At 47.7% G+C, this 936,605-nt stretch overlaps 327 protein-coding genes and 5 non-coding genes across 332 annotated transcripts; 150 read left to right on the top strand and 182 right to left on the bottom strand.

The window, feature by feature from the left end:
• Positions 1-207: 207 nt before the first annotated feature.
• Positions 208-2,589, top strand: F5147DRAFT_769129 (replication factor RFC1 C terminal domain-containing protein; the record flags this gene model as incomplete). Its single annotated transcript, XM_041441020.1, has 15 exons — positions 208-320; positions 361-530; positions 598-655; positions 704-824; positions 874-959; positions 1,011-1,058; positions 1,108-1,245; positions 1,296-1,464; positions 1,502-1,638; positions 1,693-1,736; positions 1,768-1,807; positions 1,859-2,021; positions 2,077-2,216; positions 2,268-2,376; positions 2,425-2,589. The coding sequence occupies 15 exons, from the start codon at positions 208-210 to the stop codon at positions 2,587-2,589; spliced, it is 1,701 nt and encodes a 566-aa protein (XP_041297870.1).
• A 410-nt stretch (positions 2,590-2,999) lies between these two features.
• On the top strand, positions 3,000-6,629 carry F5147DRAFT_674344 (P-loop containing nucleoside triphosphate hydrolase protein). The gene is made up of 11 exons (XM_041435837.1): positions 3,000-3,145; positions 3,197-3,389; positions 3,440-4,156; positions 4,210-4,374; positions 4,423-4,622; positions 4,680-5,110; positions 5,167-5,278; positions 5,330-5,522; positions 5,579-5,648; positions 5,783-5,799; positions 6,240-6,629. The coding sequence occupies exons 1-11, from the start codon at positions 3,068-3,070 to the stop codon at positions 6,353-6,355; spliced, it is 2,292 nt and encodes a 763-aa protein (XP_041297869.1). The 5' UTR covers positions 3,000-3,067; the 3' UTR covers positions 6,356-6,629.
• A 509-nt stretch (positions 6,630-7,138) lies between these two features.
• On the top strand, positions 7,139-10,248 carry F5147DRAFT_355099 (Pkinase-domain-containing protein). Its single transcript, XM_041429362.1, has 4 exons — positions 7,139-7,381; positions 7,430-8,170; positions 8,220-8,687; positions 8,894-10,248. Exons 1-4 carry the CDS (start codon positions 7,223-7,225, stop codon positions 10,049-10,051), a joined length of 2,526 nt encoding a protein of 841 aa, XP_041297868.1. The 5' UTR covers positions 7,139-7,222; the 3' UTR covers positions 10,052-10,248.
• A 2,720-nt stretch (positions 10,249-12,968) lies between these two features.
• F5147DRAFT_769126 (uncharacterized protein) lies at positions 12,969-14,706 on the bottom strand (the record flags this gene model as incomplete). Its single annotated transcript, XM_041441019.1, has 6 exons — positions 12,969-13,646; positions 13,701-13,892; positions 13,939-13,967; positions 14,016-14,106; positions 14,161-14,351; positions 14,409-14,706. 6 exons carry the CDS (start codon positions 14,704-14,706, stop codon positions 12,969-12,971), a joined length of 1,479 nt encoding a protein of 492 aa, XP_041297867.1.
• An 823-nt stretch (positions 14,707-15,529) lies between these two features.
• On the top strand, positions 15,530-16,058 carry F5147DRAFT_769125 (uncharacterized protein; the record flags this gene model as incomplete). Its single annotated transcript, XM_041441018.1, has 3 exons — positions 15,530-15,614; positions 15,694-15,839; positions 15,888-16,058. The coding sequence occupies 3 exons, from the start codon at positions 15,530-15,532 to the stop codon at positions 16,056-16,058; spliced, it is 402 nt and encodes a 133-aa protein (XP_041297866.1).
• Positions 16,059-16,561: 503 nt separating this feature from the next.
• Positions 16,562-18,365, bottom strand: F5147DRAFT_743320 (uncharacterized protein; the record flags this gene model as incomplete). Its single annotated transcript, XM_041439595.1, has 7 exons — positions 16,562-16,901; positions 16,959-17,239; positions 17,305-17,484; positions 17,539-17,695; positions 17,762-17,997; positions 18,076-18,278; positions 18,329-18,365. 7 exons carry the CDS (start codon positions 18,363-18,365, stop codon positions 16,562-16,564), a joined length of 1,434 nt encoding a protein of 477 aa, XP_041297865.1.
• A 219-nt stretch (positions 18,366-18,584) lies between these two features.
• Positions 18,585-20,810, top strand: F5147DRAFT_354948 (pyridoxal phosphate-dependent transferase). Its single transcript, XM_041429361.1, has 7 exons — positions 18,585-18,703; positions 18,757-18,856; positions 18,944-19,032; positions 19,099-19,232; positions 19,284-19,505; positions 19,656-19,828; positions 19,892-20,810. Exons 1-7 carry the CDS (start codon positions 18,604-18,606, stop codon positions 20,463-20,465), a joined length of 1,392 nt encoding a protein of 463 aa, XP_041297864.1. The 5' UTR covers positions 18,585-18,603; the 3' UTR covers positions 20,466-20,810.
• On the bottom strand, positions 20,468-21,350 carry F5147DRAFT_568241 (Alpha/Beta hydrolase protein; the record flags this gene model as incomplete). The annotated part of the gene is made up of 2 exons (XM_041430894.1): positions 20,468-21,155; positions 21,208-21,350. The coding sequence occupies 2 exons, from the start codon at positions 21,348-21,350 to the stop codon at positions 20,468-20,470; spliced, it is 831 nt and encodes a 276-aa protein (XP_041297863.1).
• Positions 21,351-21,470: 120 nt separating this feature from the next.
• On the top strand, positions 21,471-22,135 carry F5147DRAFT_674316 (plasma membrane proteolipid 3). Its single transcript, XM_041435836.1, has 5 exons — positions 21,471-21,607; positions 21,695-21,755; positions 21,807-21,834; positions 22,033-22,044; positions 22,102-22,135. The coding sequence occupies exons 1-5, from the start codon at positions 21,552-21,554 to the stop codon at positions 22,125-22,127; spliced, it is 183 nt and encodes a 60-aa protein (XP_041297862.1). The 5' UTR covers positions 21,471-21,551; the 3' UTR covers positions 22,128-22,135.
• Positions 22,136-22,406: 271 nt separating this feature from the next.
• On the bottom strand, positions 22,407-25,545 carry F5147DRAFT_674313 (nucleotide-diphospho-sugar transferase). Its single transcript, XM_041435835.1, has 10 exons — positions 25,373-25,545; positions 25,198-25,322; positions 24,880-25,143; positions 24,646-24,832; positions 24,423-24,586; positions 24,245-24,370; positions 23,752-24,191; positions 23,569-23,700; positions 23,042-23,511; positions 22,407-22,990 (listed from the first exon to the last, which is right to left on the bottom strand). Exons 1-10 carry the CDS (start codon positions 25,502-25,504, stop codon positions 22,592-22,594), a joined length of 2,439 nt encoding a protein of 812 aa, XP_041297861.1. The 5' UTR covers positions 25,505-25,545; the 3' UTR covers positions 22,407-22,591.
• On the bottom strand, positions 25,546-27,242 carry F5147DRAFT_674307 (uncharacterized protein). Its single transcript, XM_041435834.1, has 7 exons — positions 27,146-27,242; positions 26,939-27,085; positions 26,854-26,883; positions 26,727-26,801; positions 26,529-26,678; positions 26,352-26,479; positions 25,546-26,305 (listed from the first exon to the last, which is right to left on the bottom strand). Exons 2-7 carry the CDS (start codon positions 27,059-27,061, stop codon positions 25,960-25,962), a joined length of 852 nt encoding a protein of 283 aa, XP_041297860.1. The 5' UTR covers positions 27,062-27,085; positions 27,146-27,242; the 3' UTR covers positions 25,546-25,959.
• Positions 27,243-29,163: 1,921 nt separating this feature from the next.
• Positions 29,164-31,761, bottom strand: F5147DRAFT_354601 (NOL1/NOP2/sun family RNA met). The gene is made up of 7 exons (XM_041429360.1): positions 31,145-31,761; positions 30,635-31,093; positions 30,472-30,577; positions 30,236-30,413; positions 29,813-30,183; positions 29,319-29,760; positions 29,164-29,266 (listed from the first exon to the last, which is right to left on the bottom strand). Exons 1-7 carry the CDS (start codon positions 31,498-31,500, stop codon positions 29,172-29,174), a joined length of 2,007 nt encoding a protein of 668 aa, XP_041297859.1. The 5' UTR covers positions 31,501-31,761; the 3' UTR covers positions 29,164-29,171.
• F5147DRAFT_815559 (FUN14 family-domain-containing protein) lies at positions 31,623-32,455 on the bottom strand (the record flags this gene model as incomplete). Its single annotated transcript, XM_041443537.1, has 3 exons — positions 32,113-32,455; positions 31,883-32,055; positions 31,623-31,832 (listed from the first exon to the last, which is right to left on the bottom strand). The coding sequence occupies exons 1-3, from the start codon at positions 32,393-32,395 to the stop codon at positions 31,623-31,625; spliced, it is 666 nt and encodes a 221-aa protein (XP_041297858.1). The 5' UTR covers positions 32,396-32,455.
• Positions 32,456-32,457: 2 nt separating this feature from the next.
• F5147DRAFT_674291 (uncharacterized protein) lies at positions 32,458-34,853 on the bottom strand. Its single transcript, XM_041435833.1, has 8 exons — positions 34,359-34,853; positions 34,223-34,309; positions 34,106-34,166; positions 33,989-34,056; positions 33,880-33,933; positions 33,764-33,832; positions 32,919-33,710; positions 32,458-32,843 (listed from the first exon to the last, which is right to left on the bottom strand). The coding sequence occupies exons 1-8, from the start codon at positions 34,411-34,413 to the stop codon at positions 32,620-32,622; spliced, it is 1,410 nt and encodes a 469-aa protein (XP_041297857.1). The 5' UTR covers positions 34,414-34,853; the 3' UTR covers positions 32,458-32,619.
• Positions 34,854-35,374: 521 nt separating this feature from the next.
• F5147DRAFT_674285 (uncharacterized protein) lies at positions 35,375-36,375 on the top strand. The gene is made up of 3 exons (XM_041435832.1): positions 35,375-35,612; positions 35,669-36,011; positions 36,066-36,375. The coding sequence occupies exons 1-3, from the start codon at positions 35,457-35,459 to the stop codon at positions 36,239-36,241; spliced, it is 675 nt and encodes a 224-aa protein (XP_041297856.1). The 5' UTR covers positions 35,375-35,456; the 3' UTR covers positions 36,242-36,375.
• On the bottom strand, positions 36,376-38,052 carry F5147DRAFT_674284 (uncharacterized protein). Its single transcript, XM_041435831.1, has 7 exons — positions 37,812-38,052; positions 37,677-37,757; positions 37,568-37,628; positions 37,423-37,517; positions 37,299-37,352; positions 37,178-37,243; positions 36,376-37,119 (listed from the first exon to the last, which is right to left on the bottom strand). Exons 1-7 carry the CDS (start codon positions 37,849-37,851, stop codon positions 36,479-36,481), a joined length of 1,038 nt encoding a protein of 345 aa, XP_041297855.1. The 5' UTR covers positions 37,852-38,052; the 3' UTR covers positions 36,376-36,478.
• Positions 38,053-38,759, bottom strand: F5147DRAFT_674281 (DASH complex subunit Dad4). The gene is made up of 4 exons (XM_041435830.1): positions 38,661-38,759; positions 38,562-38,606; positions 38,380-38,510; positions 38,053-38,325 (listed from the first exon to the last, which is right to left on the bottom strand). The coding sequence occupies exons 1-3, from the start codon at positions 38,718-38,720 to the stop codon at positions 38,397-38,399; spliced, it is 219 nt and encodes a 72-aa protein (XP_041297854.1). The 5' UTR covers positions 38,721-38,759; the 3' UTR covers positions 38,053-38,325; positions 38,380-38,396.
• Positions 38,757-40,780, bottom strand: F5147DRAFT_674277 (uncharacterized protein). Its single transcript, XM_041435829.1, has 7 exons — positions 40,627-40,780; positions 40,488-40,571; positions 40,372-40,432; positions 40,233-40,324; positions 40,131-40,184; positions 40,007-40,081; positions 38,757-39,953 (listed from the first exon to the last, which is right to left on the bottom strand). Exons 1-7 carry the CDS (start codon positions 40,664-40,666, stop codon positions 38,911-38,913), a joined length of 1,449 nt encoding a protein of 482 aa, XP_041297853.1. The 5' UTR covers positions 40,667-40,780; the 3' UTR covers positions 38,757-38,910.
• Positions 40,781-40,882: 102 nt separating this feature from the next.
• On the bottom strand, positions 40,883-45,035 carry F5147DRAFT_674258 (armadillo-type protein). The gene is made up of 11 exons (XM_041435828.1): positions 44,587-45,035; positions 44,022-44,526; positions 43,860-43,963; positions 43,747-43,808; positions 42,892-43,687; positions 42,688-42,836; positions 42,306-42,636; positions 41,713-42,242; positions 41,549-41,652; positions 41,351-41,502; positions 40,883-41,301 (listed from the first exon to the last, which is right to left on the bottom strand). Coding segments are annotated over exons 1-11 (2,934 nt in total). The 5' UTR covers positions 44,588-45,035; the 3' UTR covers positions 40,883-41,101.
• Positions 45,036-46,766: 1,731 nt separating this feature from the next.
• Positions 46,767-47,652, bottom strand: F5147DRAFT_674243 (uncharacterized protein). The gene is made up of 3 exons (XM_041435827.1): positions 47,550-47,652; positions 47,366-47,496; positions 46,767-47,311 (listed from the first exon to the last, which is right to left on the bottom strand). The coding sequence occupies exons 2-3, from the start codon at positions 47,471-47,473 to the stop codon at positions 47,189-47,191; spliced, it is 231 nt and encodes a 76-aa protein (XP_041297851.1). The 5' UTR covers positions 47,474-47,496; positions 47,550-47,652; the 3' UTR covers positions 46,767-47,188.
• A 1,195-nt stretch (positions 47,653-48,847) lies between these two features.
• On the bottom strand, positions 48,848-48,919 carry F5147DRAFT_t30. The gene has a single exon. It is a non-coding gene; the product is annotated as a tRNA-Glu (tRNA).
• Positions 48,892-51,064, top strand: F5147DRAFT_674236 (putative argininosuccinate lyase). Its single transcript, XM_041435826.1, has 8 exons — positions 48,892-49,149; positions 49,199-49,373; positions 49,435-49,686; positions 49,733-50,079; positions 50,133-50,217; positions 50,275-50,418; positions 50,474-50,554; positions 50,604-51,064. Exons 1-8 carry the CDS (start codon positions 49,085-49,087, stop codon positions 50,847-50,849), a joined length of 1,395 nt encoding a protein of 464 aa, XP_041297850.1. The 5' UTR covers positions 48,892-49,084; the 3' UTR covers positions 50,850-51,064.
• Positions 51,065-51,089: 25 nt separating this feature from the next.
• On the top strand, positions 51,090-52,799 carry F5147DRAFT_674235 (syntaxin). Its single transcript, XM_041435825.1, has 9 exons — positions 51,090-51,284; positions 51,342-51,358; positions 51,416-51,545; positions 51,598-51,831; positions 51,880-51,988; positions 52,041-52,117; positions 52,167-52,286; positions 52,340-52,425; positions 52,475-52,799. Exons 1-9 carry the CDS (start codon positions 51,261-51,263, stop codon positions 52,614-52,616), a joined length of 939 nt encoding a protein of 312 aa, XP_041297849.1. The 5' UTR covers positions 51,090-51,260; the 3' UTR covers positions 52,617-52,799.
• A 128-nt stretch (positions 52,800-52,927) lies between these two features.
• On the bottom strand, positions 52,928-55,042 carry F5147DRAFT_674231 (MFS general substrate transporter). Its single transcript, XM_041435824.1, has 7 exons — positions 54,835-55,042; positions 54,681-54,779; positions 54,406-54,630; positions 53,911-54,358; positions 53,532-53,857; positions 53,441-53,482; positions 52,928-53,378 (listed from the first exon to the last, which is right to left on the bottom strand). The coding sequence occupies exons 1-7, from the start codon at positions 54,921-54,923 to the stop codon at positions 53,123-53,125; spliced, it is 1,485 nt and encodes a 494-aa protein (XP_041297848.1). The 5' UTR covers positions 54,924-55,042; the 3' UTR covers positions 52,928-53,122.
• A 791-nt stretch (positions 55,043-55,833) lies between these two features.
• Positions 55,834-57,261, top strand: F5147DRAFT_674228 (uncharacterized protein). The gene is made up of 7 exons (XM_041435823.1): positions 55,834-56,113; positions 56,169-56,255; positions 56,319-56,379; positions 56,442-56,509; positions 56,561-56,614; positions 56,669-56,743; positions 56,795-57,261. The coding sequence occupies exons 1-7, from the start codon at positions 56,068-56,070 to the stop codon at positions 57,196-57,198; spliced, it is 795 nt and encodes a 264-aa protein (XP_041297847.1). The 5' UTR covers positions 55,834-56,067; the 3' UTR covers positions 57,199-57,261.
• Positions 57,262-57,389: 128 nt separating this feature from the next.
• F5147DRAFT_354230 (regulator of Vps4 activity in the MVB pathway-domain-containing protein) lies at positions 57,390-61,977 on the top strand. The gene is made up of 12 exons (XM_041429359.1): positions 57,390-57,494; positions 57,551-57,780; positions 57,841-57,914; positions 57,970-58,061; positions 58,109-58,224; positions 58,273-58,355; positions 58,405-58,447; positions 58,500-58,575; positions 58,622-59,311; positions 59,365-59,405; positions 59,456-59,626; positions 59,675-61,977. The coding sequence occupies exons 1-12, from the start codon at positions 57,465-57,467 to the stop codon at positions 61,857-61,859; spliced, it is 3,831 nt and encodes a 1,276-aa protein (XP_041297846.1). The 5' UTR covers positions 57,390-57,464; the 3' UTR covers positions 61,860-61,977.
• A 34-nt stretch (positions 61,978-62,011) lies between these two features.
• Positions 62,012-62,771, bottom strand: F5147DRAFT_605618 (uncharacterized protein; the record flags this gene model as incomplete). The annotated part of the gene is made up of 4 exons (XM_041432328.1): positions 62,547-62,771; positions 62,397-62,481; positions 62,132-62,349; positions 62,012-62,074 (listed from the first exon to the last, which is right to left on the bottom strand). Coding segments are annotated over exons 1-4 (558 nt in total), but the record flags the coding sequence as incomplete, so codon positions are not given.
• Positions 62,772-62,835: 64 nt separating this feature from the next.
• Positions 62,836-62,918, bottom strand: F5147DRAFT_t29. The gene has a single exon. It is a non-coding gene; the product is annotated as a tRNA-Asn (tRNA).
• Positions 62,919-63,010: 92 nt separating this feature from the next.
• On the top strand, positions 63,011-64,232 carry F5147DRAFT_674218 (uncharacterized protein). Its single transcript, XM_041435822.1, has 5 exons — positions 63,011-63,155; positions 63,210-63,315; positions 63,379-63,668; positions 63,722-63,804; positions 63,861-64,232. The coding sequence occupies exons 1-5, from the start codon at positions 63,018-63,020 to the stop codon at positions 63,946-63,948; spliced, it is 705 nt and encodes a 234-aa protein (XP_041297844.1). The 5' UTR covers positions 63,011-63,017; the 3' UTR covers positions 63,949-64,232.
• On the bottom strand, positions 64,156-65,931 carry F5147DRAFT_751210 (DEAD-domain-containing protein). Its single transcript, XM_041440184.1, has 5 exons — positions 65,345-65,931; positions 65,119-65,297; positions 64,928-65,068; positions 64,724-64,864; positions 64,156-64,664 (listed from the first exon to the last, which is right to left on the bottom strand). The coding sequence occupies exons 1-5, from the start codon at positions 65,828-65,830 to the stop codon at positions 64,265-64,267; spliced, it is 1,347 nt and encodes a 448-aa protein (XP_041297843.1). The 5' UTR covers positions 65,831-65,931; the 3' UTR covers positions 64,156-64,264.
• A 64-nt stretch (positions 65,932-65,995) lies between these two features.
• On the top strand, positions 65,996-70,491 carry F5147DRAFT_743305 (uncharacterized protein; the record flags this gene model as incomplete). The annotated part of the gene is made up of 20 exons (XM_041439594.1): positions 65,996-66,265; positions 66,313-66,512; positions 66,562-66,751; positions 66,811-67,158; positions 67,212-67,373; positions 67,423-67,691; positions 67,739-68,025; positions 68,084-68,199; positions 68,250-68,369; positions 68,422-68,599; positions 68,651-68,785; positions 68,832-68,944; positions 68,993-69,123; positions 69,170-69,299; positions 69,350-69,410; positions 69,558-69,775; positions 69,831-69,914; positions 69,974-70,029; positions 70,130-70,214; positions 70,264-70,491. 20 exons carry the CDS (start codon positions 65,996-65,998, stop codon positions 70,489-70,491), a joined length of 3,381 nt encoding a protein of 1,126 aa, XP_041297842.1.
• On the bottom strand, positions 70,369-72,065 carry F5147DRAFT_815541 (mannosyltransferase; the record flags this gene model as incomplete). Its single annotated transcript, XM_041443536.1, has 6 exons — positions 70,369-70,702; positions 70,755-70,890; positions 70,942-71,354; positions 71,407-71,709; positions 71,758-71,857; positions 71,909-72,065. 6 exons carry the CDS (start codon positions 72,063-72,065, stop codon positions 70,504-70,506), a joined length of 1,308 nt encoding a protein of 435 aa, XP_041297841.1. The 3' UTR covers positions 70,369-70,503.
• A 68-nt stretch (positions 72,066-72,133) lies between these two features.
• On the bottom strand, positions 72,134-72,218 carry F5147DRAFT_t28. The gene has a single exon. It is a non-coding gene; the product is annotated as a tRNA-Asn (tRNA).
• A 527-nt stretch (positions 72,219-72,745) lies between these two features.
• Positions 72,746-72,835, bottom strand: F5147DRAFT_t27. The gene has a single exon. It is a non-coding gene; the product is annotated as a tRNA-Ser (tRNA).
• Positions 72,836-74,195: 1,360 nt separating this feature from the next.
• F5147DRAFT_743303 (Dbl domain-containing protein) lies at positions 74,196-77,679 on the top strand (the record flags this gene model as incomplete). Its single annotated transcript, XM_041439593.1, has 5 exons — positions 74,196-75,229; positions 75,293-76,064; positions 76,113-76,922; positions 76,969-77,030; positions 77,079-77,679. 5 exons carry the CDS (start codon positions 74,196-74,198, stop codon positions 77,677-77,679), a joined length of 3,279 nt encoding a protein of 1,092 aa, XP_041297840.1.
• A 466-nt stretch (positions 77,680-78,145) lies between these two features.
• F5147DRAFT_568271 (asparagine synthase-domain-containing protein) lies at positions 78,146-80,461 on the bottom strand (the record flags this gene model as incomplete). The annotated part of the gene is made up of 11 exons (XM_041430896.1): positions 78,146-78,233; positions 78,288-78,327; positions 78,375-78,493; positions 78,555-78,631; positions 78,685-78,726; positions 78,786-78,936; positions 78,990-79,092; positions 79,143-79,433; positions 79,484-80,045; positions 80,094-80,242; positions 80,296-80,461. The coding sequence occupies 11 exons, from the start codon at positions 80,459-80,461 to the stop codon at positions 78,146-78,148; spliced, it is 1,788 nt and encodes a 595-aa protein (XP_041297839.1).
• An 893-nt stretch (positions 80,462-81,354) lies between these two features.
• Positions 81,355-81,913, top strand: F5147DRAFT_674185 (uncharacterized protein). The gene has a single exon (XM_041435821.1). It carries the CDS (start codon positions 81,533-81,535, stop codon positions 81,797-81,799), a length of 267 nt encoding a protein of 88 aa, XP_041297838.1. The 5' UTR covers positions 81,355-81,532; the 3' UTR covers positions 81,800-81,913.
• F5147DRAFT_605609 (uncharacterized protein) lies at positions 81,901-84,286 on the bottom strand. The gene is made up of 5 exons (XM_041432327.1): positions 84,133-84,286; positions 83,924-84,080; positions 83,687-83,865; positions 82,972-83,638; positions 81,901-82,918 (listed from the first exon to the last, which is right to left on the bottom strand). The coding sequence occupies exons 2-5, from the start codon at positions 83,991-83,993 to the stop codon at positions 82,023-82,025; spliced, it is 1,812 nt and encodes a 603-aa protein (XP_041297837.1). The 5' UTR covers positions 83,994-84,080; positions 84,133-84,286; the 3' UTR covers positions 81,901-82,022.
• Positions 84,287-85,009: 723 nt separating this feature from the next.
• F5147DRAFT_674177 (FAR-17a/AIG1-like protein) lies at positions 85,010-86,212 on the bottom strand. Its single transcript, XM_041435820.1, has 5 exons — positions 85,911-86,212; positions 85,789-85,853; positions 85,691-85,734; positions 85,328-85,637; positions 85,010-85,272 (listed from the first exon to the last, which is right to left on the bottom strand). Exons 1-5 carry the CDS (start codon positions 86,051-86,053, stop codon positions 85,160-85,162), a joined length of 675 nt encoding a protein of 224 aa, XP_041297836.1. The 5' UTR covers positions 86,054-86,212; the 3' UTR covers positions 85,010-85,159.
• Positions 86,213-86,828: 616 nt separating this feature from the next.
• On the bottom strand, positions 86,829-88,785 carry F5147DRAFT_674166 (NADP-dependent oxidoreductase domain-containing protein). Its single transcript, XM_041435819.1, has 12 exons — positions 88,476-88,785; positions 88,404-88,423; positions 88,244-88,341; positions 88,091-88,194; positions 87,998-88,038; positions 87,734-87,941; positions 87,615-87,681; positions 87,515-87,560; positions 87,406-87,461; positions 87,317-87,357; positions 87,134-87,267; positions 86,829-87,082 (listed from the first exon to the last, which is right to left on the bottom strand). The coding sequence occupies exons 1-12, from the start codon at positions 88,539-88,541 to the stop codon at positions 86,938-86,940; spliced, it is 1,026 nt and encodes a 341-aa protein (XP_041297835.1). The 5' UTR covers positions 88,542-88,785; the 3' UTR covers positions 86,829-86,937.
• Positions 88,786-90,774: 1,989 nt separating this feature from the next.
• Positions 90,775-92,046, bottom strand: F5147DRAFT_674159 (CDP-alcohol phosphatidyltransferase-domain-containing protein). Its single transcript, XM_041435818.1, has 5 exons — positions 91,815-92,046; positions 91,580-91,754; positions 91,411-91,524; positions 91,274-91,355; positions 90,775-91,214 (listed from the first exon to the last, which is right to left on the bottom strand). The coding sequence occupies exons 1-5, from the start codon at positions 91,957-91,959 to the stop codon at positions 90,942-90,944; spliced, it is 789 nt and encodes a 262-aa protein (XP_041297834.1). The 5' UTR covers positions 91,960-92,046; the 3' UTR covers positions 90,775-90,941.
• On the bottom strand, positions 92,045-93,762 carry F5147DRAFT_674156 (t-SNARE). The gene is made up of 8 exons (XM_041435817.1): positions 93,544-93,762; positions 93,361-93,489; positions 93,073-93,306; positions 92,908-93,016; positions 92,776-92,858; positions 92,606-92,725; positions 92,463-92,548; positions 92,045-92,411 (listed from the first exon to the last, which is right to left on the bottom strand). The coding sequence occupies exons 1-8, from the start codon at positions 93,571-93,573 to the stop codon at positions 92,252-92,254; spliced, it is 951 nt and encodes a 316-aa protein (XP_041297833.1). The 5' UTR covers positions 93,574-93,762; the 3' UTR covers positions 92,045-92,251.
• A 61-nt stretch (positions 93,763-93,823) lies between these two features.
• F5147DRAFT_353853 (uncharacterized protein) lies at positions 93,824-97,369 on the top strand. The gene is made up of 6 exons (XM_041429357.1): positions 93,824-94,484; positions 94,539-95,984; positions 96,038-96,285; positions 96,336-96,651; positions 96,705-96,806; positions 96,859-97,369. Exons 1-6 carry the CDS (start codon positions 93,842-93,844, stop codon positions 97,344-97,346), a joined length of 3,243 nt encoding a protein of 1,080 aa, XP_041297832.1. The 5' UTR covers positions 93,824-93,841; the 3' UTR covers positions 97,347-97,369.
• On the bottom strand, positions 97,246-98,722 carry F5147DRAFT_353846 (Nse1 non-SMC component of SMC5-6 complex-domain-containing protein). The gene is made up of 6 exons (XM_041429356.1): positions 98,557-98,722; positions 98,357-98,505; positions 98,229-98,306; positions 98,022-98,176; positions 97,869-97,971; positions 97,246-97,815 (listed from the first exon to the last, which is right to left on the bottom strand). Exons 1-6 carry the CDS (start codon positions 98,669-98,671, stop codon positions 97,393-97,395), a joined length of 1,023 nt encoding a protein of 340 aa, XP_041297831.1. The 5' UTR covers positions 98,672-98,722; the 3' UTR covers positions 97,246-97,392.
• Positions 98,723-98,745: 23 nt separating this feature from the next.
• On the bottom strand, positions 98,746-99,764 carry F5147DRAFT_605591 (uncharacterized protein). The gene is made up of 3 exons (XM_041432326.1): positions 99,620-99,764; positions 99,338-99,563; positions 98,746-99,283 (listed from the first exon to the last, which is right to left on the bottom strand). Exons 1-3 carry the CDS (start codon positions 99,715-99,717, stop codon positions 98,897-98,899), a joined length of 711 nt encoding a protein of 236 aa, XP_041297830.1. The 5' UTR covers positions 99,718-99,764; the 3' UTR covers positions 98,746-98,896.
• An 11-nt stretch (positions 99,765-99,775) lies between these two features.
• On the bottom strand, positions 99,776-101,751 carry F5147DRAFT_674151 (DNA primase, large subunit). The gene is made up of 8 exons (XM_041435816.1): positions 101,591-101,751; positions 101,282-101,539; positions 101,112-101,232; positions 100,967-101,065; positions 100,775-100,912; positions 100,468-100,725; positions 100,266-100,414; positions 99,776-100,212 (listed from the first exon to the last, which is right to left on the bottom strand). Exons 1-8 carry the CDS (start codon positions 101,683-101,685, stop codon positions 99,873-99,875), a joined length of 1,458 nt encoding a protein of 485 aa, XP_041297829.1. The 5' UTR covers positions 101,686-101,751; the 3' UTR covers positions 99,776-99,872.
• A 7,883-nt stretch (positions 101,752-109,634) lies between these two features.
• On the top strand, positions 109,635-114,210 carry F5147DRAFT_674141 (uncharacterized protein). The gene is made up of 21 exons (XM_041435815.1): positions 109,635-109,766; positions 109,823-109,910; positions 109,967-110,108; positions 110,159-110,328; positions 110,380-110,566; positions 110,617-110,725; positions 110,772-110,874; positions 110,928-111,040; positions 111,088-111,196; positions 111,249-111,463; positions 111,513-111,909; positions 111,959-112,041; positions 112,092-112,341; positions 112,390-112,472; positions 112,522-112,698; positions 112,753-112,862; positions 112,913-113,075; positions 113,129-113,587; positions 113,643-113,759; positions 113,811-113,940; positions 113,993-114,210. The coding sequence occupies exons 2-21, from the start codon at positions 109,832-109,834 to the stop codon at positions 114,106-114,108; spliced, it is 3,312 nt and encodes a 1,103-aa protein (XP_041297828.1). The 5' UTR covers positions 109,635-109,766; positions 109,823-109,831; the 3' UTR covers positions 114,109-114,210.
• F5147DRAFT_674137 (Pre protein translocase subunit Sec66-domain-containing protein) lies at positions 114,211-115,240 on the bottom strand. Its single transcript, XM_041435814.1, has 4 exons — positions 115,119-115,240; positions 114,671-115,063; positions 114,358-114,620; positions 114,211-114,304 (listed from the first exon to the last, which is right to left on the bottom strand). The coding sequence occupies exons 1-4, from the start codon at positions 115,207-115,209 to the stop codon at positions 114,275-114,277; spliced, it is 777 nt and encodes a 258-aa protein (XP_041297827.1). The 5' UTR covers positions 115,210-115,240; the 3' UTR covers positions 114,211-114,274.
• A 120-nt stretch (positions 115,241-115,360) lies between these two features.
• F5147DRAFT_674127 (citrate synthase-like protein) lies at positions 115,361-117,775 on the top strand. The gene is made up of 16 exons (XM_041435813.1): positions 115,361-115,543; positions 115,600-115,659; positions 115,715-115,753; positions 115,802-115,876; positions 115,929-116,131; positions 116,179-116,420; positions 116,472-116,588; positions 116,641-116,719; positions 116,772-116,897; positions 116,950-117,061; positions 117,115-117,156; positions 117,208-117,244; positions 117,298-117,366; positions 117,418-117,453; positions 117,509-117,538; positions 117,595-117,775. The coding sequence occupies exons 1-16, from the start codon at positions 115,460-115,462 to the stop codon at positions 117,633-117,635; spliced, it is 1,392 nt and encodes a 463-aa protein (XP_041297826.1). The 5' UTR covers positions 115,361-115,459; the 3' UTR covers positions 117,636-117,775.
• On the bottom strand, positions 117,776-119,433 carry F5147DRAFT_674125 (uncharacterized protein). Its single transcript, XM_041435812.1, has 5 exons — positions 119,361-119,433; positions 119,233-119,310; positions 119,139-119,182; positions 118,582-119,084; positions 117,776-118,529 (listed from the first exon to the last, which is right to left on the bottom strand). The coding sequence occupies exons 1-5, from the start codon at positions 119,365-119,367 to the stop codon at positions 117,974-117,976; spliced, it is 1,188 nt and encodes a 395-aa protein (XP_041297825.1). The 5' UTR covers positions 119,368-119,433; the 3' UTR covers positions 117,776-117,973.
• Positions 119,434-119,498: 65 nt separating this feature from the next.
• Positions 119,499-122,432, top strand: F5147DRAFT_674120 (phosphatase 2A regulatory B subunit-domain-containing protein). The gene is made up of 8 exons (XM_041435811.1): positions 119,499-119,562; positions 119,612-120,146; positions 120,204-120,400; positions 120,451-121,307; positions 121,355-121,456; positions 121,507-121,765; positions 121,824-121,902; positions 121,958-122,432. The coding sequence occupies exons 1-8, from the start codon at positions 119,539-119,541 to the stop codon at positions 122,044-122,046; spliced, it is 2,142 nt and encodes a 713-aa protein (XP_041297824.1). The 5' UTR covers positions 119,499-119,538; the 3' UTR covers positions 122,047-122,432.
• Positions 122,433-122,645: 213 nt separating this feature from the next.
• F5147DRAFT_815490 (heat shock protein HSS1) lies at positions 122,646-125,032 on the top strand (the record flags this gene model as incomplete). The annotated part of the gene is made up of 5 exons (XM_041443535.1): positions 122,646-122,692; positions 122,742-122,891; positions 122,944-123,500; positions 123,548-124,372; positions 124,431-125,032. 5 exons carry the CDS (start codon positions 122,646-122,648, stop codon positions 124,790-124,792), a joined length of 1,941 nt encoding a protein of 646 aa, XP_041297823.1. The 3' UTR covers positions 124,793-125,032.
• A 12-nt stretch (positions 125,033-125,044) lies between these two features.
• On the top strand, positions 125,045-128,031 carry F5147DRAFT_674091 (rab-GTPase-TBC domain-containing protein). Its single transcript, XM_041435810.1, has 9 exons — positions 125,045-125,150; positions 125,203-125,332; positions 125,387-125,623; positions 125,679-125,746; positions 125,800-125,942; positions 126,057-126,375; positions 126,435-126,580; positions 126,632-127,035; positions 127,088-128,031. Exons 1-9 carry the CDS (start codon positions 125,104-125,106, stop codon positions 127,886-127,888), a joined length of 2,295 nt encoding a protein of 764 aa, XP_041297822.1. The 5' UTR covers positions 125,045-125,103; the 3' UTR covers positions 127,889-128,031.
• Positions 128,032-128,083: 52 nt separating this feature from the next.
• On the top strand, positions 128,084-130,807 carry F5147DRAFT_674073 (minor succinate dehydrogenase isozyme, Sdh1p). Its single transcript, XM_041435809.1, has 13 exons — positions 128,084-128,297; positions 128,351-128,406; positions 128,464-128,575; positions 128,629-128,652; positions 128,705-128,746; positions 128,806-128,883; positions 128,933-129,404; positions 129,456-129,755; positions 129,807-129,856; positions 129,909-130,213; positions 130,267-130,365; positions 130,419-130,536; positions 130,588-130,807. The coding sequence occupies exons 1-13, from the start codon at positions 128,169-128,171 to the stop codon at positions 130,735-130,737; spliced, it is 1,935 nt and encodes a 644-aa protein (XP_041297821.1). The 5' UTR covers positions 128,084-128,168; the 3' UTR covers positions 130,738-130,807.
• A 397-nt stretch (positions 130,808-131,204) lies between these two features.
• On the bottom strand, positions 131,205-133,617 carry F5147DRAFT_674061 (uncharacterized protein). The gene is made up of 6 exons (XM_041435808.1): positions 133,353-133,617; positions 132,897-133,267; positions 132,629-132,845; positions 131,969-132,578; positions 131,586-131,920; positions 131,205-131,537 (listed from the first exon to the last, which is right to left on the bottom strand). The coding sequence occupies exons 1-6, from the start codon at positions 133,606-133,608 to the stop codon at positions 131,302-131,304; spliced, it is 2,025 nt and encodes a 674-aa protein (XP_041297820.1). The 5' UTR covers positions 133,609-133,617; the 3' UTR covers positions 131,205-131,301.
• On the bottom strand, positions 133,618-134,777 carry F5147DRAFT_674057 (uncharacterized protein). The gene is made up of 4 exons (XM_041435807.1): positions 134,344-134,777; positions 134,228-134,290; positions 133,828-134,175; positions 133,618-133,769 (listed from the first exon to the last, which is right to left on the bottom strand). The coding sequence occupies exons 1-3, from the start codon at positions 134,758-134,760 to the stop codon at positions 134,020-134,022; spliced, it is 636 nt and encodes a 211-aa protein (XP_041297819.1). The 5' UTR covers positions 134,761-134,777; the 3' UTR covers positions 133,618-133,769; positions 133,828-134,019.
• A 1,150-nt stretch (positions 134,778-135,927) lies between these two features.
• On the bottom strand, positions 135,928-137,243 carry F5147DRAFT_769081 (uncharacterized protein; the record flags this gene model as incomplete). Its single annotated transcript, XM_041441017.1, has 7 exons — positions 135,928-136,054; positions 136,106-136,401; positions 136,449-136,556; positions 136,613-136,744; positions 136,812-136,895; positions 136,954-137,061; positions 137,115-137,243. 7 exons carry the CDS (start codon positions 137,241-137,243, stop codon positions 135,928-135,930), a joined length of 984 nt encoding a protein of 327 aa, XP_041297818.1.
• A 1,821-nt stretch (positions 137,244-139,064) lies between these two features.
• F5147DRAFT_815487 (uncharacterized protein) lies at positions 139,065-139,673 on the bottom strand (the record flags this gene model as incomplete). Its single annotated transcript, XM_041443534.1, has 1 exon — positions 139,065-139,673. One exon carries the CDS (start codon positions 139,671-139,673, stop codon positions 139,065-139,067), a length of 609 nt encoding a protein of 202 aa, XP_041297817.1.
• Positions 139,674-143,210, bottom strand: F5147DRAFT_649155 (uncharacterized protein; the record flags this gene model as incomplete). Its single annotated transcript, XM_041433324.1, has 15 exons — positions 139,674-139,889; positions 139,945-140,097; positions 140,229-140,404; positions 140,463-140,814; positions 140,910-141,344; positions 141,432-141,460; positions 141,486-141,573; positions 141,751-141,774; positions 141,826-141,902; positions 141,992-142,186; positions 142,239-142,347; positions 142,400-142,681; positions 142,732-142,965; positions 143,017-143,093; positions 143,138-143,210. The coding sequence occupies 15 exons, from the start codon at positions 143,208-143,210 to the stop codon at positions 139,674-139,676; spliced, it is 2,520 nt and encodes an 839-aa protein (XP_041297816.1).
• A 1,267-nt stretch (positions 143,211-144,477) lies between these two features.
• F5147DRAFT_542195 (uncharacterized protein) lies at positions 144,478-144,882 on the bottom strand (the record flags this gene model as incomplete). The annotated part of the gene is made up of 1 exon (XM_041430261.1): positions 144,478-144,882. A coding segment is annotated over one exon (405 nt), but the record flags the coding sequence as incomplete, so codon positions are not given.
• Positions 144,883-145,017: 135 nt separating this feature from the next.
• Positions 145,018-145,907, bottom strand: F5147DRAFT_649154 (uncharacterized protein; the record flags this gene model as incomplete). The annotated part of the gene is made up of 2 exons (XM_041433323.1): positions 145,018-145,763; positions 145,814-145,907. The coding sequence occupies 2 exons, from the start codon at positions 145,905-145,907 to the stop codon at positions 145,018-145,020; spliced, it is 840 nt and encodes a 279-aa protein (XP_041297814.1).
• A 2,515-nt stretch (positions 145,908-148,422) lies between these two features.
• F5147DRAFT_649153 (uncharacterized protein) lies at positions 148,423-150,850 on the top strand (the record flags this gene model as incomplete). The annotated part of the gene is made up of 7 exons (XM_041433322.1): positions 148,423-148,518; positions 148,660-148,680; positions 148,736-149,009; positions 149,222-149,461; positions 149,911-150,116; positions 150,172-150,440; positions 150,577-150,850. 7 exons carry the CDS (start codon positions 148,423-148,425, stop codon positions 150,848-150,850), a joined length of 1,380 nt encoding a protein of 459 aa, XP_041297813.1.
• A 1,976-nt stretch (positions 150,851-152,826) lies between these two features.
• Positions 152,827-153,626, top strand: F5147DRAFT_769074 (uncharacterized protein; the record flags this gene model as incomplete). Its single annotated transcript, XM_041441016.1, has 4 exons — positions 152,827-152,916; positions 152,973-153,096; positions 153,154-153,246; positions 153,376-153,626. The coding sequence occupies 4 exons, from the start codon at positions 152,827-152,829 to the stop codon at positions 153,624-153,626; spliced, it is 558 nt and encodes a 185-aa protein (XP_041297812.1).
• A 1,457-nt stretch (positions 153,627-155,083) lies between these two features.
• F5147DRAFT_568276 (uncharacterized protein) lies at positions 155,084-155,440 on the top strand (the record flags this gene model as incomplete). Its single annotated transcript, XM_041430897.1, has 1 exon — positions 155,084-155,440. A coding segment is annotated over one exon (357 nt), but the record flags the coding sequence as incomplete, so codon positions are not given.
• A 647-nt stretch (positions 155,441-156,087) lies between these two features.
• On the bottom strand, positions 156,088-157,557 carry F5147DRAFT_568212 (ribonuclease H-like protein; the record flags this gene model as incomplete). Its single annotated transcript, XM_041430891.1, has 1 exon — positions 156,088-157,557. One exon carries the CDS (start codon positions 157,555-157,557, stop codon positions 156,088-156,090), a length of 1,470 nt encoding a protein of 489 aa, XP_041297810.1.
• A 2,056-nt stretch (positions 157,558-159,613) lies between these two features.
• Positions 159,614-160,951, bottom strand: F5147DRAFT_568203 (Endonuclease/exonuclease/phosphatase; the record flags this gene model as incomplete). The annotated part of the gene is made up of 1 exon (XM_041430890.1): positions 159,614-160,951. The coding sequence occupies one exon, from the start codon at positions 160,949-160,951 to the stop codon at positions 159,614-159,616; it is 1,338 nt and encodes a 445-aa protein (XP_041297809.1).
• An 821-nt stretch (positions 160,952-161,772) lies between these two features.
• F5147DRAFT_649150 (uncharacterized protein) lies at positions 161,773-163,081 on the bottom strand (the record flags this gene model as incomplete). The annotated part of the gene is made up of 2 exons (XM_041433321.1): positions 161,773-162,788; positions 162,841-163,081. 2 exons carry the CDS (start codon positions 163,079-163,081, stop codon positions 161,773-161,775), a joined length of 1,257 nt encoding a protein of 418 aa, XP_041297808.1.
• A 1,108-nt stretch (positions 163,082-164,189) lies between these two features.
• On the top strand, positions 164,190-164,900 carry F5147DRAFT_353451 (uncharacterized protein). The gene is made up of 3 exons (XM_041429355.1): positions 164,190-164,213; positions 164,272-164,445; positions 164,498-164,900. The coding sequence occupies exons 2-3, from the start codon at positions 164,314-164,316 to the stop codon at positions 164,852-164,854; spliced, it is 489 nt and encodes a 162-aa protein (XP_041297807.1). The 5' UTR covers positions 164,190-164,213; positions 164,272-164,313; the 3' UTR covers positions 164,855-164,900.
• A 143-nt stretch (positions 164,901-165,043) lies between these two features.
• F5147DRAFT_743279 (uncharacterized protein) lies at positions 165,044-166,294 on the top strand (the record flags this gene model as incomplete). The annotated part of the gene is made up of 4 exons (XM_041439592.1): positions 165,044-165,206; positions 165,273-165,534; positions 165,672-166,103; positions 166,195-166,294. 4 exons carry the CDS (start codon positions 165,044-165,046, stop codon positions 166,292-166,294), a joined length of 957 nt encoding a protein of 318 aa, XP_041297806.1.
• Positions 166,295-166,927: 633 nt separating this feature from the next.
• Positions 166,928-169,357, top strand: F5147DRAFT_674043 (LETM1-like protein-domain-containing protein). The gene is made up of 7 exons (XM_041435806.1): positions 166,928-167,451; positions 167,509-167,652; positions 167,704-168,318; positions 168,371-168,565; positions 168,618-168,776; positions 168,826-169,114; positions 169,164-169,357. The coding sequence occupies exons 1-7, from the start codon at positions 167,011-167,013 to the stop codon at positions 169,256-169,258; spliced, it is 1,938 nt and encodes a 645-aa protein (XP_041297805.1). The 5' UTR covers positions 166,928-167,010; the 3' UTR covers positions 169,259-169,357.
• F5147DRAFT_674041 (Shr3 amino acid permease chaperone) lies at positions 169,358-170,584 on the bottom strand. Its single transcript, XM_041435805.1, has 4 exons — positions 170,381-170,584; positions 170,093-170,317; positions 169,989-170,036; positions 169,358-169,936 (listed from the first exon to the last, which is right to left on the bottom strand). The coding sequence occupies exons 1-4, from the start codon at positions 170,427-170,429 to the stop codon at positions 169,671-169,673; spliced, it is 588 nt and encodes a 195-aa protein (XP_041297804.1). The 5' UTR covers positions 170,430-170,584; the 3' UTR covers positions 169,358-169,670.
• A 1,783-nt stretch (positions 170,585-172,367) lies between these two features.
• On the top strand, positions 172,368-173,857 carry F5147DRAFT_674036 (uncharacterized protein). The gene is made up of 3 exons (XM_041435804.1): positions 172,368-172,652; positions 172,711-172,805; positions 172,867-173,857. The coding sequence occupies exons 1-3, from the start codon at positions 172,629-172,631 to the stop codon at positions 173,627-173,629; spliced, it is 882 nt and encodes a 293-aa protein (XP_041297803.1). The 5' UTR covers positions 172,368-172,628; the 3' UTR covers positions 173,630-173,857.
• A 46-nt stretch (positions 173,858-173,903) lies between these two features.
• F5147DRAFT_833853 (uncharacterized protein) lies at positions 173,904-175,571 on the top strand. The gene is made up of 6 exons (XM_041443887.1): positions 173,904-174,235; positions 174,285-174,839; positions 174,891-174,928; positions 174,979-175,043; positions 175,104-175,228; positions 175,282-175,571. The coding sequence occupies exons 1-6, from the start codon at positions 173,923-173,925 to the stop codon at positions 175,455-175,457; spliced, it is 1,272 nt and encodes a 423-aa protein (XP_041297802.1). The 5' UTR covers positions 173,904-173,922; the 3' UTR covers positions 175,458-175,571.
• A 205-nt stretch (positions 175,572-175,776) lies between these two features.
• Positions 175,777-178,077, bottom strand: F5147DRAFT_353313 (uncharacterized protein). Its single transcript, XM_041429354.1, has 2 exons — positions 177,574-178,077; positions 175,777-177,513 (listed from the first exon to the last, which is right to left on the bottom strand). Exons 1-2 carry the CDS (start codon positions 177,826-177,828, stop codon positions 175,909-175,911), a joined length of 1,860 nt encoding a protein of 619 aa, XP_041297801.1. The 5' UTR covers positions 177,829-178,077; the 3' UTR covers positions 175,777-175,908.
• Positions 177,988-180,923, top strand: F5147DRAFT_353263 (glycosyltransferase family 4 protein). The gene is made up of 10 exons (XM_041429353.1): positions 177,988-178,077; positions 178,134-178,315; positions 178,375-178,620; positions 178,672-179,170; positions 179,238-179,251; positions 179,302-179,354; positions 179,431-179,630; positions 179,685-179,937; positions 179,990-180,369; positions 180,423-180,923. Exons 2-10 carry the CDS (start codon positions 178,202-178,204, stop codon positions 180,872-180,874), a joined length of 2,211 nt encoding a protein of 736 aa, XP_041297800.1. The 5' UTR covers positions 177,988-178,077; positions 178,134-178,201; the 3' UTR covers positions 180,875-180,923.
• A 183-nt stretch (positions 180,924-181,106) lies between these two features.
• F5147DRAFT_674029 (uncharacterized protein) lies at positions 181,107-182,322 on the top strand. The gene is made up of 3 exons (XM_041435803.1): positions 181,107-181,346; positions 181,408-181,611; positions 181,686-182,322. Exons 1-3 carry the CDS (start codon positions 181,239-181,241, stop codon positions 182,148-182,150), a joined length of 777 nt encoding a protein of 258 aa, XP_041297799.1. The 5' UTR covers positions 181,107-181,238; the 3' UTR covers positions 182,151-182,322.
• Positions 182,323-182,398: 76 nt separating this feature from the next.
• Positions 182,399-186,488, top strand: F5147DRAFT_758264 (DNA polymerase phi-domain-containing protein; the record flags this gene model as incomplete). The annotated part of the gene is made up of 13 exons (XM_041440397.1): positions 182,399-182,698; positions 182,748-183,287; positions 183,345-183,507; positions 183,558-183,742; positions 183,795-183,997; positions 184,044-184,218; positions 184,271-184,379; positions 184,431-184,603; positions 184,654-185,061; positions 185,120-185,435; positions 185,489-186,072; positions 186,133-186,370; positions 186,394-186,488. Exons 1-13 carry the CDS (start codon positions 182,411-182,413, stop codon positions 186,486-186,488), a joined length of 3,477 nt encoding a protein of 1,158 aa, XP_041297798.1. The 5' UTR covers positions 182,399-182,410.
• Positions 186,326-190,685, bottom strand: F5147DRAFT_353211 (muts domain V-domain-containing protein). Its single transcript, XM_041429352.1, has 18 exons — positions 190,109-190,685; positions 189,964-190,050; positions 189,813-189,907; positions 189,637-189,762; positions 189,419-189,585; positions 189,342-189,367; positions 189,202-189,293; positions 189,011-189,138; positions 188,783-188,957; positions 188,599-188,727; positions 188,414-188,546; positions 188,125-188,367; positions 188,027-188,072; positions 187,921-187,976; positions 187,808-187,872; positions 187,263-187,762; positions 187,073-187,209; positions 186,326-187,019 (listed from the first exon to the last, which is right to left on the bottom strand). Exons 1-18 carry the CDS (start codon positions 190,646-190,648, stop codon positions 186,540-186,542), a joined length of 3,225 nt encoding a protein of 1,074 aa, XP_041297797.1. The 5' UTR covers positions 190,649-190,685; the 3' UTR covers positions 186,326-186,539.
• A 292-nt stretch (positions 190,686-190,977) lies between these two features.
• F5147DRAFT_674011 (uncharacterized protein) lies at positions 190,978-192,305 on the top strand. The gene is made up of 6 exons (XM_041435802.1): positions 190,978-191,162; positions 191,213-191,421; positions 191,469-191,569; positions 191,619-191,812; positions 191,867-192,010; positions 192,108-192,305. Exons 1-6 carry the CDS (start codon positions 191,030-191,032, stop codon positions 192,179-192,181), a joined length of 855 nt encoding a protein of 284 aa, XP_041297796.1. The 5' UTR covers positions 190,978-191,029; the 3' UTR covers positions 192,182-192,305.
• A 1,099-nt stretch (positions 192,306-193,404) lies between these two features.
• Positions 193,405-194,298, top strand: F5147DRAFT_815454 (N-terminal glutamine amidase-domain-containing protein; the record flags this gene model as incomplete). The annotated part of the gene is made up of 5 exons (XM_041443533.1): positions 193,405-193,570; positions 193,623-193,812; positions 193,870-193,924; positions 193,977-194,040; positions 194,104-194,298. Exons 1-5 carry the CDS (start codon positions 193,424-193,426, stop codon positions 194,296-194,298), a joined length of 651 nt encoding a protein of 216 aa, XP_041297795.1. The 5' UTR covers positions 193,405-193,423.
• Positions 194,299-194,353: 55 nt separating this feature from the next.
• F5147DRAFT_353150 (uncharacterized protein) lies at positions 194,354-196,136 on the top strand. The gene is made up of 7 exons (XM_041429351.1): positions 194,354-194,464; positions 194,536-194,752; positions 194,803-194,823; positions 194,880-195,026; positions 195,217-195,229; positions 195,293-195,733; positions 195,791-196,136. The coding sequence occupies exons 2-7, from the start codon at positions 194,699-194,701 to the stop codon at positions 195,973-195,975; spliced, it is 861 nt and encodes a 286-aa protein (XP_041297794.1). The 5' UTR covers positions 194,354-194,464; positions 194,536-194,698; the 3' UTR covers positions 195,976-196,136.
• Positions 196,137-196,788: 652 nt separating this feature from the next.
• F5147DRAFT_751178 (uncharacterized protein) lies at positions 196,789-197,978 on the top strand. Its single transcript, XM_041440183.1, has 4 exons — positions 196,789-196,964; positions 197,023-197,144; positions 197,200-197,275; positions 197,331-197,978. Exons 1-4 carry the CDS (start codon positions 196,827-196,829, stop codon positions 197,496-197,498), a joined length of 504 nt encoding a protein of 167 aa, XP_041297793.1. The 5' UTR covers positions 196,789-196,826; the 3' UTR covers positions 197,499-197,978.
• F5147DRAFT_628833 (uncharacterized protein) lies at positions 197,437-203,238 on the bottom strand. The gene is made up of 9 exons (XM_041432743.1): positions 202,931-203,238; positions 202,680-202,808; positions 201,761-202,622; positions 200,299-201,711; positions 198,409-200,246; positions 198,223-198,360; positions 197,958-198,165; positions 197,897-197,907; positions 197,437-197,842 (listed from the first exon to the last, which is right to left on the bottom strand). Exons 1-9 carry the CDS (start codon positions 202,942-202,944, stop codon positions 197,659-197,661), a joined length of 4,797 nt encoding a protein of 1,598 aa, XP_041297792.1. The 5' UTR covers positions 202,945-203,238; the 3' UTR covers positions 197,437-197,658.
• A 139-nt stretch (positions 203,239-203,377) lies between these two features.
• On the bottom strand, positions 203,378-204,876 carry F5147DRAFT_673992 (ubiquitin-conjugating enzyme/RWD-like protein). Its single transcript, XM_041435801.1, has 10 exons — positions 204,771-204,876; positions 204,709-204,721; positions 204,611-204,643; positions 204,495-204,557; positions 204,357-204,434; positions 204,115-204,192; positions 204,024-204,051; positions 203,887-203,957; positions 203,774-203,829; positions 203,378-203,702 (listed from the first exon to the last, which is right to left on the bottom strand). The coding sequence occupies exons 1-10, from the start codon at positions 204,785-204,787 to the stop codon at positions 203,690-203,692; spliced, it is 450 nt and encodes a 149-aa protein (XP_041297791.1). The 5' UTR covers positions 204,788-204,876; the 3' UTR covers positions 203,378-203,689.
• Positions 204,877-204,932: 56 nt separating this feature from the next.
• Positions 204,933-206,949, top strand: F5147DRAFT_673988 (uncharacterized protein). Its single transcript, XM_041435800.1, has one exon. The coding sequence runs from the start codon at positions 204,951-204,953 to the stop codon at positions 206,877-206,879; it is 1,929 nt and encodes a 642-aa protein (XP_041297790.1). The 5' UTR covers positions 204,933-204,950; the 3' UTR covers positions 206,880-206,949.
• A 118-nt stretch (positions 206,950-207,067) lies between these two features.
• F5147DRAFT_352916 (uncharacterized protein) lies at positions 207,068-209,102 on the bottom strand. Its single transcript, XM_041429350.1, has 5 exons — positions 207,893-209,102; positions 207,657-207,837; positions 207,512-207,606; positions 207,170-207,453; positions 207,068-207,114 (listed from the first exon to the last, which is right to left on the bottom strand). The coding sequence occupies exons 1-4, from the start codon at positions 208,948-208,950 to the stop codon at positions 207,312-207,314; spliced, it is 1,476 nt and encodes a 491-aa protein (XP_041297789.1). The 5' UTR covers positions 208,951-209,102; the 3' UTR covers positions 207,068-207,114; positions 207,170-207,311.
• Positions 209,103-209,523: 421 nt separating this feature from the next.
• On the bottom strand, positions 209,524-213,178 carry F5147DRAFT_673972 (uncharacterized protein). The gene is made up of 21 exons (XM_041435799.1): positions 213,041-213,178; positions 212,593-212,983; positions 212,247-212,532; positions 212,044-212,185; positions 211,840-211,994; positions 211,624-211,788; positions 211,539-211,558; positions 211,477-211,485; positions 211,421-211,425; positions 211,347-211,365; positions 211,254-211,290; positions 211,151-211,203; positions 210,952-211,099; positions 210,784-210,890; positions 210,579-210,730; positions 210,495-210,524; positions 210,240-210,441; positions 210,171-210,189; positions 210,029-210,116; positions 209,812-209,972; positions 209,524-209,749 (listed from the first exon to the last, which is right to left on the bottom strand). The coding sequence occupies exons 1-21, from the start codon at positions 213,080-213,082 to the stop codon at positions 209,704-209,706; spliced, it is 2,277 nt and encodes a 758-aa protein (XP_041297788.1). The 5' UTR covers positions 213,083-213,178; the 3' UTR covers positions 209,524-209,703.
• Positions 213,179-213,264: 86 nt separating this feature from the next.
• Positions 213,265-215,498, bottom strand: F5147DRAFT_673968 (adenylate cyclase associated N terminal-domain-containing protein). The gene is made up of 9 exons (XM_041435798.1): positions 215,228-215,498; positions 214,900-215,167; positions 214,621-214,845; positions 214,486-214,571; positions 214,332-214,437; positions 214,018-214,279; positions 213,876-213,967; positions 213,704-213,827; positions 213,265-213,649 (listed from the first exon to the last, which is right to left on the bottom strand). The coding sequence occupies exons 1-9, from the start codon at positions 215,275-215,277 to the stop codon at positions 213,330-213,332; spliced, it is 1,533 nt and encodes a 510-aa protein (XP_041297787.1). The 5' UTR covers positions 215,278-215,498; the 3' UTR covers positions 213,265-213,329.
• A 630-nt stretch (positions 215,499-216,128) lies between these two features.
• On the bottom strand, positions 216,129-217,486 carry F5147DRAFT_673964 (RF-1 domain-containing protein; the record flags this gene model as incomplete). The annotated part of the gene is made up of 6 exons (XM_041435797.1): positions 216,129-216,466; positions 216,565-216,710; positions 216,777-217,061; positions 217,109-217,279; positions 217,331-217,351; positions 217,402-217,486. The coding sequence occupies 6 exons, from the start codon at positions 217,481-217,483 to the stop codon at positions 216,317-216,319; spliced, it is 855 nt and encodes a 284-aa protein (XP_041297786.1). The 3' UTR covers positions 216,129-216,316.
• Positions 217,487-218,009: 523 nt separating this feature from the next.
• On the top strand, positions 218,010-219,682 carry F5147DRAFT_673954 (uncharacterized protein). Its single transcript, XM_041435796.1, has 6 exons — positions 218,010-218,229; positions 218,492-218,553; positions 218,603-218,709; positions 218,766-218,833; positions 218,890-219,210; positions 219,267-219,682. The coding sequence occupies exons 1-6, from the start codon at positions 218,143-218,145 to the stop codon at positions 219,387-219,389; spliced, it is 768 nt and encodes a 255-aa protein (XP_041297785.1). The 5' UTR covers positions 218,010-218,142; the 3' UTR covers positions 219,390-219,682.
• Positions 219,683-219,859: 177 nt separating this feature from the next.
• On the top strand, positions 219,860-221,457 carry F5147DRAFT_673949 (etoposide-induced protein 2.4-domain-containing protein). The gene is made up of 6 exons (XM_041435795.1): positions 219,860-220,086; positions 220,155-220,347; positions 220,427-220,650; positions 220,702-220,716; positions 220,771-220,930; positions 220,996-221,457. Exons 1-6 carry the CDS (start codon positions 219,905-219,907, stop codon positions 221,365-221,367), a joined length of 1,146 nt encoding a protein of 381 aa, XP_041297784.1. The 5' UTR covers positions 219,860-219,904; the 3' UTR covers positions 221,368-221,457.
• Positions 221,458-222,811, bottom strand: F5147DRAFT_673947 (tRNA-intron endonuclease catalytic domain-like protein). Its single transcript, XM_041435794.1, has 4 exons — positions 222,677-222,811; positions 222,488-222,625; positions 221,881-222,432; positions 221,458-221,776 (listed from the first exon to the last, which is right to left on the bottom strand). Exons 1-4 carry the CDS (start codon positions 222,735-222,737, stop codon positions 221,583-221,585), a joined length of 945 nt encoding a protein of 314 aa, XP_041297783.1. The 5' UTR covers positions 222,738-222,811; the 3' UTR covers positions 221,458-221,582.
• Positions 222,812-222,827: 16 nt separating this feature from the next.
• F5147DRAFT_673939 (SGNH hydrolase-type esterase domain-containing protein) lies at positions 222,828-224,437 on the top strand. The gene is made up of 6 exons (XM_041435793.1): positions 222,828-222,955; positions 223,015-223,130; positions 223,186-223,268; positions 223,318-223,743; positions 223,799-223,896; positions 223,952-224,437. The coding sequence occupies exons 2-6, from the start codon at positions 223,037-223,039 to the stop codon at positions 224,013-224,015; spliced, it is 765 nt and encodes a 254-aa protein (XP_041297782.1). The 5' UTR covers positions 222,828-222,955; positions 223,015-223,036; the 3' UTR covers positions 224,016-224,437.
• A 1,018-nt stretch (positions 224,438-225,455) lies between these two features.
• F5147DRAFT_568374 (uncharacterized protein) lies at positions 225,456-227,711 on the top strand (the record flags this gene model as incomplete). The annotated part of the gene is made up of 4 exons (XM_041430898.1): positions 225,456-225,950; positions 226,010-226,813; positions 226,870-227,114; positions 227,171-227,711. 4 exons carry the CDS (start codon positions 225,456-225,458, stop codon positions 227,709-227,711), a joined length of 2,085 nt encoding a protein of 694 aa, XP_041297781.1.
• A 1,027-nt stretch (positions 227,712-228,738) lies between these two features.
• Positions 228,739-230,878, top strand: F5147DRAFT_673932 (chaperonin Cpn60/TCP-1 family). The gene is made up of 8 exons (XM_041435792.1): positions 228,739-228,839; positions 228,892-228,977; positions 229,028-229,365; positions 229,417-229,598; positions 229,649-229,775; positions 229,830-230,322; positions 230,377-230,701; positions 230,751-230,878. The coding sequence occupies exons 1-8, from the start codon at positions 228,761-228,763 to the stop codon at positions 230,783-230,785; spliced, it is 1,665 nt and encodes a 554-aa protein (XP_041297780.1). The 5' UTR covers positions 228,739-228,760; the 3' UTR covers positions 230,786-230,878.
• A 97-nt stretch (positions 230,879-230,975) lies between these two features.
• Positions 230,976-234,205, top strand: F5147DRAFT_673926 (uncharacterized protein). Its single transcript, XM_041435791.1, has 8 exons — positions 230,976-231,688; positions 231,749-231,971; positions 232,036-232,456; positions 232,533-232,931; positions 232,995-233,353; positions 233,409-233,526; positions 233,595-233,723; positions 233,805-234,205. The coding sequence occupies exons 1-8, from the start codon at positions 231,106-231,108 to the stop codon at positions 234,027-234,029; spliced, it is 2,457 nt and encodes an 818-aa protein (XP_041297779.1). The 5' UTR covers positions 230,976-231,105; the 3' UTR covers positions 234,030-234,205.
• An 8-nt stretch (positions 234,206-234,213) lies between these two features.
• On the top strand, positions 234,214-235,859 carry F5147DRAFT_833833 (uncharacterized protein). Its single transcript, XM_041443886.1, has 2 exons — positions 234,214-234,522; positions 234,588-235,859. Exon 2 carries the CDS (start codon positions 234,629-234,631, stop codon positions 235,481-235,483), a length of 855 nt encoding a protein of 284 aa, XP_041297778.1. The 5' UTR covers positions 234,214-234,522; positions 234,588-234,628; the 3' UTR covers positions 235,484-235,859.
• An 83-nt stretch (positions 235,860-235,942) lies between these two features.
• F5147DRAFT_567776 (SRR1-domain-containing protein) lies at positions 235,943-236,686 on the bottom strand (the record flags this gene model as incomplete). Its single annotated transcript, XM_041430874.1, has 4 exons — positions 235,943-236,133; positions 236,154-236,268; positions 236,336-236,478; positions 236,527-236,686. The coding sequence occupies 4 exons, from the start codon at positions 236,684-236,686 to the stop codon at positions 235,943-235,945; spliced, it is 609 nt and encodes a 202-aa protein (XP_041297777.1).
• Positions 236,687-236,885: 199 nt separating this feature from the next.
• F5147DRAFT_673915 (uncharacterized protein) lies at positions 236,886-237,816 on the bottom strand. The gene is made up of 4 exons (XM_041435790.1): positions 237,744-237,816; positions 237,536-237,688; positions 237,371-237,468; positions 236,886-237,312 (listed from the first exon to the last, which is right to left on the bottom strand). Exons 1-4 carry the CDS (start codon positions 237,752-237,754, stop codon positions 237,020-237,022), a joined length of 555 nt encoding a protein of 184 aa, XP_041297776.1. The 5' UTR covers positions 237,755-237,816; the 3' UTR covers positions 236,886-237,019.
• Positions 237,817-238,789: 973 nt separating this feature from the next.
• On the bottom strand, positions 238,790-243,209 carry F5147DRAFT_673907 (CRM1 C terminal-domain-containing protein). The gene is given in 18 exon segments (XM_041435789.1): positions 238,790-239,270; positions 239,322-239,625; positions 239,678-239,779; positions 239,831-239,975; positions 239,988-239,990; positions 240,037-240,266; positions 240,325-240,538; positions 240,592-240,696; positions 240,745-240,896; positions 240,958-241,167; positions 241,225-241,462; positions 241,511-242,065; positions 242,113-242,463; positions 242,518-242,624; positions 242,671-242,743; positions 242,796-242,897; positions 242,953-243,036; positions 243,089-243,209. 18 exon segments carry the CDS (start codon positions 243,092-243,094, stop codon positions 239,021-239,023), a joined length of 3,231 nt encoding a protein of 1,076 aa, XP_041297775.1. The 5' UTR covers positions 243,095-243,209; the 3' UTR covers positions 238,790-239,020.
• Positions 243,210-243,288: 79 nt separating this feature from the next.
• Positions 243,289-244,986, bottom strand: F5147DRAFT_673905 (NAD(P)-binding protein). The gene is made up of 6 exons (XM_041435788.1): positions 244,737-244,986; positions 244,539-244,681; positions 244,180-244,487; positions 243,859-244,133; positions 243,744-243,805; positions 243,289-243,690 (listed from the first exon to the last, which is right to left on the bottom strand). The coding sequence occupies exons 1-6, from the start codon at positions 244,901-244,903 to the stop codon at positions 243,569-243,571; spliced, it is 1,077 nt and encodes a 358-aa protein (XP_041297774.1). The 5' UTR covers positions 244,904-244,986; the 3' UTR covers positions 243,289-243,568.
• Positions 244,987-245,484: 498 nt separating this feature from the next.
• On the top strand, positions 245,485-246,136 carry F5147DRAFT_673901 (uncharacterized protein). Its single transcript, XM_041435787.1, has 3 exons — positions 245,485-245,507; positions 245,562-245,622; positions 245,672-246,136. Exons 1-3 carry the CDS (start codon positions 245,492-245,494, stop codon positions 245,988-245,990), a joined length of 396 nt encoding a protein of 131 aa, XP_041297773.1. The 5' UTR covers positions 245,485-245,491; the 3' UTR covers positions 245,991-246,136.
• On the bottom strand, positions 246,095-247,524 carry F5147DRAFT_673900 (plant expansin). The gene is made up of 4 exons (XM_041435786.1): positions 247,192-247,524; positions 247,097-247,133; positions 246,924-247,037; positions 246,095-246,870 (listed from the first exon to the last, which is right to left on the bottom strand). Exons 1-4 carry the CDS (start codon positions 247,368-247,370, stop codon positions 246,352-246,354), a joined length of 849 nt encoding a protein of 282 aa, XP_041297772.1. The 5' UTR covers positions 247,371-247,524; the 3' UTR covers positions 246,095-246,351.
• Positions 247,525-247,753: 229 nt separating this feature from the next.
• F5147DRAFT_673898 (uncharacterized protein) lies at positions 247,754-249,202 on the bottom strand. Its single transcript, XM_041435785.1, has 5 exons — positions 249,164-249,202; positions 248,735-249,108; positions 248,664-248,684; positions 248,532-248,609; positions 247,754-248,477 (listed from the first exon to the last, which is right to left on the bottom strand). The coding sequence occupies exons 2-5, from the start codon at positions 248,975-248,977 to the stop codon at positions 248,001-248,003; spliced, it is 819 nt and encodes a 272-aa protein (XP_041297771.1). The 5' UTR covers positions 248,978-249,108; positions 249,164-249,202; the 3' UTR covers positions 247,754-248,000.
• Positions 249,203-249,249: 47 nt separating this feature from the next.
• Positions 249,250-253,144, bottom strand: F5147DRAFT_673897 (uncharacterized protein). Its single transcript, XM_041435784.1, has 12 exons — positions 252,922-253,144; positions 252,631-252,869; positions 252,303-252,575; positions 251,790-252,251; positions 251,551-251,733; positions 250,693-251,496; positions 250,448-250,640; positions 250,372-250,399; positions 250,031-250,319; positions 249,728-249,979; positions 249,568-249,669; positions 249,250-249,512 (listed from the first exon to the last, which is right to left on the bottom strand). The coding sequence occupies exons 1-12, from the start codon at positions 253,037-253,039 to the stop codon at positions 249,471-249,473; spliced, it is 2,985 nt and encodes a 994-aa protein (XP_041297770.1). The 5' UTR covers positions 253,040-253,144; the 3' UTR covers positions 249,250-249,470.
• Positions 253,145-253,340: 196 nt separating this feature from the next.
• Positions 253,341-255,707, top strand: F5147DRAFT_673889 (uncharacterized protein). The gene is made up of 5 exons (XM_041435783.1): positions 253,341-254,047; positions 254,100-254,300; positions 254,373-254,487; positions 254,540-254,823; positions 254,872-255,707. The coding sequence occupies exons 1-5, from the start codon at positions 253,658-253,660 to the stop codon at positions 255,529-255,531; spliced, it is 1,650 nt and encodes a 549-aa protein (XP_041297769.1). The 5' UTR covers positions 253,341-253,657; the 3' UTR covers positions 255,532-255,707.
• Positions 255,708-255,744: 37 nt separating this feature from the next.
• F5147DRAFT_673880 (uncharacterized protein) lies at positions 255,745-256,746 on the bottom strand. The gene is made up of 5 exons (XM_041435782.1): positions 256,644-256,746; positions 256,511-256,540; positions 256,351-256,382; positions 256,131-256,223; positions 255,745-256,077 (listed from the first exon to the last, which is right to left on the bottom strand). Exons 1-5 carry the CDS (start codon positions 256,684-256,686, stop codon positions 256,024-256,026), a joined length of 252 nt encoding a protein of 83 aa, XP_041297768.1. The 5' UTR covers positions 256,687-256,746; the 3' UTR covers positions 255,745-256,023.
• A 90-nt stretch (positions 256,747-256,836) lies between these two features.
• Positions 256,837-259,305, bottom strand: F5147DRAFT_605478 (uncharacterized protein). The gene is made up of 4 exons (XM_041432325.1): positions 259,056-259,305; positions 258,721-259,002; positions 257,917-258,674; positions 256,837-257,868 (listed from the first exon to the last, which is right to left on the bottom strand). Exons 1-4 carry the CDS (start codon positions 259,153-259,155, stop codon positions 257,083-257,085), a joined length of 1,926 nt encoding a protein of 641 aa, XP_041297767.1. The 5' UTR covers positions 259,156-259,305; the 3' UTR covers positions 256,837-257,082.
• A 173-nt stretch (positions 259,306-259,478) lies between these two features.
• On the top strand, positions 259,479-261,304 carry F5147DRAFT_567964 (uncharacterized protein; the record flags this gene model as incomplete). The annotated part of the gene is made up of 11 exons (XM_041430877.1): positions 259,479-259,529; positions 259,577-259,609; positions 259,661-259,751; positions 259,807-259,821; positions 259,874-260,058; positions 260,110-260,231; positions 260,284-260,423; positions 260,473-260,503; positions 260,556-260,966; positions 261,024-261,033; positions 261,086-261,304. 11 exons carry the CDS (start codon positions 259,479-259,481, stop codon positions 261,302-261,304), a joined length of 1,308 nt encoding a protein of 435 aa, XP_041297766.1.
• A 764-nt stretch (positions 261,305-262,068) lies between these two features.
• F5147DRAFT_673872 (SHQ1 protein-domain-containing protein) lies at positions 262,069-264,170 on the bottom strand. Its single transcript, XM_041435781.1, has 7 exons — positions 263,902-264,170; positions 263,500-263,845; positions 263,212-263,449; positions 263,030-263,157; positions 262,518-262,977; positions 262,271-262,451; positions 262,069-262,219 (listed from the first exon to the last, which is right to left on the bottom strand). The coding sequence occupies exons 1-6, from the start codon at positions 263,974-263,976 to the stop codon at positions 262,307-262,309; spliced, it is 1,392 nt and encodes a 463-aa protein (XP_041297765.1). The 5' UTR covers positions 263,977-264,170; the 3' UTR covers positions 262,069-262,219; positions 262,271-262,306.
• A 91-nt stretch (positions 264,171-264,261) lies between these two features.
• F5147DRAFT_743241 (ADC synthase) lies at positions 264,262-265,960 on the top strand (the record flags this gene model as incomplete). The annotated part of the gene is made up of 6 exons (XM_041439591.1): positions 264,262-264,273; positions 264,329-264,542; positions 264,596-264,882; positions 264,942-265,304; positions 265,381-265,586; positions 265,636-265,960. The coding sequence occupies 6 exons, from the start codon at positions 264,262-264,264 to the stop codon at positions 265,958-265,960; spliced, it is 1,407 nt and encodes a 468-aa protein (XP_041297764.1).
• A 93-nt stretch (positions 265,961-266,053) lies between these two features.
• On the bottom strand, positions 266,054-267,039 carry F5147DRAFT_567748 (ribosomal protein S2, flavodoxin-like domain-containing protein; the record flags this gene model as incomplete). The annotated part of the gene is made up of 2 exons (XM_041430873.1): positions 266,054-266,805; positions 266,859-267,039. The coding sequence occupies 2 exons, from the start codon at positions 267,037-267,039 to the stop codon at positions 266,054-266,056; spliced, it is 933 nt and encodes a 310-aa protein (XP_041297763.1).
• Positions 267,040-267,138: 99 nt separating this feature from the next.
• Positions 267,139-269,591, top strand: F5147DRAFT_605467 (heat shock protein 70 family). The gene is made up of 9 exons (XM_041432324.1): positions 267,139-267,248; positions 267,298-267,347; positions 267,403-267,541; positions 267,596-267,614; positions 267,666-267,844; positions 267,898-268,330; positions 268,389-268,846; positions 268,902-269,080; positions 269,129-269,591. Exons 1-9 carry the CDS (start codon positions 267,196-267,198, stop codon positions 269,455-269,457), a joined length of 1,839 nt encoding a protein of 612 aa, XP_041297762.1. The 5' UTR covers positions 267,139-267,195; the 3' UTR covers positions 269,458-269,591.
• Positions 269,592-270,429: 838 nt separating this feature from the next.
• Positions 270,430-273,155, bottom strand: F5147DRAFT_769029 (MFS general substrate transporter; the record flags this gene model as incomplete). Its single annotated transcript, XM_041441015.1, has 19 exons — positions 270,430-270,447; positions 270,505-270,692; positions 270,743-270,785; positions 270,841-270,875; positions 270,926-271,065; positions 271,116-271,222; positions 271,260-271,454; positions 271,511-271,697; positions 271,753-271,830; positions 271,885-271,935; positions 271,989-272,092; positions 272,161-272,216; positions 272,269-272,329; positions 272,382-272,452; positions 272,503-272,522; positions 272,572-272,644; positions 272,708-272,786; positions 272,844-272,955; positions 273,016-273,155. 19 exons carry the CDS (start codon positions 273,153-273,155, stop codon positions 270,430-270,432), a joined length of 1,758 nt encoding a protein of 585 aa, XP_041297761.1.
• Positions 273,156-274,298: 1,143 nt separating this feature from the next.
• Positions 274,299-276,107, bottom strand: F5147DRAFT_605465 (WD40-repeat-containing domain protein). Its single transcript, XM_041432323.1, has 6 exons — positions 275,613-276,107; positions 275,314-275,562; positions 275,177-275,256; positions 274,929-275,119; positions 274,507-274,879; positions 274,299-274,427 (listed from the first exon to the last, which is right to left on the bottom strand). The coding sequence occupies exons 1-5, from the start codon at positions 276,031-276,033 to the stop codon at positions 274,519-274,521; spliced, it is 1,302 nt and encodes a 433-aa protein (XP_041297760.1). The 5' UTR covers positions 276,034-276,107; the 3' UTR covers positions 274,299-274,427; positions 274,507-274,518.
• Positions 276,108-276,534: 427 nt separating this feature from the next.
• On the top strand, positions 276,535-278,503 carry F5147DRAFT_673835 (Gtr1/RagA G protein conserved region-domain-containing protein). Its single transcript, XM_041435780.1, has 8 exons — positions 276,535-276,658; positions 276,705-276,806; positions 276,862-276,970; positions 277,022-277,148; positions 277,198-277,391; positions 277,444-277,586; positions 277,636-278,031; positions 278,102-278,503. The coding sequence occupies exons 1-7, from the start codon at positions 276,576-276,578 to the stop codon at positions 278,015-278,017; spliced, it is 1,140 nt and encodes a 379-aa protein (XP_041297759.1). The 5' UTR covers positions 276,535-276,575; the 3' UTR covers positions 278,018-278,031; positions 278,102-278,503.
• F5147DRAFT_673823 (P-loop containing nucleoside triphosphate hydrolase protein) lies at positions 278,464-280,027 on the bottom strand. Its single transcript, XM_041435779.1, has 6 exons — positions 279,890-280,027; positions 279,766-279,844; positions 279,636-279,715; positions 279,313-279,588; positions 278,832-279,267; positions 278,464-278,785 (listed from the first exon to the last, which is right to left on the bottom strand). Exons 1-6 carry the CDS (start codon positions 279,970-279,972, stop codon positions 278,621-278,623), a joined length of 1,119 nt encoding a protein of 372 aa, XP_041297758.1. The 5' UTR covers positions 279,973-280,027; the 3' UTR covers positions 278,464-278,620.
• A 72-nt stretch (positions 280,028-280,099) lies between these two features.
• Positions 280,100-283,316, top strand: F5147DRAFT_351793 (uncharacterized protein). The gene is made up of 10 exons (XM_041429349.1): positions 280,100-280,207; positions 280,257-280,283; positions 280,348-280,440; positions 280,493-280,604; positions 280,658-280,952; positions 281,001-281,219; positions 281,273-281,335; positions 281,387-281,780; positions 281,829-282,506; positions 282,556-283,316. Exons 1-10 carry the CDS (start codon positions 280,186-280,188, stop codon positions 282,960-282,962), a joined length of 2,310 nt encoding a protein of 769 aa, XP_041297757.1. The 5' UTR covers positions 280,100-280,185; the 3' UTR covers positions 282,963-283,316.
• On the bottom strand, positions 283,114-284,078 carry F5147DRAFT_673819 (uncharacterized protein). Its single transcript, XM_041435778.1, has 5 exons — positions 284,016-284,078; positions 283,812-283,948; positions 283,506-283,755; positions 283,373-283,452; positions 283,114-283,316 (listed from the first exon to the last, which is right to left on the bottom strand). The coding sequence occupies exons 1-5, from the start codon at positions 284,060-284,062 to the stop codon at positions 283,222-283,224; spliced, it is 609 nt and encodes a 202-aa protein (XP_041297756.1). The 5' UTR covers positions 284,063-284,078; the 3' UTR covers positions 283,114-283,221.
• A 48-nt stretch (positions 284,079-284,126) lies between these two features.
• Positions 284,127-286,326, bottom strand: F5147DRAFT_673818 (regulator of chromosome condensation 1/beta-lactamase-inhibitor protein II). Its single transcript, XM_041435777.1, has 7 exons — positions 286,006-286,326; positions 285,733-285,958; positions 285,451-285,677; positions 284,972-285,403; positions 284,810-284,925; positions 284,590-284,757; positions 284,127-284,539 (listed from the first exon to the last, which is right to left on the bottom strand). The coding sequence occupies exons 1-7, from the start codon at positions 286,296-286,298 to the stop codon at positions 284,187-284,189; spliced, it is 1,815 nt and encodes a 604-aa protein (XP_041297755.1). The 5' UTR covers positions 286,299-286,326; the 3' UTR covers positions 284,127-284,186.
• Positions 286,327-286,528: 202 nt separating this feature from the next.
• F5147DRAFT_769023 (uncharacterized protein) lies at positions 286,529-287,350 on the top strand (the record flags this gene model as incomplete). Its single annotated transcript, XM_041441014.1, has 4 exons — positions 286,529-286,538; positions 286,593-286,706; positions 286,757-286,963; positions 287,010-287,350. 4 exons carry the CDS (start codon positions 286,529-286,531, stop codon positions 287,348-287,350), a joined length of 672 nt encoding a protein of 223 aa, XP_041297754.1.
• A 137-nt stretch (positions 287,351-287,487) lies between these two features.
• On the bottom strand, positions 287,488-288,551 carry F5147DRAFT_628750 (uncharacterized protein). The gene is made up of 5 exons (XM_041432741.1): positions 288,480-288,551; positions 288,196-288,430; positions 287,989-288,144; positions 287,722-287,938; positions 287,488-287,667 (listed from the first exon to the last, which is right to left on the bottom strand). Exons 1-5 carry the CDS (start codon positions 288,517-288,519, stop codon positions 287,602-287,604), a joined length of 714 nt encoding a protein of 237 aa, XP_041297753.1. The 5' UTR covers positions 288,520-288,551; the 3' UTR covers positions 287,488-287,601.
• F5147DRAFT_673809 (ribosomal L27 protein-domain-containing protein) lies at positions 288,552-289,423 on the bottom strand. The gene is made up of 5 exons (XM_041435776.1): positions 289,275-289,423; positions 289,126-289,218; positions 289,004-289,071; positions 288,851-288,949; positions 288,552-288,807 (listed from the first exon to the last, which is right to left on the bottom strand). Exons 1-5 carry the CDS (start codon positions 289,333-289,335, stop codon positions 288,727-288,729), a joined length of 402 nt encoding a protein of 133 aa, XP_041297752.1. The 5' UTR covers positions 289,336-289,423; the 3' UTR covers positions 288,552-288,726.
• Positions 289,424-293,170, bottom strand: F5147DRAFT_673807 (uncharacterized protein). Its single transcript, XM_041435775.1, has 6 exons — positions 293,008-293,170; positions 291,690-292,957; positions 290,658-291,472; positions 290,333-290,614; positions 290,175-290,279; positions 289,424-290,121 (listed from the first exon to the last, which is right to left on the bottom strand). The coding sequence occupies exons 2-6, from the start codon at positions 292,906-292,908 to the stop codon at positions 289,723-289,725; spliced, it is 2,820 nt and encodes a 939-aa protein (XP_041297751.1). The 5' UTR covers positions 292,909-292,957; positions 293,008-293,170; the 3' UTR covers positions 289,424-289,722.
• A 356-nt stretch (positions 293,171-293,526) lies between these two features.
• Positions 293,527-297,567, bottom strand: F5147DRAFT_673799 (fungal-specific transcription factor domain-containing protein). Its single transcript, XM_041435774.1, has 13 exons — positions 297,517-297,567; positions 297,114-297,451; positions 296,474-297,056; positions 296,192-296,409; positions 295,604-296,139; positions 295,459-295,553; positions 295,261-295,410; positions 295,077-295,201; positions 294,793-295,019; positions 294,626-294,745; positions 294,324-294,567; positions 294,014-294,265; positions 293,527-293,959 (listed from the first exon to the last, which is right to left on the bottom strand). Exons 2-13 carry the CDS (start codon positions 297,340-297,342, stop codon positions 293,844-293,846), a joined length of 2,895 nt encoding a protein of 964 aa, XP_041297750.1. The 5' UTR covers positions 297,343-297,451; positions 297,517-297,567; the 3' UTR covers positions 293,527-293,843.
• A 294-nt stretch (positions 297,568-297,861) lies between these two features.
• F5147DRAFT_673792 (DHHC palmitoyltransferase-domain-containing protein) lies at positions 297,862-300,493 on the bottom strand. The gene is made up of 7 exons (XM_041435773.1): positions 299,102-300,493; positions 298,925-299,049; positions 298,807-298,873; positions 298,655-298,756; positions 298,427-298,603; positions 298,334-298,366; positions 297,862-298,282 (listed from the first exon to the last, which is right to left on the bottom strand). The coding sequence occupies exons 1-7, from the start codon at positions 300,311-300,313 to the stop codon at positions 298,049-298,051; spliced, it is 1,950 nt and encodes a 649-aa protein (XP_041297749.1). The 5' UTR covers positions 300,314-300,493; the 3' UTR covers positions 297,862-298,048.
• Positions 300,494-300,585: 92 nt separating this feature from the next.
• Positions 300,586-302,008, top strand: F5147DRAFT_673790 (uncharacterized protein). The gene is made up of 4 exons (XM_041435772.1): positions 300,586-300,981; positions 301,035-301,280; positions 301,333-301,542; positions 301,593-302,008. Exons 1-4 carry the CDS (start codon positions 300,639-300,641, stop codon positions 301,757-301,759), a joined length of 966 nt encoding a protein of 321 aa, XP_041297748.1. The 5' UTR covers positions 300,586-300,638; the 3' UTR covers positions 301,760-302,008.
• A 393-nt stretch (positions 302,009-302,401) lies between these two features.
• Positions 302,402-303,124, top strand: F5147DRAFT_351581 (uncharacterized protein). Its single transcript, XM_041429348.1, has 4 exons — positions 302,402-302,612; positions 302,663-302,726; positions 302,780-302,988; positions 303,076-303,124. Exons 1-3 carry the CDS (start codon positions 302,549-302,551, stop codon positions 302,985-302,987), a joined length of 336 nt encoding a protein of 111 aa, XP_041297747.1. The 5' UTR covers positions 302,402-302,548; the 3' UTR covers position 302,988; positions 303,076-303,124.
• F5147DRAFT_673783 (uncharacterized protein) lies at positions 303,114-303,694 on the top strand (the record flags this gene model as incomplete). The annotated part of the gene is made up of 2 exons (XM_041435771.1): positions 303,114-303,163; positions 303,214-303,694. Coding segments are annotated over 2 exons (291 nt in total), but the record flags the coding sequence as incomplete, so codon positions are not given.
• Positions 303,695-304,274: 580 nt separating this feature from the next.
• On the bottom strand, positions 304,275-308,982 carry F5147DRAFT_649104 (uncharacterized protein; the record flags this gene model as incomplete). The annotated part of the gene is made up of 9 exons (XM_041433320.1): positions 304,275-304,702; positions 304,723-304,850; positions 304,975-305,077; positions 305,136-306,920; positions 307,109-307,239; positions 307,288-307,672; positions 307,790-308,057; positions 308,106-308,466; positions 308,522-308,982. 9 exons carry the CDS (start codon positions 308,980-308,982, stop codon positions 304,275-304,277), a joined length of 4,050 nt encoding a protein of 1,349 aa, XP_041297745.1.
• An 858-nt stretch (positions 308,983-309,840) lies between these two features.
• Positions 309,841-311,061, top strand: F5147DRAFT_769016 (uncharacterized protein; the record flags this gene model as incomplete). Its single annotated transcript, XM_041441013.1, has 6 exons — positions 309,841-310,005; positions 310,056-310,250; positions 310,302-310,479; positions 310,528-310,672; positions 310,733-310,928; positions 310,981-311,061. The coding sequence occupies 6 exons, from the start codon at positions 309,841-309,843 to the stop codon at positions 311,059-311,061; spliced, it is 960 nt and encodes a 319-aa protein (XP_041297744.1).
• Positions 311,062-314,411: 3,350 nt separating this feature from the next.
• On the top strand, positions 314,412-315,255 carry F5147DRAFT_649102 (uncharacterized protein; the record flags this gene model as incomplete). The annotated part of the gene is made up of 5 exons (XM_041433319.1): positions 314,412-314,547; positions 314,658-314,709; positions 314,801-314,820; positions 314,875-315,042; positions 315,230-315,255. The coding sequence occupies 5 exons, from the start codon at positions 314,412-314,414 to the stop codon at positions 315,253-315,255; spliced, it is 402 nt and encodes a 133-aa protein (XP_041297743.1).
• Positions 315,256-315,417: 162 nt separating this feature from the next.
• F5147DRAFT_568026 (uncharacterized protein) lies at positions 315,418-316,062 on the bottom strand (the record flags this gene model as incomplete). Its single annotated transcript, XM_041430879.1, has 4 exons — positions 315,418-315,493; positions 315,547-315,692; positions 315,747-315,875; positions 315,931-316,062. Coding segments are annotated over 4 exons (483 nt in total), but the record flags the coding sequence as incomplete, so codon positions are not given.
• Positions 316,063-325,750: 9,688 nt separating this feature from the next.
• F5147DRAFT_758226 (uncharacterized protein) lies at positions 325,751-327,799 on the bottom strand (the record flags this gene model as incomplete). Its single annotated transcript, XM_041440396.1, has 7 exons — positions 327,573-327,799; positions 327,404-327,499; positions 327,201-327,334; positions 326,591-327,152; positions 326,300-326,461; positions 326,167-326,251; positions 325,751-325,812 (listed from the first exon to the last, which is right to left on the bottom strand). Exons 2-7 carry the CDS (start codon positions 327,422-327,424, stop codon positions 325,751-325,753), a joined length of 1,026 nt encoding a protein of 341 aa, XP_041297741.1. The 5' UTR covers positions 327,425-327,499; positions 327,573-327,799.
• Positions 327,800-328,161: 362 nt separating this feature from the next.
• On the top strand, positions 328,162-329,892 carry F5147DRAFT_649100 (uncharacterized protein; the record flags this gene model as incomplete). The annotated part of the gene is made up of 9 exons (XM_041433318.1): positions 328,162-328,192; positions 328,299-328,330; positions 328,464-328,542; positions 328,756-328,972; positions 329,058-329,079; positions 329,128-329,247; positions 329,296-329,339; positions 329,552-329,716; positions 329,742-329,892. The coding sequence occupies 9 exons, from the start codon at positions 328,162-328,164 to the stop codon at positions 329,890-329,892; spliced, it is 861 nt and encodes a 286-aa protein (XP_041297740.1).
• Positions 329,893-330,887: 995 nt separating this feature from the next.
• Positions 330,888-332,506, top strand: F5147DRAFT_751138 (alpha beta-hydrolase). The gene is made up of 4 exons (XM_041440182.1): positions 330,888-331,428; positions 331,479-331,778; positions 331,834-332,322; positions 332,386-332,506. The coding sequence occupies exons 1-4, from the start codon at positions 330,994-330,996 to the stop codon at positions 332,434-332,436; spliced, it is 1,275 nt and encodes a 424-aa protein (XP_041297739.1). The 5' UTR covers positions 330,888-330,993; the 3' UTR covers positions 332,437-332,506.
• On the bottom strand, positions 332,507-334,866 carry F5147DRAFT_673762 (uncharacterized protein). Its single transcript, XM_041435770.1, has 7 exons — positions 334,234-334,866; positions 334,147-334,175; positions 333,968-334,094; positions 333,827-333,919; positions 333,562-333,726; positions 333,242-333,520; positions 332,507-333,184 (listed from the first exon to the last, which is right to left on the bottom strand). Exons 1-7 carry the CDS (start codon positions 334,471-334,473, stop codon positions 332,612-332,614), a joined length of 1,506 nt encoding a protein of 501 aa, XP_041297738.1. The 5' UTR covers positions 334,474-334,866; the 3' UTR covers positions 332,507-332,611.
• Positions 334,867-335,114: 248 nt separating this feature from the next.
• Positions 335,115-336,238, top strand: F5147DRAFT_351374 (uncharacterized protein). The gene is made up of 2 exons (XM_041429347.1): positions 335,115-335,654; positions 335,716-336,238. The coding sequence occupies exons 1-2, from the start codon at positions 335,298-335,300 to the stop codon at positions 336,064-336,066; spliced, it is 708 nt and encodes a 235-aa protein (XP_041297737.1). The 5' UTR covers positions 335,115-335,297; the 3' UTR covers positions 336,067-336,238.
• Positions 336,239-336,592: 354 nt separating this feature from the next.
• On the bottom strand, positions 336,593-338,720 carry F5147DRAFT_673757 (mRNA capping enzyme). Its single transcript, XM_041435769.1, has 10 exons — positions 338,568-338,720; positions 338,450-338,512; positions 338,298-338,385; positions 338,121-338,252; positions 337,979-338,062; positions 337,846-337,925; positions 337,657-337,797; positions 337,407-337,607; positions 337,185-337,356; positions 336,593-337,134 (listed from the first exon to the last, which is right to left on the bottom strand). The coding sequence occupies exons 1-10, from the start codon at positions 338,672-338,674 to the stop codon at positions 336,913-336,915; spliced, it is 1,290 nt and encodes a 429-aa protein (XP_041297736.1). The 5' UTR covers positions 338,675-338,720; the 3' UTR covers positions 336,593-336,912.
• F5147DRAFT_673753 (Skp1 family, dimerization domain-containing protein) lies at positions 338,720-339,750 on the bottom strand. The gene is made up of 6 exons (XM_041435768.1): positions 339,585-339,750; positions 339,470-339,531; positions 339,197-339,384; positions 339,045-339,147; positions 338,971-338,991; positions 338,720-338,921 (listed from the first exon to the last, which is right to left on the bottom strand). The coding sequence occupies exons 1-6, from the start codon at positions 339,673-339,675 to the stop codon at positions 338,901-338,903; spliced, it is 486 nt and encodes a 161-aa protein (XP_041297735.1). The 5' UTR covers positions 339,676-339,750; the 3' UTR covers positions 338,720-338,900.
• A 132-nt stretch (positions 339,751-339,882) lies between these two features.
• On the bottom strand, positions 339,883-344,383 carry F5147DRAFT_673741 (phosphoinositide polyphosphatase). The gene is made up of 20 exons (XM_041435767.1): positions 343,832-344,383; positions 343,725-343,769; positions 343,050-343,676; positions 342,771-342,997; positions 342,488-342,715; positions 342,392-342,440; positions 342,208-342,341; positions 342,064-342,158; positions 341,972-342,013; positions 341,870-341,926; positions 341,719-341,815; positions 341,568-341,670; positions 341,481-341,517; positions 341,403-341,424; positions 341,331-341,344; positions 340,942-341,281; positions 340,871-340,894; positions 340,750-340,825; positions 340,218-340,701; positions 339,883-340,164 (listed from the first exon to the last, which is right to left on the bottom strand). Exons 1-20 carry the CDS (start codon positions 344,208-344,210, stop codon positions 340,077-340,079), a joined length of 3,168 nt encoding a protein of 1,055 aa, XP_041297734.1. The 5' UTR covers positions 344,211-344,383; the 3' UTR covers positions 339,883-340,076.
• Position 344,384: 1 nt separating this feature from the next.
• On the bottom strand, positions 344,385-345,839 carry F5147DRAFT_673739 (20S proteasome subunit). The gene is made up of 7 exons (XM_041435766.1): positions 345,600-345,839; positions 345,394-345,544; positions 345,277-345,345; positions 345,085-345,227; positions 345,005-345,034; positions 344,713-344,953; positions 344,385-344,659 (listed from the first exon to the last, which is right to left on the bottom strand). The coding sequence occupies exons 1-7, from the start codon at positions 345,759-345,761 to the stop codon at positions 344,523-344,525; spliced, it is 933 nt and encodes a 310-aa protein (XP_041297733.1). The 5' UTR covers positions 345,762-345,839; the 3' UTR covers positions 344,385-344,522.
• A 24-nt stretch (positions 345,840-345,863) lies between these two features.
• Positions 345,864-347,845, bottom strand: F5147DRAFT_350972 (cystathionine gamma-synthase). The gene is made up of 11 exons (XM_041429345.1): positions 347,619-347,845; positions 347,444-347,571; positions 347,339-347,386; positions 347,081-347,265; positions 347,001-347,025; positions 346,845-346,944; positions 346,708-346,784; positions 346,370-346,660; positions 346,268-346,321; positions 346,103-346,213; positions 345,864-346,044 (listed from the first exon to the last, which is right to left on the bottom strand). Exons 1-11 carry the CDS (start codon positions 347,719-347,721, stop codon positions 345,991-345,993), a joined length of 1,176 nt encoding a protein of 391 aa, XP_041297732.1. The 5' UTR covers positions 347,722-347,845; the 3' UTR covers positions 345,864-345,990.
• A 1-nt stretch (position 347,846) lies between these two features.
• Positions 347,847-350,003, bottom strand: F5147DRAFT_351166 (FAD/NAD(P)-binding domain-containing protein). Its single transcript, XM_041429346.1, has 3 exons — positions 349,582-350,003; positions 349,352-349,526; positions 347,847-349,296 (listed from the first exon to the last, which is right to left on the bottom strand). The coding sequence occupies exons 1-3, from the start codon at positions 349,595-349,597 to the stop codon at positions 348,009-348,011; spliced, it is 1,479 nt and encodes a 492-aa protein (XP_041297731.1). The 5' UTR covers positions 349,598-350,003; the 3' UTR covers positions 347,847-348,008.
• A 1,489-nt stretch (positions 350,004-351,492) lies between these two features.
• Positions 351,493-352,529, bottom strand: F5147DRAFT_673726 (ubiquitin-conjugating enzyme/RWD-like protein). Its single transcript, XM_041435765.1, has 8 exons — positions 352,382-352,529; positions 352,196-352,279; positions 352,096-352,144; positions 352,016-352,039; positions 351,854-351,963; positions 351,723-351,802; positions 351,641-351,661; positions 351,493-351,592 (listed from the first exon to the last, which is right to left on the bottom strand). The coding sequence occupies exons 1-8, from the start codon at positions 352,445-352,447 to the stop codon at positions 351,550-351,552; spliced, it is 477 nt and encodes a 158-aa protein (XP_041297730.1). The 5' UTR covers positions 352,448-352,529; the 3' UTR covers positions 351,493-351,549.
• Positions 352,530-354,364: 1,835 nt separating this feature from the next.
• On the top strand, positions 354,365-356,380 carry F5147DRAFT_568034 (uncharacterized protein; the record flags this gene model as incomplete). The annotated part of the gene is made up of 6 exons (XM_041430880.1): positions 354,365-354,505; positions 354,562-354,756; positions 354,804-354,897; positions 355,088-355,355; positions 355,406-355,518; positions 355,572-356,380. The coding sequence occupies 6 exons, from the start codon at positions 354,365-354,367 to the stop codon at positions 356,378-356,380; spliced, it is 1,620 nt and encodes a 539-aa protein (XP_041297729.1).
• Positions 356,381-356,685: 305 nt separating this feature from the next.
• Positions 356,686-358,075, bottom strand: F5147DRAFT_673720 (uncharacterized protein). The gene is made up of 4 exons (XM_041435764.1): positions 357,834-358,075; positions 357,648-357,779; positions 357,258-357,593; positions 356,686-357,202 (listed from the first exon to the last, which is right to left on the bottom strand). The coding sequence occupies exons 1-4, from the start codon at positions 357,898-357,900 to the stop codon at positions 356,766-356,768; spliced, it is 972 nt and encodes a 323-aa protein (XP_041297728.1). The 5' UTR covers positions 357,901-358,075; the 3' UTR covers positions 356,686-356,765.
• Positions 358,076-358,194: 119 nt separating this feature from the next.
• Positions 358,195-359,387, top strand: F5147DRAFT_350884 (uncharacterized protein). The gene is made up of 3 exons (XM_041429344.1): positions 358,195-359,139; positions 359,199-359,217; positions 359,272-359,387. The coding sequence occupies exons 1-3, from the start codon at positions 358,364-358,366 to the stop codon at positions 359,302-359,304; spliced, it is 828 nt and encodes a 275-aa protein (XP_041297727.1). The 5' UTR covers positions 358,195-358,363; the 3' UTR covers positions 359,305-359,387.
• Positions 359,124-361,463, bottom strand: F5147DRAFT_673717 (glycosyltransferase family 22 protein). The gene is given in 8 exon segments (XM_041435763.1): positions 359,124-359,405; positions 359,425-359,840; positions 359,895-360,157; positions 360,189-360,576; positions 360,632-360,796; positions 360,853-360,989; positions 361,042-361,146; positions 361,197-361,463. 7 exon segments carry the CDS (start codon positions 361,437-361,439, stop codon positions 359,471-359,473), a joined length of 1,671 nt encoding a protein of 556 aa, XP_041297726.1. The 5' UTR covers positions 361,440-361,463; the 3' UTR covers positions 359,124-359,405; positions 359,425-359,470.
• Positions 361,464-363,808: 2,345 nt separating this feature from the next.
• Positions 363,809-364,839, bottom strand: F5147DRAFT_649088 (uncharacterized protein; the record flags this gene model as incomplete). The annotated part of the gene is made up of 3 exons (XM_041433317.1): positions 363,809-364,029; positions 364,091-364,362; positions 364,418-364,839. 3 exons carry the CDS (start codon positions 364,837-364,839, stop codon positions 363,809-363,811), a joined length of 915 nt encoding a protein of 304 aa, XP_041297725.1.
• A 226-nt stretch (positions 364,840-365,065) lies between these two features.
• F5147DRAFT_649087 (uncharacterized protein) lies at positions 365,066-366,218 on the top strand (the record flags this gene model as incomplete). The annotated part of the gene is given in 6 exon segments (XM_041433316.1): positions 365,066-365,153; positions 365,173-365,314; positions 365,381-365,628; positions 365,684-365,770; positions 365,889-365,927; positions 366,001-366,218. The coding sequence occupies 6 exon segments, from the start codon at positions 365,066-365,068 to the stop codon at positions 366,216-366,218; spliced, it is 822 nt and encodes a 273-aa protein (XP_041297724.1).
• Positions 366,219-368,272: 2,054 nt separating this feature from the next.
• On the bottom strand, positions 368,273-369,013 carry F5147DRAFT_833797 (uncharacterized protein; the record flags this gene model as incomplete). The annotated part of the gene is made up of 3 exons (XM_041443885.1): positions 368,273-368,527; positions 368,584-368,700; positions 368,753-369,013. The coding sequence occupies 3 exons, from the start codon at positions 369,011-369,013 to the stop codon at positions 368,273-368,275; spliced, it is 633 nt and encodes a 210-aa protein (XP_041297723.1).
• A 232-nt stretch (positions 369,014-369,245) lies between these two features.
• F5147DRAFT_350819 (uncharacterized protein) lies at positions 369,246-370,039 on the bottom strand. Its single transcript, XM_041429343.1, has 3 exons — positions 369,976-370,039; positions 369,651-369,785; positions 369,246-369,599 (listed from the first exon to the last, which is right to left on the bottom strand). Exons 2-3 carry the CDS (start codon positions 369,767-369,769, stop codon positions 369,389-369,391), a joined length of 330 nt encoding a protein of 109 aa, XP_041297722.1. The 5' UTR covers positions 369,770-369,785; positions 369,976-370,039; the 3' UTR covers positions 369,246-369,388.
• Positions 370,040-370,892: 853 nt separating this feature from the next.
• Positions 370,893-373,963, bottom strand: F5147DRAFT_350760 (nuclear pore protein 84/107). Its single transcript, XM_041429342.1, has 12 exons — positions 373,717-373,963; positions 373,564-373,668; positions 373,191-373,515; positions 372,990-373,137; positions 372,828-372,940; positions 372,468-372,778; positions 372,295-372,417; positions 372,132-372,249; positions 371,873-372,082; positions 371,654-371,819; positions 371,209-371,602; positions 370,893-371,157 (listed from the first exon to the last, which is right to left on the bottom strand). The coding sequence occupies exons 1-12, from the start codon at positions 373,845-373,847 to the stop codon at positions 370,977-370,979; spliced, it is 2,325 nt and encodes a 774-aa protein (XP_041297721.1). The 5' UTR covers positions 373,848-373,963; the 3' UTR covers positions 370,893-370,976.
• A 579-nt stretch (positions 373,964-374,542) lies between these two features.
• On the bottom strand, positions 374,543-376,150 carry F5147DRAFT_568070 (uncharacterized protein; the record flags this gene model as incomplete). Its single annotated transcript, XM_041430883.1, has 4 exons — positions 374,543-374,932; positions 374,967-375,839; positions 375,897-376,057; positions 376,108-376,150. The coding sequence occupies 4 exons, from the start codon at positions 376,148-376,150 to the stop codon at positions 374,543-374,545; spliced, it is 1,467 nt and encodes a 488-aa protein (XP_041297720.1).
• Positions 376,151-376,212: 62 nt separating this feature from the next.
• Positions 376,213-377,482, top strand: F5147DRAFT_673702 (uncharacterized protein). The gene is made up of 5 exons (XM_041435762.1): positions 376,213-376,747; positions 376,802-376,885; positions 376,938-377,037; positions 377,088-377,166; positions 377,223-377,482. Exons 1-5 carry the CDS (start codon positions 376,337-376,339, stop codon positions 377,362-377,364), a joined length of 816 nt encoding a protein of 271 aa, XP_041297719.1. The 5' UTR covers positions 376,213-376,336; the 3' UTR covers positions 377,365-377,482.
• F5147DRAFT_628694 (putative copper radical oxidase) lies at positions 377,483-380,036 on the bottom strand. Its single transcript, XM_041432740.1, has 3 exons — positions 378,008-380,036; positions 377,710-377,953; positions 377,483-377,656 (listed from the first exon to the last, which is right to left on the bottom strand). The coding sequence occupies exons 1-3, from the start codon at positions 379,986-379,988 to the stop codon at positions 377,572-377,574; spliced, it is 2,310 nt and encodes a 769-aa protein (XP_041297718.1). The 5' UTR covers positions 379,989-380,036; the 3' UTR covers positions 377,483-377,571.
• A 165-nt stretch (positions 380,037-380,201) lies between these two features.
• F5147DRAFT_350705 (WD40 repeat-like protein) lies at positions 380,202-383,106 on the bottom strand. The gene is made up of 12 exons (XM_041429341.1): positions 383,058-383,106; positions 382,548-382,992; positions 382,345-382,495; positions 382,148-382,290; positions 381,997-382,094; positions 381,631-381,917; positions 381,432-381,578; positions 381,266-381,382; positions 380,956-381,215; positions 380,821-380,902; positions 380,635-380,764; positions 380,202-380,583 (listed from the first exon to the last, which is right to left on the bottom strand). Exons 2-12 carry the CDS (start codon positions 382,868-382,870, stop codon positions 380,306-380,308), a joined length of 2,016 nt encoding a protein of 671 aa, XP_041297717.1. The 5' UTR covers positions 382,871-382,992; positions 383,058-383,106; the 3' UTR covers positions 380,202-380,305.
• Positions 383,107-383,854: 748 nt separating this feature from the next.
• F5147DRAFT_673698 (uncharacterized protein) lies at positions 383,855-385,788 on the bottom strand. The gene is made up of 2 exons (XM_041435761.1): positions 385,528-385,788; positions 383,855-385,473 (listed from the first exon to the last, which is right to left on the bottom strand). Exons 1-2 carry the CDS (start codon positions 385,575-385,577, stop codon positions 384,309-384,311), a joined length of 1,215 nt encoding a protein of 404 aa, XP_041297716.1. The 5' UTR covers positions 385,578-385,788; the 3' UTR covers positions 383,855-384,308.
• A 903-nt stretch (positions 385,789-386,691) lies between these two features.
• Positions 386,692-391,139, bottom strand: F5147DRAFT_673688 (Vps54-like protein-domain-containing protein). The gene is made up of 11 exons (XM_041435760.1): positions 390,704-391,139; positions 389,440-390,656; positions 389,333-389,391; positions 389,136-389,276; positions 388,821-389,064; positions 388,281-388,767; positions 388,104-388,225; positions 387,957-388,043; positions 387,766-387,888; positions 387,611-387,702; positions 386,692-387,561 (listed from the first exon to the last, which is right to left on the bottom strand). Exons 1-11 carry the CDS (start codon positions 390,966-390,968, stop codon positions 386,952-386,954), a joined length of 3,447 nt encoding a protein of 1,148 aa, XP_041297715.1. The 5' UTR covers positions 390,969-391,139; the 3' UTR covers positions 386,692-386,951.
• Positions 391,140-391,253: 114 nt separating this feature from the next.
• F5147DRAFT_673687 (uncharacterized protein) lies at positions 391,254-392,355 on the top strand. Its single transcript, XM_041435759.1, has 3 exons — positions 391,254-391,772; positions 391,824-392,059; positions 392,115-392,355. The coding sequence occupies exons 1-3, from the start codon at positions 391,299-391,301 to the stop codon at positions 392,269-392,271; spliced, it is 867 nt and encodes a 288-aa protein (XP_041297714.1). The 5' UTR covers positions 391,254-391,298; the 3' UTR covers positions 392,272-392,355.
• On the bottom strand, positions 392,356-393,827 carry F5147DRAFT_673685 (DUF887-domain-containing protein). Its single transcript, XM_041435758.1, has 9 exons — positions 393,391-393,827; positions 393,198-393,338; positions 393,083-393,147; positions 392,998-393,032; positions 392,900-392,946; positions 392,821-392,847; positions 392,663-392,768; positions 392,503-392,612; positions 392,356-392,447 (listed from the first exon to the last, which is right to left on the bottom strand). Exons 1-9 carry the CDS (start codon positions 393,597-393,599, stop codon positions 392,360-392,362), a joined length of 828 nt encoding a protein of 275 aa, XP_041297713.1. The 5' UTR covers positions 393,600-393,827; the 3' UTR covers positions 392,356-392,359.
• Positions 393,828-394,384: 557 nt separating this feature from the next.
• Positions 394,385-394,794, bottom strand: F5147DRAFT_743203 (G-protein gamma-like domain-containing protein; the record flags this gene model as incomplete). The annotated part of the gene is made up of 3 exons (XM_041439590.1): positions 394,385-394,468; positions 394,565-394,601; positions 394,670-394,794. 3 exons carry the CDS (start codon positions 394,792-394,794, stop codon positions 394,385-394,387), a joined length of 246 nt encoding a protein of 81 aa, XP_041297712.1.
• Positions 394,795-395,051: 257 nt separating this feature from the next.
• F5147DRAFT_673672 (uncharacterized protein) lies at positions 395,052-396,366 on the top strand. Its single transcript, XM_041435757.1, has 5 exons — positions 395,052-395,156; positions 395,214-395,478; positions 395,535-395,805; positions 395,862-395,955; positions 396,016-396,366. The coding sequence occupies exons 1-5, from the start codon at positions 395,072-395,074 to the stop codon at positions 396,162-396,164; spliced, it is 864 nt and encodes a 287-aa protein (XP_041297711.1). The 5' UTR covers positions 395,052-395,071; the 3' UTR covers positions 396,165-396,366.
• Positions 396,367-396,667: 301 nt separating this feature from the next.
• F5147DRAFT_673670 (G-protein gamma subunit) lies at positions 396,668-397,496 on the top strand. Its single transcript, XM_041435756.1, has 4 exons — positions 396,668-396,788; positions 396,837-397,005; positions 397,056-397,092; positions 397,154-397,496. Exons 2-4 carry the CDS (start codon positions 396,881-396,883, stop codon positions 397,238-397,240), a joined length of 249 nt encoding a protein of 82 aa, XP_041297710.1. The 5' UTR covers positions 396,668-396,788; positions 396,837-396,880; the 3' UTR covers positions 397,241-397,496.
• Positions 397,497-398,371, bottom strand: F5147DRAFT_673669 (thioredoxin-like protein). The gene is made up of 4 exons (XM_041435755.1): positions 398,027-398,371; positions 397,882-397,946; positions 397,683-397,824; positions 397,497-397,627 (listed from the first exon to the last, which is right to left on the bottom strand). Exons 1-4 carry the CDS (start codon positions 398,168-398,170, stop codon positions 397,520-397,522), a joined length of 459 nt encoding a protein of 152 aa, XP_041297709.1. The 5' UTR covers positions 398,171-398,371; the 3' UTR covers positions 397,497-397,519.
• Positions 398,372-398,471: 100 nt separating this feature from the next.
• F5147DRAFT_673664 (CBF/Mak21 family-domain-containing protein) lies at positions 398,472-400,768 on the top strand. Its single transcript, XM_041435754.1, has 8 exons — positions 398,472-398,853; positions 398,903-399,165; positions 399,214-399,722; positions 399,776-399,836; positions 399,894-400,004; positions 400,054-400,220; positions 400,268-400,452; positions 400,507-400,768. The coding sequence occupies exons 1-8, from the start codon at positions 398,506-398,508 to the stop codon at positions 400,657-400,659; spliced, it is 1,797 nt and encodes a 598-aa protein (XP_041297708.1). The 5' UTR covers positions 398,472-398,505; the 3' UTR covers positions 400,660-400,768.
• On the top strand, positions 400,760-403,996 carry F5147DRAFT_673662 (phosphatases II). The gene is made up of 7 exons (XM_041435753.1): positions 400,760-400,851; positions 400,903-401,013; positions 401,068-401,233; positions 401,286-401,446; positions 401,497-401,625; positions 401,679-403,825; positions 403,883-403,996. Exons 1-6 carry the CDS (start codon positions 400,828-400,830, stop codon positions 403,779-403,781), a joined length of 2,694 nt encoding a protein of 897 aa, XP_041297707.1. The 5' UTR covers positions 400,760-400,827; the 3' UTR covers positions 403,782-403,825; positions 403,883-403,996.
• F5147DRAFT_605361 (S-adenosylmethionine synthetase) lies at positions 403,997-406,008 on the top strand. Its single transcript, XM_041432322.1, has 7 exons — positions 403,997-404,200; positions 404,250-404,281; positions 404,340-404,942; positions 404,995-405,169; positions 405,220-405,396; positions 405,444-405,503; positions 405,554-406,008. Exons 1-7 carry the CDS (start codon positions 404,116-404,118, stop codon positions 405,598-405,600), a joined length of 1,179 nt encoding a protein of 392 aa, XP_041297706.1. The 5' UTR covers positions 403,997-404,115; the 3' UTR covers positions 405,601-406,008.
• A 368-nt stretch (positions 406,009-406,376) lies between these two features.
• F5147DRAFT_673658 (phosphoribosyltransferase-like protein) lies at positions 406,377-408,759 on the top strand. Its single transcript, XM_041435752.1, has 9 exons — positions 406,377-406,549; positions 406,607-406,831; positions 406,890-406,975; positions 407,029-407,404; positions 407,459-407,682; positions 407,729-407,853; positions 407,906-407,979; positions 408,036-408,135; positions 408,186-408,759. Coding segments are annotated over exons 1-9 (1,623 nt in total). The 5' UTR covers positions 406,377-406,548; the 3' UTR covers positions 408,598-408,759.
• Positions 408,760-409,298: 539 nt separating this feature from the next.
• On the bottom strand, positions 409,299-410,221 carry F5147DRAFT_751115 (mRNA splicing factor). The gene is made up of 4 exons (XM_041440181.1): positions 410,120-410,221; positions 409,912-410,071; positions 409,739-409,850; positions 409,299-409,682 (listed from the first exon to the last, which is right to left on the bottom strand). The coding sequence occupies exons 1-4, from the start codon at positions 410,206-410,208 to the stop codon at positions 409,573-409,575; spliced, it is 471 nt and encodes a 156-aa protein (XP_041297704.1). The 5' UTR covers positions 410,209-410,221; the 3' UTR covers positions 409,299-409,572.
• Positions 410,222-410,777: 556 nt separating this feature from the next.
• On the top strand, positions 410,778-413,339 carry F5147DRAFT_350258 (GTP-binding protein lepa C-terminus-domain-containing protein). The gene is made up of 15 exons (XM_041429340.1): positions 410,778-410,897; positions 410,945-410,999; positions 411,056-411,214; positions 411,262-411,461; positions 411,515-411,576; positions 411,628-411,771; positions 411,822-411,898; positions 411,948-412,013; positions 412,061-412,232; positions 412,284-412,409; positions 412,460-412,652; positions 412,700-412,739; positions 412,788-412,887; positions 412,941-413,060; positions 413,118-413,339. The coding sequence occupies exons 2-15, from the start codon at positions 410,946-410,948 to the stop codon at positions 413,243-413,245; spliced, it is 1,641 nt and encodes a 546-aa protein (XP_041297703.1). The 5' UTR covers positions 410,778-410,897; position 410,945; the 3' UTR covers positions 413,246-413,339.
• On the bottom strand, positions 413,316-414,699 carry F5147DRAFT_568239 (uncharacterized protein; the record flags this gene model as incomplete). Its single annotated transcript, XM_041430893.1, has 6 exons — positions 413,316-413,388; positions 413,437-413,832; positions 413,884-413,988; positions 414,040-414,376; positions 414,436-414,581; positions 414,629-414,699. 6 exons carry the CDS (start codon positions 414,697-414,699, stop codon positions 413,316-413,318), a joined length of 1,128 nt encoding a protein of 375 aa, XP_041297702.1.
• Positions 414,700-414,793: 94 nt separating this feature from the next.
• F5147DRAFT_673642 (tryptophan synthase beta subunit-like PLP-dependent enzyme) lies at positions 414,794-417,558 on the bottom strand. The gene is made up of 10 exons (XM_041435751.1): positions 417,483-417,558; positions 417,269-417,433; positions 417,128-417,221; positions 416,934-417,072; positions 416,786-416,882; positions 416,164-416,735; positions 416,074-416,116; positions 415,844-416,026; positions 415,141-415,794; positions 414,794-415,087 (listed from the first exon to the last, which is right to left on the bottom strand). Exons 1-10 carry the CDS (start codon positions 417,522-417,524, stop codon positions 414,998-415,000), a joined length of 2,079 nt encoding a protein of 692 aa, XP_041297701.1. The 5' UTR covers positions 417,525-417,558; the 3' UTR covers positions 414,794-414,997.
• A 513-nt stretch (positions 417,559-418,071) lies between these two features.
• F5147DRAFT_350196 (RNase P subunit p30-domain-containing protein) lies at positions 418,072-419,430 on the top strand. The gene is made up of 6 exons (XM_041429339.1): positions 418,072-418,281; positions 418,329-418,501; positions 418,554-418,969; positions 419,029-419,108; positions 419,177-419,216; positions 419,270-419,430. The coding sequence occupies exons 1-6, from the start codon at positions 418,128-418,130 to the stop codon at positions 419,271-419,273; spliced, it is 867 nt and encodes a 288-aa protein (XP_041297700.1). The 5' UTR covers positions 418,072-418,127; the 3' UTR covers positions 419,274-419,430.
• A 156-nt stretch (positions 419,431-419,586) lies between these two features.
• On the bottom strand, positions 419,587-420,588 carry F5147DRAFT_568200 (uncharacterized protein; the record flags this gene model as incomplete). Its single annotated transcript, XM_041430889.1, has 4 exons — positions 419,587-420,016; positions 420,072-420,222; positions 420,277-420,479; positions 420,530-420,588. The coding sequence occupies 4 exons, from the start codon at positions 420,586-420,588 to the stop codon at positions 419,587-419,589; spliced, it is 843 nt and encodes a 280-aa protein (XP_041297699.1).
• A 540-nt stretch (positions 420,589-421,128) lies between these two features.
• Positions 421,129-423,535, bottom strand: F5147DRAFT_673635 (uncharacterized protein). Its single transcript, XM_041435750.1, has 11 exons — positions 423,279-423,535; positions 423,180-423,226; positions 422,759-423,112; positions 422,665-422,703; positions 422,499-422,608; positions 422,317-422,449; positions 422,171-422,270; positions 421,800-422,107; positions 421,609-421,734; positions 421,487-421,552; positions 421,129-421,427 (listed from the first exon to the last, which is right to left on the bottom strand). The coding sequence occupies exons 1-11, from the start codon at positions 423,520-423,522 to the stop codon at positions 421,317-421,319; spliced, it is 1,638 nt and encodes a 545-aa protein (XP_041297698.1). The 5' UTR covers positions 423,523-423,535; the 3' UTR covers positions 421,129-421,316.
• A 111-nt stretch (positions 423,536-423,646) lies between these two features.
• On the top strand, positions 423,647-425,685 carry F5147DRAFT_673631 (uncharacterized protein). The gene is made up of 6 exons (XM_041435749.1): positions 423,647-423,714; positions 423,772-424,265; positions 424,320-424,437; positions 424,515-424,796; positions 424,865-425,140; positions 425,206-425,685. Exons 1-6 carry the CDS (start codon positions 423,693-423,695, stop codon positions 425,493-425,495), a joined length of 1,482 nt encoding a protein of 493 aa, XP_041297697.1. The 5' UTR covers positions 423,647-423,692; the 3' UTR covers positions 425,496-425,685.
• A 387-nt stretch (positions 425,686-426,072) lies between these two features.
• F5147DRAFT_815244 (uncharacterized protein) lies at positions 426,073-428,018 on the bottom strand (the record flags this gene model as incomplete). Its single annotated transcript, XM_041443532.1, is given in 7 exon segments — positions 426,073-426,314; positions 426,365-426,630; positions 426,651-427,118; positions 427,138-427,256; positions 427,376-427,601; positions 427,661-427,720; positions 427,790-428,018. 7 exon segments carry the CDS (start codon positions 428,016-428,018, stop codon positions 426,150-426,152), a joined length of 1,533 nt encoding a protein of 510 aa, XP_041297696.1. The 3' UTR covers positions 426,073-426,149.
• A 357-nt stretch (positions 428,019-428,375) lies between these two features.
• On the top strand, positions 428,376-429,792 carry F5147DRAFT_673623 (uncharacterized protein). The gene is made up of 3 exons (XM_041435748.1): positions 428,376-429,159; positions 429,213-429,379; positions 429,432-429,792. Exons 1-3 carry the CDS (start codon positions 428,429-428,431, stop codon positions 429,491-429,493), a joined length of 960 nt encoding a protein of 319 aa, XP_041297695.1. The 5' UTR covers positions 428,376-428,428; the 3' UTR covers positions 429,494-429,792.
• A 787-nt stretch (positions 429,793-430,579) lies between these two features.
• Positions 430,580-433,510, top strand: F5147DRAFT_673615 (Metallo-dependent hydrolase). The gene is made up of 15 exons (XM_041435747.1): positions 430,580-430,800; positions 430,848-431,211; positions 431,261-431,310; positions 431,372-431,728; positions 431,788-431,826; positions 431,882-431,991; positions 432,041-432,173; positions 432,227-432,326; positions 432,386-432,584; positions 432,634-432,711; positions 432,764-432,776; positions 432,830-432,955; positions 433,011-433,076; positions 433,130-433,251; positions 433,305-433,510. The coding sequence occupies exons 2-14, from the start codon at positions 430,890-430,892 to the stop codon at positions 433,226-433,228; spliced, it is 1,692 nt and encodes a 563-aa protein (XP_041297694.1). The 5' UTR covers positions 430,580-430,800; positions 430,848-430,889; the 3' UTR covers positions 433,229-433,251; positions 433,305-433,510.
• Positions 433,511-433,866: 356 nt separating this feature from the next.
• Positions 433,867-434,772, top strand: F5147DRAFT_350020 (thioredoxin-like protein). The gene is made up of 4 exons (XM_041429338.1): positions 433,867-433,965; positions 434,021-434,289; positions 434,344-434,414; positions 434,466-434,772. The coding sequence occupies exons 1-4, from the start codon at positions 433,933-433,935 to the stop codon at positions 434,540-434,542; spliced, it is 450 nt and encodes a 149-aa protein (XP_041297693.1). The 5' UTR covers positions 433,867-433,932; the 3' UTR covers positions 434,543-434,772.
• Positions 434,773-435,356: 584 nt separating this feature from the next.
• Positions 435,357-436,224, bottom strand: F5147DRAFT_673604 (50S ribosomal protein L30e-like protein). Its single transcript, XM_041435746.1, has 4 exons — positions 436,095-436,224; positions 435,982-436,042; positions 435,823-435,926; positions 435,357-435,767 (listed from the first exon to the last, which is right to left on the bottom strand). The coding sequence occupies exons 1-4, from the start codon at positions 436,149-436,151 to the stop codon at positions 435,609-435,611; spliced, it is 381 nt and encodes a 126-aa protein (XP_041297692.1). The 5' UTR covers positions 436,152-436,224; the 3' UTR covers positions 435,357-435,608.
• Positions 436,225-436,322: 98 nt separating this feature from the next.
• F5147DRAFT_673602 (uncharacterized protein) lies at positions 436,323-438,378 on the top strand. The gene is made up of 5 exons (XM_041435745.1): positions 436,323-436,404; positions 436,485-437,113; positions 437,169-437,378; positions 437,434-437,898; positions 437,953-438,378. The coding sequence occupies exons 2-5, from the start codon at positions 436,586-436,588 to the stop codon at positions 438,004-438,006; spliced, it is 1,257 nt and encodes a 418-aa protein (XP_041297691.1). The 5' UTR covers positions 436,323-436,404; positions 436,485-436,585; the 3' UTR covers positions 438,007-438,378.
• Positions 438,379-439,343: 965 nt separating this feature from the next.
• On the top strand, positions 439,344-440,932 carry F5147DRAFT_673599 (Brix domain-containing protein). The gene is made up of 5 exons (XM_041435744.1): positions 439,344-439,585; positions 439,641-439,930; positions 439,993-440,094; positions 440,150-440,285; positions 440,340-440,932. The coding sequence occupies exons 1-5, from the start codon at positions 439,369-439,371 to the stop codon at positions 440,492-440,494; spliced, it is 900 nt and encodes a 299-aa protein (XP_041297690.1). The 5' UTR covers positions 439,344-439,368; the 3' UTR covers positions 440,495-440,932.
• On the top strand, positions 440,888-442,967 carry F5147DRAFT_349945 (uncharacterized protein). Its single transcript, XM_041429336.1, has 4 exons — positions 440,888-440,985; positions 441,039-441,188; positions 441,244-442,011; positions 442,068-442,967. Exons 2-4 carry the CDS (start codon positions 441,121-441,123, stop codon positions 442,789-442,791), a joined length of 1,560 nt encoding a protein of 519 aa, XP_041297689.1. The 5' UTR covers positions 440,888-440,985; positions 441,039-441,120; the 3' UTR covers positions 442,792-442,967.
• On the bottom strand, positions 442,940-443,941 carry F5147DRAFT_349970 (2',3'-cyclic-nucleotide 3'-phosphodiesterase). The gene is made up of 3 exons (XM_041429337.1): positions 443,818-443,941; positions 443,085-443,766; positions 442,940-443,029 (listed from the first exon to the last, which is right to left on the bottom strand). The coding sequence occupies exons 1-2, from the start codon at positions 443,819-443,821 to the stop codon at positions 443,144-443,146; spliced, it is 627 nt and encodes a 208-aa protein (XP_041297688.1). The 5' UTR covers positions 443,822-443,941; the 3' UTR covers positions 442,940-443,029; positions 443,085-443,143.
• A 191-nt stretch (positions 443,942-444,132) lies between these two features.
• F5147DRAFT_349904 (uncharacterized protein) lies at positions 444,133-446,238 on the bottom strand. The gene is made up of 4 exons (XM_041429335.1): positions 445,667-446,238; positions 445,451-445,611; positions 444,634-445,396; positions 444,133-444,572 (listed from the first exon to the last, which is right to left on the bottom strand). The coding sequence occupies exons 1-4, from the start codon at positions 446,082-446,084 to the stop codon at positions 444,163-444,165; spliced, it is 1,752 nt and encodes a 583-aa protein (XP_041297687.1). The 5' UTR covers positions 446,085-446,238; the 3' UTR covers positions 444,133-444,162.
• F5147DRAFT_349898 (uncharacterized protein) lies at positions 446,203-447,763 on the bottom strand. Its single transcript, XM_041429334.1, has 5 exons — positions 447,276-447,763; positions 447,182-447,209; positions 446,947-447,115; positions 446,502-446,894; positions 446,203-446,450 (listed from the first exon to the last, which is right to left on the bottom strand). The coding sequence occupies exons 1-5, from the start codon at positions 447,456-447,458 to the stop codon at positions 446,321-446,323; spliced, it is 903 nt and encodes a 300-aa protein (XP_041297686.1). The 5' UTR covers positions 447,459-447,763; the 3' UTR covers positions 446,203-446,320.
• A 48-nt stretch (positions 447,764-447,811) lies between these two features.
• Positions 447,812-449,132, top strand: F5147DRAFT_673586 (uncharacterized protein). Its single transcript, XM_041435743.1, has 5 exons — positions 447,812-448,003; positions 448,031-448,307; positions 448,331-448,424; positions 448,480-448,757; positions 448,811-449,132. Exons 2-5 carry the CDS (start codon positions 448,031-448,033, stop codon positions 448,966-448,968), a joined length of 807 nt encoding a protein of 268 aa, XP_041297685.1. The 5' UTR covers positions 447,812-448,003; the 3' UTR covers positions 448,969-449,132.
• A 546-nt stretch (positions 449,133-449,678) lies between these two features.
• F5147DRAFT_649059 (uncharacterized protein) lies at positions 449,679-450,687 on the top strand (the record flags this gene model as incomplete). The annotated part of the gene is made up of 5 exons (XM_041433315.1): positions 449,679-449,879; positions 449,973-450,064; positions 450,135-450,197; positions 450,436-450,491; positions 450,545-450,687. The coding sequence occupies 5 exons, from the start codon at positions 449,679-449,681 to the stop codon at positions 450,685-450,687; spliced, it is 555 nt and encodes a 184-aa protein (XP_041297684.1).
• A 149-nt stretch (positions 450,688-450,836) lies between these two features.
• Positions 450,837-450,918, bottom strand: F5147DRAFT_t26. The gene has a single exon. It is a non-coding gene; the product is annotated as a tRNA-Ser (tRNA).
• A 1,345-nt stretch (positions 450,919-452,263) lies between these two features.
• F5147DRAFT_349705 (uncharacterized protein) lies at positions 452,264-455,660 on the top strand. The gene is made up of 14 exons (XM_041429332.1): positions 452,264-452,650; positions 452,699-452,799; positions 452,850-453,102; positions 453,162-453,259; positions 453,307-453,439; positions 453,489-453,851; positions 453,902-454,130; positions 454,179-454,402; positions 454,450-454,617; positions 454,670-454,800; positions 454,855-454,945; positions 454,996-455,075; positions 455,125-455,278; positions 455,329-455,660. The coding sequence occupies exons 1-14, from the start codon at positions 452,315-452,317 to the stop codon at positions 455,488-455,490; spliced, it is 2,523 nt and encodes an 840-aa protein (XP_041297683.1). The 5' UTR covers positions 452,264-452,314; the 3' UTR covers positions 455,491-455,660.
• F5147DRAFT_815218 (major facilitator superfamily domain-containing protein) lies at positions 455,322-458,117 on the bottom strand (the record flags this gene model as incomplete). The annotated part of the gene is made up of 15 exons (XM_041443531.1): positions 455,322-455,968; positions 456,035-456,122; positions 456,179-456,247; positions 456,323-456,487; positions 456,542-456,632; positions 456,687-456,702; positions 456,759-456,818; positions 456,872-456,994; positions 457,054-457,104; positions 457,159-457,246; positions 457,293-457,474; positions 457,529-457,654; positions 457,711-457,764; positions 457,872-457,913; positions 457,972-458,117. 15 exons carry the CDS (start codon positions 458,115-458,117, stop codon positions 455,740-455,742), a joined length of 1,530 nt encoding a protein of 509 aa, XP_041297682.1. The 3' UTR covers positions 455,322-455,739.
• A 323-nt stretch (positions 458,118-458,440) lies between these two features.
• On the top strand, positions 458,441-460,920 carry F5147DRAFT_673536 (Pre-mRNA cleavage complex II protein Clp1-domain-containing protein). The gene is made up of 9 exons (XM_041435742.1): positions 458,441-458,789; positions 458,860-458,973; positions 459,036-459,320; positions 459,372-459,618; positions 459,678-459,788; positions 459,835-459,935; positions 459,988-460,186; positions 460,246-460,447; positions 460,537-460,920. The coding sequence occupies exons 1-9, from the start codon at positions 458,676-458,678 to the stop codon at positions 460,640-460,642; spliced, it is 1,479 nt and encodes a 492-aa protein (XP_041297681.1). The 5' UTR covers positions 458,441-458,675; the 3' UTR covers positions 460,643-460,920.
• A 295-nt stretch (positions 460,921-461,215) lies between these two features.
• Positions 461,216-464,251, bottom strand: F5147DRAFT_349555 (nucleotide-binding domain-containing protein). The gene is made up of 14 exons (XM_041429330.1): positions 463,641-464,251; positions 463,491-463,584; positions 463,261-463,435; positions 463,081-463,202; positions 462,925-463,031; positions 462,831-462,869; positions 462,710-462,778; positions 462,627-462,656; positions 462,280-462,570; positions 462,128-462,224; positions 462,031-462,080; positions 461,865-461,975; positions 461,510-461,808; positions 461,216-461,458 (listed from the first exon to the last, which is right to left on the bottom strand). The coding sequence occupies exons 1-14, from the start codon at positions 464,106-464,108 to the stop codon at positions 461,425-461,427; spliced, it is 1,986 nt and encodes a 661-aa protein (XP_041297680.1). The 5' UTR covers positions 464,109-464,251; the 3' UTR covers positions 461,216-461,424.
• A 44-nt stretch (positions 464,252-464,295) lies between these two features.
• On the top strand, positions 464,296-465,537 carry F5147DRAFT_349566 (uncharacterized protein). Its single transcript, XM_041429331.1, has 5 exons — positions 464,296-464,660; positions 464,721-464,792; positions 464,852-465,075; positions 465,135-465,381; positions 465,449-465,537. Exons 1-4 carry the CDS (start codon positions 464,483-464,485, stop codon positions 465,276-465,278), a joined length of 618 nt encoding a protein of 205 aa, XP_041297679.1. The 5' UTR covers positions 464,296-464,482; the 3' UTR covers positions 465,279-465,381; positions 465,449-465,537.
• A 1,131-nt stretch (positions 465,538-466,668) lies between these two features.
• F5147DRAFT_673515 (uncharacterized protein) lies at positions 466,669-470,674 on the bottom strand. The gene is made up of 10 exons (XM_041435741.1): positions 470,642-470,674; positions 469,873-470,590; positions 469,385-469,817; positions 468,449-469,335; positions 467,889-468,398; positions 467,777-467,835; positions 467,601-467,723; positions 467,227-467,547; positions 467,130-467,179; positions 466,669-467,077 (listed from the first exon to the last, which is right to left on the bottom strand). The coding sequence occupies exons 2-10, from the start codon at positions 470,381-470,383 to the stop codon at positions 466,942-466,944; spliced, it is 3,030 nt and encodes a 1,009-aa protein (XP_041297678.1). The 5' UTR covers positions 470,384-470,590; positions 470,642-470,674; the 3' UTR covers positions 466,669-466,941.
• Positions 470,675-470,847: 173 nt separating this feature from the next.
• F5147DRAFT_673512 (uncharacterized protein) lies at positions 470,848-472,237 on the top strand. The gene is made up of 4 exons (XM_041435740.1): positions 470,848-471,306; positions 471,358-471,430; positions 471,478-471,631; positions 471,686-472,237. Exons 1-4 carry the CDS (start codon positions 471,017-471,019, stop codon positions 471,817-471,819), a joined length of 651 nt encoding a protein of 216 aa, XP_041297677.1. The 5' UTR covers positions 470,848-471,016; the 3' UTR covers positions 471,820-472,237.
• A 929-nt stretch (positions 472,238-473,166) lies between these two features.
• On the bottom strand, positions 473,167-476,206 carry F5147DRAFT_673503 (tRNA synthetases class I, catalytic domain-containing protein). Its single transcript, XM_041435739.1, has 10 exons — positions 475,892-476,206; positions 475,677-475,839; positions 475,286-475,626; positions 475,073-475,231; positions 474,809-475,017; positions 474,591-474,758; positions 474,434-474,540; positions 474,218-474,383; positions 474,007-474,163; positions 473,167-473,953 (listed from the first exon to the last, which is right to left on the bottom strand). The coding sequence occupies exons 1-10, from the start codon at positions 476,093-476,095 to the stop codon at positions 473,354-473,356; spliced, it is 2,274 nt and encodes a 757-aa protein (XP_041297676.1). The 5' UTR covers positions 476,096-476,206; the 3' UTR covers positions 473,167-473,353.
• A 234-nt stretch (positions 476,207-476,440) lies between these two features.
• Positions 476,441-479,302, top strand: F5147DRAFT_605295 (2-isopropylmalate synthase). The gene is made up of 5 exons (XM_041432321.1): positions 476,441-476,628; positions 476,681-476,975; positions 477,027-477,416; positions 477,466-477,538; positions 477,588-479,302. The coding sequence occupies exons 1-5, from the start codon at positions 476,615-476,617 to the stop codon at positions 479,201-479,203; spliced, it is 2,388 nt and encodes a 795-aa protein (XP_041297675.1). The 5' UTR covers positions 476,441-476,614; the 3' UTR covers positions 479,204-479,302.
• Positions 479,303-479,386: 84 nt separating this feature from the next.
• On the top strand, positions 479,387-482,862 carry F5147DRAFT_628595 (putative transmembrane protein). Its single transcript, XM_041432739.1, has 10 exons — positions 479,387-480,225; positions 480,278-480,397; positions 480,456-480,591; positions 480,647-481,041; positions 481,094-481,193; positions 481,241-481,419; positions 481,469-481,733; positions 481,783-482,001; positions 482,052-482,132; positions 482,190-482,862. Exons 1-10 carry the CDS (start codon positions 479,483-479,485, stop codon positions 482,763-482,765), a joined length of 2,814 nt encoding a protein of 937 aa, XP_041297674.1. The 5' UTR covers positions 479,387-479,482; the 3' UTR covers positions 482,766-482,862.
• A 62-nt stretch (positions 482,863-482,924) lies between these two features.
• F5147DRAFT_673494 (uncharacterized protein) lies at positions 482,925-483,668 on the bottom strand. The gene is made up of 5 exons (XM_041435738.1): positions 483,635-483,668; positions 483,546-483,583; positions 483,422-483,495; positions 483,312-483,331; positions 482,925-483,258 (listed from the first exon to the last, which is right to left on the bottom strand). Exons 1-5 carry the CDS (start codon positions 483,660-483,662, stop codon positions 483,062-483,064), a joined length of 357 nt encoding a protein of 118 aa, XP_041297673.1. The 5' UTR covers positions 483,663-483,668; the 3' UTR covers positions 482,925-483,061.
• Positions 483,669-483,800: 132 nt separating this feature from the next.
• On the top strand, positions 483,801-485,596 carry F5147DRAFT_768951 (uncharacterized protein; the record flags this gene model as incomplete). The annotated part of the gene is made up of 2 exons (XM_041441012.1): positions 483,801-485,353; positions 485,407-485,596. 2 exons carry the CDS (start codon positions 483,801-483,803, stop codon positions 485,594-485,596), a joined length of 1,743 nt encoding a protein of 580 aa, XP_041297672.1.
• Positions 485,597-486,162: 566 nt separating this feature from the next.
• On the bottom strand, positions 486,163-487,912 carry F5147DRAFT_673490 (uncharacterized protein). Its single transcript, XM_041435737.1, has 2 exons — positions 487,674-487,912; positions 486,163-487,639 (listed from the first exon to the last, which is right to left on the bottom strand). Exons 1-2 carry the CDS (start codon positions 487,707-487,709, stop codon positions 486,521-486,523), a joined length of 1,155 nt encoding a protein of 384 aa, XP_041297671.1. The 5' UTR covers positions 487,710-487,912; the 3' UTR covers positions 486,163-486,520.
• A 2-nt stretch (positions 487,913-487,914) lies between these two features.
• F5147DRAFT_673488 (SKIP/SNW domain-containing protein) lies at positions 487,915-490,088 on the bottom strand. Its single transcript, XM_041435736.1, has 6 exons — positions 490,059-490,088; positions 489,858-490,009; positions 489,741-489,805; positions 489,090-489,689; positions 488,176-489,026; positions 487,915-488,110 (listed from the first exon to the last, which is right to left on the bottom strand). Exons 1-6 carry the CDS (start codon positions 490,073-490,075, stop codon positions 488,062-488,064), a joined length of 1,734 nt encoding a protein of 577 aa, XP_041297670.1. The 5' UTR covers positions 490,076-490,088; the 3' UTR covers positions 487,915-488,061.
• Positions 490,089-490,227: 139 nt separating this feature from the next.
• F5147DRAFT_568261 (inner membrane protein import complex subunit Tim54-domain-containing protein) lies at positions 490,228-491,718 on the top strand (the record flags this gene model as incomplete). The annotated part of the gene is made up of 2 exons (XM_041430895.1): positions 490,228-490,584; positions 490,636-491,718. 2 exons carry the CDS (start codon positions 490,228-490,230, stop codon positions 491,716-491,718), a joined length of 1,440 nt encoding a protein of 479 aa, XP_041297669.1.
• A 126-nt stretch (positions 491,719-491,844) lies between these two features.
• Positions 491,845-498,409, bottom strand: F5147DRAFT_833751 (Sec63 Brl domain-containing protein; the record flags this gene model as incomplete). The annotated part of the gene is made up of 39 exons (XM_041443884.1): positions 491,845-492,333; positions 492,381-493,116; positions 493,177-493,221; positions 493,273-493,544; positions 493,589-493,684; positions 493,737-493,824; positions 493,874-494,139; positions 494,189-494,257; positions 494,312-494,318; positions 494,371-494,448; positions 494,499-494,559; positions 494,611-494,719; positions 494,769-494,858; positions 494,908-494,944; positions 494,995-495,020; positions 495,072-495,119; positions 495,166-495,186; positions 495,238-495,614; positions 495,670-495,685; positions 495,741-495,838; positions 495,889-495,913; positions 495,970-496,082; positions 496,133-496,167; positions 496,215-496,302; positions 496,354-496,525; positions 496,574-496,753; positions 496,806-496,857; positions 496,904-496,996; positions 497,054-497,126; positions 497,175-497,235; positions 497,290-497,402; positions 497,453-497,462; positions 497,508-497,531; positions 497,583-497,650; positions 497,707-497,865; positions 497,924-498,133; positions 498,184-498,233; positions 498,289-498,311; positions 498,371-498,409. 39 exons carry the CDS (start codon positions 498,407-498,409, stop codon positions 491,845-491,847), a joined length of 4,617 nt encoding a protein of 1,538 aa, XP_041297668.1.
• Positions 498,410-498,559: 150 nt separating this feature from the next.
• On the top strand, positions 498,560-499,022 carry F5147DRAFT_743165 (cyclin-dependent kinase regulatory subunit; the record flags this gene model as incomplete). The annotated part of the gene is made up of 3 exons (XM_041439589.1): positions 498,560-498,606; positions 498,665-498,858; positions 498,916-499,022. 3 exons carry the CDS (start codon positions 498,560-498,562, stop codon positions 499,020-499,022), a joined length of 348 nt encoding a protein of 115 aa, XP_041297667.1.
• A 2,402-nt stretch (positions 499,023-501,424) lies between these two features.
• Positions 501,425-503,723, top strand: F5147DRAFT_815194 (uncharacterized protein; the record flags this gene model as incomplete). Its single annotated transcript, XM_041443530.1, has 10 exons — positions 501,425-501,675; positions 501,733-501,919; positions 501,977-502,021; positions 502,073-502,260; positions 502,312-502,364; positions 502,416-502,530; positions 502,583-502,744; positions 502,792-502,900; positions 502,954-503,077; positions 503,129-503,723. The coding sequence occupies 10 exons, from the start codon at positions 501,425-501,427 to the stop codon at positions 503,518-503,520; spliced, it is 1,626 nt and encodes a 541-aa protein (XP_041297666.1). The 3' UTR covers positions 503,521-503,723.
• Positions 503,724-504,085: 362 nt separating this feature from the next.
• Positions 504,086-508,488, bottom strand: F5147DRAFT_673467 (Metalloenzyme, LuxS/M16 peptidase-like protein). Its single transcript, XM_041435735.1, has 15 exons — positions 508,213-508,488; positions 508,030-508,077; positions 507,935-507,973; positions 507,294-507,882; positions 507,128-507,243; positions 506,404-507,075; positions 506,253-506,348; positions 506,084-506,193; positions 505,987-506,028; positions 505,722-505,935; positions 505,545-505,665; positions 505,392-505,483; positions 505,239-505,335; positions 504,731-505,186; positions 504,086-504,678 (listed from the first exon to the last, which is right to left on the bottom strand). Exons 1-15 carry the CDS (start codon positions 508,423-508,425, stop codon positions 504,194-504,196), a joined length of 3,390 nt encoding a protein of 1,129 aa, XP_041297665.1. The 5' UTR covers positions 508,426-508,488; the 3' UTR covers positions 504,086-504,193.
• A 3,207-nt stretch (positions 508,489-511,695) lies between these two features.
• Positions 511,696-514,130, top strand: F5147DRAFT_605268 (uncharacterized protein; the record flags this gene model as incomplete). The annotated part of the gene is made up of 11 exons (XM_041432320.1): positions 511,696-511,940; positions 511,998-512,184; positions 512,242-512,286; positions 512,338-512,525; positions 512,577-512,629; positions 512,681-512,795; positions 512,848-513,009; positions 513,058-513,166; positions 513,216-513,339; positions 513,391-513,644; positions 513,701-514,130. The coding sequence occupies 11 exons, from the start codon at positions 511,696-511,698 to the stop codon at positions 513,701-513,703; spliced, it is 1,485 nt and encodes a 494-aa protein (XP_041297664.1). The 3' UTR covers positions 513,704-514,130.
• Positions 514,131-516,707: 2,577 nt separating this feature from the next.
• F5147DRAFT_673453 (Chloroperoxidase) lies at positions 516,708-518,129 on the top strand. Its single transcript, XM_041435734.1, has 4 exons — positions 516,708-516,977; positions 517,035-517,238; positions 517,289-517,502; positions 517,554-518,129. The coding sequence occupies exons 1-4, from the start codon at positions 516,755-516,757 to the stop codon at positions 517,780-517,782; spliced, it is 870 nt and encodes a 289-aa protein (XP_041297663.1). The 5' UTR covers positions 516,708-516,754; the 3' UTR covers positions 517,783-518,129.
• Positions 518,130-518,739: 610 nt separating this feature from the next.
• Positions 518,740-522,571, top strand: F5147DRAFT_673452 (uncharacterized protein). Its single transcript, XM_041435733.1, has 5 exons — positions 518,740-519,144; positions 519,197-519,251; positions 519,305-519,768; positions 519,826-521,764; positions 521,817-522,571. The coding sequence occupies exons 1-5, from the start codon at positions 518,959-518,961 to the stop codon at positions 522,536-522,538; spliced, it is 3,366 nt and encodes a 1,121-aa protein (XP_041297662.1). The 5' UTR covers positions 518,740-518,958; the 3' UTR covers positions 522,539-522,571.
• Positions 522,572-522,675: 104 nt separating this feature from the next.
• F5147DRAFT_673450 (uncharacterized protein) lies at positions 522,676-525,062 on the bottom strand. Its single transcript, XM_041435732.1, has 9 exons — positions 524,720-525,062; positions 524,138-524,669; positions 524,000-524,087; positions 523,877-523,944; positions 523,684-523,825; positions 523,259-523,637; positions 523,093-523,207; positions 522,949-523,041; positions 522,676-522,900 (listed from the first exon to the last, which is right to left on the bottom strand). Exons 1-9 carry the CDS (start codon positions 525,010-525,012, stop codon positions 522,796-522,798), a joined length of 1,815 nt encoding a protein of 604 aa, XP_041297661.1. The 5' UTR covers positions 525,013-525,062; the 3' UTR covers positions 522,676-522,795.
• Positions 525,063-526,761: 1,699 nt separating this feature from the next.
• Positions 526,762-528,470, bottom strand: F5147DRAFT_349065 (Indoleamine 2,3-dioxygenase). The gene is made up of 2 exons (XM_041429329.1): positions 528,024-528,470; positions 526,762-527,972 (listed from the first exon to the last, which is right to left on the bottom strand). Exons 1-2 carry the CDS (start codon positions 528,333-528,335, stop codon positions 526,869-526,871), a joined length of 1,416 nt encoding a protein of 471 aa, XP_041297660.1. The 5' UTR covers positions 528,336-528,470; the 3' UTR covers positions 526,762-526,868.
• A 1,037-nt stretch (positions 528,471-529,507) lies between these two features.
• F5147DRAFT_673447 (ClpP/crotonase-like domain-containing protein) lies at positions 529,508-531,637 on the bottom strand. Its single transcript, XM_041435731.1, has 8 exons — positions 531,363-531,637; positions 531,193-531,303; positions 531,050-531,131; positions 530,934-530,997; positions 530,817-530,884; positions 530,578-530,770; positions 530,115-530,523; positions 529,508-530,062 (listed from the first exon to the last, which is right to left on the bottom strand). The coding sequence occupies exons 1-8, from the start codon at positions 531,477-531,479 to the stop codon at positions 529,643-529,645; spliced, it is 1,464 nt and encodes a 487-aa protein (XP_041297659.1). The 5' UTR covers positions 531,480-531,637; the 3' UTR covers positions 529,508-529,642.
• Positions 531,638-531,649: 12 nt separating this feature from the next.
• F5147DRAFT_349037 (uncharacterized protein) lies at positions 531,650-533,770 on the top strand. The gene is made up of 8 exons (XM_041429328.1): positions 531,650-531,871; positions 531,920-532,200; positions 532,250-532,349; positions 532,396-532,677; positions 532,727-532,923; positions 532,977-533,053; positions 533,109-533,355; positions 533,407-533,770. The coding sequence occupies exons 1-8, from the start codon at positions 531,690-531,692 to the stop codon at positions 533,712-533,714; spliced, it is 1,674 nt and encodes a 557-aa protein (XP_041297658.1). The 5' UTR covers positions 531,650-531,689; the 3' UTR covers positions 533,715-533,770.
• Positions 533,771-534,137: 367 nt separating this feature from the next.
• On the bottom strand, positions 534,138-535,774 carry F5147DRAFT_348814 (uncharacterized protein). Its single transcript, XM_041429327.1, has 8 exons — positions 535,725-535,774; positions 535,490-535,659; positions 535,390-535,442; positions 535,262-535,330; positions 535,124-535,196; positions 534,868-534,941; positions 534,717-534,819; positions 534,138-534,665 (listed from the first exon to the last, which is right to left on the bottom strand). Exons 1-8 carry the CDS (start codon positions 535,747-535,749, stop codon positions 534,267-534,269), a joined length of 966 nt encoding a protein of 321 aa, XP_041297657.1. The 5' UTR covers positions 535,750-535,774; the 3' UTR covers positions 534,138-534,266.
• Positions 535,775-535,824: 50 nt separating this feature from the next.
• On the bottom strand, positions 535,825-537,979 carry F5147DRAFT_673425 (pyridoxal phosphate-dependent transferase). Its single transcript, XM_041435730.1, has 8 exons — positions 537,657-537,979; positions 537,478-537,609; positions 537,289-537,426; positions 536,752-537,240; positions 536,394-536,555; positions 536,267-536,339; positions 536,094-536,217; positions 535,825-536,040 (listed from the first exon to the last, which is right to left on the bottom strand). Exons 1-8 carry the CDS (start codon positions 537,864-537,866, stop codon positions 535,977-535,979), a joined length of 1,392 nt encoding a protein of 463 aa, XP_041297656.1. The 5' UTR covers positions 537,867-537,979; the 3' UTR covers positions 535,825-535,976.
• A 1,114-nt stretch (positions 537,980-539,093) lies between these two features.
• Positions 539,094-540,173, bottom strand: F5147DRAFT_673420 (uncharacterized protein). Its single transcript, XM_041435729.1, has 6 exons — positions 540,019-540,173; positions 539,822-539,965; positions 539,762-539,767; positions 539,561-539,710; positions 539,487-539,511; positions 539,094-539,429 (listed from the first exon to the last, which is right to left on the bottom strand). Exons 1-6 carry the CDS (start codon positions 540,074-540,076, stop codon positions 539,183-539,185), a joined length of 630 nt encoding a protein of 209 aa, XP_041297655.1. The 5' UTR covers positions 540,077-540,173; the 3' UTR covers positions 539,094-539,182.
• A 96-nt stretch (positions 540,174-540,269) lies between these two features.
• On the top strand, positions 540,270-541,354 carry F5147DRAFT_567665 (uncharacterized protein; the record flags this gene model as incomplete). Its single annotated transcript, XM_041430870.1, has 6 exons — positions 540,270-540,527; positions 540,590-540,666; positions 540,717-540,931; positions 540,980-541,087; positions 541,145-541,237; positions 541,287-541,354. The coding sequence occupies 6 exons, from the start codon at positions 540,270-540,272 to the stop codon at positions 541,352-541,354; spliced, it is 819 nt and encodes a 272-aa protein (XP_041297654.1).
• F5147DRAFT_348748 (uncharacterized protein) lies at positions 541,280-542,872 on the bottom strand. The gene is made up of 5 exons (XM_041429326.1): positions 542,814-542,872; positions 542,141-542,749; positions 541,856-542,087; positions 541,549-541,798; positions 541,280-541,497 (listed from the first exon to the last, which is right to left on the bottom strand). The coding sequence occupies exons 2-4, from the start codon at positions 542,726-542,728 to the stop codon at positions 541,614-541,616; spliced, it is 1,005 nt and encodes a 334-aa protein (XP_041297653.1). The 5' UTR covers positions 542,729-542,749; positions 542,814-542,872; the 3' UTR covers positions 541,280-541,497; positions 541,549-541,613.
• A 6-nt stretch (positions 542,873-542,878) lies between these two features.
• F5147DRAFT_673406 (HAD subfamily IIID h) lies at positions 542,879-544,770 on the bottom strand. The gene is made up of 11 exons (XM_041435728.1): positions 544,657-544,770; positions 544,513-544,598; positions 544,347-544,454; positions 544,217-544,293; positions 543,974-544,165; positions 543,806-543,920; positions 543,675-543,759; positions 543,463-543,569; positions 543,377-543,410; positions 543,170-543,328; positions 542,879-543,109 (listed from the first exon to the last, which is right to left on the bottom strand). Exons 1-11 carry the CDS (start codon positions 544,672-544,674, stop codon positions 543,071-543,073), a joined length of 1,020 nt encoding a protein of 339 aa, XP_041297652.1. The 5' UTR covers positions 544,675-544,770; the 3' UTR covers positions 542,879-543,070.
• A 334-nt stretch (positions 544,771-545,104) lies between these two features.
• F5147DRAFT_743151 (NUDIX domain-containing protein) lies at positions 545,105-546,165 on the top strand (the record flags this gene model as incomplete). Its single annotated transcript, XM_041439588.1, has 4 exons — positions 545,105-545,239; positions 545,293-545,558; positions 545,611-546,007; positions 546,085-546,165. The coding sequence occupies 4 exons, from the start codon at positions 545,105-545,107 to the stop codon at positions 546,163-546,165; spliced, it is 879 nt and encodes a 292-aa protein (XP_041297651.1).
• A 300-nt stretch (positions 546,166-546,465) lies between these two features.
• F5147DRAFT_568039 (Alpha/Beta hydrolase protein) lies at positions 546,466-548,439 on the bottom strand (the record flags this gene model as incomplete). Its single annotated transcript, XM_041430881.1, has 6 exons — positions 546,466-546,717; positions 546,770-547,411; positions 547,464-547,682; positions 547,741-547,855; positions 547,909-548,055; positions 548,117-548,439. 6 exons carry the CDS (start codon positions 548,437-548,439, stop codon positions 546,466-546,468), a joined length of 1,698 nt encoding a protein of 565 aa, XP_041297650.1.
• Positions 548,440-549,679: 1,240 nt separating this feature from the next.
• On the top strand, positions 549,680-552,488 carry F5147DRAFT_743149 (CwfJ C-terminus 1-domain-containing protein-like protein; the record flags this gene model as incomplete). Its single annotated transcript, XM_041439587.1, is given in 14 exon segments — positions 549,680-549,729; positions 549,789-549,807; positions 549,846-549,864; positions 549,893-549,979; positions 550,031-550,138; positions 550,201-550,298; positions 550,353-550,734; positions 550,754-550,776; positions 550,832-551,021; positions 551,119-551,445; positions 551,493-551,532; positions 551,585-551,797; positions 551,860-552,171; positions 552,356-552,488. The coding sequence occupies 14 exon segments, from the start codon at positions 549,680-549,682 to the stop codon at positions 552,486-552,488; spliced, it is 2,001 nt and encodes a 666-aa protein (XP_041297649.1).
• Positions 552,489-552,911: 423 nt separating this feature from the next.
• Positions 552,912-555,653, bottom strand: F5147DRAFT_348309 (pyridoxal phosphate-dependent transferase). Its single transcript, XM_041429324.1, has 15 exons — positions 555,305-555,653; positions 555,186-555,251; positions 554,912-555,137; positions 554,711-554,856; positions 554,580-554,656; positions 554,507-554,519; positions 554,417-554,449; positions 554,290-554,363; positions 554,169-554,232; positions 553,992-554,111; positions 553,821-553,927; positions 553,712-553,766; positions 553,514-553,663; positions 553,273-553,426; positions 552,912-553,133 (listed from the first exon to the last, which is right to left on the bottom strand). The coding sequence occupies exons 1-15, from the start codon at positions 555,413-555,415 to the stop codon at positions 553,024-553,026; spliced, it is 1,506 nt and encodes a 501-aa protein (XP_041297648.1). The 5' UTR covers positions 555,416-555,653; the 3' UTR covers positions 552,912-553,023.
• A 738-nt stretch (positions 555,654-556,391) lies between these two features.
• On the top strand, positions 556,392-558,281 carry F5147DRAFT_567805 (Ureohydrolase; the record flags this gene model as incomplete). The annotated part of the gene is made up of 8 exons (XM_041430876.1): positions 556,392-556,442; positions 556,497-556,516; positions 556,580-556,589; positions 556,645-556,982; positions 557,034-557,315; positions 557,372-557,498; positions 557,864-557,950; positions 558,015-558,281. 8 exons carry the CDS (start codon positions 556,392-556,394, stop codon positions 558,279-558,281), a joined length of 1,182 nt encoding a protein of 393 aa, XP_041297647.1.
• Positions 558,282-559,075: 794 nt separating this feature from the next.
• On the top strand, positions 559,076-561,329 carry F5147DRAFT_833733 (uncharacterized protein). Its single transcript, XM_041443883.1, has 4 exons — positions 559,076-559,816; positions 559,873-560,039; positions 560,096-560,525; positions 560,583-561,329. The coding sequence occupies exons 1-4, from the start codon at positions 559,112-559,114 to the stop codon at positions 561,036-561,038; spliced, it is 1,758 nt and encodes a 585-aa protein (XP_041297646.1). The 5' UTR covers positions 559,076-559,111; the 3' UTR covers positions 561,039-561,329.
• A 222-nt stretch (positions 561,330-561,551) lies between these two features.
• On the bottom strand, positions 561,552-563,665 carry F5147DRAFT_673356 (acyl-CoA dehydrogenase NM domain-like protein). Its single transcript, XM_041435727.1, has 10 exons — positions 563,380-563,665; positions 563,245-563,328; positions 562,915-563,189; positions 562,789-562,863; positions 562,544-562,740; positions 562,398-562,488; positions 562,251-562,342; positions 562,104-562,198; positions 561,957-562,050; positions 561,552-561,906 (listed from the first exon to the last, which is right to left on the bottom strand). Exons 1-10 carry the CDS (start codon positions 563,524-563,526, stop codon positions 561,788-561,790), a joined length of 1,269 nt encoding a protein of 422 aa, XP_041297645.1. The 5' UTR covers positions 563,527-563,665; the 3' UTR covers positions 561,552-561,787.
• A 10-nt stretch (positions 563,666-563,675) lies between these two features.
• On the top strand, positions 563,676-566,501 carry F5147DRAFT_673353 (heterokaryon incompatibility protein-domain-containing protein). Its single transcript, XM_041435726.1, has 3 exons — positions 563,676-563,881; positions 563,938-564,165; positions 564,221-566,501. Exons 2-3 carry the CDS (start codon positions 563,944-563,946, stop codon positions 566,363-566,365), a joined length of 2,367 nt encoding a protein of 788 aa, XP_041297644.1. The 5' UTR covers positions 563,676-563,881; positions 563,938-563,943; the 3' UTR covers positions 566,366-566,501.
• Positions 566,502-569,363: 2,862 nt separating this feature from the next.
• Positions 569,364-570,675, bottom strand: F5147DRAFT_628526 (uncharacterized protein). The gene is made up of 3 exons (XM_041432738.1): positions 570,379-570,675; positions 570,177-570,331; positions 569,364-570,129 (listed from the first exon to the last, which is right to left on the bottom strand). Exons 1-3 carry the CDS (start codon positions 570,533-570,535, stop codon positions 569,515-569,517), a joined length of 927 nt encoding a protein of 308 aa, XP_041297643.1. The 5' UTR covers positions 570,536-570,675; the 3' UTR covers positions 569,364-569,514.
• Positions 570,676-571,550: 875 nt separating this feature from the next.
• Positions 571,551-571,993, top strand: F5147DRAFT_751064 (DASH complex subunit Dad3-domain-containing protein; the record flags this gene model as incomplete). The annotated part of the gene is made up of 3 exons (XM_041440180.1): positions 571,551-571,667; positions 571,715-571,813; positions 571,867-571,993. The coding sequence occupies 3 exons, from the start codon at positions 571,551-571,553 to the stop codon at positions 571,960-571,962; spliced, it is 312 nt and encodes a 103-aa protein (XP_041297642.1). The 3' UTR covers positions 571,963-571,993.
• A 41-nt stretch (positions 571,994-572,034) lies between these two features.
• Positions 572,035-573,489, bottom strand: F5147DRAFT_649020 (WD40-repeat-containing domain protein; the record flags this gene model as incomplete). The annotated part of the gene is made up of 6 exons (XM_041433314.1): positions 572,035-572,534; positions 572,586-572,713; positions 572,764-572,946; positions 572,998-573,218; positions 573,271-573,356; positions 573,417-573,489. 6 exons carry the CDS (start codon positions 573,487-573,489, stop codon positions 572,035-572,037), a joined length of 1,191 nt encoding a protein of 396 aa, XP_041297641.1.
• Positions 573,490-574,835: 1,346 nt separating this feature from the next.
• On the bottom strand, positions 574,836-576,574 carry F5147DRAFT_673338 (white collar 2 type of transcription factor). Its single transcript, XM_041435725.1, has 5 exons — positions 576,255-576,574; positions 575,969-576,188; positions 575,494-575,887; positions 575,371-575,445; positions 574,836-575,323 (listed from the first exon to the last, which is right to left on the bottom strand). Exons 1-5 carry the CDS (start codon positions 576,547-576,549, stop codon positions 575,216-575,218), a joined length of 1,092 nt encoding a protein of 363 aa, XP_041297640.1. The 5' UTR covers positions 576,550-576,574; the 3' UTR covers positions 574,836-575,215.
• Positions 576,575-576,899: 325 nt separating this feature from the next.
• F5147DRAFT_673335 (uncharacterized protein) lies at positions 576,900-578,703 on the bottom strand. Its single transcript, XM_041435724.1, has 12 exons — positions 578,399-578,703; positions 578,280-578,344; positions 578,136-578,218; positions 577,952-578,089; positions 577,862-577,889; positions 577,671-577,806; positions 577,592-577,609; positions 577,498-577,528; positions 577,367-577,436; positions 577,255-577,315; positions 577,171-577,203; positions 576,900-577,118 (listed from the first exon to the last, which is right to left on the bottom strand). The coding sequence occupies exons 1-12, from the start codon at positions 578,552-578,554 to the stop codon at positions 577,008-577,010; spliced, it is 930 nt and encodes a 309-aa protein (XP_041297639.1). The 5' UTR covers positions 578,555-578,703; the 3' UTR covers positions 576,900-577,007.
• A 60-nt stretch (positions 578,704-578,763) lies between these two features.
• Positions 578,764-579,681, bottom strand: F5147DRAFT_673325 (uncharacterized protein). Its single transcript, XM_041435723.1, has 3 exons — positions 579,659-579,681; positions 579,589-579,606; positions 578,764-579,532 (listed from the first exon to the last, which is right to left on the bottom strand). Exon 3 carries the CDS (start codon positions 579,478-579,480, stop codon positions 579,238-579,240), a length of 243 nt encoding a protein of 80 aa, XP_041297638.1. The 5' UTR covers positions 579,481-579,532; positions 579,589-579,606; positions 579,659-579,681; the 3' UTR covers positions 578,764-579,237.
• Positions 579,682-587,600: 7,919 nt separating this feature from the next.
• Positions 587,601-589,638, bottom strand: F5147DRAFT_347804 (WD40-repeat-containing domain protein). The gene is made up of 9 exons (XM_041429322.1): positions 589,480-589,638; positions 589,259-589,418; positions 588,898-589,198; positions 588,657-588,834; positions 588,506-588,602; positions 588,322-588,453; positions 588,165-588,266; positions 587,744-588,119; positions 587,601-587,686 (listed from the first exon to the last, which is right to left on the bottom strand). The coding sequence occupies exons 1-8, from the start codon at positions 589,512-589,514 to the stop codon at positions 587,832-587,834; spliced, it is 1,293 nt and encodes a 430-aa protein (XP_041297637.1). The 5' UTR covers positions 589,515-589,638; the 3' UTR covers positions 587,601-587,686; positions 587,744-587,831.
• Positions 589,639-591,397: 1,759 nt separating this feature from the next.
• Positions 591,398-593,439, top strand: F5147DRAFT_673309 (ATP2, beta subunit of the F1 sector of mitochondrial F1F0 ATP synthase). Its single transcript, XM_041435722.1, has 6 exons — positions 591,398-591,673; positions 591,772-592,335; positions 592,393-592,711; positions 592,762-593,095; positions 593,144-593,311; positions 593,363-593,439. The coding sequence occupies exons 1-6, from the start codon at positions 591,502-591,504 to the stop codon at positions 593,426-593,428; spliced, it is 1,623 nt and encodes a 540-aa protein (XP_041297636.1). The 5' UTR covers positions 591,398-591,501; the 3' UTR covers positions 593,429-593,439.
• A 1,127-nt stretch (positions 593,440-594,566) lies between these two features.
• On the bottom strand, positions 594,567-595,599 carry F5147DRAFT_743135 (TIM-barrel-protein domain-containing protein; the record flags this gene model as incomplete). Its single annotated transcript, XM_041439586.1, has 3 exons — positions 594,567-594,625; positions 594,721-595,357; positions 595,405-595,599. 3 exons carry the CDS (start codon positions 595,597-595,599, stop codon positions 594,567-594,569), a joined length of 891 nt encoding a protein of 296 aa, XP_041297635.1.
• Positions 595,395-597,188, top strand: F5147DRAFT_347676 (uncharacterized protein). Its single transcript, XM_041429321.1, has one exon. It carries the CDS (start codon positions 595,763-595,765, stop codon positions 596,984-596,986), a length of 1,224 nt encoding a protein of 407 aa, XP_041297634.1. The 5' UTR covers positions 595,395-595,762; the 3' UTR covers positions 596,987-597,188.
• F5147DRAFT_815096 (YT521-B-like domain-containing protein) lies at positions 597,075-600,196 on the bottom strand (the record flags this gene model as incomplete). Its single annotated transcript, XM_041443529.1, has 8 exons — positions 597,075-597,727; positions 597,777-597,915; positions 597,965-598,083; positions 598,139-598,175; positions 598,226-598,389; positions 598,440-599,588; positions 599,730-599,869; positions 599,926-600,196. 8 exons carry the CDS (start codon positions 600,194-600,196, stop codon positions 597,392-597,394), a joined length of 2,355 nt encoding a protein of 784 aa, XP_041297633.1. The 3' UTR covers positions 597,075-597,391.
• A 2,396-nt stretch (positions 600,197-602,592) lies between these two features.
• F5147DRAFT_347561 (Alpha/Beta hydrolase protein) lies at positions 602,593-604,043 on the top strand. Its single transcript, XM_041429319.1, has 6 exons — positions 602,593-602,985; positions 603,047-603,065; positions 603,121-603,248; positions 603,304-603,586; positions 603,646-603,662; positions 603,713-604,043. Exons 1-6 carry the CDS (start codon positions 602,817-602,819, stop codon positions 604,009-604,011), a joined length of 915 nt encoding a protein of 304 aa, XP_041297632.1. The 5' UTR covers positions 602,593-602,816; the 3' UTR covers positions 604,012-604,043.
• F5147DRAFT_347584 (PP-loop family-domain-containing protein) lies at positions 604,043-606,096 on the bottom strand. Its single transcript, XM_041429320.1, has 5 exons — positions 605,872-606,096; positions 605,273-605,817; positions 605,087-605,218; positions 604,872-605,037; positions 604,043-604,817 (listed from the first exon to the last, which is right to left on the bottom strand). The coding sequence occupies exons 1-5, from the start codon at positions 605,969-605,971 to the stop codon at positions 604,075-604,077; spliced, it is 1,686 nt and encodes a 561-aa protein (XP_041297631.1). The 5' UTR covers positions 605,972-606,096; the 3' UTR covers positions 604,043-604,074.
• A 128-nt stretch (positions 606,097-606,224) lies between these two features.
• On the bottom strand, positions 606,225-607,880 carry F5147DRAFT_673279 (SRP40, C-terminal domain-containing protein). Its single transcript, XM_041435721.1, has 7 exons — positions 607,844-607,880; positions 607,776-607,789; positions 607,665-607,723; positions 607,372-607,613; positions 606,703-607,322; positions 606,527-606,649; positions 606,225-606,471 (listed from the first exon to the last, which is right to left on the bottom strand). The coding sequence occupies exons 4-7, from the start codon at positions 607,508-607,510 to the stop codon at positions 606,439-606,441; spliced, it is 915 nt and encodes a 304-aa protein (XP_041297630.1). The 5' UTR covers positions 607,511-607,613; positions 607,665-607,723; positions 607,776-607,789; positions 607,844-607,880; the 3' UTR covers positions 606,225-606,438.
• On the bottom strand, positions 607,633-608,194 carry F5147DRAFT_347538 (uncharacterized protein). Its single transcript, XM_041429318.1, has 3 exons — positions 608,073-608,194; positions 607,844-608,018; positions 607,633-607,789 (listed from the first exon to the last, which is right to left on the bottom strand). Exons 1-3 carry the CDS (start codon positions 608,092-608,094, stop codon positions 607,756-607,758), a joined length of 231 nt encoding a protein of 76 aa, XP_041297629.1. The 5' UTR covers positions 608,095-608,194; the 3' UTR covers positions 607,633-607,755.
• A 69-nt stretch (positions 608,195-608,263) lies between these two features.
• On the top strand, positions 608,264-609,157 carry F5147DRAFT_751052 (6,7-dimethyl-8-ribityllumazine synthase). The gene is made up of 2 exons (XM_041440179.1): positions 608,264-608,473; positions 608,522-609,157. The coding sequence occupies exons 1-2, from the start codon at positions 608,268-608,270 to the stop codon at positions 608,946-608,948; spliced, it is 633 nt and encodes a 210-aa protein (XP_041297628.1). The 5' UTR covers positions 608,264-608,267; the 3' UTR covers positions 608,949-609,157.
• Positions 609,158-611,626: 2,469 nt separating this feature from the next.
• On the top strand, positions 611,627-613,603 carry F5147DRAFT_673260 (Gtr1/RagA G protein conserved region-domain-containing protein). Its single transcript, XM_041435720.1, has 8 exons — positions 611,627-612,008; positions 612,061-612,116; positions 612,165-612,594; positions 612,649-613,018; positions 613,075-613,176; positions 613,235-613,394; positions 613,442-613,508; positions 613,563-613,603. Exons 1-5 carry the CDS (start codon positions 611,997-611,999, stop codon positions 613,158-613,160), a joined length of 954 nt encoding a protein of 317 aa, XP_041297627.1. The 5' UTR covers positions 611,627-611,996; the 3' UTR covers positions 613,161-613,176; positions 613,235-613,394; positions 613,442-613,508; positions 613,563-613,603.
• On the bottom strand, positions 613,355-615,506 carry F5147DRAFT_605175 (Sodium/calcium exchanger protein-domain-containing protein). The gene is made up of 17 exons (XM_041432319.1): positions 615,174-615,506; positions 614,999-615,119; positions 614,926-614,951; positions 614,818-614,875; positions 614,723-614,771; positions 614,656-614,665; positions 614,587-614,608; positions 614,383-614,540; positions 614,225-614,328; positions 614,128-614,171; positions 613,993-614,072; positions 613,854-613,943; positions 613,758-613,804; positions 613,668-613,707; positions 613,564-613,610; positions 613,442-613,509; positions 613,355-613,394 (listed from the first exon to the last, which is right to left on the bottom strand). Exons 1-17 carry the CDS (start codon positions 615,435-615,437, stop codon positions 613,381-613,383), a joined length of 1,242 nt encoding a protein of 413 aa, XP_041297626.1. The 5' UTR covers positions 615,438-615,506; the 3' UTR covers positions 613,355-613,380.
• Positions 615,507-617,795: 2,289 nt separating this feature from the next.
• F5147DRAFT_673247 (uncharacterized protein) lies at positions 617,796-619,233 on the bottom strand. The gene is made up of 6 exons (XM_041435719.1): positions 618,987-619,233; positions 618,876-618,938; positions 618,662-618,820; positions 618,285-618,608; positions 618,155-618,235; positions 617,796-618,098 (listed from the first exon to the last, which is right to left on the bottom strand). The coding sequence occupies exons 1-6, from the start codon at positions 619,146-619,148 to the stop codon at positions 618,087-618,089; spliced, it is 801 nt and encodes a 266-aa protein (XP_041297625.1). The 5' UTR covers positions 619,149-619,233; the 3' UTR covers positions 617,796-618,086.
• A 535-nt stretch (positions 619,234-619,768) lies between these two features.
• F5147DRAFT_347348 (uncharacterized protein) lies at positions 619,769-621,321 on the bottom strand. The gene is made up of 6 exons (XM_041429317.1): positions 621,086-621,321; positions 620,934-620,996; positions 620,772-620,877; positions 620,657-620,718; positions 620,328-620,588; positions 619,769-620,265 (listed from the first exon to the last, which is right to left on the bottom strand). Exons 1-6 carry the CDS (start codon positions 621,215-621,217, stop codon positions 620,152-620,154), a joined length of 738 nt encoding a protein of 245 aa, XP_041297624.1. The 5' UTR covers positions 621,218-621,321; the 3' UTR covers positions 619,769-620,151.
• A 508-nt stretch (positions 621,322-621,829) lies between these two features.
• Positions 621,830-624,198, top strand: F5147DRAFT_673234 (uncharacterized protein). Its single transcript, XM_041435718.1, has 7 exons — positions 621,830-622,132; positions 622,183-622,272; positions 622,337-622,442; positions 622,501-622,782; positions 622,830-623,093; positions 623,146-623,436; positions 623,486-624,198. The coding sequence occupies exons 1-7, from the start codon at positions 621,926-621,928 to the stop codon at positions 623,869-623,871; spliced, it is 1,626 nt and encodes a 541-aa protein (XP_041297623.1). The 5' UTR covers positions 621,830-621,925; the 3' UTR covers positions 623,872-624,198.
• Positions 624,199-624,337: 139 nt separating this feature from the next.
• Positions 624,338-625,080, top strand: F5147DRAFT_673228 (uncharacterized protein). Its single transcript, XM_041435717.1, has 4 exons — positions 624,338-624,558; positions 624,616-624,708; positions 624,763-624,997; positions 625,057-625,080. Exons 1-3 carry the CDS (start codon positions 624,556-624,558, stop codon positions 624,883-624,885), a joined length of 219 nt encoding a protein of 72 aa, XP_041297622.1. The 5' UTR covers positions 624,338-624,555; the 3' UTR covers positions 624,886-624,997; positions 625,057-625,080.
• Positions 625,081-625,505: 425 nt separating this feature from the next.
• Positions 625,506-626,364, top strand: F5147DRAFT_673226 (uncharacterized protein). Its single transcript, XM_041435716.1, has 3 exons — positions 625,506-625,678; positions 625,740-625,834; positions 625,898-626,364. Exons 1-3 carry the CDS (start codon positions 625,537-625,539, stop codon positions 626,204-626,206), a joined length of 546 nt encoding a protein of 181 aa, XP_041297621.1. The 5' UTR covers positions 625,506-625,536; the 3' UTR covers positions 626,207-626,364.
• F5147DRAFT_673223 (CTLH/CRA C-terminal to lish motif domain-containing protein) lies at positions 626,258-627,871 on the bottom strand. The gene is made up of 7 exons (XM_041435715.1): positions 627,568-627,871; positions 627,381-627,512; positions 627,233-627,333; positions 626,739-627,177; positions 626,533-626,687; positions 626,342-626,479; positions 626,258-626,280 (listed from the first exon to the last, which is right to left on the bottom strand). Exons 1-6 carry the CDS (start codon positions 627,826-627,828, stop codon positions 626,413-626,415), a joined length of 1,155 nt encoding a protein of 384 aa, XP_041297620.1. The 5' UTR covers positions 627,829-627,871; the 3' UTR covers positions 626,258-626,280; positions 626,342-626,412.
• A 79-nt stretch (positions 627,872-627,950) lies between these two features.
• On the top strand, positions 627,951-629,605 carry F5147DRAFT_605160 (uncharacterized protein; the record flags this gene model as incomplete). The annotated part of the gene is made up of 5 exons (XM_041432318.1): positions 627,951-628,121; positions 628,174-628,310; positions 628,361-628,879; positions 628,936-629,015; positions 629,083-629,605. 5 exons carry the CDS (start codon positions 627,951-627,953, stop codon positions 629,367-629,369), a joined length of 1,194 nt encoding a protein of 397 aa, XP_041297619.1. The 3' UTR covers positions 629,370-629,605.
• Positions 629,606-638,246: 8,641 nt separating this feature from the next.
• Positions 638,247-638,984, top strand: F5147DRAFT_768897 (uncharacterized protein; the record flags this gene model as incomplete). The annotated part of the gene is made up of 2 exons (XM_041441011.1): positions 638,247-638,457; positions 638,515-638,984. The coding sequence occupies 2 exons, from the start codon at positions 638,247-638,249 to the stop codon at positions 638,982-638,984; spliced, it is 681 nt and encodes a 226-aa protein (XP_041297618.1).
• A 418-nt stretch (positions 638,985-639,402) lies between these two features.
• On the top strand, positions 639,403-643,186 carry F5147DRAFT_628459 (telomere length regulation protein-domain-containing protein). The gene is made up of 7 exons (XM_041432737.1): positions 639,403-640,171; positions 640,219-640,677; positions 640,730-640,813; positions 640,871-641,560; positions 641,609-641,738; positions 641,794-643,027; positions 643,081-643,186. Exons 1-6 carry the CDS (start codon positions 639,526-639,528, stop codon positions 642,833-642,835), a joined length of 3,051 nt encoding a protein of 1,016 aa, XP_041297617.1. The 5' UTR covers positions 639,403-639,525; the 3' UTR covers positions 642,836-643,027; positions 643,081-643,186.
• On the bottom strand, positions 642,895-644,792 carry F5147DRAFT_347211 (Aldo/keto reductase). The gene is made up of 13 exons (XM_041429316.1): positions 644,563-644,792; positions 644,409-644,513; positions 644,250-644,357; positions 644,149-644,199; positions 644,042-644,088; positions 643,867-643,992; positions 643,722-643,811; positions 643,602-643,669; positions 643,456-643,547; positions 643,386-643,399; positions 643,164-643,338; positions 643,081-643,111; positions 642,895-643,027 (listed from the first exon to the last, which is right to left on the bottom strand). Exons 1-13 carry the CDS (start codon positions 644,605-644,607, stop codon positions 642,954-642,956), a joined length of 1,026 nt encoding a protein of 341 aa, XP_041297616.1. The 5' UTR covers positions 644,608-644,792; the 3' UTR covers positions 642,895-642,953.
• A 94-nt stretch (positions 644,793-644,886) lies between these two features.
• Positions 644,887-646,005, top strand: F5147DRAFT_605150 (NdufV2, NADH dehydrogenase 24 kd subunit). The gene is made up of 6 exons (XM_041432317.1): positions 644,887-645,047; positions 645,096-645,125; positions 645,181-645,404; positions 645,465-645,675; positions 645,725-645,856; positions 645,908-646,005. The coding sequence occupies exons 1-6, from the start codon at positions 644,943-644,945 to the stop codon at positions 645,947-645,949; spliced, it is 744 nt and encodes a 247-aa protein (XP_041297615.1). The 5' UTR covers positions 644,887-644,942; the 3' UTR covers positions 645,950-646,005.
• F5147DRAFT_673203 (Bestrophin, RFP-TM, chloride channel-domain-containing protein) lies at positions 646,006-648,172 on the bottom strand. Its single transcript, XM_041435714.1, has 15 exons — positions 647,988-648,172; positions 647,905-647,937; positions 647,817-647,855; positions 647,639-647,764; positions 647,559-647,581; positions 647,502-647,507; positions 647,396-647,453; positions 646,854-647,347; positions 646,730-646,803; positions 646,651-646,672; positions 646,535-646,602; positions 646,326-646,484; positions 646,250-646,276; positions 646,166-646,199; positions 646,006-646,116 (listed from the first exon to the last, which is right to left on the bottom strand). Exons 1-15 carry the CDS (start codon positions 648,030-648,032, stop codon positions 646,044-646,046), a joined length of 1,281 nt encoding a protein of 426 aa, XP_041297614.1. The 5' UTR covers positions 648,033-648,172; the 3' UTR covers positions 646,006-646,043.
• Positions 648,173-649,386: 1,214 nt separating this feature from the next.
• Positions 649,387-649,903, bottom strand: F5147DRAFT_673200 (uncharacterized protein). The gene has a single exon (XM_041435713.1). The coding sequence runs from the start codon at positions 649,874-649,876 to the stop codon at positions 649,592-649,594; it is 285 nt and encodes a 94-aa protein (XP_041297613.1). The 5' UTR covers positions 649,877-649,903; the 3' UTR covers positions 649,387-649,591.
• Positions 649,904-650,454: 551 nt separating this feature from the next.
• F5147DRAFT_833702 (uncharacterized protein) lies at positions 650,455-655,908 on the top strand (the record flags this gene model as incomplete). The annotated part of the gene is made up of 18 exons (XM_041443882.1): positions 650,455-650,568; positions 650,617-650,841; positions 650,896-650,920; positions 650,981-651,084; positions 651,169-651,248; positions 651,301-651,335; positions 651,386-651,620; positions 651,674-651,791; positions 651,842-652,075; positions 652,127-652,252; positions 652,308-653,894; positions 653,943-654,002; positions 654,058-654,309; positions 654,356-655,136; positions 655,192-655,292; positions 655,344-655,364; positions 655,418-655,533; positions 655,595-655,908. The coding sequence occupies 18 exons, from the start codon at positions 650,455-650,457 to the stop codon at positions 655,803-655,805; spliced, it is 4,425 nt and encodes a 1,474-aa protein (XP_041297612.1). The 3' UTR covers positions 655,806-655,908.
• A 1,067-nt stretch (positions 655,909-656,975) lies between these two features.
• F5147DRAFT_673191 (uncharacterized protein) lies at positions 656,976-661,016 on the top strand. The gene is made up of 22 exons (XM_041435712.1): positions 656,976-657,334; positions 657,385-657,679; positions 657,730-657,978; positions 658,029-658,131; positions 658,185-658,303; positions 658,358-658,393; positions 658,441-658,550; positions 658,602-658,654; positions 658,703-658,716; positions 658,772-658,793; positions 658,896-659,026; positions 659,085-659,121; positions 659,177-659,346; positions 659,397-659,646; positions 659,696-659,881; positions 659,946-660,043; positions 660,100-660,218; positions 660,268-660,364; positions 660,415-660,506; positions 660,561-660,726; positions 660,783-660,830; positions 660,884-661,016. The coding sequence occupies exons 1-22, from the start codon at positions 657,039-657,041 to the stop codon at positions 660,989-660,991; spliced, it is 2,799 nt and encodes a 932-aa protein (XP_041297611.1). The 5' UTR covers positions 656,976-657,038; the 3' UTR covers positions 660,992-661,016.
• An 878-nt stretch (positions 661,017-661,894) lies between these two features.
• Positions 661,895-663,296, top strand: F5147DRAFT_567658 (guanine-N(7)-methyltransferase; the record flags this gene model as incomplete). The annotated part of the gene is made up of 6 exons (XM_041430869.1): positions 661,895-662,120; positions 662,169-662,396; positions 662,449-662,734; positions 662,798-662,977; positions 663,036-663,199; positions 663,262-663,296. 6 exons carry the CDS (start codon positions 661,895-661,897, stop codon positions 663,294-663,296), a joined length of 1,119 nt encoding a protein of 372 aa, XP_041297610.1.
• A 101-nt stretch (positions 663,297-663,397) lies between these two features.
• Positions 663,398-666,733, bottom strand: F5147DRAFT_673181 (uncharacterized protein). Its single transcript, XM_041435711.1, has 9 exons — positions 666,600-666,733; positions 666,521-666,543; positions 666,318-666,462; positions 666,124-666,257; positions 664,748-666,059; positions 664,402-664,695; positions 664,062-664,352; positions 663,696-664,010; positions 663,398-663,644 (listed from the first exon to the last, which is right to left on the bottom strand). The coding sequence occupies exons 1-9, from the start codon at positions 666,620-666,622 to the stop codon at positions 663,617-663,619; spliced, it is 2,565 nt and encodes an 854-aa protein (XP_041297609.1). The 5' UTR covers positions 666,623-666,733; the 3' UTR covers positions 663,398-663,616.
• A 321-nt stretch (positions 666,734-667,054) lies between these two features.
• Positions 667,055-668,593, bottom strand: F5147DRAFT_346884 (uncharacterized protein). Its single transcript, XM_041429315.1, has 6 exons — positions 668,290-668,593; positions 668,165-668,233; positions 668,090-668,108; positions 667,984-668,036; positions 667,576-667,920; positions 667,055-667,531 (listed from the first exon to the last, which is right to left on the bottom strand). Exons 1-6 carry the CDS (start codon positions 668,347-668,349, stop codon positions 667,397-667,399), a joined length of 681 nt encoding a protein of 226 aa, XP_041297608.1. The 5' UTR covers positions 668,350-668,593; the 3' UTR covers positions 667,055-667,396.
• Positions 668,594-669,373: 780 nt separating this feature from the next.
• F5147DRAFT_628439 (uncharacterized protein) lies at positions 669,374-671,321 on the top strand. Its single transcript, XM_041432736.1, has 8 exons — positions 669,374-669,530; positions 669,582-669,707; positions 669,775-670,071; positions 670,123-670,351; positions 670,408-670,458; positions 670,511-670,710; positions 670,774-670,986; positions 671,040-671,321. The coding sequence occupies exons 1-8, from the start codon at positions 669,513-669,515 to the stop codon at positions 671,211-671,213; spliced, it is 1,308 nt and encodes a 435-aa protein (XP_041297607.1). The 5' UTR covers positions 669,374-669,512; the 3' UTR covers positions 671,214-671,321.
• Positions 671,322-671,635: 314 nt separating this feature from the next.
• Positions 671,636-672,520, bottom strand: F5147DRAFT_628436 (uncharacterized protein). Its single transcript, XM_041432735.1, has 3 exons — positions 672,401-672,520; positions 672,228-672,344; positions 671,636-672,163 (listed from the first exon to the last, which is right to left on the bottom strand). Exons 1-3 carry the CDS (start codon positions 672,481-672,483, stop codon positions 671,821-671,823), a joined length of 543 nt encoding a protein of 180 aa, XP_041297606.1. The 5' UTR covers positions 672,484-672,520; the 3' UTR covers positions 671,636-671,820.
• Positions 672,521-672,595: 75 nt separating this feature from the next.
• F5147DRAFT_673172 (HEC/Ndc80p family-domain-containing protein) lies at positions 672,596-675,117 on the top strand. The gene is made up of 7 exons (XM_041435710.1): positions 672,596-672,926; positions 672,983-673,394; positions 673,445-673,729; positions 673,839-673,987; positions 674,065-674,590; positions 674,650-674,780; positions 674,835-675,117. Exons 1-7 carry the CDS (start codon positions 672,658-672,660, stop codon positions 674,980-674,982), a joined length of 1,920 nt encoding a protein of 639 aa, XP_041297605.1. The 5' UTR covers positions 672,596-672,657; the 3' UTR covers positions 674,983-675,117.
• A 1,258-nt stretch (positions 675,118-676,375) lies between these two features.
• Positions 676,376-678,359, top strand: F5147DRAFT_567667 (uncharacterized protein; the record flags this gene model as incomplete). Its single annotated transcript, XM_041430871.1, has 10 exons — positions 676,376-676,626; positions 676,684-676,870; positions 676,922-676,966; positions 677,021-677,208; positions 677,260-677,312; positions 677,365-677,479; positions 677,532-677,693; positions 677,741-677,849; positions 677,902-678,025; positions 678,076-678,359. 10 exons carry the CDS (start codon positions 676,376-676,378, stop codon positions 678,357-678,359), a joined length of 1,518 nt encoding a protein of 505 aa, XP_041297604.1.
• A 28-nt stretch (positions 678,360-678,387) lies between these two features.
• F5147DRAFT_346815 (ribonuclease H-like domain-containing protein) lies at positions 678,388-680,270 on the bottom strand. Its single transcript, XM_041429314.1, has 6 exons — positions 679,759-680,270; positions 679,539-679,691; positions 679,308-679,484; positions 679,134-679,232; positions 678,979-679,077; positions 678,388-678,907 (listed from the first exon to the last, which is right to left on the bottom strand). The coding sequence occupies exons 1-6, from the start codon at positions 680,188-680,190 to the stop codon at positions 678,761-678,763; spliced, it is 1,107 nt and encodes a 368-aa protein (XP_041297603.1). The 5' UTR covers positions 680,191-680,270; the 3' UTR covers positions 678,388-678,760.
• A 158-nt stretch (positions 680,271-680,428) lies between these two features.
• Positions 680,429-681,530, top strand: F5147DRAFT_568126 (U3-containing 90S pre-ribosomal complex subunit-domain containing protein; the record flags this gene model as incomplete). Its single annotated transcript, XM_041430885.1, has 4 exons — positions 680,429-680,644; positions 680,701-680,851; positions 680,907-680,981; positions 681,031-681,530. 4 exons carry the CDS (start codon positions 680,429-680,431, stop codon positions 681,528-681,530), a joined length of 942 nt encoding a protein of 313 aa, XP_041297602.1.
• Positions 681,496-682,096, bottom strand: F5147DRAFT_673162 (mitochondrial 54S ribosomal protein YmL31). Its single transcript, XM_041435709.1, has 4 exons — positions 682,017-682,096; positions 681,850-681,964; positions 681,675-681,794; positions 681,496-681,621 (listed from the first exon to the last, which is right to left on the bottom strand). Exons 1-4 carry the CDS (start codon positions 682,064-682,066, stop codon positions 681,589-681,591), a joined length of 318 nt encoding a protein of 105 aa, XP_041297601.1. The 5' UTR covers positions 682,067-682,096; the 3' UTR covers positions 681,496-681,588.
• A 66-nt stretch (positions 682,097-682,162) lies between these two features.
• F5147DRAFT_673160 (Pre-mRNA splicing factor PRP21 like protein-domain-containing protein) lies at positions 682,163-684,835 on the top strand. The gene is made up of 5 exons (XM_041435708.1): positions 682,163-682,348; positions 682,404-682,710; positions 682,762-683,081; positions 683,131-683,556; positions 683,611-684,835. The coding sequence occupies exons 1-5, from the start codon at positions 682,213-682,215 to the stop codon at positions 684,753-684,755; spliced, it is 2,334 nt and encodes a 777-aa protein (XP_041297600.1). The 5' UTR covers positions 682,163-682,212; the 3' UTR covers positions 684,756-684,835.
• Positions 684,836-685,634, bottom strand: F5147DRAFT_673159 (uncharacterized protein). Its single transcript, XM_041435707.1, has one exon. The coding sequence runs from the start codon at positions 685,499-685,501 to the stop codon at positions 685,055-685,057; it is 447 nt and encodes a 148-aa protein (XP_041297599.1). The 5' UTR covers positions 685,502-685,634; the 3' UTR covers positions 684,836-685,054.
• Positions 685,635-685,653: 19 nt separating this feature from the next.
• On the bottom strand, positions 685,654-687,212 carry F5147DRAFT_673156 (UBC-like protein). Its single transcript, XM_041435706.1, has 8 exons — positions 687,024-687,212; positions 686,891-686,967; positions 686,808-686,819; positions 686,607-686,756; positions 686,535-686,556; positions 686,437-686,478; positions 686,282-686,384; positions 685,654-686,223 (listed from the first exon to the last, which is right to left on the bottom strand). The coding sequence occupies exons 1-8, from the start codon at positions 687,049-687,051 to the stop codon at positions 685,905-685,907; spliced, it is 753 nt and encodes a 250-aa protein (XP_041297598.1). The 5' UTR covers positions 687,052-687,212; the 3' UTR covers positions 685,654-685,904.
• Positions 687,213-687,289: 77 nt separating this feature from the next.
• Positions 687,290-688,165, top strand: F5147DRAFT_673153 (uncharacterized protein). Its single transcript, XM_041435705.1, has 3 exons — positions 687,290-687,425; positions 687,488-687,618; positions 687,674-688,165. Exons 1-3 carry the CDS (start codon positions 687,383-687,385, stop codon positions 687,743-687,745), a joined length of 246 nt encoding a protein of 81 aa, XP_041297597.1. The 5' UTR covers positions 687,290-687,382; the 3' UTR covers positions 687,746-688,165.
• A 399-nt stretch (positions 688,166-688,564) lies between these two features.
• F5147DRAFT_568168 (uncharacterized protein) lies at positions 688,565-689,943 on the bottom strand (the record flags this gene model as incomplete). Its single annotated transcript, XM_041430887.1, has 5 exons — positions 688,565-688,700; positions 688,751-689,016; positions 689,065-689,617; positions 689,666-689,807; positions 689,865-689,943. Coding segments are annotated over 5 exons (1,176 nt in total), but the record flags the coding sequence as incomplete, so codon positions are not given.
• Positions 689,944-692,004: 2,061 nt separating this feature from the next.
• F5147DRAFT_743106 (uncharacterized protein) lies at positions 692,005-692,849 on the bottom strand (the record flags this gene model as incomplete). Its single annotated transcript, XM_041439585.1, has 2 exons — positions 692,005-692,036; positions 692,066-692,849. 2 exons carry the CDS (start codon positions 692,847-692,849, stop codon positions 692,005-692,007), a joined length of 816 nt encoding a protein of 271 aa, XP_041297595.1.
• Positions 692,850-694,171: 1,322 nt separating this feature from the next.
• On the top strand, positions 694,172-696,699 carry F5147DRAFT_673149 (uncharacterized protein). The gene is made up of 2 exons (XM_041435704.1): positions 694,172-694,469; positions 694,521-696,699. The coding sequence occupies exons 1-2, from the start codon at positions 694,349-694,351 to the stop codon at positions 696,587-696,589; spliced, it is 2,190 nt and encodes a 729-aa protein (XP_041297594.1). The 5' UTR covers positions 694,172-694,348; the 3' UTR covers positions 696,590-696,699.
• A 1,104-nt stretch (positions 696,700-697,803) lies between these two features.
• On the top strand, positions 697,804-699,243 carry F5147DRAFT_648981 (uncharacterized protein; the record flags this gene model as incomplete). Its single annotated transcript, XM_041433313.1, has 6 exons — positions 697,804-697,871; positions 697,921-698,004; positions 698,055-698,240; positions 698,473-698,809; positions 698,873-699,025; positions 699,193-699,243. The coding sequence occupies 6 exons, from the start codon at positions 697,804-697,806 to the stop codon at positions 699,241-699,243; spliced, it is 879 nt and encodes a 292-aa protein (XP_041297593.1).
• Positions 699,244-699,367: 124 nt separating this feature from the next.
• On the top strand, positions 699,368-700,990 carry F5147DRAFT_673141 (S-adenosyl-L-methionine-dependent methyltransferase). The gene is given in 8 exon segments (XM_041435703.1): positions 699,368-699,507; positions 699,521-699,565; positions 699,586-699,598; positions 699,766-699,843; positions 699,903-699,986; positions 700,037-700,250; positions 700,304-700,404; positions 700,455-700,990. The coding sequence occupies 5 exon segments, from the start codon at positions 699,776-699,778 to the stop codon at positions 700,813-700,815; spliced, it is 828 nt and encodes a 275-aa protein (XP_041297592.1). The 5' UTR covers positions 699,368-699,507; positions 699,521-699,565; positions 699,586-699,598; positions 699,766-699,775; the 3' UTR covers positions 700,816-700,990.
• A 1,236-nt stretch (positions 700,991-702,226) lies between these two features.
• On the top strand, positions 702,227-702,924 carry F5147DRAFT_567777 (NYN domain-containing protein; the record flags this gene model as incomplete). Its single annotated transcript, XM_041430875.1, has 3 exons — positions 702,227-702,266; positions 702,322-702,546; positions 702,614-702,924. Coding segments are annotated over 3 exons (576 nt in total), but the record flags the coding sequence as incomplete, so codon positions are not given.
• A 1,722-nt stretch (positions 702,925-704,646) lies between these two features.
• F5147DRAFT_673132 (YebC-like protein) lies at positions 704,647-706,098 on the bottom strand. Its single transcript, XM_041435702.1, has 8 exons — positions 705,848-706,098; positions 705,716-705,787; positions 705,636-705,657; positions 705,477-705,583; positions 705,347-705,423; positions 705,232-705,297; positions 705,013-705,178; positions 704,647-704,964 (listed from the first exon to the last, which is right to left on the bottom strand). Exons 1-8 carry the CDS (start codon positions 705,938-705,940, stop codon positions 704,725-704,727), a joined length of 843 nt encoding a protein of 280 aa, XP_041297590.1. The 5' UTR covers positions 705,941-706,098; the 3' UTR covers positions 704,647-704,724.
• Positions 706,099-706,149: 51 nt separating this feature from the next.
• On the bottom strand, positions 706,150-709,213 carry F5147DRAFT_833684 (sulfate transporter family-domain-containing protein). The gene is made up of 10 exons (XM_041443881.1): positions 708,939-709,213; positions 708,824-708,878; positions 708,686-708,768; positions 708,573-708,635; positions 708,232-708,524; positions 708,028-708,179; positions 707,716-707,970; positions 706,865-707,666; positions 706,724-706,805; positions 706,150-706,666 (listed from the first exon to the last, which is right to left on the bottom strand). The coding sequence occupies exons 1-10, from the start codon at positions 709,053-709,055 to the stop codon at positions 706,325-706,327; spliced, it is 2,244 nt and encodes a 747-aa protein (XP_041297589.1). The 5' UTR covers positions 709,056-709,213; the 3' UTR covers positions 706,150-706,324.
• Positions 709,214-710,223: 1,010 nt separating this feature from the next.
• F5147DRAFT_751027 (sulfate transporter family-domain-containing protein) lies at positions 710,224-713,590 on the bottom strand. Its single transcript, XM_041440178.1, has 10 exons — positions 713,126-713,590; positions 713,011-713,065; positions 712,873-712,955; positions 712,754-712,816; positions 712,413-712,705; positions 712,209-712,360; positions 711,898-712,152; positions 711,047-711,848; positions 710,910-710,991; positions 710,224-710,852 (listed from the first exon to the last, which is right to left on the bottom strand). Exons 1-10 carry the CDS (start codon positions 713,246-713,248, stop codon positions 710,511-710,513), a joined length of 2,250 nt encoding a protein of 749 aa, XP_041297588.1. The 5' UTR covers positions 713,249-713,590; the 3' UTR covers positions 710,224-710,510.
• A 789-nt stretch (positions 713,591-714,379) lies between these two features.
• F5147DRAFT_673118 (WD40-repeat-containing domain protein) lies at positions 714,380-716,237 on the top strand. Its single transcript, XM_041435701.1, has 6 exons — positions 714,380-714,410; positions 714,461-714,863; positions 714,926-715,192; positions 715,247-715,605; positions 715,670-715,675; positions 715,732-716,237. Exons 2-6 carry the CDS (start codon positions 714,610-714,612, stop codon positions 715,803-715,805), a joined length of 960 nt encoding a protein of 319 aa, XP_041297587.1. The 5' UTR covers positions 714,380-714,410; positions 714,461-714,609; the 3' UTR covers positions 715,806-716,237.
• A 1,310-nt stretch (positions 716,238-717,547) lies between these two features.
• On the bottom strand, positions 717,548-719,430 carry F5147DRAFT_833681 (uncharacterized protein; the record flags this gene model as incomplete). The annotated part of the gene is made up of 9 exons (XM_041443880.1): positions 717,548-717,671; positions 717,775-718,253; positions 718,300-718,407; positions 718,461-718,592; positions 718,642-718,725; positions 718,779-718,898; positions 718,948-718,968; positions 719,022-719,032; positions 719,085-719,430. The coding sequence occupies 9 exons, from the start codon at positions 719,428-719,430 to the stop codon at positions 717,548-717,550; spliced, it is 1,425 nt and encodes a 474-aa protein (XP_041297586.1).
• Positions 719,431-720,284: 854 nt separating this feature from the next.
• F5147DRAFT_541262 (uncharacterized protein) lies at positions 720,285-720,491 on the bottom strand (the record flags this gene model as incomplete). The annotated part of the gene is made up of 1 exon (XM_041430238.1): positions 720,285-720,491. A coding segment is annotated over one exon (207 nt), but the record flags the coding sequence as incomplete, so codon positions are not given.
• A 1,780-nt stretch (positions 720,492-722,271) lies between these two features.
• F5147DRAFT_648975 (uncharacterized protein) lies at positions 722,272-725,870 on the bottom strand (the record flags this gene model as incomplete). The annotated part of the gene is made up of 16 exons (XM_041433312.1): positions 722,272-722,280; positions 722,310-722,503; positions 722,566-722,694; positions 722,908-723,324; positions 723,384-723,687; positions 723,739-723,805; positions 723,830-723,955; positions 724,007-724,146; positions 724,210-724,274; positions 724,326-724,425; positions 724,479-724,613; positions 724,707-724,778; positions 724,826-725,059; positions 725,117-725,187; positions 725,238-725,795; positions 725,843-725,870. 16 exons carry the CDS (start codon positions 725,868-725,870, stop codon positions 722,272-722,274), a joined length of 2,649 nt encoding a protein of 882 aa, XP_041297584.1.
• A 400-nt stretch (positions 725,871-726,270) lies between these two features.
• Positions 726,271-727,211, top strand: F5147DRAFT_743100 (uncharacterized protein; the record flags this gene model as incomplete). The annotated part of the gene is made up of 4 exons (XM_041439584.1): positions 726,271-726,435; positions 726,517-726,624; positions 726,680-726,991; positions 727,164-727,211. The coding sequence occupies 4 exons, from the start codon at positions 726,271-726,273 to the stop codon at positions 727,209-727,211; spliced, it is 633 nt and encodes a 210-aa protein (XP_041297583.1).
• A 27,194-nt stretch (positions 727,212-754,405) lies between these two features.
• F5147DRAFT_768854 (uncharacterized protein) lies at positions 754,406-755,717 on the bottom strand (the record flags this gene model as incomplete). The annotated part of the gene is made up of 5 exons (XM_041441010.1): positions 754,406-754,854; positions 754,920-755,067; positions 755,126-755,208; positions 755,337-755,367; positions 755,430-755,717. 5 exons carry the CDS (start codon positions 755,715-755,717, stop codon positions 754,406-754,408), a joined length of 999 nt encoding a protein of 332 aa, XP_041297582.1.
• Positions 755,718-758,103: 2,386 nt separating this feature from the next.
• Positions 758,104-758,259, bottom strand: F5147DRAFT_526341 (uncharacterized protein; the record flags this gene model as incomplete). Its single annotated transcript, XM_041429999.1, has 1 exon — positions 758,104-758,259. A coding segment is annotated over one exon (156 nt), but the record flags the coding sequence as incomplete, so codon positions are not given.
• Positions 758,260-759,443: 1,184 nt separating this feature from the next.
• Positions 759,444-759,779, bottom strand: F5147DRAFT_648972 (uncharacterized protein; the record flags this gene model as incomplete). Its single annotated transcript, XM_041433311.1, has 1 exon — positions 759,444-759,779. The coding sequence occupies one exon, from the start codon at positions 759,777-759,779 to the stop codon at positions 759,444-759,446; it is 336 nt and encodes a 111-aa protein (XP_041297580.1).
• Positions 759,780-779,961: 20,182 nt separating this feature from the next.
• On the top strand, positions 779,962-780,423 carry F5147DRAFT_559345 (uncharacterized protein; the record flags this gene model as incomplete). The annotated part of the gene is made up of 3 exons (XM_041430562.1): positions 779,962-780,141; positions 780,200-780,328; positions 780,385-780,423. Coding segments are annotated over 3 exons (348 nt in total), but the record flags the coding sequence as incomplete, so codon positions are not given.
• Positions 780,424-786,956: 6,533 nt separating this feature from the next.
• F5147DRAFT_768849 (uncharacterized protein) lies at positions 786,957-787,573 on the bottom strand (the record flags this gene model as incomplete). Its single annotated transcript, XM_041441009.1, has 2 exons — positions 786,957-787,325; positions 787,382-787,573. The coding sequence occupies 2 exons, from the start codon at positions 787,571-787,573 to the stop codon at positions 786,957-786,959; spliced, it is 561 nt and encodes a 186-aa protein (XP_041297578.1).
• Positions 787,574-793,219: 5,646 nt separating this feature from the next.
• Positions 793,220-794,506, bottom strand: F5147DRAFT_768845 (uncharacterized protein; the record flags this gene model as incomplete). Its single annotated transcript, XM_041441008.1, has 4 exons — positions 793,220-793,632; positions 793,686-793,833; positions 793,891-794,172; positions 794,225-794,506. The coding sequence occupies 4 exons, from the start codon at positions 794,504-794,506 to the stop codon at positions 793,220-793,222; spliced, it is 1,125 nt and encodes a 374-aa protein (XP_041297577.1).
• A 12,355-nt stretch (positions 794,507-806,861) lies between these two features.
• Positions 806,862-809,308, top strand: F5147DRAFT_768843 (putative copper radical oxidase; the record flags this gene model as incomplete). The annotated part of the gene is made up of 4 exons (XM_041441007.1): positions 806,862-806,978; positions 807,030-807,124; positions 807,179-807,735; positions 807,786-809,308. The coding sequence occupies 4 exons, from the start codon at positions 806,862-806,864 to the stop codon at positions 809,306-809,308; spliced, it is 2,292 nt and encodes a 763-aa protein (XP_041297576.1).
• Positions 809,309-811,780: 2,472 nt separating this feature from the next.
• F5147DRAFT_346209 (UbiA prenyltransferase family) lies at positions 811,781-812,907 on the top strand. Its single transcript, XM_041429313.1, has 3 exons — positions 811,781-811,946; positions 811,996-812,380; positions 812,440-812,907. The coding sequence occupies exons 1-3, from the start codon at positions 811,881-811,883 to the stop codon at positions 812,784-812,786; spliced, it is 798 nt and encodes a 265-aa protein (XP_041297575.1). The 5' UTR covers positions 811,781-811,880; the 3' UTR covers positions 812,787-812,907.
• A 1,416-nt stretch (positions 812,908-814,323) lies between these two features.
• F5147DRAFT_673100 (uncharacterized protein) lies at positions 814,324-815,480 on the top strand. The gene has a single exon (XM_041435700.1). The coding sequence runs from the start codon at positions 814,663-814,665 to the stop codon at positions 815,341-815,343; it is 681 nt and encodes a 226-aa protein (XP_041297574.1). The 5' UTR covers positions 814,324-814,662; the 3' UTR covers positions 815,344-815,480.
• Positions 815,481-816,148: 668 nt separating this feature from the next.
• On the bottom strand, positions 816,149-817,088 carry F5147DRAFT_568068 (kinase-like domain-containing protein; the record flags this gene model as incomplete). The annotated part of the gene is made up of 5 exons (XM_041430882.1): positions 816,149-816,421; positions 816,473-816,697; positions 816,746-816,783; positions 816,835-816,865; positions 816,921-817,088. Coding segments are annotated over 5 exons (735 nt in total), but the record flags the coding sequence as incomplete, so codon positions are not given.
• Positions 817,089-819,274: 2,186 nt separating this feature from the next.
• Positions 819,275-819,506, top strand: F5147DRAFT_553463 (uncharacterized protein; the record flags this gene model as incomplete). Its single annotated transcript, XM_041430446.1, has 2 exons — positions 819,275-819,325; positions 819,381-819,506. Coding segments are annotated over 2 exons (177 nt in total), but the record flags the coding sequence as incomplete, so codon positions are not given.
• Positions 819,507-822,782: 3,276 nt separating this feature from the next.
• On the bottom strand, positions 822,783-825,514 carry F5147DRAFT_768838 (uncharacterized protein; the record flags this gene model as incomplete). The annotated part of the gene is made up of 6 exons (XM_041441006.1): positions 822,783-823,801; positions 823,852-824,087; positions 824,135-824,541; positions 824,600-824,824; positions 824,875-824,906; positions 825,235-825,514. 6 exons carry the CDS (start codon positions 825,512-825,514, stop codon positions 822,783-822,785), a joined length of 2,199 nt encoding a protein of 732 aa, XP_041297571.1.
• A 1,385-nt stretch (positions 825,515-826,899) lies between these two features.
• Positions 826,900-827,609, bottom strand: F5147DRAFT_768837 (uncharacterized protein; the record flags this gene model as incomplete). The annotated part of the gene is made up of 3 exons (XM_041441005.1): positions 826,900-827,026; positions 827,078-827,396; positions 827,456-827,609. 3 exons carry the CDS (start codon positions 827,607-827,609, stop codon positions 826,900-826,902), a joined length of 600 nt encoding a protein of 199 aa, XP_041297570.1.
• Positions 827,610-828,205: 596 nt separating this feature from the next.
• F5147DRAFT_743099 (uncharacterized protein) lies at positions 828,206-831,699 on the top strand (the record flags this gene model as incomplete). Its single annotated transcript, XM_041439583.1, has 12 exons — positions 828,206-828,458; positions 828,558-828,748; positions 828,797-829,168; positions 829,219-829,412; positions 829,476-829,641; positions 829,687-829,835; positions 829,891-830,285; positions 830,334-830,510; positions 830,557-830,695; positions 830,752-830,926; positions 830,951-831,407; positions 831,458-831,699. 12 exons carry the CDS (start codon positions 828,206-828,208, stop codon positions 831,697-831,699), a joined length of 2,910 nt encoding a protein of 969 aa, XP_041297569.1.
• A 1,456-nt stretch (positions 831,700-833,155) lies between these two features.
• F5147DRAFT_673077 (uncharacterized protein) lies at positions 833,156-834,308 on the top strand (the record flags this gene model as incomplete). Its single annotated transcript, XM_041435699.1, has 1 exon — positions 833,156-834,308. A coding segment is annotated over exon 1 (677 nt), but the record flags the coding sequence as incomplete, so codon positions are not given.
• Positions 834,309-840,074: 5,766 nt separating this feature from the next.
• On the bottom strand, positions 840,075-841,494 carry F5147DRAFT_346059 (kinase-like domain-containing protein). The gene is made up of 8 exons (XM_041429312.1): positions 841,465-841,494; positions 841,279-841,358; positions 841,153-841,209; positions 840,903-841,097; positions 840,817-840,847; positions 840,724-840,761; positions 840,454-840,675; positions 840,075-840,403 (listed from the first exon to the last, which is right to left on the bottom strand). The coding sequence occupies exons 2-8, from the start codon at positions 841,354-841,356 to the stop codon at positions 840,113-840,115; spliced, it is 912 nt and encodes a 303-aa protein (XP_041297567.1). The 5' UTR covers positions 841,357-841,358; positions 841,465-841,494; the 3' UTR covers positions 840,075-840,112.
• Positions 841,495-842,909: 1,415 nt separating this feature from the next.
• Positions 842,910-843,646, top strand: F5147DRAFT_673067 (uncharacterized protein; the record flags this gene model as incomplete). The annotated part of the gene is made up of 2 exons (XM_041435698.1): positions 842,910-843,230; positions 843,255-843,646. Coding segments are annotated over 2 exons (576 nt in total), but the record flags the coding sequence as incomplete, so codon positions are not given.
• Positions 843,647-843,699: 53 nt separating this feature from the next.
• On the bottom strand, positions 843,700-846,351 carry F5147DRAFT_345930 (kinase-like domain-containing protein). The gene is made up of 12 exons (XM_041429311.1): positions 846,164-846,351; positions 845,996-846,114; positions 845,798-845,921; positions 845,672-845,728; positions 845,419-845,613; positions 845,333-845,363; positions 845,237-845,274; positions 844,964-845,188; positions 844,696-844,912; positions 844,466-844,640; positions 844,098-844,413; positions 843,700-844,044 (listed from the first exon to the last, which is right to left on the bottom strand). The coding sequence occupies exons 2-12, from the start codon at positions 846,013-846,015 to the stop codon at positions 843,742-843,744; spliced, it is 1,701 nt and encodes a 566-aa protein (XP_041297565.1). The 5' UTR covers positions 846,016-846,114; positions 846,164-846,351; the 3' UTR covers positions 843,700-843,741.
• A 1,938-nt stretch (positions 846,352-848,289) lies between these two features.
• F5147DRAFT_768830 (uncharacterized protein) lies at positions 848,290-849,340 on the top strand (the record flags this gene model as incomplete). The annotated part of the gene is made up of 5 exons (XM_041441004.1): positions 848,290-848,457; positions 848,510-848,666; positions 848,725-848,909; positions 848,962-849,115; positions 849,174-849,340. 5 exons carry the CDS (start codon positions 848,290-848,292, stop codon positions 849,338-849,340), a joined length of 831 nt encoding a protein of 276 aa, XP_041297564.1.
• F5147DRAFT_568096 (uncharacterized protein) lies at positions 849,341-850,637 on the top strand (the record flags this gene model as incomplete). Its single annotated transcript, XM_041430884.1, has 2 exons — positions 849,341-849,761; positions 849,814-850,637. Coding segments are annotated over 2 exons (1,245 nt in total), but the record flags the coding sequence as incomplete, so codon positions are not given.
• Positions 850,638-851,976: 1,339 nt separating this feature from the next.
• F5147DRAFT_751023 (MFS general substrate transporter) lies at positions 851,977-855,215 on the top strand. The gene is made up of 22 exons (XM_041440177.1): positions 851,977-852,141; positions 852,188-852,381; positions 852,433-852,506; positions 852,558-852,619; positions 852,683-852,723; positions 852,776-852,909; positions 852,962-853,009; positions 853,067-853,091; positions 853,145-853,173; positions 853,228-853,245; positions 853,315-853,484; positions 853,538-853,653; positions 853,707-853,767; positions 853,829-853,835; positions 853,888-853,910; positions 853,963-853,996; positions 854,049-854,204; positions 854,258-854,315; positions 854,367-854,443; positions 854,492-854,639; positions 854,691-855,058; positions 855,105-855,215. The coding sequence occupies exons 2-21, from the start codon at positions 852,271-852,273 to the stop codon at positions 855,018-855,020; spliced, it is 1,722 nt and encodes a 573-aa protein (XP_041297562.1). The 5' UTR covers positions 851,977-852,141; positions 852,188-852,270; the 3' UTR covers positions 855,021-855,058; positions 855,105-855,215.
• A 35-nt stretch (positions 855,216-855,250) lies between these two features.
• Positions 855,251-856,424, bottom strand: F5147DRAFT_345825 (uncharacterized protein). Its single transcript, XM_041429310.1, has 5 exons — positions 856,343-856,424; positions 856,182-856,292; positions 855,945-855,960; positions 855,749-855,894; positions 855,251-855,690 (listed from the first exon to the last, which is right to left on the bottom strand). The coding sequence occupies exons 2-5, from the start codon at positions 856,192-856,194 to the stop codon at positions 855,320-855,322; spliced, it is 546 nt and encodes a 181-aa protein (XP_041297561.1). The 5' UTR covers positions 856,195-856,292; positions 856,343-856,424; the 3' UTR covers positions 855,251-855,319.
• Positions 856,425-856,545: 121 nt separating this feature from the next.
• F5147DRAFT_758107 (uncharacterized protein) lies at positions 856,546-857,518 on the top strand (the record flags this gene model as incomplete). The annotated part of the gene is made up of 6 exons (XM_041440395.1): positions 856,546-856,759; positions 856,841-856,853; positions 856,946-856,977; positions 857,036-857,104; positions 857,179-857,268; positions 857,315-857,518. Exons 1-6 carry the CDS (start codon positions 856,739-856,741, stop codon positions 857,516-857,518), a joined length of 429 nt encoding a protein of 142 aa, XP_041297560.1. The 5' UTR covers positions 856,546-856,738.
• A 613-nt stretch (positions 857,519-858,131) lies between these two features.
• F5147DRAFT_345689 (MFS general substrate transporter) lies at positions 858,132-861,297 on the top strand. Its single transcript, XM_041429309.1, has 20 exons — positions 858,132-858,446; positions 858,498-858,571; positions 858,623-858,684; positions 858,748-858,788; positions 858,841-858,974; positions 859,026-859,073; positions 859,131-859,155; positions 859,209-859,237; positions 859,292-859,309; positions 859,379-859,548; positions 859,602-859,717; positions 859,771-859,831; positions 859,888-859,894; positions 859,947-859,969; positions 860,022-860,055; positions 860,108-860,263; positions 860,318-860,375; positions 860,448-860,503; positions 860,554-860,701; positions 860,753-861,297. The coding sequence occupies exons 1-20, from the start codon at positions 858,288-858,290 to the stop codon at positions 861,080-861,082; spliced, it is 1,749 nt and encodes a 582-aa protein (XP_041297559.1). The 5' UTR covers positions 858,132-858,287; the 3' UTR covers positions 861,083-861,297.
• A 1,399-nt stretch (positions 861,298-862,696) lies between these two features.
• Positions 862,697-864,647, top strand: F5147DRAFT_673008 (uncharacterized protein). The gene is made up of 10 exons (XM_041435697.1): positions 862,697-863,043; positions 863,097-863,239; positions 863,290-863,415; positions 863,476-863,524; positions 863,575-863,686; positions 863,743-863,822; positions 863,874-863,889; positions 863,945-864,006; positions 864,055-864,158; positions 864,214-864,647. Exons 1-10 carry the CDS (start codon positions 862,980-862,982, stop codon positions 864,556-864,558), a joined length of 1,101 nt encoding a protein of 366 aa, XP_041297558.1. The 5' UTR covers positions 862,697-862,979; the 3' UTR covers positions 864,559-864,647.
• On the bottom strand, positions 864,603-867,807 carry F5147DRAFT_758104 (atromentin synthetase; the record flags this gene model as incomplete). Its single annotated transcript, XM_041440394.1, has 6 exons — positions 864,603-864,950; positions 865,003-865,754; positions 865,810-866,643; positions 866,694-866,932; positions 866,990-867,126; positions 867,174-867,807. 6 exons carry the CDS (start codon positions 867,805-867,807, stop codon positions 864,742-864,744), a joined length of 2,805 nt encoding a protein of 934 aa, XP_041297557.1. The 3' UTR covers positions 864,603-864,741.
• A 1,413-nt stretch (positions 867,808-869,220) lies between these two features.
• F5147DRAFT_751019 (uncharacterized protein) lies at positions 869,221-870,503 on the top strand. Its single transcript, XM_041440176.1, has 5 exons — positions 869,221-869,493; positions 869,546-869,758; positions 869,809-869,981; positions 870,043-870,405; positions 870,471-870,503. Exons 2-4 carry the CDS (start codon positions 869,717-869,719, stop codon positions 870,374-870,376), a joined length of 549 nt encoding a protein of 182 aa, XP_041297556.1. The 5' UTR covers positions 869,221-869,493; positions 869,546-869,716; the 3' UTR covers positions 870,377-870,405; positions 870,471-870,503.
• Positions 870,504-872,010: 1,507 nt separating this feature from the next.
• Positions 872,011-872,673, top strand: F5147DRAFT_547984 (uncharacterized protein; the record flags this gene model as incomplete). Its single annotated transcript, XM_041430355.1, has 3 exons — positions 872,011-872,127; positions 872,358-872,408; positions 872,581-872,673. Coding segments are annotated over 3 exons (261 nt in total), but the record flags the coding sequence as incomplete, so codon positions are not given.
• Positions 872,674-877,137: 4,464 nt separating this feature from the next.
• On the top strand, positions 877,138-878,290 carry F5147DRAFT_567999 (RabGAP TBC; the record flags this gene model as incomplete). The annotated part of the gene is made up of 4 exons (XM_041430878.1): positions 877,138-877,537; positions 877,591-877,822; positions 877,874-877,947; positions 877,995-878,290. The coding sequence occupies 4 exons, from the start codon at positions 877,138-877,140 to the stop codon at positions 878,288-878,290; spliced, it is 1,002 nt and encodes a 333-aa protein (XP_041297554.1).
• Positions 878,291-890,201: 11,911 nt separating this feature from the next.
• Positions 890,202-893,983, bottom strand: F5147DRAFT_743089 (uncharacterized protein; the record flags this gene model as incomplete). Its single annotated transcript, XM_041439582.1, has 9 exons — positions 890,202-890,545; positions 890,631-890,729; positions 890,763-891,203; positions 891,261-891,897; positions 891,994-892,330; positions 893,022-893,101; positions 893,153-893,440; positions 893,500-893,878; positions 893,925-893,983. The coding sequence occupies 9 exons, from the start codon at positions 893,981-893,983 to the stop codon at positions 890,202-890,204; spliced, it is 2,664 nt and encodes an 887-aa protein (XP_041297553.1).
• Positions 893,984-894,089: 106 nt separating this feature from the next.
• On the top strand, positions 894,090-897,149 carry F5147DRAFT_648951 (uncharacterized protein; the record flags this gene model as incomplete). Its single annotated transcript, XM_041433310.1, has 8 exons — positions 894,090-894,467; positions 894,520-895,000; positions 895,294-895,331; positions 895,384-895,923; positions 895,974-896,292; positions 896,344-896,507; positions 896,603-896,902; positions 897,063-897,149. The coding sequence occupies 8 exons, from the start codon at positions 894,090-894,092 to the stop codon at positions 897,147-897,149; spliced, it is 2,307 nt and encodes a 768-aa protein (XP_041297552.1).
• Positions 897,150-913,985: 16,836 nt separating this feature from the next.
• Positions 913,986-915,427, bottom strand: F5147DRAFT_672911 (uncharacterized protein). The gene has a single exon (XM_041435696.1). It carries the CDS (start codon positions 915,346-915,348, stop codon positions 914,344-914,346), a length of 1,005 nt encoding a protein of 334 aa, XP_041297551.1. The 5' UTR covers positions 915,349-915,427; the 3' UTR covers positions 913,986-914,343.
• F5147DRAFT_548886 (uncharacterized protein) lies at positions 915,376-915,777 on the bottom strand (the record flags this gene model as incomplete). Its single annotated transcript, XM_041430372.1, has 3 exons — positions 915,376-915,432; positions 915,487-915,555; positions 915,607-915,777. Coding segments are annotated over 3 exons (297 nt in total), but the record flags the coding sequence as incomplete, so codon positions are not given.
• A 4,709-nt stretch (positions 915,778-920,486) lies between these two features.
• Positions 920,487-921,754, bottom strand: F5147DRAFT_672894 (uncharacterized protein). The gene is made up of 4 exons (XM_041435695.1): positions 921,243-921,754; positions 921,056-921,186; positions 920,797-921,004; positions 920,487-920,743 (listed from the first exon to the last, which is right to left on the bottom strand). The coding sequence occupies exons 1-4, from the start codon at positions 921,353-921,355 to the stop codon at positions 920,668-920,670; spliced, it is 528 nt and encodes a 175-aa protein (XP_041297549.1). The 5' UTR covers positions 921,356-921,754; the 3' UTR covers positions 920,487-920,667.
• A 450-nt stretch (positions 921,755-922,204) lies between these two features.
• Positions 922,205-924,583, bottom strand: F5147DRAFT_672893 (uncharacterized protein). The gene is made up of 5 exons (XM_041435694.1): positions 924,445-924,583; positions 924,035-924,370; positions 922,920-924,000; positions 922,471-922,843; positions 922,205-922,411 (listed from the first exon to the last, which is right to left on the bottom strand). Exons 2-4 carry the CDS (start codon positions 924,253-924,255, stop codon positions 922,517-922,519), a joined length of 1,629 nt encoding a protein of 542 aa, XP_041297548.1. The 5' UTR covers positions 924,256-924,370; positions 924,445-924,583; the 3' UTR covers positions 922,205-922,411; positions 922,471-922,516.
• A 73-nt stretch (positions 924,584-924,656) lies between these two features.
• F5147DRAFT_605052 (ubiquitin-conjugating enzyme/RWD-like protein) lies at positions 924,657-925,764 on the bottom strand. The gene is made up of 7 exons (XM_041432316.1): positions 925,708-925,764; positions 925,634-925,645; positions 925,431-925,545; positions 925,279-925,374; positions 925,186-925,221; positions 924,904-925,129; positions 924,657-924,851 (listed from the first exon to the last, which is right to left on the bottom strand). The coding sequence occupies exons 1-6, from the start codon at positions 925,720-925,722 to the stop codon at positions 924,954-924,956; spliced, it is 450 nt and encodes a 149-aa protein (XP_041297547.1). The 5' UTR covers positions 925,723-925,764; the 3' UTR covers positions 924,657-924,851; positions 924,904-924,953.
• Positions 925,765-925,902: 138 nt separating this feature from the next.
• On the top strand, positions 925,903-926,504 carry F5147DRAFT_768805 (BTB/POZ protein; the record flags this gene model as incomplete). The annotated part of the gene is made up of 5 exons (XM_041441003.1): positions 925,903-925,926; positions 925,987-926,110; positions 926,170-926,215; positions 926,272-926,400; positions 926,456-926,504. 5 exons carry the CDS (start codon positions 925,903-925,905, stop codon positions 926,502-926,504), a joined length of 372 nt encoding a protein of 123 aa, XP_041297546.1.
• A 211-nt stretch (positions 926,505-926,715) lies between these two features.
• Positions 926,716-929,140, bottom strand: F5147DRAFT_768804 (Metallo-dependent phosphatase-like protein; the record flags this gene model as incomplete). Its single annotated transcript, XM_041441002.1, has 12 exons — positions 926,716-926,989; positions 927,050-927,187; positions 927,243-927,447; positions 927,500-927,720; positions 927,777-927,854; positions 927,904-928,073; positions 928,130-928,275; positions 928,329-928,440; positions 928,490-928,588; positions 928,649-928,674; positions 928,723-928,936; positions 929,006-929,140. The coding sequence occupies 12 exons, from the start codon at positions 929,138-929,140 to the stop codon at positions 926,716-926,718; spliced, it is 1,818 nt and encodes a 605-aa protein (XP_041297545.1).
• Positions 929,141-929,492: 352 nt separating this feature from the next.
• On the bottom strand, positions 929,493-932,494 carry F5147DRAFT_568220 (uncharacterized protein; the record flags this gene model as incomplete). The annotated part of the gene is made up of 7 exons (XM_041430892.1): positions 929,493-929,543; positions 929,596-929,643; positions 929,696-930,264; positions 930,349-931,504; positions 931,560-931,951; positions 931,998-932,283; positions 932,339-932,494. The coding sequence occupies 7 exons, from the start codon at positions 932,492-932,494 to the stop codon at positions 929,493-929,495; spliced, it is 2,658 nt and encodes an 885-aa protein (XP_041297544.1).
• Between the last annotated feature and the right edge of the window lie 4,111 nt (positions 932,495-936,605).

The following is a 936,605-nucleotide window of genomic DNA, read 5'->3' as shown; positions in this document are numbered from 1 at the left end:
CATCGACTTCAAAAGCTACCGCACCGAAGGTAGTCACATCAACATCTACCTCGAAAGCAACTACATCGACAAGCAAGACCAAGACGGACGGAAAGGCACCTGTCAAATCGAAGAAATCAAAGGATGATGAGTTTGTGGTAGATTTTTCCGAGGAGGAATCAACAGAGGAGAGTGAAGACAACTATGAGGACGAGGAAGACATCAAACATGAGAAGAAGGGCAATGGGCCTGTGGACAACAAGATACGCTCCTCAATCATTAAAGGAGATCTGCGGCAACAAAGGACAGGTCGATAAACTACAGCAATGGCTTCACGACTGGTAGGTCTACAGGTTAACGTCTCTCAAAATATTCTCGCAGGTCAGATAGTTCGAAGTGTGGTTTCAAAAAGCCGGGGAGAGACGCTATGAATGTCTGCCGCGCAGTAATGATCACTGGCCCGCCTGGTATAGGCAAGACTACTAGTGCACATCTTTGCGCCAAGCTCGAAGGCTTCGCGCCCATCGAGCTTGATGCAAGTGACGCATGCAGTAAAAAGTTAGTTGAGGTAAATTGGGAGTGCACCCTTACCCTTTCACTGTACTCACAAATGTGCAGAGTGGGATGAACATCAGCAACCTGTCGTCAGATGGATGGATGGATGGGTGGAAACGATGTTTGTTGTTTCCATGCTCTTCGTCACGTCGATCTAATATGTCACTAGGCGACAAACGCAGCAGGAGTCAGAATCACCGATAAGACGTGTCTCATCATGGACGAAGTCGACGGCATGTCCGCTGGTGACAGGTGGCGTTGGCGCTCTCAACGCCTTTATCAAGACAAAAGTATGTTTTGATCCGTCCACTCGAGTAAACATCTTACCTCGTTATTCAGATCCCTGTTATCTGTATTGCTAACGATAGAGGCGCCCAGAAGCTGAAGCCACTCATCGCGAATACTTTTGGCATGACATTTAGACGGTATGTGTTGAACTCGACTTTGGCCGTAACAGGAGCTCACTACGGCAACAGGCCCGAGGCTCAAGCTGTCCGATCACGCATAATGACGATCGCGTACAAGTAAGTTGTCCTTCAATTACATTGACATCATGGTGATGTCGTTGACTAGGGAGAAGATGAAAATTCCTGCCAACGTCGTTGATCAGCTTATCAGTGGTTCTCAGTCAGAGATTCGACAAGTTTTGAATATGTTGTCGACGTGGCGATTATCTAGTAGTAGCATGGACTTTCACGAGGCAAAGAATCTGTATGTGTGCTCTTCGTCGTTTGCCATCCACTAATTATACTATAACACAGTGCAAAGATCAACGAAAAGTACACTATCTTGACGCCGTTCGACGTGACGTACAAAATTCTTGGTCCGTACGCGTTTGGGCCAAACGTTCGAGAGACACTGGGCGACAAGATGGAATTGTACTTCCACGATCATTCTTTCGTCCCGTTTCTCATCCAGATAAAACACACTGTTTCCGAATGCACGAAAGCGCTCACCCCCTCGTCAGGAAAATTACTTAAAGACTCAACCTGTCAAGGTTCGGAACCTCGAAGGGCTTCCGAAGATGTTGAAGCAACTTGAGTTGATGGATCAAGCTGCATCTTCTATATCTGATGCCGATCTCGTCGATGCTCTGATTCATGGGTGAGCAGACCGTATAGCTCTTTCCATCGGATCTTATAATGTCCTTCAAGCCAGAACAACACTGGTCATTGATGCCATTGCATGCGGTGTGTTCGATGGTGCGACCTGCTTCATTCTTGTTTGGTCCAGGCGGCGGATACGGCGGCCAAAACCCAATGACGTTCCCTCGGTACGCTTCCCCCGGATCACTACACACGTCATTCATATGATACTTGCACAGGTGGCTAGGACAAAATTCGAAACAGAACAAGCTTAGTCGACAACTGGGAGACGTGCAGGTCCGAATGCGACTCAAAGTCTCTGGGGACAAGCACGAGATCCGACAGTCGTACATCCATGCACTGTTCCCTCACATCGTTAAGCCATTGATAGATCGAGGCGCTGTGAGTCTTGTCGCTTGCTCTTCCTCCTCGTTGCTTATCATCATGTCCTTCATAGGCCGCTGTCGACGACGTCATTGAACGGATGGATGGATATTATCTTTCCCGTGAAGATTGGGACACTGTCGTTGAGCTTGGCGTGGACACGCAGAAAGACGATGTCGTTAACAAGCTCATCAAACCTACGACAAAGACATCGTTTAGGTTCACCAATTAACCGCGTCTGATTGCCGCTAATGGCAAGTCCAGGTACAACAGCACGGATCATCCAATACCCTTCCACAAAGCAAGAGACCTTAGGAAAGTACCTAAAAAACTCTTAGGAGGTCCCGCGCCTGATCTAGAGGACGTTTTCGATGTGGGTACCCTAAGCATGATCGTCACTGTACACTAACATCTCTTCCAGTTGGACGATGAAGTCGTCGATGTGTCTGATGACGAAAAGAAGAAAGTTAAGGATGAGGATGAGGTCGCTGCTGATAAGCTGTTCCAAACTAGTAAGCCCAAAACTCAGAGTCGGAAGGGTAAGACGACTACAGTCAAAGGCAAGAAGGCTCAGAACTTTATGTGATTTAAGTATCGTGGACTTATCTTTTCACGGAGTGCTGGCTCGTTTTTATTGCAAGCCTGAGGACGACGCAGTGGGGAAGACTCAATTCAGCATGCTTGCTCAAAGGCCAACTCCCGTGACACCGCCCGCTACATTGGAGTCGACCACCTTTCACTCATCCCTTTTTCCAGCTTTCTGTCGTGTTTACTCAGTTGGAACGCCCTTAGTTCTACACAATCTGTCTGCAACTGACCCAGTACTCATACATGCAACTTATATATAACTTGATGGTTTCCTTGGCCTTGAACTTTCGATCAGATCAGAAATAATATGAGTTGATGGTCTAATCCAAGACAAAAGCAGTAGTCAGAAATATTGGTTTTCAAAAAACTTAACAATTGCTAAAGGAGCCCTATCGCCCAATTCGGAACCCTAACGCTTCTTTTCAAGTACAGTGACGAACGCACTGGTCGTCGAGTTCATCTAGGAGCACTTTGTGATGGCAGCACGAGTAGAACCACTTTCGATAGAGTCCTTGCTGCAGAGACAGAAGCAGGAACGTGAGGCTGCTGCAAAGGTGATTCTGGCCATCTTACGAAAATGGAATGCTGATTTAATTCATGTACAGCCTAAATTCCTCTCAAAAGAAGAGCGTGCAAAGATAGCTATTGCAAAGCGTACTGCAGAGCTCAGAGAACAACGGGAACGCGATGAGAAGTCACGAACGGACCGTGAAGCTCTAGAACGTGAAGCTGAGGAATTGAGGCAGCGGGAGCAGGAAAGGGAGCGTACTGCTAGGTACAGCAGTGCTCCTGCTCGACGTATGATTTCTTCTCATTTCGCGCAGCTGGTATTGATTACTCGCTAACAGATGATGATAGAGAGTCAAGATATGGACATCCCGAAAAGGATACCCGACATGGGCACGGACATGGACATGGACATGGACATGGACACGGGCGGAGAGGTCGAGGAGGTGGACCCCCTCCAGACGACCGTCGTGCACAACCCCCACCACCAAAACACATACCAAATGCTCCAACAGGTCCAAGGGCCGACCGTCTCAAAAACTCAAACACGCCTTCTGGTCCTGTTTCCTCCAGCGCATCCCCTGCACCCATTAGCAATGCTAATAGCACCAGCAATGTGAATGGGAGCGATCCTCTTTCGGGACCCAGTACATCCTATGTACCTCCTATGACCGAGAGCGACCTCAATGCCGTACGTGATCGCTATCTTGGTGTGAACACCAAGAAACGCAAGGTCCGCAAAATGAATGACCGGAAATTCGTCTTTGATTGGAACGTGGAGGAAGACACATTCTCGAGCGATTCCCCTGTTGCTGTTGGTGTGAACCGTCAAGGTGCGCAGGTGATGTTTGGTCGTGGCCACGTTGGTGGATTCGACGACGGCGGTGGCGAGAGGGTTGGTCGAGGCGCTGCAACTGCCAATTTGGCTGACGCAATGGAAAGAAGGATGGCAGCGAAAAGCGGTCTTGATGAGAGGCATTGGTCGGAGAAGCCGTTGGAAGAGATGAGGGAGCGTGACTGGCGGATATTTAGGGAGGACTTCAGCATTGCTGCTCGAGGTATGTCTGCTTATTCATACGTGTTGGTCGCGGGCTCTGACGATAATCTCAAGGTGGTTCGATACCCCACCCCCTGCGTTCATGGACAGAGTCACAGATCCCACAAAAGATATTAAGTGTCATCGACCAGATTGGTTACAAAGAGCCATCTGCTATCCAACGACAAGCAATTCCCATCGGACTGCAGAACCGCGATATCATAGGTATTGCAGAGACAGGTGCATTGTTTCCTCTTCTACTCTCTTCATGCACTAACATTGCAACAGGTTCCGGAAAAACAGCAGCCTTCGTCATCCCTATGCTCACTTTTATCTCCAACATGCCACTTTTCACAGACGAGAACCGCCACCTCGGTCCCTATGCACTCATCCTCGCCCCTACGCGTGAGCTTGCCCAGCAAATTGAGGCTGAGGCACGCAAGTTTGCATCGCCACTGGGCTTCACTTGTGTATCTATAGTCGGTGGTGTACGTCATCACACTCTTCTCAAGTATCGGAATTTATACTCATTATCATGTGTCTAGCGTGCAGTTGAAGAACAACAATTCAACCTCCGTGAAGGAGCTGAAATCATCATTGCTACGCCTGGACGTCTGAAAGATGTTCTAGAGCGGCATGTGCTCGTACTCTCTCAATGTCGTTACATCGTCATGGACGAAGCAGACCGCATGGTGCACCTCGGGTTTGAAACTGACTTGTTGTTCATCCTTGACAAGCTCCCGAGCGAGACGATGGCAGGCGAGGATACTGGAGCGATGGACGTCGACGGCGAGGAAGTAAGGAAGGGTCGTACTCGGGTAACGACCCTATTCAGTGCGACCATGCCGCCTGCTGTCGAACGGCTTGCGAGGAAATATCTCAAGAGACCTGCTACCATCACTATCGGTGAAGCTGGTCGTGCTGTCGATACTGTCGAACAGAGAGTTGAATTTGTCAATGGAGACGAGAAGAAGAAGTTTGTCTCTTTTGTGCATGTCTTCGCGGCGCCAAGCTAATCACGCACGTTTGCAGGCAAGTGATGCTGGAGATTCTGAACAGTGGCCAGTATCCATCACCGATAATTGTGTTCGTCAACCAGAAGAAGACGGCAGACATGGTTGCAAAGGATCTCTCACGTGCTGGGGTATGTTGCTGTCATTTTGAAAGTTGGTCGCTGACGTTGGGTTTGAATTAGTGGTCCGCGGCAACGCTACACTCTGGAAAGACACAAGAGCAACGGGAGGCATCCCTACAGTCATTACGTTCCGGGGACTCCGACATCCTCGTTGCCACGGACCTTGCTGGGCGTGGTATTGATGTGCAGGATGTGAGTCTTGTCATCAACTACCAGATGGCAGGTACGATCGAAGCATACGTGCATCGTATCGGTAGGGTATCTCCCTTATCTAGGTTTTTAAGTGATTTAACGATATTAATGGTCCAGGTCGTACTGGTCGTGCGGGCAAACAGGGTACGGCGATCACCTTCTTGACAAATGATGACGACGAAGTGATGTACGTATCTATCACTTTTTTTTTGGTGGTGTTCTTGTTGGATCTTCCTTCGGGGAGTAAACCGATGGCCGCCTGAGCCAGGATTTCTTTTACTTGACTGAGCTCGGAACACGGCTGATTATTTCCTTCTGTAGGTACGATCTTAGACAAGGTACGAGCATTTTCCCATTCTCATATGTATTTGGTTCCGCTGGCACGACGCCGCATTTTTATTTTGGTTCTATCGTTATCAATCCACGATCATTTTTCTTCTCTATTTCTCTTTTTATCATGCTTGATATGTTTATCGATGTCCCCACTTGGTCGATCAGTGAGTGGGTATCCGGGATCCCGTCCTGTCCCACCACTCGCCCAAGCCCGTCGCTCTCCCTTCCGATGCTCTTTGACACTGGTTTCCCTTGTTTTTGTATCAATTTCGTCTATCTGGGTTTCTTTCCTGTGATTTTGCTGCTTATCTTGTGTCATCTGTCGAGTGGCGTCATGTGTCGGTGGTTTTTGCGCTGTCTTGCTCGGTCAACGCTAGTTTCGTTTATATTTACATTCCTATTTTGACTTGGAACGTTTGTGTTTACTAACTATCCTCTCACACAGAAATATCCAAGAGCCCCGTGTCCAAAGTTTCGGCAGAACTCGCCAAGCACGAATCAGCGCAGCACAAGGTTTCAAGAGAGATGAAGAGGAAGCGTGATGCTGATGATATTGGTTGAGACTAGGACCAAGCGATGTTTGATCCGAAGCGAGACTAAGTGTATACCGGTATGTAATATGGCGTGCTGCTGCGTGCGCTAGTGGTACTATGTATTGCGGTACATTGAGCTAACGGATAATTTTCGGGAAAATGGTTGTCCGCTCCGTACCTGTTACGGTTGCTACAGGGATAGGATCTGCCGTACTCCACGCGTTCAAATAAGGGTAAGGATCACTGATTGGTCAACTGCGACTGCGGTGGAGGGAGCAGCATAATATTAAATCCAGGTATCGGAATGTTCAGGGTGGTCCCCACATGATGCCAAGTGTCACAAGTCCTCGGACGTGAGAAAAGCACGGGTGACTACATCCACCGATCATTAGTAGTGAAATTACTTGTTTGGGATTGCCGCCTCCATGCCGCCTTCAGGAGCCTTGTCGATCCCATTGGGTGACGCGAAGAGGATACGGTAAGCAAGCGGAGAGAGCGGGTTGGCTTCGGCCATGACCGAGCATAGTACGAAACTGTACTAGTAGTGAGACTTTGATCTACCTCGAACCGGATCATCAGACGTCTTCGGGGGCCAAGGTCATGACTAGAAGGCTAGCCAAGGCTGAGTTGAAACTCTTTCTTACGTAGAGCGGAAAGCGCTGTCATTGGTAGTGTTCAAACTCGAAGCCTTGGCGCACAGGGAAGGCTACTAATCGCTTTGATTGGTAAGCGCTTGCCGATTGGATGCCGATCGGACCGAGATCTATGGAATTGTGGGTTTTCTGACGCGATATAGTTTTAGTCTTCCAAACCTTTCAATCACTTACACACTCAGCTCCAACCATCACCATCATCGCCCTCTTCCTCGTCGTCCTTCTCGTCGTCGAAGCTAGTGATGCTCTCTGCAATTCCAATGCAGCAACTTTCTATTTCTAGTAATGACCCTTCTCCACCTAGTAGTCCAGACTCTGACAGCGACCGTCATCCTAATTCTCTCCTCACCGTCCCAGACATCGACCGCAATGGTCGTCTTGCCACTTCAAATCCCATTAATGTCAGTTCAATTCCTACTCCATTCAACTCTACTAACTCCATTTTTCAGTCTTCAGACACCGCAACCCAGGCTCGTTTTCGTTTTCCCCGAAAATCATCTTCATCCGCTCTCAAGCAGCAGTCTCTAGGCACAACCTCACCCGCTAAACATGGCCCTCTTCATGACCTCAAACGTTTTCTCAATCACCATATACCTCATTCTCACACTCCTTCTGCATCTTCCAGCGCCTCACCATCCTCCAACGCTTCGTCTTCCCATACTCCTCCAGAGCCACAAATTCAACCTGCAGATCAGCGAAGGGGTAACGATTTCGACACGAATGCCGTAATACAAGCAGTTCCCATAATAACCACTCACAAGTCCTCCCCCTTCAGCTTCATACACAAGGCCCGCAACCGCGAAAAGGACAAATCCTTCCCTCAAAAATCTTCTCCTCCATCTACCGCTCTATCGTCTAAACGTCCATCACAAAGTCCCCCAGGAACCCCTGCTGCTGTTCCGATTCTTTCCCTCTCCGAAGCCACTCACGCCCATCTATCCAAAAAGTATGGCAAGTGGGGCCGTGTACTCGGTACCGGTGCGGGTGGCACAGTTCGCCTCATTCGTGCACGAACTAAAGCAGGAGGTGCTGTATATGCTGTCAAACAATTTCGCCCAAGACGTTCCGGCGAATCAGAGCGTGAGTATGAGAACAAAGTCAGAGCTGAGTTCTGTGTCGGCGCCTGTTTAAAGCACGTCAACGTCATCGAAACAGTCGATATCGTCTGCGATCATGGCCACTACTATGAGGTTAGATTATCGCTCATTCACAACAACTTCCTCCCCTCATCCCCAACAGGTCATGGAGTACGCTCCCTACGACCTCTTCAGCGTCGTCATGTCTGGCCGCATGCTACGTCCAGAAATTTTCTGCGTCTTCCGTCAGATCTGCAACGGTGTCGCATACCTTCACTCTCTAGGCCTAGCACACAGAGATCTCAAGCTCGACAACTGCGTCATGACACAGGGCGACGTCGTTAAACTAATCGATTTCGGAACCGCTGTCGTCTTTGCCTATCCTGGAACCGGCACATCCAACGGCTCGCTACCGGCTGTAGTCACAGGATATGTCAGTGGCGCCCTCAATGCCCCTTGCCCTCTACAACCCCCACATCCCAATGATCCACCATCCGGTCCGCACTCCCATGCAAGATTGATACCTGCCACAGGTATAGTTGGCAGCGATCCGTACCTCGCGCCCGAAGTCCTGGAAGGTGGCTCGTATGATCCTCGAAAAACCGATGTGTGGGGCGTTGGCGTTATTTTTGTGAGTAGCGTTCCTCTTGCTTGCTTTTATGGTTGAGGGCGTTATGCCTCTGGATGGATGAATGACCCACGGTCATGTTCCGGACCAATCCTGAAAACAGTCGCTCGGGCATTGCCATGGGCCCTATCTAGGCCGCTCTATCCATCCGGAACGACAGTTTCGCCACATGAAATGATCTATCGCAGAAGCTAACAAAGTTTCGACAGGTCTGCATGGTCCTTCGGCGCTTCCCATGGGCAGTCCCTGACCGCGAGCGCGACAACTCATTCAAAGCATTTATCGAGGCCGAACCTTCTTGCCAACTGCCGCGCCCTAAATCCAAACGTAAACACAAGCGTCCAAATGGCGCAAAACCTGTGTCCTCAGATCCCCTTCCGTCAAGCCCCACCATAAGCGCCCCAGAGAGTCCTGACTCTGTTCGAAACTCCCGAAGCACGTCCCTGGATGTCCCGAGTACTCATGTCGATGGGATCAACGACAACAAGTCGGTGCTGTCGAATGGGTCGGTGTGTACCGCCACGGCGAGCACCCTCACGTTATCGTCACCAGCTGGCAGTGATTCAGGGAGCGAGAGCTCACCGCGCCGGCGTGCGATTGAGCTGGGATTACCTAGTCCTGGTGCAAGGACAGCGACGCTGCCGGCGATGTCTAGTTCGCAGTGTGCACACCTGACGGAGGGCGGGGAAACAGATAAGAGCGTGTTGGTGTTTGCGCGCCCTGGAGTTTCGACGGAGAGTTTACCTGCGCTGAGGGCTGACAACCCGGAGATCAAGGATACCATCAATGGGCAGGGAAAAGCCCCTAAGGAGCGGGATTTCGCGCGGGAGTCTCTGACGCGCAAGGCCCTGGAGACCAAGGTCAATGGTGTACAAGCCAACGGTATAACAGCGCCGTCAATACCTGAGGAGGCTACTGCTTCGTCGTCATCATCTCCACCGACTGCTCAACCGTCGCCACCAGAGCGCACGCTAACTTCGCCCGGAAGACGACCTCGTGCATCGTCAACAACGTCACCAAACTCAATATTTCGGTTACTACCACGCGAAACGCGGCCTGCACTACGGCGGATGCTGTGTGTAGACCCTAAGCTGCGCACGACCATGGGTGAGCTACTGTGGGGCCGACGAGAAGCAGGTGGGATTATTGCGCTAGCGGAGGGGGAAGTATGTGGTTGCGAAGATGGGGAATGCGAATCTGACACGGAAGAGCAAGATGATAATGTGGATGAAGATGGTGTGGAGGATGATGAGGACGGGGACGAGTGGGTGCGGAGTATTGAGACGTGCACGGAGAGCGGTGCGGCCAAGCATGTGCATGTGAAGATCCAGAACGAAGAGAAGAGCTTCAAGAAAAGGTTTTTCTGAGTTGGGAGGCGGGCTGGCATTACCCTCGAGTGTGTCATACTGGTCTGGCTGTGCGTACGTATGGAGTTGTTGTGCGACGGCTGTGTTTACCTCGGATCGACGCCCTGATGCCATCCATGTGTCATTACCCTCTTTCATCTTGACGGCATCCACCATCACCCTGATCATCCTCTGCCTTCACATTGATCATCATCCACCTTCGCTTCGCTCGTTATGTACCATATCTGCAGCCTCACAATCCTCATGTCTTGGTTCTAGTGGCACTCTTGCATCCATTTCACGCCCCAGAACCGTGGCGTGAGCCACTATCATTCCATTTTATTCCGACTCGCTTACCATGTAATATTTCATCTGATTACCCTCGATCACTCATTCACTTCGACCACCCTCAATCATGGCCCACCCAACCATCCTCAAAGATCTTCCCATCCATCTCGATCCATATGCACTTCATCTTCCCTCGCATGTATATACAACACAACACCTAGCACGCATACGCACGGTTCGGTACATACAGCGGACACTAAAAACATCATTCACAACGTTCATTCCCATTCTATTTCATCCTCTCGTTCCTTTTTATAGTGTCCGTCGCGGCAACATGATACGACCTTACGCCTATCATTTATCTTATTCTCGTCCACCTAGCCTAGTCCATCCGCTATCTTTTTATCTTCGTTGTTTTCATTTCTGATGCGTTCTCGCCTCTTGATTAAATATCATTTCATTTCATTTCTTTACTTCGTTGCTCTACGCCTACACACAAAAGCATGCTACCTTTCTTGATTGAACGGAAGGGCAATAATACAACGACGATTATGGATTATATCGTGTGGGAAGATTTGGATTCGAAGAGCCAGGCCAGGTAGAGGCGTTAAAATTCCCCCTGAATTATAATAAATTTGTTCTGAATCTGTGGTCGGGAGAGTACCCTTGAACTTTATAGGACGAGGTCAAGAAGGTGAATCGGGACGAGTACGCCGAGGGTGTGGTAATGTCACCGTGTATAGAAACTCGGGGTTGGCCCGTCTAGGGTCTGCGCCAGGGAGGGTTGGGTATGTGGGCGCCATTTGTTATCTATCCGGGTGCTGGGTAATATTGTTCCAGACAGCGATCGGGTGACTGTCGTTGTACTGCGCATCCACGAGGTCCTGCGATGGGAAAAAATACAAGGATATTCACGAGTGGCATGGCATGGCACGGTCGGAATTTGACCCTCGAGGGCCCTGTGGCGATAAATAGAAACAAGACACAATGCGCAAATATATCTCGCCGAGGACGAGCACCGACGGGTGCAGAAACATAGCATTGCCGTCGACAGTCAAGACTATTTTGAGCGCGAGTCGCACCCATCCGCATCGCTGCGAGTATTTTTTTTTCCCTTGTCGCTGGCAAAAAGCCTCTGCCGGCGGGAAGTGCGGCAAGAGTTTGCGATAAGCTATCTCGTGCGTTTTCCGTGATCCTGCCGGTTTGGATTAGTAGGCGTATGAAAAGTTGTCGCTACTATCCTGAAGGTGAGAAGTGGAGGATCACACGACCGAGACCGTGCTCTGATGGAGTGCAATCTGATCTAGGCATATTCAGAGGATGATCAGGTGGTTACGAAGATACATCAGATCAGACAATTACCTTCAAGTTCCCTCAGTTGGCGATGGGCTCGTGCTGAAGGGTCGAACAATATCCTGGCCTGGCGGAAATGGAAAGCATCACGAAAACGCATGCTGATGCTCGCGATGCATATGGCACAACCATCAAACAATCACGAACGTTTCAGCGGAAAATAATAATGAAGAGGTCACGACGGAGAGAGATTGGAAATTGGGCGCACCACCGTCAAAAAAGCACATGCTCTTGAACATTGATGGATTGAATGAACTCAAAAGCAGCCGCCACCTGCCAATAATTAGACCCAATAAATAAACGCCGCTGAATTTCGAAGGAGCATGAGTAACAGATAATCAAGGGGAAATTGCATAAGATCGCACCTGAGGCCTGATGAAGCTACGATTAAATTCTTTCGAATCTCCAGTCTCTACAGAGGGCGCAAACTCAAGTTGTAGGAGTTATTCAAGGTTATGCAGAGAACGCGCGATCCGACTTTTTGAGACAGCGGCGATAAGCGCCTCGATTATCGATCAAATAGAAGGAAGCTTCGATACCACGCCTGTTTGCCGCGAAGATTCAGGCTTGGTAACAGCAGAAAGGCAGAGGACGACGAAGGTGGCGTAGACGACCCAAGCATTTGATTGGTGCGATTCGACGTGAGTTTTCGCTAAGATTTTGGGGTTGGGAAATAATGCGACGGTATGCCAGAGATCCGTGGAAGCTACGTTGAAATTCTTATTCGCTGTATCATTTAGCACTCTCTATATTCCGAATTATTCTTAAGATGCCAGGGCAGCAACTTGCAATTGGCCCCGGAAAATCCGGCAATGGTCGTAGTAGATCTATCCGGATGAGTATCGACAAACACTCAGCTGTCCCTGATGACGTTGTGTAGTCAGCAGAACAACAGGACTTGTGACCGAGAAGATAGAGTTCAGAGATTGGGGAGATTGGATCGGCTTCACATACGACATACATTAAACTGCGAATAAGGTCCGAGGCGACTTCAAATAAAACATACCTAGCAGTGTTTGAAATCCCATTACTGACTGAATCACTAATGAGTCTCTAGCATGTTGCATCAGGACATGAGGCTCAGGGGATCTCATGCCAGCTAGTCATAAAATGCAAATTAGAGTTGGGTAAGACGCAAGTCAAATGATAATAATTGGAACGTCAACCAATATAAGCACTCTGCTATAGTCCACGGATTCTCTAAGTAGAGACAGTGTCGAAACGATCAGATCTCGAGCCCTAGTGCAGAAACGAGATTAACAAGCTGTTCAAACCAACAGCAAGATGTCTGCCTACCTTAGAGCTCGTCTTTCCTTTCGCGAAATTTTTCTGATTCTTCCCCTTGACTGTCCCTGACCTCGTCATCCTCCTGTTCCTTCTCGTCCTTTGGTTTATTCAACTGGTGACCGGCCTTTTGAAGGAATTCTGCTATATGAGCGTAGTTATCCGCATCCCTTTCCTGTAAATCAGACTCTCCGAGGTCATCAAATGGAATCTCTTCCAGAATCTCGATTACAATCTCGCCGTTTTGGCCGCGCGCAAACACGACCTGAGCGTTTTCGCCCGACAAGGACTGAAGCTCCGGATCATTCATCAACGCCTCTAGCATGCGTTTCAATATCCCATCCGACGGGTCATCGCTTTGACCTGCGCTGGGACCCAGGGAACTCTTAGCTGCGGGGGATGGTACAGCGAAACGCGTTTCACGGTTCAGATAGGAAGGTAGGTCGGAATCTTGTGGTATTCGATGGCCGTCAGGTGTTCGCTGTTCGAGATGGGTAATTTGGGGAGTAGAGTCCAGCGAAGGGTTGATGATTTGCCGACAGCGGATAAAGGTTTGCTCTGGCAATTCCATTCGCGATTTGAATCCAGGTTCTCCGCAGAGACGTGGAGTTTGTACGATCAGCACGTAGGAACATGTTTTTGCTTCTCGTACAAGAAGAATAGAATCCGCCATCGTCATCGAGCAATGGAACTGTACTAATAATTTGAGCGCGTTGCGGGAAAAAAAAAATTGAAATAACGTTACCTGAACTTCAACTTCACGAGATTTTCCCGTCTTATCACAGAATGTACCATCACCCCATCGTTGAACGAGATAACGAGAGCCTGGACCATGAGCAACTTCAAAGTGTCCGACCTGAGCATGCCGATCCGTGACGGCTACGTCCGCTCCTGAATCTTGTGCGGAGGGGGCGCGTCCTAAAGTAAACGCTTCCCACTAGACAATCACTTACAAAGTATTAATCAAATAATACAACACATACTTCTGGGTCCTCAGTGGGTTCGGAAGCTCCTGTACACGTGTGAGTGAATCATACGCTGCCAAGTGGGAAGACCATACCTGGTGAGCGAGGTTGCGTGTGAGTGAGTTCCTTGAACTGTCTTATTTCTTGATTGTGACAGTATGAATAAGTGAACCACGATTGCCGGTACTATAAGAAATAATTGAGCGATATGCCAGAACGATAGCAAGTGAAATATCGCACATAAAGACATTTTCCGGATAAAGGTTCCAGCAGTGACCAGCCGTTGCGGAGGACTGTATCTTGGTCGATATTCTCCTGTACTTGTATTGGAACATCACGGGCTGGGGGAATCAGGCAAATAAAGTCGTTATCTGGTCCCATTTTCATATGATTTAATATATATCCAGAATTATCTGGTATCGGAGACTGTGCTAGATCCGAAAACGACTGTGAATAAATCAAGTATAATTGAACACGAGGGGACATACAGATTTGCGAAGCGTCATTTGACATTTCCAGCTCAGAGCCACCTATCTCCTTGTATACTGGATTGGAAAACCAGGAAGGCTCATCCCGCCGGTCATCTAAAAATTCGCTTTCACCGCCCCGTAGTCCCTCGTTAAGCCACCGTTGAACTGTTTCATTCTGTACTGGAAGATTATTCAGAAAGGTTACACGATGCTTTGGAAAGGCGTAAAGGTCTTCTGGACCGGAGTAAAGTAGCTTCGCCTGAACTGAGGAGAGAGTAATAAACAAAGTGAAAGCTATAGCTCGAGGAGGTAGCATGCTAATCGTGACGTACTACGGTAGAGCGAAATTGACTCTTCCTCACTGAACATACCATGTACCGTGAGAAATATCTAATTATATCGGCGACCGAACTGACTCCGCGGCCCGTCCATTCATGCTGGGAACCGCGCTGAAATGCCAGAATATTGTTTACACTCGTCAATATTTCTTTTTTTTCTCCGTTCTGATGCCATGGATTCGACCCCTGAGTGGCGCTTTAAACCGCGAATCGCCGATCGGCGGCCTGAATGGTTAGATTCCGTCAAAAGTATTCTGTATCCTTAAAACTGAGAGATGAATATCTAACATATCTTTCACAAGTATTAAATATGTACATATGTCTTTATGTCAGGCATATGTACATATTCAACATGATATTCACGGTAAATCGATATTAATTTGTTGCTAGTACTGGAATAAACCACGTTGTGTCAACAACGATCAACAGCGGCATGTCGAGCGACAACCGCATCGCTGTCAGGCGGTGGCAATCTCCCTGAGAGTGTCTTCATTCCTCTCTGTAATAATGAATTTTCTCTAATCCTCAGTCGTCCATTTACGTACGTATATGTCCCCGAATATCAGGGGCAAATGCACAGAAGATGCTGATCGATATAATAAATATAACCCACTTTTGGTCCAGATTCCACGCGAGGGAACAATACATGCTCACTATATTCGGTAGGGGGAATATTCGATAAAACAAGGGCACACACCCTTTCCCCGTCTTTCCTTCTTTCACCTCGACGCGGACGTTCTTTCCTGTATAATACAGTCGCTCCCTGCTCTGATCTATCTACCCGGTGTCAAGGCATTCAATATGTCTACTTCACCCCAGCAAGAGGAAGTACGCGATAAATCTCAGGAGGATTTCGAAGAGGAACAGCAAGTCGAAGAGACTGAGGGTGAGTTCCCCGTTACTTTATCGTTGCCAGTTAGAAGCAGCTTAACTTGTCAAATGCGTCTCATTTCCGCCATGTCCAGGCGCGGCAGACGCTAGCGATGCTCCTCCTCCCAAAAGGGGACGTGGCCGTCCTAAAGGAAGCAAGAACAAGAAGTCGGGGGGAACGTCTGCCACCGCAGCAACAGCAGAGGCTGGTGCTAAGAGGAAACGCGGCAGACCTCCGAAGGTGCATATCTCGTTCCTACCATTTCTGCATACGCTTACATGGTACTAGGAGAAGAAAGAGGAAGCTGCTGATGGCGAACCGGCTACCAAACGCAGGCGCGGTCGCCCGCCTAAGGCAAAATCGGAAGCAGTACCTGACACAGTCTCAGAGCCTGCACCTGATACTGCTGGAGAATCAGGTACAAAGAAAAAGCGGGGCCGGCCACCGAAGAAGACCTGAGACACCAACTTTCTCAGTTTCTGTCTCCCTGCTTTCTGTAAATTTCTCCGCTCTCGTTCGTATCTGCACGTGCCAGATCTATCGCTTTCCCGCGCTCTCTACGACTTGACATGATTAGTACCAATTTCTTGCTTTTATGATTTTACTAGGGCCCACAACATCTAGACTATATAATGTCACTTTAACCGGAGGTCATGTAATCTCTGCCACAGATCACTGTACACGCGTCCCTACTTATTTTTGTCTGCATGTGAACGCAGAGGATTTCGGGTCGACTCAAGAGCTGGCATTCTCCTTTGGACGAATCGGGTCAGACGAGCACGCGCTCCCAGCAATCTTTTCTGCGAATTAATTCCATGGTCGGAATGCCCAAATTAATCACCGCTCAAATGTTCTGCGCTCGAGACCACGGAAAATTATAGATTTTAAATAAGAGCTTCGGCCCAATATTTGCATTTCACCCATGGTAGCACGAGGTTCGATTATTCACAACAGTGAGGACATTATCTTTGACTTCGCAGCCAACGTAAGACTCTCCACGTAAGGTAGAAGCTCGTGGCACACATGCCAACGGTTCCAAGTCTTGCCATGGTGGTGAGAATGATGGCCTGTCGAGCTGCTTTCCTCCTGGCGGTAGCATAGCTGATATCGGGACGGAATGTAACCATGGTGTAGAGAGGCAACCAGCCGCGAGGATTGGCAGTCGGGAAGGCGATGCGGGACAATGAGTCACCCAGAGACGAAAGAACCGTGGGTCCACGAGCGGTCAATGAGAACAAAAGGTGGTCGAGCGCTTTTTTAATGATGTAGACAGGCGTTGTTACGGAGTGGCGCATTTCAATGCTGATGCACGGCGAAATCAATGACAACCAGCAACGTATCACAAGTGACTTCACTTACTAATTGTCCATTGCAAGTTCGCATATGGCAACGACATCTTCGTGCCTACTTGCAGAATAACGAGCCAATGCTTTGGCTAGCCTCTGGTCTATGAAGTCAGATTCAGGGTCTCCCGAATTAGGCATAGCTCTAGTAGGGACAACCCATTCTTCTTGCAGCAGCGTGAGCAACACCCGAACGTCTTCGAGACCACAGTTAAGCCCTTGTCCGAAAAAGGGTACCATCGAGTGGGCAGCGTCACCGAGAATTACACACCGATCTTTGTAATGATAAGGCGTTAACTACTCCCCACCAATGGCGACAATTAGCTCTGTAATGGTGCTCGTGTGAAACGAAAGGGAGGTACCTTCGTAGTAATCAGGGGGCTACGGGGGTTTTTCTCAAAATCTTTCAACAATTTGTCCTCGCCAAGTAGCGACAGTGCATCGGGAAAATGATTCTGGAACCACAACAGGATGTCTTCGCGAGTGATCAAGCGATCAAACTCGACAGTAGGCGCGAAGAGGGTGCAAGTGAATGTCTTATCCTGAAATTGAATCTCGTTAGGTGGGAAGCACATAGAAGCTGCGTGCGTGATTACTTTGTTTGGCAGAGCGATGAGCATGAAGGAGTGGCGAGGCCATATGTGGAGATGATTCGGATCAAGGAGGAAGGCAGGATTGCCGTGCTCGTCGTGTCCTGCCGGCATTTTAAGTTCAATATACTCATGAGGAATATATTCTTGCTGAAAATTCATTCTACGCAGAAGCAACGATATCAACACACTGGAATCATATCTCGAGAGCGGAAACTTGTCTACCAACCTCACAACCCTCATCAATTGTCTCCTTATGATGGAATAACTCCCGTCTGCAGCGATACACAGGTCGAATTTGACTCGGACATCTGTTCCCGAATTGCCGTCCCGAAGGAACAGCACTCTTTGGTCGAAATCAGCTGAAAGGACTTTGTGCTCGAAGTTCAAACGGATGTTGGGCGTTGCCGAGGCCTCCTCCAGTAGCCCTTCGTTTAGAAGAGAGCGATCTATGGAATTGATGCACTAAGAAAGTGAGCAAACATGGAACAATGTTAATTTACTTGGCACATAGCCGTGGTAAAATACAGGAACCAAACATACCTGACCATCCTTGTCGTATGGTTGGCTTTGTAGATTTCCATGTCTGTCGTGAATCATCCGCCCACGCATAGGGATGACCGTTTGCAGAAACCTCTCAGCTGCAGAGGCATCGACGGCTCGTAGAGCGGCGATGCCACGCGATGAAATAGCCAGGTTAATAGATCGTTGTTGAGCAGCCGCTTTCGAAGATGATAGCCGTAAATCTTGAAAAAAAGAATCAAGATAATGGATGACGAGAACATTGTCGCTTTACCTGGTCTCGCTTCATAGACCTCGACCTGCCATTTCATTTTGGCAAAGGCAATTGCCGCCAGACATCCTACTGGACCTGCACCGACGATAACCACTTTACGGGCATTATCGAGGGGAGGAGTGTTATTGTTCATCAAGGGTGACTATCAGGACGAGTCGTGAGGGCCACATGCACGGCGGTTGGGTACATTAATCCTAGTGGTACCGAAAAGGAAATAATGAAATTTATGTAAGATCTTAGATCAACTCTTGAGTCTGAATCTTTACCCGACCCTGATGATGCCTCCGCACTGGAGTGACCTTAACGTCGTACTCTCAAGGGAGTTTATTATCCCAACCAATAGGGATATTGGAGCTAAAATACAACAAGAAAATGGTGAAGAACCTCTTTACGTAACTTCTCAGATTATTCAAGGGCTGGATCATCAGCTCATCAGAGATGCACTTATCTTTGCGGAAACTCTCTTGGTCCATTAACCAAACGGTCCAAGGCTCTCCTACAAGAGGAGTTAGATGTTTGGGGTACACGGTACGTGCTGCGCATCCCTGAGGCCACGAACCGTTCCTTATCTTGATGGCCCTTTGTTTTCTTGTATACGAAAAAAAAAATTATTAGAGCCGTCCAAGGGCATTTTGCGCACCCTTATGACCGCGAATGGATGAACATTGCCGATACAGTCACCCCTCTACTTGCTGAATTGGTGGGTGAGTAACTATTAACTGTCACGTTTTGCAGAGAATCGAGAAGTTCTGATGCGGTACCTGATGTAGGTGCCTCAGAGAAGGAGGTGGCATGCATGGGCACTCTGACTGCGAACCTCCATTTGATGATGGCCGCATTTTACAAACCTACTCCTCAACGTTTTAAGATTCTATGTGAAGGCGGTGCATTTCCCTCGGATCAGGTGAGTGGTTGGCATCTTACATCCTTCCTCTGTTTCTTACATGCGGCATAGTACGCATTCGCTTCCCAGGCTCGTCTGCACGGGTATGACCCGAACGAAGCAATAATCGAAATGTGTCCTCGTGAAGGAGAGTTTACACTACGAGAGTCCGACATCGTGGACTTGATTGCCAAAGAAGGACCCTCGATTTCTATGGTGATTTTCAGCGGCGTGCAGTATTACACTGGTCAATTATTTCCCATGAAGGCTATCACCACTGCAGCCAAGGCACAGGTAAATTTTGTTCAACCATCTTCTGATTATTACGTACCTCTTTCATCACCCCCTCATGACGTGAAAAGACAGGCGAAGATCCGCTACATTCAATTACCCCACACGTCACCCTGCTAAACATGTGTTGACTTCTTCGTTCGTCGTTCAAAGGGATGTGTCTGCGGCTGGGACCTCGCTCATGCTATTGGAAATGTTCCCATGGCACTTCACGATTGGGATGTCGATTTCGCTGTATGGTGCTCATACAAATATCTTAATTCAGGCCCCGGCGGAATTGGCGGGCTTTTCGTGCACAATAAATGGGAGAACAGCTTGCTACCACAGTGCGTAATTGAGCTTGCTGACTGACCACTTCTTTTGGGGTTTCTAATCGGCATTACTACCAGGTATGCAGGGTGGTGGGGACACGATCCAGCCACCAGATTTGCCATGCCTCCTCGGTTTTCAGCTATCCCTGGCGCGCAAGGATATCAGCAATCCAATCCCTCGGTCCTTGCAACCGTATGCCTTCTGGGTTCTTTGCAGATCTTCAAGGAAGTCGGCATGATGGGGCCCTTACGCGATCGATCGCTTCGGTTGACTTCCGAACTGGAGATGAGACTCATGAAGTCAAGATTTTATGTGTCCATCAATGAGGCTTCGGCACAATGCCTATTACGGGGTGTTGTGGACAGCAGGGATCACACTGCCCAACGAGGCCAACCCGGATTCACCATCATCACACCTCGTGATCCCGAGTCTCGGGGTTCACAGTTATCGCTTCTATTCCTGCCACCTAATTCAGACGTGATGGATAGGGTTTTTAATGCATTGACTGCCATGGGCGTTGTAGGGGATGAGAGAAGACCCGACGTGATTCGCTTAACACCTGCAGCCCTGTACAACACACTAAGTGATTGCGAGAGAGCTGCCTCGTGTCTTGAAAAGGCATTCGAGGGTTTGACGAAAGCAAGATTGTAATATTATGTACATGGAGGTACATTATCTATGATGTATTGTCCGACAAGTTTGACAAATTCGACGCTTTTTAGTATGTCATTGTGCTCTTCTATGAGTTGTTCAAAGTTTCTCGTAACATGGGAGGCATTGCGAAGTAAATGCTGATACATTGCTTCGCTCTGAGCTTCATCGATCAAGGTGTCCCCTTTGGAATGCACGATCAACCACCGCAAGTGATTGTACTCCATCCTCGGATTCATCGTCATGACTGAAACTTCGCGGTAAGTACTCCGCGGGCCAAATGCGGCCTCGATGAACCAATCCCTATAAGTGGGGAAACTCGAGAGAAGGAGATCGATGTCATATATTCCCTCCGACATGATGATGGCTTTTGTGCTGTTGAGAAGCTCGGGTGAGGGGCGCAAAGGGTCCTCGGTGGCCTCGAGGAAGATCGATGACAATATATGAGCACCACAGCTATGTCCCATCAAACATAAGTTGTTCGAATTATAGACACTGGTGCCGTACGGGCCTTGCCATGTGATGATGAATTCAAGAAAGCGTAGGATATCTTTCGCGTGATCGGGATGGCGGATTGCATTGTGTTCTGTCATTTCACGAGGAGACAGGCGGTAATTGGGGACTGCCACTGCGTATCCAGTGAAAGTGGCGAGTCTACGAGCCAATGCAGCGTGATCAAGTTTATCTTCGCTAAAGGGGAGACAGGGTAAGGAATGAGACTCTTTGCGGAGGAGAAACCCACCTTCTCCATGCACCTCCATGGATAAAACAGATTAGACCCGATGTATTACGTGGCCTGGAAGGTTTCGGGATGTAGATGTTGAAGGTCTGGAAGTCATCGGGTGGATGAGAGGGGATATAGGGAATGTTAGTGTATTCGTCCATCAGGACTAGGAAAATTAATGAGTATGGTAATGACTTTGTACTTTGCGACGTACTAATGACAAGTTGAACACAGCCACTGGCCTGGCCTTACAAATGATTCCGGGTGACGTCAGCGCCACAAATTCAATTGACGTCACTGGGAGTAGTGCCAGTCTATATAACGGCAGGACGCAGTGACTGCATGCTGGGTTCACTTGCAACATGGCATTCACAGCTTCCGATATTTGCAAGGTACTTTACTTTCCTTATTCTAGCAAGTCAGTATAACCTGATGGGTTTGCATGCATTTAGATAATGTATGTCGCCAACCGCTAGTCCTATTAAGAAGCTCACCGACCTGCTAGTTGTGCTATCGTTTTTCCTCCTTTAGGTGTATTCTTGGAACGGGGGTGTACAGCCGACCTGGTCAGTTAGGTTCTTCATGGGAATTCGCCTCGCTCACTAGCTCTGTGATAGCTCATTAATTGCCTGCTAACTCTTCTTGGTAAGCCCGTCGCATAATACTCTAATTTAGTCTGCCTATAACCGCCTGCTCTCCCTCCTTCTCAGGATGTGAGTCCCTTTTCTTTGATTTATTGCGTTGGCTTACCACTTTTAATTTGCGTTAGATATGTGAGATACCCTTCGTCTACTTTGTCCGCCGCCTTGACTGACCATTCTTCGGTTACCGTTCTCAGTCCAGGAATCATTCACGGTATGTCACACAATGTTCTTCACTGGTTTGTCACCCTTCTCATCATGTCGCCTGTAGCACTCTACATTATTCTGAAGTATTGAGGGCGTTTACAGCCTCAGGCAAGTTACCTGTGCACTACCCATCTTTCCGTCTTACATCCTACTCCAATTTAGAGTTGAGCCTTTCATGGTCCGTCGATGAACTTAATCATTTGGTGGTATATCCAGGAGGGGATTACACGTTTTCCTGACATTGATGCATCCATGACCAAATATGTAAAATGCACATTATGCACTACACTTTATACATACCTTCCGACTATAGTATACTAGTATAGTGATATTTCCGTCTCAAATCTTTATTCAATGTTCAACCTTTATGTCACTGATTGAATGCCCAACAAATAATTAATCACCTGTCACGGGACAAATAAATCAGAGTAGGGTCGCGGGAAGGAGGGCACAATCGACACTATCAGTAGTTACGATGAACTGAGAAAGTTAGTCAACCTCGCCGATCACATTTTGACCCCTTCTACCATTGCACAGGACTAAAGTGATCTATCTTATTCACTGTCATCCTCGTCAGTGTCACCCTCGTCCTCGTCCTCTTCCTCCGAACTTTCCTCGGATGAACCCTCTTCCGAAGAATTTGCGCCTGCCGAAGGCAGTTCCTTTGTAACTGGATTTTTGACAGCAGGTTCCCTCGTTTCGCTGCCATCCTCCGATTCTTCCTCTGATTCTTCATCGCTATCCTGCTCATCAAACTGTTTTATCATATGAGCTCCAGTGACCCAGCATTTGTTATAACAGTCTTGCAAAGACGCAGGCTTAACGCCCTGGCCTTGAGACTTGGACTTTCCATGCCATGCGCGGATGTCATCTTCGTCGACTATGTCGTCCTGGTAGAGCGCGGCAAGAATCTGGCCAAACAAGGGCAAGCGATCCGATGAAGCGCAATATTCCTGTAGTACACGATTCAAAACTGCCTCAAGTCATCCTCACGAGACACTTACTTGAAGGATCTCGACAGTTTCCACAGGATCTACCCCTCCAATCTTGTCAATCAGCCCTCCCCATCGGGCAATCATACTAGCAATCTCCTGTCGTTGCGGAATGCCTCCGCCCGCTATAATTTTGATCCGGCTTACCATGGCTGCGATCACGGCCTCCCGCACTAGGCGGAGAGATACATTGCTAGCCATACGTAGCGTCTTCAGTTCCACGGCGGCGTTATCGACCGAATGACCTTCGGCAAACGCACGATCGAGCGACTGCTTGACTTCCTGCTGGAACTCTGATATCACTGCCGAGTCTGCTTGTGCAACCAGATTCGAAGGTGTGCTGAGCGGAAGTGAAGTGGTTGAGGAAGCGGGGTTGGAATCGTAAAAGTGCTCGTCATCATCGTCATCGTCAGAATCTGACTCCGACTCTGATGAAGTGACAGAGCCAGGATCGGAGAGAACGAGATCTGATGCGTTGTCGCCTGTAAAATACCGTATAGTTAAGCAGATGATGTGAATTGATGATGAACAAGACCTACCTATTCGCATTAAGCGTTGGTTATCAGGATGTTCCAGGTCATCAATGGCCTCGTCCTCGTCAACAACCGGCAGTGGCCAAATGATCGCATTAGTGTCAGAACCAAGTTTCGCAAGAGCTTCAGGATCTTGGTCTTGGGAGCAACAATGAGTCAGGGTTTCGACTAGACGTTAACTTTACCCACTTGCTTCTACGTCCTCTAGCTCTGAGTCGACCTCATCTTCGTCGTCACCATCTTCACCTTCGTCGTCGCCATCTTCTTCTTCTTCGAACTGTTCTTCTGCATCTTCGAATTCTTCATCTTCCTCATCGCTGTCCTGCCGCCGCTTAGACAATCTTGAAAACGGCGCAAGTTTCGCCTGCGGACCGACGACGACGCCATCAGCAATCAAACATCCGCGTTCAACATGCGTGCGCTCCTTGATGTGTACCCCCGACCCAATTATACTGTGCTCGACGACACAATTCGGTCCGATGACCGCTCCATCAAAGAGATAAGAGTTGCGGACTATACTGCCCGCGCCAACAATGCATCGCTGGCCAAGAACAGATGCCGTGACCTGAGCATTATCAGCTATCTGCGATTTTGAACCGATCAGCGTGTTGTTTCCGATCTTGCACGTCCTAAATTCTCGACGAATGGGCACATGACCGACAGGATTTGGAAACGTTCTTACCGGGAGAGTATCACTGAATTATCCTTGGCAATGTATTTGTTTCCTCGTAGATGCTCGTACGAGTGGCCACCAGGATGGTTATCATCTGGCACCAAAGGGAATGTCCATCTTGCAAGAATGTCTTTGCTGATTTCTGTTAAATGCGATGAAATCGTCAAAAAAAGGTTGGGACACTAACCTGATGGAATCATAACTCCGGGTATCCCTTACACGAGCAGCATACCCCTCTTTGGCTATATAGCAATAGATACTTTTCATGAGCAGGTCAGACGTAAGGACGCCGTGGACGAAATCCCTCCGTACATCCCCGTAGTCAAAGTTGTCCTGGAACAGCGACGGCACCTGTGCAAGAAGAGATCAAACCAATTAACGTGAATAAGGCAAAACTATGTCAAACGCACCTCTACAGAGCATATATCTATCGAACAATCAATCAAGTCATTTCGGATCTCCACTTCAGGGTGTTCATTCAGAATTTCGCGTGGTATGCTTGCGTATTTCTTTGGCGGGTACCCAGTCACTGCCTCATAATGCAGGCACTTTGATGTCTCTGGATCTATCACAAACACCGCGGAATCGCCTTTCGAACTAGGGGGACATGAGTAGAGTGATGACTTGGTCGAGGACTGACGTACCGCGTCCGATGGTTTACGCCACTTTGTTTGACTACCATCGTCATTATAGCGTCCTTGTCCGTTTTTCTCCGCTCTTTGTGCTCGCGAACAACATCGCCTATGTGTATGTTGCTCACGAGGTCACCGGTGACGAGCACGAAATCTGAAGTGATGATGCCATGGGTGTAGATGTCGCGCATGGCATCGCCAGGCGTGAACGTCTCTTTCGCAGTCACGATTGGGACGATCTTGAGGCCCGCGCCGGGCTTAGACCACTTCGAATTCCTGGATCGCACAATCAACCACCATAAACGAAAGAATGGCGGTTCAGACACTCACTTGATCGCAGTCTTGACCAGTTCCGCATGTGATCTACATATTACGAAGATCTCTTGTACGCCAGCTAGAGCAAGGCTTTCGAACGTCCAGTCCAGCAATGGAGCATTGCATATCGGCAGCAGGCACTGATTGAGAATGATATTGGTATGATTTCGTGATGCAGGAAGTGACTTACTCGAGGTTTATGGGTGGTTAGCGGCTTGAATCGTTTGTTAAAACTGTCTGCTAGAATAACAGCTTGCAGAACCTCTTCTTCATCTGCGATCAATTTATCCTTGCCGGTAGAGGAAGTTGTGTTCGGAGACATTGCAAGCAAAGGTAACTAAGAGGTGCCCGGTTTGTTGATGACATGAATCAAGTCGAGTCACACTTCAACTCGCCAAAAGGGTGCGTGAGCTGTTGATGTTCATACAACCCTCCAACATCATTACAGGATAGAACTTTAATGACATGGTTAACTGATCCGACCATAGCAAAGTAAGGGTATCAATGATCAAGATCGACATTAGGTAGTGAAAACACGGATCGGAATGTAGTCATGATGAGTAGGGTCGTGAAAAGAAAGCAAAGACCAAATCCAACAAGTATGGTAGCAGAAGAGGGTAAAAGACATGAATGAGGAGAGCTAATGAAGGGATCCTGATAATGACCAAAACCAAGTGCAGTGAGAAAGACTGCTCAACATACCCATGGAATAAAGAGGAGCAGATGAATATGCGCTCGTGTCGTTCATGATATTACCAACAACCTCGGAATAAGCGCTTATGCGACAGCCGAGATCACAGGGGTGGCAGCGAGTGCGGGCTCAGCAGGGACGGGCTCCTCGACGGCAGGTGCAGCAGCCTCTGCGGGAGCAGGCTCCGAACTAGCAGGGTTCTCAAGGGGAGCAACCGGAGCTGGTTCATCAATCACGGGGGGATGCTCGTCCACCTTGGCAGGAGTGGAGCTCTCCGTCTTTGGCTTGGATCTGAAGAAAAGGTCGCCCACACGCGCAGACAGACGGCGCCCAACTTTGGCAGCCTTGTTCTCCTTGGGGGCCTCAACTACAGCCTCCGGGGCGGTCTCAGGTGCGGGCTCTGCAGCGGGGGCTTCAGCGGCAGCGGTCTCACTAAAGTGGGTTAGTCAATGGAGTCATCCAACGAGAAAAGACGAACGTTTCTTTGACAGGCTCAGCTGCAGGCTCCGGAGCTGCGGAAGGCTCGGCGACAGCAGGGGTCTCCTCAACCTTTGCCTCAGCGGGAGGTGCCTCCTCTTTGGCAGGCTCCTCAGCAGGGGGAGCAGCCTAAATACCTATGAATTACAACGTTGTTGGGCTGGAATTGAACACTGACCTCCTCCTTCAATTCTTCCTTCTTCTTATCCTTCTTGGGACTCTTGGGAGCCTTCACCTTCTTCTCTACCTTGGTCTTGCCTTCCTTGAAGGGGGCAAGGAGCTTGGCAAGGAGACCGGGACTCTTGGGGCGTTCCTCCTTCTTGGCCTCCTACGAGAAGGTCAGGTGTGCTGGAGGAATTACAAATTGGACACATACAGTCTTGGCTTCCTCCTTGGCAGACTCTGCAGGGGCCTCAGGAGCGGCCTCGGGTGCGGGTGCGGGTGCGGCCTCCTGAAAAAACGCGTCAACTTACAAAAGCAAGGGAACAATGTGAGGAGCTCACTTCAGCCTTGGCTTCCTCCTTTGGAGCTTCCTGTGTATAAGGTTAGAATCGGCCGGAACAACAAAGGGAAATTGAAAAAAATTACAGTAACGGGAGCAGGCTCTTCAGCAGCGGAAGCCTCAGGGGCGGGTTCGGCGGCAGGGGTCTCAGCGACCTTGACTTCCTCAGCGGGGACGGGAACAGCAGCGGTGACCTCAGGAGCAGACATTATAGCAAAAAATGCGAATGTGAGCTGTCAACAAGAGCAAGTGAGTGAGAGGGACGACAGAAAACAGGACTAGATGATACGAACATGAAAAGATAATAAATTGACAAGGGAGAGAAGGGCGTGCTACGCAACGCTGGGCCCAAAGGCTAGAAGAGGAGGAGTAAGAGAGAGGAAGAGATATGGTTGTTGTCAAATTCGGGCTCTACTTATCCGTATTTGGCTCCGCTTTACGCGCCAAACAAAGCAGCTAACCTAATTTCTAACGTTCTTCCTATTTGTTTGATTACCTTTTCTGGTTATGTTATCTCTCACGGCGTCTGATTGCGCGTAAAAAAATATTGAGAGAATGTAGCAGGAATTTTTAGCAAGAGAAGTGAGTATGGGTAGTTTGAGGAGAGCGTGTAAACTATGGCCCGTGCGGTTGGGCGTAGGGTAGTCAGAATAAGACAAACCCAAGAAGGATGTTCTCAGTTGTACAAAGGAAGGTTCGGATCACGTCAAAACTAGCGAGATCACGAGACTAGGATACCGATCACATCCGCTCGCCACCGAGCGCGGTTTCGACTCCTGTTTAAGGTTAGTTGAAAAAAAGACAAACATATACGCAGCACTGTACGAGTGAGTAGAATTATTACTTCTCAGGCTTGTCATGGTCTGATGTGGTCATGACGACATGTGCACTATCGTCATCATCGTGGCGGTCCGTGAAGGTCTCCCTATTCTCACATCGCCGCATCGCTGCTTGATCCCCTTTCATGACATTTATTTGTTCTTGGCCCAATCACCTTGGCGTCCTGATCGAACTAATACAAATGTGTCATTTTCATAAGAGTGACACTTATTACACCTATCTACTATCCTGCTGCACAGGCAACGCTGTAGTAGACTTCTTTCTATTCATGTATCGAAAAGTAAGGACGTTAACGTCAAGGCACACTTTGTCTGCCAGGCCTTCAGGGATAGTACTGGGGCTCAAACATACAGCGGTAGTCCATGTTCTAGGTTTGCCATCTATAAATAATGGTGAGCGTATAATCACTTGACTTACATCACGAGAAACTTGTACGGTCTGACTTGACCGTCATTTTCTCATCAGCAGCCTTACTTCCCGGACATATATCACGTCCATATACATGATTCAAGTCGAGTCAGCATGAATCATATCTTGATCTGCATTCTATTTTCGTACACGCCAGCGTCTCAGCCACAGCGGAAAGCCTGCCACCATACCAGTGTCATGCCACAAATGTCCGACAGAGGTCGTTCATGTGCCACGACGACCTAAAGATCTCACCAGACCATCGACACCCTGGCAAGTAAAAGTCTGCATTCGTTTCCTTCATTAGCAGACCCGCGCTCAGACTCCACAGATGGCACTATATTTGCCATTTGGAAACTCCAATCCCAGTCGAGCTCTCAACTCGCGCACAAAGAAATCTGTATTCCTGCCTCGTGTCTCAGGACTCGCACGTAAGTTCATTTATCGCAGATGATGGTCACTGCCCCTCAAAGACCCTCACCAGATGAGCCTCACGCACGTTCTGGATCACTGCTATATCTGCGCCCAAACACCACGAGGTCCACTTGCGATTTCATTTCGAAAACTAGGAGTCTGCACCGATTAATTGGTTTGATGGGTGTTCATCCACGGCTCAGACCCAGTCATGGTTGCATCTAGACATCGTCACAGCAGTAGTGCCTTGCGGGTTTTGTATCAAAGAACAGCTGACCTCTGATCCGCGTCCAGATCTCCACGTTGATGCTTCGTTTTGTTGCCTGTTACTTGCGCTATCTCAGAGCTGCTATTGTGCCCACCTTCGCGTACCTGGGATCACCTAGCAACCTCCCGCGCCCTCTCGCAGCTGCCTGCACCTCTGCACACGGCGGCAAAAGCGGTGGACCGGCTCCGCCGAGATGCACTTTCATCAGCTGTGGTCAGTATTTTGCTCGGGTTCCATTGCAAAGTATTTTGATCGTCCGCCACCGAAAAACTTCTTCGAATGTCTTATCGTGCACAAAATGGATACGTTATGTGTTCTGCCACAATGACAGACCATGTGTCTTTTGGGTCAAGTGTGACATATGTGCAACATAACAGCGCTGACGTATATCACGCGGCTGCTTTCACCACCCTGCCCGCTATATCTGATTGTCGTCTGTGAGGTACCCGCAGACCCTTGGCTTTCATCTGAATACGTTTTCCCTCTGTGGAGATACATGAACAAGCGATATAAAATAATAAAATCGATGGACAGACCTTCAATGAACGCTCTGTCCTCATCAGAATCAAATCCAACATCTTGCTGCTCATCTGCATCGACTGTATTAGTCGACCCGGCTTCCTGCGTACCAGCTTTTATCTTAGTCCGTTTTTCCACCTTGAATTTTGCGACATAGAACCCATCCATGTTGTGCACATGGGGGTAAAACCTCTTTGTCAGCTTCACGCTTGGGTGGAAGGTCTTTCCACGATACTTTGTAAAACCATCCCTGCCAAAGCCAAGACCGGTGTCCACCAGTTTCACGTTCGGGCGCTTTCGCAACGCATAATCGACGACAGCCTCGTTTTCATCGACAGTGACGGAACACGTGGAGTAGACCAGAAATCCTCCCGTTTTGGAGTCAGGAGAGACGCTGTCAATGGCGCAGAGGATAAGTTGCTTCTGGAGATGCGAGAGGAGGTGGAAATCACGCTCAGACTTTATGACTATGTGAGTAAATGTATCTTTGACCACAAGCCGGAAACCTCACCTTGTTGACCTTCACACTCGAGTCTTTGCTGATAACACCAGTACCGCTACATGGTGCATCCAAAAGGACCCTGTCAAACCCACCCATTACCTTGGGAAACTCCCGACCGTCGTATGAACAGATGACGACGTTTTTGCACCCTAGACGATGCACGTTTGCCGTCAGACTCTTTGTCCGTGCCTTGTTCGCATCATTGGCAAAAACAATGCCAGTATTTTGTAGGAGTGCAGCAATGTGCGTCGTCTTGCCTCCAGGAGCAGATGCCATGTCAAGCACACGTTCGTTCGGTTGAGGGCTTAATGCGATGACGGGAAGGAATGATGAAGCTGCCTGAAGCATATAGTGGCCAGAGAGATACTCGGGTGTCGCACCTGTCATGGAATTTAGTTCCGCATGGCTTGGAGTTAAAGGATCCATACAAACCTATGGGTACGCTGCTTTCGAAAACCTGGAGACCAACATTGGTCCATTTGCCTATCGGCTCGAGGTTGACACCACGGTTGATGAGGGCTTGCGCAAGGTCTCGTCTTCGTGTTTTGAGTGTATTTGTTCGGATAGTCACTGGTCTTGATACCTCATTTGCTTCGAAGAACTCGATGGCCTGCGGAAGAGGCAAAACGGAATAAGCATGGGACTATAGAGAGAGACAGAGCACACACCTCAGAAACTGGAAATAGCTGGAATAGCTTCTCGGCAAGAAAATCATTATATCCATAGTAACTAGCGATGTCGGAGACAAGCTGCTCGACATATTCCGACCGTAGCCTGCACATGTCATTGAAAATACAGACACGATTGAAAACGGCTGATTGAAAGACGTACCGATCTTTTGCACCCAGTTTCCTGAAATTACCCAAGATACGGACACATTCTCGCATCCTCCGCTGAACGACATGGACATCAGCAACATGATTTTTCTCCTCTGCTCTCTCTTCAGCCGTAGGTAAATGAAATGCCTCTGCGTCTTCTCCCTCCCCTTCCATGTCAATTTCGTCGTCACTGGCATCCAAGGCAGCATTCTGCATCTCCTCGAGATCAAGCTCCGCCTCACGAGCAGCCTCCTCATCGAGGGCACGAGAGCGGAACTCAATGTTCTTGGCAGTAATTGGCCCGTCCTCGTTGTCAGACTCATCATCGGAGTCTTCATCTGAGGCTGTTGGAATAATTTTGGTTGGACGTTCAGCCTGCTTAGATTTCCGGCCCTTTTGTGGGAACAGTGCGACTTCCTCATCGTCTGAGCCAAGATCCAATTCTTCCGGAACCCCTCGTAAAAGGTCATCGCTGCAGAGAAAAAAAACTTTAGCCAGGAACATAGTGGAAGGAAGAACTCACTCCTCATCGATATCCAAGTCATCCAGACCGTCTACCGCGAGACCATCGACATCTTCCAAATCACTAGCGGCTTCCCACCCATCGCTTTCGCCTTCTTCCGAGAGTGGTATGCTTTTTTCTTTGGTAGGTGTAGGCTTAACCTTTGATATCTTCTCTGGATCCTTCGTCCGCTTCTTTGAGGCCGAAGGTTTATCTGCCTTAGCTTTTTTTGTGGGACGGCTGTTGGTACTTGGTTCAGGCTCATGATCTACATTTGCCTTTCGCTTCCCGAGCCTTTTTGTTGAAGGGCGAGTTTCATTTGGATTGCGAAGTGGAGCTGGAGGCTCTTGCTTGTACTTTGTTCGTCGCCCTCCCATAGCAAACCAGCTGATAATGTAGACCGCGCGGAGAGATAGAAGACACTACAGACTGAGAACAAATTACGAGCTATTTTTTCTCTTGCCCGATTTGGATAACGTCCTTTCAACACCGCGTCGCTTCAACCAATGCGCAACCCTAACGCGAGTCCAGCAATGAAAGACGCCCTTGGCTGGAAGTCTGCTGTTAAAAAGTCCACCGTCCATCTCCACAGTGATGGAATAGTTGGTGGCCTCTTGTTACCTAACGCATCTTTGGTATACAACAAGTTCTCGAATCGAGCAGCCATGCGAGCCCAATCAACACGGACGAGTGACATCGACCCAAGGTACTTTTAAATCGGTAAGTGCACGTCGTCGACCAAAAATACATGTTACATACTTGAAGGAGGACGAATACACCACCCAAGAAGAATGCGACTATTTTTGCACCTTTCTTGATGAACACCCCTGCGCACATGCCAGCTACTGTACCAAATGTCAATTCATACAGATTGACCGAGGACTCTGGGGGTGGGGGGGCCTGAGAAGGTGGAGTGGGTGTGGTACCTGGCCCTGGGTGCCTCGAGATCAACCCGTGTTCAGCTACATAACAAAAACAATTCGGAGTACCTTTACTGTCACAATGAATGATTGGTGCGATGCACGTTGCTAGGCCAAGTGCAATCCCTGCTGTCCCTGCAGCTGTCAGCAAGCTGGGCAGGAGGAGCTGCCCTTTGCGTACAGCGCCTCGTCGATTCAATACCCACGTCCGAGGCACATGCGCACGTGCGGAAAGTAAACGTTGTTGACAAATGACAGAGCCTAAGAGTGAGCGAGACTGAATTGTGCTCAAACTCGAACGAGCAGTGATTGGGCTGAACCCAAGTAATGGCCAGACAAGCGAGAGCGACATATGCAACACTAGAAATGGTTTGGTGTGCTGAAGCTGAAGTGTTATGTACGAGTTCAAGGAGATCGACAGGCATAAGTAGTAAACTATTGACAAGTCGACGTACGTCATCCTCATAAGGCAACTACGGGTACTAAGTACATGGGCCTCGAGCACAAGTCCAGGTCATATTGGCAGGCCATTAAATGCCAATGTAGATTACTATAAGTGAAAGTCCAAATCTAATATCATTGTTCTCGCCCAGCAGCGCTAAGGACGAGTCTCCTCCACCCGTCCAGATCGATATTAGAGTTTGTGGAATCATTGCGAAGATGTTGCAAGCTGGGCCGCACTAGTGGGGGATGTTGAACAGGATCTTGCACTACGTCCCGAGGAAAATCCAATGACTCGTCCTGAGAATCTCTTCTGGGGACATCGGAAAGGTGAAGTTCAAACGTGGGTTCGTTTGGTCCTGTAGAAAGTTGTGGTGTGGGAAGAGCAGTCAGCGGGGGAGCCAAAAAGCCATCGCTGGGAGTGTCGTAATCACCTCTTGCAGCCTGATACTCCACATGATCGTGGACGCTAGCCATCATGGAATGTACAGACAGGTGAACAGGGGAGCGCGACATCGACGGCGATGCAATCAGACGAGTAGTTGGACTTGCGGGGGATGTAGTTCTGGCACGGGCAAACATAGTTCCTTGGGAATACATTGAGGCCGAACTTCCTGTGATCACACTCAGGTTTCGATGAGGTGCTTCAGCGAGTGGTACGGGGACTGTGGGAAATTCATAAGTGGATCCATATAGGCTGCTGGCCACTGAATCACGATTGACATCCAAAGTCTCGCCGACGAAGCGGTTCGGCAAACCGGATGACTGAAGATGATCCAAGTGAGGTGAGTATTGTCGTGGAGAGGATGAGCCAGATGAATTCGGGCTTCTGTCGGCAATGTCTGGAGCACGGATAGTTCTCACAGTGCTATATTGAGGAGATGCGTCAGAATAGACTGAAGCAGTATTTAGCATCTCCAATTCGATGTGATCATCACGCGTTTCTTGTGGTGGCATGTGCAACGACGACGGTGACACAGCATTGCTGGGAAGCTGGTAGTCAGCAGGGATGTGTTGGGGAAACGGAAGCTCCGATGCAGGGTCCTCAGGAGACATCTCTTGCTTTTTGAAGAGCCACGCTTGAGACGCAGACGACGCATGAGACATGTGCAGATCTTCCGAGACCTCCAAAACATCAGGTTGATTCTCCAAATTGTCAGTTTGAGTTGGGCTGGGTGGACGAGGGATAGAAAACACGAAAGGCAGGCAGATGGCATACAGAAGCACTGTCATCGCTATTATTTGTGTGCAAAAAAGGACGGTGTAAACAAGCACCTACTCAGTGCGGAAATAACCCAAGATCCTATGAGGACCGTCATTGTCATAATATGACATTTTGCAGTAGAGCCTTGTTCAGTCAGCCCACGAATCGCTCACGCAGTCAAGAAAACTAACCAAAAGCGCTACACGGAAATTTTGGGCTAAGAATCATGAAGACTACGGTACCGGCTAGAAAAGGCGACGTGAGTTCCATTGGCGCACGCACAGCACGGTCAACACGAACCGACGTCAAGACACAAAAGTACTGCCGTTCGCGCGGCGTCTGGCCAAAAATGATATTGCACGACGATCCTGCGCACCGTGAGCATACTACAGATAGGAGTGGAGTGATAATGCTCACATGAGATACAACAAAATCGAAGCAACGAAGTCAAGAACAAGGAGACCGAACAGAAATCCGCCTGCAATTCGGACGGTTTCGGTACAGGTCATTGCGAAAGGTGTTGATGCTACTTACGCTCGCCGGAATTGTAGCCTGACCAATTGTTGGCAATGTACACGGCTATGATGATGGACCATGTCAAGGAAATAATCGAAGCCAAAGCTTTGAAGGGGTCAATCAGAATCAGCCATATCACACATGTCAAACTCACCGAGAACAATGCGACGAAATTTCCGAAACGTGTTCCAGGAGGTATTTGGAGCCATTAAAAGGGGGGGGACTGACGTAGTCAGCGAAATCGAAAGATGGAGAAGTTGAATGTAATATAGGAAAGAAGAAAGGAAATAGCAAAACGTGGTCACGATGAAACGAAATTAGTTCGGCGCAGTCACAGACTGTGTCAGTACCAGACGGACACCCTGAGGGATGGGATAAACCCTGCCTGTGCGCAGCTGCATTTTTAGTCAAGGACTGTGTCACGGTGTGTTAGTTAATACCGCAGCAACTAGTGTGTTCCTGGGAAGTAACATGATAAATTTAGTCGCCTAGGTGGTATGCAGTGCCAGCCTCGAGTTTTCAGCGCATCCTGCCAGTGACGGTCGGTCCTAAAGACACTGCCTCGTGATCAGCGGTCGCTGAAGTAGTGAATTCGAAGAGGGTGTGGTGCCTTTTTGAGTAAGAGGGTGCCGTAGTGGGGCACAAGTACTGTGTATTATTAATAATTTACTGTAAGCGCTACCGCTATAATACACACAACAGCGGTGTTTGATTTTCAATGTCCGATAAAATATGTAGAATTATTAGGTAAACTCTATTGGACATATCTTATCTTATTGATACTACATAATAGCATATCCTCACCCAAGCTTCTTGTACTGCGACAACACCCCAAAAGGTTCAGCATGGTCAACGTATACGAACTCTATGAATACAGATCAAATGACTACCGTCTTTCAACGTTAACTTTTGCATCAGGGTTGTCGAGCAGGGTCGATCTGCACAACCCGGACCTTGCCAGTCTCCCGATACGTCTTCCCAGTGTATCGCATTGGAATATTGACCGTTCACTGATCCCCAGTGTAACGACGGATCATTCGATCCTTGATATCTAACAAGCTCAAGCCACTGTAGACTTTGAAACGTTGATGGATTAATAATTGATTGGCCGTCGGAAGTTGAATTCTTGCCGATGTTTATATTCTTTTCGGCTTAGCGTTCTGCAAACAGCTGTAATAATAGGGACGAACTTCCGTAACAGGCAAAGTAGAAAACGCTTAGCGGTGCGAGGCACAATTGACTCCAAACCATCATGTCCGGTCCAGGAGAACAACAGCCTCTCCTCTCATTCCCGTATGGCGAGGATGGTGCGCCCACAGAGCCGCCCAAAGGGACTTTAGACGTCTGGCGCGAGAACATTTCGTGCGTTTTAGAGTCCCGGCGCTTCCATACATTCATTATTACCTTGGTGAGCAGCCGCTGTCACATATTGTCGCTTCTTGTTGACGTGCAGCACTGCTGTAGATTGTGATTGATGCTACTTGTGTCCTCGCTGATCTCGGATTCACCGTCTTGTCCGATTCATGCGCCCCGCTAGATGAGGGCCCTGCATGGCTCGAAGTTCTGGCCACTATATCCCTTGCCATAACCACGCTCTTTCTTATTGAAATACCAGTTGCCCTCTGGACCTTTGGAGTCCGCTTCTACAGCCCATTCTCAGATGTTCCGCATTCGACTTTGCATCTGTTTGATGCCGCAATTATCATCACGACTTTCATACTCGAATTTGTCCTCAAGGGACGCCAACGCGAATTGGCTGGTCTGCTGATCATTCTTCGTCTGTGGCGTTTAGTGAAGCTTGTTGGAGGTAATTTTAGGTTAGGCCCATTTCTCTTGTCTCGTCTCACGACCTTTCCAACAGGCATTGCCGTAGGAGCTGCGGAACTAGGGGAAGAAACTGCAGAGGAACTCGAAGAGACCAAAAGGCAGCTTGAGGGCACCACAATCGCACTTGCAAAGGCTCGCGAGGAGAATCGCAAGTTGCGGGGCCGGGTAGCCTGGTTGGAGACGGGCGGATCCGAAGGAGCCGAGTTTTGAGCCGAAGCTGATCTCATAACACATGCTTTCTGTCACCTATCCTTGGAAAGTCACTAGTCCAGACTGAGGTATTCAAAATTTTACAACTGCATTACGATGGTGGATATATTTAATACAGCATTGGTGGTGATACCCAAAGTCCGAATGAAAGCTAAATATGGTAAGGGATACAATTGGATATGTTGATTGGGACAAGAAAGTGATTTAAGAGCAAGGATGGTGACCAAAAAGGGGTCATCAGAGTTCGGCATGAAAATTGGCCACGCTCGCGGGTATCCACTCAGACAATCGTGGTCGTGGGATGGGCAGATCAGGATCTGCAATCCTCTTCGGAAAAATGGTGGGTGTCGGTAGCGTCAAAGTTGAGCAGGATGTATTTTTACCCAGCTGCAAATCCACAAAAGTCTCAGAATACTTCAAGCCATTCGAACCGGACGCCTGTCTGGCACAAGCTTTTGGAGGTGGCAGGGGTGCCTTTGGAGAGCTGCTGGACGGCGATAAGCGTTGTGTCAAAAAAGGTTGGTCCACACCACGCCGAGTCTGAAGTTCAAGTTGCTTCGCCCACGCCGGTCGAGTAGAATCGATGGATGGACAATTGCGGGAAAACAGGATAGGCTTCGAGGGTTCGATGACACGTCCTTCGACTCTATGAAGCCTTTCCCAAGTGTCCACAATGTATTTGGAGATACTGCAAGAACTGCCGCTTTCAGCCCAAGTGGACGATGATATTTCCGATAATGGGCGTGAGGGAAGAGAGACAGGTAGCGAATCAGCGAGGTTGAACCAAGGAACCGCGTTCACAGGCATTTTCCAAAGGGCAGGCAAGAAATGAACATGAGTTGCTGCCATGACGCATAACGTAACACAATACACAAGCACTATTGTCACATCATCAGTACTAATGCTAGCCATGAGTTATGATTGATGATGACATACTGGTGGACGTGGCTAACCAGCTGATCGGCGTAAGTAGTGCTGCAGAGGCGCAGATAGTCCACGTGGCTGAAAGAACAAAGGAGGTCAGTTACGCAACAAACCACTGAGCAACCATATTTACATTGCGATTGACAAAACGCTGGGGAACGAGCGGTTGTGACATAAATGCTGGCAGCTTCAAATTCCAATGATAGTGTGGTCAGAGGAGACATAGATCTCAGATGTTATCGCCAGCGATAGCTTACCTAGCTGAAGCACGCCCATCAGTACAGTCCAGCCACACTCAAATCTAACATGGGAAGGCCTCGCTTTCGGGCATATAACCTCCGCCGAATATGCTCTAATGAGAAAAATCAGGGGGTTATGTAAGGTCAACAACACGATACATACAGGATTGTAAGAGCGAATATGAGGGCAGCGTTTATGACAAGGAATGCCGCTGCACCAGGCGCTACAAACATGTCAGTCGAGATCATCACCGCCATACTAAACAACACACCTGGCATCCCAGAAGAAGTAGAGGACATGATATTCCACCCTGCAAATATAGTTGCTAGTAAATTGAAATAAAGGATGAGGGCTGCGGCCTCGATGTTATCTGGCTGAATCGCATTTACTGATATCGTATACTTACTGAAAAATATGGCTCGGATGATGATGAAGGAATTCTGCATTTCGTTGGCTCTAATGGTGCTGTTGGTCGTGAAAGAAAGAGTGACGGTAGGGAAAGTCGTGCACTGTTGCACAACTGTGAAAGGTGAAAAACGAAGCCAAGCGGGAATTAACAGAACTATGAGTGACACCTCTCTAGGAGCAAATACGGTTCGGTCCACCAAAGACAAAGGGATCGGTCCACGAAGGATCCCATTAAATATCGACCATTGTCAACGTGGCAAGCGACAAGCTTCACATTGTAAAAACAATAAGAACGCACACAACAATAAGATAAATGTGCATTGTCCAAATAAGGAAATCACAGTAACAGGGACGCATCTCTACCAGGCAGTAAGTAGGCTTAGCCTACCAGTACTAACTCCGGGTAGTTGCGCAGTTGAGTGATTGGTATATAAGGAATTTGAGTGAGTACAAACTATCTTGAAGCTCGGGTGGGCAACACGATCACCGACTCGATATCGTACTCTTGGACACTGTTTAATGGGAATCGAAAATGTTTTCTAACCCGGCGATGAGTGTAAACGGACCTCCACAACTTTGATGGTTATGGAGCCTCTGAGTGCAAAGTTGTCGCTGCTAGATTATACTGGACATTTTTGCGGTATTTCGTCGCCAAATCTGCTGCAATCTTTACAGAAGCATTGGCCCGAAGTATTTCCTGCAATTGACTCTTGATGACACTGGGCATTTGAGTCGCAACAAAACACACCTCCACACAGTGATTCAGCTCGAGGATCATCTCCGTGCACGCTGACTGTTAGTAGTGATATGAGCATGGTCGATTAATATCGGATATAGATAGACTCACAGCGTTCTTGAGAATACGCTCTAGTAAAACTGCTTGTCGTTCGGCGTGAGGATTCTCCATGATCTACTGGTGTGTTGTAAACTTGCGATGATGACAGACGCGACAAACAATATTCAATTTCCTCTCTGGGTCAACCCTTTACAGCTCACAAAACTCAAGTGTTCTATCGTGTTCTAGCAAGTATCATATAGATATACTCGACTTCCTAACTCAACTTCAAAGTTCGCTGTCAGCTCCCATCGTATATATATCAATACGCGGGGCGAGCCAAATGAGGATTAGGGTGCTGTGTCTCGTCAGCTGATGGTGGCCGTACGCGAGGACCAGAAGGCCGTCTAGTGCGGGGATGTGTCAATGAATCAGGAGGAGCATCAGAAAAGAGCTCCGACGGAGCCTGAGCGCTTCGTTTCGGAAACTCGAAAGCGCTGGGTGGCGGCTTTCTCTTTGTCTTAATTGGTTGCTCCATCACATTCGCTCGTGGCCAATCAAATGGTGATGAGGATGGGGGCGATGGAGAGGGCGATGTTCGCGCCTCCTGCGAGGTGCTGGGTGGTGGTTTCCTCTTTGTCCTGAAAGGTTGTTCCATAGCATTTGCTCGCGGCCGGTCAAACGGTGACGAAAATGGATGTGATGGAGATGGGGACGATGCTCGCGCCTCATGCGCCGATATTGATGACTGGACCGAGTGCGAGGTGCTAGGTGGCGGTTTCCTCTTTGTCCTGAAAGGTTGTTCCGTAGAGTTTGCTCGCGGCCAGTCAAACGGCAACGAATATGGATGTGATGGGGATGGGGACGATGCTCGCGCCTCATGCGCCGATATTGATGATTGGACCGACTTTGAATAGGTGATGGCCGTATGAAGTCGAGAAGGTAACGGTGGAAGATCCATCTCTGGAGGAATCAAACCACGAATTCTTTGCGAGTAAACACGAGCAGGGGAAGGATATGATACAGAGTGGGCAGGCATCGTTTCACGCAATGACAAGGCGGAATCCACGGGATTATGTTGTGTCTCATGTGGGCGATAATGTTCAATCTCGTACTCAGGACCAAGTCCAGCACGATATCCATAGACCGGATTCGGAGCAACTGGGCGAAGCGAGCGAGGTTTATGGGCTTCCGATGTTCCACGCCCTTTGACGAAACGAGGAGTTATCGGTGAGTTCTGGGCACTAGGCAGGCATTGCCGAGTGGACACCATGCGGAGATAACGAACATTGTGATGCCATACGCCTGGATCGGTCCATTGCGTCGTAACCGCGGTCACGAATAGAAGAGACAGATAAAGAAGCACTAGTACAGTGAGCTAATTAGCAAGGTTAGATGAGAAAATCTGGGACACATACATATGATAGTACAGATCCAAGTAAAAGCTACAAGAACATTGGTCGAAAAACAGGAATTGTTATTCACTTCGGTAGCTGGATGCGTAATTAGCACATTGCTCAGTAGAAAGATGATGGATTCAACCTTGGGCGGAGCATTGAATATGCGGCGCAATTGCGGTCACAGCGGCCGCACCAGCTGAAGTAAAAGTGAGACATATATCCCGATAAGCACGAAGGAGCGCACCTAATTGCATGAGCCAGATGATCGTCACCCATGCGCACTCGAACCACACTCGCGCAGAGAGTGGATCGGTACATAGTAAGTCGGCAAAAATACTAGGGAAGATGTCAGTATCTGGGAAAGACAGACACAAGATACTTGCATTGGAAAGATAAAAGTAAGGCTAAAAGCGCCCAAGAATATGAGATAGACATCGACTTGCACTGGGGACGGACGGAGCTTAGAGTGATGTGATGACCCATATGAATGACTACGTACCAGTCTGGCCTCCTGTAGCTTGGACGAGGCTGTGATTCCATACAGCAACGCTGCATATGATGGCATTACAGACGACGAAAAGACCTATCAAGCGAAGGATATGTGATAACCGCCCAAAGGTGAGAGAACCAAGGCATACCGAACAGAACATAACGAGCGAAAAGCATAGTAGACTTCATTTTTGATATCAATAGGATTTTAGGAGGGCATATGCGAGATCAAACCGCACGGCGGAAGATGAAACGAGCAAGGGAAACTGATTCACAAAGATCCAGCTTTGTGTAAGAATGCCGTCTTGCGTTAACTCATGATCAGCTCCCATGCCCGATTTACAAAGCCCGCGGCACCGCTGTTCAAACATTCACAAATACGCTTCCCCACAATACTTACTATCATGATCTAGGAAAATGCGTTTGACTTTTATAACAGATGAACTTTAGAATACAAATGGGTGATTGAGTAATAACAAGGTAAATGAAGTCAGACAGATGGAAGTCCAGAACAAAGTTATTATACACCGATGGCGACTTCGAGGAAAGGTGTCAAGAGCGACAGAGATCCAGCCGAACATTCGACCAGCGGCCATTGGGAAGACGGGCTTCTTGATTTTGCTTCTATGAGGACAATGGGGGTGGGCGGGAAAAGGTCAAGAAACTATCCGAGTGGGTGGGGAATATTGTCCGGCCTTGCTGAAGGTCTGCCATACTAGTGCTAGGAACATAAGATCGGACTTCTGCAGAAGAGTCCTGCTGCAGATGATCTATCATGTCAAAGATTCGCCGGGGCACTACGGGTGTGACGCGCAAAGCGTTTTCTAGTGCAGAGTGAGAAATGCGGTGCAAGGTGTAAAATCAAAAACATACCAAGTATCGACGCAGATAAACGAGCAACGCCAATGCGAACGCCCACTATGCTATCATTGCTTAACCGCTCGAGAGTGTGCCATCTTGCATCATCCACTAAGATTGATAGCCCACCTGCTGAGGATACTAAAGCCTGCTGACATGCAACAAACCTGTAGAACAATGTAAAAGGCTGAATGAAGTAGAGGATACACCTACGTCATTCGTCTTCGAAAAATTGGAGAGTTAGCTAGCGAAAGTATATCTTCGTTGACCAAATTGAGCGTAGCTCTCCAGACGTCGTGCAGCGCTATTCGACAGATCTTCATAGAATGACGAAGTCCTTGTTAATCAGAACCACTGTTTGTCAAGTCTCCACGCACCACAGAGATAGCAGTCTCCCTCACTGCACCAAAGTCGTCTTCAAGGGCTTTTTTTAACAGTGCACGTATGTTATCAGGTCGTTCAGGTCCGCCAGCGAGGTCAGCGATAATCTTGATGACGCCTTCACGTGCTCTCCAATTGCTCAACCGGCCTTCCTCCCATACATTGAGCAAACCAGCAATCACCTCATTCCTCGCCCTTCCTTCGCCCAAAGCCTCGACGAAGAGAGGGACAGCCTCAATTGCTTTGAATTTAATCTCATAATCGTCATCAGATCGCATTGCATCCCACCACAGGCTCATCATATCTCGTTGAGCATTGTCTGGTCCGATGATCTTGGCTAATTCACCCAGACTAGCAGCTAATGTCCGCCGGACTTTAGGTGAGCGGTCCTGCGCGAGTGTGCGGTATAGTCCCCGTAGCTCTCCCCATCGCGCTTTGCCAAGGGTAACTGCTACTGCAGGAAAGTTAAATGCACACGCAAGCGGACGACCCGGGTCGTCATCAATTATCAACACCGGAGCATTCGCTGCACGAACAAGAAAAGTATTGGTAAATCATCACACATGATCGACGAATCATCAATACGCACCAGACAGTACCTGTAATGGCGATCGTCGAGTAGGGTGAGCATAACGTTCTCGTTGTGAGGAGTTATTGTCGATGCCAAGGAACAGTCGTAGAAGATCATCGGGTGGTCCGCGGTCATCGTCATAGAAGGTGTATACGACTTCCCCTAGAGCCTCCAGGACCCCAGTGCGGACTGGAGCAGATTCGTCTCGCGACAGAGGAATGATGGTAGAGACAGCAACTAATCGGCGCAAGCCTGATGGCAAACGTGACAAAAGTGCAGGCAAAGCAAAAAGGGAGGAGTGCCTCACGTGCCATGCGGGATCGGCACGTAGAGATTCAAACAACGGAAGCTACGGGAACCGGTAGTAAGAACATAGTAAGTTTGAGTGCAACGTACTCACGATCGAGCCAATGATAAGCTCATCGGGAACGACTTTTGCAAGAGCACCCAACGCAAATGACGCCTCTCTTCTGACCCAGTGAATAGGATCTCTTCCGACTCGTTCAACTTCTCTCACGAAAGCACGTTGAGTATCGACCCTCGGCGTGCCTGCATGAAAAGAATTGTCGACAGAGTTATATGATGAAGTTTATATAATACGTACCCCCAGCAACTACGGCAGCAATGAGACTCATGCTTGATAGTCGACCAACAGCAGCTTGCTCGCCAAGATCCATGTCTTGTCCGCCTTCATGCCCGTCCAACCCAGGATCTGAATGTGCAGATCCAGTGTGGGTCGTAGCGGGCATCGAGTCGCGCTCCCAGGATCCCTCAGTGGGCTGCATCGGACTGTGTTGACCAGTATCCTCTAGCTGAAGAGATATTATAGTCATAGGTGATGTGTCCACTCTAATGACTTCGGCTTCAGGATAGGGCGGGGGTACACCAACCGGTGGACTAGGAAGGTTAGAAAGAGTCGATGCCGTCGCTGAGCTGTGCGTCGCTGAAGACAAGGGTGTGTGCGTGCTTGGAAAATACGGATTGACAGAATTGTTGCTTTGTAAAGAAGGATCTGGTTGAAGAACCTCTACCGCGGGTGTATACCACACTTCGTCCACATCTGTTTCGTCTTCACTTGGTTCAAGGCGTCCCATGCCTATCACAAGTTGCTGAATGACCTCTTCTTCGAACAGGGTCCTTTCGTATCTCCCGAATAATCCGTAAGATAGGTCATCAGCGTGCTGGTCTCCGAGATCATCAGCCCTATGTATTCTTGCCAACAATTCAACAACGGCAGATCTCGCAGAGCCACTAACAACCCCATTTGAGCTCAGGAGGAGCGTTGCTAGAATAGGAGTGAACGCCTGGACTGAGATTAACGTGACCTGATCGTCAGATTGAGACTGAGGAGAATAATCGGCATTAGACGGGCCACCCGGCTCTTCGACCAAGTGACAATGCTACATGTGCAATGAAATTGAATGTCACAGGGTCAAGATTGATAATGAGGTAAACCGACCGTTAAAAACCACCACATGATGGAAACAAGTTCCGCTGACAGAGCCTCCTTCACTGCCTCATCTAGAAATATCATTCAAGCCGGAGAACCCCGGAACTATACGGCGAACACACCTTCATCGACAGACAAACTCGGAAGCAGCGGTAGGACATACTCGACAGCCTCTATAGGCGATACCTGCGCTAGGAATGCTGGTAGAGCATGTGAAATAAATACCCTGTGCACAATACTTTGTTCTCAGCAGTGTATAAGCACTACTACTACCCAAAGCCTACCTGTGATGCGCTGATCTACTACGAGAAAAAAGGTATATCTTTTCAAGGGTACTTAAACCCTCATCATCGAGGGTGAAATCTAGTGCAAAGTCAGGCGATGAAAGAGCCTCGGGTGGTGGTATTGTTTCGATTTCAACAGACGCGATTGATGGAATATTGATGAGTGGTGGTGATGGCGGTCTGGAGTTACCAAAGATAGGAACAGGCGGAGGATCTGGTGGTGGATCTTCACCTTGCGGAGAGGTAACAGGTGTGGAAGGAGCGGTATGGAAGGAAAGCGTGGGCGATAGTGGAGGCGAATCAGGAGAATTCTCACCCGGAGAAGGGGAAATAATGAGTGGTAACGCAAAGGCGCCAAGCACCTGTAGATAAGTCAGATGTATATGAAAAAGAGGAATGGTTGTCCTTGCAGGAGCCGAAGGACGTTGATAAGCCTCCAAAACAGGTTCTACTGGTACAGGTTCCTCTGAGGCAGGGTTGCTGTGTTGAATATCGACAAGAGACACTACATTACCCATGTTGGCTTAAGATACATTGAGGAAATAGAAAAATGATGGGGACGGACTTTGGAATAGGCCTTTCTATAAGACCCCTTGAGGAAGGACCGCGGGGAATGAAGTGAGGGGGACACGAGGACAACGGGCTGCCCAGTAAAAGAGCGAATTAAGAAATGACGCAAGGCCACAATGCAGCAAGTCAATCTTGGTTAGTTTAGCACACAAGTTCATTACAAAATAATACAAACGCATTACTGAAGAACTGCTTGCAGATGAGAGTTTGCACCGTGGTGAAAGGTAAATTCACGGTGAATTTTCTATTAAGCAGCAGCAGCAGTAGCCCGGAGGATTGAGGTGTCAGCCAAAAGTCAGGGTAGGTACCGGAAGAGAACGCGAAGGATTACAAGAAAGGACAAGAAAGATGGAGAGAAGCCGAAAAGAACAAGAAGAGACCGGGACGGAAGAGAGCTCGAGGAAGACGCGAGATTGCACAAGTCGAATTGACACCGCGGAAAATGGGATCAAGTTTAGGCAAGTCCGGAGAATCGGAACAACAAACCTGTAAATTTCCTTGTGATGTCATCGTCCATATTAGTTAATAAGGCACGTATTGACGTCACTTCCATGCGTGTTCCCCCGTATTCGATTACTTTCCTTCCTCACGATATCCGAATACCGATACATATACAAAATTGTTGATCCACATGCATACACATCCCCCATTTCATTCAATATACTAGCCTACTACTCATCAAAATCCTTATTTTGTTCTCTCAGTTCACTAGCCCGGTCCTCGCCTCGTCCACGCGTCCAACGCATGTTCTTCGCGTCATACGTAACGTGCAAATTTAGTCGATAATGTGTCTGACTGCCAGATCAAAACTGCAGACTCACCTCAACATGCCAATGATATATGTCATACGCCCCGATGTAAATAGCGCAAACCATGTGCCTTGACTTGCCAGGGTTGTCACGCCAAAACCGACGAGGTCCCAGGACAGTGCACTCGCGTACTCTTGGCGAAGGTCCAACATTACTCAATTTGTTGTGCTGTAGTGCTTTAATGACCCACTGACCTGATACACGAACATGGGCATAGGAGTCCTTCTCTCCACGATGTACCACCCACGCGTCGTCGTCGAGGTCGCCGCTTGCATGAGTCACGATTGAGGTCAACTATGGGCACAAGCGTGTGGGAACGACACACAGCGCAGCGCTGCCTTAGTAGGGCATCAAATTGCACGGCCATAGTGCCCGGGTAATAGTAGTAAAGGGTGATCCAGAAGTCGGGTCCAACACCCTTAAAAATGGTCTGCAGTGAAACTTTCACTTTCATTAAACATACTTGAAGGCCATTCCACTGCCCAGGAACAAACGTCATATGTGATTTGCACCAGGTCCGGAGATGGTCTGTAAGCCAACGGTACGCCCCTTTGCAATAGTATCAGCGTCATTTGATATCATTCATGAATGAGCTACGCCATGCCTTGCCCCGGCGGTCAAGTCCCCGGTAAACCCGCGATGACCGATCGAGGTTAGGGTAAGATCATTTGCGATTCTGAACGGCATAGGCGCGGTGATTGAGTTCAGAGTATGGCAGGTAAAGAGGACGCATCTTGGGTGACAGGGAAGGTTTGTTGTCACACCGTGACACATCCATATTATACGCTACACTCAGTCCGACAATCGGTCGGTGAACAGGATAAACTTGTCACAGCTGATACGTTCCTGTCGGATGGAGCAAGGGATTATCCTGTAATGATTCTGGAGCACAAAAGGGTTTGAATGCCGTGCGCAATGACGCAATCGTGACGGTTGCCACTTGCCTGCCATCTGAACTTGAGAAAGACTATTATAGACTTGCCCTCCTGTGTACCATGTTGGTTAGCCGAGGTAAGCGATGCCGCATTCTGCGGCAGGAGTAACAGATGCTGCGACTTGCCCTCACCACAGTGGGTAGGGCAACATCGTGCACGAATATCACAGACTCCTAAATCAGGTTGTGGTAACCAAAAAATTGTCTTAGATCTAGATCATACCTTGACATGTCGCTTGATTCGTGATGCGGATGGGCCAAAGCCTAAATGGCTGATAAGCTGAGGGTTTTGAGCTCTACTTTTCGAATGCAGTCAGACAAGTGCCAGCGGAAGGCCACTGAACTTATCGTTATCAATGCCGTTTCAGGGCAGCTACTCTCCGAGGGCACCGTGACGAACTACCACTTTAATTCCTTTGAATCGGCCAATCGGACATGTGAAAAAGACGGATAATGATTCAACGGCGCGTCATGACGATGATCAGAAACCGGACAAATACATATGTGAAGATAAATCCAAAGATACCTAGGCAAAGAAGTCCAACAAAACCCCGCCCAGCTGAGTGATGTAGCATACATATCTCGTTGTCAAAGTATACGTGTATGTGAGAATTCTATTACAGACCAAGTTACAAACAGTACAACCCACAACAGATCGAGCGTCCTATAGCTGGCGGAGAGGTGACCGAGGTATCACAAGTGTCACGGTGTGGGAAGGGATGGATAGATGGAACGCAATAGATAGAAGGCCAAGTATTATAAAGTAGCGGGATGTGGGACATGCTGATAATGCAGAGGCCAGTAAAAGAGAAATGTTAATGTGGAGCGACATATTGTCGGCACGCAGAGGGGCATCATGCAGTAGCCATCTTGGAAGCTACAGTGCGTTCGCTCTCTAGCTTCGCCTTGTTGCGCTCGAAAGCTTGCTGTCGGCAATCCTCTAGGTTGTTGCAATTATGATGTTCAGGTAAGCGATGCTGAAAAGGTTGCGATGGGTGAATTGCACACGACCTAATGGGCAATCTACTCACTGCGCCACAAAAATCTGCCCTGCAATGTGGGCACTGGCCAACTATGCGAAGAGCTGCAGAATTGCAAGGAGTCTCAGACTGGAATTGACAACGCTTCTTGGCAGGCATGGTGATGGCAAGTGAGTGAGAACCTGTAAATGATTCACTATGAGCGCGGGATCAGATCAACACAGGGGAAACATACTGTGAAGAGTGGGGGGCGGGATACTCGAATACGCAACGATGGTGGTGGCAGGAGGGGAAGGTGAGGTGGAAGGTGTGTGTCGATCTTATAAGGCGCACAGCTTCGACGACGCGTCAGCCATGTAACTGCTAAGCCTCCCAAAATAGCCGCCAGCACGTGGCACGGAGGGGCAAAAGGCACACTGCGGGAGTCCGAATCGGCGACCTTTACTCTAGCGATCCGGGTCTACATAATAAAAGGACAAAAGGAGCTTGCTGAGAGCCATCGGTGGTAGCAAGAGAGTGAAGGAACCCAAGTATTCTAGTATCGGATCGGCCACATCAGACAAGCCAACTGAAACACACGGATATCACGGGCAGTTAGAGCTAGTTTAGCAACCGAAATTATGCTATTCCCCAAGTACTTGTACAGTATGCTGAGGTCACAGACATGGCTCTGGTACTCCTTTGGTGTCTAGTCTAAGGACATTGACCACTGTGTAGGATGGCACTGGTGTGAACGGTATGACTCTGGACCGGTGCTGCAGTGCATGATGTATGGCATAATGATGGGAATCACGGCACCATTGCCTGTAGGCTGTGCCACTGAAATTTGAGTGACGTGGCAGCACTGCGATAGGGCCATGTCACTGTTGAATGGCGTAAGTATGTTACTCAGGCTGGAGTCAGGCAGCCGCAGAAGCTGCAGCCTGCCGGCTCCCGGTCGGATGCTCGCAGCGAACATGGGGCCCATCCCAACCCCCGCTCATAGTCGAATGTCATGTAGATTCCTCAGATCTGCATTGTTACAAAGTATTAATGAAGATGCTAAAATGCGAGAGATAAGTGCACATGGAATATTGTATTTGAGTTCGAAATGAGGCTGGGACTCGTGAGACACGTGGCCCTGAAGACACGCTGTGCTTGATGGCATGGTGCTCAGAAGAGAATGGTACATCAGGACTTCTGAGAGTCTTGGGGGTGCTGGCTTGGTGTCCATCAAGGAACCATGGGGTGTGCTTGAGGGTTGATCAACACGGTAAGTACAACACAGGCAATAGAGAAAATCTGGTGCAGTTGGAACACGGAAGATATGATAGCAAACCCATTGAAGACATAGACAATTCGGATATGCATGTCCAAATAGTAGACCTAAGGAGTGTGGCTGATGGTAGGCTAGCTAGCGCTTGAGGAAGCAAGTACTCACGAGAGACCCGGACAAACTTTATTTGTAAATCCCTAGAATGTAGCATCCTTCGTTGACGATGGCCAATAGCCCGTAGGGGATACATCTGTCGACGAGCAGGTTACAAAAAGTATTTCGGATACCGGGAGTCGAACCCGGGGCCGCTGTGTGAAAGACAGCAATGTTAACCGTTACACCATATCCGATGTGTCATGAGTGCTCGACATTGCACATATGAGCTGGCATCTTAACGGAAGTTCTCAGTAGTTGCCATCTGTGAGAGGAACAACTTTCGTCTAACTGGCTTCAATATAAAAGGTCTGTCTAGGAGAGACTTTGCCGTGGGTTGCCCTTTTCTCTATCAACACACGATGACCGATCAACCCACAAAACAAAAACTATGGGGCGGGAGGTTTACAGGCAAAACGGATCCTCTGTACGCATCTGACTCACGATGAATCACTGATATTCTGATGGTCTCGAAGGATGCATGCGTTTAATCAGTCCCTCAAGTATGACCAGAGGATGCATGCTGCCGATATTCGTGGATCAATTGCGTATGCAAAAGCTCTCCGACGCGTTGGTCTTCTTACCGAGGAAGAAGAAGTCAAAATGACCCAAGGTTTAGATGCTGTCGGTCGAGAATGGGCAACTGGTCAAGTACATACCTCATTTATAAGGCACTCGATCCTATGTTTCATTAGATAACCTTGCGTCACAGTTCCGGCCTGCCCCTGATGATGAGGACATCCACACTGCAAACGAACGCAGACTAAGCGAGCTGATCGGCCCACTCGGCGGAAAACTTCATACTGGACGGTCTCGCAATGATCAAGTGGCGACCGACATGCGCCTTTGGCTTCTCGGTGAAGTGGATGACATACAATCCAGTCTCAAAGGTCTCGTGCGCATCATGGTAGAGCGTGCAGACAAGGAGAGAGATATTCTGCTCCCTGGATATACCCATCTCCAAGTAAGTGCATGCTTCTCATACAAGAGGGCCACTCACGATGAGGCAGCGAGGACAACCTATTCGGTGGTCACACTTCCTGTTGTCGCACGCCTTTTCGTTCCGCAACGATCTTGAGCGACTTCATCAACTCATCCCGCGTATTTCCGTTCTACCTTTGGGAAGCGGTGCCCTAGCTGGCAATCCATTCTCAATCGATCGCGAATTTCTTGCCAAAGAACTGGGGTTCGCTTCACTTGCCGAAAATAGTATGTGGGGGGTCGGCGATCGCGATTTCATTGTCGAATTTTTGATGTGGTCAAGCCTCACTATGATTCACATGAGCCGTCTGGCTGAGGATTTGATCATATATTCCACTGCCGAGTTTGGCTTCGTCACTCTCAGCGATGCATACAGGTATGGTTTTATACGGACGGCAGTCTGAAGACGTCATTTTACCTTGCGCTTAGCACTGGCTCGAGCATGATGCCCCAGAAGAAGAACCCAGACTCTCTTGAATTATTGCGAGGAAAATCTGGGCGCATCTTTGGAGATGTACGTCATGTGGTATTGTGATGCAATTCATCTTCACGAGCACAACCACTTTCTTAGATGGCAGGATTCATGATGACGCTGAAGGGTTTACCGTCGACATACAATAAGGATCTTCAGGAAGACAAAGAACCACTATTTGACACTGTCGACAACATTTCTGCATCGCTCAAGATCACGGAGGGTGTCATAGCGACTATGGAGGTCTGTCTGATCTCACTGTATTTCTATGGCACTCAATGACATGATGGTCAAACAGGTCCATGGCGAAAAGATGGAACAAGCACTGACTATGGATGTCCTCGCTACCGATCTTGCTGATTATCTCGTCCGGAAAGGGGTTTGTATTCCGTTGGGCTTACAGTTATTACTTATTGACGACCAAATAGGTACCCTTCCGTGAGACCCATCACGTTTCTGGCCGTGCTGTTGCTTTGGCCGAGGCTAGGAAATGCCAGTTAAATGAATTGTCTGTCGAGGACTACAAGGGTCTACATGAAAGGTTCTCTGACGATGTGGTCGAAATCTTCAACTTCGAAGCCAGCGTTGAGAGAAGGTCATCTATTGGTGGACCAAGCCGCAAGACGCTGGACAGGCAGATCGCGGTCTTGCGAGCAGTACTTGGCCAAAAATAGTTCCGAAGTCTGTACATTTGGTCACTTTGATGCCAATCGCTGTGACTTCAATAATCAAATAAGAGCCTTGTAACTGGACCCTGAGACTCGTACAACCGCTGAACCTGTGTCTGCCAGTGGGAGAGCGCCAAGCTGATCCACTAGCACAACTTTAGAGTACTACATTTGTGGCCTTTTTTGTTTAATGCAACTACATCCGGCATGTGCTTGCTGTGACTTGTGGCTGTACTCGCTTCTACGCGGTTTGTTTCACCACTCATCTTACTTCAGCGAGCACTCATCCAACATCGGGAGACCGCAGTTTAACGTGTTCATCTACGCAATTATATATTATAAGCAACTCTAAATTCACCTCATCCTGATTTTTCCAAAACACGCCTACCTCCTTTCAACACACCTTGACGACATAACATGGATAGGTTGGCAGCAATGAGAGTACGTTTCTCCTTTTTTCACATCAGGAGTGCGTAGTTGACGTATTCTGCACCACAGGCCCAGCAACAGGGCGGGTGAGTTTGCTTGTTATCCAAATTCATGCCAGTTCTTCTGACTTTACGGGATTACAGTAGTCCTGGCTACCAAAGACAAAACCCATATGTTAGACAAGACGACCATGCGTACGAAATGGCTGACGTGCGGGATAGCACAACAAACCTGACTTCGGGAGGCGACAGCATGTCAGATTTTTATGCCGAGGTAAGCGTTTTTCGTCGTGGCTGCGGTTAGCCAACTAATGTGTTGTAATTAGATTTCATCCATTCAAGACACTATCAAGACTTTCAACGCCAACGTTTCTCGCATTGACGAGTTGCACTCTCGTTCACTGAACAACACAGATGATGCTGCTGCGCAACGCAATGCCTCTCAGCTACAAGAGCTCGTGGAGGATACCAGTGCTCTGAGTGCAACACTCAAGCGCCGTGTAAAGGACTTGGAGAGGCAGGGGGGCAGCGGGCGTGATGGCCAGATCCGCAAACAACAAGTATGCCGCTTTTTACAGTAGCGAAGGAGTGACTAAATTGTCTCCTAGACGGCTCTCGTCAAGTCGAAGTTCGTTGATGCCATCCAATCCTATCAGACTGTTGAGCAACAGTATCGCCAAAAGTACAAGCAGCGAATGGAGAGACAGTTCAAGATTGGTGGGATGAATGCATTGTTCTTTGTCCGTCACTCATAGTCAACAACCTTTAGTTAAGCCAGACGCTACGCCTGAAGAAGTTCGGGCCGTTGTGAACGACGAGAATGGGGGGCAAATATTCAGCCAAGCTGTGAGTGGCCTTGTTTATTCTTTCCAACATAATCTCATTTGTGTACTAGTTGATGAACTCCAGCCGATATGGCGAATCAAGGGCAGCATACCGGGAGGTGCAAGAGCGACACCAGGATATCAAGCGCATTGAGCAGACCATTGCAGAACTTGCTCAGCTTTTCAACGATGTGCGTCCTGATATTATTAGTCAAGTTGGCTGTTAATCTCTCGAAATCTTCAGATGAGTATGTTGGTAGAACAACAAGACGAAACTATCAACACGATTCAGGCAGCAGCAGAAATCGTTGAGAAAGACACGGAAGCCGGGTAAATGTTTCACTTGGAATAGTTGTACAGTTTCTAAACGTTTCTGCAGCCTTCAACACACGGGAAAAGCTGTCAACTCTGCTCGCTCAGCCCGTAAAAAGCGATGGATCTGCTTCTTCCTGTTACTTCTCATCATCGCAATCATTGCCATTATCGTCGTCGTCGTTATCAAGCAAAATGGTGGCAAGTAAAACCTCTGTTTATGACTTGTGTGCGCTTGCCATCTCATGCTTATTCCACCACCTTATTTAATAACCTATCATTTCACTGGTTGTTCACGCTCTTTACTACATCTATTTTCTCTACTATCAGTCTACTGGACATTGGATTTCTATTGTTACAGTTTCCACAATGACATTGGTATTAAGACATTTTGAAAGACGGACCATGAAATCTAGACCTAAGCGCAGGATTATACTGCGCATGCGACACGCAAAGTTTACATTTCGACGGGGGTCTTTTCAGGGTTACCGGTCACCGGTCACCCACAAAGCTGTGATATGCTATGGCACCGAAACAACAAATTTGGGACAAGGCTGCATGTGAAGGGTTGTACAAACAACAATTCGACTCTACTTTACACAAATTTACACGTACAATCCATGTTACCAGAGTATTTTGACTATCTGCGCTGGACAGCTGAGACACTAGACAAATCTGAAATATCGCATAATACACATTGCCGCACTAATGCGGACTACACTTGGTCTCTCCAACTGCGCCAGAGGTATCCAGTGACACCGCACGCAACGATAGCAACCGCAGTATACCATGAAAAGGTCGTACTCCAGCACTCAATGCCTTTACAGACAGCGCCATCACTCGAGTGACTTGCGGCATTGAAGGCATAGAAGTATGAGAACGCAGGAGCACCGAGAAAAGGAGCGTAGGTTAGAATGCCGAAGTTGCGTCCGAGGTCGTCTATACCCCACGCAGACGACACCAGACTCGGTCTATAGAACAAGCCAGAGAGCGTCAACAGGAACATACTGAAGAAGGAATCAATGGAACATACAAGATTGTGAAAGCTGAACCGTAAGCGACCCCAGCGCCGATACTAATAATCTGATGAGAGTGCTGATTAGGTTCAAGGTGTTGTCACTGACCTAAGAGCCCACAAGTCCACTTGTGACTTTACGCCGAGTACCATCCACAGATAGGTAGATGCAAGTACCAGTACCGAGAAGAAGAGAAATGCCACACGGCTGACATGGCGCTTGCGGGATATACTTTGGGTACCAGATGCAGTGGCTGTAGGAGACACAAAGTCCGCCAAAGGTCCGACAACCAGCCGAGAGAGTGTGTTGGCAATAGAAAGAAACCGGACTTGCGTTGCAGTTGCCATATCAGTAGATGGAGCTCCGATTGTGCTTGAAGTTTGTGATGCAAGAGAAAGTACTATTGTGCCAATGTTGGATATCACCATTTCGCTCTTACCGAGCCAGAAGATCAGATCAATCCAGTGATATGAGAGAGCCAACTCACAGAACCTAATATCACAAACAAGACAAATGCCAGGGCCCAGAAATAACGGTCTTTGACAAGGTCAACTACCGGACTACCCTTGATGGGGGAAGCAACGACAACAGTCTCGACTTCAGCAGTACGACCGCGCTTTCCATGGAGAAGAGCTGTTTGCTCGTCAATGTGGACTGACCCTTCTGGATCCTCCAAGACAACGCTTGGAGGATCTTCAGGGGGAGGTATAATATGGAGAGTAAAGGCACCGAATAAATGAACGGCACCGCAAAAAAGGGCCAGGAACTGTAAGAAGTGCGTGATATCAAGACCTTCGTCGGGATGGGAAAAGAACCTCGAAGCCAGTATTGATATAAACATCGGCGATAAGCCGAACAAGGTGATGCTCGTTCCAGATGCTATGCCGATGAAATCCGGGAAGTTCTTACAGGCAGCAAATATGGAAGAGAAATATCTAGACAATGATGAATATCAAAACCTCCGATAAAGTGAGCAACTAACGAGAAGGCAGTTCCAAGTCCCGCGATAAAGAAGTAGAGGGTAAGATGATGGAATGTGGATGATGAAGGTCCAGTGATATCATCTGGTGTGTTAGCAATTTCCTTTGCGAATAATCCAAAGCCTGCGAAGAACAAGCAACTAGCGATGATGGAACAGGCCCAAGGACCGTATTTGTCGACAACCTTGCCTATCATGGCTGCGAAGGGATATTGGCCCATCATCCCGCTGGGAAGCCGATTAGCTATTATTCAAGTTATGAGCTGAAAGATACTTACGCTAAGGCTATGGTCGTCAGTTGAGGTTGAGTCAACTTCAAGTGATCGACCAAAGCAGGTGACATGAGGGAAAATGTAAAAACACTTCCACCACAAAGTCTACAATGACATAAATCAGCTCTGAGGCTGGACACGCGAGGGCAGTATGACAGACGCATTGGCAGCAATGGACACGCAAGCGAGGGCGAGCCGAACTCGACGCAAATGAGTACGTTGAGTCTGCGACTGTACAGGAAGAGGCATGTTATAGAATGTACTGGATGATATTCCGTTGCATGAAATGGGCTGTTTGAATGAGAGGACCAACAATGAATGAGTGTCACGGTCAATGTGCTGCAGCTTGAAGTGCTTGATAGTTTAGGCTGCAATCAAAAGCGGGCCGCCCTCCGATCGGGAAATTCCATGCTGTTCTTTTAACGGGTGGATATCAGCTTAACTTATTCCAAGACTTGTGTTATGTCTTCAAGTAATTAGTAAGTACACCAACAGCTCTCGGATGTGCTTCAAATTTCCGTGCATTTTATGTTTCTATCGACTCATTCATTCCATACCCACAGGCGCACATCTCCACGCAATCAGCCTAATCGACTGCACTGGCAGTTGTGTATAAACGATCACATCCAGGGTTGCAACGTTGCGATTACATATTGTCCCGATTAATTTTCTCTGGGAGAATATGATTTCGGTGTCCTGCATTCGGTTGCATGATCATTGATGTCGAAACCCGAAGTGGAAGGTCCCAGCACTGGCGGCTTATATTCTCAAAGCAACAAAGGACACAACATTAATATTGCTCACATTGAAGGATGACAAGAATGCTGATGCTGATGTGCTGGCGCAGTTGGACGATGACCTTGCATATTCATATTTAATTAGCTCTCTAGGTGCAGCCCATCCAATGTCCAAATACTTTCTTTAACCAAGTGATTGTTTCTTATCATACTCTACTCTAATACGTGAGCTCGAACTTACTTCCATTAGTTTATCTCTTCCCTTTGACTCATCGCAGTTTTGTAATCATCCATAGCATGATCATCAGCCTAGTTGTCTTCGGGTAATTAAGTCTGTGTAACTGGGGAAATTTACGACATGTACTTTGTTACTGTACTAACGATACACCTTGTACAAATAGGGAACAACGAACAAAAGAGGTGTTAACACGAACGTCCACAAGCGAGTTCTTCTTCGGAAGCCACAGCTTTTTGTTCACAGTCTTTCTTATATTCTGCGATGCATGTAGATATTCATCTGTTCCCGTGCTTTCCAACGTCTCTCCCTTGAGCCACCTCTGGAGGTGTTCTCGTCTATACTTGACATTTTCTAATATCTTGCACTGTTTCATCGAACGCACGGACGGCTACGACAACAGTCATTGTATACATTTATCATGGAATTTTTTCCTGTATTTTTCAAGGTTCGGGCTGTAGCTTTCAGTTCGTGTCGCTTCATTCGTTCACTCCGTAAATGTCTGATCACCAGTCTGATCAGCCTGTATCATTCTCATTAGCCTTCTGTGGACTGTACTTCTTTCAGTCCAAGCTTACGCCCGCTGGGACATATCTGACAGCTGCAGTCGTAAGCAATTCAATCACAATCATCGTGCTGAATGTGTGCTGAAATGAGACCCTTATTGATCAGGGTCGTTAACCGCTATATTCCTCTTGACCAACGCAACAACGATCTTAATTTTACCTTTCCTGTGGGTAATTTTCACATTTGCCACATTAGCGTACCTGACAAGTACTGCATAATGCATTGCAGATTACTACTGGAGTTTCGAGTGTGGTTAGATGCCGCTCGCCTATTATTCGTTGCAATAGGACAGATAGGTGAGGTACCTGTAAGCGGTTCTGTGACACCCCTTCATGATTTGTTTCCAGGTTCTGCTGTCGCTTTCACTTACTGGAATCCTCAAATACAATGCCTGGATCAGAGTACGTCTGATACAGATACCTCAAATTCTACGTACCGTTCTAATGTAACCTCAGCACCCGACCAGCAAGGTGTCTGCAAGTTGATCAACATCTACATGCTCGTGGGCTGTTGGATAATTCCTGTCATACGTCAGTTGCAAGCTAACTTTTCATGGACACACTTGCTTACAGCCTGCGTAGTTGTTTTATATGCTAGCTACTTTGCAGCCATGGTTTACCGCCAGTCGAGGATACCCGTGGTGGTTGATTCGCGCGAAAAAGTCTATACGGATACAGGGTCTCCTCTCGTGGTAGACCCAGAAATAGCGATTGCTTCTCCCCATCTTTCTGTTCTCGACATTCGGGCTTCGATATCACCCCTTCGCACCTTGTCATATGACTCCTTCTCACGTCCGGAGGCGAATATTCCATCTCCGCTCACGGTCACTGCCATGCCACGTCGTGATTCACATCCGCAACCAGGAGTACAGTCTCCTCAGCGACACGTATCTCTTGTGCCATCATTCGCTGATTCTGTACAGATTCAAAATAATGCTCGCAAGTCAGGACGATTGTCAAAACCCTTACCACCCTGGTGCATGTAATGTAATTGTCATTATAGTAGATTTAACGTACTAGTAATCGATCAATCTATTTGATACCGTAAACTTCGCTATCACCCTAAGTAAACTAACAAGGTCTATTTAAAGATCCAACTGCACTGGCAGTGCAAATATTGTCGCTAACGTTTAAAACGGAGAGAGCGGTACCACTGGGCGCAACAAGCTAGGCTAACGTCCCACTCAAACCTTCATGAATACCGACCTATAGCTTCACTCAATTATACGCTTTCGGGTGACTGACGACGAACATGACGAACTGGGACCCAGTTGCGACTAAAGTATGTGTCGTCTTTGTCCTTGCCACACATCCATAATAAGTTCATGCTCCTTGCAGGTCTTATTACGATCAACATCGCAGCGTCTTGGTCAAATTCAAGAGAGGATAGACTCTCAAGGGCAAATCACACGACGTGACATTGCAACGCTATTGCAACAGAATAATACTGCTCTTGCACGCGCCAAGGCACAGAATCTCATACAAGATGATGCAAAAGGCGACTTATTGGAGATGGTGGAAATGCACGTCAGCATGATCATCGAGTATCTTGGCGAGTTGGACGAAGGGTGTGTTTCCAAACCTTTTATAAAATTGTGCTACAGCTGATTGCAGCGACCATTCATTAGGCGTTCACCGAGCCCCATCCTTACAGAGGCTGCAGCCTCCATCATAGCTGCAGCTCCCAATGTTAATATTAAAGGTGAGAGTAAACGAAGGTTGTCTCAGTGATCGATTGTGCTCACGGAATCAAACAGAACTCAATGTTGTTAGGGATATGTTAATTCAACGCATGCACCATCATTTTTTTAGTTCACCCAATAGCCTTGAAAACCACGTACCTTTACGTGCAAGTATTTCTTTAGTTTCCGTATTCATTTACTAACACCTTATTAGGTCATGCAATTACTACACCCATCAACCCCTTCTGCATCCCAGATAAATAACTGTCTGACAAATGTATCAAAGGTGTATCATGTAAACTGGGCTGCAGACCCTCCCCGGCAGGATATGTGCGTGTTTTCCAGTTCTTTGTGAGACGAGCTGAACGTCCGAGTTAGCTTGAATTTGATCTCAGAAATTTTGGATCCGCAAGGTTCACCCATTGTTGACCTACCTCGTCTGCGGAGGCTGTGTTCGCAAGGTAAGAAACTACAAATCGTCATGAAGTAATATCTAATGCGAATTGCCAGGGTTACCCGATGAACCTCCATGGCTTAGGCCTAGGATATGGAAGTACGTGAAAGCCAGCGTGTCTGACCTCTGACTGACCTAACTTGCAATGTAGGCTTTTACTGGGCACTGTTCCGGTCTTGAAGTCAACATGGCAAAAAGAAAATCGGAAACAACGCGACAGCTACTATGTATGTGTTGCTCATGTCTCGGAACGCAAGCTGATACATCGACTAGGATCTCGTTCGCCGTTTGTTATCACCATTTTATGACATGCCAGCACCCACGAAGCCGCTGAGCAACACGGATACGACGTTAATGAAAATATCTGAGTCTCTATTTCGTCTTCCCCCCGAACTCTTCGACACGCTTGATATAAGCACAAATTGCCCAACTCTGTCTCCGTTAGATGAAAATGCTGATGAGACAGAAAGGATTGGGTGTGCTCATCTTCTTGACGCGCGACTGCAGGTCCTCCACGGACAAATTTCCGCATCGAACCCCACAGGTATTCCCGAAATTCGCCTCGAGCCTGACATTGGCACACTCGAACTGTCACAATTGCCGAGCATGGATTCCTCTGGACCAGGGGTATCCACCACATTATTACATGCTGGACCGTTCGGTGGTTCCAGCGCACATCCACAGCACATCTCAGCCCTCCTCCGTCTGCTGTATCTGCATTCATGTATAAATCCAGCAAACCAATCTCCAGACATTCCTTCCTTACTTGTACCGTTGTACGCTGTTCTTATCAGGGAGGTGGAACCGGAAGATTTAGCCCACGCTGAAGCAGATACATTCTGGTTATTCGAAGCTCTCGTTGGGGAGTTTTCTGAACTGGCAGATCAGGAAGGTGGTAAAGTCTGGATGAAGAAATTCAGCGATCGATTAGCACAAGCTGACGGAGAACTTGCTGCGAGCCTGGTATGTGTTCCTCTTAGCGAATTATGGACTCCCCTCAACTCTAGATGTAACAGCACACCAAAGGCTTGGATCCTATGCTTCCACATTACTCCTAGTATGATGCGCTCTCTTATCTGACATTTCATGGCTTACACAAGCTCGCAGTCGTTGGCTTGCACCTCTCTTGTCGCAAACGCTTCCTCTTACCTCCCTCCTGCCTGTATGGGACGTGCTTTTTTCCTACCCAATGAGAACTCGAGATGAGAACCATAAACTCGATGCACTCGTTGATATCTGCACAAGTCTTCTGATCCGTGCGCGCGCGCCGCTTTTTAGGTCAGTCAATCATTCATACAAATTGATGATTATATTGAATCCTTCTAGACTTGCAAAGCCTGGAGGTAAGTCTCCGGGACTGTGGGCTGAAGAGCATGCTACTATTCGTCCTTCTTCTCCGCTTCGACCATGGGAGCTCAGCGACGCTTTCCTCGAGGGCATTTCTCTTTTGCAATCCTATCCAATTGATGCAGCTGGTGGTATCGACCGAGTCTTGCAAACCGCACACGATTTGGCTCAAAGGCGCATCGAAGAAAACAGACTTTTGAAGTCAGATAATGTCACCCTCGGTGCTCGGATTAAAGCCACGATGTGGAAGGGGTTTACAAACCAAGTTGCTGATGCTGATGGGGAGGAGGAGGAAGAAGAGGAAGAAGAAGACTCGAGTTCGGATGAAGAGAGCTCCCACGAAGACGGCAATGAGACAGAGACTCCGGCTGCTCCAACCCTGACTTCGCGTCTCGCCAATACGGTTTGGAGAGGGATCACCAATCAAAGCTCTATGGAAGATCCACCATCTCCACCATCTCCAACTTCCCCGCTACAACCACAATCACCACTGCTCCCTCATTCCCCTCAGAGTCCCCCAGAGCAAATCACTTCAAACCCATCTCTAAGCCCACCGCCTGCAAGTATCTGGGGTTATGCTGGAAAACTCAAAGACTCTGATACCGTTGCGGCTTTTACGAAAGTAAGCACAAATTGGCGTGCCCGAGCGATGGATGCATGGAACAATCGACGCAATAGCGTGACATCGAACGGAGATGCATCGTCACCGGTGATCGCGAAATCTGAGTTACCACCCTCAGTTCCGGACAAGTGGTCACCACTGAGAGATGGTATTAGTCATTCTGGAGATAGGAGTAGAGGGGGCTCGCTTTCTGGTAGCAGTCGAGGGGCTACTTTTGAAGAACCCCCTCGCCCAACATTCTTTCGATCGCCACGAGACAGCTTTTTGCCACTGCCGCGCAGAGGAGGAACTTACACTGCCCCACCGAGCCCGGAAGTCCAGCCTCAGCAGGAAGATAACTTCATACACAAGGCGCAGGCCTCTCTGGCATCCTTGGCTGCTTTGAACTCCCTGACCGCAACCTCACGTACATCAGCCCCGCAACAACCTCCCAGGGGTCCACCACGTCCTCTTCTTCTCAATTCAAGCTCTTTGATTACCGCCAAACCTCCGTTGGCCGCGCACTCGGATGACGGGATGCCAATCAAACGGCGTGGCGAGTGGATGGATGTTGCGCGCAGTAAAGGACACGGACTGCGCACTGACTCGGTGTCTTCGATTTCATCGCAGTCGCCTTCTGATGCCCTCAGCGGACTGCACTCGAGACCAAGCGTCGGCTCCAGATCTGACATCGAATCCGAGGGCAGAAGTCGGAAGGTGGCACTAAACCGCAAGTCAATATCGCCAATGGCGCCCGCGTCTCGTGCGCTACGAACTCCTTGGACAACTTCTCCTTTAAGCGCGTCTGATGCAACGACGTGTGATCCATCCACTCGAACCTATACTAGGTCCGCCGCTGAAGATAGCTCGTCGGACAGGGGCTGGTGTGCATATGCTGCTGCCGATTCACCCACAACGGTGTCATCTCCGCCCATTCCTCCGACGCCTATCACCGCAATTCATGTCGAAGCAGGGAAGGTACGGGTGAATGATGAAAGTCGGGAGAGCTCCTTTAGCGAAGATAGTGTACCTCTGAGGCCACCTACACCAAGCAAGATTTCACTACGAAAAAAGACACCACCACCTCTACGACAAGATATGGACAATTCTGATTCGCAGGACTGGACACCCTCTAGGAATCCCCATATGCGCTCGAAGCGTCACCTTCCAAAACTACCCAGCCTGCGAACTCGTGACACCAACCTTCGGCCTAGTCCTTCTGTGGCTGAGCACAAGAACGTGAGCCCAAACTCGCTCGCCCCTCCAGAGTGGCCCGATGAGCAAGAGATAGCCATGACACCTCGTGCTCCTGAATTTGGTTCCAAGGACCCCACATCAACATCCCCAAACTGTTCGTCGCATTCTCCACGTCCTAGGCGGAAGACATCCGGAGATACAGTGGGGCGTTCACGGAAAATTTCGGGAGAATCGGTTGTTCGGCTTAGTAGATCTTCCTTCTACGAGGCGCGGGAAGCTAGAGATAGCGCTGCAGAAGAAGGGGACGACGAAGGCTACGATGACATTCTGAGCGCATATGAGAGCGAGGAAGGGAGTAGGGAGTAGATGTTCTCATGACTGTTCCTGCTGGTGGTACCAGCTAATGCGATAAACTATGAAAAACAGACCCAGAACACTGCGTGAGTGAAAATTTTGGTTTTACTCGAGAAATAGATGGTATATTATATGCAGGTATGCCTATTGTCCATATAGTTGTAGAACATGAGCTCTTGCACTCCTTGGTATACTTCAAGGAGTACAGGAAAGTATGGCAAAATATTCTGAATCAAGGTAAAATTAGACTAGAGAAGGAAAAGATGGTATAGCAAATCGCTGACCTCAAATGCGACATCTAGAGTAATCTTGTCCGTGCTGGATCCGCGCACAGCAGCCAGATAATAGCGAATGTTCCATCTTCTTAAACCTTCATTTATGATGAAGTCTTCTAAAAGGGATGCGTGAATAAATCGCCTAGACACGAAGAGCGGCTTTAGCAGAGGATATCCCCGATGCGTCTCGAGCTGTATACCGTAGGCTGGAAACACTAGCACAGATTCTGTTTCAAAAATGAGGAATGCACAAACACCACTTGTTTGAATATACCATGAAGAACTTGCGTACAACGGCAGTAGATGGAAAACCCAACTACCAGGACTGCGAATGCACATGACACGGTGTTGTCACGAAACTACAAAATTTAGAGACTGTTAGCTTTCGGCTTTTAGGCTGGGAGACTTCGAGTAGGATACTAACTCTTGGCCATATGAATGAGATGACCAAAGGTAGACAAAGGTCGATCCATCCCCATGATGTCGCACCACGAACAATATTCCCGCTTCCATCCCGAGCAAGTCGCCAGTTCTCGACACGATACTCCCGAAAACTAGGCCATTCTAAGACAGATAACTCAGGATGACAGTCGGGTAAAGGTCTAGTCCGTTTCATTCATCGAGTTTGTTGAAGAGCGTAAGAAGATTCAAAAATATATGAAGTGCATGTGACAAATCCGAACAAATAAAAACTTAGAAGATAGGCAAAAGTACTGCCCCAGTGAGGCTCGAACTCACGACCTTCCGATGCCGGTAAATAACAGTCGGACGCTGTAACCAACTCAGCCATGGGGCATGTGTTATTGATGCCACCTTGACCAATTAAGCCAGTGCCGTTACCATGTCTCCCTTCCTGCGATTTAATGTTCAGAGTTCTGGGCGCCTGAGGCCTGACATGCCGAAGCAATCGAAAGCATCAAAGCAAACACCACGCAAGTCTGCAGTGTCACCAGCTCTTACGTTTCCAGACATCTTGCAGAAAGAAACTCTCGAATGTCGCGTGCTGCTGGAAGACCAGATTATCGTTATAGATGTTCGTTTCGTTTATGTATCGCAATGATTGCACATTCTAAATGACAGGTGACAGGAGTTTCTCTCTGTTGAAGAATGTAAACGTTTTGTGAAGTTTATCGACAACACTCCGTTGGAGTTAACACCTCCCAAGAAGAAAGGGGAAGCTGAGAGGGTCAATTGTAAGTATTTTGATCAGTAGTCTACCCGCAGGAGTCGGTGCTCACCCGTAGTCCTAACTCTAGTTCGTTTTTCCGTGACCTCTACTTCATTTGCTCAGAAGTTACATTCCCTTCTGTTACCACATCTCCCATCTTTCCCTCCTCCGGCTTCAGTCAGGCGGCGTCCTCCGCATGGCGAAAAGCGCTCGCCTCACTCATGCAACTCAAATATTCGCATGTATAAATACACACCGTCGCAGTACTTTGGACCTCACTATGATGATTCTGTCCGTGACCCAGAGACGGAAGCAAAATCTGAATGGACAGTACTTGTTTACCTGACTGGGATCGAGGATGGAGTTGAGGGTGGTGAGGTACTAATCCGTGACTATGATTGTAAATTTCAAGACTGATTAGCGTGTACAAGACACTGTTCTACAAGGATGAGCGGGGGAAAGCACGCGAAACCATTGTAGCACCTCTAACGCGTGGAACTGTTCTTCTCCATCGGTTAGTGATCCAGGGCCTTGTTTCTTGACCGCAGACTAACACCAGTGACTGACTAGCCACGGAAATGAATGCCTACTTCACGAGGGTTCGCTGGTCCGCAATGGCACCAAGTATATCCTCCGCTCAGATCTCATGTTCATGTGACGACAATTAAGTACGATCGCCATATCCCTCACTCTCTTGTACTCGCGATCTCTGGTAGTCAGGCCTAGGGCTTGGTTGGACTTCTAGGTCAATTGTCAACTTTCGATCAAGCTTTAAATCATGCATACTTGTCACTACCTTGGTTGTCGGACGATGTCTCTCTATACTTATTCTCGAATGTATCTTGATGCTTGTACTCAAAACTTGTCCCAGGAAATTGCTGTGCCGACAGACGAAGGCCAAAGTTCAGTGTAATCCTCACTAATCGAGTTGTTTTAACGAGATGGTTTCCCGCAAGTATCAAATACGGAAAAACCTATCGCCCCTTTTTTGAATGTCTCTTTTTCGGGACACCTGCCTCCACGACATCATCATCACGATCTCTCTCATCCCTTCCAACGCCATCCTCACGTTTGCGTTTCTTTCCGTCTGCTTTAGCTTCTTCTTTGAGCTCATTGATGGCCAAGCGGGCAGCCTCATCCACACGTTCTTTCAGCAACATTACTTCTTCCTTGTCTGTTGGCCAAAGTTCCATTTTTTTGTCTATGACCTTTTCTATTCGTTGGACGAGTTCCACGTCGTACTGCGTCACCATTGTGATCGACTTTCCAGATCGACCTGCTCGCGCAGTACGTCCAACACGGTGAATATAGTCCTTGGAATGGGTTGGAATATCGAAGTTGATGACAATATCAACAGAAGGCAGATCAAGACCACTGTAAGCAGAGCGACTTGAATCAATACACAGGGATAGAAACAGAAATAAGGAACAAACCGGCTAGCCACGTCAGTTGCCACGAGCAACTTGCGGTCTCCGCTCTTGAACTTCCCCAGAGCGCCTAAGCGTTGGCTTTGGCTCAGCTGACCGTGCAATGGAACTGCAGGAAAGCCAAGCGATCGTAACATGATTGACAGTCTGGAATAGAGAAATGGGAAAAATAAGCCGAGGATGATAAAATGATTGCAATTCACCACCTACCGTTGAGCATCATGCACTGTCCGGGTGAATATCATGATGGAGTTCGATGCAAGATGGTTGGCGAGATATATGAGATGCACATCTTTATGAACCAAGGGGACGAGTAGATAATATTGCAGCAAGGTGGACACGGTCTGGTATCTACATTGATTATCTCAGTACAGCTCAGGATGCCGATAATTTGCCCGTACTTTGAAGAGACTTCAATCCGGATAGGGTTTACTAGACTGGCTCGCTGTAGCTTCGCAACTTTGGTGGTCATGGTAGCGGAGAACAGATACGTTGTGCGCTCCTTGGGTATGACTTTGAGAATCTGGTCTATTTCAGGACCGAAATCCATGTCGAGAAGACGGTCTGCTTCATCCATAACCTGTGCAACTGTAAGGACTTGGTGTGCAAGGGCCGGGGAAAACGCACCAAGAATTTCAAGCTTCTTAGGCTGAACCCCTTCGTGTTCTGAAGATGATCGTTCAAACGACCGGGGGTTGCCACTATGATATGAGGCCGCTTAGCAAGACCAACAGCCTGTTGCATCCTATCCATTCCCCCGACAAGAACCAAGGACCGCACCCCCATGGCGGAACCCAGACTCTCAAACTGCTGCGCTATCTGATATGCAAGTTCACGGGTCGGTGCAAGAATGCACGCAAACAATCCTTTTGGCTCGTCCCAAAGTTTTTGTAAGATGGGAAGAGCGAACGCTGCAGTTTTTCCTGATCCAGTTTCCGCCACACCGATGATATCTCGACCTTCTAATGCAGGAGGAAGTGCGTGTTGCTGAATCTCTGTAGGTTTTGTGAAGTTGATCTTATCTAGGGCTTCCAGTAAAGGATCTATGAGTCCCAGTTCTTTGAAGGTTTCTGGTAGTGTGGTCGACGTGCTTGCTTCTTCTGGCGAAGGCATACTGTCCGGCCGTGGTCGTCGATAGTGAAGTGATCCAGAGCAAAGGTTTTAAAATGTTTTTCTCACGTTCAAGTAATCTTCAATAGCTGTCAGCCTTGTATTACCAACTGTAGTGCTACTTTCTTCGCTGCGTCCAACAGTATACCACCCGTCTAGCATCTTCGAATGTCTAATCAGAATGTCCTAGTGACATACTCTGCACCAGTGTCGTTTCTGGCCTCAGAGAACTGGAAGCAAGTGCTAGCTGCCTTGCAATCTCAGCTACCGCTTCGGAGCATTCACTGGAAGTCAGCCTCCCGGCCGAATCTTAAAACCATTCAGGAACTTGAACTTACTCTCGTTCCTTTGGATTCTCTCCGCGATGAACACACATCACAAGTACCACTCACTCTGTTAGAAAAGCCTCTACTCAACCTTTACGTTGTAACGTGCGAGGTAAACATGATGAACAAGCGGTAGCGGTAACCTGACGAGGTATTCAGGATAACGACTTGTACAAGGCAACTGTGAAGAAACAGATCAAAGACTGGCATTTTTCCGTATCTCAGCGGAAGAATCAAGAATGGATCATCGTGCACGTTGTTCGTTCTGATGTCAAGACCACAGACCGCAAGTTCTTCAACATGAAGAGCTCCGTCCTTGATAAGATAAAGGCAGATTTTAATATTGACAAGCGAGACCGGTGCGACTAACCCGCCTATCGCGTCTCTCCTCACGCTTACATTTATCAGATGCGTACAGTTGTCATGGACAGCGGGAGATCACAGTCCTGTCATATGGGCTGATCTTGTGAACAAGATCAAGGACGGTTTGCTGTCTGCTCTAGATTCATCTGTTTCTCAACGTGAAGAAGAGGTCAGACGCTCTGAGAGTCAGAGGCAAATGCCCGGTTGGAATTTCTGCACATTTTTCATATTGAAGGCATGTCTCATACATGGCTTTTTTTTAATGCATTTTAGCTGAGATTTTTTGACTCTCAGGAAAGCCTTGCAAGCTCCTTTGAAGGAGTGAAACTTTTCGAAGATGCCCTGCACCAGTACAACGAGCTGGAAGCATCTTTTATCCAAGTTCTGAGAGAGAAGAACATGTCCTGGTTTGGTAGTCTCATTCAGCCTGTGGACAAGGACGACTCGGTGCCTCTACTCTCAATTACGAAGAAACATTATCGCGACCTTATCCTCGCCAACTCCATCTCAGTGTTCGATTTCCGGATATACTTGCTTTCTCGTCAGTGTGCCCTGCTAAATAAGATGCGTCGCCCGTCCGAGATTTGCCAGAAGGTCACCACCTTTTTGGGCACATTTGGTAGACGATTGCGAGAGGTAGAGGTCAGGGATCGCATCATACCATTCTGTATCGTAGAAACTCATGCTCTCTATAGGCCAAGTTACCGGAATACTTTATTGAGTCATGGATATTTTCTTCTGCTCTCAGTGTTGTCGATCAATGTGATACGTGGGCTACTACGATAGAACTGGATAGCATTCAGCTCGCGCGATTCAGTGCGAGCAAGGGTGAACTTCTTGAATTAGCCAAGACTCAGGTCAGATATCATTGCTGAGACTCTCGCCATACCCTGATTTTTTTTACAGCTCGACATCATTGGCGTAAAAGTAGGTCATCTGCCCAAAAAGCTGCCCTTTGCAAGTATAGAAGAGACTGCCTTGCATCCAGAACAAATCGGTAAACGCTCATCGACGCGGCGGATAAGCAATCAGGAGATCATACTAGCTATCAGGGACAAGGAGGCTTTTTATGACTTGTATTGCGCAACTTCAAATCGTGCCATCGACATGTACGTAAAGGCTGGCCGTCGCAAAATTGCGCTAAAGCTGCATGGCTTCCTCGCCGCCCTGGACATGTAAGCATACTGTTTGACATATGATCCACCTTCTTATCACAGAACAGCCATCGAGGACGCCTGGCAAGTGCTCTGGCCATTTTTACATCCTTACCCGCACATTATGCACCTCATATGTGGATATCGCTAGAGTCCTTCGTACTCTCTCGTGCACTCGACATACATGCGGAGTTGAAAAATCCTCAAGACCGAGAGTGGATACATATCTTACTTGCATATCTCAGGACATGCACAAACGACATGAGCAAAGAACTGACATCGGAGGTGGATCAAGAGAAGTCTGTTACCCAGCTTATTAAAGCACTCCACACTGCTGCGGCAAGTTCAGACTCAGGTGTGTGCTTGCCAAACGCACTGACAATCTGGAATAACTAAGAATTGGCAAATCATAGATCTGGTTCACACAGACCATCCTATTATGGCAGTTCAAGTATCTGGTGATGCTACCTGTAGTGACGATGAAGACTTAGTCTGGATAGATGCCACCGTTTCAAATCATCTACCATGCGTGCGTGTTCGTATGTCTTGACATTGTTTCCAGAGCTGATTTTGTTCAAGGATGTCTTTGTTGATGAGATTAACATAACATTGCGCGGTCGAGATTCTGAACGTTTGAAGTTCATCGCGAAGGTGGATAAACTTCCTCCTGGCCAATTGACCGTAACCCTATCTTGCCCGGTGCGTCTGACCATCTCAACGGTCTCCCGTGAAACTGAACTGCACATCATAGTCATCTTCGTGGGGTCTATATACTCTTGAGAGCAGTGAAATAGTGATGTCGCGTGTCCACTTTCAATGGCAACATACGGGTACTACGACCACTGCTCCCAAGAGGAATCAGATTTCATTGGTGCGCGTGCCACACAGTTTGCGCGCATTGGATGTACAGATGCGTCAACCTCAGCAAAGTAAGTAGCATAGTCTTCTTGACTGTAATAATTTTAACTTATGGATTCAAGCTGAGCTTGGAACGACATCACACCTCTTGCTTGTAATTTCCACTGGCCGAAATGACATCTCGAGGGCAACTATTAAGCTAACTCCGCCTTCTGGAGTGCGATTCAACTATTCCGCGGCACGCTTAGAGGCCGAAGGTCAGTGTTTTCAATACATTTTGATATGTTCTTGAATCAGTACAAGGTACGGAGACTCTTGAGGCCTCTGATAACGCTATCGTCCTTCTGGATGCTCCCGTCGACGCGGACATCATAATTTCGCTGCCACACTCCGATGCTTCGAGATATCATACAATGGTAAGCATCTTTTTTCTAGCAAAGACGACTCTTATTCCTGCACTGAAGAAAATCTGGTTAAATGTGACATATAACACGCAATCCTCAATGGGTGTGATCCGCACCTTGCAAACCTCAAGAGTTGTCACGGTCTCACTACCCATAGCAGTTAATGTAGAAGACTTTTTCCGCGGCAAAAGGTTCCATCATTATATCACCTTGCACTTTGTTCTGAAGTCCTTTTAGACTATTTTCCAAGTTTACTATCTCGGCAACTTCCCACCAGCATGTTCGAATATCCTCGACAGAGCTGCAGGGTGCACGAAGCCTCGATGGGGTAAAGATCTCAGGCTGTCGTCCGAGCCGTCCTGTTGTGGTAGGATTCTATATTTTCGCTGTTTACTGAAGATAATAAACCTCACATAGACCGTTATGCCAGAACATCCCGTGAACTTCTTGTTCTCCATAGAGTCTTCGAATGGACCTGGTGCGTTGTTAGCCAGTTTGCTTGTCGAATGCTGAGAGAAACCCAGTTCTTGATCCATTGAACCTTGTTATTAAATACCGCATACTACGTGACGGTGAGTATTCTCTCTATCCAGTATTACCTTGACTGCAGCTATGTGTTATCTAGAGGTGGAGGCAATAGTTCGACAAACCGTGGAAACTGTGTTGTCAAGCATGCCAGTCGAGAAGCCCCAATACGGCTCTCTACGACGTATGCTCATCGACAAACTGGTCGCACAACTGGAGAGTAACGCTGAATGGGTAGAAGCATACAGAGCTACTGGTGAAATTATCTTACCTCGTTCGTTTGAAGATGACGGGGATTTCCAGGGACCTATTTTGGAGGTTCGTTTGTCGATTTCTGGTTCTGTTGCTCTTGCTCATCATGCGTGACCTTTAGGCATTGGCGCAATGTCGCCCAGAGACTGCATCACCCTGCCCTTGGAGAGAGATCAAGATACCAGTTGACGTGCCAAGGATGAATGTTGGTATTTCCCAGTTGTCCCTAACGACACCCGCATTAACCTAGCCTGTCTGTAACAGATTGTGACTGCAGCACGAATCACTATTCAACCCTCTTCACTTCCCAGTGACATTCAGTCAGCTCAACTACCGCCGATCTACGCAGGCCAACCAATCAACGCAACCCTCATCTTCAAGACCTCTTTTCATTGGGCTGAGAAAGAGGGCAAACAGCAGTTGCTACACGATGCGATACGATGTCGAAGAGCGTGTCAAGGATTGGCTTTTGTGTGGACGAAAACGTGGAGATTTCGTTGCAACTGTAAGTCCCACTGGTATTAGTTCATTCCCACAATCTAAACGATGTCTAGGACGGTGGTTCATTCGCTGTTCCGTTGACATTGATAGCTCTGCATCACGGCGAAATTACCTTACCCAAGGTCGACGTTCGACCACTACCAATATTAACGCAAGCCTCGATGGGATCTACAGTGCCAAGCGCTGATGCTTATCAAGTTCATGGAGCTGAAAAGGTTTTGATTCTGCCCAGAGGTGGCAGAAGTACATATATCGTAGGTATGGGCGGCGAATACGAATGAATGTATCAACGACTATTCCTTTTGAAAGACTTTTTTTTGGGAGACTTGACTGCGATTGCTGTTTGAACGCCTTGAAAACATCTTTCCTTCTGGGTATCCGAACCATACCCCAAGTAGCGTCACAAGATTTGCTGCGAGGAGAAGGCCAGACGAAAATGGCGTAGATGGATAAACATTCCAGGCATATTCGATTGCACCTATGAGTGCCATTCTTTGTACATATTAGAACGCAAAGATACACCTTCCTGTACGAAGAGACTCACTGCATGATAAAAGGAAATCTTGTTCTTTGAGTAAGAAGAGGCAACTGCTGCGAATACCACGAGTAGAATTGGTAGTGCAATGATCGTGCAAAGATGATGCCGATGAGGTTGGACGTCACAAGCACAGTAGCAACGTCTGGTGCACAAGTCAGCAAACAAAAATTGACGAACTCCTAGAATGACTCACAATCGGGATCGACAGGCGCCAAACCAGCAGGTAGACCGGGTCGCCGGAACCCTCTCTGCAGAACCCTAGCTACGCCACCGTCGCTGCGACACCATCGGAATAATCCAAAGGCAATCAATACCGTTACGTGACCCAGAAGTAAGCCTTTCGCCCATGCGGGACTCAAAAATGTACGTTCATCAACAAAACGCCAATTGACGGTCCACTTGTACAGGAAAACACGTGATAAATCGAATGCATTCTGCAGGTAGGACTTTGCATTTGAAATGAGGAAAGAGCGTGCAAGTAGAGTTTGAGTGCATGCCAAGACGAGCATGTGTCGGATGGTCGCGAAGAGGCCGTGTCGTTTGAAGAGAATGACTAGTAGACCTGGCAGATATAGTATTGCAGACATTTTGACAGAAAGAGCGAGGCTTGTACAAAGTTATGGATGTTCAACATCAGTGAAGAAAGTATAGGCCTCACCTGAATAACAAGATACCCACGTCATCCCAAGCGCTCTGGAAAGCGAGAATCGCTGCTTGCACGAAAATTAATGACCAGCAGTCATTGAATAGGCGGAGAACGAAGATAGAATGCAGCCTTTTACTGAGCGGTAGTAGCAGAAGCGTCCAATTTGGAACCTTTGCTTTCTTGTATATCGCGCATACGAGAGTGATGGATAGTACGTATAGACCACCGTAAATCTGTTGGGCTCGCGCAACATTGCGACCAGCGTCTGTGATTAGATGAAGAAGGCGGTGAATATGAACATGTCCAGCTGGATAGCTAGTTTCGTCAAGGTAAGCGCAGTGTATGTTCGTCAGGTTGACTTACACTAAAGGACCTGTGGGACCTGTGATATTGACATAGTCGCGCTCTCCCTTCAGGTAAAGGTCAATGTGGACCATGTACGTTTCCCAGTCGATTTCGGTATCTGGCTGATGTGTCGGTCATGGTGTTATGCGAGCTAGTGAGACGCGCTAACAGGGAACGAACCGCGTTATGAGTTGAGTAAGGATAGCATCTCCGAGAACGACAAGAGATGCAGTAATCCAGAAATATTGCTGGTCGAATAAAAACAACCAGACGTACTTGAAGACAGAACTCTGCATAAACATGGAAGATGAGACCTTGAGGCCCATGGGAGTCCGAATCAATGTTAACGTTCAAACGTTCACTGTTCCACGTACGGCAAAAATGCAAAAGATAACTGCCCCAGTGAGGCTCGAACTCACGACCTTCCGATGAAACGATTCGTAACAGTCGGACGCTGTAACCAACTCAGCCATGGGGCACATGTTTGTGATGCGTTTTCGGAGTATCGTAACCAATTTGGTCGCCTATCAGTTAGAATAATTTTTGTGATACCACAACAAACAACAGAAACTGTTAAGACGCGGTACTCTACGTGTCCTATGGAGTAGTGTACGAGATAAGGAAAACAAGTATGGTACTAATTGCCGATAATCTGTGTTAAAGTGTTGATTTTTCTTATGAATAGCTTGCGTTTGTGTCGGGAGAACTGAGAGAAGTTCAGTTCATACTAGAATTGCAATAAACCATACCGAAAGAGGAATGAAATCTGTTTGGAAAAGACTGGCCGACGCAGGACATACCGGTACTACACAGCAACTCAACAACTACAGTGTTTTTTAAAGAATCTACGCTCACTGCCACTGCGACCGACATATTGTCCACTCAAGCCGTTGCGTTTGACTGGCTCCCTCAGGAGGTGATGGAGAACATTGCTGAAATTCTTCGCCGCAAGTGAAAAGTGGCTAAATCCCTACAAAAAGTTTATCCCAAATTGGTCGAAAAAATGCGTCACCTGAGCGATTCGAACACTCGCGGGCAAAGCCCAACCGCTTCGCTGTATAGCAGGCGATCCCGTTAACCACTCCGGCAAAGTGACTTGTTTGCAGATTGAAATCAGGCACAATATATACTCAATGGCATAAGGGAGGTTGGCTTGAGTAGCAACCCATGAAAAGTACTTGAACTTCTCCCATCGTTCTAGTATCATTTGGTCCTGTAAATAGTACATGAAACAAATTGATGTTTACGTGTTCCTTGTGAACTCGCTAGCTAGCAAGTGAAAGTTTGGCATGTCAAGAACTGCAGTCCCGAGGTATGCAGTAGGGCTACTATGGCACCATGCACATCACAGTAGTCTCGAGGGCGAACGTGTATGGGTACCGCTCCTTTCTGCAGTTGACATCTTATGGGATATTATATCTGCACAGTGTAGCACTCACGCCAATGATTCCGATTGCATACGATGATATTAAATAGTAACATCGAAATTCAGTGTCAAGTTACGGTGATGCCAGTGGATGATATCCAGGAAACCATTGTGGAATGAAATGAAAAAAGCATATCCCGAGTTCGACCACCTGGAGCTGTGGAACATGTGAGTACAAAGAAAACATCTTGATCAGACACGAACGGGTATCATATGAGTATGGTATGGGGCCATCTACTTGGTGCGTTATCGAGGATGCATTTCGTCATTTGCTTGACAGGAAAGAATGCCCCGAACTCTTGCAGGATGTACACCTCACGTCATTGCTTGGAAGTTTTGTCACTCGGACGTGCGTAGGGGAAATCGAACTTCCGAAGAATTTGGAGGTGCAAGTTGGATGCAAGCACAATCAGGTGAGTTGCTGATTCGGAGGCGGCGTCACGACCTATTCCGAGTTGATTCCAATAGTGAGTTTCGGCATAGGTCGCTCACGACCGTATCTAGGAATTTGAAAGTATGATGAATTCAGTATTCTTGCTGTCATCTACAGTGAGGCGGGACACGGGCCATCAGCAAAACTGCCGACTACGAGAAGTTACGGTGTTCCGAGGGCGAACGATATGAATGATTCCGGGTGAAAGGAGATATATATACCTTGATGATAGTTACAGCGAGTTCTACCACGTCATAACGAGGAGACCATTGATTGTTAGAAGCGATTTGCCATCCGAAAAAGACAGGAGCAAGCTCCGAGAGACTTGACGATGAACACGAGGCTAAGTGTGTCCGCGTGAGTTTGAATTTTCGCATGTATGTAAAGGGTTGGCCATGAAAGGATATTATTAAGTACCATGAGTCTGACATGAGGGACTACTGTAACGGTCGTGATCCTAGCTACCGACGACATCTTAGTACAGCATTAACAGCGTCAGTCTTACTGTCTGGTCACTGCTTGTAATCACCTTTCACTTTCACTGCTCCACAACTTGTTCTGCTCTAGTCACCTTTCTTTCATTCTGGCCACACGGCCATGAAAGCATTTCTGAACAGGTTCAACAGAGGCCTGTCATCAAAGGACAGGGACAGGGACAGGGACAAGGACAAGGAAAAAGAGAAAGAAAAGGATCGTGACAATGTCTCTATTTTGACCAAGGACCGCAGTGACAACTCCTCTACCAACTCCCACTCACCCCCCAGCCGAGAAAAGCGTGAGCTAGTCCAGCTTCCACCACTCCCAAACTGGCCTCCTACCAATGAGAGGCTCTCTATCGAGCCTGTCAGTAGACCAGCAACCGACACCAGTAGTAGACATGTCACTTCTCCCAGCTTGATTCAAATCCAACGCTCCACTAGTGCAGGTACAGTCAATACCAGTGCAGGAACTCCTACTTCAATTTCATCGCATAAACCACTTCCCGACATCTGTGCTCGCCCTTTACCTCCAATCGAGGAGCCCCTTGACGACGACAGTGGCGTCGGCCTTACCATTTCCCCGCCTACACACGACCCGGACCCTGCAAATCGTCGCAAGGCAAATGGTAGTACCACATCAAACGACGTACAGAAAAAGGTGGCCTTCCTTTCACCCCCTCCGACACCCTCGCCTCTTAATACCCAACTTCCGGATACATCGGTGCTCAGCCCCTCTCAAATTGTTCAGACGCCCTCGGGCGCCCCGCTCAAAACCACCGTGTCGCGTTTTCAGGCAACACATGGTAAAGACACGCGTGGCTCCATCTCCACAGCCGCCTCAACATCACGCACTGACCTCGCTGCAAAGTCTACTACCACTACCGCCATTTCTTCTCCATCCACGTCTACCACTGTAGCCCCTGCTTCATCAACCAATACTGCAAAAGCCACGAGTACACGCACAGCAGTCTCCCCTTACCCAGGTTCAATGCGCTCCAACACGCCCTATTCTCAAATGTCCAATACCAGCAGCCGCATTCTCGCAGTCACCTCATGGAGTGAGGCTGCAGAAGAAGACCTCGTCAGCAACCTTGGTCCCCGTGAGCGCACTCGTCAAGAAGTTCTCTGGGAAATCGTGGCTTCTGAAGAGCGGTGCGCTGCCCCTCCCCACACACTGATCCATTGATCCTGATGCGATCGTTGTATTCGCTACAGATACGTAAATGACCTAACAAAAATGAAAGAATCCTTTATCGAGCCCCTTCTCCACCCTTATGCCACGCCTCCTCCTGTCAGCCCTACACCGACACCATTCAACGAGTACGATGACTATGGTAGGGTTGAGTCACCGCAGGAATCGATCGATGTCCTGCCCATTGCTGCACGCTTCATGAGCCCTCTTGGCTTCCATGCTGATGGAGCCTCCAAGCCTGCAGATGCAGCTCCAAAGCCTGTAGATGGTCGCAGCCTCGCTACCACGACACCTCAAATTGATGATGAAAGTGATGAGGATGCTGAGGATAGGTTAGGCGAGGGGCTACAAACCAATCGCGCCAATCCAAGCCATTCTCGCTCTCCATATCATGGGGGAGGCAGTGGTGGCAGAGCAACCAAAATACATGATATCGTCCCCTTCCCTTCACGTTCGCACGCATCCCTTCCTGCACCCCAGCGTAAGCTCGCTACCACTTCCTCTCAATCACTGGGAGACAAGGATAAGGAGCGGGAGCGTAAAGACAGTGTTAAGACCACTCCTCCACAAGGCACTCGGGTATTGCGCAAGTTTAAGCGCTCGACCTCGCAGGCTAGTAGTCCTCTCCAGACTGCAGTCCCTCCGCACTTACTGCCTGAGGATCTACGCATATGCCTCGAAGTTATTGAAAGCGGTGTGCTTGATGGACATGTTAAGCTCAGCGAAGGCCTGTTGAAGCGGTACGAGGAGCAATACCCTCTTGTCCGGTCCCTCGCAGATGTATTTGTCTCAAGTGTGAGTATCAGAGTTCTTATTTGACACAATATACTCATGCTACTTTAGTCTCATATCTTCCAAGGCTACGCAACATATGTCTTACATCTTGAGCGTGCGCTCGAGCAGGTGGATAACGCTTTGAGCACCGCAAGCGCTGCCAAGAAGCCCAAGAACCAAGATGCTGCTGAATGGCTCAAGGTTTGCAAGTCTCTACAGCGGCTGGAAGAGCTGGCGGCCGATAAAGGTGAAACCGGGCTTGCTATCACCCTCTCGAAGCCCTTCCAGCGCCTCCTCAAATACCCTCTACTCTTCCAAAACCTACTCTTCCACACAGATCCGAGCACGTTTGAGTATGAGAGTACTCTGCAGATGGTCGCAGAAGTCGAGACGATTGTGCGCAGCATCGAGGACGAGAAGATACAGAAAGAGGACCGGGACAAGACGCGTGATGTGTTTGCCCGCATCGAGGGACTTGACAAGGTGAAGCAGCTTGCGATCCCGAAGCCGTCAAGGTTGCTGCTGGAGGAACGGCAGATTTTTGGATCTCTACATGACTCAGGTCCGTCAAAAGGCCCAGGGTCGAGCCCGCCACCAGTCGTTAACGCCAAGGGCGTAAAGGGCAAGACGTCATTCCGCCGGCTGAGTGATGTGCTGGGCACGGGCTCAGGCATGGGAGGCAAGAAGGACCTGTGGCTTGTGGTATTTAATGATGTTGTCCTACGGTGCCAGCGCACGGGGACGACATCATTACCATTGGTTTCAGGGTCGAACTCGAGGGCGACTTCGTTGCCAGAGATGCAGGGGAAGTCAAAGTATGCCACAACAGGGCGGAGAAATTCGCATACGAAGCCGAGGAATCTATACAAATTTCTCAAGGTAAAGCACCGGTGACACTGTTTGACTTGTTCTCACTCTGGCATAGATCGAGACTTGGGCGATTGGAGATGTCGTCCAGCCCAGGGAAGGGGTCGTCTCTATGGAAGAGTATGTATCTTATGCTCGTATCACTGATATCTGCTGAGCGATTTGTAGCGTTGTACGCTCCAAAGCAGAAGCACGGTCTGCTGCGCAGCCTAAGATCGTCCCTCTCCCTGACGACGAGGAAGATGGCGAGGGAGAGTCGGATGACTCAGACAAGAAGAGTAAAATGAGTTTCTCATACTGGGGTGCAGACAGGATCACCCTCCAGAAACCAGTCCTCAAGCCCAAGCAACACGGCGTCGTTGGTTCAACACGTCGTGTATCTCCAGGCGGCACGTCCTCATATAGCAGGGAGTCCTCTGCGAACGCTAAGTTTGGGACTCGTCTAGCTTCAGTCGACCATCCCTCTCATTCTACGCGCCCCATGAGCAGGCGAACGCAAACAACACCCAGCACGCGCACACGTGTGAATGCTTCAGAAGACAGTCATTCTATGAAGGCTACCGTCACGCGACCTGCTTGGGACATGAGCACTCGCGGTAATCCGCATGCCCCCGGCATGAAGCGGTCACGCCAGACCTCGCAAACGAGTGGAGCCGCCCGCGCAACCTCCACTACTACCAAACCGCAAGTCTCGCCTGTTGGATCTGAAGACTCGGGGGTGGGCTTGTACCGTCAAATAGTGGCCCAGGATCCATCATTGGTCACATAGTCTGACCTCTTGCTCTCATCGATCAGGCCTAGATTTCCGCTAGCTTTTCTCGTCGGTCCATCTTCACTACAATCATTGCATATTGCACTCTCTTACTTTATTACCTCCTTACCCTCATCGCACAGCCGACACACACTCATTCATTGTTCACCTCGCTCTCACGTCTCTTATCTCTTCCCCCTGCTATGTCAGAGTCGGTACCCAATTATTTGATGATACCATATCACTCTCGTTCTTCCTCAGGCTCCTTCAATCTTTATCACACTCTCTATTTGGAACACAAACATCGAACAATTGACAATCATCCAATCATTCCTGATCTCATCTAAAGTACTTGAGATGTGCTCCCCTATGCTCTCAGGGTCTAGAGCTACTACGATGCAGTCACCACCCTATATACAGTTTTAATCCCGCACACTTTCGTGCTTCTTCGCTATCTATTGTACGACGCTATTTTTTGATCGATTTAGTCTTTTTCGTACGCCGCGTTGTGAATGCTGACGCTACGCCCGCTTGGGTCCGAGGAACAACCCCAGTCGCCTCGTGGTATCCAGCTGGATCAATAGAACTCAAAAAAAACTAAAAAAAGTGAGTTGACCCAAACTTACCGTACTGCAGTCTTCGCTGCGGCTTCAGAGGGGAAAAGACCTGACGAATATGAGAACGTGTGCTTCGAATTGGTTTACATCGCTTACCGTCGAATATTTCTCGAATGTAATAAGCTTCTTTTGTATCTGGGGTATCGACTGGCCAGCGCTCCGCACGCTTAGAGAAATCTTTATCAGAAACAAAGGCGGCTGCGTTATCCTTGATGCTGTGATCGAAGTCCATCAGCCCGCGTATCTCGCTACCGATAGGAAAACGTGTAGACCAACCCGTCTATCCAAGAATATCCAACACCGTCTGAGAATTGCTCCTTTTGGCGCCATAGGATAGACTTTGGGAGATAAGGCTAAAGTTGGAGGATGAGCAGAGCAAGTGTGGAGATTATCGGGATCGACAGACCGTCCCCTCTGGCCTACAGTCAAATGCTTTCCGAAGAATGTACTGTATGAAAACGATGAGGCATGAATGTGCAGAAATACTCAGCGGGTGGGAAAGCTGACCTTCTCCATCTTCGGACGACCATCTTCATCGATCGCTTGGTTTGAGTCTTTTTTAAACATCTTTTCCTTCGCGTCGATGTTCATAGCGACTTCCAAAAAAGCCTTGTCGAGGAAAGGTACCCGAGCTTCCAAGCCCCAGGCCATCGTCGACCTATGCGCGGATCCGTCAGTGATCCGAGGGAAAGTGGGATTCTCAAAACTAACTTGTTGGCGCGCAGGCAATCGGCAGTGTGAAGATTCTTGACGCGCCGAACACATTCCTGATGGAAAGAGTCACTGTCTGGAGCAGCATGGAAATACAGATAGCCTGTACAGCGCGTTAATTGAGCTCGCTGCGACAAATTCAAGGCATCTTACCGCCAAGAATTTCATCGCTACCCTCTCCGCTGAGAACCATCTTAACACCCATCGCCTTGATTTTCCGGCTGAGAAGGTACATTGGCGTACTTGCACGAACGGTTGTAACATCATAGGTCTCAAGGTGGTAAATAACATCTGGTATGGCGTCCAGGCCCTCCTGGACTGTGAAAACATATTCGTGGTGCACGGTGCCCAGGAAGTGTGCTGCTTTCCTGGCAGCAAGCAAGTCGGGCGAGTTCTCCAGTCCGATCGAGAATGAATGCAATTGTGGCCACGAAGCCAGCATAGCTATGGCGATTTTCAGCGTGGAAATAAGGAGCGATATTCAGTGCGCCTACCCTGCTGTGTCAGATCGTCCATCCTTGGCGTTGGAGGGCCACTGGTGGACTCAGCAAGCTTGCGCTGCCGAGCTTCGTACTGAGCTCGAGCAACCTTTTCTGTTTCCCTTGCAGCTATGGAAGCAATCAAGCTACTGTCCAGTCCACCACTAAGGAGAACACCATAAGGCACCTCAGACATAAGCCGCTTGCGCACTGCAGCTTCCAGGGTTTCCCGGAGAAGGGTATAATCTACGGGTGTGGTCGCGAGCACAGGGTTTGTTTCTGCATCTCCATCCCACCAAGTTGGCTGGAAGTAACGTGTCGTTGACTGGTCACGGCTGTCGTAGACATGACCAGGGGGGAATGAAATAATCGTGTCGCATTCATCGACGAGAGCTTTTAACTCTGAGGAAAAATACGTTGCACCTGGGTGCTTCGAGCTCCATCCTTGGTATAATGTTGTAATCCCAATGGGGTCGCGGGAGGCGATTACTCTAGTAGGAGTCACAGACTCATCCAGAAGTACGAATGAAAACATGCCGTCGAGCATGCTACAAAGATCCTTGTCATGTTTTTTGTACTGCAGATCGTCAGTAATTGGCACAGACGGATGTATAGCACAACAAACCAGAGGAATGATGACCTCGCAATCCGAGTGTGTCTTGAAAGTGACAGTTGAGCCGAGGGTCGCACGAAGTGCTAGATGGTTATAGATTTCACCGTTGACAGCGAGTATGACTTGACCATCCTCGCTGACGAGGGGTTGGGCACCGGTGTCTTAAGCCACAACGGGTCAGGATCAATAATATAATGAATGATAAGTCACACACCAACACCAACAATGGCAAGGCGTTCGTGAAGAAGTATGCCTTCCTTTCCGACAAAACACCCGGACCAGTCAGGTCCACGATGACGAAGACGTTTTGAGAGGGCCAAAAATCGAGTGCGCTCAGCCGGCGGATTTTCTATGCCATGAACTGCAAGTATACCACACATTTTGGAGAGGATAACGATAAAACACCTCGATCCTTGTTTGACTCACATACATTTTGGCAGCTCTAGTGACTCGACCAGATAAGATAAAAAATTGATGCTTAGGTAATGATAGATCTTCTTCTTCCCATCATGCTCAAGCAGTTCAACAAAACATACAAACCAGCTCATTATAATCTTTCCCCGACTCCCACGTTAGTGGGGGGAGACTCAAACGTACATTTTCTCTGTACTCGCTCTTGCAACCTTAACTTTATTCTCTTCACTATACAGTCTGTCTCGGCAAATCCCTCACATTGATCAGAGTGTCCGATTATCCGTGTTGGTGGTACGACAAGCCTCTCAAATCAACTTGCAATTGATGTCGTTTGCAAAATTTTTCATACCAGATGCATTTCCATATCCCTCCTCTCTACCCACAGTTGACCACTTCTGCCTCAGGCGGAGGCAGCTCTGGTTCTACTTGCGCCTGCCTCAGGCGGGTGCTTGTATGTCCATTTTTTTTATCCTGGTCATATTCTGGACACGTCAGATGCTTGCAATTCATACAGAGAACAAGAACGAGTTCGTGGACTGCGATGACGAGCACATCCCACGGGACAAAGCAGCGAGCACTTTGTTGCATGGCACATTCAACAACCATCTTTTTGTTCACGTTTGTTTCCTATTTGCCCTTCTTTCATTCACTACTATGGCGAACGTCCGCTTCGTTTCACGGAGTTGTTGGTCTTTAAAATGGAACTCGGTATCAGATTGACAGAAAGAACTTTGGCGATACGACGGATTCATTGCTACTGCAGACCATAACTTGGAGACATTCGTGTCAATGTGTTCTCTCTTTCATTCCTGTTTCCTTTTCCCCATATTTTCACAGGTCTGAGCTTCTCTTGCCAAACACTCGCGCAGATCATGAGTTGCCACGTCGGCCTGAAATCGTGAGCATCCCTAATTCACATCAATCATGAATGATACAACTGACAAGAATCCGCAGATTCTTATTTTAGTTCGGACAGCTTCAAGGAAGCAGAGCGCGTTCGATTCAACAAACCAGAGAACACGAGCGATTATCTCGCGATGTTGACTCACCCTGGAGTACCTCTTCATCACCTAGATCTGAAACAAAATTGTATTTGCGCCATTCAACGAAACATCTCGGTAGAAAAAGGACTGGTCAGAAATGCTCTCGTGCATGTCACCACACTCCACCGTCGATTCGTCGAAATCCAACTTCTCAATACACACGAAAGCCACTGCATCCCACGCATCAACGTCTCATTCCATCCACACCGTTCTTCGTGGACAGTAAGCAGAAGGACTGACGCTGGCACACACAGTACTTGACCTGCGGACGGATACATTTGCTCACGGCTAATTATATGCGGCGTTGTCCAGAGTGAGGGCACGAAGAGATATGCTGTGTTTATTCGCAGAGACGAACGAAGAACAGGACTGTGCAAATATCATATTTTCTCACTTGCTACTGTAAATATAATTTGTCGTCGAAAATAAGACCGAAGGCGTGTCCTTGTATGTAAGAAATTAGACGTTTGGTGATACAACGATGCTATGAATGAATAAAATGGCCATTGAAATATATACAACGGCGCTTTGCAGCCGGCTCCTGACCATCTTGCTCAGAATGAAATAGATAATTTAGCATATCCAAGTCATGCTCCGCCACAATCTTCTTCCCATCCCGCGCACCATCAGGACGCCGAATATCTATCCGATTAACAAGCATAGGATAACGGGTCTTCTGTATCGGTCCAGCCCAATCGAAATCGAGCAGCATGAAGTGTTTTTTGTCTCTCACAACGAAATTGGTATCCCGAAGGTCGCCATGGACGTAGCCACCATTGTAATTGTGTAACTCCCGGATGAGAGAGGTGATGGCCTCCTTCAGCGGCTGGCGGTCCAAAACAGCTATCTCACTGAGCAGTCGATATGAGCCAGGCCGTTGCGAGAAGTAATCCTTATCAATATCAATGACATCCATAATCACCATATTCCAGCCGCCGGGTAAAGGATTGTAGGCGATAAGTTTGGGAGCGTGCCCCTTGCTGGCACAGAATTCGTGGGCTTCAGGGGAATAGTGCCTGACGAACTTGATACATATCTTGCTCCCAGCCGCATCGCCGACGGTTTCCCCGAAGAAGATAAGTTTATCCCTGAGGACTTGAGTCTCATCATACGAGAATTCTTGAATGTGACCGGTTGACTTGGTATAACTCCGAGGATAAGGACATCCTAGAGGTGGATCTTTGGGTTCGAGGGATGGAATTGGATGAGAGTACAGATTTGTGAGTTTCTCGATGGCGATTTTGAGAGCCCCGAAAGTACGAGCTGCCATCACTTGCATATTGAGGTCTGTTGAATGCCAAAACAGAGGAATGATAGGGACCAGGACATCAGACTGGACCTTTTCTGTGAAAACAGAGCCTGCAAAGCCAATGCATGCCCCTAGTTGCGGTCAATAAAGGGCTTTAGCAATGAATCTGATGAAATGAACTAACCGAAGACAATGATATGGATGCATGGAATGACAGACCGGAGCTTCACTATCTCAATCTTCGAGTCTTCCATAAACTTGCGGTAGTACAACATTGCCTCCGTGAATGGTTCGGTAGCGCCGCTTCCGATCTCGTTCCTCACCTCCAATATCACCTGCACAAACTGTCCGCTGGTGGACAAAAGATGTCCGTCTGTCGTAAATTTTGTCGAGCCAACGAAGTCGCAGAGCACTTGCCGGAATACAAGCATCCGCGTGAGCTCATCGGAATGAAAGGAAGACGTAATTTGCGAAAGTTGCCAAACAAAGTCATTATCGCAGACAGTTGGTTGATGATTTTGACAATCATCCACAAACTTGGCGAAGATAGGTTCGAGAAGAGTAACTGGAACAGGGTCTGCAGCTCTGCGAGGACGATTGCAAAGGTACTCTTGCTCGTCCTGCTTTATAGAGAATGCGGACGGTATTGCGCCAACTGCCGGAGTACCTGCGCTCTTCTTGAGATAAGCGAGTCGTCGACCTACAGCTGGAATGTGTTGTATGACGACGTGAACACATCCGCGCTCTAGTCCATCCGTGAATACTTCGGACAGTTTGGTTAACGGTTTCAACTCCACGCCTTGGTCTCCGATCGTGTCGAGTAAGTGTAGGTCGTTCCAATCGATCTTGACCTTCCAAATGATCAGGTCATCATCATTAGACTGGTATCTATCACTCACTTTCCATAGCTTGAGAGCCTTAGCATCGACACCATCCAATTTATGCTTTTTCTGTTCTTTGATAACCTTTTGGAGGGTGCTGACACTCTCTGTCGGTGCAATCTTGATCTCAAATGCATGGCGAGGATCATCGCCCCAGACAATACAGTTAAGTCTGAGGTGGATAGGTCCAAAAGACACTAAGTCAGACAACTATCAGTAAGCAGGAAAGGGTGGCAATATTGAAAGACAACTCACTGGCAGGTAAGACCCGTATAACAATATGCAGATGCTTATACTGAGGAGCATTTTCAAAAATATCGAGCATTTCATCCACAGGTGATAGGGATTCCTTTGTGTCAAGTGTAAGATTGTTAAGATTGTGCTCGATCGTCTCGTCGACAGGCAGGTCGACCTTCTTAAATATCAGATTATCAACATCCAATCGTAGGCATTAGATCACTCACCCGCCATAGCTCGAGATGGTCAGCATCAATATGGTCAAATTCTGGCTTCTTCTTGTCTTTGATAACGTCTCTGAGGTCACCAACAGTCTGCGTCTGCGCAACGTTGGCTGAGAAAATACGGTAAGGATCATCGCCCAAGACAATACAGTTGAGTTTGTACATCTGACGTTGAGCTTAAGAGTAATAGTGTCTCGAGCGGTGACCGCAGTGAGTGCTGCAGTTACAATGCACTTGCCAAGCCAAGCAGCCTGTGACGGCGGTGAGGAGCAATGAGCTTTCAGAGATATGCTGCAGTACGATAGGAGAGCTCGTGGTTATTTCTGATTCTTTCTTGTTTCAGATAATGGACGTGGTACCCGGGGGTTCTGTCACAATTCTGTCAGATCCAAACGTCCAGGCACCTGTATTTTCATGTGCGCGTGAAAACATTGCCATTTTCATCATAAATGGGCCGTAGCCCAGACTCTCATCATATGTCTCAGAGTCACGTTGCCTATTGTCCTGCCACGTACTGGTCAAATAATATTTTGCACCTCAAAAACTGCCCGTCCTGCGTTCATCTTGAGGTGTTACGCATGTCTGACCCATATGTCATCCAGAAATGCGTGGTGCAGTCCATCTCAACTTGTTTTTCGTACGGCAACGAAGTAATTGACGGCCTGACAATAGACAAGTATGGCCTGGTGTTTGGCGCCGTTTGAATGTCCCACATCACTAGTCACTCCTCTCAATATTCGATCGTCAAATTCGGTAAAGAACGAGATTCCCGTTGTCGCATCGTGGTGAGAGCGAACATCTTGCATTGTAATACCTCTGCACTACCCAATGCCATGTTATACTTCCGAAATATATGGGGAAGATAAGTTAACTTCCCATTGGGTCTATCAATGATAATTTATACTACTTGTAACAATCTGTGCACCATCATCACATTTCGAATGTCATCAACAATCTACTAAACTGGGCCACACCAGTTGCGCTGAACCTTGATTGTTTGTTGTTAGCTCTACTAAGATGGTAAAACTCTCTAAGGATGGAGTGCATTCATGAGGCGGAAACAGCTCCAAGCAAGCAAGGACACGAATGCATAGATGCCAACGCGGATGTTGAATGGGTTTTCCGTCAAGAAAGGGTATGGGACTAGACATCGAGCTATTTTAGTAACGTGTAACCAAAGGAAGATACAAATACCCACATCTATGGTTATAACTAGCGCAATATTCTACCCACCAGGAATACCATGTCCCACAGGCGAGGACAACGAGTGGTGAGCCAATTTGAGCTTGCTTTTTCGTATATTTCTTCTCGAAGAAAATAAAGTCCACAAGGAGAGTGATGACGGGAGCGAGATGGAGAGAGAAATCCATGTTGAAAGGAATCCGTGCCAGTGAAGGGAGGGTCGACGAAGAAGAGGGCTCAGATAGACCCGGAAGCTGGCGCGGTAGAATCAATGATGGAAAAAACAACAGGAGTGGCCAGTACACTGCGGATATTACAAATGTGAGCTGGGATGGATTCATCAATGAACGAACAGCGTCAGAGAGGCGGAATGAGTTACAGGGAGAGCTATCATAAGGGAAGCACGCTTGGCTGTGCGAAGGGCTGGAGAAGGTGTCATAATCCAAGTAGAAAGGGCTGATTGACTGTTGCTCTTACTAGCAAATGAAGGCAGCAAATCACAGCCAAGGCTTAGGACCATAGTCACCCAAGCAGCAGCCAGCCTTGCCATAAACTTGAATCAGTTTCTCTCGGAGAAGTCCAGGGTAGGGAACACTCGCCCTTGTATAGTCAGAAACTGGAAGTGCCCTCCTTTCTGTGCTCGGATCCAGCCATCTATGGGTAGCGTTCTGAGGCCAATGAAGCCATATGTCATCACGCCCACGGCGACGCCATGTAAAAAGAACGCTTCGGGGCGAGGCATGAACTAGTGACGCTGATGAGAGGTTAACTTAGGATTTGGAGTCTGTGCAAGTCTAGAGAAGAGCAGATTAGTCGCCCGTGGAGTTCGAATTGTTCTAACTGTGTAATGTATGCATGGCCGAGGAGTCCAGTGATCGCCGCGGTTGTCACTAAGACTAAGACTAAGACTAAGACTATTACAGCTAACTCCATATACGTTAGGCCAGAATCCATTTTTGTTCATCCTCTGTTTAGTTGTGGAGCTGGCCAAATAAAGGATCCCGCCTATTACGATACTTCGTCGGGCGAGATACCTTTCTCATTCGACACTGCCTTCGGACACCATTCTCACTATGGTTGGAAACCGCCGTCACATTCCAGCAGCCATGAAGCAACAACGGGTCACTATGTCTGCCCAAATGTCATCCAAGGCCATAGTACAAGTCACTAACACAAGCCGCCGAACTATCAACCGAGTTCTTCGGCTCCGTTGTCAGAATACAGCTACGACAATTGCCATTACTTGACATCTACTGTACAGCTAGTGTTAGACATTGGTATTGATACTCATTGATGCTCCTCTGCTCCCTTGCTTTGCCTTTCTCACCCGACGAAGTATCGTAATAGGCCGGCCAGCTCCACAACTAAACAAAAGCGGTGAATGAACAAAAATGGATTCTGGCCTATCGATATGAAGTTAGCTGTAAGTGACAAGTCTTCATAAGCTTCCGAGTCGTGTGTACACATCAAGTCACAAATTTTATACACAAGGTTTCCTTCAAAGCATATGGCGGACCTTAGGTAAATCACTTTCAATTTATTTCACATAAAGCGGCCCAAAGTCAAATAAAATACAGTTTGAATGGTCCGATTCGCCGACTAGAGCCTAAAGCCAACTGAAACCATCTAACCCCAGAGGAACTTTGCCTGATGGCCATACCTGCCACCCTTGACGTCGGCAGCACTGATAACACCGTTAATTTCTGCGATGTCTTCCGTAGACAACTCGATATCTCCTGCAGCACAATTCTCTCGAGTGCGCTTGGCATGCCTGAAACAATGTCAAGGCCCATGACAATCGTATGTCTGGACGGGGACTCACGAGGAACCGGGCAAAGGGATGACATGCTTGGCCAACGATGCAACCCAAGCGATGCTAAGTTGAGCAGAGGTAACGTTCTTGCTCCTCGCAATCGCAGTCAGCGCATCAACAATAGCGAAGTTGTGTTTAAAGTTCTGTACAGCTATGATGAGCTGACGATCAAGCGCATATCGGGAAACTTACATCTTCCTGGAAACGAGGCAGTAAGCGGCGGAAATCTCCCTCTGGGAATGGCGGTGAGCATCATAAATATCGTTAAGCGATAATCTTACCCGGAATGTCCTCAGGCCTCTTGATTTGACCGGTCAAAAACCCACGACCAAGCGGACTAAACATGATTATTGTCAGGTCAGAACAGGCGTGTAATAACGTGACACGTACGAGTATGCGATAACAGCAATACCTAGCTCTTCGGCAGTCGCAATGACTGACAGATTTGAAGATGAGTTACTCCAACAGAACTTTAAGTCTAATGACGTACCTTTCTTGGCCTCCTCTCCGTATTCCCATGGGCTGACCTCAATCTCGACAGCAGCAATGGGGTGTACCTGGAACATACTGAGCAGATGTCTTGCCAAGACAGTCATACTATCCACATACAGCATTACCACGCCGCAGAGTGTCAGCGCTGCATTCCGACATACCAATATGGTCTAGTTTACCCTCATTCTTGAGTTCAACAAGGGTCCTGATCGATTCTTCCAAAGAGACATTGGGGTCTACACGAGCGCTCTGGAACAAATCAAGGCGCTTGGTGCCGCGAAGTTTCTCATTGATGAGCTCGACACTTCGTCTCAAGTTGGCGGGTCTGATGGTCAAGGTAGCATCTCATTATAACGATCATGGTGTACAATTGGGACTTACGAGCCGTCAGGCAGTGCCTCTACGCCAGGCTTTAGTCCTCCCTGAAAAACAAAGAGTTAATTACAATGAGGCGGAAGCGGGGATAGACCGTACCTTGATGGACAAGAAGGTCTTGTCTACGTAGTCGGGGTACTTTTCGAAGAACCGGGCGATCATCTCGAGGTTTGCGGTTGATAAATTGTGCCCATAGAATTCCCCTGTGACCGGATTTAGCACATATGTCTTATGTGGGGAACTTTTGCCTACCTCCGTTGAGGAACATCTTTGTGCCAGGAGGGAGGGCATCCACGCCAGCCTTGATAGCCTCAAAACACTGTTCGTCTGGGACTGGCTCGGGTGTCCATCTACATGATGGACCATCGATGTGAACTCGATCCAACGATTGTCAGAAGAAAAGAAAACGCACGTCATCATCATCAATCCATGCTGGGAGGGGAAATGTAAGAAAAAACTTTGAGATGAAGAGCAGCATACATACAGCTACTTTACCAATGGTGACATTAGATGCAGTACCGCCGAGAGAGGTAGTGGCTCGAATAGACATTGTGAATGAAAGGTTGATTCTGGATCGCAAGAAGTGGAAGTGGTCTTTATAACTGCCTAGGAAGTACGCGGCTTGAAATATTAACTGGCCGAGATGTTACGCAGAGTCTGCGGCAGATTAATGCTTTGTGAAAAAGGGGGAACGTGGTGAGAACTAGTACATTTGTCAGAACGATGACATGATCACTACCAATCTTGCTTGACCTAAATTTAAATGTTATGTAAGTTGGTGTCTTGAAATGAGAATTCCTGCATGATGCAGTGGGCCCCATGATGTTTACACTTAATCTACTTTACATCACGTGATCATATTCAGTAGGATGAGTCAGTACTTCGCTGCAAGTCAGCTTAGTATGCTAGGCTGACAGGCTGATTGACAATATTTTGGGCATTATTCTCAAAATCGTTGCCGTCGATACCGTATGCATCATCAACGTGACTATTAAACCACACAAAGTTCCGACTCATCCACAACCTAACGTTGCAACCCCCGATTCAGCATCGGAGATGCTAAATTCTCGGTCGGTCCGGTCGATTACCCTTGGTGACGGTGATATGCTAAAGACCACCGAATCCGGGATCTGAAGCTTCCTATCTCACTACTGGCACTAGCCGTTTGCAGCAGGCTGGTCATCGAACACAGTTGCATAGGTGCCCTGTCACCCTACCGAAGTACTTTGGCTCCCAAAAACTTTCGAGAACGCGGCATCTCTTGTGTTACTTCACTTACATCAGAAGTCAAAACCTCCAGGTATTTTCTGCTCGTGTATAAGGTTAAGCTGTAAATTGCCTTCGCGCCCATCGCGCTCCTGCCCATCCTGCCCGACCCGTAGTCTTCCGAACGTCGCCTACCACACCTAACCTCCAACCTGCGCCCTCTCGCATCACATAATAGGCCAACTACAACCCCATGACCTAGCCTCGAAACCTATGCTGACTCCGACCCCCGTGCCGGAGCGTGACCTCCCGAGGCCCTCCCGCCACTTCCTGCTTTCATCCAGTCATACCAGGAAAATGACGGGGTGTATTTAGTCTTGGTCTATTTCTAACATATATGAAGACGAAATGGTTGATGATCCCGCAGAAGTAATTCATGTGACTCCCATGTGCGTACTCCACCTGAGCTTCACATGCACTCCACTGCTTGCTGTCAGTGTGCGCTTGGCGGTCCTCTGTTTCTCTGTGCATTGCTTACCTCTGTGTCTGCACTTCACTCTGTCCGATGTGTGTCTTCACCCTTCGATATTTTTTCTCATATTCGCGTGAATGTCATGCAGTGCATCCTTCACCTGAGCTCCACACGCAGTCCACAGCTCAAGTACTGTCAGTATGTGTTGCCCCCTAAGTATTCTGTTCTTCCAGTTGGAAGGTACTTCCGATCCACAGGAATGATCTTCTTACAGCTCAGCAGGGTCGTTTTTAACCTTTTGCATTTGGAAGATCATCGGGACGTACATGACGAGCTCAAGGTCAGACTCCAACCACATCCTCTCTCGCACATTATCTTATGGCAATATCGTTAGGTTATGCAGATCATATTCGATATTAGTCTCCCGCCGAGGAAAGTATACGCGGGCTTTAACGCCCTGACTACCTACCCATCTTCTTATCATCTTAGTCTCACCCTACCTATCACATACTTGGAACATGAGTTCCAATCTCAAATCACTGAATCAAAAAAGTCCGCCAGTACCAGTGTCATCTTAAGTGGTACGAGACTGCGATTTATCGGTGTTCAATTACAAGATCATACAACAGGGAGGCAATCCAACCCCTTGTCTCATTCCGCAGTAGGTTACTGCACTAGGGAATGACGTTGTTACAGCGAAGAAACATTCACCTTTGATTTCCATGGATGGTACTGGTAGAGATATCCTGGCAGTTCTGACAATCTTGTCATGACCCACGTGTGTTAGGCCTTACTCATCTCCTGTGGCCCGTCATAGTAGGTCTCTTGCAGCCAGTAAATATACATCCCATAATCTGCAAACAATAAACTCATGGAGGTCAGTTCACTTCGGCCAGGGTGGTTGTCAAATTGCTAAAAGTGACGAGTATATCAAAGATAGCATATTACTTAGTTCAATGGGCTTGGTGCGTAATGGCTCTGCTGCATGTCATTGGATACTCTGCAGACCACAACCCAATATTTACCATCCAGGAAGAAACTCCGGCCCACGTAGGCCATTCACCTGCAGCGTAAATTCACTCCGACCATCTCAGGAGCCTGCCGCTTAAAATGATAAGCACACCCACATCCACATCATTCTTTAGTTCGCGTTTGTGCCGTAGATATTTACATATATAAAAAACAACGAGTGCGATTACACCGTCCCATTGGCATTAATGCACAAAGCAGCATATGTAGTATGTATGATATTTGTCCGTCCACGAACCCATTTCACTCTTTCTTAGCCTGTACCTCACGCGCATGTGCACGCTCTGCAAGGTCCACCCCTACGAGGATCTTCGACGCCTTCCAGAGCTGTACGAGATTGATAATATTCTTGCCTACACAGACGAATGCGCTGGGGATTGCGACAAGTTCGGGCCAGGTGAGATCTTTGAGCCATGGGAAGTAGACGCCGAGTCCGATAGGTGTTTGCACCCAATTCATGAGGTAGAGAGAGACGAAGAAGAGCTCGTTGCCTGCGCACATAAAGAACAGAGTACGCTGTTTCACGCACAGGATCAATTTGGGCTGCGGTAGCATGCGAACGGTGGGAAACGCACTGAATCATTATAGTAGTACCATAGAATACGGCTGACTTCGCTCGTCACGAGCTTATGGCTCCGCGAACCAGTGACGAGTGAGCTGAATGATATTCCGTGAGGGGCTGGACAGGCAAGGACGGGGACTCAAAACGCACCTGTACATGTGCATGTAATGGCTGGCGAAATCAAGGGCGATAAGGAACTGGAACACCAAGGCAAAATTCGGGTATGTAGACGATAGATAGCAGAGCAAGCATGACGTCGTACACCTGGAAGTGTGCATTATGAGATAAATTGGAGGAATAACATGAAGAGATGACATACCGATCTGTGACCATGTCCAACACTGCACCAAATTTCGATGTCTGTCCTAGGGCTCGTGCGACCTGACCATCCACAGCGTCCAACAAACATGATATCACATATGCAAGAGTGCAGTATTTGGGGTGATAGCTCATAAAGTGGAGCGAAAGCCCAGCAAGGATGACGCGCGTGTACCCTATGCAGCCCAAGTGTCTAAATCAGCACATAGTAAATCAACACAGCAGAACTATCGCACCAATGAGATTAGGTACGAAAAGAAAGACATTTTCAGAATATGTCTGAGCTGTGGCGAGGTCAACTGCAACCTTTGCATCGACGACGTCTATTGAGCCACGCCGGCGCATCTTTCGGGATGGATTTGCTGAACCGTTTTTCGTCATTGCAGGCGTACGCTGCGGTGGGTAATGTTGAAGGAGTCAATGAAGGAGGACGTTCGTGAAACGCAGGTTCTGCCAAATTTACACGGTCCTGAACTAACGCCAAATGGACGTGACGTAATATTACCATCGTCATTCTGCCGCATCGGTAAAACCAAAGTACCAAGTATTAAACAACCTAGTTAACTAATATCACTAGAGCAAGTGTGGAGGCAGCGTGGACTATTGCAAAAGAAAGTAAGGGGTATACGACTCAGTCATGTCCGTATTAATTAATCACCATCATCCCGCTCCTTCAACCAGAAGAACTCGACTTTATTGGATGCTGGCTGAAGTACACACCCACACCGATACCAACAGCTGCGAGGATGATAATGATGGTGAGCCAGAAGCAGATCCATCGTTTTCGTCGGGCAGAGCGGGCATGTTTTACTGCGACCTCGGTATGCCTTTGTCTGCAAGGAAGTTAGTGGTAGTGCCCATAGGTAATTATAACAGCTGCATACCCTCCCTCGGTGTCATGTGCGACACCTGCAGCTGCCGTCTCGATAGCGTCGATTTTCTCTTCTTGCTCGCCTAGAAGGGTGCCCATCTGTAATAAGAAGAGTATCCTTAGTAAATGCATCATGCATGCAAGTGTTGCACCTACGTCATTGAATAATTGAGCCAGCTCTCCGAGGGTCTGCTCAATCCGGCGAATGTCTTGGTGTCGTTCCTGGACTTCTCGATATGCAGCCCGCGAGTCCCCGTATCGAGTTGATGAAGTGAGCTGCGCAGAGATGAACGACAAACTCCTCTCCTAAGCGAACAAAGGCTTACTGCTTGTGCAAAGATTTGGCTTCCTCCGCCTTGGTCATCATTCACCACAGCAGCAACTTCGTCAGGCGTAGCATCAGGTTTCACTGAATATTTAAATTAAAATGTGAGTGAGAGATTAGGAAATGAATATACCTATTTTGAACTGTCGCTCCACACGCTGGCGGTACTGCTGGCGGTACTGGCGCTCAACCTCCTGGTACCGCTGCAAGGTGGCCATAAATTTTGTCTGAACGACATTAATCTGACAACCACAACCACGTCAACGGCTGTCTTGCACAAAAGGGAAGGGTGACACACTCTGTTTTTGCGAATTTGAGCATCCGGGCCTGCACCAGCGGGTTTCTCAAGGGCACGGATACGGTTGGCGAGACTGTTGCTGAGCTGCCTGGTCTCATCTGTAAGGCGCTCGAGCTGAGCTGCGTTTGCTTGTGTTGCTGCATCGTCAAGGGCGTTTAGGGAGCGGGAGTGGAATTCAGCGACACGAGTGACATTCTCATCAAAGTCTTGAATGGAGTCTTGGATAGCGGTGGCCTAGATTGAAATGCAGGTTCGTACCAAGAGAAATATGAGAAAGAATAGACGCACTTCCGCATAAAACGCGGACGAAGGGTCTGTCCCTGTACTATTGCCAGTGCCGTTTGCAGAAGGTGAAGGATGTGGTTGCATCTCATAGACCCCCTGTCCAGGATCTGGTGTAGCATTCGGCCGTTGCGCCTAAGAAATGTGTCCGTCAGTATATTTTAGCACGAATACTAGAAAAGTGAATACTCTGAGAGCAGCCAGTCTGTCGCGACCCATATTTCGTGATTAAGTCCCAGATGGTTGATGTGAAAACGTGCACGGCCGCAGTGAGGTGGTTCCTGGACCCGGTACGTGAGAAACGAACTCAAGTTAGTTGGTACTATGTAGTACACGTTGTAAGGTCGTTGTGGACGACGGCGGCCACGATGACAAGAAGAGCAGTAATCAAAGACAATTAATGTAATAGAATGAAATCTATGTGACAGCCGCAAGCGACCAAGAAGGGAAGTTGTTTGTTGTCTGAACAGCTTAACATCGGACCAGCATGCGAACACCTAGTGCTTTCATTCAAAGGTCGCACTCACTGTTCAAAGCAACATCGACGCGCAAGAGTATCCATCCTGCTATCCGGCTGGAACGTGTTTCACGAAAAGACGGAACACCGCCAACACAACGTGTGTACAAGCGTCTTGCTTCATCTACTCTACCAGCCAGCACAAATTCAGATACACCTGATCCGTCTGCTGCTGGTTCTGTACCTCCAGAGGAACCTGATCCAAAGCCAACAAAACGGACGCGGATATCTCCAACTGCTTCGAGTTCTCCGTCTACTCCACCAGAGGATGGCATACAGCTTCCTCACGACTTGAACATCCTCTGGCTTCCAGACGATGGTCCAGCAGAAACTGATTCCTTGAACAATAATAATCTACCTGCTCCTGAGCTTTTTGATGAAGCATTGACTAATTTACATATTACATTTCATCCGCAGACTCAGCATAGAGCAGCCTATTCATCTTCTTCAGGTCCTCCATTAGAGCCCACCCTTGCCCTTTATTGTCCAATAGAGGGTGGTGAATATATAATCGATGCCACTGTAAAAGAGCTTGCTAACAGGACTGGTGCTGAAGTCCTCGTTATCGATGCGGTCCAGCTTGCCGCTGGTGAATGCGGTCATTTTGGCAAAGGTGCATATCTATCCTATAATGAACACCCGTGTTTCTAACGCTGCACTTCATTAGCTGCAAATGCTCTCCAACTCCCCCGCAATCCCCTCCATTTCCAGCCACCACCTGCCTCGAATTCCCAATCCTCCCCCCTTCGCGTATCACTAGAAGAAGACGACGACATGGACATGATGTCTCCAATTGCTATTCCTTCTCAAATGACCCTTCACCTTCTCGCACCCACTTCAACACGTGGACGCACCTCCGTACTTACCGCCTCTCGCAGCAGTCCCGCCCCAAATCGTGTTAAAACGTTCTTCGATGAACTCATTAATCTGCCTTCTCCAAACGATACTAGCACGACTGGTACAAACGCCAGCCGTCGCCCACGTATCGTCTATGTTCGCGACTTTCCTGTCCTTGCGTCCGCTTCTGCGACTTGGTACCCCCACCTACTTTCAGCCGTCCGCCAGCGCCGCATCGGCCCTCTTTCCCGCCCGTCGTCCCCGGTGCATAACCCAATGACCATAATCTTTGGCATCACCCCACCCATCGCGCCCACACACACGTCTGCGTCCATATCTGCGTCCTCCGCTAACTCAAGCCAGTTTGGCCTCGTGAACGTAGTAGGTCGCCGGAGGTCGCCACACGCTGCAGCTTCTACGCCTCCCCGATCAGGTATCGCTGACTGGGGCGAAGACGACGCTGCCGAGCGTGCTCGCGAGAAACGCCTGAAGGACCGGTTACGGCGTTGGGAGAAAGATGGGGACATCGCTCTGCTCCAGGACCTCCCTACGCTCTCCACCCGGCCTGAAGAGCCCGAGGGAGAGCATGGGCCTCGAGGTGTTGTCGTCATTGGAGGATCGTCCATGCCGCCGATGCTTGAGTCTATGATCGCACAGCGCGGTATGGCGAATGGGAGTAGCGCACCAGAGAGCGAGGTGACGACGCCTTTCTTCCGCGCGTCGGTGCTCGTGCCTGGCATTCGTCTGCAAGCGGAGGAACGCCTATGCCGCATGAGCCGTCGACGGGAAATCAATGAACTCGCGATGCGCATGGGTGTTGGCGCAGTCGGAGGTGTCCTCGAACGTGCGGAGGCAGTAGAAGTAAAATTTGAGGGCGAACGCCAGGAAGGAAGCAAGGATGACATGTGGGAGGACTGGAGCAATCAGTTTGAGCCCTGGACGAGCGTGCGGCAGATCGCAGATCGGGCAGTAGGGAGCGTTGTGTCTTCTGGACTTCCCCAGCAAAAGAAGCTGGGGCTCGAGCCGACGCCTGTGCCGTGGGCTACTGTGCACCATGCCTGGGCGGCTCAGCGCTCAGCGCATAGTCAGCGCAAGTCGTTCATGCGCGATTCTGCGGTTAAGATATTGAAACAGAAGGACGCGGAAGAAGAGCACGAGGACGCGGAGGACGAGGAAACAGAAGGGGAAAAAGTGGATGAGGTTGTGGAGCGTGTCAGGCAGGACCCATACCTAGAACAGCATGAACGGAGGCTGTTATCTTGCATCGTGGACCCTGGTGAGTGGCTTCAGTATTCACATCTATGCTGTTTATTCACCATGATGATCCAGCTTCGTTATCAACAACTTTCAGCCAAGTCCACCTTCCAGAACATACCGTCGACGCTGTCCGCACGATCGTCTCCCTGCCTCTACTTCACCCAGCGGCGTTCCAGCAAGGTATTCTGAAGGAACATGGTATGACCGGATGTCTTCTTTTTGGGCCCCCAGGGACAGGCAAAACGCTGGTCGTTCGTGCACTTGCAAAAGAAGCTGGCTGTCGGATGCTGATCATATCGCCCTCAGATGTCATGGACATGGTACGTTCTCCTCGTTCTATCTCTCACAATTCACTAACTCCTTGCCCCAGTACGTCGGCGAAGGCGAAAAGCTCGTCAAAGCCGTTTTCTCGCTCGCACGCCGTCTCTCGCCCTGCGTTGTCTTCCTCGACGAAATGGACGCACTCTTTGGTGCGCGCATGTCTGGGCGCGAGAGCGGTGGAGCATTCGCACATCGTGGGGTCATCACTGAGTTCATGCAGGAGATGGATGGACTGAAGTCTTCGAGAGAGGATAGGGTGATCGTAATTGGTGCGACGAATAGGCCGTTTGATTTAGATGATGCGGTGTTGAGGAGGGTACCAAGGCGGTTGTTGGTCGATCTGCCTGGGGAGAAGGAGCGCGAAGGTAAGTTTCGATCTTTCGATCTGATGTGATCTGTTTCATCTGATTCGATTTAGAGATACTCAAGATTTTACTTCGGGACGAGACGTTGGCGCCTGAAATCGATCTTAAGGCGCTGGCAACGAAGACGGAGAGCTTCTCTGGATCAGACCTTAAACGTGAGATCAGTTGTGACGGGTTTTGTGTCTCGATCTGACGCCCTTCTCTAAGATCTTTGTGTCTCTGCTGCCCTGGATGCCGTCAAGGAGAATGTTAAAGTTCCGTGGAAGCCTGATGCCCTCAAAACCTCACCAGCTAGTGAGCTCATCACCCCTCCTGGGGTGGCTTCGCTGGACACGGCTTCTGCCCCGCAAACGTTTGAAATAGTGACTCGGACAGACATTGAGGCAGACGCCCAGGATCCATTACTTGAAGAACCGGTGGTCGAACCACCACCCCATGTTCGCGTCATCCATGCTCGTCATTTCACCAAAGCACTCAAGGAAATCACGCCTTCCTCATCCGAGTCTCTTGGTAGCTTAGCAGACCTTCGGAAATGGAACGAGGAGTTCGGCGAGGGCCGAAAAGACAAGAAGCGATACCAAGTTTGGGGGAAGGGCAGGTTCGGTTTCATCAACAAGACCACACCAACACAAGAGGAAGGGCGGGTGACGGCCAACTGCACACCACATCCAAGCCAATCATCAATAGAGCAATAGTGCAGATCTAGGCTAGTGTAGAGTGCAATAAACAATACTCGTGAAATCACCGAGTGCGTGTCGTGCGACGGCGCCCGTTTCTTTGTGTCTGCTGTGGGGCTTCTTCGTCTTCTTCGTCTTCATCCTCGTCCACATCCATATCTGTAGGTGGTTTTCCTTTGCCGTTGCCCTTACCTTTTCGCTGTGACTGAGTTTGAGTCTGTGACGGTTGCGAAGGTTCTACTTCCATCTCTTCTTCGTCTTCCTCATCACTTCCATCCTCAGGACTTTTCCTCCGCACACGGCGTCCTTCGTCTTGACCATCCTTGATGGCTTCCTCACCGACAGGGGTCATGTTTTTGAGGTCCTGTGGCCAATCTTGCGAACAAGCTGGGCACTTGGCATTCCGACTGCGATACTTCTTACAACAGTGGTAGTGCAAACGTGCCTTGCAATTCGGCGTGCTGCAGGCGACACCACGGGTAACGATCTGATGTACTTGAGTCAGAAGCTGAGGAGAAATCAGGTGGTTTAAAGGCCCACCTCGTAGCATATGATGCATTCAAGACAATCCTCGGGATATGAGCTTTTGAGGTATGGAAGAAGTTCCAGCAATGTGCGCGTTGAGAGGGAATAGCGGCCTCGTCTATGGAGCGGTTAGTCTTTTTGCATGCCAGATATTTGCAGGTATCTCGCCTGCTCTTTAGCAACCACCCCTTGGCGACAAAACTGCCGAGCACGATTTCGGCTTGCGCTTTCGTCATGGTTGTCTTGAGAGAGTTAACTTCGCGTAGGGCGAGCAATGATGATACAGAGTACGCCTCATGCGGGGCGAGCATGATTTGCTCTACCTGTGAAGGGACACTATAGGTAACATGACACAAGGAATTTCGTATAACTCACGACTGCCTTGAAGTAAGCGATTTCAACTGGCGTGTAATCTGTAGCCATCTGTGCGATTTCATCATCCTTCCTGTTCACCTGTCATATTGTGAGGACATTCAGGATCACTAGTGTGCAAAATGACTAACCATAGCATACATCTCTCGGCCAGTCTGTTCATCTGTTAGATGCCGAAATTCAAGGTCCAGGCAATTGAGAGAATTATTGATACTGATAACAAAGGAATTCCAGTCCTCTCTTTTGTCAGAAAAACGAATGTCCAATGTCGGGTTTGCAGCTGAAGAAGTCAAATGGCTACGACAGGAGGTGAGAGCTGTGTAGTACGTACCTTTGACAGTATCGATACATTTCTCCCAGAGAACCTGAGCGTGTTTGAAGGAAAGTATGCTGCGTGAAAATACACCTTGGAGAAAGAGACGCTGAACGTCATTTGCAGACACCATCGTGGTCAAAGTATAAGACGCGTCAATTAACTCGCGTCGCGTCGGTGGCTTCCGCAAACTCGTCTCGTCATATATACGGCATGAAAAAATCGTTTGCAAGTCAATTGCAAGTCGTGTACTATCAGAGTCCTTAAGTAAGTAGTCATCGCTACATGTATATAGGCGTAGTGTCCGTGCCCTATCATAATGTACTCCAGCAGGAGTAGTAAAAATTACTACCCTACATTACAACTTTGGAACTCGAAGGGTTTTACTGACCATTGCGGCTGCCCATAAACCGAAAACAACACTGACAGGGTGAATATCCCCACGGCCACCTGGTGTTCCCCACAACGTAATGAGACCTCCTGGTATCCCCTGTTTGCCCTCAACCCAACCTCGTCGAACCCAGTATGACAGAATCGCGACAAGTCCCAGAGACGAAGGGATTGGGAGGCCTTCGAAGTACCTGGACTTGCCTGCTGCGTCCTTAGGGATCAACGCAACAGTCGCGTTGAAGCGGGCGAGACGAGCGAGACCACAACATATGAAACCAGTCAAACATACAGTGTCAAGGTATGTCCGAAGGCCCACAGCAAAAGCAACCACAGCAGGTGCAACACCAAATGATACCTACCGTACAATAAAATTAGGCGAACGAGCAACGCGTATCGAGAGATTGCATACCAAATCTGCAAGACTGTCAAGTTCTTGGCCCAGCATACTGGATGATTTTCTCCACCTCGCGACTTTACCGTCCATGAAGTCAAACATCAATCCGGCCAGTGGGAGACCAAGTGCCCACAACAAGTAATCATCATCGTTCGTTAATAGGTACTGTGCAGATGAAAATATCGAGAAAGAGCCGCAGACACCGTTCATAATGGTAACAAGATCAGCTAGACGGAAGTTTCTGAAAGTAAACTTCTTAGCAAGTCAAGAAGTTACGGAGAACATGAGGATCTGTACCTGACTAGTGAGAAATGGCCATCAGTATCATTGTATTGTTGGAGAGAACTGTCGTGTTTGTGGTTGCCATTCACTGGACTGACTTTGCTTCGGGCCATGCTGGCTTTAAGGTGTGGATGGGCAGATGACCAGCAAGGGAGCCCTGGACGATCATACTAGCTGCGGGGTCCTTCTATTATGGCTCAAGGACACCAAACACCGCATAAACCCATGACTACAACAATGATATATCAATCTGTCGGTAAACGTTAATCTACTCTACAACCATTGCGTCCTTTTGCTGCGCTTTCTCAATTTCTATGCTCTTTGCAGCATACTGGTTAGGATGTGTGACACTTTCTCCTTCTCCGATCCCATCACCTTTCTTGACTCCTGCTGCTGCATGAGTGATCTCAAAAACTCGGGTACACGCGACATGATAGTGTCCTTCTTTCACAGTACGCATGACCTCCGCTAGATCCGTCGATGTCAGTCCTTGTGATGAATAAGTTGCTAATAAACTCGTTTGCAAGTTGTCTGGGGCAAAGTGGCGATATGGACATCCATGGCAATCAGAAGGTCCAGGTTTGTCTGTTAAGAGAATCTGCTGACAACTGTATAGAATTGACCATCAAAACACCTAAGCTGTGATGTTACATGTTCATACCTCTTCGCTGGATAGTTGGCACGCTTCCCTTCCAGTCCAAATGAATGTCTAATGTTGTACTTGTATTCTTTGTTGAACTTGTCGTCCGTGAGATTGCTGAAAGATTTCCTCCAAAATGCAATTGCTTCGTCTATTGACAAACCAAGGACCTGATGAGTTATGGTCAACGAAGCTTCCAGTCAGTGAGCAATAAATGTCCGACTTTGAGAAACAGGCCGTATTGCAGCCGACCAAAATGTTTCAAGTGACGGTCTCGCATGAGGCATTCGTGTAGATTCCGCATGCACAAGGGAAAGTGTCGTTTGGCGAGGTCATCCACCATATCTGCTCTGATCTCGTCGCCTGTGGCTGGACCAGAGTACTCTGAAGCTACCCCTGCGACAAATCCTCGAGACATGTGATTGAGTATTTCGGTTAGGCGTGTATCACCATCCATACGCATTATTGACCGAGCGGTTGACTGTCAGAAAATCAGAAAAGTTCTGAGGGATGTTAAAATGCTGACTGACATCGAGCGCATTTTCAAGGTTTGCTTCAAATGCTCGCAGAACAATGCTGAGCTGTTCCTTGCTAGGAACATACGCCCAGCCGTCTTTGAGAAGGACGCGTCGCTTATTGACAAGATCCGGCACTTGAGTCCATCTCACCTGTAGAGAAATTAGAATGAATACAGAGCAGGGAGGGTAGACTGTTTGACGCGCCTTGTAAAGCCTCTCCGTTGTAGGAACTCCTTCCTCCGGCTGCTGTATTCCCAGCCCCTTCAATTCACTGGCATACTGTAGCTTCTCCTCTGAGTTGACCTAGCAGTACCGTTAGCGCAAGGAATGAGTGCTATCATGCACTTACCTCAGTCCATTTAAAGTCCCGGGATTGTAGAAAGAGCTCTCGCTCCTTTGTATCATCACTCTCATATCTCACTCGAAAGAGAGCGGTTTCTGCTTTCACGAACCTCCTCCTCAAGTCCTCCCTAAAAATCAGTAACCGGATGAGAGGTCGATGATGAGAATGTAACGCACGATCGACAGAAAGCAAGTCTGAGTACGAAGTGACCTAAGTGGTCATTCCTCCTTTCAGTCTGCGTATCCACAGTTAAGGCACTGCTGCTGTTGAGAGGAAGGTGATCCTTGCACTGCCGCGTGGTCACACTCTTCAACTCCTCCCAAGATCTGTTACGCGCAAAAGAGGACTCGATTTCTGCAAGAACGCGAAGGCGATCCAAGGCGTATCTCTCAAAATCCTCTAAAGAGACTTCATACCATGGGGACCTGTCGTAACTTAAAATGGATTGAGGTCACCTCCTGAAAGTAGGCAATAAAGATACATACAAGTTGAGACGGAAAGGCCACTCAAATGAATTTGCTGATTTCGACGAGTCAAATTTCGCTGGGTCAAATTTCCTCCTTTCAGAATTGTTGTACATTGCGTGAAAACGATAAGTGGGTAGTCCAATAGACACTGGCAATAAGTAAATATTGTAGAGAACGCGAGGTGTCACAAACGCGTAAATATTTGTCACACTACAATTTACATAAATGTCACAATAGACTCGTGACCCCCAGTGAGAATTAGGGCTGTATCAATACAATATTAGACTCCTCACTATAATCCATGTCTAGCTACTTCTCTCAGGCATACTTCTGAATAGCTGTTATAGGACCATAAACTATATAACATAATACAAAGACAATACTAAGATACTTCAAACATAGATTGACAGTCATATATCATGCATCAGCGAGGTCCGGGAGTCACAGAACGGCCAGTTTTGCGCCGAACCAGCCGCGCGCCTTTCTGCTTGCCTGTAGCCCCAGGATAAGGGTCAGGTGGGTCTTCCTCAACGTCAAAGGTCACTCCTGGCCGAGGTCGATTTTTTCTCCGCCTCTTCTGCTCCGCTTCTTCTCTATCCCTCCACTGGCTAGTTGCTACCATAGGATCCCGCGAAGGTGGGGGCACCATAGGCGGAAGAGGCTGAACTTGACTGACGGTAGAATGAGCCGGAGACCCGATCACGGTGTTCGTCTGTGTGAATCATGAGACTCATCGGACCACACGAAAAATCATACATACTGCAGTGTTTCCATCACATACGTCAAGAGATGCTCCAGACATGGTGCGGTTTCTTTTGCTAGTCAGGAAACTGAACGGAGAGAACACATTGGACGAAGGGTGCTTGCGGTCACGAGGAGGATGCGCAGATGAAATGGTAATCTCAGGGTGCCTCCTGGCTCTGTCCTTTGATGCCTTTGATTGAGTCAACGCTGATGGGGGTGGAAGAGTCGTAGTCTGCATCGTGTGGGCAGGAAGTGCAGAAGCCACAACCTTATCTTTTGATTCCTTAGGGGAATAAGACGACTTAGAGTGCTGGATGGGTGGTGATACAATGGGCGGAGACTTATGCTGCTCCATAGATAGCTTTGGAGATCGAGCAACGGGACTCTCGAGAGGTTTAGAAGAGCCAGACCCTGACATGGTCCTGAACAACCCTCCAAGGAAACCACCCGGCTTCTTCTTCGACTCCTTAGATTCTGTTGACACCTGCCTCTGCCTCATCAGGGGCGCAGTTACTTGGTGTGGAGAGGTGAAGCTCGTCTGCGGTGTTTGCGGTGTCTTAGGCATTGAGGGTGCAATAGAGGAAGGCGTCATCAGCATCTCGGACTCGTGGGAAAATGTACGATTCATAGCTGATGGCAGATGAGCTCGAGACGGAGCAGGTGTAGATGGATGCCCTGAGACTGCAACACGGGCAGCCCACGAAGGTTCGGCTGTCTTGGAGGGGCGAGACGAAACGTTTCCTTGCGAAGAACTGGGGAAAGGCTGTGTTGACGTAGCACTGGAGTTGACCAAAGGCTGAGAGATTTTACGAGGAGAAGGAGGACGTGGGTTGACATTAGATGTGGAAACAGGCTGCGGAGTGGGTAATGATACAGTTCGATGATGGGGTATAGGATGTGTCGAGTGCGAGGGTTTGAGTTGCTGGCTGGCGCTCGCTGGAGTAGCGTGACGATGAGATGCAGGGTATAATGGGTTCATAGCTGATGCATAACGAGAAGCAGAAGAAAGCAAACCACGATAACGAGTAGAATCGCTGGTATTAGGAGGGTCCTGCACTTGGGTTTTCGCAGACGGCGTGCTGGCAGCTGCACGGACGCTGGGACCTTGAGGAATGGTCACGGGAGGTACAACAGGACGAGAGGAATAAGGTTTTGCGTGGGCCTCTGCATTATGAGGGTGAGATGCGACAGCAGACGCAGCGACCGCAGCATATTGTCTGCTACCTTTGAATGCAGCATCAACAGGAACACTCTGAGTAGAATTCAGCGGCGGAGCAACTGGTCGAGTGGTTTGCGCTGCGGTAGCTGATGCGCTGGTAAGAGGTCGAGATGAATGAGATTTCGCGTGGGTCTCTGCAGTGGGCAAATTCTGAAGGTGAGGGGCGGTCACGGTCGTAGTAGGGGTCGCAGCGTATGATCTCCCTCTGGATGTATTATCTATAGAAACACTCTGAGTAACATTTGGTAGTTGAGAAACTTGTCGAGCACCTTGCGCTGCAATAGCTGATGCGCTTATATGTGTAGGCGGTGCTTTCGCACTTGGCTGCGCATCAGTCGACCGTTGGTACCCTCGAGGCTGTCCACCAGACGATGTCGTCCGATGAACAGGATCTTGGTGCAACGGAGTAAAAGTAGTCTGCGTTGGCGGAGCGGAGAACGGGGCACGAGAAGATGCAGAAGTGTATGGTTGAGTTGATGGTGCAGGAGGAGCATGGGATGAAGTTGACGCTACGGCGGTGGGGGTAGGTTGCATACTGGGACTAGGCTTCACAGTGGGGGTAGGTTGCACGCTTGGAGTAACCTGCACACTGCTAGGCTTCACATTGGAGGTAGGCTGCATGCTTGGAGGAGGCTGAACGCTGGGGCTAACCTTCACAGCGGGGCTAGGCTGCACAACCGCAGTAGCCTGCACACTGCTAGGTCCAGGCTTCACAGTGGGGGTAGTTTGCACATTCGGAATAGGCTGCACACTGGGACTAGGCTTCACAGTGAAGGTAGGCTGCACACTGGGGCTAGGCTTCATAGTGGGGGTTGATTGCACGCTTGAAGTAGGCTGCACACTAGAAACAACAATATCCTTGGGCTTCACTGGCAGTGGTGCCTTCCCATGAGCATGCAAGTCTGAAGACTTGGCAGTAGGAACGCTCGAGGAAGGGGCGGGAGCCTCAGAATCCTGCGCCGGAACCTGCATCTGTGTCTGCGGATACGTTTGTGAAGGACTCGCAGTCCACTTATTCCCGAATTGTGGAGACTCAGGAACTTCCTCGATGGTGACTTTTGGCCGTGTCAACCGAGGAGCCAGATTTGTCGGTGGATATACGCTCGCAGGCATTCCTTGGCTCGGCAGGGGGTGCTGTGAACCTGATATACCCTGATGAACTCCACTAGCAGGACCCATACCCGTAGATGGTGATGCCGGAGCAGCTAGGGAAGCCTCGCGAGAGATAGCAGGTGCAGAAGCAGCAGGTTTCTGGTACGCGGAACTTGCGGTCGCAGGCTCAGCACCCATTCCCTCACCTGTCACAGGCTTGCTCTTGTAGGAATCGGCATGTCCATTGGGCGATGAAGGCTGAGCAGAAGAAACAGAGGCTGCCATAGCCAAGGGATGAGCGGCGACTGGAGCTGGAGCGGGCTGCGATGGAACGATAGAGCTGGTGGGCGCGGGGTTGATTCCAGCGGGACTACTGGGTGCCAGCCTAACAGGAAAAATGTCCTCTGGGATGTCAATCCCCGGTACTCTTGGTGGTGGAACAGGTAGAGGTGGGGGAGAAAACTGTCCAGCAGAAGCAAGTTGACCGTATGATGAGGGAGACGGAATCTGCGATATCGCAGACTGGGATGGAAACCCAGGAGTCTGCTGGTGCGACCCTGTAGAACCAACAGGATGGACCGTTCGTGCCTGTGCATCCGGTGGGTGGTCACGGGTGCTGGACATTGTCCTCAAGATCTGCGAAGGCGCTGGGTACGATGGTGTAGGAAGATTACCGTATGTGGACGCTGGAGCCTGCGGTGCTACAGATTGAGACCCAGGAGTCTGCTGGTGTGCAGCTGTAGAGCCCTGCCCGTGCGGTGGATGGTCACGGCTGCCAGACGTTGTCCTCGAGACCTGCGAAGGTAACACCACAGATTGAAAGATAGACCCAGGAGTCTGCTGCTGCGATGCTGTAGAACCAACACTATGAACCGTCTGCTGCGAGGGATGCTCACGGCTGCTAGACGTTGTCCTTGAGACTTGCGAAGGTAATACCACAGGCTTGGATGGATGCTCAGGAGCCTGTTGTTGTGATGCAGTAGAAACAATGGGATGGGTGTGAACCGTCTGCGGCTGCGTGTTCGGTGGATAGTCACGGCTACCGGACGCTGTCCTCGAGATTTGCGAAGGCGCTGGGTACGATGGTGCAGGAAGACTGCCGTATGGGGACGCTGGAGTCTGCGGCGTCACAGGCTGCAATGGAAGCGTAGGAGTCTGCTTGTGCGACGCGACAGAACCAACAGTATGAGTATGAACCGTTGGCGTCTGTGGATGATCACGGGACGTCGTCCTCAAAACCCTTGAAGGCGCCGGGAAAGATGGTGCTGGAAGACTGCCATACGATGAAGACGGAGCTTGCTGCACCACAAGTTGTGGTCCCGAAGTCTGCTGGAATGACGCAGTGGAACCAACAGCATGATTGTGAGCTATCTGTGGCTGCACCTGCACTGGTGTAGGATGGTCGCGACTCCCAGACGTAGTCCTCGACACTCGCGAAGGGGCTGAGTAAGACGGCGCAAGGAAACCGGAGTTGTGCGGGGGCTTGTGAGGTAATTCCTGGTTTTCAGACAATGGTGTAGCTCCTATTACAGCAATCTGCGGAGGTGCAGGAAAGAGATAGTGTTTGGACTGCTCCGGCGTGTCTGCCTGTTCTATGCATGAGTTAAACTAGCGAAGATATATTCAATCTACGTACCTCTTTGACCTTAGGTGAACTCTCTGGAGAGCGCCGAGGTGTCCTGGCAGCATACACGTCCTTTGGCGTGCCATAAGGCGACGACCGCAGCGATGAATTTGGAGTTGGAGCTGAACGGGGCGTTGTATAGTGGCTGTCTTGAGAAAGGACTTCCCGCAGCTGTGGATGAGATACTGCGGGCGGATCGACTTGATGATGTGAGCTGTTAGGACCTGAATGGTTCTCCTCCCTAGCTGCGTAACCATCCTTGAGCGGTTGGGCAGTCTGCACGACCCAGGATGATTTGACCGTACTCCCATTAGAAATCTGAGCGGTCGTCATGCGAGGAGCGACGACGTGGGGTTCTGGACGATCGAGTGAAGTTCGTGGTGCACGAGAGGGTTGTGATGCCATCATCATCGTCTGTGAGGTGTTCATCGATGTTGAATGGACAGGAGGTGTGGATGGTGATCGTTGAATTACTGCCGTGTTATTGCCCTGGGTTCCAGATGCGAGGGGAGTTTGTGAGCTCATAGGGGTTGGGCATGCAGAAGGGAGGGATCCATAACCTGACCCAATCTTAGGTGGGCTCGAGTTCGTCTTGTGAGCAGGTGATGAGGTTACATGCGGCTGGCTGGAAGCTACCGGACCCGATGAAGGCGTCGGTCTAGTCGGCTCATTCTGATGGTCTGCGACCGAAGAGGAACGTTGAGGTCTTGGGCCAGATACAGCAGGAGTATTGGAGAACGATGTCTTGTGTGAACGCGGTTGAGAGGGCTGGTTTTCCGCTGGTATACTGATCTGAGGGTGTCGGAGTGGTGTGAGGTCTTCTGGTCGATGATGACGGCCATGCAAGACATCAATTGCTACGGGATCTGTGCGAGATCGCTCCAGTTGGGGTTGCTCCGGCCGGCTACGGGGGACTTCAGAAGATTGTGATCTGCCATGAGATGGCCTCACCGCGGAAGCGAGGGATGATGCATGAGGATGTCCTCCACCATGCAGTTCATCTTGTTGTAAAGGCGATTGTGACTTGGAAAGTACATCGTGAGCCTGGCGGTCGGCAGGGCCCTCCCCTGCGACAAGAACAGGTATGGTACCCACATGTCCTCGTGATTCGTGTGGTAAAGGTGACGAGTTGAAGCCTGGAGTAATAAGGGGTATATCCACTGTGTGAATTGACGCAGGCTTTAGGGGCTGCCGCGAGTCATAATATGTACCCTGGGTCGAGGTATACTTGGCGGTGATTATCACAATCAGCTCCATCATTCAGTCGTCAAGGCTGCTGAACACACCTCTGATTTGGACTTGGCGTCCTCACGCGGACCCAGGGGGGCGTCTTGGCCCTGTCTCTCCCTTACGGCATTAGTTTGATACCCATCACCTCTCTGCACGGGACCTCCCGAGTGGTTTCTCTCGATGCGGTGCTGGAAAAAAAGGGTCAGGGGAGTCAAACAAGGTTGTTTGGGTGTCTTACTTTCAGAGAAGCTCGTTCAGTGTCACTGCCTGATTGAGCTCCTTGCATAGCCAATGACGTATGTCGCTCATGATGTGGTTTGGAGGGTTTATGAGGAAGGTAGACAGGCATTACGCGAGGCGCGGGCGGTGGATTGCTCCCTGCGCCTGTTGTATTACTCTGAGCTACAACCTCTTGCTGGGGACCTGTAGACTGCGTGTGCACAGCAGAAGTTTGGTTATGGGAAGAGTCAGCATGAGGTCGGCGAGCCTTTGGTGCAGTATCAATATCATGCGCCCATTTAAAACCAGTTGAACATACCGATGAGACTCCGTCTTCCGTACGATGTCGCCTGTGACCGGTGATAGACTCGCGAATGGAGGGCTGATAGGCTTCCCTGCCAGAGATGGAAGCTTTGTCTGAATACACGAGGCCTTCAGAGTCTGACTCGATCTTTTTTTCGCGTCTGTGCCTAGATTGTTCCCTCTTCCTGTCAGCCTTTTCCTTCTCTCGATGCTGTTCAGATCTATGTCTTTCACGATGCTTTTCGAGCTCAGCACTAGCCCTTTCTCTGTCACGTTCTTTCTCCATTTCTCGATGTCTTTCACGTTCCTGGTCACGATCTTTCGATCGCTTAGAGTAGATATCTTGAGCAGATGAAAGCCAATTAGTGGAAGGTGTGGTTGAATTCGCGGTAGTCTGGGGTTGGATAGGACGAGAAGAATAGGTTTGCCTGGAGGATCTTGCGACGTCTTCAGCGCCGGAGACTTGTTCATATGATGATTTTGGGGTTGGAGCATGTCGTCGATGAGATCTGGAGTCAATGGGTTCTGGTTGGGGGCGGCGTGAAGATGCTGTTGGAGGATAACCCTTGGTGTTAGATGGCTGGAGGGGTGCAGGAGTCTGGTAAGGTGTTGCGGAATGATAACCTGTAGATGGGTACTGGGCAGAAGAAGAACGTGTTTTACTGGTTGATGATGGGGCTGACTGATATGAGGGAGAAGGTGCAGCGGAAGAGTACTGGGGATGAGCACGAGACCTACTAGATTCACGATGACGGCGTTGGTCGTAGTCGCGGTCAGTAGGCTTCTCTGTAGCCCAGAGTTTGTGACGATCGTCATGAAGACGGTCTTCTCGCCTTCGAGTGGCCATTCAGTAAAAAGCCAGGATCCAGTTCTTGGAAATGGAACGAGTAGAAGAATAAGAAAGAGAGAACTGACAGGTGCCGACCCGTCGACATGAGGCATCCGGTAGTATGAAACTTCCTTTTAATATTTGCTTAGTAGTTTTAGTTACTTACTTACGTTCTTGAGGATGCTTGAGCGCTTGTAACGACGATTGGTGGGAACCAAACTGTTACCATAGTCAGTTCATTCTGACTTGATGCTCATCAAAATGCGGCGTCGAGCATGCATGGTAAGTACTCTTCGATTCCGCGGGTATGATAAGCATAGCCTTGCATGGGTCAAGGGCTAGGCCGATAAGATTTCATTCTAGTAAATAAATATTATAATAATATACAATGCATGGTGATGTCCGCCATTGACCAAGAGCGACGATGATGAACACCGTCGATACATAATGATCCTGGCATCGTCAGAGAGTTTCGGATGATAGCTCCCAGTCACAAAACGAGACTGGCAACAGTCCAAAAGTCCGTCCGACCTGCTTTTACACGATTTTGACTCATTACCGACAGTGAAACAGCGGAAAGGCTGGTGGTGACACTGAGGTCAACCCTGTCGAGACAATTTAAGGATCGTGTGAGATCACTCAGAATGATTAATCGAGAGAGAGTCGTTGCAAATGTTGTAGTACGCCGACATCGTTGATGAAAAAAAAGGAACAAGTTTGAACTTGGAGGGGTCGAATTTTTATATCCGGGGGTTGCTTACGAGAGCGATTCTCTATGACCGATTCCCACCGACCTTCGTCACTTCACTCGCTAGTGTCACTTTGGAGTATCATTGTCACGGATTATCCTCTCTTCGCGGTAACATCAGCTTATATTTCAATACGATTCAGTCATCTCATCCTCTGAACTGCTGCTCATTTGCAGACTTGCATCGTATGTCTCATCATACCTAACCTACAAACCCCAGACTCACATTTCAGCCAAACAAGAGTGATACCATGGATCTTATTGAGGAATTAAAAGTAAACGGTGGTCCTTCCATGGAGATCATTGATGAAGTCATCTCCGTTCGCGATCGTAAGCTCTCTTTTCTCTATATCAACTCACCTCTTCATATCTCATCAACATTATAGACCAAGCTTTTGCATCAAAACACATGCCAGACCTAGGGCATGATGTCAAAGATTTTCAGGTTTACACTTGGCGGATAAACAACTGGAAGAAATTAGAAAAGAGGCTCACAAGTCCTGACTTTGAATGCGGCGGTCACAAATGGTCAGTTCATTAGAGGGCTCTCTTCCCCTCACCCTCACATTTCTTAACAGGCGCATACTATTATTTCCCTTCGGAAATTCTAATGCACCCCCTAATGACACCGTTTCCGTCTATCTTGATTACGCTGATCCAAAGAAGTCCCCAGAGGGTTGGCATGCATGTGCCCAGTTCGCACTCGTCATTTCCAATCCCCACGACCCTACCATATTCACAGTCAGCCGTGAGTTCTATCATTTCATTTCACCTGCTCAAAAATATAACTATTCCATAGATGCCCACCATCGCTTTATCGCCGAGGAATGCGACTGGGGTTTCACCCGCTTCAGTGAGCTGCGCAAACTCTTCAATATTCAAGAAGGCCATTCCCGTCCAACTATCGAGGATGAGTCGGCCGATGTTACTGTCTATGTTCGTGTACTCGAGGATCCTACGGGCGTCTTGTGGCACAATTTTGTCAAGTGCGTATTCATCCTGCCGATCCTCAGCCCTTCTTATTTATTCCGTTCAGCTATGACTCCAAGAAGGAGACTGGCTACGTTGGCTTGAAGAACCAAGGCGCGACGTGTTACATGAATTCCCTTCTCCAATCTCTTTTCTGCACGCGTTACTTCCGAAAGGTGAGTGTGGCGTTGACATCTATTATTCAGCTAACGTGGCTTTTAGGCTGTGTACCAAATACCAACAGAAGACGAACACCCTACCGAAAGCGTACCCCTCGCCTTGCAACGGGTGTTTTACCATCTTCAGACATCAGATCAACCTGTTGGTACGTATCAAGTTAATTTAACCCATGATCCTTTCCAAAACGTAATTCCTCAGGAACCACGGAATTGACGAAATCGTTTGGGTGGAAGTCGTTTGACTCTGATCAACAACATGACGTCCAAGAATTTAACCGCGTACTCCAAGACAAGTTAGAGACCAAGATGAAGGTATCAGAATTCGGATCATATGCTCTGCAGTGTCTCATCCCGTCTAGGGTACGAAAGCCGAAGGTGCAATCTCCAAGCTCTTCGTCGGAAAGATGAAGAGTTACATCAAATGTGTGAACGTCGAATTTGAATCATCTGTATTTGAGGACTTCAATGGTAATCTCGATTTTCTCCTATCTGGCACTATCTAACGCATTATCTGATCCAGACATCTCTCTCAACGTCAAGGGAATGAAGAACCTGTACGAGTCATTCAAGGATTACGTCGCTGTTGAGATGATGGAGGGTGAGAATAAGTATCAAGCTGAAGGGTTTGGTCTCCAAGACGCGAAGAAGGGAATTCTCTTCCAATCATTCCCTCCTGTGCTCCATCTGCAACTGAAGCGTTTCGAATATGATATCCAGCGTGACGCGATGGCAAAGGTTCGTGGCACAAGTAAAACTGTGGTTATCATTGATTAATCTCCTGTAGATCAACGATCGCCATGAATTCCCATTTGAAATCGACCTCGCGGAATTCCTGGATGAGGATGCCGATCGTTCACAGTCATGGAACTATAAGTTGCATGGCGTGTTGGTACATTCAGGGGATCGATATGGCGGACATTACTTTGCACTCATCAAACCCGATCGGGAGACGAGATGGCTGAAATTTGATGATGATAAGGTCACCCCAGTCACTGATCGCGAGGTATTAGAGGAAAACTACGGTGGTGAACCTCTGAATGGCATCACTCCTCCACTCCAACGCAATCAAGTACGAGCCATGAAGAGGTTCACCAATGCGTATATGTTGGTCTACATCCGCGAATCAGCCACTGAGGAAATCCTTTCGACTTGGAAGGACGAGGACACCCCGGCACATCTCAGTGAGTCACTTTGTAACGTAATAACACGTGTTGCTGACTATAATTAAAGAGCGTCGACTTGAGGACGAGAGACTACAGATCGAAGCTAAGAAGCGTGAACGCGAGGAGCAGCATCTTTTCCTCACGGCCAAGGTTTGTGATGGTCTCGTCGTTTACTTGTCCTCCTGCTCACGTCAGTTAAGGTCATCACTGATGATACATTCGCTCATCACGAAGGTTTTGATCTTGCTACCTTTGATGAAAAGAACTGGCCGCCTTCGGAGCTACCGAGCTTCCGTGTTTTGAAGCAAGAAACCTACAGTACCTTCAAGTCACGTGTAGCGAGCCACTTCAACCTCCCGGAGAACAAAATACGCCTCTGGGTTCTGGTCAACCGTCAAAACAAGACTGTTCGCCCTGATACTCATATTCCTGAGAATGAACCGACGCTGAGTAGGTTCTTGTCCTTTCACAGTTATTGATCTCTAATGCTCGCTGTAGCTGTCGAGGTGATTCGCAATAATATGGCAGCAAGGCAGAATGATCTCCGCTTGTATCTTGATATAATACCCGATCCAAGCAAGGTATGTCGCTGTTCTGTGCTGCAAGAAGTTCATTGACAGGTTGTCGCAGCCCGAGCCACCAGCGGGGTCCATCATGATTTTCCTCAAGCACTTCGACATGGCGAAGCAGAGTCTGTTCGGTATTGGTAAGGTGTATATGTCGAGGAATAGTAAAGTCCAGGATCTGCACCCTTTGATCAATGAGCGGATGCGGTGGGCACCTGGCACTCCTCTAAGGTTGTTTGAGGTGCGCTCACAGAATTGCCGTTCGGGCTTGGATCTTACTCTTGACTGGTTGTAGGAAATAAAGCCTGGCATGATCGAGCTGATGAAGCAGAAGCTTACATTTGCTCAGAGTGAGATCCAGGATGGAGATGTCATTTGTTTCCAGGTCGACCACTCCGAGAAAGAGTGAGTATTCAATCCTTACTCTCAACAATCTATGTTCAAGTCTTGTTTAGGATCCACGACCTCGATGCCCAGGGTATGTACTCCAACCCGATACAATTTTACGACTTCCTCCAGAACCGTGTCATGATCATCTTCCGACCGAAATTCGAGGACCCAGACCACGATCACCCAGAGTTCAGTTTAATCCTCAGCAAGAAGCACAACTACGACATGGTTGGTCTTTTTCCCTACGTGTTAGTGGCTTGAGTAGCTGACGACTTGCCCAGATGTCGACGAAGGCTGGCGAGTTCTTGAGACATGATCCGATCAAGCTTCGATTCACAACGACTCACGCAACGAACGGATCACCTAAATCAGTCCTTAAGCGATCTCTCAACCAGAGCATACAGGAAATCATGGTACCGAGTTATATCAATCCAACGACGACTGTCATTCTCTATGAGAAGCTGGATGTAAGCATTGTGGAGCTGGAGACAAAGCGAAGCCTCAAGATTATGTGGACGGGGATCCATAATAGAGAAGAGGCTTCATACCCGTTCCTGTTGCCGAAGACGAGCTCGGTTCATGATCTTGCTGATCACCTAGCGAAGCAAGTGACGCTGAGCCCTGGAGGGACTGGTAAGATTCGTGTCTTCGAGGTGTCGAAAGATGGGAAGTTCCAGAAGGAGTTTACGGGCTCTGAAATGATTGGAAACATCCCTGAACCTGTTGAACTTTATGCGGAGGTATGCATGCTACTGTTGGTTGTGTCTTTCTATCAGCGATTTCAACGTGAAACAGGAAATACCTCGAGACGAACTTGAAGCGGACGAAACTAGCAAGACCATCAGTGTCTTCCACTTCAATAGGGAAGTTGCACGAACGCATGGCGTACCTTTCCGATTTGTCGTAAAATCTGTGAGTATCTTTGTCGTTTGACCATGGCTTTATTTTGACGAGTGGTTCAAGGGTGAAAAATTTGCGGACACAAAGAAGCGTCTGCAGGCACGAATAGGTGCATCGGACAAGGACTTTGCCAAGTACCGGTTTGCCCTAATCCAAGTGGCTACCTTCAAGCAGCCGTCATATATCGAGGATGGTAAGCGCTTAACTTTATCGTGAAAGATTGCTATTTTCTGACAACGGCACAGAGGACACCATATACGAACACAAATTCGCTCCCGAAGATGTCCTTGGACTGGATCACATAGACAAGTCGGGCAAGGCAAGAACAGCAGGCGAGAAGGCTATCGTCATCAGAGGCTGATGTGAAGTGATGTATACGGTTTGGACTCGGATTGTGTTCCGCGCGTCGTCTTTTATCTTAAGCACATTGTACTTTTGTCTCAATTTATGCAGTATCAACAATCGCGTTTGAGCAAGACACGTGTGAATTGCATGAAATGGACAAGGTATGTACGAACATCTGGGGTTTACTTCCGTTTCTTGCCCCTCTTCTTGGACTGTGGGTAACGTGGCTTGAGTTGGTCGAGAGTGATTTGGAAGTGGTACTTACAGATTTTGAAGTAGATGGGGTATCGTGGCTCTCGCCATCGCTTGACGCCACACTCTCCGCCTTTGTACTACTGGCGCGGGGTGGGATAAGACTATTCGGAGGCTTAACAGGAGTTCCAGGAGCGGAACCTGGAGCACCCCCTGCTGCAGCAGCTGCAAGCGCAGCAGCATGAGCAGGGTGGCCAGGTGGCGGTGGTCCGGGCATGAGGACTGGCTGAGGTAGAGGGAGGTCGATCTTGGCTCCTACTTTTCCATATTTTTGTTCTGAAGGGAAGTTCAGAAAATTCTCGGATATCACTCGTGAAGTAAAACACCTTTGATCCCTCTAGATGCTGGAGTCTCTTCATAGAGCGTGCGCATTTTCTCATTCGCGATCATCTCACCAGCTGACTGGAATATTATGCTTCCCCATCCCTCGACGAAGGTATTAGCTTCTGCGACGACCTCCATGATTTCTGCTTCCAGCTCTTTCTCTGCTTGCAGAAGACTGTTCCAGAGGTCATCGCCGATTGACCCTTTCTGCAGAAGATTTTGTAGAGCAGGCTTGTCTTCGCGGAGTCTAACAACACGAGAGACGTCTGTCATTGCACGGCGAACAAGAGCGGCTTTGAGAAGGGCTTCATGAGCTGGAGGGTCGGTCTTCTGTAGCAAGGAAATGTAGACATCGCGTTCTGGATGCGAAGAAAAGTAGGGTTCGTACAGTTTGCCTGTTACACGTCACACGTCAGTATGCACGATCATGAAACTGCTCGCGGTTCTTACCTGCACTGCGTTTTCTGTAGAAATGGCTGAAGAGTAGTAAACTTGAAATGACTATTCCGACGTATAGGACGGGAACCAGGACTGAAGCCATGATGGCAGCTGGAGACGTGGACTTGCAGATTGAAATTAAGCTGCTGTTGCCAACTCACTCACGGAAGCTTTGGCCATATTTGTATCAATTTGCCGGCGGAGCTTCTAAATCTGGCAAACTTGTTCTCGGGTTTCTTGAATACCGAACTTCACATGCATGGGAGCCGGAGTCTTATGTACTTGCGCTTGGTCCGAGTACTTATAAGACACATCCTCCGCTTTTTACTTCCAGCCAACTCACTACTTTCACTATGATTGGTCGTTCTTCTTTTTTTGCAAAGTCCGTCGCGAGAAATATCTCTACCAATGGTTTTAGGCGTCTGGCTTCCACCAAGGTACTTAATATCACCGCCTTATTTCGGTGGTATCTTTGCTCAGAAAAGCTTTCAAGTCTCTCAAAGAAACACTTCAAGAAGTGATCCCGGCGAAGCAAGAGCAACTCAAGAAACTGGTCAGTCACGTTTCTTTCAAACATTAGTTCGACATTAGTGCCCATCCTGTAATAGAAAGCCGAACACAGTCAAGCTGTAGTGGGGGAAGTCAAGGTCAGTATTTCATTCCACAGCCGTGGAGCTGATTGAAGTGTCGCATAGGTAGAGAACATCCTGGGTGGAATGCGTGGTCTCAAAGCCATGCTCTGGGAAGCTTCAGTCCTGGACCCGAACGAGGTTCGTGACAATTGCCGAACTGCAGGTGGCCCGACGCTAAAGCATTATCTAGGGCATCCGTTTTCACGGATTGACTATCCCAGATTGTCAAAAGGTTCTCCCACCAGCACCCGGCGGCAAGGAGATGACAGCTGAGAGCATGCTCTGGCTTCTTCTGACCGGAAAAGTTCCTACTCCGGAGCAAAGCCGTCAACTGTCCGCCGAGCTTGCAGTGAAGGGAGAACTTCCGCATTTCGTCACGCAGCTTATAGACTCGTATGTCCCTACTACTGTGTCTACCGTCTGTTTATTCAATTTATTAGCCTACCAAAGACCCTACACCCCATGACTCAGTTGGGCATGGGTGTTGCAGCTTTGAACCATGACTCTGAGTTTCAGGCAGCCTATGAGCGTGGAATCAAGAAGCCGGAGTATTGGACATATACTCTTGAAGACTGTTTGAATCTCATTGCGAAACTCCCTGCTCTGGCGGCCCGTATTTATCGCAATGTTTACCACCCTGAGAGATCTTTAGAATCTGTCGATAAGAGCCTGGATCTTGTTGGTTAGTATCTGGCTGGTATCATTTGCAAAGACATGTTTAGCGTGCGTACAGGTAACTACTCCAACATGCTCGGGTTTGGTCAAAACGAGCACTTGACGGAATATCTCCGTTTGTACATCGCGTTGCACGGTGACCATGAAGGTGGTAATGCTTCAGCTCACACTGCTCGTGAGTACTCCTCAACGTCAATACTGTATCCGTTCTTGATGACAACGATCAGACCTCGTCGGATCAACACTCTCTGACCCGTATATCTCCTACTCCGCCGCTCTCTTTGCACTTGCTGGACCTCTTCATGGGTACGCTTCCAGTCATTGCACGTGTAGTTTAAACGTCATCATACACCTTCAGTCTAGCGAACCAGGAAGTACTGAGATGGCAGATGGCCATGCAGAAAGAGATTGGTGACAACATAACTCATGAGAACATCAAGGACTACCTCTGGAAGACGTTGAAGAGTGGTCAAGTCGTTCCCGGGTGTGTCTCTTGTGTGCTATGTCTGACGGGCATACCCTGACCTGATGTCTAGATACGGGCACGGAGTCCTGCGTAACCCTGATCCTCGATTCATTGCTCTTCAAGAATTCTGCAAGACTCGCCCAGAGTTGCAAGCAAGTCCCATAATTCAGCTCGTGCAACAGGTCAGAATTGCTATTTCTGTCATGTTTCACATAACACTTATCTATCCGCGTAGACGGCCGAGATTGCCCCTGACGTTCTCAAAGAGCATGGAAAGGTGTGTGCGCTCGTTTGCAAATGGTGTAATTCTGCTGACATTATTCTGAAGACGAAAAATCCTTACCCGAATGTTGATGCAACTTCAGGCAAGTCCTTCCACGCATGACATAATCCTGGGTCCTGAGGATCGTTATGAAAGGCTGCGTGTTGTACCATTATGGTCTGACTGAGTTCAAGTACTATACCGTTATCTTCGGTGTTTCCAGAGGTAAGCAACCGCCCGCTAACTTTCTCATTTTGCTCATGTGCCACAATCTAGCTTTGGGAGCTCTGACCCAATTGGTGTGGGCACGAGGTCAGTATTGATGGTTTCTTATAATATGAGGGTTCTGATGATGTGATGAATATAGCACTAGGACTTCCTCTCGAGCGGCCTAAATGTTCGTATCTGATGAAAATAGCACATGTGATAAGGCTGACCGGTGTTTTTACTCAGCATATTCGATGGACGCCCTTCAGAAGCTCATCAAGAATTAGATAGACATCACAGAGACGCTGGGATTTCTGATTTCGCGTAGGAACGAGGGCATCTGGCATTATTTTATTGGAACCACATTTATATCCCGCAAAATATGGAAAGACAATAAAAACGCCATACATGGTATCTTACACCTAAACTGGAGAGATTCGAAGGAGAATGACAATATTGCCAAGAAGGTCAGACTAGATCGATCACTAAAAGACGAAAGAAAGAAAAATCCAGAGTCAGTGAATTCATAACACCTATGGAGGCATCGGGTACCAAAAAAGACAAGGAGAGGGTAAGGGGGTAAAGAAGACTGTCTCATGATGAACTGTCCAGGTATATACGAGTATCAGAAACGTCTTGGCATTGGCTGCTGTTGTTGAGCAGGGGGTATTTGTTGTGGGTATGGTTGTTGTGGGGGCGGAGCACGGCCAGGGAGCATAGCGGGTGGAGGGCCACTAGGGGGACCCGGCATGCGGTGCTGCTGAGGTTGGGGGTGACGTCCAGGAGGGAATCCTTGATAACCGCCTTGAGCAGGACCAGGGGGGATGGACCCTGGAGGCGGCATGGACCCCGGAGGTGGTATGGACCCAGGAGGGGGCATGAATCCTGGAGGGGGTCCTTGTCCAGGTGGAAATCCTCTTGGAGGGGGGAACCCTTGTGGGGGACGACCACCCGGGGTAGGTCCTGGCCCTCCCTGGGAATGAGGAGGTGGTGGACCACGGGGTGGATGCTGCTGGGATGGACCAGGGCGTGGTTGATTTTGAGGAGGTGCGGACGATGGAGCTGGGTCGTGAAGCGCAACAGGCGCCGGTCGACCGGCAGGGCCAGGCGGACTGTTTGGCATGGGACCAGGTGTGGCAGGCGGAGGTGGATTCTTCTCGGCGGCCTTGATGATTTCATCGCTGTTTCAGGTAAGCGTGGGATAGATACATGATAAGATGGTGAATGACATACTCGAGAAGGTTCAATACTGCGCAGAGAACGACCCATTCGACACAGTCCTCATTCCCCTCTCCCAAGGTCTGCCAGACTGCTTTTTCTTCGGGTGATTTTCCAGTGATGCTAATTCTAGTTCCGCCACCGTTTGGACCTGGGGGGTTCTTCTGTATCTTTCCGAATTCGATGCGCTTTGGGGGAATATTATGACCTGCATAAGCGAAGTAGAACATGCTCCAGAAAGCAGCATTAGGATTTGGTTTTGATATTTGAAAGAGGGGTAAATCGGGAGAGTCTGGGGACGGCAAGGAGAGCTTGTAGATGGGTGATATGACACCTGTGTTGGTAATCGTCCACTTTAGATTACGGGAAGCTTCGCATCTGACGTAGCGGGCAGCGGAAGAGTTTGAATGACCAGGGTCGGATGCAGTAGATTTACCAGGATTCTGGCGTGGGGGAAAAAGCTTTGCGACACAGAGGTCACCTTGGGGAGAGGGTGTCAAAAGGTAGTTCTCGGAATTCTAATGACGAGATATTAAAGAAGGCATTCAAGATAAGCACGTTATATGACTTACAAAGTTTGTGTGAAGGTAAGAGTAGAGAATGTTAGACGGTTGACCTGTTGTTTATTAATTAATGACCCATTGGATGAAACTGATTGAAACTCGCCATGAGGAGTTACTATGAGAGTAGGAAGATGATTTGGTATGGGCGGGTGAGTAGGAGAGGTATATACGGCGTAAATGGCTAAACACCGAGAATCAGCTTGTATCAATGAAAGGGCAATCGAAACGTACCAGCCATGGAGGAAGAAGACAAGTTGTGGTTACTTCCAGAAAAGGAACACCACCTCAGTACTGTTGTTTCAGAGTCTGTGGACTGGACGACAAGTTGTGACTTGTGACCGAAATGTGATGTTGAGTCACACCCTTCATCGATCCCAACAGCAACAGCAACCAACAAGTAGCGACTGCTATGAAGGGGCTCAAGAAATCTTTCGTTAGTTCATCCATTCATCACTGTCCAATATATCTAATATCATCCACAGCTTAACAGGAAGAATTCTCAAGATTCTTCCTCATCAAAGTCTAAAGATCAAAAATCTACATCTACTTCACAAGTAGCTCCTCCACCTCCACCACCAAACACAGCAAAGCCACTTCCTCAACCTGTTTCAAGTGGTTTGCCAGGCGCATCAGTTAACAACTCTAGTAATCACTCTCTCACTTCACAAGGTTCCTCTTCCTCAGGCCGTCCAGCTTCTGCTACTTCAATCACTCCTTCTCCACCAGATCGCAGGTACCCTTCTACAGGGAACCCATCCCCCATTCCTCCAATTGTTGTCGTTAGCTCAGACCCATCATCTGAACTAGCACCCCGCTCAGGTCCATATAGTTCTCCAGAACGTAGCACAATTGGTCTAGATGGCACTTCCACTCCTCCGCGCGCAAACACACTCAACCGTCTACGTTCTGGTCCGCGCGATACAATCCCTATCGTCGGAAAACCTCCACGCAAACAGCGTAGCAGTCGCTTCGTTGTCACTGAAAAGGTTGACATCGAAAAATTGCCCCCTTTCTCAGGTATTTACTAGTTCCGTTAAGACCCGTGTCGCGTCACTAATTATCCACTTTATCCAGATATTCCCATTAACGAGCGTTCTCTCTTATTTATCAAGAAGCTCAATCAGTGCCGTGTCTTATTTGACTTCAATGACGCGAGTGCAGAGCTTAAAGGTAAACAAATCAAGGCACAGACCTTACACGAAATGCTCGAGTATATCACAACTCAAAGGAATGTTATCACTGAAAATATATACCCCGAGGTCGTCAACATGGTTAGTCTCAAATTACCCAACATTCATATTCCACTCACTTCTCAAATTAGTTTGCTGTCAACCTCTTCCGATCAATACCCCCGCCTGTCAACCCAACCGGTGATGCTTTTGACCCCGAAGAAGATGAGCCTGTCTTGGAACTCGCCTGGCCTCATCTCCAGATTGTGTACGAATTTTTTCTTCGCTTCGTCGAGAGCCCAGATTTCAACACCAATCTTGCCAAACGATACATTGACCAGCCTTTCGTGCTAAATCTCCTCGAACTCTTTGACTCTGAAGACCCTCGCGAACGCGACTTTCTCAAGACTACCCTACACCGCATTTACGGTAAATTCCTCAACCTTCGGGCCTTTATCCGTCGGTCGATAAACAACGTCTTTTATCATTTCATTTACGAATCGGAGAGACATAATGGGATCGCAGAGCTCCTTGAAATATTGGGCTCAATCATCAACGGCTTTGCCCTACCTCTAAAGGACGAGCACAAGACATTCTTAACCCGCGTGCTCCTTCCCCTACATAAAGTCAAGAGTCTTTCGCTTTATCACCCCCAACTTGCATACTGTGTCGTGCAGTTCTTAGAGAAGGATCCAGCCCTGGCGGAGGAGGTTATGCTCGGACTGCTCAAATACTGGCCCAAGGTCAACTCCCCAAAAGAGGTCATGTTTCTGAATGAAGTCGAAGAAGTACTTGATGTCACCGATCCCTTGGAGTTCCAGAAGATCCAGGTTCCGCTATTCCAGCAACTTGCCCGATGTATCAACAGCCAACACTTCCAGGTCGCTGAGCGAGCCTTGCTATACTGGAACAACGAATACGTAGTCAATCTCATGAGCGATAATCTAGCTGTTCTCCTCCCAATCGTCTTTCCCGCGTTGTATACAAATTCCAAGAGCCACTGGAACCGGTGCGTCAACTGTTTCTATCAATGGACGGCTACTCACCTCTCGTTAGGACTATTCATGGGATGGTGTATAATGCACTAAAGTTGTTTATGGAGATCAACCCAGAGTTGTTTGACGACACGATGCAACACTACAGGCAACGGAAGATTGAGTAAGTTCACTGATATTCTACCTCGTTTTAATATGAACCCAAGACGACAGGGAACAACAACATGCTGTTGAACGATATGAGCAATGGCAGAAAGTCCGCGAGAAGGCAATACAGAATGCTGGCGGGAAGTTGCCTCCAGGATTTCAAGAGGTCGAACGTTTACCCCCACCGCCTCCATCTCCTAATGATGATTCGGACATTCTGGACTTATCGATGGAGCTGAATGCAGTGTCGCTTGATGGTGATATTCCGGGTGACTTGGACGAATCGGGTATCGAACGAGTGCCCATGGCTGACCCTGGGTTGGATGTGAGTGGCGTCTCGACCATCAACAATCTTGGTGCACCTGTTTACCACATGGTTTCAGCGTGAGTTTCCCCAAGTCGGAGGTGATCATTCACCTGTTTCTCAGAGTCCTCATGTACGACGAAAGAGCGTTCTTCCCGGTGCGTGCCTTTTCATATTATCAATCCGCAGTTTAAGCTTATACCTCGTGTTCAGTGGATCCGACTGTAATTCGCGACCTACAAGCTCATCGGAGCTTGGATGATACTCTTGGAATCGGGGGGCATCATACAAATGGGGCATAACCGCACGACCGGTATTCTTTTTCGTATAATCATGACTGCGAATTGACAAGATACTATATGAGCTTCAGACCCACATGACTGACGACATTTCCAATTCAATTCTGCGCTACCTCATTTCTGCCTGTGTTATACTTCTCGACCGACTCATCAGGGCTATTCTACTTGGTACACAGCGTGTCATTTTATGTTCTGATGAGCAAGCCTGGAGCGTTTACAGCATTTCGTTATATGCTTCTGAAATTTCTTTTTACCACTACCGTACGATACATATCCTCTAGAGAAGTATTTTGGACATTATCGTGACCAACAACATAGCCAATGTCATTGTTCTCAAGGGTTAACGGTTAGGGCAGTGACCCTGGTTAAGGGAGTATGTCATATTGTGGTTATGTAATCGATCTACGTCAGGAAAGAACCCTCTAGAATGATGAAGGAACGTCCTGGAATGACGAAGAATATCTTTCGTATAAAAGATGTCAATTCGCGTTCGATCTTTCTTCACTGTTATCTTTTTCCTCAGTCCTATATAGGTGAGCTCGGAGAGCATAAACTTCCTTTAAACACGTCCTTAATCCCCACAAGAATCCTAATCTCTTAAAATGTCGCCATCCAAAGCTATTGGTATCGACTTGGGCACAACCTACTCGTAAGTTTGGTCTAGGGCTTCCATCGTCAATGCTCATGAAATTGTCTAGTTGTGTCGGTGTTTGGCAAAATGATCGTGTTGAGATCATCGCCAACGACCAGGGTAACCGTACTACCCCCTCTTATGTCTCCTTTTCGGACAGCGAACGGTTGATTGGTGATGCTGCCAAGAACCAGGTCGCTATGAACCCCCACAATACGTAAGTTTCGACCCTTGGTCTTTTGCTTTCTCGTGCTAACCCGTCTGCGTAGCGTTTTCGACGCCAAGCGTCTTATCGGTCGTAAATTCGACGATGCTGAGGTCCAGTCCGACATCAAGCACTTCCCCTTCGCTGTTTTCAGCAAGGGTGGTAAGCCTTACATCCGAGTGGAGTACAAGGGAGAGCAGAAGGAGTTTTCTCCCGAGGAAATCTCGTCGATGGTTCTTCTTAAGATGAAGGAGACCGCTGAGTCCTACTTGGGCTATAATATCAACGACGCTGTCGTCACCGTCCCTGCCTACTTTAACGACTCCCAGAGACAGGCTACAAAAGATGCTGGTACTATCTCTGGAATGAACGTTCTTCGTATCATCAACGAGCCCACTGCTGCTGCCATCGCATACGGTCTCGACAAAAAGGTCATCGGTGAGCGCAACGTCCTCATCTTCGATCTTGGAGGAGGAACCTTTGATGTGTCGCTCTTGACCATCGAGGAGGGTATATTCGAGGTGAAGGCCACTGCTGGTGACACTCACTTGGGTGGTGAGGATTTTGACAACCGACTCGTCAACCACTTCGCACAAGAGTTCAAGCGCAAGCACAAGAAGGGTGAGTCAATTTTATATCTGTTATTTTCTAGGCTAACAACGTAATAGATCTCTCTTCCAACCCTCGTGCGCTCCGTCGTCTACGGACTTCCTGTGAGCGTGCCAAGCGGACTCTGTCATCGGCCACTCAGACTTCCATTGAAATTGATTCCCTCTTTGAGGGTATCGACTTCTATACTTCCCTTACTCGTGCCCGTTTCGAGGAGTTGTGCGCGGACCTGTTCCGCAGCACGCTCGAGCCTGTCGAGAAGGTCCTCCGGGACTCTAAGATCGACAAGGCGAACGTCCATGAAATCGTCCTTGTTGGCGGTTCCACGCGTATTCCCCGTATCGTTAAGCTCGTGTCTGACTTCTTCAATGGCAAGGAGCCCAACAAGAGCATCAACCCTGATGAGGCCGTTGCTTACGGTGCTGCCGTCCAGGCTGCCATTCTTTCCGGCGACACCTCTGAGAAGACTCAGGACCTCCTGCTTCTCGATGTCGCTCCTCTATCGCTCGGTATTGAGACTGCCGGTGGTGTCATGACTGCCCTTATCAAGCGCAACACCACCGTCCCCACCAAGAAGTCTGAGACATTCTCGACATACTCGGACAACCAACCTGGTGTCTTGATCCAGGTGTACGAGGGTGAGCGTGCGCGGACGAAGGACAACAACTTGCTTGGCAAGTTCGAGCTATCTGGCATTCCCCCGGCACCTCGTGGTGTTCCTCAGGTCGAGGTCACCTTCGACATTGACGCCAATGGTATCCTGAACGTCTCCGCATCTGACAAAACTACCGGCAAGTCAAATCGCATCACAATTACCAACGACAAGGGTCGCTTGTCTGCAGAGGAGATCGAGCGCATGGTCAACGAAGCTGAGAAATACAAAGGTAAGTTTCTGCTCTTCTACGTTACTTGCATCCATAAATTGACTTTGCTATCTTACAGCTGAAGATGAGGCCGCGGCTGCTCGCATTCAGGCCAAGAACGGCCTAGAATCATATGCATACAACCTGCGCAATTCCATCACTGACGAGAAGCTTGCTGACAAGTTCGACCCCGCCGACAAGTCGAAGCTCGAGAGCTCTGTGAACGAGACCATCTCGTGGCTAGATGCATCACAGGAAGCATCAAAGGAGGAGTATGAGGGCAAGCAAAAGGAGCTGGAGAGCATCGCCAACCCTATCATGCAGAAGCTCTACGGCGCTGCAGGTGGTGCTCCTGGTGGTTTCCCCGGTGCTCCTGGCGGTGCACCAGGTGGTTTCCCTGGCGCGGGCGAGGACGGTCCTTCTGTGGAGGAGGTCGACTAAAGCAGCCGCTTGTTGTCTTGTTTGCCTAGTGTTTTTGTTGCGCATTTTACGTCATATTTTCATCGCATAGCACGGTACGAGTGTGTCATGAACCAATAATGTCCTTACTACAATCGAGTGTATGTTACATTATCGCATTTCCTAGAATGAATTTCTCTTCCATCTCTTCATTTGTAATGCAAACGTTGTCCTTGAGCTGATCAGATAAGTACTAGTATAGATGAAGTATTAATGTGTGCTATCTCAGTATGTCATCTTTACTCTTGCGTGCGTAAAACAGGCTTCTGCATCTGGAACAGCGAGCGTCGACTATGGCACAAATGCCCTCAAGGACAAGGCCCCCTCAACACATGACAAGGTTTGTTATATCGAAAGTTATCAGGAAAAATCAGCACAAAACTAGTCTCCAGGAATGTCTACGACCAGCTCTTTCATCACGGGTCGAGTCTCTCCAAGCTAAGAGATGCGATCGCAGCAGGCCGCCTTCTCCAGTCTTCAGATGGCGGTATCGGTGTACCAGGGAGAAGTCTAGCATGGAAGGCAAGGGGAACACAGTGAATCAGACTACGTGCTCACACCTACTCCCATTACTAGCTGTTTCTCTTGAAAAACGTGCCACTGGAACCTCCACCTCACGAAATAGCAGTACCACCGCTGGAGGCTTTACGCGCCTACAGAAAGCAGTACTCCGAGCTACTGCTGGAGAAGATGCGTGCTCCAGATGGATCTTATGATGAGACTTTTGTCGTGCCAGGCCTTACCATTCCAAGGAGGAACGTCAAGTCGCCGACGGACTTGGAGATGAACAACCCTCTTAGCTTACATGATGAGGTACGCAAACGCTTGTGCATGTACTCAATCATTGTCTTAATGGTGTGCATTGAAGAACCCTTGGAGGGAATGGTTTGCAGCTGTAGACCTCCGGAAGACTATCCAGCAAGATGTTGAGCGGACGTGAGTTCCGTTCTCAAAGATTTACAGTTTGTGGTACATCTTCTTTTCTGCAGTTTCCCTGATATAGGCTACTTTCGCGACGGTGATGTACAGCAGCAACTCACTAATATTTTGTTCCTATACGCTGTCATGCATCCCGATATTGAATACCGGCAAGGCATGCATGAGCTACTTGCACCCGTGTACTATGTTGTAGGTATGTGATCCAACCGCTCTCGTATCTTCCATGTGTCCGCAGTCTATGTCTCGTCTGCTTGGTCCGCTCATATGACTGTTTTCAAAGCTGAAGAATAAATATCTTTGGCTGTAGATTATGACTCCACTGCCGATGACGATACATCATCGTCGGACGAATCTGTCTTTCGGGAGGTCTGCTCGCGGACATGGATTGCGGCTGATTCATGGGCACTTTTTTGCGCGATCATGAACGATATCTCCAAGTGGTACGAGTGGCGCGAACCGTCATCTGTTGAAACGTCCTCTGCCCGTGGTCAAGTCAACTTCAAGCCGTATATGTCACCTATTAACCTGGCCTGCAACCACATTCAAAATAATCTTTTGAAATCCGTCGATCCCATTCTTCACGGCGTGTTGCAGAGCTCGGGCATCGAGCCACAAATCTATGGCTTGTGTGTGCTTTCATGTCTCCTGGACCCTCTCAGGCTAATCTGATCGATCACATTGTCAGACGATGGCTTCGCCTGTTGTTCACTCGTGAACTTTCTATGGATGATGCGATGATATTATGGGACGGGCTGTTCGCGAACCCAATCCCAATTTCTGAGCTCGCTCAGTGGATATGCGTGGCTATGCTTATACGGATACGAACCAAATGTGAGTTCTCAATATCCTCTTGAGTTGTATTTAGACAGTAATGGTCTGTAGTGATCGCATCGGACTATAGCATGCAACTAACATACCTGTTGCGATACCCTCCTTCTCAGGCGGAAGATGGAGCCCCGCATCACGCAATCCTACTACTTCGTCAAGCATCGTCGCTGGAAATGTCCCGTACACCCTCCGCGGGCGCGGTTGTGATGACTGAAAACCGCAACCTTCTAAATATTCCCCTGGAAGTACCTGATCCACCCGTCCAAACGAGGCGGAGGGCACGTCCTCCGATTTCCTCATCAGATTTTCATGGAACTTCCTCTGCGCAAGGAGAGCATATGCGTCAATCGCCTTCGTTCCAGATAGGGCTCCCAGAATTGATTGCTCGGGGTCTCATGGATCGCGGGGAGAGCCTTGGGATCAACAAGACTGTAATGAATGCGGTGTCTGAACTAAGGGTAAGCCTAAACAATATTGAGAGTGTCCTCCTCCTGATTTGTGGCATGATAGCGCAACCTCCCCGAATTGGCCGCATCTTTGGTTCGCACGCCATCTACAGTATCGGCGCCGTATGCGGCATATCCCTTGCTCGACGAGCAGGTGACAGATGAAAGGCATGTTTCGGAGAACGACAGCCGCGTGGATACGGAACGAGAACTGAGAGCGCAGAATAAACGCCTTGGTGAATCGATTACTTGGATACTGAGCGTTTTACAGTCCAAGGAATCATCGGAAGCCAAGGATGAGGGTGCTGCGAGAGTTTCGGTGCAGCATAAGGAAGCTCTCGAGTCACTGGCTTATGTGAGGGACATCTTAGGTGGGGAGGTCAAGGAGATTGATGAACGCCGTCTGTGGGGGGTGGTAGAATACAATAAGCGTTTGGAAGGTCAGAGCAAGCAGGAGTCTAGGGAAGCGTCTGTCTCCCAACCAAGAAGACAACGTTCAACCACGAGCCCTACAAACGAGCACCCACTGCCACCGTTGCAGCGGGAAGTTCGAAATTTTCCCAACACGTCCGGGACTTCTGTGTTTCTTCGGTCAACGACATCTGCTCCATTACACTCTTCTTCGATGGCCTCAAAGGCGATTCCTATGGCATCCTCGACTCATAATCGCGTTCAGTCATCGACTGGAGTGTTCCCCGTTAAGCCGATTACGATGCAGCGGACACCCCTTCGCCTATCATCTAATAATCCCTTCCAACGCACGCCTGATGCGGGTGGGATGCCGCCTGCGGCTGTCACAAGCGATCAAAGTCCGAAGATCCGAAGTGAAGTGCAGCAACACGATCCGCTGGGAGTTCTCAAGTAGATTGTTTGCCTGTGGCGGTTATGAGAGATGGCGATCGCGCCAATAGATATCTGTACATTTGGGACACGGATTAATGCAATTAGATTATGGTATATGGTACTAGTAGGCGGAGGTTGTACGGAATTTGATTGACCAATTGTGGGAAGGCCATTGGCCGACTCGGCGCGTGATTTCCCATTGCAAGGCCTCCGGTGTCAACAACTTTCCCGACGTAGCTCATCGGGTTTTTCGCAAGTCTTTTGTTTGTTTTTCTTCCTCACCGTCGACGACGACAACATCCATGTTCAGGAAGTCGGTGTCTAAGGCGGTGCCCTCTCGGGCTCTGCTTCATCATCAGCGCGCTTTTTCCACTTCACTCCCCGTCAGGAGAGTCGTAGCGTCTAATCCAGTCAAGGCAGAGGAGGTCAAGGTATATCTCCCAGCTCCCATGTCGTTTTTTCTACTATTCTGATGGTTTTTAAGTCCTGGTCTTCAGGCAAATACCCTCTTATTGAGCACGAGTACGATGCTATTGTCGTGTGAGTAACGCTCCGAACCCATAAATAATTATCAGAGCTGAGTATGCGACCCTTTAGTGGTGCTGGCGGTGCAGGTCTTCGCGCTGCCTTCGGTCTTGCGGAAGCTGGCTTCAACACGGCATGTATCACTAAGTTATTCCCAACCCGGAGTCACACTGTTGCGGCACAGGTATGTTGCGCCATGTTCAGCAGTATCTGACACACTCATATCACATTTTCAAGGGTGGTATCAATGCTGCTCTTGGTGTAAGCGTAACTTGAGAAGTTTATACTCTTTTCACTGATGAGTTGCATGTAGAACATGACAGAAGACGACTGGCGGTGGCACATGTACGACACGGTTCGTGTCCTTTGATACATCACGCTCTCAAGTCGTTTAGTCGAGCTGAATTTTCACAGGTTAAAGGCTCCGACTGGCTTGGTGACCAAGATGCCATCCATTATATGTGTCGTGAGGCTCCCAGATCCGTCTACGAGGTTAGCTTAGATATTACGTACTTGTTTCTTTGGCTGATTACTTTTCTAGCTTGAACATTATGGTGTCCCATTTTCCCGTACCAAGGATGGAAAGATTTACCAACGTGCCTTTGGTGGTCAGTCTTTGAAGTATGGCAAAGGTGGTCAAGCATATCGTTGTGCTGCGGCTGCCGATCGTACCGGTCACGCTCTCCTCCACACCCTTTACGGCCAGTCGCTGCGACACAACACGAATTTCTTCATAGAATACTTTGCTCTGGACCTGATCATGCAGGATGGCGAATGTGTTGGGGTCATTGCGCTCAATATGGAGGACGGTACGCTTCACCGCTTCAGGGCACATAAGACAGTCCTCGCAACCGGCGGTTACGGTCGTGCCTATTTCAGCTGCACGAGTGCGCACACCTGTTCAGGTGATGGTAATGCAATGATTGCTCGTGCTGGCCTTCCTCTGCAGGATCTGGAGTTCGTTCAGTTCCACCCAACCGGCATCTATGGCGCCGGCTGCCTTATCACTGAGGGTGACTGTCTTTCTGTCAGATATCTGCCTTGTGGCTGACTGTGTGCGTTAGGTTCCCGTGGTGAAGGAGGTTACCTCCTGAACTCTGAGGGCGAGCGTTTCATGGAGCGTTATGCACCCACGGCCAAGGATCTTGCTTCCCGTGATGTCGTATCTCGTTCGATGACAATTGAAATCCGTGAAGGCCGTGGTGTTGGGCCTGAGAAGGACCACCTATACCTTCAGCTCAGCCATTTACCTCCCGAAGTCCTCCACGAGAGGCTTCCCGGTATCTCCGAGACCGCTGCTATTTTCTCTGGAGTCGATGTCACCAAGGAGCCTATCCCAGTGCTGCCTACTGTCCATTACAACAGTCAGTATCCCTACTATACTGTCTTCTGTACTGTAGCTGACCTTTCGATAGTGGGTGGTATTCCCACCAGGTACACTGGTGAGGTGCTGACTGTTGACGAGGTGAGCTTGGGCTAGTTGCACTGGTCGCATCCTGCTCATAGGCTGTGGTCAGAATGGCAAGGACAAGATTGTTCCTGGTCTGTATGCAGCTGGTGAGGCCGCGTGCGTGTCCGTTCACGGCGCGAACCGTCTTGGTGCAAACTCCCTCCTGGATCTCGTCGTCTTTGGTCGCGCATGTGCTCATCATATTGCGGAGACCTTGACTCCCGGAAAAGCTCACAAAGCTATTCCTGAAGAGTCTGGCCTTAAGAGCGTGGAGTTCTTGGACCAGATCAGAAATGCAAATGGTCCCAAGCCTACTGCCGAAATTAGGCTAGAGATGCAAAAAGCGATGCAAAGCGATGCCGCTGTCTTCCGGTGCGTTCCACCAACTACGTCTGAATGAAAAGGGATACTGACGATCATCGCAGCACACAACAGACTCTCGACGAAGGTGTTCAGAAGATACATCAAATATACAAATCGTTTGATAATGTTGGCATCAAGGATAGGAGCATGATCTGGAACTCGTAGGGCTTTATGTTTATGTGATGCTGATTTCTTGCTCATGCGTTCATCTTAGTGATCTCGTTGAGACTCTTGAACTACGCAACCTCCTTCAGTGTGCAGTTCAAACTATCACGGCCGCTGCTGCTCGTAAGGAGTCCCGAGGTGCTCATGCTCGTGAGGACTTCCCTGAGGTTAGTGTTTGTATCACACGTCGTGAATCTATTTGTTAAACCTATCTGTAGCGTGACGACGACCACTGGATGAAGCACACCCTCACAATACAGCCCGATATCAACTTGCCCGACGTCACTCTCAAGTACCGCAGTGTCATTGGCGAGACCCTCGATGAAAATGAATGCAAGGCAGTCCCGCCATTCAAGCGGACATATTGAACGGATTGTTGAATACTAGGATGTAGTAGCTAATAGTACTATAAAAAAGTGTTTCTAAGATGCTCGAAAACACGATGATGTCGATGAGCATGAGACACCTCACTTTGCAAGGAGTTTATAAGTATCTTGAAATCTCTCCTAGGTACTGTGGGATGAGCTATGTGTGGTTGATTGTGTCCGATTGTGTTCTTGGTTTGAGTGATCGCCTCACGTACATCTCGGTGGATGGTTGCATAAGCGGACTGCGCAGCCCGAGTAATGTTAGTGGCTTCGTTGAAGGTCGGTTTGTACCTTGCATTTCTTTGATTGTGGTTTCCAACACTTGCACACGCTTCTGCAGCAGCTGGATGTCGTCCCGAGTAAATATTGATACCAATTATGTAAGGCTTACCTTGAAACTCTTCTCACGAGATGCTTGGACAGGGAGTCCCATCGTGCGCTATGTCGGAACGGCTGCAACTAGCCACTTTTTAAACATAGATAGGGGACCCTGACTAATACATCTCTAATGCATCGGGGCGCCGTGAATTTGTCCATAAATTTTATATCGACTAATCCTAATAGCTAAGCGATTGTAACATCCAAGTCATGTAGAGAGAAAGCAGTTTCCGAAAAGTATCTTGCCCGCACAGCCCTCCCTCCAAAATACCTGCCATCCAACTCCCTCACGGTCTTCCACGCACCAGAGGGACCTGCAAACAACACAAATATGCGGACAGATTCCTCTGGGTCCGCCGGCCGAGGTTGAGTCAGATGTACAATAACTCGCTCGACGGTTCCATTCTTCGAACACTCTTCGCCTGGAGGAATTTAGTCAAAATCTGACAAATGAAATGTCTGAGACTGACCGATTTCATCTCTAAGATCGCCATCGTCTACATCTTCCGGTCCAACCATATTGGTTAACACTACCACGCGACTGGCCTCCCCAAACCTTAAACGATCTTCACGACCCTTCGCGTCCTCGTTGTCATTGATGATCCGACCCATCTTTGAACCCATAGCTGGTTTGACTTTGACTTGGCCCTGCGCTTGATTTTGACCCTTCTTGCCTTTGCCTTGGGCAGCGACTTGCTCGACTGTGAGAGCGTTTACAATACCGCTCCCATCGGCACCCAGACCTTGACCTTCCTTGTGCCCCCACTTAGCCATCATACGAGCTGCAAAACCCTGTGGATCAGGGCTAACATAATTGTCAGACACATTCGACAGTAAATGTACTCGGGCATACCGTGTTTGAGCATCTTCTTGCGGTAGTGCGCCAGGTAGACTTGATCCTGGCCCCGGCCCACCTGCAGCCGCAGCAAGCGCACTAAGACGTGCTGCAATACTTGCGGCAGCCTTGACCTTGTCTTCAAGTGCAACTGGTATTTGAGATGATGGTGGAGGTGGCGGCGGCGGAATATTTGCCGGCGGTGCAAAGGGGTTGTATGCCAATGGAGGGGGAGAACGCGTTGGAGGCACAGGCACCATCAACTGTGCCGGCTGCATTACGGGAGCAGGTGGCTGGCTTAATGGCTCGTCATCGCTGCCGCCCGGCGATGGTTGACGGAGAGGGGAAGCGGATGCAGAGAACACCCGCGGGCGGTTACCTCCCGAGGCCATGGCAAGGCGGCGCTGATAGGCTTCCTCACCCGATAAGTTATGATCAACAGGTACAGGAGTCGGTGACGGTACTCGAGCGGCGGCACCAGCAGACATTGCAAGTCGCCGCTGAAAGGCCTCCTCCCCTGACATATTGCGATCCACATGAACTGCCGGAGTGTTGGAGGCACCAAGCCCACGCGGACGTTCGTCATCTGCGCGAGACCACTTATCGAAAGACCCGTGGTCAAATCTCCCTGAAACCAGAAGTTAAACCTTGCTACATATCCAGGGTTGGTTTGCACACCACTCTTTTTTGGGCGTTGGCCTTCACTGTCGCTGCCTGTGTGATCACTTCCTCTGTCGAGAGCCTCGCGAGCACGTTTCCTTTCAGCCGCACGTTCGGATGCCCGCTCGACGCGGTCACGTTGCTTCCATAACTTATATTCGTTGTAGTCATTCGGCTTGAGAGTGTCGTAAGGCTCCAACGGATCCCATACTGCCGCAACTGGGGCATTCTTATTCTGCATATCAAGAATCAACGAAGATACCAAACTGGGCCAAGAAATACATACCTTCCTCCCCTTCCTTCCACCGCCCCCTCCGCCAGCCCTGCGTTTATGCTGAGCCTTGAAGCCATTGATATCTTCATCAAGTATCATGGATGGAGGTTTGACTTTCTTGCCCCAGCCTTCCTTTTTGCGCCACGTGGAGTCCTTCTGAACGGTATCATCCTTAACTTCTTCTTGTTGATCCGTAGTTACCAGTTCTGGCGGAGCGAAGACGACGGCTGTTGCGGAAAGGCCCGAAGCTGGCGTGGCAGCGGAAATTGTAGCTGTTGCAGGATTGGGTAGGGCCTTGGCACCCATGGGAAGGCGAGTTAAAGCGGGCTTGGGTTTTGCTGGTGCACGACGGACGGGGGCGAACGCAAGCGCAGCGGACCATCCTGTGCGAGTTCGGAGGAGTAGCATGATGATTGCAACGGTCAATATTTTGCTTCTAGACTCGATGTGCAGAGGAGGGGGAGATACCGGCTGAAAGCTTTCCTACAGACCCAGATTCTGTTCCTCCAATACTTCCATCCTCTGTCTTGGTTCCATCATTGCTTGTATTACTTGGTGCTGGTGCTGAAATAGCCTCTAGAGCTGCGGGAGTTTCGACTTTGTCTACTCTGGTTGCAGGTGTTGGCGTTGCAGGCGAAGCAGATGTAGATGATGAGGAAAGGCTAAAGGTTGCGCCAGTAGAGAATTGGATGCCGCCGTACAGGCCACCTGCTCTGCTCGACATGGTGGTCAAATAACAACCATGGGAACTTCATGGGAACTTTGATATATACTTTATCTCGAATATTTGCCATTTTTGTCAAAATACATAGAATTATTTTTCATGCACATAGTGGACAGTAATTTTGACCCATTACAAGATGTAGTCAACGCCATCAAAACGTCCTTATCCGAGAGCGAGTCAAATCTCAAGAACGGAAGATACATCACCCAAAACACTCACTCCAGCATGAAATAGAGACAGTACACGTTGCCGAACATGATTAGCGAGTGCATTACACGTTTTTCGATGAGAGAGCCTGTTGGAGAGCGTGCGATAGCGTGGCGCAAATCGGTGAATACATGTCTCGACGTCAGTGCAGTCTTCCCACTAAAGTGGGGATGTATCATAATTTGTCGTAGTGGTTGCCACAAACTACCACTCAGCAGCTGATCTTTCGAAATATTTCCGCCGCGCATCGCAGCTCAGTATATGTACGGCAAATTTGCCTGCATCAATCATGGCCCACCCATTGAGCATTCTCCGCTTAGAATTGGGTGCAAGGGGCAGCGGTGGGTCCACAGACAATAGCTAGACGACAATTTTCAGTTACTGCGAAAGAAAAAGAGCTGAGCAGACACACAGTCTTTCGCACTTGACGTACGACAGCTTCTATCGATCCTCGGTTTTCAGTGCCTTCTTTTACCTTGCGAAACAGTGGTTAGCAAGAAAGACAGAAGGCGCCAGTAGGGTACACACTTGAGCAGTGACTACCCAGTCCCATATACCTCCAGGCTCTTCCACAAGACCTTCTCCAGAGTATGTGCGCCCGCGTTTCCGGCGGCCCTTGGGTAATGTTCGAGGTAATGGAGGACCAGGAAGAGCGGCGACAGGTCGTTGGACACTCAAAGTCGATGGCTCTAGCAAAGGAGATTTACTGAGCTGCACAAATAGTTGCCTTATCCCGGCAGAGAGGTTTTCTGGAAGCTCATGGGTTTTTGGAGCGAGGTGAGGAGGAGTATGCCTAGTGATTGATTGAACTGGACCTTCAGTATCGATGAACCATGGCGTGGAAGGAGGTGTTGGCCCAGTGATACTCCTGGAAGTGAATCCAAGACGTGACGGACCTGGGCCCGCAACCGTAACCGCACGGCGGATGCATCGAAGAGTTTGCATACTCGCGATATTGTACTATGGTGGATTTTTGGTTACAGTTCGATTTGCCGCTATGCCGGAATGATTTTCAATGTCCGATCGTTGTTTCGAGTCTTGCACTTCATTTTATTCTATTCGATTTATACCTGGTTTTATTCTACCACTGCATATCGAAGCCTGCATTCGCATTGGATACCAGCAAGGACGACCTGATATTCGCAGGTAGTATAATAAAGGCAATATTCCTTTACAGTCGAGAGGAGTTGCAAGTGGTGCCACGTTGTAAGCTTCAGTGCAATGGGTCTCTTGTGCTCCTGTACTACCGTTTAACAAACCTACACGCCCAGAGCTTGTCGGCGTCAATCTGACCCCCAAAACTGGTTGTCTCCGGTTGACCTCCAAAACGGGTCTTTCCGGAGGTTTTTCGTCAATGTAGTTTCAACCTTTGAGAGTGATGTTGATAATGCCTAAATACCAGAGACCATACAAACATCACAAATGTTATTGATTCGATATAATAAGTTATATGGGTGGCACCTTTGATATTGCGCATATGATAGATGTTTATTCAGATCCAACAATGGCTGCAATCAAATGATCAGTTGAGGCCAAAAGCTGTACAGTTGTGATGTTAAAAGTTTTAGTGAACTGAAGTCTGGTTGATGACAAAGTAGCATAAGTGCTGATGGTAGTTAAGCCCTTGTAGTGGGTCAGGCTAAGGTCACAAGCTGACCAGCTGTGATGTTAAAATTTGCAGTGAGCTGATGAACACTTACCAATGGCAAAGTGATATGAGTGCCGACGTTGGTAACACCATTAATTAAGTGTATAGTATACACTGACTCAGACCTGACAGTGGCCTGTACTGAGGGGTCAGGCTGAGGTCAAAAGCTGTGCGGCTACAATGATGAAATTTGCAGTATGCTGATGTTGAGTTTGTGGAAAAGCATCACAAGACCGAACATCGATGCCATGACATGAAAACGACTACCTGAGCAATGTCGGCGGCTGTAACAAACTCAAACTTACATCGCTGGAAGTCAGACCCACCGCTCCTCCCAGACAGGTAAGAAAAATATAACTCGTTATTAGCTGCATATCCATTAAGCATACACTTGGGTGCGGTAAAGTAGCTATAGTAAGTTTAAAAGGAGAGTAAAGTGTCAAGAATGTGGGGATGAAGCACGATCACCAAACCAGTTCGTTGTGAATGGCTCGCTGCCAGTTAACTGTTACTTTCTCAAATGCCGGTTTAAGTCCCTCACAGCCAGCTGAGTATTGTTTGAGGTCTGCCTCAAGACAGTTCTTGAAAAAACTAAAAAATATAGATGAACAGTGATTGATACTCGACAAGTTAAAAACTCACTCTTTCAAGTAGCCCTCGCTTGTGATTGGTGATGTCACAGGGCTCACCTTGGCAGCTTTCCGAGACTCCGTTCGGAGATCAGCTAAGAGTAGGTCAATGTATTCCCAATATTCAGAAATCACCCAGATACGAGGGGTGTTATCTGCAACTCCAAACCCCTCACCTAACAATTCCTCCTCATCTACGTTCAACAGTGCTGGGTCCACGACAGCTGCAGATGCCTCTCTGCTCTTTTGTGCCACAGAGATCCTTGCAGATTCGTCAACAATCTGTATGAAGTTGACCAATGACGAGCGCTGAGATAGGCGTCAATTTTAGTACATCGATCCTAAGCAGCCCTCACCAAAAAAGAAAACCGAGCCCAGTGTGCTACAGTTATTTCATGACCACTTGACAATAACAACTTTGCAAGAACAGAAATGTTCGTTTTATTTGTGATGCTTGTCATGAGCTTGTGAGAAGTTGTCAGTCATGGTGAGGAACTCAAGGAATATCGAGCACCATTACCTTTACTTTGATGAGTCCTCGTTGTGAAGTCAGAATTTCCCTAGTCTGCACATGTGTTTGGTCTGTCATTTCAGGGTCCTGAAACACAGCATTGGGAATCTTGAATGTGGCTGGGTCCTTTTTCACATATCTCTATTTGAAATATATGTAGTTAAAGTGCTGCAGTAGGGATAGTGATGACTCCGCCACTGTTACTCACAATGACCTGTTCTGCAAAGCATGACACATACGATGGCAAGTTGGGCGACAACAAACAAACATGTAACCTGTCTTTCAAAATGCGCTTTGAATTTGTATAGCGTTAGTAGATATGAAGCACAATATATTATACACCAGATTACCTCGAAGTCCTTGGAATCAATAAACTCCTGCGCTGCATTACACTTGGTTGTACGACACAAGGACATGAGCACACCCCTGATTTCATTCAACTTCTCTTTGGCATTGAGCTTTAAGAGGATTTCAGTAGACTGTTAATATGCAGCAAATTGTAGGAACGCACTGATGCAAAGTCTTCTAAAGTGTCATCTGGTAAGTTCAAACTCTTGCAGACAGTGACAGCATGGTGCTTAAGACATTTTTTACGTTGTTCCTCCACTATAGATTCCGAACGTGCCCTTCGCATAGACATCTGAAAGGGAGATGGTGCCCGAGGACTCAAGCTTGCTGTACGACATGTGGGTGTTTGCACACTTGGTGTTGGAGTAGATAAGGCTTGGTGCAGCTTGAACTGAGCTAACAGACTCATGTGGCTTGATGGTGGTGGTGCAAGATGAGAGTGCAGCTGCCAACAACATTGGAACTCTGATCATGTGACAAAACTACGTGGAAAATCACCATAAAAACATCACGGATGAATTAGCTGCTCGAGATAAAAAGCAATGATATCAATGCGGTCATGTAGAATAGATAGTCAGATTTGAACGCCAGTAGGTACCAACTGCTCAATCGGATGCGATGGGACAAGAGTCACATCCCATGTGTCTATAGAAACGAGGCAGGTTGATGCAGTGAAGCGGTATAAAACACATAATACACACACCTCTGTGTGCAAAGCAAAAATTCTCAATATTCCCCGGTGCACAGCTTTTTAAAATTTAACTACTTACGAGTCTTTCCTTCCAGCAGTGGTGCTTGAGAGCTTGCTCCGTTCATTCTATGAAAATACTGCCATGTAAGTCATTGTACCAATATTAACATCAGCCTGCCCCCCAAACCAATCATTCTCATGAGAGATCCTGAGTGAAATGGATCCCGTGCATCAGATCACCGATGGACCACCAAAAATTTGGATATGTGACTCACAGAATAAGATCAATCTTGGCTCGCTACACAATGTTGATAGCGTGCATAGGATTTTCGACCTCCTTGCCAATGGACATGGTAGCTTGACATCTTGTTCCTTGATCTTGACGAGGTACCTGTTGAAGGTTCAACGATACAGCGAGGCACGAACAATGCTCCTGACTGTATCTATAATTGTTGTAAGGTCGCGCGTTGCCTAGTCTGCTATACTTGAGACGACAAGTGCGTTCGACCCTAAAGGGGAAGCGAGTGCAGCAAGGATCTAGAGGTATGCGCTGAAAGCGCTACTGGTTGGCCAATGCGAAGCGCGGGAAAGCGCAGGTGCGCGCGAGGCGCGAGAATGCGCATGTGTATGGCGCGAAGCGCGGGAAAGCGTGCGCGTGTATACAGATACGAGAGAGAGTAAGAGTGAGTTTGCTTAAGTGATGATATGATGTAAGACAAGAGAAGAGAGATGTGAGGTGTAAACAAATAGATTTCTACTATGTTCTGCTAGGTAAATAGTGGGTAGTAACCAGTAAGTCCTCTGTCGTTCTGGTGGGAGAGTAAGTGAGTCAGTCATAGTATGTACTGCTGGCGCTTAAGTATGGCGCCTAAGCGCTGTCATGCGGAGCCGAAGCGCTACCGAGTAAGGTATGTAAAGATATATGTAAGTAAGGGTCCATGATAAAAATAAAGATGGAACGATAAGCAAATGTGAGAAATGGAAATATACGCACTAGGGAACTTGGTGGACAGTGGATGGATGCTTCCGGATGGCTGGCGCTATAGGGTGCTCAAGCGCGGGAAAGCGCGCGCGCATATACATCGTGAAGCGCGGGAAAGGTACGCGCGCATGGCGCGCGTTGCGCGGGAAAGCTGCGCCTCATATAGAGATAGCTGCAGGTAGCACACAGAGTGATGCTACAAGTTCATGCCATGTACTCCCCAGTGAAAACTGCCATATTGCACAATGAGAGGCATGAGTCTCTACACCGTTCTTGCTTAATTTGGTCTTATTGAAGTGAGACACGGGTAGCCATAGTTTTGCAAGGCGGATGAGCTCCTTGTGGGTCGGCAAGAATGCCACTGCCATGAAGACACGTGTTGTGTTGAAGACGGAGGGCCATATCAGTGGGGTAATCCATCCATGACAGGACCATTATCATCAACTCTCCATGCAGTGGACGGTGTGAAGCTTGGAGCTGGTATGAGGGAGGGTTGTTGGTGAGACGGTCCTGCATGGGCAAAAGGGTGCACATCTGTGCGCATGTGGAGAGTGGGGTGATAGGGCAGAAAAGTTGTTGCGTGCAGGATGGGGTAATAAGGTGGAAAAGCCGTCGGGTACATGTGCAAGGGGTGACTGCCATGCACATTTGCATGGTATATGGGCAGCAGGCCATGGAGGCGGAAGAGTGTGTGGTGGCAGGCTATTGTTAAATGGAGGTTGAGTGTCCTGCGGGGTAATCCGTGGGTACAGGTATGGCTGTGGCATTGTTGGCATGGCACCGCTAGGTGTTGCAGTGCTTTGAATTGTAGCAGGGCCCTTCTTCTTCCCCTTTGCTACCGTCTTACCTTTTCCTTTCCTCCCAGTAGATTTGGTTGTGCGATCGAAGGCTGGGACAGTGACTGGGCCAATACTGCCCTCACGAGCGATATCTATGGAAATGGGTGCTGCAGTGGCATTCTCGTTATCTTCTGCCTTCTTTGTTTGGCGAACATGTTTGGCTCCATTCAGTCGTATCTCTTCGTGGTTTGGGATTTGTGGGGATGCCATTTAAACATGAATTTCAGGCGGAATGACAGCTGAAATGAGCAAATAATTGTGGAGAGAATGAGTGTTGAGAACATAAGCATTATTTGCTGTATGCTGAGTGACACATTTGGTCTTCGTTGTCTCAGTGCGCTCCTGTTTCTCACGGATGTACTGAATATTGCAGTTGGAATCCAATGCAATGCAATCATGTTGTACATTGACCGCACACAGGATGTTCTACAAGGACATTTTAGCATAAATGGAGGAGTTTGATGTAGACGAGAACTGTTACCTTGGGTGCCACAACAACTTCATCTTCAGGAACAAGTTCCAGACATGGGACACTGAGCTGAGGGTGGAGATCTGGCGAGAATGCCAAGCAGGTGACGACTACGTGATCCGCAATGAGACAGGTCTTTCCTTGCTGAATGAGAATTTCTATGACCTTTCCAATAAAGAGTTGATCCTCGAAGTAAAAGTCAGGGAATGATTGACACAGGTAGTAAGCGCTGGCAGACTGACCTGATCTCAATTTTCTTTCCTACTTCTGAAGATGACATGGGCCTCTAGAGATACTTTATCTTGATTGACTGCTGTGAACGGATCAGCTCTGTAGAACTTGCTTGGTGCGACTCGAAGAAGATTGTTGTCATGGGATAGGGCTGCCGCTAAGTGTGTCGAATGCCAGTCCACTGGTGGGATTGCCTCGGACTTTCCTCGAGCGTTCTGCTGTGTTGGCAAATGAGAAGATCCTAGATACAGAGCAGATGATATAAAAATAAATAACCTAGGCAGTATCAATCTTTTTACCTGCAGGCTTTAGTCGTGTCGTATGAAACCCCAACAAGTGTCGTTGATGTGGATGATTATCCATGTAATCTATAATATCCTTCCCAGCACTCACCCATCTTTTTGTTGTCGGATCTACCCAAAATCCTCCTGTAATGATGTGCTTGACAATGTCCTGCATGGCAAATGTGTTGCACGTGTCACAACTTGGAGCCTGGCGGTTACTGTAGATTGCTGCTAATCGGAATACATGATTGAAGGATTTGAAATGTTCTGTAGAAAAGAGGAGAGCAGGACCAAAACATCGTATGTATGCTGGAATGTGGACCAGGAAGTGAAATTTTGCCTTTGTGATGAGGATGCTGGGAGTGCACTGTACACTGATACTAAGAAAATCATCAATCATTCGCGAAAGATTTGCCTGAGCTGATGTCAATCAAGTAGAGTACATAGTGAAAATAGTCTTACAAGATAAAGCTCTGTGTTTTCAATCGATGTGTGCCAAAGAAGTACTACCAGTTTGCCAATCACCGTCCAGCCGTTCAGAACCGTTTGTGGAACAAGATCATAAATAAGATATGGCATTACTTGGGCAAGACTTTTGAAGTGCTTGCCGATAAGACTGCCCTTGAAATGGCAAATGTAATTTGCACCAAGCATTGGGGAGTTCAGGCCATCCTTGTTGATCGATTCTAATTGCACTTCAAAAGTGTTGAGAAGATGACCCTTGTCGAGTATCCAAGCAGTCTGACCCCAGAAATATTTGACGACGCCAAGAAGAATGGTGTGAAGAATCTCGGTGGGTGTGTCTTGGTGGATGTTGACACCAGGCATACCAAGTAGCGGATTGATGTGATCTTCAAGGGGTGATCCATGAGGCATGTCTTCGAACTCCTGTTCAAGCTGCCTTCAGACATCTTCTTCTGACATGATGGGTTTTCCAGCCTCACATTTTCGCAGCTGCTTGCCAAGTTCGAGCAAATGACTGACTATGTGCATTGTTGCAGCTTCACGAGTGCCTGTCGAGCTGACAGCATTTTTGACCTTCTCCTGTACCACCAGAGAGTTTTGAAAGCTCGATTTGCTTCAAAATATCCATCTTCGTGCCTTCAGATGTTCGAAGTTCACCATACTATAAGGTAAGAGTCATCAGTAGTCACAACTAAATCCTGTAAGACTGTCCTAAAGAAAGCTGCACCTTGAAAATTTCGAGGTAACCTATTGTCAGACTTTTTCTCCTGCAGTCATACCTGCCAACTTTACATGTTCTGCAGAAGTAGTTATATTTAAGGCCACCATGGCTGCATACCTCCTCCTGCATTGGGTTGTTCGCCTGCATCGAAAAGGCCATAGGGAATAAGCATCACCTCGTCATTGTACTTACAATCCCAAGTGATGATTCCATCGCTCGCTGCGGCACTGTTTTTGTGTTCTTATGGTTAGCATCCTGTTGCTCTAGAGCTGAGTGAAAATGAACGCAGTAGATTCCTTGAAGCCGCACATGAGCTCCATTGGAGTGGCATGAGGTGAGGATGAGACAAAGCACACACAAAACTCCTTCTCCAGCATCTCACGAGGTAAAGCAGTGTTCAACATGTATACAACATGATGCTTGTTCCACTGTTTGGATATGTTCCCTGAGACATCGTCCATGAAGACGATGAGTGGCACTGTTAGCACCATCCGACCACCCGATTTTGCACGAAGGGGATTCGGCATAAGGCAGGCATGAGTTGCAGATGATTCTATCACAGAAATCAGCCCTTGAAGACAGAGATACCAACGAGTGAATGAAACCTGTGAAACCGCACTCGAACTCATTTGGATGGCCTTTAATATCTTCAAATGTCCATACAAATGACAAGACTGGAGTGAGTACGCACTCGAGATCCACAGAAAATCCCACCTTAACACCAATAAGTCAGATAAAATTTGTCGTAGTCATAACAGTAACTCACGTCAGTCCGCACAACAATGTGACCTAAGGCCAATATCTGAGTGTTGTTGTCGGGAGTTATCTTTACCTCAAAAAACTTCTTTGGAATAAAATATTCCATGGACGACAGTTGAAGGAGCTCGTCAGCAAAGAAAATGTTGATTCCTACATGGACTGTAGGTGGGGAAAGGTCATCAGGGAGGTCGTGCATCATCTTGTAGCCATGATGAACTTGCGACATCCTTCCATCTCCTTCTTCTGGGTAATTATGCATGGCGAACCATGTAAGAGGATTGCCATAATTCTGGAGATAATGTCAGTGATGAACCGTATGAGTATTTGTGAAAGTCACACCTTTGCGATTGCTTTTGCAACAGAATTGAGGTAAAACATGGTGCCCGACTTTGCGCAAACCTTTTCAGTCGGATTTCCAACTAATTCATGGATACAGTCTTGGGTTTTCTTGATACTGTACAGTGTCAGAATGTCTTTGGCACCGAGTGCAGTAGCCCAGTCCAGAATGGCCCTCTTTTGAGCCTCCGAAAACCGAGTGCGAGGCGAGCTGAATAGGAGTTGTGTGATACATTCCTACTTGACAGGTGAGCACCTGGATGTGAGTGCATGACTCCAAAATCATACCGGTATTGACGTCCATGGATAAGTTGAGGAACCTGGGTTGATTTCATTTGTGCGAGAGCAGTCGTCGTCTACTTGGACTGGTATCAATGCAAGAAAGAGAAATATATGCGATATAACTTACCAAGAATATTGAACACTGTGTCATCTACCTTGATAGTGAGATCATTGTCAAGTTCTACTCCAATCTCCTCCATGGGAGGTTCCAATGGACATGAGAATAACGATTCTCCTCACTGGAGTGCTGCCAGTATTTCTTCATAGTAGTCACTGCCAATTGTGTGTTCAGTAACTGTGCTATCCCACAGGTCACCAATAGGGACTTCAAGACGATCATCTTCAGTGGCTCCTGTGATGTTCTCTGGTGAAAAAGTGGAGTTTTCAGAGGGAGCAGTGCTATCTGAGTCTAGCAGGGAAAATAGTGTTGGTGGGTCAAGCATGTCAACATCAGTTTCCAGGGCAGAGGGCTTAGGCGCATGAGGACTTGATGCTTCTATGTGCTCCAAAGCATGGGTAACTGCCCGCTGATGTTTTTTGCTTCGGTCATGACCACTAACATGGCATATTTCTCATAGTAAGAAGGTTCTCGTTCTGCTTTGTACACACTTTGCAGGCAACTTCATTTCTGCCTTTGATTTGCACGTAAACTGCAAGATAAAACAATTGAATATTGAAGAAAGGCAGCTGGAGTAATCTGTTACCTTCGGGATCTAGTTGAGATATTGACGAACCTGAAGACCTAGGCATTGCTTCAGCTCTGAGTAGGAGAGTAAAGAAAAAAGTCAACCAGCGCCAGGCATGTGTGGGTGCCGAACCAATGTGTCAGCCTGCACTCATAATGACGACTCCACGCATTAACCATGCGGCAGTCTTCTATGCTGCATTCCTGTTGGCTGATTTCGTATTTCCAGGGCGGAACTCATAATCACAATTACACAGATTAAATTAATCGCCATGGTCGCCTGATATGCTCACAACACCAGCATAAGTTTCAGAGGGAGAAACAGCTCACAAGTTGAACAACGTAAATGCTCAACCACACACAGATATGCAGGAGGTCCGGCTATGGGTGAATTCCACGGGAGCTTCCCAGACCCACAATACAAGAGAGAGATTGTGTCATGGGAAGACGAGGATGAACCTTGGTGTGGAGAGCTATGACACATAAAAACATTGTAACATCAAATCTCCAAAGAATTGATGGAAGTGCCTGCAGCTGCCAGTAATAGTTGATCAGTGAATTGAGAAGTCCTTGGGTTCATGAACAAATTGTGAAATTGCATAATTGCAGCCAGTGAGGGACGAACTGTTTCTTGTCAATATTCATTTTTGAACTCCTTTGTGAACGAAGTGACAAAATTCTACAGCCAACATTCAAGATTTGCATGGCTATCAACTAAAATACCATATGTTGTACACCATCGTAGCTCGTAATTGTACCTATTAGTGAACTGTGCCAATCATAACAAATTTAACCATCGCTAAAAGACCTGGACGCTCCTCAGTGACATTGTGGCGTGAAATGCTTTGTATGAATGCTTCTTGACAAATGGCTCTGGGCTTCAGGTGGGCCACGAGGTCACCTGTTTCTCGAATTGCAGATGACTTTTGGATGGCGAGATCCATCCCTTTCGCATCAGCCATGAATTGAACAGTAGCGCTGTCCAGCTGGGTGTCCGTTCTGTTTAGAAGTCTCTGCGCTATTTGCAAGTGTTCTGCATATACATGGGTAGTTCCAAGTGCATCTCGCCACAAAATTGATTGTGTAGCACGGTTGGTGCCTGGAGGTGCAGTCAATCGTGCAAGTTTGGCTTGAGTAAGGTCGAGGAGATGCCGGAGTAGGATGCAATCGATTAGTTTAGTGTCCTGATTGAATCTTAATTCATTGTTGTTGTTATGATTGAGTGATTGAAAATGTACCGCGCCACAAACCCAACCAACGGTTGCAATGGTCATATCCTCAACCTCTTCGATCCGAGCAACCATTGACAACTTCTCCACCTCCTATGCCTTCTTCTCTACCTCCCACAGCCTCTTCCCTGCCTCGTGCTTCGCCTCCACATCCCTGCATTTTGCTTCTATGTCCTTCAACTTCACCTCTGCCTCCTCGCGTATCACCACCATCTGTACCTCACACTGTTTCTTTGAGTTTTCGATCAAATTCTCCAACTGCTTGACCCGTGTCCCTTCCACAGCGAGGGAATTTTCCAGTGTTCTGATACGGATACCATCCTCCCATCGTCCGTCCTCCAATGTTTTGATCCGTTGGTCGCTGTAGATCCGAACTCGCTCATTGTGGGCATGAGCTTCCTGAAGGTGGCTTAAATGCTCCTGGTTGTCCTTCAAGTTTTGCTGCATCATCTTCTGCTGACGGATGTCATCTGCACGGTCGTGGTTCCATACCCTCATATCTTCAGATACTTGTTGCTGGTGTTGAACAATAGCATCCATTGATGCCTTCAATGTGGTGAGTTCATCGTCCCGTGCTGATTGTGCTCGCTTATCCTCCTCTCGTGCTCGCCTCACTTCTGTCAAATTCTGGTCGAGTGTACATATTAGCAATAGCAGCTCCTGAGTCCTGTCATAGTCAGGACTGCTCATGCTATCAGGCATCAATGCCACATGCTGTGAGGGAGTATTGGAACTGTTAAGCTGCTGTGAAGGAACGATCGCATGTATGCGGTCCATTGATCCACATAGATCGCCAAGGATTGTAGCATTGTTTTCTAGTAAGGTGGAGCCATGTGTGTCTGGTAATAATGTAAATCAACAACCACGTCAACTGAATAACAGAGCTTACTTGAAGATAAAATAATTGACACAGGATCAGAGTGGACTTGGTCTTCATACCATTTGCGCTGAAATTTCTGTTTGATACGTTGCTGGATGTTCATGTGCAGGGCCCCCAGGGAAATTGTATTGGGGACTTTATAAAAATCAGAAGAATACCTCTTGACATAGAATGAGTTTACAGAAATTTGAGAGACCATAATTGAATCGATTGGTGAAGTTGCGGAGGGCCAGAGAGGCAGCAACTGTTGAATGCTTGGTCACATGAGCAGTGAGCATTGAGCACTTTTAATAATACTTTGCACAAGTAATGCTGCGACCAACATCAACTATTGTATTTTGGCACAAATACCGCCTTGAATCAGTTCATTCACATGCATGTGTATGTTCTACTGCCAAAGACACATTACTTCCAATACAGAGGTAAGCTTCTGGTCTTCGTATGGACACAACATCCAAAGAAATGTGAAAATATTTAACTTTCACCAAGGCTATGTTCGTGTCGCACACACCTGTGCTACTGCCCTCGTGCATCTACTTGATGCCATTCCTAGACACCTTCATCATGAATATCTTCACTGTCGCTCTCTTCCACCGGTGTCATTGACATGGCTACATTGCTGCATGTACAAACAATGGGATCCTTTCGAGCTCCTCAAATACCTCACCCGAGGACTTCGACTGTGCTCATTTTTACATCTAGCTGTCTCCTTGTTAGCTTCATTTCTTTGCTCCCGCGATCAGTCGCAATGATTGAGCATTGTCGTGTCATGTGACTTGCAGCGTGCTGATCAAAACATCTCACTCAATTTTCATAGCTTCCATCCAGCGCGTGCATGTTGATCTTCTTGTTTTCTGGAGACTTCAGCACCTGTCTTTTGGCTCTCGGCTAAAGCTGAACATCAACCGAAGCCCCTCCCCTCCTGGCGAAACTCGTATCACGCTGCTCAAAATGATAATTCTAGTTTTATTCACTGACATCATTTTGACAAAAGGCCAAAGCTTGCCATAGCAGTCACCGTATTGTGGCGGTGACGGACAAAGCTCAGAGGTGATCGTCACAATCACAATGTCACAACAAATAAGTGTCGCATAGCTGTAAGTTACTGACCAACATCTTACCATTACCCACAAAATTATCTGATAGTAACCGCTATGATGATGCATTGAGTATGTACTTTTGTATCTACTCCAATATAAGACTGAAGGGGCACAGATTACTGCTTCGTTGGACCTGATGGACGTTGACCACGATGAACATGAAGGGGAGGGGACTCACCTAGTTAATATAATGCATACTTTAGTTCATTTGTTTAATGTTTGTTCATTGTAGGAACCAATGGACATTTTTGACGAAGGTGAAGTCAATGTCGCGAGGAACAACGCTCAACCGGTATGTAAATATCTATCTATATATCTGTTTTTTACATTTTTCATCGCAGGAATACTACTACATGATCGTTGATGATGACGAGGCCAACGGGGAGGACACGATGGAGGTATGCAATAGTGCAACGGGGAACAGCGCTCAACTGGTATGTATCTTTCATTTTGTGCCCTCAATCTCTCAGCAGCTCCGTCGCAGGAATATATGGACATTGATCAAGATGATGGAGATGTAGAGATGTGTGCTCACTCGGTTTGTGTATCTCTCAATGCGACTATTCGTTTCTGACGTCCGTTCATCACAGGATGACATGGATATCGACATGTAATATATAGTATGCGATGTTCAATAGGTATGTACTCGTTACCCGTTGCAGCGTCCTTGGCTTCCTTGTCTGCTAATCTGTTTCCCACCACGTTCACATGTTCTAGGATCCATCATATTGTCAGTTTGAAGTTGCCTTGTGTCTCCCTATGCTTTACCTTGTCCACTAATTCGTTTCGCACCACATTCACATCCATCGTAATGTCAGTTTGAAGTCGCCTCGTGTCTCCCTACGCACTGCCTCATCTTCTCGAATTGGTCTGCGATATAGCCACTATTGTCGTATAAATAATATACGTCATTTATCGTAGATATGGCTAGGAATCTAGGACCAGTTTTTCACTGGGCACGCTGAACCATTAAGTTATTTAGTTGCAAAATATTAAAAAGCATCACGAGTTGGAATCATGCTTGACAAGGTTGATACAAATAACCAACTGTTACCAATACCTGAGGACAAACAGACAAGCACTCCGTTCACATTCGGATGTTTCAAGATTTTTGGATCAAAAAAATAGTGCTTTTCGAGAGGGAAACAAAATAAGGTCAAGGGGAAGTCTTAGTGTATTGCGCACTGCACTACCACCACCTGTCCAGGGTGGCCATAGTGCTTAACCTGACCTCAATCTGACCTCAGAAAATTTGGTCCCATAAATATAGTAAATCAATCACCATTGAGCATTTTTTCCTAATCTTAATAAATGGTCGTCGTGACCTTGCTTTTACGACCTCTGAAGAGGTTAATCATAGGTGTGTCCGTGTTGACAGGACGTGGATTAGGCAGCTCTGGCTGCTCCTCAGCTGGAACGTCTAAGAGATCCTCATCATCCTTGACGAAGTCTGTCGTCGTAGCCCTATGATCAGCTCGGGCCTCGTTACGTTTGACCCGTGCCTCATTTTTGGCAAGGATGTCATTACGAGAAGGTAATGGTACACGTCTACTAGTCGAGCCGACTGCTCCCACGATTCTGTTTGGGTCTGGCCCTACAGCCAGTGTTCTACCAGTCAGTGAACCAAGGTCATGGTCATTGACTGTGATTCGTGGGAAAGTCGGTGAAGTTTACTGTCGTTCACCTGAATATGACTTTGAGCGGTTCTGTGGTCCTACCTTATTAGACTATACCATATCAATGGTTATCGATTAGATATCTTCACGCAGTCTGATTGTAAGCATGTGGTTTAGGCCTGTTCAGCTGGGGGGCACACTTCAAGAACCTGCAGGCCACAGCCACTACTCTCAACGTTGGACACACCGAAACTGACTCAATGGCGAAGACCGGCAAGAAATCAAACCGAGGATGGTGGTGGGACCACTTCGTCGAACATCCAGGTTATGCTACCAAAGAAAGTGCTTCAATGGTCAGCGGAAAGGCAAAAGTGATATGTGCGAGGCTCTATGAGCAGCGCATGGCTAACGAGCATGCATTGGATGAACAGCAAATCCACACAGGTCAGCGAGATGCACTGAGAGATGAAGCTGCAATTGCAGGCACTTGTATGTGAACTCTTGTGTGCTAGTAGCTGTTTCCTGCTAACTTTGACTCGGAAATATAGTATGGGCCACTGCCCAGAATGATTCCCAGTGTCTCTGGTTGATCAGTCGGCCAACAACACTGTTATGTCACCTGCATGAATGCCAATTGCACTCAGAAGACATTCGTTCACAAGCGTGGATGAAATACCATGAACAATATTCACCGTGAAAAGGTGTTCGGGCCCATAATGGCAGTACCACTACACCACAGATTGTTCTTGCTGCACCGGCTTTCAATACATCATCTGTTCTAGAGTCCGCACACCCGAGTTTGCCCACCCTGCTAATTCCTGAGACTGTGGCTTCAGATTCCTCTAGTCTCCTTACCCGTGACTCGTTTTCGGTCAGTCCAGCTCTTTCAGTGGTCTCGTTACCATCCCAGCTGGGGAAATGCCAACATCTAAACCAGTCTGGTCTGTACTGCTCTGTTTCTGGCTCGCTTCCGCCTATTTCCCCTGCATCACTGGGACAATCCCTTTATGGTTTTGGTGACCAACCTTGGACAACTTGAGACCAAGCTGATTGGGAGATCGGTCTTGCGAGACTCACCGCAAGCACTGGTTTGCCACTGCGATGGGTTGAGAATCATGAGTGGAAAGTTTTGTGTGACCGCTTTCTTCCAAGAGCACAAATACCTTCCGCAAAAGTCCTTACACGACGTGTCATGCCACACACCCTCAACACACTCAAAACTGTCGCTAAAGAGGAATGCTGAGGTGCCAATGCAACCTTGCAATGTGATGGTTGGATGGGTGAAAACCATCACCATCTTCTGGGCTTTATGATGACAGCACGGTGAAAGGTAACTCGACGGCTGATGGTGTCAATCGTATTAACTAATTGTCAATTCAGTTACATACAGTCAAAGTCCATGATGCATCGAGGGATCCTCAGACAGCCGAAGAACTTCTTCGCCAGATATTAGAGGCAATCAACAGGATTGAGTCCAAATGGGGGGCCACTGTGATTGCATGCACCACAGATGCATCAGGTGAATCACGAAAGGCCCGTCGTCTGTTACGAGAGAAGTTTCCACACCTTGTCATTCCTGATTGTTTGGCTCATCAGGTATGGTGGTGTGCATCATAATGAATCGGTAATGCTATTTACAAATAATTCAAAGTGGAACCTCATTGTCGGAGACCTTTTCAAGGTCAAAGACGACTATGGGGTATATGGAGACATGGCACAAGAGTTAATTACATGGTTACGCAGCAAGACACATGTGCTTGCCATCCTCCGTGAGATACAGATGGCAACAATTGGTAAAACACTTGCAGTTCTCAGAGCAGTGCTGACACGCTGGTTATCACACTATCTTGCATATTGCCATCTTCTCGAGCTTCGAACTGCCCTCGAACTGCTTGTAACAAAGCATGAACATAATCTAATGTCAAGTGGAGATGCACGATCATGCAGAAAGACTCAAACTGCTATCGACACGATCAAAAATGCAACATTCTGGCATGCAATGACATGGTAAAGCAAGGAAAATAAGTTTACAAATGAAAACTGATCTTCTTTGTAGATGGAAAACCCTGCTTGAACCAATCTCCCTCATGACGAATATTCATCAAGCAGCCCAGGCAAGACCCGAAAATATTGTGATTTCATTCGGTTTCCTGCACTTTCGTTATTCCAAGATCGAAAATAGCGCTGATCTCACGGCTCGTACAGCTGTTCTTGCAAGCGCTGAACGCCGCTGGGGACAGTGCGACCAAGAAGTTTTTATCGCTGCTGTCATTGTCAATCCCTTCTACAAGGTTTTGCTATTCCAGAAGATTCCTCTCACGACACGCTGACCTGCACCAAACTGGTTCGGTGCATGGACCAGTAATACTTTCCTATGAGTCTTATACCCCAGAAATCACTATGAACATTTTCTCTTGATCTGAAGTCGCACTGAGGCTCAGGGAATATTTTTCGCATTTTTTTTCATTATATGAGTTTGTACACGAGTGGACTGAATATTTTTGTACATTTAATTCTGCGATGAGTTTTGCTTAGTCAGCCAGGAAGATGACTCAGAAAGATTCTCACACATATCAGGTGACCGTGAAAAATATGTTTGCATAAGGTTACCCTGTGGGAAAGCTTACAAATCACTAAATACACACCCTATGTCATTACGCTACTAAATAATTTATCAGCCACAGATGTCAAACATTTACCCACACATTATGTAAACATTTCTCACTCTTTTTCTAGCTGAGTCATCAAGGGATCACCTGACCCATGGGCCAAGCACAGCTCTTGCTGACCCACCATTATACCAACTAGAGTTATGAATATTTACTTTTTGACTCACAGATACTGTGTAACTTGGTACTAGCAAACTAAAGTTACAACTTTAAGTGTGAGAAACTAGTAGTATAGCCACCTAATTTGTCTATATAAGGAGCTGCTTTTTTCCCAATAAAAAAAAGCAATTCCCTTGCTTTTTATACTCTCAGAATAAAATTGTGAGTGAAGTGTGAATCAGCATTCAGCAAGTGTAGCAAAAGGTTGGAGCTCACTGTGCTCAACAACCAGCACCACTCATCTGAGCTCACTGTGCTGAACATCTAGCACATACCTTGAGCTCACTGTGTCTGACGACGAGCAAGATTAACCTTTCTTTTTCTGTTTTCTCTTGATTGTCTGTCTGAATTTCTTTGTTTCTTTTTGTGTCTTTGTCTGTGTCTTTGTCTGTGATTTTCTCTGTGTCTGTGTGTTTGTTTTTCTCTCTGTCTCTCTGAGATTGTGTCTGAGATTCGTGACTGAAACTCGTGTTTCTGTTTCTTTCTCTCTTTCTCTCTCTCTGTCTCAAGTGTATGTGTGTGGTGTGTCGGTGACTAACTGTACTGACCGTCTCTGTGATCATTGTCTCTGTGTGTTGTGATTGTTGTTGCTAACTGTCTTCGAGATCGTGTTAGTATTTCTGTTGTAGCGGTCTTGTTTTGTTGATTGTCTTGACCTATCAACTTTCTCTCAAGTACCAAAGTTTCAGTCTCATTCTTACCCAGAAAGTTTGCTGTTGTCTCTTTTTGTCCACTGAAGACTTAGGATAGTCTTGTGGGGAGACTTTAGGTGTTGACGGTGACACCTGACCTCATACATCTGTGTGTCATACTGGTTGAGGGTAGTCATTGCAAGTTAGACTTTAGCTATTGAAAGGGGACTTGGTATTGAAGTCCAAGATCGCCTATTCCTGAGTCTGTTTGAATACTCATTGTGAGTTCCTTGACAGCAGGTTCAATATTAGGCTAAGAGTGCTACAGAGGCTTGACTAGGTCTGACAGTAGTTTCACCTGTTTTTGTAACTGAGGGGGACTCTCATCGTAACTCCACACAACTTGCTGCACTAAGTTTGTGTACGAATCATTGTTGCTGTGTGAAGTGTTAGGAAGAGTATCTGTGTTTTTGTTGTCATCTCTATATTGTTAGAGTGACTGTGTTTCCTGTTGTTTTGTTGTTTTTTGTCAATCACTGACTGACTGTGTTCTGTGTCTCTGATCGCTGTGTTTCATATCCATATTGTTGGATCGACTGTTGATTGCTGACTCTTGTGCTGAACTTACTGTGCTGACTGTACTTTAGGAGCATAAGAAAGCCACCCACGAACGACCATGTTATCAGTCATTGGTATTTGTCTGAATTGCTGACCGTGGAGATATTTGGTTTTATAGGTGTTTATCTATAGATCATCTATCTAAGAAGACAATGCACAGGACTTGCATCACTGTTTGGACGTCTTTGGAGGCATTTTTACGGCTCGGATGTACCACTTGATCTTTACATGGACTTGGAGGACTACCTGAGTGGTTCCCGTGACTTCGCACATATAGATATCTACAAGGTTGCACTATTGTCTCGCGCCAAGAGGGAGGTATGTATTCAACCGGAAAATGATACTTCAAGAAAATTTGCTAAAATAGTCATCAGGGCACTGCAGTTGATCCAATTGACATTTGGGCAGGACTATCACATCCCGGTTCACCACTCAGACCACTTCATTCCATTGCCCAGTGCCTTCTCTCTATCTGCCCAAATTCTGCCTCTTGCGAGCGTCTTTTTAGCATGTTTGGCGCAATTCTCACAAAATGGCAAAATTGACTCTCAACAGAAACCCTCACGCTCATCGCAGAACTCAAGATGTACATTCACGAAGAGCACGCACGAAACAATGTCGTCAAGAAGCAGCTTAAGCGCCGGTACTGTGATGAGAAAGCAGAGTCCACTGAAACAGTGGATGACTTGGATGTTCCATTGGCAGGAAGCGGCGAATGAGAGCAGCACAGCTTCGAGAGGCAAGGGATAAGCGAGCTCACATGAGACCTCATCCAAGCTGTTGATGAAGAGGAAGTTTTTTCTGCCACAGAAATGATGCACTCAGTGCCCACTACTGATTCATTCACTCCCATTGCCATCAGCGAATTGCTTGATTATTCTCGCGCTGAGGAATGGCTGGGATCTTTCTACAAAACGGCCATTAGAGGTTTAGATGCCGAGCTCGAGTTGTACGAGCTTCTCGACTTAGATGCAGAAGGAATCGAAGATCCGGAGTTTCCTCAAGTTGATGATGTCCTTGCTGAATAGATTTATTATGGATTTCGTGTACCATACAATGTACATTGTGTACTGTACCGAGAATACCAATCGCAAATATGTCATAGCAGATGATATGTAGAAGGGAATATGTTACAATGTCTTTTGATGTTCGTTCACTCTTTCTTCAAGTCCATCGTCCAATCATAAGTGATTATATAATATCCAGACCAGACTTCTGGCACTGAACGGGTTCAGTTCACTTGCATCCATGGGAAAGTATTGCTGAATGTACGCTAACTCTGATAAACATTCATTGACCGGCAGAACACTGCCTACAGCCCTAAATGCTGTCAAGCCCGATGTATCTTTACCCCTGACTCCTAAAGGGAGTCCAGAAGTCTGAGCGTTAGTCATTTGAGGATGATATATAACTAATCTAAAGACTATATGCGCAGAGTTCTTGAATAAGCAAAATGCTGCAAGCAAATGCGAAAGGAATAAGACAAGAACAACGCATGTCGACGACACGCATACGTACATGTTTGCTCGCTTAGTAAGCACTAGTTTGATCTATTTGCTCGCAAGCTCGCATAGGGATCAAACTGCATGGGTACCACATCCATTATCTGAAACAAGAAAGAATCAGAAATAACCACGAGCTCTCCTATCGTACTGCAGCATATCTCTGAAAGCTCATTGCTCCTCACTGCCGTCACAGGCTGCTTGGCTTGGTTGGTGCATTGTAACTGCAGCACTCACTGTGGTCACTGCTCGAGACACTATTACTCTTAAGCTCAACGTCAGATGTACAAACTCAACTGTATTGTCTTGGGCGATGATCCTTACCGTATTTTCTCAGCCAACGTTGCGCAGACGCAGACTGTTGGTGACCTTAGAGATGTTATCAAAGACGAGAAAAAGCCAGAATTTGACCATATTGATGCTGACCATCTCGAGCTATGGCGGATGAGTGATCTAATGCCTATGATTGGATGTTGATAATCTGATATTTAAGAAGGTCGACCTGCCTGTCGACGAGACGATCGAGCACAATCTTAACAATCTTACACTTGACACAAAGGAATCCCTATCACCTGTGGATGAAATGCTCAATATTTTTGAAAATGCTCCTCAGTGTAAGCATCTGCATATTGTTATCTGGGTCTTACCTGCCAGTGAGTTGTCTTTCAATATTGCCACCCTTTCCTGCTTACTGATCGTTGTCTGACTTAGTGTCTTTTGGACCTATCCACCTCAGACTTAACTGTATTGTCTGGGGTGATGATCCTCGCCATGCATTTGAGATCAAGATTGCACCGACAGAGAGTGTCAGCACCCTCCAAAAGGTTATCAAAGAACAGAAAAAGCATAAATTGGATGGTGTCGATGCTAAGGCTCTCAAGCTATGGAAAGTGAGTGATAGATACCGGTCTAATGATGATGACCTGATCATTTGGAAGGTCAAGATCGATTGGAACGACCTACACTTACTCGACACGATCGGAGACCAAGGCGTGGAGTTGAAACCGTTAACCAAACTGTCCGAAGTATTCACGGATGGACTAGAGCGCGGATGTGTTCACGTCATCATACAACACATTCCAGCTGTTGATCGACAACTCACTTATCTCAAGAAGAGCGCAGGTACTCCGGCAGCTGGCACAATACCATCCGCATTCTCTATAAAGCAGGACAAGCAAGAGTACCTTTGCAATCGTCCTCGCAGAGCTGCGGACCCTGTTCCAATTACTCTTCTCAAACCTATCTTCGCCAAGTTTGTGGATGATTGTCAAAATCATCAACCAACTGTCTGTGATAACGACTTTGTTTGGCAACTTTCGCAAATTACATGCACGCAGTAGGTGTCATAGTGCAACATCTCCCAAGAGGAAAGACTTGATCAGTTGTTGGGACTGTCAGACCAGCAGAACGTAGTGTGTCATGCGCAGTGATCCAGAGTGAGGGCAAGCTGTGTTGGCAGCGTGAAAAGCTGCGATCCACAGATGGCCCGTCAAAGGGATAGACGCAGTGATTGAGACTACACATCCAATCTGCTAGGGTGATTGCGGCCATGGTCCGAAATGCCAGGATATGGTGATTAAGGTCGTGCAACATTCTCTGCAGAGCAAGTATACTGTTTAGTCTTGGAATAGAGGGGAAACCAAATCCAAATGATTCCATGGGCAAGGACAAAAGTACTGAGTTAAAGTGAAAGGGAACGTGATAGTATTCCAAGCAAGAAGATGATCGAGTTCAATCACCTGAGTCCTAGTTATCGGTTGAAAGGCCAACAATGAACATGAGATATGAGGTATTGCGAAATGATGCGACGTTGTACCGTTGGAAGTAGTTGGCAAGGGAGGTGTGGAAGCACGAATGATATAATGATATCACGTTTTTTTTTTTTGGTAGAACGATGTTGCCAAGTAGCAGCTGACCAGGTCAGCTCCATGAGGCACGTTTGTTATACGGGGATTGCACCCATAAGATGAGGGAGGTAGTATATAAGTTAGTTACCCAGAGGAAATGCTTTATGCACGCCATGCTTGGCAGTGTGGGACTCCTTACCTCGCAAGTAGCCGAAACTACCCATTACGCTCCGAGAAGCGCTGATACCCACTAAAACCCCTGCTGTCCGGATCCAGTTATCCGGTAAATCGTCTTCATCCAGTAGGACCCCACTCCAGGTGCGGAGTACCAAGGATTCCCTCAGCGCCTTTTCTCCGTATCTCGAGGCATTGGTCAGTAATTTGTTATATTTGAGTCTTCTATTAATTATGGAGATCCATCTATTACAGATTTTGTTTTTGGAGTGGAACTTGTCCTCTTCATTGTTGAACTTAATAACTCGTTCGCACCTTAGTTTCCAGATCAGATGGGCTGATTCGTAAGTCAGGATTGAGAATAATCTAGATTTTCCTTCTAATCTTTTCTTTTTGGTGTCCGTGAAGTGTGCTAGATTGCAGCCTAGGATCGTTCCAAATCTTATGTTGGGCCATGCATCCTCGCGCCGACACCAGAGTTTTTCTGCTAGCTCCCAGATCAGCTTCCTCGCAGGTGAGTCTTCACATTCTACTAGGATATGTTCCATTGATTCGATGCCTCCACAGAGTCTACATGTCCCTCTGTGCTCGTAGTTTGGTATGTTCTGCCAGAACTCGCCTAAGCGGTATGCTCCGTGGAGGTTCTTCCATAGGAATCCGCGAATGCCTCTGGGTATGTCCTTATTCCTTATTGATTTCCAGATTTGTGCTTCCGAGGGGGTTTCCAGGCTTATTTCTCTTACAGTGTGATGTGTCATAGCTAGGGCCATCCTGGTAAGACGTCTCTTGTGATATCCATGATTGATTCTGCCGATTCCTTTGTAGAATAGGCGCTGTGTGCCTCGTGACATTAGCAGTCCGGAGGTGTTGAATTCGTCTTTCACCTTGGTGTGTATGTTATATGTTTTAGGGTTTTCCGTATTATTGCTTATTAGATGTTCAGTTTCATCTATATTGCGTTTAGGTGTGTTCGTTCCCCATGCTTGTAAGGTTGTGGTGGCGCTTCTTTCATGAAGTTCTGCCATGATCGCTTTGATGAGTTTGGCATTAGGGGCTTGGATCCAGCCCAATTGTTCTAGTCTCGGTGCGTCTTTGGTTAGAAGTTTGATTATCTTCAAGGTTTTAATGGATAATTCCATTCTCGCGTTTTTTGGGGCAGTCCTGGCTGTTTCTAGGATTGCTGCTAGTTCGCCGGCTTCGGGTGTTGCTAGGTCATTGGGTAGTTGGAAGGCTATATTCCTGTCGTCGTCTGGTCCATACCACGCCGCACCGGTTGCTACTGGTTCTCCGTTGTTGTTGATTTGGTAGGTTCCACCAATGGTTACTAATGTTTTTTCGGTATCTGCCTCATTGTTTTGCGCTCGTGATTGATGTGCAGGCACTGTGGAGTGTATTGGGCTTGTGAAGGCCCGGAACCCGTCTTCAATTGTGGTCATTGTGGGCAGTGCCGGGTCGAAGAGTACATTTCCTTTCTCTTTAAGTGCTTTCTCGTTGGCTTCATGTTGTTCTGGGGTCAGGTCTAGTACTTTTTTGAAGATTTCGGTATTTGTGGACCATTTGGGGAGGATGCATGTCAGGATTTTGGTGGCCGTCTTGTGGCACCTGAAGGGTTTGGTGCATTTATACTTTGTGCGGTCAGAGGAGCATGCTGAGCATTCACATTCTTTTCGGTTCTTGTGATCCTGTGGTGTTTGCTGAGTCGCTTTTTCCAGGTCTTCCACTGTGACTATTTTATGTTTGTCTCTCAGGCAGTTCGCGTAGTAGTAGTTGTTCAGTTTGTTGAGTTCTGGGCTTGCACCAAGGTGGAACCAGATGGGTAGTTGACATGCTATGTTGGGAGGAATCAGACATGAATCCCACTTCACATGGTAGGTCTTCGCGGCTTTGAGCATTCGTTGTATTGATGGTGGAAGTTTCCTGGTTAGTGGTTTCCATGTTTGGAGGAAGATACTGACTTTTGCATTGTTGCAGACAGATGGAGTTGGTTTCGCGTTTTTTCCTATCAGAGCATTGGCGAAGAAGGCCCAAGGTGGGCATTCGTGGGCTGGTTTGAGAAGGCCTTTGAGCCACATCAGTTTGATAGCGTCGTTTCGGTGAGTTAGGTTAAGCATGTTTTTACCGCCTTCCTCTATTGGTCTGCACAAGATTTTGGTACTAATTGGGGTCTTCCCTTTATTGTCCCAGGCAAAGTCTCTCGCTTTTGCTGAGAGCGATTTTTCAACCTCCTTAGGCATTCCTTGGGCAACAGTTAAGTACTGGGTCATGCTGCCTATAGTACGTTGAATTATAGTCTTTCATCCTTCGACGGTTGGGTGACTCTTATCCCACCTTTTTAGGCATGCATCGATTTTCTCTAATGTTGGCAACCATATTGTATGTTCATTGGTGTCATTTCCCATCCATGCTCCGAGAATTCTCACTGCTGAACCATCTTTAGCGATGTTGATATTGATAGGGATAGGAGCACCCTCTTTGTTGAGTAACCTCGTTGTTTGGAAGTTTTGGTGGAATGTCTTGGTGCCTATAGGTATGATTTCAGTTTTTGATTTGTTGAATTTTGCGCCTGATGCGTTGCACCAGCATGTTAGGATGTTATTTAATAGTGCGAAGTCGCCTTCTTCTGTTAGGTATATGGTGGTGTCATCCGCGAACATTGTTACGATTATTCTGTAAGTCATGCCGGGTGCTTGGTAGCCCTTAAGGTCTGATTGTCGGAGCATTTCTGCTAATGGTTCTATTGCTAGGTCGAATAGGAGGCATGAAAGTGGGTCTCCTTGTCGGACCCCCCTGGTAACTTTGAACTTATCACTCAGTTCGCCGTTGATCATAACAGCCGTTTCTGCTTCTTCACATAGGGATTTGACTGTATTGATAAATTGGTCTGGGAAGTTGAAGCGCTCTAGTACTTTCCAGAGGTATGGGTGTGTTATTTTGTCATATGCTTTTTCTTGGTCTAATGCCACGATAGCTCCTTCCTTCTCTTCCGCTTCGGCAAAGTTAATTATCAGTTGAGTCAATCGTATTTGGTCTGTTATACTCCTTCCTGGTACAAACCCAGCTTGATTTTCGTGTATGACTGATGGTGCAGTACGTGCTAATTTTAGGGCTAATGTTTTGGTAAATATTTTATAGTCACTGTTTAGGAGCGTTATAGGGCAGTAGTTCGCTATTTCCCACCTATCGTTCTTTTTGTAGAGGGGGCACATCCATCCCTCGGAGAAGTTGGACTCTTTGCGACTCCAAAGGTCTCAATGTCATTGTAGACATTGGTCATGCATTGTAATAGGTCAAAGGGTTCGTTTTCCTCATCTTTCTCTTTAGGGAGTGATCTGGAGGTCTCATCTAGCCATTTCCAGAATTCATATGGGAGGCCATCTATTCCTGCAGCTTTACCGTTTGGTAGCAACTTTAGTACTTCCTCGATGTTTTCTTTTGTCAAGGGGTTTTTGAGTATATTTCTTTCTTCTTCAGATAGCTGTCTATTGATTGTGCTCATAACTGTTTCCGTGGCGGCACGTCTTCTTCTGGTGCTAGGTCTTCGTTTTGTAGGTTATTGTGATGGTTTCTTGCAATTTGAGCCATCTTATCTGACCGTGATTCGTAGATGGGGGCTTCTGCCGGTGAGTCTATTGTTTTCAACTCGACAATCGTGTCTCTGGGCTTAATGTCTTTCCCAGATCTTGACCACAGTTTGCTTACAGGTGATTCACACTTGATTCTCATTTTTACTGCTAAGTTGTCCCTTATGTTTTCGTGGTGTTTCCTTTCTAGGTTACTGATTTTCTCTTGCAGTTCTATTCCAACAAATTGTTGTTTGTCTTCGGGGAGATTATGGTCGTTTAGGCATGTTTTGAGTTGGGTTTTCAAGGTATTGATACGGTTTTGAATTATCGGGATAGATTTCCTCGCTGTATCTCTGCATAGGTGAATTACTTTGTCTTTGAACATTTTGAATATTATTTGGGGGTTGTTAAACTCTGATCGGTTAGACTGAGAGCTTATTATGTCTTTTTGCAGGGCTCGTCCCATCTTAACTATTTCATTCTGTACTCTTTTGTCTTTGAGGATGAATAGTGGCAGTGTCCACCTGCCTTTGCCTACAAATGGCATACGTATGTCTGATATTCTCGCTGATATTAATTGGTGATCAGTTGCAATTCCAGATGGTTCTATACGCCATTCTTTGCTGAAGGGCATGAAGTCCTCGCTGATGTATATCCTGTCTATTCTTGATTGTCTTCCTCCTTGCCGGTGAGATTGTGCAAACGTGAATGCAAGTGAGTTGGGATTTTCTGCACGCCATCTGTCTCTTAAGTCTAGGCTTAGTTTTAGATTTACTAATGATTCAGTAGCATACTCATTGTCTTGTTTACATGGTAGTCTGTCCAGGGCATCTTCAACTATGTTAAAGTCACCGAGCATCACATCTGGTTTGGGCTTTCCTTCTAGTTTGGTGCGTAATTCATCCCAAAACAGTTGATTTTTTGATGGTTCATTCAGCGCATATATTGCTAGGATTGTTAATATCGTGTTTTTGGTCCATGGTATGTGTATCATTAATGCTCTTCCTGGGACAATTTCGAGTGAGGTTACTTCCTTACTCCTTGTCATTTGTACGTTCAGTACAATTGCTATACCTTTGGCATTGGTGTTTTCAGGGTCGATGGATGATACAATTTTTAGCCAACATCCGAAGGTTTCATTTAGCTTGGATTCTTCCTCCTTCGACAGGTGTGTTTCTTGGATGGCCATAATCCCAATCTTTTTATCTCTTATGACTTGGTTGATGTGGTTCCATTTGTCTATTCCATTGTGCCATCTTCCTCTCATATTCAGAGATGCAACTTTGATGTTTGCTCTTATCGTTTTCTTACTTTCTTTGTTGGTGCTGACTCTTAGGCTGGATTGAGGTGGATTGTGTCTTGCTTGGGTCTGTCGGCTTGGCATTGTGGATCCCTCTCGGTCAGGCCTCATTTGGGAGGCACCTTGTGCTACAAGGTTAGGAGTACCGTGTACTTCGGCTGGTATTGCCTCGACATTTAGTGTGTCTTTTGTGCGAGCGGGGTGCTCAATAGGCTGGTGGCCATCTGCTGTGAGAAAGTCAGTATCCCGGTGCCCGTCACCATAACCCACAGACCCTTCATCGGGGACACGGCTGACGGGCAAAGCACGGTCTCCTCGGGGATCATGGGACCTGTAACCATTGCCATTTATTTCTACCATGTTGTGGGGGGGTAATATTGTGTAGTTAGTGGTTGAGTATACTGCCTGGAGCCTCAACCATGCTTCCAGACAGCACAGACTATCCACGTCTGTGAGGGGGGAACTATGTCATAGGGGGCGCATGACTTCGATGAGGGCGATAGCCACTGCTGTCCATGACTTCAGCCTCTCGGCACGGCACGTCCCAGACCTAAATAGGTCGCCGTTTGTTTAATCAGTGTCCGGAGCTTTCCTATCGCAAGCATAGTAAATTTGGGCTCCAATGGACATTGCCTTTTATTGTGACCTTGATTCTTGTCTCAGTTATCAAGTGCTCATCGTCCTCACCCGAAGAGTTGTCATAGGCATGATACATTGATCATTTAACAGTTTGTTGTACATTGTGCGCGCATCAGCGGTATTTACATTGCAGTAGGTCAGGGAGGTCACTAGTTGAGTCCTCTTCCTCTCTTTCTGCGGCCTCTTCCTCTGTTAACCATTCCTCTCCCGCCTCTGGCGTAGTTCCCTCTGGGGTTGTGCGCGTTGTGTGTCCTGTTGTCCAGGGAGGCATTGGACATGTCATTGTTAGTGCTGGATGAGGGGCCGAACCACCCTATGATTTTTGGGAATGGGCAAAGGCCTGTTGGGTGGTCATAGGACTTGCATCCTGTGCAGAGGAATTGCTTTTCCTCTGAGCGGACTAGACCGGTTCCGTAGTCTTCCAAGGCAAATTGCAAGTTGCGGATTCGATTGGTCCATTCGAAGTAGTCCTTAAGCGACAGGTTGGGGAGGGATCCGACATAAACGTTCCATACTGTGTGTGAGATAGTGCATGAGACCGCAACGTTGAGGCTAGAGACTCGAATAGAGTCGATGGTTCTAATGGCAGCCTCAGCATCAGGCGAGGGGATGTGATTGTGGATGAAGTGTGATATGTCAGGGTGCATGCGAATGGTTTGTTTGACCAGTGCCGCAATTTCAGTGTTACTTTCCTCACAGTCTGGATAAGTGAATCGTTCAAGTGTGCATATGTAGTTTGGGAGGGGTTGGGTGTAGGGTATGAAGAAGCAGGTGATGTCCGGTGAGGAGCATACACTTAGCCCCGTCAGCCTTGTGATGGCAGTTTGTGGGATGCCAGAGATCAGGAAGTGGTATGGAGGAGGGAGTCGTTCATATAGTTCCTCTTCCGCATAGGGAGTGCTGATTAGGAGGGATGAGGCAGCCGCTTCTCCGACAACTTGCGCAATGAGGTTACGCATTTTGATGTTGGTCATCTGCGCATTGTCTTCATATTGGGCTCTGAAGGTTCGCGCCCAGGCTTTGGGTCCTTCTTTCTGGGGCCATTTGTCCCATAAGGAGAGGGTCACGTTGCACCAGACAGACTGTCCCAGTTGCGGGGATGGGAAGCTGCCGGTTGGGGGCGCAGTTATCTTGAGTCCATTGTTAAGAGTAAGTACTCCGTTAACTGTTGTTAGTGGTGTTAGGATGGTGGCAGGTTCGTTGTTATTGGCACTAACCAATATTGCTGTTCGCACTCATGGCTCCGGTTTGAAGGTAGTGCCATGGATTGACTTGGGGAGTAGGCTGGGGGGTAGGTTGGGGAGCGCTATTCTTCTCCATGGTAGGCTTCTTATTAGAGCTTGGGGCTTCTTCCTCTGATTGGGACATGTCTGAGTGTTGGGATGGTTGTCTGGTGCGTTTGTTGTCGCGTGAGTCAGTGTTCATGTGATGGACTGGAGCAGTAGTGGCTTTCGTCATAGTGTGCGGAGGGTGGGATGTGGTCCTGGTGATGTGGTATCTGCGAGGGATGGTGGATTCATGGTTGGGGTTGGGGGCTTTAATAGAGGGCCAGTGCTTTGTCCCTTTGTTGGTTCGCTGTTAGGCGCAGAATTCAAGGTATTGGTAGTATGACGTACCAGTCTTTGATAGATAAAGGCGCCTTTGATCCAGGTGTGTTTTCCACCTTCTCCTTTGTCCGAGATCCGGGCGGGTGGCGTGCCTCGAGTTTTTGAGGGCAGGCATTTGGGATGGAGTGCGTGGTGAGTGTCGCCAGGCTTGGTTCCCTGGGTTTATTAGATGGGTGTGTCCTCGTAGCATGTTGGCGATTCTCTACCGCAAGTAGACTTAGGGCTATAGATTGAGACGCGGGGTGCGGCGGATATCGGTACTGCTACGTAGTTTGGGAGCTATTGAGACCGTCCAAGCCAATCTGGCCGTCTTAGTCAACTTTGAGGGGGCTTTCAGTGTTGACGATGCTTGGAGATCACGTATAATGTGAGAGCACAATGTTATGTAGGACGTGCAGCGCCGGGGAGCACCAGATTTTGGTGCCACCCTACCCGAACGTGAGAGTTCAGGTCCAAGAAGCCCCCACCGATACAATGATATCACGTTAAATGATAAACGCGTCTCCCCGCTGTCGGACTCTTATGTAATCTTATGTTTGTTTGTACCTCAGCAGTTCTCTCCTGAATTCTGAACTTGTCCTTTTAGCTTCGTTTACAATACAGATGTCTGAACCGCTCAGACTTAACTGCATTGCCTTGGGTGATGACTCAAACTGTATTTTCCCAGTCGACATTGCACAGACACAGACTGTTGGTCACCTCAAAGAGGTCATCAAAAACAAGAAGAAACATTATTTCAATCATGTTGATGCTGACCGTCTCAAATTATGGAAGGTGAGTGATCTGATGCCTACGATTGGATGCTGATAATCTAATATTTTGGAAGGTCGACCTGCCTGTCGACGAGACAATCGAGTACAATCTCAACAATCTTACACTTGAACCAATGGAATCCCTATCACCCGTGAAGAAATTGCAAAAAGTTTTCTCTGAAATACCTGAGGATGAAAACCTGCATATTGTTATCCGGGCCCCACCTGCCAGTGATTTGTCTTTCGATATTGCCACCCTTTCCTCCTTACTGATTGCAGTCTGACCTAGTGTCTTCTGGACCACTCCACCTCAAATGCCTTGTGTTGGGCGATGATCCTCACCATGTATTTGAGATTGAGATTGCACCTGACAGAAAGTGTCAGCGCTCTCCAAAAGGCTATCAAGGACGCGAAGATGCGACGTCTTGACCGTGTTAACGCGGACGATCTCGAACTATGGAAGGTAAGTGATCTGACACCTACAATTGGATGTTGACAATCTGATCATTTGGAAGGTCAAGATAAATTTGGAAGACCTACACTTACTCCGCACGATCGGAGGCAACTCCATGGAGTTGAAGCCGTCAACCAAACTGTCCACAATGTTCACGGATGGAGTAGAGGACGGATGTGTTCATGTCGTCGTACAGCGTCCTGCCGTTGCACAACTCTTTCCAATTGTTGAAAAATGTCTCGCGTATCTCAAGAAGGATGCAGGTGCTCCGTCAACTGGTGCAAGACCGTCCGCATTCTCTCCAAAGCAGGAAAACCAAGAGTACCTTTGCAATCGTCCTCGCAGAGCCTCGGACCCAGTTCTGGTCACTCTTCTCGAGCGTATCTTCGCCGAGTTCATGGATGATTGTCAAAATTGACAACCAACTAACGACAATAACGACATTGTTTGGCAACTTTCAGAAACGATGTGCTCCTTCTATAAGGATGAGCTCGCGCGGATGAATGCATTTCAATGTGTGCTCCGCCAGTACGGTATCATACTCAATCCTTCTATGGTTGGCGCGACACAATGTATAACAGACGGACATCTTATGTCCTCCGACGGAATGTTTGTGCAGGTAATACTGGAGGGGAAGAACGAGATTGGAAGCGGCACTGCCGAACCATTCCTGGAGGCAATGTTGTACCACCGCAAGTTTATGAAAGAGTCGAAAAGTGAGATAGCCAACCTCTGGTCTGTCTTTCCATGCATCCATATCATTGTCTTCGGTTAGTTCATTTCATCAGATTTATTGCTAAAACCCTTTATTGACCACAACTAGGGGCATGCATTAGGCTTTGCAGGCTCTGTTTTAACACACAAGCTCCAGTCTGATATCCTGGTCCCTATCATTCCTCTGTTTGGGCATTCGACAGACCTCCATTTGCAACTGATGGCGGCTCGTGCTTTGGGGGCTCTCAAAATCGCCATCGAGAAACTCACAGATCTGTACTCCTGTCATATTCCGACTGTCGAATCCAAAAATCAATCTCCAGGATATCCTTATCCTCGGAGTTATATCAATTCAACCTCAACCAATGGCATCCAAGAATTCTCGTATGATGAGACTCAGATCCTCAGGGATCGACTTATCTTCTTCGGGGAAACTGTCGGCTGATGCGGCTGGGAGCAAGATATGTATCAAGTTTGTCCAGCACTATTCCCCTGGGGCCCACGCATTCTGTGTCGGCAAGGGGCGCACTCCCAAACTTATCGCCTATAATCACTTTACCCGGCGGCTGGAATATGGTGGTTATGGATGCCCTTGATATTGATCATGACAACTTCCCACAACAGCCTGGCTCATATCGACAGCTCAGTGAGATGGCTGTTGTGGACCGCCAGCCGCTGAAGGATGACATCACCTCTCTCATCCAGGACTTACACGCAGCCGGCTACGTTCATGGCGACCTTCAGGATGCCAATTTTATTGTAAAAAACCCAAAAGACTTCATGCTGCTCGACTTCGATTGGGCTGGACTGGAGCACAATACCCACTATCCAATACGTGTTAATTGGAAGGATATTCGACGTCCTAATGATGCGCGGGATGGGAACAAGATTACGACGGAGCATGACTTGGAGATGCTAAAGTTGATATTTGATCCTGATCATGATGATCGGAAGTCGTCTCCAAAGCGCCGCCATGTAGAATTGTCGATAACGAGTCATAATTCATTATATCACCAAAAGTCCAATTTGCTTACATAATACCAGTCTGTTTAGTGCACCGGGTGACTGCGAGAAATTCAAGACAACTCTCTCAATGACAATTGGGACTGAGCCAATGAATCAAGATTCACAAAGTGATTTGTAGCGTCAGTGGGACATGGAAGCTATTGACCCGGCAGTAATGCTACTGCTCTGTATTCCCCTATGGTGGTATAAAGTAGAAATTGCCCGGAAGGGGGTACAGAATCAAAGAAGACAATTGCCGAAAAAGCCATTATATATGTCGAAATAAGAAGGTTTGCCTTTGAGATTATGCTCTACGAGCATTGTGGCGGTCCCAATGCCATGTTCTTCATCATGACATAATGTATCATGCTCAAAGCACACTGGTGGCTGTGACCCCATCGTGGAAATCAAATTTGTCCTGGCGCGGATTGCCCATTGAAGTCGGGGATTGGCGCTTCGCAGTACCGCTACCGTGTAGTGCTGCCGTGGACCGAACTAGCTGGGAAGTGCTTGTATAACCAGATAACTTTGTATACGAATGTCTTTTTGACACCAAGTAAATAGCAGATGTTTCGGACTGAGCGTCCATGTTGGTGTAAGATCGGGATGCGAGCTTTCAGATCTGTTGAAACAGTGCGCAGCGGTATGGTGTACTCGAAGTCTATGTACAATGACTTAGCGCTAAGACTCAAACACTTTCGGGGTCCTAGCCCGGGCATATCCGAGACGCAGTTACAAACGATTTGCGATTCCGCATAATTTTGAAAACAGCTGTAATTTGGTGCTATTCCGCGAATTTTATGGTTGACCAGTAATCTAGTCAGCTAGAACTCTTCAATTTTTCTCTTAACGTCCATGTCAGTATGGCTACCGCGCACCCAGCAAGCTGCCTTTGTGCGGTGTTATAGCCGTCAACTCATCGAAGCACGAACCACTCGTTACTTTTCTCTGGGTCCACGTACTCGCATTGTCTCACCGCACTCCGTAACTTATGCTCTTATTTTGCACCGCTCCCAGAGCACATCAACTTCTTCGTCTGCTCCTGCAAGCCGTGATGCTACGACTAAAATTGTCACCGACGATTCATCCACTCTTGAACCAAAGGCCGCATCCCCTGCACCTAAGGATCCTGCCTCTGACGCACCGTTCATGACTCGGGCTTGGAAAAAAGTGAAACACGAAGCGGCGCACTATTGGCATGGCTCGAAGCTACTTGTTTCGGAAGTCAGGATCTCCGCCAGACTGCAGTGGAAGATTCTTCATGGAGAAAGCTTGACCCGAAGAGAACGGCGACAGGCGAGCATATTATCTCTGACACCGCTGACGGCTAAGTTTATGGTAATTGGTATCTAGCTAAAGCGTACGACCCAGGACTTGCTTCGACTCGTACCCTTCGCTGTTTTCATCATTGTGCCATTCATGGAGCTCCTACTTCCTGTTGCTTTGAAACTATTCCCCAATATGCTTCCCTCGACTTTTGAAGACAAATTTGCTGCTGTAAGGCATTATGACGTATTTTCTCCTTTCGCTTGGCTAATACACAAGTAGGAAGAGAAACAACGAAAGCTCCTCCGAGTGAGACTTGAAATGGCAAAGTTCCTCCAGGAAACGTTGCGAGAGTCTGGCTTAAAGGCAAATGCCCACATAGTAGGCTCGGACGCCTTCGAAGAGTTTTTCAGGAGGGTCCGTTCCACTGGAGAGTCACCCTCTGCAACGGATATTATCAATGTTGCTAAGCTCTTTGACGATGACCTTACTCTTGATAACTTGTCTCGGCCGCAACTCGTTTCAATGTGTCGATACATGGGCGTCAATGCATTCGGCACAGACAATTTCCTTCGGGGTGCCATTCGTTCCCGTCTCATGAATCTTCGCCGAGACGATCAAGTCATTTACTCAGAAGGTGTCGATGAGTTGTCGACTTCGGAGTTGCAAGCTGCATGCCAGTCGCGTGGTATTCGTACCACTGGTGTTTCTCCTGCACGACTCCGGGACGAGTTGACTACGTGGATTCACCTGCATCTTCATAATCGTGTTTCTGGTGTACTGTTGATTCTTGGGCGAGCATTTCATTTCGACCGCAAGCCTGGTGAAGATGAAGATGGAAAAACAACTGTCATTAAGAGCCTTGAAAGTGTCCTGAGCGGATTGCCAGATAACTTGGTTCGTACTCCCTTTTACTCTCCTCTTCATCATTGACGCTGTCCGCTCTCAGCTAAATGAGGCTGAACTAGAGGTTGACTCGGACAGCGCTAGCTACAAACAGAAGCTCGAAGTTCTACAACAGCAAGAGGAGCTCATTGAAGATGAAGAGGAGCAGGAACAAAAGGAAGAAGATGCGCGCCGCGCCAAGCGTGAGGCCGATGAGTCAGAAGCACGCACCGCACAATCTCTTCTGCCTGACACTGAGGTGAGTTTGACCCTCAAACCCTAGCTTCTATGTTTTAATTTACATGGTGCAGCTTCATCCGGAACGGTTCGAAGAGGAGAATGCTCGTATGACCACCGAGCAACTGAAGGAGCTTGGCGAAGCGTTGTCGATTTTGTCAGCACAGTCTAGCGTCCTGAAAGAACGTGATGAGCTTCGCGCCCTCATGGAGGAGAACCTTCAGGCGGAAGAGGTAGTATTTTGAATTTTGTTGCAATTTCCATACTAATTATCTCACTCAGGATCCCAAGTCACCTTCAGGGGCGCTAACAAAACGTATCCGGACAATGCTCACAAAAATCGACACTCAATTGCAAGAATACGATTCACGTGTTGGTAATTCCTTGCAAATGTTCTCTGCAGATCCACAAGGACGCATACCTGTAAAGGACTTGGAAAAGGCACTCGCTGTGATCAAGCACAAGCCTGACGACGTAGTTGGACAAGCAGTGATCCAAAAGCTAGATGTCGACAAAGATGGGTTTGTGGAGCTGGAGCACGTACTTGGTCTTGTAAAGGAAGAGGGCCTTGGTGAGCAACCTGGTCATATATTGGGGACATGATCTAATCGTGAGGCTAGGTATCGAGATCGATGATGAAGCCCAAACGTTAATAGGTCAAGGCAAAGAAATCAAGGACTCGAGACCGAGGAAGGAGGACATCGTCCAGGAGTAAAGGCTCGTTCAAACATTTTACACATAGACTAGAGCACAACTCTATTATCCATACGTACCATAAGAACTTAGTACTGAGGCTTCGGCCAGCAAAAGCGGGTGGATCGTGTGGATCGTTCTGGAATCTCCAAAATATCGTCATTATTCAAGTCTTTGCGGTCATCGTGTTTATATGATATATCATTAACGACTTGTAAATAGTACTCGTCCAGTGCGCAATGGAAGCATTGTTGCCGCACGAAGATGTGACGACCTGGGAACCAAGATATGCCATGTGCGATGATCGTGAAGGGTATTAGATGGGGCCAGACTCTCCAACAGTGGATTGAAATTTGAGCACGCACGAGTGCTAGAGGTGTGGATAACTGGGAAGCAGTCTTGCATGAAGATAATGTGCGGAAAGGTGGCTTTCATCATGCGGTTGTTACGAGGGGAGTTATTGACTTTGGCTCCTCAACAGCGTTACTGTCTTCAACTTTTTCAGAGAGATAGTCTTCGTCGTCATCACCGTCGGATAGTTCAGCCCACCACCGACCAGCCTGAAGTATCAGGACACCTGTCAACGCTACGCTGCAAACGAGGTGGTTTGACGCGAGGTCAAGAGTAGGTGTTCTTAGCAAACGTGGAAACGCGTCCTTCATATGGTAGGGCGGGATTGCTGTGAACTTATCCATGAGATCTGGGATGAATATCTTTAGTATCGCAACTCATAGTTTTATGATTCGACTGACTGGGAATGACGGAGTACGCATACATGATGACAGCAACGCCGTAGAGGACTAAGAAATAGAATAAGTGACAAACGTTCTATGGAGAACTTGAGCAGAACACATACATATGCTCCCTCCGTCAAACATCAAGTTGCCCGCTTCCAAATCATTGAAACTCCAAAAGATGGTTGTTCCGCCAAGTATAATGATGCCAAAGAGAACGTAGAGGATTTGCACGGGACCTTTGGTCAGTATCGAGTAGTAAAGAGCCGCGGTCCACAAATGCTCGTCAGTTACTGGTGACTTCCACAGAGTCAGAGAGTCTGCAATCCAATGAGTAAAGAGTGAACCTGAAAGGTAGGTGTTAACACGACACGTCGATGCCGAGGAAGTCGTAAAAAAAATAAACTGACCGAGTAAGAAGGAGGTTATGGAAACGACAACACCAGCTCGTACACCCATCCTGCGAGTTTGTCCAGCGATGCTTGGAAGCAACTGGTCGTAATGAACTTTGTTGAATGACCGTCGCTGTGGAGTCACTTTGAATATTTGGTAAGTAACCCGATCTCGAGGGCCGACTGCGTCGGAAGCAATTGAGCGTCATCCGATCTGCGATGTCTAGACTTGGTTTTCTCCGGATCAGTAGTATCGACTTTCAAGCCTATGACGCTCACTGCTCGCTGGGTTGGGGTGATGCTCTCCTCATGCAGACGTACTATCTGGAATAGTTATGAAAATGTGTAGCCTTCTGTGTTGACTTTTGAATGTGAGTAATAGTCTCACCGCGCCGAGTCTCGCAACGGCGCAACCCGCCCGCGCCTTTTCAAACGGTTCCGTAGAAAATGTAATGTAAACCCATCATGTTTACTCTCAAGCTTTACGCGGTCTCCTTCACAGATGTGACGAACGAGAAGACCTTGATTTCCAGATGTCATAGTCCTGTTGATATGATTGCTGCGACAGCCAATCTCAACTTTCAATCTTTTGGTAAGTTATATTTTCTACTCTACCGTGACTACCCCTCCTGGGCCACAGCGTCAACTTATCTTATCACTCTATTTTGAATCGTCTCTAGTCGAGTAACCGACTTGCCGTCACTAACTTCCAGTCCAACCTCTCTACAAGAGCTTCTGCTATCAACCCTTCTCCTAGAACCTCTCTTGATAAGACGTGGTGCCAATATACTAAGCAGGGCGTACCGGTAGAAGATTCTTGGACCCACATTCACCAGTAGCTGGTGAATTGGTATCCCCTATCATAGCTGCTTGGTCGCTCTGCTGATACTTATTATGTATTAGTATACAATGATGATACAAACTCATCCTCGCGGAGGTGCAGGCTGTGAGCTTAGCCAGCAAGAGGATTATTTCTGGAGTAGATTGGATCGGCTGTGGGAGATAGTGGAGTGTTGATTGGAGGCGTTTATCAGGCCATCATTCCCCTCAGATGTTCTCAAAATTATCATCCTACGGGCCGCGCGGCTCCTTCGCCTTGTACTGTTGTGGTCATATTGAAAGCACCTGTCCTACCATCAGGCAAACTTCTGCCACTATCACCAACATTTGGACGTTTTCATAAGGGAGGTGGTCCTTCGCAAATTATAACATGGTCGGGTCGGACCAAGTCACGCTCTACTGCCCCCACCGCCCCACAAAAATCACGAGGTTATTCGGGAACTTGATACAAATGGTTTCAATCAGAACTTGTATGCAGAACAAGGGAGATATCGGACCAGTAGAGGCCTACAAAAGCAAGCTTATTATTCCATTCTTTTGAGGTCCCCGGCCTCTTCATTGATGCAATCAAGTGACACCGTGTACTAGCACGTCACTATGCCTCTTCTTGAGAGTATTCAAAGTCTGCCACATCTTTCATCATTAGTTGCCATCTCGGAGCCCCTTGATAGGCAGACTTGGTACAAATGGACCAGTATAGGTCCCGACGGTTGTTAACGTTGTTCGAAGACTCCGCCTGGTGATAATCATAGTAGTGCTTGTTTAGTACAAATAGCCCCTATCGCCGTGGTTCGCTCTTGCTGACGTAAGCGGTGTTAATAACCGTTCAGGTTTCACCAACTTGGTCTTGTTGTTCTTCATCGCCCTCCTTCGAGTCTTCTAATGTTTCATTGCCAGTGACTGCAAATGCTGTCCCTGAGATTCGTACTAGGAAATGAAACTCGATACCATCCTCAATGCCTTTGACGGCGCCTCGAGGTAAAGCTCTCTTCGGCCGAAGGGTGACGGTCTATGGGTCCCTACAGCATACTTCCCCATTCATGAGGCCTTCAGGTCCGAACACCGAGCCACTCATCTCCACATCGAGAAGGTAATCAGAAATTACCTTACAAGGCAAAAAATGAAAAGTGTTAGGACGCAATCGAACCCTCTTCCAACTCTTTTACCTTCCCCGCTAACCGAGTGGCTCGTCCCTTATGCCTGGACCATCGCACACGATTGCTTCGCGCTTTTTGCCTTTAAAGGCAGAAATGCGCGCCGCAGAAAAGCAATCGTACTCGATGTCCATAGCGCCTGGTGCTTTAAAAGAAGCGCGCAAGATGTGTAGATTTCACACAACGCACCCGCTATTCATTCACTTCAAGGATTTAATTCCACTCCTCAGATCATTCACAACCCCTTCTATCCTATTAAACATCATCACAATATGCCTGCTGCAGGACGTAACACGGTACGCTTCTAGCCTTCCTCACATCCCACGCCTTGTACTTATGACATTTTATCTACAGACACCTGTCAACTGCCCTGTCTGCCACAAGGCTATAAGCCGCAAGGCAGATCTTCCCAGACACATGCGTACGCACGATGAACACAAGGAGGCTCTGTACGTGCTCGTACTTTATCACCATCCCAAATGGTTCCTGACCTATTTACTACCTGATCAGTATGCACGCATGCCCATTCCCTAACTGCGATTACAAGACCCTTCAGAAGTCAAATCTGCAGACGCACATCAGGACACACACTCGTGAACGTTCGAACACGTGCCCTCACTCTGGGTGTGCATTTTCCACCACCGATCCGGGTAGCTTGACGCGTCACCGCAAACAACTACATGGCTACGAGCCCAAAGCGCGTCGCAGCCCCGGTGGAAAAGCTGCCCGACGGACCGCCGCCGCGCCTTACCCCTCTACTCGGTTTATGAAGCCAGAAATAGAGATTCCTGCATCGCTGGATCTCAACCACCTAACATTCCCCGAGCTCGCAGGGCTGGTTCCCTGTGATGCGCTCTCACCCGCTGAGTCCAGCGACTCCGGCATCCTCCAATCCTCGGGCGAGCTCACTGAACTTCCCTGGGAGCGACTCTTCCCCGATCTCCCTGCCGAGAGCTTCGCCTCCATCTACGAACAGCCCATCCCCACCTTCAACTACTTCCGGCCCTCAACTGTCCCCGTCGATCTCTCCACTCTCCATATGCCGCAGTTCGACCCAGAGCTATTTTCTGATGTCAACTATCAGCAGCCCGTTCCTAACGTCAACTTTCAGTCCCAGCCCGGCTCAGGAAAACATCTGAACAACCCCCTACCAGTTGAACTGGACGAGTTTTTGCAGAAATATGGCTCCGGGTACTTTGAAGACCCCTACGCGTACTCAGACAATACGATGTATTCGATGGCCCAGCCCTCGTTTACGAACGAATACTTGTGAAAACTTTCATCTCACCTTCATATTACATATGGATCATTATCATCATTGACATCACGATGTTATACTCAGCATTATCATTATTGTTCGCTTATATCACACTGCCACTACTTACATCATATCTTCATCCACACTCTTAGACCTTCAACTTGTACATTGTATTAGTAAACGAATTTCATGCCAACTATAAATTGATCACCTCGGCCAGCGGACACGCTCGACGTGCGCCAGTTCAGCCTCGATTCGCAAAGCATTCTTTGTTCTTGTTTGTAGTAGGAATCTACTAAATCTTGATCATGGACATCTATGACCTCTCAAGTGCAGCTTATAAGAAAGCCAGGCGACAGTACTTGAAGACGACAAAGAATAGAAATGAAGACTTAGATGCAGAATGGACCCCATTCCGAGCAGCGGAGAAAAAATACAAAGCACGTTTTCCCCCTCCTGATCTTAGCCACGTCTTGGATTTAACATCAGTCACCTATGATGCTGAGACACTAGCCAGTGGTCGAATTTTTTATTGCAACGGGGTTGAGATCAAACTTCTTGAGACGAATGAATCGACGTCTTCTGGCGTCGGTAAAGCATTCACAGTTCCCCGCGTCCCAGGTATGCAAGAGGAGATACCATGCAGGTGAAATCAATAACCCTTTACCAGGTCTTGTTATACTTCCATCATTTGTTTCCCCGCAGGATCAACGTCGACTAGTGCGATGGGCTCTTCGTGACCATGCACGGCATCCCAACGAGACAAACCTCGATGCTCATTATATTCTGCCCGAGGAAGGATTATGGAATGCACATCTCAGTTCAGATGCACCTTTGGTCAGAACACGAGCATGTAATCCAGAGTTGTCAAACACAAAATCCGGAAACTCTGGACCAAGGCAATTGGTCTCTAATACACCGGCTGATCCCGCCAATTTTCAATCGATGCTGCATTCACCAAAGCCTCTGCCCGCGCCGTCCCCGACTGTTTCACCAGCCTCACCCACTACACTTATTTCAAAGTTGCGCTGGGCAAATATCGGATGGTCATATCATTGGGGTAGTAAGCAGTATGACTTCACCAAGGGCAAGGGTCATGTTGACAGTGAAATCGGAGCCATATGCAAGCGGGCTGTCTCCAGTGTTAACTGGAAAGAAGTATTTGGTCAATCGGACGAGGAAGGATGGAGTGATGAACATTGGAGAAGTTGGCATGAGACATATGGTATGAATTCTCAAGTTCTTGATCTCGCCTGACTAACCGCGAGAATCGTAGAACCTGATGCTGGCATCGTTAATTATTATCAAATCAAGGTATGGTTCATTCCCAAAACAAACAAGAAGTGTCTTTATGGTTCCTGCAGGACACTCTCATGGCTCACGTAGATCGCTCAGAAGTCTGTGCTACATCACCTTTAGTTTCGATATCGTTAGTTATCAAAGCTTATCTTCAGTGATCAATAATCTTGATGTGGCGATTTCGCGACAGGCTGGGCAACGCCGCTATCTTCCTCATCGGTGGTCTCACCAGAGATGTGGAGCCAACGGCAATTCTTCTTCGCTCGGGTGATGTTGTGATAATGTCAGGACCTGCTTGTAGACGGGCCTATCACGGTTTGTCCGAGCCTGTCGTGTGCTTAGCATCAGATCTGATCCAAATCTGCCAGGCGTCCCGCGTATCTTGGAGGACACTCTACCCGAGCACTTCTCCCTAAAATTGGATGGCGAAGGACTCTCTAGTTGGACATCATATGAATTATACATGCGGACAACTCGGATTAATATCAATGTCCGACAGGTCTTTCCAAAGGGGTTCGATCCTGGCCTACAAGTGGAAAATTAATATTTTTAGCGTTCTTAAACCACTGCATAACTCAACTTGTTTAGTGTTCGTTAATTACCTAACGCTGATTATGATAAGAATAGAGAAGGCCTTTCACTTTGACAGGCCACGAGGACGATGTACTCAGAAATTACTTTTAGGTTATGGTTAAGCCGATTACAATTAGCTCTTAAATCGATCCTTGGATCTCTGTACTACCTCCAACATCTGACTATCGGGCCCAGCTATCCAGATCGCAACACCAGGAAGGCGTGATATTCGCCACATCACGCAGGCTAGATACGAACCAAATGAAAAATTACCTTGTGCTCCAGCTTTCAAAAAAAAGGCAAGTTCAATAACCATTCTAAGCGCGAGATATTCACATGGATACTTACATGACAGTAGAAGTGCTGTAGCATGAAAAGTAAGAATATCTGCATCGACTGTGGGGGTGCCTCGGGTCCGACCATCAGTACTCCTCTTCGTACCTATCCATACTGGTGCAATCCCTCGTAAAAGCATTTCCGGGCGAAAGGGGCCGCCAAGCGCTTACCTCCTCGGCAACATCTGATTGAATGTGTTTTGGCGTCGCCGGCCCCGATGATCCGCTTTCGACCTCACCCTCCTCGTCATCAACAACTTCTTCCCCACCTAGAATATGTGCCAGAGCTGCCATGTCGATGCGTCCCGAACCCCGACTCACCTCCATTCTGGCGGTTTGTGGTCCACGATCTGCGTGGTGTGCGACTGTGTCATCCTCTTCTTGCCATTGGAGTTTGAATAGTGGCTTCAAGGCCTCTTGTTCCTCGCTATTTCGAAGAAGCTCTTCTAATTCATTCTCTACAAATAACTCATCGTCACGGACGTGCTCCGCAGACCCCCCACCTCGGCTGAGAGCCAGGAGCTGGAGACGAGAAAGAGAATGCTTCGAATCGTAAGACGAAGTACTGAGGAGATGCGTCGTAAATGGAATAGTTGGCGGTGTTAAGATAGATGAGGAAGTATCAGAATGCGTTGTCGAAGCGGCCGAGTCCTCGGATACGATAGGATTCGACAGAGTATGAGATTTTGCGGACAAAGGATTGAGCAGGAAATGGTATACATCCTCGATGCTATGATCATTTGTTTTTCGTTTCTTACGGGCCTGTTGATGACGAAGCTCAGGAAGCTCACTGATTGAAGACGTCTCCGAGAAAAATGCCTCCTCGTCCTTCTTGCCGTCTTCGTCTGCCGGATCCGCCTCAATTATGATACTGGGCCTTCCAAGAGCGGATATTTTCTTCGTCCATATCTCTTCTTGAAATTGAATGACATCTATGATCCCCTTCGCAACAATAGAGCGCTTCGGAACTTTCGACCGGGCAGAAGCACCGCGACCCTTTCCCTTATATATGAATTGATCGAGCCAAGGGACTTCCCGGATCCATTCCTCGATTAAATCATAGGATGCTTTGTAACGCGATGTAACTACACCACGCGCAAAGCCAAAGCGCGACGCGAGCGCATTAGCCAGTTCACTTAGGTGTGGCAGGGGGCTGCGTGTTTCCGCTTCAAGTGCGAGAATGAGCATCGCACAAGCGACAGGAGGGGTGGGAGACTGTAGTACGGGTATAGCGCAAGCCTCTCGGCTAATGATACCCGATAGGGACGTAGCAATACGCAATACCGCATGAGACGACAATGGTGTGAGGATGGAAACGAGATCTGAAGGTAGATGAGAAGTGGCAGACTCAGGATGCAATAAGGACTGAAGGTGAGACAGGAGGATAGGAAGATGGGCAACTGGGTCTGATGAACTTAGATCAAAATTCAGGAGAGATACCACGGCCACGAATGCGCGCGACAGAGACAACGGCGAGACATCAAGGAAAAAGGCAATGTCGCGGAGGGAATCCGACTTGTGTGCCTCACGTAGGGCAATAGCCATGGATGCACCGGCAGTTAGCTTTGCCTTGCGTCCCCACCTGTATTTGCCTTTTGTCATAGCTTGTGTGAAGATAGCTTCCGCACGTGGGGATAGACCGGGATTTTGCAACTTGGTCAGGACGGAAGTGATGAAAATGCTCATGGCGATCTGACATGGCGTGTGGTGAGTAAATGATTTCCAAGAAAAGAAAAGAAGAAATAAACTTACAGCGTTCCCTCTGTCACGCGCTTCCTTGTGCTGCCCAGCGAGATTCCATCCTTGCTTGTGAATATTTTTGAGGGGAGCCGCCGAGGAGGAAAGCCACGAGCTAGGTTGAAACTGGCGCCCGGAAGAGTCGTGGGATTCTGTATGAGAGGCAAGGACATACTGAGCAGAATTAGATAGTGTACCACAGTTTATGCAGATGGATGAGCAGACGTCGTCGTCCCAGACAAAAGTTCCCCCACAATCCGGGCAGGTCATGCATGTAAAAGTGTGATCTTGTGGGTCAAGACCCCGAAAACCCAGTGCTTATTTCAGGGATGATTAGATCAACTCCTTCAACTCCACTAGATGAAACGACATGTTCGTAAGGTTCAACGTTCAACCGCTCAAGACCCTCATAAACTCCTATTTCCTCTTTCAAACAGATCCAGTTTAGGTCGCGTTGTTCTTGCTTGGCACTCGGATGTGATCAGGGTCCTCTGCCTGACTTACTAGGCTACATACAGTGTGAGTTTCTTATGCTTGTGGGGCACAAAATCCTCAACCAAGATTAGTTCCACCAGCGCCAATCTGATTCTCGTTTCGCTTAAATAGTGCGCTACCCTTTCTACTAGCTTCAACCTCGTTTACCATGTCTCCTCCTTCTACTGACTTCGAATCCAAAGGCTCTAGTCATGCCAAGCGCAGGCTTTCTAGCGTTGACGCTGCAGGCAAACCTGCTTTCCATGCCTACTCCTCCCTCACTGTATGTTTGATCGATCATTCCCTTAGTGCATCATGCTGATGCTGATGGCGTGTTATAAGCCTATGTGGGCAGGTATCGCTGGCGCTCTTGTGAATGGTGGACAAGGCTTTGAGATCGCGATTTCTATACATGACTCCGTCTACAACACCGATTTCGCATCGGCCATCGTGCCTTACACCTCCAACGATCCCACTAAGTCCGCGTCTGACATTGCGAATCACGTTCTTCAGACCATCAAAAAGTTCTCTCAGGAGCACTTGTGCAAGTTCCTTGGCGCAGGTGTTACCCTTGGTCTCTTGAAAGAGGCGAGTATTCACTCTATCTCGTTTGTTATCGATGCTTACATATTCGTCCAGTGTCCCAATCTTTGCACTCATTTATGGCTTGAGGCTGATATTGTCCCGATCGTCTTCAATATCAAGCCATTCCACACTGATTCACTGACGCGCCCAAACATCAAGCATCGCATCTCCTCAACCACCGGTTCATATGTTCCCTCCGGTGCTGAGACCCCCACAGTCTATGTTGATCCTTCCCCACTTTTGGATCAGACCGGCAACCTCCAGTCAGGTGTCGCTACGAAACTTCCGATCCCGCGTACTCTTGATGAGCAAGCTGATTCTGCTGCCCGAAAATGTCTAATGTATTACGGCCCCAACAATAACCCTCGCCTCACCATCGGTCCCCGTAATCAAGTTACTGTCGATGCGGCCGGCAAGATCCATCTGATAGATGATCTTGACGTCTACAGGAAATCTGTTGGACCAGGTACTTGGAATGCTGTCAACAAACTCGCAGACGAATTGCGAGAGAAAAAAGTCAAGATCGGTTTCTTCTCTTCCACACCTCAAGGGGGTGAGTAACTTATCGTCAATTGACTTATATCGGATCATAATTTTGTGGCTTTTCCTGGCGCTTGTAGGTGGAGTAGCTTTGGTGCGTACTTTTCACGGGTCCCAGTATAGTTCTACTCACGCCCATGACAGATGCGACATGCTCTCATCAGGTTCCTTACTGCCCTGGATGTTGACGCTGCATGGTACGTAACATTCCCCGCATCCCCATGATTCTATTTCTCTTGTACCTGGATACTGACGCTTGGCGACGACTGCTAGGTATGTGCCGAACCCATCGCCGAGCGTATTCCGTACTACGAAAAACAACCACAACATCTTGCAAGGTGTTGCTGCCCCAGACCTTCGCCTCACCCAGGAGGCGAAAGATCAATTTGATGCATGGATTCTTAAAAACGGACTTAGATGGACTGCGGAGGGCGGGCCCCTGGCCCCTGGCGGCGTTGACATTGCTTTTATTGGTGAGCTCTTGGTCCTCTTCTCAGGTATCCACTGCTCATCGTTGTACATTGCAGATGACCCCCAGATGCCTGGTCTTATTCCGCTCATAAAAAAAGTCAGACCTGAGCTACCCATCATCTATCGATCGCACATTGAGATCCGCAGCGATCTCGTGCATGTGAAAGGATCTCCTCAGGAAGAAGTCTGGAAATACCTCTGGAACAACATTCAACTAGCAGATCTCTTCATCAGTCATCCAGTCAGCAAGTTCGTCCCTAGCGATGTTCCTATCGAGAAGCTCGCATTACTGGGTGCCGCTACTGACTGGTAAGCCAAGTTCAAGTTCATTACTTCATCCGTTGACGTGTTTGTTTGCCAGGCTCGATGGGTTGAACAAGCACCTCCACCCATGGGATAGCCAGTTCTACATGGGTGAATTCCGGAACCTCTGTGTGAAGGAGAAGATGAACGAGCTCCAATGGCCTCAGCGGGACTATGTCGTCCAAATTGCCCGCTTCGACCCAGCAAAGGGTATTCCGAATGTCATCGACTCGTATGCTCGCCTCCGCGTCATGCTCAAAGAGTCTGGAAGGGTTACCGAAGCGGAGGTGCCCCAGCTATTGATTTGTGGCCACGGTGCCGTCGATGACCCTGATGCCAGCATCATCTACGACCAAGTCATGAACCTCATCAACTCGCCTGACTACAAGGTGTATCAGTCGGACATCATTGTGATGAGGTTGCCCCCGAGTGACCAACGTGTGTAATCGTCGGTTCGAAGCTGCCCAGGGATTAATTTTCATTTTGCACAGTTCTCGACGCTCTGATGGCTAACGCCAAGATTGCCCTTCAGCTTTCTCTTCGTGAGGGCTTTGAGGTCAAAGTTTCCGAAGCCTTGCATGCTGGTATACCTATCGTGGCTTCCCGCACTGGTGGTATTCCTCTTCAAATTGTGCATGGCAAGTCGGGCTACCTCACAGAAGCTGGCGATAACAATGAGGTTGCCAAATACCTCTTTAACTTGTACACTGACGAGAAGTTGTACTCGGAGATGAGTGAGTACGCGCGTACACACGTCTCCGATGAAGTTGGCACTGTCGGAAACGCCGCCGCTTGGTTGTACCTCGCTGTCATGTACAATCGCGGTGTGAAGATCCAGCCTCATGGCGCTTGGCTCAACGACATGCTAAGAGAGGAGACTGGGGAGCCTTACGTTGAGGGCGAACCTAGACTGCCTCGTGGTGGGCTGAACATCCAAGGTTAAGGACACTGGAATAAATTTGGATTACTCGCTTGCTTTTACGAAATTGTGAATCATCTTGTACTTGTTTCTAGATGCTAGCTATTGTAGCTAGTAGATACTATGTATATCTCACAAACTGTAACATACCCTGTGTGTAGTTACTGCCGCAATTTGTTGAACTCTTATCGGTTGAACAATGTACAGAAAAGTACCAAGACGCTCGGTATTTGTAGTAGTAACTCCGAGTTGCCGACTCTGCTTAGCTCTGCTTTGTCTCTTGACCGATGCTGATTCTATAAATTTGGCGGATCTCGTTATTGTCTTTCTTTCTTATTCACGAACATTTTGTTGGCCGCGGCCCTTTGATTATTTGAATAGCTCCAAGATGATGGAAGTCGACACTCACTCGCCATCCACAAGGATGACACGTTCCTTCAGCTATTCACTGAAGAGGCCCCGCTCTCCTGGGTCCCCAAGCCAAGAACGCCAGCCGGTGGGTAACATCAACTGCTCACGAGATAGACCAGCTTACAAGTGGTTTGCTATATGAACAGAAACGTTCATCACTTGCTTTACAGGATACGTATCTGAGTCGACGAGCATCCTCCATTGTTTTTTCTGCCAATCAAAACTCGAGCAATCATCATCAACCAAGCCCAGATGATTGGGTGAGGCAAGCTAGCGACCTCTCTATTGGACGCCCAAGTAGTGTCGATTCTGTTCCTTCGCCAAGTGGCGATATACAGGATGAGAACATGGTAAGTGTCGTTTGAACTTCGTATTGCTCGTGAATGTGTTTCTTCAGTTATCCGATTGCTAAACTACATCCTAGGCACTCGACCCAGACGAACCTCCTAAGTCTTACTCATCGGTGCTTGTCTTTTCGCCACCACGGCTACTACAGCCATCTCGAGCACATCCTACAACCACGCAATTAAATGCATCACAATCGTGCATTAGCACTCCCCAGCACATATCTCAAATCATCGTGGGACATGCAGGCGGACAGCCATTAACACCAAGCATAACCATGGCATACCAACAACAGTCTTCCTCGGTATATGTGGAGCCCGGTATATCATCAGACGAATCGTCAAACCAGCAGGGACCGACTCAAAGCCACAACTTTTTTCAGACTACATTATCTGAAATGCCAATTCCACCACCACCTCCGATAAGCCAATCTCCAGGACCCAAGTTGACTTCAGGGAGAAAGCAGCGCTTTACGATGGGGCCACGTGCAGACTGCCTGAAGTGCAGAATGGGCGAAAAGGGGCACTGGATGCATTTCGACTAGACATTGGAGTAGTAACCTTGCTTAATTGTAGAACTATAATACTTTACAGGTGACGACTAACTTGTGCAGCCCACACTACCATTCAGGTTGTCTTGGTCCAGAATTTAGGTACTTACAGGACCCGGACGAGGGAGTTGCTCAAGAATAATAATGTTTTGCTTTGTTTGCCGAAGCCGTTGGAATTAAATATGTCACAACAACCTAATCTGTCACTTCAGTTTTTGGTTTTGGAAATTTTGGAATGGAATCCCTGTACGACGATGGCCACTACTCTTTCCCTATTCTGGAATTTATCATCAGCATCAAAAAAAGAACGTATCAGTGCAACAGTCAGGCTTGTTAATTCCCTTGAGAAGTTTCAGGAACAACACACTCCCAAGCCTGAGGTTTCGCCAGGCTCCGAGGATGATGAGGAAAACGTTGGTTCAACGGATGGCCTGGATGTCTTGAATGCGCATGATGTCGCGTACTCTATACGGCGGCTTATACGAGGGCTTGCAAGTCCTCGGGAAAGTAGTCGGCTCGGCTTCAGCGTTGCGCTCACCGAGGTATGAGTCTTCACTTTCGAGAGCTATATTGCGACTTCACATCTATTAGTTACTCTCTCGGCTGGACACTGTCACGTCTGCTCAAGTCATCTCAATCATCGTTGATGGATCGAAGATTCAGGGGTCTATGACTGGTCAAGAAGAACGCGATGTCCTATTTGCTCGCCTCTTCGGACTTGCTACTATCATTCACTCTGGGCTCCTTGTACGGCAGACCCCGCTGTCGACATCTCCTTCGTCTGCCACAAATTCGTCCAGTCTTGAAAGTTACAAGGAGCTTGTCAATCATCTTCTCGTTCTCGCTGAGAAGAAGTCCTGGCTACGAGAATGTACTTGGTGGACCATCGGGCAGGCTATCGATGCTGTTATAAAGTCTTCCGTTTCTTGGAAAGAGGAAGCTCTAGCTTCTACGCTCGAAGTTGTGTATGAGCGTGAAAAGAACATCTGGACACCAGAAACGGTCGCCATAACGTTAAAATTACAACCTGCGATGCCCAAGCATGACTGGAAAAAAACTCTAGCACCGACATTCAAAGATTCGGCCATTTTGGCTTCCGCTAACTTTTCGTCGCTTGGGCGCATATTGAAGGTTTGAAGTTACATGTTTAACGCAAGATGAAAATATTGACATTTCCCGTCTGCTCAGGAAACTCCTGGCGATGATGAGTGGCAACAGAGTAACACGGGGACATGGAAAGCTCAATTACATTATGTATGGAATATCATTTTCGACGGCTTTCTCCCTGAGAGCGAGCCAGAACGTCGCCGGAATGCATTGTTTCAAGAGTTCTTCCGAGTAGTTGTCGACGGTATGTTTTCCATCACAGTTTCGTGGATTTCAAATTGATACCCTATGCAGAGACATTGTTCGGGGCGTCATCTTCTCCTGAACGAAAGTTCTGGGGGTTCCTTGTCTTCAAAAAAGCTTTACGCCGTGTGGACGGTACCGATATCCCTATGCTTTTCACCAAAAATTTCATGCGGTCTTGGATCAATCATCTTTCTAACAAAGACCGCCACCTTCACAAAATTTCCCTGGATGTGGTGCGCCAGTCTTCGGTTTTCACTCATTCACTCATGGCTGATTCTTCATTAGGTCAAAGATATCCAAGACTTTGTCCAGCAGAATCCCCAGCTTGGTTACACATTGATTCTGCAGTTAACTGGGATTCATGGGAGTCAACAGTTTGATAAACTGACCAAAACGAAGACCGTAGAATCAATATTATCGAGGATGGACGGCGATGGTATTATGCAGTACATTCAAAGTCTACTCGAACAGATGGATGAATCTGACAAGTATGTGCAATCTAGTAGTCTCAGGCTTCTCATAACAAAACTATAGCGGCGCTGTTGCAGAAGAAGCTAAGAAAATTTGGATTGTAGACCAGTTCACGGCGCTCGTTCGCAACGGTGCCATCCCAAAACGTGAAGACTGGATTCAGCTCATTCTCAATTGGTTCGCTGTGCAAGGGTTATACTTGGTCAAGAGAAAGTCTGCCAAGGGGCTTCTTGCTGCGGTATGTATCGACTTTCCGACCTAAGAGACGATCAGAGTTGACACTGTTGCAGCTCCGTGTCACCCCCTCTAGTGTTCTTTCTGAGGATTTCCGGCGGATTTGTCGCGGTAAACTCCTTGGTTGCCTCGCTGATTTGACACCATCCACCGCATCGCAGAAAGGTCTGAGATGAGATTGGCAGTCACTTGATGATTCTGACTCAGTGTGGTTAGGTGACATGCCAAAGGAGGGAACAGTTGACGACGAATTTTGGATATCGAAGGTTTTCACTGTAGTCAATCATCTAGACAAGGACAGCAAGCACGTCACGTCTTTATCGGAACCAAGTCAGGAGGAGCAACTGCTACTTCAACAAGCTTATAAGACAATAGAACATCTTAGGCAGGTTCGTTGCTCCCAACTTATGTTTTATTATATTTATTTGCTTCAAATCAGGTTGATGGTAAGATGAGAGAGGCAGCTAGAGGAGTGGAGCTTCTCCTGTCAGCCTCTCTACTTCAACGTCGCTGCGCCAACTTAGATGATGACGAGCTTGATGCAGGGATACTCGAGGCGAGTGTTTCTTTCACAGTGTACAGAATTAATCTGATAGTTGTCATGATTCAGACTTGCATTGCTGCTGCCGCAACTATGTTTTCTACTGACAACAAGTCCAAAAATCGCAGGAAATCGCACACCATTTCACAACCAGACTCCGACTCTCCCAAACCGATAGACATGCTGGTTGATGTGCTCATTGGTTTTCTCGAGAAGTCCACGTCTTACCTCCGTGCGATGGCCAACAAGTCCTTCTCATGTATCGCTAGCGCAGCCACAGAAACTACAATAGATCTTATCGTTGCCGTCAGTGATAATTGTTTACTTATCGGTTCCACATCATTTGACTTTGTTTTGTGTGCAGCAATTGGAGCGCCGTAACCCAGCCGATCTGGTTGCTGATGAAGAAGACGAGACAGAGAGCGCAACAAGTGAAGAGGAAGATGATGATGATGCTGAAAGTTCCGACGAAGATAACGAGTCTGATCTCGATGACAACGAGGCTGCTCTCGAACTGCGGATGAAAATTGAGGACGCACTCAAAGCAAACGGCGCCGAGGCTGCCATCGGGGATACCGATGAGGAGTCTGAGGAAGAACCAGTAGACGACGAACAAATGATGGCCATTGATGAACACCTCGCAGAAGTCTTCCGCTCTAGATCTGGTGACAGCAAACAAAGTAAAAGTATGGTCAATCATCATCGACGATCGCATAAGCTTAGACTCCCACAGATGTCAATGCACAGCGAGAAGCTACTCATTTCAAGAATAGAGTCTTGGACTTGGTCGACATTTTTACGAGGAGGATGCCTCAGAGTCCTCATAACCTGCGTCTAGTGTTGCCGTTGATCGAACTTGCTACTAAGAGCGGCAATGACGAGCGCCAGCTATCTGACAAAGCTCGTGGCATCCTCAACAACAGGCTCGCAAAGCTCAAAGACCCACTCCAGGAAGTGGATCAAGATTACGCAGAGACTATACTGGATGAGCTGCATATCAGAGCTCGTAAGGCGCACTCATCGGATGCGCTCGCGACTCTCAGTCACTGCAGTCTTTTCATTTGCAGAGTATTAACGAACGTTGGCTGTGAGAAAACTGTTCTTCGGCTGTACAAGGAGTCGCTGGCAGATTTCATGACCCGCAAGGCTTCCTCGTTGAACATTACATTTTTCAAAGATTTCGTCACTCGTTATCCGGCATTAGGGTGGCGCCTCCGTGATGACGTACTGGACACGTCTCCAAAAGCCATCAATGCCTATAGGAAATGCCAGGCTTTCCAGCTGCTCAACACAATTCTTACTCTGTCGACCTCGGCGGTGAGAGCCTTCTCCATTGTCACATTTGGAATAGCCTGATGAACCTACTACGATTATTAGGGTGACTCACAAGATGTTTTATCTTTCATTCTGAAACTCCACACAAGTGTTCTTCACTTTATCGATTCAGCATGCGACGATCAAGTCTCTCTCTCCGCCGCACAAATCAAAGACCTTTTCAAATTAGTGATGCTTGGCGTTCGTCAGGCAAGCAAGCTCGATAACAGTAATCAAAACGTGTGGGACTCAGAGGCTTGGCGCACCCTGCATGGACGACTTGTCGCTTCGAAGCGGTTCGGTTCGTCGATAGCTATTCTCAAGCTGTGCTCTCAAGTGGAATCGGCCCTACAAGCCCAACACAACAAACAACACAATTCGATAGCATCAAAAAGGAAGGCAGAGGAAGTAGAAGGTGAAGGTGTTCCATCCGATGCTAAGCGGAAGAAAAAGAAAAGTGTCCCCACTAGTCAATCGTAAACTGCCGTACTGTAGTTCGGAGTTCTTCCAGTCTCATTGCATCTTGCGTTGAAAGCGCACGAGCAATGGCACCCATAAGTTTGCGTGTCCTGTAAAAGTGTCAAGCTGAAAGGAGGCGGATGACAAGCATATACCGACCTGGAGCGTCGTGTGCGCTGTTCAGTGACGGTCTTGCAAAGTTCAGACCGTTCTGATGCAATACGAAGGATATCGTCCGGAAGGCCTGCAAGGCGACCACACTCGACTCCAAACGACTCCAAAGCAATGCCAGGGGTAAGTTCATACAAAAATGTCACATCCCGAGTTCCATTTACTCGGATGTCCGTTGTATAGTTCATGTGCAAATTTTGCACTTCCTCGGGGAATTTTCTTTCCAAGTCTGTGGCTACTAGCGGATAATGCGTGATGAACAATGTCTTGCATTTCACGCGTTCCACTAGATGATGAAGAACAGCATCCGCAATGGCCATCTGCATGAATGCTGTCATACGAAAATCTGGTGAAATCAAAATTGTGAACCCACCCCATCAGCAGTGGATGTACCCCTTCCTAACTCGTCAAGAATTACTAGACTTTTGTGAGTCGCCCTTTGTAGGATGTCACTCGTCTGTGCCATCTCTACCATGAAAGTTGACCGTCCGCGAGCGAGTTCATCGGACGCTTCACGAGCATCGAAGTCAGCGACGGTGAAAACCAGAAAACAATCGACGCACCTCCCATCCTGCTAAAAACCCCATCCAACAGGCCGAGCCTAACGGCTTTCGCAGGTACGTAGGATCCAATTTGGGCCATAACTGCGATGAGAGCGACCATGCGCACAGCAGAACTTTTTCCACCCATGTTGGGTCCCGTAATGACGCTGCTCCTGGGATAATCACCTCCGATGCATAACGTGTTCGGAACGAAGGGATCCGTTCGTAATGCCTCAATCATTGGATGTCGTCCCTCCACTATTTCCAGGGAATCCTCTTCGATGAACTCTGGTCGAACGTACCCTTGTTGGTGGGCCACATGTGCCAGACTCAGTAGGCAATCCGCTATACTCAACTTATTAACCACATCTCGCATTATTGAGTAGTGGTCTGAAGCAATGGAACTGAGAAATGATGCAAAAGCCTTGTTAGCTTCCGCATTGAGAGCTTCTTTATACCGAGATAATTCATCGATGAGCCTCTTGGCCTCAGGGGTGTGATAACGTCTCAGATACTTGGTTCTGTTGGTCATAAGTGTAGAACGTCTCGCCCATCAAGATACTTACGCAGACATCACTACCCAATTGGTGGGCACTGTTCGATCTTCCGACTTCTTGATTTCAACCAAGTACTGTGTTGAACACTCAGCACAATGTGTATTGCAGACATATTAACGCACCTCAATGCCTGCGACAGTCGTCCACGCGAGGGATGGTTTTCGGAGAAGTTTACGGACTGAACATGCAAGTCAGTCAACGTCCTCACTTGTGGATGAAACTTGTTACTAGACTTCAACTCCTCATCAAGTTCCGACTTGACAGTTTCGATTAGCTTCAAATCTAGATATCAGCACCATGAAAGAGAGGGTCAGGAACATACAGACCAACTTGTATTCATCCAAGGCAGGAAATTGCTCCGGATCTGTCCACAACTCATCTTTCCTGCCACTGTTGGCCTTCTTGATGTCAATTGCAGCCAATAAAGCTTTTATCGGTGCTTTCAATTTCGGGAAGGAAGAAAAAATATCATTCAAGAGCTTTGAATGAAACTCCTCTGAGTGTTCTGGGAATGCATTGGCAACGGTTTCGAAAGCTGAAAGAAACGATGCAAGTTCTTGACATGTACACTGAAGCACGATTACAATAAATATGTCTGAAACATGAAACTCCTACCTTCCCATACTGGATGCGGCACAGGCCCTTAGCAAGGTCGGGGAGTCTTTTCAAGATACGGCAAAGCTCCACTAGTTGTGGTAACTTGCTGGACTTGATTTCCTCCACAGCATCTATTCTCTGGTTCAGGATCCTGGTCAAATAACGGTAAACGTTGCAATTGCAATGTCCCGGGAAGTACGTACAGCTTGTTTGTCAACGGCTTGCCAATCCAATTCTTTAAGAGCCGCGCCCCAAATTTCGTGGATGTGTGATCCAAAATCGACATCAATGTACCATGCGTAGTGAAATCAGTCTGGTTCTGGTATATTTCACTACGGTTGTACACATCAGGGACGTTGTTATGGAATAATACTGATGAATACTGACAGGTTAGTCATGGTATTGCCGTTGAGAAGCATATGACACCTCTCGGTGAATTTTGTGAAGAACTTCACGCTTAAAAGCGCGTCTGCGATGCTGAATGTTGAGAGATACTTAATGGAGTGGGCTAAAGATATGGCAACTAATTGCGGAAGACCAGCAACAAGAGCCAGAAGTTTGTCTGCAACAACCTCATGAACGTCCACAGGACATAACTGTAACATTACATCTGACCTGGGTTAAGTTCTTCGGTGCTGGTAGTAGCTTTGGTTGTGTAAAAGTTTGTGATAAAATCGAAAGCTTCCGAGCCGCTTAGTGCAGAATTGAAATACTCCGTCCTCATTCGTTGGTCATGAGAAGCACTGCAGACCGTAACAAATGTCGTCAGCACAAATTCTCCATCCGAGAAATAAGACACCGCTCACTTTGCAAAATGTGCCAAAACCTTTTGAGTCATTTTGGTAAGACCTTCTGCGGGAACTAGCAATTCTGCAGGCCTCGTGTGGACAAGTCTTGTCTAAATAGCGATGTGACAACGTTTCAATTATAGTTATGTTAGACCTACCTCGAGCTCGGCGCGCATGATGGTGTCTGGGTGTTTTGTTTGTGAGTAATTCCGGGGAGTTAATCGATTGTGCATACCATGAAATTCATCCCAAATAACGTCACCGGTACTTGGCGTGATCGCAATCATACCAATAGTGATGTCTCCTTCAGCAGAATCGAGTTTATGACTCTCTACAAGACACAAGAGGGGTGGTGCAGAGTATTTATCGAGGTCATCGACAGAACCGACCTCATCAACATAACTACATCAAAGTAAGTTGATCGATTCAGTATGCAATAAGGTCTATTCTTACGTTGCTGCTGTATACAACTGAGTAAGTTTGCGCTCGAAAAGTGTGTTCTTGTTCTCGCTCGCTTTTTTGAGGGCGGCTGTTTCTGTTTGCTCGATGATACCAACCTTGTGACCTTTGGAGAGGAGCCTGACTCAGAATCAAACAAGTTTCAGGTGATAACTAAGGTTAAGGCTTACTTCTTCATATGTACCTCTTTCCTATGAACGGGAATGGAGGCAGTGAGAAGGTTCCGCTTCGTATAAGCAACAATTCCGAGCTCTCCGCTGGCAATCTATGGTAGCTGCGTTTCGTAACACGCGAAGATTCCACTCCACTAAGTTCACGTACTTTCGCGCTTTCCTCGTGGAAATAAAACTTGTAGCCCTTCTCAATCATTAGGATCGTCCCAGGATGTTCTTTGATGAATGATAAGGCCTAAATCGATGGAATAATTAAATCAGTAAGAAAGTTAATGTCATTCTTCACGGCATACCTGAGTTTCGTAGGGGGTATAAGTCTCACCACTAGGCCCGACCTCTGCGGCCGCTTTCGTCTTCCTAACCACAGGCTTCTCGCGCGATTTCCTGCCGCCTTTGGTAGGTAAGGAGAACATTGCTCGGAGTTGGGTGAACGCAGGATCTGAATCATTTCCATCCTGAGAACTATCACCGTCCACGCTCGAGTTCTCTCTGTCTTCAGGGTGTCCTGACCGTGGGCATGTTCCAAGTAGAATACGTTCCAAGTCTACTCGTGAGCGCGATTTATGATCTTGTACGCTCGTGGTATGAGAATGCTCCCTTCTAGAGGAGGCATCAAAACGCCATTGACTTGTAGGGGACTCGGGATGTTTCGACTTCAGTTTCTTTATAGGGGGCTGCTTTTCGACCCCCGAGTCACTGTCAGAATCATCTATAGTCAAGTCTATGGGAGAGTGCGAGGAAACGAGTGCACGCTTCTTCGTCGCGGAGCTCTGGACAAAAAATGAAGAAATCTGTGGTTGGTTTCGTCTACTGGCAGGCTGCCCTTGCGGCATCCTGATCGCGTTAAAGAATGCAGACTTGCTGAGTACGGTCGCTCCACAGCGGAGTGTATTATGTCACGTGTTTGTGATTTAACTTCTTCTTTTGTCACAATCATATAGGTATGACGGGTCACAGAGAGTACAAACGGCGTGTTCTTGTGATCGATGCTGGGCCCGGATCACCTTGAAATCTACACACAAGTACTGCTAGTTACTCTTACTTATTTCCTAACAGTTTACAATCGTTTGCTTTGATTGCTTCAGTGTACGCACTGAAGCGAGGTACTTAGTCACTGAGCTTACATGAGCGTACAGGGCCAAATATATTATTTGACTTGAACAGAGCAGTTTAACGTTTCAAGTTCAATTCGTAATTTTCTCGTCGGTCATCCCATGTACTGCAGGCTACTTTCACGGTCAACAGCTCGTGCAAGGTTCTCGTGTAACTCGAGCGTACACTCTTTCTCCAGGTCATTCGCTACTGCTTCGTTACCCCCCGATGGCACGGTGGTGTCGGAGACAAATCGTGAGCATTGCAAGACTGGCTGTTGTGATCATCTGTTTATGCACTTTTAGGTGCTGAGGCTACCCTGAAACGTTTTTGGGAGACAGTAGGAATCTCAAAGAGAGATGACGGACTCACTGTGACGCTTGACACGCGAGCGTTGAAAACACCGTCTGGCAATACCCTGCTGTTACCCAGAACCAAGCGTTTAGTTGCAACGCTCATTGCAAACGAATGGGAAAACCAGGAAACTTTGCTGAAACCTCATGCTCTTCCCATGGTATGAGTGCTCGATGATGATAAAATCCCTGTCATTGACTAGCACAGACTTCCATAGCCTCACGGGCCATCGATGCCTTCCAGGATGAAAAAACATGCTCAGAAGTGCGAGAATCTCTTCTTAATTACTTGGATACTGATACAATCTGGTATGTGTTCATTTTCACAAGACCGACCAATCTAATCATGACTCCATAGTTTTCATCACGATGACCCACCTCCGTTGGTGGAACTCCAGCACAAGCACTGGGATCCATTGATCGAATGGGCGACATCTACATTCAACATCGATATACAAGTCTTCACCTCAATTTTGTTCCATTCACAATCGGCGGAAACGCGAGCTAAGCTTGACACCATCTTGACTGAGATGGATCCCTGGGAGTTGGCTGGTGAGTGCCATGAAACTATCATTGAAGCCAAGGGGACCCCATTGACCATTCTAGCCATGGAACGCGTGACATATACGACGAAATCTTTTTTGATTGCGCTTGCCCTCGTGAAGAGGCATATCACTGTTGAAGAAGCAGCTGTGGCTGCACAAGTTGAAGTCTCTAGTCAGATTCAAAGATGGGGAGAGGTCGAAGACTGTGAGTTTAGCATTGCTATGCTGAGGAGGCGTTCCGAATTCTGCAATTGCCTCCCCATCATGCACTTGAGCGGTACTGATTATAGATCGTTTTACAGCTCACGATGTCGATTTCCATGATATACGCAGACACTTGGGGAGTGCTGCTTGTTTGCTTACGAATAGTTCCTAGATAAAGGAAATAAATATCCATCTCCTATCTAATTGATCATCGTTTCAGGTATATCCATATATCCAAACGTTCGTGCTTTTCGTACGGAAAGCTATGCTGTCCAATTTAATGCTCCTCCCCCCTCGCACTTTGGCTGGCTCCGTGACAACCTCATGACGTGTCCAGACGCCTGTCTTGAGCTCACCTTGTACTTTCTCAAGATATCGATCTCATCGCCGCGAGAACGTGATTTTTTTTGCCGAGCTGTGCCGCCTCTGTAGGCAGTTCACTTACGCGGTTTGAGCGCTAAATGTTCTCACTGTCCTACGAGAGACCTCCGGACAGATGATAATGAATTCCTGTGTTGTGTGAAATTTAGATACTTATCCGTTGATACCGCTTACAATTTACAGAGTCATTCTACTGCGTGAGCACTGAGCACTAAATTTATTGACCGTCGGCCTTGAAGACACGACTTTTTAGATGACTATTATTCGTTCGCAAGGTTCCTGGACCCTTGCTCGGTGGACCACGCCAACAGCAACCTGATAAACAAGAGCGGGGTGAGGTATTTTCTTAGCAAGCTTTTCTACTAACATATCGAAGGCCTACATACTAACCCCCCTTCAAACTATGTAGGTCACAATTGGCAATTTCTTGATTGGACGTTGGGAGAATCTTAATCTACAGTGAGACTAAGGCACCCCGGACCTCCCCGGACTCACTATCAAGAAAATCGATCAAAAGCTTATTGATCGATCATGATCTGATCGGGACGAGATCAATACTCCCGACCTAAAGCACCGTTCAGCACGCAAAGGTTGTGTGATATGTGGCACTTTTTCCTTGTGACCGTGCTCGTGATTAAGCCTTGTGCCTTGAGTGGTGGGATACCGCTTCGATTTTGTAAGTCGAAAGTTTTAGTTGCCTCACATGAATGCTTACATGACACGCTGACAACGATAACGCAGGTCTTGGATCCGTGCTGTCCCCCAACAATAATATCCTTGCATTGCCTTCTCGGCATTTCCCATATCTTATCAAACACAGGCTCGGCGAGTTCAAACTGAAAACAAATTTTATAATATCATGTGCCCTAAAGTATGATGATGACAAATGACATCAAGGGTCAGCTCGGACGGGACTCCCTGGTCCAGTCCGGTGGAGCGTTCCAACTAGCGCGAGGATACGGGACCGAGAGCCAACCGGGAACTCTAGTATGTAGTAGGGCGACGATTGTACTTGTCGGAGTTCCAACTAGCAATGCTTCCTAAACCTCTCGACAGTCCATATACCTCGTGCTATTGCGAGGAAAACGTGTATTTCCTTGTCCATCGATTTATGGAACAAGCACAGGTAAAAGCTACATGGGACATTTTTACTGTCATCATATCGAATGTGACCAAGACGGTAAACTTTGTACAGCCGAATAGTACGTGAACTTATGTCACAGAAAGTCCAGGTTGCCCTTTGGAGTCAGCTCAAGGCGCCTGCTGCAAATACAGCAGTAATTTGGGATTATCATGCCGTCTTGGTTCTGCGCAGCCGGTCAGAATCTCATCGTGGGTCGCTCAACACGACGCTAAGCATCGAAGAGGAAACTTGGATCTACGATTTCGATTCTATCTTGGAGATGCCTAGTCGTTGGGAAGGTATGCAGATATATAATGCACGGGCGTCATGACAATTTAATCCCGGATCTTGTCAAGAGTATGTTGAGAAGACCTTCCCACCAGATTCAGACATACCACCACAGTATCGTAGGTATGTCTGCCCCCGTTTCGCTCGGCATCGAATTTCTAACATCATTTATTAGTCTTTTCAGGGTTATATCTGGAGAAGAATACCTGCGTTATTTTGCATCGGACCGATCTCATATGGTGGGTAAAAAGAACCTTTACTTTGCGTGCGACCTGTAATGATTATGGACTTCTGAATCTCAGTTATCTCCCGCGGCCGACTCATCGAATGAGTATATTTCTCCGCCACCCATTTACCCTATTATTTGTGGACCCCTAGCTGCTGCGCACGGTTTCACCAACAACCTCATGACTCATTTTGTTTCGATGGAGTCATCTAAAGGATACGGGACAGTGATGGATCGAGAGACGTTCGTTAGCTGGTGTTCACAAGCATAATAGTCATAGACTCATAGTGTATTACCGTGACATGTGACGTGCAGCGTGACTTGGTTCTTCACTGGTACCGACTTGCACAGTGCACACGCAAGTAGTAACCTTTACTCACTTATTGTTCTCTTTCGTTTTCTTCATTGCGATGAATGCAACACCATCGACGTCCATAGTAACTAATGACCTTTCGAGTAACGGGGTCACACCTCCTACCGGACAGTCAGAATGCTCATTCAATGATAGTCACCGTGAGCCGGCGAATTTTACTGGGGCTCAGAATGGTTTCTCGCAGTGAGTCGGCTGATTTGATGTCTGTTCCTTGCGTGCGACTTTCTGACATTTGGGTTTGCCGCTCGAACGCGTGGCAATTGTGAAATTACTCAACCTACGCAGTCCTCCGTACCAAATGCACAACGAGGAGATTGTACATCATCTCTATCATGCGGGATTTCAGACTGGCGTATGTACACGATTTTTCTAGGAGACGAAACCTAATCTTCACCTTTCCAGAATTATGCCGATACCATACTCGTAGGCGAATTTTCATCACATCATATTATTGTACCTAATACATATTTTTTATTTAGCATGTGCATCAAAATACCTACCGCCTTCACGCTATCGTTCTTTCAAAATCGCCATTGCTAGCGCATCTTATGTCAACCTCACCTCAGTCCGGAGCTCAGCGTGTGATATATGTACAGCTTGAACATGAGCCAGAGGTTACCCAAGAAGTACGTGTGCCATTTTACTTATTACTCCGTTCATTTCCGGCCACCGAACGCGGGGGAGAGATACGAAGGTCATATTTGACTCAAATATTATTTTCTTATCGTGTACAACCACCGTCCTCGGAGCCCGTGCTGGGCGGAATTTGTCATCTAGAAACTACAGGAGCTGACAGAATTATTATTACCCCTGCAGGGCTTTGCCATAGGTATGCACAATCGTGTCCTTGATCGTGTCTTTACTTGGTGTTCATTTCCGGGGGCATTTCTAGCGCTAGGATATCTATATTCATCGGTTTCGCTAAGTCTCATTCGGCCCGACAATGCACGAGGAGTACTCGCAGCTGGTTGTCTTCTTGGAGGCATGGATGAGTTGTGCGGTTATGCCTATGATGCATGCAGACAATCGATCAACGTGGAGACAATCAATGAATGGCTCGAGTTCATCGACACGATCCCTTCATCACCAGATGGATCTCTCACCCCTGAACTATCGCTTACGTCTGTCTTTGGTCACTTTGCCCAAAGATTGAGAGATGATGTTTTTCACTTCCTCGTGGTGACACTCCCAAATGCCCTGGAAATTAATTCATCCGAGTCCGACCCATCACAGGGCCACACTCAGGCTAGTCGTGACACACTGTTGCGTGTATTTTCCCTTGTGCCCTTCGACATGTTTAAATCGGCGGTCGAATCACGCGCGTTTGAAATTGGTAAATGCTGCTATCGGTCATTAACATTGTACCGAACATTTATCTTTATATTCACAGGATCTGATCAAACCCGTTTTAAGTTTGCGAAGGATGTAATAGAGATGAGGAAGAAAGGGATCGCACGAGGGCACGGAGCAGAAGAAACGGTTGTTTTAGCATTCGGCGGAGGGCATCCTGGTGGAAGCGCCGTTCACGTCACTCGAAAAATACGAAAGCGGCCCCTATGGAAGGTCAACTCATGAAGCCGAATCTTGTTGGAAAGTCGTATTACGTGACTTTTACTCCTGCAATCCCAGTTGACCTATTTTTTGCTCGTTGACTATCGCCAGATTACTACTTGCGCAGCAATGCTCAGCGTTACTTTCCAGTGAAAACCTACAAATAGCCAGGTTCAATATACGATGTCGATCGTGTATACCTGATAGGCAATTTGCTTGGCAGTGTGGTTAATATTAGCCTTTTAGCTGCGCAGAACGCTCCGGAACTTGTGAATGATTACTTACCTTTTACAGGTTACAACACTTTTTTCGATGAGCCTATCGATTGAATGAACATGAACTGGTTCAATGACCCAGATCTTCAGTAATGAGTCGGTCTTCGAATTCGTTGTCTTTAGTCACGTAATCAACCCGGTGACACAGAAACACCACCCCGAAACCCGCCTCCACCTCCCCCCACAAACCCTTTAATCCAAGTACACGAATTATCCCGCGTTCTGCACGAATACCACGCATAGCGCGTCAGATGCCGGCTAGTCGCCCAATATAGTAGAAAACAGGTTCCGAGAGGTAGCAGAACGCTGTTTGACATGCCGGATGAAGGACTCCTCGAATTGTCCACCTCAATCCCAAAAGTGATGCCGCTGAATCGATGCCGGAACTTTTCGCGGCTTTTAGTTGAACAATGCATCGCCTTGCATCGCTCTATCTATGCGTGTCTTCTTCAGGCTCCTCGAAGTACACCATGATCGAAATAATATCCAATTTCCGTGACTGAGTATCACGAGTTGCGTTAACCTGGGGCTTGCTCGTCATCCCCCGGGGATATAAAGCCTGCGATCTAGCATTATGAAAAACAACCAATCTACATTCCAATGGCCCACTTCTTCGAGATTTACTTCACTGGAAGGGATGATCCTCGCAATGGCTGCATCGTCATCGGCGAGGACACCAAACCAGTGTTTTTTGAATTCGAGACACAGTACTTGCCACCTTCCTCAGCACGTACCACTGTCAGTGCCGTCTTCAGACTTTGGCAGGCGACGCCTAACTTGCGAACTTTCATTACAGATATCTAGCAATCGCAGTCCCGTTGCAGTGTTGGATTGGCCAGACGGTGGCCTCGGTGTCGCAACTATCGGTGATCGTGAAATTCCAATGACACACCTGGTCCAACAGGGATCCAGTACATCGTAAGTCGGTATTAATACTATGACAATGATGCCTTAATATTAAGTCAATTTTCAGCGCTCGTAGGTTCCCTTCTGCTGATGGTCGCCAATATGAATGGCGAAAGTGTCACGCTGACCCCAGGTCGTACGAGGCAAGTCCACCACAATATTTCAAATATCATCTGCTACATGCTGAGTTATCAAAAGCTGTTCTCCGGACCCAATACAAGAATCGCTAAGTTCCAGAAGCTCTCCCAAGCCACGCCAATTGGTCCTTCGCATGGAACACTGCAATATAGCTTTAGTCATGACCTTCTATTGCTGGAAGCCTTGATCACTTTGAATCTCAATAGGTGGCTAGATTGGAGCGGGTGAGATGTTGGTTGGAATGACAAGGAATATGTATGCATGTATTACGGCCTCTGTACGAATATCAATATCACAACGCCCAATGTAAACACAAATTCTCCATGTAAGTAAGACCAAGCTGACGAGAAAAGATCAATATGGCATAAACGATTATTAACTCCAGCAATCAAGGATTTCTCATCGATCCCAGCATGTGTTCCAGTTTCTCTTCAACCGTCCAATGCATATCGGCGTCAGAGTGGAATGATAATGGGGTAGTGCGGTCAGGGGGTAGGTTACCAAAATTGAATGAACCGGCGTCCATCCCCTGGGAAAGTGACTCGATCAAACGACCAATATGAGTGGACGAACTTGGAGTTAGTCAATTAGTACCGAACTTCTGCGTACCAAGCGCAAGAACTGACCTATAAAAAACCTGCTCCGGCGTTAGCAAAAAGTGACGTTTGATGATGCAAGACCATTCACCTTGGTTTCAGGTCGATTCTTGCTCTGTGATGGCTTTTTACGGGAAAGGAACGACGAACCACTACCCTTTGACGTCGATCTGCCGTGTTCCTTTACGAACACTTGCAGGGCTTCAGTGTTATCGCGCAAAGAATATTCGGATGCAAGACTGGTTCTGCTGGCATAAACTGATTCAAGGTCGTCGTCACGCAAGCCGTTCACTATTGACCTAAACACAGTCAGTTATCCAGTGGATGGGCTTAATAACCCAGAGAACAGTACACACCAGATGGTTTCGCCATTTGCCATCTCAATCAGTTCAAGGGCAGCACCGTCGGGATGACCTTCATGAGAGCTCCCAATGTCCACCGCATCGTCAGCGGGTGTATTTGAATTTTTGCTCTCACCAGCGTACATGTCGTATCTGATGTTAGGTATTAGATACGGAACAACGGACAAAATAATTACCCACAGAGAATCATACGCAGAGTTCGGCTTCTCGACAGGTGCACCTAACGTTGAAGGATTTAAAAGAACCTCAGCTTGGGCGGTCATTGATGTGGGTAAAGGAGGTGACCGATCGGTTGAGAATCGCTTTCCTCCGTTCGACTTCGGTGGCGGTGGGGTAGGTGCGCGGTCATGTACTGAACGACCAGACTGTGCAGACGTGGCGCTGCCCGGCCGACGATGACGCTTACCCGAAGGCTTACGCGCCATCTGGCTCAAGTCCGTTTTAGATGCACGAAAGTCCGAGGGAAAGATAAGCGTTCTCCTGACAATAGCGGGATTCTCAGGAATGCCTTGATGATTGTGACTGGATTCCCCCGCTCTGCGAATGGAGAGTTTTCTCACAGTCCTATCATCTCCTCCGCTGCTGATGCCGCCATCATCGCTAAATTGTGGTTCTGGGAGAGGTGATCGAGATCGCATGGCTGAGAGGTCACCTCGTGCTATGGATGAACCTGCCGCATTGTTTGATGTACTCCTTGACAGAGACCAGCCCGCTGTGCGTGATGAAACTGAGGCAGACCGTGCTAACAGGTCATTTAATGCGGCTTGATCAAGACCAAGATTGGTAGCTGCCTCAAACAACTGTTTGACGGCAGCAGAATCATTGCCCATCGCTGGCGCTCCGTCGATGCTTGGCCGAACGCTACCTACTATAGGCACAGAAGGAGAAGCCAGGACAGGTGCCGAAGTGGGTGAAACGGTATTAACGGGAGAACCAAGTAGGCCTTGACCATGATGTGACAAAGTCGTCGGAGAAGGAGTGGTTGGAGAAGCTCGCGAAAGCCCATTACTATTTTCAGCTTGAGTATCTGCTGCACGCTTTCGGAAGCGGGACATAAAGCCTCTCAGGCCAGGGGTAGCTGAGGCCGGGGGACTGGATATTGATGTCGGTGACTTAGCCTTGCCCAAATCTGTCGAGCTTCCGTAGGCATAACCCTTGGTAAGAGGTAATGTTGGCCTGCGGTTCAGAGAAGCCGAGGGGGACGGTGCAGTTCTGGGCTGGAGGTCCAGAGGGAAGGGCGTAACTTCTTCACCACTCGGAACTGGCTGTTTGACTCTCAGAGTATTACGGAGACGCCTCATCCTCTGGGTGATATTCAGAGAGGGCTGATGGGCGAGAGTAGAATGAGGAGTCTTTGGCTGTTGTGGAAGAGGGATGGTTTCTACACTGGTAGGTGCTGACACTAAATGGGGTGCAGATATCTGGCTGGGGGTGATTTTCTTCCGTGTCACAGATACACTTGAGGCATTGACGTCAGTAAATCTTTGGCCAGAAGAGGTCTTCATCAACGCAGCAGTAGCAGCTTCTGCTTTCCGCCGAACTTCGTTTACAAGTTCGGCCTGATCCATCAATGGTCCAGGACTTCGTATCGAAGCCGAATGTAATGGGAGTGAATTGGACGATGACTGAATATCATCCTGAACAAGCGACGCGACCGGCTGGGGAGTTGTTGTCGGTGGTACCTGAGTCTGCGGTGGATCACTGGACTGTGGTACATCTTCTACAGGTGGACTTTTGTCCTGCGGTGATTCTATAGTTCCTTGCTCGTCTCCAAAGCCAAGGGCGCGAGCTAAATCCCTATTGCGACGCGTGGTAGTAGGGGACGCCTTGATCTCTGAGGGATCCTCCAATTCTACCTTGTTATCGGTCACAACGCCAATCGCAGGTGCGCGGGGGATGCTCCCCACGACGGAGTCAAGTAATGCATGAGCCTTGGCAGCTTGATCAGGCGCTGGGGAGCGCCGTCCGGTAGCGGACGCCTGGGAAGCAGCCGGTTGGTTCGGCGGCGGGCTCGCAACCTGTGACCGGTCGTCAGTCATAAGTAAAATGGAGTAAGAGAAGAGGACAAACCCGGTTATCACGACCGTTCTGAGAATAGTTCGACTGTGAGGTCGATGGCCTCCGTCTCCGAAGCGAGTTGGTCCGCTCTCGAGGCTCTGTATTATTTTCCTTTGCGCGCGCGGCGCTCACCAGCTTGTCTTGAATGACCACAAAATCGGATTTAGTCAGACCTGCATACCGCCGTATAATGTCCTCAAAGTCGTCATCCTGCAAGCTACCTGGAGTGACGGAGCTAGATTTGTCCAGATCATGCCACCTGGACTGTTGTTCGACATCACTGAAGAGGTCGACAGTTACATCTTTCTTCTGCTCAGCAGACCATGAGTGATAACTGGATCCAGTGGATTCCAGTGAAGACTGAGATGAGTTGGTCAATGCCGAAAAGGCAACAGGCTGAGAGAGTCCAAGAGAGAAATGCGATGATGACTTGTGATGATGTTTTGATGAACGGACGGTGGCATGGTTGGAGAAGCTCGGGGAGTCGTTTGATGAGAATGCAGGAGAGGCGGTAGTGGACCGAGACTGGGTGGGAGTGGGAGACCGCATACTGCGGGTCGAAAATGAACGTGAGGACCCATAGTTGACGACACCTGAAAGGCTAGAGGGGGAACGATGGTCCACAGGAGCAGGACTAGTCGAACGATTCCACGCTCCAGCATTGGGCGCCTGAGGGTAAACGGGACTCTCAGGAGGCACAGGTACTCGAATTGGCCGGTTTGGAGATTTAGATTTATCTGCATTAGACTGAAGATCAGTGTCCGTGCTCAAACTACCGTTTCTACTGTGACTGTGACTAGAAGAACTACCCCGCCTGCTGTGAGTGCGGTTGGAGTTAGAAGGTGTACTAGAGGGTGAGTTGACATTCCAAGTTATGTTCGATGGAGTACCCGGTCGAGAAGATACAACCATGGGTCGCAAGGCGGAGCCCGTCAATGGAGATACAGGTTTCCTCCTGAAGGCGGATGACACAGAGACTTCCTGGTCAGTACCACTCGCGCTCTCGCGTTGACTGTCCGACGAGTATTGACCACCAGCACTACGTGACAAAAATGAGCTTGCAGGTGGGGCCACGGACGGTGAGATAGGTCGTGGGGTGCTACGAGATGCATCTGAACCTCGCCGGAGTAAACTTGAAGTGAAGGTGGTGGTGATGAGCGATGCTCCATTCACGTTTGGGAGCGTAGGTGACATCGCACGTGGAGTTGCGGAATGCGCACGAGCATCATCAGAGTCAAATGAGGGATCACGAGGCGTCATGGGACGAGGCATTCCGGGAATGTAACCTGGAAGACGAGGGGTGGGGGAGATGGTACCCGCACGACCCAATGGGGTTGGGGAAAAGCGTTGCCTCTCGTTGTCAATGTTCATCTGCTTATCTGATGATATTGCGGTTCCACCTTCGTAGTCATTGGGTGATTGGGTCTGACATCATGGTTCAGTATAAAGTTCTTGAAGAAATCAAATTCCCCACCGAAGCTCCTGACGTCGAATCACTAGCTGGAGATGAGGCACTCGACTGTTCTACGTCACTCGACCGTGGGGCAGGATGTGCTGTTCTAGGCATGAGTATCTCATCCTCAGCCTCCTCTTCAAAATCCCGTATAACACACTCCAGAGCAAGTTCAACGCGCTGAACGCTGACGGAACTGTTACTTGATGGATGTGTGCCACTTTTGTTGTTGTCCGCGAGCGCCTGCGAAGGAAAATCTTCGATAGAGGATATTAATGACGTGGAACGAGCCAAGGGAGTCTTGTCGTTGGGGCTGGAAGGTACTGAAGATACAGGACCGCTGCCTTCGGGGGTTGCAGGTCTCAAACTCTCGGAGTAATTTGACGAGGGTTTTTCTCTGAGACTATGATCGGAGTCTGATGGCGTTGTAGAGGCTGCGCCACGGCTGCTGCCACTTCTTTGCGACACAGAGCGTAAATAGCTGTACTCGCGAAACCGCCCAGATGCAAAAAGATTGTTGCTGTACCTCTTTGTTGAACGCGAACTCGGCGACGGCGACGAAGTAACAGATGAAGCTGGGTATGTGGTCGAAGAGGTCGTGGTGGATATATGAGAGATACGCTCATGGGTGTAGTCGGATTCCATTCCCAGGTCAGTCGCATTAGCGCCAGAGCCGCCCTCAAGTTTGCTGCTCAAAGTGGTACTGGGCGCAGCATTTTTGGTACGCATCCGCCCCAGCGTCTCAAGGATCATGTCCTCTTCCTCCTCTGATATCTGGTTTGGCACACCACGGGCTCTCTGTTCCGCAAACTTAGACCTGAGATCGTCAAGTGTAAGAGGATCGCCGGAGGAGGAGCGAAGAAGCGTGAAACGACGAGTAAGACTAGGTACCTGTATTGTGAGAGTGTTGTAAGGTTGACAAGACAGGTCTGTGACGCACTCTGGCAATATGAGTGACGTCCGAAAGTCACTAGCAGGCGGGAGTGCTAGTAATTGCTTGTGCTCAGATGTCGGTGTGAACCAGTCTTCGTCAAACGGGTGACTTGTGGTAATAGGGTCGGACCTTTTGCTAAGGCACGTCAACAATAAAAGGTAAAGCGAAGAAGCCGTTTAATCGCAGCAGTGAGGTGACGAGATATATGATACGCGAATGAGGCTCGTAATTGAAAAGGTAGAGAGCAGCAGGCTCACCGGAAACGATGCATGGTTTTTGCTGGCAGGAACCCTCGTTTAGTACACGAGGCAGGGCGCTTGGATTATTGGATCTCGAGACTTTCTGGGAAATGAGCCTGATGTGCAACGTGGTGGACACGAGTTGGTGTCTTTACGGAAAATATCCTTCTTTCAGACTGCTTTGAATAGGACCGTCAAAAGATCCTGATGGACCTGAAGTCTACACGTAAAGCAAGATAACGGTGAGCGGAATAAAGAAGGAGGGTGTGATTTATGTGCTTTCGGTCATCCGAGCCTTTGGCAGCGAGCTAAGCTTGGAGACTCATGCACAGGAAATTGCCACAAAAATTTAAGCGGTGTACGCTCAAGTAATTATCTTACTAACAAGTTCATCCTGTTAGCTTGCTCCCTCCTTCAAAGTTTGTCCAGCTTTCAACAGAATGGTTGAATGTCCTCCACGTTAATGCCAATGAAAGCCGCAACACCCTGCATGCCAAGCCCTATCAGTTTCAAGATTCTAGATCCTTGACCAATATCTGCTGCGGTGTCTTCGTTCCAGGCCTCGTGAACACAGATCTAACTCCCTTCGCCCAGCTCACATGAAGTGAAGCAGACTGGCTTTAAGTATGTAAATAATACACACGCGGGCATCATGTCAGTGACGCCCGCAGGATACCGAAATTCATTTATGACAACCCCTTTATCTTCTACTGAGTCCCCATACTACATCAGGATAACTCAGAGCTGTCGCGGGAAGCGGTTTGCTACCGTCCGAGCCTACATTGCGTACCTGACGCCAGTAAGTATACCTCATATTACACGAAAGAAGCCCTTTATGAAAAAGGGTAAGACGCCACTTACTTCTTCGTGTATTCCTTTGCTGTAGCTAAGAACTTTGCTTTGTCGTTCTTTAACAACTGAAAATCATAACGGTTAGGGGTCTACATCAACTACAGCCAAGACCAAAATCTCACTGCAGCGATTTCAGGCTCGAACGGATCGTCCGGGCTTGGATTATTCACTTTCTCTTGAATTACCGCCAGCACTACAAATAAAGCATGGATCTATCAGCCCGAAAGAATCACAGGGAATATTTCCGAGGTAAGTTTACCTGTTGATAGTGTTACTGATGGCTTCCACTTGACAGGTCGAATAGAGCTTAATTATACTATCCCTGTGGGTGAAGAAAACGTTGGCCTCACCTCATCACGAAGAATGGGAACGCAAATGTGGCCCTCTTCGTTGATGCCGGGATGGTAAATCTTAGTTAAGAATGTGACCTAGTGATGCCGTGGATGAACCCCCACGTAAATGACACGAAAACGAAGTAAGAGCTATGAAGGTTAGAAACTCGATCGAACTGATGAGCATAGTGGAACGTTTCGGGGTTCGACTCGGATGGATGGATATGCAACGGCATAGAAGATAAAGGTTGATAACTCACATTCGGCGCCTTGAATGGAAAATTCGTCGGGAGCTCGATCTTGAAGTGGAATGTCCCAGTTTTATATGGGCTATCTGGCTTGATATGTAGAGATGTGAATGGAAGAGAGGGAAATTAAATGCTACTAATGATACTTACAGAGCCCTTCACTGAACACTTCCAAACGAGTAAGTTATCTGCTTCTGGTTCGACTGTTATTCCCTAAACATCGCTAGTTAGATAAAGCTACATCTGCTGTGCCACGGGTTACGCACATCGAGCGGTCTGTTTGTGATATCTTGGAGCTCCTAGACATCATCCAGGGGCGCGAAGGTCAAGTTCATGGCATCCTCACGAAAGAGAGGAAGGGCACCTTTTGAATTCGCCTGTAAACGATTGAGATCCTGAATCAATAAGTGGCTCAGCAATTCATACCTGAGGGCAGTCATCATGGGTCTTCTATTAAGTTGTGGACCAACAGTGGTACTAGGACTCAGAGTCACGGGTAGAATGACAGTGACTTGACCAAAACGGAAATAATGACAAACTCGACCAAATCCGGACAGACACTTTGTTGTTGCAACTTAACTTGCTTTCAGCCGGTCATCGCGAGCAATGGTAGCTGCAGACTCGAGCTCGAGCATAGTAGACGGACCAAGTGGTTCAAGGCCATCCACTCCTCTATTGGTTCCTTCAAAGAAACGCAAGGTCGCTTCTCATCCTGAAGCATCTCCTGCACCCAATGATCCAAACAACCCAAGCATAGCAGCCAATGTTGCTCTACCCACCCGAAATGACTTTTTCTCTCGTCCTCGTCTTACAATATCGCGGTTCCCTACATTCATGGATACTTCTGTAGTGTATCATACCACAGAACAGCTTGCTATGAACCGTATGGCCTTCAGATACGTCCCAGCAGGTGTTTCACCCCCTGGATCCGCCCTCCCATGCCGAACAATCGAAAGTCTGCCCACAAGCTACAGAGTTAGCTGGGAGGATCGCAGCTCCTTCGTCAAGGTCACTCCTGATGGCCTGGGGTTAATCGGTGAAAGAGGTTTCAGGAGTGCGCGATGTAATGCACCCGTCCGTGAGGGCAAGTGGTATATGGAGGTTCGCGTCGAGGATGGTGGAGGAGATCGCTCTACTCACGCCCCAGATATTAACATGCGTCAGGGAAGTCATGTCCGACTTGGCTGGGCGCGACGAGAAGCACCTTTGAATGGTCCAGTTGGTTTAGATGCATATTCGTATGGTTATCGTGACAACAATGGTGATAAGGTCTATCTATCGCGTCCTCGCCCTTATGGCTGTTCCTTCCGTAGCGGGGATGTTATTGGCATGTACATATCCCTTCCATCTCGACGCAAACCCGATCCCGGTGACAATCACGACCCCGCACATATTCGACGTGAACGCATCCCTATCGAGTTCAAGGGCCAGGAGTATTTCGAAAGTCTCGAGTATCCTCAGAGCAAAGAGATGACCGCTCTTATGGACTTCTCCAATAAATCAAGCAATACGGCATCACTCCCATCCGCCTCTTCAAACAAGAAAGCTGCATCAACAAAAAACCTCCCAGAGCGAGGCGTACGTCCTGGACGGGTATTAGAAGCCCCTATTCTCCGCCCTCTACCAACCTTGCCAGACTCTTACATTGCGTTCTTCGTCAATGGTGAATGCCAAGGCATTGCGTTCGAAGACCTATTCGATTACCTGCCTTTGCGCACGACGCCTGCGTCGAGGAAGAAGGAAAAAGACAAGAAACGAGCGCGTGAAGGGGCCCCTCGAGAACATAAAGAAAATCCTTTTGATGACGGAACACTGGGGTATTACCCATTCATTTCCTTGTTCAACTATGCCCGCGTGCGCTTGAATCCAGGCCCAAATTTCGACTTTCCGCCTCCCCCTGACATAGATAGTGTGCTCAAGGACACTGATCATAATGCAAATCAAACTCAGACTTGGCGTCCTATTTGCGAGCGGTACCCGGAATTCATGAAGGAGCAGTGGGATCTGGACGATCAAGAAGAAGAAGAGGCTGCATTGGATGCGGCTAAAAGAACAGAGGTCGAGAAAACCGAGGCACAGAAGAAAGCGCAGAGGGAAAAAAGTAGACAGCAAACTGAAGCTCGGAAGAGAGCAAAGAAAAACGCAGAGCTGCGAGGATCTTCGGTTGTGAGTGCCCACGGCTCCACAACGGAACCCGCAGCTCCCGATGACCGTCTCGGAGCGTCTGTCTTGATCGCGTCTACACCGCAAGCGACAGAGCGTGGAATGGATCAGATACACTCCCCTGCACCAACAGCTGCGTCAAGTGGTGATTTCAATCACGTCCCAGAGGCGGAGAGTGGGTACAACTCTGAGGTCATCGAGGGAGATGAAGAAGAGCAACACGATGGATTCGCGGCAGACGTCGATCATCACGATGACGATGACGACGATGACGACGAAGTTTTTAGGGATGCCGCAAGCCCTTACCGCAAATCACGGACGCAAAATAATAGTTCTTCCGTCATGGACATTGACCTAGAAGATCTACTGTAATATATATTGATGTACATAACTTCACATGTGTAATCAGATAGCAGGTGAAGGACGAGAGGAAACGTAAAACATGCAGAGGCAGTGACCTTCTTGACTCGCGAGAGTGCAATATATTTTGAATTGGACGTTAGAGGGTGTGGAACCTTGGCGGGTTGTCGCATATATAATTTTTCAAGACAATCCAACTGTTCACGTTGCGATTAGGATGAAACCAAGCGGGATATGGGAGCAGTGGCTGGCAAAGTAGTTCACAAATTAGATTTCAACGAACCAGCGGCAATGCTACGAACTCGCAGATTTCAAACCAACCCTTTTTCCACAAATAGATTGTGTTGCATGGCGCAAATGCAATCCGCTCTGATGTCCAGAGTGGGAAAGTACTCCCAGAGCTGCAAGCATTACGAGGTAGTTTAGGTGACGTTGACGACACAATCATGTAGGTGGCCATGTCTCTGCATTAGGTCGTTCAGCCCACCTCTCCCAAGTACGTCCACCGATGCGAGGGGTCAAGCCTGGATATAGAGGATCATAATAGGTGGCACAAAAGAGATGGCCAGCTTGAATGTGTGCAAACCTATGCAGACATTCCTCAGATCAGTGAGGAAACTTCCATATGAAATGGAGAAACCCACCACCACATGGCAAGGACGAATACGATCTGTAACAGAACTCCCACCCAAACCAGATCACGGCGATGGAAAGAACTATTTTCACCAGTGATAGTCGGCTAGTTGCGAGAATGATAAGATGGGATCATATCAAATGTCTTTGTCTTACCAAAAGCCCGCTTCGGTCTTCGGCTCCCTTGGTATATTTGTGCATCAAGTCACGCTCACACTCTTTTACCGATTCGATACGAAGGGTCCGAGCCAATTGATTCCGAGAACGCCGCGCTGCCCTTGAACGTTCTTCGAGTTCTTTTGAGTAGCTCGGCCTCAATGCGAGATTATCAGGAGGTCTACAGTTCCTATCAATCAGCCTTTGTTTGCGAAGCCTCACGCTTACAATATCACCTATCTTCATCACTCAGCCCACTAGCCCATTCTTGGAGCGTTTGCCGTATTTGAGCTAGGGCCGTAGTGCGACAAATAGGTGGATCACGATGTAGGACTGATGAGCGTTCAGGGACATCTTTCTGAACTTTTTCCCCCGTTGCATCGATAATGCAAATTTTATTTTTGCTTGAGACACGAGGAGTACGAGTTTTAGCTGATGGCAATGCACGGATTACGTCTTCCGCGTCTGCACGCCCGTTCGCAATCGGTATAGGAAGTTCGTCAATCCTTTCTCGACCGAATGCATCCACAAGTTTCACGCTGAAGGCTCTTCTATGTGGACGTGACGATGGTGCGTTGGTACGAGAAGCGGGTATCATGTGGCGTCCAGGAGTTACAAACCTAGCTAACACCGAATCGTCTACGGAATCACCTTGAGAAGAACGGTCAATTCTTGTTTGGAGGATGTTCCACGACCGTGATGCATGACCATTGGGTAGAGAGTCGGGCGCAGGTATGCGCATGTCGGTTACAGGTGGTACTTGCTGTTCAACTTCAACAGTTGACGCCTCTGAATCCGTTACATCAAAGCGCACTTTGAGAATTTTCTTTTTTGTTCTGATAGAACCAGACTTGGATTGCCCGTTAGACCAAATCTGAGTTGTGGTCGCGCCTTGGGGTGCTGGGGTGCGCACATGAAGAGTTTCAGTACGCGGCGCAGGATGTACTGGCGTGAAGAGGCCATTACCTGCCGGGGCCTCAAGCTTTGAGCGTCGCTCGAGTCCAGAGTTAGCTCGAGACAGAGACGTCCATAATGTTGATGATGGGGTCAAAATCAATCCAGAGGAGACTGGAGGTGGCGATGTCACCCTCAGATCGTGTTTGAGTAGGACAGGCGTAGCAGTCCACGCTCCGGGAGGTCTTGGAATCTTCATCGCGGTGTAGTTCAGATGAGTGAAACTATCCTCATCCACTCGCACGGGAGTAACATCTGCTTCGCGTGTCTCTACCTCATGACCATCCTGAGAGGCGGAACTGGTCAGCGGTGGTGTTTCATGACTGGAAGAGGGCGGCATTGTCTGCTCTTCACCCTCAGACCCAAATGATTTTAATGGATAGTCTGGGACAGAATAGAACGAGGCAGCTGAAGTTGAGACAAGAGGTCTGATTTGAATAGGTGAGTTGCCTTCTCGTGATAGCGAGAATGGTGGTGATACTTTGATATGTATTATAATGAGACGCTAAAAACCAACATGGGGTGGTAAAGGAATTTGACACACTGCGTTTATCGTCCTCATCCTCATCGTCACCGAGATTTTTCTTTTTGCCCTTATGCCGTTCCCTTGCACGGTCGAGAACAAGGTTAACGTCCGTCTCGCTCATGCTTGAATTGTTTCTACCCAGTCTTGTTAGAGGATATCTTTCACTGGGTGAACTTGATGGATGTGCCACGAGTTGGAGGCGCAGAGGCGTGCTACTGAAGCGTCGCAGAAGATGGACCCGCGGCTGGCGTAAAGTTGATATATGTTGCTTTCCTGAGCACGACTCGGACCTGGCGTGACAAGGAGCGCGGCATCATGCACCATCTGCGGCGGCGCGTCGGCCAATCCGTGTTTCAGTGGCTTTGTATGGATAAATTAGGAATTGCAGCTAGTCTTGATATGTCACCGGCAGGAGGAGTAGTAAGTACATCCGATGCAGTGTTTGTCATTCCCCGCCAATTTCCACTCCATTACATAAAAATAAAACAGATCGAGGAAATTATAAATTAATGATACAGTCCAGGTAAGAAACAATCAGTACAAGACGGGGTCATAAAAACACAAGTGTCACGTTCCAGGAAACCACTTGGGGGGAGGACTTCGGACTGGATATCTAGGGTATTGCCATGGTGAATATTTCCAATACACACCAGAACAGATTGTACGAAGCCTTACCCAAAGCTGACGCCGACCCCTTTCTCCATCTCGACACGGATGTCGAACTCCAACTCCTGTGTCTCAGGATCGCACGAGACCGCACACCAATTCCGTCGTCCCATTATATACTTGTTTTGGAGGCGATGGTTGCCATTTGGCTCCTTCGTAAAAATAGGAAGCTACAGGAATTATCCCGTGAAATTGCTGCAAATCGTTTCTAGGATTCGAGACACACCATGGCTTCATCAGTTTCCGCATGATGCAGCGTTCTGTGAGTCTTAGTCGCCAAAGTAGATACCATAGCGATCACTCCATTTGGAGGCCTTCAATTGGCTCAACACGCTTCATCACATACAATAGATGGCAGCATCACTTACGGTGTGTTGACGATTGCACCTGAAACAGGATTGAATCTCGGAGTTTAAGAGGGAGCAGACAGAACATACTTGTCACCACGTTGATCATGTATCTATAATCGGTTTCAGGCGGAACATCTATCGTCCGGCTGTTCTTTCCTCCGTTACTGCGGACCAACGTCTTAAGAACCCCTACAGCTGCGCAGTGTACGTCGCCAGAAAGAAACGAAATACGCAAACTTTTCATCCTTGCTATTCCTTGCATCTGCTGAATGAACCAGTTGCGCTCTTTCTGGAAGGCATATCTTTGTTAAGTTGGAGCTACACATGACATTGTTTTCGAACCTTGTGACACTTCGCGGTCCAGTGGTCATTCTGCCCAGACTATCAGCTACATCAATATCACCACGTCGTGAGAAAATGGCATACCAAATCATCCAGCAACTCAGCGTCCGCGTTGAATTTATTCACAAAACTACTGAATGCTGCGGTTCCGCTGCGTCCAAGGGCAATCAAAGGATTCAACTTGGAGTCTAGTGCAGCTTCCAGGAAAACCATTCGCGGATACGCAATAGGGATGCCTGTGGATCAATATGAAACAAAAGTGATGCTGTGATCTCATTGAAGGCCGCACCAAGTTGCACAACGAGATGTTTTACGTCCGAAGGTAGATACCTGATTCGTTCGAAAGCCTTTTGGTACTCGAACTCGCTGCAGACCTGGCTCCTTTTTCTCTCCGCGCTTGTGGCGGTCATGCATTAGCATATATGCCTCCAGACAGTGTGATGTAGTAATCACTTACCGGCAGTCCAGCATCAGAATGTGTACATCGGGCCCCAGGTAAGACAAAAATGAATGTGATGGTAAACCAACATAGGGACCTTGAGCCCCCAAAATAAGTGACTTGAACATGTGCTTCCCTGCTCTATCATCCAAGTTATCATGCAGAGCTACGACGATGAGGTCAGTCTATGAGAGATCTATTCCGATCCGCGACGCACGATTGATAAAGCATTGAAAAAGCAAATAGAAAAAGTAGCCTCGCACTCCGATACTAAAGATGACATGAACGAGTGATTCTTCCGATATAGGAAAGTTACTCACTGCTTGAACACGGGAGAGTGTTGAAGCTCTTCAGGATCTGTAGGACAACAGGGTCATGATCAAGGATCGATTAACAGGCTTTAAGTCACGTACAACTCCCGAACCCGTCGATCTTGAAACGCGCGAGATTGATCAGTGACAAGGAAATAGAGCGTAATAGTACGCACCAAATCTATAATGTGCATTGGTCAAAAAGTGACCGTTGCATACATCACTGGCTTACCATGGTCATCTGCAGATGCCACATGAGTATGTTATCATTGATATCAAATTCGCATATCTTACCACACATATTCAACATTGGACTTCAAGGACAGGAGGAATTGATAGTGAGTAACAGGAGATATATATGATTATCTGGCTTACGCACATCGAGCTGTTCGCCCTCGCAAACGCCCCCATCCTGAAGGAGCTGCAGTAGTGATTGAAGAAAAAACGATCAACGCATGAGACAATTTCACCAGTCAAAGGGAAATTTTTCTTCGTGGAAGGCTTTGCTAAAATCCACTCTTGTATTTCGGGCTCTCGAGTCAACCTAGCAGAGAAGTGTGACTATTTAGGATGGCAGAAGTGCATAGACGCATACGAATCGCAGTATAGCTGATCGCCTCCTCCCACGAGGACGTGAAATGGTCGTTCGACATGCTTCCGCAAGAGATCAGTCCACATAGGGTCATAACCACTCTTGAACCCTGGTCCTCTGAAGTCGTCCGGATTCACACCGGCGCTGAAACCATTACACTAAGAAGACATAAGAAAATATGCAGCGAACAGGTTGTGTTAACACTACCGAGTGGGCTGCCCACCGCATGTTTTGATGACGGGCAGGCACGAAGAAGGCCAATTGCATGCCACCATTGATGCGATACTTGATGCAGATTTCATTGAGACCCAGTTGTATCTGGATTGGGAAACGCCAAAACGTAAAGGTGCTGATATATATATGTCTGGGTTCAAAGATCCCTTACTACTGTATTGGTCGGTTGCACTCACCCGCCATTCCCTGAATAGACGTAAATCTCCTGACCGGTCACATGCTGAGTCTGATCATCCCTCGTGTTTCCTTTTCCCTTGTAGTCACCGAAGTATGCCTCGTTTATGTCAGGTAACTGAGCTGTTGGACCAGCCATTGCAGTAGCGTGAGGATCCGCGGGGTGTGGGCCAAGGTCATGACCCGGATAAGAACCCTGCATGCTCGGAGAAGGTCGGGCAATCTCCTCAGGGTCCCACTGATACGTTAAGACTGGAAATGGTTCATAGAATGATCCTGAATCTGCGGCTAAAAATGATGTAGTTAAAATGCTTGATTGACCTGTCACAGGCGCAAGTGAAAACTTACTGACGACAAGAGCTGCACCTCGCCAAAGACCATTTTCGTCAACTGTGTCGTATCGCAAAAGGGGCCCGACCATCAACTGAAGGTGGGGTTCCATTCTGGGAAGCCTCTGTGCTCTAGAGCGTTCTACTGCAGGCATGTGGGCCAAGGAGACGCCAGAGCTACCAGACGCCAACTGCTCAATAGAATGACTAGCAGAAGCATTTTGGACAGGCTTGTCGGTGAAATATTTGGGGGGGACAGGCAGTGCACCAGGAGTCGGGGATGACGAGCGTGGTATGCCAAAGCTACCAGCCTGAGCACGCCCGCTCCCATCAGGAAGTGGATCAATCTCTTCTACAGGTAGATATCTCCCGTCTGGCCCTCTCTGAATCTCAGAAAAATGATGCGCTTGCTGTGTAGCGCCAAATTTTTATGTAAATCGCTTCTAGGGCATGAACTATTTACTCACCTTACGGGCTCTGCGCTGAGCATGCCAGCCAACGGTGTCCATGCTACGCGAGGGTCAGGTCGTTTGGTGGCGGGTGATTGTATCAATCCTGGACGTATGGATTTGAACACACCGTGACATGGCAGTGCCAGGCTAACGTCATGGCAGTACTACTGGATACCTAGTACTTACTCTACTAGTCTCTTTAGTGTCAACTTCTGTGAACCCGTATATTAAATAGTCTCGGAAACTTGTCAAAAATTAATTGCAATTGCACACAACTAACTAGTAGGTAGAGATATGATGTATGTTAGCCGGCGTGTTCCACAATCGTTGTGACCAATTTGCCATTCTGTACCACTGTTTTCAACATCTCGGGCACGGCCTGCTCTTCAAAAACACCATCTTCCTCTCCTTCGACTGGTAAGCTGACATTGACTGCACTGCATTTCGCTGTAGTAATCTCTACACCAAGACACTGCTTCGAGAGGTAAATCTGCCCCGAGTCTGTCGAGTCAATCTGGATAGTAGGTGCCACCCCTGTAATTTGCAGGGCAAACGATGGAGACTTCGTGATAGAGACAGAAGAAACCACAGATTCGACTAGTACGGAGGTCTTCGTGCAATTAACTGTCATAGACTTTTGAGTAAAAATACTGTTGGACCAAACCAGCAGACACTGACCTAAGGTGACGGCGTTGACCTTCCCCTTGATAATGACAGTCGTGTTCTTGCAAGCAAAGAGGTTGATCACTTGGGTAATATCTGCATTGGCGACCTCCAAAGCGGATTCATTTTCTTGATATTCCTGCATAACCCATCAGATGAGTTACCTCATTTGAAACGAGATGCTTACAATGATCCATTTATTGCCCTCCAATGCGAATTTGGCAGGCTTCTTTCCCATCAAAGCCTGGGGTTTGGTTGGTTTAACGGGTTTCTTAGCACCTATTCGCACAATAAGAAAAAATTGATGTAAGAAGCGCAAGATAACTCGCCCGCCCCGCTACTTGCAGGGACGACGTTTCCAGCCCGCAGGGCAGGATTCTTGTGTGTCATCTCGCTTTTGTCGACTTTACGTAGCCCCTTTGTTACGTCCGCGCCGCGATTCAAGTCCGCAAATACAGCAGCAACCCCACCAGCAGATGCTGTCGGGGGGGATGTTGATCCTGCGTGAGGTGGAAGTGGAAGTGGCGGCGGCGGCGGCGGACCACTGACTGGCTGTGAACGGGACGATTTGTACTCTGAAACCGGGATACCCTGCAGGAAGTGGTCTATGATGTTTGTAATTCAATAACAAATAGATACTCACGCTGGCGTTCCAAACAAGACCAGTGGTGTGAAATTCGACAACATAGCGCTTCATTCCATCAAGGACCCCATTGAATGCGCGAACCCACTCCGCGTGCCTTGGGTCCCTAGAATGGACGTCAACTCAGACCATTCCAATGAGATGTCGGTCGTACTTCTCTTTGAAATCCTTGAGTATCCTGTTCGCATAGTACATGGTACTTTCCTTGATCTCATTCACATATGGTCCCGGTTTGGGTTCCTGCAGGCCGTTGTCATTCAAAAGGTATGTTGACCCGTCAAGATCATACCACAGTGACCCATCCGACAAAAGCAGTTCCATCTGCGATGACAGTGAAGTGATTGAACCAGTCCCGCTCCTTTCTAGCAGCCTCTTTAGCACGAGTCACGGCTTCAATGCTTGCTTGGAGTGGCGAAAGGATTTCGGCTAATGCCTTCTGGTCGGGCTTTCTGCATGTTGCCGCCTGGTGAAGTACAGACCGCAGGGTAGCAAGTACTTTGGCAAATAGAACAACCTGAGAGATCATATCTTTAGTGTGAAGTGTAACAAAAATCGCGGAAGTATTGACCTGCTCATTTAGTGGAGGAGGCGCGATGGCTTGATTGATCTCCAGAAAGGGTTTGAGCTTCCCCTCTACAACAATCTCATCGTATGCGGTGACTGCCCGTGGCACTGCTACTGGCGCCTCAATCGCAGGTGGTGGCGGCGGGGATGCCGAAGCCGATAGAGTTTCAGCAACCGCTGCGCTAGTAACAGTGCTGGTACTCTGTCGTTTGAGATGTCCTGCACTCCTGGAATCTTCTACGTCCTCGAGACGCGACGTGATTGCTTCGAGCCTAATCACCCATTGATGTCAGCGCCCGTAGAACTGGCTTCTACATATTAATGATGCACACCGTTTGATGAGAGTGGCCAGTGAGTAAAGCCCTTGAGCAGAAGATGACATATCGACAAAGATTAAATTCCCTCGACACTAGTAAGTTCCAGATACAAGAAAGTCTTCGGGAGGCCAACTATAGCCTTGCAGATAGGTAATATGCGTAATATGGTGAGAGGTATACTGAGAGCTCAGGTTGCTGAGAGGACTGTTCACACCTCCCCTCACCGGACTATTCCGCAGCGCCGCCGCATTTAGTGACTTGCGCACCAAAACTGCACACGCTGGTTGGAACCTCTCAGTTCTTCAAGTGCTCCAAACGAGCCATGGAGTCGACAGCAGATTCAGCAGCATACGAGAGTACATCGATTCCTTGTTCATATTTACATTCACACTTATATCACCAAAATTCACACAAGTAGCACCTGCAGTAGTTCTGCTGCAAAGTCAGGTCTCCTATGTTTCGTTCGACTGTGGCACTTCCTTGTCGCTAAACAGTCTTCCATGTTGAATTGTATAGTCTGATTTCTCCCCATACAATGTTTTTTTCATTTTTTTTTTCAAACGAGTGTGCAGTCGCGGGCAACATCTCAAGACGGTCAGTGCCACATTTTTTCGCTTTCTGGGCCGAGGCCTGAGGTCCTGACGAGTGATTATCGGCGGATAATTTCGAGGATGAAGGGAACACTGAATGACATTAATAGTGACGCGGGTCCCGGGACGACACAAATCACTCAAGCCATCGATAACAAAAGATCAGCTTGAGATGGTGACATCGAAAAGGTACCAACATCTCAAGTTGACTGACATATGTGCATCGTATCTATCGTGGTCATTGTGAGCTTATCATATTGCGACATTGTGCCCGCGACGACCGCGACAAGGTGCTGCGACATACTTAGTAGTTGTAACATCTAAAACGTCGCAGCAAATAGTACCGTGACCGATGATCAGTCGCAACAGTGGTGCAGTATTTTCTTGGTGTCCTGTTAGCTGGTGGTTGTGACAACACTCTATGTAACTGCTAAAACTCCAGGTCCTAGTACTAGGGAGTGCTTGGACAGATCTAACAGTAGTCACCTCATCATATGTATGGCGCACCCTAGCCCTAGGGTTCATCACTTTCCAGGCAATCCTTTTCTTGCACTCGTGCGCTCGCCTTCTTCTTCGACTTCTTCCGTCGTTGGCGTTCTCTTTCCTGTTGCTTCGCGCGTTGTAGTTCACCCTTTGATAGACCAGGGTTGTATAGTTTATCTAGCTAAATGAGTTTAATTGGAGGTGCCGGTGTTTGATAGGAATAATTTGAGTTAGTTAGCCTATCTATGTAGGCGTAACAAGATGTTTAGAGACACACGCCTTTTGCAGGAGCCACCGTCTGGCGAGCATGCGATTTGTTTGGAGTGATCGAGTTTCCTGACATGCTACACGAAAACCAGTGGGTTTATGAAGAAGTTGAACATTATTCTGAGTCTTATTGATAGACTGTCCGCCAGGACCACTGCCTTGATCATAGATCAGTAAATACCCCCAATTAACCCAAAACAGTTCGCGGTTGATTTCACACCCACCTCTAACGAATGATTCCTCGATATCCTCTTCACGCAACTCCGGAATCTCCCGATCTTTGTGAGCCCTCCTGAGAGCGGAAAAATTGCGCGGCAAATTGGGGCTAGGCTGAGCAACAGGTTCTACACTATAAGTTAGCTTAGTGACCCACTGCATACTTTTTGATGATAAGATAAACCTTTGCCCGCCCTTCTCTAATCTCCGTGCTTGTCTGTTGGAAGGCATGGGAGGTGGATTCTTAATACTCTCGTTTTCACCAAGTTCAGTGTCCTTCGTGAACCGAAGGTCTAAAACACGATTTAGTGACTCAAGATGGGTCCAATCGATTACATACTCCAAGCATCATCTCCATCTTGGGTTTGTGTTCTGCGAGCTTGCACAACATTTCTGCGTAGCATGGTCGCAAGCTCACAGGCAAGTTGTATTTTCTCTTCGACCAGTTTCACGTCATATTGTGCGGAGCTGTCCAAATACAATGCTTCTGTTCGCATGTTGTGTCGGAATGCTGAATTGAATTCCTAAGTTGGGGAGTCATTGCCATTGAGTGTGTACAAACCTCTTTGTACGGGCTCGTCTCCTACAAATCAAGGTAAGATAGTTCGTAGAGGGAGGTACAGAATTACTTACCATAAAAAGTAGAAGCTGAAGCTCGTAGTAGGTCACGGTATGCCGAGCGCGCAGCTGCTCTGAGGGCTGGCGTAACAGACATTTGGTTGGATGCTAGTATCGCAAGCCTACCCGATACTTTTAACCTACCGGCAAGTTCCGACGTCGATCAACACACATTCCAAAAGGGGACCGAGCAGCGATTAGGGCGTAAGACGCGCACCTTTTTTGGACGCGTCGCGTTCTGGCTCATACGAAGAAACATGTCTTCTTCCTCCCTACCCCATAAATCGTCCAACCGCCCAATAAATGAAAAATTGAGGTCCTGCAGAAAGCAGCAGTTGAATGCGCGTGCTCCAGCGCGTACGAAGTGAATATATGTGCAGTCTCTTGAGTATAACTGCCATTTTCAAGGATCAATATGTACTGAACGCTTGTGTGTTGTATTTTCTGCTTTTTTCAAAGACAGATCCCCTACCGTACCCAAATTCACTCACCAGGCAAAATGGCGACCTAGCAGGACCCTCCATGCAGAGTAAATAGGGTCGATAAACCTATCTCAAATATTGACTCACGTGACTCGCGCGAATTGAGTTTGTTGACTGCTCAACGCGCCCTCGGAGTTTCAACACATCCCTCTCTCAAACCACTACCATCTCCAATCCATTTGTTTCCGCCGGTTACTCTGGTCCCTTCTGAGCATTGCAATTAGCACAAACAGCAAGAATAACACTTACAGCACTTACTGCAATCGCTCGCAATATGTCTGCAAGGAAATCCACTACGAAATCGGCTGCTAAGAAGAGCAGGGCCTCTCCCACCCACCCATCTTGGGTAGATATGATCAAGGTCAGTCAGTCAATATTCTAGCGTGTTTGATTCCTTCCTATACCTCTCCTTCGTCCGATGTCGAGCACCACAGAAAGGGTGAGGCATCTGCACCCAGGGGGTACTATAAAAGGCAGGTCCCAGGGGGAGGATATGCAACTGCGGGTGACATACATCTTTTCTCTCCTGATCACTTCAGGGACCTTGAGTCATACATTTTTACATCGTGTAGGATGCTAGAAGGCATAGAACAACTTTTCTAACATGATACATTACTAAATAGGAGTGCATTACTGCCAATCCTGATGACGCTCGCGCTGGCGTCTCCCGTCCCCAGATCAAGAAGTGTGTTTGGCTATTCCTACTAGACCGAGGGATGCTTATAATCTCATAGATTTGTTGAGGAAAAATACAACCTCACCATGGACAACGCTCAACTGAATCATTTGAGCAAGGCCATCGCCACTGGCGCCGACAAGGGCACTTTTGTCCTCCCCAAGGGTAAGAAAATTATTACGTAGGTCTTTCATAGTCCCGTGCTGATGACTACTGCATAGGACCTTCTGGTCGGGTGAAATTGCCTCCAAAGACCTCAAGGGCCACTGATACTTCAGCATCCAAGGAGGTCCGTGCACCTACTGACTCGAACACGTGATATGGTGATTGATGTAGTGAGAGTAGAACAAGCCCGCGAAGGCTGCACCCAAGGCGGTTACTAAGGCAGCCCCTAAGGCACGTCCCGCCAAGACTGCCACTACGAAGGCTACCACCGCAAAGTCTAGTACGGCCAAGAAGCCAGCTGTGAAAGCGAAGGCCGCACCAACTGTCAAGGCCGCCGCCGCTAAGAAACCCGCCACTCAAACTGCTACCAAGTCTTCAGCGACGAAATCAGCAACTTCCACCAAGGCAAAGGCAGTTCCTGCAAAAAAGACGATGGCAGGCAAGAAACCTACCCCTGTCAAGAAGGTTACCTCAGCATCTAAGCGTGGCACCGTGAAGAAGGTCGGATCACTAGTATTTTGCGCATTTCGTGAGCCGCTCACTTTCAATGTTTCTAGGCTGTGACCGGAACGAGCGCGCCTGCTAAAGCAAAGACTGCAGCCACTAAGAAGACCAATGTAAGGAAACCCGCAGTCAAAGCAACGGCCTCGACAACGAGCAAGAAGAAGGTATGCACCTAACTCAAATGTGCTGTGATTGTCGTGGCTTGACTTACTTATTATCCAGACCGCCAAGAAATAGGTGACTCCCCATCCGCCATCGATGATATACTTGTTCTCCTGATCTCACGGTACACTAAGGTGTAGAACCTAGTCTATGGCTACGCTACCTACTCCATGCACTTTTCCTCGCGCCTCTGATTGCACATTTCTTATTTCTCGTATTTGATTTGTATTGTAATTTATTGGGTCCTACTACCTGCCCGCCTCTCGATTACCAAATCATCAATTTTCGTGTGGGCCTGTTGTCGTGATTATCTTTTGATTTGAACCTATTGCAACGTTCCACAGTAAGCTACTCAGATTCGAAAAATTAGGGTCGTGGTACAGATCTAGGGGTGCGACGTGGAAGAGAGCATCCGCATTAATGTGATGTATGTATACATGACCGAACCAGTAAAGACTCCGACTCTTGTTACCAAATTGGTTGATTCACGCTTGCCACAAGCAGTCACAGCGCGACTTCGAGGAGGGACATGTCCAGACAGTCAAGTAGCATGCAATCGCCGTATTCTTACTCGCACCAGCATCAGCTATCACGCTCAGCTTATCCTACATTTCTCTCTTTACAGGAAACGATCAAGCTGCAATTGACATGGGCATCCAGGGGTATCCTTGAAGCCTTTCGGTGGGATGTTGTTGTGAAGACTGCTACAAGGTACCTTCCATTCACTTATTGTCTCTGTATTTTGCCATCCTACACACAATTCCTTGGAAACCTCACAGCGATCGTGAAATTCGTTCAAATATTCTCAAGTCCTTACTACTCAATTCGTTGTCCTTGACCTCTATCTACGCGTTCGACTTGCTTCTACAACCTCTCGTGCATAACCACCCAAGCTGGCTTCACCGCAATGTTGGATGGTTTTATCGCGTCCTTTGGCTGTTCCCAGTTGTCGGAGTATCTTACTATCTTAATGTAAGTCCATAACCTGATCTTAGGCACTTACTTCAGCCAGAAATGAACCACAATCATTTTACCAACTTCTTCCATTCAGAGTTCCTGGTGCAATCTTATCGCGAAACGGTCCTTTGTTCTTCAGCACGGAAACCGTGCAGCACATCAGCAGCCAGTTACTTATCACGGTATGCTGACCATGCTCGCGACGTCTGCATACCGTGCTGTAATGATTCTTACTTCTGTCATCGTGTCGTTGGCTTTGGGATCAATACCATTTGTTGGATCGTGGATTAGTTTTGCATTCATGTGCTGGGTTAATGCGTCAGTGTATCAGCTGCTGGATGATAAGAGGCACTTCTAACTTTCCTTTAGATATTATTGCTTTGAGTAAGTTGCCATGGCACAAAGGTGGCCGCTCTCACTGAAATACGAGCACCTCAGGTTTGTCTGGGTGGCGCGTAATTCGTCCTTGGCCCAAAGAGTGCGTTATCTAGAAGAACGATGGGCATACTACTTCGCATTTGGTTTTCCATCCGCTGTGATCTGCACGTGCGGAAGTGGACTGGCGAATGCTGCATTTTTCGCACTCATGTTCCCTGCCGTATGTCTCATAATATGGATTCCTTTCTTCCTATAGTTCTGTTACTGATTTTTATCGATATTCAGTTCATCATCATGGCCATGCATGCACGGCCCGTTCCGCAGGATCCTTACAATCCTGCACCCTCTACGGAGTCTACAAACACCGTGCGGTTTCCCTCGCCCCTTGTTCCCATTAGGATGCCGGTCTTTACAATCGTCATTTGGCTGAATGATCTCATCGTCAGAGTGCTGAGTGTGGGTGGCAGCGCCGGTGTTCGACACCGGAGAACGACAAGTGACACTACCGAACAGGCAGAAGAAGGGACAGGTATCGAATTAAGGAACATCAGTCGTACAGTGAGAGGGCCTCCCCCCGCTGTTCAAGCAAGGAGCCTCGGAGACAGACTACCGAGTAATGGAAAGGCGCCTATCTCTGGGAGGCGAAAGAAGGATTGACGGATTTTATGGCGCCATGGTCATGATCTTACAGGCAACTTCGACTCATATGTCAATAGCTCATATCGTACGCAACTTTCACGATCCTATATTTCAATAGAATCTATACCCATTTGACAATAATGATGAAATCAGTGGACAATGGCTGGGATGAAAGGAACATGATTCTGAAGTTTTGAGATGAGGCACAGTTGCTTCTATATGCCATTCAGTTTTCAGCCAAATCCTGCCCATTCGACAGAAAAATATGATACAACTCGTGTTTCATCATTCCATTCACACAACAAATGCGCCTTCTTTGTCCCGGTGCCAAGACGGCCATGAGCAACAATTTCCATTGGGCGCAGGGGGGCATCCGGAGCCTCGATGACCGATGCGACAAAATGAGAATGATAACGGAGGGGGTCACCTGATAAGACAAATCGCGCAGGTCAGCACGTATTTCAGATATACACGCTCGAGGACAGGCGTGGGTGGCGGAGCGGGAAGATCTTCAAATAGAAAGGAACATACCAGGGTAAACCAGGTACTCGCCACCAAATTTAATCCCCCCTCCCATGTAGTACCCTTTCTCCCACAAGTCGCGAAAGACGCCGCAGCGTGCGCGCTCTTGTAGGGTCGAGGGATAGAGCCATATGCCGGCTTCGCGTGCGATAGTTAAGGACACGTTGGAGTGTGGCGCGTACCATTCCAACTTGGATGATGATGCAGGAATGTTGACGGTGTAAGATCCTGAGGGCATCACGATAGTGCTATCCAGGGGTTCTCCGATGGCAGCCTGTGATGGATTTTCAGATGTGGGATGAGGAGATGGACTATCTTCCACAGGAACGCTGGGAGCGGCATTGATCTTCGCACGTGCGCGACGCTCTTCTCGTTCTTTGCGCTTGCGCTTGGCATTTTCAGACATGGCACGGTCAGGGTTAGAAGCTTCGATGGACCCTTTCTCTTCCGTCAGAGCTATTTGTTGCCTTGCATCGTTGAGGCGCGCTTCTTTCCATAGTTTCAGAGTTGACGGAGACGGGGCGTAATGGGCGCTGGGATCGTCCACTAACACGGCAATTCCTGGACACACGATTGTCGCGAGTGAATAGGGTGCATAAATTTAAAGATGACTGACCATTTTCGACGAGGAGAACAGCCTCCTCCGGCATCAGTTGAAGAGGTAATCCCAAAAATATATTCTGCGAGGACAGGTGTGGAAGAGTCCCGGTGAGGATACCACATATACGATGATGTGATCGTAGGATGTTAATATCTGCTCGTGCGAGATTATAAGTGTGAATGTCAGATTACGATAATGACCTGCCGTCAACATCCCACACGTAGGCTTTAAAATTTGAGACACGAAGCAATATAGGCTGGGTCATAAGACCTACAGTTGAACTGGCTATGGGGTGATTTGAGAATTGAAGCTGATCCTGGTTTTCATACTAAGTTTGGCATAAACGGTTTAAACCACATGACTCCCAATGCGGAATGCCGTAGCATACATGATAAGCCAAAGGTGTTTATAAGATCATCATGATACAGTCTGATACCCCTTCATTTCAAACCATTGAATAGAGCGATTGGGTGGGCGACACAGGTAAATGTCTACTGTCTTTGGATATCTATCAAATACTGATCGGTCGGTGACCTCGAAAGGCGAAGATAGATCTAGATAGATATGGCCGCCAATATACAAGATGTTGTCATGCTCGTCGGTGACTCCCTTACTCAACAGGGATGGGACAAAGGAGGCTTCGCACAGTTACTTGCAGGTATGCATATAACAAACATTTGGTATGGACTTGAATCTGAGGCTGCGACCTATAGAAATGTACGTTCGGAAGCTCGATGTTATCAATCGTGGCCTCGGGGGTTATCAAACGGACTGGGCAATTCCAATTTGCGAGCAGGTGAAATCCAATGTTATCATTTTATAAATCGTGCTGAATGTATTTGTAGATCTTTGCCAAACAGCATGAGCAACATCACGTTCCGCAGGTCAAGCTACTCACAATTTGGTATGGCGCCAATGACGCTGCACCTGCTCCCAGCCCACAGCACGTCCCGATAGACAGATACAAAACAAATTTAAGCCATATCATTCAAATGGTGAAATCGCCAACTTCAGCATACTATTCCCCTGAGACCCGTATAATCTTGATCACCCCACCGCCAGTAAATACGAAGCAATGGGACAGACCTGACAGTCCACGTGTATTCGAGACTACGAGGTCGTACGCGGAAGCTGTCAAGGAAGTAGGTGAGAAAGAGAATGTGCCCGTCGCAGACGTCTGGACAAAGATATTCGATGCCGCTGGTAAAAGTGAAGAGGCATGCGAAAAATACCTGAGCGATGGGCTACATCTAACCAGTGATGGCTACAACGTACGTGCAAACTTGAATTCCGACCTGTCAGGCTTGCTGACTTCTAAGATTAAAGATCGTCTTCCAAGCTGTCATGGACATTGTGGAGCGCGTGTATCCCGAACTGGACCCTACTTGGGAAGCACATGCAAAAATGCAAACTGTGTTTGTACCGTGCGTCTTCTTTGGACTTATTTTTGCTGCGTGACGCTGATGCATTTATATGCAGCTGGGACCAAGTGAATGTACAGAATCCAAGATCATCTCTGATGAAACGGAAAGCGCAATTTTAGTCCTGAATATCAAATGACTACGTGAACGTATCGTTAACTTCTCTTTGATTTGTGACATATTAGATTGTATTCGTGCATGTGGCGAGATGAGCGGGAGGATTAGGAACCCGGGGCTGTGGGTGTGACCTAAGGACGCAGCCGACTTTCATATCGGCCATATCATGATTGTGACAGTCCCGACCACATGACTATCATAAGTCAGGGTATCGTCGATATCGTAGAGCGGGTGTATCCTGAACTGGATGCTACTGAATCAGCATATGGTGTGGAGATGCAACATGTGTTCATACCATAGTGGCTGTGCGTCCTTTCTGAAATTATTTGTAATCTGTAATACAGTCGAAGGCTAGAGCGCTAGCGCTCAGTGCTGATGCATTTATGTGCAGCCGGGACCAAGTAAATTTACAGAAATCAGGACCGTCTCTATTAGTGAAACAGAAAGGAACATCTAGTCTTTGAAATTTGAATATTGGTGAGTAGACGCCTTTACAATTAATTAATATATTTCAAGTTTCAGAGCTAGCCTGATCAAGAAACAAAAGACAAAACGCACGTGACGAATATCAACATACGCCAAAGAGAGGGCAAACAATTGTCCTTTTGCCGAGTCCTCTCATCAGCGCACACCACTAGAGCGAAATAGTGCGCAGGACCGAATCAGCTACGGTGGCAGGACACCTCATACCCCCAGCACGCGATATTCTTGCTTCTTGCCTAGTTATACTGCTTAATTGAGCGCGTCGCTGACCGTTTTAGGACAGGATCCAAATTTGTTGGACCTACGATTGTTCGCATCAAAGTTTGCTTACGTTTTCTGTTCTGTTCAAGTCCATTGCATTGCGAGCAATATTCTGGCTGAAGCCAAGCTGTTGGTATAGTCATTGAGCAACGATAACTCGCTCTTATTCTGTACGCACTACCTAGGCGCGGCCTCCTCCGTTAACACTATCCTTACGTTCAAGGTGAGCCATGATTCATTTATGCGAAACTCAGTTCTATGGCCGAGTGGATGCTGCTCGTTTTGTATTGATGTTTTTCTTTGTTCATCTCTTTTCGTACTCTAAGCCACATTAGATCGCTGACTTTGTCGTTGACAGCCACTACTTTCCGTAAATCTACTGGCCACGATCCGTTTGTTTGGGCCACGTCTTACTTCAGTATGTCTTTCTTCTTACAATCAATATTTATGGACTGTGGATGTCGTTCATTTTCCTCTCTTCTTGGACACTACTCGTCCCCTGTAATATCTTGTGCCCTCTAACTTCGTACGATCACCGTCTGGCGTTCAAACGCTGTTTATTGGCTTGATTATTTGACTTGTCTCACACTCACCTCTGATCAACCATGTCTGATTCATTCTTGAAACGACTCACAGATTATCATTCGAACAAACTTCCAAAAAGAGTTCAATTCCAACCTTCTACTACTGTCTCTCGCGACATGACCTTCTTCTCCGCCCTTTCTTCAGCTGCAGCTTCGGCTTCGACGCAATACCTACACGCGCCACTTGCTTCCTCTCGCAAACGCGGCCAGGTGCTCAATGCTAAACATGATGATATTGATGATTTCTTGTCTTCTGACCTTGAGCTGTCGTTCGCTTCTACTATGTCTCTCAACTCTCCTCCACGTAACACAACGACGCTTGCGCAAGATCGCGATGTCCCAATGGATATCTCGCCTGCGTACCGCCCCGTTCAGAAGGAGAATGAGAAGACGAACAGGCCTACCACGCGCCCCCGTGCATCCACCAGTGCCGCTCGTATTTTCGGTCAGGACATGAGCAACAGCAATTTCTCCAACGACTCCGTCAACACAAAAACTGGCTCCCAAGCGAACTCCAAACGGATCCAGCGCAGCGCGCTTCCTATGGAGTGGATGGCCCCCTCTAAGCCTTTAAGAACCTCTCAGACGATGGACGGAAACATATTTGCTCCGGTAAGTGATTCTTTTAGTTTAGACCAGCAGGCTTGTTGCTTATATGACTGCACGGGTAGCCGCTGGATGTATCTATTTCTTTAGGGTCTGATGACGCCATGGACGTGGATCCTGCTCCTGAGGTTTCTGAGCAGGACCTGCTGCCTTCTCCGCCTCTTTCTGCAGCACCTGCTGTGACCGAGTTTAACAATCTGTTTTATGGGGTTATGACCCAATCCTACTTAGACACCCCTGGAGGGCCGCAGCCAAAAAAGCGTCGTTCTTTATCTCCGGAGACTATTTCGCGTGTTGATAATGAAGCTTCGTCGTCGCCTGCTCCTTCATCACCTTCGCAGCACAAGTTGGATCGCATGGCCACCTTCGCTAAACCTGCGCTCCAGGGCCTTGGAGTCCCCCCTAACGCAAGCAAACGAGCCCGACGTATTGTCTTCTCAGCTTTGGTACAATCCGGTGTTCCTTCGCCACAATCCGCATACCCCGCTCTTGACTTAGATGCTTCGCCAGAGGGGCGGTCGACACTCGAATTGCCTCCTTCACGACGCGCATTTTCTATGGTACCATCCACTGTCCTCGAACACTTCTCTGACGAGGGTTCTTCTTTCGACGACCCTGACATGTCCTCTCCTGCCCAGGCATACGCCAAGCGACAGCAGGTCAAGGCTATCCGTAGACGCGACGGAACGGAGGATTTCAGACCTCTGACTGGCGCGACTGCTATGGTCCAGCGTGATATGTTTGAGAGTCCCTCTGCGAAATTCATGGCTGCAGGATTGCCAGGATTTGGGGACAACGAGACACTGGGCAAAATCTTGCCATGTCACCGCGTGCGCGAGGATGGCTTGATGAGGATTGTACCGAAAACTGTAATTGCCTTCATCTGTGACCTTGATGACAACACTTGACATTCCATTTTCATTAGTTAGATGATCTTCTCGACGGTGCCTACAATTCTCGCATCGCGAGTTTCCACGTGATCGACTGCCGCTTCGACTATGAATACAACGGTGGACATGTTCCTGGCGCCGTCAACATCAACACCACTGCTGGCGTGGAAGAATTCTTACTTGGCGTGCAGAAGCCTAAACCATCTGTTAGTGGCGACTCTCATAAAAAGACTATTCTGGTTTTCCATTGTGAATTCAGTGCAAAAAGAGCTCCAACATTGTAAGCCGAAGCCTCACCATTTTCCTTCCTGACGTTAATTTTGCGATGCCCTTCAGCGCCAAACACCTCCGTGCCAAAGACCGCGCGATGAATAACCACGTGTACCCAAGGATTCACTATCCGGAGGTTTACATTTTGGAAGGCGGGTACTGCGAATATTATAAACAGTGTGCTACTCGCTGTCGTCCTCGGGGCTATGTCACGATGGACGACCCCAACTTTGCACTGTCCCGCAAAGAAGACTTAGACCAGTTTCGCAAGGGCAAATTTGGACGCACGAAGTCGTACGCTTATGGTGACCTAGCTTCGAAAGTCGCTGGTATGACCCAACAGCCATCCAAGAGGAATACAGCGCCTGCTGGTGCTCCTCAATTATTTGCTGCCGCAAACGCTGCTCGTACACGCCGTAATGGTCTTTCGACTGTGACCGAGGTCGGTAACATCACCCAGACAGACGACGAGGAGACCGACATCGGCGACAGCCCCTGCCCCCCTCCCAATAAAGGTACCATGCTACTGTCAAAGGCGAAAAGATTGGGTCGCGTCGGTATGACCCGCTCTGAAACTTTTGACGCGACTCGTATGGCTGCCTATTAATCTCAACCCGACCTCTCCATTACTGCTCTATTTTCCTGCACGTTCAAAGCGCGTCTGCTTTTTGCATGTCCAGCAATTCCGCGATCAACTTGATCTCTTCCTAATCAGGATGAATCTTTCTCCACCCTCACGCCTGTCACACGTTTGGAACCCCATTGCGCTTCCTCGTTTCGTTCAAATCTTCTCTCTCCAATGGCCCAACCAGAAACAACCATTTGTGGCACCATATTACCGCACACTGATCTCAACGCTCGTCATGCTCTGTGCTGCTCAGAATTTTCGCTGCATCTCTTATATATGTTCAACATCTCTTTCTTCTCAGTTTGATTCTTTATTTGTCTCGCATCTAAGACTGTCGATAGCTATTTATGTCTTTTGTGGTCTGGTCCGTTTCCTTTTACCTCCTCAGTATTTATCCGCTAGGATTCACCCCTTGGCATTATTCAATCGTCAAATGTTAAACATTTATTCATCCTTACCTCCCAACCTGTCAAGTACAACGTGAGTTTTGATTCTGTTTTTGTTGGACATGATTATTGATGGACAGTTAGCTTGTGATAGCATGTGGATATATAACCACAATTTTCTGTTCACTTTTTGTTCGATATCTTCCATTCGTATTTGTTGACACTATTTCTCGTTATGGACATGTTATCGCATGGCTTCACACCAGCAGATGAAGTTATTGCAGAAGTTATTAGGCCTGGAGTAAACGTGTTTGACTGGTTGCTGGTAAGAGTGTGACCAAGGTTCTCTATCCAACACGCACCAGTGTCGGGGTAGTTATTCCCCAGCAAAATCATGTCACCAGAAACACATCTGACTCAAAGGTGCTGATGAGCGTTCGAACTGCAGGGGAGGCTCGTCTGTGATACTTTTCAAATGCTAAAACGTAATTCAAGTTAACACTCGCAAGTGGGTCGAATCACTTCCACTTGGAGCTGTGCGAAATCCGAACCTCGTGAACCATAGGAGGCAATCTTGCGTAAGCAGGCTGCAGCGACACAAATGTCAGCGACTGTCCTTGAGTTAGATCATCTATACGCAAGATGTTCCAACGTGATCCTCGAGCTGGCGCGTTTCTCGGTGGTGACCGCGTGTCAGGGCAAGATATACGGGATCAGAATGGTACGTGGCTCGGTGGTCGTTAGTCTTCGGCTCAAATGATGCATCGGATCAGTGACCGCGGCCTTGGCCATCGCAAACATCGTCAAAAGCTCTTTGGGTCCACTTGGGCTCGATAAAATGCTCGTTGACAACATCGGAGTGCGCATCTTTTGCTACATGTTCAAGCCTTTCTTTCTTACTTTCATTAGGAAGTGACTATCTCAAATGATGGTGCAACTATCCTGTCTCTTCTGTCTGTGGAACACCCAGCTGGAAAGATTTTCGTCGATCTCGCGCAAAAGCAGGACAAGGAAGTCGGAGATGGTACAACATCTGTGGTCATCATTGCATCTGAGCTCCTTCGACGCGCGAACGAGCTCGTAAAAGCGAAAATACACCCGACCACGATCATCACAGGCTACCGACTTGCTTGCAAAGAGGCTGTCAAGTTCATGCAGGATCAACTTAGCATAAAAATTGATTCTCTCGGTCGTGATGCACTTGTGAATGCTGCCAAGACTAGCATGTCTAGCAAGATCATCGGAAAGTACGTTGTTTAGAAACTTTTGGCAATCCGTCCCCTTAAATCCCTTTGAAGTGACGATGATCTGTTTGCCCCTATGGCTGTGGATGCTATGCTTGCTGTCAAGACCATTAACTTGCGCGGTGACATCAAATATCCGGTCAAGGCTGTCAACGTGCTCAAGGCTCACGGTAAAAGTGCTAGAGAATCCCTGTATGTCCAAGGCTATGCACTGAACTGCACGGTTGCTAGTCAAGGTCCACACACTTTTTCTCGCGTGAATTATTCACTGAACTAGGATCTCTAGCGATGAAAAAACGCGTAACAAATGCAAAAATTGCGTGTCTAGACATAAATCTTCAAAAAGCCCGCATGCAGCTGGGTGTGCAGATACTGGTCGAAGATCCAAATCAGCTAGAGGAGATCAGGAAGCGGTTAGTTTTCAAAGTAATTGTTCATTTGATTTTCGTTTGAATGCGCTTTTGCAGTGAAGCAGAAATTACGCTGGAACGAATTCGCAAAATTTTGGCATCAGGAGCCAACGTTGTTCTGACCACAAAGGGCATTGACGACTTGTGTCTAAAAGAGTTTGTCGAAGCTGGCGCGATGGCAGTTAGAAGGTGCAGAAAGGAGGACCTTCGACGCATCGCAAAGGCAACAGGTGGCACGCTCATCTCAAGTCTCGCGAACTTGGAAGGTGAGGAGACATATGAGGCCAGTTACCTTGGTTCAGCGGACGAAGTTGTCCAGGAGCGCATCTCCGATGACGAATTGATTCTCATCAAGGGCACCAAGGTGGTCAACTCTGCGTCTATTGTTCTGCGTGGGGCGAATGATTACATGCTTGATGAGATGGAGAGAGCGTTGCATGACACGCTTTCCATCATTAAGCGTACTTTAGAGAGCGGAGCTGTTGTTCCTGGAGGTGGTGCGGTTGAATCTGCCCTCAGCATCTACTTGGAAAACTTTGCGACAACTTTAGTGAGTTTCATACCTATCGGCATTCCTCTCGATGATCTTATGATTACACACTAGGGATCGCGAGAACAGCTGGCGATCGCCGAATTCGCTGCAGCTTTGCTTTCAATCCCAAAGCAGCTTGCTGTCAACGCTGCGAAGGATTCCACCGATCTTGTCGCCAAACTGCGTGCTTACCATCACGCCGCGCAGAATGCGCCTGCGGGTGATCCGAAAAAAGTACTACTTCGGTATGGCCTAGATCTTATGAGCGGAGATGTCCGTGACAATGTTGCGGCTGGTGTGCTGGAGCCAACGATGAGTAAAGTCCGGAGTTTGAAGTCAGCGTATGAGGCTGCCATTTCACTTTTGCGGATCGATGACGCTATCCAGTGCGTACCGGGTAAGCGATTGCCACTCCACCCAGAAGTCTGTCTCACTGATCTTAACAGAACCGAAGCCGGAAGCAGATTCACATGGCCATTAAACAGAGACAGCCTTGTGTTGACAGTCTTACGTGTAATTCATACGCCCATAATGTTTACTTACATCGAATGTGTGCAATTGTCTTTGAGAATGATCAGAGATATACATGTAAACATCTACGCGATTGTCACGTGATTGTTCCACGCGCAGTTTGTTTATGGGGAACTCGCGTTGCACTGCTTAACCTTCTCATCACCGCGCTGCATCAAGCCGTCTCAAATTTCAAGCACTGCCTCCTTGGACAGACACGCTAGTCTGCGGGGGACTGGATTTAATCATATTTTTCCCTGACTTATATTCTCATGCTCTAGGCCTGTGCTAATGCCACTTGAAGATTCGAAAGCCGTTACAAGGCCTGCATTTCTCCCGCAAATCAGACAGCGTTTCCAAACCCTCGTATGGACTTGTCTCGATTTCGACCTCGTCAGATCTGCAGCTTTCTATGCGGAACTTTACCTTGTCATGGACGAGAACAACCACGATGCGCGTCATCTTTATGCCACAGCACTTCTTCGATCCGGTCAGCCACATTCAGGGCTACAATTAGTCACTGGTGTTCAACAGTCGACATGTAGTGGATGCTTAGAGATCAAGGGAAAGTGTTGTGCTGCTCTCGGTCGGCACAGGCTAGCACACGAAGCTTTTGACGCTAGTTTACAGGATCCCGCCTATACCCCGACGGGTGCGCATTCCATTTCATATTGCCGTACACTCACTGACCTTCTCTGCAGCTTCTATGGGCTCTCGAACCTCGCGCGCATTCCGGAGGAAGCTGCAACGCGATGTCGATCTGGAACGATGGCAATGAAAGGCAATCTTCCTGAGCAGGCTACTCGTAGTTTCCGACAAGCTCTCGCACTCAACCCCATGTTGTGGGAAGCATTTGAGGGCTTGTGCTCTCTCGGTGACCAACTTGGGCTTATTGTCACATCCTACAACTAACTTAGTTGACTTTCACTTTTAGGTACGGCTCCTGATGTAGACGAGATCTTTCCGGTGCGTCCCGCCCCAGTAAAACAGGGTCCGCCAGAAGAGCCCCCACCAGCTAAGGCCCTCTCTGGCCCGATTGCTACTGGAGTTGGATTTTTTACGCCTGACATCACTGCCAATACCACTCTATTTCGTGGCCGCAAGAACGTCCCTCAAGCTTTCCGAATGGATCCTCCACTAGATCCACGCGACTCCATGTAAAGCGGCCACGACCCTCTCATGATGCAATATGTCTGACATGGTCTTGTGCATCATTTCTAGCGCTACTAACGAACCATTCTTTCATACGGAGAACTCATTTCTTCACCCTCCACCCCGCAATTCTAAATTTGAGCCAGTAGGGCCCGGCCCGTCTCAGCCCGCCGCTCGACCACTATCTTCGGCGGATGAGACTGGTCCCGCGCAGAAGAGGCTTCGATCAACGATTCGACAAAAGAGCACTGAGACTGTCGCATGCAAGCCGTCCAAGCTGACTGTGGACGAAACCTCGAAAAAGGCACGCGCACGCCCGGCCCTAAAATTTGCTAATATCTTCTCATCACCGGGTCGTCGTTCTCAGCCCGTCATATCATCCAGGCCAGTTGCTAGTGGTGGAATTACCAAGAACGAGAGAGGGAGTGCTGCTATTGCGCCGCGGCGAAGCACGCGGCTCTTGAGTGGCACTACTAGCAAGCCCCTCAAGGTGAGTGGGTGAATTTCGAGCCTGTTTACCTGGTTGTGTTTTGGTCTGATATCAATTACTGACTTATTTCTTGAAGCATCCACCTCCACGAGATCGCCGCCGACAGTTGACTACCTCGCGATCGCGATCAATAGACTCGGATGGTGAGGATGATGCCAATTTGCATGGAGAGGTCGCGTCCTCGACCTCGCCAACTTCGAATGCTCAGTCACCTCCCTCTGAGACATCGCCCGCGCCAAGCAATTGGACTGCGGCGCATGAACTTGCTGCTCAAGAAGCGTACGACTCAGAGATGGCAGACCAATATATCTACGATCTGCTCCGGCGATTTGCACGTGCTACTCGAGCTTTGTCCAAATATGATTGTTACTCCTGTCTCATGGAACTCGACCAGATACCGCTTGCACACCAGCAATCATCGTGGGTATTGGCTATGGTGGGCCGAGCCCACTATGAACGACTCGAGTACGCGTCAGTACGTAATTATCATTGGCACCGCTATGTACTTCTTTCCGTTTACGTTATTTCTCTATTATAGGCAGAGCGAGCGTTCAGGGCAGCTAGAGCTCTGGAGCCTTATCGGTTGGGCGATATGGAGGTTTACTCGACTCTTCTATGGCACCTTCAGCAGAACGTGCAGCTTTCATATCTTGCACAAGAACTTATGAACGTAAACCCACGCTCTTCGCAGGCGTGGATCGCAGTTGGCAATCTCTTTTCCTTACAGAAAGAGCGGTCTCAGGCACTTACGTGTTTTCGACGAGCTGCTGAAATGGATCCGTCCTGTGCTTACGCGTACACTCTTAGCGGACATGAGTCTATTGATGAAGACCTGGACAAAGCTATCGGATTTTTCCAGACTGCCCTCCGCGCAGATCCGCGACATTACAATGCTTGGTTAGGTTTATGTGACACGTCAAGTGGCTTCTCATGCTGATTGACTTCGCCATAGGTATGGTCTTGGTACCTGCTATTTGCGGATGAGCAAAATACGCCTTGCTGAGTATCACTATCGCAAGGCAGTTGAAATTCATCCAAATAATGCAGTTTTGCTAGGTTGTGTGGGCATGGTGTGTCGCTTGTTTGATACAACTTTCCTGACTCTAATCGACCCTTGTTGTGGCCTTGGACCTCTCAGGCTGTCGAACGTCGGGGTGACAAGGTGGCTGCGCACTCATTATTTGATCAGGCAGTTCGCGTAGCGCCAGATAATGCGCTCGTTCGTTATCGTCGAGCGAAAATCCTTATCTCTATGAAAAGATACGCTGTAAGTGAACACCTGGTTACCAGCCATGATCGGGACGTTGACCTCCATTTTTTTTACATAACTTTTCTCCCACACTCACAGGAAGCGCTGGAAGATCTACTTCAGCTTCGTGACTCATCTCCCGAGGAGTCAAATGTAGTGTTCCAGATTGCGAAAGTATATCGATTAATGGGTGATGAGGTAAAATCGGCGCACTGGCTCGCCATAGCACGCGATACATCACCAAAGAGTGTCAACAAACTGAAGAAACTTATTGATACCGTCAAGGACGAAGAAGGCAGGGATGACCAGATGGATGAAGGTTGAGGGGGCCGCATCTATCGGAACGGCGTTCATGTCGTGTAGATAGCTGAAACCTCGCGGTGCATATAACATTTTTTTTTATCATTGGCGTGGTGGCGTTATCGCAAAGGAGGTTGTTTGGATATATTTGTGATATCGCCCGGCGGTGACCCGGGTAAATGCTTCTTTCCGAAGTGCATCATTTTGAGTCATTGTCACGGTTTCTCTATTTCAAAATTCCTATATAAGACCGTCTTCGCCCCCTGCCGTCCACACTTTTTCCTCCCCGTCCATCATCATGTTTGCACAATAAGCTCTCCGTCTTTAAACAGAGCCCCTCTCCAATTCGTCATTGCCGCGTCCCTTTAAAGAGCGTAGGCCCACCATTCTCCTGAAGTATGGTTAACAAACTTGCCCGTAAATCCAACAACGGCACCATCTTGTTCGAACCATTCATCGTCTATCGTATACACCGGTCAAACCAGTTTCAACCCTGGTAGAACAATTTTTGACTCGGGTACGTTATATATGAGTTTGGCCAGGAAGGAATCATATACTAACATTCTGTCTTGGACGTGTCAGACGCCACTCCATCATACGCCTTGAAATTCACCGCCCCTCACATGTCAGCACAACCCGTAGATCTTTCCACCATGGCCCGTTCCAAGCTACATTCAGCTATGGGAGGCAGCCTACACCGCTGGGTGCTTCTCAAAAACTCTATATTTCGACCACCTAGCGCCCCCTATGAGCCCAGTGCGGCGACCAGTGTTTCTTATTCAAAACATGTTTACATTTCAAGCGATGTTGACGAAGACGACGATCAGGAAGAGGAGTTGGATTCGTTCATGTTCCCCGACGCTTCCAAGCTTGTGGGGGTCGGAGCCAGTACATCCGAAGCTGAGTGGCTCGACTCACTTCTAGAATCCCTAGTCGAAGGTGGAGATGACGCATCGGATGCCGACGTTCGCATATCCGTCCTAGCAGTTGAAGATGATGAAGATTCCCCACTTAGCCCCTTGATGTCACCAATGTCTTCGTCGGACGACCTACTCAGCCATCAAGCATACGTTGTGCCATATCCTGTGCCATATCCGCCTTTCCATCCACCACTTGTTCGTCCATATGATCTTGGTCCCATTATTGAGTCTCCTATTTCACCATTTCCAGCGTATGACGCTCTACCCTACTATGATGCCGACGAGTTAGACGATCTATCTGTCCCAGAAGCCATAGAGGACACTTCAGATGACGAGTCCGATGCCCTTTCCACGCCTTCCCTAGGACGCTCGTCAGAACTTGACTTTGTGGATTCGACGTCCCTGCCTCTTCCAGGGCAACGGAGGAGGCGACGGTCACAGCCTCACGTGTACATCCGGCATCCGGACTCTTATTTTGATCGTTATGCGCTCGATCCCCTTCCATTTCCCGATGAAGATCACTCCACTTCGTATAATGCTGTCTATCATGAATGTTAGTTTCGCCTTTTTTAACCTAGAATATGGTTTTCTGCCCTATAGTAAGTAGTGTACATAACCGTCACTTTGTTCATGTATGTTAGTTTCCATTTTGGGAATATGGTTCTCGCTTCCGCCTCTTCAGGAGTGACCATCACGGGGAACAACTTGAACCCTCCTTCTCACGACATTACGCTACCGCTGTGGGAGGAACGGCGTTTTAGGACTACCTTATTGCGAACACTACTGACTGCGGAATGGGGTGCTTCACGTGTTGGACTGAAATGTTATTGAACGCCGAAGAGAAGCTTTCCAATGCGGGAAGAGAGTGGGACTCGAGGTGGGGAACTGTATATCAACCGTGAGATTAGCCTGCATTCGTTGTTATTATGATCAATCCCACCTAAACGCATCAAGTACGGAGATTCGACTTCTAACTTTGACTGGGGGTGGCTGCGGAGAGGGTCCATAAACATCCTCTCAAGTGATAGTGTACACGTACTTGTCGGTGTAATCGCTGAACCGGTTCGCAACGAAGATGATGCGCGCCAGTTGCTCTTCTGACCAATTAGCACCGATAATGTTTTCGTACAGCTTCAGGTCACAATGCGGCATAAACAGGATTGTTGGACGTTCTACCGCATGCTTTCCGTCCTGGAATAAAACAGGCACTTATCGGACACTGTCGTACAATGACAGAACAAAAGACTTGCTGTGTCTGGCAAACATCGCATCCCGAAGCTCTGGAATAATGCCTTATCTGCATCCGTAAACACTGGATCGTATACGGACACATTTGATGGACCCTTACAACACAAAGAACCAGCGTCAGAAGAAGTACTAGTAGTAGCGCCGTGACATGGTGTAACTCACTATTTCTAAGATGGTGCATGAACTGATGAGGAAAGCCAGTTGCGCTCGGGCCTCACGGGACGATGAGGGACTCCCCAGACCAAGACACAGCACATCGGGACATGATGATACATTAGTCCTCCGCAGGGCGTCTTGTAAGAGACCTGATACAAATCAACAAGACGCTCAAACAATGAAAGCATGCTGCCAACCTAGACAAGTCGTTATCCAGCCATTGGATTCAATATCCGCTTTGCAACGATCTATGAGGTCTATCAGCAAGGGCGGTTCGCGTCTGCCGTTACCTCTCCGATTCTTTCGAGCACGGGCACGAGTCGTGGCTTGTGAATACGCGAAGGAGGTATCTTCCATTGCCGAACAAGGTTCCTGAGGTTAGTACGTGACAGGCGGTGTGAAAGATAGAACAAACGAATGTGTGATGTGACTTGGACGAGCTACCCCACCGGCTCGCACAGTGGCGACAGTCCGGGGCTCGCTAGCATTGATCCTGTCAATTGTTGCGCCAGGAACTGGAACATTGTAAAAAAGACTCTCATCGTCGCCGTACCGGCTTGTACGGAACCCGGAAATCGCTAGTATCGACTACAAGTGTGCTAGTAACTGTTAAGATACCACATAGTCACTTATAGATAAGGTTGCATATTGATCTGTTACAATGGAAGCACCCAAAAAGGCACGTGGAAACTACAGAGTTTGCAAGGCCCATAAGTCATCTCCCAGATGTGTGACAATCTCGACAGCTACATCTTTGTTCAGTTTTCGCATATCCTCCGTCCCAAGCGCGGTGATTCCGATTCCAACAGCATGCTCTTTTCCCTCAGCATGTACAGCAACAGCGGTACCTTTTGGTAATGCTTCCTCAGACGGAGGAAGGTAACCTCCAGCTGAAGTTAATCCGGGACACATCATGGGAGCACCTGCCAGCAGAAAGCGAATTGCTCCCCTGTCAACGCCAACTTTAGGTAGAATGAACGGATCTGCAAATGGTGCATTTCATATGTGTTTTGACAACATCAGACCCGAGGAGTGGCTTACACTGGTGAAGTAATCGAAGGGTGGGGTAGAACGGCCCATCAAAATGCTGGAAAAAGAGGGGTACATTTTGGACGGAGTATATTGAGATGTGTTCTCTGCTTCTTGTCATGCAGACCGAGTATGTCAGATAGTCTGACAGACTCATCAGAACCCAGAAAGACGTACCATTTTACGTGGATTAATGTCTCCTTCTTGGGCCAGATCTCTTCGAGTGTTTCTAGTCCGATCTTCCACTGCTGAAGCACAGCAGCCCTTATCGATCGTTGTACAGAAGACTTGGGTGGCGTTTGGCCTGCGATATCTGTGGATGGCGTAAACCTAGGATGTAATCGTGAGCGACGAGCCGCTGTGCGAATACAATGCTAGTATATACTTTTTGAACATCGTGATGGTGATGAATAAAGGTTGGAACTTCCTCCACCGGGTTCAGCACACGGCGCACACTACCAAACAGTAATGTACCATTGCAGTCTTGGTAACAAACTATACTCTGTCTACACTGTTCCTCATTTTCAACAACATCACTCTACTTCAATGTTCTGCAGGTAGGTTCTTTCCCTTCATATCGTGGTTTTCAAATAGAGTGTGATCTTTTTTCTTCAGTAAATTCGGATTTCACAACCCTTCCTCGATCGATGATATACCAGTGGACATTGAACGACGGAAAGATGTTCTACTATCAATTCGCAGAAAACGCGATTCGTCGACTACTTTCAGCGTGTAGACGTCTTGAGGGATATATGACTGGTCAGATCGAAGACGAAGAAAACAAGGATGACTCAAGTAAGCCTTATCTCCGGTGTTATGCCTCATGTGTCTCTTCACTGATCAATTCTAGGTTCCCATATGGCGCTACAGAAGTTCTCTGCAGTGAAATACAGCTGATGGTTGAAACCTGCGTGAGTTCATCGAACCAGCTGCTGTCACCGTCGGTCCTTGACGGATCGAGGTGAAGACAGAGATGGTCATGGCTTCTTAGATTAATGCTGTCTTTCTCACCAAGAAACCGGCAGAGGTGCCTATCCTTTCGCCGCCATCCTCTGAAGAACCCAGAGTTGTGCTCAAATGATCGCTGTTATCCCACCCCAACCATCGGTCGTGGGGTGCCTCTTGCGACACGTCGAGACTCGAGACTCGAGACGCCATCCATAGGCCACTTCACCTTCTTGTCCTCATTGTTCAGCTGGATGAAGTTCCAGGTAATGCAGGCGTCATCACCAACTTGAATGTTATTACGTTACCGATCCGTCCCAGTAAGCAGTTTCATTTTCCGTATCGCAGAGTGGAGCTCAGACATGGATAAGCGCGAAGCCAGCAGACTGCGAACGACAGGAGAGGTGGAGTGCAGGTGGAGCTCAAGGCACGCATATGAGAGTCACGCGATTTACTTCCGTGGGTTTCGTCCCTAACATATGTTAGATAAGTTAGATATACTACTTTCTTGTATTGCCTGGCCTACACACTAATACATTAGATACCGAGAACACAAGAAATCTTCGATAGCAGAATGAGTTGCTATGATAAAAGGTGATAAAATGAGATTCGTCCACTTTCTGAGGAAAGGCAAGTGAGACATAGAGTGCATGCAAGGTGAGATGGGGCGCGACTTGTGCGAGAAACTACGGTACATGACAGAAGGACTGGGACCTTTCATGAAATATCCTCGTCTTTGTCCTCGAGCTGCGAAGGTTTGAGCATCCCAGGGATACGCATGGCCATCTCTCGTTCTGCTTGGGCCTTCATCTGTGCTTCTGCTTCCTTTTCTTCTAAAAACAGCTCGGCATTATCGCCAGAGGAGAACTCCTTAAGCTGGATGAGGAAGTCACGTAGAGCGAGCTTAAAGCGGTTGATATCGCCGTGGAACTCGCCAAGACCCGAGACGAAGACTTGAACTTGCGAGCTACAGAAATCATTCAGAGATGCCAGTAGGAAAGTGAAAAAGGGGACGCACTTCTGCACATGAGGGAATGCTGTCTTCAATAGATTGGCACAATATTCTTTAAGGAACACGGAATTTGAAACGGTAGGATCTGCCATCTGTGCAGGATCAAATAGGGGTGCTTGGATCTGGTTCGTCTCAACTAGCTGGAACATGCGAGCGAGTAGAAGACTTTGAAGTTTGAAACCACTCTTGTGGTCTGTATCTGTGAGTACAAAGAATATATCTTGCACAATACTCAGGAAGTACTGTTGGAAAAACGCATTGCTGACGGCAGTTTCTGCGCCAGCAAAATTGTTGACCACCTCAAGGCACACTAAAAGAGAACGTAAGTGAGCCCTTTCCATGTACGTGAAGTATGTGCTCACAGTTGAGTCCGGTGTCAGCAATATCACGCATCGTGTGCTTAATTGCCCAGATGATACTGTCCATGAACAGCTTGAACTGTTGCGGTGGGATGCCAAGCAAAGCTGTAAAGTTATTAGTGCGAGGAGATGATTCTAAAATCAAGAAGCACATACCAGGGAAACAATTAAGGTTGATTGCTCGGAGGAGCTTGAAGAACCCAACGCGATGTTCTGGGAACTCAGAAAAGTCTTGGTTGATCATGGTCAATGTAGGCTCGAAGACTGCATCAAGAATGGCAGGAACTTGAGGAGTTAACAAGGCTGTGATTGTAGGATGGGGTGAGCGAACAAGCACGGTATTGGCCATGCTATGCACTTACCCCGAGACGACTTGTGATGGTAGCCATCACGTTCAGCACCTCAGCATCTCGTGCAGTCGGTACATTGCGGTTGTAGTCACCAAGAATTGCATCCAGTAGTGGGGGCATGAAGTTCGTATTCACAGCTTCGAGGTCCTCAGCCTTCTTGATATACGTCTCCATCAGTTTTAAGATCTCCTTCTTAACGGTGCGCAACTGCCGTATCTTTGGCGTCTTAGTGGCAATGGTGCCTAATGATCGGGGATTAGCTACGGTACAGGAAGGAATTGGGAAGGCTGAACCACGAACCTTCCCGAGCTACCGTCTCGCTGATAATGCCACTGACTGCCTTGTACAGACCCAACATGTCCAAAAAGACCCGCCCCACCTGAGGCAGGTAGAAGCTGCCAATAGATGTACAAGCAGACACGTTCGTCTTGAGGACATTAGATAAAATTTTGATATTATCAAGGTTGCTTAGGACATCCATATTCTGCGCCGCTTGAGCCATCAATGAATCCCACTTAATGAAATTGTGAGCAAGGGACTTCTCTCGCTGATGAAAAAGGTACACACAGCGTTATTCGGTAGTTCCATCAGTTTAGCAATGAGCTTCTCCTGCTGAGGTTTGTTGGGCTGCGCAGAAATCATGTAACCGACGGCCTCATAGAAGGTATGTACCTATTGGAAAAATAAGAAGGCATACCCGAATAAGATCACGCAACATACCTGTTGAGGCGACAGGTCGACAGTGATGCGATGAAGTAGCCGCAATATTTCGTCTACGAATGGCTCCTGTTCTCCCGATTGTTGCATGACAAAATGTCTCCTACACTTCTGAGCAATCTTGATGAACGTGTCGCATGCCATGTCTTGCACACCTGGAGGTGTCATACAGACATGGTCAGAGTGACAAGAGTATTTCAGCAATAGGCTCCTTACCTTCATGGGTCTCGTGCATGAACTCGAACAACTTATTGACGACTGTCTTCAGGAATTTCCAATGTGCCTTCAAAAAGCGCGGATACTGGCCGACGATGTACATGATATCTGAGGCGACGACAGCTTTGTTGTCTTTGCCTCGTTTGATTTCGCACAATCCTAATAGATCCTTGATGACGGTGACAAGGAAGCGTTTTTCGGTTTCCTCATCTGAGGATTGCAAGAGGGGTTTAGAGCAGATCAGACGGCTACGAAAATAGCACTTACTCATGGCTCCTGATATGCTTCCAATGGCCCAGCAAAGCGTGTTCAAGTTCTGCCAACTCCATTCCGAACCATCGACTTGCTTTGCGAGTTTTTCGGTCAGTATATTTTCGGTGTCCACAACATCAAGATGCGTGAGATAGACCAGCAACTCCCGCATCTGCTTATAGAGGACAATCGTATCCGACTCCTTCATGAATTCACGAACGATTTCACCCTCGTCATTTTCGACAATTAGTACCTGAAACCATCGTTATATCGAAGACAAGAAAGGAAAACTGAACCGTACCTCCTCTGGCTTCACCATTCGCTCGATGACAACAAGTCTCAAGTTACTCAATACGTCGCTGTAGATGTTCTTTCTCAAAGACATGCCGTTGAGCATGTTTCCGCTGCTGCTCCCGAGGCTCAAGCCCATGAGTAATCCGCTCTCACCAATAGGAAGAGCTTGGATCTCATCGTAGAGTTCTGCCACGAGTTTCGACCAGTACTCAAGAGTGATCTTGAAAATCTCGCGCTCGTCAACTTGGGAGATCTTGACCATGTAAAGATGTGCATTTAACAGAACATCACGGTTCGCCTCGGTCTCGACAGCGCGTAGATGGGTGGACAAGAAGTTGGAAAGGAAGAGGGCGAGGTTAAGAACGAGCTCCTGACCGGCGTCTGATGCCGAAGAATATGCCGCAGCAATGTTGGTAGAAGGAGGAATCATGCGGTTGACGGAGGTCATGACCATGGCAAACAATATGACAAATTTTGGATCATATTCTGGGCCCACGTTCAATCCAGCAATCTCTGCTAGACATTTGAGCGTCACATTCCTAAAGTCAGGGGCTTCTAGGAACTGCAGAACAGTTAACTTAGTTTGAGGCGAAGTGATGACAATCTTACGCGATTTAAAAGTGTGTCGATTATCATGGTCTCGAAAATATATCCCAGAGGTATCCAATTCAAGAAACGCAGTAATGTTTCGAGAGTTGCCTTGATTAAACTTGTCTTCTGGGCCTCCTCCAAAACTTCGGAACAGAGTTTGAAGATCTCGCTGAATTCGCCGCACATCTGATTCTTAAGATTCTTGATCTTGGTTTGCGTCATCTGCTCAGCAGAGAAATCGAAGACTTCTTCTGAAAGCAACCGCAATATGACCATATTGTTCTCGCACAAGGAAAGGTTGGTTTTCGAGGACTCCACGAGTTCAGTGATGAAAGTTGGCCAGTTATGTGGCCACTCCTGTTTCAGAATCTGAAAGGTTTAATCCATAAGATCATCCTACACTCGTGTATGCGTATCACTCACTTGAACGAGGGCGAGGTTCAGTTTGTTGATGTACGTCTTCTCTTTCCGCATGGTGGTCTCGTCAGATGCCACCTTGACGGTGACTCCAACAACGAAATTACGGATTCCTACACGCGACGTTAGCCAGGTCAGTTATATGAATGAACAACCTGCCTAATCTCTGTCCATCTGGTAGTGTTTTCCATCGCGTCACAATGAGCTTTTCTAGAATCTGCAAGCCGATGTACTGCGAATACGGAATCAGCCATTATGAACACGTCTTTCGTAGGGGACAGTACCTTTGACTGCGGAAATGAGGATCTCTCCAAAACGTCAGGAACCCTTGTCCATGCGTCAGGATGTTCTTCAAACTGCGTCAACACGTGTTGAGCCATTTGTTGCTGGTCAATGAATGTCAGTTCATCGCAAATGACGAACGGTAGCTCCGGCACTCACTTCCTGGCCAGAGCCGGTGTAAAATGCCATGACGACTTTATCCAGCAGGGAAACATCGAACTCCCTCGAGAAATCGAGCAAGCCCTAGATGCTAACTTGAACAAGAATAAACGATGATGAAGCGCGAAGAGCTTACCTCCATGGTTGCAAGAATGCACTGCACCTAAGCTGCTGCGATATTACGGTCGATGATTCCAGGTTCCGCCTCCGTTGAAGCGAAGATGAAGGAAGATTACGAACAGCAAGGAAGGGATGTTGGGCAATGGGCACAGGGTCCTCCCCTCACATCTAATCTGCTGACATAATATCGCTTCATAATCAGCTCTGTGGCTAGCATCATAATTAATGTAAACATTTATTAGTATGGACGCGTGTTGGACGCGTTTACAGACCTGCAAAGGCTGCAGAGATGGCTGCAGAGATGGCTAATGTTGCAAGTCGATATACATTTCAATTATAATATCATGGCGAGTTCGTCAGAACCAGATGCCATCACTTTCTGTCTGGTGATTAACTTCTTCGGTGCCTCTCGACGATCCCGATTCGATATCAGGTAGAATCATTTGCACGAGGTAACGAAATGTATCTACGGCAGACCAGTACTTGAATAACGTTGTCACAGGCTGCCATCTATTTTGACTACAACTTTGCCAGTAGCTCGTGATGTCATGATGCGCTCGTACGCACTGAGAACGTCCTCGAATCCATACACGGAGTCTACTGTCAGTTTGAGTTTGCCTTGAAATGAGGTGAACCCGAGTACCAAACACACGAGAGATCCAGTACGGTACCTTCCGCCATTAAATCGCGCAGCTTTGCAAGATCCTGTGGTTTGTGAGTCACGCTTACGATGCTGTAAACCGTATGTCAGCGGCGCGCAATGGTTTGGTAGCAGAATGTACTGACGTCCACTTTGCATTAACACCACCGAGGAACGATGGCCTCAAAATTTGGGAGGTCAAAGAAAGAAACTTTGAGACGCCAGCAGATCCGCCCCACGATTTTAGGTCTGGCCAAGGTCCAGTTGAGATGAATATACCTCTTGGTTTCATGTAGGCATTCGAGTGCTCGTAAAGAGCGGGGTCAACTAAAGCAACGGCATCAAAGATGATGTCAAATTTGGGTGAGGGCGGATTTTCCACCAAGTGCTCATGAAGAGGTTTGTTCGTATAATCGAGAAACTGGCGGGGTGTTAGGAAAGAAATGACTACAGGAGAAAGCTCATACTTCATCTGCCCCCGCGTTACGACAAAATTCCTCGTTTCTCGACGAGGCACTAGTGACAACCTTTGCACCAAGAGCCTTCGCAATATAAATGGCATTCATGCCAACCGCTGAACTACCGCCATTGACGAACACACACTGGCCAGCTTGAAGCTTTCCAATGCCGATTAGGGCCTGAAAGGCGGTCTCCCCAGCTAGAGGAAGACCACAAGCCTCGATCGCAGAGACATTGGACGGTTTCAGGATTAAATAAGTAGCAGGAAGCTTTGCATACTCTGTCAGCGCACCCTGCCCCGTCTTCAATTGCAGTGCTATCCAACAACCTGGGTCAATGTGATGTGCACGAAAATACTCATACTCACGAACAGGAATAAACCCGATAACCTCGTCCCCTGCGGAGAACTCAGTGCCGTTTGCATCCACAACCACACCGGCGAAATCATGTTCTGGTGTTATTGGTCTCCTGGCAAGGATGTCGGGCACAACCGACATGAGCTTCCATCCTCTAATGAAATTCAAAGATATAATGAGTTCAATAAATGTCCTGTAAGGCCACCTACACCGGATTAAGTGCTGCCGCCTGGACCTTCACAAGCACTTCCCCAAGTGAAAGGGGAGGAACAGGCACGTCCGTCTGGAAAACAAGAGATTCGTAAGGTTTGCCTCGCTTCACAGATCTCCAAGCCCGCTGTGTCTCTGGCAGATTTGGAACTGGATCAGTGCTCATTGCGTGGCAAACCCGAACTTGAAGAATGTATGGCCAACCAGGCTTGAGATTTTCGTAGCGGCCGTAGTAATGACGTCGACAACTAATAATTGGATTACAAACTCCGCGACAGTCTAGATAGATCTTAACATCGTTTCGCTCCAGATTCGCTCGCTCGTCCGTTCGTCCTTCTGTGACTTCCACCTACTAAAATCAATAGCAAGAGCTCTATTGAATCATTTGACCCAGAATCATTCCAGGTAAGTAAAAAATGCTGAGGCACGTAAGATGCGTTGATTGCGCACTAGTAGACGCTAGGCATCGAAGCCCCTATTCAATCGCACCAGACTGAAAATGACCGACTCTCATAGCGATTCCTCCGTCGAAATCATAAGCAGCATTTCTTGTTGTGCTACAGAAGCTTCTGAAGATGTAGTTGTCTGGGGCGTCAGCGATGAATACTCATCGGAGAGTAGCGTTACCGACAGCGACACGGACTATGTCCTGTTACCCCGTACCTCAGCGGAGGGCTCTCCCAACAGTGATTCCGGCGACAGCATATCAGAGGATGTGCTGTCCATTCCATTCAATCTATTATCAGTCAACAAAATGGAGTATGAATCGGGTACGAACCAAGTCCACAAATCAAACCAAAATGTGGAGCAAATCTTGAATCCAGAAACGCATGAGGCAAGAACCACCAATAGTTCATATGAAGACGCTGCAGCGTACATCACGCAGTGCGTATTTGCTCATACTTTTGAAATAATTTATCTTCATTGCGGGCAGGTACCTGGATGCCCCTGTGAAGAAGAAGAATCCTGGTGCGAAGCTCCTGCTTCTGCAGGCTCTTGTTGTCGAATTCGGTATTTCCAAACAGCCGCCCGCCAGCATATCATCAGCAACAAAACTTCTGAAGGCCTCGGTACATGTGAATGTCAACGATTATGTAGCGAAGCGGGGAAAAGATCAAAGCGAATTGCAACAGATCATGCAACCCAGCAAGAAAGCCCTACGTAAGGATCTTCGGCGAAGTAGCCGTAGGAGCTCCCTGAAGTGGGTGAAGGAACATGGACTAAACGCCCTCCTAATCGGCTTCTCTCACTAATTCGCGGAGAAGTACCCCTTCTTTCATTCATGCATGGTATCGCATAAACCCATAGTCTACAACGGTAAATGCCATCGTTCACTTGTTCCCACTGTACTCCATGATTTGAGTTCAACTCAAAGAAAAACAACATGAATTTTACAATATCTATGACCACGAGAACACATGACTAGCAAGTTCGGAGTCAGCATATTTATGTAACGGAATGTTCAGGGGAAAGGGTATAAACAGCACTGCAACAAATCTACGAGCTCAACGTGCAGAAGAGCTGTGTGAAATGTGAAGAAGTAACCGAGTAAAATATTGTAATAAAGATAGACACTGCGTCCTGTGTCCAAATGAAATGTTCCAGTGCACGACCTTAAATACCGCTCTCTTCGGCTGCTAGCATGATCGCGATATCAATCACGGCTTGGTTCAAGGCCAGAAGAATTTGGGGGTTGGCGCTGTCTGGCGCAGCCACAGCAGGCCCAGTGGGGATGGCAATCCCACTGCCCACACCTGAGCTGTAATTGACCGAAGCAGACGAAGCGGGAGCGGTGGTGGGGGTTGAGGGGGTGGGAGTGGGAGTGGTGGCGGGTGTAGGAGTGGCAGGAGTCGGAGTAGGAGTAGGAGTGGTAGGAGTCGGAGTGCTGGAAGTATATGAAGATGTAGTAGGCGTCCATGTCGGCGTTGGAGTGGGAGTGGTAGGATCAGGAGTCCATGTCGTCTTTGGAGTCGAAGTGGTAGGCTCAGGAGTCCAGACTGAGCTGCTAGTTGACGTAGTAGTAGTTCCGTCATTGAACCACCATGACCCGTAGATCACACCTTCCGACGCATCCGCGAAGTAGTCGAAAAGACCGGTAGAGAAGTCAAGTCCTCCATAAGGGCAGCCCATACACTAGCCGTCTGTGGGTAAGGTCACAGTATGGAATAGGGTAGTGGAGTACAGACCTCATCCATGATAACAGCCTGGGCTGTTTTTCCACCATAAGAAATCGTGATTGACATGAAGCACATTGGACCAGGATATCCACTGCCGTATTGATCGACATTTAGCGCCACGATCTGAAAATGACACATAACATGAGAAGAAGACGTCATCCAGATATCTTATCAATACTGACAAAGTCAGAGGGAGCACTAGTGTCTCCGCAAGCACCCCTTTGAAAAAAGAAGTGATGAGCAATATTCAAATAAGGCACCCGTCGATGAAACTCACAAGCCGACATCATAGAAGGTGAACCGAGAGTTATCGAAGGAACGCTTAAGGACATCCACATCACCACGGGCACGGATAGCAACTTCTTGGTGACGTCTGCCCCAGTGGTTACCATGAGTGTGGGCGAAACTGAAAGGAATGATTGTAGAGAGAAAACCGAGAATGGTAGTGACCCGCATTGTGCGATTTGTAAGGCAGGAATGGCACAAGTTTCCGGTGCAGGTGGTCTGTATCAAATTTGAAGTTGAAGGAGCGTATACACAAGAGAATGACTAGCTCGTAAGATTACAGCTTTGTTACTTGGAAGCTTAGAGAAGGGAGTGGTCTATGTTACGATGAAAAATAGTGAAATCTCTTCATACCAACCACTATCAGACTAGGACCCCGGGAACATCCGTAGTTACTACCAAACCGTGTCGCAACTGATGTTATTGTTGAAACGAATTTGCAAGGAATCTTGCTATTTTTCGATAATATAACCACATGCCGTACCATTACAACCACATTTCTATGGCGATTTGACTCTAAACCTTTGGATCAGCCATTTCACCCTTAAACCTTGAAATGCCCGACAAGGTATTGAAAAATTTCCGACATTGTAATGACAGTATCATCGACAAGTAAAACCACCCCCGAAAAATTTGGACAGGCAATGGGATGTACGATATTATGTGGGTATAGCAGCTACTGGCTGAAGAATAAGTCCTTTGAATCTAAACGAACTAGAGAAACGTCCACAAAGTAGATATAGCAATGCCATACTTTTGTCAAGTAATCCGCAGCAGAATGCGAAATTGAAACAGCTAATATTACGTCTGAGCGCCATTAAGAAGTCCGCCAAGGTACACCATTGCCAGGTTGAGGTTCATGAGAGCGGAAGAGTCTCCGACAGACGCAGGAACAGACCCAGCGGTCTCCACTACAGAATCGGCACTTGTTGTGCTCGAGGCACTGCTCGACGCCGAAGGCGACGACGAAATAAAAGTGTTTGAAGTTGAGGAGCTTATTGAACTTGAAGTTATCGAAGATGAGGATGGTGTAGGGCTGGGACTCGAGGTTGCCGAAGTCGAAGGTGGAGGAGGTGGGGTTGGTGTTGGTGTTGCTTTGGGCTGCGAGCTAGTGGTTGGGGCTGGGGGTGGTTGATAGGCGGATGTACTAGGTGACGGTGCTGGAGCAGAGGCACTATTGAAGGACCATGTACCACTGATCACACCGGCACTAAGTGGACTGAAACCCTCGAAAAGGCCGACCGAAAAATCAAGGCCACCGTAGGGGCATCCCATACACTATTTTGGGTGTCAGACTAATCCAAATAGTATCACGATGCTTGTTGTCTTTACCTCGTCAACAACCTGAGCCTGCAATGTCACTCCGTTGCAAGTAATCGTGATCATTTGAAAGCAGGATCCACTGAATTGCTAGAAAATCTCATTGAATTGCATTACAAAAACACTGAAATTTGAAATTGTTACCTGTGTATTCATTGCAACTACCTAAATAATCGAAGTTAGCCCCAGGTAATTAATTTGAATTGATCGCATACCATGTCGCTGGCTTGGTTTACTTGACCGCAAGCACCCAGACCGACCGCATAAAATGTGAAACGGGAATTGGGGAAATCGCGTTTGTACATATCAACATCTCCTGGCTCCCGAACGGCGAGGGCTGAATTCAGACGCTTTCCATCATGATGGCGTCGGTGGAGTTGGTGGGCACTGCTGGCCGACACCGAGCACCACGATAGCACGAACGACAGTAACACTGACAAGTGAGCAAAGAAGCGCATGCAGTCAGCCTAGAAAACAAGTAGAGAGCGTGAGGGTCGACGGGAAGGAAATCCGAAAAAAGAGTGACTGGTCGTTGTTGTGAAAAATTTGAACACAGAAGTGATGGTCAGAAAGTGAACGTGAGCCGACGCTTGAGATACAACATATTATATGGAGACTCTTGTGACTATCACAATATCACTTACGGCTTCTAGACGCCCAGGCTTATACCCGATTGGCCCTTAAATTAGAAGGAGGGTGCTGCAGTGCCTGATGCTGCCAATTGTTCGAGTTGCAACTTGCAACCAAGCCGCTGACAGTCCTGGCATACGTGTATTTTATCATGATATTCATGGGTGACATGTCAATTGCCTGACTATGTTGCAATTCGGGACTCAGTACTCAGTACTTGTCAGCACTGGTAGACCATCTCAAGATACTAACAACTTCTAGAGTTCTAGCCGATTCCGTTATTACAACGCTGATACATTCGAAATCCAAAATATGATCCCATCATTTCAGCTCCACTTGGGTGGGAGGGTCAATAAACATCGTCTATGAACAAATGAGCTTGGCACAGGAAAGAATATGGCAGACTGTTAATACTCACTGTCACAAATTTTAGGACCTCGTCGATGGCAAGGACAGGCAAGCTGAGATACAAAACCATTTGCCATTCAGCCCAGTTCAACGGTGTTATTTGAAAGAGCGCCTAAGAACAAACGTTTTCAACTTTCCAAATTTAGTAAAATTGATGCGGGAAGACTGACCGTGAAGAATGGAATATACAAAATAGCAAAATGAAGTGCCATGCTAAGAGTTATTGCTCCCACAAGGAACGGGTTCTTCCACACGGGTAAACGTAGCAGACTCTCATTTTCAGATAACGAGTTCATTGCGTTGAACATCTCTACCGTTACCAGAATCGACAGACTCATGGTTGTCGCCCGATGCGCCATAACGTTCGTGAACATCTCGCAGCCAATTTCTGGAAAGAGTGTAGAGCATTGATGGAAATGCGTCTGCCGCACTCATCAATATGGAACGGATGGTTGAGTTAGAGGAATACACACGAGTTGATGGAATGTGATCTGCGGCCCTTCTGAGTAGAAGATGAACCACCACGCATATCCGAACACGGTAGCACATCCGACATAAGTGCCAACGACCATGTAACGGAAGAACAGCCATTTTCCAACAAGAGGCTCTCGACTGTTTCTTGGAGGGACCCGCATGATAGAATGATCAGGTGGGTTGAACCCAAGAGCGGTGGCAGGCAAACTGTCCGTAACAAGGTTGACCCACAAGAGTTGTACTGGGATAAGGGCTTCTGGCATGCCGAGCAGAACAGTCAAAAATATGCTATGGTCAACTGTCAGGATCCACTCGGAATGATAACAGTATACAGTCCTACCTAACGACTTCGCCAATATTTGACGAGACTAGGAAGGGTCAGCAAGAACGACTAAGATAAAGTGAATTGCGCGTACTCAGGTATCGGATAAATTGCTTAGTGTTGTTGTATATGAGTCTACCTTCTTCTACCGCAAGCTCTATAGTTGCAAAGTTGGAGTCTGCGAGCACCATATCGGCAGCTAGTTTGGCAACATCAGTACCACTTCCCATGGCGACTCCGATATCTGCCTTTTTCAGTGCTGGAGCGTCATTTACACCATCGCCAGTCTAAAAAGAGAGGTGTTAGTTAGCGGCAGAGATGGCAAGTACGCCGACGGACCATCGCTACAACAAGCCCGAGACCTTGCAGGATATCAACAAGTTGGCTCTTGTGCGCTGGTTCTGTTCGAGTAAAGAGACTAGCACGTTGTACAGCCTTGATCTTCTCCTCATCACTGAGATTATCTAGTTCCCGGCCAGTATAGCTCTTCCCTGTCAAGTCTTCATTCTCCCCGAAGATCCCAATCTGCCTGCAAATCGTTTCTGCAGTACCCTTATTATCGCCAGTGATGCAGATGACACGAATACCAGCGGCTTTACAGTTCGCAACAGCGAGACGGACCTCCGGTCTTGGAGGATCGAGCATTCCAACAAGAGAAACGAACACCAGATTCTGTTCAAAGCGAGTATAATCGCTAGTGTTTTGACTTTGATAGTGAGCGGGATCAACGTCTTGAACGTCTACGTAGGCGAAGGCCAGAGTGCGAAGACCAATGGACCCGTAAGAAACCGTTTGGGCGAGGAGTATTTTACGTAGCTCTGCAGTTAATGGAATGACCTTGCCATGCACCATAACTGAAGTACACCGCTCCAAAACAGACTCGGGGGCTCCTTTGACAAAGAGGGCACCCTTTCCATTCAGCCGTACAAGGACAGACATCATCTTGCGGTCACGTGAAAATTCCATGGTGAGTAGCTTCGGGATAGAGCGCTCATAGTACTCATTCACTACACTCGCCCGCACAGACGGCGAAAGTGTGGGAAGGGACTGTGATACTTCTTTGCTCGGACAACCAATCTTCTCTACGAGAACTTTCAAGGCAGCTTCAGTCGGCTCCCCCACGTTACTGTACGAGGCCTTGTCCTAGGAACACCAATGAGGATGAAGAACACCGCATGGTAGTGTGGTAGAGCTCACAGAATTGTAGACGATCTTCGCATCATTACAGATGGCGCTAATCTCCGCGAGACGTCTGAGAGGATCAGACTGCAGATCCGCGCTCTTTCCTTTGGTAGAGGTGATCGAGCCGTGTGGGGAATACGTTGTACCTTCAACATGATAGTCTTCTGGCAGGCCGCTTTGTGCATTGATGATGAGGAACTTGAGGGGCAAGATTGGGTGAGATGCATCTCATACGGTAGTGAATTATATGTCACCTTTGAAACACTCATCTGGTTAGTAGTGAGAGTGCCCGTTTTGTCCGAGCAAATGACGTTGGTACATCCGAGGGTCTCCACGCTTGGTAAATTCCTGACAATCGCGTTCTTCTGCGCCATCTTCTTTGTTCCTAGAGCCAGGCATGCTGTAATGACGGCAGCAAGGCCTTCTGGGATCGCAGCCACCGCAAGAGCCACGGCAATTTTGAAGTAATAGATAGCACCCTTCATTACGCCATGGTGTGCAGGGTCCCAGAAGTGCCGGAAATTGACCAACCATACCAGGATACATATTACGGAGATCACTTTGGCCAGCATATCACCAAAATCGTCGAGTTTGCGTTTGAGCGGAGTCTTTTCAGTGATTTGCTGCGAGATTGAATGATGGATGTGGCCGATAGCGGTCTTCTGACCAATGAAAGTGACGATGGCTCGCGCACTCCCATTGACTACTGTGGTACCCTAGATAATTATGAACACCTTGTCGAACGTCAAGAAGGTGAGAGCGCTTACAGAGAACAGCATGTTTGTCATGTCCTGTTGCACGGCGCCCGTGTCAGAGACAACGTCGACCGACTTGTTCACGCTAACGCTCTCGCCAGTGAGGATGGCCTGGTCTGCCCTGAAGCTACTAGAGGATATGGACAAGATTCTGCAATCCGCTGGAATTTTGTCGCCGACTGAGACTGAAACGATGTCACCTGGAACGAGTTCAGAAGCGTGAATATGGGCTAATTGGCCGGACCTGAGGACTTTGGCCTCATCTGGGGAATATTCCTTCAAGGCCTGCACGAACACAGTTGAACATTAGTGCACCACGAAGCTATACAATAACACTCACGTCTATGGCTTGCTCTGCGTTTGTTTCTTGTACCACTCCAACAGTTGCATTCGCGATAAGAATGAGCAATATGACGATGGGTTCGACAAATGCTCCAAATAAAGTGGTATCCTCAGAGTCATCTAGCAATGCCAAAACGAAGGATATAACTGCTGACGCAAGCAGGATCATCACCAGCTGATCCTTGAACTGTTCTAGGATAAGCTCCCATAGTGGAGTCGGAGGTTCTTCTGGAAGCTCTGCCCAGAATGTTAACTGCCAAAACAAAATACAAGAACAACGCCGACGGACCGTTTTTTCCATACACTTCAGCATGCTTTGCGGCGTGAGCTGCAGTGAGTCCGCGAGAACCATCGACGCCAAAGTGCTCTAGGACTTGTTCCGGGGTATTAGCCCAAGGATGGTCCATGATCGTAATGAAGAGAAAAGATACAGACGAGGCTCGACTCGGCACCTCTCAGTAGCACTGGTATTTGCATTACTATGTCGCTTGTGAAATTTGCTGACGTGTCCGATTTGTTTGTGCAAGTTGTCGTCCACGAGGGCAGCCCGTCTGAAAATCTGACGGTTAAACTCATGATCATGGCCAGACGTTGCGCGCTGGAAACCAAAAAGTGTAACGCGGGCGGTATCATAGAAAACAACTATGAAAGTTAGACTATGCAGTATAAGATGCAACACGTCAAATCACGCGGTATATATGTAATACGTACAGACAAGCACGCCATCAGGCGCAAAACTCCAAATTAATTTTACTTGTACATCAGCTTCTAACCTTGGTCTTATGCTTATCTATTATCCTAGCATGAAAAGCCCAATAGCCTGCAAGTACAACCTGGCAAGATAACGATTTCTTTCAAATTCGGGCCTTCAACTTGCCACCAAACACAAACACATGTAAATACACTATGGTGACCTAATTGTCCAGTGAACAGCAAAGGAAGCCGCGCATACGACGGTCTCGCCGCCCCAATTTCGTTGGTTACTCTGAACTTACCAACACGTTATCGTCTTTGCAATTGAAGCCATGGGCAACACCAGCTCATCGTCCTCACGCGGCCATCACGACGACACCGTTGACTACGGTTATCTCGCTCCTCAGGGCGTCTACACTGGTCCCAAAGATTGGAATCATGGGATTGTTACCCAGCTCATCATAGATCGCAGGCTTGCACCTTTCTATCGACCTCTAGAGGATTATAATGAAAACTGGGACGATGAGCAGATCATGTCAGCTAGGAGAGTCATTCCAGATACTGACAGTACCAACTCCGACACCCCTCCTACAAGGGTTGACTCCCGAGATTCCACAAAGCCAACTCATCAGTCTAAACGGCCTGGTGCATTGAAGGAGTCTTGCCGTTATCCAGAAGCTGCCATTTACAGAGGTGCTGTAGAATGCCCAATATGTTTCCTTGTGCGTTATCTCTCACGTGCGTCATGCGCCCACTGAGTAACTTGTGCCTCAGTATTATCCCCCTAATATGAACCATTCAAGGTGTTGCGATCAAGCGATATGTACGGAATGCTTTGTTCAGATAAAGAGGACCGAACCCACGGCTACCCATCTCGTATGTGAGCCAGCAGCATGCCCATATTGTGTGCAGGAGAATTTTGGTGTAGTATATACACCTCCATCATGGCGTACTGGAATTGGGAGCGATGGAACGGTTTGTTTTCCTCAGACATATTCCTTATTATAACTGACGAGGTAACTTCGTTCTTTACTCATTGTTATTCAGTCATTGCCAGTATGGTCGGATGCTCCCAAAGGCTCGCAGCAGAATATACCCAGTGCGGCTCACAAACGACGTCGCAAGAGCTTTGGTCATGATAGTCCGGAAGTGGTCACTACAGGTAAATGACTCATGTTCAAATGTCGCATATCATCATGTTTTGCTGTGCATAGATTCTATAAGGCCAGACTGGGAAGCTAAACTTGCCGCCGTTCGAGCTGCGGTCACGCGCCGTGCAAACAGGCGAATAATCATGCGTCAAGTAGGAGACAGACTCATCCCAGTTGGTGTGACCAGTGGCCGCGTTCATCCCCTACCGACTGGTGAGGCTCAGGATGGCGGTGAAGTAGACAACGGTACCAGTCGAAGAAGTCGGCGACATAGAAATAATGGTGGTCAGCCTGACATCAGTCAGTTGTTGGGTCAGATGGGGCTTGGCGGTCAAGATCTGGAAGAGGTATTAGCTGTGTGCTCGGACGTATTTCAACTAATATCCCTTTTTCAGTTAATGGTGATGGAAGCCATGCGCCTGTCACTTTTAGAGCATGAGGAGCAGCAGAAAAAAGAAGAAGAGAAACGGAAGAAAGAAGCTACTGCTACTGCTTCAGTAGAGGGAGATACTGCTGGTCGGTCGAGTGAGGATCGGACGACGACAGACACAGTAGGGAACGACGCTTCCAATATCCCTTCGGGCGCCCGGAGCTTGGAGTCAGGAGAGGCAATAGCCGAAGCGAATCACGGTGGTAGTCGGGCAATGACACCTGTAGCAGGTCAACCAACCTCTTCATCTCACTCGCAGACACCCGTTGATGCCAACGCCACCCGCAGTGATGGGACAATCTCGATTTCAGGCTACCCACAATGCCTGACACCGGGCACTTCATCTCCGATGATTAATGATGGAACTGTTGATTCCACAGCATCGGCCGTGCCCGATGGAGTAGCCAAGCTCTCAAGTCAGAATGCTTCCATGTATATTGACAGCATGCAGCCATCCGCAGGGACGCCTGGTGCGACCTCCATATCGACCTCTATTTCCAGCCTCAATACTCTAGGACAGCCATCTTATGATGCACTTCCATCTTCACCAGAATCGTCAATGGAGCAGCCGTTATTGAAGACGGACTCGGTAGGCCGGGCTGCCGTAAAGGCCGCTAATTCATGATCGTCAGTTGCGTGGTACTGGGGTGGTGGTGGTGGAGGTGGTGTTAGTTATCGTGTCATTCATCGTTTATAGATCCTGGAGGAGCATCTTTCGTAATTCTTAATGTTTGCATACTTGTTAAACAGCCTGTTGAATACATCACCACGACATGAATTTGAATTTGTTCGCCACTCTCATGTTATGGCGTAATTGCCGTTAACGATCAGACTTCGTGGAAGATGAGTGTCATGTGGCCCAAACTCGGTGATGGCGTATATCTCGCTTCATTTGTGTATCCGCGGAGGAATGACAATGGTGAGATGTTTCTCACTATTGCGTTCATGGACGGGTGCAATTACACACCGACTGGTCACAATTCTGATCTGCATCTTCTCCTGTGTGCTACCGTCTCACGGCGGGGGAACCCGTCGAGCGGCACCGCCATTACAAATCGCGCAGTAAACACATACTGTCCAGTAAGAAAAAGAGAGCGCTAAGCAGAGATACCGATCACTATCGACGATTTTGTTGGTCGGCCCAAATAGGTTTTCCTGCATCTGGATCGTTCTGGTCGTATAAAAAATTAGATACCATCACACGGAACGTGAAAAGATGCTGACCTGAGCATCTATCTGACGCTTTATGGTTTGTTCTTGGAGGAGTCTGGCTGCGCGGTTTGCATCGACCTTTCGCCGCAGATCAGGTGACATCGCCTGGCAGTGCGTTTATGGTGAGACATGGTTCTACTGAAGATGATGATTGCAAAGCATGCACATGCCATGGCATAGCCTCGGAATGGTACAGCATGACCAATGGCGAAAGATGGGGCAAAGAACTCACGGCATATGTCTGTTCAGGTGTAGGTACGGTCGCTACAAATCAAGAACAAGGTGGTGATGGCGTTCAATCACATCAGGAGGAACAGAACAAGAGTCGTCCAAACAATAGTAGGCGAATCAGATGGTGAAGGTCCCCGGGTTGATAGTAGTAGAAGACGAACCGCTCATCAAAAGGTAACCCAGGCCCATCACTGACGCAGAAAAAGTGCCGTGCATCATGTGCGTCGAGTGAATTTCAACCCAGTCCCAGCTACCATCAGCTTCTGTGTTTGCTAGGTCGAGATAAGAACTCACAGCCGCCTCCTAGTAATGTCATTCTGAACCACGGAAAACTCATTGTGTGTGATATTGGTAAGTTATCAAGTTAAGGCCCGGAGGTAAGTTAATGGTGGCAAGCACAGTATTTACTTATTTGTATCTCAGCATCATTGGCGTATCATACCTGGAAGTTAACTCCGGAACCTGGACCACCGCAATACTCATCAACTTTGTATGTAGTATGTACCACCTTGGGTGGTATATCTCATTAAACCGGTATCCGAGGACATGTGCCAACGAAATTAATAAATATGCAATGATAGTAGAATTGGACATTCTACAGTGAGTCGTGCTGGTATGAAGTATTGATTGTTGGAAAAGGACTATGCGGAGAGAACCTATGCTAGATATAAGGAAAACATGACAGCGGAAAACAGTGGCGATAAATAGTGTAGAATGCAGGGAATCCGTGTACTCAGCCTTCCGCTTGCAGAAATGTCCGTATGACTTGTTGGCCATTCAGCTTCCTGCGCTGGGACACAAAATCCATCATATCCGCAGTACTTCTGCGGCTCACCAATTCTATTCTCGCTAGTTCCTCCTCCCACGCGCGCATCTCTACTTGTCCGACTTTCTCGAACAACAAGCTACCTTCTGCGCCAGTAGCACCTTCAGGTATTGTAGAGTGGGCTCCTTCCGAGCTCGCGCCTGAACTAGAATGGCCAAGCCGTGGGGCTTCCACCCACTTCTGGTTGAAAGCACCACGAGTACTGCGTCCATTAGTGGCAGGTCCACTATATGCGGTTTCGGGGCGCAGAGGGACAGGATGTCGATTATTATGGTTGTGGAGATGGTTATATCCCTGTGAATCGTACCCATGCGGCGTGTCCCGGGGCCCCGCAGAAGTGTGGGGTCTGCGTATGGACTTCAGTTTGTATTTGCTTCCGGGCTGTGGTGATGGTACAGAAGAAAACTTGTGGGTATGCCCATTTGATATTTCATGCTCGGCTTTAGCTACAGTGGGCGCCTTTTCTGGTACTTGGATGACTACAGGAGGGCTACGAGGCGGTGACGGTAGTTGAGTATTTGTATTTGGACGTTCTCGCTTTGATCGTTTTGGAGACCTAGACTTGGATTGGCTTGCGGCGGAATAGCGTGAAAGAGCCAATTGACGCTGAGCCTCATTGGTTGAGACTACAATAATTTCTTGGTCATCAAGCTCGACCGTTTCAGCACTCGAGGTAGGGGAGGAGATGATCAACTGAAACACATGATTAGGCAAACAACAGGGGGAAAATATGCAATATACCTTTACGCGAATAAAAAACCTGATAGAAGCCGTGCCGGTCTGAAGTGTTTCTCCAACTGTCCACCGGCTACTGGGACTAGTATCGGGCCAAGAAAAGGTGAGAGTCTGACGCCAGGTTCCGGTAGAATCGCGAGTGAAGCGATGGGAAGATTCAAGATGAGCAAAAATATGTGTCGTTGTTCGTTCGCTTGTGTGAGTCACTTGTGAGGTACTAGGCACTGATGATTGTTGTTGTGGCAGAAGAGGGCGGGTGTCAGATATCGAGGAAGAAGTCGAGGAAGGGCAGTGGAGATCGTTGGAAGAGGAGGCAGCGGATGCGAGGTGGTAGGAGTTCGCTGCGACAGAGTGATGATCATGAGAGTTTGTTTCTTGATTTGACGCGAGGTATGAGTGTGATGATAATGTAGGGGCTGATGGTGTGGAAGTACCAGAAGGGGATGTTGGGAGTTCTGAGAATTGTATTCTTCTTTCGACCACGGCAGTCGCACTGCGGATAGATACTGCTGAATCGAGTGGTTGAACAGTGACTTGTAAAGAAACGATGTCGAGAGGACCAACGGGTTTAGTGGGCAGTATAATTTGATAACGGAGTGAAGGGCCTCTAGACTTTGTGCTCATGGAAGATAGATGAGATGTTGGGGGCGGTGTTACTGGAGAGGGTGGAGACAAATTTCCTGGTAAGTCATGGCGGATCAAATAGAGATCACAATGTTTAAGCAAGCGAGAACCGATGCCCGGAACGGGAGCGTGATTGACAACTAAATGACATAAGACACGAGTTATTGAATGCTTGAAAGGACATACCGGCCTCGATTCGCCAACATATTCGATACTCTTGAAAGTAAAGAGCTGAGCTGGGACCAGCATTATGAACTGGGATGGTAAGTCGGAATGGGTGTTCTACATTTCCTATCTCTGCCCAATCTTGGCCATCTGGTTTCCTCCATAAGGTGACGGAGTGCTCTACCAAAATCTTGGATTGTGCTGTCCCCAACCGGCCATACCGAAATTCATAACACCGAACAAAGACTGTTATATCTTTGGCAGAGATATGTTTTCCATCCTGCTCGATTTCAGTGCGAACGGCTGAGTGAGGGGATATGAGAGGACGATAATAAATGAGAGAAAAATATACGGACCTCCTTCGAACTTGAGGGGTGTCAAGCCGAGGTAGCCACTGTGAGGAAAGAAACGGACGCCATGGTTGCCTTTGGGGGAGAGCAGTGTAAGCTTGACCATGAAGGGCGAGGGTAAGATTGGGGTTGAGGTTGAGTGGGACGAGGAGTAAAAGAGTGAAGGAAAAGAGAGTGATGGAGGAAGGATGTAAAGACGCCCAGAAGCAATTGGGATAAATAAGTGGTCAATAATTGGTACCAAGAATATTCATGACAGCGAGCGAGAAGCAAGAGCATCGCGACACGATCTCCCGATCTGTGATCCAGATCTACGGAGCACCGGCGTTGAATATAGCATTGTCACGCCGACAACTTGTCACACGGCTACTCCCGTTCGTTCAACTCTTGGAGTCTCGCTTCGACCACCACGCCATCAACCAGCCAAGGATGCCTTCGTCGTTCTATGTTCCGATTCTCCTTGCGGGTATGATAATTACGGTACGTTATCTTGTTGTTGCAAGTGTGTACCATCTGATGGGTTGTAGGGGTCGAGTAACTCATTGTGGAGCAAATGGCAGGTGCAGTGTTCAGCCTCACGTTCAGAGACACGGCATTGACGAGTGGAATAGGACATGCAATGCGTGGAGAATTGTAGCGATCCCAACCCTGCACACCACGTTCTTTACGAGCAACCCGTATGGCAAACTCTGCAGATGTTCCGTCCGTAGTCTTTGTGTTTATTGGTACCACGTTCTACGCTAACTATCCGTGCTAGTCGGCGAAATGCTTTGTCAGTCTCAGTTTCTACCTAATATTGGTATATTCATAGATATCGCATCTAGGCTTTCTCCCTGTCATTTATACGTGGCTCCGTGCACGTCAGCGTACTGCACCCGTATTTCTTCCGTCAGATTTAGAAGACGATGTTCATGAGTCCGGTAAAGTAGACCAAACTTGTGAAGAGCTACGAGGTTGGAAAATTCTTCTTTTATGGTTCCCCGCTGCTTGCGATCTTACCGGAACAACGGTCCGTCCATATTCCATATTTCCTGAATCCCTCTGCTCACAATTCAAACAGCTTATGAATGTCGGTCTCCTTTATACACCCGTTTCAATCTATCAGATGACACGTGGAGCCCTCGTTCTCTTCGTGGGCATCCTTAGCGTTATCTTCTTACACCGTCGTTTATGGCTCTATCAGTACGTCCTCTCTTCTTCTCCCATTCCATACTCAACGGTTGTTTCTACACAGATGGGTCTCTCTTTTGACTGTCATGGCCGGTGTCTCGCTCGTAGGATACAGCGGTTCCCTTATCAAGGACGCTGTACACTCCACCTTGCATCTCTTAGGGTCCGACCAGTCAGAACCTGAAGTCACCAAAGTCCTCGTTGGTTAGCCATCTCATTACTTTCTATGGAAGTTTATACTGATCATATGTAGGCATCTTCTTCGTTCTCTTCGCCCAGGTGTTGTAAGTATTTCATAATCCCTTACTTCAGAGACTAAGAATAGCTCCCACCCAGTACGGCAACACAGTTCGTTGTAGAAGAGAAGATCATGGCCCGTTACTCCGTGGCACCTTTGGTTGCTGTGGGCTACGAGGGCTTATTCGGCGCCCTCACCATCATCATGTGCATGCCCATTCTCGCTATGCCGTCAATTGCTTCCAGCTCGCCTTTCTTTGACCTTCCTAGGGGTTGGTACCAATTCGTTAACACCCCCAGTGTCCTTTGGTCGGGTATCGTCATCGCCATCAGTATCTCATTGTTTAATTACTTTGGCTTGAGTGTCACAAGGCATGTAAGCGCCACCGCAAGGAGCCTGACAGACACCTGCAGAACGCTCTCGATCTGGCTAGTCAGCCTTGGACTAGGCTGGGAGAAACTTCTTTTCCCCATTTCACTCCTCCAAATACTGGGATTCTCCTTCTTGGTGTAAGAAAGTTCTTTATACAGTTCTTACGTGGTGCTCACATGTCTTTTATATTCTAGGTATGGCACGGTACGTCTTACTCGCGTTCTCATGGTACTTATTGTTTAACGTGGTCTTCTAGTTCCTTTTCAATGGTTTGGTCAACCCTCCCTCTTTCATCCACCCCCCCTTGGCCCTAGAGGAGACGGTGGGTGGCGAAGCGGAAGAAGGGGAGGCCTTGCTCGCTTCACAGCATCTGGACGATACTGCTGCTCTACCTGTTGACCTTGGTCAAGGTGGCTACGATGTTTTGCCCAAAGATGTCAGAGTACATGCGCAAGGTGTCTCGTCAGAAGATTGAGGCAGGATCCACCTATATGATACTTACACCTATTATTCACATTGATCCGTGGACATATGCTGATGCGGACGCCACACACAATTGATGCGCACTGCCGTTTATTAATTTTGATGCCGTTCACGGACCCGCATGTGACCAACAACTCTAGCACCATATGGTCTTCGACACACGATGCATTTTTCGGATATACGGATAACAATTGAACAAGGTCAAGCAAGCCTCCTGCCTTTCAAGTCTCGCAGTTCCCCGAACGAGCAACATTTCATCATCTAAAGTGGTGGCGAGCTCTTGTGCTGAGAACCAAGCGGCGAATTTCGGCAATTTGCACGTCTACTCTTCCTGTCTTCTCTCATATCAGTAAAAGGCTGGACGCTGTACACCGGATACAGGCTGGCTTCGACAAGTTCTTCCACTGACACGAGGCAGAACGCTAACCTATAAGTACAGCGGAGTCGAGGCTTCTCGAAGGTACTACGGGCGCGAACAGAAAGTGCATATTTCCACTACATACCTTGGCAAACTTTATTACTCATTCAAAAGAGGCTCTAACCACTTATCAACGCTGCGTGCATGCGGTGAAAGGTGGCGCGTGCTCAAAATCGCCCAACTGGAAATGGCGCTAACTACTGGCAGCGACTGAGTATATATATATATACTTCCCTAGGAGGTTTACTCGGATTTATGCTTAATTCGTGACTGCGGGTTATAGAATCACCTTAATAGACTTGGCCGTTGTTTGCTGCGATAAGTATCTACGAACCGAGTTCTCTGTCACCAAAAAGTTATTTGTATTGTGCAAGGTTGTACACTCCAATAAAACGTGTTTTAAATTGGCGATCACCGTAGGTCCGAAAGTCGCACGAATTTGGTTCATGTTTCAACCGCCAGCGAAACATGTTTACGCTGTGCCAGTTGCTAAAGTCTTTTGAGAAGATGAACCCAATGGAGGATGTTAAGCATGCTTACGGATAGTGTGTCACAGCTTGAACACTCCATATTAGGTCATTCGGAGGACTCGTTGTCGCTGTCGCTGCTAGTGGTATCCACAAGGGCCGCATCTTCTAAATTCTCAATGTTCCAGCCAATCATCGATTTCGTAATGGCCAAAACTTTCAATTGCTGTGCGATGTCTAATATAATCTCATCGCTGCGGAAGTAAAGATGTTTATATTAATACTGGCCATTCCATCGGAAGATTAAAGTGACTCCGCACCTCGCAGACGCTTGGATCCAAACGCAGAAATCATCGACCCAGATTTTGTTATACACGTAATACACTTCATGATGGTCCAAAACGTGTTTCATCTCTAATAAGTAGCGCGTGATCATTCTTCTGCCTTTTGCCAAAATAGCTGCTACATCATTCCGACAAGCATCGGCCATTGCGAAAGAGCGATAGAGAGGGAACGCAAGGGAACGCCGATAAGACGGCATCAAAGCTGAAGCGAGATCATGATCGGTGAACCCCGGCGTGGGGATAGACAGAGGAACGTTTTCTGAAGATAGGTATGGAGGGGGATCCAGCGCTGAGAACGCAGGGATGAGTGAGCAAATTGTCCAAGCGCTTTCAGGGGTAGGGTCATGCTGTGTCGTGCGCCTGTCATAGGCATATGCAAATAACAAGGTCAACAGTGTCAGATACAGGTTTCGCTGCTGTAATGCTGTCGGCAAGTCTGTTATAATGTTCTCAGCGTGGATACATAATCAAGCGTGGATACCGCTTACATTCTTTGCGCGGTAAATTGAGCATCGTCATGTTCTCGCTCTCGGTGAATATACATTCGGCATCTCTGAGCCCGGGATCTTCCCAGGCAAGAAGTTCTTGGATGTATTCATCATCCATATAGTCCGCCCTGCAGGAGGAGGCGAATGAGCGTCCAAACTGATGCCTTGTTCAGGGATCCTACATGTAATGCTCTTCATCCCATTTTTTCTCTTCGTGTTGCAATCTTTTCGCTCGTCGTTCTTCTGGTAAGTAACTCTCAGCCTCACTCCCAAGTTCATTGACATCATTTTCTGTGTGAGCGACGTGGGTGAAGTACCCTGTGTACATATCCAAGAACCCATAGTATCTCTTTGTGGATAGCTGTAATGGGGAAGAGGATCCTGCGATAGTCTGGGGAAACTGCCAGTCATTGTCAGCAGCTGGAAATGATTTGAGGATATTTGTTGAAGCATGAAGTCATCGCACGCACCTTCCAATATTTCCCGTTGTTCGAGCGAGATTGCATCAGTTAAATCCACAAGTTCTTCCAGCTCGCTTTGTGATGAAGCCTCAGACCCGATGACTTCTATGGCCGGTTGTTTTGGAACTTCGACATGACGGGGAGCCAGTAGCTTTGCTAGTAAGTCCAAGTCAGGGAATTCTTGTCCCTTGACCTCTTTAGTCAGTGTAACTGTTAAATATCCACTGCTTGGATCATAGGTTGCAGAGGATTGGTCGTCTTCGAGAACCGAATGAGGAAAGTTTATACGAAGAAAGTAAGGGTTGATATGAACGGTCAACAAAGTTTCATCGACGTTGATCTCCACATCAGAGGCCTACTTTGAGGATATCATTGATCAGGCTTGGGAACACAAGTGCTGCACAGACGTACTCTTACTGATGGGCAATAGATTGATACTACCACTGCTTCAAGAGTTTGGGTACAGTGAAATCGCGGAGTTATCATGTTGCGACGACCTCCGAGTCAACTTGAAACACCGAGAAAGCGACGGCTATTCAAGTTTTGTGAAAGACCCGGTGAATATATCTGATCCTAGGATCTGATCTAGACGGTTTTCTCGACTAGTAGCCACGATTTGTTGCTCGGAGTTTGGATGGTGAAATCAAAACAAGTTTCAGAGTCATGTGTGATGACTCGTGCGGCCCACCTGCAGGTCAAACTTTAAGTAGTACTACTTATACCTTAGGCTAATCAGTGGATGTTTGAATCACTTTATCCCTCGAGACAAACATGGACCCTCAGGTATGTGAAACGTTGCATAGCAGGTTTAGACGCTGATGAAGTTATTTGCTTGTAGAAATTTACGGCGTATCCATCTCTCGCCGCTGTAGAACAACTCATCATTCGCGAGAAGCGAGGCAACTGCGTCCCAATATTTATCCAGCTTCCTGCAGATCTCATCACGCCATGCATGGCATATCTTCGAGTAGCCAAAGACTCCAAGTACAGCTTCCTACTGGAGTCGGTTATTGCGGGGGAGAACATCGCCAGGTACAGCTTCGTCGGCGCAGGTAGGGTGCCCGCTCCGATGTTACGGCTTTCAACGTTAATTGACGCGCATTAGACCCACTGAAGGTCATCAAAACTGGACCGAACGAGGAGTTTCAGGGAGATCCACTTTCTGCTCTACAACGCGAGCTCGCCGTTCACCAATATGTGAAAATTCCTGAAATTCCAACTTTCACCGGAGGCGCGATCGGATACGTGTCCTATGACTGTATACAGTACTTCGAGCCCAAGACTGCTCGAGAACTCAGTGATCCTTTGTCTATCCCGGAATCTTTGTTTATGATTTGCGACACCCTCCTCATTTACGATCACCTATTCCAGTCAATCAAGATCGTCTCTCATGTCTTCTATCCAAAGATGCCGGCACCACGAACCTTCCTTTTGTATATCAAACTGCTCAGTCAAAAATCCGTCGGCTAGCAAAAGTACTTCTGAGTCACACAACTCCCGAAGTACTGCAGCCTCCAATTACGTTAGGAAACCAAGCCGTATCCAACATAGGCAAGGAAGGCTACGAGTCATTTGTAACCAAGCTCAAGGAGCACATTGTTGCCGGTGATATCATCCAAGCAGTTCCATCTCAACGCCTTGCTCGTCCAACAGATTTACACCCTTTTAATGCATACAGACATCTTCGCCAAGTCAACCCTAGCCCTTATATGTATTATTTGGATTGCGGAGAGCTCCAGATAGTCGGCGCCAGCCCAGAGACTCTTTGTAAAGTGGAAGCAAACAAGGTCTACAACCATGCCATTGCTGGGACCGTCAAGAGAGGAAAGACTCCAGCAGGCTAGTCTTAATGTCTTCACGAGGCAAGCTATGTTGACTCCTTTTGCAGAGGACAACGAGCTTGCCAAACAGCTCCTTTCATCTGAAAAGGACCGAGCGGAACACATCATGCTTGTTGATCTTGCCAGAAACGATGTCAATCGGGTTTGCAAACCGGAGACCGTGAAAGTTGATCATCTTATGGCGGTACAAAAATTCAGTCACGTCATTCATTTAACGTCCCAAGTTTCGGGAATGCTGAGGGAAGGGCTCTCGAGGTATTTCACTGATAATCGTGTTTCCTGTAATTGCCAACAGTTTCAACAGGTTCGATGCTTTCCGCTCCATATTTCCCGCGGGAACTGTATCGGGAGCTCCTAAGATCAAAGCAATCGAACTGGTTGCCGAACTAGAGCGCGAACGGAGGGGAGTTTATGCCGGTGGCGTCGGACGTTTCGACTTCGCTGATGACGAAATGGACACATGTATTGCTATTCGTACAATGACATTCAAGGACGGGGTTGCCTACTTACAGGCAGGAGGAGGCATCGTTTTTGACAGCATGGAAGACGAGGAGTATGTAGAGACCCTCAACAAACTGGGAGGCAATCTACGAGCACTGATTGATGCAGAGAGTAAGTCTTGTTACTAAATTATGAAGTTGCGTGTACTGAAGGAGGATACAGAATACTGGAGTGAGGTTCAAGCGTCACATTCATTACAACGTTGATCCCACGTAGTAAAACTAATCTCTGTCAGCTACATATCGTGTAGTACCTCGTTCTTGAGCACGCATGTATCGAGATTGTCTTAGCTCTTTAATCTGCTCTTCTCTGTCTCGCAAAACTCTCCCTTCTCTGCCAGCTATGCTGAGAACACCTGCAATTAACTCTGCTGCTCGAGGGCTCTCGTCATTTGCAGGAATGGCATACATGACCACGCGAGGATCGACGTTCGAGTCGACAATGCCGATAGTAGGAATATGCTGTATTGCGCATTCGCGGATGGCATGGATATTAGCCAGAGGATTTAGGAAGATGACTAGGTCGGGTGTAACACGTTGCCCTCTTGCGACGTCAGACCCAAACAATTGCAGTTTGTTCGTAAGTGTGCCAGGCAGCCATCTTTCGCCAACATGGAAAGCCTGTGGTCCAATCCTCTCTGCGGCTTTGCGTACAACAGCACGCAGATCTGGACGAGTGCCCACGAAGACAACTGTGCCATCCCTTGCAACGACAGCACGGGTGAGGTTCGCAGCCCTCCGCAACAGTGGAAGGGTCGAGTCAAGGTCAATTATGGTGATACCAGCGCGAACACCGTACGCGTAGGGCATAAAATTTGGATTGAGCAAAGATTTAGCGTGTCCAAAATGTGCACCAGCAGCTATTAGTGCGGATAACGTTGCTTCAGACGGAGCGAGAGGCCGGTGCAACTGGTGGTGGGGTTGAAAGGTGTTATCTCGCGTCACATTAGAGCCATGCTCGCTGAATAGATCGGCTACACAATATAATAAGCAAATGCTAGTCTCCTACACGAAGAAAGACACTGACCGAGCATTTTGAAACGTATCCGGCGGTCTTGCAACGACTGCCAATCATCTGGTGACTGCAGAGGAAATGGTTGGTCACTGGAAGTGAATACATTTCGTCTATGTTGTAGGACCGAAAGCTGGCTTCTACGCATACATCTTGTGGCAGAAAGCCATGGTCTTAGACCTGCCTTGGTAGACATGTCGAAGAATGGGTCGTGCTGGTGGCAGTGCAAAATTTGATACCACTGGTCAGGATGCTTACTTCAGCTGGGTGATCGATTTTTTTCGATTGCTCTTCTGCCCATCACCACCACCCGGCTTCATCTCTCTTTACTTTTTGTTTGTCTCTTTAAAAAATGGAAGACGCATTTGACGGCGCTGTTGGCATTGATCTCGGTACTACCTACTCGTGAGCATCCACAATTTGCTGTCATCATCATATTGACATCGTCTCTTAGCTGTGTGGGTGTATGGCAAAATGATCGAGTTGAGATCATCGCCAACGATCGTAAGTTTCTGTGCCGTACGACGAGTTTACACATTCATCTGTGTGTGTTCTGCAGAGGGTAACCGGACAACTCCTTCATATGTCGCATTCTCTGCGGAGGAGCGTCTAATCGGTGATGCTGCAAAAAATCAGGCTGCTATGAACCCCCGCAACACAGTCTTTGATGCCAAGCGTCTCATCGGCCGTCGTTATGAGTGAGTATCTCATGAAGTATCCTTCGATAGCCTTGATGACATGCGAAAAATTAGTGACCCCGACGTCAAGAAGGTTAGTATGAGGATCCATAACTGAAACGCGATGCTAAATATATCACTCCAGGACATGACTCACTGGCCTTTCGAGGTCGTAGAGAAGGAGGGTTCACCTTTGATCAAGGTCAACTACCTTGGCGAGGAGAAAGTTTTCAGCCCTCAGGAGATCTCGTCAATGGTTCTCACTAAAATGAAAGAGATTTCGGAGGCAAAACTTGGCAAGACTGTCACCAAGGCTGTCGTCACGTGAGTCGCTCTTTTCGTATCATGTGTGAATTTGTTCTGACGCGAATGAACAGCGTCCCTGCCTACTTTAACGACTCGCAACGTTTGGCAACCAAAGATGCTGGTACCATCGCTGGCCTTGATGTTCTCCGTATCATTAACGAGCCCACTGCCGCTGCCATCGCGTATGGTTTGGATCGTCAATCAAAAGCGGAGAAAAACGTTTTGATCTTCGATCTTGGTGGAGGAACTTTCGATGTCTCGTTGCTCAACATCAGCGGTGGTGTCTTCGCAGTTAAGGCCACCGCAGGTGACACTCACTTGGGTGGTGAGGATTTCGACAACACCCTCTTGGATCACTTCAAGAATGAGTTCAAGAGGAAGACGAAGCACGATATCTCTGAGGACCCCCGTGCACTCAGGCGACTCAGAAGTGCTTGCGAGCGTGCCAAGCGCACCCTCTCGAGTGTCACCCAGACCACCGTTGAGGTTGATTCGTTGTACCAGGTTAGCATGTCACGTGTGCACCCGAAAGTTGGATTTTATCTCATACATCCATAACTAGGGTGAAGACTTCTCGGCCAACATTACTCGTGCCCGTTTCGAGGAGATCAATGCCGCTATGTTCAAGTCGACCATCGAGCCCGTCGAGAAAGTGCTCAAGGATGCTAAGATGCCTCGTGAGAAGGTCGATGATATCGTTCTCGTTGGTGGATCCACTCGTATTCCCAAGATTCAATCTCTCGTATCGGAGTACTTCGGTGGACGCCAGCTGAACAAGTCGATCAACCCCGATGAGGCTGTTGCCTACGGTGCCGCTGTGCAGGCTGCTGTTCTCACTGGCCAGACCTCAGAAAAGACTGCGGACCTTCTCCTTCTTGACGTGGCTCCTCTCTCGCTTGGTGTTGCTATGCAGGGCGATGTCTTTGGTGTCGTTGTCCCCCGTAACACACCCATTCCCACCAACAAGTCGCGGACATTCACGACTGTTGAGGACAACCAGACGACTGTCACCTTCCCTGTGTAAGGCGCATGCTCGCCTATCTCCCAAACGTTATGCTGACGTCTTGACCTCCAGGTATGAGGGCGAACGCACTCAATGCCGTGATAACCGTCTGCTTGGTGAATTCGAGCTGACTGGTATTCCTCCTATGCCCCGTGGACAGGCTGAGCTTGTTACCACCTTCGAGGTTGATGCCAACGGTCTCCTCAAGGTCTCCGCACAAGACCGAGCTTCTGGCCGCAAGGCATCTATCAGTCAGTGGCGGTCTTCAGATTTGTTCTGCAACTGACATTTTTGTTCAGGCATCACCAACTCCGTTGGTCGTCTATCGTCGGCCGAGATCGACCAGATGATCAAGGACGCTGAGCAATTCAAGCAAGCTGACAAGGAGTTCTCTTCACGTCATGAGGCGAAGTCCGACCTCGAGGCTTACATCCACCAGGTGGAAGGCACTATCACCTCGCCTGAGATCGGCATGAAGCTTAAGCGTGGCGCTAAGTCTCAGGTTGAGACTGAGCTTGCCCGTGCACTTGAAAAGCTCGAGATCGAGGACTCGTCAGCAGATGAGTTGAGGAAGTCGCAGCTTGCCATCAAGCGGGCACTTCAAAAGGCAACTGCTGGCATCCGGTAAACGATAATGATTTTTGATGTGTAGTATGCAAAATAGAGCAGCGTAGTATTTCCATGATGTTGTGTATGTTGTTCTCCCTGTTTTGCATACCAAAATTTGGCGTTGTATTCGCAATGACATTTCTTTTTGCTTTCGCACTGCATTATGTCTGGCAATGTTCAGACCTAGACCAAGGAGACCACCTCCACAACTCATTAGAAGTAACACCCAACAGCACCAGTCCCTGACACTATTTGATCTTTTATAATTGCACTAATACAACGGCCCGCTGGGCATCCTGGCAGGACCCTCTCACTTCCATGTCACTCGTCTCCTGCTCCAAAACAGAAACCTTTCTTATTTACACTGTGAAGTAGCTACGTGTCTTTCTTTATCTTGTTATGCTGATACCAACATATAGGCAATTGTCTCGTTCTTGTCTCCCTAAATTCGTGTCCTCCGAGGCACCAAACCATGATCGGTATATCTTGGCATGTAATCATTGTCTCTCCCAGCATCTGAATGGGGCTTAAGTCCCATACGAGAACGTTGTTGTCGACCGTGCTACGCATATGGTGTGGACAATACCCGATTTTCTTTCTGCTCCGGTGGGTACAGGCACACTATCGAGCGCGCTGTAACATAGTTCATCACTGCTGTGGAGTGAAACTGCAAGATTGGCGCGAGCACACACATACCCAAGCATACCCTTGGGCCGTGGGTGCGGGTAAGTGGTGGGTATGGGTACGGGTAAGCTTGTGGATACCCACAGGTTACCCATGCCATTGCCTACTCATAGAGATTGACAACTGCTAGTTTTACATTGCAACTGATCTCGCGAAAGGGTATGTTGGAATTTACTGGATACACCAAAACATAACATTGTAGACGCCCGCAGGTACATACTTGAATGTACAACAAAGTAACCAGGAAGCATACATATCTAACTCTAAATCTCTTCTGGTTCTGAAATCGAGAAGCTGTCGATGCCAATTATAAGGCATAACGTGCCTAATATTTGATGTACAGATTCAGTGCTGTAACACAAATCAAAAGAACCGCACTTACTCGGAAGTAGCTTCCCTTCAGTTGTGTCATAGGAACGGCGATGAAAAACATGGCAATCACAAGCCTATAAAAATCGTCAGACTCTTCGAGTGTGTCAAGCGATATCACTTGCGCTGCTTCAACACCAAACACCATTAATCCTCCAGATTTTGTAGCCCATGGGACTTGGAAATATGCGACTGCGAAACCTAGGCCACAATCGTGAATATTGGACAAATTATGCGTCGTTGTAACTCACCGCCCAATGATCTTGCAAGGTTTAACAGGGCACTGACTTCGCCCTAGAAGGGGAGGTCAAATCGCTGAAATGCAAATAAGTATATATGTGTTACTCACTGCCCTACGAGGGAAGCAGTCATTACAATATGCATCTAATAATGATTTATCCCACGACACTTGAAATATTGGATCCGAGACTTACACACTGCAACAGTATTGAGGGTGATTGCAACGATCGCAATGCCCCAGCCCATGATGAGAGCGGCTTCACTGAGATTTTGTATCCCAGCGCCCAGCGTCAAAAATCCACAGATATAAAGCGGCATGGCTAAGTAACAGGTCCTACACAAGTTCTCAGCTCTAACCTTAGACCATCAGTTGAGTTTGCATACCACAAGCGGCTCTCGGCCTCAAAGAAACCACCGTTTTTGCGAATATGCAGATCCATAATGAATTCATTGATGTAACGTCCAATGAACTCGCCAAGAAGGACGGCGACCTAAAAATTCCATGCTGAGAACAGTAATCGTGCATACTTCATAGATGGAAAAAACTTGCAATTGGAGTCGCATACGCTCCAGCCACGGCATATTGGTTGAAGCCAAATCCGACGGGAGGAGGAGATCCCATGAAGACAACATTTGTCGTCTACAAAAGTCGATAAGTTTATTACTGCAGGTCGAAACAGAAACGCTCACGTTCACACCGATCGAGAACCCGAAAACCAATGCCTTTTGAAAAGGTCAGCAAATGTACTAAGTATGGTCAGCAATGCAATTCATCTCACCTCAAAGAGAACTACGAAGAAAAACTGAGGACGCCAAACAACATCCAAAGATGCCAATAGAACTTCCGGCCATCGTGGTCTGTATTTTGCCATCTTGTACCCAGTGATGCCTATCAAAGTTTCAAATCGATATTGCAGTCCCGTAGAAATTTCCAGTGGCTTCGATGCAAGGTGACGATCATACATACTGATTCAGCAAAAGTCAACGCCACTGCCCTAAGAAACAATATAACACAGCGTACGTCTCTTCCATGAAAAACACAATGAGAAATAAGACGATGGCGCTGTAAAAAGATCCTATAGCATAGGCCCATCTCCAGCTATCCAACAATTGATGAATATTCTGAATCAAGGACAGCATATGTAAGACGTACCTCACACGCGCTACAAGAAAGCCAAATACAAATGGTGATAGATAAGGGGATCTATAAGATAGTAGTGAGAAATGTTTCTCCCAATAAAGGAATTCATTTCTGACAGAACGAAACCCGAAGTCCAGATGTTCAGCTTCCGTGCTTGAAGATGGAAGGGGAAGATATCCGTCACGACATAAAGACCCTTGGAGGTTGGTAAATGTTGAAGCTACCATGAGAATTGCCACTAATCGTACTGTCACCTGGGGACACGTTCTGAAACCGCAGTCAGTTTACCGCAGGCATGGATAACATGACGACCTGCCCAAAGAATGCGGTTAGGCAACGCATCCCTTCATCAAAAGTTAACATTGTCCAATAAATACCAAATTATTGTGTAAATACCTGCAAAGGTGGCTAGATTCGGCGCCAACGTGGTACCAATCAAGAATGCAAACGCAAAAAGCTGCGCTCAAGGTTTCAGGGTTCATATCGGCTAAATCATTGGAAATATATACCTGACTCCAGAAAAGTACTGGCAGCCGACCATACCGTCTCATGAGCATGACCCAGAAGATGCCTCCCCAACCTGGACTACAGATGAGAAGAGGCTATTCTCATATAATGGTGTGATCTCACCCAGAAGGAAGATGCTCCAGCTTCAGGGAATTGTCATTGAATGTGAGTAACGATCGATGCATCACGCACTTTGATGTCAGATCGTTGATGACACCCGAGGTCGTGTCATAAGTTTGAGCGAGGCCAAATATCGACGCAATTCCTGCCAATAAAAGTATTCCATGATGACACTACTATGGATATTGAGCGAGGGCGAGATACATACCAATTCCAGAGTCGAAGTCAGGTACCACTGCAGACATTGTAATGATGATCAGGTGCACAGTCTTGCGAAAATCGGTCCACTACAAATGAATAGCTTAGTGTTAGTGAAAGGAGCACGATAATGAGAAATGACGAACGTTTTGTGGGTCGTTCGGGTCGTCAGCGGGTTGAGGCCAGAGAACCTTCGACCCATCAGGGCTAAGCTTGAGCCTAGAGGCCATTACCTCTCCAAACTCGACCTTCGCCTGTCTAGTGAGTCACGAATGAGTCACGATAGACTTAGGATATATGGGAGCAACAGCCACATACTCGGGGTCCACTACTAAACGGCCAGAGGCCCGCTCGTAGTAAGCAACAAAATCTACGTCGTCGGTAACATCGACTTTGATTGAGTCATCTGCCTTCGTTTCTGAGTGCAGCCGCTGGGAGCTAACATGCTCTAGAGCCATTGGTAGTGGGGGTGAGAGTTGGGAAGTAAATTGTAAGGTATCGTCACTCGGTAGTACCCATCATCAATTTAAAGCGCAGTACTTACGATGACGGTGTATTATAAGAAAAGCTTTTAATCTCGGGGGCAGATTGTGAGGAATGGACAGCCTGTTAAGGTGTGTTCGAGCGAAAGGTACCCTGATATTACTCGGATCTTTGCTCGGTTTCTGCGATCCGAGCAAACAAGGTATAGACAACAGACCCTAACAGACCTCAAAAACAATATTGAGTTAGGCTCCCTTTTTTCCTTCGCGATACACCGCAGGATCACCCATTTTGAGGACTATGACCCATGGCACATCGGTGAACCGCTCGACATATTCTCAGGACATCTCCATCCAAAGCTACAACAAAACACTTCAACCTGGTTACTAGATAGCCTTGTACTTTCATCCAGAACTGTTTTAAATTGGCACATTAATGGCAATTATTGCACGAATACATTATCCAAGGATTAACTGCCACGGAGTCAGCAACGGGCGTAGTGATGAAAACAGGCACTGACGAAAGAAAGACAAATAACTGAGCAAGACGCGGATTAACAGTGAAGCAAGAGACGGGGGAAGAAAGACGAAACGTGAATAATCATGCGAGCGGTTGGTCTTATTGGTGTGAATGATGTGAGAACGTTGATACTGGTAGTTTGTTTGCTCAGGGATCCGGGATGAACCGAGGATGACAACTTGAAGGTACCAGATGCGGCAAACCGAGGAGTGATCAGGGGCTTAACGTTAACGCTCAGCGCTCAGTGGAAGAGAATCGACCACATACTAGTAGGCGCCAGGTACAAGGATCCAATTAAAAGCTATGACATATGATACCTAGTTAGACTCGTAACCAGTCTGGACTACGTCTTTGAGATGTTAAATACGTATTTGCAGCTGCGACGTCGTGTGTTTTACCTGCCTCGGATCCATCAGTGCAATGGTTCCACCGTGACCAAGCACTCTGACAACTCTGTATTGCCCCTCTTGTCTGCTTCATTAGCCGCATCAACAAATGCCTGTCATACGCCCTCTCGCTTTGCAGGCCATTTGTTGGCCTGTAACTCAGTTTACGCCCGACATCCTGGGCGGACTAGGTCGCACAGTATGAAGGATTTGTGGGTGAATTGTCTTGATGATCATATCATACTCGATTTTCGATGCACGCGAATACAATAGGCACTATGCTACTCCGAATGAGTGATGACACAAGGTTAAAGCTTATGCTAGTAAGAACACCATAACGAACTGAAAAAACGCAAACAAGACGAGCATAGATGAGTTTATGAGTTCATAGCAGCCAAGTATACGATAACAGTAAACTTACCAAAACTCTGCCTCACCCACTGTCATCGTGCTCTGCTTCTTGTTCAGGAGCTCCCCATCCTTCATCCTCATCTTCCTGCTCGCTGTCTTCATCTCCCCGCTTCCGCTTCCCATTCACACTTTTAGCATGCTTGAGAGCCTCACCATCCGCAATGGTCACACACGTCAGCCGCGTGCCTTTTGTGTCGTACTCAGCCACAGGTGGTATCTGCAGCGTTTCACTTCCAGCTTTTTGGTCGGCGGGCAGTGAAGCCAGGTCGTAAACATGGATTTTACCGTCAGATGAGACGGTGCACAGGATGATCGTCGAGAGGGATGCATTTGCCTTGGTTGATCTGGGTAGTGCGAGAGGAAGAATCTCGACCGCTTTTACACTACAAAAACATGATAAAAACAAAGTCGGAACGAATGCATTGTACGTACCGATTAGAGTGTCCAATCATTTCTGCGATGACAGTGGGCATTTTTTCTGGGTCATCTGGAATGTCGTAGATCGACAATTTCTTGTCTTCTGCGCCAACGAGTAATAATTCTCCAGAGCCATTCACTCGTTTACTAAACCGAATTGTATGTATTCGGGAGGGATGCGTGATTGTGTGACGAAGAACCATGTCCTAAGTGCGATCAGATTGAATTTACAGATAGACAGAAAAGTTATGATATGCACTCACGACTGTGAATAAATCGATCGTATTTTGAGATTGCACGACGAATAACGAGCCTGTCGCTGACCACCGCACGGTTTCCCCCTCTAAACCATCAAATGAGGTGAGAAATGAATCCGGGGCCGAGGGAAACAAACACTTACCTTTCCCCAGCTTTGTGCTAGCAGATCCTTTTCCGCGCATGAGATCCCACATGCGCAGCGTATTGTCTTTTCCTACGCTTAGCGCGACTTTATTAGACGGATGCACCGCCGTAGAATTGACTCGTCCCTTGTGACCTTTGAGGGTGCGAAGCACGACCCAGTCGCGTGCATGAAAAAGACATAATGTACCGTCTTCAGACGCTGAGAGAAGATGCGAGCGTGAGGGGAATTGAAGCTGTGTGATGGATCCTGTCGCAACAATTTGTTAAAAGGCAGATGTATAGAGCACTGTAACTCACCTTCGTGGTGCATGAGCCCGCCGATCTCTTTTTTTCTACGCAAATCCCAGACCTTTATAACCTCATCTGCACTCCCAGTAGCAAGCCACTTTCCTCCGTTCGGAGACGCGGCGACGGCCTTGATGCACGATACATGTGCGGGGAATATAAAGATGGGTTTCAACTCGAACTTGTAGCCATCGTTGATCTCATCGAGCGAGACAGATCCATCAAGGCCGTATAGCAGTTTTTCGTAGGAGCCAGCGATTACCTTGAAGAAGGTTGGGAGAGTACTGACCGGTTTCGTAGATTGTTTTGCTTTTTGCTTGCCCTTAGTGGAGGGCACGAGATGGTGGTCGCTTTGGGCAACCGGTTTTACTTTCTTGTTTTCTTTTGGCGAGCTCGCAAGTCTCGCTCTTTTGGAGCTTGTTACTGTGGCCATCTCGGTGTACTTAATATTTTTCTCCAGTTCCAGGACCCTGTAAAGGGTACCGGTTTGGGTGGTACATCCCGGACGTTTTATATTGTTTGTTGATGTTTGATTGTTGTTACGCCTTCTGCTTCCGACTGATCATAGACATCATGGCCTGCGCGTCGCATTCTCGTCTAGACTTTCTTGCTCGTCCTGTGGCGTTGGTAATGTCTGATCAAGAGCTTCCCAATGATGGTCATTTAGTTGTATCGTCGTGCGTTTGACGCAAGTAATATTTTGGGTATCATGGGGTATCTCAAGAATGTCTGCCTGTACTATGTGGCTCGAGCGAGCCTGCTGATTGCAAGACTCGACGTGGTCAATGCTTCATCACATTGAAGGGTGAACTCAAATGAAGGTTATATATGAATCACTTCTACCGAATTAATTTGAGACAAATCTTGAACTGTATACTACATAATCTACGCTTGACTCGGAGGTGTTTGTGCTTGTTGAATTTCAAAGCTTCCGCACTGCTAACGTTCCCTACTTTCATTTCATTAGTACATATTATGTGTGCGATGAGCTCTTCCTCAAGCACAGCCATTTCCACTGGAACCAGCAGGACAAAAATACTCTTTCTAGGTATGAGAAGGTGAATCTTCACGTTTTCTCCTTTTGCCAGTTCTTACTTATCACAGGAGTGGAAAGACCTCCATACTCCAAGTCCTCTTCGATGATCTTCCAGTCAAACAGACTTTTTACCTCGAGCCTACCATGCGCGTCGCAAAGCATTTCATCGAGTATGTCCTTGTCCATGACTTCTGCTCGTACCTTTTACTGAACATCGTTTCTCAGCACCGTCATCCCGTTAGAGATATGGGACTGTCCAGGAAACGTCACCGTCGACACACTCGGCGCATCTCTCGCCGATTTCTCAACTATAGTTTTTGTAATAGATATCCGAGTACGTATGCTGAATTCATCCACTGACTACCATTCTCATCCAGATCCACAGGATCTCTACCAACATCCCGTCTCAAAGCTCGTAGAGTTTATTGTCGCTGCATGTCAAATCAACCCAGATATAAATTTGGAAGTGTTTGTGCACAAAGCGGAAAGACTTCAGGAGGACGACAAGATCGGTACGCCAGCCCCGCATACATCTTTACTCTTGCATGAAACAGCACGTAGAAAACTTCCGCCAGATACACGAACGCGTTATGGACCGCCTCGTAGACGAATCTCCCGAATTTGAGCAATTCCCTCTCAATTTCCATCTCACCTCCATATACGACCATTCTCTTCGAGAGGCGTTCTCTCGTGTGCTTCATAAACTGATTGATTCCCTACCATATCTCGAAGAACTATTAAATGTCTTTTGCTCTGTATGTGCCTTCGTTGCCACTTATCTCCACGGGCACATCTCATTGCTTGCAGAACACAGCGTCCCCAAAAGCTTTCCTATTCGACACATCCAGTAAAATCCACGTTGCAACAGATACCTCACCCGTTGACCAAGCCACGCACAATCTCTGCTGCGACTACCTATCCATGCTCAACTCTTTCGGACCTCTCTACAAGTACGTACGTATCATAAATTTCCCTCCCGCTCTCAAACCATTCCACCAGGTCCAACGCTAATGACCCACGGACGAGTCGGTTTTCCCCAACACCAGCACCAACGCCCCCACCTACAGCCACGACAGCAACTCCCACCTCCGGCACCAGTCCTGTCGGAACGCCGCCACTCACCAGCTCATCGACATCCCCCGTTCCACCCTCAAAGCCTCACTTCTACCCCTCAGCAGCGACGTCGCTCTCACCTTCACGCCCAGGAACTACGCTCACGTACCACCTCGTCACGCCGCACCTCGCATTGCTGGCACTCCTTCCGACGACGGTGTATGATATGCGCAGGGGTTTGGTGGAGTGGAATGTCGTGTGGTTCAGGGAGGGCGTTAGGGAAATATGGGTATCTGGGCTGCGCGGGGGTTTGGAGGATACTGGATAATTCACTTAGCCGTTGTGCGTGTTTACTGTCCGGCAACTAGTTCCTTCCTTTTTCTGATAGCAGGATGGTTGACGGACATTGTAGGTTCGACTTGGGAAGGGGTAGACACATCAGCAAGAGTTTCATGCATCATATGATTCAGGAACTGGGAGAAAGACGGTCTTGAACTTTGGGTGCCAAAAAGTAGGACGTGTGTCGCCAGAGCCAGAGCCATCGGCTGGTGTATGCAGGGTGCCGATTGCTTTGGAAGATAGGTAAATGCCATGCCGTGTCCATGCACTTGTACTTCTCACTCAAGAGAGCAGATTTCATCTGTTCTGGTGCCAGTTGGCTATGACTACTTAAGATAGACCCATCCACGATTGAATGTTCAAGACATGGTAAAAGGCAAATGATGAGCAGGTTTTGAACCCACAACATTTTTATCTTGTCACACTTACTACTAGTTTAGAAGTCAAAGAATATCATGCATTGACAGTAGAATCACATGAGATTAAACAGTTGTTTGCCAACACAAAAGGAGAATAAAGACTAGTTTGCATTTAATTCGATGAACACAAAACATGCCAGGAATAAGCGAGTCAGGGACTGGCGCCGGCGCTGTTATGATGTGGTAACTGCTTTGTGAATGCGAAGCCCAACCTCTAGCACCCATAGTTCTTCGTCAGCGCCGTCACACAGTGCCTTATCGGCTTCTGCAAAAGCGAGAGCGCACTTCGCTTTTTGTCGTGCAGGCAGCGTCGGATGCAGTATGATAGTGTCATGAAGCTATAACGATGTCAGACAAGTTCAGCTGCTTTGATGAATCACTGACCTGTGAGAGTGTCTGTGATGCTGAGTATCCTTCTCGCATGATGCCCTTGACCTTTTTCTGGACGGCATTAAAACCCTTCAGTTTCCAGTTTGTCGGCAAGTCATCGACATCCATGTCTTCGACGACGGACACGCCGAGAGTCTTCGCAAAATCGTTTATAACAGCAGTCGGAACAACACCTGCTATCTCCTGGATGTCGTGAGGCGTGATTGGCACCGGAGGGTTGGTGGAGGAAGATAATCGAGACGCAGATTGCAAATATGTTATGGAGCGACGAAGGTCACCACCAGAGGTCTCGATCAGGGTAGAAATGACCTCAGGACTAACGTCAATATGTTCTGCGCTTGCAATGTGAGAGAGTCGGGATGAGGTTGATGTCGAATCAAGAGGCGTGAAACGAAACTTTGAACATCGAGACGCGAGAGGTTCGATTATTCTTGTAGTAGTCAGTGACTGCAAGGAGAAAAAGAAGTGCTCTCACCTTGTCACATAATTGCAAACAAGACAAAAACGAGTTATCCGGGCGTAGGTCTCCATTATCCGCCGTAATGCACCTTGCGCATCTTGTGTCATGGAATCTGCTTCGTCGAGAATGATGATTTTATATGGCGGACAGGGATAAACAGTTCCATCTGATGCCACTGCCTGTGCTCGAGGTGTTTGACGGGCGAACGATTTGATCTTCTCTCTGACTATGCTGATGCCTCTCTCGTCTGATGCATTGAGCTCTAGGACTCGGTTTCGAAAGTTATCGGGTCTAGCAGAGTAGTGAGTTTGGGCAAATCAAAATGAAATCAGCCGCACCCAAAGAGTTGCCTTGCAAGTGCAAGAATGGTGGATGTTTTACCAGTTCCGGGGGGTCCATAGAACAACATGTGAGGGAGCTACTTTGCATGAGGAAGAACCACGGCATAAGTAAGAAAGGCTTTCATACATTCGTCGAGACCAGTGTTTTCCGCAGCACTGCGATTGTATGCTCTTGTGCCGAGACATCATCTATGGTCTTTGGTCGACTGCATGTGATGAGAAGATTCATAGAGCAAAACGAACATACTGACTATTTTTCTACCCATGGTTGATGTGCTGGGTCTACAAAATGTTTCGACGCTGCTGATGTTGACTTTGCTTGAAAAAATGCCATCCTCGAACAACCCTTGGATGTTCTTTAGATATTATCTCCTTCACGCCGCATAAGTTGAATCGCGTCGGAAACGCGTGACTGTCACGTCACGAACACGACTCGGCAAAAGGTTTCCCACATAACAATAGTCACAATCCATCCACGACGCGACTGGGCTAAAGCACGCGTTTTTTTCGTTCCCGACTACGTCGTGATTCTAATCATTCTGCACAAATGGCAGATACAGAGAAAAGGGGTATGCCTTGGGCAAAAATGTTATGTTTTATAGCTGAAATCCCTGTCAGATTCTTCCAGCGCATCAACATCTACTGGTGAGCAGTCGACCAGCCTTCTATCCCGGATGAACTCACGCGGACGCGTCATTTTGCTATATAGTAGCAAAGAAACCTCTTGCTGAGTTGAAAAATGGAAAAGTTATCTTCAAGCAGAAGCCCATATCGTTTGAGAAGTCATCGGAAGCCATGCAGGGTCTGTCCTCCTCCCATTTCGAGAGCGTTCAATCTAAATTTCTATTCAATAGAAATCGTCAAGTTCCGGGAGATGATCGAGCAGCGAATTGAGAGGCAGGACCCCCCACTTACTTCTATTCCAGACGAACACAAGCCACTGATAGTGAAGCTTGCGCAAGAGAGGTGAGCTTGGGACATGGCGACCCACGTAAGTTGTTACTGACTTCTACATCTAGTGAGAAGGGTGTCACTCCGCTTGCGAAGCATATTCGTGCCGAACTTCTGCCATCCTTCGATGAGGACGATGACTCTTCACGCGAAAGTATATCAGTTGCTTTGCCTCTTCTCGTGGTGGAGCATGCCATTCAGTCGCTCATGGTCAGGACGAATTATGGCCTGGATGGGCCATCGGGATATAAACTCCCCCCTATTGTGTGCGTTTGGCGATGGGAGGTCGGAGACGACTATAGGGATTGGCTACCCAAGTCTGCCAGGGAGAAAGCCGAGACAAGAATAGCTGAACGCGTCCAGGTATGTATTGTCTCGAGTTTAATTGTCTTCCTTGACGTATCTTTTTAGGCCAAGACAGACCTTCGCGCAATCTTCGAAAGTCTACCGCAAGATGAACGGGATGCAATCCTCAACCCGAAAGGTACTAACAAGCTCCCCGCTAAAGACATCAATAAGCCCAATCCACCGAGCTATGCAACCGACGAACAGGCTGATGCAACTGAACTCAAGGCCTCGACATCCCAGCGTGATCCGAGTGTGAGTGCCAATGAACCCGAAAACATCGATGTATGTTCTCCTTTCCTTTTCCCATGTCACCGACTCACTACAAACTTGGGTAGTCTGGGAGTGGAACTCCAAAAGCTCGACAACGAAAAGCTACAGATGCAGAGAAGGCCGCCAAAGTATGCTGGTCTTTGCGTAGCAAATTTATTCAGTTAATGTTGTTATTTCAGGCTAAAGAGAAGGAAGAGAGGAAGGCAGCCAAGGCCGAAAAAGAAAAGAAGCAAAAGGCGACTCAAGACAAATCCCGGTCTCTTATGGCTAATTTCTTCGGCAAGGCGAAGGCTCCTCCCCGCGAATCACCTTCAAAACCCGTTTGTGGGACTTCCACTAGTGAATCAGAATTTCAGAAGACGTTTAAGCCTTTTGTCTTGAAGAAAGACGCAGAAATGGCGCCAGTGAACTGGTTCTTAGAGCCTAGCAAGTCAATTTGGAAGAAGCAGACCTCGGGTTTCAGCCATGCAGACGCTATCATGGTCGATGATGCCCAAGCCTCGGAGATGAATGACATTGATGTGTTCGTGTATCGCACACCAGCATCCAATTATGTCGGAGCTAATGCGCAAGGTGCGTGCATCAAAGCACGCCAGTTCATATCGTTGATATTGTATACAGAGCGTTTCCAGGATATTATACGGTCGTTGCGACCACTTCGGCTCACGCAGCCTTGGGACCGATCGAAATCCTCCTTCAAATCTTTCAGCCCATGTAACACGAAAGATATATATTCCCAGCTCAATGATGCTGAAATAGCTGGGGATACATCTCAAGTTCGCTACTTATCAAACATTCTTAGGGACAGGAACATGCTTCCAGCGAAGGTCTTGATTTTCCATGAGGATGCGCGTCCTGGCTACTATGGTTCCTGGACGAAGAACTCGCGCATCGTTGGTCCTAGATCACCTTTCGCTCGTGATCTGCTCGCCCGAGATTACGGGTACGATTCTGGAGAGGAGTGGGAAGATGAAGGTGCAGCAGACGCGGACAACGTTGACGACGACGACGATGAGGAGGGTGACGGCGAGGAGAATGATTCTGATCTGGAAAGCTGGTTAGTGGATGATGATGAGATCGAAGAAGTTGTTCCGGATGACAGGGACCTATCACCTTCACTTCTGGACATACCCCTTCCCCCTCCAAAGAGGAAAGCAGAGCTTCTTAGCAAACAGCCTGAAAAGAAGCGGAAGATCGTCGTCCCTCTCGTCCCCTATATCAAAGGTCCTCTGTGGGAGTCGGTCATAGGTCAATGTGAATATGATGCTTTCAAGCCATACCGTATACAGCTATTTAATGGTACGTGCTTCACGGAGTTTGCTGAACCGTCTTTGATCGCCTGTTACAGATACGCAATACCCAATTGACCCCTTCACTTTCGTCGCAAAGACTGCCGAAGAAATTCAGCAACTAAACGATGAGTCCAAGTTCGCAGTTCCCTCCCTACCCAATCGGCTATCAGGAAACAACAGCGTTACAGAGTCATCAGCTGCTGCTACTCAGGCCCCATCGAACAAGCGTGCTACCCTAGCGTCCACGCCGAAGACCACATTCCCCGATGCACACGTCCCTCTACTCATCAGCAAGATCACGACTTTAGCGACAGCAAACCTTACATTTATCGTGGAAAGCGTTCACCAGGAGCTTCGCGCGCATAAGGTGAAGAAGAATGCTATCGAGGCGAAGATACGGGAGGTAGCAAAGAAATCCAAGGATAAGAAAATATGGGTTATCAGCGAAGGGCAACAACTATGATCGTTGATTCCCTCTTAACACAATACCTGAACCAGCATTTTAAGTGCTCGTGGTTTGATCACGGATGTAACCTTATATCTCATGCAGCGTCAACTGCGTTCTATAATAGATGTGTCCTGTACATCGAATTGGTTCGTCCTGTGAGTGTCCATCAATATCAAAGCCTAACATCAGAGGAGGGACCAAAAGAAAATAGATATCGGCTTTAGTATCACAGGGTGTATAGTAACAGATAAAATCATCCTTAAAATTGACATCATCATGAGCTTGCCAGCCTCCAAAGCTGAGCGGCATCATCAAAATCTGATTTACTTCCATCGGACGGGAAGGAGTGGATGTCACTAGATTCGCTGCCTAAACAATATGTTAGAGCACACTTCCAAGGGACAACTCAAATGTAATACACTCACGCACAAGCATCTTGGTCACTCGCCCGTCCTTGTCAAGAACGGGTTCGAACCCTAACCCTCTGTAGATCTTCAAGCGCAATCTAGAGAAGCAGCATGGTCAATTGCCTCTCATGTTATACAGCATGGTACTCACGCAGAACCATCTAGCTGAGCCTGGTGATCCTTGGCAGGATCTGATTCCTCTAATGAACGTGCTTGCTCTTTCAGGGCTGCCAGTTCAGCTTCTTTACTGGCTAGAGAACCCTCTGCGTCGCGGATAGCCTTGGCTAGGGACAGCCTAGATCCGTCAAGTTCATTGAGATGGGATGCGTGCTTTTCTAAAGAGGGCACGTTTGGCGGTCGCATCGAAGATTTCTTGGCAGCCTCTAAGACGCGAGACAAGGCTTGGAAATAGGATGAAGATGATCACTAACAAGTCGTGAGGTAGAGATGTCCATACCTTTCAAATCCGCATACGCCTCTTCGTTCTCTTTCTTCCCTCTGGCATAATTGATCTTCATTTGCTCTTCAGCTGCGGTTATTGTGAGGTAGTCATCCGCGGGATCAATGATGCTTGTCATCTCCCGAATTAATTTACTGCATTGAATAGTTCGAGATTAGGACGTCGATGTACGTGAGACATGAGATGTTATCGTTCGCGCACATGCATTCTTGTAGCTGAGGATCTTTTGATTGAAGGTCCCTCGCCATCGCGTGATGGTAGTTAACAGAGTTAGTTATATCGTGCCACAACCGCGTCACGGTCATGTGAAAATCACGTGCAACAAGAACCTTGATTGGTCGCTGGTGGCTAGTATCTCCTGCACTCGACTATCTACTTGATCTTCCAATATATAATGCTGTTACCGTACCCTGCGACTGCACATTGCTCGACTTCGACTCTCTTTTTCCATACGTTACCAGCAAGGTCCCTCACCAGAGCTTTCCGTTGACCCAGGATAAATCGGCCGCCTTCAGGACGCTCCAAGGTGGTAGGTACAGGAAGACTGCTTCTCTTACCGGTACCAAGCTGATAGTCGTGATTTGTTCCCCAAGCGACCAGATCCCGGCCCAAGCCACCCGGCCCTCCATGGGCTTGTGTATCCAAAGTCAGCAGGACATGACCAGTGGGAGACACCGAGATAGCATGAGGAAAGATGGGAGACATGGTCCGGCTAGCTTCGTTATCTACAAGGGGCTTATGAGTGCATGTAAGGCTATAATGATGAGGTACTGACATTCTCGGAGACCGCTGATGTTCTTTGCGCGGACAGGGTTCCCTTGGGCATTCGAGTAGAGGTTGTTCCCTAGTCCTCCCCATTGTCCGTTACCACAAGTCAGAATGTCTACATATTCGAGGGATTCGCCATCCGTGCGTTCGGCGACGAAACATGTCAGATCACCACCTGCACAATGAATTTAGTTATAGATAACAAAAGACCCGGTATTCTCACTTGCCTGCGGAAATGTCAATGCATCTAGTGCGGACAGAACCGGGTACGTTTCTCGACAGAACCACCTCTGTCGGCAGGATAATTGTGTCAAGAGTCATGTTTCCACCCAGTCCGATCTGGCTGGAATAAGTGTTAGCGGATTTTACGTGTTAATAGGTATATTTACCCGAACTCATTCGCTCCCCAGCCAAGCACCCTACCTGAATCTGACATTACAAAGCTGGTGCGACCTCCAGCTGCAATTTGAGAGACCTTGATGCCCTGAAGAGAGGGAATCTCAAAGAGAGCATCTGAAAATCTAATATGCTGGTCATCTATTCCATCAATGTTGGTGGATATGGAAGGCGGCACAGATGACGACGCCGAACGCGAGAAAGGAGAAGCTGTAGCGAACGGGTCTGCCACTGCCCTTGGAACTAGCTCGACAGGAATGCGAGGCGGAGAAACGGTGTCAGTAGAACTTGGATTAGGAATGTCAAACTTCCGTAGACCAAGTTGTCCATGTGCGTTTGCGTGTTTGTTCACGGGATGAACCATTGTCCGACCAGAAGATGTCAATGCCAAGAGGTGGTTCCTGCCTGCTGAAATAGATACGAACCTAGGTTGGTATGAGCTCATAGTCTCGGATGACAGATTGGTACATACTGTTCACCCCAACCGAGTTTCTGCCTAGGTACAATCTCCGCGAAGTCAATGACATTTCCTTGCGCTCCCCATATCCAGCCGGGTGTCCACCAGGACATAGTACTAGCAGAAAGTGGCTTCGAAGGGGGCTTTTGTTGTTGTTCTGCATTAGCCGCGATGACATATATTTTTCCGGAAGCTGATAGAGCATATAATCGAGATTCGGTGAGCTGAAGTTGAATGATGTCCTAACCAAATCATAAACTGAGTAACAATGCCTTCTCACAGGGCAAAACGTCTTACATGACCACGTAATGTCAATTTCGGTCCCTGTGGCTCTGATTTTGATGTGGAACTTGAGCCAAAGAATCCGTCGCCCCACTGGTATACATCTCCCCTTGCATCTACACAAGCAGCATGTCGCTCGTGAAGTGCTAAGTCACGCAGCGCGACGTCTTTTAGCCAACTAGAATTTACGGGGCACTGTACCCGTTGGACTCCGGGTTCGTTTGGGTTGATTACGGTGTACCTGAATATGAGCATACCATCTAGTAAACATATAATTGTGCAGCTCACTGGTTGGAACCCCACACGACTGCACATATGCTTCCATCGTCCTCTGTGACTCCAGTACTAGATGCAGAAGCTTTCTGGACGGACTTGGATATATCTTCTGGCTTCGGTGTTATGATGGCGTCGTTGTGGATAGTAGTACTAAACGAATACCAGAGTAGGCCTGCGGTAGCAGCTGCAGAAGAAGCTATGACTACAAACCGAGCAGGTCGTGCTCTAGCTGCCTGTGCCGTACATGAAATATGAGAGTGCAGGCGGCGAGATCGCAACGCTTGAGCAGCCGTACGTTTGAACATTATGCAAGTACCACAAGGAACATGTCCGAAGTCTAAGCTTGGTCTAAGCTTGGTTTAACCGGCACAAACTCACCCCCATTTAGGGGGTCACAGATACATCCAGTTGCTCTTGCTCGGCGGAGTCAGAGTCTTGCTCTTGCTCTTTGCTTGCTTTGTAACTGGCCTGTTGCACACAGCGTGAAGATGGATCATTCAGCCCCACAGACGGTAGCCAAAGGCGTACTCATAACATGCGAGTCCGTCTTCCACCACGGCCATTCTCAAATTAATAAAGCTGACAATTGTCTTCCTTAGCTACTGTCTGCGGTTTGACTGCAGGGTTTTATGGCGTCGTCAAATCGCAACCACCAGGACCTCTATTCTTGTTTTCGGCTTTGAATAGCGGCATTGCGTCTGCAACATTCTTCAGTATGATGCACATTTCGTCAGATATCCAACAGAATTGACTGGGCATACAGGTATACGAGAGTACCTAGTTGGCCCTGTACTCGTTTTGTCAATGCCAGGAAAACAGTACGAACTACGCAGACAGAGACTCAAGGAAATTGTAGAAGGGGCTCCTACTGATGTATCCCGGTTAACGTGGGGTGACATTCGCTCTCGTAAAGTACTTGACTCCAGCATTAGCGGAGCCTTGGCTGGTGGCATCCTCAACACCTGGAAACGTGAGTCGCTCTCTTGTGCTTCTCACCAATTCTCATTCCATTATAGGTGGAAGATCGGGAACTGTTCCTGGACTAGCGACAGGCGCGGTGATGTGTGGGCTCTTCCAATGGGCATTCAATGAGTTCGACATTCTGAGGATAACTCACTTATCCCGAGGGGTACATGCACAGCCTGTACCTGCTATACCTGCAGCACCTGTTACAACATACTCCCTACCCGTCGCCGCCCCGGAACCACCCAGATCACTCACAGATCGAATATTCGCTATGTTTGGTCGTAAAATATCCGACGAGGAGTATCTCAATAGGGTAAAAGCTCAAAGGGATAATCATCTCCGTAGGATCGAGCAGCTTGAACGCGAACGTGACGAAAAGCGCGAGACTTGATGTTTCATCGTCGCTCCACGGTACTTGTACTGTTATATCATGTTATATTGACTCTTAACCCTTTCTCCTACCTCTATTGCACCTCACCTCTCACTCGTAATCAAGCTCTATTTCCAACGACATTTGATATCAAAATCACGGTGTAGATTGCGTTAAGTTGCATGCAGAACGTTCAACCATATCTCTCGCCTTTGAACAAGCGCATGTATTTGCTCATCTATTGTCCGATCTACTGTCCGGTCTAATTTCAACTATCGAGTTACGCAGGTTCCTTGATTGCGAACGGTATGAAACCACTTTAAGAAGTGCGGAACATCCTGTAAGGTAACATCAGTTTTGATTCACAGTACATGAGACGATATAATATTCACCGCAGATATTTGGCCTGGCATACTGCCCTCCGTGATGAAAGTCGGAATACTTCCTCCAGGTGTACTGGACGTCGCCATTCGCCACTCTACTGTGCCATCGTCCAACTCGACCAAGCGTTCGACGGAGACATATCGTCCCTTTGTGCCTTTCTCTTCAAGCTTGACAAGATCTTCGTCACCTGGCCCAGACAAATCCACTGGAATTGAAACCACCAAACTAGATGCTCTATATCAGAGGGACGCTCAACAGGTTTCGAGTAGTCATACCCAGTTCTTGGAGCTGACTCGCGAAAGTGTATTGTTTGCAACACAGTGAAGACACGCGGAGAAACGGGGGGAGGGAAAGTGTAGTACATCGTCCAGATGGACTGAGTCTCTGAGATTCGCTTGACTAGCGTCACTTTCTTGATCGCAGAGATGAACCTTGATAGCATGAACGTTCAGGCTATTGTTGGATGACGACGGGAAACTTACTCCTTCTCGTTCTCAGCTTTGTTAGTGCCAATTTTGCTCCAAAACTCATCGAACGTCGCATCCTCCTTGGTGTGATTGGAAACTCTGCAATGCCAAGGGGCTCCGTCTCCTGGTCCCTTTGCACGAGAAAGTGTTTGGACAGTGCCTTTTGAAAAGGTCTTGCCTACTTTCCAAGAAGCGGTGGACTCTAATACTTGACGACCAAGCTCAATGATAGTTTCCTCAACAGGGAATTCTAGGGTTCCATGTGTGCAGTGGCTAACAACCAATAGAGCGACACGTACCTGCAGGTCTAACGGGGTCAATGGAGAGTTGAAATGACATGATGGTCGGAAAGAAACCTCAGATGATGGGATAGACGCAGCAATAGCAATGCATATGAGATTTATCATCTATATATAAAAGATGCGCTAAAAATATTATGGCAAAAAAGTGCGCACTGCCCAGTACTATGCTGAGTGCAACGGGCCTAGAAATGCGACGACAGTTGTGTAGCCAACACCCTGAAACCGTGGGCGAATCAAAACCCACTCATGCACTAGTTTGTGATGATGGGCCGCTCTTAGCGAAAGCATTCAAGTCGACGAGGCCAAAGAATCGACTGCGACCTAGCTGAGGTTTCATCCCTTGGAAGCTTCTCGCCTCGATGCAGAACTACACCAATAAACTTCCGGTCTCCTCGTAGCCACTTTTGTTTGTAGAATCGTACGAAGCCAGGGTGTGGTGGCATATATAGTATGGTCGCGACCCTATTCTGACCTGAGGAACATATGAATATCGCCGTTCAATGGGTTGGAAGGCTGCGTACATTCTGCCCTGGGTGGAATTGCGTTCCCCGTTGTCGTACTATGATGTTGCCGGGAATGACATGCTGGTCTGCATAGGTCTCTAGCATTGGCGAGGCGAATGTGCGAAGACAGAAGAACGCACCAGAAAACTTCTTGAGACCCAGACGCTTACCCGGCGATCCTCCATGGTTTCGAACTGTTCCTCCAGCACGTTTGGTGGCAGTCCGCACGGAACCTTTCGTACAACTGTGGTTAAAAAAACAGGATGTTGACAATAAAGCATTTACGAACCAAGTAAAGAGAATGGACTTCTTGCTGTTTCACAGCACCGAGCAAGAAAAGAAAAGGACATAACGTCTGAGCCTCGGTCGAAAGTACTAGTGAAGCCCGATGGATGATGTTGGTTAAGCTTGAGGGATAACTTAAGATCACGCGCCGATCTGCAGTGCAAGTACAATTGTGCAGCTACTAGATGTATGACTAAGGAGGAAACATTAACTCTGTCCTAATCCTGGACGACGAACGAGATAGAGAAGATGCAAAAAGCCTCGTCTATGGCTCATAAAGTCCCGTAATGATATCAAGAAAAAGAAATATGCGGTATATCGATTGCAAGGGAGTGTAAGGGTATTATAACCTGTGGAAGATGTGAGAGTACACTTGCTAATGGTCCGGGAAAAAGGATGAGAAAAAAAATGAAGAATAAGGTTAATTAATGCATATGTCAAGTCCATCATGTTCACCGGATGTCAACGTCCTCCTCTTCTACAGCCCCGAGGTCGATGAACCGCGTCATACGCCTCCTCGCGCGCCCCTCGTCACGTATACGTTGCGGGTCAGGACTATCGCCTCTCGAGGAGGCACAGCTGCTGCCCCCAGCTAATGCAGCGTGCTTCTCACATAACATTTGCCCATCTACCTCCCAATACTCTGCCAATCGCTCTCCGCAACCATTCTCAAACTCACAAAGAAGATGGTCTGGATGATAGCGCCTTCCTGCATGAGTGACAGCGCAAGGGCCCTCTATTGGCTGGCCACATGAGGCTGCAGCGCAGAGAGAGTCGTTCGCCTCGTGGTAGTGGTATGCGCATAGTGGTTTACCATCAAACACGTAGAATTCCTTATCTGGAAACGGTTTCTGCAAGGTGACAGTCAAAAACCAGCCACGGTCGTAAAGACCACACAACTCACCTGGCAGACGTGACAATTGAAACAATTCTTGTGATATTTGCCTTTCAGTTGACCGTCGGAAGACGACACGGCTTGCTTCTCAATGGGAAGATTACACCGGCGGCACTATAATGAAACCTCTTAGATGAAAACAGCAAACAGCCACATGATAAACATACCTTGGGAAGATACATATTCTTCCAGCATCGCTCACACAGGATATTCCCGCCGTCCATCTGAATCCACCTCCCATCGTCGACCTTCGTATCGCAGCTCGCACAAATGCGGTCTTTCTTTGTATTGGACCGTTCCCGTACTCGCGCGACTTGACCTGTTATACCTACGGGTTCGGAATGAATATGCGGATGGTGCGGGCTCGTATAGGACCGCGCTGGTAGCTTCGGTGGTCTACTTTCCGGTGATACAGGGCCCGGTACTGTATTCGACCGAATAGGGCTTTCCTGAAGCGCGACTCCCGGAGGGCCCAGCCATTGAGGCGAGCACTGAACCTGAAGCGAGGACCGAGACAGATGCTCCTTCCTCAATCAGCGTCTCCATTGCACGTTCTAACGCTCCAGCAGATCGTGTTGTCGTGTGGGTGGCAGCCGAGGCGCTGCGCGTGCGGCTGGCTCCGGTATCAATGGTTCGCGAGGTGGATGCAGTAGGAGCAGACGAAGCTGAAGCTTTCCGCGATGGCGGCTTCTGAACCGTGAAAGACTGATGCCTATCTTCGATACTTGGAAATTGGACCTTGTTGATCCCAGATACTGCATTTGACTTGCGTATATCGAGTGGCATCACTACAGGCGTGTCGTTGTCAGAATCATCAGCATAGGCTAGCCCCACGTCTGAATCAGTCGACGGGGACATGGGTTCTGTACCGCCTCTATGACCCCTGCCTGGTTCGGCCGTATGCGTCGTGTACACACTTTCATCGTCAGAATCATCGCAACTGTGCTTTACAGGACCTTTATCAAATGCGTCAAGAAATGGTAGGCGAACAGGAACAGCTGCAAACGGTGATTGATTCACAGTTTCCCCGCTGAGATGTCGGGAGAAAGGATTCGAAATAGGCGAGGGCGATCGTGATGGAGTGACAATATGGATATCAGCAGGCGAGGTCGAAAGAGGAGGGGCTTTCTGATTTGGGGATGATGAGAGAAACTGTATCCCAGCCTTGTCATGAGGTGTGAGTGGTGTCTTTGGAAACTGTCCGGTGGTCGGTGTTGCGTTGTGAAGCGACAACGGCGACACGGGGTGAGGAGAGACAGGTGAATGAGAGTATCCCGAGTTTGGAGAGAGCGGGGGTGTCATTGCGGCTGCAAATACAGAATCAGTGAGTATATATTGAATGAACAAATTGGAGACAAATCAACAGTAATGCAAAATAATTTATTTTTAAAAGGTAGAAATTTATCGTACAGTCCATTGCCGTAAAATTATATGGAGTAGGTTAATCCATATAATTACATATGGGGCGAAGGAATATAAACACGAAAGATGTATGATATAAAGGTGTTGAAGGAAAGCGCTCACCTCGCATGACATGGTTCATGGCGGTGTTGAGGTCCAGATACTTGGGAGCATTTGCTCGACGACTGTCCAGCTGAGAATGAGATGCAGCAACCATCGCAGCTCGTGCCACAGCTGCAAACCCTCTCCGTCCAACGCCAGCCATACCAGCCTCACCTCCGCATTTTGTGTCAATATTACGTTCACTATCTGGCACTGGCGAGCGGGTTGCGGGTGGTGGTTGTGGTGTAGGGGCAGACATCGGAAAGGGTACACCCCCTGGTGGAGGGAGTGTCGAAGTACTGTGGGGTGGACGCGGGACTGACACAGGCTGCGGTCGTACATCGGCAGGATGATGAGATCGAGATATGTCAAAGGAAGGACGTTGTGTATCAAAGGAAGGTCTAGGAGTGTCAAAAGAGGGGCGAGGCTTGTCCAGTGATGGCCTAGGCGTAAGAGTAGAAGATGTACGTGAGCGATCATACGACGGACGCGGAGCGAGACTCGGTGGAATGATAGAAGTGTGGGAAGGGGCGTTTGATGGCGTTCTTGTCCTGGATGATGGGGGCGGCGCCTGCGGTGTAACGGGTGGATTTTCTCTTCGAGCAGTTCCCGAGCGGCCAACTACAGGTTCAGATGCACCCGACTGACGTGGGTCATCTTCAAAAGGATTGGGGAAAGATGACACACTAAGGGGTGATCTGGAACTAGGACTTCCCGTATTTGAAGGAGTGTGGGTCCTGGTGGGTACAGGAGGAGTTGCTATTCGAATGGGAGCAGATTGGGTTGGAAAATGAACATGGGGTTTATTAGTTGATGTTCCTCCGTTGACAAGAATAGATTGTGGTATCGGAGGACTAGCCGAGCTGTTGGTGCGAGTAGCACCTTGATTATAATGCACAGTTGGGGGTATTCGCTGAAAAGGATCATGTTGAGAAGACCTGGGTGGATGAGCATGAGGGGGCGGGGTGCGGGAAGTAACGGGTTGCTGCTGTTGTAGCGCCCCGGCCCTATTAGAAATAAGAATATTCTGCAACCTCTGTGGTAGAAGCGAGTTTGTTGATTTTGGGGACATGGGCGGTTTCTGAAGGGACGGTAAGGTAGGAGGAGGTTGTGGTGAACATACGTGGTCACCGAGGTCAGCGAGCGGGACTGGCTGCAAGCAGCTTGAGCATTTTACAGTAGGAAGAAGCTGTGAGATTCTCGGTGGTTGCTTTGGAGAATTGCTGGCAATTTGTTCCATAAGAAAGCACCACTAGTGATGTAAACGACCAGCGATTATTATGAAAAGTCTAGTATGCACTGTTAACGATTGTCATGAAAGTTTTGGAAGAAAACATACGGTCGGTTGATATTTGGTGCTCCGACCAAGATAGGTTTCATTCCAACTGTCTGGCGGCCTATTAGTTATTTTTTTAGACCCTCCTGGGATCTGCAAGAGGAAAGTGAAAGAGAGGTTTGTCCATCGAGTACTATAGTAGGTTGCGGGAGTTCTCAAACGTGAGTGATCCGCCGGAAACGGTCTTGCTTCTATTCTTCTGTACCAAAATGGTCTGAGCCCTTCAGGGTCGAATCTTGCCTTGAAACTTTTCTCTCTTCCCCACTCCACCTCGTCCATTCCCACCTCTGGATCAGACTGGACATACAAGTATGTGTTGTGTTTTGTGTCGAAAGACAAGTACTAGTGTGGACCATTTGCATTGACAACGAACTTGGCGACGCTGTGACTCACGATCGCCGATCGTACCCTTGATGTTTCGATTGAGATTTACATCATGCAAGCCCCGAGTCATACCTTTTAAGTCCGAGTTGTCGCTCGTCGCAACCTAGGACCAGAGTTTGATGCTTGGTACGAGAACAGATTAATTAGATATCCACCGTCATGTGATCATTTCACTCCTTCAGTACTAGCGGGCCAACGTTCACACATGGTGGAGAATTCAAAGTTGGCACCGACTGCCGTTACGATCCACATAATAGATACAGTGTGGCGTATGTATGTCATTCCAAAGTTCGCAGGTTTTTTAGATTATAAAAACACACACTAGTTTAACTAGCGAAAGAAACAACAGTTAGAAGACAGAATACAATCAAAATAAAATAGAAAGTTCCTCCATACTTCGGAACCATAATGATCGTTGGCATGAGGCATAATGCGGAATGCCGTGTCCATGCTAACTATAGAGTCTGTGTCGACTGCACCATCGACGGTGAGTTTACCTCTGTTTGTCGTTGTCCCCCTGCATTTTCAGTGACAGATGGATTGAACCGAGAGAAGAACGAGTCCCATTGACCTAATACGCAATTAAAACACCACCACGCATTTTAGAGCTCAATGAAGAACATACCCCAGTCAAACATACCTCCAGGAATTCCCTCAAGGAGGCCAACATCGGCCATCGCAAATTGCTCCAGCGTATTTGATGCTTGCGGAACGTCAAGCACGTTAAGAACTTGCACGCTACTAGGCGTGTCCCTCTTGACACTGTTTAAAACAGGGTTCATATTAGGGAAGCTAGCCCCATCACCACGCGTAGATGGAAGTGGGGTTATAGTGACCATCGATGACCCGCAGCGCTGCGAGTTCTCGGTAACCCCCGCTAACAATCAACCAGCTTAGTCGCGTCTATGGATTCTAGTCGCTGCATTAAGACGAACCTTCTGCTTCATCATCAGATGACGTCACAATCGTGCCCCGAGGTACACCCTCGTAATCACCACTGCGAGCCTCACCATGCGCAACGAAGAATCCTCCACCAGGACGCGAAGGATCTTTCTTATACTCCAGACCGATCAATGCCCGTTTACCCTTTACGCCGCCTGTGGGATTCAACACAGGTGCTTGACCAAGAGGGGGGGGTCCCTGAGTGGCCTCATACAGAAGAGCAATAATTTCGGCTGTCTAAAACACGAATCAATCAAATGATGCCGAGAGATAGCATGGGAAAGTCGGGGGCTACCTTTCGTCGGGCAGACATGTGGTCGGGAGAAATGGAACCTTCCCATCTCCGAACGCAATCCCGAAGCTTTCTAAGCTTAGTAGCCGCTTCAGCATCTTGTCGCCTTGCCCATGTATGGTACTAAAACACAATTAACACAAGACTATACGAACCACATAAGCACAAACCTGGACAAGTGCGCAGGACGTTGCCGCGTAAGGGACTAGAAGCCAAACGTCATACATTCGTTCGTGAGTATCGAGCCAATCGATCGATTCACTGGTCAATTGAACTAGAGAAGTCCATGTCTCGACGGTTAAGCCGAATTTCAGATGTGCGGGGCAAGCATAGTGTATACGCATGAAGACCCGCCAAAAGATCATGCACACCGAGCAGTACAGGAGGTGCAAGAGCCCTAGAAAATTAAGATTAGACTTTCATCAAGAAGCATCAAGAGTAGGCGACCACGTACCGGCATCTTGAGGTGTGTCAGAACCACGATACTGTAAGTTCTCTGGAAGATTTTTCTTCCATGACTCGAGGTCGGACAGTAGGCTGTACAGCATATCATCCGTAGTGAACATGAGGCCAGACGGGCTACAGACAATCACGCAAGTGAACCCCACAATGATACCAGGGAAAAAATATTTACGGACCTGTAGATGGTCTTAAGAACCCTTCCCAGTATCACGCTCAACCTGACGAGTTCATCCATGTATAAATCATTGGGATCGCCGGATGAGGGAAGCCTAGCATCGCAGTCTTGTACATCAATCATGTACGGGTGACCATACGTCAGACTTGTCCTTCCAAAACAGTCAGCATTTGATAAACTCGTTCCAATATACCCATACCATCTGTCACAAATGACACATGCACCCCACAAACGTCTTCGCAGCTCGACACTCTGTTTGACTGACTCCGCTCGGTGAAGCCCCAAGTCTTGAGCCTGACATGCTCAATCAAAACCCAAAGCAATTCGACAGCACAGAAACCTACCATTCGTATCGCCGTACCCAACCGAATCCAGAGCGCCGAAAGAGCATTCGGAACGAATTGAGAATGGCTATCACCCACCATACTAAGAATAAGTAAGGCTTGCACGTTCGCGATAGAGGCTGTAGATAAAACATCTTCAGCCTTGATCACACTATTGACCGCATATCGAATGGAGTCAAAGACACTCTGCGGTACCTCCCTCCTTGCCGCAGCAACCAGGCACATCGAATACAAGAGAATGGGAGAAGGGGAAGGATTCGCCAGGAATTCTGTTTGTGATACAACAGGTAAGAGAGGAGCAATCTCTTTGAAATAAGCATTAAGAAGGTTTTGAAGGACTTCGGGTTCGAGTCGCAAATCGATGGGCTTTGGATGAGAAACTTGTTTCTCGTCCCCTGGAACATTTTGGACGGAGATTACACCGTCACCGTTTTTCGATACTTCCCAAGTGTGGTGATAACGTTGGTCATAAGACTCGTACATCCGGGAAGAAATTATAGGTTGTGAATGCAGAAGATGTACAGCAGCCGTCGGTCCTGAAACAAAATTAGATCAAAGAAAAAAAACTACGAGGTACATAAGACCAACCAAAGACTCTTAGATCCCCAGATTCAGCTTGAGGAGACAACGTATTTCGTCGAGTGTCCGTGGACTTCTCCTTGTCTTTTTCTTTTTCTGCGGCCTCTTCTTCCATTTTCTTCTTCTTGAAACGCGTTTCTGTTATGGGCAGGAAGAATGTGCACTCAAACCCATATTGTTTGCAGTGTTGACACAGCGGAGGTTCCGAATCCGTAAGAACGTCGCATCTGACAGTAATAAAAAAGACGACTGGGTGAGTCAGGGAAAACCAAGGGAAAAACTCAACCGCACCTTATTTTGCGACTTCTGCAGCTATCACATGCCCTTTGTGTTTTTGTACGCTTCTTTGAATCAGACGTAGTTGGCGTAGTAGCAGGGGGAGTGCTTCGTTTTGCCGGAACATCACTTCCCGACGGACCTTCTTGATCCGAATCCTTCTCCACGGTCACTTTACTACGCGAGGGCTCCAACTTTCTTTTCCGCTTACCGATCACCGCAGGAGCGGAGGCAGGTACGGGCGATGATACGCTAGATGGCTGCGCCTGTTCTGGCACTGACGTACTCGAACGGGGTGCACCGTACATCATCATTTGTTGAGGATAATACGGTGCATAGCCATGCGGAGCGGGAGGATATGTCGGGTGCATAGGATAGTACTGAGTGGAGTGACTGGACATACCAGGGCCAGTCGCGCCATTAACGGAGCCGGTTGGGGCATAGCCCCCAGAAGGGTGTTGTTGGGTGAAAGGGGATGGATTCATGGGGTGGTAATTGTGATTCATCATGTAATGGAGAGGAGCTGGATAGGAAGGGAGCGGTATGCCTCGAAAACGCGCAGCGTCTTGTTGATGTTGATCAGTCGCAGGCCGAGCGGCTTAACGGAGCAGTGTGAATAATCACGATCGAAGAATGTTGAAAGAAAATTCCGTACCAGCGCTCGTTGTTTGAGGATTCTCGACTGTGGTAGCGTTATTGTTGCTCCGTCGGCCTGATGGTCGGCGGGAGTTAGAGGAGTTCGGCGCGGGGCGCGAAGATTCCGAAGAATTTGTTTGTTTCTTCTGCCGTGTCTTTCTCGAGGACGGCTTTGCAGATTGCGGGTTCGGCTGCTGCGGCACTGACTGCGATTCGTTTGCTGTGTCTCGTACAGTAGCAGGTTCCATTCGTCAACCGGTTATAACAATTGCTACTGTAACCAGCCTGAATTGCTCCGAAATGGCATACAACCGAAGGTTATACGTACAGTGAATTACAGAGCCGGTGACTAAATGTCTGAACAACCGAATGACTTTGTTAGTGAAACGTATCGTCCGCCTACAATTTTGTTGGTTTCGCACCTTGACTGCGTTTCTGTACACCCGCGTGAGGGGTTGACGACTTGAGATGCGAGTATGAGGGTGATGGCATGGAGTGCCGTATCATCATGTTCAATCTCCGATACAATTTCAGTCTCCGGCCAGCATGGCATCGCTGGTCGATCGAGTGCTCATCGCCCCTTTAGCTATTCTTGTACCTTAGGTACTAATTTTGCACAAGGTCCATGTGCGCGGGGGCTACAACCGTACACACGCTACGTTCTGTCCTCATGAACTTCTGATGCGGCGGCTTCGCTGACTCAATTCTGGCACTGCCCCTCTATAGAGTTGTACGTACATGCTGACAGCGACCACGTTCTCAAGCTGTTAAAAGTTCACATGAATCCACGTTCAACCAACTTTTCATAATGACCTCCGCGGTCAAAAATCCTCCTTTCGCACCATTCATAGTTTGCTCACACTCAAGGTGTATCATGTCACCCCGGTTTTCCAACATTTGGAAGCGCAGCGCAAGTCAAAAATCGAATTGCAAGGGATCCAAGTAATTCCAATTTCAAATCGCTTCCCCAGCTCTTCTAGTGTCTGTCTCTTCCCACCTCGGGCAAGCATCCTCAAGACCAGGGTTTATCCGCCGCTTATCTTCAGTAACAGGAGCATGAGCATCGAGCCATGAAAATCCTGCTGGTCGGCACAACACTTCCATGAGGTTGTGTCGCCATGAGCCATATGAAAATGGGTTGGGAGGTGCGGGACCTGGTACAAGAGATTTGTGCGCTTGGTTTCTGATCTGTGTTATACCATCAGTAAAATTCAGGGACCGTTGATGTCTGCGACCCACTTGTTCAATAGTAGTAATGTTTAGCAATAATAGCTGCGTCATATGTTTCAGTGAGCGAACCATTACGTATGGAAGGATGAGTTTGCAGCTCACCCTCATGTGATAGACGAGGAGGGCCATGACTGGCCATACAACAGTGATAGCCAACGAGAATGCCACAGCACTGCCTGCGCCTTCCCTCAACGCACTACTGAATTTGATACCATCTCGGCGAGTAAGAAGATAGAGGTGTAGGGCGGATGTGCAGATTACGAGGCATAGGGTCAACACCTGGGAAAATATTACTCTTACGCTGGCCGGGAGAAGGTTCACAATACTTACAGCAGACACCAGGAACGCAAAGAAAAAGGTGTAATTGCGCCGTCCAACACAGTTGTTCACCCACTGACAATGGTGATCACACCCATCGACACAGTTATCGCACTGCCAGAAGTTGTGTAACAGCTCATTATGAAGATAACAAAACCACGCACCATTTTGCAATGGCTAGAGCGAGGTGGGCGATACGTTTTGCACGTCAAGCAGTACTTGGTATGCACACTAAACATGTGTTCAACACACACATCGGCTTACTAGATACCAATTACTCACCTCTCATCACGTACTTTGAGATCCCGAGGCAAAGGTTGCCTGACAGCATCATCTGAAGGTGACGTAGGAGGAAAAGGCGGATCTGGGTCTAAATTGCGAGGTAAGATGCCAGGATCACGACAGGCCTTCAAATTCATTGAGTGGGCGGTAGCATCACGAACGATTTTAATTACGCACCGTGGTCAGCATGCAGGATACAGTCAACAAGGTCATGTATGCTCCCACTGCCGCGATAGCGGGACTTGCATTATGCCAATACCATACACATGTTGTTCCAAACCAGACGCCAGATAGACCAAGCACGAGTGTGAGAGACGCAATGAAAGCCCAAGGAGAATCACCACCTGTAAGCAGCCGGCCGCTGCAAAAGAATCGATTATTTGAAGGATGTCGCTGGTATACGCGTTGCATAGGAACACTGGGCATCGCAGAGAGTGGCACATGATTATCAGGAGGGACTGATATAAAGACGTGGTTTGGAGTTGGAGAGAATGATCGAGAGTTGCTAGAAGCAATGCGAATGAGTGGCGGAGAAGGAGAAGATTTTACACGGTGTGGAGGGGGTGATAAGTTATCGACAGGTGGCTGCTCTTCTGCATAAGATAAGCGAGGACTCATAGTATGGCCGAGGCTACTACTAGATCTCCGTATGCTATCGAAGCTGAGACCGCGGAACATGCGTTCGAAACTGGTTCGCATTCGATTTGTACTAGTTATCTTGTAAGAAGGATCTAAGTGCATGGAAGTGCGAACGGGAGCGCTAGCACTTGCAACGACGTGCTTGTTGTTAAGGGGAAGTAGAGGTTCACGACTTTGCTTTAGCCGCTTAGATAGTTGACCATTTGTGTCTCTTATGGAAGCAGGATCGCCATAGCTCCTCAGGTCAGATTCGTGAGAGATACGGGTAGTCAAGCTAGATAAAGGGTGTTGATCGAGGGGAGCCGAATGGAAATTAGGAAGGATATCATTAGAGGTCAAGGATATGGATGATGAAGGGCGAGAATGGACTGGTCTAGAAGGGTGAAAGAATGAGGAGGAGGGTAGGATGCCACCTGCATGAGTTGTACTTGGAATTGGGATTTGAGGTAGCTGAAAAGTGGTAACAGTCGGAGGAGATGACAAGGGATAGTCTCGGGGACCACGAGGCAAAAAAGCTGGTTTGAGAGTAGCAGCATTAGATATGGAACGATTGTGTAGACTTGCTGATTTTGAACCCAAGCTTGCAGACCTTTGAAGAGCCTGCACGCTGTCCTGAAGGCGCTGTACGGGGGCAGCGCTGAAGTTTGATGACGGCAGTGGTAAGTGAGCAGGACTCTGCTTCTTTGGAGCATTGGCAGAGCTCGAGGAAGATAGGGAGAAAGAAAGTGAGAACTGTGGCGATGAAGCCATGGAAGTATTATTTAACAGAAGCTGGTCGCCCGCTGTTACTAATTGGTGACTCTATAGAGTGCAACTTGGAACAATTCTGGTCAGATGTCTCAACTAGTGAGAACGGCGAGTGCGGTAGAGAAAGGAAGGTGTAAGACTCGAGTAGAACGTTGAGAGCGTCGACGTCCACACGATGTGCACGTTGTGTGCGGTTGGAAAAAGAAATTGATTCTCACGTTTAAAGCAGTGACCACGATCGTGTCATTCAAGTTCGCCATCATTAGCCAATGGATAAGAAACAACAAAGGCATTGCTTTGAGAGCATCCTGCGAGTGCATTTTCTAGCATGAGCAGTATTAAACGCACTGTCCTATTTGCCCATCTACATGACATCGCCGCTCCTCATCATCTAGGCTCAGCGATCGCCTCTGTCACCGCGGCTACCACAGAGGCCTTGGTCATCGTCTTGGTTTCTCAGCTATTCCGTACAGCAGAATCGCCATCCAACCGCGTAAAACAGTGGGATAATGTCCAAAGGCTTTTGACATACGTCTATGTCAAAGCAACCAAGGCAGCCCAAGACTTGGGAAAGGTTTTACTAGACATTAGCATCATGCTTAAGGACCCTTCAGAGAGTTTCCCAAGTAACTTCGGGAATAGTATGGATATGTGCTTTAGAATCCAGGGCGGTGAGTTCTTCTCATTTCCTCATTCCGTACATACTCATGGCGGAATTATCAAGACCCCCCTATACTCCATCTCCCTGACTCTATTGAGACCCTTCCCCAAGTGTTTGTCGTTCCAGATAAAGTCATTGAAGCTCACCGGCAGCATTCCGTATGTGTCACTCCTAGCTGTGATACCTCCCCGTCATCATACCCCGTCGTCGCACTTGGTGGCACTTTCGATCACTTGCATGCAGGACACAAAATCCTGCTCAGCATGGGAGCCTGGATAGCCAGTAGTAAGGTCATTGTCGGAATCACAGGTATGATAATGCCTTGCAACCTGTCGCTCCTGCGACTGAACTTATCCTCGAGACGATGAGCTGTTGAAGAATAAATCGAATAAGCATGTCTTGGAGTCAATGGCCGTACGCATTGAAAAAACACGCTCTTTCCTGCAACTCTTCCGTCCTGACCTTGAGTATGAACTTGTTGCAATACGGGATGTGTATGGACCTACCGGTTGGGATCCTAATATCCAGGCGCTGGTAGTCAGCGTGGAGACTCTACCGGGCGCGGAGTCAAGTGGGTACCTTGACGGTTCTCTGGAAATATCTACTGACACTCTCATACAGTCGACAAAAAACGTTCCGCCGAATCATTGCCTCCCCTTCGTACATTCGTCATCGATGTTATTTCTTCAGAAAGCGAAAAGCTGGACCATGAGGACATGGAGATGTTGAAGCAGACAAAGTTGAGCAGTACATTTATTAGGGACTGGATCGTGAAGAACACTGTATAACTTTGGTGTCATTCGTCGTAGATGTAGATTAAGCCTTTACCCGGTCCACATGGTTTAAACAGCTTCCCATATATGTCCGATGTTGTGTACAACATTCACTGCCCATAAGCACCTTTACCAGGCTTACCAGCACTCCCGATGATTTATCATAATATTCCTGCTATCAGGTAGTAACATGTACTCTGTGTTTCATATCACATCTACTCTTTCATTCAGAATCCATTGATGGCTATTGCTTCCGTCGCTTTAAACCGGACGAACTTTGAATTCAACTTTTCTTTCGCAGGCGATCAACTCCACCATGTATCTCCTTGCTACATATACACCGTCATCTGAACTCCCTATAATATCTCTCAAGCCCCGATCGATGGCTATCTACCACCTGAAATCCCTCGATTTTATCACGTGGAGACTGAGCCCATCGAATGGGAGAAGGCCGCAGTAGTTTCAGGACCAGGCAGATAACTTAGGCATACCCATTGATTGTCCGAACTTGTGGTAAACGATACCTAGTACTCGATGAACATCGACGAATGCAAATATTGTGATCACGGTGTGGTATGTGCATGTCGCTGCCTAGTATCCTTCTTATGCCATACTGTGAGTAGTGATGTGCACGGCCCGGCTTCAGGCCGTGGGCCGGCCCAGGCCGAGCCTGATTAGGCCGAGCCGAGCCGGGCCCAAGTCAGGGCCTGACCACAGCCCAGGGCCCGGCTTGAGCTGTTGGAAAGCCGAAGCCGGCGGCTCAAGCCGTGGCTTTATGTCCCTGCTCATCCATCATCGATATCAATGCATCCTTACTTTAGGGAGTCGAATCGTCTGTTACAGACTTCTGTGGACATCCGGACATCAGGTACGAGTTTATTTACTATATCTAAATCTGTCTAACCATTGCTACTCTAGTCTCTTCCGCAAATCCAACATGCACAGGTCCGATTTATCCACGCACGCCGCAGGTGTTCAATCCGTGTTTGTAACTCTTTCTTCTTAAGATAGTGGCATTGACTTTTTCTGAACCAGTATGTATGATCGTGCGCACCTTGCATTGAAGCCACTGCAAATTTCTACGGGACTGCGATATCGATTTGAAACTTTGATAGGCGTCACTGGGTACAAGATGGCAAAATACAGACCACGATGGTCGGAAGTTCTAATGATGGCCGGAAGTTCTAATGGCATCTTTGGATGTCGCTTGGCGTCCTCAGTTTTTCTTCGTAGTTCTCTTTGAGGTGAGATGAATTGCGTTGCTGACTAGTACATTTGCTGACCTTTTCGAGCCGGGCCCGCACATCACTAAAACTTATCGACTTTTGTAGACAACAAATGTTGTCTTCATGGGATCTCCTCCTCCCGTCTGCATATTCGCAAAAACGGTGGTTTCTTCGAGGCTGAGAGCCGCTTGTGGTATGCAAACTCAAGTGATGGTCCAAAGTTAGAGCTGAGAATTTGTGTAGGACCTGTTACTTAGCCATGCCGCTTTATATCTGTGGCTTTTTGATGCTGGGCGCTGGGATACAAAATCTCAACAAAGCCGCTCTCATCATAGGCTGGGGCATTGCAACGCGTATTGTAATGACTGCTTCCCTCGTCCTGCCGCGAAGATTGACACGCTTGCTCATTTTGTTTTTGAAAGCCGTCGTTGAGCCCAAGCCGAGCCGCGGCTTTGGCCTGGCTTTGGCCCACGGCTCGGCCTGAGGTTTTGCAAAGCCCAAGCCCCCAAAAGCCAAGCCCAAGCCGGGGCTTTCAGGCCGAGCCGGGCCCGCACATCACTAACTGTGAGTCATCCTCCCCCATAGTTTCATCAGTGAATTCATGAGTCCGTGACATGGTAGTCATGAGACCTATAGACTGATATAATTACGCTTTTGCCAAATATATCTATATATTCTAGAAGAAATTTGTGTTGTTCATAAATGACCATTGATTCGTGCAAAATCTAGACTTAGAAGATGCGTCAATGACAAGGTTGAAGTATAGCGACATCATAGCAAGTAAGATACAATAGTCCAACACCCTCACCCTGCAAGTCCATTCTCAGTTTGTCTCGTATATGCTTCAGAAGTGTGCAGGTCGTCATCATCTGACGTCATAGGTAAGTTGCGTCATGTAAGCGTCATGCTTACAACTGAGACGAGTTTCGGTCCTACTAAGGCTGAAGCGCTGATATCTCATAAGCCATCAAATGTAACCTTTGCATGGTTTGCATTCTGTTGAATTCTCTCTGGTGCTTACTTTTCCACAACATCAACTGATGGAGGTCCTGGGATGCCCGGAGGGTTGTGGCGAATTTAACATAGACCAAGAGGTGGGGGAAATAAGAGTTCATGACATACACCTGGCGTAACTTTGGACGGCCCCCCCCCCACGGTGACAGCGTTACAGTCACCATAATTTAGCCATATATAGTAGCTGTCTCGATCACAAATCAGAGCAACTTATGCATACAGAGTTGGTATGGAGCATGCAACAAACGGATCAAGCAACGGAACTACGAAGGGTGTGAAAAATAAGCAAACTAATGTGAAGTACTATGCTGGAGGGATGTACGAGCTCGTTTGGAGAGAAGAGATCCAGCGGACTCGATGGCAGGACGTTTAGTACGAGAACCCGACGCTACAGGTACATTTTCCTTCTCCCGCTCCGACGAACCACTGTACGAGGGCTGCCAGCGATCCTTTGGGATGCGTGAAGCGCCCTGCTCGAGATCTGTAAGCTTCATCGTCCTCCAAATGCTTACCGGCAATGGAACTCCTGCCTCTCTATGTCCAGGGACAGTGTACTCCTCGTGCTGGTCCAGGATGTGTGCTATCATGTTGTAGCGCCACACAGATTCAACGGGGAGAATGGGTACTTTTCGCATGGTCTTGCTGGGTTGAGGAGGGAGAACAGGGTGGCAAAGTTCGCATTTGAGGGGCAAGTTGTGACAGGGCTTCTTTTTTGATCCTGAATCGACGGATCCATACCTGAATGTGTGCTTGTATATGCACTTCGTTTCCCAGGTAGGTGCTCCGCTGCTAGGTACTGTGATTGTGATAGCGCACTCGGGTGCTCCAGCACAACCACAAAAACCACAGGGACTTGGAAGACCGACCTATATAGAGCCAATCAGTAATGTAAAGTAACATGATTTTAAAAAACTAACCAGTTCCTTCAAAGGCAGCTCCTCGGGCGTGAGTGTCAATGCGCATAATATGTGACGGCCTAAGTGATCACACATGTCGATGACCTTGGTGTCGCAAAGCGGACACGTTGTGATGCGCTCTCCTTTGGACGCTGTGAGTTGGTTGCTGGCCTCGACAGAAATGACTGCCGGAGTGCCTAACAATATAAAATTATGATTAGAAACAAAGTGTGAAACTAAAAACATGAAATGTACCATCTGGGAGTCGGTAAGGGAACATGTTTGGATCTGATGGAATGATGACTGCAATAGACTTCAGGGTGACCTTCAACTCGTTGGCTTTGGCCCAAAGGAGTTCACAAGCTGCTTGCATTATGTCCTGAGAGATCTTCCAGGTGCTTTGGCTGCCGTGTACTTGAGTAAACTTGTCAGTGTTGACATCGTCCCTTAAGCGAATGAAAGTGGCCTCGGGATTGACTGGTTCGACGAGGGAACCAGGAACAGTGACCATAACGACATGTTCTGTATGCTCCAATGTTCCTTGAATAATGGAATGAGCCTTGATGTATCCCCCGTCCCATAAAAACGACTGAGAGCTGTCAGGAGAAGGGTCAGTTGCCACGAGACTGAGTAGTTGACCGGTTATCTTAGCCGTGTTTCGCAATGCCTTCATTATTGTCACATTAATTGATGCACGAGAGATATTGTTGAGGCTGACAGCAGTGGAACGAAGTACACCAATCGAAAGAGTGCGACCAGAGTGAAGGACAGTGAGAAAAATGTCCCCGACAAGAAAGAGATTGGGATCTGTGATACGACCTGCAGATACATCAACACGTTTGTTGACTTTAGTATAACCTCCACAGACGTGCTCAAGGCAATTAAGGGACTTGGAGATAAAATCCTTGTTGATCACGAGACGACATATCGTCTGTTTGTGGATCCACCTTCCTTTGTATAGGAGGTAATCGTCGGGGTGTATTCCAGGCCCCTGTGGCAAAGCAGGAGTCGACGGGTCTCGAGGGATGTGCTGAGAAGATGAGGAGGGAGCAGGGGTGTCAGTGGATGACTCGTCAATCAATGCCTCCTGGAAAGTAAGCATTATTTCTTTGTCATCATCACCTCCCACTGAGACCTCAGGGTCAGGAACTGAGTGGTCGTGATCATGTGCCAAGACTGTCTCTAGACACTGAGAGAGAGGGGTGATTGCAACTGGAGGAGGCATAGAGGGAACTTCACTGGTGTCCTCGAGGTCGTTGTCTGTAGTGATCCCGAGGTACCTGTTTTGTCCAAATGGACGTAGCATATCAATGCCAGGCACACTGAAAAGCTCTGCAAATGAATAATGAGTTGGCTCGAGTTGGGATGTGGCAAGGATGGAAAGAGCAGTATCACAACCACTGTGCCATGCCATGGGCAGATCACATCGGCCGGAAATGATATTGCCCTTCCAGATCTCGCGATTGATGTGATCAACACCTTCCTGACACGTTAATTTGAGGCGCCGGTGGCCTGAATCCAGCTCTGGATGATGCCTGAAGACACCGTCGATATCCTTCGCAGCTCCTAAACGATCAAGAGCCTGAGCATACGAAGACGTGGAGTTATGGCCCCCAATCATGCACATGCGCCCGAAAAGGATCTCGAGGGGATCGTCCCCAACATCCCCAAGGAAAAAAGGAGCGTAGGGGTCTAGCGTTTGTTGCTTAGCGAGGCAGAATACCAAGTTCTTTACCATTGTTTGTGTGTCATAATACAATTGATAAGACATGAATGAGCGTCGATGTGCATGAAAGAAGGCGAACGTAAGATGAGAGTATTGACTGAGCAGTACAAATTGTTCGGACAGGGAGAGAGAGACATCAGTGAAAGGCAGGAGGATGGACTCCAAGAGAGCACTAAGAAGAGCAATTGATTGGAGATCCGCACGAGTGTCAATGTCAGTCGAAAACGAGTCGTTCATGATGGAATGTTGAGAATTGGAGAACTCAATGACGGCAAGCACAAGCTCAACAGCACGAGGGACATCTTGAGGATCGCCTGGGTAGAGAAGTTTGGTGACGGCCGCTTCATTGAAGGCAGGTAGCCATACGAGGTACCGTGCGAGCATCATTGAATTGATGATGCGACCATTGTTGAGTACAACACCGGCAGGAGATCAAAGGAGAGTGCATATGCCTGGATTAAACTAATCATTAAGCATTTGATATAAGAAAGAAAACACTCACGCTTGAATATGTGTTTGAAGTCAAAGTCGAGCGTTACCTCGTTGTTACCAGTGAACAGATTCAATCCCGGCATGTTGATAAGTGTACCATACAAATCTGAGCCCTCAGAGAGTGGACTCTTGACAAACAGCCTATGGCCAGCGGTGCATTGAGTAGCATCACCATCAGTTGCAACTGACCAGACTGGTCCGATCTGCACCGCCGCACCAGTTGAGTTCCACCGAGAAATGGCTTTAGCAAGGATCTGCTCCATGTCATTGGTGTTCTCGGTCTTGCAAGTAGGAGCAGCTAATATAGGGAATATTTCATCCCGGCCAAAACACAAGGCTCCCATAACAGTCAGTTCCTTGCCCAGATGGACATGACCATCGTGGATCTTCTGCGCAATGTAGACTGCAGATTCGTAGGTCCGGAGGACAGGATCGATAGTGTGTGAGTGCTTCCAGCACAAACCACCGACCTTGTTGTACTTGCTGAAATGGACAGCCATTTCCTCGAGTGCGATCTCGTCAATCATAAGACTGACACCGCATAAGACTGAATCCGTGCAACCACTAAGAACAACTGCTTGAATATTGTTGTCAAAGTGCTCATCACGAATTGTTCCGATTGTGGGAGCGATGATGGTGAAGGCAGATCAAGTACGGAGGGTGCGAAGGGAAGGGATGGCGAGTTTCTGACTTAGTGCGAAGAGAAGTTGATGTCCACCGAGCCTATACACAAGTGTAGCGATATCTAGGTCATTCGCATCATAGCCTCGAGGGTGGTACGCCCCCTCAAGGGCATCCTCAAGCTTGTTGACCACCTGGCGAATGCTGGCACCATTGCGTAAAGCAACATTAATGATTTGTTGGAGGCGAGGGATGTCTTGCTCAGATACAGCCATGAGGAGTCGATTGTAGTCGTCGAGCTGTGTGAGCACACTCATGTACTTGCGTGAATCATTTAGCTGCTAATTAGAGTTAGTATATACACAAAAAAAATGAAGCAGACTCACCTGTAGCTTCAACTGCTTGATTTGTTCTGCATAAGTCCTTGCAATGTCCTGCATATGTGCAAGACCTAAGAACTTGTAGTTAGTGTGCGCTTTTGGAATGGGTGCAATATCTGCCAGATGTTCAACATGAAGAGGGATTTCGGCGCACTCGTCACAGGGAGTACCATGTGACAAGCAGCGCTTAGATCGGAGGCGAAGAGCGCTGGGATTTCGAGTGCCTACAAGGAAAGGTAGGGCGTCTGGGCCATCATGATAGCGCTCCCAAGGAAAGAGCATGATGAAGGGACGGAGGTCTTCTGGCCAGACAACGGGAACTCCAGTGCAGACACTATTAAGAACAGGTGAGAGAACACGACAAGGTCTGCAGGCATATGATGTAAATACGTCTAATGAATTAGAGCCGAAATGAAACATACCTATGTTCGGATGTAAGGCTCAGGGAACGAGACAAAGGCGCATCAGACACGGTCCGAACAAACATAGGTTTTGTTTTATCGGTCGATGCCTTGATGCACTTACGGCTGCCTCGATGGTTGCTCAACGAGCTGAACTGCCCAGGATGCCAGAGAGGTAGTTGAGATGATACGCTAGTCTGGACCCATTCTTTGCAGTCAGGGCATAGCATCCTCCACCGTTGTTGGGTACCGATGGTTACCGCTAGCACCTTAGCCATGTACACGTTGTAAAGTGAGTCCAGCATGTTTAGTAATAATTGTTCCTCGATATCAATCTCGGAATCAGGAACCGAAGAAGAACATTGTGAGTCTGAATCTGATCGGCCCCAGTACGAGCTAGGACCTTGAGAAGGAGGCGATAAGTTAGGGAAGTTTTCTTGGTATGCTGTAACTTTGCGTGGTATCATCCGATAATTGTACATTGAAGTCTATGTCTGGGCTATTAGAGTGTCCAGATACTGATGAATATGTGTTGGGATCTGATCCGACGAAGTCCGTCGCTTCAAGCAACGTGGCTATATGCGCCTCGTTTCTGATAGGAGCCGAGTTTTCATAACTTGCTGGGAAATCTGTGCATGCAATTGTGTTGTAGAATACATAATTTGAATGAGAGTATGCAAAAATGAATGAGTCTTGATGGTGGTGTGAGGCAACGGAGAGACGAGGCGCGTCAATACATGTGTGAGCGCGTCATATCAATATTCACACGTCTCGCGTTATATTGGTCACATGTTCTCAGTTTTTACAACCGGACAGATTGATTTGGCTAGTAGTGTCATTCCATGCTCTTATCTCATTGATCTGACTATCTAGATGTATTATTAAGTAGTACAAATGGGGGCCTTCCAGTGCTCAGTTAAAATTTTTATCAAGATCTTGCGCCGCTGTCGAATAACTCAGAACGCTGCTCTCAAAACTTCAAGTGGCGGTACATTAGAGCTTTCTAGCTTATATAACGACGAGCACCATGTTGGGAATTAAGGTTTTCCCCACCTCTTGACATAGACTACTGCAATCAGCACATTTCATCACAGTACATATATGGTAAGTAACATCTCAATGCTCATCCGTCATAACCAGTTTTCACTGAGGTTGAATTGTTATTGTCGTCATCGTATCATCGCATCATAGTTTTCTACATTATCACGTGCATTCACATATATAATACGTCTCGTTTCACTTCAGGTGTCGTCTCCCAACACAGGTGGTCTCTCGTTGTCCCGCCATCTCTTATTATATTCTCACTAGCGTGTCCTGAGTGTTAGCTTCTAACAACTGCCATGTCCCCTAAAAAAGACAAGCACTTTGCTCAGGGACTACAAGAGGCTCTCAAATCTTTCTCTCAACTCGAAAGTAGGATCAACGAGAATGATACTCCGGAACAATTCAAGAACATGTTGCGCCATATAATCACCCAGTTGAAATTGCAGGCGGAAGTTCCCCAGGTGCGCCTTATTTGTTATTAAATAATTTCCCAGTGACTCACTTTTTACAGTCTTCTTCATTCTCCAGTATGATCATGTCTGATCTGTCCAGGTTGAACATCATGCCTGGTGGTTTTTTCGCAATGAAAGACGGCTATGAGGATCGTGCCAGAGACCTTGCCGTCCTTGAAGAAGAAGGAGAACTGTGGTCATCGAGCAATTTATATTGCCACCTATCATTCTTGGAAAATCATGTTGCCAGGGATGTGCATAAGCTTATAATTTTTCAACCCTCTCGCAACTCATGCTGGCATTAGAATGAGGCAGGTGCAAGGACCTGGATTGACGCATTTCTGTTTTGGGCAGCTGCAATGCTACCCCGCCACAAGCATTTCCTTCTCAACATGGAGTATTGTGTTCCAGAGATGACTATCGCTCCAGGGAGCGCGGAAACCCTTTCAGGGTTCTTAGATTGTGCCAGGGTAGTGTCCGATCGTAGGTTTGCCTTAACTTACCCTCCTCTACACTCATTTTTTCCTCTAGGTTACCTAAAATCTGCGAGCCTTCAGGAACTCAAAGTGATGGGACTATTCGGATTTTTCGTCACAGAAGCCAAGTACAACAAACTTGGTGAGAACTATATCACTCAGGCAGTATGCGAGATGTATACCTGTGCTAAGAATCTGCAGTAAGTAAATCTTTGCGAGCTTTTGGGTTTATATGTTTAATTTGTTACTTTATATTTCAGACGCAAATTCATCCACGGTGCTCTGTCCAATGGGCAGGCATGGATCTTCCTCTTCCTGACGCTAAACGATGGATTCAATGGAGCCACATATAAGCAGTCTGATGAGATCGTCGTGAATTTAAGTTGGGCCAGTGAGGGTCGGACGAGTGTATGTGCACCACAGCCTGATATAATTGCTGCTGTTTTGGCACATTGGGTGAGTTGACTCTAACATGCGTGATTGGATCGCCCATTGATTGGGATGCTAGATTGAAAATAGCCTTGCAGACCTGGAAAATGACGAATGGTTCTACGACCCTGGCGCCAGCGAACAGACAGGCACGCGTTGAAGGTTCAACGATACAGCGAGGCACGAACAATGCTCCTGGTTGTATCTATAAATGTTGTAAGGTCGCGCGTTGCCTAGTCTGCTATACTTGAGACGACAAGTGCGTTCGACCCTAAAGGGGAAGCGAGTGCAGCAAGGATCTAGAGGTATGCGCTGAAAGCGCTACTGGTTGGCCAATGCGAAGCGCGAGAAAGTGCAGGTGCGCGCAAGGCGCGGGAATGCGCGCGTGTATGGCGCGAAGCGCGGGAAAGCATGCGCGTGTATACAGATATGAGAGAGAGTAAGAGTGAGTTTGCTTAAGTGATGATATGATGTAAGACAAGAGAAGAGAGATGCGAGGTGTAAACAAATAGATTTCTACTATGTTCTGCTAGGTGAATAGTGGGTAGTAACCAGTAAGTCCTCTGTCGTTCTGGTGGGAGAGTAAGTGAGTAAGTAAGTATGTACTGCTGGCGCTTAAGTATGGCGCCTAAGCGCTCTCATGCGGAGCCGAAGCGCTACCGAGTAAGGTATGTAAAGATATATGTAAGTAAGGGTCCATGATAAAAATAAAGATGGAACGATATGCAAATGTGAGAAATGGAAATATACGCACTAGGGAACTTGGTGGACAGTGGATGGATGCTTCTGGATGGCTGGCGCTATAGGGCGCTCAAGCGCGGGAAAGCGCACGCGCATATACATCGTGAAGCGCGGGAAAGGTACGCGCGCATGGCGCGCGTTGTGCGGGAAAGCTGCGCCTCATATAGAGATAGCTGCGGGTAGCACACAGAGTGATGCTACAAGTTCGTGCCATGTACTCCCCAGTGAAAACTGCCATATTGCACAATGAGAGGCATGAGTCTCTACAGCGTGTTGCGTAGTAACTCGAACATCCATATGCAGGAGCTCGCCAGCTTTCTATCATCAAACAAATCATATACCACAGCCCTCCGGGCAACCCAGGACCCTTCACAGTTTTTGTTTTTTTATTATTACAAGCGTTCCGATCACCTTCAGATGTCATGTGTCTGTTTATTACAATATCTTCTCTCCCTGAATTACAGTAATGGCTATCTGTATACTATGTTCGCCGTCGTCTTCTCCTCAGCTTCTGTAGGAAATAGCGCCTGAATGTCTCGCCGACATCACACTCTTGACAGCGCAGTGTAAAGCTGACCGTGCGCAAATGAATCTGTATGGAGGTCCAGTACCGCTTTCTCGAGCATGAGTCCTTGACATCCATTGAATGTGGTGGCATAAGCAGGCCGCAGGGGAAATTGCTTTCGATTGACGGTCCAACTTGACCTCGCAGGATTGAAAGAGAACGTAATGCGAGGGAGGCAATGTCTCTCTCCTGTGTGAGGCATCGGTGGTGCGTTTGGATGAGTCAACATGGCGAGGTAGTCGGGCGTTTGCTCAGGTGCATCTGCAGGTGCTTCAGCATGTCCATCATTATGTCCATTCATCAGGCGACCCTGTCATATTGATGCAAGAAATCATTGTAGTTGTAAGGTATCAAGTGATGCAACAATGCTACAGTCTACACGCAGGCAAATACATTGCATCATGATGCATTCGGCTTGTGCATTATGATGCATGATATATTGATAGGTTATACATAATGCATCAGCCCTTTAAAATTGTGATGCACCGTGATGCATTGTTTCCTTCCTCTCACTGCTGCCTTTGCCATTCCCTTTGCGTGCGTGTACCTTCTTTGATGCGGCGTTGCTGTCCATTTATAGTAACCAGCACTTGGCCTCCCGCATACTAATATGATGCACCATGATGCATTGTTTCCTTCCTCCCGCCATTGCCTGTGCTGTCCCCTTTGCATGCGTGTACCTTCTTTGATGTGCCATCGCTGTCCATTTATAGCAACCAGCGCTGGCCTCCTGCATACCAATACCTACCTGCATTCCTCTTAATACGCAGCCTCAGCGCAAACACACAGCAAAACCCATTCTCTCGCGTGTGTGGTTGTTCTGCCTGCCTATATTTGTCGTCGAACTTCTTTGTAGTACTAGTAATATGATGCTGTAGTATACCCATATCTATTGTTGAAGTCCTGCATGTACAGGAACACCCACTAAGTATGTAGCATCACGCATGGACCCATGATGCATCACAACATCTGACCGTACTTAATTTTACGAAGTCTGTAGCGCCCGTTCAGTGATGCATCATGTACTGCCTAAAATTTTACTAAGTGTACTTGCAATGCACTACAACGAACAGGACAAAAGACAAGTTGTTATTTAAGGTCACAACCATGGTACAAGATATTATCAAGATTGTAAGGACAACTATCAAGAGACCAAGACTATACGACAGTAACATCAGGTAACCGACCCGATGAAGGTTCAACGATACAGCGAGGCATGAACAATGCTCCAGACTGTATCTATAATTGTTGTAAGGTCATGCGTTGCCTAGTCTGCTATACTTGAGACGACAAGTGCGTTTGACCCTAAAGGGGAAGCGAGTGCAGCAAGGATCTAGAGGTATGCGCTGAAAGCGCTACTGGTTGGCCAATGCGAAGCGCGAGAAAGCGCAGGTGCGCGCAAGGCGCGGGAATGCGCGCGTGTATGGCGCGAAGCGTGGGAAAGCGTGCGCGTGTATACAGATACGAGAGAGAGTAAGAGTGAGTTTGCTTAAGTGATGATATGATGTAAGACAAGAGAAGGGAGATGCAAGGTGTAAACAAATAGATTTCTACTATGTTCTGCTAGGTGAATAGTGGGTAGTAACCAGTAAGTCCTCTGTCGTTCTGGTGGGAGAGTAAGTTAGTCAGTAAGTATGTACTGCTGGCGCTTAAGTATGGCGCCTAAGCGCTCTCATGCGGAGCCGAAGCGCTACCGAGTAAGGTATGTAAAGATATATGTAAGTAAGGGTCCATGATAAAAATAAAGATGGAACGATATGCAAATGTGAGAAATGGAAATATACGCACTAGGGAACTTGGTGGACAGTGGATGGATGCTTCTGGATGGCTGGCGCTATAGGGCGCTCAAGCGCGGGAAAGCGCGCGCGCATATACATCGTGAAGCGCGGGAAAGGTACGCGCGCATGGCGCGCGTTGTGCGGGAAAGCTGCGCCTCATATAGAGATAGCTGCGGGTAGCACACAGAGTGATGCTACAAGTTCGTGCCATGTACTCCCCAGTGAAAACTGCCATATTGCACAATGAGAGGCATGAGTCTCTACACCGAAAAAAATAAATCCTTAGAAAGCTTTATCTAGCATAAAATTCGCATAAAAACTATCAGAATTGTACCCCACATGAGAAACTTTTGAATACCCGGACTTACTTTGATGGAATCTGCCAAATGCGTAATTGTGACAGTCTAATTGCAACTTATCGCCGAGATGCTGGATAAGCCAACAGGCTGCCTACTTGAAGATCACTGGCAATACACTACAATTCCGCCCCCCGCTGGTCGTGGCATGCAACCGTCGGCTATTTTTACTTCATTTGCAATCACTGAACAAATGTTAGCCTTAGGTAAATATATATATGGCCGGACTGCGTTGGACCAACGCTGCCTACGGGCCAAGGGTACCAAGTGCCCACAGCGCAATACCAAGCTGTGCCTGTATGCCTGCGTTATGTAGGAAGAGCTTGTAATTTCACCATCGACAACCACTCCCTCAATGCTGACAACAGGTATGTAGTTGTGATACTAGTATGTTAAGCTCGGTTCTGCCACATACACGATTTAGGCGACATGCGACAGTTCACTATCATTTTGCCCTAGCCTTGGTGAGATTTATAATGGTATGCACAATTGGTTTATCATTTTATACTCCCCGATCACTGAACAAATGCTAGCCTCAAGTAAATATTTATATGGCTGGACTGCATTGGACCAACGCTACCTACACCTCAAAGGTGTCAAGTGCCCGCAGCGCACTACCGAGCTGCGCCTGCATGCTCGGGTTATACAAACAGAGCTATTCATTGCACCATCAACAACAACTCACCCGGTGCTGACATTAGGTATGTAGTTGTAATGCTAGTCTGCGATGCCCGAGCCTGCTAAGCGCACACTTCAGGCTATGAACGACAGTGAATTGACACCTAACCCCCAAATGACGTAGTCACATAGAATATTACAATGCTTGCTTATCATTTTCATTCACAAGCATGATGTTGGCTCCTGATCTCATCTTACATAACATGGCAGGGTGGATGGATGCGACAACGAGCTAAAATGAACAGACTATAGCACATTTTTTTCCTGCAATTTTGTCTGTGGTGTGATAAAATTCAAAGTAGGGTATCATTCTATTAAGTATGGATAGATATGTTAAAGTGTCAAAATAACTATGAGGAGACAATGTGAGTATTTGTAGCTTGTTTGAGGGCAATGCATCATTGTCGGATCTTGGATAGGGCGCTGTTAGCACTGATAGGTCTCTTGGCAGCAGAGGAGGCAGGAAAAACTTGGCTGCATAAGTAGCAATGAGCCTTAGCGACATGGTGAAGGATGATTAAAAATACCGGTTCCACCAAATCAGTAGCTCATCAACCTCCTGACATTCCTCGGGGTCTTCCAAGAGATCGAGTAGGCTATGATAAAATGTTTCCGAGTCTGTGGATGTGTCGGTCCGCGAGAACACTGAGGACGAGCTTAGAGCAAATCGCACCTTCAGCCTTACATCAAAATCATCCTGCCACAGAAGTGTGATTGCTTGACAAACCTGAGTTGCAATATAAGCAAGGGAAGCTATTGTGACTGAATTCATGCCATGGAGGCGAGCATTTCCAGAACGCGTAGCTTTCAGCTCCCTGTCGACCGAACTTGGAGACGTGAAAACATGTTTGTAGGCCTGATGAATTACTGTGTAGTGAACAGAATATATGAAAATATGAGTGCACACTCACATATATTAGCAAGCAGCTCCTAAGAAGACCGCACCATGGATCTTCAGGGTCATAAACGTGGTTGGCATACAAAAAGATAGGCCATTGGTCTCCGCACACCAGCATTTCGCCACTTCGCAGGTTCTCTTTCGTCCTGTTACAAACAAACGTGACAAATATTCAGGACTGCTGTTAAGAATGTGCTCAAGGGTCGGATCCGAAGGGCTTGGCTTCAGCTCGTGCACTGCGCCCCTTACCCGAGTATGTGCCCCTAACTTCCGAGGGCTGTTGGACAATGTCCGAAGGTTGTCGGACGAGTCCGGAGTCCGATGTCCGATGTGCGGGAATTCCGGCGGACATTTGGGAACAAGGGATAAGACTAATCCAGACAATGTCCGAACTAGAAAGGAAACAGCAGAGGACTACCAGAGGTAGAGGCGGAGATGAGAAGTCTATAGGAATCGATCCTAAGACTAGCGGAGGACGACAAGAGGAGAAACTCAAGTCGGACGGAGAAGGGAATGAGCAGAGTCTAAGATAATATTTGAACTGAGGAAGTACAAAGATTCTACAGGGTTTATATACTACTGAGGACTTAACAGAGAATCAGTCTGCGCAGTCCGAAGCTATGTGAGGCTGTGGATGGAGCGTATAGAAAAGTCAAACACTAGTCTATCGGAAAATAGTAAATGAAGACGGAGATGAAGACATAGGAAAATAAAGGCGGAAATGAAATGAGGTACGGAAAATGAGTATAGTCTAACTGGAGAAGGAATGTACAAAGGGATAAGGCACAGAAGTTAGACGTGGGTCGGATCTGGACGATGGATAGAAGTCGGCCGGATCTGGAAGTCCAGAAATGATGTGTGAGATTGGTCCGGGTCCGGAACACAGGATATGACAGTATCCCCCCCTTAGGGCCGAGCCCACGAGGCTTCTGATCTGGAAGTCCGGACCGGACTTCTATGAATGCAGGATGATGGGCGGAGCTCGTAAAAATAGAACTGGACATATAAGTAGGCCGGGGCGCCCATGAGACGTCTAAAACTTTCCCCCTAACTCCAATTACTGTTTAACATGTCTAACTCCACTTCCGGCAACTCAAAGTCCGCCCGGCAACTCCTTCAAGAGAGGCAGGCCGAAATCGCGGCCGAAATCGCGCGACTCGAGGCAGACACTTGGAGAGAGGCAGAGGAAGAGGAACGCAAGCGCAAGGAGGCGGAAGAGGAATGGAAACGGATGGAGGAACAGAAGCGGAAGGATATCGAGGAGACTCGGAAAAGGTTGGCTGAGCGTGAGCAGGAGCGTTTGGCAAAGGCTAGGATGGGCAATGCGCCGGAGGTGAGTCGGATGGGGTTTTTTGTGTTCTTCCGGAGTTTAACAACATGTTAGTCCTCTGGTCCGGGGGATCCAGAGGTCACGTGTGAGATGTGCGTCCTTAGGCGCAAGATTTGCACCTGGGCAGTAGTGTCCAAGACACCTAGGGTGAGTCTTCTGTTTTGTCCGGATCCGGATGATTACTAATGATTTCCAAAAGATCCGGACTTGCGACCAGTGCCGCGCGTCCAAGGAGAAGTGCGTTGGCGGAAATCCGCCTGTCAAGGCGCCAGCCGGCAAAGGCAAAGGCAAGAAACGCGCGCGTCCGGAGGGATCTCCGAGCCCCAAGGGCAAAGGAAAAAGACGTCAGCGCAGTCCGGAGGACATCGACGACGACATGGAAATAGTCTCCAATCCCCGGATGGTCATTGGAGAGGATCAAGACTGGGTGGAGTATGATGACCAGGCCTGGGTCACAGCCGCCAACAACATTGTGGCGGAACTGGCCCGGACCAATGGGCTGATGGGGAGGAGTGTTGCAGCGGCGGAAGGAAGTAGGGCTGCGATGGACCGGGTGAGTGAAAACATGCTCCGGTTCATGGAGGAGCAGAGGGCGTTTCAGGCTCTCTTCATGGAGAGTCTGAGGAATGGTTTCCGGATGCATGTAGAGGATGCTCCAGAGGAGGAAAATGGGGAGGAGGCGGAAAAAGAGGCCGGCAGATCCGGCGGAGACATGGAGATGGATTCTTAGGTTGTCGGATCTGAAGTCCGGATGTCGGACGCCTAAATAATGTAAATATATGCATGTCTTTTTTACTTTTTGTTAGAAGTTGGTCCCGGCTTATCTGGATATGCCGAGTGGAAATCCGATAGAAGTTCCGGCGCATTTCCGAGTTCAGTTGCGAGTATCCAGGAAGTTTCTTCGTCTGTTCCCTCATATCCGGCCCAACGTACTAAGTATAGTAGTTGGCAGTGACGTCTCCGGCGGTCGATCTTGGAGTCCAGAATTTCGGAGATTTTGTATTCCGGTTCTCCGTCGACTAATACCGGAGGTGGAGGAGGTTGGATGCGATTTGGAATGATGTTTGGAGTTGCGGGTTCTAACTGAGAGACATGGAATACGGGGTGCACGGATCGCATAGCGTCCGGAAGACGGATGGTGAAGGAATGAGTGCCGGGACGAGCAATGATGTCGAATGGACCAAGATTCTTTTCCAAGAGCTTCTTTGATGGTCGGGTCGAGCGGAAATATTTTGCTTTAATGAAGACCTGATCTCCGACTTTGAAGTCTGGAGCGGGTTTCTGTCTAGCGTCCGCGGGTCCTTGATATCATGCTTGGGCATGGGACATTTCTTCTCGTAGGAATTGGTGAAGCTCATCTAAATCTATAGCATAATCCCGGGCACGGGCGGAGGAAAGATCACGTTCCGGATGTATGGAAATGTTCGGGTGATAACCCTTATTGGCAAAGAATGGTGAAACTCCGGTGGTAGCACTCGGAGCATTGTTGTACGCAAACTCGGCCAAGGGTAACAGTTCCGACCAATTATCCTGCTGATAGTTGCAGTAGATCCGGAGGTATTGTTCTAGGGTTTGGTTAGCTCGCTCGGTTTGTCCGTCACCTTCTGGATGATATCCGGAAGTGAAGTAAAGGATCATGTCAAGTGCTTTTCCAAGCGACCAGAAGAAGTGGGAAACGAATTCCATACTGCGATCGGAAGTAACATGGGACGGAACACCATGCTTGGAAAACACATGGAGGAGGAATAACCGGGCGAGGTCCAGAGAGGTGATGGTGTCATAGGTCGGAATGAATATGGATTGCTTGGATAGTCGATCTATGACTACCAGGATGGCGGTGAAGCCGGACGAGTTGGGGAGTTGTTCAATGAAGTCCATGGATATAGAATTCCACAGCTTCTCGGGAATGGGGAGTTGCTTCAACAATCCATATGGTTTATGCCTCGGAACTTTGGCTCAGGCGCAGGTCATGCAAGACTTAACATAGTCCTTGACATATGCGCGGATTCCGGGCCAGGTATATTCCTGACGGATAACTTCCAGGGTCCAGTTCTGACCGAAGTGTCCCGATAGCGGGTGGTCATGTGTATTCCGGAGTACTTGGAGATGGAGGCACTTTCGTCCACTGTCCATCTCGGGTCCGGCGGATCCAGAAGATGACTGGAAGCGATAGGGTCATGGGGAAGGGCGGACAGAATGTCCTCATGAAGTTGCTCGACATCCATTAGTACAGCTGCCCGGAGCACCGGAATTGCTAGGTGTGATGCCCGGAGGGACGAAGCGAGCTGTTCTGTGGTAAATATCGGCTGGAGGTTGTGTGGATTAACTTGAGTGTAGTCCTTATCCCCCTCTTTGGGGTAGATGTCCCAACGTCTAGTTAGGCAGTCGGGCTTAGCTCCGAGTTTTCCGGGTTGGAAACGGATAATGAGGTTGAACTGATGGAGGTATTCCGACCAGCGGGCCTGGCGGCGGGTGAGGAGTTTTGTGGTAGCGAAGTACTCAAGGTTCTTGTGGTCTGTGACGACGTCTATAGGCTCAGCAGAGCCTTCAAGGTAGTGTTGCCAGGACCGGAAAGCTTCATAGATAGCTAGGAGTTCTTTATCATGAGTGTCATAGTTGAGTTCCGGAGCTGAAAGGGTTTGGGAGTAAAAGGCAACCGGGCGGAGCTCCTGGTCCGGACATACTATAGAAAGTATTCCGGCAATAGCATAGTCAGAAGTGTCCGTCTCAACGACGATAGGAACATCCGGCATCCAGTGTGTGAGCACCGGAGCGGTAGTGAAGGCTTTCTTGAGAGTTTCAAAGGATTTCCGGCAATCCTCGGAGAAATTCCAGGGAGCATCCTTGTGAGTGAGCCGCGTAAGTGGAACTACAATATCCGAGTAGTTAAAAATGAAGCGACAATAGAAATTGGCGAACCCGAGGAACGATTGAATATCCTTAACTTTCCGGGGTTCCGGCCAGTCACAGATAGTCTGGACTTTGTCCGAAGACATGGTAAGTCCGGCCGGAGATAGGAGGTAGCCGAGGTATTCTACGGAGTCGGAATGGAATTCGCACTTTTCTGGTTTAGCATATAGCCGATGCTTCCGGAGGCATTGGAGAACTTCAAGGACGTGTTGTTTATGGGATGCAAGGTCTGCGGAATAAATGAGGATGTCGTCGAGGTACACAATAACACATATGTCAAGCATATCGGCGAAGATGGTATTGACAAAGCATTGGAAAGCCACCGGAGCATTAGTGAGACCCTCGAGCATAACCAACCATTCATAGGAGCCATAGCGCATCCGGAAAGCAGTTTTCCACTCGTCTCCTTCCGCCATCCGGACTAGATGGTAAGCGGACCGGAGGTCAATTTTAGTGTAAACTTTAGCGCGGCTCAGAGAATCGAGAAGGTCGGAAATGAGGGGAAGAGGGTAGCGGTCTTTCTTTGTGATTTTATTGAGTCCTCGGAAATCTACGCAGAGGCGTAGGGAGCCGTCCTTCTTTTTGACAAACAGGACAGGGGCTCCGTGCGGAGAGGACGAGGAATGAAGAAGTCTGGTCGCAATATTCTCATCAAGGAATTTGCGAAGAGCTACAAGCTCAACCGGAGAAAGGGAATAGATGGTGCCAAGGGGCGGAGCCACTCCTTCCTCCAAATCGATCTTAAGATCATAGGGACGATGGGGAGGGAGCTGTCCAGCTTTGCTTTTATCAAAGACATCCGTGTACTCGTGATATTCTGAAGGGATTCCGGATAGGTTCGGAGGTTCGGAGGAGAGTGTAGTGGAGCAGAGATTGACACCAGACGGACGAATGAAAATACTGAACTGGACCGATCCCTCTAATTTACAGGCCCGGCAAAAGGCAACTGCATTGATTAGGGGAATATTGGGAATGGTGTTATCAGCGGAGGGACTCGGCGAGGTTATGGAAGGGATTTCCACCGGAGCCAGCAGAAGTGAGGTCGGAGGGGTCGGAGGCACTCCATGAGGAATCGGACGGAAAACGATGCTGCCCTTTACCCAGTCAATCAACAGATTGTGTCGGGTGAGCCAGCTATATCCTAGAACGATGGAACAGGATGAGTCCAAAGGAGTAACATAAAATGTTTCGGAGGTAACCATGCTGGTCAGAAACCGGATCGGTAAATCTACTGCCTCGGTAATCATGGCATTAGAAGTACCATCAAACAGATGGAGCGGAAGCGGAGAGATTGCATAGGTCGGAATGTTATTTTCTCGGATTAGTTTGCTTTCTATAAAACAATGGGAGGAACCACAATCTACTAGAGCCAGGAACGGAGAGATATCGGGAAAAGTAGAAATAGAGATATTTGGCATAAGCGAGTTTGGATCGGAAAGAGAAACAGCATTGAGACGTAGCTCCATTGCACGGGTTGAGTCAACGCAACCCTCGTCCCGCGCGGAGTCAAGAGGGTTGCGGACTAATTTTTTGTCTCTTCCGAGACCTCCGGTTTTCCGGAATTACTGTGCTAGCACGACCTTTGGCCGCATGGGAAGTGGACTTTAGGCAGTCCTGGGCAGTATGACCGGGTCTGCTGCAGAAAAAGCAGAGCTTCTTTTCCATGCGCCTCTGGCATTCCTCGGAGGTGAGTTTACCGTCTTTTCTGAGCTTGGACGTCAAGTCCGGAAGTTTGGCGGAGGAGGAAGCCAAGGCATTTCCGGACCGTCCGCCGGAATACTCTTTCCAGTTGGAGGTCGGAGCTGATTGTTTAGCAGGAGGGGCGGATGCAGAGGGTTTGGTTTCACGGGAGACTTCTCCCTTGCGTTCCCAGTATCGAGCGTCGATAGTCTGGGTGAGAGTCTTGTATTGGGACAGAGTGGTGGGTTTTCCTTGACGACTGATTGTCTTTGATGCGAGCCGGAAGTCCATTGTAGAACTGACGGCGCAAAGCTCCGTCGCCCCAACCGCGGACTTGGGAAGTGAGCTGTTGGAACTCTACAACATACTTGTTGATACGCTGTCCGTCGCGCATATAGAGCTGTTCCAGCTGCATTTCCGCATCTCCGACCGGGTCATGAGGTCCGAAGTTAGTTTGGAGTTCTAACATGAACTCGGAGTAGTCATCCATCCATTCCAGACGATCCGTGAGATCATCCGAAAGGAGGTCCGGCTCAAACCATTCAAGGGCCATGCCTTTGAGGTATGATTGCGCAAAGTTGACCTTAGCGTGGCCGGTGCGGAAAGACTTCGGCTTAGCTTGGAAGTTAAGCTCACATTGGACAAAGAACGCCCGGAGCTTCCGGGGCTCAGTGCCATCAAAGGTGTCCAGTTCTCGGACTTTGATTTTAGAGTCGTCAGGGATGGCGGATCGGCAGTTGTTACGCGCCAGGTTATTGATTGCCTGAGAAAGGCGGAGGAAGACCAGGTCTTGTGGACCGAGACCTTCGTTTTCATCATCAGTCGGGTCTTCCGGAGGTTCATCGTCCGGGTCACCTCCCCCGTCATCCGGCAGATCTCCGCCCGGAGTATCTTCGTTTTCCGGAAGGAATCCGGTCGGTGTGCGAGTTGGGGTTTCTGGGTGTGGATGATTCATGAGTTGAGAGATGCTGGATGCAGCACCCTGCACACTAGCGCGACGCTGTGAGAAGCTAGTGAATGCATCGACTATGGGAGTAGAGTCACGTCGGGCAGTTACTAAGCCCGCCGTGCGGAGGTTTGTCTGAGTGGTTGTAGGTGCCATAGATGTAAGTATACTCGGTAAGGTGTGAGTTCGAATATACTGTTAAGAACGTGCTCAAGGGTCGAATCCGAAGGGCTTGGCTTCAGCTCGTGCGCTGCGCCCCTTACCCGAGTATGTGCCCCTAACTTCCGAGGGCTGTTGGACAATGTCCGAAGGTTGTCGGATGAGTCCGGAGTCCGATGTCCGATGTGCGGGAATTCCGGCGGACATTCAGGAACAAGGGATAAGACTAATCCGGACAATGTCCGAACTAGAAAGGAGACAGCAGAGGACTACCAGAGGTAGAGGCGGAGATGAGAAGTCTATAGGAATCGATCCTAAGACTAGCGGAGGACGACAAGAGGAGAAACTCAAGTCGGACGGAGAAGGGAATGAGCAGAGTCTAAGATAATATTTGAACTAAGGAAGTACAAAGATTCTACAGGGTTTATATACTGCTGAGGACTTAACGGAGAATCAGTCTGCGCAGCCCGAAGCTGTGCGAGGCTGTGGACGGAGCATATAGAAAAGTCAAACACTAGTCTATCGGAAAATAGTAAATGAAGACAGAGATGAAGACATAGGAAAATAAAGGTGGAAATGAAACGAGGTACAGAAAATGAGTATAGTCTAACTGGAGAAGGAACATATAAAGGGATAAGGCATGGAAGTTAGATGCGGGTCGGATTCAGACGATGGATAGAAGTTGGCCAGATCCGGAAGGCCAAAAATGATGTGTGAGATTGGTCCAGGTCCGGAACGCGCGATATGACAGAGATATAAAATACATGTCCCCATGCAAAGAGGCAAAAATGCGCTTGAAAAAGGATTGAATTTGAGCTGTATAAGCGAGCTCGTCGTCGTAGACGACGAGTTCGCATGTTGGTAGGTTGTGGGAGATGGTGCGGAGAATCAACAGGAATTACCGGTTTATGCCACCCAGCTATACACCGGATATAGCCACCCGGCTATACACCGGGTACAGCTGGGTAATAGCCGGTAAGAAAATACCTTACAAGTCACTGCTAATAGTGCTGCCGAAGTCCAGTTCAGTCAGGTTCATGGCCCTATATCTATGAACCCCAAACTTGACCATTGGTCAGGTTCAGGTATGGTGGCCGAACCTTGGACCGATGTTCCAAATGCCAAAAAAAATGTAAATTACTAGCAAAATGACAATGAAATGTAAAGTATCAATAGCTACTAGAACTCCTCATTCACAACGACGCGGGGAGCAGCAAAATCAGCCTGGACTGTTGCAGAGATGTGGCCTTGACGGTATGCACTCTTGAGCAACTGAAGAGCCTCGAATGTTGCTGGCTGTAAACAGCTGTGACGTGCAGTCCCAGTGATGCTGCCGCTTGACAATGCACACTCAGATGCAACAGCCGATCCCTGAATCGCAAGGTAGTCCTTTGCAATGCGGGAGATAGTCGGGTACTGGATAGAATGGTGCTTGAAAAGTAGTATTAGTACACATGTAACATGAAAAAAAAAGAGACGTACCCCCCACCAGGCCACTACATTGTCAATGTCTTCAAGCGGTGCATCCAGATAGTCCTCAAGTTCTTGATGAGGCCTTTGTGTGGCTGCGTCATTTGTGACATGCGATTTGATAGAGCTGCGCATCCAGCTATGGCCATATGAGCCTTGGCGTGCAAGCGAAGGTGGTACAGCCATAGATGGCTCTGTAGGAGCCTGTGACGAAGTACTGGTTTGATGATATAGATCAAACTATATAAGATTAGTTAGTATACGAACCACAAGAGGCGAGTGACAACAAGTGTCGTACAACTCTCTCAAGGCATTGCATCCCTGTTTTGAAAAAACAAGGGGCCCATTTATCTTTGGTGTATGTGATCTTGTAGTTGGGATCAAGCGCTGCAACAAAAAGGTCAGTGTCATTCAAAGACATCAAGATACATAAATTACATACCAAGGCAAATGAAATATATGTCTGTGTCGTCTGTCTTACCATACCACTTGCATAGATTAATGATACCAGCCTCGATAGCTGTTGAGAAGCGGTTGAATTTTGATGTGTTTGCCATGTTTTGAAGTGTCTCTTGAAGACATTCGAGAACCGGAATCATTCGCCATACTGTTGGCTCGCGAGTCGCCGAAAAACTCTGTTGAGCATCTGCAGGTTCCTGGGTGTGCAGAACATAAGCATACACAATGAGCTATGAAAGATGAGGAGAAAAGACAAACCTGGAGGACTTCACGCATCAAGTCCAACTCTGTCCATTCTTGTGCCGAAAGCCTGAAATTCGTATATAACTTGCCCTTTAAATTCGGGACCTCGTCGCTGTCATCAGCGAGCTGGATGGATCTGTTCACGCCCTGAACAATGACAAATCAAGTAGTCAGCGATGTGATCATGTAGTATTAGTAAACGACTAACTTTGCGCAATTGAAAAATGCGCTCTAACATATTGAAAAGAGACGCCCACCGTGTGCGAACCCATCCCAAAAGCTCCAATGGGGGCTTGTTCACCTCCTTGCAACACTTCTGAAGGAAAACTCGAGCTTGAGGAGACTTCTGTACCTTGAAAAAAAGTGTTGTGTCAGTATACAATAGCAGATAGAATAATTTAGAACTCACCTGTGCAATGAATGCGAGCGCTTTGCCAATGGTGTTGCTGACTTCGAATTCAACACTTTCCTCATGATCGTCCTCATCTTCAGCCTGCTGAGCTGCCTTCTTGTGCAAGACACTTGCTGGTGTGGGCGCAACCTCTTCGACGAAATGTTTTGCTGCTAAGTGGAGTGCGTGCTCCATACAACTGAATACTCATCAGCAATCTTAACTAAAGTATTTAGTGGACAAACTTACTGTACTCGACGCTCAATCGGATTCCACTTGTCACCAGAAGGGTCAATAGAGCGAGCAACTGTCTCAATGGCAGTATCGTTGTTAGTAGTGTTGTCAGCTGTAAACCACCCAAGCTTTGTGCGGATACTGTATTTGTCAATATTCTCAATCAAAATCTTCCCGATATTCGCGCCACTGTGATTGCCATGGATGGGTGCAAACGCGAGCTGCTCTGTCTTGAGTTCCCACTCTTGAGGCTTTTCGGCCAGGGAATCTATGTAATGCGCTGTGATGGATAGGAAAGGATGACCAGGTAAAGATGTCCACGAGTCAAACATCATAGAAATTTTGCTGTCAACAAGCTTGAGTTTCTCTTTCACACGCTCGACTGCCATGTTTGCGCATTCAAGTATTTCATCCCGAGTTTTCGTACAGTGGGGAATATCTCGGTCTGAAAGTGATGGCCGAAGATACTGAAGAAGGCGGCGGAAGGGTCCCTTGTCTACAAGTTGAAACGCCTACATGTATAAGTATCTTAAAATATGTCAAAAATGAAAGTCGCTCACCTCATCCTCGGCCACAATGAGTTCGACAATGTAATCCATGAGTCCAGACTTCGTGAATGCAGGAACCTTGGGAGGAAGAGAGGCGTCCAAGGTTGCCTGACTGCATGCCATATCTGCCGTCTTACAGCCCTGAGGTATTGCACGATCGTGCATGACAAAACCCTGTTGTACGCAGCAGTCCCGATAAACTGGGAAATGGCACTTTGGATGGTGTGCAATGTGAGTGCATCGAGTTGAGATACCACCCTTAAAAAAGCACTGATGTAGTGGCACATTGTTGGCCTTGCATACCTCACACCACCACCCATCTTCACTCTCCTGGGTGTGGGGGTTGATACGACCTTTCTCCAAAGTAAATACCGTAGTTAAGTCAGCGCTGCGTTCATCCTTCTTGAGAGATTTACGGTCTTCGCGATCCTGGTCACCAAGCTTCTTTGTCTTCTGGTAAGCCTCGTCATGCTCGTGCTCATTCTCGTCTTCATCGTCTGTAAAATCCTCGAGCAGCGGAGCTTCTTCTTCAGCATCCTCGTCCTCTTTGCTGCTGGTACGAGAAAATGCTCGCTTGGGGGCAGGGGCACGCTGAGGTGGAGGTCCCAGAGCTGACCGTTTAGCTGGCACATTGTTGGCAGTCTCACGAATCTTCTCCATAGGTTTGATGGCTCGACCCAAACAACGTATGAAAGAGTTGAGATTGCCATTGTGTGTAGGAGCAGGGGTAGGAGCGGGAGCAAGAGGAAGCATTGGGGAGTCATCGTCGATGTCGTTGTACCACTCCATCTCACTTGCATCTTTCAGCGAGCCATCAGGGTGACATGCAGACGACATAGTTGTAGCAGGTAGAGCAGGTAGAAAACTATGCAACAATAAGTATATTTAAACTAAAATATAAATGGTTGCACACCATAAAACATCAAAACACAAGGATTCCGCACCATGAAATGCCAAAGTGCCAACGAATGGCAGAAACACCAACTCAGAGAGGCCAAAACATGGCAGAGCCGCGGTGTAGTGATTCATAATTGTAGGTAGTATGTCCTGAAACAAGCGACATTAGAAGTCAGCTAGTAGCCAGTTGTGACAGACAGTGAACTTGTTGTAACTTACTGGCGCCTTGATGAGTTGCATGGCTGAAGATGCCAAGATAGGAATGTGGGAGAACTCAGGTTGGATGATGAGGACGGATGAAAAGAAATATAATTACTTCAAGTAGGATAGAAGGGGGAGAAGACTTTAAATTGACGGGCAAGAATGATACTTAAACAGAAAGCCTCACCAGGAACATGAAGCTTCGATGCTTCGTTGCAACTGGGTTCGAACCGGTCCGGACGCATCCGGACCGGTTCACATGCACCAGGAAAATACCGAACCCAGGACCTATCAGGGGGTTCGGTCCGGGAAAAATACCGGACCTGTGACCGAACCACTGGTCCAGTCCGCAAAGGTCCGGGTTCGAACCTAGGTTCTGGACCGAACTGCGGCAGCACTAACTGCTAATCGCTGAAGAAATCGCTGAAGTCTTGTGTGGTAGACTTTTCCCTCTAATTAGTAACGTTGTAGCACATCTACTGATATTACTAAGTAGTAACATAAGCGGTGACGGTCAGGTGGGGTGGGCCCGGCTAGCAGTTAAGTACGGTACATATAAGGACGTAACTTCCCAGGACGCGACCCAAACGAAACGACTTGAGAACATACTACGACAGAAACCCTACATACGGTAGAGGCAAACTCACTGGAGTCTAGCATTTTCCCCTAATCCATGTCATTTTTCTTATAGTTCTACAACATTGGCGGCCTACTTCTCTCGTACTCCGCATCTTGTAGAGGACCAGCTTACATTGGTGGCAGTTGCCTATTGTGCGATGTGCGATGGAGTCAAAATACACAGCGTTAGTGTGTTTGACGTTTACCGTAACGTTTGTGCATAGATTTTATCCCATCCTCATTGTATGAACCCTTGCATATGGTGTGGTTGGCCTCTCTAACTGACGGCATACAGGGAACCTTCCATCAGTCTCGCAGACAGATGTAGTGAGTGTTCTGCGCTGATCTCTGTTATTACTGTCCTAAACGTACAAGGAGTGAGCGACATTCTCGACCGGATTGTTGCAAAATAGTGACTGTAACAGGTGTAAGTTCCTTTCGAGTGTCTGGTTCTACGAAGCATCGAACGGGCGTTTCAGGCAATATTACCAACTTCACACTAAATTCTGCAAATGTGATCGTGACTCCCATTCTGGGTGGTGAGTGACTCAGCTGCAATACCTCAGTGATATTGACTGACGTATCGCTAGCCATCATGATTGTTCGGTTATATGCCCTGTATCAAGGATCGAGAAATCTTTCTCATCGCAATCTTCCTGACTGTCAACATCACTTCTGCAATAGGTTTCAGCAATACTTCAGGAGGCAAGTTCTAGTTATATATCAAATAATCAGGCTGACCCGACGAATAGAGGAGCTCATTCTCTCCGGTACCTATCAGTGCACTCACAGCTCCAAGGGTGACCCAAATTTGGTATTGGTGATCTATATACTCAACACTGCATGTGAGGTCTTCGCACTGTGTCTTGCCGTCTGGATTGCTGTAAAAAAATTCCGTGACAATTCGGCACATCTACCTTTGTGGATTGTCTCAGAGTTGATAAAATCACACGTGCTTTACTTTGGAAGGTAAACTCATAATTTGACTTGGTTATCTTTGCCGCTGAAGCTCCGCACGAACTAGCTTTTTTGTTGCATCTTGCTTGAACTTCAGTTTTTTTGCTTCAGCAATCGCGGTATGCGGATCGTTCGCTGCATGTGACTGCTATTCATAATTTTTATAGGACTCAAATTCCATGGGAGTTGTCATATATTCTGGCAGTTCTGTCATTATCGCTGTGGTGCAGATGTTTGTACTGGGTCCACGCCTCATTCTTGACGTTCGAGAATTCTACGCTAAACTTGTAGGTGACTCTGATACAAGAACGGACATGATTTCGATTGTTTTGCAGGAGCATGTGCACATATGGCAGCTGCGTGTAGCACGGGAATCCTTGTATAGTATGGAATGTTAAATTCCGGCAAGGACGTAGTTTCGCTGCACAATGCATAACTTAATTTTCAAACGTCGCGCGAGCGCGTCGCGTCTCACTTGTCCATCCATCTCAAGGACGCCACCGCAACGCTGACTGCTTCACACTCCTTATCTTTGCTAAATCATAAACCCTTTGTTATGATTGCTGCACTATCTTTGTTCCTTTGCTTTAGACATTCGCCTGGGGTAAGGAGTCCGGGAATGGTCAGACTCCTTCAGGGACAGATTCACACCAGGTTTATTCCAACCCTATTACGTCCCGCCAGGAGTAACAGCTACGATTCATCATCTCCGCTCATCCATTTCACTGGTTCTCGGTTCAACTCCTTTGACAATATGTACGTTACGATGACCCTGCGTCAGACCGATGAGAAAGGAGCTGCTACACCGCCGGATGACGTTCGTGGGCACTGGTATCGAGTGGTTTGGTGATCTGGACAGGAGTCACGGAATCGTTGCGGTATTCATCGACGGGAAAAAGTTCAGAAGATCTGTACCTGCAGCAACATCATGATGCCGCGCAAACAGCAACGGATCTTCTGGGCTTTTAACCTGATGTACGGGACACACCATAAAGATTAGAAACCTCGGGAAAGGACAAGTTGACAACCCTGTTATCAACATAGATGCATTTGTTGCCACAGAAGGTCATCCGACCCTTCCTCTGACCCTTGACTTGTCAAACCCAGCAACCTGAGCAGCACAAATTCAGTCCTTCGCTTCGGGAACTCGATGGACATTGGAACACAGTGGCATAACCGGCGTATCTGTCATGCAGCTTACCGTGATCTTCGATACTCGCGCTCTTATCATCCATAAGGTTGAACGTAATCATGTGTCGATTGGGGCACCCAGCATGGGCTGCCTTGTTCAACCTCCGGATACATGCCGTTAGTAGGCCCCTCAAGGTCGAATCCAGCTCATCTTGTGCCAGCAGGACTTTTCTGAGCAACAGAACTCTAATAAACAGTGGGGGCAGTAACCCTATGGTTGGCAGGTACATCGTACACGTCCACAGCAGGTTTTGGAGACCTCGATGGCTTGCAAGCAGTTTGCTTCTTCGAGCCTTATCCATCTACTACCTCCGCCGCTCATTCCAACATCGTAGTATGAGAATTACCCCCGCATTCACATGGTTGGCCTCCGCTGGTATAACACAGTTATTCGATCTCGGACGGAAGCACTATGATCGTGGTCGTGGGCGGATCAAAGAAGGGCGGGTGGACAAATAGCCCTAGTACTATCAAATACTGGCCCAAAAAGTATCATCGACAGCGTCTTTGACGGGCGGATCAAAGAAGGACGGGTGGATAAATAATTCTACTATCCCAAAAGTATCAACGAAATGTAGTGACATCGTCTTTGACTAATTGACTAAACACGACGTTAATACCACTGGCAATGCCCAGCGGCTAGTTCTAGCGAGATGATCAGATAAAGCCATTAGCGGTCCACGTGGTTGCTTGAACAGCCTCTGAGCCATTTATGTCGTGTACCTTAAGGTCTCTGACTACATTGACACAGTACTTCGGCAGAGCAAAGCAGGAGTAGGAGTCACTGTCTTAAGTACCCACCGACACCCTCTCGATGATTTATCACAATATTTGGTGGTAACATGTATTCTGATCTGTTGCATATCACAACTCTCCTTCACATCCTTCAAGTTGTTATCGCCTCCGACGCAACTGTCGTCCCAAACCGGATCAACTTCGATCTCGACAATCAATTCGTTCTTCCTGTTGCAGAAGGTCAACTCCCTCTCACTGCTGCATATCCTACACCGCCGTCTGAGCCACCCGCAATCTCTCTAAAGACCCGACCAATAACTGTCTACCGCCCGAAATCTCTCGATGCTCACAAGCACGCTCGGTTACGGTCACTTCTTCATGCCGAGACTGAGCCCATTGAATGGGAACAGAAGGTAGTCTCAGGACCAGACATAGAAGACAGGCATACCCTCTCACAATTGGCACGCATGACTGCCAATGCGTACCAACTTCCAGGCCACAAGAACTGGTACGACCTCGATTCATCCTGGGACGTCAATACTGTGAGTGCGTCTTCCTACTACTTATGCTCACTTTTTAACAACCCTTCCAGAGCTTTCCATTCGGGTGGGATAACGACGAAGACGGATTCCGTGGCCATGTTTTCACTTCTAGAGACAGGTCTACAGTCGTACTCTCAATCAAAGGAACCACGCTTCAGGGACCTACATCAAAGAAAGATAAACTCAACGATAATCTACTCTTCTCGTGCTGTTGCGCCCGCGTTGATTTTTCATGGACATTCTCTACAGTCTGCGACTGCTATTCCTGGTCAGCCCTACATCAACGATGCGACGACACATGTTTGTCCAAAGCTCTCATACAGGACAGCCTCTTTTATTCCACGGGCGTCGTAAGTCGATCACCCGCATGGACCACCACAATGATTAACATCCTCGCATCCCCAGAAACTCGTGAAAGATGTGATATTTCTATACCCTTTCGCTGACATATGGCTTGTGGGTCATAGTCTCGGAGGAAGTCTTGCTTCTCTCCTTGGTTCCACTTTTGGATTACCAGCTGTCGCATTCGAGGCCCCTGGTGAAAGGATGGCAGCGAATCGTCTTCACCTCCCACTTCCGCCCCCCATCGGAGGTTCTTCTCGACCTCCGGTGCCTATCACACATGTATACCATAATGCCGATCCGATACCTCAGGGAGCGTGTACTGGTATTGCTTCGCCATGCGCTCAGGGTGGGTATGCTCTTGAAACGAGATGTCATTTGGGAAAGAGTATCGTGTATGATACTGTTCAGAAACTGGGGTGGCATGTTGACTTGCGTAAGCATGTCATTAAGGAAGTCATTCTAGAAGTTCTGGACCTACAGGACGGTTGGCCGGATGAGGACGGGAATGAATGGGATGTACCTGTCGCCCGCGAAGAAGAGGACTGCGTGGTTAGTGTTCTGGGAGTACTTTCGTTATGTTTCATTCAACTGACACCTTGTTCATGTTCATAGGACTGTTTTAAATGGGAATTTGGAGATTACAAGAAGGATAAGGATGGATAATATATATATCACCAGCCGCTGTATCTATCATGCTTTGTATTCTTACGTATCAAGGATCATCGATCACCACTGGCGAGAGCACAAGAGAGTCTCCAAGGGACTGTTGTATATTACTGCTATAGCCATGTAGGTATACCATCCAAGTTATGCATCCGAGCTCGCTTCTAATGAGTATTTACCGTAACGGATGGTAATCCCGTCCACCAATCGTCCTTCCTTGTACGATCACCTTCTTGATGTTCCTGTCATCCCCACAGAACAAGAAACGTTCCAACCATTCTATCAAGCTGTTGTCCGCGCTCTGCGCGGTGACACCATGGGTCAAGTCGCGGTCAGGATTGTAGCCCCATACCGCAGGGTTTCCCGTATCGTCTTCTCGGACGCTCACAAGGAGAGCATCGAACGCCTTTCCCTGCTCAAACGAGCCGATGCGGTCCTGTAGACAACAGACTTCCGCCCCACCGAGAGTAGCGAGGTACAAAAGGGTAGCAATAGATAGTTTTTGATTGGTGAACCGTCCAGGCTGCTTCTCATCACCTTGATATTCGTGGTGCTTGTGACCATGACGACCGCGCGAATGGGTGTCTTCCGAGCCTGATGACGATGACTTCGAGTGGCCTCCGTTGCACTTGCATTTCTTGTTATCGACAGCTTGTATAGCGAGCATCTTGGATGCGATGCTGGCGTGCTGGATCTCAGCTAGTATCGACGGGGAGTAGCCGCCAGAGACATCTGTGCCCAATCCAACCTGATCGAATAGAAACGTCAGTTATAGCAATCAGTTATTGGGAAACGGAAAACCTACCTTTACACCATGATCCAGGAGCATGCCGACTCTGGCCATGCCACTGCTTAAATAGAAGTTGCTTGTCGGGCAATGTGCTACCCCCGAGCCACGTTTAGCGATAAGCACCATTTCATCCTCGGTGAGTTGGACGCCGTGTGCCAAAACGGTGTTCTTGCGAAGTAAATGGAACTTGTCATACGTCTCTGCGTAACTGTTAGTCTTGAACAGGCTTTTAACCAGTTCAACCTCGGATTTGTTCTCAGAGATGTGAGTCTGGATGGCAAGCTCTGGGTTGCTCTGCGCGACTTCGCCGAGACGCGTCAAGAGTTCCTCGGTACATGAACAGCGAAACGCGGGGTAAGGATGGGATGTAGCAATGTCTCGCCGCTAACAGATTTCGGTAGCTCTTCGATGTAGCTGATTAAAGCCAAGGTGGTGTCGACAGACTCTTTGACAGACGGTTCGATGTAATTAGGTGGACAATTCCGATTCATATTGCATTTCTGAAAGCAATTAGAATTTGGTTGTAGTTTTCTAGAAGGATACGTACTCCGACAAACGCTCTTTGACCTGTTCCATCGTCTCAGCTAGTAGTTCGGATACGACAAGAGTAAACTCACCCGCAGTGTGGACGAGACTGGCTAGAACCTTGGTTGCTTCTAGATGCAAACTACCGTAATAACAGCATGTCGTTGTCTAATTCAGCGTCAACGTGATGATTAAGCGCATGAACCGATCGCTTACACCCGAGTTGACTATGCGTCGTACGACATGAGGATAAGTGCGTTCGGCATATTCGACGTTCTTGAACCTAGCTTCCGTCGGAAACGTGTAATTGTCGAGCCATTGCAGGAGTTCTAACTCCCCACCACTGAATGATGCGCATAAGGAGAGGACGGACATAATAGAATCAGAATGCTTACACGCCGAGGTTAGGGACTTGACAAGCATGCTACAGATACAAACGAATGGGTCAAGATATGAACGCTCTGGTAAGGTGCTGGACGGACCGCATGGGTATCAACCAAGCCAGGCATGAGGAATTCCCCATCATCCAAACAAATGAGAGTGATATCAGAAGGGGCATAATCATGCTGCGAGAGGACATCATTGAGCTTTGTGCTGTCTACATCCTCAACTAGCCATTCGATGTTACCCTGTGGAGATACGCAGATTAAACACTGAGGAAGAGCAAGGTAGTCAGTGAGTGATTGCGGGTTAATGACCGGACCATAGTAGACGGTGCACATCGTTAGCAGTATGGGTGGGTAGATGACTGTGGGGATGTGCAGCACGAGCCGCTAGGGTATAAGTACCGAAGACACGCTTGAGATCCGACTATTGCGACTTAGCCGGCGGTTCAATACAATGCCTCTTGCCTATGCGCTCCGACGTACGGAAACAGCAAGCAAGGGACGGGAATTAAGTGCATGAAGCCGGTCCTGTGACGAATACGCTACGAAGAGGGGGCCGAAAAAGACGTGCACGAGCTCTGCACGAGTATTCGATTGCCGGGAATGAGTGATTCACTTGGCGCCCGGTACTAGACGAGGTTTGGCAGGTCTCTCGAATCGTTATCAAAGGGTACGTGAGCAGGCTGTGTGAGAACTGACAGTTGCGCGCCTAAATGATCGTATCAAACATTCGTCGTGAAGATGATTCTGCCTATGCCCTTCTTGGGCCTGTTCACTAAGTAAAGATTGAAAACGTGCACACTGCGCAGTCCACACATATAGGTAGGTAACTATAGTCACTAGCTAGAGTCAGTATAGTACCGTTAGTAGTATGTAAATAGTTGTCATAAGTGCCTTGATGACGGCTGCCAGCGAGCGTCTTCTTGTGAACCACTTCAGACATTCACAAAAGTTCATGACGCTCACTCTTCACATCAGTCCCCTGGTCACATTTAAATGATTTATCCGAAATTATAAAACCCTGAATATTTAGTTTCCCACAATCTTTGTCTTCCTCATCCTCGCTATCGTCCAGTGGGCTCTGCGGCAGGCAGCTCCTGGTCCTAAAATCTCTGGTCGGAAGGTCCTTCAACTCGTAGTCACATCACTGCACCCATTCAATGCCTTCCCTTCGTCGTTCTTTTTCATCTCTGTCAGTTCGCTCGAACCCATACCCAACTTCACTATCAAATGGTAGTGTAAATAACGCTCGTACGCGTGTTGCAGGTCATGGTTCTCGTCGTTCCTCTGACTCGGAAGCGACTGAACGTAGGGTCCTCGCGGACATTGAGTGGTGGCGGGTTTCTGATGGACAACGTGACCTTGATGCGACCCAGGACCAGGTTGAACCAGATCAGGAAGTACAAGACAGCATGTATGTCTCCGCGGGCGGCGCCATTACCCTGTCGGGCTCTTCAAATAGTCCACAGACGCCCCCGCTCATGTTGCACGACCTTCCCCCCATAGACTTCGCCCAGGTAAGACCTTGATACTATCTATCGATAATGATGGTGTCTGACCGTCGATATCACTATCTAGTCTATTACTATGAGTCAATTTGCTGCACTCTCCATAGCCCCTCACTCTCCCACCGGCAGGAGACACGGCCGTGACTCCTCGGTTTCGTCCCTCGAGTCCACTCCCGAGATGCCCGAAGCTCCTTTGGAGAGCATTCGCTTCAGTATGATTGATGCAGATGTTACTTCCCATAATCTCGAACTTCCTTCCGAATTTGCGCTACCTGCTATAGGCGTCATCTCCCGGACTTCATTCGCGCTCTTCGGACTGCGCTCCTACACTTTCGCAGAGTGTCGTGACTTCGGAGATGATGTTCATCACTTTTCCGACGGAGCCTCTTCCTTCTCACTCGACCAGAACATCTTCCAATGAGTTCTCATCAATTTCTCGCTCTTAAATCCCATCCGTTCTGGATCTACATCCTCGCCGCCGCCGCCGCCGGCAGACGCCACCCCATAACTCTCCGTTCCAGATTTCATCCATTTCAACCTCATTTTTATCGCATCTTTTGCATACCATCCACAGTTTGTAATTTCACGCGTATATCTCCGAGGCTTTTCAGACTGGGCACATGAGGCTTGTTTTTACCTCTCCAGTGGAAAGCTGTTTTTTGCCTGCTGTTCCAGAGCTTTACGATTTACGCCTAAGCAACGCCTTTTACGCTCCCACATATTCTCTCCGTTCTCGCGCTCATAATGGCGTCAAAATCAAAAGCGCTACGTACTTGTTGCTTCCCTATCTCCGTCACCATCTGTAACGACTAGACATGCGTCCGTGCCTGCTTTCCACCGATCTTGTTCCCAAAATGCTTTCCATCCGAATCCATATTGGCTGTGATTTAACGACCCGTCACGACGTTTCAACTTACGACTTAGTGTACTTGCAGTCACCCCAGACTTTGTACATTTCATGTTTTTGATATCGAAACAAGACCCTGTACGAATGTATCAAGTGAAACAGATTGATAGTGCCAGATCGAAAGGCGTTCCATTCTTTGGGTATCAAGCGAGGTCAGCTATTGTGTAGAGCCGATTCCTCCACATGTCCATATCCGGCGAGATGCATCCCCGGAACAACAACCGAGATGTCACTCAGTTGTTTCACGGGCGATCTGATGGAGGGTGGGTGCGACAGGCGATAACAACCCGATGGACGTACAAATGGTTTGTAATTCCGGTTGCTTATCATGATAGAGTGCGATCCGATGCGTGAGTTGGGTCAACGTTGCATGCCAGCAAATATTGGGGGCCCGGACACCCTGCTCCAACGCGAAGTGGCGAGAGGGCCATATTTTAATGGAACATTTGGCGGTGGGGCATGCCCTACTGAGGGCCCGTTTGATGGCATTCGTGTGGCAGTGTCCGGCCCTCTCTGAGAGGGCTGCTGCGGCCGAGCGCGCGCTTTCCAGGCATGTCTTATTACCGCAGAGCGCTCGAGGAGCTGAATTGAAATTAAGCACATGATTCCCGAGCAGCGCATAAACGGCATACCACATCCTTCTCAACTCCATCAGCAATGCTTTGGATGATACTCTCAACTACCGTCCGATAGTTGCCATTGGGTTTATCGTCCCTGAAGCGCATCTTGCGCCAATGAGAAGTAACAGGATCCCAGTGAACTTCGACAATCCTGTCATCAATTTGTTCGCCTGATGACTTCATCCTGGCAGATTCATCCGTCAGCTGCAACAAGTATTGGGCGAAAGTCCTTACATCTCCCACTCATCATCGTCAACAAAGAGTTCATCGTAAGGTTCGTATTTCGGTCGTCCTTGTTCATCGCCACAGTACACATGAAGTGCGAAGAATGGTTTCGCGTGATAGTCTGGCTTCGATAGATTACTTTTTGATGCTGGGAACCGTAACACGAGCTTGAAATCAATGGAGTTCTCGGAAGGAGGTTTCCACTTCAGTCTTGGAATTGAAATTAGTATCGTCCCATAACCATGGCTAACAGACTCACATGTTTGGATCAGTACCTGACGCGTATGGCGTCTCCACGCAGGTATAAATGAGACCGTCATTGCCATGGTGTAGTGCTGGAATGACTACCTGGAACACTTCCTCAACGCCATAGGAGAAGCTGATATTCTTGACCTTGATGCTAATAAACGTATTAGAAACAGTCATACTTCCAAGTCAGATCACGCACTCAAAAGCCTGGCTAGCAGCCATGTGAGGGAATTCTTGCATCATCATTGAGAAGGGTTTGAAAAACCATTCTTTGAGACGCTACAAACTCAATTAACACCTAGATCTATGGGCTGAGGATATGAAGTACATACACCATATCGTTTGTCCAATGTTCGCGACATGACATTCTGCGCATCAACCACAAGGCAGTCAAACGCGAGAAACCGCAATGTCTCCTGAGGAAAATGTGACATTTTAACAGAAGCGTCGAACGGTGTTGCAATTCTGGCTTACTTTTTTGGTGCGAGGGTCTACATCAATGACGAGCTCTCCATCGACAATGGTATCTCTCAAAGGCTCCTTCCGTCGTTCGTGATGAGGAAACCAGAATCCTGGAACCTCGTAATAATCATTATGTCTGTCGATCTAGGTAACGTCAAGGGGTGTATAGAGGCCAAGAAGGACGCGCACAAGGTAAACTGCTTGAGTGCCTGATGTAAGGTCTGTTTGGAGGAAGAAAAGGACGCGAACACCATCAGACTTCTCGCACACCCAGTAACTGGCCAGAACAAATGAGAGGTGTCGGCAGACTGATTTTCATACTGACAAAGTCTGCTACTCACTCGCGATGTTCCAGCTGTTGCAAATGCTCCAATGCAAAACTAACTGGTTGACTACCAGGAAATCTAAGGACAAACAAGGTTATGAACTTCTCGACCATATGTCAGTTGGGCACTGTACCGCTCATGATCCAGGTGGCAAAGTCTCGCTACATGACCCTTCAACCACCGGTCTTGTTCAGAGCGTGGCGAAATGACAGCTCCTGGTATAGTTGGGATCCGTGGCATAAACGAGACAGAAAGGAGGACAAAATTCACTCAAGTACGTTTGACTTGTGAAAGTAGTTGTGACTTTATGTAAGCACATGCCAGCCTTTGTGGCACGCTGCGTAAAATTATTGTTCCATAGGAACTTGAAAACTACGAGGACAAATCGAACTGTAATACGATGGAAACTGGTAATGACACGACGATAGAAATATAGCTGGTACAGTAAACTCTACGAACTGATCTCTCATCGGTCTTCTGCCCATTCCTGAAGAAGACTTGAGATGATTTATAAGAATTAGATAGTTGGGACTTACGTTCTCTTTTTTGATTTGCGCCTTTGATCAAAATTTAGCTGGTGGTAGTAGTGGAAGAGACAAACAAAACATACCTCCTCCTCCGGAGTGAAGTCATTGACGATGTTAAAGAGACGACGAATTTCGTCAGGGGTCTTTCCCTTGATCATGTTAGCAACCGTTTTGCATCCGACATCGCTTGAAGGCGGTAAGAGCGAGCATTATGACTATCATCTTTGTGACTCACAGCAGCGACTTGATATCGAGATAATTTGCAGCGAGGATGATCTCGAACAACATCTCTTGGTCAACAGTTATGAACTTCTGGTCCCATTCACTGATGTCGGTTGTCCGCTTGCGGGTCTCATCCTGATTCTGGTCGGCGTCTGCGCTAGGCAAGGGTTCACCCCTGTGGTGTTCGCAGTACTCTATGACCTGTGCAATAGTGGAGTGTGAGCACGTGGCTGTCTAGCTATAGAGCAAAGAAAACGTTTGATCAGTAAATATCTTAAATGCTTACCTTCCTCAGTACGGCCGAGGAAACGTTAGCCAAGGGTATAGATTGATCGGTCTCTCCAACATCTGAGAAAGATCAAAATTACTCCTATGGACGGCAAAGATAAAAAGAAGAGTACCTTCAAGCATGTTCTTAATGAGAACACTGCGCTCGACGACCTCCTTGTCGACTACGAACTCCACATTATCGGAAGTGACGAGATGAACCATGTTGATATAGATGCAGTGAAGTGGTGACTGTGGTAACAAAGAAGCTTGTAGGACTTGTGACAATATTGGGGGGACTTGCAAGTCGTCCGTAACGCTTATATAAGTTGCCCGTCATTATTTTATGGAGAGAAATTATATAAATTATTAAATAACTACGTCTATTATGATTCTGTCCTGACTGCAGAGTGGATCGGTCTCAGTCCGTTTGTTGTCATTGTGTTGCTATTGGATTGAAGGTCTTATTGTAGGTAGTGTCCACCACATGGCTTGGACCCATTGGACAAGAACCAAGTGGTTTGCTTTGTAGTGACGGCAGACCGGTCTCAGGGCTGTTGCCATTGTGTTAATAGGCGAAGAGCCCACGAAGTAAATCATTACATAAAACTAAAAACCTCGCCTTACTACACCAAACCTCCCAACCAAATTAACCGTTTGACGCCATATTCCATTTTAGCATAGATACTGGTCATCTTTTGAGCTTCAGTGAGACTGCTCTTGAAATGAGTATTATATCATAGAAGCATTCTTGGCGCGTTACCCACCTGACTACATCGCGATCCATGATAACAGGAGAATTTCCTGCATCCTCACAAGCTCGCTTAATGCTGTCTACCATCATGTCAACGACTTGCTTGCAAGTAGTCGCTCCCGCGAGATCATCTGCAGGCTCTGCATATCCAGTGCTAGATCCACTTCTAACTCGAGCAGGGTCTACTGGGAGGGCTTTGAAAGCTGCAGAACAGACGTTGGTCGCACCAGCCGCGTTCTCCGAAACTTTAGACATTATCCCTGATAGGTTGGCGGTCTTCGTTGGCTCGCGACGTGGTAGCGTCGGCTTGTACTGAGTGGAACTATTGACCGATACCGCTGGCGGTGACCTCGTCAGGGCGTCTTCCGGACAGTTTCTGATTGAATAACTCGTCATGCGCATGCTGATTTTATTGCTGGCATGCCAGTAAATCGAAAAGCCAGCGTTCTGCACTGGATCCCTGCTCGCCTCTTCCAGAGGAGATATGATATAAGCGCCTATCTGACAATTGAGCTACCTGACCTGTCAACAAAAACCAACGTGACCTTTCTCGAGTCGTGCGATCGCATCCAAAGGGACGCAGATATACATCTTGGTCTTCTCCAAGCTGTAGTCATAGCTCTTTGGGACAGTCAGATATTTCTAACGTGTTATTGGACGACGTACGACAATGTACAGAGCGCGGGCACTCTAGCTCATGGTCAGAACAATGCTGAAAAATCATGACTGATGCTCACTAAGAGTAACACTTTCTCCTCAAATCGATCGTCGAATTTGACATTCAATTGCTCCGGGCTGAAGATCGTCCACCCAGATATCAAAGTTTCGCCTTCAGATAATACGCGAGCGACAGAAGTTGCTATAGCTTCTGCTCTGATCCTTGACAAACGAATGAGTTCTCTAGGATCAGTCGACTGTAACTTGATGAGAAATTCTTCGAAAACAGAGAGAGTCCTGTAGCCAAGCATAAAGTCGATGATAGCTTGACAAAACCAGTCGCTGAAGGTCGCGCTGTACATTCTAGCAAGGGAGTTTACACCATCGTTGAGCATACCCCCCAAGTCTCGCTTCCCAGTCCTGACTTATCCAGTTAATAGTAAAAAGATACAGGGAAGGATTAGCTGACCTGGTAAAATCACCCTACCGATAGACAGTCAGCTCATTCGAGTTAGGTTTTAGAAGTGAATCAAACACTTACCTTCAAGGCAGATGTACCAGCACTTCAGGAGAGGACTAAGGTAAGAGCAAGCTTTCCGACAAATCGTTTTACACCTACTATGCGCGACTGATCGCATCACCATTGTTGGCCCAGACTATGCAACTCTCTGTTATTCCGTTATCAAAAAGAACGACAGCCACTAACCATCATTAAAAATAACCTCCACTCCCGACTTTCCACTTTGGGGAGGACTCAGAAGTCCTACAGCCTCAAGCTGCATGCTCATCACATGCCTTGCAAAGGCAGACTGTGGCTGATGTTAGAAAGGGGAACAGGGGCGGGACCTACGGCTCACTTGGACAACGTTAGTGCGGTCTAAACAATCAATACAATTAACCCTGAATACACCCTTCTGTTTTGATAGGAGCATGTTGTTCGAAACCCAGAAGAACCTATTTTATTGAGCTCGTAATGTCGAAGAAAGTCGGATGACAGAATATTCGTACCCTTGTTTTTCAAACACACGTTCGAGTTGATTGATGAGCTTGGAAATGTTTTCGTACCTGCTAATATCAGGAACGCGTTATCCGTAAGCAAATGATACTAACTTCAGTCCCCTCGTTTCGCGGTGGAAATCGAATTCGCAGTATCTGTAACAACATTCGAGTTCTGTCATCAGAATTTGTCGTTGTGAACTTACCGAACATCCTTCACATCCAATTTAGTTGCATATTCACGATACGCATTTGTAATCATTCCCTCCTTCCCATGTTGTTCTGCAAGATTAACAATGGTCTAAGGAAAGGTGAATGACGTGATATTAGATATCGATTGCGAACCCTACATGTGGACCATACACAGGGACAGCACGACGGAAATGGCGTTTGATGGCGTCCAAATTCTGCGCAGGGCTTCTTTCGGGTGCAAGGACAGGAGGTGGCTTCATACTGTAACCTGATTGCGTCCAAAATAGCGGAACTTGGAACGGGTCATGCAATGCATTGCGTTTTCAACAAACAACTGCTTACTTGAGCCTCGAATTTGCACATGGCTAAAAACGTTGCTTATTCCGTTCCTCTGAGGAGCCTCAAACTCAGCGGAATAGTAGAAACTGAGCTGCTCACCTGAACTCTCATGATTACTTCCGTTTCCACAAAATTAGCTACATTAGCCTCGTCGTCCACACCCCTGCGTTGATATCGCAAACCGGCCCTATCTCTGGAGCGTCGCGAGATAACTATGTAATCAACGGGCTCCGCTGAATCATCTTGCATGGCGGAGGTATCTTTGGGTTGATCAAACGAGGAGATCTGAATATATCCCTGCATTATCGGTGTCACATAAGAGTGAAGCTGAGATTGGATCGATCAGTCAATGCTAAACGAATGTTTGATGCAAGGCATTTACACCAGCGTCCATAAATGGCTTGGATAACCATTCATTCCACCAAAAATGACGGTCGACCCGTCTCCACAATGGTAATATAACAGATGGCTCGAAAAGAGCGTCCACTTTGTCGTCTAGTGGGTTAACATTCGTATCTTTCGGAAGAGCATCCAGTTCCGAAAGTAGCTTGTTTTGAGTATGCATCTTGGTGAATTGCTCATGTTTGTGTTGCAAAGATCTTGTGATGTCTGAAGAAAGTGATGACTTGCATGTCTGGCGGGCGATGATGCGTGCACTCACCAAAATGTAGAGCGAAGTACATGTCGCCTTTCGTGAATTCTCTGAGACATCCGCGTATAATGCGTGCCTCGAGCTCAGAGTTACGCTCCTCTGAGCTATCCGGTGGTGGTGCAGTTGCAGCTATGATGGAACTGATCACCTTGTCAGGTACTCCCTCAGCATCGTGTATTATGGAATCAAACAACTCTCGCTCATCGAGGAGAGACTCCCCTACGTCTGCTCCTTCGGATGTGCTCGATGCGCGCTTCGATAGACGGCCCCAGAACGACATGCGATTTGCAATCGTCGATACAGGAGAATGGGTCATCGACACATCGGAAGCAGGAGTTGAAGCACCGGATGATACAGGTGAGGCAGGTCGACCGGTGTTATTAACGGAGAATTCCACTTGATCGCGTGGAGTCAGGATCTTCACTTCCTCCTCGTCTGCAAATTTCACGCGAGGCTCCCCCGAGGTCCCTTCATCAGGGACCTGGAGATCGTCTGCATTGCTCACAAGAAGGGAGGATCTGTTTACAGACGTGTTACGAGATGCCATGCGCGAAAGGATTGATTTGGCACGGTCCTTCACGAGGGGTATGGATACAACACTTTTCACCCCATAAATCAGGTGTGAGGCATCAAACACTGAGTTTCATGTGAGTTTTACTATGTTCGAAGATAGAAGTCGCTCACATTGCCCGACGTCAGATCGAGACGTTATGACCAAGAGGTATGAGGCTAGCCGGAGAGTATTCAGTTTTGATTTAATCACGATTGAACAGATAACGAAGTCTTGTTACCATTGAACAAGGTCATTAAGCCCACAATCCCATAGATGACCACACCCTCTTTCCAATCAACAGAAGGCCTTCCACGATCGCTGGGCAGTTCTGCTATGTGTGTTGTCTTGCCCCATGACACGCGAACATATGACACGGGGTAAGGCAGTCCTGCGCAGTGCGGACGCATGAGCAGACCATCCTCCGATGCAAGCAACGTAATGTGCTCGTGAGGATTGGGGTGTGGAACTGGAGGAACGACATAGTTCGGTTGCAGACCAACAGTGGTAGCCGCGGGGAGTGCTGTCGCCGTACGACCAGCCATTGGCGGCTCAGGAGCAGAATATTTGGCAGAACTCGGAGTCGCATTCTTGGATGACTTGGGGAACAGACGTTTCATGATTGTACAAGTCTTCTGTCGTGCACGCCGTAGTTATACTTAAGGACTCCGTCAGGTCCACCCGACTCCACCGTGGCTACTATATCGACCCACCCTTCTAAATTTAAGTCGTTACGTCGTAAAGGTGAGAGCTGCAGCCCAGCCTTGAGCCAATTTAGAAGTCACAACAAAAAGTTGAACAGGTACATATTGTCAGATTGAGAGTTGATTTCAAGCCCCGAGAAAAGCAACCCAAAGGTACGCTATGAAGCTTGGCAGGTGGAAACACTGCGTTCGACTTTTACTACGGATACACATATATACAGTAAAGTATCACGCCTGTGCTTGTGCTTCGGGAGGATTGGCCGAACTGTGTCCTTCCACACGTAGGTCATAGCCGTACCCGTGACCAGGTGAGCCGGCAACATTTCCTGGTCCTTCATAGTGCAGCTTTGTGATATCATAGTTTCCTGAACATGGAAGTCAGTCACAGTGAACATAAAGAAATGACTTGCTAACGTACCGATGAACTTCCAGCCATCCTCCTTCACGTGGTAGAGGTTGCAAGTGTTACCTGAGAACGCATCTCGGTGTCCGGCGGCATAGATACTTCGCCGTCCTAATTCTTGTGCTTCCTCGTCCGTAAGATCCCACCGATATCCCTGATCCAAGACACCATAGGCAAATGTGCTTCCCGATCCCACTGAGAACAGATCGCCTTTCAACCGCGTGCCATCAGAGTCAACGTAGAATACTGCTGGACCCTTCAACATGAATCAGTTGTGGGTTGTCCATATATTTACACTGGTACTCACGGTCTTGTCCCAGCCGCAGATCATCGTACCCTAAAAACTGTTAACGGACTTGATGGGAAACATGGCATATGAAGACTGACCATGCTCAGACCCATTCCCTTATAACTATACACAAGGTTGCTCAAGTACTTGCTAGCAGCTGATACTGATATCCGTTCTCGGTTTCTGAGTTCATGCAATCGACAATGCATGCCGAGGTATGTTTCCCAGAACTGACAATCAGCTGGAGAGGATACGTCAAAGCTAATAAATACAATGAGTCGATTTCATACCAGCACCGCCAGCCATCGTACCCAACAAGTAAGGGTTGATCTCAATGACCTTCTTGACTGTTCCAGATGCTAAAGACCGTGTTAGAAGAGCGACAATGCAGCCTGATATATACATACCGACGTAGCTTCCAGCGGTAGCACGCGAGTCGACTGCCACAATTACCCCGCCTTGGAATCTAAATGCAAGCGTGGTTGTTCCATGCTGGATCTTGATTCTGCATGACGGGTCTGCATGATCATCAGTGTGTAGCCTCAAGAATGCGGCAGGCTGCGAGATTGCACGGAGTTTTTAATTGCACTGAGGACAATAATGGTAGACCCACGTCTGGAACAGATGGGACAACGAAGCCTGGCACTCCCTTTGCCAAGGTACCGAAGCCAGCCTCAGAACCCCACATTGCATCTGAGAAATCATTGTCCTCATCTATCGTTGATTTAGAAAGTCCTGCATTTGGCCCCGAATAACGCTGTAAGATGGAGTTCATGGTAGTTGAATACAAGATGTAATAACGTAGCTGACGCGGCTTACGATCACTGTGACGCGTCCAAATGATGAGTTGTGTGTACTGCTGTTTGGCAAAGCCTTCTGAAAATAATACAGCTAAACTGATTTCCGACTCAAAGTTTGTACCTCCAGCCAAATTTCAGCTTTCAGACTTGTCACCTGGGGTAGCTATGTTTCACAAGTTGTATGACATCCATGCACTATTCGCTCTAAATTCCTTTTGATATCTCCACAAGTGCCCTTCGCAAGTCGTCCTTCAGGTCCTAACATAGATACGAATGCTCAACGAAAAGAAAACCAGTAAGCCACGCTGAGACTCACTGTCACTTCTTCTACACCAATGCTTAGGCGTATAAGAAGAGGATTTTCGTTCGGATCTGACTCGACCCGCTGCTCTACCAAAGACTCAACACCACCAAGACTGGTTGCCGGCTGAGGTATATCAGTCATCAACGCGCTCACTGCTTCCTGATAGAAGTGTCTTACCACAAAATACTCCAGTGAGTGAGGCAGTTTCTTCGCATACTCTTCCTTTGCAAGCTTTTATTCGAATGAGGACAAAATCATGCATTGTGCACGTTTACGCACCAAGATCGAGAAACAGGCATTGAATCCACCTTCCATCTGTACCGAAGGGTTGAATCCATTGGCATCAGTCTCCTGAAGGCTAGAGTGCCAAACTTTGGTGATCACTCCACCAGGAATACCATCGTATTCCTGACCCTCTGGAACAACGGCTCTGCTGAGCCATTGTGCGATTTCCGTGCCACTTGCCGATTGCCTTGGGATGCGCAGATGCATCGTTCGAAGGGATCGTAATAAAAGCCAAGATTCCAGGGACCCCATCATATTTCCCATGTACACACGGTCGTGCCAGAGCTGACAAAAATGGGCTTCAGTTGGTTTGGGAATTTTATAACAAATACCTGTGTACGTTCAGCCTCGGTCTTGACGATAATAATTCCGCAGAGCAAATCTGAGTGGCCTCCAAAGTACTTGGTTCCTGTGACAGATCAAAATGTTATCAATGATCATATCGTGCTTGGGATGAAAATTACTATACCGGAGTGAAATACGCAGTCTGCCCCCCATTTGAATGGGTATTGAAGAGGCGGAGGACCAAAGGTTGAATCTATCAATAACTTCCCTCCGACAGCGTGGATCTTAGTGACGGAAAATGAGCGCCCCTGCTGATAATCTGTGTTCTTTCGAAATATACCTTGTCCGCATAATATTGAATGTTTCTGACAGGGATCTAGATCATCAATTTTTTGAAACCAAAACAGCTCGAAGACTTGCCTCGATTCACCTAAAGGGTTCAAGGGGCTCTCGAGCCAGCAGAGATCTCCCTCTCGGAATTCATCGTCTAGGCCAATGATCGGGGTATCAGTAAACCTCCCTTTGATGTAAGTGGATATGGAGCCGTGACAGCCCATATATCCTCCGGAAATTGCAATGCGTTTGGGTTTAAAGTGGACAAGCGCCTATCAAAGTGACATAGGGTCACTTTAGTCAACCACCTGCATGCTGCATCGACATGATGTTATGGCAACTCACAGAAAATGCAGCAGCTAATCCTGACGCATAGGTGATTGCATGTCCTTGCTAGGGAAATAAGGCATAGATAAGGCATGCTCCGATTATTGCTGCAATGGGACCTACATTGACTTTACTCAAGATCTGTTCCACTCTCGATGTGACATTTTGCGAATAACGGGAATAGACATGTTTCTCGGGATCCATCGCTCCAACCCTCTCAGGGTCGTCATAAGGCACAGCTCTTCGGAACGCTACATAGATGATGAACTGCTGCCCTAGCAAGTAGCGGGGAACTTACTCGTGGTGACAGAGATGGAAGGAGCCACTTCACTTCCTGGTCCATGATCACCATGAACGAGTTGTGTACCGCTGAGTTGGCATGTCAGGCTTTGGGGACTCATGCTAGTTAGTAGTGATGAGATGTCCGTGAGGTACTTACTGCCATTACTGGTGATAAAATTTATATGAAAGTGACTCACTCAGAGGTCACCGGTCAAGTGCTATTCCGACGTGCTGCCCGGCGGGCCGGAGGTTGATAGTGATCATGCGATCTCTTGTGGAAGTGAGGGATACATTCCTTTAGTACGACAGTAATAGTATGCTGAGGTATAACAGTTGAGCTAATACTAGTACTCAGTAATAATATGTGTTAGTTTGCACACGAGAGGCGTGTCGCATTGCGCTATGATCACAATTTTCCCAACGAGTTCTTTGGAGTCCTGGCATAATCCATCACACGATACATCAACTCTACCCAATCTTGCACCCCATTCTTCCCGACGTCTCTCAACCACTCAATTGAATCTCCCGACTTCTCCAAATCTTCCCATGCAAACCTCAATTCCACTTTCTGATCGTATAATTCTTTCTCCCACTCTGTGACTTTGATGAGCGGAGTCCCCGACCCCATGCCCTGCGCAAATTGATACATCGCGTCTCGATAATCCCACTGGTCTTGCCTGTCGAATCGGAACCAGGCCTTGGCGACAGCTAGAGGTGTTGAAGCACCAGCGCGTTTAATTTTATCACGGCGAGTGATGATATCGACCGTTTCTGCGATAGGATCTAGAGATGAAGGATCGGAAAACGCTCGCACAATCGCATACGCTTGAGCCTCCATGAGTGGAAACGGCGCGACCCTTATGATCAAGCCCATGAAGGCGATTGACGAGATAGGATACGGTGATTGAAGCGGAAATAAATGCTTTGCAAGGGGGAACACGTGGTAGGTTGAGTTGAAAAGCTTGCCGGGAATTAGTGGAGGGAAGTCCGGTGGTATGTCGTTGATGATCATGGACGCTCCCTCTAAGAAGGGGAGATGCATACGGAATCCGGTTGCCAGAATACAGTAGTCAATATTATCTTCCGTCGTGCCGTCGTCAAAAACTACTTGTCCGTTAGCCTTGAGTTCGATAAGCCGACCTCTCCGGATGAGATTTTCAGGGTCGTTCTTCTCTGTGCCAGGGAGCGTGACAGAATGAATGACCACCGAGGAAACTGTGCACATCTCAGCAGCGATGTCGTCACCACTGGGTCCGCTTCCAACAACAAGTATTTTGTCGCCAAGAAAATCAGGTTTTCTATACCATGCAGAGTGAGAGGCTCTACTACGCTTCATCCAATCTGCCAACCCTGGCAGTTCTGGTATGCGGGGTAAATGATAATGCCCATTTGTGACGATCAAGTGGTCATATGCAAAGTGTCCGCCATCCGAAAGGGTTACTATCCACTGAGTTGATTCCCATCGTGCATCTAATACTGTGGTATCGAACTTGATGAGGGGTATAAGATTGAAGCATGCAGCATACGATTCGAGATACGTTTGCACTACATGTGCTGGCGGAAACAAAGGAGTCTCTGGCGGAAAGGAGTAGCTGGTGTATGCCATGATAGGATGAGGCACATTCGTGGTTAATGAATCATAAAGAGGCGTCACAGGAGCATTGTAGTCGTCAACAACCGGCGGTGAAGGCAGCCTGAACGGGATCGTGCTCAGCAACTGTTGATGTTTTTGAAGCAGTGTGAGCTCACCATACTCCCCCAACCTTTTCCCGGGTCTCATACGCGACGACCGACCATTTCCCTGACTTGAAGTAAGCGGACTCTGATACAACTTTCAGAGCAGCAAGACCTCCCGCTCCCGCTCCAATGACACATATCCGCTTCTCACACTGCAAATTATATCCCAGTAAGTCTGGAGGAATACCTTAAACAAAAGCAATTAAACGCCAAACCAAGTTGAGAGCGATAGAAAAAAGTACTTGGCAGTATTTCCATGGACAGCGGATATGGCAGTTGAAGATATCAAGACGTCCGGCAATTATAGCGAGCGTAATCACCGAGTATCAAAATGTGGGAGTGAAGTATATAAAAAGAATGCGTAAATTTACCGCACGGCGCCCAGTCGTTTATGGCTTGGTCTAGCTAGTAAGGTGTTGGAGGCCGCGCTGTAGCGCGACATGTAACTGGGATTGTGGAAGCTGCGGGAGCCGTTCGGGTCGCTTGGACACTAGGGATTAGTAGATTGACTGTTAGGAAATCCGTGGGACGAGACTTGGAGGAGACTCAGAAGGGCGGCCATGGCAGACCATATGGCCAGTGCTAGAATTGGTACATTTCACCCCACTTACCATCACCCAGCCAGTACGTAACAACCCACCCCGCAGATAATTTTTACAGTGCTAAAATTATTTGCCGGATTCACCATCTAGCAAATGGGCACGTTCCGCGGCACATAACACTACTTTAGTCGGTAGTTTATACTATTTTCTCCTACCGAGTCATCAGTGGTGGTGGATCTCGCTTGTTCCGTCAGTTGATCAAAAGCGATATAATTGGACAGATCTAACGTGGTTTGTAAACCTAGCGAAAATGTTACTCACCACCGCCAACATACAGCGTGCGCCGCCACCGTTGCGACTTGTCCGCTTGTCCATAATGCTCGCATCCACACAAAACCCACTTAAGCGCCAAACTCTCGTCGTGCTATCTCACGCTAACCAAAACCACTTCCTTGAGCTCCCACTTCATTTCCGTCTGAATCTTTCGGGTTATAGATCACTCCGTGTATTGTTTCAAGCGTCCGCAGTTGCTACGGAAGAACATGTCACTGACATGCACCAATTTAGATAGTTTTGTGAGACTGCTTGTGGGTTGAGCATTGCAACACCTTGAAATTCAGATCAAAATGCAAGCACAGCCCGTGAACTTGCAGATGTGTCCGTTGGCTTAGCCTGGACAGGAAGGCACGCAAGGTATTCGGGTACTGTGGAGATCATGGTCAGGACATATACATGAGGCATGAGATGAAGAGGGTTATTCGGATCTTGAAAAGTCTTGAAGTGCCGGATCAAAAAAGTTGCGAGGTTGTGAAAAGTGCACGTTACTGTGATGTTTAGTTAAGTGGAAGAAAAAATATCATGACGACTCATGAACCCGGTGATTGCTCAATCCGACGTCCATAGTCTGCATTGGGTGGGGATGAATCAGAGCATGCGCTCGGAATTGATCGATCGAGAGTCAGAGATCCTGCGAGATGGGAGAAAAATGACCTTGGTTTAGTACCGTCTTACGGCGGAGGCTGGATGTGAGAATATACATACCTACTAGTAGATCCGGCAGTGGCGCTGACGGTTGCCGCTGCACTCGGAGGTTGCTTGGAGGTTAGCGAATTCAAAGGTGTGATCTGAAGGGGTACGAGACTCACAGCTGCAAGTTTAAGCGTGAAAGTACACGGTGATAAGAACCGCGAAAGATTGCCGCATCTGTCGACAGATTTGGCAATTATTTTCGACTGGCAACTCGAATAGAGCTGACAGAAGTGACCGATGAACTACATGTCAATCGGTGAATACAATGTCTTGCGAGTCGTTGAAAATCACCTGTTTCCCACCGGTCACTAAGTGGCTAATTACCGATTCACCAGCTCGCATAGGATATTTGGCGGCCTCGGCGACCATGATAGATGGCAAGCAGAAAGGGACTAGAGGAACATCTGCAAGAAATATTATGTAATCAGGGGCATCCCTTTTGTGCAGGTAACCTGTACCGCACGGAATCTTCCAAAGCTTTCCTCGGATGCACATGTAATTTATGTAAATCCGCCATCTTTGCACCCGTCAAGGTCAGTAAGGCCAGGAGCAGGAGAGTCAGACCCATAATGTAAACATCGCTAGTTGAAATTCTGATGTTCTCATTGCAGAGATAACTACAGACACATAAGTATTGCTTTATTTCGGTATATTCTCCCGGGCTTGCTGCCGGATTCTTCGCCTACGGATGACGGTCAGCTGGTATTTCAAATGTCTCGCGATAACTTACTCGTAGGCAACCTTGTCGTTTCTTTGGCAGACATAAACCGTGATATTCCCATGCAATATAGACCAGTGAAAAAAATACATACTTGAACATGGTGTAGGCATCGCTTTGCGCCGGATCGTTTACATTTGGATCATCCAAAAGATCTTGAATGCCCAGGAGAATCTAATGACATGGAAATCAGATGGATATCATGAACACCAACACTCCACGAACTTGTTTTATGGTGATTGCTGGTTTCCATGACTTTTCTTCGTCAAGGATGGAAAGACAGACAGTTCCTGACGGGTAGACATTTGGATGAAAGAGAGGGGGCGTGAATTTACCTGTGCGCCATACACTCATATTTAAGCGAATGTCAGGTTTGGTTGTACGTACACTTCGGTGGTTTAGACGGATAATCTACACGATTATGATTAGTCAGTGGAGATAATCCAGAAATACAAAAGGTGAATCACCTTCGGGGAATGTCATGGTAAGCTTGAAAAGACCACCTTCCCAAGGCGTCTGTTGGCGTAGTAATGAGTAAATGACGCGCATGTTGTGTTTCAGACTTACACCAGCCTTTCCAGGAATACCCACTTCCCACTCCATGAGGTTCATGGAGCCATCTGCAGTTTTCACCGGCTTCGCATAGAATCCCTAAAATATCGAAGTAAATATTTCAATTGAGCAAGTGGCGCAAGATAACGAGTCGAAATGAAAGGGCTTCATTCAAATGCATAGAAGAAGTGGGGAACTTACGAAGGGATGGTCCTTTCTCCATTGCTTGCGCTCCTCGGCAAGACGTGGTCTACAGATTCCAGACATGGTAGGCGAGAAATAGGGTACGGACAACCGTCAAGGGGACAATAAACAGTTTCCCAAAGGAACACCTTGGAAAGAGCCAGGCCTGAAAGGATCGGGTGCGATCTGCTTAGTCATCTGCACAAAATTGTAATCGTGAACCTTGCGTGAGCCTACTTCGTTTACGAACGGTGTTCAACGTTAAGTAACGTTCAATATCACGTTCGGTTGAATCGGTTGCAGGACGAACTCTTCCACGACGTAATGTTAACCCTTTATCTAGACGACCCTACTACGCACGCCGTGATATCGCTTCTGATGGTCACCAAACTACCAAAGGTTGATGGCGATCTTTGAAGATTCTACTAAAACACAGATTTTGTGATTCGGATTCATGGTCGATCACGATAAGATGCTGAAGCTTGAGGTTCAATCGACAGGTGGATCAGCGCTGTGTACTGAGCGCGATCCTTCGACACGGTGCAGGCCGCAAAGAGGCATGCGTAAATTTTCAAGGCACGTTGCTGGTGAGTTTTCAATATGCTAACTAGTCTAAGACTTTAAGTTAAACCATCGTAAGTTCGTAACCCTATCGAATGTGGCATGTGACTCAGACCGAAGTACTTCTCGATGATAATTTTCATGTTCCCGAAGTGTACGCCACCAGCTGATGGATATAATGCGCTTCCCGCATGGAAGATGCCACACTAGGCTAGGTGGAAAGTTCCTGACCGGGCTTGGACCAAGTCTCTGAAGAAGCGAAGGCGAAACGCCCCTGGCCATGATGACGGTATTCAATCATTTTACTGCCATCCGAACAATGACAGCATCCACGGGGTACTACAGCAGTAGAGTTTGACGGCCATTTCCCAAGAGTTCTTACTCCTTTCGATGCTCTTTGGACGATGATCGTGTGATCATTTCCAGGGATCATCCGAGAGATTACACTCCATCTGACGCACGCGGGGCACACAGCAATCATCGTGTCATAACACAGTTACTGTTATGCAACTGTTATGCCTAGTTGCGATGGCACATTGCAGATTTGCAATTACAGCTGGATACAAGATTAGTTATTCAACAGTTGTCACTGATTGAGCTCCGGGTCTTCGACGCAGCTCGGCAGTTAGCCGTGGACCTCGAGGTTCTGATGTTCTCACACATGTCAAGCTCTTCAAGTTTCAGCACGACTAGTATACTCAGCCGCGAATGGCATTAATAATTGCAATGGGATTGGTACCTTGAACAGTGATGCGGCAAGAGGGCACATACTACTAGTCACAGAAATGCCACTTGCGCTGTATGAAATGTGGCCATTCCGATAGCGCTCGCCATGAAGGAAGACTTTAACTTGCTGTAGAGAGTCTACTAGAGACTCGAGCTTGCAAAATATGTATCATCCCAAATTAGGAAGGCAAGGTCCGCGGAACAGCTGCCCTCCTGGGCTTAGCCACGCACACATGTATAATAATCGTTTCTCATTCGAGCCGAGTGTACATCCTAATTTGGTAATAATCTCTGCCACTATCACGACGACGATTCAAATAGGTGGCAAGCGGCAGATCAAGTTTGCTTAATAAGCGAGGTGCTGTTCAAGCTAAAGTTAACAAAGGACATGCGTTAATGATAATCAGCACCATATAATCATGCAGCGCGAATTCCATGCTTTCTTTCCAATACTTAAATATCCCCCACCGTGTTCAGACTCTACTGAACTCCCTCCTATACTTTTCTTCAAAAGACCGTTCTTATCCTTGTTCGGTAGTGTATAGCTACCCTGCGGAGTGCCCTGAGTAACTATTCCGAGGACGCCCTGTCCCCCGGCGGTCCACGGCCCTGTGACACCCTTTTCAATGACGTCTCCAAAGCGACTTCACTTGCGTGAGTTGGCACTGCTGACTACGTTTGTACTTTGCTGATGTTTTTGATGTCGCAGACCTAATGAAGAGACCCAAACATGAAGATGCCCCAGGCTCCGAATCCCTACTAGTAGAAGCTCAGGACACTAAACCAATCAGGTCGAGAGCCAGGAAAGGAGGGCTCTCCCTCTTACCCACCATTAGCTTGGATGTTCTTTTCGAAGTAAGTTTCACTCCCTGCGCATATACATCCAGCTCAGACATTATCTATCGTAACAGATTTTCGGGTTCCTGAAACCGCTTGACCTCCTCAATCTAGCTCGCACCTCTAAAGCTTTTCGGAATTTACTTATGCGAAAATCGAACGCTTTCATTTGGAGAGCCTCGCGGTCACTTATCCCGAACCTCCCCGAATGTCCATCAGATCTGAGTGAGCCACAGTACGCTTGCCTTGCATTTGATCCACACTGTTACGTGGGTCGTCTTCCATAATTTTCATAAAGACATCCTTCAACACGAAGCGTACAGAACTGTCGTGGAATCGGTTTCAACATCATCTGGCAGTTTCGAGCAAAATATTGCGGGCCGTGTCTGAGAATCCATATAAAGTACGAAGTTCCCTTGCACGTTCTTACTCTAAATGAACATTATATTTCAGTATGGAGCCAGCATATTCAAAACCCGTCGTCACTCAGCTCTGTCCAAACTTAACTGAGCTTCTCCCAACATATATATTCCGTGACTTGCGCTTACGTATGAGTACCATATGCTTTGCACCGGTCCGGTTGATATTGATAACGGATAGGGTTCACGGAGATGATCCAAACATCGCAGTACGAGGCTCTCAGCCTTCGGCTCAACGGCTTAGATTGTGCTGAACAGACGCTAGTCATCGAAGAAACAAAGAAGGCCGTGCGTGCTATTCGCGAGGTACGCCACATTTCACTTGCAGGTTTCAAAATCGTAAATGATGTGGCCTTGAAGCATGCTGATGCTTGCAAAGCATGGCTCTCTGGAGTCAACAGGGCCCGATCTGATGAGTTACACCAGATACGAGAGGGCCGAAAACGAATGTAAGATCAACCGTAAGTGAACACATATGTTGGCTGACATCAGATTCTAGCATCAAGGAGTGGTTAGAAACAGAAGGGTGGAAACCTGAGATCGATTATCATACTTGGTGGAAAATATCCAAACATCGTGCCATCAAAGATTCGCGGCCTCTTACTGCTCGAAGTTGGTGTAATCATTATTTTTTCAAGTTCTGTGTAAATGATTTGATCTCACAGTTTGGAGCCGCATCCGCCCAATTCTAACGGAATATATGTTAGAAATGCGGACCATCCGCATGGAAGAAACGCTTTATAATTCTCGTCGGAGGATTCTCCTCCAGGCATGGAACGATTTCTTGGCTGAACCAGCATCATTTCCAAACACTGATGTCGACGTATTACCTCATGTCGCTGACGTTGCGCGGTTCAAACCTTTCGACGACATCATCAAATTACCTGCCCATGTCGTAGTAGAGCGTGATACCTTTTTACCGGCTTTTGTCGCTCTCCCTAACCTAGTGAGGAACTGGCGGAGACAGGTCGATCAACAGCTCGCTGCAATCATCACGAATGGGTATCCAAAGGAATATGCGCCAGTTGGAGACATTCGCCAACTTGCAACCAGTGTTTTTGTCTGCAACGCATGCGAACAGCTCTTCTTCTGGATTGATGCTGTTGCACACAACTGCAGCCTTGATTTTCCAAGAGGCTCAAGCAAAGAAAGGAATGATTCTTTTAAGGAACAAGTGGCCCGCATCGCGTATTATTCGCTCGGTTCTTCTCCATGGTCTCCGAAATTCAGGTCTTCCACAGTACTCGCCATTCATGTCATTCGCAGTTGCTGTCAGGATCCTCGGACTGCTACACTTACACACATGGACAGCACAAGCACCCCGTTTTACTGTTTCGCATGTCATCCTGATGGCAAGACTGTCATGCATTGGAGGAAGGGTGTATGTTCTGCGTTCTTGGTTTCACTTTTGGTATCTGAAACCTTTGCAGCTCGAACACAATCACTTACACAACAGTCAAGCTTCCGAAGCTAGCAAGTCGCGACTGCAATCACAACTCCTATGTGGGAAGCCCCCAAGAACATATCGGTGCCTTCTCTGTCGACGAAGTGTAGGTGCTGGTAGGCTTCTGCGAAGCATAGCTTGCCACATTGAGGAACAGTAAGTGATACACATTGTCTCATGATCGGATTGGTGTTGAACTTTCATATCCATAGGCATGGCATAGGCCTTTTGAATATTCATGAAGGAATCCATTATGTGAAAGAGATAGATTCTATCCCAGACCCTGTTACACTCTCATGGAACAGTGGACCTGTCGTGGCGACCTGGTCAGAGCAAAATTCATACTTGTGATGTATTCTATGCATTATTCTGTGTACAGCAGTTGTTAATATCATATGTCCAATTCACCGGAATGCTATGTAACAGTGACAATCTGACCCCTACCATCTTTGAGTATGACCAATTCACACTCAATTTTGTCCCCAGTATCAAGACAGATGACCTCAGTAGGATCTATGGATGAGGTCTTTATTTGGCGTTTCTCAAAGAACGAGCGGCCAAGCACGACGTCAAAGTGTGGCTCCTCGGATAAGAAAACAGGGACAGAAACGGTCTTTGACTTGCTGGGTTGCAGGTGATTCAAACTTTGTGCTGCGTTTGAGACGTCGTTAGTTTGTGTGCTATCAGTGAAATCTGCAGCTGTCTTCAAGGTGATCGGCCATTTGCCAAGGTTGATGAGGCCACTGTAGCCATAGTGCCCTGGTGCTGCATCTCCTGGAATAAACCCATGCCTCAACGCAAACTTGCGTGAAATGTAGACGTGACGGTAGCCGTTCTTTAGAAGCATGCGGACTATAAAGATCTTGAATTTCAATGTGCGTGCAAGACCCAACAAGCGCTTGCCTACCATTGTCGACTGGGCCGATAGTGCCCAAAACAGTACGTACACCGTTTTCGCTATGGAATCTCTCAAAATCTCTTCTGTGCTTCGCAACCCCTGAGATCCCTTCGGCATCTGGTGGTGCCCTAGACTTGTGGGACTTGGCGCTCCGCGCTGACCGAGGACGCGGGGAATTTACACGTGTAGAGCTGAATAGGTAAAATGATGTGTTGCAATACGCAGGTGGCTCTGGGAGCTGGGCTGCGGGATCGTGAACGTGTAGTGTTGGTGTTATGTCGGATGTAGGCTGTTGGGACGTAGAGGGTGCTTTATGCCTCCACACAAAAATGGTGTAGTCACTTTCTGTATAAGGCATTTTAGCAAGGAAGGGGCGGGTGGATGCAGAAGGATTAATACCATCATCCAAATTCCACATGGTGTCATTCCAATTGTACTTGATCCAACCAGGACCAACGCGATTTCCGTGAAAACCAGTGTTCGACTTCCTTGAAAGCTTATTATACAGTTGCTGTATAGTATCATCCTTGACTGATATATAGATATATGATCAGCTTCGCCATGTCATATCATTGAAATGCTTACGAGAGTGGATGAGCGCGAAAGAAGATGTGGGCGTATGGATATTGAATACAGGGGGAGAGACGGACATATCGAGATTGATGAATACAATTAATAGGACTAGTACTGGTGTATATGGAAGACGAGCGCCCCGCGCCAAGGATCCAGGTATGCGGTGACCGGTGGTGGTGGTGGTGGTGGTGGTGGTGGTACAGCAGTGTACTTCCACATTTTCTCACGACGACGTACGTCTTCCGATTTCCGACAGTATTCCGCTCAACCAGCTAACTGTCCGCTGATCAGATATATATATATATAATGGAGAGTCTGAATAATTAAATATCCAGTATCAATCCAGTGTTCAACGTGTAGAGAGCATGTACATGTGAGTGAGAGGCACCCGGAAAGTTGCAAGCCCAAGCTTCGGCCGATTCAGCATTGCCGCGCCATTGACACAACAATCCCGTTTTGGTTGAACACTTTCTCTTGCACACAACGTCAAGTCCTCCCTCTCAAATTACTGGCCAGGCCAGACGCTCGAAGGAAAGACACTTATGTCTTTCCTACCACGTCTTTTCAAACCGCCAGCGGTGAACTGTAGAGCATATTCTTCTTTTTTCTCGTCTAAACCAGGCGGAGGTCGATACTTCAATTCCGCTAAACCTCCCAAGCCTGTCGTTTCTTCTAGCAGAGCAAAGGTCGATAATGGAAACACCAGCGTCGTACCTAGCGATGGAACGAGCAGTAGCAGCTCTGGGAATGGGAACGGCAAGATGAAGGTCGGAGGTGCAGATGAAACTCCTTCGATTCCAGCTTCGAACACAGTCGACACAGCACGAAGTAACTCTTCCCTACCATTTGCATCGCAGATTTCGGCATTTTCAAGCCAATTTCATCACCAAGTTCATCCCACAATATCGTCACAGGATTTCAATCTCCACCAATTCTTCTCGTTGCACCGACCGCTTCTGCTCTTATCTCAACCGCCATCTATCATCTTTGAGTCTGCGCCCCAGGACGCACCTCTCTTTCAGTCACTAGAAGAGGTGCCAACGACTCAATTGCAGTCAGGGCAATTTCCTACCCTCGACGAGCCCCCAGAATCCTCGTTCGAGACTGACGCTGATGCTGCGAGGCAGCTCGGTCATGCCTTGGTCATGAATCGCGTGGGTGGAATAGTATCATGGCAAAACACCCTGGCAAAACTTGGTTTGGGTGAGGAGACCGCAGAAGGTAGCGCGGTTAACGCGAAAGAGTCTGCACAGGAGTGGGTCACTATCTACGCTGATAGCACAAAGCGAAAGAAGCGAAAGAAGATGAAGAAGCACAAGTATGTTTCATATTCCAATGTGAAGGGATGGTAGACTGACTGATCACTATCCTATTTAGGTTGAAGAAGCGTCGCAGAGTCAGTCATCCCCCTTCAGATCAACTTCCTTGCTAACATATGTTGTCATCACAGCTCACTCGCATGCAACGCCAGAATGCAAAGTAGATGATCTCCAGTGGACATTTGGCCACCTGGCACACCGTGATGTAGCCTTAATTTCTCAGATACATCTTTTACATCCTGAATTGCACTCCTCAATCAATCATTATTTTCATATTCAATCATATGCGTTAGACGATTTATGATCTTTTTTCTGTGGCTGAGGATGAATTCAACCGATGTGTTTCCAAATCCGAACTGCGCCCTTTCTCTGACCATCTCCTTCCCACTCAAACCCACCCTTCCACACCTCTTCGTAACCTTGATTTTGGAATAGGTCCAACACGCCCGGCTCCCGTAGAAGCGCGCCAAACAGTACTACATATTGTGGCCACTCATGCCGCCAGCCTAAATCCCAAGATCGTGAAGTTTGTTCAACAACCTGAAGTGTTTCCACGAATGTGACATTTGGTACTGATGAAGCGAAGGCCGAAGGAGGGTACGAAGTGTCCACACGCGATGGAAAATGTGTTCGCATATATTCCAAAGGTGCTTCAAAAAAGATATCTGTCTGGTCCTTGTAGTCGCTAGGATGTTGAAGTCTGAGTGCAAAATATCAAGCCCAAGCGAAAATTATGACAAGGATGATCATTTACCCCAGTGGTGGCTCACACCCAAGAGCCCACATTCTCCCGGATGCTGCGAGCTCGGGCCGGTGAAGGTAGGCTTGCCACGGGGTCGAATGACAAGGTGTCAAGAACCCCACGGACGTCAGGTTCTCGGGAGGCAAGCTCCGCAAATACGACATGACTTTTATTTGACCTACGCAATGGAAGAACACCACATATATCGAGGCTGGGACGCTCAATAAAAGAAGGCATAGATCTTGAGTGCGGATTGGGAGCGAGAAAGGTTTTGGCTATTGCATTCTTTCTCTTTTCCCGGGGAACTTTGACCTCGATCTTCGCGCTGCGATGATGCAGTTCCACTAGGGACCTTGATGCAAATATGTGTAGCATCGGCAGGAGTGGGTGGAGAAAACGCCATTCTTTATGTCCAACAAATGAGAATACCGTCAACGTCCAAAAGATACAACCGAGCATTGTCTTTGATTTTTTCTCATCATTCTTGACTGCGAGGAACATACCATGCAGCACGAACGGCAAGGATGTTGAACAGAGAATTGGAAGTGCCTGAGACAGGTAATAATGCCAAGGGCTGGAGCCGTAGAACAAAGATACAGGCGACGCATTGACTCGCAGAAAATTCAATAAACTCAGCGCGGGTCTGCCATAAAATGCTGAATCGAGCGCAAAGACTGCCAGGATAGTCCCAGCTCTGTAAAAATCGTGAGTTGGTAATTGCTTCGCGCAAATGGACGAAGACAGCTAACCCAATGACACAACAATCGCGAATGAGGCTGGACCCCCGACTCAGGCGGAGCCCGAGACGCAGGAAGAGAAGGCCAAACATGTAGACCCAGATGATAGCATTGGTTGGTCTGATCGCGCACGCCAGCGCAGCAAACACAATGCACATGCGCGTTCTACTAGTAGTCCTGTTCCTTACGTATGAGATGTTTTGTCACAATAACAGCCAGTTTGAGTAACTGACGACTGCACCTGCATGGACTGCGCATTGTTCCAAGGATAGTAGCTTAGTGCAGCTGTCGTCAATGATGTTTCGAGGGAATTCGACATGGAACGTGAAAGTGACAACGAATGGAATAGAGATGTCAAAGAGACAAAGTACTGTAGGAAATCACTTCAGTCGTCAATTACGCTCGAATTCGATGAATCGTACAGCAGTTGGCACAAATGCATCGTTGAGAACTTGTCTTGTAATTTCACGGATCCATATATCTGTGATGGCAGCCAACAGACCATGGACGATGCGTGGGCCTGCTATCTGACCTGTCGAATGAAGATGAGGGATGGCAGAATAAACAAAGTGCTCACGAGTAGCTCAGGGTATCTTGCATCAAGTCCCAGCGTCTTGATAATCCAAAAGGGAGGCATATTCAACGCAGGGTAGATGATGCTCCGAAGTGGTACTGGGCTAACCCACTCCCACGTGAGGTGTCCATATCCAAAGACGTAGTGGTGTGCGGGTTCTAACGCCTGGAAGTACTCATCTGGCTGGAAGAATCCTTGAGTGCTAAGAGCGATTGTGACGCGAAGAACCAAGGCCAACGATGCCATAGGCACGTCGATGATACGAGTTTGGTGTAAACTTCAAAAGATTATTGACGTGGGAAACCACCACATAGTTTCCAAACTGGTAACCTCGTTAGGGGCGAGTCGCTCTTCCCCTTCCATGACTATCTCATATCCGTTATGTGTCTTCCTTGAGAGTCGCGATCAAGGGAAATTACCTCCTGGTCACCCCTTCTGTCATCTTGTGAGGGAGACTATTCACAGTATCATTATTTACCTTCCTATCTTGCATCACATGGCGAGGAACACACTTGAAAACCCCGACGAAGTTGCAGTGAAGCAAAGAGCTCAGGAGATCATCCAATATCTGCAAAATACATGCCCCACATTTTCTGGCAGTGACTCTCCTGTGATGCATTCAACATTCGTTGATGTGCGTGCATACTCTAGTTGTCATGGTGGCAAAGGTCCAAAGGACACTCGGAAACACATTTATGTTCAGAAACGCTTGGTTGACAATTGGATGAAAGGGTCTGCAGGCATGCGACGATTTTACATGTAAGCACCTTCATCTCTAGCCTAATCGCTATTGTCACCAACCACATCATCGGCCATACTAGTCTCACCATCTTTATTCAGCTTTGCTTGATACGTGGTCTCATCACTGTGGTCAAACTTGCATTCAATCCAGAGAAGATTAATGTGAAGCCTGAAGCTCGTGGTTCTCCATGTTCATTGGAAAATTTCCTCTCAGCAATGGAATGGTTGGCTCGTGTTCGACTCACTTGGTACTACTTGGGTTTGCCGCAATACACTGCCATACCACAAATTGTTAGTATTTTCAGATAGAGTCACCACTTTTTCTCATTCCTGGCTTAGGGCACAGTAGGCATCCGTATTCATTCGATTTTATTGAAAGCTAATCGACATATTCTTCTGGATTTGCCTAGTTCGAAATCTTGAACGATTGGCTACTGGAGATTGGACAGCATGGAATGAAGACCCTGAGTCGTATCCTGACATCTTTGATGTGTTCTGACCGAATTCCTTACGAATGTGGGATTCTGAAATAGACCCCAAACCTCAGAAGATGACAGAGACGGAAGTTAGATGATGTTATGCTGACCGTCGGTTGGCGTGTGCGAACTTGGATAGGTCTTCTTAGCGATGGCTCGAGTGAGCCTGACCGAAGCTAAGGGTGGTTCTCGGCTTGACGGAACGTCAAGGGGTCCTCCAGTTATCTCGGTAAGACGGCGCTCATCGAGATACTGGGCTAGCGGATACGGCTAAGGCGTGGGGAGCGACTTAGAAGTGTGATCTAGACAACTAAGCTGGAAGACTTAATTGAACAGGTTTCTGGGTTGGACCAAGTAGATTAAAGTAAAGTCTAAGTACAATAATCTGTCTACTTATATGTGCTACATGTAAGTGTTCAAGCTCAGTCTGTAATCTATAGTATATCTAGGATCTATGATAACAAGACATGAGGTTCAGATAAGGTACATGAGGCTTAACCTCTGATCAAGCATGCAGCGCCAAGTGCGACTGCACATAAGTACCTTGAGGCGCCAAGGGCACTCCGGATCTTCATGAAGCGGCATGAGGTATACATGCGCTGATCTAGGGTGACCATGAGGTGCACAGCCTCCATGGATCAGGTACAAGGCCGTCTAGGCCAGGGGCAGTGTCACTGCGGTCCAGACTGCTGTCTTTCTAAGTGCAGGCGGCGTGCCGCCGCGTCGGGAGTCTAGCAGAGCGGGGGCTAGTGTAGGTGTTACGGATGACTGTAACAGATGAAGGCAGAATGTGAATGGTAACATGCTCCTGGGCAAGTTGACAGGGCGAAACAAGCAGACTCAGAGTAATGTCTTGAGGTTCTCATGGTATGTTCAATTGTATTCATTGATCCTCACAGCAGTGTATATTTTGTATAGTTTCATCTATTTTATGTATTCACAGCATGATTGTCTGGCATGTAAGTGATTAACCAGCTGCACTCTACATACATCAAAGATCTGCAAGCTCAATTCAGACAATTCTCCTCTGTGTCAACAAGCTCGTGCCGCAGTGCAGCTCGGGAGTATCAAAGAGAGATTCACACTCACCTCACTGCATTTTTTTTTTTTTTACGCAACATGAGACCAAACATATGAGAAGGAGAGATGATGTCAACACACTGCCACCGGAGTGACCGCTGGGGAAACTTCTCCTGAACCATCCATCTCTCACATGTGCTCCTCCTTGGTTCTCCTACCCTGTCGCCCACTATCACGAGGCTGTGTCCGCATTGTCCTCGTTCTCCGCGCTGTGGTGCGTGATATAGGATGTGATAAATCACAGACACGCTGAAAGGATCTGGATTCCGTAATTTTGGTGATGAAATATGGGCACAATAACTCGGAGAGCTCCAAACCCTAGTCTTCCACTTGTTTCGCCCCGTAAATCCATCCACGATCTGATCTGCGAGTATCTGATTTCCATGGTGTCATCTCTATTGTTGCAGGGTGACCTTCCGTTGGCGGGGAATCCCACATGCATAGGCAATGTGGCTGGGACTCATTGTAGGGCGTAGGCCACACTGGTGGAATGGTCGTCCAATTTCCAGCAGCCATTAGTTCAATATTGGAAAAATTATCTGGAATAGTCCAAAGGTCACTGATGATGTCAATGTCTTTCATTGAAATTTCTACGCATACCTTTTATCCGGATGTGACCATGATTTGGAGACAACTCAGACATGTCTGAAAATACTATAGAGCGCAATTTGTGGTACGGCAATCTCTCGCGATGAACAGGTTCATCAGAGTCAAACTCAAGCCAACCATTCCATTGCAAGAGGAAATTGGCTAGTGAGCATGGAGAACCATGGGCCTGATACTTCACATCAATGTCCTGTGAAGTGAATGCAAGTTTGACCACAGCGATGAGCCCACATATCAAGCAAAGCTTCATGAAGACAGTGAGGAGCCTACGGAGATGGTATATTTGGCAGCGAGCAACAATGCAAAGGTGAAGTTACCTACCAAAATTCTCGTTCAGAAGGACAGTACTCTATCTTGTTGGTCAAGGCTTTCACCCAGTCGTCAACCAAGCGCTTCTGGATATATATGTGTTTTCGGGCAAGCTTCCTGCTCTTTGGATCTTTGCCACCTTGACAGGCCGAGTATGCACGCACATCAACGAATGTCGAATTCATTGCAGGGGAGTCACTGCCGGAAACAGTGGGGCAGGTAGTTTGTAGATATTTGGTGATATCCTGAACCCTTTGCTCCTCCACAACTTCGTTGAAATTTTTGAGTGTGCTCCTCACCATATAATGCAAGACGGTTGGGCAATGTATGACATTTTGAATAGTCTCTTCGACGATGCGATAGAAACAATGTTCAGGAGATAGTCTTTCTTCACGACTCTCGAGGAAGACACATAGCAGATATGAGATAGTCATGATAGGTCACATTCAAGTGATGAGACCCCTAAACGAGGCTAGCCCCTGAATGTGAATACCAAAATTCGGCTATCATGACTGCAAACTCATCTGTATGCAACCCTCCTCCTTACAGTGCCGATACATCTCTCGACGTCTTTCTTGAAAATGGTGGTCGCCTTCTCCCAAACCATAAATTTTATCAGCTCGTCAAGGTTTTCTTCATCACAATGACATTCTGGAGTACATGGCAAGATCCACCTTCATAGACAATCCTACGCCAGAATCGCAGCTGACAAGGATGGATGAAATTCGAGACCTTCTTCAGAACAACTGTCCAGTGATTGTTGGCAGTAAATCAGCAGCCATTGGTGGCGGCCCTCCCTCATGATGGTCCCAATGATGCTGAGAAGGTGGTGGGTAGGGAGCACATATATCTTGATCAGGATTTGATCAATCAGTGGCTAAGCAAAAAGAGTTCAGATGGTCACTGGCTGTGAGTCTACGTACCTATTGAATCTGTTTGCATTTGGCTTACATAAATGGTACTACTGCCTTATAGCCTTCTTACGTTTCTCTTGAAAGTCATCCTCCTGCGTGAGTTTACCATCGCTTCCTGGTTGACATATGGCATCAAGAAATCTGACACCATTCATGGGAACGGGAGATGTAGTACACCATTCACACAGCCCACAGACGTCTTCGTATCAGGATGTGGTCACCTTTTCAAAATTTTCAAAAGTGCGAAGGATCGAAAACTGTGGTCCATTGTGTTTCTCAACGATGAAGGAGGATATCTCGAGGTTCCAGGTAAGGACACTGTTTTGGTTAAGTCATTCATTTGTTAATTCTGCTCTCTATGTAGCAGTCAACTCACTTGTCTTGCGAAAGCTTGCTGCGGGTGACTGGTCTGTGTTTCAGCGAGACGTGATCACAAGCATGGGACCATACCGTAAGTACACTAAATATCAGCACCTCGAGCGTGTCTGGGATGTATCTGAATGTACTTGCTTTGGAAAATGAGTTTTGTGGTGAACAGTTTCAAGTTGTACGACTTTCAATTCTGCCAGGTGACTGGTTGTGGACAAGAAGTGTAATCAGGGTGCACAGTGAGTTCAAAGCATAGACTGACGAGTCTTCACTTGTTCTCGTTAGTAGCTGCATTACTGAGTGAACATATAGGCTGGTCCGATGAATCCTCTGTATCAGAGGGCTCTGCGGGTGTGGTGCCCTCCAATAGTGCTTTGATGACCTGCTCTGCATTCTTGAACACAGACCGCGTGAGGAGCCCCCAGATATACTTGAGCGATTGGTTTGGGAAGCAGAAATCAAGCGCTGTGATGAAGCCCGAAGGGTGCACTTGTTGGAATGCAACTGGCTGCACATCATGGAATAACTAGTGGATTGGTGTAGCCTCACTGGTACAACAATGCAAAAATAATTAAAAGGCCGCTATTTTCTCTCACTGAAATCCGAGAACCTAAGTGTGCAGCGCCGTAGATGGTATATAAAGAGATTGTAGTCACTGACAGGAGTCACAATGTTGTAAGTGTCGTACAATCAGAAACTTTACAATGCATCACAATTGATTGCACTGATTTGTAATGCGACTACAAGTTTTCACGTGCAGGTAAATTAAAATATTGTAATCTTATGCAATCTTGTAGTAGGGAATTTGCTGATGTACACAAAACGACTTGGCATGAGAGAGAGAGGCAGAGTCTGGGACTGGAGTACTGGCAGCTCGCTGCCGCTACGATGTATTACTAGTAAGGTATATCATCAAGCCACTCATCTCCTCGAAGCTTTCGATCATGTTCGATTTTGACATCCAGCAAGGCCATATCTTAAGAAGAAAGGGAGAACAGTTTCGGGAGGAGTCGTGCGCTCGCGTAGTTTGCGCTTACGCCGCATAGATACACTTAAGGCCCACATGGTTTTCGCTTACCTCACTTAAACCTCTTTTTGGAAACTCGTGTGGCTTTGTCACGTGTTTTCGAGCGCCGACTCAATCGCTGCTGCCTGCGCACTACTCAACACAAGTATTTTCCCTATTGTAATTGTTTATGGTACATGCAGTAAATAATAAAAATGAAAATGGAAAAACATATGATACAGACAGGGGGACAATGAATATATGTAGTGACAGGAAATGAATGACAAAAGGTTGTGAAAAAATAAATAATAAGGAAACAAAGACAATGTAGAATCAAAAACTGGAGAACAGGAGGACACAAAATTGGGAATGGGAAACAGGGAAAATGGGAGATGGGAGAATGGGAGACTCAAAAACTGGAGGACGGGAGACGGGAGACGGGAGACGGGAGACGGGAGACGGGAGACGGGAGACGGGAGACGGGAGACGGGAGACAGGAGACAGGAGACAGGAGACGGGAGACAGGAGACAGGAGACGGGAGACGGGAGACAGGAGACAGGAGACGGGAGACAGGAGACAGGAGACGGGAGACGGGATGATTTTGCAAGGTGGCTTCTTGAGATTGGAGCTGGTAGGGGCACAAATGAAGATGGAACTGTGACCCTCCCTGCCCACATGTGGTGTCCCAACAATGATCTCCGGTCTCTCATCAATGCCCTATACTCAAGAACTCTGCTCCCTGATCATCCTCCCTTAAATGATTCATACTTCCTGGATCACACCATTCTTTCTGCAAAGAACACTGATGTGGATGAAATCAATGCCACTATCCTCGAATCATTCCCTGGAGAAAAAGCAGTCTTTACCAGTGCAGACTCAGTCACGGAGAGAGAATACAATTACATTCCCCCAGAGTTCCTTCATACCCTCGCCCCATCAGGCTTCCCTTTGCACAAATTGGAGGTCAAAGCAGGTGTTCCTTCAATGCTTTTGCGCAATTTGAACCCCTTGCAGGGACTCCATAACGGAACTCACATGATACTCCTGTCTTGGACCACCCGTGTCCTTAGGTGCCGTGTTCTTAGGGATGGAGATGATGAAGATCAGCAGGTCGATGAGAACACAGTCCTAATTCCTCGCATCACTATGGAATCCAGTTCTGAAGAGAACCCAATCCCTCTCAAGCGTCACCAATTTCCTGTTCGTCTTGCATTCGCTATGACAATCAACAAGGCGTAAGGTCAAAGCGTCAAGTGGGTTGGCCTTAATTTGCGGACTCCTGTCTTCAGCCATGGACAACTCTATGTGGCTTTATCTCGCTGCACCCACCCAGACAGAGTGTTTGCTATCTTTCCGGAGCATGAAGAAGGCTCAAATACAACCAATGTAGTATATACAGAAGTGCTTAGAGGACTCACAGATCATATCAATGATTGATGTACTTATATATATATATATATAGAACTGACTGATCTTATGTACTATGTACTTTTAGTTTTCTCGAAATGCTGCTCATAAATATACCTCTTTTTGAAATCCACTATCAAGGCGTGATCTTATTCAAAATGCACAATTTATTAGGATGCAGACTGAGGCCAGGAAGCCAAAGGAGGGTGTAGTCCTCCTTGGCTTCCTGTGACGAAGGAACAACACTCATTTTCCTCCCCTGAAGGAGCGCGTAGCGCTCCTTCGATTTGTGCCGAAGGCACAACGGGCGTGAGCTCATTGAGACCTAACCTGAGAAGGGTTTCCACATGGGAACGCAGGGCATGATGTTCAAGTAAGCTGACAAATATGACCCGGTTCTTAAGTAGGAGGAGAAACTGCTTGGACTAAGTAAAATAATGAATTAGATGCTAAGTGCTGTTAAATTATTTAAAAAAAAAACCTCTGAGAGCTTGGTTTTCAAATTGGGGTATCGGAGATGCAGCTCAGGGGAATATCGCCAAAACCAGTCCAACTCCTGGTGACGAGCGAGAAGATGCCGATAGGCCTCAATCAGATACTACAATGTGATTAATATTAATTATGTCATGATTTTGAAATAAATTACATACAATTATGTCACAGATAACCTTAACACCCCAGAAAGCCAAAAAGATGGGGAATCCTCTGAATCCGGTGTAGTGCGACAGGAGGATACTGATACTGGCCACTGCAACACCGCCCAGGAACGTTGAAATTAGGAAAGTCTGGATAACACATAAGATGAATGAGGGTCTCTTGGGAAAGAGGTAGGGATCTGTCGCCTTGAATGAGGATATCAAGATTAACCCCAAGCCTGTAGCTGCGGCTGCGACAAGGAATATGGTAAACATGAGTTCTATGGTCGAACACTGAATCCTCTGCAATATATATATGTATGACACAATCCGCGGTGGCCAATCAGCATGTTCGTAAGTTGTGACGTCATCTACAATATGACATTTCGATTCTCCTGTCCTGCAGCTAGTGCTGCTGAAGCGCTGAAGTCTAGTTCAGTCCGGTTCTTGGGCCAAATTTTCCGAACGCTAAACCGAACCATAGGTTCGGTTTAGCTGTTTGGTCGAACCCTGGACCGAACGTCACTGAACGCGTTCGGGAGGTCCGGTTCGCGTTCGAACCGGGTTCGACCAAGCTTGCAGAAGATGGGCCGGAGCTCTACCATGCCATTCCCAACACCACGAACGCCATGCGCAAACGCCCAGCGCACGTCAGCAACTGCTGACATGGCTCAGACGAGTGCGGACGACAGACGAGAGTAGGAGGAGGGAAGAAGACGAGGAGATCTCGCGAAGGATAAGTGGGCATTGGGAACACGGCAGCGTCGGGAGGATAGCTTCGTGGGCAAGAGTGAAGAGGAGTTGGAGATAGAGTTGGTGCAGGACCATGGCGCAGATGTGCAGATGGCGCAGTGGTTGAGGGCTAGTTAGTATCTTACGATGTAGGGCTCAAATATAATGGGTTAAAACATACATTACCGCTGGTTTGAGGGCGCCACACTGACAGGAAGACCAGAGAGAACTATTGCAAAGAATTCCCGAAAAAAACCGCCAAGAAACGGGCAGAAACAAGCCATATGTTGAGCTCATCATTGAGGACGATGAGCAGCTAAGCGGGCCGATAAGCGGAGGCATGAAAGTAAACAAAACGGAAAAAGATCATTAAATATTCTGGCAGATGCAAGATTAAAAAAGAACATACAATGTTGGACAACAGTAATATTGTCATGAAGGATGAAGACAAAGACAAAGAACATATCAGTCCCCCATCCAGAGTCGAGTCTACATGCACAACGTACCTCAAGCAAAACTACGAGCCAATAGGAGTCGGGGACTTGCAGCAGCAGCAAAATTGAGGTAGTGTAGGCGCTGACAGATGACAGTCGCGGTGGGGTTCGAACGCGTCCGAACCGGTTCTGGTTAGCTCCGAACCCTGAACCGGACTTAAGGTTCGGTCCAGGAGCCATGCCGGACCTGTGACCGGACCTTGAGTCCGGTTCGGAAAGGTTCGGGTTCGAACCGAGGTTCAGAACCGAACTGCGGCAGCACTAACATATTTGTAGATGAATTCAACGAAACAATGTTAGATGCACTGCCTGGAGATTATGGTGAGCATAAGATCAAGCTAAGAATGGACATAATTACGAGCATACGTGACAGAATCTCACTTCAGTTCAGACAGTTTGAAAGAAGCAGACGAAGCACCTGCAGACACGCCTGAGCAAACGCCCGACTACTTCGCCATGTTGACTCATCCAAACACGCCTCCCCATCGACTGGATGTCAAAGTCGACGCTATGTCCATCGAGGACGGATTAGTGTGAAATGCACGAGTGCGCATCGCCGCTCTGCATCGCAGATTCGTGGAGGTTGAGATGCCTCAAACAGGAGAGAGACATTGCCTCCCTCGGATTACGTTCTCTTTCAATCCTGCGAGGTCAGGCTGGACCATCAATTGAAAGCAATTTCCCCTGCGACCTGCTTATGCCACCACCACATTCAACGGATGTCAAGGACTCACGCTCGAGAAAGCGGTACTGGACCTACGTACAGATTCGTTCGCACACGGTCAGCTTTACACTGTGCTATCGAGAGTTCGGCGAGACATTCGGACGCTATTCCCTACAGAAGCTGAGGAAAAGACTACGGCAAACGTAGTATACAGACACCTGTTATTGTAATTCACTGTAAAATGACACGCGACGTCCGAAGGTGATCGGTACGCTTGTACGTAGTAAGTGTAGGCATATGGATGACTTTGCCCTCCGAGATAGATTCACAAAGTTATAACAAATAGTGACTACAATAAAATTATCTTGAAAGGATCAGATCCACCGCCTTCCAAGCCAGCTATTGTTGCCCGGCGCACAGCATCAAGGTATTCCCCAAGCCTTCGGCCATCGAGATGCAAGAAATCATCATACAGCTTGTACCTCGAATCCGCAACAATGTTAGCAAGCTCCAATGCGCGCTTCAGATTTCTGACCAAGATGTGTTAGAACTGCAGGCATTGTATACGAAGACATGCTTACTCTGGGACATGCTCTCGAGAGGCGTAGAGCATGACATGCAGCCGCAGTACAAGCTCGGGGACGTATATTTGCCGAACGCGAGTTAGCTCGCGGGAACGGCGATCTCCTGTCTCGTCCGGCATCATCCAATCCGAGGTGAGTAGTTTCACGACGGCATCGTAAGCCTGGTCCATAAGTCCCTTGTAGTCGCTTAACCAAGCGGCCCTGGTGTCTCGGTTCATTATCGAAACCTCTAGACTCTGACACTCCACGACACGGTCAAGGCTGTCCCAGATCGTGAAGAACTGCCTGTAGTGAAGGTATTCTGTTGCTCGTTCCTCGGGCTGATCAATGGAGGCGAGTTCACGCGGAAGCACCTCCATCAGGTTCTTTGCAAGCGAAACTCTCCCTGCCCCTGGAAGACATGGATTAAATCGTGATAGTTAAACATCGACAACAAGCTTACCTAAGAAGTACCGCAAAATGACGGTCGCCTGTTCCAGTGCGGTATCATGCGTTCCATCCTCGAATGTCGTCCACTCTATGGAACGAAGCAGAAGGAGCTCGATATCGGAGGGAGTGGCCTGCAACGTAATAACAGAAGGGAGTGGTCCCTTCATTTGAGGTAGAAGCTGCAAGTAGTGGTCAGCACGCACATGAACTTTGAGATGCAAGTTCCACCAACCTCGAAAGCTCTATCGATTGTTCGCTCGGCAGTGACGACTGCCACTCTGTGAACATCTAGGCCATGTTCTCGTGCGCGAGTCAATGCTAATCGACGTTCGTTTATGTCCGCGGTCAGCTCGAGCGAAGTCAAGAACATCGCATATCGTTCGACTGCGTTGTCTCCTAGCGCGCCGGCATACATGGCGATCAACTCTCGTTGGCCTGCAGCCTGACAAGGAGATTAGCGCGGAAAGAAACAACTAGGGTCAATTTCTCACTTCCAATACTTGTAGATAAGCCTCGAGTATGACTTGGGTCGCGAGCGGCGGAATTGTAATATCAATCATCCGCAAATAAAGGCACAGGTGGGCGAAGAAACGCGTCATCGTAGGGTACCTGATGCTTTGTTAGAGGATGTCAAATACACGTTGTTCAGCTCACTCTGATGATTCGGGATCGAAGTTTCCATTTTTTAGTCCAGCTGCAAAGGTTTCTAGCAATGAACTTGTCCGATCGAGGATGATGGCCAGCTGAGAAACGTGGAATGCGTGGTCTGCGGTAGGACTAACTGACGGTCAGCACATGGAAAATAGACACGTGTATGTGGGCCGTACCCGTCCTCCACATGAACGCTACCTAGGGTTTCCAACGTAGATGTCGCTTCCTTTTCCCACTCTTCTTCCTCAGCCGCATCCTCCTCTTGGGACGGAGGCGAGGGCATGTTTTCTAATACTGCTAGTCCTCCGTCCCAGAAGCCGCCACCCAGTTTAATCATTTCTGCGGTCTGTTTTTCCTCACATAGGATACTGATCTGCGCCCATAGATTGTCTTCCCATGTTCGACATGCAGACTTGAGGATACTAAATGTTTGCGGGCAGGGCGCGAGAGCTGCGTAGAGAATGCGCTCTGGATCGGGGAGGTTGGGCTTGGAGGATACGTTAAAAAGATGGTGCACAAATGGTTGGATAACACACATTCAGGGCTGCTCTTGCGCATGTCGATTTCCATAATTTTCGACGTGGGTTTCCCTGCCATCCTTCCGCATCATCAGCATCATCGATGCCGTCATCATTCCGTTGCTCATTTGCTGTCAGCAGATCAGATATGCGCGGATACATACCTAAAGCTTGACTTACCAATAGCTCGCCATTGAAATAATAGCGAACCACGGATACTGGCAGCCCTCCATGGTTGATGTGCTTTTCTGCATAATTCAACTGCCTCGTCCAATCTGCCAGCACGAACAAATGAATAGAGCGCTTGTGCTAGGCTTTTCTCAGATCCCTGCGAATGATGGCATGTTAGTCAGTGCTTCAACAAGTTATTATTTGGCTCACGGCGTCATCAGCTGCTAATGATCGGCCATCACCTCTGTTCATGGCATCAGGATCCAGCTCTTTTACCAGACCCTCTCTTATTCCTGAGCCTGTGCGTAAACCCTGCATGACATTATGTTTCGTAAACTTCCAGTATCCTGTGGTGGCTTCTGGATGTTGCGGTTGTGGGGCAGTTTCATGGAGCCATTCTCGTACTACGACAAGTTCCGTGAGGAGTACTGATGAATCCATGATTGCTTGTGCTAATGTTGACGTGGGTGTGTAGGGATTTGTGGCAAGTAATGTGCGGGGATGGACGCGTGGTTCTGGTTCGGTTTTGCGGGCACTACAGTTGCCTTGAGTTAGGAACCAGTAGCAAGACGCGTTCACTCACGGAATTATAGCCTGAAGAAGGCCCCACGTATTGGCCTCCATGCGTAAGATGTCGAGTTCCTCTTGAGAGACGTCAGAAGACGCGCTATTCTCCGCCTCTGTTATTCTGGTGGCAGGTGAGGTGCGCTCTATAGACAAGGAATTTGATACGCACCGGTCGCGACACAATTGTCGTAGCCTAGGCGCAAACCCCATGTTGGGATCGAGGATAGCGGCAAGGTCATCTTTTGCAGCCTGGCACACAGAGAGTACATCCGCACAAGACGAGTATAAGGACTCGGACATCTCTCCAGATTTTGGAAATGAAAACGACTTTGAACTGGTCGAATATCGATAATGCCTTTGACTTATCTACTGCAACCAGGCAGCTACGCAGTTCACAGAAAGTCTAGCTAATGGTTAATCTGGGGGCAAATCTGTCACAGACTCCGGGGTATTGTATGTCTGGACTCTGGGGGCGTGTCAGCCGCTCGGCTCAATTCGGTCGGAGTTTTCATTTATAGCTGACACATCGCGCATGCCCTTCCTGAGGACTGACATGGACATATTGTCAGCCTCGATGCTGTCAGCCACAACCACCTTGATCACGTTGTGTAGTACGGACAGCGGGCAGGCATACAAGACACCGGGGGGCGGGAGGGGCAAGAGGAACACTGAGAAGAAGATTTGTGCACAACGTCAGCCATGGCTGGCGTAATTCCGACAAAGTTACAATACCGCACGGCTCGACACTTCGTACGAAAGATTGACAGTCCTCCGCTGGCTGCACTTCTTTGGTCACTAAACTATTTGTCTCGGGGGTAGGAATCGTCCCGTCTGATAGGTAAATTAGATGCAGATGCTGACAAATAACTAGCCTGTATGTCCTTGCGTCCCTCACTTATCCTCACATTGCGCCATTCGATACGTCTGTAGAGTAGTAAGCCAATTATAACTGTTCATCGATCATCGTCCATCGTACTTGCACGCTGATGTACATTCTACATCCTCTCTGCTTTGAACCTAGAAATCTTTCCACCGAGAATGCTGGCGACTGTACCTGCCGCGCTCCTCGCAGAACCTGCGCTTGGTTCTGCCACAGTCGAGCTCGTGAGGCCAGTACCAGCATTATGGATGCGGCCATTTCTCAGAAGCTCCAAGACCTCTCGGACAGCCTCATCCTCACTCCCGCTTTCCCCCTCCTCGCCGCCAACAAGATGGTTGTTGTCGATTTTTCCCAACCGGATAGCTTCTTGCAAGGATCTTTGTCGAGAAGCTGGAATAACCGATGGACCAAGCGAAGTAGAGGTAGATTTGTCATATGCTGTGGCCATACGATCAGCCCTGAAGCGCGATACACTAGGTTTCGAGCGCTGATCTGGGGTAATATCCTGTAGTTGACTTGTGTAAATTGCGGGGCTGGACAAGGGAAATACTGACCCCTTGGTTCCATTCTTCATCATCGTGTGTGTGGGAAGTCATCGCTCGGGCCGCCTCTGCACCAATAGCATGACGCTTCTTATAATACTCCAGGGCCACTTCTCGCTGGTGCTGTGCGGAATCCCAATCAAATTCCTCTTCCAGCAAACCCTCATCCGATTTGTCGTCGTCGTCGTCACTGTCCGAAGTGTAAGACTCGTATGGCATATTTTCAACTTCATCGGGTGTCGAAGACGTCGTGGAAAAAGGTTCATCATCCGAATCACCTTCAGGCTGAAGTTCTGACGATGACTGGTACGAAGCTGGATGTCGCTCCACCACGTGCATCTTCATGGGATGACGTCCCCAATCAATGGATGATCCAGTAGTTTGACCCTCCCTTGTAGCAGATGATTCATCCGGCGAACTGGGATTAGCAAAAGTAACAGTCTTCTTCGGTTTGGAGGATTCCGATTTGGGAGGCTCCTTTTCGATAAGATCTTTTAGCTTTCGCTCCTCCTTTTCCCTGGCTTCTGCAAGGTTTTTCAGCAGGGCCTTCCCCATTTTCTTCTGCATTTCTTTGGCTGCCCTTAACTGCTCCATTTCTGCTTTCGCGGCCTCCTTGCGCTTACGTATATCCTCCATCCGCTTCTCCCTTTCTTCTGCTTCGTCTCTTTCCAACTGTGATTGTTCCTCTTCTTCAAGCATAGCTAGAATATGATCTCGTGTGCGACGGCGCTGTTCCCTCTCCGAAGTAGATAGAGATGATTCTGGTATGAGATCTGGCTCATGAAACGAAGCCGCTGGAGAGTCAATGTCACTGATATCCGCAGCAGGTTCAGTGATGTCTATGATCGGGAGACCCTCGTCGTTGAGAAGCTTTGAATACAAATCAAGAATTCAATACACATAGTAGACACAGGTTCGAAGACGCACTTCGCCCTTCTCATTCCGTTGGAAGGCTTCACCCTCACTTGCGCCTTCGAGGATCTCATCTATTTTATCGGCGAGATGTTTGAATTGCGAAGGTGCTAGCTTTGAAGAGGGGCTCGTGTCAGGTCCTTTGGGTGCCAGCGAGTTGAACAGGGCCTGCAGCGCTGAAAAGCTCTCCTTCTGAGCACAACAGAGTTATTGAAGATGTAATTACCCTCAGTATAGCTGTCGTTCATGTCCTTGGTGTAAACCGACATTTGGTCAGTTGTGAAGCTTTGAAGTCCGGTCAAGGGCTAGCAACGCCGTTACGCAAAGATAACTTTTTCCTACTAGTGCTTGATCGAGGTCACGTGATTTGCACTTCATCCTCGAAATATTCCTGGGCCTGAATCCTCGAGACCTCATACTGGCCTAATTCATTTCCCCATCCATCATTAGCAGACATGGTAGTCGCACACGTAGAGCAGAACACATCTGCCACCAAAAACCGCCGAAGCATGACTCGTAAGAAGAAAGCACGCACGGCTGCCAATACCACACAAGTTGACGGTGACGAAGAGATGTCTCCAGAGGTTATTCCCCCTTTGAAGTCGAATCACACTGCCGAAGATGATGATTTGATGATCGAAATAAACCCTACCCCCGCCCTAGAGGCAAGCTCAGCGCCCTCTTTTCCGGCTTTGCCTGCATCTGCGACACAATCTACTCTAAAATCAGAGACAAGGAGAATTCCAATACCCCCGCATCGCATGACGCCTATAAAAAAGGACTGGATAAATATTTTCAGTCCTCTCACCGAGATCCTTGGGCTACAAGTGCGAATGAATGTTCAGAGGCGGTGTTTAGAAATTAGAGTGCGCGTTCGCCTGTCCCTGGAGATTGATTATATGCTTATCGCATCGCTGTAGACATCAAAAGCTACCACCGAAATCGGTGCTCTGCAGAAAGGAGCTGATTTTGTGAAGGCGTATGCTCTTGGATTTGACGTTAACGTGAGTGCTGATTGCTGATATCTTTATGCATCTCTAAGTTATTGATTTACAGGACGCGATAGCACTTCTACGAATGGACGATCTTTACCTCGACTCGTTTGAGATCAAAGACGTAAAAACACTCCATGGCGATCATCTAAGCAGAGCAATCGGTCGGTATACGAGCACGTATCACATATTTCTTCGCTTAAAAGTATTTCAGGACGGATAGCGGGACAGGATGGCAAGACCAAGTTTACGATCGAGAACACTAGCCGGACTCGTATCGTGCTCGCCGACACGTAAATCTATGTTCTCTTATTTCATCTCGACAACGTAATTGATGCCTTGGACACAGGAAAATTCACATTATGGGCTCCTTCCAAAACATCAAAATTGCACGTGATGCAATCGTCTCTTTAATCCTGGGCTCACCACCCGGAAAAGTTTATGCCGGACTTAGGACCGTCAGCAGTCGTATGAAGCAGCGGGCCCTGTAACTTTGTGTTTAGACAAATTTATTATCTTTGTTTTCCATATTTCTCCAATATCATCATAGGAAGTGCGATACAAAAACGTTGTGTACAAATCTATTGCTGGCAATACATACTAAGCTCAAACGTCAGTTCGTGAGCAAAATAGATAACAGGATGAGAGGCCAACGGTCCATCAACCGTGAAAGCTAGGATAGCATATAGATCATCACTCTATGTTGTTGACATACTTCCCTTTTTCTTTCCTTTCATCTTCTTTGATGCTTCGTACTGGTCCACCGCGGTCATTTTCAGCAAACTGGTAATGAATACTTCAGTAATGTGGATAAAAAAGGGGGAAATCAGACGCACTTATCCCAGGCAGTGTGGTCCACAGGGGGCCCATCACCGTTCCCTACCATCACCTGAAACCCGACGCTGGGGACGTTGTCCACGATAACGTATATCCAACCTGGTCCTGGTGGATACACCGCAGGTCGAGGCGGACCAGTAATCTGTAGTGAATGTCCATCACTGACGAGTGAAGAGCTCAGATACACCAGGCGGCTATTTGCGTGAACAGCATGGGTTACAAAGCCAAGATCCATAAGTGCAACTAAAGTGTATAATTGTAAGGTGGGTGGCCCGAACTGAGTGGTGACAAACCTACCTTTGATATTGCGGGCCTTTGCTGTGGAAGATGGGAATTTGACACTTAGAGTGAGGTTCTGTCCATACAGGAGAGCCTTAGGGGGCTTGTGCACGAGCGGTCTGTTCTTCTTCATGTATGGAGGACCGACCCACTCAACTCTATACTCCGTCCCATACTTCACCTCACTCCGATCTAAGTTCGGGTTGCTCCCAGCTACCATGATATCGCCATTGGGTGTCAGTGTCGCAACCGAATGGTACATCCTCGGAATCGCACTACTTCTCATTCCTTCTGAGGAAAAGCGTTGCCCAGCTGGGGCGGTGGGATCATATAAAACCGGTGTAAGGACCGGATGGTCTGCGTTCGACTGCCCAACCTGATCGATAACGTTGCCGTAGCCTGAGATTCCAGTTCCCGCGCCATTGACGATCAAAACCTCGCCAGTTGGGAGCAAGACTGCATCTGGCATGTGACGCGCCTCGGGCATCTGTTCGACCACCCACCCTGCAGCAATTCCTTGGTCGGTAAGCAGCAGGCGAGAGCACTGGGAAGATGCTGAATCTTGAGAAGATATCTCGTAACCTGGTTTCTTGTCATCGATCGTGGAACCTCCGCATAATAAGATCTCTGCAGTGTAACCGTCCTCGGGAGATAAAGGAAGGAGGAGGCCAGCGGCTGCCATAGGATATGTAACTCGGCATTCGTTAGGGATTCGCGGAAGGGGTCGTTCCTGATTCGTCCGCCAGTCATATATTATAGCGTCTTGATTAGCGGCCATGAAGATCCTATCGTCTGGAAGTGAGAATACGATAGGGAAAAGGTTGGCGTTGAGGGTGCGGACCAGGAACGGTAGATGTATAGGCAGGCCGATCGAGTTGTGGATGGACTTTGGGGGCCAGTATTCGATAGTAGGGTTATTCACTGTCTCGTTGTTCATCCACCCACCCTTCTTTGATCCGCCAACGATCATAGCACTTCCGTCGGAGATTCGGATAACTGTGTTATACCAGCGGGGGCTAGCCATGCGGATACGAGAGTGATCCTCGTAGATGTTGCAATGAGCGGCGGAGGCAGATGGGCAAGGCTCGAAGATGCGAACTGCCTGCAAGCCATCGAGGTCTCCGAAGTCTGCTGCGGACGTGTACCCGCCGACCACAGGGTTACCTCCAACATTTATTAGAGTTCCGTTGCTCAGGAAAGTCCCGCCAGCACAAAAGGAGTTGGATTCAACCTTGAGGGGCCTAACGGCATGCGTCCGGAGGTTGAACAAGGCAGCCCATGCTGGGTGACCCCCAATTGACAAGGGATTATGTTCAACTTTATCGATGATAAGAACATGAGTATCGGAGATCACGGTAAGCTGCATGGCGGATACGCCGGTTACGCCCTTTTGTTGCAGTGTCCATTGAGTTTGCGAAGCGAAGGACCAGATCTCCCCTGGCTGAGGTGCTGCGTTTGATAGGTCAAGGGTTTGAGGAAGGGTCGTATGACCTTCTGTGACAACAAAGGCATCTATATCGATGACAGGGCTGTCAACTCGTCCCTTCCCAAGGTTTCTGACCTTGATGGTGTGTTTGCCGTACGGCAGGTTAAAAGTCCAGAAGATCCGTTGCTGTTTACGCGACACGTTGCTCCAGGTATCGATCTCCTGCACTTTTTTCCCATCAATGAACACCGCGGCGATTCCATGACTCCTGTCTAGACCACCAAACCACTCGATACCAGTGCCCACGAACGTCATCCGGGCAGCAGCTCCTTTCTCGTCGGTCCAACGCAGGGTCGTCGCGACGTACATGTTATTGAAAGAGTCGAACCAAGAACCAGTAAAGTGAATGAGCGGAGACGATGAATCATAACTTTTTGCTCCTGGCGGGACGTAGTAGGGCCGGAATGGACCTGGTGTGTTTGTCCCTGAAGGAGTCTGACCGTTCCATGCGGACTCCTTGGCCCAGGCAAATGCCAAAAGCACCGGAAAAAAAACTAGTGCGAGAGTAATCATACAAGAAGACAAAGGGGTGTGATTTAGCAAAGGACAAGAACGTGAAGCGGTCAGAGATTGAATTGATGGACAAACAAGTGCGACGCGACGCGACGCGCTCACGTGACATCCGAAAATAATCCGAATAACTTATGCAATGCGCACTATCCTACGTCCTTGCTACTTTAACAGTCTATACTATGCATGATATGTCACGATGAAGATAATTGATCAGCGTTCAGATAACTGTATGTTGTGCAATGATGGCCAAAGCAGTGAGGATGCAAAGCATTCGCGAAAGATCATCGATCATCGATGTTCGCTGAGTCCCCAAGACATTATAACCCTCCATAGTTATAGGCCCAAGGTTGCTTTACTTTGCCCTTCCCCTTCCCAATCATCTCTGGCTCTGACGCAGAGATGCTGAACCCTCGAAGCAGTTCACCCGCGTAAACAGGTGCCTCCCACACACGTATCGTGTTATCGTCCGAACACGATGCAAACATGCGCTTATTGCGGGGGTTCCAGGCTACGGAATTCACGCTTCCCAAGCCGTGACCTTCCAGTACCTCTAGAAGTGTACCTGTGTCGCGATGCCAAACATAGACATTGCGATCTGGAAATGTTTTGTCAGTGAATTAGTAGGATGCTATGAACGTCGTTATACCTTCACTCCCACTAATGACGAAGTTGCCATGGATGCCACCAAAGCAACTGCGAATGACATGATGACCCTGTCGTTGCCCAGTGAACTTGCGTGCAAGACTGAACTCTTCCAAGTCCCACAGATGTATTTCCTTTGATGCACGGTCAGTAAGATGGTTGGGTTTGATACAAAAAATGAGGTAGTCACATCTGGAGCGTGATTGATTAATGCATACCGAGAATCCTCGGAAATCTTCACGCTAGTAAGTTCACCCTCCATGTGAACAGATCTGCGTGCAAGATCGATGAGCAAACATGCTGAAACAAACATGCTTGGACATACAGCTCAACCTGTCCTGTCTTGAGATCGTAGATGATCATCCGATTCTCCTGCGGACGGGGCCCCACTGCATTACCGTTGCCGTTGGATACAATGGGTGGAGATGCGTCTCGGACGTTAGCACGAGCCAGTGTCCCCAATGTTGGAGGAGGATTATATCCCATCCCAACAGCGACCAGGCGTCTCATGTCAGGAGTCACTGCAGCATCAGTGACACGTATGGCTATATCATTCCATGATTCCCGTGGTTCGCCCTCCATGTCCTGTTAAACATGAGGTGAGGTGCGAAAACATAAGCCTGCGATAAGCGTACCCATAATATGATCTTACGATCGAGGCTACCCGACATAAACCCTGAGCCGTCAGGGAGCCATACCAAGGCAGACACTGTCTCAGCGTGATTCTCGAGCGTCTTCATCAGAGCTCCAGTCTATGGCTCATGAGTATTGCAACCCAAGACACGAGAATTTAATGCTAACCTTTGTGTTCCAAAGCAAAATGAGGTGATCCGCAGACGTAGATAAGATAGAGTCGTCTAGTGACCAGGCCAAACAACCGAGAGGATATGGGTGATCGCGCAAGATGAATTCTGCTATACAATCACGGGATGATGGTTCTGCCTCGAGCTGTGGGGTCAGAAATTAGTATGTTAAAATGCTGCAAGTCATTCCAACAAACCCCAATGCGCCAAATAATAGCAGTCTTATCTTTACTTGCGCTTGCTAGATGTGTACCATCATGACTCCAGGCCACATTCCACACCTCGTCTGAATGGACTTCGAGGATGGTAGTTGTTATTCGAGGGAAGGATTCCTTGTCACATGTGTGGTCACTGAATAGTGAGGATGAAGATGGATTCACGGGGGAGTTGTGGTAGAGGCAACGTTGTCGTTGATATTCTCGCGACTGTGTGAGAAGGGTAGAAAATCGGCGCTGGGGAATCATGGTCGAAGAAGGTATATAATCTGTGAGGCAAGACGTCAGTAACTGAAAAAAAAAACACAGGAGCACAAAGAGATATTTCTATTGAGATCTCATACTGACGTTGTAGATCATCAAGAAGTTGTCGCCGTGAATTTCCCGACGCTCCATCCCAAGATGCACGTCGACGCAGATCTTGTGGATCTGAACACATCATTAAGCTGGACAAGAGTCATCATGAATGTAAAATATGAAGATATGTCAAAGAGCTCGCCTAGATAATGCGTGGAGTTCATCCTGTTCTAACGCGGTACTGTACGGAGCCAGATCATTCCGCAGTACCTGCAGCGCAGCGGTCGTTTTCCGTGCCTCAAGTAATTCAAGATACTTCTGCTTTCCAATGAGAAAGCGTGCATCCTAAAAATAGAACCATCAGAAGAGCATGTCCCCCATACAGGAAGATATGCATACCAGAAGAGCGTCAGCATCAGTCACCCCAAGTTCAATGAGCAAAGGCTCTGCATTGGCCCAGGCACCGCGCAGGATGTGTTGCCGAAATTCCGACACTTCCGGTGCTTCTAACGAGTACCCTGACTCAGCTTCGAGAGTGGCAGCAGATTCTCTGAAGGGAATGTGATAAGGGAAGAGCATGCGAGTCAAAAAAAATCGCTTACATATACCCGACGTCTCTAAGACTTTGGATAACTAGTCTCACAAACTCTTCTCGATCAAGGTATGGGTCGTCGTAGAGGGTGGTGCCTGGCAGTGACACTCGCGTGATGGATGAACTGTGCTTGGCGAGGCCATTTCCCATTGTTGAAGATCCGTTCGAAATAGTACCATTTGACAGCGGAGTAGAGTACCCATTCTCCTTATTTATTCCATTGGAATGGCCAGCCTTGTCCAAGGTGACGCAAGACGGGCCTGCCTCTGGTACAAAATCATATGAAGAAGATAAGTTGGAATGACTATCAGGTTCAGGTTCAGGATTTCGCATGTCGTTTAGAGGCGAATTAGTGACGCGAAGACTGTTGTTGACGGTCAGGAAGGTAGAGGTGGATTCCAGAGTGTTTATGCTATCGATTCTTTGTCGTTTGCGAGGCCTCGAGACCTCAGTATCTGGATAAAGGAATGAATGGTTAGTAGACATGATCTGGACATTCTGAAAACCAGACGAGCCGCACCTGTTGATGCAGTAGATTGTACGTCACCTACAGATTCCTCAAGCTGGGACCGGTGTCTGGTAGCCGGTATCGAAGTAGTTGTATGGGCTTGTACAGCAACTGCCCTTGATTGCGTGGTAGTAGACCGACTGTTACTCTCAACCGTTGCAGATTCCAGGCTTGGAGACGGCCCTAGGCGTGTAGGACAATTGTCCTCTGCAGTATTCAGCTGAGTAAGTGAATCAATGATGGCAAGTTGATGGTTCTGTGGCTAGCTATGTCATGCAACACCAGAAGTGCAATCGCGAAACTATGATATTTACGAGGATTTCTGGATGATTTGGGAGTAGCTGGTAGAGGATGAATCCCTAACGAAGACAAAGCTTCAGCTTGATGGGTTGAAGGGGAATTGGGAGGAGCCAGTACAGTAAGTTCCCGAAATGGAAGTCCGCCGTCGCGTGTCGAAGGTTCGCACCCTTTCACACCACGCCGCGAACAATATTCTGGGCACAAGGCCCCATGCTCTACTACGATATTGCTATTGGTCCTTGCCTGCCAGTTGTCCAGCCTCGCCATCATGTTTGCTTGCTGGGGAATGCGTTACCGGATATTTTTTTTGGCTTATCTTTAGCTCACGAATTACCATGAAACACGTTACTTTGCCGTGTATCAAATGGAAAGGATCGGAGGTAATACTTTGATACGATACGTCGGGACCCTTGCGGCGCCACTAGTCACTGAACATCTACCGTAGTCACCTCTTGTCACTCGAGAATAGCCTGCACGTTTGCAACGAGGTGCATGTCGCTTAATTCCTATAATCGTGTCATGCTCAGTTGGGCAGATGAAGAGCGAATATTATTGCACAATCTCAGTTGAATGTCAAGCAATGCATGGTACTTGATAATGATTCCCCTCGATCCGATGTGACGACCACAAAATGGTGAAAGTCGATGCTAAATGGTACGATGAATGCTAGTTTTGAATGTGACGACCACGAATAAGTAATGAATGGTGATATGTGAAGACGAAGAATGCGTGCTGTGATTTCCGTAAATTTTCTGCGACTACTAGAAGTTCTGCCGTATACTTTGATGAGGTAGATATGTTACGTATGGTCGATATAAAAGGGCGAGTGAAAGGTTTGTGCGGTTATTTTTGAGTGCGATGTGACGAGAGAACGATGGAGAAGTCATTGGTTTTATCACGCCTGAGGTGCAAAAATATATCGGCGTGGCATGCATAACGAGAAACGAGTTCTGGGGGGTGCGGTTACAGAAAACCGGCGTCAACATCGCGTTGGCGTTCTCGCACCCGCTCTCGCAGGCCGCTCCTGCCATTCCCATAACCGGGCGCATCACGTGAGCCTGGTCCGTCAAGCTCGTTGCGCTTGAAGCGGCCCCTGCGTTCGTGTGTCTCATCGATGGAATTCACGAAAGGTGTTTCCTCAGATCGCTGCATCGAGGACATCATCTTTGGAAGTGGTGATGAGTTGCGCCGCACACTTGGACGACCTCGATGCAACGGAGCACAAGTCCAATCGAAAACTTTCTCGACACTGCTGCGGCTGTCCTGGCGTTCGCGAGGTCCAGGGACCAGAGTCTGCTGGCGTGCACGAGAACGGGAGTTGGAGCGACTATTCGTGTCAGGTTCGCGTCGCCGCCCACGGGGCGTCGCTTCTACAACAGAGCGAATGCCAGAGATTGCTAGCAATGAAGCTAATTTTGGTGTAGGGGGAGAAGCACGATTGGTCGTGTTTCCTGAACTGGTAGAAAGTGGCGGCGAGCTGCGTTGGGGGGAGCTGACCTGCAGAAGAGAGAAATATGCAGGGAGGCTCGCACGATTGCGGCTCTTTTTGTACTTGGAAGTAACAGTGAGCTTGTTATGCTCCCGTTCTCGCTCCGAAGGTTTCTCGTGGAAGGGAACGTCGCTAATAGAATCAGCGTCATCTTCAGCAGATGAATGCAGTTGGCCGAAACCTGAGCTAGATGTAGAAGACGTTCGGCGGTGAAGAAGGGGAATGGTTGAGCGGTTGTTGGTAGCCGACGGTTGGCGAGTGTAGCTGAGTCCTGAGGACTTGCACGGATGTAAGAAGCCTGCGGACCGTGCGAAGCCGTCGCCGGATACACCTGATTCTAAACCATCTCCTTCATATGCAGCTTCGTCATCAATGCCAACAGAAGCATAGCCTTCCTCTTCTGCATCAGTGAAGAGGGACCAGGAAGCCGAAGATGTGGATGAAGACGACACAGAATACCGGCCTCGTTTCTGGAAATTACTGCTAAGCGCGGTTCCTAATGCAGACGGCATAAGCGGTGGAACTTCGCCACCGGGAGTAAAATCGATGTATGGAGACGAAAGGGCACTGCTGGCAGAAGAAATGGAAGGAGAATTGTACATGTCTGAATTTTCGCATTCATCACTGCAGTAAGCACGACTATATTGATGAAGAGAGTCAGAGGTAGGTAGCTGGGCGTAGGGAAGTACATACCCATCATCGCGGAGGTGTTTGGAACATGCGAGGCATATCTCCTCGAACATGAGGCTTAGTTGAGCAACAAAGGGTACCAGGCGGTAAAGAACTAAGCTTATTTATGGAGACGAGCACGCTGTCGTAGGCGTTGTCGGAGTGCAATGATGGGACGTATGAGAAAAATGGAAAGGAACAGCACGGGCTTAAATACGGGGGAGGCGGTACGAGGAATAGAATATTTGAGAAATAATAAATATGAATTAGATGACTCAATTCAGACAAGACCGGGTTGAGTCAAAGCGTGTGATCTCACAGGAGATCCAAGGAACCACGTCACATAGCGTCACATCGCATTATTTGTAAGCAACGTTCTCTACCCATTGTTCTTACCTCAAATTTTCACCGTCGCACGTTTGATTGCGCGACTCTGAGCTGACACCATGACTCGTGCTTTGAATCAAAATTGACCGGCATTTGAGAACAGCATGTTTATTAACTGAGGTGTGAAATGATGTGAAAGTGATGTGATAGTAGGCCTGGCATCATATCACAGAACGCCAAGAGGTCCGTTTATTCGCCCTCCGATTCATTGATGTATCCATCTCACCTAGTTCTGTCACATAGACAGAACGTCTGTGAGTGACAATACCACGGGTGACTCCTCGTTCGCACGTAATAAACTTGTGGACGGCACTCGTCACCCGAGGATAACAAAAGGATCGCACAGCTCTTGCAGCATGCACCCTTAGTAACGCCGTGCATGATGAGATACACTAGCCGCTGGTTGCACAGTCAAGGTGAGGACCAGATCAGTCGACGCTTACTGCCGGAAAGGCTAGAAGATTCACCCTCGTTTCCACATCAGTCTGGAACTGTTTGGTCACCGCCGGTCAATATAATATTGGATATGCTCGCGTCATAACCTCACACGGACGTGATACTTGATGTGCTCCACCCACAGCATCACCATACCTGTCAGAGCTGTAACAGAGTTAGTTTAACGACTTGCAGCATATCGTGTGATCAAACTCAGTCTGCATATATTAATACTCTTCTAAATCTCTTCCTCGATTTTCGTTTCCCCACATTTAGATCCGAAGTGCATTTAACGGGTGCCGTGTCAACGTAAGGGAACAAAGAGAAACAAGGTTTCAGTGGGGGGCCTGGGGGTCACAGTTTCCTTTGTTTGTTGTGATATATAAATACAGAAATACTCTCTCTCTCTCTCTCTATCTGAACAGCTGGACAAGCACGGGGGTTCATCCTGGTTGATCCGACCAAAACAATAGGATCGGGGAATGGAGGACCTGTCAGTGATGCATATCTGTGGTGAATACGCCACCAAGAGGAACACTAGAATATTCCGGCATTCTCAGTTTTCAAATAGGAATCTTGCAAGAATCCATAATTGCTATCCAAATTGCAATCGCCAACCAAAATTATCAACTATCGCCATTGCAAGGTAATATAGGAACCGCAGGTGGAACTTCGTCGTGGTTATCACTGATCTCACGCTCGTCCTTCCTATAGGATGCTGCCGATGCGGAATTGTTTTCCATCTCAGAAGCGACACCGTTAGAGATGTCGGCTTCTGAAAGCAGTGAGTGATTGGCGTCATCGGGAATGGGCGGGAGTTCATCCTTCTCTGCCGCATCTACATCTCTGGAAGAAGATTCCATTTGTTTAAAGTCTATTATCCCGCGGGCGCGAGAACCGCCCCGTGAAGGTGGCACCACAATATCAGGGGTTGGGCTTCTATCTTCTTTCACGGTAGCAGCATGGGTAGGTGCCTCTTGAGGAGGTGGTGGCGGCGAGCTAGGTGTCGGAGAAGAATTAACTGCGGGTAGTGGCTTGTCCGGCTTGACACTATTTTTCCGCGAAAGCAGCCCCTTGATACGCTCGTTGGGGCTTGCTGTGGCTCGGATATTGCTGAACGCCGACTTCCGAGGTAAAGCCTTTTCCGCAACCACATTCTTGAGCACGTTTGTAGGTGCACCAACGTTTTTTAGAACGGAAAACTTCTCGTGAAGGTAGTGCGCATCAGCGAGCATCCTGTCAAAATCGTCACGAGGCGTGAAGATAGAACAACTATTCTAGTCACCTGTCTTTCGCTTCTTGACTTTGCAAGTCTATCTTGCTGTATTCTTCGGATAGGCGGTGATTAATCGCAGCGAACACCTGAGACATCACATACTGTGCAGCAAGTCACGGATGTAAGCGATTTTGGTTGGTACGTATAACATAAGTATCACAAACCTCCACCACTGGTGCAGTCAGGTACCTCGAGAGCACTTTGTGAAGCGTGACAGTCTCCTTGACGAGAAGTTCCATATAATCATTGACACTTTCTCCCTGCTTGGGCCGATCCCAATCAACGTTCTATTTGCACTCGGTTTAGCTTTCAAAGCAGACTCTAGAGAGATTACGGCAGAGGGCGTAAAACTTGCCTGTAAAGATTTGACATGTGCACTAGTGCGATCGCCCATAATAGAAATCAATTTGGAATGAATTTCACTCTGATGCTCTTGGAAGTCCTACATTTAGGACACGAGTGAGATTTGGTGATGAAGTGGTACCGGCGGTTCCGGACGCACCCTCTTGAGTTTATCAAATTCGATTAGCATTACTGCCTGGGTTGGACTCAGGTGACGACGGAAGGTTTCTCGTACGTACGGAATGAGTGCGACCATTATGGACAAGGATTGTGACGCCAGCGCTGAAAGGGTGACGTCAGTGGTTCCTAAGTGTCAAGGGGGATGAACAGTACCTACCAAGATGTTTTGCTGTGATGTTTTTCAGGCCAGCTGACCGCATGGCTCCAGCGCCAAGAACAACTTGACAGGTCCTAGAGTTAAACGCCTTCAAAAATTCTATCACTCGACCCATCGTATCGATGTTAAGCATAGGTAGATTGACGACAAGCTTAAGGTAATCGAATAACAGGCCGAGAACGGCACCTGTGGCAGAAACACAAAAGTACGGTCGTTCTTCGATTCGAAGGTACTTGGATGACGACGCGGATCCATTCGGATTGCTCAAAGCAGATTGGGGTGGTAACGGATTTGGGGCCGAAGTCGAGCTATCTGTCTCTCCTACGATAAGCTCAGGGGAGTCCCGGACTGCGGAATCTACCAAGACATCTGCCATGTGCTGCAGTGCTGCAGGCACTTCCGGCATCGGATTCCAAAGCTCGTCTTCGACAAGTTTCGCAGATTGGCTAATTCGGGCCTGATGGAACGCTTGTAGGAAGTGCTTCGCCTAGGAGTAACGTATTATGATCGCTTCTGATTGACTTAGATAAAGGAACGTACCTGACCAAGGACCACTCCCCTTAGCCCCATGATCATCCGCCGGCATATCACTTCGCATTGCACCACGAAGCCCCACGAAGCGTTGAAAAAGGTAAGGAAGCCAGGTAGATCAAGTTGCGCATGCTGTTCGGAACGATATCCAATAACTATTGCTGCTAGCTTGTTCGAGAGGTCCGCAGTAGAAGATAGAATATCCAAGAGTTCTTCTTGAAGTGAGATGATATCTACTGATGGTTTCGGCGCTCTGGATGTGAACCAAAAGGTATGGAAGCACAGTGAGTGATAAGACGGAGAAGGAGAAACAAAAGGTCATACAGCAAACTTTCTAACACTTCTATGAGTATGCCATTTTGGGCCTGAATACCCTTGATACCATTCAGAAGACTCGTATACAGCTGTGAGAGAAGCAATAGGAACTCCGTATGCTCTTTGGAGCGAAGAAGATTTGCAAGTCCACTGTATGAGCATAGCACGGTTGATAGTAGTACCAAGAGAGTCAACACCCCGCTTACCTTGAAGCAGCCTTAGGACCTTTAGACTCCTCATCACCCATATTGAAAGACGGCAGGTGCTAGAGAACCATCAATGATCATGCACCATTGAAGTACCCAGCACATACATGCTTCATGATACCTTGCATTTCACTTGTCACAACTTCTCTCCATGAAACTGTGGCTTCGCGAATTCCTTTAGTACGCAAAAGGCCTTGAAGAACGGGCCGCAACCTATCCTTAAAGGAGAGATTCACGTTACCGTTCCGCTCGGGTACTCCATTCACTCGTTCTAGTAAGTCAAGCTTTAACACACTGACGAGTTCCGTGGTAAGCGAGGACGCTATCTCCATCGTCAATGCACGAACGTGCGCAGGAAGAGAAGAGAATGCGGTTAAAGAGGACAGTGGTATTGATGGAGTCTTCCTAGTCCCTTCATTTTCCGGGGGAGGCGATTCCGGCATAGGTGGAAGAGGGGACAATCGTCCGTTGGTAGGGACGCGGACAAGTTCTGCGCGAGCTTCCCTGGTAGAAATTGCAGGTGGTGCTTGCGCAGCTACTGGATCCCATAGTGCGTCTACGCCTTCAATAACTGTCAAGGCCTCGCCCCACTGTCCTGCTGCAACTAATCCTTTTGCAACACCAGTCATCTCCACCACGCCCCCGATCTCTTTGACACCACTACAGATAGATTCGAGATTGAGCAGTTTGCATTCTGTCCTCACAATTTCTAGTCCTCGTTTGGCCCCTTTGTCATCGACCTCCTTGAGCAGTCCGCGGAGCTTCGATATGCGATCAAGGCATTCTTCCGATTCGGTCTGCAGGTCTTGCAAGTTGGTTAATGCCGCAAAGAATGATGTGGACCGAAGAGAAATTTCTCGAACAAGATGCTGTTCAATAGTATCTGCGTGATGAGAGAGCTTCTCAAGAAGAGGGAGCGAATATGAGAGCGACGAAGGGTCGGAGGAATCATTATCTTCTTCCTGGTGTTCTATGACGGCATTGAATATCTGTGGGTCACCAAGATTAAATTGAGCATCGAAGAACACCTGAGGGACGGAGCTAAGTGGTGTTAATAGCTTTCCTGCACGAGGCGTGAATGGCATAGGCGGAGTGTCTGTTGAACCACGATGACTAAATGATGCGTCCGGCTTCTCTTGACCATCCCGACTAAGTTGCATGTTTCGCTCGAACCTCTCCCATTCGGGCGCAATGGCTCGAAGGTACGAATCGAAATCCTTGCGTTTCACGCGCGGTAAGTCGGCTGGGGGCACAGCTGGGAGAGAGGAATGGGCTTTTGGAGGTGCTTGGTGTCTATGAGGGTTATTGAGAACCGTTGAAATCGCTGAAAACAATAAGCACCACGCATCACACGACGGTAGCGTGGCCTACCATTGAATCCCTGTGTTGAGCTACTCCACTCTTGGGGTAAAGCACCGGGGGCAATATTGACGGTTGATAGATTGGGCAATTCAAGGCGGAAAGGTGCTGCGTGATAGTCACCTCCACGACCCTCAGTAGTCTCTGAAACGCTCGCTGGACCTCGAACACGAGAAGACGTATCCCAGTTTAAGCGGAATGGACGTGCAATTGGTATTTCTGGTAAAGCGGGTACTGGCGTGGCTGGCCTGGAGGGACTTGACACATAATCAGACATGTTCTACACTTGCTTGTGTGCAAGTTCGGTATTCGGAAGCCCAGACTGAGGACGGGGCTCAAAAACAAAGATAGAGGAGTGAAGCCAGCTCGTTGCGTCCAATAAGGTTGCCAGTTGTTTGCCAGCAAATATCGTCGACGCGAACGTCGGTAAGCAAGTTCAAGAAATCTCATAAGTTACTAACTTACTTGCCCGGTGCCTTGAAATTTGTAAGATATATACCATAAAAGAATTTTTCAGTGGTAGATGTCCCTATATTAGGTATGGTATATTACAAACATGCCTCAACGCTCTGTAACGAATAAACCGTAGCACTAGTGTTTTCCTAGCATGGCATCAGTTCTCAGTCTTCCTGAACCGCTCCAGAGGTTCCTCAGCAAGTTCCCCTTGCACACTTACTCACCGATTCAAGTCATCTCAAGATGTCCTTTGCAAAAGCCTACGCTATGGATTGCACCTCCTCGGACAACGGCAGTCGACCAAGCCTTCAACTCCGATATTCTGAGCACAGACGTCGAGTGTTTGAAATGGCAGGCATATATCACTTTGCGTGGGCTCACTAACATCGCTGTACGGTGGGACATCTCTCCAGAAGGTGGGATCGATGGTCGTTTGCCCTGTCTACACACTCCTGTGTTTGGGGATGTCAGCAGTGAGCTGTTAGCACCACGCTCTATCCCTGGTTGGGTGAATGGACAAGTTGGCGGCGGGAGCGATCCTCTCAATGGTTACAGTGATGAAATACTCAAAGACGAGAGTCACGCATGGGTCTCCTTGCTCGAGGGAGTAGTACATGCTGCCTTGGTGCGTGCCCTCTGTCTCGTGTGTAGACCACATTCTGACTGTTCTTGCCAGACTCTATCAGAACCTCCACGACCCGCATTGTCTCAACTCTTCCTGACAGCTATCGCTGGAGGAAGGGTCTTGGCAACCACTCTCAGCCCACCACCTGCCCCTCTGACTGGTTTGAGTTCAGTACTGCCACCGTATGGAACAAACATCACACTTTCATCCATCCAAGGACAGTACACAGAGGCCATCGCTTCACTCTCGGAACGGCTTGGAACTGACAACTGGTTCCTTGGCTCAGAGTAAGTCACTATTGCACTCGCGAAGCCACCCGATATGTTCACTGACACAACACAGAAATCCCACTGCATTGGATGCACTTGCATTCGCGTACCTACACTGTCTTTTGTATAGCATGGACAGCACAAGAATTGAGGTCACTCGACGCGTCAACCTTGTTGACTGGGAGCGGAGAGTACGGACACAAGTAGAGGCAGCATTCACCGTGGCCTAGTGATCTGTGCATGATCATGTATTTAAGTATATAGTATCTGTTACTACTGGCATTCAACCTACAGAACGACATGATATATAAGAGATGGTTATTTCTTAGTTTTTCCGTTCACGACCTTGTGACCATTGGGTTTTCCCTGAAACCTTTTCACAAGCGCAGTTATCATCTTGGTGAACCTGAGGTTTACGAGCATAAATCAATCATTCAAGACAATGACAGCGTAAGTCTCACCAGAACCAGTTAAGCGCTTGGAGTAAGACATTGCCGCCCCCATAAATGATGAGGTATGGTGTCAAAACTTGGTCGTATACGCTATCCAAAGTCATGAAAAAGTCATACGACTGCATTTAAAGCATTAGTGTAAAGGAACCAGGTTCAAACAGGCACTGACCATCATTGCGCCCCAGATGCAGCGTGCACAAAAGAAGGTCGTAATGAGGACAATACCATTGACGAGCTGAAGGGCACTGCCTGTTTTTCCTGTCTTGTCCAAAAACCTACCAGCGAAGCTCGTTTACATCATCATGAACATATATAATCACGACCTACCAATGGATGTTCAAGAATACAGTGCTCCTGTGAACAGTATGAACAAAGAACTGGACGTCTGCTATGATATATCACTTACAACTCCCAAAACAAGAAACGTACTGCATAGTAAGGAACAAAGGGCGTCTAAATGGGTTTGTTAGATTCTTGAAGCTCTGATACAATCGCATCGCTCACAAATGAAAGGCCGTATATCAGAAGGCACGAAATGCCTGAGGCTAGGTCGGGAGCAAATTTGCGAAGAAACACATTAGACACATACCATGGAAAACGAATCCAACGTCACTGAAATGGATGATCGATTCCAATGTGTCCCATATAAAGTAACTAGAGTGGGGTCAGAAAACTGTGTTGGCGTTCGATCAGTGTCAACTCACCCCGTTGCAATAGCTATTAGAAACCCTGCATCTTCATGCCAACCAAAGGCGCGATTTTGGTCAAGGCTCGGAAGATTGAGACAGCGCCCGGCAAGAAATACAATTAAGATAGCATGGACGAGCGATGCCACACGTATATCCCTGTAGTTGTGAATTCTTACCCGCCCAAGAAGTGTAGTGTAGTCAGCCTCACCAGTTGTTCCTCGTTCTCTTTCCTGCTTTCCCATATGACACAGGAAAAAGCGCACTGCTTACGGCGGGTGAGAGACTATTGTGCACAGTAGTAAAGAACACGAAGGAGAGCAAGATAACATCGGCAAAGTCGGATATCTTGCCGATGCCCAGTTTTTGCGCAACTGGCGCAGCAAACTCGCGAATTTGCAGGCGCACGTCTTGGATCATGGGACAGAGGAGTGTACGTAACTGAAGGTGTGAACCAACTGTAGAGGCGATCGAACTCGTGGCCTGTGAGCTGGCTGATCCGTGGATTTAGCAATATACTTCCCAAAACTACTATGATGGAACAACGGAATACGTTTTCAGAGATGGGTGCTGGCGCAAGTAGACGTAGCAGGAGTTCATGAAGAGATATTGATAATCTGTTGTTTATAACGAAACACAGAGACTACGATATAAGAACAATAACTTGACAGAACAAGACTCCAGGTAATAAGCGCAGAGAGCTCAGGTTGATCGAAAGCTGTTTCAAATTGTTCACTAGATCTTGGCTCAGAATAATATGATAGTAAATGGCTTCATTGTCAAGGGTCTCTTCCCAACAAATATATATCACATAGATGCACTTCCAGCCGAGACAAAGACTGATAAAAACAAATAAAACACCGAGCTATGCAAAAAGTAAGAGAATGAACCATGTAAAGAATGTCATGCTCGAAATGGATAAAAGAGACCCTGGAACGACTCGAAGCGGCAAAGGATTTGCAGTTCTAAGCAATATGTATACGACTGGAGTGTAAGGATGTGCAAGCCATGAATCGTCCATCAGGTTTTGGAAAGTCACGATGACGAGGATATGTAGGATACGTGTAACGAGCGTGGGTGGTTTGATGTGCGTAGGATGCGTGGAGGTGTCGCGCAGGAAAGAGTGTTTGGAGTTTCCCCCGTTCTCTCCGTAGACAGAAAATGAAAGGGGGTATGTCACGGTATGGGGTATAAGGAGTAACATATCACATCACGATACAGGTGCAGCCTGTTTGCGGCGGTGCGTACGGGTCCTCACCCCTTCCAACGGGTCCCCACACAGAAGGTACCTGAAAATATGACGTATGAGCGTAAAGTACATAGGCACACAAAATGAAATTATGGAGCAAGTGAAGGCGCTGAGAGCACCGGCAGTACAAACGCACCAGGTGGTCTTTTGTGGTCTTGCAGTAACGAATTAAACTGTAAGATGGAGACCGAGGGTAAGATCTTATGTGCCTGACCATGGTGGGAAGAAAATAGCACAGTACCTTGCGCTAGCTTCGCTCACTCTCATTCGCGGTCGCGCGAGATCCTCTCGCAGTCGTTGGTTGTGTTCTGTGAGCCTGCGAAGCTTTAGCTCCGACATAGACTGCTTATGTGGACGAGCGTTCATGGTGAAATAGTGCGGAAACGAGAACAAAGAGGTTGGCGAAGCTCAGGAAATCTGAGAGAAGGGAACCTGGTATGCGCCTGCGACGACGGACAGCTTATAAGCAAAGAAATTGGCACACTTGAAGTGAAAAAAAACAACGGACCTGCCCACCGCGCCAAGATGTACGGGAGAGAAACGAACAACGATCAACAGTGGGACATACCGTGTCGGAGTTCTAATTCACAGGAGATCTTTGGTCTTGCAAACTTTCCTACAGTTTCGAAGGGTTACACTCATCATGGTGCGCCTTTTATCACCAAGCGATAGGAAGTCGATGCCGAACACCCGAACGCGGTCCACAGTGTCGAAAGCGCTCAAGTCATGTCAGATGCCATCTACGCGTTCAGCCTTCAGGGACGTTACTGACAGCAGTACTGCAGTGATTAAGACACGCGTAATGGCCCGTAACAGACTCGTTTCACCCTCCCAGAGGACTCATAATCGGCATAAATGCATATGTGAACCTTATTACCAGTCTCCTACTAGATCAGAAGAACCCCCGGGCTACACTGAATATCGCGAAGAAGACGAATTTACCGATGTGGAGGACGCCATTCAGGGGTACCAGGATAATGAAGACGAAGACGGTTCCGCGGACTCTGACTGGGACGAGCATGCGACTCTGATTGCTCTCTTAGACGACGGGTATTCAATACCTTCACAACCTTCAGGGATTACTTCGTCGCTCATCATCATCTCAGAGAGGAGGCTTCTGAATGTGCTGATGGCGCAGCTATCGTCGATCGACTCTCGCCAGCATTCCTGGCTCATCGCAGAGAAGCAACAGAACAGTCCAGGGAGACTCTCGTTCCGGTGGTCACTCGAGTAGGAGAGACTCACAAATTCCTTTCGCATGACAACAATCCGACTTTACTCCGTGGAGTTGCCCTATTTGACAAGAGCTCGGGAGCCCTCGAAGATGCTGCAAGGCGTGAACACGATCAAGTGGTTCGGGCGTTCACCAGGGTGAAAGTTAGTTTGTGAAAGCTGCCTTCATCTCCTCGTCCAATGCAGCAATGACTTTCTAGGACACGCTTCAAAATTTATCTCTTCAGCTGCAAGATGTATGCGTTGAGAGTGACAAGCTCCTCCATAGTTATGAAAAGGGCGTTAATGAATATGGTATTTTATCTCAGACTTCTTGGATTATGAGCCTGATCACAGAATGGTCATTCCACCCAGTCCAACGACTCCAAAGTCACTCGAAATCGGTGCCCGGGGACGTCGAGGAACTCGTATGTAGACTTGACCAGACAACCAAGTCTGTCGCAGCCGGAGATCATGCAAAAGCCAGGGAGAAACTTCTACGAGGCATCCTGGACAGATACTGAGCACAATTTTCCTTCTATTGCACGTCATGTACCTTGCCCGGACTTCCATCATGTCACTTTACTGATTCTATCCTCCATACAGCGTGTTCTTGCCAGGGATTCATCACGGAGTTCTCGTATTGTTTGTATGACTTACGTTGTTATTTAAATGCCAATCCTTTAGGCTGTTCCCCTACCGTTCCTGGTCATAATTAATCCATGAGTTCAGATTGTGACTGAATTACACTAAGAAGCTCTGGCGCATTACCTGAGCTTTCAGTTGAGGAGCTCAATAGTAAATTGGATGTACTTTTCCGGGATATGCTTGTTCGTAGTTCTGCCCGGTCGCCGATTCGCTCTTCAACTTTGTTATCCCCCATGCAGCCTTGTCAGAAGCCTGAAGACTAGCACTGAAGGCACGTTAGGAGGGAAGTGTAGAAAAGAATTTTATGAACAAAATACAATTGTCCAAATTTGGATATTATCATTTCAAAGCAGTCAAACCGGGTAATTGTACCGTTGCAGACTTGTCTCCCCACCGCGATCACCACAAAGTACTACCGTTTAATTCTGTGGTATCCTACTCTCTTAACTTTGTGATACGACACGCGACAAGTACATCATACGGCAGTTGATACAAAGCTGGTGGGTACTTTCGTACTCAATAATTGACCACACTCTTATATCTCGCAGTTTTTGCTAATCAGGGACTTTCACCACACACGAATACCATAAGCATGAGCTCTCGAGGCGGAAGGCAATCAATGTCGGAGCTACGGTATCGTCGGCTGCTGGAGCATAACCAGCGCCTTCGAGAAGACTTGGCAAGGCCAAGAATCCGGGTCAGTGAAGCAGCCGCTAGGTGAGTTCAATTCGTTGGTCTTATTAAAAACCAGGCTGACTTGTTCATAGTTTAATCCGCTACTGCAAGACGACGAAAGACCATCTCGTATGTTCTCTTCATTGTGCGAGTTTTATGTCGAAACATATGACGAATAACATTCACCTAGGTTCCGTCCGTGTGGGGTCCAGTCACTAAGGCAGACGACGTATACGGCCAACAAAAGACTGGAGGCGGTTGTTGTTCGATACAATAGCCTGGACGGTTCTGCGAATGTTCGTTCGCCCATTTGCCCGTCTATATGTTAGCGCCCAACACAGTTCTCGTTTATACCGCTGCATTACGATGTGGACCCCACTGCTTTATTGACCCCGGTAGTTCGTTTTCACCTCCTACGTGTACCTATATTGAACCTTTCATTAACTCGTTGTAACAAACACTACACCGCTTTCGATGTTTTGATACATTTTTTTGGAACCAGAGAGGTTTCGAATATATACAATCATATTCATCATGTAAGGACGCTACATGTCTCCTATAACTTGGCTATGAACTGGCGAATGCCATCTTCATTCAGGGCTCCAACAAACTGGTCAACCTTCTGGCCATCCTTGAATGCTATGACTGTGGGTAGCGCCCGCACCTGATGTTAATGGCAGGAATGAGAACTGCCCTAGTTCAAGTCGAAGTATGCACACCTTGTATTTTGTTGCCAAGTCGAACTCTGAGTCTGTGTCCACTGTGACCAAGTCAAGCGAACGGCCGCTACCAGTTTTCACTGTCTCGTCACTGGTCAATTTTTCAAGTAGGGGCGAAATCATCTTGCAAGGGTTGCACCACCTATAATATACGACTTGTCAGCATGTCTAAACGCCTATCACACCCGAAGTTACGCACTCTGCATAAAAGTCAACCAGGACGGCCTTTTCATTGGCAGGGTTCAAAGCGACTTTTTCAAAAGTCTAGAAAATATATCCATGTAGCGCTTGTGGTTATGTTTGACCAAGCTGGTGCTATGATACGGACGGGAAAAGGTGCTTGCCTTTTCATCAGCATTTAAGTAGTGCTCTTGGGACTTCAGGGATCCATGGAATTGACGCAGGCCCACTGCAGACCGCAAACTGTGACCTGCGGTTGACGCAAAGCGCAGTGACCGTGTGGAAGCTTTGAAAGTGACAGATAACATCGGGGCAACGGAACGTCACAGTCAGTGAGGACGTTATCAAAGCAGATATATTCATACTTTCTCACGGTCGTTGTTTCCTAGCTGGCTGTGTTGGTCCGATAGGTCCACAGCGCTGTCGATACGCCAATCATATATTGCCCAGTATGCATCTGCGAACAACGGAATCATCAGGCCCGTGATGATAGTGTAATTGATCGGCACAAAGAGCCTCATTGTATTTACAGATATTTATATCAAAGTACATATAATAATTACATAAATATTGATTTAATAAGCAAATAAAATCAATCTAAAAATGATTGGTATTGATCTGCTCAACTTTGCATATCCCTACCATGCCGGTCCGCTCACTCCCTCCCCCAACCAAAAGACGCAAGACAGTTGTTGAATCCACTTCAGCTAAGTCTCTGGAGACTCAGCTAACATCTGCCGTCACAGAAAATGGCTCTCTTAACCCACTGGCGGACCTGCTCATACTGGCATATGGCTCATCAGACGCGAGGGAAATGTCCAAAGCTGTCTATAGCGTTTATCGCGTATTTGTCTTGATAATAACTCGTGGGATGCTAGTACACGGAGGTGATGCTACTGCCAAGCTTGTCCGTAAGTGGATATGGGAGAAGTTGGATTCGTACGTCGAACTACTCGTTGGCTTACTGCAAGACGAAGAGTTTGCGCTGAGGGTATGTGTCACATCGTTGGCTGTGCTTTGTATTCTTACATCGGTACCAGAAATCTTCGCTGGAAATACTCTTTTCACTTTTGAAACATCTCTCAACTTCCCTCACTAAGTCTTCCTCGACTGCACAGCCGCAATTCCACTTTGCGCACTTCAAGCACATAGTACATGGGCTTCTACTGTGCCCTCCGTCCCCTCGGTCGAATGGAAGCAGTAAACATGATTCAAAGATGATGTCGGATGTGAGAGAGCACTTCGTGGAGTCATGGTTCAGCGTCTACGATGATATTCGATGGTGTTTTTTGCGCGAAGCAACGTAAGGCCCGATGCAAAATTTCTATGCAGTGCTTAACTCTGTCCTCAGAACTGCGCTCTCGAAATATTCATCTGTGGAGAATCCTCACCTGCTCGACAATCTGCTTTCTATTATGGAAAAGTTGTCAACATTTCCAACGGACTCGTCAGAACTTAACTCGTGGTGGGTGGAAGAGCTCGGCGTAAAACCCCCAAAACACAAAAGTGCCAAGGGAGATGCTGAAGAGGATGACGCCGCAGAGTCGGTGGATGGAAACGACGAGGATGACTGGCGCAAATTTTTTGATGAGGATTCCAATGCGAAAGATGAGAAAAAAAACAGTGTGAAGGGCCGGGCTTACACTCTGACATTCCACCAGTCTCTTTTTTCCCTTCAAGCTCATCGCGCTGTATTCACGCGAACGTGGCTAAACTTCTTGCCCCATCTCTCATCTATCTCAACGTCCTCCAATCAAGCGCTGACAACAAGAGCATTGAATATAATGCATCGCGGTGTTTTGCCACATCTCACCAGGCCCGTGCTTGTCATGGATTGGATAAGTGCATGCGTGGATCTTGGTGAGGGAACATTCCTGGTATTAACCATAATTCGTTAAGCCATTCTACTGTAGGAGAAACCGTCGGACTGCTGGCACTTAACGCTTTGTTCACCCTAATGAGAGACTATAATCTGTAAGTGCAAATCTCCATATGCCACGCTTCACGTCTCACCAACCGTTCACACTGTAGAGATTACCCTTCGTTTTTCACCCGATTATATGCATTCCTCCATCGGGATGTTCTACACTTGAAGCATCGTGCTCGGTTTTTCCGTTTAACCGAGCTATTCTTGAGTTCCTCGTAAGATCCATCTCTACAATTTCCACTTGTTGTTACTGAGACAGTCCAGCCATTTGCCTGCAACTTTATTGGCATCGTTCGTTAAGAGGTTATCCAGGCTTTCATTGAATGCTCCTCCAGCAGCTATCATCATGATCGTTCCTTTCACGTACAACATTCTCAAGCAACACCCGGCCCTGATGGTAATGATACACAATAATCCTAGCACCAACACTGGTACGCATTCAGCTCCTTGGCCACGATCTAACTAATCGCGATATTAGACCCGTTCATTGCTGACGAGCCAAATCCCAACTCTACCAACGCCCTTGATTCTTCGTTATGGGAGCTTCACTCCCATATCCATCACTATGATCCTGCAGTGTCAACCATAGTGCGCATTTTTTCAGAGGCTTTTACAAAGCCTGGTTATTCAATGGAGGATTTCCTTGATCACACGTACGGAACGGTAAAAGAATTTTTCAAAATTCTTGTGCACACGCTTACTGTAACAATATTGCAGCTCATTGAAACTGAGGTCAGACGTAAAATAAAAAGGGAACCCGCGCTAGCTATGGAGCTGAGGAAAGATATATTTCCAATGGCAGATGCAGCGAATCTGGGCGACTGTTTGGCTGTTAGCGATGCGGTTAGTGAACTGTGGGTGTTTGGATGAATAAATATACTGTGGTATAGCCAATACTCTAGCCTGGAAGTAGCGGCATCGACTTATCACAAGGCGATGATGTGTAAATAGGACCAAACATACTTGCATTGATTCCGTCTGACGTTGAGCTCAGAGGGCTAAGGTCGAGCGGCATCCACTCCCAGCAGCTGCAGATAGATGGATTCAATCAGAGTTTCAAAGGTGCGCTGCGCACGAAACTTGCGATCGACATGCTCAACGGCGCGCGTGCAGGTGGAAAAGGTACTATGTGGCAAATCAGGCAGGGCTCATTATGGGTCACTCCACCTTACTGCTCATCACCTTATTTTTCGGTATGAGGATTCTGAGAAAGAGGAGATGTGGGCGAGTTCTACATCCCGGTTTACGACGTGCTGCACTTGATAACTCGCACTGCAGGTACCTTACCCGCTGATATCTCTTGTATTGAAGCTCCCGCAAACCCTGTATGGACAGAGCCCGTTAACGTTTCACACTCGTATGTTTGAAACATTTTCGCTGTCCTTCGAGAAGGAACGGGACGCTCTAGATGTATTCGAAAGTGTCAAAGAGCTAACCGTGTGCAGTGAGCATCCAATCCCTCGACTCAAGTCGCATTGATTGTTGACATTTATTAGCCTCTGTCAACCAGCTGTATGCTTTCTTCTACGCCCCTAACCCGCCCTTTGATGCTACGGGGGGATGGTCCCTTTACTCTCCAAGAGAAGAATTCGGCCGTATGGGGGTTGGAACTCGTACAAAAGCTTGGCGTTTCACTGATATTAACAAGGATTACGTTGTGAGTATCGGGCTTGTCGAATCATCCAATGTCTGAAGATCAATTCAAAGTTCTCGCCTACCTACCCATCACGGCTGGTAGTCCCGTCTCGCATCAGCGACTCGACGTTGCGATACGCTTCCAAATACCGCAGCAAATGTCGGGTACCTGCGCTGACCTACTTGCACTGGGCAAACTTTGTTAGTATTAGGGCACCCGAGATATAGTACACTGTTTAATTTGTCCCATTCAGGGCAGCATCACAAGATCAAGCCAGCCGATGGTGGGCATCAAGCAGAACCGCTCACTTCAAGATGAGAAGCTCGTTGAAGCTGTGTTTCAGTCTCATCATTTCTCGGAATCGCGCCCATCTGGACCGGTTTACGGTGCCACTAGCACAAATTTGATAGTTGATGCACGGCCCACTGCCAATGCTGTGGCTAACACAGCCAAAGGTGCAGGCACAGAAAACATGGACAACTACAAGGACGCCAAGAAGGTGTATTTGGGCATAGACCACATACATACTATGCGCGAGGCCCTTGCCAAGGTGGTGGATGTATTACGCGAGGCAGACAACGTTGCTGCGAGTGTTACAGGCAGCCTGCCTGGAGAAGCACAACAACTTGTGGTAGTCGACCGACAGGCGCTACGTCGTTCTGGATGGCTCAAACACATATCGAATATAATGGAGGGTGCAGCTCTCATTGTCCGAAACATTCACATTAATTCGTCGCATGTCCTCGTTCATTGCTCAGATGGCTGGGATCGAACGTCTCAGTTATCTGCCTTGGCCCAGCTATGCTTGGATCCCCACTACCGTACCATTCGAGGCTTCCAGATACTCATCGAGAAAGATTGGGTGTCCTTTGGGCACAAATTTCTTGACCGGTGCGGGCACCTCTCCTCCGACAAATTCTTTACCTCGTTACCGGAAACTGGGGGGACGAGTAGTGGTGCCGATGCGGCGCAGGCCTTCTTGGTTTCTGTCCAGAATCGATTTACGTCCCAGAGTCACCTGAAAGAGACGAGCCCATGTTTTCACCAATTCCTGGAATGCGTTCGTCAGCTGCAGCGGCAGTATCCATCTCGCTTTGAGTTTAATGAACGCTTCCTTCGCCAACTGCTATATCACCTCTATTCGTGCCAATTCGGCAACTTCTTATACAATTGTGAACGAGAACGACGAACTGGTGAAGACGGCGTTACTCCCTCAGAGCGGGCAGCTTGCATTTGGGACTTTTTCAACTCGACATCGGAGCTAGAGCAAAACAAGAATGACGCATACGATCCCTCTTTGGATGATCCCTCCAGTAGAGATCCTTCAGCTGACATGGGTGTTATTTATCCGAACGCCAAGGATATTCGTTTTTGGCATGAGCTTTATGGCAGGACCGAGGAGGAGATGAATGGGAGGATAATCGTTTATCAGACGAAGGAGGGTCCGGAATTTACATCTCCAATAGATTCCCTGGAGGATGATCCTGTTAATTCAATCAGTATTCCCGCAGGAATACCGCTTCCACCGTCACCTGCCAGAACGCCAAACCTTTCGAATCCTTCTATTGTGCCATCCAACCCTGGGAATGCATCTGAAACGCTGACTTCAGGCCTTCGCGGACTATGGTCTTCGTTACCAGACATTCCTCAGAGAATGACTGCAGATAACATCGCAGCTCCGTCTCCCGCATCACTGCGGCCTTCTGGCCCTCCCCTTCGACCATCATCTCCAGGGAGCAATCCTTTACATTCGGCTCGCTCTCGGACTGCGCATCCCGCGGATACATTTTACAACACCGGAGTAAGATCAGTGTGGGGAAAATTATCCTCGAATGCTACCGCAGCATTCTCAGCGATGCAGGACGCTTATGACGGAGTTGCAAAGGACTTCAAAGCATTACCGAAGCCATCAGGAGATAACGAAAATGCTCAAGGAAAAATCTCCGAATTCCAGCCTCGTGAGCGCCTTGGAGATGAAGAACACCCTGCTTATCGTATAACCAGCCAATCACATTCAGTCGGCTCATCACACAACCCTTGGGATAATGTGAAATCCCAGAAGACTATACATGTCCTCCCCTCGGATAATCCCTGGAGTACTACTAGGTCAAGGTCACCTAGACAGGCTTCCTTGTCACAAGATCTCTTTGATGGGAAATTATTGCCGCTTGACCCAACAGTCGCACATCCGCCTCGTCGCCTAGAGTACGGAGACTCGTCAGGATTCCGAATATCTGGGCAGAGCCACGATGGCGTACCCCATCTCACGGTTGTGTCTGATGAGAGCCTTGTTTTAGAACAGGAAGATCAAGCTCCCTCGACAAATACAGATCCTCTTGGTGTAGGATTTTTGTAATAGTAATCAATTCGCTTGGCTATCATCTACTATCAGGACCCACGCTATACATGTTGTGAGGCTTAATTGAACTTTTTCCCTCCATCAGATTTAGGACTCACGTGAATTAGGTTATGCCACGTCTGAGTCTGCTATCTGTCCTGTTTTTGAGGACGTAACCTGGTATTTTTTGGTAAGGGGATGGCAGAAGGTGGCAGAAGGATGGCGTGATGCCCTGCTTATATAAGCTATATTGAACCTTTAATTGTTTTGCGCAAACGATTGGTCTCACATCTTCTCTCCCTCCTTCTCCCAGTCCTTTCCTCGTTCTTTTTTCAACGACTTTTGTTTTACCATGGCTGCTAACGGTCACGCGCGTCCTGCTCTTGCACCTGGGCATTTATTGTTCACCTCTGAGTCTGTAGGTGAAGGTCACCCCGGTTAGTTTCGTCGTGGTCAAAGCTTTGCAATGAAACTAATCCATAGCAGATAAGATTTGTGACCAGGTTTCGGATGCTATTGTGAGTACCCACCAATTGATATCCATCATTGCGGAAAACAATCTGATCAACTTCACAGCTTGATGCTTGCCTTGAGCAAGACCCTTTTTCAAAGGTCGCTTGTGAGACCGCTTCGAAGACCGGCATGATCATGGTCTTTGGAGAGATCACCACCAAAGCTCAGCTCGACTACCAAAAAATCATCCGTAACACAATCAAACAAATTGGTTACGACGATTCTTCCAAGGGTTTCGACTACAAGACTTGCAACATTCTGGTTGCCATCGAGCAGCAGTCTCCTGATATCGCTCAGGGTCTGGACCACGGCTCTCTGGAAGACCACGGTGCTGGTGACCAGGGTATCATGTTCGGTTATGCTACCGATGAAACCCCGGAATTTATGCCTTTGACCATCATGCTTGCGCACAAGCTCAACCGTGCCATGGCTGATGCTCGCCGATCAGGTCTTCTTCCCTGGTTGCGCCCTGACTCAAAGACTCAAGTCACTGTTGAGTACAAGAACGATGGTGGTGTGATGATCCCCCTGCGTGTGGACACGGTCGTTATTTCGACCCAGCACGCAGAGGAAATCTCCACCGAGGAGCTCCGCAAGGAAATTTTAAGCAAGATCGTCGCGCAGGTCATCCCCGCCAACCTTCTTGATGACCGCATTGTTTACCACGTACGTGAATTTTTACTTTCTAGTGACGCATGTAGCTCACGAGTTGGATTAGATTCAACCGTCTGGCCGCTTCGTCATTGGTGGCCCTCAGGGTGATGCCGGTCTGACTGGCCGCAAGATTATTGTAGACACCTACGGTGGTTGGGGTGCACACGGTGGAGGAGCCTTCTCAGGCAAGGACTTCTCCAAGGTTGACCGCTCTGCGGCATACACTGCTCGTTGGATCGGTATGTTCATCTGTCTTTGATCAATGTACGGTATTTGAAATGTCGTACAGCCAAGTCTCTCGTCGCTGCTGGCCTTGCTCGTCGCTGCCTTGTTCAGCTCTCATACGCTATCGGTGTTGCCGAGCCTCTGTCTATCTACGTTGACACTTACGGCACTGGCAAGAGGACAAACGAGGAGCTCGTCGACGTCATTCGCAACAACTGGGATCTCCGTCCTGGTGTCATGGGTAAGTCTCTTCTGTCTGGAGAAGGATAAATTATCGATGCTCTCTAGTGCGCGAGCTTGACCTCCAGAAACCCCATTACCTGAGGACCGCGTCTTACGGCCACTTCGGTATGTTTTTGACGTTGTCAGATGTAGTGCAAAACTTGATCTGTGTACAGGTAACCCCGCATACACCTGGGAGAAACCCAAACAGCTTAAGCTGTAATCACTCTTTTGTCTGACTGGTTCCTGTGGAATCTTGCTCTATCTAGCATAGGAAGTTCATCCTTCCCTAATTTGTCATTCATCATCGCACGCACCTTTTTGTAGACTATTGCACACCATCGCTTTCTACTCCGCAGCCGACACGCTGCTTATTATCACGACCATTACCCGCGACTTTGCGAAGACCCCAACGACGTTGCATGTTGTTGATGCCCTACCTATATCCACTATATCACCTCGTAGTACCGAAGAATACAATCGCGTTCAACCGCGTATTTTTCTGTGATTTTAGGAGTGATTGAGAACTAAAGTTATTCTGCATAGGCGGTGTATTTAGTCTAACTCAAGTAAGACGACAATAAGGGGTCAAAGGACTGAGACTAGCCTAATACAGAAATTTGAAAGCCAGTATCAGAAGAATGGTAAGCTTCCAGCGTTGATAAAGTTACAAGCTCAAGCGCTCAGCGCTCTCAGAGTTATTTGTGGCTTCTGTCGCTTGGCAAAATTCTCAAAGCGCTACAAGGTGTGTGGTAGTAAATGAATGTCACTAGGAAGAGCATCAGTGTGTCCACGTCGATGACTTGGCTTTCACTACGGGTAACGAAGATTCGCTCAAATCTTTAAGTACTAGTGCTTCGTGCTTTGAAGATTACTATAAGGTTGTTACATAATGACGCTTCTGCCGGACTCCGGCCACCGAATTGTGCCGGGGAGCACCGGTCAGAACCGGCTGACAGAAATGCTGCCCACAACATTAGCCCACGTGCGTGGTTCGTGCATATACGGACCGAGGTCAGATTATCAAGGAAAAGATTATCACGGCAAAGTGGTTTAAACACCATGCCAGTTTTTCTTCAGGTCTGATAGTAGTGACCTGCACGTTTATCACGCGAACGGGCGTCGCCCCAGCTTAATTTCACATTTTCTCTCATTTCACCCCTGCATCACGAGTGAGTTGGCTTCTTGATCATCCAAGTGCCAGATCCTCTGACAGATCTCCAATTTAGTGTGCGGCATTTTAGGCCTGCTGCTTCATGATCCATCGGTGGACGCAGCACCAGACATATGTGAAGGTCTCTCTTTGCTCCAGCATAGGGGACAGGATGCGTGTGGCATCGTGACTTGTGGTCCAAAAGGCAGATTTTTCCAATGCAAAGCCAACGGTATGGTTCGCGATGTCTTTGACGAGAAGGCCATTTCCAAACTGATTGGAGGAATGGGTGTTGGCCATGGTAAGCCCTCGGGACCAAACTGGTTTTGTCAACGATTATCTGATCTAGTGCATTGCAGTTCGTTATCCAACAGCTGGAAGTTCGAACCACGCTGAAGCTCAACCGTTCTACGTTAACTCACCCTATGGTATTGTATTTGCGCATGTAAGTTTGTTTTCGAGACTGGTTACTCAACAGTCAAGACTGAAGGTGATTAGAATGGGAACCTCATAGATGGCCCTTCACTCCTGCAATATATGGACGCCACCGCACATAGACATATAAATACTTCGTCTGATTCCGAACTCCTACTCAACCTTTTTGCCAACAATCTCCAGCAGACTGGCAAATTTCGCATAAACGAAGATGACATCTTCAATGCCATTGGAGGCCTTATGAAGCAGTGCACAGGAGCATATGCATGTGTTGCAATGCTCGCTGGCTTCGGGATCATTGCGTTCAGAGATCCGAATGGCATACGACCCCTCGGGGTGGCTTCCAGACGTAACAACTCTGGGAAAGACTACCTTTTTGCAAGCGAGAGCATTGTTGCTGATGCTCTGGGCTTTAGCGAATGGGAGGATGTGAAACCTGGTCAGTTGTTATTCCTACTGTTAGCCGCAGCCACTGACGTTAGTTTCGGATTAGGTGAAGCAGTGATCATCACTCGGTCAGGGGTTTCAAGGAAACGTGTAGCAGAGCATGCGATCTTTGCACCAGATATATTCGAATTTGTCTACTTCGCTCGCCCCGATTCAGTCCTTGACGGCATTAGTGTCTACCGCAGTCGAATGGCCATGGGCGATGCGCTTGCTGTTGAAGTTGACAAGGTTTTGAAGGAACGCGGCATCACAGTGGATGTTGTCATTCCCGTCAGTGGTTCCCCTCGTTCCACATTTTTTTCTGACGCGTTTTCAGGTTCCTGACACATCTCGTGTTGCAGCTTTGAATCTTGCTCAGAAGCTCAATTTGCCCTACCGAGAAGGCTTTATCAAGAATCGCTATGTTGGTAGGACATTCATTATGCCAGGTCAGCAAATGAGGTCAGATATATTGTTTTCCATGAATTCACAACATTGATGGCGTTTTTCTAAGACGAAAAAATGTCAGACGGAAACTGAACGCCATGGCCTTGGAGTTTTCTGGGAAGAATGTCCTCCTCGTTGACGGTAAGTTGTGGAACGACTGAACGATCTTGTTGTCTTACCTTGACACACGGCTTCAGATTCCATTGTTCGTGGCACCACCTCAAAAGAAATTATTCAGATGGCGAAGGATGTTGGCGCAAAAAAGGTCATCGTCGCGAGCTGTGCTCCACCCATAAGGTTGTTCCTTTCTACCAACCACCATCGCATTACTGACGAATACATGCTAGGTACTCTAATGTCTATGGTATTGATATGCCTTCAAGGACGGAACTTGTTGCATACGGACGCACCACCCAGGAGATAGCTGAGGCCATCGGTGCAGACCTTGTCGTGTTCCAGACTCTTCCTAATCTCGTCGCGTCTGTGCGACAATTCAACCCGTCCATTCCAACTTTCGATTGCTCCGTATTCACAGGGGAATATGTTACTGGTGGTGTCACTGAGGAGTATTTGCATCAACTGGAATTGCTACGTGCAGACAATGTCAAAAAGAAGTCGGCCGCAAACTCATGGGAAGGCAAAGGTGAGGGCAGTGTGGTCAACGGATTCCACGATCGAGAGACCATGGTGGCGTCTAGCGGTCCAATCAACCGTGCGGATGACACAGTTGGATTGCACAACACGTGGAATGTCAGCTGACATCCAGTTGCTTTCTTGTGCGTGTAGTAGAGCCTCTATCATTATCCCCTGTCCTATAATTTCGCCACTGAGAAGAGTCACTCACTAAGTATCACTAAAGTATAGAGTGTTAGAGGGATATGTATCTAGTTCATGCTAATCGAATATATATGGCAATGGAAACACTGCGCAGTGCGCATACACGATATTGGAGTGCTACAAGCTCACTGATTAGACAGATACAAGGAAAATGATTTTGCAGAACGTTCAGACGGCGGATCAGGAATCCAGACACGATGGAAGGAGACGAGATGAGACGATGATCCAGACGTAGAATGCTACCCAGAGCCCAGTACCACATAAATCATACCATACCGTTAGCATCGTCCTCCAAACTGCTTATAGCTGAAGCAATGACCTAAGTCTCAGACGATGATCAATTCCACATCTTTGAAATGTGCAATCTGTGGAGAGGACCGAATACCACGATCTTGTCGGTACGACAATAGAGAAAACTCAACACGCTGGTAACATGTGGCCGACGTGGTAAACGACGGAACTGGCCCTCAGCTTGGATTGACCTCAGAGACAGTTTAAGTAGAGAGAAAGGCAGTCTTCCAGACAGACGATCGAGGATTTTCTTCAAGTTCACAGTTGTCTTCTTGTTCCAAGCCTGTGCAAACTGCTCTGGGGCCTCACGTGTTTAGTTCGGAGGACACCGATATTCAATAGCCGCCCTTCGATTTGCAAAGGTAATGTATATGATACAAGGAACATGCCCGCCATTTCAATTAAATGGCGGAACTCCTGGTTATTAGAGCGTGATCAACAAAAGGATGGTAGCCACGCTTGGACGTGTTCGTGCCAATTATGGCACGAAACTGCGATCGCATGGAGGCCACGGTACTAGGGTGATATTCAGCTCACATACAGAGGAAGAACTGAGATCCATGACCATGAGGTGGCACGATGAACAGGATAGAGAAAGAACCTGTTTCATTCATCCTCGTCTGAAGGCTGGTCTTCGACGTCCAATGCTTTCTCTTGTGCATTCATTGCCCCTAGAATGTCGTCCGACTGCCCTTTTTGAGAAGCAAGTCTCTGCCCTATTGATACAGTGTGAGCAATTGAAAATAAAGGCAGGGTGAAATATCAAGCTGACGGATAAGAGTATGGACAGCTTCTTGAGTCTTTCGCTCTAGCTTTGCTACTTTCTTTTCCATTTCGCGCTTCAAATCCCAGTTTGGCCGTTTCGGGGCGATGTTGAATACGTCCTGGAAAACATGAATGAGCAGCTGCAAACGCAGCAGTTCGCTATAATATGAATTGGCATACAAGTTCTTGGGCACGCTGCCGTTCATCTTCAGCAAGTATCTTTTCAGCTACTCCTTCAATATCTTTCTCGACAGTATCTGTAGTCAGAACGTCATTTTTCGAGTGCTTCTTCAACGTCCTTGTTTCAGGGTCATAATTCCTGCTGAGAAGCACAGAATCTCTGTGGCTGGTTAATATTTGGCGGTATTGGAATTTTATTATCACGCACCCATTTGGTACAGTTGATATACCCTCCTTGCGGTTTCTTAGGGCGATCAAACGCGCTTTTCGAGCATCTGAGGCCTCCTGCAGCGACATAGTAGGGAAGAGTCTGATATATGCTTAGTCAGCATGACCAGCAGTTTCGACGCTTTCGAAATTCGTGCTTCTTGCAACTCGGGAAATGCTCCCTGGCTGGCGGCATGCATGTCTCAAGGTGTTACTGCGCCGTCAACCTGTCCGTTGGTCAATTTCAAGGCTCTTGAGTTCTACTGCAGTATGTCTGGCTGCTACGCCCAAGTCCCTGAGGATGGAAGAGTTTCCTTGCGAAGTCATTAGGTACGAAGATGATGCGACAGTATGCGTTCAGAGTTAAAGCTCATACGTGTTAAACTGCGCCAGAAACTTTTCTATTATCGCGCACATTGGTAGTTTCAATATTTGGTCTGCACGGCCTCTTCTGAATTTCGCTTACAGACCATGGTAAATCAACCCTGGCAGATAGGTGGGCTTCTACGCAAAGTAGTTAAGTTTCTGTGCTAACAAGATATAATATTTAATGTAGATTGTTAGAGGTTTGTCGCTTCGTGCATAAACCTCTGTTCTCTTGGTTAACATCACTCAGCTCACGGGCACTATTGAAACGAAGTCGACGGGACTCAACCAGCAGGTCCTAGACAAGCTAAAGGTGGAACGCGAGCGGGGTATCACTGGTGGGCCATCTATAGTTGTGGATCTGCTTCAGTTGAAGATGATTAACTTCGTGAAGTCAAGGCACAGACAGCAAGGTTTGTGACACAATCTGTTTTCAAAATAATTTACTGACAAAGCTTAGTATGATACACATGGCTCATGGGAAACAGCACTTGCTCAATCTCATCGACACCCCTGTAATGAAATTTCATACTTGGTCTTGACGGGGAACTTAACAACGTTTGTTTTACAGGGCCATGTTGACTTTGCTTGGGAGGTTTCACGATCCTTGGCTGCATGTCAAGGCGCTCTACTACTGGTAGACGCCTCGCAGGGTGTTCAGGCGCAGTCAATTTCTGTCTTTCACATCGCGAAGGAGCGAGGATTAAAGATTATCCCAGTCTTGACCAAGGTTAGATCTCGCTTGACTACTGAATATGATGCTAACCGACTTCGCAGATTGACTTGCCCGCATCACAGCCGGAACGAATGGCCGCTCAACTCCAGTCAACTTTTGGCATTGTCCCGAGTGAAATTCTCCATATATCCGCGAAAACTGGCCAAGGAGTAGAAGCAGTTCTAAGGGCTATCGTGGACCGCATACCACCTCCTTCTGGAAATATAAACTCCCCTCTCAAGGCCTTTATGTTTGACTCACTGTCCGTATATGTCTATTTGTACTTCCTCTTCTGTGGTTCAAGTAGTGCCTTAGATATGACCGTTACAGGGGTGTCATTTCCCTCGTCAGCATACAAGATGGCATCATTCAAAAAGGTCGGTTTATACGCTCTTTGCGCGTCACCTTCATCACTTAGTGGCATGTAGGGGACAAGATTGCGTCTTGTCATACCCGAAAGAAATATGAGATCACTGAAGTTGGCGTGATGCACCCTGAAGAGGTTCCAACGTCGAGTCTACAGCCTGGACAAGTTGGCTACATAGCGTGTAACATGAAAGAGTCTTCTGAGGGTAGGGTACTCCCATCGTTTGCTGTTAGTCATCCTCATTATTGCTCTTAGCTCATATTGGAGACACACTCCATCGCGTCGGCGCACTTGTTGATCCTATGCCTGGATTCCAGCCGTCTAAGGCTATGGTTTGTTTCTAATATCGATTCTTCACGATAGGTTCCTTATTTGACCTAGGTCTACGCCGGTGTATTCCCAGTGGATAGCAATGACTTCATTAAGCTCGAGGAATCCATCAAGAGGGCACGTTTTCATATTTGATTTTCTGTCCTACTCTTACACTTTCGTAGCTTACCCTGACGGACAGGAGCGTGACTATCCAACGCGAGTCCTCTACCGCGTTGGGGCAAGGGTGTCGCCTTGGCTTCCTTGGGACACTGCACATGGATGTTTTCCGACAGCGTCTAGAAGATGAGTATGATGCAAACATAATAATAACTGCTCCAACCGTCCCATATAAAAGTATGTGACAGCGCTAGCTTTGCATTCGAGTAACCGCTGAAGATCAGGAAGTTATATACAAGGACAAAACAGTTATGATCAGTAATCCTACGGAGTTCCCGGACACATCGGATACATCCTGCAAAGTGAAACAAGTGCAAGAACCTGTCGTAAACGCTTCTATCATTGTGCCCGAAGGTTAGCACTCCTTAAAGTTGACGAAAGTTTGCTGATGTATCAAATATCAGAATATATGGGGGAGATGATGAACCTTTGCTTTGCGCACCGTGCCGAGAACCTTGACCACCGATACCTGGATTCAGGAAGCACTTCAGAAGCGTCTGCGCGAGCCATCTTGACGTGCACATTGCCCCTCAGTGAAATTGTCACAGATTTCTTTGATCAACTGAAGAGCCGGAGCTCAGGCTATGCCAGTTTTGAGTGAGCACTTGTAATATGTACAAGGGCGACTGCTGAAACATTTGTAGCTATGAAGATGGCGGGTATAAAACCAGCGACCTCGCGAAGGTGTGTGGTGAAAGTATCTGCATTACACATGTCCTTAACATTGAGTAGATGGTCTTCCTTCTGAATGGGAAACCAGTGGACGCACTCGCTCTTATAGTCCATCGGTCGGCTCAACACGAAGTTGGCCGAAAGTGGGTCAAGAAGCTTCGTGCGTGATGATGGTTTCCCTTGCGGCGTACTTGGTGCTGAAAATTATCGCAGATAAAGTGATCCCTCGTCAGCTATTCGAAGTTCCGATACAGGCTGCGGTCGGCAAGAAAATTATCGCTCGCGAGACTTTATCAGCAATGCGTGCAGACGTCACTGCTGGGCTCTATGGAGGTACGTGCATAAACAGATTTCCGATATTCCCTTCCACTCATGAAATTCCTCGTATAGGCCACTACGAGCGCAAAATGAAACATCTGGAAAATCAAAAGGAGAGCAAGCGAAAGATGAAGCGCATTGGATCCGTTGACCTCCCCCAAGATGCTTTTTTCGATATATTGAGCACCAAGAGCAACTAAACGGCGAGTGGTATGCTCAAGTGGTGATGCAAATACACTGTCTGCAGCATGTTTGGTCTACATGACTCTGCTACAGTTCGTAATCCTCATCGTCATATGCCTCCTTGATAAGGCGATAGACCGATGATGGAGGATGATCTCCACTGTAGTGCGTTGAGTAGAGAATAAACTTGAATATAATAATTACTCACTCGTTTGTAATGAATGCGTCAATCAACTCTGGTCGGACGTAATCATAAAAGGGGTTGACCACGTCAACCTTATCGACGAGGTTGCCTTCTTCAAATCCTAGCACACTACTTGGATCTGCGAAGTCGAGCGCGCCATATTCGTGATACAAATTCCATTGCGGGGTGAGTTTAAATTGTCCAGCACAAACGACAACCGGGGTGCTATGCGCTCTGGCTGCCGTGGCAACAAGCAGAGATCCTGTTATCGCAAACATGCCACCGTTGGCTAGTATTGCATGTGCGCCAATCATGACTTTGTTGATCCTGGACATGAGCGCGTAGATGGATGAATCGGGAACAAGAACTGTTGAAATGCCAGCGGATGACAGAGATTGAGCCATATCATGTCCGCCATATCTGTTGTACGATGAGGGCCAGAGGTCATAGCAAGAAATACCAGGTACGAACGATGGTGCAGTATCCGCAACGATAACAGTATATTTCCGATAGGGCGCTGCAGCTTTGAGGAATGCTTCAACGGTCCTCGACTTTCCGATGGTCAGGATTATCTCGCTATCTGAACTCAGCAACAAATCAAACGGCCTTGAAACACAGCAGACTCACTCGGAATGTATATGATCCTTTGCATTTTTTGAGATATTGTCATGTACTGTTTCTAGCTCATCCAAGACGTCTTGGATGGCTTCCATAAGAACGGGTTTAAGCGTTCGAGCAAATGCATCAGGATCATCCGCATCGTTCTCCTTCAACATGTCGTGCGACTCATTCAGAGTCGTCTTTTGTGGAACATTCTGTTTCCGGGGTTGTCCCTGTAACACGAACTTTGCGATCGACAAGGTATCCTTCGATGTCGAGACAACCGCGGTTCCTTTCGAAGCAGTGTGGTATTCCTCCCGGATATGATGTAGCACTTTCCGCACGGTGTTCCCGACCGTGTGTTCTGACGACGATACAAAATGATGAGATGTCAAACGGTGTAGAACAGAAATAAAGGGGAACCTTTAGGTTGTGCTTCCACGAGCTTTCGTCCAACGGATCGGATGATTTCGACTAGTTGGTCGATATTAGAGAACCGTGCTTTTGAGATAACCTGTCTCAGGACAAGGACGGTCTCGAGAGCAGTTTCGCGGGAACCTACAACTTGTCTGTCATGATATATGATGTAGGGGTATGATCGGGGGTTTCAACTCACCGTCTCCGTAATCTAGCTGCAAGAGTTTCAACAACTCGCTGGTTTGCGACACTCGATGAATCAGTAGCCATGGCTTCTAGTTCCGTTCTTTGTGGTCGAACGGTGCGGGTATTTGGGACTGGGATGCACTAGTAGAAAAGGCTTGCACAATGCAGTCACACTGATATTGCAAAGTCGAGTCATACTTGCCGTAAGTAGCAATTCGTAAAGGCTGTTACTTACACGGAGTACTACATTGTTTTGTACATCGTCTATAATTCTACCGCGACTTGGAAGAAGCCACATGACCGCCCCATTGTTCTTCATTCATATGGCTATCAACCACGCGCATTGTTAATCCTTTGTGAGAGCCTCAGCAAGTCCGATTTCTCAAATGTGCCAGTCAAGCTTCTCAGCCCATTTTCCAGGGAGCAATTCCGATATCTGTTCTACATCCTTGTCGCCTCTTCCCGAGAGACACTGTATAATACTCTATGAGCACCGCGTAAATGGAGAAAATTTTCGATACGTACAATGACAAGGTCGGTATCTTTTGACAGTGTTTTGGCAAGACGGACACCTTCCCAAATAGCATGTGATGACTCAAGAGCGGGAATGATCCCCTCTAACTGGGTGCAAAGTCGGAATCCTCTGAGGGCCTGCTCGTCTGTTGCAACGGCATACTCTGCTCTGCCAGAGTCCTTGAGCCAGGAATGCTCTGGGCCAACACCAGGGTAATCAAGACCCGCGCTGACCGAGTGTGTCTCGATAATCTGGCCAGCCTGCGACTGCAGGATGTATGTTCTCACACCATGCAATACACCGGGCTTGCCTTTCGTCAGGGTTGCACTGTGCCGATCGCCATCCAAACCTTCGCCACCAGCCTCCACACCCACCAGCCTCACGTTCTTGTCGGGAATAAAGTCATAAAACGTTCCAATGGCATTGCTCCCGCCACCGACGCATGCAACGATGACGTCTGGGAGTTTCCCCTTGGCTTCTTTCAGCTGTGCTTTGATCTCTTGCCCAATCACCTTTTGGAAGTCGCGCACGATCGTTGGGAATGGGTGTGGACCGATGCAGGAGCCGACAAGATAGTGTGTTGTGGAAAGGTTTGTCACCCAGTCGCGCATGGCTTCATTGACGGCATCCTTCAAAGTACGAGAACCTGACTCGACGGGTATAACCTAGATGGAGGTCAATATATGTAGAACAGTACTGGACAAAACAACAAACTTTGGCACCAAGCATGTTCATTCGGAAGACATTCAAGGCTTGGCGACGAACATCTTCTGCACCCATGTAGATGACACACTCCATGTTGAATCGTGCACACACGGTAGCAGTTGCGACACCATGTTGACCAGCACCGGTCTCGGCGATGATGCGCGTCTTGCCTATACGACGAGCAAGTAATATCTGACAAGATGTCACTACACAAGTAAGGTAGGGATATGCAATCCTACCTGTCCAATGGCGTTGTTGATTTTGTGCGAACCCGTATGATTCCTATAGTCTGTTAGTACATCATAGGTACTTTTCGGCAGGTGACTCACAGGTCCTCACGCTTCAACCAAATCTGGGCGCCGCCAGCATGCTTCGTCAAGCTTTCTGCAAAGTAAAACTTTGACGGGCGATTCATGTATCCATAATAGCTCTGAAACTCCTCCCAAAACTTAGGGTCATTTATAGCTGAGTTGTGAGCTTCCTCGAGTTCCACTAAGCAATCGAAGAGCGCCTCTGGGACGTACTGTCCACCGAACTGACCAAAACGCGGGGGAAGTAGGGCAACTGTGGGTGGCTCCAGAGCACCATTGGAAGGCGTCGAAGTTTTTGAAATCGGCAGCGACCGTGTGCGAGTAGGTTTATCCTTTAGGCTAATCTCCAGGCAGTAGTTTTCAACGGTTTGAGGTATCGAGTCGAGAGGTGCCTCCTTGATGATGGTCACGAGACGGCTGCCAACAACAACACCATCCGCCCCAGCATCGGCGACAACGTCAAAATGAGCGCGCGTTGCAACACCGAAACCGACCGCCAGTGGGACAGCCGTATATTCTCGGATACGGGCGATGATGTCCGGAAGAGCGGCATTCATCTTGCCTAGGACAGAAGAGCCAGTTGTTCCCATCTTCATGATGGTCAGATACACACAAGTTATCGTTAAACGGGTTTGCATACCTTTGACACTACATAGATGAAAGAGTCCGCAATGGACGAGAGAAATTGGATGCGATGCATAGATGTTGATGGTGCGATGAGAGGAACATATGACAAGCTGAGAAACGAAACAGGTCAGTATAAACTGATGGGATCTCGGTTAACTTACTCTGCTTTTGCGCATTTGTCACGGAAGTTGATGGCCTCTTCAGGTGGAAGATCGACCATAATAAATCCGTTTGCACCAGCTTCACGAGCGTCTTGGATTGCTTTGTCCTCTCCATACGCAAGCATTGGATTATAATAGCCTGGTGGAGACGACAGTCAGTCAAAAAGGTATGTACAGAGATTGGTACAGCATACCCATAAGAAGGACCGGCGCCTTCAGTCCTTGGCTTCTCGCTTCTCGCAACATTCCAAGTACAGTGACATATTCGATATCATTTTTAAGCGCAACCTATCTCACGTCGGTATTTAAGCAATCACATCGAAAGTCAAACATACAGTGTTGGTCTCTTGAATAGCTGGGCCGTCTGCGATGGGGTCGGAGAAGGGCACACCGAGTTCGATTATGTCTGCACCTCCAGCTTGCATGGCCAGCAAGATAGGTACAGTGTCTTGTGTTCTTGGGTATCCAGCAGTGACGAAGGTCACCAATGCTGGAATCCCCTACTCAAGTCTTCAATTGAAGGACAAATTTGAGAGAAAGTCAGCTCACCTCTGCTTTTTTAGCTTCGAATACGGCTTTGAGAGCGTCCATGGTCTGTGGTAAAGGAAGCTGAAACGAGTCACTGCTACCCTTTTATCATGATCTATGCTGCCGTGATCGAGATCATAAAGTAACCGATCACGTGACTGGGTAGATTTATTTGTCCTCTTTCTTGCCACATTGAGGTATCTTCCGATCATACCTGAGGCTGTCCCCGAGTCCGTGTGTACATCGTAAAACTCTGTAACAACTCGGAAACAAACGCGTTCCGCCTTACCCCCAAGCAGACATCTCAGCCCCATGGTGGGTCGGGCAACACTATCTCTGGGCAATGTGGTCTTATAGACTGGTATTGTATGTAACGGCAGAATTCGACTTGCGAGTCAGTGGTCACGGAGAGTACAACGACCGCGGTCTCTTCTGGTTTCTTCCTTACTCTGATCTCCGCCCTACTTGCGGTGTTCTAATATTAGGGGATGTTCATGAAACGCCAACAAACCTTGAAACACCTGAGTGTCCCGTACCGTACGCGTATAATATACAACCCGTGTCCTTCGCACTTTCAAATGTAAAATGTAACCCTAGATTAGGTCATGAACTTTATTCCTGACGTCAGACGGTCTAGCACACTTACCAACTCCCAGCCGCACCACGATGCACTTTGACCTTAATTTCCCGGTCACTGCATCTGGATCCACTTCTCAACAAAAGAAGAATAAAAACAAACAACCCCAGCAATCCTCCCAGACAGCTTTCACTCCTGCTCAGATAAAGGGAATCGAAGCTCGTCTGGACCTTCTTGAACATTGTCTGTTTATTTCGCCCTGTGTAAAGCAAAGACTAATCGCATCACAGTAGGATACACTGTGATTGCGTTTAATCAATCTGTGAACAAGAAAATAGACCCGAAAACTCATGTCAACATTCTGGATGGACTCCTTCAACAGCTGAGGGCGAGGCCAGGGACGGTATTCTTGAAGCGACTTACAATCGTTCTCGATAATGACAGTGAGAAAGGCTTTGGTTTGGTAAGTACCTACCTCCTGTGGTCATGAGTAGCGTAATCTTTTTGAATGCAAGACGAACGCAAACGCCTCCCTTGTCGAGCCCTACGATGTAATTGCTCTCCTGCCAACGACCCCCGCGACATTTTCACTTGCTTGCCTCACACACAGTCTTCCTTCGCCACTCACTGCACACATCGTCGCTCTTCCTTTAACGCTCCCCCGACTGCCCTTTCAGTTGAAGCACACGTTAATCAGAACTGCGTTAAAGAACGGCGCAGTGTTCGAAATCAACTACGCAGGAGCCATCGGTGGTGATAGTGACGCCAGTTTATCAACTTTTGGTGTAAGTGATACTGGTGCAAGTGGCAAACGGAATTGGTGGGCCGCTGCACGAGAAGTCGTACGGGTGACAAAGGGCAAAGGCATTATTGTGAGTGGTGGAGTTGCCTCTGAGGCAGACTACAGAGGACCCAAGGATATCGTAAATCTGTGAGTCTATCGATATCAGTTGTTAGACTTTTTCATGTTTTGACCCACCTTCCTTCTAGGCTCACGTTGCTGGACCTGGCACAAAATTTGGCTCATGATGCATCAGTTGCTGCGCCCAAATCGCTCATCTTGCGGGCACGTAAGCCACTCCGTTAAAAAAACATTCTTCAGCAGTCTGATCCCCTCTTCCTCGCGGAAACCCGATAGAGGCACGCAAAACCTATCGAGCAGTCCTATCAGAACCCAGGTTGGTGATTCCAGAAACTATTCAGGCTGTGGCTCCCACCCAGCAGACCGGAGATAGCGAGAAGCGCGACAACGTAAATATCTCAGAAAAATCGAGTCGATCTTCTCCGAACCCTGCCCTAACGCTACCTCAACCAGCGGGAAGCAAGAAGCGGACTTGTGACGAAGTTAGTCTCGAATCTACGGTAAACGGACACGTGAACAAAAAAATCAGAGAAGCTGGTAATGCCGAGGGCGAGTCCCGAAGAAAAAAGAAGAAAAGGGGGAAATAGAGAGAGCTGGTGCAGTCTAGCAGTTGTCACATGATTTGTATTATCCTATAGAACATGCCTTAGCCCTTCATCATAGACATCTGAGCGGTCTGCAACTGCTCATTGGTTCTTTCTTTCAGGCTTCCTCCACACCATCATCGATCCCACGATCCAGAGGGCAAGCCAATGAGGTAGCCACTGGAAGAATCCGAAAAGACGGGACTTACCCCCCAGTGCCATGTAACTTGGAGGGCTGGGACTCAGTACTTTTGCAACTACGCGGCGTGCAAATTCATCGGCATCCATGCTCCCCTTGGCTTGACTGCCATCCAGGCGTTCGTACACCCGATCGAAGTAGTAAGGCTTGTAGATAGATGTGGGGGATAATTCCAAGGTGGCTGCCTGGTTAGCAGTGATATTTGTCCTGACTTGACCTGGTGCTACCAACATGACTTTAACACCGAAGGGCTTGCATTCCATGGCCAGAACATCACTGAGCGCGCGAACTGCCGCCTTGGCTGCAGAGTATAATCCATTCCACGGGGTAGCGCTATTCAGAGTCAGACAAGGTCAGCTGAAAGATTGCACCATTGCACCGTGCTCACATGTTTCCTACAAGTGATCCAATGTTGACGATAAGCCCTTGCTTGCGTTCCACCATGGAAGGTGCAACTGCCTGTGCAACCCGCAAGATAGAGTACGTGTTGGTCTCAAAGGTTTTTCTAGCCTGATCCAAGAACACATCAAGCAACGGTCCTACGAGAAATTGAATATGACAATCGGTTCATGGCTCGAGTCAACTTGACAAACCGATTGAAATAGCACCAGCATTGTTCACGACGATATCGATCTTCCCCTGCTCTTCCAGGATAGATTGTACGACGAGTTTGACATCGTCATCGCTGGTTACATCCATGACGCGTTTTTCTACCGGATACTTGAAGCCGTTCATCGTCTCCAGCCTGCGGGATGTGGCATACACGGTACATCCCTGTTCAGAAAAGCGCTCGCATCTGTTATTATGAGTTAGAGTGCCCGAACTCTTTGGAAACGAAGGACATACAGATAAAAACCGATACCGCCTTTTGAACAGCCAGTTACTAAAACGACTTTTCCAGACATGATTCCTAGACGAAGTAGTCTCACTAGCCAGACCTAATTAAAAAAAATGTAAGCCGCTTCTTCATATCTGATGGCTCCAGTCACTCCACCCGACCTGTATATATAAGTCGATGAATCAGAACTCCGTGATCCTTACACAGACATCTGATACCGAGGGCGAGTCGAAAGGGGATGTAACCAAATGATCGACACGTCAATGGTTCTCAGGTGTTATCTTACAGAACGTGTCCTCATAATCACGGTCTGACCCATCATGTCACCTTTCCATGGTAGTACGCGGTGACTACACAGATAGCCCAGTCTTCCTCCACACCATCCGCGATCCAAAAATCCAGGGGACAAGCTAACGAGGGAACCAGCAGAGGAATTTGAAAAGACCTGACTTGACTCCAAGCAATATATAACCTGGAGGGTCCGGACTCAGTACTTCTGCAACCACACGGTGTGCAAATTCGTCGCTAGCATGTTCCCTTTGGCTTGAATGCCACGTATGCGGTTATGCATCCCATAAAAGTGAGGCTCGTCGACGGACGTGGAGGATAGTTCCAAGGTGGCTGCCTTGGTTAGCAGTGATGCTTGACCGAACTTGACCTGATGCTACCGACATCACTTTGACGCTGAAGGGCTTGCATTCCATGGTCAGAACATCAGTGAAGGCATGAACTGCAGCCTTGGTTACGTAGTATCATCCATTCCAAGGTGTAAGGTATCCAAGATGTGGTTATAAATTAGTTCCGTCGCACCCTGTCAAATTCGACGATCTCATCCACGAAACGCTCCCAGCGTTCCTCCCATTTCAGCGTCGCACGCGCCTTTTCATCGGCAGTGAGCATAGAGTACTGCGCCCGAACACATTCAGTTTTTGCCTGAAGCGGAACAGTGATAGAGAGATGTGTACCTGGATGCTGTCCCGTGCGATGTGCCCCAGCGTGAGCAGGCCAGTAACTTCGCTTGCTGCAAGGACCTGTAGTTGCGTATGTTTGAGTGACGATGAGAGGGGGGCGTGACAATGGGGCAAACCTGGAAAAAGTCAAAGCTCAAACCCATGTTCTGGAACAGCGATGGGTCATCTGAGCTTAGTGCCACTGGTACACCATGGTTGATCAAAATTGGGAGAGGATGCATCGGCATCGATGCCGTCAATCTCTACTCGTTCCCCACGTAATCAGTGCCCGGATAGGATGAGGTGGAAGGGAGGGAGGCTAACGCACCAAGATCTCATTTGAAATTGGGCAGACCTCTAATGCTATACCGCGTTCCCTGCACATCGACATCAGCTTTGGGTGTTTCACAAGTGAGAACCCGTGTCCGATCCGCTTCGTCCCTAACAACAGTGCGTCGTATAGATTGTCATCTGCTATGGACCCGTCACCGGTGGTTTCACCCGCATGCAATATGAACGGGATATGATGGTATTCTGGGAGTCCTTGAGAGGTTTGCAGGGTGCTGAAGGAGAGAAGCTGCGGGAGGTAGTCTTTGAGTGGGCGTAGAATATTTTCGTCCCCGACAAGGTCAAAACCTGGAGCAGTTCATTGTTGGTGTTGTTATGAAGCGAAAGAAAATTAAAACATCTAAAACACACCGGCGATGATATCAGGGAAAAGCTTTTTCATCTCTATACAGTCGTGGAGATACCACTCCAATTCCTCAGGCTCGCAGTCCCGGATCACAGAATATATAATCTATTGTTTTATAGGCTTGAGACTCGAGTCGAAGGATAACAAATACCTTAGCACCGATAAATTCATCATCTCTTCCTTGTGCTCGTAGGCTCTCATTGAATTCAACCAAGACGTCCTGGAACATGCTCAGCCACTCTTTGTGTGGGACATTTTCCTCCCCGTCGGGACCAACCATGTACCTACCAGTATGCCAATCAAAAATGAAAAGCATAACAGAGCAAGCCTCACTTTGGGCTGAAGTTGATACGCGCCTCTACATAAGATACGCCATCTGCAATGGTTTCTTCGAGGAACTGCCGGATATATGTGCGCCAAATTGGGGCAAAGTACACCAAGTTCTGTGCACCTCGATGAGTATGGTATCTACCAACACCTAAATATGGGTGGTACTCACACTTGTGAGGATAGCAGCTGCACGGAATCTGTCCCATATCTTTGCGAAGATTATGAATGCATTCTTTTGCCTGGTAAGATACAAAGTGGCACACCCTAATGTTATTATTATGCGTGACATATGCATCGCTTGGGTTGATTGTGAGGCAGCGTGCGACCCAGCAGTCAAAGCCTTGTGTGCCACCCAGGGCAGCATCGAACTGCTCACGCGCACGGCGAAGGGGTACCCACTGTCCTGGTCTGTAGGTGGGTAGACACAGCGAGATGCACTGTGGAACGAAGCTGGGTGGGAGAGGACGAAATTCGATTTCGACCGATTTGATGGAGCCAGGTGTGACTCGTGCTGATGCGCGGATATGGATTGAGGTGTGCTGTAAAGCGAGCGCCAGCAAGGTATTGCCATTGACGGTGAGATCAAGATGTACGTGCAACAGTGCGCCTTTTGGCATCTTTGTAATTTGACACGTCACAAAAATTATGCAACTGGCTGTGACTGAGACTTCTAAGTGGACCAACCTTGGTGATGATATTGAAGAGCTGGGTCTTGAGGATGATATCCTTTCCTACGTAATAAGATATCAACTAACACTCTATGCTTTGGGAGCTTGAATATACCCGTGAGGAACTCCATTCCGGGGAACGGATGAGGGACCTCCTCGTGTTCTATTGCCCAAATCGACTTTGCCTCCTCCTCGCGGATGCGGCGTAGGATCCCGTCTGCTTGTCGCGATTTTTCAGAGAAACGATCTCCATTGACCACATCAATGCGAAGGGCTCGATCATTTGCAATAAGCTGGGTTCGTTTGTGGTAGTACTCGTCGAGGAGAGTCATCACAACCGATCGATCAGCGTTCAACATGTAAGTACTTTAGTACTGCGGTTGCAAAGTAGCATTTGAGTCATGTGAGCGATAATGGATCACGTGAGTTGACAATGCTCAAGAATCGAGACTTGCACAAAGTGATTCTGCAATCAAATCCTCGACGACGCTGTAGCCACTCAACCACATTCTATCTGCTCGCCATCATAATGTCTTCAGGCGATGAAATGGGTAAATTTGACCTTCGTATACTAGTTCAACTCAACTGATGAGCGCACGTGAACACAGACGCATGGAAGACTACGACGCGTCCAAAACCTCGTAAGAAGCAGCGCACCGTGTCCCCACAGCCGTCAACGTCTAAGCAATCAAATAATCGCCAACTAATAGCAGAATCTTCCCACTCCCTCCCTTCCTCTTCAGACGATATCGAGCTCATCGATCCGCCACCTAATCCACTTGCGAGTACGGTCCGTCCACAGAGAAAGAAGGGGCAAGGCAAGGCATCCGAAAGTCGCCCTAATGGGAAAGCCCCAGATAGCCAGTCAAAGTCTAAGCAAGAAAGTCAGGCAAAGGGGAAAGCACCAGAGAGTCAAGCAAAGTCAAAAGACACTCACGCCAAACCAAAACCCGTCAAGCCTGCTGCCAAGAAACTTCCCTTTCCAGCTCCCATCGCCGAAGACCTCTCGAATCATAGTGAACCAGAGCATGAGCCTGATAAAATACCCCTGAGCCCACGTATCCACAAGGAGCTTGAAAGGTGGAAAGCAAAGGCAAAATATGTATGTTTCGTACCCTTCATCGTTTGGATGAGTGACGCTCATTGATACCACTAGTTGGAACATCAGCGTGACAAGCTTTCGCAGCAACTCGAGGAACTTTTCCAGGTCCGAAAGACAGATGCTGAACAAGCTCTTGATGACCTTACGGCTCTATATGATAGTCGTTCAAAAAGTGAGCGCCACCAACTTGACGGCATTCTAGCTAAACTAAGTCCTGCGCCTCTCCCTGCACTATCATTATCTCTTCAGCACAACAATCCATCATATCAACCCTTCAAACACAACTTGCCTCCCAGTCGCCCTTCTTCCGGATATCCGAGTCTGAACCTGAGCCCAACCTTCCGTCCAGGTCGACACACCCACCCCTCAATTCGAGCTCTTTAGCCATTCCTCACTTCCTCACTCGTGCTACAGCTGATGCTGAACAGCGCATGTTGCACGATAAGCTCGCACACATGCAGAACGAACTCGCAGCTAAAGATGCAGTTATCGGGGAGCGCGAACGGCAAATTGCCGAGCTTGAGCAGAGTGGTACGTCTTTATTGCTGGATCTGGTAAATTCTTCCCGTAGTGATGCTGAATCGTTTGCTTATGTACAGTGAAAGATATCCGCGTCGAACTTGATGCCGAGATTGCCCGCTCAAAGCAGCTTCTTGCGCGACAACCACACCCCCACACCAAGACCTCCTCCACTGATGCAGACCCAAAACACGCTGCAACCATCCGATTCTATGAGGATTTTTCAAACCTCTTGGTCTTGAACGTCAAATGGGAGCCGCGCAATGGTGCGGAAGACGACATCTTGCACACGTGTGTGTATACGTATGTTGCAACAGTGAAGGATGAGACCGACGCATTGGAGAATGTGGAGAAGTGTAAGTTTGTTCCCCTTTTCTCCCTCCTGCCATGCGTGCCTACGTAATTGATCCCCGAAAATCAGCAATATCCTTCTCCCTTCGTGCCTACACCGAGGTGTCAGATTCTGAAGACCCGGAAATGGACCGGCGCGTCAAGTATACCCCTCTCGAGCTTGAAAAATTGAGCGATAATTTCAAGGAACGTCTTGGCTTCCTAGCGAGCGGGTTCACATTCCCGCATAAACAGGCTGCTCTATTTTTGGGGAGTTTGACGCGCCAGATGGAGACTGCCTTTGAGAGTGAGAGGACGGAAAGTGCAGCTGACGAACATGAGGAGAGGAGAGAAGAAGTCGTCGATGTGGACGATCTTTAGTACTTTGGGGGGTGAGCCACAAGCCTGGGTTCACAGATGCGTCGTTGTTTCCGAATCGTTTGGTTCATGTACACCCCACATTACCCCACGGTGATACCCGTTATATGTGTGTACAGTACATATATGATACACCGGCGTTGTGCTGTCATTACAATATTGGTTTCTCTATCATAAAACTCCTGGTTATGACCACTGAGTACTGAGGACGCAAGTCATTTTACGTGTGTTGCCATAAGATCGTTCAATGCACTCAATAGATATCTATCCCATTTCTAATGCAAGGGAGGGGAACACGCCAAAAAGCCAATCCTTCTTTCCAAAGTCACCTTGTCTTCTCATTCCCCAAGTTTCTCTAACCAAATAAATGTCGCGATTGCCCACAAAGATCAGCTATTTTGTTTCCCCGGACTAGGTCATAGACGGTAAATGAAAACCCTCGACTGCGCAAAGCCTTGTATATATATGGATATTAATCTCGAGTCCTTCAGGTTTGGCTGACCAGGACTAAGAGCCAACACGTCAAAACATTTCAAACCATAAACTTCTTCAAAGTACATACGTCGCGCGCTTAAACACTAGTGCAATAATCTTACAAGTCAGACTACGTACAAAGGACATCTATATGTTAGCAATAGTGCATGCGAGTCGCGTATCCTAAAAACCATATGGCTCCAGCCGTCTGATGCACTTCGGCTGTGGTCTCCTCCATTCCCCATTATTTGGGTCCGGCCATAAGGAAGTATTGTCCCATTGAGCTTGAGGTGGTGCGCCGGGAGTCGGGAAAAACCCTATGAGCCAAGTAGGCAAGTAGCACATCTCCTACACGACGAGGTCGGTCATTTCGCGAACAAGTAACTTGACGTTGTTGCCTCGAAACCACAGGCCGGTCGGCACTTCACCCACACGCTCCAGTCTAACCAGGAGAGCAACTGTGTCACATCCTCCTTCCATTGACCCATGAGAGTGCGTATGTGATCAGCTTCAGGGCGTAGTTCCGGAGGATAAAGGGGGTCGACTCCAAGAATCATTCCAGATGCCCACATCTTCGTGGCGACGCGGTATATTTCATGCGTAGTTTCCTGGACCGCCTGCAGGAGCAAGCGTTCGGAGGGCATCAGTGTCATTCCATGAGACACTATGGAGGCCGTGTAGCACATTCCCGAAAAACTGGCACAGCCCACGAATTTGTCGCGTTGGCAGTGACGGAGTTATCGGGAGGTAGAGCTGCAAACACAATGTAGGGCAGAAGCACGGTGCGCAGTTGTCTCTGAATTTGTTGTGCGTGGTTAAAGATTGACCCATCGTCCAACGTCAGGTTCAAAAGGTGGTGCATAAACTCTAGGCGGCTGGCATATCGATCAACCACCCGCAAGACCGTTTTCCAGTCAATGCCGCTGGTTGTCACAGGTGGTCGTGCTAACGCTTGAGATAGCCTGTCTTGGACACGTTCTATATCCTCCGATGATATTCCTCCTATTTGATGATCCCACCACTTCAAGCCTACACGGCACGGCACTAAGGAGGGAACAAGAGCGGTATCGTAGAAAGAGACGAGCCCAGAAAAATCAAGCATAATTCGGGTTTCTCCTGGATAATGATCGTGCCATGAAGAAGAATGCGTTACTTCCACAGCGCGATGCACTACTAGTATTGGTGTCCTCAGGCAGCTCCGGATTTGTGCCGCCGCTGAGGCGAGTGCTTTCGAGATTTAAGAATGAAGCGACCTCCATGTGAGAGGTGAAGTTGCAGACCATAATCTCACTATGACTGTTGTTAACAAAAAATTGCCAAGGAGCTACATACGAGTTCGCACAAATTCACTTGCATCCTATAATTCGCAAATCAGCGTCGGCATTGACGCGTCTTCACATCCAACGAACCTCACAAAGCCATTCACCCCATATTTCTGACCCCATTTGCATAGATCCTTTATGCGCTGCTCTTCATTTTTCACCCACTCAGGTTTCATTCCCGACCATGCCACGAGATCTTGGGTGTCCATGGTGCCCTCAAGGAGTTTCGCACCGCTGCTTCCAGCAAAATAGAGCACTTTCATTGGCCGAGTAACTGTAAGGACGAGGTGCCAGCATCCTTTTTCGATTGACCCTTGGCAGAATAGTATGGAGTGGTCTAGCTCTACAGCCACGCAGTCGGTAAATGGGGACCGGCGGCTCCATGGTAGAGAAGAGTGCCCACGGGGATGATTTCTGGGACTATTGTATGACCTGCAGGACATAAATAATAATCGATAAATCATGACTCATCTGCATGGTGTTCAGTATTTTCAGACATACCAACACGATGACGTGTATTTGGCCAGAGTTGAAGCAGAGAATTGACCGTTTCGAACACTAGATGTCCTGTCACATTCACCGCAGGTCCTTCATCAAGGTCCCACTGTCCAAGATCAGTTTCGAGCCCCGGGCAAAAGGATAAAGGCGGATGGCTCGGCAGAGGTATCTGTGCAGTCAGAACCCGTTCAAAGGCAAGAAAAAGCCAAACGGCTTTCCTTGTAGACAGCATTCCGACAAAGGGCTAAGGACCTTCGTAATCTTAGTTATACTGGGCGCTAGATCTTTCGTCAAGGCATTATCCGGTTTGATTCCCTTCAACTTGAAACTGATCGGTAAATTTGATAACGGTTGAGGTGGTGCGCAGTTTTCAATGTTCATTCTTCTATAATCCAGGCCTATTATCTTCCAGCAGCATCAAATTTTCAACAATAGGAATAATGATGGAAGATGTACGCAATATTATTTCCTGAATTTCGCCCAGGTTGCGTGCAGCTGTACGCAGCGGGTACTTAGCTACCGCAGTCCAAGTCAGACTGTCAAAGTTATTAGGTGCACAAACAATATCGCGGAGTTTCAAAAGTTTTGTGCACATTCAAAACTACTCACTGTCAGTAGAAAAATTGACCCCATAGCTGCAATATGGCCCATCTTGATCCCGTTTCAAGCGATGATGATGCTCCGGAAGCAGTTTCTCACTCTATTTCCAAACGGAATGCCAAGCGGGAGAAGAAAACCCTTCGTGACTTTGAGGCAGAAGAAAACGCGAGGAAGAAGGCACAAAACCGGGAAAGAGATCGGAAATTGAAGGAGCGGGCGGTTGTTACGCGTCTGGGGAAGCTTTCAGATAATACAATGCAGAAGGGAAAGCGGAAAGTTCCAAGGGAATCTAATATCGAAAGTGACGGGTCCTCCGGTCAGGAGGATGATATTCCTAAGGATAACAGGTTGGAGATGCGAATGCGCCGCGCAATGGAGGACGCTGCTACTGAAATGGAGGACGCTGCTACTGAAATGGATGACGGAGGTGATGGGAATGGCGACGGTGAGCTAGAAAATCTGATGGACGGAGGATCAAGCGAAAGTGGAATAGATGAAGAGATGGCAGAGTTCGATGCTGAAAGCGGATCAGAAGAGGATGAGGAGATGGCGAGCGGCAGTGAGGACGAATCAGAGGACGAAGACCGGCCTGCGTTAACGAAGTTATCGGCCGAAGGACAATATCTGGAAGATACACTTTTCGCATCTGCATTTGCTTCGCAAAGTGCGCATGCAATGGCAGATACTACTACAACCAAGTCACTACAAAGAGTGCAACCATCAAGAAAACGGCAACGGCGGCCACTCGCGCGTGCCAAAGACCTTTTTGTCGGGTGCGCATCTTGGACATTGTGCTGTGAGCTTTCTGACCAGTCCATAATTACAGAACTCGTACTATCCGTACCCTACCCGATTCACTTGGGTCGAAAGTTCGTTCGACAGCTCACACCATCCCATCACAAAAAATACGCAAATTTATCGATCAAAGTCTTGCTATTAAAGGTCGGTTGGCGTCTGCTAAAGCAAAAGCACGAGGATGGGAGAGACGGCCAGGTGAGTCGTGGTTTGATATTTATTGCTTTCACTCATGTGGATCAAAATTTAGCGAATGTCGGTGTAATGAAATGGACTGGAGCACCTTCTGGTTTTGTTCGCGATAAGCAATAATGAAACGCGCCCACTAGTTGCGACAATTACACCCAAAGACGAACCCCGAATGACGATGGGCACCTGTTACATCAAGAATCTCATGGAGAGGGATATCCCACGAGTGTTCATCTGAGATGGAAGAGTTGACTAAGTCATTCGCAGTGACGTTGTACCCGAGAGATTTTACTCGGTGGCTTCTTCGTGCAGACCTTACTGGAGGCTTGGACTACAATGGTTTCAAGTAGAAGCGTAGCTAGTAAGTTACAATTGTTTCGATAAATTCGTGGAAATTGAAAACTGATGACGACCGTCCACCCTCAACTGATCAATGATTCAATGTAAATTATAGCGTGGAGGATGCATTAGCTCTAAGCGTATTCCGGAACACTGAAAGCGCTGAATTCTATGGTCCCCGACTCCCACGACTAGCCTTGAATTTCTCACAGATTTTCTGACTTGTTTGTTCTCGAAGTGAGACATGACGGGGCGATGATAACTTATAAGTAGCGTGCTCTCGGTTCACACTGCACAGCTGGATCACTGTAGGTACTCTTCCACGAAGAAAACACGGCGTAAGATCAGCATCAGCGTAGGGCAGAACGCGAACACTTCTGCATTGAGGCTTGACTGCTAGACTTGAGCCGACTAAACTGAGGAATGTACTTATATGGTAACAGACGGACAGCCAAAGTCGGAGACTGGCTGGTGGCCGCTGCTACTTAGTCCAAGTTTGCTGTACAGTAGCTTCAACAACCGCACTCTTATTTGGCTTCCATCACTGCAATTTGGATTGCACGCGATCGCATTGCTAAATTGTCATATGTAAGTACTGGAGCTTGGGAGCTTCCGCACAGAAAGCCCGGACGTCGCTAGGCTTCTATTTCGGAGTCCGGAGGCGGCCTGCAAGTTTGGGCCGGTATATCACATTACTGGCCTCAATGGCTTGTTATCGGATGCTTGCGTATCTGCATGGATGAGCTGAGCGTTTGATCGCCACTGACCCAATTCCTCACTGTATGTCGCCGCATGAGTCATTTGATCATGATGCAAAGTTATTGAGGAAATTTGAGCTTCAAGGCCTTACCTAACTGACTCGTGAGTCGTGGCAGTGACACGGCACTGCCTGCCTATCGCTTAAGCGCTTATGCATATGTGCAGTGCGGAGGACTATCTACTTCGTTCCGGCACTACAGGTTCTGGCAAGCGCACGGAGCACCAATTAGTCCGGTACTGGATACAATTTTGGTTGGTTTATGTTGTTCTTCCATGTGTCCCGGTCTACTGGATTGCTCAGGTTTTTCGCGTAGACTCCTTGACACTAATAGGTATAGCCCCCATTCTTTTGTTATCAAATGACGTTTATTTTCAACAGGCCTGCCCGTCTCCACAGCGGTTCAAACAGCAATCTAGGGCTATGCGAATGTGTGCAAGCGAACGCTTGCCATTGGAGCCGCAATGGGAATCGTTTATAACACTATCGAATTCATGGAATCCACCATTCTCCCACTCTTCACTAGTGCCCTCGCCGATGCTCGCCGACTACTTACAAAGACGTGAGAAACTTATCGCAGAGGATCGCGCGCTGCGAATAGACCATGTTCGTGCCAACTATTCAGCGGCCGAGATCAAGGCAGACAAAGTCGTGCGCTCCATCCGTGCTAAAGAAGCTGTATCTGTTTGGGGAGTTGATCACGAGGACATCCCTCACCCATATCCCGGGATGGAGTTCCTGAATGGTAAGAGGCTTGACTCGCGCTTAGCACTTCCTCTCACATTCGCGTACAGCCAAAGAAATTATTGTAAAGACAGATCTTTTTAGCAAAATAGTCTCCAAAGTAAGCATACCAAATCACTGTACTTCCCGTCACCTACCATCTCGACCGCGGTTTTCCGTAGATGCCAAAGGGTGGGCTGTTACATGTGCACCAGAACGCCTCGGTGGAGGCCAGAGCGGTGCTTGATCTGGCACTAGGTCATCCCGCGATACATATCCGTGTCCCGGGTCCGTTAGACGCGGCTTCTCTCGAAACTGTATTGCCCAAGATCCAGCCGATTCCCGTGGAACAGTATCCTCCCGCCGACGCAATTGGTATCACGGATCTTCTATATACCGGCGGTTGGGTTCCTATCAACAAGGCGCGAGAGCTCTTCGATCCTGCACTAGGCGGCCCTGCCGGATTTGATAAGTGGGTACTTAGCGCCTTTGTGATCAATCCCAGTGATGCGTTTAAGACGTACAATACGCCGATGAAAGTGAGTTCCATATTAACATGCGACCTGCTGAACACGTCGTTAATGCGAGGGACTCGCAGATCTGGCTGAAGTTTGGGAGTACGTTTGCCGTGACCGATGTAAGCATGTAGCGTGCTGGAAGTCAAGATGTGAGCCTGTACTCATGAACCTTAGCCCATCATCCGATTTGTGCCGATTCAAAAGGAATACTTGCGGATGTGCATTCGCTCGTCGATAGATGATGGCATCTCGTATATTGAGATACGGACTAGTTTCTTCAACAAGTGAGTCGGAAAGACGTGGCTACGCTTGAGATGCCTGACATTTCGTCAGATATATACTTGCAGAGGATGCAAAGACCAAACTTGAACTACGTGAACTACTCTTGATATTTCGAGAGGTCATAAACGAAGTGAAAGCGGAAATGAAGGCGAAAGGCCGGGAAGACGATTTCGCCGGGTTGAAGGTTAGTTTGATTTCGATTGAAGCTACTCGAGCTCAGACTGATATTTTTCTTAGATTATCTATAATACCCTGAGAATTATATCTGTCGAGGAACTGGAAGCAGAGCTAGATCGGTGCAGCAGATTTAAGCAGGAATTCCCGGACCTTATTGCTGGCAAGTCCGCGGTTATGTTTGATGTCAACAGACCCAGATCTGAGTGTTCTATCTTACAGGATTTGATCTCGTGGGCCACGAAGATGGGGAGGAGTGTAAACCACTGATTTATTACGCAGAGCCGCTTCTGCGTTTCGCGGAGCAGCATCCGGACATCCCATTCATTTTTCATGCTGGTGAAACTCTGGGCGATGGGTCTGCAGCGGATATGAACCTGTATGATGCTATTCTGCTTGGAACAAAGCGTATCGGACACGGGTTAGGTGCATTGTATGGCATAAAGCGCTCGCTAACTCATGTTGTATAGCTTTTCACTAGCCAAGCATCCCAAATTGATGCAAATTTGTCGAGAGAAGAAGATAGCAATTGAAGTCTGCCCTATATCGTGAGTGAGTCGTGTAAGTAGATGCCTCCAGCTTATCTTAATGTTCCAATAGAAATGAAGTGCTGGTAGGATTTGTTATATACTGCCTCCGAACCTATGTTGACTCAACAAATGATAGCGTCTTACCTCATCGATGCCTATGCACCCCCTCCCGATAATTATGAACCAAGGCATTCCGGTGGTACTGTCTTCAGACGATCCTGCAATGTTCAATAGTATGGGGTTGTCCTTTGATTTCTTCCAGGTGGCCTCTTTCTTGTTTGTCCCTTAGTAGAACAAGACTCATCACTTACTTCAAGGTGCTAGTGGCAAGTGAAGTTACGGGACTCCTTACTCTCGGCCAGATGGCCCGTGACAGCATTACTGTGAGTCCTATCCTTGTCCTCGTCTCTTGGATTATGTAATGTACCCTGGGTAGTATTCTATGCTCGATGAACGGAGCAAGCGCAAGGCCATGGATGCATGGGAAAGACGGTGGACCAAATTCATAGAAGAGGTTGCGGCGATGAGTCCATGAAACTTAGGCTCTCGGATTTCACTGTAAGTCACGTCCTTGTGCTTATCCCTTGCATGGTATAATGTTACCTGTGTAGTTTTTCGTGCTCGGTGAACGGAGCAGATGCTCAGTCATGGATGCAGGGAAAAGATGGTGGGCCAAGTACATAGAAGAGGTTGCGACATTGAGCCGCAAACCACTCACAGAAATACCGAGATATAGAGCTCTGGATGTAGTAGAAACCATCAAACTTGTGTAATTGTTGTCCAATGATAGCGACTTGGAAGCCACTTCCGACCTCAACCTAGCGATTTGTGTGGGGACTACTCATGATGCTACCGTTCCTCTGGTCTCATGAAATCGCCGGTGGTCCAAGAGCTGCATGCACATGCTTTGAGTGACACAACTTTCCCAGGTCGAGGTTGTGAAGCTGAGAGTGATGATGGGTGTATTATTTACAACGGCACTGTTGCTCATTGATATTATTCATGGCGTACTTTGCATGAGCGCTGTATTTCAGATGATTACGGAAAGTAGCAAGCGCAATGCATGTAATTAAGTAACTCTCGATTTTTATGATTTTCTGAAAGGATGTTGAGATGTCGACTTGCACGATTTACTCTATGAACGACCATTTTCGGTGCTTAGTCACACATGGCGGAGCTTCCAACTTGTTTTGCACGTCGAGCCAAGCGTAGTCTTGTAGGAAAGTAATATCGCTCACAATGTTCCAAAACGCACTTCGGACATCTGTATCTGTATGTCTTTTCATCAGGCGTGCTTATATTTGGTGTATATTAACCATCTCGTCAGCTTTCGCTCTACAGGAGCACTGTTTCCAGCTGTCTAAGGTCGCAAACGTTCCGTCGATTTCTATCTCAGGAGTCTCGCACGAAAATACAGGCTGCAGTAACCGAATACCCTGTGGTACTATTTATGAAGGGCAACCCAGAGCAGCCTATGTGCGGTTTTTCACGAGGGGTCGTGAAGATCCTCAGTGCTTTTGACATTCCACCTGAAAAGTTCAAGACATATAATGTCCTCGAGGATCTAGAGCTCAGGACCGGAATTAAAGAATTCTCGTGAGTCATGCTTCATTTGACATTGTCACCAAGCCTCAGGTACTTCTCTTGCAGGGAATGGCCAACCATCCCACAACTGTATGTGAACGGGGAATTTGTAGGTGGGAGCGACATTGCTCTAAGCAGTAAGTCGGGGTCGCATTGCTGGATATATTTCTAACTCAAACCATTCAAAGTGTTTCAATCTGGAGAGTTGGAAACGCTCCTTGAGCAGCATGGGGTTATTCCGAAGGCGTCAGAATCTCCCTCTTAGTGTGCCGCACGGGTAACACCCAGGATCGGAAAGTTGACACCGTACCCGCATGAATATGCACCCGCCAACACCGTATAATCAAATAAATATTACTACTCTTCCTTGCCCTCCTCATCGTTAACTTCGTTTCGCTCTCGCTTTTGATTCCTTACAGATGCTAGAAGGTCCTCCTTCTCCAGAAGAACACCTCTTCCCCAGGCTCTGAGGCTGAGAAAGTCAAGAATTGTTTATGGTGCAAGTCGATTGCGAGTAAAGTCAAGAGGCTGCCCGCCCTGCGAGAAGACACGTTCAACCGCAGTTGAGATAATAAGTACTAATTCATTGGAAGAGGCTTCGAGGGTGGCAAACCTTGGACAGAGAGATAGCCTAGTGCCATTCGATGCAACGTCGAGTACGGCAGTCGTTTTGCCAGCATGCAAATGGATCCTTGGTCTTCATGCACAGTTGGTGTTCGAAGGAACTCGTCCAGCTCGCTACTAGTGGTACGAGATATATATGGATCTAAGTGAGCACTCGCCGAAGTCATCTCCCTCCTGTATAGTTGGCAGTGTCCGTGTAGGATTAAATGATCGTCGTGTCGAACTATTGAGGGAGAGAACAGATTTTGGCAAACCGATGACTTTGTACAGGAAAGTTGAAACACCGAATCGATACCTATAGCAATTGTACGAAGCTGTGATCATGCGGAACGTTTTAGGTCTGGCGGCTAGTCCTGACTAGCCTAAGTCACTCTAGATCCTCTGCGCTCGATACTGCATTTAGGTCGCGGATCAATTACCGTGAACTGTAGATATCAGATTCGGAATGGTCGAACACTACCATCCAGGCCCAGGCTACGAGCCTAGTGTCCGTCGAATCGTCGTTCAAATCTAGTTCATGCCAAATCTTCCTGGAAAAGATGAAGTAATGCATAAGCGCGCGTCATTTTACTGGAAAATCAGAAAAGGTGGCCTTTGAAAGATACCCGTCCGACATCTAGTTGCTACATATCATACAGGAGATATACTAAGAATAATGTAACAACCGTAGTATCAGCGGTTATCTGTTTTGCTCCGCAGTGAGAACATCAGAACATCAACTTTTCGATCGCAATCTTGACATTGCGGATCTGGCTTTGCAGCTCCCTAGCCTCGCTAGTCGTAACACTGGCAGCGATGACAGGCCTGGACACATTGCATGCACGTCCAAGGGCTGCCTTGGAAGGAATGAACACGTATGGGACATTCTGTATAGTCAGCAGTTAGCAGTCAACGGCGTAAATAGCTTGAGAAAGAACATACCTTTTCCTCGCAAAGAAGGGGAAGGTGCAAAAGAATTTCGAGGGGCTCGGTATCCGCGGTAAGGACGATGAACTCCGCCACACCACGGTTAAGCGTCTTAGTTGCTGTGGAGATGAACATCAAATACAGGGAACGGAAAAGGGGTTGAACGTTGCTCACCTTCATTGGCACCTTTTTTTAGTTGTTTGTACTGACCAGCTTGTTGGACCAAGTCCAAGATCTACAATACCATGATGTTAGTCGTTAGTGATGAGCTCTTGAAAAAAACTTACGGAGTTAGTTAGACCTTCATCTGCAAGAGGCCATGCTTTTCCGCGTGCTTCAGCCATTATGAATAAGTGACCTCACGTTGGATTGATCCTTGGTCAAAAAAAGTTGTCAAGGATGGTCAACATTAGTAGCAGAAAAGTTGGGTGTTGTTGTGGCTGTGATGTATTGGTGTGTTTGTCTCTGAAGAAACCCAAGCCAACGTATACTAGACTGTCGTCTCTTGTGTTGTAGAAACTATTTGCGCTACAGGAGACCCGGCTACTGGTTTCAATTAAACAACGGTTATTTCGTTGTATAAATTTTGTAAAGGAGGTAAGTCAATTTCAGTACTATTCAATCCGTATCCAACTCGCAATCCGTCTTCCTCACCACATCCACTCGTCCCCCATCAGACATTTCAAACCACACTACCATACGATACCACACTATCAAGCCCATCACTCCAGAATCCCGTCCTCCTAACCAGAAAAGATTTTTGAGCTGAATTTCGAAAATGGCAGAAGCAGACTACAATCGCAAGAGGTCGCGCTCTCCTTCTGACTCTGACGAGAAGAAGCATCATAAGCGTGCTAACACAGGCGCTACGGCTCACGCGGATGACTCACGAGTTGACAAACACCAGGGTTCTGGTTCAACAACCGCTACGTCTATGACTCGCGATGTGAACATGACGGAAACTCCCGCATCCGTAGTAGATACTACTGCGTCTACTCCTTCTCCTAAGGAAACTTCATCCGACAATCGACACGACGAGTCCCGCACTCGCTCTGAAGAGGCCGTAAAATCAACTTCAATGTCTGCTCCACCTTCCTCGTCCTCAGCTCCCGCCCCTCCTTCAGCTATGATTCATATGCGTTGCTTGATCGTTACACAGGACGCGTCAATCATCATTGGAAAGGGTGGTTCGCATGTCAATGAGATCAGAGACAAGAGTGGAGCTCGTGTTATGGTCTCTGAGAGCATTCCTGGTAACCCTGAGAGAATTCTCAATGTTAGCGGGCCGCTTGATGCTGTATCCAAGGTAAGCTTCAGATACCTTATTACCATTTCCTTTTTTCATCACAATAAACCTACAGGCTTTTGGTCTTATTGTACGACGGATCAATGACGAACCCTTCGATGTACCTTCAGTTCCTGGAAGTCGTGCGGTAACCATCAAGTTCATGATTCCAAACTCGCGCATGGGGTCTGTGATAGGGAAACAAGGTTCAAAAATCAAGGAAATTCAAGATGCCAGCGGAGCACGGCTGAATGCAAGCGAGGGTATGCTCCCCGGTTCGACTGAGGTACAGTACAAGAATTCATTGCAAGGCAGCAACTAATTGTTTTGCGTCAATATAGCGAGTCCTGAGCGTTGCAGGTGTTGCGGATGCTATCCATATAGCAACGTACTATATCGGCAATATCCTTATTGAAGCACAAGAACGCATGCCTTCTTCGTCCTCCAGCCATTCTAGTTACCGCCCTTCCAGCTACTCTCGACGACCTCCGTATACTGGCTCGTCATATGTGCCAGGGTACGCGAACGCATCGCAGCCTTACGGTGGCCCACCACCCCCTAACCCACCGCAGCAACTGCAAACGCAGCAAATATACATCCCCAATGATTTGGTGGGCTGTATTATTGGGAAGGGGGGTAGTAAAATCAATGAAATTCGCCATATGAGCGCTAGTCAGATCAAAATCATGGAGCCGGGGGCCGGGCTCAACGGCGCTCCAGCGCCTCCAGGTAACGAAAACGAGCGGCTGGTTGTTATAACCGGACAGCCTGCAAACATTCAGATGGCAGTACAACTGCTGTATCACGTACGTTGCTCTTTAAATAACGCCGAGAATTTCCTCACGCGTGAGCTGTTTCAGCGGTTGGAACAAGAGAAGCAAAAGCAACTACGAACATCTACTTCATCTTCTTGAGCGCGCACTGTGGCCCATGGACTCATGCACTGCTACTTTGTTTTCATTTGTCGACAAATCTTCAAGCATGCTTGCTGTGCTTTCTTTTTCTTTTTGATGTTATGGCTGTGAAAAGGTCAATGCCTTCATAACGCAGATATGTACATTAGTCGCCCTTCCTGTCTTTGGTCTTTGGTCAAGCAATTATTTTTTCTGCTTGCCGCTGGTGTTGGTATGACCTAACGAGTATTTACTTAATTTTTTTTGCCCTGTTGTCCCGACGCTTTCTGGTATTTATGGTGCGAATCAAAAACTTCCTGCGACGACTTGTTGCGCGTCTCCGCAAAATGCAAGTATTCGTTTGGCAGGGCAAGTCTGGGGACTTACAGGCGTACCGCGAAGCCAGTACTGGTCGGTGTGTATTTGATTTACCTACACATTTATGACATATTTTCATCCAGGGTCGTGCGCGTTTGGTGCGCGTGATTATTGGTATCGCTTTTGTTGGAATTCTACCTCGAAGCGAGGTAGGAGTGTACTAGTATAGGGTACTTGTGATATGCAGCAGCTGTGCTTCTCTTCTCCGCTAACTAGCGCCCAGGCTACACTCCAGCAAGCACCGGTTGAGCTCTGGCGCCTTGTCCGCAGCCTGTCGTCTCTCGGATCTTCTTTTCTTCTACAAACTCCGGTAAGCTCTGATCATTGGCTCTGATCTTTATCCGCATGCAATGAAGCCAAGTCCGGCAGGGAAGCCGGTCATGAGTCGAGAGCACTCGAAGGTGCTATGACACTGCTCTCTCAAGCTTACTCGTGTAGGAAGTTCACCATTGTGACTCTCGTCAAGTTTCTCACCAGGGAAGCTGATAAGGAGAGGAATCATCCACTCAGTCACCATGACATCTTTTGAGCGATAGTACTGTCCTTGCTAACACCTGCCGTGCACATGTGGATTCTCGCACTTTCATGGGTGTGGATGCCTACATTGATGCAGATGCTTGTACCGAAATTGATCATTGCATTGATGCATCGACATGGATGCCCGCACTTATACTCACGTGGATACTACCTTCTTACTACTTTTGTTATTGACTTTACCTCGATGCGTCGCATTCACTCCTAATGTGGGAATTAAAGCTCACCTCAGCTCACTTTTACACAGGTCGGGGTCACTATCGGGGCCAACTATCTGCTTACAACCAAGCAGACTTTTTTCTCGTTCTCACTACTTGCACCACTGTACAAGAGCGCCCTGTGACAAAGTTGGTTGAGGTACTTACTATATGTAGTGCTTTGAGTTACATCAGCTATAGCGTAGTCAGCCAATAAAAAATTGTTAATCGTTATGTAATTGAAAGTCTTTCTACACCAGCTGTAGACAACTAAATGGCCCCACTCCTTACAACTCAAAAAGCATATATCAATGCCAAGGGCAAAGGCAAAAGAAAAGCGGACGATATCGATATCGACGATGACGATGTTCAGCAACCTAAACAGAAGAGAAACAAGCAACGCGTCTTACTACTCTCCTCTCGGGGTATCACCCATCGCATGAGACATCTCATGAACGATCTTGAGACTTTGCTACCTCATGTAAAGAAAGGTAAAGTGACACTTTTGTTGACAGATTCATCAGTTCTCAATGGGATCTATCTCAGATTCCAAACTTGATTCCAAGTCACAGTTGCATCTCCTGCCTGAGATAGCAGACCTGAACAATTGCAATAACACGCTTTACTTCGAGGCAAGGAGACATGAAGACCTATACATGTGGGCTACGAAAACACCAAATGGGCCCAGCATAAAATTACACGTTCAAAACGTGCATACAATGGATGAGCTGAAGATGACAGGAAATTGTCTAAAAGGAAGCAGAGGAATTGTCAGCTTTGACAAAGCGTTTGATGAAACAGAGTGGGGAAAGCTTACCAAAGAGGTTTTCACGCATGTACGTTCATGGGCCATACGGAAGGTTGCTGACGCCTGATCATGTTCCGTTCCTCCACGTAGATCTTTGGTGTTCCCCCACTGGCTCGGAAAGCCAAACCGTTTATTGACCACGTTTTAACCTTTTCTATCCTCGATAATAAAATCTGGTTCCGGAATTTCCAGGTATGCTGGCTTCTTCGGTTTGTCACCGGGCGTTAACTCCATTTCATCTCCGTAGATAATGGAAAAGGATCCGTTGCAGCCTAACGGCCCACCTCAGACATCTCTCGTGGAGATTGGCCCCCGATTTGTGCTGACGCCCATCCGTATTTTTGAAGGAGCATTTGGTGGCGCCACCGTTTATTCCAATCCTGGTTCGTACACTGGAGCAAATACGTTTCTTACTCATGCACTCACTTCACAAACAGAATTTGTTACGCCTGCTTCCGTGCGCTCAGCAGTCAGGCATGCCAGAGGTGACAAATACCGTCAACGGAAAGAAGCTCAGGAAGAGACATCAAAGAGAAAAGTGCTTCGTAAGAGGGATGAAGATGCACTGGCAGTATCCAAGGTGTTTGCGTAGATGCCTACTCGTGTCATCCACGCGCAATCGTACCGAGCGGTAAGCACACCAACTTGGCGTGCTTATATGGTATCTGTGGGCGATTATCTACGTGCTTTTGTAGCGTTACACACGTTTTATCGCCTTAGCGATGCATGTATGCCATCTGCTCATTGATGCGACGGACGCATCAAGATCTTTCTGCTCCTGCTGCTTTTGGAGCATTTTCTTTATGCGGCTTGCTTTGTGCTCTCTAGCGCTCTGGAAGTAGCGCTTCTCCATTAAAATTATCTCAAGAGGTGCACAGCCACCAAGCCTATGTTTGCTTTTGTGCGCTCACAAAGGCAACAACCGGATTAATGAAACAAAAGGAATTTTGGCTGAGCAAACGTTCCCGTCTGACCAGAACAGCGTGCCTTGACAAATTTTAGCTGATGCCGAAGTTCAGCCGTTCCAGATGGCGGGCCACGCGCCTTTTGTTCTGTCTCAGAAGTGCAAGTTGCTATGCGTGGGTGCGTGTAACCGAAAAATATCCTATATAACGACTCATGTCCATCGCTTAAAGACAAGTCATTCTCCTGGCTCAGTCGCTGATATCTCCAGTCTCTTATAGATATCCCTTGCCTGCTGCCTTGTAGACAGTCAATATGCCTGTGTCGATAGACATCATCCCATTTTCAGGTTCTTTGGAATTGTATGGTGAACCAGACTTTTCGTGAGCTAGAACTGCTAAAGTCAAACGTCTCGCTTGTACTGATAGACCTTCCTAGATCTGCCTTCTCTCTGGCAGGCCATGTGTCTATCTCGCTCAGTTCACCTTCATTTATGTTCCAGCGCCGGCGGAGCACAACGCGTGCTTTGATGCAATCGCTCACCGTCACATTTGAGGGACAATCCGAAATGATCACCCCAGACATTGGGTATGCCCCTTTGCGGCTCTGCTCCATCACTCGTGAGCTTGTAAATGGTGAACCCGTCGACCTTTCCAACGAAGGGCACGAAGATTCCAATAAGCCCTGCTCTTGGAATGTCATTTTTGACATCCCTGTTCCTGGCTGGTTGCCGACTACATCTGCGTACGGAGATCGCAATGCAGTTGAAGCTGGGACGCGCTACGCTTTGTATGCCACTGCAACTTTTATCTATCTTGAGGATGGCAGCTCCTCTATATTTAGCAGCTTTTGTTCACCTTTTGGCTGTCGCACTCACACAATCCACGCGCCAAGATGTCCAGTCACTCTCGTTCGTTTTGCCGAGGTTCCTTCTGCCCCTTCTTCTTCGTCCTCCACTTCTGTCTTCCCGATGGCATTGTTCATCGTCGATGCGCAATTAGGGAAAGATGACACAGAAACGGCTATTCCGCCTGAAGTCCTGAAAAAGATTCAGGTCGTCGCGTCCATTCCTACCGCAGTGACTTTGGATGAGACATCCGTTCCTCTCATCCTGCGCTTACAAGGCAACGAACTGGACGCCTCTCAGCGAGAGCGCCTTCGAATAACCGATTTCACTGTTGACGTTGAACAGACTGAAACGTACAGGTGTGTTGCATTATTGTCTATCTACTATTCACGGTGCTAACGACATGTCTATTCAGGAGCACTACTTCTCTTGATCGCGTAGCTCGATTTATGGTCCCGCCTAGGACACAACAACCTCCTTCTCTCCCCCTTCGGAATGCACATTCCGTGCATACACTCTATGAGATTGGCCTTCTCATGAATCCATATCCCTCCAAATCTACTTCAACTCGTTCGTTTTCCCTCTTTGATCCCTCGAATTCCGGGAAGTACGCTATTTCTGGCGACGGTCGCATCTTCATGAATGACTCTCCAGAAGGCGATGCGACCACTCGTTCTTCGTCTGAGAACTGGTATGTGCTCGAGGCAAATATACCTGTGGCACCAGAGCCCCACCAATTGGATTGGGCTGGGCTCCGCGGCCGACGCATATCTGAAAATAGCCCTCTTTTTAGTGTGTCCCACATGATGCACATTGCGCTCCGGTGTGTCTACGAACAACCCGACGGCGAGATTGTGAGCGAACGCCTCCACTTTTCACTGCCCATGCAGCATGTGCAGGTGGCTCCCCCATCAATTATGCCACCCGCTGAGGATCGCACCATCGTGGGTGAAATAGAGCTCCATAAAAGCGCTCCATACAGCCAGAGTCTTCCCGCATACTCTCAGCTCTTCTACTCGAATGGAGAGCGCAAGATCGATTACTCAACTCCTCTCCCACTTTACGAACCTCCACCATCAGCTTCGTCATCATCTTCGTTCACCCTTGATCACAGTGACGACAATCGAAAATCAATCTGATAATTTTCGGAATTGCATATACACCGACACTCGCATACCGAAACCGAAGACATTAATATCGTCATGTAATATTTTAGACGTTCCGGCAGTCCACCGTACTTTCCGTCCTTTCGTTCCATTATCGTCCTGCTTTTTCGTCTTCTTTCATTCTGCTGATCTGGCAGCTTTGCTTGTCTCTTGCTTTCATTCGCATTGATCTAGTCCGCATACCAATCATTCCTCGCACCTTGCAACTAATCTTGAAATTGAATTGTATCACTATAACTCCTTGTTCTGTATATCATGTAACAAACCTACTACACCGTGACTGCAGTGATGGAGTCTCATCTCACCATGAACCTAGTCCTCAATCCTAGGTCACCGTAACGTCTGGTGTCACTGTTATTTTATGTAACACTTGCCAGTGTTGTACTGGTCCTTCACATCGGACGATCCACACTTCTGTCCCTTCAAATCTCGCAAGGCACACATATCCTTCCTCGGAGTCTCCACAGCGAAGAACAACTGTTTCTGCCCCATCTAGGTCTGTCTCTGAACCCTCAACAACTGTGATATCCCGCAGCTCATCAGCGGCATTCTTCCGCTCAGCAGCCCCATCTTCATCTGCAATATAACTGATGGACATGTGCGGAAATGCTGGGGCTGAAGGCGATGCTCCATCCCTGTCAAGCGCAGCCATAATGTGTTCATGCAGCGCGACAAGTTCGGTCGTCTTCTTTACAGATATGAAAACAGATCTAAAATAATGATCGCCGACTTCAAGCTTCTGGAACTCGACTGGAATTGGATGCAGAGTAGATGGTATGGCTCGTAGGAATGCATCCTGCGTTGCCTTTCCCGAGCTTGCCAGTGTGATATGAGGGGTTATATCTGGGTAGGAAGCAGCGGACACTGGACGTGTCTTAGGCTGCTTTGGCAACACCTTTTGGATAAGTTGCAATTGGGTGGGATTGGGCACCAGCCAAAGCGAGAGACCTGACGTAGCTTGGTTTTGTCAAACCGTAACAATGACCGATATTAACGTACCCATCCGGATTCAAAATAGTATCGATAAAGTGTACCTGGCAGATCAATGAAGAACTAGTAGAAGAGCAGAAAGTAACTCCTGAATCAGTACCATCTTCCCGAGCAGCTGCTATCCATATTTAGGTTAGACTCCAAGATGAACAAGCTAAGTATCGCGTCCTTAATTTTCAGAGCAAAGGAGTGCCCGCAGGAAGATGGGTTACACATTGCAACGTGCTGAGCACGAGTAATATTCGTTCGACACAGAATATACATAACAAAGCGCACAAGCACAAGTATCAGTGATCAGAATCCTTGTCAATCAATAGAATAGCAACACGCAAAGCAGTCAGCCTTTTGCGAGACCTAAACCTCATCAATGGGCCCACGAGATCCCAAGCTCACCCAGCTACTTTCCACTGTAGATGCATCACCATACCCAGAATTACTCTCGAAATCAACCTCCGAGCTTGTTCCAAGTTCACTTATATCTTCAGGCTCGGAAAGATTCTCAGTCTCGAGCGCAGGTGCAGCTGTCTCTGGAGGTGACGGACGTGAAGCAGAGTGTGTTCTGCTCACTGTCAAGGAAGTTGATGGAAGAACTACAGAAACCGCGGTAGAAGAGGGAATGTTACAAGCCACCTTTGGGACTGTGCGTGGCTGTGCAGGAGGCACAGGCAAGAGCCGATTACGAACACCAACCAATATGTGAGGTAGACTCAGCAATCCATCTAGCAACATGCCAGGGAGGAGTGACGCAAACGTGTATGTCCCTGCTGTATGAACAACAATTGTTAGCTCTCATATATGCGTAAAAAAGACTGAAAAACAACGAACCACCGGCACCAACAGCAAATCGGTCGCCACGAATCCAATCTCTAATCTTCTCATACCCAAAACCAACGCGGATACCGCAGATCGTTTTACTCGCCATCTTGGTTTTTGTTCCGGCACTGACGACACCAACTATGTTATTTACCAGGACAGAAATGTCCTCCGGTCTGCGAGACTGTCCCATGCTAGTTTCTCCGAGCGCAGCGAATGCTTGACCGTATGTTGCTTTCTCTGAGGGAGTCCAGTCGTCCATTGCGTGTGAATTTTCAAGGCTGGAAACGGGGGTTTCGCCAACGACACCTACATCAACAGCAACGATACGGATGGAGCTCATGCCTTGTCCAACAGCAACCTCACGGCGTAACACGTCCAACGCACGAAGAGTGGCCGCTGCGCTCATGGCACTGACTCCACCGAAAGGAAGTCCAACACGTGCATCAGCAGCAGGGAGACACACAATGATGGACTTGCGTCCGTACGCGCGCTGGGCATCCGAGCGGAGTAATGGTAGGAGTGCTTGAAGTGCCTGGAGAGGAGCAAAGTGCGTGGAGAGAAGATGCGGAAGATATGTACTTCGTAAAGATAGCTGTTCAATGGGGGTTGGTACTGTATGAATGGATGGAACCGGCAGTGTGAGTAGAGATATTATGGAATGCAGAAGGGGATGATAAGGGGTGGTTGCATATGGGTCACCAGCGGCTGTAATTGGGAACCGTCTGGATAAAGTAGATGCGAGCGACCGAAGGAAGATTGGGATGGTGCCAGGCTAAATGATCTTCGGTTATATGAACTTGGAAAGCAGGGTTCAATAGTTGCACACCTCATTAGGGTCAAGGACAAGAGCTCGGACATAACCATGTCCTTTGCTTTCAATGCTACTAACAGCTTCCGGTGTGGAGACGCTAGTGATAACGATGTATCCCTTCTGCTCAAGTTCAATGATAAGAGGGAGGCCAAGTGGGTGATCACCACCCAACACGACTAGGAAGATATCAGCAATGGAAAGACAATCCAAGCGGGTGGTAGAAGTGCTTACCGACAACCTGCCGTTTCTCGGGAGTGACAGTAGTGGACCGAACTCTTCTCTTATGGGCGTGCGTCATATGGAAGGTAGTGTAGCCAGCAAGTAGGCCAGCTCCAACAAGAGCTGTTACTGCTATGCTAGAGCTCTTCCATGGATTTTCCATGATCCAATCACCAGCCTTCTCTACGAGAGTCCTCGGGGGTGGAGGCGGAGGCGGGGGTGGAGGAACTTCAAATGCCCCAAGACCGGGGACATGGATGTCAGGGAATGAGGAAAGACCAGGTGGCCCAAAGCGAGAGATATCAACCCAAAGACGGTGAACGGCTTCTCGAATGTTTGGAAGAGCAGGCGAGGCGACCACCAGAGAATCTGTCAGAAAGCGTTCGAGAGACTGAAAGTATTCTTCGACTTCATCAATTGAGGGAACCATTGCATAAGATTTGGTAGGAAAAGAACGTAGAGATCACAACCAAAGCCCACGCACGAAATGCAAGTCCTTTGAGAGCTTGCGGAGCTACTTGTTGCTGATTTGTATCGATATCTCGGATTCTGCCTCGTGGCTAAGTATAGGGTCTGCTACCGGACTTTGTGTGCCGTCGGTATCATATTGTCAACAAACGTCAAGCCAAATTATTAAGCAGGAATATTTCTATACTCTGCAAAAACTCAAATAAAGAGTATACCACGGAAAGCTGTCCACCACCACCCCCGATGAAGCGCATCCCAACCTTCCTCCTCAATGATCAGCCTCGCGCAACTGATAAGTCCAGTATATCCATCTTTATCAGTCCTTAATCTGAGGGGCAATGTTAAGATGGCCCCGGAAAACGTGAATGAGAAGGTTTACCTGACAGGCCCGCTAGTTTCAACCGGTGGTGTATCCAGAAGAAGTACAACTTGGGTCGCCTTGGCTTGGATAGACAATCGAACCATCATAACTTCCAGTGGAGTGAGCACCAGAGCATTAAGCGCGAACGAGAAAATCACGGCCCCAACCAAGAGAGGAATGTGGGGCCTCATGTCCTCCCAGTTCCCAAAATTCTCCGGAAGATGCTTGACGAATAGAAAGTGGCGTGCTCCAATTGTGCCTACGATATACAAAACCCATAAAGTGCAGGTCGCAAGCAAGCCCGGGATGCTAAATATGCGATAAGGGTGCTTTCTTTCAGTCGGAGAGAGCAATGCATCAAGCGCTCGTCGTAAGGAGAATGAAGAGATGTCTTCCCGAGTTGTTACAGCCCTTTTATGCCTTCTCAGCCCATGGAAATGAACGATTGCCCAATAGGACGCACCGATTGACAAAGACAGCCTCGATCACGGTTGCGATGATTTTGACGAGAGAAGCGATAGCAATTATGAGAACAGTACTCTGGTCGTACACACCGAAGTGAAGATATCCGATTACCACAATGGACGGGATAGACATTTGCTCCCATAATAACATGAAACCGAGGGTAGGGACTGTGTCACGGAGGAAGATAATTAGAAATCTTGAAGAGAATGATTCGGAATGCTCGAAGGACTCACGAATTCCTTTGTACAACCCGTCAATTCCCTAGGAAACAAGGAAGCACGGATAGTTAGCGTCCAAGCACCCTCATGTAAATTTGCACATGCATACTTCTTCTGCGTTGACTCGTCGCAACACACCTACCAACGACCGAGGCTGAGAGACGTGTTGTAGATCGTCGACCAAGGGCAATTCTGGAACAAGTTGAACTTTGGGAGTGAAGTTTGCCCGACATCTTATTAGTGCTCCCTTGAGTGGAAACAATAATGTCGCAAAGAAGAGTGTGTAGATCATTGCGTTGCAATGTCGATGTGGAGTCGTGAAAGGAGGGTGGGTGATTTGTTGGTAGTATCATCCAAGCAGGATCGCACATTGATTTTATGCGAGTCAATAATCACTTTCTGAAATGACAAAGACAAGTTAGACTGCAAGGCACGGATTATGCTGTGCCACGTCAAGGCCTATACGACCGCAAAAGATTGCAAGGCACTGCATAGTGATACTTGTCGCTAAGTTCAAGTATCTTAGGCTTCGCGTATTCAGCGCTCGGGTAGCAGTCGAACGTTGGTTCAGAGAAGATGTGGTATCATCGGTACTGGAGATAGAATAAGATTCAGGTACGTAATCATCCCCTGAGATACAGAACTCGCGGGAACAACCGGAGCAAGGTTATTAGTCGGCAACGCCGGCCCCTAGCCTGACAAAGACCCTCCACTAACGTGGGGGACGTCTTGACACCGGCTATTGCTCACTGCTGGAGCTGACATAATTAACACTGTGTGCGTCAGCGGTGCACAGCATGAGGGGGTGGTGTGACACAAACAGGGTGAGTTGCTCTTCTATCCCATGCCAGTGCAACCTATATAATGACCGTCTCATATCCGCTATGTGTCTTCCTTGAGAGTCGTGATCGAGGGAAATTACCTGCTGGTCACCCCTTCTGTCACCTTGTGAGGGAGACTGTTCACAGTGCTATCCTTGACCTTCCTATCTTGCATCACATGGCGAGGAACACTCTTGAAAACCCCGACGAAGTTGCAGTGAAGCAAAGGGCTCAGGAGATCATCCAACATCTACAAAACACCCCTCCCACATTTTCTGGCAGCGACTCCCCTGTGATGCACTCAACATTCATTGATGTGCGTGCATACTCGGGCTGGGGCCAGGTCCGAAGGACACTAGGAAACATATTTACGTTCAGAAGCGCTTGGTCGACAATTGGATGAAAGAGTTTACTAAAAATACGACATCATCTTATCTGTAAGCGTTTCCATCTCTAACCTAATTGCTGTTTTTACCAACATCATGTCTACAGTCTCACTATCTTCATGCGGCTTTGCTTGATACGTGGACTCATCGCTGTGATCAAACTTGCATTCGCTTCAGAGGAGATCAAGGTGAAGCCTGATGCTCGTGGCTCTCCATGTTCATTGGAAAATTTCCTTTCGCAATGGAATGGTTGGCTTGAGTTTGAGCGTGGTACCTTGGTTCGCCGCAAGACACTGCCATATCGCAAATTGTGCGCTATAGTGTTTTCAGATAGAGCCACCACTTTTTCTTATGTCCGCATAGGGACCAGTAGGTATGGCCATAGTAGGTATCCATATCCATTAAATTTCACTGAAAGCTAATAACCTATGTTTCAGCTGAAGATCTTGAACGATTGGCTTCTGGAGATTGGACAGTATTGAATACAAACCCGTGTCAAATCCCCTACGATGTGTTCCTGCCGCACTGCCTACGAATGTGGGATTCCGCAATAGATCCCAAACCTCGAAAGATGATAGAGTCGGAAGTCAAATAAAGGCAGAATAATGTAGATGGCACATGCCACTGCAGGGCGAAACAAACAAGTGAAAGAGCAGCGTTTCGAGGCTCTCATTGTATGTCCTGTTGTATTCATATCTCCTCAGTGTATATTACGTGTTGTTTCATGAACTCACCAACATGAATGCATGATTGTTTGGCATGCAAGTGGTTCACCAGCGGCTGCGCTTGACAGACCTGTTGGAATGCGAGTCCGAGAGATGGAAAGGCCAAAGGTTCCGAGTGATAGGCATCTATTGACAGTTTACCTCAATAGACGGACTGGTCACGCGAACGACGTGCCGCACCGACTTTCGCACCCTTTGCGTTCACTGGACGAACACTGCGGTCACTAACCGGCAGAACACTGACTCCTCGATCCCAATGCGGGATTTGCTTCTAGGCTACGACAATTGTGTCGCAACCAGTGCGTATCAAATGCCTTTTCAGTAGAGCACATTTCACCAGTCACCAGAATAACAGGCGGGGAATAGCGCGTCTCTCGAGAGGAGCTCAACATCTTACGCATGGAGGCCAATACGTGGGGCCTTCTTCAGGTTGATCCCGTGAGTGAATGCATCCTGCTGCTGGTTCCTGACTCAAGGCGACTGCAGTGCCTGCAAAACCAAACCAGAACTACACGTCCATCCCCGGCGCACATTACTTGCCAAGAATCCCTACACACACGTCAACACTACACAAGCAATCATGAATTCAGCAGTGCTCCTCACAGAACTTGTCGTAGTACGAGAATGGTTTCATGAAACTGCCCCACGAGTGCAACATCCAGAAGCCATCACAGGATATTGGAAGTTTATGAAACATATATTGTGCAGGCTCTACGCACAGACCCAGGAATCAATCAGAGAGGGTCTGGTAAAAGAATTGAATCCTGATGCCATGAACAGGGTTGATGGTTCAACGTTGACCATTAGCAGCCGATGACACCGTGAGCCTAATAATAACCTATCAAAGCACTGAGTAACACATAATCATTTGCAGAAATCTGAGAAAATACACAAGTGCTCTATTCATTTGTTCGTGCTAGCAGATTGGATGAGGCAGTATAATAAGTACATCAACCGTGGAGTGCCGTAAGTATCCGCGGTTCCCTATTTTTTCAGTAGCGAGTTATTAGCTGACCATCATCCTCGACCGGACAAGTTCATTGCTAGAAACCTTTGCAACTGGACGCAAGGATGGAAACTTCGATCCCGAATTATCAGAGTAAGCCGAACAACGTGCATTTGACATTCTCTAACAAAGCAGCAGGTACCCTACGACATTTCTTCGCCCACCTAATCCACGAGCGAGTTCTCTTTGCCCTCCTCCACAAGCACCATTCGTCCACCGTCCACCGCTCACCATCGTGCTAATGGCCGGAGAAAGTCCAAGAGCCGCAGCCAAAGCAATACCTCCTCTGGTCCTCTTACGCCCCCATCGAATTCATCAAGACGAACCACAGACTCCTTTGTCAGGCGTGGGTCGCCATTGCGCAATTTCAAGATCAGCTCAATTCAAGTACGTCGCAACTGTTACCCATGAGGCTTCCACGTTGTGAACATGCGCTGCAGTGGATATCAAAGAACTCAAACTTCTCGGTGGGGTGGCTTCGTCACGCGCAACTGCCTTTTCAAACAGAATCACCCGTCACCTCGGTGGCGCACCGAAACCCTCATACATTATCATATATCCAGACTTCCTACACACAGAATGAATTCAAAACTTAACATCCCTTGTGATTCATTTATCTGAGACTTTCAACCTTTCTTGCTATACAGAGGTAATATTCGCGTATAACTGACGGTCTTCTCTCTCATCTTTGCTCAGACCAAGCAAGGTACGCGGGACGAGGAAAAAAATGTACGACGCCAGCAGGATTTGAACCTGCGCTCGGAAACCGAAACAGATTTCTAATCTGTCGCCATAACCACTCGGCCATAGCGCCTTAACATTATCAGTTTGCTTGCATACACGAGCACACTCGTAAATGGGATGTAAAGAGCTCAATTGCTGGTAAACGCAGGCCGGATGAAATCACTCACCACCAGCATGCACAAATCCACGCACGTCATACTGATTGATTGAGAATGATTCCCAGGCGTCATGTACTCGCGTTACCAAAAAGATATCGATCGTTTTGGGTGCATGTACTTGCTCTATTCTACACGAGTAGCAGCATGGAGTTGTGCATGAATGGCAAACAGCTTACTCACCGAAGGGCTCATCCCAACTAGTAGTTTTCCGATAACTTCTCCATTGCCTAGCATTCCACCAAGCTCGAAGGATGCCCACATGACCAATGATAATTTGTGTCACGCATCGAATATTCTACAAAAAGAGAATGAATCGTCAAATTGCGTTTGAAAGTCTACGTGGGATTTTACAGGAACATGGTCTCGCCACGCGCTACAGATTCGCCTGATGATAGGACTTTGACGGTTAATTTCCAAGCGTCTCCTGGGGTCTACATTAAGGGATATGTAAATGGCAGCGGGCATGCGCTCAGAAGGGACTAAATTCGTTATTTCTTGCCGTTGATGACTGTAGAGGAGTGTAGGTAGAGCGAGATACAACAAAAACTAGGTGATATGGAATGACCAACCTTCAAGTGTGATAGATTGGCATTTCCAGCTACCGGTCATGATGGTGCGATGAAGGAAAATAACAATAATCGAGCATAGGTTGGGTGGCGGACAGAACGAGTGGCAGGAGAAGATGGGAGTAAGGACATGGGGACTATGAGCGAAGTTCAAGTGATCGGAAGTGTCGGCATGATAGATACTAACATGATTGCACTATTAAGCGCTAAGGATCAACTAGTGCTGAACAGAGAGCTTGTACTGCAGAAGTGGGCATGGCCAATCCCACTCGATCGACAGCGAAAGTGACGCACCAAGGTTGTGGGTCCGGACATGCAAGTCTCAGAGCGTCTTGTGAGCCTTGCTGCTGTCACGAGTCACTCGATAGCCTCAGGTTACATATAGCCCAAGGTTGTAGAACCCAGTGTATCGTATGGTGCAAATAATATTGCAAACTGCTGAAAACGATACAGACGATGCATTCTGGCAGTACCTACGAGTTGGGCCCGTGCCGTCAGTGAATGTTCGAATAACAGTACTTGATGTACTTTGTGAAAACGGCTCACATACTATACTTAGACAGAACCTCGACGTATAACCTGAGCTTGCAGGACTTTGAGTGCCAGTGGATTCTGTGAGAAACTCAGAAGGAATACCGTGCAGCTGGTTTGTCATAAACGCGTCGCGCGCACCATTATTCCCACGGCGACTCACGCGTGTTTTGACGCGACTGTACGGCTCAAAGTCACATCACTGACTGTCATGACAGATGCATTTGTAGCTACTGGACTGCTCGGGCCCGGGCCATCGGCCTCGTTGCTGGGCTCCTCATTCACCACAGATGGGCTCTCCTCCGTCTTCTTGTCTAATGGCCTTTTGGGCGGATTGTGTACCGCCCCAACTCCGAATCGTGCACAATCAGAAGAACGAGCGCAGGAGCTTAAAGGCATAGATGAGCCACAGAGTTCACGCAACACCGTGTCCTCATTCTCCAGATCATTTATTCCTACGCACATACGTGCTCCGCTTCGTGCTACGACATATGACGGGAATGCAATACATATAAGGCGAAAGCCGTACGTAGGCACAACACAGAAGGCAAGATACGAATGCATTCCTTTCCTTTTCTATGCTCATCGTGTTCAGACTTCTTCTGCTCCAACACGATTAAGCAACCTATTAGATGTCCCTATACACAGACTTAGGGATGAGCTATCGGCTGCTACGACTTCGAAGTTGTCCTTTTCGTATGTCTCTTTGGATTCCATTTGGAACACGACCTCATATGTTTTGGCAGGAAAAATACCATCAGAGCGTCTGAGTCGCACAAGCCCTCAAGTCCAGTGCCAGAGGATACGCTCTGGGTTGATCGATATCGCCCTCGAAAATTCACAGAACTATTGGGTAATGAGCGTGTTGCTCGTGAAACAATGGCTTGGGTAAAGCAATGGGACTGGTGTGTATTCGGTAAGAAGAAGGGCAAGAAAAGGCTGCGGGAAGATGATGAGAACTATAACCCTGACGATGAATACCACCGGCCACGAGAAAAAGTAATAGTTCATATAATGCAACAAAATGGGCACATTTGTTTATTCGTGACCTTTAACAGCTACTGCTAATATCCGGTCCCCCTGGGCTTGGTAAGACGACATTAGCTCATGTTGTCGCGAAGCAGGCCGGGTATGAAGTAATGGAGATAAACGCAAGGTCTGCTTCTCCAACAGAATTTTTGGTCTAATGCTCACTCCGCACAGTGATGCGCGTTCTGCACAGGTCATCGACGACCGAATACGACCGGCGCTGGAATCAGGGTCTGCAGTCGGGAGTGTAAAACCTGTGTTGGTCATTATCGACGAGATAGATGGGGCTACTGGAGGCGGGGATAACGTATGTATTATGAATAATGATCCTGACTGTGGTCACTGATGAAATTTAGGCAAGTGGATTTGTGAGCAAGTTGGTTTCACTCACCTTTGACAAGCCAAAGAACAAACGTAAATCTTCCACCGGCAATGATGACACTCTCTCAGTTCTGGCAGGGAAGAAGAGCGACCAGAAAGACAAGCGTCCGCTCCTTCGCCCAATAATATGCATCTGTAATGATCAAAATGCGAATGCACTTGCCAAACTCCGTCCTCACGCCCAGCAAATTCGGTATACGAGACTTGCCGATAGTCATATTGTCAGGCGTCTCCGCGAGATTTGCGAGTTGGAGGGGTTGCGTGCTGATACCAGGGCTCTGAGTACCTTGGTCGGCGTGGCCAAAGGCGATCTTAGAGGCTGTCTCAATACTCTGCAGGTGTGTACTTAATGTGCACACCACACTTATAACATTCTCAATCTTCATAGTTCATTAAGTCTCGCAATGATGAGGTGACCGAACCTCTCATTCGCCGTGCTACAGTGGGCATGAAGGAGGGGGACACTACCGCGACTTCTGTAATCAATGAGATATTTGCACCCTTATCCCGAAAACGTGTCAAGGAGCTTGGCATGGGCGAAGAAGAAGAGGCACGTTATGTGAACCGCCTAAGTCATACAATTGAAGGATTAAACAATCCTGCAAGTATAGCAAATGGTCAGTGCAACATCTACGACATTCATTCCATTTTTTACCCGAGTATAGGCTGTTTTGCGCATTATACCAATTGTCGCCGACACGACGCAAACTTGAACCACTACGAGAAGGCTGGCGAGTGGTTGACGACCTTCGACTCCTTTTCATCGGTCATGTATACAGACGGGGACTTCGCGCTGCATACATACTTGTCATATTTCCTGGTTCCTTTCCATCCGCTATTCCGAGAGCGAGGGGAAAAGCGGGTAGAACGAGATAGTTCGGACTGGGATGTAAGCGTTTACTTTTTGTGTGGTTGCAAGATATTTACTCCTAGTAGAACTTGCAGCTGACGCGAGCAAACGAAGAAATTTATAAATCGTTAGCAAACGGTATCCGCTCAACTGGTCGGACTGCAGGGGCCAACAGACACCTCGTCACAGGTCAAGTCTTGCAACTCGAATTTGCGCCATTTATCAATCGTATAATTTCCCCTCCTTTGCGACCGGTGAGTGGATCTTGCCACACTTGCTTGTCATCTCAAAATGTATATTTCTCAGGTCAACAGTCAAGTGATAAAGCCACAGGAAAGAGCCTTGCTCTCGCGTTTGGTGGAGATTATGGTGTCTTTTGAACTTCGCTTTGTGCAAGAGAAGGCTGAGGATGGCCAAAATGTGTATAGGCTTGACCCGTGAGTTCTGCACGATGCCTCCCCCTGCCCACTGATATAATTTGTTCCGCGCAGTCCGATTGACGTTTTTGTTACCTACGACGGCAAGCGCGCCGAAGATATCGCGGTCTCTCGGTATGCTGTACGACAGTTGGTCGCCATTGAGGTTTGTAACTTTCGCATGAATATGAAATTACCTTTCTAACTCGATCCAAGATTGACGCCGCACTCGTCGCAAAGCAAGCAGACGCAGTGGAGAAAGGAAAGGAACAAGCAAAAACCAACTTCTTCAAAACGTTTGTCTATCTGTTCATTTGGGGTCTGCATCGCTCACTTGACCATTAGATCAAGGAAGGATGTCACGGCATATGTCAACGAAGCAGAGCCCATGGAAGTCATAGAAAGCAACGATGAACTGCGCCGCATGGATGCCTCATCTGAGCGAGGCCCTGAAAACAAACGAGCACGCACTTCCGAGAAAGTGGACATTGCAGACAAGGTTAGGATAGATCTGTATTGTGTAGATCATCTGCTGAATTCGTCAACTAGCCGCCTGTGGACTTCTTTGGAAGGCCGATCGCTATGAAGAAAGATTCAAGGAGGTCACTGACGTCGAAAAAGGTAGTCCCTGATTTTCGCATTGCATATAAGCATCTGGAAGGAAACTCGGCGGCTGTCCGTCGGCCGACGAAGGTTTCATCGTTTCTTTGATCAAACCCGTAGTTGTTATACCAGATAGGATCATCGCACACAGGAGACCTTTATTTTGTACAAGTAATATATCATAACATCCCCCAAAACCCAAAAATGACAGCAAACACTGAAGTACCAAACAATACAGGGGTGGACAAGCAAGTTATAGAGAACATGAAAATTATTATATAACCTGCCACTGAGGAAGAACCGGAAATCCGAGGAGAAGTTTCTGGGAGGAATCAAGCATAACTGTCAAGGCAACACCTACAGAACATAGCGGAAGTCGCGGTTTTGTTTGTCCGTGAGATCAAGGAAGGCTTTGTCCACCTTCCTCTCCGCACCCGATTCGTCTAGTATGTACACCGCATCATGCCTGTCGGGGGTTTCTTGTTCTCGTTTCCTGTTCTCACTGGCGAACATGAAACGAAGAACCACCAACGCGATACCGGCAGCAAAATTGCATGATGTGATCACAGCCCATGGAATGTGGTTCCTACATCAAATTCAACGTGAGCCGCCATGATCGGTGGTGCCTGATAATAACGAGTTCGTTACGCACCTGGGTTGATATTGTACCTTCCACATAAACTGACTGACGGCATTGCCAACCGCATACGAGCACAGGACGATGCCATTGGTGGTAATTCCTGTGCAGACATTATTGAGCCTGTGACTAAATGGGGTAAAAATAAATGATCCATACGTTTCGTGTGTCCGGATGTTATCGAACTAACCCAACCAAGGAAGATAGGAAATGGTGCAATCGCAAAGACTGGACAATGAGATGAAAAGGTCCGTCAGTGCTTTGCGCCTCGAGGCGCTTCTCGAATGAAATTATGGAACGTACTTGAAATCCAGTATGAGAATAGTAAACCTATTTTGTTAGAGAACGGAAGTGTGCTAACTAGTATCGAGCCAAGTATCCCAGGAATGTACATTAGTACACCAGCATATGACCTGCCGATGGATGGTTGTGAAACAAGAACCGTGACTCCCAGCCAAATGGTGAGAACTACATCATAGGGAGAGGTGAAAAAGGTATCGTACAACACAAGGAGAGACGCACTTTCGACTGCACCATCAACACAGCCAAGAAGAGTTGTCTGGATACCATTGAACCCGAATTGTGAGATAATCAATTGGCGTTGATTAGTGAGCTGATATGCATCCGTATTTAGTATATGAACTCGAATTATTGAACAACTTCTTACAGAGTTCACGATGTTTCTGACAAAACGCGTGAATGCTTAGATACGCGTATATATGATGGTTCAAAGACGTACGCAGACCCTGCAAAGAATGCCATTAACCATGTCTTTGGGTCCTTGACAGTTTCGAGGAACCTGCCGAAAAGAGAATGACGTGATGCGTCGCGAACAAGGATATTAAAACTCACTGTTCTTTCTTGAAACGTTTGTTCTCTACGCCACTTTGATTCACTTGAATTCTACGAATCGCCGCAACTCTCTCTTCTGGAGTTAAGAACCATGCGGTTGTGGGCGAATCAGGGAAGAAAAACCTTATCGAATCGAAAGGGATGAATGAGAAATCTGCATGATCATCATGATTTGTACACACCAGAAGAGCACAGAGGTGATCAATGTAATGGTTCCAGTGATAATCATGAGCCTTGTGCGATCAGTAAGGTAATGCCCCTGCATCATGTAAGATCGTGTGACTCACCATTGCCAGGGCATGAAGGCTGTATGCGTGTGAAGGAGACCAAAACTGATGAACCCCAAAATAATCACAGCAAAACCGTTCATCAAAACTGAGAAAAAATGTGAGAGAGAATGAAGAAATGAATCAGATCTTACACCAATAACCGACACGCCTCGTTTGCTCGGCATGAGTATAGAACATGGATGTGACAATCATGAAGCCGGGGGTAATAGCACCTTCGCACATCCCCAGCAAGAAGCGCACCGCAAACAATGATCCGAAAGATTTGCAAGCAGCATGACATAGCAGGACCACGGCCCACAAAAAAATATTGATGCTGAATGCCCATCAGAGTAAGGAACGTGTTGGATGCGAATGACTCTTAGCGCACCTCATCCATTTTCCAACAGGGAAGCGCTGCAACGCCAAGTTCTGAGGGTATTGAAAAACGAGGTAGCTCAGATAAAATATTGTGCCAAGCCAGTTGTACTGATTTGCAGTTAGATGTGCACCATCCCTGACATAGCGAGAGGTTAGTGCATGCAAACATGACAACATGTGGCCAACACGCACATTATGCCCAGCACCGCTGCCTCTCCCAGAGTGGTTTTATCCATGAACGTGATTCTACAGAGACCGTTAAAAAGAACATAGCAATTGGTGATAGGACGCTCACAAGTACATGACTGTCAATGCGCCTTGGTCAAGCGAACAGCTTCGAGGATCTCAAAGACTTACTGCACATGAGTGGTATAACATGCCAATCAATCTTGGCCCTATGAGAACAACCCATGAATGGAAGGTCTAGGTGATACTGGCGATAAAACAACATACCTCAGCCGAGAGGCCTCCTGTGGAGTTAGGGAACTGTCTGTCTCAGCAATCAGCTGAGCACCGACGTCGACGTCGCAGCCGTGTACGGTACTAGAAGCATGTACATGGGCCTCTTTTTTGTGGGAATTGTCGCTGGCTGAGTCCATGCTTACTGGCTGATTGGGAACAACGAAAGAAGGGGGTGAGCCTACACTTTATAAGTTGTAGGCTCTGCCGCGCCTTTACGGCATTTTTGATGAGTGAAGCGTGGGCGCTGATCCAGTTGAGGAGATCACGTAGTAAGGCGATTAAAGTGACTAACTTAGTTAGTGAAGCCGGCGGAGGGTATCATCCGTTGACATCGGCAGCTTGGACATGTCGGGTTTCAAGCTCGGTTTGAGAATAGAATTATGAAAAGAACTCGAAGACAGGAAGATGCTTGACTTGACCAAACAATCCCATTGAAAACTTTGAGTTTGGTTCAAAAACTAACGAAATTAATTAGCAAGCTCACCGCAGGCTGCTTTGCTTCTTTGCCCTTCACTTCCATCCGTCGCAATCAGAACCTTCCGCGAATACGTCGTCGCCGCGTGTGTTGGAGAACAACGCAGATTGATCTGAGCTCACGAAGCTGCGAAGGAGACCGCATTCGATCTCATTCCGTCAGAATCTTGAATTTTACCGATATTTACTATTTTCTGTGTTGAGACATCACTTAGCGGTCTATGATGTCTGATTCACATTCTGATGGAACGCAGCCTGACATGAAACAGTGGGTTCTTGAGCCGGAGACAGAGTATAGGTTCGAGCTCGACCCTGATACCTCCCTCGCAATCAAGGTACGTTGGTACACAACCACGAGGCAAATTCATCCCAGGCAGCCCCACACCTTCTGAACCCACTCCTCAGCTGGCTCATGGACAGGCCGAGGTCTTCGGTGCTGAACTCGCAGAAGGCAAAACATATCTTTTCGGGACCGAATGCAGGGCCGCAGTTTTCACCTGGCAAGGTTGTACCTTGGAGATAAGTGCTACACCTTCCGTCGTTACTCACAACTTGTGTTGCTGATCTATTTCGTTCAGTACATTACAGGCCGCCCTTCCACCGAATATGTATCCGAGGAAACCCCTATGGCGGCATATGCGAATGTGCACATTGCGTTCGAGCAGATGCGTGTCAGAGCACTCCGTGTCGTGCATGGATCTCCCGCTTCAGATGATGATGCCAATGCCAATGCAGAGCCACCAAGAGTCCTTGTTCTCGGTCCTGAGAACTCGGGAAAGACAACAGTATGCAAAATTCTGACAAATTATACTGTTAGAGCAGGGCAGAACTGGTCCCCTGTGTTGGTAAACGTCGATCCGAGTGAGGTGAGCATGCGGGAGGCGGATCTATCTTTATTGTGCTGAATCACCAGTCAGGGTGGTTGGGCAGTTCCTGGAGCAATCTCGGCCGCTCCAATTCGCAGCCCTATAGCTACAGCATCACCCGCCAATCCTCTTGGCTCTGCTGCTACATCAGCTCCTACTGCCCTCTCTTCGAATGCGTTGATACCGCTAAGCTATTGGTATGGGCATTCAGAAACCAAACGGAACCCAGTTCTACTAGACCGACTTATCCGAAATCTGGGAGAAAATATCAGACAAAGGGATGATGATGACCCGGAGGGTGCGGAGAATTAGCTTCTGTTTCAAGCGCACGACAATCAATGATTCGTGGATCCTTAGCTCGCGTGTCGGGTTTAATTGTCGACACTCCATCGTCTTTTGCATCGAGTTCTGGCAGTGCGCCAGACAACAGGCACACGCTCATAAAAGCATGTGTCGATGCTTTCAGAAGTGCGATTTGTTGAATGCATTGGTACTTTATCTGACTCCATGGTAGTCAATGTAATTCTCGTGGTCGGACACGAAAAATTGACCGTTGAAATGCAACGGCTGTTTGGCAATCGGTTTACAGTGGTCAAGATACCGAAGTCAGGAGGAGTATGTGCTCTTATCGATCCTATTCGATTTGTGCCTCACAACACCCGACCAGGTCGTTGAATTGGACCATGGTTATCGGGAACGCGTGCATAAGTATCAGTTGCACACTTACATGTATGGCCAAAAAATAGATCCACCCCCTGGCATAACCTCCGCAATTGTTGGAGGCGAAGCGGTGGCAGACCTCGTCCTTTCGCCATCCTCATGTGTCATCAAGTTTGGAGATTTGACAATCTATCGCATCGGTGCTGGTAGGCAATGTTTCTGCACACATCAACACGTGGCTGATCTTCGAGACTGCTCGCCGTAGAGAACATGGCTCCTTCTTCCGCATTGCCTATTGGTGCTGCACGCATGTTGTCGGAGATGCAGCCCGTGCTTGTTGATCCTGCATCCAGCAGCTCGGGCCTACTTAATTCCATCCTCGCCTTGCTTGCACCCTTCAACCCGGATGAGTCCGAGCGCTATGACGAAGAAATTTTGGACCTGACTGTGGTCGGTTTCCTCGTTGTGTACGTCTTCTTGCACTTCATTGCGTAGTTCTTTCTTTCTTTTGTAATTGCTATAGCATTCTTTGCTCACTCTTACCTTGTTCATTCAGTACCAGCATCGATGCTCCCAACCGGAAAATGACGATACTCGCGCCTAACCAAGGATCACTCGTCGGTAAAACAGCCCTTGTGGGCTCCTTTGATTGGCAGGAATAGAGTTCAACAAAGAAAATTTTATGGGATCATCCCTCGAGGATTCTTGTACCTGGAGTCCTTGACCAGACAAATGACTGAGTGAACTCAAGGCTTCGGCACGTCTAAGATGCCCTAGATCTGTGAGGGAGTTGGCAAGGCACAGCTTTTACTCCATCACTTCAGCGCAATTGTACTTAACATAGTTCCTTCCGGCACGATAAAGAGTTGAACGATGAATATGGTTTCTCACAATCTCTATAGTTCTAATTTCAGGCTAGAGGATTGCGAGTACAAGGCTTGACGACCTACTCAAACATCAGTTACTAGATGCTTTGCTAGTAGTAACTGAGCTTCACCCGCTTTTCTCATGACAAAAGGTGACTTCACTTCAAATTCGCAGATTGTTACACTAGCAACACGTAGTCGAACCTGAGGCCTGAGGCCTGAAGCTTGAAGCTTGAAGCAGCATCCAAAGTTCGAGGCGGACTTTGAAGACCCGAACCACTTTTGCCCTCGCTGTATTCTTCCCGTGTTTACTCGGTACCACCAAATGTTGAGCTCTCAACTGAAAGATGACGACTCCACCTAGCCAAGGATCGCTTGTCGGCAAGACAGTCATTCTAAGGTCATGGTGATTGGCAAAAATGGACAAGACTACCATACTCTGATGGTTTGTTTTACATAAGAGTCCAACGAAATGATGCGTACACAGTACACATTGTGGAGAGAAGAATTGAGTAATGAGAATGAATGAATAGGATGAAGGATGATATATCGATGATAATGCAATAGAGTCTGTCTGATCAAAGCCTGGACAAGTCCCGACCCCATACGCCACTGTGAATACAACCATCAACATCGGCATGAAAAAGAATGCAAAGCCCGTACCGAATGATCCAATCCATCATTAGAAGAAATCGTGTCCTGGCCGAAACCTGCTCGCTCCAGTAAATGCTCCGCCACGCATACATGGCAGCGAGGCCGCCCATGAATGACAGATTGCCCAAATCGAAGACTGCGGCATTGCCAATATACGCGAGACTGCCGAGATGAGTATAGCGAAATGTCTTGGATACAGCCTCGTCCAGGTCATGTATGCCGTTCGCCTCGAGGACTTCTCGTTTCTTCGCTAACTGATTTAGCTTCTTGCCAAGATATTTTCCTTGCTGAGAAGCCACTTGAGCAGTCTAGATCAGGACAGTACCAAAGTCAGCGCAATCGTAATATGACGCTGAGCACATACGGCAGGAAGTGCTGTTATATTATTTCCAATTTCTTCCAACAGTTTACACAGTTCATTTAAAGAAAGACTGTTGTCTGCATCTGAGTCGTACAAATCGAACAAAGTTCGGACCTAAGTGAAAGGATGGATTCAACAAGGCCTCCTTAAAACATGCACGAAAACTGACCTTCTGCAACTGCGACTCAGCCATCGGAATCCGGTGTTTGATCCTTGCAACTACTAGCCGTCAAAACAACGTTTTCCGAAGAAGCCCACCAACATACCCATAAAATCAAATTCTTCAAAGTCGATCTTGCCATCTTTGTTCTTGTCGGCCTCATCGACCAACTCCAGCAAGTGGCTCACGACGGACGTCTCAATCTATATGCAATGAAGTCCACGCCAAGCACCAGGAAACAGTATAAAATAGACGCACAGTTGCACAATCTCCAATTGCATACACATCGCCCAACGGTGCACCTTTTACACGAAGATGGGCATCGACTTCAATCGCTTTCTTGTGTACTTGATTGGGTAATAAGGCAGAGACACGACGAGTAAAGGGATTCATCGCAATGCCAGTAGACCACAGGACAAAATTTGTCGGGATCTCATGAGTAGTGATTGTCCCATCCGGAGCCCGCACAGTGTACACGACGTGATCAGGGTGGACGGCACTGACCCTAGCAGAAGTTACTAGGTCGACGCTATCACGACGGAACTTTTCCTGATGCAGTTGCTTGGTTAGAATACCTTAAAGCACTCTCAATAAGTCATCCATACCTCAGCATACTTTGAGATGGCTTCCGAATACTGCGCTCAAAGTGAGCTTCACACTTTAATTATTCTTAAGTGGTTTCACGCACCGTATTGAGAATGTGCTCGCGCGACTGGATTACATGAATCGAGACTTCTTCGCGGCATATCTTGGGGTACTATACAGCACGAGTCAGGCACAGATAAAGATAGAATGACTGAAAAATATACGTAGTTTACGATGTCTTCTTGACAGAAATCGTATATTTCCTGCATGAATCCATTTTTATCGTATATGGACGTATTTCAATAGAGATAGACGTACAGCTGCTGTCTCAACGCCCGTGGGGCCACCTCCGCAAACAACGAATGACAACAAACGCTTGCGTTCTTCAGGGGTTGTGATAGGAAGACTGGCCGTTTCGAAATTGTCTAAAAAGTCACAAATGAATGATAGAGGCGCCAATCGCGAAGGTCTTACCTAGGATTCGTCGTCGGATGGCTTGCGCATCCGATATGGTCTTGAGTTGGAAACAGTGTTTTAGACCCTGGATGCCGTGTGTACTGGAAGTTGACCCGCATGCAATGATTAGTTTATCATAGCTATAAATGGCCATTAATGACGTAAAGTAACATGAGGGTTTCGACAGTGGCGACTCACGGAAGATAAACATTTTTGGGATTACCAGTCGAGGTCAGCGTTTCAAGTTCCAGTAACCGCTCAGACATCACAAGGTCAACAGCCTTGGCGTCTACGAAGTGCCCGCGAAGACGCGCTACGATCTTGCGTAGGGGCTCAACCAAAGTACGAACTTGGACTGTACCGACCGCAGCCGCTATATATCATGAGCAGGTTCAGCTAAACTTGTAAAATGTCAATTTAGCACTTACAAGGTAAAAGCGGGGTAAATGTAGTGAAGGTTTCTGGCGACACGACGGTCACGTGCCAGTCACCAGGAGATAGTGTTTGCAAGACTGAAATAGCCTGGTAGAATGTCCATGTCAGCGATAGCACCGGTGCATGAAAGTTCACTAGTGTACCCCCCAGCCTCCTCCTACAATCACCAACTTCGGTTTATCCAAAAGTTTCTTTGCTTCATCATCCTCTACGTCATCCACGAGTGCTCTTACAATTGGGAGGTTCTTTGGCCCCCCCTGCTCGGGATGAAGTGCGAGAGGTAAGACCGGTACGCGGTGGACATCCTTGTTCGTATAAGTAAAAGCGTCATGAATGAATATCCCTGCGCCCAGTAACAGAATCCCAAATGTCGAAGAGAGGGCCGCAAGTCCGGTATATTTTGCTACCAGTAGAATACGACTAAGCAAACGCGACCTCGGAAGAGGCTCAGTTGGTATCTGTGGCCTTGAACTTGAAGGTTTTGGTGGTTCCAATGCATTTGTTGACAGTAGCCGACTCGGAAGATGTCTGGGAAGAGGTGGTCGTATTCCAATACCTAAGTGAACGAGCCTAGCCCTGCTTGGCTTACAGACCCGAGTGAGTTGGTACATTTTAGAGCGGGCGTCGCTCTCGAAATACCCACTAGGTCAGGACTCAGCCTGTGTAGGCAGGGGGGCACGAGAAAAAGCAGTGGTTCGAACCTGAGGTGACAATGAGAGGTAATTTAATTACATACAGCACTGTGGACATACTGAGTCATCCGAGTTATTCATAGCAAGCCTCCTATCACACACAACTGACCGACCATTGTCCTCAAACTTTCAAGCCTCAGGCCTCAACGTTCAACGCCGATGCATTCAAGTTAGAGCATGCTGTTGTTGCAGGTTTTGAACTCAGTCAACTGTACACCAGTTCTTTAGATTTACATAATCGCAAGATTCGCAACTTGAACGTTTCAACTTGAAGTTGTTCATTCGAACTTAAAATGGCCGCAACATATCCCATCGCTGTTCCCTCTTTGGCAGACATGTTCCCTGAACTCCCCCATATCCCCGTTGTAACACACTGTAAAATTGATGCAAGCAAAGCTGCTGGAGATCCCATTGATGAGGATGCTGCACACAGCGCAGAGCAGACGGTGCATGTACTGCAAGCCCTCAGGCGTAAGCTCAACACTTTAGTTCAAGCTTATGTGATGAACATTTGCATCTCTGTCAATTCAGGTGCCGTTCCGGAGCTCACCGATGCTCATATAGAAGGTGCAAAAAACCGCGCACATGTGCTGCGTGCAATTCGTAAGTGGACTCTCCCCTTGCTTCAGTGGTAACACATTGTTTATTAATCCCAATCTTAGATGCAACTGGAGCAGTTGTGGCGGGCGACATTACAGCTGCCTTGGATGACATCCGAAGAAACATGGACGACATGCAAAGGAATGTAGCTGATAATCGTACAACCTTGGAACAGATTCAAGCAATCGTGCAACGGAACCAGGCCATGCTCGCCAATATTCGACTGGCAAATCAAAACAACCTGGTACCTCGTGATCGAGACAACTATGCTCCACTTCAGAAAACTGTGAGTCACTCGGTTTCTATTTCTTTTCTCGATCTTAAAGTTTCTGCACATCATCATAGACAAGTGGACATGGTCATAATCTTGCAGTACAAGCGTCCCGGCAAGAGCATCTTAACCAGATCCCCCCCATTGCCACCATCCAGGTCGCTGAAGTAGGAACTTGCCCCCCTTCTGGAATCCTGTCATCAATGGGTATACAATGAGAAACATCTTCCAGTTGATCATCTTCTATAACGATATTTCGACATTCAACAGGCAGATAATGTGGAGGTCAGGAAGTACAAATTTCGTCGCTGGTTGTGTTCTGTAAGTCTTGTTGTTTACATGCAGTACTCAACTCATGATTTTCTTTGACGTACACAATGCTATTTAGTAAGTGGTCCTGTTTCATTTTGCATGTGACTTTCATTGTAGCTCGCTGCCTCACGTCATGCGTTGGATTGTTATCGTTGTCATTGTTGGTCATCGCATAGTAGAATTTTCTTGTCACATATGTCCGTATTCTCTCGTACTACTTTCGTCCCCCCGTCACTTACAATGACCTTCCTAGCATGTATTGCATTTCAAGTACAGTCGTCATCTTCAAACATCGAACGTGTTCGAATTCAGGCCTCGTATGAGTCTCAATTTCTAAGCAAAATCACAAACTCGAGCTGAACACTGCGCCCACTGCTCATTTACTACGACTCGCCGTAATCTTTATTTTAATAATGTGGACCTTCCTTCGACAGATCACATTCCCGTGTTGCAGGGTCCAGGCACTTACTCTAAGTTCGCGTGGAACCGCGAAGTATCGTAGTATGCTCTCGATACCGATAACTTTTGGTATCATCATGATGTCACGGACAAGACGGAACCTGACAACATTCTCGAAGCTGCCCTACCCGTCAATCTGATGAGCCTATCAATAGGGGCCGACATGCAATTTTTCGCATTTTAAACGTGAGCACGACTCCATGCTGATTACAGGAGTACTTAGAAGCCTAATTCAATCGTTTGACAAGATCACTTCGTCCATGCTGAATGTCAAATTCCAATCGGCTCTCTAAGTAGGGGCTGGCGATGATGGTCTGCGGTCTTGATGTCGACATACAGTTTTACCGTGTAGCACACCCGCTATATCGAAGTCAAAATTCCCCTTTTGTGCTGTCAGCAGGGGATCTGCGTTATTCGGTGGGCATGCAAGCCAGAGAGCAGCTTGGGCTAAGGATAGTTTGAAGCGCTTGGAGGGCCGTGCGGGCGCGTTGGAAATCCTTTGTAGGAGGGCATGGAGAATCCGAATGAGTCTGTTTGTTCCGACTCTTGAGAGAGGCGTGCACATGCGCTATGGAGATTACAGAGATTTGAAGGAGTTCTGTACTTTTGAAGTATCTGCGGAATGGGAAGCTTGGCAAGAACTTTCGCCGCCTTGAGTATTAAGCGCTTGTATGAGTGTGCAGGATGATGATATTTAGATTGCTGGAACTTACAACCGCGGGCATCACGGAATCGGGTAGGAGATGTTCTACTCGATAGATATCTTTGTGGCAAACTTGAAATCGTATCAAACCCGGATTTAGTTTTTACATCTTGCAGTCTTCTCTGACATGTGAGAAGCATATTGCATATCAAGGCATCGATTTCAGGATACCGAACGCCTCCCGGTTACACATCAAGCACGGATTTGGATTGCTACGGTAGGTTACAATGCGGGATATAAGTTGAGGGCAAATGATAATGACGAAGATGATAGTGTATGGAGAGCCAATGACAGAGAATAAACAATCATCCCTGATGCAACCCGGGGGATCTTCGTTAGCAGCGTCGGCTTCGAGACCGACAATAATTGAATAAAAGATTTGACTCCGCTTGAGAGCCCAGGAGATCTCAAACGGCAATGCGTTCCAACTCTTTGACGACTTCAGACATAGTTGGGCGATCATTAGGATCATGAGCCCACATCCGCTCGAGGAGGTCAATAATGTCTGGACACCATTGTTTCCGCAGGCCTGTAATAGACGGTCTAAATGTCTCGTCAGCGTGCGAGATAATTGGACTACAAGGAGACAACTCACCTCTGCCGTTTCGTTCCAACGATATCGTAAATGGCATGTTCATTCATTCCCTTAAAAAGACTTAGACGAGATAGGAAGAGAGTGGTAATATACTCACCTCCCAGGGGAACTTCTTGTTGGGTACGTGCCATTGGAACATTTCCCAGTACACCATGGCGCACGAAAAGACATCGACTTTGTGGTTGTATTTGGGATGCGCATGCCAAAGCTCGGGAGCTTGCCAGTTAACAGTGCCAACTAGACTGCGAACCATGGACCGCGTGGACTGCTTCACTTTGGCCAGACCAAAGTCTGCAATCTTAGCCGTGCCGCGAGAAGTAATGAGGATGTTGGACGATTTGCAGTCTCTGTGGATGACAGAAGGCTTGCGCATATGAAGGTATTCCATGCCACGCGCAACATCCAGCATGATGCTCAACTGTGAGGAGGATGCATAGGCAAGAAGAGAAAAGGAATAACAAGCGTACGTACAACTTTTTTCAGGGACGGAGCAGGAACATTGCGAATGTAGTCGAAGAGGTCGCCATTTGAGCAAAGTTCGCTTACTATCATGACGGGTGTCTCGCGCGTGTTCTCCGGTATGCTGACGCCAAGCTGTAGGGCACAGTGTAAATCGCGACTTCAACAGTCTCGACGGGGATGCTTACGAAGCGGACTATATTCGGATGATCAAAACCACCGAGAAGTTTGAGTTCTTTGATATCCACTACAGCGCATGTTCACAACGTGGAAGCCTCATGGATAACAATTGCGACGTACTTGAATTGAGCTGATCTCGAAATTCCGCAATGGCGACCCGTCTGCCCTTGAACTTGCCGATGAACACGTCCTTGAAGCCCCCACTTCCAATCTTCTCCAGTTTTGTGAGTTTGTCAGGCGGAATTTCTCGATCTTCTAAACCTAGGCTTTCAAGATCCAATTCTAGCTCTGGCTCTGGTTGACTCGTGTTCTCGCCTGACAAAGGAGTCCGTGGTTCGTCTTGATGAATTCGATGGGAGCGTAAGAGGACCGGAGGGGTATTGCTTTGGCTGCGGCTCTTGGCCTTTCTCCGGCCATTAGCACGATGGTGAGCGGTGGACGGTGGACGAATGGTGCCTGTGGAGGAGGGCGAAGAGAACTCGCTTGTTCGTTGATCTCGCCACTGAAGGAGCGACCGTGCGAGTTGAGGCTTCGTACCAGCAACATCCAGATCCCGAGTCTCGCACATCCGGACAAGGTTATCACGACGCATACGGAGAAGGGTCTTCTTGGTGGCCACAGCGAGATCGACTGTAAGACTTGTGTGAGTAACATGAAAAAGCAAGAAAAAACAAACTAACAGTCATCTCCATCTATAGCTTCATCAATCTCCTCGATCTCCTCTGCCTCCTCCTCAGCGTCGATGTCAATATCCTCAGCCTCTAGGTCAACTGACTCGTTGCCATCTTGCTCCTCGTCTTCATCAGGCGTATCCTCTTGGCACTCCTCCCCAACCACCTTCCCATTGCGGAGCTTCCGTGGAGTAGTTGTTGGCGGAGGTGACGTACTTTCCTCCACATATACATCATCATCTCCATCCACATCTCTGCTATCCTCTGACTGCTCTGACTGCTCGTCATCCATGCTCGAGCCATCCTCCTCCACGCCCTCTTCGACTTGTTCCTCATCGGCTTCTTCTTCATCATCACCTTCCCCTCCGTCGCTTGGGGGAGTATGTGTTTGTAGTCTGCGAGAACGAAGACGTCTTTTCGCGGGCGTCGCTCGACATCGCATGGGCGGCGGAGTAGGAGATGGAGATGAGATAAGTTCATCGACCTCTTCCTCATCCTCTAGAGTATTCTCTACCTCCTCCCCTCTCGAAGTCTGCCGTCTAGCCCTTCCCCGTTGCTTTGGCGTGTCAGATTCCTGATCATCGCTAACTCCACCACGTTTCTCCCGACTTCGCAGCCGACGAGGACTGGGTGAGCCCGATGCAATCTTCTCATCCAGCTCAGTGAGATCGGTGAGTTCGCTCTCCTCGCCCAATGCAGCAGATTCGGCGATCTTGACATCTTCGCTGAATTCGACTTGTTTGCCCTTGCCCTTGCTCCTAGTAGAGGCACGGGGAACGACAACCTCAGCGGATACTTTACGAGCACGCAATCTCGTAGCAGGAGGGGATGGGAGCTGATTGGAGGAACTTGGTGTGGGCGAAGATCGGCTGGATGTCGACCTAGTTGTCCGTCGTCTGAGTGAGATATTAGCACACCGAATTCAATTCGGAAAATTCAACTCACGTCAGGGCGGCAGTACCATTGGTCTTACATGCAACCGGTAGCTCATCGGGGCATGAGTGACTTGCGTTGATATGGCCAACGGATAAACTACGTGTTTTCAAGAAGCGCGAATTCGCCTGATTTGTAGCCAAGTGAACTGTAGCACGACGCCGCAGACCCGGGGGAACTCGATATCTGGTCCCAGCGTCCGTTTCCTCGCCGCCTGCTGCGTTTCCCTCGTCCGAGGAGCAGTCGCTCGCATCCCGCCCAGGAGATGAAGGAGGTAATGATACGATATCGTCTCGCGCTGCAATAATTGCTTCTGCGAGCTCCAGCTTTGTGAGGTTGTGCGCATCGTCCGATAGACCCGCTGCAGTGTACAACTGAAGAAGTTCGTCTTTTCGACGACGCTTGAGCTGGCCCAAAGATGCTTCATTTATCAGAAACTCATCCGCTGATAGTAGATAAAGAGATTAGTGCATCAAAGATCACAATGCACAAGTACTTACATGCTTCTTCATCGTAGTCAATCTCAGAAGCGTCAGACACATTCCAGCGACCAGGAACATCAACTTCCATATCACTAGGTTCTTCGCTGGATGAGTCCCGGATCGATGAGGCTTTGAGCTTCTTCAGTTTTGGAGCCCCACGCGCGGGCCGACAGCCAGACATGTTTTCATTAAGCGACGCGACGCGTTTCCTTTTTGAACCAATAGGAACGTCAAGATTTTGACTCACATCTCGAATGCTATTTTTCATCAAAAGATACTGACGGGATGGCAGCCGTCGCAAATTGGGCTGCAATGTAGCCAGTATGGGACGCGAATCAACAGTAGTGTCTGAAGATGATGGTGGGGACGCGCCCACCGTGTGGGAATTAGCCGAGGAACGCTGGAATCTATTCACGAAAGCAAGAGCGCGTTTGGCAGCGGAAGTGTGGCGGAGGGAGTACTGTCTACGCGCCAGATTATTGCTATTCGGAGGAAACGAGACTCTATGTGGTGAACGGCGTTGAACCATGTCCACGGCAACAATAACTGGTCCAGTCTATTGGATCGATTGTCACCAACCCTTTAGACGAGGTCGTTTAAAAGTGCGAATATCCAGTTTGTTGAAGTAATTAAGGTGCAAGTGCGAATGAGAATCGGTCAAAGGACCACTGGGTCGTTTCAGCCGTCGTCGTCGTCGTCGGTGTTGAAATCACTGGTTCTGACACAGTTTCAACCCCTGCCACAACGTCAATAAGACCAAACAACTGGTGGCGTGGGCTTATCTAACCAAACATAGCATTCGACTCAGGACAGATCCGTGCCAATGGGCAGTCCACCACATAGGCATGTCCTACTGGCACTCTGATGCGGCTCAGAATACGGGAGATTAATGTGATTAGACGGCATAGCGGACAGACAGTACCTAGGAGCCTAAATGATTAGCAAGCTTGCTTCCGCAGATGCGGAGTTCTTGATGGAAGTTCTAGATCAATTATTTGACAGCTGATCAAAGGGATAGCTGAATGGAGCTTGGTGTACTTCGCTGCCAGCGACCTCCTTACCACCGCACACATATGTACGTATAAAAAATCCCGCTGTTCTTGAGGACAGATTTCCACTTCCCCTTGCTCGTCGCTTTTCTCTCTGTCAAGTCAACAGCAGGATGCTCCTCAAATTTTCGAAGTCGGATATCCTGAACTCAGCTCTCGTTTATCCCGAAACCGGTGCTTTTGGATATACCATCCTTACCAGGTCCCATTTTATTCGTGACAATAATAAGGATTTAAACACGGAGAGCGAAGATGAGAGTCGCAGGACGACTATATATAATAAACTTGGGGAGGTCATCGCTGAGATCGGATGGAAGGGCAAGCAGCCAATAGAGATTGTCATCGGCAAGGAAAAAATCATCGGAGCGAAGGGGATGTTTGGGTGCTCGAGTGCCATACTATCGTATGTTCTTTTTATCCACCTTCATATCCGCACGTTCTCAACACCACAAAGTCACAATGTCCTCGGCATACCTACACGCTTCGACACGGAATATTTTTGGATGGCAGCACCAGATGCACTAACAGTTTGTGCTTTCCTTTAAGCCTGGTATCACTACTGAACGTCATGCAGCTTCTTGACTATGATTCAAATCAGACAAAAGGTTCTTTCCACAGCAATAGTATGCACGTGGGCGAACGCTTCATTGCCGCTCCAATACCCGGCTTGGGACATGACTATCTAGAGTTTGAAACGCATCCCCTCGCATCAACAGAGGAACTCCTCGGTACATATTTCCTACTCCTTTTAGCTAGCGTCATTATCTGACATCGCTTCGAAGTTTCATTCATCCTGATGGAAGTACTCCGCCGAAGTCGCTTCAATCTCCATACGGACTCATCGGATCGTTCGAAGCTCTGGCGGAGCACACCACTCGCCAATTGGGGCCGACGATTACGACGGAAATCTATTTGATTGGTCCGGCTCGATGATTCAGATTTTTTATCGCTTTTCTGTTGCATCCTATGTGCTTTCTTCCCTGCATCTCTTGCTACCACTGTATATTCATATTCTGTTTGTCGATGCTTTCGCTAATGTCGCTCATTCCTGTGTAGCTCTATCGGTCCTATCACATTTCATTCAATCTCGTGCATTATTAGTCTCTGGCGTTTAATCGCCCTTTCAATGTAATACGGTACATACTGTGGTGCTGAGGAGGATACATTCCATCAGCATAAGATTCAGGTACTGTATTTATACCTGATAGGCTTGTCGCTCATTATTGTTAAAGTATCAACTGTGTGTCGTCTGTTCTCGTTACATGTACTGTGCTATAGATGTTACGTATTAACATTTAAATTCGCATCGAACCGAAATCTCCTGCAATGCATAACTGTTTTTAGTTCATTCTTTGTAATCACCAATGAGGGAACAAAGACACTGATATAAATGGTAAGCTTCTGTTCCGAATATGTGCTTACAGAGGATGCTCATTCTGACGTGTGCATGACACTAGGGTTATCAACAAATGCGATATTCCAGAGAAAGTCGCTATCTATGTCGATTACGTTCAACAGTATAACCAATCCCCGACTCCCACGAAGTGCTTTTCTCAGTTACATCCAGCACATCTCTATCAAAAGTTCTCCCCTTATCATCATGATAGCACTGATGATCAACTGGATTGGTTCAAGTATTCCACACAAACACGTCGATCGTCATGGATACTCCCCAGTGGCTCGGAGACTTTTTGAGTGAGGCTCAAGTGGCCTCAGGTTCTCGCTCACTCGTCACCTTATGACCATATCCCAGCTACTGTCGTTCTCGCCTGCACAACCAGTCGGACCGACCAGATCTTACCCGCTTGGTATGTTTGGCTTCACCTTAACTAGTCTTAGCTAAGTGGTTAACAGGTTTGAAATCCACCCACAATAGTCTACTATCGCAACTTGGGCATTGGCTCACGGTCTTAACCGTAAGGCTCATAGTAGACAAGTGGTTAACAGAATCGAAACCCCCTGACAATCTATCATCGCACCTTGGGTATGAGCTCATGGAGAGGTCTTCGAACGTCAAGACGTTAACGTTTCAACCATAAGACTTATGGGCGAGTGGTTGACAGATTCGAAATCCTTCCCTCCTGGATGGTGCAAGTTCCAAACCAGTACCTCAGACATTGAATTATGATGGTTTCCGCTAAGGTCCGGTCATAACTGAGCAGTGTAACAAATTGTAAATTTGTTCCGCCTCGATGGTATATGTTTAAAACCTGCCTACTACGTCGTTTTTATTCGACTCGTTGGCCCAGGCGCAGTTCGGAACTTTTTGAGATCCCTGTCCATGAAGCTTAGGTGTACTACATACCACCTTACGGAGTCAGGAATTGGTGCCGCGTACCACTCATCTCAACGCCAAAGCTCTCGATGAAGCAGCCACATGATACGGTAAGTTGTCACCTCTAAGAATATCGCAACTATCCCTAGATTTCTATCAATTCTTATCCTGACCATCACTCGTACACATTCGCAACCGTGTACATCTTTGTAGTGGACACAGGCTTCACTGGTTCCTCGCCGTAAATCTTCTCCACCTTGTACATCGTCGAAGAGGGGACGGGACCAGCGTCGGCGGTAGTCCCCGAGGGCGGCACTGGAGCCTCGACGGTAACAACACCAGGCTTCCCCGCCTTGCTAGCCAGATTGGCTGCACGACCATCGGGAATCCGGATGAACTCGAGCTTCCCATCCTCCGCAGTGCCGTCAAAGATGAAATAACCCTTCCTCTCAAACTGAATAATGTCCCCTTTAGTGAGCGTACTTACATTCGCATCTGCGAACGCCTCCTCCCGGAACTCGCTCACGGGCGTGACGAAATCTTTGATGTCGTCTGTCTCCTCAAGCTTCTTCTTCGTGATCAGGTAGTCGTAGTCAAGGAGCGTTACGTCGACTAAGGGATAATCATTAGAGGGTTGGGCAAGCCAAGTAATCTTTTTCTTTGTCTTGCGGAAATCACCCTCAAGATGGAGGTCCATCGTGAGGGAAGTGACATCGCCCGAGGGGCCCGTGGTCTTAGACCGTACGATGGCGTTTCCCCAGTCCATCAACGTTATCTGATGCGATAAGTGCGGATGAGACCTGTCTCGCTATCGTTGGCATGACATACCTCTTCTTGATCATCGAAGGAAATAGCGTCTTCCTGCTCGACAAGAATGGTAGATGTAAATACGGTCCTTTTCTCGCCGACATCTGGATTCTTCTTATGCCGTGGTAGGGTCTTCACCTCGGGTGCAGAGGGGCCACCGTTAATAGTTACAAAGACACTGGACGACTGTGTCAGCTTGCAGATAGGTGTTTGGTATTGCTGATGACGGCACCTGTTCTGCTTCACACTGGCCCAAAACCGCGGGGCAACAGGATCAATTACTTTCTTATTAATGGCCCAGATCATATCCCACTCGAGCGATACAATCGCCTGTGAAGGCCCTTGAGCCAACATGAACTGTGACAGCGCGTCCACAGTCAGCCCGCGTCTACGAATCCCTGCCGTAGTCGCATCAGAAACAGCCTTGTGTTCCACGAGGAGAACTAACCCCGAATGGTTGGGAAACGCGGGTCATCCCAACCCCCAACTATTCCGTTGTCTACAAACCAATGCAACTTTCGCTTGGACAAAAGTGTATAGATGAAACTTAGACGACTGCAGAGGTGTCAGTAGTTTTCAAATACGGATCCGAGAGAGAAATTGACCTGAAGTCCCAGATATCAACACCGCGCATGCCAAGGGCTTTGATCATCCACTGATATTGCGCATTTCGCTCGCGGTACTCGTTCGTTCTGAGGGCATGGCTAACTCCCTCGAGGGAGTCCACAATTGGGCACGCAAAGTCATAGGTGGGGTATATTTTCCACTTATCTCTGTAAGATGGATCAATATTCGGTGAAAATTTAAGTGGATGGCTCCAAACCCAGTTCGGTGATGAGGGATTAAGTTACACCGGTAAATAACGGGATCACGCAGAGCTTTGTTCTGATTGTCCACGCTGATTTTTGCGCGGATGCACCATCTGACACCTTCTGGAGATCCTATCTTCATCTCCTCAAAGTGCCTCAGATTGTCCTCGATCGAATCATCTCGATGAGCAGATGCAACACCTTTGCCTCGTTCCTCGCGCATCTAATTTTTGGCCCTGTCGACATTCATGCATGATTCCTAAACTGAAGCTCCGCACCTGTAATTGCTCGGTATCATCGGCGTAAGCTTTACCACTCTTGATGATTTGAATGGCCAAATCGTAAATCTGGTCAAAGTAATCTGATGTGTGGGTTATTTTGTCCCCGCGGATGTTTAGGAGCTCCAAATCTTGCAAGATAGTCTCCTCGAACTCAGCCTAGGCAATTTACTGTAAGACTTCATGTGTTTGTGAATAAAACAGGGGGCTTACCCGTTCTTTTGTGGGGTTGGTATCATCAAAACGAATGATCATCTTCCCATTGTACATTTTTGCGAAATACTGGTTCAGCATCGCAGCCTTTGCATGTCCGATGTGGAGGTACCCAGAGGGTTCAGGCGGGAAACGCGTGACGACCTGGCCTTCCTTCGCATTTTGGAGGCCAAGAGCAAACCCTGCGGCTGTTTTATTCGATCTGGCTTTATTGGCTTTAGCTGCTGTAAAGCTCGCGAGCGCAGCTTGAATGGACTCGAGACTCTCGATGTGAGACATCCACCGAAGAAGATGAACATGCTGCTGCCCATTCTTGAGAAACCCAATAAATTTTGGTGCAACTGATGAATGTCAGACACGACGATATCAACGACTTGGCTGATCGCGCTACCTTTGATTGAACCCCAGATGATGAAATCGGCTGCAGTAATGTCGTGGCCGACGAGGAAGGTACGGTATGCGAGATGGTTATCCAAAGAATCGAGAAGAGCAAGGATATCTGGGATCGCTGTCAATGTCGGCACAGTTTTTGCGAGCTCAAAATACGCGGCAGTCTGTAATTGATTCAGTTAAACTTGTATGAGTTATGTCAAAGATTCGCAATGCCTTCACGCTGTCTCCAGCGAGTCCTCCTGCGTTGGCCAACACGGCTACGATCTCATCGTTCGCAGAGATCTGTGAACCCTCGAAGTCTAGAGTGACACCATCTACTGATTCGTCGTAGTTTATGTCTACTTTCTGCGTGTACGTCGCGATGGCGATCGAAGCGTAAGGAAATGGGGAAGTTTTTGTTGAAAGTGTTATGGACATGATTGTTCAGTTCAGAGAGTAGCGATGATCATGCAATGACTCACTCGCTGCCAGCGTTTGCCAGCAAGATGAACCCTAATCTTATCTATGTACTATAATTTACGAATTCTCCGGGATCCCTCCCAAACTTTTCTCTACAAATAAAATGCAATCCACTGATCGCAATCGATGTTGCAACGTTGATCATCAAACGTTGAAGGGCTACCCTATGTGCAGTGTGATCAAACTACCCTCGTGGATTAGTATCGAATGTTTTCTCCGTCCCGAGCGGGTTTTTCAAACTTTAGATCTGTCAACTGGGTTTGGCAAGAAGAGGCCGCATTTCGCTAAGTACCAGGGTTTGACAATGACTCCATCTGACTCCATTCGTACCTGGAGCATGATTATTATTAATTGCCAAGGGGGTTTTAAACCATCAGCTTCTGCAGACAACAGTGTGACTCGAGTACTCGACTGCCTGCTTCAAATAGTTTTTCTTCCCCCAAATATTTGGTTTCTCTTTCATCAAGTCCGCCCATCATGCCTTGCATGCTGTCCGTCCTTTCTAGTTTGATTTCATCGCTTCTTATTGATTACGATCCGTAGCATCGATCCAACTCAAAAGTACAGACCATACGTACCACTGGTCCTCGACAATCGTCAATGGCCAACCAAGACATTCACCAAAGCTCCCATATGGCTTTCCACAGATCTTCGTGACGGAAACCAGGCCTTGGCATGCCCAATGACGGCAGATCAAAAGCTCACCTTCTTCCGTTTGCTGGTCAAATGCGGATTCAAGGAAATCGAAATCGCCTACCCTTCTGCTAGCGACACCGATTTCTCATTTGTTCGATATTTGATCGAAAACAATGAGATCCCGGATGACGTATGGATCCAGGTAAATACTCTTGCGAAATTACTTGGTTACGTCTCCTGATGTCTGGTCTAGGTTCTGACTCCAGCTCGCGAGGATCTCATCCGAAAGTCATTCGAAGCTGTCGCTGGTGCAAAGCATGTTATCTTGCACATGTATAACGCGCTTTGTCCCATGTTCCGAAACATCGTTTTCCGTAACTCGAAGGAACAAACAGTCGAATTGGCTATTAGACACTCCAAACTTGTCAGCGAGCTTGCTGATCAATACTCTGCATCACACGGGATGAAATTCCGTTATGAATACAGCCCGGAGACATTCACCCAGACAGAATTGGAGTTTTCTCTCCAAGTTTGTGAGGCTGTCAAGACCGCATGGGGCAAGGCTGGGCCAGGCATTGACCGCATTATCTTCAACCTTCCTGCCACTGTTGAGATTGCTCCTCCTAACCATTATGCTGATCAGGTAGGCGCTTTATGAAAGTCTTCATCATGTCCGTTCACCATATTCAAAGATCGAATACTTTGCCGCTCATATATCTGAACGAGAAAACGTTATCATTAGTTTGCACCCACATAATGACAGAGGTGCGTCGTGAACATATTTAATCAGACGTATTTCTAATACTTCATAAAGGCACTGCTATCGCTGCTGCTGAGCTTGCAGTCCTTGGCGGCGCTGACAGAGTGGAGGGCTGTTTGTTTGGTAATGGGGAACGTACAGGAAATGTCGACATTGTGACCCTAGCATTGAACTTATACACACAAGGAATCACTCCCAATCTCGACTTCAGCAACATCCAAGAAGTCATCGACGTCGTGACCTCCTGCAATGACCTCCCTGTACACCCAAGACACCCTTACGCTGGCGAGCTCGTCTTCACGGCCTTCTCTGGTTCGCACCAGGACGCCATCAAGAAAGGTTTCGAAGAACAGCATATTCGTCACAAAAAGAATGATGAAAACGGCGAGCTCAAGATGTGGCAAATACCATATATGCCCCTGGACCCCGCCGACCTCGGATGCAGTTACGAAGCTGTCATTCGTGTCAACGCGCAGTCCGGAAAGGGAGGCATTGCGTACCTCGTCAAGCAACACCTGCAACTCGACCTTCCTCGCAATATGCAGATCGCATTCTACAAGGTCATTCAGCGAATATCCGACCGCGAGGCGCGCGAAGTCACCGTGGAAGACATCACGACGGCGTTCCGCGAGACTTACCACTTTGGTGGATCGAAGTATGAAGGTAGACTAGCGCTCAAGTCATTCCGTATGACAACTGAGCCGTCACCTGATCCTACTGACGACGATGAACCTTTCGACGAGCGTCGTCGCTTCGATGGTACTATGTTGGTGGATGGCGTATTGCGTGTCATTCGCGGGGATGGCAATGGTCCCATCTCTGCTCTTCTTGACGCTCTGCGTACTCATTTGGACATCAATATGACCCTCCGCGAGTACACGGAGCACGCAGTTGGCGAGGGAGAAAATTCCAAAGCAGCCTCATACATCGAACTCGTCAATACCACTGACGACGTCAAGGAAACTCGCCAATCATCTGAGTCGTGGTGGGGTGTTGGACTCGACCCTGACATTTCCGCTTCCAGTTTGCACGCCGTATTGAGTGCAGTTAATGGTGCCATCGGTGACCGTATATTGCCTGAGCTGAAGCTCAGTGTCGGCTTCAATACCACCTCTGGCCAATCGGATGTTTCGGACGCTATCGTCAATACTCTAGGTTTGACCCTCCCTCGCAGATTGCAAACTTCCTTCTTCGAGGTCGTGCAGCGCGCCGTGCGTGAGTCAGATGGCAAAATTTTGTACGAAGACCTCACCCGTCTCTTCCGGGAGACATACGGCTACGAGGTCGAAGACAAGGGCAGGTTTTCTCTGGGTGACTTCCGTTTCGAGCGCGTCGAAGGCGGCGGCCCCCAGTTCAAGGGTGATATGGAGATCGACGGCGTAGTGTGCAAAGTCGTTGGTGAGGGTAACGGTCCTTTGTCCGCAGCCCTCGCTGCATTGCACACACAAGTCGAGGGTACTCTTGTCTGCCGGGAGTATTCAGAGCACTCTGTAGGAGAGGGTTCAGAAGTGAAGGCTGTCTCCTTCGTGGAGCTCGTATATGAGCTGCCAGGAAGGGTCAAAAAAGAAGCTGCTTGGGGATTGGGCAGCGATACCGACATCACTGCATCTGGTATCAGAGCTGTGTTGAGAGCGGCGAGCAGGCTGAGTGTAGTTGCAAAAAAAGCATAAGCTGGTGTTGAGCGCGAAGAAGATATTTTATATGAATAACGATGTATTACCTGGATGTATAATATCTGACATGCAATTTCATAGTTATGTTCAGAGGAAGAAGACATAATAGTCACGCAGTCACACTGTGACACCACTAGTTTACGAGCGTCTGTGTGACAAAGGACGCGTCCTATCTGGCTGGCAGTACGAACACTGACAACATCAATCCTGCCATATTCTGTCCATGAACTCAGCCTGAAAAACTCGAGCTGTAGTTTATAGGTGATCGGTCTTCGAATGTCGTCTCCACCCTCAACTCGCCCCTCAACGTCTTCCAGAGCAAATCTGCATGGCTCACAGTCCATATATCCTCCAGGAGGCCTCATGATGTCCAGTTCACGTCCCTTCCTCAACATGATAAATCCAATGAGCCGTACACACCAAGGCTATTTTCAAGCCAACCAGTTCGTTGTCGAGGAAAACGAGAACGAAAGCGCTGAGGAAGACCTAGAAGCAGGCCACGCGACCAGAGGGATCCTGTCCAAGAGCACCAAGTCACACGGAAATCACAGAGTATCATGGGACGGCCAGAGCTCCGAGATGAACATGCTACGGCCTAACATACGAAAGGAGGACAAGACGTACGAACAGGAATCGGATGACGATGCCCCTCAGCGCTTTATGATAGAGGATTCTTCGGCCTCTGGCCGCCCCTCTAAAGGCAAGGGCCGTTCACAACCTCTTTATTCCACATCTGCACGATCTCTTCCGCATGCAACAGCGCCTCCTATAGACACTCTACCTATGCTTTCAATACCCCCTAGACCGTCAGAACTAGACGTCGACGAATTTCCGCAGACGCCACCATATCAGCGGCCACAAGAATCATCCAAGCCTATGCGTGGGTTGGATGATTACGAACGTGCTCTATGGAACTGGGTCAACGTATATAACCTGGACGCGTTTCTGCAGGAGGTGTATCTGTACTATGAAGGCAAAGGGATTTATTCCATAGCGTTGGCAAGAGGGCTCAATCTCCTGTCAGTGCTTCTTTGTGCATTCAGAACTAATTTGCTGACTGCTAATGCGTAGCACAGTAGGATTCGTAATTGGGTTTTCGACATTCCTACTTGGGTGTGTCGACTACAGTCGTATTCGTGAGGATGAAACTACTCGGTTGTCGGACGTGGTAGTTGACCGCTGCGTATCAAAGTGCGCAATTGGTTCCAAGAAAGTTGACAGTTACGACATACTGACGTGCATGACATAGGTTCTCTGGATTTACGCTACTTTTCTTTCTGCTTTTTGCTGCGTTCTATATCTGGCAAATTATATCTTTTGTCTTCGAGGTCAGGCGCTTGGTAGACATGTATAAATTCTATACCTACCTCCTACGTGTCCCAGATGTACGTACACTTCAATCTTCACCCTTGCCCTGATGCTCATATGCCACGCGTATAGGCCGACATATCAACCATCGCCTGGCCCGAAATCGTGCGCAGGATAGGCGCAATACGCGAAGAAAACCCTATAACAGCCATATCTTCAGCGCACGGCACTAATGCTGCAACGCCAGCAACTGCTTCTCTCGACGCTCACGATATCGCGAATCGCATCATGCGGCAAGAGAACTACCTCATCGCACTGTTTAATAAGGACTTGCTTGATCTTCGCATGCCACTTCCTCCCAAGCTTAAAAAAATATTGAGGCAAAGTGATGACGGCAAGGGGCGGACGTTAACAAGGGTGTTGGAGTGGAATTTGCGGTTTTGTTTGATGGAGTACCTGTTTGACCCACAAGGACGCGTCAGGAAGGTATTCTTGAAAACCAAGAACAGAGCCGTTTTAATTGAAGGGTACGCCTTTTCCTCAGCTAAACGCGAGAAATTTTACGCTCATGTGATTTAGGCTTCGTCGACGTCTCATTTTTATGGGTATATTGAACGCTATTTTTGCACCATTTATCTTCCTCTACATGATCATGTTTTCATTCTTCCGCTATTTCGAGGTGCGTCACTCCTGCTATAACTTGTGGTGTTGCCTAACATCCTGCAGGAATACCACAAAAATCCGTCATCGATTGGTGGCCGGCGCTACACGCCCTTCGCTCAGTGGAAGTTTCGCGAGTTCAACGAACTCTCCCATCTCTTCACGCGGCGGTTAGATGAGTCACATCCCCTAGCGAGCATGTATATCGGCCAATTTCCCAACGAGAAGATGACCATCATCATGCGGTTCGTTCATGACTTCTCTCTTCATCAATTGCACTGATCACCTTTTTAGTTTCGTAGCTTTTATTGCCGGGTCCTTTGCAGCGGTGCTCGTGCTCGCGTCTGTCATCGATCCCGATTTGGTCTTGAACTTTGAGATTACGCCGCATAGGACTGTCTTATTCTATCTTGGTATCTTTGGGGCCGTGCTTGCCGTTGCGAGAGGGATGATACCAGAGGATAACAGGGTGTTTGATCCTGAGCTGCTCATGACAGAGGTCATTCAATATACGCATTACATGCCAGATGAATGGAAGGGGGAGCTACATTCCAAGAAGGTTGGTTGGTCCTAGCTTTCCATCGTCGAACTTGTTGACATTGGAACAGGTTCACCAAGAATTTGGAGAGCTTTTTGCGATGAAGATACCCATTTTCGTACAAGAGATTGTCTCAGTCTTGACGACACCATTCATACTCTGGTTTTCATTACCCTCATGCGCACCCGCTATCGTGGACTTTTTCCATGACTTCACTGTCTGGATACCTGGGAGAGGGTATATTTGCAGCTTTGCCGAGTTCGATTTCAAGAGGCACGGCAATGTCAAGGTGAGTCAATCGTTTCAAGTCTTTGTCTACGCCTACTGACCGTTGAGCAGTTCGGAGCTCCCGCGCAGAACCAAGATGAGCGTATGATGTCTCGAGAGGGCAAGATGGAAAAGAGTTTTTTGAACTTCAAGGTTCGTGACCTTAATATATAATAGTCCGTATTTCTAATGACTGTTCCTGTCATTCAGGCAGCGAACCCCGACTGGAATCCATCAGATCCCTCTGGCTCCCTGTATCTCAGCCGCATCGCCGACCTCAGTGCACGGCGCAGACTTTCCACTTCAAAGACAGCATTAGACAATACCATCCTACTGAACGATAGCAACAAGGACCCCGCAGAGCGTGCTCACGAATACGACCGCGCTCTTCGGCAGAGTCAGCATGCTGCCCTCCGCCGAAGACTCCAGCTAGGTGGGGGCAACATCATCGCAGGTGGAGGCGGTATCACTTCTTCGACTATATGGCAGTCGGCCATTAGCTCGAATTCAGCTATGGGCATGGCACAGACCGCGATACTGGGCGACTCTCAAGGAAGTATTGCACCTCTGCAGCCGCCGATACTGGATGAGGACAGGGATTTAGATGGTGGTGTTGGCAGTGGACTGGGCGATTCATACGTTGATGGGGACACTCAGGGCAAGAAGCCGTACGAGTCACAGGAGGAAGGTATCAACGACGAAGAGGAGTTAGAGGACGGTGGGGTGCTTGGGCTACTGGCGCAGATATATGCTGCGAAGGGCCCTAAACATGTCCCTGTCATCTGAGGGCTGCGTACATGATTTCTATTAAACCACATTAATGCTTATATCTTGCACATTTGTAAATGCTCGCACATATGATTTCTATCCTGCGTTTTTGTAATGCCGACTTCGCGTGAGTCCAGGTAGACTGCAAAACTTCCTTCGAACAGAGATCTACATATCTTATACGACAAGAGGGCGTGACATTCCTGTGACACCCGTACTGTCATTGGGTCATGTGAGATGTTTGGCGTCAAATATGAAATTGTCGTCGAAAACATGAAAGCAGAAAAACCATATACTATTCAAGCAACAAAGACTCAAGATGCAACAGCTCTCTCTCTCGCTAGGATCTCTTCTACGCGTTTCACCTTGTGATCATTGCCATCACCCACGGGGGTATCTCGATCTATGCGTGTACCGATACGGATGTCTGTGGCAACTCGAGGGGCACCTTTGGCGTGAACTGCAGTATGGCAATCATGTATGGCTTGAGACACTTCGCTCCAAGGCCCCTCTAACAAGAAAATTCAATCAAAGACCAAGGGTTGATTACCTCTTACAACGTACCAAGATTAGTGCCGTACCCGCTGAAACATGTGTCATTATCAGAAGTTTGACATACAAATAAAAAATCTTACTGCATCTGAAGCAAGATTAGTTATTTTGAGTATGAAAACTCTCCCATGCTCACCTTGAACGTCAGCCCTGATTGTTCCAAAACTCTCTGACACTCTGCGATATATTCTGCAACCTAAAACGCATTTACTTTGGACGATAATCCCCTATTTCCAGTGGACGTACGGAAGATTCTCCTGTTCCCATTGGGATGAGACAGAAATCTGAACAAATTGTGAGGTCATGAGGTAATGAATTTTACTGAAACTACAAACCTGCTACGGCATAAAGATCACTGGGCATGTTGGGCGTTATTGTCAAAGTCGAAATACCCCCTTTTTTCTTATAAGCATAGCTCCGGAGAGTGCCGAAGGCTTGATTTAGGAATAAATATTAAAATAACGTTTATGGGTTGCGCAGCGCTCAGAGTAGAGCCATAAGATGCCTTCCGCCGCGCTGCAATCAAGGATCAAAGCTTTCGAGGCTCTCGCCGACCAGCGTCCTTCTCAAACGACGACAAAACCTTCGTTTGTCGTTTTAAAGGCAAAATATCCTCCTTCATCTAATACTAGTCACCTCCTGGAGTCACCTATCTCACCTACCTCAGACTCAATCCCACCAATTGCTCCATTTACACCGTCAAAGTCTTTGAGCAGGTCACCGTCACCGTCGCCTCCAAATCTAGGTCGTAGAACTTCATTAATTGACTTAAAAGACTGGATTGTAGATGATGGACCAAACGGGGCACCGTCCGGCGTCTCACACTACAATGGCAGGCATCTGAAAGGCTTTCCAGATATCAGAAGAACGCCCCCACAGGTTCCCCATAAACCTGCTGCTGCTCGTTTAGCACCAATGTCTTCAGCACCACTCATCAACTTGGAATCCCCTCCTAAGTCACGTCCGCCCCTCCCACCACGTAAACCTTCATATACATCGACAGACTCTTCACCTTCAATTTCAAATTCTGCTATCTCTGACAGCAGTGCTACTCTACGACCCCCAGGGCACTCAGAGTCACTCACTGTAGAGCACACTTACCCCCCTCCCCGTCCACATGCTTTTGGCTCAGCCCGCGCAAGCCACGCGCCCGCTTCTTCCATTTCATCATTTCATTCCGTATCTCTTTCTGATGGAAGCGACCTGAAACCCATGAGCTCAAGACTGTCCGTACAGTCATCGCTTGTGACAAATGGTGATAACGATGGCAGCGTGGACGGGGACATCGCGAGCATCGCTGACTCATTTGAGAATGTGTCTGTGACTTCCGCGATAAGTCCTACCACCAACATCCCTTTTGATTGGGGGAAGGCCGTTAGTAACGGCAACGGCATACCTAGGCCCGAGCCTCCAAAATTACCTCAGCGACCAGGTACAAAACTTCCCTTGTCGCCCCCCGTTTCGAGATCAGTGTCAACATCGTCATCTATAACGCCCACCACTCACCGACCCCGACCTCCACCTCCACCACCTCAATCACGCACTAAACTTCCTTCCCGCACATCACCTGCATCCACCTCTGCATCCACCTCCGATCGCTCGTCCATCCTAAGCAACGCAACCACCGCCTCCCTGACAAGCATAAGTACCACAAGCATAAGTACCCGAAATAGCGGGCAGTTGACACATAAAGCTTCATTACTCCTGCGACCCACGCCAGTCCCGCCTGCTGCACGGACACGCTATGAAGCCTTATTTGTTGCGACTGTGATCAGTCGACGGAAAGCTGCCAAGAAAGCCAAGCTGAAGTCCCCACCATCATCTACATTGTCAGTCAAGAAGAGCAGACAAGCTGCTGGCTGGAGAGGGCTTTCAGTCGACCTGATCACCAACCCGGAGGATCATCCTTTACTACCCTTGAAGGATGCAGAAAGCGAGAATGACGACGATACAGATCTAGCCCCAGTTAGACCTGAAGAGAGACTAGGCGGCCGAATAGTGAAGCTCGTTTGGAATGCTTCAAAACTTGACCGCGGCAAACTCCGGGACATATGGTGCGCATTGCAGTCCTTTTGATGCACCCATACTCATTCATTCTTCACTGCAGGAATGACTGTGATTCGTCCTCGACCGGCTTTCTTGACCGTGAAGCATTCGTCAAGGGAATGTGGCGAATCGACGAAGAGCTCCGGAGAGCCCAGCTGACTAGACGGACGTCTGCACTCAGCGCCGCTTCGTCGCAACGCATTCCCCACCGCCCGAAGAATGCGAGCAATCCAAGATTGTTATTGCAATAGTAGGACATGCTTCCCTTATACCCCCGCACTCTTCCATACCCGTGGACTATGTAATAAGTCATCCCTCGCGACCATGCAATATACTCACGATCTAATTGCTCTTGCCGGACTTGGGTGCGTACATACGCTTTATGGACTTTTAACTTGTTTGTGGATGCCAAGCACCAAAGCAGTGGAGCCTTGAATGCTCTTATCGACGGCCTTCGTTTTTCCAAGATTAAATAAACACGAACGCTACCAGTTGGAGTCATTGAGAAGCTGGGACCACGTCTAATTCGGAAAACCTACCGTCACCAGGAGATAGCTATTTATTAAGATGAAGCTTCCATTCCAGTCTGGTCAAGTCTGGAACACGGATGCGATACTGCCAGCGCAATACCAACGGTTGCAGGCGAAGAACGTCGAAACATTTCACCGACATTTCGCAGTAGTGCAATCTACAGACGAAACTTCGCATATCATAATCATACTGGTCTTCTCGGGCCGGTCCTGGGTGGCTAAAAGTTACCAGTCACCTCATCCATGATCGCTACAACGGGTACTTCAACCCATAAATTGAATATACAAGTCCCTATACTTTTCTGGGGAGACGGCGCAGGGTACCGAGTGTGATCAAATTGCAAATCATTCATTCAATTTCAATTCCATACAACGAGCAACCTCTCTCGCCCAACTTAACAGTTCCTACACACCTCACCCCAACACCGTACCGAATAATTCCAGATATGTGCATATCATAAGAACGAGAAACAAAACGTAGGAGGAAAGTGTAGTCGCTGGAACGTCGCGAGGTATCTAAATAAATAAATGAAACTTAAACATGTGGTGATACCTGCGTCAAATCATTAAAGACGACATCGCAATGATCATTGAAAGACATACACTGGCCCGAGCCCGCGGTCCAGCTCACGAACGATATCAAATTCAATAGCGTCTGCCATCAGAAACCAGACTGCTGGTACGCCCAGCGTTCCGCCAGTCTGGCTGGTTAGATGCGACAGGTCGATCTAGGCATTCCTGGGGAACCATGCCTTGTTCACCACGCCCATTCACGCAGAGCGCCCATGCGTCGTCATACTGAGCAAGCACATGAATGCGCTCGCCCGCTGTGACTGAGAGCTCGTCAGGAAGCGTGGGGATAAACGCGCGGTTGACAACTGCCTCTGGGGCAGTTGGAAACATGGGTATAGGCGTTGTAGTAGGGGCAGGTGGAGAGTACAAGTTGGCTCCTACTGCTGCACGTGCCATGGCAACAGCAGAGTCTCCGGGGCTTAGAGAGGGTGGTGGTGGTTGGGAATACATGGGCATCGGATTGTTATACGAAGCGGGAGGCGGGGCTGGGCCCGCATACCCTGTGAATGGACTCTGCATCCTCTGGATTGGAGGCTGTAGGGGGCCCGGATATTGCGACTGTCCATGAGCTACAAAAGGTGATTTTGGTGAATTCTTCAGCGAAGCAGGCTTTTCAGAGAAATCATCACTGGGAGCTGCAGGAAGCGGCTTGGTCTCGTTAAAAATATTGCCGGCGGGCCAAGAGAGGCGACGGTTCTGCCTGCGGCGGAGATACGTTTTCCGAACGATGAATATGATCAAGGCCAGGGCAACAACTATGGAAGCTGCGATAATACCACCAAGTGCGCCGCCAGAGAGAGTCTGGCTTGATGCACTACTGACATTGTTAATAGCTGTAGCGGTTGCGCTTGGAGTGGTAGTAATGAAAACCACAGATTGAGACGTGGTATGCGAGGGACTGATAGTCAGGCCCGTGGCAGCGGGGCTGCTTGTGGACAAGGTGGTTGAGGGTGAAGCGAGAGTAGAAGTGGGAGTGGGTTGCAAAGAAGCTGAAGACGTCAACGTCTGCGAGGTAGATGCAGATGCAGATGACTGTGAAGAACTAGTCTTCGCTGTCGAGGACACTGCAACAGGTGTGGTGGATGTCGTTGAAGTGGTTTTGGCGGTAGTGCTTTGACTTGTGGTAGTAGTAGAGTTTGTGGTAGCATCTTCAGCAAACACGAGAGGAGACGCATATGGGTCGTTTACAGGCTGGACATGACCTAAGCCGTTTTGCGTGCCGCACCCGCTCAGCAGGCATGCGTCGAAATTCGGAGTGCATATTGGTACAAGCGGTTTAAGTAGACTCGAAAGGTGGGAGTGCTGAACGATTACAGCTGGAATTTTGTAAGGAATGTGGGTGGAACCCTCAAGGGAGACCTGCCACGATGAAGATGGCAAAGAGAGAGGATGGGGCTACGTAGATGGTTACCCGTTACGATCACGGGACGGTCCATTTACTACGGGCCACAACACGTTGTCAAGAGTCAACGTTTCAACGACATCAATAAGCGTCGATAATAGATTTTAAGTTATAATGGAAGAGAAATAAATATATAAATGCACGATCCATGTAAACTGCGAAGCAAACCGCGAGTACGATACATAGAATAACAGCGATAGAGTACAAGTGCCTAGAAGTCGGACGCCTTTTCCAGTTGTTGTCGTTTCCGCGACGCACCACTGCAGCGAGACCAAGAATAAAACAAGTCAGTACACCATCAACAGCAGTGCAGCGCCCTACTCACACATCAGTGTCAAGACCTCGTTTTTTCCCAGACTTTGCCTCATCCAAGAATTTATCCAGACCGAAGACGTCCCCTGTATCCTTCTCAAATTGTACAGGTCCCTCACGGACTTCTTGATCCTCAGCTCCCTCAAACCCAACACGTGCCTTCCCAAGACCAAATCGATCGTTGTCGAGAGCCTTACCGATACCTTCCTCGGTCCCACCACCGAATGAGTCGTCGTTGCCTTCTGCAATATTGCCCCTAGCCTTGTATATCGCCGCTGCCGCTGTCGAGCCGTGGAACAACGGCCGATCGTACAAGTTGTAGTTGTCTTCATCTGCAAACGAACCACTGAGCGACTCCTGATTAAACAGCCTTGAATCCAGCATGCTCTCTTTCGATATGGTCGGCTTGGCAAGACCGAGCGCAATTTTCTCTGAGATATCACGATTTTGTTGCCGTGCAAGCATCTTGGCACGCTGCTCGGCGCCCATGTTCGACATCCGCATTTCGCGTTCGCGTTCACGACGTTTCTCGGCACGCATTTCGTCGCGGAGTTTGCGAGCTTCCTGTTCTTCTGAATCTTCCGGTTCAGCGTCCGATGCAGAAGATTCACTGCCGCTGCCATAACCAGCAAGAGTTGACGTGACTGCAGCCCGAGATTCTGCAGTTGGTCGGGAAGGTGCGACACCACTGCGCTCTTGGCGAGCGCGCTGTGCAAGCATGCGGAGGTTTTCCTCTTTGGATTCTTTCTCTTTTTGTGCAAGTTTTTGCTGCATGAGTGCACGTTGTCGAACTTCTTCACGAGCATGCCTGTCTGCGACAAACAATGCTTCTGAGAACTTGGCAAAATTATCGTTGATATGAACCTGTAAAATTAAACAAAAAATCAAAAATATTAGCCTGGAGTCAAGAGAGATAGTACTACTGACATCTTGAAGACCCCGACCGTCTGCGGCCAATCGTTTGTCGAGTGGGATAGTAAAACCTTTGTTGTTCTTCCAATTGGATATACACGGTGGGATCATCCACTCCTTCTGCTCTGCCGCCGTCGCCTTCCTTGGTGGACTGCGCAGTACAGGAGGGGGAGGACTGGGTGGTCCCCTGGGAATCTTCTTATGCTTAAACCTCGGCGGCTCCATCGGATCTTCCACAACCTCTGACATTTTGATAATCCTCTGCTTAAGCGCGCCATTGTCCCCTCCGTTCTGCTGGCCGGGTGTGTATCTTATATATGTCGTCTTCCCCTGCGCATCCGGGACATGCTTCGGTTGTGCAGCCTTGATCTTTCCGGAAACAAGTTGCTCAAGAGCGGCCCGGGTTCTATCCGCAGTGGCTTGAACTTCCTCCTCAGAAGGGCGCTCCATCGTCCGCTGTTCCTCCGTGAGGTCTTTTCGATGAGCGATAGGGACGAGGTCTTTGAATTGGGACTGAATATATTTGCCAGAACGTTGGCCTTGGTGAGCAATAACATCATAACGAACATTGCCTTCGCTATCGACTTGAAGAGCAAGAGTATTTCCTGCGGCCGTCTTCAGGTGTAGACTTAGTAAACAAGTGCAGAAGCATGAAAAAGCACTCGCCTTCTTCCGCCCGAGGTCTAATGGATATTGTGCAACATGACATTCGGGATATGAACCACCATCTCCTGCATAAAAGCTCAGGAGGCTCATAACCATGGGATGAAAATGTATACGTACCAAAGTCCTCAGATTTTAGCGGCTTCCATCCCACTCGTTGGCCGTATGGCGGTATTGGTGTGCGAGTGATCACAGATTGAGACGGAGCAGGCTGAGGAACTTCTTCTTCTTCATCTGAAACAACAGGGGCATACGCAGGTAGTGGAAGTAGACTGCACCAAAATGTCAGCATCATTAATTATCATTCACAAAGTAACTTACGCAGCGAGGGCAGCCATAGCAGAGATGATCGTTCAATTCAATTGCTTACGAACACTACACTCAATGAGTTTTGTTTATCTTTGTTTGTGGCGGCAGGTGTAGTAGTATTTTTTTGGTTGTAACAGATATAGCACGGCTCGATACATAGCTACATAGCAGTAGCACGGGCATGAGCTCACAAAATGTCGATTCTGCGCCAAAACCTAGCCAAGTGCAAAAGTCCGGCGTAAGAGCAGCTTTCGAATACACTGGAATTCCACCATCCTGGTTCGACAAGCGTCCCAAACTTCCGTCCCGGAACTGGCTCATATTCCTCTCGGTGACCACCTCTATCGTCGCGTACTATGTTTATGACCGCAGAGAGTGTAGACGTATACGTGCAGATTATTCCTCACGCGTCGAACATCTTGCCAAAGAACCACTGGGTACTACAGACCTGCCGCGCAAGGTCACCGTATACGGCGCGAAATGGCCCGGAGACGAGGACCATGATAAGAGCTTGAAATTCTTCAGGAAGTACGTCAAGGTGCGTACTATGTATTTGAAATTGAAATACGCTCACCATGTCTATCTGTAGCCGATTTTTGTAGCAGCTGCCGTTGACTATGAGATGATTTCGGGGCGCCGAAGTGGTGACCTCGCCAACCGCATTGCGGACGAGATTAAGACTCGTCGACGTATTGATGCTGGTATCGAACCTCCATCCCAGAGTCCAATGCCTTTGCCTAACCAGCCAACTCTCGAACAAAAACGCAAGCGAGAACTCGAGGGCGGCATCGTCCTCGTCGGCCGGCACACACTGAAAGAGTTCATGTCGGGGCTCAAACGCGGTTGGACGGAGAGCATGGATCGCGTTGACAGGGAAGACATGCTCGCACAGGAGCTGGCGTCGGATGGCCGATTTGATGAGCCAGAGGAACCCGTCATAGATCCCGAGGTAGTAGATGGGGAGCCCTTACCAACCCGTTCCCGCCTTCTACCTTCGCAGAACGTGGTATTATTCCCTTTGCAGATGTCTTCTTCAAGCCCATCAAAATCCACGCAATATACTTCAAACATTCCTGCACATTTAGACACGCCACCATCGACTACACCAACCCTGCCAACGCTTCTTCTCGTCCCCTTCACAAATCACATTGGCTTCAGACAGGTTCCTAATATGTTATGGGGATTCTTCAATGAGCGGCATAAAGTCCGGGCTGGTTCTGAAGCAGCTTACTCTCTGATAATGAGTCACGTGCGACCATTCGCAGCAGCCAACACGATTGTTACTGCTTCAGAAATTCAGGAGTCGCAGTTGGACGGACGTCAAGGAGGAGACTTTGATTTCGACCTTCCTGCCGAATCCTATTACGATGGTGCTTATACACCGTCTGAAACAGAGAAGGCGCGCAAAACTTACTATGATGCACTGCCCGCAAAGCTAGCGACTGCACGTGCATTAGCACGAGGCACTCGAGCCCCTACGAAGGAGGAGGATAGTCATCCCCCGCCAACGGAAGTAGAACTCCGTGCAGAACGATTGAAGAAGGAGATGAGATGGCGTGGCGACGAGGCTGGTTGGGAAATCGTGAAACCCGGTCAGCCTGTGCAATGGGACGAACGATTTGTCGACACCCTGCAGGTTTTTGACGAGCCTCGAGCAGACGACGTTGGTTAATACGTGACCCAGGAGCTAGCGCCAAACTGCTGACTGACATCCACTCAATTGACCCCATACACATAATCTTACAGCAAGTACCTATACGTTACAAAGGTTCAACCCATCACACATAACAATTCGTTATTATACAATGTCAACTGCACCACTCTCCAACCAGCTTTCGAATTCAGCAAGGACATCAACATCGGCCACGTTTTTAGTTTTTATCTCTTGGTTCGTTCGCTGATTCCCGAGGTTGACAGGGTTTGAGGTTCGCCTGAAGGAGACTGGAGGGAGGTAAGGCTGGTTGGTCGTGTTGTTTTCTACACCAAATTGTGGCTGGGATTTACTAGGTTGGAGACATTGCGATGTAGCCTGAAGCTCCGCGCCAGAACGTGCGATTCCTGTGGCCCGAATATACGCCCTAGTCTTCTCTTCATCCTCACGGAGAGAAGGTTCCACTGCTTGTTGAGGCTCCGGCAGGATGTCAAAGTAAGATTCATCAAAGAAGAAGTCATCAGAGGGCTGTTGCTGGGAGACCTTGGATAGTGATTGCATGCCAACCTCAACACTGGAGGATCCTGCAAGAAAGAGCGAATGGGAATTTGTGGACTGGACCGGAATATCGCACTCCTAGAATAATTAGGGTCAGTTGACGAAGAGCATTTTTAACGTTTCACCTTTGCAGCCAGTAGGGCAGAGGGGGTACCAAAGAGCTTGAGGCCGGATTTGAAGCGTTTCGTACGACGGTCCTCATTCGCTGATTCCTGTCTCGGGGAGTAAGGCCTGTATGACGCGTTGTTGCTCTTCAGACGCTTCCGAGGGGGCGAGCTATCGGGAGGTAGAGGGTCGCATACCCGTTTGCGAGTAGGAGAGGGAGTCAAGGAAAGAGCATCCATTGCGGTGTCGTTAAAATCGTCATCTCGAACTAGCGCACCAATCTCTGAGCTCGAGTGATTCTTCGAGCGAACATCCTTCCCTTCGCACAGAAGCTCATAAATATTCGCAAGGTCGTCATCTGATTGTGAGTCACTAAGTATGTCCTTAGAGGAGGGCGGTGACTGTGAGCACTTCAAGGTGACGAGCTCGATATCAAAGTTTGGGGCTGGTTTTCGTTTCCTTGACGAAAGTGCTGAGGCATCTTGTTTCAGCCGTTGACCTTCAGAGAGCCCCAACTTTCGATTGACATCAGCACCTGTATGAAGCGAGTCACGTTGCTCAAGAATTAGATCACGTTTGGTTGTCTTTTGTCGCTTGGGGATTGGGACGTCGCCAAGGGGAGCGGTAGTTCGACTGTTGGGCCCAGTAGATGACAGGTCGATGGAGGAGTCGTGAGCTTTCTTTGAACTCAGCAGATGGCCAGGCTTTGTGTTCTTTCTTGGGATGCGAGAAGGTTCTGTGAGCCCGTCACGGCAACTATCGCGCACTTCTCGTCAGCAGGAAACTGCAGGATGATTATAGGCAAAAAAAACTCACCAAAAGTGACGGCAAGCAGATTTATCCTTGCAGGTGTGATTACAGCTGTGATTTATGTCGGCATTAAGCAACCAGATAACAATAGAAACGACTCACTCATATTTTCCGTCTGAGCGTTTTTTAGCCTGTGCGTCGTCCTGCACGGGCGTATTGGCTGTACTCAGATCATTCCCCTTCACTGTAGGACGCGAGACAGATTTCATTGTCTTCTCTTTGTGAGGGTTGATACTCTTTTGTGCTGATGTCTTGCTTTGCAGTGGGCTACGGGGTCGAGTGAGATCCTTGATGGGGAGATTCAATTCGTCATCGTCATCAGGTCCCATATCCCAAAAGTCGGCAACATCTTCCAGCCCTTCCAAATCCATTTCCTTCGAGAAGTGAGTCCATGTAATGCGATCTGCATTTTGCTTACCAAAGAAGTCATTGGGCGAGTATCAAGCGTTGGATATCTGTTTGTGGGTAAGGAAGGCTTGAAGCTCTCAGTTACGGTAACCCCAGCGATCTTATCCTAATTGTATGAATTAGCCAATATGCCCGCGATATTAGTACTCCCTGCTGACTGAAGAGATCGAGACGTTGATGGTCTGACTCGGTCTGGTAAGCTGCGCGTTGATTACGAAGGATTTCCCTTCCCTCAGTACCTTCGTCCTAAGGCATTGATTTCAGTGAAACTCCACATTGATAGTATAGAACTCACGAGATACGGCGAAAGTCGATGAAAACGAAGTCGGAGGTAATGGTGAGAAGAGTTGTCATATCGAATCTACCCCTCTTATGTTTCTTGGACCCCGTAGAAGCTCTCTTGTCCAAGAGGAGGCCACATTCGACGGAGAGTTCGATATCTACTGGACATTTCCCATCGCTAGGCGAAACCTTCACTTCCGTTAAGGTGAGGAAGTAACTCGGTAGCTCGTTAGCAGCCAACAAAACTTCAGACCCAAAGGGAGATCTGCGATTCAGGAGCTAGCTGGAAGTTAGCTTGTTATAGTATCGCCCAGTTACGAGGTTTCACCTCTTCGAGTCTCAATGGGCTGGTGCTTCGTAACTTGGGAATTGAAGTGATGTGATTCTCGGCCAATATCTACTTATGCTGGTGCTTGTAGTCCGATTAAGATAAGTTGTTTCAGATCTCTACCTTGATTCTGCAGGACCGATGTGAGTAGAGTACATGGCAAGGCAAAGTAATTCACTGACGATTTTTCGCCGATATATTCTAATTGTTTCAGGACAATCGGTCTATCTTCCCATGCCTTGGCATGAAGACAACGCACTCTAGAAGATTCTTTTCAGCCATCTAAAGATCCCAGCCACATCAAACGTACAATTCCAGTCCGTGCTTCACTTGCGCACCGTTCTTCTTTATGATGGCCACTTCCGCAACCGCTGGGATGTTCAGGTCGAGGAATTAATGCAACTGTAGAGAGGAAATTTTACCTATGGCAATCCGGCTAACATGACGAAAAACCGATAATGCCTCAAGGCATGGTTGACTCTCCCCGTTTCTGTACTCGGCACTATTCAAGGGTAGACCGCCTAAAACCGCCTTCAAGGACGTCATTTGAAGCACAGGCAGGTGTGAACACAACAGCTACCTGCATAAGCAAGAACACTTTGTCACTCGTGCCTTGAATTTTTTTGACTGCGAACCGAATATCATTATGGCGCCTGATTTTCTCGTATACCTAAAAATGGTGAACCTCAGCGATGACATTCATGCTTCACATTTCCTACCTGCTTTTCACCACTTCGTAATTTGAGGTCGGATAATCTGTATAAAACAGTTCTTGCCGTGAGGTCAAACTAGCTGTTAAAACTTACTCTTCCGAGGTGGATATCATCTCAAGCTGTCACCATGATTCCATTAGATCATCGCTGAAGAGTGCCCATTAGCTTACAATATCGCGCAAAGATGCAGTTGGAGAGAGGTCCAAGATTGCCTTCATCTATTCATGATCAGGAACGTGCTGTTAAATGGCGCGAAAATCTCACCGTCCCACGACGAATGTAGAACTTCATAGGCTGTCAGATCGTATGCCACACACAGCAGAGAAAACACTTCACCTTGCTCATAATATCGCCAAATTCAGTAGAACTCAGCTCTCCATTGCGCGGCGAATAGGTGACCAACTCGGTTTCCCGTAGCTGCTCGATACTGTCCATCACAATGCTGTCCACCTTGTCCTGCCAAGACTGGCCGTCGTCTTTTCCGATATTATAGTGCTGTGGATTCTTTTGTATTCGGCGATACAGGAATGAGCGAAGAAGCCATTCCTGTGCTGTCTTGACGTCGGAAATAGTTCCCAGACCAATTTCAGAGTTTAGGTGCTCGGTCAAATTTGTGTGCAGACTACTCTCCAGAGGTGTGGTACCCTGAACGAGATCGCAATATTTCCTCTCGAGTTCAGTTTCGCATAAAATGATAGCAACTCCTTCAGTATCTGAGTGCAGGACGAGAAACGTCAACAAAAAAGTGCAGGATGGAAAAATAGGTACCAAATTGTGGGCGACCCTATCATCATAACATCAGAACCAACTGATAAATAGGTCGTAGATCGAGTGCGCACCGCTCGTCCCATCATCTGCATAACGTCGAGATCCGAGTACTCTTTGGATTCGCCATTTTGATATAGTTTAACGCCCTTTATGACGACCAGATGGGCAGCTGAAAATAGAATCAGTGTGGCCGAAGACTACCGACGGATGATACCTTACGCAAGTTGACTCCGACCGCTAAAGTCTTTGCATGACATTAGTGACACTCAAATAGAGGAGACAACAGATCCTAGTATTCACCGACGTAGCCAGAAGAACTCGTAATACTTTACGCAGATACAAGTCTTCGATGGTCTTCCTGTCGTCGATAGCGAGTCCAGCATGATGCACGCCGATTCCCAAAGCAGCCAGAGCTGCAAGTGATGAGTACCAGTAACAATATTTCCTACCGTGCAGTACTCACGAGCGAGATCTTTGTCATGAAAAGTCTGATCAATCCTGACCATCCATGAATATCCTGTCTTATTTAATGTCTTATCGCTCACTGCAAGGGCATGCTCCACGGGAGCAGCTGTTTCGCCTTCATGGTTTCTTCATATTCTTTAGCCAATTGCCTGGCGGTTGTGATGGTCCCTACAGAATGCCTGATAGTAGTAGATGTGACTAGTAATCGCGATGTCATACCTTTTCTCGTCGGACAGAACACGAGGATTGGTTTGTCAACGGCGTGTTGTTGTAAAACGGTGAATAGGCGGGTATCAAGAGTATGCGCATATGCAAAGTCATTCTGACCTTTCGGCTTGACCACGCCATAAACAAACCGAGTGAGTTTACAGGACCGATATTCGTCACCAAACTGTATTGTTCATTAGCGTGAACTATGCATAAGCCTTGATTTGATTACCTGAAATATTTGACCGGGATGATCACTAGACGCATGATTGCTCCCAATCCAGCTTGCAACATCTTCGATGTTCGGGACTGTTGCCGATACAAGAAGGAATCTAACATCGGATCCTCTTGCCTTCATACGAGAGACAACGACTTCTAGGGTGCTGCCGCGAGATTCGTTGAGGATGTGGACCTGACCAACCCTTGAATGTTTTCTAGCGGGGCAATCTCGACAACAGACTCACCTCGTCCACAAGAAAAAGTTTGATCTGAGATAATATACGACTATGGTCATCCCTGAAATGAGTGAGCGTATGCTACTGTCACAACAAAAATGTTTTACCAATTCCTTGTGAGACTATCCCACTTCTCGGCCTGAGATATTGTAAGCAGTGTTTTCAAAACATGAGCAGACTGGAAACGTGCTGTAGTAACACTATTGTAGACGAAGCTACACATCAGAATCGTCAAACAATACGATGGATAGACTTACATGATTCTAGCGTTCTTGGCGTCACCCCACACGCCCTTGCCGAAGACTACAGTGTCGCCCGTGAGTTCACAACCTAACTCTTAGAACGAGCGTCATATCTGAACTACAATACATTACATACTGGGTATTCCAAGACTGCCAAATTTGGCGGTCCATTCCTTGTATTTTTCCGTACAGAGGGCCTGTATTAACCTGTAAAACGGCTTCAAGTGGGTGTAAGAGTAACACAACTTTACCTTAGTTGGGGCGACATAGACGCATTTAGTGGCCTTGTTTGTGCTCGAAGGATCGGTGACCATGCGGATAATGCCCAATTCAAAAATAACAGTCTTGCCACTTCCAGTGGGCGCTACACACTAGCTAAGCCCGAAGTACGTCGAAAAGAATGACCACACCTACCGCTAATAACCTGTATGCCTGTTTAGAGACATCTCAAGTGATAAGAATAACGCACCATATTCTCATTTGAGTGAAGCACCTAAGAACAATCAAGTCTGAAGAAATCTGAATGAAGCTTCATAAATCTTACTGCATCAAAGCAGGTCGACTGAATAGTGTTAAAAACACCAAACTTGAAGATGCTGCGAAACATATCCGCTGTCCCACCAAGTCAAGGTTAGAAACTAGTAGCAGGCGACGGTGAATATCCCTACGAAGTTCGGAAACAGGGCGCAACCGCACTGGTTGAGGTTTCTGTTGCGTATGACCACCAGGCCTATCGTTACACGAGGTGCCGTAATTAGACTCGAAGTTGTTTGTAATTTTATTCGAGTTTCCATAGTGGGTTTCTCCAGAGTACTGGTACGGGTGGTCTAAGATGAATCCATGTTGATTATAACAAAGGGCGACGATACACATGGAAAGACTGACGAATTCTCTGTGGAACATTATGATGGGCCTGATTCTGGGTCTGCACAACAGTATAATTGGCAGGGCTTGGTGTGTATTCGGGAGTAACGCTTCTATAGTCTTCCCAATAAGGTTGTGCAGCATCTGAGTAAAATGCATGGCTGGCTGGTGGATGACTTGCAAAGGCGCGAGCACGGTTGTTAATGCGTTCTGGTGGAGATGGAGAAGAATCTAAAAGAAAATGTGATATCCTCGAAGAATATTGGCGCGCATATACCCACCAAATTCGTCCCCAGACCTAGCAAAATCGTCGTAATAGTGTTGGTGTTGTCTGTAGTGCGACGTCAGCGTAAGTATCGTCAATATAAGGGGAATTTATGGCGTACTGTAGGGAAAGCATACCCGATGCCTGGTGCATCAGAGGCCACCTGTGAGATTGTTGCATTAAGCCGATAGTACTAGTGATACCAATGTTGATGGATACGATGCAAGAGCAACGCGTGACATGTCACGAACGCGCCCCCACGTGAGGACGGAAATCAAATCTAGTCACGTCTGTCACACAACACTCTGTCTCGAATCTCGATCAACGTTGTACTTATCTCATAGACGTGTTTCTAGAACTCATTCTCTGTTCAATACCCTGTTTTTTTCTCAATGGCTGATCGCCAACTTGCCAGCAAGATTGAGGAGTATATCGAAAAGTTAGCCGTAATGTTTCTTCTGTTACGATACGCTCATGTGGCTAATTTTGACATACAGGATCCACTATTCTGATCGCTACTCTGATGACTTTTATGAATACCGTCACGTCATCCTACCGAAACCGCTACTCAAACTTGTTCCGAAAGAGTTCTTTGACGACAAAGTAGGCACTCTTCGTCTACTATCGGAAGCGGAGTGGAGAGGGATCGGCATTACTCAGAGCCTCGGCTGGGAGCACTATGAAGTACATGGCAAGTAGTCATTTCAAATGAAGTCAAGGATGACATTTCCTGACAAGATGTAATTAGCACCAGAGCCACATGTCCTCCTTTTCCGTCGTGCGAAGAACTATGGACTCCCCACGCAGCCGCAACCTGCTCCAGCTGCGAGACAAGCCAATGCGAGGAAAAAGTAGCATGCTGTTCCACCTGGCTCCGGCATTTCGTTCTTTCGCTTGTCTTGCATCGCTTTCTTTGCAGTTTCTTCAGTATTATCCAGTGCGTTTCCGATACATTGTATCCATTGTTTGCGGTGGCATTTCCGGGCTTATGTCCGTTATGGTGCTTCCTCTTAAACCTTCAAGTAGTCTCACTTAGCACGATATTCAGGTTTATCAGTGAGGCTATGAACGTGCTTATATTGTGGTATGCGGCACTCCAGAGCTCTCTATTACCTTGTGCAATCCATCATCGATCAACTTACTAGCGGGAAACCGAGGTGACCTAAAACTACATTGAACGCCCTGGTGCTACTTTGGTGACTCGGTGAACTCGGCAGTCTCGTGAATGATAGGATTTCATATCCTCCTCGTGTTTAAACACTACAAAGATTTTCAAGAACCTTTTGACGCATGTCACTAGACTGGCGTTATCGTACCAATGGTTGACGTACGTGCAGCTTTGAGTTCTTTGTTTTGTTAAATGATCGGCTCGACAGGTGCGCTCCAGTACCTGCTAGTTCAGGCGGTGAACATTAATATCCAGGCATCTTTCGCTTGAAGTTTCGTTTCCGGATCCGCAGATTTTGGTAGGAGGTCGCAGATACGGCGTGGGCGCATTGCGCTTGAATTATGAATATACAAATTCATAAGTCGCTTTGTGACCGTAACATGCGACTCTCGACGCAGTTTGAATGAAGTTGTCTGTTACAATGCATACGGATCGACTCGAATGCTCTATATACACAGCAAGCCGTAACAAAAAAATGGATGTTGTCAAGAGGTGTGTAAATTTGCAATGTATGACATACCCCGCCGCAAGTAGCCCCCGGTCACAGCAATGACTGATACGGTGAAATTGAGTCATAAGCTCAACCTTGTCCCACAAAGCCTAATACCAGTCAATGGTCATACATCTTCGGGTGTGCATGTGGAACCATATGCCCACCATTTGGAGGAGATATCTCCCTTTATTTCTCAATAGAATTACAAAATTGATTATACATTGCTAACATCTCTACATAACAGTGCTGCTGAGGTTTACTACTCGGTAATGCAGCTGTAACATTACAGCTGAAGCGAACATGTGGAACAGTACGAGTCTGGGGTCATCCATTTCAGGAAAACTAGACCGAAAACGAGAACACAGCGTGTCACTGCGGTGCATAGAAACTTCTGTGCGTATTTCCGCACGCTCTCAGGCTGAGCGCTGAGCTCTCGTATACCCCAACCCGTCACGGCGTACTATCACTAATGCAGTCTCTTCCCGGTCAGATGTCTACCAGCTTTCGTCAAGTTACTTCATATACACAATAAAATTTGAATGCAAGCCAACTATAAACCGTTCAGCAATTTTCTCGGCCTGCACTCTCGCACCCTATTATCATTCGAACATTACTCGGTTCCGAAGAACAACCCTGAGTAAACACAGTCTGGACACCGGCATTCGTGGCACAATGGGAAGACCATCCTAAAGGCCCTGGTCCATTCTAAAATGACATTGTCAATTCGACTCGTAAATTACTTACGCGGACCCTGAGATCTAACTAAACCTTTCCTGACTCGGCCACTACCCACGAGACGTTCTAGTACGGCAGTCTGAATTTTGTCGCAGAGTGTCCTCGTCCCAATCCTCGCTAGTACACCAGTTTAGCTGCCTAAACCTTCCATGTGATATTCCTAAACCTTTTATTCATAGTCTACAAGGCGTCTGTTTTACTCGGGCAAATTTTGAGTAGTTTAAGCGATTTTGCATGCAGGACTTTTGATACTAACGAGACATGTTATATTGGAATATTATTCGAAAGACTTTGATTTAGGGGGAAATTTAGAAATGGGGGAGCGTGCATGGAAAGGTTTACTAGGAATAATATTAATAATACATTATAAAAAAGTTTAGGAATACTACTACATTGGGGTTTGGGCTCTACACAGGACCCAGGTCGGCGATATGTACTCTGCGATAAGGTTCAGATTGGTGTACCCACCAACGCGGTAGTGGTCAAATCAGGAAAGGTGGTCCACCGTAAGAGAGGACGGCCGACATTTAGATTTGACCAGGCCTATTAAATAATTAAATATTGTGCTCGTAAGTTGGACTGTTGGATCCATCCGAGTCCTTAATATTTATGTAAATCCAAGTCAAGAGATAAGATCTACTAGTAAGAGAGGAAGAACGTAAAAGAGATAACGGCTCCTGGATGGCCCGGAGGGCTGTGACGAATTATCACGGAAAGAGCATAGTAGACAGTCTTTCTTACAAGCTACCTTATTGACGGAAAAGAAACTCGCAATCTCGAGATGATAAAAGGAAGTACTCAAACTTAATGTCAGGCTTCATATTTTCTCCACGCACAACGTTGGCAATGTTGGGTCACGTGATGTCTGCCTCGGCTTATATTAATGATGATGCAGAGGAAGGGATACTAGATATTCATTCTCCTCAACTCGCCGATTTCGTCAAGCACGAGAAGAAGGCCGCAGACATAGAGGTATTCGACGTGCAGTCTCTTGAGAAAGATGTGCCGGTTACTCCCCCAGATGTCGCTAAGCTGCCGCCAGCCCCTGCCAAATCAGCAAAGAAGAGTACGCCCTTGTGGGTCCTCTGGGTCATCTGGTACAATACGTATAGGTGTGGTATTATACGACAATACATGCGGTCCAATACTCACCCTTCTGATTCATTAAGGCGTTTTTTCACCGTCGTGTTCGTAGCCAATTTCATTGGAATTGGCTTTGCGATTGCTGGAAAATGGCCATACGCCGCAAGATATCCTGGTGCTTTGGTCCTTGGTAATTTGAACGTCGCAATTCTTGTGCGTAACGAGATATTTGGCCGTTGCTTGTATTTGTTCGTCAGCACCTTCTTCGCCAAGGTCTGTGCCATCCATTTTTAACATTTTCAATTGGTGTTGATGTATTTTTTATTATAGTGGACTCCTCTATGGTTCCGCCTTGCCTGTACCTCCACTTTGCAGGTCAGTTTGAACTCCAAATGGCGATTTCAGGGAGCTGACGTTTCTTTACAGCATCTCGGTGGCATCCACAGCGGATGCGCAATCTCCGGCGTAGCTTGGATAGTCCTCATGGTCGTGCATCAATTCAGGACGAAGTATATGTTTAACGACTCTATACTTGTCTTCGGGGTGATCACCTCAGTCATGCTGTTCATCACCCTCTGTGCTGGTCTTCCGTGGGTCCGTAACACGCACCACAAGTGAGCACTCTGTTCGGTCGTTCATCGCAGCCTTTTGACGCCGGCACCCAGCGTATTCGAGCTGAATCACCGTTTCTTCGGATGGACTTCCTTGTGCATGACCTGTAGGTTTAACTATAACGTAGAGAAGCTCACGACCGTGCTAATTTTTGAAGGGGTATACACCATCGCGACCAATGCCTATGACACTGCAGACGGAAAGTTCGACCACGTCGGAAGATACGTCGTCCAACAGCAGGCTTTCTGGTATACGGTCGGAATGTCCATCTTGTAAGTACTGCTTTGCCTGCCTTCTCAATTAGGTTGGTGACAGCGGTTTCAGCATTGTTCTACCTTGGATTTGCACGCGACACGTCGACGTCGACGTCGAACTTCCGTCTCCGAAAGTCGCTGTTCTCCGCTTCGAGCGTGGTATGCAACAGGGTCTGCTTGCTCGCATCAGTCGTTCGGCTGTCAAGGAATATCACGCTTTCGGTATCATCTCGTAAGTCTTCAGTGTCGTCGCTATGCAATACTACTAACTCTTTGCAGCGAGGGTACCCATGCAAAGCATCACTACCTGATCTGCGGCGTGCAAGGCGATTTCACCAAGGGACTGGTCAACGACCCACCGAGAAAAATCTGGACTCGTGAGCTAAAGGTACTAAAACGACCAAAGTAATTTTCCGATTAGATTGCCATTTTTTTTTTCAGTTCGCTGGTGTGTCCAACACATCGACCCTTTACAAGCGTGGAATCCGAATCTGCACTGGAACTGGTCTTGGTGCTGCCCTTTCTACTTGCATTCAATCTCCCTACTGGTACCTGATTTGGATCGGTGCGACAATCGGAACCTCAGGCATTTGCATATAATTGACGTGTCTGCTAGGCTCCGATCAAGAGAAGACATTCGGCCCAACTATCAGTGGTCTCATCCACAGGCACATCGGTCCAGAGCGTCTCCTCCTTTGGGACTCCAAAGTCCGTGGCGGTCGTCCACCCACCATGAAGATCTTGAAGGAGGTATACGACCAGTGGGAGGCGGAGGTTGTCTTCATCACTTCCAACTACGTGGGTAACTTTGAGATCCAACATGGTTGCAAGGAAGCCGGGATTCCTGCATTCGGAACACTTTGGGACTATGTGGGTGACTCCAGAATTTTGTTGCTGATGGAGCTGAGGAGCATGTGCTTTTTCAGTAAATTTTGCGTCTGGATGCGTCGGACGCCAGACCTCACTCGAATCTTTTGTCTAAATAGGTACGCTTTCTTTTTTTTTTAAATTGACACACTATCCTCAATCGGATATCTTGTCTTGCTATTTTTGCGCACCTTCTTTGTTTCACATAATACTGATGGACTGAAGGAGTTGCAATCCATCATCGAGCTCACAAGTCGTATTGATATCATAGTCATGAGCAGTATCTTTGCGTTGTTGATGCATATGTTCATGTATATAGGCCATTCTAATGCAATATATTTTCGTGTATTTGACATTGCCTGATAAGTGGATTCGACAGTATTCGGCCCCATTTGAAAAGGAGTAACAAAAGGAGACTCGATGCAGACTCCTTCGCCAGTTACATCATGTACAATGTTTGAACCGTGTGAAATTTGTTTTGTTCTAATAGGAAAGGCGTATTCCGACACCGTCGACACTACATGCGTTTATAAACGCATTCATTTTCGAGTGCGTGCGGGACTATACATAACGTCATTGAGGAGATGTTTCCCTTGATTCAGAATATCTGGACAATTCGTCAGAGTGGCCCGTACGTACTCCCTGGTAAGGTTGCAGAATGGGTAAAATCCGTGCCAAACATACTTTAATGGCTCAAAGCACAACATTCACACCTGAGAAATCTCCCGTAATATTAGAATCATCATGTGAAGCACCGTGAAGCAGAAAATACACATTAGTACATGACAACAAAGTAAAAGAGTAACATCGACATCTAAAGCTTAGCGAGGGGCAGGTCTCCCCATTCCACCAAGGGCTCCGGAAGCTCTGTAACTTCAAGGGCTGATTTGAAGTCTTTAACATTTTCAACGAAAGTCACCCCTTCGGTGCGAATGTGTTGTACTTCATCATCATCTGGGTACTGCATCATCAACCCGGGGATTTTCTTCATCAACTCCTGATAATTGTCGAACCCGCTGAGTGCGTCTTGCCAGTATTTTGCAAACTGCGTCGCAAAGGGATTCTCCTCAGCCATTTCCTCTTTCCACCCTGAAGGGTCAGCGAGTGTGGTTTCAGCTCTGACCAAAGCTTCGAAGGCCTTGGTGGCTGTAGCACTGATTCGCGGTGGCCGTGGTTTTCGAGACTGTAATTGGACGGAGAGTTTAGACCTTTTAACACCCAAGGGATGAACGCGAGAAAGAAAGAGTTCTAGGACGTCGTGCTTCGTGATGTCTGTCAGCAGGTCCGAATCACTGTAGCCTAGATCCTTATTAGGTGGAAACAACAGGAAACGAAAATAAATGAAACACACGTCTTAGGAAGTCCAGATATCCTGAATCGATGTGCTCCCAAAAAATCGCGCGCTCCTTCTTCAAGTCCTTGATGACTTCAGTCCACTTTTGCTGTAGGCCAGTTTTGAACTGCTCGAAATCAACAGGTTCCATATCTTCGATCTTACTCTTCATAGTGTCCAGGAATGCTTCCACTCTCTGCTCCAGGTATGCAGGATTCCGTTCGCTTTGCACCACCAATCGCAGCCCCAGAAGCGATGCTCCAGGCAGTTTCAGTTCCGAACAGAAGACAATATAACCAAGCTGTTCCTTTGTTCGAAGAATGTCGAAAGCAGGCTCCGACATCATATGTATGAGGAGCAGGGCAGTCGTACGCAAGCGGGCATCAGTAGAACTTCCAAGTTGAAGATAATAAGTCAGAGATGAATTGGGATCGTTGGGGTTGGGTATATGCGACTTCCAGATAAAATCGGAGCCTGCCAAAGTAAAGATTAATCGCACCCTCGGCGCATGACGGGCTGAACATGCCTTCTGGCAGGATGAGCGCGCGTTGAGCGGTCTCGTCCGCTGATATTGGGGAAGTATTTAGAATGCTCTCCACCATCTCTGATAAACCAATGGCTTCCTAAATTCATGTTTGATTACGATCACCTCGGTTGCCAGCGAGAAAAAAATGCGTACGTCTTTGTGCATGTTGCCGGTCACTAACATCTCGATGCTCAGGCGCGCTAGAAAGTCGTCGATGTGTCTTTGCAACTCGTCCTCCGTGACGCCTGTCATAGTCGTGGTGTTAAATTAGTCCACCTCAAAAACATTAATACTATAGCTACTCACCAGAGATCTCCTGCAGCTTGTCTGCAATAGTCCAAGTGTCATGAGTGAGCATGTATTGTGTATAATAGTCCGATAATCGGTAACCCTGATCCATGAAGAAATTTTCCCAATCGCGCTTAACCTAGTTGACCACAGTAAGCCCACTTGCATCGGAGAAACATGACACGAGGCAATAACCTTTTCTTTGATGACTGCTAATCTGTCCTCGCGGACTTGTAGATTTCTTACAGTCTCCAAAACGCGGCGAGCAAGGACAGGCAACTTTTCATTGTAACCATCTAGAGTGATCATCAGCCCAAGGTGGTGTGAACCACTGTGAAAGACAAGTCCGGCAAGTTCTGCGTCATATGCAAATTCCTGTAGCGAATCGTTTACAAGATCAGCAAAAAGCCTGGATCAAAATTATCGTCAGGTCAAACAGGTGGGTTGCAAAGCAGCTCACCGTGTCATAGTGTCGGCGCGCGGAGATGAGCCTGCAACCGGACTACATTGATAATTAGTCCACAACTCCCAGAATTCTGGTGATCCAAAGTGCATACCTACGAAGTTCTAGTACGAGCGACGCCTTTGGCAGCCAGAATTGGTCATCTTTCTTGTGCCACACGGACCCCATTGGCGTCTGTTTGATAAGTTGAGGTCGTTTAGCCGGCTGTAAGTGACCAATCGCGGTCAGAGTTGGGGACATCGGTATGCGTAGTTATAGCATACTTCAAGGACGTCACGTTTCTCCACTTCTAAGTTGGTGGGTATGAATTCGTTCAGGCCTGGTAGGTACAGCTCCATGATATCATTGGGTCCTTCAGCCTAGTCACCGGTTTGTCAACGAGTCGGATGAATGCAGCCATGGAACCTGACTTGCCTGTTCAACGAATGATGGGTCCCACCGCTCTACTCTGTACCCCGTACCATACCATTTCTCGTGCTCCCAGTGTTCATTCTTTGAAATGCGCTCGAGTTCCTCTTTCTTCGCCATGAGCACTGCCCTACCCTTTGTGATACGCATCTCTTCCAATATTTCACGAACTTCTCGCTCGCCGTCCTCAGAATTCCATTCACATGGGATGACCGCCCCGCGCAGTAATAATTCAGGGGGGACGGGCTTGCCCAACCTCTCGGAAAGCGAAACCGCATAGCCCTCCGCATTCTCCTTCGTGGCAAATTGGAATCTCGTGCGCGCAATTTTGACAAGCTCCGATTGGTACCACTTCGGGAATGCAGAAGACCGCAAGAGGGAAAGGTATTTGTATGTCGCAAGGGCCACCAATTGGTAGTTCTCGAAACCAAGCTTGGTCAAATGTATGGTGAATTTGAACATTTCGAAGCCTCGTGCGAGGGATTGAGGACCCGAGTTGAGTGACGTCGCCCACCCCTTACTTTTGATGTACGAAAAAAGCGAACCAGGACCTTCGTGACCAGTGAAGTGTGAAATAAAATGTGCAGGCTTGTACCGCCAAAGCGGGGACTGCCATACTAGAGGAAATGAGATCTCAATAGCGTGGAAGGCCTTGACAGTCTGGACAGAAACTAAGGTCTAATAAGCTATATCAATAAACCATATCACCAGCAATAAGACACGAACTTACTCCCATTTCGTTCGGGCCAAATGGATGATCAGGAATTACGGGCAGTGGATCCTGCTCTCGGTTCTTGATAGGTGTAAACAAGGTCGAAACCATGTCAGCCAACGCGTCGAGCGGCTCTACAGTCGAGGTGACAAAGTATTCACTCGTAACAGAAACGGCAACGTACCTTTCCCAACAATACAAAGTCGCATTCTGCCTGCACAATATTCTCTATTCCACCACTCAACTAACCGTCTGCGGGTCTCACGCCCGACGACACCGCCGTCTGGTTCGTTCTCGCTGCTCGTAGATATATTGGACGGGACTGGTGATGGAATACGCGAAGGGAGCGGTGAGGACGCTAAACTCCCATTGGATGATACTGGTGATACTGGCGCACTGCCATCCATGGCGGTATGTGTCCCATTCTTTATCCCATTCCCGTTTAGCTTACTCGCCGCCTTGAATGTTCTCCCGGCGGCACTTAACGTCTCGCGATTGCCACTGCCAAACTTGCTCCACGGATGACCTTCCTTGGTAAGATGTTTGTTCAGCTGGAAAATCCGCCATGGATCTGCCTGATGGTTCTTAGAATGCTCCGAGTCGACTGCGTTCATTTCCCGCGTGGTACATGAGGGCGCAAAGAGAGGGCAGTGGAAAAACGCGGAAAAACGCGCCAATGCTCCAGGGAGCGCCGAGGTAGCGACACGGAAAAAGTAGTTGGTATTTGCTGGTGCTGTATAGGCATTAGAATGGCCGTTGTTCTTGGAAAGGTACTGAATTCAGAGCAAGTCAGTTAAATGTCGCTGGGTGGACCATGACACACACCTCGGAGTACTCGTTTTCTTTCGGAAATTGTTCGGTACCCTATAATAAATGTCGTTCAGCCATCAGCCAAGACTTGTGAGAAGAAAGACTCATACCATGAATAACAAGTGCTCGCAAAAGTGAGCAAGGCCGGGGATGTCATCCTATGAAGCTTTCCGTTAGTAAGGGTTCCAATCTCCATTACTCAGAACAGTGAAAGATACTAGCATCCCTTCGTAACCATACTTTAGACTGTAGACACCATACGATGTCTTCAATTCTCGGAGAAACGGACTCACTGGGTCTGATAGGTGACCAACTGCCACATCTAAGCTTGCGGCAGCGATATCGGCCTTTGCATCTTGAATCAACAAGGCTAAGAGGCCATTGTCGAGCTTGACCAGCCTGTACTCCCGTTCATCAAGTTGGGACTTCTCTATCGGTTTGGTGAAAAACGTGTAAGCAGGGACATTCGCGTGGTTTTCAACTCTCTGCCAATCATGAGCAGCCATAGTGAGAGCGCGATGATTTTTGAATCGAAGACGATGGGTTGTTTGTAATATGGAACGAAGGTGAGCTGAATAAATACCAAGATGCGCCATCGAGAGTGCCTATGGCATACTATATTACGTGGTTAGTAGTAATTATTTATTACTAATACTGGCCATGGAAAACAAGAGAACCATCCCAGTCCGGGTCCCGGAAGCTTTACCGGCCACGTCAGCCAGGCTTTCAGCTTTTTGCGCTTGGTCGCGTCTCCTCTGGTATGCAGCTACCGACATAGGATGTGTTCTAGTTTCAAATTGATACTGGTACAAAGAGAAGAAATCTGCGACTGGGAATTGTCCGAGGAGAAGGGATAGGGGCCGCAGTGAGTCTTTTTGGCTGATACCCTCTCGGTTTCATAACTTTGAGGGTACTGCTGCTGCTAATTAAAGAAATATATGTACGCCAGCGGTCAGTTCACGTGGTACGTGGTTACTAGCACTCGGCGTACCCTGACTGCTAATTAAGTGGTTCTTATCATGATTGGTTGGGATACTCTAGCTAGCAATTAATTGCTCGTAGAGTGAAAGCTATTGCGAGGGATGCAAAATCAACTCGTCTAATATGAGTAACTAATCATAGTAAGTCCTGCCACCCCTGCCAGTGGCGCAGGGAAACACGAAATTGTATGCCGTGCGACTTCCATGGCCAGTATGTCACGGTCATTGAATATACGCTTACCAGCTTGGAGCACAAAGCCACGTAGGCCATTTTATACACCTAAAACTGTGGATTAATAATTTCAGTAACTGAACAGATCTAACAAGTCGATTAAAAATTTAAAAAACAGTTATCTCGAAGTTTTTCGTGGATCTGCGGGGGGTATAAAACCATGTCGGGTTCGACACTCCCACAAGCTTGGAAATCATATGTCTAGGACCTGAGTTGATGGAAATTTTGAAACAGTTATCTTGGGCTTATCTAGATCTTGCTCACCTTTCTTTCAAAAACACCGTCTTTCTTCAAGTGAAGCCATAGATAGCATCATTATGCTCTAATGCGTGCATGCGAGGTATTATATGTTTTGCCGAGCACTAGAACTCAGGCAACTCAATTGAATAGTATATCCCTAGTGATATGCGATAGCCTGAGTTCGGCGGCACTCTCTGTAACTCCACACCAACACAAAATTGCCATCTGGAGACGAATTCCGCTGGCTTGTAGTACCGAAATTTCGCGCGGCCCGCGGGGAGAAGGCAGCCGGATTGCGTGCTCTAATATCGCAATATATGAGTGTTGTATGTCAGGTGGGCCACGGAAGCTGGAATCCCTTACCCTTCCGCGGTCGGGGGAAGGTCTGATGTATAAACGAAATCGAAGACCAGCGCTTGGAAATTCGGAATCATTGTGAGGAAGCCGTAGCCAGAGGAGAGATCGTACCAAAAGCACGGGAGTCATTCAGTTCTTCAAGCCACGAAGCCTGTCTCTGGGAGTGCCTTGGAGCACTCGAACATGAAACAACACCGCTTGGTCGTTTAAAGCAGGAAGTCTTAAGACTTTAAGTCCCCTAGACAAAACCAATCAAAGGTGAGTATGCAGCAGTGCTGGGTTTGTATTATGTAGTAGTAAGAGAACCTGTTGCTACGCCGCAAGCTATCAAGGACAAGAGTCAGGCCGAGGATAATCTAGCATGCAAAATGAAGGTGGCCTAAGTTCAATGCTAGAGCGGCGATAGACACGAAGACGGAGGTCCGAAAAAAAGCCCAGGATCATCATCGATTCGTCATGGATGGTTCAGTGACCAACGGGCAGGATGACACCAAAAGTTTCGAACTCTAGGAACTCCCACGAGGCCACGGACCCAGCCTTCTTATTCACTGTCAGTCGAGAACAGACTCTGAGCTATTGAATATGTTGCCCTCTCAACATTAACAAGACTCCAGATTCGAAATATGTCTTGCTGTCTAGTTGAAGAAGAGACCTAGTAGTAGTACCGCCACTTACTATGTATATAAAGAATCACGTGGGGCCACAGTACCATAAGCGCCGACCGCGCAGAGTCGCAGACCTACCACTAATAACGCCGAACCTGAGATTGGCATATCTTAATCGACAATCCCCCACGCATCCCCCACCTCCTTCACTATCCTACTATCCAGATATAAGACCAGAGGGAAATTTCGGCGAGGCCACGACGATGCCCAGAGCCCGAAGACTAGACTGAAAACGAGAACGCCACTGGCACTACACCGCCTATCACGGTGACTTCTGCACGTACATATTTCCCCCCGCTCTCACGCTGAGCACAAACCTTCACGCCGTGCTATCACTAATGCAGCCTTTTCCCTGTCGGTTGTCTACTATGCGCAATAAGTTATTATAATGCAAGCCAACAATAAACCGTTCATCAATTTTCTCAAAATATATACGGCCTGCGCTCTCGCACTCGTTATCATTCAGACCTTACTTGGGCCGATTCCTTGACGAACAATATCTCAAACCCTGAACGAACACAGCCCGGACACCTCACTGGTCGCAGCATTTACAATGAAAAGATCCCAGACTCTACTCAACATGTTCGCTTCGGCTTCATGTTACAACACATCACCGAGTACTAGTATACGATCTGGCCATTGTGAATGCTGTGAGGATGTGCTAATGATTTGATAATTAGTATATCTGCTACTTATGTGGTCACTTGCAATAATTGTCGGCACCGGCATACTGGTTTCTCATTGGCTGGACGAGCTGTCGGTATCCCTCTCAAATGCGTTTCCATATCGTGAGGCGAAGAGGTACACTTCGTTTCAACTCGTTAGTGCCGAACTCAGGCTGTGTCGATCTTCCACCTGGCCCATCCGCGGCAACACTAGCTTCAGTTACCAGCGATACGGATATGGTACCACTGGCCCAGATCAGAATAATTTGCCTTGAATGAGTTCAGCATTTAGTACGTGTTCAACATCTCTAGCTACCAGACTCCCAGTCTCACTGGCACTGTGTCTTGAACTCTCGACAGCAACACTAACTGACTGAGGCAAGCGGCCCTAACAATCTAAAGCAATTAATTTAATCACACCAATTCGCGCTCGGTTCGGACTTTTACATTACTTGATACGGTTTTATAACGGAAGGGCATAGATCCACTGGCTCGATTATCTTTCTCACAAGTTACCTTGGGAAAATCATGGAAAGGATACCTGCGGTCTCGAGACGATAAAAGGACTCAAACCGAATATCTAAAACTTCAGGCTTATTTTCTCTACGCATAGCGGGTAGTTTCTCTTCGCGACGCGATGTCTGCTTTGGCTTACAATGATGCAGAGAAAGGGACACTAGAAGTCCACTCTCCCCAGCTTACCGATCCCACCAAGGACGAGAAAAAGGCAGTAGACATCGAGGTATTCGCCGTGCAGTCTCTTAAGAAAGATGTGCCGGCTACTCTCCCAGACGTCGTGAAGCCACCGCCAACCCCTGCCAAGTCAACAAAGAAGACTACACCCTTGTGGGTTCTCTGGGTCATCTGGTACAATACTTACAGGTATGGTATTATATGACAACACATGTAGCCCAATGCTCACCCTTCTGATTTATTAAGGCGTTTTTTCACCGTCGTGTTCGTAGTCAACTTCATTGGAATTGGCTTTGCGATTGCTGGAAAATGGCCATACGCCGCAAGATATCCTGGTGCTTTGGTCCTTGGTAATTTGAACGTCGCAATTCTTGTGCGTAACGAGATATTCGGCCGTTGCTTGTATCTGTTCGTCAACACCTTCTTCGCCAAGGTCTGTGCCATCCATTTTTAACATTTTCAATTGGTGTTGATGTATTTTTTATTATAGTGGACTCCTCTATGGTTCCGCCTTGCCTGTACCTCCACTTTGCAGGTCAGTTTGAACTCCAAATGGCGATTTCAGGGAGCTGACGGTTCTTTACAGCATCTCGGTGGCATCCACAGCGGATGCGCAATCTCCGGCGTAGCTTGGATAGTCCTCATGGTCGTGCATCAATTCAAGACAAAGTATATGTTTAACGACTCTATACTTGTCTTCGGGGTGATCACCTCAGTCATGCTGTTCGTCACACTCTGTGCTGGTCTTCCGTGGGTCCGTAACACGCACCACAAGTGAGCACTCTGTTCGGTCGTTCATCGCAGCCTTTTGACGCCGGCACCCAGCGTATTCGAGCTGAATCACCGTTTCTTCGGATGGACTTCCTTGTGCATGACCTGTAGGTTTAACTATAACGTAGAGAAGCTCACGACCGTGCTAATTTTTGAAGGGGTATACACCATCGCGACCAATGCCTATGACACTGCAGACGGAAAGTTCGACCACGTCGGAAGATACGTCGTCCAACAGCAGGCTTTCTGGTATACGGTCGGAATGTCCATCTTGTAAGTACTGCTTTGCCTGCCTTCTCAATTAGGTTGGTGACAGCGGTTTCAGCATTGTTCTGCCTTGGATTTGCACGCGACACGTCGACGTCGACGTCGAACTTCCGTCTCCGAAAGTCGCTGTTCTCCGCTTCGAGCGTGGTATGCAACAGGGTCTGCTTGCTCGCATCAGTCGTTCGGCTGTCAAGGAATATCACGCTTTCGGTATCATCTCGTAAGTCTTTCAGTGTCGTCGCTATGCAATACTACTAACTCTTTGCAGCGAGGGTACCCATGCAAAGCATCACTACCTGATCTGCGGCGTGCAAGGCGATTTCACCAAGGGACTGGTCAACGACCCGCCTAAAAAAATCTGGACTCGTGAGCTAAAGGTAAAACGACCAAAGTAATTTTCCGATTAGATTGCCAAAAAAATTTCAGTTCGCCGGTGTCTCCAATACGTCGACCCTTTACAAGCGTGGAATCCGAATCTGCACTGGAACTGGTCTTGGTGCTGCCCTTTCTACTTGCATTCAATCTCCCTACTGGTACCTGATTTGGATCGGTGCGACAATCGGAACCTGAGGCTTATGCATATAATTGACGTGTCTGCTAGGCTCCGATCAAGAGAAGACGTTTGGCCCAACTATCAGTGGTCTCATCCACAGGCACATCGGTCCAGAGCGTCTCCTCCTTTGGGACTCCAAAGTCCGTGGCGGTCGTCCACCCACCATGAAGATCTTGAAGGAGGTATACGACCAGTGGGAGGCGGAGGTTGTCTTCATCACTTCCAACTACGTGGGTAACTTTGAGATCCAACATGGTTGCAAGGAAGCTGGGATTCCTGCATTCGGAACACTTTGGGACTTTGTGAGTGACCCCAAACTTTTGTTGCTGATGGAGCTGAGGAGAATGCGCTTTTTCAGTGAATTTCCATCTCGCATTAGGCGTGGGACGTGTCGAATGCCAGACCACCCACACCTCGTTTCTCATCCTTGTGTATCCAACACAATGCCAGAGGTGCCGGTTCCTGAACGCTTGGAAGGAACCGGCACCACACGTCCAGCTGAGCGACAAGCCTTTGTTCTTGCTCTTTATTTCCTTCATCACTGCAGCATACGGTCCACTCGTTCTCACCACACTCTCGCTCGCTCACATATTTTCGCCCACGCTTCATTCCCAGGATTAATATAATTCATCACAACATTTATCTCGTTCTTTAATGTATTTTGCACACGAATACCCGCTCTTACCACTAGTAGCGTCGTATCTCAACATTCATAGACATTCAATCAACTCGCATGTCGAGCTCTCCCGCCCACTTGGCGGCAATCTCGCCAGCGTTTGAACCGAGCCAATCCTCAGTCTCAGCCCAACCACTGTTTGTCCGACCTCAATGCACGTACAATACACGACGTTGAGCTGCTCATTCTGCACCTCCGCGTATCAGAATTCTTTTTTTCCAACTAACTCTCAAGTGGTACTTGCTGGCACAGATGGCTTGATCAAACAGAAGCAACATTATTTTAGTCCGCTCGCGGGGGAATGAATGCATTGTGCAAATATTTATGTAAAAACGGATGTGTTTTAAGCTTTACATCACTGCCCCCATTGTGCTAGAAACCATTAATTGGTAACAAACATTCATACAGCAATTGCATCTCATCATCAGAACATTAGAGTGTGCTCGAGAACCACTCCAGGATTTCCCATCCAATTCCAGCCACACTTTAGATTGGTGGATTCCAAACGAATTCCACGAGGAGCAAGCTCAGTCATCGTGTGTGCGATCGCCGATGTTCCATGTGTCTCTGGCCTGTGGGAAGAAATGGCAGTGTGAAGACGAACAAGAATATCAGTAAGGTAGACGTTGCCTGAGGCAGTCGGGTACTGATGAGTCGATATTGCTGTGCAAACGACCGTGAAATGCTGGCAACCCGAGGGCTTGCAACTGCTACAGTATGTTCAATCATCGAATATGGAATGTGCCTTGAAAGGCTGATAAGAGAGCATCGTGAGTGAGTCCGCAGCATCGACAAAAATTAATAGGCACCTTGGTTCTTGGTGTCCGGATTACCAGATGCTTGACAACTGCCTAAACGGAGACAACTCCTGACGTCGAGAGAATTCCCTTTTGAATCGCAATGGCATAGGTGCCTGATGATCGATGACTAGATGAGATTGGTCGAATCTTTTAAGTTAGCTCACGTAGATCTGGCACACTGCTATCCACGCCATTATATGACACCGTCGTCTTTCTCTGCCAAAGTCCCCTTCCCTCATTCTACATTGTCCCGACACCGCCGGACACGTCGTCACCCTTGGACATAATTTTTGCTCATGTCTCCTTACCTTATATGTTGTGATATCTTCCTGAGTGAGTGATCAGGTTCATTTGTATTCTTTAAATCATCTTCCGTCTTACAGTTTACTAAGTAGAATAAGCACTCTGATATTTCCCTGATGACTGGACGAAAGTAGGAAGCGGCGAAGGGCCTCGGGAGGTCAACCGGTCACGTTCTAGCGAATCAGCGTGAGGTTTCGAGGTGTGGAAGGTGTAGAGGCAGCGTCAGGCTTTATGAGGTTACAATTGGCTGGTGACATGGGAGGGCGCAGCTTGAGGACTACATGTGGTGGGCAAAAGGAGACCGTAGTTCGGGCGTGGTGGGCAGCAGTAAACGCGCAATGGCAAGACTGAAGCAGAAAGTACCTTACCGAGCGGTACTGGAGGTCTTGACCTCTGCTGTAAGTAATGTTACGCACGTACATTGCTCTTGTCAACACAAAGTTTGGGAGCTGGAAGGGTTGGGTGAGCTAACATACTATGTCTTAAACGGCTTAGAAGCGAAAAATTAAGGTTCTCTAGCCCAAATACAAAATTGAAGGACTGACCTCAAGTTTCAACGTTTCAACTGTCACCACTGACCGGCAATGGCAATATCTAGTACCCGGTTATTTTACCACCGCACATTGCCGCACTCAGAATTATGTAATTCCCCGTTCTCCGTTCTGCGTCGGAATCTGAAATGTTTACTTGGTATATTGACGGAGTCTTGTTTGTCCAAGATTTTTTGATTTTGGGCGTTGCAAATACACTCTTTTGAATCATCGATTGCATTGTCGATAACAGCTACAAACTGTTTTATTTTTGCTGGAAAAATGCTCGGATAGGTGTAAAGTACCCGCGCACTCAGAATTAATTCTCCGTTCTCCGTTCTGCGTCGGAATCTGAAATGTTTACTTCCATATCTATGCCATATATTGATGGAGTCTTGTTTGGCCAAGACTATTTTGGGCGTTGCAAATAAATCATCGATTGCATTGTCGATAACAGCTACAAATCTGTTTTATTTTTGCTGGAAAAATGCTCGGATAGGTGTAAAGCTTAAGTGTATGTAGAAAAACATTTTGTTTTGGTCGAAAACTACCTTCCCCTGATGAAAGAGTGATAGGTTTGAAGCCGTACATGTTCCTCATCCTACGATGCTATGGGTCTATGTTGGAAGGTCCTATATCCAAGGACTCTATATCCAAGGACTTACAATGTGAGCTATGAAGTGTTTGCAACTTTAACGAAACGATTAAATTAAGGTTCAGTGCTATAGTGTGGAGTCAACGAGTCTACAGTCTTAGTAAAGTTGATTATCAGAATCCTTCAAAGTTCAGACAGCCCTGATCCGATGGAATGTTCGAATTCGAGTACCGGTAAGTCTCATACTATGGATCCGAATAAAATACATCAAAGCTTGACAGATTTTGAAATGATGTAACATACTTTTGCACGGCGCACACTTCTTACGCCCTCTGGCCATGCTTATTTCGGGTCGCCTATCGCAAAGAAGTCGTCGTTAGCGAGCCCTTGGTTCCGAGTTCTTTATTCGGTTCTCTTATAATTGAAATTTATAAGCCAAGTGCGTTTGCTTTTTTGTTCCCAACCACGCCCGCATCTTAACACACTCTTGACGTTCAGGACATAAAATATGGGCTTCTTTTCTGACCTGTCCAACTTTTTCTACGATGCTGGAACTGTGTCTTGGGATGTTATCCTCACGCTCCTCAACCTCGTAGAGAGGAAGCGTCGCATCGGCAATGTCACCCCCGAGGGCTACCCAGGCTACGGAGGGCACTGGCCCGAGTTTAGGCCTCCCCAGGAGACCGACTCCCGCTGCTCCTGCCCCGGACTCAATGCGCTAGCCAACCATGGTGAGTAATTCTGCTCATCTGGGTAATCAGTCCTGGCATGACGGCATGAAAATGTAGGCATCATCTCGCGCACTGGCCGTGGCATATCATTTGTCGACCTTGATCGCCATGTCGCAGGAACCTACAACATCAGTTCTACCTTGTCCTCATTTGTAGCACATTATGCTGCTCGCATGCTCAAGAGAAACTTCGGCAATGATACCCTTGATTTAGAAGAACTTGACGCTCACAATGCTATTGAACATGACGCATCTCTCTTACGTGAGCAATTTGATGAGGTTGTTCTTCTCGGTCGAATAATTTGTCTTCAGGTCTTGATGCTGCCTTCGAACCAAATCAATCGACAAAGCACGTACCTTACATCGAGGAGCTACTTGCGGCAGCTTCCAGTAAGGACAAGGACGGCAACGATGTCGTTATAGTCAAGGATCTCTCTAAGTTGCTCGGCAAGCGTCGTGCAGTGTCGCGTGCAGTGAACAAGGAATTCACGCTTAAAACTTTCCACAAGTTATTTGGTTGCGCAAAGTATTTAATTTCATCATCTGTTTCCAAGCACGATCCTGACTGTCCCGTCAGTGCCTCGCTGTTACTTTCAACCATGGGAGGTCGCGTAGAGGACCTGCGCAGCTTTCTTCTTCATGAACAACTTCCAGAGGGCTGGGAGTCGCGCGTTCGCCAATCTCACGGACTGACCCTGGTAAACTTCAACAAGCTTGCACTGATGATCGAGTCCGGTGTGCGCGAGAAGGATTGGGCGCAAGTGGCACAGGAGGCTGCAGAACACCATGGCACTGTTCCTGTCTAAACTGACTCCAAAGCGACTACTCGGATACTGATGCTCGCCTGAATGTCACGATGTGCTCTCATTTCATGACTTATGCCACCTATGTATTACTGACGACGATCGATTACGACTTTTCATTACCTATTGTCCATTGGACACACATTATTATACTTACTCGTTTCACTCGTTCTTGATTGTGACACAAATTATGCGTTTCGATGATACATACCACCGAATTATAAAAGTATTCAAGAAGGAATCCAACTTGCCTTGTAGCTGTGTGCATTTACACTAGCTTGAGGCCTTGGACAGGGAAACCTGTCTATGAGGCTAGCTGCCGACAGCACCTTGCAGTAGCCACCGTAGACAACAAATATCATTTCCAAGTAGTGCTGGCCAGAGTGGATGAATGTGTAGTACGGTGAGCCTTGCTATAGTAGTAGGGCATGCATTTGAGCAATCTCACAGGTTAAAAGGTGGAGAAGAAGATAGGAATGAAACTACTGGCTGAGGTTGCCGATTGTAAGTCGTCGTAGAGCTCTGCGATGTATCGATTGATATTCCTATTTAGTTTGTTGCGTCTGACTGTGAAATAGTTCCAACTTGTGCATATCATCAATGCATGGGTGGCTACATAGTCTGCAGACACAAGATCCCGGTTCCTTGCCAAGATGTGCTCGTTCGTCGGATTTCCAGTGGCCCGGGTTCCGAGCGGAAGTGACAAGCCAGCGCTAGCTGCAGAGGGGAGAGTTACGGATAGGGTAGTCTATATAACGGTCATCACGTCGGCATAAGAATGACGGAACCTTGATCATGAGTTGAGTCTCCTCCGGGGCCAAGCTTGCCTGGGCTTCCGTTGAGTGGCCGTCCAGAAAAGTGGTTGTTGGGTTACGGTCATTGATCAAAATGACGTTTGATGCCTTTTTCATGTATATCCGGCAACGCGTTTGTGGCAAATAAACTTAAACGCGCCTTTCCCGCTGACCGACCCGCTTTTTGTTCTCCATTTCTTGCACAGCAGTAACAACGGCTTGCTGGCCTCTTGGCGACCTGTTCGGGCCTCTTTGCGCGCTATATAAGGTAGCAGAACCTCTTTTTGGTTCACTTTTCCACTTCCAAGGCTTTACGACAGTGATATCAAAACACGCCAATAAACAATCATAGCGCGTCATTTGACCAGATAGACACGCGAATTCCATGTATGCACCTGCACAATCGCGACATGCGCGTACAATCAGTCCACCACTCTCAGCGAATGCATCGTCTCACACATTCACGGCGACTGCCCAGCAGCAACCAAAGTTAAACGTTGTAACACGTCTTGCTATCGAGGGCAAAGCGAAGCAGGGTCAAGATGGCATTGCCATTAAAATGTATCTCAAGGTATGTGCTGTTCCTCACGCAACTGAACGAATGGGCTTAAGACCATCAATAGCTTTCAATACCTATGGATGCTGTTTCTCCTGGTTCTACATTACCATTATTTCCCGGTAAGCGTTCATTCTCAGTTTTCCCTTCCTCCTATTCACTATCACCATCGAAGAGGGAAACTTGAAGATGCTGGGTTCGGAAGTTCACCCAACCGACAGTAATTCTGCTCCTTACAATTTTTCCTCCACAACCTCTCCACTACTGAATAACACTGCGCGCGCTCTCAATCTACCGGCGCGCTCTCAAAAATCTTATCTATCTGTTTTTGGTCTACCAACGTCTAGCATGAGTCCGACCTCTCGTGCATCCTCTTCTACATCGACATCTCACATTACTATCCCGCCTCTGGACGACAAGTACACTGGTCACATCCTCGTCAGCGGGTACAATATTTCTTACGTCCTGCCCAAGGAATTCCCACCAAGGTTTGGTGAAGACAGTGCGATCAGGGTTTCTGCATTTTCTGCCGCAAAAATGCGACGAAGCTCTGTAGGAGAGCGTAATAACATGCATTTCATGGCTGGCTTAGATCTCTGGGTTCCTTATGTCTGTCGTCCCCCGAAGGCTCCTTTCCTCGTACGTCGTTTTTACTATGGCGTGAATTTTCATCTTACAAGTGCTCCATAAATACAGATATCCATTCCCCTTCCGCGTTGTTTATCTAACAATGTCAAGCTTCGCATTTTCCCTCCAAGCTCTACAACGACATCCTCCTCATTTGCCTCTCTTTCTTCTGCAGAGGAGGATCCCGGCGCATGGGAGCTTACGTCTGAGCCTCACGTCACACGAACCACGACTCGTCCTTCGCGATCAGGGTCCTACGCAGACATGGCGGATGATGAGTCGTCTGACTCTTCCACTTACGCGGACAGAGGCTCTGGCGGTATTGCTATCCTCGGATCATTCCCATCTGCAGACCGTCTTCGTGTTCGTTGGGCAGCACCCATGAAGACCATGGACAGCAAAGATGGCCGGAGACGCGTAGGAGTAAAAGAGGTGAAGGGTGAAATGACATGTCATGTTCTTGGAAAGGACAGCGATCCCGCGAGTGGAAGGGAGGGCATCTTGATGAAACTGGAATACAAGGGAACAGCAAAGGGTGTTTGGTTTCCCGGCGTTGCAACGATGCTTGGTATGGATGTAGGGCTGGAGGCGCGAGGATCCGACGTCATTTGGGCACCGGCAGAAGAGCCGACTTGGACTGTCACAGGAGGTGCAGGCTATACCGGCTTCGATGTCAACCCCCCGTCAACGCCGGTCTCCAGGCAAGCCTCGCTGGATTTTTATCAGTCGCCGCCATTGGAATCGTATCCGAATTCTCGGCTCCAAGCACCTGTTCTAGCAACACGTCACGACTCTACTTCCTCGACCTCATCTTTATTGCGTGCGCCGCTGCCAGGAGAACAGGTGGCAGACTACTCTTTCGAGGGTTCCCCGACTTCTCTGACACCCTCGGGCACTCTGTCATCCATCAGTTCGATGCCTCTGACGTCGGAGGGACGTAGCCGCGCGAACTCAGACGTACAGGACATTCCTCATCCCCCGACATCATTAACCATTCACATTAACATGAATGATATACTCCCCCCATCAAAAAATGTCTTCACATTCAATATCACAGGCACAATCCTCGTCATATCCCGTCCGCGTGCTTTCAACGGGGGTTCAAATTCAAGCCCAGACGGAGAACCAGATCCTATCCCCATAGTCTTGCCTCGATTTTCTGTGCTCGCTGCAGATGCAGAAACAATTGCGACAATCATCCGCAATGAGTGTGAAGCTGCAACAGTGGAGGTTTATAATATATCAGGCGACGTCCGTGATGCACAGACACGCAGGACTGTTCTGCAGCGCGGAGGATTATCGCGTTGTGGATCTGACGGAGGGCGTATTGCTCTACGCTCCATAGCGAGATCGCTTATCCCAACAAGATACTCCATAGCAGATGATACCCTTGAAAATACAAAGCGCCCTCCCAGTCGGCCACGCACGCCGACTGGGATGAACCGTGTAGCAACTGGGGTGTCTCTCCCTCCGATGTTTGGTACCTTCTCGAGAAGAAAAAGGGATGGTCCCCTCATGATCCCCTCCGTCATAGTTGTTGTGACGCCTTTGCGTTTTGATCATGCGACATCTACCAACGTATATGCTGTTCGGATAACTCATCCGGCTCCATATGAAATGGAGACAGATTGGATGGAATTTGGACTCGCACATGCAGACGACGCGTCTCCTGTGGACTGTTCTGTGGAAATCGCGCGCGTGAGCATTGACGGCATGCCTGTCCGTTTTGAAATAAGCTCAGCCACCAAGCACGAGGGGTCAATTGTCGACTTGTCATCCTCTCTGGATAAATTAGGGAGCAAGAATTGGGCCGCCTGGGTCAGGGTGTACGTGGGCGATCTCATTGGGGACGTTCAGATTGACTATTTGGTTAAGACCCCCACCGACGGTCTTCGCAGAGGAAAAGGCAAAGCCAAGGATGATGGGTATGATGGGTACGTGGGCATACTGCTGCCCACATTTACAATGCCTGTTGGCAAACTCGAAATTAACGTGGAAGCCTCAACAGGTAATAGTGATGAATATGCCTATCTTGATGTTTACTCACTCCAGTATTACAGGCCTAGACGCACATTTTCTGCGTTCCAACCTTGCTTACCAACGCGCATCTCAACAGGGCAGCAGATTGGTCCATTACATATTGGAAGAAATGTTCACCCCCACACTTTTCTTGAGGGCCCAGCCGCATGTTCACCGTTTTCACACCAGCATCCGGTTTCTGGGGAAACTCCTTCAATTTTTGATATGGACAGCGCCCGCTCTTCTTGTTCTCATGGTGCTACTTAACCTCGGAGCCGAATTCAGGCATATGAGGCACTCCCTCGATCGGCGTACGCCACATGATGATCTAGTTTGGCGCGATCATCATCTTCAGGCGTCGATCGAGACGGTGTTCATTACTACGACTATCTATGCGCCTCCGCATGCAAAGCCTTCGGTTGGCTACACTACAGCCTCGACAACGCCATCGCCATCATACTCGACGCTAACGTCGGTGATGGAGGGCTCTAGTGCACACACCGCCTTCCAATCCCCGGTTTCCCCGCCTCCATCACATATTTCATCTGGAACAGCTACGGAAAAAGTGACATCCGCACCCACACCGAGTTTATCTCCAGATGAGGACTCGCTTTCTCTTATCGACGTATTACCTTTTCCTTGGCCACTGAAATTAGATTTACCCCCGGTCGCACAACAGACGGTAGACACCGTTCTCCAAGGGTTCGGTGTGATCTGGCATGTGTTTAGGAGAGTATATCATTATCCTTTAGATCCCCCTTGACTATTTATGTAAAGTATTTACTCAGGCCCCGTGAAAGATAACAGAGCGTTTTCATTTCAGTTACTTGGCTACTCGGGCCCCGTGAAAGATAATAATGTCATTTTCATTTCAGCTACTTGGTTATTCGGGCGCGATAGAAGATAACAGAGCGTTTTCATTTCAACTACTGGGCAAATGTTACAGTATTTTTTTATCACAATGGCATGCAAAAGTAGACAATGCTTAATATACACTAACTAGACATGTTGACAAAAGAATCACTGAGCCCAGGGAGATTTGAGAAGGTTGACGAGATGCTTGGCTTCCTCGTGATAATCAAGAGAAGTAATTCTCGATATTCCATAACGGACACGCGTTTGATCCTACACTATTCATTATTTCAAACCTGTAACGAATTGAAAAACACTCACATTGTACGTGTCCTGCTTTGCACGGCAACTGAAGTTGAATGTGACGCCACTGGCCTGGGCCATGAGAGCGTTATACTCTGCTTCGTTGCGCTCCTATCATGTGGTCGTAAACATCAAGAAAAGTTCCGAGAGATTTGTATTGACCTTGATTTCATGAACTTCATCTGCGGTTTTCCCGAAGACGGCCAGACCAGCCTCATTGAAGCCCTGCAACCACGCCTGACCGGACCAATCGGCTACTGCCATTGACATGATGTATCTGATGATCAAAGTAAGGTTTGGGTCTAGAGGACTAAGCCAATGATCATACCGGTATTCCGGTCGCTCAAAAGTTTTGTCGCATTTTTCACACTTCCAACCACTACCTAAATCAACCACTTTTTTGTTGCAACCTTGAGTGGGACAGGCAGGATAAGAGATGTTCTCGCTCTTGATGTGCATAATAGTGGCACGAGTTGAAAAGAACTCTGCCTTGTCGGACATGCCAAGTTGCGACTCTTTGACATCGCTGAGATGCCGCATCTCATTGCGGTTGAAACCACCAAAGGATGCACCAGATGAACCACTGGTGTGCGACTGAAAGTTTTTTTCAGTCCCGATACCATCATACCATCCCCGCAGCAAATGAGCTTCTTCAATATCAGGCGATATTGTCATTATACTTGAGCTAACCATGGAGAGAGTGCGACCTTCGGGGGGTGAGTTCCAATTCGGGTGAACAAAAATAGTTCATACCTCCAAAGTCACCAACTTTAACGCCTTTGAACGCAACGACAGGAAGGTCGTCAGCTGCAAACTGTTCTGCTTGTTTTCCCCACAAGGTCAAGCGAACAGAGTATTGCGACATGTCGACAATGGTCAAATCGCGTTTCGGAATCTTCAACCGAATTGAAACCCCCAGGTAACTGACGAGTGGATCATGACTTACCGTCCTGTTTGTCGCCTTTGATGTGATTTCGCCGAGGGGGCCGACTTCTTTGATGACCCCAATGACATCTGGTAGCAATGGATTACATGTGAGAACTATCGACATAGATTGCAAAGCGCCTACCACAAGTATTATCCCTTTCTAATTTTTCCAACGAAGACAATTCCACGAAGTTATACTTCATCATAGGCACACTGGTGGTCTCAAGGCACTAATAAAACCATGAGTCCAGCATTTCGGGGGTAGTGTGATGATACATACCTCTTCAACTTCGGTGTTCTTCTCCAGACTCAGCTCATAATCGTTCTGAAGATTCGAGAATTTCTTCTTTGCAAGATTCACTCGGGCTTTGGAGATGTAATATACTTTGCCTTCCTCGAACTTCTCGTATAGTTCGTCGACGACTGCATTGAAGCCGGTGCCTCGAATCTCGCCGGATTCGTCCATTAGTGTGACGTTGAAAAGTTTCCCTTCTCCACGCTGATTTGACCAGGTCCTTATATCAGACTTTTGGGTAACTCGAGCTTTAATGGTCCAATTGTTCTGGTAAGGGCTAAGTCCTTCGATGGGGTACACTGACCTGCCCCCTCTGCCGGATGGGCCAGTGCGAGGCTGGGGCTGAATCGGCTTGGCCTGACCAATAGACGAAGAGGTAGCTGGTGAAGTAACGAATGAGGATGTGGCTTCTAGAACAGCTGGCGCAGGAGCGTCTTGAGTGGAAGGAGGGGCAGTAGGAGTCCCGATTTTCTCTTCATTTCGTGATACAACGTGGAGGTCAAGAATGATAATCAATCTAGATGAAATAGTGAAAAGGGGTAAAAAATTATATCAAAAACTGCTCACCTTTTGTCCTGCACAAAATTACAGGCCAGCTTGTCGATGATCACCACAGTATTTTTGTTTATGTCTCCGTTTGCTACGAGATCATTGAGCTGAGTAGCTAACATCGCCTGTACAAAATGGACGCCATCAGAGATAATGATGCGAAACCTGTCGGTGGCGGTCGTCGAGCTAGATGTCGGGGCGACTTTCTTGATGGAAAGCAGCTGCACGGTATGCCCAGAAGCAAGCTGGTCTATCTCTTCCTGAGGAGCCTCGTTGAGACGGCGACAGATTCCTGCTGAAAGTTGAGACATTGTAACAGAGTATATAGAAAGTGAAAACAATCGCGATGAGAGAGAGACGCGCCCCTCAAAGTGTTTGTTGACATTAGTTTGCTAGCGCGTTCATTACGTAATCAGGAACTGCCAGGCCACATGTTGGTTCATTCATTATTGGGCCTTGCACTGTGTTTTTGCCATCACTCAAGCAATCATTGAGTGATGAATCGATGACTCTCCAAGCAAGCGTTCTTTCAAAACTCTGCTACACACTCCCAGCATTTTTCGAGGGAAAATTGCATAGCTAATTAGGCCTGCTCCCGTACTAGGCAGAAGTGGGCTTGCATTTTTCCTTCGGACCGGTATTTAGATATCGCATTAAGCGTTTGTATAAAGCCAGACTACGTCAGTTGTTGTTTGCACAATCGATCGCTTGTCGAAAAGAAGTGTGCTTGCGAATAGGCGAATATCGGTCGGATTCAGATCTCAGGCGAGACGACAATGATGATTTCACAGACTAAGTTAAAAATCATCGCTTGCTTGTCACGGCGCCATGCAGAGAACCGGTGAGAAGGAGATCTTCAAGTTGAGATAGTGTCATATACCTAGGAAAGGATTTCGTTACATTGGAGCAAAAACCACCGCAGTCAGCACGCCAGCAAGAACTTACTGTGACGGGTGAGTCGGATTTGCACAAATCATCCCATCTACATGTACGAGTAAATTAGATGGGAATGCCAATTATCAGATAAAAGCTTGGCTCGTACGAGCTCACGTCGACTTGAACGCAATTTTTAAAGTTATTGTCTCGTCGATTATGTATCCAGCTAGTTGTTCAAGTTGCCGCATGATCATAGTAGCCACGGCCTTGAGATTGCGTTGACCTTTTGATGGTCTCGAACTTCGGTCCTATACGGAGTACGATCGATACGGAAGTCGAAGGAACGATATCGGTGAGCTTCAAGTGGACGGGAAGCGTTCATCAAGGAGAAAACGGGCTATAATTGAAGCTCAGCCATACTAGTGTTAGTCTCTCGAGCTCCGTGTATGTCATTTGGTTACTGTAGTATGCACGGACGAGAAAGACCTTCAAGTTGGCCCATGAGAACATGTGATCATGTGTCTCTTTGTATTTTCTGATCAGAACGTCACAAACATTCGGTGCGAACCTCGAGCGCTTACCGCTTGAACTTCAGCTTCGCGGGACAGAAGTTCTCATTTCGTGTAACATCTTTCTCCCCAGTGCTATCATGATACCCGCCGGTCACCCAAACTTCCTTCCGGGTTTCATCTAGCATCAAGAATCAATCTGTACCTTCCGTGCACAGCGTATCGATATCGCCGTCGTTTCAGCGACTCTGACATGTTCGGTTCCCCACTCTCGCTATCCGGGTCCCGGTGTCCTCGACGTCAAGAACAAAGTCACGGTGCTCTCAGGGCCAACTCAAGGCTCAGATGATGACGATTTTTTCGTCTAATTCGTGATAATAATATGACCTCAGACACAGTACTTCCCCAGGTCTAGGCTGGCGCGATTCGACCTATTCCGGACACATGCTCCGGCTTTCCAATGAACTTTGAAATCAGATGGTCTTGGCGAAACGTTAACCATGCTTTCTAATCCCTTTTCCTTGGTCGAAAATATTGCTTTGTCAAGAAAACTACTACAGCAAGCCATCGACAGACAATGACTGCTTTGCTGCTATTTGTATCGGTATGATAAATATGTGGATCTGGGTAAAGTATTACAGTGTGGGTGAATCGTGTTCAAAACGCGTCTAGGGCTACAAAAAATAACGTATCTCGGTTAATAAATATGGTTTTCGAATATAGTGGGGTTATTATGATAAGGTAAGTGCTTCCCGTCCATGTCATGTCGGTTCATTCCTCATTCAGATCTTTAGAGCAGCCCGTGCGGTAGCATCACGGTTGGACTTCAGCAACAGCGACAACTCATTGCCACCCGTGCCAGTCGAGTGTCCTGTTCGCTTCTGTTGTCGCTCCAACCTCTGCATCATCGCAAATACGGGACATCCGACCGGTATCGCCGTTGATCGTGCCATGGAGACGACATATAAGCATGCGATGCGTATGTGCGAGTCCCGGAACTTTCTGATCGCCGACACAGCTGCGTTATATGACTCCTTCACAGCAGGGGTGCTTTTTGCGAGTTCCCGGAGGGGACGAGAGGAGTTCGCGAGATGGGAAAGATAGTCTCGGTGTGCTCCGGGCATATACCGGCGCATTCTCTCCATGAAACCAAGATCCGATCGTTTATTTGATTCTGAGGGGGCTGGATACCGACGCTGGTTCAGTTTGAAGTCGACATCTAGGAAGATGTCAAGTGCATGCATGACGCTACTTTGGCCAGCTGATGGCCCGCTGAGGTCGAGCGTGGAAGCATCAGGACCGTCTTCAAAAATCCATGTCGGGCTAGATGACCCGCTAGCACTTCCATTGAACCAAGGCCGCACTTGCCAGTAAAATGTGGAGGGGTCTACAAGATCCCGCATGGATAGCAAGGTTTCTTCAACCCGCTTGATAATTGCCACGAGGCGGGTCAGGAGCCGATTGATTTTGCAGACGGACGCGAAGTCGGAAACATTGGGGAGACTGTGGTACTCGTTGATAAGGTGGAGCATCTCTACACCCAGCATCTCAACTTTTGCGTTACCGAACCAGAAATTCCGCTCGTCTTCTGTCCCCGAGAAGAGCTCAACGCCGAAACGCATGTTTTCTATCGTGACAGGAAGTTCTGGGTTTACGAGATCCCAGTTCCATAGGACGGTGTCGGCGAATGTAAGTACCGGCGCCATTCGCAATATGCTTGATACTTCAAGCAACGGAGTCGCCAGAGATCGGGGGATAAGCACCGAACCGGCCGTCTGGTCCGGTATGGAATGAACATAGAAGTGTACAAGAAAGGCGAGGACTTTATGTGCGCGACGCAACAATTGCTTGTCCGTTTTTAGATCATTGATGCTGATCACGGGGAGCTATGTAAAACGTAAGTCATTATTCCACCCTCGCGTAACAGATTTACTGACCTCTCGCATTTGCGATCTCCAAAGTTCACCATCAACTCGGCTCTTGATGTTGTCCTCTGTTATGTTTTCCCCAAGTATCAGTACTTCCTGAGCTCGTGTAAGCGCATCCTCCCATGCGCTGTAAGCTTCGGGAAGCCGTGGGATAGGTTTCTCAGGGAGAAACCCTGTATTCGTTTGAAGATTGACTTCAAAATCTGCAGGAGTTGGTTGTGCACCTGGTGCCTCTTTCCTGCTAAGCAGCTGGACAGAGTTAAGCACAGATAGGACATTGCTGAAGAGATGGGATGGAGATAGTAGATCGATTGGATACATTGCGAGTGGAATGGACAGAGAATGACTCGCAGGCTTGTAATTTATTATGATTCAAGCAGAGGACCCGGACACCTTTTATACATGAACTACCAATGCGTGTCCTCGATTAGATCATATCATCGAGATTCAAGGTTACCTAGTCACAGTGCTTGCACTGATGTGTGTGCATCGGCAGCGCCGATATTGCCCAAACGGCATCACTGGGCGCGTATGCCTCTGTGAGAACTAACGGAGCTTCATGCGAGGCAGGAGTTGACCGAAACTTGCGGGGTGTTGGCACGAAACCCCGATCATTCTCGGTGCCACTCTCAGTCCTGTGAACTCCTTGTAATTCGTTGTCGAGTCTGGCCAATTGGTAAGATCTTACTCAGGAACCTTTGACATTGATCCCATGAGTGTCACCATCTGCTACGATCCTATACAATCCCCTTTGGGTGCATAGCTCCTGAAAGAGGAACACATGCCTTACACGTAAGGCTATTGCCTGTTGGCACGCATCGAGCGCTGACCAGATGTCTTGTTTCCAATGCTGATCTTCACAGCCCGAATCTTCGATCCACCAACTTCCAAGGCACTGTGATGGAGAGATCTAGCAATGCTTGTTTTGTAACTCGAGTCATGCAATGAATGAACCAGTAACCAATGTATTGGTTCCACCAAATTTGAGTGTAGTCAGAACTCCGCGTCCTATCTTCCAAAGTACCTGTATTCTCCGCATAATTTTGTCCGAGTACTCTTTGTTGCTGTGGAGAGTGTGAACAATTTCCGGTAGAACTTAACCATATCGGAATCAGCTCAAGTGAGAGAGAACTTGCTGTGTGAACGCTGGCATTATTACTTGTTCGTTGGGGACAGTCCCAAGCAATCCTCGGAAGCGTATTTCGAGTCACAACAATGCACAGGAAATTTCGAAGGACCTGAAAATAATCTTGAGATATTTTTTCACTTAGCTGTCCTGTGGAGTCTCGCAGCTATCATATCGTGCGACATTGAACACGTATGCCCAGTATATTCAATCTCGGATCGTTTCATCATAATTTTGGGCAACTTGGGTTCGAGTTAGTGTAGTGGCCGTGCGGCATAATAAAAAGCTGCGCGTCGCGCAACGTCAAACATCAATGTTGACCGCACACTTTTCTCCTTAGGGATGGAGTACAAGGTTCAAACAGTCATCGCCCTTGAAAGTCTTAGCTGCAATTCCGGTCCGCCGGGTTGCGCGCGACGTGGTGATAACTGCGCGCGTGCGAAAACATACAGCATGATAAGCAAATTGTGATATCGAGGGATGGTATACTGTGCCGCAACTATTACAATTGCTCTTTCCAGTTAATCACCTCCGAACCTTCATTACCAATGACATCACAACGACGTTTCACTACTTCAACCACTTTCTCTGCAACACCTTGCTTACCCGAGTAAATATTATCAAAATGTGCCAGTAGGTCAGAAAGGGAGATAGGATCTTTTCCGGCATTCGACACGATTTGTAAGATGGCATCTTCATTTGGCAGAGCGAATTTCATCGGATTTTGCTTGCCATTCGTAAGAAAGTCTGGCGGTGTCAAAGTAGGCACGGCGCGGAGATAATCAGAATCTTCCTCAAAAAATCGCTTCACTATCGCATCTGAGACGTTGTTGACTTGATCAGGAGACCAAGTAGGGCGAACTTTCGTTTTGTCAACCAGGACCGCGGTTACTCCTGTAGTGAAATCTGGACTCGCGCCGCTCTGCATTTTCAAAGTCAAACAGATCACATAGCATAATCACCAATTGACTTACACAGTAAGCAGTGGCAATACCCATTTCCATTTGAAGGGCCTGGAGGAGCGTCATTTCCTTCCCGCGTCGGACCGCCTCTAGTGCCACTTTGAGACTAGTAGGACTCCGGATATGTAATGTTTCCAGTGTTTCCGAGGCCCACTTAGCGACTGAGTCATCCGAAGTCGAGGCTAACTTAGTGAGATCCTCCATAATCTCCTCAACTGTATCATGTCGAAATGCCGTATCAAGAGCTTGGCGCGTGCGACCCGTTAATCTTCCAACCGGTTCGTCTTGAAGCCGTTTTGTATGATGACCTTCGATGGTCCTATCGATCATAGCGGAGGTGGGGTCCTCCAAATCAGATAGATGAGTCAATAAGTTGGGCACTGTCCTTGATGACACAAAGTGGGTAGCAAATCCTAATTCACTACCGAAATCGTAAGCCCGCGGCCCTACCGAGAAAAGATATGTCACCACTCACAAGACTTCCCTGCCAACAAGAGTTTCTGAGGTAAGGGCGAGATATGTGCCAATTTCACCGTCGATCCTGGACAAGAAGAAGCTTGCTCCAACATCAGGGCAGTAACCTATCTTAGTTTCTGGCATAGCGAATTTTGTCTTCTCCGTTGCAACACGAAAAGGAGCGCTGATGGCAAGTCCGACCCCCCCGCCCACTGCTGATGTCAGTGCTATGCATGCTGTACAGAGGAAAGCACCAACTTGTGATACCGTCCAAGATGGTTACGTATGGCTTTGGTAACGCAGACAAGATATAGTTCATTTCAAATCTGTAGGATAAGTTATTCAAGCGCTTCGGAGCATCATTCTATGACTCACTCGTCTTTGAAGAATTCTATAGCCTTTGAACGAGTAGTGTCATGCAGTGAATGCTGTAGTACAGCTGTGCGAAGTTGTCAGCAAGTGTCCACATGGATTTGAGCACTGAAACACACTTGCAATATCACCGCCTGCGCAAAATGCACGGCCAATACCCGTCCCGACGACAATCTTGCACAGGTCGGATTTTGACCATTGCTGGAATACAATACAAATGACATTTGTAAGAGCCTGCACTTCCACGTAATGGCATTCTCACCTCTAGTTGAGGTCTCATCAACTTGAGCATGTCACCATTGAGAGCGTTCAGTTTGCTTGCTCGGTTCAAAACATAAGTGCGTGTCGCTCCATTCGACTCAAAGAGCACCGGCTGCATGCGAGGCCCGGTTCACAAGGGATTGGTAAGAATAACATATGCAAAGAACTTACCTGCTCTAGTGGTGTTGCCTGGGTGCTGGTGGACATGTGAGCAACCACTGCACTTGTCCTGGCAAGAGCTGCTGATACACCGTTACGCGACATTCTTGTGAGAGCAGTAGCCAGCATACTCAGAACTAACCAAGTGTTCAACTAAAGGAAACCCTTGGAGAGCCTGCGACCCACGACTTTTCTGGGATTTTCGGAGTACCGTGTAGCCGAAGAGTGGCAGACTGAACCCAAGGCGATGCTTACGTGAGATTAACACAATCGTTCAAGCTGTAGGCTGCTGTATGATGTGACTCGGAAGCACTTTCCACCATCGGACCACTTTGACCGATGTATCATGTGCTTGCTGCGATAGGGTCAAGAATATACCTTCCATCAGGTTATTTCGGCACTGTCAAGTACTTTGGACCAATCGATGGCACCGCTGGTCTTTGGCTTGGTGTCGAATGGGACGACTCAACTCGTGGCAAACACGATGGCATGAAAGATGGGAAACGATATTTTAACTGCCGGTAAGATCAAGGAAATCACGACGATGCTTATCGCTCAGCGACCACAAGAGTGCCTCACAGCGGATCCTTCATTCGCCCTTCTTCCGTTTGCTATGGGTATCCATTTTTGCAAGCATTGAAAAATAAGTATGTAGAAGCTGTGCATGGCACTGCGTCCCAGGAGAAGATTGTTTTGGGCTCTTCAAATGGTGCTATAGAGGTCGAGGCTGTAGACTTGGACAAGATCCGAGGCAAATTTTCAAATCTGGAGCGACTGCGCGAAGTCAGTCTCGACAATGAGATGGTTTCTACCGGGAATAACCCAGGGGAAATCCTGTCAACATGCCCCAGTAAGCTAGTGCGCATCTCTTCAAATATCATGCGATTGATACGATCAAGACGTCCGCGGCCTGGATCTTTCTGCAACACTTGTGTCCAGTTGGGACGTTGTGGCGATGATAACCACCGAACTGCATCAACTCGAGCGGCTAGCGCTCAAGTAGGCCTTGTGTTTTCCTATTTTGATATACTAACGCTACAAATAGTCGCAACCGGCTGACGCCGCCGTCATCTCACTTGCCTGCATCGGCTTGGCTGCGACTCTCAGAGCTCCAGCTGAACGGCACCTGGATTTCATGGGAAGAATTTACAAGCATAGCGATACTCATGCCTCAACTTCGCATGGTGGAACTTGGATACAATGGGCTTATTTCCCTATCACATGCGAAGATCTCTACAGTGCTGGGCCATATCGAGATCCTCAATTTCGATAGTAACAAGCTAGAGGATTGGCAATATATCAGCGAAGCGATGAAGCCGTGTGCCTCGTATGTTTAGTGTTTGCGGGGTTTCCAACAAGCTAATGCGGTACCGCAGATTACAACGACTCATGCTTTCATCTAATGGCATTGAAAGGATTCCTCCTCGGGAATCTCATCTGTCACATTTACAAGGACTCAAAGTCCTCTCTCTTTCCAGTAACAAACTCCATAATTCGCGTGATATTGACCAATTATATGAGTGGTGTCCCAATCTCGAAACGTTGAGCCTTGCCAAAAATCCACTGTCTGAGGGTTAGCGCAAGATTATTGTCTTCTTTGAGGAAACACATACTCATAGTTTGCAGTTAGTGACGTCTCTCGTTCTGCCAGGCAGCAAGTCATAGCAAAGATCCCGTCCTTACGGGTCCTTGACGCAACTGCGGTGAGTACAAGACCGAAGCTGCGGTGCCTAGACTTTAATTTCCTCTGTCATCAAGATCTCGACGAAGGAGCGATCAGATAGTGAATTGTTTTATCTTTCTTTCGTTGCGAAGACCGTGCCTGGGCATGATGAAGACAAACTGAAGGAACACCCGCAGTGGAAGACGCTGTGCATGAGTCAGTGTCTTGGCTCTGCTGAGTCATTATTGTATTCATCAAGCCTTTTGCTATGTACCACAGAACACGGAAGACCTGCCGAGTCAACAGCTGATCGCGACGGTAGACTCGGTCGGTATTTGATCGGTAGGCCTTTGTTGGATGATCGCGTCACCGCCTGTTGAACTATACCCACAGAGGTGAAAGTTCACCAATGCTCTGAGCCTCCTGAAGGCCTCTTCACCCCGGGAATGCAAGGGGGTCTCATCGTATCTACTTCACTGCGCGTGCTTTCTACGATGAAATTAGGGCTTTTCCGGCTCAGATTGATGAAAGCTCTGGGAGCAGGGAAAAATCCAAGGAACCGCCATAATATTTATGTATGGTTGAGAATGGGTGATGACACACTAGCTCTTCTTCAAAACGATGATCAAGAATTAGGATGGTGGGGAATAGAGAATAATTCACATATTGTCGTACACATATCGCGGCAAACTGAATCTTGATTACACTTATATTTATACATAGATGTCCCTAGGGATAGATGTGAGTAAAGTGACACACCTGAAGACGAAAGTCTGCCATATGCAAGACGTCAATCATCGTGCGCTGAAGTGTCACAAATGAAGGACACAATCACATTGGTGGGCAAATTCAGGATAGACGGTCCTAGGTACCGAGGGTAGTAGGCACACCGAGTCTTTTTTTAATTCCGTTACCGTTTCCAAGTTTCCGTGGTTCAACGCCACCAATACGAAAGATGACGCCCACGTTAAATTCTCACGCGCTGCCTTGGACATCCTTCAGCCAATCCTTCAGCTGATGCTTGAAAGTACAGGTTCCACGCCAAATTCGGGACGCCTTCACCTAATCGTTCGACATACGGACCAAGAGGGAAATGACCTCTGTAAGACAAAAAAAACAGTTCTCCGGTTCGACCCAACATACGCCAACGCCAAGCTCGAGGAGACCATGACCATCATAAGAGAGTGGAAAACCAATAACGGATGCGGTGCCCCTCGGCCAAGTGCAAAATATCCAGCGGCTGCCTATATCCTTTAACGCGCCCATCCACCATCGCCATTTGCGTGCCTCATCGCCCTGTCGTCGTACCGATCGTCTTTTTCGTCGCGTCTGCCACCGCGGTCTTCACGTCGCCGGTCATCGTCCCTGCGGCGGTCATAATAATAATCAGGGGCTCTGCGGTCATCATCATAACCTCCCCGTCGGTAATCATCGTACCCTGCAGGTTTTCTCTCATCAAGATCCCTCCGCGGCGGAGGTGGAGACCTGGGGCGACGATCGTCATGATCATTGCGACGAGGAGGCGAGCGAGATCGCTCGCGGCGATAAGATGCACGATCATCCCTGTAGTAACGTTCTTCTTTGTATCGGTCGTCACCTCGAGGACGTTCCTCACGACGATCCTCGCGCCTGTAGTTATCAGGTCCACCGCGCTGAGAGAACAGGTAAGGCACGGCGCAAAACAACCAAGCCATCAAACTCACGGCATCATCGTAGGCAACGCGGACAGGTCTACCGCGCAGGTCTTTACCGTCCAAATCCTTGACGGCACGGTCTGCGTCATCTCGCGATAGATACTCAAGGATACTGAGAGACTGTCAGCCCAGGACAAAACATTAAATTTGAGTCACCCACCCCTGGCCAGGGTTGTCACGATCAATGTCAGCGAACGACACGCTACCCGCCTCGCGTCCGAAATCTTTCAAGTCCTGGGTGAGTGTATGGTCAGGTTCGACGTTGGGTTTGGACAAAGCCGGCGAAAGTGAACATCAACGAAATACTGGTGGTCCTTCCAGGTTCCAAAATGACCAGACGGATCGATCTCCAGAATACAGAAGCGCCATATGCTCCGCAAACACTGCCAATGTTGCGAACCGAAAGAACATCATACCTGCCAGCTTGTGTCACGAGAAATACCGGAAACGATCAGGCGGATACCTGGAGGCCTGCGGGAACGAGCAGCCCTAAACAAAAATGTAACTTGTTAGGAAAAAGGCACAGTATTAACTTGGTGAGTCAAAAAATATACCCGTAGCCACGGTCGCTCTCATAGACATCCCGACGGGGGCGACTTTCTTTGGCGAATTCGACGACAATGCTAAAACAAGAAAAATAAGGATCGATGCAAGCGATGTTGGGGTTGATTAAGATACGAACTTGGCTCCCATGAATGGCTTGCCGTTGAAATGATGTACAGCGTCCTCCGCATCCTATAAAAGTTTGGTATACTGATCACCGTGATACATGGTGGATCCACCTTTGAGCTTTCAAACTCGACAAAACCGAATCCTGATGGAGGTCCAGTGAGTTCCGCATTTGCCGCGCGCCTCTTGTCCGACGAACCGGTCATGACACGACAGTCAATGATACGGCCATAGCCATCGAAAAACTTAGCCACGTCATCAGAACGGGCATCAGGGGGAAGTCCTGTGCGATGCAAACGATGATTAGAATTGTTTATGTCAAGATCTGACAAGAAGAAAATTTCATACTGCCAAGGTACAAGCGTCTTGCCATGGTGGTTGAAAGTGAAAGAGTACAGTTATGGCGGAGATTCAACTCGCCATTATATTCGGTTTTTGCCAAGAATTAGCACCGTTGACAAGACCTCGGATACCGCCAATAATATCCTTAGAAAGTTCTTCATATCGTTGTACATAAAGTTATAGGCAAATAATCCTCAAATACGTCAACGACAGGTAAAGAAAAACGTTGCGCCGCGATAACAGATCCAGAAGTATAAATTAATGTTGAGACCAGTTAATTGAGTTGATGTCGATGCCCTCCTGCACCATCTCCCACAACGGGCTGAAGGAGACGATCAGCACAGCAAAAGCACTGAAATGTGGGTGAGATCGTACCTCATATCACGAAGTCTGGTAACGACGCGAACGATGTGATTTATCACGAAATCAATTTCCGCTTCCGTGGTGAAACGACCGATGCCAAAGCGTAAGGACGAATGTGCCATATCTTCTGCCGCTCCTAGGTGACTGTCAGGTACTACAAGTCCACGCATGAAAAAAAAACATACCAAGAGCACGAAGAACGTATGAAGGTTCTAGAGACGCGGATGTACAAGCACTACCAGAAGACAAAGCGATATCCTGCGACGAACACCATGATAATTTCTCTCATCAGATATGTGCCACTACGCTTACCTTCAAGGCCATGAGAAGACTTTCGCCTTCAACATACGAAAACGAAAGGTTTACACATCCCGGGTATCCATTGACATCACCATTTCGAACCACATGCTCAACTTGGGAATTGATGCCCTGGATTAACCTATCCGACAACTGCTTGATCCGTGCGTGATCCCTCTGGAATATGTATCAGATTCGGAACGAGAGGTGGAATGATAGACAAGAACTTGATCAGTACCCCTGCACAGGAATCATCACCAAGCTAGCGGCTCATACGGCCGTAAGCCTAGAGCATCACGCCACTTGATTCAAGTGCCACTTCAAACGCATGTGCGGATTTCATCATGGGTTATGCGAAGAACAAGATACTCACTGCCATCTCTAGCTTGGCTATGCGTGCTGCTTCGCCCATGCCAACCGCCAGCGCTGTGGGCAGGGTACCGCTACGCAGCCCACGCTCTTGTCCTCCTCCACTCAAGATCGGTTCCAATCGCACGCGTGGTCGCCGGCGGACATAAGCAGCTCCTACTCCCTTTGGACCATAGATTTTATGCCCTGAGATGCTCATCAGGTCAATGTTGGCTTCATTAACATCGATAGGTATTTTTCCCACGGCTTGCGCCGCGTCGGTGTGAAGGTGTACGCCACGATGCTTTCGCACAATGGCACCAATTTCCTTCATTGGCTGGATGACACCGGTCTCGTTGTTTACTGTCATGATAGAAACGAGGGAAGTGTCGGGGCGGATGGCGGCCTCAAGAGTCTCGAGGTTGACTACGCCATTAGATTCGACAGGAAGATAGGTTATTTCAAAGCCTTCTTCGCTGATTTTCCTGCAAGAATCCAGGACACACTTGTGCTCCTGCAGTGACGATCAGCGTTGATCATAGAACCAAGCGGCTCAGCCCACCGTTTGTGTCGTGATAACGTGTCTTTTCTTGTCTTTATTGAACCGTGCGACACCCTTAATGGCCATGTTGTTGGTCTCGGTAGCACCAGAAGTGAAGACGATGTCCTTGGCCTCGGCTCCAACGAGGTCCGCTACATGCTGGAAGATGTTACAGGGACGTTTTTACGCACGTAAACCCAGCAGACTTACCTTGCGTGCAACCTCAATAGCCTGCTCTGCTTCCCATCCATATGCATGAGTTCGACTATGTGGATTACCGTACTGGTCTGTTAGGTACGGTAGCATAGCATCGAGAACACGCGGGTCTACTGGAGTGGTGGCCTGGACCTTGTCAATACACCGAATAGTATCTAATTGCATGGCCATACCTGCATATCGAGGTATATAGGGCGAGTCTTTTGTGTCACGCTGTTATCACGATTGGGAACCTCGAGCTTGAAATGTATGTCTTCGACGATGCGTGCACGGTCTGCACCAGAGGGTTGCACGAAACCTCTGCGAGCGCAGAGAGCAGCCCGTCCTATGGAGTTTCTGAATGTAGCTTTTCCTATTACATTGGGGGTGACTCTGGACAACATCCTGAGTGCAAACTTCTGTCGTCAATCAGATAGGAGAACCTGAATAGGAAGGAGGACAAGAAGCCAACAAGGAACTAGTCGCAATGTTCGCTGTTGTGAAAGGCGAAGACCAAGCGAGCACATGAATCGAATTGTCAGCAAGCCTAATGAGGTCACGTGCAAGAATTCCTTACATAATACGGAGCCTGATCTCAGTGTGAGTGAGTTACATAAAGTTTTTTTAAAGTTTTAACACCACCGCACGGTGAGTCGGTGACTTGCAATTGGCAACAAGCTACCAAGTCGCTTATATCGAAACTTTCAAGACGATGCCATCAAATGGAGCCATCATTACGGACCAACGTTTGTCTACAGATTCGGCCTATTACGAGGCAATCTAACAATTAGGCTATGTCTCATGTTCTATCTATACAATATCCGAGACATGCGCTCACCAGTGGGATCGTCGGACCGGCGCCCTAAACGACACAATCATCGTGGTGACACGGCTTGACACAGTTAGACGTGCACTTCTCGGCCGGTGACCGCATAATGGCCGTCGCTCATACTCCACTAGGTCATCAGTTCTCGCAGCCTATGTAATTCGTACTGAGCATCTTTTCAAGTTCCATTGTTGGATTCATACCACAATCCCACGTCTTTGCAAGCGATCTGCGTCTGCCATCCCATGGCTCAATATTCAATTCTTATCTTTGAAATGTGCATATGGCCATTTCACACTGTCACCGGGCGACCGTTCGCATTCCCCATCAACTGGCTAACATGGATCTTCTCTACCACTGCTGGCACTGCCAGTGACATTCACGATGCTCCCGATGGGAATGACATTAAACCCACTAGAGGCGACACTTTCACTTGGATGAGATGCGGGTGAATCTTCTCCAGAAAAACTAGCTTGAATAGACTATTCTTAAGAAACTACATAATTGGTTGCCCAGCTGCAAGATGATTGTCTCTGTCTATATCCTTCTGAGAGTGTTACTATTCAAAAATTAGCTCAAGTATTGCTGGGGTTCATAGCCAAAACCTTTTGATTGCGTGACATGGTTCCATTAACGACGAGACCCGAAAGTGAGCAGCAGGTTAGGAAAGGATACAGTTCAATCACGTCCCACGTGTCATTAGCTGTTGTGACAAGCACGCATGTTGTAGATGAGTATAAGACTAACAAAATTCAGAGACTTCCCCCAAAAATCTGTAGATCTGAACACTTATTTTGAGCGTGTATGATTTTGGTATCTTGTTGAATTGAGTCTTCATGGAAAACAGAGGATACAAAAAAAATGCCAAAATACTTCGGTATTTAAATAACATGATCATTTCTTCCTTCCCGACGAAGGTGGGGGAGGTAATAGCGGTACCCCTCCCCCTGAGTTACCAGTACTTTGGGTGGAGGAACCTAGCAAACTGGTCCCGGGTGTTGATAATTTACTAGCTTTTCCCGGAATAGATATGGAAAACGTTTGGCCTTCCTTCAAAGAGTAGTCCTTCTTTGGACCTACAGGAACATGAGAAGGAGTTTCATCATCGGGGCTAGGAGGGTTCAAAGCAACTTTGAAACGCCTAGAAATGGGCGTGCTGTAAGTGAGTGGGAGAAATTTCAGCGTTTGTTAGACGCACTTAGTGTAATCTTGCAATGCAACGTCTAAGGGAATATGTTAAGATAGCAAGCAGACCACAAAAAGAGCGCTCACTGAAATCAAAGCTATCTGTTCGTTCAGCGAATCCCATCCCAATATAAGCCTTCTTGCCAGTATCCTCTACCCTGATTACAAAATATCGGGATGAATCAAGGACAGATTCCACGCATGGTTTAAGAGCGTCATAAGGTGCGCGGGCAAATACTAACTCTGCATCAGAAGGCTACAGTATTGATTGTTCATATTGGAACGTACATTCCCCTGTAGTTGCGTCAACCATCTACTTATACACGGTGAGAAGCTGACAATGCTTACCCGTCTGAGCATCTTCAAACATCAGCGCCGCACCACTCGACTTCTCGACGATGCGCAGTCTGCCTTTCCATAACGGTTGTGCAAGATCTCCCCAGTCGTTAGCACGATGTCCCTCGTTGACCTTCAGATGGGGGATCTTGTAGACTACGTGTGCTGATGAAAGACTTGCTTGTGAGGTTCGCGCAACTTGGACCTACCTGATATTTCTCTTGCAATATATAAGATTGATTCAACCTCCTCGTCGAGTACATCCATGTTTGTAACACTACAGAAGGAACAGCTTTCTTCCTTCTATTAGGTCTGCCTAATGGCGGTACGGGAGACTATGTACGTTTCACAGCCAGTAGTAAGTACTACAGATTGCTTAGTAAGCAAGTCCAAGTTGTTCGGAATAAGTATTAGCATTAAGATATCAACAATCTTGCAGCTAAAGCTAAGTTCTCAATATATGGCTCAAGCACCACCCACACCTCCTCCCATGAGCGCAACAGAGCTTCGTGACGAAGCTCGAGATTCCATCATTGCTTCCTCGACGGGATCCTCTGATCCCACCACATCACCTAATAGCTCAGGCAGCCTGGAACCTTCCCCACAATTCTCCGCTGTCCAAGATATATACCAGCAAGTTTTTCCCCAGTTATCTGATCTGGCAGAGCAAAGGAACTTCATTGGCATCACTAATATCGCTGAACATCATGACTTAAATGTGAGCACCTCTTGAGATACCCCTCATATACATATCGGCATCTCGATAATGCCCTGTATCAGGGTTCAAATGACAAAAGTCACTCCAGACTGCTTTTGATTTCCCCCTTGGTCCTGTCTTATATGGTGCTGGATGACTTGTATGTAAGACCCCTCCCCTGACTGTACTCCTTTGTGACACTTGTTCTAGAACACCTGCTCAACATGCCCTTGCACGGTTACCTGAAAATGTGTCCTCGCATCCCCTGTCACATGCACTCGCAGCACTCTTAGCATCCGCTTTAGAACGAAAGTATGAAAATACTTACGCCCGGGCTCAAGAACTGTTCAAGATGTCGCAGCAAAGTGACTTCCCAGATCCAAGGCTGGGAAAAACTGTTGGTCTGCTGGTTAACGACTTCCTTGGTATGTGCACATTTAACCAGAGTTTCATTGTATCGAATTTGTCATTAGATGCGTTCCGCAAGAACACCTTCACGCTTGTTTCGCGAGCATTCGCGTGCCTCCATGTTACGGAAGCTCAGAAATTACTTGGACTGGGACAAAAGGAGGTACTTGCCAGTAAGCTCAATGGGCAACCGCATACTATTCTTGCTGAACTGCTGTTCTTTTCTGAAGTTGCAAACAACAACCACTGGCAGTTCGACGCCACCACTGGTATATTGCGACCCTCTAATGCTTCTCTTCCTGCTCTCGTTGCTACGAAACCTGGTATGTGACAAAGCCGTTTATACAGATTCATACTTAGGGATGTCTTTAGTACTACCGTCCTCAGTGATGACGTTCGATCTCGTTGTGAACAGTGTTACAACCTCAGAAGTATGTTGATGTCAATATATGTTTTTGTCAACCTCCACAATGTAATCATACGACGCGGTATGCTCCCGTACATCCAGAGTGATACCGTCCCAGTGTAGTCGAATGCGGGACTGAACGAGGCTTCTAGGACTACCATATTCCTCCAATATCTGCTAGGTATGTAGAATCAAGAAAAGTCTTGACATTAAGTGAACCTGACTAACTAAGTTGGACTGAGTGAACTCTCCCGGGGGGTCTGTTCAATGCAGAGCGTAGTAATATGCAGTCCTCAAGGTCTCACATACCGAAAGGGGAGTGGAAGGTGTCGAAGCACAGGATAAGATGAGTGTCGAGGCGTGAGACGCTTGAGGTAGAGTCGTGAAGACGTAATATCTTGTCGTTGCCATTGCAGTAACCAGGCTAAGTGATTGCTCGGAGGAACTTCCAAGAAACGACGCTTGTGGAGAAAAGGCACTAGGAATAAACTCGTGTCACAATCCTTCAGGCCGAATAAGGTTAATTTCACCTTGCCTTTGATGTCACGCTTCATCCGAAGCATGTTTTTGAAGTTTGAACATTCCGTAAAGTCGCTAGGGACGGGCACTTTACTGGGTATCGCAGGGTTGGAGCCTACCCTGCCTGGTTGGTCCACGTCCAACATCACGGGATCCACATAGCTATCAATTTTGAGACCAGTTTTCTTGCGGACTTTGTGCCAATCGCGCTCTTTTGCACGCAATTCTTTATGGGCCTGCTGGAAGAGCTGCGAAAATACTTCATTCCACACCGTCAAACTGAATAGGTAACTGGACATACCTTGAGCCTTTCTGCAATAAAAGATCTTACCCTATGTAGTTCTCCGTGGGCAAGAGAAGCACGGGAATGAGTTGTCTTCGACAGATTTTTCCTGACCACGGGAACACCAAATATGAAGCCAGATCCGATCCATCTCGGGATAACGTGCAGAGGCCTTGAATTGGGAGGCCACGGAGGTGTGTCGCCCATAGCCATGGAAAAAAACCGAGTTACTGGAGACAGGCCGGTGCCGTATACAACACCACCGAAAGACGCGATGTAGCACACAATGAATGTGTCTGCGCTGAGACGTTGGAGGACAAGGCAATATTTGCTAATATCGGGAGCGCTGTCGTTAAGAATGCGCATGTATCGCCGTTCTATTGGTGTCAGTGGAAAGTTGTCACGATCCAAGAATTCGTAGAAGGCAGCCGTGATTCCACCGCCACCATCGATGTGAGCGATTTCGCCTGGTTCAAAGGAGCACTGGGCCTTCTTCTTTTCCTCTCGGCTGAGGCCGCTCAAGTCAGATGCGCTCTTAGTTCGCATCGCGACATCGAACTCATATGCCCAACGAAGTCGATCCCATCGTAGACCAACTCCAAGCATGTACTGAGAGTAAAGCTGAGCCTAACAATTAGAAAGAAAAAGTACACGTGAATGAAACGACACGCATAGCACGGTGATAACGTACCAAGCCACCGCAAATGATTCCTTGAACTGCAGTGCAGAAGGGTAGTTCACTAAAATGAGACCTCAGGCTGGTGAAGAATTTGTTATTACGGAAGTATGATACTACGAAAAGTTGTACATATATAGCACAGTTTTGTTACAAAATAGCTATGTTACAAAGATCATGTACACTAACACAACAATTGTCCCTACTATGTAGGCCTAACCAATCAAAGTACCATGGTATGAATGAGCACCGTAAGACGGAGTGTGTCTTCATTACGATTGCGTGAGTCGCCTCAGCTCATGCTTCCAGGCCTTTGAAAATGCTGTGCAGTGAGCAAATTTACAGTCTAGCAACAAACACGAGACACATGCCTTATGGCGCAACGTCCGGAAATCTTCTATAGTGACGATATGTACCATGTACCGGGATAATTTATGAAGCTCCCGGTCAGCTTGAGCCTGCTCTGAATGAGCATTCTTGAAGGCATGGATTTTTAGTCCTTCGTTTGGATTCAAGGCAAAATTCCGACTCTACGACAGCATTAAAGATGATAAAGACAGGCTACACCTTCCTCTTACCAGGTCATCCACGTGAATAGTGTTCTTCGCCGAACTAAAGAGGGAAGTTGGAGCATGCTCGATTGTCCAAATCAGAATGTACTGACAACTGGGGAAAGTGATTCCAAATAATTTGCAGTGCCTTGACATGGTGTGCATATGGTTGGCCGTTTCGTTCTGTAAAGACAGTAAACATGCAAGTTTTGTCGAGGACTGCGCATCTTCAATCAGCTATGCGGGTGTTAAAGTTGGATAGTCACGGTCGTACCAAATGAAATCTGGAGTTGATGTCAGCCGTAACTTGCCACTATGAAAGCACAAATAAAACCTGATAATTCCTGGTAGATCCAACCATGCCAAGTTCTACGAGCTTCGCCTCAAGCCATATCCAGCTAGTTTGAGACCTGGCTGGGTGTGAGAGGTGGCGTTCACGAGGTGAGTGAATCTTACCAGATGCAGATGTCATAGTAAGGGTATATGGCCTCTAGAAATTCATGCAGGCCAGGCCTCGCACATTCCGCAGGAGGCAATGAGCCAGACGTTAGTGGTTTGGTGTCCAAAATAGCTGCATGAGATTTACTCTCGGGAAGTAAAAACACTCGAGAAAGATTGGCTTACTGTAATCAATGTCCAGCACAAGTAAACGCTTTCCATCTCGCAAAGGATGAATGATATTAATCTGAAGTTTCTCGGTTGCCTCTTTGACTTTGCGAATGTTTCGCTGGTCATTTTTATATGTCGCAGCGGCAGCAGGGTTGTCAGTGAAGTCTACATCAAGATCATTGACAACGTCAGGAAGGAATTCCAACTCTGACTGTATGTTAGTACAGGCATCAAAGATTTGAAAGATCGCGGGCTCACTTGAAGGGTCTTTGATCTCGTCACCTTCAGGGGTCCCTATAAGTGTAAATGATTTTCCTGCAATTCGTAGATCTGCGCTACAATCATGTGGTTCAGAGAAAAAATCGTGCAAGAAATTGCAAACACTGACATTCTCTCTTGATCTGGGGGTAGTTTTCCTTTTACTAAACCTAAAATTTTCTGCCTCTCTGGTGGAACCTTCGTCAAACTCATCAGCGAAGTCTTGAGGTCATACACTCTAGACGGAGTTAGTACTGAGAATCCATGGTTCGCAGCAATTCGGTTCCGCAGCTTACCTATCTGATCCAAGGAGATCTACCTTGTACTCGCGTCCGGACCATTTGAAGGTGAGTGGAATCTTCATTTCAGGAATTATTTCATCCTTCAAGTTGTGCATTCGAGTAAGTGCCACCAATCATATTAGCTTAGACCAAGCGTACCTCTAGCACGGTGGCCATATTTGCACTGCCTAAGTTGATATAAACGCGATTTTGAGTCAAATGTCGCGTGGCCTGCGGAAGCGCGTACGTACTCTCAGGTGGTAGGCCAGCCAAAGGACGAAGTCTTAGGTTGTGGCGAAGTCTAAAAGTGCGGAAGTATTTGTCCCAGTCAACCGGATCTAATGAACAACTACACCGGGTACCGGAGCCAAATTAGACCAGATGTACACGAGTCATGTTCAGGACTTGCACTCTACTTCTGTCCAAGCACAGATCACCCAGTCACCAACTGCTAGAGTGAGTTTATCACCGCGGCTTGTTGTGATTCACATTAATTATCGACGTGTGGATACATAGCAGAACACATTATACTGGCAGTAAAGTATCGCTTTCCCAGAGGAGTTTCTCAGTCACGACTCTGAGTCTCTTCTCTAACTCCTCAACCAAGATGACGAACAGTGCTAGTGAAACTCCAAAGCTTACAGAGCCCCGTCTTTCAGCAAGTCTCGTCCTGGTCAACAGTCACAACGAAGTACTTCTTGTTCAGCGCAACCCACAGGCTAATTCATTCGCTGGCCAACACGTAAGCAGAATCACTCTTCTGTAGTCCCCGTTCAAAGGCATCTGGAATTGGAGGTTTTTCCTGGCGGAAATTTTGACGCCAAGCAGGATACGTCCTTAGAATGGACTGCTATCAGAGAAACTTTCGAAGAAGCGGGGCTACTGCTGGCTTTGTCGGATACTCCGAGCACATTACTCGATATCGACTTCACTCAGGCTAGAAAAGATGTCCATGGAGGACAAACGACGTTCTCGACGTTTCTTACAAACAACAACCTAAGAGCCGACTTAGGCGCTTTGCTGCCGTTTACTACATGGGTGACACCACCGGCAGCAGCCAGGTAAACAGGATCCTTGTCCCTTGTCCTTTAACTGTATCTAACATCTAATCAGACGATTCCGCACAGAGTTCTTTATCGCATTCCTTGAGGATTCTACATCGGATGGGCTACATTCAGGTAGACAAGAACACCTTCCGACTCCTGATGGTGGACAAGAAGTCATTCAAGCGCGATTTTTGCGTCCAGAATCGGCAATAGAGGACTACAGGAATGGGAAAATTGGCCTTCTCCCACCCCAGTACTACATTCTGGAAACGCTTCGCCTCATCCTTACTGGATCGTCCAATACCGAGAGCCAGAGAAATACAGTTCAGATGTTGTCTAGAGCTGCATTCGGACGGATGGTGATCAACCCAAAGTTTCTCCGTGTCAATAACGGAGTGAATCAAGCTTTCGTCTACGAGGGCGATGAATTGAGAGGTGGTCCAAAGGGTCGGCTACACCGTATGGTAGTGGGACGGGTAGGCACGGTACGGCATCACATTCTCGTATTTTTGGGCTTGCGTTGGTCTAATTGCTCAAATAGCCATTCTCTCAGATGAATTTGCAGCGCAACTTTGACTTGTTCACTCAATGCCCGGTCGAAGTTGATATACCCAAACTTTAAGGATTTCATGTTGGCATACCCTCACGACTGTCACATCAGTCAGTTCAATCATTCACATTTTCTGATACCGAGAACAATGCGATTGGTGTATTTAAAGAAAGTAATTTGGGCTACAGTGGCGTTTAGTGGGGAAAACAACAGAGTAAGGGCTACAATGTATGACATGTAAAGCAATCTAGATAAAAGAGAAAAATAAACACAACAGAACCCGAAATTCATTATGCACCTGGAGACCTGGAGATGAAAATAATAACACGAATCCAGTATCCGGGAGACCACATCAACTTTCATACGGGGGTTCTAAACATTGAATGCCTGATAATCGTACGCGACACTTTGACCCCAAAAAGATGGGGTGCAAGCGCCAATAGGCGCATCGCCAGTGCTGCCGAGCATAATGGCATTGACGTCAGATGCGTCAGCGGCCTGCCAATCGGCATATGATGAATCATCAGGGTTTGGGTTCCCGCTATACAAGAATGACTTATAACGGGCTTGCATTTCAGCAATCAGCGCTGACTGGGCCAAGTCAGGGTTAAGAGCAGTGCCAAACTAGTACAAAACATGAGTTGTGAAAAATGGAACATAGCAAGTGTTTACTTACAACTATCTCAATATCATCTTGATGACAAATAACGCCCGGTTCGGTGCAGAAAGAGACAGCGGAGTTGCTGGGGTAGCTAGCACCAACGGAGTACAATCCCACATATGCAGTGCCACCATTAGAAACCCAATTTCGCGCAAAAGTCCACGTTGCACATCTCCAGATCGAATCTGTGGCGAGCACTTGGAGCTGAGGACGGTAGTCATCATTTTGAGTAGTCCCAACGGCATAGCTTTGCGAGCCCATGAGAGCCTCATAGCGTGCCTCGCCGAACGAGGCGTTGACAATAGCAACGTACTCAGCTTCGGGCATGGAATTAGGAAATGAACCGTAAATCGCATAGCCTCCTTCGTCAGGAACATTAGAAAGCAAGATGGGCTTGGAAACCCGGGGGAATGGTGAAGTTGAGTCCAAGGTCGAGGTGATAAAGGTGCCGTCATTCACAACACGCATTGGCTCCGATTGAGTTGCGGCTGGGATGATGTAAACAGAGCTGTTGTATTGCCAAAGACCAGCACCATTGACGATATCATTCGCGGTTAAAGCATTTAGACATGCCAAGTCGGTTGCAGTACAATCAAGATTTGACACGAAATACTGCTGGAGTTGGACCTGATCAGATGATGACAGGAAGCCATAGTCCTGACGCAGTAATGAGTCTCACGTTCCTACCAGTGACGTGCATACCACTTACCATAGGGTCAGACTGCAAAATCGCAGATTGAAATAGTGACTGTGCAGAAGGCACAGCAAGAAGGGCACGAATCAAATTTGCACCACTGCTTTGACCGGCTAGAGTGATCTTGCTCGGGTCACCGCCGAAGCTAGAAAGCACAGTCGCCAAAAATTTGAGAGCATTTACAGCATCTCCCAGACCAAGATTGGTCTGATTGTTGGGAGCAACGAAGCCAAGCTTAAAGGAATCATGCGAGTTGACAGTGACATGGATTGCTTACAGTGAAAGCACTTACAGCTCCCAGGCGGTACTGAATGACCGCAACGATCGAGTCAGTGGCAAGTGCCAGTGCAGATCCATCTAGACCGGGATCTGTGGCGGAACCGACCATAAAAGAACCTCCATGAACCCTACCAGAATATATGACGGTCACCATCGCCGAAAAAATGATCGTTGTACGTACCACATCAAAGTGGGTACACAGCTGTCTGCGTGTAAGGTGGTAGGAACATAGAGAATCATCGACATGCAATCCTCGGTGAATGTGGAGGTATTCGCATATGGCTGCGGGCACGTAAGCGGCAGCGCTGAGACATTTGTAGAACCATTGCTATCGATGTAGTGTATATCATGTGATCGGCAGCAAATGAGAGGTGATGTAATTAACATACGGGAGTGCCCATGTAGTCACCATAGCGGATGGGGACCAGCGTTCTGCGGAAGCATACTTCGCAGCAAACCTGTTAACACCCGAGACATCGACTGTACCCTGTGCGACGCCCAGGGGGGTATTGACGGATATTGCAGTTGACCCGGCTCGTAGGCAAAGTTTTTGAGCCAATTTCGCGTGGACGAGATGGCAAAACCAACTTTTGGAGTCTAGCGACGGATGTGGTAGTCCCGAACTTGAGAACTCTCGCGAGACAGGGGATGCATGTGATAGTGACGTGAGCAGCGGTGACAAAAGGATGCAGGTGATTGTAAACAATACCATGCTTTTAGTCTAGGGACAAAATGAATGAATTCATGATTCAGAGAACGGACGAAATTGACCCAAACGTAGAGATTCCCGACACTGTTGCTGGAGAGGGAAGTCAACTTCAACGAACCGCTTTAAATACAGAATCCAGCTTGTCGATGGCCGTTCCTGCGAGACGACAGGCCGCGGCAGGTGAGAATGACCGTGACAAGCTAAGTATCCCAAGTACGCAAGGTGGTAAGGAACGACTGGTTGGCGACAAGAAAATATATAGACGCTTGCGGCCCATCCATGATGTAAGTTACTTCGGAAGACGAGATTTACATCCGTATGGAACAATGCCCCGAACAGAATAGGCAACATGACTTCAGGCAAGCGCGTTGGTATTATTTTGCCATGGGGTCCTTGTTCCCAAAAACGTAAATGGTATATGTAAACCGAATTGCTTGGACCTTCTTCGGTTCTGTGACTAGTATGAAGTCCAGCATTTAAACCTTATGTAAAACTCACGAAGCACAAATCTACATAAGCCACATCACTTAATCCCTTTCATCTCGCGAAATAGTCCGTAAAAGTGAATGTAGTGAAGAACCTAAGTGGCAGAGCCTGTATCGCAGAGTGCCTCGCAACCGCAAGCTCATCGAGCCCCATAATCCTTTGACAGATGGGCCTTTGTGGTACAAGGTTGTCCTAGAAAAATCAGACATATTCTGAGAATCCAACGAACTTTTTTGAGTGGCGACGGTCACGCAAATATAAGAGTTAACGTTGATCACGGACCTTGCGCTATGCAAAACCACGCGCAGCTGCCACGCAACCGAGCGTCAGAGGACCTATCAGCAGTGTTCCACAACGACTTTGTTCCTAAATTTTGTTTGCGCTGTGTAGATGATAGAAGAAACCATCAATCTCCGAAACAAACACAGTATTTTATTTTGGAGGAGGATCATCGCTGCCTCAACTGACTCGGAGCCAGGGCCCAGGAGGGGCAGGGAAAAAATACAAGGAGTGCACCGGTTTAGCGCGTGCGTGCGGCAATAATGAATTTAGAATACAAACACAGTTCAACGTTCAACGTTCAATGAGCAAGTGAGGTGGCGAATTGGAATTAGCACCGTTGTTTTTGTTTCAGCATAAACTGGGCAGAGCTCTGTCGCGTAGACTGGCACGACATACTAGGGGGAAGTTTGGTCCACGTGGTATAATTCCCTTTTTGTTTCCAGTGCAAGGGCGATCACGTGCTACGGAGAGTTTCATGGCGTCCTCCACTCTACCAACAGCGTCAAGTGCTTTGCCCGTGAAAATGTAGGCTTTTAGTCACCATGAACGGCCTATAAAATCAATAACAGAGCTCGCTTCTACAGACTCACGGTAGGCTCTGCAGTAGGGTCCATACAGCGACCTTTTTCTGAAAATTAAAGCCATCGACGCTGAAGCATGGTAAATTTGACTGTGTGCTCTGCATCAGGCGACTTCTTTGGTCCCTTGAAAGAGCCAGGGGCTTTGCAGGATGGAACAGATGAAACCGAGCAACTTCTGAATGGTGATATTGAAGGCAGGTACACAGTCTCATAAGTGCTATACTTTGTCTTAACCCATTCCTCAGTCCCTCTGAAATGTTACATCATGCAAGGAGAGAACCCCCTACCTGATTCTGTGATAGAAAAATACGCCAAGACTAGTGGAGAGCTATGCAAGGATGTATTTTTACTGAGTGAGTTTTGTCTTACATCACACTTTTTTGTCGTATGAGTTTGAGTTTGACCGAGTTGCCAGATAAATCAGGGATTATGACGACCGCTCATGGTCTTCGGATAGCTTGCCTAGGTGGCATCTACAACCCAGGCATCTACACCACCGCTGAAGCCCCTCCTGTGCAGTGTTTGTTCCTATTTTTCTCAAGGTAAGCGCTAATCATCATATTCTAGGGGTTTGCATCCCCTTTCTTCTCCACCCACACCGTCGAACGCCTCCTCTCCAACACTCTCGTCAAATCATCCTCAAAATCCCAATCCAAGAACCAAACGTATAGCTCCCTTACCTCCATCCTTAACGCCTCTTCTTCCTCGCAGCTTGTCGACATCCTCATCACAAATGACTGGCCTGCATGCATCACACAGCACTCCTCAGCGCCTTTACCTTCTCCAGAGCTCGCATCTGAGGGCGCCACACCACTGGATGAGGTAATTAGGAAGGTCAAACCCAGATATCATTTTGCTGCCTTGGGTGGCCGGCCGCCACAGTTTTGGGAGCGGGAACCTTTCGTGTGGGATGATGAAGCAGGAAGGGTTTCCAGGTTCGTAAGTCTAGGTGCATTTGGTGCCGAAAGCTACGGGTGGCAAGAAGCCAAGGGTACGTTGGAACTTCCGTCGTGATACCAAATCATTGAAACTATGTTCGCAAACAGTGGTTTTACGCATTTTCAATCACCCCACCTTCGCCGTCAAACCCCGCTCCAGCCCGCCCCACAAACGCCACCAAAAACCCTTTTACTGAATTAGCTCCCCGACCCCCAAAGCGGACGCTCGAAACATTCGAAACAACAGAGAATTTCATATGGGGAAACGTTCCCCAGCACGGCAAGCGTCCACGAACAAGTGAGCACTCAACCTTATTCAGCACACTTCATCTAATCAAAGTAGACGCACCACAAGGTGAGGAAGGCAAACCACCACCAGGGTACAAATGTCGGAGGTGTGAATCCACTGAGGTTCTCCTCCCCTACCTTACCACAATTTGCGCTAAGCTCCTGTAAACAGCATTTCATCACCTCTTGCCCCGAACGCCAGAAACCTCCCGAAGGATACGTGTGCCGTATCTGTAATACGCCTGGGCATCTTGTACGTGACTGCCCTACGCGCCATGCTGTGGGCGATACAGGTGGGCGAAAACCACGCCCGGGGTATGTGTGCCGCGCGTGTGCCAGCGAGGAGCATTACATTGAAGACTGCCCGGTTGCAAATGCAGGGCAGCGCGGTGGGGAGCGGAGAGGGAAGAGAGATCAGATCAAGGAGATCGGACGTGAGCATAATTGTTTGAATGTGATTCGTGATACTTATGGCCTACAGCCGACGAATGCTGGTTCTGCCTATCTAATCCCAACCTCGCGTACGCACTCTTTCGTTACCTCCCTGTTGCCTGTTAATCCATGCTCGTACAGAAAACATCTCATAGTCTCCATCGGAAATGAATGTTATGTGACGCTTCCAAAGGGTCAAATTATTCCTACGCAATCCAACGCCGACGGAAATAATAGCAGCATTAGTACTGTCCCGGGTGGAGGCCACGTCCTCATCGTACCTATTGCGCACCACCCAACGTACAACACCATCCCCGCTGACATCGCACCTCCAATTCTAGAGGAGACTGATAAGTACGTGATCAGTGTCCTCTTTCCTCATCTACCGACTCTGGAATCTGACAACTACTCCATAGATATAAGTCTTCTCTCCGTGCTCTCTACGCCGCCCACAACGCAAGCGCCGTATTCTTCGAAGTCGGACGTCTGAGCACAAAAGGAGGGCATGCACATGTACAAGCCGTCCCTGTGCCTATCTCGCTCGCGGGGAAGGTGGAACAAGCGTTCAAGTCTCAGGGAATCAATTTCGATGGCACATTGGAAGATTGTCAAAGTTCAGGACTACCAGGCGGGAGGGGTAGGAGCTATTTCAGAGTGGACTTGCCTGATGGGAGGTCGTTGGTCCATCTGATCGAGGATCATGCACCGTTTGGGGTGCAGTTTGGCAGGTGAGCGGGCTGTGGTGATTTCCTTGTCCTCTTTCTTGTCTTTGGTATATCGTTTTGCCGCGGGAATGGAGTTGGACTCACGCGTTGCTTGTTCTTGTTCCCGTTTCTGTTGCCTATCTCCGTCGTCGTGGATCATGCTCTTGTATTTTTGCAATCGCTAATGGAACTCTGGTATTATTTACAGGCAAGTTTTAACCGACATACTAGGTATTCCTGATAGGGTGGACTGGAAGGCATGTATGCTTCCCGAGGAGGAGGATAAAGCAGATGTAAAGGCATTCAAGGCTGCGTTCGCGTCTTTTGACCCGTCGATGTAATCAACGTTCATTGCGATTACGCTTGTAGGGTACTGGTTATGACACCTTGTGCTTCATGCTGCCCTGGTCATCAATCGAAGCCATACATCAAGATATTGTTTTATTGATCCCTGATCTGGCCAGCAAGTCGGCTGAGCTATGACCTGCACACTGCACAAGTGCTTTGCAAGGCCGTCTGTTGGTTGCAAATACTATCCTCAACGGTGTCGGCCTATGGCAGATCGACAGCTTTGTTCTCACCACCCAAATACGACTGAGGGATCTACGTGTTGCCCATGATGGCTTCCCCCACGTCTCAAGCCCATAGTACATGTCATTTTCTGACCTGCCTCCGTATACATCCGTACAAGTCTAAACATCGGTCGACGCTATATACAGAGCTAGCCTACTGAGGATGATACAAACAAACCGGCATCTTTCATAATTAATATACTGTCCAAACCATTTACCATTTCTATTCTCAGTCATCTATGACGATTCCAATACCAGCCGGCGTACGACCACCATGGGGAGGGGGGGGACAGTCAATCACGGTTTAGACGTTGATTTCAGAACTGCTCTCCAAGCTCTTCTTATAGCTGTGTCCCATCTTCTTGGTGCCCCCCAGTCTTGCAGCAGCAACCACCCGACCGATGGCATCGAGACCTGTGTGCCAGGCTGACGTCAGCATCCATGGATAATATAGAAGGATAAAAGTAATAAGAACGCAAGACACCCTCTCAGAAGTAAGCAGACGGGAGAACAGAGGAACCAAGTGCGATATTAAAAGTGACAGCAAACTCACCCTTGTCCAAATCCTTCATAGGCGGCCCAAACGACAACCGCACGTAGTGATGACACGGGCTGTTGAACAAGTTCCTACGGTGTGCCGGGTTGATATCGAAGAAGATACCCGGAATAACGATCGTTTGCTCTTTCAGGAGCTCTTCAAAGAAGGTCTGACACATTGAGAAGAATCAGCGTTTGTTCTTTCCCCTCCGTCCTCCCGTGGTTCAAAGACAGGGGAGGCGAGGATCATTACTCACCAAACCATTGTTAAGCGGAGGAGGTAACTTCTCTAAGTTCAACCAGACGTAAAACGTCGCTTGGGGAGGAACTTCCACGTCCAAATGAAGTGCATGCAAGCGCTTCAGCACGTGGTCCCGCTTGGCTTTGAAGTGTCTTTGAAGGGCCACCTATTTCATGTCAGCTTATTTCTTTGCTACATCTAATAATTGGCCCACCTTCTCTATCTTGACACGTGACGGCTCAAGGAGTGGGAGGGCTGCAAGTTGCATGCTGCACAAGGGTTCAATGAACGTTGGAGAGATGAGGGAACGGGATGGCACTCACGGATGATTCGCACCCCCATCAAGGAATGAACCCGATTGTGAAAGTGCGGTGATGAGGTTCTTGGGCCCAATGACCCAGCAGACACGCCAACCTGGTAGACGCCAGTTCTACCAGCATTGTATGAATTAAGCTTAAGGGAGAATGCACAGTGAAGGTGTGTCAAAAACGCACCTTGGTCAACCCGTCTATGATAACTACAGAATCACTATTTACATCCTCGACATATTCGGCAGAGGAGATACTCTTTCCGATATCTTTCTCATTGTCGGGGTAGATGTACCAGGAGTAGAACTGCAAGATTTTAACCGTCAGCGTTAAGTGAGAGGTGGCTAAAGGGAAGGGACATACCTCATCAAGAATGATCGTTGTGTTCTCCCGGCTGAGCGAAACGAGCTCTTTGAGATCTTTGCCACTTTGATCATCAAGTATCAGATATGAAAAAGTGGAGAAAGATAAGGGAAACACGCACGCAATAACTTGCCCCGTCGGATTCCTCGGGTTCGAGGCAATGACGACAGCAAGGCCTTGAGTAAGGATATCTTTCTGTTAGCACGATCAATCAGTGTGGGTTTATGCGAGTTTCGTTAGAAACAAACCTTGGTTTGTTCGATATCAAGGCGGTATTTATGCTATGTAACGGAATCCATTCAGTAAGTTGTGGTATACATCTTATGGGGTATGTGTACCTTGGGATCCAATCTGATTTAATCCAAGAATTCAGTCGGTTTAATATAGGTCAGGGAGGATGAAAACACGCACGCAGTGGGAACAGGTACGAGTCGCTTAAATGCACTTAGGACTTGGTCGTAGGCGGTATAGTCTGGAACCTGGTATGACTATATGCGCGAAATTTGGTGAGCAGACAAGGAAGCTAGAGAAGCGACTCGTACACAATAAACGTCGCCAATGACAGCTGCGACACGGGAAAGCCCCGCACGTCCACCGGGCACGATGCACACATTCTCGTATGTGTACTGACTTGCTTTGCCCTTACGGTAAGTATCGTTGTAGAGGTGAGCTACTGCTTCACGAAGTTCTGGTTGTACAATCGGTTCAGCGCTGATCGCGTTCACGGACTAAGAAAGATTGACCTTTGACACCCGTTGTGGGTGCATACTCCAAAGAATCCACAGGCAAGGGAATATTCTCTGGGCGGGGGGGAGCATTGGGGATAGGGCCTACCTCTGGGGCACCCTGACCCAAGTTTGCCCATTCGTGAGAATTAGCATAGTTGAAACCGTTCGCTATAGCGCGATCTGAACAGTAGATAACACCGGTGCTGCCAGGGTGCTCGATACCAGGAACGGTTTCTTCATCCTAAATGACGGGTCAAGTCACGTGATGTAAAGGAAGGGAAAAACCTACAGGGTTGATAGTCTGAGGAAGGCCTAGGGCGGGTTTGGGCTGATGTCCAACTTGTTGACGGAATATCTGGGAAAGAATTAGGTGACAAGGATATATGAGATCTTGGGAGATTTAAGTACTTGATGAGCTTCGGATTCTTTCTCATGATGGAAGATTTTCATAACACCATGGACCTGATTAGAGATAGTTTTGGAAGAAGGGAGACGGGGGAGGTGGAGGTGAACGTGCATGGATGAGACGGTTAGAGATAGGGAAGGGAAGAATGAAAGTCGGTGAACTTACGACGTCTCTTAAGGATGGAGTGCCGCTACGTGAAGGGTAGGCACTGTTGGGTCTAGTTGGGGGTTTGGACATGCTTCTAGCGTAATAGAAACAGAGAAAGGGCAGAGGGCAGGTTTATATGGGAACCAATGGCAGAATAATTATGGATGGTTCAAGACGTCTGGCAGGTTCTTAATATATGTAATATTATTCACTGCTTTTGGGGCTCTGCTGGCATGCCAATATCAGCGGAATCAAAGAAAGATTTGATATCCTGTGCCAACTCCAATAATAACTGATGCGTGCCTATCCAAACATAGCCAGAGAGGCCCCACTGAGCTACCGCATCGTGGCCCTATCTATCGCTTACACTGTCGCAGAGAGTCCCCTTGTCGGCTAGCCCATCAACTGCCGATTGAGTCACGGCCAGGACAAGTGATTGCTGTACTCGAACGCCAGTGGATATTGTTCAACGCAGTTAAACTTTGCATGGAGCGTCATGAACGATCGTGTCGAGGCCCAGCTGCAGGAGCCTGGCTGCCTATACTAGCGCTCATCGATGTCATCCGATAACCCAAGTTCACGAGGCAATCTGACGCAACAATGATTCATGTATTCAAGCTCCGACGCTAGACCATGCTGTATTGAACCCACCGTTAACGTTGACCATCAATCATATAACAAGAGCATTAACATTGTGAAACCTGTGAGGTGTAGCGTTCAATGGTATGCAGCAATCACCAGTACAGTTGACCGGCCGACCCGGAAAATACCGCCATGCAGCGTCGGATCTTACTATCAAGCCTAGCCTTGTGATTGATATACATTTTTCTTCCTTCTTGAACCCAGATATCAGCCTAGAAAAAAGATTCCCTCCTCAGTCTCATACACCCACCTTAGCTACGCTTTGACTCTCCACTAAGTGACTCACCGTCAACCTTCAGTATGTCGTCAACGCCTTCTAATAAATTTTTACCGAGCCCAAAGACCGTTGCTGTACGTGTTTTCTATCCCAATATACCCTGTAATACTGACTTCTCATCGTTTCAGATTGTAGGATGTCCGTTTAGGTGAGCATTCCAATATCGGCTGCTACTCGGGTGTCGGTAATCTTACGGCACCGCCGGCTATAGCGGTGGTCAGGTCTGTTCTCTCAATTTTCTTTTTTGAATCACCTACTCACTCTCTTTTCTCTCAGTCAAAGCTTGGCGTAGACAAAGGTCCTATCCACCTCGTCCAGGCAGGGCTCATTAACGAGATCGAAGAACTCGGATGGCGCGTCGTTTTTGACGGGCACCACCAATTTGAAGATATTTCTACCCCACCCGATGGCATCCAAGTTAATGGCACAAGTGACGCCGCTGTTAATACGGCATTAGACGCATCCATCGCGAGATTGAGAAGCCCTCTGCTCGTTGCACAGGTCTGCGAGAGTGTTGCATCTGCCGTGCAGGCTCATGCAGAGATGGGACACCTCCCCGTCACCCTCGGCGGAGACCATTCCCTAGCCATGGGCACTATCTCCGGAACCCTAAGGTGAGCCCGTTTACATGAGTTGCTACCATTGTTGTGACATTCTACCCACAGAGCATATGACCAAGCTTGTGTCATCTGGATAGATGCTCACGCGGATATCAATACCATCCACTCTACCGACAGCGGAAACATCCACGGCATGCCCCTCTCCTTTCTCCTCAAGCTCAACCCCCCTGCTCCGTCCCCAGACTCAGTCCTTGCAAAGTTCGACTGGGTCTCTCACCTCCCTGCTGAGCGTCTCGTCTACATCGGATTACGGGACGTGGACAGGGGCGAAAAGGAGATCTTGAAGAAACACAGCATCAAGGCGTTTAGCATGCATGAGGTTGATCGGTAAGTTTGGAATCCGGTGGAGAGTAGGGCGCTTACGCTGATTGTATTTCACCTAGCTATGGCATTGGCAAGGTGGTCGAAATGGCTCTCGACCATGTGAACCCACAAAGAGACCGTCCTATTCACCTGAGCTTTGATGTCGACGCGCTCGACCCAAGCGTTGCGCCTAGCACGGGGACACCGGTGAGTATCTCAGTATCCTGGCACGTACTTTTTGAGTCAGCCGTGCCTTCTGAGCGCTTTGGTGACTTAGCGCGTGCTGAGAATGAAAAGAACAACTTTTGCTTATTGAAGATGCGAGAATGTGCACGAAAATGCTCCCTGCATCTTGGCCCTGAAGGGGCGCTTAGAAAATACGCCACCTATGAAATAAACGTATATTGGCTTGTGCAGACGCTTTGTAGTGCGCATGCCTCTTGGAAACATAGGTGTTTTGATCCATGGCAGGAATGTCCAAGCCCACGGCGGGTAGATATTGTATTTCTAAACAAATTAATTTCAAGTCAAATTAAATGTCTTAATGAGCAGAACTAACCGAAATCCTGCAGGTGCGCGGTGGGCTCACCTTCCGTGAAGGACACTACATCTGCGAGGCGATTCACCAAACTGGGTTACTCGTCGCGTTCGACTTGATGGTACGTGTCCTGACCTACATCTTTGTTCCCATTGACTTGATCTGATTTGATCTATCGCACGCAGGAGGTCAACCCCACGCTTGCAGATGCTGAGAGTGTACGCCAGACCGTGACGGTGGGGTGCTCATTGGTCCGTTCTGCTTTGGGTAAGTCGTCCATCTGTTGCCGCGTTTGTTGTCAGCGCGGTTGTCCCATATTCTTGAATGGGGATGCACGACCGCCGTGCACTTTCGAGCATCCACAGGGACTACCTACAATGTGGATTATCAATGATGCTCATTATCTATTCGTCACACAGGCGAAACCCTTCTGTGAATTGCAAGCGTCGTAAACTAATCTCGATGTGACGATGTGATATGATCTAATGGCAGTGAGTCACATCCACTTCTTGAATGCACAGTTCGGTAACAGTGAAGTAAGGTGTTGGATGTAGATTCGATCTCCGCGCAGACTGTGGACTGGCAATCAGAGACACGTGCTCGTTCACGTGCCACATCGTTGGACGTGATATCCCCTATTTGTATCGTTAACCATGCGACTCCTGTCTGATCTGTTCGTGTTGATAGATTTTTTCAATCAAATTATCGAGCATGCAATGTCCCATGTCAATAGCTGTCGGCAGCATCTGAGGAAAACGACGAGTCCTTGCGCACGAAGAAATTCCATGAACAGGCAGCTAAAGACGAAATCGAATCTGAAATTCTGATGCGGCGCGTCGCGTTCAATGTTGTTAAGAAGAAAAATGAGTTGCTGCATATATCTCCTAAGCTATTTGGAACTTCGGAGGACGACAATCCAACCAATTGAGTTTTCCACAGTCGTGCAGTGAAATATCCGGGTACACTGCGTGTCGTGTTATTGCCCGTTGGAAAAAAATATATGGTCTGTGGATGGACTCCTTTTGTATACCTCGCTTTGCTGGGGCGACACGCTGTGGTCCACAAAATGAAAGGGGAAGGTACGCCTCAGTTGCTTTAAATGTTTAAAGCGGAAACTCAACAGTTTAAAAACTGAGTACTTGTGTTTCTTCTCTCTTCCTCACTACTCTCTTCCAGATACTGCACTTCGCTATCTAACTTGTATACTTACTCTCATCCAATTTGCTTCTCTACTACTACGCGCTAGGACCTACCGCCACCGAAACACTCTCCCTCCGTCAACATGAACGGCAACAACTCTTCATCTTCCACGGGACATGCACCTTCCGGCCTGAATGGCACTTTCAACGCGTCAACTCAACAGCCGCAGGTCCAGCTTCAAGGAGGCCAACCGCCTTTCTCATTGCAGCAGCAGCCTCAACTCGTATTCAATCCACACCAGCCTCAGCCCCAGCCCCAGCCTCAGCCCTCCCATCCACCAACGTACCCTTCGAATGCGCCTGCCCTGCAAAACCAGAATGTCCCTGGGCCGTCTCTTTATGCACTGAACGAAATCGCCAAAGAGACTGCGGGGCTCGCCGGGAAAGGACCTCCAGGTCTGCCTCCGATGTGGAACGCCGGATATGCTCCTCCCCCGCCCATCCCCTACAATCCTCAAGGTCCCATGTATCAGTGGCCAGGGTACGGCTACCACGCACCCGCACCAAATTATTATGGTGGCTACCCCGGACCTCAAGCTCATGGTGCAGCGCCTGCTGCAGCACCTTATCACGGTGCCCCAATGCAAGCCCCCCCTGCTCCTGCAGCGCAGGTCCCGCCTCACCAGCAGGTGAAGGTGATGTCAGATGCTGCGCCAATGCCACAAGTACCATCTGTAGGCCCAGTGGGGGGAAGTTCTACGGGTTTGAAGAGGAAGGCGGTTGATGAGGATGACATGACCGAAGGCACGAGAGAAAAACGTCAACGTCCTCAGGGCAATCCAGATTTTGTGAGTCAATTTTATTTATCTGGTCTTCACCATCCGGCTGACAGCTGTTTCATCAGGAACTCGTGCCGCCGGGTACAGATGGGAAAGAGAGGTGGAAATGTCTTAAAAACGCATGCAGAAGCTGTCGTCCGATGCTGGAGGCCAGCGTTCATAAACATGTAACGGAGACGGTCTCGCATACTGGATCAAATTTTAAGTATGTGTGCGAAGCATGTGGCACCGGGTGAGTACTCCTCTTATTTCAAATATGACCATGGGCTGAGATGTTTATTCTTATAGTTTCAACCGCCAGGATGCGTTGAAAAGGCATCAACGCTCTCAACAGTGCACCAGAAATAGGGAGAAGACTCTGGCTCAAGCAAACTCTCAAGCGCTTGGGAACAACACTTTCGCATCTTCCTCAGGCCCTGCATCGAGCTCGGCGACCCAACAATCCTTGCCCCCGTCTGTGGCCCCACCGCATGTTATTCAGGCCGTTGGGAATAGCATATCTCGCGCTGCGTCCTCCGTCGCAATGTCTCAGCAACAATTCGCCATCAAAGTCCAAGGACCTGCATCGGGCTCCGCGAACCAACAATCCCTGCCCTCGCATGTTGCCCCACCACATGCTATTCAAGCCGCTGCGAATAGCACGTTTGGCGCTACGGCCCCCTTCGCGATGTCTCATCAGCAATTCACCTTGAAAGCACGAGGACCTGCATCGAGCTCGGTGAGTCAACAATTCAGTCTGCAGGCCACACGAACTGACGCAAGGTCGATGATCCAGCATGTCCCAACCTGGCCTGCGTTCTCGCAGGGAGTTCCATCTCTCCCCAAGATGCAATCCAACATTCCGAAACCCTCATTTAAACCGACCACTGTGCAGCAGCCGGCTGTCGCACCCCCGTTGCAGGCCTTCCAGGGTACCCCGAACCAGACTTCTACTCCCCTCCCATCTGCACCTAAACCACAACCCGCGCAGCCGTCATCTGGCCATGCTATACCAATCGTCGCGAGTGATTTCTCATTGTCAATTTTCAAGCAGACCGCTGCTCCCCCCCAACCTCCTTTGCCGCCATCGTCTCTTCCCCCGTCTGAGGATGTAAACGATGATGATGATGATGATGATGATGATGATTCATCCGGTTTATTCTCAGAACCATCCTCTCCCACACCGTCCAATGATGCATTTGACCCTTCCACGTACCTGTTCTCCGCACCACCGTCTCCTTCTCTTGGCTGAGAAAGTGATGGATGCTCCTGGCCCTTAATGTAAATGCAATCGGGCCTCCCTTGACCCCATTCGATGTTTCTGTTTTCAATATTCCTTTTTCTGATTATCTATTGGATGTCGAGCGATCGCTCTTGGACTGCCTTGTGTTTTTGTTCAGTCTCATTATCGTAGACTTCACATATCTTCACATGACATCTTACTTGTTTATATCCCTTTTCTCATTGCAGCAGCCTGCATCATTTATTCCTCATTTATTTTGGAATAGACACGAGTACCTATACCAATTGGAAGTATACCCTATGTAACAATACTATAGTCTTGATGACACACAACGGGCCACCGTCTGAACAAATGACTCGAAGGAAATCTAATCTCGACCGCAAAGAAAATTGCCAGGCGGACGTTCAACCCATTTTATGCTAGACCTGACTGTACGAAACATACATGCGTTTTCCCCGAAGCGATTACCACAAGCTAATTTTTTTCTTATTGGAATACATGAACCCGGTCTGAGTTACATAACCCGCCGCGGCGACTTTGATCAAGGTTCTGCCTCAGTGAGGCCCTACCTTGCACATTACAAACTAAAACATATACAAATTCAATGTGATACAATGCTGTCAGATTCGGAGATATCGCTCATCTCAAAATCTTATGCACGCCTGTCATGATTGCTCAAACACGGTATTGTCCAGGCTAGGGACGATTGAACCACTGTCTACTACTGTCCGAAAGCAGCCTGGAGTACCACTGAGGTATCATGAGGATTTGAACTGCTCATTGAACTCCCTTCCTATCAGCATCCTCCTTATCTCTTGCGTCCCGGCACCCACCGCATACAACCTAGAATCGCGTAAAATGCGACCCATAGGATAATCTAGTTTAAATGTAAGTAGCAGCCATCACGAAATCACAGATAATTCAAACCATTGATGTATCCGTTACCGCCGAGGCATTGCATGCCTTCCAGTGCGACCTCTATAGCTTTCTCGGTAGAGTAGAGGATGGCACCAGCGCAGTCCTAGCGGTATAAAATAAGGAACCACCAGCGTTTGGATTCCCGGTCTTACTTACTCGACGACTGATCTGACCACGGTCACAAGCTCTTGCAACAGCATAGACATACGCGCGGCTGGCATTAATACTTGTATACATATCAGCAATCTTGCCTGGAAGATCTTCATCAGTCGCTGTGTCGATCATGGAGCCTGGTCAACCTACCTTGCATTAATTGGAATGTTCCCACAGGTTGTCCAAACTGCTTGCGATCGTGGACATATTCTACTGCATAATCGAATGCAGCTTGCGCCAAACTTCAGGAAGTAATGTTGAGTAAACGGTCCCAAGCGTTTGATAAAATAACCCTACCCCAAGGGACCGCCACTCAGGACAAGACGTTCAAGGTCAAGCCCAGACATTAAGACCCCCGCGCCTTTGTTAACCTGGCCAAGGACGTTCTCTTATGAGTAGCAAGAGTTGATGAGTTTTCCTTAATTGAGTGCATAAAAACAAACCTTCTGGGACTTTGCAGTTATCGAAGACAAGTTCGCAAGTATCACTGCCTCTCATGCCGAATTTATCGAGCTTCTGATGCGTGGAAAAGCCTTCGAACGTGTTCTCGATAATGAATGCGGTTATGCCTTTGGAACCTCTCTCAGGAGCGGTCTTGGCGTAAACGACTAGTGTTGATGCTGTCGGTCCATTGGTAATCCTGCGGGACTGTTAGAACAATTCATGGACGATACGATTGAATTATCACCAGAACTTGTTCCCATTCAGCTTCCAACCACCGTCTATTTTATCTGCCCTCAAACTCATGCTGACTACATCACTCCTAGTTCACTGTAAGTCATGCTTTTTATGCATCGTAAGTCAATCAACTTGCCCGCTCCCAGGCTCGCTCATAGCCAAACTACCCACTTTCTTCCCAGCAATCAAGTCAGGGAGGTATTTCTGCTTTTGAGCTTCTGTGCCATGACGATGGATTTGGTTCACACAGAGGTTCGAATGCGCGCCGTACGACAGTGCAACAGAGCCAGAAGCACGGGAAAGCTCTTCCATTGCCAAAGTGTGGTAGAAGTATCCAAGGTCCAAACCACCATACTTTGACGAAACGGTGATACCAAGTAGACCCATGTCACCAAGTTTCTCCCAGACGTCCTGACAATAACACGCTTGAGTACGAGAATATCAACATTCTTTTATTAATACTAACTGAAGGGAAGTTGTTGCTCTTGTCGATTTGTGCAGCACGCGGGGCAAGCTCCCGTTCGGCAAACTCGGCTACTGCATTGCGGAACTAAGTTATACTGCTGAGCTGTAGCTGAAGGCCATGATTTCATTGGCATACCTCAGCTTGCTCTTCTGTGAGCCCTGCTATATCAACGTTGTACGTTGAGATTTGGCGCGACCTATGACTAGTGATTATGGGTCGGAGGTTGCGGTGTAGGTTGAACTTGTGTGCTGTAATAAGCCTACCGGATTTTAAGGCCAACATACTGAAAAGAGCTTCGGATTCTAGGACGAATAAGTTGGGAAGTGAAGGGGTTTTATGAGTATATCAACGCTGGTCGTCCGAAGCGGAACATAGCCGTGGGGTCGAACATAATTATACTTTCGCGTGTCTAATACTATCATCACGTGTCACGTGAAGGAAGTAAAATGTCAGGCTGTTGGCCTTGGCGTTGCAACGTTGGTCCAAATTGGCTGCCACACGTCTGCAAGTATTAGGGTTCATGGTTTCTACAGCCTTATGTACTATACAGCTGCGTCTCCTCGCCCTGTTGCAACCACGAGGAATCAAACTAAATTCATCGCAACTCGCATGACCTTCTATAGTGCAACTCAGTCAGGTAGGTATCCTGCTTTCATGTTTTTTTTTCATATTTATTGTTCAAGCACTTCTCAGGTAATCATGAAGGGCTTACAGTACCACCCTTTGATGTTCTTGACACTCAGCCCGGTCTCCACACATGTCTCGGCCCTGGTTGGAATTATTGGAGGGATTGCCCTGGGAGTTTTGGTTATCTGGCTATTGGTTGTCCTGAGATGCAAACTGAAAGCAAATATCCCATCTGATGGGACTTCCGAATCCGCCCCTCCTCTAAACCCAGACCAAATACGAACTGAACTTCTGGTGAGGAACTCATTTGGGTCCCCACCGCAGTGAACTGATTGAAGAGGCTGAACAGATAGATCATATTGACAGCAACACACTACTCTGTTCCGTCTGTGAAAATTTGAATTTTTACCAGATCTTCCTTGATGGCATCCCAGAGGCAGAGGAAATCCCACTCGATTCCCTCTCATCGATCCTACAAAAATCGTACCAATGCAGTTTTTGCCGCCTCATATCCTTTCACGTCCGTCGAACATGGATGTTGGACAAGTTCCCTGACGTCGATCTCTCAGGGATTCAATGTCGGCTGTTCTCAATGGCATGTGGTTGTCTCCGGGGGCCCTTTTATCCTCAACCCAAATTTCGTTGCTACCGTCTCCACATCAATATGGAGGGCCTAAAGGAATTTTGGGAGAAATACCCTACTTCAAGGGCGACAGCAGGTTCGCTTAACATCTACCTCATGCAAGAAGACGCTTTCAAGTTCGGGAGACCAACCGATCTTCATAGTCGCAGGGTGAAGAACACTGTAGACATCGACCTGGTAAAGAAGTGGATTAAGCTGTGCCAGGAGAACCACGGAGATGAATGTCAGAATGTGTGGAGAATGGGTGATGGAGAGGATGAGAATTTGCCGAAATATGTGAGATTGGTGGACGTGGTCTCGATGACCCTGGTTCCCGCACCTTCTGGCTGTCGTTATGTTGCCCTCAGTTACGTGTGGGGAACCGGCAGCACAGAGTATCGGACGACGACGAATAATATAGCGGAGCGCTCCACGCCTGGCGGGTTGAACACGGCAATCTTTCCAGCGACCATAACTGATTCCATTCTATTCACTCGACAACTCGGTCTCCGTTACTTATGGATCGACGCTCTATGCATCATTCAAGATTGTTCGCAGGACAAAATCACTCAGATAAAATCTATGGATTTAGTTTACGGTCTTTCTTACCTCACGGTAATGGCCGCTGGCGGCGCGTCGGCTCGAGACCCTATCCCAGGGTGCCGTCCACGAACTAGAACACCAAAACAGCATATCGAGGTTGTTCAAGGACTTCATCTCTGTGTGGGACCTCCAAGACTTCAGGAGGCTCTTGCTCTGTCCGTATGGAATTCACGTTGTTGGACTTATCAAGAGAGCGCACTCTCCCGCCGACGGATATACTTCACTGAGCAGCAAGCCTACTTTGAGTGTCGACGTGATCTCTTCTGCGAAGACATCGTCGCCGAAAGCAAAGGCCACCAATTCTCCAGCCACTTTCTTCGGTATTCGCGTGGAGATTACTTCCCACAGGCGGACCCATTTGGGAGTTACATGTGGGCCGTCAAGGAGTGTACACGACGCAATCTCACCGTGGAATCAGATGTTGTCGATGCTCTCACTGGAGTGACAAATGCTTTGGCGATAGGCTTTAGCCTCGGTGACCCCGCTAGAGTCTTTCACTGCGGAATGATGTTGACGTATCTGCATCAGGCGCTTCTCTGGCAACATGACCCACACACGCCTCGCGCTCGTCGTTCGCTCCCTGATGGTGTTAGTTTACCTTTACCTTCTTGGGCATGGGCTACGTGGTGTGGCGCTGTTGACTACACGTCGGAGCATCGGTATCTTGGTATCGTCAACGGTAGTGGCGAACCGTCGGTGGTAGAAACGTTTATTAATTCTTGGTATATCGTGGACCATAGTGGTAATACAGTGGAGCTTGATGTTCGCCGGGTTTCCCGGATCGTATCGAATCCCATGAAAGAGGAGGAGAAGTTGGCATATTCTCCTCCGTCAGGGATTTTAGACTCAACGGAGCTGACGTTAGACATCCATCGACCGCTAGCACCAGGCACCCTCATTTTCCGCACAACTTCCAGCCACTTCGGCATTGTATGGCGAGGTAGCGAAGAAAACGATGATTCAGGTGCATCTCTCCACCACGGTCTCTTCAATATTCTCTCCGCCACATCCCCTCCCATTTGGGTTGGCACTGCGGTCCTACCATTGGACCCTATGCCTCCGCCGTCCCTCGAGTTCATCGTTCTTTCCCGTACCGGTACGAACCGCGTGTACGACGAACAGAGTCTCAAGTATTACCATGAATGTGTCTTACATGTCATGGCGGTCAGTCAGAATGAGGGCTTGATGCAACGTGTTGGGTTGGGCGTCATCCATGAAGTCTCCTGGAATGCTTCACGGCCGAAGGAAAAGGTAGTGTTTCTTCGATGATGACTAGCTGTGATAGTGTATTTCGATTGTTGAAAGGATCTCCAAATTCATTATTATTCGGGTTGTATACGGCCCCGCATATACCTCATGCTCTGATCTGCTACCTCATGGAACAATAGATAACATCGTTCTGTTTGATCTCTACTTACTTATGTAGGATGCTCGTGTGCAACCTGCAAGCAGGTTCTACGGTTTATTGAGGCCACCAACATATACAGATATGTCTGTTCTGTGGTCCAGTTCTTCAATGCCTAGATCGGATGCATAGACTGGCGTGCATTGGCTTGCAGATGCTTATGGGTTGAGTTGAGCGCTTGTGCTGCACAGCCTCTATGCATTTTGAATTTTGAATTTTTATATTTGGCCATTAATTACGAGAATATCATGTGACTTGCAAATGCAACCTGGCAGTGTGCTCGACTCTGAATTAACCTTCGACGACGCTGATCGCGTCTTAGTGTCAAGACGTCAAGGCCTGCTGAGAAATATATCGTGGTAAGTAATGATTTTGGACCTTGTTGAATGAAAGCTGAGACTAAAACCTCAACTCTCCGGGTCAGCCGATCACTCGATTAGGACATGCCAGGATACTACAAAGTCTTGGAAGCAGATCGTACTACTAGTGCTGGAACACACTGGCGTTATCTATGGCTACATCATCGCAAGCACATTCTACGACACCATGGCACGAATATCATGTAACTTCAACAACTGTCAACAACCAGCCCATTGGTCTGCCCCTCACTTGTAGTGTCCTGGTATCCATTTCACCAGATAGGAAATTATTAGCCGTTGCCTGCAATGACAATGCACTGGCATATACCTTGGATGTTATCGCGAAGTTAAAACAAGCTTGCCTCGACGACCTTCTTTTGGATCAGCCCGACATGTCACTGTTCGCTGTACGCGACACTTCTATAAACGATTTCTCATGTAAACTTATGCATTCTAGGCTGATGCTACATGGCATCCTACCAAATCACATCCACGATACGTCATCCTGACCCCACCCTTTCCACTGGCCTCGAAACCGTGACCAAGCGGTGTAGATATCAACCTGCACGAGTGTCCTTCACTCCTCATTCCAAGAGCAAACGTGTACGTTCCTCTCCTTCTCGAACGCCTGGCTTCATTTTCTTGTTCACACATGTTCGAGCACCTCATGTCACGTAGAGGCATGTGTGTGTAAGTACTGGAAGCTCAGGTGAAGCCGCGTCACGTGAATTGCTTCCACGGAAGCAACCATTTCGTCCTTACATGTGGTAGATATGCGGATTTACATCGGCCTGACGATTCAGTATTTATGGCTGGCTCTGGATTTGCGGCCAACTACTTCTCCCTCCGCTATCATGTGGAATCGCATAATCCAAGTTTATAAGTTATCGCGTACGGCACTTCAATTGACGGATCTCACGGGCTACCAAATATCCTGCTCGGACTCCCAAAGGCATGCATGCTCGTAAGCAAGTTCTCGAAGCGTTTATTCATGCTTTGCGTTGTCACGTCTACCACTGGCAGTTGCAGGGTTTCAGATAAATTTACTAACGTTGTGTCCATAGCCATGTATCAAAATGACGCATTACCGGGCTATATAGCTAGACTGGTGACGTTCTAACAACTGATACATTTGACCCTCGCCCAGGGCCGGCACTAACCCTAGAGGGTCTTGATTCCGGCTCGGAGCGCCACAGGGTTATCGTTTACTCTCAACGTCCATCTCAACCGATTGAACGGTGTCTTCATTCTCTTAGGGTCTGACTACGGTAGACTAATCAATTGGTTATGTACATTTCACTGAGCCTGATCACATTTCTGACATAAGTCTTCCAGCTAGAACGGATGCCGAGAAAATGGATGGTCCTTGATGGTGCGATTGGCCCTTGGCCTTATGCTCGAGTTTACATGTGATTTCCAGTATGTTGATTCCAGGACGTCATCCAAACGCGCAAGCCCCTTGTATGCCAAGACTAACCGTTTTCATTTCCGCTGACCACCTTTCCGTTCTTCTTAGGCTAGCTAAAATTCTCATTAAGCTTGACGGGGAACTGTCAATTTTGGACTGGACGTCCAGCTGACAGTGATGGGTGATTATTGGAACCCCGCCTCATATAACCCCTGAGGCCTGGGGTCTGACAGGGTGAACGGGAGACATCAGATGGGATCAGCCACTATTATTATTTTATTAATACATTTCTTTCAGCCGTTCTTTGACAGGGGCAAAGCAGGCCTTCAGCCGAGCACCGTCCGGGTGTTAATACTTCCGCTCTCGAGCTCGAAGGCATCGATTGAGGTAAAGCGCAGGCCGGCCACGACCTGGTATGTCTTCTCGAGAATTATACTAATGGAAATTCGGAACGCACCGTGACTGTCTGGTCGGCGGCCCCTTTAATTTAGACGGGGTTCTTAGAACACGGAGTCGGACCGTCTATAGTACTAATGCCAGCATCGGAATGTCTCAAATGCCTTGTGCATTTCTTTCGTCATGGCTTATTCGCTTCACCTGCTTCTCTGATTGCCGCTAAATGGAAAGGCTCGAGTTTAAAAACACAGAGTGCGCAGTACTAGTACCTCGGTAGCCGCAGTGAAACCCATCTGGAAAGGCTCGCATTTGTTTGGTTCCGCTGTCAAACCGCTCTTCTCACTTTCCCGATACGGAGTTGGCCACGTTCTTATCGGGACTGTCGCTCGTCTTTGTATGCACGGGCATCCCCAGCCGCCAGATCGTCGACATGCTTGTGAAGGATATTCGCTTCTGTTTATCCTATCTCGTGTTACACGTTTTAGTTGGCCGCGTGAGATTGACGCTCACGAAGGTTTTGAGAACAATTGCATAGAAGGCTCGAAGCTCTGTCTTAAGTTTTGTCTTGTACATATCTGACACAGGAGTGTAGGTCATGAGGACAATTGTATGGAAGCTCTGGATTACGAGAAGAGATTCAGTTCTGACACAATTACAAGTACTATGTATCATATATGTCATAATAATCAACTAATTAAACACGCGCTGTGCGGGGCGCCACAATTAAATTCTCAAACTTAGTCTGGGTATCACAAGAATGAATAAAGATAGACCAAACAAACATCCCCATGAATGACAAACCATTATGAAATACAATGAACTATTCGTAAATATTCTTGTCAAATGCCTGTCATACTCCACACATCTGTAGTTTCCCGCATAGCCGCGTCAACGGGCGAATCGTTCGTGTCCGGCCTCGTTCAAACTCTGCCATACCATCTACATCCTCCGTGTATGAGTTCACCATTGAGTACTCCTCGTCATCTGTCTCGTCCTCGTCATCATCGTCGTCATCATCATCGAGTTCCAGCTCAATATCAGAATCGTCATCATCTGTGGGCGAATAAGTTGTACAGCCGCCCCGGCTATGTGCCGGAAGAAGCCAATTCCTGTACCACCGCCCCAGGAACACTTTGATGTCTGTGGGAAGCCCCAAGTACTCCACGTTACGCGCGATCCCCTCCCAGTGCACGACACCCCGATTTAGACAGTCTTCCATAAGTGCTGTCTGCCCAAAGTACATCCAGTGAAAAATAAGATGTATCGAAGATGGATCAGGAACGGGGAGAAATAGAACAGGGTGGGACGCCGGAGAAGGAAGAAGTGAAGGAAGACGGCTTTCCGGGACATGCAGCGGAGGATGTCGGGGTTGCGTGGTGCCAGCGTGAATGAGATCATTGGGTGATGCACCGCTGAAGAGACCTCGTAGCAATGTCGAGTGCGAAGAGAGGTAGTCCATGTGCAACTACAAACAATGAGGATTATGCGTCTTCGATGAATAGCATGACTCACTCTTAGTTTCATTCGAGGCACGGCGTGGATAGTAGGTTCCGTTGCTCGCCTTCCAGTGTCTACTTGGACCCTCGGTGGGCTCTCCGGGGGAGAGTCTGACGAAGTGAGCGGGGAATCATATGCTGGACATGGTCGATGATGTGGAACAGGTACGACTGCCGAACCGATTAGAACGTTCCGTAATTAAGACATCAAGACTTACTGATTGTACAATCCGCAGTCTGCGGTCTATCCCAGTAGTGAGACGCGAGAGTCCTCAGCTGGTCGACGATATATTCATGAGGGACATCAGTGAGAGATGGAGGAGGGAAAGGTCTTGGTGCAGATAGACGTGATGAAGTTACAGGGGGTGAATGCATGTGTGATGATGTTAGAAAGGAACGGAGTGAATTGCAAGATACGCGATGCACTGTTTTATTATAAGGGATCGGGCTATCCCAGGACTATTGTTTACTAGGAGAGCATGCTGATATTGTTGCGTCCAAGGAGGGATATCCAAATAAGGCAACTTTGAGCCAGTTTTCGATCGTGAGAAACACTTAAACATTCGGAAGTATCGGATAAAATTATTTTTCGCGACCAAACGCGATCGTACTTATGCCATGATCGCGTACACCCGGATTTGAACAAGAGCAAAAGTTTTACTCAACGTTAGCAAACCCGCTCACTGAACTTTTGGGCGGGTAAACCAATTCGCGTCGCCCGCTGAGCAGGGTACCGCAAGATCTAATGAGCCGGCTGGCTACTCGGCTGCTTAGCTCGAGGCTCAGGCTCGAGTCTTGATCTTGTTACTTTTTTTATGTAGAACAAGGGCGAGCCACCCAACTGCGCCAGATTTATGATGACTGTACGCGATTCCGTCTCTGTTAGTCTCTGTTAGACTAGGGTCACCAGACATGTACTTTCACTTGACTTTAATGGTGGGATTTAGTATGTACCGTCCGTGTCGATCCTCTCGTTGTCTCGTGTCGCGCAGTCGATCGTACGTTAACTTTGATAGTGCCATCTAGGGGTCGTCTCTTGTGCCGCAAAGCGTGGTATCGGCAACTCGAGTCTCCTCGGTATCAATAGGCATGAATTACACCGCCGGAGGATGTCAGCCTGTGGTCTCATTGCACGGTAACGAACATACGTCAGGATAATTGTACTACCAAGAGGAGTCCTTTAGAAAACATACCGTTTATGGTATCGCGCGGTATCAATTCGGTGGCAATGTCCTTACTTTCCGCCGGCAGAAAAGTCCAAAAAGGAACTTTGCCGCCCCACCGCACGTACTTGAGACAAGACCCTTGAACTTGGAGATTTAGTCGAACGCGGGTCTCGCAACGTCTGGTCATACGGAGTTCCGACTAATCTTTTGTGGGTTTCACAATCATGTCTGGAACCGCCGACGTGTTCGATGCGAACCCGTACGAATCGCACCCCAGTCTGACCGCGCTGGAGGCGAATGTTTTGTGGGAGTACGCTAAACTATCGCAACATGTCAAAGATGTGGGTCCGCATCTTTGAGATGAGTATGATCCTGATCTGTGTGGCAGTTGACCGTCACCACGAGACAACTATCCGAGGGACCAGATGAGAATCTTATCGCGCGTTTAAGAGTGTTGGAGAGAAAAATGGGCTTGGTCTTGACCTTGGTATTCTGATACCCCTTCACTTCTGCAATTTCAGGCTGATCTAGATGGTACAGTTCAAAGCATCAGTCTGGGGCGTCATCAATGAGCAACCAGTTCAAGAGATCGAGGGTGGATACGCGTACGCGATGGCTGACACTACCCAAAGATGATACTGATCCAAAGAGTTTCGTACACACTTACATACCACATTATTCATTGTACGATTAATTGTACTCATAACTTCAAACCCTCAAGCCGCCCATCTTTCCAGTAAGGGCCGACACAGCATTAACATCCCAAATGACAAGCTTTCCATCCACTCCAGTAGTGCTCACCCTACTAACGACTCCCTCACCCCCATACGCGTACGGCCTGACGCTGGTGATCGTGTTCTGGTGCACAGTGAGCAACTCCGTGTCAGAAGCAGTGTCTCCTCCTCCAGTATGTCCACGCGTATCCGCGTTTCTGAACGTATTGAACGCTGCACTGTTCAACCTCCCGACAGTCCCAGTCCTTGCACCATGAGTCTTCGATGCACTGGAAGCGGTGACATCATCTAAAGTGCCGATAAGGCCCCAACCCTGCTCCGAGCCGGAGAAAACGACAGGTTGACAATCGTGGCCAGCTGCAACCAATGCGTCCTCGGAAGTCCAGGTTAAAGTCACGTATGGCAGAGAACTAATGCGAATATTGTAAACCACGGGACCACCAGGGTAAACGATGCTGATAGAGCTATCATGACCTGTGAAAATCGTGGGTCTTCCTGCGAAAACGCAAACATGCTGCAACTCACTGGCAAAAGCTAAAACATCTCCAGAAGGAGAAAATCCGACTGCGTGAACCCATCCTCCTGCGGGGCTGCTATATTCTCCACAGATAGTGTTGAAGGGCAGCTTCTCGCCCCAGATGGTAGGCGAGGGCCTACAAATTAAAGGTAAACGATATGACCGCAATCCAGAGCTTGTCGTTACCTCTTGTCTACGTCTTTGATGTAAGCGGAGAACACGCGTGCCTTCATATCAGCGCTCCCTGCAGCCAATAAGACATTGTTCGGATGCCAGTCGACAGACAAGACGGTCGATCTGATTGGTTTCTTGAGCTGCCTTGCCACCCACCAATTGTTCTCAGCATCAAACGAACAAATAGCAATCGCCCTGTATATACTTTATGAAATGATATCATCTCGCAAAAAAAAGGATACGTACCTTGCACCACTGGCAACTGCAAATTTGTCTTCATTGGGGCTCCAACGGACAAAAGTAGCGGCTCTGTTGATACGAAGAAGTACCAGAGTAGGCTTCCACACCAAGTTTCCAGTAAGCGGATCGGGAGAGAGGGACCAGACGTATGCATTGCGGTCTTGTGAGGCGGTGACGATGCGGTTGGAGTTTGGGGCCCAATCGATCGACGTGATCAGTTTATCGTGCTGGAGAATTCGTGAGTCAGTACATGTTGATGGAGCATCGATCGTAACACACCTCGGAGAGTGTCTCAGATAGAATCCACTCCTTTCCCTGCTTGGCATAGATCTGGACGTTGTTGTCATTCAAGCTCACAGCAACCTCTGTGACGAAGGAAACGTTTGCTACTTAGTATTCAAAGGATACATTGAGGTAGGACGTACGGCTGCGGTCCGCGTTGAATGCGTGGCACGTCACTGGAGTTTTGGCGATTGAATATACTTCTGGCGTAGACATGGTGTCGTAACTAATTTATCAGCGTTTGGCGCAGAGGACGAGCAGTCTACTCTGCAGATGGAGTCGGAGTCCGTATACACTACAAACGATTGCTACAGTGGACTATTTCGTGGGTTACACCCATGTCACAAACGGTCACACTGGTCAGTCTGCTCGGCAGTAGATTCGCGAATGGTGTGTACCTCAACAGTAATTGATTGAGATGTTACTGGTAAATCTGTGAGCTACAAGTATGGTACGTAGAGTTATAGAGAACTAATCGCAAATCATTAACGCTGTGTAAAAATTGCTGAGGGAATGTATGTGAATTGTGGATGTACCAGTGGGTATTGATACATAAATGGATTGTGAAGTCCATGACTCACCGGATGTGAGGGTTGAGCCAGAACCAATGGTGTATGCGGTTCGAGAGTGCTGAAACTAGTGAGATGACGGATGTATGAAATGCGATGGTAGCGCTTGACCAGGCTGGGATGCACTGGAGGTTGCAGGAAACTCTGGTGGCAGTTGAAGCCATCGACGCTGTGGCAGCACTCGTTCGTTCAGAAAGCGCCGGAGTCGTCAAGGCCACCGCACGATGTCACTATCACCCCGCCTGCCTGCCATCAGGATCATCACCTCCATCTATTCTGATCCCTGCAAGTCTCTCACGTTCGCCTGTCCATCTACTACTTCCTCTGTATTGGCCTGTTTCCTAGTCGCCTGCCAACGCCATGTCGTTGTCCGCAGCTCTCAGTCTACAGTTGTCATGTCCTCCCTCCAGGTGACTAGAACCATGACGGCAAGCTGACAAGGATGTCGAGATTAATTGGCATAACACTTGACATAGATAGCGGAATACGTGATGGTGGCCGATTTAGACGGCAGGGCAGGGTGGTTGCGGTGATGCAGACCTTAGACCGCCCGGAACATTCCGATCACAGACATGCGTTACCCAGACATGTTCCCATACTTTGGCGCGAAGTCTGCGCAAACTCCATACAGACTGGTCATTTCCTACATGTCTTCTGTTCGTTTCTTCTCAAGAACTCCCGCGAACCTTGGGCTAACTGGATTTCCTGCAAAGTGTTCTTTGATTCGTGCAGTCTGCTCGGCCATAGTGACGAGCTCGTCGTGCTTGTGTGATGCTAGCGAGCCGAACATTGTAATCGTTGTCGGCTTTTTCCTGAGCAGCTTTGTCTATAGTGACTTGGTAAGGTCCTTGTGAGACACATGCAGAACCTTGCCCCGGTGTACCACGCGACCTGTAATACATAATCATACCTTGTGTACTGCTGAAGAATTCTTGCGAGACGACATCCACGAGCGGCCTGGTTATACTTGGAGTCAGTAGACGACACCAGCTTGCCTGCTGTTAAATTCAATGTCCGACATCGGCACGGTATGAAATTACTTTGGTTGTCTAGACCCGCCCCGCCCCAATTCACGCGTCACGGACTTCCAATATTATCGGATCGCGGCGCGCCAAGTAGGTTCAGACACAGCTTCCGGCGCAGCCTTATCCCGAGGGTAACGTCTAATATACATATTACGTATCGTGTATATAAGTGTTCTATGCAAGAAAACTGGTACCCTAAAGTGGTCCAACAGCTCAGCGATTATTTTCGCAGGCATCATTTGCAAGATGGCCGCACGCCACCAAACAGCCAAACCCTCAACATCAACTGAGGGGAAAATATGTCTGTGAAAGGCGGTATGCCGACAGGTGCGGCGTGCCGAATAGAATTCAGGTGCTAGGTCCAGCGCTAGGCTGTTCTTCATCCTGTCTGGTGCGTACTTGTTTTGCCCATCGCAAACCACAGGCATTGCAAAGGGTTTTTGGCCCTTGTGGGCCCTGAGAAGACATCAACTAACGGAAAATGAAAGATGCAAGCGACAGACCTTGCGCCATTCTGGGGAATCTGTACGCCCACAAGTAACGCATACGTACTGCTCTGCGGCGTGCATCTTGCGGATCTGGGTTATCGATAAGTTCAAATGCTCCCGTTCGATAGCGATACACACTCTTTTCCTTCTGGCAGCATCGTCGCCATAATTGTCTTCTGTTGGCTGTTGCGCTTGTTGACCGGCATCATCGTGATGAGCATAGCTACCGTATGTGTACACGTTGGGAGAATCAGTAAATCCCCGTGGTTGATGATGATTTGTTTGTGTCACCAAATCATCATACGACATGCTCGTCTGATGGGTTGCATAACACGTGGTGGGTAAATCGCCCACAGGGCGGTGGGTCACCATTGATACAGGCCCACGAGAACTACCAGAAGGTGTAGAATACATGGAAGCCATCGATTGACCAGTTTGAGCAATAGAAGATGACGGTATGCGGACTCTGAGATCGGCGAGGCGCTGTTGTAACCGTTCATTTTCAATCTTGAGTTCGAGGAATGTGTTTAACCTAGTGAGTACGAGAAAGTTCCATCAGACAGCCAAGGAACCACGCTAAAATTAACTTATGTATTCATGCTTATGCACTTACATTGCTGTGTTCCGACTCGGGTATGGTTTTGCCACCGCGAAAAAGCACCGCGGGTATTGTTCGTCATCGATGTAGTGAGGGTAACCCTTCAATTCAAAGAGGACCTCCTTGGCAGGAGAAGCATACTCGCTTTGACACTTGAATCGAACATAAGATAACATTTCCATGCGCAAGCGTAGTGATTGTTCAAATGACACACGGAAAGCATGCTTATCTTCGCCTGAAGAAATGAATGACAAATGAGCACACGCGGGTAACACGACTGGAAGACGGTAAGCATGCTCACCATTGACAAAGTCGAGGATATCCTTGTCAATAAGCTCTGTATCTCGCCAACCCAGTAATTCTGAGACGGCCCTTGAGCAAAATAAAACCTTGGACTCGCTTGAGAGCACAAGGATGATTGCCTCTGACAATTCGTGTATCAGAAGATCTGCCCAGCGTTTCCGTTTGGTGAATTCAAAAGTAGATGATATAGTGGAAGTGGGTATGTTAGCAGATGAGGAGGGTGGGGTGTCTTGAGATCTGGACAGGGAGGAAGGCCTATGGGTGAGATTCGCATGTTGCGAACTTAGGGACATGATTTTGACTCGTGTTCGAGGTAGGTGAAAAACCCAATAATATGCGATTTGAATTGAAGTGTAATTTATAATAGCTACCTATGATGTCATTCAGGTTTGGCCGCCATCGGACTGAACCGTTAGCCCTCTTTGGGTTATTTATCCCCAAAGCGCCTGGCCTTAAGCATAATAGGATACTTTAATCTCCTGCTATCTTTGGCCTGATTCAATAACAATATTTGTCTCATTAAAACAATTTAATTGAATATTGGATACAGACGTAATAAAATCCACCAAGTGAGAGTAAGTTCTTATCGTGCTTCCACAGACCTTACCATGGGAAACCTAGTACTATACTTTGTTCGGAAGCGGGACACCATAAAATCATGTATTATAAACAGCTGAAATTAATCTAGTAAAAAAATCTATGTGATTCTACTCCCAACATTTTGCATAACAAAAGAACAAGAACGAGTGGCTTAGATAACGCAGTAGCCCCCATCAACGCGAACTTCGGCTCCAGTCATGAATTTAGATGCATCACTTGCCAAGAAAACAATGGCACCAGCCAAGTCCTCTGGTTCACCCATCTAATTGTTCACCCAGTCAGTAGGGCGTCTAAATCAACTAGGCTAATCTCACCTTGCCCATAGGCGTCAGGCTCTCCCAGGTTTTCTGTACTACCATTAGCTTTCAAACCGAACAAGTCTACCAACAGCCACCAACCTTCAGATCTTGGTCATGGGCGAGGATCGTTTTGGTAAGCTTTGTCAACATGTATCCAGGACTTCATGACCCATATCAGCCCGCAGTTGGACACGCGAAACGTAACACGAACCTCAGTGTATTAACTCGCACACCCTTCTTCGCCCACTCCACTCCCAAACTCGACGCCATGTGACGGACCGCTATCAGAATGATATCGTGTCAGTCACCTTGCAATTGACACCAGGTAGAATGCGGACGTACCCGCTTTTGAAGCATTGTAAGGTGTTTGCGGCTATCCCCGAAGCGATTAGGGTTAGATCCCCTCGATGAGTTTATCCCGGAATCAATCACTCACCTGCGGAATATTGATGATCTGCACAGACACATCGTCAGAGGCATTTCACAAAGAAGAGCGTCTCCACAGATTAACATACCGATGCACTCATACTAGCAACAAGGACGATGGAGCCTCCTCCCTGAGGAATCATGTTCCGAGCGGCTTCTCGCGCAGTAAAGAAGGCCCCATGCACGTTGATGTCATACAAGCGCTTTATCCGGTCGAATGGGTAACTATGATCCGGTCGTCAGCTCCAAGGAACGCTCCAACACATATCGAACGACTTACTCGAATGCAGAGTAATTCTCCACAATTCCTGGGCATCACATTATATCAGTCACGTTTCTGATGAATGCTGCGGCAAACGGAGGAATCTACCTGCAGATGCAACCACCGAATCCAATCGCCCGTACGTGTCCATGACATGCTCAAATGCGCGCTGAACAGATAACTCTGATGACACGTCGCATCCGACGCCAATCACGTTAAAGTCTTCCGGGGTCATGTCGCTGTTAACTTGATGCTCTTCAGTAGTGTCGTCAGAATACAGCAGACTACGAACGGCATGCATTTGAGACTAGTTCAGCAGCAGCAGCTTGCGCCTCGCTCTCCTTTAGATCAACAATAGCCAATTCCGTGCATCCACTACAATCCAAAATAGATCAGTCCTTCATCACGGTAAATTAAGGTGTCCAAAAAGACGAACGATTGTATGAATGCACGACAGAATTCATTACCTAAACCTCTGGCAGCACCAGTGACTAGACAGACCTATAAAATAGTTAGACGACTCAATCAAGCGAAAAGACGAATAGAAAGGCCTACCTTTCCCTCAAGAGAGAACGCAGGAAGAACACGGGGAACATGTTTCTGTTTCGTTGGCGCGCTACTCTGGAATCTCACAGAGGACTGAACAGTGCGGGCGAGGACTGTTGACCGTCGGACAGCGGGGGCAGCACGGGCAAAAAAGCTGAGGGACATAGTGGGAGACGGAGGGTGGGAGGAGGCAAAGTTTGTGAAATGGAATTTAAAGTCGCCGCCTTAGCCTTATGCTACTACATAATAAGCCGGTCCGACAGCAACGTCACTTACGACATTTCTCCACCTCAAATTTGCGGGGAATACAACCGCGGGGAAGATTGTTTCTCAAACAATTGTCAACGTTCACAACAAAAATCATAACTTCAAATCGACTTCAAACACATTGATTCTCGTACATTCATCAGACTTCAGAATTCGAAGACTGGCATCGTATACTAGACAGCGTGGAGTATTTTCTACTAGGTTCCCATGCTGGAATGTCCGAGGGCATGTTGCGTATATGACTCGCGAACAGCGGCCGACATAATCGCCACGGTGACGTTGACACCGTTCAAGCGGATCATAACCGAAACACGAGTTAGCAAAGATCCGAACTATATCATATTATAACAAGGGAAGTAGCCAGTACGGACAAACATACCAGGGATACCCATAGTAGACGCGATAAACTAGCTCCACAACCAAGGGGTATCAGGACACAAGAGACATAATCGCTAACCGATCTCGCAGCTCGCGAAAACTGGTATAATAAGCAAGGTGCAAAAAGAATAGGCATAAAGGTCCGACACGAGTCGCAACAACTCACAGGCCGAAAAGATGTGAATGCAGACTTGATAGGCACGCTATAGACAGGCAAACTTCGATTTCCGTTTTTGTAGCTCCTCCATCCGGGAGTCGAGCTGCGCACGAGCACGTTCCTTCGCACGTCGTTCTTCGTCAAGACGCGATTCGAGGGACTGTTTCTCTTCCACGATCGATTTCCGAACAGTAACAACCTCACGGCGCGCTTCCTGTAACTCGTTGCGAAGGCCCTCAATTTGGGAATTGAGTGAGTCTCGTTCCCTCGCAAGCTCCGTTGCTTGCATGCGCGCTTTGCGAACTGCAAGACAAATATAAATGGTTAGCTCAAACACTATGGTAAGCAGGGACAGATACGCACGATTCTTCTCAGAGTCGCTCAATGATGTCTCTAGTGTGCTCACGAGATCCATGTGAGTAGCCAAATCACTCTCACAGTGAGATAGCTGTTTGTTGAGTGTCTTGATCATCACCTCCTGTTCATCGATATGCTTCGCTTGGTCCTCGAGCTTGGCAGCGATGGCCTTAGAGTCTACTTGAGGGCCGCTTGGTGCAAGTACAGAGGCAACCGACGTAGCAGAAGAGTCGGTAGAGTCTTTCGAAGACATAGTAGAAGATTGAGTAGATAAACTGAACTGGGATTCCTGAGCTTTCGGTGCTGGTGGCGGTGGCATGGAGGGCGGGGGTGTGGGGGGAGGAAGCTTGGAGCCCATACCGTTGAGACGAGTAAAAGGGATATTGCGATCAGGTGTTGCTCGCGGTGTCGAGGTCTCTTGAACCGATGTGCGTGCAATCTGCATCTGCATGTCGCGCATAGCAGTCTCCTGCTTATTCCTCTCCACTTGCAAGTTATCTTTCTCGTCCTTAGCGCGCTGAAGGTTCTCTTGTAGCTCAGCGATAAGGGAGCGATGTCTATCAAGCTCGTCAACCAATGATTCGCGCTTAGATGCTTCCTGGATAAACGTGGCCCGTTCTGACCGTGTCTTCTCCAGTTCAGCCGTCAGTTTGGTGACCTGCGCCTGAAGGTCTACTTTCTCCGATTGTGCACCGGCAAAACTTTTCTCCAAGGATGCCACGGTGGTCGTCTGTTCGGATACGGCCAATTCGTACTGTGCACGTACAGCCACGAAGTCGCTTGCGGCAGCTTTGTGAGCCTCAAGTTCCTGAACAAGCGCTTTGTAGTCCTCGCGCATCGTGGTGCGTTCAGCAGAGTACTTCTCCTCGAGCTCAGTTACGGCTGACTGTGAACGCTGTCTCTCTGCAAGTACTCCTCGTTCACTTTGTTCCTGGACATCCAAGATCGCGACTTTATGGGACTCCAGCTCTTGACGGAGAAGATCTCGTTCCTTGCGGAGAGCATCACGCTCATCAGAGTGTTCCTGCTCAAGGTCGGTAACGGTGGCAGCAAGGCGTTTACGTTCCTCAGCAAGCATATGCTCACTTGCTGTTCGAGACTCTTGGAGGTCGGAAGCATGCCTTTCTTGAGCAGCGACGAGGGACACTTGAACTTCGGCAAGTAACATCTGGTGTTCAGATTTGAGATTCGTGATTGCCGCTGCGTGGGAGGTGAGGAGGGATGCATGTTCTTTCTGAGCTTTTGTAACTGCGTCGTTGAGTTCAGAGGCATGTAACAACTTGAGTCGAGCAGTCTCTTCTTCGTGGTCACGAGTGATCTGTAGCAGTGACGTTGTATGCTGTTCCGTCAGAACCTGAGTAGCGGATACATGATCCTCGCGCAACTTCACAACTGTGGCAGCTGTTTCTTCTTCCAGACGCGCCAAGGCCTTCGTGAGCTGCTCCACTTGAACTTCCGACTCCTCCCTGAGGACAGCCATAGCGGTGGCATGCTCGGTTTTCAGATGCTCACGCCTTGCTCTGTAGTCCTCCTCTTTGTTCGAAAGGAGGCGCACATGCTCAGATTTGAGTTTCTCTACATCCTCCGCATACGCAGCCTCCTTCCTGGCAATGGCAGCAGCATGCTCATCCTGAAGTTCACGGAGCACTGAATCACGAGACGACTCCGACTCTGACAAGGAGCATTCACGAGCTTTCTCAGACATGCGAAGCTCGCTAGCGTGATCCTCACGCAAGCGTTCAAGCATCGCAGCAGCTTCCGTAGCTTGCCTTTGTAAAGCATCTGCGTGGTCCTTGCGAAGTTTAGTGAGCGCATTGTAGTACTCCTCTTCGGTGCGGTGGAGGTCGGTAGCCACTTGCTCGTCTTTGGACTTCAAGACTTCTGCATGGTCGGCCTTGGATTCGGCCATAGCGTTCTGATGCTCCTCGATAGTACGTTCGAGAATCTCCTTAGCCTCTTGAGAATGTCGCTGGAGGACCTCGTCGTGTTCGGCCTGGAGCTTGCCGAACGCACTCTCATGCTCCTCGAGGGCCTTCTCCAGAGCTGCAGATGCCTCTGACAGCTGATCTCGTAAAGTACCAAGAGATGTCTGATGCTCGTCTTTCAGGCGAGAGATTAATTCCTCGATCTCAATTCCCTTCGCACGAAGAGCATCTTCGTGCTGAGACCTTAGCTCCGCAAGCTCGCCGGCGTGACTCTCCTGAGCTATCTTGATGGATGCGAGAAGCTCCGCCTCACGCTGCCTGACTGTCTCCAAATCCAAAAGATCCTCGTGGTGTTTGGCACGAAGACCTTCAAGTTCAGTCGACATGTTCAGCGCCTGCATGTAATCAGTGTCTGATAGGCATGGTAGTCAGCAGTTGTCTGCCTACCTGATCCCTAGAAAGATTGGTCAATTCATCGTGCGCACGTTGCACCAGAGCAAGTTGACCATGAAGAGAGTCAACGAGTTCTTTGTGCTGAGACTCCTTCTGTGCCATGGACCTGGACAATAGACGAGTAATCAGAAAACAGAATAAGACATGTGCTATGAACATACAGCATAAGTTCGTTTAACCTGTCAAGCGATTCATCGACATCGTTATCAGGTACGTCAACATCAACATCAGGGATGAGATCGTGATGTAGCTTCATACTCTTTCGAACGGCGTCGAACTTCTGAATCGTCTTGGGGGAAAGGTGTGTCAAATCGTCGGCCTCTGTGGATTGGAGAGCTTGCGATGCAACCAGAGTTGGCGTTGTCTGTTCCTTGTCCTTCAGCGAAGACTCAAGAACGCCAATTTCAGCTTCACGCTCCCTAAGAACCTCTTGCAAGCGCATGATCTCCTTCTCCATGCTCACCGCAGAGCGCTGTTCAGCGGGAGTGGTAGCACCACTAACACTGGAAAGAGATATGGAGAGGTTCGGCCGATGTGATGGAGAATACGAGACAGAACCACTGCTTCCGTGACTCGATATCGAAGTCTCTCGAGACCTGACTGATGAGAGCTCCTGTGAAAGCGAAAGTGATTGCGGCAACGACTGATGTAATGCTCTACAAAAAAAAAATCAGACTCGATGAAAGACAGATGTCATTCGAAACACACCTTCCGTGAAGAGAATCTACAGAGGCTGCTTGCCTGAAAAAAAGACGTCGACCAGCTGTATCATATAGAGGCTCAGTAAGACCCTCTCGACTCTTGGAAGATGTCATTCGCCGACGGAATAACGGGGTGTCCGCTTTATCAACGGCCGAAGTCTCCGGGATCGTCGGATTGCTGAGTTTAGCTTCCTGAATTTGAGCAGCAAGATCAGCAATCTCCTGAAGTGCATCCTGGTACTTCTTGGAAACAGACGAGAGATCTGTGAGTGTCGCAGCGTGAGTTTGCCGCAGGGCGACCAGTTGATTCTCGACGGAAAGGTCCACAGAAGCTGGCGTGCTGGCACCGGAAGTAGTAGGAAAATTGACTTTGGTGCTCCCGCCGTTCAAGGACTCGAGACTACGTTTCGCCAGCTCAACCTCGCCAACCACGTCACCAAGTCGGATGCGGTCTTCGTTGGCTTCCTTCCTCTTTCGCTCCCAGGCTTCCATCTTCTGCTCCAGTTCCTTAACCTTCCTCTCCCTCTCTTCGAGATCAGTCCGCCAACTAGCACCGTCCCGGTTAAGGTTCTCCAAGCGTGTCGTCAGAGCATCTACTTCCTCTCTTCGACGTTCACAGTCATTCTCGAGTCGCTCGATCGTCTGCTGCAAGGTTAGCACCGATTCGTCAGAGCGGGCGAGGCGAGCTTCGAGGTCAGCTATGTATGAGGCTGAGTGCGATTCGGCTTCTTTATAACGGGAGACCTCGCGCTTCAGGTCAGTCAGTGACTCGCTCGATGACATAGATGTTTCGTCAAAAGATTTCATCTTCTCTTCTAAATCACGGACGTAAGCCTGCGTTGAATGAATTCAATTAGAAATGTGCCTTTATTTCAACAAAGTCGTTACGAACCTCAGTTGATGCTTCCCGTTCTGTAAGCTTCGCCAGCCGCGTACGGAGCTCTTCAACGTATAATTCAGTTGCAGAATGTCTTTCGGTGACCTGGGCGAGCTCTTCTTCTTTTTCCTCCATCATGTCATTGGTGAGCCTGAGCGCAGCGCGATTGAGGCCTAACTCGGCCTCCATGGCGCTGATGGTCTTCTCGTATTCCTCAATGACAGGTCCAACGATCTCTTCGTATTTAGCCGTACCGCCAACAGTTCCGCCAGATGACGTGCGGTGACGCTCGCCAATCTCGCGACGTAAGCGAGCAAGGTCTTCCGTCCGTTCCACGTATTTCTCGCGTAGACTCTCATAATTATTCTGAAGGTCTGTCATTTGTGCAAGGATCTTTTTGGAGTTTCCCTCCGTCACCTCACCAACGGCTGAAGAGGAATTCGTAGAGATGATGGTGCCACCTTCTTTGAGTTGTTTGACCTCCTTGCGAAGACGAGTGACCGTTCCTTGTAGCCATTCGATATCATCCCAACCATCTTCCCTTTCGTTGACAACCGCACGATTCTTGATATTTCGGGCGCGGTTGGCATACTTTAAAGTGTTGACAGTTTCACCGACGTTCCACTCCGTGGGACTGACGCAAGCGATCATGAGTGTGTGTGCATTGCCCCCAAGCGAGTCTTGAAGGAGGCGGGTGAGCTTGGAGTCGCGATAGGGGACGTGAGAGTTAGTATGCGACTTCGCACGTGAAGGATCACCTAGCGCCGATATGACGTTGCCGAGAGCGAGGAGACCACTGTTGATGGATATTCCCTCTCTAATTCGCTCTCCAGCAGCGGCAGTACGTTTTAACTGTGACGAAAGTTAGCCTATCAAAATTTCAAGAATTGCACGCATAACATACGCGCTCCGAGCCGGCCAGGTCGACAAAGTGAAACTTGGACACGATAGTGGTCCACTCGCTGCTCTCATCATCATCTTGCCGGCTATCAGGGGGACGAAGACCAAGGGAGCTTGCAGGACGTAGTCCTCCGCCTCGTCCCATAGCTACTTGGAAACTTGGAGTCGATGGCCTACCCATAGTAGGCGACGACACTCTGGCATTGGGAGAGTTACCACTTGTGTATATTGATCCAGGACGAGCAAGACGCGACGGGGAACGGCCGCCAGGTGGTAATGGTGAAGATGAACGAGGTGGTACGCCTGTGCCAGTATATTTCTTCTGGGTCAGTGTGAGAGAAAAGATTGCATGCGAACGAGACGATTGGGCATTCATATCCGTTTCGTTCGTTCTTCTTATCGCGGTTCCCTGGCGGATAAGACTATACAATTCATCTTCTCAGCTAAGTCACTGCTTAAGGAAGAAGACTTACTGCATGACTTCATTGCTATTTCGCACCGTCACTTCACGTAGGCCACCCCAGATTATAGACCCGTCTTTCCCTTCTCTGATCTGTACCTCGCGCCGCAACCCAGTTGCCTCGTCGGAACTGAGCAAATCAATCAAATCCTCGTTATACACTTCTATGAATGACCCTTTTATGCTGTAATTCCAGGTCCCGCCACGTTGTTCTTTAAGTTTTCTCGCCTGCGAGAAGATAGTAGAGACGGCTCTCGGTATGATGCCCATGCCATTATTAGGATCAGAGGGGTCCGCATCAAGGTCCACACCAGTCATGGTAAATGTCTTTCCGCTGCTTGTTTGTCCATAGGCAAGAATTGTACAATTGAATCCTTCCATGAAACGCGAGATGAGTGGTTGGGCAGTGCTTATGAAAAGCGAATGCTGGGTAACGGTTGGAGGGTGGACTTGATCGAAGGTGAACACCTGCTTTTTACCGGCGGCAGTGGATGGAGTTGCGACGGCAGTAGCAGAACCAGATGCAGTAGGAGCGGCGGAGGAAGCATCTACAGTAACGCTAGTAGAAGATGTTCCATGAATGACAGACCGTTGAAAACGAGCGGGAATGGATACAGTATCCTGTGTAGTCGTTGGCCGTATGCGCAAAGCTTCATTCAGAAAATTAGCAACAGGTAAAATAAAAAGTCTAGTACAAAGCTCACCGACTTGCACGGACGTCGACGCGCCCGACGACGACGACGAGGGCGCCATCGCGATTGTTGACGAGACTAGTAGTTACTCTACACAAATCTCACAATATGTACAACACCCAAGTATAACGGACATTGCCGAATTGCACCCGAAGACTAATTTTGGGCAGGCTGATTAAGGTTGTAATACGTTTACGTGATGGCTACAACCGAAGAATGATATTTTGCTGTTTCGTCGTAAATATCTGCGACATCTCCTGAGATCATCAATAACAACTATGCTAAGTTCGCGTTCACACCGGTGCCACCCCATTTCGTTTGGGGTCATTTGATCTCGTTTGACGTGTCTACCCGTGTCAGGGACTCAGGGTGCGTTCCACTGTGCAGGACTCATCATATTTACGTCAAGTCCTATAGCGGTGAAGCTGGTGTGGCGTTGCAACAGAGCTAGAACTTCGGTCAACAGTCAACGTTTGGACTGGTGACCTCTCGTACCAAGAACGAGAACATTTTCGCACTTACAGAGGAGAACTCTATGTCTGTCAGCTTGAAGTTCCGACTATCAAACGAATTCGAACCTTTACAGACTTGCTTTGTTGACAATACCTTTCCCACCATAGATGTTGGATGATTGCCGCTGCACCAACTCGCCACGAAATCCCCTCAACTGAACCCACTCAATGATTCAATTTGAATGATGGTGCAATTACTTGTATATTTTTTCAGCACAAACACGAAAAAAAAAGAAAGAGGGACTTATATAGATAGCATTATGTAAGGCCCGTCCTGGGATCTGGGAAGTCATCGAACTTCATTGTCTCCGTTCTGATCAGTGAACAGGAAAGGCGCATTGCAATCGACACAAATCCGGTCTATATCGGCGCACTCAGTCCACATGCGTGAAAGCGGAAGCCGCACAAATATAAGTTCCAGGCGGTACAGATAAGTATGCGCGTACGTGGTTGGCGACGTTAAGGTGTTGAAATTTTTTAAATTGCCCAGGTTTCTTGTTCCTGTCTACCTGCAATGTACGGTTTCCCCATAGGACACCTGGTAAAACGGATATTCCTGTCCGTCTATGTCCGTGAAGGTGCATTAAAATTCATTTGTGTATTCCTTTTGTGCATGAAAGGCAATGAAAGGGCATGCGCCTCAATTTGAATTATGTATATCCCTGACAACAAGGCGAATAACGATAACAAAGAATCAGAATTAGAAGGAGTAGGTAATCAAGCGTCACTTACGGCTGTTTGCAAAAAGTACAGGGACTCTAGGGACAAAAGCCTGCTTTTGACCATTACACAGCAAGGTGCGAAGGAACCTTGGTTGATGAGGATCGAAACATTCGCTAGCGGGCGATGGAAGGAACTATCTCGGTCTGTGAAGTAACAATAAAGAAGAGCGTTCTAGTATCGTTCAAGATAGCCGAATATCGTTGTATTTGCACATAGACAGTGAGACATTTGGATGTGTATCGTGGAACGGAATAGTGCAGGTGTGGCTAAAGAAGACGAATAGAGCAATTGGCCACTTCCAGCGCGCAGCACTGTGCTCAGTGTCATACACTCTGAATTGTTTGCAGGAAGGGTGTCTGTGAGAGTATACCATCGTTCAGGATACAAAAAGCAAGAAACAGCTCCTGGAGGTTGAAAAGCGCGTATATGTGAGATGACATTTGACCAGACGGCCGCCGTATCGCCGGTAGAGGTAAGAAAGACATTCGAATGTCTGGCGTAGCCATTGAAGACAGTTTTGGCACAGACACCGAACTCTTCCAGGGTAAGTGCTTCCAGTGGCATCAAACTCGTCGACGATAGTGTGCTCTGACAAAACCAAAACGACACGATGTTCGGATCCACGTTCAAACTCATTGGCGAGCCCCGAAGACATCATACCATGTCGAGTATTGTGGTTTTGATGGCACATAGTTTAATTGCCGTGTCATTCTGTTCCGTTTGCGAAGATCCCGAATTTATCTTGTACAGCTGTTACAACCTGAATATATAGGAGTAATATGGGTATGTTGAAGGAACCGAATCTTGAAAGCGAAAGAAGAAAGTTCGTGAATGAATGATCGTGATGGATTTGTCGTAAGGAGAGTCGTACGATGCACCGTGCCAGGTAGCCAAGCTAGTAGTGCATATCAGCTCCCGCCACTAGACCCATGAGGAAGGCACAAGGACTCACCAAGGCCTCGCAGAGAATGGGAACGAAGTACGAAAGCGCATATACTGCCAAAATTCATAGTGTAGCTTAAGCTCTCTGAGTGAATGTATCATGGAAGCCATATCTTGATTATTTGGTCAACGCCAGCTGACGCGACAACATTCACAAGCTTTTCTGCTTCGCCAGCCTTTGCGTCCGCACCGTTTGATTTCGCCGTGGAAACCCTCTGCCGACCCCATGCAAGCGTTGCTACAAAGTGAGAATGTGCCTCCACAGTCTTCATGCATCGTCCTGTGGACAGCTCCCACACACGTATTGTCTTGTCGTCCGCTGCCGACAAAAGAAGCTTGCCGGAGGGGTGGAAGACAAGTGCGCGTACCCAGTTGTCATGTCCGGGCTAGGGAAAATCAGTAGGCATCTGCGCAAAGGGGAGTATACACACAAGGTTCTTAATCATCTGTCCGCTCTGAACGTCCCAAAGCTTGATGGTCTTGTCTCGGGATCCAGTAGCGACATAAGCCCCAGGACCCTTGGAACCCACGTTCTGAATGGGAATGATTTAGGATACGTGATCACTGCTGATAATCATATGGTCTTACTGGCAGGCCCGCAAGCTCACGAATGGCGGCGTATGCAGCCACGGGTGCAAAGCAAACCGTTTCTAGCTCATTATCATGCCCTCTTAGCTCTCCTTTGCATTCTCCCGTCAGGGGATCCCATAGTTTTGCAGTCTGAAATCTCGAATATGAGAGGATGTTTGTTGAACGAAACATGAAGGCTTACCTTGTCTTTTGACGCGCTTGCAAGTAATCGGCCGTCATCTGAGGGCACCGCGCAACGCACCCATTCTGAATGACCGGAGATCGTTCGTACTAGATGTCTTTATCATATGTGAGGTCAGCTCCCTTGAATAAATGCGGGAGTGCACTCCTACGTTGATGCAACATCGAAAACGCGAATTGTGCTATCTCGACTTGCACTGACGATATATTGATCTCCTGGCATAAATCGGACCGAAGATACCGAGTGATCATGCCCTGATAGTGTCTTTGTGTTCTTCCACTCATTTTCAGAGTCCCATATCTTGATAAATAGGTCAGACGAACATGTCACTGTGAACATCATCACCGATATGGATCATCAGCGGTGTTTACACACACGTGCATGTCACTCACCGAGCAAGTGTCCCTTGTGATCAAAATCGACATCATGGACGGCACGGTGGTGTCCCTTTAATGTCCGTTCGAACTCGCCTGTTTCCCAGTCCCATATCTTCACTGTTGCATCCTCGCTTGCAGAGGCCAATATCGAGTATTGTGGATGAAAAGCGACGCGTGTGATGTGACCTCTGTGGCCGGTCAACACGTGTGCTGCGGGGGCGCGAGGTACCCAATCTGCTTGCATTGCAGCACGTTTTGATGGAGCAATGGATAGTTCTTCTTGAAGAGATGCATTTCGGGTCTCGAGATCCATGATCTGCAATGAAACATGTGTTCGATCATCAACACGGTGATAGATGTACATCTCGGAACGCACCTTCTTCTGTAGCCGTATAACGCTGGTCCATTTCTTCTCCAATAGACCCGCATACTTGGCCTTGGGATCTGGTGTATACTCCACCCCAGTGTCCTCCTTTAGCGCGTTGTAAGCTGCCGTGAAATTGCTCGTATGCAGGTACTCCAGCATGGATTTATGTCTGCATCGATACACGGCTGTGGTCAGTAGTAGACAATTATTCTGGAGCCCGGTTCACGCACAGTTCTTCTTTTTGACGGTCTGAAAGGAGCGCCATTCTGACTTCAAAAACTTGTGGACCGCTTGAACGCACTTGGACTGAAAGCTATGGGATACAACGCGTCAACGAATGTTGTCACTAGTACCGTGGTCCAACTCGACAAGTCACTGGCAAGGTCTTGTTTTGACTTGTTGATTTCTGAAGTCGCGTCTCTATAAGTAGCCTATCACCACTAGTACTGAAAGTACTTTGGCTTGTAATTTCAATGGTTGTTGTTGGTCTATCACACATTTTTATCCTGCGTTCTGACTGTGGTATATCTGACATATACCAGTGCTGGATTATTTCTCAGCTGTCTGAATAAATTCAATATCTATTAGTGCTATCGTATGCAGTCTGCAGGTGTCTCCTGTCAGAAGCCACCTCACAATGGTCTGGCGCATTTATAATACGGTCATCGTGTATTTTACTGTCGGGTCATGGTCAGTGCTGAAGCGCTGATACTCGAATATGGAATATGATTTTATTATTCTTACCAAGCGGGAAGGTAAACCGATTGCTTTAGATTCCTGAGCAACTTCCTTCATGGCAGACTCGACTGGCAGTCGCTCGAGCGAACTAGCACCAAAGAAGCCATGAATGCCTGGAACCCTTTCAATGACATATTCTGCGTCTGATGGGGCGGCAATGAGACCGCTGTGGCAAAGAACTATGATTTCTGGTTTGATTTTCACAGCTGCATCCAGAATTCTCTTGATCGGCCAACGCAATCTTGACACCAATAGTACCGCTCGTCGTGAGGCCCATATGAGCTACGATGACATCAGCTCCCGCCCTGCCTCATCCACGTTGAAGACGTATGGAATCGTCAGCAGATCGAATTCGTGTGCCATTCGGATCATTTCAACCTCCTTCTCATAGCTCATTCCTGTTTCCTCCAGGTTCTGTCGAAATACAGGTCAACTGTAGGGAAGTTCTTGACTCCAATGAAGCCCAGGTCTTTAACACGCCTGACTATTACAGTCAGCATGTTTGACGTGACCACTCCATGTGTGCAGGTAGCTACACAGAAGCTGGAGGAGCTGGGATACTCATTTTATGCTACAGGTGCTAGGGGCTTAGCAAGAGAGACTCGTCCGCGAGGGCCGCTTTGTTGGGGTCCTTGACATCGCCACTATTGAGCTTGCCATGGACGAACTAACGGGCGGCGTACTCACTTCTGGTCCTCATCGCCTTGAGGCAGCAGCAAGGTGTGGTATCCCACAGATGGTGTCGGTGGGAGCCCTTCGGACCGGCGGACACCATTGCGAAACAGTTCCAGGGGCGACTATCCTATCATAAAGCAGGTAGATGGATTCATTGCAATTTGGAGGTCGTCAAAAAGACATACAACGATCTTCCAACAGCCGCCCCCAGATTCCCTGACGACGCCCGACCGCAACTTGAAGCTCGCATTGTATGTGCAAATGTGTAAACGTCATCGACCCAGAGCCATACGATCGTGAGTTCGGCAAAATATTATTACTCGACTTGAAGACTATATTGCTTGACTTTCCGTAGTCCTGTCTAAACCTTATCGGCGGTGTTTCGGCTGTCTGAACATTGGAAGAGAAATTATCTTCAAACCGTGACTCATTTGAAACGAGCACTAATGCATGTTGCACTATATGGATGTATTACAAATCCAGCACGATATCCTGGAGGATGAAGCATACCACGAGTCTGGCCAGCGAGTTGCTGTACATGTACTGGGACCCATTCTTTGACATAGAACTGGTGACCAGCCCGTCTATCTTTGACAGGCGGAATGTGAAAACATCGTTCGATTGTCTAAGGTGACATCGGCTTGTCGGCACAAGAAGGTTGAAAGTACTTCTAAATCCTACGGAAAGTCATCCATTATGAGGAACGTTTGCTGGTGCCGAGGGCGGAGCTTTGGACGGAAGTTGAATTTCGCACGTTTGGGAATAAGTGTGTCGGGTAAGTATTTCTCGCAACCTTACATCTGTCGCCGTCGCCGTCGCCGTCGTCGTCGTTCACCAGAATGCTTACCACCCGCGGCGTCACCCGCCTCTCACGGAGAGCGGCCAACAGTGCAAAAAACACAAGCCGGTTCATTAACACCGCTGCTTATTCTTTGTCGCGTGTTGCCGTTCATTCCTCCTCCCAAAAACAAAACACAGCTGTTCGTCCTTCGCGTGCATCTACGCAGTATGGTCAGTTTCAAGTCTGGGTTTGTTATCTCTACTGCTTACTGAGTTTTTCTTGCTTTTTTCGCGTCATTCTATTTGAACCGGATGAACTCGGGTTATAGCACGGACATATGCAACGGAAGCGAAGGGAGCTGCTGGGACTGTGAAAACCGTCATTGGTGCTGTCGTCGACGTTCAGTTTGAGACCGATGCTCTTCCACCTATTCTCAACGCACTGGAGGTTCAGGACTTCCACGGTGGCCGTCTTGTCCTCGAGGTCGCATCGCATCTTGGCGAGAACTCCGTCCGTACCATCGCTATGGACGGTACCGAGGGTCTCGTCCGTGGCCAAAGGGTAGTCGACACCGGTGCTCCTATTCAAATTCCTGTCGGCACCGCAACTCTCGGCCGCATCATGAACGTCATCGGTGAGCCCATTGATGAGCGTGGACCTATAAAGGGCGTCAAACTCTCGCCAATTCACGCCGACCCTCCTCCATTTGTTGACCAATCAACCACTGCTGAGGTTTTGGAGACCGGTATCAAAGTTGTCGACCTCCTTGCTCCTTACGCCCGTGGTGGTAAAATCGGTCTTTTCGGTGGTGCTGGTGTCGGTAAGACCGTGTTGATTCAAGAGCTTATCAACAATGTTGCCAAAGCCCATGGTGGTTTCTCCATTTTCTGCGGTTGGTTAAACTTGATTTTTTCGGTCGGATCAGGACCTTATTTCCTTTATTCAATAGGTGTTGGCGAACGTACTCGCGAGGGTAACGATTTGTACCATGAAATGATTGAGACTGGTGTTATCAACCTCGAGGGTGACTCCAAGGTGGCTCTCGTCTTTGGTCAAATGAACGAGCCCCCTGGTGCACGTGCTCGTGTGGCGCTTACTGGCCTCACTATCGCTGAGTACTTCCGTGACGAAGAAGGCCAGGATGTGCTGCTCTTCATCGACAACATCTTCCGCTTCACTCAGGCTGGTTCCGAAGTGTCTGCTCTGCTCGGTCGTATCCCCTCCGCCGTCGGTTACCAACCTACACTCTCAACTGACATGGGTGGCATGTATGTGCACTAGTGTGTTCACTGTAGTATTGATTTGACCTTCAATGTAGGCAAGAGCGCATTACTACCACTAAGAAGGGTTCAATCACTTCAGTGCAAGCCGTCTATGTGCCCGCTGATGATTTGACTGATCCTGCTCCTGCCACCACTTTCGCTCACTTGGACGCTACCACTGTGCTGTCGCGTGGTATTGCCGAGCTTGGTATCTACCCCGCCGTCGACCCTCTCGACTCCAAATCACGTATGCTTGACCCTCGTATTGTTGGTCAAGAACATTACGAGGTTGCTACCGCCGTCCAGAAGATTCTTCAGGACTACAAGTCTCTACAGGATATTATTGCCATTCTGGGTATGGATGAGTTGTCAGAAGAAGACAAGTTAACGGTCAGTGATACAAAGACAGAAGTAATGCTGAATGCTGACGCAGACTAGGTCGAGCGTGCTCGTAAGATTCAGCGTTTCATGTCGCAACCCTTCCAGGTCGCACAGGTCTTCACGGGTTACGAAGGCAAACTCGTACCTTTGAAGGACACCATCCGCTCTTTCAAGGAGATCCTTGCTGGTACACACGATAACTTGCCCGAGTCTGCATTCTACATGGTACGCACACATACATAAATTTGATGTGGGATTTGTTGACGCGTTAAACAGGCCGGCACGATCGAGGATGTCAAGTCCAAGGCTGAGCAGCTCGCCAAGGAGATAAGTGGTAACTAGATGAGACATATGCACTCGCTCTACTTATTCGTCTATTGCTGCTATTCACGTAGAATAGAGCTAGTCCATGGATTAAAGATATCATCTCCATATTGTGCTTCCAGCAGGATGTGTGCAGTGCTTCACTTTGTTTCTATAGCATAGGCCTCAGGGTTTGTACTGAGTTTGTGCATATAGGTGTACTGGGATAGGACGGTATGCCCAGCTCGGTGGTGGATGAACACTGAGCATGTCAAATTATTAGGACCAGGTGTTTTTGTCCTGAAGCTTGAAGGCTCATGCATTTCATTGGATCCATCAACCACATGCTTGCAGCGCGTCACGGTAGTGTGGACGCGTGACTCGGGCTCGCCAAACGCGTTATCATCCATCAACATTAAACACGCCTCAACGCCCAAACCCAACTTCTACCGACACTCCATGTTCAACTCAGCAAACCGCAAACCGCCCTGGAAGATGAACTGCAGACATTACAGCATACCCTGACCAAGGCTGTTGAGTCCTAGATAGAAGTGCGAACTCGGAGGAAACAAATGGATGATTAGATAGGAAAATGCGAAGGAGTAGCATCTGGTTGTACTCGGTATTCGAGAGCGCTAGGCACCCATACTAAAGTTGCTGGATCGCTCAGCGATCTGAAAGGTGAGACCTTAAAAGGTCTTGCCCAGGAGATATGGATATGAAAGCGCCACCGTGCTGTGTACCACTAAGCCAGGTCAGTCAGATCTTTTGTCTACTGAGATGGGTGACAGTCTCTTAGATCTATCATACGAAACTCGAGCAACTCACAACGTATTTGTGCAGATTCAACAGCATACTAGCATGGATTTATGTCCACATCATGATCGATAGCACACGGTTATGATCAGTAGTAGACAAATGTTCTGGAGCCAGGTTCACGCACATTTCTTCTTTTTGACGGTCTGAAACGAGCGCCATTCTGACTTCGAAAACTTGTGGGCCACTTGAACGTACTCGAGCTAAAAGCTATGGGATACGAGGTGACGTGTCAACAGATGCTTGTCACTAGTACTAGTACACTTCACTGGCTTGTTTTACCTTGTTGATTTCACATTCTGACCAGTGCTGGATCATTTCTCAGCTGTTTGAACAAATTCAATATCTATTAGTGCCAGTGTTACTGCAGGCGTCCCCTGTCAGCAGCCACCTCGGTGATTTGACGACGGTCTAGCGTATCTATAACACGGTCATCATGTGTTTTACTGTCGTATCATGGTCAGTCTTGATACTCGAATATGGTTTTGTTATTCTTACCAGACGGGAAGGTAAACCGATTGCTTTAAATTCCCGAGCAACTTCCTTCATGGCGGACTCGACTGGCAGCCGCTCGAGCGAACTAGCACCAAAGAAGCCATGAATGCCCGGAACTCTTTCAATAACATATTTTGCGTCTGGTGGGGTGGCAATAGGACCGCCGTGGCAAAGAACTATGATTTCTGGTTTGATCTTCACAGCTGCGTCCAGAATTCTCTTGATCCGGACCACGCAATCATCGAGGGCCAACGCAGTTTTGGCACCAATAGTACCACTCGTCGTGAGGCCCATATGAGCTACGATGACATCAGCTCCCGCCCTCGCCATTCGTTCGGCCTCGTCCACGTTGAAGACGTATGGTGTCGTCAGCAGATTGAGTTCGTGTGCCATTCGGATCATTTCAACTTCCTTCTCATAACTCATTCCGGTTTCCTCCAGGTTCTGTCGAAATACACCATCAATGAGGCCAACTGTAGGGAAGTTCTGGACTCCGGTAAAGCCCAGGTCTTTGACTTCCTTCAGTAGCTGTGACATATCGCGAAATGGGTCCGTTCCGCATATCCCTGCTAAGACTGCCGTATCTTTCACGATGGTCAGAGTCTCACGGGCCATTTCTAGCATGATGGCATTCGCGTCGCCGTAAGGCATCAGACCCTAAATGATTAATTAGCTGGTTTTCTGCGGAGATAAAAACTACGCACTGCCAAGGACCCTCTGCCAGCCATCCGATAACGACCCGAGTTGTATAGGATAATGAGGTCAATTCCTCCTGCCTCTTGTGTCTTTGCACTTAGCCCAACCCCTGCACCTCCGCCCACAATCGCTACCCCTCGGCTGATGTTATCCCTCAACCGCTTTAGCACCTGCTGTCGTTTCGACGTCACTTTCTCCGTCATTATGGGCTTCTGACGAGAATAGTGCCCCGCATTTTTCCACGAGTAAAACGAGCTCCATCTCGCATCCACTGATGTATGACATAATCCGGGACGGCACCCAGGCTCGTACTAAAGCGTGTTATGCCAACTTTCAAGGTCTCCCAGACCCTGATCTACGTCAACGATGCTACCTGTTGTCGCAGTTATAGGTACCTGCGACACCAAGTTAGAAGCTCTTCTCTTCCTTAAACGCACTATTCAGTCAACTGCCGTCTGCGATGCTATCCTGATCGACATCGGGTCCTACCATCCATCTGATTTGCGAAACATCGACATTCTCCACTCAGATGTATTGAAAGAACGTACAACCATTGTTCATGATGCATCTTCCCGCGGAGAAGCCCTGGAGACTATGACCATCGCCTTAACGCAGCTTCTAGCACGTTTACACTCAACTCAGAGTATCACAGGGGTCATCGGCGCGGGAGGCTCAGGTAATACGAGCGTCTGCACGAAAGCGTTCCGAGATGCCCTACCCATCGGCTTTCCTAAGCTGATGGTGTCCACCATGGCGTCGGGGAACGTTGCCCATTATGTGGGTGAAACAGATATCACAATGATGCATTCTGTTGTCGACGTCGCCGGCATGAACCCAATATTAGAAGTCATCCTAGGAAATGCAGCACATGCTATCTCAGGGATGGCGAAACGTTCTCTTATTCGTGTGGATTTGAAGTCATCACGCCCGACTATTGCAGTCAGCATGTTTGGCTTGACCACTCCCTGTGTGCAGGTAGCTACCCAGAAGCTGGAGGAGCTGGGGTACTCTGTAGTGGCATTCCATGCTACAGGGGCTGGAGGATTAGCAATGGAGAGACTCGTCCGCGAGGGCCGCTTTGTTAGGGTTCTTGACATCACCACTACTGAGCTTGCGGATGAACTAGTGGGTGGCGTACTCACTGCTGGTCCTCACCGCCTTGAGGCAGCAGCAAGGTGTGGTATTCCACAGGTGGTGTCGGTGGGAGCCTTGGATATGGTAAACTTCGGACCAGTGGACACCATTCCGAAACAGTTCCAGGGGCGACTATTCTGTCATCACAACTCTTCAGTCACTCTGATGCGCACCTCTCGCGAGGAATGCTCAAAGCTCGGTCAGATCATGGCAGAAAAGCTGAAGGGAGCCCCTACCAACAAGACACGCGTTATCCTGCCCTTGCAAGGTTTCTCGGGTATCGACAAAGACAACGGTCCATTTCGCGATGCTGAAGCGGATGGTGCTCTGCTGGATGCACTAAAGAGTGGATTGTCGTGTCCAGTGGAAGAGCTTGATGTAGATATCAATAACCCTTCTTTCGCATTGAGGGTCGCCCTAGCATTGCACGAGCTATTGCAGGCGGACAGACAGTAGATTGTAATGTGGTGGAATAGCAATGAAATTCTCGACTTCTGCAATACCAGTGTAATATAGATAGGGAATAGCAGACAACAGTTACAATGTAGCGAACAAGCAGATATCCACGTCCATTCAAAGTCCCATGTCCATGGCCGTTGTACAGCTGTAGTGTAGCATATCCGGTCCTGGTGAATGTGCGACAAGGGAGGCAAGAGAGGCTATGGTTACATTATTGAACGAGAAAGAGAAAGATGGAGAGATGGAGAGATGGAGATACTCAACATAGTGACGGATATACAAACTAGGAAGACATTCGGTGAAAAACATAGAAATCTATATCCAATGTTAGTGATCGAGGAACTTTTGGCATTCCTCTGCAGAAGGAGAGGGAAAGGTCATGAAATCGTGAAGACGCTAGCTTTAGTAGGGCACACTGCCCATACCCATGAAGTTCTGTCCAGGGGGACCAGGGCTGGGGTGACGCATGACACTCTGGTGCATGGCCTGAGTCTGCTGCATACCGAAGGGTGGGCTCATCATGCCCATCCCCATTTGCATAGAGAGCAAATGCGGAGACAAAGCACCACCCATGGCCGGCGACATGGCGCCGTACATAGCAGGGGTGTTCGCCATGTTCGCCATGTTCATCGAGAACATAGCTTGTTGTGGGGGAGGAGATTGTGATGGTGGTGTGGGACCATCGGATGCTCCCCCTTGTTGCTGCTGATTTACCTGCATCTTCTGCATCGCTTGAAGCTGCTAGCGATATGAACACCAACCCAAATGTCAAATCTCCATTACGCACCTCGTAAAAGGCAAAGTCCTGCAGCAGGGAAGTTCTCGCAGGGTGGGTGTGGAAGATACGGAGCATTTCTTGACCAGCTTCAGGTAACAGCTCCTGGGTGTCTCGGGAGTTTGTCACTGGCTTGCGTTCTTGAGTGTTACTAACCAAACGGTAAGCATACAAGCATTGCTGTTAGTGTGGCAGCTCACTTCAAGCGGATGTGCCTCAAATTGGCGTTCGGAATATCACGAACGAAGATCCATCGCACTTTGAACACACCTTTCCATTTGTCGGATGCCCATACCGTACTGCTTCTTGTGTAGTCCACCTACAGGGAAGAAAAAATATGAACCTTCGGAAGTCCGAGAGTAAAGCATACACACTGGAGTTAACATTTCCGCCATTCCGCAAAAATGTCCGCTGGGGGTGAAAGTGAGCATATGTTAGCAACGAATCACCAACTCACTTACCTGGCATTCACGCTGAAGAAAAGGTAGATGGGACCCCTCCCACCACATTCTTTGAAGGCCTTGTCAAGTCTCTTGTTTCCGGGATCAGTAGAACTCCATATCTCGTATTTCAGAGATTTGTGAACATCATCTTCCGTGTATGACTTGATGACAAAATAGCGGGCCTAGGGAGTCTTTAATTAAGGTAGTGATTTCAAAAGCAACGAAAACGTACAAAACCAGGACGAACATCGAAATTGGGCGGATTGTAACCTTTTCCAGCAATCAGGGTCGGAACGTCTACCGGAGTGTTGACGAACCCGGGAACGGGTTGGGCGTTGTTCTCACTTTGTGTCTGTCCTTGGCCAAAGGAATTCCCCATTCGCGGAGCTTGACCGCTTTGTTGATTAAGATACTGCGAAGGAATGGATGGTACATTAGGGATGTTGCTTTTTTGACCCTGATTGTATCGGTAGTTCAGGTTGGGGTTAGAAGTACGCTGGCCAAGCTTCTCCTTTTGCTCCCAAGACGTAGTACCGGTGGCAGTCATTGCACGTTCAGCCTCGTTCATGGGACCAGCGCGCGATTGATGCATTTGTTGTTGAGCCCCAACGGACTGGGCGTACACGGGGACGCTGACGGGCGCTGGTCCGGGCTGCGCAGTTGGGGTCTTACGCCCATCAAGATCAGTGTTCAACTGTAATTTGCGAGAGCCGCTACCGGCGCCCTGAATGTTTCCCGAGCGCATACCAGGGGAAAGGGCGGGGGGTGGATGAGTGGGTTGGAACCGAGGAGGATGGGCAGATTGTCCTGCTTGATATCCCATATTACTGACATAGATATTGTTGTTGATTTCGAGGCTGGACAGAGCACGCGCAAGGTCTTCAGGATTTCCTGCCGCGGAAAATGATCCGCCAGGGGTCCGCCACTCCCCAGTGTTGGGTGCGTTCCATGGAGAGGACCGCCCCATAGGGCTTGTTGGATATTGTCCTTGTACAGCATATTGCTGCTGCTGTTGGCCAGGCGCAGGGGAACGGGGGCCAAAGTAGGACTCGTCTTCGTAAGGATTGACAAGCTCCTGTTCCTCGATGTACTCTTCCTCTCCATGTGGGGGGCTGGGGCTATGTCCGACTGAGGGATGACGTCCACTTCCTTGAACAGTCCCAGCACGCTTGAGCCCCGAAGATGTCATTTGCCTGACACCACTCTGAGCCCCATAAGTCAGGCTCTGATGGCGCCGCACGCCTGACCCGGCAGGAGGTGGGGAAGGGACATGCGAAGTTGAATATTGAGGTGTCAGAGGGGATGGATTGCCCGTAGACGGCTGGGATTGGGCGTCAACGACGTGTTGATGCTGGGCAGACTCAGAGTTGGACATGTCGTGCTGGGGAAAGACAGGTGAGCATAAAAGTTGACAACGGAGATGAGACGTGTAGCAAGTCCAATATTGGACTATCCGTGAGGTGGAATTAGAATGATCACCAGTGGCGTGGAGGATGTAGATGTAAATTAAGCAGTGACTCACTTCGTCGTCATTCTGGAACCCTCTCACTTCACTCTCCCAGTCTTCTTCGTCGCCTTCGTGACCAGCGATAGCGGACAAACTATTCATAGTCCTTGGGGTGAGATTCCCCGCCTGTCGTGAGCCTTTCTGCCCATGGAAGGCTGGAGGGAATGTAACGGTAAGCTGTGAGCAGGGATCTAATGTAACTTTCACATACCCTTATACTTGGTGGGGAGAGAGCTTTGTCGGTGCAATGAGACTGTTTTCTCTCCCACCGCACCAACTCCACCAACCCAATCCTCGTCGACGGGCTCATCATCATTCCACAGTTGTTGCTCCTGTGTTTCTTCAGAAATGACAGCACGGGCACCAGCCCTCGCTGCACGAGATGACGCTGAGATCGTGTGATGACGCCGGACGCCACCAGTTAAAGGAGGAGAGGCTGGTACGAGAGGAGGGGAAATCTGATGTGTCCCCTGCGATGACATCGGCGATAATTTTACGTCTCCTGATGTCTTAACTGGACAGACTGACCAGAGTAGGTACTGATCAAAGCGATCTAGCAGGAATCACAAGAGAAAGAAGAAGAATGGAAAACGTGGGTGAGTTACCGACTAGTCCGAACTTCTCATACGCTCTATGAAAGCTGTGACACCGCACGTCCGCATATCATATTCCTTATATACTCGACTCATTGCAAAAATCGTTCGTTGTATTGCATTGCATTAGCACAGCACACAGCTGTACCGTGATATAAGGTACGTAGTATTATCAAGGTAGAGCAACAAGTGTTTAGGATTGTCGCATCTGACAGGGTTGACGGTACTACATGTGGTACCCATGCTGGACTGCACAGCGTCAGTAATTCGACAGCCGCCATTATGAGGAGGGGGCGACTGTCTTCGTTCTGTCGAGGTCTTACAGAAGCTAGGCTGCCATAAGAATCAGTGGAAAAGGAATACCATAACGAAAGCAGCAGGAAAATAATAGGATCTCTGAAAGGGTCTCGCAAACACTAACCAAACTCATCAGAGCCGCCGCTCAGATCTTAGCGATAACAAAACACCGCACCGATTTCCTGCCAAGATGTTAGCCAACTGAAGAGGCCTGTGTTGTACAGCAATGCGGGTGCGGTCAACATATTCCGATTTTTCCCATTTGCCGCGTCACCAGAGTAATAACGCGGGAAGAGCGAATCCTGTCAAAAGGATGATTTTAGTCGCCTATGATACCTCGAACAAATACTCACGGTTACAGAAGACAAACGACTCTCACAAAAAAAGAAGGTTGGTATGTAGTTGAGTATAATAGTTGTTGTTCTAGGCGAATGAATTTCATATGTGCTTCCTGTGGCGCACCACTCTTGAATGGGGGAATGAATGAATAGTATGAAAGCTCCTGACGCTTACCTGGCTCTGTGTTGCAGTTCTACTGCAATATTATCACGAAGGTGGAACCTCAAGGACTTGATAATCACTCCAGATTTTCCGGCGGTGATCGCTGAACCGAATTAGCAGTTTAAGTAAAGCTCTCTTGATCTCTGCGGAGCTGAACTGTAGCAAATTCACGTGTTCTTCGACAGAATACTACGTTGCATGTGCCTAATTGATTATCGAGATTCAGCATCATCGGGCTACTGCGGGCCGTACTACGGCTGAACGTACCGCTGCTCAAGGTTTGTTGTATGGTGCTCCGGCAGTGACCATGTGGTGGAACGAAATTAGATCATGATATCTAGTTGGTAAAGTGAGAATAACACAACTTACCACCCACCAACGAAACCCTTTCGGAGTGAGTGGTAGGGAATAATCTGCGTGGCTGGGAAGCGCCAGTTATTGGTGCTATGATGATGTGGTTCGAGTCGAGTTGAACCCTAGGCCTTTGAGGTGACACTGAGAATTTTGGGAATGGTATCGGGACGATTCACCGGAGTGCGCAATTGCTGGTTACTGATAATCATTTAAATGACTTGTGACTCCAGCATTCACATCGGTCGGGCACCAAAATAAACAAATCGGACTTTGAAATTCAATATGCCGCCAGAGCACGTGCCTGCATGCACTTGACCGCCGCCTAAACCATGGGTTAAGCATCCGTACAAGTCATTCTTGATTTTTCTTTGGATACATGTGAGTATATTTGGTATAGCTCATACGTTTTCAGGGTTTTCCTTACAAACTTGCCCTGCCGTTTGGCTCGCGGCTCCGCATGTCCACCTTGCAATGAGCTCGGCTTGGTCCTCAACTCGACCGACACAAAATAATGCGACGCTGATGTAAAATCGAGTTGGCGACCGAAGCACAAAATCTTGATATCATGCGCTGGCATGAATGGCCAGCATCTGTTTCGAAAGAGGTTGCCTTGGACTGTTTACATCTTATGAAGGCTCGGAGTGGACTTAATCCTCCTGTGCGGTCTGTTCTCAAAGGCAGTGTGAGTCCACGGAAGTTGTTATTTCATCGATGCCTGAGCACCTTGCCCGCCAATAATTTTTCTTCGCGTTACATCGACATCATCCGAAAATGTATTGTGCAGTGCGTTTCCGCAGCTTTCACTTTCAAAAATAGCTTTCTCGATGATGTGATGCTTGCAAGATAAGGCAGGGATTGTTAACTGATTCTCCTGACTTGACTATGTCTGCCGATTGTTTTATTGAGGGAGAATATTAATCGTGTTCCCCGTCTTGCACTTGCGAACGACTGATATTTCACTCGGGCAGCCTACCACTGCTCATGTTACACCCTTAGTACAGCCGTTGCGGCCACTTTACAGTCTTTCGCAGTAATATCTGCGCCCATGATATGAATTGTATCGACTGCTTTTCCTGTGTTGCCTCGGATGTACTGCAATTACTAAGGATCATATCTTGTCTTACTAGTGTCGAGTCGGGCACTGGCGCGGCAGCCGAGCGCCACTACGGTTTTCTTTTATCACGTTCAAATCCTATTATAATCACGGGCACTTCACTTACCGAGTATTTAACCCTCTCAGTTCCCTCAGTCATTTCCCAACTCTATACTGTTTATCGTTGTGAAGGCTGTGACTTCGACTAACGTCACACTGCATCTCACTGTCGCATTCGTTTGAGGCGACTTGTCACGAGTCTACATGAAAGCTTACTCCATTTTGCAACTTCCAGATGGAACCAAGTTGGCATACGAGGTACTCGGCTCCGACCACAAGGGGGCATCAGTGCCGTTCGTGTATGTCGGTGGGATGACAACCTGTCGGGGAGACTCGGAGAAAGTATCGTCGCTAGTGGCTAAACATCGACAAGGTACGTGGACAATAAGTACTACTCACTGAACGAGTGATGTGTATAAATTGACTCGATACAGTGTTGATCTATGATCACAGGTAAATGTCAAGGATTGTTTTACTAACTCCTTGTTTAACCATGAGGTGGCCGCAGGGGCATGGGGGATTCCCGGGCTCGAGAAGATGACCCTTTTACTATCGAAACACTGGCAAGAGACCTTCTCGCTCTAATCCAGCATCTTCGGTGGAGCGAGGTTGCTCTTTGCGGACATTCGATGGGGGGTAGGTTCAAGAAAGGCGATTCATATCACAGCTCGCACCTAACGTGTGTTATAAGGCATTGTTGTTCAGAGTCTTTTATTTCTGCCCTTTCATCGCACGAACCCGACTCCCTTACCTTTTCGTGTGACGCACGTTGTACTCGTTTGTACATCATTCAGACCCAACCCAGAGCCATACGGACTCAAGTTACCGAAGAGACCGAAAGGACCCTTGACACCTGAAATAATCAGGGAGACTGTGCGCCTCTCTTTGCCCCCCGCCTTTGACCCCGAGTGGTTTGCTAGTGAAGGCAATCAGAAGAGAATTGAAGAGCTCATAGATCGCGCGTTCACTGGCAGGTCGTGCTCTTGTTTTCATTTGAGGTGGTCAGTGCTGACCAACATGATGCAATACTCAGACCAGTCAAGACATTGTGTAGGTGTCCTTCTCCGAGTCCTCTTAGCGTAACGTTTATCCTGTCACAGTACAACAAAAACGAGCAGCCTCTCAATATGATTTCACTGGGTTTCATTCTCACCTGTCACCGGACACTCAATTCATGATTATCCACGGTGAACTTGATCAGGTCGCGCCTTTCACCAATCTTCAGGGCTTTTTGACGCGTATTCCATGGGCGCGTGTGGTACCGGTAGGAGGTGGACCAGGTTCACTACCAACACTCCGTTTCGGTCATGATTGGATCGAGTATTTCGATCCCCAGGTTTGGTGTGGCGTTTTCGAAGCGTTCTTGCAGACTAGACGTAAAGAGAAGGCTGTGCTGTAATAACGATTCGGCACCGTTGTAGTGTATTGCAATGTACTTGTACTTAAAGGTATAAATTATGTGCTAGGTCGCGTCCAGTAGCCTTATGTATTCCATGTTTACCCAAGGCGCGTATCCGAATGTGTCCATCTGTCCGTTGTCCATCAGTGTAGCATATGTGGTATCTGGATAAGAAGGCTTTTGCAACACCACCTTGGGCCAATAATACTTTGTGTGAGGCTTGATTCGCACATTCACCCCTGTCTCCCGGTACTTTCGTAGAGCTGCGACCAGTTCTTCTGGAATTTGTGACAGATCAAAACGCACAAGGAAACGGCAGTCAAATAGGACTTCCAAAGAGTTGTCGCCGCGACTCATGGTGATTGCGAGGCGTTCCGTGATATCGACATCCAATTTTGAAGATAATGTTGCAGTGTCCAACATGTAGTAGGGAACAGCAGGTAGTCTAGATGCCATCCAGGCAAATCTCTCGCCTGGTTGTAATTGGCGACCAAGACACTGGGTGCCCACTCGAAGTCGCTTCTTAGCGTTGAATATCGCAGGCTGCCAAAGTACTCCACCACCAGCAGTGAATGGTGGGGCACCGTCAGACTGCCATAGAGTATCGATGATGCGCTGTATGCTGGTCCTGCGCCGGTTGCCGTCCGCACGCAGAGATCCCCATGGATGGAACGATACATAACGCATGACCCGAAGGACCAAAGCAAGACGGACAGTTGGATCCACGATAGCAGGCAGTGCATGCGAGGAGAGTATGAGAGTACTTGGAGGAGAAGGAAGAGTCAAGTTTTTGAGGTGGAACGTGACTAACAAAGTCATGAATCCCGATCTGAAGAGTATTTGGTGCAGTGATTACTCACCCTCATTATCAACGTCTTCGAGTCGCGACGAAAGAACCTTCACTGCCCCATGAAGCTGATGCAATCCACCTTCGAGATCCATTGTGGTTTCCTGGAGGTCAGCTGCAGCTATCTTTATTCTTTCAAGGGAACTGGAAATATGTGGTGGTAGTCCAGAAAGTGCAGACTGCATGATAATAAGTGATGCTGGACATATATTAAAAACAAGATATCACCATATCTTTGCCCTCTTCTTGCAGAGTCAGCATTTGCCTAATCGCATTTCTTAAAGTGATCTCGGGCTGGAAGTTTGTCGGGTCATTCACGTAATCGAGCCGGTGTTCTTCACATGTTGCAAGGATCCTGTCCTACAAGTCAGTCATCAACAAATCAAACTCAAATCCATGTTAAACAGCCCTGACCTTCCTGACCTCAAGAAGAGGTCTCATAATCCAACGGTTCAATCCATGGTGACCAACCCACCCAAGTCCACCTTCTACACCACCAGTACCCATACCCCATCTGCGGCATCGTCGCATGCCTCCTGCGCCGAGTTCGGTCGTTCCCCTTGCAAGACGCATTAATGAAGTCTCTACTTGATCGTCGGCATGATGCCCAAATGCGACTGAATGTGCACCAGTGCGCGCCATCCCATCAAATATAACATGATATCGTGCCTCTCGCGCAACTTGCTCCATCGACTGACTAGCGACAGGTTTTGCAGAAAACGGTGGTATTCCCCAAGGTATGTCAAGGGTCAGATGTTCGACCCCCATGGCTGCTGCATTTGCTGCAGAGTGAGCTGCCATCGACTGTGAAGCTTCTTGGAGGTTATGGTTCACAGAGAGGGAAACAACCGAGGTCGGGATCGATTGTCTCGCCATGGTTTTTGAGCGCAGGTCAGTCAGCAACTTTTTGAGGAGGAACAATAAGCAGGTGGAATCTGGTCCTCCCGAGTTGCCAACGGCTAAGGTAAAATGCGCTAAATTTCAAACATGAGATGCAATGAAGAGTAACATACCGATCTTGGAATTCACTGGCCACCCATTTGGAGGCATGCACCTCATGAACATCTGAAAAAATTCATTGAAGAGAATTGGTGCAGGACCAATGCCCGCCATGGTGGACAGCGGTCAGATCTATGTAGCCTTGAGCGGAGTAGTCGCGAACTTCTGCGAGCTAGGAACACCTCTTTATAAGGAGGGATTATTGCCTTCCTTATATTCTATAATTTAAGGGTTGGAACGTTGGCCGACAGGCCGTTCCGAATTCAGTGGTTGCATTTGGTCTGTGGCTGTGCAACAACTACTGTGACATTAGCCAGTCCAACGAGCCATTTTACACCACAGTTGCGACGAGCCTTGAGCAAAATGTGCACAATCAAAGCCAGTACATAGAACGATATCGGATTAAATCCGACTTATATTCCATATCGACTCCGCCTAATGTAATCTGCTACGTACGGTTTACTACTATGTTGCACGAATGTGAAGCGATTGGCATAGTGTATTAGTGAGGAGTGAGGAGAATGCAAATGGGGGGAGAGGCGAATGTAACTTATGCGATGTATATCCGACCATACATGTGTCTAATCTGTGAACTTGATGCTGTGACTTTGCAACTGCCACACCAATCAGGCGATGATCATATCAGCACCGAAGAAAGAACATGCTCACAGTGATTTCTCCACCGCGATATGAACCTCTCTTCTTCTTGTTTTTCTCCTTCCTGAATCCTGCACCCCGCGTGACAATCAAGTCCTGGTGTGCACGATTGCCATAGTCATTAGTGACGCCACCCTGTACGAAGAAAGAGGGTTAGGTCTCGCAGGTGGACCAAAGATACACCTCACCTTTGCTTCGTACCCGTTGTCTAGAAGTTGTTCCGCAGGTATATTTTGGGGTTTTATCCTCGAAAATCGCTCATTCACGTTTCGTGGGGGTTTGCCATTACCATTTTTCTGGATATTTCTGACCTTCGCTGAAACTTGCACATCATCGGTAGGATGTGTTGACACTACAGCAGTGACTACAGCAGCTCCAGACTCAGATGTCTTTCGCTTTTTTGTTACCTGCATTTCCTCTTTGGGGATTGATGCGACGCCCGTATTGGCCCTAGATTTAGAGGACGCGACGCCACGTCCGACAGGAACCTTGCCAGAGATGGGAGTGATCTCGGCTTCAGACTCAGACTCAGAACTCGAGGTAGTGGACTCGGAGTCGGACGATGTAGACTCGGAGTCAGAGGAACTGGAGTCGGAGCTAGAGGAACTGGAGTTGGAGCTAGAGGAGCTGGAGCTGGAATCCGATGAATTAAGATCCTTTTTTTGGGTGCCTTTGCGGGCTAGCTTTTTGTCGGACGCAGAATCAGTCGTGGAGTCATCAGAATCAGAATCAGACCCTGAGCTCGAGCTTCCCTTGACTGAAGGTTTCTTTTTGGTGACTTTAGACTTCACTTCAGGAACCTTGGCATCTTTGACAGGTCAGTACTGATAAAGCTGACGCTGATGATGGGAGCATACCAGAGGACAGGGTAGCACTCGTTTCGCGGTCTCCACATGAGAGAGTTTCAGGCACCTTTTTACAGGCCTGAGTTCCTTTTTTACTGTCGCCCTCGCTTTCACTTGATGATGAATCTGTGGTCGTGAGGCGGCAATACATGATAATAACAAGACATACATGCCTGCATCATCCCCTGAACTTTAGGCTGACTTATGAGCAAAATAAATTATACATCTCAGGAACATACGTTGAATCGGATGAACTGGAACTGGAATCAGAACTAGAACTTGTCGAGGAATCTGTCCAGAATTACATATCGGGGCCCGTTTGTGCATGATTGGGATAACGCACCATCAGAGGAATCATCTGAAGCTATATCACACTTAGCAATAGAGCTCGTACGACTAGCGACATAAATACACACAGTTAGAGTCAGAACTGTATTCTTGTGCTTGAGTAAAAGAATAGTACACGGGGAAAGTAAACACTCACGAACTGTCGTTAGTATGCGACTCCTTCCATTGCTTAACTATCTCATCCAAGGATGAACCCTTGAGCTGCAAATCATCCTTTAGGACAATTATGTTCCTTGCAGCTTTCTTTACAGCATCAGCTGCTTTTGTCTGGGACTGCTGTTTCAGAAACGCATAGATTAGAGAATATGTCACTGCGAGCGACTTTTTTCAGTTCCTCATATGTACTATTGTGGCAATGTGCCTACCTGCAAGATTCGCGTCCGACATCACTACGAGTATGGCCAACAACTTGTGATGAGTTGAGGAGACAAGAGTGAGACTCCCGCTGTCACGAACTTGAAAGTGTACTACATACAAAATTTAGAGAGGTGCATAAACAATGTCAAATACGATATCAAGTTACCTCATTTGTATCCCCTTCCCGGGCCATGTCGTCAACCATGAGTTCAATCAAGGGTCCATCCAGCGCTCAATTCGATGGTTCTAGTTTACGCATCGCCATCGTGCATGCGCGATGGAACAAGACTGTCATTGAATCACTCGTGGCGGGCACAATCAACAAGCTGAAAGCATGCGGGGTTAAGGACTCCAACATCATTGTCCAGTCTGTCCCTGGTAGTTTTGAACTTCCTTTCGCATGCTCGAAGTACGTATCAGCTTTTCCATCTTATACAGCGGCTCAGCTATTCTATAGAGTCATTGCAGGATCTCATGTTCAAGCGGCCACATCGTCTGGTGATCTGCTTGGATTAAACTTCGGTGGTTCCTCGGCGTCACTTCCACCCAACAAGGAACCTTCTGCACCCACTCCAACACTTGCCGACATGCCAAACGCTCCATTTGATGCAGTAGTGGCCATCGGTGTCTTGATAAAGGGCTCTACGATGCACTTTGAGTATATCTGCGACAGCGTTTCTCACGCTCTCATGAGAATCCAGATTGACACAGGTGTCCCTGTGATTTTCGGCGTCCTAACAGCACTCACAGAGGACCAAGCATTAGACCGAGCTGGTCTCGGCAGAGGGGCAGAGAAGGGTCACAATCACGGCGAGGATTGGGGACTTGCAGCAGTGGAAATGGGGACACAGAGCAAACGATGGGCTGAAGGGAAATTTCTCTGATATGGACCATCAGAGGACTGGTGAGCCGCAGATATTGTCATATATCCCGATATATGATCATATATAGAAAATGTTATATTGGAATATAAAGTCATACAAGCTTCTGATGAAACCACTCGGGAAGCCCTCAGGGTCAATGGTAAGACCTGTCGTCATCGTGATAGGCGCACTAGATGAAAGTGGCGCAGTTGAGACGCGGCTTCGCATTCTCCACATTCTTGCGGGTAAACTAGGCGTTCAACCAATCACTGAACTCCCAGCCAACTTCCGAATCATCGTGACCTCTCGCCCGCTTCGCGACATTGAAGTTGAGCTCTCAGGTGCTCAGCATATTCGACGGATGTTCATGGACGACATTTCATCAGCCACCGCAGAGCGCGACATCCGCACTTACGTGTCGAAGGAACTGAAAGGGCATTTGGAGAACAGATAATTCACAACCCTCGCTGAAAAAGCCAGTGGGCTTTTTGAGTGGGCGCGTCTCGCCTACACATACATCAAAGAATCCCCTGGTCTATCTCCGATGGAGTGCTTTAGTCTTGTCACGTCCCATGATCCTGCCGAGTGGGAAAACTTGTTGTATGATATGTATCACGTCATCTTGACAGGAGTTATGCAAAAGGATAAATCTACGTACTCCGCGTCTCAGCACAAACAGCTAGCGAGATTTCGTTCTGTGATGGGACAAATCCTTGGCGCAGCTGAACCCCTCTCTTTGGAGTCCTTGAATGTGATGCGGGACCATTTTCCAGACAAAAGCTAGCATTATGAGGTGCAAGTCATTGTCGAGCATATGGGATCCCTCCTCAGCGGCATCACCGACTCATCCACCCTCATCCGACCCCTTCATACCTCCTTCTGCGATTTCCTTACAGACCGTAAATGCAGTGGAGATTTCTGTGTTGACATGTCCAAGGTACAACGAGACCTTGCTTTCGCATCGCTCCAAGTGATGGAACATCAATTATCCTTCAATGTCTGCGATTTGAAATCATCGTATCTTCCCAACTCCGAAGATCCCGGTCTGCGCGAACGAGTTGAAAAGTGCATCCCGCCACATCTATCCTATGCCTGCCGATTTTGGCCTGTCCACGTGCAAGCAACTGACTTCAATCCAGACCTCGTCAAAGAAATAAAATCATTCTTCGAACATGAACAACTGTTCTTTTGGCTCGAGGCACTCTGCCTTATCAATGCGCTCAGGGGCTCAGTCCCCGTTCTTCCGCTTATTGCCAAGTGGTTGAAGGTGAGCACATGGTTATCGAGTGCAGATAACATGCTCCCTAACACGGAATCGCAATTACAGAGTGAGACCGGGTAGGAAGAAGCCTCGTCCGCTGCAATCGATGTGCAGAGATTTATTGAAGTCTTCGGCGGCATATCAGCATTGCCATTCTCGCCTGTCAACTCTGCACTATCCAAAATGTTTTCTGCATGGTTTCCCGACTCTCTTCGTCTGGCATCTGGACGTGATCTCAACTGGATGGCTACGCAAACTGTGATTACCGGGCACACTGCTGGAGTTAACTCAGTTTCGTTCTCGCCGGATGGGACTCTCATTGCGACTGGATCGCGTGATTGCACTGTGCGCCTGTGGGATATATTAACGGGGCAGCTAGTAGGCGAGCCCTTGCTGGGGCACACTCGCTCAGTTCGCTCAGTTTCATTCTCGCCGGATGGGCCACGCCTCGCGTCTAGCTCGGACGATAGGACTGTGCGGTTGTGGGATGTAGCAATGCAGCCTGTTGGTGAACCCTTATTGGGGCATACTGGGTTGGTTCACTCAGTCACGTTCTCGCCGAACGGAACTCGCATGTTCGACGGATACCCCTATTCGACTGTGGGATGCAGCAACACGGCAGCCAGTTGATAGACCCTTACTGGGGCACACTGGTCGGGTTAGGTCAGTCTCGTTCTCTCCAGATAGGACTCGCATCGCAACTGGTGCTCAGGATAACACTTTCCAGCTATGGGATGGGAGCCTGTCTGTGAGCCCTTGAAGGGGCATACTGACTCGGTACACTCAGTCGTGCTCTCGCCGAACGGAACTCATCGTAACAGGTTCGGCGGATGACACTATTCGACTGGGAGGTATTAAGATACCGCATTACTCCGATTAAAACCCTCTCATAAGGGCATGAATAACTCATTCAGGACGTTTGATTTCAACCTACAAGGTCGTTATCAACTTTTAAAACATGTCAACTCTATCCAATATCCCTGTCACTACCCAACATCTTTCCTGCTGTGTTCATGGATGCGACAAGTCCAGCATGCCTGCGGAACTGGATTGCTCTTCGAAGTTAGACACAGCTCGACGCAACCGGGAGTTCCAGGCGTATTTGGTACGTACGCGGGTTTCCTCGCTTCACCCAGCACTAAGGGTGATTTACCAGATGGGGCTCGATGACGTTGATTTGAACGAAGATGGACAGGACAGGCTGTTCATCGAGTTCACCATCAATACGGTGTACGCAAGTTATGCAGTAGCGCAGTCTCGTGTTCGTCAGTATACCCAACTCTTGGAGCTCCTGAGACGCGAGGAAGTTGAGTGGGCACGGAAAGTGGAGCAAGCGAAGAACATCTTGCCGGACTACAAGCCCAAGTGGGTTTTACAGACGTAGTGACGCTTTCAATCGACGGATATGGAATTGACCAATAAAGAAATTCTGAGTCAGTGTTGTAACTTGTTGTCATTCAGACCGAGCGTAATGCGAAAGGTGCCGGTTCCTGGAGGCACGGAAGGAACCGGCACCAAACGTCCGGCAAGCCCTGTTTCTTCATCCTCTCGACTTCCGCCAATTCGCTGGCAGAATCCAGATCCTCCTTGCTCAGTGCATCCTTTATAACTATGTTTAATGGCCCCTCGGAGTCTAGACATATGTACAAGTCAATACTGTACTTGCTCACCTCATGCTCAATGCTATAGACCTGCTTGACTTGCCGAGCTGACTTTGAAACCGGCCTATGTGACGTTTGCTCGACTTTTGTGGGGTGCCACTGATTATAGCGGAATACCATCAACTCGCCAAGTAATATCGCTTCGAGATGAAGAAAAAAGTGGGCAAAGCTCTTACGTCTGCCGCGCAGGATAGTCATTGTGCAACTTTAGGTACTATTAATGGGAGCGTCTGGTAGTGGAAAGACTTCCATGCGGTCTATGATATTGTAAGATACCACCATCAGCCTCACTTGGACAAGCTCAACGCTCCTCAGCTCCAACAACCCAGCGTCCCTCACCTCACGTCTTGGCGCAACAATTGACGTCGAGCAGAATCATGTCCGCTTCCTGGGCGATCTCATTCTCAATCTTTGGGATTGTGGTGGACAAGATGCATTCATGGATTCATACTTGAGTACGCAACGCTCAGTCATCTTCTCGCACGTCGGGGTCATGATTTATGTCTTCGACGTCGAGTCCCGTGAAATGGAGAAGGATCTAGAGTATTATCGAGATTGCCTGGATGGATTATCGCAGTTCAGCAAGGACGCCAACGTGTTTCTCTTGGTGCACAAAATAGACCTGGTGAGGGATACCGAACGGAATGCGGTCGTGCAACGCAAGGCGGCAGAACTTGAGAAAGCCAGCGGCGAGACATCAGTGAAGGTGTTTGGGACGAGTATCTATGATGAGAGTCTTTACAAAGTATCGTGAACTCCTCTTTTTCTGAGACCGATTCACCACTAAGTTTTGCACAAGGCATGGTCAAATATTGTGAACACGTTAATTCCCAACGCTCGTAACCTCTCGAAACACCTCCGTATCTTCGCTGAAGCTTGCAGTGCGACTGAGGTGATATTATTTGAACGCACCACCTTCCTCGTCATCGCAACGTCTTCGCGAACGGACTCCTCCGATGCTTTCCCCTCCGGCCCTGTTGTCCTTCACGCACTGGATCCAAAGCGATATGAAAGGACTTCAGAACTCATCAAAGCCTTCAAACAGTCATGCTCACGGCTCAGGGAGGAATTCCGCTCGCTTGAAATGGAACTGGCAGAGTTCACTGCTGTGCTTGATGAAATGACCAAAAATACCTACGTGTTGGTTGTAGTCCATGACCCAGTTATCGGTCAGTCGGTTGCTACTAAATGGTCGGCTTCAGCTCACTCACATTCACACATACAGAGACGGCAGCCATTAAGATGAACATCTGTATGGCGCGCAAGAAATTCGAAGAACTTCAGGGAGACAGCCTCATCTCAGAAAAGTGAAGGTCCACATTTGCGGGTTATTATTGATTTCCCTTCGATAATTTACTACATATGCTTAAGTGATGCCTAAATAGGGTGGCACATAAAGAAATAGGTGGCACAGAAATCAGTTTGTTGGTAGCTGCTTTGACCCCCCGCCGTCAAAGGGACTTAGGAGAGAGCTGTAGGGAGAGGCGTCAGGAAATATTGGCCGCCAATAATCACGATCATGAATAGTATCTCAGGTTACCCAAACTATAATACAGTCAGAATGTGATTAAAGGGTTCGAGGCGCGACTCACATGCAATGGCGATGACCAAATAGAGGGTAAGGAGCATGAGACCTTCCATATAATTCGATCTTCCGTCCCTGAAACAGGTGAGTTCAGTTTCGATGGGACTGATATATATGAGGGAAACTGACATGATTAATAGGTTGACAAGGAAGACAGATACAAAAAGAACGATCGTCTGAAAATTCGTCAGATACTTATATGATCATGCGGAATATGCTCTGAACAAACAGACCTCGAAGTTGTGGAAGTGCAACGTCAAAGGTTGACCGACTCTAAACAAAAAAAGTGAGCACGCCTCCCGAGATGCAATACATGATCATACATCCAACCGACGATCACAAGAAGTGGCACTACAAAACAGGCAATTTGCTGTTCCACAGTCAGCACAATCACAAGCTTACTATAAATCTACACTTACAATTGAACTCCCAATGCAGATGGTGATGGTGAGCTCGTATTTATTCTTCATTGCCATCCAGACTGAAGTGACGTGTTCTGCAGCATTGCCCTACAGACGATGTTGAGAGACAGTTGACCAAATACAGCTTGAAACATACCACAATCGGCAACAAGACAACACCGATGAAAACCTTCGGGATGGAATAGCGCACTGCAGTTTCTTCAATGGAGGAAACCACTGACACGATTGAACAATCGGACATTAGACCAAGGGAACAGAGTGGTAGACTTACGATACTCAGCACAAAATGCGATGACCACAGTTACCGATAAAAGTCTTGAGGAATAAGGATAAGTGTTGAATGTAACAAATGATAAAACCAAACTTACGCAACACCGGCAGCGGCTGTTCCCATACGAGGTACTGTTTCCTCCGGTTCCTCATTGTTTGATTCATCCGTAGGCGCAATGAAGAGTTTGGGGTGGGATTTTAACTGAACGCTTGGATGAGTACATTAGGAAAGCAAGAGAAAAAGATTAGAACATGCCTGAAACCAGATGTAGGCACAGTAGACTCCCAGGAGCAACATGGCAGTTCCTCTGGAAATCAAGAGTAGACCCGCAGTAGGACATTCAGAAGCATCGTCGCAATAATTCTCCATTCCAGCTTCTGTGGTACTTGCATAGGCCGCAGGAATAACAAGCGCTATGAAATATTAGCAAAACTTTCAAGTCGGAGAAAATATTCGTACTGATGCACGATAGAGTCATAAGCTTGGCTTGGTCAGTTATCATGGCGACGGATAGGGCAGGTAACTTACGGAGGCAGATCTAAACATCATTGTAATTCAACAAAGGGTTCAAAGGGAAGAAAATCATAGAACGCACGCCTGAGCCCCAGTACCATTGAAAATTCCTTCTTTATGATATAATCCACCTATGCCAAGTGAGCACACTCTCCTTCAGAAACAGAGGCTCCTTACCGGCAAGAAACGAACAACCGAGGACGAGTAGTATGTTTGATAAGATCGATCCAAGCATCTAGGCCAACATCAATATGTCGCAATCAGAGGCCCTATGAAGATACTCACAGATGTCTGGACGATTCGCAGTTGGCCTAGTAACATCGTGAGTTTACAAACAACTATAGGGTGTTGGACAAACCGTTGAGTAAAGCAGCAACGCCGACGATAATTTCTACGGCATTCCCAAAGGATGCATTAAGGAGACCTGACATAGTCTGTCCTAATTTAATAGACAGTTGATCTGTAGCCTCGCCCAGCAACTAAAAACGACAATGTCAGTCTTCCGATAATTTATGATTAGGGGTGGTTATCACCTTAGCCAAGGGAACGATAGCCATAAAGCTGAACAAAAATATAAGGCCAGCATCCCAGTCCAAGTTGTGAGATATGAAGCTCAAGGGTATGAATACGAGTAGGATATTGAACCATGTCCCAAAAAAAAAGAACTTGAAAGATTCTCCCCATGACGGCTCATCCTCGCCTTTCATGAAATTGACAACGCGACGAGTCAAAGAAACATTTCTATGGCCTGAGAAACCGCCGTTCTCGAGTAGCGGTGAGGATTCTGAACTGGTCATGGATGATTGGGTGGAAAGTGTTTCACGTTGTGAATTTGGAATGTTCTGCAAGAAATTACTTATATAAGTGTGCACTGGCCTGTGTTGCACTATTCAAATATATTCATGCCATAAGCAGAGACTTGGCGATGTCAGCATCGTTCTTTTGGAAGCCTTCGGTCGATCCTTTGCCTTTACTTGACTCAGTGGCGGAGCGCTGGCATTGCGCCCCATTGTGTAGTTAGCGCCTGAAGCGATGCAACTCGTTATCAGCTGGTATATGCATGCAGCGCAGGGACGACAGCGACAGTTGCAGATACCCACGATAATTTCGCTCACTTTACCCAACGTGCTCGCAATGCCGTCATCACCAACGAGCAAGGACAAATCGTTTACAAGACAAACATTCCGTTCAGATCGAGTTAACTACTAGTCGGCATCCGCACTACGACCATCAAGAAAATCAAGCCGAATGACGACGTATGATATGCATGACCAGTTCGATGTCTTGGGAGAGATCGAGTGGCACGCATTTACTACTACCTCAAAGTTTCGTTTTTGTGGCAGACCAAGGAGTTCATTCCGAAGAGAGGTCTATCCTGATGGGGTCGGTGAGTAATCCGGGCCGTCATCATAAAATTCTGGTAGAAAGCGCGTCTCCACAGGACCGGATAGCGGCCGTCCCTATCGCTGGGACCTCGAGTCCAAAGTGGTACTAGTTGCGAGTACACTTTCACTTTGTTATGCTCCGTTTCTCGCATGACGACTCGAATTTCACCCTCATTTTCATAGAGCGACTCTCGGAATTATAGGAAGGAACCGTAATGCCATGCTGGAAAGTATCACCTTAAGCGGCTCATATGATACATAGATACCGTCACCATGACGTTCATCTACGTTAAGAAGGTCTGGAAGTGCCTCGAGAAGAGCCGCGGCCTCGGGGGGTGCCGGTGATCCATGAAACGGAGTCGAGGAGCTCAGTGCTGTGTTATGATCGATACCCTTTGTGGTAAGAAGCTTTTCCTACAAGTACTAATACTTACAGTCTGCGGGAAGATGACGAAATCCTGGGCGGCAAGTCTGTTTTGATCTGCACATTCCGGAAGGTGTAGTGTTATGATTAGCTATTTGAATCGATCATTCCTTTAGCCAGCGACGGTGAGTTTGAGCAGTTCCCTCGAACCGCAACTATGTATTACTAGGCTATATGTATGCAGAAGCAGATTAGGTTTCTGACCCCTGAGATTTGAAAAAGGAACGTTCGTTTTCAGAATCTAGAAAGTTTGTCAGCTTCTTTCCATGCCAGAACGGCCGGTCCCGCACGACAATGTGCACACCAGCCCATTACTCACTCATTTGACACATGACTATGTTCGGACCTGATACTTACCAACGATGTTCCATTCGCGGAAAGGTAAGTCCTTACTCTCATGTCGCACAGCTTGACCGCAGCCGCGCTAACGATTTATAATTATGGACGACCGCAGCAACCCTAACTAAGAACTTAGATGTAGGTCTGGGTAACCTGTGCCTTGCTCAATTGTCGTCACCTTCTTGGCTAGTCCCTTTCTAGCATCGCCTTGAGATACCATCACAAGCCATTCGCCTTTAAAGTTCGGGCTCCTGGAGAAGCGTCCGTATGTACACACATTATTTTTCTGAAGACAAGCATCGCCTGCTTATACGTGCGAAGCACTATCACTCGACCAATCTGGAGGCGGTGCGATATCCTCAGTCTCGGCGGTGACAGAGGCTAGATCTCATCCTTTAAAAGGTCAAGGCATGTGCGCAGTCAGCTAAACCACAGACACCCCCACGATTACATTCACTCTCTCGACTGAAGACGTTCGCAAGACCGTCATCACCAACCAGCAAATACAAATGATTTACCATTTGACTGCACTACGACGACGGGGTCATGATCGTTTGCGTGGAACTGAAGTAAAGACTCCAAAGAATTTCATTCCAGCTAGGGGCTGCTCGTCAAGGCAACCTACCACGAGTTTAGGACCATCTTTGTGAATTTTGAAACTTTGGCAAGAAGTACGTTTTTACAGGTCCAGATGGTCGTTTATATCGCCGAGATCTTCAGCGCAAAGTAGTAATTGTTAGTGCACTTCCAGTTCTTCCAGATACTCTGATTCTCACAATTCGATTTTAGCTCTCGCAGAACGAAGGGTTTCAAAATGAGGTCACTCATTATCATAGGGCGTTCTCGTAGGAAAGAAATGCAAAGCCACGCTGGAGGTATCACCTGAGATGGCTCATGATGGAGAGTCACCATCGTGACATTCACATAGGTCGAGAAAATCAGAAGGGAGAAAGAACGGCTACCCGTTCGTGACCTAGGTAGCCCACTACTAATGCAACTTTCAACACTTGACCAATGAACAGTTTTGATTGATCTTCACGCTAAGGTTACAGATCGCATCTAGAGACCAGAGGGCATATACTAACTATGAGCCTGACTATCACTAGTGAATACTACCCCTTTAATCTGGCTTCAGCAAGGAAATTGTAACTCAAGTGAGTTGTCACTAGTCTCAATGAAATGATATGCAATACTAGTAGTTGTACACGAATAAAGTAGGTATCAAAAATACAGGAGCACGCTAATGTCACACCAGATGGAAAAGAAACCGAGTCTAGACAATGTGGTACAGGATATCATTAAGCAGAAACCTGGGAAAGCGACGATATGAATTCTGATAAGCAAACAGACCAGCACAAGAGCTTACCTTTCTGGTTCGTGATGAAGTTGGCTTTGCTTTCGAGGTAGGCTTCTTGGCGGCCTTGGTAGCTGCAGCCTTGGCTGCAACCTAGGGTAAAGTGAGCTTGATCAAACATAAACTCAACTCGTTAGCCTACCTTCTTCTTCTCTGACGTCTTCGCGCTGGATGCCTTTTTAGCAGGTGCAGCTGATTTCGCGGCGGGTTTCTTGGTAGGAGCACCGGCGGTAGCCTTCTTTGGGGCAGGCTTCTTCGGTGCTGCTGCGGTGGCGGCTTTCTTGGTGGCAGCTGGGGCGGTCTTCTGTGAGGCAGGCTTCTTCGCCTTGGATGCGGCGGTGGGCTTCTTCGTGGCAATCTTCTTGGCTGGAGCATCGGACTTCTTGACTGGAGCAGGGGCCTTCTTTGAAGCAGGCTTTGCCGCAGGCTTCACAACTGCCTTCTTTACAGGTACAGGCTTTGAATTCTAAGACATGTGAGTGAGCGCTATAAAACAAGATCGTCATTACTACCACATACCTCATCATCAGATGCCTTCTTTTTAGGTGCGAGTTTGACTTTGCCAGAAGGACCCTTTGGTAAGGCAAAGACGCCCGCCGTGACTCCGGATGCGATAGCACGGTTGAGCTGGTACAAGTTTGTACCAGATACCTCGAGGCGGTAGGTTTCCTCGGCAAACTGCAGGTCATGCAAATATTAGTTTTTACCAAACAGACATGGAATGCATGCCCACCTTCTTAATAGTTGCTCTTGATACGCCACTACGAGCGTCCTCCTTGTGAGCAGTGATGCACGCCTGATGATAAAGTTATTAAACTGTATTGATGCGATTGCACCGACAAACCTTGATGATATCTTTCCAAGAAGGGTGGGAGGCGACCTTTGGAGCAGCTTTTGTGGGAGCCTTCTTGGATGCAGGTTTCTTTGCCGCTGTCTTCTTGGTTTTGGAAGAAGAGGCAGGAAGAGTCTCAATAGGGGGTGGAGAAGCTGAAGTGTTGGAGGACATTGCTACTGTTGAGTGCGATCTAAGTAAAACAGATGTGTGACGATGAAATGCAAAATCCGCAAAATTTGGGCGTGGAGGGGACAAAAGATGGAGTAGGCAATCAAGTCAAGTTATCCACATTTATACCCAAAACGCGTTCAGTCACGTGTGGGCGCGTCTGCCTGTTTGTTGATAAACAAAACGCGTTCCGAAACCTTATTAAAATGGGAAATTCAGCACTGCCACAGGCTGCCACAAGTAGCGGAATCAAAATCAGGAACAGCCATTGTACTCGCGCCTCCCAGGCCGATCCCATCATATAGCGTCATGCAGTAAAAACATGAGGTTGCCTTGCAACATCCAGCCAACATAATATAACACTCTCGATCACGAGATAGCTTCAGGTAAATATATCATACTTCGAAAGTAATTTTAAATGTCAAAACAATACAGAGATCTCAGGTAGTTCAACGACCCAGTACTTGATAGAAAAAACAAACAATACATACATGAATGAATTTTGACATGAAATCGGGATATGTTTGTCACAGACGCCAACTTGTCACTATCGCCGGCTTTGGAAAATTCTCCACATTCCAAGTATAAAGTTCTGACGTCAGGCCGACTTTCACACAACTCCATGTTCCTGAGCAACCAGGCTGACATTTGTTGTTTCAGATGATACGTACAACTGGACTCAGACCAGGGCAACTGACAGTAGATAGCGTACGATAAGATAGGGCATAGAATGAGATGGACGTAATGTTTCGTTAGAAGTAAAACTCGTAGGTAAGCATGAGTGGCACGTCGCGGAGGTACATCCAAGAGGTAAAAACAGCAAGATGAACGAAAAACAAACTGGAACATGAGACAAAAAGCAGAGAAGAAAAACCGTGTTTCTGAGGAGACATCAAGACGTTAGCCATGATTCGCCAGAAAGAGCCTGAAATCTAACAATATGACCATACCAGGTGAGCAATAGTGACATAAGTATTGAATCCGATCCTACCATGAATAACATGCGTCACTTGCGAGAAGTCTTCCGGGCCCTCTGCTTCGAAGCTGTGGCCCTCGTAGTCCTCTTCGCGGAGATTGCTCCCCGCCTGATCTTTGATGGAGTTGACCTTCCTGTGGCAGTCTGAGCAACCACCACGTGTCAAAGATTAACACTCGTATTGATATTAGTAATTGTGCGTATACCTTCTTAGCTGTTCCTTGTGCAGTAGCGGTCTTTCTTTCGACCGTCCTGCGAGTGGAGGAACCAGTCGTCCTAGCTTTCTTTGCAGCGGAGTGATATTTATTTTCAGCAGTTCTTGACTTTGGCGGTGTGGCGGGCACGGTGGTAGCCGCCGGCTTCGCGGCACGAGACGTCTTCTTCGCCGCGGTTTTAGTAGCTGCCTTGATTGGGATGACGTGACTTTCTTTGGCAGCGGTGGAACGTTTTGAACCTGGCTTTGCGTTCTGCCAAATGAGTGGCCAGTTGAAGTAAAGTGGCAACTGGTGGCAAGAAAGAGACCAGCGTGACACACCTCTTTGGCCGCCTCAGTCTGCCTCCGACTGGGAGGGGCAAGTTTAACTTTCCCGGAAGGACCTATATGGAATCGCGTAAAAATAATAAAGGCTCCGTGATAAATGGAGGCTCGCCTTTCGGCAGGACAAAGGTCCCTTTATCGGCGCCATGATGGATTGCTCGGTTAAGCTGGCTGGACGCTAAAGGATTTATTTCGAGATGGTACTTTGAGTCGATGAACTACAGAACATCAGACGTAACTATGCAGGAGGCTATAACAGTGATCGTGTGCTTACTTTCTTAATCGCTGGACGCGATACGCCGTGGCGGGTTCCATCGGGTGTCGTGGTGATACATTCCTGTGGACAGGGGTTATTTTCACACAACACAGATAAGCGTACATCATCCAAGATAGATTTGTGCAGTATTTAGAATGACGGTGACCCACGGTAATCATGTCAATCCAAGGGGGATGGGTCGTAGAATGGCGCGACTTTGGAACTGTCGCTTCCCGGGTAGATTTAGCACTAGGCCTAGGCTCGGCGGCCTTGGTCGAGAACTTCTTCGTAGTAGCGCACATTGCGACAAGGGGCGAACACAAAATTAGACTGTGACTGAGTATAGTGCTTAAGAAAGACACGCAGGTGGGGGGGAAGGGATGGTTGAAGAGGGGGAGATCCGAAGGATATGATATGCGTCACGTGAGGATCAATGTGCACGGACGAGGTGCACTGACCCGCTTCAGACATGCCCCGTGGCGGAATATCGACAATATGATATTCGTCCTGTCGCAAGAACATTCTTGCACAAGACCCAAGAAACGTGGACTTGGTAAAGCGGTCCGAGTCACCTACAGTGAGGGATCGATAGATAGATAACGCGTAGTCGGGAGAAAGTTTTACTTGGTGAATAGAATCATCATTTGGGGCAAACTTGAAGTTGAAGATATACGCAGTGCATCGTTGAATCTGCAGCTTGGGCAGCGATTCTCATCATGAATGCAGCTAAGCAATGGCCCAAGCATGTGCATGACTCGGACCTACTAGTCGTAGCATTAGCTGCTTAACTAACTGGTTGATCGATTGATCACTCGGTATGCGCTCAAGTTATAAGTAGCTAGCTTGTAAACGTGAGAATCCGAGATTTGTAATGAGGAAGGACCAGTGTTGAAACAAAGTGATTGATGATGCCAGCAGCATAGCGTAAGTAGTATACGTACGTCGCTGACACGTCGACTTGCAAACACCTCTCTTACAGCTCTCTTCCATCTCAATTTATTCCGGTCACTATGACCATTTCAGACTACCTGGTCACAGACGACCTCACCGTTCTTCTCGGCTTCATCGGGGTGTCTGTATTTCTCCTCCAGAACCTCTACAAACCACAGCCTCTCGTCCATCCAATTCTCCTAGGTCGGCAAAGTGATGCCGGGCGTGTGAGGAATCCAGGCGAGAGTGCGGTTTACCGCAACTATGGGACGGGGCTTATGGGCAGGGTTCGTAGACTTGGGTACTTTGCGTTAGGCATTCGTTGAACCTCTCACAGTTCCCTGTTCGACCTGACAAAGACGTGAATGTTGTGACTGATTTCGTGAAACCTGAATTTGATGCACCGCGTACTCTCTGGTCTACGAAAGTACGTTCGACTGCCTTTTCGTAGATAGTGAACGGACAGCTCATTGCGTTGTATTCACATTCAGATCACAAATACTCAGCTGAAAGCGCGAGTCTCAGCTTTTGGCTCGGGAATCGCTAAGCTTGTCTCAGAGGATTCAATTGTCTTGATATTGCTTAATGATTGCATCGGTGCGCTTCATCCCGTTTGGCGCATTTTGAGAATAATTCAAATCGGTGTGCATTCTAGAGTTCATTATCACTGACCTCGCACTCTCGGAGCAGTCCATTGCTTCCATTACTCTGAGCTCCCCCAAGTTACTCGCTCGAGTCCTTGAGATGCACCCGCCCAACGCCATCGTCACAGACAAGACTTTTCTGCCGTACGTTCTTAAGGCCACTAGTGATGCACACGAGCGCAATCACACGCTTATTGTGGTTGACTGGTCTCAACCTTCGGAGATCCCTATACACTCCTGGAATAATATTGAATCTGAGGGCAAGGTACCTCAAGCCCCCAAAAATGCTCCTCGTATGTCTCTGCATTTCTACGCATACGTTGTCTTGATTACTGTTTAGAGCCCGGTAGCGCATACACTGTCTCATTCTTCGAGACTCCATCGGGTGGGGTGCAGTGTGTGCAGCTCTCGCATGAGAACTTCACTTCCGGAGTGACCGCGATCAAGGCACTCTTCCCCTCGGCCATTAATATTTCTACTCTAGACACCATAGTCTCTAGTCATTCCCTGAGCACTCCATACGGACGTGCCATTGCTTACGCAGCTCTTTTCGAGGGCGCTAGTTTCGCGACTCTACCTTCGACAGGTATCTTCCATGATGGCGGTACGTTTGAACTGGAGTCTATACATCTCAAAATCTGAGGACATATGTACAGATGCACCGGCTCTAGATGTAGCCGACGTCCTCTCTGCAACTAAGTTCCCGATACCTTCTCCTACAGTCCTCTTCCTCAAGCCCGAACATGTCCAATCGCTTACATCTTCGGTGATAGATCGTGCGAAGAAGTCTTTCCTGTTCCCCCTGGCATGGCGGCACAAATTTGCTAGCCTTACAGAAGGATTCGTTACCAAGGACAGTCTATGGGACCGTACTGTCTTCGGTAGCGCGCGGGAAGATGTACTTGGGAAAATGGCTGACACAGTGAAGGCGGTTGTGATCAGTGGCGGTGTGTTTTGTTCCATTCCTGACGAGAGTAGATATTTATCCAATTATAGGACTTTTACCGTCTGACGCGCTGGTGCCTGCTCGCTTGGCGCTCTCCATCCCATTGATTAACACATATACGCATGGCTCTGCCACTGGTCCTCTCTTCGCTACCCATGCATTTGATCTGCAGATGCTCTCTTCCTCATCTCCAGCTACCGAACCTGCACATGTTGGGGCACCAAGTGTCAATGTTGAGGCAAAACTGATCAGTGTCAAAGACAACGTAGTCGAACAGGGTGCAGACCCCATTGGCGAAATCCTGGTTCGAGGACCATCAGTTGGTAACATGCTATCGGCTGATGGAGAGGCTGGCGAGAAAAATGCTTGGGTGCATACGGGAGGGACAGCACGCGTGATGACGAATGGTGCGTTCAAAGTTCTTGGCTCTATGTGAAATTATTGTTGTAGAATTAGTTTGTTGCTCGTTTTGATATCTATACAGTGCTGTCGTGCAATTCCACCAATGTACCCATACTTATATACTTTCCCACTAAAGTGCTGATTCCGATCCTTCACCGCCAGGACCATAACATAAGGTGATCAGGTGCGAGCTGCGCAGCATCATAATGCCGCCTTCACCACGATTATGTCTGCGCTTCCAAAGTCTCCCGAGTCCCGTTCTACGAACAGAGTTTTTACTTGGCAAGGCATACCGGGGTGTCGTTTGCTTCCTCAGTCGCGCACCAAGGAATGACTTAAGCCTCTTTGACACTCCACTGACGTCTTTATATTAATCTAACTGGAGCCGACTGCCCCGATACCGCGGCTGCTATCGAATTCAGTCATGATACACATGATGCACATCCGGCTCCAACGTGTTAGCGTAGTAGGAAGTGCTACAAGCCTTACTACGTGAGTGTGGAACCACCTGATCACCCGGTGTTTTTATATATGGGACAAGGTCCCAATGTGGAGCAGGAGCAGTGATGTCATGTAATGATCATTCTCCAGCTGGTTCTATACGTCATTTGGCCAGAGTTTATATAAAGCACGAAGCCAAAGACAGGTAGAATCCAATATCTTTCAATCCAACTTACTTGCAAGTGGATCATACCTCAAATAATATTGATTATTCATCATGGTATTTTATTTCTGACTGCTTTTGTCCAGACAAGGTCTAATATCGTTTGTTATACAGGGCTCAATCATCTCAGCTATTGGCGGTGGAATCAGCGCCATCATATTTGCCATTGCAGATGTTTTAATGATCATCGTTGGGGCTGTCACGACTGTATGTCTATCGCTTACTTGGTAATAAGCGTCGCTGATTAGCGCCATTCTGCAGGTTATTGTCACAATATTTGACGTCATTCTCGATATCTTGTGTTGTAGATGCTGCGGCTCACGTCGCTCAGGCAGACGCACAGGTCGACGTGGGCGCAACAGTGGGCGCAGCGGCGCATATTAGGAGAACGCTAGATGTTGTTGCATTTTACCCTGGGTCTGCAAAAGCTATTTGCATACACGCTTGACTGTGTTCCTGTTATTAATCTATCCATCTGTCCTAATTCTCATGCTATGTTGACGAGTTTCGTAGTTAGCCTATAGTTACAAGCAGTTGACTATATCACATACTCAGTCCGTTGGCACTTTGTTTGAAATTTGAGGTCTTGGGTGAACATTCAAATGGTGAGGACAGAGAGCGATTCCGGAAGTGTCACTGATGAATACAGTCTGACTGTCGAACAGGCAAAGCCTGTGAGAACTGAATCAAGATCTCCTCAGTCACAGTGGTGATCAGTAGCCCGTCTGCCTTGATTCCGTACTATACGCAATGGCAGTCTCTTCATCGAGCTGGTAGTACGGTCCGCGACCACGGCCCCGATCGCCGTGCGAGACGCTCTGTGAGAAACCTTCTCCCTTGCAGTAGACCAATATGATCCGGGTCGAATGCAAAAGCTTCTGGGCTTGTAAGGCACAGTAGCAGGGAGTGTTTTACAGGGGAGCCTGGCTGGCATGTCGGTTCGAGAGAGAGGGAGAGGCTGCAGAAGTGTAGTAAACAACTGTCAATCACATACAATTATAATTCAGACTGTCATGTCATGCTTCAAGGTCTACTATGGGCAGTTCTTCATCTAAAGCAGCCCGTAAGCTACCCAAGGAAAAACCATCATGGGCAGGTTCTCGCACACCCTTGAAACCGGACAGTGCTCAAGAAATACGACGTCCAAGACCACTCGCGTTTGAAAATAAGACTGATGGTGCGTATGCCGGAGCTGTTCGCGTCACTTATGCTTATGACCTGTTCAAACGTTGTACTAGCGATCGAGGCCGATGCAAAAGACCCGCAGTTTATGTTCAAGCTAAACCAGCTAGGCCCTGTGCGCGTCGACCACCACATGCGGTCCGTCCGACCAGTGCGTGACCCCTTCAGTACCGAGTACCGCGCTTACTAGGGTATTGTATTGGTTCCCTCACAGGCAGACTATGTTCAGCAGATGCATCGTTCTCGACTTCAGTCTGAAATGGAGGCTTCTCCGTCACATTCCACTCGAAATCGCTTACTGGCCTCATCGCTGAGCGAATTATTGGAGTCCCGGAAAACAGTCAAATCTCAAGCAGAACTTCAGGCCTTAGCAGAGCAGTATCATATCGACATTACCAAGCTGGACGAGCTCGCGAAGTTTGTCAACACACCCTCCATTGACGAAAGCACCATGGTAAAGAGCACCAACCAGGAAGGGGAGGAAACTCTGACAATGATGGTGAGTCCGTCAGTGTCCTACTAAGAGTACGAGTGAAATTATTGTATTCAGGCTCGCTGGGTCGACCCCAAACTTGAAACGTGATGGAGGTTGATGATCTTTCGATTATTCTTAGTCGTGCCACACTTTCTCTGATAACACAAGTCCCGTAGTACTTACTTACAAAATAGAGATGTCAAAATGACAGAAAAAATTACAATACAAATGGTGCCGGTGAATAGTCTTACATGCTAGAAAAAAACGTGATGAGCGTTCGCCTGCGTCGACTCGGTGGGGCAGTATGGACATTTGACACGTCTGAAACCATCACGAGTCAAGAAAACCAGAACTCGAGGGGCACAAAGACATACCCGTTGGACTTGCATAGTTTTTGCAAACTTTCCTTCGTTATGACGTGCCCACATGTCATCATCATCGGGGGGTTCTGCTCAGTAGATTGTTCCTTGGATACTGGGCAAGCAAAAATGGAATGATAACGGTTCTCTGGTGCGAGCTGAATTTCAATCTGGAGATGTAATGAGACAAAATTGGTTTCAACAAAGGAAAGAGTACGGACAGGCAGCTCGTCGCTCTGACTCCATTCACTCTTGCGCTCTTTCATTACCGTCCGAGCTTTCTCAATTCTGGCCAGGGCGCCTCCACCACCAATATCACCTATGACTCTCAGTGGTACCTGTCGACTCATGCCAAGATTCGTACAGTATTCCTTGGCGAAAAGTGGCTCGAGGTCTGTATGCACCGAGTCTGAAGCCAAGTCGGCGTACGGTGACCGCTGGAGGCGTTCCTTCGGGAGATACAAAACGGAAGTCATGAGTCTCTGAAACTCTGTTGCATGCTCTGGATAGAAGCTGCGCAATGTAGCATTTGCGTACGATATGGCAGGGCCAGCATCTAGTGGTTCTGCCAAGAGGAGACGGATGAATTGAGAACGGTGCAGATAAAACTCCAGCGGCGACGATCGTTTCCGGAGAAAATCGCGGTTCTTCAGCGACCACCTAGAAGCAGTACACATCAGAAAGGGTAATGTCGGAGCCATGAAACGTGGCGCACTCCAATGCAGGCCCTATATCCTGTCTCTTTAATGCCAATACTATGCGGTGCAAGTCCTGGAACTTGGTTCGCTGCTCAGGTTCGATGACCAACTTGCACTCCTGCGAACGATTTCAGCTAAATCTCAGACACCCCGACATTTGCTTACTTGAATGAATGTTTCCGCTGTTGAAAACTGCCCGGTGCGCAAGAAATGCAGGGCGATAGTTCTTTCAAGAGCCGCTTGTGCATCTTTCGACATGAATAGAGGATCATATGTCGGAAGGGGTTGAGTGAATTTCTGTGCCGTGTGAGCTCATGTTCGCGGATGTGGAGGATTAGCAGAACATGCAGACCTTATCCAGAGCCCTCCCAAGTCTTGCGATTCCGTTGTATATCTCCTTCTGCTTCTCGTCTATTTCCTTCTTCTTTGCTTCGACGGTTTGTGCTAGAAGGATATAGGTATCCTCTGTAACGCTCCCTGCATTGATGCGATCCTTTACTTCTCGGAGAGATTGAAGAAGAGATTCCAAAGAGTTCTCGATTGATGGTGTTTTCCCTTTAGCTCTCTCTGTGAGCCTTTCGAGCTTCGACAGTTCTTTAAGTGGCCCGTCCATGAAAGTGCTGGCGCTAGGCTGCGTAAGGAGGTTATCGAAATGCTGATTTACAAAAATGGTAATTTAATTAGTCACAGCAATGTGGATATACTTCGTCACGCGCCGGTTCTGTCACACCAATAATGCCTCGATTTCTCGTCGGTGATGAACTGGGCAACATAAAATCGGTGGGGTACAACCCAACTTCGCAAGAGGAATCAAAAACAACCTTGAAAATTCTTCATGATGGTACTGTCACTGGCAGAACTAAAGGCATCCAAAAACTCGCGCTGAACGCGGGGGAGAAGACATTGGTGCGTCCAGACAGCCCCTCGCATTAGTAAAGCATCTAATGCTGAGGGAAAGCTATCAGCTGCCCATGCTAATGGAGCGGTTTCAATTTTTTCTTTGAATGAAGACGATCAACTTGAGTTACTTCAAGAATGGAAGGAAACTCGAATCAAAAGCGATCAGTCTTTCATCGGTCTTGCTGCTTCGGGCAGGTGAGTTCTTGCATTAAAGTCACTTGCTTGATGGTTCTGAAGCGGCAAAGCTCTGTATTCTCCTGTACTACCAATGGCGCCCTGCTGATGTCGACTTTGAAGGACGATAATAGTGGTGTTAGCCATAATCTTGCTGCCTTACCGTCTCGACTATGCGACTGGCGTCTCTCACATGACCAACGAACATTTGCATACGGAGGCGACGAGGTAGAAGTATCTCTCTGGGATACAGAGCGTGCATTTGCCCGTCCGTCTGAAAGTTCAGCAAAAGGTGCACCAGTTAACGGTAGCAAAAAACGGAAACAAAGCGATACCCTCTTTCCTGGGGAAGTTTGGCGCGCCAAAAATGTCCCAAATGATTTTCTCGGACTGCGGCAGCCCGTTCACAATACATGTTTAACCTACCTCTCGCCATCAACATCTACGAGCCAACAGCATCTTCTTGCAGGCACACGTCTCGGTGATATGCGTCGTTACGATACTCGTGCTGGGCGGCGACCTGTCGCTGTGTTTAAGGGAGTAGGGAAGGTTGGTGGCGTAAAAACAGTAGAGAAGGGATTCTCAGAACAGTCAGTGTTTCTTTGATCGACCCTCTGATCGGCTTTACTAATCACTGCATGATCAGTGAGGCCTTCATCTCAGACAATGGCTCAAATGTGTACGCGGTTGATTTACGGAATGGGAGTATCTCATATGGGTACAAAGGTCTGTTCTCCTGATTGCGTTTCTTACAAATTCTCGTCGACTAATTTTTTTTTGGGGGGGTATTTAGGCCTATCGGGCACTGCCATCTCACTGGCTGCATCCCCAACCTACTTAGCTTCAGCATCGATAGATCGATATATACGCATACACAGCGTTGTCCAACTTCCTGATAAAGTTGGGCAGCACCTTGACAAGAAGGGCACGGTTTTGGAGCGCGTTTTCATGACGACGGTACCGACGGTTGTTGTTTGGGATCAAGAGCAAGATACTGTTCCCGTAAATGAGGATGAACAAGAAGGAGAGGATGTATGGGAAGGTATGAAAAATGCTGAAGAGGGTGATGAAAAGGCTTGAGTGGTCTGCTTATTTTTCACAGTCCCACGTCTCATTCAGGAAGTTATTGCTGCATATTATTCTGCATTATCTTAATGCTTTACTTTCGTCGATAAGCAAGGTCCCTTGAAAGATGAAGCGACATTTTTCATCACACCTTGTATATCAGGCGATCCAAAGTATTAAAATTAATAATACATCCCTGCATTATCACCCCAGGAAGTGGCCCACTCGGTTGCTAACTCATCATATCTCCCAGCAAATGAGCTCCCGGCGTCCGTATAAACGTACTCCAAAGCCCCATCGTCGCTTGTTTCACACAGTCGGAACCAATTGCGCGCCAGGGTCTTTGTGCGTGGTGCGTCAAGTTGGCAATGCATAATGGGAAGCTGATCAATAAGTTCTTCCACAGGGTGAAACACTGCTGCTTATATGCGCTGTTCGAAGAGTGCACGTCATCATCTGTGTCGTACAACTGCATGAACATGACTTCATGCGCGTGTCCCAGAAACATGGAAGTGAAGTACTCTGTTGGACCTCGTGTGGCACCTCAAATTTGGCTCGCAGCAAAGGCCTTCATTGGCTCGTTGACAATCCGCCCGCGTACCCCGACACCCGAGCTCGAAAGTCCCTCTCAATCTGGACATGAAGACCACCACAACCTGACAATAGAAGATCTCGCCCCCCACTTTGGTGTCGGGTGAGTGGAAGAGGTTGCCGACGACCTCTTTGGCAGCGGTTGGGTCGATGGAGAGTCGAGACGAGTCCTTCTGCAAAGAAATTGCTGGTGACCTGCGATACCAGGTAGGGAAGCGGTTCTGCGCGGGTATCAAATAGGCTGTGATTGTATTAAGCTTCTATTTCGCACAGTAAAGGAGGCAGGCTCCGTAAATTATGGTGGGTCCTCTAGCTCGTCCGCGTAGTGCTCGGCATAGCTGGGATCACGAGATACTTGCGTGCATTGAACCCGAAATGAGCGTATGTCTGTAGTAGGAACTCAACGTCATGCCGGCTTGCGGTAAGAACACTGAAAATGATGGATCATAAAAAACGTTAGCCTAATACATTTCTGTAACGCTCGACAAAAGCTGTCGTCGATACGTCGACGATAGCAACCGATGATTAGAATCATCACTCACTCTAGTTACTTATATTCATTTGTTCTCTCACTTTCCATAGCATTCTATCCCTACAGTATATAAACCGACGTATATCTACTTGTAGGGCAGTTGATCTTTTTCCCCCAAATATAACTTTAGTTTGGACAGTTACTCTGCTCGAGCCTTAAGTCTATTCAACATTTCGACTCTCACGTGTGAACGTTCTATAAACGCCACATATTTTTAACTGCCATAAATCTAAAACCTATTCACCCTTCCCACTACAGTCATCGTCTAGGAGGCTTGATCACCCTCCGAAGCTTTGACTCTTGTTAAACACACAAACCAATTATATTCAATCGATATCGCAAAAAGAACATGATGCCTACTGCTACTAGTGCTGCCGCGGTCTGGTCCAGAACCACGGTCCGAACCGGACTTTTGGTCCGGTTCTCTGTGGTTCGGTCCATGGTTCCCTCACCAGCCAGAACCGGACCGGAAAGCGGTTCTGGGTTCTGGACCTTCACTAGTGGTCCGGTTCTGGTTCGACTTTCCCGAACCTTCCCGAACCGTTCCTTGACCTTCGAATTCCCTCGACTTCGACACCAACCACGACGACGTCGGTGTCCATGTCGACATCAAAACACCGTCTTCGAGATTTGCATTATTTGTTAATCAGGCTACTGTTACGTCGACTGTAGGTCGGCGTGTGCGAACTAGGATAGGTCTTCTCAGCGACGACTCGAGTGAGTCTACTGAAGCTGAGCGTGGTCTAGCCTTGACGGAACGTCAAGGATTCCTCCGGCGATCTCGGTAAGACGGCGCTCGTCGAGATGCAGGGCTAGCGGATACGTGCTAAGTCGTATGGGGGCGACTTAGAAGTGCGGTCTCACACAAGGAAGCTGGTAAGCTTAGATGAGCAAGTTCTGGGGATGAACCTAGTAGATTAAAGTAAAGTCTAAGTACAATAATCTGTGTCTACTTATAGGGAAGTACTACAAGTATTCTAGCTCAGTCTGTAATCAATAGTATATCGTGAATCTATGATAGCCAGACATGAGGTGTAGATAAGTACATGAGGCTTAACCTCTGATCAAGCATGCTGTGCCAAGGGCAGCTGCGCATAGGTACAGGAAGCGCCAAGCGCTCCGGGTCTTCATACATGAGGCGCCAAGGGCGCTCCGGATCTTCATGAAGCGACATGCTGTATACATGCGCTGATCTAGGGTGTCCATGAGGCGTACAGCCTCCATGGATCAGGTACAAGGCCGTCTAGGCCAGGGGCGGGGTTATAGCGCCAGGGGGCGGGGTCATAGCGGTCCAGACCGCTGTCTTTCTAGGTGCAGGCGGCGCACCGCCGCACGGGGAGTCTAGCAGAGCGGGGGCAGGCGTAGGGAGAGCTGGGGCTCTAGTAGGTGTTACAGATCCCTGTAACAGCTACTGTTAGCCTTTTTGAAGGTAAGTACTAATCAATTTATTCTCAAGACTCTGACATATGTTTACCTATATCACAGATATCTACTTGTTCTAGTCTATATGCTTCCTGGATAGTCATGATCCTCCCAAGGAGCCAGAGGCCACGTCATCAACAACGAAAGCTTCGATTCGTTATGGTGCTTCCTGGATGCGTGACGCTATCATGGAACGTCAAGCTACAGACCATCGCACGTGCGATCCTCATCAAGAGCTCTCTGCATACCTTACTTCACCATTGGAGGAGACTGATGATGTTGTGGCATGGTGGGGTGTAAGTCAGCCCTCAAATTCATTGTTCCCCGCTTACATTCTTGATTAGTTACATTCGCTGCAGTACCCAACACTAGCTTGTGTTGCACGTGATTACCTGCCCATTCAAGGCAGTTCCGTTCCCTCTGAACGCGCTTTCTCCAGCGTGGGCATCACATCAACTCTGCGCCGCAACGCACTCGCATCATCCACTTTCTCCGCGCTACAATTGATGAAGGCAGCCTATAAGAATGGACATGTGTCAGCAGCAGTAGAGGCAGAAGGGTATGCAGTTGGTATGCAGTTAGACTAGCTACCCAATGTCATGTAGATGTCTTGTGAATGTTTTTTCCGTTGCTTGAAAAATTTTCGGTTCGGTTTGCGTTCGGACCAGACAAGAACCGGACTGGACCATTGAGAACCGTTCTCAATGGTCTGGTTCTGGGTTCGACAATTTTAAAGAACCGAACCATGGTTCGGTTCTTGGTTCTTGTCAAGGACCCTCTGAACTGGACTGAACCGGACCACGGCAGCACTAACTGCTACTAGTGCAATAGATGATGCCTCTCCTCCCTCTCCGACTAGGTTGCTGAGTGCGAGTGATGATGCACGCACAGCTGGACACGGGTCCGAGCGTGCTGAGCCTCGGGGCAGCGTGACTGCCCCTAGAGAAGAAGGGATAGGCATGGAGCCTCCCTTAAAAACCGGTCCTCGAGACCAGGATGGAGTGGACGAAGATCCCATCCAGGTGACGAGCGCTGTAACCAGCCCCACCCAAATAAGAGCCCCGTTGCCTGACAACGGAGGAGCCAACAACGCCCATTCCACTCAAAGTGATGAGAGCCTTGGTGCTCTAGTAAACGAGATACCCACTGGTGTCCCCGTAATAAATTGGCTACACACATTCATGTCGCCTGATAGTAATAATATCCCGCGCCTGCAAGCAGTCTTTGATTGGTCAGAGTTGACCGATGACGAAGAACTGGGGGACATACCAGAATTCCCAGCAACTAAACCTACTAGCCCTACGCCTAGTGAGAATAAACCTGAGATTAATGAAGGAAATGACCAACCTAAACTCAGCAAACTCACGAGTCACTTGCGTGACTGGACTGAATTTGATGAAGAGATGGCTGAACTCAACCGACCAAGGACCGATGAGTCTGATGAATCCCTCCGCAGACTATGGGATGACGACAACCGAGGCAGATCCATCAGGTTCCAGAACTTCGCTCTAAAAGGCTTCCGGAAGGCCGCCAGAGTACAATTCACCGAAAAATGTGAAGAAGTCGAAAACCTGCAAGAATGAGTCAAAGAACTCGAACTAATGGTCATTGAGGCACAGACGAGGGAGGACATGGCCCAAAAGCTAGTAAAAGACGCTTACAAGGTCCCCAGCCCTGACAACCTCACTCTCGCAAATGATGATAAGGCGCCCATTGAGAAACCTGATAGTGTGATGTAGAGACTCGTGCCTCTCATTGTGCAATATTGCAGTTTTCACTAGGGAGTACATGGCACGAACTTGTAGCATCACTCTGTATGCTATCCACAGCTATTCCTACATGAGGCGCAGCTTTCCCGCGCAATGCGCAACTTGCACGGGTACCTTTCCCGCGCTTCACGATGTATATGCGCGCGTGCTTTCCTGCGCTTGAGCGCCCTATAGCGCCAGCCATCCGGAAGCATCCATCCACTGTCCACCAAGTTCCCTAGTGCGTATATTTCCATTTCTCACATTTGCATATCGTTCCATTTTTATTTTTATCATGGACCCTTACTTACATATATCCTTACATACCTTACTCGGTAGCGCTTCGGCTCTGCATGACAGTGCTTAGGTGCCATACTTAAGCGCCAGCAGTACATACTATTACTGGACTTACTCTCCCACCAGAACGACAGAGGACTGAACCACAACGATACCCATTTACTACCTAGCGGAGTATAGTTGAAATCTATTCCTTGGCACCTCGCATATAACACCTCTCAGCTTGCATCTCCCACCTCTTGTCTAGTGTCTTATCATCACTTAAGCAAACTCACTCTTACTCTCTCTTGTTTCCGCATACACGCGCGCGCATTCCCGCGCTTCGCATTTGCCAACCAGTAGCGCCTTCGGCGCCTACTACTAGATCCTTGCTGCACTCGCTTCCCCTTTAGGGTCGAACGCACTTGTTGTCTCAAGTATAGCAGACTAGGCAACGCGCGACCTTACAACATTTATAGATACAGTCAGGAGCATTGTTCGTCCCTCGCTGTATCAGTTGAACCTTCACCGGTGTACACTGGCACCCCACTGTTCCTTGGGGCAACTGAGAGCAGAAGGTCTGTGAGACTAGCAGAACGAATGGTTAGCGCATCAAGTGGACCTCCTCAGGACAAACCACAGCCAAAGAAGACTCACCAAAAGAAATGGGATGGGGCCGGCCGAGGCGTACCACAACAAGTCTTGACAAACCCTCAAGGCAGAGGTGTACCTCAACAGGTATTGACAAACCCCCCAGACAGGGTCACACTGCAGCAGGTCCTGACAAACTTGTTTGTCATTTCCAAGCTACCGGACAACCAGGTCAGTGTGGACACATCTGGCAGAGGAGCACTCACCAAAACCGACATGAGATCGCTTAAAACCGGACAGGCCCTGACAAACTCGTTTGTCATATCCAAGCTACCAACTAACAGGGACATCAGTGCTGGCACTCCCCACCAGGAAGCACTCACCAAGGACAACATGAGATCGCTTAAACCGGCGGGCAACATGAGATCACTTAACCCGGCGGACGACAAGAGGTCCCTCAAAAAGGGAGAGGGCACACTGGAACTGGCAAGCGACATGAGATCACTTAACCCAGCGAACGACATGAGGTCCCTCAAAAAGGGAGAGGGCAAAATGGACCTGACCAGCAACATGAGATCCCTCAAAAAGGGAGTGAGCTTGGTCAGGACGGAGGATGCACCTCACCCAAGGGTAGTTGATGGCCATCCAGCGCCTGTGCAAGCTGGTGACTCGGTAGACCGGGATATCACCGGCCAAGAAATGGCACTACAGAACAATGAACAGTCAGTTCCGGAGGGCGCAACAGTAAACTCACCAGCCACCAGAATCAGGAAAGTGATCCTGAAGGTGGGTAGAGACCCATCAGAATCACTGGAGGGCGAGACGGTGCCCAGAGTGAGAACAGACAGCACCAAGAACAAAGGAAGGCCAACAAACATGGTCCTACAGCATGATGTAAGCAAAGAAGACACGCGGTCCAGACATTCACAAGACCAACCTGATGACATAAGCAATGATGTCACGAGAATCCAGAATCTCGAGGACGCACCTGGCCAAGCTGACATAAGCAAAACAAACAAGGACCTACAGCCAGAATCTGACGCACCTGACGACTTAAGTGTGACTCCCCCTCCTCATCTCACTGAAGTCATAATGCTAGGTGACCCTGCGCATGACATCCACGGACATATCACCCACAAGTACGGTGTAGCACTCAGATCGTCATTGGGCTCATATTCTGCCAAACTCACAGGTATTCCACATACACATTCCTCGACACTCCGTTTACCTTCCGAGAGTTCCGTGCGTTCGTCCGAATCGTCCAAAGGTCGTCCATCCATTTCCGAGGCCTGTATACAGTTCCGATCCTCCGTACCATGTCCCGTCCATATCCGTTTGACTTCGCTGGTGTGTTTTCCACCTTGTTATCTGTTATTGATTATGTCTAGGGGCACATATGTCGTCGGCCCGTCGGTTACACGCATAACAATACGCCTTGCGCCTTATTACATGCATATCTCTGTAGCAGCTCGCCTCGAGTCTTATTACATTTCGGATGTCTTATCTCGCTACTAGTTTCGCCTACGCAGTTTCCGGACTTTCATGCTGTAGGATATAATCTGCCTCGCTAGCTACTCACACTTCACTTCACTTTCCCTGCTACGAGTCATAGTTAGTAGAGTCACTTTCGGATAGTCGTACTTCGCGCAATCAATCTTTGTTCATTCGGAACGACTGTTTGGCCTGACCGCTGCCATTTCACTACTCGCAGTCTCTAAGTTATCCCGATAGTCTTTGCTTAGTTATACTTCGCGAAGTCTTATACTTCGATACACCCACCGTACTTCTCTCGGAACACTCGCTGTTCATCGGAAGCTCTTCAGACGCTTCGCGCAACCTCAGACCTTCGTTTCTAGACGTTGGACCACCTTCAGACCACTTCGGACAAGTACTTCGGTACTTCAGACACATCCTCGGAACACCGAGTGCACTTTTGGTAGCTTTTCCTTCTCTCACCTTCGATCTTAACAAGATATCCCTTGCTTTATAACAAGGAGCATTTCTATAGGCAGTCTCTTTGGGACGAACATCTCACTCGCACTCTGAGCCTTAAGGTAACACTTTTGTAGCGCCCACATAAAATCAACTCTTTACAATGGTGATGATCCCTTCTTCGCCAAAATCCTCGCAAGTCCAGCAGCATTCAAGAACTTTGAGGTTAGCAATGGGCAAATTTACCTGAGGGATAAGGGAAAGCGCACCCTTTGCATACCGGATGTTAAGATTAGACAATGGCGAGTACGTGAAATAATTATTTCGCATGCTCATTCTATTCTAGCGCACCTAGGACCCCACAAAACTCTACTGTACCTTAGAGAGAATGTCTGGTGGAAAGGAATGATCGCGGATGTGCAGGCGTTCTGTGAGTCATGCCCCACGTGCCAAGTATCAAAACCATCTAACCACCAGCCATACGGACTTTTAGAGACTTTAGAGGTCCCAACACACCCCTGGGAGACTGTTGGGATAGACTTTGTCGGTCCCCTACCCGAATCCAAAATGTTGCAAGGAACTTTCGACATGATCCTAGTCGCCATAGACCACCTCACGTCAATGGTCCACCTAGCCGCGACCAAGCAAACTTACAGGGCTAGAGATGTAGCGGAGGTCATGTTTAACCTAGTGTACAAACACCATGGTATGCCCAGCAATATTGTTAGTGACCACAACACTCTATTTACCAGTACCTTTTGGCAACGCTTCCACCAGCTCACTGGTATCAAACTTAGAATGTCGACATCATTCCATCCCCAATCTGACGGCGCAACCGAACGTGCGAACAGAACCATCACTCAAATGCTGCGACAGATGGTGTCACTGAATCAATGTGACTGGGCCCTTAAGCTACCCGCGATCGAATTTGCCATCAACTCTGCGTGTTCTGAGACCACTAAGTACCCGCTGTTCATACTAAACTATGGCAGACTACCGCCTCCTCTCATTTGGAACACGAACTCCGAGTTCCCAGGAGTACGTGTGTTTGCTCAACGTATGAAGGATGCGATCATAAATGCCCACGATGCAATTATCGCTGCATGCGTTAAGAACACTGCAACTGCTAACCAAAAACGATTGGAGTCCCCTTTTGTAAAGGGGGACCTCGTGTACCTATCAACTGAAAACCTCTCCCTCCCAAAGGGACGAGCTCGAAAGTTAGCCCCCAAATTCATCAGGCCATATCGCATCCTCGAGGACTACAAGAACAATTTGTTCTTACTGGACCTCCCGAGCCAACTCAAGCAGCGAGGCCTACACCCAGCCTTCCATGCTCACCTCCTCTGTCCGCATATCCCTAACGACGATTGTAGATTCCCAGGACATCAGCTGGCACACGTGTCTGACATCGGACATCTTGAGGAATGGTCAGTTGCCAAAATCGTAAGCCACCAGGGCTCTGGCGCTGACGCTCTCTTCAAAGTAGAGTACTCCACCGGTGACCAAGTATGGTTCCCCTACCATCAAGTGTCACGACTGGAGGCCCTCCCCCAGTACCTCGAAGCATTGGGCGTCCCAGGGATATCTCACTTACTGAGGAAAATTTCGACTTCATCAAGCAGTATCCCCGTTTGTGTTGCCAACTCGTTTCCAGTGGCCCGGGACTTGGTGTTCGGAATCGCAGACTGAATGATAGCTGAGTTTGCCGACTCGCCTCTCATAAGCAAGCGTGGCCCTACATATTTAATAGGATGACGAAGCAAGACTCTTCCCTATCCCTCACCTGAAAATCGGACCATGCGCCCCAGGTCCCTCACTCCCATCGACGTTGACATGCTCAGCGATGAGCTACCCATCAGGGTTGAACCTGGAGAACAGGTCGACGCTCCCAGGCACTCCAGGCCTGGTCGAGGTCGCCCTGGGCGTAATGCCCCTCCTCGCCAGCGCGAGTATGACTCTGATGCCCTCAGCGCTTTCACACATTTCTTTCGTGCCAAAGCACAAGCAAGTAAGCATCCCCGGGAATGACGACCTTCTCTCGATGCTTACCATTATTGTCCCCTAGAGGAACTTGCTATCCGCAAGGAGGCTCACGCCTTCGATCAACAGATCCGCGCTGAGCGATCCTGCCCCTTCACAGGCCATCGTCCTCATGGACGAAACATGACTGTTGACTATTGTCGGCCTCGTCGAGAGCCCACTCGACGACCCCCGCGTAGCAAGACGCTTCCAAGCTCTCGCGCTCCTCCTGCCACCGCTGCCCAAGTCATCGCAGACATCGTGAATAACACAGACACTATACTCACCCCAGCTCCTACTCCAGCTGCCCCAGTCATTGACCCCAGTCCGGACATGGAGGAAATTATAGCCGCAGCTGAGCAGCTCGATCTCAAGCAAGTTGGACAGATGCAAGGAGTGACTACTGAGAACGTCTTCAGTAGATTCATCCCTGTCGTCCTTCTTATTAACACCTCACTTATTCTGTTTATTGTGATAGCGGCCTTCGCCTCCTTAGGGCCTAGCAAAAATACCTAAGGAACTCACATCACCTGAAGAAAGGTCCTCTCGTTCAGAGGACCTGGAGGGCGTATGTAACGCTCGACAAAAGCTGTCGTCGATACGTCGACGATAGCAACTGATGATTAGAATCATCACTCACTCTAGTTACTTATATTCATTTGTTCTCTCACTTTCCATAGCATTCTATCCCTACAGTATATAAACCGACATATATCTACTTGTAGGGCAGTTGATCTTTTTCCCCTGAATATAACTTTAGTTCGGACAGTTTTTTTTTTTTTTTTGGTGGAACGATATTGTCGACTAGCAACTGACAAGGTCAATCCTAGAAGACACGTTTGGGGTACGGGAGTTTCACCCGTGTGGATTAGTTCGGACAGTTACTCTGCTCGAGCCTTAAGTCTATTCGACATTTCGACTCTCACGTGTGAACGTTCTATAAACGCCACAATTTCCCTCCGAGGGAGGCCGGGCTGCACGTGACTTGATGTTAAGTATTTACCTAATTGTGAAACTGCTGGCTGTCAGTGATTGTTAATCACTGACTCTATGTTATATGGAGGACGACACCCTCGCACAGATAAAATCTGTAGTCGATAGCCTGCAGTCTCCCATATCTGACCTCCAAATTCTTTTGTCGTTACTTTGTCGACCTTTGGACTACATAGGCCTTCTTCCGCCACAATGTCGCCGGCTCAATCTCGAGCCGCTCCAAGGATCGCGAGTCCTTAATATCGCAAAAGTCTTTCCTCCACTTCAAAGAGTGTTAATTGAGCAAGTTTTACCTACGTGGTCGACAGTCCTTGCTAATGAAGGACATCTGCTTCTCGCCGATCAATATTTCTGCCCCGATGCATTTTCTTTTGCACTATCTGCTGCAGGGGATGTGGTGCTCTGCGCTTATTCCACATTGCTCTCTTCAGTGCTCACAGAGGAATCTATTAGATTATTGGCCAAGTTGTCGACTCAGTATCCTATTGACAGACTTCATACCGCTGCTTTCGCTGGCAACGATCTATCAGCCAGGAATTCGGTCAGATGGGATGACTGTCTCAAAAACGTTTTTGCAGTACCATTAAAAGCTGCCAACGCAGTTGGCACGCGAGATTTGCCCCCAGAACTTGAGCTCGCGACCTATTTCAATGGCTTCAGCAGCGGTACGGAACGTTTAATATCCACTCTTTCCCGTTCCCCATCGCAGGGTGTGTTTTTTCATGTTATATCTGATATACGTATGACGTATGTTCAGATAGGATAATGTCTGTCACACAACTTCTGATAAAACTCGTAAATGTCGGCGTGTTTCCATCTTCATCGTTCTTACCACTGTCCCAACCATCCTTCTTTCGTTCCACGCTAGTCACAATCCGCACAAAGTTCAAACAGGATAATGAGCACAGTTACTCCAAGTTCTGGACGAATGTACTCATTGATCTCCCATCCACGGTTGCCCAGCAGACCATATTCGCGTCATTGTGTTCTTCTCTGGTGCAGTTACCTAGTAACTTAAGTGTTACTGCGCAAGATAGAGGCATTGTCGTGCAAGAATCCTTATTGCTTCGCGCCATGTTCGGAACTCTCCAGCCAGAATCAGATGCATGGAATGCGGTATTGGGTGTTGTGTTATCCCGCGATTGGAAAGAGAGCCATGCCAGGATTTTCGTCAGCTGGGCGGCCGGCACAAAAACAAGTCTAATAAACTTTAAAGGTCAGTGTTTTGATCAGGTTCTCGTGGACACGTGTCAACCGTGATGCTCCAGCACTCCAGGCTTTGTTGTCACGTACTTTGGAAATGTGGTGCACTCCAGAGCACATCAAGCACTCACTGCTGTTGCGGCATCGTTGTGAGTCTATCTTGTTGTAAAGTCGATTTCAGTAATTGATCGCTTCACATGGATCAGATGTTACATCACTGCTACTTCTCATTGTATCGTATTTCCCTCATCAATCAGAATATGTGGTATCAACTGCGCTTTCGCCTAGCTTCGTCACAGCAGTTGGTCAATATATCAGTCATCTAGATCATAGCATTCGTCGATGTGGGATGCTGGCAGCTGAAGTGGTTGCAACGCGTGCAGGCAAGAACTTGGATTTCGGAGACTGGGATGGAGACGCCGACGGGAAGCCCTGGGCCAGAGACCTAAGAGCACTTTGTTCGGCTCGAGACATTGATTTTGACCCCTGCGCAGTGGACGAATTGGAGGCAGCCACGGAGGAGAACGCCCTAACAGAAGAGATTATTACTGCTGGTGTCCTGGAAGATACAAAAATATCAGCGTTGAAACTCACAAAGGCTAGTGTCGCGACCGGCTACGACTCAGACGACTCACTTACAGGCTACGCATCTCCAACCTCCTCCCGTTCCGCGTCACCCACGCCCTCTGAGCTCCATGAGATGGAGAAAGATCCTACTTTACGTGTTGGAGTCAAGAAAATTCCACGACCTGTGTACCTTGCGCAACTAGGCGAGATGGTGCGGAACGCTAGAGTGAAGCCCGGCGAAGAGAGTCAGGAAGCCGACAAAGTCGAAATGGCACTTAACGTTGCAGAAGAGCTAATTAGGAAAAAGAGAGATTATGGGACTGAACTTGGTGGGTTCGGCATGGCATTACATACTTCAACAACTGACGGCTAGGCAGAGGAAAACGCTGCTAATTTGGTTTATGGGTTTACTTCTCTGAACGACAACTTCGAAATTGACGGCTTCGAGAACAAGCGTCAGCGTGCTATCAATGCTCTGATAGCGTGCTGCCCTCGAGTCTCTGCTGGGTAAGTTTCTTTGCAAGCTATGGTCGACAAACACGTATGATGAAATTCCCCACAGGTGCATCATCGAAGAATTCTTCGGCAATCAGTATTCTACAGAGCAACGCTTTGTCATACTCAACGGCCTTGTGCTTGGAGCACGAGAACTGGCGTCGCTCCCCGTCCATTCTGCAAGTTTGCAGCCTCTTAATAATCAACGCACCGCATTTCCTAGCAAAACTTTACCTCCTACCCTTCATCAGAAATATCTCACTGTCGATGGTCAAGCCAATGGAACTGTTCAAGGCTTGCTTGAGGGTGTCACACGGGCAGCAATTGACAGAGGAAAGGAAGCTACCGCCGACAAAGTGCCAGAGTTCGTACGAGAACGGCAGTTGCGCATAAGGAAATCTCCTAAAGTTGCTGAAGTGTCGCCTGCAGAAAGGCGAAGTCGAGCTCTCTTGACAGGCCAAACTTCGCAACCTCACCGAACTGCATTTATAGACGTCGCAGCTGAATACTTCATCATGCCATCTATCAACCGTTTCTGGGCATTCCTTCGCAATGAACAGACACGCGAGGAGAGAACAGCGCACCGTGATGCTCTGTATCGGTATCACGGTGCTGGCACAGGTCTTGTCCTCAACGCCGTTATTCTGTCACAATTCATGAGCTCTCTGGCGTTGCTAGTACATGCAGCACAGAATGCTCCGCAATGGCTGTCTATTATTGCACCAGGTGCACTGGAGCTCGCGGTTGCCTTGGGGACTCGACCGATCTCAAGGGCTGCTAACGATGACTCGGACTCGACTGGACTAACTAGGGAAGCTCGGGGGAAGGAAGCTTCGGTGCTCACGGCTGCTCTTGAACTTTCTTTGATTGTCCTGGATGGTTGTCTCGAGCTTGATGGGGGACGCTCGCTCGGGCTTGAGCACACTGCACTACTGTTGGGTGCTGGAGAGTGGGCTGGGAGGATTTTTGAGCTACTTGAGAAGGGCACTCTGGTAGAAGGTGGCGGGGGAGGGCATGAGGTTCGACTGCGTAGGGCTGCAGCAGGGGTATTGCTGAAGGTCGATGAATTGACCTCAAAATGGCGAAGGTCAATGGTAGATGTCCGATAGTCGATGCATGCGAGACATTTGTCTCCAGAAATCTCTTGTTAGTGCGTTACCGCCTACGGGTTGAGTCAAGTATAGTACATCTGGGGCACAAATGTTGCTAATTTATGTTACTTTGTATCTAATGCCAGTAATTGGCAGAGATGGCCTTGCCAGAAAGCCAAGCATCATCCAGGGCTTTCACAACCTCATCGGCTGAAGAACAGTTTAGTCGTATGACAAAATAGTAAGAGCTGTGTTGAACTCACGTAAAGGGCCCTTTTCGAGATCCAAAAGGTTCTGAAAATGATCGATTCATGTGTTGAGCCAGAAATAATGTACATGACCATACCTGCTCCGTGTGCTTCGCACTAGATGCTCCGATAATCACTGCGTCGCCAGTTTCACGAGACAGACAGCTGTGGTGAGAGATCCACCGCAAAGCCACTTCAGGCACCGTCAGATTGTACGCTTCAGCAACCTCGCGGACCAACTTGACAGCAGCAAAGTAAGTGTTATTCCAATACCTGCACTGTGCCAAATGCAAAACTTCCTATCCTCGAATGAAGTTTACCTGTTACGATGGAACTACGAAGTACAAAATTAGCTCTGAAGACAAGATAAAGCAGGGAAGTAGAAAAGACCTTGCCCTGGATTCTGCCAGGATCAAATCGGCTACCTGCCTCAGCCTGATCGTCTTGGCTGATGTACCGACCAGTAAAGAAGCCTCCTGCAACTAAATCAAACGGCTCAGGCTCATGCGTAGCAATACTACAGGGGAAGTGCGTACGAGGACTGAAGGCGTAGAAGCTTATACCATATTTACGTAAGCAGCTGAACAGTTCTGGTTCTACGGTTCTACGGACCAGCTGTATAAGCACAATATAAGGCGAGATACTCAATAGCAAACCTTTGTATCGCATTGTAAGCGCCTTGGTACACAGTAGGTTGGATATACCCATTTGACCTGCATATTTCCATTATTTGCGCTACTTCCCAACTATGCAAGAGGGGATTAGGACCTAGGATTGGCAATCACATTGAAAGATACTGACGACATATAATTGCTGATGCCAAAAGCTTTAAAATAGCCTTCTTTGTACAGTTCGTTAACAGCTTTTAGAGTGACCTCGTATGGTATAGTGCGGTCGGGACCGTGGAGATACCACATGTCAACTTTGCTGAATGACATTATCAGGTCATGGGCTTGCAATAGTGAGGATCACTTACTCGGTGTTCAGGGCCTTCAAGGATGCCATAATATTCAGGCGCAAACCCTTGAATGTCCAAGCATAAATAATCGTAGCAACGGAATGCAGGAAGCGGAATGGGTTCACCTCTGGGGAGTGATCACACAACTGGCCCTCCTCAGTAGGACGGCCCATCCGCTAAGTGACCTGTTGAGTCGACTTGAAAGAACAGAGAGGCTGAACGTTACAGAATGAGGATAGTGCTTGGTGTCCATGATCAAACTCCGATTCTGCCAGTTGATTTTTCCGAGATATTCTTCACTGGTGCCGAATGCATAAATGCGTGCAGTGTCGACCTAAGGAAAATCAATGTGTTGCAATGCATGGCTGACTGACGTAAGACCAACCTCATTGTGCCCATGGCTCTGAAAGATGTCGAGGATAGTTTCCACGTCTTTGAGTTCATGAACTCGAGCGCCTTCAGATCCTTCTACGCCAAACGTCATAGCACCCTGAAGATAACTTAGCACTGTCATCTTGAACGAGTGACTAAGTATTAACCATTACGATCTTCAAGGCGCTTTTTGAGCTGATAGTTGCAGACATGGTTGTTAGAATGTGAGCTGGACTAGTAGTACTATGTATGTGCCATGGATTGTCGTCCTTAGTGGGTGTGTTAAGTTTGAACTTATAAGTAGTGCCATGCCGAAAGGTGATACATAGCGTGCATAAGCCTTCGGCAAAAGATAGCTGGAATTAAAGTTGAATTGAGTGGGCTGGTCAGACTTTCTGACCGATGGCAATGATCGTCTGACAAACCAGCACGTTATTATTATACATAGGAGGCAATATGCCGTATCCAGTCACAGATCGTGTGAATTTCAGGTCTCTCATCCTACTGTTCCGACAAACCTCATCACACTTCCGCTCGCTGGTGGACAATGCTTGCAACCACTTTATTGAGGCGTTCAGCAACCTCAACTCCTTCAGTTTTTGGGAGGGCCTTCTCGAACTCGTGCGCGCGCCGCTCGGATGCATTGTTCATGGTAGGTGAATCTTCTATTTTGAACTGAAAAGTTATTAAATGTGGACAGCACCGCGACACGGAGTACAACAACCCGAAGGTATGCGTTCCATGTTGGCGACCTTTATACTTACTCAAAATACTTCTTGGAACAGATACCCTTTGCGTTCACAGCAGACAACGTGAAGAGGGCCGAAGAGATCATCTCTAGATATCCTCCGCAATATAAGAAGGCTGCGGTCATTCCTCTCCTTGACCTCGGGCAACGGCAGAACAAGGGATGGACGAGCATCAGTGTTATGAACTATGTCGCAAAACTGCTCGGGATGCCCCCAATGCGGGTGTACGAGGTCGCGACCTTCTATACCATGTTCAACCGGTGCGTCAACCACGCGGCACTAATCAGAGGTCTGCTCTATTGACTATTGTATTGGCGCAGTGAACCAATTGGGGAGAATTTTGTACAAGTCTGTACCACCACACCATGCATGCTGAGTGGTTCCACGGAGATTTTGAACACGGTTTGCAGTCAACTGGGTGGATTAACACCAGGAGCCACGACAGACGATGGTAAATTCACAGTTGTTGAAGTTGAATGCCAAGGTGCTTGCAGTAATGCACCTATGATGGTCGTGAATGATGATTTCTACGTTCGTCGCCTTTTCACTCCTCGCAAGACGTGAGCTGAACTGAGTCCAGGAGGATCTGACACCGGCAACCACAAAGAAAGTCCTGGAGGCTTTCGCAAAGGGCCAAAAACCGAAACCGGGACCGCAAAGTGGGCGAAAGACAAGCGAAAACTCTGCTGGACTTACCTCACTCACATCGAAAGTAAGTTTGCTTCGTACAGACAATATCATGTCATTGAATATTTGTTACTAGCCCTATGGACCAGGAGAGTTCTGCACACCGGAGTTTAGCTAGATATTCCTAGAACTAGAACTATCTTTGATGGTAATGATTTGAAAAAAGAAACAAAGTGTGAAGTCCTATCAGTGTTCAAAATCACTCGAGATGTTTAGTCGTCGCCCTCTCCGTCGTCATAACCATGTGCGCCGTGTCCACCCTCCGGAAGCCTTTCGATCATAAACCTGCCCAAGAAGTGGTAGTCGGAACATGAGATCAAGACATGGAACTTACTCAATCTCCTCTCTCAAGTCGTTACAGTAAGTGTCTGTGTATGTAAGTTAATAATAAAAGACGCTGAATTGTACCGAAACGCACCAAGAGGCAAGTCATGCGCGTCATATCCTAATGCTGTTTTCAGCAACATAATTGTTTGTCCGTGCAGAACACTTACCAAAAGGCATCTCGATCTCATCTGCGATACCCTCGATGCCCATTAATGTAAAGGCAACTACAGTAACGATGGGAATTGTGCTCCAGCCGAGGTCATTGATGAGGGTCAATGGCAGGGCAAACAGGTATAAAGTTACACATTGCTTTAAATGGATTCCATCTAGAGTGCTATCAGTAATTGGTGGAGATGCCAATAAAGATTGAACTCGCAAGGCGCGGGTATAGGGGTATTCGCCACCCTCTCCATCGAAGTCATTTGGTCAACCATTGACTGCACCCTGGAGAAAGATAAGATGGTTTTCAGTGGACTAACACATCTGACTTACAACCCACTCATGGCATTCATACCTGAGTATCAGCACAACATTAAGCGTCAAGATTAAGAATCATGTCAGGGTATCTTACCTGCCGGACCAACAGTTTCAAGCAAACCTTCCCGCTTAAACCTGAAGATGGCACTAGACAGCTCATGAGCGATACTGTTGTTACTGGTCAGTTATGGTGTGGCATATTAAGTTTAATTACGAACAGGAGGGGAAATGGGATAGACATTCGATCAGCGTAGGGGTGAAACTCAACAGTTTGATGAGAATTCGAAAGCAGCGGGGTAGTTGAAGCTGACGTGGTGGCATGGCCAACAAGTGTTTTCTTGCTGCGCTTCCGACGAACTCTCTTAGTGGCATTGGTGTTGTTGTGTGCACTATCCGAAGCTGATGAAGTCGCATCATAAGACTTAGGAGAGGATCTGCCTTGAGCTGTGGTATAACCAAGGTCGTGGATTCGCGTGAAAGATGCGGGAAGAATGCCAGTATAATCATCGTAATCAGGCCCATCTTCATTGCGGAGGTAGTGCTTGACAGCACATGCAAAAGCGACGCAAAACTGCAAAACTTCTATCTTCTGACGCTTGAGTTGAGCGGTGGTAAGCGCAGACGTTGGTGTTTTTCCAAGAACGTGAGCGGGATGATCTTCATCAGGAGGTAGCGAGACATGAATCCATATCATACGAGACAAGTTGCGGACCTAGAGAAGACTCAATGAAACAGAATACAGGCGATTATTCATCCCTACATTAGACGTGATGGACGAGAAGCACTTTCGACCTTCCCAGAAACGGTCGTATGAAGTGCTAGGCAAAGATCAAATACTGTCCTCGGTAACTTCATGCTTTACTCACCCATTTCTGTAGAGAGCTGTAAGCTGGTCAGCGTCGTGGACTATGCATATAACTCACCTGAATACGAGAATCAAACCAACCTGGGAATTGTGACATGTCAGCATATTCATGGGTTGGCAACATTCGCTAGTACTTACCACCACAGACAACAGTGGCACGACCGAATTTGTCAAGACCACTCTCTTCCCTTTGGACCACGCATAGGCAACCAACGCAGCAAATATGGTGACAGTCAAAACTGGACCAATTATACGACCGATGATCTATATCATGAGCATGTTAGTCACTGCGTTTTCTCCTGCCAACAACACGTACGCTGCCTTTTAATCGCAATACATCGGGGAGCCACGAGTACTGCACGGCGTCAGCCAAAGAGAAGCGGAGGAGTGAAATTTCAAATAACCTTGCGTAGGTACTTCCTTTTGATCCTTGGGGACTATCATCTAATTGGTTGGACAAAGATGGATGGTCATTTTGGAATCTTACCTTGAAGGCTGCTAAGGCGAACTTCAAACTCTGGTGGGACTCCATGCTGTCTAGTGGCAGACGGTCCAAATACTGTGGCAGACACCGCGAGAGTTGAGTTGGAGCCCGACGTCCTGTGCACGTGTTAGAGTGGATACTAAAACAGTTTTTGTGACCCGCGGGCAAGTTGCAACCCGCGGGTATAGTTACCGTATTAATACATCATTGATATTATTATCAAGCCAGCAAATCCCTCAGTCTACATATAGAAGGGCGTCAAAGCTTACTAAATTGACGATCAAAAGTTATATGCAACAACAGTCTAGAGCACGTCGGCTTTGGCTCTAAACCAACTCTCCTCGGCAGCTTGCAACGTTTAGCTGAAGTGTCAGATATTTCACGCTGCGTCGATAATAATAATCCAATGAATCGTCCAGTTGAGGCTGACATGTCTATACTATTTACTATTGCCCACAAGCTGTCCGAAGGGTGATAAAACAGTACTATAATAGGAGTGCGATATTAATCTGCCGGGTATTAATGCGTCGATGAGATGTTTGCGAGTTATGCTATGACACGTCTGGGTGATCGTAAAAATAGTGATGAAGAAAACAAATAAAAACTGCAGGTGCGTTACAAAGCGGGGACGGGTGACAGATCCGGTGTGTCATCTTCTGAATGCGTATACGCAGCGGGATATAGGGGAATAGGCTTGATGAGAGGTGTCGCAAGTGTTTCCTCCGCATGTGCGCACAGGTCAGGAAGAAATCGAGGGTGTGTCGGTAGAACGTGCAGAAATCCTTGTGAAAACAGGTCCTGAGCGTACGAGGAGGAAGCATTGTAGGCATGAGAGTAGGACAGCCGCCGAGCGTGGTGCCGGTCCTCGTGTTCCGGGTGAAAGTCGCTCATAAAGTTCATGTTGAAGGAAGGCTCGCTACTATTATCTGAGAGTGAGAGCAAAAGTTCTGCAGTGTGCGCATGGGGTGTGTACAAATCTGAGTCCGGAGGTGAGCCAGTTGTATGGGCATTAACCGGCCAGCTCCAGCATCCGTCGACGTTCTCCGGAACAACCCGTCGTTTTTCAAGACGCGTGATCTGCGGAGGCTGCAAAGGAGTGTGGAGGAGTTGGTCTACTGGAGTCAGTGGATAGTTGCAGGGAAAGTCCATCATGGTAAGACTGGAACCATCGTGAGTGACAACACATGCAGGGGAGCAATGAACTTCGGAAGAGTAGACGGTGGTGGGCCCTTCCAATTGCCGGCTGAGTGGGGCCAGCTTGTTACCGAGTCGTCTCAAAGACAGCGAGAATTCAGAACCAGTGCTGACTGAATTTTCTGTTGGAATCCCCATCGGCAAAGTCGGTCTGACCTGAGGAACCATCGAGGAGTTGGATACCTTCTCTTGTTCATCAAACAAATGGCGTCTGTTGTCGGCGTGGTAGTATGTGAAATAGGATTCGTTGGCAGAATTAGCAGACGTGGCACCTCGCTTTGGTTCTTCGAACCCATCCCGGACGAGACCACTGAAAGGTGAAGCCTGATCGGAGAACAAAGACAGAGGCGGGGTAGTATCTGCTTGGATTCCTGCAGAATATGACGCCGGCTCTTCTCGGTCAGAATGCTGAGTTAGCTGCGAGATCTCCAAGAACAATACGCGTTCTGCAAGGTGCGATTCAGTAGGAAAGCATACCGACACTGAGACAACAGACTGGTTGGATCGTTCTTGTACTTTTTCTTCAGTCTTTGAAGATGACTTGATACTTGCTTTCGAGTACGGTTCTTGCCGGTCTTCTCCAGAATGTACGACTGAATGAGTTGACACCGACCGAACGACTTGACGTGGGACGACTCCGCAGTTTCGTCTTGATCTTCTTTTAATATACGTACATATCTGAGTCGCCGCTTACCCATTGGCGGGTAGATGGCAATAGCTTGAACATATTCTCAGCTACGATTCTACAAGAACGTCAATTTCGGCGACGGATGCGCTCCCTACCTTCCATGAATGCAGCGTGCACGTCCTCACTCCATATATCATCATACCGAGATTGCTTTAGTTTGACGTTCGACAATTTCGTCTTGATACCGAGAGCGGCGGGGACAACAGGTACCTCCCATGACTCGGGCAGGAGTAACAGTGGTGCGACTTCCCCCTTGATAGATTCCATTGATTGTTCCGGTTGAATTCCAGGTTTTAGGTAGCGCAGGAGGGCGGCGTGCACACAATAAGTATTACAAGAAGGCGCACAAGAAGGGGGTCAACCTGGAATTTCGTTGGCAGTTGGCTTGAAATACGTCTGCGCGACAATAAAATTCAAACTCCGTGTCAATCACATGATGGAAAGGACATTATCACGTGATGACCAATATCTTAACGCGTGAAGTACTCAATGCGGCTCTGCATCTCCCACTCACTAGGTGAACCCGCGCAAGGGCGAAGATCAAGGACAACACCTGTGCTCATATTACTCCAAACTACTCTTGTGTGAATGACGGAACTTGAAAAGGCTATAGAGGCGCTCAAAGCTGCCGTCAAGCAAAGCGGAATCGACAAGCGCATCGGCGATGTTGTCAGCCAGTTTACTTCGTACCTTATTCTCTTGGTGAGCGTTCAACCTCATATCGAAAACAGGCGCTTAAAATCATTTCAGAAATCGTCGTCTCCTTCCTCACAATCAATATCAAAACTTCGTTCTATCCTTCGTCGACCTCTAGTTCCCTTGTATGCTGCCGTTCCCGGACCTGCGCTCCAGCTTTCCTCCGCTGTACTTCGCAAAGTAGTCGATGAAAAACTGAGAAATGCCCTGAATGCTCAAAATCTTCAACTAAGCGCCTGGTGGAATGACATTGCAGTTGCGCTTTTATCAGGTGTCCTGGTATGATATCACTTCTTGCAATATTATGACCAGACTTATCGGGATTAAATATAGGATTTTCTTGATAAACATGGTGATGGTGCGATTGGATTCAGAATTTCTTTCTTCTAAGTATCTGTCTAAGCCCCGAACTTGGCAGATATGACCAAGGAAACCATTGCATTAGCGTTTTATCCGACTATATGCACGCTCTTCTTCTATCAGGACGCCTCCTTAACACTTTTACCACGAACACAAAGGACGGTGAGTACTTACCACTGGATAGTAGTCTGATAGCAGCATATATGCGCTCATTTGTCATGTAATTTATGACGACTCTATTGATAGGCATATTCTCTGTTACATGGAACGCTTAGCGGACATCCAGGAAATCAACGGAGGCTACGGGATCATGCTGTTCTTGGAGGGTAAAATTGTCTCATTTTTTTTATTTGATCATGATTTCAGATTAGTTCTCAGGTCGCTTATTGGCATCGCAATCTCACAGTCCAAGGGTAAGTCTGCATGAAGCTTTCTTATAGGAGGTTTGTCTGACTCTACTTAGACTACCTTGTAATCGAAGCCCTTCTGGATATAGTGGGATGGTTGATCCCAATAACGAACAAAACGGAGAAAGGGACGGTGAAACGGACAGAGTTTATCAACAACCTTTTTGGTTCCGAGAAACACTTCAGCTGTAGTTCGGAACTAGTCAACGCCCTCCAATACATTAGCAGCTCGCACTGGGAGGATACGGTAATGAAGATCATGGATACTTTGGCCAGGAGCGATATCACCTTGTGAGTTTTTCGGATTGGTAATGCAGGCCAGACTAATCCACTCCTTGGATCAGCCCTCAATCATTTGCCTTGGACGAAGTCGATGTATGCGGCAAATGTTATCCTCAACCGACTGCATTTGACCGCTTGCACCTGGATAGAGAATTTTTCCTTGCCAACGTTGTTGAGCAGGTGATTGTATTTATCATGCTGTCGTGGGCCTCGCTGACTATTGTTACCAGGATGATGTTTGCGACAGCTTAAAGATCTCCTATAGTCATATACGCTCTGTTACGATCGACGTGTCAAAGGCGCCACCGCATGGCAAAGTCATTGTTCATGTCGATTTAACAACGCCACCAAGTATTGGAGACGTGTCGTTTGACGTCCCGGCAGGTCAGAAGCTTTACTTGAAATTCGAAATTCAACGGGAGGATTTAAGCAGGCTCATGGAGGCTTTACGGAGGCGTGGTATAGTGAGTGCAAGGAGGCTATCGATGAATAATTTCACTAACAGCTTCAAATAGGTCAAGCTCAGTTTCATAGGTGAAAATCCCCAACAACAAGCTAAAAAACGGAGAAGTGTTGGTCTCGCACATAGCATCAGACTTTCGGGCGACTCTTCACCACCACCACAAGGGTCACAGTATGAGGTTGTTACGTTAATCTAATTCTCAACCCTCGTACTAATAATTCTGCACGTTGCAGGATAAAGTTAAACATGTTCAAAACGGTGAAGTCCCTAGGTTCAGTTCTATATTAATATTGACTTCAGAGCCGACAGTGTACGAAACCAACTTCCCGGATGATGCACGATCTATCGCTGCTCACTCTGAGCAAGAATCCATGTCGGCACAGCAGGCGCTACCCCGAATTCCGGCTAACAAGCCTGAGGTTCAGGAGTCCAAAAATGACGCCAGCGCCGAGCGTACCCAAAAGACTGTCCCCAGACCTCGGCCTGTATCCAAGTCCGCGAAAAAAGTTGCGCCTCTTCCGGTTACTCCGCCTCGCAAAAGTCCTGCAAAGGACGACCCCCTTAGTGCAGTACACGTCTCAGTGTTTGGCGAAAGCGATGACGAGCTCTCCGAAATATCTGACGACGAACTTCTCAAACCTGTCGCCGACGTTCGCTTCATAGTCCATCCAGCACAAATTATCAAAGCCAAGCCAGCTCCTAGTCTCAGCGCAAAAAGCATCAGTTTTCAACCAGCGCCCAAACGCATCGCCAAGCGAAGGTTAATTGTGGAATCCGATAAAGAGGAGATACGAGCCACGCCCAAGGGCGCTCAGAGGGCGACAGTTTCACCAGCTAAGCCAGACATTAACGTAGAGACCGTAACGACAGAACTTGGCAAGACACGCCGCATCGATGGCAAATGTTCTTCCACTCTGAGGTCGTCTAGCACTATTGACACAGATCTAGAAAATGTTTCCCTGGAAGTCAAAAGGCCGCATACACTATCCAACAAAGAGACCAGTCACCCAGGACCAGCCAATAATGCCGCCAGAACACATCTCGACGACGATGCCTTCTTGAAGGATGCTTCTGTTCATGATCAAGTGCCACCATGCAAGACTATACCCGACGCGGAACTGACTGCACGCGGAATCATACCCACTTCACCTATGAAGAATCTGGCAACAGGTAAAGGAACTATGAGGCGTGTGCCCCCTTCAAAACTCGCAGATTTAGCCAATATACCAGTGAAGCTGGCAGGCACTCGACGCAAACGAGATGACGCAAGTTCCCCCACAAGAGCACCCGAGGTTCCAGAGGACGATCATCCACCTAAGAAGAAGGCCCGTAAAACTGGCGACATCCCTAACAAGCGTGCAGCAAGTATACTTCTCGACCCTTTCGAACCGTCAACGACGTCGATAACTATCACGAAGGCTCCCAGGAAGTACGGAAAGAAAGGGAAGGCACTGTCACCTATTCCACCAGAGAACGTAGACTTTGACGAAGTTCCTGGAGCAACTTTGAAAGGGAAGACGAACGCGCGAGCTAAGCCAGTTAGGGCTTCCAAACCGGCACCGAAGAAGGTTCCAACTCCGATTTCTGGCAGACAAACCCGCGCAGTCATTCTGCGACGTAGGAACGAGAAACCGCCTAAACCCGAGTCGCCCGAAGAGATCAACCCGAAACTCCAGCCCCCAGAAGCCGACACCGGGATAGTCGCTGCATCAGGACCAGTTGAACAAATTACAAAAGTGGAACCCCTTCATAATTATGCAACCAACACTCCCTCCGTGTCCCTTAAGCCAGAGTCGGCATCAAGAGAGCAAGCCAATGAGGTATGTCGCTTCTTCCTTTGATTATCTACTCCTCTTATTGCATACAAGATGGACATGGACCGGGCGGGTGCGAGCACCAAGACCAAGGCTGGAAACACTAATACAGTGGTATATCGATCTAACCAAGGTGTCACTAACGTTCCAAAAGCTAACATCATTTCAGATAACCGAAAAGAAACCATCAACTCCAGAGTGTGCTCATACTCCCAAATCAAAGAGGGCACCTTGGGAGGACCCGATATTCGTTGCACAACATGCCCCGGCCGAGGAAGTGAAGCCTTTGGGGGTCAGCCCCCTAGATGAGGATCCACTAGAGCCAATCCAGGATGTCGCATCGGGAGATGTAGATGAAGCGTTCTTCGGCGATTTCATTGACTATTCAGTATCATTGAAAGGGAGCGAGGATCCTATTCTTGTATGTCACGCTTTTTGTGATACTATGTTAGCTGAGTGTTTCGCAGCCTGCCTCCTCAGATCCCCCTCCGTTACAATTGACCCCACGTAAATCCCCTGTTTGTATCGACCTCACACTGGACCCAACTCCAGTAAAAGATTGCCACAGCTCAGCAAAGGATCGTGGCGTGTCCAAGGATGCCGGAATACTCCCGAGTAAAGGCCCACATCCCGTAGAGAGCTTCATTGCAGTTCCAGTTGCCTTACACGTCACCGGACCTCAAGATGGTCATGGGACATGTATCGGGGTCTCAAAGCCTTCTACCGATGTTGCCATGGATGTCATCATATCCCAAGATCCTTCCCTCCTGCCTATTCCCTCTCATAACGAAGAGCGACGAGAGCAACTCGCAGCGTTGAATATTTTCCCCACCCCCATCAGAACAAACGATGCCGAAGGTTCTTCGGTTGGGCCTCGTGATGTGAGGCCCTCACCTTCCGTTCCGGTTCGTCGGAGGCAATCGGTCGTTTCGTTTGCATCACCACTGGTGACCCGGCCCAATTCCGATGATGCTGTCCAGATCCCCACCGTGACATATTTGAAGTCTAGTATTCGATCTAACAACCATGGTGCGTTTAGAAACGGTATCCCCGGAACCAAAACTCGCCCGCCCAATGGACCAATTCTGGACCGTGTCGTCTCACTTGTTTCTGATGACGAGTTTGAATCATCTCATCCTGTGCGGAAGTCGTCCTCCAATCGGGTACGATTTGAGAATCATGGGTTACCATATTCGCTGTCCCCTCTCGCTCTGAAAACGAGCGCCCACCCAGTCAAACAAATCCCTGGTTAGTACAGGGATACGTGGCATTTTGGAACGTCTGACACGCTTTGCTTTACCAGTTCAAAGTCCCCAAGAACAACCTGCAAAGAAGTCGCGAAGGGAGAACAGTCGTCGTAACATCAAGTCCGATGAGGGTAATGATATCCAGGACATAGTGGATGTGAGGAAAAATATGCTCGAGTTTTTGCCACATCATTTATTTATTTTGCAGGTATTGAGTGACATCCAGAATGTAAAGCTCCTGACCTTGTGACTAGACGTACTCATCGCCTGACTTCTGCTTAGGTTATAGTGAAGGGCATCGCGAACAAGTTCAAAAGCGTCAACAAAGAAGTCCGCGCTGGGAGGGAGGAGCTCCTGCGTGACGCAGCTGAAGACTTACACGCGTTGGCAGATGCATAGTCAGTGATTCATTCCAGACATAGGTTGCTGACCAGAGTTCATTCTGCTATGATCAACCAGTGCAACACAATACACCTCATTCATAGTTCTGGAGGAAGGTTATTCTAAGTACTGCGCGACTATGACACGTCACTGGGAAGGCTTGATCAAGTCCAGCGAGCAACTTCAAGATAATCTGAAGAAGGCTCTCGAGACACACGACCGCAATGTTTCTTCCAAGACGTTTCCAAAATCACTATTTCCACCGAACTCTAGATTCTTGAAGCATTAATTCCGTGTATCTTGATGGCCATTGACATGTACTGTAACTACCCGCACCTTGCCATCAAGGGATTTTCTATTGTTCGACTACTGTTTGCAAATCGAAGTTCATGAAGTATTTGTTTTGCTTGTGCGGGTCAAGCGACAGTGTGAGGCGAACTATATATGAACAAGAAGGGCGACTCGGACTCGCTTGAAACAAGTGGATCCATACTTGTCTCGTGTACACGAGTCTGTCTGAACACGCCCATACGCTAGTTTATACTCACTGCAGGAGTACTCAGACTGTTATTGAGTATGCCACCCGCACTAACTGGCCCACAATCAGCCTCCTTGTCAACGAGCAGTCCGGCCAAGCTCAACTTCTATGGGCCCGCCTTATCTCACCCCCAGAACGTACTGAGTCATGACTTCACTAAAAAAAATGGGTGCCGATGACAGCAAGCACGATAATCAATTCATCACGTGCTGTTCACAAGCAGCAGAGGAAAAGTGAGGATCAGCGGAAACGGAGCTCGAAGACGATGAATACATCGATAGTGTATGCCTACATCCGTCAGGTGCCACGGACGCGAGAAGGAGATCAGTTTGGACAAGCGCTCCAAATACTATCCTAGACTTTGGACCAAACACAGAAAGAAATATCGAGGAATCCAAAAGATCGAGGTGAGCTAATTTCTCCCAAGAGTGAAATGAGTAACTCTAACTTTGACAGAAATATAAACTCGACAAACCCACCATAAGTGGAGAGGGTGTTTGTCCGTGGAGTGCAGAACAACGCTCGACTGCGGCTAGTTCATTTGAGATAGATGATCCACGGGCTGACGGTATTTTGCAAGTGGCGAACTCTGTTGAAAGCAATGCGACAGTTCCGTCTGTCTTGAGACGTCAACAACATCTCAAGATAAATGGAGCTGTGGGATCCGTCGGAAGAGGGAGATCATAGTACCAAATGCCCATGTCCAAGACTCCAAAACGGCGAGATTTGAAACGACAACCTCCAAGCTCAGTGGATGCTCTATAAAAAGTCAGTGATCACCACACAAACGAGTAAATGGAACCTTTCAAGATTTTGCATGTGCACAAAGTGCTCGGAAGTAACCGGCGCTAATATTTTGCTTCCGTTTATTCCGTAAACGTATGAAATTTGTGCTCTATAAAGCTCCAGTCAGAATTTGAAGTCACACGCGCATGAAGGTCATTTGACACGAAGAATCTGGTCATCTGATTGGACGATCGATTTATGGCGTCGATTTTTGGAAGCCTATGCGCAGCCTTACCCCACATTCGGTCTCGCCGCAATACACATGTGTCCCGGATCCTATTCACTGCTCGTAATCAGTTTCTACAATCATCTCAAATTCTACTAACAAGATATTGTTCAACAACTTCCGTGATTACTATGACCACCGACCTCACGAGCAAACCAACCGACTCGGGTGACTTCCGTCTTCCCCTGGACGTCAAGCCAACGCATTATGACGTGACTATAAAGACTGACCTGGAGAACTCAATATTCGAAGGCGTGGTAAAGATTGAGTACGTCCATGCACACTGTCCTTCAAAACATCATTGACCAATTTCATCAGCCTGGATGTCAAGAACGAAACATCTACCATCGTCTTCAACTCAGCCGATCTCAAGTTGAACGATGCGGCATTATATTCCGATCAACTCAAGATAAAGCAGGTCGATCCTTCTCCGTCCTTCGATGACAAGGCGGAACGTTGTATACTTTCCTTTTCGACCCCTGTGCCCGCAGGATCAAAGGCAACACTGTCCATCGGCTTCTCCGGAGAACTGACCGGAGCCATGATGGGGTATTACAAGAGCTCGTTCGAGCAAGACGGAACCAAGAAGTACTATACACTGACCCAGTTCGAAGTGTGTATTCGATCCCACTAACTGCACTTGCACTTACGGATTGTCGCTAGCCCACCGCCGCGAGACGTGCCTTCCCGTGTTGGGATGAACCGCTTCTCAAGGCGACCTTTGCGGTCACTATGATATCACATCCTGACACGGTCAATCTCAGCAACATGCCTATTACATCGGAGGAAATTTACCAACCCCAAACGACCAAAGTGGAGGATCCCTCATTAGAGGTGCTCTTTTCGGCGTTGACGACTCAAGATAGCCCCGAAGCGCAGTGGAAGATTTCCAAGTTCCAGACTACACCACCCGTATGTCGACGTCGTCTAACCGGGTTTTTAAACTAAAAATCGGTCTACAGATGTCTACTTATTTGGTTGCATTTGCCAATGGACGTTTCGCGCACCTGGAAAGCTCTTATAAGAGTCCTCTGAGTGGGAAGATCCGTCCCTTGCGCATATACTGTAGGGACCCGTCCTCACAGCATTCTGGGTGCAAGCTGATGTGATTTGGATAGCTACTCCTGATGTGATTCATCAAGCTCAGTATGCCCTCGACATCAAAGCAAAAGTTCTCCCAGTCTATGAGGAAATTTTTGACATCGAATACCCTCTCCCAAAGCTGGATACTCTAGTGGTAAGTGTCCTGTGTAGAATCCCCTTCAGTCCGTTGATGATCGGTGGCCCGAAGGCCCACGATTTTGACGCAGGTGCTATGGAAAACTGGGTATGATATATCGATTCCTACGTGCTTTAGTACTTACTTCTAGCAAGGGCCTCATCACTGGACGTACTAGCGCCTTCCTGCTTGACCCTAAGAATGCAGACGTGGCTGCAAAGAAACGTGTCACTACCTTTCAGTCGCACGAAGTTGCTCACATGTGGTAAGTTCATCTCCATTGTTCGAAGGATATGTCGCGGAAACTTTTACTCAGGTTTGGTGATATCACAACTATGGAATGGTGGGACTATCTGTACTTAAACGAAGGTCAGTCTCTTGCCATGATTTCGATATTGGTATTGAAATGTATTTAAGGTTTTGCAACCCTGGTAAGCTTAGCGGACATAAGCGTGTAAATCATCTGCTGAAATTACCCGCTCCAAGATGGGTGAAGTTATCGTTGTTGGTATGTCTCGTGTCCATGCACTCACTGAACCCATTGACACCAATCTTTAGATCGGTAAGCCGATGCACTCCACTCTCAACATAACAACAACATCTTTTACCAGTGTGTACCCGGAATGGAAGGTTGACAGCTCATTCATATCCGAGCATTTGAATGATGCGCTGGATCTTGATGCCAAATTGTCTTCTCATCCGATCGAAGTGCATTGTCCTGATGCCAACCAGATCAACCAGGTATGACTAGATTGGCATACCACATGGGGTGCGGCCATCTCATACAAGTGACCATCAGATATTCGACTCCCTTTCCTATGCTAAAGCAGGCTCTGGTAAGGCATTCAATTTATCTTGTCACCACCCCATCTCACGAGTGACGCTTTCAAGTTTTGCGCATGCTATCCAACTTTGTTGGCGAGGAGCGCTTCCTGAAGGGTGTTTCGATCTACCTCAAGAAGCATCTATATGGAAACACTGTTACCAAAGACCTGTGGCAGGGTATCTCAGAGTCCACTGGGGTAGATGTGCCGAGGATCATGGACAACTGGATTTCAAAGGCAAGCATAACAGTTTGATCCGCACTCCACTCTAACACGTGTTGTCTCAGATCGGCTTCCCTGTCATCACTGTCACTGAAGGTGAAAATGGCATCCATGTCCGCCAGGATCGTTTCCTGGAGTCTGGACCTGCAGAAGAAAAGGACAATGAGACGATATGGAACGTGCCTTTGGCCCTGCTGACAGCTACTAATGATAAAGTCAACATCGACAAGTCCGTCGTTCTTGACACTAGGGAGAAGACACTCGCCATTGATACCTCGAAGCCTTTCAAGCTCAACGCGGGGACCTATGGTGTTTGTAAGTCTGTTTTCTGGTTGATAGCGTTTGTATTCATGGATGATTATAGACCGCGTGTTGTACTCTGATGAGAGGTTCGCAGCGATTGCTAAGGAGGCTGCCAAGGGCGATACTGTGTTCTCGCTGAATGACCGCATTGGCCTTGTGCATGATATCATGACATTGTCAAAGGCTGGGTTTTGTAAAGTTAGCAGTGCGTTGACCATCGTCGACATTTTACATGACGAAAAGGAGTGTGAGTGTCCTACACTTCAATTGGGTACGATTTTGATGAAATTATTGACTGCAACATCTTCCAGTCCTTGTATGGGACAGTATTGCTCGGAATATCACCACTTTGGTGTCAACTTGGTGGGAGCACGAGGTTATCGTCAACGATCTAAATGTTTTCCGCCGGGTGGGTTGATCATTTCAAATATCTGTTTTGAGTGCTGACTCAGTTTGTACTTATAGGAATTGTTTGCGCCCATCGTCAAACGCCTTGGCTATGAATACTCTCCTTCCGAGTCTGTGGATATATCACAACTGCGCACCCGCGCTATCGGACAGGCGGCTGCCGCTGGGGACCCTGCGTAGGTATCTATTGAATATTGATCTAGGTGAAATTTAACGAAGTCGCAGTGTCGTGGAAGAGCTCAGGACCCGGTTTACGGAATATATGAGAACGCAGGATGATTCGGCGATACCTGGCGATCTGTTCAGGACGACTATTCTCACTGTGCGTCAAACGTTGAGCGACGTTGCGTCTATGCTGAGTGTTATATGCAGGCTGTGAAACATGGAGGTCGTGAAGAGTATGAGTTTGCTAAGGCATTGTACGAGAACCCAACTACGCCTCCGTCGAGAAGTATCTCTGCCATGTAAGTCAGACCTACTTTGTAAAGAAGTTTGTTTATTTTTAATACATTTGTCAGAGTGGCGATGTGCGTCAGCCAAGACGAGGCTTGTATTGAGGACACGTACACGTACATCATGTCAAAGGCGCGGACTCAAGATATTATATATTTCATCAACGGCTTCCAGACGAACTTCTGCACCAGGCGCAGCTGTGCGCAGTTCTTCCAAGACAATTACGGGGAGGTGAGCTGTCAGTTGAGACGCCGAGGAGTCCCACGCCGAACATGATCATTTGATAGTTGGCTAAGCGGTTTGAGGGGAACTTTTCGTTCAAGTATATTGTTTCGGTATGTTTCGATTTGCTGTTCTGTTGTGACAGGCAGGACTTAGCGTGCATCAGGCAACTTTTGAGAATCTGACCAAGGAGGAAGACTACCAGAGAACCGTAGACTTTTTCAAGGTAATGGTGATTTCAAACATCAAGGAACGAGCTAATGGCATGCGGTGATCAGGACAAGGATATATCCCGGTATAACCTTACCTTGTCGCAGACTCTAGAGTCGTTGCGTGCCTCAAGGGCGTGGATCAAGGTGAGAGAACTTGAGGAAATGTGAGAAAGCTGACTGATGTATGTGATATAGCGGTCTACGACTGATATTGCGGAATGGCTTGGCAAATGGAAAGGGGATCGCTGAACAGTTCACCGCCGAGAAGTTCACTGCCTATGCGTGAGACTGCAGCGAGCAAGGAGGATAGTTAGTTACGTAACTCAATGCCATGACTTTGTGTTCGTAAAAAGTTGTGTACTGCAAAGACGCCGAGCTCGCCACCATCAACGTTGACGAACGGCTTTTTGCTATAGCCTACCCGGTCATAATTAGCCATGCCAGCGTTTGATCCAGTACGAGATGCTGTCATGAATTCACCAGTCACTCAGCCACAATCACTTCCAAATCACAGTGATTATGGTCCACTCGAAATACCGTCCCCATCATCCTCACGTCCTTCATCATCACACGCGACATCTAGCCCTTCTTTGACACGTAGGGCAACAGATCTAGCTTCATTATTAAACTCTGAACCGCACGAACCAAGAACTCCAAGCTCCGCACGACCTTCAAGTCTCTCCCATCTATTACTTTCTGATGACTTTGAATCAGAAAAGCTGAACTCTGCACCGTCATTGGGACGGAGATTGCCCACGGCCATCGACATCCCCCGTGAACAAGATCCCTCGTTCTCACGGCAGCACCCTTCACGTTCTTCACTCTCACTCAACTCATCTTCCCCCTTTCTTTCTGATGTACCTTCATCGTCCTCTCGTATTCTTCCAACATCCCCCTTGACTCGCTCCCCAATGGCACCAACATCATCCGAAATAACGTCCTCCACAACGGCGACACCAACAACGATGCGCCAGACGCTGCCCTACAACCCACGACAGCGCTTGACTCCCGCAGGTTCCGTCCTCGCTCCCATGACACAGGATGAAATACAGCTCTACAAAAATTACCGCGGTGTCGGTACCCAACGTCTCATAAACAAACGCAAAAGAGTCCAAAGTAGAGAACCCGACGACTATCAAGAACGTCCAGCCAAGAGACACGCTGGCGACGTCGAAATGGTCGTTGATCACTGTAAGCGTCTTCCCGCCGCTTAACCTACCATTAACGCCGTCTTCCCAGACAATTTGCGTCCAGAAGTAGGCGTAAAACAGCGCAAAGAGTCTCCTATCATCGGCCTCAAGAATTTCAACAACTGGGTGAAATCGGTCCTGATTACGCAATTTGGACATCCAGCCCTCGCCGCTAGTTCATCCAAAAAATGCGGCAAAGTCCTCGATATGGGCTGCGGCAAAGGTGGTGACCTCATCAAATGGGGGAAGGCTCGAATTCGAGAGATGTTGGCTGTTGGTGAGATTTTCTGCTTTAGTTCGCGCAGCCCGATCTGATCCATCTTCGATAGACATCGCACACGTGTCTGTCGAACAGGCTCGACACCGGTGGGCCACTATGCGTCCACGGCGTTTTGACGCCTCGTTCGCTGCGTTGGATTGCTATACAGAACCGCTTACAAAGGTCTTTTCGCCCGAGCAGCTCGCACAGCCATTCGATGTTGTATCCATGCAATTCTGCATGCATTATGCGTTTGAAACGTCGCAAAAAGCTCGATGCATGCTCAGGAACGTCAGCGAATGGTTAAGACCAGGAGGGATATTTCTCGGGACGGTTCCAAACGCCGACCAGCTCCTGTATGTCCATTTAAACCCAGATTCCTTCTCACGTCCGTGTTGCTGACTTTATCGCGTCGATAGCGCGCGACTGGACCAACTACCAGCTGACTGTGAAGATCTTTCATTTGGAAATTCGGTGTACAAGATCCGGTTTGAAGAACGCACCTCTCGCCCGCTATTTGGCCACCGATACTACTTTTATCTCCGTGACGCTGTTGATAACGTGCCAGAGTACATTGTTGAATGGGACAATTTTGTTAAGTGAGTCTTTGTGTCATCTTGACATGCCCTCAAGTGGTACTGACATGAGTCTGTGTAGGATGGCCGCGGAGTACGGACTTCACCCCGTATTCAAGAAGGAGTTCCATGAAGTGTTTGAAGAAAATAGGGAGCATGAGGATTTCAAGCAGTTGATGGTCCGCATGAATGTATGTGACGCGACCGGCGCCAGCTCGATGGAGGATGAAGAGTGGGAGGCAGTCAGTAAGTTCCGACTTTTCAGTGTAATTTGTAACGTCGCTAATAGAATACATTTTATCCTTTAGACATTTATATCGCATTTGCCTTTGAGAAGAGGTGATGGTTTCACGATCTATGATTTGTCTTTTGTGATATTTTATACATCCCTTTGACTGTCTCAGTGTCTGCCAGCCCATACCCACAACTTATGTAATACGATCACTGATGATATATTGATAATTTCCGCACGATATACAGACAAGGCCCAATTGCAATGTACAGACATTACATAAAAGCGGTGCTCTGTACACGACATAAAGGCGGCATATACTTAGACACGGACTAACGAACAGCAAGAATAAGGTGTCCCACTAAGATTACAAAAAGATAGCGTGACGTCGATTGTATGAATAAAAGCGAAAGTCGTCGTCGTACATAAAATTATTCCTGACCAAATCCAACAGTTTCCCTGGTAAAGAGTTTAGCGTGAGCTGACATGCGAGTTAGGAAAAGGACTCACTCTACAGCAAGCGTGAGTTTCTGCTCCAAACTAGCATAATCTTTGTATGGTGGAAGATCAATACGATTGAAGCAGGTGTGACTCTTCGGTAGTTGTGAAGGGTCACCAGACTTTTCTATGGTAAAGCGGCGGGGTCCATCCGAGCCCTGAAGGTCCTTGAAACCATTGACGGGAATCCTAGATGTCCCCGTAGCGAACTGAAGCAAGCGGGACTTGCGCTCAGGTGGCCAGCTGCGAATGCACTTCCAGAACCACTGAATGACCTCATCATTCATCTCATATCCGCGGTAGTCGGTATGCTTAGTCCAGTCATCTCTGCAATGACATTAAGCCAAACAGCCTCACGACTTCAATTAAGGAACGTACACGTCAATTTCCGACATACCACCGATCAGGAGCTCCAGTTCGCGTTCGTCGAAAACAGTGATGAGGTCCTGTGGAATCAACTCGCTGAAGCCCGACATGAACGAATCAAACTGTTCCTTGACACGTTTGGAGATCCGATACTCGACGACAGCGTCCACGTATTCCTTCTTGTTATCCTGAGTCACGTTGACGTCTGCTCCCCCTGGACGAAGTTCAATGTTGACCAGTTCACCGAAGCGTTCCTCGGTCGTTGTGAAGGTCTCATCGATCACATCCGTGATGTCATTCTCCCTGAACAAGAGTTGGGAGAAATCACGACAAAAAGTGATAAAGCACTTACAACATCCAAGTCAATCCACGGTGCAACTCAGCATCGACAGATTCAAGGTCCGCCAGCGTCACCTTCTTCTTCAAAATCATCTTGTAGAAGCTGACAATGAAGTATGCATCGAGGAAACGACGGTGGAATATTCCAAGACCGAGACAGCGACCGATGAACTTGAAGTAGTTCAAGTGCTCTGGGTTGACGCCTGAAGCGGGATTAATTTGAAGTGTGTAGTTATCGTGGGCTGAGTATTCGAATAGACAGTAAAATGGGTTGAACATTTCGTGCGATAGAAGGAAGAAGAACTCTCTGCAAAGGAACTCAGTAAACGCATAAACTCTGATAGTTCGGTCCAACTTACCGCGATAAACCACCGTAATCGAGACCGTCCTCTCCATCAAACTTAATCATGAGTCGTTTCTTCAAATCATTGGGAGTCTGCCTCATGATCTCTGCATAACTATCCTCGAAGATATGGTTCCGCCGCACTTTGATCTGGCAGTTACCTGGCTGTGCACGCATAGCAGGTTGGCTTCGGAAGTAAATAAGCTTCCTCCTGAAGTCACGCTTGTACTGTGGAACGTTGGCATCAAGCGTGGATGGCATGCGGGGATCGTCCCATGTGGTCGTCTTCGTGTTGTGATCTACGAAATAAACACGTGCAGTAGATGTGAGGCGCATCTCCCAACCAGAGGGCAATGGACCAAGCTGGGATATGGTCTGAGACTGTGAGGACGTGTTCTGTCCATTAGGACCCATGACACGGATGACAGTCTGGCGCCGGGGATCGACCCAGGTGGTAGTACGCGTGTTATGATCCACATAATAGGGTCGTCCTTCTGGAGTGTAGCGCTCCTCCCAACCGGCTGGGAGACTCCCAGTCCCAGCTGTGGTAGCACCTCCACCCGAACCCACGACTGCCGGTGGAACGTTGGGCGATGGGGATGGTGTTGACACTGACGAGTTGCGGTACGTGTTGGCACCCGCAGCACCCGTGCTGGCAGCATCGACCATGTCGTCGGCGAGTATGCGGCGGGAGTGCTGATCTCTCGCAGCATTTGTTTCACTATCCTGGTTATTGTGGTTCACAGTTTGGTTGGATGATGGTCGGTTCCAAGTTGTTGTCCTGGTATTGTGATCAACATAATATGTCCGACCAAGTGGATCGATGCGACGCTCCCATCCGGGAGGTAATGGTCCATATTGATCAACATTGGGGTTGAAATTCCTCTGTTGTGCATTAGTAACCGCCTGTCCCGGAGACGTAGTCGAGGAAGGTGCTACGGATGGGGGAGCAGCGTGCCCACCACCTGAGCTGATAGGACGACCCGATGGAGACTGTGAAGACGACTGTTCTGCCTCACCACTAGTCACCGAAGGTGGTATGTGGGGCGTCGGCATCTGCATCAACGGTGCTGCGGCGGGCTCAGTAGCAGTGGCGTGTGAACTGGGTGGGCGAGACAAAGTATTACTTGTTGCTGGGGCGGCGTTGGGTGATAAGGACAGACTTGATTCATTCATTCCCATGTCGGCCAATGCAGAGGTAACGCCTTGTACTTGGGAGGGTCCAGGGTTGCTCATGGGCTGGTTTACATTTGTTGACAGGTATATGATGAGCTTGCCATGGACCACGAGGTTATCATTGGACTTTTTTAGATCCAACGTCAGCATCTCTATCAATTTGAATAAGTTTCGAATCAAAGTACGTGTAAGGGTGATTTGACGATGGGCGCTTACCATGGCCACCTAGTTCAAGATCGAGCACATCGCTAACTTTCACGTTGACCACACCCAAAAATCCTTGGTCACGCCTCTTGAATTTCCTCTGGTCAAATATCTGTACGGCTACCACTGATGAGTCTTTGACGGTGCTGTGTACATGGGACATCAGTCATGCACTGGTAACTACGCTCGACCGACACCAAACTTACATGTCAAAGCTCTCATTCCAGTAAGGATTCAGTGTCTTCTTTATAACGCTGGTTGTGTGAGTCTGCTCTGCATCAACGGTGATGACTGCAAAGGGGTCCGGTAGGCGGAATACATCACGCTTAGAGAGCCCATCTGCGGCGACAACTGCCCAAAATATACAAAATGAGCGTCCTTCGAGAACGATATAACTTTAGAATCATACCTGTAACCCTTATTTTCTTCCTGCTACAATGAGAATGAGAATGAATAGTTGATCGTGAGGTTTCGAATATCTGACTCACAGGGCATGCGCAGGCGTCGACATCGGGCTAGATGGCGGACCCAATAAGGGATCAAAGCCTGAGGCGGTTTTATTCTTCTGCGGTCTGCGGTAAGCTCGCTATGTCGGACGTTGACGACGTCAGAAAGATATGGGTAGGACAACGATTTTCAGATACCGACCGCACTGCTCACACGGCAAGCCCCCTCGGCAGTAAACGTGACCTCTGCACAGCTGCTAGCCTAGTCACCATGCCATCGATATTCATGGAGATTAATCCCGTAGGCTCAAATACTGCAGAATATAATAAAATATGATATAAAAAGGTCAGTTAAAGAATAAAGCCGGGATGCCGCTCTTCATTTGGGTTGAATTTTGTTGTCTTGACCCTCTACATGAAGGGGGGTCCCAGACTCCGCTGACTAATAATCCACACAACTCAGGTACTTTGTCGTGGGTCCCAACTTCTCCCAGTATGTCACATAGTTCCCCGTAGATATGGGGAACGTGGAATTCTTCTTGATTCCAATTTGTACAGGAACGACTGCGGCCCAATCTCTGAGCTACCTGGTAAAAAATTTCTTTTAACATTTCCAGATTCATATCGTTCAGTCTACCGGCCAGGGTACTACTAGTTATGCAGTGCCTACCCAATCTTTCTATATCATCCAGCGGTACGATACTCGAGTCGAGCAAGCCTTAATTTATTACATGTGTTACGGTGTATGGCTTATCTTTTGCAAATAGTCTACTTCCAGCAGAAATTCTCAATTAACAGTAGTCTGCTGACTCTGCTGAAGTTCGAACCACGTACAGGAGTTACCGACTGTTTGGGTCGCACATAATCCCTCCGTTCAGACTTCGAGCACGAGGTATGTCAACTTTAAGGCAGTCTATTGAGTCCTTGTCTTTGATAGGGTTGTCTTGGCTTCGCGTTCGCTGCGAAATAGCACCCTACTTTTAGGTCAGCTGAGTCGGGAGCCACATCAGATACTTACCTGCAAATAACCCCCGCTGGCACTTGACTTCAGAAAGAAAGCCTTTGCCTGTGAAAATGTACCGCGACGAATGGTAGGCCCGGGAAAACCTCGACTTGGATTCACTATCTCAGCTCTTTCTGGCCATGCTCCGTTGATACCCGACACGCGGGCGACTCTGGGCTTATGTTCTGCAGTGACAACATGCGAGTATGTCATGATATCGTGCATCGGATCTTCTCGCGTAGCAGAACTAGGGGTGTCCCCCGAAGGCGCAGCGTCTGCAAACGGGTTCTCGGGCATGCATATGAATGTGTCGGCTAAAGAGCCCTTGATCCTCCGTGATGGCAGGGATGAATATTCATCCTATGAAAATGTATCAGATGGCCGCACTCGTAGTATGTCCGAAAATACGTATTCGTTACCTACAGTTTTGGAGAGTGCCCCACCACCAACAGACAACTCCGGAAATGTATTTGGCTCTGAGCAGTGAAATGGAATGTCAACTCCTGACTTGTGGATAGGAACAACTTACTGCTTCGGCATCTTTCAGCCTATTCAGGTCAAAATGTTATCTGAAATCCATGACATGATCAAGTCGAGTACTTACTTTATGTTCATCATATTCGTGCACGAGTTGGTCGCTTAAGTCTTGCTTTGTAACTCCACTTAAGCGAGACTAGTCAATCGGTACTTGTCAGAATCATGGACGCCGGTGTACCGAGGACGGCGCACCGGAGTCTCAGGAACGAGCGCTGATCTGTTCTTCTGAAAAGGGGAGCTACGTAAAGCCATGGTGGATAAGGGGAATCACAGACTAGCCCTGGCTATACCATACGCAGGTCGCTGTCGCTCATTCCAAACATGACTGTGACGGCGGAGTAGTCTAAATTGCAATTCAGACTTACTCACTGATGATCATGTCCGCTCAGTTGATCATATTCAATAGGCATTACGCACATCGCAAGGACACTGCCTCTTAGTTCTGAACTTCAGCGGTCGAACGCATCATATGCTTAGCGAACAACATACTCTCACCCCATAGATTATAAAAGCACAATCTAAGATTAATTGAGGGAAAATAATTTCGGATCAACTCACAGAAGGAACAAGCTGCCAGAATTGTACAATGCGTCCCAGTCTTTGAGAATACAATGTGCGTGAGTGTTCTGCAATGCCAACCAGGACGCGTGAAGAAAATTCGGGTGGTGAAATACTCGTTCGGGCTATCTGAGACCAGCGCTGTCGGCACAAAATTAAAGCGGCCTGTGAACGTATAGGGCGCCCAGTGAATGAATTTACAATTGAAGGCAATGTGATGTTGTGTCCCTTCATTCGAGAATTTGATAGCATAAGAGGGACTCCTTGGCAGGTTCAGGTAAGATGCGTGATCCAAAGTACGTTGACGAAGCGAGGAAGTGGATGCGAAGAACCAGCTTTGGTGTGCTCCCGTTACAGCGTGGGCTGTTCACGGACGCCGTATAGCACCACAAGGAGTTTCATACCTGGCTGCTCCCAGGTCGCTCCGGATCCCACGTAATGAGCTATTGCCCGATAAGCTGTGAGAGTGGTGACCCGCCCCAATCATCACGATTCACGGCAGTGGCAGCCATTGGCCCATTGCAATCGAATATGATATTCGAAGTGGAAGCTCCGTCTCCAAAAGATCGCGTGATAGACTTCGTTATGCACATGCACGAACTTCGGAAAAAGAAGTATCAGCCTAAGACGTTGTCTTCATATTACTTACAGTTACTAGTGTTTGTTGACGAAACAAACATAAGGTGGCACGCGCTGAGGGGCCTAGGCCACCGCCTAGTGAAAAGACCCTTCATTAGGTCACTTCAGCCAATCTAGTTCCGCGTCAATAAACGAAAAATTCTGCACCCTACGAGGTCTTTGTAGTTAGTCCTCTTCACTCCTCTCCTAATCCAACGAGTAAACAAGTGAACAAAAAGATGGAGTCATTACAAACGGTAGATGATTGTAAGGATGTAATACCCCTCAGGTACTGATATTCAGCACAGGCGCACCAACATGCGGCGAATGCAGAGGATTACCGCAACCAAGGGCTGCTCATCCCAGCTTCAGAGGAACACATGAAAGCTGCAGAAGCGTTTCACGCTTGCGAAGACAAGTCACAGGACGCAAACGTGCGTATACGAGTTCATGCGTCATATCTAGTAACCTTAGTTATCTGCATTGTGCAATGCCTCTCAGACAAAAACAACGCTCCGCATGCTATACAACGAACACGTAAAAGCCGGAAAGGAACTGCAGAGGAGAATCGCAAAACTTCGTGAAGAGAACCAGGACCCCACCCTGCCGCAGAAGACAACGCCGAGGCATACACAGGTTCATACGCATAAGAACGGAGGCGGTTCAAGTACTTCTCCTCACGCTCACGCTCCCGCTCCTGCATCCTCCGCCCCACTGCATGCTAGTGCTAGCAGTTCGAGTCGATTATTAGACTCCCATAATAACGTTGACGAATCATTCATGGTGCTTGGGCAACAGGTATGATTATATATATTCCACCCAATGACTTTTTACAACTTCGCACCATAGTCTGATCCGGGTGATGCCTTCAATAACTTTTGGAGAATCATGGAGGGGATGCTCGACAATTTGTCTCAGCCAGTTGCCTTCGCCACAGCCCCTTTGGGAACCGAACCACCCCCGGCGGGAAAGAAGAACTCACGGCGGGACGGAAACTCGAGTAGTGATACCGATATCGAACAGCCCCACACATCCACGTTTTTTACACGGCTGGGATTAGATGGTAAATTCAAGTCGAGTAAGTGATCGCCGAAACCGCATTACCAATAACTGTTTTTTGACTTGCCCATTCAGAAGTGGACACCTTGCTCGAGGAGACGGATGAGGAAGTATTTGCAGACGAAGGTATGTTGGCACATTGTCAATGGACTTGACTTTACGAAACGAGTTCTCCAAGGTAACGATCTATCAGAATCCTTTTGCATGATTCCCTCGGATTCGGAACGGTCCCGGTCGGATTTGAAGAAAGAAAATGGATCACTGAAGCAAGAGCTTGAAGCGATGTCAAAACGTTTGGCGGCTGCTGAGCGGATCATGCAGCTGCGCAAGGAACAAGACCACCAATTACGCGAAAGCATTGTGATGGCGCGACACCAGGTGATCTTACGCTCCTTTGCCGATCCTCCATCAGACTGGCTCACTGCCAATACTCTCTATCAGGCACAGCGAGCAATGGGTACCTCGACGGTAATAACAAGGCAATCCGGGCAACAACCGGTAGTAGACCTCAGCGCTCTGAATATCAATTTGCCAGCTGTTCCAGCACCGGTGACGGCTTTGAACGTTGGTCGTGATCGGGAAGCACAGCTACTTAGCCGCATAAGGGAGTTGGAAGAAGACGTTCGAGTTGTTCGCATGGAGAATGAGAAACAGGTGCATTGCAAACATGTATGACGCCTTTTGTCCGCCACTGACTTCCGTCGCAGAAAATGACGATCGCACGCTTTCGTGAGCGATGGGAAAAGCTCAAAGAGTCGTCAAGGCGCAAAAAAGATGCTAAGGCTGCTGAAGCAGCGAAGACAGGTATGGGTGAACCTATCGTGGAGGAGCCCGAGGTCGAGCAAATGTTGGATGAGGCTTCATCACGCCCGCCGACGTAGTTGGCGTTCACACGTGTCTCGCGTATGTGATCACTAATGCTATCGTTGGTCTGATATACCATATAATCTCCGTTTCCTATTGGTAATGATATGTCTCATGAGTCTCAATGATAGTGCAACTAAGCGAGAACCCTACGATATGACGTATTGTCGTGGTGGAAGCACAATACGCCCTCAATGATACGCCCGAACACATGGTTTCGCTCCCACTGGAGTCACGTTGTCAAAAATGGAAAGAAGTCTGTTCTCATCAGCTCTCATCAGACGGCTAATTCCCTAGAAACTTTGAAAGTGAGATTGATGTTTGCCGGCTACATCCCATGATGTGGAAGGCGGCCCCCATTTCACGGTATGGAGCGGACACAGGTATACCTGATACTGTGTATATCTTTCCACGAGGTGCTCCATTAGGAATGCGATAAGCTGATGATAAAAGGATGCAATTAAACCGCCGATATATATGTACTGGTATGAGATGGGGATCGAGTTTCTGAAAACAAAGTTCATAACACTCAGAAGATCAAACCCCAGATATTATTGATGTTAAGATCTAGCAATCGGGTCCGAGAAAGTCATATTGAACTGTAGAGTCCGTTATGTAGGAGGCCTAGACTGCGAAAAGGTTGTAATCGACAACTCTCAGAGAATCTACTGCCTTGAAGAAATCCGATGCGATGAGCTGTTCCTGTTCCACCGTAACGGCTCCATTTCTTCCACGGCCTTGTCCCGTTTCAATCGGAATGTTGAACGAGACAACGACATCGTGGTTCTTTCCTCTGACTCGGAAAAGAGCAAATAGGGTGCGAAGGTGGTGGATTGACCCAGCTTTCCGTAGAACCTGACCTCCGTCGAGCAAAATTGGAGAAAGTTCATTGGTGATGGGTCTTTGAATAATGATGGAATTATGTTCCATTGAATCATTATCCTCTGCTATTACATCGAGGTGGAATCTGTGATATCATGCATCAGAGCTTCTTGAAGCACATGCAATTGCAACAACAGGAGGACACTAACTTTGCTGCCGCTTCCGGATCTTCGATATCGACTTTTTGAAGGATGTCGATGATAATGCTTGCACCAGAGTCACGGTACACGAATATTTCCTGGGAGTTTGGGATCTCCTGCGTGTCTCTGAGATAAATTTGGTCAGTCAGTGGGATAGAGCGTTTAGCGAGAGTGAGCCATACGCGACATTGATCAGATTTATAGGTAGATTGGCCCTCATCCCATTGTCTCCAAAAAGATTCACTGGAACATGGCGGTTGGACATGCTCTTGAATCGAGAATGTAGTAGTATGATATCGATATAGATAAGATCTAAAGTAACAACAATATTTAAAAAGGGGTCTAGTGGCACGGTCACGTGCATGTGACAAACACTTGTTGACCGCGACGCACGACGCGTCCTGAGCGCATCGACTTCCTGCAATTGCTCGTCGGCGACATGTCGGAACTCCGTCGCTCGACCATGCAACCTGCAACTGATATATATGGCAACACTCGGTCAGGCCTACCAATGCCATCAACAGCAAAGAAAGCATCATCGTCCGCTATGCGCATGTCGCTCGCTGGCCCAGCAGCCCGCACACCCTATTTGCCCCCAGGAGCAGGTTCCGGCTCAAATACAGGACATTCTGGTTATCGGTCACAGAATGTGAATCCACTGCTACAAAGTACAAGTAAACCAAATTATGGGCGTACCCCTTTAACCAAGTAAGTGTCTTCTCTGATCTCGTCAACGTTCCTTTCGAATGATACCCTACTCTCAGCTCTTCTAGGAGGGGTTCGGTATGGACAGGTGGTCCATCTCTTGCCCCTCCTTCCGGCAGTCAAACATTCAAGGACCCACGACCAATCCGCGAGCGCTCATATCAATCGAGAATGAAACAAGACATATACTCTTGGCTGCAAGCGACAGAATTTGACATATCTGTTCAAACGCTATCAAACATCACCGGAAAAGATTACCGAGCCATGTTCCAACATCTTGTGACTATCGTAGATCCTGGATACCCGTTTGATCCTCGCCTTCGCTTTGAGGACGAACTTCAACCCGCTCTGAAAGCCCTGCGATACCCGTTTTCTACCCAAATTGACAACAAATGGCTGGCTGCTCCGGGAAGTATGCATTCTTGGCCTGCTCTGCTGGCAGTTTTGCATTGGCTGGTTGAGATGGGAAAGGTTATCTACACTTGAATCATAAACAACCTTGCATTAATAAATTACTCCAGGCTCGGCTGAACTACTTGCAGAGCGAGGATGATCCCACATTACAAATTGCCGATAGAATTCCCGAAGAGTTCAGCGACCCTATCCATCATCAGGCGCTTGCATTCAATTACTTTTCAGAAGCCTATGTCGCTTTTTTTCATGGCGCAGACGTATTCCACGAACAGGACAAAGAACTGGAAGCCAGTTACGGTACGTCTTCTATATTTTTAAAAGCAGCTCTTTCTGACGATAGAATTGAAGCGAAGAAGAACGAGAGGGTGGTCGGCGACTTAGAGAATAAGAAAGCACTACTAGCACAAGGAACGAAGGAGTTGGACGAACTTCGGTCATCAAAGGTAGGCCGCGTGTATGATCCTTTCGGCGAATGTCGTCTGCTAAGTATTGACCCGTTAGGCACCTCTAGAAAAACTCCAGAAAATTCGGGCTTGTATCTTGGATGATCGAGCCAAATTCGACGACGTTTTGCACCGCTTGGAGTCGCGAAAAAGACAGCTCACTGAATCTGTAGTTCGCGAGAAAGCGGAACTCGCTGCTCGATGTGCGTCATGCAAATTTATAGCGGATGAATCATCGTGAACTCTTATCTTCAGCTCAGAACTTTGATCAACTCAAAGCCGAGCACTGAGAAGCTTACGGAGGTGGTCAAAGTTCAGAACCTGACAGCAGAAGAAGTCATTCGCATGAACACTGACCATGAAACGCTCGCACGCAATTTGGAGGACCTCAAATACAAGATTTCTGAAGCGCGCAAGACAGTGATGTCTCTGGAAGTCATAACAACCAACCGTGGAGCTGCGGCAGAAGAGGCACTAGATCTCTATGGTAATCTCCTATCTGCTGTGGGCTTATTTCCCCCACTACCGCCACCGTTCGACAACATCGATCTCAGGTTGGAGCTAAACACGGCCGCTGCGAATCCTCAGCAGCTATTGTTGGGTTCCGACATTCGCAAGGTCATAAAACCTACACTTAATAGTGTAGCCGAGATCAAGAGAACAGAACGAGCAGATATTGAAAGCGAGCGCATCAAAGTGGATAACGAGCTTGATCAACTGACTTTAGAATGCGAGAATGTTGACGAGGAGGTGCGAGAAATTGAGAAGAAGGTGATGAGCCTGAACGAGCAGGCGGATGACCTTCGGGATGTACGTGTATCTTCCCACTACTGTGTTATAGTTCTCATTTATACACCTTGCCGCTATAGGCTGCTCAGCAAGAGTCTATGGTCAGCAATGCCGAGGCTGCCCGATTGGAGAGAGAACTTGCCCATGCGCGCACGGCCGCCTTATCGAGTGGAATGGGAGTAAAATCAAGACTTCAGGCATTACAATTCGAGTAAGTTCCTTTTCCCACTTCAATCCAATCAATTTTTTCATTACCGTCTGCCAGCTATCGAGAGCAAATAGCGAAGGTCTCACGATTAAAAGACGAGACTATCAGAGCTATTGCCAAGAACAGCAATGAGATCGGTCTCTTTAAAGAAGAAGTTTCTGCGCAATTGCGGCGCCTGCGAGATTTTGTTGAGGAGGGGAACTGATCAGTACCCGCGTTAGGTAGTCACAGTATTTGACGTATTTGTTATAATCTAATTATATGTTAGTAGCGCTGTACCTTTCCGTAGGCGAATAATGCGGACCGAGTCCAAGCGCATGCAAAAAGTTATGTTATCCGCACTTCGCTAAACTGCACGACCTGGTCCGACTGCCCGGGCAATTTTGGAGGTTCGGTGAGCCATCGGTGAGGCACATCACTTTGGGTTCTTCCGGCTATTCGAAGCTTCCTAAGATTAAGGAGTGTTCCGAAGATTAGATTTGGACTTAATTCTCATATTGCGCCGGATTGCGCCACGTTGCGAACGCACTTGAAGTGGTTGATCATGATGGTCTGATCATAATGATGGGTCCGACCATTGTATTGGCAAATGCAAGGTACCGGCTTTGGATCGGAGCCATTAATTATCTGATAACACCCACCCACGGGTAATTGTTGTTGATGCACTCGCAGGATGATATGGAACCTTTTTTGTTGCTAATTTACATTGTGATACAGGCTAGCAAGATAGGGCAATTGTCACTTTTTGCTCGGTCTGATCAGGATTTCCATTTTGGTCACACGCGAGGAGTCTGGTGTTCGCACGTGCACAGCTTGGAGCACTAAGATCACCCTAGATCACCACGCAGGTTACGAACCCATGTATGTTTTATTTGGTAGATCTGTGCCTCCCACTGACAGCCGGTTCTCAAGCAGGACAGGAGCGCGTTCTCAGCCCCGAGACTCCTGCCAAATTAAGCTTCCGTTTCGACTCCCAGGAGTACCTTGCTACATGAAGTGACACACGTTCCGTGATCTTGCATGTAGGCCTATCGGCGCTTCAGCAATGACATATGTGTAAGTCTCAATAATTTTCTGCTGGTTGGGACAACTATTTTGGTTACTATCCCGCGAACTGCTCTTACACAGAGGAACCTTCCAAGCCGCTGTCGGAATCATGCACATAGTTATTGAATGAATGACCCGAAGCGCGGCGCCCTCCGACATCCAGTACTGAAAACAATGCTCTTCTAGGAAGATGAAGACATTTAGTTGACCGGTCGCCATCGCCAGTTTCCATCGGGCTTTGATACTGTGATTGTGTTTCACGCCCTTCACCCGAATCTCCCTGAATGCCGGTAAGCCACTCAGGAGCCGGAGTCTTGGCTGTGAACATCCTGTGTCGTGTTGGTCCTATTTTTCAAATAATGTAGCGACAGACTAATTCCGAGATCTACAGGTTCGATTGTCTTTCTCACAAGTTACCTTCTTGGAAAATATTGGAAAGAATCCGCAGTTTCGAGACGATAAAAGGACTCAAACTGAATGTCTAAAACTTCGCGCTTCTTACTTCTTCTTCACCCAGCGGGTAGTTTCTCTTCGCGACTTCGGAGCACACGATGTCTACCAAACCTGCCTTGGCTTACAATGATGTAGAGAAAGGGACATTAGATCTCCACTCTCCTCAGCTTGCCAATCTCGCAAAGGACGAGAAGAAGGAAGCAGACATCGAGGTGTTCGCCGTGCAATCTCTCAAGAAAGATGCGCCGGTTACTCCCTCAAACGTCGCGAAGCCGCCGCCAGCCCCTGCCAAAGCAAAGCACAGCACACCCCTGTGGGTCCTCTGGATAATCTGGTACAACAGTTACAGGTATGGTATTATCCGACAACATATGTGGTCGAACGCTCACCCTTTTGATTTATCAAGGCGGTTTTTCACTGTGGTGTTCACAGTCAATTTCATTGGACTTGGCTTTGCCATTGCTGGAAAATGGCCATACGCAGCAAAATATCCCGGTGCTTTGGTTGTTGGCAATTTGAACGTCTCAGTTCTTGTGCGTAACGAGATATTCGGCCGTTGCTTGTATTTGTTCGTCAACACCTTCTTCGCCAAGGTTCGTACCATGCATTTTTAAGATTTCAATTGATGTTGATGATTTTTATAGTGGACTCCTCTATACTTCCGCCTTGGGTGTACCTCAACTTTACAGGTCAGTTTGAACTCCAAATGACGATTTCAGAAAGCTGACGTTTCGTTACCACAGCATCTTGGTGGTATCCACAGCGGATGTGCAATCTCCGGCGTAGCTTGGATAATCCTCATGGTTGTACATCAATTCAAACAAAAGTATCTGTTCAACGATTCTATTCTTGCCTTCGGTGTGATCACCACACTTGTATTGTTCGTCACAATTTGTGCTGGTCTTCCGTGGGTCCGAAACACTCATCACAAGTAAGTATTCTTTTCGGTCATTCATCACAGCGTTTTTACATCGCCATCTAGTGTGTTTGAGCGGAATCACCGTTTCTTCGGATGGACTTCCTTGTGCATGACCTGTAGGCTCGACTTTGACGTAGAAAAGCTTACGACCGTACTAATTTTTCGAAGGGATCTACACTATCGTGACCAATGCCTATGACACTGCGGATGGAAAGTTCGACCACATCGGGAGATACGTCGTTCAACAGCAAGCGTTCTGGTACACAATCGGAATGTCCACCTTGTAAGTACTGCTTTACCTGCATTCTCAATTACGTTGCTCACAGCGGTTTTAGCATTGTTCTACCTTGGATTTGCACGAGACACGTCAAGGTCGACATCGAACTACCCTCTCCCAAAGTCGCTGTTCTCCGCTTCGAGCGTGGTATGCAACAGGGTCTGCTTGCTCGTATTAGTCGCTCAGCTGTCAAGGAATATCACGCTTTCGGTATCATCTCGTGAGTCTTCAGTGTCGTCGTTATGCGATACTCCTAACTCTTTACAGCGAGGGTACTCATGCAAAGTATCACTACCTGATTTGCGGTGTGCAAGGCGATTTCACCAAGAGCCTGGTCAACAACCCGCCGAGAAGGATCTGGACTCGTGAGCTGAAGGTAAAACGACATCAGCAGTTTTTTCCGATCAGATTGCCAATTTCTTTTCCAGGTCGCCGGTGTCTCTAACACATCGACCCTTTACAAGCGTGGAATCCGTATCTGCACTGGTACTGGTCTTGGTGCTGCCCTTTCTACTTGCATTCAGTCTCCTTACTGGTACCTGATTTGGATCGGTGCGACAATTTGAACCTCTGGCATATGCATATCACTGACGTTTCCGCAGGCTCTGATCAAGAAAAGACTTTCGGTCCAACCATTAGTGGTCTCATTCACAGACACGTTGGTCCAGAGCGTCTCCTCCTCTGGGACTCCAAGCTCCGTGGTGGTCGTCCACCCACCATGAAGATCTTGAAGGAGGTATACGAATACTGGCAGGCAGAGGTTGTCTTCATCACCTCCAACTACGTGGGTAACTTTGAGATCCAGCATGGCTGCAAGGAAGCTGGTATTCCTGCATTCGGAACTCTTTGGGACTTTGTGAGTGACCCTCCAGAATTTAGTCGCTGATGGAGCTGAAGAGAATGCGCTTTGTCAGTAAATTTTCCAACTCGCATTGGGCGTGGGATGCGTCGGACGCCAGACCACCCACACCCTATTTCTCATCCTTGTGTATCCAACACACTGCTCATTCTGCCTGCGCCTCCGGGAAATCTCACAATCATGTATTTTCGGGAACCAAGTTAGCCGGCGTATCAAGGTTCTTTTTTTTTCTAACTGTGACCGCGAGAGGTACTTGCTGGCGCAGACGGCTTGGTCAAACAGAAATAGCACTATTAGTTCGCTCGCAGGTGAATGAACGCTTTAAATATTTATTTAGAAATAGATGTGTTTCAAACTTTACACCACTACTCTCATTGTGCTAGAAATCAATAATTGGTGACAAACATTCCTACAGCAATCACATTTTATCATTGTAACATTAGAGTGTGCTCGAGAACCACCCCAGACTTTCCCATCCAATTCCAGCGACGATTTGGATTGATGGATGTCTTGGGTTCCAAACGGACTCCACGACGAGCAAGCTCAGTCATCACACGTGCGATGTTCCGTGTATCCTGTGGGAGAAAATAACAGTGTGAAAAAGAATATCAGCAGGGCAGAGTTACATGTGAAATCGAGTACTGACGTCAATACCGCTGTGCAAACGGCCTTGAAACGCTGGCAACCCGAGGACTTGCAACTGCTGTGGTATGTTCAATGATCGGATGTGAGAACGTGGCGAAGGCTGATAAAAGAATCGTGAGTGAGAGTGAGTCCGCATCGATGAAAGTTAATAGGCACCTTGATTGTGGTGTCCGGGTTGCTAGACGCAACTGCCCAAACCGAGACAACTTTCCTGACGTCGAGAATATCCCCTTTGAGCCACAATGGCATAGGTATCTAATAATTGATAACAAGATAATGAGATCGATCGAACTTTCAATTGGTTCACGTAGATCGGCGTAGACTACTGACCTTCGATATAAAACATTGCTTCACGACGAAATCCCTTATATCGAAAGGTCCGTCACTGCACCAACAAAAGCGTTGTATGGGTCTCCCGCTCTTTGGATCAATTAATCCGTGATTGGCCAAAAAACGTGCAAACATATTCAGAACCTTCTGGAAGGTTGGCGCTGTGTTGACTTGGACCTAATGTTCAATCATGGCATGGCATTAAAGCAGAAGTAGAAGCATCAGACGAACTTGCGTGATTCCTGTAAGTTCCGTGCAAAATTGCGATAGTTGAGGTCTCCATGTGGGCTTGACGAAGCTCCTAAACTCATCAACAATTTCCAGCTGGCAAGCTCTTCCTTGGTCCGATTTATCCTTCCAGCGCATGAGACAAACAGGCCACTCCTATGTTAGTGAGACGTGGTCAGGAACTGGGTGTAAAATGAATCATGTAATAGTAGATAAGACGAACTATGATTTCATTAGGCCACTCAAAGCCGGTCCCCTCTTCACAAGTAGCCTCAACGTCCAAAACGAGGAAGGCATCGTAGGGTGGCTTCACACGATGATCCTGCTTTTGAGCGCCTTTCACCATCAGATCTTTCTTTTGAGTTTGCGAAGACGACTTTGAAGTTGGTCTGTCAGATATTTGCGAATATGGATGATGATATATTGAAGGGATGTCTGAACCATTTAAGGGCACTCGAGGAGAGGGAGAACCCTCGACCAGCAGCGAAGAAGAATCTTTCGACTGTTTTGCGCGGCGTGTAAAGACTGTAACAGACCAGATAAGAAACGAAGAGAGTAGAAGGACTTTCCAATTAGAGCCCAGCAGTTGAATTAGGGATAGGAAAAAGGTCACAAAGGGAAATAACCCATCGAGGTTAGGGCTTGCAAGCTGCATGATGTTAGGTTGACAGTACGTCCTGGGCAATCGACTCGCTGGTAACTTGTAAGTGATGATTAAGTTCAGTTCAACGTACATTTAATGGCTTGACAAGTATGCCAATAGCAGACAGGGCTACTAGTATTTCGGCACCATCCGGCAAGCATCACGGATCGCGGAAGCAAAAAGTTTTCGGACCATTTCTAAAGTTTGTTACCGTCATTGTTCTCACCGCTACATCTTGTCTCACAGCAGCATGAATGGTCAACGAGGTGACGACTTGGACGATGACTTCGTGCCAGATGAACTCGTTGCTACCTCTGGTGAAGAGGATAATGGTCCGGGCGATGATATAAGTGGTCTTCTTAGTGCAGATGAAGATGCTGAGGAAGCGGAGGTTTATATCAAGGAGAAATCAATGACAGAAAAGAAACGCAAACGGAGGGAGAAGGAGAAGGAGCGCAAGATCAAGGTTTGTGTCACCTATCAGATCATTGGTCTCTCACTCACAATCATTATATTTCGCAGAAGAGGAAGTTAGCAGAAACAGTCGAGGTTATCGAGCCTCTTTCAGTGGCAGCGCAACCTGCTCACAAACTCGCAGACTATGTCTCATCTATGCAGGTCAAAGCTTTCCCTGCAATGTCTGAGATAGAACTCAGCGACGTCTTGATACCCGGTAAGCTCAACTACATTAGTCCTCAAAGAATGATATCAATTTAACAATTAGACAGAAGCATCGATCGCGGATACGGCGATATGGACGGGATCGAGAACATTAGACAATCTGGTTGAGTTCATCATCGAAGGTATGTCTTTTCATCTTACATGTTGCAAATGTACATTAACGTATGGTAGTTCTCCCGACACTACACACCCGTCTGTCGCAAAGATCCAAAGTGGCTGGAGCTCCCACCTTGCTGTTCATAGCCGGAGCTGCACTCCGGGTTGCTGATGCGACCAGAGTTCTCAAAGATAAGAGGCTGCGCCGTGAGAAGGGTGCAGATGTAGCAAAGTTGTTTGCGAGACACTTTAAACTGGAAGAGCACGTTTCTTATCTCAAGAGGTCAAAAATTGGTTCTGCTGTCGGGACTCCTGGAAGAATCGGGAAACTATTATGTGAAACCGGTGAGCTAGATACTATCCTGGCACATAAAACACACTTTCAATGTTTCTCAGACGCCCTTTTGGTGTCTCAGCTCACACACATTATCCTGGATATCTCATATCGAGATACAAAGAAAAGAAGTTTATTGGACATCCCAGAGACTCGGGACGAAGTATTCCGAACTGTTCTAGGGGCGCCGAAGGTACTCAAGGGTATTCAAGAGGGGAAAATCCAACTGGTGTTTTTCTAGTCGATCCCATGGGATTAAGTTAGAGTACAATACTGCATTCTATATAAAGAGGCATCACTTAAAATCCCTTCGGGTTGACTCTTAGTGTGAGCTAATAAGTGAACATTTCAATATACCATGCGCAATTAATGATAATGAACTCACTCTAGTCCATTTGGGCACTTTGTGAATGCCCTTTCGATAGCCTCGTGAAGTCGCACTGAACACCGTGTATTTATCCTTGGGATCCATCTCGTGCTCTTTAGGCAGCTGTAGTGCCTTCTCCTGAAAATACAAATTTAAACCATGAGACACAGGGAAAGCAAGTCGACTAGCTCACCAATGCACCGCATTGTATGCCACTTGCTCTGACCGTTTCAATGACTGCGTCGACTTTCTTCAGACGAGCACGCGCATTGGCTTTTCGCGTGATTGACAACTTCCATGGCGTTTTCCTGAACAGCAGATGTGATGAGAAAATGTTGCTGAATGGGCTGCACGGCTTACCATAGTAGACCGCCTAGATTTACCGACGTAGGTCGGAAAGCACCAAACATTTCGTATGCAAGTCAGTTGGTCGCCGTAGCTTAAGAGGTATTTGCCGACAGATGCCGAGCAGCATCATTTAGAACTCCGATAAGACTTAGTGAATGGACGACTTCAAGCCAAGGATCCATTAACGTCGCTCACGTCGACAACAACCATGGCGGTAGAAACACAAACTATGCCTGCCATGAACGGACACGCCTTTAATGGTGATGTCGAAATGGAGAATGGCATTCGGGATTCTTCACTCAGGTTTACCAGTGGACTCATCCTGCCACCTCCGGAAATCAAATGTAGGGTCTTTCATTATGTTGTGTGCGTTGTTCTGAGATTTGTTTTTTTTTGCAGCTGTTATTGACAGAACAGCATTGTTTGTCGCTCGCTCTGCGAACCCGCCTCAGTTTGAGGATAAAATTCGCGAGAACCAGCGTCAGGATCCCAAGTTTTCGTTCCTCAACCCCGCGGATCCTTATCATGCTTACTATAGGCATCGCATGGAGAAGATAGAGGCTGGAGAGGAGCTGGATGACACTTCACAAGAAAAGGAAAAGGTGGACGGGGTAGAAGAAATGCCAATGATTCTAGAGGATCTCGGCGTCGAACCACCTCAGCCGCAGTTCGCCATGGACATGCCCAATGTCAGCCCCATTGACTTGTGCGTCGCCTGGTTATGTCCTGCAAGAATGTGGCTAATGATTTAAGCTAGAGATATCATGAAATTGACTGCACTTTTCACCGCCCGTCGCGGAAGGACATTCTTGGCCACACTTTCGCAAAATGAGGGAAGGAACTATCAGTTCGACTTCCTGCGACCCACTCATTCTCTCTTCGGTTGCTTCAACCGTCTTGTGGAACAGTATCTTAAAATTTTGTATCCAAGTAAGGAGATGTTGGCGGAGTTGAGTAACAGAGCGCAGGAAGGCGCAAAGGGGGCAACGTTAGAGCAGTCCAAAAAATACGCCCGTTGGGAACGCTTGAAAAGGGAGAAGGATAAGAAGAGAAGAGATGACCAGGAGGCAGAGAAACGTACGTTACTTTTCCCTCCTCGACAACCAATTACGATCGTTTGCTTTAGGTGCATTTGCTGAGATCGACTGGCATGACTATGCAATCGTTCAAACGATCGATTTCACGGTTGCTGATGCAAATTCAGAGCTTCCTCCTCCAATGAGTGTGCAGGAAGTGGAGAGTATGACGCTTGCTCAAAAGAGAATGGCTGCTATGATTATGGAAAACACCGCGGATGAGATAGAAGCTCACAAAGCAAGGCAGGCTGCAGCAGAGGCCGAAGCGGCGGCAGCTGTCAGCGGTGTTGGGATTGGGGCTGTTGAAGACGAGGACGCTGCAATGGAACAGAGCGATGATGAGGACGATGAAGCGCAACTAAGGAAGAAGAGTGAAGATGAGGAGAGAGTGAGGGAACTTGAGCGCGCCCGCGCGATGCAAGCAAGTGCCAGCATTTCTGGACCTATGAAGATTAGGACAGACTATGTTCCAAAACGTTTGTTGTTAGCATTGTTCTTTCTGATAGTCAACTTACCTTTGAATATTGCAGTTGGTGCTAAGAAGGGAGCTACCCTCACGACGTGCACGATTTGTGGACAGCAGATTCCCGTTGACGAACTTGATGAGCACATGCGTATTGAGCTACTGGATCCCAAATGGAAGTCTCACCGTGACAACATCGAAGCTCGTAAAGCTCAGGCGTCTGAGCTTCTGCGCGGTGCAAACGTAGTATCGTCACTCAAAAACTTGGCCCGTACACGTGTGGACATTTTCGGTGCTGAAGCTGACGAGGAGAGGCGGAAGAAAGAGGAAGAAGAAGAGAAGGAACGCCGGAAAGAGAGGGAGAAGGTTGTGTGGGATGGTCACACTGCAACAAAAGTTTCTACGATGGACAAATATTCGACCAATGTCAACTTCGACGAGCAAATTGCTGCCATTCATCGTGCAAAGGGTCTTGGACCTCAGGATTCCAATGCGATCGGCCCTGGAATTGGCCCTGTGTCAGCACCTCCGCCTGCAATGACGGGTCTCCCTCCACCTCACGCATCATTACCTGCCCCTCCTGTGCAATCATCCGGGTCAGCTTCTTACTCTTCCGCTACTATTTCATCTGGCCCGCAGCCGGCGTCAGCATATCCACCTCAAGCACCGCCTGTCATGCTCCCACCTCTTCACTATCAAGGTCTCGACTCTGCGCAGCCGTTCGGTTACCAGCCTCCTGCCGCTGGGATGCATCCTTCTCGTATGGCAGGAATGATGGCCGGTGGTGTGGGAACACAGCCACACGCGGGTATGGTGCGCAGCGCAGACGAGATGGAAGGACTAGAAGAACAGCCCGCTATCAAACGGCAAAAAATTGCGAAACTGCCTGGTGGTGCCTTGTATCCTGAAGCAGACTGGGTTGCAATGCATCCCTACACCATATCACTCTTCGTGCAACTTCCCAATGATCCGTCTAAGCCGGAATGGAAACTTAACGGCCAGACGGTCACTGTTACAGACCTTCCTCTAACTTTGCTGGTTTCAACGCTGCGCGATCGGATAAATCAAGTCCTTGGCAGCAATCTCCCTCTTTCCAAAGTTCGAATATCGTATGCGGGTAAGATGCTGACGAACAACAGTACTATTGCTAGTCATAATTTGGAGGAGGATGATCTTGTTGTACTTAGCATCACTGCTGGTAAGAAGAAGTGATCGCTTGTACATTTATTTTTTTGTAACATAGGGTGCGTAATTCTATGAAGACATGACATATGTGATACCGATACAAGACATATAGTAAGAGTGTATAAAATAAAGTAAAAGTCAACCAAGCGTGAAATAATAATAGGCACTACAGCGCGATTGATGGACGCGATAAAAGATAGGTTAAACCCGATGTAACTCAAGACCCAAAGAAACCTGAAACCCGATGTAACCTAAGACCCAAAAAGATAAAGAGAACATCGTCATGAATATTATGCCGTAAAGTCCGCGCTGACGCTGGACCTATACTAACCGCTGCTGGTCCTGTCCAAGTCATAAGGTGACACAGCGACGACAGATGATGTTGATGATGCTGAAGGAGACGACCATGAACGATGCATGTTAGGTCTCGGAGATAACGTAGCACGACCCCGGAACGACTCCTCCTGTGATGTCTCCCATTGTTTCTGGACTGCTACTGCTACGACTGGCGTGACTGGTTGCGACGCGCTCAGAAGGTTTTCTTCAAAAGCGCCTTGCTCGCTGTTCATGGGCACCATGTCTCGCAACCACTCGTCATCCTCCTGGGAGGGGGTCTTCAGAAAAGCTGGTTGCCGACGAAATACGCTGTAGGGCGACGAGAGGTGCGGTGAGTTTGTTAGGGATGGGGGTACTGGCGTGGGATCGCACTGCTTTGGGAGATGAAGCGATACGGACCTGCCCTTGCGCATTTTTGGTGAGAAACTGTCTGACATTTTTGATGCTGAGAACGAGTCAAGAAACAAGTCGCAGTAGCAGACGAATCGCCTGGTCTCCTTTGATTTTAAAGCCAGGGGGGGGCCTGAGCCTGGTCTTCATAAATATCATCACGTACAAGCCAGATATAGGATTAATATTCGATTATTATAAATAATTTAAGTTGGTTCCACCAAGGGCGTAACTACTACCAACAAGTCGCCGGCAACGCAGCACTTCCCCAGGGAATCCCCGCACAGCTAGGGTCGATGACAAATCTGTGTTAACATAATGATCGAATCCTCGGAAAATACTTAGAAATGAAACCCGGTTATGTGTCAGGAAATCCATCTAGAACGTACAGGATTACATACTAACAAAGTTCCGAATACGAAATATATTACTAGCGCGTCATACCTAAGATCATAAAACTCGACGACAGAGTAACGCTAGAACCAAAACAAGTAGCACACAAATCGCGGTATCGAGAATTAGCGGAGGCCGGTGTGAACTACGATGTGTGACTTGCGCAGTTCCATCCATGCGGACTTGCCGCTCTTCTTCGATCCTACGGACAGGAGTGACCGTCAAGCTGTCTTGAACAACTTCGACGTCCGCGGTGTCGGCAGGTAGACCTGACGGCGGAGACAGTACGTTTGCATTCTTAGACGGCCCCTCCTTGGGATCAGGGAGATGCTCTAGATTACACTGATTACATTGTGGGCAAACCCACTCCCGTGACCTTAATGGGTTAATGGGTTACGTTAGATTTATTTAGTACAAACTAGGCCGAGGCTTACAATTGCGCCAGACGTTTGCGTTCCGATAGGGGATATTCGACAGAACCGACACCGGTAGCTGCCTGACCCTTCAGAGGGAAAAATCCTTGGAGTCCAATTATAGCTTATGAAAAAGTTCAGGCACACTAAGGCCGAATGAAAACGTAGAGAATTACCTGTGCGAACACCCCATGCAGGCTGCCATTCCTCTTCATGGTCTGAGGTACAACAGACATTAGTTAATTGACTCCACAATACTGCAGGAGTAACCAACAGTTTGTAAAGCTGATGCATATCTGATCCACAGCTCGACGTAATTCTAACATCTGATTGGCAAGGGGCGTACCTTGGTATTTAGATCGAACCGTCCATTGGGCGTAAGCATCATTAGAGAAGGTGGTCGGAAGGGGTATTCTGCTGGAAGAACTATCCGGAAATGATACAGACCACCTTCAAATTCTGTACCAGCGGGGCCACGAAGTGTACAATGCCATTCCTATAATCTGTCATTCGATACGTCAACGCACTATCGGTAAACGTTACATACAAAGATATCATCCTATGGTTGCGAAGTCCGAACAAGTGCGTGTCGGCGGTGATAAGAGACTCGTGCGTTTTAGGAGCACGCACCTCGAGAGGAACTGCATGGTAATCGGTGCAGGGATCGTTTGCGAGTTCCCTGGCCTCTTGCATTATCCGCTTCACAGCTATGTGGGTGACAGGTCAATCTACAGCCAGAGTAAGCAGACTAGTGTTGGCGCACCGGAATTGTTCTTGTTGAGTGCAGGCATCGGCGCCTCGGTGCTTCAAGCTTCAGCTGTAGCAAGAATATGGTACGGACTTGCAGTTTATAAACTATATACCGAGGATCAAACGGGCTGCTACTTGAAGTGAGAAGTAGTGGAAATCCTTCGAGATGATTGTAAACGTGGAGGGATTCAGATGGGTGGGCTATTGACGCCGTAACGGCATCACGTCTTACTACTGAGGTCACGTGGATTGAATTTTCAGGTGTTTAGTTTAAGTCCTGGTCACGACGAGCCTTATTCTGCTTTCGCGCAAACTTACACCTGGGTTCTACCGTAGCGTGGGTTGAGTACTGGGTTGGTATTCTACAGAAAAATGACGGTACACATTGCCAAGGTTAAGGTCAGACCTCGGAAAAGTGAGTCCCAAAATTATCCTCTCTGCGCAGGTCATTTAACTAATGCCACGGCCCACGCGTAGACTTACCCCCGAATGTCTGTGCAGTGGAGCTCTCAAATATGCTAGGGTGCTGGGCGGCAACAGGCGACATGCTATCCAGCAATCAATGCCAAGCGGCAGCCGAGACTTTGTTTCAATGCATGCGCACAGCAGTAAGTCTGGACAGCCGTATCTAGTATATAATGTGTTCACTGCTTCGCCCTGCAGCCTGTCCGCGGCAAACAACCTAGATCTTCGATAAATTACCACCTCGCCAGACTGGGCAGAAACTCCAAATAGTCTTATATGATATGCAGCTCCCCTTGCATCGCACACAGCTTCATGAGTTTCAGCAATGCCTGGCTTTCATTCAATGTCATTCTGAAGCGTCATACGTCAGATCATGACATGCATTTTCCGCTCTGCGCTCCCGTTGTGCTGATCTCAGGAACGTGTTGGATTTCTCCAACTAGAAAACCCTAGCTTCCTCTTGAATTTGCAGGGTCTTGTTTTGAAATGGCATTCGACAAATTGTCCGTATCTTTGGACTGTATGAGCGTCCAATGCATACATCCGTCGTGTTTCGCCCTGAAATCCAGTCCTTTGGGGTTCACATGAAAGTATTCAAGGCCAAAGCATAGATCTGTCAGGTTGCGTTCTGAACTCCGGTCTTCTAGTATTTCCATGAAACACTACCCACGCAACAGCAGGAAAACCGTCATGCACAACATATTTAGCATTCCGCAATATCATGAACTGTGTGCTACTGTGTGCGTTTGCGTTCACCTTCGATCATCCCCTGACAGCCGGCGGCCAGGATAATGTGTACGTCTGAGGGTTAGTCCGCAGTGCACCAATGTCACTTAATAACATGAAAGCATTCACGAGCCAGTCAAGTCCAAGACTATATGTCTGTACTTTATGTGCATAAGTTACTGTTACATAGAAAGCATATGCATGCAAATGCGACTAACTACGACGTTATTGTAGCATAATACAGAAAACAAAATCGCAAGAAAAGGAAAAACAGAAAGAAAAACGAGATGACGAACAAGATGACGAATCAGATGACAAAAGAGAACTACGCTAGACGAAAGATGCCAAAATAAAAGGGAAATACTATCGGGGACCTATCTTCGAAGAAGACATTTGTGTAGAGGGCTGTTTCGCCATGTCTTGCTGCCGTTGCCATATTAACTCTGCCCATAATGGATTCGGTGGGATGTGCCCGACAAGTGCACGGAATACATCAAGCCTGGAAAGACATGTAAGCCGGATAGCGTGTGTGAACGAGGTTGGACATACCACTTCGCCTTCTCATCATCCGTGTCTGCGAAGAAAAATATTTCTTGGTTTCCAGGAAATACGAGACGGAAGGAACGCTCGACTGTGATCATCCCGTCGTAATCATTTACTGACCGAGCAGGACTGAGAGCGTCCGTACGCGTATCTTGGTTGTCCTCAACTGCGATGGCTTTCTTGAGGTTGATGGTGGCCGTTGCCTTCTTAGTGACATCGTTAAATGCAACAAGATTCGCGCCAATCACCCGGAGACGTCGTCGCCGCCATGTCTGCAGTGGAACTAAGTAACCGCTCACGAGGTGGTAAGAATAGCGTACCATGCAATCCCCTCCATGCTGCGTTAGTGTACCCTCAAAGTACGTGACTTTATGCCAGGCGACGTGTCTTAAACCCCGATGACAGTCTTCAAGACTCTGTGGAAGCTGATTGCTCAAAACGCCAGGTAGAGGTGGAAGTCTAAACATCTGCAATACGATCTCTCCCAACTCCATGGTAGTTGGGCCCCCTGAAGCTTCGATGCGCTGTCCGATTAGTGGATAACTAGTCTCGAATAGCCGAGTATCGCATCTCGCAGCCACATCTTTGAATGAAATCAATGCACGTGCGAGGGTGCCATCCTGTTTGAGATACCGTGCGAGATTATCTGGGAGTTTATAAGGAGGGGCAGGTGGAGGGGGTGGAGTCGCACGAGGTTGTTTTTTAGGCGATGATTGGAAGAAGCTGAGCATGCCACCTCTAGACTTGGGTGCAGCTGCTGGGGGCTGCACACGTGGCGCAGGGGGTGGCACAAGAGCCTGTGATTGGGCGGTGATATGTGCATCACGGCGCACCTTGAGGGTTAGAGTGAACTCTAGCTTGTTGTGCTCGATACTGTCGTGGGATTAGCACAATCTACAAAATTGATAGCGACAAACTTACAGCTCAAACTCTTGATCGATGCGCGAATCTCTGGATAGACGGGTTTCTGGAGTAGTAACAAAATGTATTCCGTTGTTCAAAGTACATGTGAGAGCTGTGGCTTGCTGGGGTATAGGCACTTGCAAGCCGCGAACACCAACGACTGTATATCGATAATCTTATGAGATATAGCTTTCAAGGGTAATATAGTTTTACTGACCTCTGACAAACACCTTGCCATGCGCCTTCCCAGGCTTCTCCATTGACCTATATTCCTTGATTTGCTTGGAATATTCATTCTAGAACATTAAAAATATTGGAATCAATTGCGGAAGAGGTAAACAATCAATTACCATATCCGATGGTCGTCGGACGGCTTTCCATGCCTTTCCACCATTCACGTCACCAGCAACTGACATATGAGAGACCTGCTCTGTATCGGCGGACGCAAAAATCGCCTCATGCTCTCGGATACGATATTTCTGCGTACAGATCAACGTAAGCACCTTAACATGCAACAAAAAACCAGATAGCTTACCCCTTTCCTATGTTCAGGATCAAGTTTCTTCAACTCTTTCGAGATGCTGTCAGCTAGAAGGTCGCCTTCACTGTCAGAGATGCCGAGGTCAAGAAGCATATCACTTTTCGCCGGGGCACCAGCGTCACCAGTACTCTGACTCCGCCGACGTGAAGGTCGGCCAGCGGGCGCTGCACGGGGCGGGGTATAATATCCCAGCGATTCATCATCATCTCGTCTTCGTGCCGCCCGACGCTTCTCGAGTATAAGTTCCTCTCTCTCACGTATCGCATGCTTCGTCTGCAACGGTTGCTCCTCTGCCACCACGGGGCTGCTGAACGCTGGGGCGGTGTACACTATCGAGTCCGTCGCCGCGCGCTGCAATGGTGCCGCCCGCGGTTGTACCACATGGCTGTCCATGGACATCGACGCATCGAAGTCCGTCTCCGTGCGCATAGAATCATCGCCCGTACCAAAGCTGTTGTCGAATTGGCCTGCTCTGATGCCCTCAGTGACAGACTCGACGCGCATGTGCGTAGGCCTTCTCGGGCTTGGGCTCCCGTTCGCTGTGCCTTTGACATCATCCATGAGTCTGTCGAGTGCCGAGCGCATCTCGCTGAACTGGACGGAGTTCACAGAATCTCCAAGACCTGGACTAAAGCCGAGGCTGCTGTTAAGCTCGAAACTAACATCAACAGACAGCCCGATGTTCGTAGGCGGTGGAGCAAGAAGGTCGAGGGAGTTCCTTGTAACGGCAGGATTCGGGGACCCTTGCTGACTTAGTGCAACAGCCGCAGAGTTAAGCGTGCATTTCTCTGCAGTTTGGATAGTTGCAAGCTCGGCGCTAATATCCGTCATCACCGACATCGACTCCACGCGTTTCTCCTGTTCTTTATCTTCTTCGGTCTCCACATCACTGATGATGCTGTCCTCCTGGAGAAAGTCGCAGGATGCGATTTGATGGAGAGGCTTTGCATCAGCAGCTTGCTCAGCCACACTACCCAGCACCAAAGGACTGTCCGTACTGCGCTTGCGCGTGGGGCGCATCTGCATGTCCTTGTCGAGGGCAGAGCGCACCTCACCAAGCTGCACTGAGTTCATGGAGTCACCAAGACCTGCACTAAGATCAAAGCTGTTTGAAATGTCATACGTCGTGTCAGGAGATGAAAGAATGTTCGTAGGTGGTTGAGAAATAAGTTGAGTTGGGTCCCTCAACGGCATAGCGTTGGAACTCGGGGACCCTCGCTCTGCAGCTTGAACAGTTGCGAGCTCGGTACTAATATCCATCATCACCGACACCGACTGGACGTGCTCCTCCTGCTCTTCATCTTCAACTTCTACATCGGCAACGTCGTTGCTATGAGACTCGGTTTGTTTTGGGAGTTGTACATCTGCGTCTTGCTGAGATATACTATCCGACGCCATAGGACTATCCGAGCTACGTTTTCGCATGAGACGTGTATGGATATCCTCTCTGCTGATGCGAGTCCTTGGGGAGCGTCCTGCGCTGCTATCAATGGAAAGGTTAGGCGAACTCGCGGACTCGCAGAGCGGGGAGCCTTGGCGTAGGGCAGGTGAATCCCGACGGATGGCTGGAGGAACGATGGGTGAAGGGGGGTTCTGAATGGAGCCTACGAACTCCAAGAGCGCAGAGGGAATTGGATCGAATACTGTGGCTGCCTGCTCGCTTTGACCAGGGCTGCGACGGTCATCTTCTTCAGAATAGAAGGTATCATGCCGGCCTTCCTCACAGTTCAATTCCAGGACATCAACATCCGGACGGACGGTTGGCGGACTGATATGTGACGGGAGGCTCGGAGGAGGGTCTACTAACTCTAAGAGCTCAGAAGGAAGGGAGCCAAATATTGCGGCCGCCTGGTCGCGGTGATCAGGATCAGGGGTACCATAGTCATCTTCATCAGAATGAAAGGGATCATTTTCCCCTTCCTCGCGGTCAAACTCAAGGACATCACAACGCTCATCCCATGTTACGGTTTTTCGTCTCCGGCGCCTACGTTCAAGGGAGGGCTGGTCAGCAGTTCGAGGACCATGGAGGCGTTTGGTAACGAGCGATGGGCGGGTGGGGGTAGTAGCCTTTGGTGGATTTGCACTCCTAATATCAGAAGGCTCTGGAATCGGCGGGATAGGGATGGACTTGGAAGGTACTGGGGGTGGAGTTTCCTCCTGGGCGCCAGCAGGACGTTTGAATGGGCTCTTTGTGACAGGCTCCTTCTCCGCGAGTCCCTGGTAGACTTTCGACTGGCGGCGCTCCCGCTTGAGGGCAAATGGACGCTCGTTTTCAGCTTGGTCATGCATGGAGTCGGGGCGGGGACGCTTCTCGCCACTGACCCTACGCTGTGGGGGTTTAGGGAGAGGGATATTGCTAATTGGAGAAGTAGAAGGTCTGGATGGCGTTGGAATTGAAGACTTGAAAGGAGATTTGGAAACAAGATTGTTGTTTCTGAGATGTCTGTAACTGGATGAGGATCGACGGGCGACGAGGGGAAAGGCTGGTTTAGAGCTATCACGCTTTGAAATTCGAAGAGGTGTAGTGCCCATGCTAGCAATCGGTGAAGAAGACTTGTTCCAGCCCATGGCAGAATTGCGACGTATGGATGATTGAACAGGATCAGACGAGTTGGAAAGGAGCGATTGTGGTGCCGCTGTGGAATTTATATGTGCGCTCATTGTGAGCGCTATTATATGGTTCACCACCTGATGTCGTCGCTGTCGTGAACGTTGAGCTCGATAGTGAGCTGGTCGTTAGGATCGTTGGCGAGCGTATCTCGGTTGTGGTAATGAACAAAGTTAATAGTCAACAAACACCGTGGGAATTTACGCGTACGCGTCGATGCATGTGATCGCGAAGTAGAAGGACTCGAGTAAAAATCTCTTCTTGGCAGCAGGCTTAATTCCGCACATCTCGGCTGCATTATTTATCATTGCCCCTCTCATGGACCAGCCAGGGCTAGCCTGGCATACCTTGATTGGATGATTGGCTCGGTGGTGTCCTTCAAGTAGTTGGACTTGATGAAGAATCCCCGAAGGTACAAGATAAAGTTGCAACCTAGCAATCCATGGGGTTAGTATCATATCTCCTGTCAATCATTGAAATTTTCTATCCACAACCGAGCCTTCTTATAACCCCACGTCACGTCTTCAGCCTTCCTATTCCAACGTTGGTGAATTGTGGCTGGCTCCCTAACTGATATCATTTTCACATCTCATGCCGTGGAGCTTCTAGGCTGTGGTGTCACAACAGGTGAAATTCTAGCGAACGCCAAGCTGCATGCAAACCGCAGTAGTAAGTGCTCATTGGACGTATTCGATGACAACCCAGCCTGAGTCCGCAACGGTAAACTAGTTAGATCGTCGATAAATTACCATTTCGCTAGACACTCCAAATGCTCATCCTACTTCTATCTGTAGTTCCCCGTGCCTAACAATTCATGCACGTACCACACCATGCCACGACTTGGTGATTCTACAGCACGACTAACACGTGTTTTCCACACCTTTTCCCCGCTTTTACATAACATTCGCTTGCTGCGTTATTTAGGGGGACTATAACGAGAGCCGAGAAGGTTAGGTGGAGGCCACACTCACACGGCTGTAGCCTGTAGGTCACTGGGCTATTCTATTTTTTATTCTTGACGCCGGAACAAGTTTAAGCAGATAATACAATTCGGGGGTTAGTTTCTCGTAACCACGCACAGCAGTGCGCACTCATCGGACTTTGTCTTTCTCCGTTTTTTAATCCAGCGGCACAACAGCAAGTGCGCAGGTGTAGAACAGTCGCATTTGCAGCATTGAGGTAAGCATACTTGTGACTGTGCAGATGTGCGGTGCAACACGCCCACTAGGCTGTGTAGCGTTAAGTAACCCCCCAAAATGGAAGGCAGTCCACTTAACGGCATGCTTGGTCCAGTACAAATTAAGGGCTCCTGAGTTCACGAGACACCTCACTTATTCCCCCTCCCAAATGAGAGTCTCATGTCAAACAATAGAAAGGTCGCTATTTTCTGGGACTATGGTAAGCTTTCTATGCAACTGCCTACTATAGCTCATGTCCTCTGTCAGAAAATTGTAGCCCTCCCTTGAATTCTCAAGGACATGCCATTGTAAATGGCATTCGACGAATTGCTCATGTCTTTGGATACGTAATATCGTTCAAAGCATACTTCGACATGTCCTCCCAGTCCTCCCAGAAGTCTGTCGGGTTTCGCTCTGACCTTCAGTCCTCTGGGGTGTCCATAATTGACTGCCCCCACAACGGCAAGAAGGAAGTCGTGGACAAGATGATTCTTGGTGTGTATTCCGCAAGGCGCCCGTAGTGTGCACTATGAACTTCATTTTTAGTGGATATGATTACATTTGCTGTCGATAATCCTTCACCTGCCACCGTTATCCTGATAGCCGGTGACCGAGATTACGCTTATGCCATATCAACCCTCCGCCTTCGACAGTATAATGTCGTTCTCGTCGTACCTCCAGCCCCAAATATTCCCCAGAGCTTGGAGTCTCAGGCCTCTGTCGTGGTGGATTGGAATTTTGCTATTCTTGGAAAGCGCACAGAAACCGATACAGCACCGGTACGGCAACCTTATCGCAACCTTGACGAAGATATCGTAGAGCGGTTATCACGCGAAATTTGCGATTCAAACGAAGATCCTGCTGTCACTCTTCTTTCTTCGAATCTCCCCACAGCACCGGCCCATACGCGGCGTGTCAGTGCAGCAGAGCTGCTACAGCCGTCAGTATTTGAAGAGAGTTCAGACACAGCTCCAGGTGATGCTACTCAACCTGCCTCGACGTTGACGCCGAAGAAGGTTACTAGCAAAATCCATGAGACGCCTGTACATTATAGATTCGGGTCTGTGGCGTCGCGGACTAGATCCGCGACACAGTCGACACATAGTGTCTCAGACCTCGAACAAGGCTCAGGCTCCCCTCTCAAAGAGCACAAAGCACTTTCAAATGAAAGTCTCGCGGACAGTTTCGTTAGCTACGCTAACGAGATTCAGGATGCGACTCAAGATCCTTTTTCCAGAACCTTTACCGGTCTGGAACGCAATCAGAACAGCGCAGAGTCTGGCCCACTATCGGCCACAGGCTCAAGTAACTTCCCACTATCTCCACCGCCCGCTGTCACGTACAATGTGGATTCGAAGAACACTCCCCTCCCCCCTTTATCACACACCCGTACCATCTCAGGGGGCACCCCCATCTCATACGACGGCAAACCCCAGAACGCTGTGCCTGCTGCAATGCCCTCGTCACCTATAGTATCCTCACGGGGGCGGAGTGATGACATTACTCCACCGAGTTCAACGAACATCGACCTTACCTCAGCCATGTTGGATAATCATGCCGTTGCGTCGGACAAAGCGGCACTCCAGGACGCCTTTGGAATTGATGACGAAGACGGAGATGACAGCAGCACTAGCGAGTTTGATACCTCGCCTGACAGTCCAATTTGGACTACGGTCGACGTTACGAACTCTCTGTTTGATCCTCCGCCGAGTCCCTTTACCCCTCCACATTCTGTAATCACCATGTCTTCGTCGACGCCGTCTTCGCCGGCTCTGACTGTCTCCGATTCTGACGTGAGCACGTCTAACGTTGACGTTGACTCACAACAAGCATCGTCTGTTATCAGTGATAACGAAGACAATCCTTCTGCGTGTCAAGCGCCTCTCATCGAGTCCGTGGAAGATAAGATTCGACGCAATACACCTTCGAAGTTCCTCCCCCTGATGAATCAGCTTTTACTGGCGAGGTCAAAAGGGGAAGTGAAACCATTAAGGTCCACAATCGCTGTTGACTTAATGCAACATGACAAGAATGTATACCTGAGCGCTGGAGTGACCAGGTTCGCGCAATACACTGCACTAGCAGAACATGCTTCTCTTATCCAGCTTGGTGGGCGGGAGGGCGACGCATGGATAACACTCCATCCGAATTTGTTTAGGCAGGACATCGATTTGGATACACCTCAGTCATCATCCACCTCATCGACTGTCCACGACAACAATTCTCCTACGCCACAGAACAACATTCCTCATACCAAGACGCCAAGTCCGACTTCATCTCCATCAGCTATGCCACCACCGACGCCAGGAACCACCAAACCACCCCCACTGAACCCAAACGCTGAACCTTTCAGGGCAATTGTGCCGATTCCGCTTTGCTTCCGGCCGCTCATTACCTGTCTGGCGAAGTTTCACACGGATGGGGTACCCAAGCCTGTTCGTTCAGTAGTTGGTCAAGGGCTTGGACTCGCGGCATATTCTCAAGCTGGCACATCCAGCCTGAAAGAATATCTGGTTCAAGCCGTGCACGCCGGTGTTGTGGAATGTGGAGGACATGGTGGTTCCGCGTGGGTGAGGCTCCACCGTGATGTGTTGAATGGAAAGCGTTCTTATTAGTTTGGTTTGTTGTTTATGTACGTTACGGTCCAAGTTTGTTACTTGTTCAAGTTGTTGTACGAGTGTATATCGGATATCGGGAATCAAGCGTTCCCTGTATTTCATTAACAGGAAGTCGACACATAAGTGACGCCTCGTCCCTCGACAAGATCTGAGACACCCATCATTGTTCCTTGCTCTTTCAGTGGCGCCCATGCAACATCTTCGACCAGTATTTCAGCATTTGGGATTCTGTCAGGAGAGCGTGGCAACTTAGTTGGGCTCAATTATCGGCAAGATAAAATCAATGCTCACCTCTATTCTGCGACAGCCATTCTAGTCATTGACCAATTCATCGAAATAGAAGGAACACTGAGTCGACTCCGTTGTATTGAACGGGCAACAGGTCATCTGTGTCGAGAGCGATTGCGAGGTATCCTCGCTGACGGGACGTGACTTGACTGGGATCCATGATATTCCCAGTCCACGCAAGTTCAACTACAGTGATGCCACGCGGAAACCATAAAGTTCTGTAGACGTTGTGCAAGTCGCTCAAGACGCCCAACAAAGTTCAAACACAAGATCTTCGAGAGAGGATGGAAGAGCCCGTGTTGTCTTCGAAGCGGGTATGTCCCAGAATGCCCGTATAACACGACATGCAGGTTACCAAACAGCATGATAACTTATGAGTAGTATTCAACAGAAAAGTCGTCGAGAAAAATTTTCATTGCGACGGGCCCACCTGTCACTGACCAAAATTTCGAGCAGCGCTTCCCAATATTTATGACATCCTTCATTACAGTCTACCACTGGCCCTGTTTATTTGGTGCCATCGTAATCCATAACAACGAGGCAATGAAATAAATCAATGAAGAGCAGGCTAGAGACTCCTCTGGACCTGGTCACCTTCAGACAAAATGCATGCAATGACTAAGCACTTATAAATTGTGGGTGTTAACTTTGAGTCAAGACCGGCTAATTTTGGGGTCATCCTCTCTATCGACGAACACTCTCCGATGGAGTTGACAAGGTGCAGTACCGATTATCATAATTTATGCGACTGGCTAATATTTACATAAAAATGTAGATAATCGTGACATAGCCTACAGCTGTTCGGACGAATGGGTTGCACGTAATAAGGTCAATGGAACTAACTTTTAGGATCCGACTTTTTCCTCGTATAAGAGTCAAGCCCAGTCATTCGTTTTACGTCTGGGTTAAGACTCACCTGCACCATGACGACAAGTGTGCATCCTAACGCACAGGCAGGCTTCGCGACTGGGACGAATGAATTGTATGATCGGTGGGTGAACTATTTGCGCGGTCTGCATGCGTTAATTGGGTGCATCTAGGGTTCGCCCCTTGTACCCAGCCGATGGTCTTTCTTATGTTTTCAGCCAAGTAGCCAAGAGCACCATACCATTGAAAATCGTTGAGTAAGTTAAATGCATTACTTCTGTACTTTCTCCCCTCAATTAGCTTTCAGGATTGGGGCAGGGACGGGCATGTTCACCCGTGCCTTGTTAGCTCACTCCGAATGGTCGCCGAGCATAGGCACTCTGCGAGCTATCGAACCAAGTGGTGGCATGCGTGATTTTTGGACGAAGTCTGTCCAAGATAATCGCTGTACTATTGTCAATGGGACATTTGACGACACCGGCGTGGAAGATGGGTGGGCAGACTTCATTATAATCTCACAGGCGAGTAGTTCTAGACTCAATTAGATGAAGAGGCTCATCCCTCGGTTATATAGGCATTCCATTGGTGTCTCGACTATGGGAAGGCTTTCACTGAGTTCGCTCGTATCTTGAACAAGGACGGGGCGGCTGTATTTGCATGGTACCTTGCAGATAGGTTCTCTGCTGTAGTTCTCGCCTGTATCAAATCTTCTAACAGCGCTGCAGGGAAGCTGCAGGTTGGGTTGCGCAAGTCCAGCACTGTGTTGAGGCCCGTGTGAATGGTAGTCCCCGATTTCGCCTCGATGTCTTGAGGCAGGGGTTCTCTACCCCTGAGTATACCTCATCATTTCATCCCCAAGAAGAGAAACACTGGGCTCATCATGGTCTTGCTACCGACCAAACTGTCACGGATCGCGCCCTCAGTTTGAGTTACATTGCGATGCTCCCTTCAGATGAAAAGGCCAAGGTAGCGGAGGGCATCAAAGGTATTCTTGAGCGAGGAGATGGTAAAGTCTGGATCAACAAGGAGCAGGGCACGTATCAGGACCCACATATAGCTCACGTGATGATATCAAGAAGGAAGTAGAACCGTTGAGTAGTTGTCTATGGGCTTGTGGATCTTTAGATGATCACCAGCCGGGACTATGTGTATTTCGAAATTTGCTATGACGACCATTATGACAGTGGTATTTGGAGAGACTACACCTACGTTTGCGATGGATCCCGAAGTCAAAGCTCTTCGCCAGATTATGACTACATTTCGTACAACCGAAATCAGGTATTAGACTACTGTGGCAATATACACTGCTAATGGCAGTACATTTTTACCCGAGGGGCAAACCAAATTTCAGGCCAAGTTATCGGAAGCTTCAATTGAAGGTAGCTCAGTTTCCTATTGTACTTAATTCTATTGATTCGCTGACCGACAATTTCTTCCTCTGCCAGGCGCGAGGCTTTGAGATTGAGAAGGCCGGTGGTAGGCTATTACAAGCTTAATTGCCGCTATGCGAGCCTGAGTCCTGTTCGGCAGGACATTCGGCTTGACTTATCCTCACAGCGTCACTGACTCACACGTCAGTCACATCACGTGAATTTGGTCCTTACCACTGCTGGCCTTGTTCATCGTAATCCATAACAACGAGGCAGTGAAATAAATCAATGAAGAACAAGCTAGAGACTCCTCTGGACCTGGTCAAGCCTTCAAGTAAAATGTATGCAATGACTAAACACTCATAAATTGCGGGTGTTTAACTTGAAGACCCAATTGAGAAATCGACTGATTTCGAGCTCGTCCTCTCTATCGAGTCTCGACGAACACACCGTCAAGCGAATTGTCAAGATGGAGTTGACAGGGTCACGGTGCGGTGCCGATTATCATCATAATCCATGCGACTGGCTAATATTTACATAAAAATGTAGATAACCATGACATAACCTACTACAACAGCTTTAAGTTGTTCGGACGAATGGATTGCACGTAATACGTATGGCCAGTGGAACTAACTTTTAGGATCCGACCACCTGCACCATGACGACAAGTGTGCATCCTAACGCACTGGCAGGCTTCGCGACTGGCACGAATGAAGTATATGATCGGTGGGTGAACTATTTGCGCGATTCGCATGCGTTAATTCTGTTGATTTGGGTGCATCTAGGGTTCGCCCCTTGTATCCCGCCGATTGTCTTTCTTATGTTCGCAGTCAGGTAGCCAAGAGCACCATACCATTAAAAATCGTTGAGTGAGTTAAATGCATTATTTCTATACTTTCTCCCCTTAATTAGCTTTCAGGATCGGAGCAGGGACGGGCATTTTCACCCGTGCTTTGTTGGCTCACTCCGAATGGTCGCCGAGCATAGGCACTCTGCGAGCTATCGAACCAAGTGGTGGCATGCGTGACTTTTGGACGAAGTCTGTCCAAGATAATCGCTGTACTATTGTCAATGGGACATTTGACGACACCGGCGTGGAAGATGGATGGGCAGACCTCATTATAATCGCACAGGCGAGTAGTTTTAGACTCAATTAGATGAAGAGGCTCATCCCTCGGTTATATAGGCATTCCATTGGTGTCTCGACTATGGTAAAGCTTTCACTGAGTTCGCTCGTATTTTGAACAAGGGCGGGGCGGCTGTATTTGTATGGTACCTTGCAGATAGGTTCTCTGTTGTAATTCTCGCCTGCATCAAATCTTCTAACAGCGCTGCAGGGAAGCTGCAGGTTGGGTTGCGCAAGTCCAACACTGTGTCGAGGCCCGTGGGAATGGCAGTCCCCGATTTCGCCTCGATGTCTTGAGGCAGGGGTTCTCTACCCCTGAGTATACCTCGTTATTTCATCCCCAAGAAGAGAAGCAATGGGCTCATCATGGTCTTGCTACCGACCAAACTGTCACGGATCGCGCCCTCAGTTGGAGTTATATTGCGATACTCCCTCCAGATGAGAAGGCTGAGGTAGCAGAGGGCATCAATGATATTCTTGAGCGAGGAGATGGTAAAGTCTGGATCAACAAGGAGCAGGGCACGTATCAGGACCCACATACGGCTCGCGCGATGATATCAAGAAAGAAGTAGAACCGTTGAGTAGCCATCCATAGGCTCGCGGATCTTTAGAGGATCACCGGCCGGGACTATGTCACTTATGGGTATTTCGAAATTTGCTATGACAACCATTATGACAGTGGCATTTGGGAAGACTACCTACGTTTGTGATGGATCCCGAAGTCAAAACTCTTCGCCAGCTTATGACTACATTTCGTACAGTCCTGCGCTCTGGCACTTACTTGATCCCCTTGCTCAAATCCTTCCTTGGTACGGCCAAACATTGAAGCAGGGGTTTGGAAACCACCGGATACTCAGACGAACCGCCTGAAACAATGATTAGTACGTGTCTTTGATCTGAATAATTTGAAGACTGGCAGAATCAATCTTCGAATTGTTGCAAAAAGAGTAATGGGGACATTAGGCCTTCGTTCAGAAAGCATTTGCTAGAGAACGCACATGTTTATGGCGAGGTGGAATGTCTTTCTGGAGCTGATGATCAAGAAGGATTGAGGCCGTTGGGTTCCGGTGGTAGGCATCTAAAGTTTACGCCATCCAGGATTTTCTCACCGATCGACGAAAGACGTGATCTTGGCAAGTGCTGTACATTCAATGACATACGAAGGATGATCTGGCATGTATTTCAGCCGGGACTGTGGTACTCGGCGAGGTAAGCTTCGTCCTTCAAGCTTCAATTCCAAATACTAGCAATGACTGCTTCTCGCAAGATCCCGAAGTTTATCCTGCTAGCGTTGGATTAATAACCAACCAAGTCATTGTTCCTCTAAATATTATAGGCCACGCAATACGATATCCATCCAACGTTCGTATGAGCATCATCACAACAAGAATTTCGGCCAGAACACTGAAGACTAGAATCAGACGCTGCCACCAACTAGCACATTGCTTGCACTCAATCTTTCACTGATTAACCACTAGACTAGGACACTCCGTGTGAGAACTGCACGCACAGCTGTGCCAGGTAGGTCTCTCACACGCCGCATTTCCTTTGCAAGATCACCGGCACCACCAGCGAATGCCGCACCTATGTATACACACCTTCATTCTATGTCTTGTGGGTCACTGTAGTATTGGCTTGACGCCCGTAGACTATATAGTGGGTGATACCTCCGCGCTGGTCGGACTTTGCTTTCAAGTCAGCGACGTGGTAGAATACACTCGAATACTCCGTAGAGACGTTGTTTGCAGAACAACAATTCAAGCATGTTCGATTTGCATTTGCTCCTTCAGATATCTGCAAGCGCTGCCAAGCGAGCCTCGAGCGAGCCGCACTGCCCAGGAGCGGCGCAAAATTACCGCCCCCGAAATAGAAGCGGTTTATAAACTTACGACACCTCGATTCCTCGAGTCTGGAATTGAGGGACTACGTACCCGTGCCAGCCTGAGTACACGACTTATACCCTCCTTCGCCAATGCGAATTTCATGTCAAACTATAGTAAGGTCGCTATTTTCTGGGATTATGGTGAGTTTCTACGCACAGTCGCCTCTGATAGTTTATGAGGTATATCTTCCGTCAGAAAATTGTAGCCCTCCCTTGAATTCGCAAGGACATGCCATTGTAAATGGTATTCGACGAATTGCTCATGTCTTCGGATACGTCACATCGTTCAAAGCATACCTTGATGTATCCTCACAGTCCCCCAAGTCTGTCGGATTTCGCTCCGACCTCCAGTCCTCCGGGGTGTCCATGACCGACTGTCCCCACAACGGCAGGAAAGACGTCGTGGACAAGATGATTCTTGGTGTGTATTTTGCGACTAGCATCTGTACCATGCACTATATGCACTATGAACTTTCGTTTGTTACTAGTGGATATGCTTGCATTTTCCAACGATCATCCTCCGCCTGCCACCATTATCCTGATAGCCGGTGACCGAGATTATGCCTATGCCGTATCAACCCTCCGCCTTCGACAGTATAATGTCGTTCTCATCGTACCTCCGGCGCCAAATGTTCCACAGAGTCTAGAGTCTCAGGCTTCTGTTGTGGTGGATTGGAATTTCGCTATTCTTGGAAAACACACAGAAGCCGACACATCACCGGTACGGCAACCTTATCGTAATCTTGATGAGGATATCATCGAGCGGTTGTCGCGGGAAGTACGAGATTTGAATGAAGATCCTGTTATCACCCTCCTTTCCTCTTCCCTCCCCACACCGCCTGCCCATACACAGCAGCAGCCATCATCGATAGAAAGAAATACGGACTCAGGTCATGCTGCTCAGCCTGCATCGTCGTGCACGCCGAAGAAGGCTGGTAGCACAATCCCCGTGACACCTGTACTTCCTAGATTGGGATCTGCAGCGTCGCGGGCCAGATTCACGACAAAGTCGACGCAGACTGTTTCATACGTTGACCGAGGCTTAGGTCACTCTCTCAAAACGAACGATACACTTTCAGAACTTTCAGATAATAGTCTCACAGACGATTTCGTCAGCATAGCTGATGAAATTCAGGATGCGAGTTACGATCCCTTTGTCACAACCCCCAGCTCAAGCTCGGGACCAGAACGCAACCATAACGTTGCAGAGCCTGACCTAACACCTACCATGAACTTGAGGAACGCTCCACTATCCCCATTTCCTACCATCCCGTATAATTTGAATCCACAGAGCGCTCCTCTTGGCTCTCCGTTTCAGACCCGTATCATTTCAGGGGGCACCCCCGTCTCGTACGGCAACACACCACAGGACTCTGTGCATACTGCGGTGCCCTTGTCACAATCAATAGATGTCGACCCTACCTCAGCCATGTTGGATAATCGCATCGTTATGTCGGACAAAGCGGCAATCAAGGATGCGCTTGGATATAATGACAGAAACGGAGACAACAGCAGTACCGACGAGCTTGCAAATGTCTCGATCAGCAGTCCACTTTCAACTGAGGTCGATGATCCTTCATACGCACAGGTTGCGAACTCTGCTTTTGTCGATGATTCTCCCTCCACCCCTGAACCTTCTGTAATTCCTATATCTCCCACGTCATCGTCGCCATCGACACCATCGACACCATCTTCATTGACACCATCTTCGTCCTCGATCGCCTCCGATTCCAACGTTACAATGGCTAACGTTAAGACCGGATTACAACAAGCAACATCTGTTATCACTGATAATAAAGACGAATCCTCGGGGTGTGGAGCGCCTCCTATCGACCGCGATTCCATCGAAGATAAGATTCGAAGACTTACACCCTCAAAATTCCTTCCGTTGATCAACCAGCTTCTGCTGGCGAGGTCGAAAGGAATCCTGAATCCATCAAGGTCCGACATTGCTAATGACTTAGTTCGGGTTGACAAGGATGTATACAAGCGCGCAGGCGCAACGAAATTTGCGGACTATGCTGTGCAAGCGAAAGAAGCTTCTTTAATTGAGTTTGGTGGGGGAACGACTCGAAGCAACTCATGGATAACGTTGCACTCAAGGTTCAGGCGGGAACTTGATGCACCAAAGTCATCAACCCCTTCAACTAGTAATAACCCCCCTACACCACAGAATAATACTTCTTCGTCCATGGCTCCGACGCCGCTGTCATCCACTGCATCACAGGGGACAACCAAGTCAGCTTCACCGAACCCTAGCCCTCCACCAGTTGTACCGATCCCGCCTTGCTTCCAGCCACTTATCACCAGCCTATCTAAAATTCACAAGAATGGGCTGGCGAAGCCCTTTCCTTCAACAGTGGGCTTAGTGATTGGACCCGAGATATATTCTAAAGCTGGGGCGTCCAGTCTGACAGAATATTTTAGTCAAGCAATGGATGCTGGTGTTGTACAATGTGGAGGAGATAGTGGACATGCGTGGGTGAGCCTCCATCCTGATGTGTTGAGTGGCAAGCGCTCTTGCTAGTTTGATCTATACTGTCTCCGGGCGTTACGGAGCTTTATCTTCATTATCTGTTGTATAAGTATGTATTATAAATCAAGCATTTCCGAGAAGAGAGCTATATTCCAAGGAAGTCGACACACAGGTGACGTCCTCGTCCTCTTCTAAAGCTTCGACGAGATTTGAGACACTGTCTTTCTCATCGTCGGTGCTTCCTTGCTCTTCCAGCGGGGCCCATCTAACCTCCCTGACAAGTATTTCAGCATTATCGTTCTGCTGGATGTACTGACGAAGTCCATCTTCTAACTTGAACAACTCATCGGGAGAACATGCCAGCTAGGACTCGATGAGTTCAATTCTTGAAAACAAAATTTGAGGGCGTACCTCTATTCCGCGACTACCACTGGAATCATCTTCCCATTCGTCGAAATCAAAGGCACACTGAGTCGACTCTGCTGTGTTGAACAGGTCTTCTATATCGTTTGGGTCGAGAGCAATTTTGAGGTATCCTCGCTGACGGAACATGAACTTGACGGGAGCCTGTCGAGCACTGTAATGGTATTGAAGCAACATGTTGATGAAAAAAGAAGAGGCTGGACGGACCCATGACGGTTGAGCACTTCCCTCACATTACTGAGGGTGCGGTTGACGTTATCAGTCCTACATTCTCTTCCCACTGGTTTGGGTACAATGTCGAAGAATTTTGGTAGGCACTTACATGATGATGCCCACAGAGCCGTGCATCATGGCTTCATAAGTGACAGCTTGACCATTGTTGTTCTTCCTTTTGAAAGCCTGTAGGACCCAGTGAGCCGCGACAGCGGACGGTGAGCGTGTGTAGTACGTGCCTTGAGCAAAGCATTCTCAATGTTCTCTTTCGGGACACCGGCGTCTTTTGCGCGTCGGACGGCAGTGGCTAACATAGAGTTCTCTTCAATAATCGGTGACCCGCCATCTAAATGCGGGACATAAGGTACTGAACAGGGTGCGCGTGGAAACATACATACTCCTGGCAGCGGCAAGAATGTCCTGTTAGCAAACGCGTGTGGCGCGTCCATTAGGAAGACATACAAAGGAGGAGGCTTACGCTGGCGGCTTTACCGTACAAGATGGATTTCTTCGCGTCTTCTGCACCTTTTCGTTGCTTTATTTTGGACCACTAGTAGGCGCATTGGGTACTATGAGTTTCTGAAGGCCAAGAGTTGAAGGTAGATCTTACTTTATTATGACCTGAGTACGGTGTTGAGCTCCTGGAAAATGATCGTGCATGTGATGCGCGGGGCCAGGCAGTCGGTAGCCTCAAGCGGAGCATCCAGCAAACTCGAGTAGTGTACTGGCAGTCCAGTTATGTAACGTTCTAGTTACTAGTAGTGCTAGTTTTCACTTGCCTAATACGTACGTTAACAGCACTTGTGAGTCCCTGAGTACAACGAAACTTCAGATGTTGGAATTATTCAAGTTGCACGCATCACCAACTTGTCGGAGTGCAGGTCGCAATGGCAACCTTCCTCTGCAATATTAGAAGGTTATGAACGTTTGAACCGTTATCGGCATGACAAAATATACAAATTACAAGGCCTTAACATATACATATACATACATAGGTATAACCAGCGTCTGAATGTACATATTCTAAATAAGTAGTGTCCCTCCGTGCAGTCGTCCAATCTTAGATCGTGCAACTTACATAAACCAATCAGATATATTTCGCAGGTGGAGTTTCAGCTCTCTCGCGAGGTTTCTCCACACCAGCTTCCGCGGCGCGGACAGCGCTAGTGAGATCGAAATGGAAGAAGGGGGTTTCAACGGGGACAATGGGCACTGTTCCCGAAGTAGGAGGAAGAGACTCGCTGTGGGCCTCGATGTCTTCGACGCCTACGCTGGACGCATCATCCAACAATTTCTCACGGCGACCGCCACGGTGGGGTACAACAGATGCGGTTTCGTTAGAAAGCTCGACTGCTGGGGTACCGATGCCGAAACCTGCGGCTACCAGAGCACGCCGGATCCAAGGGGACAGGATGGTAGCAAAATGGAACTGTAGTGTTGCATTGCATTAGTTGTGCAGCGTGGTGGGATGAACACTGTGACTGACCTCTACAGGACGGTTTGCCCATTTCTGGACCTCAGTCCGCGTGTCTACGAGGGCTTGGACAGATGTAGTGTCGATTTGAGATCTAGGAATAAGACATGAGTGAGTTTGTTCGTAAAAGAAGACTGAGGGTAGATGTCTTACACTCCAGAGAAGTCTAGCACAATGGCATGAAGAGCAGGTTTTTCATTGTTGGCTGCCTCTGCACTCAGGGAGTTGTCACGAGTTGGTCCGGGATCGTTCCAGGGGCGATCGGCCATTTTTATCGTGCTGAAGTCAATCCCACGTCTCATGTTCTCCCTCACATGATCAACAATGACGGAGTTGATGATGGCGCAATTAGGGTATAGGTAGCTTTCTTCGAAGCGGTAAACGATCACACCCGGAGTAGGAGGGTCAACCTTGACATATTGGTTCGTTACGTTATCCTTGCGCAACGGAACGAAGACTTCTCGTGATTCAGTGGAGTTGCGTGTCAGGGTAACCTTCCCAAGGAAATATCCCCTAGGGTGTGCGACGCGAACCAGAAGTAAGGCAAACGATGCCGAGATGGAGGTGTAGATGCCGTTCTCAATAGACGAAAAGACGGTGACCAGGACTGCAGCCAACCAAATAAGAAACTCGAGGGGGGAAACGCGCCAGTAAGAGTATGCTTGGGAAGGTGACGCGACAAGATCAGCGACCGCGTGGATGATAACGGCTGAAAGGCCAGCGCTAGGGATCCAGTAAAAGGCTGGGGTAAGGCCATAGAGGGCAACAAGGACAACTATCGCAGTGAAAATACCAGCCAGAGGAGTCCGCACGCCCGACTTCGACTTCAAGGCAGAACGGGAGAATGATCCTGTAGCGGGATACGCATGGAATATAGTGCCGAGCGTGTTCGTGACGCCTATGGCGATGAGTTCTTGGTTGGGATTGATCTTGTATCCATTGACCCGTCCAAATGCTGCAAGTAGTGTCAAAAGGGCATGACGATCAGATCATCAGTGGCTTACATCTGGCAATGGCGATGTGCTCAAGAAGGAGAATTATGGTGGCGACAGGGATCTGTGGCCCGAGGGCTTTGACGAGCTCGCTATCGATGACAGGGGCACCCACGTCTTGGAATCCTGCGGGAACAGTTTCCAAGATGGCAATCGGATATTTACCGGAGGCGGTTTTACGGTGTCGGCAGTACAGCCAAGAAGCTAGGGTCAACACTATCACCACAAAAGCATTTCTTGCAACTGAGATGAAAAAGAAAAGTCGGGCTGGAAAAGATACCATAAGAGTTTCGTCATAGGGAGACTACATAAACCACAGCTTACCTCGTCTGGGGTACCGTTTGGATAATCGATCACAAATGATGCGAATTGCGTAGAGCGAAAAAAGGCCTGTGAGACCCCAGGCAGCATCTAGTTTCGTACCGGGAAGTCCCTTGAGAGTATCGATGATAACTTCGTACGTAGCAGCTCGAGTACTATAAAATATGTCACAAATTGCGTTTCGTTCGAAATTAATGACACCCTTACCTGAACCCGGTAATGCCCATGAGGGCAGGAACCTGACCTGCGACTATATTTATCGCAGATCCGGTCATATACCCGCTGACTGCTGGTACGGGTATGAACTCGACGATCCAGCCGATGCGCAAGAGGCCAATCCCGAGTACGATAAATCCACAAACAAAGGCCAATGTGGTGGCTATCAGTGGGCCAGCCCATTTACCAGGGTACTGTGCATCTACAGCAATGATGATTTGAGCCACGGTTTGCGACATAACTGCCACTGGTCCGATAGAAACATCTTTCGAAGTCGCAAAGAACTATGAGTGAGTTTAGCGCCGCGATTATCCAAAGTAGCGTGCACGTACGCAATATGTAAGAACGCCGACGAAGGATGAATACAGACCGTACTGTGCAGGAAGCGATGCAAGCTACGAAGGCTTGTCAATCAACGAGAACAAGGGTTAAGATGGAATATTACTATTGCATATGACATGCCCTGTGGGACTAGCACCATTCCTACGGTAAGACCAGCAATAAGGTCACCAGTAAGCCATCCAAAATCTGAAAATGTGTACGATTAACCTGAGCTTATCAAAGGGAGAATGAAGTGTCTCACTGTATCGGGTGATCCATCCAAAGATTGGAAACAGACTGATCAAGTATTTCACCGCCTAGAATAAGATAGTCCAAATCAAACACTCAGGGTGAAGACAAGTATAAGGATTTCGTACCCCATGCCTTGGATCTTTCATGATTTCCTTCAAATAGGTTTCAGTGGTGATTGTAGTTACTGTCTGCTCGGGATTTCCAATAATTCTATTGACAACACGCTTTGCTGTCGAAAGCATGGTCGAACTACTAGTGGCTCAGATGGGCCCGGGAATGAGTAGATATTTACTATGGGTAACTGGGCGCTGTGTGGACAGATGCAACAGATGTTATGAAGAATGGCCACTGCGCGAGCAAAACGGAATAACTTGATGGCGGGTATCCATTTTATAGATGCGGCAATCCAAATTGATCCGTCAAGTTACGTTCTTTCTGTGAATCATACCACGCCGATGTCGACTGAGCACGCCATTGATGGTCAAATTGACGATAGCTATGACTTTCAAGCTGATTTGCAGGGAGTTCACATCGGTCCACATGTACATGTTATATGCGCTGGGTTGTAATTCATCATCTATTCTCAGTCGAGCAATTGGACTTTGGATATTTACTGACCATAGAGTATTAATGTCCTTCCGCTTCCACGTTCTGGTCCACGATGGTGCCAATAGATGGTGCCATCGAATATAATAGGGTCAATAGAACGCAGGTGCCTTGGAGCGGGTCATGTTCGTGACGACTGTGGTCACTGCGCAGCCACAGCACTGAGTCGCATGCCAGAGTCTTTCAGTCTGGTCTCAAATTGGCATCAGCGACGAGGACTGAGGTCGCGGTAAGTGTACAACATGGCGGCTGCACTACAGGACTGGTCCAGCCGTCCTTGTCATTTTGAGGCAACAATTTGCTGCAGTTGCAGCGCTGCAGTCAACACTGCAGTGGGGAGCCACGCAATAGGCGTTGTGACTGATGTTATGATGATGCTTGGAATGATGGGCATCAAATTCTCAAAAAGGGAAACATCCCACGCTCATCCGATCATGCCTCCCAGTTACTGATTCTAACCCCAACATACATCAGTGAACCGGTGAGGAAAGTAGAAGACTACACATCACGATATGGTGGGACTCAGAGTAAAAATGGAATTTTCGGTAAAGCTCGGTGACTTACCTAGCATGACTAGTTTTTTGGGGTCCTAATCGGGGTGCCACGTGGTCCTAAAAATCTGGGTCTGACATCATACTTCTCTTTGTGCAGTCCCAAGTTCAACGTGCCTTTAGCATTTCAATATGCCAAAAATGCGACGTTGTTTTGATCTATTTACTGCGTCACTGGGCAATAAGTATTGCTGTACAGAATTCAAGGGACCAGGCTGGGGCACTGTAGCACACTGTAAGAGGTGTACATCATGGCCATTGTAGTGTAATACTGATTTGAACTTTGCAGCAGTTGGCAGATGCTTACAAATTATACATGACAAGCTGGCAGGTATTTGCAATGAGACTATCAAGAATCCGTTTCCATCCCATGTAGTCCGGGCGTTTAAAGCTTTGTAATGTGGAGTACAATTATGATACATGTTGTAGATCAGATAAAGCATTTTATAAGTTTATCATTGTCGCGTCGGTTACCTGATGTGGAACGCACTTAGCCTAAATTTGTAGCGAAGGAGTTTCCTGATGTTCAACTTGAACCAATCAGATATATTTCACCGGTGGAGTTTCAGCTCTCTCGCGAAGTTTCTCCACACCAGCCTCCGCGGCGCGGACAGCGCTAGTGAGATCGAAATGGAAGAAGGGGGTTTCAACGGGGACAATGGGCACTGTTCCCGAAGTAGGAGGAAGAGACTCGCTGTGGGCCTCGATGTCTTCGACGCCTACGCTGGACGCATCATCCAATAATTTATCACGGCGACCGCCACGGTGGGGTTCAACAGGCGCAATCTCGTTAGAGAGCTCGACTGCTGGGGTACCGATGCCGAAACCTGCGGCTACCAGAGCACGCCGGATCCAAGGGGACAGGATGGTAGCAAAATGAAACTGTAGTATTGCATTACATTAGCTAGGCAGCGTGGTGGGATGAACACTGTGACTGACCTCTACAGGACGGTTTGCCCATTTTTGGACTTCGTTCCGCGTGTCTACGAGAGTTTGGACAGACGTGATGTCAATTTGAGATCTGGGAATAAGAAATGAGTTGATTGGTAGAGGGAGACCAAGGTTAGATGTCTTACACTCCGGAGAAGTCTAGCACAATGGCATGAAGAGCAGGTTTTTCATTGTTGGCTGCCTCTGCACTCAGGGAGTTGTCACGAGTTGGTCCGGGATCGTTCCAGGAACGATCGGCCATTTTTATCGTGCTGAAGTCAATCCCACGTCTCATGTTCTCCCTCACATGATCAACAATGACGGAGTTGATGATGGCGCAATTAGGGTATAGGTAGCTTTCTTCGAAGCGGTAAACGATCACACCCGGAGTAGGAGGGTCAACCTTGACATATTGGTTCGTTACGTTATCCTTGCGCAACGGAACGAAGACTTCTCGTGATTCAGTGGAGTTGCGTGTCAGGGTAACCTTCCCAAGGAAATATCCCCTAGGGTGTGCGACGCGAACCAGAAGTAAGGCAAACGATGCCGAGATGGAGGTGTAGATGCCGTTCTCAATAGACGAAAAGACGGTGACCAGGACTGCAGCCAACCAAATAAGAAACTCGAGGGGGGAAACGCGCCAGTAAGAGTATGCTTGGGAAGGTGACGCGACAAGATCAGCGACCGCGTGGATAATGACTGCTGAAAGGCCAGCGTTAGGGATCCAGTAAAAGGCTGGGGTAAGGCCATAGAGGGCAACAAGGACAACTATCGCAGTGACAACACCAGCCAAAGGAGTCCGCACGCCCGAACTTGACTTTAAAGCAGAACGGGAGAATGATCCTGTAGCGGGATACGCATGGAATATAGTGCCGAGCGTGTTCGTGACGCCTATGGCGATGAGTTCTTGGTTGGGATTGATCTTGTATCCATTGACCCGTCCAAATGCTGCAAGTAGTGTCAAAAGGGCATGACGATCAGATCATCAGTGGCTTACATCTGGCAATGGCGATGTGCTCAAGAAGGAGAATTATGGTGGCGACAGGGATCTGTGGCCCGAGGGCTTTGACGAGCTCGCTATCGATGACAGGGGCACCCACGTTTTGAAATCCTGCGGGAACAGTTTCCAAGATAGCAATCGGATATTTACCGGAGGCGGTTTTACGGTGTCGGCAGTACAGCCAAGAAGCTAGGGTCAATACTATCACCACAAAAGCATTTCTTGTAATTGAGATGAAAAAGAAAAGTCGGGCTGGAAAGATACCATAAGAGTTTCGTCATAGCAAGACTACACAGATTACAGCTTACCTCGTCTGGGATACCGTTTGGATAATCGATTACAGATGATGCGAATTGCGTAGAGCGAAAAAAGGCCTGTGAGACCCCAGGCAGCATCTAGTTTCGTACCGGGAAGTCCCTTGAGAGTATCGATGATAACTTCGTACGTAGCAGCTCGAGTACTATAAAATATGTCACAAATTGCGTTTCGTTCGAAATTAATGACACCCTTACCTGAACCCGGTAATGCCCATGAGGGCAGGAACCTGACCTGCGACTATATTTATCGCAGATCCGGTCATATACCCGCTGACTGCTGGTACGGGTATGAACTCGACGATCCAGCCGATGCGCAAGAGGCCAATCCCGAGTACGATAAATCCACAAACAAAGGCCAATGTGGTGGCTATCAGTGGGCCAGCCCATTTACCAGGGTACTGTGCATCTACAGCAATGATGATTTGAGCCACGGTTTGCGACATAACTGCCACTGGTCCGATAGAAACATCTTTCGAAGTCGCAAAGAACTATGAGTGAGTTTAGCGCCGCGATTATCCAAAGTAGCGTGCACGTACGCAATATGTAAGAACGCCGACGAAGGATGAATACAGACCGTACTGTGCAGGAAGCGACGCAAGCTACGAAGGCTTGTCAATCAACGACTCGGAGAACAAGGGTTAAGATGGAATATTACTATCGCATATGACATTCCTTGCGGGACTAGCACCATCCCTACGGTAAGGCCAGCAATAAGGTCACCAGTAAGCCATCCCAAATCTGAAAACGTGTACGATTAGCCTGAGCTTGTCAAAGGGAGAATGAAGTGTCTCACTGTATCGGGTGATCCATCCAAAGATTGGAAACAGACTGACCAAGTATTTCACCGCCTAGAATAAGACAGTCCAAATCAAACACTCAAGGTGAAGAAAAGTATAAGAATTTCGTACCTCATGCCTTGGATCTTTCACAACTTGAATGCCCTTCAAATAGGTTTCAGTGGAGATTGTGGTTACAGTCTGCTCAGGGTTTCCGATCATTCTATTGCCAACACGCTTTGCTGTCGAAAGCATGGTCGAACTGCGAGTCAGTGGCTCCAATTCAAATGGGCCCACCGGGAATGAGAGGCTCGGGACCGGGTAGATATTTATGGGTAGATGGGCGCTCACCGGCACCGCTCAGTGTGGACAAATGCAGCAGATTTGGCGGCTTTGTTCAAGGCAATCAAGACTGGCTCCAAACGACAAGTGATGAGTCACTACGTTACGGCCGCCTATACAGTTTTCTGTGATGTTGCGAAGAATGGCCAGCAAAACGAAGGCGGGTGTCCATTTTATAGATGCGACAGTCCAAATTGATCCGTCAAGATACGTTCTTTCTGTGAAGCATACCACGCCTTGATGTCAATCAAGCACGCCATTGATGGTCGAATTGGCGACAACAGGCAGATTTGCAGGAGGTTCAGTCATTTGTCTACAGTGACATGTACATATTATATCCGCTGAGTTGAAATTCAATATTCATCATCCATTCTCAGTGGTATTTATTACTGAGTATACATTGTTCACCGCGATGAATGTGATGGTGCCATCGGACACAATGATCCAGGGGCAAATAAAACACGGAGCGGGTCATATTCATGACATAGGCACTGACTCCGCAGCCACAGCACGGAGTCGGCGCAAACCATATCTTTCAATCTGGTTTCAAATTGACACCAGCGACGATTGAGGCCTGAGGCAGCAGTAACAACGGCTGCACTACATTGCAAGGTACAACTTCGTCAGAGTCGTTCCCGCCGCCCGGAACAGCGTGGGACTCGTGTAGAGACCTACGCGACAGTCGTTCACACACGGCGATACATATAGCATACTCGTGGAGAAAGCCTTTCCTAAGTAGAAATTAATAAATCATAACGTTAGTATAAGTGACGGAGCGGACCTACTACAGGCACTACGTACCTGCCAGGCAAGCAAGTTCTTGTGTGCACGCGAGACAATGCAAGTGGTGACAATGCTGCCACGCCATCCTGTGCTATCCACGAGGACAATGTTCCTCTCAGGATATTGCTTGACAGGTTGTCAGAGACTTCACCACTGGCACATTCGATGGCGACATACAGCCTGCTAATTTGATAGTATTACGCCACGCCCTGGCTGTATTATTAACGGTCAATTCGAGGGATATGTGCGCTGACCTGAATGATTCTTTGTAATTTGCGAAAGCCTGGCCTCAGTGAGTATGAGTTCAACTAGAAAGCTTCAAAAATTACAAGGTCCTACTAGTAGGCTGCCGTAAATGGGTCACGTGTAGCAACTGTTTTGCACTGTCCGCTGTGTAATGTTGTACATACTCTCGTCGCTGTCAAGACCAGAGCGCAGTGCGCCTGTATCACGAACAGATATCACGAACCCATCAGTAACGATATCGATTTATGTCTATTCACCCAAAGCCTGTGCCTCTCGTGGCACCTGGTCATACACGCCCAGTAACTCACCTTTCTTTTTCACCACTCCAAGACGATGGCACCTATCTTCTTGTGTCCAGCTGCAAAGATGGCAATCCGATGCTTAGAGAATGGACTGGAGACTGGATAGGCACATTTTTGGGTCACAAGGGTGCAGTATGGTGCACAAAACTCTCTCCGGATGCTTCGCGAGCGGCATCAGGAAGCGCTGACTTCACTGCGTGAGTCTGCCGCTCCAATTGCCACCTTACTTCCTTCCTTGCTAATTATAATTAAAACCAAGGAAAATCTGGGACACATATTCAGGAGATGTGTTACACTCATTCCCTCACAATCATATCGTTCGAACTGTGGCAATCTCTCCGACGTGTTCTCACCTTCTTACCGGAGGTCAAGAAAAGAAGGTCAGAATATTTGACCTTGCACGGCCAGACGCGGAGGCAGACTTCCTTGGTGATGTTGGCCTACCGTCCCATGATGGAACTGTGAAGAGTGTAGTTTGGGTTGGAGAACATACTGGTGTATCGGCTGGAGATGATGGTATCATCAAGTTTGTTATAATAACTAACCATGACAGAACGCTACTGACGATAATGTTGTACAGATGGTGGGACCTGCGAACACGAAAACTTACAACAACTATGACATTCCCTAATCCCATAACTTCGATGGAACTATCGCCGCAAACCAAGCGTCTGGTTGTGACATCGGGAAAAACTGTTGCATTCATACCTGCTTTACCTAGTGGTACTCCAACACATAGTCTCAACTTAGCGTACTCGCCATCATCCGCATCCGTTCATCCTATCCTTCAAGACCGCTTTGTCACAGGCAATCTCGGGGACGAGTGGGTCAGGGTCCATGGAATGGATGGCGAGGAGCGGGAAATCTTGAAGGGACATCACGGACCTGTCCACTGCGTCGAGTTTAGCCCTGACGGCGAAGTATATGCAAGCGGCAGTGGTGTGTTTTCATCCTAACTGTAGGCATTCTTATCTGATTAGGCGTCAATTACGTTACTTTTCAGAGGATGGTGAGACTTGTTCGAACAGAATAGTTTGGACGATATTGATAGGTATAATGTCACAGGTACAATTCGACTCTGGCAAACAACACCCGGGAAGGCATACGGCTTGTGGCAAGGTAATACTAACGGTGGTTAGGAGAGAGTGGGAAGGAGACACCGCACACCGTCTAACATCTCTAGGTCATACATTGTCGATTAGTTTGTGGAAATGTTCGTTGATCGAGCAAGGGGATACATCATGTAATGTCAGGAAGCTTACGATTCAATCATATCATACTGTTTCCAATCTGCATGACTATCTTTATTCAACAGCTAGGGGACTTGCATGGAATTACAGTCCGTTCTCAATCATACTTCTACTGGGGCGCATACCGGGAGTACTCGTGGGTCATATGGTTGAGAGAGGCTGGGCAGTTAACTTCTTACCTGCCGTCAAGTTGTGTGCCGGAGTGACTTGGTTGGAGAGATGCATCCCCGTTTCCACATGATATCAATCTTCCTTGCGTGTTGCAGTCTGTTCTCCGTTATTACATTTTTGGTCTAGTCACATGCTAAATACAGCTCGTCCGAGACTATACTTAACGGGGGTCGTAGGTACTAGATGTACCCACGAGTTCGTGCTCACCTAGTGTTCGTGCTTTACTCTAGCACATACAAACCATCACAAATCATTTTGGTATATAGAAATGAAATGATCCTGCATTGTCAATGAGTATTTCTATGTCTTTCATTTTTTGAATAATTGTGTTGTGCAAGTGTTATGATACAATATACACCGTTTGGAGACAATTTGGCACACTGATCAGTGCCGGGAAGGCAAACTCACACCGATTTTAACCTCGGAAGTGCTTAGAACATTGATCCTGACAGATATCTAGCTAAAATAACAACTTCCCAGGTTGATTTGGCAGACTATTGATGTGCAAGTGAAGGATATGTTATCTGGCGTGACAATCTACTACAAGACGTTACATCATTTTGAAATCCCGCCATGCCGCAACGGATTTTTGAACTCTAACTTGCGTATGTGTAGCGGACTTCTAATCGGCAACGTCGGCAACCTGTGACACAGTGTGACGAATGCACGAACACTAGGTGAGATAGACTAGTGGTGCTCAGTCATGCTATAGTAACACAACAGATCAACTTTTTTGTATATAAAAATTTGGGCCATGTTATTGAGATGGTATTCTATCTACTAATAACTATCCGATATTTATTTTGTGTTGTGGATCGAGAGCAATGCGTGAGACCGTCAAAAAGCACGAACACTCAGGTACATCTAGTAGTATGTTGAACGACAATTTCAACTCTAAGCGGCGGCCGTTACACGGCTAGCCATTCATTTGGTAAGTCTGATGTCAAAAATGGCCAATATCTATTTAAGATCTCACGCACGTTATTGGTATGGTTTTCGGGCAACGACCACACTATACAATTGTGATTCATGTTGTGTATATTCAGAAGTGTGATTTACTTGATGTCTGTGTGACTTCTGTAGAATATAAATAATTTATTTAGGTGATCTATGTCACAAGGTACAATATCTATCTCTGTGAACATCAGAGGTGTGATATTCGGAGCGGATATCAGTTTGATGGTCACCCGAAGATGTAAGGAGGGTGTATTCATGAAGACATATAGATCATATCTGCACCTGCATATCTGAGATAAGTATGTCCGTGTACATGTAGGTTGTGTATAATCATATGTCTATGATACATGACATATATCTCTTCTCAGTGGTTTTCCAGTGTTGTGGGGCCGTATCAGAACACATAAAAGATGACATGACATCATATTATTCAATGATAGCAAGGATACACAATGATTAACAACGATTATAGCTAGAATGAGGAGTGAACAAGCGCGCAAAATCTACCACAGCAGTTTCTTCTGAATCGTCTCCTGCCACGCAGGCTGCATGGCTTTTGAGAGAGTTGAAACTTTGCGGCGACCAGGGAATTCCTGCAAATCAAGCTGGAGAATCTCGACCATTGCCCTAGTTGTCGGTGGTCAGTTGAGTGAATGAATGGTGTGGGGCATACACATACTTGCAGTATGCATCCTCATACACAGCAGTATTACCGTCTGATACTTCTCACACACTTTCACGAATCTGCTCCAGCATGGCATCAATGTAGTTCCAAAACTTCTGTTTGTTCCACTTTGGCATGGAGCTGTCGAGTCTGAAGCCAGAAGTTGAACAACCAGGATCAAGATATTCATCAGAGATTCCATCTGCATCTGCATCCACATCTGCGAATGCATCTGTAGGTACAATAGTGTCAGTATCAGCTTCCTCTCCCAAGGTTTCTATATTGATGGTGACAGTGCTTCCAGTATGATTCGCATCCTTGCGGGTGGTGTCACTGATGTCATCTTGATTCCCACTGCCAGAGGCGTGAGGTGTGCCATCCTCGAGTTCCTGTGCCAGCTGAACTAGATTGACTTTGAGTGTTTGCTGGATGTGCTGTTGGAGGTCCGGGTGAAGCGAGGCAATGAGGTAGGGGGAGAAAAGATCCTGGAGGGAGACCTTTTTGTGATCACGAACTCCGATCAAGAAAATGCGGATACAGCGCCGCTGTCTCGGATAAGTGAAAATACATTAGACATCTGAAGAAACACACCAAAAACGCAAACCTAGTCCAGTGTGAAGAGTCGACTTCCATACCACTGTGTATAAGGGGCTTGAGAGCGTCCATAATACTTGTTCTCTTGATGATCAATGTTGTTAACTAAGGATATAATGAACACCGTAAACACTCCTATAGGTTCAAACTGTACTTACCGCAGTCTTGATCTGACCGCAGATGGTCGCCAAAAGCCACGTAACTAATTTACCCAATTGCATACGCAACTCACTGTCGTTGAAGAGGCCCTCAGAGATCTTGAAAAGTTCAAGGTGCCCTTGAATAAATTCCTACCATGTAACTAGTGAGATTGGGCAAGATTGAATGAAAACGACCTACCATGACATGTTGTTGGGTATCAGTCACGTATGCAGTCAGGTTAGGGGATAGCATGCAGGCAGTAAGACGACTCTTTAGTGCGCTCTGCATACAATACAACCAGTTAAAGAATGAATACATGAATGAATTAGCTGCACCTCAAAGTCCTTTGAAGAAATCAGTTTCTCTAATTCTTGTAGGGCGTGTGCTTCATTCCCTTCTTCTTGTTCAATCTGACCGGCCCTCAGCTCAAGAAGCATGAAAAATAAATTACCATTCTGTGTGAACCCAGTCAGACTCATAGCAAAACACAAGAGAGAGATGTACCTCAATGAATGCAAGCAATTTCTGCAATGGTATTCTGCGATCACTGGCCAGTTTCTGTGCATGCATTTTCAAACATTTGGTGCGTCTGGGGGTGAGTTGAATCATGTCAGTGCTGGAGTCCCTACGACGCTAAGTACCTGCACTGATAGGCTCGTCAAGGTCGGACGATTCAGATGGAGAAGATGGACGTGTCAGTGAGCATGGGGGAGAAACCTGGGAAGTATCCGGAACAGAAATCTGTTCATGGTTTGAAACCTGTCTGCGGGTGACCTGTAGCTGCGAGTTTGAGCTGATGGGTGGTCTGTGACTTGCGGGACCAGAGTGTGTTGACAAGCCTGCATCAGACCTGAGTATTGAGCGAGCACGAGGTCTGACACCAGACTGGGGTGGGGCCAAGCCATGCCCTTGTGGTCCGGGACCAATGCTACTTGCTCTGTGGGAGCCCCCAGAAGTCGAGCGAAGAGGAAAGCAATTCAACATCATCTTGAAGATCCTTTGAATGTTGCACTGAGTCAAACTGAACTGGACGTGCCAAACGGTTGAGCTTCGGGTGTTACAGTAGCGAGATTTCTCACGCACATGGTTTGCCGACAGTGACACCACATCATCAAAATCAAAATCAAAATGATATTAAACTATGACGGAGGATAATAGTGATGAGGGAAATGATAAGAACCTGACTGACGGGAATCAGTTTCTGGGGCTGGGGTATACAGTGAATTATGAGTAGGTACTTGAATAGGTGGAGGTGGAGCAGAGCGGATGATAGATGTATAATGGCCGTGGCTAGAAGATGTAACAAAAGTAGGCACCTGAGACGCCCAAGGAGGCACCTGTGGGGGTGGTGCAAATATTGGTGGGGGTGCAAATGTTGGTGGGGGTGCAAATGTTGGTGGTGGGAGATGCCACTGGTGTAGCATGGTCTGGAGGGACGGCAAGCTTGAAGGACCAGCCGCTTGGGGGGAGATAGATGCAGGGAATTGTGTAGGAGGAGGTGGACAATAATGAGGGTGTGGAAGGGGGTGTCGCAGGTCGTTTTCAGCAGATTGGACAGGTGGTGATAAGACATATGTTTCGGCTCTCCCATTCCATGTTGCAGCTTGGACAGGTTGCTGCTGCTTCCCCACGCGTGTCGACTTACACTGTTTCTTGGACATGGCCTTTGCCTTGGGCTGTTTCTTGGCATGATTGAATGCAGGATGCACACTGCGATCTTCGTCGTGGGGCAGGCTCACTACCTCTCCTCCAGACTTTTTTGCCAGCCGTTTTCCCTGCATTTGCTGCACGGCAGTTTTTCGGACAGCACTGGGATCCATGACATGCAATGGGGTCTCATGAAGGAATTCTGGGAGAACAGAGTGTATGTGTTGATAGTTGTGGATGGACCATGTGTTGAGGAAATATTCCGGTGAGGGTTGGTGTTCCATGATGCTCATCGTTCGGTCGGTTTGGATATGTTCCTGCCACAGATGCTTCATAGACAAGTCTCTGCATTTCGCGTCGAGGCAGTTGTGCTGCAAGTTGACTGTGCATATAATATCCTGCAATGTGTTTAATTTGTGTAGGATAGATACAGGAAATGGAAGGTTACCTTTCCCATCACAATGCGCTCCTCATTCTCAAGGCGGAGGCACGGAAGATGAAGTAAATGATGGCACACAGGCATAAAAGAAAAAATCTGAAGAGCGACAAACGTAACTAAGCGCTGTCGCGCCGTTGATATCAAGATTTCCCGAATACGTCCAACACGATGTGTGTATACAACTCAGAGTGGTGCTAAAGGCTCCAAACTGATATCTTTATGTTGTAGGTTGTGCACTGCCTATCTGCTATACCTGTGGGACAAGTGCGTTCGACCCTAAAGGGGAAGCTAGTGCAGCAAAGGTCTAGAAATGGATGCAGAAGGTGCCGCTTGTTGGCCAATGTGAAGCACGGGAAAGCGGCGGGAACGTAGCGGCTGGCGAAAGCCGAAGGCGCGGGAAAGACACGGCTGCGAAGCGGCCGATGCGTGAGGGGTTCGGATGATAATAGAGATGAAGGACAATAGAAATAGATGTAGAGCAAGTTGATAACTGATACAATGCGAGCGGTAAATAGATACTGATTACCAATAGCTACCAACTGTAGGCTAATGGGAGTTGCTACTGGAATGTCCGGAAAACAAGCTACTGAATGATATGTACTGCTAGTGCTTAAGTATTGCACTAAGCGCTGTCACACGGAACCGAGCCGATGCGCTACCGAGTTAGGTATGTAAAGCTATATGTAAATAAGGGTCTATGACGAAATAAAGGTGGTCCGATGCGAAAATGGTCTGATATGTAAATATAATCATGAAATAACGTACCATTGGGTTGGTTTTGGACTATGGATGGGTGTGGAACATTGGCTGATGAAGCGCGAGAAAAGCGGCCGCTAAGCGCGGCTGTGTACGTGCGCGGGAACGTTGCGGCCATCGCGGGAAAGTTGCGGCCGCTATGCGCGGCTCGCGGGAAAGCTGCGCTTCATATAGGAAAGCAATAGGGTGCTGAGGGATACTTGTCATATCCCGCGTTCCGGACCTGGACCTGGACCAATCACACACATCATTTCCAGACTTCCGGATCTGGCCGACTTCTCTCTAACGTCCGGATCCGACCCGTGTCTATCTTCCATGCCTTATCCCTTTGTATGTTCCTCCTCCAGTTAGACTATACTCATTTTCCGTACCTCGTTTCATTTCTGCCTTTATTTTCCTATGTCTTCATCTCCGTCTTCATTTACTATTTTCTGATAGACTAGTGTTTGACTTTTCTATACGCTCCGTCCACAGCCTCGCATAGCTTCGGACTGCGCAGACTGACTCTCCGTTAAGTCCTCAGTAGTATATAAACCCTGTAGAATCTTTGTACTTCCTCAGTTCAAATATTATCTTAGATTCTGCTCATTCCCTTCTCTGTCCGACTTGAGTTTCTCCTCTCGTCGTCCTCCACTAGTCTTAGGATCGATTCCTATAGACTTCTCACCTCTGCCTCTACCTCTGGTAGTCCTCTGCTGTTTCCTTTCTAGTTCGGACATCGTCCGGATTAGTCTTATCCTTCATTCCCGAACGTCTGCCAGAATTCCCACGCATCGGACATCGGACTCCGGACTCATCCGACAACCTTCGGACATCGTCCAACAGCCCTCGGAAGTTAGGGGCATGTACTCAGGTAAGGGGTGCAGCGCACGAGCTGAAGCCAAGCCCTTCGGATCCGACCCTTGAGCACATTCTTAACAATACTGCAAAAATAGCCTCTTCGAGGCTGTAAGGACTTCCAGTCCTACAACGAGTCTGTTGAATAGTTAGTAATTCTGCTAGGAGAAACGTAGCAGAGATGTACCTTGTTCTCCACCATGTCTTGAAAAATAATGTGCCCACCCAACTGGACATTTTCGTGCTCGCTAGTCACAATGGAACCCCCCTGGTAGTAATGAGAGTGAGATGGTCTTTGTAGACCGTCCCTCTTGAATATTTCCGCACAGCATGTCCATGGGCCAAATTCACGCCCAGATGTCTTGGGTGCCAAAATTTTACCTGTGCCTATGTTTGGATGGTCAGTCTTCAGACAGATCCTGCAATTGCGTGAGTCACTGTACCTGGATCAGCTAAACTTTCATAGGGAATCCCAAGCAGCCGGCTATGTTCTGGATGACCTTCAAGGTGGGCGACAACTAGCGGGCCACCCTGAACCCAGCCCCCCGCATTGGCATCATACCAATAGCCACCTGTAGTAATATGTTTGATGGTGTTGTTGCAAATAAATGTTGTGCATGTATCTCGACTTGGAGCTCGTTGGTTACTGTAAATGCATGTAAGGCGGAAGACATGATTGAAGGATTCATAGTGCTCAGTTGATAAAACAATAGCAGGTCCAAAATGTCATATGTACATGGGGAGATGGACTAAAAAGTGAAATTTCGGTTTGCTCATTAGGATACTTGGTGCACACTGTGCAGTGACATTGAGAAAGTCATTGATGGTTCGAGTGAGGTCCGCCAAATAGCTTTCAGTGTTATTGATTTTCGTGTGCCAAATAAGCACCACCAGCTCTCCGATTGTGGTCCATCCATTGAGAATGCTCTTTGGGACGAGATCATAGATTAAAAATGGCATAACTTGAGCAAGACTTTTGAAATGCTTGCCAATTAAACCACCCTTATAGTGGCAAATATATTCAGCATTCAAGGACGGCGCATTCAAGCCATCCTGTTCCAATGAGTCGAGACATGTCTGAAAGAGACCGAGCAGCTTAGCTTTCTCAAGGAGGAAAACGGTCTGGCCCCAGAAATACTTTACAACGCCAAGGAGAACAGTGTGAAGGATCTCCGTAGGAGTATCCATGTGAATGTTCAGTCCTACATATAGAATCTGAATGAGTTCAACAGTGCATGAAAATCAATCCGAGAATGCTCACTGTCCATTCCCAGAAGGGGGTTTATTGCATCCTCAATTGTCCTGCCTTGCAACATGTCCTCGAGCTGTTTCTCCAGGGCAGCACGAACAACAGATTCTGCCGATGCCAGCTGCCCTGCTTTGCGCTTTTGCAGCTTCTTTCCCAATTCCACCAGCGCATTGATGAGGTACGATGAGGTAGAGTCCCAAACTCCAGTCAATGTTGTTGTGGTCACAATCTTCCCGGCAGCTCCTGAGCATAACGCTGTGTCAAACTGCTGACAGACTTGAGACTTCATGTCTTCAGGTGTTCGGGGATTTCCTTCCTGTGTTATTCGTCAGATCAATTGATAGTAGCTGTTTTGTACGCAACATACCATAAAAATACTGTTATAACCGACCTCTGATTCTTTATATTCTTTTGTGCCGCCGACATGGCAGGTCCTGCAAAAATAATTACAATTCAACCCAGCATGGCTGCATTCCTCAGCCTGCATCGGATTGTCCCCCGCTAAAAATAGACCTTGAGGAACGAGCATCACCTCCTCGTCAAATTTGCAGTCCCACGCAATGATCCCTGAGTCCGCTGCCTTGCTACTCGATACTTGAGACAATGAGATGTCATGGACGGCGGAGAATACACACCTGATAGACTCCCTCATTGAATGCATTAATTCCATTGGTGCTGCATGTGGGGACGACATTACAAATCGAACGCAAAATTCTTTCTCTAACATCTCCCGAGGTAGGTTGGTGTTCGACGTGTATATTGCATGATGTTTGTTCTATTGTTTCGAGATATTTCCAGAGACGTCATCCATGAATATGACAAGCGGGACGGAATAGACCATCCGACCCTTTGCCTTTTTACGGAGTGGATGCGGTACGAGCTTCAAATATTTCTCAGACAATGCTGAGATCATGCTAAGCAGAGAATCATCTTTTGGTTCAAATGTGTACTCACGTGTGACCCCACACACAAGCTCATCCATGATATCTTCAAATGAGCGCCTGAAGATCGACACCGGCATGACCTCTTGCTTGTCATTGACAATGAAACCAGCCTAGCTGATGTGTCAGTATGTCATCAGAGTTTCTGCGAGATCAGGCCACATACATCTGTATATTGCACTGCATGACCCATGGCATACAATTCCTTCTCCTGTCGTAGATCTTGTGAGTCCCTTTGATTCGATGATCCATATGAGGCGTTGAAAAATCGCTCAGGAACAAAATAGGCTCCCGAGCGTTCCTGCAGAAGTTCGTTGGTAAAATATATTTTACCACCAACACGAGCTGCTGGAGGTGACGGCATCTCTAACAGCATCTTCTGCCCATGACAGACCTGCGACATCCCGGCTCCTCCATCCTCCGGATAATCCAGCATAGAGAAGTGGGTGAGTGGGTTGGCATAGTCCTAAGGGTATGATTAGCACAGGATGGTCGAGGCCCATGTAATTTTACCTTCGCAATCGCATGTCTGATATCATTGATGTAAAAGATATTGCCGGATGCCAATGTAACTTTGCGTATCGGATTTCCGACAAGTTCACATATACAGTCATTCGATTGCTTGATGGACCTGAGAGATGGGACATCGCATGCACCGAGTTCCTTGGCCCAGGTGAGTGCAGCTTTCTTCTGTGCGTCTGAAAAGGGTAGACGTGCGGAGCTGAACAAAAGTGAGGTTAAGAAGTGCTTTTGAATTATAGTGAGCATCCTCAAATTCCGAAAGAATGACGAGATGAAACCTACTGCCTTCGATGGCCAAGGATAGTATGGGCTCCCCGGTTTGACTGTCGGGGTATACTCGGCAGGGATTTCATCTATGATTGTGTCAGTAGCACAAAGGAGCATAGTTATACTAACGACTCACCCGACAGCTCGATTCCAAGATCAAATCCATCATCCTGAGTGCAAATCTCGTCCTTGAGAGCAGCAAGAGGCGTTGCAAAGAGGCTAGTGCCTCCAAGTAGCGAAGTCTTCAATTCTGCAAAAAGATCTTGTCTGCCACTGATCTCATAAATATGACGGTCCCACTCTACATCCCAAAGTGTTGACAGTGGGACCTCTTCTTCAACGGGTGGTGACAGCAGGACTTCTTCTTCAATGGATGGTGATATTGCTACTGGCTGCCCACTTTCAGGTTCAATGGAGGCGTCTTCGGGCTCATGTTGGCCTATTTCACCCTGGAAAGGTCCAGGTACATCCTTGTCAAAGGTATTGACATCGTGGGTTGTACGTCTGCATACACGGAAGAAGGGTTTAGATAAACACATTCTCCCAGAATGTTGGAGCACAGCATGTCGATGGTGCCTAGCACTCTCGCAGTGAGAATTGAGATGTTTCCGGTCGATTGTCCAGAGTGCGCCCTTATACTGAGGGCAGACCATGCAAATGACACGAGACCATCCTGCATTAGCATATTTCATAACTGTAAATGTAAGTGAAGCTCATTCAATAAACTCTTGAAATACTTACTTGTCCCATTGATAAGTGATTCATCCATACTGGCAGCTGCTGATTGATGTCGGTGAACAGAATCCGGATGATTGATGCATTTGATCCTTCAAGCTTCAAGTGACAAGTCCGCTGTAGGGATTCATTTCTGGCTAGGCTTGGAGAGACTGTCTTTACCTTACCTTATGTTGGCACTTTGTAGCTTACATAATCAAGTTACCTTTTCACCAGTTCTACTATGAGTCTGAGTATTCAGCAAGTTTCTATCATATTTCCTCTTCTCTGAGCCTTGAGCCTGGTCCAGAAACCCTTTAGGGTTGAATAGCAGCTAGGTTCTGCAAGACCCAACATTGTTCAGACTCACCATCTGAATTGTTGTACCTTCACCGCTGATCATGTGCTGATCCGAACCATTCAGTCATCGACCTTTGTCCTTCAATATTATCAATATGAATCCCTGTCAACCTCCAAGTGCGACCAACTGTGCCATGACACCTTGCACAGTTCAAACCTCAACCTTCTACCCTCCAATTCGCATGTGGGACATGCAAGACATGTCCCTCCAGCCTTTATGTATCGGTATATGCTTTTCAGGTGCTCTTCCAAGGCACCTTGTTCGTGATGTCATTGTATTGCCCTTTCCTGCAGCTTTCAGACTAATTGCTAATGATTCTTATTTTTTCTGACCCATCCAGATATCTGTTTCCATTGTAGAAGAGTATAGATCATTCACGACGCCAGTTTTGGAAGCTCTTTCTATGGATGGATACCCTCACTCTGGGTGTTCCATATCTTTTGACGATGTCAGAGTGCAACTTGCTCTCATTTGTATTAATATAACAACTTCAATAATTTTAGGTCTCCGACGTTTTGAGCAAAAGTGGAAAGGCACTTCCCTGCAACAACGTTGATATACCTATACCATTCCTTCCATTGCCGCACAATTTCAATCCCATGGATTCGTATCATTGGTCACAGCTGTCGGAGCAGATCTGGCTCTGGTTGGTTACTATACCGGAGGATTCACAATATTGGACATGGGGCCGCGACACATTCTGGTTGGCGTTTGTTGGCGCTTGCCCAGATTTTCCAAACGGCAGGTGGCCGAGGTGGGACGCAAGGATTCCCCTTGAGGGCCAGTTCATAGAGCACTGGCTCAAGGGTGGACCTGTGGGTGGATTCGATCAAAGTAGGGAAGGCTTACTTGCACAGATATGGTCTGACTTTTGTGCTCACACCATGCTTTTCCATCCCGACCCTGTGGTATTGATTGGCACGGTGTAAACTGCATATCATGTTCAAGTTGTAATGCATCAGGAAACCTGGATTTTTCCCGATTTAGCTGATATACCTGTATGACCTGACTGGTCTGATTTCAGACCTATCATAATCCCAAATTGTCAAAATCACAGTCAGACAGTGATGTCAGACACAACATACCCTCAGTTCATCAGGACATCATGATGCTCAGGTATTTCAGACACAGCAGGATATCATTGTTGCAGGATGTCTTGCTTTTCAAACATAGCAGGCTATATAGTACATCAGTCTTTCAGAACTACATGGCCCTCAAGTATATCTACCCATGCAACACTACAGTTCTGCCAGGACTTCATAATCATCAGCTTCATCAGACAAATCATAAACACAGATATGCAGCCTAATTAGTCAGTCAGACACATCAGTGAGATCAAACATCCAGATACCCAGCCCATCTGATCATGCAGACACTAGAGCTGTGTCAAGTACTGTAGTAGGTCAGATAATCTGACTATTCAACTTTTGCAAAACTGCAGAATTTCTATTCAAAACTCACCAATGTTTCATTTTCATTTTGCTTATATCTTGCTCAAATGACTACCAATTGGCAAGATAAGACTAGTCATAGACTCATTTCAACTAGGACTACAACTTTCATTAAGACACATAAGGATTTTACTGACTTTTATTTTTGCATTTTGACAAATTTGCCGATGTTTCATTTTCATTTTGCTTATATCTTGTTCAAATGACTACCAATTAACAAAGTGAGACTAGCCATAGACTCATTTCAACTAGGACTACAACTTTCATTAAGACATGCAAGGATTTTATTCACTTCTAATTTTTGCATTTTTGACAAATTTGCCGATGTTTCATTTTCATTTTGCTTATATCTTGCTTAAACAACTACCAATTGACAAGCCAAGACTAGCCATAGACTTGTCTCCACTAGGACTACAACTTTCATTAAGACATGGAACAAAAATAACAAAGTTGTGAAATATTTCACAAGTCCAGAAAGGTCTCATAGCCTAGTGGTTGTGCTGCACTCGAAGTGTGCATAATATCATGTGACCTTAGGTGCACATGGGTGGTTGAGAGTTCAAACCTGGCCAGGTGCAATTCTTTTTTTTTTGTTTTTTATGTTCATGAGAGCCATGATGAACTGAGATTTCTGACCATCTGTCAATCTGATCAGCTGAGGTGTCTGATTAGCATGATAGTTTAGATGAAATGCATGTCTGAACAATTTGATGTTCTGACTGTCTGATGGAACTGATTGGTCTGATTTCAGACAGGTGGTCTGATTTCAGATAACACATGTATGAAATCAGACAAAATCTGATGAGCTGATTTGTTTGATTTGCCTGGTGGGCCTGCTATCAGACAACTCAGCCAAATCATGGAAAATCCAGGGTTCCTGATGTGCTAGACTCAGATTTCGTAGTTACATAGGAGATGTTGTTGTGAATGCTTCTAATTTAATATGTTGTTTTAACATAACGTCGCTGCTTGTGTTCGTATGGCTGTGAGCTCGCTCCTGGTGTAATTTGACAGTGATTATTTCTTACTTATAAGGGTTTTCTTCCTAACATATTGTTAAGAATGTGCTCAAGGGTCGGATCCGAAGGGCTTGGCTTCAGCTCGTGCGCTGCACCCCTTACCTGAGTACATGCCCCTAACTTCCGAGGGCTGTTGGACGATGTCCGAAGGTTGTCGGATGAGTCCGGAGTCCGATGTCCGATGCGTGGGAATTCTGGCAGACGTTCGGGAATGAAGGATAAGACTAATCCGGACGATGTCCGAACTAGAAAGGAAACAGCAGAGGACTACCAGAGGTAGAGGCAGAGGTGAGAAGTCTATAGGAATCGATCCTAAGACTAGTGGAGGACGACGAGAGGAGAAACTCAAGTCGGACAGAGAAGGGAATGAGCAGAATCTAAGATAATATTTGAACTGAGGAAGTACAAAGATTCTACAGGGTTTATATACTACTGAGGACTTAATGAAGAATCAGTCTGCGCAGTCTGAAGCTATGCGAGGCTGTGGACGGAGTGTATAGAAAAGTCAAACACTAGTCTATCGGAAAATAGTAAATGAAGACGGAGATGAGAACATAGGAAAATAAAGGTGGAAATGAAATGAGGTATGGAAAATGAGTATAGTCTAACTGGAGAAGGAACGTACAAAGGGATAAGGCACGGAAGATAGACATGGGTCGGATCCGGACGATAGATAGAAGTCGGCCAGATCTGGAAGTCCGGAAATGATGTGTGTGATGGGTCCAGTGTAGGACTTGTAGTCCTTGTAGCCTCGTAGAGGCTATTTTTGCAGTGTCCCTCAGGTCCTAGCACAGCGCATGCTATCGCTACCACGGCGCGCATCCTTCCTATCGTCAGCCGACAGCCGCGGCTCACGCATGCACTTCGGTTCGCATCCACTTTTCGTCGGTTCCGTCGCGCGTCCTTCCTCCGTCCTATCCATGTCCTCCGCTTGTCCATTGGTGTGAATTTTATCTCATTTGCATTAGACTGATTATATTTCCGAAGGTGATATTGCGTATGTCTCGTTAGTTGCGTTATAGACCCTTAATACATATTACCGTTATCTTCTCGGCTCCGAACAGCGCTACGCGCACTATGATATATACTTTAGACTTATGATTTTTCATGTATCTTCTTTCCCCACTATCAAAATTATCATCTGTTTGCACGCAATACTCAGACTCTAAGTCTAAAAAACCTTCGGCCAACTACATCATGCGCTATATTAATGGTCGCGCAATTGTTCACACATCGCTGATCGCATCTATCGTCAGAACTCTCTTCCCTCATTATTGTCGCATCGCATCTCCTTCGCATCTCCGCTAGTCGCGCGTTCATATAAAACGTCGGCTTTTCCCCCGCATCTCCGCGCTCCATCAAAACTTTCGGCTGTTCGGTTGCACATCGTATCGCGCCTTCGGCAGCTCGTTCGTGCTCGCATCGCTTCAAGCGCAACATTGTGCGCTCTCCCATTCTCAGTTACCCTTACTAGTCTCCAAGTTTCCCCTCCATATTTTACTTAGAGGAATTGTTCTCAGTAGCAATCCCCTTGGGCTGAATCTATACTCGCGTCCAGAGGTCTATTTGAGTTTTACCCCACTTCACCCTTTCTCCCCCTTTCACCCCTTCTCATCTAGCTATCATTCCTCACACACACCAGGTCTGGAATGCCGGATATGACAGTATCCCCCCCTTAGGGCCAAGCCCATGAGGCTTCTGATCTGGAAGTCCGGACCGGACTTCTATGAATGCAGGATGATGGGTGGAGCTCATAAAAATAGAACTGGACATATAAGTAGGCCGGGGCACCCATGAGACGTCTAAAACTTTCCCCCTAACTCCTATTACTGTTTTAACATGTCTAACACCACTTCCAGCAACTCGAAGTCCGCCCGGCAACTCCTCCAAGAGAGGCAGGCGGACATGGCGGCCGAAATCACGCGACTTGAGGCAGACGCTCAGAGAGAGGCGGAGGAAGAGGAGCACAAGCACAAGGAGGCGGAAGAGGAGCGGAAACAGATGGAGGAACAGGCGGAGGAAGAGGAGCGCAAGCGCAAGGAGGTGGAAGAGGAGCGGAAACGGATGGAGGAACAGAAGCGGAAGGATATCGAGGAGACTCAGAAAAGGTTGGCTGAGCACGAGCAGGAGCATTTGGCAAAGGTTAGGATGGGCAATGTGTCGGAGGTGAGTCAGATGAGGTTTTTTGTGTTTTTCTGGAGTTTAACAAAATGTTAGTCCTCCGGTCTGGCGAATCCGGAGGTCGCGTGTGAGATGTGTGTCCTTAGGCACAAGATCTGCACCTGGGCAGTAGCATCTAAGATGCCTAGGGTGAGTTTTCTGTTTTGTCCGGATCCGGATGATTACTGATGATTTCTGAAAGATCCAGACTTGCGACCAGTGCTGTGCGTCCAAGGAAAAGTGCATTGGCAGAAATCCGCCTGTCAAGGCACCGCACGGCAAAGGCAAAGGCAAGAAACACGCACGTCCAGAGGGATCTCCGAGCCCCAAGGGCAAAGGCAAAAGGCGTCAGCGGAGTCCGGAGGACATCGACAATGACGTGGAAATAGTGTCCAATCCCCGGACGGTCATTGGGGAAGATCAAGACTGGGCGGAGTATGATGACCAGGCCTGGGTCGCAGCCGCCAACAACATTGTGGCGGAACTGGCCCGGACCAATGGGCTGATGGAGAGGGGTATTGCAGCGGTGGAGGGAAGCAGGGCTGCGATGGACCGGGTGAGTGAGAATATGCTCTGGTTCATGGAGGAGCAGAGGGAGTTTCAGATTCTCTTCATGGAGAGTCTGAGGAGCGGTTTCCGGATGCATGTGGAGGAATCTCCGGAGGAGGAAAATGCTGAGGAGGCGGAAAAGGAAGCTGGCGGATCTGGCAGAGACTGTTACAGTCATCTGCAACACCTACAAGAGCCCCTGCTCTGCTAGACTCCTGACATGGCGGCATGCCGCCAGCACTTAGAAAGACAGCAGTCTGGACCGCTGTGACACCGCCCCTGGCCTAGAAGGTCTTGTACCTGATCCATGGAGGCTGTACGCCTCATGGTCACCCTAGATCGGCACATGTTGATTGTTGCTGCCTCATGAAGCCTCATGAAGATCCGGAGTGCCTCTCGGCGCCTCATGTATATGCACAGTCACCCTTGGTGCTGCATGCTTGATCAGAGGTTAAGCCTCATGTATCTTATCTGTTGACCTCATGGTCTCTTATCATAGATCCCAGATATACTAATAGATATAGACTGAGCTTGAACCCTTACATACAGACTGTATATAAGAAGACAGATTAAAGTACTTAGACCTTACTTTAATCTACTTGGTACAACCCCAGAACTAGCCTTGCCTAATCCACTTGGTTACCCCTTGAAACCTGTTCGACTAAGCCTCTCAGCTTAGTTGTCTAGACCGCACTTCTAAGTCGCTCCCCGCGCCTTAGCCGTATCCATTAGCCCTGTATCTCGACGAGTGCTGTCTTACTGAGATAACCGGAGGAACCCTTGACATTCCGTCAAGTCGCCGAACACCCTTAGCCTTGGTGGGCTCATTTGAGCCGTCGCTAAGAAGACCTATCCAAGTCCCTACGCCGATCCGACGGTCAGCGTAACAGAGACATGGAGATGGATTCTTAGGTTGTCGGTGTAGAGACTCATGCCTCTCATTGTGCAATATGGCAGTTTTCACTGGGGAGTACATGGCACGAACTTGTAGCATCACTCTGTGTGCTACCTGCAGCTATCTCTATATGAGGCGCAGCTTTCCCGCGCAACGCGCGCCATGCGCGCGTACCTTTCCCGCACTTCACGATGTATATGCGCGCGCGCTTTCCCGCGCTTGAGCGCCCTATAGCGCCAGCCATCCGGAAGCATCCATCCACTGTCCACCAAGTTCCCTAGTGCGTATATTTCCATTTCTCATATTTGCATATCGTTCCATCTTTATTTTTATCATGGACCCTTACTTACATATATCTTTACATACCTTACTCGGTAGCGCTTCGGCTCCGCATGACAGCGCTTAGGCGCCATACTTAAGCGCCAGCAGTACATACTTACTTACAAACTTACTCTCCCACCAGAACGACAGAGGACTTACTGGTTACTACCCACTATTCACCTAGCAGAACATAGTAGAAATCTATTTGTTTACACCTCGCATCTCTCTTCTCTTGTCTTACATCATATCATCACTTAAGCAAACTCACTCTTACTCTCTCTCATATCTGTATACATGCGCACACTTTCCCACGCTCCGCGCCATACACGCGCGCATTCCCGCGCCTCGCGCTTTCCTGCGCTTCGCATTGGCCAACCAGTAGCGCTTTCAGCGCATACCTCTAGATCCTTGCTGCACTCGCTTCCCCTTTAGGGTCGAACGCACTTGTCGTCTCAAGTATAGCAGACTAGGCAACGCGCGACCTTAAAACAATTATAGATACAGTCAGGAGCATTGTTCGTGCCTCGCTGTATCGTAGAACCTTCATCGGATCCGAAGTCCGGATGTCGGACGCCTAAATAATGTACATATATGCATGTCCTTTTTACTCTTTGTTAGCAGTTGGTCCCGGCTTATCCGGATATGCCGAGTGGAAATCCGATAGAAGTTCCAGCGCATTTCTGAGTTCGGTTGCGAGTATCCAGGAAGTTTCTTCGTCTGTTCCCTCATATCTGGCCCAACATACTAAGTATAGTAGTTGGCAATGACGTCTCTGGCAGTCGATCTTTGAGTCCAGAACTTCGGAGATTTCGTATTCTGGTTCTCTGTCGACTAATACCGGAGGTGGAGGAGGTTGGATGTGATTAGGAATGGTGTTTGGAGTTGCGGGTTCTAACTGAGAGACATGGAATACAGGGTGCACGGATCGCATAGCGTCCGGAAGATGGATGGTGAAGGAGTGGGTGCCGGGACGAGCGATGATGTCGAATGGTCCAAGATTCTTTTCCAAGAGCTTTTTTGATGGTCGGGTCGAGCGGAAATATTTTGCTTTGACGAAGACCTGATCTCCGACTTTGAAGTTCGGAGCGGGTTTCCGTCTAGCATCTGCAGGTCCCTGATATCGTTCTTGGGCATGGGACATTTCTTCTTGGAGGAATTGATGAAGCTCATCTAGATCTATAGCATCATCCCGGGCACAGGCGGAGGAGAGATCATGCTCCAGATGTATGGAAATGTTCGGGTGATAACCCTTATTGGCGAAGAATGGTGAAACTCCGGTGGTAGCACTCGGAGCATTGTTGTAAGCAAATTCGGCCAAGGGTAACAGTTCCGACCAATTATCCTGCTGATAGTTGCAGTAGATCCGGAGGTATTGTTCTAGGGTTTGGTTAGCTCGCTCAGTTTGTCTGTCGCCTTCCAGATGATATCCGGAAGTGAAGTGGAGGATCATGTCAAGCGCTTTTCTGAGCGACCGGAAGAAGTGGGAAATGAATTCCATACCGCAATCGGAAGTAACATGGGACGGGACTCCATGCTTGGAAAACACATGGAGAAGGAATAACCGGGCGAGGTCCGGAGAGGTGATGGTGTCGTAGGTTGGGATGAATATGGATTGCTTGGATAGTCAATCTATGACTACCAGGATGGCGGTGAAGCCGGAGGAATCGGGGAGTTGTTCAATGAAGTCCATGGATATAGAATTCCACGGCTTCTCGGGGATGGGAAGTTGTTTTAACAATCCGTATGGTTTGTGCCTTGGGACTTTGGCTCGGGCGCAGGTTGTACAGGACTTGACATAGTCTTTGACATATGCGCGGATTCCGGGCCAAGTATACTCCCGACGGATAATTTCCAGGGTCTGGTTCTGACCGAAATGTCCGGATAGGGGGTGGTCATGTGTATTCCGGAGGACTTGGAGACGGAGGTCATTGGATTCTGGAATGTATATATGGTTGTCACAACGGAGGAAACCACTTTCATCCACTGTCCATCTCGGGTCCGGTGGATCCGGAAGATGACTGGAAGCGATAGGGTCATGGGGGAGGGCGGACAGAATGTCCTTATGAAGTTGCTCAACATCCATTAGTACAGCTGCCTGGAGCACCGGAATTGCTAGGTGTGATGCCCGGAGGGACGAAGTGAGCTGTTCTGTGGTAAATATCGGCCGGAGGTTGTGTGGATTAACCTGAGCGTAGTCCTTATCCCCCTCTTTGGGGTAGACATCCCAACATCTAGTCAGGCAGTCGGGCTTAGCTCCGAGTTTTCCGGGTCAGAAACGGATAATTAGGTTGAATTGATGGAGGTATTCCAACCAGCGGGCCTGGCGGCGGGTGAGGAGTTTTGTTGTAGCGAAGTACTCAAGGTTCTTGTGGTCCGTGACAACGTCTATCGGCTCGGCAGAGCCTTCAAGGTAGTGTCGCCAGGACCAGAAAGCTTCATAGATAGCTAGAAGTCCCTTATCATGGGTGTCATAGTTGAGTTCCGGAGCCGAAAGGGTTCGGATATAGAAGGCAACCGGGCGGAGCTCCTGGTCCGGACATACTATAGAAAGTATTCCGGCGATAGCATAGTCAGAAGTGTCCGTCTCAATGACGATAGGAACATCCAGCATCCAGTGTGTGAGCACCGGAGCGGTAGTGAAGGCTTTTTTGAGAGTATCAAAGGATTTCCGACAATCCTCAGAGAAATTCCAGGGAGCATCCTTGCGAGTGAGCCGCTGAAGGTTCAACGATACAGCGAGGCACGAACAATGCTCCTGGTTGTATCTATAAATGTTGTAAGGTCGCGCGTTGCCTAGTCTGCTATACTTGAGACGACAAGTGCGTTCAACCCTAAAGGGGAAGCGAGTGCAGCAAGGATCTAGAGGTATGCGCTGAAAGCACTACTGGTTGGCCAATGCGAAGCGCGGGAAAGCGCAGGTGCGCGCAAGGCGCGGGAATGCGCGCGTGTATGGCGTGAAGCGTGGGAAAGCGTGCGCGTGTATACAGATACGAGAGAGAGTAAGAGTGAGTTTGCTTAAGTGATGATATGATGTAAGACAAGAGAAGAGAGATGCGAGGTGTAAACAAATAGATTTCTACTATGTTCTGCTAGGTGAATAGTGGGTAGTAACCAGTAAGTCCTCTGTCGTTCTGGTGGGAGAGTAAGTGAGTAAGTAAGTATGTACTGCTGGCGCTTAAGTATGGCGCCTAAGCGCTGTCATGCGGAGCCGAAGCGCTACCGAGTAAGGTATGTAAAGATATATGTAAGTAAGGGTCCATGATAAAAATAAAGATGGAACGATATGCAAATGTGAGAAATGGAAATATACGCACTAGGGAACTTGGTGGACAGTGGATGGATGCTTCCGGATGGCTGGCGCTATAGGGCGCTACAGCACGGGAAAGCGCGCGCGCATATACATCGTGAAGCGCGGGAAAGGTACGCGCGCATGGCGCGCGTTGCACAGGAAAGCTGCGCCTCATATAGAGATAGCTGCGGGTAGCACACAGAGTGATGCTACAAGTTCGTGCCATGTACTCCCCAGTGAAAACTGCCATATTGCACAATGAGAGGCATGAGTCTCTACACCGCGTAAGCGGAACTACAATATCCGAGTAGTTAAAGATGAAGCGACGATAGAAATTGGCAAATCCGAGGAATGATTGAATATCCTTAACTTTCCGGGGTTCCGGCCAGTCACAGATAGTCTGGACTTTGTCTGAAGACATGGTAAGGCCGGCCAGAGATAGGAGGTAGCTGAGGTATTCTACAGAGTCGGAATGGAATTCGCACTTTTCCGGTTTAGCATATAGCTGATGCTTCCGGAGGCATCGGAGAACTTCAAGGACGTGTTGCTTGTGAGATGCAAGGTCTGTGGAATAAATGAGGATGTCGTCGAGGTACACAATAACACAGATGTCAAGCATATCAGTGAAGATGGTGTTGACAAAGCGCTGGAAAGCCACTGGAGCATTGGTGAGACCCTCGGCATAACCAACCATTCATATGAGCCATAGCGCGTCCGGAAAGCAGTTTTCCACTCATCTCCTTCCGCCATCTGGACTAGATGGTAAGCGGACCGGAGGTAGATTTTAGTGTAAACTTTAGCGCGGCTAGGAGAATCGAGAAGGTCAGAGATGAGGGGAAGTGGGTAGCGGTCTTTCTTTGTGATTTTATTGAGTCCTCGGAAATCTACGCAGAGTGTTACGAACTAGGATAGTTCTAACAACGACAACTCGACAGAGTTTACGGTCGTTGAGATTCTCAGTCTCTCAGATAAGAGAGAGTTCTGTGGACTTAATCAAAGGAGTGCTTTGACTAAGAATCAGGTTTCAAGACGACTTAAGATTGGAGATCTTAAGCGAAGGATGTTCCAGGTAAAACCTAGTAAGATTCAAGTAAGGAATACAAGCGTAGTACATGTGCTTAAATAGATCCATATGTGCGCACAGACCAAGTTATCGTGAGATAGTAAGTACAGTTCCAAGAAAAAAGGCATATCATATGAGCGAAAGAAGAATGAGATAGTAGTTGTAACATTACCCCCTTACTAAGCGTGAAGTCACCGACTTTACATATCTTGGTTCTCCCAATAGATAGGGTCGTCAGAATAGTCCAACTGATCGTCTCCTCCTCCAGTAAGGTACTCTTCCTGTCGGAGCGCTTCTTCCTCCTGGCACTGTTGGATGTAAGCTTTGTCTAAGCTTTTCTCCCAGTGAGAGAGTTCCTGGTAAAATCCTTCGTCCTTCCACGTAGTGTAGTGGGGGAACATCCAGGTGAATTGGTGACAATATAAAGAAAGATGTCCGGGAGAGAGTTCCCTACATATTCTACAATAGTAATCGGGGCAGTTTGTTTGACGATGACCAAGGGTTTTACAGTATCTGCAAACACGATTTTCATCAGGGTTTGAGGATGAAGGTCGGATCATGGAGGAAGCGGGGTGGCGACTGAATGCTTCATCGTCGCTAGAGGCTCTTTTCTTTCCCTTGCCCCGGTATCCGCGTCTAGGGGATCTTCTTTTCCTGCTAGAAGATTCTTTGATCTGGGCTACGTCTTCTCTGGCTAGTACGTAGACGGAGGACAATGGCATGGGGATTCATTCTGCTTCCGCGATTAGCTCAGCGTACTCTGCAGGGGCAGTAGGTCCAAGGGCTTGTATAGGGACGAGGCAGTCTACGAATGTCGGTGGGGTGAGAGTGGATGGAATGGTCATTGGTGGATGGATGTGTAGCGCTTTGAGCGCTTCAGCAAGTGCGATGGTTTCATCGGGGGAAGAAGTCAACTGCTCCATGGTTATCTCTTCATGGGTAGCAGAGAAGGCGGTGTAAAGGTTTTCCGGGTGCTCTACAGTTTCTTCTGGAGCAACGACCGTATCAGACGTGGTTACGGATGCCGTCGAGGCTATTTGTAACGCAAGTTGGGTTTCTTCTTGCAGGTTAACGATCATGGCGTTGGTAATCTCCGTGAGGCTGTTAACAGCAGCCAATAGCTCGTCAGACACACGAGGAGGAGGAACGGGAATTCCACCATCATAGGAAGGTGGTGGAGTCATAGTCGTTCGTTCAGCTGGTGGTGGAGACGGTGGGCGAGCGACTCCGGAGACTCGTTCAGCAATGATGTGAATAACTTCCTGGATATCTGCCCTAACCTCCTGAGGGATAAGACGCAGAGTGTAAGCACGAATGCGTTTCTGTAAATGCATGATGCCATGCTGGACACGTGGTTCTTCCACATGTCGAACGAGTCTTTCAATGAGGTCGGCGGATCTGATGACGTTGACGAGGAGGTTGACAGAGAAGGCATTTCGGTTGATAAGGATTTTGTTGATTTCAATGGCATGTTGGGGACAAAGGATTGCAGCTTCGATGAGAGTAAGGTCTTCGATTTCTGAGATGAAGGATTCAAATCTTCCTTCGTCGGAGGACAGGTCGATTGGGGCGAATGCTGATTCATAGGGGAGAGTGTAAGAGACTGGGAAGGACATGATGTTTATGTTTATGGGGTGATATCACAGCGAGTGTTTTCTTTTATAGATCGAAAGGGCTTCTCCGGCATTTTCCAGGTTTTCTTCTGGGATCCATTCGTTGCTAGCAGAGGAATATCCTTTCCACGATATCAGGTAACGGCGGTGTTTACTGGTACCTTTGTGAGCCAGGATAGCTTCTATTTCGTATTCTTCTTCTTCTTCTAGAATGTCAGGTGGTGGTTCCAAGAAGTTCGGGCCTGTGAACATCATTTTCACTATAGGACGATAATAGAGAAGCATGGAACGTGGGGTGTATTTTCCATTGCGGAGGTAGTTGGAGTGTGAATGTGATCGGGGATAGTACTGCAGAAATGGGGAAGGGACCGTATCTTTTCGGAGCGAGTTTCCGAGAAGGAAGTTTTAGTCGGAGATTGGTTGCAGATAACCACACTTTATCGCCTACTTTCCATGGTTGGTACTTTTGGCCGAAGGATCTTTCCGCCATGCGTTGCATAGCAATGTTGTGGCAGGCAATCGCTTCTTCTCTTATCTTCTGAAGAAGTCGAACTCGCTCTTCCGCAGCTGGTACCATTGAGTTCGCCAAGACATGGGGAATTCCTTTGGGCTCATAACCCATCATGATGTAGAAAGGTGAAGCATTTCGGGCGTCATGCTTTCTATGATTGTGAACAAATTCTGCCATGGGAAGGTGTTCTACCCAATTGGTTGGGTCGTTACTGCAATAAATTCGTAGGTATGTTTCTAGTTCTTGATTGAGTCGTTCGGTTTGTCCATCAGTTTGTGGATGATAGGCGGTGGAAGGGGCGATAGAATAATCAAGGAGTCGAGCTAATTCTGTAGAGAATTTTGAGAGAAATTGGGGTCCCCGGTCAGAGATTACTTTGTCGTGTAATCCGAAGCTGCTTGAATACAGTGTTTCAGGAATAGTTTGGCTACTCCTTCAGGAGGTAATATTTTTATGGCAAGGGGTAATTATCACCCCCTTACTAAGCCCATGGTCTACCACGACCATGACGGAATCAAAACCAGAGGAGGGAGGAAGATCCGTGATAAGATCGACTGAAATCTGGGGAAAAGGTCGGGTGGCAACAGAGGAAATGGGGACGATAGGTGGTGTGACGGGATGTGTATCGGCCTTCATTTGCTGGCAGGTGGCACATCCTTCTACATATTTCCAGATAAATGCTCCCATGCCAGGCCACCAAGCTTCGCGTTTAACCAATTCCTCAGTTTTGAAACGACCGGGATGACCAGCAGTAGGATGGTCATGGTATCGAGCCAACATAGCTTTGCGATGATCAGGAGCAATATAAGCTCGATTCTTGTAGGATAATATCCCAGAATCTACTTTCCAATCGCTTAAAGCGGATTTCATGGGAGGAAGACAGACGCCGTTGAGGGCATCTACGGCAGTAGTGAATATTGGATCATTAAGGGAATCTGAGCTGGCAAGGGTGGCGCGAAGGTCATCATCGATGAGGCGAACAAACATGGAATCGGGAAGTAAAATGGTATTATCGTTATCAGAGGATCCGGTGTCATGGTCTGGCCGACGAGAAAGGGTGCCAGGCACAGCTAATTTAGAACCAGGAACATGATGTAGTTCCAAATCAAAGTCAGTCAGAAGCATCTGCCATTGTGCTTGTCGACGAGTTAAGTGCTCTGCTTTCTTAAAATAGAGCAAGTTCATGTGATCTGTGAAAACTATAATTGGGGAGGGGTGTCCTTCAAGATAATGTCGCCATTCGGTTAGCGCACGAATTATGGCAAGGAGTTCTCGGTCGAAGATCGGGTAATTTCATTCGGCTGGATTGAATGATTGCGACAGATAGGCGCAGGGGTGATAGGTACCATTTCCATCAGTTTGTAGTAGAACTCCTCCTGTTGCTACTAATGAGGCGTCCGTAGCAATAGCGAACTGTTTTACGGGATATGGATTGCAGAGTACGGGATGGGTAGTGAAACAGGTTTTCAGTTGGTCAAACATTTGCTGATGTTGATCGTTCCAAGAGAAAATGGTATCCTTCTTTGTCAAATCGATAAGGGGACGAGCGATATCCGAGTAATGCGCGACAAATGAATGGTAGAAGTTGCAGAATCCTAAAAACGACCGTACTTCTTTAACAGAAGTGGGAACGGGCCATTCCTTGATGCCATTGGTTTTTGCTTTGTCCATTTCTACGGATCCTGGTTTAATGACCATGCCAAGGAATTTGACTTCTTGAGAGTCGAATGTGCATTTTTCTGGTTTCAAAAATAGCTTTTCCGCTCTAATCTTTGTTAAGATCCGTTTTGTTCGTTCGTGATGTTCTTCAAGTGTTTTTGAAAAGATAAGGATGTCGTCCATGTAGATCACCAGCCATCCTTCATTGATTTCCTGACGGAATTCATTATCCATAAATGCTTGAAAGGTGGCAGGTGAGTTGCATAACCCGAAGAACATTACGCTTGGTTCGAATAATCCATGTTCCGTAGTGAACGTGGCTTTCCATCGATCATCCGGGTGGATGCGGATATTGTTATAGCCTGATCTGATGTCCATTTTCATGAAGAAGTTTGCCCCATGCAGTCGTTCGATAAGAGTTGCCGGAAGTGGAAGAGGGTAAGAGTTTTTTATTGTTTGGTCATTAATTCCTCGGTAATCTTGACAGGGACGAAGTTCTCCACTTTTCTTTCCTACAAAAAAGAAACCACTGGCTTGTGGGGATTTTGACAGAGTGATAAAACCTTTCTCCAAGTTTTCGTCGATAAATTTCTTTACTGCAAGCCTTTCCTTTGGGGAGAGAGGATACACTTTAGACGTTCTTGGAAGGAACCCAGGTTTTGTTTCTATGTGGTGGTCTATTCCAGGACGTTCCGGAGGGAGCTGTTTTAGTCCGTCTTTGGCAAATACATCCGCATATTCATGAAGATAAGCGGGTATGAGTTCTTCGAAGGGTTTTTTTTGTTTTTCCTTTTCTTCCATAGCAAATTCTTGCGCCTTGTTGCTGACTTTAAGAGGGGTGATGATCGGAACCTGTTCCAAAAAGGATGTTCCATCCTTTGTGAGAGGAGTATCGAGCGAAATTTCTTGTATAATTCGGACGAACTCTCCATCAGCACTGTATTCGACTAGGAATTCCCCATCATCCAGCTCATAGGTGGAGATGTCTTGCACTGGTGGAGCACACCAAACGTCTTCTTTGGTATCAAAAGGATCGTCATCCTCCGTTGGTAGCAACGATGGTACATCCTCGGGATTTCTTCAATAGAAGCAGAAAGTTTGGATGGTTGTTTCTTTAGTTTGGAATGTGTCCACTTTCTTTGTTCGAGGGGGGTGTTAAGTTTCCGAATACTTTCCGAGATTTCGATAGATTTCGGGGTATTAGGAAGTGAGAGAGTTCGTTCTGCCCAATTGATAGAGGGATTCATTGCTTGGAGCCACAGAATTCCCAAGAGAATCTGGTCTCGTGATCCTAGATTGGTAATGTTGAATTTTCCTATCATGGTTCATTCATCGATTTTGATGATAAGGGTGCAGTACCGATTTACTGGTCCACTGCTCAAATAGCTTCCGTCTGCAGTTCGGATATTGAAGGGTTTTTTTTAATTTTCGGGTTTTTATTCCAAGCTTTTTCACAAAGCTTTCGGAAATATAGGTTCCAGAAGCGCCAGAATTGATTACTGTGCTTGTTTCGACATTTTCCTGTTTTCGAGATATGAGGGTAATGGGAATGTGAAGTTCTTTTTTTTCATTGACAGCTCGTATCAAACATACAGGTTCTATTGGAGATTCCATCGTCGGTATGTTTCTCCGTTTCAAAAATCCTCTTGAATGCGCCTAGTCTCTTCTTCTTCCTCTTCCAGTTTGCGGACAAAAGGAGGCCCCTTTTTCTTCTGTGGGCATTCCCGGGCACGGTGTCCGATTTGGTGGCAAGTGAAACACTTTCCAACACGCATGTGTTTTTGGTGACTTTCATCCGTAAGTCGATCAATCACCATAGCATCGCGATCCCTGGTTGGTACGAATCTTTGATCCCCAAATCTTCTCTTTTTTTGTTGTACAGGGAAGCGGGATCTGATGGATTGTAACTGTGTGTGGCAGTTATCAATGTTGACTACTGCGGCGATGTAGTCGTCGAAGCTTTTTGGAACGTTTCCAGCATTGAACATCTTGATAAGGATTCCTATATTGAGTCCTTGTTGGAAGTGAAGATTTGGCAGTTACTTTGCTTGTGCGATTAGTCTCTGATAATCAGCGATATAGGTTTGGAGATCTCTGGTTTGTTTGAGAGCTCCTAGCTTAGTCATTGCTGTTCCGGAAGGATCGACTGCGGAGAATGCCTTATTGAAGGCTTCTAAAAAATCTTTCATATTTCCATATCCTTTCTTCTGTCCGGAAGAGTCGATGAACTGAGCATCTTCCAGAAATTCTTCTTTCCATAATCTGGCATTTCCTTCGTTCATGAATGATGTGATGAAGATGATGCGATGTTTATCTTCTTTGTAGAGTTTGTCATTGATATCCATGTAGGCGTTACAGGATAGGAGGAATGATCTAGACATATCCCTATCTCCATTGAATATGGGAGGGTGGTTTATCTTGTATTCGAATTCTTTGCCGCTGTTGGCAGTGTTTGATGTCGACATATTGAGCGGGGGTACAGAAGTACCAAGGTTTAAAGCCTGTAGTCTTGGGGTGAGTGATGTCAGGTCTGCTGTTGGTGCTGGCTGTCTTGCTCAGCTGGTCTGCTTGGTTTCTGTTTGTTTTTATCGGACACACACAGATGTGTGGTGTCTTTCGACTTGAATATTTTGTTACGAACTAGGGTAGTTCTAACAACAACAACTCAACAGAGTTTACGGTCGTTGAGATTCTCAGTCTCTCAGACAAGAGAGAGTTCTGTGGACTTAATCAAAGGAGTGCTTTGACTAAGAATCGGGTTTCTAGACGACTTAAGATTGGAGGTCTTAAGCAAAGGAAGTTCCAGGTAAAACCTAGTAAGATTCAAGTAAGGAATACAAGCGTAGTACATGTGCTTAAATAGATCCATATGTGCGCACAGACCAAGTTATCGTGAGATAGTAAGTACAGTTCCAAGAAAGGAAGGCATATCGTATGAGCAAAAGAAGAATGAGATGGCAGTTGTAACATAATGAAAGGATCACATAGTGTATTTTTGACACAGAGTTCAATATATGACCAAAGTCTTGATGCAAACTCGGAAGGATAAGTACAATAACAATATAATTCTTTCTAAAGGTCTTGACTTGGTTGAAGAAGAAAAAGAGCAGATTGCACATCAAACTTTCAAGTTTGATCCTAATAACCTGGGGAATTAGTAAAAATACAAATCTATCAAGGCTGAGATTATTTATTTTGCTTATTCAAGTGATTGCCAGAGTCAAAATATATTTCTCTTGAACTAAGCAGGTTTGTAATCTGTATAATGATGTGTATTTTGCATTAACTCGTGATTCATCACATTCCACCATTTTGGATTTCATAGAATAAAAATGTTGTTATTGGCAGGTTTTAAACCTGCACAGTTGAAGAGAAACAGATTTTAATTCTGGTGACAACTTGACCAAGATCAATGAAGATCAATGTCTGAGATGCTGTCCATGAGCAAATATTCAAGACACACATTCTTAGAGAAAAAATGCAACATTCAACAAGTTTCAAACTTGTTGCACTCTGATGGAAACAGATTTTGATTCTGTTATGACAGCCACTTAGCTAAACATGACTGTGATCAGCTTGCAAGCAAACTGACCATGAGCAGATTTCAAGGTGTGTTTTCATAGAAAATAAATTTTATCACTCAGTGGCAGGTTTCAAACCTGCACATTCCAAGAGAAACAGATTTCAACTCTGGTGATCACTTGACAATGTCATCTTTAGCAGGTTTTGAACCCACGCAGACAGATTAGATTCTGTCATATCAACTGCTTGGCTGAGACCAGTTAGATGTGCTCCCAATGAACCCATTCAGAAGTGACTCACATACTTTTGCCTATTGGCTGCACTTCCGACTTGCTTCCGCTCGCTGAGAACACAATTAGAATTACTTACATAGCACCATGTATCTTTTGACTTTGAACAACTCTCCACCACCATCTTGCATATTGTGGGACTCAAAGTCTAAAATACGCTATAACTGCTATTTGACACTGAGCGCTTGAAAGCACCTAAGCGCAGAATGTTGCACTGTTGTCTAAATACTTCTGCTTTATCTCAGAACTTCCTCGGGTCATTAGAATCAAACTGGAAAGTTTGATGTGTGATCTGTGTTACAAGTAACATTGGTCATGTGGCCCCCCTATCATTTTCCCTTCATCCTCACCCTCAGCATCTACAGGCTCGTCCTCCTTTACCAACTTTCCATTGACCGGATCCTCGGGACCATTCCCGTCCCCTGCATCACCCGCCTCTATGCACGTGCACACACGTTCCTCCTTTTGACTCGACCACCAATGTGGCCCCGCACCTATGACTCGGTCTGACTCATGCCACCAATGTGGCTTTCCTTTCCTGTTCTCTTCTGACTGTGGATTCCTGCACGTTGTATCCTTACCGTTGGACCGTTCCAACGTTTCTTGGTCTTATTTCACATTCGACCATCCACCACTAATCCGACTCTGTTGCCAATGCACCTATACCATTCTCGTTTCCCCTTTACCCTTACCTACAGTGCGGTAGCCTTGCCCTTAACCCTCTCCACTTATTATAAGTAGTCGGTCACTCTGTACTAGATTTTCTAACTTGAATCTACTCAATCTTCCCTGGAACATACTCCTCTCTGAACGCCTCACAGCTTCAGTCTCTAGTATCTTTTCTCAGTTGCTCTTCACAACTAAGTCTACCTCGATCGATACTCATCGTTTGGACAAGACTGTCCTTGCTTTGAGCCTGGTGACTTCATAGACATTCAGTCTTAGAAGCCACATGACACGCGCATCTGTGATCACTGCCGACTCAACATCGCCAGTCTCACTCGCCATACCGGATCCTTCCGGTTACATCAACAACTGTTAGCAGACGACGCCCCTCTTAGGGCTCTGCATAACAGACCTATTTGAGTGTGTAACAATCTGCTTTTTTTCTTCAATCAAGTTGAGATCTTTGGAGAGAATTAAATTGTTCTTGTACTTATCATTCCAAGTTTGCATCAAGACTTTGGTCATACATTGAACTTTTGTGCCTTGAAGGTTCACTTCTGAATGAGTTCATTGGAAGTGCATCTCACTGGTCTTAGCCAAGCAGTGGATGCAACAGAATCGAAATCTGTCTGTGTGGGTTCAAAACCTACCAAATATTAAATAGCCAAGTGATTGCCAGAGTCAAAATCTGTTTCTCTTGGACTGTGCAGGTTTAGAACCTGCCAAGGATAGTTTTCATTTTCTATAAAAATGTGCCTTGATATATTCTCATGGTTGGTTTGCTTAAAAGCCCATCAGAGTTGTGTTTGGCCAAGTGGTTGTCATAACAGAGTCAAAATCTATTTCCACTGGAACGTGATAGGTTTGAAACCTGTTGAATGTCGCATTTTTTTCTATTAGAACATCATGTGTCTTGAATATTTGCTCATAGACAGCATCCCAGACACTGATCTTCATTAGTCTTAGTCAAGTTGTCATCAGAGTCAAAATCTGTTTCTCTTGGACTTTCTGGGTTTGAAACCTGCCAATGATGACATTTTTATTCCATGAAATCACACCTTGACATTTTCTCATGAATGATATAAGTTTTTTTTTCCTGTCATAACACGCCTCAACATGGACTCATGTACCATCTCACTGGTGGTGTGATTTCATAAAACAAAAATGTGATCATTGGCAGGTTTCAAACCTGCGCTGTCCAAGAGAAACAGATTTTGACTCTGATGTTCACTTGCAATTTTATCTTTAGCAGGTTTTGAACCCACACAGACAGATTTATATTATGTCATATCAACTGCTTGGCTAAGACCAGTTAGATGCACTCCCAATGAGCCCATTCAGAAGCAAATCCTCAAGGTACATTTATCTGCATTTTATCAGTTCTAACATTAATCTCTAACATCCCCCTTGAGTCCAATCATATGTGATCCTTCCATTGTCAGTCCTCACTCATGACACAGCTGTTAATCTAAAGACATCACAAACATCATCGGCCCACCATGGTGGTTAGTGATGCGGAGGTTCGGTTCTGAACCGGACTTTTCATGAACTGGACCGATGGTCCAGTTCAGCATTCAGCATTCCTTGAACACGTTGAACGTGTCCGAACCTTTTTGAACACTGATGTCATAACTTAAATAAACCATGTATGCTTCCATTTTAGGCCACTCACACCAGTGATACGAGATCACATCATCCATACACGCAATACACTGAACACGACATGATTACTCAAACACGATTGTTGATTCACGCGACTTTTTCGCTTGGAATCCGATTTGCTTGCTCCCAGGTACTGTAGGACACCCTGTTGCAAGGACCATGCCACACTGCCAAGGTCCGCGAAGGTTTATTTGGCTACCACTAACCAAAAGTAAGACTTGTAGTCCTTGTAGCCTCATAGAGGCTATTATTGCAGTGTCCCTCAGGTCTTAGCGCAGCATGCGCTATCACTACCACAGTGCGCATCCTTCCTATTGTCGGCCAATCGGCCGCGGCTCACGCGTGCACTTCGGTTCGCATCCGCTTTTTGTCGGTTCCATCGCGCATCCTTCCTCCGTCCTATCCATGTCCTCCGCTTGTCCATTGGTGCATATTTTAGCTCATTTGCATTAGACTGATTATATTTCCAAAGGTGATATCGTGCATGTTTCGTTACTTGCATTATAGACCCTTAATACGTATTACCGTTATCTTCTCGGTTCTGAACAGGGCTATGCACGCTACGATATATACTTTAGACTTAGGAATTTTCATGTACCTTCTTTTCCCGCTATCAAAATTATCATCCGTTTGCACGCATCACTGAGACTCTAAGTCTAAAAACCTTCAGCCGACTACATCGCATGCTGTATTAACAGTCGCACTATAAACGTTCAAACTTCGCTCATTGCATACCTTGCTAGACTCCTCTCCTGCTCTATAGTCGTGTTGCATCTCTTTCGCATATCCGCTAAAGGCGCGTTCATCAACTGTCGGCTTTTCCCCGCATTTTTGTGCTCGATCAAACTTTTGGTCGCTTGGTTGCACATTGTATCGCACCTTCGGCGGCTTGCTTGCGCTACCACACAACCGCCGTACCAATCGCACCCAACTCCATCCGCACTGCAGTCACTATTTTCTCGCACAGTCTGTCGCCTCTCATCCAACAATCAGTATCCCAATCTCCACCCACTGCACCGATCAACATGTCAACCGTCCCAACATTCGGAATGCCAATCCGCGGCACAGAAGGCACGCTGAAGTTTGATGGTGCGACCGAAAACCTTTTAGCATTCATCGACGACAATGAGGTCCTCGCCAATGAGGCACGCCTCATACACGGGGACCACATTAAAGGAATCATCCGTTACTTGTCAACGAATGAGCCTGAGCTATGGGCAGAGATGCCTTAGGCGAAGGGCAGCGACTACAATGTCTATATCAAAGAGGTAAAGACAATGTATCCCGGTTGCGAAGACGACTGGCAGTATGCCGTTAATGACCTAGTTGCCACTGCACGCAACCAAAAGAGCATCCCGATGTGCTTGGTCAAGGAGCTGGGTGATTACCAGCGCGCATTTCTCAAAATCGTGCGAGCGCTCATCGAGAAAGATCACATAGGTAAAGTGGAACACAACCGCATCTTCATAGACGGCTTCCCAAGCGATATTCAAGCGCAGACCCTCACCTGCCTAATGATTAAGGTCCCAGATCATCACCTGCGGGACCCGTACCCATTTAATGATGTCATTATGGCCGCAACATTCTTGCTGCCGGGCATTGGCGTTACCAGTATGGTACCTGCAAATATTCCGGTAATAGTGTCACCATACGTACCGACAGTCCCATCACTGGTGCTGGTACAGCAACAAGCCACGCCCAACATTGTAGTAAAGCAGGAGTATTTCGCGAAGCGCGGTGGCAACTATGGCCCCAGCGGCTGCATATTCTGCGGTGGCTCTGATCATTTCATGGGTCGGTGTCGTGAACACGACCAGTACATCGCAGCCGGCAAATGCAAGTCCGACGTCACAATCAATAAGCTTGTACTTCCCAATGGCAATTGGATCCCCGGCCGTCAGAGCGACGGCACGCTCAAAGATCATCTAGATCGGTATCATGGCAATCAACAAGCCAATGAGGTGTTGCCAGGCGCTAGCGTTAGCGCCAGCATGTTTTACCACGCGTCACCAGGCGTAGAAGTCGTAGTAGATGTTGATTTGTCTGCATTTATCCATACAATTGCTGGCCCCGAATCCGACGAGGATGAGGATGATTTAGATGTAGCACGCACAGCACAAGCACTTGCGCTAGCAACGGCACGGCGGGATCTGAAGCGCCAAAGACGACGCCAAGGGCAAGACCGTTTGCTTTGATGGCATTGAAGTCGGCAGGGAAACTCACGTGTCCGGGTCCAGCGTCCAGACTAATAGCCGTGGCCGAAGAGATTGTCTCTCCAGAGGTCCAAGCTACGTCGGGCAAAGGCAAAGGAAAGGCGGCTGAGACTTCGAAAACCACTACCACATCGCCGCCAACGGCATCATCCAGTAAGGAATCCGCCAAATTGACGACCACCGCACCATCGCCTGAAATGTCAAAAACCACCACCAACCCACCCGCCGCCGCCGCAACATCAACCGGTCAATACCGATACTCCCATGCATTGGAAGATAAGGAAGCCGACAAGCACATTATTGAGCACCTACTCGACACAAGCCTCAACATCCCAGTCCAAGAACTGTTTGCCGTATCACCCGAAATCAGGAAGCAATTCCGCGATATGATAACTACCAAATGGGTAACTGTCGGCGCTGTCTCCGTCAATGAATTATCAGGACATCCTGCAACAGAAGAATGGCTCGGCACATATGACGGCGTCCACATGTGAAGCAATGACAGCAAAGTCATTGCTGACCACTTCGCGCTGCTATGTTGTATTCGTGCAGTGACTTATGGCGGTCGAGTATTAACCTGTGTCCTTGACCAAGGCGCAGAAGTTGTTGTCATGCCACGCACAATATGGCAATCACTAGGCGTCGGCTTGCACTCAGATCACAAGCTCAACATGGAATCGGTAAATACATCCCACGACGCTATGCTTGGCGTCATTGAAAATGTCCTGCTTGACTTCGGCGGCGGTCCAATGTACTTCCAAGTACAAGTGACCAACCACACGACGTTCGAAGTTTTGCTTGGTCGACCATTTTTCAAACTATCCTCTTGCCACACTAACGATCTCCCTAACAGAGATCAAGATATTGTTATCACAGACCCAAACATGCGCAAGGAGTTGCGCCTCCCAACCATTCCATGGGTCAAGTGCTGCGACCATTGTCTCAATGGCAAACATTGCGCCGAGCACTCCGCAAAGGCGAAAGCCGAGGAAAAGGGTCTTTAGGTATCGACGATCTGCAGTTGCCACGGGGAGACGTCTACCCGCCGTTATTATATTCTGCAAACCATGTTTCTTCTTCTCGTTATATTCCACATTCCCGTTTAAGTCCTAAAGCGCCACAATATGCACATGCCAAGGGCAAAGCATTACCGCTCTTAAGGAGCAATATCGCATTGTTTTCCGTATCATCGCATCATCCGCCACCCCCGTTATCCGTTTCTCCCTTGCTTCCACTTCAATCGGCGCATTATGCGCAACTAACATCCACCAGATCCGCCATTAATAAGGCAAATATCGCCGCTTTTAATGAGTGGTATTATTATGACCGCGATTTGCACGCACTGGTATATAAACCAGTCGTGAAGAAAGTCCGCACGGTACCAACAGGCTATGCTGGCCGAGTATAGAATTGTGCAGCAATTGCCCGAAGACCCGCTCGCTGGCTTGCCAGAATTACCTGCTCATCCTCCCGATTTTGTCCCAGGTACCCGCTTCACGCAAGAAAGAGCCGACAAGCTCGATCTTGATCCCGCCAAATGGCTATGGCCAGAAGAACTCAAGCTAGTATGATGGCTTGTCCTTGTACACGAACTCGTGTTCGTTTGGTGTGCCGCCGAGCATGGCTGCCTTGACGAAAAATACTTCCCGCCATACAAGATACCTATGGTCCTGCACACACCTTGGAATCAGCGCAACATTCCGATCCCGCCAGCTATCGTCAGCGAAGTCATTCGCATTGTCAAAGAAAAGATCTCTTCAGGCGTGTACGAGCCATCAACAGCCGCATACCACTCAAGGTGGTTTGTGTTGTAAAGAAGGATGGGAAGTCGCTTCAGCTCGTCCATGACTTGCAGCCACTCAACGAGGTAACAATTCAGGATGCATCACTACCGCCGTTTGTAGAACATTTAGCCGCCGCATTTGCGGGCTATGCGATCCATGCGATCCTTGACTTATACGCAGGTTATGACCAGCGAGCGCTTCATATTGATTTGCGCGACCTGACGACCTTTGGGACGCCGCTATGCTCCCATCAGCTAACCACATTGCCGCAAGGACATGCTAACGCCATACTGGTATACCAAGGAGATACCGCTTTCATCTTGCAGCACGAGATTCCAGAGTTCACATCGCCATTCATTGATGACATGCCGATCAAGTCAGTCAAGACGCGCTACCAGAATGCCAACGGCACATACAAGACTATACCCGAAAACGCTGGCATCCGCCACTTTGTCTGAGAGCACTTAATCGTAGTCAACCACATCCTTCAGCGGTTGGAAAACGTCAGCGCAACAGTATCTGCGACAAAGTTTGTATTAGCCGCGCCATCGGCGGTAATCGTTGGGCATAAGTGCACGTTCAATGGCCGAGTTCCAGAAGACTCGAAAGTCAAAAAGATTCATAATTGGCCAGAGCTGAAAACCTAGTCGCAAGTGCGCGGGTTCTTGGGCACATGTGGTGTCCTTCGTATATTTATCCGTGATTTTGTGCGCATTGCATGACCGCTTACTAACCTCACTAGGAAAGATGTACCGTTCAAATTCGAAGACGAACATCACAAAGCAATGGACTTACTTAAAGCCGCTATCGTTAACTCACTGGCATTGCGCCCGATTGACTACGAGAGCAGCCGAGAAGTTATCTTATCGGTTGACACATCCGCCATCGCGGTCGGCTATATCTTGTTGCAAGTCAGTGAGGATGGCAAGCACTATCTAAACTGCTTCAGCTCTATCATGCTCAGTGAAGTCAAAAGCCGCTACTCGCAAGCGAAGCTTGAGTTATACGGACTCTTCTGCGCATTGCGCGCCGTGTGCATCTTCATTTTCGGCATCACCAACCTTACGGTTGAGGTCGACACAAAGTATCTCAAAGGTATGATCAATAATCCGGACTTGCAGCCCAATGTGACCATAAATCGGTGGATCACAGGTATCCTGTTGTTCCCTATTAATCTTGTTCACGTACCCGCTGCAAAGCACAAAGGTGCCGATGGTCTCTCAAGGAGACCGGCTGCTGATGATGATGTTCCTGAAGATGATGACCATGAGGATTGGCTAGACTGAGCCTATTCCTTTGGTTTGACTTTACTCAATGACTGTGTGTTCACAATAGAATCTGCCGGAGCGCACATTACACGAGTGGCGCGCCTAGCGCCGATCATGATGCTGCCAAACCACGTACCTATTCTTCGTGTTTTCCTAGATGTTGTCGCTCCATCAACCGACGAGAAAATCACTCTGCACTCAGAAGCTGCCATCGCTCTAGACGTGAAGCTCCTGACCCTCAAGCAGTTCCTGATAACGCACAAGCGCCTGTCAGGATTGTCGGACGAAGATTACGCCACGATGGTCAACCAAGCAGCGTGATTCTTTGTGCTCAATGGCAATCTATGGCACTGCGAGTGCCATGGTAAACACCAACTTGTCTTGGTGCCACCAAAGCGCTATAATATTCTCAAACAAGCACACAACGACCTAGGTCACAAGGGAGTATACACGATCTGCGTTCGGCTAATCTTGTGTTTTTGGTGGCCATTTATGATGGACAATATCAAATGGTACATGCACACATGTCACGAATGCAAGATAAGGCAGATGCGCAAGCTTCATATCCTGCTGATGGTACCGACGCCCGGCGGCTTGTTCCGCAGAGTGCATATTGACACCATGAAAATGCCCCAGGCGGGCGGTTTTGAGTATCTCATTCAAGCGTGTTGTGTGCTAACATCGTATTCAGAATGGCGCATGCTGCGCAAGGAGAATACCAGGTCGCTAGTGGCCTTCATATATGAGGAGATCCTCTGTCAATGGGGTCCGGTGACTGAGCTGATTACTGATAATGCTCCCGCTTACATGCTCGCCGCTGATATGTTAGCCGAAAAATATGATGTCCACCCGATACATATTTCACCGTATAATTCACAAGCAAACGGCATAGTCGAGCGGCGCCATCGTGACATCCGCGAAGCTATTATGAAGACATGCGATGGCGATGACCTACAATGGCATCAGGTCGTTCATTCCGTGTTCTGGGCCGAGCACATCACCATTCATAAGTCTACGGGTTTATTGTCCTACTTTATGGTGCACGGCGTGGAGCCGATATTTCCTTTTGATCTTGCTGAAGCTATGTTTCTAGCGCCGACACCTGCGCGTGGCGTATTTACCATCGCTGACCTCATAGCATGGCACGCACACCAATTACAAAAGCACATTGAAGATCTTAGCGAAATCCAAGACAAGGTAGTAAAAGCACGCTTTGCGTCAGTTCGCGACTTTGAAAAGCGCTTCCGAAATATCATCCGTGACTATGACCATGCGCCCAGCACTTTAGTGTTGGTGCGCAATTCCAAGGTCAAGTATGAGTTGAGCAAGAAGACAAAGCTGCGGTACTTGGGACCTATGATTGTAGTGTGCTGCATGAAGGGAGGCTCATATATCCTGGCCAAGTTAGACAGCGCTATATCGCTCTTACGCTACACGGCGTTTCACGTAATCCCCTATCACCTGCGCAACGGTGAGCGCGTTATGGTAACAAGCATCACCAGAAAAGACGACGAAGCGCTAGATCGGCTAGCCGATGAGGATATTGAGGAACCAGAACATGCGCAAGATGATTAGCGCATACACCCCTTCCCGCATACCACCCAACACTCTACATGTAAATCACTGCTCCCGCATCGATAAAACTGAAAATACCAAAAACATCAAATAACAAGAATACTGCAAAAAACATACCGCTATAGTACATACTCTCTGTTTTACCCTGGGTTTTGGCCGGCAATCATTTTCCCTCATTCTCTCATATAACTGCACATAAGCACATTGACCGCACATATTCAACAGACTCTATCGCTATCGCACCACAAAACAATAATAAAGAATCAAGTATATATATAATGCATATCATTCCAGTAGACGCGCGCGCATAACTAACCTCCTAGACCTTTCCATTTCTAATGCGCGCTGCACACATTTCACCATAGACTTACAGACCTCATCTCTAATCAGCCGCGCCATCAGTGGCCAAAGCAGGAGTAGACACAATAGTCGCACGAAGAAGACAAGTCGGGCACGCTGCCCGCAAACATTCTGTATTCCTTTCCAATTGTTTTCTTTGCCGCCACACTCAATTACTTAATATTGTTTTAATCCCCATCTATAGCCAATGGACTTAGCGGAATTGGACATTGGATATGGACACGGACAAGGAATGGAACACGACAGGACTAATCTATTAAGCACACCAGGTGCCAGAGGAAAAACAGAAACACTATAGTACAAGGCACTTTGGCACCAGCAAGAGACTCTAATCTAAAAAGTATTTTAAAGAGTCCCTCTCAATCTTCTAAGACCTCCCCAAGCTCCTTCTCCCAATTCCCCCAGTCATGTGCCAAGATATAAAGCCGGTTGCTCATATGGAGCAACTCAGACTCCTGGATGCGCGTGTGTTGGCCCATGTCAAGGAGCGCCAGACGGTACTTGTCATTGTGAGTGCGGAGCTCAGCATTTTCAGCGCGAAGCCAAACAGCTTCAGCATGTGCCTCCTCCAACTCCGGGTCGGCCTCCAGGCGAGGGCGCTTTGCCGCAGGAGCAGCATCAGCGTCGAGCGCATGCTTGGGGCGCTGCACAATGATCTCCTTGGAAGGAGCAGGAACAGGTTCATCGGCTGTAGCCTCACCCACAATCTCCACTTCTGACTCACCAGCGTCCGGTGCAGTCGTTTGCACGGAGGGCGGCGCCTTGCGCTTGGGCGCAGCCAGCACGCATCCTTTGTTCTTAGCCACGACTAGAAGAAAAGAAACATCACATCAGTAAAAAGCATAAGCGACAGAAAGGACAACGCAGACTCACCGAACGAACAGCCTTTTCGCGCTTTGATGCACACTTTGCAATGCCCGCCCGCATGAACGACGATGCACTTGGCGCCAGACGCGGTGCAGCGTTGACAACGCTCAGCGGGGCAATTGACCGAGGTCGCGGTCATCCGCCCACCCAAACACTAGAAAAGAAAGTGTCAGCACAACTGAGAAGGCAGAAAAAGCAAAAGTAAGACTCACTGGTCGCCCCATATCGGTTGGACCAGACCCCACCGCCTTCTCAACTGCCTTCTCCTCCGTCGCAACGACCTCCTTACCCTTCCCTTTGTCGGTGCGTGGTCACTGCAGACTCTTCCACCTTCTCCTTCCAGGCCTTCATGGCTCTTGTCAGCGTCCTCACGGCAATTTTGCCCTCGGCCAACGTTACCACATCCACGTTGTTAAGGGACACATGCCCGCTTGTAAACGACGGTCATATCGGCCTAAGAAAAACAAACGAATCATTAGCAAAAAGTAAGCACACCAAAAGAGATGCGCCACTCACCATCGCGACATTCCAGTCACGGAGCCAAGATTCCTGCTCCTCCAAGAGCTCTGGCTTGGAGGGAGGAGCAGTGTCCACGCAAATGCGCATGGTATTGAGCACAGCGGCCCAAGCGTGTTCCACCCGGTTGGACTCGGACTCCTCAGGCTCCTTCAGAGCCGCATCATCGAGAGTGGGGTCATCGACAGACGCATTGCCACCCTCTAGCGGGTGCTCTTGAGGTTCAGGTGAGGGAGATGGGGAGGGAGATGCAGTCAGCATGGATGGATTAGAGATGGTGGAGGACATAGTAGTAAGATGCAAAAGATAATCGCTGAAGTCTGCGATGAGAAGTTGAGAAGAAGTGAAGCGCGGCACGCGACACATTTTAATACATCAAAATTGGCCACAGTTCCCACAGTTGGCGCTCCACATATCCGCGGTCCACTATTGTGCTTCACATACAGTGTGAAACGCACATGGTCACGTGACTTATCTCGTCGAAATTTCGCTAAGTCCCTCCGCTCTATAGAGGCTGACTGGGGACAGTCAGGATTTAAAGTTTGTATGTGATGTAGGACTTGTAGCCTCGTAGAGGCTATTTTTGCAGTGTCCCTCAGGTCTTAGCACAGCATGCGCTATCACTACCATGGCGCGCATCCTTCCTATTGTTGGCCGACAGCCACGGCTCACACGCGCACTTCGGTTCGCATCCGCTTTTTGTCGGTTCCGTCACACATCCTTCCTCCGTCCTATCCATGTCCTCCGCTTGTCCATTGGTGCATATTTTAGCTCATTTGCGTTAGACTGATTATATTTCCAAAGGTGATATCGTGTATGTTTCGTTACTTGCGTTATAGACCCTTAATACGTATTACCGTTATCTTCTCGGTTCTGAACAGGGCTACGTGCGCTACGATATATACTTTAGACTTAGGAATTTTCATGTACCTTCTTTTCCCGCTATCAAAATTATCATCCGTTTGCATGCATCACTGAGACTCTAAGTCTAAAAACCTTTGGCCGACTACATCACACACTGTATTAACGGTCGTGCTATAAATGTTCAAACTTCGCCCATCACATACCTCGCTAGACTCCTCTCCTGCTCTATAGTCGTGTCACGTCTCTTTCGCATATCCGCTAAAGGCACGTTCATCAACCGTCGGCTTTTCCCCGCGTTTTCGCGCTGGATCAAACTTTTGGTCGCTCAGTTGCACATTGTATCGCACCTTCGGCGGCTTGCTCGCGCTTGCATCACATCAAGTGCAACATCGCGTGCTCTTCCATTCTCAGTTACTCTTACCAGTTTCTCAGTTCCCCCTCCATATTTTACTTAGAGGAATCATTCTCAGTAGCAATCCCCTTGGGCCGAATCTATACTCGCGTCCAGAGGTCTATTTGAGTTTTACCCCACTTCACCCTTTCTCCCCCTTTCACCCCTTCTCATCTAGCTATCATTCCTCACACACACCGGCTCACACCTGATATCTTCAAGGTGCTCCAATTGTTGAAGAGTGCTTATCACAACAGGCATATCCAGGCTGCAGCTGAGGCTGCCACTCGTGTTGAGCCTCTTGCTCATGTGACTGAAGATGACCTTTCTGTTGACCTTCCTGATCTTTAGTCTTGCTTTGCCTTACTTTCACTCGGTCGTGCTTCATAGTAGTGTACCAGTACTCCTTACTACTAGTACAATTGAGTAAATTTACAATGCATTCAACATTTGAACGTGTTCATGGCGTCCAGTTCAGCATTCAGCAAAATGATTGAACTGAACATGAGGTCTGGTTCAGCGTTCACAAAATTTCTTGTTGAACTGGACCAAACTGGACTTCCACAACACTAATGGTGGTCTGTCATCAGCACTTTTTCAGAGCAATTGCTAGATAAACAGATCTTGAAGTCAAGAGCTCCAGAAGAATTCTGATGTCTTTTGCAATAAGAGTAGAATAAAAGAATCAATCATGGTGACCATACTATTGAAAGAACTGCCTTGAGGATTCACTTTTGAATGAATTCATTGGAAGTGCATTCAACTGGTCTTAGTCAACCAGTCGATACAACAGAATCTAAATTTGTCTGTGTGGGTTCAAAACCTGCTAAAGAAGAAATTGTCAAGTGATCATCAGAATCAAAATCTGTTTCTCTTGGAATGTGCAGGTTTGAAACCTGCCAATTCATTTTCTATCAAAAGACACCTTGAAATTTGCTCATAGTCGGTTTGCTTGCAAGATGATCAAAGTTATGTTTAGCCATGTGGCTGTCATAACAGAGTCAAAATCTGTTCCTATTGCAGTGCAACAAGTTCAAAACCTGTTGAACACCACATTTTTTCTATACAACCATGACTTCAATATTTGCTCACAGACAGTCTCTCAGATATTCATCTTTTTTTTTCCATGCGAGCTTGCACACCTGGGGAATATGTTGAATTCAATGGTGAGTTTTATTTTCTTGCATGCACTTACTTTGACAAGTGCTAACTTCAATGGTTGAATCTCTTTGTTCAGTGTGATGTGATATGCTCACCCTCATCCAACAACTCAGCCTTTTCAACAAATCTGTCTTCATTATATACCCCATCTATTATTCCTGCCTCATCTATCATCTCTGGATCCTCTTCCACCTCCACACTGAGTTCTTCCAGCTCCATCTCAGTACTATCCACTTGGTCGGCTCCTTGTTTCTTCACATTGAACTCCTTGATCAACAATTTCACTACCAGGTTTACCATGTGGAGGAAGCACCTGGTGTGCATCACTGCTCCACTGAACCTGAGCACTTTATCACTCAGTTTGCAAATTATTGTGTCATTGTTGGACGCATTATCACATGTAATACTCAGCATCTGTGTCTCATGGATTCATGTGCATATAATTGTGTTTTGTTTTTGTGAATCATACCTTTTTAGATATGCCAAATTCTTCTAGCATCTTTGCAAATGTCTCTGCAAGCTCTTTGCCAGTGTGGGACTATGAACCTCTTAGCTCACATACACCTACTAGATAGGTAAGTTTTTACCTTCTCAACTTTGACCACATCTAAAAGTGCATCCAAAGTACCAAAGTACTTGTCCAATATAAGCGAAGGTGGTCCAAAGTCAAGAAATGAAGGTCTGATGATGCACAGAGGCTCAGAAGAGCTTGCGACTAAACAGTGAGATTTCTGAGAGTCAGTATAATGAGTATAAGACTAGTGAGAATACAAAAGTACAACTATGCAAAGCATATTGAAAGACTCAGAGATAGTGAGATGTGAAATGGCAGCAGTCAAGCCAAACAAAAGGATCAATTACGTGAAGTACGACTTATCTGAAAGTGGGTCTACTAACTATGACTCATAGCAAGGGAAAGGAAGTGAAGTACAGATAAGCTGGCGAGTGTGATTATATATTACAGCATGAAAGTCTGGAATTGTGTAGGCAAGAACAGTAGTAAGATAAGCTATCTGAAATGTAATAAGACTCAAGGCGAGTCGCTACACTGATATCCATGTAATAATGCACGAGGCATGCTGCTATATGCATTATTTGAGGCTTCCTATGGGCCACCAACATATCTGTTCCTATAACATATTCAATAATAGACAAATGAAGCGCAAACACACCAGCAAAGTCAAATGGACATAGACAGGACATGATACAGTGGATTGCAGAAGAGAGTGACCCTCAGAAGTGGATGGACTACCTTTGGATGACTTGGACAGATGTGTGGAGGCTTCAGAACAGTCAAGGAGTGTTGAGGAGTACTTCTGTGAGACATATGTGGAAATGGTAGGATATGAGTCCAGCACCAGTACCATTGCTACAGTGTGTATGTTGATGGTGGGAGAGTACATAACTTTCTCTTTGTCATTGACACTTGAAATAATGAGTGCAGCAGCCATCAATTTTAATAATCTGTGGTGTCAGATCAAAAAATGTGTAGACTGGTGAAGTTCCAATCTCTCATAAGGTGTTCTGTTTTGTGTTTGATTAATATGATATTTGCATTGAGATTATTGTACATACAGAGCTCATCTTCTGCCATCTCATCATCTTTGTACAATCAATGCATTCTCTTCTTCCTCAGTATGCACAACAGCCTGCCGACTCAAAACCATCTCTGGACATAGAGACAATGGTGCTGTGATAGGCCTATTTTTGTCAACTAACTCATCTTCATCCACAGATCCTGCACTATTGGCGGGAGTGTTACCAGACAGTAGGGTTTTTTTGACCTTCTTCAGGTTCATGTTCCCACTATCTCCACTACTGTTGTTTTTTTGCTTCTTTGACAAAGTTTTGATAGTCTGCTTTTTTAGAGCAGCTTTGGCCTTCCCAGTTATTTTGATAACTTGTTTGACTGTGGCTGCAAAGGTGAGCTGCATGATGGGAAGTACTAGTAGGTGATGAAGGTTTGCGAGTGTCGTGCAGGATGTTTATCTTTGTCTTTAGAGTTTGACAGTTTTCAAATTGTTCAGGTAGTCAAAATTTATTTACATGGCACTGATTTTGATTAAAATCTGTGGTAGGGATATGGGTAGGGGTATGGGTACTGTGATCCCATACCCACACCCATACTCCAGTGATACTCATATCTATGACCTGCATGGGTGACTCATATCCATGCAGTACCATACTCACAAGCTAGAGGCTTAGGCAAGCAAGACCCAACATATTATTCAGTATCCATCAATCTGAATTATTGTATCTACATTAGGTTGCAAATATCCTTGGTTGTACTGTAGACAGAGCTTGGACCAACTTTAGAGAAGGATAGACTTCTTAGCCTGTCACTTTTTTTCATTGTTGTATTCACTATAATGAGAAAGAGATTCAACTCAGAATGGTTGATATGAAGAAAGTACCAAACTAATATGATATTATATTGAGGTCTGTAGCACTGCCTAAGCTGTTATGCTTGTATGAACAAGTGCATTCGACCCCAAAGAGGTCTGCTATTAAGAACAAGCTCAAGGAGGTGGATCCAAAGGGCTTGGCTTCAGCTTATGCACTGCAATGATACAACAATGTCAGCCAAATATATGTGTTGTGGTCTTGCACAGCTTAGTCTGCTATACTTGCAAGACAAGTGTGTTTGACTCAAGGAGTTAGCTGTTTGGAAGAAGTTCTAATGTTAGTGATATAATGTGTGGTCAATAGTCTGAGCACAGGAAAAAATGTCCAAAGGTATAATTACAAGTCCAATGTGTTTTGGGTTAGTGGATTAGTGGGTTTTGGGTTGCAAAAAACAGGTATAGTGAATGTTGGGGAAGTGAGTGGTATGTGGATTAATAATGATGATGGGTATTTCAGATAGAAAGAGCGGCAATATTTGCAATGTCAACTAAGAACTATGAAATATCAGGTTTGACCCCTAAGCAGTGGACATTTAGAAAACTACAGAAGGACTACTATGGACAAAGTCTGGAGTAGAACCAAACAGAGTATGGACTGCCAGAGGTAGAGCTGAAGATATGAAGTCCTCAGAATCAATCCTAATACTTAAGAGAAAGACAGGAGATGAGACTCAAGTCAAACAGAGGAATGAGTAGGGATCTAAGATGATATTTGAACTGAGGTGTTACAAAGAGTTGGAAAAAATGTGGTGTTCAACAGGTTTTGAACTTGTTGCACTGCAATAGGAACAGATTTTGACTCTGTTATGACAGCCACATGGCTAAACATAACTTTGATCATCTTGCAAGCAAACCGACTATGAGCAAATTTCAAGGTGTCTTTTGATAGAAAATGAATTGGCAGGTTTCAAACCTGCACATTCCAAGAGAAACAGATTTTGATTCTGATGATCACTTGACAATTTCTTCTTTAGCAGGTTTTGAACCCACACAGACAAATTTAGATTCTGTTGTATCGACTGGTTGACTAAGACCAGTTGAATGCACTTCCAATGAATTCATTCAAAAGTGAATCCTCAAGGCAGTTCTTTCAATAGTATGGTCACCATGATTGATTCTTTTATTCTACTCTTATTGCAAAAGACATCAGAATTCTTCTGGAGCTCTTGACTTCAAGATCTGTTTATCTAGCAATTGCTCTGAAAAAGTGCTGATGACAGACCACCATTAGTGTTGTGGAAGTCCAGTTTGGTCCAGTTCAACAAGAAATTTTGTGAACGCTGAACCAGACCTCATGTTCAGTTCAATCATTTTGCTGAATGCTGAACTGGACGCCATGAACACGTTCAAATGTTGAATGCATTGTAAATTTACTCAATTGTACTAGTAGTAAGGAGTACTGGTACACTACTATGAAGCACGACCGAGTGAAAGTAAGGCAAAGCAAGACTAAAGATCAGGAAGGTCAACAGAAAGGTCATCTTCAGTCACATGAGCAAGAGGCTCAACACGAGTGGCAGCCTCAGCTGCAGCCTGGATATGCCTGTTGTGATAAGCACTCTTCAACAATTGGAGCACCTTGAAGATATCAGGTGTGAGCTGGTTGCGTCGACTCTGATCTATGATGCTGCCACTTGAAAAGGCCTGTTCTGATGGAGTGGCAGAACCTTGAATTGCAAGGTAATCTCTTGCCATATGGGAAAGTGTTGGATATGCCACAGAATGATGCTGGTAGGTGCATCAGTAAATAACTACCAGTCGATGCAATGGATATAACTTACCCCCCACCAATGGACAACATCTCCCACATCTTCCAATGGAGCTGCCAAATATGTGGTGAGTTCTTGACGAGGATTTGCAATGCAGTGTTTGGATGATCGATGAGCGAGAATTGTTGAGCGCATCCACGAGTGGCCGTATTGTGTAGGCCTGGACTTAGAGGATGATGTAGTAGGTGTTGGCTGACATGCAGCTGCAACAGGAATGTAATATTTGTCAAACTAGACTAGTGTTAGCGGCAATCATGATGCATGCAAGTGGCATTTTAACAAGTTCATGAGTGCCGAAGAATTCATTTAGCTACCCTAGAAAAAAAACAACCCGTTAACAAATACATTAGCACTAAACCAAATTGACCAAAATCTCCATACCTTATCAGGTGCTTCCTTTGTGATGTTTTGGTTAGTGGTAGCCAAATAAACCTTCGCGGACCTTGGCAGTGTGGCATGGTCCTTGCAACAGGGTGTCCTACAGTACCTGGGAGCAAGCAAATCGGATTCCAAGCGAAAAAGTCGCGTGAATCAACAATCGTGTTTGAGTAATCATGTCGTGTTCAGTGTATTGCGTGTATGGATGATGTGATCTCGTATCACTGGTGTGAGTGGCCTAAAATGGAAGCATACATGGTTTATTTAAGTTATGACATCAGTGTTCAAAAAGGTTCGGACACGTTCAACGTGTTCAAGGAATGCTGAATGCTGAACTGGACCATCGGTCCAGTTCATGAAAAGTCCGGTTCAGAACCGAACCTCCGCATCACTAACCACCATGGTGGGCCGATGATGTTTGTGATGTCTTTAGATTAACAGCTGTGTCATGAGTGAGGACTGACAATGGAAGGATCACATATGATTGGACTCAAGGGGGATGTTAGAGATTAATGTTAGAACTGATAAAATGCAGATAAATGTACCTTGAGGATTTGCTTCTGAATGGGCTCATTGGGAGTGCATCTAACTGGTCTTAGCCAAGCAGTTGATATGACATAATATAAATCTGTCTGTGTGGGTTCAAAACCTGCTAAAGATAAAATTGCAAGTGAACATCAGAGTCAAAATCTGTTTCTCTTGGACAGTGCAGGTTTGAAACCTGCCAATGATAACATTTTTATTCTTATTCTATGAAGACATATTCTTATGGTTGGTCAGCTTGCAAGCTGATCAGAGCTGTGTTTAGCCAAGTGGTTGTTGTATGTAACTAAATACAAATCTGTTTCTATTGGAGCGCAACAGGTTTGAAACCTGTGAAACATCATATTTTTTTCTATAAGAACATGCCTCAAATATTTGCTCATAGATGGTGTGTGTGAGGAATGATAGCTAGATGAGAAGGGGTGAAAGGAGAAGAAAGGGTAAAGTGGGGTAAAAACTCAAATAGACCTCTGGATGCAAGTATATATTTGGCCCAAGGAGATTGCTACTGAGAACGATTCCTCTAATGTATGCTTTGATTGAAACATATTTTGAATCCATCGTGGCAATGATGTGGAAAAGAGTATTTATGATGGGTTTTGGAGAAAACTATCCATGAGAAAATATCAGAGTGTAATTGCACAGAATAAAAACATAATCATCAGCAGGTTTTACTGCCTATGAGCAAACATTTAAGACATGTTCTCATAGAAAAAATGTGACATTCAATGAGTTTCAAACCTGTTGCATTCCAATAGAAACAGATTTTGATTCTGTTATGACAACCACTTGGCTTGATTGGCTTGCAAGAAAACCGGGGAGTCCAATATTTATGTAGATACGCAGAAATCTGGAACCCTATAGGCGAAAGTAGTAGCACAATATTTGGGGTCCAATGTCCTATGTAATAAGACATGATGTACTGTGGACCATGGGAATACATGTAATAACACGGTTGACAATGTTAGGGATGTGAAAACAAGTAACTATGCACCTAGTGGGGCTAGCGCAATGAGACTGGACATAGGTAGGACAAGTGCACATGATATCCAATAGGCCAATGTGAAACCCAATGTCTGATTTCGGGTTTGGTGCGTATTGAGTCAGGTATGATAGGGAATGATTTGGGTAATGATTAGCATTCAAAATGCATCAGAAAATAGACCTCTGTGAGGCCACAAGGACTCCAAGTCCTACACCGACCATCAGCATATGTCCAATGTCTGATGTCTGATGTTTTCGGGTTTGGTGCGTATTGAGTCGGATATGATAGGGAATGGTTTGGGTAATGATTAGCATTCCACATGCATCGGAAAATAGACCTCTACGAGGCCACAAGGACTCCAAGTCCTACACCGAGGTACGACTAAGCAAAGCCTATTGAAAGAACTAAGAGATAGTGAGATGCAAAATGGCAGTGGTCAAGCCAAACAATCATTCTGAATGAACAAAAGATCGATTGCACGAAGTACGACTATCTGAAGTGACTCTACTAACTATGACTCGTAGCAGGGAAAGTGAAGTGAGGTGTGAGCAGCTAGCGAGGCAGATTATATCCTACAGCATGAAAGTCCAGAAACTGTGTAGGCGAAAGTAGTAGTGAGATAAGCTATCCAAAATGTAATAAGACTCGAAGTGAGCCGCTACAGAGATATGCATATAATAATGCACAAGGCATTATAGGGACTGATTCCTGGCTAGGCTTATAGAGACTGTTTTACTTAGTGTTATGTTTGCACCTTAGCTTACATAAGAAAGTTATCTTTTCACCAGTTACCAGTATGAGTCTGAGTCCTCAGCAGTTTTTCATGACATTTCCTCTCCTCTGAGCCTTGAGCCTGGTCCAGAAACCCTTTAGGATCAAATAGCAGCTAGGTTCTGCAAGATCCAACACATTGTTTTGAATCACCATCAAAATTGTTGTACTCACAGTGTGCTGCTATACGTATTAACCAATGTTTTTGATGGATCAACAATGTATGTGCCCCTAAGACATAATCAATAACAGATGAACAAGTGGAAAACGCACCAGTGAAGTCAAACGGATATGGACGGGACATAGTACGGAGGATCGGAAGTGTATACAGGCCTCGGAATGGGATGGACGACTCAGATGAGTGCACAGAACTCTCGGAAGGTAAAAGGAGTGTCGAGGAGTATGATATGAAGCACCTATGAGATTGGCAGGATACATGTCCAGTGCCGATCTGAGTGCTACACTGGTATTCTTTGATATTGTATGCTTTGCAGAAAGGTGCTATCCAGCCATCACCAATTAGCTGCTCTGCTTCTGGAACACCAAAGTTCTCTTCGAGCTTCCACCACTTCTCCCAGAGCATTGCTCCAGTGTAACTTTCACCCTTCTACTCCATGTTCATGATCCATTCCACCAGTGCTTCTTCGACATCAGGGTAGGTAACAACATGTGGCCATTTACTTGAGAGAGCACCAGGGTATGACTTGATATGTTGCTCAAGATGCCCTCTTTTTGTGTCTTGAAATGCTAAACAACATGATCCTGGGCTAAGTCTGGATGTTCATCAATGTATGCAAACACCATCAGCCAGTCATTCAAGGTAAGATTCTTGCACCTGCTAATGTCAGAAAGCTTTATAGATGTTGCAGAACCATTTTTTGGTGAGGTGTCTTTGGTTTCTGTTTGTATGGGGCAGGTTTTGGATGTGGCTGGCATTTCTTAGGGCTGTGCACCATTGGGACTAGAATAACTATAAAATTGATCATCTTAGAGTGTTGTTATGCATCAACTTTTGGCAACTCAGCAGTAGTCCTACTCAGTACAGACCATATCTCATAGTATATATTAGACCTTCAAAGCCTATACATTATATATTATATAATTTTCTGGGTGTCTATCTGCATACCACGATGGGAACTGCCAAAACTCAATACAAGATGAGATTTATACATCACTAACATATACATTATGAAACAAAGTACTGTAGCACTTTATTCAACAATATTAAGAGCTTGGCTGCTTTAAGACTACATCAAGAGGGTGTACTCTGTTCTGTCCTGCATCACACTCATTGTGCAGTACCTGAGCAGCAGAGAAGTCAGTTTCAAAGCCACATATTTTGGTTAATTTGATTGTGTTAGAGGCTTAGTTTGATCTCCTCTGATTTTAAGAATAGGGAGTGTTTATGAGATAATACTCTGAATCATTGCATATTATCGTGATACATATCTTCATCTTATCTTTGCATATCTTTGCAACCATCTTCTTGTAGCATTATAGTACTGCATCAAGACAGTTATCTATTTGGCTACACCATTGACTATCAATCCTCATCATCAAGTACCTAAGCACTGCATCAAGCTAGTTAATAGTTACTGTTCCTGAGATTTACCTTAATCTCACCCTTTTCAAAGTCATTAGAAAATTGCTTTGACAACCCAACTTTTTACACCTCCTCCCATGAATGACCACATTATCAACCATTGGTATTTGTCTGAACCATTGTCTTCTTAGATAGATGATCTATAGATAAATATCTATAAAAACAAATATTTCCACGGTCAGTAATTCAGACAAATACCAATGACTGATAACACAGGCATTTGTGGGTGGCTTGTTGTATACTTCCCAAAGCCTGTTCAGCTAAAGGTACTTCCTTAAGATCAGTAATTATGATGGTCAATCCAGCAATCACTGCAGGCATGTTCCCATTTTCCTCAATCAATGTTTTTTGGATGTTTGGTGGAGAAAAATGGGAAAATGCCTGCAGTGAATATAGGACTGACAGAAAAACAAACAAACAATGGTCAGCCTGACAGTATGGCAATGACCAAAAAAAAGAACTCTTTCTTAAGTTTCCTTTCAACAACAGTGCCTCATACCAACTATACTCCAAAAAAATAGTGCAGAAGTACAATGATCAAACCCCCCCCCCTTGGCACAAAACAGGTAGAATCAAAGGTCAAGACTAATTGATGCTTTATTGTAGAACTCTTAGCTCAATATTGAACCTGCTGTCAAGGAACTCACTGCGAGTATTCAAACAGACTCAGAAACAGACCTCCTTGGATTTACTACTAAGTCCCCTCTTCAACAGCTAAAGTCTATCAGATAAAGAAGACCTTGGCTCAGTATCACTACTCAGATGAGTGAGGTCAAGCTTCATTATCAATTCCTAAAGTCTCTCCACTAAGCTACTCTGAGTCTTAGGTGGATGTAGAGACAACATAAATTTTATGGAATATGTTGTTTTGGAAAAAGAACACCAAAGGTTGGTGAAAGCAAATAAATAAATAAATAGAAATTCAAATATAACTGTGGCTGTACCTTGCCTACTGGTCGTTGCACACAGTGAGCTCATAGCTGGTTGTTTAGTATGATGAGCTTGCAGTATTGACTGTCTCTTGAGAGTGTTCCTCTTAGTCTTGAACAGTTCTTGACACTGGGACTGACACTTATTATACCTTACTCACAACTTAGTATTAGATGGGCTGAAAGACTAGTCTCTTATTTTATTGTCAAAAACTGGAGTCATTATATACACATTAAATGTGGCTGTGCTACTAGTGGGTGACTATCCATAGGCAAAATAATGCAGAATAGATTATAACAGACTTTGAAAGATATTTGCAAAAGATAATCTATACAGAAAACACAACCGTAATGCATCTGGAATAAAATAATTCAGTCAAAACTGCAATGGACGATCTACTACTACAGTACCACAATCTGGTGAATGATGGAGAAGAGACAGCATTTCTTGACGACAAAGAAGACGTGAGGATGTTAGCAGCTACACTCGTTGCTGGAATAGAGCTAGCTTGACTTGATCATTGTAGCACTCGGATTGGTATTGGGCTCGTATCCTGCCAATTCCATAGGTATCCCTCACACATATTCCTTGACACTCCATTTACCTTCCGAGAGTTCCGCGCGCTCGTCCGAGTCATCCGAAGGTCGTCCATCCATTTCTGAGGCCTGTATACAGTTCCGATCCTCCATACCATGTCCCATTCGTGTCTGTTTGACTTCACTGGTGCATTTTTCACTTGGTTATCTGCTATTGATTATGTCTAGGGGTACATATGTTGCCGGCCCGTCGGTTATACGTATAACAACATGCCTTGCGCCTTATTACATGCATATCTCTGTAGCGGCTCGCCTCGAGTCTTATTACATTTCAGATGTCTTATCTCGCTACTGGTTTCACCTACGCAGTTTCCGGACTTTCACGCTATAGGATATAATCTGCCTCGCTAGATACTCGCACTTCACTTCACTTTCCCTGCTACGAGTCATAGTTAGTAGAGTCACTTCCGGATAGTCATACTTCGCGCAATCGATCTTTTGTTCATTCAGAACAATTGTTTGGCCTGACCGCTGCCATTTCGCATCTCGCTGTCTCTAAATTCTTTTGATAGACTTTGCTTAGTTATACTTCGACACACCCGCCATACTTCTCTCAGAACCTTTGCTGTTCATCAGAAGCTCTTCAGACGCTTCGCACAACCTCGGACCTTTGTTTCTTGACGTCGGACCACCTTCAGACCACTTCAGACAAGTACTTCAGTACTTCAGACACATCCTTGGAACACCGAGTGCATTCTTGGTAACTTTCCTTCTCTCACTTCGATCTTAACAAGATATCCCTTGCTTTTTATCAAGGAGCATTTCTATAGGCAGTCTCTTTGGGACGAACATCTCACTCGCACTCTGAGTCTTAAGGCAACACTTTTGTAGTGCCCACATAGAATCAACTCTTTACATCGTGTTGAAACCCGGAACCCTAAGTGGCTGTACCTTTGTCGTGCCCAGCGGTGGTCGCAGGAATACATTAGTACACACATGAAATCAAGTCTTTAATGAAAAAGAAACAGTCGCGGTAGCTTGGGGAACGAGTTGTTTTCGCAATTCTAGACTTATAGGGAGAGAATGGTGTCGGCACTGCTCACCTCATACCCTGGCCAGTCGCAGTGGTATGTGTTGGCATTGTCTGCTGATAGCAATCTTTAAATTTCAGCTAAAAACTTCGCCAGGGAGCTCAGGGATGGGACTGCGTATATTGGAAAATGTTCGGACCAGGTGGCGACCATCACCATGCTGAACATGTGTCAGGCAGACCTCAAGTCATGGATTAGTCAGCAGATAGCTTAGGCATAGTTGCCCAAAACAGATTTAATCCGGAATAATCTGTAAGGAGGGGGCCTTCTAGATTTAGAGTTTGTAAGGGGGTCAAAAAATAATGTTTTGCAAATTCGATGCAAATGAACAGCGGCATCGTGGCATGACTTCCTTAAATGGTCTCTTTTATTCTATCTTATTTTATTCCACATTATTTCAGCCTACGGATAGTCACCCAGTATATTCAAGAGTCATCAAGAGTTATTTCTAGTCATAATGTGTCAGTTCAAACCAATGAGTCATTAGGTATATAGCTAAGTCATCCTGGCTTGTTGCTAGTCATGTGGCCTATCCATCTTCTGATGACAAATCCAGAAAGGGAGTGAAAAATATCACATGATGTGAATTCCTTGTGTGTCCATCTTTTCTTTGCTTTTCTGTTCGTATGATGGATGAAACTGATGTGATCCTAGTATTTAGGGTTTTAATAATGTTTTTCCAGGACAACATATGTGGGAAATATTTTTCACAGTCACCTGATATGCATGGGATTTTGTCTGGGTCATCACCATGGCTGACTAAGCAAAACTCATTACAGAATTAAATATACTAAAATATTCAGTCTGCTCATATACAAACTTGAAAAATAAAATAAAAAGTGAAAAATATTCCCTTAGCCTCAGTCTGACTTCAGATTGAAAAGAAAATGGTTTCATAGTGATTTTTGGGATATGACTCATAGAAGAGTATTAGTCATCCATGCACCAAACCAGTTTGGTACAGGTCACTGTTGACCATGGAGGATAGTGAGAACTGGTGATTTTTATTGCCAATCACATCCTAGTAAGACAATGCCTCAGATTACACTAGCATGACCATTAGATTTGGTATTAACTTGACAATGGACATCAGCCATCATTAGTTGTGTAACAGACCAAATACAGTACATGAATCCTTTGGGATGATGGTCTTGCTCAGTAACTGTGTCACAAGCATATTAGATCAAGAATTTCAGGGCTTTCTAACAATTAGGTCTCTCAGAACTGAGAAGCCAACAATAGTGCTTAGGCCTTCAATGCACCTATAGGCAGCATATCTTGTAGATATTGTTCATTGCAGGTGGATGCAGTGGCCCAGCTACACCTATGAGTATAAAAGAGGTCAGTAGCCACAAAACATCTATACTGATTTGAAGTCTAAAAACATTACTCATCTCTTCCAAGTTTTGCAAATCTCTAACTCCTCATACTGACCTATGGTACCATGTGTATTTCCTCTTATTCACACACCTATGGAACCACTACTAGATATTGGCATTCTCGACTGAACATTCAGAAGGCAACTAGTCAAACATTCTAATACTACAAATGGCTCCCATCCATGACCTCTAGTGGACAATCACCTGCACAGACAGTATTGTCATCAAGCATGCCAGTAATTTGACATCCATTGTAAAGACTCACATCTCTGTAGCCTCATAGAGATCTAATCCTCCAACACTTTAATAATATTCCGAACATAGTGTGACTGACTCATATCTTATTCCTGTGCACCTAGTGCTTCATTGGCTGCTTGTATACACAAGCACTGCACCCAGTGCATTGGTGCACTATAGGACCTGGAGTCCTTGTGGCCTCATAGAGGTCTATTTTCCAATTCATGTTGAATACTAATCATTACCAAAATCATCCCCCATCCTATCTAACTTAATATGCACAAAACCTGAAAACATTGGACATCAGAGTATTAGACATTGCATCAGGTTTTGCATCAGCCTATCGGATATCATATGCACTCATCTTGCCTATGTTCAGTCCTATTGCACTAGCCCTACTAGGTGCATAGTTATTTGTTTTTACATTGCTAACATTGCAGACCATATTATTAAGATAGGCCTCATTCAAACACTACTAACATCATGTGATGTATTTAGTCACACCACCACAATTTTGAGAGAGAAAAGCATGACATTTGCTTATTTCAGAGGCTACACTACATTAAATAGTAATTGGCTTGCGGGCATAATAGCCCATATGACCTCCCCAGCATTTGCAGGAAACAGATTTGCAATGACTATCCATGAATTGATGCAATAAGAAGATTTGTGTACAGTCTTGCTGATTAAGCCAGACACCTACTGTCTTGTCTTGCTAGCTATGGGCAAATGGACTCATGCAGACTCAGCAAGGAATACCAATCTTATAAAGGCACTCCTCAAGAAGGAAATTAATGATAAGAATAAAGAAAATGTAAGTACTCACATGGTTAATGATTTGGTGTCAATTTTGACACTTGACATGTCAATTCACACGCTGAACACGCCTTTGCTATACAATCATTGCATTTTATGGATGCATGCTGCAAGGGTTCAAATGGTAAACAAGCTGCTTTTGCGACAAAAAAGTATCATGGTCACTGTACTCTCTCATTGTCTGTTTTTGATGATCTCGCTGAGCTCAATTAAAACACTATATATGTTACGACTGGGTCGTTCTTCTTTACAATAACCGAATGGTCAAGTTGAAGTGTAAAGCAGAAGTTCTGCCTATGAATATAGAGTCAAGGTTTCTGGCTTAAGGACAGTGTCACTGACTGCCTTAGAATAGTGGTTCAAGACTGTAAGGTTGGAGGCCTTACTGAAGGACTAGTTTCCAGGTAAAACCCAGTAGATTAAAGTGAGGAATACAAGCGGTAATTACTGTGCTTAAATAGTCTGTATGGAGCGCACAGACCAGGCTAAGAAAGGCAGGCATAGGTGCATATTAAGATAGAAGTGGGGAAAGAGATAAGTGATAAGAGTCCTTTATCAATATAGGGGCTGTGCATGATAATGGTTGCTAGCTCGGAAGGAAGCCTTAGCAACCATATGAGTAAGATACTGGAAGGTAATCTGGCATTCCGTAACTGAGGAAGTTAGAGACCATTGTCCAGTAATGAAAGAAAAGGTAGGGGTATAAGTAAGCCATAACAATATACCTCTATACAAGCACCTACTACTATATCTATACATATATACCCTTCCCTAGCTGTTACTTATAATTACTAGTAGTACAGTGTGGAAACAACAATCTTGCTGAGTGGCAAGAAAAGGTTGGGTCAAGCTAATGCCTAGCTGCTATGTCTAAACAAACATGTTCAACTCTAAAGGGAATTGCTACTAAAACAACGGAGAATATGTGCAACCCAAGAGTGTGCTAAGCATGGGAAAATAACACACAGGTAATGCACAAGGTGCAAAGATATATCCAAGGCTATCCGAGGTGCAGGAATGCGCAGCCAAAGGCATGGAAAGTGCAGGAAAGTGTGGACAAGGTATAGGGAGGTCAAGGAACGAGGTTTGGAGAGAGTGAGGGTAAAGGTATATTGCAAGGTCAGGATAATCTAGGTATAGAGAGGTATAGGGAACCTAATAGGGGCTAAAAAGTGCACACTACAAGGGACTACTTAAAAGGTAAACCTATAGGGAGAGGTATCCAGTATGAGGGAAGTGTGTGAAATGGTCCCTAAGGAATAGGCAACTTATACTGTCTAGACTCCCACTTGGAGTAGGAAGGGATAGGAATTAAAGTAAATATGTAAGATGTAATAAGGCTGCAACACTTTTTACAAGCCTCGAGGCAAGGAAATTCACATACCAATGGGGTTTGAATAGACTATGGATAGACAAAGGACCTTCCTAATGTGTTTCCAAGGTATCCAAAGTGCGGGAATGCACATCCAATGCGACCAATGCATGGGAAAGTGTGGGTTTGGCTTCATGCAAGGTTAATTGTTGGACAAGGGATGGATAAGGATAGGAAAACTAATAGTGCTCTATACTCTTTGACACATATGAAAATAGCCTCTTTCCTGCCCAGTGCAGTATAGGTTTACAACTCAGAGTGGTGCTATAGGCTCCAAACTGATATCTTTATGTTGTAGGTCATGCACTGCCTATCTGCTATACTTGCGGAACAAGTGTGTTTGACCCTAAAGAGGAAGCTAGTGCAGCAAAGGTCTAGAAATGGATGTAGAAGGTGCTGCTTGTCGGCTGATGCGAAGCGTGGGAAAGCGGCGGGTGCATGTGCGTAAGTGCGGGAACATAGTGGTGGCTGAAAGTGGAAGGCACGGGAAAGATGCGGCTGTGAAGCAGCCAATGCGCGAGGGGTTCAGATGATAATAGAGATGAAGGGCAATAGAAATAGATGTAGAGCAAGGTGATAATGGATACAATGCAAGCAGTAAACGGATACTGATTGCCAATAGCTACCAACTGTAGGCTAATGGGAGTTTGCTACTGGAACGTCTGGAAAACAAGCTTCTTAATGATATGTACTGCTAGTGCTTAAGTATTGCGCTAAGTGCTGTCACATGGAACCGAGCCGACATGCTACTGAGTTAGTTATGTAAAGCTATATGTAAATAAAGGTGGTGTTACAGTAACATGGCATGAGTCCCCTGCCACCAGACAGCCCTCTGCCAGTGCACGGCTATAGACGATACCAGGGTCTCACCAGCCCTATGACAATAGATAAAGATAGAAGATAAGCAGCAACTGCTGGCTTAGATAAGCGGTCTGGACCGCATATGACGACACATGACGACATAGGTCTAGAAGACCTATTTATGTTATCAAGGTAGAAAGCAAGCCTCGTGCTGCCTCATGTACTGATAGAAAGATACCTCATGGATCCTATCTACAATAAAAGCCTGCCTCATGGACACTATCTCTGACTCATGTAGATAAGCAGATTAGAACCCAGCTTCAAGCTGAGCTTAGACACAATAGAGTAGCCTTATATAAGGTCAAGGATTAAAGTAGATGTTCCTTACTTTAATCCTACTAGGTTTACCCTTGAACTCCTTGTCCCACTAAAGCTACCTGCTCGACATTGACTTGTACCTTCAGTGACACCTCTCCCTGTCTGTAAACCCGCTATCATTTCGGTGTAACCCCTCGTTAACCACCATGAGCTACATTCGAGTATGCAACCTTTGCTTGTCTGTAAAGGCCGACGACTCTCAGCACTTGGTACTACTGTCATGGTTGTCGCTGTTTAGATCATCCTAGTCGCACACGACCGTGTGTCATAACAGGTGGTGCAATGCGAAAATGGTCTGATATGTAAATATAATCATGAAATAATGTACCATTGGGTTGGTTTTGGACTATGGATGAGTGTGAAACATCAGCTGATGAAGTGTGGCTGTGTGTTTGTGGGGGAACATTGTGGCCGTCACAGGAAAGTAGTGGCCAGTATGTCACGGGAAAGTTGTGCTTCACATAGTAAAGCAATGAGATGGTGTGTAAGGACTTCCAGTCCTACAGCAGGTCCGAGCGTCACAACAGTGCTGCAAAATTTGAGTAGATGGTCACACTGGTGTTATACTATGTAATATTGGTGGTGTTTGAATGAGGCCTATCTTACATGTTTTCCCATAGTCTGCAGTACCACATGTCTTATTACATAGGACATCAGATCCAAAAATATTACTACTACATTTGCCTATACCTTTCTGGATTTCTATGTACCTACATAAATATTGGATTGATTCCCAGTATCATTCATTATCCAAGTAGAGGAGAGCTGTTCTCCAATGCTTAGGGGTCAAACCTGATATTTTGTAGTTCTTAGTTGATATTACAAATATTATTGTTCCTTTACCATCCATATCTGTCATTATTATTATTGTGCACACTGCTTGCTTTCCTGATGCTCACTATTGCATTATTATTGGTTTCTGATACCCTGAACCTGAACCCAATGCCTGACCTGACCAACCTGATGCTTTTACATTGGACATTGTAATTATACCTTCAGACATTGTTTCCTGCACTCAGATTATTGACCTACATCACTCACTGACCCCCAAGACTATTCCCAGACTACAGACCCCTAGGTCAAATGCACTTGTCTCACTTAAGTATAGCAGACTAGGCAGTGTAAGACTACAACATTAATATATCAGTTTGGAGCCATCTTCATATAGCCCCACTCTATGTTGTATACCTACAGCATGCATTCTCAGCTCCATTGCTTGTCCTCTGTACATCCATTCCATGTCCATTCAGTTTATTAGTGTGTATTCCTACTCAATTCTTATGTATTCTGATAATATCTCTGGTGTTATGTGCACACATTCCATATGTTGTGTCATGGACCCTTACATTACATACTATCACATACTCACTTTGCTTTCCAGTTCATCTCAGTGCTTGATAGTGCTTAATGATACTTACATAGTTTTATGAATTATTTTCTCTCTTAATAAGTAACCACAATCTTCTCACATATTGTTGGACTCTAAGTCTAAAGTTTCTGCTGTGGCTACCAACTGACACTAAGCACCTAAATGTATATCAGCACCAATCATTGTATTCTTGCCAGAACTTCTTCTTGTTATCTTTCGACTCCTTTAGGGTTGCTGTGTTCTAACCACCCGCACGCACACACTGCCACATCTTATCACACAGTAGCACTTCATAGTGCTTCTGCTTTCCTGCACTTTACATATCATTGTGCGGCTTATCAGGCTTGACTTAGCACCTGATTTAGTGTTTCCCTCCATATTACATACATAGAGGAACCTTCTCAGTAGCAATCCCCTTGGGCTGACATTAGCTTGTATATAGAGAACCATCTGAGTACATCTCACACCACCCACTTCCCACTACTTTATATTCTTCACCTACATCATTGTAGAAACTCATTCCTGGCTAGGCTTGTAGAGGCTGTTTTACTGAGTGTTATGTTTGCACTTTAGCTTACAGAAGAAAGTTAGTTGTCATCATTTACCACTATGAGTCTGAGTCTTCAGTAAGTTTTATGATATTTCCTCTTCTCTGAGCCTTGAGCCTGGTCCAGAAATCCTTTAGGGTCAAATAGCAGCTAGGTTCTAGCTAGTCACATAATATGTACATAAGGCAATCACTACCAACTTTATTGCCAGTCTTGCTTGCTACACTGAACCCTTCTGGTTACATCACAAACATTTGCAGACAATGAATGCCCCTCTTAGGGCTTTGCATAATATATTTATTTGAGTGCATAATAGTAAACAGGTAAATTATATAGCATATGTTTTTATATTTTATCCTATAAAGGAAATACTGATTACTATAGAAAGTGCTAAAGTGCTCTAGTATAGTTAAGCCTCACTACTTAGTGATGTGCTAGGTCTGGTCTGGCCTAGAAGTCTTGGCTTAAGCTTAGCTTCAGAGAGCTTAGGGCTGGCTAAAACTCAGGACAGGTCCACCTAGAGGGCCTAGACCTAATTTAGACTTGGCTTAGACTAGAGCTAGGGCTTCTAATATTAAAATATAACAAAAGCTTAATTTTTCTATTCTGATACTTAAATTCAAAATCAGACTCCTCTAATAGCAAGACATTTCCATTACCAGCCTCTCTAATTAATTCAATCTCCAACTTAGCCTCTAGAATAGAAGTTGAAGCAGGCTCACAAAAAATCAAGTCTCACTAAAACATAAAGTGAAGAACTTGAACTCTACTACACCAGTATAATGCTCAGGCTTGCATTGGGCCCATATTAGGCTATTTTATAAAGCATGTCAATGTCATTCTGTCTGATCATATTTCTAGCTATCTGATTGGACATTCATCAGACCCAAACATTGGGTTTATTGGGTTTCACATCAGACATCGGATTTTATATTGGCCTATTAGATAATATCCTTCCTATGTCATGTCCTATCATATCTATCTCCACTAGGTGCACAGTTATTCATTTTCATGTTGCTAACATTCAATAGACCACATTATTATATGTCCGCAGTACTACATATCTTATTACATAGAACATCAGTTCCAAAAATTATCACTACTACTTTCACCTATAGCACTCTGAAATTCTACATAGACATTATATATTTTGCATACCTCCTACCTATTACTTTACTTACCTTTCTATCTCCGAGTAGGAGGAGATCATCTGATATTAGTAGTTCTTAGCTGAATTCTAAAATATCTCCAAAACACTGATAGTAGCTTAAGATTTGCTATTTCCAATATTCTCTAACATTCTGACATATTCTTGATACAACCTGACACAATCCAACATAACCTGATGCAACCTGACACCTAACTTGACATGAAAGTATCAGATCTGACATGTTTTCCTTCAGACTATCTTCTTTTGCATATAACTAATTATTCTACTATTAAACAGCAAACCCCTTGGATTGAACAGACTTGTCTCACAAGTATAGCAGACTAGGCTATGCAAGACCACAACATTTATATTTGGCTGAGTGCTTACTTTGTATAGTGCTCAGCTATTGTTGTATCATTACACTAGTCTTTGAATAATTATGATATTTTGTGATTGTTATTTCAGCTGCTAAAAATGCTTGTTCACTAGCAATATATTTTGTGTCATATCAGAGGCACCAGACACAAGATAATTGGTAGGTAATATTAAAAAGATGGTTTTTTATAGGATTATATTTTCAGGATTAAATATCTATAACATCTAGAGTGAGTAACATTTGAGATTACATCAAAATAAAATACAAAGCTAATGTTACCTTTAAACTCAGAAAGGCTACTGTAATTCTAGAGTAATGACATATTATTTAGTTCTTATACATTTTAGTATCAGTAATACTGAAGGACACTATCTGACACTTTCCTATGTAGATGACTATGTTTTCCAAGTAGCTACAAATAAGCCTAGTCTCAAAGTAAATATGATCTTCCAGCAGTCACCTACTCTAGTTTCAGTAGAGTGGCTAAACAAATTAGACTGGAATATATGAATATAGAAGACTAGAGCTAATATAAAAGTGTTACAACAATTAGTAAAAATGCTGAAGGAGTCATGCTTTCATTCAACTGTTTTCAAGACAGACCCTACCACAGGCTTAAAATCAGCTACCTTCAGGATGTCAACAAGTTTATTAATGAAAAGTATGGTGATCTAAGAGTGAAGGTGACAGCAAAGTATACTTAAACTCAATATTTAATTCACCATTAACTAGGTCTCATGGTGCTACTTAGCTTATAGGTGGCCACTAATAATAACAATTCTACTTCTTCTACATGTGTTTCATCTAGTGCATCATATACTAATGCTGTTCTTCATTAGCTTAGACAATTTTCAAAAATAGTATAAAAGAACATTAGTACTATTTTCACTCTTCACAAGTATATCATAACTGTCAATAATAGCCAAGGCATTGATCTGGGCATCCTTCTTGATCATACTTATACACATTTCTGCTGTCCAGCATAATATAATATTGAATTTAAAGAGAAGATTGTATATGCAACTAATATCACCCTTCTTCTCAGTTGTGACTGACTAGCCCACAAGAGTGCCTAAATCTAAGAAACTTGAAAGCTAAAGAAATTGTAGGATTTACTAGTACTACTGAGCATTCTAACCATAGTAAGTGTACAGTTCAAAGCCTAACCTAGTGGCATGCCTAGGCCAGCAATTTTGTATCTACACCTCACTGTTGACTTAAATGTCATAGTATTAACACACATACTTGAACCAAATGCCAAACATAGTGTATCCTTCAAACTTTACCACCTACAGTGTACATCTTAGGCAATCCTAGATGGGCTATGTTGTAGAATTGTATTTAACTTTCAGTATCCTTTACTAATTTTTTCTCGACTCTTAGTATGGCTTGTCCTTATAAATGGTCTAAATCCATTACCTATGACTCAATCACCTATAGAATTAGATATTACTGATTAAAATTTTGATAATGCAGGGTGAAATTAGGGCAAGCATTAACTTTTTTTTCATTAGTGTTAAACTATACTCGAATTCTAGATCTGGAATCTCATTTGGTTTCTATTCTAGAAAGACTATCAGTGTTGTTTCTAATACTATTTCTCAGAATGTTTGGTTGAAGAGTAAGTTTTTGTAAGCATAAAGCAGGCTTGTCATCACATATCCATCAAAGTGACTGGAAGAGCCAAGCTCATTCATACTCTTGAACTACCATTGCTAAAAATTGTATATATTTATCTGCCTGACAACTGCAGCAATATGTTAACAGCCCTACACAACTAGCCTTCAATTTTCTGCACTCTATAGGCAACATAATACATATGTTTCATATGATCTCTATATAATATCAGACTAGATAGATCAAGTTAGGTGTGGGCTCTACATCCTTATTAACGAGCACAATGTGTTAATAACCACTAGTTATTCACCAAGGCTGTGGAACTGGTACTAAACAAACACTGGCCTTCTTCTATTCTTAACTCAAAAATTTAACTTAATTCAAACCTGAATGAATGGTTGTATGATGTAAGTTTAATATTAAAGTTTCTGCTAACAGAACAAGTATAGTATTTATCTGAAGTGTTATATATTGGCCACTCAGTTACAGTGGACTTTTCTTATCTATTTCATGTGACTATCTCCTCCATCAAGTAGCTCCCATACTAAAACTCTTTTATCTTTGAAGAGATGTATCACTATGCTAGAAGAGCTAAACACTATACTTTGCACTCCTGCTGAAAGGAAGGGGTATGTCCTATATCTATGAACCCACTATAAATCACTCATTGTCAATAGCTATAGCCAAGCTCTTAAAGGCTGTATAATATGAAGACTTATGTGTCTTACAAAACATATCGATAATTTGGCTTCCAGATTTGATATATGCACCACCCTTGGCACCACTAACAGTTTTGATGCTAAAGCCTTTGAGTTCTCAAACATGATGTAAATGCATGTTTTGTATAAGAACAGTGAGTGACACTAATGTAGCTCTTTGTCATTAGAGAAAATTGATAGTATTGGTTCTATAAGAAGCTGGTGATGTGGTGTCCTTTGATGTGAATGCTTATGTAGTCCTCAGCTGAAAGGTCTGAACTGGCTGCCATATGTAGCAAAGTAAGAAACCATGCCACTATCACACAACCATTAACTTGCATGTTATATATAGTTTAATCAGAGTGCTGATATAGCCAGAGGGGATGATATTACTAGTCTCAAGTTCACACTTGTATCTTGGTTAATGCAGACCAGCCTAACTCTGAACTCCATTATTTTCCATAGAAACAAGTTTTGTCTTAGATTCTATCACAACACAACAGAGCAACTTCTATGTCCTGTTAATTATAATTGGGATGATGCTGTGTAAGTACTTGTAATCAGGCACCCCCATTACTGATCAACATGTCAGTATTTAAGAGGCAATTTGGAACTACCATCCTGACTATTGTGCAATGTTTTATTCTTGGCCCTCTTACTTGTATAGTGATAGATACTACAACCCAAAGAACCCTATGAAGGGCTTGTTCAAAGATGAACTACTTATGAAGGTGTACATATTAATGATACTATGTCTCATTGTAGCCTTACTAAAGCCAGATTACAGGCAGTCAAGCATATATTCACATCTCCCAGTTCAGCTGAGAATACATTAGAGTTTGTTTCTTTGTGTGACTTCCCTAAATGCCAAAGGACTACAGGGGAGAGGCATACATGATGTGACACTATAGAACTGCTATGAATGAAATCCATTCAGCCTAGGGCTATTTCATACACAGCTGTTCAGGTATGATTTTAGTATAACCAGGTGCTCACTACTAACTAAGAGAACTTAGTTGCAGATTGTGTTATCTAGTGTTGGATCATGGTGTTGTAGAGATACAACAATCGCTGGGCACTTCACGAAGTAAGTAACCAGCAATATAAAAATGTATTGTGGTTGTGCACAGCCTAGTCTGCTATACTTGCAGAGCAAGTGCATTTGATCCAAGGGGTCAGCTGTTTGGAATAGGTCTGTAGTTAGTGAAACGATATATGGTCAAAATCCTGAGTGTGAGAAACAATGTCCGAAGGTATATCTACGATGTCCAATACCAAAGTGTCAGGTCCGATGTTTTTGGGTTTCAAGTTAGCGGGTTTCAGGTTTGGGTTTAGCAGGTATGGGGAATAGTAATAGCAAATGTCGGGAAAGCAAGCGGTATGCGGATTAACAATAATGACAGGTATTTCAGATAGAAAAAGTGGTAATATTCGCAATGTCAACTATGAACTATGAAATATCGGGTTTGACCACTAAGTATCGGAAAATGGCTCCCTACTACTTGGATGATGATCAATACTCGAGGTCAGTCCAATATATATGTAAGTACGTAGAAATCCGGAAACCCATAGGCAAAAGTAGTGGCTGAATATTTTGGGTCCGAAGTACATGTAAATAAACACGATGTAGTCCTTGTAGTCCTTGTAGCCTTGTAGAGGCTATTTTTGCAGTGTCCCTTAGGTCCTAGCGCAGCGTGCACTATCACTACCATGGCACGCATCCTTCCTATCATTGGCCGATGGCCGCGGCTCACGCACACGCTTTGGTTTGCATCCGCCTTTCATTGGTTCCATTGCGTATCCTTCCTCCATCCTATCCATGTCCTCCGCTTGTCCATTGGTGCGTACTTTATCTCATTTGCATTAGACTGATTATATTTCCAAAAGTGATATCGCTTATGTTTCGTTACTTGTGTTATGGACCCTTGATATGTATTACTGCTATCTTCTCGGTTCCGAACAACGCTACACGCGCTATCATATATACCTTAGACTTATGATTTTTTCATGTATCTTCTTTTCCTGCTATCGAAATTATCATCCGTTTGCATGCAACACTCAGACTCTAAGTCTAAAACCTTCGGCCGACTACATCACGCACTGTATTAATGGTTGTGCTATAATGTTCGAACATTCGCTCATTGCACGCATCGTCAGACTCTTCTCCCGCTCTATAGTCGCATCGCATCTCCTTCGCATATCCGCTAAAGGCGCGCTCATAAATCCTTCGGCTTTTCTCCACATCTTCGTGCGCTGTCAAACTTTCGGCCACTCAGTCGCGTATCATATCGCACCTTTGGCGGTTCGCTCGTGCTTGCGTTGCATCAGCGCAACATCGCGCGCTCTTCCATTCTCAGTTACCCTTACTAGTTTCTAAGTTTTCCCTCCATATTTTACTTAGAGGAATCGTTCTCAGTAGCAATCCCCTTGGGCCGAATCTATACTCGCATCCAGAGGTCTATTTTAGTTTTACCCCACTTCACTTTTTCTCCCCCTTTCTCCCCTTCTCATCTAGCTATCATTCCTCACACACAATGAGGTGCTGCAGATAACAGGAAAACATGTAATAGTGCATGCTATGATGTGAGTAATGTGTGAAATAATCAACTACACACCTAGTGGGGCTAACAAGACAGGACAGAACACGGATAGGACAAGTGCGCAGGATTTCAGGTTGGCTGATGCAGCCAGAACACCAGGTCCGCTAGTCAAAGTGTCGGGTTTTGTAGGGTTAGTGTCAGCTTACATCGGGAAGTGATTAGTGCACAATGGGTATTAGACGTGTATCAGGAAATAACAGAATATGAGCTCAGCGCGAGCTCAAGTGCTACAGCATATTATGGATGATGACTTTGACCAGGAAGAATTTTATCACAATATTGTTGATTACTTCAAGCTTTGTCTCTTGTGAGAAGCAGCAAAGGAGGTGGACAATCTCCTACTTTGGTGGAATCAGTGAGTAGTGCTACATGTCTCTATTTCATTGGTTCAACATTACCACTTTACAGACAAGTTTTTGGGTGCAGAAATGTGTCAAAATACTAACCACTGCATAACTTTACTAGTATTGTCTATCTAGCCAGTCGTGTGTAGTAGTAGTACAAACAGAATTAATTTTATGGTCTATAAATTAAACTGCATTTGCGGTGCATTGGGTTGATGTGATCATCAAGCCTATCTGAATACAAAATATATCTGAAATTTGAACAAAAATCTGTCCCATCTATTGAATGGCATATTTCAGTGAGATCCATGGCAACCAACTTACCACACACACTATATTCATGAGATATTAGCTAATGTTCACAAGATGTTAAAACTCAAAAATATGAAGCTGCATTATACATATGAAGACTAACTACATTTTCTAAACAAAGGTAGCACAAAGGCTCTGCACTGTAAAAAGCTACATGAAGATCCCTTCATTCACTTTTGATTAGCTGTTGCTGTTGAATAAATTTTCTCTGGTGGTCACAACACAGTTTCACTGTGGTATAAAGAGTTGATTCTATGTTGGCACTTAGAAAGTGATCACCCTAGAACTGGAGAGTGCAAGTGTAATACATTCCAAAGAGACTGCCTGTAGAACTACCTTTTAAAATATAAGTGCAAGGAAGAACTGTTAACATGGAGAATGATGAGCAGGAAATGTCACCCAAGGTGATTCTGAAGTCCTGAGGATGTATCTGAAGTACTGAAGTACTTGTCCAATGCAAGCAAAAGTTGTCCAAAGTCAAGAAACCAAGGTCCAAGGTTGTGTGAAGTGTCTGAAGAGCTTCCAGTGAAACAGTAAGGTAAATATGGTGGGTATGTCAAAGTATGTTGAAGTATAAGACTTGCAAGAGTACCAAAGTATGACTATGCAAAGCCTATTGAAAGAACTCAAAGACAGTGAGGTGTGAAATGGCAGTGGTCAAGCTAAACAATCATTCCAAATGAACAAGAGGATTGATTGTGCAAAGTATGACTATCTGAAAGTGACTCTACTAACTATGACTCATAACAAGGGAAGTAAAGTAAAGTGCGAGTTAGCTAGTGGGCCAGATTATATCCTACAGCATGAAAGTCCACAATTGCATAGTCAAGAACAGTAGTGAGATAAGCTATCTGAAATGTAATAAGACTCAAGGTGAGTCGCTACACAGATATGCATGTAATAATGCATGATGTATGCTGCTATATGTACTATTCAAGTAAACCAGGCTCGAAATGGGCCATTGATGTAGGAACTAATTCCTGGCTAGGCTTGTAGAGACTGTTCTTACCTTAGTGTTATGTTTGCACTTTTGTAGCTTACATAATCAAGTTACCTTTTCACCAGTTACCAGTATGAGTCTGAGTCTTCAGTAGTTTTTATGACATTTTCTCTCCTCTGAGCCTTGAGCCTGGTCCAGAAACCCTTTAGGGTCAAATAGCAGCTAGGTTCTGCAAGACCCAACACATTGTTCTGAATCACCATCAGAACTGTTGTAGGTGAGGAATGTAAAGTGATGGGAAGTGGGTGATGTGAGATATACTCAGACAGTCCTCTGTGCGCAAGCTAATGTTGGCCCAAGGGGATTGCTACTAAGAAGGTTCCTCTATGTGTATAATGGAGGGAAACACTGAACTGGTGTAGCACTCGGATTGGCGCTGGGCATGTATCCTGCCAATCTCACAGGTATCTCTCATTGCACTCCTCGACATTCATTTTACCTTCTGAAGGTTCTGAGCATTCTCCCAAGTTGTCCGAAGGTCGTCCATCCTTTTCTGAGGCCTGTATACACTTCTGATCCTCCATACCATGTCCCGTCCATTGTGATGCTCGGACCCGCGCTGGGTGGGAACGAGTGTCTTTTGATACTCATGTCAAGGTCTATGGAAACTCATTGGATCTATGTCATTCCAGTTCTCCCCTAGAAGTTTCCTTCAGCCGATAGTCATTTGGCATACACCTGCACTTGGATCCATCCTCCGTCCATGTCCTTTCCATGTCTGCCTATCTCCGTTGGTGCATGTTCATTTTCTCTCAGTTTGACTAAACAATATCAAGGGTTATTACATGTAACTGTGTATTCTGTTCCGCGCGCATTCTCATTACATATTACTTATCTGCCTCATTCCATCGCTACAGTTCTTGCCTATGGGTTCCAGATGCTCACGCAGTAGGATAAAGTCTTGCGCGCTATATACAGTACATCACTTCCCTTCCCTCGGACGCTACCTTTGTTTTGCGGAGTCACCTTAGATGTTCTTAGTACTTTTGATCAATTGACAAGCTTTGTTCATTTCTCACTTCGAACCCATGTGTTCTTGACCGCTCCGAGAACACACCTCTAAGTTTCCTTACCTAGGCTCTGCGCGGATCTAAACCGCTCCCGGTTTTCCGACTTAGCATTTCATACCTAGTTATACCTCAGCCATAAACCTCGTCTATACCTAGCTGCTACTTGTGGAACCACGCCTTACCTAGAAACCCGCCGCTCTTTACCTAGGATTTTCTCGCTTTCATTTATTTTGCATCGTGCATTCACCGGACCCGCAGTCTCGCTTTTGCTCTTATCAGCAGACTCGCTTTTCCAAGGTCAACTTAGTTCTTTTCCATTCTGCATTTGCTCCCTTCACATTATACTTGAAGGAAGTGCTTCATAGCAATCCTCTTGGGTTGAGACAGTACACCCGCACTCAGTTGGATTTAGTAGTGCTCTAGCTTTCTTGCTGGCCAGTTACTATTACTTCTTCACACTGTGTCCATTTGACTTTGCTGGTGTGTTTTCACCTTGTTTATCTGTTATTGATTATGTCTTAGGGGCACATACATTGTTGGCCCATTGAAAGCTTGATTAATACATATATGTAGCTGTGTGCCTCGTGTGCTATTACATGTATATCTTTGTAGCGGCTCGCCTTGAGTCTTATTACATTTCGGATAGCTTATCTCGCTACTGTTCTTGCCTACACAATTTCTGGACTTTCACGCTGTAGGATATACAGTCTATAATAGGCACACTTCGTTGGCCTCCTGTTGCACAACAAATAGGTATTATATAGATCTGTCTGGTACAAATTTTTAAGGTATGTTCATAGATATATGAAATCAAATTTTGAGTCCATCGATCAATGTCTGAATATGCTGTGAATGCATCAGCATTTTCAGTCTTTATCACTGTTCCACATCCACTTGAGCCAGCACCAAAAAAGTAAGTCCGACATTATCTTTACAATCAGTAATGTTAATGACCAAACTATTCACTCCCACCATCAGACTCGTTGCTGTAGGTGAGGAATGTAGAGTGATGAGAAGTGGGTGGTATGAGATATACTCAGAGGGTCCTCTGTGTGCAAACTAATGTCGGCCCAAGGGGATTGCTACTGAAAAGGTTCCTCTATGTATAATAGTGGAGGGAAACACTGAACCGGGCTGTTGGATAAGCCTGGTGAGGCGCACGACGGTGAGCGAAGTGCAAGAAGCGAAAGTGCTACAAAGTGCTACTGAGCGATAAGTGCAGTAACACGCGCTGAGTGAATGCAAGGCACACGTGCAGGTGGTGGAGCACAGTGGCCCTAAGTGAGTTGGGAGATGGATAAGACCATGTTTATTATGTGAGAATATGAAGACTGGTGCTCGTGTGCGTTCAGGCGCTTAATGTCGGTCGGCAGATATGATGGAGATTTAGACTTAGAGTCCAACGATGTGCGGGAAGAAGAAGATGATCATTATACAGAGAGGCAGGAGTGTATATATTCTAAGTAGCGTTAAGCACTGTCAAGCGCTAAAGTGAGCTGGAAAGCGAAGCGAGTACGAGATAACATGTAATAATGGTTCATGACAAAACATACAGAATTTGGGCACAAGCGCCAGAGATATATCAGAATACATGAGAATAAAATAGGAACACACACCAATGAACCAAATGGACATGGAATGGATGGATGGAGGATGAGTGATGGAGCCGAGGATATATGCACCAATGCACAGCCAATGAAGTGCCAAGTGCATGGGAACAAGATGTGAGTTGTGCTGTGTTTGGGAGGTGATTAGGGCATTAGAGAATTAGCCTTCTATGAGGCCACAGAGATGTCAGTCTCTATATTGCCATCATTCTCATCAGCATCTTCCTCATCCCTGCCATCTTGTTGGCCCTCCTCAGCTGCCTCTGGATCACTCAATGTTGGCCTTGCTAGTGGTGCTTCCAGTTTCCCAAATTTTGGCTTGTTCCATGCTGGTCTCCATCTTTCCAACTTGGCCCAGTCTCTTTCTGCCTCCCATAGCTTCACTTGATCTCTGTACACTGTTCTGCATGCTTTATTTCTCACCAGCCACACAGCTTCTGCTTCTTTCCATGATTTCAATAATTCTGTCCTGTCTTCTCTTTCTATTCAGCAAGCTCTGCATGCTGCTTCCTCTTCCTCAGCAACTCTTTGATGTTCAACCACATGGTGGTGAAATTCATCACTCATAAGTAATCTTGGAAGCTCATCCCCAACGAGCTGACCACCTTTTTTAGTCTTCTTTTTCTTCTTGTCCTGTGCTGCAAGCTGGCTAGAGAGCCAATCACAGAACATGGATTGCAGGATGATAGTAGACTGCATGCCAACCAGTGCACTCTTGTAGTGAGTTTTGCAATCATAGGTGCTGCAAAGGGCATCCCAGTACAATTGCTCTTTGGCTGATTCAGGTTCTGTCTCTAGCAAGTTGTGTTTTTGTTTGTGAGTTGGTGTAATAGGTGTCGAGACGAATGCAGGAGACTGTGAGTGGATTGTACTGGGGAACTTGAAACAAGAAATGCTGCAGATGTTGATACCAATCCTTCGATAGCCTGCTCTGCTGCATCCATCATCCAGCCAGGTGAGTGCAATGAACCTGTTGCAGGACCTGAACTGTTTTCATTGTGCTCCTTCAGGTATTGTTGAATGGTACTTGCAAGGGCTTTTACAGGACTAGTCTGCGGCAAAGGCAAGTGACCCTTGGATGATATCTCCAAACTTGGAGCCATCATTTCATTTGTGACTACATCAAGGTTAAATGGTCATGCACCTGTTTTGCGAAATGCTGCTTTGATATTCTCTGGTCTCAGTGCCTTTTTGTGAGCTCTCGAATATATTGAGATAAAGTTTGCTTTTGTAATCCTTTGCCTCTTTGAACTTTCGAACTGATCCCTCTCATGCATCCAGTAATGCTTCAGTGGGCCAAATATGACCACATCAAGGCCTTGATAGACATGAGTTGAATGTGATGGATAACAAAGTATGTGAATGTTATGTGTGCGAGCATAATCAAGGAAGTCCTTTGTGTAGTGGGAGTTATGGCCATCAATGAGCAACAAGCGTGCATGACCATTAGCTTCATTGCTCATCTTCTTATCAAAATCTTCGATCCAAAGATGGCCAATGATGCCATTAGTCCAGCCCTTTGGTGAATGAGCAACACTGAATTTATGTTGAGTCGAATTTTGTTTCCAAAAGATTGTTATGACTCATGATGCACCCAGGGTATTCTTGTCATGCTAACTTGTTGAAAATGATTTCCCTTTGTAGATCATGGTCAGAGGAATATCAGTGCCATCAGCACATATGGTCACCATGACAGTAATGTTTTCTTGATTGCCATCTCATTGCAGGTGCTGAGTCTTTTGCTTTGCAGGTCAAATGACCCTTTCTTTGAACCCCATTCCTGGTTGGAAACCACTTTCATCGGATGCCCACATATAGTCCTCCTCAATATTTAACTCCTTGATTGTCTTTCCAAGTAGCTTGTACCACTCTTGATTGTTGGTCTCATTGACAGCATGTCCTTGAGCATTTTCGAGAGAGCTGCTCCAGTACTGACCCAGACGAGAAGAATGCCTTTCAACAAAGCAGTGTAGAGACTAACATCTCTGTGGCCTCGTAGAGGTCTAATTCTCTAACATCCTAATCACCTCCCAAACACAGTGCGACCTGTACCTCATTTGTGCGCACTTGGCGCTTCGTCGGCCGCTTGTGCGCACAGGTGTTTCAGTCGCGCATTGGCACACGCACCTTCGGTTCTGTCGCTCATCCTCCACTTATCCATTCCATGTCCGTTCGGTTTGTCGGTGTGTGTTCCTAATTTATTCTCATGTATTCTGACATATCTCCGGCGCTTGCGCACACATTTCCATATGTTTCATCACGGACCCTTATTACATATCTTCACATACTCGCTTTGCTCTCCGGCTTGCTTTAGTGCTTGACAGTGCTTAATACAACTTAGAATATATATACTCATGCCTCGATGTATAATGATTATCTTCTTCTTCCCGCACAAACATTGGACTCTAAGTCTAAATCTCCATCATATCCACCAACTGACACTAAGCACCAGAGCCGACATGAGCACCAGTCTAAGGGTCGCTGCGCTCCACCACCCGCATGTGCGCTTCGCTCTTACTCAGCGCGCGCCATCGTACTTGTCGCTCAGTAGCGCTTCGCTGCACTTTCGCTTATCGCGCTTCGCTCATCGTCGTGCGCCTCACCAGGCTTATCTGACAGCCCGGTTCAGTGTTTCCCTCCACTATTATATATAGAGGAACCTTCTCAGTAGCAATCCCCTTGGGCCGACATTAGATTTGCACACAGAGGACCATATGAGTATATTTCATACTACCCACTTCTAACCTTTCTACATTCCTCACCTACAACTGGAGCCCACCGCGAGGGGATCATCTGAGAAAGCTGGTAGGGTACTCAGGCCTACCAAAGACTGCGTAGCAAGAAATGAAGCCTTAGAAGAATTTAGAAGAGTGGTCGCCTCTTCAGGTTTATCAACCATTCAGGAAATTTTGACTCCGGTTAAGTGCAATCGCCCTCAGAACTTCTCGGAGCCCGTGCACCCAGATCTATCTCTATTTTTGCCGAACCCAGTTCATGCCCGCATCGCCAGTCACGCTGTCCCCTAAAGAATCAGTACACGGCAAATCCTTGGATGACTTTGAGTCACACAACAACCCCCACAACTTACTGCTGGGTGCATTTGTAGAAACGCCAAGGAATCCATCAGATCCTAATTTTATTCCTCTCTCTCTGCTTACCCCACTAACTGTTTCTAGCGCAACCATAAAAGAAGAACCCTTATTGTGGTCACGCGCGCCCTTATCAACCGAAGCAGCTGACTATTAAGAAAGAAGAAAAGGAATCCCTTATCGACCAAACTCAATTCAGAACTGCACCGCTATATATATTCCCCCAGCCCCGCAAACACCTCCGATAAGAACCACACAACTCGCACCTATTATCAACACTCCCCAACCAGTAAAAATGTCAACAACCGTTAGAATGCCGGTCCACGGTTTGGACAAAGCGCCAAAGTTTGATGGCCCCGCAGAGAACCTCCTCGCCTTCATCGAGGATTATGAAGCATGCGCCGATGATGTGAACCTGCTAGGGGGCGATCGTATCAAGGGTATTATCCGCTACTTGCCAAATAGCGAGCGCATGCTTTGGGCCGGTATGCCCAAAGCAAAGCTAAGCGACTATGACATGTTTATTAAAGAGGTAATGGAAATGTACCCTGGGTGCGAAGGCGAAAAGCGATATGCAGTATCCGACCTCCAAGTGGTCACGCACAAATACGCGAGGTTGCCGATGCCTTTGCTCACGGAGCTTGGCAATTATTGTCGTGCCTTCTGAGAAATCGCTGACTTGCTAATCGTGAAAGATCACATAGGGAAGTCCGAGAGGAATCGCATGTGGTTACAAGGTTTTCCCAGTGACACCCAAGCGCTTATTTGCACGCACTTAATGATCAATTTGACCAAGAAAGATGTTCCATTCAAGTTTCGGCAAAGAGCAGTGTCAAGCGATGCAAACGCTCAAGGACTCAGTACTAGATTCCCCTGCGCTTTGGCGGATAGACTATGAAAGTAGCCGTGAAGTCATCTTAGCAGTAGACACATTGTGTGTCGCGATCGGATATATCCTGCTGCAAGTAGGCGAAGATGGCAAGCGCTACCCCAATCACTTCAGATCAATCATGCTCAATGAAGTGGAGAGCCGTTACTCACAAGTGAAACTCGAGCTCTATGGCTTGTATTGCGTGCTATGTGCCGTGCGTGTCTACATATTCGGTGTTGTTAATTTGACGGTCGAGGTGGACGCGAAGTATATCAAAGGTATGATCAACAATCCTGACTTTGCAACCCAACACGACCATCAATCGATGGATCACGGGTATTCTTCTATTTCAATTCAATCTTGTTCACATACCTGCCAGCAAAACATGCAGGCGTTGATGGTCCCTCAAGGAGACCGCGTGTAGATGAGGATCCAGAGGAAGCCGATGATCACGAGGATTGGATTGACTGAGCATACTCATTTGGAATTGCGATCCTAAATGAAAGGATGCTCCAAGTAGAGGCAGCCATGCCAAATATGCTCTTTCCGCGCACTTAGTGCCATTCACGCAGCCGCTGAGGTGCTTACCAGTCTTACGCACTTTTCTTGATGTTGCAGAACCGATACCAGATGATCCGCAAGTCCTGTGCTCCAAGAAAGCGCAAGCGATAGACGAGCGTATGACCGTAATAGAGCAATTCCTTTTCAACCGCAAAAGACCCGCTGACATTACAGATGATACATTTGCCGCATTCGTCAATCACGCGGCACGCTTCTTTGTCCTTGAAGGCAACCTTTGGCACCGTGAAGCAAACGGTAAACACCAGCTTGTGGTGAAACCGCATAAGCGATATTGATTGCTAAAACAAGCGCATGATGACCTAGGTCATAAGGGTGTATATGCTGTTCGCTCGCAGCTGCTGTTGCATTTTTGGTGGCCGCACATCAATGACGATATCAAGTGGTACATGCGCACATGCCATGAATACCAAATCAGGCAGACACTGAAGCTCCAAGTACCACCGATGGTACCAATGCCCAGAGGTTTGTTTCACAGAGTACACATTGATACCATGAAGATGCTCAAAGCAGGCGGATACGAGTATCTAGTACAGGCGCGCTGCGCACTCACATCATATCCCGAATGGCGCATGTTGCGCAAGGAGAATACCAAGTCGCTCATGGCCTTCATATATGAAGAGCTACTATGCAGATGGGGTCCTATCACCTAGATCATTACTGACAATGCACCCGCTTATAGACTCACCATGGACATGCTCGTGGAAAGATATGATATCCATCCGATCCACATATCGCCCTATAGCTCGCAAGCGAATGGTATAGTAGAGCGCCGGCACCATGATGTCCGGGAGGCCATCATTAAAACTTGCGATGGAGATGATACTCATTGGTATCAAGTTGTTCATTCCATACTTTGGGCCAAGCGCGTCACCGTGCACAAGTCAACGGGCTTATCGCCTTATTTGATGGTGCACGGCATTGAGCCGATCTTCCCCTTTGACCTTGCAGAAGCTACATTCTTAGCGCCGACGCCAGCACACGCACCATTTACCACCGCAGAACTCATTGCTTGGCATGCATGGCAGTTACAGAAGCACATAGAGGATCTCAGCGCTATCAGGGACAAGGTAATGAAAGTGCGCTACACGTCTATCTGCAATTTCGAGAAGCACTTTCACGCGACGATCCGCGATTACAACCATGCACCCGGTACCTTAGTACTGGTGCGCAATTCGAAGGTTGAATACAAGTTAAGCAAGAAGACGAAGCTGCAATACTTGGGACCTATGATTGTAGTGCGCCGCACTAAAGGAGGCTCATATCTGCTGGCCGAGTTGGATGGCGCTATCTCTAAATTGCGCTGCGCAGCGTTCCGCGCAGCGATGAGCGCATTATGGTAACTAGTGTCACTGGTAAAGACGATGAGACTCTTGATCATTTAGCTGACGAAGATATTGAAGAACCCAATGAAGACAAACCAGAGCGTGCGACCACTTCCTGCATATCACCCGACATCCTAACCGCATATTCCCACTTTCTGCATCGCACACAAAAAACAAAAACAATATATAACAACAAAACAATCACAAAAACATACCGTCAATTTCCATTCTCTCTGTTTTACCCTGGGTTTCGACCGGCGACCTCAGTTTCCTTTTATCATGTCTCATAACATGCGCATTGCATTGAACATACATCCAACAGACTCTATTCTATAACCGCCGATCGGGCGATAATAAACCGTCAAGTACATACTGAAGATAAGTTACCTAGAAGCACGCATATGACTACCCCATAGACCTTCCATTTCTAATGCGCGCAGCCGCACCCCACCCCTTTTACTCATAGATTATACACCAACACCATCTAATATCAGCGACACACAGGGACATGCGAAGGAATAGACGCGAAAAGATGCACAAAGAAGACAAGACAAGCGCGCAGCTTGCACGACCGCCGTATTTCCTTATGACTCTATAATTCTACATGCGCTTACTCACAAACTCCTTCTTATTTAATCAGGCCGGCGAATCAACTCGGACATTGGAAATGGATATGGACATGGATGGATGCGACAAAACAAGATATTATTAGGCGCACAAGTGCTGTGTGGAACCAGGAGCAACTATAGTACAAGGCGCTTTGGCACCGACAAGCAGTTCTAATCTGAAGAAAGTATCTAAGGAGGAACCAGCCGCTTTCTACTTCTCTAGCATCTCACCCATCTCCTTCTCCCAAGAACCCCAGTCGCATGCAAAAGAATACAGTCAGTTGCTCATGTGGAGCAATTCCGACTCTTGTGCGCGAGTGTGCTGTTGCAAGTTGACGAGCGTCTCCCGATACTTGGCGACCTCTGTCTCCAACTTGGCATTTCGAAGCTGAAGCTGCGCAGACTCAATCCATGCCTCCTCAAGTTGAGCCTCAAGGTCGAGGCAAGGACACTTTGGCACAGGCCCAGAATGAGTGGCAGCTGGACACTTGGCACGCTGCACCATGATAGTCTTACCAGTACCAGTGACGTCCTCATTGGCGGTAGTCTCACCGACTATCTCCACCTCCGACTCACCAGCATCGGGCACAGTGCCAGCATCAGTGGTGACAGTTGGCGCAGTCAACTTTGAAGGAGGTGCAACCTTGTCCTTGGTCGGGACAGGCGCATGCTCCTTGTTTTTGGCTGCAACTACTCAAAAGAATCAGCGACCCGATAAAGAAGAATGAAAGAAAGTTACATACTGAAGGAACATCCCTTCCTGGCCTTGATGCAAGGGTTGCACCTTGTGTTTGAATCTTCAAGGATGCACTTAGCGCCAGACACGGCACACCGCATACACATCTTCGCCGGTTGTGTAACTGAAGAAGTGGTCATGCGCCCACCAAAATGCTGAGGAGCGCATCAGTACGGCCGAAAAGCGCGGTAAAAGTAAGAAAGAAAACTCACCGGTTGCCCCATATCAGTCACAACAGGAGAAGGTTCCTTCTCCTTCTCAGCTTCCTTCCCCTTCCCCTTCTCAGAAGACTTCTCTGCTGCCTTCACCTTCTCAGTGCGTGCCGGGCGTGCAGTCAAAGCCAACTCCTCCGCTTTCTCCTTCCATGCCTTGGCAGCCTTCACCAAAGTCTTGGTGGCAAGTTTGCCTTCATTCAGCTCTACAGAATCTGCATCGCCAATCGAAAGGTGCAGCTGCATGGCGCACGCCCGTTCAAAGACGGAAGTCATATCAGCCTAGACAAGAGCAATGAGAAAACAAGTAAGCGGAGAACAGAAAGAAACTTACCATAGCGGTATTCCAGTCACAGAGCCACAATTCTTGCTCCTCCAGGAGCTCTGGTTTCGGAGGAGGTGATGTCTTCACGCAAATGCACATGGTATTGAGTACCACCGCCCAGGACCGTTCAATCCGATTGGCGATGGATTCCTGCGGCTCCTTCGGAGGTGCAGTGTCGAGAGTGGCATCGTCCAAAGATGCATTGCCATTGTTCTGGTCGTGCTCCTCAGGCTCAGGAGAGGGTGAGGGAGAAGCAGTAAGCATGGCAGGATCAAAGATAGCAGAGGACATGATAGCAGGTGATGAAAGATAATCACGAAGACGCAATGGAGTATTGAATTGAAGAAGAGAAGCACGACACATGGCCGGCTTTTATGCCGGAAATGAACCACATTATGTCAGCACAATTCCGCCCACTCACCACAATTCACGCGACCACAGTGGATCTGCTCCACATCCGATTTGGCATGTTTCACCCACGATCACGTGACTTTCCTCGTCGAAAATTCGCTAAGTCCATCCACCCCTATGTATGCTGACTGGGGACAGTCAGAAGCTAAGTTCCTATGAGATGTAGAGACTAACATCTCTGTGGCCTTGTAGAGGTCTAATTCTCCAACGTCCTAATCACCTCCCAAACACAGTGCGACCTGTACCTCATTTGTGCGCACTTGGCGCTTCGTCGGCTGCTCGCACGCACAGGTGTTTTGGTCGCGCATTGGCACACGCACCTTCGGTTCCGTTGCTCGACCTCCACTTATCCATTCCATGTCCATTCGGTTCGTCGGTGCGTGTTCCTAATTTATTCTCATGTATTCTGACATATCTCCGGTGCTTGTGCACACATTTCCATATGTTTCGTCACAGACCCTTATTACATATCTTCACATACTCGCTTTGCTCTCCGGCTTGCTTTAGCGCTTGACAGTGCTTAATACAACTTAGAATATATATACTCATGCCTCGATGTATAATGATTATCTTCTTCTTCCCGCACAAATGTTGGACTCTAAGTCTAAATCTCCGTCGTATCCACCAACCAACACTAAGCGCCAGAGCCGACACAAGTGCCAGTCCTTATACTCTTATATACAAACATTGTCTTACTTGTCTCCCGACTCACTTAAGGGTCACTGCGCTCCACCACCTGCATGCATGCTTCGCTCTTACTCAGCGCGCGCCATCGTACTTGTCGCTCAGTAGCGCTTCGCTCATCGTCGCGCACCTCACCAGGCTTATCCAACAGCCCGGTTCAATGTTTCCCTCCACTATTATATATAGAGGAACCTTCTCAGTAGCAATCCCCTTGGGCTGACATTAGATTTGCACACAGAGGACCATCTGAGTATATTTCATACTACCCACTTCTAACCTTTCTACATTCCTCACCTACAGTGGTTTGTCCAATTAATCCCTACTCCATCCTCAGGGAAATCATCCCCAAGCTGAGCTTGTAATATTGCATTGACATGAATTTTGAGTGTCTTGTGATTCAGTGGGAATGCTCTGCTTGCGAAATCGAGGCAGTACAAAACAACTGTGTCCTCTTCTTTGGGCTTCAGTCATGTGTTTGTCTGCATATTGAACTGAGAACAGCTTCGAGCCCCTTTGAGTCATTGGGAGACAGCATTGTGGTTAATAACAACACACTTTTTGTGTTTTATGAACCAGTCTTCTTGGACATCCTTGCAGATCCTCCATAGGCTTCTCTGTTCTTCTTTTGGCTTGTCCTGCTCAATTTTATATGTTTCAACAGCAGCAGTAATTGCTTTCTCCTTTCCCTGGCTGGCAAGCTGCTTTTTCTTGGTCTGAGAATATGGGTGACACATCTCCTGGAGGAGAGTGGGTGAGTAGCATGTTGGACACCTTTTCCAGTCTTAGTAGCATTTGAAGGGTCCAAACCATATGTGGCTTATCGTGTGTCATAGATGAAACCTTAAGATATGATAGTGCACATTTCACAACCTTCCACTGGCATCGCACTGGCAGATGATCATATGCAGTATTCACACTTTCTATTTGATGAAGCTGTTGGCAGAGTGTTAAGAACATGCCCAAGGGTCATATCTGAAGGGCTTGGCTTCAGCTCATGCACTGTGCCCCTTACCTGAGTATGTGCCCCTAACTTCCGAGGGCTAAAGGAAGATGTCCGGAGTCCGGAGTCTGATGCACGGGAATTCTGGTGGATGTTCGGGAACAAGTGATAAGACTAATCCAGATGAAGTCCGAACTAGAAAGGAGACAGTGGAGGACTACCAAAGGTAGAGGTGGAGGTGATAAGTCAATAGGAGTTGATCCTAAGACTATCGGAGATGACAAGAAGAGACTCAAGTCGGACGGAAGAGGGAATGAGCAGAATCTAAGATAATATTTGAACTGAGGAAATACAGAGACTTTACAGGGTTTATATACTATGAAGGACATAACAGAGAATCAGTCAGTGCAGTGCGAGGCTATGTGAGGCTATGGACAGAGCATTTGGAACACCTAACACTAGTGTATCAGAACTTAATAAAATGAAGACAGAAATGAATAAGGGATGGAAAATAAAGCACACTAACTGAGAAGGGAAATACTAAAGGGAAAAGGCACGGAAGATAGAAGCTAACCGGATCTGGAAGTCCGGAAGTCTGAAGATGATTGCGTGATAGGTCCAGGTCCGGAACATGGGATATGACACAGAGGTTGTGTTCATTGATTTCATGAATTTGATTGACAAAAATAATTTAATATGGTCTCATAGCATCAAAATAGTGAGATTTCTGGCACATTTCAACACACAGCATGAGATCATAAAATATATTTATGCCAGGCAAGATCATATATAGAAGATGACTATGAGACAATAAAATGTTAGCCTGCACTTTGGCCAAATATTGTGTGAGTGTTGTGCTATGGGTGTTTGGTTCAAGTGACAGTGGTGGCTCAAGTACCTGTTATAGACTGTAATCTGGCTTGCTAGCTACTCACACTTCACTTCACTTCCCTTGCTACAAGTCATAGTTAGTAGAGTCACTTTCGGATAGTCGTACTTCGTGTTATGACTGGGGTCGTTCTTCTTTACAATGACCAAGTGGCCAAGTCAAAGTGTAAAGCAAGGTCTACCTATGAATATAGGTTCGAGGTTTCTGGCTAAGGACGGTGTCGCTGACTGCCTTAGAATAATGGTTCAAGACAGGAAGGTTGGAGACCTTACTGAAGGACTAGTTTCCAGGTAAAACCCAGTAGATTAAAGTGAGGAATACAAGCGGTAACTACTGTGCTTAAATAGTCCATATGGGGCGCATGGACCAGGCTAGGAAAGGTAGGCATACAGTACGTATCAGGATAGGAACGAAGATAAGAGATAAGGGCTATGCATGGTAACAGTTACTAACACAATAGGACATTCAGGCGATAAGAAACGTGATGTACTGGAAGGTGATCGGTCTCTGTATGGTAGACACAGCAAGAGACCATTGTCTGGTGATATTAGAGAAAATAGGGGTGTACTTAGACCGTAACACTTCGTGCAATTGATCCTTTTGTTCATTTGGAATGATTGTTTGGCTTGACTGCTGCCATTTTGCATCTCGCTGTCTATAAGTTCTCCCAACAGACTTTGCTTAGTCATACTTTGCAAGTCTTATACTTCGACATACCCACCACATTTCTTTCTTGGAACCTTTGCACAACCTTGGACCTTTGTTTCTTGATGTCAGACCACCTTTGAACACATCAGACCAGTACTTTGGTACTTCAGATGCATCTTCAGAAATGTTGAATGCACCTTGGGTGAATTTTCCACTTTCTCTCCTTCGATCTTAACAAGATATCCCTTGCATTTTTATATCAAGAGGTAGTTCTATAGGCAGTCTTTTTGGGACGAATCACACTCACACCTTTGAGTTCTGAAGGTAGCACTTTTGTAGTGCCTACACAGAATCAACTCTTTACACTGGGCTCTTAGTCAAGCCTGGTAAGGCACACTGTGGGTATAACAATTCTGATGGTGATTCAGAACAATGTGTTGGGTCTTGCAGAACTTAGCTGCTATTCGACCCTAAAGGGTTTATGGACCAGGCTCAAGGCTCAGAGGAGAGGAAATGTCATAAAAACTGCTGAGGACTCAGACTCATACTAGTAACTGGTGAAAAGATAACTTTCTTATGTAAGCCAAGGTGCAAACATAACACTAAGTAAAACAGTCTCTACAAGCCTAGCCAGAAATCAGTCCCTACAGTGCAACAATAAGCGAAGTGCAGAAAGCAAGAGCACTATGAAGCACTACTGAGCAATCAAGTGTGATGGTGCATGCTGAGCAAATGCAAAGTGCACGTGCAGGTGGTGGAGTGCAGCAACTCTAAATGAGTCAGAAGATGAATAGGAAGATGTCCTAATAAGAGTATGAGGGTTGGCACTTGTGTATGTTCAGGTGCTTAGTGTCGGTCAGCGGTTATGACAGAGATTTAGACTTAGAGTCCAACCATGTATGAGAAGATGGTGGTTACTTGTTAAGAGAGAAGAACATACATGAAAACTATCTAAGTACTGCTAAGTGCTGTCAAGCACTGAGGTGAACCAGGAAGCAAAGCGAGTATGTAATGGTGTGTAACGTAAGGGTCTATGGTATGAGATATGGAAGGTGGGCACAAGTGCCAGAGATACTGTCAGAAGCACAATAATAATATAGGAATACACACTGACAAACTGAACAGACATGGAATGGATAGACGGAGGACAAGCGACGGAACCGAGGATGCATGCGCTGAAGCGCATCTGAAGCGCTTGCACATGCGAGCAGCCGATGAAGCACCAAGTGCACAGAATGGAAGGGTTGCTATTTTTGGAAGGTGATTAGAGTGTTGGAAGATTACACCTCTATGAGGCCACAGAGATGTCAGTCTCTACACCAACATAACTGTCTCTACAACATATTTAATAATAGACAAATGAAGTGAAAAATGCACCAGCAAAGTCAAACAGACACAGACAGGACATGGTATGGTGGATCACAAGTAAAAGCAGGCCTCGGAAATGGACAGATGACCTTCAGATGACTCGGGTGAATGCACAGAACTTTCAGAAGGTCAAGGGAGTGTCAAAGAATGCGGTGTAGGTTATTGAAGGGAATTGGCAAGATACATGCCCAGCGCTGACCCAAGTGCTACAGTGGCACACAAGTCTCAAGCCTGAGACTATCATAAAATTGATGCTCATAAAGGCAAGGCTTTGTTTGGGTTATTTGGCACTAAACAACCTCATTTATAGTTGATTTACATTCTATATGTACCATACACTACCATATACATCCATAAAATACTCCATACCATACTATTTGCTTCATCTACCAGCAATGCCACATACAGTATATGGGTTCTCCATATACCATACCTCTACTGTATGTGTACAGCCACCTACCATAGATGGTATGGTGTGCAGCCCTATGAACTTGTGCCTTATGAGACTTGCTACAGTGAAGACACATATAAAAATCACTTCTTTCACTTCACAGCATTTTTTCCCATGCATATTGCAAACTTGTGTGGTGCAACACACTGTTCTATGAAAATGCCAAATAACAAACCATTCATGTACATATTCTGGTCCACGTTAACATGGGACAGCCAGCTCAGCTTTACCACCAGTTCAATATGGAGGAATGGGTACCAGGGAGATCCTTTAAGTTTATTAGGGTAGCTTACAGTTCTCTGGTGGTAATCTGACCCAACCTGCATAATCAATGACATATTTGCATGCTTTTGCTCCATGACTCAAGATTCAGATAATCATGCTTTAAATTGGTTAAGGGTAATGACATTATAAACACTATATACAACCAACTGCCATATTATAGCTAATTACACTTATTGTGCTGGTAGGAGTATGCATTGAACTTCATGACCCATGCTAGGGTCTACCAGGGGTACAAATGCAAACATGATTTGTAGAAGTACACTGTAGCACTCAGATCGGCGTTGGGCTCATATCCTGCCAAACTCATAGGTATTCCACATACACACTCCTCGACACTCCTTTTACCTTCCGAGACCTCCGTGTGTTCATCCGAGTCATCCGAAGGTCATCCATCCATTTCTGAGGCCTGTATACAGTTCTGATCCTCCGTACCATGTCCCATCTGTGTCCGTTTGACTTCGCTGGTGTGTTTTTCACTTGGTTATCTGTTATTGATTATGTCTAGGGGTACATATGTTGTCGGCCCATCGGTTATATGTATAACAACACACCTTGCGCCTTATTACATGCATATCTCTGTAGTGGCTCGCCTTGAGTCTTATTACATTTCAGATGTCTTATCTCACTACTGGTTTCGCCTACGCAGTTTCCAGACCTTCATGCTATAGGATATAATCTGCCTCACCAGATACTTGTACTTCACTTCACTTTCCCTGCTACAAGTCATAGTTAGTAGAGTCACTTTTGGATAGTAGTACTTTGCGCAATCAATCTTTGTTCATTCGGAACGATTGTTTGGCCTGACCGCTGCCATTTCGCTTCTTGCTGTCTCTAAGTTCTTTCCGATAGACTTTGCATAGTTTTACTTCGTGAGTCTTATACTTCGATACACCTGCCATACTTCTCTCAGAACACTCACTGTTCATCAGGAGCTCTTCAGATGCTTCGCGCAACCTCAGACCTTCGTTTCTTGACGTCAGACCACCTTCGGACCACTTCAGACGAGTACTTCGGTACTTCGGATGCATTGTCAGAACATCGAGCATGCTCTTGGTAACTTTCCTTTCTCTCATCCTCGATCTCAACAAGATATCCCTTGCATTATATCAAGGAGTATTTCTATAGGCAGTCTCTTTGGGACGAGCATATCACTCACACATTGAGTTCTGAAGGTAACATTTTGTAGAGCCTACACAGAACTAACTCTTTACAATGCAAAGGCAAACAAGACATGTGAAAATTGCATCAAGAGTAGTCGCATGCACAGACTTGTATTGCTACTCACAAGTTTGTCAGTACCTTATAGTAAATGTTGGCTGCTACAGGGTTTGTATATTTTGGGATATTTTGCCAATGTACTTAGTAAGGAAGATCTTATTGCATCAGCATCACTAATGAGTAATACTATCATTGGGCCAGAGTTGCAAAACATATCATAGCTCACACAACAATACATCTTAAGTCCACATAGATTCATAACATTGTATTTTTTATCAAAAAAAATAAGTATAAGGAACATGTACAGCTTCAAGTCTATCACTTGTTACGACACACGGTCATGTGCGACTAGGATGATCTAAACAGCAACAACCACAACAGTGGTACTGAGTGCTGAGAGTCGTCGGCCTTTACAGACAAGCAAAGGTTGCATACTCGAATGTAGCTCGTGGTGGTTAACGAGGGGTTACACCGAGATGATCGCGGGTTTACAGACAGTGAGAGGCGTCACTAAAGGTACGAGTCGATGTCGAGCAGGTAGCTTTAGCGGGACAAGGAGTTCAAGGGTAAACCTAGTAGGATTAAAGTAAGGAACGTCTACTTTAATCCTTGACCTTATATAAGGCTACTCTATTGTGTCTAAGCTCAGCTTGAAGCTGGGTTCTAATCTGCTTATCTACATGAGTCAGAGATAGTGTCCATGAGGCGGGCTTTTATCGTAGATAGGATCCATGAGGTATCCTTCTATCAGTACATGAGGCAGCACGAGGCTTGCCTTCTATCTTGATAACATAAATAGGCCTTCTAGACATATGTCGACATGTGTCGTCATATGTGGTCCAGACCGCTTATCTAAGCTAGCAGTTGCCGCTTATCTTCTATCTTCATCTATCATTATAGGGCTGGTGAGACCCTGGTATTGTCTATAGCTGTGCACTGGCAGAGGGTTGTCTGGTGGCAGGGGACTCATGCCATGTTACTGTAATATCACTCAAGGTCACCTGTTTCATGTAGAATAGTCAGGGGAAGACAAAGTTTCTAACCAAAAAAAATTATTTATATATATACCTACCCTTACCTTCTGAGCATTTTTCCAGTGAGAATAGATCAGAGCTGTGGTTGTTATCGACAATCCAATCACTGGTGTCAAAGAATGCTCAAGTGTGACAGGTTTGAGTGAAGAATTAATTCTGATTGTGGACTCTCTTGTGTTGTAATCACTCTAGTGCCAATATTGTTACTTGTCAGAATTGGAGGACAACAACAGCCAAGCAACATCACAGTAGGTACAAGTGCAATATGTCAGTGTTCAACCAAGTCTTCTTTTCAAAAGGTTTCAAACAAATTTCTATCTCATTCCTACTTTTGCTGTCTTTCCATAGTTAAAAACAATGTCCAAGCTGTCTAGACATCTCCCTTGTAAGCCACTTGTGACATAATTGCAAGTCCTTTCCAATAAATTTCAGATGATCTTGTATTTAGCCTCAAGAGGGGTCCCTTGCAAGGCACCTTTGGAAATTTCCGACATAGTATTGGGAAGAGACTGGCCATAAACAAAACTTTTGCAAAAATCTGTCCTAATTTATCCCTAAATGAGGTTGCAATCAGCTTGCAAGATTTTTGGATCCACTTCCAAGGCACTTCAAATGAGCTCAGTCAATTGAGGGCTTGCGATGCCTTATAAGGCATGCCAAGCAAAAATAATTTTTCCAACATAAGATGTAAGTATTATACTTTTCTTCCCTCTGTTCATACAAGCAATATACCTTAGAATATATTTGTCTGTCTAGCTTGGTCTTTGTGTGCCTGTTAGTGATGTTCTGGCCTGGCTTCAGACAGCTCTGGCCTGCAAAAAAATCCAAGCAGGGCCAAAGCCACAAATGACGGCTGGCTTTGGCCTGGCTCTGGCTTGAGCCATAGCTCAAGTAGGGAATTTGCAATTCTGATAAGTGAGCATGAGCAGGTCACTGTGAAACCAGGATTCAATCACATGACTCACCTGCATGCTTCAGAACGTAGTTTTGACCTGCATTCCCATGGATGGTGCTAAATAAGTATACCATAGACAAGGAGGCCTGCGTCTTGAGGAGTGTGAGCGAGATCTTGGACAATAGCATTCAGCTGGAGATGTGGAAAGAGTGTCAGAAATCGTATACAATGTGAACTAGGGAGGGAATCTTTGATGATGAATCGTGGCAGTCAAGAGCAGTGGTGAAATGGTCGGCAGCTTCTTCATGACATGTGCCATGCAAGGCTTTGATTCCAAGTTGAACATGTAGATATGCCTGATGTGTGAGTTGTAAAGATGAGTGTTGATGACCAAGCATAGATAGGAGGGATCAATGAAGAGCACATCATACTTTGATAAAGTACACATTTCATGATCAGAAGAAATGAGAAATGTGGCAGGCATGAGTTACTCACAAGACCAAGATTGTGGTGGAAGGAAGACATCAAGTAATATGAATGTTTGAAATGATTGACTGTGCTTAGTTTTGCTCATGGTCCACTAAGCTCAAGTGAAAGCTAAATCATTAGACAGACCTGATTGAGGACAGTGCCAAGTACCTGACAAGGAACATATTAATCCCCCATCCAGAGTCAAGTCTACATGTGCAATGTACCAAATATCCATTAGTAGTGATTGCCTGGTCCTTTGCAAGCACATGAATGAAAGAGCATAGTCTAATTATGAGAGTCAGTATGTGTAACTATGAGCTATAATGAATACATACCTCAGTGAGAGTGACACAACCTGAAACAATGTGTCATAGTCTGTCTTGAATCACAATCACAAGTGTTAGTGAGTCAGGTTTTGGAACAGTTTTGCTGCCTCTGCAAACCCTACAGAGCCACGGCTCGGGCCACCAGCTTTGGCTTTCCAGAATTCCAAGCCAGGCCAAAGCCATGGTCAAGCCGTCACTTTGGCCTAGCTTGGCCCAGCCTAATTGGGCCAGGTGTAGGTATACAACACAGAGTGGGGCTATACAAAGATGGCTCCAAACTGATATCTTTATGTTGTGGTCTTGCACTGCCTATCTGCTATACTTGCGGGACAAGTGCGTTCAACCCAGGGGTCTGTGGTCTGGGAATAGTTTTGGGGGTCAATGAGTGATGTGGGGTCAATAATCCAAGTGTGGGAAACAATGTCCGAAGGTATAATTACAATGTCCAATGCAAAAGCGTCGGGTCTGATGTTTTTTGGGTTTTGGGTTTTGGGTTATTGGGTTTGGGTTTGGTGTATCAGAAACTAATAGTAACACAATAGCGAGCATCAGGAAAGTAAGTGGTGTGCGCAATAATAATAATGATGGATACGGATGGTGAAGGAACGATGATATTCGCAATGTCAACTAAGAACTACGAAATATTGGGTTTGACCCCTAAGCGTCGGAGATGATTCTCCTCTACTCAGATGATGATAATGCTATGGGCAGTCCAATATTTATGTAGATATGTAGAAATCTGGAACCCTATAGGTGAAAGTAGGCACAATATTTCGGGTCTGATGTCCTATGTAATAAGACATGATATACTGCAGACTATGTGAATACATGTAATAACGCGGTCAACAATGTTAGGGATGTGAAAACAAGTAACTACACACCTAGTGGGGCTAGCGCAATGAGACTGGACATAGGTAGGACAAGTGCACACGATATCCAATAGGCCAATGCGAAACCCAATGTCTGATGTCTGATATTTTTGGGTTTGGTGCATATTGAGTTAGGTATGATAGGGAATGATTTGGGTAATGATTAGCATTCAAAATGCATCAGAAAATAGACCTCTATGAGGCTACAAGGACTCAACTTGCTCTCTTCTTCCTCTCCATCATCTCGTCCTCCTCTCAACAAAACCTTGCCATTGACCTCAACCATCCTGGCATCATCTGATGCATAACTTTCTCACTTGGCCACTTACGAGATAAGTACTAGGCCTTTTTACAGCCCAATACATTTGCTGATCCCACCCACTCAACAGTTGTCCATTCTTGCGACAAGTGAGTGCTATTTACGGTGCATATATGCACATATTTTGAACATTGTAAGTTATCTGGCATTGCCAGGTTCATTCACTGACTGTTTTACATCATTGCTAGCTCAATAACATTGTCCCGATGATTGACACTTCCAGCAGCTTCAACAGATACACCATTACAAGACAGTCAATTGGTGAGTTCCGTTAAAAGCTACCCAATGTACTTTAACTGATATCTATTGCTGTAGAAACACAAGAATGAGGCAGCTGCCATCATTGTAAGTACTGTCTGCTTTCCTGGCAAGTATATCTGACAATGATTTGTTTCAGTCAAGGACTCCCTTGTGCCAGAAGCTGGTGGGCTACATCATCCTGGGGTGTGGGTGGGGGTGCTATGGTATATAGAGTACACTCTTTATTGTATTTGGAAATTTGTGTTGATGAGCAAATATGCAGAAGTCAATTGGGAGCTATGGGAATATACTAGAATCTACGCTACACAAACACAATTGATGGTACAATATCTCGCTCAATGTGAGTCGCTAAAAATCTACTATAAGTCTCATCTTTCTCCAGAAAACAACATGAATATTGTCATGATATTTCCATCGTTTTCTAGAGATATGGCTAGAACTGTTTCTCACTGGGGGTCAGGGTTCAGATTTACAAAATTGATACTGTGACACAATGTGATATCTACACCAACCTACTCATGGGAAAATTTTATTGTTTATAACATCTTGCATTGGCATCCCTCTGGCAGCATCTTTTAAATACCTTTCATTCTTCTGTCAACTAGAGCTTTCCTATGATACACATAGCTATAGTTCCATGTAATTATTTTGTTTTAATGTGTGGTAGTTATTTAGATATGAAAATGAGGTCCTCAGATTTTGCAACTCTAATGTGACACACAGGTGTACTTTATCTCTCGGTTGGTAATAAGTGAGCAAAAAAAGTTAACATTGGTTTGTTGAAATGTAGTCTGACTCAATTTCCAAAGTTTGAATGATCCATGCCCAAATCAATAAAATTCCAGTGTACACAAAGTCACTAAAAAAAGACTTGACTGCTTCGGAAGCACTGGAAATCTCCGCGACCTGTCACGACAGGCACGCTGTTTCAAATCAATTATTGCAACAAGGACGTCACGACTAGGCAGGCCGCAAAGGACAGAGGGCTAGCTGGCACGAAAGAAAATTGGCAACGAGCGGGAAAGGTGCTGGGCAGGCAAGGCTGATGAGCGGACAGTGAGCAGAGTTGGGGCGGAGACATGTAGTATTCTAATAATGGCGAGCCGCGGCGTGTGTTGACCAATATAACATTGGCGAGCGAGGTTTAAACTCCGGTGGGCGTGCCGCAGGCTGCCGTTGTGACATACTTTGAAGTTTGGCCTAGACGTTGTCCAAGTCTTGAAACGACACTGAGGGACCCCGAGAGACGTTGTAGCCTAGACATCGCTCGAATGGTTGAGGACAGATTTTGTACTATGGGCTCGACCAAATGGATTGAAAATGATCGAGAACTTCACATTTAAGAACATAATTAGGAACGGAAATTGAAGTGATGGCCGGTGTCCGAGGGCCGAAGCGGGAGGCCACGAAAAAAAAGAGCAACGTTATTTGTAACTTAAGCCAAACTTGAGCCACTTCCAAGGGTCACTGCACCTCACCTCACACTCTTTTTCGCTTGCTGAACCGTCTTCCTTTCGGTCGTATCTTCTATTTTCTGTCTTTCAAATCATTTAATCCTGTAGTACGACCACCCAATCATGTTCACACCCGCTGCTTGGCTGGCCCTCGGGCTTGCAGCATCTTCCAAGCTGGCTGCTGCCCAGCAGGCAGGTTCCTTCGCTCAGGTTGGCAACACACAAGTTAGCGCCATGATGGTACGCAATTGTTTGCCTTGTCATGTTCTGTGCTGAGCGCTCGCTCCGAAGATGTTCCTTGGCAACGAGGAGAAGGTCTACATTCTCGACAAAACGGAGGGCAACGCTGCTCAAATAGATGGCCACCCTGCTTGGGGCGCTGCATGGTACGTGCTCTTGCATTCGCTGCATATTAATAGCCCGCTTAACTTTGCGCCCAGGGATGTCAATACTCACTCGGCCCAGGTGATGGAAGTTTTGACCAATTCCTTCTGCGCTTCTGGTATGCACCTACCAAATGGCTCGTACGCGACATTTGGCGGCAACAATGCAATTGGCCCCCTTGGTTCCACTGGCAATGTTGGTGCAGGCGCATATGATTCGACCTATGGAGATTATGACGGAAGAAAGTCTATTCGTATCCTCAATCCTTGCACAAGTGCCGATGACATGTCGAGCGCTCAATGTCAATGGTTCGATAACGCCACTGTTCTGTCTATGCAGAAACTACGGTGGTACTCCGCCGCTGAGGCTCTTGGTGATGGTAGTATTGCATTGATCGGCGGTTTCGTCAGTGGTGGTTACATCAACCGGAATTACCCTAACACGGACCCAGAATATGAAGGTGGTGCAGCTGAACCAACGTATGAGTTCTTCCCTTCGAAGGGACCTGCAACTGTCATGAACTTCATGATCACTACTTCCGGTCTTAATTCCTACGCGCATACTTACCTCATGCCTTCTGGCAACATGCTCATCCAGGCCAATATCTCCACTGGTATGTCTTATTTTTATGCTCTTGTCCATCTTTCTTACGCTTCCGATCAGTCCTCTGGAATCCTGAGACCAACGTTGAAACACCTCTTCCCAACATGCCAGGCGGTGTCGCTCGTGTTTACCCTGCTTCTGGCGCCGTTGCCATGTTACCCCTCACTCCCGCCAATAACTATACTCCTACTGTCATCTTTTGTGGCGGCTCTGACATGCCCGACGAGTATTGGGGTGACTACAATTACCCCAACTATAACACCTGGACCTACCCTGCTTCCAAGGACTGTCAGCGCCTGACTCCAGAACCCACAGATGGCTCTTCTCCTGTTTATGTCTCAGACGATGACATGCTCGAGGGCCGCACCATGGGTCAGTTCATCATCCTTCCAGACGGTACCCTTTTGGTTATCAATGGTGGTGAAAATGGTACTGCTGGCTATGCTCAGGCTACTGGTCAGACCCCTAGCTATAGCCTCATGCCCTACGGCGAGTCGTTGGCCTCTGGCCCTGTCGGAACTCCTGCCATCTACAACCCGAATTTGCCCGCAGGCAGCCGCTGGTCGAACGCCGGTCTGAGTAACACGAACATTGCACGTCTGTACCACTCTAGTGCCTTGATCATGCCTGACGCTACCGTCATGATCGCCGGATCCAACCCTAACGTCGATGTCAACCTCACCACCATTTTCCCCACAACCTACACTGCGGAGATTTTCTATCCACCCTACTTTAGCGCCAGTAAACGCCCAACTTTCTCTGGTGCACCGCAAACTCTCTCTTACGGTGGTAGCTCCTTCGACCTTACCGTTCCTTCAGGCGTGTACAGTGGCTCTAGCAACGCTGCTGCTGCAAATACAACTGTCGTTCTGTTGCGTGGCGGTTTCACTACGCACGCCATGAACATGGGTCAAAGGTACCTGCAGCTCAACAACACGTACACCGTCAACAGTAACGATTCAATCACCCTTCATGTGGCTCAAGTTCCGCCAAACCCCAATATCTTCACTCCCGGACCTGCTCTCATGTTCGTCGTGATCAACGGTATTCCCAGTAACGGAACGATGGTTATTGTTGGCAACGGTCAAGTCGGGGTGCAACCCACGCAAGCTGCTACTGTTCTCCCCGTTTCTGCTCAAAATCCCTCAGGCTCAAGCTCGGGCTCGGGTAGCAGCTCTTCGACAAACAGTGCATCAGGGAGCAGTCACACTGGTGCCATCGTTGGTGCTGTGATCGGAGCGATTGCTGTTATTGGTATTCTCGGTGCGCTCTTTGGTATTTTTGTGGCTCGACGTCGGCGCGCCGCCAGCCGCCAGCATCCTGCGGCTGCGTATGCCATGAAAGCCACAGGTGACGGGTATGGTAGCGGCGCGTCCCGCGGAAGAGCCACCGATGATCGAGTACGTCATTCTGACTCGAGTGCGTTTGTCCCGTTGCAACAGGATAATTCAAGCACCTCGTGGAATGCGAGTAACACCAGTCTGCATTCACCGTATCGGGATACGTATGGGAGAGAGGGAGCAGATTATGACCCGTATAATTCAGATGGCGCAGTGCAACATAGCAGTGGACAGCGGTTATGAACTTTGGACATGACAATAGAAATGGACAGACGGCGCTTGTTGTGTGGACTATCTCAGTTTTTTTTTTGTTTCTTTCCTGTTGCTCATTCATTTATAGCTACAACTATATATCGCGTGCGGTCATGTTGAAGTTTTCTATTGTTCCGTGTGCTTCAACGTAGTGTCTGTCGTTTTCGGGTGTTTTTGGACTTTTGTTATATTAGAGCGACGGGCGCTCTGTTGTCACTCATTAATGTTGTTACTTACGGATAAATTTGCAGTGGAACGTTGAACGTTCCAGTCGAACTTCGGCAAACATTTTAGTCGAACAAAAGCGATAGATCCTGCTGATGAACGTTGGCGAAAGCTGTAGTGTGTCAGATGTCACAGACCATCTGTGAGGGACGTACATGTGCATGTGAGCATGCCCAGTAGTTCGCAGCAAACTTAGGCTGATAACGACTCGGTCATATTCTGGATAGCTGAGGGGAAAAGGCAGGTTTGATCTAAGTCGAGAACAAGGGACCCTGCAAGAGAGGCGAACTGTGGCGCGGTCGGTTGAACTTGTGCTATCGCTGCTCTCGTCGAAAAGGTCAGTTACGTGCTCACTAGTGTCAGCCTAGCTGACACAAACCTGCTGAGACACTCGCTAGCTAGTAGCACCATATCATGATGGGGAAAGCTAGTACGAGTGGAGTACTTGCACGCACACAAGTCTAACGTTATAAGTAGACAGTGGCTAGAATACCGGGTCATAAATCTACACCCTCGGTAAGCATTACCTCAACTCAAGTTTATTCTGTGACACATACGTTCACATGAACAACGCTGGTGACACCGAGACCAGACAAAAATAGAGGCCTCGAAATCGAAGCACGGTGCGTATGGCATACGTATGTATTAAACACCTCTAGATGTGTCCCCAGTTGGGGAATGAGAAGCTCATGACCGAACTCGGTTTAGGTGGTGGGTCGTACTATCCCTAGGCAGACTGACAAATAGAAGGATGCCGGTTCTTCAAAAGTTGCGGTTAACTTATTATGGGCTAGACTGAAAGTTTCGGCGGTCTGTATCCACAACTACGACTCGGAAGCCGCATACAAGGGCCTACCGTAGCCCCACCGATTGTACATCTCCACTCTCAGGCCGTAGCTGCGTCATGGAACGTTCAATACCCTCGTTTCTTACTCCGAATAGGCTCGTCGGAATTGACTAGTCGGGATTAAGAAGGTCGTATGATGTATGATACGCTGGAGGTATGTCTTATCGCATTAATCATACCACATCTTTTACAAATTTTGAGTTCCGCATCCTACCGATGCGACGTCGCGCGGATGCCAATATTGAACAAGTTATCAAGTCGTCTTGCTAGACACTTGTCTAGTTGCGGTATGGGGAAAGACGACAAACCAAGATCCAGACAAGTTATTTCTTTCATTTCTTCTTTTTTATGATACTCGATAGGCACCTGGGAATCGACCCTGATAGTCGCCCTGATCGGTCCCGGAGACACGAGGCAAAGGTTACATACAGAAGGAAGATGAGGGTCGTCTGCGCTGGCCATTACAACCCCTATCGACTCGGGGTGACGTTTGCCAAGGCTCGCGTGTCATGGGATGTGAGGATATTCTATGAGCCAATCCGCTTCTGCCCCGTTCACCCCCGTCACGAATGATCCCATCCAAGAACAGCTCTTGTTGGAAGTACGGGTATTGGATCCTCGTCGCACAGCCTGGTTGATGTAAATGAAACACTTTTATGTCTATTTTTTCCTGCGCAGATGATCACAGACCTTGATATGATCACCTCCACAGCTTTGGTAAACGGTTCATTGGTGAAATGATGAGGATTGCTTCGAGGCCTATCATCGCTCTGCCAAGCCGGTTAGAAGACTGCAAAACTTTTCAGCCAAAGAAGGATAGATGTCATGGATGTATACCTATTTGGCAATAATAGCTTCTTGAAAAACGTGACTATCGTGGACGCTGGTTAAGCGGATGCAATTTTGTGCTAACCTATGTTCGATTGATCACATATCGTACGTGCCTATCTAGAATCTCATACATATGTGATTTCGCTACTCATCATATATTCTATCAGATTTCTCGGAAATTGATGAAGAAGCTTGATGATCGGTTCAACCTCGTGGCTGGCCAATGCTCCCGTGAAAGATGCTGATATTGGAGCTGTTCACCTAGGCCTGTGAGCGCTCGTTTTGATCCTATCAGCAACTGTTTTTGAAACAAGGCTATGTAGACACTCTTGGAAATTTGGCGCACAACTGGGTGAGTATCTGCTCATGTTACTCCCACAAGCACCTTTGTCTCCCAACAACCGCCTACACCTACAACCGCCCTTGTGCCTCATGCCCACGGAACCTGTCTTTTTATGAAATAGTCAACCGATCGGTGGAATCGGGGTTTCGAAACATGATGACGATCAAACAAACTTTCATCATCGGATTACAAGATTATGATTACAACGCCGAAGGGTATTTATACCCGGGCCGTTCACTCACTCTTCAATAGTTATTACAGTCCAGCGGTACGTTACCAGAAGGCCAGGGCCTTTTCCATTCCCCTCACGATTCGTCATGCTCTACCTCCAAATTCTGTATTCATTCACGAGCGACGATATCACGACTACCATTGTTCCCATTGTGTGTACTACTCTTTCGCCGTTCTGTTACCGTACACTGACCATATCAGACGCTATTCGCAGTCGTGGCTGGGCCACTCTGCAATTTCCAACGTTTTTCGCACATTGTTTTCTGGATTTGGCTCCATCTACTCCATTTTAATGTCGCCAATCAAATAATCGATCCTCAGGAGGATGGGAAGAACAAGTCTTCTCGACCCATACCTGCAGGACTAATAAGCCTGGAAGACGCTCTTGTGTTACGTTGGGCTCTCATTCCCATATGTCTCGCCCTATCTGCATGCTACAGCTTCCAAGTCTTTGGCTTAAGCCTCGTGTTGACGCTGTTCATAATTTTCTATAATGAGCTTAAAGCTCACGAGCATTGGATCTCGAAGAACTTTATAACGGCAGTGGGTTACGCTTGCTTTGAAATTGGTTCCACTCTTATCGCAGGTTCGTTACCGAACTTCCTATCTCCGAATGAATGTTTTGCTGATTTATTGCTTGAACAGGCAAAGATATGTCACGGTTAGAACCCACCGCAATTTCAGCGATTTGCTTAAGCCTTGCCGTGTTCACGAGCACATTGCACGCTCAGGACTTCAAAGACGTGGAAGGAGACCGTCTGATTGGCAGACAAACGTTACCCATAGCATTCCCCAATGTAGCACGGACATCTATGCTGGTGGCCCTTCCTCTGTGGTCCATCTGCTTGTCTCGTGTTTGGGGAGTGGACACACTCTGCACGCTTGCATTCACAGGATATGCAGCGATGGTGGGGCTCAGATTCATGACCTGCAAGACTTCAAAGGCAGCGCGAATGTCTTGCAAATTGTATAGTGTGAGTGGTGTTCTCTGACTGACGTGCGTCTTTCCTGATGTGAGGTTCTAGCTATGGTTTTCTGTCGCACATCTTCTCCCTGCCTATTGGCGATACTTCCACGGAGAACAGAATTATGCATTTTGAACGTCCTAACTTATTAATAATGCGATACGACTGTTGTACAACCAAGGTTTTGGACCTGTATTTGATGTAGTCTTTGGAGGTTGTAATTTGGTTGTAGTTGTAATCTGTATCACCAAACGGATGCATTTCTTTCATCAATACTTGTTCGGCGATGACATGTGCCACGGACCCGCTAACTTGTCGGCCGGTATCACACAACTCCACCGAGTCGCATGGAGGTCGCCTGACTTATCCACACTCTTATTAATATAACGGGAAGTATATCCAAACTTCAGTATTCTCGCCTGCGACTCAGGCACTTGAGAAAGCTATGAATCTAGATGAGGCTTTATTCTCTCAGGGGTACTGGGTTAAAATGGGCGACGACACACACACGGAAGATAATCTTAGCTGCCAGCCAGTGCCAGGGTGCACACTAAGTATAGTCATCAGTAGCAACTGACCAACACGTATAGGCCGGCCATGTGGAGCTGCAGTGCTTCGTGCTTGTCTGAACAGCCATCAAAGGTAAAATAACGAATGAATGGGACAAAGGAACAAACAAGGGTCTACAAGAGTTTATGAGGATCTCCTTCCTGATTTGGATCAGGCGCTTTTTCGCAGCCTGGGTACGGTGAGTCCGAACGGTCACAGACAGCGATTAGCTGGTGCTTATTCTAAACTTGCAGCAACTTGGGATCTGCTCTAGGTCCGGTGGAAACACTCAGTGACTGAAAAAAGACAACATCGCTCAAACAGTAGACTTTCGAACGTCGCAGCTTGAGTGGGCCATTGACTTTTCCATTGTCCGTCTCTTTCATCTCAGTGACGATTCAATCAATCCTTTTCAACTAACATCGTGATCCAACGTATAAAACGTATTTCTGACGGTCTTTTCTCTCACTACATTTGTTTACAACGAACTAGCACTCTGCAATGGACTGGGACGTGGGGCCATCCCCTTCACAATTCTCCTCATCATCTCAATGGGCGCGCGCCAGTACTCGGCCTGCATCTGCCAACATGAGCATCGACGACGATGTCGGCTACGTGACATGGAAGCAATCCCAACCCGACCCCTTCATCCGAGAACTCATACACAACGCAGAGAGCAAAAATGAGGGAAAACGAGAACAGAAACGTACGTGCTCTCATACGAGAACATTCGAGGTGTTTTTGACTTGCTTTTGTTCTGCTTGTAGCCCGTTTGGATGCGTCTGAGCACACGTCCACATGGGCATCAAGCACCAGCACGTCTGTTCCTCATCGCACGGCATCCCTCCCCGGTTTTTCCACACCATCGACATCGACAAGCACACTTGCATCTACATTCGCGTTTAATTCATCGAGAAAACTACATCCAATGAAACTTATCTCGAAGAAAGTACCCCCGTCGCGTGCGTATTCATCTACCGCACCTGTGAAAGATGGCGTCTCTTCCGAATCAGAACTGGCCGCGAGATACCTTCATATCATACGTAATGGCACTGCAGAGATGGACGAGAATTCGAGGCGAAAGCAAGCTGCGAAGGCGAAGGCAGAAAAAGAGGCTGCGAGTGGCACGCCGGGGGATATCGCGACACGGAAGAATACCTGTGCATCTTCGTCTCTGTCGAGGTCCACATCTACCGCGTTAACTGCAAGGCCTTTAAAGAAGACGGCTAGTATCTCGTCTACTTCTTTTTCTGCACCTCTGCGAGGAAATGTGATCAGTAGATCATCGAGCTCTGCAACTCTCAAGCCTACAGTTAAACTTTCTAGAGACAGTGGCACATGTGGAGACATCCAGATGATGTTGGACTCAGACCGAGATACGGATCGCGAGGGAAGCACTTTCACCGATTTTGCAGGTGACTTCGCTCCAAACGAGTCTTTCTCGATGCACGTGGATGACGTCCTACCACCTCCCAAGCGCACTGTGGGGAGGACCCCCAGTATTATTATGGACACTAGTCCTGCAGCTTCTTCCTCAAACTCTGGGTTCATGCCTCCTTCCAAAGCTCTCACAACTGCATCTACCTCCGTGTTCACAGTAGTTCCAGAGAAGATACCCCAGTCGAGACATGTTGTAGCACCCTCAGCAACTCAACGAGGTCCCCCACCGCTGGGGATGCGCCGGCAACACAACCTCCCAAATTCCGGATTTCCTTTGTCGCAATCGCGCTACGCCACCACGCAGTCGCCCTATGCGGCTTCACAAGCGATGGGACAAAAGCCAGTGACGCTTCCACCCTTCAAGCCTCCGCTGCTCAAGAAGCCCAACTCGAAACCTGCTTCCGCGCCAAAGCGGGTCGTCCAGACTCCTGAAAGCCCGCCGACTTCGACGCCCGAGCTGGTCAAGGACGATAGCAACGATGATGGTGATGATGAAGAGGATAAACTCGGTGCGGCGGGTGCGGATTCGTCGTTTGATGTGTCATTTGATGTGGATGTGGATGCCCTGGAGGCGACCATGCGGCAGTATGATTAATGGGGTGGACGTATGCGTTTTTGATGCCGGAGAAGATACGAGGTGGGTGTATGCTATGGAAGGTGAATGCTATGTTTTCGATCTGTCTTTGATAATCCATCTACTTAGATACATGTACACGCATTCACATATAATACTCACTTTGTGATTTTGAACTGCACATCTGGAATCTTGACTGCTACGTATACTACATACCGGTATACCAGTTACTCGGTATTAAGATGCAAATTCTAGGGCATGCACGTCCTCGTGTGTATGTCCAGGTTATATCTACGCTTGAACAACTGCCTGCAAAATTGACAGACGTGCCTAATCCCTAAATGAGTCGCTTCCACATGCTTCAAGAGGGATTCTTTGTTAAGTTCCGTATTACAACCCATCCACATGCATATGACGCGAGACTTGTCTGAGCCACGAATTCCATGAGCTTCACGTAGGTGATGAGAAAGATCGTGACCACGAATGAAGTCATTGCAAAGTAACCCGTAAGGCATATCCCACATGCACTGAAACACCTCATCGAGAGAATGGTACTATGCAAGGGCCGATTAGTTGTAGTGAGGCACGGTCAGAAGGTCAGCAACTTACGGGCTGTGCGGAAAATACAGGAGTACTCGAGGTGGAGGCAGACAAACTTTCTGCGGGCGTGAACAAACTATCCGTGACCGTGAAAAAAGTCTTCGGTCCATGATCAGGGTGGAGTGGTGGACTGTCGATTGGCTTTTCTGCCGTATCTGACTCATTAGAACCACCACGTGGGGAAGCTCTGGGGTCATTATCGGGTCCATCATCGGAAGGCGGTCCACTACAAGAGTCTTGAAGCTCGTGTCAGTCGATGGTTAAAAAGCACCACAAAATATGTAGAATTACCTGGAGAGGAAAACCTATGCGTGACAAAGTCAAGTACTTTATTTGCTGAAGGTCGAAGTTTGGGTCCGGATTGCAAACATTTCTGGATGAATTTCCAATCAGAGTCTATTATGGCAGGGGGGCGTTGCGGTTGATGATTCTGTGACATCACAACAATGATGAACGCTTCCGACAGGATCTCAGACCAAGGGCGCCGGCCAGAGAGAACCTGGTCAGTCAGCCCTTGTACGAATATGCTGTGATAAAACCAATAACTCACTTGAAGCATTATACAACCAAAAGAGTATATATCAGCTTTCCCCAAAAGCACTGGCAGCTCACGGGTGTTGTCTGGTAGAACGAGTTCTGGTGCTGCATAGCGGATTGCGCCTGGACGTATAGATCTTGCGGCCAAGTGTGACTGGCCTACGAGGGGTTCTGTAATAGTGGAAAGACCAAAGTCAATTAATCTCGCATGACCTCCCTTGTCGATCAGTATATTTGCCTGTATATTCATGAGGTTTCAAGAATGATACAGCAGCTCTGGATTTACCCCTGTTATATCCCCGTGCATGACAGCTCTCGAGTGCACTTGCATCAAACGTAAGCTACAACTTGAACGTCTTGAAAAAAGAAACTAACGGTAACGAAGTCCAGCGCTGACGTCCTCCAGCTTGCAACTTCGAATGAGTCTTGAAAAGTAAAAGGATATGATGAGAATTACTCACGATACGTGAACGATCCAGGACTGTTAAATCATGGTGCTTAGATTTTAGGTATTCGTTTAATGTGCCATTTGGCATCCATGGAGATACCAAGCAGCGCAACTCTGATATTCGTCCAAATCCTCTCGCTACACCCCACAAGGGTACGATGTTTTTATGGCGTAGAATCTTCAATATGCCGATGTTTCGTCTGATTTTCTGGGCGTGTCCAAAGTAAGTACAAGTTAGCACGGGCTACTATGCGGTTCTCTACCCTGATTATTTTCTCTAAATCATCATGCTTTTGAAATCTGAAGCCTTGACCGCAACCTTGTCAATCAATGTTCCGACCATGATCAGCCAGTTGCATGGTAAATTGAATCCAATACATGGACTGACGAGGGCAGAAATATCATTTGCAGCATGATTGTAATTGCATTTCCAGACATCGCCATATGAACCTCCACCAACGTGGTCTATAGTTATTCGAGTGATAAAGGGCGTCAAATCGTCTGGCAAGTCTTCCATGCTGCAGCACGGTCACACGAGAAGTTCAGTAAAACAAATATGGCGACATACCTTACATTGTCGTTCTCCATACTTTCTTGATCAAAAGCGATGAAAGGTCGACTGAGCAGTACTAGATCAGATCTAGTTAAGGGCAAGGCCGAAGGTATTCTGTGAATCCACACTGGATGTAGCCTATAGGCGTCTATATGACTCGTGTTAATTACTTAATAGCAGCGCTCACCATTTTTGTCCTAGATATCAGATCATTGGCACGAGTCGACGCGTAGGGTATAGCACGGGTATGGGCCACACCGCGGGTATGGGGGTCACGGGTATGGCGGGTACGGGTACGGTGTCGAGATGTGGTACCCGTGGTCATACCGTACCCGTTAGCACGGTATACGGGTATGTTTACGGGTGTCTCCGATAGAACCGAGAGTGGAAAGGACGGGACGGCCGAAGAACAGGCACAAGGGGAGATGCGCATCCAAAACGGGCACGGTGAGCGACCTGTCGACGTCGGCTCGCACCCTCTAATGTTTCAGTCCATTTTATCTTATATCACAGTACCTGACGCACGCACCTTATAATCTAGGTATAGAATTTGTTAGTAGAGAGTCTTCAATGCGAATACTGAGATATTCGCACCTTTGTCTAGGTCCCGCCTGTCTGCTTCGATATACATCACTTTAACTCTACATTTCTCAATACTCCCTCCATTCACTCCATCATTATGGTCAATCAGACGGCCTCGATCGCCGAGTCTACACGTTCAGAAACTTCAGATGTATCATCATCGAGTCCACAGTCCATAGCGGCAGACAATGTTGAAAAACGTGTTAAGCTTATCATTCCACAGGTCGAAGCAACCCCCTCCGAGTTGCACTCTCCTGCTCCGGAAGTAATTGATATTGATGAAAATGATGCACCTCCTGCTGCTGAACAGGACGATGAGGCCGATCTAAGTATGTGAACTTATTGCTCGTGTCTGCATGGACCTTGATTAATTTTCACTCACAGACGCACTCAAAAAAACTTGGCGTTCAGCAGTCTATTCTTTTTTAAGCTTGACGCTGTGACTGTCCAGTATCTCGATGGACGTCTAGTTCATTTCTTCCCTTGTGGGGCACGCAAGTGCAAACTCCCTGCCAGGGGTGTCCGCCGCTTCCAGGACTCCAAGGATAAGTCCTCGACTACGAATCTAAGGCACCACGCCAATGGCTGCTGGGGCAAAGAGGCAGTCGATCATGCATTCAGTGGTGGAAAGGTAGTACAGGCCACGAGTGGATCAGTTTTCTCGGCTTTTGCTCGAAAAGGACAACAACCTGTCCATCATACATATCGAATGCACACGAGCAATGAAGTTCGGTAAGTCGACATTTTTGGGCCTTAATAACATCTGACATTATTCACACTGGATTTAGGGCAAATCTCGTACGGTGGATCACAGAGAATAATCAACCTGTGAATATAATCAACGATCGTGCACTTCGTGATCTCCTGCTTTCTGGACGCCCTAATATCGAACTGCCATCACATTTTACAATCTCTCGTGATATTCGGGCGTCATTTGAAAAGTGCCAAGAACGCATTGGTACACTCTTGCAGGTATGTGATCACATACATGTAAATCTCGCCACAGAGTCTCAAGCTGCATACAGGAACATGATGGCCGTCTTCATTTTGCCACCGATGCATAGACTTCCCCGAACCACCGTGCATTCATTGCGTGGACTGTCCATTTGGAACATCAAGGTGAAATGATATCATCCTTGCTCGATATCATTGAGGTCGCAGAGGTCAGCATTTATTCTCGATACTGCTCCAGTTTTCTAATCATTGTGATCCAGTCTCATACTGGTGAAGCCATGGCAAGAGCATTTCAAGCAATGCTCAAACAATTTGGTCTGATGCAAAAGGTACATCTTAGACTATCAGTTCCTTCGCATATTGAATAAATGACAATCAATTCAGATACTCGCACTCAATGCTGACAATGCATCTGCGAATGACACGCAGACAAAATACTTGGCGAAACTCGATAATTCGTTTCACGCTTATAACCGTGTCCAGTGCTTTAATCACACGATTCAGTTATGTGCCAAGGCACTTTTACGTCCATTGAATCCTGGATTGTCAGGAAATCATGATGATGAGGGGGATGTTGATGACGATGACGACAATGACTGCCCACCTCTTGTAATTGTTGATGAGTCAGACGAAGAGATGGACGAGACAGACAGGGATGTAGACGGTGTCGGTTTGAGAGAGGATGATGACCCCGATGACAAGATTGATGAATTAGAAGAGCTAGATGAGCAAGGTCGGTGCACCATCATTGCACAAACGGCCATTGTTAGAGATGCTGTTTCTAAGGTACTCGTTTCTTGACAAAGCTTGCTATCGAGCCTAGCTAGTAGCTGATACTATAATTTTGTATAGATCCGTCTTTTGTCATTTGCAATTATCCATTCAACTACCAAAGCACTCCCTATCTGGCGTTCTCGCTGCAACAAGGCCGGTCTCAAAGCAAACCTTATCCCACGAGACATCGTCACACGGTGGAACTCCACACATGACATGCTGCGTTTTGCAGTCAAGTACCGGAAGCCCATCAAGAAGATTACTGGCGACAAGAAACTGCCCAATTTCCGCAAATATCGATTGGAAAACAATGAATGGACTGTTGTCGAGGAACTTGTCACTGTACTGGAGGTAGCTCACTTAGCCTCTGATCGAGTTATTTTCAGGACTTATTCAATTCAACACTAGCGTTACAAGCAGGCTACACTCTTTTTTTCACGCAACTCGGCCAGTGTCTATGCAATCATACCTGCAATGGACAAACTCGATAGCCATATGAGCAATGTTGAGATGAAAGAGGGGTTCCAACCAGCCATCCAAGCTGCGATGAAACTTGCTCGCAAGAAAATGGATAGATACTGGAAAATGACTGATGACTCAAACACGTATCGCATCGCAACAGGTGAGCATAAGTTGTCAATTGTTTCAATATGAGGTGGTTTGTGCTGACCCATGTCTCGCTAGTTCTCCACCCTGGCCTGAAGCTCGAATATTTCCGACTACAAAAATGGGAAGATGAATGGATTGAGGCTGCCGAAAATCTCATTCGAGAAGAGTACATAGATCGTTACAAAGACCAGGTCTTACCTTCGACTCCAGCTGCACATGTCTTGGCAGAAGACAAGGTGCAACAATGCGCTGATGACTTTGGTGACATATCTCTTGGCATAGCGGCATCTCTAGTAGATGAGCTTGACAACTATTTGTGGCAACCAGTGGAGAATACCAAAGTCCCGCTGCAATGGTGGGTCCATAATCAAAAGACATATCCAAATTTGCACCGGATGGCACTTGATTACCTTAGTATTCCTGGTAGGTTGTGCACCATTGCTCTCGCTAGCATCACAGCTTATGTATCACATACCATAGCTACCTCAACTGCAGTTGAATGTGTATTTTCGCAAGGCCGGCACCTTCTGCACTTTACTCGAAACCGCTTGTCTCCAGCATCAACAGGCTATACTGTGATAATGATACATTATAAAACTAGTAATGTCAGTGTGAGGGTAATACATGAATCATTGAACTACCGAGAATTACTAGGACGTATAGCAGTGATGTATCAGTGGAGGATCCTACCAAGCAGCTGCCAGTCCAGCTTCTTGGCTTCCATCAAGCTTAGTCAAGCACGTACCTTGCTTCCTTTTATTTTTATCCTGTCTTCCTATGCATCTTTTAATTTGTCAGCACCTATTTTCAGTTATACTGGTGCCGGGTCATGCAGCCCACCAGATAATCTATTTTTATCCTATCTCCTATGCATCTTTTATTCGTCAGCACCTATTTTCAGTTATACTGGTGCTGGGTCATGCAGCCCGCCTCCTCGTTCGTTCAAAATCTTCAAATCCCACCTAGTCACCACTCCCTTTATCTTAGACGTCTGTTGGTTTAGTGTTTCACACACCATAATTCCTTTAGATATTTCTCTACAAAAAATATTGTCATATTAGCGCTTATCGATTCCTCAGGTGACTCGAACATGTTCAAATTTCGTGAGTAGGTACTATCCTGCCCTCCCAATGGCTCCACCATGCTTGTGTACCACCCCCGAGCTAGTAACGCTCGGCCCAGCCCAACCTTAAAGAATGTGTGACCTAAGATCTATGTATAGAGATCCGAGTCAGTGATGTATCAGTTGAACTCAAACGCTGCAGAAATTCGACTAAGTCCACCAAGTCAAAAGTCAATACTTCGAGTCGGCTGCGAGCTTGGGCAGTTCAGTCCTTATTATGGGTTTTCCATTCATACAGAATGAGGCATTGAGGCATTAACACGACGGACTCAAGCAATACATACAATGTAGTACATGAGGAAGCCGATTATGGTATACTAACGACCGAAAGAGATGAAAGGATGAGCTACTGTGAGAGGTGAATGAAGAAACAAATGTTGGAGTGTCACTAAGAGGGCTGTTGCCGGGCATATTGTAGTACTGGGAAAAGAGCAGCTATGAATGAACACGAAAGAATTTACCTAAGTTGTACCTATGGCATTGGCAGCAGCCGCCCGGGATGACTGGAAGCATTGTCGTTTACCTCGGCCTCCCTCGATGGGCTGCGAGTTCTCAGTGGGTAGGACCACTGCACCCTCCCTCTTCTGACGCTTTGCAGAGACTGTCTCATTGCTCTTTGTGGACTTGCGTTTAGCAGCCTTCGTTGTCGCTGGTAACACCTGTTACGCACTCAAATAGATCTGTTAGGTGGAGCCCTAAGAGGGGCGTCGTCCGCTAACGTTCGTGACGTAACCGGAAGGGTCCGGTATAGCAAGTGAGACTGGCGACGATAAGTCAGCAGCGATCACAGTACGCGCGTGTCACGTGACTTCGTAGACAGAAGTCTGCGAGGTCGCTCAAGGCAAGGACTGTCCTGTCCGTACGATGAGGTCGATCGAGGTGGACTTAGTCGCGAAGAGCGACTAAGAAAAGATACTAGAGACTGAAGCTGAGGGGGCTTCAGAGGGAAGTATGTTCCAGGGAAGATTGAGTAGATTCAAGTTAGAGAATCTAGTACAGAGTGACCGACTACTTATACTAAGTGGAGAGGGTTAAGGGCAAGGCTACCGCACAGTAGGTAAGGGTAAAGGGGAAGCGAGAATGGTATAGGTGCGCTGGCATCAGAGCCTGATTAGTGGTGGATGGTCGAATGTGGAATGAGACCGAGAAACGTTGGAACGGACCAACGGTAAGAATACAACGTGCGGGAATCCGCAGTCAGGGGAAACAGAAAGAGGAAAGCCACATTGGTGGCACGAGTCAGACCGAGTCAGAGGTGCGGGACCACATTGGTGGTCGAATCAAGAGAGGAACGTGCGTGCACGTGCATAGAGGCGAATGATGCGAGGGACGGGAACGGTCCCGAGGATCCGGTCAACAGAGAGTCGGTAAAGGAGGACGAGCCGGTAGATGGTGAGGGCGAGGATGAGGGGAAAATGATAGGGGGGCCACGTGACCGATGTTACTTGTAACAACACCTTACCAACTGTGGCAGGCGGAGAAGGAGTGGCCATAATAGGTTCCATGGTGGGAGGTTCAGGCACAACTGAAGATGGTTGCACAGAAGGGATTTCTACCGAAGTTGGAGAATGCGCGAGAGTAGAAGTTGCCATGGGAGCAAAGGGATTGTTGTTTGGGGCAGAAGCGTAAGAATTGGCAGTTGCAGTTTTTGTGAGAATGGATGATATATGGCAAAGACGAGGAGGAGATGCTTGGCTCTGCAAAGTTGTGAGGGCGTTGTCAGAGTCGTGTCCCAAGGGACCAGCAGAATTAAGGTCTCCCAATCTCGAGGTGGAAGTTAGAGGAGATAATCTCGAAGAAGCAAACCAATCCATTCCAGAGGAAGTGGATGAAAACTCCATTGGAGAAGAGGGAGGTAACAGAGATGGCGGCTTGTAGTTGGGCGGCATCGGTAGGATTGTACTGTTGAAGTCTAGATCAACGTCGTCATCTTGAAGATCGGGGGGATCAAATTGGAAAAAGTTGTAAGCGGATTGCAACCGGGATGGTACTGACGCCATGAATGATGTATCGGTAGTGAGCAATGTATCGGGTGAGACAGTAGCAAGTGATGTATCGGGTGAGACAGTGGCAAGTGATGTATCAGGTGTGGAAGAGGATGCGGAAGAGATGGTAGCGAGTGATATATCAGCTGTGACGGAGTTATGGGAGTTATGGGCTGGCAGTGCCTGTGTGTCTGATATATCAGCTGTGACGGAGTTATGGGAGTTATGGGCTGGCAGTGCCTGTGTGTCTGGCAGTGATGTATCATTCTGGTCAGGCGTAGTGGTTCCCTTTGATAATAATAATGCAGCGTCGGCTACATCTTGATCAGCTTCAAACAGAGACGCCAACCATTAGATGACTCACGAAATGCTTGAGATGCAAACTCAAAGTAAGGCACCATGATACTCTCCTCAAATTTCAGATATGCTTGATTGAACCGATTGCCAGCAAGGGTCGTTCCAATATGCAGGCTACTGACATCGAGTTTGCCGGCGTTCGCAGGGTCAGGACCAGCTAGTAAGATGCTGAATGTCCATCCCGTCAAATCGTGTAACTCGGTGAAAAACGTGGACAGTATTTCTGTAAGTCTGCATATAACCCTGCCTACCATCAGTGATAATGAAGTGAGATAGTCAGCGTCACTCACAACTCCTTCGGCACCTCCTTCTTGTCAGGTATGGCTTCTTTCTCTTTCTTCCTCTTTTCCTTCATCTCTTGGGCCAATTTCGTGACCTCTTCCTTCACCTGCGCACTTTCGTTCTCCCAGCAGGATGCTAGTTGTTTGCGGACAACCTGAATCGCCCGCTTTTTGGGTTCAGGTGCATCAACTGCGTTCTTCATGGCATCGAGTTCCTCCTTGACTGCAGGCTGGACACGCGATGAGTAATACTTCTTGGCATAAACCTCTGTTGCATTGAGGGGGCGCGATTTCTTTTTGCCTGACTTGATGGTGATATCGCCAATCAGCTTGCTGACGATGGTATTCCCAGCGGTGTTTGCCCGGCGGCCTATCTTCGAATTACCAAAGTCATTGCGTAGTTTGACCATCAAACACTAGTTTCATACGTGATTAGCCAATATTTCAATACATTAATTAGGATACAAATCTTACCGTCTGAAGGGCATCCCTTGCCTTAGCCATCTGCTTGAGTCTTGCGTTCTCATCAAGGGGCTCTAATGAGCCTTCCAGAGTGATTGGCCAACATTCTTCCCACTTCTTGAAAAAGGGGGGCCAGAAAGAGTTGTAGTTCCCTTTTTTTTTACACTCGAGAAAGCTTTCATGGTAGGTGAGCACAAAGGTTTGCTGCTCCTCCGAGAGCCAACTACGTGGTGCCATCTTAAATGACTACTCGTCAGTGTACTAACATCAAGGTAATCTACACGTACTTTTACTGATTTGTCACATCGCGTGAGATGCTCTAGATAAAAGTTAGACACAATGAAAAGGATCAGTCAGACGTGTACTGATTCCTTCAGCCACAGGCGCGATAAGTACTCCCAGAAATGGTTGTCCCATTGCGCCATGACCAGACCAATAGACTCAGAGATAGTACATGAGCATCTTCGCAGAAAGATTTGTGCATAGCATGTTTCACACTGCAAGTTGCTGTCACCAATCGATAGTCCCACGGACATAGATAGAAGCATGGTATATAGTCCCACGGACATAGATAGAAGTGCATGGTACTAGTACTAGGTAGTAGGTATACTAGGCGGGGAACTTGTATTCCTGGTACCACAATTCACCCTCCATGAAGGCAACTGCTAGTTCACTGTCTCCGCCTTCCGCCAGACGCAACAAGATGTCTTCCACCATCCCTACCATTTCCCTCATGAATTTGCAGATGGCATCTGCAGCACGCCACTCATCACAAATACCACACATCTGAAGGATACCATCCAGTCCGCCGTTCGCTCTGTCAATAAAATTTTCGAAATTTTCAATAGCGTGTTCGAAGATAGATTTGTCTCCGCGCCCAGTAGGATCTAAATCAGGGTCAGGCATAGTCTTGGAGTACTCGTCCATGAGGAGGTCAAAGAATCGTCATGGAGATTTGATATGCGCCATGAAGTCGTCCTTGGCATAGTTGACCGCGGCAATGCAGTCTTGTAAGGTTTCACTGTTGCTAATGTCAGTTACATTGAGATATGTAAGTCAAACCCGCACGACATTGGTTCATCTTCGTCATCCAAAGGATTGTTGACCGGACAAAGTTTTTTTTCTTTGCGTACCTGACGCCGCTTTGCTAGTATAGCCTCTCGACACCTGGAATTCTCGATTAAAGCGACTCAAAGACACCGTCGGTGTATTGCTTACTTTAGATAGTGTCGTCTACGCTTGTCTCTTGCAGCTTGTACTCTATCTTGATGAGTTTTATGAATAGTTGGGCGTACCATACTGAAGAGCAGTGAAAGTCAGAGGGAAGAACGCAGCATTTAAAACGAAGTACTCACATTTGTTTGGACCAAAACAATGAGTCTTCGATTTGCCAATGAAGCACACGCGCCGATGATGGTCGGACCATAACACATGGTGCATTGAGGGACCCGCTGCCTCAACGAAATGTTGATATACAGATACCTATGTGTATGAATCAGTGTGATATGTATTGCAGCGAGTACTTACAGGACCAAAACAACGAGTCTTCGATTTGTCGATGAAGCACACACGCCGATCCAGATGGTCGGACCATAACACCTGGTGTGTCAAGGGACCCGCTGCCTCAATGAAATGTTGATATAAAGATACCTATGTGTATGAATCAGTATGATATGCATTGCAGCGAGTACTTACATTTGTTTAAACCAAACCTTTTTAATTGGTGAATGAAGCACCTGCGAGGATGTGCGAAGATGGTCGGACCATAACACAATCTTAAGACGTTGTGACTGAGAGAGACCTGCTAGCTAGGTAGAATGCTAGTGGAAAGATAAGTGTGAGTGTGATATGTGTTATGGTAGTGCTGCCTCGCGAGAAATATCATTCTGGACTTACCTAGTGTTCAAATGCCCAAGTCCCCCTAAGTTCTAGTAAAGTCAGTAACAAGATCGTCCTTGACAAAGGTTGAACCGATAATCAATCAACAGCAAGTAGTCGTGCAGATATTGTAACAAGACAGCTAAGCAGGATGACTTGTAGAGTGACATGGTCCTTCACCGAGAACCATTCAGCTAAGATACAGGCTTGCAATGGCGAGAATGATATGTTGTAGGATGCGGTAGGACCAAAACATATGGTAGGACCGAAACTTAGAATTAAGTATTATTAATAGCTAGCCTATGGCACATGGGCTATTTTTGTGCGGGTTGTGCTTCCAAAGGTGTTCTGTTCAAATTTTCACTGTGCTCCTCTGCTTGCTCGAACAAATATAATAGCTTGGTATTGACAATTGCGCAGTGTGACTACTAAGACTAGACTACCTGTGCCACCTCACCGTGTTCTATGGCGCGCTTCATAATCCCAATACCAAGCTCAAGAGATTCTGCCTTGTGATATATGGCGCGTGAAACCCCGAGCACCTTGGGGCCAGTAGCATCCCTGTCCAAAATGAATTAGTGAATGAAATGAACGGAGCACGTCTAGACTTACCATCCTGAGAAGACCCCAATATAACGACCCCTCGTTATGTAGTACAGTGGGGCGGTGACTTCAATGGGCACATTGAAGTACGTGCTGTTGTGATACTGAAGGGTGGAATTATCAGCGAGGGACGTAGCTGCATTAGCAGCATCCTCATCGTCGGATGAGTCCCCGTCATTGAGCATGAGGATGATGACGGGCTCATGCTCATGTCCTATGGCTGGGGCAGGGGCAGGAGCAGGAGGAGCTGCAACGATGGCAGGGGAATCATCTGGAGCAGATGTGGGATCTTCACTGCCCAAAGGAGCTGTGAGACTGGCAACAGGCCCTGCGACATTGTTAAAACAAAATTAGTAATAATAAATCAAAGAAACCAGGCGGATCCACCTTCGGTAACATTTGGACTGGTGCCAGCCTGCAACGCAGCTGATATTGCTGTCCTGTCGTCGAGACAAAGACCCTGCAAGATGCCAATGAGGCCATCCAGTTGAATGGACACCATAGTGTCCGTCTGACTGGAGGGAGATGGGCTTTGAGACATGTTAACGAGGCTGTATATTGAGTGGAGGAGGATGCGAAAAGTGAATGATACATTACTCACCAGGACAGGTATTTATGCAGCAAGTGCTCTCGTAATTTGATCCTCAAGAACTCATTGTAAGTCCATGGATATTGATCAGAGGAGGTGTGGTATTGACTTATGGAACGACTCGGACATGAAATCTCGGCTGACTAAGCTCATGCGGATCAACAGTGACTCGGATTCACCGTCGTTAACGCCATGATCGAGATCATGATCAGACTGCGGATCATTCACCTTGCCGTCGTCCACGCCATGATCATAATTGAAGCCTTGATTTCTGTTTCAGACGCAGCTTATATGGTGTCTGCTGCAACAGGTGACCAGCTTGTTTCTACTCCAAGGACGGTGAGTTTTGTGCCCATTAGAATTATTACGTGGAGCATTTACCTCTTGAATTACATGTACAACTCTATGTTCTATTCTGAGCCCAGTGAGTCTTTATTCTCCTTGTCATTACATGGAGTATTTACTTACTGCTTGAAGTATCATGATTCTCCGTGCTTCTTTTTGGCTTTGGAGTCTTGAACGCTGGCCCTGGTCGACGACTAGGTGTAATGTCGCAGGGACGCTCAGCCAAGAGTTCCCGGATTGAACGTACTCGTTTCATACCCTCCGCCGCTAATACTCCACTGTTGCAGTTACGCACAGTAGGAATCACTACTCAGGGTCGCACCCAACTACATACACATTATGTTCCCGCTCCCTCTCTCTCCATTTTTGACTCCTCAGATGCTGGTTCTGACGCAGGCCCGTGGGATGGTTGGGATGAATTGTCCCTGGAACAAGAGGAACCACAAGAGATTGATTGTCAGCTTGACAAACGCAAATGCACTGCTGCAGTGAGTATCGTCGGCCTACAATTATCACACAAATTAAACATCATATATCAGGATACACCATTGCTAGCATGGATCCCCGAGCGTCAGGCCTTCCTGGATGAAACCTTGCACCTTGAAGGTCATGGAAATGCAGGGATCTCATGTCGTTGTGGCCTTGCTGCACCCCTTTTCAGATGTCGTGATTGCTTCGGCACACAAATGTTTTGTCAAGAGTGCGTGCTTCAAAGTCACGCGAATAACCCTTTGCACAGGATTGACGTACACATTTTTATTTGCTAATATTAAAGACTGACAGGTCCCTCTAAGATGTGGAACAACTTATTTTTCCAGTGCAGCACCCTGAAACAAATGGGTCTTCGTGTGCAGCTAGGACACGAGCCAGGCGAGACATGCTACAACCCTTGTCCCTTGGCTGGTGATGACTTCGTTGTCATCGACGTCCATGGCGTGCATGAGATCACACTGGACTTTTGTGGCTGCGCAAGCGCTCAAATCCGCTACAAGCAGTTACTTCACGCACAATGGTATCCAGCAACTACGTCGGATCCTCGGACTGCTGCAACCTTTACTCTACTGGAGCACTTCCACATCCTGTCTTTCGAGAGCAAGGTGTCAGCATATGAGTTCTACCATTCACTAGCGAGACGAAACAACAACGCAGGCCTGTCGCACATACGAGTAAGTAGCCACAATGTATCAGTCCTGCGAGTTACTGACATGAGACTTAGGATCGTTACTCCGCATTCATGCGTATGATTCACGAATGGCGACATCTCAGGCAACTCCGTCGTGCAGGGAGAGGCCATGACCCTGCTGGCGCCAAGGCCATGACTGCGGGCGAATTAGCCGTGCTGTGTCCGGCATGCCCCCATCCTGGCAAGAATCTACCGCAAGACTGGCAGAATGTGCCATTATTGGTTAGGTATGTAAAAAAATAAATTCAGCGGCAATTACAACTGATGGGCTGATGTTATTTGTAATGTAGGTGGAAATACGCTCTATTCATTGCAATTGATGCCAACTTCCGGCTCAAATGCAAGGCAGTATCTTCGGATAATAGAGATCCCAGCCTGAACTCCGGGTGGGCTTATTTTGTTGAGGAGGCGGCGTACAAGTCATATTTGGCTGATCAAGCTGGCGCAAAGCAAGATGTAAGTAATATTGTGACATGCAACGTTTGACTAATAGTATCCCAGCGCAGTACATGTGTTAGTCATAATGCCGTCAATATGGCAGACACGAAGTCTTCGCATGGCCTGGCGGCAACAGGCATTGGCGCAGTCGATTGCGCCAGGCATGACATGAAACTTGCGAATGGGGTCGGTGACTTGCAGAAAGGCGAAAAGTGCGTTCAATTTTTATCTAATGTCATGAGCATCGCTGATAAATGGGATATATAGATACATTAACATGGATTATCTCATGTTCTCGGCACTCCTGGCCTTCGCGGTAACAATGATCAATATTTCTTACGACATCACATGCCAGTGGCATAAAAATCTTTGGACACATATAGAAGCTATGCCGCTGAGGTTACACATTTCTCATACTTCCATGACTGTCCGGTTTTTTGTTCCCAAATTCCATCTGAAAGTGCACATTGACCAATGTCAACGAAACTTCTCCTTCAACTGGTCAAAACACGTGGGACGAACCGATGGCAAGGCTCCTGAGCGCAGATGGTCCAATATAAACCGGGTCGCGACGAGCACAAAGGAAATGGGTCCGGGATCGCGTCGTGATACCCTTGATGATCACTTCGGGGATTGGAACTGGAAGAAAGTTACAGCACTAGGTCTGTATTGTTTATCTGTTGGAATATTTTGGGCTTATTCGTTAATAGGCCGGACTCTCTTGCGCAAGATCAGTGACGCTGTTAAGTGGAAGAGGGAGCATGGGGAAGGACTGGCAGAGCTAGAGAGGACCATTCAGCCTATGCTCATCCTTCAGTGGAGGAAAGAGGTCGAGGCTTGGGAGGAGGACGGCTCTCAACGTAATCCATTTGAGAGCCGATATGCTCGTGAGTAATGGTATTTCTTTAGAGTTCACAAATTAATGTCTCCCAGCTATCACACAAGCCGCAGTGCGTCTACGGCTCGCTGAGCTTGAAGCCGACGAACTTCAGGCTGGGACCAACGTCTCCCTACATACCGACATTTCTCCAACTAGATTAATCACCACCGGCATTGACCTCCAAGACCAACAGTGAGTATTTCTGTTCAACCAAGCAAGTTCACCGCAGTAACGAAGAACTCAACAAGACAGCGCTTGAAGACTGATATGGCCAATGCGTCTCTTCACCCCACGGACAAGCAGAAGACTGCTATGCAGACCCGTGTCACTGCCCTTCAACGTCGGCTGGATGCTTGGGCTCGTGTCCAGGAGTTATATATGCCCATCGTGTCCCAGTTTCGTCAACGATCTTCAGAAGCTGGCGTGACGAATACGATGCTGCTCAAGCCCGAGAGCTTTAAGCTGTGGCTCCCGTCTGAGCTCCAACCAACAGTATCATGTGACAAGAAGCTGGCTGCACACGAATGGGACCTACGGCACGCACAGGCACAGGATGCTCTCAACAAGGTCCGTTCACATCTCCGGCTTCGGTCTCATATGTATATCTATAAAGATAGAAATGTGCGCGGTCAGGCAGCTTCTACCCGTGCACAGGCCCTCATCGAAGGCGTGGAGATGAGAAAACGGGCTAGTGTTGACAAGTATCGACGTGCGCGTAACGCTCTGTTAGCTCTCGGCTATCGACTCGATAAGTCGGGCTGGGACATTTCCCTTCCACCACTCTTGGATTCAGATGTAAGACCTATGGGCGATATGGAGAGACAAGGCACTGGTACGATCTCTTGGATCTGGCTAGACTCACATGTGGACAATAGCAGCTCAGAAAATGAGCGCGTTCAGGATTGTGGGTCTACTAATTCTAGTTTGATATGGTATACTGATGACATCTCTTAGGTGTTCGAGTAGAGTGGTGCAAAGCACGCGCACGCGCAAACCGTTGGTCGGAAGAAGTTGAACTTCTCCTTGAGGAGATGCGGAGAGTTATAGTCTTCTTGAAGTGGCAGGCGGAGTGGTGGGGTGGAAGGCGTAGCTCTCGAGCCTCGGAGTCGGCGGCTGAACAAGAAGGGCTGGCTGCGTATGCATGTCGACAGGCTACGCTGCGTCTATCCCTTGTCACATCCTTTCAGGCCCTATGAAAAGATGTACCGAAGTTTGTAAGCACCGCCTTGGAGATCCCACCGGACAGTGAGGATGAACCTACCATCGACGTGCAGCCCCTGTTGTATAACTGATACATCACTCATGTACTTAACACTAGGCGTTAATATATTTATATCTTGCACTAAACATAGCTTGATCACTAGGAACGAGATCAGGATGACCAGGTACTGATGACTTAGGGATCTGTAAGATCAAGAATGCCAGGTACCAACAACATACGAGATCTGTAAGATCGAGAATCCCTTGCTTCATATTCTATGCTCAGTCTATTGGGGGACTTATTGGGGGACTGTGCAACCCTGTACATTGATGTATCACAGGTCCTACAGTGCAGAGTGATTCTTGTATTACCCTTAACTACATGTGCGAGTACTTGATACATTACTCCCCCAGCTACTTGTGGCATCAACCCATGCATTCCTCTGTCTTGGCTCATGGCTCCGCTGTGATCTGGTAGCGCCCAAGGACCTTACTAAGATCATGAAGTCTCTGAAGAAAAGAAAACGAGAGGACGAGAGCGTTGGATAAGGTTATTCTACATAGTTTCACTATTTTTTGTTTGTGTACCCGCGGGTAAATGCAACACCGCGGGTAAGCTGCCATACCGCGGGTTAGTACGGGGTACGGGTACGGTGTTGATCTTCCGACCCGCGGGTGTACCCGTGCTATACCCTATCGACGCGTAAGTACGGCGCCGGGCCTCACTAGCTGCCCGCCTCAAAATAGCTCGAGTTCGCTAATGCAGCCTACTGATACTTATTTTTCTTAGTGATACCTCGTCAAGTATTAAGGCTGCCCATGCGTGAACTCGGCATGACCCTACCCACTACTCTTTGGCCGCGTTGGGCACAGAATGAGCTTAGCTCAGCTACTAGGCCGCCCTAATACAGGCTACGCACCGAAAACACGCCTATATTTATACATGTTTGACAGTACTTTGCAATGGACTGGGGCCATCCCCTTCACAATTCTCCTCTTCATCTCAATGGGCGCGTGCTAGTACTCGGCCTGCATCCGCTAACATGCGCATCAACGATGATGTCAGCTACGTTACATGGAAACAATTCTAACTTGATCATGTCATCCGAGAACTCATGCACGACGCAGAGAGCAAAAAGGAGAACAGAAACGTACGTGCTCTCACACGAGAACATTCGAAGTGTTTTGACTTGCTTTTGTTCTGCTTGCAGCCCGTTTGGATGGGTCTGAGCACACGTCCACATGGGCATCAAGCACCAGCACGTCTGTTCTTCATCGCACGGCATCCCTCCCCGGTTTTTCTACACCGTCGACAAGCACAATTGCATCTACGTTTGCGTCTAATTCATTGAGAAAACTACGTCCAATGAAACTTATCTCGAAGAAAGTACCCCCGTTGCGTGCGTGTTCATCTACCGCACCATAAAGGATGGTGTCTCTTCCGAATCAGAACTGGCTGCGAGATACCTTCATATCATACGTAATGGCACTGCTGAGATGGACGAGAATTCGAGGTGAAAGCAAGCTGCAAAGGCGAAGGCAGAAAAAGAGGCGGCGAGTGGCACGCTGGGGCATATCGCGACACGGAAGAATACCTGTGCATCTTCGTCTGGGTCAAGGTCCACATCTACCGCATTAACTACAAGGCCTTCAAAGAAGACGGCTAGTATCTCGTCTACTTCTTCTTCTGCACCTCTGCGAGGAAATGTGATCAGTAGATCATCGAGCTCTGCAACTCTCAAGCCTACAGTTAAACTCTCTAGAGACAGTGGCACATGCGGGGACATTCAGATGACGTTGGACTCAGATCGAGATACGGATTGCGAGGGAAGCACTTTCACTGATTTTGCAGGTGACTTCGGTCCAAACGAGTCTTTCTCGATGCATGTGGATGACGTCCTACCACCTCCCAAGCGCGCTGTGGGGAGGACCCCCAGTATTGTTATGGACACTAGTCCCGTGGCTTCTTCCTCAAACTCTGGGTTCATGCTTCCTTCCAAAGCTCTCACAACTGCATCCACCTTCGTGTCCACAGTAGTTTCAGAGAAGATACCCCAGTCGAGACATGCTGTAGCACCCTCGGCAACTCAACGAGGTCCCCCGCCGCTCGGGATGCGCCGGCAACACAATCTCCCAAATTCCGGATTCCCTTTGTCGCAATCGCGCTACGCCACCACGCAGTCGCCCTATGCGGCTTCACAAGCGAAGGGACAAAAGCCAGTGACGCTTCCACCCTTCAAGCCTCCTCTGCTCAAGAAACCTAACCCAAAAGCCGTTCCCGCACCAAAGCAGGTCTTCCAGACTCCTGAAAGCCCGCCGACTTCGACGCCCGAGCTGGTCAAAGACGATAGCAACGAGGATGGTCAGGAGGAGGAGGATAAACTCGGTGCGGCGGGTGCAGATTCGTCGTTTGATGTGTCTTTTGATGTGGATGTGGATGCCCTGGAGGCGACCATGCGGCAGTATGATTAATGGGGTGGACGTATGCGTTTTTGACGCCGGAGAAGATACGAGGTGTATGCTATGGAAGGTGAATGCTATGTTTTCGATCTGTCTTTGATAATCCATCTACTTGGATACATGTACACGCATTCACATATAATACACTTTATGATTTTGAACTGCATATCTGGACTCTTGACCGCTACGCATGCTAGATACCGGCCGGTGTACCAGTTACTAAGTATTAGAATCCATTTCCAAACATCATCAAATGTGGGCCAGGTAGTGGCAAGTCGTGGACACACCACTCACTACTGTTGACCACAACACACCTCCTCCTGTGGGCATTGAAGGTATGTTTACGCGAGAACGTCCTCCCGCAGTCACAGCAGTACACAATTCCCAAATGAATGTAGGAACGTGAAAGCTAAAGGAACAAGTCTCAGCGTTGGTGAAAGAAGCGCTGACATTCATAGTACCTAAAGGAACAAGTCTAGAGATGAAACATCGTAAGTGAAAGGCGGCGTGCAAAGTAAACATGAACTGTACCTCAGCGTTGGTGAAAGAAGCGCTGAGGTACAAACAACGTGATACAAAGTAATGATAAGGTGCGTGCTATAGAGTCCGTGATGACAAACGAAAGAAAGGAATACAGAAGAGTCGATGTTGAATGTCAACACACCCCCTCAACGAGACAATGAAGAAATTCTATTTAACACGACACGAGCGCGAGACCGGACCGGTGATGAGTGAAAGCTGGACGAGGTAAGACTTTGGTGAATATGTCGGCTGTGTTCTTGTGAGTCGACAACCAGACAGGCAGTATGGCGCCTGCATTGTCCGCGAACAGCTGTAGTGGCAAGGAGAGGGGGATGCTGAGGCATCCGAAGAAGGACTGGAGCCAGAGCCCGTCCTGAATGGCTGAGGTGAGCGCCATATACTCGGCTTCAGTTGACGATAGCGCCTGCGTTGTCTGCTTCTTAGCGGAGTGGGAGATGGGCCCGCCGTTGAAGAACCAGACATACCCCGAGATCGATATGCGATCCTCAGGGCAGGAGGCCCAATCAGAGTCAGAGAATCCGTGCAGGCTTGGATTGACACCTGCACCCCCGTAGTGCGCACGGAGGAGCTTTGTACCGGCGAGATATCGAAGGACGTGTTTGGCAGCTGCATGATGCTTGGGTTCGGCGAGGATGTTGTGTTGCGCCAACCGCATGACGGTGAGGGCAATATCGGGACGGGTATACATGGCCAAGTAAAGGAGCTCCCCAATGAGCTTGCGATATTCTGTCTGAAGATTGTCGACGTGGGGAAACACATCGGTTGGACGGCCGAAAGGGAAGGAGGGATCCATGGGCAGCGCCACTGGGTTGCAATCTGACATGCCATGCTCTGCCAGCAGATACGCAATATAGTCTCCTTGATGCATCCATAGCTCACGGGTCTGTCGATCCCGAACGAACTGAATGCCGAGATACTTCGTCACGGGTCCAAGGTCAGTGATGCCAAACCGCTCTGCAATTTGCGCCTTCATCCGGTCAAGGAACATACGGTTGTTTGAACCCGCAAGTCCATCGTCTACATGCCATGCGATGATGCAGATTACTCTCACCCCCTCGCCATTGACGCGATCAAAGATGAAAACGGCGTAGTCAGCATCGCAACGCAAGAAACCAAGACGTGACAGTACTTCACGAAGGAGTTCGTACCAGTCGAAAGCGGCTTGCTTGAGACCGTATAAGGAAGAGAGCAGGTGAGCAACCAGACGGAGGCCATCAGGACCATTGCGCTCAAAGCCCGGGGGTTGACGCATGTAGACGTCCTCTTGGAGTTTCCCCCATAAGAAGGCACGCCTCGCGTCAAAACAGTCAAGTTCCCAGTCGTTGGCTGCAGCGTAGGCTGAAAGTACCCGGATGGAGGTGGATTTAGCCACGGGAGCAAAAGTGCGACCGAAGTCGACTCCCGGGATTTGAGAAAAGCCCTGTGCCACTAACCTCGCCTTGAAAACAGGTCCGCCCTTCAAGTCCTCCTTGAACTCCAACACCCACCGGCATCCGATGGCCCGACGATCATCAGGTAGTGGCACGAGCTCATATACTTCCATTTCTGACATCAGGTTCATTTCTTTATGCATAGCCGCCAGCCAGTGCTCGTGGTCTGGTCGCTGCATTGCCTCATCATAGGTCGCGGGAGGTACCTTGAGGTCATACCTGGGTGCGTGGGGATTGCGACGCGTGTCGCTACGCACCGAGAGACAGGCAACTTCGGCAATGATGAGGGATGCAATGACCTGGGGAAAGCCGACTTCTTCATCGTCGGGGAGGATAGCGTCTGGGTCGATGGGAGGGAGAGGTGGCGGGTCAGGCATGTGAGTGGGAACTGGGACAATGGGCGCAGGTGGAGGATCCATGCTGAGATGAGGAGGAGGCACTCCGGTGACACGAGCTGCACGAAGGTCGCGTTGACGCATGAGTCGTGCCTTGTCTTTCGTGATTCGCTCCTTGAGAGATTGCCCTTTCTCCGTGGGGACAGGTACTCGACCAGATCGACGGATGATGTTGACATGAGGCGGGACAGGAGGTGGTGAAGAGGGTGCTGGTGGTGCGGGAATGGTAGGCATATCCTCATCATCGTCGCTGTCGGAGCGATGTCGATTTAGGAGACTTTCATCGAAGATGACGTCCCGGGAATTGAAGAAAGCGCCGGTGATTGCATCACGGCATCGCCATGCCTTGACCCCAGGTGGGTACCCCATGAAAACGGCATCCCTCGAGCGCGGTCCAAGCTTATCCTGCAGTTCAGGAGGAATGCGTGCGAAACATCTTGCACCAAAAATGCGAAGGTGACCAAGATTAGGTTGAGTCCCATGCAACATCTCGTATGGTGTTTTCCCTGGAGGTAGTGCCCGCGATTCCGTCCGGTTGAACAGGTAGCACGCCGTGAGTGCTGCCTCACCCCACAGCGATGGAGGTAGACACGCAAAGTCCAACATCGCATACATACGACCTTCGATCGTACGCATCACCCTCTCTGCTTTACCATTCTGCTGATGAGCATATGGGGCAGAGCGTTGACGTTGGACTCCGGTCTCCTCAAGATCCTTGGTAAAAGCGTCATTCAAAAATTCCCCCCCGTTGTCTGACCGGAACACCTTCACACGTAGCCCGGACAAGTTCTCCCAACGTGCCCGTAATGTCCGCCATGCCTCCAGTGCTTGATCCTTGGATGCGAGTAGCTGGAGGTCGAGTGCGTGAGTATGATCGTCAAGGAAAATCATGAAGTAACGTTTTCCGTGAGGTGTGATGGTTGGAATGGGTCCACAGACGTCTGCGTGGATGAGCTCAAGGAAGAAGGAGGCGCGTTCGGTCTCAGATGAGTGAAAGGGTAGACGCGGATGCTTCGCAAAGATGCAGGATTCGCAGTGAGACAGTGGAGTAGAGGTATCCAGCGTGATGCCCTTGGCAACACGACTCAGTCGCATGACCGCTTCCTTGCCAATATGACCGATGCGTGCATGCCAGAGGTCCAGCATGAGAGGCACGTGCACGAATGCAGAAATCAGCGGTTCAGGAGCAGGTGTAGGTGTAAGGGTGTCAAATGGGATGAACTCAACATCAGGCGCATACAGTTTGCCTGTGGCGGGAATGGATCCCAGCGATGTTCCCTTAAACACTAACTCACATGTCATGTTCGATCGGAAATTAACGTCCCACCCCTTGGCGTTCATGCAACTAACCGATAAGAGATTGAGGAGTGCCCCCGGTGCATGAAGACAGTTCGATAAGCGGACTCGGAGACGACGTCCGCCAATCATCCACCAGACCACACAGCTCCCGCGCCCAGTCGTTTGGAGTATCCCGTGGTTTGCGGTGGTCACGGGCACGGTGTTCTCTGAGGAGTAGGTGTGGAAGAATCGACGGTCTTTGACAAGCGTGAGTGTAGTACCGGAGTCAAGAATCGTGGTGAAGGGGAGGCCAGTGACGCAAGAAACTTCGTCAGGGACCTCAGCGATGGACGCAAAAGACATATTCTCCATGAGGCTCGTTAGACCGGCGACGCCTGCAGCTGCAATGGCGGGTGTGATGGTACTGGGAGGTGCACGTGCTGGTGTAGGGACTGTGACAGCAGCAGCAGAGACCGCATCTTTCCTCGCCTTATTTTTCATCCAGGGAGCCTGTCCTTCCATCCCGCCGCCCTTCCCATAGCAGTGCGCATGATCGTGATCGCCTTTGTTGCAACCAGGCATGGTGCAAAACACCCCCTGAGGGTTGTGCTTGTGCATGCGCAGTCCAGTGATGGTGTTGGTACCGCTTGCAGTGGAAGTAGTAGCAGCATTAGCGTACTCAGAACCCGGACGAGAAGAATGAGCGTGCTGCGTTACAACGTGTCTTGCAGCTTCAGATGTGATGCGAGACACACAACTTTCAAAGGTAAAAGTGCGTACAACGGGGTTGGTAGTAGTGGCAGACGCGCTGGCCATGGACTCATCGTGCATGCGTTGCTCGAGTAAGGACTTAAACTGCTGCCAAATGGGCGTATGAGGAAGGCCCATCAGCATATGATAGATTGCGTCGGTTTCTCCCCAGGGAGCACCCGCGTCAAGTAAGCGTTCACGGAAAACAGCGTGTTGCGCGACATAATTCGTGGCGTCTGCAGAGTCTTTCATATGGAGCGCCTGTACTTGTTGACGAAGAAGGTACTGGGCGCTCATGTCGGTACGATTGAAGTGTTCCTGTAGGATTTGCCATGCTTTACGTGCTGTAACAGTGTGCGAGCGGGGAATGAGCGATGATACCGGGGAACTGAGCCGCCGAGTAACGAGCTCCTTAGCCTTCATATCCTGGAGCAACCATTCACGCATTGCCATCGTCTCGGCGGTCGTGGGGTTGACAGGATCAACAGGCGCAGGCATAATTGAAGGTAGCCCGAGAAGATCCCCTGGTTCGGCCTTCGTGTTGATGTGACACCAAAGATCTTCGCAGGCGAGTGCGTATTGCATTTTGGTGGCCCAACCAACATAATTTTCCGTTCCAAGCAGCTCGGGAATGTGATCATGTTTTCCCATGACGATACCGTCGTGGAGAAGAGTAAGATGAGAGCGGTAAGCAGCGCGTGAGCGTGTTCAGAGTTTCTGTGTCTGGCTTTGGGTTAAGCCAGGGCTCATAACCTGTAGGAACGTGAAAGCTAAAGGAACAAGTCTCAGCGTTGGTGAAAGAAGCGCTGACATTCATAGTACCTAAAGGAACAAGTCTAGAGATGAAACATCGTAAGTGAAAGGCGGCGTGCAAAGTAAACATGAACTGTACCTCAGCGTTGGTGAAAGAAGCGCTGAGGTACAAACAACGTGATACAAAGTAATGATAAGGTGCGTGCTATAGAGTCCGTGATGACAAACGAAAGAAAGGAATACAGAAGAGTCGATGTTGAATGTCAACAATGAATACTTTCCACATGCCTCGAGAGGGATTCTTTGTTAAGCTGCACAGTACAACCATCCCACATGCACGTGACGCGTAATTCGCCTGGGCCATACATTCCATGGACTTCACGTAGGTGAGAAGAGAGATCGTAGTAATGAATCAAGTGATCGCAAGATAGCCAGTTAGGACCATTCCACTTGCACTGAATCTTTCCTTCGTGAGAATGGCCCTTGTGCAAGGGTCGATTAGTCATAGTGAAGCACGGTCAGAAGGTCGATAACTTACAGGTCCTGGTGTAGTGGAGGACTCAGGTACTTCATTGCTCGAGTCGTGGTGAGAAAAAGACAGTACGGGAAATGCAGGAGCAGTCGAGGTGGAGGCAGACAAAGTATCTGCGACCGTGAACAAAGTCTTCAGTTCATCATCAGGGTGGAGTGGGGGACTGTCGGGTGGTTGTTCTGCTGTATCTGAGTCATTGGAACCACCGTGCGGGGAAGTTCCGGGAAAATCATCCGGCGCATTATCGGGATGATCGTCAGGCGGTTTACTACAAGAGTCTTGAAGCTCGTGTCAGTCGATGGCTGGAAAACACCACGGACCATGAGGATTTACCAGGAGAGGAAAACCTATGCATGACAAAATCAAGTACTTTATCTGCTGAAGGTCGAAGTTCAGGTTCGGATTGCAAACATTTCTGGATGAAGTTCCAATCAGACTCCATTATTTCAGGATGACCATCTGGACGCTGCGGTCTACAACCTCGGGACATCAGGGTAATAATGCGTGCCACCGGCTTTGCAGCTTTAATCTCAGACCAAGGGGGCCGACCCGAGAGAATCTGTTCAATCAGTCCTCAGGGGAACGATTTGTGACCAAACATCAACTCACTTGAAGCATTACACAACCAAAGGAGTAGATATCGATTTTTTCCTCCAACCCTGGGTCACATGTAGTTTCTAGTAGAATGAGTTCTGGCGCAGCATAGGGGATTGCTCCATGATGTATAGATGTCACAGCCAAATGCGACTGGCCAAGAAGGGGTTGTGTAATGGTGGAAAGACCAAAATCGATTAACCTCGCATGACCTCCCTCGTCGATCAGTATATTTGCCTGCATATTCATGAGGTTTCAAGAATGACGCAGCAGCTCTAGATTTACCCCTGTTATATCCCCGTGCACGACAGAATGCGAGTGCACTTGCATCAAACGTAACTTACAACTTGAACGTTTTGAGAAAAGATGGAAACTAACGGTAACGAAGTCCAGCGCTGACATCCTCCATCTTCCAACTTCGAGTTAGTCTTGAAGAGTGAAAGGATGTGATGGTAATGACTCACCATACGCGAACGGTCCAAGACTGTTAGATCGTTGTGCTTAGATATTAGGTATGCATTCAATGTGCCATTTGGCATCCACGGAGAAACTAAGCAGCGCAATTCTGGCCTGGATCCAAATCCTGTCGCTATACCCAACAAGGGTACAATGTTGTTATGGTGTAGAATCTTCAATATGCCGATTTCCCGGCTGATTTTCTAGGTGCGTCCAAAATTAGTGTAGGCCGATATGCGGTCCTTGTACAGAACTTACCCTGTTGAGTTTCTCTAAATCATAATGTTCTGGAAGTTTGAAAGCCTTGACCGCAACCTTATCGATCAATGTCCCGATCATGATCAGCCAGTTGCACAGTAAATTGAATCCAGCACATGGACTAACGAGGGTAGAAATACCATTTGCATTAGTATAATTGCATTTCCAGACATCACCATATGAACCTGCACCGACGTGGTCCATAGCTATTCGAGTGATCAAGGGCGTCAGATCGTCTGGCAAGTCTTCCATGCTGCAGCACGGTCATATCAGAAGTAAAACAAATACGGCGACAATGTGATCATACCTCACATCGTCGTTCTCCATACTTTCTCGATCAACTTCGTAAGCGATGAAATGTCAACTGAGAAGTACTATCCTGTGAATCCACGCTGGATGTAGTCTATAGGCGTCTATATGACTCGTGTTAATTACTTAATAGCAGTGCTCACCATTCTTGACCTCAACTTGACCTTGTCCTTAGCGCTAAATGGCGGATAGCTGCTATTATTCAAATTACTTTTCTACGGCCCGTCGGGTATCCCGGGCCTCTGCTTCATTCAATTCAAGTTGGTCTTTGAATTCAAAATGGAAACAGATATCAGATCATTGGCACAAATCATCCGAGTCGACGCGTCAAGTGCAGCGTAACTTATACATATGAGAATTTGCCCCTCATGGATGGAAACTGAGGTTCCGTTCGCTTTCGCAATCAATCTGAAAGTTTGTCTCTTTCATCTCAGTAACAATTCATATGTTTTACATGACTAACATCATGATCCAACGTACAAAACGTACAGTCTTTTCTCTCACTTGTATTTGTTTACATCAAACTAACACCGTGTTCGCAATGGACTAGGACGTGGAGCCATCCCCTTCATTCCAAATTACGATTCTCCTCTGCATCTCAATGGGCGCGTGCTAGTACTCGGCCTGCATCCGCTAACATGAGCATCAACGACGATGTCGACTACGTTACATGGAAACAATCCCAACTTGACCCTGTCATCCGAGAACTCATGCAGATGCAGAGAGCAAAATGAGAGAAAGCGAGAACAGAAACGTACGTGCTCTCACACGAGAACATTCGAGGTGTTTTTGACTTGCTTTTTTCTACTTGCAGCTCGTTTGGATGCGTCTGAGCACACATCCACATGGGCATCAAGCACCAGCACGTCTGTCTCTCGCCGCACGGCATCCCTCCTTGGTTTTTCCACACCATCGACAAGCACACTTTCATCTACATTTGCGTCTAATTCATCGAGGAAGCTACGTCTCATGAAACTCATCTCGAAGAAAGTACCCCCGTCGCGTGCGTATTCACCTACCGCACCTGTGAAGGATGGCGTTTCTTCCGAATCAGAACTGGCCGCGAGATACCTTCATATAATACGTAATGGCACTGCAGAGATGGATGAGAATTCGAGGCGAAGGCAAGCTGCGAAGGCGAAGACAGAAAAGGAAGCGGCGAGCACGCTGGGGGACATCGCAGTCCAGAAGATTACCTGTGCATCTTCGTCTGGGTCGAGGTCCACATCCACCGCATTGATCGCAAGGAAGACAGCTAGTATGTCGTCTGCTTCTTATGCACCTCTGCGAGGAAGTGCGATCAGTAGATAATTGAGCTCTGCAACTATCAAACCTACAGTTAAGCTCTCTACACACATTGGCACATCTAGATGACGTTGGACTCATATCGAGATACGGATCGCGAGGGAAGCACTTTCACCGATTCCGCGTGACTTCGCTCAAACAAGTCTTTCTCGATGCACGTGGATGACGTCCTACCACCTCCCAAGCGCGCTGTGGGGAGGATCCCCAGTATTGTTATGGATGCTAGTCCTGCGGCTTCTTCCTCAAACTCTGGGTTCATGCTTCCTTCCAAAGCTCTCACAACTGCATCCACTTCCGTGTTCACAGTAGTTCCAGAAAAGATACCCCAGCCGAGACATGTTGTACCACCCTCAGCAACTCAACGAGGTCCTCCATTACTGGGGATGCGCCGGCAACACAACCTCCCAAATTCCGGATTCCCATTGTCACAATCGCGCTACGCCACCACGCAGTTGCCCTATGCGGTTTCATAAGCGAAAGGACAAAAGCCAGTGACGCTTCCACCCTTCAAGCCTCCATTGCTCAAGAAGCCCAACGCGAAACCTGCTCCAGCGTCAAAGCAGGTTGTCCAGACATCCGGCAGCCCGCCGACTTCGACGCCCGAGCTGGTCACGGACAATAGCAACGAGGATGGTCAGGAGGAGGAGGATAAACTCGGTGCGGCGGGTGGGGATTCGTCGTTTGATGTGTCTTTTGATGTGGATGTAGATGTCCTGGAGGCGACGATGCGGCAATATAATTGATGGGGTAGACGCATGCGTTTCTGACGCCGGAGAAGATGTGAGGTGGGTGTATGCTATGGAAGGTGAATACTATGTTTTCGATCTGTCTTTGATAATCCATCTACTTAGATACATGTACACGCATTCACATATAATACTCACTTTATGATTTTGAACTGCATATCTGGACTCTTGACTGCTACGTATATACTACATACCGGTATACCAGTTACTCAATATTAAAATGCAAACTCTAGGCCATGCACGTCCTTCTGTGTCGGTTGAGGGTATCTTTACGCGAGAACCTGTTCCCGCATTCACAGGTGTACACAATTCCTAAATGCATCTCTTCCACATGCCTCGAGAGGGATTCTTTGATAGGTTCCACATGACAACCATCCCACATGCACATGACGCGAGACTTGTCTGAGCCATGAATTCCATGAGCTTCACGTAGGTGAAGAGAAAGATCGTGGCCACGAATCAACTCATTGCAATGTAACCCGTGAGAACTAGCCCACATGCACTGAAACACCTCATCGAGAGAATGGTGCATCTGCAAGGGCCGATTAGTTGTAGTGAGGCACGGCCAAAAGGTCAACAACTTACAGGTTCTCGTCTAGTGGAGGACCCAGACATTGCATTACTTGAGTCGTCGTAATGGAAGAAGCCCGGTGTGGAAAATACAGGAGCATTCGAGGTGGATGTAGACGAACTTTCCGTGGTCGTGAACAAACTATCCGTGAACGTGAAAAAAGTCTTCGGTCCGTGATCAGGGTGGAGTGGTGGACTGTCGAGTGGCTTTTCTGCCGTATCTGACTCATTAGAACCACCATGTGAGGGAGCTCCGGGGTCATTATCCGGTCCAACATCGGGATTGTTGGGTGCTGTTCCGGAGTGCGTAGTAGCTGAACCACTATGACAGCTGCGCAAATTAAATATGAACATATGTATACGAATGTTGTGTGTGGACATACTAAGAAATTCGAGGCTTTAACAAAATTGAAGGTTTTGATTCGCGACCAGGTGGACTGCCGGGTGGTTGTTCTACCGTATCTGACTCATTAGAACCACCCTGTGGGGAAGCTCCGGGGTCATTATCAGGTCCATCATCGGAAGGATCGTCAGGCGGTCCACTGCCGTGACAAGGGTCTTGAAGCTCCTGTAAGCGGATGGTTGTAAAGCACCATGAACTATGCAGAATTACCTGGAGAGGAAAACCTATGCATGACAAAGTCAAGCACTTCATCTGCTGAAGGTCGAAGTTCGGGTTCGGATTGCAAACATTTTTGGATGAATTTCCAATCGGAGTCTATTATGGTAGGTTGACTATCAGGACGTTGCGGTCCATCACCCTGCGAGATCCTAACGATGATGAACGCTTCTGACGGGATCTCAGACCAAGGACGCAGACCCGAGAGAATCTGGTCAGTTAGTCCTTGAACGAATATCTTGTGTTCGAACTAAGAACTCACTTGAAGCATTATAGAACCAAAAGAGTATATATCAGCTTTTTCTAGAGGCACTGGCAGCTCGCGGGTATTGTCTAGTAGAACGAGTTCTGGTGCTGCGTAGCGGATTGCGCCTGGACGTATGGATGTCGCGGCCAAGTGGGACTGGTCGATAAGGGGTTGTGTGATGGTGGAAAGACCAAAGTCGATTAACCTCGCATGGCCTCCTTTGTCGATCAGTATATTTGCCTGCATGTTCATCAGTTTTCAAGAATGCAGCAGCAGCTCTAGGCTTACCCCTGTTATATCCCCGTGCATGACAGAAATCGAGTGCACTTGCACCAATGGTAAAGTCACAACTTGAATGTATTGCGAAAATAGATGAAAACTAACAGTAACGAAGTCCAGCACTGACATCCTTCAGCTCGAAACATCCAGTTAGTCTTGAAAAGTGGAAGGATATGATGAGAATTATTCACCATACGCGAACGGTCTAGAGGTGTTAGGTCATTGTGATTAGATACTAGGTATACATTCAACGTGCCGTTTGGCATCCACGGAGATACTAAGCAACGCAACTCTGATATTCGTCCAAATCCTGTCGTTATACCCCACAAGGGTACGATATTGTTATGGCGTAGAATTCTCAATATGCCTATCTCTCGGCTGATTTTCTGGGTGCGTCAGTACAAGTTAGCACGGGCTATTATGCAGTTGTCATACGAAGCTTACCCTGTTGAGTGCCTCTAAATCATAACTTTCTGGAAGTCTAAAGGCCTTGACCGCAACCTTATCAATCAATGTTCCGAACATGATCAGCCAGTTGCATAGTAAATTGAATCCAACATATGGACTTACGAGGGCAGAAATACCATTTGCATCATAATTACATTTCCAGACATCGCCAAATGCACCTCCACCAATATGGTCCAGAGCTGTTCGAGTGATAAAGGGCGTCAAATTGTCTGGCAAGTCTTCCGTCCTGCAGCACAGTCACATCACAAGATCAGTAAAACAAATATGGCGACACCAAGCACGGTGACAATGCGACCATACCTCACATCGACGTTCTCCATGCTTTCTCGATTAGCTTCGTGAGCGATGAAAGGTCAACTGAGAAGTACTAGATCAAGGGCAAGGCGGATGGTATCCTGTGAATCCACACTGGATGTAGCCTATAGGCGTCTATATGACTCGTGTCAATCAGTTAATGGCAGTGCTCACCATTCTTGTCCTCGGTATATATTCTCCTTAGCGCTAAATGTTGAACATCGTACATTTCCACAAGTGACGTTGGACAAGTGACTGTATGGAAATGATCATATCTTGACATTGTCGGTCGTGACAGCGGTGCCGTTGGACTATGGGCTCGTTGGTGGTCATCTAAGTTCAAGGGCTAACGAACATTCAGCCCAAGTTGACTTTTGAATTTTGAATTTTTGAATTTTTATATTTGGCCATCTACGCTTTCATAAGCTCAGGTAACTAGGTTCCTCGATGGCTCAACTACTAATGAAACAAAAACATCCTTCGAATCCAATCAAACGTCCGGAATTCAAGCAAACCTCGCAAACTTGTTGGTAATAGGCATGCATAAGTGTCCAAAGACTTATATGCCGACAGTGATGGTGTAAGTCATGTGCATGATTAAGTAAGTAATTTCAACCCTTCCATCGACATCCGGTATCCTCAACATATCATCCGAAGGCCTTGCTAGGCCTTGGTGATCAATCGATCACTATTATTCAAATTGCTACTTTTCTACGGCCCGAGTATCCGATACATCATCATTTCACCTTCTTGGTCTTCGAATTCAAAATGGTATCAGATCAACAAATTTCAAGGATTTCTAGTGCTACAATGGATGTGCGGACAACTATCGACCCTATCATTGATGGTGACATCTATCTATATATATTACTCACAACCCCTTCCCGATGGCGCGAGTGCCGGTCATCATAACAGGTAAAATTTCGAGTAGTATAATCAAGCAGGAAAAAAATGGATATCTCACAATACGTTGCCGGCCCTCACTAGAACATGCGAGTTTGTTCTAGAGGACATCCGCGTTTCACCAAAATTCCTTTGCTTGCCGCCAGCAAGTATGTCGTCGGCCAGGGACCATACACAGCATCACTGGAGACTGACTGTCAAAGACATTGCCTTAGCACCCTCGGACACAGTTGGTTTGTCAAAGTTCAACTCCGTGTTCAACCTTTGAACAGAGATCCCTTTGCTTACAGTGAATTGCAAAAGGCGTTGTCGAGGGTGAGAACACGAGGAGACACAATGTGTCTATTTGCACAGCTGAATGAAGGTCAATATCGTGCTAATATTGTGTATCCTGTTGCTACGGTAAACACAATATACCGTCGAAGAGCTGACCAAAGTCAAACCGCAGTAAATTAAAAACTAGGGTTTCTAAAAAGGGTGGGGTGTGCCGCTACCTAAAGTGTGCAGTGCGGATGGAGCTGGGTTTTCGATATTGTACAGTGTGGGGTAGGACTTTTACAGGGATGCGGGGGGTAAGGGCAATGGGTCAGAGCTGAGGGCGCTGTGGTCTTGAGCATAGGACGTGAGAGGTCAGATGGAGAGAAAAAAAAGGAAGGAAATTTGGAGTGTATCTGGATTCTGCTTTGCCAGACAGAGTACTATCAGTTGGTTCTATAATAGGACGCATTCTTGCCATAACGATGATGGAAGGGTAGAAGCTCACAGCGTTGACACATAAACCGCACAATACACGCACCTCTGCAACTTAGGGAAAGACACCCACAATCCCTCCAGAGTCCACCTTGACCTCACCAAATGCCATCAACCTCCAGTAAAATGTGCGAGCTCATTCCAATCACTACACCCCTGCGAAAGTTTCAAGGTCACGAAGAACTTGTAAGGGCAATCGCAGTGTTTCTCGATAGACGACGGATGGTTACGGGATCGTGCGATAAGACGCTTCGTCTGTGGGACTCGAAGACAGGTGTTGTGTTGAAGAAAATGAAAAGGTATCACAGCGAGGTGGCAGTATCACGAGATGGCAAGCGGTGATTTTGACGGAGAGGTCATTGTCTGGCACGGAAAAACTGGTGAGTCACTCACCCAAATCATTAAAGCCCACTCCGATTGGATCTCCTCGCTAGATTTTTCTCCTGGTGGAATAGTGTTGGCCACTAGTTCATGTGACGGGATGATGACGCTGCGAAACACCAAAACCTGCTTGATAAAGAAAGAAGAGGCTCGATTCACAATAATATAGTAGGGTCACGTTGACTCTGTTACACGGGGGAACAAAAAATAAAATAAAATATTGGACTCCATCATGCCAATACCCACCACCTGCTCTTGTTCCCAACATGAAGTCCAACTTCAACCTCAACTGCTTAGTATTAGGCGACCACCCCAGGAACATATTCCCGGTCAAGATTGTATCGACGAAGCTCGTTGATAACCTGAAAGATTTGATCAAGGAAAAGACACATGCATTTCGCGACCTGGATGCAGACGCTCTCCAGCTATGGAAAGTGAGTGATCTAATACCTACAATCAGGTGCGGACGATCTAACACTTTGGAAGGTCGACTTGCCTGTCGATGACACTCTCGAGAGTAATATCGACGAACTCAAACTAGATTACAAGAAAGCATTATCGCCTGTGGACCAAATGTTTGAGGTTTTCGACACCCCTCCTCAGCGTAAGCACCTGCATATTGTTGTCCAGCCGTTACCTGCTCGTGAGTTGTCTGTCGATATCGCCTCTCTTTCATCCATACTGATTGTGGTGTGATCAAGGTGTTCCTCACTCAGCCGGCTACTCGTTGATCAACCTCAACTGCCTAGTATTAGGCGACCACCCCGGGAACATATTCCCGGTCAAGATTGCATTGACGGACACTGTTGGTAACTTGAAAGAGTTGATCAAGAAAAGTAGAACTGCATTTCGCGACCTGGATGTATGCACTCTCCGGCTATGGAAAGTGAGTGATCTGATACCTACAATCAGATGCTGACGATCTGATAATTTGGAAGGTCGACCTGCCTGTCGACGACTCCTTCGAGCGTACTGTCAATGAGCTCGAACTAGATCAGCAGAAACTATTATCGACTGTGGATGGAATGTTCGAGGTTTTTGACAGTCCTCAGTATAAGCACCTGCATATCGTTGTCGAACCGCTACTTCCTTGTGAGTTATCGGTCGATATCGCTTTGACATGGCGACTGAGCTGACGGCTGCCTCCCAGACGGCGACCGCAGCCATTTGCGACCGTCGCCTTCTGCAATCCTGGTTAGGACACAGCCACTTCGTGGACAGTACAATTCTCCCCAGGGGGCTCCTCCCTCCCAGGCCAAACCTTCTGAATTCAAAGCCATACAGCAAAAGTCAGACCAGTTCGTTTACTGGAATTGACCCCCTGAGAATGCACATACTATACCCTGCACGCTACTTCATCCAATCTTCGGAACATTCATAGATGACTGCGAAAATCTTGAGCCAACGCCAGACGACAACAAGTTGGCTATGACATTGTCGGCGGTTATGTCCGGCTTCTTCACGGACGAGACAGCACGAGCTTCCAGATTTCGTGAAATCCTGCAAGAGCACAATATCGGCATGATGGGCACCACAATTGATGGCACCGCATACGGCCCTGACGGCGACATACAACACAAAGGTTTCCGTTATGCAATTGCCGAAGTCAAGAGCGAGTTAGGGTCCACGCCAGCCGAACCCCACATGCAGGCTATTTTATATTATATACGTTTCACCGAGTCTTTTGCGAAGGCCAAGCCTACATTTAGGTTTCCATGTATAATAATCACTCTATTTGGTAGGTTTGCAGTATTTCACAACTCGTGATGCACTGATCACAACTTCAACAGGTCCGCACATCGATTTCTCAGCCGCTGTTTGGAGCAATCGTCCGAACATGCAGGTAATTTCGACTGCTTTACCTCTCTTTCATCACCCCACCGATAGCAAAATGCGTGCGATGGTCGCTCGGCACATTGGTGCGCTCAGGAAAGCTCTTCGGTCCCTCTTGGCATGTTACCAGGGTATGACGTCCCCTTCTCTTGATCAAGACCTCGAATTTCTGGACTCTAAATTTCAAGATCCCATGTTTCCATACCCGTATTCTTTCACTTGCATCGAGACATCGTTGACGTGTGATTTCACGTACTACAATCAAATGGATCATTCCAGATTACTCTTTTCTGCCGTCAAGACGACCGATGACAAGACACTCTGCATCAAGTTTGTCCGTCGCTACTCTAAGGAAGTACATCAACGATGTGCTTCGGATGGCTTCGCTCCAGCACTTCTGGGCTTCGAACAGCTACCAGGCGGATGGTACATGATTGTGATGGAGATGATCACGGATGATTACTGTCGTCTCCAGGAAATTACCGTTCCTTACCCTCATCACGATGCGCTCGCTACAGAACTCCAGTCTCTTCATCGAGGAGGTTATGTTCACGGAGACATCCGGGACACAAATATTATAGTAAAAAAGGACTGCAGCCCTGGATTCATGTTGGTGGATTTCGACTGGTCCGGAACGATAGGCGAAACACGATACCCAATGAACGTATATCAAGGAGAACGTCTCTGGAGACCTGATGGAGCGGAAGACGGACAGTTGATCCTGGCCGAACATGATATGCAGATGTTGCACGCCATATTTCCAAAAGGCACCTTTGTTTGAGATTGAGTAACTACGGTTGACCATGTGTATCAGGATTAGACTTGTGTTCTGTATTTTTGAATTTCATCACACTTGATGAGTATCTTGAGGCTGGTGATTTTGCTCTGGACAAGCCTCTCGATGCACGTGCCAGACGACATTGTGCCACCACCGAAGCGTGCGAAGGGGAGGACACCCAGTACCGTCATGCCCATCTATTAGTCGTCCTACGGCTTCTTCCTCAAGCTCTGAGTTTCTGCCTTCCTCCAAAGCTCTCGCAACTACAACTGCCTCTATATCCACAGCTGTTTTAGGCAAGATACCCCCGCCGAGACATGTACACTCTGCCGTGGTGCCCCAAACGACTCAATGAGGTCGTACCGCTGGGGATGCGCGCGCAACACAACCTCCCCAATTCCAGGTCCCCTTCATCTCAATTGTGCTACTATGCTACCGTGCAATTGCCTATGTGGCTTCACATGCAAAGGCAAGTTATGCTACAGCCTTTCAAGCCTCCACTGCTAATGAAACCCGACCCAAAACTTGTTCCCGCATTAAAGCAGGTCGTTCAGACTCCCGAGAGCCCGCCGACTTCGACGCTCGAGCTGGATAATGACGACAATGGCGATGATGATGACGAGGAGGACAATGCGGACGCGGACGTGGACGCTCTGGTGGCGACCACGTGGCAGTATGATTAGTGTCTGTGTGGTAGATGATTGCAGTTTCTGGGCCGGAGAAGATACGAGGCGGTACGTTTCCAATACGTTTTTGATAATTCATCTATGTATATTCACACGTGTGATTACTTGGGGGAGTCCGCACCTTCTTGATTTTCATCAGATAGGTCGTCGTGACCCCGATACACATCTATCTGCTCCATTCACTCTGCACTTCTAGCCTAAACTCTAGCCAAGTTTCCTGCCCTGCATCGCTGCCATGTCTTGGACTCCGTTTCTGGTACGCGCTGTGCCATGGCTATAATTCATGTCGCCGTCTACGTGATTTTGATGAGAAGCATTCTGACAACTTACCATATAGTGTAGCGTACCAGGTGAGAACGTCTGGAGGTCCTTGGGAGTAAACCTCACATGATCCGGCGTACTCGGCCCTATTCAAATTTCCGCATTAGCATAATATCGCAAGATGCACATTTGGTCCAGATGCCACGGCGCGCTGGCACAAATCGTCGACGCGTCAAGTGCAGCGTGTAATTAGCTGACCGCATCGAATAGCTCGAGTTTGTTAATGTGGTCCACTGATACTTAGTTTTCACTGCAAGTGATACCTCGTTCAAGGTCGTGACTCTTGTGCCTTGGATCATCGATAGCGACCGTAATTTCAATAGAGAGAGATAATTTCTATCATCAGGAAGACGCGGTGCTCTACAAACTGTCCTATGGCGTAATTCCAATAGGGCCTCAACGATACTCCGAATCCCATATCATCTGTGTGTTGGTCTTCTCGGAAGGTCGAAGCCTCAGATCTTGTGAACGTCACACCTCGGCAGAATTTGACAACTCATCTATATCTTTATTACACATGGATGTGATACGAAGTTGCCAACCCACCTTTGTCCATTTTCTGTTAACATTGTACGTTGTTCAAACTCACTCACTGCCCTCGTGAACGAGACTTTCACAACACGACAAAGATGGCAGAGCCACCATCTCCAGCAGGCGAGGAGCACGTCATCCCCAAAAATCGTCTGGGGATTGTGTTTATTGGCTGGGTGTGTGCCATTTTCTTGGTAGCCATAGATCAAGTACGTATTTGTGTTATTTTATTGATGAATATCGGATTGACATACCATAAGACTGTCGTTACTACCGCCCTGCCCACAATTGTAGCTGATCTGGGGGGAGGTAAGAGTTATAGTTGGGTGGGGAGGTACGTATATGTTACATATGGTGTTATTACGTGGTACTATTTTCCACGTAGTGCTTACATTCTGGCGTGCTCCTCTGTGAGTCCGCTATATGGCAAACTATCCGACATTTTAGGCGAGTGCTCTTTGAGTGTTGTGGAGTGTTGCTCGGGAATAAACCTATGACTGGAATCTGCAGGCCGTAAACCCATACTATATGGATGCATCCTCGTATTTTTGGTATGTTCTTACTAGCACGCGCGTCCGATCAGGCTTTGACCTCATAGACTAGATAGGTTCAGCGCTGTGTGGTGCAGCTCAGAATATGACATGGTTGATTGCCTCTCGTGTCGTACAGGGAGTTGGCGGCGGCGGCATCTTCCAACTCGTACTGACCACCATATCCGACATCGTTCCATTGCAAGAGTGAATATCTGTTACCAACACCAAGTCATTGTTGATCATATTCATTTTCCAGGCAAGGCAAGTATACTGGTCTCGTTGGTGCTACTTGGGGCACAGCAAGGTAACGTTAAATAAAACACCACCATTGAGCCTCCAAAGCCTGAAACTTATTTCTCAGTGTCATCGGACCATTAATCGGTGGTGTGAGGTCTCCCATCTTCTGAGAGGATCTAAGAATTGATTTTTTGCGCTACAGCTTTTCACTGATCATGTATCTTGGAGGTGGTAAGCTTGCGTGTGCTATTTGTTGACCGAAGGTTCACGATTGACGCGTATCAGGTGCTTCTGGATCAATTTGTGCGCTTGATATGTTTCTAATGTTTGCTGCGAGATCAGAAGCTTATTACTGACACGTCTTATGGACAGACCAACTGGCGGCTTAGCTGGCGCACTTTTATTCTTTTTCTTAAATCTGAATCCGCACCAAGGAAGGCCGTTCCGCGACCATGTCCGAGAATTCGATTTCGTTGGACTGTTTGTGATCGTTACAGGGGTTATTTGTCTCCTCATTGGTATCAACCCGACCGAAACGACGTGTAATTTGATCTTCTTGCTCTACAGAACCGAAACCCATTATTATTTTCTTTAGGGAAAAACCCACAAACCATTGCACTCCTTGCTGTGGGAGGTACACTGCTCATCATCGGTGGGATCAATGAGATTTATACGAAGCGGTCGCCCATCATTCCTCCTCGTCTTTTCCAGGCGAGTCCTTGAGAAAGCTCCCCGTATCAATATCGTTTCTCATGGTTTTCCAGACACGTACGACGGGCTTTGCATTAGTTTCTGTCTTCATACATGCCATGATATTCTTCGCAGGTGTGTCGTGTACGCGAATCTGTCTCGAGAGTACTAACAATCATTTATGTTACTACTCCAGGTTCTTAGTGAGTACGTTGCAGACAGAGCTTATACTTGTCATCATCATGGGTTTTCTAGCTACCTTCCAATGTACTACCAAGGTAGGCCTGTCCTATAGTTTTCGAGTCTGCATTTTGCTGAGCTCGACACAAGTGCTTGGCGCATCGGCAACGAGTTCTGGCGTCAAGTGAGTATTGAACCCATGTATCATTGTTATCCTATGTTGTTGATATGCGCAGAATGCTTCCTTACTCGTTAAGCCCTAGTCTCGCGGCATTGGTTTCTGGAATGGTTGTGACTCGCATGGGATCCTACCGCCCTGTCATATGGTTCGGATGGATTTCCATGACGCTTGGTTGGGGCCTCATGACTATGCTGGATAGTACGACCACTGTGTACGTATTCAGTCGTGTCGGAGTCACGCGGTCGTTATAGCTTTTTCATTCAGTGCAGCACAGGAAATCTACCCCCTTATTACTTCCCTGGGTATCGGTTGCTTGTTGCAGGTGAGTTTATCACATCATAACGATGTACGGTCATCATCGCCTCTGCAATAGAGCCCGCTTATTGCCATACAGGCAGCCATGCCTATAAAGGATATGGCTACCAGTACAGGCACTTTTATGTTCCTCCGGTGGGTGACTTTATGATTTGTTTTTCGTAGGTACTTATTGGTCTTGAGAACTCTTGGGAGTGCGGTAGGCGTGGCGATGGGGGAAGCTGTTGTTTCCAGTGTCCTCCAGCAGAAACTGCACGGCATCCGAGGCCTCACAATCGACACTTCTTCCACGGCTTTAAACGGTAACATAAAGCGGATCTCTTCCATTTCTGTAAGCACGCTACCATGGTCTCAGTTCTGACTTGACGATCACTCCCACCAGAACCCAATAGTGCGCCACGAGGTCATGCATGCCTACTCGCGATCTATCAGCACGATTTGGATAGTCAGCACCCCACTATCTGCATTCGGTCTCTTTCTAGTTCTCTTCCTCCGTAGCTACACACTCAAACGTACGATCATCCGCGGCGACGAGAACAAGCTAGGAAACGCTGAGGCGGGTGCTGCGCAAGCGACAGTTGCAGATGCAGACGACTTACCAGCCATGAAGTTGGAGTGTTTGGGGGAGCATCAAGTACCGGCCAGCTCTGATAACGCCACTAGATCAACAGACTCATTGGACGATATTGGCAAGCAGGATATGAAAGCATAGAATGAGGGGAAAAATTCCTCTGTATCTCAGGCGCAGAGGTGGGCGAAACCCAATCATACTCCATCGATGGTCTGACTCGAGTAGCAATGACTCCTCCGCTCACGTCGCAAGTATCCCCGACCTCGAGGTGTTGTGACTGAAGTCGGCTCATGATCAGGGTGGGGTGGGGTAGGGTGGTGGACCATTGGATGGTTATTATGTCGTGTCCAGGCCATCATATCTTACATGCATCTGAATAATCATTAGCCTTTGTATACTAGCGTTAAGGTGGAGCGAAAGAGGGATTGAATTGTCGCGAGTTAGTAGACAATGTCAATCTTTGAACGAGGTAGAGTAGATATGTTCGTTGAGGGTAAATATCTGCGAAATAGTGCATGAGAATTCTGAGAGAGGAGAAACAAATCTTCGCGTGCTCGAATCGTGAGTTGGAGGATTTGGTTTTTGTGTGGGAAGGGCTGGTGTTGATTGGCCGAGACAGGTTTTTGCTCGGTGTCTATAAAAGACTTGGAGCTCTGTGTCTGAGGCTCGGAGTGCCCGAAGGCGCGTGCGTTGAGAGACAAAAGTGCACGGATCGGGAGGAGGAAAAAACAGCCCTTCGGAGCGCTGACTGATTTAGTATCGGGAGCAGACGTTGGGTCTGAAGGAGAAAGCAATACCAAACCAAAAAGCGCTGGAATATGCAGATATTAGGGAGGTGGGCGGGTGAGCTAAAATGTAAGACGTCGCACAAATGGGGAGGACGAAGAAGAAGAGAGAGAACTCAAAGCGCGAATCTTCGAAGCTGAGGACTATTTGAGAGTGCGCGCACAGACCAGACCCATTCTCGTATCGAAGCACAAGAATGCGAATCTCCACATGGACGCTTACAAAGGCCCTTTTCACATGCGTCAACGTTCGCAAGCTCACGATCCGCTCGGAACGTACAATGGTCTTGAAAAACCTTGAAACGCATGTAAGTCGATTATCAGCAAATCACTACTTGAGAAGAAAACCTACGTGCAGATAAAGTCCTGATCCGAGTCTATTATTGCAGAATAGTCATGGACGCTGCACTGCGTCCACCACCTTCAGATTGATGATTCGAGATTTCCATCTCAGAGAAAGGCCCTTCCTGAGAGAGCCTATTGAAACAAACGAAGATTTTGTAACAAAACTACTCACCCATCTGAGGCATTACACAACCAAAACAGTAGGTGTTGGTTTTTTCCAAAGGCCCCAGGTCACGGATACCATCTGATAGAGCGAGTTCCGGTGCTGCATAACGGATTGCACCTGTACAGAAGTGGCATCAAGCGCGATTGACGTGGAAGAGGTTCACGTGCCATTTCAGAGCAGTTCGAATGATAAAAGGTGTTCAATCGTTCGTCTGACAAGTCATTAGTAAAGAACTAGTGACTGGTGACGTCACAAAGGATAAGGTTCAGCGTGATGTTCAAAATTAGGCTTAAGGTTCCTCGGTATTTTCCGAGATGCTATACAGACAAGTCGCAGACTCTTCCTACATGTCCTCGTAACTTCAAAATTCCTTCACTCTGAATATGCAAGTGACAAGACATAACATTGCGCGCTTCCAAGTTCTCGAGCGCCATGTATATTCACACGTGTGATTAGTTGGGGGAGTCCGCACCTCATCAGACAGGTGGCCGTGACATCTATCTGCTCCATTTACCCCCTCCACTCTGTAACTCTATCCAAGTTTCCTGCCCTGCATCGCTGCCATGTCTTGGACTCCGTTTCTGGTACGCGCTGTGCCATGGCTATAATTCATGTCGCCGTCTACGTGATTTTGATGAGAAGCATTCTGACAACTTACCATATAGTGTAGCGTACCAGGTGAGAATCCTCGGGAGCAAACCTCTCATCCGGCGTACTCGGCCCAGTAGCGCTGTTATTCAATTTTCCGCTTTTATAATATCGCCAAATAGCGACCGTAATTTCAATTAGTGTTGTTGTCGAGGTGAGTTCAAATCGAGTTAAACTCGGCTCGCTTCGAAAATGACCAAATTCGTTTCAAGCTCGAGTGGTTGAAGGAACGCTGGCAGACTCAGGACGTCCAAAATGCTCGCAAATGGATACTACAAGCAGTGCGTTTTTTTGCGTGTTCCGGATGAGTCATTACTTTTGGTGTCCAGATGACTTCGTTTTGTACATCCATCAGAGTTGGCCAGGCTCAAACCTAATCGGAAACCGCACGCTCAGTATCACAGCAGGAGCTCACCAACTCAACAGCGATTGCCTCTCGATCTTTGTGTGCTCGATACGGGCGCATGAACCAGATCAATGTAACTGTTCAGCGCTCAGCATCCACTACTACTAGCAGCACCAGCACTATTCCTCCGACTCCCATCATCGTCTCTGAAACAATGATGCGCTCACCAACACCAGAAACCACAGAGGAACGCATCCGCAAGGAACTCGAACAGGACAGGAAAGATGCTGAGTGCGAGTTGAAGATGCAGGTCTACAACTCGAAACGGCTAAACGCACAACAGATATAGTTCATTTCTGGGAGGTGCGTCATACAATCCCTTCATTGATTTCATAGGGTTATGTAGCAAAAAGAGCACACATTCCCGCTTCTATTTCGTGTCGCTATGGATGTCAGTTGTTCGTGAATGCAAGGAAGATAGGTTGTAATTAGTTCTGGCTGCTTGTTGTGTAGCTACTTGCAAATAATCGTCGTTGGTGGCACGAGTATTGCTGGCTTCTCATTGGCTGAACTACCGGTCCGTATCACCCCCGAACTCATTACCAACTCGCGAGTCAAACGAGGCATAATTCGTTACAACTCGTAAGTACTTAAGTACTAGCGTCAAACTAGCGTCGAGCTGTGTCGAATTACTGCAATTTCCCACATCGATTCGATTCGAATTTCGATTCGCCTCGGCGGCAACACCAATTTCAATAGAGAGAGAAAGAGATAATTTCTATCTTTGTCTATCGTCAGGAAGACGTGGTGCTCTACGAACTGTCCTAGCTATGGCATAATTCCAATAGAACTTCAACGATACTCCGAATCCCAAATGCATCTGTGTGTCGGTCTATCTCGGAAGGTAGAAGCCTCGGCGATATATATATAGGACCTACCATTAATGTGAACGCCACACCTCGGCAGAATTTGACAACTTATCTAGACCTTTATTACACATGGACATATGGGATATCGTCGAAGCTACCAACTCACCTTTGTCCATTTTCTGTTAACATTGTGTGTTCTTCAAATTCACTCGCTGCCCTCGTGAACGAGACTTTCACAACACGACAAAGATGGCAGAGCCACCATCTCCAGCAGTCGAGGAGGCCAAAGAAAGGCCAGGTGCATCGTGGAAAAAGGCCGACTCGGAGGAGCACGTCATCCCCAAAAATCGTCTGGGGATTTTGTTTATTGGCTGTATGGGTACAATTTTCTTGGTAGCCATAGATCAAGTACGTATTTGTGTTATTTTATTGATGACTATCGGATTGACATACCATAAGACTGTCGTTGCCACCGCCCTGCCCACAATTGTAGCTGATCTGGGGGGAGGTAAGAACTATAGTTGGGTGGGGAGGTACGTGTGTGTTACATATGGTGTTATTACGTGGTACTATTTTCCACGTAGTGCTTACATGCTGGCGTGCTCCTCTTTGAGCCCGCTATATGGGAAACTGTCCGACATTTTAGGCGAGTGCTCTTTGAGTGTTATGGAGTGTTGCTCGGGAATAAACCTATGACTGGGATCTGCAGGCCGTAAACCCATACTATATGGATGCATCCTCGTATTTTTGGTACGTTCTTACTAGCACGCGCGTCCGATCAGGCTTTGACCTCATAGACTAGATGGGTTCAGCGCTGTGTGGTGCAGCTCAGAATATGACATGGTTGATTGTCTCTCGTGTCGTACAGGGAGTTGGCGGCGGCGGCATCTTCCAACTCGTACAGATCACCATATCCGACATCGTTCCATTGCAAGAGTGAATATCTGTTACCAACACCAAGTCATTGTTGATCATATTCATTTCCAGGCGAGGCAAGTATACTGGTCTCATTGGTGCCACTTGGGGCACAGCAAGGTAAGGTTAAATAAAACACCACCATTAAGCCTCCAAAGCCTGAAACTTATTTCTCAGTGTGATTGGACCATTAATCGGTGGTGTGAGGTCTCCCATCTTCTGAGAGGATCTAAGAATTGATTTTTTGCGCTACAGCTTTTCACTGATCATGTATCTTGGAGGTGGTAAGCTTGCGTGTGCTATTTGTTGACCGAAGGTTCACGATTGACGCGTATCAGGTGCTTCTGGATCAATTTGTGCGCTTGATATGTTTCTAATGTTTGCTGCGAGATCAGAAGCTTATTACTGACACGTCTTATGGACAGACCAACTGGCGGCTTAGCTGGCGCACTTTTATTCTTTTTCTTAAATCTGAATCCGCACCAAGGAAGGCCGTTCCGCGACCATGTCCGAGAATTCGATTTCGTTGGACTGTTTGTGATCGTTACAGGGGTTATTTGTCTCCTCATTGGTATCAACCCGACCGAAACGACGTGTAATTTGATCTTCTTGCTCTACAGAACCGAAACCCATTATTATTTTCTTTAGGGAAAAACCCACAAACCATTGCACTCCTTGCTGTGGGAGGTACACTGCTCATCATCGGTGGGATCAATGAGATTTATACGAAGCGGTCGCCCATCATTCCTCCTCGTCTTTTCCAGGCGAGTCCTTGAGAAAGCTCCCCGTATCAATATCGTTTCTCATGGTTTTCCAGACACGTACGACGGGCTTTGCATTAGTTTCTGTCTTCATACATGCTATGATATTCTTCGCAGGTGTGTCATGTACACGAATCTGTCTCGAGAGTACTTCATTTATGTGACTATTCCAGGTTCTTAGTGAGTACGTTGCAGACAGAGCTTATACTTGTCATCATCATGTGTTTTCTAGCTACCTTCCAATGTACTACCAAGGTAGGCCTGTCCTATAGCCTTCGAGTCTGCATTTTGCTGAGCTCGGCGCAAGTTCTTGGCGCATCGGCAACGAGTTCTGGCGTCAAGTGAGTATTGAACCCATGTATCATTATTATCCTATGTTGCTGATATGCGCAGAATGCTTCCTTACTCGTTAAGCTGTAGTCTCATGTCAGCAGTTTCTGGAATGGTTGTGACTCGCATGGGATCCTACCGCCCTGTCATGTGGTTCGGATGGATTTCCATGACGCTTGGTTGGGGCCTCATGACCATGCTGGATAATACGACCAATGTGTACGTATTTAGTCTGTGTCGGATTCATGCGGTCTTTATAGCTTTTTCATTCAGTGCAGCACAGGAAATCTACCCCCTTATTACTTCCCTCGGTGTCGGTTGCTTGTTCCAGGTGAGTTTACCACATCATAACGATGTACGGTCATCATCGCCTCCGCAATAGAGCCCGCTTATTGCCATACAGGCAGCCATGCCTATAAAGGATATGGCTACCAGTACAGGCACTTTTATGTTCCTCCGGTGGGTGTGACTTTACGATTTGTTTTTCGTAGGTACTTATTGGTCTTGAGAACTCTTGGGAGTACGGTAGGCATGGCGATGGGGGAAGCTGTTATTTCCAGTGTCCTCCAGCAGAAACTGCAGGGCATCCGAGGCCTCACAATCGACACTTCTTCCACGGCTTCAAACGGTAACATAAAGCGGATCTCTTCCATTTCTGTAAGCACGCTACCATGATCTCGGATTTGGCTTAACGATCACTCCCACCAGAACCCAATAGTGCGCCACGAGGTCATGCATGCTTACGCGCGATCTATCAGCACGATTTGGATAGTCAGCACCCCACTATCTGCATTCGGTCTCTTTCTAGTTCTCTTCCTCCGTAGCTACACACTCAAACGTACGATCATCCGCGGCGACGAGGACAAGCTAGGAAACGCTGAGGCGGGTGCTGCGCAAGCGACAGTTGCAGGTGCAGACGACTTACCAGCCATGAAGTTGGAGTGTTTGGGGAAGCATCAAGCACCGGCCAGCTCTGATAACGCCACTAGATCAACAGACTCATTGGACGATATTGGCAAGCAGGATATGAAAGCATAGAATGAGGGGGAAAATTACCCTGTATATTAGGCACAGAGGTGAACGAAACCCAACCATACTCCATCGATGGTCTGCAATGATACATCCACTCACGTCACAAGTATTCCAATGCCATCGTCGCTGGTGCGTCTTGGGCTGCGCATGGCCATGATTTATTCCATCAAATGTGACTCGCGGTTCGACGCAATCGATCCATATAACATTCGAAATATATTGTAGAGCTCCGATCAGGCATTGCTATGCGATGAACCAGGGCTAGGAAAGATGTAAATGTAAACATGCGAGTATTCTGTGTAGAGGTGCTATGATTCCTGAAACCCGAGACCCTCAGATCGAATGTTTCCGTTCATGAGCGGGATCGAGTGGTGGACTGTTGGGCAGCGGTCAGTCCATCTTACATGTTCCCACTCATCCCCCTCGTGCACTAATTCCCAGGATACCGCGTCTTAACAGTTTCCGTTGTTTGTTGTGGTGTATAAGTATTGAAATCCGTTTTCCATCTCCATATCAACCATGTGGTTGAACTCCATCAAGTGTCTTGCTCCGCTGCTTAGCTGTTGTGGCTCCAATGTCGATTCGCCGAACACCAGACCAAATACAAACGCCATTACGCCCGGGAGTGATGACCGAGAACCAGCACCGAACCCTGTTACGGGACTAGTGACCCCCTAGATTCGGAAGCGACGAACGAGGGGCAGTGCCAAATGCTATTACTGGATCAATGTCGCCTAGATTAATGAGAAGCACCAGTGCCGAAAACCGTTATGAGACCCGTGCCGTCGAGATTTAGGAGTGACGAACAAGCACTTGAAACAAAATGAATATTCAAATTTGTGAATCTGTGCCGGTTTGGAACTTATGAAGATCCCCGACCTCGAGGTGTTGTGACTGAAGTCGTCGGCTCATGATCAGGGTGGGGTGGGGTAGGATGGTGGACTACTGGATGATTATTCTGTCGTGTCCAGACCATCATATCTTACATGCATCTGAATAATCATTAGATGGTCTTGAAAAACCTTGAAACGCATGTAAGTCGATTATCAGCAAATCACTACCTGAGAAGAAAACCTACGTGCAGATAAAGTCCCGATCCGAGTCTATTATTGCAGAATAGTCATGGACGCTGCAGTGTGCACTGCGTCCGCGACCTTCAGATTAATGATTCGAGATTTCCGGCCTTTTACATCTCAGACAAAGGCCCTTCCTGAGACAGCCTATTGAAACAAACGAAGATTTTGTGACGAAACTACTCGCCCATCTGAGGTATTACACAACCAAAAGAGTAGGTGTTGGCTTTTTCCAAAGGCCCAGGTCACGGATACCATCTGATAGAGCGAGTTCCAGTGCTGCATAACGGATTGCACCTGAATGTACAGAAGTGGCAGCAAGCGCGATTGACATGGAAGAGGTTCACGTTCCAGTTTAGAGCAGTTCGAATGATAAAGGGTGTTCAATCGCAAGTCATTAGTAAAGACACCGAGCAACTGGTGACTGGTGACGTCACAAAGGATAAGGTTCAGCGTGACGTTCAAAGTTAGGCTTCGGTATTTTCCGAGATGCGGTCTATACAGGCAAGTCGCAGACTCTTCCTAGTACCTACATGTCCTCGTAACTTCGAAATTCCTTCACTCTGTATTCTGAATATGCAAGTGACAAGACACAACATTGCCCGCTTCCAAGTTCTCGAGCGCCATGTTTGAAGTACTTGATACCATCAACTCCGGACCTCCGAAGGGTCACTAAAATCATCTGGTCGGTCACAGTACCATATATCTATTTCTGATGCCTTATCTCAACTCTATCCTGTATTTGAGAAGTGGTAATGGGTCCCGTGCTAGCTTCCTTCTTCCCTAAGTCCCAGGTCCTCCTTTCTCCCATAACCGTCTAGCGAGTGGAAATGCCCAGCCTAACATTGCCCGAGTGTGGGCGCTATATCCCGCCTCCGGCCACAAATGAGGACTGTGAGGAAGTATTCAATCCACATAGTATGCCTGGCTAACGACTCAATGTGTAGTAGAGTTTGCAGACCTGGCCATCGTTGATCTTTCCAAGGCCCACACGCCGGAAGGACGGGCAGAGCTCTATCCACAACTTCGAGATGCGCTGCGCACCTACGGCTTTGTTTATGCTATAAACCATGGTTATAGCCAGGCTCAGGTGCGCTTGTGCCCGTAGCCCATACTAAGGTTTCTGAAGTGCTGTTGTAGCGCGATAGGATCTTTGACATAGCTAATGTCCCTTTCACTGTTGTTCCTCCGGATGAAATGAAGACATACGCCGCAAACATCGAGAAAGTCGGGTACTATGCAGGTTTTAAGGCTCGTCAATTCTGGGTATGTCACATTCTAGCAAGAAACGTACATGTAAGCTTGTCCTAATCGCCCAATGATCAGAAAGTCGACGCGGAGAATCAAGTTCTCGATCAGATCGAGCACTATGGAAGTAGGTGCTACAGTCTTCTGTGTGGTAGGCGTCCTTTACACTTTCGACAGTTAACAAGGACGTCACAAGGCGTCCGCACCCTCAGGCCTTGCGTCCGTTCCTCCCGGAAATCGATGCCTTCGCCCGACATAATCACTTCAACGTTGTTCATCCAATCCTTCGGTTAGTTCTTCGCGAGCCCCTTGTTGATACCTCATCTTACGAGCGGTCTCTTGCAGCTTGCTCGCTTTGAGCCTCGAGTTGCCCGAGGAGACTCTAGTAGAAAAACACAACTTCAACGGCACAGGAGAAACATGTGGTTAGTCTCATTCTACGATATTCAATCCTATGTTGACGGGCGATCATGCAGTCAGATTTATGAAATAGCAAGTGACCCTTAATCGTACCACCTGCTTGTCAACCTGATCAATATTCCTCAAGTTATAGGCGCACCAAGGAAGAAGAGGAGAAATCTAAAAATGTCTGGTTGAAAGGACACACAGGTATATTTTATTTCACTACTTGTCGTTATATGTCCCTCAACCATGCAGACGTTGGCAGCGTCACTATTCTGTGGAGCCAACCTGTCGGAGGCCTGCAAATTCAGGCTCCAGACGGCAGATGGAAATGGGTCCGCCACATGGAGAACGCTTTGGTGCGCAAATGAGTGAACCACTATAACAATCGCAAACTCACTATTCCGTCCTCAGGTCATCAACACAGGCGACATGATGGATTTCTTCAGTGGTGGTTACTATAAGCCCACAATTCATCGCGTCGTACAGCCTCCTGAGGATCAGCACAACTACGACCGTCTGGGCGTATTCTTCTTCTCAATGCCAGATGATGATGTTCGCCTAATGCCGTGTGTTGAGAGCCCGGTACTCCACCAGTTCGGCATCCAGCGCCGGTGCCCTGACGAGGACGCCCCGCTGTGCGCAGCGTGGAGGAAGGGAAGGACAACGACGTATGGTAGGTCTGATCTTAAGAAGGGAATAGAGCACAATGTCGAAGAAGAGGTCATTGAGGGGATAGTAGTGAAACATTACAACTAAGGAGTCGCAGACTACCCATGTACGCATGTCTCGAAATAGTTATGGTGTGTACGATATTGATCAGCAAATTTTGAAACCCTATAACCATTTGGAAAAGGCCGCAGAGGTGGCACGTATACAAACAGTACTCCTACATATATTTATCAGAAAAGAAGTACATGTCGCCAAAAGGCGCAACAAACATTACACTCCACGATCCTCAAGACGACCGCGGAAGAGCTTCTGGAACTGCGAGGCATGATCAATGTCCATGAGCGTGTTGTGTTCTCCAGGTACATCAGTAAATATTGGGTCGCTGCGACTGAAAGCACTCCATGGCTTGAGCTCCTTGAGCCAGTTGACCTTGTCATCCGGGCCGCGAGGCGGGACGGCGTAGAAAATATCGATGACAGCTGGGGAGAGACATGAACAAACTCTGCTGAAGTCGACGAATGAATGACTTACGAGCTGTGCCCGATGGGGTGTATCCCTTTCCACAGCGCAAGAGAGACGCGGAGACCTTGATCCAGTGTTCAAGAGTTTCAGGTGTCAGCTGGAGCTCGGCGAGACGTTCAGGAGGCGACATATTCCACACGATCTCAAGCCTCTCCTTCTGCGTGAGCGGTTTGAAAGTGGGCACCATACTTTCAGAATCATGCTTCGATATAAGACCGAGGAAGAACGCAACGTGGAGCGTACACATGAGGTCGATGTCGTGCATTTGCTGGGCGATATAAGGAGGAACGTTGACGAGACCGAAAAACTTGACTTCTTCGCCCATGGCCTCCAGGCGCTTGACCACTTCAAATGCCATCAGACCACCGTAACAGTAGCCAGCAATGGCATATGGTCCCGCCGGCTGAATCCTCCTGATACTTGTGGTATAACAGGAAACCATCTCATCCATGGACGTGAAGAAGGGCTGACCAGGCTCAAAGCCACGAGCACGGAGTCCATAGAATGGACGCTCATTCTGAAAGTACTTGGCAAGATTGAGGAAAACAAGAACCTCTCCGACTCCAGGGTGCACGAAGAAGAGGGGTGTCTTGTCTCCGGTCACTTGGAGGGGAACAGCGGGGTCGTATTCCTCAGCTTGACTGTCTTTGGAGAGCAAGGAGTCGATATAGTTGGCCAGGCTCGAGACATCGGGGTGCTTCAGTATTTGTATGGCGGGGATTTCAGGCAGGCCAAAGTACGCCTCCCCCTCACGCTTGAGCCTGCAGATTATTTGTCAATGAAGATCATCTTTACGGTGGTAAATTATGTGTTTACCTGAGAACACCGATAGATGTACCACCGAATTCAAAGAAGTTATCGTTCGCTGACACTTCGTTGTCTGCGAGGTTGAGGATACCTGCATACATCTTGGCAAGAGCCTTTTCCGTTTTTGTGAAGGGGGCTACGAAGGAAGCGCCTCGTGCTTCGCTAAGAAGCTCGTCAGCGCGGGCGATATGCTTCGCCATCCCACCTTTCTGAAGGAGGATGAGGAGGCGAGACCGGGAGAGTTTCCCCAGGGTTGTCTTCTCCATCTGCTTCACAGGAATGGGAACAATCACTTGAGGTGGCTGGGTGATCATCTTGACAGAGATGTCGCGTAAAGCACGGTGCGTGGCAAAGAGTTTCATGGGCGCGTCTGCTCCATCGAGGTCGAAAGATGGCGAGTAGAAAATGACGAACCCTTCGGTTTCCTGGCCAGGAATACGGTATGGAGCAGCAGCGAGGAAGGAGTGCGTGACGCCTTCCAAAGTCTGGAGATGAGTTTCAAGCTCGGGGATACCATATGTGACACCATGGATGATGACGGTGTCCTTGATGCGACCGATAAGGCGCATAGAGCCACCTTCTATGATGCCTACATCACCAGTGCGGTACCAGCCACCCTCGATAAAGCTGGAGGACGTAGCCTCGGGGTTTTTGTAGTAGCATACAAAAAGCATCGGTCCGCGAACCTGAAGCTCACCGCTCTCGCCATCTGGGCGCGGAGTAATGCCATCGACAGGGTCAACGATGCGCATTTCGCAACCAATAACGGGACGTCCAAGGTCAAGGAACTCGCGAGTAGGTTTGGTTGTAAAGATATCGACTGGATCAAAAATGCAGCCACCGCTGCAAGACTGGTCAACTCAGATGTATCGATGTTGTATAAAGATTCATACCAAGTTTCTGTCATTCCAAATCCAGCAGAGACTATGAAGGACACTGCGGAGGGGTTCTTGCTAAGCTTTTTCATGGTAGCAGCGAAGGTTTTTGCGGTCTTCGAAACCACTGCTTCACCTCCGCTGATGATCCGCTTGATGGAGGATAGGTCGAAAGATCCGAAAAGGTCAGTACGCTTTTCAAGATCGCGAGTGAGCTTGGCTAGCAGAAAGTTTGGTGCGAAAGCTAGACCAATGGACTGAAAAAGAAGCACGATGAATCGATAAGTAGAAGCCACGACTGAATTGAGACATACATTTTCATCGATCAGACGAAGCATGCGAACGGAATCGGACAAAATAACAGATGCATGCACATGGACCTGCGAAGCACCATATAGGAGAGGTGTAACGTGCATTTCCAAAGACCCTGCGACGTGATCAAATCCTACCCCTGACGGCCATAGTTAATTCTAGAAGCTCTAACGATGGTTGTCTTACAGTTCAAGACTCGAGACTCAGAAGGCGGGCCAAAGCGTAGCTCCTTGGCACGGCAAGCAGCAATAATGGTACGGTGCGTGTGCACGACCACCTTTGAGAACCCGGTCGAACCTGAAGTCAGGAAGAGCATTGCGTGATCATCGGGCTTAGGTTCGGAGGCAACCCAGTCAGCTGGGACCGCGAACGTCTCTGCTGAAGCTTTCAGGTCAGAGAACAAGTGAACCTCCAGACCGTCAATGGAACTGATCTGTTCAGCACCAAGCTCGTTGGTGAGCCAAATTGCAGATTCAAACAGGTTCTTGATGTGAGCAACATGTGCCTCCTTGTGCGCCTGTTGTGCACTGAGTACGGGCTGTAAGCAGGGGATATAGCCAGCCATGAGACAAGCCCAGATGGTAGCCATATTTTCTTCGTGTTCGGTAAGGTATACAACAATAATTGAGCCAGTAGGCTTTCCCCACTCGAGCATTGCGCGTGCAAGGTTACGAACATATTGGTTGAATGCGCTGAAAGTCTTTGTCTGAATGGAGGAGTCATGTGCGGAGGAGGTTATGAAAGAAATCTCGTGTAATGGATAGCGGTTGGCAGCTTGAGCGATGATGTCATGAACCGTGTCGAAATCAGGTTCTGCCATTGTGAGGTATCAGAATGATCGACTGTGAAAGTTGTGTAGTATGTTGACGGCGGACGTCCGACTTTATATACTTCTTCATTTGGTATCGATCAAGGAGCATTCTCTCGTTCTAGCATGAGTTTAGCATCACATCACTTTAAGTAGTAAGTGTTCAGCTTACACTGTCACTTGCAATTAGCCGCGTCATCAACTTCAAATTGTGCAGTGGCCGAAAATTATTGGCTGCTCCACACCACACCCCATACTATGATGTGGACGGATCTACCGGTTCATATAATGAGTCAGGAAGGTTCAGGATTATTGAATGGCAGCTTGGCAAACCAATTGTCACAACTGAACGTCTGAAATTGATCGAGGCCACCCACGTGCCTCAAAATGAAAATTCGAAAATTGCATCACATTTCCGGTTTATTGGTCTCGAAACCACGTTCGAACAACCTTCGAGGATGATCTCATTCCAGTAAATCCTTCACTCGTGTCTCTGAAACGTCGATGTCTTTCAGACGCCTGCTTCCAGTGCGGGATGCTCCTCATCACCGACTTAGGTCAGTAGCGAGACGCTGATGCACAAGTACACTTCTTTTTCATCGCTTGGCGGATCATCTATATGACGAATCAGCAAGGGAAAGCTAAAAACGTTGGGGAAAGCCACGAACACGGCCACGTCGGCAGTACTGATGAATACTACCACACAAATGGAACAATCATAATCGTGACGACACTGTGGACAACGTGTTACGAGTGTGCCAACACATTCATTGCCAATGGTATCGCTGGTGACCTGGACTTCACTTTATGCAAAAATGGCGCAGTCCGTCAGAGAAAATCAAAGCAACCACGTCTATCCATGTTTTTGTAGTTTAGCGACTGGATGAAGGGAGAAGCGACATCTGGAAACAAGACAGGTATAGTATCCTGAGCTACTATGTGTGTAATGTGAGGTCACTGAGGTGAGCTGCATGTGATGCGCGGGCAGGCACTAATCAGTTCATACCGCGTGCCAAGGCTTGATTGAACGTACGCCAACGCTGAGCGCATCAGACAAATGGTTCAACTGGTACAACGCGAGGAGTCTACGCATGAGATTGAAAAGGAGTGAGCCGCTGTGAGCGAAATGGCACATCCCATTTATCCGGGTTGAAGAGAGGGAGCAGCAGCTGGCGAGCGCGAAAGAAAGAAAACAGAGGCACGGATCTCGACTGGAGGGTCGGCGCAAGCTACCACTATGTCGAATCCCGTGAGCTGATACTAGCAGACCGTGGTTTGCGCTACTGCAAAATGTTTGTCAAACTTCCCGTAATCTCGGACTTGGCGCGCACTACGTAGACTAATAGACCGAGCCTTTCCGTCGGACCTGGGGCCCCGCGGACCGGTCCACAAAACCGAACTGCAGGATGACATCAGCCTGAGTGACTTCTTCTATTGCAACAACTCTAGTCACATCAGAGACGCCCCATAAAATGGACCACTACTAAACCTATAGCAACACACCAATCGGAGCCCACCAGCAATCCGCAAATGCACAATGCGCTCTGTCCCATTTCTTGTGGGCCCCATATTGATCTCATCGCTGATCAGAATTAGTACAGAGATACTACGTGGCCTTCTGTCAAAATCATGTACATCCTGTCCCAATGATATTACACCACGAGTGAAGTTATTCGAACGGTGATGTCATATAGAAAGGTAGAGCGCCGCTTTCAGATTTTCGCTAATAATTCACTTACTTCACTTGAAGCTCCCGTCATCATGGTGACGTCTGTTTTCGCTGTTCGTGAGTCAAGTTGATGATTAAATACTACGAATGACCGTCACGCACGCAGTGACTCTTATATCAATAAGAGAGCTGAACATGTTCTAAACGGAGAGTTCGCTGTTTACTCCCTTTTCGCGTCAAGCCGACATCGCCATGGGAGCAGCGTTACCACTATGGCTCAAGTTTCTAGACGAAGTATGCACCTGCTTTTAGAACAGAGAACAAGTGCTGAATCCGTTCTACAGACGTCCAAAGTCGTGACTGTGTTGACTGCAGCTGCTCTTCTCTATACCCGCTCTGCAGGAGTCGCTTTTTTTGTGACCGGCGCATTGTTATGTTCAAAAATTGCTAAGGTCATCAAGAAGGCAATACGACAAGAGCGCCCATCACAGTTCTCTAGGCGTCAAGTGTCATATGGGTGCGGAAACTCGATCCACTTACATTACTGCATACAGACTCTGATTACATCGTCAACACAGGATGCCTAGCGCACACGCATCTACATGCACCTTCTTCGCTGTATATATTACCTTTGCTTGCCTTGAGCTACCTATCCACTCTGCCTTCCCTCGTTTCGCTATGTTCGCCCCAGTGGTTGTCTTACCATGGACATGCATGATAGTTATGTCAAGGGTCCGGCTGGGCCATCACACATGGCCACAGATTGCGGCAGGAACTTTACTTGGAGTCTGCTGTGCCAGTCTTTGGTTCAAACTATGGGTGGACGATGTGGGTGGGATCATGACAATTTTATCATCAGCGAATGTCGAGTTCACTGTTGTCTCACTTATCTCACTTTTTTGGGTAAATTAAACGCAGCATGTCTTCGATTTTACTTGCAAGTTGAGCGGATCCCTCTACTTGTTTCGCACTTTTCTCATTTTCAATAACTCTTGATTCAAAAAAGTAACATTCCATTTTGAATTGATTTGCACCCCACCAGCCTTCCGACAGCTCCCAGTTTCTAGGCTGATCGGTAGCACCCAGCTGAGCGGACCGAATAATTTTGACATAGACGACACACCACGTTACGCCTGTTCGATGTTCACTAGCAAAAGGAGGAGTGGACTAAATCTGTTCGACCAATATAGGTATCTTGGGAGACAAGCGTCTGAGATGAGGCTTGACAACTTGAATGCCTACTGATTACAATGCTTCCAAGGTCTGGGTACACGTTGAAGTAGACAACATTGAAGACTAATCTTTTCCGATTTTACCTGACTCATGCCCTTTGTGTATGATCCTAGGATGCACTGTAGTTTTGGGTACAACATTTGGGAGTATCTAGTCCGCTCGGCAGTCTTGTGAACGCCGACAAGAAGCATACTAGCAACTATCACTGAAAATGATCGATTGAGGAATGTATATTGGGAACAATGGGAAGGACCAAGTTGTTGATCGAACTTTTATAGAAAAAAGCAATGCTCGTTTGTAGTCCTCCCTAGACAAACCATAGGGAAGATGTCGAGTTATAATAAATGCACGCGAAATTCGAACCTTGCAAACATCAAAGGAGGTAAAAGCAGGGAGTACTAATGAGATTGTTTAGTAGGAAAATCAAAGGGGGGCAGGCTGCAGCCAATCAAGTGTGTACTGCGATGTGAACTAAATCTATCACTGATGGAAGTTGACACTGCTGTTGCATATACCCCTTCATATGGAACTGCAAGTTAAAACTTGCGTTATGCGGTACCGCATTGTCGGCTATTCATCATGTTCGGTTACTAAACAAAAACTGCAACAGATGCGTCGATACTTGGAACTCACGTTGAACCTTTGAATAATAGTAACGACAGCTAGCTACAGCCGCAACTACGCACCACGCTGTTGCTTCAAAGATGACGACTGCACGAGACAACGAGAACGTTATCGAGCACTGGCCGGCGCAGTGCACTGGCAGGCACGCACAGAAGTTTCGGTTTCGTACGTATTTTGATTACTAATACTATTAGTACTTTTATGGACAACATAGTGCTTATATAATCTCATTTAAGTAGAATCAAACTCTTTTTCAGCGTCACGGTTGTGCACTGCAGCGAGGAGAGCTCCGGCGACGTTGAGCACAGTCAATTCACAGGTGAGTTCCACGAGCGTGCGTTCTACCACGTGTGCTCCCGCATTCGTTTCAGGGGAAGAGGTCTATGATTGTGATGTTCCACAGATCTGTGCCTGCCCTGTCTTCTGATCTTGATTCTTGACAGGCCGACCCGTGACAAAAACATATACTCACTCCTTTCTCTTTGTTTTAACAGTTTACGATCATCTACGACTGCAATTTCGTTTGACCGATATCCGTGGTATCCTTATATAACCACTAAACAAACTCAATTGCATACCCGAGAACGTGACACTGGCTCCACACATCAACCAATACGTTTGTGTCGCTCCACCTGAAAAATTCTCTCATATTCATCGTACCCATCACAAGAAGCACCAACTGGCAGCATATGGCTGCCCAGGAACTTGCCCGCTGGACACGCTTCGCTGCCAAGGGAGGTGTTGGGCGGTGTACAGCAACCGTAGATTGTGTCGCAAGGGAAATTGGTGATCTTATGTTTCTCAAAGTGAGTGTTTGAGTTCAGCGGTTCGTTCTCTTGTAGTATTCTGGCCGTTTGGTTGAGGACGCAGTTGGGTTCAGTTTCAGCCAGGAGTCAAGATAATTTTGACCGAGACATAATCTCATATTACCATTGTTCGAGAATGGGGCCGTGAGGGAGCACCTCTCTTAGTCTTAGGATCGTTGTCTCTGTGGAATCCTTTTTTTTTTCAAAATGCTAATATCTATCGCCCCTAGGACGATGAAATCACCGTGTTGATGCAGCTTCCTGAATCTGGGTATTACTTGGTGCGTGATCTTCTCTGTGATGTTCCTGTGATGTCTCCCCTTGTACCTTTACCATATTTTCTACGCATCTTCCACGTTCTTAATACTTCCTTTTGAATCTTTGCCTTGTCATATTCATTCATTTGACTCTGTCCTTTGGGTCAACACACCACTAACATCGATTCACCACCAGGGCTTCTGCGAAGGTGTTGTGGGACGTTTCTCTGGCGCAGACGTGAAATTTCACGGGAAACTCAAGCGACCTATCATGGCAAAACGAGGATCCCTTGGTGTTGCCGATACACGTCCCATGTCACTTGAACGGGCATCACCGTCCTGGCCCGAGAACTCCAGCGTCACAAGGGCAGGCAGTTCTAATGCGAATCGTCCCGGAAGTTCAGTGGCAAGAGCCGACAGTGTTTCAGACTCACGTCCCGGAGGCTCCCCAGTCAGACGGAAGCCACTCTCACCTGATATATATCCATATTCGTCCTCCCCTGAGCGCTTGAGGGAATATGAGCGAACGAGGGGGCGTGCACACGAGTTGACAGCGTCTGTGTCTGGGTCATCTGTGTACTCAGTTGTATCAACGTCAAGTGCTGCCTCGACTACGTTCTCCGATGGCGATGGGTGGCGTAATAGCGAGGATTCGTTTTTGTCGAGCCGAGTGGTGCCGTCATCTTCATCTGGTTCAGTGCAGGCTTCGTCGAGCACAAAATCAGTGCCTACCTCGTCTTCATCAATGGATTCAATACCAACGTCTTCATCAAACTCCACTCCAGCTACCTCGAGTGCGCAATCGATCCCTTCTTTGGGCTCAACACACATTTCCTCTGCAGGATCTGTGGAGAAGCTCCTTCAATCTCTGTCGAATCATTCACCTTCGATGTCTCAGTCCACGTCAGGTTCCATTTCTACATCAGCTTCTGAGTCCATGACAGGAATCTTTCTGAATTCAAGCACGACGTACGGCTCCTTGACCTCAGCTCCCACTTCAAATTCGTCGTCGTCTTCCACCAATTTCGTGACCAATGCAACGAAAGGGCTGACTGTGGCTCCGCTGCGCCTCAGCAAGTCGCCGCGACTCACAGCGAGCCCGATACTACCGCCACTGTCGCCTTTGCTTCCATCACCTGGATCGGGAACAACTTCACGCGCTTACTCACCTCTCCCATCACGCTCACCATCTTTCACGCTCCCCGCAAAGGGCAGTCCACCACGCTCGCCTCTCCCTCCACCACCACCAGAAATACCGCAGTCTCCGCCATCCTCACCGTCCACTGCGTCGTCAGCACCAGAATCGAACTCGGACGCAGACGATTCTTCGCTATATCTTAATGATGACCATGATCATGAATACGGTGAGAGCACGCAGTTTTCTGCTCTGCACCGCCATCTGGAGGGCGCGGAGGAAGAGGAAGACGGGGAGACAGGCATTGGGTTGAGCTTGCTTGGAGCACTTGGGATGGATGATGAAGATGAGGAGGAGGATGAAATTACAAATAGTTATGGTGATCAACCACGGCTGGAGGTAGGAGCAGGAAAACATGATTTGGGTGATAGAGCGGAGGAGAGTACTGCGACAGGTGGAAGTACACCCATTCCATGGACCAAGTATACGCCTTCTATTTCTGCGTCCCCGACAGTTGAGCATGAGGTGAACAGTAATGCGCCGCATGCATCGTTCGAGACAGCGACTATGCAAGACGACGCCATGACGCAGGTCGACGAGCCAGGACAGCACCTAGAGAGGGAAGGTGAGATGGGTGAAGACAAAGACGAAGAAGATGAGGATAAGGAAGATGAAGAAGAAGAGGGCTACTGGGCTTGTGCATCCGACATATACGACGACTACCGCTACTCCCGCCAAAGCTTCTCGTCTAAGCGCATGTCCACAATCTCCGTAAAGTCGAAAGCACGCATGTCCGCTCTCTCGGGTGGTGGCAAGGTCCCTCCCATACCGAGCTTCTCACCAGACAGGCTCAGCTTCGATGTATTATCACGTCCTAGCGTCTCGAGTGGACGGCCCAGCGTCTCAAGCGGACGGCCTAGCGTTTCAAGTACTTCAAGTCCAAGCCAGCCAGACCAGGCCAACATCCAATCCACGCACACCCATGCGACCGCCTCCATGTCCTCACGACCTTCTTTCGAGTCATTGTCTTCTGTAGATCGTGGTTCACCTGTTTCCCTGGAGCATACACTTCATGGCCCTGTCGACGGCCCAGAGGTGCGCCTGCGCCCGCCCGTTGCACGCCAGCTCTCTGCAGGCCACGAATCCACGCGCACGCCCTCAACCTATTCGGTGCAGGCATTGTCTCCACTCAGCGCACAGTTTCCCCAAGTCCCGACTAGGGTGCCTAGCAGGCTGCGAGTGATGAGCACGGATATGGAGGACAAGGGTGAAGGTTTGGGTTCGGGTTTGGGAGGGGAAAAGTCTCTCTCACATGCGATAAATCCGGTGTCTCCCTTGCTTTATGCGTCGTTTGGTGCTAACGAACGACATTCGGGCTACACGGAGGAAACAGAAATGCAGTCATCTGGGTATTCCGAGTCGGATGATGGACAAACGTCTCGTAAGTCGCGAGGGCTGCGGTCAAATGCAGGGAGTCTGCGGTCACTTGTTTCGTCTACAGATGGGTCTAGTGTCGTGTCTGCACGGCGCACGCGTACGGAGAGTGGGCATGAGCAGCGCGTTGGTCTCGGGATGCACCTTGTGATGGATGACGACGATGAAGATCATCCTGTAGTGGACAAGGATGCACGTGTTGAAGGCGATACGTCGTTTATATTGAGCGAGGCTGGGACCGTTTCCACAGGACATACTGTTATTCCAGTGTCGCTCTTGCCATCGACGACAGCTGTGCCATCTGCGCTTATGCCTCGGGCACCTGCAGCACTTACGCCAGGATCATCACCTACACCAACATCTGGTGCTTCACCTACCCCCGTCGCTTCGTCAGCACTGAGTCTGGGTACACCATCAGCAGAGAACTCTCCTTCAGGCCGAAACGCACCGCCACCTTCGACTTTGCGTCCCCGTCAGCCCAACCAAACACCCCATCCCTTCTCACGTACATCGATATTCCTCCCTCATCCTAATGCTCCCAAAATAGCTCCAGGAAGCCAGGGGCTGGGTCCCATGTATGCACGACCCCAGCATTCCACTGCAAACCCTGTATCAATACCCCCCGTGCAGCCACCGCCCAATGCCACAGCGTTCTCCGCTCAAGTTCTCCGCCACCTTAGGAGTATCTTCCTTGGTCCTGGTGTTGGCGCTGGCGTACGTAGGCCGCCGATGACGCTGTATGCTCGTTGCGAGCCTGATTTGAATTCGAGTACCGGCCCCGTGCCTATCATGTTCTCAATGGACCCACTTCCACCATTACAGGCTCGCATGGCTCATTCGGGCGCAACAGCTCCTTCGTCTATGGCTCCTGTACCGCCTGTTCGTGCTGCAACGGTCTCTACTCCGATACGAAGGAGCTCAGCCGCACCTGCAGCTGTTGGATCTCTTCGCGGGGCACCACCGCCTAGCAGTACGAAAGATACCAGTCCAAATCCGAGCGCTGATCCGACTAGCACTTCACCACTCAGACTGCCCCGGCGGTCAGCGACGGCGCTTGTAGGTGCACAGGAGCCACCTACGAATAGTAGTGCGCCTGTGGCTCCAATCTCGCGCCCGAATTTCGTCCCGCAGGTTGGCGCTGCCCGACCGAGATCAAGGTCATTCTCGGGCTTTGGGGAAGCTGGAAATATTGGTGCTCTGCCTGAGCGAAGGTGAGTTTATCTTGAACAGTGAAGAGTCGAAGCTGATGAGCGATGTAGCCGTGAAGAACCAGAGTCCAAGGCGCATAGTGTATCTGTGACTGCCGCTTCCACCCCTTCGCCTCCTCCGCAGCCTGCATCCATGTCTCCACCCACGCTAAATGGCCTCCCAGCTTCTTTGAGGGCACGTCACATTCCCTCGCCTCTCTCCCTACAGAATGGCAACTTTAATCGTGAACGAAGTCCCAATACTGTCGTTTCTTCTACCGATACTCCATCCCCCAATGCAGGCCATCTCAAATCACCAGTCACCCCTGGTTTCCAGCAGCCATCTCCTATTCCGAGTGTCACGAAATTCGGGCTGCAGCCTCCGTCTATAGGAAGCTCTTCGGCGAGCCCTGCGCCCAGCTCTAGTCCGAGTCTCTTCAGCGATCGTGACAAGGACGCATCGCCGGCATCTGCGACGACGGGACGCACATCAGTGACAACTAACAACATTGCTTCGCCACATCCTTGGGTAAGCAATGCTCGTCAGGGGTCATTGGACGTACCGAGGAAGAACTCCGTCGATAGTGCGCCTCCTCGACAGAGTTCTGATTCTACCGATTCACATTCTCAAATGGCATCTCCACCTCCTATTGCGGAATGGCACTCACAGTCAACGCGGTCATTGCCCCTTGCACATGAAGTCCAACTTCGGGGAAAGCTCAGTCTCCCTGTACTTCGTGGTAAGATTAGCATCAAATCGAAGCTTGACGATACTGTGAGCGTGACGTCTTCGTTGGACAACCAGGAGAACGAAACTGTGCAAGTACAAGACATGGACTTTGAACTTGTGAAACCAACTTTACCGCAAGCGTCGTTGGGTCGCTCCAGTCAAGAATCCTCCTATGCTGGACGTGATGCTGATGCAGTGCGCCTCGATTCCCCTGGTATCATGCAAGGCGATGCTGCGTCGATGCATTCGAGTGCCCCACGGTCCCCCATGTTCCCCGATGTGATCTCGTCGGGTACCCCACCAGTGGAGTCACCTACGTCAATAGATGCTCACCGCCAGCGTGAGGTCAAGTGGATGGCCCTCTTACCTATGGTACCGCCATCTCAAGCACGCAGGAACAAGAAGGTCAAGCGTCTCTTGTTGGACGGAGTGCCTTCGTCGGTACGATACTTGGTGTGGTGTCATCTCAGCGACAGTAAAGCTCGCGCGATTCCTGGCGTATATGGGCAGCTTGGCAAGAGGCAAAGAGTCCCTGCTTTTTCCGATATCGAGAATGATGCAAAAACATATTTCCCTGATCAGACACAGCTGCATCCTTTCGATGGCCCTTTAGTATCACTCTTGCAGGCCTATCTCAATATGGTGCCAGATATCCAATATAGCTCAGGTACATCCTTGTTGTGTCCGAGCGTCGTATCGCTGATGATGTACGGTTGCCAGGGCTGACTTCCATAGCTGGTCATCTGCTGTTGCTATCACCCGAAGAAGATGCTTTTTGGATATTCGCTTCGATGATGGATGCCCATCTTCGTCCGTACTTCTCGGCAAATACCATCCAGTTGGAAGTCGATGCTGCATTGCTCAGCAAAGCCATCGAAACTAATGATCCTGCTGTGTGCAAAAAGCTGTATGTCACATTTAGCATCCCCCCTAGTGCGATAGCGAAGTCTTGGTTCGTATCAATACGCACCTCTGGGGTTTAATATTTTCTGATCTCGCACAGGTTTTCTACCCTATTTGTCGGAACACTGCCCGTTGATTATCTTCACCGTGTCTGGGACATTTTCTTGTATGAAGGTACGTGACACACTTTTCCTTCTTTCGTCACATTTATACTTTATTAGGCGTCACTCTTCTGTTTCGTGTTGGGCTCGCGCTTGTTCAATGCGTGCGACATCTGCTCTTGCAAGCGACATCGGAAGAAGCTGCTATGGAATACCTTGTTCATCCACCTCTCGGATGCTTACCCTCGACAGCAGACGCATTCCTTAATCAAGTCCTGATGATGAAGCTAAAAGATGACGATGTTCGAAAGCAACGTATCAAAATGGAAGCACAAGTCAAGCGCCAAACTCAGTCCCGTACCAATGGTTCTTCAGGCATGCAGACTGCATCCATATCTCTCCCGAAAACTTGCTAAGCGTGTTGTTGTCCCAAGTTAGCTCCCTTCCATTCTATGATAGCCCTTCGCTTGTTATTATCACCGCAAAATCGCTTTGGACAGTATTTGTTTGCATAGGTCGTTCATTTATTGATTCCCCCACATTTACCTATGATACCGTAGTGAATTGTATATATTCCTGGCACTCTGCAGAGTATCCATAATGTTGTATTGCTTATAGTCTTGGTCCTGGCCGCTTAGTAGTGGCGCACAACGTGGCAATTAGATGTGGTTCTAGCTCACTGGGTGACTAAAACAGCAGACCGTCGTCCAAGTGATCGTGCGGCTATAGCTCCATATTTCTAGTGGATTTAGTCACTGCGCTGTAGAAAAGTGTCACCGTGACAGCTTGCTTGGACGGGCACACCTTGGACAATACATCTTCTAGGTGTTCTGGAGTAAGTATTTTGTATCGGTTCTCCCCCTTCATGTATGTAAGGAGATAATTGCATCGATAAGACTGATCTATGGGAGCCACCTTCTATTTCAGGTTTTCCGCCACTGCCACTGGCTGTGGCACGGGGCTAGCCCATAGGCTTCACACGGCTTACTGTTGGCAGCTGTTGGCTCGCCACTGGCGGTAGAAACACTGAAGGAGAAGCTGCACAGCTGATCGTGAAGATCGCCGACATCTTTTCCCAGCACAATGGCAACATGACGACCGGCACCCCATCCCAAGAACGTGGTTCCACGTTGTCGTTCTAAAATTTCATACGCTAAAATGTGTTCTAGGCAAGTTCTAGGTTGAACTCCTCAGGCTTGGGCGTCGAGTAGATGCTAGTATTGTCACGGTCGTGAAGGTCGCCTGTTCGGGAACATGAAGTGCGTTTCGTGTGAGATGCATTATAACTCATTGGTCCAAGAAGATGTCTCCATACTTGTCCTCACGAAGGGCCCTTTCGAAAGCATGCGCAGGTGAGCATTTCGGGGATGCAAAAATTCAATATTGGCATTTGCGTTTCTGTCACGTTATCGCTCTTGAATTGCATCTGCTGAAGTGTTCTGGGTTGAACTCTTTCAAATTGGGCGCCGAACAGAAATCAGCAGTGTCGTGAAAAGGATGCGCGATGTTTCGGGAATAGAGAGATTGAAGATCAACGTCTGCATTTCTATGGAACGCACAGAAAAGAGTGGTTTGGGACTCGGGAGTGTCCTCGTAGCGTCCGAAGGTTAGAGTCTTCATACAATTCCTGGCCCATATTTGGTGGATGGTTGGGGATTCCATCATTAGTAAGACTAGTTCACTCGGACAGGTGCGTGACAATAAACATTCTCCCGGAACAGTGCGAGGCTGGAAAGGATCCATGTATACAACAGCTACAGTACCTCTAGTGTCCTGATATCCATCAAGCAGCTAACAGAAGCCATGTCTTTAACCTGTGCAACGATGTCATGGTCGGACGCGATCCTCTTGAATTCTCCGTCGCGCTGCCGCGCTAGCAAAAATGCACTAAACGGCTGTCCAAGATTGACAATCAATCGCAATGCTCGCGAGTCAGAATCCGAATGAATAGGCCCAGTTTGTGCAGCGGGTGAATCGTCCGACGAAAATTCGGACATGGACCAATTATCCACGCTCTGCGTATCGTCTGCATTGTCATGCAGCCCGAGGAGATGACGACTCCACGGACGAACGAGCAAGATCGTCTGCCAGGCGGGCGGCAGCCTTGCTGGCGAGAACGGCGTGAACCTGTCTTCTGTGGTGATCTGCAGGTTGCGAAGCCCGTCTGACTTGAGTTCATATGTATATGTATTCTGGTCATGACCAGACCTCCGCCTGGCTTCTGCGACCGGGAATACGATGCAAGGCAGATGCAACCGGCGATGCACAAAACGGGGAGCGCTCTGGTAGTCGAGTGTCTGATATATTTGCGAAGCTGACTGTAGAGCCACAACACCTCGCAGCGAGGAGACCGACGTATGAATCTCATCTTCGGATAGAGATGGCAGCGTGCATGGGGGAGCTCCGTATGAAGTGATGTCGGCTGGTAGACAGCTGTTGAACTCTGATGACTTTCCGACCCAGTCCAGCGCAGTAATATCGCCGGACTGAGATATGATTTCCTGCAGGAGTCGCCCGAGCGCGTTCTGCTTCTTCTCGCTATAATCAACATGCAGGCGGACGCCAAAGACACCGAATAACGAGTATGCGACGTCTTCTGGCAACGTGGTAGTACGCATCGACGCCCACTGAAGTTTCTCTCGGGCATTTCTCATCCCGGGACGGAAGGCCACGACTGCTCGTCGGTCTATTCCTGTCGCATCCTCCAACTCCTGCATGATCGCGACGGAATCCTTGTGATTGGGAGTGCGATCGTCAAGATAGGGAGTCCAATCATTCTGATAGAAGATAATGGTGTTGGGAGCGAGGAATTCTTGAACCGTCCATCCGCGGGTGTTCCAAGCGCTCTCTGCCAGTGCACCTGACTTCGACAACGGCGGAACATCCGAGAGGTATACGACTGTGAGCGTGGAATGGTGATACCAGTCGAACATGGACTTGATCGATGCTTGGCGCTCAAAATCGATGTTCTTGTCAATACAGCATGTATCGCTCCATGCCCAGCGATACCCCAAATCACGAGCAGTTTTGCAGAAGGACTGCAACTTCTTGATCCCGCCCACTGGATCCAACTTATACATGTCCTTTCCCTGGATGTCCTGCAGCAGGGGCTCCTCGCCTTCCCACCTGTGCGATAGCATGACATATTGGAAGTACGTCATCACCACTTCTTCGACGCGCTTCATTTGAATATCTTGATGCGTGATGGTTGATGATACAAGCTCCTTATACTCTATGCTCATTTTGAAGGTGCGTATCTGCGTCTCTCGATCGCATAAGAAACCGGTGGCGGTGTCGAGTGCACGCAGCGGAGCATTGTCAAGTTTAGCATCGATGACCTTTCGAATAACACGGTGCACTTGGAATGGGCTGAGATACTGCTGGTGCAATTCTGCAGAAACAGTTAAAGGATGTTGACCCACGAGTTCTCTGAAGCTTACTTCGTGTCTCAATGTCAGGAGCGTCATTCAATTTTGAGAGCATCATTTTGAAGGCCGCAATAGCTTCATCGTAACGTTGAGCGCCATGAAACGCTGCATTCTGCAACTTGTATCCAATATGAGACGAAGGGTTGCGTTGGATGACCTGTGTATCACCACATTGAGCATAAGTAAAGAAACAATAAATGTCATCGCACCTCTCGCGCGTCGAGAAGTGCATCGTCCCATAGCATTTTCCCCAACTTTGCCCTACTACGATTTGCAAAGACGGCATCAGATGGAGAAGTTAGGTTGATCGCGGCTGAGTATAAGTCGATAGCCCTGTCAAAATCGCTTGCAGCGAGGGCAGCATCTCCGTCGGTAAGAAAGAGGGAGCTGCATTCTTGCTCGAAAGCTGGGTGAAATGCGGGTCAGGGTATATAACCTTGGGCGACATCACTGAAAACTTACCGTTGGACCATTCAATGCAGCTGGCCTTCGTCGTTTCATTCATGTTGTCCATCATGTATCGGTATGATTTGACGGCATCTTGGAGTTTGCCTGCACGAAGGAGTGCATCACAACGTTTCTGGCTTGCGGTGAGCCACAATGATTTGAGATCCCAGCCGAAGAGCTGGACAAGGGACTGAGTATGAAAAGTGTTTTGGATGTGTATTCACGCACCACTACCAAGTCCTCGTACAAAATATGAATGGGTAAACTCGATGAGAGAGCACTCGAATTGAGAACGGCGGTAAAATGGTCAGCTGCTTCTTCGTGATGCGCGCCATCCAAGGCCTTGATTCCGAATTGAACATGCAGATATGTCTGATGTGCGAGTTGCAAAGATTAGTGTGGATGACCAAGTCTAAATGATACTTACTCGCACGACACCACACGCGAGAGTATCGGCATTCGGACAACCAGCAGCGAGTTCTTTGAGGAGCAGATTTGCCTCCCCCTGTTGATCTGCATTGAAGAGGGCAATGGCCTGAAATGTGGGATGAAGCGGAGAGTGCGTGGGGAAAATGTAGCATACTTTGATCAAGAGCAGGAAATGGAGGATTTGCGGATCTCGGTCCGTGTACATTGATGCAACATCAAATGCTGCCCTTGCATCTGAGATGCAACCTTTTCCGCAGAGGGCAATACCCTTGGAGATATACCCTGTCAATGAGGGCCGAATGCTGATGGACTATGTCGCCGTCAAGTTAGCCTTTGTAAGTGGGCGATGATCAGCGTGTATCACTCACCTTGATAGCATCCTGAATGGCGTGATCCCAGTCGTTTTGTCGGGCCATCACAAATGAGCGATGGGCATAGGAAGTATGGTTGTTGTCATCGGCGTTGATATCTTGCGTGAGTAGTTCTTCGGCAGTAGCCAAGTGTCCATCTATGCATGCAACGCGGGCTATCGTGATGGCTAGGATCTGTACGAAACATGTGCGAATTGTGGTATATGAGTTAAGAACGAAAACCTGCCTTCGGATGAATACCCTGAGGTACTGCCCACTCCGAGATAATCTTATCGTGACCTCCGCTGAGGATGTGATTGCCGTCCGCCGAGAAAGTGACGCAGAACGGTATACATGAGTGCTTGAAAGTGGCAACGGCTCGTCGATCTGAGAGCCGCCAGAGACGGACATGATGGTCGAAATGTGCGGATGCGAAGAGTGTGCCAGTAGGATGAATGGCAATGGTAAAGATTCCATCAGAGTGGGTCGTCCAAGGATCGCCGACCTGCTGCCAGGTCGTTGTATCCCATTCGCGTATGGTAGGATCAGAATATTCACTACCACCTGTGAGAAGGCGTGTGCCATCAGGCGTCCACGCGAGTAACAAGTTGTATTTGTGACCCTTGAAGGACGCGACGCGTTCACTTGTGCCTGGATTATAAATTTGAATATTCTTGTCTGTTGCGATGGCAAGAAGTTCTCCAGAGGGCGAATATCGTACGCATTTGACATAACGACACTCGATTGGATTTCCTTGTTGCTCCCAGGTTTTGGTGTTCCACAGTTTTATTATTCTGTCGTCAAGTGAAGCAGTGGCCAGCACTGTGCCATCGGGAGAAAAATCCAGCGAGGTGATATATTTGGAGTGAGCTTCGATTTTGCTGAGTAATTTGCCAGTTTTCCCGTGCCAGACGATGACCTCTCCACCCAGATCACCGCTTGCTATCAATTGTCCATCTCGTGATACTGCCAATACTATCACCCAATTGCGATGCCCCTCCATCTTCTTCAACACAACACCTGTCTTCAAGTCCCACAAACGAACCGTGTTGTCGTGTGATCCTGTAACCACCCGTCGTTTATCGGGGAACATTGCGACTGCCCTTACGTCTCCTTCATGACCTTTGAACTCTTGTAGGGGCGTAGTGATTGGAATGAGCTCCGACATTTTACTGGAGGTAGATGGTGGTGGGTGAAGTCGAAGTGGATGTTTGAGGGGTTGTGGGTATCTTTCTGCAGAGGTGCGTGTATCGTGCGTTTTATGTGGCAACCTATCTCATTTCAATAGACGCCCGGGACACTGTTCGCCTCCATCATCAGAGAACCGGTGAACACATCAGAAAGTTATGTAAAGTAATATATAACGTTTTGGTGTTCCACAGCTTCGTCATCCCGTCGCATGAACCAGTGGCTAGATCAGGAGAGAAATCCATCGAGTCGATCCAACTGCAGTGGGCTTGGATGGGTTCAGTGAGTGAGTCGCCAGTTTCTCCATGCCAGACAATGACCCCTCCCTTCAGATCATCGCTTGCTATTAATTGCCCATCTCGGGATACAGTCAATACCTGTACGTCACTGCGATGCCCTTCCATATTCTTCAACAAAACACCTGTCTTCAAGTCCCATAACCGAAGCGTCTTGTCGTATGAGCCCGTAACCATGCGTCGTTTATCGGGGAGCACTGCGACTGCGGCCATTATGCACTCTTTATGACCTTTGAACTCTCGCATGGGTGTGGTGATTTGAATGATCTCCGACATTTTTATGAAGGTTGATGGCGTTGGGCGCGGCTAAGGTGGAATTTGGAGGGATCTTAGGTGTTGTTCTCTAACTTGTAGAGGTGCGTGTATTCTGCGTTTTATGCTGCTTCCCTCAGTTTCACAAACGCCCAGGACACGAGGTTATTCGAACGCATACATACAGCTACTGCAATATCACCCCTTTATCCAGCCTCCTCCCGAGGCCTGCTTGTGTACTGGATACAGCTCAAGTTCTCCCTTCTGGCCTCTCAGACTCGTCACCAATTCTGTCACAGGGAGCGTTTTGCTTCCAGCGGTCTGCGAAGATATGATGAGTTTACAGTAACCTAGCCTACTGATTTTTTTCATAGAACACCAAGATTTTGTAAGTAGACAGCAAGTAAGGATTCATGTGCTCCCCCTGGGAGCATCTAGTCCATAACTGTATAAGAAGAATGATGTACTCGTCGGTCATGTGGCTCCCTGACTTATATTTAGGTGATTATACTAGGCCAGCTAAAGTTATGGCCTTACTATAAGTACTAGTGGTGATAATGATAATGGAAATGAGTTCCACCACTATGGAACCTTATCGCCGCCACCAGCTATGAATACCAACAATCGTTTGGACACGGTCGGACAATATTTGAATGACCGTTCAGCTAGCTCGAACGGACACATCTTGAACAGTACATCTTCTTGGTGTTCTGGAACTCTTTGTATCGGTTCTCTTTTCCCAGCACAATGACAGCATGATGGTGGGCACCCCATCCTAAGAACGTGTGGTTCCATGTCGTTGTCGCTCTTGAATTGTATCTACTGAGAAGTGTTTTGGGTCAAATTCCTTGGACGTCGAATAGTAATCAGCATTATTGTGAAGATCATTGGTTGAGAACATGATGTACCGTTTCGTGTGAGATGCATTCTTGATCCACAAAAATGTCTCCTCCCACACTCATGAAAGGCCCTTCGAAAAGGGCTGTGCGCGGTGTTTCGGGAATACAGAGATTGAAGATCAACGTTTGCATTTCTATGGAACGCATCGAGGAGAGTGGTTTGGGACGGTGGTCGTAGCATCTGAAAGTTAGAGTCTGCCTACAATTGCCTGGCTTCGTTTGGACAAGTGCGTTCCACTTCTGATTTGATGTTTTTAGCTGGTATCGTTTATAAGGCTCCATTGATATTACGATCCCTATCGGTGATCCAGGGCACAAGTGTCACGAACTTGAACCGGAACAGTGTGAGGCTGGAAAGTAATACAACAGCTAAAGTACCTCTAGTGTCCTGATGTCCGTAAAGTAGCTAATAGAAGCCATGTCTTTAACCTGTGCAATGATATCATGGTCCGATGCGATCCTCTTGAATTCTCCGTCGCGCTGCCGCGCTAGCAAAAATGCGCTAAACGGCTGTCCAAGGTTGACGATCAACCGCAATGCTCGCGAGTCAGGATCCGAATAAATAGGCCCAGTTTGTGGAGTGGGTGAATCGTGCAACGAAAATTCGGACACGGACCAATTGTCCACGCTCTGCGTATCGTCTGCATTGTCATGCAGCCCAAGGAGATGACGACTCCACGGACGAACCAACAAGATCGTCTGCCAGACGGGCGGCGGCCTTGCCGGTGAGAACGGCGTGAACCTGTCCTCTGTGGTGATCTGCAGGTTGCGAAGCCCGTCTGACTTGAGTTCATACGTATATGTAGCCTGGTCATGACCTGACCTCCGCTTGGCTTCTGTGACCGGGAATACGATGCAAGGCAGATGCAACCGGCGGTGCGCAAAACGGGGAGCGTTCTGGTAGTCAAGTGTCTGATATAATTGCAAAGCAGACTGTGGAGCCACAACACCTCGGAGCAAGGAGACCGACGACTGAATCGTCCAACCCAGTCAAGCGCAGTAATATCGCCGGACTGGGCTATGATTTCCTGGAGGAGCCGCCCGAGTGCGTTCTGCTTCTTCTCACTATAATCAACATGTAGGCGGACGCCAAAAACACCGAATAACGAGTATGCAATGTCTTCTTGCAACGTGGTGGTGCGTGTCGACGCCCACTGAAGTTTCTCTCGGGCGTTTCTCATACCGGGACGGAAGGCCACGACAGTTCGTCGGTCTATTCCTGTCGCATCCTCCAACTCCTGCATGATCGCGACGGAATCCTTGTGGTTGGGAGTGCGATCGTCGAGATAAGGAGTCCAATCATTCTGATAGAACCGAATGACGTTGGGAGCGAGGAATTCTTGAACCGTCCATCCGCGGGTGTTCCAAGCGCTCTCTGCCAGTGCACCTAACTTTGACAAAGGCGGAACATCCGAGAGATATACAACTGTGAGTGCGGAGTGGTGATACCAATCAAACATGGACTTGATCGATACTTGACGCTCAACATCGATGCTCTTGTCAATACAGCACGTGTCGCTCCATGCCCAGCGATACCCCAAATCACGAGCAGTTTTGCAGAAGGACTGCAACTTCTTGATCCCGCCCACTGGATCCAACTTATAGACTTCCTTGCCCTGGATGTCCTGCAGCAGCGGCTCCTCGCCTTCCCACCTGTGTGATAGCATGACATATTGGAAGTACGTCATCACCACTTCTTCGATACGCTTCATTTAAATATCTCGATGCGTGATTGCTGATGATAGGAGCTCCTTGTACTCTACGCTCGTTTTGAAGGTGCGTATCTGCGTCTCTCGATCGCATAAGAGACCGGTGGCGGTGTCGAGTACATGCAGCGGAGCATTGTCAAGTTGAGCATCGATGACCTTTCGAATAGCACGGTCCACTTCGGATGGGTCGAGATACTGCTGGAGCAACTCTGCAAAAAAATGTAAAGGATGTTGACCCATGAATTCTCTGAGGCTTACCTCGTGTCTCAATGTCAGGAGTGCTATTCAATTTTGAGAGCATCATTTTGAAGGCCGCAATAGCTTCATCATAACGTTGTGTGCCATGAAATGCTGCATACTCCAACCTGTATCCAATATGAGACGAAGGATTGAGTTGGATGGCCTGTGTATTACCGCATTGAGTATAAGTGAAGAAACAATAAATGCCATCGCACCTTTCGCGCGTCGAGAAGTGCATCATCCCATAACATTTTACCTAACTTTGCCCTACTACGATTGGCGAACACAGCATCAGATGTAGGGTTCAGGTCAATCACTGCCGAGTAAAGGTCGATAGCCCTGTTATAGTCGCTTGCAGCGAGGGCAGCATCCCCGCTGGTGAGTAAAGATGCGCTGTATTTTTCCGTGAATGCTGAGTGAAATGGGAGTGAGGATTGTAGTCTGTGCGACATTACGAACTCCAGACTTGCCCCTGGACCATTCGAGGCAGTCGGCTTTCCTCTTTTCATTGATATTGTCCATCATGTATTGGTATGATTTGACAGCATCTTGAAGTTTGCCTGCCCGAAGGAGTGCATCACAACGTTTCTGGTTTGCAGTGAGCCACAGCGATTTGAGATCCCAGCCAAAGAGCTGGACAAGGGACTCGGTTATGAAAGGATTTTTGGATGCATATTCACGTACCACCACCAAGTCCTCATATATAAAATGAATAGGTGAATCCCATGAGAGAGCGCTTGAGTTAAGAACGGCAGCGAAATGGTCAACGGCTTCTTCGTAACTTGCGCCATCCAAGGCCTCGATTCCGAGTTGAACACGCATATATCCCTGATGTACGAGTCGCAAACATTAGTGTAGATGACCAAGTGCGATGATACTTACTTGCACGATGCAACACCCGAGAGTATCGGCATTCGGACAACCGGTAACGAGTTCTTTGAGGAGAAGGTTTGCCTCGTCATGTTGATCTGCATTGAAGAGGGCAATGGCCTGAAATACGCGATGAAACAGACAGTATGTGAGGCAAATGTGACGTACTTTGATCAAGAGCAGGAAATGGAGGATTTGAGAATCTTGGTCCGTGTACATTGATGCAACATCAAACGCTGCCCTCGCATCCGGGATGCGGCCTTTTCCGCAGAGGGCAATACCCTTGGAGATGTAGCCTGTCAATGAGGGCCGAATGCTGATGGACTATGTCGTCGTCGAGTTAGCATTCTGTAAGGGGGCCATGATCAGTGCATATCACTCACCTTGATAGCATCCTGAATGGCGTGATCCCAGTCGTTTTTTCGGGCCATCACAAATGAGCGATGGGCATAGGAAGTGTGGTTGTTGGCATCGGTGTTGACATCTTGCGTAAGTAGTTCTTCGGCGGTAGACAAGTCCCCATCTATGCATGCAATGCGGGCTGTTGTTATGGCCAGGATCTGCACGAAACATGCTCGAATTGTGCTATATGAGTCGAGAACGGAAACATACCTTCGGATGAATACCCTGAGGTACTGCCCACTCCAAAATCGTCTTATCTTCACCTCCGCTGAGGATATGATTGCCGTCCACCGAGAAAGTGACGCATAATGGCGCAGATGAGTGCTTGAAGGTGGCAACGGTCGATCGATCTGAGAGCCGCCAGAGAAGGACATGATTGTCATGAGATGCGGATGCGACAAGTGTGCCAGCGGGATGAACGGCAATGGTATTGATATGATTAGAGTGACCCATCCAAGGATCGCCGACCTGCTTCCAGGTTGTTGTATCCCATTCACATATGGTAGGATCGCGATTATCGCCGCCTATGAGAAGGCGAGTGCCATCGAGCGTCCATGCGAGTGACAAGTTGCGTCCAATGTGAGCCTCAAAGAATGCGACATATTCCCTTGTGGATGGATTATAAATTACCTTGCGGAGCAAGGTCATGTCGGATGGCAGATAATCTGTCAGTCACCTGACATGAACATCATGCTGTGCAATAATCGAAAATGATAGAACTGCGTCAATATGAACACACAAAACTACTTCATAAAGTATCCAATTAGCTACTCAGAACTTGGTCTCGATGAAATACAGTCAAACTCTGAGCTCGATCTCGATGTCATGATACAATTTTAAATTAGTGATGTTCCGGCCCGGCTTAGGCTCGGCTTGGGGGGGGGGGGGGGGTTTAGGTTCGCTAGATTTCAAGCCTGAGCCGTGAGCCCAAGCCGGCCCAAAGCCGGGGCTTAGGCCCATGCAAGCCGTGGCCCACACGGTGAATTGCATGTAATCGATGTCCGAGCTCCACCATGCTGTTCCCAAAACCATGAACACCATGCGCAAACGCCCAGCACACGTCAGCAACTGCTGATGTGGCTCAGACGAATACGGACGATGGACGAGAGCAGGAGAAGGGAAGAAGACAAGGAGGAGAACGAGAACAAGAGAGAGGAGATGGACGATCGGTAGCACTCGAGTGCTTCAATTCTGCTCGCCCGGAAGAGTAAGCGCTGAATACTATAACTCGGATACCTGAAGTGCAGCGTCGAAGAGGGATGTATTTCGAACGGTCGATGAACCACTCGCCGACTTTGGATCTAATTGTAGGTTGGGCACCTAGACCACAGACCAACCAAAATTTCGTAACGCGTCGACCTTGAAATGTCTCGAGGGCCAGGCGGACGATGATCTTGTGTTCCATTTGAGATCAACGGATCTCTTTCGGTCGCCATTTCGTGCGTATGTAGTTGAAGTTGGGAGTCAAACTTCAAAGAGTGTCACGCGATGAAGAGCCTCCCAGTTATGTTCGAGTGCAAGAGCAATCGCATGGTGCCCATCTGGAATACAAAACATTTCAGCAGATGCAAAAATCACGGGATGATATAGTGAGGATGGTAGCATCAGTAAAACCGCTGAAATGAACGCTTAGCTTAAGCGCGTTACGAACACTTACGAATGCTTACGACTTCAGTAGCACACTCGTCTGATTGGTGGAGAGCTCAGACGATGATTATGTTCTACGGAAATGAATGCAATCAGGCTAGATTGTGCAATCTTACTTATCAACACGATTAGAACGCAGATAATCAATTGTATTGTAGGCAAATGCAAATCTACATCAAACCACTGTGCATTGTATTGAAAACTTCCTTGTCCGAAAATGTATTCAAGTAGTATTCATCACAGATCTCCATTGCGTTCGTAGCATTTATCATGCGATCCATCTTCGAACCATACATAGGGATCAGCTCAACAGCACAGGTAACGGCTGTCAGCGGAATGATGCTGCCAGGTCGGAAGATCCGACCTGTTCCATCCTGATGGTAGATGCGTTTCACTCGGTACATGCCAGCGCTTGCATCCTCAGTAGGTGTTGCTGTGATCTGAAAGTACTGAACGTATAGAAGGGGTGAGTCTTTAAGATAGTGGGGCAGGGTTTGACCTTTCCTGGCAATAGCTTGAAAAACACAACGCACTTGCGCAATGTATGTATCTGCACAGGCTTGTAAGCACATGGATGACGCCAGCAGTTAAATACTTACCATCATTGCCAGGCAATTGCACGAGAACTGCATCGCAATTGCCCATAGGGAAGGTCTCTGATGGTGGAAACGCTTGGACGATTTGACTCGGCATCACAACTCACGACTGGAAGGTAGAGTGTAGCTGTAAACGAAACTTGTTCCATGTCCTGACTGAATCTCGCGCACACGTCCAGGCTGTTGTTGGGGTGTTTTGGGACGAGTCATTGATATATTCCATGAGCACTGCGCCGAAATTTGGGAGAGAGTAGATAGATTGCAGATCAGTGATAGAAAGTGACTTTCGATCGGGAGAGATGGTGACATGAAATGCGGCATTAGCTTCAACAGAAAGTATTCCCTTCAAAAAATGGTTGCGGACAGGTCGCGGGCCATGGAAGCGATTCTGCTTGCCGGGAAGCACACGCGCTATCCAGGCCAAAGTAGGATCTGTCTCCGTGACGATATTGTCTTCGATTGCGATGGCATTCACGAGCGGTGTACCATGCGAATGCAAAAGGGTATAAAGATTGAAGCGTCGCATGGTTTCGTCACGATTGAGAATTTGGACGACCTGTAAGGTAAAATTCCTGGCTTGCCGACTAGTCCTTTCGAATGGAAATTTGCAGTGTGTGATCAGGAGTCGCTCACTAACATCCGCTGAGTACTGTATCAAACCTCCGAGATCTCTGATGGACCCCGCAAAGCTGTGAAACAACTCCATTTTGGGGATGAGGAAGTTATCGATCGTTCCACTCTTCCCTCTCCGAGCACCGGCATCGAGTATCGCTTGCTTCAGCGTATGAAACATGTGGAGGGAGTGCACCATAGCATCAATGGACGAGTCAGTGTGCACGGGGCTCTGTGCCTGGTAAATGAATTCGGTGAGGAAACGAATGGCATGGATGAAATCAGGGGTTGTGTTTGCTGCACCAGCGACTGTGGCGACAATGGTCCGTTCAATGTCACGATGCTCCCGGCACGTCATCTGGTTGATGTGGGAGACACCAGACCCAAAATGACGTGTTCCGACTCGTTTATGATGAGCCTTGTAGCGAGCATCAAGTTCATCCTCCCCGACAACTTCCTTGCACCACTTTAAAGGATGGTCACCAAAATATTTGTGACAGGTGTGAAGCAGTTCGCCGGGCAAAAAATGACTTGGATCTGCATGCGGCCAATCTCTCCAATATGGCTGATGAACGCCGCTAAGCAGCAATGCTTTAGCTTCGCGTTGGAAGAGTGGTACATTCCATGGATCAACACGTTTGCATAGGTCGTAGATGAGCTTGAGCGTATGGTCGCCTGTTCGACGGGGGAAAAGTTGAGCACTACCAAAGTCGCTTTGGGTTGCCATCGTAAGTGGTGACGCATTTTTTGAGACACAAGCGATGAGCTGTGCCTCAGGGAGATCAGCTGTATATGCGACGAGCGGAGTGAAGCAATGCCGGATATAACCCATGGAGTCCGACATGTATTCACCGACCCTCGCAGCCACCTTGCATTTGGCAAATATCATGTCCATGCACTTGTGGAACAGGCGAGCATGGAGGAGTGTTTGGAAATCCGCGTGAACATCAAACTTCGGAATCGGGATAAATGCAACACAGCGCCATGCATGAGCGGTGGCCTTCATACGAACTTCAGATTGAATATTGGCAATCGTAAGGAACACCGGGTGCATTTCTAATCCTCCCGACATCCTGGTTATGTTACGTCGACTGTAGGTCGGCGTGTGCGAACTAGGATAGGTCTTCTCAGCGACGACTCGAGTGAGTCTACTGAAGCTGAGCGTGGTCTGGCCTTGACGGAACGTCAAGGATTCCTCCGGCGATCTCGGTAAGACGGCGCTCGTCGAGATGCAGGGCTAGCGGATACGTGCAGAGGCGTATGGGAGCGACTCTGAAGTGCGGTCTCACACAAGGAAGCAGTAAAGCTTAGATGAGCAAGTTCTTGGTAGAACCTAGTAGATTAAAGTGAAGTTCAATCTACAACAATGTGCCTACTTATACATAGTGTATGTAGGTGTTCAAGCTCAGTCTGTAATCTATAGTATATCGTTAATCTAAGATAACCAGACATGAGGTGAGATAGTATACATGAGGCTTAACCTCTGATCATACATGCGGCGCCAAGGGCAGCTGCGCATAGGTACAGGAGGCGCCTAGGGCGCTCCGGATCTTCATGAAGCGACATGCTGTATACATGCGCTGATCTAGGGTGTCCATGAGGCGCATAGCCTCCATGGAACAGGCACAAGGCCGTCTAGGCCAGGGGCGGGGTCATAGCATCAGGCGGGGTCATAGCGGTCCAAACCGCTGTCTTTCTAGGCGCAGGCGGCGCACCGCCGCGCGGGGAGTCTAGCAGAGCGGGGGCAGGTGTAGGGAGAGCTGGGGCTCTAGTAGGTGTTACAGATCCCTGTAACAGGTTACGGGCGTCTTGTCGGATGCGAGGATGATTGGTACCATAGTGGCACCTTCTGGAAGGTTGTTCTGGCATAGAACACTGAGCAATACCACTTTACCACTGTTAAGGAGCCCTACCTGAATATCGAAAGCCATGTTAGCTGTAAAAAACTCGCCATATTCGCGTTCTGAGCCAGTGGTAACAATGTGAGGATCATACATCATATGATTGGAAAAGATCGGGTTTGCAAAGAGATCTTTGACGACTTCGAGACCGTCACGCCAGATTAGCTTGATTGGCCTTGCAGTTGTGTAGTTGGTAAACTCGAGTGTCGTTGATTGCCACTCTGGGCCGCTTGGTAGCGCATCAATCCAGCCAAATAGTTGATCTGCGCTCTTGAAGGATGGCCTGGGTCTATTTTTGAACTTGTGCGAAGCTCAGAGTTAGTACAGTCAAAACTGCAGAAACAGATAATGCTACTCACCCAGTCTAGTTTCAGAAATTTGTTAATATCGGTTTGTGTCAGCCGTTGAACGAGGAACTCTGCTAGCTGCCATTCAGCCTGATCAACAAAAGGGTATGATGGATTTATTGCTCTGCGGCGCTTTTGATCTAAGTCGTGATCCTCCATTTCCTGCAAGATATTTCGTCCCCGTCCAAAAATGTAGCCTGACTTTGGATGGTACTGGCCAGTGACTTCTTCTCGGTTGTTGTCTCCCCGTTGGAAAGCTGGAGGGATTGGCAAGCGGTAAGTGGACTCTCTGTTCCAACAAGAATGCGTCTGATCATTGAGATGATCTACAACAGCAAGATTTGATGCAAATTCGAGTCCGCAATTCGGGCATTTTGTAGATGTCGGACCACTGAAAAAGTTGGTCAGTTACTGCTGTACCATTTGATACAACTCACCTGTGACAATTGCGTATTTCCAGACCTGTTGCAGTGCACCCCTCAAGTTCCGAGCCCATTGCGGTGCGTTTGGAGTGAGGAAATTCACCAAGTTCTTCAAACTCCGCCAGCTTGTATTTTTGCTGTACTACACTCACCACTGCAGAGATAACAGATTATATTTCTATGACTCCAGGTTCTTTCAATAACGTTCTTTCATCGTCTGCGTCTACAACATCGGGTTCCAGTGGTCGAACTCGAGTGGACTCCCTCCAAACTCCTGACCCTTCCAAAATAACTGAAGGGAAGGTCATAACTTTGACCACAGGTCTCACGTCCCTCGAGCCCCCCTCCCTGCGCTCAGAGACCTCCTCTCCGGTTTCAACCCATTCTGATGCCAATTCACTTATTGGCAGCACTCGCAGTTCCCGGCGTGGAATGCGACCTGCAAGCAGGAGTCACCCATACCTGCATCGTGGTGCTCCTAGTACCCAACTGGAGCTGCGCTTTGCCCTGAAGGGAATCCGAGGAACCCCTGACATCAAACTTACTGATGCCATAAAGGTAAGTAGGCCCTTGTTTTCAGGAACTGATGATTTTTATTCAACTATTGCAGGGGCGGGACATTTTCTTGCGTGGTCTCTCGTCTTTGTCAAGTGACACGATAACGTTGGCAGCACACGCCAAACATGCTGCGCGAGAAAACCACCGTCACAAGGTCAAGCAACTCGGTTGGGAGATCCAAGAGGTAGAATACAACAAGCTACTCCTCAAAGCATTTGAGCGGAAGGAGAAGAAGCGACTGAAAATGGCAGAGTCGGATTATCGCCTCTTCGAGAAGCTCTTAGTGGGACGAGATCTTCCAGCTCTACAGCAGGATGCTGAATACCTGGAGGAATCGCACGATTCTGAGCTCGATTCCCTAGCTACGGCTGATGAGCAGCTCTATCAAATTTCATCTGTATCACCACTCGCAACAAAATATGTCTCTCACAGGCTTCCAAACAGTAGTGACACGGAGTATGAGCAAGATGAGGAGGAGGCTGACAATGGGGAACGATCCGACGATTCCGATTATTCTGACGCCGAATTGGAAGGTAGAAAGCTCTATCTCCCTAGATTATACAAATAACTCACAAGCTTACCTTCTCAGATTGATCATTGCTCACAAGTGCCGTCAGACGCAGCCATCGATAATCCTTTCTTGGTACCATTCTATTCATGAAATTTCCCATCTGTACACTGTACTATATCGGATTGAATAGTAGGAGTTGTATTTCATCGATCGACGATATGATAAAGTTTGCGCTCGCTGACAAGTTGTGACTAACTAACTGTAAGCAACACTTGACTAGCACCACGACATCAATGGACCCCCCTCCGCCATCAGCAAGATCTACTGGTAGGCGAAAGCCCAACGCTGCAAGGGTACGTGTTGGAATTGCAATCCTGTCGCCGATGCTTACTGATCAATCTATAGAAGGGTTTTCGGCCAGGGATTCACTCGGACCTTAATCCCAGTGGCCAGTCGGTCGCCAATCAACTCGCCTTACCTGGTGATCGCGCAACGACACCCGCAGAACATCGCATTCAGATGCCCATCTCACAGCAGCATCATGCACAACTTGAGCCCCATTACCATCAACCCCCACCGCCGCAATATTCCCAGCCTCAACACCAAGCTCCGCTCATGCACCATCAGCAACCCCCGGCCATGCACCATCAGCACCCCCTGGTCATGCACCATCAGCAACCCCCGCCCATGCACCATCAGCAACCCCCACCCATGCACCATCAGCAACCCCCGCCCATGCACCATCGGGACGAGGATAGAGCACTAGCCGACGCATATGCTGGCGCATTTGCCCTCCTCCACGAACCATCGTCAAGGCAGCCATCACAACCAGATTTGGTCGGAAATGGGTCTTTGGCCCCATGGGGGGCCGCGCGGCTTGTCGCTCTGGCCCCCCTTCACTTGGGAGAGAACATCCGTGGGGAGAGAACCCAGGGTGTTATTCGAGTAAGTTATATTTGAGTGTTCGTTTTTGAGTGTTTACCTATGATATACAGACTCAAAAACATGTCTCCGACAGCGGGAGACGACGACGTAATGTGAGACTTCCTCCCACGCCAGAGCTACTGTCAGCTGATCCTGCCGCTGCACCTGATTTGCCCGAGGGGTCTGGGTCAATTGTGGACCCGCCCATTTCGACTCGCATAAAGCTCTCGACGAAATCAGCCCGAAAGTTGAAAGAAACCGCAAAGAGTAAGCTTCGGGCGCTTCTACTGAACGTGGATGCGGAAACAGATGGTGCCCCGAATGATGAGCTTCGCGATAAGATGATACGCAATGCGTTGCAAGCCACGAAAATTGAACAATTTGGTCAAGGTGTGTTTCATTGCTTTCCGAATCTCAAATGTACTGATACTGAGGTCATAGCGGAAATCGAGGATATCAAGGGTATCAACAATTTTATGGTGGCCGCAATAGCAGATATGCGACGCGGGTTCAAAGCTTACGCGATGAAAACAGTTCCAGTTGGCTATGGTCTGCGCCTGCCACTGTTTTCGGAACAGGATGAGTCAGCGCATGGGCGAGATAGAGTCAGTGTTCTACTAGAGGATTCGAGATACCTTCACCATATTGAAGAGGTGACAGTCTCCGTCAATTCAGTAGGGTGTCGCTCACTCGGCCACAGAGCATGGGTGACACGGAGGTTCGACGATTACTGGAGAACGAAGTTCTCATCAACATGGTCATTGACCTTTTGAAAGACGGATTATCGGACATTGTAAAGGGCCCACTCGATCGTTTGTTCGCAGCATGTGGCGCAACAATCCGCTGCGTGCTATATGCCCATCGTACTGGTCATTTCGTTGATTTCTCTGTAAATTCCTCTATTTTTGATGATGCTTACCACGAGATCATGAACTACATTACTACAACTATTCATCCTTCAGATACTTTGCGTGAAAGGTTCGCGGCTGTACAGCAGGAGGTTCGCAAACGAGTTTAGCATTAGTAGTAGATTTGTACCATACCCACTGCCCGCATCTAATCAATGATAATCCGGACTGATTTCACGCTGATAGTGACAATCATTTCCTCGCTTCCTCGCTTGTTGCATTTGTTCTCCGTTGCACACATTTTTGGTCTAGTTACATGCTAAATACAGCTCGTCCGAGACCATACTAAATAGGGATCATAAAACGATGCTTGAACGACGATTTAAACTGTTGATGTAGAGCGCGTGAAGTCGCATTGGTCTATTTGGATTTGTTGAACTTTCGTACATTTTGCGTGCTGTTACGATGTTTTAATCGGCTTATCGAACATGCTCAAAAGGCAATATTAGGACCAAGCTGAAGACGACATCGAATATGCTAAAGGCCAACCTATTAATTGGCTGAAAAAAAAAGACTTATCGCAGTGAAAACGAAAAACAAGCAGACTTAGGACTGCCGTCACGCAGATTTGGGGGTCCGAAAACGACGAGTGTTGGAAGAGGTCGACAAGGCCGATTCCCACGAATTAAAAATTCTCCGGAGCAAGGTCATAAGTTCGCACAGCGAACCCCTAGTCTCAATATTGTTTTCTGTTGCGATGGCAAGAAGTTCTCCAGATGGCGAATATCGTACGCAACTGACAGGACTATCACCCCCAATTGGGTCTCCTTGTTGCTCCCAGGTTTTGGTATTCCACAGTTTTGTCAATCTGTCGTCATATGCACTGGTGGCCAGCACTGTTCCATCAGGAGAAAAATCCAGCGAGGTGATAAATTTCGAGTGGGCTTCTATTTTGGTGAGCGATTCGCCAGTTTCTCCATGCCAGACGATGATATCTCCACTAAAATCACCGCTGGCTATCAATTGCCCATCTCGTGATACTACCAATCTCCACACCCCATTGCGATGCCCTTCCATATTCTTCAATTCAATACCTGTCTTCAAGTCCCACAAACGAAGCGTTGTGTCATTCGAGCCCGTGACTATCCGTCGTTGATCGGGAAACACTGTGACTGCCGCTACGCGTTTTTCATGGCCTTGGAACTTTCGCAGGGGCATGGTGATTGGAGCGAGTTCCGGCATCTTACTGGAGGTTGGTGGCGTTGGACGCGGTCAACGTGGATCTTTGAGGGCTTGTGGGTGTCTTTCTGCAGTGGTGCGTATTTTGCAGTTTAAAATATGTACCCTGCATTCATTTCAATAGACGCCCGAAACACTTGAGGCTGTCCGGTCCCACGCCTCCATAACCATTACGATAAGAATGTGCCCTAACTCTTGTCTCCACAGCTGCCAGAATGCATATCATCGCATCCAATCGAGCAATCAGTGCTTTTCATTATTCAAATCTGACTATCTATCTTGCATGTTTTTGCGTCGAGCAGCTACGCCAGCACATCACCGTGTCACTCCTTCGAACGCGGCATACCTAAGATCACCGGGCTTGATCCAGCCTCCTCCCAAGACCTCGTGCACTGGTTGCAGCTGAAGTTCTCCCTGTTGGCCTTTCACATCGTCGCCAATTCTGTCACAGAGGATCACTTTGCTTCTAGCACTCTGCTTATGAGTGATTTCGACTTTTAGCTTCTCATACTTCAGGCCCATGTAAGCTCCACCCCAGTTTCTTTACCAAAAGTCAAATTATTGGCCGCTTGTGCCAGGCGCTGTGGGACTCACGATTTGTGATGGACTCGTGATTACTCTCGAATGACATTTATTATCTCTTTCGTGAATGGGAATCAATGCATGGTAATGAGGATGAAACAACGGATGGATCTTACTGAAGCGACGAGGCCTTCCAAAAATTCTTTTAGTACATCTACAGAGTAACAACGCAGATATTATCATCAAAACACAAATGAATGCCTCGAGATGTCTAGTTTCAAATATATGGACTACAGTATTTCTACGGTACTGACGTCCATGCTATCAACCGATGCAATGTCTTTGACTTGTGCAATGATATTATAGTCCGACGCGATCCTCTTGTATTCTCCGACACGCTGCTGCGCTAGCAAAAATGCGTCGAAAGGCTGTTCAAGCCGAACCATTAACCGCAACGCTCATGAGCCAGGCTCCTCTTCAACAGGCAAACCGCTGGGTGGCCTGTCAGAGTAGTTCATCAGGGACCCAGGCTCGGTCCAATATTCTACGCTCTTTTGATCGTCTGCAACGTCAGGCTGCTCTGCAAAGTCAGGTACCCCGAGGAGATAGCGATCCCATGGGCGAACAAGTAAGAACGTCTGCTGAATGGGCTTTGCCCGCCAGAACTGAACTAGGATTTCTTTAGTGATGACGAGCAGGTCGTGAAGCCCGTCCGCCTTGATTTTATACATGATGAGAGCCTCCTGGTTTTGACTGTGCATACGTCTGACTTCCGTGACACGGAATGAAATGCAAGGAAGATGAAGTCTGCAGTTTGCAAAGCGAGGAGCTCTAAGCTGTTCAAGCTCGTCATAAAATTTCAATGCTAGATCTGCGGCCACGGTTTGTTGCAGCGAAGATACTTGCGTGTGAATATGGCCTTCAGACAAAGGTGAAAGGGGGCGTGGAGGAGTGGTGTAAGAGATAATATGAGCTGGAAGACAGCTATTGAACTCGGAAGGTTCTCCAATCCAGTCGAGGACAGTGATGTCACCCGACCGAGCCACGATCTCCTGCAGAAGCCGTCCGAGCGCATTCTGCTTCTTCTCACCATAAATGACAGGTAGGGTGATGCCGAAGATGCCAAATAATGAGTACGCTACATCTTCCTGCACAGTGGTGATGCGCTTTGACGCTCATTGCAGTTTCTCTCGGGCCCCGCTCATACCTGGACAGAAGGCCAACAGGGCCCATACATCTATGCCCATTGCATCTTCCAACTCCTTCATGATGGCAGGGGACTCTTTGTGGTTGGGAGAGCGATCGTCGAGATATAACGACCAATCCTTCCGATAGAAGATAACAACTTTCGGAGCGAGGAATTCTTGAAAGGTCCATCCCCGCTCGTTCCAAACACTCCTCGCCAAAGCACCGGGCTCGGATGAAGGAAGGACGTCGCATAGATAGACAATGGTGAGCACTGAATGGCGGTACCAGACGAACATGGAGTTGACCGATTCTTGAAGCTCGGTGTTGCTCTTCTTGTCGATGCAGCATGTGTCCATCCAAGCCCAGCGATACCCAGCATCACGAGCGACTTTGCAGAACGACTGCAGTTTTGCGATGCCGCCAACTCCCTTCAACTTGCGCATATTTTTACCCTGGATGTCGTGCAGCACCGCCTCCTTCTCTTCCCACCTGTGTGATAGCATGACGCAGCGGAAGTACATTGCTACCACTTCCTTGATGTGGTCCATTTCGAGGTCTGAATGCTTCGTCGCGAATGACAAAAGCTCCTTGTACTTTGCACTAGTTTTGAAGGCGTTTATTTGTGCCACTCGATCGCACAAAAGACCTGTGGAGGTATTGAGTAGACGTAGGGGGGCATATTCGAGTTCCATCCAAACGGCTCTTTGGATAACGTCTTCCGCTTCGGATAGACGCACATACTGCTGACGCAGGTCTGCAGAACGAGATAAGGATTTCGAGATTATGCAAGAGTGGTCCGTGGCTTACCTTGCATGTGCGCTTCTGGAGAATCGTCCAACTCAGACAACATGATTTTGAAGGCGATGGCCTCGTCGTAACGTTGCGCGCCACGCAGCGCCAAACGTGTCAACCGGTATCCCACATCAGATGAAGGATTGAGTTCGGTGACCTATGCATCGTCAAAGTCAACATGGGCTATGAAAACATAGATACTATTGCACCTTTTGTGCATCGAGAAGCGCATCCTCCCAAAGCTTTTTACCTAATTTGGCCATACTACGATTTGCAAAGACAGCATCAGATGGAGAAGTAATGTCAATCGCAGCCGAGTATAAGTCAATGGCACTGTCAAAATCGTTTACAGCGAGAGCAGTATCTCCGTTGGTAAAAAAGATGGCGCCGCATTCTTGCTTGAAAGCTGAGCGAAATGCGGGTGAGGATTTATAATCTCGATGACATCGCTGACGACTTGCCGTTGGACCATTCAATGCAACTGACTTTTGTTGTTTCATCGATGTTGTCCGTCATGTATTGGTATGATTTGACGGCATCTTGAGGTTTACCTGCCCGAAGGAGTGCATCACAACGTTTTTGGTTTGTAGTAATCCACAACGATTTGAGATCCCAGCCGAAGAACTGAACCAGGGATTCAGTTATGAAAAGGATTTTGGATGCGTATTCACTCACCACTACAAAGTCCTCATACATAGAATGAATGGGTGAACTCCATGAAAGAGCACCCAAGTTGAGAACGACGGTAAAATGGCCGGCGGCTTCTTCGTGACGTGCACTATCCAAGGCCTCAATTCCAAGTTGAACACGCAGATATGCCTAATGTGCGAGTTGCAAAGCTTAGTGTAGAATCTAGATGATGGCTGAGTGGGGATGATACCTACTTGCACTACACCACACGCGAGAGTATCGGCATTCGGACAACCAGCAGCGAGTTCTTTGAGGAGCATGTTTGCCTCGTCTTGTTTATCTGCATTGAAAAGAGCGATGGCCTAAAATACGCGATGAGGTGGAACGTATGTGAGACACATGTAACGTACTTTTATCAAGAGAAGGAAATGGAGGATTTGAGGATCTTGGTCCGTGTACATTGATGCAACATCAAACGCTGCCCTCCCATCCGGGACAAGGCCTTTTCCACAGAGGGCAATACCCTTGGAGATGTATCCCGTCAATGAGGGCCGAATGCTGATAGACTAAGTCACCGTCGGGTCAGCCTTTTGTAAGGGGGCCATGATCAGTGCGTATAACTCACTTTGATTGCATCCTGAAGGGCGCTGTCCCAGTTGTATTGTCGAGCCATCACGAATGAGCGATGAGCATAGGAAGTGTGGTTGTTCACATTGGTATTGATATCTTGCGTGAGCAAGCTTTCGGCAGTAGATAAGTCGCCATCTATACATGCATCGCGGGCTGTAGTGATGGCGAGAATCTGCATAGAGCATGCTCAAATTGTGGTAGATGAGTCGAGGACGGAAACATGCCTTTGGGTGAATACCCCGAGGTACTGCCCACTCCGAGATCATATTATCTTGACCTCCGCTGAGGATATGCTTGCCGTTCACGGAGAAAGTGACGCATAACGGCGTAGATGAGTGCTTGAAGGTAACAATAATTCGTTCATCTGAGAGCCCCCAGAGACAGACTTGGTTGTCATCAGATGGAGGCGATGAGTATGCCAGCAGGATGAATGGCAATGGCATTGATTTGGCTAGAGTGGCCTATCCAGGGATCACCGACCTGCTCCCAGGTTGTTGTATCCCATTTGCGTATGGTAGGATCAAGAGCACCGCCACCTGTGACAAGGCGCGTGCCATCGGGCATCCATGCGAGTGACATGTTGCTTCCAGTGTGTGCCTTGAAGGATGCGACACATTCTCTTGTGCCTGGATTATAAATTTGGATATTCTCTTTTGTTGCGATGGCAAGAAGTTGTCCAGAGGGCGAATATCATACGCATTTGACGTCACTACCACATTTTACTGGATTTCCTTGTTGCTCCCAGGTTTTGGCGTTCCACAGCTTCATCATCCCATCGCATGAACCAGTGGCCAGCACTGCTCTATCAGGAGAGAAATCCATCGAGTTGATCCAACCGGAGTGGGCTTTGATGGGTTCGGTGAGTGAGTTGCCAGTTTCTCCGTGCCAGATAATGACATCTCCTTTCAGATCACCGCTTGCTATCAATTGCCCATCTCGTGATACAGTCAATACCTGGACGTCACTGCGATGCCCCTCCATATTCTTCAACACGATGCCTGTCTTCAAGTCCCATAACCGAAGTGTCTTGTCGCATGAGCCCGTAACCATGCGTCGTTTATCGGGGAGCACTGCGACTGCGGCCATCATGCACTCTTTATGACCTTTGAACTCTCGCAGGGGTGTGGCGATTTGAGTGAGCTCCAACATTTTTCTGATGGTTGATGGTGTTGGGCACGGTTAAGGTGGACTTTGGAGGGATCTTGGGTATCTTTCTTTGGATGAATGCTATCCATTTCTAAATCAATGATATGAGCTGGCATTCGGAATAACACTGAGGCTCCGTTGAAATTAGAATCCCCGAATCGGTGACCCAGGGCACAGGTGTCACAACCTTGAACGAGGTGTCACTTGGAGTTTAAACTAAGAACAATAATGAACCACGTTAGCGGACTCCAGTGATTTTGACGCAAAACCAGGCTGCATTTGACGCCATCCCAGTGTCGGCCCATATCTGGTAGATGTTTGAAGATCCTTAGTAAGACTGGTTCACTCGGGCAGGTGCGTGACGATAAATGCTGTGCCGGAACAGGTATGAGACTATGGAAAGAATCCATGCATACAGCTACAGTACCTCTAGTGTCCTGATGTCCGTCAAGTAGCTAATAGAAGCCATATCTTTAACCTGTACAATGATATCATGTTCGGATGCGATCCTCTTGAATTCTCCGTCGCGCTGCCGCGCTAGCAAAAATGCGCTAAACGGCTGTCCAAGGCAAACAATCAACCGCAATGCTCGCGAGTCAGAATCCGAATGAATAGGCCTAGTTTGTGCAGCAGGTGAATCGTGCAACGAAATTTCGGACAGGGACCAATTGTCCACGCTCTGCATATCGTCTGCATTGTCATGCAGCCCGAGGAGATGACGATTCCATGGACGAACCAGCAAGATCGTCTGCCAGGCGGGCGGCGGCCTTGCCGGCGAGAACGGGGTGAACTTGTCATCTGTGGTTATCTGCAGGCTGCGAAGCCCGTCTGACTTGAGTTCATATGTATATGTATTCTGGTCATGACCTGACCTCCGCCTAGCTTCTGTGACCGGGAATACGATGCAAGGCAGATGCAACCGACGGTGCGCAAAACGGGGAGTGCTCTGGTAGTCCAGTGTCTGATATAATTGCGAAGCTGACTGTAGAGCTACAACACCTCGCAGCGAGGAGACCGATGCCTGAATCTCATCTTCGGATGGAGATGACAGCTTGCATGGTGGAGCTTCGTATGAAGTGATGTCGGCTGGTAGACAACTGTTGAACTCTGAAGACTTTCCGACCCAGTCCAAGGCAGTAATATCGCCGGACTGAGATATGATTTCCTGCAGGAGTCGCCCGAGCGCGTTCTGCTTCTTCTCGCTATAATCAACATGCAGGTGGACGCCAAAGACCCCGAATAACGAGTATGCGATGTCTTCTTGCAACGTGGTGGTACGTGTCGACGCCCACTGAAGTTTCTCTCGGGCGTTTCTCATCCCGGGATGGAAGGCCACGACTGCTCGTCGATCTATCCCCGTCGCATCCTCCAACTCTTGCATGATCGCGACGGAATCCTTGTGATTGGCAGTGCGATCGTCGAGATAGGGAGTCCAATCATTCTGATAGAAGATAATGACTTTGGGAGCGAGGAATTCTTGCACCGTCCATCCGCGGGTGTTCCAAGCGCTCTCTGCCAGTGCACCTGACTTTGACAGAGCAGGAACATCCGAGAGGTATATAACTGTGAGCGCGGAATGGTGATACCAGTCGAACATGGACTTGATCGATACCTGGCGCTCAAAATCGATGTTCTTGTCAATACAGCATGTATCGCTCCATGCCCAGCGATACCCCAAATCACGAGCAGTTTTGCAGAAGGACTGCAACTTCTTGATGCCGCCCACTGGATCCAACTTATACACGTCCTTTCCCTGGATGTCCTGCAGCAGGGGCTCCTCGCCTTCCCACCTGTGCGATAGCATGACATATTGGAAATACGTCATCACCACTTCTTCGATACGCTTCATTTGAATATCTTGATGCGTGATTGTTGATGATACAAGCTCCTTATACTCTATGCTTGTTTCGAAGGTGCGTATCTGAGTCTCTCGATCGCACAAGAGACCAGTGGTGGTGTCGAGTACACGCAGCGGAGCATTGTCAATTTTAGCATCAATGACCTTTCAAATAACACGGTGCACTTGGAATGGGCTGAGATACTGCTGGCGCAACTCTGCAGAAACAGTTAAAGGATGTTGACCCATGAGTTCTCTAAAGCTTACTTCGTGTGTCAATGTTAGGAGCGTCACTCAAATTTGAGAGCATCATTGTGAAGGCCGCAATAGCTTCATCATAACATTGCGCGCCATGAAACGCTGCATTCTGCAACTTGTATCCAATATGAGACGAAGGGTTGACTTGGATGACCTGTGTATCACCGCATTGAGCATAAGTGAAGAAACAATAGATGCCATTGCACCTTTCGCGCGTCGAGAAGCGCATCCTCCCATAGCATTTTCCCCAACTTTTCCTTACTACGATTTGCAAAGATAGCCTTGGATGGAGAAGTTAGGTTGATCGCGGCCAAGTATAAGCCCATAGCCCTGCCAAAATCGCTTGCTGCGATAGCAGCATCTCCGTCGGTAAGCAAGAGGGAGCTGCATTCGTGCTTGAAAGCTGAGTGAAATGCGGGTCAGGGTATATGACCTGAGGCGACATCACTGAAACCTTACCGTTGAACCATTCAACGCAGCTGGTGTTTGCCCTTTCATTCATGTTGTCCATCACGTACCGGTATGATTTGACGGCATCTTGAAGTTTGCCTGCACGAAGGAGTGTATCACAACGTTTCTGGTTTGCGGTGAGCCACAATGATTTGAGATCCCAGCCGAAGAGCTGGACAAGGGATTCAGTTATGAAAAGTGATTTGGATGTGTATTCACGCACCACTACCAAGTCCTCGTACAAAAAATGAATAGGTGAACTTGATGAGAGAGCGCTCGAGTTGAGAACGGCAGTAAAATGGTCAGCAGCTTCTTCGTGCCGTGCACCATCCAAGGCCTTGAATCCGAGTTGAACACGCAGATATGCCTAATGTGCGAGTTGCAAAGCTTAGTGTAGATGAGCAAGTGTGGATGATACTTACTTGCACGACACCACACGCGAGAGTATCGGCACTCGGACAACCAGCAGCGAGTTCTTTGAGGAGCAGGTTTGCCTCGTCTTGTTGATCTGCATTGAAGAGGGCGATAGCCTGAAATATGCGATGAAGCGGAAAGTATAACACAAATGTAACGTACTTTGATCAAGAGCAGGAAAAGGAGCATTTGGGAATCTTGGTCCGTGTACATTGATGCAACATCAAACGCTGCTCTCGCATCTGGGATGCGGCCTTTTCCGCAGAGGGCAATACCCTTGGAGATGTAGCCTATGAATGAAGGCTGAATCCTGATGGACTATGTCCCATCGAGTCAGTGTTTTGTAAGTGGACCATGATCAATGCGTATAATTCACCTGAATTGCATCCGGAAGGGCGCGGTCCCAGTCGTTTTGTCGGGATATCACAAATGAGTGATGGGCGTAGGAAGTATGGTTGTTGGCATCGGTGTTGATATCTTGCGTAAGTAGTTCTTCGGCAGTAGACAAGTCCCCATCTATGCATGCATTACGAGCTGTCGTGATGGCTAGGATCTGCACAAAACATGCTCAACTTATGTTGTATATGAGTCAAAGAGGGAAACATGCCTTTGGGTGAATACCCTGAGGTACTGCCCACTCCGAGATCATATTATCTTGACCTCCGCTGAGGATGTGATCGCCGTTCACGGAGAAAGTGACGCATAACGGTGTATATGAGTGCTTGAAGGTAACAATAATTCGTTCATCTGAGAGCCGCCAGAGATGGACATCGTTGTCATTAGATGCGGATGCGACGAGTGTGCCAGAAGGATTAACGGCAATGGCATTAATTTGGCTCGAATGGCCCATCCAGGAATCACCGACCTGCTGCCAGGTTATTGTATCCCATTCGCGTATGGTAGGATCAGGACTACCACCACCTGTAAGAAGGCGAGTGCCATCGGGCGTCCATGCGAGTGACAAATTGTATATGTGAGCTTTGAAGGATGCGACGCATTCCCTCGTGGTTGAATTATAAATTTGGATATTGACTTTTGTTGCAACGGCAAGAAGTTCTCCAGAGGGCGAATATCGTATGCAACTGACATAACTACCACACTCAATTGAGTCTCCTTGTTGCTCCCAGCTTTTGGTGTTCCACAATTTGATGATTCTGTCGTCATATGCACTAGTGGCCAGGACTGTCCCATGGGGAGAGAAATCCAGCGAGGTGATCCTACTGGAGTGGACTTCGATTTTGGTGAGTGACTCGCCAGTTTCTCCGTGCCAAACGATGAGCTCTCCAACAACATAACCGCTTGCTATTAATTGCCCATCTCGTGATATTGCCAATCTCCACACTTCACTGCGATGCCCCTCCATCTTCTTTAACACAACACCTGTCTTCAAGTCCCACAGACGAAGCGCCTTGTCGTATGATCCCGTAACCATCCGTCGTTTATCAGGAAAAACTGCGACTGCCGTTACGAGGTTTGTATGACCTTTGAACTTTCGCAGGGGTGTGGTGATTGGAAAGAGTTCCGACATTTTATTGCAGGTTGATGGCGTTGGGTGCGGTTGAAGTAGATTCTTGGGGGATTGTGGGCGTTTTTCTACACAGGTGCGCGTATTGTGCGTTTTATGAGCCAACCTTTCTCATTTCATTAGACACCCAGGAGACGGGGCTGTTCGCCTTCATCACCATTACGGCAAGAATCCACTCTATTATTATACCCGCCGACAGTACATACACTCTCCCGGCATCTCCATTTATCCGACTCTTGTCTCTACAGCTGCCAGAGTGTGTCTCATCGCATCCAGTAGAGTAGTTGGTGCTTTCAGCATTCGAATCTGATTATCTATCTTGCATGATACCTTTTTTTGCGTAGAGCAGCTGCTCCAGCACTTCACCATGTCAGTCCCTCGAATGCATGCATATGACTTACTGCGATATCACCCCCTTCATCCAGGTGCGCTTGACGCAGCTGAAGTCCTCTTTTCCGGCTTCTCAAACTCGTCACCGATTCGGTCACGGAGGAGCACTTTGCTTCCAACGGTCTGTATGTGATTGACGTCTACTTGAGAAACGTTCATCAATATCTTCGGAGACGTAACCCCCCCAGAAAAGGAAAATGATCGCAACGAACGAAGAACATACCCCCCGCATACCTTTGGATGGTATTCACTGTCCTCGCTTCACAACCTGGACCAATATCAGAGTTACATACAATGTTTTCATAGTACAAAGACTAGTACGATAGAGTACAACAACTTCAATGTACGTACTGTCCATCATAGGGCCCCGCCCCACCGGACAATAAAGAGGATTCCCAAATTCCTATTTGTGCATGCATCGACACTGTAACAATGCAGATATTATCATCAAAACACAAATGAATACCTCGAGATGCCTAATTTCAAATATCTGTAGCTATTAGCTACAGTATTTCTACGGTACTGACGTCCATGCTATCAACCGATGCCATGTCTTTGACTTGTGCGATGATGTTATGATCTGACGCGATCCTCTTGTATTCTCCGACACGCTGCTGCGCTAGCAAAAATGCATCGAAAGGCTGTCTGAGGCGAACCATTAACCGTAACGCTCGTGAGCCAGGCTCATCTTCAACAGGCAAACCGCGGGGTAACTCGTCAGAGTCTTCTATCGGGGACCCGGGCTCGGACCAATCTCCTACACTCTCTGTATCGTCTACAAAGTCAGGTCGCTCTGCAAAGTCAGGTACCCCAAGGAGATACCGATCCCATGGACGGACAAGTAAGAACGTCTGCTGAATGGGCCTTGCCCGCCAGAACTGAACTAGGGTCTCTTCAGTGGTGATCAGCAGGTCGTGAAGCCCATCTGCCCTGATTCGATACGTCATGGGGGTCTCCTGGTCCAGACTGTGCCTCCGTCTGACTTCCGCGACACAAAATGAAATGCAAGGAAGATGAAGTCTGCAGTTTGCAAAGCGAGGAGCTCTAAGCTGTTCAAGCTCGTTATAAAATTTTAGTGCTAGATCTTCAGGCACGGTCTGTCGCAGCAAAGAGACTTGCATGTGAATATGATCTTCAGACAAAGGTGAAAGGGTGCGTGGAGGAGTGGTGTAAGAGGTGATATGGGCTGGAAGACAGCTATTGAACTCGGAAGGTTCTCCAATCCAGTCGAGGACAGTGATGTCGCCCGACCGAGCCACGATCTCCTGCAGGAGTCGCCCGAGCGCATTCTGCTTCTTCTCGCCATAAATGACAGGTAGGGTGATGCCGAAGATGCCAAATAATGAGTACGCGACATCTTCCTGCACAGTGGTGACGCGCTTTGACGCCCATTGCAGTTTCTCTCGGGCCCCGCTCATGCCTGGACGGAAGGTCATCAGGGTCTGCGCATCTATCCCCGTCGCATCCTCCAACTCCTTTATGATTTCAGGGGACTCTTTGTGGTTAGAAGACCGATCGTCGAGATATAATGACCAGTCCTTCCGATAAAAGATAACAACTTTCGGAGCAACGAATTCTTGAAAGGTCCATCCCCACTCGTTCCAAACGCTCCTCGACAGTGCACCGGACTGGGATGAAGGAGGGACGTCGCATAGGTAGACGATGGTAAGCGCTGAATGGCGGTACCAGACGAACATGGAGTTGACCGATTCTTGAAGCTCGGTGTTGCTCTTCTTGTCGATGCAACACGTGTCCATCCACGCCCAACGATACCCAGCATCACGAGCGACTTTGCAGAACGACTGCAGTTTCGCGATGCCGCCAAGTCCCCTCAACTCGCGCACATCTTTATCCTGGATGTCGTGCAGCACTGCCTCCTTCTCTTCCCACCTGTGTGATAGCATGACGCAGCGGAAGTACATTGCTACCACTTCTTTGATGCGGTCCATTTCGAGGTCTGAATGCTTCATTGTGAATGACAAAAGCTCCTTGTACTTTGCACTAGTTTTGAAGGCATTTATTTGTGCCGCTCGATCGCACAAAAGACCCGTGGAGGTATTAAGTAGTCGTAGCGGGGTATATTCGAGTTCAATCCAAACAGCTCTTTGAATAGCGTCTTCTACTTCGGATGGATGCACATATTGCTGATGCAGGCCTGCAGAATGAGATAGGCATTTCGACATTATGCAGGAGTCTTCCAAGGCTCACCTTGCATCGCACTTCGGGAGAGTCGTCCAACTTAGACAACATGGTTCTGAAGGCTTCGATGGCTTCGTCGTAACGTTGTGCGCCACGCAGCGCTGCATGTGTCAACTGGTATCCAACGTGAGATGAAGGATTGAGCTCGGTTACCTATGCACCGCTGGAGTCAATATGGGCTACGAAGACATAGATGCCATCGCACCTTTTGCACGTCGAGAAGCGCTTCCTCCCATAGCATTTTACCTAACTTTGCCTTACTACGATTTGCAAAGACAGCATCAGACGCTGAACTCAGTTCGATCACCGCCGAGTAAAGGGCAATAGCCCTGTCATAGTCGCTTGCAGCGAAGGCAGCATCACCGCTGGTAAGTGAAAGGGCGCTGCATTTTTCCGTGAAAGCTGAATGAAATGGGAGTGAGGATTCTAGCTTGCGCGATATTGCGAACTCGAGACTTGCCGTTGGACCATTCATAACAGCTGACCTTCGTTGCTTCATCGATATTATCCATCATGTATTGGTATGATCTGACGGCATGTTGAAGTTTACCTGCCAGAAGGAATGCATGACAACGTTTCTGGTGTGCAGTGAGCCGCAATGAGCTGAGATCCCAGCCGAAGAGCTGAATAAGACACTTAAATACGAGAAAAAATTCGGATGTGTATTCACTTACCACTACCAAGTCCTCGTATATGAGATGAATGGGTGAACTCGATGACAGAGCACTCGACTTGAGAACGGCGGTAAAATGGTCAGCGGCTTCTTTGTGACGTGCGTCATCCAACACCTTGATTCCTAGTTGAACACGCAGATATCCCTTACGTGCGAGAGATTAGTGTTGATGACTAAGTGCGGATGCTACTTACCTGCACGACACAACACCCGAGAGAATCGGCATTTGGACAGCCAGTAAAGAGTTCTTTGAGGAGCAGCTTTGCCTCGTCGTGTTGGTCTGGATTGAAGAGGGCGATGGCCTGAAAGACGCGATGAAGCGGGCAGTATGCGAGGTAGACGTAACATACTTTGATCAAAAGCAGGAAATGGAGAATTTGTGAGTCTTGGTCCGTATACATTGATGCAACATCAAATGCTGCCCTCGCATCCGGGACGCGACCTTTTCCACAGAGGGCAATGCCCTTGGATATGTAGCCTGTCAATGAAGGCTGAATACTGATGGACTATGATACCATTGAGTTAACCTTTTGTAAGGGAGCCATGATCAATGCGTATAACTCACTTTGATCGCATCCTGAAGGGCGTGGTTCCAGTTGTGTTGTCGAGCCATCACGAATGAACGATGGGCATAGGAAGAATAGTTGTTGGCATCGGTGTTGATATCTTGCGTGAGTAGTTCTTCGGCGGTAGACAAGTCCCCATCTATGCATGCAATACGGGCTGTTGTGATGGCTAGGATCTGCACGAAACATGCTCGAATTGTGGTATATGAGTCAAGGACGGAAACATGCCTTTGGATGAATGCCTTGACTCGGAGGTACTGCCCACTCCAAAATTATCTTATCGTCACCTCCGCTCAGGATGTGATTGCCGTCCACGGAGAAAGTGGCACAGAATGGCGTAGATGTGTGCTTAAAACTGGCAATGGTTCGTCGGTCTGAGAGCCGCCAGAGACGGACATGATTGTCACGGGATGCGGATGCGACGAGTGTGCCAGCAGGATGAACGGCAATGTCATTGATATGATTAGAGTGGCCCGTCCAAGGATTGTGGACCTGCTTCCAGGTTGTTGTATCCCATTCGCGTATGGTAGCACTACCACCTGTGAGAAGGCGAGTGCCATCGGGCGTCCATGCGAGTGAGAAGTTAAATGCGTGAGCCTTGAAAGATGCAATGTGTTCCCTCGTGCCTGGATTATAGATTTGAATATTCTTGTTTGTTGCGATGGCAAGAAGTTCTCCAGAGGCCCGTAGTGTTGTTGGCAAAACAGCCGAGTTTTGCCAACTGGTTGTGCCAGACCGGTTGTGCCCGGTGATCGGCAAAACTCATGCAAAATGGGGGTGGCACAACTTGGCAAAACTTGCAGAGATGTAACTTAAATCTGATAAATATACCTTGAAATTCAATAGAATATCGTCCCTAAAGCAAGATGTTCCATGGTGGAGGATACCCACTTGCATCATTGATGAATTTCGAGCGCCTAGAACTCAAGGTTAGACTTGGCATTCAAGTTGCAAAATGCTGAAATGATTGGGATATAATGATAGCGAAAACACTTTCTGATAACCTGCAGCCCTACATGAAATTCACATACTCAAGGCCTTTACTGTGATGATTCTCTTGATTCCATGTCTATTAGAAACTCATCTTTCCACTAGTATAAAGTTAAGTATGATAATGTGATAGCGTATAGCTGAATTATACAGATGCTGGTAATTATGTACTATATAATGTAATATATGCCCTTCTCAGAACTCCGGTAGTTCACTGATGATGGGCTCCGCTCTTGACCAAACCTTGTGATGCAGATGACATCCTGCCACAGACTGAAGAAGTTCGGAACATTAACGAAGTTGAATTGCTGGAGGAAAATGCTTTTGATTTCGATGATTGATGTCTTCATTAGGAATGTCATACACATATATAGCCTAGAGTTTCGCCACCTAGCAAAACAACCAGTTTTGCCAGTTTTGCCGGTTGCAACCGGCAAAACTGACCCCAAGTAGTTTTGCCCCCCACACTACCAGAGGGCGAATACCGTACGCAGCGAACATTATCACACCCAATTGGATCTTCCTGCTCCCAAGTTTGGGTGTTCCACAATCTCATCATTCTGTCATCAAGTGAAGCAGTGACCAGCGCTGTTCCATCAGGAGAAAAATCTAGCACGAGTGAGTAGAGTGACTGGTGGGCTTCGATTTTGGTGAGTGATTCGCCAGTTTCTCCGTGCCAGACGATGACGTTCCTGTTGATATCACCGCTTGTTATCAATTGCCCATCTCGTGATACTGCCAATCTCCACACTTCACTACGATGCCCCTCCATCTTCTTCAACACAACACCTGTCTTCAAGTCCCACAGGCGAAGTGTTCCGTCCCATGAGCCCGTAACCATCCGCTGTTTATCGGGGAACACTGCGGCTGTTGTTACGGGTCCTTCATGACCTTCGAACTTTTGCACGGGTATGGTGATTGGAATGAGCTCTGGCATTTTACTGGAGGTTGATATCATTGGGCGTAGTCAAGGTGGACTTTGGAGGGATTGCGGGTATGTTTCCGCACAGGTGTGTGTACTTTGCAGTCTAAAACATACCTCCCTACATTCACCTGTCTCATCTCAATAGATGCCCAGGACACCTGACGCTGTTCGCTTCCACGCCTTCGATACCCATTATGGCAAGAATGCACCCTATTATCGTACCCGCTAAAAATATACCCTCCCAGCGCCTCAGTGCATTATAGCTGATTGCAATATCACCTCTTCACCCCTCCTCCCACGTGCTTGTGCAGTGTGCACTGGATGTAGCTGAAGTCATCCCTTCTGGTGTCTTTGGCGTCTTTAACTTGTCACCAATTCTGTCATGGAGGAGCGCTTTACTTCCAGTGCTCTGTTCATGATTGATTTCTATTTTGACCTTCCATTACTCCAATCCTGCGCTGGCATTACACAAGTACTGCTACAGTGCAACATGGTCGCTGACTTTAGCAAGCGCCTTCGCCCAGATACTACCAAGCACTGCGTTCAAAAGACTATCGTTGCAGGTATTTGTGAATACCATCTACCACGTAGTCAATGGTCACTATACCTGGATTGCGAAAGACCAAAGTGAGGTTTAATGATAGTATAGTACAAACTGTGCCATACCATTGCTATCAAGCATGAATGCAAGCAGTCAGAAGCAAGAAAATTTAAGGGTGTGTGCAAAGTTCAAACCTGACACCTGTATATCCTGTCTGGTGCCTATTCTACTGATTCTATGTTATGGTATGTGACCATATGACAGTGTTGCTTTTGTTGATGAGTTAATGTGTGATGCACTGGACTTGTCATTAGTTCTACCCGATGCAACTTGGCCACATTCTCGCATCTTTAGTACCTACTGCTAGACCTACTCGCCGGTCCCACACAGTGAATTTGAGCACGAGCTCGATACAAGGAATCAGAAACATGATATCAGAGCATATTTTACAATGAGCTACGTCTCTAAATTCACTAACACCTAAGACTAGACATACTTGGATTTGATTTGGTTGATTTACAGGTACATGTAGCGCAGAAGCGAGAATGTACATGCATCCATGATTCCATGTGTACAGTGCAAACCATATAAGTTGTGATGCGATGCTATAGCCTGACCAAAAATAGATATTATATGTAGGAGACCATTGAAGATAAAAGACATATACGACGACACAGCTCACCGCCACCATGGAGGAGGACCAGATGTCCCAGGTCCTCCCGGCCTCGCATAGCCACTGCGAGTTGAATTGCTTCTTGAATCTAGTCCGCCATCCATGTTGAAAGATCCAAAGTGCTGTGCAGCTGCATTGTTGGGATGTGCGGTTCCGTGAGGTTGGTTTCCCAATGAGGCCACGTTGGTCCGCGTTGTACCATGGAAAGATTGCAATTCACCTGTCGCCAGGGAGTATGAATCTAGTATGTTAGATGTAGTAGATGTAGATGACGACGACGATGATGACGATGACGACGACAATGAGCCTGCGGTTTGAGGAAAAACTGCGCTAGACATGACGCTCGATGGAGGCGCTCCGAAGGTGCTCCGTGGAGCTGGCACAGGTTCATGGAAACCAGAAGTCGCACCTATGAAGCCTGTTCTTCCGATTTCATAATCGACTTCCATTGGAGAAGATGGGAAATGTGGGCCGCTATCCTGCGTTGTTTCAGGCACTCGACGAGTGGCTCGATTTGTCAACCCAAACCAGGAAGTCGGGCGTGAAAGTGCTGGGCGACTTGACACATTAGGACGAGGTCCGCTGACGTTCTGGACGGATGGGAAAGTGCGGGGTCCCGTACTGCTCTGGGCTGCACTGGCAGTTGAGCTGGGAGGTTGATGATAAGGATCTAGGAACTGTGAACCCTGGGATTGCTCTGGACGTGGTGGGTGGATGTGAAGATAGTGATGATGATGGTGATGGAAATGAGTTCCACCACCATTAAACCTTGACGTCGCCACCGGCTCTGTAGGAGTACCAACAATCGTTTGGGCACGTGACAATGATTGTGGTTGGGTACCACTCCCTGATTGGGCATTAGACCCTCGGCGAGCGCGATTGATTAATTCACTCAAACGCATGGCAACAACCCCAGAGGAAGAGTCTGAGCTCGATGTCCGGCCGTGATTGCCACTTGCTCCCACTTCAGGTTCTCTTGACCCTGACCCACCAGCCCCCGCACTTGTCATTATGCTTGCCTTATATGGGCATTTTGGAGAATTCTTGACCTTTTTGCGACAGACAGGGCAAGTATTCGCTGTCTTGAGCCATTGCTGGAAGGGTAACTCGTCAGCAAGCGAAAGAAAGACAAAAGAAATCAAGTATACCTCCAAACAAGCTTTATGCAACCAATGGGTACATTCAACGAGCTTTGTGACAGGATCGTCGCGCCCATACTGCAGAAGAAAGGTAAGATACGTCACTGGACGAATTTGACAGATACATACATCATCCAAACATATTGGACACCGTGTCTCGCTGTCTTCCTTAGCCCATGCTTGATAGGTTCCCGTTGGAAGCGAGGCAATGACGTCGGCAGGTGTAGCTCTCGACCTGACTTCCCCAAGCGTTTCGCCTAGCGACAACAATCCCTCATACGAAGAGTCAAATAACTCATCCGGCTGTATCCGAAAAGAGAAGCATAAGGAACATTCCAGTAAGCACAGCACAACACAGCACACGCACCATATAATCACCCATATTTCTCCTTGCCACCGTCCGAAACATCGATCTAATACGAGTACCCTCTGCTCGTGACGTTCCGCGTGTGAGGCCAGCCCGCTGCCTCAAGGTGCGAATGGGTGTCCGTTCTTCGGGTGGGGCCGCTTCTTGCCGTTCTCGAGGCCGGTCTGTAATGTTTCGGTATGGATTGTGGGTGATAGTAGCGGAACTACCGGAGGTGAATGATGATCCGGAGCTCGTCGGAATAGATGAACCTTGAAGCAGTGGAGACCGCCATGGAAGTAATGTGAGGCGATTAGCATTCCCAGGTCTTCCGGGGGGGCCCTGGTGTGGCTGAGAAACATTGCGCCTGGAGGCTAAGTCAGATCGTTCGTTGTTGGGGCCATATCGCTCCATCATTTCACGCATGGTTCTCATCCTTTCATAGTCGCGATCCTGGGGTTGTATCAATGACTCCCATGAAGAGTGGGGGGCAGGGTTGTGTGCGGGGGCGTCACGCCTACTGCTAGACCAGAATGGATCAAGAGGCAGACTTTGAACACCTCTCTCTGCTTCATTCAATCGATGCCTCGCAAGATGTTCGCCGCTCGACTGTCCTCTCAACGGAGGGACGCGGCCCCGTGCAGCAGTGAAGGCGCTATTGACCTGTGTGGATGTGTTGTGAGAGTCGACGCCAAAAGCCAAGGATGTTGCTGAAGCAGCAGGCTCTGGCATCATATGCCTCGATGTAAACCGTGCACTATAGTATTAAGGAACATTCAGCAAATGGTTCGACGGGAGTTATACATAAACACTGACCTCGAGGCTGCTGTGCGTTCCCTTCCACGCCTTGGCTGCACAAATATGTCAGTGCTAAATACATCACGTGATTTGTTTAAGGGGGACACACCGATATACCCAAGTAAGAATCCATGTCATCGCTATCGTTATCTTCATCCGAGTTTCCGAAAGAAAACGCAGTGGAAAGTTGATGAACAGGAGGTACAGGCTCTGGTTCTGACGCACGGAAATCACCGCGTCCTTGATTCGCTTGTATCGACCGCCGTAACGAATCGCGGTATATTCCAGGCGGGAACATATCCAAGTTAACGCTGCTGAAAGGATGAGATCTCGCAGGTGTGTCACCGCTGGGCACCTGTGGTCGTTCCAAAGACATGCGTGGTGGAGAACGCGAGCGAGCAGTACGCAAAGTGTGAAGAGGTGGGGTAGGCGGACGATAAACATACGGTGGCTGCGCGTTTCCCTCCATTGAGTTTGTTGAACTCGGAATAGCGTTGATTGTAGCGAAAACAGGGTCAAAGATGCTGTCAGCTGGGTCTTCAGAAGAGATGTGGTTGCGGTCTCTTGACAGAGATCTGTTATTCGCACTTCTTGTCTGGGAATGTCTGTGTTCGGATAAAATCTCTGGAAATCGGACTCTCTCCCATTCGTTCAAGCCTCCTCGCCGAAACTGAGAAGGTGACCCAGAACCGTTTAATGCAAACGGTCTTGGAGGAAGATCGCTTGTTCGACTGGACGCCAAAGAGTGGGAAGATGTATTTGAGGGGTCTGCCTGGCTGGCTATAAGACGCCTCAAACGAGCAGCGGCAGTTGAAATGTCGGAATTGTCTCGAGCAGGCTCGTCGGAGTTGGGACGAGAATCAGACAATTGGGTGCGAAGATGCGCCCTAGCGTTGGTACGACGATGCTCTGCAGCACTCTCTGACACCAATGAGTTGCTGGACAGTGTTGTAGCGGAGGTATACAAGCGGGAATGAAAACGGTAGCGAGCCGGAGGAGGATTTGGCGGCTCATGTCGGGAAGGCGACCCAGACAATGAACGAGCTGATTGAGAAAGATTAGCGAATATAGTTTGGGACAATGCGCTGCACCTTACCAGTTTCCACGCCACGCTCCAGTAGCCCGCGGGCATTATGAAGACCTTGGATGATCTCATGCACACTATCTGGATGGGAGGGGTCATCTTCATCTTCATCATTTTCGCCGGTGATATCGTAACGGTTGTGAACCATCGCCCTGCGCCGTCTCTCGTGATCAATGGAGTCCTCTCCACCGAGACCCGCTAAGTAACGGTTAAATGACAACTCTGCTTCGTCGGAATCTTCAATTGCCTGTTCTCTGGAAAACGAAGAAAAAGCCTCGGAGAGAGGGCGAACTACCAATATTTGTAAACAACAGGGAAAAATTAAACATAAAAGCCATACCTAAGTGACGCGAGCGTTCAATACCTGATCTAGCGCGCACAGCAGCCTCTTGGTATCTGTCAATCGAGCGAGAAGGCGATGGGTTATGGTCCTGGATTGGATTCGAGGCATCCCGGTGTCGTTCCTCGTCAGCAGCGTAGAAGTGAGAGATAGAGTCTCCAAGCACTGGAACAAATTGTAACTTTTAGTCAATATGATCATCACCTGTGTGGGAGAGAGAACCGACCAGAGGATGACGCAGAAGTGCCTGTTGACGTACGCGCAGAGCTCATGGATCTCCAGCCGGCATCTGAATGGGTAGTACGTCTTGCGGCCTGCGGCCTAGTATCCAAATCTGAATTTGGTGGCTCGAATGTATTGTCAAGGAGTCCTGGACGCATAGTTACGTCTGGCAATGACGCAACTGGCGGTGAAGAACGGGAGGGAGTAATAGTAGCCCATGTCAAATTGGATGAGCCAGAACTTGGTACACGATGAACACCTTGCCTGCCGACTACATCGGGCGACGACGCAACAGGCGGTGAAAGACGGGAAGAGGCAAGAGCAGCCCATGACAAATTTGATGGCCCAGAGCTTGACCCACGGCGGACACCTTGCCTGCCGACGGGTCCATTTAAGGTATCAGTATTGTTTCTTTCAGTTTGCAGGACTGACGGTACGGAGGTAAGTGATCCGTTGGGAAGCTCGTCAGATTCTCGGATAGATGCGTTCGTCCTCGTTGATGAAGAGATTGATGGAGATGGGCGGTGTGAAGGATGAGGGGTGTTGGAAGAACGTGTAGGATTGGAGGTGTTACTTGATGAGGTAGTATAGCCGGGACGTGATGATAAGCCTGTCAGCGGGCAGTATGTAATCAGTGCTAACGTGTATGTAACAGATCAAAGAGACAACTACCATCTGATGCTTGGAAAGATAACGAGTCAACCTGTCTGGGAGCCGCAGCATGTGTACCCCCAGACCCAATGGAAATAGTTGCATCGGTGAAATATTGACCACGGCGATCCTCCCCAGATGTGTGTGATGAGCCCGGTGAAGCTCCAAAATGAGTCCAATCCCAGCTGTCAAATGCTTCGGTGGTATCATTTGACGATTCGCGTGGGGACAGAACGGGAGATGCGGTAGGGTGCCAAGACGGAGTACGTGAGTGTGAACGCCGGAGGACTGCAATGTGGCTATCAAATTCGTTGAAGCGTTCTATGGAGCTTCTAAGAGCGTCGTGTGCAGTAGAAGATACTGCTTCTGGCGGAGGTACAGGGCGTGGGATGTCCAAGGAAAAAACAGAGCTATCTGACATGTCCTCATCCTGAGGTTCGGTCTCAGTGCTCGGTGGCACAGGCGTTGGTGAGACCAAAGTACCCGGAGTGGAAACAGTGGCGGGAGATGGATAAGCTGAGGATCTCCTGTTCTGGTCAAGAGAGAGGTTATGGTTGTTGGTAGTAGAGCCCTCGCTCAGCGAGGCGCTCGATCGCGCGGAATTGTACTCGGAGGACATGGAAGAGTCCGCAGAACGATTACTGACAGAGGAGCTGCTCGTACTCCTTGCCCTCTTGTTTCTTTCATTTCCGCCGCCGCTGCTACTGGAGCCTGTCGGGACGCTATGGTTTGTTGTGCCACTCCCGCTGGCTTGAAGAGCGCTAGTCATTGGAGAGCCCGAATCATAGCCAAACTGTTCGAACGTCCGCTTGAACGACGTTGCATTTGGTGCAAAAGAGACATGGAGATGAGAGGGATACTCTGAAGACATGGATGCAGACCACAAGGTCTACTGAGAAGAAAGAACAAAGGAAAAGGGGGTCCTAGTACCTAGTCACGTAGTGATGGTAATTACAAGTCCCACCCTTAACGGGCATATACATGCTGAGTCAATTACACTGAACCCTTTTCTCCGATCATCGTCTCTTCATCAGAATCGCTCTTCGTCAAGTAATGCTCTGAGCTCATCGCAGGATCCAGTGCATAATACGTGTTTCTGTCAACGCAATTCCCATGATTGCAACGAGGAGCTAGAACTAGAATAGCTCTGGTTCAACATGTGCGCAACGTTATCACGGCCTACCGTACCATCATTCTATCCGGAATGTTTGATTTCGGGCACCTCAGCCGCATAAATTGGATGATGAGACGTCCGATGTTTCAGGCGGCCGTCGACATCACCATACTTTGGGCTCCAAGCAGCTCTGGGCAACAGTACGGGCATTTTATTGTTCTATATGGGATTTCTTTCATCCTGGTGGTATTGCTGCACAGGATTCGGAGAGAACACGGTGCGGTATCAACATGTCGACAGGCCACAGCTGGCAACGCCTGCAGTGATTAATTTACCTCCACAAATCGTCATCAACCAAGTGACTAAGTGCATAGTCACCCGCTGTGCGTGTTGCACTTTTCGTAAGTCCAACATATTATTGTCTTCCATTACGGCTAACTCCAAGCAGCTCCAGATATGATGGCAAAGTGGAGTCACTCGTTGCATATTATGATCAGGGTGTGTACGATAGTAATCTCAAAATGTAAAATTAATTTACCAACATAGTGTATAGTGTATGACGTTCACACTGCTGTTGCATTTCACCAGGACGTGTCAACTTGGCAGCATCACGCATGCAGAGAGGCGCAGCTCTGCTACGCCTTAACTCGATGAGTACACAATATTCTCCTGCAAACAGGAGTTCCCAGCGCGCAAGAACTGTGTGAATTTCTGATATTCTCACGTCAGCATAACCCTCTATGTCCGCAATTCTGGCAACTTACCTGCCCACAGAACAGGTGAGCAGGCTGACAATTATAAGTGTCATGCCTGCAAAAGACGCCGCTAGGATTACCCCGACCATGTATACTTTCAAAGAGGTTTCGTCGATGTTGAACGTTCTGAGTATGCAAGTATTGGGTATTTCCGGGTCATTTGTTGCTGTACTAGGACCAATCAGCAAGGGCCCGGTCACGGTCGGCGCAGTCATCACTGGACACCGGACATGAAGCTTGCGCAATGATTCAAGTAGGGCAGACTCACTGCTGGCCACCGATCCTGCAACGGTCGCAAGTACAGAAGCCGTGCTTCCAGACTCCGGCGTATCCGAGGCAAGACTTATAAAATTACGACTGCTTCCTATAGATGAAGAATCCGGGTAAGTTCCCTGCGTCCTGGAAAGCAAATCCCTGTTAATTTACGAATACGCGATGGACGCGGGATGACATACATGATGACAGAGGATCCGGCAGTAGATGCCCGACGTGCCGTATTGGATCCTGCAGGTATAGCCAAGATGATGATGGCGGTATGAAGTAACAAGAACATCATCATAAGTTTCATGCAGGGCGGGTCAAAAGATCTGGGGTGTGATCTTAGGCGCGTTCGATGGTTGACATTAGCTGGCTTTTGAACCAGCAAGCGATCATACACAACGACATCGCTATGGCACGTACGAGATAAGCATTCCACAGTGTCATTGGTATAGCATGTTGGTTAGCTGTCGTAGCAGCTGCCGCCCTCGGAAGCACTCATACAACGTGTACTTGGTTTTGTATCAGTGGTTGGTGAATGTGGGAGATTAATTGAACCACCCTATCATGTTCCCTACGTTATCTGATATCATTTTATCGTAACCACCCAGACTCTCCGGAACTCAAGAATCAAAACGCAGATCCACTCGAATGGGGGGTTTTCCCTTTATCTGACATCTAGGTTCATAGAACATTCTATCATAAGACGCCGCCAAGTATCAGTATTCCAAAGTCGACCAGCCGTGGACGTCGGCGTAATACACTCAAACCGCGGACTCGGGACTGCTCACAAGCAAGGTTCCGAATATTTGCGCAGTACTGCAGCTGACTGCCTTATTCGAGAATGCTGCGCCACAGCTCGTTTTGATGCTTTCCTAATCTAGATCTCATTTAAATGACATGGTTTTCCAAATATTTTTCGAAAAACATAAGGATAAGGCTTTTATCATATGCTGCTTGACTTGATGTGACAGCCTTTGGTTATTGTATAGGTGACGCTGCTTTTACATCACCAGGTACTCAGAACCTTTGAGAGCATGTCAATGAAATTGGCACATGCCCGTGGGGGCGCCGGGGGAGCTAGGCTCTCGGTTACATTAATATCGCTGCCATTCCACCCGATTGACAACTGGACCTTACAATTACTATAACCTGACCCTTGGCTGACCCTGCCACTGAATTCAAATATCTCTAGCACGCAGTATGGATGATAGATACATCACTACGCAGTAACAACTATCTCTCTCAGTAGCAAGTCTAGAGACGTGTATACAAATATATCTATGTACACTATGTGTGTGGATACCGATGCCAATGTGAGAAACCATATATGCCGCAAAACAACCTAGCCAGGATGAGCTCAGCCCCATCGAGACGTTTCGTGTAAGATTACACTGCCCATGAGAAAAGAAAACACATGCATACTTGCAAGAAAGCAGTACCCTCCGTTATGCCATAAACACATATTCAATCAAAACGGCAACCGCGATGACTCCCACACCTCGGGGAACGGGTACCACATAGCTGGCAGCTGACACAGCTCGATAGCCCCTCCTTTGCTCCGACTGATCTCGAAGTCTAGCCACGCGTCCTGATAACGGTGGGTCCCTGCGCGTTTCCTATACTCAAACCCGACTTTGCCGAGAAGCTTGAGGCCCGTCGCGAGGGACTTGGCACAGTCTTTGCGTACTATGCGCCATGACTCAAATTCATCGACATCGTCGTATTCTGGGAATTGCATGCAGATGCGCAGGTCTCGAAGAGCAGATAGAGGGGATAGTGCTTCGAGGAACTCTTGCTGCGGCGATCACATATGCCAAAATCAGCCCATATTTAGCGTCAATATTTGATCAGGCCTGAGGGAAGAGACGTACCCAACTTGATACCGATTTACCATCGTGGTAACCACACCGCTCAATCTCTAACGTCTGAAGGTGAGGGCAGTTGGAGGTGATGGACCAACACACGTTGGGCGTTAGCTTGTCCTCGATGATGATGCGCAAATGTTTGAGTTCACAGGTGCTCGCAGCAATATCTGCGAGCACATGGTCAACTTCTGCTTGGCCAAGTGCAATGGGCCAACGAGGAAGGTCCACGATAGCGAGAATGGCGAGTCGTTGGAGAGATGACATGTGGTTGAGAATCCCACCAAGCTTGCAAGCGTTTGATATGGCGAAATCAGTAAGAGTGGCGAGCTTTGCTGTGTGCGCCGGATCAGGAGGATCATCGCGCCCAAGGACATGGAACTCCTGCGCTTTACTTTGCGCGAAGAGTAGGCGCAGATCCCGCAACGCATCCATACGTGCAAGCACGTTGAAAAGCTGCACGTGCGCTGGCGGCTCATACGGCTCCGTGACCGGTGCATTACCGGTGAGCGCAAAGGTTTTCAGAAATGGCCAATCTATTCTGGCTAGAGCACCAAAAGAGCATAGACTACCGGATAGCTCGAGATGGGTGATGTGTGCTGCGTGCGTCTTGACAAATACGATGGAGGCTTGTATCTCTTGGACTTGCCTCCAGCTGGCCTGCGAGCGATACTTCCTCCTCCAGTCACGTATGAAGTACGTGATATCAGAAAATCTCGGATCTGTTGGTCCATCACCGATGCGAAGCGTCTGGCCAACAGGTGTGAGGGAAATCTGCTTGAGTGTAACGGGGGAGATAGATGTTATGCCTATTTGAAGCGGCGTGTCGATGAATATGATAGCGCTGAGGGATCGCGATAGACCCAACGATTGAAAAAGGGACCGGGGTATGACAAAGGGGCAACTCAGTGTCACCTTCGATAGTTTGGGCATTTTTGCAATCGCCAAATTGAATTTGACCAGGTCGTGAGGGACATAATTACCATCTTTGTCCAGTGTTCCCCACTTGAGGCGAGTAGGGTTCTGTCCATTCGTCAAACCATTCCAGCCGAAAGTGCCTTGGCGCCGAAAATCACGGTGAATCTTGATGCTATGGGAGGGGGAAACGACAACGACAGGCTTACCTGATATATGGCCAGAGGGCCTCAGGGAAGAAACGAAGGCCAGATTCATCAGCCTTGGATTTATGAGGCCACCGCACCTCAGAGAAGAGGTAGGGGAGGCACGATTCGCGGAAAAATCGAGATGTGCTGGCAAGGGTCAACAGCGCAGATGGCGAACCTCCATTGCTAGACAAGAGATCGTTGATGAGAATGTGCGTGATGTCCGCGTTCAAGATGGACATGACGGGACGAGAGGGATATATCGTATGCACGGTGTAAAAATTGGAGAAGGTATTTGGACTAATCGTGTTGGGTGCGCAAGGCGATTAGAAGCCTTGTGACTTGTAGTAAAAATTTCTGGGTGCAGTGAGGCAAGAAGACAGGTGGTCAGCACCGTTCATTCTGAAGCCTTGTATGGTGCTGTAACGTACAGACGAGTATCACGGAAACCGCGAACTTAAAGCGCACGTTTGGCTAGGAACCCGCCTTTGAGGAGGGTTCTGGTTATGCTGGTGGTTGATCTTGAAGCCTGTGCTATCAAGCCTGTAAATATGGCGAAGTTAGTCTGAGAAACGCCCAAAGGTGTCAGATCAATCGTGCCGAATTCACAGGCTCTAGACTTAGCCGAGACTTCGCGATCTAGACCACCAATTTCGGCCCAAACCATTCGTTGGACAAATACAAATTGTGCTGCCCTTACGAGCGACTTACGAAAAAATGAATGAATGGATGACCACATCAAGTCCCCTTTCCTGGAGGCCACGTCTAATTTGATCTAAGTGCACAAACCCCGCATCCACGCCGAATCAGAATTAGAAGCCAAAGGTTGAAGTCCTCACTTCATGTACAAATTAACTGCCAGGGTTCATGCTTTGCTATACTCAACTTACAACTCTCTTGCCTCCAGACTCTCATAATTTCCAGATATTCCACCTTATTATCACTTGGATGCATACTTCTCCGTCCATTCCCTGCTCACTCTTTGTGCGTCCTTCTCATCCTCCTTGTAGTGCTTGGCCACATCGGTAGCCAGTGGGTCATCGGGATTGGGCGCACTCAGCAAAGCTTGTATCGACAACAAGACTGTCCGAATTTGCAATGCAGGGGACCACTTGTCTACAAGGCAGTGGCGTTCAAACCGGTAGGGACCAGCACCAGGTACCCGAACGCACCTTTCAAAATATCTAAACAGATTCTACCCAGTTTATCTGCCGTAGCGAAGCATATTTAGATTGCGCAGGCACTATGGTAATCTAAGAGCTCACCGATGTTTGGGTGGTATATCTTTGTGAGAAATCGCACCTTTGGGGGACTCATGGGATATTCCTCCGGCAGGAATAGTTCCAGGTGAAATACGCCCTCTTACCGAACGCTTCAGCATTCCGACAATGCATCAATTATAATCTTGACAGCTCACGTTGGAAAGGACTGCCATCAGGCCCTTGAATCGTTACGTCAAAGTAACGCAGGTTATCCTCGTGCGGTGCAGCAGTGATTCCAGGCGCGGGGTCTGCGACGAGACGCTCAGTTTCCTATGCGAAGAAATGAAGAATAGATAAAAGAAGCATGGTCAGGGATGGCTGACTACTGGGAAGATGCTGTAGACATGATTGCACACACCTTGATGATCCGCTAGATAAGTACCAGATCATATTCAGAACATATTACTTCGGAAAATGATATTGAACACCTGCCTTGGGAAGAGCCATATCTAGAGCTCAAGGGTCGTGCACGGTGGTAGACAATGAATGAGATGGAAACGAGATCATTTGGCGCAGCGGACCCACTTGGGAGTCTATGTACGGTATTTTGTTCTCACGCCTTACATGTTACCAATTCAAGAAACTTGTGGCATGCCAGCCTTCGCCACACCCAACGGTGAGCTCATAATGTCCAACGATGTTCAGATGAATGTAAACCGATGTGTCAACATATCGACTACCACGAAATTGTGCTGATTCACAGCATTCCAGGATGCAGGCGCTGAAAAGCGGGATGACTGGGTAAAAATCACCAGTTCAGACGGCTACTCCTTTCTCGTGAAGCGAAGTGTCGCTGCGATCAGTGGCACCCTCAAAAACATGCTTAGCGAGGATAGTGAGCTCCCATTCCTTTTGGAAGCTTTGCTATGGTTTCCGAACTATTACACACTACAGGTAGTTTCAGGGAGGCAATTGCCAACACATGTCCGATCAGTGAACGGTGGGTGGCGACCCGTTTAGGAACCTGCTTTGTCCTCCCCCTAATAGCCTAAATAGCGCTGCGGTAGTCGAGAAGGTCTGTGAGTATATGTCCTTTAAGGCTTACTACGAGGGGCCTGGATCCAAGGAGGGTGTTGATGTGAATGAATTCACCGAGCGCATACCGCCCGAGGTGGCGTTGGAATTGTGTGTCATATCATTACCTGTTCCATTATGATCTGAATCAACTTGCATCGACTAGGCTCCTTGCGGCTGATTATTTAGAAGGTGTGCTTGATTCTTGTGTATAAGGTTCACTAACGCCCAGCATCATTCAGTATAAACTCTTTCAGACATTCATCTCAAGTAGTCTGGAGTAGGCTACTAATTAATCTTGATTTGTGGTCGACCTATCTGTGCTGCATTTCATTCGTTAAGTAATGTACTAGTGTGGGCGTTGAAACAGGAATCAGAGGTATCCTCGGGCATTGCAGTCTAGAACATCATGTCATCCATAGATCGTCACGCAGTCTCGAATCTCTTCAAAGGCATTGGTTTCCCTGTCACTTTCCTCCCAATCGCGACACGCTCAGCAATCCGTTCAACCGTTCCACCCTGAAGACCGTCTTCATCGGGTTCCTCTAGTGCCCGGCGGATCAATTCCTCCATACTCACTCCGTCAATGTCGCCGCTGCCGCGGCGCCGCATACTCGGTGCTGGTATCACAGGGAAGTCAGTCACCGAATCCGTTGGTTGGAATATCGGCAGACGCTCATTCAGTAGATCTGAGCGGCGACTATGCGAATATAGCAGATGAGAAAATGTCCGCGACGCGAGAATTGTCAATTGTACTTACGCGTCGGCGAAGTTGCGAATATAGTGCCTCATTTGTGTCCCTTGCGCTGTGAGCAAATCTGACCCGACATGGCCCAGACCACCGATGGACTCCTCTCCTGCAACCGCAGCCAATTCTGACGCGTTCTCGGCCTCTTCGCTGCAGCCAGCCGAGTGAGCATTCCGCACTAAATCAAATTGCAGAAATCACGGACCGAAGAAGTTGGAAGACCCGTTGCATCTTTCCAACCGCAAGAATCTTGTTCTTAATCGCCTGCCTACGTGCTGCAACTTCGGAAGGCGGCAAGGCAAGGTCCGTAACGGCCCTGCTGGCTTCATCTCCCCCTCCGATGGAGACTTCGGTGTCTTCTAGCTCTTCTGGGCTGCACGTTGCCAGGATCGCGAGCAACATCTCCGTGACTGTAAACCTTACCGTAAACAAACCCTGATTTGTGAATTCGTTTCAACTTACTTTTAGCACCGACGAAAGGCAAGCTCCACGTGAATCCATCCATGAAATTGGGAAGCCAGTAAGGATGAGAACTCGAGTTGTACTGACGGATAGTGATGTTCTTGTTCGCATATTTGATCACTGCTCCGCGGTTGTGATACACATCCAGGTAGTTTGGCGCAGAAAACACTGTAATGACGGAGGGAAACTTCTTCGTCGGTGTCTTTCTATACATCAGGTATCTGTAATTATTATTTCAGCAGAGAACAATACAGCATACCCTAATCAAACAACTCACCCTGCATCCTGAGCTTCGTGCCCACGCACAATCCCCAGCAAGTTATTGCGCTCCAGGAATTTGCACGCCGCCTCGTATCTTCAGTTAATTCAGACTAGGAAAAAAGATCGCACATGGCAACACTTACGTGAAGAAGTATGAACACCCTCGCACCCCGTTATGCTCGAACGTGGTGCCAGGAGGCAGGGGCGGACCCTGCTGTGAATGTTCGTGTTCATATCCAAAGTTAACCACAGGATCGGACCATAAAAGGTCGCACAATAAGCCACTCGATCCAGGCTCCTGGAACCGGTCGAGCTACGTCCTAAGGTGAGTCCGGAACGCACTCGAGTCGATCACAGAATCAAACACACCCTGCGCACATCCTCCAAAGTCACCAACTCTGGTGAAAGACCCCCGTGGACGCAGAAAAAGCGGTTATCTACGAGTGCTGAGACTGGAAGAGCGCAGAATGAAGCTATACAAGCCTCGTACACTGCTGGTGAATATTTATGGAGACCTATGATCACATCGTAAGCATTGTATGACGCAGGTCGCCGCACAAGAGCTCACACTCTCGTTTGAAAGTGAAGTATTCGGTTAAATGTCGGCATTCGTGATTGCCTCGTAGTAGCGTGATATGCTTTGGGTATTGGAGCTTGAGCGCATATAGATAAATCAGACACTAGTCCAAGATCAGAACGTAGACTTCTGCAAAGGATCTAAATGCTCACTTCGATTCCAAAATTTCCACGATCAACATAATCCCCGAGGAACAGATAGGCATTATCAGAAAAATTTCCACCGATCTCCAGTAATTTCATCAAATCATACTGTCCCCACCCCAAAACTAGTTAGTGCAGGCGAGCAGAAGAGAAACGTGGATAACGCACATATTGCCCATGGATATCCCCGCATACTTGAATCATTCAGCTCACACGCCCACTCGTGCCCAGAGCGGACTCACTTGTCACAGGACTCTCTACGTTCACAAGGTTAGGTTCTCGAGTCAACAGCGAGGTCGCCTGGTGGATGATATACAAAGCCTGGGCCTCAGTCAGACGACCCTCGTGGAAGAAATGGTGCTTCAGAAAATCTGGATTGGGAAGCAGTTCGCCGTATGCCGCATTGTGCATGAAAAGCTGCTCATCTGTAGGATGGAACCCCACAGGTTGTGGAACCTGTGAAAAGAATGGAAAGATCAAATTTTCTGTATTCTGTTCGTGGTTCGACCTCGGACACTGACTCACGCTTGGTACTGCGCGATCTTTGTAACTCACTCCGGGCGCGTTGCTCCACTGGGGAGTTCCTCCAGGAATGACTGGATCCCGCTCAGGGATCTGATACAAGGCAGACTGGAAGTACTCTTGATTACTGCCGGCCATAGGTTGTGGAGGAATGTATGCGCCAAGATTGCGGTAGTGAGAGGTGGAGTTAGTACAGCATAAACAAAACGGATCTAATTATGGAGAGACGCCCAACTGTCAACGTTTCAACTCCTAGCGTCTGCAAACACTCAATCATGATAATGTCGCGCGTTCCGCGCTGAGCTGGTCGTCTGGGCGAATGATGCAGCTGATAAGATATCGGTTAATAAGTCCGCACCCCGGCAGAAATAGAACACCTGGACTCTGGCGTAAGAATTTCAATCACTGATATTACATAGTTTTTACTAGATCTACAAGCCCGAAGAATGTCACCGAAAGCACAAGACGCAAACCCCGCCGATACGTTCAATCAAAGTGGTATCCCGTCATACTCGTCGTAACCCAGAGTAAGGTTCAAATTCTATCAAGAAATCAGATTGCTGACACCCCGCAGTTATCTTGGCGGAACGCACCTGTAAGCACTGCGTTGCGGCGCCCTTGAGAAGATTGTCCAAGCCACCCTAAATTCAGTTAGCCACATGTGACATGTCCTAGCATACAGGACAAACATACCACGACAACAGCTCGATCACCCTCGCTGTGGACTTGGAAACCTCCCACAGTCCAGCCGTGCTTATTCTCGATGTCTGACAATCCTGGGACGCCCGCTTTGACATGTATCAACTTCTCTCCACTATACTTCTCTTCATACAGGGCCTTGACATCCCGTGCAGTCACCTTCTCACTAAGCGGCACGGACAATGTCGAAATGATACCGCTGAACCAAGGTGCAACAGAGGGTATGAAGGCAACTTTTATGGGGTTGGTGGGATCTGCGAGCAGACTGGATAGGTGACGGCCTGCTTCGCGCTCGTGGATGTGGTCTGTGAGCGAATACGGACGGAAACCGCCAGCAAGGCTCTCTGGTGTGACCTTGGGCACCGTCGTCGGCCTGCCATCTGCGTCGCTCGTGCCTGTAACGGTCCCAGCACCGCTGTACCCCGAGATGCCAAACACCGTAGGCTCAGATGCATGCTTTACGTACTTCAGTAATGGTGCGATAAGCAGTTGCGTGGAGGTGGCATAGCATCCAGGATTGGATATTCTCTTTGACTTTCGGATGCCATCACGCCCATAGAGCTCTGAGAGAGTCGCGGAAAGAGAATGAAAACAAAAAATACAGGTAAATTTGGGAGTTCAACAAGGTATTTACACAGACGCCTCACCAGGCAACCCATACTTCCACCCGGATTCAAAACGGTAGTCCGCACTCAGGTCGACAATGACACTTGATTCACCGGAACTGCGCACCTTTGCGCCACGGTCAATTGCATCAACAAATGGCTTGCAGACGCCATTGGGGAGCGCCATGACCCACGCATCAACCTCTCCGTCCTTTTCCATTCGCTCAACGTCCTCGACAGACAAGTTGCTGTGAGTGATTGAGGACTTCGTGTATCCCTGCAGAGGGTATCCTGCCAACTGTCGAGATGAGACATGCGTGAGATCGATGTAGGGATGGCCGGAAAGAAGGGTTGCGAGGGCCTGTCCTGTGTACCCGCGCGCTCCGATCAAGGCGAGGCGCTTGGGCTCAGTAGATGTGGGCTGCGAAGTGACAGCAGTTGCGTACCCCCGAGAGCCGGAAGGTACTTGACGACGGGCAAGGGTAGAATAAGACCTGGTGGCACCGGGGAACGGTTGTTGAGGGGGAGCAGACGGTCCTACAGGCAAGTATGCCCTTTCGAGCCTGCCTTTGGCCTCGAAATCCTTGACAATCCTCTGCACCTCAGCAACATCCTGCACGCCATACCAGAACAGGCTCTTGCCGGCGCGCGTGAAGCTTCCATCAGCACGCTCAAAGTGCCAGGAGCGGTTGTCGTCATCGACCTTCGCAGTCCAGAAGAGCTTGCGATGATCTTTCTTGATAGCGTTAAAAACATTATCAATGACATTGTTGAGAACTCCGCTGCGAGAGGCGAGAAGCTTTGTCATTATTGGCACTTCACCTTCAGGGTGGGTGACAATGGCGACCGCGTCGAGGGGCTCATCGCCGTAAATGGTATACGGCGTCTTTTGGAGGCTGCTGAGGACGCTAGTGACGCTTGAGACGCCAGATTGTACCTCTGGATCACGATCGTGGATGACTTGGCGGAAGCGATCAGCGCCGACACTCTCGATGCTGTTGTGTTTGAAGAGCCGGTAACCACGGCGGATTAGGGTACCAGCACCGCTGTCGGTGAACAACTCCCTCTGCAAATGATCGGCAGAGATGACAGCAACAGAGGAGGAGCGGGGTAGGTGGTCAAGGAGCTCCTTGAATTCACGCAGCTTGAGTTTGGTACCGTACTTGACCCACGGCTCCTTCATGAGCTGTTCGTACTCCTACAAATAGAGCAATTAGTGTGCTGACGATATTGTAATGTCAGATAGAATGTACCTCATCCAGATTGATGACGTCCAACTTTTCGCCTGTGACGCCGTGAAACATGCCACCTTTCTCATTCAGGAAGACTATCTTCATGGGCTCAAGCTCCTTGGCAAGTTCTCCGGCAGCAATGTCAGCATTAACATTGAGGATCTGGCCGTCAGGTGTCTCGGCTAAGCTGGTGAGAATGGGCAATGCGCCAGCCCTGATGGAGGCCTCGATAGGACGCTTATCAACGCGAGTGATATTTCCGACAAGGTTGTACTTTTCTTTGTCGAGATAGTCGGCAGTGAATACACCAGAGGTGATAGGGCGTGCACGAGTGCCTAGCTGCTCGAGTGCACCGACAAGTTTTAGGTTTTGTTCGAGAAAGACTCGACGGGCGATCTGCAGGGTTTTCGCATCTAAAAAGATATTAGCCTAAGAATAGAACTAGTGGCTCTAACGTACCAGTGACACGAATTCCATCAATATAATCCGGAATGACGCCTTCAGACTCGATGATGCCGTTCAGTTGTGGTCCTGCACCGTGGAGTACTACGGGGTAGAGGCCAACACGATACAGGAAGCTCAAGCTGAGGGCAAGTTCATCTATTTGATCCAACACAGCTCCTCCGACTTTGATGACAGCGAACTTGGCAGGTTGAGAAGGGTGGGAGGAAGAGGAGAATATGCGGAGGTGTCGCTCGACTTCTCGCTTGGTTCCAATGGAGTATAAAAGTCTTGTTATCGTATCCTGTGTATATAGTACAATGAAGAAATGATGTTGGGCATTCAAACTTTCAACGTACCCTATCAGTCTGGGCTACCGACTGGATAGACCTGACAGACACATTTCCACAACGTCTGACTGCGGTAAGGGCAGCTTGGCGTTGACCAGCGACCCGAACAGCCTGAAATCTGGCGACCTGTGGAGTGAGGGCTGAAACACGAGAGGCAGCCAACATGTCTTGTAGTTAATTTTCTGAGCAGCAAAACAAAAAAAAGGTGTTTGCAGGAAAGTAAGTTGCAGAGTTCGAAGGGTTGACCAGTAACTTGGCAGTAAGTCCTGTAGGCCTAGGGCTACTACTTATTCAAAGTCCGAAGAGTATAGATATGTGATTGTAATTGACGTCGAACGTCTAAGATTAAAACCTTGTGAGTGATTTTGTCACTTGACAGCAGTATCAGCCACTCAGTCACCGGCTGTTGGTTGGTCGATGTGGGTATAGCGCTTGACTTGCTCCCACTCGGATCCCGGTTACTTATCAATGTTGCATTATACAAATAGATTTGCTGTAGACAATTTGCTGTATTTCTAGCTAGCAGTTTCACATAGATCAGAATTCTGCCAAGTATAATTAATACAAGTCATTGTGCTGAATTCGTAGCTTATGGGTCCAAGTTGATGGCGAGTTCGGGGCTGCTCAGAGCAGCAATTGGCAGATTGGCAAAGAAATGATTGTTTCGAGTATTTTTGCGTGTTCTAAGAGTAGGTTTACAAGATGATGACAATCTGTCAGCGACACCCTAAGTCTGTTGTTATAGCTCTGATGACGATCCCGTAGAAGGGAACAAGATAGATTGCTGATTACAAGACTGCGAGCAGCGATGGTAGAATAAACGAGGGGGACAGAGCTATTGACGAATGCGTGTCACGTGATAACTCAAGTTGAAAGTCCGCTAGTTCCGGAAATGGTCGGACCGTCCTTTTCATCACACAATCCAGACATTGTCCAGAACGCCTCCACGCCTTGTGACCCGCAGCCAACCACGTCAATCTCTGGGATAAATCCTGCAAGTGTGATTCCTTTATGATAACCTTCTCCAGCTCGTTCCAATCTATAATACCTCCCTCGAAAATGGGCGCCAGTACCTTGGGCTGGATGAAGCCGTGATATTGCAGTAAGCTATATGAATGCGTTCGAAGGAGTGACACGGTGATGTGCTGGAGCAGCTGCTCGACGCAAAAAAACCACAATATTATGCAAGATAGATAGTCAGATTCGAGCGCTGGAAAGCACTGACTGCTCGATCGGATGTGATGAGATACACTCTGGCAGCTGTGGAGACAAGAGTCGGATGTACGGAGACACTGGGAGGGTATACTGTCGCGGGTATGATAATAGGGGGTGCATTCTTGGCGTAACGGTGATGTCGGAGGCGAACAGCCTCGTGTCCTGGGCGCGTCTATTGAAATGACACAGGTTGACGCACCCTCAAGAATTCACTTCGACCGCGCCCGACGCCATCGACCTCCAATAAAATGTCGAAGCTCATTTCAATCACTACACCCCTGCGAGAGTTCAAAAGTCATGAAGGCTTCGTAACGGCAGTCGCAGTTTTTCCTGATAAACGACGGATGGTTACGGCATCATGCGACAAGACGCTTCTCCTGTGGGACTTGAAGACAGGTATTGTGTTGCAGAAGATGGAGGGGCATCTCAATCGGGTGTCGAGATTGGGAGTATCACGAGATGGGCAATTGATAGCAAGCGGTGATGAAGGCGGAGTGGTCATCGTCTGGCACGGAGAAACTGGCGAATCACTCACCGTAATCGAACCCCACTCCAATTATATCACCTCGCTGGATTTTTCACCTGATGGAACAGTGCTGGCCACTAGTGCGTTTGACGATAGAATGTCGACGAAACTGTGGAACACTAAAACCTGGGAGCAACAAGGAAATTCAATCGAGTGTAATGACCGTGTCTTCTGCCTTCGATATTCGCCCTCCGGAGAACTTCTTGCCATCGCAACAGACAAAAATATTCAAATTTATGATCCAGGCACGAGGGAACAAGTCGCATCCTTCAAGGCTCACACAAATTCCAACTTGTCACTCGCATGGACGCCTGATGGTACACGCCTTCTAACAGGTGGTGGTAGTTCTGACCCTACCATACGCGAGTGGGATACAACAACCTGGCAGCAGGTCGGTGATCCTTGGACGGGTCACTCTATACAAATCAATGAAATTGCCATGCATCCTGCTGGCACACTCGTCGCATCCGCATCCCATGACACTCAGAGTCATGTTCGTCTCTGGCGGCTCTCAGACCGACAAACCGTTGCCATATTCAAGCACTCATCTCTGCCGCTTTGCGTCACTTTTTCGATGGACGGCAATCACGTTCTCAGCGGAGGTGAAGATATGACGATCTCGGAGTGGGCAGTATCTCATGGTATTCATCCGAAGGCATGTTTCCGTCTTTGACTTGTACCATACAATTCGAGCATGTTTTGTGCAGATTCTAGCCATCACAAGAGCTCGTGATGCATGCGTAGATGGGTACTTGTTTACTGCCGAAGAACTACTCACGCAAGATATCAACACCGATGACAACAACCATACTTCTTATGCCCATCGCTCATTCGTGATGGCCCGACAAAACGACTGGGATCACGCCATTCAGGATGCTATCAAGGTGAGCGATACGCACTGATCATGGCCCACTTACAAAGGCTAACTCGACGGCGACATAGTCTATCAGTATTCGGCCCTCATTGACAGGCTACATCTCCAAGGGTATTGCCCTCTGCGGAAAAGGCCGTGTCTCGGATGCAAGGGCAGTATTTGATGTTGCATCAATGTATACGGACCAAGATTCACGAATCCTCCATTTCCTACTCTTGATCAAAGTACGTTACATTTGCCTCACATACTTTCCGCTTCATCGTGTATTTCAGGCCATTGCCCTTTTCAATGCAGATCAACATGACGAGGCCAATCTGCTCCTCAAAGAACTCGCTGCTGGTTGTGCCGATGCTCTCGCGCGTGATGTCGTGCAAGTGAGTAGCATCCGCACTTGGTTATCAACACCAATCTTTGCAACCGGCGCATCAGGCATATCTGCGTGTTCAACTCGGAATCAAGGCCTTGGATGGCGCACGTCACGAAGAAGCCGCTGAGCATTTTGTCGCCGTCCTCAACCCCAGCCCTTTCTCATCGAGTTCACCCATTCATTTTATGTACGAGGACTTGGTGATGGTGCGTAAATACACATCCGAAATCCTTTTCATAACTGAGTCCCTTGTCCAGCTCTTCGGCTGGGATCTCAAATCATTGTGGTTCACTGCAAACCAGAAACGTTGTCATACATTCCTCCTGGCAGGTAAACTTCAACATGCCGTCAGATCATACCAATACATGATGGATAATATCGATGAAGCAACGAAGGTCAGCTGTTATGAATGGTCCAACGGCAAGTCTCAAGTTCGCAATATCGCGCAGGCTAGAATCCTCACTCCCATTTCATTCAGCTTTCAAGCAAGAATGCAGCGCGCCTTTTCTTGCCAGCGGGGATGCTGCCCTCGCTGCAAGCGACTATGACAGGGCTATTGACCTTTACTCGGCAGTGATCGAACTGAATTCTGCGTCTGATGCTGCCTTTGCAAATCGTAGTAAGGCAAAGTTAGGCAAAATGCTATGGGAGGATGCGCTTGTCGACGCGCAAAAGGTGCGATGGCATCTATGTCTTCGTAGCCCATATTGACTCCAGCGGTGCATAGGTGACCGAGCTCAATCCTTCATCTCACGTTGGATACCAGTTGACACATGCAGCGCTGCGTGGCGCACAACGTTACGACGAAGCTGTTGAAGCGTTCAAAATCATGTTATCCAAGTTGGACGATTCTCCCGAACTGCAAATGCAAGGTAAGCCTTAGAACACTCCTCCATAATCTCGAAACGCCTATCTTGTTCTGCAGAACTGCGTCGGCAGTATATCTGTCCATCCGAAGCAGAAGACATCATTCAAAGAGCTATTTGGATCGAACTCGAATATGCCCCGCTACGTCTACTTAATACTTCTACGGGTCTTCTGTGCGATCGGGCGGCACAAATAAACGCCTTCAAAATGAGTGCAAAGTACAAGGAGCTTTTGTCATGCGCAACGGAGCATTCAGACCTCCAACTGGACCGCATCAAGGAAGTGGTAGCAATGTACTTCCGCTGCGTCATGCTATCACACAGGTGGGAAGAGAAGGAGGCGGTGCTGCACGACATCCAGGATGAAGATGTGCGCGAGTTGAAGGAAATTGGCGGCATCACGAAATTGCAGTCGTTCTGCAAAGTCG

Source organism: Suillus discolor, assembly GCF_016758755.1.
Source record: "Suillus discolor strain FC423 chromosome Unknown F5147scaffold_6, whole genome shotgun sequence".
NCBI classification, from domain to species: Eukaryota; Fungi; Basidiomycota; class Agaricomycetes; order Boletales; family Suillaceae; genus Suillus; species Suillus discolor.
Note: the sequence above shows the minus strand (reverse complement) of the source record. Positions and strands in the feature narration are given on the sequence as shown.

Bases quoted from the DNA above. Each gene is read 5' to 3' on its own strand.
- F5147DRAFT_674344 (XM_041435837.1), top strand. From the start codon at position 3,068: ATGGCAGCACGAGTAGAACCACTTTCGATAGAGTCCTTGCTGCAGAGA. The intron at 5,279-5,329 runs GTATGTTGCTGT...GGTTTGAATTAG, and splicing joins AGGATCTCTCACGTGCTGGG to TGGTCCGCGGCAACGCTACA. The intron at 5,523-5,578 runs GTAGGGTATCTC...TTAATGGTCCAG, and splicing joins AGCATACGTGCATCGTATCG to GTCGTACTGGTCGTGCGGGC.
- F5147DRAFT_355099 (XM_041429362.1), top strand. From the start codon at position 7,223: ATGCTCTCTGCAATTCCAATGCAGCAACTTTCTATTTCTAGTAATGAC. The intron at 7,382-7,429 runs GTCAGTTCAATT...TCCATTTTTCAG, and splicing joins CCACTTCAAATCCCATTAAT to TCTTCAGACACCGCAACCCA. The intron at 8,688-8,893 runs GTGAGTAGCGTT...AAGTTTCGACAG, and splicing joins GGGGCGTTGGCGTTATTTTT to GTCTGCATGGTCCTTCGGCG.
- F5147DRAFT_354948 (XM_041429361.1), top strand. From the start codon at position 18,604: ATGATGCCTCCGCACTGGAGTGACCTTAACGTCGTACTCTCAAGGGAG. The intron at 18,857-18,943 runs GTACGTGCTGCG...AAAAATTATTAG, and splicing joins TTAGATGTTTGGGGTACACG to AGCCGTCCAAGGGCATTTTG. The intron at 19,506-19,655 runs GTAAATTTTGTT...CGTCGTTCAAAG, and splicing joins CCACTGCAGCCAAGGCACAG to GGATGTGTCTGCGGCTGGGA.
- F5147DRAFT_674316 (XM_041435836.1), top strand. From the start codon at position 21,552: ATGGCATTCACAGCTTCCGATATTTGCAAGGTACTTTACTTTCCTTAT. The intron at 21,608-21,694 runs GTCAGTATAACC...CCGACCTGCTAG, and splicing joins TACTTTCCTTATTCTAGCAA to TTGTGCTATCGTTTTTCCTC. The intron at 21,756-21,806 runs GTCAGTTAGGTT...GCTCTGTGATAG, and splicing joins GGGGGTGTACAGCCGACCTG to CTCATTAATTGCCTGCTAAC.
- F5147DRAFT_674313 (XM_041435835.1), bottom strand. From the start codon at position 25,504: ATGTCTCCGAACACAACTTCCTCTACCGGCAAGGATAAATTGATCGCA. The intron at 25,323-25,372 runs GTAAGTCACTTC...ATTCTCAATCAG, and splicing joins TAACCACCCATAAACCTCGA to TGCCTGCTGCCGATATGCAA. The intron at 24,371-24,422 runs GTTAGTGTCCCA...AACAGAAATCAG, and splicing joins CGGAGTTATGATTCCATCAG to CAAAGACATTCTTGCAAGAT.
- F5147DRAFT_674307 (XM_041435834.1), bottom strand. From the start codon at position 27,061: ATGTCTGCTCCTGAGGTCACCGCTGCTGTTCCCGTCCCCGCTGAGGAA. The intron at 26,802-26,853 runs GTGAGCTCCTCA...GCGTTTTTTCAG, and splicing joins AGGAGGAAGCCAAGGCTGAA to GAGGCCGCACCCGCACCCGC. The intron at 26,679-26,726 runs GTATGTGTCCAA...ACCTTCTCGTAG, and splicing joins CCAAGGAGGAAGCCAAGACT to GAGGCCAAGAAGGAGGAACG.
- F5147DRAFT_354601 (XM_041429360.1), bottom strand. From the start codon at position 31,500: ATGGGAGGGCGACGAACAAAGTACAAGCAAGAGCCTCCAGCTCCACTT. The intron at 31,094-31,144 runs GTGAGTTCTTCC...TTTTCTCTGCAG, and splicing joins GACTTGGATATCGATGAGGA to CGATGACCTTTTACGAGGGG. The intron at 30,184-30,235 runs GTTTGTATGGAT...ATTCCATGACAG, and splicing joins CGAAAGCAGCGTACCCATAG to GTGCGACACCCGAGTATCTC.
- F5147DRAFT_674291 (XM_041435833.1), bottom strand. From the start codon at position 34,413: ATGGCTCCAAATACCTCCTGGAACACGTTTCGGAAATTTCGTCGCATT. The intron at 33,934-33,988 runs GTTCGTGTTGAC...CGCCTTTTCTAG, and splicing joins ACTTTTGTGTCTTGACGTCG to CCGGTACCGTAGTCTTCATG. The intron at 32,844-32,918 runs GTGATTACGACA...AACTTTCTACAG, and splicing joins GGAGTATCAGGCTGCAAGAG to GACCAAACGAACCCACGTTT.
- F5147DRAFT_674285 (XM_041435832.1), top strand. From the start codon at position 35,457: ATGTCCGGTCCAGGAGAACAACAGCCTCTCCTCTCATTCCCGTATGGC. The intron at 35,613-35,668 runs GTGAGCAGCCGC...GCACTGCTGTAG, and splicing joins ATACATTCATTATTACCTTG to ATTGTGATTGATGCTACTTG. The intron at 36,012-36,065 runs GTAATTTTAGGT...CCTTTCCAACAG, and splicing joins TTTAGTGAAGCTTGTTGGAG to GCATTGCCGTAGGAGCTGCG.
- F5147DRAFT_674284 (XM_041435831.1), bottom strand. From the start codon at position 37,851: ATGCAGAATTCCTTCATCATCATCCGAGCCATATTTTTCA. The intron at 37,629-37,676 runs GTGTGTTGTTTA...ACATGTTTGTAG, and splicing joins TACTTCTTCTGGGATGCCAG to CGCCTGGTGCAGCGGCATTC. The intron at 37,244-37,298 runs GTAAATATGGTT...TTGTTCTTTCAG, and splicing joins AGCGTTTTGTCAATCGCAAT to CCACGTGGACTATCTGCGCC.
- F5147DRAFT_674281 (XM_041435830.1), bottom strand. From the start codon at position 38,720: ATGGAGAATCCTCACGCCGAACGACAAGCAGTTTTACTAGAGCGTATT. The intron at 38,607-38,660 runs GTGAGTCTATCT...CACTACTAACAG, and splicing joins AGCGTATTCTCAAGAACGCT to TCAGCGTGCACGGAGATGAT. The intron at 38,511-38,561 runs GTGTGTTTTGTT...AGTCAATTGCAG, and splicing joins AGCTGAATCACTGTGTGGAG to GAAATACTTCGGGCCAATGC.
- F5147DRAFT_674277 (XM_041435829.1), bottom strand. From the start codon at position 40,666: ATGAAGTCTACTATGCTTTTCGCTCGTTATGTTCTGTTCG. The intron at 40,433-40,487 runs GTACGTAGTCAT...GTCCGTCCCCAG, and splicing joins AGCTACAGGAGGCCAGACTG to TGCAAGTCGATGTCTATCTC. The intron at 40,325-40,371 runs GCAAGTATCTTG...CATCTTCCCTAG, and splicing joins CTTACTTTTATCTTTCCAAT to TATTTTTGCCGACTTACTAT.
- F5147DRAFT_674258 (XM_041435828.1), bottom strand. The intron at 43,964-44,021 runs GTAGGCTTTGGG...TATTGTGCACAG, and splicing joins AGTAGATCAGCGCATCACAG to GGTATTTATTTCACATGCTC. The intron at 43,809-43,859 runs GTGTGTTCGCCG...TGATATTTCTAG, and splicing joins GAGTTTGTCTGTCGATGAAG to ATGAGGCAGTGAAGGAGGCT.
- F5147DRAFT_674243 (XM_041435827.1), bottom strand. From the start codon at position 47,473: ATGCCTGCCAAGAAGCGTTGTCAATTCCAGTCTGAGACTCCTTGCAAT. The intron at 47,312-47,365 runs GTGAGTAGATTG...CAACCTTTTCAG, and splicing joins GGGCAGATTTTTGTGGCGCA to CATCGCTTACCTGAACATCA.
- F5147DRAFT_674236 (XM_041435826.1), top strand. From the start codon at position 49,085: ATGACCGATCAACCCACAAAACAAAAACTATGGGGCGGGAGGTTTACA. The intron at 49,687-49,732 runs GTAAGTGCATGC...ACGATGAGGCAG, and splicing joins CTGGATATACCCATCTCCAA to CGAGGACAACCTATTCGGTG. The intron at 50,419-50,473 runs GTCTGTCTGATC...ATGGTCAAACAG, and splicing joins GTGTCATAGCGACTATGGAG to GTCCATGGCGAAAAGATGGA.
- F5147DRAFT_674235 (XM_041435825.1), top strand. From the start codon at position 51,261: ATGGATAGGTTGGCAGCAATGAGA. The intron at 51,546-51,597 runs GTAAGCGTTTTT...TGTTGTAATTAG, and splicing joins TGTCAGATTTTTATGCCGAG to ATTTCATCCATTCAAGACAC. The intron at 52,118-52,166 runs GTGAGTGGCCTT...TTTGTGTACTAG, and splicing joins GGCAAATATTCAGCCAAGCT to TTGATGAACTCCAGCCGATA.
- F5147DRAFT_674231 (XM_041435824.1), bottom strand. From the start codon at position 54,923: ATGCCTCTTCCTGTACAGTCGCAGACTCAACGTACTCATTTGCGTCGA. The intron at 54,359-54,405 runs GTTAGTTGCTCA...ATCATTGTCTAG, and splicing joins GGACTTGGAACTGCCTTCTC to ATATTTCTCTTCCATATTTG. The intron at 53,379-53,440 runs GTATGTTCCATT...CTTGTTCTATAG, and splicing joins GGTTCAGCTTTCACAATCTT to ACCGAGTCTGGTGTCGTCTG.
- F5147DRAFT_674228 (XM_041435823.1), top strand. From the start codon at position 56,068: ATGGAATTTTTTCCTGTATTTTTCAAGGTTCGGGCTGTAGCTTTCA. The intron at 56,256-56,318 runs GTAAGCAATTCA...CTTATTGATCAG, and splicing joins CATATCTGACAGCTGCAGTC to GGTCGTTAACCGCTATATTC. The intron at 56,380-56,441 runs GTGGGTAATTTT...AATGCATTGCAG, and splicing joins ATCTTAATTTTACCTTTCCT to ATTACTACTGGAGTTTCGAG.
- F5147DRAFT_354230 (XM_041429359.1), top strand. From the start codon at position 57,465: ATGACGAACTGGGACCCAGTTGCGACTAAA. The intron at 58,356-58,404 runs GTAAGAAACTAC...GCGAATTGCCAG, and splicing joins GCGGAGGCTGTGTTCGCAAG to GGTTACCCGATGAACCTCCA. The intron at 59,312-59,364 runs GTATGTGTTCCT...TAGATGTAACAG, and splicing joins GAGAACTTGCTGCGAGCCTG to CACACCAAAGGCTTGGATCC.
- F5147DRAFT_674218 (XM_041435822.1), top strand. From the start codon at position 63,018: ATGCCGAAGCAATCGAAAGCATCAAAGCAAACACCACGCAAGTCTGCA. The intron at 63,316-63,378 runs GTAAGTATTTTG...TCCTAACTCTAG, and splicing joins GGAAGCTGAGAGGGTCAATT to TTCGTTTTTCCGTGACCTCT. The intron at 63,669-63,721 runs GTACTAATCCGT...AGCGTGTACAAG, and splicing joins ATGGAGTTGAGGGTGGTGAG to ACACTGTTCTACAAGGATGA.
- F5147DRAFT_751210 (XM_041440184.1), bottom strand. From the start codon at position 65,830: ATGCCTTCGCCAGAAGAAGCAAGCACGTCGACCACACTACCAGAAACC. The intron at 65,298-65,344 runs GTGCGTTTTCCC...ACAGTTGCACAG, and splicing joins TAAGAAGCTTGAAATTCTTG to GTTATGGATGAAGCAGACCG. The intron at 64,865-64,927 runs GTAGGTGGTGAA...TCTCTATTCCAG, and splicing joins ACAGTGCATGATGCTCAACG to ACTGTCAATCATGTTACGAT.
- F5147DRAFT_674185 (XM_041435821.1), top strand. From the start codon at position 81,533: ATGTTGACTCACCCTGGAGTACCTCTTCATCACCTAGATCTGAAACAA.
- F5147DRAFT_605609 (XM_041432327.1), bottom strand. From the start codon at position 83,993: ATGCTCGATATTTTTGAAAATGCTCCTCAGTATAAGCATCTGCATATT. The intron at 83,639-83,686 runs GTGAGTGATAGA...ATCATTTGGAAG, and splicing joins AGGCTCTCAAGCTATGGAAA to GTCAAGATCGATTGGAACGA. The intron at 82,919-82,971 runs GTTAGTTCATTT...GACCGCAACTAG, and splicing joins CATCCATATCATTGTCTTCG to GGGCATGCATTGGCTTTGCA.
- F5147DRAFT_674177 (XM_041435820.1), bottom strand. From the start codon at position 86,053: ATGCCTCGCCCCGAAGCGTTCTTTTTACATGGCGTCGCCGTGGGCGTG. The intron at 85,854-85,910 runs GCGAGTGTTCCC...GTTTATGGCAAG, and splicing joins CAGTTTCTGACTATACAAGG to GCTGGCTGCTGCTTGGGTGA. The intron at 85,638-85,690 runs GTAACTCATTCC...AATCCATCCCAG, and splicing joins CCCTTATGATAGCTCTCCCT to CTCACATTTGTAATATCCGC.
- F5147DRAFT_674166 (XM_041435819.1), bottom strand. From the start codon at position 88,541: ATGTCTATTCGAGCCACTACCTCTCTCGGCGGTACTGCATCTAATGTC. The intron at 88,342-88,403 runs GTGCGTTTTCTT...TCCATCATGTAG, and splicing joins CATGGATTGATGATGATGAC to ATGGACACCCGAGCCAGTCC. The intron at 87,561-87,614 runs GTACGTCATTAG...CAAATCTGTCAG, and splicing joins CGGAGAGGAGGCCAAGAAAG to TCATTGCGACTGCCGAAGAG.
- F5147DRAFT_674159 (XM_041435818.1), bottom strand. From the start codon at position 91,959: ATGACGAAAAACGGTTCAGCAAATCCATCCCGAAAGATGCGCCGGCGT. The intron at 91,755-91,814 runs GTGCGATAGTTC...TGGGCTGCATAG, and splicing joins TTTCGTACCTAATCTCATTG to GGTACACGCGCGTCATCCTT. The intron at 91,215-91,273 runs GTGCGTTTCCCA...TGCGTGAAACAG, and splicing joins GGTACTACTATAATGATTCA to CGTACTCTGTTCTTTATGTG.
- F5147DRAFT_674156 (XM_041435817.1), bottom strand. From the start codon at position 93,573: ATGGGTCGCGACAGACTGGCTGCTCTCAGA. The intron at 93,307-93,360 runs GTGCGTCTATTC...ATTTCAATCTAG, and splicing joins CGTCCGCGTTTTATGCGGAA to GCCACCGCTATCCAAGACTC. The intron at 92,859-92,907 runs GTATATTCATTT...TTAAATATTCAG, and splicing joins GGAGCGACAGTTCAAAATAG to TGAAACCTGATGCTACGCCT.
- F5147DRAFT_353853 (XM_041429357.1), top strand. From the start codon at position 93,842: ATGCGAACACCTAGTGCTTTCATTCAAAGGTCGCACTCACTGTTCAAA. The intron at 94,485-94,538 runs GTGCATATCTAT...GCACTTCATTAG, and splicing joins ATGCGGTCATTTTGGCAAAG to CTGCAAATGCTCTCCAACTC. The intron at 96,807-96,858 runs GTGAGATCAGTT...CCCTTCTCTAAG, and splicing joins CTCTGGATCAGACCTTAAAC to ATCTTTGTGTCTCTGCTGCC.
- F5147DRAFT_353846 (XM_041429356.1), bottom strand. From the start codon at position 98,671: ATGGTGTCTGCAAATGACGTTCAGCGTCTCTTTCTCCAAGGTGTATTT. The intron at 98,307-98,356 runs GTTAGTCATTTT...ACAATATGACAG, and splicing joins GCCGAGAGATGTATGCTATG to GTGAACAGGAAGGATGATGA. The intron at 97,816-97,868 runs GTGGGCCTTTAA...CAAGTACATCAG, and splicing joins AATGCATCATATGCTACGAG to ATCGTTACCCGTGGTGTCGC.
- F5147DRAFT_605591 (XM_041432326.1), bottom strand. From the start codon at position 99,717: ATGGCCCGAAGCAAAGTCAGTCCAGTGAATGGCAACCACAAACACGAC. The intron at 99,564-99,619 runs GTACAGATCCTC...GTTTACTTTCAG, and splicing joins GGCCATTTCTCACTAGTCAG to AAACTTCCGTCTAGCTGATC. The intron at 99,284-99,337 runs GTATGCAATCTC...ATTGTACGGTAG, and splicing joins TTGACAGTCTTGCAGATTTG to GTATCATTTGGTGTTGCACC.
- F5147DRAFT_674151 (XM_041435816.1), bottom strand. From the start codon at position 101,685: ATGTACAACAATTCTGAAAGGAGGAAATTTGACCCAGCGAAATTTGAC. The intron at 100,726-100,774 runs GTCAGTCAGCAT...ATTTTCTGACAG, and splicing joins ACCTTGAAAATGCGCTCGAT to TCAACCGCTCGGTCAATAAT. The intron at 100,213-100,265 runs GTATGAACATGT...AATTCTATACAG, and splicing joins GCCAACTATCCAGCGAAGAG to TTGTCAGCAGATTCTCTTAA.
- F5147DRAFT_674141 (XM_041435815.1), top strand. From the start codon at position 109,832: ATGGATCTTATTGAGGAATTAAAAGTAAACGGTGGTCCTTCCATGGAG. The intron at 111,197-111,248 runs GTAATCTCGATT...TATCTGATCCAG, and splicing joins TGTATTTGAGGACTTCAATG to ACATCTCTCTCAACGTCAAG. The intron at 111,910-111,958 runs GTGAGTCACTTT...CTATAATTAAAG, and splicing joins GGACACCCCGGCACATCTCA to AGCGTCGACTTGAGGACGAG.
- F5147DRAFT_674137 (XM_041435814.1), bottom strand. From the start codon at position 115,209: ATGGCTTCAGTCCTGGTTCCCGTCCTATACGTCGGAATAGTCATTTCA. The intron at 115,064-115,118 runs GTAAGAACCGCG...GACGTGTAACAG, and splicing joins CTACAGAAAACGCAGTGCAG to GCAAACTGTACGAACCCTAC. The intron at 114,305-114,357 runs GTAAGTACCACT...CGTTACCCACAG, and splicing joins CCCCATCTACTTCAAAATCT to TCCAAGAAGAGGGGCAAGAA.
- F5147DRAFT_674127 (XM_041435813.1), top strand. From the start codon at position 115,460: ATGATTGGTCGTTCTTCTTTTTTTGCAAAGTCCGTCGCGAGAAATATC. The intron at 115,754-115,801 runs GTCAGTATTTCA...AGTGTCGCATAG, and splicing joins CTGTAGTGGGGGAAGTCAAG to GTAGAGAACATCCTGGGTGG. The intron at 117,245-117,297 runs GCAAGTCCTTCC...TCGTTATGAAAG, and splicing joins GAATGTTGATGCAACTTCAG to GCTGCGTGTTGTACCATTAT.
- F5147DRAFT_674125 (XM_041435812.1), bottom strand. The intron at 119,183-119,232 runs GCGAGTTTCAAT...AATAAACAACAG, and splicing joins TCTCATAGTAACTCCTCATG to GTCAACCGTCTAACATTCTC. The intron at 118,530-118,581 runs GTATGTCATTCA...TACCTGAAACAG, and splicing joins GCAGTATTGAACCTTCTCGA to CGATGAAATCATCAAGGCCG.
- F5147DRAFT_674120 (XM_041435811.1), top strand. From the start codon at position 119,539: ATGAAGGGGCTCAAGAAATCTTTC. The intron at 121,308-121,354 runs GTGCGTCAACTG...ACCTCTCGTTAG, and splicing joins TCCAAGAGCCACTGGAACCG to GACTATTCATGGGATGGTGT. The intron at 121,903-121,957 runs GTGCGTGCCTTT...CCTCGTGTTCAG, and splicing joins ACGAAAGAGCGTTCTTCCCG to TGGATCCGACTGTAATTCGC.
- F5147DRAFT_674091 (XM_041435810.1), top strand. From the start codon at position 125,104: ATGGCACAAATGCCCTCAAGGACAAGGCCCCCTCAACACATGACAAG. The intron at 125,151-125,202 runs GTTTGTTATATC...ACTAGTCTCCAG, and splicing joins CCCCCTCAACACATGACAAG to GAATGTCTACGACCAGCTCT. The intron at 125,943-126,056 runs GTATGTGATCCA...CTTTGGCTGTAG, and splicing joins ACCCGTGTACTATGTTGTAG to ATTATGACTCCACTGCCGAT.
- F5147DRAFT_674073 (XM_041435809.1), top strand. From the start codon at position 128,169: ATGTTCAGGAAGTCGGTGTCTAAGGCGGTGCCCTCTCGGGCTCTGCTT. The intron at 128,407-128,463 runs GTGAGTAACGCT...GCGACCCTTTAG, and splicing joins GAGTACGATGCTATTGTCGT to TGGTGCTGGCGGTGCAGGTC. The intron at 130,537-130,587 runs GTTAGTGTTTGT...ACCTATCTGTAG, and splicing joins CTCGTGAGGACTTCCCTGAG to CGTGACGACGACCACTGGAT.
- F5147DRAFT_674061 (XM_041435808.1), bottom strand. From the start codon at position 133,608: ATGTCGAGCAGAGCAGGTGGCCTGTACGGCGGCATCCAATTCTCTACT. The intron at 132,846-132,896 runs GTATGTATTTCT...CTTGATATGCAG, and splicing joins GTGGAAGGAAGGGGAGGAAG to AATAAGAATGCCCCAGTTGC. The intron at 131,921-131,968 runs GTATGCCCGAGT...CAATTATGTTAG, and splicing joins CAAGAAGATGCTCAAACACG to CCCTGATCCACAGGGTTTTG.
- F5147DRAFT_674057 (XM_041435807.1), bottom strand. From the start codon at position 134,760: ATGCAAACTCTTCGATGCATCCGCCGTGCGGTTACGGTTGCGGGCCCA. The intron at 134,291-134,343 runs GTGTGTACCCTA...CTGTTTCGCAAG, and splicing joins ACTGGGTAGTCACTGCTCAA to GTAAAAGAAGGCACTGAAAA. The intron at 134,176-134,227 runs GTGTGTCTGCTC...ATTGTCGTCTAG, and splicing joins TACGTCAAGTGCGAAAGACT to CTATTGTCTGTGGACCCACC.
- F5147DRAFT_353451 (XM_041429355.1), top strand. From the start codon at position 164,314: ATGATCCTCACCATGTATTTGAGATTGAGATTGCACCTGACAGAAAGT. The intron at 164,446-164,497 runs GTAAGTGATCTG...ATCATTTGGAAG, and splicing joins ACGATCTCGAACTATGGAAG to GTCAAGATAAATTTGGAAGA.
- F5147DRAFT_674043 (XM_041435806.1), top strand. From the start codon at position 167,011: ATGTCAGTATGGCTACCGCGCACCCAGCAAGCTGCCTTTGTGCGGTGT. The intron at 168,319-168,370 runs GTTCGTACTCCC...GTCCGCTCTCAG, and splicing joins GCGGATTGCCAGATAACTTG to CTAAATGAGGCTGAACTAGA. The intron at 168,777-168,825 runs GTAGTATTTTGA...TATCTCACTCAG, and splicing joins AGAACCTTCAGGCGGAAGAG to GATCCCAAGTCACCTTCAGG.
- F5147DRAFT_674041 (XM_041435805.1), bottom strand. From the start codon at position 170,429: ATGGGTGTACGAGCTGGTGTTGTCGTTTCCATAACCTCCTTCTTACTC. The intron at 170,037-170,092 runs GTATGTGTTCTG...TCTATTTCTTAG, and splicing joins GTTTGACGGAGGGAGCATAT to TCCTCTACGGCGTTGCTGTC. The intron at 169,937-169,988 runs GTCAGTCGAATC...TATTCATCCCAG, and splicing joins TGCGTACTCCGTCATTCCCA to ATCTCATGGATAAGTTCACA.
- F5147DRAFT_674036 (XM_041435804.1), top strand. From the start codon at position 172,629: ATGCCTGCTGCAGGACGTAACACG. The intron at 172,653-172,710 runs GTACGCTTCTAG...TTTTATCTACAG, and splicing joins CTGCTGCAGGACGTAACACG to ACACCTGTCAACTGCCCTGT. The intron at 172,806-172,866 runs GTACGTGCTCGT...CTACCTGATCAG, and splicing joins GATGAACACAAGGAGGCTCT to TATGCACGCATGCCCATTCC.
- F5147DRAFT_833853 (XM_041443887.1), top strand. From the start codon at position 173,923: ATGGACATCTATGACCTCTCAAGTGCAGCTTATAAGAAAGCCAGGCGA. The intron at 174,929-174,978 runs GTATGGTTCATT...TGGTTCCTGCAG, and splicing joins TTAATTATTATCAAATCAAG to GACACTCTCATGGCTCACGT. The intron at 175,229-175,281 runs GTTTGTCCGAGC...CAAATCTGCCAG, and splicing joins TTGTAGACGGGCCTATCACG to GCGTCCCGCGTATCTTGGAG.
- F5147DRAFT_353313 (XM_041429354.1), bottom strand. From the start codon at position 177,828: ATGACCTGCCCGGATTGTGGGGGAACTTTTGTCTGGGACGACGACGTC. The intron at 177,514-177,573 runs GTAAGTTTATTT...ACGCCATGTCAG, and splicing joins CGCGTGACAGAGGGAACGCT to ATCGCCATGAGCATTTTCAT.
- F5147DRAFT_353263 (XM_041429353.1), top strand. From the start codon at position 178,202: ATGTCTCCTCCTTCTACTGACTTCGAATCCAAAGGCTCTAGTCATGCC. The intron at 178,316-178,374 runs GTATGTTTGATC...GCGTGTTATAAG, and splicing joins ATGCCTACTCCTCCCTCACT to CCTATGTGGGCAGGTATCGC. The intron at 180,370-180,422 runs GTGTGTAATCGT...CATTTTGCACAG, and splicing joins GTTGCCCCCGAGTGACCAAC to TTCTCGACGCTCTGATGGCT.
- F5147DRAFT_674029 (XM_041435803.1), top strand. From the start codon at position 181,239: ATGATGGAAGTCGACACTCACTCGCCATCCACAAGGATGACACGTTCC. The intron at 181,347-181,407 runs GTGGGTAACATC...CTATATGAACAG, and splicing joins CAAGCCAAGAACGCCAGCCG to AAACGTTCATCACTTGCTTT. The intron at 181,612-181,685 runs GTAAGTGTCGTT...ACTACATCCTAG, and splicing joins ATATACAGGATGAGAACATG to GCACTCGACCCAGACGAACC.
- F5147DRAFT_353211 (XM_041429352.1), bottom strand. From the start codon at position 190,648: ATGCCGCAAGGGCAGCCTGCCAGTAGACGAAACCAACCACAGATTTCT. The intron at 189,139-189,201 runs GTGAGCGGTGTC...TACGGTCTGCAG, and splicing joins GTTTTGGCACATTTTGCAAA to TGCTTCTCATGACCAACGAA. The intron at 187,977-188,026 runs GTAACAAGTTTC...TTGCATGTTCAG, and splicing joins TGATGAGGAGTTGAAGTCTA to TCCGTAAACTTCTCCGAAAA.
- F5147DRAFT_674011 (XM_041435802.1), top strand. From the start codon at position 191,030: ATGTACTGCAGGCTACTTTCACGGTCAACAGCTCGTGCAAGGTTCTCG. The intron at 191,163-191,212 runs GTGAGCATTGCA...ATGCACTTTTAG, and splicing joins GGTGGTGTCGGAGACAAATC to GTGCTGAGGCTACCCTGAAA. The intron at 192,011-192,107 runs GTGAGTTTAGCA...ATCGTTTTACAG, and splicing joins ATGGGGAGAGGTCGAAGACT to CTCACGATGTCGATTTCCAT.
- F5147DRAFT_353150 (XM_041429351.1), top strand. From the start codon at position 194,699: ATGCACAACGAGGAGATTGTACATCATCTCTATCATGCGGGATTTCAG. The intron at 194,753-194,802 runs GTATGTACACGA...TCACCTTTCCAG, and splicing joins ATGCGGGATTTCAGACTGGC to AATTATGCCGATACCATACT. The intron at 195,734-195,790 runs GTAAATGCTGCT...TTATATTCACAG, and splicing joins ATCACGCGCGTTTGAAATTG to GATCTGATCAAACCCGTTTT.
- F5147DRAFT_751178 (XM_041440183.1), top strand. From the start codon at position 196,827: ATGGCCCACTTCTTCGAGATTTACTTCACTGGAAGGGATGATCCTCGC. The intron at 197,145-197,199 runs GTAAGTCGGTAT...GTCAATTTTCAG, and splicing joins CAACAGGGATCCAGTACATC to CGCTCGTAGGTTCCCTTCTG. The intron at 197,276-197,330 runs GCAAGTCCACCA...AGTTATCAAAAG, and splicing joins CTGACCCCAGGTCGTACGAG to CTGTTCTCCGGACCCAATAC.
- F5147DRAFT_628833 (XM_041432743.1), bottom strand. The intron at 201,712-201,760 runs GTGGGGAATTTG...CCATGATGTCAG, and splicing joins ATTCGACGTCAGGAGCTTCG to ACCCAATCACCCAATGACTA. The intron at 198,361-198,408 runs GTGGGTAATTAT...ACCTAACATCAG, and splicing joins AACTCTGCGTATGATTCTCT to ATACGACATGTACGCTGGTG.
- F5147DRAFT_673992 (XM_041435801.1), bottom strand. The intron at 204,052-204,114 runs GTGAGGCCAACG...CGACCTGTCAAG, and splicing joins TTCCCATTCTTCGTGATGAG to TGGAAGCCATCAGTAACACT. The intron at 203,830-203,886 runs GTGAGATTTTGG...TATGATTTTCAG, and splicing joins TCGAGCCTGAAATCGCTGCA to TTGTTAAAGAACGACAAAGC.
- F5147DRAFT_673988 (XM_041435800.1), top strand. From the start codon at position 204,951: ATGGTAGCTGCAGACTCGAGCTCGAGCATAGTAGACGGACCAAGTGGT.
- F5147DRAFT_352916 (XM_041429350.1), bottom strand. From the start codon at position 208,950: ATGCCGCCCTCTTCCAGTCATGAAACACCACCGCTGACCAGTTCCGCC. The intron at 207,838-207,892 runs GTGATATTGTAA...TAGGAACTGTAG, and splicing joins GGGCTGAGTGATGAAGATAG to ACCTCCTGATAATCTCGCAT. The intron at 207,454-207,511 runs GTGGGTTTCTCC...ATGTCTGCATAG, and splicing joins TTCGTCCTTGCCATGTGGTG to GTTTGCACACATTCAAGCTG.
- F5147DRAFT_673972 (XM_041435799.1), bottom strand. From the start codon at position 213,082: ATGGACACCGTTGGCTGGCATGCTCAGCGCAGAGCCCGTAAG. The intron at 211,100-211,150 runs GTGCGTCGCGGA...TCATCGTCGTAG, and splicing joins TTTTCAATGCTTTATCAATC to CTCTGCATGATAACTTGGAT. The intron at 209,973-210,028 runs GTGTGTCTCGAA...TAATTCCTGTAG, and splicing joins CGGAAACTGATGAAGCCATG to CTTCCTATTTTTACGAAGGA.
- F5147DRAFT_673968 (XM_041435798.1), bottom strand. From the start codon at position 215,277: ATGTCATCTTCTGCTCAAGGGCTTTACTCACTGGCCACTCTCATCAAA. The intron at 214,438-214,485 runs GTACGACCGACA...CGTCCATTCTAG, and splicing joins CTCAAGGATTTCAAAGAGAA to GGACCCAAGGCACGCGGAGT. The intron at 213,968-214,017 runs GCGAGTTATCTT...TTGTGCGAATAG, and splicing joins CCCTGCAAGTAGCGGGGCGG to GTGCTAAGAAACCCGTTAAA.
- F5147DRAFT_673954 (XM_041435796.1), top strand. From the start codon at position 218,143: ATGTCTGCAAGGAAATCCACTACGAAATCGGCTGCTAAGAAGAGCAGG. The intron at 218,230-218,491 runs GTCAGTCAGTCA...ATTACTAAATAG, and splicing joins CTTGGGTAGATATGATCAAG to GAGTGCATTACTGCCAATCC. The intron at 218,834-218,889 runs GTCCGTGCACCT...TAGTGAGAGTAG, and splicing joins ATACTTCAGCATCCAAGGAG to AACAAGCCCGCGAAGGCTGC.
- F5147DRAFT_673949 (XM_041435795.1), top strand. From the start codon at position 219,905: ATGTCCAGACAGTCAAGTAGCATGCAATCGCCGTATTCTTACTCGCAC. The intron at 220,348-220,426 runs GTAAGTCCATAA...TCTTCCATTCAG, and splicing joins GAGTATCTTACTATCTTAAT to AGTTCCTGGTGCAATCTTAT. The intron at 220,931-220,995 runs GTATGTCTCATA...ATCGATATTCAG, and splicing joins TCGCACTCATGTTCCCTGCC to TTCATCATCATGGCCATGCA.
- F5147DRAFT_673947 (XM_041435794.1), bottom strand. From the start codon at position 222,737: ATGACCCAGCCTATATTGCTTCGTGTCTCAAATTTTAAAGCCTACGTG. The intron at 222,433-222,487 runs GTCAGTCATCTT...TCGTGTGTCCAG, and splicing joins TGTTCTCCTCGTCGAAAATG to GAATTGCCGTGTTAGTGGAC. The intron at 221,777-221,880 runs GTATGTTCCTTT...TTGTCTTATCAG, and splicing joins CGAGTACCTGGTTTACCCTG to GTGACCCCCTCCGTTATCAT.
- F5147DRAFT_673939 (XM_041435793.1), top strand. From the start codon at position 223,037: ATGGCCGCCAATATACAAGATGTTGTCATGCTCGTCGGTGACTCCCTT. The intron at 223,269-223,317 runs GTGAAATCCAAT...ATGTATTTGTAG, and splicing joins CAATTCCAATTTGCGAGCAG to ATCTTTGCCAAACAGCATGA. The intron at 223,897-223,951 runs GTGCGTCTTCTT...ATTTATATGCAG, and splicing joins ATGCAAACTGTGTTTGTACC to CTGGGACCAAGTGAATGTAC.
- F5147DRAFT_673932 (XM_041435792.1), top strand. From the start codon at position 228,761: ATGTTCCAACGTGATCCTCGAGCTGGCGCGTTTCTCGGTGGTGACCGC. The intron at 230,323-230,376 runs GTGAGTTTCATA...ATTACACACTAG, and splicing joins AAAACTTTGCGACAACTTTA to GGATCGCGAGAACAGCTGGC. The intron at 230,702-230,750 runs GTAAGCGATTGC...TGATCTTAACAG, and splicing joins CGCTATCCAGTGCGTACCGG to AACCGAAGCCGGAAGCAGAT.
- F5147DRAFT_673926 (XM_041435791.1), top strand. From the start codon at position 231,106: ATGCCACTTGAAGATTCGAAAGCCGTTACAAGGCCTGCATTTCTCCCG. The intron at 231,972-232,035 runs GTAAAGCGGCCA...CATCATTTCTAG, and splicing joins CTAGATCCACGCGACTCCAT to CGCTACTAACGAACCATTCT. The intron at 232,457-232,532 runs GTGAGTGGGTGA...TATTTCTTGAAG, and splicing joins CTACTAGCAAGCCCCTCAAG to CATCCACCTCCACGAGATCG.
- F5147DRAFT_833833 (XM_041443886.1), top strand. From the start codon at position 234,629: ATGTCAGCACAACCCGTAGATCTTTCCACCATGGCCCGTTCCAAGCTA.
- F5147DRAFT_673915 (XM_041435790.1), bottom strand. The intron at 237,469-237,535 runs GTACGTCTTTCT...CATGACAAGAAG, and splicing joins ACATTAATCCACGTAAAATG to CAGAGAACACATCTCAATAT. The intron at 237,313-237,370 runs GTAAGCCACTCC...CACCATTTGCAG, and splicing joins CCTTCGATTACTTCACCAGT to ATCCGTTCATTCTACCTAAA.
- F5147DRAFT_673907 (XM_041435789.1), bottom strand. The intron at 242,625-242,670 runs GCAGGTTGTTCA...CGTCGCGTGTAG, and splicing joins ACCAGATGGACAGAGATTAG to GAATCCGTAATTTCGTTGTT. The intron at 240,897-240,957 runs GTAAGGAGCCTA...TGACACCTCCAG, and splicing joins CATGCACGAGACCCATGAAG to GTGTGCAAGACATGGCATGC.
- F5147DRAFT_673905 (XM_041435788.1), bottom strand. From the start codon at position 244,903: ATGAGCACTGATCCAGTTCCAAATCTGCCAGAGACACAGCGGGCTTGG. The intron at 244,488-244,538 runs GTGAGTATGAGT...GTTGTTGGATAG, and splicing joins TATCGGGTTTATTCCTGTTC to CACTGCAATTGAAGACGGGG. The intron at 243,806-243,858 runs GTCAGTACATTC...TACGGTTTACAG, and splicing joins GGTGTTAATGCAAAGTGGAC to CATCGTAAGCGTGACTCACA.
- F5147DRAFT_673901 (XM_041435787.1), top strand. The intron at 245,623-245,671 runs GTGCGTATTTGC...CATTGCGGGCAG, and splicing joins GCTGCAGCGTACATCACGCA to GTACCTGGATGCCCCTGTGA.
- F5147DRAFT_673900 (XM_041435786.1), bottom strand. From the start codon at position 247,370: ATGCGGGTCACTACCATTCTCGGTTTTCTCTCTACAATCATTCCTTTC. The intron at 247,038-247,096 runs GTCAGTATTGAT...TGTCATTTTCAG, and splicing joins CTAGTGCTCCCTCTGACTTT to ATCGTGGCGCTAAATGTCGA. The intron at 246,871-246,923 runs GTCTGTACTCCA...ACAGACGGCTAG, and splicing joins AGGCTGTTATCATGGATGAG to TGTATGGGCTGCCCTTATGG.
- F5147DRAFT_673898 (XM_041435785.1), bottom strand. From the start codon at position 248,977: ATGCGCTTCTTTGCTCACTTGTCAGTGTTACTGTCGTTCGTGCTATCG. The intron at 248,685-248,734 runs GTATGCGATCAA...TCGATTATTTAG, and splicing joins TAAACCAAGCCAGCGACATG to GTAGTTGCAATGAATACACA. The intron at 248,610-248,663 runs GTAACAATTTCA...GAGATTTTCTAG, and splicing joins TAGTTGCAATGAATACACAG to CAATTCAGTGGATCCTGCTT.
- F5147DRAFT_673897 (XM_041435784.1), bottom strand. From the start codon at position 253,039: ATGGACCATCCTTGGGCTAATACCCCGGAACAAGTCCTAGAGCACTTT. The intron at 251,497-251,550 runs GTGAGCTCTACC...TGGTGTTCCTAG, and splicing joins CGAAGATCGTCTACAATTCT to GACAAGGCCTCGTACAGTAA. The intron at 250,320-250,371 runs GTAGGACTGTAT...AGTTGACCATAG, and splicing joins AATATTGGCGAAGTCGTTAG to CATATTTTTGACTGTTCTGC.
- F5147DRAFT_673889 (XM_041435783.1), top strand. From the start codon at position 253,658: ATGGGCAACACCAGCTCATCGTCCTCACGCGGCCATCACGACGACACC. The intron at 254,301-254,372 runs GTTTGTTTTCCT...ATTGTTATTCAG, and splicing joins GAATTGGGAGCGATGGAACG to TCATTGCCAGTATGGTCGGA. The intron at 254,824-254,871 runs GTATTAGCTGTG...TCCCTTTTTCAG, and splicing joins GCGGTCAAGATCTGGAAGAG to TTAATGGTGATGGAAGCCAT.
- F5147DRAFT_673880 (XM_041435782.1), bottom strand. From the start codon at position 256,686: ATGAGTTTTCCGTGGTTCAGAATGACATTACTAGGAGGCGGCT. The intron at 256,383-256,510 runs GTTCGTCTTCTA...CTTGATTTGTAG, and splicing joins GGGTTACCTTTTGATGAGCG to CGACCGTACCTACACCTGAA. The intron at 256,078-256,130 runs GTCAGCATCTTT...TTATACGACCAG, and splicing joins AGCGTCAGATAGATGCTCAG to AACGATCCAGATGCAGGAAA.
- F5147DRAFT_605478 (XM_041432325.1), bottom strand. From the start codon at position 259,155: ATGGTCAAGCTTACACTGCTCTCCCCCAAAGGCAACCATGGCGTCCGT. The intron at 258,675-258,720 runs GTATGTCCTTTC...TATGTCATTTAG, and splicing joins ATGTTGGCGAATCGAGGCCG to TTGTCAATCACGCTCCCGTT. The intron at 257,869-257,916 runs GTATATTGCATA...CATGTGTTTCAG, and splicing joins GGTTTTTTATTCGCGTAAAG to TTGATCATCTCCTCCCCTAC.
- F5147DRAFT_673872 (XM_041435781.1), bottom strand. From the start codon at position 263,976: ATGATAACTCCGCGATTTCACTGTACCCAAACTCTTGAAGCAGTGGTA. The intron at 263,158-263,211 runs GTAGGATCCCTG...CTCCTCCTGCAG, and splicing joins TGGGATGAAGAGCATTACAT to GGCGGACTATATGGATGATG. The intron at 262,452-262,517 runs GTGCGGAGTCAC...TTACTTCCGCAG, and splicing joins TGGATCCAAGCGTCTGCGAG to CGATGAGATTATATTAGACA.
- F5147DRAFT_605467 (XM_041432324.1), top strand. From the start codon at position 267,196: ATGGAAGACGCATTTGACGGCGCTGTTGGCATTGATCTCGGTACTACC. The intron at 267,249-267,297 runs GTGAGCATCCAC...ATCGTCTCTTAG, and splicing joins GATCTCGGTACTACCTACTC to CTGTGTGGGTGTATGGCAAA. The intron at 268,847-268,901 runs GTAAGGCGCATG...CTTGACCTCCAG, and splicing joins ACGACTGTCACCTTCCCTGT to GTATGAGGGCGAACGCACTC.
- F5147DRAFT_605465 (XM_041432323.1), bottom strand. From the start codon at position 276,033: ATGGCCACAGTAACAAGCTCCAAAAGAGCGAGACTTGCGAGCTCGCCA. The intron at 275,563-275,612 runs GTGAGTTACAGT...TTGTTGCGACAG, and splicing joins CGGGCTCATGCACCACGAAG to GATCCATCACACAGCTTCAA. The intron at 275,257-275,313 runs GTAAGTGTTTGT...TTGATGGTTTAG, and splicing joins TAGCACAAAGCTGGGGAAAG to AGGGGGAAACCGTGCGGTGG.
- F5147DRAFT_673835 (XM_041435780.1), top strand. From the start codon at position 276,576: ATGTGTGCGATGAGCTCTTCCTCAAGCACAGCCATTTCCACTGGAACC. The intron at 276,659-276,704 runs GTGAATCTTCAC...TACTTATCACAG, and splicing joins CTCTTTCTAGGTATGAGAAG to GAGTGGAAAGACCTCCATAC. The intron at 276,971-277,021 runs GTACGTATGCTG...CCAGATCCACAG, and splicing joins TTTTTGTAATAGATATCCGA to GATCTCTACCAACATCCCGT.
- F5147DRAFT_673823 (XM_041435779.1), bottom strand. From the start codon at position 279,972: ATGGCATTTTTTCAAGCAAAGTCAACATCAGCAGCGTCGAAACATTTT. The intron at 279,845-279,889 runs GTCAGTATGTTC...CATCACATGCAG, and splicing joins CAACCATGGGTAGAAAAATA to TCGACCAAAGACCATAGATG. The intron at 279,589-279,635 runs GTGCGGCTGATT...CTACTCTGCTAG, and splicing joins CTTGCAAGGCAACTCTTTGG to ACCCGATAACTTTCGAAACC.
- F5147DRAFT_351793 (XM_041429349.1), top strand. From the start codon at position 280,186: ATGGCAGATACAGAGAAAAGGG. The intron at 280,605-280,657 runs GTGAGCTTGGGA...TTCTACATCTAG, and splicing joins GTGAAGCTTGCGCAAGAGAG to TGAGAAGGGTGTCACTCCGC. The intron at 280,953-281,000 runs GTATGTATTGTC...GTATCTTTTTAG, and splicing joins GAATAGCTGAACGCGTCCAG to GCCAAGACAGACCTTCGCGC.
- F5147DRAFT_673819 (XM_041435778.1), bottom strand. From the start codon at position 284,062: ATGGCGAGGGACCTTCAATCAAAAGATCCTCAGCTACAAGAATGCAT. The intron at 283,949-284,015 runs GTGCGCGAACGA...TATTCAATGCAG, and splicing joins CCTCAGCTACAAGAATGCAT to TAAATTAATTCGGGAGATGA. The intron at 283,756-283,811 runs GTATGGACATCT...CCTATTTCCAAG, and splicing joins GGCGTATGCGGATTTGAAAG to CCTTGTCTCGCGTCTTAGAG.
- F5147DRAFT_673818 (XM_041435777.1), bottom strand. From the start codon at position 286,298: ATGTTCAAACGTACGGCTGCTCAAGCGTTGCGATCTCGCCGCCTGCAC. The intron at 285,678-285,732 runs GTAAGACGTTTT...TGATTTGGTTAG, and splicing joins AATTGACATTACGTGGTCAT to GACATCATTCAACTTCAGCT. The intron at 284,926-284,971 runs GTAAATATACCT...CACTTATTCCAG, and splicing joins TGGGGAGCGAATGAGTTCGG to CCAGATCGGACTGGGTGGAA.
- F5147DRAFT_628750 (XM_041432741.1), bottom strand. From the start codon at position 288,519: ATGTCATTTCAACTCTCCATTGACCCCGTTAGACCTGCAG. The intron at 288,431-288,479 runs GTACGTGTCGCT...ATGGAACCCTAG, and splicing joins TGACCCCGTTAGACCTGCAG to AATTCCCTGTTGAGGAAACT. The intron at 287,939-287,988 runs GTATGACTACTC...TAGAGCATCTAG, and splicing joins GAGTCAGCTCCAAGAACTGG to TTTGGTGGTTTCAATTCCAG.
- F5147DRAFT_673809 (XM_041435776.1), bottom strand. From the start codon at position 289,335: ATGTCCTTTTCTTTTCTTGCTCGGTGCTGTGAAACAGCAAGAAGTCCA. The intron at 289,072-289,125 runs GTGCGTTCTTCT...AGACCTATGCAG, and splicing joins GGGTCTCAAGAAGTTTTCTG to ACCAGCATGTCATTCCCGGC. The intron at 288,808-288,850 runs GTTCTGCATCGA...ATGAAACCTCAG, and splicing joins ACCGGAAGTTTATTGGTGTA to CTAGGTCGCAGTCGATTCTT.
- F5147DRAFT_673807 (XM_041435775.1), bottom strand. From the start codon at position 292,908: ATGGAACAAATTGCCAGCAATTCTCCAAAGCAACCACCGAGAATCTCA. The intron at 290,280-290,332 runs GTATGTTTATCA...GTTTCATTATAG, and splicing joins AGAATATGTATCTTCCCAAG to TGCCGCCGGTGTAATCTTCC. The intron at 290,122-290,174 runs GTGAGTTGTGTG...GTCACCTTGCAG, and splicing joins TCAATTGTCACGTCTGCCAG to AAACCGTTTCCAGATAAGGA.
- F5147DRAFT_673799 (XM_041435774.1), bottom strand. From the start codon at position 297,342: ATGGAACCTGCTACTGTACGAGACACAGCAAACGAATCGCAGTCAGTG. The intron at 294,746-294,792 runs GTTTGTGCTTAT...ATTGTGTTTTAG, and splicing joins CGTCCTGCGCACTTGTCCAG to TACCATACATGGGCAAGGCG. The intron at 293,960-294,013 runs GTATGTTCTTCA...ATTGCGTATTAG, and splicing joins TGGAGGTATGTTTGACTGGG to GTCAATGGGACTCGTTCTTC.
- F5147DRAFT_673792 (XM_041435773.1), bottom strand. From the start codon at position 300,313: ATGGCTTCATCGCCACAGTTCTCACTTTCTTTCTCCCTATCTTCCTCG. The intron at 299,050-299,101 runs GTGCGTAATTAA...ATGAATTTGAAG, and splicing joins TATCCTGCATGCTGACCACG to GCCTGTCGTGATCCTGGCAT. The intron at 298,874-298,924 runs GTGAGTAATTGG...ACACATGTTTAG, and splicing joins CTCAAAGTACGTGATGAGAG to TGTGCATACCAAGTACTGCT.
- F5147DRAFT_673790 (XM_041435772.1), top strand. From the start codon at position 300,639: ATGAGCAGTATTAAACGCACTGTCCTATTTGCCCATCTACATGACATC. The intron at 300,982-301,034 runs GTGAGTTCTTCT...GGAATTATCAAG, and splicing joins GTGCTTTAGAATCCAGGGCG to ACCCCCCTATACTCCATCTC. The intron at 301,543-301,592 runs GTGGGTACCTTG...ACTCTCATACAG, and splicing joins TCTACCGGGCGCGGAGTCAA to TCGACAAAAAACGTTCCGCC.
- F5147DRAFT_351581 (XM_041429348.1), top strand. From the start codon at position 302,549: ATGCATCCTTACTTTAGGGAGTCGAATCGTCTGTTACAGACTTCTGTG. The intron at 302,613-302,662 runs GTACGAGTTTAT...TTGCTACTCTAG, and splicing joins TGTGGACATCCGGACATCAG to TCTCTTCCGCAAATCCAACA. The intron at 302,727-302,779 runs GTGTTTGTAACT...TTTCTGAACCAG, and splicing joins ACGCCGCAGGTGTTCAATCC to TATGTATGATCGTGCGCACC.
- F5147DRAFT_751138 (XM_041440182.1), top strand. From the start codon at position 330,994: ATGTATTCTGATCTGTTGCATATCACAACTCTCCTTCACATCCTTCAA. The intron at 331,779-331,833 runs GTAAGTCGATCA...TCGCATCCCCAG, and splicing joins TCTTTTATTCCACGGGCGTC to AAACTCGTGAAAGATGTGAT. The intron at 332,323-332,385 runs GTTAGTGTTCTG...TCATGTTCATAG, and splicing joins GCGAAGAAGAGGACTGCGTG to GACTGTTTTAAATGGGAATT.
- F5147DRAFT_673762 (XM_041435770.1), bottom strand. From the start codon at position 334,473: ATGTGCACCGTCTACTATGGTCCGGTCATTAACCCGCAATCACTCACT. The intron at 334,176-334,233 runs GTCCGTCCAGCA...TTGTATCTGTAG, and splicing joins GCTTGGTTGATACCCATGCG to CATGCTTGTCAAGTCCCTAA. The intron at 333,727-333,826 runs GTATCCGAACTA...AATTGCTTTCAG, and splicing joins CGGGTGAGTTTACTCTTGTC to AAATGCAATATGAATCGGAA.
- F5147DRAFT_351374 (XM_041429347.1), top strand. From the start codon at position 335,298: ATGCCTTCCCTTCGTCGTTCTTTTTCATCTCTGTCAGTTCGCTCGAAC. The intron at 335,655-335,715 runs GTAAGACCTTGA...ATCACTATCTAG, and splicing joins CCCCCATAGACTTCGCCCAG to TCTATTACTATGAGTCAATT.
- F5147DRAFT_673757 (XM_041435769.1), bottom strand. From the start codon at position 338,674: ATGCCACGGATCCCAACTATACCAGGAGCTGTCATTTCGCCACGCTCT. The intron at 338,386-338,449 runs GTGAGTAGCAGA...TGTTCTGGCCAG, and splicing joins CAACAGCTGGAACATCGCGA to TTACTGGGTGTGCGAGAAGT. The intron at 337,357-337,406 runs GTAAGGACTTTC...TGAATCTGCCAG, and splicing joins GACGATGATGAGTGGGAGAT to GATGAAGTCATCAGGCGAAC.
- F5147DRAFT_673753 (XM_041435768.1), bottom strand. From the start codon at position 339,675: ATGGTTCATCTCGTCACTTCCGATAATGTGGAGTTCGTAGTCGACAAG. The intron at 339,532-339,584 runs GTACTCTTCTTT...GATCTTTCTCAG, and splicing joins CATTAAGAACATGCTTGAAG to ATGTTGGAGAGACCGATCAA. The intron at 338,992-339,044 runs GTATGTTTTGTT...TTTTGATCAAAG, and splicing joins ACTTCACTCCGGAGGAGGAG to GCGCAAATCAAAAAAGAGAA.
- F5147DRAFT_673741 (XM_041435767.1), bottom strand. From the start codon at position 344,210: ATGAAACGTCTGTTCCCCAAGTCATCCAAGAATGCGACTCCGAGTTCT. The intron at 342,716-342,770 runs GTAAATGCCTTG...ATCCAATCTCAG, and splicing joins AGCCATTTATGGACGCTGGT to CTTCACTCTTATGTGACACC. The intron at 342,014-342,063 runs GTAAGTTCACAA...ATGTTGTTACAG, and splicing joins TTGGATGTGAAGGATGTTCG to ATACTGCGAATTCGATTTCC.
- F5147DRAFT_673739 (XM_041435766.1), bottom strand. From the start codon at position 345,761: ATGAACTCCATCTTACAGCGTTATTCGGGGCCAAATGCAGGACTTTCT. The intron at 345,346-345,393 runs GTATGTATATAT...CACGGTCTTTAG, and splicing joins TACCGCTGGAAGCTACGTCG to CATCTGGAACAGTCAAGAAG. The intron at 344,660-344,712 runs GTACGTTAGCAA...TTCCATGTTCAG, and splicing joins GGATGGCTGGAAGTTCATCG to GAAACTATGATATCACAAAG.
- F5147DRAFT_350972 (XM_041429345.1), bottom strand. From the start codon at position 347,721: ATGAGTCCCCAAAGCCTGACATGCCAACTCAGCGGTACACAACTCGTT. The intron at 346,661-346,707 runs GTATTTGTTATA...CATTTTTGTCAG, and splicing joins CCGAGGCTGAACGTACACAG to CTCTGGCACGACCGTGTGTA. The intron at 346,045-346,102 runs GTGAGTCTCAGC...TATCTATGTTAG, and splicing joins TTGGTGTAGAAGAAGTGACA to GACCTGAAGGACGACTTGCG.
- F5147DRAFT_351166 (XM_041429346.1), bottom strand. The intron at 349,297-349,351 runs GTGAGCTCACAC...GATCCCGTTCAG, and splicing joins GAAAAGGTTGGGGGAGTATG to GCTGCCTTCACCGCCGGTTG.
- F5147DRAFT_673726 (XM_041435765.1), bottom strand. From the start codon at position 352,447: ATGTCTGGAATCTGTAGACCACGTCTTGCCGAGGAGCGCAAGCAATGG. The intron at 351,964-352,015 runs GTACGTACAACC...TATGGCGCACAG, and splicing joins TCCGTCTAAACCACCGAAGT to GTAAATTCACGCCCCCTCTC. The intron at 351,593-351,640 runs GTAAGTTATCGC...CGTCATCCGTAG, and splicing joins AACGACAAGGTTGCCTACGA to GCGAAGAATCCGGCAGCAAG.
- F5147DRAFT_673720 (XM_041435764.1), bottom strand. From the start codon at position 357,900: ATGTCCGTCTCTCCCCCTGTATTCAATATCCATACGCCCACATCTTCT. The intron at 357,780-357,833 runs GTAAGCATTTCA...TCTATATATCAG, and splicing joins TTTCGCGCTCATCCACTCTC to TCAAGGATGATACTATACAG. The intron at 357,203-357,257 runs GTAGGCAAGCGC...AGATCTTTATAG, and splicing joins TATCGGCCCAGTCGACAATG to TCCGCATGCTTCTAAAGAAC.
- F5147DRAFT_350884 (XM_041429344.1), top strand. From the start codon at position 358,364: ATGTCTTTCCTACCACGTCTTTTCAAACCGCCAGCGGTGAACTGTAGA.
- F5147DRAFT_673717 (XM_041435763.1), bottom strand. From the start codon at position 361,439: ATGGCATCGTTGGCCTTGGTTCTTCGCGTCACAATCGCTCTTAGCACT. The intron at 360,577-360,631 runs GTTAGCTGTCTT...CGATTTTTACAG, and splicing joins CGCGATTGTTGTGTCATTGG to AGCTGGGACTATCCTGGCAG. The intron at 359,841-359,894 runs GTAAATGATCAT...TTTTGCACTCAG, and splicing joins GGGTGTGAGCCACCACTGGG to ACTTCAACATCCTAGCGACT.
- F5147DRAFT_350819 (XM_041429343.1), bottom strand. From the start codon at position 369,769: ATGATGAGCTCAACATATGGCTTGTTTCTGCCCGTTTCTTGGCGGTTT. The intron at 369,600-369,650 runs GTATGTTTTAAC...GATACTAACTAG, and splicing joins GCCCTCAAACCAGCGGTAAT to CCCTCAACCACTGCGCCATC.
- F5147DRAFT_350760 (XM_041429342.1), bottom strand. From the start codon at position 373,847: ATGTCCGAGTCCTTATACTCGTCTTGTGCGGATGTACTCTCTGTGTGC. The intron at 373,516-373,563 runs GTGAGTGAACGC...AGGCAACTGTAG, and splicing joins CTTCTTCAGGCTATAATTCC to TGCCCGCAAAACCGAACCAG. The intron at 372,418-372,467 runs GTACGGCCCACA...ACCGTCAGTTAG, and splicing joins AGCGTTCATGTGGAGGACGG to TCCTACCGCAGACCACGCAT.
- F5147DRAFT_673702 (XM_041435762.1), top strand. From the start codon at position 376,337: ATGGTAGTCGCACACGTAGAGCAGAACACATCTGCCACCAAAAACCGC. The intron at 376,886-376,937 runs GTGAGTGCTGAT...ATTGATTTACAG, and splicing joins CTCTTGGATTTGACGTTAAC to GACGCGATAGCACTTCTACG. The intron at 377,167-377,222 runs GTAAATCTATGT...CCTTGGACACAG, and splicing joins CGTATCGTGCTCGCCGACAC to GAAAATTCACATTATGGGCT.
- F5147DRAFT_628694 (XM_041432740.1), bottom strand. From the start codon at position 379,988: ATGATTACTCTCGCACTAGTTTTTTTTCCGGTGCTTTTGGCATTTGCC. The intron at 377,954-378,007 runs GTAGGTTTGTCA...TATACACTTTAG, and splicing joins AAAGGCCCGCAATATCAAAG to TTGCACTTATGGATCTTGGC. The intron at 377,657-377,709 runs GTGCGTCTGATT...ATTCATTACCAG, and splicing joins GACCACACTGCCTGGGATAA to TTTGCTGAAAATGACCGCGG.
- F5147DRAFT_350705 (XM_041429341.1), bottom strand. From the start codon at position 382,870: ATGCGAAATCCTGAACCTGAACCTGATAGTCATTCCAACTTATCTTCT. The intron at 380,903-380,955 runs GTATGTCCAAGC...TCTTGCACGCAG, and splicing joins AAGACAGGACAGGTTGAGCT to ATCTGTTCACATGGAGGGTG. The intron at 380,765-380,820 runs GTGACTACCTCA...CGTGCATCAAAG, and splicing joins TAATCAATCACGCTCCAGAT to GAAATACATCTGTGGGACTT.
- F5147DRAFT_673698 (XM_041435761.1), bottom strand. From the start codon at position 385,577: ATGTTCGAGGAGATATGCCTCGCATGTTCCAAACACCTCCGCGATGAT. The intron at 385,474-385,527 runs GTATGTACTTCC...TCATCAATATAG, and splicing joins AAACACCTCCGCGATGATGG to TCGTGCTTACTGCAGTGATG.
- F5147DRAFT_673688 (XM_041435760.1), bottom strand. From the start codon at position 390,968: ATGTCTGATTATGTGTCAAGTCCCTCCAGGCCAGCCACGCCAGTACCC. The intron at 389,065-389,135 runs GTATGACCTTTT...GTTCACATCCAG, and splicing joins GAAGTGTTAGAAAGTTTGCT to AGCGCCGAAACCATCAGTAG. The intron at 388,044-388,103 runs GTGCGTCCGGAA...TCCTAAATGTAG, and splicing joins AATTTGATAAACTCAAGAGG to GACTTCCAAGAGCATCAGAG.
- F5147DRAFT_673687 (XM_041435759.1), top strand. From the start codon at position 391,299: ATGGCATCAGTTCTCAGTCTTCCTGAACCGCTCCAGAGGTTCCTCAGC. The intron at 391,773-391,823 runs GTGCGTGCCCTC...TGTTCTTGCCAG, and splicing joins GAGTAGTACATGCTGCCTTG to ACTCTATCAGAACCTCCACG. The intron at 392,060-392,114 runs GTAAGTCACTAT...GACACAACACAG, and splicing joins AACTGGTTCCTTGGCTCAGA to AAATCCCACTGCATTGGATG.
- F5147DRAFT_673685 (XM_041435758.1), bottom strand. From the start codon at position 393,599: ATGATCCAAGACGTGCGCCTGCAAATTCGCGAGTTTGCTGCGCCAGTT. The intron at 393,148-393,197 runs GTGAGTTGACAC...ACCCCACTCTAG, and splicing joins CTAATAGCTATTGCAACGGG to TTACTTTATATGGGACACAT. The intron at 392,947-392,997 runs GTGAGCGATGCG...AAACCCATTTAG, and splicing joins TGATATACGGCCTTTCATTT to ACGCCCTTTGTTCCTTACTA.
- F5147DRAFT_673672 (XM_041435757.1), top strand. From the start codon at position 395,072: ATGGTGCGCCTTTTATCACCAAGCGATAGGAAGTCGATGCCGAACACC. The intron at 395,157-395,213 runs GTCAGATGCCAT...GCAGTACTGCAG, and splicing joins GTCGAAAGCGCTCAAGTCAT to TGATTAAGACACGCGTAATG. The intron at 395,479-395,534 runs GTATTCAATACC...TCATCATCTCAG, and splicing joins ATTGCTCTCTTAGACGACGG to AGAGGAGGCTTCTGAATGTG.
- F5147DRAFT_673670 (XM_041435756.1), top strand. From the start codon at position 396,881: ATGAGCTCTCGAGGCGGAAGGCAATCAATGTCGGAGCTACGGTATCGT. The intron at 397,006-397,055 runs GTGAGTTCAATT...ACTTGTTCATAG, and splicing joins GTCAGTGAAGCAGCCGCTAG to TTTAATCCGCTACTGCAAGA. The intron at 397,093-397,153 runs GTATGTTCTCTT...ACATTCACCTAG, and splicing joins AGACGACGAAAGACCATCTC to GTTCCGTCCGTGTGGGGTCC.
- F5147DRAFT_673669 (XM_041435755.1), bottom strand. From the start codon at position 398,170: ATGTTATCTGTCACTTTCAAAGCTTCCACACGGTCACTGCGCTTTGCG. The intron at 397,947-398,026 runs GCAAGCACCTTT...TATATTTTCTAG, and splicing joins ACTTAAATGCTGATGAAAAG to ACTTTTGAAAAAGTCGCTTT. The intron at 397,825-397,881 runs GTGCGTAACTTC...CGTATATTATAG, and splicing joins CTGGTTGACTTTTATGCAGA to GTGGTGCAACCCTTGCAAGA.
- F5147DRAFT_673664 (XM_041435754.1), top strand. From the start codon at position 398,506: ATGCCGGTCCGCTCACTCCCTCCCCCAACCAAAAGACGCAAGACAGTT. The intron at 398,854-398,902 runs GTATGTGTCACA...CATCGGTACCAG, and splicing joins ACGAAGAGTTTGCGCTGAGG to AAATCTTCGCTGGAAATACT. The intron at 399,166-399,213 runs GTAAGGCCCGAT...CTCTGTCCTCAG, and splicing joins TGTTTTTTGCGCGAAGCAAC to AACTGCGCTCTCGAAATATT.
- F5147DRAFT_673662 (XM_041435753.1), top strand. From the start codon at position 400,828: ATGGATTCAATCAGAGTTTCAAAG. The intron at 401,014-401,067 runs GCGAGTTCTACA...CTCGCACTGCAG, and splicing joins CTGAGAAAGAGGAGATGTGG to GTACCTTACCCGCTGATATC. The intron at 401,447-401,496 runs GTGAGTATCGGG...ATCAATTCAAAG, and splicing joins ATATTAACAAGGATTACGTT to TTCTCGCCTACCTACCCATC.
- F5147DRAFT_605361 (XM_041432322.1), top strand. From the start codon at position 404,116: ATGGCTGCTAACGGTCACGCGCGTCCTGCTCTTGCACCTGGGCATTTA. The intron at 404,943-404,994 runs GTACGTGAATTT...GAGTTGGATTAG, and splicing joins ATGACCGCATTGTTTACCAC to ATTCAACCGTCTGGCCGCTT. The intron at 405,397-405,443 runs GTAAGTCTCTTC...GATGCTCTCTAG, and splicing joins TCTCCGTCCTGGTGTCATGG to TGCGCGAGCTTGACCTCCAG.
- F5147DRAFT_673658 (XM_041435752.1), top strand. The intron at 406,832-406,889 runs GTAAGCCCTCGG...AGTGCATTGCAG, and splicing joins AGGAATGGGTGTTGGCCATG to TTCGTTATCCAACAGCTGGA. The intron at 407,980-408,035 runs GTAAGTTGTGGA...ACACGGCTTCAG, and splicing joins GAATGTCCTCCTCGTTGACG to ATTCCATTGTTCGTGGCACC.
- F5147DRAFT_751115 (XM_041440181.1), bottom strand. From the start codon at position 410,208: ATGTCGCTGCAGGAGGCCTCAGATGCTCGAAAAGCGCGTTTGATCGCC. The intron at 409,851-409,911 runs GTATGCCAATTC...CATGTTTTCCAG, and splicing joins GGCAGCGTGCCCAAGAACTT to GACGTATTCAACATCGCCCC. The intron at 409,683-409,738 runs GTCAGCTTGATA...CTGTATCAATAG, and splicing joins AGCTGTCCATACTCTTATCC to GGCAGAGACTTGCTTCTCAA.
- F5147DRAFT_350258 (XM_041429340.1), top strand. From the start codon at position 410,946: ATGATACACATGGCTCATGGGAAACAGCACTTGCTCAATCTCATCGAC. The intron at 411,462-411,514 runs GTCCGTATATGT...GTAGTGCCTTAG, and splicing joins GCCTTTATGTTTGACTCACT to ATATGACCGTTACAGGGGTG. The intron at 411,899-411,947 runs GTTTGTTTCTAA...TATTTGACCTAG, and splicing joins TCCAGCCGTCTAAGGCTATG to GTCTACGCCGGTGTATTCCC.
- F5147DRAFT_673642 (XM_041435751.1), bottom strand. From the start codon at position 417,524: ATGGACGCTCTCAAAGCCGTATTCGAAGCTAAAAAAGCAGAG. The intron at 416,883-416,933 runs GTAAGTTAACCG...TTCGTTTCTCAG, and splicing joins GACAAATGCGCAAAAGCAGA to CTTGTCATATGTTCCTCTCA. The intron at 416,117-416,163 runs GTGAGTCACCTG...AACAGACTATAG, and splicing joins TGGTTGAAGCGTGAGGACCT to GAATCATACGGGTTCGCACA.
- F5147DRAFT_350196 (XM_041429339.1), top strand. From the start codon at position 418,128: ATGCACTTTGACCTTAATTTCCCGGTCACTGCATCTGGATCCACTTCT. The intron at 418,282-418,328 runs GTCTGTTTATTT...ATCGCATCACAG, and splicing joins TCTGGACCTTCTTGAACATT to TAGGATACACTGTGATTGCG. The intron at 418,502-418,553 runs GTAAGTACCTAC...TTTGAATGCAAG, and splicing joins GTGAGAAAGGCTTTGGTTTG to ACGAACGCAAACGCCTCCCT.
- F5147DRAFT_673635 (XM_041435750.1), bottom strand. From the start codon at position 423,522: ATGTTGAACGCTGATCGATCGGTTGTGATGACTCTCCTCGACGAGTAC. The intron at 423,113-423,179 runs GTTGGTCCACTT...CAAATTACAAAG, and splicing joins TCTTCAATATCATCACCAAG to ATGCCAAAAGGCGCACTGTT. The intron at 421,428-421,486 runs GTACACATCTCT...GTTCGGGCGCAG, and splicing joins TCGCACGGGACAGCATCCAG to TACTCTATGCTCACTGCCGA.
- F5147DRAFT_673631 (XM_041435749.1), top strand. From the start codon at position 423,693: ATGTCTTCAGGCGATGAAATGG. The intron at 424,266-424,319 runs GTATGTTTCGTA...TGATACCACTAG, and splicing joins GGAAAGCAAAGGCAAAATAT to TTGGAACATCAGCGTGACAA. The intron at 425,141-425,205 runs GTAAGTTTGTTC...CCCGAAAATCAG, and splicing joins ATTGGAGAATGTGGAGAAGT to CAATATCCTTCTCCCTTCGT.
- F5147DRAFT_673623 (XM_041435748.1), top strand. From the start codon at position 428,429: ATGGCCCATCTTGATCCCGTTTCAAGCGATGATGATGCTCCGGAAGCA. The intron at 429,160-429,212 runs GTGCGCATCTTG...CCATAATTACAG, and splicing joins GCCAAAGACCTTTTTGTCGG to AACTCGTACTATCCGTACCC. The intron at 429,380-429,431 runs GTGAGTCGTGGT...ATCAAAATTTAG, and splicing joins AGGATGGGAGAGACGGCCAG to CGAATGTCGGTGTAATGAAA.
- F5147DRAFT_673615 (XM_041435747.1), top strand. From the start codon at position 430,890: ATGCGAATGTGTGCAAGCGAACGCTTGCCATTGGAGCCGCAATGGGAA. The intron at 431,212-431,260 runs GTAAGAGGCTTG...ATTCGCGTACAG, and splicing joins CGGGATGGAGTTCCTGAATG to CCAAAGAAATTATTGTAAAG. The intron at 432,327-432,385 runs GCAAGTCCGCGG...TCTATCTTACAG, and splicing joins ATTCCCGGACCTTATTGCTG to GATTTGATCTCGTGGGCCAC.
- F5147DRAFT_350020 (XM_041429338.1), top strand. From the start codon at position 433,933: ATGTTCCAAAACGCACTTCGGACATCTGTATCT. The intron at 434,290-434,343 runs GTGAGTCATGCT...CTTCTCTTGCAG, and splicing joins ACCGGAATTAAAGAATTCTC to GGAATGGCCAACCATCCCAC. The intron at 434,415-434,465 runs GTAAGTCGGGGT...AACCATTCAAAG, and splicing joins GAGCGACATTGCTCTAAGCA to TGTTTCAATCTGGAGAGTTG.
- F5147DRAFT_673604 (XM_041435746.1), bottom strand. From the start codon at position 436,151: ATGGCTGAAGCACGCGGAAAAGCATGGCCTCTTGCAGATGAAGGTCTA. The intron at 436,043-436,094 runs GTAAGTTTTTTT...ATGGTATTGTAG, and splicing joins ATGAAGGTCTAACTAACTCC to ATCTTGGACTTGGTCCAACA. The intron at 435,927-435,981 runs GTGAGCAACGTT...TCATCTCCACAG, and splicing joins AAAAAAAGGTGCCAATGAAG to CAACTAAGACGCTTAACCGT.
- F5147DRAFT_673602 (XM_041435745.1), top strand. From the start codon at position 436,586: ATGGCAGAAGCAGACTACAATCGCAAGAGGTCGCGCTCTCCTTCTGAC. The intron at 437,114-437,168 runs GTAAGCTTCAGA...ATAAACCTACAG, and splicing joins CGCTTGATGCTGTATCCAAG to GCTTTTGGTCTTATTGTACG. The intron at 437,899-437,952 runs GTACGTTGCTCT...GAGCTGTTTCAG, and splicing joins CAGTACAACTGCTGTATCAC to CGGTTGGAACAAGAGAAGCA.
- F5147DRAFT_673599 (XM_041435744.1), top strand. From the start codon at position 439,369: ATGGCCCCACTCCTTACAACTCAAAAAGCATATATCAATGCCAAGGGC. The intron at 439,586-439,640 runs GTAAAGTGACAC...GATCTATCTCAG, and splicing joins GCTACCTCATGTAAAGAAAG to ATTCCAAACTTGATTCCAAG. The intron at 440,286-440,339 runs GTTCGTACACTG...CTTCACAAACAG, and splicing joins CACCGTTTATTCCAATCCTG to AATTTGTTACGCCTGCTTCC.
- F5147DRAFT_349945 (XM_041429336.1), top strand. From the start codon at position 441,121: ATGCCTGTGTCGATAGACATCATCCCATTTTCAGGTTCTTTGGAATTG. The intron at 441,189-441,243 runs GTGAGCTAGAAC...AGACCTTCCTAG, and splicing joins TATGGTGAACCAGACTTTTC to ATCTGCCTTCTCTCTGGCAG. The intron at 442,012-442,067 runs GTGTGTTGCATT...ATGTCTATTCAG, and splicing joins GAACAGACTGAAACGTACAG to GAGCACTACTTCTCTTGATC.
- F5147DRAFT_349904 (XM_041429335.1), bottom strand. From the start codon at position 446,084: ATGGTTCCCTCAATTGATGAAGTCGAAGAATACTTTCAGTCTCTCGAA. The intron at 445,397-445,450 runs GTGTGCAACTAT...AAGATCATTTAG, and splicing joins TTGTCCTTGACCCTAATGAG to CCTGGCACCATCCCAATCTT. The intron at 444,573-444,633 runs GTTCGTTGTTTT...TTGTTCATACAG, and splicing joins ATTTGCTGTTGGTGCCGGTG to CAGGGACATACACGTTTGCG.
- F5147DRAFT_349898 (XM_041429334.1), bottom strand. From the start codon at position 447,458: ATGATCTACACACTCTTCTTTGCGACATTATTGTTTCCACTCAAGGGA. The intron at 447,210-447,275 runs GTATGCATGTGC...CTTGTTTCCTAG, and splicing joins GACGAGTCAACGCAGAAGAA to GGAATTGACGGGTTGTACAA. The intron at 447,116-447,181 runs GTGAGTCCTTCG...TCCGTGACACAG, and splicing joins CGGGTTGTACAAAGGAATTC to TCCCTACCCTCGGTTTCATG.
- F5147DRAFT_673586 (XM_041435743.1), top strand. From the start codon at position 448,031: ATGACCGTCTCATATCCGCTATGTGTCTTCCTTGAGAGTCGTGATCGA. The intron at 448,425-448,479 runs GTAAGCGTTTCC...TCATGTCTACAG, and splicing joins AATACGACATCATCTTATCT to TCTCACTATCTTCATGCGGC. The intron at 448,758-448,810 runs GTAGGTATCCAT...CCTATGTTTCAG, and splicing joins GACCAGTAGGTATGGCCATA to CTGAAGATCTTGAACGATTG.
- F5147DRAFT_349705 (XM_041429332.1), top strand. From the start codon at position 452,315: ATGACAGATGCATTTGTAGCTACTGGACTGCTCGGGCCCGGGCCATCG. The intron at 453,260-453,306 runs GTCTGCTTCTCC...CACTCCGCACAG, and splicing joins GTAATGGAGATAAACGCAAG to TGATGCGCGTTCTGCACAGG. The intron at 454,801-454,854 runs GTGAGTTCTGCA...TGTTCCGCGCAG, and splicing joins AATGTGTATAGGCTTGACCC to TCCGATTGACGTTTTTGTTA.
- F5147DRAFT_673536 (XM_041435742.1), top strand. From the start codon at position 458,676: ATGATGTCTGATTCACATTCTGATGGAACGCAGCCTGACATGAAACAG. The intron at 459,789-459,834 runs GTGCGATTTGTT...ACTCCATGGTAG, and splicing joins ATGTGTCGATGCTTTCAGAA to TCAATGTAATTCTCGTGGTC. The intron at 459,936-459,987 runs GTATGTGCTCTT...ACACCCGACCAG, and splicing joins AGATACCGAAGTCAGGAGGA to GTCGTTGAATTGGACCATGG.
- F5147DRAFT_349555 (XM_041429330.1), bottom strand. From the start codon at position 464,108: ATGTACCAACTCACTCGGGTCTGTAAGCCAAGCAGGGCTAGGCTCGTT. The intron at 462,225-462,279 runs GTGCGTCTATTT...CATTGCATATAG, and splicing joins CAATTGGAGATTGTGCAACT to ATTGAGACGTCCGTCGTGAG. The intron at 462,081-462,127 runs GTATGTTGGTGG...GACGGCTAGTAG, and splicing joins TGAAGAATTTGATTTTATGG to TTGCAAGGATCAAACACCGG.
- F5147DRAFT_349566 (XM_041429331.1), top strand. From the start codon at position 464,483: ATGGCCGCAACATATCCCATCGCTGTTCCCTCTTTGGCAGACATGTTC. The intron at 464,793-464,851 runs GTAAGTGGACTC...TCCCAATCTTAG, and splicing joins ACATGTGCTGCGTGCAATTC to ATGCAACTGGAGCAGTTGTG. The intron at 465,076-465,134 runs GTGAGTCACTCG...ACATCATCATAG, and splicing joins ATGCTCCACTTCAGAAAACT to ACAAGTGGACATGGTCATAA.
- F5147DRAFT_673515 (XM_041435741.1), bottom strand. From the start codon at position 470,383: ATGGTTCAACGCCGTTCACCACATAGAGTCTCGTTTCCTCCGAATAGC. The intron at 468,399-468,448 runs GTTAGTTTGTTT...CAAGTCTTACAG, and splicing joins AGCTATAGATGGAGATGACT to TCGATCTCGCTGTGGCCACC. The intron at 467,724-467,776 runs GTAAGCATCCCC...TGTGCCCTACAG, and splicing joins ATCCGAATATAGTCCGCTTC to CTTGGCGTCAGCATACCGGA.
- F5147DRAFT_673512 (XM_041435740.1), top strand. From the start codon at position 471,017: ATGCTCCTCAAATTTTCGAAGTCGGATATCCTGAACTCAGCTCTCGTT. The intron at 471,431-471,477 runs GTTTGTGCTTTC...AACGTCATGCAG, and splicing joins CAGCACCAGATGCACTAACA to CTTCTTGACTATGATTCAAA. The intron at 471,632-471,685 runs GTACATATTTCC...ATCGCTTCGAAG, and splicing joins ATCAACAGAGGAACTCCTCG to TTTCATTCATCCTGATGGAA.
- F5147DRAFT_673503 (XM_041435739.1), bottom strand. From the start codon at position 476,095: ATGTCCATAACACTTTCAACAAAAACTTCCCCATTTCCTTACGCTTCG. The intron at 474,759-474,808 runs GTTTGGAGCCAT...TCCATCTTACAG, and splicing joins ATCCCTCATCACCGAACTGG to AGATAAGTGGAAAATATACC. The intron at 474,164-474,217 runs GTGCCGTCATCA...ACAGTCGTCCAG, and splicing joins GCCAGTGTGAAGCAGAACAG to TGTCTTTGTAACTATTAACG.
- F5147DRAFT_605295 (XM_041432321.1), top strand. The intron at 476,976-477,026 runs GTAAATACTCTT...TGTCTGGTCTAG, and splicing joins CGGATGACGTATGGATCCAG to GTTCTGACTCCAGCTCGCGA. The intron at 477,539-477,587 runs GTGCGTCGTGAA...TACTTCATAAAG, and splicing joins GCACCCACATAATGACAGAG to GCACTGCTATCGCTGCTGCT.
- F5147DRAFT_628595 (XM_041432739.1), top strand. From the start codon at position 479,483: ATGTCGTCTCCACCCTCAACTCGCCCCTCAACGTCTTCCAGAGCAAAT. The intron at 480,592-480,646 runs GTACGTACACTT...CCACGCGTATAG, and splicing joins ACCTCCTACGTGTCCCAGAT to GCCGACATATCAACCATCGC. The intron at 481,420-481,468 runs GTTCGTTCATGA...TCACCTTTTTAG, and splicing joins AAGATGACCATCATCATGCG to TTTCGTAGCTTTTATTGCCG.
- F5147DRAFT_673494 (XM_041435738.1), bottom strand. From the start codon at position 483,662: ATGCCCAGTGATCTTTATGCCGTAGCAG. The intron at 483,584-483,634 runs GTTTGTAGTTTC...CAATTTGTTCAG, and splicing joins TGATCTTTATGCCGTAGCAG to ATTTCTGTCTCATCCCAATG. The intron at 483,332-483,421 runs GTTTTCATACTC...CACATGTTTCAG, and splicing joins TTCAAGGTGAGCATGGGAGA to CGGGTACGGCACTAATCTTG.
- F5147DRAFT_673490 (XM_041435737.1), bottom strand. From the start codon at position 487,709: ATGCACTCCGAATTTCGACGCATGCCTGCTGAGCGG. The intron at 487,640-487,673 runs GTGCGGCACGCA...GGTCATGTCCAG, and splicing joins GACGCATGCCTGCTGAGCGG to CCTGTAAACGACCCATATGC.
- F5147DRAFT_673488 (XM_041435736.1), bottom strand. The intron at 489,806-489,857 runs GTACGTATACAT...GCTTTTATGCAG, and splicing joins GCTAAAATCTGAGGACTTTG to GAGATGGTGGTTCATATCCC. The intron at 488,111-488,175 runs GTGAGTAGGGCG...GTCTCGCTGCAG, and splicing joins CGAGGTCTTGACACTGATGT to TGGTGCGTCGCGGAAACGAC.
- F5147DRAFT_673467 (XM_041435735.1), bottom strand. From the start codon at position 508,425: ATGGCTGCTCATGATTGGCAGAGAGTTGAAAACCACGCGAATGTCCCT. The intron at 505,484-505,544 runs GTGAGTAGCTAT...CGACTATGACAG, and splicing joins CAAGCTGCAGGAGATCTCTG to GCGTCACGGAGGACGAGTTG. The intron at 505,187-505,238 runs GCATGTTCAGCC...TTACTTTGGCAG, and splicing joins CGCGCTCATCCTGCCAGAAG to GCTCCGATTTTATCTGGAAG.
- F5147DRAFT_673453 (XM_041435734.1), top strand. From the start codon at position 516,755: ATGGGCTTCTTTTCTGACCTGTCCAACTTTTTCTACGATGCTGGAACT. The intron at 517,239-517,288 runs GTGAGCAATTTG...ATTTGTCTTCAG, and splicing joins ACATGACGCATCTCTCTTAC to GTCTTGATGCTGCCTTCGAA. The intron at 517,503-517,553 runs GTATTTAATTTC...CTGTCCCGTCAG, and splicing joins AAGTTATTTGGTTGCGCAAA to TGCCTCGCTGTTACTTTCAA.
- F5147DRAFT_673452 (XM_041435733.1), top strand. From the start codon at position 518,959: ATGTATGCACCTGCACAATCGCGACATGCGCGTACAATCAGTCCACCA. The intron at 519,769-519,825 runs GTACGTCGTTTT...CCATAAATACAG, and splicing joins CCCCGAAGGCTCCTTTCCTC to ATATCCATTCCCCTTCCGCG. The intron at 521,765-521,816 runs GTAATAGTGATG...CCAGTATTACAG, and splicing joins TAACGTGGAAGCCTCAACAG to GCCTAGACGCACATTTTCTG.
- F5147DRAFT_673450 (XM_041435732.1), bottom strand. From the start codon at position 525,012: ATGTCTCAACTTTCAGCAGGAATCTGTCGCCGTCTCAACGAGGCTCCT. The intron at 524,670-524,719 runs GTGAGCAGTTTT...TATTTCATCTAG, and splicing joins AATTTTGTGCAGGACAAAAG to ATTGATTATCATTCTTGACC. The intron at 523,945-523,999 runs GTAGGCGCTTTG...CATTGCTACCAG, and splicing joins AGAAAGGGATAATACTTGTG to ATGTCATTGGGGTCATCAAA.
- F5147DRAFT_349065 (XM_041429329.1), bottom strand. From the start codon at position 528,335: ATGTATCCAATCGATCTACTATCTCCATCCCATCTCTTCAGCAATGTC. The intron at 527,973-528,023 runs GTCAGTAAATCT...CGTTTTACATAG, and splicing joins GGAGATCGCAAATGCGAGAG to CTCCCCGTGATCAGCATCAA.
- F5147DRAFT_673447 (XM_041435731.1), bottom strand. From the start codon at position 531,479: ATGCTGGCTACTGCTCTCACAAGAATGTCGCGTAACGGTGTATCAGCA. The intron at 531,132-531,192 runs GTGAGAATGCCA...ATTGTATTCCAG, and splicing joins TGATGAGACCTCAACTAGAG to CAATGGTCAAAATCCGACCT. The intron at 530,771-530,816 runs GTTGGTGCTTTC...TGACATCAGCAG, and splicing joins CATCTTGGACGGTATCACAA to TGGGCGGGGGGGTCGGACTT.
- F5147DRAFT_349037 (XM_041429328.1), top strand. From the start codon at position 531,690: ATGTATCATGTGCTTGCTGCGATAGGGTCAAGAATATACCTTCCATCA. The intron at 532,678-532,726 runs GTATGTTTAGTG...GCGGTACCGCAG, and splicing joins GCGATGAAGCCGTGTGCCTC to ATTACAACGACTCATGCTTT. The intron at 532,924-532,976 runs GTTAGCGCAAGA...CATAGTTTGCAG, and splicing joins CAAAAATCCACTGTCTGAGG to TTAGTGACGTCTCTCGTTCT.
- F5147DRAFT_348814 (XM_041429327.1), bottom strand. From the start codon at position 535,749: ATGGCAAGACGCTTGTACCTTGGCA. The intron at 535,660-535,724 runs GTATGAAATTTT...TGCATCGCACAG, and splicing joins AAGACGCTTGTACCTTGGCA to GACTTCCCCCTGATGCCCGT. The intron at 534,942-535,123 runs GTATGATGTTCT...ACACTCACCCAG, and splicing joins CTCGTGACACAAGCTGGCAG to GACTTGAAAGATTTCGGACG.
- F5147DRAFT_673425 (XM_041435730.1), bottom strand. From the start codon at position 537,866: ATGTTGTCCAGAGTCACCCCCAATGTAATAGGAAAAGCTACATTCAGA. The intron at 537,610-537,656 runs GTATGGCCATGC...GACAAGGTCCAG, and splicing joins CTATATACCTCGATATGCAG to GCCACCACTCCAGTAGACCC. The intron at 536,556-536,751 runs GTGAGTATCTTG...TACATATTCCAG, and splicing joins TAGCCAAGCTAGAGATGGCA to AGGGATCACGCACGGATCAA.
- F5147DRAFT_673420 (XM_041435729.1), bottom strand. From the start codon at position 540,076: ATGGATGTACTCGACGAGGAGGTTGAATCAATCTTATATATTGCAAGA. The intron at 539,966-540,018 runs GTAGGTCCAAGT...CAGCACACGTAG, and splicing joins TATTGCAAGAGAAATATCAG to TCTACAAGATCCCCCATCTG. The intron at 539,512-539,560 runs GTGAGCGCTCTT...ATATTCCCTTAG, and splicing joins AACAGATAGCTTTGATTTCA to ACGTTGCATTGCAAGATTAC.
- F5147DRAFT_348748 (XM_041429326.1), bottom strand. From the start codon at position 542,728: ATGCTTGGAGTTGGTCTACGATGGGATCGACTTCGTTGGGCATATGAG. The intron at 542,088-542,140 runs GTATGTCCAGTT...GTATTTTCGCAG, and splicing joins TTATTGCAGAAAGGCTCAAG to CTCTTCCAGCAGGCCCATAA. The intron at 541,799-541,855 runs GCAAGGTGAAAT...GTTTATTCCTAG, and splicing joins GATGAAGCGTGACATCAAAG to TGCCTTTTCTCCACAAGCGT.
- F5147DRAFT_673406 (XM_041435728.1), bottom strand. The intron at 544,166-544,216 runs GTGAGCCCGCGA...ACATACAGTCAG, and splicing joins CGAGATCAAAGACCCTTCAA to AGTTGGAATTCCTTCCTGAC. The intron at 543,760-543,805 runs GTAAGATTCACT...ACACCCAGCCAG, and splicing joins TACTATGACATCTGCATCTG to GTCTCAAACTAGCTGGATAT.
- F5147DRAFT_348309 (XM_041429324.1), bottom strand. From the start codon at position 555,415: ATGCACGTTCACCTCCACCTCCCCCGTCTCCCTTCTTCCAAAACTATC. The intron at 554,857-554,911 runs GTCAATCTTTCT...TTGTACAACCAG, and splicing joins ACCCACAACGGGTGTCAAAG to AACTTCGTGAAGCAGTAGCT. The intron at 554,112-554,168 runs GTATGTCCCTTC...AAAATCTTGCAG, and splicing joins CAACGATCATTCTTGATGAG to TTCTACTCCTGGTACATCTA.
- F5147DRAFT_833733 (XM_041443883.1), top strand. From the start codon at position 559,112: ATGAACGGCAACAACTCTTCATCTTCCACGGGACATGCACCTTCCGGC. The intron at 559,817-559,872 runs GTGAGTCAATTT...CTGTTTCATCAG, and splicing joins CTCAGGGCAATCCAGATTTT to GAACTCGTGCCGCCGGGTAC. The intron at 560,040-560,095 runs GTGAGTACTCCT...TTATTCTTATAG, and splicing joins TGCGAAGCATGTGGCACCGG to TTTCAACCGCCAGGATGCGT.
- F5147DRAFT_673356 (XM_041435727.1), bottom strand. From the start codon at position 563,526: ATGTTGGCCTTAAAATCCGGTAGGCTTATTACAGCACACAAGTTCAAC. The intron at 562,864-562,914 runs GCAAGTTGATTG...ACAGTGAACTAG, and splicing joins ATGAGCGAGCCTGGGAGCGG to GAGTGATGTAGTCAGCATGA. The intron at 562,343-562,397 runs GTAGGGTTATTT...TACTTCCTGAAG, and splicing joins CTGAGTGGCGGTCCCTTGGG to TTTGGCGCAAGCTGCATTCG.
- F5147DRAFT_673353 (XM_041435726.1), top strand. From the start codon at position 563,944: ATGAAGGGCTTACAGTACCACCCTTTGATGTTCTTGACACTCAGCCCG. The intron at 564,166-564,220 runs GTGAGGAACTCA...GAGGCTGAACAG, and splicing joins AAATACGAACTGAACTTCTG to ATAGATCATATTGACAGCAA.
- F5147DRAFT_628526 (XM_041432738.1), bottom strand. From the start codon at position 570,535: ATGCATTCACCCCCTGTAACTTCATCACGTCTATCTGCACCAAGACCT. The intron at 570,332-570,378 runs GTAAGTCTTGAT...TCGGTTCGGCAG, and splicing joins GACTGCGGATTGTACAATCA to TCGTACCTGTTCCACATCAT. The intron at 570,130-570,176 runs GTGAGTCATGCT...CATTGTTTGTAG, and splicing joins TGCCTCGAATGAAACTAAGA to TTGCACATGGACTACCTCTC.
- F5147DRAFT_673338 (XM_041435725.1), bottom strand. From the start codon at position 576,549: ATGTCCCTAAGTTCGCAACATGCGAATCTCACCCATAGGCCTTCCTCC. The intron at 576,189-576,254 runs GTGAGCATGCTT...TCATTTCTTCAG, and splicing joins TATCCTCGACTTTGTCAATG to GCGAAGATAAGCATGCTTTC. The intron at 575,888-575,968 runs GTAAGTGCATAA...CGTACTCACTAG, and splicing joins CCGAGTCGGAACACAGCAAT to GTTAAACACATTCCTCGAAC.
- F5147DRAFT_673335 (XM_041435724.1), bottom strand. From the start codon at position 578,554: ATGTCCCTCAGCTTTTTTGCCCGTGCTGCCCCCGCTGTCCGACGGTCA. The intron at 577,807-577,861 runs GTAAGTCGTTCG...ACCGGATCATAG, and splicing joins GAGAATTACTCTGCATTCGA to TTACCCATTCGACCGGATAA. The intron at 577,204-577,254 runs GTTGGTGGCTGT...ATGGTAGTACAG, and splicing joins CCCATGACCAAGATCTGAAG to AAAACCTGGGAGAGCCTGAC.
- F5147DRAFT_673325 (XM_041435723.1), bottom strand. From the start codon at position 579,480: ATGCAAGCAACGGAGCTTGCGAGGGAACGAGACTCACTCAATTCCCAA.
- F5147DRAFT_347804 (XM_041429322.1), bottom strand. From the start codon at position 589,514: ATGGCGCTCCTTTCAGACCGTCAAAAAGAAGAACT. The intron at 588,835-588,897 runs GTGAGTGACATG...TGATGTTCACAG, and splicing joins TCACAAGGGACACTTGCTCG to TGACATGTTCGTCTGACCTA. The intron at 588,454-588,505 runs GTAAGCCTTCAT...TCGAGATTTCAG, and splicing joins CAAGCGCGTCAAAAGACAAG to ACTGCAAAACTATGGGATCC.
- F5147DRAFT_673309 (XM_041435722.1), top strand. From the start codon at position 591,502: ATGCTTACCACCCGCGGCGTCACCCGCCTCTCACGGAGAGCGGCCAAC. The intron at 592,336-592,392 runs GTTGGTTAAACT...TTTATTCAATAG, and splicing joins TGGTTTCTCCATTTTCTGCG to GTGTTGGCGAACGTACTCGC. The intron at 593,312-593,362 runs GTACGCACACAT...CGCGTTAAACAG, and splicing joins CCGAGTCTGCATTCTACATG to GCCGGCACGATCGAGGATGT.
- F5147DRAFT_347676 (XM_041429321.1), top strand. From the start codon at position 595,763: ATGCTACCTGTTGTCGCAGTTATAGGTACCTGCGACACCAAGTTAGAA.
- F5147DRAFT_347561 (XM_041429319.1), top strand. From the start codon at position 602,817: ATGAAAGCTTACTCCATTTTGCAACTTCCAGATGGAACCAAGTTGGCA. The intron at 603,249-603,303 runs GTAGGTTCAAGA...GTGTGTTATAAG, and splicing joins TTGCGGACATTCGATGGGGG to GCATTGTTGTTCAGAGTCTT.
- F5147DRAFT_347584 (XM_041429320.1), bottom strand. From the start codon at position 605,971: ATGGCGGGCATTGGTCCTGCACCAATTCTCTTCAATGAATTTTTTCAG. The intron at 605,818-605,871 runs GTATGTTACTCT...ATTTTACCTTAG, and splicing joins GCCAGTGAATTCCAAGATCG to CCGTTGGCAACTCGGGAGGA. The intron at 605,038-605,086 runs GTGATATCTTGT...ATTATCATGCAG, and splicing joins AAGAAGAGGGCAAAGATATG to TCTGCACTTTCTGGACTACC.
- F5147DRAFT_673279 (XM_041435721.1), bottom strand. From the start codon at position 607,510: ATGTATTGCCGCCTCACGACCACAGATTCATCATCAAGTGAAAGCGAG. The intron at 606,650-606,702 runs GTGAGGTGTATC...TTCTTCGTACAG, and splicing joins ACAACGGGTACGAAGCAAAG to GGTGGCGTCACTAATGACTA. The intron at 606,472-606,526 runs GTGAGCATGTTC...TTGGTGTGGCAG, and splicing joins ATCGCGGTGGAGAAATCACT to TTGCAAAGTCACAGCATCAA.
- F5147DRAFT_347538 (XM_041429318.1), bottom strand. From the start codon at position 608,094: ATGTCGGACGCGAATCTTGCAG. The intron at 608,019-608,072 runs GTAGGCACATTG...AGTCGCTCGCAG, and splicing joins GTCGGACGCGAATCTTGCAG to TGACATATTCTCTAATCTAT. The intron at 607,790-607,843 runs GTGAGTGTTTAC...ACAAGAATACAG, and splicing joins TCGCATACTAACGACAGTTC to TTCTGACTCTAACTGTGTGT.
- F5147DRAFT_751052 (XM_041440179.1), top strand. From the start codon at position 608,268: ATGAGTTCAATCAAGGGTCCATCCAGCGCTCAATTCGATGGTTCTAGT. The intron at 608,474-608,521 runs GTACGTATCAGC...GCTATTCTATAG, and splicing joins CTTCCTTTCGCATGCTCGAA to AGTCATTGCAGGATCTCATG.
- F5147DRAFT_673260 (XM_041435720.1), top strand. The intron at 612,117-612,164 runs GTAAGATACCAC...AACGCTCCTCAG, and splicing joins TCCATGCGGTCTATGATATT to CTCCAACAACCCAGCGTCCC. The intron at 613,019-613,074 runs GTCAGTCGGTTG...TCACACATACAG, and splicing joins AGTCCATGACCCAGTTATCG to AGACGGCAGCCATTAAGATG.
- F5147DRAFT_605175 (XM_041432319.1), bottom strand. From the start codon at position 615,437: ATGACCAGTTCAGAATCCTCACCGCTACTCGAGAACGGCGGTTTCTCA. The intron at 615,120-615,173 runs GTGATAACCACC...TGTCGTTTTTAG, and splicing joins CTATCGTTCCCTTGGCTAAG to TTGCTGGGCGAGGCTACAGA. The intron at 614,172-614,224 runs GTAAGTTTGGTT...TTATTCCTCAAG, and splicing joins ACAGCCGCTGCCGGTGTTGC to ACTTTTATCGGTAACTGTGG.
- F5147DRAFT_673247 (XM_041435719.1), bottom strand. From the start codon at position 619,148: ATGTCCTCCAACACTTCAGCTTCTCCACCCCCTATTGAGACTCTTCCT. The intron at 618,939-618,986 runs GTTTGTCGGTGC...CTTTATCATCAG, and splicing joins CTTGGAAAGATATCATCAAG to GCGTGCATCACTGCTCACAA. The intron at 618,236-618,284 runs GTAGGCTAACGA...ACTTTACCCTAG, and splicing joins AGACGTCAGAGAAGAAGAAG to GTTGCAGCCAAGGCTGCAGC.
- F5147DRAFT_347348 (XM_041429317.1), bottom strand. From the start codon at position 621,217: ATGTGCGCTACTACGAAGAAGTTCTCGACCAAGGCCGCCGAGCCTAGG. The intron at 620,878-620,933 runs GTAAGCACACGA...GATGTTCTGTAG, and splicing joins CGCGTCCAGCGATTAAGAAA to TTCATCGACTCAAAGTACCA. The intron at 620,266-620,327 runs GTATACGCACAA...GTGGTTGCTCAG, and splicing joins CACAAGGAACAGCTAAGAAG to ACTGCCACAGGAAGGTCAAC.
- F5147DRAFT_673234 (XM_041435718.1), top strand. From the start codon at position 621,926: ATGACCATTTCAGACTACCTGGTCACAGACGACCTCACCGTTCTTCTC. The intron at 622,443-622,500 runs GTGCGCTTCATC...TGTGCATTCTAG, and splicing joins ATTGCTTAATGATTGCATCG to AGTTCATTATCACTGACCTC. The intron at 623,094-623,145 runs GTACGTTTGAAC...ACATATGTACAG, and splicing joins AGGTATCTTCCATGATGGCG to ATGCACCGGCTCTAGATGTA.
- F5147DRAFT_673228 (XM_041435717.1), top strand. The intron at 624,709-624,762 runs GTATGTCTATCG...GCCATTCTGCAG, and splicing joins TCGTTGGGGCTGTCACGACT to GTTATTGTCACAATATTTGA.
- F5147DRAFT_673226 (XM_041435716.1), top strand. From the start codon at position 625,537: ATGGGCAGTTCTTCATCTAAAGCAGCCCGTAAGCTACCCAAGGAAAAA. The intron at 625,679-625,739 runs GTGCGTATGCCG...ACGTTGTACTAG, and splicing joins GTTTGAAAATAAGACTGATG to CGATCGAGGCCGATGCAAAA. The intron at 625,835-625,897 runs GTGCGTGACCCC...GTTCCCTCACAG, and splicing joins ACATGCGGTCCGTCCGACCA to GCAGACTATGTTCAGCAGAT.
- F5147DRAFT_673223 (XM_041435715.1), bottom strand. From the start codon at position 627,828: ATGGACGGGCCACTTAAAGAACTGTCGAAGCTCGAAAGGCTCACAGAG. The intron at 627,513-627,567 runs GTCTGCATGTTC...CACACGGCACAG, and splicing joins TTGGGAGGGCTCTGGATAAG to AAATTCACTCAACCCCTTCC. The intron at 626,688-626,738 runs GTCCGTACTCTT...TTACATCTCCAG, and splicing joins GTCAGAGCGACGAGCTGCCT to ATTGAAATTCAGCTCGCACC.
- F5147DRAFT_628459 (XM_041432737.1), top strand. From the start codon at position 639,526: ATGGAGGACGACACCCTCGCACAGATAAAATCTGTAGTCGATAGCCTG. The intron at 640,172-640,218 runs GTGTGTTTTTTC...ACGTATGTTCAG, and splicing joins TTCCCGTTCCCCATCGCAGG to ATAGGATAATGTCTGTCACA. The intron at 640,814-640,870 runs GTGAGTCTATCT...CACATGGATCAG, and splicing joins ACTGCTGTTGCGGCATCGTT to ATGTTACATCACTGCTACTT.
- F5147DRAFT_347211 (XM_041429316.1), bottom strand. From the start codon at position 644,607: ATGTCTGCAACTATCAGCTCAAAAAGCGCCTTGAAGATCGTAATG. The intron at 644,358-644,408 runs GTTGGTCTTACG...GATTTTCCTTAG, and splicing joins AGAGCCATGGGCACAATGAG to GTCGACACTGCACGCATTTA. The intron at 644,200-644,249 runs GTAACGTTCAGC...CAGGTCACTTAG, and splicing joins CCAAGCACTATCCTCATTCT to CGGATGGGCCGTCCTACTGA.
- F5147DRAFT_605150 (XM_041432317.1), top strand. From the start codon at position 644,943: ATGCTTGCAACCACTTTATTGAGGCGTTCAGCAACCTCAACTCCTTCA. The intron at 645,048-645,095 runs GTAGGTGAATCT...AAATGTGGACAG, and splicing joins GCTCGGATGCATTGTTCATG to CACCGCGACACGGAGTACAA. The intron at 645,405-645,464 runs GTGCGTCAACCA...GTATTGGCGCAG, and splicing joins TTCTATACCATGTTCAACCG to TGAACCAATTGGGGAGAATT.
- F5147DRAFT_673203 (XM_041435714.1), bottom strand. From the start codon at position 648,032: ATGGAGTCCCACCAGAGTTTGAAGTTCGCCTTAGCAGCCTTCAAG. The intron at 646,804-646,853 runs GTTCGTAATTAA...CAGTAACAACAG, and splicing joins TCTATCCCATTTCCCCTCCT to TATCGCTCATGAGCTGTCTA. The intron at 646,277-646,325 runs GTAAGTGTTCTG...AAACAGCATTAG, and splicing joins TGAGATCGAGATGCCTTTTG to GATATGACGCGCATGACTTG.
- F5147DRAFT_673200 (XM_041435713.1), bottom strand. From the start codon at position 649,876: ATGGGTAAGCGGCGACTCAGATATGTACGTATATTAAAAGAAGATCAA.
- F5147DRAFT_673191 (XM_041435712.1), top strand. From the start codon at position 657,039: ATGGCGTCGATTTTTGGAAGCCTATGCGCAGCCTTACCCCACATTCGG. The intron at 657,979-658,028 runs GTATGTCGACGT...ATCGGTCTACAG, and splicing joins AGTTCCAGACTACACCACCC to ATGTCTACTTATTTGGTTGC. The intron at 658,551-658,601 runs GTAAGTTCATCT...ACTTTTACTCAG, and splicing joins CACGAAGTTGCTCACATGTG to GTTTGGTGATATCACAACTA.
- F5147DRAFT_673181 (XM_041435711.1), bottom strand. From the start codon at position 666,622: ATGTCGACGCCTGCGCATGCCCT. The intron at 666,463-666,520 runs GTATGATTCTAA...TATTTTGGGCAG, and splicing joins GAAGAAAATAAGGGTTACAG to TTGTCGCCGCAGATGGGCTC. The intron at 666,060-666,123 runs GTAAGCGCCCAT...TCAAATTGATAG, and splicing joins TCTTGAACTAGGTGGCCATG to AGATGCTGACGTTGGATCTA.
- F5147DRAFT_346884 (XM_041429315.1), bottom strand. From the start codon at position 668,349: ATGGCTTTACGTAGCTCCCCTTTTCAGAAGAACAGATCAGCGCTCGTT. The intron at 668,234-668,289 runs GTGCGCCGTCCT...CCGATTGACTAG, and splicing joins CGCTCGTTCCTGAGACTCCG to TCTCGCTTAAGTGGAGTTAC. The intron at 667,532-667,575 runs GTAAGTATCTGA...ACCTAAAAGTAG, and splicing joins CCAGCGGGGGTTATTTGCAG to GGTGCTATTTCGCAGCGAAC.
- F5147DRAFT_628439 (XM_041432736.1), top strand. The intron at 670,459-670,510 runs GTATGTTGGCAC...GAGTTCTCCAAG, and splicing joins GGAAGTATTTGCAGACGAAG to GTAACGATCTATCAGAATCC. The intron at 670,711-670,773 runs GTGATCTTACGC...ACTCTCTATCAG, and splicing joins TTGTGATGGCGCGACACCAG to GCACAGCGAGCAATGGGTAC.
- F5147DRAFT_628436 (XM_041432735.1), bottom strand. From the start codon at position 672,483: ATGTCCAACCGCCATGTTCCAGTGAATCTTTTTGGAGACAATGGGATG. The intron at 672,345-672,400 runs GTATGGCTCACT...AATTTATCTCAG, and splicing joins ATAAATCTGATCAATGTCGC to AGACACGCAGGAGATCCCAA. The intron at 672,164-672,227 runs GTTAGTGTCCTC...ATGATATCACAG, and splicing joins GATCCGGAAGCGGCAGCAAA to ATTCCACCTCGATGTAATAG.
- F5147DRAFT_673172 (XM_041435710.1), top strand. From the start codon at position 672,658: ATGTCGGAACTCCGTCGCTCGACCATGCAACCTGCAACTGATATATAT. The intron at 672,927-672,982 runs GTAAGTGTCTTC...CCCTACTCTCAG, and splicing joins GGGCGTACCCCTTTAACCAA to CTCTTCTAGGAGGGGTTCGG. The intron at 673,395-673,444 runs GTTATCTACACT...AAATTACTCCAG, and splicing joins GGCTGGTTGAGATGGGAAAG to GCTCGGCTGAACTACTTGCA.
- F5147DRAFT_346815 (XM_041429314.1), bottom strand. From the start codon at position 680,190: ATGCAGCTTGCAAGCCCTAACCTCGATGGGTTATTTCCCTTTGTGACC. The intron at 679,692-679,758 runs GTTCGTCTTATC...TCACTAACATAG, and splicing joins AGTGGCCTAATGAAATCATA to GAGTGGCCTGTTTGTCTCAT. The intron at 678,908-678,978 runs GTCAGTACTCGA...TTTCTCCCACAG, and splicing joins GTTTGCACAGCGGTATTGAC to GATACACGGAACATCGCACG.
- F5147DRAFT_673162 (XM_041435709.1), bottom strand. From the start codon at position 682,066: ATGTTTGGTGCTTTCCGACCTACGTCGGTAAATCTAGGCGGTCTACTA. The intron at 681,965-682,016 runs GTAAGCCGTGCA...TCTGCTGTTCAG, and splicing joins AATCTAGGCGGTCTACTATG to GAAAACGCCATGGAAGTTGT. The intron at 681,795-681,849 runs GTGAGCTAGTCG...TTGTATTTTCAG, and splicing joins GCATACAATGCGGTGCATTG to GAGAAGGCACTACAGCTGCC.
- F5147DRAFT_673160 (XM_041435708.1), top strand. From the start codon at position 682,213: ATGGCGGTAGAAACACAAACTATGCCTGCCATGAACGGACACGCCTTT. The intron at 682,349-682,403 runs GTAGGGTCTTTC...TTTTTTTTGCAG, and splicing joins GCCACCTCCGGAAATCAAAT to CTGTTATTGACAGAACAGCA. The intron at 683,557-683,610 runs GTTTGTTGTTAG...TGAATATTGCAG, and splicing joins GACAGACTATGTTCCAAAAC to TTGGTGCTAAGAAGGGAGCT.
- F5147DRAFT_673159 (XM_041435707.1), bottom strand. From the start codon at position 685,501: ATGTCAGACAGTTTCTCACCAAAAATGCGCAAGGGCAGGTCCGTATCG.
- F5147DRAFT_673156 (XM_041435706.1), bottom strand. From the start codon at position 687,051: ATGCCTGCACTCAACAAGAACAATTCCG. The intron at 686,968-687,023 runs GTGCGCCAACAC...TCACCCACATAG, and splicing joins ACTCAACAAGAACAATTCCG to CTGTGAAGCGGATAATGCAA. The intron at 686,557-686,606 runs GTACGCCCCTTG...GCTGTGGATCAG, and splicing joins GGTTCGATCTAAATACCAAG to ATATGCATCAGCTTTACAAA.
- F5147DRAFT_673153 (XM_041435705.1), top strand. From the start codon at position 687,383: ATGACGGTACACATTGCCAAGGTTAAGGTCAGACCTCGGAAAA. The intron at 687,426-687,487 runs GTGAGTCCCAAA...GCCCACGCGTAG, and splicing joins TAAGGTCAGACCTCGGAAAA to ACTTACCCCCGAATGTCTGT. The intron at 687,619-687,673 runs GTAAGTCTGGAC...TTCGCCCTGCAG, and splicing joins TTCAATGCATGCGCACAGCA to CCTGTCCGCGGCAAACAACC.
- F5147DRAFT_673149 (XM_041435704.1), top strand. From the start codon at position 694,349: ATGTCCTCCCAGTCCTCCCAGAAGTCTGTCGGGTTTCGCTCTGACCTT. The intron at 694,470-694,520 runs GTGTGTATTCCG...CTTCATTTTTAG, and splicing joins CGTGGACAAGATGATTCTTG to TGGATATGATTACATTTGCT.
- F5147DRAFT_673141 (XM_041435703.1), top strand. From the start codon at position 699,776: ATGACGACAAGTGTGCATCCTAACGCACTGGCAGGCTTCGCGACTGGC. The intron at 700,251-700,303 runs GCGAGTAGTTTT...TCGGTTATATAG, and splicing joins ACCTCATTATAATCGCACAG to GCATTCCATTGGTGTCTCGA. The intron at 700,405-700,454 runs GTTCTCTGTTGT...ACAGCGCTGCAG, and splicing joins GTATGGTACCTTGCAGATAG to GGAAGCTGCAGGTTGGGTTG.
- F5147DRAFT_673132 (XM_041435702.1), bottom strand. From the start codon at position 705,940: ATGCTCCGCTTGAGGCTACCGACTGCCTGGCCCCGCGCATCACATGCA. The intron at 705,584-705,635 runs GTATGTATGTTT...TCCCGCATTTAG, and splicing joins CATTCTTGCCGCTGCCAGGA to ATGGCGGGTCACCGATTATT. The intron at 704,965-705,012 runs GTACGCCCTCAA...ATCGAGTCCTAG, and splicing joins GTGGTAGTCGCGGAATAGAG to CTGGCATGTTCTCCCGATGA.
- F5147DRAFT_833684 (XM_041443881.1), bottom strand. From the start codon at position 709,055: ATGCTTTCGACAGCAAAGCGTGTTGTCAATAGAATTATTGGAAATCCC. The intron at 708,769-708,823 runs GTGAGACACTTC...ACACATTTTCAG, and splicing joins TGGATGGATCACCCGATACA to ATTTTGGATGGCTTACTGGT. The intron at 708,636-708,685 runs GTAATATTCCAT...AAGCCTTCGTAG, and splicing joins AGGGCATGTCATATGCAATA to CTTGCATCGCTTCCTGCACA.
- F5147DRAFT_751027 (XM_041440178.1), bottom strand. From the start codon at position 713,248: ATGCTTTCGACAGCAAAGCGTGTTGGCAATAGAATGATCGGAAACCCT. The intron at 711,849-711,897 runs GTAAGCCACTGA...CACTACTTGCAG, and splicing joins GCACATCGCCATTGCCAGAT to CATTTGGACGGGTCAATGGA. The intron at 710,992-711,046 runs GTAAGACATCTA...TCTTATTCCCAG, and splicing joins GTGCTAGACTTCTCCGGAGT to ATCTCAAATTGACATCACGT.
- F5147DRAFT_673118 (XM_041435701.1), top strand. From the start codon at position 714,610: ATGTCTATTCACCCAAAGCCTGTGCCTCTCGTGGCACCTGGTCATACA. The intron at 714,864-714,925 runs GTGAGTCTGCCG...ATTAAAACCAAG, and splicing joins GGAAGCGCTGACTTCACTGC to GAAAATCTGGGACACATATT. The intron at 715,193-715,246 runs GTTTGTTATAAT...AATGTTGTACAG, and splicing joins GGAGATGATGGTATCATCAA to ATGGTGGGACCTGCGAACAC.
- F5147DRAFT_346209 (XM_041429313.1), top strand. From the start codon at position 811,881: ATGCTCTACCTCCAAATTCTGTATTCATTCACGAGCGACGATATCACG. The intron at 811,947-811,995 runs GTGTGTACTACT...TGACCATATCAG, and splicing joins CGACTACCATTGTTCCCATT to ACGCTATTCGCAGTCGTGGC. The intron at 812,381-812,439 runs GTTCGTTACCGA...TTGCTTGAACAG, and splicing joins TGGTTCCACTCTTATCGCAG to GCAAAGATATGTCACGGTTA.
- F5147DRAFT_673100 (XM_041435700.1), top strand. From the start codon at position 814,663: ATGATGTTGGACTCAGACCGAGATACGGATCGCGAGGGAAGCACTTTC.
- F5147DRAFT_346059 (XM_041429312.1), bottom strand. From the start codon at position 841,356: ATGGACCACGTCGGTGCAGGTTCATATGGTGATGTCTGGAAATGCAAT. The intron at 840,848-840,902 runs GTGAGTCATTAC...CGAAGTTGGAAG, and splicing joins TCTTGGACCGTTCGCGTATG to ATGGAGGATGTCAGCGCTGG. The intron at 840,676-840,723 runs GTAAATCTAGAG...ATGAATATGCAG, and splicing joins TGCACGGGGATATAACAGGG to GCAAATATACTGATCGACGA.
- F5147DRAFT_345930 (XM_041429311.1), bottom strand. From the start codon at position 846,015: ATGGAGAACGTCGATGTGAG. The intron at 845,614-845,671 runs GTAAGCTTCGTA...TGACGCACCCAG, and splicing joins ATTTAGAGGCACTCAACAGG to AAAATCAGCCGAGAGATAGG. The intron at 844,641-844,695 runs GTAATTCTGCAT...AGGAGCTTCAAG, and splicing joins GCATAGGTTTTCCTCTCCAG to ACCCTTGTCACGGCAGTGGA.
- F5147DRAFT_751023 (XM_041440177.1), top strand. From the start codon at position 852,271: ATGGCAGAGCCACCATCTCCAGCAGGCGAGGAGCACGTCATCCCCAAA. The intron at 852,620-852,682 runs GCGAGTGCTCTT...TGGAATCTGCAG, and splicing joins CAAACTATCCGACATTTTAG to GCCGTAAACCCATACTATAT. The intron at 853,654-853,706 runs GCGAGTCCTTGA...ATGGTTTTCCAG, and splicing joins TTCCTCCTCGTCTTTTCCAG to ACACGTACGACGGGCTTTGC.
- F5147DRAFT_345825 (XM_041429310.1), bottom strand. The intron at 855,691-855,748 runs GTGCGACGTCTT...TGCATATTCCAG, and splicing joins CTTCTTCGTCCTCCCCATTT to CGCTTTTTGGTTTGGTATTG.
- F5147DRAFT_345689 (XM_041429309.1), top strand. From the start codon at position 858,288: ATGGCAGAGCCACCATCTCCAGCAGTCGAGGAGGCCAAAGAAAGGCCA. The intron at 859,549-859,601 runs GTAATTTGATCT...TATTTTCTTTAG, and splicing joins CAACCCGACCGAAACGACGT to GGAAAAACCCACAAACCATT. The intron at 859,718-859,770 runs GCGAGTCCTTGA...ATGGTTTTCCAG, and splicing joins TTCCTCCTCGTCTTTTCCAG to ACACGTACGACGGGCTTTGC.
- F5147DRAFT_673008 (XM_041435697.1), top strand. From the start codon at position 862,980: ATGCCCAGCCTAACATTGCCCGAGTGTGGGCGCTATATCCCGCCTCCG. The intron at 863,240-863,289 runs GTGCGCTTGTGC...GTGCTGTTGTAG, and splicing joins ATGGTTATAGCCAGGCTCAG to CGCGATAGGATCTTTGACAT. The intron at 864,007-864,054 runs GTATATTTTATT...TCAACCATGCAG, and splicing joins CTGGTTGAAAGGACACACAG to ACGTTGGCAGCGTCACTATT.
- F5147DRAFT_751019 (XM_041440176.1), top strand. From the start codon at position 869,717: ATGGGAGCAGCGTTACCACTATGGCTCAAGTTTCTAGACGAA. The intron at 869,759-869,808 runs GTATGCACCTGC...TCCGTTCTACAG, and splicing joins GGCTCAAGTTTCTAGACGAA to ACGTCCAAAGTCGTGACTGT. The intron at 869,982-870,042 runs GTGCGGAAACTC...TCGTCAACACAG, and splicing joins AGGCGTCAAGTGTCATATGG to GATGCCTAGCGCACACGCAT.
- F5147DRAFT_672911 (XM_041435696.1), bottom strand. From the start codon at position 915,348: ATGACAAGTGCGGGGGCTGGTGGGTCAGGGTCAAGAGAACCTGAAGTG.
- F5147DRAFT_672894 (XM_041435695.1), bottom strand. From the start codon at position 921,355: ATGAAACTTATGATGATGTTCTTGTTACTTCATACCGCCATCATCATC. The intron at 921,187-921,242 runs GTATGTCATCCC...TTTGCTTTCCAG, and splicing joins GCCGGATCCTCTGTCATCAT to GACGCAGGGAACTTACCCGG. The intron at 921,005-921,055 runs GTGAGTCTGCCC...TCCGGTGTCCAG, and splicing joins TGCAGGATCGGTGGCCAGCA to TGATGACTGCGCCGACCGTG.
- F5147DRAFT_672893 (XM_041435694.1), bottom strand. From the start codon at position 924,255: ATGTCCATCTTGAACGCGGACATCACGCACATTCTCATCAACGATCTC. The intron at 924,001-924,034 runs GTAAGCCTGTCG...CCCCTCCCATAG, and splicing joins GCCCTCTGGCCATATATCAG to CATCAAGATTCACCGTGATT. The intron at 922,844-922,919 runs GTACGTCTCTTC...TGATCGCCGCAG, and splicing joins GTAAATCGGTATCAAGTTGG to CAAGAGTTCCTCGAAGCACT.
- F5147DRAFT_605052 (XM_041432316.1), bottom strand. The intron at 925,375-925,430 runs GTGAGCTGTCAA...GCGTTCGGTAAG, and splicing joins TGATGGCAGTCCTTTCCAAC to AGGGCGTATTTCACCTGGAA. The intron at 925,130-925,185 runs GTGCGTTCGGGT...ACTGCCTTGTAG, and splicing joins CTGTTTAGATATTTTGAAAG to ACAAGTGGTCCCCTGCATTG.